This window comes from Plodia interpunctella, chromosome 12, assembly GCF_027563975.2.
Source record: "Plodia interpunctella isolate USDA-ARS_2022_Savannah chromosome 12, ilPloInte3.2, whole genome shotgun sequence".
Classification (NCBI taxonomy): Eukaryota; Metazoa; Arthropoda; class Insecta; order Lepidoptera; family Pyralidae; genus Plodia; species Plodia interpunctella.
The window spans coordinates 9,094,637-10,107,500 of NC_071305.1; the positions used below are offsets into that span (position 1 = coordinate 9,094,637).

General features: G+C 35.3%; 27 protein-coding genes, 2 long non-coding RNA genes, 2 other non-coding genes and 1 pseudogene across 71 annotated transcripts in view; 17 read left to right on the plus strand and 15 right to left on the minus strand.

Moving 5' to 3' along the window:
- Positions 1–84,789: 84,789 nt before the first annotated feature.
- Positions 84,790–99,211, minus strand: LOC128674205 (uncharacterized protein). 4 transcript variants are annotated; one of them, XM_053752625.2, is made up of 18 exons: positions 99,023–99,211; positions 98,710–98,872; positions 98,216–98,364; positions 96,511–97,477; positions 96,008–96,217; positions 95,012–95,291; positions 94,719–94,820; positions 93,866–94,044; positions 93,292–93,446; positions 92,661–92,843; positions 91,107–91,357; positions 90,389–90,636; positions 90,088–90,162; positions 89,302–89,508; positions 88,128–88,202; positions 87,299–87,545; positions 86,909–86,997; positions 84,790–86,516 (listed from the first exon to the last, which is right to left on the minus strand). In XM_053752625.2, the coding sequence occupies exons 1-18, from the start codon at positions 99,088–99,090 to the stop codon at positions 86,373–86,375; spliced, it is 3,792 nt and encodes a 1,263-aa protein (XP_053608600.1). In that variant the 5' UTR covers positions 99,091–99,211; the 3' UTR covers positions 84,790–86,372. The 4 variants fall into 4 exon arrangements, with proteins under 4 accessions (XP_053608600.1, XP_053608601.1, XP_053608604.1 ...); XM_053752626.2 differs by having other exon boundaries at positions 86,897–86,997; XM_053752629.2 differs by lacking the exon at positions 87,299–87,545.
- A 9,514-nt stretch (positions 99,212–108,725) lies between these two features.
- On the plus strand, positions 108,726–133,408 carry Ork1 (Open rectifier K[+] channel 1). Its single transcript, XM_053752944.1, has 6 exons — positions 108,726–109,154; positions 128,258–128,437; positions 128,716–128,837; positions 129,767–130,007; positions 130,504–130,766; positions 131,071–133,408. Exons 1-6 carry the CDS (start codon positions 109,010–109,012, stop codon positions 133,324–133,326), a joined length of 3,207 nt encoding a protein of 1,068 aa, XP_053608919.1. The 5' UTR covers positions 108,726–109,009; the 3' UTR covers positions 133,327–133,408.
- A 276-nt stretch (positions 133,409–133,684) lies between these two features.
- IP3K2 (Inositol 1,4,5-triphosphate kinase 2) lies at positions 133,685–264,570 on the minus strand. Of its 5 annotated transcripts, none has more exons than XM_053752945.1 (8): positions 264,416–264,570; positions 242,108–242,167; positions 241,031–241,715; positions 141,864–142,043; positions 137,417–137,489; positions 136,554–136,681; positions 135,358–135,609; positions 133,685–134,697 (listed from the first exon to the last, which is right to left on the minus strand). In XM_053752945.1, the coding sequence occupies exons 3-8, from the start codon at positions 241,712–241,714 to the stop codon at positions 134,350–134,352; spliced, it is 1,665 nt and encodes a 554-aa protein (XP_053608920.1). In that variant the 5' UTR covers position 241,715; positions 242,108–242,167; positions 264,416–264,570; the 3' UTR covers positions 133,685–134,349. The 5 variants fall into 5 exon arrangements, with proteins under 5 accessions (XP_053608920.1, XP_053608921.1, XP_053608924.1 ...); XM_053752946.1 differs by lacking the exon at positions 264,416–264,570 and adding an exon at positions 248,157–248,310; XM_053752949.1 differs by lacking the exons at positions 241,031–241,715; positions 242,108–242,167; positions 264,416–264,570 and adding exons at positions 186,846–187,796; positions 220,782–220,931.
- Positions 264,571–268,398: 3,828 nt separating this feature from the next.
- Positions 268,399–279,652, minus strand: sbr (small bristles). The gene is made up of 12 exons (XM_053752570.1): positions 279,506–279,652; positions 279,298–279,384; positions 278,524–279,141; positions 278,166–278,356; positions 277,970–278,079; positions 275,286–275,322; positions 274,444–274,569; positions 273,290–273,411; positions 272,747–272,915; positions 272,143–272,307; positions 271,520–271,713; positions 268,399–271,033 (listed from the first exon to the last, which is right to left on the minus strand). The coding sequence occupies exons 2-12, from the start codon at positions 279,359–279,361 to the stop codon at positions 270,934–270,936; spliced, it is 1,896 nt and encodes a 631-aa protein (XP_053608545.1). The 5' UTR covers positions 279,362–279,384; positions 279,506–279,652; the 3' UTR covers positions 268,399–270,933.
- A 1,454-nt stretch (positions 279,653–281,106) lies between these two features.
- mnb (minibrain) lies at positions 281,107–433,944 on the plus strand. Of its 7 annotated transcripts, none has more exons than XM_053752896.1 (12): positions 281,107–282,122; positions 306,566–306,744; positions 308,735–308,836; positions 421,778–421,966; positions 422,375–422,522; positions 423,535–423,708; positions 424,832–424,944; positions 426,223–426,432; positions 427,250–427,338; positions 427,465–427,594; positions 428,378–428,504; positions 431,072–433,944. In XM_053752896.1, the coding sequence occupies exons 1-12, from the start codon at positions 282,059–282,061 to the stop codon at positions 431,203–431,205; spliced, it is 1,659 nt and encodes a 552-aa protein (XP_053608871.1). In that variant the 5' UTR covers positions 281,107–282,058; the 3' UTR covers positions 431,206–433,944. The 7 variants fall into 7 exon arrangements, with proteins under 7 accessions (XP_053608871.1, XP_053608875.1, XP_053608873.1 ...); XM_053752900.1 differs by lacking the exon at positions 431,072–433,944 and adding an exon at positions 429,650–430,107; XM_053752898.1 differs by lacking the exon at positions 431,072–433,944 and having other exon boundaries at positions 306,566–306,687; positions 428,378–430,107.
- LOC128674402 (uncharacterized) lies at positions 328,246–333,010 on the plus strand. Its single transcript, XM_064436284.1, has one exon. It carries the CDS (start codon positions 328,502–328,504, stop codon positions 329,477–329,479), a length of 978 nt encoding a protein of 325 aa, XP_064292354.1. The 5' UTR covers positions 328,246–328,501; the 3' UTR covers positions 329,480–333,010.
- On the minus strand, positions 432,215–435,731 carry LOC128674404 (uncharacterized). The gene is made up of 3 exons (XR_008405159.1): positions 435,630–435,731; positions 435,110–435,526; positions 432,215–434,974 (listed from the first exon to the last, which is right to left on the minus strand). It is a non-coding gene; the product is annotated as an uncharacterized LOC128674404 (long non-coding RNA).
- Positions 435,732–435,819: 88 nt separating this feature from the next.
- On the plus strand, positions 435,820–438,265 carry LOC128674403 (uncharacterized). Its single transcript, XM_053752904.1, has 4 exons — positions 435,820–436,287; positions 436,520–436,643; positions 436,790–436,957; positions 437,425–438,265. The coding sequence occupies exons 1-4, from the start codon at positions 436,241–436,243 to the stop codon at positions 437,872–437,874; spliced, it is 789 nt and encodes a 262-aa protein (XP_053608879.1). The 5' UTR covers positions 435,820–436,240; the 3' UTR covers positions 437,875–438,265.
- A 217-nt stretch (positions 438,266–438,482) lies between these two features.
- Positions 438,483–438,554, plus strand: TRNAH-GUG (transfer RNA histidin (anticodon GUG)). Its single transcript has one exon. It is a non-coding gene; the product is annotated as a tRNA-His (tRNA).
- Positions 438,555–438,836: 282 nt separating this feature from the next.
- LOC128674221 (uncharacterized protein) lies at positions 438,837–773,233 on the plus strand. 16 transcript variants are annotated; one of them, XM_053752663.2, is made up of 31 exons: positions 438,837–439,145; positions 486,443–486,464; positions 528,233–528,614; positions 530,100–530,256; positions 714,595–714,657; positions 741,402–741,497; positions 744,089–744,277; positions 744,713–744,832; positions 746,422–746,589; positions 747,415–747,514; positions 748,185–748,402; positions 749,135–749,260; positions 753,896–754,007; positions 755,287–755,445; positions 755,871–756,105; positions 756,641–756,848; positions 757,439–757,600; positions 758,019–758,165; positions 758,554–758,698; positions 758,844–758,956; positions 759,417–759,683; positions 763,658–763,777; positions 764,127–764,284; positions 764,709–764,886; positions 765,965–766,120; positions 766,488–766,662; positions 767,315–767,474; positions 768,687–768,816; positions 769,095–769,226; positions 769,345–769,425; positions 769,634–773,233. In XM_053752663.2, the coding sequence occupies exons 3-31, from the start codon at positions 528,463–528,465 to the stop codon at positions 770,048–770,050; spliced, it is 4,644 nt and encodes a 1,547-aa protein (XP_053608638.1). In that variant the 5' UTR covers positions 438,837–439,145; positions 486,443–486,464; positions 528,233–528,462; the 3' UTR covers positions 770,051–773,233. The 16 variants fall into 16 exon arrangements, with proteins under 16 accessions (XP_053608638.1, XP_053608641.1, XP_053608640.1 ...); XM_053752666.2 differs by having other exon boundaries at positions 759,417–759,587; XM_053752665.2 differs by having other exon boundaries at positions 744,092–744,277.
- Positions 442,971–444,009, minus strand: LOC128674224 (uncharacterized). Its single transcript, XM_053752681.2, has one exon. It carries the CDS (start codon positions 443,928–443,930, stop codon positions 443,232–443,234), a length of 699 nt encoding a protein of 232 aa, XP_053608656.1. The 5' UTR covers positions 443,931–444,009; the 3' UTR covers positions 442,971–443,231.
- On the plus strand, positions 461,923–468,064 carry LOC128674226 (uncharacterized). The gene is made up of 3 exons (XM_053752682.2): positions 461,923–462,162; positions 467,405–467,488; positions 467,718–468,064. The coding sequence occupies exons 1-3, from the start codon at positions 462,005–462,007 to the stop codon at positions 468,049–468,051; spliced, it is 576 nt and encodes a 191-aa protein (XP_053608657.1). The 5' UTR covers positions 461,923–462,004; the 3' UTR covers positions 468,052–468,064.
- TRNAM-CAU (transfer RNA methionine (anticodon CAU)) lies at positions 636,542–636,613 on the plus strand. The gene has a single exon. It is a non-coding gene; the product is annotated as a tRNA-Met (tRNA).
- Positions 773,055–797,246, minus strand: LOC128674223 (uncharacterized). 2 transcript variants are annotated; one of them, XM_053752680.1, is made up of 21 exons: positions 797,151–797,246; positions 795,774–795,943; positions 795,386–795,546; positions 794,675–795,057; positions 793,946–794,169; positions 793,189–793,291; positions 792,791–792,918; positions 792,257–792,429; positions 791,810–791,927; positions 790,450–790,618; positions 789,861–789,976; positions 788,971–789,075; positions 786,011–786,209; positions 785,309–785,495; positions 784,685–784,868; positions 783,825–784,020; positions 782,637–783,247; positions 782,074–782,250; positions 774,580–774,772; positions 773,742–773,855; positions 773,055–773,494 (listed from the first exon to the last, which is right to left on the minus strand). In XM_053752680.1, exons 1-21 carry the CDS (start codon positions 797,191–797,193, stop codon positions 773,412–773,414), a joined length of 3,837 nt encoding a protein of 1,278 aa, XP_053608655.1. In that variant the 5' UTR covers positions 797,194–797,246; the 3' UTR covers positions 773,055–773,411. The 2 variants fall into 2 exon arrangements, with proteins under 2 accessions (XP_053608655.1, XP_053608654.1); XM_053752679.1 differs by having other exon boundaries at positions 782,071–782,250.
- Positions 797,247–797,811: 565 nt separating this feature from the next.
- On the minus strand, positions 797,812–798,719 carry LOC128674235 (uncharacterized). Its single transcript, XR_008405152.1, has 2 exons — positions 798,580–798,719; positions 797,812–798,216 (listed from the first exon to the last, which is right to left on the minus strand). It is a non-coding gene; the product is annotated as an uncharacterized LOC128674235 (long non-coding RNA).
- An 898-nt stretch (positions 798,720–799,617) lies between these two features.
- LOC128674325 (uncharacterized protein) lies at positions 799,618–804,535 on the minus strand. Its single transcript, XM_053752819.1, has 3 exons — positions 804,389–804,535; positions 803,441–803,642; positions 799,618–802,044 (listed from the first exon to the last, which is right to left on the minus strand). The coding sequence occupies exons 2-3, from the start codon at positions 803,640–803,642 to the stop codon at positions 801,179–801,181; spliced, it is 1,068 nt and encodes a 355-aa protein (XP_053608794.1). The 5' UTR covers positions 804,389–804,535; the 3' UTR covers positions 799,618–801,178.
- A 656-nt stretch (positions 804,536–805,191) lies between these two features.
- On the plus strand, positions 805,192–815,573 carry LOC128674316 (uncharacterized protein). The gene is made up of 6 exons (XM_053752808.2): positions 805,192–805,770; positions 806,943–807,250; positions 807,409–807,491; positions 807,708–809,027; positions 809,824–809,913; positions 810,516–815,573. The coding sequence occupies exons 1-6, from the start codon at positions 805,659–805,661 to the stop codon at positions 810,679–810,681; spliced, it is 2,079 nt and encodes a 692-aa protein (XP_053608783.1). The 5' UTR covers positions 805,192–805,658; the 3' UTR covers positions 810,682–815,573.
- Positions 814,229–849,981, minus strand: PCB (Pyruvate carboxylase). 5 transcript variants are annotated; one of them, XM_053752804.1, is made up of 26 exons: positions 849,826–849,981; positions 839,757–840,013; positions 835,952–836,100; positions 835,405–835,545; positions 833,070–833,185; positions 832,520–832,614; positions 831,964–832,132; positions 830,757–830,863; positions 829,127–829,251; positions 828,151–828,360; positions 827,590–827,680; positions 827,242–827,377; positions 825,450–825,632; positions 824,941–824,955; positions 824,175–824,225; positions 823,285–823,534; positions 822,880–823,027; positions 821,970–822,229; positions 820,891–821,105; positions 819,771–819,981; positions 819,114–819,320; positions 818,802–818,910; positions 818,188–818,313; positions 817,422–817,583; positions 816,786–816,861; positions 814,229–816,209 (listed from the first exon to the last, which is right to left on the minus strand). In XM_053752804.1, exons 2-26 carry the CDS (start codon positions 839,844–839,846, stop codon positions 816,037–816,039), a joined length of 3,615 nt encoding a protein of 1,204 aa, XP_053608779.1. In that variant the 5' UTR covers positions 839,847–840,013; positions 849,826–849,981; the 3' UTR covers positions 814,229–816,036. The 5 variants fall into 5 exon arrangements, with proteins under 5 accessions (XP_053608779.1, XP_053608778.1, XP_053608780.1 ...); XM_053752803.1 differs by lacking the exon at positions 849,826–849,981 and adding an exon at positions 846,574–846,705; XM_053752805.1 differs by lacking the exons at positions 824,941–824,955; positions 849,826–849,981 and adding an exon at positions 846,574–846,705.
- A 1,458-nt stretch (positions 849,982–851,439) lies between these two features.
- Positions 851,440–855,590, plus strand: LOC128674318 (gastrula zinc finger protein XlCGF57.1-like). Of its 2 annotated transcripts, XM_053752809.1 has the most exons (6): positions 851,441–851,799; positions 851,941–852,979; positions 853,337–853,490; positions 853,867–854,013; positions 854,627–854,874; positions 854,925–855,590. In XM_053752809.1, the coding sequence occupies exons 1-5, from the start codon at positions 851,647–851,649 to the stop codon at positions 854,856–854,858; spliced, it is 1,725 nt and encodes a 574-aa protein (XP_053608784.1). In that variant the 5' UTR covers positions 851,441–851,646; the 3' UTR covers positions 854,859–854,874; positions 854,925–855,590. The 2 variants fall into 2 exon arrangements, with proteins under 2 accessions (XP_053608785.1, XP_053608784.1); XM_053752810.1 differs by having other exon boundaries at positions 851,440–851,799; positions 854,627–855,590.
- A 1,043-nt stretch (positions 855,591–856,633) lies between these two features.
- LOC128674319 (uncharacterized) lies at positions 856,634–858,304 on the plus strand. 3 transcript variants are annotated; one of them, XM_053752812.1, is made up of 2 exons: positions 856,634–856,748; positions 856,925–858,304. In XM_053752812.1, the coding sequence occupies exon 2, from the start codon at positions 856,971–856,973 to the stop codon at positions 858,261–858,263; it is 1,293 nt and encodes a 430-aa protein (XP_053608787.1). In that variant the 5' UTR covers positions 856,634–856,748; positions 856,925–856,970; the 3' UTR covers positions 858,264–858,304. The 3 variants fall into 3 exon arrangements, with proteins under 3 accessions (XP_053608787.1, XP_053608786.1, XP_053608788.1); XM_053752811.1 differs by lacking the exon at positions 856,634–856,748 and adding an exon at positions 856,759–856,824 and having other exon boundaries at positions 856,915–858,304; XM_053752813.1 differs by lacking the exon at positions 856,634–856,748 and adding an exon at positions 856,772–856,828.
- A 1,852-nt stretch (positions 858,305–860,156) lies between these two features.
- Positions 860,157–862,456, minus strand: LOC128674321 (trypsin-4-like). The gene is made up of 5 exons (XM_053752816.2): positions 862,299–862,456; positions 861,721–861,910; positions 861,269–861,515; positions 860,707–860,859; positions 860,157–860,355 (listed from the first exon to the last, which is right to left on the minus strand). Exons 1-5 carry the CDS (start codon positions 862,345–862,347, stop codon positions 860,200–860,202), a joined length of 795 nt encoding a protein of 264 aa, XP_053608791.1. The 5' UTR covers positions 862,348–862,456; the 3' UTR covers positions 860,157–860,199.
- A 1,004-nt stretch (positions 862,457–863,460) lies between these two features.
- LOC128674320 (trypsin-7-like) lies at positions 863,461–866,039 on the plus strand. Of its 2 annotated transcripts, none has more exons than XM_053752814.1 (5): positions 863,461–863,615; positions 864,179–864,380; positions 864,811–865,057; positions 865,316–865,468; positions 865,802–866,039. In XM_053752814.1, exons 1-5 carry the CDS (start codon positions 863,567–863,569, stop codon positions 865,952–865,954), a joined length of 804 nt encoding a protein of 267 aa, XP_053608789.1. In that variant the 5' UTR covers positions 863,461–863,566; the 3' UTR covers positions 865,955–866,039. The 2 variants fall into 2 exon arrangements, with proteins under 2 accessions (XP_053608789.1, XP_053608790.1); XM_053752815.1 differs by having other exon boundaries at positions 863,465–863,615; positions 864,182–864,380.
- Positions 866,040–869,122: 3,083 nt separating this feature from the next.
- On the plus strand, positions 869,123–871,902 carry LOC128674439 (vitellin-degrading protease-like). Its single transcript, XM_053752953.1, has 5 exons — positions 869,123–869,278; positions 869,808–870,024; positions 870,129–870,375; positions 870,901–871,035; positions 871,604–871,902. Exons 1-5 carry the CDS (start codon positions 869,179–869,181, stop codon positions 871,769–871,771), a joined length of 867 nt encoding a protein of 288 aa, XP_053608928.1. The 5' UTR covers positions 869,123–869,178; the 3' UTR covers positions 871,772–871,902.
- A 144-nt stretch (positions 871,903–872,046) lies between these two features.
- On the plus strand, positions 872,047–915,192 carry Ugt50B3 (UDP-glycosyltransferase family 50 member B3). The gene is made up of 8 exons (XM_053752951.2): positions 872,047–872,560; positions 878,979–879,074; positions 907,689–907,828; positions 909,840–910,023; positions 910,460–910,694; positions 910,922–911,184; positions 912,752–912,980; positions 913,574–915,192. The coding sequence occupies exons 2-8, from the start codon at positions 879,072–879,074 to the stop codon at positions 914,152–914,154; spliced, it is 1,635 nt and encodes a 544-aa protein (XP_053608926.1). The 5' UTR covers positions 872,047–872,560; positions 878,979–879,071; the 3' UTR covers positions 914,155–915,192.
- On the minus strand, positions 888,090–890,001 carry LOC128674437 (uncharacterized). The gene is made up of 2 exons (XM_053752952.1): positions 889,005–890,001; positions 888,090–888,868 (listed from the first exon to the last, which is right to left on the minus strand). The coding sequence occupies exons 1-2, from the start codon at positions 889,717–889,719 to the stop codon at positions 888,177–888,179; spliced, it is 1,407 nt and encodes a 468-aa protein (XP_053608927.1). The 5' UTR covers positions 889,720–890,001; the 3' UTR covers positions 888,090–888,176.
- On the minus strand, positions 897,696–901,554 carry LOC128674438 (uncharacterized; annotated as a pseudogene).
- Positions 915,193–915,967: 775 nt separating the features above from the next.
- LOC128674487 (uncharacterized) lies at positions 915,968–945,605 on the minus strand. Its single transcript, XM_064436298.1, has 29 exons — positions 945,223–945,605; positions 944,611–944,774; positions 943,664–943,833; positions 940,846–941,006; positions 939,855–940,270; positions 939,033–939,256; positions 938,356–938,458; positions 937,950–938,077; positions 937,432–937,722; positions 937,271–937,363; positions 936,725–936,919; positions 936,029–936,528; positions 935,479–935,662; positions 935,096–935,291; positions 934,233–934,999; positions 933,824–934,016; positions 933,376–933,486; positions 931,970–932,030; positions 931,151–931,202; positions 927,846–927,971; positions 924,646–924,768; positions 922,653–922,810; positions 921,627–921,777; positions 921,256–921,513; positions 920,443–920,654; positions 918,912–919,197; positions 918,205–918,330; positions 917,081–917,222; positions 915,968–916,475 (listed from the first exon to the last, which is right to left on the minus strand). Exons 2-29 carry the CDS (start codon positions 944,651–944,653, stop codon positions 916,354–916,356), a joined length of 5,592 nt encoding a protein of 1,863 aa, XP_064292368.1. The 5' UTR covers positions 944,654–944,774; positions 945,223–945,605; the 3' UTR covers positions 915,968–916,353.
- A 4,858-nt stretch (positions 945,606–950,463) lies between these two features.
- On the plus strand, positions 950,464–959,184 carry LOC128674381 (phospholipase A1-like). Of its 3 annotated transcripts, none has more exons than XM_053752880.2 (8): positions 950,555–950,757; positions 950,876–951,116; positions 951,309–951,776; positions 952,587–952,841; positions 953,233–953,352; positions 954,084–954,322; positions 955,590–955,712; positions 958,668–959,184. In XM_053752880.2, exons 2-8 carry the CDS (start codon positions 951,068–951,070, stop codon positions 958,776–958,778), a joined length of 1,365 nt encoding a protein of 454 aa, XP_053608855.1. In that variant the 5' UTR covers positions 950,555–950,757; positions 950,876–951,067; the 3' UTR covers positions 958,779–959,184. The 3 variants fall into 3 exon arrangements, with proteins under 3 accessions (XP_053608854.1, XP_053608855.1, XP_053608853.1); XM_053752878.2 differs by having other exon boundaries at positions 950,558–950,757; positions 954,084–954,326; positions 958,668–959,175; XM_053752879.2 differs by lacking the exons at positions 950,555–950,757; positions 950,876–951,116 and adding an exon at positions 950,464–950,522 and having other exon boundaries at positions 954,084–954,326; positions 958,668–959,172.
- Positions 959,185–959,228: 44 nt separating this feature from the next.
- LOC128674383 (uncharacterized) lies at positions 959,229–963,371 on the minus strand. The gene is made up of 7 exons (XM_053752881.2): positions 962,729–963,371; positions 962,398–962,553; positions 961,783–962,003; positions 961,155–961,360; positions 960,336–960,474; positions 959,872–959,983; positions 959,229–959,448 (listed from the first exon to the last, which is right to left on the minus strand). Exons 1-7 carry the CDS (start codon positions 962,929–962,931, stop codon positions 959,229–959,231), a joined length of 1,257 nt encoding a protein of 418 aa, XP_053608856.1. The 5' UTR covers positions 962,932–963,371.
- A 774-nt stretch (positions 963,372–964,145) lies between these two features.
- LOC128674190 (uncharacterized) lies at positions 964,146–967,295 on the plus strand. Its single transcript, XM_053752594.1, has 4 exons — positions 964,146–964,724; positions 965,199–965,372; positions 965,939–966,092; positions 967,196–967,295. Exons 1-4 carry the CDS (start codon positions 964,623–964,625, stop codon positions 967,270–967,272), a joined length of 507 nt encoding a protein of 168 aa, XP_053608569.1. The 5' UTR covers positions 964,146–964,622; the 3' UTR covers positions 967,273–967,295.
- Positions 967,296–968,134: 839 nt separating this feature from the next.
- On the minus strand, positions 968,135–971,893 carry LOC128674405 (uncharacterized). Its single transcript, XM_053752905.1, has 5 exons — positions 971,701–971,893; positions 971,022–971,144; positions 970,440–970,593; positions 969,726–969,830; positions 968,135–969,589 (listed from the first exon to the last, which is right to left on the minus strand). The coding sequence occupies exons 1-5, from the start codon at positions 971,788–971,790 to the stop codon at positions 969,543–969,545; spliced, it is 519 nt and encodes a 172-aa protein (XP_053608880.1). The 5' UTR covers positions 971,791–971,893; the 3' UTR covers positions 968,135–969,542.
- Positions 971,894–982,857: 10,964 nt separating this feature from the next.
- Positions 982,858–1,012,864, plus strand: part of LOC128674362 (parapinopsin-like) — a 36,677-nt gene continuing 6,670 nt past the window's right edge. Inside the window, exons 1-6 of one of the 2 annotated variants that reach the window (XM_053752857.2) lie at positions 982,859–982,949; positions 996,239–996,365; positions 998,013–998,261; positions 1,001,418–1,001,577; positions 1,011,872–1,012,067; positions 1,012,364–1,012,496. In XM_053752857.2, coding sequence (XP_053608832.1) covers positions 998,088–998,261; positions 1,001,418–1,001,577; positions 1,011,872–1,012,067; positions 1,012,364–1,012,496 — 663 coding nt within the window. In that variant the 5' untranslated portion in view covers positions 982,859–982,949; positions 996,239–996,365; positions 998,013–998,087. Of the gene's footprint in view, positions 982,950–996,238; positions 996,366–998,012; positions 998,262–1,001,417; positions 1,001,578–1,011,871; positions 1,012,068–1,012,363; positions 1,012,497–1,012,864 lie in introns of both variants that reach the window. The other variant, XM_053752858.2, reaches the window with a different exon arrangement.

Below are 1,012,864 nucleotides of genomic sequence, written 5' to 3' on the forward strand. Positions count from 1 at the left end.
GTGTCCTCTGATTGCAATTAATTCAGGGGGGCGGACTAGGGTCCGCCAATACAGGGTCGAACTTGGGACCGGAGTTTGGTAGTTTTTGAAGTCCAATGAGTTCGGAACGAATTTGTTCTTAGGTACACATTTACTCTGTGATATATTATTTGTTTCGATTTTACAACTCGGATTCTGGAATTGTGTTCCATTTTTGAAAACTAATTCATTTAGTCATAATTATATCCTGGCTGGGAACGCCAGTACATGGACCAGACGAGTGATTGGTCCTACCGACCATCTCACCCAATTTTCATGGTAAGTATTTGTCTTTTAGAAGTTTATTAAAAATAGTTACTAAACTCATTGTGCCCTAAATAAATAGGATGAACAAATATTATTAATATCTCGCATAGCACCTATATATTATTGATCGATAGATTTCGTATGGGACATACGAATACTTTATGTGCCATTTGCATTGGTGCCAAATGAATTGAAGCACAGAACGGTATATTCAATACAATTTTCCGGCATCACCTCTTGATTTGTCTGTTAGATAAAGGTGTTATTTTTTTTTTTTACAATATCAACCCCACCACTGGGTAAAGGTCTGGTATTTTCCGCACCAATATAATGGCAATCTCATTTACTATTTTTCATTTACAAAAACTATAATTACTTTCCTATTTAACTTCCTTCTGACTTCTTTTGTTTTTCTAAAACATTTTTAAGTACACACATTCCACAGGATTCTGCTCGTTACATATTTAATACTCATGTCATTACATAGTCACACTTATTTCTTCACCTGTTCAATCAATAGACTATATTATTTCAATAGTGAGAGAAACCTTTTATTGGCCTTATTATTGAATAAGAATTTGTATTGAATCCTTTTGTAAACGCTGCTGGTTTCTTTAATAAATAAAAATAAAAACAATGTCACCCGACTAGCGGGCTAGTGGTTTAACAATCAGTCTCCATCCCATGTACAAAAGAAGCTCATTTCCTCCCTCTCTCTCATATCAGCATGTTCCCAGTTATTGGGGCTGTGACGCCGAGTAGCCCGGTGTTTTGATAAAAAGTAACCAAAACATTTTGAAGATTCGCAATGTATTCATTGTATGATTTCATTGACGACATTTTTCCTTGTTGCCTACTTTATAGGCTAATGTGTCCCTTGTTCGCCGCGTACGACATCCGCGGGCTATTATAGAGTGGAACACGACAAGACCTGTTACAAAAAAAAGCAGAGAAAATGTTTAGAATTACTGATGCGTATTGTATGAATTATGCATATTGCCTAATTAATTTACGTGCACAAGTTTATCAGTCCTCAAAAGACAAAAAATAACCGGCATATGCGGCACACACACATACAGAAACTTGGACATGTCTCATGACTCACTAATTGCATGTGGGCTCATTGCGACGGCGTGTTGGTAACACTGACTGCCGTGAAATAGATCGTGTGTTCTGTTTATATCTATACTATTATTACAAAGAGGTAAGCATTTGTGAGTTTGTGACTTTGTGAGTTTGTATGTTTGAGGAGGGTAATCTCCGAAACTACTAAAAATATTTCAAAAAATATTTTACCATTAAAAAGGTACATTAACCAGGATTGCAATAGGCTATAATTCAACTCAAAATTCCCACGGGAGCGAAGCCCCGGGCAACATCTACACATAACATAAAATAATAATTTACTACGATCTTTTCATTTATTACCAATTTACGCCATAATCTGTACATGCACTTTTATAATCACTTGAAAACTATATACAAATTAGCCTATACAGACATAGTAATATTCATTTATTCATATCGTGGTAGGTATTTAGCTCTATACATACATTTAAGCTTAAGTTTATATTATATTCATCGATATTTGACAACAACAGACAAGTTAACATCGTTTATCCATTCTGGAAAATTACAATCAAATACCTATATCGTTAACAGCAAAAGTAAGCTTGTTTGATACCTTTCATCCAGGAAAATTAACGCGGACGAAGCCGCAGGCAAAAGCTAGTAATATATAAAACAAAAATATATATATATAAAAAATTGAGTAGTCGTCGCGTTGTATTGTGTAATGTAAGTAGCTGTTATGTGGCTCTGAAAAATCCGATACTTACAAGATAGTGTTAGTACTTAAATCTCTGTGTACCTATGAATAAATAAAATTATATTTACTTTTGGAAATGTTACACATAAAACATATCCAGCCACCACACTAAGTAAGTATATTATTTTTTTTTTGTATGAAGGTATATTTTATGTACGGAATTTTGGTATCTAACGTGATGTGTATCTATGTCTTTACTAAACTTTATCAGCTTGATACTCACATCTACAGTTAGTCGTATTGGATTCATACTGACTTAATTTACAGTAAGTAACAACTAAATATATGATTTTGCAAAGGATATGTTAAATTATTTACAAAAAAAAAAAAAAACATTGAAAAACTTATTTTCGAATTGTTAACAAAATGTAATACAACCATTAAGGCTGTATATAAACTTTTTTTAAAATAAAAAAAAAATAAAAATCGAATTATGAATGAAATAATTCATTTTATCAGTTCAATTCAATTCAAAATTCTTTTATTCAATTTAGGATGATATATATATCACTTATTGACGTCAAAAAATTACTTAAACTAAGTCTACTGCCGGCTTCCAAAGCGCAGTACTTTATGCAACGAAATAATTATTATTTTATGCAACAAAATAATTAATGCAAGGAAATTTCATTGCAATGCAATTATGGTTTTGATAAAAGAACATTTCGGAGGGACAAATAAAAAAAAAAACAAACAAAAAACATTCCAAAGAATAAAAAAAAACTATATTACTTATGCTTATATAACACTAGACACATGACCTGAACTGCAATTAAAGATTCACTATCGAATCTTTTCCCAGTGAAACGCACCAATCATGTTGCGGCACTGTGACGCGACGACAAGCATACCAAAATATGATTGGTTGGTTCACTAGTTGCTACAAAAAGATTCGATAGTGAACCGTGGATTGCACAGTCGCACTACGACCTCAGTTTATGTGACAATAACAAGGACTGTAAACTTAACGAGAACAAAGGAAACAGAGAAACAAACAGTCACGTCCACGGAATGTGTCCAAGTTTTGTTGCGCCACGCTCGAGGCGAGTTGAAAACAAATCTACGTATATATGTTTACATATTATAAAAAGAAGTGTTGCGTCTTCCTATCTGTCTGTATGAACGCGTTAAACTCAAAAACTACCGGACGGATTTTTAATGTAGGTTTTGGTGTATAACTTATTATGGTTCTATACGAGCGAAGCCGGGATGTGCCTTTTAAAAAATATATATTTTCAACACCATTATACATATAAATGGCTCTATACATACATTTAAGCTTAAGTTTATATTATATTCATCGATATTTGACAACAACAGACAAGTTAACATCGTTTATCCATTCTGGAAAATTACAATCAAATACCTATATCGTTAACAGCAAAAGTAAGCTTGTAAGGTATCAACCTTTCATCCAGGAAAATTAACGCGGACGAAGCCGCAGGCAAAAGCTAGTAATATATAAAACAAAAATATATATATAAAAAATTGAGTAGTCGTCGCGTTGTGTTGTGTAATATAAGTAGCTGTTATGTGGCTCTGAAAAATCCGAAAAACTCTTTTTTATCGCATTAAATGTTTTTGACACAAAACCGGTCCATACTCAGATCAGTTTAGTGGTCCACCTGACCTGGCCGACAGGTTATGGCCGACGGGATCAAAGGGCTAGGGGTCAGGGATGCTGCGAGATCACGTTAGGGATGAGATGTCACGTGGGGTCAAAAATATAAATAAGATAAATAAGTTCAAAGTTGAAACTTTTGTTAGGTGATAAACGGATGAGTGATAAAAAAACAAATTAACGTGCAACAGAGAACGAGATACTGTAACGAAATAAAGTTTTTTGTTTATTTATTTTATTTAAAGCACTCCCTCCATTTTTTTTATATAGTTCGGTCTTGTATTGTAGTTAAATAAATGTTTTAATAGCCGAAATGAAATTATTAAAATATTTTTTTCTATTGCAACTCAATTTAACTTGTATTAATATTTAATAGTGATTTCAAGATTAAACAAACAATCTTACATATATCATAGGTACTACAAAAATTTGTATATAAAAGTACTTTTACAAATATCATAAAGACGGACAGACAGATTGACAAAAGTCCTCTATCATTTCTATCTTTTAATATAAAATGAGACAATACTTATGTTTCAAAATAGATATATATCTATGTGCTGAATTCTAAATCACCACAAGCATCACATACCTACGACAGTAATCGAACCCAGACCCCCTCTTTGTCCAGCCTAGCCCACCCTAGACACAAACCACAACGTATGAATATACGCTCACCCTTCACGTCCATGCGGCAATTATTCAAACAGAATAGTTTAACAGAAAGGATTGTAAGGCCTGGGATGTACAACCCTATTATATATAAAGTCCTCCGAACGATCACTGAAATTTGAACTTTATTATCAACGGTACAAGGTAGGTTTTTGTTTGTAGTTAAAAGACGAGTTGTGATAGTAAGTCCAGGGTTGTGAAATTTCCGTTTATTTAGAATATTTATACATTTGTCTGGAGTGCTTTGCTGGGACCGATGCGGATGAGGCCCCGTAAGTACATAATAGGTACAATGATTTAGTGGGGTAGCGTAGATTTCGCGAAATTAGTCTGGTCCAATTCGACCGCCATCCTCCATATTACGGTCGTTTATCAAAAATATGGAAGGTATGTTTTGTCTGGCGTTGTCTTTAGTTTCAACAAACATTCATTCATTTCGTAGGTCGTATTTAATTTAAGTTCATATTAAGAGAAAACATAAGAATATGTCAGGAATTTCCAAAACAGACGACTACAGTGGGTACTATTGAGCTTGTACCATAGAATCATTTGAGATGACACACATCGCGGTCATTTTGATGCTATTTCTACATATTTGGATTGGTTAGTTACAGTTTTATAGACCACAAATGTCTTCTAGAAATAAGTTAAAGATTGACATTAACAAAAGTTATTATTACCGTCAAAGAGATCTTGCTCCATTCAATATTTTTGTTGTAAGCGACTGTGTGTTCGTGGACGGCACATGAATATTCATCGGGAAATATCATCATCATCAGGACATAGGCCTTTCTCAAAGTGCGAGGTCAAGGTCAAGGTGCTACGCATCACTTTTCGCGGGAATTTTAATCAGAACATATATTCATACATATTAGAGGCGTATATATTAAGAATATATATATTTTTGCATCTTACTATACATAACATGAAAATGTTCTTACTACGCTGAAGTCCAAATATTTGCAATAATTAAAATGCAGACATAACATTGTGTTCAGACTAGTCGTACCAACTTACATAATTACTGAGCATAATAATTCGTTTAATGTGTTACGACTCTAAGAACGAGTCGCGTAAAGTATCAAGTGTAGACCCGCATTCTGCGAATATCTTTTGATAATAATGTGGAGGCGGATTTTTTAAAATCTATATTAACTTCGTATTTTTTGCGAGTAGACTTGACCAATCAGATTAGTGAAGCAAAAAAGAAGCCACAGCACCAAAGCGAGGTAGGTACCAACCTCGTTTTTATTACAATATTGTATTGGTGACTTGCAGTGCCTTTCACTGATTCCCACTTTAATATTTTTCATTGATTGCAATCCTTCATGCGTAATTTCGTGATTCTAAGTCAACTGGAAGTACCCTACAGGTTTTGAGTTTCGTTTGAAATTGCAAAATCTTCAAGGGACCAATGTTGGCATTATTCAAGGGACCGTGAGGCCATGGTAGCTGCAGCGGAGACACGAATCTGCAAGTAATAAAATATTATTTATAATTTCGTACCTGCAGGTAATTTGTGATGAAAAGCCCGCCCTACCCATTGACCAATCGCGTTGACCACCATTTTCAGTTTTATTGTTTAAGAGGTCGGTTGGTACCCGTCAACTTTGACTTGGTCTTCGGGCGTCACAGCCATGAATGTGTCCAGAAACACACCCAGATTTTTTGTTAGATGTTTTCAAAAGGCATTTACTTACGATTGACAGTAGCTTTACCATTAGCCTTTATATAAGTAATATCTCCGAGGATATAATAAATATTGCAATGAAGCGTTCTCCACGCTAACCAGCGCTGGGTAATGCTGAAAATGTGAAAATGGCAATGACCATGCGGAATAGTAACCATCAAAATTCCGTGAGCGCCGTACTATCAGTAATAGGAAGATGGTACAGTCAACAGCACATCAAGTTACCCTGTATGAACCTCTATGGTGCGGAAATAGCGACGAGTTTGCATGCAATGAATTTGGCTATAGGTTGATGTGCTGTTGACTGTACTGTGCGGAGTTTTTATGTATGTTTTTATTTATGTTTTAATCCGCTTTCGGAATCGACAAAAGTAATCAGAAATTTTGAAATTAGTAATTAGATTTTTTTTACTATACGTAAAAAAACTGGTGTTTAGTGCAGTCTTATAAGAGCTCTAGTAATTTTCACATAATTTAATTCTTAGCAGATTATATGGAGAAAATTCTCCATTCGTATAGGATAATTTACTGATGCGTTATGACTAAATTTTCATCAAAATGGGGCCACTGGCAATTGCTCGAAGAACAGTTGTAAAAACTGGATATATTGTACTAATATTATAAATGCGAAAGTTTTTATGGATGTATGTGTATATGTTTGTTTCTCTTTCACGCAAATATATATATATATATATATATAAAGTATCGTTGAGTTAGTATCATATAACATAAGTCTCGAACTTACTTTGGGGCTAGCTCAATCTGTGTGATTTGTCCAATTAATTATTAAATATTATTTTTCAACTTAATGTCAAATACATGGTCCTCTATATATATAGTTATAGCGGCGAATTTATATTGAATTTGAATTGTTGACTGCAACGTAATCACCTCCACAATATTAGCCATAACATAACACTCGTTCACCACTACCCAAAGCTCCCCAGTTTTTCCCCCACACGCCTCATAGTATTAATCACTGGAAGCTCGTTAATCATTGAGAATCAGAGCTTTTTGTTAATTACTCCGCACGTATGTGCCGGGTTATGTGTTAATCTTGTACTTTGGTATATGGAAAATTGTACTTTTTCAATTTATTTAAAGTATATTTTATTTTAGGAAGACTTTCAGTCAGAAGTGTGTTGATGACTAGAGAAATAATATAATTAATTTTTTTAAATAATGAGGAAATGGAAAAGTATACGCAACCTTTTAATATTACGATAATTGTATGCTTTTTTAATTATCAAATTTTTCACTTCATACCGTGATGAATTAAAAAGACCTAAAATTATGAATCGGGAAACATTATAATAAATATGTTTGTACTTAATTGTACATAAATTAAAATCTTTTATTTAGTAAATATTTCAATGAAATCAGACAATAAATGAATGGGGACAACACACAACGGCCCATGCATCGTAGGTCAGATAGACTGGGAATAGAACCCGTGATCATGAGATATTGATACGTTTTTAGTTCCCAAATCAATTTAACTGATAATTAATTAGAATCCCTACATTAACTTACGACAATACCATATCATTTATCCATCATCCATCATTTTTTTTTTAAGTTAAAATGAATCCAAAATATTTTTTCTTAAACCCAAAAATTCAAAGAAATCTCACCCCTTACACCTTATTTTCTCATAGGGAATGTGACGCCATTCTAATGGCCGTTAATTATCATCTTGCATCCCTCTCCCACCCACGCGGGTGTGTCCCACTCTCACACGTCCCTCCCACAGCCCCTGCATTGTGATTTGGACATTGCGTTCCATATTTTGTTTGGGAGGATTTACACTCTTCTAATATACATATTGGAAGCGGTGGTGGTGTAATGGTTAAGACGCCCGCCTGTAGATCGAAAGGTCCCAGGTTCTAATCCTACTCGTGCTACATGAGTTTGTATACCAATCTGACTCATGTATAGTAGTTTTCATCGACCACCACTTGCTTCCGGTGAAGGAAAACATCGTGAGGAAATCTGTACACTGGTTGATTATATTAAATTGTGTGTGAAATGGAGAAGGCAATGGCAACCCACTCCGTTACTAATGCCAAGAAAGTTGTTATGTGTGTTTAATTCCACGTAACGACCACGACCCTCAGCCATGAGGAATACGACTATAAAGAAGGAATATACATATTAGTAAATACGTTCTTGTTCATTTATTTCACTAGCCTTTGCCCGCGTCTTCGCCCGCGAGATTTTCTCACGGGTAGGTACATTTTTTTTTTTATTAACAGTAACCTATGTCCTTCTCCGTACTTCATGCATGCAACAATTTCAAATTCAAATCATTTATTCAGAAATTAGACCTTTTTCACGTCAATTTTTATATTAAATAGTAATTTCTCACAAGAGTATTGGTTGAGTGCATAAAGCTTGAAAAGGTAACAAACAAAGAAGCAATAATTTGCATTTAATTTCGACTTAAAAGTTGGAGAAATAATCTCCTTATTTAATCCAAACGACAGGTATATCACTGTTGATGATAAAATTGAATAAAAATTCCAATTAATTAATTAATAGAAATACAATTTTGAAAATATTTTTGCAAAATTTCAAAAAGATTATTTGAATGGATAAAGCTTGAAGATGTAACAAACTTACTTTCGCAGTTGTAATTTCCGAGTTCCGATAGTGTGATTTCCGAGTGTGCATAATTTATTATGTTTTAACCCGAGCGAAGCCGGGACGGGCCACTAGTTAGAGAGAAGTGAAACAGCTATAAATAGTACAGTTGAGTAAGAAATGCAATCATCGACCGGTAACCGCCGGTTCGCAGGTAGCTGTTGATGAACCCCTCAATGATCAATTGGTCGGATATGGCCGCAGCGCGCACCCATCTTAACTGGTGGTAAACGGATTTCAAACGGATATTAACCGATGTCTACCGCAGACGGGGCTAAATTGGGATTTTTTTTGAAATGAATCAATATGAATTTGAACGAATCACAATTACAAACTGGAATAAATAGGAGACATAAAATATAACTAAGTATTTTGTTAGATATTGTTTGATCTTCTTTCCTTTTCTTTTTTTGTGGAAAAAGTACGAAGTTTTCGAGATGCGGTGTGGTAGAGATAGAAATGATTAGCTGGTCGGAAAGAATAGGGTAGATGACAATGTCAGAAAAATGTAATATATATATATATATATATATATATATATATATATATATATATATATATATATATATATATATATATATATATATATATATATATATATATATATATATATATATATATGTATATATATAATATTATTAGTGTATACTAATGCTTTTAAATAAATTAATTACCACTTATTTTATAAAAAACTTGTTATCCGTCCCGGATTGACCTGGGTAAAACCGTAATAAAAATATGTTACTCCTGAAGGTTTCGTCTATCTCTGTGCCATAATTTCATCGAATATGGCCCAGTAGTCTTTTAGTTCATTACAAACAAAAATACAAATCTTTTCCCTTTATAATATTAGTGTGGATGTGGAATCAATCAGAATACAAAGTCCTTTTTAAGTCAATACTTTCATAGGGAAAAGAAAATAAACTTGAAAAAAAAAAAATCATTTCTAAAATGTATATACAATTCTAAAATCTAATTTTATTTTCTAATATTCTGAACCTTAAATCATGTTGGAATATATATATATATATACATATATATATTCGTAAAATATAAATAGTAAAATAACACTAAAATCAAAAAATTTTGCGCCCGGCCATAGTTTCCGACGACGCATAACGGCTCAGGAAGAAACAAAAAATCGCTCAGGTGAGAGAGAGAGAGACAACACAAACAAATGAAAATTAAATCAACATGAAATCTAATAGGCTATCAACATTTCTATACGCAATATCCGATGTGGAAATAAGAACAGAATGGCACAACGCCTCTTTTAATCAGATTCTTACAAGCCGTTTATTTGGGGTTGTCCTATAAATAAAATTGTATTAGGATTGTTACAAGACTATGAAGTATGAAAGTAGCACCAGTGAATGAGAAATTACATAGTTATAGGTTAGGTTGGTACGGGCATATTTTAAGAAGAGATGAAAATCACGTCACTCAAAGGGTATTAAAGATGGAAGTAAAGGGTTCCAGGAATAGAGGAAGACCTGAGAAGAAATGGATGGAGTGCGTCAAGGATAGTGTGAACAGGAAAGGAGTATCAATGGATATGGCAAATGACAGAACGAAATGGAAGGAACTTACATACTGTGCCGACCCCACATGAGTGGGATAAGGTCAATAAGAAGAAGAAGGATTGTTACAAGTCTAAATACTATTTCTGAGGGTAGTGGTCATTACATGGAATGAAACATACGTAACGACTTACTTGGCATTATTAATGGAGTGGTTTGCCATTGCCTTCTCCATTTCACACACAAGTTAATAATCAACAAGTGTGCAGATTTCCTCACGATGTTTTTCCTTCACCGGAAGCAAGTGGTAATCTATGAAAACTACTATACATGAGTCAGATTGGTATACAAACTCATGTGGCACGAGTAGGATTCGAACCTGGGACCTTTCGATCCTCAGGCCGGGTCTTAACCATTACACCATCACCGCTTCGATATTACTAAATACTATTGAATACTATTTACATTTTCCAATGTCATTATAATTATATTCTTCATTGTTATATTCCTCATGGCTGAGGGTCGAGGTAATTACGTGGCATGAAACACACTTTCTTGGCACTATTGCTTTCTACATTTCACACACATGTTAATATCAACCAGTATGCAGGTTTCCTCACGAAGTTTTCCTTCACTGGAAGCAAGTGATGAAAACTGTTGTACATGAGTCAAATTGGTGTACAAACTCCTATGAATGAAGAGAGAAGTCGTGGTTCAGTTAATTTTGGGAATACATCTATCTATCTATCTATCTATCAAATACATCTACACACTTGATAAAATATGAAAAGATTTTTGAACAGTGACTAAGTATAGATTAAGTCAACAAACATTTATTCCCAATTAGGTATGTCACTGCGGATGTCGGCGAACAATCTTGGCTCGCTGTAAAATTGAAAATCTTTAAAAGTCGGTTAAAAGTTCCTGCTAAGTTTAAAACACTTACAAGGAGTGAAGTCTTGAAGTCCAACTTTCACTTTCACAAAAGTTCACTGCATTTTTCACTTAGCCGCCGCGTAAACTTTCACCCGACTAACTTTGGATGAGGCTTTCAAAAGCTCTATAATCATTTTTACGACTTCCCGCGATTAAGGATGTGATTTGTTATCTTCTCTCTCTCTTTCTCTTTTTCATGCAGGCGAACATGTTGCCGTGTTTCATTCGCGGCTGTGTTGCCTTGAAGCCATCATTAGGAATACAGTTGTTGCTTATCAGTTGTCAAGGCTGTTCCTTATCCCCTAGTCACCTAGTACGGATATAGAGTTGTCCTACACTAGGGCGGAAGCCACATGCCAACACTTGTTATTTATTAATTAAATTCTTTCTTCATTTTGCAGTTGTCTAAAAATATTCAAAAATACCTTCGGTTCACCGCTACGAATACTTATTTAATAAATTTAAACAATTTGTTTACTAATGTTATATAAGTAAAGGTACGTTATATAAAAGAAAAAAATATTATTTAAACACTTCATCTGGTTATACACAATGCCACAGACATACAATTATAGTTAACGTTCACGACAAAATTATAACACGCCTCTGTTTTCATCGGGGGTTTAAAAATAAATTGCTTTTCACATGCGTTGAAACCAACGATTTATTATAATATTCATAATACTTATTTTAAAAAATTGTATAAGTTTAATATTAAAATTTTATAAATGCATAAAATATAGCAATTAATTTCAATTTAAAAATTAATAGAAGTACAAAATCGCTAACTTTAACTTACCACTAGCGTCCTCTGTGGCAAATAATAACAACACGCATCAAGCTAATAGCGAGCTATCCGATAATAGATGGCGCTAATAAAATGTTGTAGACGCGCTACGAACCTCTACGAGCGTGTCGCGTCGTAACACACAGGGGTTTCTAATAGGAATGGAATGAAATTTTCCAACTGGATTCTGATACCACAGTTGGAATATAAAAATTGTGTGTCACTTTTTGAGAATGGAAAATGGGATTATTCAACATGGTGCTATGAAAGTGTCCTAATGGTTAAAATGCTCGTTCACTATTTGACCACACCATTGTTTATAAGTTCTTTAGTAACCGAACGAATAGAATATTAAGTATTATAAAAAAATAATTTCCTGAATTTTTATTGTAATCATAAAACGTGACAGTGGTGGAGCAAAAAATAATTTTCATGTTTACATGTTTCCATTTATATGTAGACCAAATCTATATAGTGAATGATAATCTAATATATATAGTGAACCGAAGCTAATTCTTAGACTGTAATTATTTAACATCTTTTCATCAAAAAAGTGTTTATTACTTTATGTAAAAAATTATGTAAAAATTTATGTACAAACTAGTTCCCAGATAAATCTAATTTCGCTTTCCTAATATCTATAAGCTATTTATAACAAAAAAGATATAAGGGGCTACCGATGTAACAAAAAATCGTTTTCGAAAAACATGGACCCACGTCACGCAGCCTAACGGTGTTTTGTGTAACTCGTTGGGATACGCCACAAATAACGTGACATGCGGCGAAAATATCTATTTCGGACCGCTGGACCCGTGTCACGCTCTGTCACGGCGCGGACGCAGCGCAAGACACGAGAGGTAGCGATTTTAAAATGCAAACTGTCATTTTTGTACACTCTAAATCCTTGCTGTAAAAATATTACAGCATGGATTTAGAGTATTTCGTTGTACGGAGTTCTGTATTTGAGAGTTTGTCATGTTGGTGACGTTGAATGAAAGGTTGCGATAATATAGTCAAACAGACATGAAACTGCAGAGTGAGCAAGAAGAACAAAATATAATCGATGCGACCGTTAATATAATATTAATGAGTAGGTACTACATCATTAAAAAATTATATATTTTTTGTATAAAATTTATAATCATTAATAATAAAGAGATTCCAGCTCGTCGCCGCTTGGAGGGGTTCCAAGAAGACTGGCTCTGAACCGCTATGGCAATACTCTGTGCAAAGTAACTAACTGCCTGCCCTTGGATCGCCCGTTACATCACGGAGACGCGCTGAAATCTCAATTGGTAATTAGTAATTGGTTTTTATCTTTAAAAAGTTATTTTTTTCTCTTAGGGACCAGTTTCTAATAAGAATTTGTTTTAATTTGAAGCTAAGGATGAGTTGCATCAGTCAATTTTCAAGTTGACTTAAACCACTGACGCAACCCACTCTATTTCGGCAAACATTAGTGCTAATGTTTATTATCTGATAAATGTTTATTTATAAATAACGACATGATTTCCTCTGGAACAATAAAGTAAAAAAATACATAAATGCTAATCTCCCATATCAAAATTTATTTACAAGACAATTTTTTTCGAGGTGAGAATTTCTTTTACACATAAGTCTGTGGAATTTCTTCTGTTCTTTCATCTTATGACATGCAACAGAGACCAAATGTAGAAAAGTTAACATGTAACGCGCGGACATTTCAACTTCTGTACACAACAGCTCACGCTTGACTTGGAAAAAATGGCGGCAAATTCCGAGACTCATGTTTGTGTAATTTGGATAAGTGTCAACTGTAATGGCCTTTTTGAATTCGAAAAAATTCTGGCTGGTAAGAGAAACTGACAATAAATTACAGTTACTCAGCTATTAGCTCAGGGGCTTAGATTCGCTTCCTTATTTTTTTTATATTGACACACGTCTTTCTGGGTGACATTAATTATCTAAATATGTATCTATATATGAGGGCTAATACCACAAGCCCTCAGTACCAGATTCATACAATAACTGAGTTAAATACAATTACACAACACATATAATTATAGTTGTATTTAAGTTATATATTTAATCACTTTAATAATTTCAAGTATGTACTTGAAATTGTAATTATTTTTTGTTAAAATTACAGTTACATAAAATTACAGCAATAGCATTTTTCACCAATTTCAAGCATTACAATTATATATTTTGATTGAAACGAAGTAATAAATTACTTGAAGTAACTTAATGCATGTTTTAAATTAAATAAGTAGGTATATCGATTTTTTAGAATAATAAAAACAATCTAGATTCAATTTAAATACATTTTAAATTGTTCTAAAAGCCATTATTCCAAACCTATGGATTTGATTTTCAAACATCTCCAATATAATATGCGAAAAACATCGCAACAAAAATCAAAACTAAAGCTATCCATGGGCTGACCTCGGCCGTCCCCCTAATACTCAGTGCACACTGTCCAAGCCCACCATATTTTGCGAATTTCATCCCTCCTACGTCGAGATAAGGTGTGATTTACAGTGTAATGGGGAATAGCGATGGTTTTGGTGGGGGGACTGCCCACGGGGGGACACTGCCCGCAAAGGGTCGGCCGGACGGTGCCTCGTTTGAACGAGCGAGTTGCTAAACCGATTTAATTATAGCACGAACTTTAGTGTTATTTCCGAGTGCTTGTAAGTATAGTAAATTACATGCAATACCTAGTTTTTGTTGCTAAATTATTTTAAATATAAAATCACAATGAAGCGTTGTTTTACGTATGTAAATAATTTATATGTCTAAATAATTTTCAACATTTTTTTACTAATGCAATTAATGTACATAATAATGTACATATTTTCTCAAAAAGTTTATCAATCAAGGAAGTAAAGTTTTCTGTCTGTTTTGTAACTACTGGGAATTTCACGTCTGTATCGTCACTGGCTCGGCAATGTCCTAGTGATAACTGTCTCCCACATCCACACTCGCCTACGGCTCTCGTGACACTGATGTAGTGACATCATCTACTAGACACACGAGACAGTGTATGTAGGTTCACATACACTACATGTTTGAAGATAAATTTTAGTACACTTGAAAAAATATATATTGGGTACGTATAAAATCACTAGAGTGCGCTACCAACACAGTAAAATTCTGACGTTGTTAAAAAAAAGATGCCGTAATTAACACGTGTAATAAAGATTCAGTCAGTTTAGTGACGTTATAAGTTAGAATTAGTATAGGTTGAAAATAGTTGTAGGTTATCAATCTGCCATTAGAACTAGCACAAAATTTTATAATAAAATAGTATGTTCAAACAAGGCTTCAAAGGAGTATCCGCTGTGAATACATTAAGCACAGATATCACAAAGCTTTTTGGGATTAAATTAGTTAACTCGTTTGCTTAGTTTGCTGCCTATTTGGGAGCTTGGAACTTTGTGACGTCACTGAATAAATAAGTTTAACGTCACTGAATAATTAGTGTTGCATTTTTATTTTATAATTCTTCTTTTAATGTGTCCTCGTCTAAATTTATTTAGACCAATAACAAGCCATCCAAACAGCATTTTTGTTTATAAATTAATTTGTTCACAGTTGGCTGTATTTTTTTTAATGATAATGATAATTTAGCTTTTCTCAATTAATGCATATTTTTACAACTACTGTCTCCCATATTGCTGAAAAGCAGCTGATAATCTCCTTAGTTTTTTAATCATTTGTTTTATTAAGTTTTTCAAGCTTTTATATAAGAGGGTAGCCTCCCTGATGCGCAGGATGAACTGCACCGTCATCCGCCTTCTCAATATCATTGCTGGCAGGGTGGATGGGCCCTTTTTAATTCACTGGACACAGCTCCATCCTAGTTTTAATAATGTGTCCAATTATTACTAACATTACTATAAGACTTTACTAACAACTTTGAAATATGTAATTTTAATGTGTCTGAAATAAAAATATATTATTATTATTATTAATGAAGGAAAAACAGACGAATAAAATATTATAACAAACTTTCTTATATATAAATAAATAAATATAAATAAATAAATATAAATAAATAAATAATAAATAAATATATTAGGACAAATCACACAGAGCTAGCCCCAAAGTAAGTTCGAGACTTGTGTTATGGGATACTAACTCAACGATACTATATTTTATAACAAATACATATATAGATAAACATCCAAGACCCGGGTCAATCAGACAAAGATCATTTTCCATCATGACCCGACCGGGGATCGAACCCGGGACCTCTCGGTTCAGAGGCAAGTACTTTACCACTGCGCCACCAAGGTCGTCAAAATAAATAGGAAGATACAATTCTTGTAAGTGTTCCCGATTGCGTACGGGGCCGTGAAGCCGCGAAGCCCGGAATCAGCGCAAAAATCTCTCCTTCGGAATGCTATTGTTGCCTATCAGCTGTCCTATTCTAGGGCGGAACCACAAGTAACAATAAGTTCAAGTTTGTAAACACAGTAACTGTTTTATCAAATTCATGAAGAATATGCAAATAATTGTGATGTAAATTAATTCCCAGTCAAGAACAATTTTGACAATGTTTTGCTTAATTTAAAATAAACGTTTAGACAAACTTGGGAACAGTTCAACTCGTAGTTTTAGGTAATGTAGAATACATTATAACAATTTCATTGTTATAATGTAGAATACATTATAACAATTTCATTGTTCAAATTCCATTTGTATCTCAAACTAGCTGCGGCCCGGGGGTTGGCTCGCACGGGAATCGGAACAATCTTTTATAAAAATTAAAAGCATAGATAGCATAGAAAGTTTTTGAAACATCAATTTTTGAAAATTGTAATTTCGGTAAAATTATTTTTCGAAATGCCGAGTTGGTTGGCCACAATGGTTATTTATCTTTTAATCAATTTGAATAAATGCTATAATTAATATCTACTGGTACGAGTAGTGACAATTATAGTGTAAACGCATTTTTTCAGTTTCATTACCGTTTAAATGAACATTGAAGGTTTGAAGATGCAGCTATGATTTTTCGACCAGCCAGACCTCAATCCCCTTTAGAAATAAAATATTAAATACATTCCGATACGAATTTCGAAACAATGTTCTCGAACCAAGTTTCCCGTATTGACCAAACATAAAACAAAGAAAGGTTGTCATATAAAACGAGCCCTTTGCTTAAGAAAAACAAGGGACTTCTGATGTTTTAATAAAAACAACACGTTTTGTACGGAAATGAAAAAGTCCCTTACATGAACCGGTGCGCACCGGTTTGAACCGCATTTGTGTGACATGGCGTGGAGAAAGAAGAAGTTTAAAAATATAATTTAACATCAAACCTTTTTTATTTGGACTTCCTGATAAATATCTAGAATGAAATAATTTTAAATATTTTGTATGACTTACCAATAATCAGCAACTAATTTTGAATTAGTGACAAATTAGTATCTTACTTTCACTGTGTTATATTTGTTCAAAGATATTTTAAAATAACAAAGAATGTTATCTACATCAAGTAAGTTTTACCTAAATCAAAATCTTAAAATTGTTTATCTAAGAATTTTAATCGTCAATAATTAAAACTTAAAATATATTATGTTCTTAGTTAACTTTTATATAAACAAATGCCTGATGCTGGTAATAGAGTTTAAGGTTTTCAATATGTATGTTGTGTCTGTTATTCCGGTCTGATCTACAAGGGATCAGATATATATTTTTAATCTATATATATACATATAAAACTCTTGCGTTACTGAGTGACTGACTGACTAACATCGCACAGCCGGAACTACTGGGCGTATAAAGCTGAAATTTTGTGTGTAGGTTCCTAGGACAGTGTAAGCAAGCACTAAGAAGGGATTTCCTGAAATTCCCGCGGGAAACGGTTTTTTTTTTTGAGCAAAAGCTAGTTATTTTACCGATATATATATATATATAATCATCACTATTAAAATCAAATCATTTATTCAGAAATTAGGCCTTCACAGACACTTTTTCACGTCATAGAGTTTTTCACCCATTGACTGTATTTGTTCATATATTAAATGGACCGGATCAGAATGGAATTAAATAATAATAATAATAGGCAGTGGATCGGTTTTGTGGATCAGAATGGAATGAAATGGAAAATCTATGAGAAATGCAGTTATATCTAGTTTCAACCGGCTTCTTAGTATAACAATACTAAAGGAATAATTTCCTGACTTTTTATTACAGTTGCACAATATTTGTTTTTTGGACGGACTTGAGTGCTCTCCGAGGTAATGTTATGAAAGGGACACAATAAATATTATACTATGAACGGAAAATAACCTATCTCAAGGGAATCATCGTGATATGTCCTGATATATTTATTTATTTATTTTATGTTTAAAAAAAAAGCCGCTAATAAACGTTGCGCTCGCTGTGTTGTCTATTGTTGTAATATCGTATCCCACCACTATTATAAATGTGAATGATTGTGAAGATGTATGTTTGTTATTCATTTACGCGAAATCTACTGAACGGATTATTATGAAATTCGATACACGCGTAGAATATAACCTGGAATAACACGATCTGTACTTTTTGTCCCGAAATTTCCACGGGAGCGTAGCCCCGAGGCGCAGCTATAAAATATAACAGAACGATATTTTTTTTTATAAAATTAAATTAAATTAATGATATTTTACATTATGTACAAAATGATAAATATGATTCTTTAAATTAATTTTCTTTTGATCATATTAATAGGAAATGTGAGTCTTTTAAAAGATAGATCCTAATATAATTATTCAACTGAATTAACTACCTGAATTTACTCACTGTACGTGGGGTCGGTATAAGTACTAATCATACCTATTAGTTTTTTCGATTTGCCATAATTTTCACTTACCTTATGAAGCGGTGGTGGTGTAATGGTTAAGACCCCCGCCTGTGGATCGAAAGGTCGCAGGTTCGAATCCTACTCGTGCGAAGAGTTTGTATACCAATCTGACTCATGTATAGAGTAGTTTTCATCGACCACCACTTGCTTTCGGTGAAGGAAAACATCGTGAGGAAACCTGCATACTGGTTGAATTATTAACTTGTGTGTGAAATGGAGAAGGCAATGGAAAACCACTCCACTAACAATGCCAAGAAAGTTGTTACGTGTGTTTCATTACATGTAATGACTACGACCCTCAGTCGTGAGGAATACGACTATGAAGAAGATTTACATTTGTTTCTTCTGGATATCTTAGTCGTCAAGATAAATATGGTATGGCAAATTCACTTTCAACATAAAGACGTTATAAAAACGTGCTAAATTATCTGTGGCAAACTGAAATAAGTAAACATGTTTTTTGTCTCAGTAAAAAAAAAATATTTTCGAAAACACGACTGAATTATTTACTATTAAAAGAAAACTATGTCCTATATGTTTCACCTGGGCACACAAATTAATGGAGAGCATGCTATCAACGCACAAAACAAAACACATACACATTCAAACCGGCTTCGCTCGGGTGGACCACCCTTATAACTTGAACGACACTATGACGACTGGGGGCCTTTCACAATTGTTTCACAATTCTTTTGGAATGTTCACTAAATACTTTTATAGAATTTCAAGAAGTGGGCCCTTAGACCACACGCACATATTCTTAGCCTCTTAACCTATTCTCTCTCTATATTACACATAAAATTTCGTCAATAAAATAAAATTTAATGTAATAAAATAATATGTGTGTATTCTGTATCGAAGGAGGTAACTAAAACTGTTTTAAATTGGTACACAAAATAGTTTTACCTTTGCCATTTCTATTGACAACTGTCAATTTGTAGCATAAATAAACAGACTTTATCAAGCGACATTGCCAACATTTAAGATAAGAATATTCCAAACAATATCTGCAATATTAACCGGGCCGAGCCGGGCCGGGCCCAATGGACACCGCAATTTATGCCCGGGCCGGGCGGGAGGAAGGGTTGGGATACTGCTGTTATTGTATCGGAAGGTGGCCTTAACGGGCTTACACTTTGTAGAGTTAATAACTGTTAGACACGGCCAAAAGAAAATTCGAAAATTCTATTTTTCTTTTTAAATGGATTTGTTATACATGTCACAAATGCTTTTTTAAACTTATTTTTGAAAATAATAATGAGATGAAAAAATTCTGGAATCGAGCGGGAATTGAACCCGCGCCCCTGTCCATCCAGGACTATATCCAAGATTCTATTTTCCTTTTTAGCAGTCTCTGGGTTAAGAAACTTAACTTATCTGTGTCTTTATTATTTGTCTGGTAGCTTTGAGAAATTACTATATATCATAAATTTTGTCCGTATTAAGTGCTTGTAAAGGTCTAATTTCTGAATAAATGCTTTAACTTTGACGATATTATGATTGATGAGCCAAAAGCCACAGAAGAAATGAAGCCTGAAATTTTAATAAAATAACTGTCGTGTCGTTTAGTCTAGTTTAGTCTTCTTGACAGTATAATTGTAATCTTGTCGATGTTTTCAGTATTGATAAAAATATAATGTCCTATCTAGCCGTTCCTAGCTCTACGGGTCACATTTGCAAATATAAACGGCCCGAAAGTGTTAGTGCGTAGTTACGGCTGTCCCTTACGCACACAGACGAAAAAGGGACAAAGGTCACCGGCCACAGCCTTCTTATATTTGTTTAAGACGTGTATTGTAACCCTAAACCCTATTTCCCTTTGTGTACATACCTGTTTTGTATAGTTAGATGATACTTTGTTTTTATATTAGGGTCGAGTGAAAAAACACATTTTCGATATAAGTTTTTCAATTAGCGCGTCAATTTAAAATTGTTAGTGGAAAATTTCGGCTCTCTGAAAATATAATTAAATCATTTATTGAGAATTTAGAACTTCGCGGGCAATTTTTCACGTCTAATTCTAATTTAATGGTATATAATGCTAACTTCATATATAGACGCGCATTGACGGCGACTTAAAATTTTAAAATATTGCCAATTTTATGAAATTAGAGTATCAAGTAATCAGCGGAAAACGATACAACTACTTCAAATGAAAATTAATATTTTATACACAAGACTAGATATTTTACTAAATTACATGTAAAAGTGGAGCTTATTTCAAGCAAAAGCCTACGCCAGAACTTTCCAATTCGTTGTTTTACAACTTATAACGAAAACATTTTGAATGATTACGGTTACTGCCTACATTTATGCAAAATAAATTACGTACATTTATACGTAAAATTGTTGGAGTGTAACCACTTCAAGATATATGACTAACTGAATATTATTATGTGTGTAACATATTAATTATACATTTATAATTAAAGGATACATCTTGTTTACTTTATCAGTGCTTATTAGTTAGAAGCTTGCATCAAAGCTGTCTAAAAGTCTGTCTAAGCTCGGTAAATAGAGGTTCGCTCTAATAGGTCCCCCAGAGGCCTTCAAACGCTCAATCAAAATGATAGGTAATTCAGTTACTGAACCACTGGACGCATACCTTACTAGAGAGTACAAGCGATTGCAGAAGTGTTTATAATTATATTACTTGATTATTTTATTAACTAGCGGCCCGTCCCGGCCTCGCTCGGATAAAACCATAATAAATTACGAGTATATACATAAATCTTCCTCTTGACACACAGTATCTATTAAAAACGCATCTAAATACATTGCATAGTTTTAAAGGGTTTTAACAGTTTTAATCTAAATCATAGGAACAGACAGGCAGCGGAAAGCGCACGTTGTCGTTGTCTTAATATGAATTAATGTTTATAGTGTCTTTTGTATTATTATTTTGTGTTCTTAATAAATAAAGATAAAAAGGGTTTTCCAAAGTATTGATGACGGATTATCAGTATTGTATTCTGCCATAAACACATAGTAACTCTCTACACCCTCCCGTAGATGTCGACTAAGGAATATAAACCGTTGGGCCGATTTTGTTGACATTTGCAATAAGCAAATATAGTTAATGACTCTAAGTCTAACGTAGACTGACGCTGAGCGACGCTGCTGGCAACAGAGTTAACAATCTTAAAAAAAAATGTATTATGCGTTTAAGCATAATACATATTTCTCCACAATTAAGACTGGAATCAAGAATGCGTGTGTATGAGATGTTCTGGTAGAAACTATATGAAAAATAAAAGTTTTACAAAATTAACTTTTCTCCCCGCCTGTACCCAGCCGACCAGCTATACCCAATTTCTCTAATTAATCCAGTATCGCTCACGAGTTGCAAGGATGACCCACGTACCAAGCTTAGCTTGGTTTACTTTAGATTAGACTAAAGTGTAATCTAAAGTAAACATCGTGATAAACACACTAGGAAGGATAAGACGACTGATTACCCGCCTCAAACATATAAACTCACAAACGCGTACCTCTTTATAATAATAGTATAGATATACTATTGTGAGTTTGTATATTTGAGGCGGGTAATCAGTCATCAGTCATCATTCCTTCCTAGTGTGTTTATCACGATGTTTACTTTAGATTACACTTTAATCTAAAGTAAACTAAGCTAAGCTAGTTATAACTCATAATCTATACTATTATTATAAAAAGGTAAGCGTTTGTGAGTTTGTATGTTTGGGGCGGGTAATCAACGAAACTACCGAACCGATTTCAAAAATTCTTTCACCATTAGTAAGGCACATTAACCAAGATTGCTATAAGCTATATTTTGTCTCAAAATTCCCGCGGGAGCGAAGCCCCGGGTAACATCTAGTTCGTAATAATTGGATATGTTTTGTAATAATTACTTGATATTACGTACATGTAACTAAGCTTCCAACTAAACCTCAATCAAAGAAGTATCAAATAATATTATAGGTGAACCGAAACCTTCGGAAGGTAAGCAATTATGTACGCGGTGGGTAATCCATATGACCCGCGTGGCCCCAGGGATGACCCCGCTTAACGAAGTACGTTAATACTCCAGCAAAAGGTTTAGTTTTAGTGTAACTAAATATTAATAAATTGATCTTACAGGTAAGTTATCACGTTTATACCTCACGAGATAAACATAACTTTTTTTTAAGAAAGATATTTTTCTTACAAAGCATCGATGATCGAATAGAAATTTCGTCGCCATTAAGTATATACCTACGATAACCATGTTTTTTTATCGCGTATGTTATTGCTAACAAGGTGTCTAAAGGTATCTGATATGACTTTAATTTTGAAATTAACAAATAAATACAGTCCAGAGACTCACTAAGAGTGGGTTGTACCAGTCAACTTTGACGTTAACTTTAACCTGCGCCGTAATTTAGATAAAATGTTGTACTTTTCGTTTCTCAGCGCAGTTTAAATTAATGTAAAAAAAGTAGACTTGTGCAACTCACCCCAACACGAAAATCGTTACATTATATATCAAATTTCACCGCTCGGTGTCATCGAGAAATTCCCACCCAAATTCAATTCACATTCGCACACGACAGTTAACCCCTTGAGAGGCGATCGAAATTTTGCAAAAAGCGCGCTCCGGCCAAAGTTACCGGTAATCGATACGGCCTCAGGGCTTTGGCGCAAATTAGAAGTTCCATCGATCACTGGTGCCCTTTGCCCACCCGATCGTACTTTATCCACAGACAGTTCACTGGGTTTACGCTAAACGGGACACAATTAGGACAAGAATGGAGTAGAGTATTTTCACTAATTTTGTTCGATTTTAGAGATATTCGCTTTTGCAATTAGAATCTTATTTATTTATTTATCAATTTATGTACACAAAAAACTTGAAATATAAATTACATTATAAAAATGAGTACAAGGGAGCTACTTATTTCAAATGAAATCGCTTCCAGTAGACCCGTGAGAATCTTCATCAACTCCCTCGTACAATTTTTTTATGGAATATCTCATATTTGCGTGTTCTCAGTGTCATTCATGACGCCTCGAAGTTCGAGGTCCGCGTGAAATTGATGGCGAATTAACAGTCATGGTAAATCGAGAGTGATTTTTGTGTTTCTTGTGATATTTTTGAACAATGTTAAAAAAGGTGTATTCTGCATTACATTTGTTACTTAATTACGCCTAAATCAATCTCTTGTAATTTAAGTCAAAATAATTTAAAAATTTTCTCTCAAAAAGTTTCTCTTTTGAATTTTACACTTTTTACATTCGTTACGATAACAAAAATTCAACCGTGACTTTCCCAACTATAAGAACGTATTTTTACAAGTAGGCACTCGGTACAGCACTTAACGTTTCCTAAAGCATACATTATTGAGCAGAACCCTAAAAACAACATTTTACAGCAGTCCGCGCGCATATTTTATTGCGGGTTCCGTAGATGACCCTTGCCTTGGACTTGTAGACTTGGAATATTTAGACAGGGCAAAGTATTAAAATAATTTTAATATATTTCATCTCTCATACTATCAATCATACTAGGCTGGCGCCAAGGACCCAGGGTCCTCGTGAAAAATACATAATCATTAAATTTTATGTTTGAATTTATTTAATAAGTGAACATGAATGGATTGATTGGGGCATGACTGGATTGATTAACTTTAATTATCACCTTAGACATCTGCCTGTATTTATCAATTGATAAACCAATTAATACATTTCACAGCATACAGATAATTTAAATCATTTTATTTTCAATAAAAGATTACTTTGATTACATTGATTTTAGTTTTCATAAAAATAATCATTACAGAAATTACTAGCTGTGCCTCGGGGCTTCGACCCCGTGGGAATTTCGGGACAAAAATTACCTTAAGTGTTATTCCAGGTTATATTCTATCCATGTACCAAATATTAGTAGACTTGTGAGATTTTGAATGAAAGAGTAACAAACATAAACACACACATACATCCTCACAAACCAACACAAACATTCGCATTGACAATATTAGTAGGATTATAGAAACGACATATCAAGTTTACTTAACCGTGACTGAATAATCATATATTATTATGGTTTCATTGCGGAATAAACCCGGATAAAAACCCAATGCACCAAAATTAGTTGTAATTACCATTCCTTCTGCCATTCTTCGATGTCCACTTTCTGTATCGTGTTTAAAAGTTGATATTTTCACATTGATTGATTTCGCCCCCTATTATAGTTCATATACAAATGTCTATACAAAGACAATTGTACCCCTGTTTCTTCTTCGCAGCATATTTCCGAATCTTCTCTAATCGAAGTGATAATTTTTCCGCCATTTTTCTGTAACAAAACACAAATATTATTAGATAAATGACAAATTTTTCGCTTGTATACTTACATAATTTGAAAATACCTTTACGAATTTTGCCATTGTTCCAATGAGTCAAGCATATTCATTTGATAATCATTCAAGAAACTGTCACATAAAATAACACTTAAGGTACTTTAATTTATATTTTGCCGACCTTAGTGACGGATAAGCATATTTTTACAATGGTCAGTCATGGAATGGGTGGCCAAAAATGTAATGTCTTGAAATGTATGTTCTTCCGTACTTCAGAAGACACATTGAGTTATTAGTTTTATATGCAGCTCTCCTCTCGGCCATTCTCCTTATCCATCTATCAGAGGCCTTATGAACTAATCATTGTCGCATCTCAAATTTCTACCATCAAGTAAATTTTTAGTATGAATGCGATACAATTTTAGTACCTAAATTGAACTGCGCTGTATTCGTTCCCTATATGATATATATATATATATATATATATATATATATATATATATATATAGAGAGAGAGAGAGAGAGAGAGAGAGCCAATAAAATAGTTATGAAGATGCACTATTGAAGCACGTCCGGGCAGAAGAGCCAAACACAAAACAACGGCTTGATATAAGTCTGACATCGAAGAATACCGAAAATCTTGCGAAATTATTGAGAAATAGAAATATAAATAGAATGGGAAAGCGAACCTAGGCTCCAACAGCGGCTAAGGATACATCAGGTAAACACTCAGATTAGAGAGATAAATGTACTTTTCGAATTTCCAATTTGAGTCCAAAGCCACGCTAGTAACAGATATATTTTCCCGAGCTGATAATTTCCCCACGTTTCTATCCCATTTGTCTCTCTACGTCCATAGGTACCTGGCGGTCCCGACGGGCCTGCAGACCAGCGAAGGGTTAACCTGAGTCAACATAAATATTTGAGGAACACTGTTCGTATGTCAGTACCCTTTGCTTAGGCTCAAGGCATCCAGTTTTAAATTCTTACGTTTAGGTAACGACGTTGAAACTACTGGTGTAAATAAATAAATCCTATAATACGAATATGATAAATGCGAAAGTTTGTGAGGATGTGTATGTTTGTTACCCTTGCACGCAAAATCTACTAGACGGATTGTTATAAAAAATTCCAGGTTATATTTTACCCGTGTACTAAATACGGGTAGAATCTAACCTGGAATAACACATCACTACTTTTTATCCCGAAATTTCCACAAAAGCAAAGCCCCGAGGCGCAGCAAGTAAAAATATATTTTACACGTGTAATATTAGTGTTTGTCTATAAATAACTATAAATAAATATATTAGGACAAATCACACAGATTGATCTAGCCCAAAAGTAAGTTCGAGACTTGTGTTATGGGATACTAACTCAACGATACTATATTTTATAACAAATACATATAGATGTATAGATCCAAGATCCGGGTCAATCAAAAAAAGATCGTTTTCCATCATGACCCGACCGGGGATCGAACCCGGCACCTCTCAGTTCAGAGGCAAGCACTTTACCACTACGCCACCGAGGTCGCCACTATTTCCCAAATAAATTATATATAACAAGAAGATCTCTGGAAGGACCCAAAACTACTATAATAATAGTATTTCCATACAAATAAAAAACATTCAAATATATTACATAACATTATGTAAGTTAAGTAAATGACGTGTCCTATTGCTAGGCGAAGATCTAGGCGAAGAGATTTTTATTAGCCTCTTTTTAAGCTCCTACGTAAAAAGAGGGGTGTTATAAGTTTGACTACTAAATGTGTCTGTCTGTGTACATGGCACCGTAGCTCATCAACGGGTGAACTGATTTGGATGGGGCATTTCTTATTTGGTAGCTAATGTTTATGCGGTGGTTCTTAGATATGTTTGATCAAAATAGGTTCATCCGTTGAAAAGTTGTAATGAAATTAATATTGAAAGTCGGGGGTTTTTTAATTTGTCTAACAAATAAAACTTGTTTTTCGCAGCCAGCAGGGACATAATCTGTGGCTACCTATTCCAACCAGATAATTATTCATTTAAAATAATTATATAGTAAACATTCGCACACATAGTGCAGTGACAAATATAGGGTAGTACGTGAGAATTACCACGAGTTTTATCTGGCGTTCCCTGGCGACCGGCCGAAAACTTCGCCTTTGACCCTCGCCATCTCACAGTGATCTATATAGAGCTGGGTATTTTCAACAGATCTATCCATATACATAGTATCCAAATATACTAATTATAAAAATAAAAGATTTGTATTTTTGTTTTTTTGTTTGTATTAAATAAACTCAAAAACTATTAGACTTAATTTGATGAAATTTGACAGAGATAGACGAACCGCTTAAAAGTATCGTAGTTGAAGCTGCTAGCATTCTATAAAATTATATCATTTCTAAAATTCGTACGTAAATAAAGTGTTTCTTAAACAACTTCTAACGGTAGGTTTGATTGGGTTAAGGCGATTTCGATTATGAAATATAACGTTTGAGGTGAGGACAGTGAACTTTTGTGAATAACCAAAATTAAATACTTACATTTGCTTTTTTACATCTTTCTTTAAGCCAATTCGCGCACCATGTTTAACCCCCGACGCAAATAGAGGGGTGTTCTAAGTTGAATACAAAAAGTCTGGGATTTTTTAATTTGTCTAACAAATAAACTTCCACTTATTTTGAACCGCACGCAAACAAAATTGGGGGCACCGCTAATAATATACATAAAGGAAAGAAAGAAAAAAATATTTATTTGGCAACATTAATGTCATAATTAAAATTACATGAAATTTACACTGTTATGCACCAAAATGGCCTTCGCTCAGCATATGTCGCGGACCATGGTTTGGGCTACGAAGCTGGTCTTCCGCGAATACCGCAATAAAATACAGTACAAAAATTAAGAAAATAGTTTATTTTTTAAACTAATCTACATTATGTGATCATTTCATATCATATCCCAGAAACAGGGGAAAATTATGTCTAAGGTTTCGGAAGGAAGCTAATACAGATCACCACGGTAATTACCACTGGTTCTATTGGTGCGAAACAAATTGGTGTGATTTAAATTATGTGCTGAGTCGCATACCATTTCCTTTGCTCGTCAAAGTAAATTTTCTCAGCTCTATATAAATCTTAAAGGCCAGACCACACAGCGGGCCAGTATCTCCGGTTTTCTTATCTAACTACAGCATCCATACCCAAACGACCCTCAGGAGATGCCCTCACTTTACTGCCTGTCAATGACTCCCAAATTTAGAACCTACCCGCCATTGATATAAATGTTTTTTGTTTTCCCAAAACGACCCTTCAAATTGTAATTTAGCGTCTTTTTTTATATGTTAGGTCCGTGGATGTGTTGTAATGGAGTGGGGTGGAAGAGGAGTAATGTCGATTGGGCAATGTATTTACTGTGGCGATTTTAGGTAAGGAAATTAAGAGTTTAGGCTCTTTATCAACAAGCAATGAAACAGGTTCTTAATTAAATGTTTTTTTATCTTTCTTAAATCGATGATGATAATCACATTGTTATAATCAAATTAGTTATTAAGTAAGTGTAGCTAATTCGTCGCTATTACGGCGTCATAGAAGTTCATGAAGATTAATTGATGTGCTGTTAATTGTACATGGGCGACCGAGCTCCGTTCGAATGTTGAAAATATGAAAAAAAAAATATTTCCCAGATATAGGACCTAGCTTGATCGATTCGAAATTGCATATTCACAGAATTTAATCTCTAGAATCGATTTTCGAATTCGTTTACGTATTTCAACACTCGACACGATGTTACTCGTAAAACGAGGGCAAGGTAGCTGTTCGTCTGTGAGCTGATCGATCAGTATCTTCACTTGTTACTCCCTACATAGCACAGACTTCGAGCTATCCTGGACAAGTTAAAATACAACCTTCAGTAAGTCTGTCTCTTTCTCAACTCCGCATGTTCCCAGTTGTGTTCGGAGCTCTGACACCACAAGCCCGGGGTCAGCGTGAAAATAACATATTATAATCACGAAAATTTGCCTGTGATTTCACAACCGCCACATGCCTGACGTCAACTTTCCTAGGGAATGTTATTGTTGTTTATTAGCTTCCTAGGCTATGTGTCCAGACGCTTCATATGATATCCACGGGAAGATATGGAGTGATCCTATTCTAGGACGGAAGCACACCCCAAAATAACCTTAGTGTCGACGAGTCACAACAATTTACGTGTCGCATACCATTTGCTAAACAAATCAACCAGCTAGAATTAAAAGTAACTGGCAACTAAATAATATCATCTTAAAATGTTAGAATAATGTGTTTATGTATAGGCATGTGGTAAGGTTTTATAAAAAAAAAATGAATTTAAAGTTCCCTGTCTAGACATACATTGAAGTCAATGAATGACACAGAAGGTGCATGCGTTCATTCGTGCATAACTGAGAGTCTTGGACATATTAAATTTAAAATGGATTATTGACACGCCGATGTGAATTTCACCCTATTTTCATATATACATATATTTTTGTTGAGTTAAAGGAAAATGTGCCATTTTTGCTTGCATTATTTTAGTATCCAAAATTTTGCCAACATTTCTTCTCGTGGAGGCATAGTCAAACATTTTTATTAATGTCAAAAATAAAAGTATACAGGACAGCTGCAATCCTCATGCAAATTAAATTTACTTCATCAGTTTTCTTAATTTTTTTTCTGAATTCCCACTGTTCTGTTTATTTGTATGTTGGTATTACTATTTCATTCTACACAACGACAAGCTTTCAGAATAATGGAATAGGAATTAATAAATACATATCTGCACACACCAACGAAAAATTAACAAGAATTAGCACCTGGCGAATTGCAACCAATCGCCGACCGGTCGAACTAGCCCCTGCCTCCCCACCTACCAATCACACAAAACCAGTTTGACCGGCGCGTGCTGACCGGTCCAAAACACCACATACTACCCAAATTTATCCACGCGTTAACCCGTTTCAACCGAATAAATACATTTAGAATGGACCTCGGATGTTGCCCAAATCAGGTAAATGTCCTTTGTGTTGACCATTGGCTATTTATCCGACCATTGAGTGGCCAAAAGTTGACAAGATGAATTGATGTTTCGAGATTTGTCTCCCTAAACCGTTTATTTCTGGTCGCGTGTAAATATAGGTACCTGTTTTCGGTGGTTAGTATTACAATGGGATGAATGGGAGTTTTTATGAGATATTTATCACGTTGGTAACCAGAATGAATCTGCTTTTGACTTTTGTCAACAGAATGAATCTATTGTGCGTAGTTTTTGTACTATTGGAGTATTTTATTCACTCGGTATAATGCGTTGGAACTTATTTAAAAATTTAACTTCTTGTATTGATATCTGAGATTTTAGTATAATTAAACGGCTATGGTGGATACTAGAATTCGTATTAATTAGAAAATTGGGGCGTCAAATGCTTAGAAAATGTAATTTGAAAAAATCCGTTTTTGTATTTAAAATGAACCCATTAACATCAAATGAACTACAATTCAATTTAAACAATGGCGTCCAATCTGTCCATCGGCGTTGGGCCGAGCCGGCCCTCTGCTACTCATAATCCCGCCTAATGCGCTGTCCTCTGCAAGGGACATTTCCATTTATTATTGAGCACTTAATTTATGTGTTTTGTTATGGACCAACAACTGGTTCACTTACCCTGTACAAAGCACCACTTACCAACAAAGAATTGTCAACTCTATTTCTAACCGATAAAGTTTAAAATGTGTTGAAACTTTTATGTTCTTTAAAACGTTCGTATTTCAAATTCGGAAAATGCGTCTTCGGACTGTTTAAAATAAAATAATGTCAGGATTTAGTGCTTTTTGTAATAGTACACAATGCACATTTTGCTTTGGACAGTTCTGTTCTTTTATTTTTAGGTTCAATATTCGAAAATATTAAATTTTAAAATCGAACACTTGCAAATGTTTAGCAAGTTTAGACCATAAATGATTGTTTTAAAGTACATAATCGTTTGAAATGAGTTATTTGTTACGATGTTTTTGCACAGTTATTGATCACTTAAGGATTGTTTAGACAATGCGCATAGCAATCCGTACGCTTCAGAACCAGGTTTTGTAAGGGGTGAAATGACATTTGGGATAACGGTAAATCCCTGGAGTTTGAAGGTCATTTTTCAATACGGAACGATCGGACAGATTAAAATAGACCATTTGGCGTGAAATTATATTCTTTGTTTTGATGGTTTTGGAAACACATTAAAAAATCTAACTATGTACCAAATTTATAAAAATAAAACAGAATAAAATTTATAAAAAATAAAAACATAAAAAGTTGTATATAAACAGTATAAATGCATGATTATTTTTAAGGTGAAATTTGTTCAAAAATAAATGTAGAAAATATAAACACGCAAATATAATAAAAATATAAAATAAATATGTTTCAGAAATATATGTACCCGATAAGCGGCACATATATTACATAAAAGTCTCAGAAGGGCAAGGGCTTGAAATGGATCAGTGAGCAATACTTAAATAAATAGCACAAAGAATATGTATTTTAGGTTTAAAAGTAATAAAATACTGAGTCAGTTGAGTGCCTTAATATGATATTCCATATGTTATGCTCTTCAAACGGCGCTTTCGTACAAAGCTTATGAAAGCATAAAAAATCAAGAAAATTCTCATGTGAACCGAAACACATGTAGAATAAACAGGCGTAGTAGATACTTGCAAAAATATGAAATTCACCACAACATTTTACTGGGGACGGGCGCGCGTACCGACAGCAAATTAACAAATGTTTAATTTAAAAAATATTGAAAGGACAATCTGAAAAATATCATTTCTCATCTTGATATGACCGCGAGTCGAACCAGTGACTTACATAAAAAATAGAATGTATGATGACTTTTTTTATTTGTATTTATTATACGTGGGTTAAATTTAACAGAGGGCTTAAAAAATTACCCTCTGATAATGTCTCCCAAAGAGTTCAGTGTATTAAAATTCAGTATACTGTAAGTCCAGTCAAAAATCCATTCTGTGATTCAAAACGACTGGAACCGTTAGTGCACTGAGCGATTTTATAATATATAAAATAATGCCGTACAAGGCGAATAGGGATCCCTAAAATCATAAATAAACTCTTTTAAGGCATGCATTTGTTGCTTATATAAGCAACAAATGCATACCTTAGAAAAGTTGACGATAAGGCCGGTCATGAAATCTGAGGCAACGGTTTCGCGCGCCACAACCGTGAACCAACCGCCAACTCGCAAAAATGAGAAAGATTATATTATTACACAATAATATTGAGGATTTTTATGTTGTCCGTACACATTCACTCGTCTATAACGCGAGTTGATAGGTGGATGTATTAAAAAATAGTATACATTAGACACGTATACGACATAGACATGACGCAAACTAAATTATAGGATTACGCGCCATTTTCGCCCGTGTGATGTAAACCACTCCAATCCTTCAGTTCACGAATTGTTACGCGAATGGGAAGCAATATTTTAGAAATTTTCAGTGACGTTGATTTTGTTGGCATTCAAAACTGAACGATAATTTTGGTACCTAGCTATTTTTCATTTGGCCGGAAAGGGAATAAAACTTAATTAAATTTATTGTACAGATATTATGGTGAAAGAAAAATACCTAGAAGCAAATAAATAATCATCAGAATATTTACACGCAAAATATTTACCTACACGGCACGCAATCTTAGCCATATTTTCATTGATCTGGACCGCCGCGGTGGCGCAGTGGTGAAGTTCTTGCCACTGAACCGAGAGGTCCCTGGTTCGATCCCAGTTCGGGTCATGATGGAAAATGATCTTTTTCTGATTGGCCCGGGTCTTGAATGTTATCTATATATGTATTTGTTATAAAATATAGTATCGTTGAGCTAGTATTAAATAACACGAGTCTCGAACTTACTTTGGGGCTAGCTCAATCTGTGTGATTTGTCCTAATATATTATCTTTTTTAAATTAAATAACAAGTCGAATTTGGTAGAACCTCTCGCTTAAATCTATAACTACAAATTATCTTCTATCTTAAAGCTATATTACAACAAAATACGATAAAGGTATATAGATACGTAGATTTGCGAATTAAATGGTTAAATACTTAACGTGAATTTTAACGACATTTATAGCCATTTTCAGCTTTTTTTTTAGTAGTTATGTAATTTATTTAGAAATATCTATCGAAAGATTAACTCTCGTAGAATTATCAATAATATTTAATAATAAAGATAAATTATTTTATGTAAAGATACAGTAAGAATGTACATTCTTGCTACGTACGTCTTAAAACGAGATCAAACCTATATATACTGACTAATCGAAAAACGTTGACGTTGCACATTCCACCAACCGATCACTCAGCAACAACATTAGTTATCATGGACACACCGACAGACAGACAGGACGGTGCGTGCTTGGCCAAATACCACTACTATTTATATTTTTTTACTATTGCTTATTTTTATTTTTATAAAATGGACAATGTACCGTAACACAAAGTCAGTAACGAGCATGACACAACCAGAAGCGCAGACAAATATCTGTGAAGTACACAATATATTTGTTCGCATTGAGAATCGAACCCAGAACCACAAGATGGCGGACGGGCGTGATGACCACTACGCAATAGACGTGGTCAAACAAAACTATCACTGACCCAACAGTGATCTTCTGCTAACTTTAACAATTTTATATGCAACAAATTTAGCGTAAGAGATAAAACACAGACACATATAGGCTTTATTTTTTCACGTCAAATATTAAATTATACAGTCACACTCAAAAAGCTACTGAATACTGGCATTTTGTAACGACCACTGTTGAATAGAAAATCCAAAAGAAACTTATTTAGAGAGTGTTCAGTTCCTATCATTAATATTAGGAAAAAGTAAAGTTTATCTGAATCTTATCGTATAAAAAAATATGTAAAAAGCAATAGTAATCTAATGCTTTTAATATATTTGTTTATTCTCGTAGTCAACCAAAGTACATGAGGTGTCAATTGAAAATTATCAAATAAAAACCAATATACAGGTAATGTATAAAACTTTCTAAAATAAATATTTCTTCTTCATAGTCGTATTCCTCAAGGCTGAGGGTCGTGGTCATTACGTGGAATGAAACACACACAATAACTTTCTTGGTATTATTAATGGAATAGTTTGCCATTGCCTTCTCCGTTTCACACACAAGTTAATAATCAACCAGTGTGCAGGTTTCCTCACGATGTTTTCCTTCACCGGAAGCAAGTGATGGTCGATGAAAACTACTACACATGAGTCAGATTGGTATACAAACTCGAGTAGGATTCGAACCTGGGACCTTTCGATCCACAGGTGGGCGTCTTAACCATTACACCACCACCGCTTCCGCAAATAACCATTAAGTATTATATATTTCATTCACTGTCCACAAAGTTCAGTTCAACTGGAACATTGGTACGTCTCTGACACTCGCAAGATTAATGTCATCCAATACTCAGAACTCTTATAGTACTCCTGCTTAAAGGGTTCAATAGTTTCTAGATGATTTTTAAAAATAACTGCAATTTAAAAATAATAATTGCTTTGCGCAGAGAAATTAACTAAAATGAAAAATTGTTGATATTCAAATTCAAAATTTAATTCAAATTCAAAATTCTTTATTCAATTTAGGATGATATACATCACTTCTTGACGTCAAAAAAATTACTTAAACTAAGTCTACTGCCGGCTTCCAAAGCGCAGGTGAAGAAGAAGCGGCGCAACAAACTTCACCGCAGCCTTTTCTCTCGCCATATAAAGGGGAAACAAGTAGTTTTGTTTGAGACATACAGTTTTATATAAATTTCTTTTATCTATGCTTACAGTCTTAGAACGTGGAATCGAACTGATTATTCAATGACTTGGTGATCTTTTCTTTAATTACGACTGAATAAGAAACACCGATAATGTGTAATTATGTGTATGTGTTTCTGTGTGTTGTTGATGGGAAACTTGGCATAGTTTTGGTTGCAACTTACAGTTTCATATCGACAGGATATATAGAAAACAGTTTTTGTATGTGGATATTTTAAATACTATTTTTAGTTATTTTGCTCTTCTACAAAGTTGTGTACGTACAGTCAACAGAATATTTATAGAAAATAATTGTATAAGCTGCGCAGGTCTGCTTGTGTTGCGGTCGACTGTACCACGAACCACTTTAACAGTGATAAACAGTATTAATTATTTCCCATTCATATTTGTACTAGCTTTTGCCCGTGGCTTCGCCCGTGTAAATTTCCCACGCTAACAATTATTTTTCCGATACGAAGGTATACCTACTCCTTCTCCATTCTTCAAACTACATTGTATGCAAAATTTCAAGAAGATTGGTTGAGTAGATAGAGCAACACACAGTAACAAACTAAGTTACTTTCGCATTTATAATATTAGTTACAATTAGGATAATCAAATGGAGCTATCAGAAACCGAATAAACTATTGACCAATCCAGATCCAATTTCCATCTATACTATTATTATAAAGAGGTAAGCGTTTGTGAGTTTGTATCTATGAGGCGGGTAATCTGCGAAACTAGAGAACCGATTTAAAAAATTCTTTCACCATTAGAAAGGTACATTATCCATGATTGCTATAGGCTATTTTCTACCTCAAAATTCCCACGGGAGCGTAGCCCCGTGCAACATCTAGTAATATATATATATATAAAGTACCATTTCTGTTTAGAAGAACAAAACACACCCACTATTCCACGACATTCACCCACGTGACATCCAAGACAGAGCATGCAAATCCAACCACACACAGCAGCTACGAGTATTTATCAACAAACCACCCACGCAAACACGATAAATGACGTCATAAGCCAAAACTCTAAAAACTGGACCCCCATAACTGTCTAACATTTATCTCGGAACGCGAAAACGTCTTTAACTTAACCCAATACAGTCCTAAGTAAACTTTAGGTAAACTTAAACGGCGAGTCCCTTTCTCGGCCATAGCCACAGTCTAAATAAATAACATCTAATAGGGAACATTCATCAGTGTTTCACGTTTTTAGGTAGACCTCACTCCCCCTACTGTCTGCTGTTTTGAAAAACTTATTTGCAAACACATCCAATTTTCGACACGCGTCGATTGTTTACTCTAAAATTTTAGGGAATAGAGTTGATTTTCGATTGAGGGTGTTGGGGAGAAAATGCGTTTATAAAATTAGGAGATTAACATCGGCGAGTTGAGATACGAGGGGGTAGAATGGGGCGGTTTGGGTAGGTCCACCCTACTTGTTATTTTTTGTTGCATTTTTTTGGAGTGAACACGCGCAAGATTTGTGACTGCAAACTGGTAATTTTTAGTAACTTAAAGCAATTACTTAATTGGTGTAAGAAGATTAGTAGATACAAATTTTTAACTATTCTGAGAAATGTTACCCTCATCACGCGTTATCGGCGACGTCGTCCGCGGGTATAGTCAGGGAGATTTCAGGTTCATATCACATTTTACTTGACACACTAAAATATATGTAAATGTATTATATTCTTGTCTGTTTATTTTTCAACTTATCTGTATGGGAATTCATGTTTTAATGAAAACTATAATTGTAATTTTTTAAACGTACTGGCAACAGCATATTTCCTAATAAATTTATTGCAAATTCGCCACTATTACAATCGCGTAAAGGTTCATAAGATAATATGAGATTTACAGCTCGAGATAAATTATGTACTTTTAATTAGAGGTTTCAAATTTTAGTCCTAATTTACACAGGCATAAGTGTAACAAATTCTTCAGTTTTCCCGGTATCCTCCAGTCAATGAGCGTTGGAGCCCAGAGGCCGCTTTCGGACTTCTTCGTCTCTACTTAGTACAAAGTTTTAAAGTGTATATAATAATACAGTTACTATTTATTAACTTTAACAGTTTTAATTACAGATTTAATTATAATGTTTTAATTATGAATATTGTGTTCTCTATAAGACTACTCCATACGACCCTGTGGATATCGTACGAGGCGACCAAGGGATAAAAAAATATTGACTACTGAAAATCGACAGTAGCCGTCCGCCGTACGTCAGGCATCGGTTGAATCTTCAAACGTTTAAAGTTTATTTTTTCAAGAGGACTTGAAGCGTGAAAGCAACAGAAGATAAACATTTTCAAATTATAGAAAGTGTGAGAGAGAAAACAATATTAATGCTATATTAAACAAATGTAATGTAGAACAGGACGGATGGCTAGTAAAACACATTTCTAAGTACGCACTGCTGTAACCGTAGCAACAGAAATGCATCGAATTTGCACCGAAACCGACCGGAGACGGTAACAACTTGTACCGTATTTCAGCAAGTTCCGATAGCCGGTGGCACCACGCTGTCTTGGAAAATTGGGACAGGTATGCACTTTTGTGAAAAAAATCCTTTGGAACGTCTTCATCTTCGCATATCGATGGCATTTTTTTATTTGGCAATGAGAACAGAGGGTGAAGTGCTGGTTTGCATTATCACTTCTCACCATCGAATCGATTCGAAGTGAGACGCAGCGAACCAATGACATTGCAGTGCGGTTGTCGTTGCGACACAATGGCGCAATGTGATTGGTTCGCTGTGTCTCGTTTCTCAGTAACATGGCTCACTAACCCGCACTTCTCCCACTGATCAAAAATGATCTACCACAATGGCTTCGTTTGTGGCTGTCATCGTGTGGATTCTCTGTTATAATATTCAATTGGACTTATTTATTTTGCTATGGTAATAACTTTTTGGATTTCAGAAAGTTCCGTTAAGCGGTGGCGGCTTGACACAAATATTATTATACTCGTATACTTTTGTAAATTTTGATTTAGCTTATTATTTCAGTTTCAGCGCCAAATCATCTTAAAAATTAGGAAAAGGGATATAATTTTGTATAATTATTTATTGAAGATAGAATAAACTGGCACAGTAATTGCTACTGAAAGGAGACAGATCACAAAACTTATTTGATATGAACTGTGATGGAAGCCTGATTGAATGGGTTAAATATAATCCGTTTACAGAGATTAACGGATCTAGACATAATTTGTAAGTTATAACATTTTACAGTAATATAATATTTTTGCAATAAAGGTTTATTTCTTTTTAATCAGTATTGACGTTCTCTTTGTGTTAGCAGCCGTGAAGATTTGAAATTAAATTATATAATATTGGTTAAATTTATTAAACTTAATTCCCTCTAATGGTCAGCAACGTTGTCACCCTACACAAACAGCTGCCAAAGGCCAGGGAGGCAACAGTAACTGAATGGAACTAAATTCCAGCGATTCCAATAGATGTACTGGACGGACTGTGGAATGTCTCCACGCCTCCCCCCTCCACTCCCCCCTTCCCACAGTCTGCCATGTTCGGCCGTTTTCAAAAATGATGATTCCAAGATTTCATTTTTTTTTTCATTACCTATGAAATTTCATAAAGAGCTTTCTTTTAGTTTTATATGTTTATCGTAACCAAACAACATATTATATATTTTTTATTATATTTTTTACTGGATAAAAACCATATTTAAAACTAAAAAATATATAAGTCCTTTTAGATATATTCAATTTTAATATATCAGGACAAATCACACAGATTGAGCTAGCCCCAAAGTAAGTTCGAGACTTGTGTTATGGGATACTAACTCAACGATACTATATTTTATAACATATACATATATAGATAAACATCCAAGACCCGGGCCAATCAGAAAAATATCATTTTCCATCATGACCCGACCAGGGATCGAACCCGGGACCTCTCGGTTCAGAGGCAAGCACTTTAACACTGCGCCACGGATGTCGTCAAAGTATACAATGGAATTGAGTCGTATAACTACATATATATGGAATTGAGTGGGTCATATTTACTATACGTATTCCTAAAGACTTATCAACATGTCTTCATACGTAATACTTGAATACCAGGTAAGGATACGGAAAATGAGACAAACCTAGGGATGGATGGATAAAAATACCAAGGATTAAAAATATGTTGTAGCTACCAAAAATATATATCCGATACATTTTATTCTATTTATTCACACTATCCTATAATCATAAAATGCCATAGCACATAAAAAGCAGTAAGTCCTCGCTTTCATTGCCTCAGCGCGTACGTAACAAAAACAAAAGAAAATGGCTCTATTATGTGAAAACAACACCGACTACCACGGTTATTCGCCCGTGGGCAGAATTTATACGATATATTCCTTATTCCCACGACCATTTCTATATGACCCCTAAACTGTATCTTATTTCCCCCTTTCTCGCTTATTTCCCCCTTATGCTTTAGGGGAAGGAGGGGTCCGCGTGCGATGGTTGTCGGCGCATATTTTGGATATCAAAAGTATAAATTTCTAAGGTAAGCTATTGACTTACTTTTTATATTCGAGGTATCGAAATGGCACTGTTTGCAAGACAAACATGCTTAAGGTGATCCCAAATGATGTTATTTTAGAATCTCTGTATCCTTTTTCAGTAGAAACTAGAATATGTAAGGGTCTTTTGTATGAAAAATGTGGAATATTTTGAATGTTTTTTTCTAGGAGATAGGTATAAGCCTTATTTTATTAAATTATTATTTATTTTCTTTTTATTAAAAAAATACACATTAATTTGTATTCTAATACTTTTTTAATTAATTTTTCTTTCGTTTCATCAATAATAAATAAATGGAATAAAATGCTATTAATTTTCTTTTTTTTTTTATAATCCCTAAGCATAAAGTTTTCAAATTGCACAGCTGAAATTTTGATTAGTAATTTACAAACGAAAATCCGTTTTCTGTGATTTACAAGCATATCTAATAATTTTTGATACGGACAAATTTAAATAGGTACCAAGGTAGCTAAATCACACAAATATAAAATAAAATTCTTACTCACTAAAAAAAAATTACATATTATTCACTTCTCAATATTCCGTGCATGTTGGCACAAAAGGATAAAACGTCCATATATAAATATAAGTAAACCAGACGGCACAGGTAAAGTATGTTTATGAAAACTACGTGTGTACAAAAGAAAGCCTTTGCGATCGTCGACTGAAAAAAATATATAACATTTCTTGCGTTATTATTATGTCCTCTGTTCGGAAAAATGTGTCGTTATTTTCACATTGAAGTAAATCCTATTAATAATACACTGAGTACATAAAGGAGACTTGTTAAAGGATATAATTAAAATATATTGTATTCTTAAACAATGAAACCATTAATAGGTTACAAATATCATTACTAAAATTGCTCCATAACGATTTACTCGAATCTGAAACTAACATGTAATGTTTTATTACGCTAATCTGAAGCCCAATTATCACTCAATTTCAGTTCACACCACATGTTTTCTCCAATTTTTTTCGATGGTTTTAACCTTATTTACATACGAAAAAGATCGATCGATCGATGCGATCGCTCGAATTTTTTGACGTAAATTTTTTGGACATTCTAAAACAGTGCTTTTAGTTTCCTACTGATGAGAGTGAACTATGATTGAGATCGGTTGTGCAATAATTTGCACAACCGATCTCTACCAAACCCTCCGTTCACCTTAATTTTTCTCCTACACATCGCAAAACCGTGCGATACCGTTAGTTGTCACACCATTGGCAAACACTGTTGGAAATAGTAACATTTTAGTTTTGTCTATAACGTTTGTCTTTGGTTTTTGTTTCGCGTCTCACTCTCTCTCTCTCTCTACCATCATCTTCCTGGATGAAAACACGTATTTCAACACCTCCGAACTTTTTCTTCATTAGCCTTATATATTAAATACAGTCCCACTAATATTTTCATTTACCAGTTATTCGCCGCGAACTTGGACCTCGCGAACACAATACATTTTTACAAAATTGTGAAACGATTTTGATGCCCCACTAACTTAAATATTCAATTGGCATATCCTAAATACCTTTTAAATTTCATCAAAATCGGACCAACGATTCAAAAGTTATCGCGTTACAAACATACATACATACATACATACATACATACATACATACATACATACATACATACATACATACATACATACATACATACATACATACTTACATACATACATACATACATACATACATAAATACATGCATACATACATACATACATACATACATACATACATACATACTTACATACTTACATACATACATACATACATACATACATGCATACATACATACATACATACATACATACATACATACAAAAAATGTATTTTTGCCTCAAGTAGAATGTTAGACCTCGCTCGCTTCGATCGCTCGGTCAATTAACAAGCACTTCCAGTAAATAATCTCTTCTAAAACACATTCTTCTAAATCTAAGACTAACCCCCATTCGACACATAAACAACAAACATGAACATATATTTACGTCTTAAAGTAACCCAACAGAAGCATTTTCCTAATGCTCGAGCCCTTAATCTTTTTGTGCTCTAATTAAATTAACAAAACCCAGAAGCTCGGAAACTGGACACACACAAATAAGAGTCTGTACACAAACGCACACAGATGGGGTGTGCGTGTGAAAGGAGTTGTGGATGTTTGCGTCACCGTGCGTGTGGATGTGTGTGTTTTAGTTAAGGGTCGTCATTTCTCTTGGACCCTCCCCCGTAGTGTCCGCGAAAGGTGAGTTAAGACGGATTTGTATAGAGATGATGATACCATTTTAAAAACGATTTTATTTAAATCACCTGAACAGTAATTGAATTACTACACCTACTATTGAGAGGAAATAGATATTTGGCGATTACTGAACCAATAGGACATAGCATAAATTTTATCGAGAAGAAAATGTGTTCAATTTTCTTAATCTTTGACGTATATGTACTGTATCATGGCAAATATAGTGCTGTGTCTTCACAAATACATGCTAAATACTAAGTGGTATACAGTAACTTGGGTTCAACCCACATGCGAAGTTTCAAGTTAATAAACGCTTCTAAAAATTAGTCGACAGTAGCGTCCACTGTAACGATTACGAGAGAACTCCTCACGAGTGCCTTTTTTAGAATTTCTGACATTAATTTGATGCTTTTCATTAAATCTACCCAAGGTACCGTATCGTACCACTTCGTATGTATTATATATGGGTATTTTGTTACAGTCCATGGAGCATCATCATCTCTATATAGATGTGACAGACAAACAGTCCCCCGCATCTCCCTCGGACGTTAATATTGATCAGTGTCCGGTCGCGGTCAGGTAGTCTCCGCTAGCGGCGCATGCGTGCTGGACATTGTTGCAATTTGTACCTGATTGCGGGGAAAACGAGAGTTCATTTTTTTTTTTTGTAACATAGTTGCGCTCACAAAGACTGATGTTAAATTATTGGTAATGTCTCTGTGTCAAGTTTATAATGTGGTTATCTATATATATGTTTTATTCTCATAAAGCTATCATACTATATCTTACATAGAGCTTTCTAGAACACTTAATAATTGACAAGTTTTGTATACAAATATATGCAGATATAAAGTACCATATGTGTTATTCCAAATAAAATTCGACACTTGTAGGATAGTACTAACCGCCCAGTAGATTTTGCGTGAAATAGTAACAAACATAGACACATACATCTTCACAAACTTTCGCATTTATAATATTTGTAGGATAACTCGCGGTGTTACACTCGAGTTATCATTCGTTGTAATTATTTTTATTTTTGACGTCCTCGGTGGCGCAGTGGTAAGGTTCTTGCCACTGAACCGAGAGGTTCCGGGTTCGATCCCCGGTCGGGTCATGATGGAAAATGATCTTTTTCTGATTGGCCCGGGTCTTGGATGTTTATCTATATATATATTTGTTATAAAATATAGTATCGTTTAATTAGTATCCCATAACACAAGACTCGAACTTACTTTGGGGCTAGCTCAATCTGTGTGATTTGTCCTAATATATTTATTTATTTATTTATTTTTTGAAATACTTACTATTTTAATTTTATGCACAGTAGCGCCATTTACTTCACTGGGTAGCTCTGTAAGCTACAGCTTACAGAGCCACTTCGCGAGCTTAAAGTGTTTGCACATAGAAAGAACACCATATTATGTTTATGATGAAATATTAGAAATATGATAATGTTCAAAATTAAACGTATTGTTTTTTTTTTGATAAAAAAGTTATACATTTTTCGTTATTAAGACTGTTTTGATCCTACGGGAATCGCGTACTTTCAGGATATCATCCTAAATATCAAATTTCATATAATTGGGGCCAGCCGTTTGAGCATAAGATACTTGTTATGCTCAAACGAAATACAAAAATACTATAACGAAATATAAACATACAAACAATTTTTCGCTATTATAATATTAGTGGGATGGGATGGTAGATAGATAAAAACTTTATTTGTAGCCACAGTACACACGCATACATCAATGTTAATACAAAAAAATAACTGACACAATAAACGGGTAAACAACAATCACACATAAGAAATGTGTATGTGTGCTGCGGCAATACAAAAAGGTCATGGCTCAACGATGATGTTGCTCCTCGGGGAGCAACGCGTTGATTTTCAGCCATAGCCACAGTAAGTGGAGAGCAAACAAGAAGTGTAATCAATCAGTAATTGTATTTTATTAATAAGTACTATTTGATTAATAATATCTTATCCCACTAATATTATAATAGCGAAAGATTGTGACTAATATTATATTTAACCTTCATAAACCCAAGTGGTAGGACATAGTGGAATGACCCTATACCCTATGAATACCCTAGTGGTAGGACTTTATACATATTAGGACAAATCACACAGATTGTGCTAGCCAATCAAAGTACGGTGTGAGACTTGTTGTATGGGATACGAACTCAACGATACTATATTATATAACAAATACATATATAGATAAACATCCCAAGATTGGCCCGGTGTCAATTAGAAAACTATCATTTTCCATCATGACCCGACCGGGGATCGAACCCGGGACCTCTCGGTTCAGAGGCAAGCACTTTACCACTGCGCCACCGAGGTCGTCAGTACAGTACTGTCGATAATGTACTTTTACCATCTTTTCAAACATTTCGCCGCAGACGGAGGCCGCAGGCAACAGCTAGTATCATATTTCAAAACTGAAACACTAAAAAAAAAACTAGTATAAAAATTGAAAATAGAAAAACCACAATCTGATCTGATACTAAACAGAAACATGATTTCCACAGATTTAATATTATACCGAAGCCCCTAAATTCCGTATCATGTAAAAGAACACTTTCAATATTGGGACTGGTATCCCTCTGCTGTAACAAGGTTTTATTAGATCCCACTAAAGGGCAAGCCCGCACAAAGGTACAAGAAACCCTTTTTCTACTTCAAATATATTAACTGTCCCGCTACCTCTGAGACGTAGATACAAAGCTATTGAAGTGGCCATTTTAATCCGTAATACATCAATAAATTTGACATGCGTGCTTTTGTCTAATAATATACCTAACTATAATTTGATTAAATGTATTTATTAATAATTCTCTTAAGGGATGTTTAAAATATTATGTACACATTTCGAATACAATGTATATTGTTAATAAAAAATTTTAAAAATAATATTATCTCCCATTCGTTTTCATGTGCCACAAAGCTCGCTGTCTGAACATAATCATTTTGAAGATTCGACTGTAATTTTATTACCGGCCGCCTGCCCGATGTCGTCTTGAGAATACTATTGATGCCTGACATCCAAAAAAAGATGTGGATTATTGTTCTACTCTAGACAGGACCACACATCTGGTATTCCTTTGTTAGAAGCCAACTCTTACCCAGGACTACTTATTCATGGAAAGAGAGTCCTTAAGACTTGCCCCATCAGTAAGACATGCTATGCTAACTATAACAATCAAAATCAAAAATGTGTTTGTTTATTTTTACCTCTTCATGCTCTATCTACTCAACCAGCCTTCTTGAAATTTTGCATACATACATGTTTGAAGTTTGAACCTTTCATCCCGGAAAAATTACTGTTCCTGTGGGAATTTCACGCGGCCGAAGCCGCGGGCAAAAGCTAGTTATAAATAAAAAACAAAAAAAAAAATACTGTCACATCTAGCTCTTCTACATCTACGACCGGCCAGCTATTTGTATCTCAGTTCTTTTGTCAGGGGAAATCAAGCCTTATACAGATGACAATACAGGCTAATACGGCGTTGCCATGACGTTGCGATGGTGACCGTCGCGATTCACGCATAGATCAGCTCTTGTGTGCTCAACCGACTCTCAGTAATATTATTGGATATTTTTATATTCCATTTTATTTATAAATCTACCTACACCTTTTATACAATTTGCCGTGTTTGATTATTGTGGACTTCATAATAGATAGACGATATGAAACCTTAGAGCAAACTGTAGTGACTACATACATTAGATATAATATCTCATGTACGAGAATATCTAGCGGGAATTCAAGGAAACCCAGATGACCTGTTAATCCGTACTAATATTTATAAATGTGAAAATTCGTTTGATTGTTTGTTTATCTGTCCATCTTTCACGTCAAAACAGAGCATTGGATATAGGTGATTTTGTTGTGGATGTTTGACAAGCTGGAGGGCGACATAGGCATTATCGCACTGGGCAATAGCTAGTACAGGTACATCGTAAAATCTGAGAATCAATATTTATTATGACATCAATATGTTTCCAAATTATTATTTTTTTAACATGAAAGACGAATAATGTTCTGTACAAAGACTAAATAAATATAGATAGTTGAATTTGCAGAGAGAAATGTCCGACGAGAATTGTGTGACGACAAAAATGTTCAGTTAATTGGCTCAATATAACTTTTTTTTTTAATTTTTGTTTTAGGACAAATCACACAGATTGAGTTAACCCCAAAGTAAGTTCGAGACTTGTGTTATGGGATACTAACTCAACGATACTATATTTTATATCAAATACATATATAGATAAACATCCAACACCCGGTCCAATCAGAAAAAGATAATTTTCCATCATGACCCGACCGGGTATATAATTCCCGACTGGGGATTGAACCCGGGACCTCTCGGTTCAGTGGAAAGAACCTTAACACTGCGCCACCGAGGTCGTCAAAATAAAAGTAAATAAAATACTATCGACATAAAGTAAATATTGGTAAATATTGCATGTCAGTAAATATACAAACGCAGCCAGCCGCGCTGCACCATTTGACTCGCAACTTTGTTACTATTTCCATGCAATGCTACGGTTATTTGTTGCACTATTTCGTGTCTTTGGCATGCTCTGTATTGTCTTTGGTCATAAAGAATCTGTACTAATGTTATTAATGTAAGTATGTATTGCTTTTCTTTAATGTAAAAACAAAGGAATTCATTGATGTGATTTTTAGAAATAGTTGGATTTTTGGAAAGTGTTTTAGGTAAATTTTTGTCGATGCTGGAGCCGCCAGTGTTGGCTAGTATTTCTATAAACTGTTAGTGACCACAAAAATAATTGAAGTTTATGTTTATGAAGTACATAGTACCTACTATATCAAATATTAAACCAAGTGATGGAGAAATCACAAAAAAACTCAAAGTAACAAAAAATACACGGAATTGTATGCTTAATACTTTAGTTTTATATTTTGGCAAAGCGTAACCATGTTATTGCTTAACGCTATCAGAAAAATCTATAACGTTGCTAAGATAAAGCTGAACATTACATAACAACATACAAGTCAATAAGAAAGCCGGCCAAAGTGGTGTTAGTAAAAATGCCAAGCAACAAACATGCTAATGGCATCATAAACTTAGGTACACACAACCAACGTATTATGGACTCTTCTATACTTACAACTCTATGACATCATATATCAATTTAAACTAGTTATTACTGGCCAGAGGTCGGCAACCGTTGGATGCGTATTCGAAATTCGAATGTAGAGAGATGCGCCATTTGCGTTTATTGGCTATTTGGCCAGTTCGAAATTCGAAATCCGAACTCGCTCTAATTGATTCCCCTTCCATATTCAAATAAATTGCGTTCGCAGATTTATCGGATTTAAGGGTGAGTTGTATCGAGAAGTTTCTATTGGGCACTTTATTATGATCTTGATTTATTTGTTGTCTCAATTTAGTTACAGTTTGATTAATGTTTTACCGTTTTTTGGTCTATTTATATACTTGTACAATTTGATAAACATATTAAAAACCTAGTTTAGACACAGAAAATGTTTGGACACATGATGCACCATGTTCCTGCAGGAAATTAACTCTACGAAAATATGTAGCGGATGTCACCTCGTAGAAGTCGTAGGCGGCTCGTAGCACGTAGAACACGCCTTGCTACGAACTTGTAACTTAATAATTTGGATGTGGTATTAAAATATTTGAATTTAAATTTTGTTAATAAATTTATGTATCAAGGTCATTGGCCTCCTATACGTAATGGTCATATGTATTAATTGATGTAGTGTAAGTATGAGGTATATTAATTAAAACCGTGATTATGTAATAATTAAGTTTTAGTAATCAAAAGTATTAGACATTTGAAGTTTTATAAAGCACTTACAACTGCGATAATAGAAGTGAAATTGCTATTAATATATGTTATTAAAGTTAATGTGTAACTGTACTTATATCACAATTAAGGTCAAAATCTAATAATCGCCATATTTGTGCGGCCATATTTTATTGACGTTCTTAACTAACTTTTGTCGTGGACTGTACTAAGGATACAGGGGTGCAGACACAGGGTGGGGGTGATACTGACCGCGACATTTGTTGTAACTCCCCTCCCCCCCCCCCCTATACCTCAGCAATTTTATATACTGTTGCGGCAGGAATGAAATAAATTCGTTTCATAAAATTTTATTAAATGAGGTTTTTTTGTGTAGTTAATGTAGTAGTTTCGTAAAGGTGATACAAACGAGTTTAGAAAACCGTATTGATCCAATGGTCTGTGTGTGCTCAATACTATAATAAATAAATAAATTGATAACATTCAACGGTCCACACTGTGAACTACACTTGTATCATGATTCCAATGGACACAAATACAGAAACGGTCACGACGCACCCAGAACCGCAGACAAACATCTGCGATCGCACGTACAAATATTTAACCGCGCTGGAAATCTGAACCGAGGACTTCCAGATAGCGGAAAAAATATTTACATCTTTTAGTATAATTTTAAAATTTCAACAGCTCAGTCTCTCTGTCTGTATGAACGCGATAAACACAAAAACTACTAAATAGTCTTATTTAGGTGTATTATAATTTATTGGTGTGGTGGTTTATAATTTATTATGATTTTACCCGAGCGAAGCCGGGACGGGTCGCTACTAAATATATGTTAAAAATATTTCAAGCCGAGGTAAACTATTTTATTCGCACAATTTAATTAAAAAGTGTCATTTTTATTTAGAAGTATGTAATAATATGTGAAAATCGAATGTAAAATGTAACACTTTTGTCGATCACTGTACTCGCTGATACAAGGCTGGGCTCAGGGGTACTGACCGCGACATTTGTTGCCGTCCGCCCCATCTCGGATCCTAATGCGAATCCCTGTATTAACTCAACTTCTCTATGTAGAATACGTAGATATGTTTTGTAATTGGGATTGTGTATTTTTTTTTCTTTTGCTTTTAGTTGTTACTGGCCGAAAGAAATTGTGCTTTGCCCTGGCACGGTAATTATTTCTTTATTTAAATTATTTCTTTATGATAAATAAAATTGGTTCAATTGTATTCAAATGTATGTGAAATATAGTTATTCTATTTTTAAATGCTTCATACAAATGTGATATGAGTCATCGGTTTTAAATCATGTCAAAAAGTTTGATTGAGATATACGGTTACTTTTTCGAGTAGAGGCTAAGCATAGCTATAATAATAGGCAATGCTGCTAGCCTTTTGGACACGATACCATGAGACAACGCTCTTGATGATTCAACTCAAATATTGTTTCATTCACCTTTAGGTTAGTATAACTTAAATTTGTAATACACCTTACTTTTTATACAATATTGGTTGATGATTTTTCGAAATTGTAATTTAGAAAAAATCAAGTGTCATATTATTTTTTGTGATTAAAATCATAGTCAAATCCCCACAAAATAATAGGCTTATAAAACTCACAAATATGAACTCCTTTTTTGGGCAGTCATATAATAAAAAGATAAAATTTTAATAAAATACCAGTGTATAAATTGTAATAGAATATGAACTACTCGTCAATACTTTATAACCTGCAATAATCGTAACATAAACAATATTATTAATGTTGTAATATAATTAATTATTGCGATTATTCAACATGTACAAAATAATTTACAGGCCAAAACAACTTCAATGCTCTCAAAGACAATATTACCCTAATTTCAACTCCCCATCAAATCGAACTATTGATCAATCGCTAACTACACCCCCTGTGTCCCCCGGCTGACCCCCTAGGGGGCGGGTCCGGCACTGACCGCCCCCACCCTAGCGGCTATTTACGCGATTATATTTGCACATGACATGGCCGCTCGGAGGACATTTTGTTTTTCGATATTTTCCATTGATACTGGCAGTCGATAATTTATTTTTAATTTTCAGAATGTATAATTTGGACTTGGAATGGACAACACCATTTCAATTTCAGTTTGGCGGTTATAGTCAAAACTTGTTTTAAACCACCAGAGTGGTACAACTAGACCAAGGACGACTTCAACAAATTTTCATAAGTATGACCAGACTTTGTCGTGGACTGAGATTGAAGGTCTTTTCCGATTAGAAGGACTCGTCACCAACAGGTTATAAAAAAAAAAAAAATTAAAGATGCTAGAAATTGGCTATTGTATCTACGATAGATTGATAGGTTTATATTTGATAGTAGATCTCTATTAAATAAAATAAAAAAAATCTATCGTCACTTCACAACACTACAATATGTTAATAAATACCTTCTAATGACCAGTCATTACAATGTATATAGGTATTTATTATTTAACAAAATTAATCTTTTTGTGAGTATCCATACTAAGGAGATCCTCAGTTTTGTGTGCTTGTTATTTATATATAAATGTGTATAATATATAAAAAACAAATGTTTTTAGCAATGATAATCCACCTTATTATAAAAAAAGCTCATACCGAATTCATAGTAAGCCCATAAATAAACATAACAAGACCACTAAAAGAGAAACACCAAAATTAGGTAAACATCGAAGAGCCGTAACCAACTATATTGCCAACATAACATTCCGAACGAGAATTACTTCAAATAACATCACTAACAAACCTTATTGCCGACATATCCACATGTCACATATAATTGGGAACACCCGAGCATATCGGGGAAAATATCCCACTATTCTAAAAAATATGTCACCGGCATTGTCCTGTGAAGAAACGAATATGGAATAACGAAGTTGAGTTGCTACTTTATATCAAATATCACGCATGACGCGTCACCATCAGCCCCCCCCCCCCCCCCCCCTACCCTTTGAGGGGGAGGCAATAAAAAATAATATATTGGAATATGTTGGAAATAACAGCGTATCATACATACATAGTGATAGGTCCAGCCTTTTTATTGTCTCGGCGAAGTGCCGACGCAAGTATGTCTGTTTGTTATGTATGAATAAAATTATGGATCATTTTATTACGAGTTGGATACGTGTACGGTTATATCGTATGTTTTTATTGGGATGATTAAGAACACCGCCGCGAGCGTGAATTATATTTCTTGAGATAGCTTATATTTTCCAAGTTATGGACCGGCGGCTATTACGCCTGTGTTTTTAGGCCTCAGGTTGGAATTCTATAAGTGCCACACGAGTTTATCTAATCTGTATTGTGTATCTGACCCCTATTTAATAGTTTTTATAAAATCATTTGCTTTAAAAAGTCGTAAAGAAATCTCGATATTAGATACATAAATTATCATTATTCCAAATAATAAGTGCCTTTTATTATGACTGCTGAATATTATCAATCATAATAGATGAATATAACATTCTTAATTCCACTTTCAATCACCTCTAATTAATAGCGAGACGAAAATCCATTAAAATCATTAATATAACAAGAACAAATTTGTAACGGTCATGGTAATTATAACCTAGGGTAATGAAACAGTCAATTTAATAAAATAAAATAAATTAATTATATATTTTTTGATTGAAACCTTACTAATTATTATAAAACGTGATCACAGTGGTTCTCAGAGCGTTCCGACCGCTGCTGCCGCGCTGTCATTACGATCCGTCAATTTTCTTGAGGAAGGCATCATTTACAAAATCAATCATCCATAAAATTAATATTACTTTAAAGTCAGATTAATTATTTTAAGGTTAGATAGTGAAACTAATTCTTGTCTTTGTTAAAATTTGAAATTATAATGGCAGCGCGGCCGCAGATCGATACGCTCTGAAAACCACGTCGCAAAAAAAATGGACATACATAAAGAAAATTATGTTTTTTTTTAAATAAATTCAAAACACAAAGACTTGAATTCTAAATTACAATAAATAATGAATGAATACATATTAAATAACTTACCTACATTTATATATAACAAAAAATTAAGTAACACCACTAGAACAGATTAACTTGCACATCACTTTCATAATTTCAAATTCCGCGTTCCAAAATCAATTTCAAAATCGAACATCGATCGATGCGCACACGCACTACGGAGACGGTTCAAATAAAGAATGGATTAGGAAGTAAGGTAAGGGGTCAGGTAGCGGGGTATAAGAATATTGAAGTTGAAAGGGTTAGCTTACAAAGGTGTGATTATATTATTATTATAAGGGTTACGGGTTAAGACCGCGGTCTTTAAGACCAGTTTTCTGTTGCGCGTGTTTCATACGCGTGCTTATCTGGTGGTTATGTGAATAAATTCATTTGCATTGATTTTTGTTTAAAAATATCTTTGCTTTGAAATAACAAATAGTACTTCAAGCAGTGAAAAGTTGAAAATGATAAATTAAAGGTACAGTTGCATAATTCGCGAATTTCTATGATAGATGGAAATTTTATTAATTTCTTTTCCTACATAAAGGATTTTTTTAATTTCTTTTCCTACATAAATAACAGATTTCAATGATAATTATTTGCCATAAATGCTATAGCATTTATTAAATAAACATTTAAGTGTATAATATTTACAAGTATTCACTTTTAAATATTTAAGTTTTTATTCTAAATTTAAGCCCGTCTACCTGACAACCTCTTTCGCGTGTGAAAGTTTCAAACTGTCATTTTGCACAATATAGCAAACCCTTCAACTGCTACCTAATGTACCTGAAGCGTCCCGACCCAATAATTCATTATTGAACAATGACAACACCATTTTCTAGTAATAAGAATAACCCTTTAGCGCCACACCGTTGTCTGAACCCTTGCGAATTTTTGACACAAATAAAAAATAAAACACCCGTTCTGAACACAAATATTTAAAAATGGATCGTTCGTTTTTGAACTTTGTCAATGGCCATAAATCAGTTTGGAAATAACAAGCAATTGCACTAAATGTTCGTCGTTTGAATTGAAGCGTAATCGATTGACGTTCCGAGTTCAAACAGTGAAAAATGTGCAGTTCGTGACTACAACAAAGATTTCGTTTGACATTAAATTTCTCAAAAGATCACAAAAAAAAAATAAGTTAATGTTTATACTTTTCCTGATAAAAACAATGGGAAATTATTAATATTTTTTACGTATCAGAAATTTTATTCACATCATCATATATGTTGAAACATATATTATAAACTAATAAAAATATGTAGTAAGTAAGATTCTCTTTGCCTAAATCTACATATAATACACTAATAAGACAATAATACCCTACAAAGCAATACTCAAGAGCCCTCACACTTGTTGGCAGATGTAAGATAAGATTCAGTCGTAATGATTTCCACTGACGCACGCTTGCACTTGAATTTGTTCGGCTAATTTCATAGCATTGTGTTTTTGTTGATGATTAGCTGATATGAGGAGAGGTGCTTGAACTATTTTGAGTATGTTTTATCTCTGATCTGAGGCAGGTATTGCATATTCGGACTCAGTTTTGTTTGAATTTGAAATACAATGATTATCTATTAATCAACTCCTTTAAACAACATTACAAAAAAAAAAATTTCGCCCAATTTTAAAAATAAAAATGAACGAAATACTATATGTGAGAATTTAAGAAAATGGATTTGGTGTTGAAAAGCTTTGCTCATTTAGATATTTAATATTATAAATCTATCCTACAAATAATTTCGCTAACCCAAGTGTTAACCTAACTAAACTAGTTAATTCCACACATTCATATGTCGAAACATCTGCCATAGATGGCTCTTTGAATATTCCATTTTTAAACGACCCTATGCAAAATTTCAATGGCGGATTTCGCGGGCTTTGTCATAGATCAGGTATAGAAAAAAATGGCAACATTCAAATTAATAAAATAATAAAACCCGTGATCTATGCAAGGGTTAAACTATTGTTTGGGAAAGGGGAGATGTGTATAGGTATTCTTTTGCTAACGGTCTATGGTACAGTACGGTGCTAATATTTGCTTACACACAAGCTGTGCCGTGGGACTTCGATTCCCAAGTTTCCCATAATTCTCACTAAGCTTTAGTCTGGAAAGTTAGTGTCTAATGGTAATCTTGTTTGGTGTATTTTAGCCAAAAAATGGATGTATTTTAAAGTTTTATTTTTGCAATCATTATTTGTTTTGTAAACAGTTTCCTCGATTTTAAAGTGACATTTTAATCAAATACCAATATAAATTTTTAATTGAGATCAAAAAGTGAAATAATAATTATACCTAATTGAATTAACATAAATACACAACATTACACTAGTACCAAAACAAATAAAAAAGGTCATGGGAATTCAAAAATTTCACAGAAACTCATCTTTACACCAAAAGCGTTTAGTCAATTGGCGCAAAAAATCAGTTAAGTGTAAAAAAAATGTAGCATTGGGGGAAACGGGGTTAAAACGTTGTGTTTTGGGGTAAAAAGTTTATGTGGTATTGTGCGACACAACACTAATTATATTTGTATAGTATTTGTCGGGTCATTTGTTGCACTTTTTATGGCCATTTTGCAAACTGATAGGGTTTTCGTATTTTGTCATTTTGAAGCGTTTGTTCCGTAATGACGTTATATTTATTGCCGTGTCATTTTTGGTGAGAAAATTGTGAAATACGTAATAAATTTTTACTTAATTTATTATGTAAGATATTTTTGTTTTTTTTTTTGTACTAAGTAAACAAAGGTAGACTACTACAATCCATTTGAATATTATATTTTATTATGTGAACGTACGTAAGTATGTCGCAATTTAAAAACTATTTCACTATTTCTGAATTGTAACATTTATACAGGTGGGAAAAAAATGTGCGTGTAAATACTTATTTTTTTGTCGATAATAACAATATAGGTATAGAAAATCCAACTTGTAACTCTTAACCCTTTTAAAAAATTGACAAAAAAAAATAAAATTACAATCGTATTGACATTTTGGTAGCTTACAACATTGAATCTTTTTTTTTTCACACCCAAACTATTGTGCCAGCCAGTTCGCAAGAGTCAACGAGCGATTTTTTCTTTTTTTTGTGACAGAATCCTATTTCTCGGATTTAAGGGGATTTAGACTTTGTTGTGGCAACAATGACGTTTGTGGAGATCGATATTTATTTTGATTTAGTGATCGAGTTTTTTTTTTTAATTCTCACGGCATCTATTTTTTTTATTCAAATGCTTATAATTATTACGATTAGATTTAAAATATCATCAGAGTAGATGATTTTTTAAAATGATTTGAATTAGATTTTTTTACATAGTGTCGTATCGCCTATACAGGTTTAGTCGCATCACAATTTCAAATAAAAAAAAAATCGTTAAATCTCACCCTTCAAACATCCACAGATCAGTATGCAGCGCGACATCAACACATATTTCAAATATCGAACGAACGTCATCAAAAATTCCGTTCGGGCAATAAAAAACAGGCGAAACGTCACGGGACAAATCCTAATCTGGCCCCTCCACCCTAATACCCAATCTTACGGCCCCAATTCTTGGCTTATCAACATTCGGACACCATAACAGGCCTTTTCCTAGCCTCATACATATTTTAGGGGACTTTCGTCCCCTTTTGGTCAGCTGTCAGTAATGATTTGCTACCGTTTCTCCCTGCACGCCCCCACATATAAAACACCAATTTAATCAGGCCTCTATGCTGGAACGTTTTTAGAAGAGGCTCGTTGAAGTTGTGAGTTCAAGTATCACTGGTTTATATGGGAGGGCAAAGGGCGTTAGAAAAAGTTAGATTATCTACTGTTTTTCGGACAGATACCGGGGTGGATCGGTGGAAAATATGGCTTCCTGTTTTACTATTTATAGTTTTGTATTATTATTATGTATGAGCGTCATTGTCGACATTCAATGTTACACGTAGGTTTGACCCGAATTTCCGAATTATATCGTAGCCAGATTTGACAGTAAAAATAAAAGTACCTAAGACAACAGCCCACAGACAGTTTTTTCTTACCAAGTTATTTTTAAATACCAAATTATTTTGTACATGCGTATTTTTAAATCAAATTATTGTATAATCATAAAAATATATTAATCGTATTTTCTAAAATAATTTGTAATTTATGTTGATTGTTGATAGTTAAGTACGTATTTTTTTTGTATTCACGCCATTTTGCCCCCCGTAACCATCATTACCAGCGACTGCAACCCTGCCGAAAGAAACGTCGCCGCCAGATATAGATTTTCTTTGCACAAACAAGCATTTAGGTTTATTTGGTTAATGTCACGTGACACCGCCACTGGCCGCCGACTCGGTAAATAGCATTTGTGGAGCAAACAACTTGCAACGGTATCGGGTTACTACCGGTGGAATTTGGCGTTTTCGAAGTGATGAAGAATGAAGAATTTAATAGAAAATAAGTAAAGATTGCCAATTGAATAATGTAATTGTCTGTGTGCCGTGAGCCAATCGCTTTGTCATCAAATTACATGCAATTTAAGTTAAAATTATTATTATTGATATTGAGAATTATTGCTATTGATATTGAGAAGTGCTAAGTGACATTTGAGCGTGCAATAGATATAAGAAAATCAGTAAAAGACAGCTAAAATTAATTAATGTAGTGATGGTTCTAGATTCAAAACGGCTTCAAAATATGACACGACACTCAACGGTGATTTGTATCAGTCAAATTCGAGTTTGACTTTAACCAGCGCACCGCTGACGTTTAAACAAAATGGCGTACTTTAATTTTTATTTGATGGCGAGTTTTATACTGATAGCACTGCCTTCAGCCACATTCAAATTCGTTCGAAAACAGCTTCAAATTGAGAATATTTTTTCTTTTTTCAAAACCAATTTTAAAATAAGAATAACCTAGTCCCTGACCTGGCCAGATACACATAGCTTTTCAATAACAGTAAACAGAAGTCAATAAACCTCCAGTCTCAAAGATCTAGAGGCATCCATAAAATGTCCCGTGTTCAGGTCACGGCTCTTCAGACGGAGTGCGAAATGTGATTGGTTGTCTGTACCAGGCAAAGATTGTGCTATTTTCATACCTAAGAACATATGTCTCGGTGAGGAATATCTACATAAATATATAAACATCCAAGACCCGGGCCAATCAGATAATTTTCCCGGGACAAATATCGGGGAAATAATCGAACCCGGGACCTCTCGGTTCAGAGACAAGCACTTTTCAACTTCGCCACCAAGGAGACTTATGTTATGGAGTTACTAATTCAAAGATATTATATTTTATAACATATACATATATAGATAAACATAAAACTTCTTTGTTTTTGAATACGAACTAGGCTCAATCCGTGGCTTTGACAAGAATGCCTCCTCTGTACCCCGCTTAATCATCTCGACTATAGATCGGGGGCGAACAAATATGGACATATTTTTCCTAACGTTATAACAAGTTATGATAACTTATTTGTGAAGGTTCAGTTACTGTATGGCAAACAAAATTGATACGCCAATTTATTGGACATGTTGAAAAGTATTTTTAATATTACATAACTTGGTTTTAGGATTATTCTTCGAAAATAGAATACCTACTGCCTATTATTATAAAGAGGTAAGCATTTGTGAGTTTGTTAGTTTGTATGTTTGAGGCGGGTAATCCCGGAAATCACCGGACCGATTTCAAAAATTATTTCTCCATTAGAAAGGTACATTAGCCAAGATTGCTATATTTCATCTCAAAATTCCCACGAGAACGAAGCCCCGGGCAACATGTAGTACTATAATATAGAGTAGAAAAAAAAACAATAATTTGTTTGAAAATCAGACTTTCACGGGCATTTATTCACATCATATTCTAAATTCAATAATGTTTATTACAGTTACAAACTACTAGCATTTCGGAACGACCAATACCTAGAGGAAATGCCTAAAGAAACTCATTTAAACATTACATAACATAGTAAAATAAACAAACAACGTACAACTACCATTCATTGCAAATGCGCCTTTATTGTATTTATAGAGATTCATACAACATAACTCGACATGTGTTTGATTGAAGTTTTACATAGTAACAATTTTTTTCTGATTTCGTAATTACTTTTTAGGAATATTTATATAAATAGATAAATAAATATATTAGGACAAATCACACAGATTGAGCTAGCCCCAAAGTAAGTTCGAAACTTGTGTTACGGGATACTAACTCAACGATACTATATTTTATAACATATACATATATAGATAAACATCCAACACCCGGGCCAATCAGAAAAAGATCATTTTCCATTATGTCCCGACCAGGGATCGAACCCGGGACCTCTCGGTTCAGTGGCAAGAACTTTACCACTGCGCCACCGAGGTCGTCAAATATTGTTATATGATAATTTTAATTAGTAATATTCCGCATTACCGAAAAAAGAAATTAGAATATTTCATACTGCGAGATTTAACCACAGATCCCCCAGTTACCTGTGCGTCTATTTCCTTAATTTCTAACCCTTCAACTAACAACAGTTGCATCTTAACCCTTCCCGAAAAAAATTGCAAAATCCGCTATCATCTCGTGAGAACAGCCGAGCCACAGCTGGCAACCTAACTGTTCACAAAAGACACACAAAACCCTTTCGATGCCGCTACGGTCTTTTCGACCCCGTAGAATTAAACAGTTGAAAGGTGATAGGGTTGCCGTCAGGTGGCGGCAGATGCTTCCTTATTCGCGTGAAATTATTTTTTTTTTAATCCAATCCCACGACGACTGATGAACTGTGAAAATTAATAGTCTTTTCAATTTGGAAATGGATGCGCCATAAATTATCACATCAACTAAGGCGCTTATAACCGTGATATTAATATCGGACATCATGTTATTATTTTTTTAATTATAAAGGAAAAATCATTAAAAAAAAAATAATAACAATCCTTTAATCATAACAAATATGCGCGACAATAACAATGCGAAAGATTATTTAACGACCTCGGTGGCGCAGTGGTAAAGTGCTTGCCTCAGAACCGAGAGGTCCCGGGTTCGATCCCCGGTCGGGTCATGATGGAAAATGATCTTTTTCTGATTGACCCGGGTCTTGGATGTTTATCTATATATGTATTTGTTATAAAATATAGTATCGTTGAGTTAGTATCCCATAACACAAGTCTCGAACTTACTTTGGGGCTAGCTCAATCTGTGTGATTTGTCCTAATATATTTATTTATTTATTTATTTATTATTTTCGACTTTGCATTTTTATTCGCTTTAACAACTATTATTTTTATAAAGCGACATTGCCGCAAGGTAAAAATGACCTTGACATAACGTATTTCTACGTACCTATTTGTTGAAATCTCACACTGTATTTTGTTCAGGTATTTAGTTCACTGTATTCTCAATAGTAGTTCAACAGTTCTTATTTTAAACTCCAAATAGATGCACTTCATTAATCAATTAACCAACAAAAAATACTTAATCCATTCTCAACCAAGATTTAACCTCAATTCATAGAATCACATAATAAATTCCTACAATACACGTCAATCCACTCACAACCAGAATACACTTCAAATAATTAATACCACTCCACGAACCCGTCAAAAGAGACCGGATATAAACTAACCGCCTTTTCTTTGCGCGTAAAAAACTACAAAGGCAGCGAAAGGGTTAAAAAAAAAGTATAAAAAACACACCTTGGCAATGTTACGCCAATTTTGCTTTCAAGGAAATTAGATATCCTCTTACAATGGAGACGGGCCTTTTAACCCTTTGTGAGCGTGTGGGAAAAATTGGCAGATCGCATTAGGTTTAGGTAACGGGACTGCGTCGTCGACTTCAGTGATAATGCTTTTTTGAAATACAGTTTTGAATCCAAAACTATATCTTCGAAACACCAGACTAAATACTTTTATTATTTTTAGCTCAGACTGAAATCTGAAAGATTTATTTTGAAATTCTATTTTGCTTTGTCTTTCAATGATTCTGTAATTTACGGTATAAATATTAAATAATATTAATATTAAATTACCAGAGGGAACCTATAATGGGCTTCTTGTAACCCATTGACATATATCTAATTTTAAGAATGCAAGCTGTTCTCCTTGAATATGTTAAAATAAAATAAATAAATAATAAGTTTTATATGTTAATTCGATCCTTTTAACTCCGTTATTTACACTCCCGATCAGAAAGTCTACGTAGCAAAACGTCCAACAACCAAACGTCTAATGAGCAAACTGCCTAGCTAGCTAATCGCCCATGAAGCAAAACGTCTAACTATGAAAAGGTCTATATAACAAAACGTCTATTTAGGAAATCGACAGTTTTTCAATACGTACACTTATGGACATAAATGATAGTAAAATTCTAATAAAAACAAAAATTCTTATATGAAATAAAATAAGCTTCTTCGACACAACAATCATATGATAGTCTTTCTAAACATATTCAGTAATTCATACTTCATTTAACGCAATATATCCACCTCTTCTTTGGCTTCCAGCTATTCCTGTTACCTTTCCGTCCATCGTCCATTTTAGCGTCATTTTACAGGAGGCTACCTACACTACATAATAGTGTAAAACAATAAAAAGGTGAAAATTTCACAAGCTTTTTGAACGCCGCCGTGGGCTGTCATTAGTGTTTATTAAATTGTACCATACACAGTGTAAATTTTATAAATGTCAAATTAAAAAAAAAGTTCAAACAGTCGTGAAATTCACCCAAAAAAGTATCCATGCCAAATAAAACACGTTTAACCCTCCACCGCGGCCGACACATTAGTTATCGGTGAAAGGTGTCCGGAGGGAAATTATGTGCGGACATCGGCGTCCGCTGTTTGATATGTGAAAAAATATAATGGAATTACTGTATACAGTTGGATATACAGGATTATTGTATACAGTTGATAAACAGTTATGTTTTTCAAAATATGTTAATATATTTCAAAAAAATCGAGTGTAAAAGTTGACCACACATATTATTAACATGAATTGAAAATTCATTAAAGATATAATTTTGTTGCTCTCACACGCAAAATCTACTGGACGGGACTAATCTAAAATAACACATAGGGTATTATTTACCCCCAAATTCCCACGGGAGCGAAGCCTCGGGCCGCAACTAATAAATAATAATAAAAATGATAGCGATAGGTTGCTAGCTTATCGCATGAGAATAATCCTTAAGCTTCTTAATTATAATTCACTTACAACCTATATAAATAATATTTTATACCTGTGTATGTTCCTTCACTGATATCATGAACAAAATTATGAAATTTAATATTTTATGTATGAGCTTACAATGCTTAACGCAGCGGATCGTAACTGATACGGTTTAAATCTACACACAGGATATTGGAAGGCTTGTACGCGAATATTAAATGCAAAATCTGTTTACATGGCTTAGAAGTGGTTAAAACGCAAACCTTTCCTCTGAAATTCCTGAATTATATAATTCTAGCCTTTGCCGCGGCTTCGCCAGCGTGGATTTCCCCCATACATCCTCACAAACTTTCGCGTTTATAACATTAGTAGGACAGTAGGGTTATCCTAGGTTTTATTTAGAATCTATATCAGCTAATAAAGATCGTCGTTAACATAGTGACACTACCATTTTTCATCGAATGATAGACTGCCTCCGCACAATGCGTGTTGGCGTAATCGAATTACCGATACATAATCGATACATCGAATATTCGATTCGAATACTTGGACGTATCCTCTATAATGCTATATTGATGATTCTGGAGCAGACTGATTAATGGTGCCGCTATGTTCGATACAATGAGGACTCGATATCTCGAGCACGCTATGCATTTTTCCAATGCCTTTGTTAAATTTTCGCAGTTCATTGCTGGATTACTTCCTGTCCTATACCACACTGTCTATAGATGAACGGCAATATATATCATACAAGTTCGATTGTCAAATATTTTGGTGGTGTTATAGTAGAGAGGAGGAATATAGGGTTGTCGCCAATACAGTGACTTGTAATTTTGCTTTATGTGTGAGGAGAAAAAATGTACTGGTAATGTGAAGATGGACCTAATGTGGGTTGTTTATGGGGTAGGGAGGTTCACCCCCTCACTGAGTTATTATTCAGTTTGTTTGGACGTGAGGCAGATTACTTTTAGTCTTGTGAAGATGATATGGTGAGAATTATGATTTGGATTACGTAGATTTAAAATGTTTTCTTATTTATGTACTAATCACTGGCCTCTGGCTATCAATATTTTATTTTATCCTTTGCGAGACTCCAAAAATAAACTTATTTTGTGTCTGCAAAACAGTTCATTAGTTTGTAGCTTGTGAGTAATTACTGTTTAATATAAAAAATTTCATGAAAAAGTACCTATGAAGGTGTAATTGCTGAATGAATGTTTTGAATTTGAATTTTAATAAATTAATACATGACGTTTTGAATTCGTGTTTAAAAATGAGTATGGTTTTGTATTTTTTAAATTATTCAATTGTGATTTAATTATTTTCTTACCATTGTAGGAGAACTCAAAAAGCCACAACGCTTCCCCCACCACCACACATTGCACTGAGCAATGTGTAGTGAAGCGCTAGTCAAGTTTGTAAAATAAATATATATAATAATATGAAGTCATTCGAAGCTGAGTAACCACATTTTGCATAGGAGCGGGCCAAATGAGTATAAATCCATAAATAAATATATTAGGACAAATACATACATAGATAAACATCCAAGACCCGGGCCAATCAGAAAATGATCATTTTCCATCATGACCCGACCGGGGATCGAACCCGGGACCTCTCAGTTCAGAGGCAAGCACTTTAACACTGCGCCACCGAGGTCGTCATAATCACGGGAAAAAAATTAAATGAATCAAAGAATCTCTAAGTGCTCTAGTATCATTCTCGGCTGTGACGCAGGAAAGCCAAGGTTTCCACGTAAAAAATAAATCTTTATCTATATTTTGAATTAGCTTTGATTTCACGTCCGACCGTCAACCATTTTTGGGAATTCTCTTGTCATTGCTCTCAACTGTCAATTCTTATTTCTTAGTTCCTTCATACGACTTTTACGGGAGGATGAGGAATGATCACTTCTGGCATGATAGGGACCAACATTGTTCAAATGAGTTTCTTTCGGCATTTCTTCTCAGCAGTGGTCGTTCCGAAACGCCAGTAGTTTGTAGCTTGTGAGTAATAACTGTTTAATGTAAAAATTGACGTGAAAAAGTGCCTGTGAAAGTCTAATTTCTGAATAAATGATTTGATCCCATTCTGAATCAGAAAGCACACGAAAAATAAATAAATAGCCCAACAGTTTTCATTCAGAAGGTGTACTACTTAAAAAGACTTTAAAAAGACCATTGTTTACAGAAGCTCATGCCCAGTGGGACTCCATCACCGACCCGCTGCGCCCAATTACCGCACAGTGGGGCGCGCCGCGGACGTACCCGCAAATTGTGCATCTGCTAAAATGCAATTCTGAAATTTTCTTGCATTGTAAATACCTATTTCCCACCTAGAGCATAATAATGCCCCCATTACATGTTTATCTATTTCTTTCATTTATTTCAAAATAATCTTTACAAATTGATAAATAACTTTAGTTTCCCATTTTGCAATTGTCATAGTTTACTCAATCAAAAGCGGTGGCCAACAAAAACCGTGTAATGGACTCTGTGTGACTACATTGTGTGCTAAAAAACTTATTTTTTACGTCAAATGTTAATTTATAATACGAATTAAAATTTGATATAAAAATGCCTGTGATGGTCTAATTTCTAAATAAATACTTTAAGTATCAACCCAAGTAAAATACTTACCATAAATTATAATTTGACTGTACCAATCAAACATACATACCATTTGCTCCAAAACATCGAGGATAGCAAGCTGTCGCACTAAAATCAATGGATTTTTATTAATAATGGCTAACCCTTTGTCGATGGCACCAATCGATTTCCAATCCCCACAGCTCAATACAATGCACATTTTAAAATTTAAAATCCGATATCTGTACGGTGTTTTTTTATGCAACTACGATGCGTTTTTAACCCTTCACCGTATGTCTTTACGGCAGTGGCGCCCAAAGTTTAGACGGGATTAACTTAACTGTAACTTTTTAAAATATCTTGACGTACTTGATTTGAATCAAGGGAAATACTATAAAATTTCACTTTGTTATAATTTTTTAAATATTATTATTATTATGATAGTTCACAACAGTATTCCCTAGCACTTACTTATACCGTACATTAAAGGAATTAATAATTACAATAATACAATAATATAAAGGAATTACAATATTACAAACATATATATCCCTTACGATTTAGACAGACCTAGAGTAACAAAACTCGAAGGCCATGTTTAGCTAAGACTAACGTTTTTATAAAATCTCATACAAAATGTGGGAGACTTATGAGTCTCCCACTCTTATGGGTAGATTTTGATTGAGTGATTAGAGTGAGAGGTAGATTTAGTATGAGATTTTGTGAAAACGTAGTCTTAGCTAAACATGGCTTTCGAGTTTTGTAAGTCTAGGTCTGTGTAAAACTTTGAGAGCCACTGGCTCGGATTGTGCAACCGCGGTGTCTGTACGTGACAATTTAAACAAATTCTGGGCCATTTGGCTTCTAGGGTGGCTCAGTTTTTTTTTTTTAACTGTTTTGAATAAAAAAAACTCCATTGAACTCTCACCAGGCAATGCGGGATGAGTGTGTGGTCCAGAATGAGTGGTTTTCTAGTTTTTTTTTAGTCAATTTGGGAAAATACTGTGGAGACATTTTGCTCATAGCGCAGATTAACAGCTAAAATATATTTTTTTGCTTCTTGTCCGGCATTGTGAGTAGTTTGAAAAATAACATACAGACACACAGTACCACGCAGGGACACGTTTTTCTTATATACACATGTATTCGTATATAATATTGCTTTAGTGTGAACACTGTAATAAATCAAATAAAAATATATCTCAATTCTATATATACTATATATATACTATTGCATTTTCATATGAAAACATATAATGTATTATTATAAACAAATTTTATTTTAACTATATTTAAAAAAAAATACTACCATTATCGCATTGCCTTCTTTAGATAGTTTTTAATTTAAATTACTTAATATAATTTTGTGTTTTTATTGTTAATTCTGTTTTTAATTAAAATAAGATTTATCTGTGTGATTTATTTAACTTATATTTTGTACAATAACATTATCACAGATGTTATATATTACTTCGAAATCTGTGATAGTTATTGCACTAGCAAGCAACATCACCTCTAACTGTGCCCCGAAAAAACTAGATCTATTTCAAAGGCACATTACAAGATCACATTAGTTTATAACATTGGCGAGTGGATTTTTTCCCGTCTGCCTCTATCCCTTTGACACTGAATATTTAATATCACTAGGTGATCTACTAACAATAGCTAGCCGATGCGTCCCGGCTTTCCCCGTAATCCGAGCTCGGTGAAGCTCGGAAATTTCATGTCTAGGCTTATAGCATCGTTAGAGTAGCTTATACGTAGAAAAGAATTATAAATAATTACTATTTCTAAAGTTCGCTATGGAAATAGGGTAGTTGCTGTCTAGTAAAATGTGATACTTTTGTCCATGTGTCACAAAAATATATGGGGCTTGTATGACAGTGGGCACAAGTGACGTCACAAGGGTCAAAAAGTGTTTTAATTATAATTTAGAACAAAAAAATATTAAATTACAATAACAATAAAATATAATATTAATAACAACTTCATTACAATAAAATTAAATCATAAAATTTACGGCCTCTCGGTGGCGCAGTGGTAAAATGTTTGCCCCTGAATCGAGAGGTCATGATGGAAAATGATCTTTTTCTAATTGGCCCAGGTCTTGGATATTTATCTATATATGTATTTGTTATAAAATATAGCATCGTTGAGTTAGTATCCCATAACACAAGTCTCGAACTTACTTTGGGGCTAGCTCAATCTGTGTGATTTGTCCTGATATATTTATTTAAAACTATTTTTACATGAAATAATTATACTTCGGTTTTTTTAAACAAAAGTTTCATCAACTGTCAATTAAATTGTTAAATAACTAATTTCACATTAATTCGATACACAGTTGGATTAGATATCAATTTATCCAACATGGAACTTTATACGCGGTGATACGGGCGATTTCGCAATGATTTTGGACAGCTTGACGTGCAATTGACTGTACTGACAATAGCACCTGAATCGCACAGATTCTGAATTGAACTGAGCATATACGGGATTTAATAAATTCCTTTCTCGATAACGTGGTGCTCTATAGAAGAACCCCCTAATACCAACGGTCACGAAACCACACTTTGAGACTCACCTACGCTATTGATATTGGGATTTGTTTAAAACCTTTTAATATCAATACAATTTTCTTTTAATACAAATATTTTTTTAATGTAAATAATAACTAACTGATAGAAGCTTTATGTTCAGTGTGGGCTGTTGGGTGTTATCCATTTATTTCTTTTAAAAAAATATCAGGTAGGTACTGATTGAGTATCTATATAAGAAAGGTAAATTTTCTCAAGCATCCTATCGTACTAATATCATAAATGCGAAAGATGGTAATAATATTATGTGTGTACTGTTTCACGCAAAATGTACTGGACCGATTGTTATGAAATTTGGAACACGTGTAGAATATTTTTCATCCCGAAATTCCCACGGGAGCGAAGTCCCGGGACGCAGCTAGTAAGTTCGTGTTTGAGAACATTATTTCCAATTTTGCAACGTGTCCCGAATGACATTGCAAACCGAAGCACACTCTAACAGACCATAAACAAAAAATAACACAAAAATTGCTCAAGTGGTAAAATCAAAATGTCGAAAAGGTATTCGGTAGACAAATGTAAACATTTCCGATCATAGACAATTTGGTATCAGGTCACGTATGCGGTATACAGCTAAATGGTATATTCTCTATGGTTTATACTTTATAGGGAGCTCGGATATCGTTTGTGCGACTTTGTTTGGTACTTCGAATGATACGTGACCACTGGAGTATGGTTACAGAAGGGTTATACTCGATTTGTAATAACGATAAAATGGGAGAAGTATCCACAACTCGTGATTTTATATAAAAATTATATTCGCTCAAAAATCATAATTATTGTACTTAAACTACGAAGTAGTGGTGGTGTAATGGTTAAGACGCCAACCTGTGGACCGAAACGTCCCAGGTTCGAATCCTATTCATGCCACATGATTTTATATAACAATTTGACTTATGTATATTAATTTTCATTGACTACCATTTGATTCACATGAAGGAAAACATCGTGAGTTGTCTGCACTTTGGTTTATTATCAACTTGTGTGTGAAATGGAGAAGACAACACTCCATTAATCAACAATCCAAAAAAGTTGTTGTGGGTGTTTTATTCCAAATAACTAACTATATATTACATAGTATATATGCATGAATCACGTAAAATCGACCAGAAATTTGATTACAATGATTAAGTAATATTTTCCCAATGTTTTGGTAAAAAAAATAATTTTAGACTTAAAATTACCCCATCCTAAACTGGGATACAGCTAGTATACCCACATAACCTACAATATATCAGTAGACTATTAGTCACATAAGTACACTTATCACCAAGGTTCAGGTCAGCTCGTAACCTTAGTAACCTTTCACATGACCATATTTAATCACGAAACAACACGGCAAAGCATACCATTACTTCGAAACGAATATATCTATATAACACAAGCCAATATACATAAAAGCAAAAAACTTTATCACCTGGAAAACTACATTAGTTGTTTATTATCTCCACGGGGTCAAAGAAACAAAAGGCGAAGCAGTATATTATTTTATTATCTGCTTCCTGCATCCAACGGGACGCAATATTCGCGTATATAGATTCGATTTTCTACGTGAATTCGTTTGACGGCCTTCATAATGCCACATATAAAACTGGGGACTTACGGACCCCAAAACCAATTTCGGGTTATGACCCGACGACTCTCTGATAATATTCTCGGGTTATTAGGTAAGGATAGGAGTTTTTACTATGGCTATTTTTTCTGCTGACGTTATGTTATTGGCACCAGCTTTACGAGGTTCGGTTGCGTCAGATGCCTTTTGTTTTATGACGTCATCGCGTCTAGAAGTTTCCCTAGTTCCAGGAAAGTTTTATTTGGACGAACGAACTGGTGATCATTTTTATTTTATTATATTTTTCACATAAGACATCGTAGCTGGATGCCATCTTCCACGTAACATATATATATTTTAATGAAATTACTCTGTCACATTGGTGAGTCAAGATCATAATGTGGGTGGAATGAAATATACGATTATCCTAACGATTAGAGTTAATTACAATCACCGCTTCAAATTATATGTTATCTTATTCAGATTGATCCATAAACTAAAATCCAAGTAGTGTTCAACACTCGAACTTTTGATCAAAGATCGCGTATACCATTCAGTATTTACAAAAAATATACCAACAGTAAAACAAAGTCTAAAATAATTTTCTAAGTACGGAAAATATCGACACACGCATACATTACATTAGCAGAACAATATGCTCCACATTTTAATATTACTCCCCTATCTCCAAGCGCCAAATGGCCGATTTTTTTCATTCAATTACTACTGTCCCTCTCTATATATAAATTGGTCTGCCTGTCTGTTATAAATGACGCGGGAACGAGACATGGTGTGGGTGGGATTGGGAGTTTTTGATATATGACGCTAGTTTTACCTGATTGGGTGAAGATGTATGGTTCAGATAGTTCTGTTATAAATGGTTTGGGAATAACTTTTTTGGTTTGTCCATATATAAACTTAATTAAATCCCAGTCGTTCATGTGGCATACTCTAGAATAGGCATAGTTTTTTGGTGGATGTCGTAAGAGGCGGCTAAGGGACACATGGCATTAACAGTCGATAGGAAATAATAACATTCCCAATTATTGTTGTCGTTAGGAGTCTTATCGGCTGTAAAATCTCGACTGAATCTTCAATCTAAATCACTATTATTAAATTCTACTATACTTACTTATTTGTCAATATTCATAGACCAATATCAGATGTAGACACATCAGAAGGCTTCTTTATTAAAGCACACTCTATATTCATAACGCCTCAGTGACACTATCATACAAATAATATCTCCCCTGAAGATGCATTGGTAAAGAAATGTATCAGAAAATGTATAAAAAAGCAGTATTGTGGATACGCTTCACTGTAGGTTGGATCTACTGGAAGTGACAATTTTTATTTTGATAACAACAAATTCAGAATGCCAACTCGATTAGTCAACCAGGACCTTAACTAATAACACAATACGGGTAGGTAATTACTCATGTAACTCTGTATTTTTTTCTTTTTATTAGGGTGAGTTGCACCGTTGATTTAAACCGGGGCGCGCTGACGTTTCGACAAAATGTCGTACTTTGCGTTTTTCTACCCACTTTAAATTTACGTTACTTTACGTCAACAAAGATGTGGTTGGGTAAGGTTAGGTTAGGTTAGGTTAGGTTCTCAGAGCGTTTATGTCGGAGGGTCCCTGAGAGTGGAGAGTCCGGTCTCTGGTGAAAGAGACCGGCCAGTCGCTGAGGCGCCTTGTGATAGTTAGATCCGAGGCGCCTCTTTGTGAAGCGGCCGATGGCATCCGCAGGGGTTTAGTGGGTAGTGCGTAAATGCATTCCCCTGCGAAAACAAAAAAAAAAAAAAAGGTTCTCAGAGCGTTTCCAACGCTGCGGCCACGTGTCACTTTTCTTGAGTTGTAATATTTAAAAAATTTGGAGTGTTAGCGCGGCCGCCGCTTTCGAAACGCACAGATCCACCCGTCAGCATATCTACTGCCCGAATCCGTATAGGGTGTGCAATTGAAATGACTCATGAGTGTGAGTCATCATCATATAGAGTGTGATGTTGCTAACACTGTTGTCAGATTTTATTCCAGTCGCCTTAAGGAATCTGACATGACTTTTACGACTACTTACCTCCATCTAGTGGCAGGTAGTCGCATACACACTAGGGAACTAAACTGTCCACCAGTGTGCAAGTTTCCTCACGATGTTTTCCTTCACCTGAAGCAAGTGGTAGTCTATGAAAACCATATATGAATCAGATTGGTATACAAACTTATGAGTTTGTATACCAATCTGATTAGGATACGAAATATTGCACGAGTAGGATACGAACCTGAAACCTTTCGATTTATATAGGCGCCAGTCTCTTAACCACGTGACTCACAGTACAATATTAATATGTTAGGAGCTGCAGCGTGATCTATGCGTGACCTTACCTGTATGTGTATCAGTTGCCACATCTAGTATAATTATAGCTATATCCTTTTGGCTAGGCGTGTGCGGGCGGCCGTGTGATTCTGTAGGGAGATATGGGATTTTAGAAGACACACACCGCCCCGGCTCCGCTTGTCCGAGGGAGGGCGACTTCAACGGGAATATTGTCATTTGTCTGATATTCTCCGCATATTTCTTATATTACAGTTTTGTTTGCGACGTTGTTACAGCAGGAATTTTTTCAGATATAGGCAGACATTTTAAAAGCTGAACCCACTTTATGATTCATCGTGTTTGTTTGTTACGATATCTTACGTTAATTGTTAGACTACAGTTAGTGTTAGTCTCGCGTGTTTCAGGTTGCATTCACGGTTGCGATGCTCGCAGCCCGCGATTAAAAATTAAACATTAAAGTTTTGAAGATTCGGAGGTGATTTTGAGTCCGCGCCTACCTGACGTCAAGCCTCATTGGGTATGCTGTTGCTGCCATCAGTGACTCAGTTCTAATTACCGAGACGTGAGGATGATGCTTACCGGCAAACAAATAAATAAACTTTTATTCATTGTAGGATAAATTGTTTGATTGTTAAGATTATGAGTCTAACTCAGCCATCGATATCTAATGGTTGTTACACAAATCACGTCACAGGCTATCAGACTGTTTAAAAAATAAAAAAACGAACGAACTCAACCGGATTATTATATTGGAAATATTCACGCCAGATAAGCCACAAGAAGCTAGTATAAAGTAAATGTCCTCATCACATATTCCCAAGAATCGATATGAAATATGGCGCCGTCTACTTACAGATCAACGCGGGCAGAAGATAAAATTCTTAGAACAAAAACATATAAAAGTCATAAAGGAGCTTTAGTTGCTACCACAAAAATCTCAGGGCTGGTAGTAATCGGCCATTTTACATAAGAAAATAATATATTATTCAAAACTCCACAGGAGCTCACAGCCCCATATATACTTATCGGTAATAATGCTCTCCATTCGGTAATGTGCAAATCGTAGAAACTCGGAAATTTTACTATTTCATTATATGTTTGTTTGCCTTTGAAAATTTTCTCCATTCGTCTGGCTGACTTTAGAGTTATGTCGCTGAACTAATTCATTACATATAAAGTGATACCTAATTTGGTTTTAATATAACTAAGGACTTCAAGAACTAATAATGTTCTCCCTTTACTTCATTTACATTCGTACAATTTATATAAAACTTTTCATACAGATTTTAGTATGATTGTAAGCACAGTCCGTTAATATTTTATACATTCCAAATTTAGGAAATTGTTATTATATTTGTTTGTAATTCAAACCTTATTGAAAGAAACTAAGTTTGATTAACACAATTATCTTATTGCGATTTTTTATCTTATCTACATTCACTTATATATGTAATATCAGTGACAGTTACCACAACTACACACCATTCTATGACAAGGAATGTTGATTCTGAGCGTAAAACTATTTCATTCTATTAAATTTTTATTGCAAAAAATATATAACTTAAAAAAAAAGTGTGTAAAATTTGCGAAAACCGTTTTTATTTAACTTACACGCCTTCGGCAATAGTACAACTCACGTTTCAAATAAAAATACAAGATAGCGAGCGGCAAATCCTGCGTCTCGTCGTCAGCGCCTGTTATTATGTTTCTAGATTCCGTTTAGAAAGGAACATGTAATATCTTCTATGATCTATAGTACAAGATTTGAAAATGTATCATATTTTCTAAATCTATAATAATACACTATAATAATGTGAAAATGTGTCTTAGTTACGTTTGGGGATAGTTGGAGAGGTGACGAGTGACCGAGGCTACCGCGCGAGCGGAACCATATCAGCAGAGTAACATAAATTCGTAATCCTTACATATTATAAAACAAAGTCCTCTGCCGCGGCTGTCTGTCTGTCTGTTCGCGATAAACTCAAAAACTACTACGTACACGGATTTTCATGCGGTTTTCACGAATATATAGAGTGGTTCCTGGGGAAGGTGTAGGTGTAGGTATACTTTATTATGTTTTTGCCCGAGCGAAGCCGGGACGGGCCGCTAGTATATAATACATATTACATTGGTTTATGAAACAGAAATGTTTCTTCAACATAAAATTTTCAATCAGACAAAATTAATAGAAAATTGTATTATTTTGTGCGTAATAAAAAGCAAACTGAATAAAAAACCATCCAAAATTAATTATTTCTTCACTTAATTAGCAAGATAGTGTAATGTATTAATACCATACATAGCTACTTATTTTTGTATGGATTCATTACACTTTACTCACGAATTCAAAATCTCATATTGCTTATGAAAACTTGGCTAGTATGAAATGTATAATGTGTATGTGTCCAAGGAATATAAATTTTTATTTGGGGTGGGATGGTTTATCGGGGCTAGTGGTTGTTTAGAGGCGGCAGTCAATTATTATTTTTATGTAGGTACCTAAAACATGGTTGGATTACTGAAAAAAATTTAGGATATGAATTTATTGAGTTGTTTCATCTCATGAATAATTTTGCAAGTAAACTTTTTCTGTCTGTCACTTACTTTATCTTCGGATATACTTATTTATCTTCGGATCTGAAAAAAACATCTATGAAAAAATTGAAAAAATTCTAGCTAAGCGTAATTACTGCTCATTAAAAGCATTAAATTAATTAGATTATTTCAGATTAAAGGGTTAATATTAGTGCAATCTTAGCAGTGAGTCTAAGTAATTATTATCTATTTATCAACCATTTTTTAAGTATTTTATTTTCTTTGTTTGTTATCAAACTAGCTTTTACCGGGGACTTCACCCATGTAATTTTTTCACGGGAAATATATTAGAACAAATCACACAGATTGAGCTAGCCCCAAAGTAAGTTCTAGACTTGTGTTATGGGATACTAACTCAACGATACTATATTTTACTTTAAAATATACATATATATAGATAAACAAACCCAAGACCCGGGCCAATCAGAAAAAGATCATTTTGCATCATAACCCGACCGGGGATCGAACCCGGGACCTCTCGGTTCAGTGGCAAGAACTTTACTACTGCGCCACCGAGGACGTCAAAATGTTTGTATTTAACTGTTATTACCTGTTATAAAAAATCAATTCACCTCTACGCGTCCCTAGCTCTACCCCAATAGCTCATGAGATCATGAATCTTAAACTACACTCCAAATAAAAAGTGTAGCGTGCCCCTCTGAATTATGGAGAGTCCGATAAATATTGATCAGGCCTCACTGGCGATGTATGGCTTCCAATTTCATATTATATCCTGGATTTGATTATATTCCGCTGGTTTGAATAAGGGCCTCTTGTTTTTATTTTGATTCTTGACATTGCACGATTTTCCACCGAAATTTAGATCTTGCGAATAAAAATGAAGGTTTTTTTTTAATATATAATCAATTAGACTGATTTTGATGATTCGATTAATATTATTTTGGACCGATAGAAATCTTTTCCACATGACGTGGAATTATAAACCAACACTTATAAAAAACACACACGCGACAAATTTCTTAGCACTATTGATAGTGGTTTGCCATTGCCTTCTCCATTTCACACGCAAGTTAATAATCAGCCAGTGTGCGGGTTCCCTCACGATATTTGTCTTCATCGGAAGCAGGTTGTGGTCTATCAAAACTACTATACATGAGATTGGTATACAAACTCATGTGCCACGAGTAGGATTCGAACCTGAGATCTTTCGAACATAGGCGGGCGTACCAAACGTTTATTAATCAATATATAAATCAACACTTCCACTACTACGGACATTAGAAATTCAGGATGTTGATATGTTTTAAATTATTGTTATTCACGTAGCGTACAAACTACTAGTCACGAAAATTGGATATAATCTACACTAAAATGTGCTATTTGTTTAAGGGTTGCAATATCCGAAGACGGACGATATAGACCAAGGGCTAGTGTATTTATCATAACTTAAATAATATCACTTATAATATTACTAAAACTAAATCTTCCTTGAAACCCTCCTAATATGATCTATGAAGAAACAAATAATATATATTTGGACAAATCACGCAGATTGAGCTAGCCCCAAAGTAAGTTCGAGACTTGTGTTATGGGATACTAACTCAACGATACTATATTTTATAACAAATACATATATAGAAAAACATCCAAGACCCGGGTCAATCAGAAAAAGGTCATTTTCCATCATGACCCGACCGGGGATCGACCTCTCGGTTCAGTGGCAAGAACTTTACCACTGCGCCATCGAGGTCGTTAAACAGAAGAATTACTTACAGTTTTAAAATAATTTTACTTGTTTCTTTTGTAATATATCTTATTATTATTATTATTATTTATATATATGATTAGTTTTGTACAAGTAAGTATAATTTTGATAAATTGTTTATAATAATTTTGATCCTTTTTATGCCTGAAACACAGAATGATTTTTCTTCCTAGCTCATGCACCCTTTGTTTTATTTTATTTTAAATATTAATTCAGATCTATCGTATAATTTGTATTTAGTTGGTAACATGAATAAAGACATATATTTTATGCACATTGCTTCGTTAATAGTGAACATGTTAATAATGTAATGTTGGTGTATACCAACTCGATGATTAACATGTTCACTATTAACTGTTAGGAAGACTTATTTATACAAATAAGTCTTCCTAGCGTCTCGTCTGGCCGAATTAAATTAATAAAGACCAATTAGACATCAAACACAAGTGATGGTCTAATAGACTACCGCTTTCTTCCAGTACACTACTAAACATTAGTCAGTTTAGTATTCGAACTTGTGTAGCGCGAGTAGGATTCGAACCTGGGACCTTTCGATCATAGGCGGATGGTGACCTGACATAATGAAGTCTTTATCATGTTTAGTAATAAATTTAGTTCAGAACAAAACCCCGTGAAGCCTACAAAATCTTATAATATGGAGGAAACGGACGACGATCGCAGTATCTGTTTACATCAGTGTAACAAATGTTACATCAGACCGGTAGGTGTATTATCTACTACGGACGGGTTTAGGGTTGTCTGTCTGCTTGTAACGATATAACTACAAAATAATAATAGAGTTTCACTTTAGAAAATATACGAAATTAATATAATTATTACAAAAATTAGTGATGCCGACGACCGTGTGACACGGCGGTGAAAATGTAAAAAAAGGGACTCTGGGCTCCAACGCTCAACAGTTGAGAGAAATTAAAAAAAAAAGTTAATCGAATTATTTGTTATTTATTACAAAAATATTTTCACAATCATAAAAAAATGTCTTATCAAACCATATCTCATTAGTTACTAACCAGAGATCGGATATTCTATGATTTGAAGAATATTATTTCAAATTTTAATCTGACTAAATTTTAGTGCGAAACTTTAAAAATGGAATAATATCCTTCAATAATTTGCACCTAATTATATATCATTTCAACAAAAACCAATAATAATTAATGATTTATAAATCATGGTATAAAAATATATATTTTTTAGAGGCCGTATACCACTGTATGTTACTAATATGTCGAAGTTTAGGTAACTATGCACAACTATATCCAATCTCTGGTTATAAGACTAAAAGGCACGAATTCCATATTGTCCCTATAGCTATATATATTTCAATTGCGTGTCAATACAAATTTTAAGTACTCGTATGTATACATTCAAAGCTTCTGGCCCCTAGATACAAATATTTACCTATTTTTATTCAAATTCCCAACCTGCCTTAAACACCTGATACAAATGCCCCATATTTATGCAAATAAGTCTATTGACCTATTGACCCAGCATCCGTGTTACAGTTTTGATCTCATCTATTCAGATTATTCGGGAGCACGCGCGAGCATCAAAGGAACCGGTTTCATCCGGTCGCGTCCAGTTCAGAGTGGACATAACAGGTTAAGGATCAGCATCTATTGATACACTTTTCGTCTTGTGTATAGGACACTTGTCTGGGATCAATTTTATAATAGGATTTTAGCATTTGAAATTGAGATGAATATATACCTATTATGAGCATAGATTATAATTTGTATTTATAAGAATACATTATTTTTCCAATAGAAGCCTTATTTCAGTAAAAAGATTTTAAATATATTTGGCCGCTAATTAAAAAAATTACCATTATGTAATGTAACAAATTTATTTGTTATACACATTTAAAAAAAAAACCCCGACTTTCAATATTCATTTCGCTACAACTTTTGAACGGCTGAACAGATTTTCATGAAACATGGCTAAGAACTATCGGGATAAAATTATCCGACACAAAAAATACTAAATTTAAATCATCCGTTTGGGAGCTACAACAATGCCACAGACAGATTCATAGAGGCACGTTAAACTTATAACATCCCTCTTTTTGCGTCGGGGTTTATTTTTAAACCCCGACGAAAAAAGAGATGTATGATGATGTCAGAGATGTAAAATCTTATCTTAGCGCTTGGAAATAGATTTCAGACCTTTTGTTTTGGGTAATATTTTTTCTGTGTGTAATGTCTTTTTCGGTCCAAGATAAATAGCATATTCTCTATGAGTATAGAAACTTTTATTTTTACATTATTCCTTTATGTAAAAATAATGTCTTTTATAGACTATGGTATAAAGTCAAAAACCATACTTACAATTTTTTACAATAAAGTAAGTTACGTTAAAAAACATGTGTGGCATCTATGTAACAAACCCATTATATATCATGTATATAACATATGAGTAAATTGGTATTTAAATTAGACATCGCAACAATTACTGCAATTACAAAACTAGAATGTTCTTAATCATTTTCTAGCCGAATGTAACCGTATTTGCAACAATTCTTCATTAACAACTAAGTATTAGTTTTAAACTGATAATAATTATTTAAACAGAAAAGTAATTCGTTCAACAACAAACATTATTAGTTTGATAGCTTTCATATAAAAATTAACTCCAAATTCAGCAAAAAGTCTACTCCATGCACGTCTGTGTTCCAAATAGACAGTGTTGTCCGCACATTTAGCAAGCTGATCTGAGCGCGTCCTCGCAAATAAATGCGACTGGGAGTATAACATTCGTTTATCTAAATAGGCTAATTTACAGACATCCGTATATCCGTAACTAGGTGTAAACATGGGCATTATTATTATTTATCAGTCCTCTTGTACTAAGACCATGTCACCAAGATATATCCATGGTTTTAAATCGAATACTATATGGCTATTAGGCGTGGGGCTTCCACCCTGGATTAGAACCACTCCCATAGAAATCGAAGTTCACTTCATCACTTTTCTCCAATGTTTTCTGAAGGTCTTCGTCAAAAATGTCAATGTAGTAACCTTAGTAATGTAAAAATAAATGTCAAAGGTATAGCCAAATCTGTGCGTATTTCTTGTTGCTTTTTCTCTGCTTTCTTACTGTTTCTACTCAATTACGCACAGTCTACAGCGACCTTAATTGTCAGACAATTGAAACGTATATATAATAATTATACCTGACAGTTTATCTCATGAGTATACGGATTATAATGTTGGATCTGTATTACAATTATTTTATCATCCACCAATCGAACGTTGTCGTTTAAAAATTTGCAAAAAAATTGAGCGGAAACATTTTTTGCGGATGAAAGAATGCATGAGATTCGGTTCCCAGTAAAAATACGTCAATTCTCTAATGTCCTATCTATTCAATTAAAACTATACCTTTATAGTTACATATAGTTACATTTGAAGGTCTTTCGGGTCGCTCCTAAAACTTTAAGGCAAGAGGGATGGGTCTTTAAAGTGATATAACAGATTTTGAGCCCGAACTATCTATAAGTACGACGATTTATACTATAGTAATTAATTGTGAGGGTAAGTTTACTTTTGTTCTAATTTTGAGTTGTTTTTCTCAATTAGTGTTTTTTTCAATTTCCATTTGATTTTATTCGAAACTAAATTACAATTCATTAAACTGCCCGACCATGGCAGAAGGGGCAAACCCAAGAAATGCTGGCTTGATATCGTCAAGGATATAATATGCGTGTCAATGGTCTGACAACTTGAGATGCCGACGACCGTGCGAAGTGGAGACGGAAAAGTATGAAAACGTATCCTAGGCTCGACGGTCAAAAACTGAGGAAGTAACCGGGAATACATACAGTTACAAACTGTAATAAAATAATAATTTGCTTTAATGTAAATTTGAAATATATGATAGTGCTTACCGTATAACATTTAGGTATTGGTCCTCACAAATTTAACCGAGGCGACGGAGTCGACACGCTAAGAAGAAGATTAAAATAAATATATATAATAAATGAGGAATTAGTGCAACAATATAATTAGTATAGACTTCCAGAACAATATAATACTTTCAAAAGTGTTTTTACCAAATTCACATTAACCAATAAGTATTAGTATGAATATTTATCCTAGTTCTTTTTTCTGGAATATCTACGTTATCAAAATTATTTATTTCACAATCCGTAAGATACTAACCAAAGAGTGAAGCTGTTATTTTAACATAAAATAAATAAACTAAAAACTGAATTCACACCAAAAAAACAATTCTGCAAACCTGTCTCCATCTCCGCCCATAGATTAAATAAACGCAAAAAAAAAATACATCAACTGGTCCCATATACGAATATCCCTGTCTGTTCCACCAATGGTCAAGCGGTCAGCTTAGAAAGAGATGGCTGTAGGAAAAAATATGAAGTTGGAGAGAGAAAGGGATAATCTATTTTAGGGGTGCCACCCCTTACTTTGGACTGGACTAGTTTATTGGCAATTGGTATTGATCAATATTCGTACCTACTTAGTAACTTCGAGCGCTGTTAAATTTCGATCAATTTCTTATTATACTAGCAGCCCGTCCAGGCTTCGCTCGGGTAAAACATTGATCCTTTCTCTGGAATCTGACTATCTATCGGTGGAAACCGTATGAAAATCCGTGCAGTAGTGAGTTTATCGCGAACAGGCAGGACTTTGTTTTATAGGTATGTAAATGATAAGGATTTTGTAAGTTAATGAGGCCTGCGATGATTACTGTCATTTTAGGACCTAAATTACAACGAACTCTGAAGCCGAAGCGAATGCAAGAAGATTGCGTAATTTGTAATGTGTGCTTTTATTTACCGCAAATGAAAAACCAGCAATGTATACCGAATCCGCCATAGTTTGGCGTACTGTTCGACGACAGAAACCTCGATAGTTATTCAAATTCAAATTCAAAATTGTTTATTCAATTTAGGATGATATACATCACTTATTGACGTCAAAAAAATTACTTAAAGTCTACTGCCGGCTTCCAAAGCGCAGGTGAAGAAGAAGCGGCGCAACAAACTTCACCGCAGCCTTTTCTCCAACTTCTTTTATATAATTTATAAATTTTTTGTTCATTAGTAGTAATGTTAGTTATTAATTGTCCACTTATTTAAAACCTTATGCCACAACTATTTATATTGTATCTTTATTATATTATGTAAGAACATTGTTTAAAAGCACTACTAACAAAATTTGTCATAGTTACTTAAAAATAAATAAATCATTAATTCATTCATTCACTTTCCGAAAAATATTGTGACTCAGAACTGTGTGTTTCAGTGCTCAACTCTAGATATTTCCGTTTCAATTTCCGATAAATATTGTGACTCAGAACTGTGTATCTCAGTGCTCAACTCTAGATATTTCCGTTTCAATTTCCGATAAATATTGTGACTCAGAACTCTGTGTTTCAGTGCTCAACTCTAAATATTTCCGTTTCTATTTGTGACGACCTTGGCTACTGGCTGTTTGTCTTCCTGTTTAAAAATAAAATAAATATACTGCTTCTAGTTACAATATTTTTATGATAAATTCAACAAAATTGGTTCAGTCGGTAACCAAATTAAGCCTATATAGCAGTATAGACGGGTTAGTTATATATTTTTCAGGGCCGGCGGATTACCCACAGAATTACTATTGATTTGGGACCGCTCGGCCGGCTTTCAAATGAACAGACCTTTGTGAAATGTGTAGAGTTGTTATACCACTTCAGTTTCATAAAGTAACTTCTTTATTTATTGCAATTTTCGATAATATTGGTTTTCATGTAAATATGTTTTAAATACACAACTTATAATTAATACTAAATGATGAACCGACATAAAATTATTAAATATATATAGATATAAAAAAGCTTTTATTCAGTTTCACCCATCCCGTCTGTCTGTAATCAAATCTTGCATTGTTAAATTCCTTTGCCTACGGACGTTATTCAGTTCCTATATTTCTGATGAGCATGATGGTGGGATGCAACTATACAAAAGAAAGAGAAGTACTATGACGTTACGCTATATTACATTATGGCTTAATTATTTATTCTACTTATAAGCATAAATATTGTACCCCTTATTTGCATGAAAACATAAAATGAAGAGCATGATATCAACCCACAAAAATAAAATAAATAAACTTGATCTAAATAGCTTTAATTAGTTATATACACAGTGCATACTTATAAGTATTATATAATATTAAATGTGTGATTGTGGTGATCTGTATTTCGGGATTGTTATGAAACCTACCACAGGCACCATTCTTAATTTCCAAATTGTCATTTGTAAGAAGTTTAGTTTTAAAAATAAGCTCTAAAATTGTGCTGAGAAGAATAAAGATTTTTATTATTATCAATATAATAAAGACTTCAGCTCTATACAATTCCCTCGCAAAACTTGGGCAGACCCAACGTGAATTTATTAAGCTGGACCCTAGAAAGGTTTGCCGTATGCAGATAAGGGATTTATTCAGCGGAAAGGTCCGTTGGGTTAGCTGGCGCCTTGGGCCGACCATTGGCCAGGATTGGGACTTCGGGCCAAGAAAGGGACCAAATTTATCGTCGGATTTGTCCTTGATTTATTCGAAGCTATGAATGGAATCAGAGGCCGATAATTTTGGGTTTTTGCACAGATAGTGTTTACGTTACATTAGTTTTGGGATAATGGACAAAGTATGATGATTTATTGTTTTTTTTTTACTTTTGTCCTGAATGTATAATATGTTAGTTTTCCAATATCGTTCGGGTTATTTGACGGATAGATTATTTTACTGATGTAAGTAGATGTTATATGTCTTATATTCTCTGTTGTTTAATGCAAAATTTTGTAATGATCGTTTCAAAAATTATGCGCATTTTCCGATATAATTAATATTTTAATAGATACAAGAACGGTCCTTAAATCCTATTAGGGGAATTACCTTTTTATGACAATTATCTGAGTTGTCACTATATCACTCTAGTCGACATATCATACCACATAAGGGAACTATCGATAATATTGAAAAAAAAAATAACACACCGCGCTGTCATTACAAATTTTTCCAATTTTAACAAAGACAAGAATTAGTTTTACTATGTTAGTGTAAAATACCTAGTTAATCTGTAGGTACTGTGGTAATGTAAATTTTAAGAATAATTGATTTTGGAAATGATTCCTTCCTCAAGAAAATTGACGGATCGTAATGACAGCGCGGCAGCAGCGGTCGGAACGCTCTGCTAACGAAACAATTGCAAACAAACACACGTAATATACTATAATCACGCCTGTTTTGTTTTGGTTTCCCAAACTATGGGAGCTGGTGGGTCCTAGCTAGGCCGTGTGTCCCTTAGTCGCCTCGTACGTCATCCACTGAGGATATAGAATGGTCCTATTCTAGAGCAGAACCACACACCACTCTTATTAACTATAGATCTTATTAAAGACTGTTTAGATATTATTTATTTATTAATTACGATACTCACTCAGCCTTACTTTAATTTACATATTCAAGTCTTACCCATATGTTGCCAGTTTTTATCACTATTACATCCATCAACACGTGCGCCGAAAGTTGCGCTCGATATTGTCTCTGTCCAGTTCTACTGCAACATGGACCTTACAGCATTGGTAATAAGGATGGTAGTAAATAAATAGGTATGAACCAAAAACGTGTAACGAGTATGCGACGGCCAGGGACGTAAATGGCGCCAATTACGTCGCCGGCCCGTACGTGATGCGATTCAAAATGGCGGAGGGTGATACGTTGGGAAAGTGTGGACGCTAAATTTTGGTGCAACAAAGTAAAGCAAGTCAATACAATAAAATGTCGCTTGACTAGCGACGTGAAATCTCATTCATTTTCGAGATTGCAGGGTTATTGAAATTATTTTGAGAAATCTCTTCAGTAAACATCAGAGTTTCCGTTGGGAATTTCAAGAGAATTTTCTGAGAACATAATTCCTTGGTACACCTATAAGCTACACTCAAGGGACTTCTCATCAAAATATGATTAATTGATTTCCATGTTTAAGGGTATTAGATAAACTATCATTATTTCAAAAAAATATAATTTACTCTCGTACATAATAACCTCTTATTTGGAAGTCTGTTAAAAATATATAGTTATATTTTTTACTATATATATACAATACACATACACAACACAGCACACAGAAGTAGGTATGAATGGGAGTTTAAATAGATGTATAAGAATGAAGCAAGAACAGAACTTCCAATAAGACTCGTCACTCCTGCCATCTGTGTTAGGGTTGTGGAAAATTAAAGGATAAAATTTCTTAATTGTCACTACTCGCCGCTAGATGGAGCTCTCTAGACTCAGTGTTTCCATCCTTCTGCTATTTTACCCCTATGCATCAGGCTGCCAATAAATAGGGAAAATTACATTTAGTTGCTAATTAATTATATTATTTCATACAATTATCTAATATGATAATCTTTTACAATATTTGTAAACACGACTGTTATTATAGTGTCGTTATAGTAATTTAAATATAACTTTAATATAATAAATCTGTGACTATTTTACCATCGATAAATAAAGTTGACATGTATGTTAGTTAACGTCTGTAGCTAACTTCCAATCGAAGCCTTTTATTCAAAAGACTAGCTGATGCCCGCGACTTCGTTCGCGTGGCTGAAGATATGTACGCCGAAAAAACACAAGTACCACCGTAAAATTTTGAGTAACCGTTTAGAAAAATAAATAAACATATCCACAAGCCCCTTACACCCAGCTCGGACGGTGGTAATCCAAAAGTTCGCCCTTTAAAGTACACATGTAGCGGGCAAAACACGTGCGTTTTACGACCGCTATATTGCGATCGCCAGCCGGAAGGCTCGCAGTTACATTTTGCAGTTTGAGGGACCATTCGTCTTTTTATATTGGGATAGAGGACTTTGTATAATCGAATCCATATTACCATATAAATGTTGTAAAGTGTTTTTGATGGTGTGCGCATAATAAGAAGGTTAAAATTAGGGTAGGTCACGCTAGTCAACTCTAACCTGCGCAGAATACTTACATTTTGTCCAAACGCCGGCGGCGCGCAGTTTAAAGTTAAAAGTTGGCTGGTGCAACTCACCCTAATTTTATTATTAACTTGAAATGCATTTTACTAACCTTTTTAAAATTTAATAATTTATCAAGTAGTTACCTACCTCTCCCTTCGTTTCCCCGGTTTCTTTCCCAGTCGGCGTAGAAGTCCAGGATCCGCTTTCCTAAACTATTTCTTCTCTTCGCACGGTCGTCGGCATCCCTAGTTGTCAGACCATTAGCACAAATATCATCCTAGGCGACATCAAGGCAGTATTTCTTGGGTCTCCCTTCTACCAGGGCCAGGCGGGAACAACGTGGCCAGACATTTTTCCTCCATGTAATTTGCCGGTCTTCGGAAGACGTGGCCGACATTTATCTAGTACCTAGGTACCTTTAAAAATTATTCGATAGGTGTCTATAGAGCCGCTCTGATTTTAACAGTAGGTACGTATATAACATGCTATAAAAATAAAAATCGGATAATGAAAATAACATGCTTATATTTTCAAATATAATTTAAAAACTGCTGTATGTATAACTCAATATTCACAAATCAAACCAGTGGTCCAACAAATCCACCTGTGAATAGCAAACATGAAATATCACCCGTTCACTCGTGTGTGACCGGCGGTCTTTAGTTCGGTCCGCTCGCGTCGGTGTGATTGATGACGCGATATGTTCGCCGATCGCCAATCTGTTCGCGTCTTAGAGTGAATGTGGTATAGAGCGCGCGCAGGGCATGTGGGAGAGTCCAACGTACCTATACACCAGTATGCCACAGGGTCGACTGAAAAAGCCATTCCAATGCTTTCGATTTGTATATAAATGAAAATACCATTCTATACGACTGCCCGAAAAAATGTATGTAGAATGAAATCAGGGTGCATATACTGTGTACGAAATTTATACATTACATTTGTATTACATACAAAGACGAAAATGCAAAATATAAAACTAATTAGCTACCTACTGTTTCTGTAATTCTTGTAAAATATTTAACTAACATTTATGCAACATAACTCTGAAAATTACAAATTCATATTTTGGACGAATATATTATTATCTGCCAATCCAAGTTTTTTAGGTTGAAATTGTTCCAGTCTCGCGCTTGACTGCGCGCGCTTTACTATCACAGTTTTCTTAGGGTAACCTTTTATATTGTTTGTATAGGACAGTGAGGTATGAGAGATTTATATTGGGGATTGGCTACGATACGTCATTGTTGCCTTGTGTATATTTTAGTGGAAAACATTTTTTCCTAGCCTTTCGATGTATAATTCTAACAAAAATTTTGATAAGACAAGTGTAATTAAGAAATGGATAAATAATTAATTAATAACATAAGATTATCGGCCTTTTTAAAGGCAAAATTTGAGCTTGCGTGTAGAACCCTAGACCTCATAATTGCTTCCCTAGATAAATTGAGGTCACACAAAGACTATTAATAAAATTAATAAAAATATAATTTAGGCTAATGCGTAATGCGTTGCGTATTAAATTGTGGCTAGCTGCATTGTATACGCGTGCACGTGTGCGTTACATTCGCTACGCATTACGCATTGCGTCTGCACAGTCTTTACCAACTAGTTTATACTGATACTGCGCGCTCTATGAATTTTTGAAGCCAACACACTGAGCTGGAGAAAAAATGACATTAAAATTAATAAAATACTTTATTTATGTATGCAAAATACATAATATGGTGGTGCAAAAGCTTTTGTACATTTAAATTAAATAAAATCACTTTTTTTGTCACAAATTGTAAAGACAGATGCAGTAATAAACAGAAATAATGTCATTTACTAACATTTCTTTGAAATTAAATAAATTCATTTAGTTTCACCCAAAAAAAAAAAATTAAAACACTGCTTTTTTCTATTAAATCTTTTTAAAATTGAGATCTTTGTAAATTGTTATTAAGTTTTAAACGTATCACATTTCGCGGTAATACATTCTATATTATACAAAATTAAATAAATTTGAGATTTACACCTTGTATAGCCCATTATTATCTATATATATATATGTAAAACTAGCGTTACTGAGAGTGACTGACTGACAGACAACGCACAACCGAAACTACTGGGCGTAGAAAGCTGAAATTGGGTGTGTAGGTTCCACGGTCAATGTAGGGGAGCACTAAGAAGAGATTTCCTGAAATTCCCACGGGAAACGGATTTTTACTCACATACTCGTACTAAGTTGTGGGCAAAAGCTAGTCGTTTATACATTGGTAATGAGATCCCATTATTAAATTACCCACAATAGGCTCGGTGACAAATTTATGTTTTAGTGACTATTCGACGGCTCCTATATTAATAGAAACACCAGTGAAAAAAATACAATGATAATGCGTTCAAAGATATGGCAAAAATAAAATCACACATTTTCGGACTCGTCCAAATGCTCCGTACTAAAAGTGACGTCACAACTTGCCAAAATGTTCGCAAAGTAAGCTGTGTTCGACAGCTACATTAAGCGTTCGACTTTCCATAAATAAAACAAGAATTGCGAAAATTGGTTCGTATGTAAAATTCCACCCTATAATTTACGCGATGAGTCATGTCACACAAAATATTTTTTTTAATCTCGTGTTTTAATCACAATAATTAATGATTCTCATGCTGCACAATTTGTAAAACAAATCGTCTAATTAAAGAAAAATTCCTTTAAAAATCCCTAAATATTTATAACAACATAATAATATAAAAAAATAGCGTGCAGTTTCAAAGTCATAAGTTAAAACGCATTTGAGTATCTGTTTATAACTGGAGTGTTAAACCAACCGTAGAGGCCACATAAGTACAATACAATCACTCATAGCATTACCGAGTAGTTTCTGAGCTAGCGATCGGCGTTACTTTTGCGTGCATGTGTAAAAATACTCGTACAGTTTGCTAAATACAATGTAATGCATTAGTTTTGTTAACAGTGTCCACCTACTTAATGTCAACAAACCCCGACTGAATTATTAACTACTATTAATAATTCAGTCATAATTCAGTTAATAATTACTTAATTATTAAATGTATTTAACAGTAATTAATAATTCAGTCGAGAAATGTATAGTTTCAATCCATTTAATAAACAATACGCATGCACGATTACCAAATGCACTATTTATCACACAACAAAACATTATTCCTCTCCTTGATACTCACGCTCGCGGCCACTCCGGTTGGTTTAATACTTAAAAATATAAAACGACGAACACATCGCTTTATTGCCTATAAAAATTCAATCTCTACTTATAATTTGCACAATCGTTTTTATAATTTTATTTCCTTTCTCGTAATGTAACAAGTTTAATGACGGATCCTTGATTTTCTCTTCCAATAGGTTTACAAGCTCGACTCGTATCGCTTTTAGCATTTCAGCTACCTGTTGAAATAATATCAAATATTTAGTTGAACGGCAATTTTGAGGAATATAATCTATAATATTATTATAAAGAGGTAAGCGTTTGTGAGTTTGTGAATTTGTATGTTTGAGGCGGGTAATCTCCGAAACTACTCTTTCTCCATTAGAAAGGTACATTATCCAAGATCATGTCATCCATTATCAAAAATCCCACGGGAGCGAAGCCCCGGGCAACATCTAGTAAGTCATATTCTAGTTTTATTCCGCCTTCGTTGTCGTGTGCGTTGTCCTGTTTGAGATACACTCAAACAGGACTGGCTAATTCACGTAAAATAGTTTTGAAAATATTACATGTTTACCTATTTACAAAGCTTACTCAGAAAATACTAAAATTTGCATACTTATACAAGTACCTCGTGTCTTTCAACTTGGAACATGATCCACCCATCCTCCAGGGATACGATGAAAGTCCCATTATGCAGTTCCACAGACAAATTGCAACCTGTAACAAAAATGCATTAAAATAAATAGCTCTTTATGTACAGTGAATATAATGACATTTGCGAGATAAAAATACCATAATATATCAGTAACTAACTCAATCCAAATCACCTGTAACAAAAATAGCCATGGAGTTAAGACACGATTCAAAATAAAAATCAACAATACCAGGGTTTTTACATTAGTTTGTATTCGATTTTACAGATTATATAAATAATAAAGAACAACATGGAACCGCTTCGTGGTTGACATAACTTGTAACTTACAAAAGGTTCTGAAATAATAAAGACAAATTTTCTTACCTGAAAACAGTACCAACGGCAACTGCGGCACCATCGAACATTCCCTGATGAACACTCTGGTTGTTTTAACCTTCTCCTGGTACACCAAATAAGGGCTGCCGAAGTATCCGACAGTGGAATTGATAGAAGAGGGATGCAGGGCAACGTATCCGTCGGATTTGGTCTTGAATTTCAGTTCGTCGGGGGCGGGCTGGCGGGGGATGGCGCCCCCCGCTTGCATGTGAAACGATTTCTCGGGGGTTAGCACCTGTTTTAATAAAATTAAAGAAGGATGATCTTCATTAAAATTAAGTAAAGACCCAGGTCAATCAGATTGAGTTAACCCTAAAGTAAGTCAGAGACTAATTGTATTTGACGACCTCGGTGGCGCAGTGGTAAAGTGCTTGACTCTGAACAGAGAGGTCCCGGGTTCGATGGCCGTTCGGTTCATCTTTGGCCAATAGAAAATTGTAAATAAATACTATTATTATAAAGAGGTAAGCGTTTCTGAGTTTGTATGTTTAAGGCGGGTAATCTCAGAAACTATCGAATCGATTTCAAAAATTCTTTCACCATTATAAAGGTGCATTATCCAAGATTGCTATAGGCTATATTTTATCTCAAAATTCCCACGGGAGCGAAGCCCCGGGCAACATCTAGTTTCTAAAAACATCTAACTGGGTGCTAACCCCCGGGAAATCGTTTTGTATCGGAAAAATCTTAATAAATTCTTACAGGTATTCCTTATAATATGACGGCGCGAGTGTCCGGTTTTGCGGAACCTTAAGTTTAACTTTTGAAAGTGTGTATCTAGGACGTTTCATAATACCATAGACAATTTGACACTAACCTTAACAACGTTGGGATACAACGCAGCACACAATATGGCCGCCAGCAATCTGTCGTTATTGCCATTAGCATTGAGCTGAAATAAAATATATAAAATTAATAACTAGAATCTCTCACACAGAAAACGACATTTAATTTGTGATATCACTCCTTGATTTTCAAGGTCATATGTGTATAAAAATTATTTATTTCAGGCACATGATGACCCATTAAAAAAAATTACGACTTATTTTATTATTGAACTCGTGTAGCTAATATTTACGCAATAAGTTTGTTTGCAATGAATTGTTTAATTGAATAATCTCTCTACAACCTTTTTCGCTTTTCAACTATTAATGACAATTCGATAGAACATCAATAGTTGAAACCAAAGCCGTCAATTGTCGAGAGCACTATCGACATTGTAGATTATTTTCAAGGTCAACTATTCATCTGAACTAAAAATTTTACCTTTAAATAAATCCTTCCTGGTCCTCATCTGAAGCTATGAATTATATCGATATTTAAGAAGATATTGACGGTCAACTATCAATTGCCACAGTATCGATTTCTCCACAACACAAAGCCACATTCCTGGCCATTTATTTATTTATTTACCATTTAAGAAGACTTACAGCTAAGTAACAAAAACATAGAAATAAGAGTTGGAAACAGAGAGTTAAGAGAGTCTCCACAGGTAACAATCCACACAATCCACAGGTTATATGGACGTTATTTCCACTTGACTTCGGCTTTTCGTCCTTATTTTATACTAGCGACCCGCCCGGCTTCGCTCGGGAGAAAACCATTTTAAAAAGTAGCCTATATTACTCCTGATGGTTTCGCCTATCTCCATGCCAAATTCAATCAAAATCGGCCCAGTGGCTTTCGAGTTTATTCATCGCAAACAAAGAAACGAAAACACAAGTATTTTCTCTTTATAATATTCCAACAAAAATATTTTCATGTAAAAATGTTGCCAAGACGAGACTAGTTTGCTTCACAAACTACACTTTTGTCAAAATGTATGAAAAAATGATCAGATCTCGATATATGCTTCTATGATATATACGATTCTTGACATATGCGTCCTAAATTTACCGGACCTACCTTCACATACTACTCTACATCCTAGTTAAAACGTGGCGGGGGCACTACCACGCCCCCAGATTTAGTATGGTATTTATTGCACCAACCTGTTCTCCAGTGAAGGCGGCCACAGAATCCTTCCTCATCCGTCTCCTGAGCTCGGGCATGTCCGGCACGAACCCGATGTCGGCCAGCAAGCCCAGCAACTGGTGTTTGATGTCGGACAACATCAACAGAGTCTTGTGCGACAGGAAGTTCTCGTTTGCGAACACTAAGCCCGCGTGGGTGCTGCTTCTCATCGCTTGTTGCCATTTCTGGAAGACAAAGTTTAACAAAATTATTTGTCAGACAAATTTAAAAGCCCCCGATTTTCAATATTCATTTCGCTATAGGCTTTTGAACGGTTAAACAGATTTTTATGATCAAACATATCGAAGAACCACCGCATAAAATTTTGCTATGAAATAAAAAAAAACCGCGTCCAAATCGCTTCACTCGTTGATGAGCTACGGTGCCACGTACGCAGACAAGACAATTACCGGTCAAACTTATCACACCCCTCTTTTTTTGTTTTCAATATTAAATTGTTTTAAATGTAATTAATAAATATCTGTAATTCCATTATAATGAAGGCGCACCGAGGTCTTTATTTTCATTTTCCGTTCGGAAAGGGGAGTTTGAAAACCCATGACGCCGCTTCCCCACTCGTCTGCCAAAGCCACGCGTATCGTCGCACAACTTTTGTTAAAGAAATGGCAATAAGAGCCTCCTATTTGTTTTTGCTTCGTGTTCTCAGCTCTTTTAATTGTTATCAAATTGGTCTGAAGAAAGCAAGCTCAATTAAGCTCATTAAAGGAAAACACAGAGATAAATTTAAATAAGTACTTGCTCACCCTGTAAGCTTTCAAAGTGGTCAGCTGATCACTATTAGCACACGCAAACTCCCTTCTTTTTGCATCTGCTTCAGACTGTAACGAAGAAGAATGTGAAATGTAAAAGAGTGAATGAAATTAACAAAGGAATTGGTAAAAAAAAAATTTGCTTTATCTTTTCCACTTTGGTGTATTATGAATTAGTGAGTGAATGAATGAACGCAAAAATGAAGTAACCTTCTTGTCCGCATTTCTTTTTATTTATTTAAATACTTAGTACTTTGAATGAATAAGTAAATGAATGAACGACAAAATAACTGACCTTTTTGTCTCTAGGTGAGACCACAGGACTTTTATAGCTGAGAAAGGCAGCCATGCTAAGCGCAGAGTCGACGCAACAGAATATAGCGCCCATCAGCATCAGTTTCCCGATTCTCACGTCTACCGGCAATGCGGCGAGGTGAGCGCCTAGGGGCGTCAAGGAATAAGACTTGTCTAATGCGCCGATGTCTTGGAGACGCGACAATGCCCCGTCGATGTTGGGTTTTGATGGCGGTTCTATCGTTTTGCCTGAAGAACAAAATAGATATACCATCACCTTTATTCATGTTAAAGGATTAATTCAGAAATTAAATTTTAACAGCCAAGGTATAAAGACGAAAACACACTCCAGAAATGACTATCTTTACGAAGACTGAGAAACCACGAGAAACTTAATATGTTTCTCATGATTTGTAACCTACATATGCAATCATTGATCATGATTAGGCTAAGAAACCTTGAGAAAATAACAGATCTCACAGTATTAGTAAATGAAAATTCACGTAAAACTTCATGGATGCTCATGTTTTGTAACAGTGGCAATTTAGCGACGTTCAAAATCAACTTCTGCACTACTTAGTATCCTATTAATGGTACTGGCATATGAGATATGTACAGATGAACACATAGATATTCCTATCTAATACAGATTTAACTAAATACACTGAGAAACCATGAGAAACTTATAGATTCCATAATACTAGCGACTTAAAACTTACCTAAAACTTCATGAACGCTCATATCTTGAAACAGCGGCAGAATTTTGATCTTCAAAAGCAACTGCTCCAATGGTATCCTATGAATCTCCGGCACTGGTTGCTCCAGTATATGATAGTTGTAACGGTGTGAAGTGTACAGATGAACACATACTCCAGGCATCACACGTCCGGCGCGGCCGCGTCGTTGCTTCGCGTTTGCGCGGGAAACCCACACTAGGTCGAGAGATTCCATGTTGCGGTTTGAGTCGAATCTGAAATAGATTTTTTTACAGATCCGTTTGGCTAGAGGATTATTAATATGGTAAACCAACATCAATAACATGGCCGACTCAATGGGCTTCTTACTTTCTGTTTAGCCAACTATCAAGATGAGGTTATTTCTCTAAAATAAAGCGCACAGCTTCCGATGAACAGGCAATAGAATTCTTATCTCAAGTTACATCTCAAAATACCATGGGATTACTGAGATGACCTCTGATTATTGTCATCCATCACTAACTCTCAAATACTACAAAAAGTCCTTAAGACCATAAAATCCAGGGCCGTTACCCGCACATCACTGCAAAACCCTACTTACCACGGCAAGGATCCGTGCCCCGGCCCACACGGGTCTGTTCGTGACAGCCAATTACGTCTACTGATTCACGGCCCACCGTGCTAACTAACCAATCACAATTATCCACCATAATTTCTGATAGACAACAAAGAACTCTTATCACACATCTAACTACTAACTATAATCACAATAGAATACCAACGAACACCAAACGCGTGTTCTCTCACTGACCTTAAAGCCACCTCGCGTATAATCACAGAATCCACGACAAAGTAACACCACTGTATTCTCTTACTGGCCTCACAGCCACTTCACTATAATCTCAGAGCAATATGAGCAAAGCAATAACTAATTCTGGGCACACACCAACTACACAGTTGACTTCCCTAATAAATAATCTCAAAGACACACAACACAACCTCTCTGCGCGACAGTGCCAGAGCAAAGTGAAGTCAAAAAGACAACGCTGAACAAGATTTGAATCCGACTCTTGTTCAATGAATGAAATGGTTCAATCGTTCATTTCATTCGTTCGTGAACTGACAACTTAATATTATCATTCTACCAAAGACAAACTGTCACATGACGTGTTAGCATATCGTGTTTTGAATTAAATCAGTTAACAAACTAGATGGCGCTAGTAGAGTTCATTTAACACTCCGGCAAATATTTTATTAGTTTTAAGCGAAATTATTATGTCTTTCATACATATTTGGCTCAGACTCGTCAGAGCCCATGGTCAGAGTAAAAATACAACCTCTAAGTTTTGAAGATTCGGCTCTGATTTAATAGCCGGCCCATTTGTGGAATCCCGTTGCTAAGGCTTTTCATATATAGTGGTCGAAACCACGCACCAAAATAAAGCGTTATATCCCTCTACCACACACTTTTCAGATTTTTGGGAACTAAATATCACACAGTCCAATATTATTTTTTTAAGCCTGCCAATATCTTCTGAAATCTGTCAGAAGATTTTAATTTCAAATAGAAACACTTACCTTTTCTCCTTCATCCTGCCACAGTCGATCACAAACACGCAATCGTCAATAGTGACAGAAGTTTCAGCTATATTGGTAGATATCACAATCTTCCTAACACCAGGTTTGGGTTTTCTGAACACGAGGGCCTGTTCCTCACTTGTGAGGGTCGAGTGCAGTGGCAAAAGTAGATATTTGCCGGTTCTGTAAAAAAATATAACAAAAAATTTATGATTGCTTTGGAAAATTTAGGTTAGCCCAATAGTCTAGATTCCTCGTGGTCTTTGGTTAAAACATGTTTGTTATCTCACTTAAACTTGTTGTCAACTTATTCTTGGTTTAACAACTTATACTACATGTAACCTGAAACATGTATAATTAATTACATGTAACCTGAAACTGAAAATGAGACAAACTCATTTAGACTTTCCTGGAACTAAACCTGGACGTATTGGAACTAAAGGTATGAATCTCAGTCAGTCGCGTAGTGACATGATATCAGCAATGCGGGAATATCAATATGGCACCCTTTCGCGATTATTTAAGATACATTAATATTAAATTAATCTTTAACCAAATTTTACTTACTTAGCAACAAAAAGTGAACTCATTTGGCACTAAGCAACTGTCTTGGGACTAAACTTAAACTTACTTGGGACTAAAGGTATGACTTTCGGCTAACTGGTCGTGTAGTTGCATGATTTCAGCAATTCCGGGCAGGAATATCAATATGGCGCCCTCTCGCGGCCATTTGTGGTCACCATTCACTATGTATTGTAAAACGTGCTCCACTAAGTCTAGATTTATCTGTTGATAACATAATAACATTAATAAAATTATGTACTTTAAATTTCAATTTAAAAGGCCATTGTTATATCAAATACAATTTACAGTTACGTTAATCATTCAAGTGATTTTTGGCCTGAAGTTGACGAGCTGCAATTACTTGGGCTATATTTTGCCGCGGGCAACATCTAGTTAATTCATATTTCCATACTAATATTATTAATTTATCACTATCTACAACTACTACAACTTCCATCACAGTTAGATAATGTGGCTATAGTGCAGCTTTGTTATGTCTGTCAGTCTGTCACTACACTTTCACGACTAAAATTTAAGGTCGATTTGAATGAAATTTGAAGTAGATATAGTTTATTATCTGGCGTCAAATATAGGCTACCGCGGGCGAAGCTACGTGCAACAGCTAGTAAAAATAATCTAACCTTCTCAGTGTCCATCATATACATATTCTTACACGTGGTCTTACTGCTCTTAGAGTAGCGAGCTATCATCTGAGCAATGGAGAGGTTTTCGTCTCGTATCGATAGTTTTGGAGGCTCGATGCCTTCCGAACGGACATCACTAGTTTCCAGTTCCGTTTCTAGGTCTTGCTTCTTTTCTCCTAGGATTATAAATTTTGTGATACTTTTAAATTCAATCATGACTAAGAACAATAAATTCAATCATTTTTCAAGCCAAGAGAAGTTTACCGCGTTTCTTTAAGTATTAAAAAAAATCTTAGATAGTAATCTAAACGTTTTCGTCGTGCGTGTTGATGGCTAAATCTATACTATTATTATAAAGAGTTAAGCGTTTGTGAGTTTGTATGTTTGAGGCGGGTAATCTCCGAAACTACCGAACCGATTTCAAAAATTCTATCACCATTAGAAAGGTAGGTACATTATCCAAGATTGCTATTAGGCTATATTTTATCTCAAAATTCCCACGGGAGCGAAGCCCCGGGCAACATCTAGTCTACTGTAAAATGCTCGATTGGATACTAAATATTTTCTTGTCAGAACTGTGCCACTTCGATGGCTTCATCAGAAGCTGCCATCAGGTCAGCGAAACGTACACATAGAAAACAAAATATATTTATATTTGAACATTGAAAATTATTTAAAAACATATATTGTAAATTACAAATTATGTAATTACACTTAAAGTGTGTATTTCAATGAAAATACTTATACAAGATTACCTTTTTAAGTACCTATAAATATAATATAATGTGTGGTATCGTATCAACGACAAAGACACAAAATAGGCTTTAAAAAAATAAAAAATAAATATTACCCTTCTTTAGTTTTCTTGAATATGGGCCGTTTTCCTCCATAACATAATCTGTTGTTTCCATGATGTTTTCTAAAAACAACTGCTCCACTGGGAATGTTCTACCTAAAACATAATGTTATCTTCAACAGCGTGAAAGAGACAGCATTATTATTGCTTTATTCAATTGAAGAGGTTGTTTAGCGAGTTCATTTAAGTAAAATAAAGATTGATTTTATTTATTTCGAATCGAGGTTACAAATATGGATCAAGAAAAATACAAACATTTTTCTTAATAAAGAAAAAAAAAAGTGTACCTGGTATTTCCAAAATTGGAACCTTATCGAAGTACTCCGCGAACAGTTCCGAGTTCAAAGTGGCGCTCATTAATACGACACGTAAATCCTTCCTCACTTTGACGAGGTCCCTCAATATCAATAACAAGAAATCGCTCTCTTCCGACCTTTCGTGTACTTCGTCGACCATTACGTGGGTAACTGATTTCAGTTGCGGATCGTACTCTAATCTTCTCAATAATATGCCAGTTGTGCAGAATGTTAGGCGGGTTTTTGATGATACTTTGCTTTCTAATCTTATCTGTAAATAATAAAGTAGTTTGTAGCTTTGGTAAATATCATTTAATTTAGAATATGACGTGAAAAAGTACCAGTGAAGGCCTAATTTCTGAATAAATTATTTGATTTCGATTTTAAAAGAAAATTACACAATTATCAACTGTAACAGCAGTAAAGCGGTGGTGGTGCAGCGGTTAATACCGTCTGCCTGTGATTGAAAGGTCCCAGGTTCGAATCCTACTTGTGTCACATGAGTTTGTATACCAATCTGACTGATAGTGGTTTTCATACCCCACTTGTTTCCGTTGAAGGGAAACATCGTGAGGAAACCTGCATGGTTTGGTTGACAGTTCAAGTTTACTAGTGTTTATGCGACCATTGGTCACGTGCACGTCGGTAGGTAAAAGTCAGATGCCTTTAGGTCACTTGAATGACACCAGTATTAGCAATAACCACTAGAAAATATGAAGCTTTGAGTTTGTAGGTTTAACCTTGAGTCAATAATTGGAAACCAAGTCTACGTGTTTCCCTTTGTCACCTCGTATGACGTCCACGAAAGGATAGGGAACGCACGGAAATCTAGCGGAACCACACACCGAATCAATACGTCATAATGGAAATCGCCTTGAGACAAATGGATCATCAGATTTTTTTTCGTGATTTCTACGTTACTCCCATAGGAGAAATAGTTCAGTATCATGAACAGATCAAAAAGTCATGCTGTATGAAAATTCCTACCTGATACCCGACGACCTGTCCGATCTTCTCCACCCTCTCCTCGGCCACCCTCTCAGCGACCCCGATAGCGGATATCCTCCTCGGCTGCGTGCACACGATCTCAGCGTGCTGTACGCCATCTTTGTTGAAGTTGGCCAACCATTGGTCCAGGATGTATTGTGGGACCTGTGTGCTTTTCCCACAGCCTGTCTCACCGCTTATCACTACCACCTGCGATGGAAAAAGGACGTTATTTCTTCGATCAGTTTAGAGTCATGCCCAGTTGTGATCCGTTGTGAAGTCGCAGTACTTCGTGACTCTATTTGTTGTCCATAGATTTTGAGACTGACATGCGTTGACGTACGTCGAATGTCCGTACAATTTCCGCGTTGACTGTCGACGGACGTGAAAACGAAGGAGAGTGACTGAACGCGTGGCTATTATTTAACTAAACTTTTCCAAGTAAAAACCAAAATGAACAATTTATTTAAAAAATTTACTAGATTTCTAACCCAAGCACTAACCTGCGATTTTTTTATAGCATTTAAAATATCTTCCTTCTTTTTCCACGCTGGAAGTTTTCTCCTACCAGCCATCATTTTGTTATACCTATTATTCTCCCTCTTCTCCAACCATCTCTTAGCTATCTCTTTATTATCTTTCAAAACCTCTTCAAAGTTTATACTGGATCTATTATTTCTGTTTTCACCTTTCTTATAATGTGACGGTAATTTTTCTTTACTTAAATCATTCGAATTCACTATTAATTGAGGAAATAACGCATCTGTTGTATCCGGGAAAGTTCTTGTATCAAACTGTATAAAATTTAATATTTCCTCTTCATTGTTTAAAGCTTCCACTAATGAGTATATACTAGGTATGCCGTCTTGAGCTAATATTTTAGCTTCGTCCAGTAATTTGCCTGTTATCCGTAAACATGTCAACTCTGGTATGGTTTTTGTTGGGGTTTCAGTTTTAAAGAACAATAAAGGTGGCTCATACGGATATACAGTATCTTCTGTAAACCTTATTTCTAATTCATACATAATCTTTTCGCATTCTTTCATCTCACTTTCCTTTGGAGTATCTTCAACATTGTTTTCATGTAGAAATTTACATTTAGCACCAAATCTACACGGTCCTCTGAGATACAATTTACACAACTCCTTTTCTTTGCTTTTCGGTTTGTAATTATAACTTTTTTTAACTTCAACCTTTTTGTTTTCATATGTTTTCGTTAAATAATCTAAATTAATCTTGACACTCCATACATTATGTTCTTTGATTCTGAAATTCGATTCGTAAATAGATTCAAGTACTGCTTTCTCATCAGTTCTCATTTCGATCAATTCCGCTGGACTAGGTACATCTTGTGGCTTCTCCTGTGAATTGACTTTGAAATATTTGTAAAATAATAACTCCAAAGCCTTGTCAACATTTTCCGCAGCCATTTCTAATGCTTCTGCACAATGTGGTTTATGAAAATTATATCTGAAATTATAAGAATTTTTTTTATCCCAATCATTACATTAACTTCATAACTTATTTAATTAAAATTATGTGGATATGACTACCACTCTGGATGGTACCTGGTTCAAAGGCTATCACTTGCTATCCAACGAGGAAACACAGATAGTGTTATGGGTACTTTTGGGGTGGCATTTTTGATTGACATTGCAATTATTTATGTTTTTATTTTATTAGTACAATAATGTTGATTTTTAATTATAAATACTACACTTTATCACAACAACAACATCAATTTATAACAACTACTTGACATAATAATAATAATTTAACTATAAACCATTGTCTAAATAAAAGTGAAAACTACATCATCATTATATAAATATAAATATATAAGGACAAATAACACATATTGAGCTAGCCCCAAAGTAAATTCGAGACTTGTGTTATGGGATACTAACTCAACAATACTATATTTTATAACAAAAACATATATAGATAAACATCCAAGACCCGGGCCAATCAGAAAAAGATCATTTTCCATCATGACACGACCAGGGATTGAACCAAGGACCTCTCGGTTCAGAGGCAAGCACTTTACCACTGCGCTACCGAGGTCATCATCATTAGTAATGATATTCTCTACTGTGGTCAGGTTAGGGATAATACCCCTCATCTTCATATCTGATTTCACTGTAATTGCCTCTCCTTCTTATTTATATGTTTGTACCACATATTGATGTTCAGATAGGTCTCACTCACTTTTCAAGTTTGGCCAATGCAAACGCCCTGAGTCTAGCTTCAGATGATTCGATGTCTGGTTTCTGAATCACGGAGTAGTCTGTCCCGCCCTGGACCACCAAGTTGCCTCGTTCCATCCAGTATTTGTTGCCAAAGTTAGATCCTTTATCCTGGAATAATTGACCAAAACCAATAAATTGATGTTAAATTGTGACTTTATAATGACTAAAATATTTAGCAGAATAACAACTTGTAAGGAAATTATCTTGATCACAAATTCTTCGCTACCATGGGAATATCGGGATTTAAAATACCCTATTATCCAGGTTATATTCTACCCATGTACCAAATTTCATTACAGTAAATTTGGATGAAAGAGTAACAAACATACACACACACAAACTTTCTTTTAATATATATACTTTATAATATTAGTAGGTAGTAAGATGACTTATAAGAATGTAGTTCTTAATATAGAATGAAAATTAATCGTGAACCTCTGAAATCCTACTTACTTTGTAACGGCTAGCACTACCCAGTTTGAAGTCTGGACCATGGATGAACCTTAAAGTGTCCAAAACTAGTTTCTGCGAGTCAGAATTCAACCGGATAGTCTGCATTTCCACTTTAAGATGTGGGTGAGGATCTTCCTCCTCTCTGTGGTCATCTTTAGGCTTCCTGAAACCAATTTCTTCTTGCAGGTTTATTGCACAACAAATTATAGAAAATTATGTCCTATTAGATGTATGATTCCTTTCAAAATAGACTGGCTACAGAAAATATCAATGGTGTGGTGGGCGATTGGCAACATTTGTTTATAATTTGTACCTTATACGGGCATCCACGGGCTCGCGTAAGAAGAAATCTTCTGCTAATTGACGGCTATTGTAGTCCATGGTACTATTAGAATGGGTTTAAGTTAATAAATTAGAGAAATAAAATTATTCTAAAGTAATAGGACGTGGGCATTTGCACTCGTCGAAATTAGAGGTTATGTATGTCAGCTGTCAAACTGTCATTTTAACAATCAACGTCAAAGTTTTTTTTATAAATATATAAGTCAAGAAAAATTTAAAAAAACATTTTATGTTTTGTTTTTTGTGCATTTTCAATAATCTTAATGAATAGAAATCTGGTAATCAAGATGCAGTACTTACGTTATTTTCTTCGTAGGTAACATCAAAATAATAAATACTTACGGATTAAGATAGTACGAACTAGGTCAGTAATTCCGCGAACTGTACTGTAGTGTTTACATTGTACTACCACTATTTAATATACTATATTATTTTTAATTCAACATTTTAATGTCGAAAAAGAACCTGTTTATTCAATAATATCTATTAAAATATAAGATACCACAGCCAAGGAAACTTCAATTTATTTATTTAACAGATATTTAACAAAAATTTTGGGGAGGTTCCATACATTACGTCCTCAAATTTGTGAGTTATATGAAAAGTGTTAATTAATAGTTTTACATTCACAATGTCCATTGCTCGAGAAATCGTGACTGCTATTTAGGTTGTACAGGGACTGAGTGAGTGACATAGCCTAAGAGCTAGCTAACGGAAAACCACTTGCCTATTTTTTCGCTAATGGACAAACAAATATTGGTAAATTAACAGTGAATCAGACTGTGACTCCGAATCGAGTGCGTGAAATCTAGTACGAACTTTTTTTATAGATCATAAGCTACTAAATAGCTATATCATATAGCCATATACACCTATTTGGAAAATCAAATAATTTACTCAGAAATTAGGCCTTCACAGGCACTTTTTACGTTAGTTTCTAAATTTTTTTTTATATATATTAGTTTTTAATATTTCAAAATTAATATGAGTGAGTGCGTGAGTGAGTGAGTGTTTTTCGTTTAATATTTAGGAATAATTTTTTTTCATCATGAGACCTAAATGCTGCAGGCTCTCTGTCTAACAGAAGATGTCACAGCATGCTAACCAGTCATCCTTGTTTGGTGCTAACTACTAATGCACCAGCGGCATTCGTTTGAAGTCAACGTGTGCGAATCTGGTTCTAACCGGTTTGTTAATAACATAACAGCTAATTTTACCAACCTTATACGTGGTTAGGGTGACGTGTTTAGTGCATGGAAACGATCAATTTTATATATTTCGTCACAGCAACCTAATTACAATTTCATGCTCTTATGACGTAATGTGTTATGTGACGATGGATAATAGGGCCTAGGGTAGAATTATCGAAATATTTAGAAAAATCTTACGACCAGCAGCTTACCATCAACTTTTACAGAACGATTCCAAAGCAACTCAGTTCAATTTAGGCATCTGAAATTAATCGCATTTATACTAAAAATTATGTCGATGGTACGAATTTGCGATGCAGTTCAGTTTAGGTCGTAAAGTGGATCGCGTTAAGAGATGATGGTAAGCCCCCTGTTCTCTCTATCTCTATGTCTGCATGATCCCGGTTTCCTTCGGGGTTGTGAGGCCGCGAAGCCCGGGGTCAGCGTAAAAAAATACTTTTTTTTTATTTCATCACCCTTTTTCCCATCATTAGATGTCGACGCAATTTGTCTACGCTTATAATTATCTATATTTCCTACCATACTCGTCCACTCCTATCATATCCTCTCTCACACAGTCCATCCATCTCTTTTTGATATCTCTCTTCTTCAATAATTTTACAATAATTTTCTTTTTCTTTATTCAAAAAGTAACTGGCCAATGGAAAAAAATAAACTTATGCCAGGACACGTCATTATCGTGATACATTTCGTCAAACTTTGGCGGCCTCGACATACATTGCTTGATTTTTCGTTGCGGTAATTAAAATCTCTCATACAAACTACGCAATGTTCATACACATCATTGAGGTCGGCGATAATGTGTAGCCGGCATTAGGTATTTTTGTGCTTTTATTAAACAATGCACTTACAATAAATCGTAAAATAAGTATGTTTTCCATTGTTACCCCCACGAACCTTGTTTGCAAATTGTTTGTTTGTTTGGCCCCGCTATCTCATCAACATTCTGCGGTACATTCGCTAAATAAACACTTGCATTCACTAAGCCATTAGTGATGCGACAAGAATATTAAGTGTTTGGACCGGAAACATGGATTATTCTAGCCTGTTCGCTGCAGATTATCATATTGATTCGTTACAATCTAAACAAATCATAGATGAGGAGAAAAAGTAGAAAGGTGTTCCTTGGGCTCTGACGTTTTATAGCTGAAGAAGAAACCGAAAAAACGCTTTAAAGACGAGAGTGAATCAAGAGTTTTAGTTCAGATAGCAGAGGGGTTAGTGCGGGTTAGCATTTTACTTCTCACCATCGAATCGATTCGAAGTGAGACGCAGCGAACCAATGACATTGCCGTGTGGTTGTCGTTGCGTCACAATGGCGTAATGTGATTGGTTCGCTGTGTCTCGTTTCGAATCAATTCCATGGTGAGAAGAGAAATGCTAACCCACACTTCGCCCACTTCTTCTTCTTCATAGTCGTATTCCTCATGACTGAGGGTCGTGGTCATTACATGGAATGAAACACACGTAACAACTTTCATGGCATTATTAATGGAGTGGTTTGCCATTGCCTTCTCCATTTCACACACAAGTTAATAATCAACAAGTGTACAGGTTACCTCACGATGTTTTTCCTTCACCGGAAGCAAGTGGTGGTCGATGAAAAGTACTATACATGAGTCAGATTTGTTTACAAACTCATGTGGCACGAGTAGGATTCGAACCTGGGACCTTTCGATCCACAGACGGGCATCTTAACCATTACACCACCACCGCTTCGCCCACTGCTCCGACGTTTAACGGTTGAGGATGCGACAGGGAAACGCTTATAAGAGACGTTACTTAATTTTGTTGTTCAGCATTGGGCTAAAGATGACATACAAAGTTACAAGGACATTCACCAGTATGGTTCCTAGTTATTATACGTACAGGGTGATTTCTTATACACTGACATTAGTTTACGCGGCGTTTGCTCAGCCGATTTGTGCGGAACAATTTATCGCGTGGCTGCTGTGTTGCAAAAAAAATCAGCTGATCCATACATTTTCCACAACTTAATTTAAACTATATATAACCGCTGATTCTTTTCAAATTCAAATTCAAATCATTTATTCAGAAATTAGACCTTCACAGGCACTTTTTCTCGTCAATATTTATAGTTATTTCTCACAAGCTACAAACTATTGGCATTTCGGAACGACCACTGCTGAGAAGAAATGCCGAAAGAAACTCATTTGAACAGTGTTGGTCCCTATCATGCCAGATCGGCTTACCATTATTGTTTCTTACAATGTTTTTTTTCTTATAATCAATATATATATATATATATATATATATATAACTGAACATATATTAGGAAATTGTCATACGAGTTTACCCACCGAATGATAGGCAATATGATTAAATACAAGTTTATTTGTTAGACAAATTAATTTTGGTGCAATAATGTGTTTTTTACTTACTTACTTACTAACCACAAAAGAATACTGGTATGTTATATACAGTCAAACGGTATTTTACAGGTAATTAACTGAATGCGATTGAAAAGACCGGAAATTTTGTATAATGCCACTCTGTATTCAAAGGAATCCAATATACTTATTGATTCGATGCCGATCGATATATTTACTTCCTCTAATAAGAATACAAAGGATATTATTTCAGCAGGTAACGTGTACGTTGATTCCATTGGAATTGTCTATAATTTTTGGTACGTTTCCAACTTGAGTTCCTTTTGACAACTCTTAATCGTATCACTTTTAAAATTTATTTTAGCGCAAGCATTTCGACACGTCGTCTTCAGAGAGAAATATGTGTCAGTGTAGACGATACCAGGGTAAACGAAACGGAGAAAAAAAAAGTAAAATTTGGTTAGATTTTTCTGTCCTCCTACAATAGTTATATAGGGGGTATATTACTAGAAGATCTTACACCTAATATTTCATACAAATGTTTTGACGACCTAAAGATAGCCGGAATAATGGTCATTTTAGCTGATAAAGCGGTTTTATTGCAGAATTAGTGTAATTAGTGGACAAAAGAAAAAAAACCGAATCTTTATTGCGATAGGTAGTAATATAATGGAGTTAGTTTTGTTGATTAAAGCTAGGTTTAGGCGAGATGTATAGTAATGTAATTAGTTGTTTCTCTGAGAGTTTCGACCGCTGCGGCCGGGCTGTCATTACAATTTTTCAAATTCAAACAAGAATAAGTATTACTTTGACTATCTAACTTTAACTGTGGTAATATAAATATTATGAATGATTGATTTTGGGAACGATTCACGGAAATCGTCGGATCGTAATAAGAGCGCGGCCGCAGCAGTCCAAACGATCTGCGTTCCACTCAATGGACAGGTATAGACAGAAATAGTAAAATATTTTTAATTTTAGTACCAGTTGTGTACTAAAAATACTTTTACTGTGTCATAAATACATATTCATTCACATCAATTCATGAGAAATGTATAATAGGCTGTTTAAAATACCAAAAACTAAAACGAAGTCTCATTATATAAGTACGTATTACCGATTTAAAACATTTCGGTATTTTCATAGCTCACAAATATTGTCAAACCCATTGTATTCAAAAATCCCAAATAATAATACACAAATAAAAAAATACGCACTTTACTACCGACGAGCTTCGAAAAAGGCAAGTACGGGATAAACTCAAAAGGATCCACCGTCTCAGGAGACAGTCTGATGGCGGTACAACGTGGGTATGCAACGAAAAAGGCGTAACAATAAATTTAGTTCGACATCAAAGAGAAAAAATATATAACTTTACAAAAAAGGACAATCCAAATATATGTATAAACTGTTGTAAAATGTGCCGTTTTATTTGTAAAATATTCTTAATTTACATTCAATTGGTAATCTGTGTACGTAAATACCATATTAGGGCCACAAGTTTAATAATTTAATGAAAATCATTGTCATTGTATAATTTTCTTGTTCCATTAATTTCACCAATGTTCGTAGTTAGTTACAACTATTACATAAAACCAAACAAACAAACTTACTTTCGCATTTATAATATTAGTCAGGAGAGAGTCAACTTTATCAGACATCAAAAGTTCGATGAAACCCCAGATTGCGGCGTCTTGGACACTTAGATCAATTACTAAAACCCATGGGCACGCACTCATAGTCCAGCCTACTCTTGCAGATACCGAATTGAATGAGCGAGATCGCATTAAAACATGAAAAAAACACTATTTATCATTCTAACTAAAGCGACCTAGTAATATAAGGCTACTACTACTATTTTGTTTGTAATTTTGAAGATGCGGCAGCAGAATGGGAATGCTGTTGTTGCCTGTGTCCCTTATTCGCCTAGCACGACATTCACGGGACAATATGGAGTAGTCCTATCGTAGGGCGCAATCACACGCCTAAGAAAAGATACTTTTCATTGTCGCTGATTAAAGCATTTCATCTAAAAAAAATATTAAAAAAAACCAACCATAGTAGGTAGTTTTATGTCTTGTGTATGTATGTTGTTTATGTATGTGTGGCTTTATGTGTTGTTTAGTACTTTTATATCTTGTAATCCGTCCGTCTCTCTACGTCTACTCTAGGAAGTAAAATCACTACCTCTATGACAATTTTAATGCGGTCTTGTCCATTAAAACCTTCAAATCGCCTCGAGATGACGTAGGGTACTGGCGGCTTTCTCGCTAAGTCTTTAATACCTGGTTGTGGATAAGCCAGCGATTACTGTGATGGGCAAATATTTGTTACTTGGGAATGATCGTTGAATGCTGAAGGTCACTGACACTCACCTATATATTTGGTTGGAATGATTGGACTATAAACTAAGAGGAAAAGCGAGAGCAATTTATTTTATTTAACACAAGAATATTCCTATAACTATTATTGCAAGATAGTTATGTAGTCCTAATCCTAATTAATATCATAAATGCGAAAGTAAGTTTGTTTGTTACCTCTTCACGCTCTATCTACTCAACCAATCTTCTTGAAATTTTGCATAATTACATGTACTTAGTTTCAAGTATGGAGAAGGACGTAGGGTACCTTTCATTCCGGAAAAATAACTGCTCCCGTGGGAAACTAACGCGGGCGAAGCTGCGAGCATAAGCTAGTAAAATAATAAAAATCAAATCACATACCTAGTGGATTTTAGTCACAAGAAAATTGTAATACTACTAATATGCACTACAATAGAAATACAGTTGAAACACAATTATGCCACAATGGTAACAAAGCCTAAATTCCCTAGACTACTTTGTTGAGTTAACAAACATGTGATGTGTATATAAAAGATATAGAATTAATTATAATTAATGGAATTAAGAACTAATCTAATTTTTAATATTTTTAACCCATTCGTACGAGGCGACAAAGGACATAAAGCCTTAACACATAGATAGACAACAAAAGTTGGCGTCATCCGGACGATCGGTAGTAAAAACATAACCTAAATCTTCTAAATATAATGGCTTTTTTTTTGTAATCGTTCTCGCTAACATTCGGAGCTGGGACGCCCCAAAGCCCAGGGCTCATGTAAACATTAAATTTAGGAACTGCCTGCGAATTTTTTTCTATGAGGGTTAGATACATGATTACGTTTAAATTATATCTGCAACGTAATCAAATATTTACGTTTAGATAAAATATAATAAATTAAGCACAAAAATGCAGTTATCTCCAAAACTAAAACATCATTTAGACAACAGTACTTAATACTTATTTGCACAGTCGTTACCACGGACGTCAATTACTCATTTTCATTTTATATACGTATTTTTTTCTAATTATGATTGTTTTAGGAATTTCCTCTGATCAAAAGGTGATACTAGGTGTTTGTCTAATCCTAGATAATGAAAGCCGACGGATTACCTAATAATTGTAATCTCAGTATTTGTGTATAATAACTAGCTTTTGTCCGCGGCTTCGTCCGCGTGTATTTCCCACGGCAACTGTAAATTTTCCGGGGTGAAAGTTATGGATGTCTTAATTAACCGTAGACCCATTTATTTATGTGATCACGGAAAATAGTTCAACCTGCAGTGTCATTTTTCTATGATACCATTAATAGAGACATCTCTTATCTAAGGATATACAGATATACATCTCTAATCTAATAAAAGGATAATTGATAATGCGAGGTGACTTTTTGTCGGGTTTAATGAACATTTACAGCTATTAATGGTGATAATGGCCGGTTTACTCCCAGATTTTGTTTCCAAGTCGGGCGCAAACTCAACGATGGTTGAAATGCTGGACTGTTTGGGCAGAAACTGGAAAGAGACTGGGCGTAAACTAATCTTTGCACGTGGAGCGTTGCAATACAGGCCAGACCAAATCAAACTAGAATGTGTAACATTGTACGGAACCGAACAAAGGTATGAATCCTATGTCAAGGTCTTACAGAATGCCCGTATCAGTTCGCTGGCGTTCGGACAGCCGCTTCCGAAGCAAATAAATGCTTTTAAAGTACTTTTACTCGTCTGCTACTGAAGGTTAGTTTTATAGTACCTACAGTTGTCAACAATAACCTATCTGAATTTATTAAAAATTCGCCACTATTACCGCGACGTAATGTCTGTTAGTTCCACAGATATCCTGTCATAAATCCGGCTATGGATTATTGTTAAACAGTTCACCAAAATTCGTCGGTTTCGACGAACAATGCTGGTTATGTCTTGCGGTACATAACAGCTGTTATAAAAACTACGCAATTTTTATTAATTTACGTCGATGTCTATTCGATATCGCCAGCATTGCTTTTACTCCATTATTGCTGAACGGTATTGTAATTGGGGTTCCGTACCCTAAAGTTAATACGGCCTATTAATAAGACTCCTCTGCCTATCTGATCGGCTATCAACAGGCATCTCATGAAATATACTGATAGACAGCTGATAGATATAAACAGCATTCTCATTGAGGGTTTCATCAAGCAGAAAACCTGGTCAGCCCGCTCGTTAATTCTGCATGAAATTCGTGCACCTAGGTGCAAAAAGAATTAGGTTTCCACCGTTAAACTACATCAATCTTATTGTTTACGCTGACCCCGGATTTAGTTATTTCACAGCCCCAAATGCAACCGAAAACATGCTTAGACGAGTGCTTCTCAGTTAACATGCATACCAAAATTCAATGGTAAATCACAAGTGAATTAATTTATCCTATACCCATTGTAAATGTAGTCATCATACGAACTTTTAAGTCAGAGTTTTCCCATTGACTAATTTAAATTGACCAATAGAGTCCGCTGTAGAAGTCCCGCGGCAATAAGGGGAATAGATTGTACTCGTACGTACCTACTTGTCAGCGACTGTAAATTCAAATTCAAATTCAAATTCAAATTCAAATTCAAATTCAAATTCAAATTCAAATCATTTATTCAGAAATTAGACCTTCACAGGCACTTTTTCTCGTCAATCTTTAAATTTATAGTTATTTCTCACAAGCTAGAAACTACTGGCATTTCGGAACGACCACTGCTGAGAAGAAATGCCGAAAGAAACTCATTTGAACAGTGTTGGTCCCTATCATGCCAGATCGGCTTACCATTATTGTTTCTTACAATGTTTTTTTTTCTGTAGCGCTTCTATGTGCGGGACTTCTTTTATAGTTTTCTTTTTGTGAAACATTTTTTTTTATTGTAAAAAATCGTTGATATGAACTTGAATTGCGTGAGAATCGAGCCCTAAAATCCACCGCTTCAATATCAGCATAGCGCGTCGAAAAAGGCTTAGTAATTATTTGTAAATGTATCAATGCAGGGCGTCTATTCTGCTTTACTTTAAGCCAAAACTTATTTTAAAAATAGCTCTTATTAATACGCAATAAGAACTACAATTGAAGTTAGTAGAATCGGCTTCCGACCAGGACTTCACGACAACATTCTTGGCTTATCATTGCTTCAGTGAACCGAATTAGATTTTCTCAATTAATTGATTATTTTTTTGTAATCCAATTTAGGTTTAGCTTCCAAATCTGCTCATAAAATTCGTGTAATGTTAAAAATTAACAAGCACATATTATTTAATTAGTTCTGGGTCCGAATCCATTGGGAGTTATAGGGAGTCGTCTCACATTGTTACGTCAAGGTTAACCTTAACTTTAATTCGAATATTGCAGGTGAATCTTGTGAAGGGTTGCATCGGAAGTCACGTTCAAATCGTAAGCCTTTTATCACCATCGATCGATTTATGTCAGTCAGTGACCGGCTAGCGGTTTAAAATCTCTTACACGTAAAGACTACCTACTGCCCTTTTAGACACTACGCTGGATATGGCAATCTAAAAACTTAATAGTACGTCGGAATGTGTGAAACTCACTTGCTACAATACAATGATGTAACTCTCTACACATACGATTATTATCAATAACGAAATCTCTTTAATCCCGGTCGTAAAAGCCAATCTTCCCAGGCATTATCGCTAGTTCACGTCAGACACACGTACACAAGATGTCGGCAATAACCTTACAAATTATCCTTTACGATGAGTTAATACTGGTTGTTGTCACTCCAATATTTAGTGCTCACCGTATAAAAAAAGGAGGCAGCTTAGTTAGAAGACTCACGCGCAGGAAACATCATTCGATCGCACGAACCGCGCACGTCGAACGGCCAATCGGGACGCGCTTCTTTTTTTAAATTTCCACGATGCATTCAAAGTGAAAAAAGAAAATGTGTTTGCAAATTTATAACAAAAATGTTGCAAGTGAGGATTTGACTGTGATCTGTGGTTTTTATTTATGACGAACGCAATTAAATATTGTGATAATATAATTTTAATTAAAATAAGGTAACTTGAGAAACTAGTCAAGATGATGTCCAAAAAGCAATTCGCCTGTATGCTGGCGTTACATATAGTATATTTGCTGGTTGGGGCAAGCATTTTCTATCATATTGAGAGTCCTTTGGAGTTGGAGCAAAGGGCCGAGGAAAAACTGGAAAGACTTGAAATTCAAAGTAAGTACTATGACCATATTAGATCGACCTCGTGGTTACATCAACCAGTTACGTATTATATTTTAACATATTATCAATTTATCGTACAATTAGTTAAATTATATGTAAATTCGTATTAGTTAATTAGATTTTAGAACACATTATTTGAATATTCGCGGGATTAAAATTGTTCGAATTTAATACGAATGCATTTGATTAAAGACATACGTTTGGCTTTTCCCGCGTAAACTATACATACTTACATCTTCCATACTTCCGCCAACCGTTTAAAAACTAATAACTTATAATAAGTTTGGATATTATAGAATTCAAAATCACTTCAGCAATGTATTTCTTTATCTCTGACAATTTTAAAGCTATAAAACCTTCTTCAGATTCAATAACTTGGTATCAACTGAAGCTTCTTACTATTTTCCTTATCAACAATAAAAATACTCTATTTATGAAAACATCTACTATTAGGTATTTTGTTAACGTAAAAACGTCTAGAAACTATACAAAAAATAATTATAGACAGTTAGGTACTCTCTCGTTGTCGCCTAGCTAAACATCCTGAGGGGCTACCACGAAATATAAAACACGTAACACGCCACAAGTTCTCTCGTTTTTAAATGATCCGTACTCAATATATACAGAAAAAGAACATAATGACACGAGAGGAAGCCCAATTCGGTTCTCAATATACCCGAAAGACCCACCTTCCATCTGGTGGGCCAGTATACAAGAAGAGATTCAGACGCTAAATAAAAACCCCACGACAAGCCAGAGAAGCGTTGGCAGATTTTTTAGGCAAAGCGGGAATTTGAAACCTAATTATTAAAAAAATCAGGATTATTTCGTGAGAATAAACTTTGTTAGAAAGTAAGATTTGATTTACTTTGTGTAAAATTAAATCAAGTTTTTTCGGGAGAGAGCCGTCCCGCGCGCGACATTAAATTCTGGAGTAAGTAAAAATCTGGACGTGCTGGCAACCCTGAGCCGGACCACAGTTCTCTGGCGCTGGTACTTACGAGGTGAACCGACTTCAAGTGAAATAGGATAAGGGATGAAGAAGAAGAGTTGTACTCACACTCTCTTTATAATCTTTGTTTTCCATGTTGTTTCCATCTGAATTACTAACCTATTTTCTTTTTGTTGGCATAAAAATGTCATTGGAAATTTATGTGACTGAAAAAGATAATCTATTTCTATATTATGGCAAATCAAGTCCAAATTTCATAAAGTTAACATTCAGTGTTATATCAAGAACTAATCTCCATTTAAATGTTAATTTGTCTAAACACCAAATGTTAACTAAATTTTAGGACTTATATTATAACTATAACTAACTTTTGTAAATAGAAAAATAAACGTATGTACAGTCTGTCAAGGAAGTGAAGAAAATGAATGGGAGCGTTGTCTTCTGTTCGCTGGCAACACTGGGTTTTTATCAACCAATCTTGACCATTCCATTTGGTATTGCAATGGCAAAAAAAGTAAGCAATTAAAAATCCGTTTTTTTACTTCCTTGACAGGCTGTATTACTATTATCCAAAAACAGATCGTTGCAAATTCGGCATCTATTCCTATTCGTGTAACGGAAACGGAAATTTATCTATAAAGGGAAAAATTTCCCGGTAGTCTAGTATCTCCATTACAGACCCTTTAAGTATAATAAAGTATTACAAGTGGTATACAGTCCACTATATATAATGTAGTCCAATATTGACACTTAAGCCTTGTTAATAAAGGCTGAAATCGTGTAATCCAGGTGTAGGTAAACAGTTGATCATCGTGTCGGTACACCACTCGATAATCAGATATGAGCACAAATGCAGTGGCATCCAATGCACTCCAATGCACACACTTCATCGATCTACTAAACCCATTTCATCATACCTCTCATTTATAGTTATAGTTAAGATTATACTTTTGACTATGTACATTATGTACTTTGATATATTATTAGAAAAAAAATATATATAAGAAACAATAATGGTAAGCCGATCTGGCATGATAGGGACCAACACTGTTCAAATGAGTTTCTTTCGGCATTTCTTCTCAGCAGTGGTCGTTCTGAAATGTATGTATATATAATGTAGTTTGTAGCTTGTGGGAAATTACTATTTAATATGAAAATAGACGTGAAAAAGTGCCTGTGATGGTCTAATTTCTGAATAAATGATTTGGATTTGAATTTGAATATACAAAGAAGTTTTGTAAGCCCTAATGTTTACAAACGCCAAAAATAAAGTCACTATAATTAATAACAATACTTCTGAACGCGAGCGAAGTCGCGGACAAAAGCTAGTATAGTATAAAAAATATTCCAAAGGCTTTGGGGCGCCACAGCTCCAGAAACCAGGAACGCGCGAAGACGAGAGAAATCATACCTCTTAATCTGGCGCGTTGTGTCCACGGCTGTAATATCCTGAATTCCGTTTATTCAGAGTAAAAAGTAAATTTGAAATTTTGACGATTTTGCTGTGACTTTACGACTGCCTTCTGACGGCAACCCTCTTTGGAACCCCGTATGACAATCATAAATATAGAACGAAACAAGCTAATCGCTGTTTATTGAATTGTAAAATATGTCCACGGCAAGACAATATGTCTATAGACAAGACGGCAAACCATCGGACCGACCGAAGTTAAAAAAAACACTTTACACAACAGTTCCTTGGCTCTACACTATGTACTTAATATTCTCTATAAAAGGACCGGCTCTTGAACGAAAGTTATTATCTAATTAGTTAATTTCCTTATCAAAAGTAAGAAAAATCTTTAAAAAATTTTTTTTCTAAAATGTTACTTTTGAGGTTTTTGAGATAAGTTTTTATCTTTGTGAGAGAGATTTTGTTGCACTCAACGCGTGACAAAATCGTGTCCGTGTAGTAAATCATTTAGGAGTTCCCTCGTCGGCAACCGATTCTGGTCATGCACCATGAGGTCATGCATATTATAATGATGCATATTCACACAAACTAAATAATATTACAACATATCAGCTAAGTTAAAGACATCTTCAAAATTCAGATGCAAGATTCCATCCGAACAAACATTTTCTTTCAGATACTTATCATTGCAAGTTAGGGAAAAACATGAAAATAATCAAAAAAAAAGATAGTTTTTGATTATCATGATTCACGATGTTTATTGCGTGAAAAGTAAAATAAAATTGATTTGCATTAGTGCCGACAGAAGTTGAATATTAACTTTGTGCATTTTCGCCCTGACGCGAGTTTAACATTTTTTACCCATCACAAAAAGTGCACAACGCCTAACTAAAGAAGTATCCACATCAGAAACTTCTGGAAAATCATAGTATTAGTACTCCGAGTACCTACTAATTCCTTGCATCTAATATCAGATATGTAATCTTTCTGGGCCATTTTGAAGAGTCTGTGAACAACAACAAATTATCGATACGAAGATACAAAAAAAAGTAATTGTTTTCACTCGACGAGTAGTGCCATGATATTATGTTCAATAATGTTTATCCTTGTTTTTTTTTCTAATTTTCACGTGATTTCAATGAAACATAAACTAACATATGCAGCTATTAACACTCCGCATCATGAACACCCGTATAATAAACAATAAAGTAGTAATTATTTATTGTTTCCTATTTCTATGTGTTTTTCCGTTTTGCAATATTTATTTTATTGATTTCATGTATATTATTACCTGCACCAATGGATAAGTGAATCGTCATTGGAACGATTTAACTATACATCCATAACTAGTAGCACCCATCCCAATCACAACTTAGGTATATTAAAAATAAAGTAACTTTATCGATATATATATATAAAACTCTTCCGTTACTGAGTGAATGACTGAGTGACAGACAATATAGAGCCAAAACTACTAGGTGCTGAAGGATGCTGAAATTTGGCATGTTATGATTCCCTGGGGAGGATTTTTGGAAATTCTACTTCCAAGGAGGTGAAAGGGGTGAAAAACTTTTATATGAAATTTCTACACCGTTGAAGTTAGTGAGTTGAAAATTTGGATTTTGGTTGTTTACAATAAATTAATGAATACGTCCCGGTGTAGCGTGAATACGGGGGGTGACAGATTGTAAGGAACTTAATAAAAATTTCAAAATAAAAAGCTGAAAATTGGTAAACATACTCTTCATCATTTTTCTTAAAGTATATCCGAGATTTTACTATAAAATTCACGCGGGCGAAGCCGCGGACAATAGCTAGTATAGTACTAAAATGCAAAAGTAAATTTGTCTGTTAACTCACCACGCTTTATCTACTAAACCGTTTTCTTTGAAATTTCTCGTATTTATTTAGTAAAGAATGCGTCGAAAGTCATGTTAAGCCGTTGGTCCCGGTTATGTTAGCAGTCGTTAAAACCCGCCAATCCACAATGTGCCCTTATCCATCCTTAAGGAAGGCCAGTGACCCAGCAGTGGGGACGTATAAATGGCTGATGATGGCTATCAATATTCGATAAGAGTATTTAAATGGACATCGGCAACTTTTCATTCCGCGAAAAATAACATTTCCCGCAATAAATTTTGTTATAAACTAAAACACATATCTAAACAAAAAAAAACATAGTTACAGTCAACCACACCATACGGGCCTCAATGCGATTGCAATAAAGGCGAATTCGCAATGGTTTTGATAGTTCGATTTTCAATCGACTGTACAACTTAAGTCATCGATCCATTTCCACAATTTCTTCGTATCAATCTCTCTCCCTCGTTCACTTGAGTCTAAGGACGTTCCATTGTATGTTTATTACCACGATACTCGATAAAAAATATTGAAACAATCGATCCACTAGATCTAGTGCAGCGGTTCTAAAACTTTTAAAAGTTAGAACCCATTGGGACACCTAATGAATTTAAAACCAAATGTAAAATGAAATATTTTCTGTTGCAAGTCCTAGTATTATAAATGCGAAAGTTTGTGAAGTTGTATGTGTGTAAGTATGCTTGTTACTCTTTCACGCTAAATCTACTACACTATTTCTTATGAAATTTGGTATATGGGTAGAATATTAACCTGTAGTAATATATAGGATACCTTTTATCCCGAAATTCCTAAGGGCGCGACGGCACGTGTAGTATTTCAATAAAGTAAATTTTTTTAAATACATTTTAACAATGACTGCAAAATGAATTGCACCACGTGAAAATCTTTTCTCCAACGGTTTTTTTTATATTGTGTGGCTACTTGTAGGTACTTTTTCTATATGATATTTTCTTGGGACCCCAATAGATTATGAGATGACTACACTTTGAGAGCCGCTGATTCTAGTGAGTCGATCTATGTGACTGCAACGTGCTATTTAAGTGTTTGCGAGAATAGGTGTAGGTTTTGTAAACAATCGTAATGTCATAACCGATCGAACCTCTCCCTCGCTCTCAATAAAACGTATTCCCGGTTGCATCCGCGCCACTATACATCGGAGCGGAGCCCAAGATTCACTTCCGTAATTTTTCTTCTTCACTACGTACGATCTTCGGCATGACATTGGTATATCTTCCGCGACAACATACATTAATAGAGATATAGATTAAAGATTAAAAATTATAGATTAAAAACCCCGACATGTCATAACCAAGGCGTATAACACTCACATAATAAAATCAAAACAAGAAACACTAAGGCCTGGTCTGGCTCCGCACGGTGTAATACCTTCGCTATTTTGTATGTACAGTCAACAGCACATAAAGTTAAGGGTAACTTTATGTGTATCTTGTTTTGATTTTATTATGTGAGTGTACTACGCCTTATCATGTCTATTACCGCGCCATAGAGTTTCATGCAGGGGCACGAAACTCGACGTGTTTGTTTGCAATGCAATTTTGGTAGGTAGATGTGCTGGTGACTGTACGAGTACAAACCTTCGTTAATAAATTGTCTAAACAACAGTGAAAACGTAGAGGACGATTTTGTTTTAAGTATACCTACACTATGAAGTGACAAAAATCAGTTCATTTATTTGGGAGCCATTCCAAACCTCTTCATAAGATCGCAACGATGACACATAGACAGACAAACAGTTACAGAGACACGTATTTACAACACCATTCTCTTAGTCGTGGTAAATCTTTACTTTAATATTTTAGAGCATATGCCCAGAAGAACCCAATTTTGGAAGGTGTATCATCCCATAAAATTAAATCAAAACAATCCGTCAATTTAGTGAGGAACGTCCAAATTACAAACAGACATACAGAAACGTCGTAACACAGTTATAAAGATCACGCTCAGTTTTATGTTCCGAAAGTATGATTGTAAACATTTTTTTATATAAATAAAATTCCTGGAAGAAATTATCATCATTGGGCGTTGGCCTTATTTATATTTATAATGCACTAATGTACATACAGTTTAGGACAGATATACCTACCTGATCCACATATGGTATTACCTAAGTTAGGTGAAGGATAGATTTATCTGCCCTCGACTGTACAATGAATGCTATTAACTATATGTGGCCGTCTAAATCAAAAGGGACCTTATGGCGGCTGGCATTTAGGTCTATATTGCCGTTGTTCGAATACAAAACAACGGCAATAATGGCGTAAGTGCCGGGCGCCACGAGGTCCCTTTTGATTTGGACGGCCACACATTTTTTTAAATGGACATATTAAACGACACTAAGGTAGCTTTCTCTGTCAGTTGGCTTTCATAAAGAGCTAGAGAACTCTTCCTCTCTTCCTCTCTCTCTGAACTCCTTTTTCTTTTCACATTCTTGAGAATAGTTTTATTTTTTATTTTACCAAAAATATATGACTAAGAATATAAGACATCTATCGTATCAAGTGGCCGATCATGTTTCGCCTCGTATTTTACAACTTATACTAGCGTCCCGTCCCGGCTTCCTTCGGGTAAAACCACAATGAATTATACACCTAAAACTTTCTCAGGAATAACACTATCTATTGGTGAAAACCGAACAAAAATTTAACATAATCTGACCCGTAGTTTTTGTGTTTATCACGTCCATAAATACAGACGGGCGCAACTAGGGAACTTCTTTTTATAATACTAGATGTTGGTCGGGGCTTCGCTCCCGTGGGAATTTTGAGATAAAATATAGTCTATAGCAATCTTGGATAATGTACCTTTCTAATGGTGAAATAATTTTTGAAATCGATTCGGTAGTTTCGGAGATTACCCGCCTCAAACATATAAACTCACAAACCCGCAAACTCACAACACAAACGCTTACCTCTTTATAATAATAGTATAGATATGAGATTCTGAATATGTAAGATCTAAATGAGAACAAAACATAACATAGAAAAACCGATATCAATTACAAGAATAACAATGAGCTCGATAATTGCGAAAGTAAGGTAGCAACATACCATTTTAATTAGTCTATTGTGAATAGGTATATCTGGTCTAAACCTAGTTTTCCTAAGTCGTGATACAGAAATACTTCCGTAGTGAAGGAAAACCATGAGGATATTTCTAGATTAGTGGAGATTTTCTAACTAATATAGATATTATAGGTAGGCCTGACCGAATATATATACTTAATGCGATTATAAACTATCGCATTAGGTATATATTTATGGATTAATTAATATGAATGAATTTAAAAAAAAAACAAAATTCAAAATTCTTTATTCAACTCAGCATGAACATCACTTATTGACGTCAAAAATTTACTTAAAACTAACTAAAATTCATAAAAAATGTTAAAACAAAATTTAAGCTAGAATATGTTTTGTCACTATCGCACTTTATAAATTCGAATTTAACAGAAGAGACAAAACATAATATAGCTTAAAGTATGTTTTAAGTTTTTTTTATGAATTACAGATTAAGTCTACTGCCGACTTCCAAAGCGCGGATGAAGAAGAAGCGGCAGGCGCAGGTGAAAATATGAACCACGCTTCATTCAATTCTTGTTGGGCAGATTGTTATGTATTGTCTATGATACAATACAGATTTAGATGAAATCTAGCATATTTCTGGACAACTTAAAGTAGCATAGAGATAAAATAACTTACTTAATTATTTTTTATTCTAATTGTGGAGCCCGGGACACAGAAAGTGCAAAATTGGTTCTCTTTTTTATATGGGATCCGAATTTTCTTTCTATCTATTATCAGAAGTTATTTAAAAAATCAAAATTAAATACTCTGAAGAAAGTATTATCACAAATCGAATAAAAAATAAGTCAAGTTGCTTTTCTTGAGTGTACCAAACACTTCATTGTAAATTATCTTGTTACGTACATATTGGACAGTATCTATCATATGTAACTCAGATATTACGCTAACATAAAATCTAGTTTAATCGAAGAAATCGGATTTTCTTGTTACATAGAAGTAGCATTGTCACCGAATCATGAAATCTATTGAACAGAAGTTACAAAGAGACGTTTCGAAATAATACTTAATTCAAATATAATTTGCATTAAAAGCCATTTAACTTTTATTAGCTGTTGCTTGCGACTCCGCCCGCTACACTAAGTCCACACAAAAATCACCTCGATCCAATCCTCCATTTTGACGTAAAAGAAGGAAGAACAAAAACGCTTTCTCATTAATAATATCGCTCTGCCCACGTTGTTTGATTTGGTATCTTTGTTCGATCGAAATTAACTTTTTTTAATTCATTTATGTGCAAACTTTAAACTGGCGAAGTGTGCCTTTATAAAGCCCCTATTTTTCTAGTTAAATCTAATTTTCAGAAGCGCCTAGTGAACAAAGAACTAACATCAATGCCCTGTCACGAGTCTGATGCGTTCACTGCATTCATCTTGTCTCTTTGTCTGCAATGGGAGACTGTTCAAGACTTCATTACACAAATATTGAGTCTAACGATCAGCTGTAAGGACATAGAAATTGTATGCTGTAAAGCTGCCTATTCATTGATTATGACGGAAGATAAAATAACAACAGTGTTTATTTGTTAGAGAATAGTAAGTTTACTGAAAAAATACATAAGACAACAAAGTACCTACACCTACGTGAAAATATTCTCATGAAAGTATATTTTGTGTTCTAAGTTTTTTATGTACTATGCACATGCAAACTGGACAACATTATGAATAGTTAATTAGCACTAATTTCGTAGTGATTAAAATTTACATTTACTTAATAAACCGCCATCTTCATTGAGCGACAGCACCTACGTAAACTCAGAGAATGAAGTTAAATGGACACTTTTGTATATGAAAACAAATATTTTGTATATATATAGTAGTGTTAGCGATCTTTAAGTTACTGACATTAACTGATCTTTAAAAACGTCACACTAGTCGTGTCGTGCATGTCTGTCTATCCCTGAATCATAATATCCATACTTTCACACTAGTATACATACTGACATAATATTATAAATGCGAAAAACTGTCTGTCTTTGTATTTGGTATTTTTATTTTATTATTATCTGTTTGAGTCCCACTGCTGGGCAAAAGCCTCCCATAACTTCTTCCACGCATTCCTATCTTTTGTGTTCTCTTGTCGTTCTTTATCGAACTTTTTGATGTCATCCGAACATCTCGTCCTAGCCCTTCCTCTTTTTCTGTATCCGTCAGTTGGAATCCATGAGGTCAATATGTGAATGTTCATCTCTCCGGATGCATGCATGTATGTAATTGGTTTATGATATTATTACGTACGTGTTGTACATCTAGCTTTTTATTTTATAAATATATGTATATTTTGTGTGACAATTTTCAATAATTTTATTGGAAATTCAACTTTTATTTTGTTTATTCATTCAAATTTTGACATTTTTAATAATGATGTAAATTCGTCCTCCTAATTTTTAATATATGTAGGTATAAGACCTATATTTGTTAATTGACATCCTTGGAGAAAAGGCTGCGGTGAAGTTTGTTGCGCCGCTTCTTCTTCACCTGCGCTTTGGAAGCCGGCAGTTTAAGTAATTTATTTGACGTCAATAAGTGATGTATATCATCCTAAATTGAATAAAGAACTTTGAATTTTGAATTTTGAATGCGGCAGACGTGACCCGCCCAGTTCTGCTTCAGTCTAGCTGCCTTATTTGCCTCTTCAATCAAAATCAAAATCAAATCATTTATTCAGAAATTATGCCTTCACGGGCACTTTTTCACGTCATATTCTAAATTAAATGATGTTTACCAAAGCTACAAACTACTAGCATTTCGGAACGACCACTGCTGAGAAGAAATGCCGAAAGAAACTCATTCAAACAGTGTTGGTCCCTATTATGCCAGAAGTGCTTACCATTTTTTAAATTTATTTATTTTTTCAACAATGTTTGTTCGCGAGCGTAGCACAGTGTTTCTCACTCGGTTGAGTGTGAGACCCAACTTCAATTTGAACCATTGCTCTTCGGTTAGAGTCCATGTTTGGGCACCGTAGGTTAGGATGGATAAGATGCATACGTCATCGAGTTTTTTCTTCAGGCATATTGGCAGGTTGCTTTTGAGTAATTCCTTCATCGACCAGAAGCTTTTCCAAGCACTTTCGATCCATTGCCGGTCGATGAAAAATACTACTTGGCCGAGATATACGTACTCATCGACATATTGCATTGCTTCCCCATCTACCACGACCCTAAGTTTCATAACTTTGGTAATAATAATTTGGTAATACAAACAATCATTTATTCAACCATTAGAATGGTATGCCCCGAGTCAAAAATCCCGAGATATTACGCAAAAAGGCAATAAACACATAACTATTCATTGTTTCGTGTAATAAAGTTACGTCTTATTTTAATTGTTCACATGACAAATCAATACGACAATAGCATTCGTCACTCGAATAATGTTATATTTTCCTTAGAATATGGGATTTTAACTTCTTACGGTGCATGGGTTACGTTATAATTATTCAATGTAATATATAAGTAAATTGCTGACTGAATGGTGACTCGCCTGGGGCCGGCGAAAGTGGTGTCGAACGACCTCCAATGAGATGGGTGGACGATATAATGAAAGCCGCAGGTTGTACTGTACATGGATGAGAGAGTCACAGAACAGAGGAGGTTGGCGTACGCGAAGAGAGGCCTGTGACCAGCAGTGGGCACAAAGAGGCTGAAATGACGATGATATATAAGTAGTTCAATGTAATATACAAGGTGGTCTCAAACATTCCTAACAAAGGAAATCTGCGTATCAGTTTTGGATGACGATAAATAATAGGAAAATATTTTTGGTTTCCTATACAAATTGACAGATTAGCTAATATGAAAAGTCGATTGTATTTAATAGAATAAGCATCACCCAGGGGCTGCGCTCCCTTAGAAATTTCGATATAAAACCTTATGTGTTACTCCAGGTTATATTCTACCCGTGTACCAAAATGAGGCGCGTAATCTCCGAAACTACCGAACCGATTTAAAAAATTATTTTACCATTAGAAAGGTACGTTATCCAAGATTGCTATAGGCTATATTTTATCTCAAAATTTCCACGGAAGCGAAGCCCCGGGCAACATCTAGTATCATATACATATGACTCTGCATACGCAGATTTCTGCATTTATAGACTTATACTGTTGTAAGACAAAATTTGAAACAAGCATCTGAAGACCTGAATACTTCGTAATATGAAGATATAGAATTCATATGTGACAACATAATTTGCATATTAGTTTGTCATGTGTAATTACATTGCAATTAACCAAACTATACGCGATAGCAGCGATGTGTATGTTGTGTTTGTTTGATGTAACTTTATTGTGTAAGAAAACACAGAATAAAACAGACATTATGATAGCAACGGCGGACTTATGCAGTGGACAAATCTCTTCCATTCAACCGGTAACAACTAATACAGAAGCAAAATAAGAAGCTATAATACCTACAACAAAAAGAAAGAAAGTTAAAATCATTATCTAAAATCATGTATACAAACTTTTAGTTTTAATTAGCTTCTTAGATGTTATAATAAACGTCGCAAGCTATAAAGACCATCTGAATTACAGTTTATAAACGCTCTTCTAAGGCGGGGCAGATGCCCCTCCCATCACGTACCTAGCTACGCCCATGATTTATTTCAGTGGAGATCGTTCCTTATAATAGAATCGATAATCATACGTAGCTCGATTGCCTTACCAAGTGGGTCATGAGGGGCTTGTGGCAAGAGAAGTAGTAAATTAGATCTCTAATATCTTATTTGCATGCAAAAATGCTGAGAGACTCTGCTGACCATAACATGATAATCAAATTTGCTGACCGAATAATAATAATAGGCGGGAGACCTATATAACATCATAAATTTCCAAAAGGCCTCTACGTGTTGAATCCATATAACCACGCAAGCCTCTCAAAGGACCGGACTTAATGTCGTGAATTCCAAAGGAGGAATAACATAAAACTACCCTTTGTATTAGCCCGTTTTTAGTCCATCCAAATTTCATTCCATAGACCAATACTTCTCTATCCATAATTCTGCAATAGTTCACACTCCCGCCGAGACCTGCTCATGGGCATATCATATCGTCGGTATATCCGGGAGCGGTTGGCGGGAGACCTACGCAACATCAAAACTCTCCAAAGGGTCTGTATGTGTTAGAATTATGTCCCCACGCAAGCCTTTCAAAGGACTGGCCTAGGCGCCGTGTATTGTTAAGGAGAAACATAATATTATAATAATAATAAACTTTATTGTTGTATTTTCGCTTACCTGATTATAATTGTCTGCAAAGTAATAATTGTCACCTAAATTATTTTATTGTCAACCAAATGTTTGTTAACTGGCCAACTGTTTGAGTGAATTTTGAGCTAGAAGAGGTAACACAACAATTTATAATATTAGTTGGTATGGCATTCAGATGGGATGATAATAGGAAATAGAAGAGAACATAATTATTTATTCCTTCCTCAGCCGTTGAGCGTTGGAGTCCAGGGTGCAAACATTGAGGAGCTCGGCCTAGGCACTGTCAATAAATTAAGATTTTAGTTTTTCTACATAATATGTTGTAGACGTAACAGAAGACTAAATTTTAGATGTCTAGTCTAAATTTAATATATACTTAAAATATGCCCCTAATTATGTGTTACATTAAAATATAAATGAACAAAAACAAGTGATTACTCTTATAGAAAAAAGGAAAATAATAGACAAAAAAACAACCTCGCGTTTTCTTATCTGGTAAAGATATAAAACCATTTTTGGTAGAAACGTGATACAAATACATGAGAGGCTGTGAAAAAATTAACATAATAATGTAATGGACATCTTCCATTATTTTTTATTACACACTATATGTGGAACGAGTTAAAATTATACATAGAGCAACGTATACGTACATATGGTGCGAGATCATTAGGAAAATGTTTCAACAAAGCGGTACTGAAATTTTTATGTTATATTTAATTTATACTACCAGAAGCAAACCTTGGTACCAAGGTCGTCTGCATGGGTACCTCACTCTCATCTATATCAGCCGTCAAACAGGAGTGCTTGCTTTGTTGTGTTCCGGTTTGAAGGGCGAGAGAAACTGTGGCAAAAGATCCTAGGACACAAAGTATTGCAGATGTTGATACGCTATGGCTACTTAATACTTACTTACCTATCAGGTGGGCCTGTTTGTCTGTTTGTCGTTGCTTATAAATCTTTTTATTTATCTCTTGCACTTGCACGGACTTCTGATTTCATTCTCGGCTAATAGTGCCTGTAAAAAAATAAAATAAATTTCAGCTATAATTATACGAAGGTTCGCCTGACTGTCAACCCTCCTTAGGAATCCTATTGTTACCTGGCTGTCATTGCTGATAGGCAACATAGAAAATATATTATGCGTAGAGAAGAGACAAGACAAACTCATAGCTGGTCGCTTCGTATGAGATCCACGGTAGTAAATCGAATGGTCCTACTCTAGGGCGGGATCTCATGCCATTGCGAGGCCAAATGCATATTCTACCTACATTACAAAGATAATAATATCAAGCAGACATAAAGAAATAGCAGAGGAAAATTTTCCAAATGGCCTATCAAATATTTATTCCAGTCGTGGGCAGTTGGTCTTCCTACCAAAGTTTTCCTGTGCCGCCACATGCGTTATATGAATGCTAAAGGTGTTTACGGAAATTCTGATTGTCGACGACGGCTGACCACGATTTGATGCAAAATCAAAATAACTAAATAATGCAATGTCACATCCCTGACTTTGAATAATGTCAAACACACGAAATGGTAACTATGACTGAAACTACATTTTAAGACCAAAACCAAAACGGATTCTGCTAATAATAGGTAAGAAACTGCAATAAAAATTAAAACCTTTTTATTAATCACCCATTTCTATGCCTACAGGCAATTAGGGCCCTACAGACAAAATTTTTCTGAAGTCTCGCTTCAAAACCATTTTAAATTCAAAGTTGCACGCATGACGAATCAATATGTGGTTAATAATGACATTTTCTTATAGAAAAACATCTTGGACAAATATACGTCGGCCTCCGCAGCGTCGTGATACCTGAATTAGGGTAATTAGACATGTCACCACGAATATTTTACTTCAATGATGCAGGACAGCCCCTCTCAAACTGGACTTTGGAGTTCGCAGTGGAAAATTATATTTATCACCCAGAAAATAGAGTAGAATATTGTCTGTACTTACCATGAGCATAAGTTTCAAGAGTGAATTCAAAACATTTTTTAAAGCAAATATAGCCTTTTGCTAATAAAACAATATTTTACAAAATCTAGCGTGTTCTATAGATTAAGAATTAATGTATTGTAACTATATAACATAATTATAAACTATTTAAGTCACCCATTTACTCGAATTTGAATGTAAGTAAGGCCAGTTTCCAGAGACGTGGTTTCAACCATTAATAAAATTTTAAAATCAAGATGGTTGATAATGACAAAATGCTGTGTTTAAAAAACACATTTCTCGTATAAGCTCCGGTCAAATTCAGACCATATAAAGGATCTAAACTAAAAATATCCTAATAGTTTCCAAACCACTGACGTACTTAAGTATATTTCCGCAAAATTTAACAAACACAAATTGCGCTAATTAAGAATATGAAAGAAACATGAAGTACCTATTAGTTTTGTATCAAATAAATGGCAAATGCACTGAGACTCATATGATTTGATGTCTCTCACATCTTCGGTTGCATTCAGAGCATTTCTAATTAGATATACCCGAGAAGAAACGGGACATAGATATCTTTTATCTCTCGTCGTGTGCTCGATTTTACAAGATTATCTTCCCGCTTGGGCCGGGAAGTTGTCGAGGGAATGTTGCTGTCTCATTTGGCTACGCGCGTCCGCCATTTGATACTTTTCTTTGTGTTGCTCCTTGACGACACGATTCTATGACACTATGCCACGTCCCCGCGAATGTCGTCAGCTGCTTTTATATTTGGCAAGCAATTAAATCTTACGGCGTGCTATATATCAGATTAACAGAAATACATAATCGTAACGTTGATACAACATTATAGAAATTTCATGTGACCATCTCGAATTCATCCTTTTAAATTATGCAAGTACTTACCTAAGTATTTAATTTAATATTACTTAAATGATAAAATTTAGTATTCCTTTATTCGTTCCTAAATTTTGCCTGGGGCTTCTTTCCCATGGGAATTTTGAGATAAAATAAAGCCATCTTGGATACTGTACCTTTCTAAGGGTGAAAGAATTTTTGAAATCGGTTCGTTGGTGTCTAGAATTACCCGCCTCAAACATACAAACTCACAAACGCTTACCTCTTTATAATAACTAATAGCATAAATAGTATAGATTATCATTTGACATGGATAGAAACCTTCGTGAAATAATTATTTATTTTAAAATACCATGTACTTATGACGACCTCGGTGGCGCAGTGGTAAGATTCTTGCCACTGAACCGAGAGGTCCCGGGTTCGATCCCCGGTCGGGTCATGATGGAAAATGATCTTTTTCTGATTGGCCCGGGTCTTGGATGTTTATCTATATATGTATTTGTTATAAAATATAGTATCGTTGAGTTAGTATCCCATAACACAAGTCTCGAACTTACTTTGGGGCTAGCTCAATCTGTGTGATTTGTCCTAATATATTTATTTATTTATTTATTTACTTATTAAAGTTACTTAGCAGGAGTGTGGCGTGTATTCTGCTCTAGAGTTCTTACTCTAGAGCAGAATACATCCTAAGACATCCTAAGACATCGTATAAGACAACTAAGGGACACTTAGCCGAGGCAGCTGAAGGCACATATGGCATACCTAAGAATGGTTGAAGACAAGCAGTCATTTTTTTCATTATGTTATTTCATTTGTTTTTCAAAGACAGACTGTACAAAGCTATGTATGCTTCATCCATTAAACAACATTCCGTCCAATTATTACTTTTCTTTAAAAATATTACTCACAAGGCGCAGGGAAAACTGTAATTAAGGAAAACCAAACATATGATTAATTTGCCGTAACGCTTTTCCGCAATAACTAGATAATTACTAATCATACTATTACTTTTAATACGAATATCGTAAAAGAAAGACCCGTTTAAAATATATTTAATTTTTTTTTAACTTACAATATTTTTTTCATATATGCATTACTAGCTGTTGCCCGCGGCTCGTCCCGGGGCAAAAAGTAACCTGTGACACTCTCCAATTATCCAAATATATTCACACCAAAAATCACCTCGATTAGTTACTCTGTTTTGATGTGAAAGACGCAGAAACTAACACACTTTCACATAACTATGCTTATAATAAAACTGTAACTGGACTAGTCTGTACATAGGAGATATTTACGAAAAATAAATAGGAGAGGACTATTTAGAAGCCAAAACATTTTTTTTAGAATTTTTGTCTGTCTGTCTGTCTGTCTGTCTGTCTATAGACAAAACTCAACGACCCACATTAAGAATTAAACTTGAATCACGAGTCCGGTGGATATAAATACAGAACTGGACACACCACATTCAGAACTGAGGGCAATGGGAATCGTACCCTGATAGGGGACGGGCGTGGTGACCACTACACCACGGAGGTCGTCGAAGGAAGAACTTCGATAATGGTCAACAACAGGCAAAAAGAGGTTGTAATAATCGAATTACAAATCAAAATCTATAAGACATAATCCTAGGCACAAATATTACATATAAAAGCACAAAATAATTGAATTCTAATCACATATATTTTTATGACACAATCAAATCTTCCCACATTCTCGTCGGACGTCAACAGATAACAATAAAACTTGTCACATTAATGACATCAGGTATCACATTTATAGGACATCATTAACTACAGCTACGTAGATAGAGACAGACATACGTTTACTTTCAAAATCAATGGGAAATTCTTTGTATTATTCCTACATAAGATATGTTTTGTCTTTATTTCTCTTTCTATCACATCAGAGCCCAAGACCCGCAAATTCAAACAATTTATTCAGAAATTAGATCTTTAGTAGGTACAGACACTTTTTCACGTAATATTTTACATCATAGTAATTCCTCAAAAAGCTGCAAACTACTAACATTCCGCTTTATTAATGTATCCTCTCGACTTCGCGAGGTCTTCAGCAGCCTTAGTTGTCAGGTCATTGGCACGAATCTCCACTAGTGCTACTCCTTCTTAGCTGATAATAGAAAACAGTTACACAATAACATATGTTCGTTAAAATATATTCACTTTTCCCTAGTAATTCAACTTTACGGACAAAGAAAACGGTTCCAGATTACACTCAATCTGTGCACGATATGTCATCAAAACCCGTTAAGATTTGCTAGCATTATTCTCTGTTTCACCTTGGGGAAAGTTATAGATAATAAAACACCTGGGGCACAGTTAGTAGGTAATTACTATTGTCGAGGTAATGAAAACAATTACGACTAATAAAAGAAAGAGGAGGAAGCTCTGATAGCATTATCAATAGAAGTGACTCATTCACGTTTAGCATCAAACCCTGATCTTGACTATGACCCATTCTATGACCACATAACCTTCGATCACAATGCCTGGCTCGATTGGTACGTACAACGATTTTATGTTCGATTAATGGTAATCGAATGACAATGCAACCACTCCTTCTATTGACAGATGAAAATTGAATGTTTTGATGTTATAAAGGACTCGGGACTTCCGTGATTATCATCTTGTAATTTAAATACAATTAAGTTTACAATGATGATAAGATAGTTGCAAATGTGTAACTTCTTTGCAGAAGTGTCTGAAACCACAGTTTTTTTTTAATTTGCAATATGCAAAATAAATTGTTTGATTTAAACTAATTACGTAGGTACATAGCAAAAGCAAGTTTTAAATTAGAAATTCCCAGATCATAAGGACTTTGTATTTTAATATTTTCAATTTGCATTTAAATGGCCGAAAACCGAAAACTATATACCTCAATGAAGTCCATTCAACTTACTGTTACCAACCGCATTTCGTAATTTGTAAAAACAACAATCAACACTTTTTGTCTGTTTGTAAACAAAAATCGATCTCTTTAAACCAGCCACCACCGTATAATTGAGAAAAACCGTCTAAATTGTGTTGAATCGCGCGTTAAATTGTCCAAAGTAAAAAATCTACTATCACATAATTAATTGATGATCTACATTACCGTCGTGACTCAGAAACTATTAAATCTTTGTAACAACTTGTTATGGTTATTTTATTTGAAAAATATGCATAAAATTAAACCAACAATCACGATTTCTAGACATAGAATCAATTTTCTTATATATTTATAAGAAAATAGCATCTTATTTTTTAAATTCTAAATCTATATGTACATATTCCTACTTATAATAGATCTCTCGGAGATATGAACCAGCCTTTCAACGCCCTGCTAAGAATAAATATATTGTTTTTATAATAGACTCCGGGAAAGATTCACAGGAAACGAACGTTTCTATAAAAATTGAATCAGTAGGTAATAAATAAAAACATCGAGTGTAAAAAGTCCTTCTTCTCTTCATAGTCTTATTTCCTCATAGCTGAGGAACGTGGTCATTACTTGGAATGACACATATAAGAACTTTCTTGGCACTATTAATGGAGTGGTTTCACTTGCCTTGCCAATTTAAAAGTCCTATTAAGATTGAAATTAAATGAAGTTTTAAAGATATTTTCATATACAACACAAGCAAATAAATAAATTGTATTTAATTTTATTACTCATTTTTACTAAGCTTGCAGAATCATTAATTTCAATGTATTCCCGATTTCAGATCTCTTGTACGAGAACTACATTCCCAATGACCCGGAGAAGCAGGACAGCATCCTGCGCAAGCTTTCGGACTACTGCGGCAAATCCATGTTCAACTACACCACGGAAGATGCCGAGCCGCCTTACAAGTGGGACTTCTACCACTCTTTCTTCTTCTCTTACACCGTAGTCAGTACTATTGGTTAGTAATTTGATTATGCCAATTTTCTCTCTTTCGATGTATAGATGTAACAGGGTTATAGTTGAATGAAGAAAAAGTTTGTAAGGATGTGTGTATGTTTGTTACTCTTTTAAACTTACCATGTGATTTGCTATTTTGTAAAGACATTTTCACTTCAAACCTTGAGCGTGCGCAGATGACTAAAACACTGAAGAGAAAGAAACACAGAAATTAACTCCAGTAACATTAAACATTTTAAATTATTTACCGATACCACTTTGATTATATATCAATTCCAGGCTACGGCAATCTGGCGCCTACGACACATCTCTCCAGAATCCTGATGATATTCTACGGACTGTTCGGTATTCCTATCAACGGTATTCTCCTCGCCAACCTCGGAGAGTACTTCGGTCTGCAGGTGAATAGAATGGAATATAATCACATTTATTTAAAAAGCCACAAACACGTTACATAAAAAAGTGGGTACATCTTAAAGGAGCTAAACAGAATTGTGGGTGTGTGTGTGTGCTGCGGCAATTTAAACAGGCCACAACTCAGTGAAGTTATTACTCCAATGCTCTTCTTTTTTACTATTTAATTTTTGCCCAGCAAACATTTTCACTCATCTTCTGTTCCCTGACCATTATTTTTTTTCTGTGTTAGTTCTATTGAGCCGGCATCTTCTCACTAAGCTGTATAGCTTTCCCTAGATATCTCCACAATATCTGTCTGTCAAGGTCTTCAAATGACAATAAAACATGCCATTACAACTGTTCTCGCTACCACATTAATTATTTTGAAATATGGGGCACTTGTTGTGATGGCTTTTCGCTACAATCTGACTCATCGCTAGGTTGTTTACTTATATTACGACTGTTGAGAATGATAAATATAACTGCATTCCTACATTTCGAAATTTTTTCTTAAATATTTTTTGTTTTTCCTACGGTTGTCCCCCTTTTAGGGTTCTAAAATAAATAAGGAAACCTCGAGGAAGTAACGTTCTATTTCTGTCATGCTGACCTATTTCATTCCATTTAATTTTTTAAGTGTTTCATACCCAAAGTGTAAAACGAGACTTTGTCACTAAGGTACCGCTGTACATCTTTCTGTCTGCCCGTCTGTACATACATGTCACGAACCGTGATAGACTAGACAGTTGAAGCGATCCCAGATGATGTATTTCAGTTGCTATAACAACAAATACAAAAAATAAAACAGATCAAAACAAATATTTCTTTACAGACGGTACAGTTCGTGCGTGAGTCCAATTCTAACTTGCGTTTAGCCGGTTTCATTGTTATATTTCCCATGAAAAATATAATAGTTAATAAAACTTTTTTACAGCTCATCTCCGTCTATCGTAAGTACAAGAAGCGCAACATGCGCAGAGCTGACAACATGAGCTACTGCTTCACCAACCTGGGCATGCTGGGGCAGATCTTCCTCTACCTCGTCCCCGGGTTCTTGTTCTTCATCTTCTTACCCGCCTGCTTCTTCGTCGTGTTTGAAGAGTGGGACTACGTCGCTTCTATTTACTACGCTTTTGTCACACTGACGACAATTGGTTTTGGAGATTTGGTTGCAGGTATGTGTGTATTTTTCTTTTGTCACAAAAGTTTTAGAGCATTCATATCTTCCCATAATATATCGAAAAGGTTTTACGTATAAACTATATTTTTAAAAATCAAAGTTAAATCTAACTTTTGAGTTGAAGAATACGTGAAAATTTTGTTTGTAAAAAAATCTTGTCAAATATTACGAGAAATATATAGATTACGATTGCTTTTAATATTTACACAGGACAGTCATACATTTTTTGACATGAATATTTAGGACATTTTCTTAATTCAACAGCAACGATATAGACAACAAAATATGGGTTATAGATTAAACTAGATGAATTATACTAAGGGAGATAACCCGATTTTGTTGTCTATATGGCTGCTGTTGAATTAAGAATCCTCGAGGAAGTAACGTTCTATTTCTGGCTGTGAACACAAAAGTGGCTTTCGAGTTTCATAATCTTAGCATATCTAAAAATATTATAAGAAAATAATAAAATATTTTTTCCAATGTTCCAGGAACCGTAAATAATGGTTTCAAATACGGCTACTTCTTCGCATACCAAATCTTCCTCATCGTCTGGATCACCTTCGGTCTTGGCTACATCGTCATGTTGTTAGGCTTCATCACCAGCGGCATGAGATCAGAAAGCGTCCACAGGATTGAACAGAAGTTTGCTACTCAATTCAAATCCACGCAAAATAAGATCCTTCAAGGATTTACCAGAGATATTGCTGTGATCAGAAAGATTATAAATGAAGCTAATCTTATTAAGTTGAAGGTATGTTTAATTTACATACGATATTTATTATAATTTTGATCATAATTAATATGAAATTATCACAGTAGTAAAGTTCAAAAATATTATTTAATGTCTATGATCTCACTAACACTAAATAATATTTTTTATAATGTATAATCAAATTGATTATGGTCAAATTATAATAAATCAAATAATTTGAATCTGAATTATGACTTTTTGACTCAAATAAAATTGGCGATGACTTAAAATACATTGCAGTTGTTTTAGATAACTGCTTATTAAAATTGAAATTATATTAAAGAACGTTTTATTATTATTTCAGCCAATCTACGTGGAAACAGCGCCATATATGTATAGAAGTGCAAGTTGTCCGAACTTTACATTTGATGTAGAACCAAGGGGGCCAGCCTTCAAACGAAAACGAGCTAACTCAGAAAATATCCAACTATCTGCAAGAGATATGTTACGAATACAATCCGATACCGATCTACTAGGAATAGATAAAGAAAAGACTTTTACAGCTTCTGCTATTGTCAAACCAGCGGAGTTGCTAGCTAGAGTAGTAAATGTTTTAGGTGGTTTCGAAGCACAACCTCAACAGAATAACGGTGTACATATGTTTGACGATGAACAAATTTTAGCAAGTGAAAAGCCTCCTCTATTTACTATAGGCCAAGACATAATTACTAACTCACCCAAGAGAATAAGAGCGCTTAGCGTAGCAGTTCCAAACTATAGAAAAGAATCAGTAACTAAATTCGATCATGATTACACATGGACCAATGGTGATTCAGCTGAAAAATTCAGACAAGAAGCAAACAGAAGGAGTGGTAAAATGTCACTACCTACAAGTGCTACCCCAACAGTTGCTCCTATTGCAATAGAAGAACCCCAGCCCAAGAATTTACTGTCAAGACTTTTTAGAAGAAAGAGTTCCACAGAAAGTCCCGCTGAATATTTAAAGAATACGATGCGAGGACGAGGTACTATAGCACAAGCAACGAATGAACATGTTAAAGAACCATCTAGGCCACGACGTGGGAGTATTTTTCCGAGCTTTAATCTCGGAGGTCATGAGAATAATGAAGCGGAGGCTTATAAGGAAAAGACAAAACGAGGAAGACATAGCATATTTCCAACCTTCGATTTCAATTTTGATGAAGAGGAAGATGATAATATGGCTAAAGCTTACCAAGAGAAGACAAAGAAAGGCCGTCGCAGTATTTTCCCGACGTTTGATTTCTCTGAAGATGAAGATGCTGCAGCGGTCAAAGCATATCAACAGAAAACTAAGCGTCACAGTATATTTCCTACGTTTGATTTTAGTGAGGATGATAATGAAAAGGCTGCAAAAGCATACAGAGAAAAAACCAGGTCCGGAAGACATAGTATCTTTCCCACATTTGACTTCAGTGAACCCGAAGAAGACACAGCTCGCCGATATAAAGAAAAAACTAAAAGAGGTAGACATAGCATCTTCCCAACGTTTGATTTTAGCGACCATACAGATGACGATGATGATGATAAAATAGACGAAGAAGAATTGCAAAGATATCAAAATCGAACCAAAAAAGGTCGATTAAGTCTATTTCCAACATTTGGAAAATCTAAGAAACACGATGAAGAACCGATGCCTGAAAGTTCTGATGAACTAGTTGACTATAAAAATAAAACTCGCCATGGTCGTGGCAGTCTTTTCCCTTCATTTGGAAAAGATCGTAAGATTAGTTCACCAGATGAAGGTGCGGGAACAAGTGATTTAGAGGCTAGTATTAGAGAATATCAGAAACGGACTAAAAAGGGTCGCAATAGTTTATTTGCAGGAGATCTAGACAGATATAAAGACTCCACTCAAGGAGGAAGAGGAAGTGGATTTGACAAAGATCTTGAGAATTACAAAAACAGGACAAAACGAGGAAGAGGTAGTTTGTTTGATCCTGATGTTAATATATCAAAAATGTCAGAGTCAGAACAAGTTGAAGCTTTAGAACACACTAGTGTAGCAGATTTGCTTAGAGCACTTGCTGTTTTGGAAACCGCACAGGGTCCAAGTTCAGCGACTCCTGCGAGTTTATTGAATTTAATTTCTGAACAATCTATTCCTCAAACAAAAAGAAGAGGTTCTATCCGACCCGATTTTACTATTCCATCTTTACCTACACGGCTAGCTCAAGAAGCTAATCCTGGTACTGTGGTTCAGGAGACTGAAGACACAGCTGGTCCAAGACGCAGAAGAATATCAGCAAGAGCTACTGCGCCCCATTTCACTCCAACATTAGCAACAGTTGTTGCCGGAGCAGAGCTCCAACTAACAGCCGCAGCAGCTAGAGAAAATAGAATGTCGATGTTGGCACATCCGCCGCCTCCTTATGCTGAAACAGTTAATGTTAACGAAGAAGGACTACAGAAACCAAGAGTTAGAAGATATTCTCCTGCACCACAGGACCCTGGGAAATCCAGTGGTCCAGTCCCAAGGCTATTTTCACGTAGAAAAGAAAGTGGAAGTACAGAAGATGACAGTGGTCGAAGAGGTAGCCTAACAGACGTAGTTATTGACAATAATAAAGACAACACGTAACCCAGTGCCTTATAGTACAATTTAGTCAATAAGTATTTAATTCCTAGTTTATAATGCGATCGATTACAAGCCGTCCAAATGATCTGAATTTTTATTGCTTATCTTATTTCATGGGTTCTTCCGTGAAATATGATACTTTTTATTTTATGATAATCCTAGATAATTTAAAGACATGAAAATAAAATGTGCCTTTAAATTGTAATAAATATAATACTTCTAGTCAATTTGTGTTTATTCTTTTAGTTTAGTCAAACGAAGTAACAACAAATAATCATCATTTCTCGATTTCATAATCATAACACATTTTTGCGACACCTACTTCGAAAAAAATATTGCGAAATTAATTAAAAGCCAAAACTATGTGTGATAATTTTAATTAGTACCACCGTATACGTAACCTTTATTGGCAATAACAAATTGACAACTATTTATGTAGGTGTTACACTAATATAGTGTAAATTACAAACAGAATAAATTACGTATATGTTTGCTAACACATCAATATTATCCGAACATCCTGATATAGATCTTACTAATCTAGTAAAACAGTCAAAACTGCACAAACCAATTCTCAATTAATGAAAGTAATGCAAAATAAATGTACTGAATCAAAATACATAAATTGTTAATCGCATATTATTAATAAATTAACCTATTGGTGGTGCAAAGCTTAAAAGTTAACATGAGTATTTTAAACAACTTAATAATTTAAATACTAAAACTTATTTACAAAATAACAATATACAAAATGATTTACACTTTTTGCATTCTGCAAGGCAATAACAATAGTTTAAATTCAATATAAAGTAAATTAATTGAAAGAGTTTTAATACCATTTGCGAAAATTTTGATCATATCTGTTCAATCGAAAACACTCAATTCCTGCTATATAGTTCTTTAATCAACTTCTTAGTTTAGAATAATCTAACTCGCGTCATGTACAAAGCAGATTGGCACTGCCGGGGAACACAAAACTGCGTTCTGATATACAGTCAGATCTCTAATGAGATGTAGTATTACCGATCAAGTGGCTAAATTGTCCTGTCTAACATCTTTGTCTAAACTAAGATTAGCGTAACACTGGTCTATATTTCCATTGCCGTCTTTGATTAGAGATTCGAAGATAGATATTAAATTATCTAAGCCGATGAGGTAACCATCTTCATGGTTGCCGACTTTCCAGGTGGTGCTATGGTCAATATTGACGTTGTCTGGAACGGACACTGTCTTGGCGAAGTCGATCATCCAGATGGACGCTCGTCTCTTGTCGTGGACAAAGAGGAGCGAGCTGCCGATTAGCTCGTGCGACTTGAAGAAGTGGGACTCTTGCAACGTGGCTCGAATACTCTTCAACCTCTCTAGGTAACGCGGCTGTAACACAGAAAATTCAAAGTTAATTACAGAGTTTATAACAACAGATACGTTTGCGTTGGAGGAAAAATACAATATCGATGAAAGGATAAAAATACTCATGATTCTCACTAATGTTTTTTTAAATAGAATTACTCTCAGATTAAGAGTGTGAATATCTCTCTACCATCTTAACATGTTCCCGGTTTCGTTCGGGGCTGTGACGCCAGAAAGCCCAGGTTCAGCGTAATAAATAACCTTAAAATTTTGAATATTTGCTTATATTTGGAAATACTATCATCTACCTAGGTTGTGTGTTACCTCGTACGATAATTGTTTTATCACAGCGAACTGTTCAGTAATTTGTAATGAACTCGGGTTTTTATGTCATCACAGTTTTATTTCTCGCAAATTATAGAAATTAGATATCATTAACAGACGATTAAACATCGTCCGCTATCGATGAGAATTTGTTTTTCACTTAGAACAATAGTAGTTTGCCATGAAAACATGAAATCATAGATTGTTTACAGATCCACTCTGTTAATCAGATGAAATCGTTTAAGAGTGTCATCTTAAATTCTTATACGTTTATTTTCTTCTAAACATCTTCGTATTTTGAGATCTTCTTTTACTCAACTCTTTTATATCATCATTACGTTTAGTTCAATTGATTCTTACCACTGCATTAGGAAATCCACTGGTGAATTCTTTAAATGCTTCAACTATCTGGTCTCTTGTTTTGGTAGTCTTAAAATCCTTGGAGCTGGTTCCATCAGCTTTCTTAACTCCGTCTATTCTAAAGCCAAGCGTTGCCGTTGAACTGATGGTTTCTCTCCAAATCATGTACCGTGGTTTTGTTACTCCTTTACTTCTATGTTCTTCTTCTGACGGCGCCTTGGGGTCTATTTGTATCATCTTCTCGTACATGTCCTGGAAAAAATATTATACATTATTAGAATTGGAAGTATTATAATATTTAAAGGTTAAAATTAATACTGATTCAATATTTTTTACAGAACAACCGACTAAAAATGACTGCTGATAAATTATCATAAAATTGTTAACAATGCCTCAAACCATGATCATGTCGTGATTTTTAATGTCTTGCTTCAATATACTTGACATGAGCTATACTTAGTATCTCTTTCTCTGATTATTTTTGTTTGCATTTATATACTTTTATTCCAGATTATAAATAAGTTATCAACGTTTGCGTTGTTTGTAATTTTATCATTTTCTTATTTACTTTCGATTAGACTGCTCCAACCTTGACTTAAAATATCTTTTGCTACTACTGTTATACCTATATTCTGTTATTTTTATATTAAAGTCAACTTGCTGAGATAAAATGAGGTCGAATAATGCATCATACAGTATTGTAAGATTAGTAATGTATTTTTCATTGTGAAGAATGAAGTCCTATAAGAAAAATTTAATTTCTGAAACATTACGGTTAAGTGGTGTTAAAAAAGTGGGGCTGTAGCCCCTCTTATGAATTGATTTCTGGGGAGAGAGAGTACATGTCTTCTTCAATTCGATCACCAGTTTAAGGTTTTTGAATAACCTACACTAAACTACTACCTTCCTCGCAAAAGTGGATCCTCGATCGAATGACCGTAGGCGACAAAGTCGGCAACTAGTGTTTCAGGTAGTGCATAAGCTGCAGTGATTGCTAAATTCATAAATTCCGATGATTATTAAAAATATATACAAGCTAGGTAATGTGGCAAAATATCCTAGGCCAAAGTAAGCAACGCGCCTGCGAAACCCCTGGTATTGCAACCGTTGATAGGCTGTGATGAATTATCATCTGGTGGACGGGATGCCTGTTGCATGGTAGTATAAAAAAAGAAAAAAAAAACAGTATTATTTACCTTTCTTAACTTAGTCTTCTCCTTAGCCTTAGCCAACTCCTCCTCCAAATAGGTCCTGACTCCAATTTTGCAGTCCATGACACAGGGGCAGTCGAAGTCACTCAGTAGATCTTGGAGTTGTAGATACACTGTTATGGAATTGTTAAGGAAATTCTTTTGGTAATATGCATACAACTGGTGATGGGATTCTATCGACATTTTAGATTCCTTTTCAATTATGTTATAGATAACGGTATGAGATATCAAGTCTGTGTGTCATTATTATCATTATAAAAAGTCATTAAACGTCCCGACTGGACAGATGGATGGATCCGGAGTGACACACCACGCGTGCCCATTGCGCATGTGGCTTATCAGCGAGCACAGCAACGAGTTCAAAATCGTTGAAGTTGTCGCCATGACCGAAATTAACCTAAATGATTATAATGGGGGCGAAAGTTTGTATGAAAATTATGTCAGGTCCACTTTCAAAAGCTAGTTATTATTTTTAACCGACCTAATAATAAAAAAGGAAGAAGTTCTTGATTCATCGCGATATGTTTGGTATAGTTATAGGTAGTCTTTTGACTACCTATTCAATAACTATACCAAACATATGTCTGGACCGATTTGAAAAGTAACTTATTGACGTGACAACGTCTTAAATTAGGTTGCGGCTGGGAGTCACTTATGAAAAAGTGTAACGCCCGGTAACGTTACGATGAGTCACCGAACGAGAGAGAGGCCCGCCGAATGCCTTGCGTCTCTCTCCCACTCAACTATGATCGGTCTGCCGCGCGCGTAAAAAGACGTTGTCACGTAAAATCTTCGCCCGTAAAACCGACTTTACAGGCAACCATTTTTTTTTAATTGTCAAAGGATACTTTCTCCATCTTCGCATGTGACCTGGCCCTTGTACTCTGGAACAAATGGCCGGAGGATGTCTTTCGTCAGCAACTGAAAAAAATTATAAACTTAATTAAACATAGTGTATCTCTATCGGGGGTTATGAAGCCGCGAATCCCGCGCTCTATGTAAAAAATAAACGATAAAATTTTGATGATTCAGCAATGGTTTTACAACCGACTGCTTGCTTGATATTAACTCTCCTTGGGAATGCTATTATTACCCATATAAACCTATGTGTATCATTTTCCATCATGACCCGACCGGGGATCGAACCTGGGACCTCTCGGTCCAGTGGCAAGAACTTTACCACTGCGCCACCGAGGTCGTCGTCAATATATAATCATACACGACGATTAAATGTAACTTTAATTGATCAGTTGTATTAATTATATGATGCTCCTCAATAGACTTAGTTGTAGGCACATGAGCCTATTTAGAACGATTGCCAATGAATATAAGCCTCTCTTATTGTATACTCAGTCATGTGCTTCTTTCATAGGCGTAATCTCCCATCACTGCAGTTATGTCATCCGATTCTCCTCGCTCCTGTTCTGGTGTACAACATAATTACTCCACCTGTCACTACTCTCGCCTCGTATGACACGAGTGATCCTATTGGTGGACTGAACTACATGCTACCAATTAAATATAAGCTATGACGTCAGAAGCGGTGATGGTGTAATGGTTAAGACACTTGCCGGAGAATCGAAAGGTGCCAGATTCGAATCCCAATTGTTTTGTATACCTATCTGACTTTTATAGTAGTTTTCTGCTTCCGGTGAAGTGTTTCACCATTCCACGTAATGACCACGACCCTCAGCCATGAGGAATACGACTATGAAGAAGAAGATGACGTCAGAAAATGATACGTCATAATAATTATTGCACATCGGACTTGTTGACAATGATCAACAACAGACGAGATATGGTGAAGCCAAAGTCTAAAGTACAAAATTATCTGTTGAATCAGAAAGTAAGATTTTAGAAAAATTAATGCCATTTGTATTTTCAGCCCCCGACGCCAAAAGGAGGGAGTTATACGTTTATCGGGTCTATGTACGTCTTTCGATGGCACCGCAGCAGCCAAACGACCGAACCGATTTTAATCTAATAAGTTTTATTTTTACATACATAAATTTATATTTAAAAAATGGTAAGCCCTTCTGGCATAATAGGGACCAACACTGTTTAAATGAGTTTCTTTCGGCATTTCTTCTCAGCAGTGGTCGTTCCGAAATGCTAGTAGTTTGTAGCTTTGGTATATATCATTTAATTCAGAATATGACGTGAAAAAGTGCCTGTGAAGGCCTAATTTCTGAATAAATGATTTGATTATGATTTTGATTTTGATTTTGAAACAGAATTTAATCGGGAGTGTTCTTGGCTATTATTGTAAAATATGCGTCAAGTTAACTTCTTTGTGTGGTTTCTTAATTTTATATATTTATTTTTTCTAAGACTTGTTCCAGAAAGATACTTTATATCAAACAATATCCGCAATGTATGAAGAACCTAACAAGTCTACATGTGTATATAATACAATTAAATGAGTTTCACCACTGCAATCAATATTCTTGTGCTAAATTTTCATACAAAAGACGATGTGAGCGTTTTCTCTCAAATAAGAGTATTTGAGCAATTTCCCTTTTCTTTCTCCCTGCGTAGCCCAGGGAATGATTTCCCAATTTTTCTTAATAAAAAAGGTAATTTCTCCAGCTACATATTGGTCACAAAATAGAATATTAACTCGCGTAATTTTGTATGGAAGCTGAGAAATAGCTGAAAATCTAAATACGTCTTGAGTTCACACGCGAGATTACACAGTAAGTAAAATGTAAATAACACAATATTTACCATAGTTACTGGAAGTATTATCCAATCTGTGTGGTAACGATTGAAGTTTAAGTTGTATGTGCTTATAGTTTACCGTAAGACAATAAAGTGAACCTTTCTGTTAACTTATTTTGCGACCAGTATTTCAGACGTGTGACGTCAACCATTGTTTCTCTGCTTGACGTCAGGCTATTAACATTAAGTACTTAATTTAAATCATAATGCGTTGTACGCAAAACGTTAATAGTAAAAGTTAAATTGTTTCGTATTTGTTTTTAAATAGCCTCTGGTCTATTTCCAGATAGACAAAAATTAAAAATAAAAAAATTATGGCAAAAGTAAGACGATTTCAGTAACAAATTTTCGTTTTTTTTTATCAAATTTTGTTGAAACAGAAGTTTCGACGTACATCGACGCACGTAATTGCCAAAACATATAAAAAACAACGCAGTTACGCAACGTGCTGCGTCGTTGCAACGGAACACGACTGAACAATGAGGCACGTCTTTAAGTTATACCGCCATCTGTTCATAGTATATCTCTAAATCCACGCCATCCATTAACCTATAAAGTATGTGATACATTTCACGCGTTCATAGACAACATAGGAGCCATTATCGATTTCAAAGATTTATTTAATCAGTAGTCTAAATAATTTTCATTGTAACACATTTGAAACGCAAGTTACTTCATAACGACACGTTTCGGCCGTCATTCGTTTACATAATGTGATAACGTTAATTAATAATACGTTGACCGTTCGGTGACGAAACAACTATTGATCAGAGTATTACAATGACTAATGTTACTATAACTAGAAGCATCACTCGGAATTTTAGGCACGATAACCGCAGTACCGCATGAGGGGTTATTCTTTTACATAATTAAACTCTAGTGTCACGTGATTACGTTCCAAACACCGTGTTTCGATAGCGTACCAAATTATAACATAATTACTCCACCTGTCACAGAGTAGTGACAGGTGGAGTAATTATGTTGTACACCAGAACAGGAGCGAGGAGAATCGGATGACATAACTGCAGTGATGGGAGATTACGTCTATGAAAGAAGCACATGACTGAGTATACAATAAGAGAGGCTTATATTCATTGGCAATCGTTCTAAATAGGCTCATGTGCCTACAACTAAGTCTATTGAGGAGCATCATATAATTAATACAACTGATCAATTAAAGTTACATTAAATCGTCGTGTATGATTATATATTGACGACGACCTCGGTGGCGCAGTGGTAAAGTTCTTGCCACTTGACCGAGAGGTCCCGGGTTCGATCCCCGGTCGGGTCATGATGGAAAATGATCTTTTTCTGATTGGCCCGGGTCTTATATATATATAAGACCCGGCCCGGGTCTTATATATAAATATAGAATCGTTGAGTTAGTATCCCATAATACAAGTCTCGAACTTACTTTGGGGCTGGCTCAATCTGTGTGATTTGTCCTAATATATTTATTTTATTTTTTTATATTTTTTATTTTAAGCTACAGTGAACGCGTCTTCGAATAATATGCCTGACTACGACTGAAGAAGAATGTGTTTGAAAGTAAACCTTCTGTACAGTAGTTCTATTACTCATTCTATGCAACAAGTACAAGTAAACTTACCTTCGATAATGAGGAAAGTCACCAGTAGTGCATAGTGTACTTTTTTATAGAATGCATGTTTTTTATAGTTCTTTGTGATAATATTATGTGCTAAATGCTATTTTTATATGTCATGACTCGATTGTTGTTGGTTTCCTGTCGGTTGTTAGTGTAATGTGTAGATTTTGCGTGGAAGAGTAACAAACACACACACACACACACCCACATACATCGTACCCATGTAGGATTATAATTTTATAGAACCCGTAGCACGTTCGCTTGAAATCTACTGGCCGGATTGTTATGAAATTTGGTACGAGAGTAGAAAATAACATGGAATTACATATAGGGTACGTTTTATCCAGAAATTCCCACAATAGGGGAGCAGCTAGTTCCTTTATAAATACTTGAAGACCTATCAAAGTGAATAAGAAACGAAAGAGCCGCAGCTTCGAAACGCAATAGCAAAGAATATACCCGGACACACACTATGACGAGAGAAAGAGACGAGAGATCCCGTTTGCAGCAAAATCTAAGGTTGACTCATAGCTAACTCCAAAAGAATTACGAGAATTGATCTTGTATTTCCGGAGATTACCAAAAGCAAATTCTCAGATATTTCCTAACTGTACGCTGATGAATTTGGTAATTTTTTTGACCGCTGGATCTGACCATTATAGGGGTCATACGAGTTCGTGGTTTTACCGATTGCAATGACCAGTGGTTTTGGATTTCCTCGAATTATATTGTGATTGAATTTCGTAACTTCTACGGGCGAATGCTACCTACGTTTTTGTGGTTTTTCGAAGCAAAAATATTATTTCATAGAAAGCCATTTAATGTACTTAATACATACATTTAATGTACCTAATATTTTTATTTATAGCATACTCCAAGCGAGGCTAGCGTACTGAGATACAGGGTTCATGCAGCAGTTTCTAGCAAACTTGAAACAAAAACCAAGAAATAATAAATTATAATAATACCTTAAAACACTTTTCCTCTTGTTGGCAGAGTTTCTTCAGGATCGTCCCCTGATCAGGGCCAGCCTTGAAGTTGCCCTGGTGGCCGGCGAGCTGGATCCACGGGTACCTCTGCTTCTTGTAGGTCTGGAAGAATGGCGTCCACTGGACTATGTTGCGGAGTTTGCGCCATCTTTCCGATTGCTGGGGACAAAACACAACATCATTAGATTATTTCTGCTGGTAGCCCCCGCCGCTAGGACTGAACGAATGATTCGCGACAATGGTGCATGAGCGAGTGGATCCGTATATGTCTGTCTGTGCTCATTGAGTGAATTAACAAGGGTTATTTTATGTGTAAATAGTTTTAGTTAGGTACTAGACGCTGCCCGGGGCTTCGCTCCCGTGGGAATTTTGAGATAAAATATAGCCTATGTATGCACATTATCCAAGATTACTATCTTGGATAATGTGCCTTTCTAATGGTGAAATAATTTTTTAAATCGGTTCGGTAGTTTTGGATATTACCCGCCTCAAACATACAAACTCACAAACCCACAAACGCTTACCTCTTTATATTATAGATTATAGATAAATCTGCACTACCGCTTTAGCCGTAAACCAGTGACGATAGCTATTAAGAGAAGAGTTACCAATGGACACGCATTCGCATATATCGCATATATAAAATATTAATAATAATTACATTCAATAAAACACGAGGAAAATGTAAATAATATATTCAGTTAGTACATTCTGGATTATAATTTATTGTGGTTTCGTTTTTTTTTTCCTGTTAGTCTGCGTGAATTGTGAACATACATGTTCACAATTCAAAATACGTGATTACATATAATTTAATACATTTGTGTGTTCACCTATATTTCTCTTCTCTTCATAGTCGTGGTCATTTCGAAATGAAACACACACAACAACTTTCTTGGCTCTATTAATGGAGTCAAGATAGAGACCTTTAGAAAACAAAAGGGGAGGCGTTTGCCCATCAGTGGGACACATAACACAGGGTATAAAAAAATGAAATAATTTGCCATTTCACACACAAGCTAATAATCAATCAGTGTGCAGATTTCCTCACGTTGTTTTTCTTCACCACAAGCAAGTGATGGTCGATGAAAACTACTACGAATATAGTGTGTTTACCAATATGACACATTAGTCATATTGGTAAACAAACTCATGCGACACGAGTAGTATTCGAACCTGGGACCTTTCGATCCACAAGCAAGGCAAGGCAAGTATTTTAATCATTACATCGAACGAAGTTTTACAATATTCGACTGGGCCATTAAAATTTAATAATTTTATTGATCGTTCGAAACTTAGTAACGGTTAGCATATCATAGCGCAGCATTGATGGAGTTACAACCTATGTTCATTTTTCAAGGTTACGTTGCTATCGATATAGTACCTTCTATCACACTAGGGACTTCGCACTGTTGGATGTGACACCTGGGTGGCACTAATTGGCGGTGCAGTTAGTGTCAGGTGTCTAATTGATGTCACTTTGCTCATATATGTTTATTAAATGCTTTTGATACAGCTACGAACATTTATAGCTCATATCTAAATCCCATTTAAGATTTTAAATTACCGAAATAAAATCATTTATTCAGAAAATACTCACTAATATTACAAATGCGAATGTAAGTTTGTTACCTCTATTCATGCTCTATTTACTCAACCAATCTTCTTGAAAATTATTGCATATAGCTAGTTTGAAATGTGAAGAACATATCCTATGTTCTTCTGTTAATATGAAACAGAAAATCAAATAAAAAAAATTCAAAATTGAGTCCACATGTAAATTCCTATTTTTATTTTTAATTGGATGTCTATTTACTAAGCTCATTGACCTTACCTGTTTCTAACAAAAATGACTATCCTATTCTGTTCAGTATAGATACCTAAAGTACATATTGTCTAGTGAGGTAGGTACCGTGTTAACACATACACGGCACAAGTTATAGTAGAATATGTTGAAAATATTAATGTTGATATTGCCCGAGTCACGTAGACTGTTAAATTTTACTGATTTTTATTTATTAACCAATATCATTTGATTACTAGTTACAGTTACTGTTCAATCAACAAAAAGCACCTCAAGTCTTTATTAACTGATAAATGTTATTATACTTTAAATGATTTCTTTAATGATAGACTCGGATAGAATTTAGGGCTAGTATACATTATAATTCTTTTTTTGTTTTGGATTTGTAGTGGATAGCATGTTCCTCTTTATTTATTTATATTTGCATACCTATATTCGGTAAAACGTGTAGGTCTAATTCATTTTGACATCAATTTGTCTATTTGTACTCATGTTATTTGAAAATAAATGTTTTCTTTCTTTCTTGATTACTAGTTACAGTAACTGTTCAATCAACGGTGTGTTATGTTTTCAAAACTCAATATGTGATACATACTTTGAGTAAAATAGCCAATTTGTGAGCTCGGTGAACTTAAACTTTTTGTTTTTTACACATTAATTAGTCACAATTATTAGGACGTCTTAAACTAATTAGTTGTCCGCAAAAATGAGTACAGTCATCAACAGAACAACAAATCGATTTATCCGAAATCACCGCTATTAGCGTCACGTAGAGCGTAAGTTCACATACTTCCTACTAATATTATAAATGCGAAAGTTTATGAGGGTGTATGTGTGTATGTTAATTACTCTTTTACGCAAAATCTAGGGGACCGATTGTTATGAAATTTGGTACACGGGTAGAATATAATAACCTGGAATAACCCATAGGGTACTTTTTATCTCGAAATTTCCACGACAGCAAAGCCCCGGGCCGCTGCTAGTATTCCAAAAATCAGATTATTTCTATTTCGACCTTCCAGAAAGGCAGACGTCAAGCAAGCAGTCATCAAATCTTCAAAATAAGTTATTTTTTTTAAAAGAAATTTTTTAGATATTTCCAGACGAGAGAAAAATTAAGTTTCTGTCTCGACCTGACATATCAGGTTGTACGTCAAAAGACTGCAGTGAAGATGTTACGCCGCTTCTTCTTCATCTGCGCTTTGAAAGTAGGTAGACTTAATGCTAAAACTTCAGCTTTAGCACTTAGTTTCGTTTTAGTTTACTTACAACTAATTAAAACATTATTACCTATATACACTAAGCCATGTATATCATCTAAATAACTTTGTAAACATCACATTTCATAATATTTTAATTTTATTAATTACCTTCTTATTATTGCAGACATAGGCCCAAAAAACGACATCAATAAATTCGTCAATGTTGAAACACAAGTTCTTTGACTGCATCTTTACGAAAACACTGGCAACACACACCGCAAAAGAAAAAAAAAACAAAATTCAAATTCCGAAGGGCTTGACGGTTGGAAGCGCACTGGCTGGTTTAAGACAATGTTGCAAATATAAACCTATTTGTGTGAGTCAGTGAGGAGCACAACCACGAAACTATGACGTCAAATGTGTACGTTATGTCGTGTGGTGAAAAACTCTGCCATTGGTGGAAATCCGGTTTTATTGAAGGCGTATACATGTGGAGCGTGTCGTTTTCGAAAGGGAATCGAGATAATGACTTATGGTAATCTTAGCCTCTTTGACAATTGTCTAGTTCTGATAAGTAATGTTTCTTGAAATGATGACTCATCTTACGATGTAGGTGATTAGCTAAAATTTTGTTAAGTAGTTGTTTTTGTTTGTGGATGACTTTAAATCTATCAGGAGTAATGACATAATATTTAAATCGCGATAAGTAAGGGAGTCTCTTTAGTGAAGAACAAGCAATGACAGACAGCACCCTTTCTATGTGATGCGTTCAAAAACATTAGTCGTTGCGCCTTTCTTTTTTTTCTTTTTAAAAAGTTCTTCTCTCCGGCCTGACTTATTGAGATAGTGAATTTAAATACCTATATAAAAAATATTGGCGTTTTTAAAAGTCTTTCTGTATTAAGCTCTAGTATGTTTCGTGTTCGTTTCTTGATTGGCATTTAAAAAATTCTAACGTCAATGTCAAGGGCGAAATGTCAAAGTATAGTGTAGTTATTTGCCACAGTTATTTGCATATTTCCCGCCAAATTTTTAACATGTTATATTAAGTAGGTGTCAATTAATTTGTTATTTCGTTACATACTACGTAATATATACAGAACTTCATACGATTTTAGATACGGTCGTTAAATCCAAAATCGTGTGTTATTTTTTGTTACAAATCTTGTTAGATCGTATTAGTATTTATGGGTCAATATTTACTAGATAAATTAAACGCTTTTGCTTGTCTCACTGAATCGAAACTGAATTTTAAAAGTTCTTGGTTAGTTTCATTGAATCCTGCGACGTATCAATGACATTTTTGGATTATTGGTGTCCATGGACTGTAGTGTTTGCTATCGGTCGACCACTGTAGCCTAATATGGTCACCGTGCCGGAGTGCTTTTGCATTTACAAAAGTCCCGGGTCTGATCTTGTCAAGATGGATCTTGTATATCTATACTATTATTATAAAGAGGTAAGCGTTTGTGAGTTTGTATGTTTGAGGCGAATAATCTCCGAAACTGTCGAACCGATTCCAAAAATTCTTTCACCATTAGAAAGGTACATTATACAAGATTACTATAGGCTATATTTTATCTCAAAATTTCCACGGGAGCGAAGCCCCGGGCAATATCTAGTACCTAACTAAAACTATTTACACATAAAATAACCCTTGTTTTAATTTTAATTCAAAATTCCCAAGGGAGCGAAACCCTGGGCAACATCTACTTAATTTATATATTTTCATGTTTTAAAATATAGTATCGTCGAATTAGTATCCTATAATGGTGTGATTTATCCCTAATTATTTATCTGGCAATACCATCATACTCGTTTGTATACTATGTAAAAAATATGATTAATGTTTATGGCGAACCTGACACTGAAACCCAGGATCAGATTTCAACACTTGACAAAAACAAATCGAAATCACAGAATATAAAAAAGTATTTACTTGACAATGCTAAAATTAACAGAAGGCACGGCCAGGTATTCATTCATACAGATGCGACAAAGTTACATCATATGAAGAAATTTTTTTTTAGATGGGCCAATGACATAAAAGTTACTAATAATAAAATAATCAAAGATACAGACGATATTTCGATGTCAAATTCACGTCTTGTAGTCCATTATTTTGTTACATAAGTGTAACACTATTACGTATAACCTTACGACTAACGTCAAAGTTTTTTTTTTTTCACAATCATCAATTTCATGTTTCGGCTTTTACGTCAACAGCCGTTTCCAATAGTCACCCGAATCACGATATACCTATAAATGTTCGTAGTCATCGAAAAGTGGGTTTTTGTAGAAAACCACGCACAAAAATTTCTTCATAAATTGACTGTCGTTGCTTCATAATTTCGGATTGTATTACATAAAAATTACAGTCAATAATGGTCATATCTAAAACTCATAAAAAGCGAGGAAGATTATTTAGAACTAGCTGCGCCCCGGGGCTTCGCTCTCGTGGGTATTTCGGGACAGAAAATACGCTAAGTGTTAATTCGGGTTATATTCTACCCGTGTACCAAATTTCATAAAATTAATCCAGTAAATTTTGCGTGAAAGTGTATAATACACACATACATCCACACAAACTTTCGCATTTATAATATTAGTCGGATGCTCCATGGCCATACGAACACATTTACAAAATTATTAGCCAACCATTGCAATACAGATGACGTGCAATTACACACTGCGTGTTCTATATCTATAAAAGGTCGGAATGTCGATCAGTTGTAAATTTCGACACGCAATTCGTGCATGTATTCCAATAATGTCTATAAATACGTTAATAAAGCACTTTATATGGTATTATGATGTAGTATTTGTAGCTAAAACTAATTTGGATGCTCAGAGAAGGTAAGCGCCTTAACAGTTAACACTTATTTAGTTTAGGAACGCGCAGTATGAGAGTTCTTTTTTCTGTGTGTCTGTTTTCCTTTTCTGAGCCTAAAATTTTGTAAAAATATATTTCATTACTTGAATATTATAGAAAAAACTATGATAATTTTATAAATTGTACGGAATCACACTTAACCGATTTTATTTTATTTGATATCTGAATTTTATAGTCGGTTAAAGGCATCTGACATGGCATGACAGCCTGTTATCGCCTTCCAAATATTATATTCAACAAAGACGACTGAACTGCATTCGGATAACAAATCTCCCCGTTTATTGTAATGAATTGTAAGTATTTTTGGTAACTGTTCTTTTATGTAATAAAAAATGACTGTAACATACTGAAACTATAGGGTAGGTTGTAGGTTGTGTCAGTTTTTCTGTCGCCGTCGTCGTGTGTTACTATACTATAAATATTGTTAATATTAGGTAAGTACTATTTGTATACTGCTTAAGTACTACTTGTATAGTACTTAATATAATAATATCAATATCCAAGAAATACTCAGGGTGAAGTAATACTTTTATACTCTTCAGGAAAGCTATATATAGGATATCGAGAACGAAGCCGCGGAGCATAGTTTGTCCAAATTCATATAGTGACACGTGGATGAAATTCACACTATACTATAAGATAGCGCCTGCGCCTTTGTTTTTTTTTGGTCGTTAGCGATGTCACGATAAATAAATAAAAACTGAATTATGATTTTTCTATTTGCATTTGATAAAGCATCTTACACCATCGTATCATATAAATTAACGCGGAATAATAATTAAGCACATTTTAAATTAATTTATATAAAACGAAAAATTATACTAAATTGATCATACTAATATACAAGTGTTCCGCTTTTGCCATTCTCTAAAGAGAGATTTGGACAAAAAAAAACAAAACAAATCTTTCAAAATCGGTATTAGAATAAAATTAGATACCAATACAACCAAACTTTTATTTGCTCAAATATTATCAATTAATTATGCAATATAATACCTACTGTACGTAAAATGGTCTCCGCTCAGTATAATGTGATTACGTGATCCACGCTGGTCTTCTGCAACTTCAGCTTAGTAAATTTAGTAGGTTAACTCATCATCATGTAATTTAAAAGCGAGACTCTCGTCGGTGGAGTTCCTTCCATTGTTCTCTCTCCAAAGCCAACTCCTTCACTTCTTGATACGACACGACACCCAACTTTTCTTAAATTTGTTTGGTGTAACTATATCTTGGCCTTCCTGGGCCCCTTCTTCCTTCCACCTTTCCATCTATAATACTTCTGAAGAAGGCATCGTGGCAAGGCAAATTATTTCCCTCTTCTATTTTCAATATGTTTCAAGATATTTCTTTTTTTTCTCCAATTCGGTTAAGAGCCTCTCTTCGTTGCTGATTCTATCCTTCCAGATTCTCGCCAATCTCCGCCAACACCACATCTCGAATGCTTCCAGTCTTTAGTAGGTTAACTACTGAAGTTAATTTTGTTGTGGTAGGATATAATGAGCCGCGCCTGGGCTGTGTATCGAGAGTAGTAGTATCTACTACTGGGCTGTGTATCGAGAGTAGTAGTATCTACTACTCTCGATACACAGCCCAGGCGCGGCTGCGGCCGATACCACGACGGCCTTTGGCGGATGAGACTAGGGTCTATCCACACATTATTACATGAAAAACCAAATATTTTTCGTTTCAAAAATATTTCAATATATTTTAAACATTTCTTTCCGGTCAAAATGAGGCACAAGCCTGGAAACTGTCTATAATTAGCGCTCATTTGTTAACAGTGAAACTAAACGTATACAAAAGAAAAATTTTAAAATAACACATTACAAGTTACAACTTGTTAACAGTAAACTTTGAACCGGATCTTAAAATCGAAAACTTTCAATGCAGCGGTTAAGAAACTTATGTGGTTAACCATAATGTTTAATCATTATATAATTTCTAGCCTGCGCTAGCAACATTATCATCACAGGTCGTCATCCATCTTCGGACATTGGCCTCTTCCCTTCTTCTCCATCACTACCTGTCTTTAGCCTTCCTCATCTAGTTACTTAAAGCACCCAGCTAAATCACCCTAGTGCTTTAAATCTACTTAGAGTTCTGATGCTCTAGCTGGGTAGGTGGCTTAAGGCGACTTGCAAATTTTATTAATATTTTTCCACTCACAGACATTGCTGTGGTTTCACTTAAAGCACCCGTATCGTAACGTAGGAGCTTTAAGTAATACACTCATTTTCCTTTAAAATAGGGGTGTACATCGTGCCTCGTGAGGCCAGAAGTTTTGATAACTTCCGATCCACCTGACGAACTCACTAAAATAACTCACCTAGGTGCTTTGACTCCAGCTATCATTTTATACCTTCGGATATCATACACTCCCACACACACCCTCTGGTGGTGTTTCCTGGTCTCCAGTCTAGCACTCGTCTAGTCCAACGCTCGATATCATACTTCCGACCATCTCGTTCTTTCTTGTTTTCATTAGTTTCATATGCATGTGAAAATCTCGTATGTCTGTTTGTTTATCTATGCGTTTGTCCCGTTCTTATATAAGGACTATTTCTAGTCAACAACAAGTTTTTAAGAGTAATAAATGAAGCGAGAGAAAAGTCGTTTGAAAATGTTAGTGTTTTTATGGTAACTCTAAATTTACTAATTTTAAAATACATATCTTTTTGCAATATATAGTATGTAATATATATAATATACATGATTTTTTACCATATTAGCATGGATGTATATATGATTATTCTTTGCTCGAACAGCTAATGACAAAAAAAAAAGTCGGCAATTTAAGAGGAAACAATACTAAACTATTTCTATTATTCATTTATCATTTCGCACAATTCTCATTATTCAAACGCCAGCTAGTCCCAGTTTAATAGACTCTAAATTTGTGTTTATTATCGTTGCCTCTCTGTCTTACATTCCTTACAACATACACGTGTGAAAGAGATGCCGCATGGCTAGTTACAAGCAGTTTCATGTCAAGAACACGTGTGACGCACGTAAAGTTTGTTTGAATATTTAGCCCAACATTTGTCGAAATTTGGCATTGAAATTATTTTAATGATCAAAAATGTACATTTTCGGTGAAACTGCTGCTTATGATATGTATTTCAGTCATTTTATTCTAATTAGCTGTACTTAATACAGATGTGAGTTAATGAGAAAATTATATATTGACTGTTACATACGCATATAATTAGTGATAACATTTAGTTCAACTTTTACGATCGACCAACTTTATTGAAGACTATAATAGATGTTTTGTGATATAAACTGGATCTTAATTGATATCATTTGAATTAATTGTTCTAAATTCTATGGAATTAACTACAATACTGTAGCCAAAAAAGAATAAATTACAGCGTAAAATAATTTATACTAGGTAATTAAAAAAAACTATTATAGAGATTTATTCGGCGTATACACATAAATTTTAGACTAATTCTTCATCACCTGTATCAAATATACGTGCGCGTTTAATACCTACATTAAGCTATTAATATTTTACGTCTATACGTGATGTATCCTATATTGAATCATTTTTTGAAATATAGGATCTGTACCTCATAAAGTAAAAATCTATAAGAGTTCCTTGTCCTTCACGCCTGCCTGTCTATCAAGAATTTTTCTCAAAAACTCATAAGTCATAAAAACTTTAAAGGGAAATTTATTCAAAATTGTCCCCAAAAATGTATAAAAAATCTGTTCTCTATATGAAAATAAATATTAACTAGGAGTATAGCTTAATGTTGTCATAGTAAAGAATGACTTAAGACAAACATTATATTAATTTTAATGGTCGTTAAGATTTGACAGATTAACTTTTTAAAGTTATTTTAAACCAGGAATGCAAGATAAATGGCCAGTGATAGTTGTAATTTTGTTTTGTTTTTTATTCGTTTTGACGTCAATTGAGTTGATAACAATAAACTCTAAGATTAAAGGAGTAAAAATAAATCACATTGAGGTAAGGACAAATTGATATCGTGGCGTGTGGTACCGATATAGAATAGAGAACTCAATTATCCTCCCGTGGTTGTCGTACGAGATGACTAAGGGAGACATGGCCATGTCTACTGAAGGTTGACATTAGATAGGCGGCTTGTTGTAAAATCTCCGACGAATCTTGGAAATTTTAACGTTGCCGAGTCACTACTCACGAATGCAACCTGCCGACTTTTGGCACGACTTTTACAAACACTTGTGTAGATTCCGACTGTAATGATTTCACATCTTACTTTAGTGAAAAAATAGCCTTTATCACTTCACTACATAGTATAAAACAAAATCGCTTCCTGCTGTCTGTCCCTATGTATGCTTAGATCTTTAAAACTACACAACGGATTTTGATGCGATTTTTTTTTTTATAGGCAATGTAATTCCTGAGGTGTATAATTCATTATGGTTTCTGACAAAGTCAACTAAAGAGCTAGTGTACAGTCAACAGCACATCAACCTACACAAATTCATTGTAAATTCGCCATAGAGGTTCATGCAGGGTAAGTTGATGTCCCCACCGAAGGGTTCCCATCTTGTCGCGATGGTGGGGCTTAGTAACCGGGGGGGCTGGTCTGACACAACCAGCCACCCCGGTAAACCAAGAGGAACTCAAGGCCAGAAACTTTGGTGGGTGCTTTGGGCCTGGTGGACGGTCCCCTCGGTAGTACTGCCATTGGCTGGCGACTCGCCACCAGCCTTTGGATGTGGAAACTAGAGGGACCAGAGGTGGGGTCGCGGGGTTTTGTCCTCCGCGACCACAGCGCGGCCGTAGCGCTGAACACGGTGCGGTGGGGCCGCAGGGGAAGAGGAGAGTCGGTATGTCTCTCGACGATCCCCCTGTCCTCTGCGGCCGAAGGGTGGCTGCCTCTGTATCGGGCGCAATGTGTGGGTGTCACCTGCCTATCACCTCTTGCGCCCGTACAGAGGCAGACTTGGGTGCCCTGTGGCACCCAGGATATTGTTGTGTGTGTCCTATGTGTGTTGTGACCGCTGGTCCCTTCAGGACCAGTGGTCGGTGATGCCCGCTCCCCCCGTCAGCTTTCTGACTGGTGTGCGGAGTGGGTGGTTAGCACTTGTGCTTGCTGCCCGCCCAGGTCGGGGCTGAAAGGCCGACTGGGGGGGCGTCGCGGTGAAATGCCTAGCGACCCCGTGACGTCCCCCATAACGTCAGCGTGAAAACGCCCCAGGGGTTTAGTGGGTAGGCTGGGCCGACTAGCGGCCCAGGAGTCCCACACTCAGTGCGTAACAAGCATTCCCCTGGGTAAACAAAAAAAAAGGGTAAGTTGATGTGCTGTTGACTGCACTATAAGATAGAAGATTTCTATACAACCTCCCAGCCCATCTCATGCAAACCGGGAGATTGGGCGTTGTAGAACTGAACACACGGTGAGGGACAAAAAGCGCTGTCCCGTTTCTTCTCGTGTATTTTTAATACGCATTTCTCTTTCTTGTATGAGCGAAAAGGAATATATGACGAAGTTTATAAGTGTCACTGTCTACTCGTATCCCTGTATATTCTCTATGCAGCGGTAATAAAGGCGTGTTCGTAATGAATATAGGTATAGTGATGTGAAGTTGAATGTACAGTGGGTGGAACTGTCAATAAAGTATCCGATGAGACAAATGATTGCAATTATAGAAACTGTCCTATTTATAACTATGAAACCACGATTCCGATATTAAAGTATAAATAAAATAAATAAATAAATAAATAAATATTACCAAACCGATTTCAAAAAATCTTTCACCATTAGAAATGTACATTATACATAATTGCTATAGGCTATATTTTATCTCAATATTCCCACGGGAGCGAAGCCCCGGGTGACATCTAGTACTTTAATAATCCTATCTTCGAGATCTTAATAGTAGAAAATTAATTGCCTTTCCAGAATGGGATGGGTAATAATTACTTCTCGTCGTGAATTCAAGAATCGATATTCATAATCGATATTACACTTTCACGAATACATACGAAAAATTATGTGCATTAAATCGAATCGTTAGATAAATATTATAGTCCTTACATATGAAATTGGCGTTTGGTATAGGAGGAACAAAAAGTTGAATATTTTTTAATATAATATATTTTTTAATCTTTAATCTTAATCAAAGTAAGAACCATTATTATCTATGCACTTTTGCCAACTCACATTGATCCCTTTACTAAAAAAACCATTCGGACGGGAATCAATAAAATCTTTGAAGGCGGTTTGGACTGCCCTATCGGAGTTGAATTTTTTCCCTTGGAAGAAGATATCCAAATTTTGAAAAAAATGGTAATCTGTTGGAGCAAGGTCCGGGGAGTACGGTGGATGTCTTAAACATTCCAATTGAAACCCTCTAATTTGGTAGCGGTCTGTTGTACAGTGTGTGGTCTAGCGTTGTCGTGAAGCAGCAGTGGCGTGGAACGATTGATCAGCCTCGGTTGTTTAGCAGCTAGCTTTTCCATCATAGTTTGCAATTGCTGATAATAGACGTCTGCCATAATCGTCTGGCCAGATTTGAGAAAACTGTAATGAACGACACCGGTACTAGTCCACCAAACGTTTCCATGTAATGTTTTTTGGGTCAATTTTCGCTTAGGGCAGGATTTGACTGGCTGGCCAGGGTCCAGCCATTGCGATGAGCGTTTCCGATTATCGTAGAGAATCCACTTTTCATCACAGGTAATGGTTTGATTTAAAAACCCTTCATTATTGTGCCGGTTAAGTAATGTAACGCAGCAGTCGACACGCGTTTGCCGGTTTGCTTCACTCAATTCGTGAGGTACCCACCTTTCAAGTTTCTTAATCTTCCCAATTTGCTCCAAGTGCATTAAAATAGTTTTATCACTATCACCGAAGCCTGAAGCTAACTCGGACGTGGTTTGCGATGGATCCGCTTCCACAATAGCCTTCAATTCTTCATTGTCAACTAGGGTCTCCGGCCGTCCACGGGGCTTGTTCTGCAGGTCGAAATTTCCAGAACAAACACGTTGGAACCAAAAACGCACTGTGTTTTCTTTTGCGAAACGACCGCCATACACGTCATTAACCCTTCGAGCTGTTTCCGCAGCACTGGTGCCACGGTGGAACTCGTACTCGTAAATAACGCGATATTTCAAGATTTCCATTTTGTAAACTGAGTGACGCAAAAAGAAAAATCAGAAGAAAAATAACAAATGAATGACGGTTAACGAAACACAAATACATGTGTAAATAGCTGTATAAATTTGAATTTGGAATTCCTAACCAAAGAGGAGAAATTTGTGATTAAAGTGGCCAGTACAATAAAACGCCAATTTCATATGTAAGGACCAATATTATATTATATATATACTAAAACTAGCTTTTGCCCACAACTTCGTATGTGAGTAAAAATCCGTTTCCCGTGGGAATTGCAAGAAATCTCTACTTAGTGCTCCCCTACGCTGTTCTAGGAACCTAGGAACACAACAAATTTCAGCTTTCTACGCCCAGTAGTTTCGGCTTCGCGTTGTCTGTCACTCAGTAACGGAAGAGTTTTATATATATTGATATATGACTGCCCAAAAAAGAGTTTTTTTTTTAATATAGACTCTCCACGGTAAATAAACGCCTATCGCACTAAAATAAACTTATGGATTTGCTGTAATTTACTACGAGGTTTTTCACAATAATCATGAATATTCTAAAGTTTCCAATACTATATTGTTATATGTTCAGTGAATCCATTTTCCTCGTTAACATAAAATGACGAACCGTTTGGTTCACTGCAAATATATAAATTATGTTTCAAGGCTGCATTTTGAAATTCAAAATATTTTCAAGCGGAAAAAATATGACGGATATTTCTAGAAATAATTCTAACTTTCCCTGACCTTTAAAAATTTGTATTCAAATAAATATTATACAATAACACGTCTATTCCTGGGATAGGGTTCCTTATGCAATGAATTTTGACGAAATCCTAGTAGTGATTATCCTAGTACAAAATATCAAATCCCTAATGCGTTTTCAATAGGATAATTATATTATCATTATAGTATTTGGATAAGATCTATAATGCGACCAATAAGATTATTGTCATGATCACATACAGCACCGAACTTTGGAAAGTTGCAAGGTTTTTATAGAGAGCTATACAGGGTTACTGTTATCTAACGCATAACCTTCCAAAGGTGCATAAGGTATATAGAGACTAACTGTCTAAACGTAATAAATGCAAAAAAAATCATTTTTTTTAGTTTTAGTGTCCTTTCTATAATATGTTAACTCTATGTTCGATTTCGTTACATAACGCTACTGTACGGTCTCGAGTTGGGGTTTTCACGAGCGTTTTGAACGTCCACGTGGGCTATCATTAGTGTTTATTAAATTGTACCATACACAGTAATCAATTTAATTATATTTATAAGTAAAGTACTGGTACAATGTTAATATTATAAATGTTTAATTAAAAAAATATATTCTTTGTTAAAAACAAATATGCGACACTAATGAAACGCTACACGCCGCTTTCAAACAGTCGTGAAATTCACCCATTCCTTGGCTATTAAATAGAGTTAAGATGTGTAGAATCGCAAATTAGATTGTATTTTTTTATATGAAAAAAAAAATATCGAATCACGAAAAGTCGTAGAATAAAAGTTGCTTGTTTTGATGTACCCGAGTGGTCTTTAGTAGTAGCCCTGTATTGAAATAACTATAATTAATGCGGAGATGTGGCCGTAGCATAGTGTCATTTTAAAGTTAATATACAAGACTATTTTAAATTCTTAACAGGTTCACGCTTGACCGATTTTTTCGCTAACCTCCATCTCTACATAGCTCAGTGTTTTTAGCTTTTATATTGTTATCAAATAAACATATTCAGATGTAACAGTATTCAGCATACCTTGTAATAAATTAACATGTACCTACTTTCTAAAATAACAGCTTTTGTATAGTCATCACCACATGGAGTAACTTGCTTTTTTATTTCTTAAGAATCCGTGGCCAAATGTTTCATTTCATCTCATAGGTACAGCTATAGCTTTTATCTCATTACTCCGCAATCTATGGTAGTAATATCCAATTAAAAATCATTTAACTCAGGTTGATATACATCACTTATTGGCGTCAAAAATTTACTTCAATAATACTGTTGATTTCCAAAGCGCAGGCGGCGCAACAAACTTCACAGCAGCCTTTTCTCCAAAAATGTCAATTGACAAATGTAGGTCTTATATTATTAGCGGCCCATCCCGGCTTGGCTCGGGTGAAAACATTATAAATTTTACACCTAAACCTTCCTCAGGAGTCTATTAAATACTCTATTATAGTAATTGTGACAAGTATAAAACGTCGTGAAAAGGTACGGAAGTGAATAACATTATGTATCGTAAATAAATAAAAGTACGTATGAAAACGAAAATGAATAAAATGCTTACCAAATAATATATATATATATTGACCCGGTTTTACTATCAACGGCGAATTACCTGGAAATAACAACAAGATATAAATTTATGATACTTGAACGACATTCATTAAGTATAAAGGTTAAACAAAATGGCGGCAAACGAATGTTGTAAAAAAGTTTACTAAAATAAATTCACCGAGACTGACGACCAATAAATTTTCAATGCAACTTATACACTTGAATGGCCGAAAAAGGAAATGTTTTCAGGCATTAAGACTCTTTTTTTACACATAAAGAAGATATAATCGAAATAAATCAGATTTTGTAAAACATAGGTAATATATGCAACATTGTATATTACAAACTACTTTTAAACTTTCGCGTTGCATAATTATGTACTGAACAACCGGTAGAAAAAGATTCTAACGGGTCGTGGTCGCCGTAGCTTGCTGAGTCAGTCGCCCGGTGACCACAGACCTTTGTAACAAGGTCTGAAACGTCTGGGAAATTGAAAAGGTATGTGCGCGTTTAATACCTGTTTTTACCTATATTACAGTTTGGCAATCTATATCCTTCCTTACTTCTATCTATACTATTCATCCATTCCATAGCAATGTTTACATATCCTTTACTTCCTTAAATAATATAAAACAAAGTACTCTGTCGTGTCGGTCTGTCTTCGCGATAATTTACTAGATTTCACCAAGGAATGTTAGGTATATAATTTGATGTTTTTATCCAAGCGACGCCGGGACAACTATGTTAGTGTTATAAAGTTTTTTAATTATTTATTAACTGCTCTCAATATCAGTTTTGCTGCATACACAACACGAAACAAATATAACAACCAAACACTCACTAGGGTTGCCAGTACTATTTTATAAAAGTGTTAAATGTATTTGTTAATTGAACGGAATTTAAATAATTGAATAAAGAACTATTTAATAATACTTTACTTGGTAATTAGGGTATACACTTTTCATATACAGGGAACTAATTTGTATTACGTTTTAATACGTTTTAATTTGTAATGTACTTTTATTTTGAACTTGCAATTATGACCTGAGAACTATATTATGTCATAGTATCTCTGTTTGATTTCTTTCAAAAATTGGCGCTAAAACTTGTGCTTGACATATGTCTGTTTTAGCGATTTATTGGGCATATTAACAGGTTTGCCTACAATATTCCATTTGGTAATCCAAATATTTATACATTATTTTAAAATTAGGTATATTATAGTAGTTAAAACTCCTATATTTCATAAGCAAATAAAGAGCTTCTTAAAATTGAATTCCGATTAATATCAAAGAAGCAGAAACTAGTTTGCAGCCCTGGTGGCTACTGACGTCAATACTTAGGAATCCACATTAAATAAGTTTAATTCTCATTCCGCGCACTATGACTCAGGATGGATTGACAACCATACATGGATTTTCGTGTACATTGTCAATCATTGCGTAACATGGAACTTGCCCCATGGTAATTATATTGAACAAAGTATCTCAAGTAATACAATAAATGCTGTACATCTGCATAGCCAATCTTCGTGAAATTTTGCATAAATGAAGTTTTAACTACGGCGAAGGACATAGGGTGCCTATTATCGCGAAAAATTAAATTTTCTCGTGGGAAAAACACGGGGCGGTGTCGCGGGCAAAAGCCAGTACCTTTAGGTATATTTGTATGTTTTTGAACCTTTGCATTAGTCAGCAAACCATAAAATATAGGAAGAAAAAAATTATGTTAATTATTCAATACAATGTAGGTATTTTTGAGTTACAACAAATCGTATTTTTTCTTAAATTTCGCATGTCATTCTGACAATTTCTCTCGCATGACAGTGTGACGTCATCAACGACGCGGAAATAAAGTGAGTTTAAGTGACGCGCGCGCATTGAAGCGTTGACAAACCAAGAAAAAAGGTCCTTCATTTTAAATAAATTTTATTAAAGACAAATCGCATTGTTTATTGGACAGATTTTTATGAAATGACGATCTTTCGAGGACTAACCGAGAATACCGTGAGGTATTTCTATTCAGAAATTACCGCTTAGACAAAACTGCGAGACATGCACAGAGCTATAGTAAGTATATTAGTTGCACAGCCAGTTCACAGTACTACAAGTAATGTAGTGACGTCAATCGACCGACCTACATCACTATTATAGTGCTAACATCGTTTACCACGATATCGGCGTTCCGCACCACGGAACCAGCTCTAATGGAATCTAGATCATGACAGACAAATCTATTTTTCCGTTTGGAAATATTTATATTTTGTTCTTTAGTAGGTACATAAATTCGGAATCTGTCCCGGTAAATTAATTTTATGTCGGGTCTGAAACGGTTCTTCGACAATTGCTTCGTCTACGAACGTTTCGTCAGGTATAGTAGGTAGAAAAGTAGGTGTAATATATATTGAAATTGCTTAGATAATGTGTAGCATTGAATAAATAAATAAATAAATATATTAGGACAAATCACACAGATTGAGCTAGCCCCAAAGTAAGTTCGAGACTTGTGTTATGGGATACTAACTCAACGATACTATATTTTATAACAAATACATAAATAGATAAACATCCAAACCCGGGTCAATCAGAAAAAGATCATTTTCCATCATGACCCGACCGGGGATCGAACCCGGGACCTCTCGGTTCAGTGGCAAGAACTTTACCACTGCGCCACCGAGGTCGTCATATGACATTTGATATTCTAATAATCGGTTAATTACGAGTCGAATTCGCGTGAAGTATATCTGAGGGGTTAGTGCGGGTTAGCATTTCACTTCTCACCATGGAATCGATTCCACGTGAGACTCAGCGAACCAATCACATTGCGCCATTGTGACGCAACGACAACCACACTGCAATGTGATTGGTTCGCTGCGTCTCACTGCAAACTCGCACTAATCCCTTTGTTCATATACCATTAAATTCAAACCACTATAACTAATGCTTTAAAACCTAATGAAACTCACACAGACCTCACACATGTGTCTCACATAAATAAGACATTTAGTAATCTATTTAAAACACGTCCCTATTTATCCTTAACTGACCTACATTACTGACTACCTAAACCAATTAGCCGTTATCGTCTAACCACGTTTCTATTTGAGATAACGAAATAATTAGTATCATTAGTAATTACTGCCAGTTAAACATCCGGTAACGATTAACCTGTAGGGTATGTTTGCTTATATTCAGATGTACTTTTGATTTGTTTTAACTCGCTTATATACGCGGCTTCGCGGATAAAAAGTAACCTATATTCTTCTCCGTACACTAACAGGGTAGAGATCATCATACTATTAATATTATAAATGCGAAAGTTTTGTGAGAATTTGTGAGGTATGTGTGCATGTTTGTTAGTCTTTCACGCGAAATCTAATGGACGGATTGTTATGAAATTTGGTACATAGGTCGAATATAACCTGTAATAACACATAGGGCACTTTTTATCACGGAATTCTCGTGGGAGCGAAGTCCCGGGATGCAGCTAGGAGCCTATAAACGCCAACAACAAAAGGGTCGTCAATTAGTGGTCACACTCTGGATAAGTTTTCTTGCGCCCTTTTCTAAGAACTTTGTAGTAAATAATAAAATACAGTCCAACGTCAGCCGGTGACATGGCAATTACTTGCAAACTGATGATTAAACATACTAGTTGTATGTTTAATCATCAGTTTGCAAGTCTTTCAAACATTGACGTCAATTCGGACCCAGGTTCTAGACAGGTATATGCATTAATATTAATTTGATTCCATCCGCTTATATACTCCTTGTGTACTGGTTGTATTGTCCCAAGTATAGATATTTAGGTACATGTTTCTCTTTCATAGTTTTCGTGTATGTTAGTTAACCATGACACAAAGCTAATGTAGGTGATCACAATAAGACATACAAGTTTATAACTTGTATGTTTTTTTTTGTAAGAAAATTTTATTAAATGACACCAAACTGAACTGAAAAAACAGTCATGTCTTTTCTTCATCTTCTGATGGAATGAAACACACAAGTGTTTCTTGGCACTATTAACGGAGTGGTTTGCCATTGCCTTCTCCATTTCTTACAATGTTTCACCTTCACCGGAAGCAAGTGATGAAAACTCACGAAAACTACTATACATGAGTCAGATTGGTATACCAATTCATGAGGCACGAATAGGATTCGAACCTGGGACCTTTCGGTTCACAGGCCAGACGTAAAGTCACAACATCCAGGGCGGAACCACACACCACTAAAATCTTTTTATGAACTATTTACATAAACATATTATATACCTACCACTAGTTACATAATATTTATATACAGAAGACCCCCGCGACGTTATCCTGTAGTTAAGGACATGAAACGTGACAAACTAACTAATTACAGATAAACCATTCGTATTTAGATGATATGGTGAACGTGAACGAAGACATTAATTAATTAATTAATTACAACAACATGATTCGTTTATGTTCAACATATTATTTAATTTAATCAAATCACAATATAAACTGTAATGAACTAAGTGATATTTCTTCAAGAATTTCGCCAATGTTATACGGAACCCTCGAAGCGCGATTTCTTTTTGCACTTGACTGGTTTACAACATGCATCCTAAGGGTATGTTAAAATCTATTTGAATTTTAAATTAATTATATAACAAGTATGTATGTTACGGATACTACTATGTTCTTAAAAATGACATTTTAAAATTTTTTTGACGAAATTTACACGTAACTTTCCGTATTTACATATCTTACACAAACTTGTGTATATTTACAAGCTTTTTCGAATTTTCTTGTCACATTGTCTATGTTTGGATACTGCCCACCATTTTATATAGAATGACGGTACAAAAGCACGTGTACACAGAATATGGAGCATGTATGCAGAATGATCATATGGAATTTTAACGCACGTATGTAAGTACGTATTAAACGCGTGCATTACAATCCCATACAATCGTGCAGCGCACGCATTCGGTATACGATTAATGGATTCTTCACAATTACAACTCAGTTCATACAGATATTATAAATATATACATTAATTTTGTCAGTTTATTATAAACCAGACCACGTAACCAAGCCAGACAACGTACAGCCGAAACTATTGAAATTTAGCATGTAGGTTCCCTAGGGAGTGAGCACTAAGAGAGGATTTTTGGAAATTCTACCCCGAAGGGGGTGAAAGGAGTGAAAAACTTTTATATGAAAGTTCTACACCGTTGAAGTTAGTGAGTTGAAAATTTGGATTTTGGTTGTTTACAATAAATTAATGAATACGTGTTTCAGATATTTCAGAAAATTTACCCTCAACCCCTTTAATAGGGGGGTGAAAGATTGTATGGAATTTGATACAAATTTCAAAATAAAAAGCTGAAAATTGGTAAACATACTCTTCATAATTTTTGTAAAAGAATAACCGAGATTTCACTATGAAATTAACGCGGGCGTAGCCGCGGGCAAAAGCTAGTAATAAAAATGAGAATGTTAAACATGCAATATCAAAAAATAATTAATAATTTTTACAAATGGTAATGTCGATAACAATTTCATATGACGCAAATTAAGTTCTCATCGACATCATCAAAAGAACGTGAAAACAATTATGGTAAATATGTATGACATTAAATTGAAAAACCGTTCGCAAAAACCACAATGTCAAGTCATGTCGTGACATGTCACATGTCAATCACTGTTCTGTATCCACATTGGGTTGAGAATTTATTATATCTTCTGATACCTGTCCATCCAAGAATAAATTGAATGATTTTATGACTACTCACAAACGCGATATTTTACTTTATATTTACATAAACTTTAAATGTCAAAGTAAAAAAATAATAAATCATGTACGTCCCTACGTTCATTTTGGACAGTCCAAAATGCCTTTTGGGAAAGAAAATAAAACTTTAGGGAGTTTAAACTGACAATTATACTTATATCATGATAATATATCACGGTCGGTTATCATTTGATTGATCGGTTTTTGGGAACTATATTCTGTGCCTGTACTTTACCTCGTCGTGTACAACATTACTTCAAATTGGATTGGTTACTAAATATTGCACACGTAAACACATTTGGACACGTAACGAGTCTAGTAGCCACAGGTCGTCGTATTTATTTAAATAATTACGTTTTTACAACGTTGGTATAATTTTACATGACTATGAAACATATTGTAATAACGTTACGTTGTTTTGTAAAAAAAGAGTATTTTGTCTAGAGAGTAGTGAAGTTAATATGTGTGAATATATACGTTTTTTTTTTTTACTTTTTATTGTAATTACATTTACGTCATTTTTAAAAAAAAAGAAAAACATAGAAATAACAACGTTTTTTATCCTCATATAAAAAGTTGTTGTTTTCTAAGCTTTTTTTTTTAATTGACGTAAATAACTATTTATTTACCTTAATAAAAAAAAAACAAAATAAAAATTTCAAAAATTGACGCGACCGGAAAAGAAAAGCGTCGTAAGAATTTTGGAGCATTGTAAAATTATTAGTTTTTCGTAAATATATTAATATATGGGAGCCATTTTAATAAATATAAACCATAAAATACGTCATTATAATCTTAACTCACTGTTATAGCAGCCTCCATTAACAGTAACGGAGATAAGGCCAACCAAGCAGCCATACTAAGCGTGCTAATTCTATCCCAGGTATTGTATTCATTATTATGTCTAGTTATACTATCATTAGCAACAACATCAACAATTTATACTAGATTTCAGTCGTGATTGTGACCAAAGTAGATGCGAGTGATTGCGGGGATACTAAGACGAAGATGAATTTACGTAAGGAACAATGGAACAAAGGCCCTAGCAGAAGGGGCAAAATCAATGAAAATCCAATAATTTATTCAAAAATTAGGCCATCCAAGGCACTTTTTTACGTCATATTCTAAATTGGATGATATTTACCAAAGCTACAAACTACTGGCATTTCGGAACGGCCACTGCTGAGAGGAACTGCCGAAAGAAACACATTTAAACAGTGTTGGTCCCTATTCTTTAATTAAGGGTCAAAATGTTCACGAGTTGACGCGTGGGTCATCGAGAATGAAACCTGAAATAGCATATGGGTTACCTCACATAGGTTTTATCCGAAAATTCCCACGCGATTGAAGCCCCGGGGCGGAGCTAGTATTGTTATGAAAATCTATTAGAAATTCCTATAAGCTGTAGACTTGTTATGACTAAAATAATGACTACGAAACGTAAATATTTACAAAAAACGTGTGACGCCCTCGCCTATTTAATAACGTGGTTGTATAGAATGACTGGTTTATTAGCGGTGTTCATTCAACTGCCACATGGAACTTAAATCGACTATTGTTCAAACCTTAGCATAAAAAAATATGACTCAATAGTCATTTTTTGCAGTAAACAGACAAGTTTGAAAGGTCACTGAACATAGAGGACACAAGAAAATCAACAACATAACACTACTATTTTTTGGCAGTCGCGTAATGACAGGGAGACCGCGGAACCTGGAAGTTCATGATATGAACACTTGTTGCTAGGTGATTGGCGGAGTGGTCGTGATTACAACGACAATTTAAAATTTGGTCACAAAAAGTCCGTGCTAAATTACTCTAATAATTAACGTATTAACGTATGGTCGTCGATGTCTCATCATAAATATCAGCGGTGGACTTATGCAACGTAGGAAACTCTTACAGTCAACCGGCGATTAAATTACTATAAATAATACGTTTTAACTTGAGTATTCTATACGTATTCATACAAAAATATTTGTATTTTTTATTTGTAATGAATAAACTCAAAAACTACTGGACCCATTCAAAGTAATTAACAAGTAGCTTACTCTTTTTTCATTACGGTTCAGCTTTTTTATCACCCAAGTGAAGCCGGGATTGACCGCTAGTATCTAATATATTTAAGACATTTTGTCAGTGTACACAATTTTATTAAATCTATGTTTTTTATTCACCCTAGTTCTTTTTGTCTTATAATGTAAACATACCTCATCAATAACAATAACTCATTCAATGGTTTGCTAAACATTCCATTGCAACTGAATTACGTCAGTTAAACTGTTTGTCTGTCTGTTTTTCTATTATTTATGCTTGTCTTTTGTTTTTGCTCAATGGTATAATGGAACCATTTGAGTATGTAAGTTTTGGATAACCAAGTTGTGGTTTGTTAATTTTTTATTGAAAACAACATCATATACAGATACGATATCACGTCCTCATACCTGACGGAGAGGACAGAGCCAAGAGCGGTGAAACTCTAAGATCATATTTTGCTGTATGACAAATATTTTTTGGTGGAATTGAGAGGTTCTTAGCCAATTATAAGAATATCTAAGTAAATTAATCTACAAGGGTTCCGTTTTACCCCCTTTAGGTACCTACGGAACCTTAAAAATCAAGTCCCTGATCTATGGACCCTAAAAACTAAATTATGCAACGGCGTCTACAGCCAATCAACCACAGATAACCTATCGTGCCCTGTCCGTCTGTCTGTATTCATGTCACAAACAGACGTACAGCAAACTGCACAACTGGCTACAAACAATCATTGCAAATTCGCCTCTATTACTACAACTTAAGGTCCGACTGTGAGCTTAAGCAACATTGCCAATAAATCGGGTAACTATGCCATTAAAGGAATATTCCTATCATCAATGTAAACAATTTGTATTATCTGAACCAAAGTGGAACGTATGTCATGTTTGGAGATTACTCCGCGCACACTAGCGCCATTGTTTTTCAAATTTCTTTTATTTCTTCACGAAACAGCTTATTAAATTACTATCAATCTGTCGATAATCTGTTTCGCGTTTGCTGTTTGTCTGAAAGAGTAGTTTCAGCAACTGAGCCTAAATTTAATGAATTCAATGATAAGGTTGTTGGTTGGTTGGTAGGATAATCTCAGATAAGGTTGGAGTAGAAATAGGCACAGACAGACAGTTGTATAATAGTATAATTAATAAGTAAAATACAGACCTGTGAACGATGACACTATATTCTATAACATATACATATGTAGACAAATATCCAAGATCCAGGTCAAACTGAAAAAGATCATTTTCCATGTTGAGCTGACCGGAGATCGAACCTGGGACCTCCGGCGTGATGACCATTAGGCCACGGACGTGAAAACAGTTTGAATGTAATGTACACCATTATACTTTGTTTAGTTTAGATATTGTTTGACAAATATAATGTGCAATAGAATAGGATGATAAAGTGCTCCATAACTACACATGCGGACGGGAAGCGGTGGTGGTGTAATGGTTAAGACCCCCGTCTGTGGATCGAAAGGTCCCAGGTTCGAATCCTACTCGTGCCACACGAGTTTGAATACCAATCTGACTCATGTATTTATGTATTGTGTATGTCTTTTCATCGACTACCACATGCTTCCGATGAAGAAAAACATCGTGGGGAAACCTGCACACTGGTTGATTATAGTAACTTGTGTGTGAAATGGAGAAGGCAATGGCAAACCACTCCATTACTAATACCAAGAAAGTAGTTGTATGTTTAATTCCACGTAATGACCACGACCCTCAGCCATGAGGAATACGACTATGAAGAAGAACTACACATGACATAACCTCCTTCATTGATTGGATAAGTAGCCGTGAGAAAAAAGCAGTCAATTGACCGAAATAGATCCATAGTATAAGTAGTTTGTACGTTTATCAGTGTGTCATCCAATGTAGGGTGGTGATACTCTCCTGAACACAAAATCAATAAAAATAACGCCCCTGCACTATTTTGTATTTTGTGACATACTTACCGAATATAACTAATGAAATACTATTGCGCATTCGTCGTTATTATGTCACATAAAACCTCTTAAAAATATTCATGGATTTATTAAGTTTCGTACAAAATACCTACTAATTTCATGGTCCATATTAAACGCTTTTGACATGAGACCTAATGATAGCCAATCAAATCATCCGACATAAAACGATTAAACAAATTTCTTTTTTTTTTTTTGATCTTATATGAGTTTTTTGTAAATGCGTGCAATAAAAATTTTAAATAAATAAATGTCGAAGGAAAACCTAACGCGTTTTAGGCGAGACAAAATTTAAAAAAAAATTCCGATTAGGAAAAGTCCCCAGCCAAAACTGAAATTTTCGAAAACCATGATGGACGATGTAGAAATTCAATTTTTTATTCAGATATTCTTAAAATCTAGAAATATAAACATTAGATCATGGATGAATAAATGTTAGGGGAGAAAGTATTAAAAAATAAAATAGATAATATAAAAGCGTTTTATTTTTAAAACTCAGTGGATTAGGTCCAATCTTGTAAGTCCAGTGGGTACAGAACCAAATTTTTATACCTGGATTTTTTGTTAATATTTTATTGTTATGAAGGTCATTGCGCCTAGCATTGTTGTCTAAATGCCGCATTGACGTCATAGGCCTATGACAATGTTATATTTTGACAGCACGATATAATGATATTATATTACTACATAAGTTTAAATATGTTTCTTACAATATCTATATTCATATGTCTCATTTTAATGAGCTCGTTCCGTATATTTATTGGTCGTTGAATAAGTACAAATATATATAAGTTTTTTTTTGTATTTAAATAGCCATACAAGGAATGTCTATGACATAATCACATCACGTAACTAAAAAATGTCTTCAAAAATTATCTCTAAAACCATTAGGATTCGGGACAAATTTTGAAGCAGGTATAACTGGTTTCCTAAATTCATTCTAATAAACATTATAACTGGACGCAATAATATAGAAGAACGAGGGTATACAGTTTGTTACTACATGCAAAATCTCATATTACTACGACAAAACTCTTACCCAAAAACAAATACTAACTGAAATGTGCTGTTGATTATAATTGAGACAAATCGGTTAAACCGTTCTGCGTGAATTGATCAGAATGTCCAATTGATCGCGGCTAGCAAGATATAACCATGACCTGCCCGATTGATTTGCTAATCAGTACATTAATTAGTCAATGAGGATTTGTACCGTACCACCTCTCGCTTGTACTGTACAGCTTTAATTGAGCCATACAAATCAAGATCGTGTCATTAATAGTCATAATGACTAATAGTTTGATGCAGTTTTGATCGTCATGATATCGGTATAAAAAGCGAATGGAAAGCCTAGAAGAGCAGACGAACAGTTAAAATAACACGCAAGGAGTATATCTCATAAGAAGATAAAATTGAATTTTATCTTCTTATGAGAAATACATGGAAATAAAGTTGCTCCACCGACAAGAATGACATAGTTGATTGATTTTTATTTTTTTGTAATATCTTTTTATTGTAGAAAGAAGTTATCAGTAAAATTATGACACTGACCGTCCAAGTCTTCCTAATATTATTTTAAACAAGCATATCACGCCCGTTTCACATGGTATAGAAGCATATTCTATGTATTTATTCAAATTACATCTCTCTATCTCATTTGAGCGATTTCCCACTTAATTCCCCGTCATAGAACGTCGGAGAACAGGGTCCAAAATGGTTTTGACCCTTCTTTTCTGCCAGATCTATGAGAAGTGTATAAATTTCCCTCGATTCGTCCTAACGGCCTGTTAGATTAATAACATGATGAAATACTCACTTTTTGACAATATCAAAACTAAGTTCCGATAGTAAACGATAACAATTTATTACGTTATCGATTAAAGACTATCTAGAGCACCACCTGCCTAATTTCCCACGATATCAGGGAACCCCTGTGGCGCAGTTCAGCCAGTGAATATAATGAGTTCCAACGCCACTAGTTGGTTAGTTTCTAATAAAGGCAGGAGGTTTTTAACAAAGCTGGGCATAATCAAAAGTTCTAAACAAACACATCATCAGACTTCTAAATCTATGAAAGCATTTAGTATCGTGGTAAGAAAAATTCACGCAAACACATGAACAGCTAACATAACTTTATTTAGTAATAGTGTAAATAATAAATACAGCGATTATTGCCATATACATGTTACGTTTAATGCAGATGATGCATTAATGATATGGTTATTAGTTTGGTTACGTCATGTGGCCTCATCTTATATGCATTAACAAAATTGTCATCTATTGACTTGTAACAAGTTACTCTATTATAAATTATGAGCCCAATATAAGATTCTCTGCGTCATCAAAAACAGTTATAGCTATAATATAATAACCTCGAAATAAGTCGGAATAATGTTCTTAGTTAATAATATTTAGATAAATAATGTTGGCTCATTGTCGTTCCATTCTTAGACCTGTTTGATGCAAGACCAGTAACTATCCAAGAAGAGGGTTCTTATTAATTGATATCATTTTACACAATATTATTTTTGACATTATGACTAAATTAACAAACTAGCTTTTGCCCGCGGCTTCGCCCCCGTGATTTTCCACGGGAACATTTAATTTTTCAAGGACAAATGTAATGGTACCCTTCTCCGTACTTTAAACTATATATGCAAAATTTTTGAGTAGATAGAGCGTGAAGAGGTAACAAACAAATAAGATCTAAAATTAGATGATTTTCTAAAAATCAGTTATCAGTTTAAAAACAGATTTTAAACAAACGTAAACAATAAAGTTTTAAAACATTGCGATTTCTTCAAAATTTACTGTACTACTGATCCTCTAATAGAGTATCTAGTTAATGCTATGAAAATGCCACATCAAAACTTCCCTCAATCCCCTAAGATCCAACTTTGATTTTTGTCCTTATTTTTTATTTCATATACACTTCTTTATAGCGAGTCGACTCTGGCGTTCAAAGTAAGGACGATATCTCGCCATTTACCAAAGCATTGTTCGTGGCATTGCGCAGATCTGTACTTGATAGTCACTTTTTAATAACTTGTCAGTTAACAACTTCTGAGCAAGAGTCCTTCTTACTTTTCCACCCGTATTGATCCTTAGCAAAATCTGGCCACTCTTTTTATAGTAGTCGCTTTATATGGGACGTAAATAATTTAATCAAAAATTAGGTCACTTTTCGGACACTACAGAAATGGAATCAAGTTTATCCACTTGTATTGTTACTAAACCATCATTTGCTGAACTGGTTACTGTCGACGCCTGTCTTTCATTACAGTCAACACAAACTTATTCAAATACATTTCCTTCACCTCTGTTATTGAGGTATAGATGACGTATGATGTATGTATAGATATGCAGTAGACTGTACAATTGGAACATGACTATATTAGAACGTTGGAAAACATAGACTCACGTGCAGCCCAGTTTTGAACAACTACCTGTTACTTGCGTCATAACACGCTGTTAGAATAACTTGTTTCTTTTTATAATGATATATCTTGTAAATCGATACATTTTTTAGGATTTGGTTAAATTCAAAACACATTTTTATTTGTCTCTTTCTATAACTTAAAAAAGGTCAAACAATTCGTATATTAAATTCAACTTCATTTCGACTGTATTTTTTTATTGAACAACTAATATTAATACGAGTACATGTAGTATCACGTCTATATCCCCTACGGGTTGGATATAGTTAAGAGTTACGTAAACCCGAAGGCCGAATGCTGTACGCCGAACATATTGGTTGAAATTAAAATTTTTCGATTCACTGAAATAAATTAAAAATAATTCTTAGTTACCTATTTCAAAATTACACATAGGATAAGTCCACCTATTATTAACTTAAGGTTAAATTATTTTTTTATTAATTTATGATTATATAAATTATAATTATTTAAATTATATAAATAACAAATTTGATCAAATTAATAAGAAAACAAATGTGAATAGACAATGAATCAATCGAATACCAAACAAACATAAGAAATCAGCCTACCTAACAAATCTGCACAACAATTAGATTAATAAAACACACAACAATACTTAGTTTGCAAATATTTTACCGCCTTGGCGTAAACCCTATACAACTACAGCGCTATGACGTTATATTGTAATAACACAATGCCTGCTGCGGTGACGAAAGCAAACACCTTGGCCGAAATCTATGGTTGCTCAAAAAATCAAATAACAACAAAAACGTCGATGAATTTAATACAATTAATTTATAAATTTTTTTGGAAAAAAATATTGTAAAAGAATTACTGATTGATTAAGTACCATATCATACCTGATTATCATTAATCATCACAATCATGATCGGTATGCGCGTGAAATTGTATCTTCGGATGATGAGTCAGGTCGTGAACTGAAGGGACGTATAAAAAGATTTGGTGATTATACTGATTCAGCTTTTAATTCCACATCAAATATGTTAGCAAAATTAATATTGGTTTTATTTTATGAACCATTAAATGAATAAATACAATAAGCAAATCAAACACAAGATTTATTTTTGCATGGCCGTGGTCTGTAAACATTTTTTTTACACTAATTTGTATGTAGTCACTTTTTTTGCAAATAAACTATTTCTTTCAAATGAATTCAACAATCGATAAAATAAACATTTTTAGGGAAATAAATCAGTGTACATAGATAAACGAGCAATCACAAACATATTCTTAAACCAGCCTGAACCAGTAAATCCGATTATAAACATTTCTATCAAAAAACCAGTTGTTACAAAAAAGGAAACAAAAAACGCCCGTGTTGAGACAAGAATAGCAGATTATTATGTAGACGGACCGGTCGAAGAAATCGTGACGGTGACGTGAATGAGCTACCTAATGCTATTGAAACTGATGAAAAATTAACAACAATAGTAAGTGAATTTGAAAGGAGGTTAATGGAACAGTTTAACCGGGTAACGGAATCAATTGCAAGTCGATATCAAACTTGATAGTCTCTATACGGCTGTAATAGGGGCGAAATTACAACGGATTTGGGTTAAGTCTGTGCAGTGAAAGTAGCGGTTATCGATATAATTGCGATGATCGATAACGTCGCAAGCGTGGACGTATTTGTCAGCCGTGTTATGATATATAGAGGAACAAACTTATATGACTTGGTGAGGGCGTTGCTGTTGAGTATGTATATGTAAAAAGAAAATTACTTTTCAAAAAGATTCCAATTTCGGCCGTCGTCGAGTCAAGCGTCCTTGGCAAATTTTATAAATATGAACGATATATTTCATGGAATCCCTATGATATTTTGTGTATGGGCATATTTTTTTATGACTTTCCGATGTCAAAATTCAATAAAAGTAACATTATGATTAGGTTTATGTTAACGATAAAACAGAATATAAAATAGGGTTTGTGATTGCAATTTTATTACTGTCCGCTCTACATCTTCAAGGATTACAGCATTATCTGTGTAATATAATAAATAAATAATATCAACACAACTTAATATACCACACAGTAGACCATCAGCCTTCATATTGACGAGATAGCAGTACCTAAGCCTAGAATGACACAGCCCCATCCATTCGCTCATTTAACTCCCGACATTCCATTTTATTTTGAAATTAATTAAGTAGCATTATATTGGGGAGCAAGCTCTCTGGCACACGATTAGGTGTTCGATAAACGGCTGTATAAAATTCAAGTATCGGTCGGATATGATACAATTTCTTAATTAATGAAGAGTGTTTATATAATTAGTTAGACACGAACGAATCAAACGTGCCCAAACTAGTCGAGATTTCTAATTGTTTGTGCCCAGCAGTCGGCTTTGCGTGAGGATGATGTATATTTTTACAGGTTATGTCCGCGGCTCCGCACGCGTTTGTTTCGTTCGTCCGCTCATAACTTATTATCAGTATCTCGAGTTCTATGACACGTATCGCAATAAAACTTATACCAGATTTTAAGTTAGATAATCCGCTATACAAATGTTAAAACAGCAACATATTACATTTTTCTTAATATCTCCTATGTACAGACATAGCTCACTTACAGTTTTATTATATGTATAGATTATTTGTTTGCTAAATATCTAAATAAAGAGAACAAATATATATTAATATACGTTAGTGTAAACTGAATTGAAATAAGTAAAAGCAAAAAATGAATATTACATAAAATATAAACATAAGACTTAAGGATACATTAAATTTGATTGCGATTACGTTCAATTATAATTTGCATTCACTAGCGTTAAAATTAAACGGAGAACTCGGTCGACTTTGACCCAGTTGAAATGGATATCATAATATTTCTAATACGATGAGTAAAAATAAAACGCATATAACACACGTGCTTCCACAACGTGCAAAATAAAAGTTTGAAATATAACATTTACAATTAATTTGGATATATAGCTTTATTTTTTTTTTATATTTAATAGAAAAATAAAGTATTGTCTACTGCACTACAGTTGCAAGGTTGTCTATGCTAAGATTTAACACTTAATTTACAACGAAATTTAGTTAGGTCGATAGCCGTTTGACAGTACCTACTATGTAATAAAAAAAATATCACAGAACACCGTCGGATTCATATCAGTAGAATCACTTAACATGACCCTATTCTCTTGAAATCGCTTTTTCAATATTTTCTTTCTGATTTTTGTATGTATTTTGTATGTATATGTATGAATGGTTATACCTGTGAATACATTTTATGTAGGATTATTAAAATTGATTCAACTTTTCCTTTTTCAGATATCAACAACTTCTATCTAATTCTTCGTATTGGTTAAAGCACCAATACGAATATAGATGTTAGATATATACCTACATGTCTAATTTACACCTTTTTAAAGACTTCATCAAGTATCATTAACAGACAAAAGTCGAGTTGAAACAGCAATAAACAACTTCAAATAGCGTTGATTAGACCGACATTCTCTAAACATTTTATCTGATGAAGACATTTGGTCAGAAATGAGATTAGATCTCTCTTGCTCAAGAGTTAGTCGTTGAAATTGCTTCGAGTAAAAATATACCTAAATAATTAGTTGTTGATGTGATATAAATCTTGAATGTTCTCAAGCAGTGCTACGCTTATCATTAGTAGAGATTAAATGAAAAAAAAAAACAGTCTTAAGTCACGTAGAAGCTCATGAACCGAATGAACTCCTGAGTGTAAATAAATACAGACATATTAAGAGTAAATGATAACAAAAAAGATACGTCTAATAAACACGGGAGTTCATTTAAAACTGAGGATGCATTGTTTCAATGTATGCAACCAAAATCCATAACTTAGTGAAATCAAAAGTAGTTATGTCTCACTTCAACCTGGCAGTCTTATGACTTATTATTTTGCAATAAGTAAAAATAATTACACGACTAAATACATAAGTACTCTTGATGGCTTTGACACTTCTAATCGAGAAATGGATAAATTACGTACTTCTTTTCATTTAGACTTAACGTCATCAGATACAGTTTAGTAGTCGTAGGCACAATGTATTTGTGCATTTTCAATCAATATATAAAGGGCATCACCAATTTAGTTGCCAAACATTTAGCCTTGACGAATGCAAGCCACGTTAGTCTTTTGTGATGTAATTCGCATTTTAATACTATACAAATGCCCATTCTTATTCTAGCCATTATTGTATCGAAATATTCCACTGTCCTAGTTAATGTGTTTAATGTAAATGTTTTGTGTACTCAGACCAAACCAATAGACACGGCTAGTAAATATGCATTAGCTTGAGATTAGAAAAACGCGTGTTCTCAAGATAGAAACAGGATTAACTTAAGATTAAAAGATATAGTTCTTTTGTTTTTATGCCATATTTAGCATATGTTTGACAACAAGGCATAAAATTATCTTGCAAATCGTCGGTAATATATCCAAAACGAAAATACATTGAGCCGTTTTTGGCGACTATTGTTTCAAATGATAAAAATAAAGATGATATCCATATAACTTATTTGCATGATATTTTATTGTTTTTATTTTTAAAAAGCATTTAAAAATTTTCTGACGACCTCCGTGGCCTAGTCGTCATCACGCCGTACTGGGGGTCCTTGTTCAATCCCGGTCAGATCAAGATGGAAAATGATCTTTTTCAGATCATCTAAGACCCTGGATCTTGATAGTCTATCTATATATGTATATGTTATAAAATATAGTTTCGTTGTGTTAATAGCACATAAGTCTCGGACGTACTTTGGGGCCAACACAATCTGTGGGATTTGTCTATACATATTTATTTATTTTGATTTTATTAAAGCATGAATGTAACATTTATTCACAGAGCAGAAGGTGTAAAATAAGGAACTTTCTGTAACATCTTTCAATTATCAACGAGACCAAGATGGTATAAAAGTATGCAGTTTTATTCCAAAGAATATAACCGGTAATGTGAGAGTTGTTGCAATTTGTCTTTATATCCATTTGCAGATTTAAATAAATTGCGGTGGCCTAATAAAGAACCGCTCAGGGTGATTAGACGCATTCATTAGTAATTATTGGAAACCAGACTAAAATGTTATTTTCACTCACACTCACAAGCTATTTATGATTTTTGTGACGTAAATAACGTCGCTTTATGACCTTAATGTACATTTAAAAGCAATTAACATCTACAGAGATAACGAAGATGGCTATGAAATTAGTTATTCTCATCTCTACGTACTATGAAATACAACTTAGTAATTACTTATCACAGTAATAATAGCTTTGTTGTTATCTAAAACACTGTTCACAGGGTCATCTAAACCTTTAGCAGTAATTACCTTTTGAGTTGGCGGAGGCGGTTCGGGCACGTCGGAGTCCCATTCAGAACTTAAATCATCACTCGAAGCCTCAGTATAGTCCTCAGTCCACGGCACTTCGAGTAACGAACTTTTCATTTGATCATAACCAGGGGATAAAGTCTGTGGTCCGTAACCGGGAGGCAATGGACTTGATGCACGGCAATCTTCACAATTGCACGGCTTTGGTCCAAACTCTTTAGGTGGAGATTCATCTTTCAAATCTGTCTTGGAATTTCTGCGGGAGTCTTTTTTCCGTGCGCTTCTAGGAGATAGTCTATTGCTGCATTGAGGGGGAATGTAATATTTGGTTGGTTCAGACATGCGTCTTCCATTATCAGGGGTTTCGATTTTAACTGGTGTGAGCAAAGACATTTTTTTCGATATCGGCTGCTGTCGCTCCTCCGATCTATCTTCATTATCCATTGTGTATCTTATGATAGGTATAGTGAAGGTGAATTGATTGGTACACTCAGGCATTGTCACACTGTAGCACTGGCCCTATGGCAGGACATGGTTCACAAGACGTCACAACGCGACGCACGGGCGGCCGTGCCGAAGACTCTACGAGCACTGGCGGCGGCACAGCGTGCGCGTGCGGCTCTATGCCTGTAATACGCAACAGATAAGCGTGATAGTACCGTCAGCAGATGTCTAATTAGTGCAGCAGATAATTATAGATGTTATCATTCTAAATTGTTGTAGAATTCAGTTAGACATGTTTATATTTTGACGGGCAAAGGTTCGAATGTTTTTAATTATGTGTTTGACTTTGTGTGTCAAACTTTTAGCTCTGAAAAAGTGGTTTGCGTGCAAAATAACAACTTACTGAAAAGCCGACAACGCTCCTGTGATATCCCTGTCTGCTTTGCTGTCACATGCCATAAAAAATATAAATTTGATTCATCAGCAATTTATTTTTTTCCATAAGCTTTGCACTCATTAGAAGGAGTCATATTTATCTCACCATGAAACCTCTAATGCCTATGCCGCGTCTGCACGAAGTTTCAGATATATCTAATTTTCTAATACAAAATTTGATAAATTTGAAACTTTAATCAAACACAGCATTTTAAAGACTTTTTTTCATATGCAACCCAACTCGAACCTCCATTAGTTCATAATGTCTAGGTACCTCTTGTCGTCATCTTCGTGCATTCTTGTATGTTGGTTTTGTTGACTTTCGCGTCAGAACTTATGCAATTTTGCACACTCCTGAGGTCAAATACGTTGTTGTGTCGAAGATAACGATGACTTTGAGCTCCATGTGTCTGCTACTTGAATTGATACTAAAATAGATTGCTAGGCACATTAAAAAACATTTTTTATGAAAGTTAAAACTTTTTATGTCATATTAGAATTTTGAAAATATGTAAATGTACTTACTACACAGTACAAATAAATATACAAATATTATTTTTTAGTATTAAGGAATTTTGAAAATAGCTCCGTTGCTATTTCGAATGAAGCGGTGGTGGTGTAATGGTTAAGACGCCCGCCTGTAGATCGAAAGGTCCCAGGTTCGAATCCTACTCGTGCCACATGAGTTTGTATACCAATCTGACTCATGTATAGTAGTTTTCATCGACCAATATTCTCCAACTAGTCAAATAAAATACTATTTTCTATGTTAAAAATAAAATTTCACGGATTTTTTAGTCAAAAAGTATATCTATAATACTTTAATGTGACCGAAAAATCTTAATCATGTAATAAACAAAACTGTTCAAAAGTAAACTTCTGTGTAAAAGTAAACTTTTAAATTTTAGAGATTGGACGTTGGGAATGCATTCCTTTGGAATATTGACTATCAGCTCTCAAAGCTTCTCACCGCTTTACCTCGTACAGTATCGACGGAAGGTTCTAATGGTTCTATTCTAGGGCGGAACCACACGCCCAAACAAAGTATCACATCTACCAATATGATTTATTCCGATTTCTAAGCTGTTAGCAATTGCGGAGTTGTGTTTTGAAATATGTTTAACGTTATAATGAGAAATAACAATGTCATTTGAACGACTGAGATGAAATGTTATGGAAAATAGCAATCATAAGGTTCATTGACCTTCACAGGTGACCGTTAAGTCATTAGTATAGAGAATATCAAAAGTGCCATGTTTCAATATGCTATGTACCTAACAGTTGAAATTTTTATTTTTATATGTGTATTTTAACTACTTAGGAGACTGAGAGGACATGACCAGAATAGATTGTTATTATGCAATTTTATGCTATCGGTATAGAATAAAAAAATATGCACTTACTAATTCTTACACGTAAGTCAAGTTTGACGCGTCTTTCAAAATCAATCTTTCAAATTGGTTTTCCCCAATATTTTTGGATATCATATACCGATCAATATTGATAAATATTTAAATTTATGTCTGAACCTCATGGTTACGTACCAATATATGTATAAATATTATTATTTTCTAGTTTAAAATCAGTGATTTAAAAATATTAAGTATAGTATATAGTAAAGTATGTAACTTATAGAATACCCGTGCCGAAAAGAGCTTGCGAAGTGTAGACAAAACATTTTTTTTTTACAATAATGTCACAAGCTTTTATTGTCGTCAGAGAGATCTTATGGTATTTAACGCCTGACAAAAACCCATGACCGTGGTGTAAACGGTTGAGGAGTTCCTACGTTTGGAGCCGATCCGAGCTGCACCATCAGGTCATGCTTATGATAATAATACATTGTCATGGAAACTGAAGCGGCGTGGGTAATTTCAACTCTGTAGGACAACTGGAAGTAGGAGAAATCTAACTTGCAAGATTGATTACAGACAGACAAGAATACATCGCGACAGGTGAAACTAAATTAAAGCTTGTAAAAAGGATCTTAACACTTCTTACGTATATAATGTTTTTTGTAACACCCAGTTTAAACATGATATTTGTGTGTTATTTATAAACAATATTAGGGAAATTTATATATTAATTTCCCGTTCCAAACCACGCTATATATACGGAAGACGAAATAATATTCGAACTATGATCAAAAAATTAAGTTAATTGCTAAATTATTCTATTTGGTCACAATGTCTTTAATGGCGTTTATTTTTGATAAATTTGTATTTTATACCTAATTTAGAAATATATTTCCCGCTTGCGTGTGTAGATCATTTTCGTAGTATACAATTTAGATTAAATATAAATATCTCGGCATGATAATGTTTTGTATCCTTACAGGATGCAATCAGTATTAATTATCACTATTGACGTCAAACAACTAACGTCATAAAATAAAACTATATCCTCAAATAATATTCTGTCTAAAATCGGAATGAATAATAAAATTACAAACCCAACGCATTTCCCTTCTTCTTTTCTCTTCATAGTCGTATTCCTCATGGCTGAGGGTCGTGGTCATTACGTGGAATGAAACACACGCAACAATTTTCTTGGCATTAGTAATGGAGTGGTTTGCCATTGCCTTCTCCATTTCACACTTAAGTTAATAATCAACCAGTGTGCAGGTTTCCTCACGATGTTTTCCTTCATCGGAAGCAAGTGGTGGTCGATGAAAACTACTATACAGATTGGTATACAAACTCATGTGACGCGAGTAGGATTCGAACCTGGGACCTTTCGATTTCAGGCTTCGACCAGCACCGCTTCTGTATAAACAAATTATTTATGCCAAAGGTGCAATTTTACAGAATATCATAAAGTGGTAATTTGTCATTTGTGTTTTTGAATAAACTCAAAAACTACTGGGACGATTTTGATAATATTTGGCACAGAGATAGACGAAACCTTTTGGTGTGATATAGGCTACTTTTTTATTATAGTTTAATCTGACTCATTATAATAATTTTCATACACCACCACTTTCCGGTGAAAGAAAACATGATAAGACCTGGGCACACTGGTTGACAGTTTAAGTTCACTAATGTGTATTTATTACTTGCCACCAGACGGGGTAGGTGGTTGTAAATGTCATAGTGAAATGCCTTTAGGCGACTTGAATAACAATCTGATACAAGTGTTAACAATTAACACACTCGAAAAAAAAAAGACAAATGAAAAACTAGTAAATATTTACTTATGCACCCACAAGTATCTATATAGTTATTAATGTAGCTTACACGAGCCCTCATGCAAAATAGACCGAATTAACAATTAGCGTAAACTCGCTAAACTCTGTATGACGCAGGTTGTGTGTTGTGTGGTCGTGATTCCACAGCGAAACAACTATAGGAGATGGTTTTCTCAACTGCACAAAATTGAAGGTTATGTCTTTCGTACATACATAGTTTATACTGACCCTACTTAGTCTGGGAATAAGTAACAAACATTATATCCCTGGTTAAAATAGCCTTAAATAAACCCTGGCTATAGAGACAAGAAATCATTGTAACTTTATAGAAAAACGAAAAACATCACAAATTAAATATGTGTACATTCGTTGTTTCGTAAACCGGATTCAATGGTCCGTTTTGACGTGAACGAAGGACAAACAAACAAAACTCACTCATAATACCTATATAGATATATAGATAGCTTTCGCCCGCGGCTTCAGCCGCGTGAATTAGCGATAGCGATAAGCTAAAAGCGGAACAGACACGAGTTTCATACAAATTTTCACCCCCCCCCCCATTATAGTCATTCGTCATTCGGGGATTGATTTTTGAAGAAAAAAATAGCTTATTTTTGAACGTAAGTCTGTAACTACATACGTACCAAATTTAATCAAAATATGTCCGCGGATTATAAAAGCGGGACAGACATATACATTTTCGCAATTTTAATATTAATATTGATTTAAGCCGGACTTTTTTGAAAATAAATTAGAAATGTACATACTAATCGATAATGGCGACCAAATTCTAATTCAAAATTCTTTATTCAATTTAGGATGATATACATCACTTATTGACGTCAAAAAAATTACTTAAACTAAGTCTACTGCCGGCTTCCAAAGCGCAGGTGAAGAAGAAGCGGCGCAACAAACCTCACCGCAGTCTTTTCTCCAAGGACGTCAATTAACAAATATAGGTCTTATACATATATTAAAAATTAGGAGGACGAATTTACATCATTATTAAAAATATAAAAATTTGAATGAATAAATAAAATAAAAGTTGTATCTCCAATTCCAAAGACCGCAGGGCAAACAGTCAAATATAAAATAAAAACACAGCCATAGCAAGCATACCAAGTTAATGTGTAAAACACTATAGTTACCGTGACATTTCACACAGTAACTTAAGTTATTACGGAATGTACCTTTAATGGTGCGTCTTCGATATAATTTCACACCAAAACACGCACCATGTTAAATTCTGAGGGTATCACAAACTTCGGGTCTTTTCATATATGACTGTTAGTTCGATACTCCTAGCGGGGAGAGGCTGGTGTACTGAGATACAAGCTCTGCTCAGTTCAGACACCAGTTTCTCACAATCTTGATTATTAAAATCTACCATGTACGTACAATATGTACAAATATCTGTCTATCGTACAACTAGGATTGTAGAGAAAAATAAAGAATATTTTGAGTTTTAAGTTTGAGTTTGATGCTCATACATATGTTAAATAACAGTTTTTTTTTTCATTTCATGTTGTTCAGAATACTGGTCTACTACTACTAATATCTGACTACTAGAACAATATTAGTTGGTACAAAAGTCACTGGCCAAAAAGACACAAAATACAGCTATTTGCAAAAAAAAATGCGAATAAAAAATTTTGACATTTCAGTCCGATCAGCTGTACAGCTAACTTACAAAAGTCGGAAGTAGTGAAAAAATATATTTTTGTTATTAAGTTTTTTTTTATATATGCTCTATTCGTCATCCAAAACTGCTGTGAAAAAGTGTCTGATGTTTAAAAACCACGGTATTGAACTTGAAATACGAGATAAAAGAAACAATAAAAAATAAAAACTATTTTTTTCAAAATATTATTCCCTTACTTTTTGGAAAATTTATTGTGCCAGTATCTAATAAAATGTTTCTACTGGGAGTATACTCCCGAAAACTGGCACTTAACTGTGATTAAATATAATTCGAGGCATTGAGCCGTTTCGGATGCAATTTCATCGACATTTCATCACGTCTTTTAAACAGGCGCCAATTTGAGTTACTACAGCCTTTACAATTATCATATTTTCCGCATAACATGAGTGGAATCTTTAAATATTTACACACCAGCTGCCCGCGGCATCGCTCGGTACGTGCTAAATAAATAAATACAAAAAAACGTGGCGTGTGGTTCCGCCCTAGAATAGGACTACCACTCCCGTGGATGTCGTATGAGGCGACTAAGAGACACACAGCTAAAGCATCTAATAGGCAACAGTAGCATTGTCAAGGAGGGATCACGTCGGGCAGGTGGTTGTAAAGCCGAATCTTCAACTTGTTTGGCTTTTTTTTATTTCCACATTTCACAAGGTTCAGGCGGATAAGAACACAACACTTCTTATTTGCTTGCACAGGTGGTATTATAGTACACTGAAAGACCTGTACCTATAACGCTACAGACAATGCAGTATCAGTGGCCTCGTGTCGTTCCTCACAAATTTAGCCGAGTTCGCAGGTCACGACCGCAACTAAGCAATAGTTTGGTGTAAGTGTGCACAAAAAACTATATTTATAAATTGACCCAACTGACCAACTCCCTGTGTAATTTTAAAACTGGTTAAAAATATAGACTGATCAATGAATCAAAAGTCAACTGGCTGACATTAATTAAACATCTACTTAATTATCCTTTACATAAACCTCCAATCAATATGGTCCACTTAATCACTTGATTAAATAACGGGTCGATGTGAAATGCTACTCAGTTCACATTTCATGTCCATATTTGTCAAAAATTGTCAAGTTAAGTAATAACAAATAAATCGATCAGTACCAATATGGTATTGTCATATGAAATGACAGCTACAAGATCTCATGCCGAGCCAATAAGAATCCCGAAAATGGTCGTAGAAAGCCTAAAGAGAAAGGAATGACGTATGAATGACGCGCGCGCGCATGGCACATCCGATGACGTCATAGGACGTGATTCCCGCGTTTACTGGAATTAATCCCTTTTCACGATTGTATTACAGTTGCTTTTTCTAAAGGTACTTTATACCTGGCGTTATAACTGTTTTGTTTGAATATGGTATTTGTTCAGTTGAGTTAAGGTTTAATTTTAAATGTTGTCAAATTTGTTAACGTCAGTCCATCAGAGCATGTAGAGTTCCGTGCGTAAATCACTTTTAATTAATGTCTATTCCCATTGTGTCCTACCGTTTGTCCACCATAGGAGGGAAAAGTCTTGCAGAATAATCAGATGTAGACTTTGGTATAAAGGTCGTCTGCATGGGTACCTCACTCTCATCTATATCAGCCGTCAAACAGCAGTGCTTGCATTGTTGTGTTCCGGTTTGAAGGGCGAGAGAGGCGGTGTGATCACAGGGCACTGTGGCAAAATATCCTAGGACACAAATTAGGCAACGCGCCTGTGACACCTCTGGTGTTGCAGGCGTTGATAGGCTGTGGTGACCACTCGCCATCAGTTAAGCCACACGCCTGTTTGCCTGCTTGGTAGAGTCATTAGTGCTTATAAAACTTCTTTTTCACATAAAATTCAGACAGAACAAACATGAAATTGTAAAAACTAATTAACAGTCATTAAGACATAGGGTCAATGAATATAGGACAATGGATAATGGCAACGTCTGTCTTGATTTGTGACATGTGGTTTATTTGAAATTTTGATGAATTACGTTATTGCCTTATTAATATTCTGTTGGTGGTGTGATCGGTAATGACGAACATGTAAATTTGTCAAAACAAATTATATATATATATATTAAATGAAAAAAATGTGTACAGTAATCGCACACCAAGTTACCCTACCTATATAGACCTTCATGTGAAGCGAATTTATTTTATTTTTTATAAAACTCTTGTGTTACTGACTGACTGACAACGCACAGCCGAAACTTCTGGGCGTAGAAAGCTGCAATTTGGTGTGTAGGTTCCTAGGACAGTCTAGATGAGCACTAAGAAGGGATTTCCTGAAATTCCCATGGGAAACACGGATATTTACTCACATACGAAGTTGTGAGCAAAAGCTAGTCATTTATAAATCTGGCGTTCACCGTATGTCATCGGTAATCCATGGCAAATTAGAAATTGTCTATGGCAAGGAAATCTTAGGATTAATTTGCAACGTCTGGATTACATGAAATGATGTACTTTGTTGTTGTAAATTCAAAACTAATAGGTATTGGTAGAAGCATAATTGTTTTATGACAAATTCGCAAAATTTCCACGTTGTAGAATATCAAATATTTTGTCCTTATTTTACGTCAAAATGACGAATTAATTAATGAGATTTTTTTGTGACGATATAATATAGGATGAAGAGTTATATAAGCCACTTGTAACCCCGGGCGGAGCCGCGGTCCACAAGTAATAAGTTCTTAAACGTTATGTTTATGTATATATTTGTACTCGAATTTTCAAAAACGACTCGCAAACTAGGGAAAAATACCCATAGATCTAAGACCTATGTCTGGTCCTAAATCGTCATTTCCATATGTAATTATTTATTTAACTAAACGTACGGAATTAATGGTACCTACTAAATGCAGACACCGCCCGCACGGCATCCTGATGTGACGGATGACGTCAAACAATTTCAGCTTAATTTCGTCTTGAATTGTAATTAGTTACAGTTTATTGTACTGCCCCACTAGCACAGCGGATATTATTCAATAAATAAATGAGGACAAACCACACATATTGAGTTAGCCCCAAAGTACTTTTACTAGTTAGTAAACTCAACGATACTATATTTTATAACAAATATATATATAGATAAACATCCAAGACCCGGGCCAATCAGAAAAAGATCGTTTTCCATCATGACCCGACCGGGGATCGAACCCGGAACCTCTCGGTTCAGTGCCAAGAACTTTACCACTGCGCCACCGAGGTCGTCAAAAATTAAATGCTTTGAATCATTCGTTTAATTAAAAATTGATCAAAACGGCTTCAACCACCTTGCATAGATTTTGAAAGGCTATATATACCCAGAACCGCGCGGCTACTCATGACAACACTCAACGGTCTATACTAAGCACTAAGTTTGTATCGCGGAAAAGGGTAACAAACGCAGAGTTACAATCGCATGTACAAATATTTGCCCGCGCTGGTATACGAACCTAGGACCTCCATGTTGTATTGAAAAATCTAACCATCGTCGCCGTCGCTACAATGTTACAATCTTCCTGTACCTATCCACAGGTAATTGATTGATTATCACAAGTTTGCAGGAGAATTTACTGATTGTACACTTTGCTGAGAGATTTTGGAATTTATAAAACGTGACCGATGGTGGTACGACTGGTGAATTTATTGTCTTTCTATAAAACGATGGTTCGCGTTGCATTCTAATACATTACATTGACGTCATAACCTTATGATCAAAGAAAATAACTTCGAATCTGTTACTAAAATGTAAACAATATTATTAAATATTTTTATATCGAATTTAGATAACTTGATAGTATTGAAGTATATTCAAAACAACTAACTCAACACAGAGCTAAATTGATTTCATTTTGTTTATTTTTAACCCCCGACGCAAAAAGAGAGCTCTAAGTTTGACCACTAAGTTTGTCTGTCTGTCTGTGTATGTAGCACCGTAGCTCATCAACGGGAACCGATTTGGATGCGGTTTTTTTCTATTGAATAGCTAATTTATATGCGGTGGTTCTTAGATATGTTTGATCAAAATCAGTTTAGCCGTTCAAAAGTTGTAACGAAACGAATTTAATGTAGGGGGCTTTTTAATTTGTCTAACACATAAACTTGTATTAAAACGAGAGCGATCGTTCCGGAGAGAATATACTTCGTACGATTAAACTATAGATACATAAAAACGTTAGTTTCCTGAAAAATAAAATCACTTTTCTTCGGACAATTAATATGAAAGTAGGCTAAAAATAAATGTTATTCTTACCAAATAATGTTACGGCTCGGTTTTATATCAACATTGAATTACCTGAAAATAACAATATATAATTAAACCAGCGGCTCGTCCCGCCTTCAATCGGATAAAAACACAATAAACTATTAAACTAAACCTTTCTCAGGAATCACACTATCACTATTAGTGAAAATCCGTGCAGTAGTTTTTGTGTTTATCGTGAACAGCGACAGGCAGACGCGGTAGAGGATTTTGTTTTATAATTAGTAAGGATTTTTAAGAATCAGCTGAGCAACCTACCTTTAGTAATATTTCTTTGGAAATGAGGACTATGGAGTGGTAAACATTCTAGAGATAAAACTCCCATTTTGAAAGCTTTCTTTACTGAAAGAGGTTCATTTTTAAATGTTTAAATGGTATACCTATACATTATCGGAATAATTCGCCGAACTGGCGGATTCGGCATACATAGCTGGTATCTTCCTGAATTCGGATATAGTATGTACCCGGCATAAGGTAAATTAAGTAATGGCAACATTTTATCTCGGCTAAAACTATGAAATACGCGATGTTCGTGACATTACGTAGGCAATGAAAAACCAGCAATGTGTGCGGAATCCGCCAAAGTTTGGCGAACTGTTTGCCGATAGTGCATATAAAACATTGTAGACATCTACCGACCGCATAATGAACTATACAGCTGAGCATGCGCAAGCGTCGATCTTTAGATCGAGTGGTGATGCGGTTTTACAACATGGTGGCTTCTTAGTATAGATGGCGCCAGCGACGTAATTTATAAGCGCGCGAAAGTTATCAGTGTGTATCACAGATTAAATAATACCCCAGTAGTGTGTATGTTTGTTGCTTCTTCGGTGTAAATTACTTAATTATAGTGCGATTTAATATGACAGGATCATAAAAGGATTAAATACAATTATATCCCACAGAAATTCAGTAATAAAGACATAAGTTAAATAAATAAATAAATATTCAAAAGAAAAAGACTTTCAAAGGCATCAGAGGACTAGACTATAAAAACTAATAATTAAAACTAAATAATTTGCAATTAATTAATGTTTAACAACAAATACTAACAATAATTGGACCTCCTGTGGTCTTTAATTGCAATATAATAATGTGTTGTTAACTTACAATTCAAAATTAAACAAAAGCATACCTTTTTCAACGTCCGCATCGATTCCACCGGACTCGGCATGTAAAAGTCCGCAATCCCGAGCAGACAGTCGTCACACCTACACACGTCACTGGGCAACGACGACATCGAGCCAAAACTGCTGCAACTATCCATGGAATCCGTCCTAATCAGCTTCCCTGTACTTAACGCCTCCATTTTTGCCACCAGCAAAGATTCCATTAACGACCTCTGTCTTCCTGGAGAGCGTGATCGTCTAGACAGGTCAGGTGATAAAGGTCTGTAGCGTTCTAACAAATCAGGGCTTAAAGGTCTTCGTAAACTCAGGGATAAGTCAGGTGATATTCCCCGATGTCTCGATAAGTCAGGAGACGGCGGACACGTCAGCTCAGTGGAAGATGCCCGCGACATTGGCGGCGTGACGCTGCGGCAATGAGGCGACGTCATTTTAGTAGCCCGCATTTTTTTTTATGGCCGCATCACAAAGTCGTATAGAGCCAAAGCTTTGTGTTTTTCGCTTGAGATTCGCTGTAGATGTCAGCACTGTACCATTTTAATTACCATTAAAATTTAATGCGCTGAGTAATAATACAAAATCATTGTTTAGTTTGTGAATTTTAAAAAGACAGCTTTTAGTTTCTGTTTAAATTGCAAACATTTTCTACACACAATCATTTATTGCAAAAACTGTTTTAGTTTTCTTTTACATATGTACCATTAGCATTCAACGCTACACATCCATGGTACTTAAAGTACCTAATTAATACAACTTATTAGCGCAGAACACGTGTACATAGTAACTTCACTTCTTATCCTACGATGTTTTATGTCCACATAATTTTCTCTATCTATGATTCACAATAGGCGATGACGTCTTCACTCAATTACTATGTTTAATTTAAATGACAATAGTTCGTAAATATAACCGCTTCTTTCATTTAACAGCTACGTGTGACATTTTCAAGGTACATTGGGCTATAAAGATTTGATTTGTAAGTTTATTCAACGTTGAAGTTTTTCCACAATGTATTGCTTCACGCTTTTTGATTTCTGCTACAAGAATAAAACCATAGCTTCATAAATTGTGATTTATATGTGATTTTTCTTTGTTGTACAAAAGTAAATAAATAAAAAATATGTTTTTCTTCAAAATGAGAATTAGTTAAGCCCCGGGGATTTGCCGGGGATGTAAGAGTTCTGAGATAAAAAGTAGAAGTCAAATAAGCAAGAAAATTCCTAGGAAACTCATACATTACATTCATGATTTCCATGTGAAGTGTTACTTCATTGGTAGAAATATCGAGCTTTTCATATTTATATGGCGACTGTGTCCAATGTCTCCAATGCATCAATGCATGCAAAGCCCCAAAAAGGTAAGTTTGTTTTTCATCCCACATATTGAGATATTACATATGCTGTGCACATACGAAATTGCAACCTTCACACGCCTTGCACTGCACCCGTCCAATAACGTTTAAAAACTGGAAGGAATTCTCTTTTTTATAATTTTAAAACCCTTAATCTGTTTTATTATGCCTAAAATGACATGATTTAATTAATTTTATTAAACTAATGTCTTTAAACAACTAAAGTCTTTTTACGAGACAATCCACTATCAGCATAATTAATAAAAACAAGATATAACATTTCATAATAAGCAATGGTCGCAGATATTTTATCAAATCATTTCTCTCTCGATGGATATCACGTAATTTAATAACAATCGTCGCGTCTTTTTATAGTCAAAAAGTCTTAGACTCTAACGAGATTTCTACTGTGTGTACAATAAATCTTTGTTTCAAGGAAATGTTTGAAATTGTGCCAACTGCCGCCGCTTTCTACCATTCCGCCGACTGCAGTCAATTCATCCTCACACCAGGGTACAAAAATGATACAATAAAAAAGGTAGGCATAAACTTACAGCACATTTTAATCAAGAAAAACAAATGTAGTTATCAATATTCGTAGTCACATGCAACTATGTAATTAGTCGACCCACAGCTCAGTACGTTGTCTGAATGTTGCGCCGCATGTGGCCATTGCTAGCGTTCCTCTCTCTCTCGTTCTTGAGAGTTTAGCAATTAATCGGTCTATATATAAATGGAAGTTGATTGAAATTCAATATTTCCCAAAAATGTGTTTATCCCTTTGATCCTGGAGATAATAAAAACAATTGAACAACAATAGGACCGCAATCTGATCGCGTGGTAACGAAAATATTTAAATTACTTAATCAAAAATTAACAAAAGTTAGGAAGAAGCGGCGACGGCGCTACAAACTACTCGTATTCTTTAATGATATAAATATAACAATAGTGTGTTCAGGAAAAATATATACGCTTTTAATTGAATTTTTTTGTATCCCATGTTTTTATAGTTCTGGAATAATATAACCGCCAGACGTTAGACGCGATAAGCGCGCATCCATGTAGATCATCACAAATCATACAATCGCATACAATATACCCCTCATCGATATTCCACTGCGCACACGCACGATGGGTGGTCGAGTGACATGTCACCACTCATTTATGGCGCAGTATAATCTTATGGCGAGGCGCATACACAGAAAACGAAAAGCATAACGCGATAAAGAACAATAAGATTTTTTCTCAAATTATCACTTTTTGTCTTTACGATAGATATTGCAATCTACTACGAGTATTTTTACCCCAAAAGGTGAAAATGGAACCTTATGGAATAATTAGTCTGTCAGTCTATTATTTATTGTACCGTGAGACATCGTTTTGTCACACAAATTTGTTTAATTCATCTGTAGTCACATCAGTTTGACTACGGATAACTTCACCTGATCCGTAGTCACCACCAATTTGGTACGCGCGATGGAAAATTGATATCGAATTTTATCAACTTAAATTCTTTTTACTTTCACGATTCTAGGTGAACGAAAAGGGCTCCGTTAAATATTCAGGGTTACTGATATCAAACGCATAACCTCCTAAAGACTACTCTGGTACATCTAAACAAGCAACTTTTATTCTACGAGTTTTCGTGATTCGTAGTTTTTTTTTTCCATAGAAAAAAAATCAATCTAATTTGCGATTCTATACATCTTAACTCAATGTAATAGCCAAACAACACGAGATAGTACAGTAGCGTTATGTAGCGTTAACGTTTTATAGAAACGACATTAAAACTAAAAAAAGGAAAGCTTTTGTATTTACGAGTATTATGTTTAGACAAAAGTCGTAGAACAAAAGATGTTAGTCTCTATGTACCTTATGCGCCTTTGGAAGGTAATGCGTTAAATACCAGTAACCCTGTATAAGGTTGCCGTTTATGATTTCGTTCGTCATTTTTGTTTATATAACGTAATTTTTCGAAAGATTTTTGCAAAACAATGAAATCATACATAAGAATGCATAGTGTTACAATTATAAAAGTGCTGGAATGTTTAACCAATGTAGATATGATCTGTAAACGTGTGCTTAGTGCTAAGATAACTGATGTGTAATATGAATGGAAATAAATGTTTTGAATTTGAATCTAGACAAGTAATCAAGCATATAGTAACTAATTGATTTCATGCAATAATGCAATGCAAAAGTTCAAAATTATTTAGTTAACTAATTAACAAATATTTAGTCAAATTTATTAACGGCTGCCGCATTATTAGAAGGGACATTGGGAGAAAAAACAAATATTTAGTCAAATTTATTAACGGCTGCCGCATTATTAGAAGGGACTTGTGAGAAAAGGACATTTTGCTCCAAGACGCCTGAAACGCAGTTTAAGAAGATAATCACACGGAGTACATAAACAGATCAGACCACTCAATAATCCCCCCTAATTAGGCAACATAATCGTATTTACAAATAATGCAGGTGGTGGCAAGGCAACATGTCATACAATATCACAACTAATTGAAGCCCCGCCGATGCATCATGGGAACCTATCAACTTGATAAATTACTTACGTACCTATATATAATTTTCATATCGATTACGACAAGTTTTAATGGATATGGAAAAGGTAATGGCAAAAATTATTTACGTATATTTTAAAGGAGAATCAAGAAAGATGTTTTTTAACTAAATGTTAAATATTTATCAATTTATGTTTATATTATTATAATTCATTATTACTACTTACTTAATAGTTATCCTCTCTCTCTGATCTAAGCTTAATCGATATCTCGGGGTTTTAAGCAACGTATCGCGATGAAGCCTACCTATATCAAATTTTAAGTTAGACCTTCCGCTATACAACTGTAAAAAATTCCATCCATTCCATTATGTGATGCGTGAACAAACATACAGACTGACTGACAGACAAAAATTAAAAAAAATACATATATTAGCTTCTATTATAAAGACCTCTCATATTTATTTTGCTTCAATATCTCCTATGTACAATCACAGCACACTTACAGTTATATTATATGTATAGATTCTTTGTCCTTCACGGAAATAAATATTCAGTGTTCTACGAATAGACAAACTAGTCACAGATATAAGAATTTTAATGACACCTTCCGAACATTTATGCCATGAACAGAATGCCCTTGAATGAAGCAAAATGCTCTCCAGCCTAGTTCATTGAATTTTAATAATTTCCAGAAATTACTGCCGCGTTTGAGATTGATTGATAAAGGCAATTTTAGACTATTGGGTGCTCCAGTTTTTGCTGATGCCATTCCTACTGCCATCAAAGACAAACATGAAGTTATTTTAAAGTCAGAAGCTACTCTGAAGGCTCTTTCCGCACACGTAGCGTTAACTTTATTCTTGAGCTACCTTTCTATGCCTAAGTAGACCTACACTTTGAAAACAGCTCCAGTATAGCTATTTCCTTCCGAAGCCAATAATTTGGACTCCACCATTAAACACATTCTGGAATCAATTTTAAACGTAAGCCTGAATGGTAGTCAGTGGCAACAACCTGCTTTACCAGTTAGACATGGTGGTCTCGGGGTATTTGGGGTGCAAGAGACGGGGCTACCAGCTTTTTTGGCTTCTTCACATGGGGTAAAGAGTCTAGTCACTCGATTGTTGTCTCAAAATGGTGGCGAGATATCTTTGCCATATGTGGAGGAGGCACTGGCAGAGTGGCGGGATTCCTTGAGCAGAGTATTCCAGATCTACCACATGTGCAGAGGAAATGGGATGATATGCTGGCCAAATTTAAAATTAATGATATAATGAGTAGAAGTTCCAACGTTGATTTGGCCAGACCAATGGCAGCTTTATCTCCCGAATCAGGTGCATGGCTTCATGCACCGTACCGTCTCCCCAAATTGGCACGTTAATGGACGACAATTCGTTACGTATAGCTGCTGCTCTTAGAATAGGATGTGACATATGTGAACCACATCGATGTGTCTGTGGAGCGTCTATAGATTCTGTGGGACGTCATGGGCTTAGCTGCTTGAAGAGTGCTGGTAGATTTTCCAGACATCATGCGCTTAATGATATAATTCGCAGGGCTAAGGTAAGTGCAAATGTTCCTTGCCAGAACGCAAGGACCACCTGGACTAAGTCGCACGAATGGCAAGCGTCCCGATGGCTTGACTTTGGTTCCCTGGCATAAGGGACGATGTTTGCTTTGGGACGGAACGTGTGTAAGTACGTTTGCCGCTTCTCATATCAGAGATTCTGTTCGAGGCGGGGTCAGCAGCGGACAATGCGGCTAAACAGAAACATGCTAAATACCAAATACTAAAACCATCATATATTTTTGTTCCGGTAGCATTTGAGACCACGGGTGTTTGGGGGGCTGAGGCGAAAAAATTTATTGGAGAATTAGGTCGCAGGGTATCAGAAAGGCTAAATGATAGGCGTTAGGCGTTCTGTATCGTATCTGTCTCAAAAAATCTGCATCGCGATACAGCGGGGCAATGCAGCCAGTATAATGGGAACTTTTGAGCCAGGTATGATGCGCTGGGGGCTGTTAGATTAACAAAATATTTGACGAAGCATGTGGCGGATATTTCAAAATATCATTTTTGTTATCATAAAGGAAAAATACTTGTATTTTTGTCTGAACAGAATTATTTTAAAAATACTGTATTCTACTGTAGTCACGAACAGCATATTCATTTAGCAATCTTCGTAACAAATATTGCACCGCAGTGAGCTTATCTCTCTTGATAGCTGTTATTACACTTATTGAAAGCAATATTTTTCCAATAATACGACTTAAGATAATATTTTAGTAATTTTTGCATTGAACTTTTGTTGAATGAATGGAAATTGCTATTTTTTACATTAAAATATTCTTTTATCTAGAATTTCTATGATTCTTTTATCTAGAATTTCTATGATTTTTTTTTTCATAACTTCAACGTGGCGAAGTCGCTAAAGTGATAAATATTGATAGGTCTAATAGCGTCTCAACACGATATCAATCGCGCAGTTTATTGAGCCGTCACAAAACACATATACTGACCTCAAATCTTTAAAAGGTTTGCTTGTGAACACTTCTAAGACAACCAACGACAAGTGTAGTATATTTATTGCAAAATATTGTACCAATTCTCAGTTTTTTTTTTCCAAAAAATCCCACCACCACCATTTTTTCCAGATACATAATAACATATTTCGCATTGATTCCTGCAAGTTGTGTGAACGTTTTTGTGAAATGGAACGGTGTATGTAACAGAGAGTAATGCATTCATATGACAAAGGCATTATTTTTTTTTCTACAGTAAAGATAAATCCAAAAGACATAAATATTTTAAAAACGAAATTAATGTTTCCAATAGATGAATATAAGCTATTTTTGAAAACAAGTAAGCACCGAATACTTATAATAGAACTTCCACTCAAAGCTATTAAAAACTGTTGTTTATATCTATTGTCTGTTAAAGCTCTAATGGATAGTTAACGCGTAAATCAGTGACAAACTGACAGATAAGAATTTAACCATGGTTTTACTGACTTTAATTGCGGTTAATGTTGCAAATGTACCGCGTGTCTGGAAATTACACGGTCACCTAATTGCTGGCTAATTGTTTGGTCGTTGCTGACTTAATTGACAAGCGAGAATTGACTTCGCTAGTAAAAAAAATTAAAATACGATATTTAAGTAAATATTTTAGTTCCTATTGTACTTCTACTAGTACAGGAAGCCGCCCAAGGCGTCTACCTGTTTCTAAGCTTACTTCTTATGAACCACGCAACGGATTTTGATGCAGTTTTCACTGTTATGTAGACAATTTAATCCCAAAGTTTTGTAGTCTTCGTGCGAATACGGGTCGTAATTTTATAATGTTCCCGCAGTTTAAAATATCCCAGGCAGTCTGTCTTATGTTTCAACATTAGAACGTTTTTTAGCATTAAAATATAATAGAGATTTCGCATCAACCTACATAAATCATTTACTTTTTATAAGTTAAACCTATAATTATTCGACAACTATTTGAATTGAACAGTTAAATAGAACTTCTTTTTAATTTAATTACGTGCCGAGTTATAGTTTATTCGCCGATACTTATAATTATAGTCTACACAGTATGTATAAACAGCTACCGTTTTTTATATTAATTAAAATATTCATAATGAGTACTTGTGAATGACACGAGTAGTTTTAATGAGTATATTTAAATGTGATTAAATATATAAATGGCTTGATTTTAAGACTTGTGATTTTTTTATTTTATTATTAGGGAAGACTCACTCGAAAACAAACAAAATCCTGCTAATTTTATAAATGCGAAAGTTTGTGAGGATGTATGTGTGTAAGTGTTGATATTCTTTCCCGCAAAATCTACTGGACGGATTATTGTGAAATTTGGTACACGGGTCGAATATAACCTGGAAGAACACATAGGCTACTTTTTATTTCCGAAATTCCCGCGGGAGCACTGTTTCCGTGACGCAGCGGCGCAAAAATACGTTTATTTAATATGACTTATTATAGAAACAGTTTTATTATTTAAAAAAAAAAGAAAAAATCTTTCACTTCATTTATTACTTTCAGTTCAGTTCTTAGTCCTTTACTGCAAAATTCGGATTATAAACATAAAATTAGAATTGTACATAATATATTGTTTTAACTAATTAAAACTAAAATTATTTAAATTAATTAACCTATAAATAGGTTAATTAATTCCCGCGGTTTTACGCTCTTATTTCATCGAGTAATGCACAATTAAAATTCTCACCTTTTTCAAAAGGGAACAAGCGTTTAAAGGCATAGTCGCATAGCAAGCGAAGCTAAACCAAACTGTATTTTATAGCACAAAAAACCAGCCCGAAGGAAAGCGGTACTATGACCGCTTAATTTTGGTTTGGTGGTACAGTTAACCTACGTTAACTGTACAATTTTGGTTTGGTGGTACAGTTAACCTACGTTAACTGTACCACCAAACCAAAATTGTGACTGACAAAATCGTACCCTGAAATCTTTTCACGCCCTTTTTGAAAGACTCCTTGTTGTTGTATATAGGGTAAACTACAGCTAAGTTCATTGTATTACTGGCAACACAAGTAATTTTTTTTTTTTTATAAGGTTGTTTTTCTAAAAAAGAAAATTTTCGGCTACGAACTCTGTCATATGTGTGTCCCAATTAATATAAAAATAAAAAAACATAAACAGCAGTCTTTGGAATTGGACAAGATCCCAACACATTATATATTGTTTAAGTAGGTAAGTACTCAACGTACACTGTTCTTCGGACACCCAAGATAAATGAAATTTTGATTTTAAAATAATATACTTACTAATCCGGTTAATTTTGACTTACGCATTTATAATATTTGTAGGATGGAAGTAAAATTTATGTTACTAAATTTAGTTTATGTTACTTTTCTGTCAGTTTATAAAATAAATCAAGTTCTCCTTTGCTTTAGCAATTTATTAAAGAGAAAAAAAAAAATAACAGTATTTTATTTAACTAATATTTCAAGATCCAGTCTCTTTGAAGACTTTATACCAACAAATATTGGTATTATGTGAATACTAGAACCATTCATATTAATATTTCTCTCAAATGACAACATCAATCTCAAATTTCAAATAATAAAATGAAAATAAATATATCAGGACAAATCACACAGATTGAGCTAGCCCCTAGCTAGACTTGTGTTATGGGATACTAACTCAACGATGCTTTTTTTTTTATAACAAATACATATACGAGTACATATAGATAAACATCCAAGACCTGGGCCAATCAGAAAAAGATCATTTTCCATCATGATCCGACCAGGGATCGAACCCGGGACCTCCCGGTTGACAGGTTGGCAGTGGCAAGAACTTTACTTTAGCTGCGTCTGTCCAAGATATGAAAGCTAAGCTAACTTCCAGGTATAAACAGGCTTTAAATTCGGTAATCAATCAATTATTTTCGACTGTGTGTCCTCGAGGTTATTTAGCCTTTCGATTTCAAAACTGTCTCGCATAATGTGTTCGTTATTTTTGTAATGTTTTCCCTTTTCATTTGCGAATATAACGTGTGATTTATAGTACATGATTGTAAAATTGCGTGGGTTGAGAGCCAGTCAGAAAAAAAATCTGTTAATCTGTAAATTTAACAAGTTGACATTTTTTGTTATATGTCACTGACTTTTAAATAATCAGACTTAATGTTGATTTGCTATAGTAAATTTTACATTGACATTAACCTGCGCGCCGCTGACGTTTAGACAAAATACCGTACTTTGCGTTCTTCTGCGCAGGTTAAAGTTAACGTAAAAGTTAACTGGTGCAACCCACTCTTATCTATAAGCCATTATCGTTAACTTGGTATCCTTTAACACCAATAATACATTAAAGAACTCTTGAGCTAGTCCCAAAGGTTATATTTTTGGTCAATCAACTATTTCTCATTTTGGATTAAAGCTGTATGAATGAATGATCTTTATTGTTTATAACATTATATTTAAACCTTTATTAGAAATCACACAATCTAATAGTGAAAACCGTAAAACATTCCGTGCAATTCCGTTTCTATGTTTATTGCGAACAGAAAGACAGACGCGGCAGCTTTAAAGTAGTATGGTAGCACAGTCCTGCAATTTTATCGTCTGCCTATAAATTGGCATATACAAGTAGTTGCACAATTTTTGCATAAGGCCGACTCTCAAGGAATGCTCGAGTGCCTCGAGCCTTGTTAATCTTCGTTAAATAAGTACTAACCTGTTTGTTTAAGGTTTACAAAGTGTTATTTTAGTCGTAAACACCGTAAGGCAAAGGGCTCATGCATAGATAAAATATATATGTACAGCTCATGCGATGAGATCGCTCGAAGTGATGTTTAAGCTAAAATTGCGCTTCTAGATTTTCCTAAACTAGCTACCCGTCCCGGCTTTGCTCGTGTAAAAACAACAAATTATACACCTAAACCGTACTCAGGAATCACACTATCTATTAGTAAAAACCGCATGAATATCCATGCTGTAGTTTTTGAGTTTGAGAACAGACGGACAGATGCGGCAGAAGACTTTATCTTATAATATGTACCTAAGGATATATATGTATTGTAGGCATTACCTAAAACCCTTACATGTCATGTGAACAGTTATGATGATAATATCTGCAACATGGTTCGTAATTTTTTAATCTAAGAGCAAATAAGGAAGTTAATATAATAAAATACCCGAAATGTTTCTTTTTTTTTAATAAACAAATAAATGAAAGAAACAAATGAAAGAAACAAATGAATGAAACAAATGAATGAAACAAATGAATGAAACAAATGAATGAAACAAATGAATGAAACAAATGAATGAAACAAATGAATGAAACAAATGAAAGAAACAAATGAATGAAACAAATAAAAACAAATTCACAATATACCTGTGTGAGCAACAGACAATCCAAATTTCTTTTCTCATAGGTAAAATTATTTAGCGATGAATGCATTTAGTTAATATTAAAATTACTATGTTATGTCGAAGCTAAAGATGAAACACAAATTGTGTTGTCGAATTCATCGCACACGTACCCTCATTGCAATAAGATGAATGGCGACGTTTCTCGAAGCGATAAATTTTTGCGATTGCTCGGTCTGTTGTTGAGAAAAACGCTAAAGTTCAGCGCAATCGTAAAATTATATGACTTTACACGATGACATTTGGAAAAAAAAGGTCGCAGAAACACGAATAGATAGAAGCGCCAAGGAAGCGCCGTAGTGCGGCGTGCGATTACCGCCCTATAATAGGAATATTGTCATCCCGTGAATATCGTACGGAGACAGTCAATAGACACAAACAGCATTTCCAAAAATTGTTCCCAGCCTGCCTTCCATCACCAGTCGAAACAAAAAGTTACAAAAATAGAAAAAATATCTTCTTTCATAGCTAGTTACCAAACAGTGAAAGAAAACTTCACTTGTTACGTAAGTTTAGTTACCAAAGTGGACAGAAGCGAAAAATCACAACCAAATCATACAAAATTGAAGGTTCAAATTTTTATTTGAGGTTTCGTTTTTGAAGATAAGCCTGCGGTGAAGTTTGTTGCGCCAGTTCTTAGCCTACGATTTGGAAGTCAGCGTAGACAACATTTTAAGGTTTTTTTTAACGTAAATAAATTATGTATATCATCATTAGTTGAATAAAGAATTTTAAAATCCCTGGGACTCCGGGGCGTCACATCCGACAATCAAATTACGCACAGATAAAAGAGAGAAGTTGACGTATCTTATTCCGATATCTGTGGAACAAACGAACGGATTAAACGAGTGTTTTAAAAACGACAATTTTGTTTTATAGCGCATTCAGTCCTTGTTTGTAGCCAAAGAGACAAGATTTTTGCGATTCTTAATAAATAAGGGGTAATGAAATTGATAGTGATTTATTTGTACAGAAACATTGGTTTTCACTTTTATCTTTATGCGATTAATTTATAAAATACTAGCTGCGCCCCGGGGCTTCGCTCGGGAATCTCAGGACAACAAGTGTTTATTTCTTCTCGTGTACCAAATTTCATAACAATTGGTTCTGTAGATTTTGCGTAACGGCATAATTCTCTGTTTCCATGTCGTTTAAAATAAAAGAACCTCTATGTTATATTCTACGTGTTTTATGTTTCATTCTAGCCCATGATAGGCAACGACAGCATTACCAAATGGTTTGGTATCAGGCCGGCGACTGCCGTTCATAAAACTACGGCCGAATCAAAGGCTTATTTTCAACCCTGTGTTTGAAGTATTACATCAGGGAATGTTAAATAAATAAATAAATAAATGAGGACAAACCACACAGATTGAGCCAGCCCCAAAGTAAGTTCGAGACTTGTGTTATGGGATATTAACTCAACGATACTATATTTTTATAACAAATACATATATAGATAAACATCCAAGACCCGGGCCAATCAGAAAAATATCATTTGCAATCATGACCCGACCGGGGATCGAACCCGGGACCTCCGGTTCAGTGGCAAGAACTTTGCCACTGCGCCACCGAGGTCGTCGCCTCGCGTATATGTTAACGGATATACGCGAGGATAAGAGAGAGAGTTTCTTTTAGCAATAAATCAAGGTGTCTTTAAGCAGGCTTCGAAAAAGTGGAGCACAATCCACAATTAGGTAATAAGTACCTTTTACAAGGCTCGTTGATGGATGATGGCGGGCGAAAGAAAAGCTGTTTTATCAAAACAAGAAAGCCGGGTTGAGTGTTAAGAGCTCATGTGCACGTCTGAGTGATCAATTAAAATGGTAGCTCGAATTTGAGAAAGTACATTATATATTTATATAAAAAAGAAACAAAAATATTGACTTTTAAAAGTCTCTCTCTCTCTCTCATATGAGCCTATCCAGCCCAGCAGCCATGCGAGCTCAGGATTCATTTTTCTACTTTGACTTTTAAACGTGTAAATTACATTTTATTTGTATTTTCATGAGTAATTATAGTTATATTCGAGGCTCCTTTTCGAAAAATAAGTAAACTCTTTTATTTCTTGTTTATCTCATATGTATAGTCACGACAAACTAAAATCTTTCAAGTTTTGTGAAAAAATTGTTACTCAACTTTAATTTTTTCTTGATACAAAATTTATTATTTTCAATTTAATTAAACTGTATAATGCAATGAAAGTTAAGGAATAACTTTACAATTAATACAACTTAATTAAACATTTCATTGAAATCGAAAATAAAAATATATTAACTGAGCGTGTCCCCTTAAAAGAACTGGCGCTCAAAACTTTGTTACAGTTTCTTTTTGACGATCGATCGTGATTAATTTTTTGTTTATTAGACCAATTAGCGGACACCTAATAGAATTATTTTCTGGGTGGGCTGAGCTGCAATGTGGCTAAAAATTTTGTTTATTTGTAAGAACTTTATGGTACGAAAATAATCCTACCCTAACTAATCCTATAATAACTAATATGATAAATGCGAAAATAAGTTTGTTTGTTAAATCTTCACGCTCTATTTACTCAAGCTTAATCATCTTAAAATTTTGCATACGTGTGGAAAGAAAGAAGAAAGAAAAATTGTTTATTTGATATCACAAACTGAAATCTAAATTAATGAATGAATTATACATGAATTAACAACCTGGGCGTATTTGTGTATACCAAAAAGGCCTCTCAGCATAATGTTGCGGTGATAACCGCAACGCTGGTCTTCCGAGGACACCAATACACAATTAAGATACATGTACAACGGCGGACTTATCCTATGTGGGCAAAATGTTTTTTTTTTAAGTTTTAAAAATTAAACGAGCACAATTTTTTTGTATATTTGTAGTCGCGTTATCGAAAACGACTGTCAGGACATGTCGTTGAAATCCTTCCTACTAATACGAGTATAATAAATGCGAAAGTTTGTGAGGTATGTGTGTGTTTGTTACTCTTTCACGCAAAATGTATTGGACACATTATTAGGTACACGGGTAGAATTTAACCTGGAATAACACATAGGGTACTTTTTATCCAGAAGTCCCGGGGCGAAGCTAGCTTATAATATAGTTGCTTACTGGGGTACAAAATCGATCTAGCTAAGTCAGTACTGACTGACTGCAGTCAGTGTAGGTGCATATATAACTTTGTACTGTACTCTGAGTGGATTCACAAGGGTGGCAATATTTATCATTTGTTATAATAATAATTTATTTATATTTTTATGAATAAATTAGATTTAAGTCTTCGCCATCGCATAAGGTTTAACGGTAATGATAGTTGTTAGTGAATTGAAATAAATAATTTTGTCGGAAGCGCATTTATGTACAATCAAATAAATAAAATTATAATTATACAGTTATTATTATTAAAAATTCAAATTTATTTCAAATTTTAATTTTAATTCAAATTCAAAATTCTTTATTCGATTTAGGACGATATATATCACTTATTGACGTCATAAAAATTACTTAAACAAAGTAATTTTTTTTCGCCGACTTCCAAAGCGCAGGTGAAGAAGAAACGGCGCAACAAACTTCACCGCAGCCTTTTCTCCAAGGACGTCAATTAACAAATATAGGTCTTATACATATATTAAAAATTAGGAGGACGAATTTACATCATTATTTAAAATGTTAAAATTTGTATTTCCTATATATATATGAGGATACTGCACCATGCTTGGTATGCCTTTTTACAAAGTACTTCTTTTATATAATTTCTAAATTTTTTGTCCGGCAAATCAAGAATCCATTTAGGCAATTTGTTATAAAAACGGATACAGTTCCCAACAAAAGATGTTCTAACTTTGACCAACCGATGCCCGGGGACAGACAATTTATCTTTATTACGTAAGGCTCTATCAGTGTAATCACCAACTTTTTAAAATAAGTTTTCATAATAAACACTATAAAAAAATCCACAACACGTTTCGTCAATAAAAATACATACATAAGTCAGAAATGGATTTAAAAGGTTTTATCAATTTAAAGTATCCTCCATTTTAATTCCACTGTATAAAATAGAATACATAAATTTCCATAGTTAGCTGTCACGTTTGACAGTTCCACTGTTTCGAACATGCGCAGTCACCTTTTCTCAAATACCAATCGATTAATTTCAGAGATCTTTAGATAAATCTTTTAAATACCCCCAGACAGGCGTACACAAATTGACATTAGAACGTATAGACCTACTTTGAACACAGAGTAGGTTAGTGGCGGAGATAAAATCTGTTTACGTAAATTTGATCACGTGTCACCTTTTCGATCTCAGCTTAAATGGTTTCCATTTTGCCAACGTCGGCAACTGAGGTTGCTTGAGAGCAACCCTTTTTTCTGTGTTAAAGAACCCTTCTTATTCTGTTTATCTCAAGAGAAAATTTAAGTATCTCCATGAGTCCCATGAACGCGTACTACGCTCCAATCAGTCACTAGCTCTTTTTATTTCCCTATTCCGCTCCGAATTTATGTCCAGATCGTTCACTCTTCAAGCTAGTCGACTCTGGAACGCCTTGCCTGATGACATTAGACATCTCTCTAACAGATTCTCCTTCAAGAGAAACGTTCACAATCACATCTCTGATTCTATATTAAAGCAGAATTAGACGTCTTTCTCTTACTTATTTATAATATTTGTATGTATATATTTATGTTTGTATTAAATTTTATGTAGGTATACTTTGTATTTTATTTATGTATCTATTATATGTATTCTATGTATTGACTTTTATTCAATCAAGCACCTATTGCTTTAGTCTTTCCGTTTTTCCCGAGGGTTGACTGGTGGAGAATGCTTTCAGCGTTAAGTCCACTCTATTATACCAATTTTGGTAAATAAAGTTTGAATAAATAAATAAATAAAATAAAACTTCACGCAATAAAAAAATACAACTTGTATAAATAAAAAATCTTTAAAACGCACTGTATAACCTTTTAACATATTATTTGCCATAACCATACAATGACTTTCAATAAAGCCACTTTATAAGAAATCAAATATTTTCTGACAATGAAACGTCGTCATTCTTTATTCAATAAAATAAATAGATAGCAAAAAACATTATTTAATAACCACAATAACTATAAAAGAAAGGAAATGCAAAAACGCAATTACTTAAAAACTGAACTGAAACTGAATTAAAACGGCGGCCTTTGCAACGCAGTAGCACTAATAGTGAGCTAATAAAAAATACATGTACTAATTAAAACTTCCCCAATGATAGCGCTTAGCCTCTGCAATACTTCTCCTCTATAATTTAAGCAAATAATTCATTAATTTTATTGCTTCTGTGGTCTGTCTCCGATCGAAGATAAACAGAGAATGAAGCCTATTATAACTCATTATGTTCTTTTTACGAATGCCTTCGTGTGTGTGGTTCCGCCCTAGAATACGACCAATCCATATCCTCCCGCGGATGTCGTATGAGGCTACTAAGGGACAGATAGTCTAGGCCATTCTAGGCAGCTGATGGTAATAACATTCCCAAGGAGGATTGACGTCAAGTATTTTTTATTTTAAGGTTCGCTTTTCGCCGAATTTTAAGGGTCGCTCCGCGGCGTCACAGCCCCGTCACAGCACACAATCCAATTAGAACTCGAACACAAATTAAATTTAATAACAAAACAGATAATAACATGTATATTCTTGACCTACATCACGTTCCACTGCTGGGCAAAAGTCTCCCCTTTATTTTTCCATCGATCCTTGTCTCTGGTCTTATCCATCCATGTTTTGTCGAAATTCGTAAATTTTAAATATCAGTTAAATAATCCAAATATATTTTAAGTGTCACTTAAGAATAAGAATTATTTATTTCTAGAAAATAATTACAAGCATATAAAATAACAAATGATCCCACAGTAGGCCTGTGTCATGTGCACCGAGTACAAATCGTTACAATTTAACAAACAAAAACATTGCGCGACAAAATGGAAAAAAATATATATATCTAAATTAATTTGAATCAATAAATAAATGGATAAAATAAGATAAATGCAATTCAGACTCTCATTATACTATAATAGTTGATTTTATCCTTTTAATATTTATATGACTTTTGCGCTATTTATTCTAACAATTTCCACGGGAAGTTCTAGAATTATCTAAAACATATATAAATTGCAACTATTATACAGATGATAAATGCTTCAAAAATAAAGTTAATTACGTACATAGTTCGATATTAATAATACACCCGTCTAGACTGGCGTGTACAGTCAACAGCACCTCAAGCTACCCTGCTAGAACCACTATGGTGCGGTAATAGCGGCGACTTTGCAATGAATTTGTGTAGGTTGAAGTGCTGTTGACTGTCTATCCATCAGTATTTATTATATTATTATAATAAGCATTTGTTATCATTAGATTGAAAGAGCTTCCGTCTTAATAAATTGAGCTTACATCTTATACGTGTTATGACTAAACGATCAATGCGGTCAAACCTAGTTGCAGCCGGTCTCAGCTTACATATAGGTCTAGCCGGAATGATAACGGCTAAACCTAGTTTTAACCCAATATAAGCTGGCTAAACCTCGGTGTAACCATCTGCGACCAGCTTTAGCCGTTAGACACAAATATATGACGTAAATATCAACATAGTATAGTTATTATTTATCTGTCCTATTGAGCTATATCTTTAAAGGTTGTTCAAATATGTCTCGATATGGCAAATCATATTAACGTTTGTTTTTATTAAGGTGCTTAAGGCTGTATAATTCGGCAATAAATAATCGCTTTTATTACCGACTGTTAATCTTAAATCTATAAAAGTTATTTTGTTTACTTAACCCGATTATAAACATAATGCTAATTCGTTGATTTATAATTTGTAATCAAATCAGACTGGCGTGTGGGACCACACGAATAGGACCACGTCATATTCTCCCGTGGATTACGTACGAGACAACAAATGGACTACGTTAACAGCTAATAGGCAACAATAACATTACCAAAGAGAGTTCCCATCAGGCTGGCAGCATAGTAACAGCATAACGAACACTGGGCTTGGCTGAGGCGTCACAGCGCCGTATGTAACGATGGATGGTCTACGATAGATTCCGGGGATGGCAGCGTACGTTTTTGGAAGAAGGAAGGGAAGATTTTTCCCTAAAAGTGGGACACAATTACAGGCTAGATGAAAATATAACAATGTAATCAACATTTTCACAGACAGACAATTAGTATCGCATGTCTTAAAGAAAAGCATTTTATTTATTTATTTATTTTGTTGCCTTTCAGTTCGCGGCCCGATCGAATTGCAATCCTATTATTGTTTAATTGTCTTTTTATTTCTCTAGGGTCGACGTAATAAAATATTTTTGATTACCTATCCAATGGTCGACAATTGTTAAAATTACTTAACAGCCACTATGCCAGCCGAGCGTGCCGAATCTATACTATTATTATAAATAGGTAAGCGTTTGTGAATTTGTCCGTAACTACCGAAGCGATTTCATAAAATCTTTCACCATTAGAAAGTTACATTATCCAAGATTGTTAATAAGTAGTAAGCTATATTTAAAATCTCAAAATTCCCACGGGAACGAAGCCCCGGGCAATATCTAGTACTTGATTTATAGCACGCTCGACCTTTTTTCGGTTTGATACTCTCTTCTTTGACGCAAGGACTCTTCTTCGTGGGCCGGGTCGTGAGGTTCCCTCTATTATGGTTGAGCTACGCGATGGCTGTCCCATGCGTCAACTCGTGAACGGGTGCTGCCAGAGGGAACTGGTCATCTCGTTTCTCATATATTTTCATGTAAGTTAATTGTGTTTCACATCGATATATATATATTATAATCAGCACTCGGATCACAATCATAACCTGTTTTGATATACCTTTTGACTATGTACATTATGTACTTTTATATATTATTAGAAAGAAAAAAAAACATTGTAAGAAACAATAATGGTAAGCCGATCTGGCATGATAGGGACCAACACTGTTCAAATGAGTTTCTTTCGGCATTTCTTCTCAGCAGTGGTCGTTCCGAAATGCCAGTAGTTTGTAGCTTGTGAGAAATAACTATAAATATAAACATTGACGAGAAAAAGTGCCTGTGAAGGTCTAATTTCTGAATAAATGATTTGAATTTGAATTTGAATTTGCAATAAAGAGTTTGTAATAAAGTTGAGTCTCGATATTGCCTGTACGCCTGTACATGCGACAATATGATTAGAACCACGCTCCGTCTACCCGGAACCTTTTCAATACCGGATACACAGGGGTGTGGGTTCAATTCCCGCTCGATTCCAGACCTTTTTCATTACATAATTATTTTTATAAACTATGTGTTATATGTATAAAGCAAACCCATTAAGATATTTTACTTAGATCGAACAAAATATCTCGCTAAAGCTAATAGCCGGCGGAATGTCTCGTTAACCGGCAGTGCCGGCACGCAGTTTGTTCAAATTCAATTGATAAAGCCATTTAGAGCTTATTCGACCTAAACTGATTAATGTTCATATTTTTGTACAGTTTTTTTTATATGGATAAATCACACAGAGTGTGTTAGCCCCAGAGTAAGTTCGAGACTTGTGTTATGGGATACCAACTCAACGACACTCAATGGCACTGCTTGATTGTATCATTTAATTGAGTATTATAATATTGTAAATATTAGTTATGGCTCATTATAAGTAAATGTAAATTCTTTTATGAGTAAAATTCTTTAGACCTAATGACATTATATTTTATAACATATACAAATATACATCCAAGACCCAGGTCAATCTGAAAAAGTTAATTTTCCATTTTGTTCAGTATAAAAAACTAGATTTTGTCCGCGGCTTCGTCCACGTGATTTCCCACGGGAACAGTTAGGTACCCTATGCCCTTCTCCATACTTCAAACTACATGTATGCAAAATTTCAAGAAGATTGGTTGAGTAGATAGAGCGTGAAGAGGTAACAAAACTTACTTTTGAATTTATAAAATTATGTTATGACATATATATATATATATATATATATATATATATATATATATATCGACGTGAAACACAATTAACACACAAAAATATATGAGAAACGAGATGACCAGTTCCCTCTGGCAGCACCCGTTCACGAGTTGGGTCAGCCATCGCGTAGCTCAACCATAATAGAGGGAATCTCACGACCCAGCCCACGAAATGTTTATATAATCTGTGCTTCCAAGTAAATTTTATGAACGTGAAATCTGTTATGTAGATATTTTTAAGTTTTATATTTGCTTGTTATATAGGTACATAAATTAATAAATACTGTGCCTTTTATCCCAAAACCCATATAAGGGTGAAGCTCCGAGCACCAGTTTTTGTTCCCTCTCTCCTCTCTCCAATCTTCTTGAAACGTTTCATACGTACTCGTATATAATTAAAGTACGCAGAAGGACATACGCTTCTTTTCATTCCGGAAAAAAGTACATTTCCCATAGGAAAATCACGCGGACGAAGACGCGGGTAAAAGCTAGTTAGATAATAAAATAATACAGACAATAAAAGACGCTAGGGCCAGACTCCCATGACGACATTTGCATAAAAATAAAAATGCAAAACCGTAAAGAGCGACATGAAAAGGCGGCGTCATGAATAACCAAACCTCTCGCAATTAAGACCTTAATTCGAATTCAGAGAACTCATGAATAGTGCAAAAGATGTCCCCTTAATTACATTTAATTCAACATTTAACTGTTAAATTATAAAATCCCTCGCCATCCAAAAATACGGTCTGGCATAAATTATTTCGGCTTTTTTTTTTACTCCTTATTACAATAAATACTTATTACTGCTAAACTTCATCACACCAAATCTATTAGATATACATCTTTAAGATGGATTTTAGTGGTCTAGAGGATGTATTTAGACGAATTTACGAAAATTTAGAAAAGACAAAGTATCTTTGTCTCAATTTTAAAATCCAAAATTGACTATATTATTATGACCTTTATCACTTAAACATGATATGCGTGGGCGCATCATAACATCGGCTAAAAACAGAGCGTTCAAGATCATTTGATATGTCACATAAGACGATATATATTTACAACTTCCTATTTTCCTGCTGTTCAGATGTTGAAAGCATTTTTAGTGGTGTTTGGTTCCCGCCCTCTGGGGCGGAAACCAAATAACGGAGTGGTCTTATTCTGATAAGACCACTCCGTTATTTTTAAAATCCTTGAAATCTCTAAATCACAACCAAACCTTTGAATATTATAGGTTATCTATTATTTCATGTAGACCTCTGGCTTTATGACATCATAGTAAATCCCAAATCTCACGAGGAAGGAAGAAATTACTTTAAAAAAATATCTTAAAATCAAAAGCATTTAGTAATACACACAAATATTATCATTAATTAAATTTTCTTTATCATTCAATTCACGAGTAACTTGGCCCAAGATCGCGCGCGGAATGTCATACAAACCCAGTCACACACAAAATACCAACAAATACTGAATAGCAATACATAAAGTCCAATTAATATCTGACCATTTACGTCCACATTCCTTACTTCATTCGCAATGAAAAATAAAGCTATCATACATTTTCTCATATGGCAACAATCGGCTATTGATGTGTAGCACACCTATTACGGTGTTGCCATAAATTTAACTGAAAAGGTACACGACAAATTGTGAGAATAACTCCAATTTGATGAATATTGATGGTTTGGGCTACCGAAAATGATTGGCGCTTATTACGTGTGACTTAAAGTTCATATTTGTACAGAAAATTGGATAATTTGAGCGCGCTTTACATTTAAGGCGAAGTCTAATCGTATACGCACGCAATTTAACAGAGTCGATAAAATGATTTGCATTTTGCCACTTTCGGGAAAAATCTAGTGATTTATATCACAACCATATGGTGGACTGGATATTGTCTGTGGCTTTTCCCGCGAAAAATTAATTCTTTAATACCAACTCAACTCAGACACATGCCGACGCGAATGCGTAGTTTGTATGAGTGCGTATATTTACCGCAATGAAAGATAAATAAATAAATAAATATATTAGGACAAATCACACAGAATGAGCTAGCTCCAAAGTAAGTTCTAGACCTGTGGGAAGGGGTCAAATACGACAATGTAGATCAGCAATGTTTACCGAATCCGATAAAGTGCTGCAAACTGTTTGGCGGCCGCGTGGTGCATAAAAATATGTCTATGCATTTCCACAGAGCAATCGATGCTACGTAAGGATATCCTTTATATTTGACGACCTCGGTGGCGCAGTGGTAAAGTGCTTGCCTCTGAACCAAAAGGTCCCGGGTTCGATCCCCGGTCGGGTCATGATGGAAAATGATATTTTCTGATTGGCCCTGGTCTTGGATGTTTATCTATATATGTATATATTATAAAATACAGTATCGTTGAGTTAGTATCCCATAACACAAGTCTAGAACTTACTTTGGGGCTAGCTCAACCTGTGTGATTTGTCATAATATATTTATTTATTATTTATTTATTTATTGCTGCTGAAAATCTTATCTTTGGTTAAAATGTTTTAACAATATCATAAATTATTCTATTTCTGGTAAAAGATTAACAAAATAATACAAATTTATCGCAGGACACATGGGACCATAAAGACATGCATCAGTTTTTATCGCGTTCACATGACATAAACACGAAAAAATATGTTCCGCGAAATATATTGCTGTTCTTTATATCTTGCAATCATCCAAAAACATGATTTTCTCTCGACTTGTATAATTATGTGAGCTACACACAGTCATAGAACATTGGAACCATAGACAGAGCAAACTGTAGACATTGTCAACTGTAGATATTTTTCATTTCGTTCATACAAGAAATGATTCGACACGATACCTTCTTTAGATGTACGACAGAACCCTTCATCTACGAACGATTCGCCGACAGAATGTCTCCTTCAAACGCCCGATGTCGAAACATTCTGTCGACGAAACGTTCGTAGACGAAGCAATTGTCGGAGATCCGTTTCAGACTCCAGGCAAATATTAGAAAAAGTGGGTGTTCTGTCGTATCAAGAAGTAAAACAATTAGCTGTAGAGAGAGAGCAATGGAATAAACTCCACCGACAACAGCCTCGCTCTTAATTTAATGTTATGAGAAAAACGTATTAGAAACACGAGAAGAAACGGTATAGAGTGATGGTATATTTTAACCCTAACCGTCTGCCCGATTTTACAACGCCTAGCCGTTTATTTTTCAGAATTCTTTATTACAAGTCACATGTTATAAAGATGTCACTAGCTGACTGTGAGTGCAAAACATCAACATATCTTATGAGATAAGGCGGGAAGATGTATAGACATTATCTAGGCTATAGTTCGTTGTCTGTAGACACTAGAGTATCGGCCATGATCGTTGTGAATCAAAGTACATTGCAGGGTTTTCATTGCACACGAAGCTCACATTGAAAACAAGCAATAATTCGATTCCGTCCAAAATCGCCGAATAATCAGACAATATGCGATCAATAACATACTCGTAAATTGCCGTAATTAAAGAGGTTTAAGGAAAACCTTTTTTTTAACAACTTTATGCATTTAAAAAATGAAAGTTAACCTTAAATATGCATCGTACAAAGAAATTAATTATTATTTTCCTGATGGTAAACACGACAATTTGTAGTTCTCATTCGGGGAATCCATCTGCACCTTATAAAGCAGTATCGACTTAACATTGGTCGGATGGTTAGCATAAACGATTAATTAATTGATTTCATTAACCGAGACCGCTGCGGTAGATCTTAAGATTTTTTACGAAAATCTAAAATCTCCTTCGACTTATTTAGTCAAAACTGCGCTTTTGTCGGTGTCCGTACGAGGAATATCTAAACCATAAAATAAATTTGCGGTAATGTAGATTATATTCACTACTACATTTAGCTACACTAATTATACACTGTGTTTAGCCGACACTGGCGTGAGAATGAGGCATGAATAAAGCGATTAAATGAATGAACGACCATTAATTCAGTCATTCATTCATTTAATCGATAGAACGAACGAACGGACGAGCCATCGGACGAACGAACGAATGAATGAACGATTTTTATTGCATAAAATGTGGTACATACAATGGAATTGATAGCCTCCTTTCATTTTTGTTGCATACAAAACCTGCATAGCAAATAAATAAAGAAATATCAAGTAGATGGTATGTATGGATGGATATTACACACCAGTAGGAAGCTATATTATTCCTTGGTTACTTCTCATACCAATATTTCCGCGGGAACGAAGCCCCGGTACGCAGATAGTAAAGGATCATTGTTATTATCTTATCTATTCCAAACACAATGCTTCTTAATGCTATTTAATGCATGATGATGATAAATGAATGACCAACCGATTTAAATCATGGATCATCTGACTTTCGTACTGTTTAGTCACAGGTTAAGAAATCGTAAAACACAAATTCAAATTCGAAATTCAAATCATTTATTCAGAAATTAGACCTTCACAGGCATATTTATAGTTATTTCTCACAAGCTACAAACTAACGACATTTCGGAACGACCACTGCCTGAGAAGAAATGCCGAAAGAAACTCATTTGAACAGTGTTGGTCCCTATCATCGCCATATTCGAATAAAAAAACCATACTTCACTTTTAAAACACCTTTAATAACAGTTACAAATATCATTTCTTGTGTCCAATTTGGCACCCAGTTTCACAAAACACTATCACAATAAGACAGTATGAGATCGCCGAGATAACATCGGACAGACAGACAGACCGCCCGTTTGGTTTAACACCTGACGGTTTGGGCTTTCAAATCGTGAGTCGTGATGAAACGAGTCGGCTTTGTTTCGTTTGTCAGTTTAAGTGTGGGTTGCACCAATCAACTATGACGGTTAACATTGTACGCCATTTTGTCTCAACGTCAAAGGTGCGCAGGTTAAAGTCAACGTCAAAGTTGGAACAAAAAATCGGAACGAATTTTTGTTATTATTTCAAGTATATACACTCTGAAAAGAATTAATAAACTAAAGTATATGATAATAATAAACTATGTGAAATGCCAGTAACTTTAATAATAACAATTCGTGCAACTTTGGTTAAGTTTGAGGAGCCAACTGAAATAGTTTTTTTTTTAATTTTGTAACAACACACAAAAGAACTTTACTTAAATGACGTAGTGGATGTTGAGTGTCCCGCAAAGTGTGATATATTTTTGGCCGAAGTGATTATTGTCTAATACAAAAAAAACACAAAGCAATGGACACCAAAAAAATACTCTATAAAATTCTTTGAAATATTCAAACTCAAAAATAAATCTGTATTTAATGACCGAACGAGCAAAGCGAGCGAGGTCTACAAATCAACTTGGGGCAAAAATACATTGTTTGTATGTATTTGTTTGTAACGCGTTAACTTTCGAACCGTGGGTCTGATTTTGATGAAATTTATAAGTTATGTACGATCTGTCAATAGAATTTTTAAGTTTATGGGGCATCAAAATCGGTTAAGTCGTATTTTGAAATATTAACAATTTTGTAAAAATTCATTAAAATTTATTGGATTCGCGAGGTCCGTGGCGAATAACTAGTCATAATATCGTTGAAACTAAACCTAATTGCAATACACAAGCCCATCAGAAATATGAATCTATCCTATACCCTACGCTTTTCTGAATCAATGATACAGACAAAAGCTCAAAAAGCTGGAAGTTATACCATAATGCGTTGGGACATTAAAAAAATATTTGCTACGTGCTTCTTACACATACCGTCACCCGGATTCACTCGATTTTTCAAGTGATTTCACTTTAATGATCCACATAATGATTTTAATTCGACTCATTACACGTGGACCACATTTTGGAGATTTTTTATGCTAAATTATTTTGAAAAGTTGTCGGATTTTTTCAAGTAATCATACTTATACACGAACCAGGCGCAGTGCAGTTAACTTAAGTCCTGCCTATCAAGATTAAATATTGTAAAAGTAATTTAGTTGCCGATTTAAATCTATATATTTCGTAAAACGTAAGATACAGTTATCTGGCTTTTAACTTTTTTTTAATCAACAGTTATTCTACAAGGAATAAGCAAGAAAGAACAAGAAAATTTAATATAACGAGAATTTACTATTTCGATGGGAATTACATAATTTAGACTTGTATTGTAATGGCTTACGCGTCGAGAACTAAAGTTTATTGAATTTGCAAACCCACTGGGAAAATTTGGCCGGTGTTTACAGCCGCCCAGAATTATGTGTTTTATTTAAATTTTCGTAAGTGTGTATGTTTGAAACGCTTTCACGCAAAATCTACTTGACGTATTGACATTAAATTTAATATATGGATAGAATATAATCTGGAATAAACTGAAATTACTACGCAGCTAGTACTTGATAAATGTGAATGTTTATACGAGAAGTGTTTGTTTATACGTAACTGTTTGCTTCGCAAAAACAGCCACCATATTAGATGAAATCAAACCACAATTCTATTGTCTTTGAATATAACAACAATAAGGCGGGACGAAAAGCGAACGAATGTATAAAAAATATTTGATAACTGCTTATGATGAGGCAATATAGCCAGAGAGAGAATTTTGAAGACAATATATACTGTTCGTTTTAATCGTGTATCAATCTGCAAATATTTTGCAATTCCAAAGAATTACTTAAAAGTAAAAATAATGATGTGGTGAGTTATGTTCCTATGCTCCAAGAAGATTTCTACTTATTTTATTTATTTATTTAAAAGACTTTATTGTTCCAAGTAAAAACATACTTATAAACAAATGGCGAACTTAATGCTATAAGCATTCTCTCCCGGCTCACCATTAGGAGATACAGAGAAAAGTTGTGCGGCGCAAAAATATCTTAAACACAAATAAGTACTACCACATACTAAAATACATTAATAACTACATATATAAACTTATATACATATAATAAAATGCATTAGAGGATTATAAAATGAATGAAAAGATAACACTCAACGGTCTAGTTTAAGGCACGTGGATCCGACGGACACAAACACAAAAACTAACGCAACACACCAAGAACCACACATTTGAGATTATAAATGAATAATTGCAAATATTTACAAGCGCTGGGAAATAAACCCAAAACCTCCAGATGTTGCGTGTTGATGGCCGCGTGTTGACCACTCCGCCATACATATTGAAAAACTGAACAACAAGATTGCTTAAGTAGAAATATCTTTATTAATAAAGATTCATAAAAAAACTAATTTGCGTCGCAAATGCCATATAATCGAATGATTGTAAAATAAGTACTGGTTATTAATACAGGAAAAAAGAGAGCAAAAAAATATTATGTGTAAATATCATACATAGTTAATATGTAAATATGGTTTACTGATCTGTTGACGCGCCATGGTTGCTTGACATTATTTGTAGATTAGATTAAAACACTTTTTTAATTGAGGAGGTCGTCCCTGTTATACAAAATATGACGGAATATTACTCTTAAAACTTTTATTAAAGTATTTATTGGAGAATTAGGTCGCAGGGTATCAGAAAGGCTAAATGATAGGCGTTCTGTATCGTATCTGTCTCAAAAAATCTCCATCGCGATACAGCGGGGCAATGCAGCCAGTATAATGGGAACTTTTGAGCCAGGTATGATGCGCTGGGGGCTGTTAGATTAACAAAATATTTGACGAAGCATGTGGCGGATATTTCAAATTGTATGTTATTCAAATATATTTAGTGTTAAAGAATTTTGAAGACACGTATGCCGAAATAACTTTAAAAATCCTTACTAATATTATAAATGCGAAAGTAAGTTTGTTTGTTTTATTGTTACTTCTTCACGCTCTATATACTCAATCTTCTAATTGTTTTTTAATTAATCTAATTTGCATACATGTAGTTTTGAAATATGGAGAAGGACATAGGGTACCTTCAATCGCGAAAAAATAACTGTTCCCGTGGGTAATTTACGCGGACGAAGCCGTGGGCATAAGCTAGTAAGTACATAAATTAATACAAAAAAGATTCATGTAAACAACGGCGTACGTGTCCCACGTAGGGATCATTCATCATTGTCATGTATTATTTATGTATTTATTTATTCTAACTTTATTTACCACATTGGTATAATAGGCGGTCATGCTAATAATATTACCTACCAGTCAATAAGTATTTGAATTTTGCTATGACGGGGCTTTACTTGTCATATTTTTAGTTTAGTTTAGTTAATTTCCAAACAATATATATACATTGTGTCCATAGCAGTGGTGGTGTAATGGTTAAGACGCCCGCCTGTGGATCGAAAGGTCCCAGGTTCGAATCCTATTCGTGTCACATGAGTTTGTATACCAATCTGACTCATGTATAGTAGTTTTCATCGACCACCGCTTGCTTCCGGTGAAGGTAAACATCGTGAGGAAATCTGCACACTGGTTGATTCTTATTAACTTGTGCGTGAAATGGAGAAGGCAATGACAAACCACTCCATTAATAATGCCAAGAAAGTTGTTGTGTGTGTTTAATTCCAAGTAATAACCACGTCCCTCAGCCATGAGGAATACGACTAAGAAGACATTGTATCGTTAGAATTGTTAATAAATACATTTAAATTAAGCTATAGTAAAGTATATTACTAGACAAAGGCACGCATGTCAAATTTAAGGATGTCAAATTATAATTATCACACAAATAAATAAAATTGAAATGCAATAAATAATTGAATAAGCAATTACATTATATGAAATGTCTGTTATTAACACTTTGGTTGATTAGCGATCGCTAATGATAAACGTGCCTTGTGATCTATTTTCTGTTTTACTTAAAGTCTGTTTTGATTAAAAGAAACACAACCAATTTGTCCAGAAGTTTACCCGTGTATCTTCACAAATGATTCAATTACTAAATACCTGCAGGCCTACCATCAACTTTCACAGAACGATGATTCCAATGCAACTCAGTTCAATTTAGGAACCTAAAATGAATCGCATTCATACAAAAAATTAAGTCGATGGTACGAATTTGCGATGCAGTTCAGTTTAGGTCGTAAAGTGGATCGCGTTAAGAGATGATGGTAAGCCCCCTGACGTTAAAAGTATATCATAGGTATCATGTTTCGATGTCAAAGTTTCAAACGTCGTCGTTAACTTATAAGTTACTATAAAAAGCTCATGATCGAAGCTCTATATGGTAATCACACCTGTTTAGTATAACTGAAGGCAGACGATGAAATCTGAGGGTCCATTCAAACTATGTATGTATGTATGTACCCACAGAGATTTTGCTACAAATGCTTCTTATTTTCATAAACATATATTTTTTTTATCTGTTTCAGAAAAAAAAGTTTAGAAAATTTTATATAGTATAGAATATATATTATTTAAATCTTCTCTTAATTATATCAGAGTGTAGTTTAATTGCCGGCGTGCATGCGACATTACGGACTGCGTGTAAGCTGCAGTTGCATATAAATCATATGCACAATTAATGGGTTCGCATTGACCTGAGAGAACACGCCAACTTGGGTAGCGGATCTCAGGAGGTCCATACAGTTTGATTTGTATCTTTCATATGGACTTAGATAAAAATAATTACGAATATTAAAATATGCGTAGGAGTTGAAGACCCTAGGAGCGCACTGCGCTTAATGTTAAATTGTTTACTGTCCTGATTTACTGACACGGAAAAATCAGACATTATACATACATATACATTATACATATATTAGGACAAATCACACAGATCGAGCTAGCCCCAAAGTAAGTTCGAGACTTGTGTTATGGGATACTAACTCAACGATACTATATTTTTATAACAAATACATATATAGATAAACATCCAAGACCCGGGCCAATCAGAAGAAGATCATTTTCCATCATGACCCCACTGGGGATCGAGCCCGGGACCTCTCGGATCAGAGGCAAGCAATTTACCACTAAGCCACCGAGCCGTCGAATTATATTAAGAATCATATATAACACATGCGACATTGGAAACTTAGACGAGTCTATAACTTCTAAAAAGACTTCTAAACTCGACAACGATGTACACGCTGGTTTGCAGTCCCTTTCCATAAAAAAATATAACCAAAAATGCATAGATTTCTAAGATTATTTCTTTACCGGCAAAAAATGTCCTATATCACTCGCCACCCTTCTAAAAATCCTCTTAATTAAACACTCAAATTCCACGTGAAAGAAGGACATATAAACAAAAGCGCTTTCACAATATTTAATGATAATAATGCTGACCATCACAGGTGCCATGCGAAGCCACGAGACTCAGCTTGTATTGTATTGAGAAATAAAGAATCGTATACGGTACGATATTCATATAAATACATGTTTGGTAGTTAAGTGTTCAAAGTCTCATGTGATTCGTAATTCACAGCAACGAAATATAAAATTGTCAACGATTCCCTATTAAGAACATGAGATCTCTTTCGATACTGCGTCATAAAAATTTAAAATACAAGCGGTAATGTTCAGTAATAAATAATGTTATGTATGGATTTATTCCAAGGACCACAGCTCGGTTACATCAGGCTGATGTTGAAGGTTTTGTCATGGAAATTGAAGACGGCGGTACTATACAATATAGGAATAGCACTGCTTACGTGGTAGGTGATTATTAATAGACAATCGTTCTTTCTTATCGAGTATAATATTACTAACACTTGTATCAGATTTAATTCAAGTCACCTAAAGGTATCTTGCATAAATATTAACTATATGGTTTAAAGTAAGAAAAAGTTTTGATAGTTAATTTTATTCACTAAGCTTGATGTGAACATTTGCGGATTGCGAATATTATGAAGCGTATTGCGGATTTTCTTATAAAGAAAACTAGCTTTTTCCCGCGGCTTCGTCCGCATGATTTTCAGTGAAATATTTTGATTCTTTAACTAATCTGGTTTCCCCCATACAAACATTGAAACCCCTTTTTACCCCCATAGTGGATGAATTTTGAAAAATCCCTTCTTAGTGCACCCCTAGACCACAAAAGGTTAACACAGGTTCTAGACACAGCGGTTTGGGCTGTGCGTTGATATGTCGGTCTTCTTTTATATATATATATTATTACTTCTTTTATATATATATATATATATATATATATATATATATATATATATATATATATATATATATATATATATATATATATATATATATATATATATATATATATATATATATATAATAAAATATTTTTTCGCTTCCTTAGTAAAATGATCTAAATGAAACTGAACTTCTGATAAATATGATCAAATTCTTGAAGTAAACTGTCTGTAAATGTATCTTGTTTGTTTCGAAGTGACGTCTGAGGAAACAGGAATTAAAATATTTATATATTATGAAGCTACTACAAAACGTTCGACACTATAAAATTTTAATGGCCACTTATTTTAATTAAACCATAGATTATATTAATGATAAACTTAATAAAATTATAGTTAGACTTGACATGTAAGATGTCACCACAAGTCGCCTTCAAAATTTTATCTTTAACCTTTTATCACCAAGATTATGATTACGCGATGTCGTTAAACAGGTTGTTGTAATGTGTAATGTATATACTTATTCCTTTGGGCCTAAGCCTGGTCTACACTCAACAAGCGCAAATTTACAATATATAGACAACAATACAATATTATTATTTATCAATATTCCCATCAATATATTTAATTATTATTTTCAAAAATAAGTTAAAAAGCATATGTGACATGTATATATATTGTTTTATATACAAATATGTATTGTTTTGATATACAAATGCATTTAAACAATATAATATTTAATAATCAGACTCAATAAATCAAAAGTAAAAATTCTGTAGCACTAAATAGATCAAACATTTTTTTCATTGTTAATTATACAAAATGTTTTATATTCCTTGGCTACCTTATTCTTTAGAAGTTAGTTCACTAAGCTATAACATAATCTATATTCGTTTAATCGATAATATTTGTTTATAACAAAATCAACAATAGATACTCCAAACTTCAAGACACGCACGCATCAGCTTAATGAGCTGCTGAAATTCTGACCACGATAGTGTAACTAAAATCGATTAAAAATAAAATAGTTATATTGAAAATCAATTTTGTTTTAGTAATCAATGTAACTCGGAGGTACATATATATAGTACTCAGGACAAGCCACATGTGTGCAACATAACGTATGTGTATATTTGAGTAGGACATATTTATTGGTTATATGTTGCTGTATGACGTAAATGATTGCTGATGTGGATGGAAATTTATGGAACTTTTTGGGGGACACGGCTTTTGCGTCATTATATCTTACATTTTAATTTAATGTATGTCTATAATGCAGTGTAAAACGTATAGTGTTTTATGACAGATGTCGAAAAATGGCGGACTAATAGAATTGCCACTAATTGATATCGAAACATATATACAAAGGATTGATCCTTTGTATATATGTTTCGATATCCTATCCTAATTTATAATTATATTTAATTGTTTTGTCATTGAAATGGCAACTTCATGAAATTACATGATTTTTGTGTTGCCTTCATATAATAAAGTTTAATATACTACGTTTTTATATACTTATGTATGTTAGTTTAATATACTCACGATTTAGTTTAGGTTATACAAGGATTTTTATAAATACGAGCTAAGATAGGCTCAATCTTGTATTGCACAAGTTATGTGGTGAAACCTAAAGATTTAAGTATTTATTTATTATTTCTGTATAACAAAAAAGAAATTAGGCCAACTTTGCCGCCCCCTAAAATCTGCCGCCCTCGGCTCCAGCCTTCGCAGCCAACTACTGGGTGTATCATGAGGCAGTAGTCAAATTACTTTATTAGATCGCATTAGCTTATAAATAATTAAAAATGTTTCTTTGTATACCGGCAGGTATCCTATAATGAAAAATCTAGTTTTTCAAAATAGATTTTCGTTTAAATTCCATTAGGTATTACTTTTTCTTGTTAGGCTTGCAAAATTTGAAAAACAAAAAAATAAATTTCTATTGAATGCAATACAATACAATATATTATTTGAAAAAAAAATGAAAAATTTTTCATTGTGCAATCTCAATCAATATCACAAATAAACAATATTGATTTAAATATGATTTCTATTAAAGCCTTATTATTTTTAGACAGATATAACTCAAACTGAAAGAATCGATTAACATCTCGATATTTAATCGATAAGCCGCAGTAATTAGAGCCGCCAGCGTGAAGTAGATCATAGATTACTTCAATCAAATCGAATAAAATTAAACACACCATAATTTTTGATACATTAATATAGATTTTAGCGTCTGTATTTAGTCGTGCCAATTTTTTAGGTCCGTACCGTTTTTGGATTGTGACTCCCATGAGTCATATTTATAAAAAATATTATATTATTTTTAGTAAGGTATCAATATGAGTTGTATTAGATAAAATCCTGTTTGATTGCATTAAGACTTTTATTATTAGTATAGCTTTAAGTTGAAAGAAATATAAATTTTTAATTTTACTTTTAGAATGTTTATAATTTACAATTTCTGTCAGTCTGTTTGCGATGAACTCAAAAACTATTGTAAGGATTTTCACGCGGTATTCACCAATAGATTCCTGAGAAAGGTTTAGGTGTAAATTTATTATATTTTTACCCGAGCGAAGCCGGGACATGCCGTAGTGGCAAATATATCAGTAGGGAGACGAGAATAGAATAGCAACAGTTGAAAATCAAAGAAAGGTTCAAATTGGAAAATGTCTCTCACTGAAGTAACATTTTAAAATTGAAATATCATTTTTGTTTATATAAACTATTTTCAATTTATATTTTCTTACGGACAGGTATCAGTTCTATGACCCTAAGTAAGTAGGTATTATTTAAAGCTGTTAATATAACACGTAGAATATTACGTGTACGTATTGAATACAGTCATTGCAATTGAGCGTGAAAATTTTGGGACAAGCAAAATTGATTGCGCTAAAAACATTCTGGGTACATGGAGATCAGTCCCAATTTAATTGTGTCGAAAAACAGAATATAAAAGACAATTATATTTTAGGGATAAAAATCCTTTTAGGGTAGTTGAACGAATATGTTAGGCAATAGCGACCATAATTATTTTTGATCGACTCTAAATAATGGATGAAATATAAAAAAACGGAACATTACTCAACATTTATCCTCTCATACATCAACATTTCCTACGGAAAGGTTTCAACACGATATGTCACAATGTACCTTAAAATACCTTAAAAATATCACACGCACATATCCTTCGAACGGCACTATAAAACACTGACAACATTCACATCACTAAATTCAATAACCGATTATTCGATTGTTTTAATCGAGTCACCATCGATCACAGTGACGTGCACGCGAGTGAGTTGTCGTGTCTCTACTGAATCGAATCGAGTCTTGGAAACTGCGGTCGTAATATAGAATGATTAATGTACAGAAATTGAGTTTTCAAATTATCAGCAAGTTATGTGTATATTTCTGTTTTTTTTTTTTCGTGTAATTTTTTAATGTCAAATGAAGCAACAGTAAAATGTTTCTGCCGTTTATACAACATAGTAGTGTTGTAACCATATCGTTGATTAATGTAGCACTCGGAATAAAATTAAAATACTTTTTTAATTGAACTTTTTTACTCGTGTAACATCAGATAATATCAGGAAACCAAATTACGAAACTCGTGGCAAACTATAGCATTTTGGTTTTTAGTTTCGGTAACTTGATTAGGAAAAATATGCATATACATAAAATATATGTTTGCTCACGTCTAAGAATAATTGAATTTTATTTATTTTTATTTATTTATTTCATACATTATATCTTACACCATCATTACAGGAGCTCCCAATGCAATAGTTAAGATCTAAAATTACACATGGTTTCTACCATAGCACAATATATACAATGTAGCTCTTGTGAACTCTGTCGAAAAGACAACCAAATAAATCTATTTGAATTGCAACTTCGTTTAGGACTCTCTCAGCGCTCTAGTCACGAGGAATTGAAAAGAATATTACAACATTTAGCCAAAATGTGCAAAAACTCCACGAGTTTAATACTAAGTATAATCTGGCTATAAACACATGACATAAAAGGGGATAAGAAAAATTAGGATAGCGTATCATGGGCCTCAGGAGAGAGAGTTTAAAGACAAATCTCCTGGATCAATTTTTTTCCAAACTGATATATTCAATGCTTGATTTCTGCACTATCAATGTTTTGCTCTTGGTGCTGCGACCGATGTATCAATTCACGATTTTAGATAACTCTCTACAGTCCTTTTTTAAGCGCACGTGTGCCGGATTACGGAACTAAATCATATCTAATCTGTGGTTGTGTGCACTAGTTCATGAATTAAAAAGTTATGCAAAGCATAGACCGCGGCAGGGCTTATATATGCGCAAGCGCATAATTTTGTTTAAATATTTCCTGACGGTGTTATTGTTTATTGTTACATTTGTACTCCATTTCCGTCGTTCCAATTTAAATAAAAGTTTCAAATTATTGCTAAACGACGAAGGACAAGGTTACATTCGTAATCCATAAGCAACAACAGCATTCCAAAAGAGTTAAATTACAGCAGCATCTTCAAAATTTAAAGGTGTATACACGGACCCTGGGCTTTGGAGCGTCACAGCCAATAATCAAACCGGATGCACGTGAAGAGAGGGATATAGCTCAAATACATTGTTGAAATATAACATAGCTTTTGCTATTAGTCCCATAAAGATAATATCTCCTATGTACAGACGTAACCCGCTTATAATTGTATTATACTAGTGGCCCGTCCCGGCTTCGCTCGGGACTATATGTTTTTAACATAATAAATCATACACCTAAACCTTCCTCAGGGACCACACTATCTATTGGCGAAAACCGCATGAAAATAAATAAATATATAAATAAATAAATATAGGTCACAGATTGAGCTAGCCCCAAAGTAAGTTCGAAACTTGTGTTATGGGATACTAACTCAACGATACTAACTATGACATATACATATATAGATGAACATCCAAGACCCAGATCAATCTGAAATATATCGTTTTCCATATTGACCTGACCGGGGATCGAACCCGGGACCTCCAGTGTAGCAGTCCGGAATGGTGACCATTAGGCCACGGGGGTCGTCAAATCCGTAGTTTTCGAGTTTATCGTGAACAGACAGACGCGGCAGAGGATATTGTTTTATAATATGTAAGGATCTATAGATCAGATCTGGTCCATGGTATTATTTGCACACCGCAGTGTTGGATCTCACGCACAATGGGAACCAGTCCTCGATCCGTCGCTGATTAAGGCGCTATTCATGCAAAAACGAATATAATGAATTAAACAAGCATTGTAATGGAGACGACAAATGTGTAAGAGTGTTTACAATTTCAACGAAGTTGTCATTATCGTGATCCAGAATTCCAAGAGACGAAATTAGTAAGTAAATTGTAATTAATAAATGAATAATTAGAATAATAAAAAATTATAACAATTTCCTGAAACAGTGCTACATATAGATTTTTTCAAATTCAAATTCAAATCATTCATTTGTCAGAATACAGAATTACAATCAGGTGATCATGATATAAATAGAACATGCATTCTGCCTTATAGGCGTACAAATATTGAGGTGTCAATTAACAAAATTGTCAATAATACCATTTCATTCTTGAAATGACTTAATGACCAATTTCATTCGTAAAAGTCTTGAAAAGATTCATTCAAGGAATTAATTCAATTCTGGATTTGCAAGCGTCTATAAGATGTGGTGACCACCCACCTTCAGGTGGGCTGCAGGCCTGTGCAGTACCATAATCTTTCTTCTTTCGAATAAGAGTATGCTGAATGTAAGCCTTAATTAATGCATGCTTTTCTACTGGATATGCGGTAGTCAGACCCAAATGTACTTCTTTTCGGAAAATTTCACCATTTCTGTCATCTGGTTTACTTAAATACCAATAAAAAAGCGAAAATGCTTGCAAACTTACCTTGTTAAACAAACATCAACATTTCTACCGTACATTCACACACAAATCTGCAATTTGTCAACTCCATCTATTTACATCTATGCACGAAAAAAAATATTCAACAACAAGTCGGCAAAAACGTCCAATAAAAAGATAAAACTCTTTATAGACTGTCCATGTCGTTGTAAAATATTTTATTAAGTTTACATTACGCACTCCAATGTACGTATAATTAATTTTCTTTTAATTGGGAGCTCGATAAAATTAACACATGGCGTCCTGTGCTGATACATATTCACGTATCAAGTTTAATAATTCAATAAATTTAATCATATTGGTCGTCACAAATATGATTCGCCGAGTGAACAAGCTAAGAAGATAAATTATAATTTAGTCGACACAAAATACTTCTTCAAAAATCTTCAGAAATCCTCATAAGCCATTTGTCTCTTTAGTTATTGAAAACTTTACCAAACACAATGATATAGGAGAACTGCCACATATCTAACTTTGGGATATGAGATACTTCCACACTATGAATATTTCCTCTGGAGCCAATTTTGATGAACTAGTAAATAATAAAATAAATATTAACTGATGTACTAGTATTATCCATTATATCATCAACCATAGGCAACGCGAGCGAAGCTTCGGGAAATAACTAGTATTTACGTATATGCATTCCTCTTTATCCAATATTGGAGGCGCAATTTTCATTTTCTGTTTATGGAAACTGCAAATACATTATATGATATTCCACTCACATTTCCAATTGATGTCCATTCGTATTTATACAATTTACTGCACGTAGCCTCCTGAGACTTACGATATAAATAATTTATTAAACCATAACCTCAAATATGTTGTTTTATATGTTATTAATATCTAGAATATGTATATAATGTTGTGTTTAGATAGATAGACAGATAAACTGTTTATTCAACTGTTACACACAGAATAAAAAAAACAGTAAATCCTTAAAAGCACAATACGAACATTCGTGTGCTGCAGCAGTCAAAATGGTAAAAGTACTTACGATACTTTTTGCATTAGCGAGAGTACAAAAACGCTGATTTTCAGTTATCCTTATATACGTTGTAAATCGTTCTATAAATAAGTAATAATAAATAAATATTAGGACAAATCCACAGATTGAGCTAGCCACAAAGTAAGTTCGAGACTTGTGTTATGGGATACTAACTCAACGATACCATATTTTATAACAAATACATAAATCAATAAACATCCAAGACCCGGGCCAATCAGAAAAAGATCGTTTTCCATCATGACCCGACCGGGGATCGAACCCGGGACCTCTCGGTTCAGGGCCAAGCACTACCACTACGCCACCGAGGTCGTCAATGTTTATATCTATCTATCTAAATCCTCAAAATGTTAATTTAGTAAATGTGATTTGTCCTAATAAAACCCAGAAATGTACTTATATACACCTACGTACCACAAGGTGTGAACGTATCGACTACAATGGAACGATAATGAAGGGACAAATTCCGATCAGAGATAATGTTAACCGAGCATTACATACTCTGTCAAATAAGGCCTACCATCAACATTTACAGAACGATTCCAATGCAACTCAGTTCAATTTAGGCACCTGAAATGAATAGCATTCATAGAAAAAATTAAGTCGATGTTACGAATTTGCGATGCAGTTAAGTTCAGGTCATTAACTGGATCGCATTAAAAGATGATGGTAAGCCCCCTGCTCTGAAGCGAGCACTCGTTTAGTACCAGATAGTGGTCATAGGAATCATGAAGGGAATGAAGAGAGAAACAGACCTTACCATTTGACAAACAAAAGAGAGATACGCAAAGATGATACGCAGGACGGAAAGCAGATACCTACGGTGGAAACAGATTCTCGGCTATACACTATTGCCGAACTAAGATATATTTTATACCGCGAATGAATGAACATGGCGTGGTTTTTTTGAGAGCTTTTATTTATTACAATAGAAAACTAGCAATGTATGCCGAAGTTTGGCGAATTGTTTGCCTATGATGGTGATGTATAGCCGGCATAAGAGAGACGGAATCTAGTAGTGATATTAGTGTGAAAAAAAACGAATTAGTATGCTACACCAGGGAAATCAAACTTCTATTTAGGTGATACTTCTTCTTCTTCTAAGGGTGCCTCTCCAACTAGTGAAGGTCAGCGATTAGCATGGTTAAGTCCTTCTTGTCCTTAGCTCGGCGGAATAGCTGTTAGGTGATACGAAATTGTAAATAGGTATTTAAAATAACTATATCCGTATACGATAGTTGTCTCTTGCGCATTAATTCGTATACACAAATAAATCAAACCACGACACGTCGTATAATATCTTCCCAAGCAATATTGTTTTAACCGATACCTCGTCGATACTAAACTCGATACCATCCATATCGATAGCATCCTAATACGACTGAATTTGTAAAAGGTTAAATCTCGCACCAAAGCGATAAGGTTCTATCTGGTTGCACGTACGGTACATATGGAACCATGTCGCATTATTTGAAGTATGATGATAAACTTTAACAGGTATCAGTTTTATGTCGGACATTTTCTAGATAGAAATGCCAAGCTGAAGAGGAGCTGATGTCGCAAAATTATAAGTTTATACTGAAGTTATATCTATAATAGGGATCTTAATATTGATGTTTATCTATATATGTATTTGTTATAAAATATAGTATCGTTGAGTTAGTATCCCATAAGTCTCGAACTTACTTTGGGGCTAGCTCAATCTGTGTGATTTGTCTTAATTAATTTATTTATTTATAATACATACTTCTTAGATTTCAAGATTACATTCATCTCATCCAAGTTTATACAAGGGACCACAAGGGGCTGACAAAATATCTGAGCTTAACTAACGTTAGTTTGACTGCAAACTCGAATATGCGAATATTTATAGTAGGTACAGTAGTATCATAACTGTACTATACTACTGTACTATAAATATTCGTTGCTTTAATGAGCCCCATAATCAATGATTTTTTTGTTTTTGTAAATTAAATGTAAACTTCTTCCTTTGAAATCGATTCAATATCACTACACCTACTTTTAACAAGAAGACAAGCAGTCGCAGAGTTTCTTTGCTATTTCAAATCATCAGGGGTCTCATTGATTATATTTTTAATGTAAACCATCTCAATCCGTAAATCTTGTTTTATAAATCATAAGTAGTTATATGATATTAATATTTTTACTTATTCCTATATTTGTAGGCAAAAGAAAATAAGAATGAAATGAAAATGAAACCGAATTAAAGATTATTCTCAAAATAAAACCTGTTAAATGGTAAAATCGAGGTAGGCAATGTGAACAATTTTAATACTAACTTTATCCCACACATGGAATATAAATGCTAAGAAGAAAATCATATATGTATGTTAAAAGGGTCGACGTAATTAATGATATTTACAAGATCGTTCCCATTGGTCTTAACAGAAAATCTATACAGAAGAAAATTCCCGGAAGTTCAGTTCAATCAATCTGTAAGACTACCGGAGAATCGAACACAAAGTGAAATGATATTTACAAATTTGATTATATTGACTGCAATATATATACTGATATATTGCCGTTATTTCCTTAAACAGTAAAATTGATACAGATATCTACTAACGTAATTGATTGTAATTACATCTGTATGTTGTATTGTGGCTAGTGGTTGGAACCACTGGAATAGGATCACTACATATTGGTGTTTGTATAGGACCACTCCGTACGCTCTCGTGGATGTCGTATGACGCGACTAAGGGAGAAAATGGAAAAATTATAGAATAGAATCATGTTTATTTCAAAAGCCACAAACACACACTTAACTTAAAAAAGTATACCTACACGCTAAAGGATTATAGATAGAATTGTAGATATGTGTGCAGCAATTTAAACAGGCGACAACTGCGTGAAGTTATTACTTCAAGAGCATTACCCTGATTTTCAATTGTGGACTTTATCAATAAGTAGGTTCTGTTTCGAAACATGAGTGAAGTGAAATAGTGTGGAAGAAAATAATAAAATATATTTGGGATACATACATCTGTTAATATCTCGCCTACCCTACATGTTTACGGTCTGCTCGCGAGTATGCTTTTAATTGTGCCCCATCCCATTTTAGAGCAAACGTCTCACAAGGCATTTAGGTAAGTGCATGTTTTACCTGTTCCCATGCAAGCCTCAACGGCTACGAGACGTGAAGAAATTCCTAGAGACTTCATAATAATTACTAAGCAAATGGGTAATCAATACATATAATAAAATTGAAGAAAGGCCAAATTTGTACATTGGATATATTTTTTTAATTCTTCATGGAATATACTTAGTTACTGATATAGATGACGAAAATATAGTTTTGGAAATTTTTGTCTATCTGTATGTCTGTCTGTCTGAACGCGCATCACTAGAAATCTACTGGACCGATTTGCTTGAAATTTGGTATTTAGGTACCATATATAACGGGGTTAACATCTTAGATACATCTCATCCCGGTAAATGGTCAGGTTCCCGTAGGATAATTGAAAAACTAATTATGAATCAAAATTTCCTCGGAATCCCGGGTTAACATCTTATAGACATTTCATTCCAGAAAATAAGGAGGGTCCTGTAGGAAAATTAAAATAACAATCCACGGAGACGATTTAGTGTAAGTAGTAATGTTTAGTGGGAAACGGAACGGGATATCTACTTTACATAACAGGAAGCAGGATTGGACAAGTTTGCGGCACGAGACACGCAGCGGGAAACAGTAAATTGAACTTAAGATTGTGTGTGAATTCGAATCATATTATTATATGTTTACCAATCTTACAGAGTAGGCGATAAAAAAATTACTGAGATTTTGTTATGAACTTCACGCGGGCGAAGCCGCGGGCAAAAGCTAGTACATATATAATTCAATAAATGGCCAAAAATGATAGTTCCAAATGAAATGAAAAACAATCAATAAACTTTATTCATCACACTAATGGTATGTAAATTAATACAAACATAAATTTGATGTTGCATTTAAATTTCTTTGACGTCATTCGTTTATATATTCGTGTTAAAAATATGTATATAATGTAAATACGTGGAATGTTTGCACTCAGACGGACAAACAAGCAATCAATATTATATGCAAATATAATATTATACTATATAAACAAGTCTAAGTTAAGCCAAGAATTTGATTTGGTATAAGATTATAAATAAATAATTCAAATTATTTTATTTTAAATAAGTTTGTATATATTTAGTAATTTATGAAAATATATACATTATATTTTCAGTTACTTATTTTAGTAACACCATAATATCAAGAATTAAATATCTCTAAGTAATTAAAAAATATCAAATTTGAAAATATAAATAATTTTCTAAAAAAGTGAACTTCTTTTCACTAAATAAATTGATATGTTTATTCATAATGTATTCTTGGTTAGAACACAAGATAATTAATGCTAAATAGTATTTAAACATAATTCTACTCTAATCAATAATACTTCTTTTGGTAAATTATGAGTAAATTGAGTAAAACCACAGAATAATAATTTTAACATAACACAACGAATATTTCTCTTATATTACTGTAAGAAATCCTTGTAAATAGATCAAACATTTTTTAAATTGAATCAAATGACATCCAATGTACCGTTATGTGATTTAAAAAATGGCAGTAACATTTCAAATAAACAGAAAGATAGTAAAATTAATCATTCATATTTGAAAATTTCAATTTCATTATAGGTTTGAAAAAATATAAAAACAATTACTTTAGTATTTAAACTCATTCAACTTAATTATTCTTATTTTTCTAGTCTGTGGTCTTCTTGTAATGTTTTACTTAAATTGATATATTTTTACTAATTTTAATTATCAATTTTATTAGGATGTAAAAATAACAAAACGAAATTTATAAATTATACTAAAAAAAAAACATTTTGACAGGAGGCCAGTACCCCAGTGTTGGGCTCAAAAACTGACTGATTATAATAATAATTAAATTAAAAATATTTGAAGGCATTGTATAAAAGAAAAACATTTTTTTCTCTTAAAATATATATAAAAATATATAATTTGTTAACAGATAGGTAATTAAATTTGTCAATATATTTGAGTTTTCAAACCAAATATTAAATGAATATCTATTCATTTAATATTTGGAAAAATAATAATGTCTTCCTAGAGTGTGGCCCAGTCATTGTTTACATTAATTACAAGCTATAATTAAGTTGGGTCTATATTGACTCAGAGTTATAAGATATTAGCCATCATACAACTAACATATCGACAGACAAACACAACCAAATTCCCAATAACTATATAGGTTAGTATAGTACGCATCTACAAATTGTAAAATTCAATTAAATTGTTGTTTCTATTACATTTCTTTATATTAAATATAACTTCAGAAACAGCTGTTACATAATATACCTACTAAGGTAAATAAAACATGGGCGGTCATGGAATTTAGTGATCATTTATACAAATAATAATAATAATTTTGATTGAAATTTCAGAATTCATTCTCACAAAATATGTGATTTTTATTTTTATCTAATTCAGTTAGGTACTGCAGAACATAAGAATATTAAGGCTATCCGTTTATTTTTCAATAATAAGTTACGCAATAATACGTAAAATTAATAAAAATAAAATTAGTGATGCCGCACATTTTCCAAATCAAATCAAGTCTGTATTTTTTAACAATTTTTTTTTCTTAGGTCACTCGGAGAAAATTTTTATTATTAAACATAACAAAGCTGAAAAATGACGTTAAAATTACGTCATCTGAACGGTCGAAGATTGATTCCAAAGATCTCCCAATCCAGGTTCCCCATAAGACGCGTACTACCATAACCTCCTGAGTCCAGGTTTCCAGCACACAGTTTGCAGGTTGCCCTCAGATGCCCGGAACCCCAGCCGAAGGTCGCTCAGGAGCCCAGCCTTCAATCAGCGTTAATCATCTGGAACAAGCAATGTCACTTTAGTCTGGTGATGAAAGGCAGCGACGACCCTGAGCGACCTTCAGAACCGAAGACAAAGATAATTTTATCAATTTGAAATATCACGTGTTAATTTATATCCCCGTAAATTTTTTTCATTTCACGGTCACATGTTGCCATGCCACCGCTATTCAGAAACGTGGAATACTCGTGTTAAATTGAAGGAGAAGTGGAGCGTTAAATTATATACAATTGTCTGAAAAAATATTTTATTCATCTTTCTCTTCAGCTCAGTCGTAGATCCAATATTTTGAAGGTAATACCCAAATATTACTATATAAATATTAATATTTGAGTACGCGCGGGAGCGGGAGTAATGCATGATCTTTCCGTCGATAAAGTTTCAAAGCTAGCCGATAAAAATACAACCTGAATTCTGGTACGGGATTTTTATTTGCTACAATTCAAAAAAATACAGTCTTGTCGCTACTTTTTATTAAAACTTTATAATTAAAAAAAATATTGTGCTAAACCAGGCATGTCCTTGCCTAGCAGGACAAATGGTTTTACACAATGCAATTTGTGATTATAGTGAATTAGTAAATGTTTGCTTACACTGTCGTATTAGCGAATGCTATAATGCAATTGAAAAAATGGATTTAAATACATAAAATACGATACATAAAGTATTCCTTTTCAGTCTATGATATCATAAAATACCTAAAATAATTACTAAAGTAGCTAACAGTATACGATAATAACTTAATCTTAATTAATATAAGCGTTTTTATTAAAGTCGCGAGTAGTTAGAGCATGCGCAGGATTGCAAGCATACACACACATACATTAAATGTCACAGCGAATGTTCATGAGTGTGTTTGCGATTTGACACTTGTATTCAATTCTGGACAGGGCTGTCACCTGCCACTATATAACTACACGTTGTTGCAGCCATATTGAATAATCTGACGTTCAACAAAATAAGACCCCACCTAGCCGAGATCAGACAAGAGATAAATTTAAAACATAATAAAAATCATCTACATTTAGAATAAAAACCAACATAGAAAATCGGCGGTAACATTTTATTTTTATATTTTAACCTATAAACCATGACCTTGGCCAACTTGAAAAAACATAAAAAAGAATTTTTTGTTGTGATGCTATTGTGGAAACTTAGCACGATAAACGTCAATAAAAAAGCGATAAATTACATCGGGCTAAGTATATACGTTCACAAAAAAAAATCAAAACATAATATCTCAAAATCAAGGCTTTCAAAAGCTAGTGGGTATAGTTAACTGAATAAATTAATAGAACAAATAACAGAACAATTATTTTTTTCCTATATACATTTCAATTGATTAGATTTGGACGTAGTAGGCATAGCCCTTAATGACGAATCCTTACATATAATAAAAAGAAGTCCCACTGCCGCATCTCACTGTCTGTATGAACGCGATAAACTCGAAAACTGTTGGACGGATTTTTGTATGGTTATTCTAAAAATAATATGATTGCTGATGAAGGTGCATATTTCAATTATGATTTTACCCGAACAAAACCGGGTCAGGCCGCTAGTTTGAAATGTATTTGAATTGGTGGTCTGTCTGTTCATCTTATCCTACTAATATCATAAATGCGAAAGTTTGTGAGGATGTGTGTAGTTATAGCGCAACTAGTTTAAGTACTATAATTTTAAATGTTAGTTAACCCTCCTTAGGAATGCAATTGTTGCCGATCCTAACAATAAGCAATATGTAATTAGCGTATTTCGCTGGCAGGCAGCTAAATTAACTGCCTAGACTGTCTTTGAGTGGCCTTATAAGATTTCCACGGGTAGATTGGTCGTATTCTAGGGCGGAACCACACATATTCAACGACACATATCCACTGGAGTTAATCAAAACACACATAATAAATAAATAAATAAATATATTAGGACAAATCACACAGATTGATCTAGCCCCAAAGTAAGTTCGAGACTTGTGTTATGGGATACTAACTCAACGATACTATATTTTATAACAAATACATATATAGATAAACATCCAAGACCCGGGCCAATCACAAAAAGATGATTTTCCATCATGACCCGACCGGGGATCGAACCCGGGACCTCTCGGTTAAGAGGCAAGCACTTTACCACTCGCCACCGACGTCGTTAGTTAGTAATTTATTCATTCAAACACATATACGGGTAGTATCAAATTACTTATTAAAACATACATCCATTTTGTACCAATTTAAACTTCCCGTGCACGACTCGAATTAAAAAAAAAAAACATTTATCTTATCGTGCAGTTCATTATTTAAATTAAGTCTAAAACGCTCTCGTCCTGTTTTATCAATGTGTGTGGCGGCCCTGCAATCATACACTCATGCACACATGCGCACGCGCAAGGCAACCGGTCGATTGACGTCAATGGGTGGGGTGGGGAGTGTATAAAAAAATTAAAACTATCAGTTTACTACTGAGGAATCGAGGCGTGACCACAGAGTAGGTACATGTATTAATACAGAGTACATGTTACATGCGATCGGTTTAATTACATGATAGTAACAACAATTCATTCTAATTGAAAGGGAAGGTATGTTTTTAAATATGACGACCTCGGTGGCGCAGTGGTAAAGTGCTTGCCTCTGAACCGAGAGGTCTGGGGTTTGATTCCCGGTCGGGTCATGATGGAAAATGATCTTTTCCTGATTGGCCCGGGTCTTGGATGTTTATCCATATATGTATTTGTTATAAAATATAGTATCGTTGAGTTAGTATCCCATAATACAAGTCTAGAACTTACTTTGGGGCTAGCTCAATCTATGTGATATTTGTCCTAATTTATACGTATATGTATATTTATTATTTATTTAAAAAAAATGATATAATGACAGTGTCACATATTAATGTGCTTAGGACTGGGTTATCGGGTTACACAAGGGGCACCAACATATTTTTTTTTAATACCACAATAGATTATACTACGCTATATAATTGATTTTATTAGTAAGTATTGTAGTTTTTTATCGGATACTGTTGCCACAATTTACCAAAAAGATACTGGCGGTTGCCAGTAAATTGTGACAACATTTTGTAATATAGTTAGTACTAACTATAATTTGGTGGTGTTAATTTTTAGTTCTCACTATTGCGGCCCGTTTACAACGCCCGATCTGACGCGATCCTATTATTATTCAATTGTTTTTAGTATCTCAAGGATCGAAGGTTTTATTAAAAGAAATTGATAAAAATGTGTTCGTGGCACTAGTAATCAAAGAGGGCCCCCTTAACATACTAGATTCTATACAAAATAATACTACACTACAACAAATAGTTAAACTAAAATACTAGGTTCTTCCTTTTCTTCTTAAAATAGGAATTTTTGTGATGTTTGGTGGTGTACGACCACGACCCTATGAGGAGCACGAGGAATAAAGTCCAAGGTTTTATGAAGCTTGGACTCTGTACAGTAGCTCCTGTGTAAGCAGCCATAACAATCCATTGTTCCAGTAACAATTAACAACTTAGGTTACTTTTTGCAATAGTCTAGATTCCTGATTGTGTGAACCCGATCACGTACGTTAGCACATTGGGTCTCATTGTTTCTGACTGGATATTCAAGTTTCAAGTTCATTCACGTTTCACGTTCACGTTCACGTTTTCACGTACAGTCAGCAGCATATCAATCTAACCAAATTCATTGCAAATTCATCCTTAACACTGTTGCGTAAATGTGGGTAATTTGAGAGGTGCGGTCAACAGCACAATCCTCAAAAAGAAGAAACCGTCAAGACCCTCATTAAACACATCAATAAAATTATACAGAATCTTGAAACAATAAACAGAACTTAAATTAACTCTTTTCCTTTTCACTGTTACCTCAAACATCTCTCATCGCACATACATTAAAACTGCAAATTCAAATTCAAATAATTTATTTAGAAATTAAGTCCTTCACAGGTACTTTTACATTGGACTTACTGCAAAATATTGGCATATTGGCCACAGAATATGTGGCTCTGTGGTGGGCCTCCCTGCAAACTTTGTATCAATTAGCAAAAAATTGCAGGGTTTCCAAACTGAGTCCCAAATATTAAATACTGCCCAAAATATTAAATACTAACTAAAAAATAACCTAATGTGTTGCGTATTCGCCGTTATTACAAGTAACTTGACATGTGGTTGACTGTATATTTATTTATCCCACTAATATCATAAAGGCGAAAATTTGTGAGCAGTGAGTTTGTTATTCACGCTCAAACGGCTGGGCCAATTTTTACGACATATACTGACTGATACCTTGGATTAACAGGGAACTTTTCGCGATTCGCGTATAATTTGGTCGAAACAATCATAAAAACGTAAGCTTTTTCATAATTACGCGGGTAACCCCGCGGGTTCCGTACAGTATTTAGTGTATTTTTTTTTGTAACTCCTTGATTGTATTCTTTCCAGACTTGAGCGAGCTCACAGGACTCAGGTCCTACGAGACTGCTCTAGTGTCTGCCCTGTGTAACCGTCTGCGGCCGGTTGCACCTGGAAAATTAGCCGGAATGATAACAGCTAAACCTGTCTAGCCTAATAAAAGTAGGTATAACCAACTTAGACCGGCTGCAACTAAGTCTAGATGGTTAAACGTAGAAGTGGTCGGGTTTAGCCGTAATATATTATATACTTGACATGAGGTCTATTAGTCAGTTGAAAAGGCAAGCAAAGGAAAAGTCGTTACATTCCACATAACGGGACAAACCTCAGCCATGAGAAATACTCATACCACTTATAAGATAAGATCAAATATTAGACTAAACACAATTTGCAGTACCAAAGGAATTGAACCCACAATCTCCAGGTTAATAAACCGATCACTGGAGCACAGAATGCTCGCTTCCTCATACGTTGACCCAGAGGATAGTGACGTCAATAGCGTCCGTGAGCATTGCGAGTGTGACACAATATGTGTGGATGTACCTAGCACTCGTTTCAAATTGTTTGCCTCGTGTTACATTACCGTGTTTTTATTTCACTACCATATATGTACGAGATTGTCGAAAAAATTATACAGAGTTTAAGCAAATATGGACTTGAATCATCTAAGAAAAATCTAAAGGTGCATTGCACCGGTTAACTTTAATCTGTTTGATGTTAACTTTAACCTAGATAAACACGAAGCACATAATGTTATCTAAACAACTGCGGCGCGCAGGTTATATTCAACGTCAAAGTTGACTGTTGCAACCCAACCTAAGTTGTCGAACGCGGCGTGAAGCCTTCATTAGTGTAACACTTTTTTTTTTTTAATAAAGAATCTTTTTTTTTTAAATCAATCATTTATAAAATTAACATTGTACCAGTAAGTACTTTACTTATTTATAAAATATGATAATTAAATTGATTACTGCATATGGTACAATTTAATAAACACTAATGACAGCACACGACAGAGTTTAAAACGTTCGTGAAATTCACCCAGAGGCGTTAATTTAAAGTAGCGTTTAATAGCGAATTTCTCAGCTTTTTACACAAACAAATACAGCATAAAATCGTTGAGAGAATGAAAGCGATAAAAATTCAACCACAAAAATTTCTTTCGCCATTATCAGTTTCATTTTATTAGCGTTCGTGTTAACACAGATAAAAAGAAGCCAAAGGAAGATTAATGACTCATGCACTGTTGATGCACAATGGATTGCACCAACGGTACTTTGTAATGGAATACAGTAGAATGAGTCCTCATCAGTTCCACTACAAATTTTAATACCAAAAGGAATCTCCTTCCAATAATAAGACGTGGATTCAACCACACTGGGGTCGCCACTTTAATATTCAATAGAGTATCCAAAGACAAAATATCACAACTTTACGCCATTAGTATTCATAGAGATCTCACAACAGAAAATTAATCACGCTATAATCATCAATCCATCGAGTAAAAAAAATATTTAAAACGATCAACCCTTTAAGGAAAGATTGTATTAGTTTTGATGGATATCAAAAAAATCTTGCAAAAACAGACCCTCACGAACACAAAATGCTTTACTCGGAAATGGCAGATTCATTAGTCAGTGCTATGGAATCTGGCCATATTTATTTTTTGCTACATTGTAGATGCTCTTATTCATTCGGTTTTGGATTCGCGAAAACCATAACAAAATAGTCCAAGTGTTGTGAAAGCAAGAAATATTTTATTTTAAAAACATCTGTGCTTGCATGACGACATATTACGCTTGGACACCACCACAAAGATTTATAAGAATTAGGATATATATAATTAATTACAAAAGTGTAGACTGGACTCTTATCATTAAGTCCGCCTCTTCTACTTTCACCATATTAAAATTGAAATCCTGAAATCTGAAAAGGGGAGAAGCTAGTCGAGGACACGGAAAACCTAAACGAAGCTACGAAGAGGAGAAATAAAACACGACCTTGTCCAAAATCAGGCAGTTAATGGATAAAGAACATGTTCCTTTATTGTATGAATTTATGTAATATTCTGTAAATGCTATTTTCAGTCACAAATGATCGAACACGACACCAGTGACTCATCTGCTTTTAAAATAAACTCGCTCTCATAAGGACATTCCTATAAAGATCTACCATTAATTATTTTAACCGTCAAATCAAGAGGTCTCTTTGTACGTATTTCTGGCGCATGCGTCATCCGTTCATCAGTTATATGGTCCAGAACCTGTGGTATCTTTTTGTCTGCGGCACATGGAGCGAGGCGGTTAAAGTGACCTACTTTGGTATTGTTAGTTTGAGAGTTTACAGTAGTGGTTAGTGGTAATTCATTATTTTGATTTCTATTGTGTTCACATCAACGTATTGAGATTCACCTAATGCTGATAGAATATCAGTAAGATAGCTTACTGATGTTCTATCAACATTAGTATAGACTAATGCTGATAGAATATCAGTAAGCTATACTAATGCTGATAGAATATCAGTAAGCTATACTAATGCTGATAGAACATCAGTAAGCTATACTAATGCTGATAGAATATCAGTAAGCTATACTAATGCTGATAGAACATCAGTAAGCTATACTAATGCTGATAGAATATCAGTAAGCTATACTAATGCTGATAGAACATCAGTAAGCTATACTAATGCTGATAGAATATCAGTAAGCTATACTAATGCTGATAGAACATCAGTAAGCTATACTAATGCTGATAGAACATCAGTAAGCTATACTAATGCTGATAGAACATCAGTAAGCTATACTAATGCTGATAGAATATCAGTAAGCTATACTAATGCTGATAGAACATCAGTAAGCTATACTAATGCTGATAGAATATCAGTAAGCTATACTAATGCTGATAGAACATCAGTAAGCTATACTCATGCTGATAGAACATCAGTAAGCTATACTAATGCTGATAGAATATCAGTAAGCTATACTAATGCTGATAGAACATCAGTAAGCTATACTAATGCTGATAGAACATCAGTAAGCTATACTAATGCTGATAGAACATCAGTAAGCTATACTAATGCTGATAGAATATCAGTAAGCTATACTAATGCTGATAGAACATCAGTAAGCTATACTAATGCTGATAGAACATCAGTAAGCTATACTTTTATTGCTGTTGAACATCAGATATGTTAGGTTAGGTGTGATTAAAATTGCTTGATTAAATTACACAATCAAACAGTGAAATTGACATATTATATTATATTACCACGACGACATAGACGTGCTAAAATTTTTGAGTTTATCTAAGACATTGCTTTCATGATCCTAAAACTTGTTTAAATTGTCGTTCCATTTAGTCATCACCACCTCAACAACGAATTCTTCTTCTTATTCACGATCAATAATCCCCTTATCGATAGATTATTAGGTATTATCATATTTTCTCACCATTTTTTTTAAATACATATAATAAAAATGGTATAATTGTTTCATAACAAGAAATGAATCTTGGACTAACAACTGCAATGAAGAAAAGTCACCAGTAACTGAGGCATCAACCGCTGCTGAAAATGTAAGCAAAACCAAACACTGTAAAGTTCCATATGATATTCATTATCATTCGTGTTGGCCTGACCTTCACATAATCCACTGAGTTTCGATAACTCTGTTATTATGTAGATATTTTTGCTAAGCTAACAAGGATATTTTTAGAATTGAAGCTGTACAAATTGTTCCCTTTAACTCGTATTCAAGATATGGAATAGTGAAAAGCCTATACGTAAAAAAGTGTGTTATTTAACCTCATTGCATTGAACATTTACATATTGAGTGGACAAAGCCGGCAGGTTGACGGGAAAATTATGAGTGAAACTGAGTACCGCAGAAAATGAAACAAAAAAGGGGAAACAACCACGTCTTACAGTGTCGTCTTGTAGATAACTCAGTGCACTGATCAAATAACATTACAGTTGGTTATGTTGTGATGGACCGATTATCGCAAAAATGGAAGAAAGAGCTATGCTCAAATTCAAAATTCTTTATTCAATTTAGGATGATATAATACATCACTTATTGACGTCAAAAAAATTACTTAAACTAAGTCTACTGCCGGCTTCCAAAGCGCAGGTGAAGAAGAAGCGGCGCAACAAACCTCACCGCAGCCTTTTCTCCAAGGGCGTCAATTAACAAATATAGGTATTTTTAACAAATTAGGAGGACGAATTTACATCATTATTAAAAATGTCAAAATTTGAATGTACAAATAAAATAAAAGTTGTATTTCCAATAAAATTATTGAAAATTGTCACACAATATATATATACCTATATATATATAAAGCTAAATGTACAAAATATACGTAATAATGTCATAAATCAATTACATATGTTATGAGGATACTGCACCATGCTTGGGCCAAACATTATTGTCATCCACATAATCATCAGACTTGTAATATGCCTTTTTACAAAGTACCTACTTCTTTTATATAATTTCTAAATTTTTTGTCATTGCTCTAAAGTACTCTTATGTTGCCCTTAAATAGAGATCGCACACGATCTACAAATCCAGATTATACATAATCTTTCCATTGTCCCGAAGCATCACTAACTAACTAAATAGCACAGTTGTAAATGACGGATGTTAACATCCGCCCGTTTATTATACTCTGTGGCGACAAACAATAATAGCCGCTGTTGGTTTTTGAGGACTGTTGAAATGACAGACAGACGAATCGAATAGGTATATACTTACTGAAAGTTTTCAAAAAATTACAGACTTGATTAAAATATGGCCATTCAACTATAACAAATCTAAAGTGCAAATTTAATTTATGATATAACTAACCTGCTAGTAAGAAAAGTCTAGAAAAACGCAAACATAATAAATTTCCGGGAAAAGGATTTTATTATATAACTATAGCAATTTCATAAAATTGAACACACTAGTATGAGACTGATATAATAAAGTGTTTAATCAAAAACTTAAACCACGCAAGACTCCCAGCACGCCTAAATCATAGTTTGGGGCCCGACACATAGACAAAATTACAATTGCTCGCAGTGCGATGACAATAAATAACCATAACCTATCATAACACCGATCACCGACCCTTACATACGTGATTTATAACAAAACATCATCATCCAGAAGCGGTGGTGGTGTAATGGTTAAGAGGCCCGCCTGTGGATCGAAAGGTCCCAGGTTCGAATCGTACTCGTGCCACATGAGTTTGTATACCAATCAGTTGTATACCAAATGATGAAAACGACTATACATGATGACTCATGTATAGTAGTTTTCATCGTCCACCGCTTGCTTCCGATGAAGGAAAACATCGTGAGGAAACCTGCACACTGGTTGATTCTTATTAACTTGTGTGTGAAATGGAGAAGGCAATGGCAAACCACTCCATTAATAATGCCAAGAAAGTTGTTGTAAACACACACAACAACTTTCTTGGCCAACATTTCACGTAATGACCACGACCCTCAGCCATGAGGAATACTATGACTATGAAGAGATCATCATCCAATCATTAGGTAAAAACGAATGAAAATTCATTTACTCATTTTCAAGTTTACCATTTAGGAAAAGATTCCCATAAAAACAGTAGCAAGCGAAAAGCATTCATCAGGCGAACCGGTAGACTGTTAAAATAATTAGGATGTAATTAGTTAACTCATATTTTAATAATAATGATTGTTCAGTACAATTTTGGCATTGAAAAAGATGACATTAGCTATAGTTTTCGGCTATTCTGTTCGTGAGTTATTTTCCACTGAAACTAAAGTGTGAAGGTATATTGTTACATAGATCTGAAGCCTGAACCCTATAAAAATAATAGGATTTAAATTTCCATGCAATTTTGTGCTATGTTAAGGTCAGAAAGGATAGAAGTGGTATGAACTAAGTTGAAAAACACATTACTTTTGCAAAACGTCGAATGCCATTAATTTAATCGCAATTTTCTAGTTTCATTCGTATTCATAATAAACCAAGAAGTATTCGTACCGTACCTGTAAATTTTATTACACTATACCTATGGTATCTACGTTACTTAGTGTAAAATTAAATTCTATAGGTTATTAAAATATCATAAAAACAAACGACGCGACAATCACAATCAAAACATATACGACATCAAAACGATTGCCACTTACCTTTTTCGGCAAAGTCGGAGATTCGAATTCCTCGTCATCTCTGCTGGACAGCGTGGAGCACGACGAGCAGGCTGAGTCGGCTGACAGCGACCTGGCCCGCAGCCAGTTCACCTCCTCCTCGCTCGCACCCACGGCAATCCCATCGGAATAGTCGCTGACCACCACACTAGGCGTCCTGACACAACGCCCTCTTATCTCGCACCCCTCGCTGCTCCTCCTGCCCAATTCTACTATTTGAGCTTCAACTAATGTTCTTTCTTTTCTAGGAGTCGTAATATCTGGTGGTGGAGTGACTTCTCTAGGGTGCGAATGTCTGCGGTGTCGCGTTTCTAATTCCACAGCGGAATCATCGCTCAGATCGCGGCTCCTTCGTCTAACAGCTGCTCGGTCATCATCGTCAGATGAAGATATGTCCTCACAGGGGGATTGGGGACGGGGGAGGCGTAGATACTGCATGGGGCCCGGTTCGAACCGCCGGAGCAGTTCGGAGACGCGAGGCTGCGCGTGCCTGGAGACGCGTGCGGTCGGGGCCGCCAGCGCGCCCACACTGGGCTTGCGCGGCGCGCGCGCGTGCTCGGGCAGCACGCCCGCGCCCAGCTTCAAGTAGAACAGGCTGTGGTTGAGCGCCTTCTCGCGAAGGACGCGACGGAAGTCTTCGGGTGGGGACTGTTCTAGGCGCGGCATCCTGGAAATTAGGGAAAGTGACATTTATTTATGTGTGTTTGTCCACTAAATTTAGTTTCAAAATCTGCATTTCATATAGATCATAACAAGAACGAATTCCTCATTTCAATCCAGTACTGTACAGTATTAATTCCCCAAATATCAAGATTATAATCATAAAGTTGTTACCTTAAATATATAACTTATGTTACTAATATTATAAAGTAACTATATTCCTTTCTTAACTGATGAATCACATTATCTAATTAACTAAATAATGAAGCAATTTCATTATTTGGCATTCTTGTTTCTTAATTTATCCCCGATTGAAGTAATTATTAAGTAAATACATGGTCCGTGGTTCTGTGGAAAAAACAATACAAGGACATAGGCACATTCTAGGATATTACTAACCTGTTAATATTACTCAAATATCTGGCCAACCCAATCCTCGATCAGAAGCGCATCTCCAGCCTGCAACAAACAGAGGTTCCCATCAGATCAATGTGACAGCAATCACAATGGATGCTCGGAAATGTTAGTAGTTTACGGTGCAACATCCGTGAGACCACACCGTGAGAGTTTACACTGTTGACAGATAGTTCATTCGCTATTTTTGACAAGTATGACTATATTAAACGTACTAATATTATACGTAGAACGAGATTCTTATAAAAATGACATTTTTGACACAAGCATTCGTTAGAGATAAAAAAAAACGTTATGTCTGTGCAGCATAAGGAATCCCCTAGTTTGGAACCGATCCTAGTCATTATAATAATGAATGAATCCAGATCATTACAATAGTGATAGGTCGCCAGCCCATCATCTATGAGAATAATCTCTGGTTTAGAGCAGCTTTCAAACCATCATGGTAGTGGTTTAAATATCCGTCATGAAATTAGTTTTTCGACTAACAATCATTACTTTCATTGGGAATAATTCACTGCGACTCCGCAGTGAATTTTACTATACTATCCAACGCACTCGCGTTGGATAGTAAAAACCCATCGTAAAAGGATTAGTGTAGAAAGTCAACGAGGAAAAGCTGAGATTAGTCTTTATTAGACTTGGTCTGGTTTTACCAGATGAGCCATAATGACTGCCTTTGCGTTAAACTACGATTCTGGACAAAATGAAAATGATAAAATAAAAATATGCCCCTATGTTTTTTCACTTATTTGGATGAATTATTTAGAATAGCGGAACACCTAGGTGAACCAGTGGTACAAAAAGTTAACCAAGGTGTTTCACGGGTGAGAAAAGAAAATATGCAATGAAAAATAACATCTAAATGAAACAAATCAAGACTCAAGGGAGAGTTGTCACCTGTCAACTTTGACGTTAACTTTAACCTGCGCGCCGCTGACGTTTGAGACAAAATGGCGTAATTTGTTAATTTGTTAAGGTAAACGTCAAAGTTGACGAAGAAACCCACTCGAAGAAATTCTGTCAAAATGAAATTAAAGCAAATAAGAATTAAACTTTTTGGAATCTGCCAAATAAAGGAACTAGCTAAAATGATGACTAATTGAAACTTTCCACTGATATAGAGGAAGGAAAATGTGTTGCACTTCAAATTAACACTAAATTATGCGAAAATTCATTTAAAACTGGACATATCTGGTGGGCCACACGCTCACTGCACTTGGATATGTTCTATTGTTGATATTATGTCTAAAAATGTTGATAAAGTTTTTGAAAGTTCTCTAGGGCGTAAGTAAAAAATAACCAAGAATATTCGGAAAATCGACTCCTTATAAGATTTGACAAAAGGTCCTACACCGATTTTACCAACTCCAGAGATCATTCTGACTCATGTATAGGAGTTTTCATAGACCACCACTTGCTTCCGGTGATGGAAAACATCGTGAGGAAACCTGCACACTGGTTGACAGTTTCAGTTCACTAAAAAGTTGTGTATGTGATTATTTGCCACTATATAGCCGCGGTAGGTATAGTCGGCAAATGCCTTTAGGCGACTTGAATAAAATCTAACATCAGAGTTAGCAATTAACACACTTGAAAAGAAAGAAAAGAGACCTTTGGATCTGTAAAAGATTCAATTTTGAGCTGGTACAATAAAAATTTGGTACCTAAACTCGCGTAATTTTGATCTGAATTCAGTACTTCGTGTTTTCGAACTCGGTTGAGAATATTAACATAATTTGCAAAATGTTATCTACGTGAGTAGTATTCTATTACATGCATTAACATTATTATGATAAGATGTACTTATTATCATATTATTGTACGTTGTTTAAAGTACTTGCGTCAGAGCTCAGAAACCTCTTAAGTGCTGATGAAAACCAATCAATCGACCATTCTCCAACTAGTTAAATCAGAGACATTTTATAATGTCAAAAATGAGGTTTTATACGGAGCTTGTGACGTCGCGGATTTTGGAGTCAAAATGCATTTCTAATATACTTTAATGAGATCGATGTGGTCGTCGATGAAAACCGCCATGTACTCGTATGAGTCAGATTAATATACAAATTCATGTGGCACGAGCAGGTTTCGAATCTGGGACCTTTCGATTCACAGGCGGGCGTCGTTAACCATTACACCACCACCGCTTCTTCTTATAGGTTTATATACACATAAAAATTGTAGAAAAAGTATACATATATTCTACCCGTACACCAAATTTCATTACAATCCATCCAGTACATTCTGCGTGAAAGAGTTCTTACAAACTTTCGCGTTTATAATATTAGTAGAATTTGCCTAAATTGTAAATGGTAATTTGCCTAAATTGTAACTGATCACTCATTGCAATCACGTTAATAAATTTGGAGAAGGCACTTTTTACATATTTTCCACATTTGGTTTAACCCTTTGTCTTAAATCTTAATATTTTCCTATCACTTTGATAATAAGGTTGTAAATATTATTACTTTCCACGAAAACAACTGAACATCATAGAATAATATATATATATATATATATATATATATATATATATATATATATATATATATATATATATATATATATATATATATATATATATATATATATATATATATATATATATATATATATATATATATATATATATATATATATATATATATATATATATATATATTGTTATTAAATATAGTACTATTGAGTTAGTATCGCATAACACAAGTATCGAACTTACTTTGGGTCAACAGAAACTATATGACTTGTCGATATATAATAATACTAGCAGCCCCTACTGGCTTCGCTCGAGTAAAACCTTAATGAATTATACATCTAAACCTTCCTCACATATCACACTATTTATTTAAAAAACCCGCATCAAAATTCGTTCTGTAGTATTAAAGATCTAAGCATACATAGGGACAGACAGCGAAAAGCGACTTTGTTTCACATTATGTTAGTGATAGGTATTTATTTATAGATCATTTTATTCTGAATGTCGGTTCCGTATCCATCTAAAAGCATCCTATTATTCAATTCCATTAATATTCCAAACTTAAAAATAGACACTAATAAATAGTCTGTCTGTCTGACATAACAATCAATCCACTTAGTATGGTAAGCACGCGGCTACCCATTACATACGAATTACCTGGGATTCGTACGTGATATGAAAGTTTATTTTTTTTCACATTGCTGCGGGATTCAGCGATCCATGTTTTTAAAAGATTATGTTTATATTGGAATGTTTGTTTTTTACAAGTTATTTTATTCTGATGTATAATGCACAACAGACACAAAAAACTTAATACTATATTTTTTACTGTCTTTATAGCGATAGGAAATGAATATAATAATAATTACCTTAACTAGGTAAATTATTGGATTTTCAATATCGATATCGTGTTTAAAAAAAAGTACTTATATTATTGTATACCGAACAGCTTATTGTGAACTGCCGCATCTAATGATTGTCCATCATTGTTGCACACGTCAAACGCAGCCTTGTCAAGATTTTACCATCGGCACTTCATTGGGCTGTCGGTCATTCTTCCCATTGAGAATGGTAAACATTATTAGTCACGTGTTCATTATAAATATTACTTCTCTTCTACGCTGAGGGTCGTGGTCATTACGTGGAATGAAACACACATAACAACTTTCTTGGCATTAGTAATTTGGCATTAGTAATGGAGTGGTTTGCCATTGCCTTCTCCATTTCACACACAAGTTAATAATCAACCAGTGTGCAGGTTTCCTTCACCGGAAGCATGTGGTGGTCGATTAAAAATACCATACATGGTATACAAACTCATGTAGCACGAGTAGGATTCGAACCTGGGACCTTTCGATCCACAGGCGAGCGTCATAACCATTACACCACCACCGCTTCGAATATTAATTAATGACGAATTTTTTGGCCATCGTGCATTTTGACGATTGAGCGTGTGGAGTGGACCCAAGTACAAGTAGACTTCTACTCATTGAAGTTCCGGCGCGAGACGGAAGATTACATTACGTCACTGTTCCGGTAGCAACAATCATCTTCATCATCATCTGCAGCCCTCCGTGACCCACTGTAGCAACAATACTTACATATTATAAAAAGAAGTACAAAATCAAAATCAAAATCATTTATTCAGAAATTAGGCCTTCACAGGCACTTTTTCACGTCATATTCTAAATTAAATGATGTTTACCAAAGCTACAAACTACTAGCATTTCGGAACGACCACTGCTGAGAAGAAATGCCGAAAGAAACTCATTCAAACAGTGTTGGTCCCTATTATGCCAGAAGGGCTTACCATTTTTTAAATATAAATTTATGTATAATTTTTATCAGTAATATAACAATGTAAGTACACAACGTAAGTACCACCTGTCCTATTCAAAAACTACCGGACGGATTTTTGTACGATTTTCACCAATCGACAGAGTTATTCCTGAGGAAGGGCTAGGTATATATTTTATTATGGTTTTACCCGAGCGAAGCCGTGAGAGCGCTAGCAAATATATATATAAGAAGAAAAAGCATATAAAATGCTTGCTAATGATGCAAATTAATAATTGCATAAAAATAATGAAACCGGCCTAGTGCGAGGCAGACTCGCGCACCAAGGGTTGCGTATCATCATCTCTAAAAACAGCAAAAACACCCATATAAAAAAATCGTGTTTTTGCCGTTTTGAATATTTCTTTTAGTACTTGGTGTTATGGCGGCAACAGAAATATCTAAATCACCGGTGAAAATTTTCAACTGTTTATCACGGTTCATGAGATACAACTCGGCGTAAGGATAGACAGAGACAGACGGACAGAGTTGGCTTAGTAAGGTCCCGTTTTACATTTCAGGTATAGACCAAATTCGGGTTTCTATGGTGAATCGGCGCTTACGCATACGCGCGTGCGAATCTCAAGACAGGATATTATTCCGTATTTTTTTAAATCATGATTCTTGACTAGTAAACTCGTTTATCAAATTCAACTTGCTTTACAATAAGACGACCTCGTGGTCTCTATAATGTTTCAGATTCCCGAATTTCCCAGAGCAGCTGTAACAGGTTAAATAACTAACACCACCGCACTAACCGTTATTTATCATCTGAGTGACACGTGGTGACGTCAAACACAGCCTTCGAGGGAAGGGCACCGTGGAATGAGAGGCAAATTGCATGCTATACTAGCTCTAATTTAGGTTTCATTGAAGTTTTGGAGGTTATCTACTTAATTTATTTTATTTTATAAAAAAAAATATTCTTTGCGTATTGCCCTAAATTCCTCGCTTTCCCCTAAAAACATTTTTTTTAAATAATTTAATTAATTTCTTTAATTTAAATCGTATACTTCAAAAATCTTTCCAGAAATGTATCTAATGTAAGTAAACTAATTTAATTAATGTAAGGTAACGATCATCCAAGCATTACTGTTTCAAGGAGTGAGTCCTGTGGTAGTAAAAATCTATGTGTGTGTAGACACACCCCCTTTCATACTAGTGTGCCCGGCTATGGCGTGGTATAGCCCGTTAGTGTTAGAATAAGTTTAAAATTTTTGAGACTCGGCTATGATTTTACAACTTGCCGCCTGTCTGATTTGCTGAATATTGATTTTCAAAAAATCATATTCAGCACTTAAATCTTCAGCACTTAAATTGAAGTAAATTTCTCGTCTATACTTTTTAATATTTGATGTTTTTTTTTTTAATTTGTTCCTTGCGTATCGATTTAAATGTGGTTTCCAGGCAAGTAGGAGGAGCTGTAACATTACTATTATTTCTAAGTAGATATGTAATAAAAAAAAGTGATAGTAGGACCATGGAATTAGTGGATACTCCGTACAACGCAGTACTTATTAAATTAGACAAACTTGCGGGGGTAGACGTGTGTCAATGAACAATTTTGAATCCTTTATGGCCCATTCCAAATGGTTCGTGTAATACACACGGTTTAGCTCGCCAGTTCTTTTCTTAAACTCTGCCATCTTCTTAATCTAGCCGAGTTTAGCGTACCAACGCTACCGCGTGTCTAGATCAAGACAAATTAATAGAACATACCTTAAATTTGACGAAAACTTCGAAAAATCAAAAAAACCGAAACTAAATCCAAAAGGCACTTCTATCACATTCAAACACTTAACTCCAAAAAATATAACCAAAAATAACGAAATTATATCCACACCGCAGCTTCACACTGCCGATGGACCAGTCTATTAATTACTGGCTTAAAAAACCAGCAGTTTCCTCATTATCTCCGTGTTTTAGATGGCACTGATAACACTATCATTTCCTAGAGCGAGCCGCTACACGACAAACATGATTCATCCAAGCTTATTTAGATTACTATAATCGATACGGTAAAAAATAAGCTTAGAATTCAGGATTCATAACCAACAAAGTAATATTTCAATAAAATAATAATAACATTTTAACCAGCAAATTAACAAGCAAGGATGGCTGGCTTTCATGCTAATAGCTAGGGGATCTATAAAATATATATTATACAGTTTTCCCTCAATGACAGGTATATATATAATTTGTGAATCGTCATGATCATAATTTGTGTCAATTTGGTAAAAGCTTGAATAAATAAATAATATAAACCCGCGTATGAAGACATCAGGAGTTATAAAATCTTGAAGCTCATCTATAATGTTAATATTTTTCATACTATTACGAAATAAATAAATATATTAGGACAAATTACACAGATTGAGCTAGCCGCAAAGTAAGTGCGAGACTTGTGTTATGGGATACTAACTCAACGATACTATATTTTATAACAAATACATATATAGATAAAATCCAAGAATAATATTGTTCAAGATTAAATTATTTATTGTAAAAATAAATCGATTTTTAATGATAATAGTATAAGAGAATAGGTAAGGTTTCTCAAACAGTAAAAGTTAAACATAATGGTTAATTTCCAATCTGTTTATCTATAACTTATTTGTATACCTACAAATCAATCACTACACATTTCAATGGTATACATACATGTATCTAATTTATAAAAATTAAGTAGAACATTTGGCATATGAAACCTTCCTGCACAAACTCACCTAGATGTTTTGAGAACAGAAACAAAATGTGCATATATACTTATTCTAAGTGTTTTTATGACTATAAACTCAATTTGACGCGTTTTACAACCAATTTTTCCGCTGGTTCAACGGAACGTTTATCAGTAAGTATCAGAGCTACGTACGTTCATCTAATTGCTACGCATTAATCTCTACGAAACGGTAATAGAGGTGAATTTGCAATGAGCAAGACTAAGTTGATGTGTTGACGGTACGCTTACTCAACTTCCCCAATTTTCTGATGAATCTGGGTCCGATCCGTCTTGTTATCTGCTTTAATTTGTCTTATCTTTAACAAATTCCTTATCGTTCGCATCTAGGTCATTGTCTGTCTGTCTGTCGGTTATATTCGAGCAATTTTTCACCTGAATTAATATGCATAGGAGATGAGTAATTTAAAGTTCGAAACAAGTTCTATGCCATGTTGTATGATTCTCACTAGCATATCAAATCATTTTACTGGACATATCTGATCTTGCATGATCATAATATCTACAAATCGACTTGGAGCAAAAATAATTATTAATATAAGTATATGTATATTTGTAACGCGATAACTTTCGAACTGTTGTTGGTCTGATTTTGATTAAATTTAATAGGTATGTATGATCTGTCAATAGAATTTTAAGATCGTGAGGCAACAAAATCGGTTAAGTCTTTATTGAAATAATCACAATTTTGTCAAAATTTCGAGTGAAAAAATAAAAAAGTACTCAATAAAATACGCGTAAATAGATGTTAATCAACACAAAGCTAGTGATTGTTCTAATTACAACACTCGAGTAATTCTGAGTAATATACTCTGAAGGCTGCATCACTAGGATGACGTCAATAAACACTAAGTACATTAATTTTGTAGTGGAAAATCTAAATCTTTAAATTTGTGTAAAATGATTTTAATAATATATTATGCCAATATCGAATATAAAATTAACTACACATACACACTTAAGCTATTTATTAAAATTAAAAATTAAAACTAAAATAATAAATGTTAAATTAATTTAAATAAAAAACTGACCTAAATCGCCGTCGCTGTGCGGTAAAGTTCCCAGAAGGCTGGCGACATTCCCTCTTTGTATGGCCAAACTCAAACGTTGGCCAAAATAGTCACCAGCCCTTGGGTCCCCGGAGACATCGACCAGGCGTGCGGAAAATTCTTTGTAAAGGGTATTAGCATCCGCACCCCAAGGTCCCAGGGTCTCTACAGCAAAAGGCATAAATATATAAGTCTCACCTTTTGCCGGACTCTGCCGCCAATCTTTAATGAATATATGAGCGCAGTATAAAGTCAGATCTTCCATTTTATTCCATCGCTTTTTCATTGTTCACTTTTCTTACCATGTTTGACGCAATGTCCCCAATCGCCATAACTTTTTTGGTCATCCTATATTTCTGAATTCACAAATATGTACTAGCCTCTTAAATAAAAATCTACCATTTATATCTATACACTTGAAATGTATCATGGAATACTTTAACCTTTTAAAAAAAAGGTTTCACAATATACTTAGCTAAGAATAGGAATTTGAAGTGTAGTGATTTGAAGCTCGGGTAAAATCATAATAAATTATACACCTGAAACTTCCTCAGGAATCACCCTTTTCTATGGTGAAAACCGCATGAAAATCTGTGCAGTATTTTTTTAGTTAGACGCGGCAGAGGATTTTGTTATATAACATGTTAAGAAGAAGATGCTGACGCAAAATTCATTCAGTAGTTTTTTTCTGAAGAGTTTACCGTATCAATATGAGTTTACAGGTGGCTTTAAGAGTGGAATGGGAAAGGATAGGGTCCGCATTGAACATTACAAGAGGTACAACAAGAAAAAGGTCAAGAACACCTCCATCAATATATCGATATAGAACGACCGGTCCGTCCTGTCATACATTCTTTGTCATTAATAAAATATAAATTGTCAGGACGATCATAAAATAACTTGGGAGAAATGCGAAGGACGAGATGTCACGAACAGGAAAAACACGAGTTTGCAGCTGCATATATAATATAGCAGCTATGCAGTTTTATTTCAAACTTACGCAGACAGATAAGTACCTATATTGCAGTACCTATTTGAAAAATACACTTACTGGATTTGGTAACTACGATTGAAATACAGATACAGGTATCACGTCTTTATCCTTAGGGGGTAGACTGAAACAAGAGTTCTGAATCTCGTAGGTTACGTTTAGCTGTAAGGCGGTCTTTTTGGAGGAATTGATTAAATATTGATCGGTTGCTAGCCTTTCGCTTATAGGTATAAGAAGTATCTTCAGTTTAAAGCTCTTTACCTTAATCGACTTTTACAATTTGCATGGGAAAAGAAGCAGTTGGCATGATTTATGTTTTTCTTCCGCTCACAGACCAGTATGGAGTAATAAAAATAATTAAGATGTTATTTCAATTGTGTGCGACACTGCACGTATTAAAATTATAATAAAACAATTTATTTTGTTCGGAAAAGTAAAGTAATAGGAACGAAAACAATCCGCGGTCTAGAAAAATTTAAGTGAAACCAAATTATGACAGTAATATGAAACGACAGGCTAATTATAGCGTACGGAACTATGTAAATGGAAATTATATATTTCGCATAAATAATAAAGATATTATCGAATGAATTGTACCATTTCTCTTATAAATAACCCACTAACAGTGAGTTACCGATAGAAAGTCTGCAACACGCAATATTTCAGGAGATATGATCAGGAAATCGTTGGATAAATCTAAAATAGTGGAAAGTCTACACGGAACGATCTCAAAAGAGATGGTTGGCATGCAAATCGATTTTAATTGTAATGTTCCGTGAGTTGTTTCGATTGTAGTAATATTTTTAACTTCCGACAGCAGAAGGAGTTAAGTTTAACCTGACCTGTGTGCCTGTATGTCTGTCTCGTCACAGCCAAATGTCTGATCTGTTTTGATCTAGTTTTATTTATTTCAAAGAGAATTTAGTCGAGAGTATTTATTGTTTATGTTTGGGAAATGTGCGTTCAGCCGTTTGAAAACTGTCAGTTCTTTCCTGCCAATAACAAAGTCTAGGTTTTTAATATCCTAATATAGTTTATAGCATTATATATCTCGAGACAATTAATATATAAAAATTTCTCAATGTACGTGTGTCTCAACGTACGTACAATAAGTATATGCGAATAATATGTATGACAATTATTAAAAATTCTAATGGCGGTTGTACAATTTCATTTTCGTTTTTAGCGAAGCTATTGTTAAAATTTTTGAGTTGTGCAATAAAGTTTAAATAAATAAAATATTATTTACAGCTGCTATTTACTCACAATTACTTATAATGTTATGATGTCCTTCACAACATATTCCACTGTTGTCACAGTTCATTTGGTTTAGATAAAGAATTCAACTGCAAGTGATAATTACATCTGAATCTGAATAATATATATCATATCATATCCATGAACACAAAATGATCCTAGCTATGATATTGTTCATGGCTACACTCACAGTAAAAAAAAAAGCTAACAATTTGCATGCTAGTGAGTTGATATATTTATGTATCACTCAGTTTCCTTAAAAACAGATGGCATTTAAGTTTTTTTATATGTTTATATTTAATATTTTTTTAAGCAAGTTTATTTTGTTCTTTGAATTTTTTTTATTTGACTGCTAATAAATACCAAAAAATTATGTTATTAATATAATATTTATTTAATTATAAATGACGACCTCGATGGCGCAGTGGTAAAGTGCTTGCCTCTGAAGCGAGAGGTCCTGGGTTCGATCCCCGGTCGGGTCATGATGGAAAATGATCTTTTTCTGATTGGCCCGGGTCTTGGATGTTTATCTATATATGTATTTGTTATAAAATATAGTTTCGTTGAGTTAGTATCCCATAACACAAGTCTCGATCTTACTTTGGGGCCAGCTCAATCTGTGTGATTTGTCCTGATATATTTATTTATTTATTTAATGAATTACATATCGATAGATAAGTCCATTTTTTCGAGCTCGGTGGCGCAGTGGTAAACTGCTTGCCTCTGAACCGAGGGGTCCCGAGGTTCGATCCCCGGTCGGATCATAATGGGAAATGATATTTTTCTGATTGACTTGGGTCTTGGATGTTTATCTATATATGTATTTGTTGTAAAACATATTATCGTGTGATTTGTTCCTATACATAAATATTTATTAATTTATTTTTTTTAAAAATTAAAAAATATATTACTTTTAGAATCCACAAAAATAACCTCAAAATTAAATTCAATTATGAAACATAATTACTCATTTTGTGAAACCCTTTTCGACAATTTCCTTCAACCTTCGCCACGCTTTATCATTTGCTGTTAAAACAGATTTTATCTAAACATGCTCCAATTACTGTATTCATTTCGTGTTAATTAGTACTGAGTGGCTTTTAATGTTTTTATAAATTTGTTATGACGTAAAATTTAAGCCATCATCTTTGCAATTATTAAACACGAAAGTTTGTTTATTTGTACCTCCTTACTTTTGAACTACTCAAGAAATCTTTTTGAAATTTTGCATACCTACATATGTAGTTGACCTGCTAACAGTGCTCCCGAGGGGATTTCACGTGAGCGCAGCCGCAGGCAAATGCTAATTATACAAAACATAACACGATTACCTATATCGTCAAGATATTTGAAACTAGTTGATTGACGACCACCGCAGCGGGTGGGACGTCACGCCCATTCGCTTTCTGGTGATCATGGGTTCGCTCGTGCGGGCATATAATTTTACTCGTAATCACAGATATTTGTCTGCGGTTCTGGTTCAATTGTGTCCATTTATTTGTTTGTGCCCATCGTCGTACAAACGATAAAAGCTTTGTAGAGTCTGAAACGGTTCTCCGACAGAATACAGAAGACATTCTGTCGACGAATCATTCGTAGATGAAGGGTTCTGTCGTTCAAACGCCCGATGTCGAAACATTCTATCGACGAAACGTTCGTAGACGAAGCAATTGTCGGAGAACGGTTTCAGACTCGCTTTGTCTGCTGCTGTTGAGTCCATCCATTTATTTATTTAATCTATCTGACCATAGACCACATATTTACCTGTAATCTGTTACGATCAGTAATTTCTCCCACATTCCTATTCAGTAAAAACAAGATTATTCTGAATTAACTGATCAAGTCACGGTTTCTAATTCCGATGTTTTCGCGAAATAAACTGTTTTAGCCTTTATCCCACTGTAATAAGACCCAGGATGAATGGCCGTGCTGATTCTGATTGCAGAGTAAAAAATGGCCAAGCGCGAACCGGTTTCGTGCAGATTAGGTTCAAGGGACGGTTCTTAAATTGGTTATCGTATCGATGTCTTGACTGTAGCCCTATGAATAAATCCTTACATATTATAAATTGAAGTCCACGTGGCGTCTATCTGTATGTACGCGATAAACTCAAAAACTACCGGACGGATTTTTGTACGATTTTTAACAGATAGTTTGGTGAAAGGGCGCTGTAAAAAATGTACACTCATGTTTTTGCAAATAAATAATATTTGTCAACGAGAGCTAATGGCTGCTGTGACAGCGGTGCTGTGCAGCCAGGGTCACCTGCTTTCCTGTTCCACATCCTGCACTATGCAGGACTTAAACGACAGAGCGATTAGTGGCCATATACTGGTCGAACACCGACTGAATAGCTATTCCGACTTGACACGAAGATCGGAATCAAATGGTGGTATATTAAAACTACAATATATGAGTCAGATTGATATACAAACTCGTGTAGTATTCATATAGTTTCACAGGTATAAATACGGACAAGTAGAGCAGCTAATTGACTGCTGATATTGGCATCTTTTGTGTACGGAACCCTAATAACGGACAGATAATGCAGTGTTGTGATTGACCTACAGTATGCTAAACGGACATACGTATAATTTCCACAATCTAAGTGCTAAAACTAACTGTAAAAGTAATTTAACTGTTTATTACTGTTGTTTATTTATCGTGGGATGGTTTAATTTGATTAATTTTTCTACTTGGAACGTGGGAAATTTGTTATCTCCATATAACGTGCGGCAGAATGATGAATTATGGCCAATGAGGAAATAGGTATATTATATATAGTTAATTGCCCGTCACATGTGTTATGTGTACAATTAATACAAATACATGTATTAAAATTACAACCACATAGTTACATTTGACATAATATCAAAATAAAATAAATAATAAAATTTAAATATATATTGATTTAGTGACCCAATAATTTCCAAAAGAATTACAGAGCTTGAAACAAAACTGCATCGAATACAGAATAGTTAGTAATATAGTTCTATATATAAATGTTATGTCGGTAACACGAGCTTGCTCATTCATCACAAATCATAATATATAAGAATCTGATACTGATACATTAACCCATTTTAACATACCTACACAAACTCATTCATTCACAAAAAGATTTTAATAAGTTTTGTACAAAAATGTCATTTTTGACACAAATTCAAATTGAAATTCAAAATTCTTTATTCAGTTTAAGATGATATACATCACTTATTGACGTCAAAAAAATTAAACTAAGTCTACTGCCGGCTTCCAAAGCGCAGGTGAAGAAGAAGCGGCGCAACAAACTTCACCGCAGCCTTTTCTCCAAGGACGTCAATTAACAAATATAGGTCTTATATATATATATATATATTAAAAATTAGGAGGACGAACTTACATCATTATTAAAAATGTCAAAATTTGAATAAATAAATATGTATTTCCAATAAAATTATTGAAAATTGTCACACAAAATATATATATAAATAAAAAGTTAAATCTTAAATGTTTTTACACAAGCTTTTATTGTTGTCAAAGAGATCTTATTGCATTAAATGTGTGACAAAAAAATAATGTCCGTGCCGTAAACCGTTCCCATGTCTGGAGCCGTTCCTGAGTGCACCATCCAGTCATGCTTACCACAATAATGCATTGTCATCCAAACTAAACGTGTATACAACTTCTGGAAACCCCTCATACTGTTTTCCCTAAGCCCAATTATTTTTTCAGTACCTATCATTGATAACAATGATAGCCGTTGACGTTAGTACAACAAATGGTTTACATTTAATTAAGAGCCTTATCAGGAGTGGCTTGGTATCGCTTATCAGGTCCATGAAGCTATGTAAATATTACATAGCTTTCCGATGATATATAGTCATGTTTGGATTGAAGCGGGCTGTACTAATAAAAAATAAAAGACAACTTATAACTCCCCTCTTTCTGTCGTCGGGGTTTAAAAACTATAGGCTAATTAAATTTCGCCACTTCTGTCCATAGCATAATGGCAGTATAGTGCCATTGCCCCATTGAATTGTCTATCGCATGAGAATAGACCGTGACGACCCATTCACCTGATATCGACCCACTTTTGGTCTATTAGTCTATGGCCGTTGCAACTTCGTGATGGATACGCACGCGGTTATGTAATTAGTTTATGGTTTCGGCTAGGCTTTATTAAACAATGTCTGTGTGCCACTGAGTTTGAAAGTGTACACCAATCTGACTCGTGTATTTGTTTTTAAAGATCCACTTGCATCCAGTGAAGGAAAACATAGTGGACGACCCTCACACTGGAAGACAGAAGTCATGTCAGGATGCCTCTGGTGACTTGAATAAATCTGACACCAGTGTCTGCATAAAGTATCAAGAAAGAGGTATTTACATAAAATATCATAAATAAGACCAAAGATGGATTAACGCCAAGTATTTATTCAGTTTGTTCCAAAACAGTGAAATCAAAGCATTTATTCAGAAACTAGACCTACACATTTTCACCTCAAACGTTTTTTTTTTTTCAGTCGGACGTAAACCCATCGCTTGGTTGGGTTTGCGTTTGACTTTATGGGATGAAACACTGGATGTGAACCCATCTGAGAATAGCACCATTCCATATCCTCCCATTGATGATACGGTGCGAGTAAGGGGCAGCCTTGACAGCTGATTGACAGCATTAGCATTCGCTAAGAGGCAGGTGGTCATTCGTAAAATCGCCGCCGAACCTGAAATTTTTTCGCTTACTCCGGACTCTGCGGCATCTATTATACGATACCTCGAATGCAAACGGGAAGACACAAACATGAAAGAGAGAGACAGAGAGAGAGGATATACTAGTGCGTATATAATACCTGTACAACTAATTTAACATCCGTGAATAGTGATAGCGTTGTTTGATCTCGCCTGATTGCAGAAGATTCCTCTCGTAAAACATTGTTATCAGATTGACGTCAACGACAACGTTGAAGTAATTACAAGATGTCTATTCTCAAAACCGAGTGCCGAAAGAGGAGTGTTATGTTTTCAAGGTAGATAGATAGATAAAACATTTATTTGTAAAACAACAGCACAATACACAACCAGACTAAAAACACAAAATAAAACACAATATTCACATAGCACATGGGTACATGAGTAAACCATGTAGCCGAGAGGTAGCTTGTTGTGTTTCGGTTTGTAAGAGTGAGTGAGGTAATTACAGGGTGCGATGGCAAAGACACTAAGGCTACAAAGTCTGCAAAAGTGGACTTCTAGTGGGTGACGAACTTCTAGTGCACTTCTAGTGGGTGACGAATTCCCATCAGGCGTTTGTGTCACTTAGCGTACGAGATCCAGAAGCTAGACGAGACGGATATATGAAGAATCTCTTTTTCATACTGAATTAGGATGGCTCAGAACAGAAAAGGTTGGGGTAGACCGAAGACGACCCAAAGCAGAAATGTATCACAGAGTTATAAACATTTTAATTTCTCAGTTAATGTTCTGGGGCAATTAATGTTCTTTGTGAATGGATAAGGAAGATGGGCCATGACAGTACTCATACATTAGCCTAGTCTGTATGAAAGGTTTTATTTACAGCAATTTATGCCAAATCTGCCAAGACTTGAAGAACTGTTTGTTTGCCGATAGCCTTTGAAGACTCATTGAAGCGGTGCTGGTGTAAAGGTTAAGACGCCCGCCTGTGGATCGAAAGGTCCCAGGTTCGAATCCCACTCATGCCAAACGAGTTTGTATACCAATCTGACTCATGTATAGTAGTTTTCATCGACCACCACTTGCTTCCGATGAAAGAAAACATCGTGAGGAAACCTGCACACTGGTTGATCCTTATTAACTTGTGTGTGAAATGGAGAAGGCAATGGCAAACCACTCCATTAATAATGCCAAGAAAGTTATTGTGTATGTTTCATTCCACGTAATAACCACGTCCCTCAGCCATGAGGAATACGACTATGAACCAAGACTCAGCGGCGCGTTTAGCACTAAAAGCTATTTCATTATTTTATTTAAGTTAAGCTATATTTAATTAAAAGATAATACTTAATTACATATTGACATAAGTTTAAATATAAAAAAATCTTGTTGATCTTGTCACGATACATGTCTCGATAATATAAAGGATATTATCGCAAACACGGTTCTTCATTTTAATATAGTTACCAGCATTTAGGAAGTTGTTCATGCGTTTACTCGGCTTTTAAATAGTTTTCACATTACTAACCCAACCTAACCGAAAAGTTACATTTACCCGTGTGCAAAAAATCAATTATCTAGACTTATTATGGCAAAATATTTTATGGCAAGAACAATAAGGACCAAAATGCGAAAAAAAGGAACCCCTCGGTAAACACAACAATCATGACTTGCGCGACCTCGGTGGCACTGTAGTGAAGTGCTTGCCTCTAAACCGAGAGGTCCCGGGTTCGATCCCCGTTAGGGTCATAATGGAATTTTTTTTTTTTTTCTGATTTCAGATGATTTTGGATGCCCGGGGATTTTGGATGTTTATCTATACATATATGTATTTCTTATAAAATATAGTATCGTTGAGTTAGTATCCCATAACACAAGTCTCGAACTTACTTTGGGGCTAGCTCAATCTGTGTGATTTGTCCTAATATATTTATTAATATATTATATGATAATGATATTTGTGTAACAGAAGTGGGATTGGGCGGGCCATGTAAGCCGCATGGCCCCCGCATGATGGGCCAGAAGAGTGACTTCTTAAGTCCCAACTGATGGGAAAAGATCGCAAGGCAAGGCGAAGATGCGATGGTTTGAGGTACTATCAGTCTTCAGGGCTGACAACAACTGACGCGGGATAGAAGTTGTTCGAAACAAAAAGGGGAGGCTTTTGCCCGGCATTGGGACTTCATAAAAAAATATAACAAATTGAGCCTGTCTGTGCCAACATTCCCACAAAATCGAACGCTATTTAATAGCTGAGAATGTGCAAATGAAAGTCACGAGTTTTGATACCGAAGATAAAAGTTTCTTTATTGTTTTATGATATTGATTGCAGAAATGTTATCATACAATACAGAAATAGGTTGAGATAAGGTCAGGCAGGCAACCTAACCCTTTATATTCGGAATCGAATGACTTTTGCTCGAATATGGTTGGTCAAAATCGAAATAGACATGATTTTAATGCAAACTATCACCCTCCATTATGGTCATTTAGGGGTTGGGTTATGAAAAAGCCTATCTTTGAACGGAGGTCTTTAACTACGTGTGTATAAAATTTAATCAAAATCTATCCAGCGGTTTAGCCATAAAAGCAGAATAGACGAACAGATAGACAGACTGACAGACTTTTGATTTTATAACAATATTATATAATAGTTTGGATTGCATACATCCATAAAAAAAGTGAAACCATACTTTAAACTAAAGTATATGCTCTCTCGCTATGTCAATGTCAAATATTGTAAAGTGCGACAACGACAAAACATACTTTAGCTTAAAGTATGCTGAATAACAGAGCAACTCTTTAGCGGAAACGGCACAGTTTCCCATAGAAAAACATATAAACAATTTACAATGTCGATGGTATCATGGCGGGAAAGCGACGCGCCTGTCAAGAGGCATTAGTGTCATCAATCATTTCTACTGTTCCGTTGTACCGTATTTAAGTAGCGTTTAAATCCGGAGCTAGGAGGTCGCGAAGCCCGGGCTCAGCGTAAAAAATTAAGCTTGCAATATTGTAGATTCGACTGTATCATACAAACTTCACAAAACATGGCATGATCAGACCGATACAGCTTTCTTTCAGCATCTTACCCCGGCCGTGTTCGTTCAAAAATTCAAGTAGATAATCTATCTCTGTCTAGTCCGTTAAGGTTCAAAACGTGATTTATATATGTCTGTATAAGATCGTTTTGAAGGTTCTCTTTTCCGCAAAAACTACAGGATTCCTTTTGATAAATTGTGGTAAATAGGTAAAGCACCTACAAACTGAGATTAGGTAATTTTTCTCCCAAAATTACCAAATCACTCGAGTCAACATCTGTTTCGTAAAATGTTAGTTTCACTTTCCAGGGAAGTCCCCTTTTTAATATCTTATAGATAACGGGGTCAAAATGATTCATTCTCTTCATAGTCGTATTCGTCACGGGTCACGGCTTGTGTGGAATGAAACACACACAACGACTTTCTTGACACAATTAATGGAGTGGTTTGCCTCCCACATTTCACACACTAGTTGATAATCAACCAGGTTGCCTGCAACCTGTATGGATCAGATTGGTATAAAAACTAAACAATTATCACGAGTAGGATTCGAGCTTGCGAACTTTCTGTTGACAAACTAATAGGTATGCAAATTGATTCATAGGGATAGATAAAACGGTAACAGGAAAACATGACTTAAATGTAAGTACTTACCTACTTACCGGAATACTTAAACCATTTTACGCTAAGTTATTTGTTATCCATAATGCCAAGTGCGAATTTTGACGATCATTGGTAACAAACACGAGGACGATGTGCTAAAATCGTCGATCTATCAAGACATAACATCGTACAATTTGACAATAAATTTTAAACCGCAAAAGAAACCGCTACTTTTTACTACCTACTTCTTTGATCAAATATTTAAGAAAACAGAATGAAACGTTAAACAATTTAATGACTTTTCCTTATCTAAGTACAATGGATTTAGATTGAACAATACAAAGTAATAAAGACCTAACCATCGCGCAAAAACAATAAATAAGTATTGTTTCTTGACATAATAAATCCAAGATGCTTTATTGACAAGAGTTCATCGATGAATAAAATCGGAAGTTTGAATGTATATTTGTAATTTTTTAAATTACTTTTTTAATCAATCTCGCCAAATCTAATGGGCGAATTTTAACATTATTACTGAACATAACCTGGTAGAGGCTTAAAATAAGATACTGAACAAAATAATTGACGGATTTGCAACGCTTTTCTGTCACCAATTCAGAGATATCTAAAAAAAGAGGAAACCGTCTATCACGAGTTTAGGAGAAATGTTGCCATAGCCACAATAAAGGTTACCAACAAATAATTGTTACGAGTATAGCCACAGATAAAGAAAGTTGACCGGAGGAAAGGTCGAAAGTTAGCGAACTTAAATTGTTGTTTTGTTGATTATTTTCTAGTTTCTGCCCGAGGCGCTGTCATTCCGTTAAGACGCGAGAACATTTATCTATACTATCTATACTATTATTATAAAGAGGTAAGCGTTTATGAGTTTGTATGTTTGAGGCGGGTAATCTCCGAAACTACTGAACCGATTTATAAAATTCTTTCACCATTTGAAAGGTGCATTATCCAAGATTGCTATAAGCTATATTTTATCAAGGTTTACTAACACCCAATAGAAAAAGAGGTACCTTTATATAATAGGTGTCAAATCATAAGTTAGTATAACTCGATTAAAATATCGCAGTTGTGTCACAAAATGCTTCTCATATTCACTAGTAGTATTGAACCTGGGCAACTAATAGCTAAGTTATATTTCATATTTACAGATCATATTTTACAAACAGATTGTTGTAATGTGGCGGTAAATGTAACAATGGAGAATATATATACATGAATTTTCCGTAATCATCAGTCTCAAGAATAATAGAATAAATGAATAGTTATTTACTTTTGATCGTATAGACAAATCAATTCCCTCCATATGGTTAAACCACATTTATATGATACTTCCAGTCCTTCCCCAGATATTTATAGGTCGTATTTCGTTGATAGATTAACTGCTCTAACTGGTCGTGATGACTCAATTAAGGTAGACCAACGGAAGAGAGTCAGACTATCAAATCATGCGGCGATCAAGTGCAGATCACCTTTATGTTCGAGAAGAATATCGAATCGTAGTGTGTAGTGTCCCATTATTTCGATGTGCATTTAATATCATTCCAAATGGAATTAGCAAGTAAGAAAACAAAAATTAGAAAAAATGTTAAATAGACCTAACAAAATTTAATTTCCGTGCACAGAGCGCGCAAAAAGCGATCCATTCGGAAGACAGCAAAAAGTCGGTCGTATACTTCCGTGCGTTTGTCACGCGATCATACCGCCATAACATACACTAGATTAGTCTATGATTTACATAGTAATCGGTCTAGTGATCGCTTCCGTACGAATTTATCTAGTACGCCAATTATTGGTCAATTAATTTTCGAAAGTCACCGTGAAAATTGTCGGGGTTTTTGTTGAGCAAGATTGTTTTGTGTCATGTCATGTATTGTTTCCTTATCCATGCCTACGAGTGCAACAATTTTACTTATTCCATAAATTTTCATAGTTTGATCCAGATTATATGAGATGAGGCAGGAAAAACACAGTCTTTATGCGCTCTCTGAGATCATAACATGAGAATTTTCGCGTATTCCTGTCCTGGTTAATATCCGTTGCTGTGACCCCGCGAAGCGAGAAAATCCACACTAATATTATTATTATAAATGCGAAAATCTGTCTGTTCTGCTTTCACGGCTAAACATCTTGATCGATTTTGATGAAATTTGGTAAATGAAGTTAAAGGCGGATGTAGGGTAGATAGGAAAGTAGGAGGCAGTTTAACTGGTGTTCAAATATAGGCTACTCTTTTCAAAAAACATCCCCAAGTGGTTACAATGTGGGAGTGAAAGTTTGTATAAAAATGTTGTTTATTTCAAATTCACGCGGGCAAACTCAATAATAAACTATATATTGGTATATACTTCTCAGGATTTTCGGGCTATAGCTCCCCTTAAGAATTCCATTGTTGCCTGTTAGCTATCAAAGCATGTGTCTCTTACTATAAATAAATGAGGACAAACCACACATATTGAGCTAGCCCCAAAGTAAGTTCGAGACTTGTGTTATGGGATACTAACTCAACGATACTATATTTTATAACATATACATATATAGATAAACATCCAAGACCCGGGCCAATCAGAAAAAGATCGTTTTCCATCATGACCCGACCGGGGATCGAACCCAGGACCTCTCGGTTCAGTGGCAAGAACTTTACCACTGCGCCACCGAGGTCGTCTTACTCACCCCGTATGGCATCCAGGTGAATATGAAATAGTCTAACTCCAAACCGGAGCTACACGACAGCTATTGTTACGCAACTGTCATTTTAAAAATGTGTATTGTTTTTAGGATTCATGATATTCGGTATGTAAGATATAAACTATTAAAAATGAACTATTCTTGTGTGTCTCACCAGTTTCAACATTTTTTAATCATCATCAATGGTCTCTGCATCCAAACAATGTAGAAATTTGTAACTAAATCTCAGTGGAACTTTATTTTTTATTATTATTAATATTTTTTCAGTATTCGCGGACATACAGACAAACGCGGCTGATAACTTTGATTTATTAATATGTAAGGATATACCTATTATTCGACACAATTACAATTCGAAATCTAATCTCACTTTTATTTAAATTCTAATGATTGCCATACATTAATTTTTTATACGGTATCAATGGCGACTACATCTTTATTGTCTACCCTCATTCCAACATACTTTTTGTCACATGCTATACTCGATTGTGCATGGATCCAATATGTTCATTAATACGATCTACTTTTAAACTAACAAATATAGAATCAAAGATACACACATCTTACTTGACAAATCTAACACAAGAGATAGATGTAATAATTTTTTACATCGTTGCGGAACTTTATTTCAAAATTAATACGATCCTGTGGTACCAGGAACTGAACCTTCATTCTTGGGGATGCGTGCTCTTCACTTTGCTACAGTCTTTATTCCGTTTTGTCAGAAATAAGAGTAGAATATCGCCATTTAACATTTATTCTAAGAAAACAAATCAAATTCAAAAGCGAAACCTCGAAAAATATGATAAAAACTGTATTACCAACACATGTTGGTAATACGAAACGCGCCGGCGCTGTCGCGGTTTCCAAAACGAGTCGTGATTCAGACATAACCTAAAAACAAAGGGCAAGTAACTCACCTAGATTACTTGACCGGATAGTACAGTTAACACGAGGCTCACCTCACTAACACAATCGCAGCCAACCGACATCGGCCGGCAACGCGGGAAGACTGAAAATGCATGAGCCAAGTGCCACTTCACCTGCACTATCTGATTGCTTGTCGACATTCTCTTCGTGGTACACTGGTCATAACATTTTCGATTTGAGGAACATTTTTCTTTCGTGAATAACACATTATCTAAATTAAAATTATCTGATTGCATAAAAAAGACGACAAAGCTTTGTCGTATATAGTTCTATAGTACCTAACTGCATACAAGAGGTGGTGGTGTAATGGTTAAATTGTGATGAAACCTGCACACTGGTCGATTTATTAACTTGTATGTGAAACGGAGAAGGCAATGGCAAACCACTCCATTAATAATGCCAAAAAAGTTATTGTGTGTCTTTAATTCCACGTAACGACCCTCAGTCATAAGGAATACGACTATGAAGAAGAATTTAGTAAAATAGAATAACGCAATTACAATTTTTACAAATTAAGCATACTTTACTTACCTACCTAAGTTAAGTAGGTACTGTTTGTCTTTTTAACTTTGAAGAGTATTTAATAAAAAGGTATTTTATTTATGGAAAAATAAAGTCAGGAGTGAAAACATAAAAAAACACGTAACAGTCTACTTGCGTAATAGTTCAGTTAACAGCAAAATATGCAATAAAACTCCGTAACTTACTTATTTCTGTGTATTGTATAATATGTTTAAATGTGCACGCTATTTAGACCAATTTTCATTTCATGTGTAACCTTAACGCGGATTTTGGCGATAAAGTTTCGCAAAAATTAATTATTGAATTATTTTATCATGAATGTCATTACTTTTAATGCATTTAAGCAGTTACAGATGGGGCGGGGCGCAAATGCAACAACATATTGTAGTTCATGTGCATTTACCATTATTTCATTGAATCTAAAATGACAAACTCCAAACTGATATTTTCGAGAGAGCGCGGAATCGAATTCGTAATTTTCTCTAAAATTCCCGAGTATTTTCTTCAGTTCGTTCCCGAGAAATTTCCTACGAGAGTTTCTCATGGAAATCAACAAGAATTCTCAAGGGAGATTTCCGAGAACAGAGTATTTCTCGACGGCACACAGTATAGGTACATGCGAAACTGAGCAAAAGACCTGTAAAATTAAATTTTACCTTATATAAATATACATAATTTTACACCATATTTAAAAATGTAATTAAGAACATACGTGTAACATTGGTATTGTTATACCAAAATGCGTCTGCGTCTGTTCTCTTTGGAGTCAATGTCCGCGCGTCGACCGGAGAAAATTTGCCCAGTCCATAATGCGTTTCGAGGAAACTTCGCCCGGCTGGGTGCACACGGCGACGCACTGGCATAAGTCACCTCTAGTGATTTAATTCTGGTACAGTCAACAAAACAATAAGGTGCTCACGCAAATATACCATTTGATTTTCGCCTTAGGTACATTTTTGAAATAGGAAGAATAATCTTTATCTTATAATTTCCTGCCAATGCCGTGTGCCAATGATCGGGATGGACTTCTAAGGATGGCAACGACAGTGCGAAGTGTAGAAGAAAAAGTAAGAAAGCGGACTCTGACAATTTATTACTTTTTATAGTACTAACTACATTAGTAGGGAAAGCCCATGAGAAGTCAGATTTCATTCAGGCAATGCTGGGGACAAAATCTAGGCATATTTTGTAACCAATAATAAACCCACGAGCCCGTCGCGTTGCGTCGGCTGCAGAGGTTGCACTCTGACGCAAATGCAGAATTGCAGATGATCTTGTCTCGCCTTATACGGAATAACTTGACTAAAGTTTAAGGATTGCTGGAATATTTAAGGTCAAGCGTGAATTTGCTTAATTTTGTCACATAAGTTTCATCACATAGTATTTTTATATTGGTAATTTAAACACTACTAAACTGTATTTAATTGAAGTTATATTTATTATTATTTATATATTTGTAATTTTGTAATGGATGGGATAATAAGAAGCAAAGCGCAAAGTTTAAAAAACACTACGATTTTATAATGCAAAAAGTAATTATCAGATTTCATTTAAATTTGGCTTGCAAGATAACAAGATATAGGTTAAATTCCTTTTATCCCGTAAATCGTTTTAGTTTCCACGATGTATAGATTTCACAGTGAAAAAGAAGTGTCGAATATTTTTTTATAGTTCTTCCTCAACATCTACTCCATCGCAATATGGAGATAGGTAGTTTAGTTACCCTTATATATTCCCAGTTATAAATAACATGGAATTTCCAGACTTGTTGTTTCAGGGGAATTCTTACAATGACGTACGCAAGTACCTACATACAACGAGACGAGACGAAATTTGCAAAGCAATGTTTGTATCTCATCGGCACCAAGTTTGATGAATACCAAGCGTTCTATATAACTGCTATATATCATTTGTTATCTTATTTATTCGAAAAATTAATCTCAAACAAAACTTATTTCTCACTTTACAGTTAGAATACAATACATATAATACAAAGACCTCTGCCGCCTCTGTCTGTTGGCGTTAGATTTTCGTACGGTTTTCAAATATAGTGTGATTTTAAGGAAGGTTTAATATATAATACACCTACGGAAGCATGGACACAACACATAACATTTTCATGCAATTGCCAACCGTTGTATGTCGGGTTAGCACGAGTTTTTGCGCCAGTGTTTACTAGCCCACAAAATAAATAACTATGCTATCTGACTTGTACTTACACTAGCCGTGGTGTAAGGAAGGCCAGACCGAGTGGTCTATGAACCAGTCATCTGTAAAGAAAGCATAATGTTCCCAATCTAGATGATGTATGAGAATCAGAAACGCAGACGGTAAACATTACTATTGTTCGTGTAAACAATAATGCACGTGTTATATGTGTCGCAGACATATAGTTAAATTAGCCATTTAATTGAAAGGCTAGCCCGTTCTAACTAGAATTACTAAGCCAGTCATTAAACTTCATAAACAAGGTTATTTTTACATAGTTGGCTTATTGTAAGCTAGCCCTTTGAAGACGGCTATCCCTTTGTGATGTAAATTTAAGACAGGTGATTGAATGATTGAAATATAGTTCAGATTTTTTTCCACTGCGGCTCTAGTAGTCGCCAAAACATATATGACGTCATACAACGCGCACAGCAAGCAATGTTTTTGTTATATATAAACGTGATCAGGCTATCACTTGAGAAACTCATGGTTACCCAAAACAAACAATACGAAGTCGTCGGTCCCATTCAACAAAACGGCTAAATGACGTTCAGCCAAATCGTTGATTCATTAAACAACTTTAGTAGTCCTTTAGTCATTCAATTGAATGTCGGCGTTTAATGAAGGGGCTAGCTTTCCAATTAAAACTGCGACATAAGCACTAACCTCGTGGAGAACGTGGAGAGAGTACTGTATGTGTATAGTATACAAAGCTCAAAAGATTTCAAAGTGACAATTTACTAACAGAAAAGTAGAGATTTTTCGCGTGAATACTCACTAAACCACTGCTTTATATCATCGGAGACAAAATATCAAAGCAAAATTGCAATTGACGACCTCGGTGGCGCAGTGGTAAGGTTCTTGCCACTGAATCGAGAGGTCCCGGGTTCGATCCCCGGTCGGGTCATGATGGAAAATTATCTTTTCCTGATTGGCCCGGGTCTTGGATGTTTGTCATATATGTATATGTTATAAAATATAGTATCGTTGAGTTAGTATCCCATAACACAAGTCTCGAACTTACTTTGGGGCTAGCTCAATCTGTGTGATTTGTCCTAATATATTTATTTATTTATTTAAAATAAAATCATAAATAGGCCCATTTATTTGGTAGCGAGACAGTGCACTGACCCACACGAACCATTTTCAAATGTGTTCAAAGCGCGAAACTTTAAAAAATGCTAAAATAAAATAACTTGTACATTCAAAGATGTAGATTAAGATTAAAATAAAACTAAAAACATCAATATAAACAGAAACTTGTATTCATCATTCATTTTAATTATAAGTCTTAACTAATTGGGGCCCTACGCACCTCCCCGACCGCTTCGGCTTTACATGTTGGTTCAGTTCAGAAAATGGCAGTTCTCATTGGCTTCAGATTTGGTGAGCCCTGGTACCCGACGACTAGCCCACAAGGGCTCCACCGCTAGGGTGCCTCCAAGGGGTTCCGCCGTCATGTTCAGGCTACAACCAACGGCCGAATTTCTCAACATGGCCGTGTTATAATGCGACACCAGCGCCACTGCCGAAATATGAACACACCGATTGTTTGGCCGAGCGTGTCGAAAACCCATAATGAAAAAATATTTAAATTTTTTTTTGTCATAGATAATTTACTCATATTTTTTTAAAGGAACCGAGACTTTGTTATTTTACAATCTTCAAATTACGTAAGCGCTTGACTTTAGCGCGAAAAGTAATAAAGCTAAACTATACAATGTTATTCCCTAAACACACAAAATATTAGTTTTTTCCAACCAAATCTATATAAAAGCCAAAATATAGTCTAAAGATACGGTAATTATCATTTAAACCTTAATATAATTTAAACTAAATTAACAAAACTAGTAAATACAAGAATTTGCATTTGAAAAATTATTTTACATAATATTATGTAAATAAAGTTATTTTATTAGAAACAGCCAAATCGTAAAAACTAATAAGTAATAACGATCCAAGATACATACATCAAACAACAGCGAAAATATTAACAAAACTCTTTATCTAACATACAAAGAGACTTCGTTATATGTGATCAATATTAGTTGTTGTTTTTTCTTATTTTTATTTTTATAAATTCATATTAAAAGGATCGAGGCGACAATCGTGTTTTTTTTTTCGATAATTTGGAAATATAAATAGGTTTTTAAAAACAAAACATCTATCTTTTTGAACGACAGCATGGCAAAATTCCAATTGATCAAATATTAACACTTCTCTTCTTGCTCCAATGTCAAATGTCATTAACAGTAAAGCAACGTATAAAAACTACTGTCAAACCGCCACTTAATCGGTCTGCGATGGTAATTGGTCGGATTAATAAAGATGGCGGATTGACAAGTACTGTCAATGAGGGTTATCGTTCTTCGCTTGCTAATTGACGCCACAGGCGAGTGATGTCTCGTTCATTATGCAAAACAAGTGTGTTTAAATTTATTTCTTTTGCCTTTTACACGGACCTTGCTCTACACCACACGTTAGCCCTCATCAGGTCAGTTTAGCTTCGCGTAGAAAATATCTGTTCAGAGATCATAAATATACTTGTACACTATCGAGATAAGATATAATAGGATACACATTTTTGAGCGATTGAAATAGGTCACATGTTTAAATGCAATTAAAAAATCGTTATTATGCTCTCCTCGATAGCTGAAAACATGCATTTGATATTTCTTTTTAGAATTATAATGTAAATATAATTCATAAAGGCTTTGTGAATACCGTAAATATCCTATATAATAATTGTTATTAAATAATTTCGAAAAAGAAATGTCAAACGCGTCTTTTTAACTATCTAGCTTCTGTTTGCGGTAATTTTTACACGGATTAGAGCAAATTTTGAATGGCAATAGATACAATTTGCCTCTGAATATTGAAACTTATGCCCAAACGTTACGGTACATTTTTTTTATTATCTACTGATAAATACACCAATCAAAAGTAAGAAAATGTAGGTTTAAATTGTTTTCATGGTGCGAATATAGCGTTGGAATGACGCGCCCTACTCTCGCACTTTATGTACAAAAGTATACTATACGAATACGCGTACTGTAGAGAGGGGGCGTCAACTCAACTTAGAACAAGTCTACAACTTTAAATGGAGTTTTTATCTAATTTTCTAATTCCACACATATGGGGGATATGGAGTATATAGTATATATACTATACAAGTTGTAATTAGAATAATATCACACAGTTTAAACTTTATACAATTGTTAGTTGTTTTTTCTTATAAACAAAGATTAGTTTAATATTCAACTGTATAAATTTGTTGCTTATTTTTGAAGGAAAACTTTAGAAAATTAGTATACTTAAGAAATTATATAAATCAGTATAATATATAGGTTATAAGTTTTCTTCTTTCATCTTCCGGTCATCACGTCTTCTATAGATAAACATTATAATTTTATTAATGTTTTCTTTATATGTTATTCATTCAGCCATAAGTTTATTCACGTACAAATAATCAATATTTTCTTCAATTTTACCATTTTATATTTCAGTATTATCGAAGATTCATGACTTTGTCAACATTCCTTGTTTTTATGACGATCTCTACTATCTTCCATAACTTTCTACTAGACATTTCACTTTCAATCCAGAAATCATTCTCAGACTTAGAATTATTTTATTTCTTCTTCAACATCGAAGATCTTCAATCATTGATCACTCAATAACAATTTTACGAAAAATCTTCAAATCTTCTTCTGTACAACGAAACTTTTTTAAAAATAATCTTACACAATATTTACACAGCTTACGGTGCATTGTGGGATCATTTGACGAACGCCTCCGGCGGTATTTTCCCTTCTGTCTGCAGTTGGTTGAAGATAAACAACGCTCGCTGGAAATCCCATCCCGTTTCTTGTAAGCAGCTGCAAATAAATAGATTACGGTTATATCTTTATGAATCAACTACCCAATGTTTACAACAATCATTGAGATTTTACAAGTGTTATTTTCCATAACATATTTATTCAAAAAGTCTGATAGCCAAAGTAGATGGCGCCACCGTGCATCCATACATATTATAAAACAAAGTCTGTCTATTCGCGTTAAACTAAAAAAATACTGCACGGATTTTCATGCGGTTTTCGCCAATAGATAGTGTGATTACTGAGGAAGTTTTAAGTGTATAATTTATTGTATCCGAGCGAAGTCGGAACGGGCCACACAGTAAATTAAAAACGTAAGGATTTAAAAAATAATAATTACAATAAAATGTTAAACCGCCGAGTGCAGATATATAGATGAACTCTTCAGTGCACCATTTATAAAGAGACGTAAATTATAACAAAGTATTCAAACATAAATGGCGCACGTTGCACGTTCACTATCACACGAAGAAGCAGAATACTAACTTGATGCTCCAATGGTGGTTCATGCCAGTCTGCTGGCTCAGCATGTTGAGCATCACGTTCTGTGCGTCGCCGGCGGGCGCTGCGCCGGCGACGGCGGAGGGGCAGGGGGAGGGGGAGGCGGAGGAGGGGGAGGGGGCCGCGGCGGCCGGCGGCGGCTGGGCCGCGGGGGCGCCCGATGAAAACGCTTTCTCTTCCTGAAAGACAAGTACGATTATTTTTTAAATATTAATGACAAAAAAAAAAACAGGGACTCATCGGGAATCGAACCTACGCCCTCAGGACAGTGAGAGACAGTGAGAACCGATATTCGAATAAAAACATTGGCTCTGTGTTTGCCATTTCACTATATGTCAGAAACAATAATTTATGTAGAACTAGATATATTTTGTTTTCATAGGACATAATTTTTACAAAAATTAATATATAAATTAAAAATTATAATCATAAATAAGAGATTCCAGGACGTCGCCGCTTGGAAGGGTTCCAAGAAGACGATAATGGCAATCCTTTATACCAAGTAACTGCCCGCTCTCGGATCGCCCGTTACCTCACCGAGACGCGCTATCTCAAGTCAAGAAAGATTTTGCCTCAGGATCTTTGAATCAGAATAAGATCTGTCGGACCTGTTCATCGGCGGTGTTGGTGATGTACAGCATGTCGTTGATGACGCAGAACCCGCCGCCGGAGTTGGGCACGATCACGAATGTTCTGTGGAACGAACGCATCGGGCTGCCGGCGGTCGTCGTCTCTTTGAACACGCCGTTCATTGATAGCACTATCATTGTTGGCTGTCGATGAAAAGTTTATATATCATTACGAGTACAGTCAACAGCACATCAAGTTACCCTGAATGATATATGACGCGGTAATAGCGGCGAGGTTTAAGTCAGTAAGTTGATGTGATGTTGACTATACAAAGCTAAATTTTACTTATTAATTTTCAAAGGTGAAGTCTGAGGCTTTTTCTACAAAATAACCAATAGGTGATGCAGAGAGAAATGAACATTTTTAGTGTGAGTGCAAGTGAAGGAAACAAAACATTTCAAGTAAAAATTAATACTATAGTCGTTGAATTCAGGCAGGACGTTTGTAAAATAACAGCTGAATCTTCAAAACATATCTTTTACGCTGACAAGCTTCGCGGAATCACAGCAACGAAAGTAATCGGGAACGTCCGGACGTGAGAGAGAGAGAATTGTAAGTGTACATCTTATGGTAAGTACTTGCCGTAAAAACCAGTAAATCAACAGCGAATCCCATTAGATCGTGCGTGGTCTTGGGTAGGTCTGAGAGGAACGAGACGACTTGCAGTCTGCCGTTCTTCAAGTATCGTCTTCTTGATTCTCTCTCCGATACTCTTATTATGTTACGACTGCTCGATAAGTATGCGTTCAGTCTGGAAGAGAAAACACCTTTTAGTTTACACCATTACGGGCTCCAGCAGAAGAATGCAGGTGACAAATCAAACCAAATCAGTGTTGATATCGATATTGTTCAGAACAAAAAAAATATTATTGTCAAACCCTCGTCAAGATATAGTAGAAACTATATCCATATTTACCAACTAGCAGCCCGTCCCGGCTTCGCTCGAGTAAAACCATAATAAATTACACAAATAAACCTTCCTGAGAAATCACAATATCTGTTAAGAAAACCCGCATCAAAATCCATTGCGTTGTTTCAAAGATTTAAGAATACATAGGCGACTTTGTTTTATAGATACTATGTAGTGAAGTGATTGTTCATTTTTATTTATAATTAAGCACATACCTAGTGTTTGGAGAGTTTCTATTATCATTAGACAGGTAGTTGGCTGCCATAGACATAGTCGCGTGTTCATGGTAGGCTTCCAACAATGGCTGTCGGGACTCTGAGTCGTATATCGCGTAGTACTGCAAACGAAACGTTTTTTTTAGTTTATTAGTTACAAACAAAAGCACGTGTGGCGTGAGATTCCGCCCTAGAATAGGACCACTCCATATCCTACCGTTGATGTCATGAGACTCAGGACGGATAACCTTAGCAGCTGTAAGCAACTATAGCATTCCCAAGGAGGGTTAAAGTGGTTGTAAAATCACAGTAAGCTTCGAATAGTTTTTGACTATAATTCACTTCATCAAAATACTAAGCGATTTTTGGAAGGTGAAGTGTCGGAAGTTATACGACGTTGTGAAAATCCTTACTTTCTGGAATCTTGAAAGACTGAAAATGATTTTTCTCACATATCTAACTAAATAGTTACGTATCTTCAAATGTTATTTTTTTACGATGACCTCAGGCTCCGCGGCGTCATAATCCCGAATGACACCGGGAACTCGTGCCATGAGTTACAAAAGCACAATAATACAAATATTTCGTCTTTATAACGTTGGTATAAAAGAAATTGTTAGCGATAAGGCCGCCTTTTACACAATTTATCGTATTTGTGTTTATTTTGTACTTATGTAAATATGTATAAACTTCTTTTTGAGTGTGTTATTGCTAACACTGGTGTCAGATTAAAAAGTAACTAATTAACAATTAATTCTAAATTCTATGTAATTATTATGAACGTTTACCAATACAAGTTTGTTAGACAAATTAAAAAAAACCCCCCGAATTTAATGAAATATTAATTTCGCTACAACTTTTGAACGGCTGAACCAATTTTTATTAAAAAAAACCCGGCTAAGAACACTCGGGATAAAATTATCTATGACACAAAAAACTAAAGGAAAACCGATTCATCCGTTTGGGAGCTACGATGCCACAGACAGACATATTAAACTTATAACACCCCTTTTTTTGCGTCGGATGTTAAAAATAAGCTACACAACACACTAGCGAGTACAAAATTGTTAAAGTTGTCGCCATAACCGAAATCGGTCGGACAACATCCGCCATTTTGATGTAATTTATTTATAAAGTATTGTTGTATAATTTACCTGAGTAAGGAACTGGCGGACCAACTCCTGTCCGGAAGGATCAGAGAGGAACGACTGTTGTCGCGGAGGGAGAGTGACATTTTCTGTGACGTCGAAGCCGATCGCGGGAGGCAAGTCCACGCCGTCCTGTTACCATGGAAATTTGGATTAAGTTTGGAGTAAATTGCGAAAGGAGCGCACATTTCAAAGGCTATATATTTAAAAGACTTAAGCCGCAGACAAAATGCGGTGCGCGATAAGGCGCCTTGCGCCCGCACACTAACACCACATCACATATAATAATATAACAACAAAAATATTTTAACAGATTATGCCACACTAAATAAATTGATTGGAAAGTATTATAGTTTTCTATAATACAATGTGGTCACAGTTGACTAAACGGATTTTAGCGGCCACCGTTTTCGATTTACATTGTGTAATGGAAAAACATGATGGTGGCGCTAGTGTGCGGGGGACCGCCTTAATAAAGCGCCTTAACAGCGACCTGAAATCTGCCAATTACTTAACATTACGCAATATTAATGAACACGGATATTTGACCAATTTGTAAAGTTTAATTTACTTGACAAACTTATACAGCGATTTCTTCACCGGGCCAGATATTGCCTTTGTTCATTATTTGCACAATGTAATAATTGTCCAGGGGCCGGCTAATGCTAAAGCCCGGTTCGCATTTTAATTAGTGTCAGTGCAGGTGATAAGTACACAATCTAGACAAGCTGATTAATGCGAGACAATATTATTTCTATTTAACACTCGCACATACACTAATAAAAATGCGAACAGGCCCTTAAAAAATGAATGAATGAAATAATTGAGCAGCCTGTAAAAAAACTCACTAGTCTCAGCAGCTTCGAGAACCTCTTCCGAACGTCGCTGTCGGGAAAAAGTAATACAACTGTCAACAGCTCTGTAACTCATAAACTTGTTAAGCCGATAAAACATTCAACATACACGAAACTTTGTTTCTGTACACATGCTGAGAAAACTTAAGGCCATAGTCAATGTAAAGTATGTCTAGAACAGACGCTTTAAAGATGACACCCAATGAAGTAGTGCAAATGTACTATGTACCTTTAGTTTCTCTAGAAAACAAAATGTCGGTTGATATGACATTACCCTGCCCCCCTCAACGCGCTCGGGGCCATTTTGTACACCGGGAAAGGAAAACAAAAACATTGTCGATGCAAGTGAACATGTGTAATGAAACAATATTTTGTGTAGACGATTTTGTTGAATATTAACATGATTTTGTTGATTGTGTAAACCCAGATTTATTTACATGAACATAATATGCTCTTTGCACAGTCAACTATAGCAAAGGACTATTACATTGGAACTCAAATCAGTTAAGTTTATCTAAATGTAAAAAAAAAGAATTTACTTGAAACTTGTACAAAAGTGATATTGGAGCGACGTCACTATTTCTAATGCACTAAATAGGAACTAAAAAAAATAGTGAACCACGTAATTAATAATGTAATGAATCAAAATGACATTAAGTATCATATTAATTATGCATATAAGTTAAAGCATACTTTAAGCTGAAGTATATTTTGTCACTGTCCCACTTTACAATATTTGATATTGACAGTATGAGACAAAACATAACTTAGTATGCTTTATCTTTTTTATGAATAAAAGGGTAAATGTATAATGTGTAATACTCATTCACTTATACATTTAATTATATACATATAGTGTGTGAAATATTTAAATTATTTCTTTTTGTAAAAACACTGTAATTGAATATTCATTTTCCTAACAACATTCACTTTCAATTTTTTCACAACCTAAAAATGTAAGAATCTGTAGACTGAATGCCTTACGGGATGATGCCATAAGACTGAACAGAAAATGGCAAAAAGCTTCTTGCCATTTTGATGGTTAATTATTAGTAAACCATTCAGCACACAGTTTTACATAAGTTTTGTAAATCGAGACCTGGATACCTGATTGCTATAGTCAACTGTACAAAAGGCACTACGAAAAAGAAATCATTCATGGTTGTCAAATCATAAGTGTTTTATAGATATTAATTATCATGATGGATCAACTTTTTTATAAAATGATCAACTCTTAACAAGTAACGAGTATTCTATGCAAATGCTAAGTATTAAAATCGTTCAATGTCTAACAAAATAAATGGAAGAATTTAATGGACAATTCGGGCACAAAAAAAAATTGTAACAAGTAATTTTGTTTTACCGCTTTTTCCATTGATTTTGTCAAACCCTAGTATTTCAATATAGTTATTTAAACTCAAGTAATATGCCTGAAATTGAAAAGCTTAAAAACTTATAAAAGAGCTTACTTATGTCATTTTCAAAATATATCAGCACTTTTCTAAATTTGAAACGAAAATTACTTGAACTCAGGTTATAAATACAGTAATTTATATTTGAAATTCGTACTTTCTTAAATTTTAAGTAAACCAAGATTAGGTGTTGTAATATTGTTTGAGATACTATCTTCCATGCACTTCGCTAAAAATCTTGAAGTAAAATAACTAGCATGTGAAGTAAATAACACATAGGTACATATTTATTGACTTATCTTACAAACCCTGTGAATTTGTGTTATCCTAATGACAAAGTTTCTTAAATTCACAGTAATTTAATAAAAACAATATAATACATAAATAACATGATTCTGATATCTTATTTAACCATCAGGGAATAAGAGTATGGAATAACTAATTTATTAATAAACATTTCATTCTCTTATTATGCTTGGAGTAGTTTTTCTTTGTTTTGTCCCTCTCTCTCTTTCCAGTATATGACATTGAAAGACCGAGACAATATAAAGAATAACTGTTCCGAGGCTAATCAGAGAACAACGTTTTTATTAATAAGGGGCTAAGTGTATAAGAATGAACAATGATGTCTGTAATTTGAATTGAAAGAATTGAACCAACATCCACCACATGGCCTAGTGGTTAAACCGCTAGGTCGTAGCAGGTGCGGTTTCTGAAAACAGTACACACGATCAAAAAGTTACGCGAATAGGTTAATAAACAGAGTTATAGTTATGACATTATTAAGTAAAATATAACAATATTGTGTGTAAAAACTTTACTGCACTTTTGAAAGTAATTAAAGAAAGAAGTGCTTCAAAATAGTGTGAAGAAGAATCAACAATATTTGGCATTTCAAAACATTTTGATTTACAATTTGATTACAAATATAAAACATGATATATCATCACATTGTTCAATAAATTTGAACTTAGATTTTTATATAACCCTTTCTATTAATAGGGTATGCTAGAATTTTATTGGGATGTGAACAACGATACTGAGAGTAGATGGTTTGTATATCTTTTCAATCACAACCTCTTGCTCTACATATTTGCTACACCATAAATCTACTGCATCAGGATAATATTTGCATAAAGATGAACTGCCACAGAAATTGCTTCATACAATTAAGTCACAATTCTTTCTGGGCTAATCATACAGCCAAAATAATTTTTACCAAGATCAAGATTGGGTCCAACCAATCCTTGTACCAATAAAGATTACCTGATGTAGACTTCATGGTCGTTAAACCTGTTCACAAGGGGATTCCCCTTAAGGTACAGCTCCACTAAGGGCAGGGCTTTCAGTGGGTCTAGCGATCCAACTGATGGTATCTGAAATAAAAAAGATGATTAAAAATCTCTTCAAAATGCATAAGCCATAAGACAGAAATCTAAAAATTATGGTAATTCGTACACACCCTATTGTCTCCCATATACAAAATTTTGAGGTGCTTGAACTTTGTAGCTAGAACCTTCAAATGTTCTGTGCCATGAAGCTTGTTATCGTTCAGGTTTAGGGCCTCGAGGTCTGGAATGTGCTCAGCAATAATATCCACCACTGCCAACATAATCATTGGCCGGAAAAGTGCACAGAATACATCTTGTAGTTCTGGAAATTAACATATAAAATTTTATACATTCTTGAGATGGGTGATAGGGCAAAGGCAGATTTAATACCGAATAAAATGTATTTTCTAATGAGGCTAGCATAGTCACATACAACTGAAGCACCGACAAAGAATAGACTAAAAAAAGATAACTAAAATCAGTATTTACCTGGGTCTGCATGGAATTTTGTTAAATCTAGAGCTTTAGTTGCAGCATTGTATCTCTTCACCATAGCGGTCTTCATTTTCTCCTTCATTTCAGCATCAATCGTCACAGTTGGTGCAACATTACGAACAATCACCACCAATTTGAAGCCATCATTCATAATGATCTTTCTGTCTGCATAATACAGCTTCTCAGCAATTTTTACATCATCCACATAAAATACTGCAGAGTTCCCATTCACTTTATAATAGTGTGGGATGAAGATCTCCGGTGAAATGTAGCTTAGTAACGCTTTCAAAACAACATCTTTTTCGTGCTTCGCTCCATATGGTATAATAATTTGGTACCATGGCAATAGACCTGCTATGAATTTTTTCTTAGGCATACCATGTCCTCTCGGAGGACCAGATCCAGGTGTCGTCATCCGTTTACCTCCTCGACCTCTGAACACTCCTTTTCGGCCTTGACCTTGACCATGGACAGGTCCTCCAGACATATCAATGTCATCATCAAGCAATAATTTTGCATCATTCCAAATACGGGACTTATTCTTTCCTTTGAAATAGCCGGGTTTAAAACTAACACGCCTTGTGTTGTTGGAATGACCTCTATCATCATGTTCTGAAATAAATAACCATGGTCTGGTCATGTATAATAAAACTCAAATGTCAAAAAAAATATTTCACTCTTTGTACACGTACAAGACGCCATATTCTATCTGTACAAAAACAAAAAAATACCACGCCAATGTGTTTGTTGTACTACTTCGCAACTTACCAAAATGGTCATAAGACGGCTTTAAATTTCTGGAATTACCACGTCCACCTCCGCGTTTTGGCATATTGGACAATATAGCACAGAGTCCTAGAAGAATTATTGTATAATTTACATTCACGATAAGGTTAATTATTACACAAGGCGAAATATCAAAGCAATGCTGTAAGGTAGCAGACAAGCTAAAACGCCTAATAATATAAACACTAACTTTGAGTTACTCCGTTATTAGTAATCAATTAATAATGAACGTTCTAGTTTATATTTAATGCCTTGAAATAACACTTTTTTAAGAAATCTAAGAAAATCTTAAAGTAATGACGTTCTTTCACTAAAATGAATGACGTCACGCACGTTTATGTCAACTGCAAACTACTACCAAATTGATCTGAATTTCTACCAATGCAAATGTTTTAGAAAGATGTTTTTGAAATATCAGTTTCAATATTTTAAAAAAATAACTGCTAGGTCTTTGTCTTAAGACGTAGTATACTTAAATTTCTTTTAGGTAAATAATGAAGTAAAGTCTAAAATCACATATTTGGTTAATAATGTCAGGCAGGTCAAAGAAACAGATGTATGTACACGAAATAAACTATTCATAAATCAATATTTTTACTTTCTGAGATGGACTGCACCTAGATCTAGCCAATCTTAAGCAGGCTACATCTAATTCTAACCATCGAAGACCTAGGTTAGACATAGGTCTAATCGGCTAAACTTAGGTGTAGCCGGACTTCGGGGTACCTTTTCAAACGCGACCTACCACTTATGTAATAACAACATTTTATTCTCTATTTACATAGTTACCTAAATAAAGGTAACAAAACATTCACTTTAATTTTGTTAAAAAAATAATAAGTACTTTATGATAATACTAGCTTCGCCCCGGGACTTAGCTCCCTTGGACATTTCGGGATAAAAGGTACCTTATGTGGTATTCCAGGTTATATTCTATAAAAAACTTTATTCGGCTAAATAAAACACATTTACATATTATGTTTACTATGCTAATAATGTACTAAATTTGATGACAATCGGTCCAGTAGATTTTGCGTGAAAGAGTAACAAACATACATATATACACACATCCTCACAACTTTCGCATTTATAATACTAGCTGTGAGCCGGGGCTTCGATCCCGTGGGAATTTCAACCTATTCTACCCGAGTACCAAATTTCATAACAATCGGTCCAGTAGATTTTGCGTGAATGAGTAACAAACATACATTCATACATCCACACAAACTTTCGCATTTTTTATATTAGTATAATATGAATAGTAGGACAAGCGGGTGGGAAAATGTAAATATCACTGCTGTATTTAATTAAAATGTTTTTGTAAATTATTTAACTTTTAGCTTTAAGGTATATAACAGTTTTTTTTACTATAATATTCTTTCAGTGTGGTGGTTTGCTCCGCCCTTCTCCTAAGTAACGCTGCCACAACGAGAAGAATTTTGTAAATTAGATATATTACTTTTCTACCAATTCGTATAATATTTCTTCTTACTAGCAATATTAAAGAAGCCATCTTTCATTTTGAATTTTTTTCCCTTGTCTATGATATGCGTCATATGTTTCGTTTTACATAACTCATGGTTCAATCATTCTGAAGTTATTTAAGAAATACTTCCAATTAAAATAATATCCTAACTAATAAATATGTCTTTACAACATTTAGCTCCTTTTTATATTTTATAATATTTATGTCAATTAACTTAAACTAAGAAGTTTTTTAGATTTTGGACTTTGGTAACGGAACGTTGAGGAAACCACAGCATTTAAAAATAAAAAGATCATAGACAAAGTTCGTGTGCTTTTCGAGTCTGCCATGTTTTGTCCTATTTGTCGCGCTTGATCAACGCATTCGCGTTTTAGTGTTTCAAGCTGTTATTTTCTGTATGTTACGAGCGGTGTTTTGTTTACAAATAGTGTAATTCGTGGTGTCGTAATTATACTCGAAAACTTTCGATCAATCGATCATTTTGCTACCTCTGTGTGCGACAGTGTAATTCGTATTTCAACAATTTTTAGATTCATCAGCTAGCTTGCCTACTGCTTGCAGTCTAATAAATTCCGTCGTGGTTTTTTAACGTTTGTATTTGCCTCAGTGTTTTTACTGTTAGTAGATTCTATCTGTGACGCAACCCACGTGCACTTAATACAGCGAGCATCTCATGCACATTTGTTATTATTTTGTTCGTGAGTTCGATTTGTCGAGTAGTTAGGTACTTAGTCGGCATCGGTTCGTCGGAGTGAAATCGCGCGGCGCGCTTGTCTCGCATTGTCGCATCGGACAGTCGGATTACGTATTGAAATATTAGACGGTGATATCTGAGTGAATTATTTTGTGCGATGTTGGTGTGGTAGTCAGTTTGTGCATAGTGCACACGTGACAGAAGCACGGGACGTCGGTTTGGGTGTCAGTCGGTTGCGGTCCGCGAGCGCACGCTACAGTCCGCTGCAGTGCGGAGCGCGCGACTTTCGAGGTGAATCACCGCCGCCGTGTGATCGTGCTTGTTTACCCGCGAGTGCATAAGTGCGTGTATACATAGCGGAAGTGTAAGGCATGTGCTTTGTTTGCCTCTGATGACATCGCCGTCGGCTACGGCGGCGTTTCCTATCGCGAGTGTGTGCTAGATATGCTCATTGGGTTATGAGTGTGTGACAAAGTTATAGTGTAAGGAACCTGGAGCCCCTAGACGGAGTTGGGCCCGCCGGGGCGGCCCTGGTGCTTCTTGGGGCTCCGCACGAAGGCAAAATGGCTGCGTGGAACCGCCACCACCACTTCAACATGCTAATGGATGAGAATGCCAAAAACAAACGTAAGTATTTAACATGGTTATTTAAAAAAAAATTAAAGTTTGATGATTAGATGGAATGACAGCCATTACCCAAATATGAAAAAAAAAACAACAGGGAAAGTTGATGTTCATGATAAATAACATGAACATTTTATTTACAATGTAACATAATTTCTTCACTGAAGTGATAACATCTGTCATATGTCTAGCATTTATTTTAGTATTCTTCAATTTCTGTTAATAACTATATTAAGATTTTTTATCTTTCTGGGATTCAGAATATATAAGCTGAATCAGGAAGAGAGGCCTTTGCCCAGTACTTGATACTATTAAGCTATTAAAAAAAAAACATATATTGAAGATAAATAATGTTTTATTTGTGAAGACTACGGGAATAATACATAAAAATGCATAGTTAAAAAAAAATTAAGTGCAACAATGACTTCCTTTAAGCTACCATGCAAAAATTAAGATTACAAAAATGTCATTCCATTCAGTCAAAAAGGGGAAAAAAATATCTAAATAGTGTCAAATTTAGTATTTAAGAGTTCCCATATTTTGGAATTATATGAAGTGATAAACTTTATAAAGTGACACTATACAAAGAAATTTAACTGTATGTATAACATGGCTATAAACTATGTGCAGAGAGTATGTCTGGAGGATACTTTTGAAATCAAATCTTGAACCTTGGGTCCAGTACCAGTAGGAATCCCGGTACTAGTTAGTGATAGTAGAACCATGATGAAATAAACCAAGTATATGTTAGTAGCTATGTTGTTTTTTAAGGTCACTGACTTAAAGCTAGCGACTAATAGGACATTATTAAGTGTAGTAAGTAAGTAAGTTAAAAATAGATGGTGGGATGAAAAGTTAAAAATAGATTTAACATAAGTACCTATAACTACTCAAACCAAAACTCACCCGAGATTTGTTTGTATGATACTCCGGGACACTCAATGGCTCTCATTTTAATAATAATGTCAGATTACATATGGGGCCCTTACAGGCCAGTATACATTATACTAATTGTAAGAAGAATGTAAACATATTAAATGTCATTTAGTAAACTTACTGGGGTCTTACAAATTCTATTGGAACTTCTACAGGTGGCTGTACAATAATTTGCAACACAATTTGTAATGATAATTATGGCAACTTATCATTGTTTACATATTAATGAAAAACTAAACTCATGCTGATGAAGCCATCGCAAAATAAGTTAAATTCATTAAATTAAATACATCCAAAACTTAATATTACTTAAGTAATAAGGTCAATACATGATCAATATAAAGGAAAAAAATATTATGTATTTTGCCTAGTACAAATTTCACAATTTACAAAATATCATATTTTGTTACACTTATTAGTTTGAATTGAAATGTGATGAATTTTCAATTCTAAATATTGTATCTTAGAAATAAGTATACATATACCTACATATAGCATCCTTTTGAAGTGACAATCTACTATAATATACAAGTACCCATGTTCACATCACACTTTACAAAGCCCTTCCTTAGTCACAACACGATTTTCCGCCGGTAACCATCCATTGCAGGTAGCCGACCCATGTAGCATCATTGAATGCACAGGACCCCCTGTGACCTGTATATGTGCCCTACATCCCTTTGCCCTTATTTCCCTGTGCACCATTGGCTGTCACGGTTACATAGATCGGCCCTTCGTTTACATTGTACCACGTCTATAATTCTACATAATCATATCAATTGATTAATTTGCAAGGAAGGTATTTTTATACTTTTAGCATGCGAGAATTTCTAACGCAAGTAAATCCTTTTGCTTAAAAGAAATCCACTAAATAGTGTTGAAAATGACGCAATTAGTGAATAACAGACATGCGGCCCACTATTTTTTTTACTTCCTTAGTATGTTTTCAGGATTCCATAATTCATAATTCTCGATTTGTTACGGTTTATTGACATATCACGATTAGTATCACGGTAGATCTAGTTGTTTATTTCTTAATTAGCCTTTATATTTACAGTATACCAAATTGGTTAGTGGGACATACATACTTAGGAAGGTACGGCAAATGTATCTTGTTTTTCGTTTTATGTGCACTTCAAGTGTACTTTTGAGTTAGGTACGTTTTTCGGCGGTGTTTGTCAAAGTATTTTTCTTTTTCTGAGTCATAAATAAAAATAATCTATTTAATAAATTGTCATAATACAGTGTAAAAGTCCGGATATGGTGTAGACTGTATTATAAATTTTCTAGTTCATTTTGAAAGGAATTACGACCGGTCACTATACAGAAACTCGACCCTAAAATTAAGTCTTGCCCTAACTTTAACCCAATTTACTTCAACCCTCGCGTTGGTCGCATTGGCACTTTATAAGATAACACGCCTTTTATACTCATCTCCCATCAATTGGGGGCATTAGGTTGGGGTACAAGCAAAGCTTCTGATAGAATTAATCTATTCATTGAAGTTGTTTACATATGGGTCGATAGCGAGTGCCACCGGCCACCTCGTGGTCGAATTTCAGCGGTAAATGGAAATAATAATCTCTGGCGGCAAAAATATTGCGTAGTAGATTTACTGTTTACAAACACAGGATTACTTTTCCTTGAAATACGTACCTAGCGACACATAGTAGCTGGGTGGCAAGGTAATAGGTGTGACGTTCCACGGGTAAGTGACCTTATAGACGGTTTCTATTTTTGATCTGAATCGTTTTTGAGTACCACAATACAGAAATATGTGTAAATAACAAAATCCATACATAATTTACCTTTATCCGTACAACATTTTAGTTAGATATTTACAAACATTGACAGAATGGACGAAATTGACGAAATGCCTTTTCTTCTAACACTAACGCCTTGTAACATAGAAACAAATATTAAAAAAAACTCGTTGTTATTGTTCAAAATATGTCCTATTTATCACCTCAAAAATATCCGTGTCATTCGCCTAGTGACGTGTAATAAAGTCGGGCGAGTCAGTTCAGTCCGCACACCACCCACGCTCTTGGCACAAAATCGGGGTACGTTGCATTCTCCCGTTCTAAATAACACAAAGATACTGCTCCTAATACCCAGTTTCTGGGAAATCCGGGCCACTCTTTATTTACACACGTGACTAATTAATTGGAGATGAGTGTCTGGACTTATCGTGGGATTTGGTGTGTGTGTTGGCTGAGACCATAAATTTGACACTAGAATTTGTTGAACTGATGTCTCGTCGCACTATGTTTTATTTTTCAAATTCTTGATACTGGAATTGTTATCAAAGAATGTTCAACGATTTTCTTCATAAGTTGTTCAATATTTATCTAAATAATCCCATACATGTAACATATATGTGTCTAATATAAATTTTATGTCATAAGCCTGCATGTTTATTTACTCATAAATAAACTCATTTGGCAGTAACAATTTCCCTATTTGTACATTATAATTTGTTTACTCGCCATATAACAAATCGTCTACTTGTCTACAAGAAAGTTTCATCATTGAGCCTCGAATAGAATTATTGTTAGCGCTCGAAAGTTACTAATTGCCTACTGGTTTACAGTTTAGTTTCAAATATTATTTGTTTGCCAACAGTCGTCTTCCTGTTCGTCTGTCTCGCTCTTAGATAGCGTTAATTGTAATCAGATTTAATCGAGAAGCTCTCCCCTTCTCATTATTTCGTAAACAGCGGTTTATTATTTACCTATTTGAATTCTGATCCATAATCTACAACGCTGTTAAAGGAATTATCTCTACGCAATTACAGTGATCGTAATCAATAATAAGATCGTAAATCTTTCATGAGTCTAACTCCAAATACTTTTATTAACCTTTATAAGACATATATAAGACCGCTGCTGGAGTTCGAGTTCGAGTACGTTATCTGGGACCCTTACTTCAAAAAAGATATTACACTGATTGAAAATGTTCAACGAAGGGCAACTAAATTAGTCAAGTCACTAAGGAATAAAACATATGAACAGAGACTAAAGGGACTAAATCTCTTAACTTTGGAACGCCGCAGACAGAGATGGTGTCTCATCGAGAACTACAAAATATTACGATGTACCTAGTCTGCATCATCTGTTTAAACTCTCGGAAAATAATAAATTAAGAGGTCATTCCTTGAAACTGTGTCGCACATCGGCAAAAAGAAAACCGAAGAGAATTCTATCCAATCGTGTGGTTCGAGACTGGAACAAACTCAATGAGAATGTTGTCGCTGCACCTTCAGTCAACAGTTTTAACAACCAGTTGGATAACATCTCCAAACTTCAAGACACGCATGCATCAGCTTAATGAGCTGCTAGATATAAAATAAAATAAATTAGCTGGCTATAAATAAAATAAAATAAATAAATAAGCAATTTATCAAAAATATTGTGTGTTCCTTTCTTTATTTAAATTCTTATCAGGTTTCAAGATACTTCCGCCAACCACGGTACCATAATCTCCCTTCATTATAGGGATAAAGATCTTTGACAAATTCGCTAACAATCTCTTTGTAATCCATGAATGCTTTCTAAAACATGCTAATTTGGTTGGAGGAGCGGAATTTAACTTGGATGAAAATTAACGCGAGGGCCCCGTGTGGAAGCCGTAGCGGGATCTTCTCACAATTTGCTGCAGTCGGCAAATTGTATATTTACCTACTATAATAAAAACAATATTACACTTAGTTACATACACATAATTCTCAATCAAGCGTCTTATTTAATTTTAAAATCACAATATTTTTTTGGGAATTTATTCCGCGGTCATATAAAACTCACACCGTTTTAATGTTTGTCGTGGCCCGTCAAAATCCGAAGTGCCAAATATTTGAAACTCCACTCGTGCCGGAGCGGTACACTCGCGTTTTTTCGTTTGTGATCAACTTTCATTCACCGTCTGAAAGCGTTGCTATGCGGATGCTGCTTCGTCATAAACCCGTCCCGGCGTGTCGATCATATCGACTGTGGATTTCACTGTCATACATCTCATTCATTTCGTAATCTTAAAATAGATTATCGTAATAGCTTTCATCCGACGACATACCTTATTTAATTAAAACTATCTTTGAATTACACAGGCATCCAGAATTCCAAAAGTTTTAGACTCCTTGTTTTCGTTGATTAATAGCTCGAACACGTTCAATAAATATCTTATATTTGGCGAAGTTCTCAGAATACCACCGATGTCTTAATCATCTAAACAGCGGAATGAAGAAAAAAGGAATGAATGCTTTCATCAAGGTTCATAGTCCAGACTTTGTGTAAATTATTTTCTGTGGATTTTTTAATACTTTGACGATCCGTCGTCTGAAATTCCGTACAAATAATTTACATCGAATAACCTGTATCGATTACTATAGTTACATACCTAGTCCTAACCAGTTATCCCATGTCTGGCATAGTCTGCCGGTGAATGGTCACCTTTCACCGACGCACGGTCTAGACGAGTTGGCTTCGCGACCCGTGAATGAATTCCACATCGGTTCGGAATGCGGAACAATTCATTGTGCCCAAAATTTAACGCGCAATGGGCAAGTGAAATCTCGAATTAGCGCGTTGCCAATGCACGCATATTCAAGTTCTTTAAAGAATAAATTGGAAACTATCGTCACCATCGTGCTGCCTGTCACCAGCTGTCTAAGCTATAGGATAAGAAAGACAGGAAAGACTTGTTAAAACTTTTTACATAACTAAGACAAAAATGCGTCCTTAGATAAAAAAAAAGTATATATAACAACACACAATAAGCAGATAAATATCTTAAATTATCTTGCCTATTATCAAGGTGAATTTATGAAACTTTATGATAAAATAAATATGTCGCTATGCATTGAGTTAGTAATTGATAGAGTTAAATAAAACCTCAGCTCGATGGGACAAACAAAGACGGCAAGAAGTAGCCTTTCTATGTGTTCTCTAGCTAACTTCAACAACAAAAAATCACCTCAACCCAATGATCTATTTTGACAATACAGAAGGACAAACAAACACATTTTCACATATGTGGTATGGATTACTGACCTGCCAACAGACAGTTAAACTATACTAAAATAAAATAAACGTAACATATTCGGGTGTTACAGTTGCAGAATCAAAGTTTGAATGTGGGGTAGTTATAAAAACTATGTCTGGATGCGTGGGTGAAATTGTGTGGGCATTCAGGTACCCTATGCAAACGCTAAGATTTCTCCGGTGAACGCCAAGGCCATATCTGCGGTTTCATTCCGCTGCGCGATTATTTGAATTTTAGTAAGAAAAAATGACTAACTAATACCATCTGTATCTAGTATTTTGTCCTTTTTGTAATCGATATACAAATGTGTAGGTATCTATTGAGAATAAATCTAATTTTTGGGCAATTTTGCTCAATGTACTTACAAGAAGGTGTAAGCTCGTTGACGAAGAGTCGTGCAAACTATTTTCTAATTGGATAAAAGTATATTATGTGTGCAACAGCAAGACTCCTGGAATATTAATCCAATCTTAAGGTCGCACCGACACCTTTGATGTCTAAACTACACCGACGCGCCTGTTAAAATCAACGTCAAAGTTGATGGTGCAACTCAACCTTAATGTAACGCTTTAATTGGGTAGTATTTACTCTATGAAAAATAAGTTACATGCTATTCTATGTATACATATAAAACTTGATCATCAAGATCTCTTTACGTTTGAAAGCCGCAGCGGTCGATCACTTACAAACAAAAGGAGTTCAATCACAAATATTGTGAATAACAATTTGCCTTGAATTTACGCTAATCATAGAGATTTATACGATACATTGAGTAAATATATTATAGAGTACAGACGTACTTGGCACTAAATACTCCCCCCATTCAGAGAGTTTGTTTCTTGAAACGTAACACGAATTAAATATTAGATATTTTCTAAAAAATTAATAAGTAAATAAAATTCTTCATTATTTCCAATTTTCTATACAAAATAAATTGAGTCTAAAATTAACATCGTTGATCTACTAGATAAAAGAGGGAAATGATATCAAGTACATCGACACTCCTTCTATTACATATATTACAAAATAAGTCAACGGTAGGTAATATAAAAACTTATTTTCCAACTTCGTTGACGTGGTGTGACGGAGTGTGCCCTAAAGTGCCCCTTGGTGTCGTTGACCGCCGAAGGTTTTTGCACGACCAGCAAGACTGTTATTTATAATAATTGAATGGGTATGGAAAGTCGCGCCTAATATAGCACATTCATACAGTTAACGGTGCCGTGATACCTACCTTCTTTAATGATGTACTTTTGTACGGTATTTCATACATTGAGCAGTGGGCACGCGTATCATATAATTAAGCTTTACCTTGACACTTTGTTAGAATATTGAAGAATCCCTTTTTAATAGTCAGTGGCTGGCTTGGTAAAAATATAGTTTATATGGATCTTTACGTTATTATCAACAACTCTTATCACGTCCATAGACTGCGGTGCTTACTTACCATCTGGAAATCCGCATTTTCGTATGCTGGTGTTATTTTTATACTATTATACGAAAAAACTAGACTTTTAACACTGCGTCATAAATAGGTAATAATTTTAGTCGGAAGTTGCTATGGGCCATTGTCGTTAACCGCTAATTAATTAAATACGTCAAATTAAATGTAACTATTTGCTCGCAATTACAGTTACAATTTGGTAGCTCCATTGTACAGGGTATTTATGCGACGAATTACACAATTAAATATACAATACCTATTCCAGTGATCTATACTATTATTATAAAGAGGTAAGCATTTGTGAGTTTGTATGTTTGAGGCGGGTAATCATCGAAACTACCGAACCGATTTCAAAAATTCTTTCACCATTAGAATGGTACATTATCCAAGTTTGCTATAGGCTATATTTTATGTCAAAATTCCCACGGGAGCCAAGCCCCGGGCAACATCTAGTACAGTATAAGTTTAAAATAAGGAAATGTTACATTTATTTCGGTAGTTACCTAAAGTAGAATAAAATGAAAATACTAGCTTACTAAAAAAATGTCTCAAGCGGGGCACACTGGTCGTTGTAAATAACACTTGCCAAAATAAAATAAAATAACTATCTGGTTGCCTGTGAACATAAAAAATATAATAAGTATAAATGTAGCATTATATGCGATATACCTACCCCACTTTTTAGTCAACATACGCCGATGAACAGTTCACAAAATCCAATCGTTGTAAAATATGACACGTGATGTAAAATATAACATGTAGATGCACAAGTAGAGATGCATTTGACGATCTCGGTGGCGCAGTGGTAAAGTTCTTGCCACTGGATCGAGAGCTCCCGGGTTCGATCCCTGGTCGGGTCATAATGGAAAATGATCTTTTTCTGATTGGCCCGGGTCTTGGATTTTTATCTACATATATGTTACTATCGTTGAGCTAGTATCCCATAACACAAGTCTCGAACTTACTTTGGGGCTAGCTCAATCTGTGTGATTTGTCCTGATATATTTATTTATTTATTTACACAATGTCCATACTAATATTATAAACGTTCAAAATTTGTCTTGTCTGTCAGGTCCTGGTTTAGCCGTGATAGCTCACGTCTGAACCGCTGGGTCCATTTTTTTAAATTCAGAATAGATATGTGCTTAATGACAAGGTCGAGCAATAGGGCCATGCTGCAGAGAGCAGATAGTTCTACTTCTGTAATCTTCAATCTATACTTGCAGATTTAATATAATCTGGTAATGGTTTCGTCCATTAACAATATGAAATATGTGTTATATTTGTTCACTTGATATTTTGTAAATGTCTCTAGGTGGGTCGACCTTCACATTCAAATGTTCAATGCCCTTAAATTCCTGTTTCTGAATCGGCATGAATTAATAGTTGTTGCGAGCAATTACACAAATTTTGTTATTGGAAAATTTAACTTTGCTTGCTATTTATTATTCTGCATTTTAAAATCTTTAAAGCATTAATATGTTCAATACACTACATAAAATTGGTGATAAGACTTTGTATAGGAATAACTTTTTTGTACATCAAAGTTTTAGTCCATAATTGATGTTAAGTGGTGACCGCAGCGATAGAAGTTCCATCTCTCGCAAGTCTCCACACTCAACGCGGAAGTGTAAACGCGCGCACTACCTTCCCAAAATGGTTTCGAATAATATAAATGCTAATTCTACGCCGAATAATATGTTAATCAGGAATCGTTTTCGTGATGATTATTGCATTATCATGATGAGTAATCAATGCCAAATATAACCATTTTCCACTAAAATGTAGTTCTGGAAGCTTATTATTGTTTTTGAAATACTGCAAGATGTATTCAGTATCATCACTCGCTGTCTTTTTATATTAGGCACAGGTATATTTAGTCACAGTCAAAAATACATTGCAGTGTGCTGCGTCATTTAAATTTATTACGTGCAATATCGGTCGGCACAGTACTTTGATATGAAATCTTTGAATGAAGCCGCCAAAAATGGTCTAGACATAATTTTCCTTGTTCATCTCAGCACTGGGCTTTCTAAAGTACCGTACAATTGAAAAATCTGGTTGCAAGCTGCACCCCACTTGGGCCCCGAGCCGACGACCGCAAACTTTTTGCATATGCCGTTGAACTAGAGCAGTACTTGGGGCTGGACGGTGACTTGTGTAACCCTGTGTACCCTTTCTGGAGTGGAATCTGCTGTACATTCCAATGAGCAAAGTCACCTTTGAACACATGATGTCAATTGGGGTTTTTCGTCAACATTAGCAGAATCGAATCCTAGATTATTCACTAACATTGTTGATTGCATTCATGGCTATGACGCCTGAAAGCCCGGTGTCAGCCTAAAAAGTAATCCTATTTTAGGATAATCTTGTTTTGATACCTACCTGTTCTTTTTTTGTTGTGCATGTGTGAGATTGTGGCAAAAATAAATGCAGTGCCTATCTGCCATCCCTCTTTGATAACGCTTTTGTTGCCTCCCAACTGTCGAGGCTTTTCATCCCGTAGTTGTGTCGCACGCCATCCATCTGAGGATATGCCACACGCAACAATCCATGTACGAACTACATATATGTGTGAAAGTACTTAGCCTTCTTGTATACAATTATACTTGATCAATGAATATGCTAAGAATAACGTGCCTTTAACCAGCCACCGGTTCTGTTCATTATCGGTGAGAGAATATCCTGATGGGATTCTTCTCAACATGGAGCTCTTGCTACCTATGTTGTAATCCTTTTTCACATGATAGTCCTAGGAAAGATTTTGAAAGAAAAACTGACCAGTGCACCTCAGTGGGCCCCGCGCTTTGACCGCCAAGTTTTTGCCCAAGTCTACACGCTCGCTTAACTAGCACAACATCTTGAAAGATATGTTGTTAAACTTGGCAAGTCAGCTGGGTTGAGACCCAGTGTACATGCAACAATAGCGATATGACTAAATAGGTATATGGAAATGTTTACAGATATAATCAACAATTTTGTGTTGTCTGCAACACGCGCGTGACACCACAGATATTGCAGAGGTGTCCTGCCCACAGACGCGATGACCATTTTCTATCAATTGGGCCTCATGCATATTTGCACCCTTCGTCATCATAAGATCTACCCTTTTCCACCCCCTGCTGAGCATAGGCCTCGCTTCGTTCTGTTTATTTAATACCTAATAAAGTCTAACTAAATAAAATACTTTTTTATTTATTTAAAGTTTGTTGCACAAAATACAATTTGTAAAAGTACAATATTATTTAGCATATAATAGAATATAAATAGAATAGAATATAAATCCATATGACCTATAATACAGAATGTGGATCCAAAAATTGTATTTATTTTAACTTAATACATAAGTAATTTGCAGAGCTACTGAGGTCAACAGTTGGAACGCTTCGAAACCCAAGTTTTTATATAAATATTTACATATATTTATAGTACAGACCATCAACAAGACAGCCATCATTACACCGTTCGGACTCTTCGAATTCAACTGCATGACGTTTGGCCTACGAAACTCTAGCCAAACATTCCAAAGATTTATGCACGAGGTACTACGAGGCTTGGATGACATCGTCTACTCATTCATCGACGATTTATTAGTATTTTCAAATAATCCGGATGACCACAGAAGGCACGTAGAACTTGTCCTGGAACGCCTAAGTAAATATGGAGTATCGTTAAACATCGAGAAATGTGAATTCGGAAGAAACAAGATTGAATTCCTCGGTTATCAAGTCTCAGTGGAGGGGATAACACCGACCGAAGAGCGCACTCACGCCATCTCTAACTATCCGAAACCAAACACGGTGCAAGATCTTAGAAGATTTCTTGGCATGGTCAACTTCTATCGTGACTGCCTACCTCATCAAGCCGAACATCAACACGAATTAAACAAATACTTACATAACGCCAAGAAGAACGACAAGACACCGATAGTATGGACAACTGAAGCCGAAACAGCTTTCGATATATGCCGACAAAGCGTTCTCGAAGCTACTACGTTATCACATCCAGTACCCGGTGCACCGTTATCTTTGTTGACCGACGCGTCTGACTGCAGTTTGGGCGCAGTGCTACAGCAAAAAGAAAATGAAGTATGGAAACCACTCGCATTTTTCTCGAAGTCAATGAGCGAGACGCAACGGCGATACAGCGTGTACGATCGCGAATTACTAGCTATGTACACCGCTGTCAAACACCTACGACGTCTTATAGAGGGGAGCGAAGTGACCATTTACACCGATCACAAACCTCTAGTAAACGCCTTAACAAGACCGCCGAGCAACAGTGACACACCGAGAAGAGAGAGACAACTACATTATATCAGCCAGTTTTGTTCAAGAATCAAGTTCATACAAGGAGAAAAAAATCTAGCAGCCGATGCCATGTCACGCATAGAAGAAATAGATCTACTCACATGCATAGATTACGAAAAATTATCACAAGAACAGAAAAGAGATATCACCCTACAAGATTTGAAAAATCATCCGAAATTAACTTTTGCCGACACAATTCTGACAGGCGTCACTCAACCTATCACGTACGAGACATCGACAGGGAAAAATCGACTGTATCTACCACAAGCTTTTCGTTATGCCGCTTTCAAAGCGCAACACGAATTAAGCCATCCAGGAATACGCACGACGAGAAGAATAATGACTTCAAAATATTTTTGGCCGTCTATAAACAAGGACGTCGGAACATGGGCCAAATCCTGCATTGGTTGTCAGCGTGCGAAGATTCATAGACATGTCGTCAGTCCCTTAGGCGAGTTTTCACCGGCAAGAAGATTTGAACATATACATACAGACATCGTTGGACCTCTACCGATCTCGCAGGGATACCGCTACCTCGTCACAATCATCGATCGCAACACGAACTGGATGGAAGCGATACCGGTCAAAGAAATCACCGCCGAGATTGTTGCTCAAGCAGTCTATGAAGGATGGATATCGAGATTTGGATGTCCTTTACGAATCACCACGGACCAAGGACGGCAATTCGAGTCATCATTGTTCAATGCACTAATGAAGAAATGTGGCATAAGGCGCATAAGAACTACAGCCTATCATCCTCAAGCCAACGGAAAAGTGGAAAGATTCCATCGCACATTGAAGGCGGCATTGATGGCAAGAGAGGCCAGTACAAGGTGGATAGAAGATTTACCTACAGTTTTGCTTGGCATACGCACTGCACTACGTGACGACAACACTAGTCCTGCACTGATGACGTATGGTTCGACGCTACGAGTCCCGTTCGATTTCTTTGTACCTACAAAGTCAAAGAATGAAGACGCCCAATTCATCCGCCAGTTCACAGAAACAATGTCAACTCTATCACCTGTACAGAGAATAATCGCATCGAGTAAGAACCTCTTCGTATATAAGGAATTATCAACATGCAGTCATGTATTCGTCCGCAATGACACTGTGAGAAGCCCCTTGATAGCGCCATATGACGGTCCATACAGAGTGATAGAGCGAAACAACAAATATTTCAAGATTGAATTGCCACTTCGAGCATCCAATATATCCATAGATCGACTCAAACCGGCACACATAATCAAGCAAGATGACGACGTAGCGGCAAACGCGCAACCGAGCCATCCCCACTCCTCGAAACCCGCACCAGCAACGAGTACATCTCAGCGCTCACTATCTGCTCACACGCCGAGTGCGCCGCAACCACGTATTGTCAAGCCGGGAAAACAGGAAACAACAACTATGCCGAAGATATCAAGACATGGAAGAGTAATCAAACCTTGTGTACGCTTCGCTTGAAGGGGGATAATGTGGAGCCCACAAACAGTTTGAATAGAAACAACGCGACGCGACGCGCGCTCCGTTCAGCGCGCTCCCCACCACCGCGCGAGTTGTGCCGTGATGCGAATTACGTGTGCAGTATCAATGTTGTACTATAAATATATGTAAATATTGTAAAATAAATCATTCTACTTCCATTCTTCTCATTGGCATTTTATTTCGAGTAGTCTAAGCACACTACATATATATTATTATACTTTTAATGAATTTTGTTACCGGAGCAATCGCTTTTAATTATTTAAATTACAAAATGGACTAATAAGAAAGATCGAAGTCAGATGAGAAATTCAGCTCGGTACATCCGAATCTCTCTTCGGAAATCATTCCGAAATAAGTTTGCTTTTACAGTATCTTAAAAATTATTAACAGTAAAATAAGATTACAAAAATTTATCAGTTCAAAAAATGATCGAACGTTCTCAGGCGCCAGATCTCATCGATTCCGCGAAGGTAGTTCAAAAGATAGACGCCGCACGTATTTGTTTGTACAAAAACAAAAGCAATCTGCGCAGACGCATATTATCAGCTATCATGGACTGGTGACGTAACAAGTATGCATTTGCTGAAAAACGATAGTCCGACATCTGTACATATCGAGATAAAAATGCCCACCAATTCGGCTGATAAATAGATAACTGATAAATAGACAAGTGTTCCAAAATATTTGCAACTAAATGTACACGTTTGACCTAGGTATATCAAGCCGACATCCTGTAAGCACAATTATATCAGTCACCATGGTGACTTTTTACATCGAATACAAATTCAAAAAATCGTTATTACCAGGGTCCCAAAAGAGTTAATAGGTTGCATCTTGCATCACATAATAATTTTGGTGAACTGTCGATCCCAAATCTCTTCCGTCACTGAGCATAGATTTTCAAATAAACTACTTCACCAGCCAACCACCTGCACATTAATATACTTGGGACTCGATTCTCAATTTCATAACATTTTGAAGGTTTGACGGTTTAACTCAGTTTCTTCGTTCATAAATAATCACGATCGATAACGTTCAATCAAACGCATCGACCGATCGAATGTTTTCGATTGTTAATTTGTTTAACACATTCGAAAACAATTGGAGAAGATTGATGAAATGAACTTCGATTACGTGAGAATCGGGCGCCTCTATATTAAATACGACACACTAAAACCACAATGGAGTTAATCGGTTGCATCACAAAAGGTTGGGGTATCGATAACGGCGCGCGCGATGTTTTCGCGCACGTTTCGGCGCCCCCGCGCGGGCCCCGGGTGAACGGCCAGACAGACGGGCGGCCGGCCGTTAAACCTGCCGGTGCGGCCTCGCGGGCCTCCGCCATCTGCACCGTGGTGCCGCACGACCATACGATTGTTTTCAAACTTTTTATATTCAGTAATTCATGGGTATCAAGAGAATCGCGACCAAATCTATCACACTAGTGTGAGCTTGAATATTTTATACCTGTGTGACCACATTTTGAGGGCTAAGTATTTGTTATATTCAATTATTAGACGTTATTTTCACTGGTTACTAACAAATAGATTTGTTAATTGTATCATCGAGACTAGAATTTGTCGAAGTAGAAGTTTGCGGTGAAGTTCTTGCGCCGCTTCTTCACCAGCGCTAAGAAATGATCACTTATTGACATACAAATTTAGTCCGAGTAAAATCTTATCGTCTCAATCGATATTCTGTTTTCATATTTATTTCTATCACGACATCCTTGGGTAGGATTTAATTTAACGGCCACTTAAAGTACGATCGCGTCCTACAATCAAACCCGCCCGCTTGTCCTTAGATGTCGTCAACTAATAAAGACAGCAAGCAGATCTCAGCAACTAATGAATGTATGCGACTAGAAAATAACGACAAAAATAATTCGGCATTCCATCCAATCTATGTATAACTATATCGTTATCTGGACCCATTATCAGATAGATATCTTTACAGAAGAGAGATCTTTATCATCTTCGTATTCTGTTTTCTGCGCAAACCCATATAATACAAGAATTACTCAGTAAACCCTTCGCTGATTACAACCAGATATTAATTAATGATTGAACTGGTGCACATGAATTCAGCTCGAAACACTATGGTAGTATTAGCTTATGTATTGTTATATATAAATGTTATATTAAAATTATTTAACGTCTGTGGTAAAAGAGGATATGAGTGTTTCTGTTCTAGAGCCATCATATTCTTGACGATCTAGAATATTCACTATGCAAATAGGACCCAGTAGCCTCTGATGACCGACATGAAGTCTGCTAAAACCTCATAAATGTGGGCACGTGCTGAAGTGGATTATTCTTAAGACTGAATAGGCAACTGCTGGGGTGTTATCCTCCTGAGCGTTTCGAAAAAATAAACCGTTTCAAAACTTATTAAATTAATAAGTTTTGAAAAACAATTTATTATTTCTTTCACTTACTTTTACAGGACTTATTCGTAAAATAATTATACCGTTCTGTGGTACCGTTTCTAATCTTCAACAGGTTAATTGTTTCGTAGGTACTTAATTGATACTGTATGATTATTTGGGCATTGAATACTTAATTTATATTCGATTAAATATGCAAACAGTATTTTACATCGCCGGCAATTTTTAATCAACAATAAGAAATTTGCATATGATGTTTTAATTTACATGTCATTGTGCACTTATCAACTGCATTAACGTCTTGTTCTAGAATAAACGTGGCGCCAACTGTGGCGCCGTTGTTATAAAGAATATACATTTTTTTCTTTATTATTTTATGTTTTGTATCACAAATACAATTGAAGAAAATATGTGTCCTATTTCAATCTAAGATTTTATGTTGCTACCTTTGTATGTCTTTAAGAAGCTTTAGAAAGTTCAAAATCTGTAAAAGATTATGTCTTCTTTCGACACTTTGATTGGTGTTACCAAAGTACGGGACGTTGAGACATGGTCATGAAAGTAGAACTGGACAGACCACCTGGTACGTCAAAATGATGGCAGGTGGAGTAAAGTATTGACTGAATGGTACCCCCGTGCATGAGACAAGCACAGGACAGGCAAAGATAGTGTACAAAAATAGAGGCTTATTTATGATCAGAAGCAGGCTGAAATGATGAATACAGATAGATTATTTTAATATAAAACAGTTACATGTTACTTCTTTAATAAACTAAAAACGAAAACAACTCCTTAAATATCAACCGCAAATTCCGCCTAATCCACCGCTCCGCTATGCAAACTGATTTAATAGGTCACATTGATATGCATTCGGCTATATTTTCCGAAGGGGCCGACCGGCCCACTCCCGGCCAAGGTGATGCTAATGGGCCTCCTCGACTTCCTCGTGTATGCGACGCATTCCATTGAAAGCACCTATTTTATTAACACTAGTTACATCGCAACTATTCATCCTCAGATTAAGATCCTCCTTTTAAGGTTGGTTGATCAAAGTGTACTAAGAAGGGCAAAGCATTACGTATTTTTAAAGATATTATTTTTTAAATAGAAATATCCCCACTAGGCTATTGCAAAAGAGCAGCTTTTTTCAAATAGATTTGTATTCTCCAGACGGTTCTTGATGGAATAACTATGTCTATTAAGCGACCGCCCTTTCCCAAGCTTTGAAATCTACTATTTCTTCTAAGTGCTTAATATAAAAACAATTGAATGAATGAAAATGAATAATTCACCAGCCGCAGACTGTTAAATCTGCTAATAAAAGCGTGCTCGACAAGACGCCGGTCGATATGTAAAGAGATGAGATCTAGGAATAATATCCTGGTGAGATTGTTTACGGTGCGGCTCTCGGTCGGATTGCGTCGCATTGCAAACGGAAAATAGTAATGGCGCAGAGGAGTATACGACTCAACTCGAGAAGAATCAAGTTGATTTGGTGTATAAAATGAGAAGTAAAATCCCCATCACATTTTTTGTTTTTCATTTCTCTCTCGAATTTAAAATTTGGAATTTATAAACTGAGCACTGATACGGACTTATAAGTTTGATAAAACACAAAGCACCTGTCCTGTTACCGCCCTGGATGAATTATTTCTACACTGTGGTTATTTTGAAGGGCGGTAGTTTGTCCGGAGCTCAGACGGGCAGCACACAGGTGGTGCGGAGCGAACGTCTGCATCGGTGCTTTTTCATTCTTTGTTTGCCTCGAGGATTTGCATACAATCGGAGAAATTGCGTGGCTGCCAGCCGGGAAAAAAGGAATTCGTGTACTAATATGCATACACGCTTCTGTTCTGTTCCTATATCTCATACTTGTAACTTACATACCTCATGCTTGTTCGAGTTTCTAAAATGAGCACAACTAACGGCTCTTTCAAATTGATAGTAAAAACTAATCACGCTTGGACTCGAAAGATTTCATAGGATGAATACGCCGGGTCATTTCTCGCGAATCATCGATAATCGCCGGTACAGAGTTCGACGTGTTTGTCATCTGAGTCACGTGGCCTTCCGCTTGGTTATTACTAGCCTAACGCTGTTTCGCGCGTTAGTTGTGGCGGGCATTCCGCGCCACACCGCCGTCCTTATCGTCTACGCGGCACGCATCAACAAACGCCACGTGTTGAAACATTGTTTCACAACAACACGCGCCGCGCAAGGACACTGCAACGCGTTTATCTCAACATGAACATGTTGAAAATCCTCCGCGATTTACACCGGCCGAGACGCCAAGTCAAACGATGACTTCCACCGATCGAATGGTTCAAGTGCTTCTTTGTGTTAATAAACCATTCTACCTGGGTGGTCTTTATTGCTCTTTTGTTTTGAAACAAAGCGATTGTGTTTAGTGATAGTGTTTTAGTTATAATTTTGTGATATGTCCGATCAGGAGGGAGAATCTCTCGATTGTAAGTTATTCTATTTATTTCTTGTTATATTCCCAAAATCCGTTTGATCCTGTAACGGATAATAAGATCATGTATCATTTTTCTCTTTAGCCGTTCGGACGCGTCAAGGAGATCGTCTTAATGGGTTCTTGGTAGTGGCGGGGAATTGCGCAGTTAGATCCAACGGCCATATTTTAGTTAAACTTGATGTCACGGTGCCGGAGTAACCTTGTGCTTGATACTCGTGGACCAGAGTACTACATTACTGATTGATTAAAGACAAATAAACATGTGGAATTGTGGATACAATATACTTATCATAAACAACCAACATATTCAACCCATTCTGATCGTGTAAGAAATATTGTTTACAATTCGACTGTCATGTTAAATTACAAGTAATAATGATTTTCATAAGATATACATAAATATAAAATAATTATGCAATAGCTTTTATTGAAAAAAAAAAAAATAGGTATAGAAGAGGTACATAGCAACTTTGCTAGACGTCAATGTTTGATAGTAAACACTAGGTCACGATTCGCGGTTTGCTTAATCATGTAAGCATTGCAAGAATTCACTTAGCAACAGTGAACAGACAATAACAAGTTTTTTTACAGTTTCTGTTGAGAAATCACCTGCAAATTTAAATTTTCTTGTATAGTTTCGCTATTGGCCCGGCCATTTAAATGTTTTCTTTTTTATTTAGAATCATGTCCTAATTCACACCGATCAAAGGGTTGAAATCCATAGAATGTTTGTGGTTTCTGGTTCGCTGGAGTCGTTAACACCAAACTGCAGCGTTCGCGTATTTTGCACCTCCCACGCCATCCACAGGCGGCTAATCGCATTCCTCGCATAGCTAACACAGGTTGTCGGCCGGAGTCCGGACCGCTTGCATCGGTGACGTAGCCGGTAGGGTTACCATCGTGGAATGTCGCTAAAAATAACTTTAAATTTAAAAATAAAATTGTTAACGGCCAGTGCGCGCGGGAAATTTGGCTGTTTTAGATATAGTCTGAATATTCTTTACTCTATTTTTTTTGTTATCGGTTGATGGCGGGTGAAATTTAATAATGGCCAGTATTTATTTTTATGTACGTAGAAAAGAAAATTCGCGTAACAATGTTTTAGTTTCTAAATAAAACTTTAATATAAATGAATATATAAATGAATCAATTTTGCTGGCTAAAAAGGTTATTCATTATCAACTGTACACTCACTTTCATTCACTAATTTCAACTTTATAACTTTTATAAACGGCTACCACAAAAAGTTTATGTTTTGAATTCTTGGCATTAAATTTTAGGTCAGAAGCCAGCGTGGCGCCTATTTTCTGTTTCAGTCTACCTCATTGACGAAAGTTGGCAAAATATCCGCGCTGTAGACAATAACATGGTTCTCCTAGCCGACATTCTTGTGTCCATGAGCTTCTTAGTATGTAGGTAATGCGTTAGTAGCTTCTTCCTTTAGTCGGTGAAGTATAGATGTTAGTCTAGCCAGCTATATTATCAGCGTATTGACCTTCAAGACGTAATCGTCTGGGCAGTTAAATAATTCTGAAAAGATTGCGCGTTAAAATTCTCATATGTTTCAGATCGTACGATGTTATTGCGTAACTTCTATAGAACAATTGATATAATCCATGACGTTTATGATAACAGTTCCCACGTCATTTTTTATATTTTAAACATCACGTGTTAACCGTAATAACCGTAATACTATAAAGTAAGATACTATATTCTTCTAACTACCATACAGATATCTTGGTTTCTCCAAAGTTTTTTTTCACTTATCACGGTCTTTGCATCCTTTTCTGACTAATGAGGATGACGAAGACCATGCAGTGTAGGAGAAAAAGTAGAAAAGTTGATCCTGGGCTCCGACGCTCTATAGAGAGAATTATTCCCGCCTAATTCACGAGAATTGATCCATAAGGGACCAGATATATTTTTCAAAATTAGTTTATTATATTCTGTTCGGATTCCTTAACTTTTTAAACACATTTTTAGGACAGTCGACAATAAAATTGTTTGCAGCTGTTCTTTTCTTGTTAGTATTGAAGAAAGATTTAGTTTTGAGATTTAATAGTGACTCCATTTTTTTCTGGAAAAAAATGGGTGCTGGAACGTATTTTCCGTGCTTTTTCTTGTTTTCCATTTTATAAAACTCTTGTCAAGTAATGTTTCAGTACTTTGTTATAAATTACTAAAATAAAACTCCTGTCAAGTTACATTTCCCTACTCTAGCTTTACAAATTGAAATAATCCGCTGAACAAAACTCTTGTAGATTATTTGTTTCTTGGCTTTACTTTTTCTTGTTTTGGTATTAGTTAAGATGGTTTTCGCACTGCTAGTGATAATTGAATATTTTAATTTAAAAAATAATTATTTTTACATGGCAACTGTTTTTCAATTGACTGTACTTATTTATAATAAAAGGACCGGATCAGACCGGAATTAAAAATAATAATAATTGGCAGTAGATCGGTTTTGCGGATCAGACTGGAACTCTGACGGAAGTAACTGGGTACTTACATGATCAAATGCAAGAAAGGTCTTTGCTTCCAGTTTGGTCCCTACTTAATACTATAATACATTTTCCAAAAATATCAACACACAATCCGTGGTTGACCAGTATCCGTTGTAACATTTATCTAGACGGAACACTTAAGACGTCTTTAATGCTAATAGGCGGATGCGGCCTGGTTTTAAATCGGCGGTCTACGCGTTGTGACCCGTCTCCATTGTCATTTCAACCGTATTTTAACTATATATAAGGTTCGAAATCAAACGCCTCCAAAATCACTGTCCGTCCATTGATGTCTTCGCGGTGTTATCGAGTTCATAATTTTTATGTTTATATCCGTCTTATTTTCATATGTACTATATTTACGACGTCACTTTTAGTACGAGGTGTAATAAACAAGGGCTTAGTGTAACGAAAACTTGTTTTGCGTTTTATCAAAAGAGCATCGAGATGATTTTCCCCTTTTCCGTATTGCGCTTCAGTTTCACGATGAACTACGCAGTTGCATGTTCCTTGTGACGATATCTGAATGCGCATGGACTGCGCATGTGCATTTGATAGTAAAGGCCTTCGACACTCGTGATAATAGATTTACTGCATTTTTCACAAGCTGTCGGCATGGAGCTTCCAATCTTACTTATTTTCGTATGTAAACTATTAAAGAAGATATGGTGTTTTGAAAATTTAATCAATTGTAATATTTATCTATAAATTATTTTCTTGACATCTTTAACCGAATAAAATTTAAATATTTCATAAAAATAAAAAAAATAAAAACATTAAAACTGAGCATTTTGACCGATGTTGTTTTAACATATCAAAGTCTAAACTAAACCAAAACGTGTGCCAGCCCCAAAGTATCTGTGTTTTACTATGAAATGTCACTTCAGGGCAGACGGTACACAAATAAGACAGAATTAACTTGTCTGCGACCTTTGCATTGGGCGGCAAAGTTCACATTTGCACCTCTTATTGCGAAACAGCACTAAAAACTGCTCAAAACATTATACCTGACTAGACAGACTAAATGTATCTAGATTTTATATATTCACTGTAACTGGATACTGTATACTGTATATTTAATTTTGTATTTTATCTTTCGGCATTTTAGGAAAGTCGTTTGTCAACAAAAAAGTTAAACAATACATTCATCATAGCGTCACACCTGTTTCTGTACTGTAGAGGTAGGTCGAGACTAGGGATTTCCACCTGACATCTCACTTGCTTTCTCTATACTAATTACTCTTTTCTCATACATGCTCGCCGGTTACCTGTGCTCCTAATGTCGCATTCTGGTCGCGATACGTTCATCGAGCAACTTAAAAATTTCCATATAAATAGATTATATATATAATATATTAGGACAAATCACACAGATTGAGCTAGCCCCAAAGTAAGTTCGAGACTTGTGTTATGGGATACTAACTCAACGATACTATATTTTATAACAAATACATATATAGATAAACATCCAAGACCCGGGCCAATCAGGAAAAGATCATTTTCCATCATGACCCGACCGGGGATCGAACCCGGGACCTCTCGGTTCAGTGGCTAGAACCTTACCACTGCGCCACCGAGGTCGTCAAAACTATTGAATTTTGTGATGAAAAATAACTTACTTCGAATCTCATTTATTGTATATTTTCATCGTTTTATAAACAACCGTCTACTTGGTTTAATAACACGGCATTAGCCCGCCTGTGAAAGTATTACACCGTTGTTGATGCAGCGAGCTGTACCTATGTTTACACAACGAAAGAGGACCTGAGTGCTGAGTCTCGATCGCTATTGCCATAAGAAATTGGCAGTTTAGCTAGACAGTTGGTCAGCTGATGACTTGTCTTGACTGTCAGCTGATTCGTTCTCACTTTAGACAGGTTGTTAGTATTGACTGTACAAAACCCGGGCTTGATTCTCACGCAATCGAAGTTCATTGCTTAAATTTTCTCAATTTTTTTGACGTTTAACACAGTTACTGCTATCACAAGCGACTGCCGACATGTTGATAGCCCCCAGAGAACGTTATAAGGAAACTGTAGCCCTGCAAATGTTTAGAGACTTCTTACCAACAAACTTGAATCTCTACAAGCTATACGGGGGAACTTTAATGTTATTACTATCTTCAAGTTCACGCTGTTTCGTGAGGTTTCAGCCTGTACAATAAAACTGGCTCGTGAGAATTGTTGGACGAAATGGTACAAATCGAGGTTCTAGATTACCTGTGTACAAGCGCTGAAGCTATCCTTTAGCAGCTTTTTAGTCTTTGAAGTATAAACATGACGAGTGAACCGTATATGTATTAATTAGTTATAGAAAGTACTGAAAAATCAATGTCAATCATTAATCTTTACCTATGAGATATTGTTGTTTAACCTGATAGTAAAAAATATTGAATCCATATATGATATACTGAATCTTATACCGCTAAATTGAAGTCGTTGGCTTACATTTTGAAAAACGAACTGGTGTATACCAGTTCGTTACCGATAATACTAATCAAGTCAACAGTCAATTACGCTATGTCTACCAATAAAAATAATAAGTTTACATTGATTCAATATGTTTGGATACTTAGTGACGTGGTGGCGCTTATGTAATTTGCTTTGAGTCATTCATACCAACACACAAAGGCGCGTGGGCGGTACAGGTGAAAAAGGACCGTTCGCATGGCAATTTGGTCTATTATGACATCAGCGTGATTGATACGGACCGCCCCTTGACGACCGATCCATTCCTCAACTATTAGCCGTAAGTAGATCTGTTTGTATTGTTAATCGTCTCAGGAAATACTATGAAAACTAATGTTTTTGATTCAAAATACAGGATTAAAAATACATATAGATCATCAACAAATAGTAAAATTAGTTTGCTACCCGGAACCGTGATAAACAAATGTGTTTCGCATTTATAATTTTACTTCGCTTTTAAAAAGTTTTTATCTGAGAACATAGGTTCTTCTCAGATTTTATTCTCATCGAAATCCGCCTGTTTTGCATGAAAGCGCGAACTTCTATCTATTATTATATTAGTAGGATAGCATGTTGGATAAAAGTTGCTTGTATTTTTTGTTTCATGAATTATTTTCTGTATCCAAACAAAAACTTTCAATTTTGAATTTTGATCGTATCGTGGATTGTTTCATGTTGTTGATAATAGCCCGATAGCGCGTCGCTTCGATGACTCCTTATCCAACAATATCACGGTGACGTACATGTATGACGATTCTCAGAATATTATGCGCTTAATCATTATTGGTTTAGTAACCACTTCGCGTTACAATAGTGTTGGTCAGCTTATGACTACGCTTACCTCACGATTTGATCGTTACAATATGTTCTATGTTACAATGATATGAAGCATTTGAGCATGAAAATAATTAATTAAATTACATGCCTTGTTGTCGGTAAAAAAATTCTGCAACCGCTTCAAGATTTATAAATAATGTCGAACTGAAGTCAAGACAGTTGTCCAATCAAGTCAAAGTGTCAACGGCAAATGAAAATTTAATGGTGCTCAGTAAAGTTGCGTGAAAGTGAAACTAATTCACTTTCCTGCACTAAATCAAAGTTTAATGGCGGTGGTTGTCAGCAGCTGTGAGTTTTCTCGACTATTACTGGTACGTCAACTCGGGAACAGTGCCCAGGGCGACTAAGTGTTAGCTTTGTTTTCTTTATCAGCTTTCACACAATCATTTGTGAATAGGGAACTGCGATTTATCTTGATATTGAAGATTTCAATTATAAACATGGGTAACAAAACGAATAGTAATATTTCTCAAAGAAATACACAAACAATAGTCACGTAGGTACGTAATTAACAAATACAGATATGAATGGCATTTGTTGTATACATGTTATGTTTGTTCCAGTGGGCGTTGTCGGCGGCGGTATGTCCGAGTCCGCCAGCGCCGAGAGGCGGCACGGTCCGCTCTACGGGCGGTTAGTGGCTGAAGACCAGCTCGCCTCCATGAGTGCACCTTCAGACATTCAGGTGAGCGCGACGCCGCGCAACCCCCGAGCTTTCTGCCGCTACCGTACCTCCGCACAGGTAAATGATGCACGAAGCAGTTTGACGTGATGCCGGCTGTTGTCTGTACTCTACGGGTGGTTAGTGGCAGAAGATCAGCTCGCCCCCATGAGCCCACAGCACTGTACCTCCGCACAGGTAAATGATGGACGAGGCAGTTTGAATTGACGACTACCTGTGCAATTGTATTAGCAGATCCACAGATCGGTGGGTATCGGACACTTCTATATATCTGATATTATTGCATTAGACTGATGCTAAATTGGTGCAACAGAGTTGATGTGATGGTCTGTTATACTATAAGCATTTATTATTTTATGTAGTAGATATTTAAATCTTGCGCAGAAAAAACATACATAAATGAAAGCTCGAGACAGAAAAAAGTACGTATTATAACTTATTTTCTTTTTTAATGCCTGCTTTGATTATCACTAGTGTTCGGCCAACGGACGTAGTTTTACACTCATAAAAAAGAAAACATTAAAGGCAAAAGAAATCTATCACAAAAACATGTGTCTAAAGATAAAATTCCGCGCCAAACCAAAAACTGTAGACAAATGCGCGAAACATTCGCGTGAACTGCGTAGGCACACCTATTGTTTTATTAAAACGCCATTACCAGCGCGTCTAGACATTACTCACAAGTAAATAAATTAGACAGTAAAGTGCCATGATTAAGTGCTCGCCGGCTCCTCTTTCGACGTACTAAATGTAACTAATGAGGTGGATATAGAAATAAAAAGGTGTGATAGGACATGTCGAATATGTTTTAGTTTCTTTTCTGTTGGAGTTTAGTCGTTTTTTGAGTCCTTTTTTATTATTTATGTAATTAACCAATCAAATCTAGTTCTTTTATTAATGTTTCGTCTGATCCTGTTTACGTAAACTGAAGTATTTTTTGGTATTAGTACGTTTTTAATCGGAATAGCGTTAAAAGACATTCTAGGTCAGGATAAATTGTCCACTATTCGAATGTAGTAGTGTTAAAAAAGTGTTAAAGTATATTGCTTGCAATATCTATGGAACATTTCGTGCCGAAACGTACTGCCGATAGTTCAGCTGACTTACTGTTATTACCGATGTTTTCATCGGCGCGCAAATTGCGATCGTTTTGTGCCGTGTTAACGACCGCCATATGATAATACAAACTGGCTCGTGTCTTATTTCGTCCCGTACATCGCTTTTTATCACCGTTCTAGCTTGCCCGCGGCTCCGACCGCGTGAAATTCCATGGAAATTGTATGCAAAAATATTTTCCTAATAACGTTTTTCTAATAACATTTTTTGTTTCAAATTCTGTTTTCTTGTAGACATGTTGACAGGCCACTGGTAGAGGTAGAACAGTGGTTCTCATTTGAGTACACCGCGGCTTTAATGCACACATTCGTTAAGAGAGCATAAAATGTTTTAAAGAGCATGTCACTTTCGCAACGTTCTTTTAGTACCTGGAAGTTTTCATTAGTTAAGTGGTCTGGGGAGCTAGTTTTGTAATGTATGAGTGTGCCTCACCTGAAACCCCAATATTACCGGTACTGGTGAATGAAAATCTCATGCCTCAACGATGGCCAGCGACTTCCTATATTTCAAAATAGCACGCTTGTTGTTGTTGGCAAAAATTAAAAGTATATCATCAATTCATTGATTGTCTCATTTATCACTATACAAGGGTGTTGTTTTAACTTATTACCGCTGTTCTGTTTTGCGCAATGTTTAATAGTATATTCACATGGCACTATTTTGACTAGTAGTTTAAAGTAAATAATTTTGCCAAATTCGGTGTCGATTGAACCTCTTATATAATTTTTTTTTTAATTCAACTTATTATGATTTAATTCAACAAATATTAGTAGCAGAAACATCGTGAACGACTATTACCGGTTTACAAATGGAGACCTTATTTGGCAAATACTATATTTTTTTATCCCCCCACGGCTTAAAATGCTTGCATGACTGCTTGTCTCCCGTATTATCGCAATAAATCTATTATACTAACCAATCTCTTTTTGTCTAGGCTATGCAAGCCCGAATACCTCACCACTTTCGGGACCCCTCGACGGCGCCCCTTAGGAAACTCAGCGTAGACCTCATCAAAACATACAAACACATAAACGAGGTAAGTCTTTTGTTTTCATAATTATCTAGCTGTTAGTTCGCGGCATAAAATATACTATGTCACTTTCCAGCTCTTTACCTATAACATCAATAATCCAATGCTCCGGTTTGACATGAAAGAAAGACAGACAAACTCTTTAACATAGTGTGGAAGAAACGCGAAAGAGTCCTATGCTCAGCAGTAGATGGAAATGGGCTGAAATAATTATGATGAAAATGAGAAAAAGCTGTCCAAGCTAGCAATCTCTCTATCAATCTATCTATCTAGCAATCTCTCACTCTAACGTCTACGACGTTAGAGTGAGAGAGAGTATATGTAAAGTGAGATAAAGACAAACTATATTTATTACGAGACTGCCTTTATTATAGTCGTCTATAGTTCGACGGAAGTCATCCTCAAAGCAAGTAAAAGCGTTATGTGGTTGCCTTTTTACCATTTACTTTTACTTCTTAGCGAAAACTAAAAATATATTTTGACGAATTATGCCACACTAGATTAATAAATTCAATTTCGTTTCACTGTCGAAATAGTTGTGATGCAAATATATCGAGGGCGTTAGTTTCAATACTTGTAGCCGCCTTTTTCGATAATTCTGTGGGCGAGTTAAGCGTGGGAGCTGATATATATTGCATCGTAAATTAAAAAACCTACTCAATGAATGAACTACCAAGCGTAAATGTAATACAAACTGAAAGCTAAGTCAATGCTCTCGACAGTTTTCGTTTCGTCTTCTTCATTACCCTTATACAATCTTAAAGCCGTTTATGATGTGGAACACTAGACAGTATAGTTGACAAAGCATTCTAGCCCAAATCTGCGCAACAGCACTTGACAAGTTAATGCCCAAAATCCCAAAATCTTCTACTTCCAAGACTCTGGTAATGAACGGTCATGAAAGTCTGGCTGTTAATTGAAAGGACCCTGATTCGAATCGTACTCGTGTCATATGAGTTTGTTATATCAATCTGACTAGATCTGGTAGATTTCGTCGACTAGTACTGGCTTCCGGCGAAAAAATTAACGTTTCTGTGGTTTTCCGCGGATTTATTTAGACGGAGAAACTGACAAATCAGGTTTAAATAAATAAGGAAAAAAAATAAAATTAAATTGGAAGGTCATGAACAAGAAAATCAGCTACCGATAATGGTATTTTTAGATTTATTCACACCCAAACAAATGAACTTTTTGCCAACCGAGTAGACAGGACAAGGTTACAAATTATTGTATGTATTACGATTTGTTTATCTTTTACTAGATAAGGGATACTTTACTATATTTACAATGTCTTTGAACATTTCCTGGTATTATATAATTGACAGTCGGAATAATTTGTTTTATAAATAGCTAGCCACAAGCAACAACACAAATTAACCACACGCACAATATAAAATTATCTCTTCGCGATAACCATTTCATATTGAAAGATAATCCCCGACCAAAAATAGATACGCGTAAGTACATCGTTCTTTATCGATAATTGAGATGTTGGCATTGTGTATATTTATTCAGTACATACGGTACACACACATATACAAGTACATTTTTTTTAATTTTGTGATTTTTGGCGCCAATCTATGTTCTTTCATTCATTCCATCCCTATTATATACCATCGCTATTTCCGTTTCCTAAATATTTAAAAGAAAAGTATGCATCTGTTTTCTTATCGATACGGCTGTTTTATGAATGAATGAATTTCTTTATTGCATGAAACTTGAAAATATATATTTTGTTATGTCCTATCAATTTCATTTTCCTACAAATAATACTTTGATCACAATTGAAAATACATCCTCCTAGAGCGATCTGTCATCGCACGGGCCACACGTGTACACACGCCAATACAGTCACGGCGCCATCAATATGTTTACTACCCCATGACCTTTAAGCTCACGTGCGAGTTTTCACTTGTGCGTGGGTGTTCATGACGCAGTATCACTTTCCTTGCACGCGCTGACGGAAAATGCAATTGATGTTTATACTCTTATACTTACACGTTCTGAATCTAAATTCAGAACGTGTGAATTGGAACAACCGATTGATCTATTTGAAAAGAGATTCTCTCGATTTTTAACGCTATAAATAATAAACTCTTTGGTAGTAGGTAATAAACCCTAAAACCACATTTTAGATGACTAATTTTGCTACTGATCTGAGCGCTTTTTCGGTTTCATCTTCTGTCGAAAAGCGTACGAGACCAGAATCAGCATTAGTATTTTTTTAATTTTAGGTAACTTGCAACAAAAACCACGTTGAGGATTTAACGCAACTGTTCCTTACTTAACACTTTAGTTTGTGTGTAAACTGTTTACCATCCTGTCCTGTTATTAATAAAATCTACAATAGTATGGGGATTCAATATATGATCACATTGGTTCTTTGCAGCTTCATGCTCACCTTATACTGCCAAAAAAAGATCAGTTTTTCCGATCAATCGCGATAAAAAAAAATCGGCATTGATTTGTATTTCCGCTCATACTTCCATCGGTTGCGTTGAGTTGCGTAACCGTACTGAAATATTTTGTACTACATTGCCTTTATGGCCGGTTATCATAATGGCTGTAAAAAAAACCGTTTCCCATGCTATTAAGCTGATGCAATGCCACAGTATCCCCATTACGTTGGTCACAAATCGTCCATATTATCAGCCATTGTAAACGCGACCGTGACGACTGTCATTTTCTGTTTGAGTACTTGTTTGTTTACCAACCTTATACATTTACACAATCACGTTTTTGTCTCTTACTGTACCGCGAACAGCACATCAATATCATAATTAACCGCACATTCGTTGCTTTTATCTTATCTTGCATATAAATTGACTTGCATTCGCCTGTACTTAAAAAAACAGACTAATTAACAAAAACGATACTTGACACTTGTATTTTATACTTAACACTCGCCGTCACGGAATCTGCTGGCCTCAATAAAGGTTCTTTTTTTATTTCTTTGCTCTATCTCTGTCTGAAATTGCGGCAGTAAGTTGCGAAATTTTATTCAAAAAACGTTAACTTTGGAATTTTGAGCGAAATTATGGTATTAAGAATAAAATATTATTACAATTCAAACGGAGATAAATACGTAATTAATAAGCACTATTACATTTTGGTTGGAAATTTCCCGGACGATATTATATTACACTGGAGATGGCACGATATAATGTCATCCGGGGCTTAAATTATTAAAACGAGTATTACCATGATTTCGAAAGCTAATACTATATTTTAAAATCCCACCAAATGTTCCCTAAAAATATTTTTATACGTATCACTTGAAAACGCGCCGTCTCCCAGACTCTAGGCAATTAATCTTAGCCACGTGGGCTCCCCTCTCCCGATCTATTTTTAATGTAGATATTAATAGAATATTGTCTAATGTTCTATTTGAGTGTGGTACGTGGTCGTTGCCCTATATGGTGGTCTGTTTACGTGGCATTCTGCCAGCCGTGTCAATAAACACGAAAACCTAATGACGACGAAGTACATACGGGGCTAATTTATGGACGAAAGCTTTTTACATAATTCGTTTTAATTTTTTTAAGCTCATGTTATTGTTTCAAAAATATATGCCGGTATTGTTAGGCTGGAGCTTAAATTATAGGGATTCATAGCTCAAAAGGTTTTAACGTATTTTTAAAACAGAAGACTACGTTATTGTTATTAAGAATTTTAGTAGAAGTTTATTAAAGGTGCAAGACAGTAAATACGTTATAATTTTACTATTTTATTGAATGCATATCTAAATAGACTCAAAACGAAAGTAAATATCGTGATTTATTAGTAATTTATTATAATAATAAATCATTTATCATCACGAGATCACGACATCAATGAATTGATATTTAAGATAATTTACGTCAATTTTACAAACTCGAACATTACATCTAAAATAACAGTAACGCAGTCGTTTTTCATCAGATGGCTTTATAAATCCCACTTGTTTCATGTTTACGGGATAGTGGGTTAGTGATAGAAAAGCAAAATAAACTGACAGATGTTTGATGTAAATTACATGGTAATAAACAAGAGATTAACTCCAGCTTTTTTTTTTTGCGAACATGTGGTGACTAAGCTTCTAATCAATTGCAATCTTGGAAGAAACAAAAATAGTTATATATAAATATAATTCATTAAATGTACGTATGTACATATATGGTGTCGTCTAATACCGCTAAGGAGGAGGCGTGCCAGCCCCACGTGAAATGGTTTTAAGGGATGAAGAAAAAAATAAGTACGAAAGTAATTTCGATATGTCAATATCTACCAAACAAATATTTTAAAGTACTTTTTTTGCTTTATATCGATATATCTTATACGTTTTGACCTAATTTTTGTGTACAATAAATATTGGTAGGTGTTCATTAATAATTTAACTATTAATGACTATGTCAAAGTTACTGGCGCCGTTTCACTCTTAATTATTAATTAGAGTTTTTCTTCTATTGTAAAACAAAATAAGAAATCAACAGAACATAAAATTACCCGAAATGCACCTGCACTTAATGCATCTCCTTGCTATCTCTGTTTGGTCTAATGGTTGACTGGTAGGGATTGCAGTATTACGATGGCTTAAGTCTACCATTCGTACTTTTTTTTGTAAGTTTAATAAAACTTTTAAATATATTTATTTACCTATTGGTAAATCATATATGTATATAGATAAATCATAAAGTGTGAGCTATTTACCGCTGCGTAGAGATCATGTCTTTGTGTCATTTCCGCATATTCCTTTCTCATTTTAAAAATCTATGTTTTTTGTTTTTAAAGATCTTTAAACTCGCTAAAATCTTTCTTAACTCTTCACTATTATATCCTTTGATCCTAACATCGATTTTCACACTGACGTAACGAATTATTATTATCAATATGTCAACAAGGTTTCCATGAAGATCGCAATACTTGCGTTATGTTTGCGGTTTCGAGTGACCTGTTTTGTTTGCGACACGTTAGTGTTTGATATTCCGCTGACTGATAGATTTGCAATAACAGAACTAGAAGGTTGTCTTGAAATTGCAGCAGCACTACGTAAATGAGTATTGGAATTTTCTGCAGTCCATTTGGTTAATCGAATCTCTGTTTACACGTAATATGTAATATGTAGTACATATTATCTCCGTGTAGACCGTCAGATGGAAGTACATATTATGTACTTCCATCTACATGGAGCTTGGAATTGACCAAAGAAGGACAGATGGACTGACAATTACTATTCTCAGAAAAATTATCATTATGGTGTCGCATAATAATTTTCTGCTGCTCGTAAGGAAATGTGCTTCTTTCGTATATGAGAAATAGATAAAAATGGACTGCATTGACAATGAAACACGAAAACTCGAAACCAACTGTAAACAAAACATAATGATACGGGGGAAACTATCGATCCATCAGGCGGCTGTGCAAAGTAACGAGAGTGCAGAAGCAAAGCTTGTAACTCAGTTTTACAGCACGCAAATTAACAGTCAATTATTTAAAAATCGATTCAGTTAACTCATACCGACATGCAGCGGCTAAAAGATAACTGTGCATTTTAATGCGAATGATGTGTAATTTCTGTTCGTTCGATACTCTGCAGTGTTATGTGCAAAAAGAACGAATGTTTTCTTGTGAAACTGGCTATGAATGGAGCGATATAGCAATTAATTGCACAGATAACTCGGAACAGCTGATGCCAGCTGCGCCGCCATTCGTGTCGTACCAACACGACAAACGTGAAAGCGCGATGCGAGATAACATGACGCTGAGTAACTGTTTTCCAGCGTCTTCTTTTATGTTGGTGTCTTCATCATATCAGCTAGGCACATAAAGCCCACTATTCGACATGGACTGGACACAGGTGACTTGACAATGTACCTTTATGCTCTCTGACGCTCTAAAAACAGTGAAAAATGTCCCAAATACAATGGTAAAGTTAAGACTATCAAGTGCATATACAGACTTATTTGTATGGCTAAATCAATATGTGTTTGTGTGTACAATATTTGATTATCCAGAATAGTAAAAATGTCTAAAATATATAGCCTCCTTTAGTACAATTAAAATCCTTTAATAGAGCTGAACAATACATGTGTCTCCTTGACTCGATTCGAACTGGCAACCGGGCCGATTGCAAAAAGGTTAGCTGGTTAGTCATTGTCGCCTGTCTATCTAGCACGGTTACTTCACACCCATCCTCGGCGCCAGCTGTTTCTATGTATTGAAGCGTTGAGTTTGAGTATAGTCTCAAGCTTTAACCCTTCAATGAAATGGAAACAGCCTTACTTGAGTGTCCATCTTGCCCAGAATCGAGCACTTTGTGAGACCTTATGAAGAAAAACAATAAATTATTTGGCCGTGGCGAACTTTTGTTCTAAAATATAACTTTTATGTTTGCTATCGGATGGTCGATTCGAGAAAGGAGATCTATTTTGGAAATGTAATTTTTCGAGTGTAATTCCATTGTCCATTAGAAAAATAAAACATTTGAATGGATAGGAAATCAGTGGGTAACTAATGAGTTGCATGCGGGGAAGTACCATGGCCTTAGAGTTAAATGCTTGCGAAGTGTATGTACCTAATTTATTTTACTTGCAATTGTTGCCTCTAATGTGCATTTTTATAATAAATCACGTTTTAGCATTATACTAACATTTATACGTAATATACGACAAACACATTTTGGTTAATCCATTTTAACCTATTTTGGCTCAATGTGATAATATTAAGTTTGAATGTTATGTTGACTGCCATCTTTTTATTTATCTTATGTATTTATGCTTTATTTGACAAAAATGCAATTTGTAAACAATAGCACAATAAGTGGTCTTAACGCTAAAAGCGTTATCTAACTTATAACAAAATGTAATATTTTAATAAAATTACTACAAAACAATACTTTTATTAACCACACACCCAACCGACACTTAATTAACTTAACTGTTAGTAGACTATCGTTAGTATACAATAATGGTCTAGACTGAGCGCCGGGGTGCGCTCGGCGGCTGTTAGGCGCCGTCGATCCGGGTAGCAACAACGGTGACGCGGGCGCCTCACCTTGACTCACTTCTGCTCGCCCGCTAGTACCGTGTGCCAGCCGTGTACTCGTGATTAGAGAAAGACAAGAAGCGTCACATGACGACGAAAGATGGACGTGCGTGGTAGCTTTCTCCGTTTCTCGGAAATCGTTACGAAACATTAAACATCCACACTGATTCTGACTTTTTCCTCTTAAGCCCTATCGGCTTCTAGGGAGTTTGAGACTTTTCGTCTCTACCTAGGTCATTCTGGAACATTATTGTTAGCTTGGATAAGCCAGATTTGCCAGGCCTATCTACTACAACACATAATACGTTGGGAATATTTCAAAATGCCCTGAAAGAACAAAAGACACAGCGTTCACTTTCTATGTCTAGCCTCCTTTAAAATTCTGCACGAAGTGATTGTGATAGACAACCTGTATGGCTTCATGTCGCGACGGGTCAGCGGCGGAGCAAAGTCCAACTAGCATTATGTAGTTCAGGTATACTTCGTGTTATCGTCCTTAGCGACCTACTTGCTAAATTAGTATTTAGTTTCACCCATACACAACAAAAACTGTGATAACCGTTTATTTTTGTGTATCTTGTGCAAGTTTCGGTTACGACTATAAAAATCTGATTGACACGCAACCCGTTGTATTGAACAAACTATATATAAATGGTTGCGCCAGTTAAACAATTTTCTGATTGAAAAGAATTAGAGCAACAACGAAAAAGTTTCGTTGTATTGTTGTTATGTCACGGAATAGAGTATATTGCAGAGCTCAAGCTTCACAAATTGTATGAGACCTCTTCCTGTTCTCTCGTATGATGCATCTATTCGAGATCATTCTCTAGATAAACCTATCTCTGCGCAGATCAATATAAAAACGAATTATCCTTATGTATTGTGTCTAATAACTTTTCTTAATTACAGATTTCAACAAATATTTTCAGTTTAAATCTCTGGAAGCTCTAAAAAAGTTCTTCGTCGTAACTTGGACTTTATAAAGCTTTTACTCTCTGCTATATCGCACACGGTATCCGGCGGATTGCGTGCGTAAAAACAATGATCGACGTTTGTTACCAAAAGGTCTATTACCGAAAAATGAGCGTTAAGCACCCAACAATAAAACTATTCGCGGCCTCCCCTGTTATGCCGTGTCCAAGCTATGAATTTGTACTGTTGCTATGCGGTTTGGAGAATAAAAATGTCGATATTTCTGTCTGGCTGAATGTTGAATTTTTCAAACTCTTGAAATTGTGTTTTTTGAAAGGATAAAGTCCAAATGAAGGTTTGAATGGATGAGTGTTTATGAAACTATCACGCCGCCGTAATCATCGGATTCAAATAAAATTTAGTACTTACATGATTAGACAGTGGAATTAAAGTAATTTCTATGCAAAAAGTGAAACTTGTAAAATATTTTAAGTATTTATCTCCGAAACAATATTTTTGTAAATAAACGCGTGTAAAATATCTAAAAGGCATGAGGGCACGCGTCCCTGAACAGCCCAAGCGATCGGTGCCAAGGTGTCCATCGGGTTACTAATTGCGTGTTAAAATTTACTTGACATCGCTCAACCTTCGTCAGTGACCGACTTACACAGAGCCGCAACAGTTTTAGCCGGTAAATATAAACAATAAGCCTCCACAGCTCTCACTCTCTGGTCACCCGACATGATTTACTCGGAAAAGGCTATTACGTCGACGTTTCTCAGGTGGTCCTCAGAACCTTGTCACAGTTAACCCCAATAGTATTGAAAATTTCGCGGGAATCGGATCGCGGCCCGTTGACGCCATTCTTTATGCTAGCTAATTGATTGTCTTTAATCTACGGCAAATTAATTTGTTCCATTTATTCTTTGACATCTGTATGTTTCAATTCAACTTTTTCTGTAGCCGTTGAATATTTAATGGTTGAAACATCAGTCGACCCAGTTCACCGTTAAGTTGAACTAAAAATATATAGTTTCCTATGTCACACGAGAAATTTGTGTCACGCCCATAACCATATGATAATAATGTGTTTCAAGGAGACGATTAAGTAATTTTATGACATAGTGCACTTGTGACCAACGTATCGCTTCGTTAGACTGTTGTTTATTGTCATATTGTTAAGGTTCATTTTGGACAAATGACACTGTTTTTGTGTATTGAGAAAACACTCAGTTGTTCATGTCCTCGTTACTGCCAGGTACTTAACACTGATAAAATTGGTTCAGACAATCATTTTTATCGTTATTTTAATTACAGAAAATACAACATATCAGCCTAATTCATTTTCCATAATTTCAACGTGACTTTCTAATTTAGTCGAAATTTAACCCTTCATTTAACTTGATCAAATTTTCGTGCTTTCTTCCATATTAGCTACTAACTTTAAAAAACGTAGAACATTCATCGCATTAAAATAAATGTCATTTTCTTTCATGAAGGTACAAATTAGCGTTCCATCCCCAGGAATTAACATTTCAAAACATCCCTGTAGCTTTTATTTCGTCCCTCCCCGAAATAATGTGTTCATTCAATTTCGATGGAATATAATTTATCTTGCTCTAATTAATTTCTAAGTTGGTGGGTGTTATTGTGCCGAGTACAGGATCGTGTTTGAAATTTTTTTTCATCGGAAAATCTGTGATTTGCTTCTCGGCTTTCTTCGTAAAACAGTCATAGTTCTATTGTGTCGATCCGTAAATAAATTGTTGCTTTTTTTTTTACTTAACAAATAACATAATTTTATAATCAACGAAAGTCCAATGAGTTCTGACCTTACTAAAAATTAATTGTGACGCTTTTCAACAAATTCCTCATTTAATGCTTATTTACTAACCTTGCTGGTTTATTTAAAACACAATGAGAAAATAGCTGTAAAGGGTTAACCGAGTTGACTCACCGGATCCACATCAAATAGTGTAATAGCGCCTTAAATTGCAGTACACTATGGATTAGTGCCGCAGCGTGGTTGGATTCCCTTTTAAACTCAGTTACATGAAGTAATTGGATTGTGTTGGGCGTTATTGGTCGTAGGTATGGGCTGTATATCGTCTGACCTAAAGACCTTTTGTATATATTGAAAAGCACAAAATGCTGTTTGCATTTACTACACGTGTTTTTGTATCTATATAGTTCTTTAAATAAAATACGCTATTATATAATCTATATATCTATAGCAAAAAAAGCGAATATCTATAGCAAAAAAAGGTAACTTTTTTTGCTATAGATATTCTTTTGTGTCTTTTTGCAATGCGTAGTTTCAGCGTAATATTTTATCATGCCTTTCGCGACCATTTTGTCTTGCTATCTTTCTAATATATTAAGTACTAATTAATGATGTAGTATGGCCGAAAAATTGTGTTTTATCGGAAATAATCCGTTAATAAGTCCCGGAGATTGCCTGAACAAATTTTTATTGGAACCTTATCAAGAGATATTCAAGGAATTTTCGAGAATTTTTCCTTTCCGTTTCGAAAATTTAATGATCGGCACATTGCAAAAACCAATCACTTAAATCATATCCACATTCAATGTTGAAAACCTTGTAAAACTATTCATTTAATTGTGTTTTTTCCAATGCCTGAATGACAGGAAAACCTTGCCCTTTTCTCGAGAAGTAATTGATGGACACAGACCTTTAACTTTTTGCGGAAAAGTGTAATTAACAAATTAAGATTCGAATTTGCAGCAGTTTGTTTATCAAGCTTGAATTAGACATCTAAACATAAAGATGTTGATGATACGAATCTTTTTTATCATCTTCGATTAATTTTTTCATGGGAAAATCGGTAAGTTGTAACAAAATATCTCGCCTTAGTGTAAAAGCCAATTTAAAAAATCGTTTTAATTTTGAAGCTTCGCCAGTTATTCTGCTACCGACCGTTTGCCTGACATCAACCCTCTTTGGGAATGATATTATTTCTTAACAGCTGTGAAGGTTTTATATCTTAGTCGTCTTGTACGACATATGAGCGGAAGAATATAGAATGGTCCCATTTCCTTTCCAGATTCGGAGTACGCGCTGAAAATCGAATTCTGTGCTACTATTAGCGGGATTGATAAATCAAACAAATGTCCATACATTCGAATTCGTAATTGTTATATAGCAATCAAGGCGCCACTCGGCTCAATTCTTAAGCGTTCGTCTTATACTATTATGGCGGGCACTTAAGGGAAATCCCTCAAGTACCTAGCTACCGCCCGACAAATCGGGCAGTGTGTTACGATTTGCGTGGGCGCGTCGCGGTAATCTTGTTAAACTGGCAGTAGCAGCAAACAGGCAAGCGGCCCACTTGATGAGAAGTGGTCACCGCCACCGCATCCTATGTATTTGCTACACCAGATAATTAACACCACTCATTGTGTGATTAGTCCACTATTACGTGGCTGCTGTATATTCAATACAGAAAGACGATTCCTATGTGGTAATTTTCTAGAAGCGTTTAACATAAACACAGACTAAGTAATAGTACACACAATGACTTAACTAAATTTATTTAATGTAGAAGTGCAATAATATTTCCACTGTCTGTGATCCGTTACGTGCACTCTGCGGTTGGTAACACGATATTCTGATCTGTAAGGATGACAGCGCCGGCCGTTCTATATATACTAGTCTTTTATTGAAGCAGTGGCTAAGGTTAGGTGATAAAGTCTGCATGTGATTGAAAGTTTCAGCGTTCGAATCCTACTCGTGGAACATGAGTTTGTATACCATCTGATCCATGTACATTAGTTTTCATAAAATTGTCTTATAGGTAAGTGCTTGTACGCTTGGTGACTTAACTATAACTATTGACTATTAGTTCTCTAGTGTGTATGCGACAAGATGGTATTAGGTATTCGTGGTAATGTCAGACTTTAGGCAACTTGAATAAGATTAATGTTAGCATCAACACACTCGATAAGAAAGAAAAATCGTGGAGTGGTTAACACGATAGAAAAGAATCGAATGTTTAATCCAAATACGTTCTAAAAATTACCTAAAATTGTGATTCATGTCAATTACCCTTATTATTAATTACCCTTATTATTAATAACGTATTAAAATAATTTGAAAATACTCCTCGCTTTTCTACGTTGTAATCAAGTTAAGGTAACACAAATTAGAATGCGATTTTGAATGCAATAGAAAACCTGTTATGTTAATAAAATTCTTATTGATCATTGTCCTCTACAATGAATACGAAGAAGATTACGTCGCATTAGAATGTTTACTAATCTAGATTAGTCTCATCTGCATCAATCGGGTGTCTTTGTATGTATTGTTGTTTGTGTGTATTGTATGTTATTACTTAAATATTCATACACAACAATCTTATCCACATAATCTACACATAATAACGTTTCTAATGTACAATTAATGTAATAATATGTTTTACAACGTTAATTGAAATCGGAGAGATTGTGCGGAGTGGCTCCGGCTATTCATTTTTACGATGATTATAATTGCTCTCTCGGGTTCTCGCTCAGATTACAACACGATATAGTCTACTGTGTTGTTATATTTTTTTGTATTGCAATATTTTGTTCGAAAAAATATCCTTCCGAACGACAGCCAAATGTCGAACTCGGTAAAATGAATTCCCAACATTTCAAATCCTGAAATATAAAGCCAAGAATAGTATTGTTATTAGGCTAGATTTCAAGAAAGGTTTGAAACATAAATATCATTAATTAATATAGAAATCCACAATGTTATTTTAACAAAACTGAGAGTAATAGATAAAGATAGATCTAGAAAATTTCTAGTCCAGGTTGTCAAAATGAAAGTGTAATTTTCATTTTTACGATGATTAGCATAGTCGAGAATACAGTGCCGCATCTCGCTAATAAAATAAGTCTATTAGTGGTGTTGTAAAAGCAATGGAGTCGGGTGGTAAACAGTGGCGTCTATTCCCGTTGCAACCCAGGCTTTCCCGCACTAGCGAAAAAGTTGTGATAGTCTAGTGTATGAAAATTCTAGTAACGTTGTCTTATACACCAGTACTACAATGTTAGTAGAATTTTTCTACACTAGACTATCACAACTTTTTGATGTTATGTTATGGTTGTCTGTAAAATGAATAATATATAAATGTTAAATTTCCCTAATTAATAAATTAAATGTTTTTTTTTCATTTATTTTGGCACATAACAGTCATTATACAGGATATTTACACTCAACAAAAACAAATTTTAAATACTAGACAAAAACAGTGACGAATCTTACCTAAGTTATACATAGTATAATTACGTTAACACAGTGTTGACAAACATTACCAAATTTATATAAACTAAGAATAAAAGGCGAGAGATACGGACAATCAAAGAGTATAACTATGTTATTATTTCCGACAAAGTTTATTTCCAAAACATTAAAAACTATCTCATATATGGATTATGTTACGTCACAGAAAAAATCAATGGAAGGACTAACGAAATGGAATATATTGATATACTGCCGTGAACTATGACTTAGCAGGTTGGTAGGTAGGTAGGTTATAGGAACTAAAGATTAATATATATGTATGTTGATGAAACATCTTTATTATTATTCATGGCTCAAAACATGATATCAATATCACGATATCAAAATTCACGTCGCATCTGCCATTGTTCCACATATTGGGGACGGAGCTTAGGGCACAACGGGAACAGCCTGCCAGTGACCATCCTCGTTTACTATCTCCACAGAGTGAGCGTTAATCTAGTTTTTCGCAATTAGTTGCCCTCTGTATTGCCCACCCTCGCCGGGGTAAATTCATCTTTTTAGTTGCATTTCTATATTATTTTCTCCTTTTAAACCAAGTGTTTTTCATGGCCGTCTCGGGTTTCGTGCCTTTGTTTTCTTTGCACTGTCTGTCATAGTGTTAAGTTTAATTTGTGTCTGCCGTTGGTTTACGAGTTTCAGCTAATGTTTTTAGCTTTCAATGAGTGCAGTGATATATGGTTGTGAATGTTATCTCGACTTTAATTTGTTAATTAAAACTGCAATTAGTGTAATGCTATGTATTAAATGCGACATATTATAATGTTTAAATATGTGATGTCTTTTTTATTGTTATCATTGAATTTAACAGCAACAATGTAAATAAGTATAGATATCGTGAGAAACGCACAATTTTCTCGTTGTAAAAATAATGTACAAAGTTCGATGAACTTTTGAATATTCAAGTGCGGGTCACCTTGGGGTCGCCGATGTCACCTTACGGAAACTTAATCGGATAGCGTTATCGCATGTACCAACTCTGCTGACTTTCATTCATCATTCATTATTATTATTCTTGCTCATGATATTACGCAATATGTACAGGGTGTTAGAATGGATATATTTATCTGTTTTGACATGATATGTACAGTTAGTCTTCTAAAATAATAGTTCCATATGATGGACATAAATATGCAAATCAATTTTGATACAACAAGGATGATTATCACTGGTATTTAATAACCCTGTTTTGTTTTGGAGACAAAACACTATACTAACGTTTTAAAAAATTGGAGAACCGGTTCAAGATACCACAATGGTCTAATCAGACCGTGTGATATCAAATGATTATCGATCCGAGTGATATCAAAATGAGTAAACTCGAAAACATATTTTGCTAGTAAATTTAAAACTTATGAAAAGCTGTTGAGACGCCATTTTCGTCTGGAAGCTAGCAGATCCCACCCAAAAAATGGCGAAATTAAAATAATAGTTGACAGCATTCTATAAACAAAGAACAGAACTGTTAAAGATAGGATTAATTGAAAACCGAAAGGATTTCAAGGATTTCACAAGGATTTGTAAAAATAAATATTCCGATTTCCAAATAATAAATTTTCTCATTGATTATTCTATTCTTATACCAAAACTTAAGATAAATAACGTTATCGGAGACGTGGACGTGGCAACTCTACAGATTTCATTCATCAATTGTTATTATCGCGAACAGCCGTATTACGCAATATTAATTCATCTTTAATTTTGTATTGCGAGATTTTTCTAACGGTTAAATACAGTATAACTTCTTTATCCCTTGCGGACTTGTCAGGGTCATGAGTTGCTAAACTCAAAGGCCATAGGTTCATAACGGATTAACATAAAATAATTTGTATATTGATTTGTACATTCTTATCAACTTTAATAATTTAAATGTTTTTGTTACAGGTATGTTCAGTAAAATAATCTATTTTTATCGGTAAGTCAAGTAACTCCCGACTATTTCCAATGGTCGACATTATGCTAAGAGTAATGACAACCTTCGGCCGAAGCTATAGGCATAACCGTCCTATAATTTTGTTTGATTTGGTTGGTTCTAATTTTTCATACTATATATACTATATTAAAATAGCTTTCCATCTCTGTCATTTCCCACACTATAAGAATTTAATATTTTGCAAAATAGAAAAAAGTTGGTGATTCTATATTTTGAGATAAAAATTTTAAGTGTCTTTAACAACCCAGGGCGTTTAGTGACCGTTTTCTCTGTTCGATAGGGAATTTCTCGAGGGACTTGACATTGCGAAGCGTCGCTATCATTAAATCAAATAACGTATTGCCATCTATGAATGGAGGATTGTTGTGAGAATATTCGTCATTAAGAATGTAATTAGCTGTTGCATACTATATTAGAGGGTGCATGCGAGGTCGTGCACCAGCTGGAGAGTGAATCAGCTGACTGTGCAAAATATCAGAGTACAGATGTATCCGAGGATTCCGTCAACTGAAACCGCTACAAACTGGGACTGTGATCCCAGTTGCCAAATCCATTCATTAAAATATTTTATTAATAATATTTAAATAGCGGTCCCAGTCGACGAAATCTTCGAAGTTTTTCTCATGTACGGTTGTGACATGTCAAAGATTAGGTTAGGAAGATTCGACTTTATTTATGAACTGTCAAAATTCAAATTCAAATCATTTATTCAGAAATTAGACCTTCACAGGCACTTTTTCTCGTCAATCTTTATATTTATACTCGTAGTTATTTCTCACAAGCTACAAACTACTGGCATTTCGGAACGACCACTGCTGAGAAGAAATGCCGAAAGAAACTCATTTTAACAGTGTTGGTCCCTATCATGCCAGATCGGCTTACCATTATTATTTCTTACAATGTTTTTTTTTCTTTCTAATAATATATAAAAGTACATAATGTACATAGTCAAAAGGTATATCAAAACAGGTTATGATTGTGATCCGAGTGCTGATTATAACATATATATATATATATATCGATGTGAAACACAATTAACTTACATGAAAAAAAAATATAGAGAGGTCTTATTTTAGGGAGGAAGCCTTGACACCTCAGTTATTTTACAGACTCGGTAGTTGAAAGTAACCTGTCAAAAAATATGTTGGTGAACTTGGCATACCAAGTTATAGAATATCAAAGTTTCATTGGAGTTCTATATGCATCCACATGAGTTCTATAGTTCCTGACACATTTCAAGAATAGTTCTGGCGTTTATCAATAAAAAAAAATTTTTGAAAAAATGATATGCTAAGTTCCGGTAGCATATCATTTTCTAAAAAACTAATATTAAATAATCAAAATCGATAAACACGGGATATATAAATAGTTCCTCATACATATTATAAATAGTTCTGCATTATTAAAGTAAAAAAAAAAATATCAAAGTTTATATATATATCGACGACATGCTACTATAAAAAAAAATAATATTTTGCTCAATGCTTACTATATTGATAGTAATCATATAAAAAATAGTTTCAAAAATGAAATTAAATGAATAAATAAATATATCACCAAAAAAGAAAAACGCCATGTAACAAAATAGCAGCATAGTAAATAAGAAGGTTATTTGGAGAAATGCCGAAATAACACAAATATATCAAAATGTTTTGGATCGACGATAAACGTCATTTCAAGAGTAGTAAAATATTGAAAAACACAATCAGCATTTTTCTCCGAGCTCTATTCCCAGAAAAAATAGTAGTTAGTATATCACACTTGAATATTAGAAAATTAGAAATTTTACTAGATGATATTCGAAAAATCTTAAAAAAATGTTCTGGTTACCCAAGAACCTAGAACTCCGCGGATTATAAAACAACACTAATATATCAATAAATAAGAATAAGAATTTCAACCAGAACTCTTTAAAAAATATCAGCATATCACACTTGAATATTGGAAAGTTAGAAATTAAACTAGATGATATTCGAAAATTCTTAAAAATATGTTCTGGTTACCCAGGAACCTAGAACTCCGCGGATTATAAAACAACACTAGTATATCAACAAACAACAACAAGTATTTCAACCAGAACTCTAAAAAAAACATCAGCATATCACACTTGAATATTGGAATGTTAGAAATTTTACTACTATTTTTTTAGATGATATTCAAAAATTCTTAAAAATATGTTCTGGTTACCCAGGAACCTAGAACTCCGCGGATTATAAAACAACACTAGTATATCAATAAATAACAACAAGTATTTCAATCAGAACTCTTAAAAAATATCAGCATATCACACTTGAATATTGGAAAGTTAGAAATTTTACTAGATGATATTCGAAAATTATTAAAAATATGTTCTGGTTACCCAGGAACCTAGAACTCCGCGGATTATAAAACAACACTAGTATATCATTAATTATCAATAAGAATTTCAACCAGAATTCTTTAAAAAATATCGGCATATCACACTTGAATATTGGAAAGTTAGAAATTTTACTAGATGATATTCGAAAAATCTTAAAAAAATGTTCTGCTTACCCAGGAACCTAGAACTCCGCGGATTATAAAACAACACTAGTATATCAATAATTATCAATAAGAATTTCAACCAGAACTCTTTAAAAAATATCAGCATATCACACTTGAATATTGGAAAGTTAGAAATTTTACTAGATGATATTCGAAAAATCTTAAAAAAATGTTGTGGTTATCCAGGAACCTAGAACTCCGCGGATTATAAAACAACACTAGTATATCAACAAATAACAACAAGTATTTCAACCAGAACTCTAAAAAAAACATCAGCATATCACACTTGAATATTGGAAAGTTAGAAATTTTACTACTATTTTTTTAGATGATATTCAAAAATTCTTAAAAATATGTTCTGGTTACCCAGGAACCTCGAACTCCGCGGATTATAAAACAACACTAGTATATCAACAAAGAACAACAAGTATTTCAACCAGAACTCTAAAAAAAACATCAGCATATCACACTTGAATATTGGAAAGTTAGAAATTTAACTAGATGATATTCGAAAATTCTTAAAAATATGTTCTGGTTACCCAGGAACCTAGAACTCCGCGGATTATAAAACAACACTAGTATATCAACAAATAACAACAAGTATTTCAACCAGAACTCTAAAAAAAACATCAGCATATCACACTTGAATATTGGAAAGTTAGAAATTTTACTAGATGATATTCGAAAAATCTTAAAAAAATGTTGTGGTTACCCAGGAACCTAGAACTCCCCGGATTATAAAACAACACTAGTATATCAACAAAGAACAACAAGTATTTCAACCAGAACTCTAAAAAAAACATCAGCATATCACACTTGAATATTGGAAAGTTAGAAATTTAACTAGATGATATTCGAAAATTCTTAAAAATATGTTCTGGTTACCCAGGAACCTAGAACTCCGCGGATTATAAAACAACACTAGTATATCAACAAAGAACAACAAGTATTTCAACCAGAACTCTAAAAAAAACATCAGCATATCACACTTGAATATTGGAAAGTTAGAAATTTAACTAGATGATATTCGAAAATTCTTAAAAATATGTTCTGGTTACCCAGGAACCTAGAACTCCGCGGATTATAAAACAACACTAGTATATCAACAAACAACAATAAGTATTTCAACCAGAACTCTAAAAAAAACATCAGCATATCACACTTGAATATTGGAAAGTTAGAAATTTTACTAGATGATATTCGAAAAATCTTAAAAAAATGTTGTGGTTACCCAGGAACCTAGAACTCCCCGGATTATAAAACAACACTAGTATATCAACAAACAACAATAAGTATTTCAACCAGAACTCTAAAAAAAACATCAGCATATCACACTTGAATATTGGAAAGTTAGAAATTTTACTAGATGATATTCGAAAAATCTTAAAAAAATGTTCTGGTTACCCAGGAACCTAGAACTCCGCGGATTATAAAACAACACTAGTATATCAATAATTATCAACAAGAATTTCAACCAGAACTCTTTAAAAAATATCTGCATATCACACTTCAATATTGGAAAGTTAGAAATTTTACTAGATGATATTCGAAAATTCTTAAAAATATGTTCTGGTTACCCAGGAACCTAGAACTCCGCGGATTATAAAACAACACTAGTATATTAACAAAGAACAATAAGTATTTCAACCAGAACTCTTTAAAAAATATCAGCATATCACACCTGAATTTCTTCCCCACTTCTTCTTCACCCATTCCTTCGTCTGTTCCGACCGGAGACATACGTGTGTTGCTAAATCTAAATATCCTTTATTCATACTCATTGTATTTTGAACCTTGTTTCGTGTGCGACAGAGTAAATAACTGTGTTGTGTAAAGAGAATAATTTACGGCTAACTTGTTTACCCCAACTCAGTGTAATAACTAGTGCAATTATCGGTTGCGCTTTGACTGTGGCATCGCATTAGGCCGTCCCGTTTCCACTTGAGCAGTTGCGCCGGCGGATAAGGACAAAATGCAGCGGTCGCCTACGAAGACTTATTCAAATCCCGACCTAACGAGCTCAGATATGGTCACGATGAGGAAGCGTAAACAACCTGATTGTGCGTGTGATATTACTTCATTTTCGATGGAATTTAAAAAAGCTATGTCGGATCTCCGTGCGGATTTCGTAAATTCACTAACGCAAATTAATGAGAACATCAATAATGTTATAAAAAAGGACTTGGAAAATTTGTCGCTAGTCACATCTGAAATTAAAACGGAAATAGATACTTTGCGTGTTGAAAATAGCACCTTAAAACAACACGTAGCAAACTTGGACACTAAATGTAATAGAATGACACAGGACTTAACCAATTTACGGGAGAGTGTTCAATTCCAAGCTCAGCAGAGTGAATCTATTGAGAGTAAGGTCCACAATATGGAGGCTACCTTGAAGAAATCACCGGTTGACACGGACTACTATCGGTCATTAGAAAATAAAATAGATTCCCTCGAACAGCAAGCAAGAAATAACAATATTGAGATCTCAAATCTCCCAGAAAGGCGTAACGAAAATCTGCTTACCTTGATAGAATCTATAGGATCCCACATTAAGCACCCTATTTCTAAGATTGATATACTATCTATACATCGTGTGCCTCACGCACAAGTAAGTAGCCGCCCAAAAAACATAATTGTTAAGTTTTCCTCTCGCATGCTTCGTGACAATGTGCTAAGTGCGTACCGCTTGTCAAAAGGTCTCAAATCTGAACAGCTTGGACTGTCTGGCACATGTCTCAATATTTACATGAATGAACATCTAACGCTAAATAACAAAATATTATTTCGCCAATGTCGCGAGGCAGCAAAGAAACATAATTTTAAGTTTGTATGGATTAGGCATGCTACTGTGCTTGCGCGCAAGTCTGAGTCATCACATGTCGTTGCCATTCGCTCAGCGAATGATATTATCAAAATTACTTCTAACCAGAAATCTAACGAACAATGAAAGAAATATTTTTTTTATTATTTTTCGTCAATCCATTTTACGTAGGTACTGCAAATATGATAACACGTTCCTGGCTAAAAATGTAACCTATTTTCTTATATTTACAAGTGGCTCATATGTACTTATTTTTGTAAAAACTAAATTGTGTTACAGAAAAGTAACTTTATATCACCATCTGATTAGAAACATGAATATCTATCTCCAAATTGTGACAAGAACTGCATATTGCTCATCAACGAACCATGTACTATTAACATTGCTAATTATTTGCATAATAAATATTTATAAGTGGCATAGTAATAAAATAAATAACTACTCTGTACTCGGGAACGCCTATAGTGTGAGAACAATAATATTATTTTTGCCAATACCTATTTATTATTTTCCATTTGATAATGTATAGCAAACTATCTATATATTATCAAAACTGTGGTGGATTTAAGACAAAATTACACACATTGCACATGAGTATTTTGGCATACTCCTATGACGTGATCATCTTAGTTGAAACCTGGCTGCAGTCTGGTGTAACGGACGACGAGTTTATCGATGATAGGTACTTAGTGTTTCGATGCGACCGCGACTTAGTGGCCGCGGGCAAGCGGGACGGCGGTGGGGTGCTGATCGCCGTACGCCGCGAACTGCGGCCGACACTCGTTACACTCACATCGCCTCCCCGCGCCACCGCGGTCCTTGAGCACCTTGTGGTCGCTCTGCCGTCTGCCACACAACCTAATCGACATTTATTTAGTGCAACGTACATACCTCCTAACTCGTGCTACAACTTGTACTGCGATCATTTCGAGACTCTGCAAACTTTATGTAATGATTCTCTTACCGACAAAGTATATTTATTTGGTGACTACAACTTACCGAAGTTATATTGGTTGTCAGATAACTCTAATAAAATTATACCAAAGCTAGATAGCTCATGTGTAAACAGCGTTGAACTTTTAAATTTTATGTCACTTACGAATACGCAACAATACAACTCATTAAAAAATGAAATAGGTCGTACGCTTGATTTAATGATATCCAATGATGATTGTTTATTAGCACAGTGCGATGCTTTGCTGAGCCCTGTGCCTCACCACCCGGTATTTTGTGTATCTATAACACTGGAACAAAATATTTCCTACATGTCACGGAAAACACTTTCCAAATACTGTTTTAAAAAAGCTGACTATGACTGTATTAATAGTGATTTGAATCAAATTGATTGGTATAATCTTTTAGGTGACTTAAAACCGGACCAAGCTGTAAATGCTTTTTACGAGACATTATACAAAATTATTAGAAAATATACGCCGAAGATCAGAGATAAATCCGTACGACATCCACCTTGGTTCACACCTTCACTTATAAAATTATTTAAAAATAAAGAAAAGGCTTGGTTTAAGTGGAAGTCGTACGGAAATACTAGTGATTATGAATTATTCTCCCTATACCGTAATAGATTTAAATCGGAGAGCAAAAAATGTTTCGCTCAATACATTTCCTATGTAGAAAATAATATAAAAGATAACCCGAACTACTTCTGGAGATATATAAAAAATCGTAATAAAAAAACATCATCTATTCCATCTACTATGTCTTACAAAACCACTTGCTCTGATGATCCCGCTCAAATTTGTGATATATTTGCCGATTTTTTCCATTCAGTTTACGAACCTTCATCGTTTAATGACAGTGAATGGCAGCCTCCTAAAGAATATAATGTTAACTGCAACTGTATATCTGATATAGAAATATCAATTGAGAAAATACGTGAAACCTTATTAGCTCTCGACATTTCGAAGGGTGCTGGTCCTGATAGTCTACCGCCTATATTTTTTAAGTCTACAGCACGTAGTCTTTGTTTACCTCTCCATATAATTTATAACAAATGTCTGAAATCTGGAGTATTTCCCGATGTTTGGAAGAGGGCTTTCATCGTACCTATTTACAAGAGCGGTGATAAACGTAACGTTGAGAATTACCGTCCAATTTCAATACTCTCCACTTTGGCGAAGGTCTTTGAAAGTCTTGTACATGAAGTAATATACCCATTGATACATAACGTCATCATACCAGAACAGCACGGTTTTGTGAAACGGCGGTCTACTACTATTAACTTGTTGATTCTAACCGATTTCTTATTTAAAAATATGGATCGTCGTACACAAGTTGATGGAGTCTACACAGACTTTCAGAAGGCCTTCGACAAAGTGGATCATAAATTGTTGATGTCTAAAATAGCATACAACGGGATTCGCGGTAACTTACTGCGCTGGTTCTCTTCTTATATCTCGAACAGATTGCAGACAGTCGTGATAAACGGCTATGAGTCTAAGCCTATTGTGGCAACCTCAGGAGTCCCACAAGGCTCCATATTAGGACCACTGCTTTTTATTATTTTTATCAACGACATTAACAGCTGCTTTAAATATTCAGAAATATTGCTATATGCCGATGATCTTAAGGTATTCCGAGCATGTTCAAGCACAAAAGACTGTGAGCTATTACAGGAAGATCTACATAGGTTATCTTTTTACTGTACACAGAACAAATTACATCTAAGTCTTCCTAAATGTCACGCTATTACTTTTACCAAAAATAGAAATGTCTTTAATTTTAAATATGTCTTAAATAATACAACTTTGAAAAAAGTAAGTTCAGTTAAAGACCTAGGTGTATTTCTTGATTCAAAATTGCATTTCGACGTCCATGTCACTACTGTAGCTAACAAAGCTTATAAAATGTATGGTTTCGTCATGAGAGCGGCTCGTAATTTTAAACGAATGTCTACTTATTTGACTTTGTATAGATCACTAGTTCGATCACAGCTTGAATATGCAACGCCTATATGGAATCCTTTTTATGATAAATATATAGAAAGTTTAGAAAAGATTCAGTGTAAATTTCTTCGTTCTGCGCACTATAGATGTACCCGTTCTCACTTATCTTATGATGCACTGTTGCAACATTACAATTTACTGAGCCTAGACTCCAGGCGATTATATCTCAGTTCGATGATCTTGTACAGAATATGTAACAATAAATTTGACTCTTCAAGTCTTTGTAACCAAATTAGATATACGGTGCCACGATCCGCCAATGTGAGAGCCGCGCGTGCGCCTCGCTTGTTCCACTTAGATCCTTGTAGAACAAAAGCAGGGGTACGTGCGCCTCTAAGACGGCTTGTTTATATATATAATAATCATTGCAGCAATTTAGACATATTTTTCCTTTCACAGTACAGATTCAAAAAAGGATTAATGGAATCATTAACTTAATTTTTTTTTCTCAATACGTTATTTTGTAAGTACTTGCTTGTATATGTTACGCAACACAAACACTTCTGCATTTTTTTAAAATTTTTAGTTACAGTTCTTTAATATTGACTGTTCAACAACACACGTAGGTAATTCTATTTAGTAATCTGTGGATAGCGTTGTTGGTTGCACTTTTAGAAATAACATTATGTTGTCAACCTAGATTAAGTTTTATGAGTGTAATCGTTTGCTAACCCAAATAAATAAAATAAAATAAAATAAATAAAAAATAGAATATTGGAAAGTTAGAAATTTTACTAGATGATATTCGAAAATTCTTAAAAATATGTTCTGGTTACCTAGGAACCTAGAACTCCGCGGATTATAAAACAACACTAGTATATCAACAAACAACAACAAGTATTTCAACCAGAACTCTAAAAAAAACATCAGCATATCACACTTGAATATTGGAATGTTAGAAATTTTACTAGATGATATTCGAAAATTCTTAAAAATATGTTCTGGTTACCTAGGAACCTAGAACTCCGCGGATTATAAAACAACACTAGTATATTAACAAAGAACAATAAGTATTTCAACCAGAACTCTTTAAAAAATATCAGCATATCACACTTGAATATTGGAAAGTTAGAAATTTTACTAGATGATATTCGAAAAATCTTAAAAAAATGTTCTGCTTACCCAGGAACCTAGAACTCCGCGGATTATAAAACAACACTAGTATATTAACAAAGAACAATAAGTATTTCAACCAGAACTCTTTAAAAAATATCAGCATATCACACCTGAATATTGGAAAGTTAGAAATTTTACTAGATGATATTCGAAAATTCTTAAAAATATGTTCTGGTTACCCAGGAACCTAGAACTCCGCGGATTATAAAACAACACTAGTATATCAACAAACAACAACAAGTATTTCAACCAGAACTCTAAAAAAAACATCAGCATATCACACTTGAATATTGGAATGTTAGAAATTTTACTACTATTTTTTTAGATGATATTCAAAAATTCTTAAAAATATGTTCTGGTTACCCAGGAACCTAGAACTCCGCGGATTATAAAACAACACTAGTATATCAATAAATAACAACAAGTATTTCAATCAGAACTCTTAAAAAATATCAGCATATCACACTTGAATATTGGAAAGTTAGAAATTTTACTAGATGATATTCGAAAATTATTAAAAATATGTTCTGGTTACCCAGGAACCTAGAACTCCGCGGATTATAAAACAACACTAGTATATCAACAAACAACAACAAGTATTTCAACCAGAACTCTAAAAAAAACATCAGCATATCACACTTGAATATTGGAATGTTAGAAATTTTACTAGATGATATTCGAAAATTCTTAAAAATATGTTCTGCTTACCCAGGAACCTAGAACTCCGCGGATTATAAAACAACACTAGTATATCAATAATTATCAATAAGAATTTCAACCAGAACTCTTTAAAAAATATCAGCATATCACACTTGAATATTGGAAAGTTAGAAATTTTACTAGATGATATTCGAAAAATCTTAAAAATATGTTCTGGTTACCCAGGAACCTAGAACTCCGCGGATTATAAAACAACACTAGTATATCAACAAAGAACAACAAGTATTTCAACCAGAACTCTAAAAAAAACATCAGCATATCACACTTGAATATTGGAAAGTTAGAAATTTAACTAGATGATATTCGAAAATTCTTAAAAATATGTTCTGGTTACCCAGGAACCTAGAACTCCGCGGATTATAAAACAACACTAGTATATCAACAAATAACAACAAGTATTTCAACCAGAACTCTAAAAAAAACATCAGCATATCACACTTGAATATTGGAAAGTTAGAAATTTTACTAGATGATATTCGAAAAATCTTAAAAAAATGTTCTGGTTACCCAAGAACCTAGAACTCCGCGGATTATAAAACAACACTAATATATCAATAAATAAGAATAAGAATTTCAATCAGAACTCTTTAAAAAAATCAGCATATCACACTTGAATATTGGAAAGTTAGAAATTAAACTAGATGATATTCGAAAATTCTTAAAAATATGTTCTGGTTACCCAGGAACCTAGAACTCCGCGGATTATAAAACAACACTAGTATATCAACAAACAACAACAAGTATTTCAACCAGAACTCTAAAAAAAACATCAGCATATCACACTTGAATATTGGAATGTTAGAAATTTTACTACTATTTTTTTAGATGATATTCAAAAATTCTTAAAAATATGTTCTGGTTACCCAGGAACCTAGAACTCCGCGGATTATAAAACAACACTAGTATATCAATAAATAACAACAAGTATTTCAATCAGAACTCTTAAAAAAATATCAGCATATCACACTTGAATATTGGAAAGTTAGAAATTTTACTAGAAGATATTCGAAAATTCTTAAAAATATGTTCTGGTTACCCAGGAACCTAGAACTCCGCGGATTATAAAACAACACTAGTATATCAACAAACAACAACAAGTATTTCAACCAGAACTCTAAAAAAAACATCAGCATATCACACTTGAATATTGGAAAGTTAGAAATTTTACTAGATGATATTCGAAAAATCTTAAAAAAATGTTCTGGTTACCCAAGAACCTAGAACTCCGCGGATTATAAAACAACACTAATATATCAATAAATAAGAATAAGAATTTCAATCAGAACTCTTTAAAAAAATCAGCATATCACACTTGAATATTGGAAAGTTAGAAATTAAACTAGATGATATTCGAAAATTCTTAAAAATATGTTCTGGTTACCCAGGAACCTAGAACTCCGCGGATTATAAAACAACACTAGTATATCAATAAACAACAACAAGTATTTCAACCAGAACTCTAAAAAAAACATCAGCATATCACACTTGAATATTGGAATGTTAGAAATTTTACTACTATTTTTTTAGATGATATTCAAAAATTCTTAAAAATATGTTCTGGTTACCCAGGAACCTAGAACTCCGCGGATTATAAAACAACACTAGTATATCAATAAATAACAACAAGTATTTCAATCAGAACTCTTAAAAAATATCAGCATATCACACTTGAATATTGGAAAGTTAGAAATTTTACTAGATGATATTCGAAAATTATTAAAAATATGTTCTGGTTACCCAGGAACCTAGAACTCCGCGGATTATAAAACAACACTAGTATATCAACAAACAACAACAAGTATTTCAACCAGAACTCTTTAAAAAATATCAGCATATCACACCTGAATATTGGAAAGTTAGAAATTTTACTAGATGATATTCGAAAATTCTTAAAAATATGTTCTGGTTACCCAGGAACCTAGAACTCCGCGGATTATAAAACAACACTAGTATATCAACAAACAACAACAAGTATTTCAACCAGAACTCTTTAAAAAATATCAGCATATCACACCTGAATATTGGAAAGTTAGAAATTTTACTAGATGATATTCGAAAATTCTTAAAAATATGTTCTGGTTACCTAGGAACCTAGAACTCCGCGGATTATAAAACAACACTAGTATATCAACAAACAACAACAAGTATTTCAACCAGAACTCTAAAAAAAACATCAGCATATCACACTTGAATAATTGGAATGTTAGAAATTTTACTAGATGATATTCGAAAATTCTTAAAAATATGTTCTGGTTACCTAGGAACCTAGAACTCCGCGGATTATAAAACAACACTAGTATATTAACAAAGAACAATAAGTATTTCAACCAGAACTCTTTAAAAAATATCAGCATATCACACTTGAATATTGGAAAGTTAGAAATTTTACTAGATGATATTCGAAAAATCTTAAAAAAATGTTCTGCTTACCCAGGAACCTAGAACTCCGCGGATTATAAAACAACACTAGTATATTAACAAAGAACAATAAGTATTTCAACCAGAACTCTTTAAAAAATATCAGCATATCACACCTGAATATTGGAAAGTTAGAAATTTTACTAGATGATATTCGAAAATTCTTAAAAATATGTTCTGGTTACCCAGGAACCTAGAACTCCGCGGATTATAAAACAACACTAGTATATCAACAAACAACAACAAGTATTTCAACCAGAACTCTAAAAAAAACATCAGCATATCACACTTGAATATTGGAATGTTAGAAATTTTACTACTATTTTTTTAGATGATATTCAAAAATTCTTAAAAATATGTTCTGGTTACCCAGGAACCTAGAACTCCGCGGATTATAAAACAACACTAGTATATCAATAAATAACAACAAGTATTTCAATCAGAACTCTTAAAAAATATCAGCATATCACACTTGAATATTGGAAAGTTAGAAATTTTACTAGATGATATTCGAAAATTATTAAAAATATGTTCTGGTTACCCAGGAACCTAGAACTCCGCGGATTATAAAACAACACTAGTATATCATTAATTATCAATAAGAATTTCAACCAGAATTCTTTAAAAAATATCGGCATATCACACTTGAATATTGGAAAGTTAGAAATTTTACTAGATGATATTCGAAAAATCTTAAAAAAATGTTCTGCTTACCCAGGAACCTAGAACTCCGCGGATTATAAAACAACACTAGTATATCAACAAAGAACAACAAGTATTTCAACCAGAACTCTAAAAAAAATATCAGCATATCACACTTGAATATTGGAAAGTTAGAAATTTTACTAGATGATATTCGAAAAATCTTAAAAAAATGTTGTGGTTATCCAGGAACCTAGAACTCCGCGGATTATAAAACAACACTAGTATATCAATAAATAACAACAAGTATTTCAACCAGAACTCTAAAAAAAACATCAGCATATCACACTTGAATATTGGAAAGTTAGAAATTTTACTACTATTTTTTTAGATGATATTCAAAAATTCTTAAAAATATGTTCTGGTTACCCAGGAACCTAGAACTCCGCGGATTATAAAACAACACTAGTATATCAACAAAGAACAACAAGTATTTCAACCAGAACTCTAAAAAAAACATCAGCATATCACACTTGAATATTGGAAAGTTAGAAATTTAACTAGATGATATTCGAAAATTCTTAAAAATATGTTCTGGTTACCCAGGAACCTAGAACTCCGCGGATTATAAAACAACACTAGTATATCAACAAACAACAACAAGTATTTCAACCAGAACTCTAAAAAAAACATCAGCATATCACACTTGAATATTGGAAAGTTAGAAATTTTACTAGATGATATTCGAAAAATCTTAAAAAAATGTTCTGGTTACCCAAGAACCTAGAACTCCGCGGATTATAAAACAACACTAATATATCAATAAATAAGAATAAGAATTTCAATCAGAACTCTTTAAAAAAATCAGCATATCACACTTGAATATTGGAAAGTTAGAAATTAAACTAGATGATATTCGAAAATTCTTAAAAATATGTTCTGGTTACCCAGGAACCTAGAACTCCGCGGATTATAAAACAACACTAGTATATCAACAAACAACAACAAGTATTTCAACCAGAACTCTAAAAAAAACATCAGCATATCACACTTGAATATTGGAATGTTAGAAATTTTACTACTATTTTTTTAGATGATATTCAAAAATTCTTAAAAATATGATCTGGTTACCCAGGAACCTAGAACTCCGCGGATTATAAAACAACACTAGTATATCAATAAATAACAACAAGTATTTCAATCAGAACTCTTAAAAAATATCAGCATATCACACTTGAATATTGGAAAGTTAGAAATTTTACTAGATGATATTCGAAAATTATTAAAAATATGTTCTGGTTACCCAGGAACCTAGAACTCCGCGGATTATAAAACAACACTAGTATATCAACAAATAACAATAAGTATTTCAACCAAAACTCTAAAAAAAACATCAGCATATCACACTTGAATATTGGAAAGTTAGAAATTTTACTAGATGATATTCGAAAAATCTTAAAAAAATGTTGTGGTTACCCAGGAACCTAGAACTCCCCGGATTATAAAACAACACTAGTATATCAACAAACAACAATAAGTATTTCAACCAGAACTCTAAAAAAAACATCAGCATATCACACTTGAATATTGGAAAGTTAGAAATTTTACTAGATGATATTCGAAAAATCTTAAAAAAATGTTCTGGTTACCCAGGAACCTAGAACTCCGCGGATTATAAAACAACACTAGTATATCAATAATTATCAACAAGAATTTCAACCAGAACTCTTTAAAAAATATCTGCATATCACACTTCAATATTGGAAAGTTAGAAATTTTACTAGATGATATTCGAAAATTCTTAAAAATATGTTCTGGTTACCCAGGAACCTAGAACTCCGCGGATTATAAAACAACACTAGTATATTAACAAAGAACAATAAGTATTTCAACCAGAACTCTTTAAAAACTATCAGCATATCACACTTGAATATTGGAAAGTTAGAAATTTTACTAGATGATATTCGAAAATACCTGGAAAATTCGGAAGTACCTGGGTAACCACAACATTTTTTTAAGATTTTTCGAATATCATCTAGTAAAATTTCTAACTTTCCAATATTCAAGTGTGATATGCTGATATTTTTTAAAGAGTTCTGGTTGAAATTCTTGTTGATAGTTATTGATATACTAGTGTTGTTTTATAATCCGCGGAGTTCTAGGTTCCTGGGTAACCAGAACATTTTTTTAAGATTTTTCGAATATCATCTAGTAAAATTTCTAACTTCCAATATTCAAGTGTGATATGCTGATATTTTTTAAAGAGTTCTGGTTGAAATACTTGTTGTTATTTATTGATATACTAGTTTTGTTTTATAATCCGCGGAGTTCTAGGTTCCTGGGTAACCAGAACATATTTTTAAGAATTTTCGAATATCATCTAGTAAAATTTCTAACTTTCCAATATTCAAGTGTGATATGCTGATATTTTTTTAAGAGTTCTGATTGAAATACTTATTGTTCTTTGTTGATATACTAGTGTTGTTTTATAATCCGCGGAGTTCTAGGTTCCTGGGTAACCAGAACATATTTTTAAGAATTTTCGAATATCATCTAGTAAAATTTCTAACTTTCCAATATTCAAGTGTGATATGCTGATATTTTTTAAAGAGTTCTGGTTGAAATTCTTGTTGATAATTATTGATATACTAGTGTTGTTTTATAATCCGCGGAGTTCTAGGTTCCTGGGTAACCACAACATTTTTTTAAGATTTTTCGAATATCATCTAGTAAAATTTCTAACTTTCCAATATTCAAGTGTGATATGCAGATATTTTTTTAAGAGTTCTGATTGAAATACTTGTTGTTATTTATTGATATACTAGTGTTGTTTTATAATCCGCGGAGTTCTAGGTTCCTGGGTAACCAGAACATATTTTTAAGAATTTTTGAATATCATCTAAAAAAATAGTAGTAAAATTTCTAACATTCCAATATTCAAGTGTGATATGCTGATGTTTTTTTTAGAGTTCTGGTTGAAATACTTGTTGTTATTTGTTGATATACTAGTGTTGTTTTATAATCCGCGGAGTTCTAGGTTCCTGAGTAACCAGAACATATTTTGATGAATTTTTGAATATCATCTAAAAAAATAGTAGTAAAATTTCTAACTTTCCAATATTCAAGTGTGATATGCTGATATTTTTTTAAGAGTTCTGATTGAAATACTTATTGTTCTTTGTTGATATACTAGTGTTGTTTTATAATCCGCGGAGTTCTAGGTTCCTGGGTAACCAGAACATATTTTTAAGAATTTTCGAATATCATCTAGTAATATTTCTAACTTTCCAATATTCAAGTGTGATATGCTGATATTTTTTAAAGAGTTCTGGTTGAAATTCTTGTTGATAATTATTGATATACTAGTGTTGTTTTATAATCCGCGGAGTTCTAGGTTCCTGGGTAACCAGAACATATTTTTAAGAATTTTCGAATATCATCTAGTAAAATTTCTAACTTTCCAATATTCAAGTGTGATATGCTGATATTTTTTAAAGAGTTCTGGTTGAAATACTTGTTGTTGTTTGTTGATATACTAGTGTTGTTTTATAATCCGCGGAGTTCTAGGTTCTTGGGTAACCAGAACATTTTTTTAAGATTTTTCGAATATCATCTAGTAAAATTTCTAATTTTCTAATATTCAAGTGTGATATACTAACTACTATTTTTTCTGGGAATAGAGCTCGGAGAAAAATGCTGATTGTGTTTTTCAATATTTTACTACTCTTGAAATTACGTTTATCGTCGATCCAAAACATTTTGATATATTTGTGTTATTTCGGCATTTCTCCAAATAACCTTCTAATTTACTATGCTGCTATTTTGTTACATGGCGTTTTTCTTTTTTGGTGATATATTTATTTATTCATTTAATTTCATTTTTGAAACTATTTTTTATATGATTACTATCAATATAGTAAGCATTGAGCAAAATATTATTCTTTTTTATAGTAGCATGTCGTCGATATATATATAAACTTTGATATTTTTTTTTTTACTTTAATAATGCAGAACTATTTATAATATATATGAGGAACTATTTATATATCCCGTGTTTATCGATTTTGATTATTTAATATTAGTTTTTTAGAAAATGATATGCTACCGGAACTTAGCATATCATTTTTTCAAAAATTTTTTTTTATTGATAAACGCCAGAACTATTCTTGAAATGTGTCAGGAACTATAGAACTCATGTGGATGCAATTAGAACTCCAATTAAACTTTGATATTCTATAACTTGGTATGCCAAGTTCACAGACACTCAAAAAATGGGATCTTTCTAATAAAATAGATACTCCACTCTTTTTCGTTTTTCTGCTATTGCTTTTGGGTACCTTTCGTATTCTTTTATTTCTTCTTCCTCTTGGTTTGATGCCAACCCAAATATTTTCGATGAAATTCAAATCATTTATTCAGAAATTAGACCTTCACAGGCACTTCTTCTCGTCAATTTTTATATTAAATAGTTATTTCTCACAAGCGCATGGGTCAGCCATCGCGTAGCTCAAACATAATAGAGGGATGACATCGCAAGCCTAAGGAATTTTAGCTCTAGACTATACAAAGTCTAAAGCAGTACGGATGTAGATAAATAAATGCTATGACAATATTTACTCGTGATATTATAAAAGATGTCACTTCTATGTATAAATATATTGACTTTTGTTTGAAAACAGTACTGAATCATCACAATGTACAATGCTGGGTCGTGCATGGCGCGATCAGCTGACTGGTCTTACGAAATATTCTGGAATTTTCCGTGATACCGTCGATTTAATGAACGCTTCATTATGCCTCAATTGCCTACTTGTTGCCTGTTGCTTTTGGGGAATTTACGAAAAAATACGCTTTACCTTGCATTTTGAAGTATTTAATTTATATCCGAGCGATATTCCCGGAAAATGAGCCTGGTGTGAAATTTTATCGCTTTTGTGGGCTATATCAGTGTAAAAACCTTTTGAATTTTACGTGATAACTTGCCCGATTCGTCGTAATCAATTCTTTCATTTACAGTTTGCTGCCATGTATATTGAGAGGAATTTCTTTACTTAATCACCCATTCACCAACAGAGTACCACGCTGTAAAAAAAACATTCCCATCCCAAGTGTTTACAATAGATACCGTACAATCTACAGCAAATAGACCCAATTTATAACGAACTCGCTTCTATTAACGCGGCATAAAAGGCTGTACAGGGTAACTTGACATGCAGTTTATTATACAAGATTCACGTAGTGTGGAATACGAAAATAGGTTTGACCTAGCAGCAGTGTAATCGCGTGGGATTGCGGATGTGTCACACGGGCCCAGCCAGCCGGAAAAAAATGTTACACGTCCGTAGAATACTGGACAAGTTTTTTGTTAGACAAATTAAAAATCCCCCGACTTTCAATATTCATTTCGCTACAACTTTTGAATGGCTAAACCGATTTTGATCAAACATATCTAAGACCACCGCATAAAAATTAGCTATCAAATAAAAAAAACCGCATCCAAATCGGTTCACCCGTTGATGAGCTACGGTGCCACGTACACAAACAGACAGACAGACACACTTAACCGGTCAAACTTATAACACCCCTCTTTTTGCGTCGGGGGATAAAAAATGAACCAAAATGGTGATAAACAGTTTATGATCATTGAAGGATTAATAAGATTGTGAGCGTCAGATAATGTGTGAAATGTTTATCTGTGCGATTAATTGCAAAGGGATCTCAATGTGCGCAAAGATTGGTAATTTCAATGCTTAAACTTGTAATAGACGATCCGACTTGGTTGGACAGAAAGGGATGCAGTGACATACAAGAATGAAAAGCAAAATAAAGCATTACGGCTTTCCTATTCTTTTACATGCATCCCGTTCTGTTGGTCGGTTAGAACCAATTAAGTCGGAGCGTGAACAAAACAAAAACCAGAAGAAAATGTTTCAACAATGAGATAGACCATATGTGTACCTAGTAGTTTGTATATTTGAGCGATACGAAATATTTCTTATTTTTATATTTGCTGGACAAAGAAGCAAATAATGTTTCCCTTATCCATCACAATCAATGATAAATGGAAACTTCTTATAAAACAAGATATATTCGTCGCCGCGTGTTTAATTTTGTGGACGCGGAGTGGGAAACAATGGTTTTCCCACTCCCAATGCCGGCAGTCAATGAGTCAGCTGATGTGGCAACGGCCTACGGTGACTCACTGATCTCACGCGGCTCCGGACTGCGATGGATGCGGCATTTGGCATTGGGAAGTACTTTTACTTTATGCACCATATGGATGCTGGTCTGGCAGCGAAAGAAAAACGCAGAATGTGCCAGTTGCTTCTTCTCATATTGTAAAAGTATTCTTTTCCATCACATCTTGTATCATATAATTGATTAAATGTTCATAAAATTTACAGTTACATTGCAAGTTGAATAAAAGCTTTTAACATACTCGTATATCAATGCCGCGTCTGTTTCTATTCGCAACTCAATAGTTACATCCTAAATCGAGTTAGTAACAACTGCGTCCGCAGATTTCGCCGTGTCCTTGTCATTTACTAATACAGTCAACCGTGAATAAGCCAGCAAATATGCAACGTGACATATCTATGTAGCGAATTTAAAAAGAATTGAGTTGCTTGTTTTGCTTTCCACCGTACAGATACTGTTCGAACTTTGCACTCGTCTTGTTTATTAAATTTATGTTGTATTCTTTAGATATTTATTCAGATTAATGACAAATCATTCGGAGTTAACACAGTTTTATCAAGCTAGTATAAAAAGTCAACATGCATTTCAATGCATCAACACTTCAGTATTCAAAGTTTTACATTTATTATTGTCTATAAAATTGATAATAAATTTATGGTAGTTTAGAATACTTGTTGCTAGTTGACAAATAAACTAAAATTAATATGAATTACGACATAATTGCAGACTGTTCGATGACAAAATCTCTAGTTGGAATTAGAACACCATCGATTGATATCATCTTCATAAGTTCTATTATTTACGAAGGCAAAGGCGTGATGTCATAAAACCCAAATTGGCCCACGTCATGTCTAACCATTGTTGTTTTTAGAGGAGTTTGCGCAACGTTGACGTGGGACTAAGCCTAATGGTGTGACGCGACGTTGCGCCGATAACACCCACTCTCGTTTTCTGTGTGACGTCCTGATAAAGCCATGGCAACAACATTAGAATGATCTTGAATAACTTTGACTGTGGAAAGGAAATGAAAGGTGCGTTGGGCAATAAATGGTTGATAATGATGATGTGACAGATTGTGAGCGGTCGCGGTGTGGGTCGTTTTCAACGGGGGACACAGAGTCCCGTTACTATGTATGCGCGTGTATTTTTTATTACGTTTAATATTACTATAACGCTATACCGATTTGGCTGTAGTTAGGTACTTGTTCATTTATAGAATTTTATTTTCATCAATACATATAATAAAACAGTAAAAAAAGTGTTTGTGTACATTGAAGATATTTAAATAAAAAAAAAAATTGAGATCGATAGAGAATCAGTAATAGAATAAAAATTAAAAAAAAAATTCTGTTTGCACACGATAATCTCTGGATCTACTGGACGAATTTGAATGAAACTTTTTTGTTGTATAGCTATAAAGCCTGGTCAACATATAGGGCATAATTTATTTTGGAAACTGGAACAGCTCTAGTAGAACCTACAAAGACCAGCTAAACTGTAGGAAATATAGAAAAGTCACCTTAACACAAATTGTTCGCCCTGATGAGCTTTTTCTGATGACGTATAAAAATCGAAGATATGGAACACCTGATGATGAACTCCAACAGACCCGCTTCACTATATATATATAATACTTATAACAGATTGACAAAAGCGCCTTAACAAAAGTTGGTCAGCCTGATGAGCATTATGGTTTTTTTCAACGGTAAAGAATGCAATGCATCAATTGTTTTTAAAGGAAATTTTAAATTTAAAGGACCATATACACGTTCTGGTTTAAATTAAACAACAAAAAAAAACAATTTATATGCTGATTAGACCCATCCGACGTTCACATGCAATTGAATGTGTTCGATTAGAATCCTATGCAAATTAAAGAAACGGTTTTTTTTTTCTTTTGGCGACACGAAATTTTAATCCTCATGTTACAACAGTTCAGTCACGTAAACCTAACTAATATCATCAAAAGTAAATGATAAATAGGAAATTCCGACAAGGAAAAAATGGAAAACATCGCAACCAACTCAGCATATTGAAACGAATGCTAATTAATAAACATCGTTCCTGGGAATTCCAACCACAATCGACCAGACTATGACTGATGTTTAACATAGTAAAATCCGGCACCCCAATGGGTATCTTTCAGGGGAGCCTTGGGTTCGGAATGAAAAAACGGAAGTTTCATTCAGAGGTCAGATCGCACTCATCAAACCCTCTTATTAATACTTAAATATTCAAAACCAGTATATGTACTTTTTTTTTTAATAAGAAACATTTTTACCATGCGTTTATTTGATTTTGTTACGATGTCTTTGGGATTTTTTACGCCTTGTTTGTGACCCACTGCTGCAAACGTTTCCCCTTATTGCCTCCACAAGTCTCGATCCAATGCGGTTTCCCACCAAGAAGTGGTGAATGTCGTCGCGCCACCTGGTTTTCTGACTCTCCGCCGACTACACAACGTGGAGGCCTTTGCCAATTCTGAATTAAACTAATCCAATAAAAATGCTCGATTTCTCTGGCCATATGCCGTTACATCTTACCTAAGTTTTCAAAACAATGTATGGTGGTAGGTGGTGCACATCCGGTCTGCCGCTAGTTTAAAAAAAGTAGATTTGTGCGTGTCATGTGAATATCGGCGTTGTACCGATAAGGGGCCGGATGTTTGGTCGCGGTGCTATTGTTCCACCAGTGGATAAGATTAAAAGAGAATGACGTACGGTCAACTGCATGTTAATGTACCCAAATTCAGTGAAAATTGGCCGTTATTTCCGCAGCTTGCATGTAATTCGATGAAACGACTGCATGTTAACTGCGGATACGAACAAATATGTGAATGGACACTGCCGCTGATAAGATCCCATCCAACTCTTATTTTGTTAATTTTTTATGTGTATGTAAATGGCAATACTGTTGAAAATACTGTTAAATACAAATTATTCTTTGAATAAAACTGAAGAATATTACTTACCGACCACATCATTACAATAACTAGTACCAGGGGGCTTACCATCATCTCTTAACGCAATCCACTTTACGATCTAAACTGAACTGCATTGCAAATTCGTAACATCGACTTATTTTTTGGTATTTTTTTCATTTTAGGTTCCTAAATTGAACTGGGTTGCATTGGAATCGTTCTATAAAAGTTGATAATAGGCCTGCTGTTATTGGCATTCGTCTGAGTCGCAGAATTTCAAATTGACAAAAGTCCTCGGCGCCGCAGACTGGGGTCGGCTCCAGTCGCGATGATTTAAAAAAAGTCAAAAATTCGGCACTTGCGACCTTGCCTAGACAATTTATGTGAACAACCTTCTTCCAATATCGAGTTGTACGGAAGTTGTTTATCATGCCAAATTAGACGTCGCGTTGTTACCATGCGTCGCACGGGCCACAGATTGGTATAATGCTAGACGTCGCATGTCGTGAGATTGTACAATCTCACGATATGTTAACGCGAGACTCTGATTTTTAATCAGTCTCCTTTTAGATAAAAAGTACATAATGATTAAAAAAGTGAAAATGTCTCGCAGTATTGTATCTGATCAAAGTAAATTAAACCCAAGTTAAAATATATAGTTTGGTTCAATATCTGATGTCAGTAACTAATAACTAACCTTCCTTTTCATAAACAAAATTAAAGCATACTTTAAACTAAAATATGTTTTGTCTCGTTCTATCTATCAATGACAAATATTGTAAAGTGCGATATTGACAAAACATATTTTATCTTAAAGTAGGCTTTAACTTTTTTATGAATGAGGTAATTATCTGAACTACACTACGTCACTCCAAAGTAAAAATGGAGAATATACTCCTATGGGACATTTTCTCCAGTATGATTACAGATGTGATGTCTAGCAAACATAAATCTACGTAACGCCCGGATGAATGGCAGTCGAGGTGCGCGTGAGTGGTCGCGCACCGAAGACCATTGGTTTATATGCAAAATAAGTGAAATACACATTCTCATTAGTTTGTCAGTCGGAAACGGGATTTTTTAGGAGCCCGCTGTATTGTTTATTTAATGTTTAGGGTTCCGTGCCTCAAATGGAAAAAGGTCACTTTGTCGTACGCAGGAACGCGTATACGTATCAAGTTGAAATTTATGTGAAATATCCGGGTAGACGGTAGCTGTGATAAAATCAAACTATGAGTATTAAGTCAACGCGGTCAGAATATATGACCGTATTTATGTTGAAATGTTTGCAATTTCACAGGAAATTCAAAACCTTCCCGTTGACCTAGAATCATAAAATTTGGAAATAAGTTAGAATTTACAACGCAGATAAAGGGAAAAATGGTATGTAAATGTCCTTTAATCGTTATCATCATAAGATGCTTTTATGATGCTAACAACGTCTTTTTTAAGGGCAACTAACACGGTTCGTGCCTTCACGTACAATTACAGCGAAATCGCTTCAAACAGGTGTACAATCAACTGCAAATAAATCTACATACATTCATTGCAAATTAGCTTCTATTACTGCCGATTAAAGGTTGTGTGGACCTGAAATGTAGTAGCACTCTCTCTTAAAACTAACGGAATAATCACATTGCTTCACGTAGAAACTGTTTGGGTTTGTTAGGTTACTTGAATAAATTACCTTAATTGTCTCTGCATGTTTTTGTTTTCTTTTTAACGATAATTAACAACATTCTTCCTCGTCGAAATAAAGTACTACACGCATGACGCAGCCACTTCTTTTTCCTTCTAGACCTTTCTAATGAATATTGGACACACCACACAAAAAAACACTCATTGGTGAAATCAAAAATTCGTCTCTCTCTCCCCCCCCCCCCTCTCGCTCTCTCTCTCTCTCTCCTCTAAACCACTGCTACAGATTTCATAAAATGCCAGAAGAAAGATGTGACGCTTTAACATTTTACAATTTTTAAAGAATTTCTCTCTCGCGGTGCGAATGGAAAAGTTCAGCCGTCACGAAGTTTAGACCTGTTAATATTATCACGCCACGTCACACATTATACGTGGATCCTTCATGTGATATTTTAAAAGCCCTCTCAGACACCACTCTCAACTTCTATTTACTAAATGTCACACAACCTTACGCACCTTAAAACATTGTAAGTGGGAATCATAAATTTCAGTTTGTTTTTTTTAGAAGAGTCACAAAAATATCCACTTTATGCTGCACCGACATTTTTAAGTTTACTTTCACTTTTACTGTACTATTTAATTGCTGTATTTTTGGGTATAATCCAAATTATTTGTTGACTATACACAGAAACAATACCCACCCACATGTTGTAATTCTCGACTCCACTAAAGATCAAACATTAAATTGTGTTGTTAAATATTTAAACTAATTACTTAAAAGATGATTTACTAGTGGTTCGGAGGAACGCGGAAATTACACACAAAGGATATCTTGTTGCCAGGCAAAACGTAAGAAAGCCCTTCAGCCCTGTGGTAATGCCGAAATTATTCCCAACATGATAAAGATATTCGTAATTATTATTGTTATTACTACGTTGAGTAATCGCAGATAATCGCTCAAGCCTTTTCTACAATAAATAAATGCATGTTTGTATCAGACCGTAATATTATTATCAACAGCTTTTACCCCCGGCGTCGCCCACTTGAATTTTACAAGAACAGTACTTATTCCACTATTCTATGGCCTTCCGCATGCCATGCTTTTAACAATTTTGTTAAATTCAAAAATACCAATCTTGTTTAAATGTCATTCTCATACATTTGTATGAGATTGAAATTTCAACAAGATTGGTTCAGCAGATAACGCGTGCATAGGTAACATACAAACTTACTTTCGCTTTTATAATATTAGTTGGGATTAGCTTTATTTTAACAACAACAAATTTAAGTGGTGGTGTTAATAACAAAAATTGTGTCGTCCAGCAATAATTCCTTTGAGATAATATTGTTGTCGTCTCATCTTTCAATCTTGTGTTGGGTTTTTCCCATATTTAATTTATATCGCCAAGCTTATTCAACGCCGATGCACCTATAAAGAATACGAGGAAAAACGCGCCAACTCGGTAGGTAGACGATAACAAAAATATTGCAAAAGGGGACCGATGCATTCCGCGAACTGCATTGACGTCGAGGGCGACTATCTTGCACACCACCGCGCGATTTCCAACCTTTCGTCAGCAACTATTCAGATGAAATTGCTTTGTGTTAGTCCTTCCCACAACGGGGCGTTGGCCTGTTGAGAATGTTTGTCGCTGACCTAAGTGGTCAATAATGATCTGGTTATACACACTACGTATATTCTTCACGGTTTGTGGTCACGAGAAAAGTTAGATCTAGCTTTTGTTACGGGTGATGTTCTATATGTAGACGATTTGACAGCCTATTCAATTAAATTAAATACTATCTGTATTTATTAATTAGTAGCTAAAATTACTATCTGGACGTTCTACGTGTTATGACCAATATATAAGTACAACGTTTCAACCCAAAGCTAAAGTTTGAACTAACATAATTCGATTGCGTGCAACGTTGTGCCTTGACTTTATTAAACACCATTTAAATAGCCTACAGGTTTCCTAGCTACATTTCCCTTCGTCAGAATCCTTAGCAGGATGTTGAGTTCCTAAAATGTTGTATTTGCAACAGTAGTCACAATAAGGGCGAGCAATATTCTGCTCGGTCTTTTGCTGATTTCAGAAAAGTACCTAATTGTTTTGTAAAATACCTACCTCTTCTCTTTTATTAACCATTGGCCACCAGCATTTCATTATAAGTAGTTATTTATCCGTTAGATTTTTATAACACGTGGCTTTTTTACCATACCGTCATAAAAATATTGTTGCAATGATCTACGCTCAAAAAGGGTGTCTATAACAAGTCAAACAAAACGACTGCTCCGAAAATGTCTATAAGCTTTAAAAACAGTGAAATATCACAAATGGTGATTGTGTACTGTTTTATACCTTCTTGATACTAAACGGACGGCAGCTTTTCTTGCCGTAGGTTAATTAACGGCATCGCAAACGAACTTCATTAGGGAGCTTAATCAGTTGCACAGAGAATATGCATTTCGATAATAAATGCTAGTATCTCCCATTATAAGTTTTATATTTATAGCTTTGTAGTAGTCAAAAAATAATTTATTTTTAGTATTATCTTAATTTATTTCAAAATCAGGCAATAAAATTCATAATAAAAAATAACCAGTTCTATATTACAAACATCTTATGTCGAGTTAACTGCAGACATTTTTGTTCTCTTTATTTCGCAAAATGAAAAAGTGTAACCGCAAATGCTTACCGATGAAAACCTCAATCCAACCTGGATGATTTCAACTTGGAATATTTTCGCCCTTCCCCGGCACCGATTAACTCCCGGCCGTATCGCAATTTGAAATAGAGCAATGAATCTTTAAATTTAATTCCTTGGCTCGTGCCATTTGCCTCAATCTTTGCTTCTCTTTTACTTTTTATACCTCTTTATTGTTCAAGTGCAGCATTTAAATGAGAACTGTTCTCGATTCGCGGCGATTGAGGGTACGATGGTCAAATGGATTCAGTAATTGGTCTGTCTTCTTTATTTGTGCCATAACACGGTTCACAAGGAAGTGTACTTCGTATTGGTAAAACGAATTACAATATTTTGTCAAATAAGCGTAGATTTTGATTATCTCTAGAATTAAAGAAAATATTGACGACCTCTTTGCTCTAGAACTTTTCAACTGACATGGCTTTGATCACATGCATAAAAAAAAAGCCTGACAAATTGTATGTTCTTGGTAAGCACACGATCGTGGTCATTACGTGGAATGAAACACACACAACAACTTTCTTGGCATTATTAATGGAGTGGTTTGCCATTGCCTTGTCAATTTCACACACAAGTTAATAATAATCAATCAGTGTGCAGTTTTCCTTCACCGGAAGCAAGTGGTGGTCGATGAAAACTACTATACATGAGTCAGATTGGTATACAAATGGATTTTGAAGTTTGAGGTATGCCATTGCGACGACCTTAACTCGAAATGTTTAATGTTTTAAGAAAATAGCGTTCCGCAGTAAAACCTTTTATTGAAATGATATTACTCCAGGCAATGTTTTACGGGGAACATGTCAACATTTACCTTGCTTTTGTTTTATATGTATACTTGTTGAATTTTAAATGGTTATCTATCAATAATTCCACCACCCACGTCACATAACATGGGTTTTGATTTGATAATGAATTTTGATGCACACTCTTAGTCTAAATTGATTTCTTAGGTTATGATAACATTTAGTACCTATCTAAGTTTGAAATCTATTTACATGATAAATTTATGATAAGTTGCAAGCACATTGGTAAGGTTTTGACCTGTCAAGTAAATAAATAAATATATTGGGACAAATCACACAGATCGAGCTAGCCCCAAAGTAAGTTCGAGACTTGTATTATGGGATACTAACTCAACGATACTATATTTTATAATAAATACATATATAGATAAACATCCAAGACCCGGGCCAATCAGAAAAAGATCGTTTTCCATCATGACCCGACCGGGGATCGAATCCGGGACCTCTCGGTTCAGTGGCAAGAACCTTACCACTGCGCCACCGAGGTTGTCAAATAAAAGTGCTTTGTAATTGTTATCCTTTTGTTGATTTTGTCTATTCGTTTCTTTATTTTTATTGGACTTGCATATGGCATATGAAATAAAAAGTCTTAACATTATATTTTTCTCCGGCACTCGACACAAGGTAACACAATCCTTGAAGCCCTATTTACTCCGTGTATTAACTGCAGAATACCTGGAACTTTCCTACTATAAATATCCCCGCCCACTTGTTTTCAAGGGCGGCTCTCTCATTGAGACGCTTCTGTATCGGACAGGAAGTACGTTGAGATGCGTGGGCGGTCGCCATTGGTTACCTTTGTAGAAACTGTTGTACTCCTGATAAGAAAATAAAACAACGCAAGTAGGGGTCACGGTTGACGGACTTTATTTTTTTAATGTTTTCTCCGATTGAGCTGAAACTTTTCGATTTGTTTATTTCGCGGGTACCTATGTAAATTTTATGCTACGATTGTCTTTGAAATCTTAAGGACACAACTATGATCAGAAATGCCTTTTAAAAGTTCGTATTATTTTAGAAAGTATTTTTTTTTTATCGTTTATCAGGAAAGGTATCATCGTTTTTTTTTATAGAAATTAAAGATATATTCTCTTTAATTTCTATAAAAAAAAATAATATGAAATAGGAACGAAAGTAAATATTATATTCAATGGACATAGCATGTCTGAAATTGATAAAGTTAAGTAATGACGACCTTCAGAGTCCCCAAACCAAATCTAAATGAAAGGTCCAATGAGAACTAAAGGGCGACGGTCTTTCAGTGGTGAAACCTTTCCTTGCTATTGACAGACCAGACATCCGTCCCAAAACTAAAGTCTAGCGTTTGATTTACCCTCTGAGATAACAATTAAGTAAGACGTACTTAATACGATTACATTGCCAAATTAATGAAAAGCCATATTTCGCATCGTATCTTACTTTTTTATCGAAGTTTATTAAATTATTCGTCATGTTACTGATCGATTTATAGCTAAATGGTCAGTTGGTCACAAGAAACGATGTGGTTTATTTCCCAACGTCCGCCGATGTTTGGAGTGTGAGCAGTAAGTAAACCATTATAGATAGGTGCTATATAAATGTAAAAATACGATAAAACAATCGCACATGCCTAATAAAATTAGAGAATGATTCACGTGTCGTCTGGTTGTCGGCGTAGGCGGTGTGGGCTTAGCAACATGCATAGCTTAGCTTCCTATTCGGCGGTACACGCGTCACATCCCGCCTGTGACGTCGAGCTTATTGTGTCTGCTATTACACTAATCCAGCCGAATGACGACCCTTAGATAATTGCCCTATGTGGGGAAATCGACGTGTATGTATTGTGGAAAGTTACGACGCTAACAAAAGAGTTCCATTTTATGATCGTTTCCAATTTTGTGGGACGTCACAGGACTCCAGCGAAACGATGGCAACGAATGAAACTGACGAATAATAATCATCATCTTTCCATAACCGGTTTCAAAGAATACCACATTGCAATTCTTTCGGCAGATTATGCTTGAATCATATTAATTTAAATACAAAATATCATTATACATACCAAATTTCCCCAAAGTTGTTTACTCCTATAGAGACAGAAACTTCATAAAAATATATCCCCTTTGTAGACAACGTTTTCCTCCCGCTATCATAATGGAATTCCCAAACATATTATTACAAATAAATTGACCACATTTCCTGTGGAACTCGATAATTAAGCGTATGAAACTGTTAACGCAAACAAAACCGTTGGACAATATTGATTGATTCGCGGAATACAAAAAGTCGCACGTGCTGCACACACAATATTACGGTGTTGCGGCTCCGTTCCTAGAATCGCCTGTTTATTTATCACGTGTTCCATTACTGGGGTTGATTAAAATCTCGACATTTCTAATATGTTTTGTTAGTCACTAGTTCAATTGCTTTTGCCAGAATTTTTTGTTAGTCATTTATTTTGCCCAGAATTCAGTGAAAGTCTCCAGTGTGAAATGAAGTAAGTCTTGTTGAAGATTTCTGTCTAGACACGGTAAAGGGTGACTTGTAGCAGATTATTAAGCCTCGACAATAGGTTATTTGTGTAAGCTGTTATTGTACAATGAATTAAAATAATTGGGATTTATTTGTCTGATGTTTCCCGTGTGGTCCGTTTAAAAACAGAACAGAAAAAACAGTCGATTGACGAAAACACATGCGTAAACTGTAATTTTTGAATATGATAGTAGAAATTATAAGGATTTTCCACCTTTTTCTAGTACAGATAGATCCACAGACAGGCATGAAAACGGCCGGCAGCGGGATCAAGTCTTTATTTACGGCTGATGAGACCAAAGTATGACCTTTTCGGGTCGCTCTAATGGAGTCCGTCTGCCCTTCGTGACCTTTGCCAAAACGATGCATTATTAATACCTTTTTATAATACGCAACTCTCTTGAACCGCAGTACGTTTTACATACGGGCAGTTACATTTTAACCTGAGCTTGTACACGGGTGTTATTAATTTGAATTTTGTATTCGGATTATCTGCCTGATTATACGTGATAGTATATTTACGTATATTTTGCCTTCAGCTTTGACCTAGTGAATTCGTTTTTCACCTACTTAGGGATTATCCAAACTCCATCCACCATCTCTAAATGTGAGGTTTTTGGTTACAAAGAATCTTTCTCCGAAATGTCAAGAATTTTGTTCAGCGGATTCGCGTCTGCGTTACGTGTTCCAATTGTATGTATTAGTTATTAGATGTACAGTTAAATTGTATGTCAAATGACCTCTTGACGACCTCCGGAGCCTAACCGTCGTCATGCCGGTCGGCTATACTGGAGGTCCTGGGTTCGAACCCCGGTCAGGTCAAGATGGAAAATCTTTTTCAGATTGACCTAGGACTTGGGTGCCCATCTGTCATTTTAGGACAAACCAAATAAAAATATCTTAACCTTATGATTGAATTTCTTAAATTTCATACTGAATCAGATGCTCATCTAGTTTGTTAGTTTTAACTTAAAGGTCTTTGTAGGTATATTTTGTTTTTATTTTTTGTTCATAATAAAACACAAGAAACAGAAAAAAAAGTAACGGCGGACTTATCCCATAGATCTCTAGCTTCCAGTCAACCGACAAAATGTTATATGGTATTATAACCAAATCATTATAATTTTATTAATATATTTAACATATGTAATCCAACTTGACGTCAAGCGACACGAATTTAAAACGTGAACACATTGCGTACACTAAATAATATATTCTAATTAATTATAAATACGATAATTGTACGTGTTAATTATTAACTTTTTAAAACATTTTTTCTGACTGTAACTTTCATTTCGTTCGATAAAAGCGTTTCGTATTGAATACCTTTTTTTTTGCATAATTAGAGGAATTATGCAAATAAGATTATTATATATGATGAAATTGATTTAGTTCAGTAGCCATATAACTACTACAATATTTTGCCGGAATTCTATTCACGGTAAATAACTTTCGCCACGTTGCAAAATAAACGTAATCCAAACCCAATGGTGAAAGGATTTTATTCATGTGTAAAACATGAAATCCTTTAATTGTAATCGTATTGTAATTGACTAATATTTTCTTTTCTTCTGTTTCAGGTATGAGTGCGTCTTTACCTTTCATTAATAGAACGGTGAGACACTTAATTTTAAAAAAAATCATTATTGTAAGAAAGGTACAGTTACTTACATATAAGTTATGCGCATAGAGAGAGCAGTGCCTGATAGTGACGATTCGTAGCGAGTTCTTTCTTTTAGAGTGTGTTAATTGCTAACACTAGTATCAGATTTTATTCAAGCCGGTGTAAAAAAAAAAACAAAGAAAAAGAAAGGAGTAGGTTGTTTTGATGCGCTGTTGATCAACCTGTAAAAAACAGAGTTGTTGACAGTACATCACCTCGATAACAACATCGATATCGACATTCCTACAGGGATGTGATGTAAACCTGTCTTATCAAAGTTCGCCGACGCCTCTACTCCATTGAGAGGTGACTCATATACAGTTATATTTTATCGAGCCACAACCACTCCCTGTCTGCGCTTTAAAAGTGCATTAATTCGATTCAGCGAACGATACAAACATGATAACGAATAATCGATTTCCATTTTTCATTTCTTTGGTTTGATGAAAATGTAGGGGGAATAACCTATATATATGATTTTTGTATTAGTTCACCTATTCATTGAAAAATGGCTTTGATTGTATATTTGAAGTAAATAATAATAAAGTAATTTTTATCATCAGAGTTTATACGTAGCGCTAACGCATATCGTACCAACGTTTTTTTTTAAATTCAAACCATAATTTATTTTTTACTTTGACAATAAAGTTTTATAATAAAGTTTATTAAACAATTCGACCGATTTAGAAATTGATCATTTTCTCACATAAAATATTGCACAAAAACAAGCACAGATATCATTCCGATTTTTCGCATAATTTTTTCAGACGTATAGCATTGTAATTTAGTTTATTCTTAAAAATCCAACGACATCTTCAATGGACAACATTCTCTGTATAAGCCCAGCCCCGGGGAAATCACTGGCGGGCGATTCTTGCACGCGCGACTCTATTACAAAACGTAATTAATTTCGCACACTAAACAATAGCTTTTCATGCCAACCATGAAATAACATCTTGTTTCCCTCCTCATTATTTATTTAGTGCTCCTGGCGGCTGAGTCCCCGCGGCTGAGTCCCCGCGGCTGATTCGCGTTTAAAAATATCCTATATTTTTTATTGATTTATTAATCTCTTGCCATCAAAAAGTACACCATGTCTCTTTCCAGCTTTCTAGCTATCTCCACATCAAAAATCACCTCAATTCAATGCACGGAGCGTTTAACGTGTAAGAAGGACTACCAAATACACTTTCACATTTGTAATATTAAGCATGTATATATAACATCTATCTGTATTCAATAATAACATATGCATTACTATTTATTATGAAGATTACGAAAAATGTCTCTCGCAGAAAAGATATTAAAAAATGTAGCGTTTCGTTCTTGTTTAAAAGCTACGCCAGCCACTTTAATGCCACCACAATTAACGCATACAAATAAAGAAAAGATCTCTGACTAAACCACAAAACAACTCAAGCACAGAAAGACAACTTCTTGAATGTGCACATTTAAATTTTTTTTTTATCTAGTACGTATAATCAAGCCTACACGATGCATGCAATATGTAATGGCTAGCTGGGAATTTGCAATGAATATTGGTAGCGTCACCGGTTAGCGAAGTTAGGCGACAGTTGCTATGTTCTGCTAGCCACCGCTCCTATACTTGTACAAATTAAGTAATTTTACAGAGACTAAGCTCTCTAATGACGTGCAAAACAAAATTACTTTCACATATTGACACCAGTTGCAGGTCAAAAATATTCTAACCGTATACACAGTAATAGAATTAGGGCATTTCGATATAATTAACACGTACTTGTCACCATGTAGTCTCAAATGACACGCAATGTGTATGCGACTATAGTTTCTGTGTGGCGGCTTTGCAGTTCCGATATTTTGTGGCATGCCCCAGCATTGGAACACCTGTCTTGCGGAACAGGGTTTGTAACGTCGACACCGTGTGAATAGTCGTGCGTGATGGATCTTCATCTGCATATGCGCCAGGACTGGTTTGGTCACAAGTTGAACATTGTAAATATAAGTCAATTAAAACTTACGGTCATGTACATGTTCATGTGATACAATTGAATGAAAACGTGGCGAAAATGTTCTTAACTTGTTCTTTATATCTGACAAGTAGGTGCCAAATATAATAAGTAATCGTTTGTCGCGCAGCTACGCCCGCGGTAGCCTATATTTGAACTCCAGTCATTAACTTAGATACAGTTCTCTGAAATTCATCAAAATCGGCCCAAGGTTTATCCGAGCAAGCAGGCAAATAGATGTTCGCATTTATAGTATTTACTAGCTGCGCCTAAGGGCTTCGCTCCCTTGGGAGTTTTGTGATAAAAATTACCCTATGTGTTATTCCATAATACGAGGGCTGCTATTTATGTATCCGGAACTGGCCAATAATTCTAGAATATTTAAAAAGTAATTACAACATTTGAAAATAGAACTCTTCGGCTAGAGAAAAAATATTTTTCATGTCCCTGTCATTTGTTTTTTTCAATTGGCGCCAATTTTGAAAATAGCTTGTCTTCATTGCCATGGATTTAACTCGTGAACATTTTCGCGCGATGATTTATTATGATTTTCGGCGTGGATTAACTCAAAAACAGTGCATCGAACAACTGATTTTAACTTTTGGAGATGAAGCACCATCGAAAACCACTGTGTATTATTGGTTTAAGGAATTTCAACGTGGACGGTCTATGCTCACGGATGAAATTAAGGAGGGTCGTCCTAAATCGGTAGTGGTACAACAAAATATTGATGCTGTGCGACAATTAGTAATGCAAGATCGTCATGTTACATACCGCGAGATAGAGGCGTCTCTGGGCATTAGTATGACGAGTATACACGCGATATTACACGAACATTAAATTGTTAAAAAAATTTGTTCGCGTTGGATTCCGCACAACTTGAGCGTAGATCAAAAACAGGCTCGTGTCGACTGGTGTAAGAAAATGATAAAAAAATACAACCGTGGCACGTCAAAAGCTGTTTATAATATCTACACAGGTGACGAAACCTGGATCTATGCTTATGACCCTGAAACTAAACAGCAGTCAACGGTGTGGGTCTTTCAAGATGAACCGAATCCAACAAAAGTTGTTCGTGCGAGAAGCACTTTAAAGCAAATGGTCGCTTGTTTCTTGGTATCAACGGACATGTAGCTACAGTGCCACTAGAGAATAGTAGGACGGTTAATTCTGAATGGTACACCACCATTTGTTTGCCAGAAGTCTTTGAAAAAATACGAAAGAACAACCCACAACGCAGAATCATACTTCATCACGACAATGCTAGCTGCCACAAGTCGGCTGAAACAAATAATTTTTTGGAGGGTCAAAAGATTGAATTGACGGGTCATCCGCCGTACAGCCCCGACCTGGCACCCAATGATTTTTATTTATTTCCAAACATTAAAAATAAATTACGTGGTCAACGTTTTTCGAGCCGCGAAGAGGCCGTTGATGCGTTCAAAACACACGTTTTGGACATACCTCAATCAGAATGGAAAAAGTGCTTTGAAAATTGGTTTCATCGTATGCAGAAGTGCATAGATCATCGCGGAGAATACTTCGAGAAACAATAAAACCATATGTAATAATATATGTTTGTTTAATTTTGTTATTCCGGATACATAAATAGCAGCCCTCGTACGTCCAGCAGATTTTGCGTGACAGACTAACAAATATACATACATACATCCTCGCAAACTTTCGCAATTATAATATTAGGAGGATAGACATTATGGGTAGTTAGTAGTTGGTTATTCTATCATTGTTTTATGTATACTTGAAGTTGTAATATTTAATTATTTTTATATTAAAACAAGTTGAAGTTTGAGACACAGCAATTTTTGGGAACTTTTAACGTAATAAAATGACACGTAAATGAGTTTTATACGCGATAAAAGAGCAAAAGTTATTTGTAAATACTAATATCAGCTAGACGTCAAACGATAACGAAACAGCTATCAGTCGCCAACCAGATACAATATCAACCGTGACGTTAGCGGTTACGATGAACCAGTTTCAAATTCCACAGATAAGATAAAGTTGGCGCCAAAAATATTGGTTTATCTAGATGCTATGCTTTCAAATTATTGTTATTTTTTTTTTGTCATATAAATAATTTGACCTAGATTTAGATATAAACCATTTTTTTTATTATTATACTTTATATTTTACTAATTAGTTACGTAGGTTTCGTCAAAACCCTACTGGTCTAGACTGCGGTCAATGGTAACATTATTATCAAGAACCGTAACACAATAAACATATACATTTCCCAAGAGATAGTGCTCTTGTCGTAGAGGCCCTTCAAACACGCATGTTTCTCGTGATAAAATTATGTACTGATTAATCTTCTCGAACCATTACTTATTTAAAACATACATAATTTTTCTACTGTAAACAATAAATATATATATATTTACAAAGAAAACGATGAAAAGTTAGAATCATTAACAAGATTTTATTTATATATTTCACATTATCTTTTCGTTGTCTGTATGTACTTAATTAAGTTTATCGGGCGGCCCGTCAAACGTCCTTTGCTCGTTTTGTCCCAAAATTAAAAAAAAAGGGAAAGAAATCTATATAGGTATACCCCAGTTTTCCTAATAATAAATCGGTCGGTGAGATCTGATGAAAAAAATCATCTGAATACCCATAATTTAAACACAAATAACGACTTGACTGGATAAAAAATAAAATACATCCTGATATGCATCATGATGACTGGGTAAACCGATACCTATATATAATATTATATTACCAAAGAAACAATAATTAAATGTTACTTTAATTAAACGCTTTTATTAATTACCTATTTTTGGTATATTAGACATAGATATTTTGACTCCCAAAATCTTGACTGCCATATATATTAGTTAGCCAGTTATCTCTAGACCAAATGAAGATAACTTAATATAAATAATCCCCACACAAGCGGTCATTAATCTTACCCGTGGCGCTTACTCTTACCCTGACTTTATTACACGATTTACGGATTTTTTGTCCTCGCGTCAGTCATTATCAATCATCAACGATGTGCACGCGTGCTTGACGAATAATAGCCCAGGAACTAAAGTCAACACTTCAAGCTGGCCTAAATTTATCGCAATTTCGTCACTATTACCGCTGCATAGAGATTCTTGCGATAATTTGACATGCTGTTGAATAGGAGTGCAAAGTACGCAGTAGCTGCTTAACTTTCAAATTGGCTTACAATTTTTTGTTATGCCAATTTGCCACATATTATATCCGGTCTTAATGAGGCTTGTGAACTTAGCCCTAGAATACCGTTCTATACCACCCGTCCCGCAGAGAGGCACAACATAATTCCTAATAAGGCGGGGTAGCTGGTTTCAAAATTTTAAGGTTTATTCTTTAAGCCTTTAAAATTTGTGTGACGTAGTTTATGGAAAGCCTTTAGCAACAAACATCGATGATCCAGTAAATGATGTAGTGTAATAGGAAATCCCACATCCACTAAATCAACATAAACAGTTGGTTTATGACAACGTATGCTAAATAGCTTGTTATCATTCCCAGAGCAAACGGTGCGATAATAAATTGCGGTTTAGCACGTGTTAGGGTCGTTGTACATCGACCAATGCATTGAATTCGCCGCTAGGGGTACACAAAGGTTCATTTCAAAAAATAATAATTGACGTTTGCCTTTTCCAATGTTAACATTTTAAGCCCACGTGCTTTTTAATGTAAGCCATAGAAAGTTACAGGACTACACTATACGCGAATAATAATATATATATAATATTATGATCTGAAATCTGAATGAAGATTATAATCTGAAATTAGCTTCAGCTTTTATGGGTACTCATTGTATTATTTGGATTAAGATACATCCTAATTGTATCTTATACACACACGATTATAATATCTACAAAGTAGAGATAGCAATATCGCGACAGAAGTACATACTCGTGACGTAAGAAAGTTATTATATTTATTATCGTAATCTGTTCAGCATACATTTAATTTAATAAGTAGACAGATATAATAAGTAATCGTTTACTGTTGTGCCTTGTATAAAACAACCCTTAAACTGAGGGGATTCCCAAAAGGGCCAGTAGCGTGACGCGACGCCCTTCCGCCCGCACGAAAGTTATGATTTGTTTGGCATATAAAAAATATCGCCGCGTTATCGCTATTTAATTGCCGCTTTTAATTGATTATAACGGGATAGCTTCTGCTAATTGGCGTTTTAAGTGTTGCCAGCTAAAATAATCGTGTTTTACTTGACCGGTTGCCTCCTCCCTCAGCCAAAAAGCGTTTTCCATTTCACACGGTCCTCCCTTAACTAGTTAAGGGCGTCGGTTTTCTAGCTTTTTTATGGTCTTCGGCAATTTCGGCATCCTTAGTTATTAAAGCATTGCCGTTGGGTTCATGATGATTTATAAAAATGGTATGAAATAAAAATATTAAATGTTTTCAAATGACACTAAAGTCAGTGATCGTGAGATTATTTCACAACGAGCAATCGTTAAAGCCACATGTAAAGTGTTAGACCTCCGGGACATAAACGTAGGAATAACATACGAATGCCCAGGATTAGTTGCCATCATTCCGTAGTAGCAATGAAATGAGTTCATAATTACTCGAGATTCTAGCCGGATGTTTGCGATTCGCATGCGACCACCCAAGAGTTGTGCAAATGTGTACCGATTGTTTATTTGTCATCAAATAAAACTGTCCGTGCCGTATACGTACCACGTCTTTGTAATTTACAGTTTACGGAATAGACAATACTAAATTTTCATATCAATACATATATAATACAGTAATATAAATATATAATATAAATATATAATAAATAATACAGTAATTTTCAATAAAATAATCATTTTCATCGGACGTTTCTTTGATTTGTGGTGATTACAATGTCTCTGGTTTATTCTGAAACCCTACTTAGACACAATTTCCAAATTGATATAGCTTAGTAAAATGGCGGTGAGTAAAATAAAGATTTTCATTTAGATATCATTATGGCAACCCTTTTCTGCTTCCGCTCATTGATTATTTATTTCTATTGCTCGCTATGCAAGTAAGGATTTCTCTGTCGTCCCACCATTTTTATTATTATTATTTGTAGTCTTGTAGTCCCATTCAGATATTCCCTTAAACAAAGACTAAAATATTATTGGATTGATATCAAAACTATTGTTTTATGTATTGCACTCAACCGACCGGTGAATGGTATGAAGATTACTGTTCGTAGTTGCATATCTAAGGATGCAAACTACGTAAGGTATAGATAAAGTTCCTTTAAGCGGGACACGTGTCATTTCACAATATACGATTTTACACAAACCTACTTCATATTTTTATCATTCAGGCAACACAATTTTGCCAAATCAAATGTTTTACAAATTAAATGCTACCTAAATAAACTAATTTTAATTAACGCTATCTGTTCGATACGTTACAATGTGCTATCAGACACTTTATCAACAAGTGCTGAAACAAGCCTTTTAATTATCTGATGATAACACTAATTCTTCTCACCAGTATTTAGTCAATTGTTAACATAAACGAATGTTATTGTTACTGTCAACGTTTTCATCTAATATTTACGGAAGTAAAGTGGCAATGAATGCGTTTGATGTGTGAGTTCATTATTTGTCTTCTCTTTAATTTTCACTCTGAAGCCGAACGTTTCGTATATTCGTATCTTTACTGTTGTAGTTATCATAGTTTTATACAATTTACGACCCGATTTTCTAACTGTATGTTTTCGATTATTTGAACGTTTGAATCGTTTGTTTGTTTATATCAGTGTAGTGCGGTAATGTAACATTATATACGGGCACTAAAATGTTCTTACTTATTGGAACAAATATTGTAGCTTTGTTTTTGTTATTTTTGTAGTTACTTTTGTCGAAATCTGAACAACTATAATTTGTGTGCTCCTTTATCACAATCGAATACTCTAATAGAATTGTTGTTAGTAAGTTTGTACATAGTGGTATTACTTTCTTTTATCTTTTTAATCATCTGAGTGTATTGCTGGTTTCTTCCTCATCGGTTAAACGTCGGAGCCCAGTATTCCTGAACTGAACTCAACTAATACAAGACTGGTACAATGCTTTATGGGAGATACTAAAGCATCGTATTCAGCCATTTTCTGTCCATTCTGATCATAAACATCTTTTCTGGTACGCCATTATATGTCCTATACTTTACTCATATTATGTACAACACGACCTGCCTGTCACTTTCACCGACTCACTGAAAAAATGAATGAATCTTAGTCGATGGATGAAAGTGGATTGAGGAAATATTAGCTAAAAGCTATCGATACTGTTCAAATGGTATCATTAGCCACGGTTGAAATAATGGAAACGTCACATGTCGCCGTAACTCGATTACCGCCATTGGTATCTTGTTACGGTAAAGTAAGGAGGCTTCATCGCTTAAACTTTGGTGTCGATAAGTAGCTAAAACCGTATTATTGGAGGATATATCAAATGCTAATTTATGTGGGGGCTTTGTAAAAGGGAATATGTAATTGATTTATGTCAATTTACTTATATCCCTTACAATTTTTTGGCGAAACGTAGGCGCAATCGGCGTTTTCACACACAATTTTAACTCCAATTCACACACAAGTTGATAATCAACCAGAGTGCAGGTTTCCTCACTATGTTTTCAAGCAAGTAGTGGTAGATAAAAACTATTATACATGAGTCAGATTGATATACAAATTCATGTGGTATGAGTAGGATTCGAACTTGGGACCTTTCTGTTCACATACGGGCGACTTAACCATTACACCACCATCGCTTCCAATACCAAAAATACCATATCTATAAAAAGATAAGAATCGTAGGATTCGCTCATCTGTCTATATATAAATATGCCAACCGGATATATTAATCGTACGATGACACGCGGCACAGGTGCGAAATTTCGGATCGTACAGTCGCGTTTCAAGTTATCCAACACTGACCTCTATACAGTAGTAATAGCAGCGAATTCGCAACGAATTTTCGCGGTTTGACCTGCTGTAGGCTGTGCATAGTAATCATATTCGGCATTGACAGACGTTTGTCGTTATACAAGGATGTTGTCGCATCGCCAGCCGGATCCGCTTCGTAGTGTTTGTTTTTATAGTTCCGTCGTGCTTTAACCGATTGCTGATATATATAATTATGCTCTTATGTTAGACAAATGAAGATATTGACATCCAATCCTAAAAAATAAGAGATAATAGATAAAGTAATGCACAAAGGGTAATTAAAGATGGCATGGAAAAGTAATGTATTATATTTGTTTTCAATTATACAAAAACATTGTGTGATTTTTATATAAAATATTCCTTTTAAATGCGGAAAATGTTTTTGAAATGATTTCCATATTTTCCAATCGAATTACCTACTTCAACATTAATCTAAAATCGTAATGTTGAAAATCAATAATATATTTCAATTCATAACAAAAAAAAATATTTCTTCAAACATCATGCAGATACTTATTTTAATACCAGCCGTTGCCCGCGGCTGCGCAAAAAGTATCCACATTAAATATCACCTGAATCTAAATCGTTTTGACCTGAAAGAAGGACAAACAAACACCCACATTTATAATATTAGTATGGATTTTCTTCGCGTCACGTAGATCAAGTAGGTACATGAGAGTGGATAACGGCGGACCGCGGCTGTCGCTAGGCGGGCGCGGCGTCCTTGACTGGGCGAGGTCGATGACCCCGCGGGGAGGACGCTCGGCTCGGCCCTCCGCTAGGGTTGCCAACCTTAATATATCACTAGTGACGTTATTGCACCAGCCCGCGACGGAATCTACCGATTAACACCAAGATGTACTAGCACTGTAATAGCACTGTAGCTTTGTAAATGTCACAATTTTTAATTATTTAGTTCTTGGATTAATTAATCCATAGTGAATAGGCATTATTTGAGCTTGCGCGTAACACTTGGACCTCCTTTCTGTTTCCCTTCAGGCTAGATTGAAGTCAAACGTACTCAAATTTCTAATAAAAATTACATCAAATAATCCGCAATGGGACGGTATAAATATTGAAATTGTTGTTATTATATATATTTTATGTTTTATTAGATTATTTATTTATTTTATGTTTTCTCTTACATTTTTGTTTTCGAAAAGGAAGAAGTCACATAATGCATAATCTTACTTCAAATTATATAAATGTTTATTTATGTACGAGCATTTATAAATGCAGAGTTGGTAATAAAAACATCAACAACTAATGAGTATAGTTTGTGCAGTTTTATCAAGCTAAATAGGTATTTAGAAAATCTTCATCCCAGTTTTGGAGTCACTCGTTTTAAAATCGTAGAACGCGAAATAGTGGATTATCTAGCTAGTATAATTTTATATCTTCGTCCATAACATCACGTGCGATATAAATTTTACGATTCTAACTAGATAAGTACGTTTTTCGTTTATCCCGGTAACTTGAAGAGTATCTCTTTTATTTATTATTTTCTCACATTGGTGTATCTTCATTTTTCGCCGGGAAATCTCGAAATCCATGTCGTAAATTTCTTTCGACGTTTCTTTTCGGCTGCGTGTTGTAACAAAATAATGTATTTAGTACTTTACTATGGATCTGTAGCGCTAACTCCGATGTCAGATTTTATACATTATAGGTTCTAGTGTAATAATAATATCGTCATGAAGAATACATTTCAAAGCTTATTTTCAAAAGAATCGCCTTAATCACTGTAAATTTTATATTACTTGAGCCAAAGATACCTAAAAATTACTATAGACAGCATAATTAAATCCAAGAACTTGTCTTAAGAAACGTAAGATATAGACAAATTCTGACGCACGGAGATTGCATCTAGCAAATCGGCTTGTCGCAAAAAATGCCAATTTACCTCGAGAAGATTCGATTGTCTGCGGGTTGCGAGTAACATAAGAAGCTAATTTCCTCCGGGATGGCGCCCGAGGGGAAATACTCGTCTATCCGATGTCAATGGACACCTTAGGCTGTAGCTATTACATAACAAGTGAAAAAACTGTTTTTATTAAAGCTGTTGTCTTCCCAATGTACACCAAAATTAGGAAAATGAAGGAAGAATTCCTGTTCAGTTTCAGAATCGGGATTAATTTATGCGTTAGAAAACTTTTTAAACTTCCCCAAAATCACATTATTTTGGGGTGAAGGAAGCATATTATTTGGACTATCAGATGTTTTTATACATAATACGAAAATTAGTTGTCCGAATGATGATTAAAATCATCAGAAGTTTTGGTATTACATTTTTTCTAAAGTTTTTAACGTTTTTTTTTTATTTATGGCAATGAAGCCACCTTAAGTATCCTCAAACAGATAATACATAGTGTTCTAATTGCCGTAGTATTTTCGCAAATAGTTTTGCTACTTGCACTTACAGTTGAAGGCCTGCTCCGAAAGCGCCGTGTCATTCTTTCGCACTAACCCACATCTGCGGCTAACGGTGCGGGTTCACTGCTCTGTACGAATCAAATCTCCGAATCTCACTATCGCAGATGGTATCTGTCTGTCTGTGCAATTGCGAGAATCGTTCGCGGAATTGATATCGAGATTTTAGACTGCTCTGCGCAAAATTTTTTTGTGTTCGGCGGCCATCCAAAATCCATTCTGGCACAATTTGTCATCACAATAGATTAAAGTTCAAGTGGAATAGATGTAATTTCAGATTCCTCTTCGATTCACCTATGAGCCGATGTAGATAGCAAATGAATAAAAAAAATATCCCTGTACCAATATTGAATCCACACGTTGGACGTTGGTGGATTTCAGTGAGATAATATATTTAAATATTTCAACACTGTGCAGTATATAATATATTTAAATACTAGCTTTTGAACAGATTTTTCACGAGGAAAGATATACGTCGATCTCCGCACTTTAAACTATACATGTGTGCAAAACTTCAAGAAGATTAGTTAAGCAGATAAAGCCTGAAGAGGCAACAAGTTACTTTTATTACATTTTACAACTTTGTCAAACAAAAAAAATATTTCTATCAGCGATACTGCACTAACCGCAGGTCTTTTTAGGTCCCACAAATCTTTGATAGTTACATCCAGCAGCTATATAGCCCGTACTATGACAGTTATCTCCACTGTAAGTCACCACGGCATAGCAACACAATGTATAATAGAATTCTGTCGGTTGTGTACTTTACTGTATCAGTTAACAGAACCTTAAACTTTCCATGCGGTATTTGCCTTACATCTTATCTCGATTGTGATTGCAAAATGTGCTTGTTTGTCTGTCTGGTTGCGCAATTGCGTTACGAATGCGTTTTAGACAGCCCATTGCGATCCGTTCTCGGACACAGTAACAGGACTAATTGTTGTATTTTCATTCAATTTATAATTGTTTTATTTTGTTTCAGGTAAGTTTGGCATTTTATACTTTCCAGTCACTCTAAAACAAAATTAAATAGTAAGTTAACGACTGCATACTTAACAATTATTACCCCTATTTTTGTGATTGGGTGGTAAATCGATCACCCGTGCCTTGCTGTCAGTTACGCTAAATTTATTTGTAAATAATTTTAGTCACGGATGATTCAATCGTCATGGGTATAAATTATGCCCATCTATGGTTTACATATGCGCTAAAAATCCATACAAGAAATGCGTATCGCATTACGCATTAGGTACGCACAGGCGTTAAAAGTAGGTCGAGTGGCAATAGTCGTGAAGCATCATACGGAACCAGAACGTTTGATCAATGCTTCTAACATTCCTTGTTTTATGGATAATAAATTATTTTTGTACTGCGGCTATGCCACAAATAGCAGTATAACAAAGGATCTACGACTTTGTTGAACCAGGGCATTACGTTATAGAGACGCCCTCTGTAGCGTTTTGTGAATTAAAATATTACAAATACATATGACATTTTTCTAGTTCGTCTTACCATTATTTAAGCCATTTTCGACCAGCTTGGTGTAGACCTTTACTTATTACATAGTATAAACCAAAATCTCTTCCCGCTGTCTGTCCCTATGTATGCTTAGATCTTTAAAAATGAGCGACGGATGATAGAGTGATTTAATAGGAAGGTATTCAAGAATAATAGCAATATTATGCCCGCACGGGTGTAAACTCCTGTGGGTCAGTAATAACAATATTCTCAATATTCAATATTCTCCAATCAGCTCTGTTTTCAACTGTTAATTGTTTAGTTCAGTTTTATTCAGTTATGCCACCAAACCCTCACTATGTGGTCCCTTCTACATTTATAGTTGATTATCAGCATAAAAGTCACCCTGATATAGATAGTAACAGCGAATTCTAAGTGGAGTGTAGTTTATATGTCCCGCCCCTGAATCTACCACCCGGGGCGAGTTCCTCGTTTCATACTAGTAATCCAGGAATAAGTAACCGTAATCGATTCAGTGGGCACGTTACTTGTTTCGGGGACCCCTCATAAAGGTCAATTTCCGCAGTGCTATTATATAAACTTTATGCCGTATCCCACATGTCACGTGATTGTGTAGACCGGTTACGGTTAATTGTGAAGCCAAAAATTGCACTTTTATTGCGAGTTGAACCACAGAATAATAAAGAGACAATACAAGCTATTCCATTTAGTGTTTAACTACGTTAGCAGTAGCTAAACACTAAATGGAATAGCTTGTAATTATCGCGTATTTAAATGTTTATAAAAGATATGTATATTAATTACGTGACAATACAAAACATCACACAATGTAAGCACCACTTTTGAGCTGCATCTTTCATCTGAACGTTGGGCGTCAGGTAATGGACGTGAAGAGCTGTTTAATACTTTTTACATTATAACACTTCCATGGTTGACAACAGACGGCCCAAGACAGAAATCTGTGGAAGACAGAAGAGGGACAGAAGGCCTTTCCCCAGCAGTGTGACTGTTGGGGAAAGGCCTAGCTCTTCTGTCATTTAAACCGGCTATGATAAATTACTTTCTTCAGAATCGTGTTAGGGAGAACTAATGACATTGCACAATAATTTGTGTGCGGACCGAGCCGTGCTCATCTTGAGACTATAAGACTCGAGAATAGTCTTCTAAAAGATCGAAATTATAGTCGACATCTGCATCAATAACCACACTTGAGTGTTCCTATATTTTAATTTATTTACACAGCTTACCCAAATGAATTCGAAAATTCCGTTGCTATTACCTCCGAATAAAGATGCAGACATGCATCTTGTACGTGACTGTACTTATTATGTCAAATTAGAAATCAATATATGACGCATTATTATCCATTCGAGTACGGCCATTGTAAATGTCTCGATGCTAAATGTGTACGACGGTATACGGTATAATCACTCTTGTTTTATAGGGGTTGTATTCTGGGTAATTTCGACTCGTCGCGTCCCAACCCCTTCCCCCAGAAATGTAAAGAGTGCAAAGGTGAAGTCAAAAGCTTTTGTAGTTTTCTCCATGAAAGATGTCCCGTGGTAATAAGTAGAACTATCAATAATAGATCGGCAGCAGCTGTTCATGAAATCTTGGATAATGAAATACAGCTGTCTATAATGCCGATACCTACATTATCGCTATTAAATTCGCCGAACTATTTCGGATTCGGTATACATTGCTGGTTTTTCATTGCGGTAAATAAAAACACTCATACAAACTACAATGTTCATGCTTTCGCGACGGCATTTGTCGAATGGGGCTATAAAGTGTAAAAATTCACCGCGACTAAACGATAATTATTAGTATCCTGTTTAATTTCATTTGTTTTGTGTAAAACACAATTTTAATAAGTTCTTTTTATGTTGGCAACTACGAACTTATGTCATCATTCGTTGCTCTGCAATATTCATTCTGTATTATTTATATTTTGTACACCTTGTGTGTATTCCGCCTAATGCCCCGTTTGCAACATTCTTTCCAACCGAATACACTTAAATAATATTTGCGGCCGTAAAATGGATTACGAAGCTCAACTATTAAGGCTCGATATTTTATCGGGATTAACTCCAACGTTGACATGGAATTGAACAATTTTATTATAATAATCTCGGAAAGATCAACCTACAAGGGGTGGGTGGACCTGTGGTCAAGTTCCAATTCCCATCGTCTGCAGTCTAGACGCTATTAACTCGAAGATAATTTTAGCTGATAAGGATTGCGCGAACACAAATGTTGACAATATCGCTCTAAATTATGAAATCGGTCCGTAGTCTCACCAAACTGTTACACCTCTTGAAGTAATAAAGTACTGAGCTTTCGGATTATCAGGCTAGATTGTTTGTTGGAGACTTTTTTTAAAGAGTTAACATCAGGCAGGCTGCTTGTAAAATCACAGCCGAATCTTCAAAATTTAAATTTATATTTTACACAGTACGTGGTCAACATCCAGGACATCAATGTCAATTTTTATTTGTGGACAATGATTACCATATAATGACTCATGTATAGTAATTTTCATAGATCCAGTAGATAGTACCATCACTTCCGGTGAAGGAAAACATCTGAGGATTTTCATAGTTATTTACTCACTGGTTGAGAATTGAGAAAAGTGTGTATGCAACTATTTGTCACTAGATGTCGGTAGGTAGTCGTAAAAGTCATTTCGGATGATTTTAGGCGATTTGGATAAAATTTAACACCGGAAAAAGAATTCAAATTCAAATCATTTATTCAGAAATTAGACCTTCACAGGCACTTTTTCTCGTCAATCTTTATATTTATAGTTATTTCTCACAAGCTACAAACTACTGGAATTTCGGAACGACCACTGCTGAGAAGAAATGCCGAAAGAAACTCATTTGAACAGTGTTGGTCCCTATCATGCCAAATCGGCTTACCCTTATTGTTTCTTACAATGTTTTTTTCTTTCTAATAATATATAAAAGTACATAATGTACATAGTCAAAAGGTATATCAAAACAGGTTATGAAGATACGTGGAAGACATCCACAAAGTCTAGCATATCCGCAAGTGTATCTATACCTTTATGGTCAGTTTTCGGCGCCTTCCGCGTTGCACAAATTGGAATCCAGTGGGGTTTACGCACGTACCATTAGCATATAATGGTGTTTATTTGCATTCGGCCGTTTCGCCTCATTTATACCACCGTTTATTTTTCACAAATCCGACCTGTACACTGCGCCACTGTAATTTATGCAAAATACCGCACATGATTGGACGGCGGCCGCTTTTTTAACATTTTCCCTCCTTGTTTATGGTACCGGTCATAATTTTTGAGAACATTGTGTACCATAGTTTATGACGTTTTGGACGGTACCGCTGGGTTTACTTCCGTAGAGCAATTTTTAAAATGATGATTTTTAAAGCTTTTGGCCTTAGCGTCTGCCGTCAAATATTTTACTCATTTTTAAAGTAAATGGCAATCCTTTATACAATGCAATTTCGTTCAACCCTGAAACTGATCCATAAAGTTATAGATAGATAGACTAAACTTGGCTTTCCAATAAGCAAGGATTATTACTTATTACATGATCTACAAAAATCCAGGGAAAAAACATTTCTTGGATGCTTGTAGTAAGTGTGAAGTTCAAATAAGTATGAAGGTTTTCATTAGGAAATTTTGTACTGAGGTACAACTATCTATAATTTAGAAATTCCATTGTCAGACCAATACGATCTCGAATAACGTGGCAGCTACGTAGACGTCGCGCGGTCCGACTAAAGAATTTCAATAAGTTGTTTTCATTTGCAAATTGCGCGCCGCGGCGACACCTAATGGAATAGGAATCTGGGGGATCCGCGTGCCGTTCCGAGGCGGAACACCCCTTGGCCTGGCCTTCCTTGCCGTTCTGATCAACATCACTATATAAAACATAGTTCCCCAGCCACGATTGTCCGTACGTCTTGTCGCGAAAAACTCTACTACGGATTTTAATATGACATCATTAGTTCTAGCTAAATCCCATTTTATTCGGAGTCGTCTCTGCCTAATTCTTCTGCGTCATTCTTTTCTGTTGTGCTGCACGGACTTTCATACAGCCTTATCCGATTTTCATACAGTTTTTGGTAAGAGATAGGAGTGATTCCTGAAGAAGGTTTGGATTCATAATTTATAAAGGTGTTATGTATTAGTTGAAATATGACGTTATTTGTTCAAGGAAACGTTTAAAGCACGCGTTTCCCTGGCTTCCTGTTACAATATTCCTTCCCCTTTTCCACAGTGTAGGAGGAGCAATAACTAACAATATCCTCGTAATATAATCTATGTTTTATCGTATCGGCCAGTTGGTTCCTTACAAGGAATAATTTTACAAACGGGACACGGCCCGGGCTAGGTCATCCCTGGTCCACCCTTTTTATTGGAGACATGTTTACACTCGCCCGATCGCCTCGTTTGTGTTATACAGAATGTAATAAACTGTGCCCGTCTTTTGACTTGTTCAAGTTTGCATATTTAAAATAATCCAAACTGCGAGGAATTTTCACGGGTCATCTTTGTAGGATTTATTTATCCTATTTTGATAAGAGACCTAGAAGTTTTTCAAAGAGCCGACTGGTAAAATGAGGCGCTGAACATATAATTAAGTGGAAGTTTCTTGTATATGGCAGTATAGTAAGATTCTCTTGGGTCACTAAGCCATTTAAGTGAGTGATTATTATAACAAATTTGAAACATATGTAGATATAATTAATGACCACAAGTCAAACATAGGCTATCGCGAGCTGAGGTGTGGGCAACAGCTATTTGCCCTAGAGTACTTTCATTCTTTAAATAAATATTACAATCATTTGCTTCGCCAATATACGTTATAGTGTCACAGAGTACAGTCAACTCTCTACACTCTAATTTCATTACAAACACACCCCTAATACCTAAAACCATGCAGGGTAACATGTAGTCCACTATATCCAGTTATATATTATATTCAAATACGGCATAATTACCCATAATATAGAAAAATATATAATTAAGTCTACCTCTACACAATTTGCGGTGGCCGTATTATCATCTCGTATGAATCCCAAATGAGATCTTACTGTACTTGATTTACGGCTTATGAATTTTGTAGCTTTACGCTGTACTGTACGCGGTGATAGCATAATACCACTATCGCATAATGACAAACGCTCGCATATTGACAACATCACGAAATATCAAAAATGGTTAGATTTGTCACATGTCAATGGGTCAGTGAAGCCTTTAATCAAATCCTTAATTATCTTTTAGCAGTTTTCAGCCTATTTTTATCAGTTTAACATTAGGTTAAAAAAATACGTTATGGGAAGTCGGCATATTACAGAATTGATAGTTTAAGAAGTGGCGTTTTGCGAACTGCTGTCGTTACGCGGGGTTGGCATTATGAGATGGTATACCATCGCGTAAGCTATAGCTTACGCGCTAATATTCATTCATTGAATTTGTACTGTTACCCGGCTCAGCCCACCGTGAAATTCAACGAAGAAAGTTTCGTATCATCTCGTACAGTGTTTAAGTCAAGTTACCCACACAAAGACCTCTATGCCGCGGTAATAGCACCGAATTTGCAATGAGTTTGTATATGTTGACGTGCCGTTGGATGTACTCAACATTACAATAAATAAACAGTTCAATTTGACTTGATAAATGACCTGATTATTTTACCGTATGCAGAGCTAACAGAGTTTCCTTTGCTTTTGGAATAAAATACTATTTTTTCAAATTATTACTTTTTTATTTTTTTTATTTTTTAATTTATAAGTACATAGATAGCTCGTGTCTCAGTATACCAGCTGATAATAAGAAATATAATATTATAATCCAATCAAAACTATTTATATAAGTATTCCAATTTCTTTTTCTGTAAAAATGATAATGAATATACATAATACAATCACTATAATTTTGAGTGGCGCCGGATATTTACAATCATTCACATAACTCAAAAGTTATGTCAAGAATGTTTCGCGGATCTGTATTGTTAATTAGTGACCGCACGACTCCGGAATTTGGGTTATTAACGTCACGTCAATTACAGCCGCTTAGTAACAACAGTCTTGTCATGAATAAAATCTCATATCAGTGTTAGCAATACCACACTCGAAAAGAAGAAAAAGTAACAATACAGCTAGTCTGCAATATCTCATCAACAGTTATAAAAATAATGAATGTGTTTGTAACTATGTCTTCTCCTGCCGGAGATCCTCCATGGGATATGTCCGCCATTTCTACTCGTGACGACCTCGGTGGCGCAGTGGTAAAGTGCTTGCCTCCGAACCGAGAGGTCCCGGGTTCGATCCCCGGTCGGGTCATGATGGACAATGATCTTTTTCTGATTGGCCTGGGTCTTGGATGTTTATCTATATATGTATTTGTTATAAAATATAGTATCGTTGAGTTAGTATCCCATAACACAAGTCTCGAACTTACTTTGGGGCTAGCTCAATCTGTGTGATTTGTTCTAATATTATTTATTTATTTACTGCTCTTTCTGTTTGCGACTAACTTCTTTCCTCCCAATGACCACCAAAATTAGGTGTGTACACGCGGATATGAAATTTACACGTATACCTTGTGTTGATAAGTATAAGCACGTCAAGTTGACATTATGAGACCACATTAATAATTTGCTTGCATATAGTCAAGTCAATCCCATGTAAAGTTACTCTGCATGAAACGCTATGTGGTGCTATGATAATAGTGACGAAAATGCAATGAATTTGAGTAAGTTGCCGTAGCGTTGCATTTTTAGATATAGGCGAGCTATACAAAGTCTAAATCTAACACTAATTACATTTAAAACGCTTAAGGAGACCTCTCTTTGAGCGCCTTAGATTTTAATATGACGTTCAATCAAAACTAAAACCTATTGCTCGAATTATCTGTATCGTGAGGTCATTGAGCTCCTGTTATTGTTACATCCCACAATTCATCAGCAATATGTATCGTAAACTAATTTCTCTGGCAAATTCGCGACCTTCCTCGTGCGCAGGCTCCATGAATAAATGAATAATGGCGGGTGTTGGACGACACCAGCGGAATACCAATCTGGTACAGTCGACTGCACTAACCTATCCGATTTCATTGCTAGCTCATCGATATTACGGCGTAGTGGTCCGTGCAAAGTAATCTGATATATACTTGACTGTCCAGGGTACAGCGACCAAGTAATAATGCCTAGGACCGCATTTTTCACCAATAGAGTTATATCCTTCTTCATCGAATGGGTGACACTAACGCGCAAATCACGTTTTCAAGACAAATGCTGGGAGTAACTGTAAACTGTGCATGAAGCTTGAATAACAGTTTAAAAAAATTGCAGTCCTTTAGGACATTAGCTACTACATTTTAATATGGATGTATATTTATTTTTAGAGGAAAAATTATACTAAAAGAATTATCTTTTAAGGTATTATGTAATCTTTGATTTTTCTTCCTTATCGAGTGTATTATTACTAAAAATGATGTCAGAATTTGTTCTAGTCGCCTAAAGTAGTCTGACAGTCCTGGTTAGCTCAATTGAGCTTGCTTTGTTAAGTAGCTACACCTATGTGTGATGAACTAACCTTTGCCTTCGGAAGCATCATTATGTTATTTGATTATTATGTTAGGAAATGTAACACATTTATGACTTGTCTTATATTCATATAGTTAATCCATTAACCCGCAATCAAACAGACAATTACAAGCATATTTCCCCTTTAACAGAAAGTATTTACCTTACCTTCCACGACGCAATTTAATTAGAACTTCAAAGGGGGGTTGAATTAATTATTCATAGCCTCCATTGCAAATACCAATCTGTAATGTTCTAATTTTAGCCACAACAAAATAAATTTAAAAACAACGTACTTATAATATACAGTTAGACATAAATGCTAATTTGGCGTGGGTGGAAATCTTGAGTTATTTTTGTCGAAGTTTCTTGACCTATCATAAGACTATCAATGTCTAATTTATCATCCACCTTATACCGTCGCTTTGTCTATTTGTCATATCATGATCATGAAGACCCTCAGCCATGAAGAATAATACTACTGTGATGATTATTTGTCATATAAATAACTAACGTGAAACATATAACAAACTGACTGTAATAATAAGTATTTATAGGCTTGTGCGAGATGCGAATGCTGAATAGCTAGGAGTTTTTAAGAAAACTCCAAAAATCCCGATTAAATACAGTGTTATATTTGGACTTTATTGATAACACATTCATCATTAACTATGTTAAAGAAAGAAAAGCTTATAATTAGGTAAGTAGGTAATTTATAAAAATAGCGTACATTACAAATTACAGTTTATTAGAAACAACTTGGTTTACGCTCAGCATATTGTCACGGCTTTAGGCGCGTAACCATGTTGCTGGTCTTCCGCGGGTACCATAGTAGAATTAATCGTTTCAATCTTAGAGTCGACCATATCCTACCAACTAAACAAATTATCCTTGACAAAGGAATTTGTGAATGAAATTCTACAAGATCCATAAATGAATCCTACTCTCTATTATACGTAACTAAATTCAATAGAATAATTTAAGATTTCCTTTTTACTGATGTATTGTCACAATAGATCACGTGATGCTGTCCATTCCGTCTTATATGACAATATAATAATTACCCTTGTATATATGGGGCCAGATTCGTAGTAACTATCATCCGGTCTGTTTTGAGTCTCTTGCAGCAGTCTCAAGACAAAACATAATGACATCACATTGTATAAACATCAGGCCTTTGGAAAAATATTCTCACACCATTATACATATATTCGGTAGGTACCAATAGGAACGAGAGAACTGGCAAGGGAAAATAACAAGAATAGCCAGGTGATAACTTGCGGAACTACGTCTTCTAATAAGAAGGCGTATTTCCGCAAGTAATAATATACTACACATATAAATACGAAAAGCAGTAACTCAATAGATGAAATTTGGTAATTGCGTAGAAGGGATTTTTAGAAATTCCATCCCTAAAGGGGTAAAACAGAGGTTGAAAGTTCTATTCTATGAAACTATGTTCTTTTTTAAGAAGATAAAACATTCGCGCGAGAACAGTCGCAGGTAAAAGTTAGTTATATATAATAATGTTACAATCATATACTCAAGTGAGGTCCTCATTTCGCCCTGACAATATAATTACCCATATGCGCAGTTAACGAACACAATATAATGCTCGCGCGCTTTTCCGTATTTAATATGCAACGAATACTACGTACACAGGTATTCTTGATCATCGTAAATAAAATTCTGGTAAGGACCCGATTTCGAGAATCAATTTTTGACGAAAAAGATTACAACCCAAAACAGGGCAACCCCATTGTGAAGGAATCGTATAAGGGGAGTAAGTTAACATGGAAATGTGAATGTAGAATTTTGCAACCAGAAACTCACAATTGTATTGGTGAAGAATTTCAAAAAAATAAACACGATACAATAAATAGTGCTAGGGAGTATTTTAAATGTCTCCTCTATGCGGAAGATCACACGATGCCAATCATAGGCGCCCTGGTTAAAGTAATCGACGGCAATTTGTCGATAGTAATTAAAACAGACGAAGCAAAAAGGAACAACAATTACTGGCCACAGAGCGAGACAAATAACTCAGTTTTTCTACGTCAATATCGGTAAAAATGGTGAGAATTGATACTATCTCGAAATCTAATTTACAAACAGCAAATCAAGTTATTCCCTCGTCGTAAGCTATGTTTTTTTCTTTTCTTTCTTCCCAATCATTGTTTAACAGACACATGAAAATGCTGCTATTCAAAAAGTTCATAGTGACTTCTGGGAGTTACACTTCTCAGAATGTCTACCTCAGAGAACGTGGTGTGGCGGACATGTTGAGGTGACAATTCCAATCAAACTTTTCTACATATTAATTTCTACGTACATACAATATATGTTCGTAATTGTCTTTTATGACTTCTAGCGGCCCGTCCCGACTTCGCTCGGGTAAAAACATAATAAATTATACCTGTAAACCTTCCTCAGGAAAATCACACTCACAAACACATCTATTGGTTGGTGAAACGCCGATGAAAATCCGTGCTGCAGTCTTTGAGTTTATCGCGAACAGATAGATGCGGTAGAGGACTTTTTTGATAATAAGGATATAACAATACGATATAATACATCATATGTCAACTTACTTACACTTTGCCTGAACATATCGGTAATAATGATGAATTCTCAATTAATTTCACATTACGGATGAGGCTTGGGAATTTACTTTTCTTCCAGTTCGTTTCGGGGGTATTGTGGTTCGCAAGTTGTCGTTAGTGGCTCTCCCTGCATTCCTTTCTTCTGCGCTTGCTGCATCCTCTTTATGCGATAATATTCTTGGCCCAGTTCCGCTGAGGTATCTCGTTTGGGCGAGGCTAGGGATGCATGGAGGTCCAATGGATTGGATGACTTACCTTTAAACTGTGATTCACAGAGACTGTGGGATGACCCTCTGTGTAAATTGGTCCAGCAAAGTTGGATTGCCCAGTGTGATAATGAAGCATCCCGTTCCCGTTCGCTGGCTTTGTCAGAAAGAGAATCGGGCTACTGGTTGCAGGCGTTACCTTCTACTCATATTTCTACATTTCTAGATTGCACAGTTACTTTATTTTCGGGTTGAGGCTTGGGTGTGGTATTAATCAGCCTCATTAGTACTATGGTTGATAGCCTGAGTCATCATGGTCTCTCTTGTGTGAGAAGTGCAGGTAGAATTCCACGTCATGCGTCTTTAAATGACATTGTCCGCAGGAACTTTGGCCAAGTTCCTGTCCATTAATGTTCCGTCAGTTTTAGAACCTAACTGAATTATTCGTTCCAATGGTAAACGCACAGATGGTTTCACGTTAGTTCCGTGGAAGTTAGGCAAGAGTCTTGTTTGGGATGCTACATGCGTGGATACTTTGGCACCCTCGCACTTACCCTCTACCTCCAAACATGGCGGAGCGGCTGCTTGTGCTGCCGAAGTGCGTAAAATGAGGAAATACGCGGGTCTGGGGGATACGTACATGTTTTTGCCTTTCGCAGTGGAGACAATGGGTCCTTGGGGCCCTGAAGCTAAAAAATTTTTGAAAGAGATTTCAACGCCTCTTATCGATACGACTGGTGATCCGAGATCAGGTATTTTCTTTGCTCAGCGTATAAGTCTGGCAGTACAGCGAGGAAATGCTGGCAGCATTCTGGGCACGTTGCCTCGGTGCGGCGCGTTTGAGGAGGTTTTTTTATTTGTAATTTTTGTCTTATTTTAATTTTAATTTAATGTAAATTATTTAAAAAATAAATCAATACAAGATTTCATAGGTTGATTTGCTGCTAATAAAAGAAAAGGTTAGTAATATCAAAACCTTTACAGAATCCTTTATCGAAGTTCCCAATCTGTTGTATAAAATGCAACATAAATATTTTAACACAAAGAACTTAGTATCTTGTTACACTCGTTTTGTAGCCGCAAGCGTATTTTATATTCATTTTCATGGCCTGTTTTAGATAGCATATAAAACTGCAGTATACCACGTCTTTAAAATGGCGTTAGAATCTCCGGCTAAAGGTTTCTATTCACCCTTTTTATTGAAAGATTTGATTGTATTTATCATATTATCAGACACATATCAAAATATAGTCTAAACGGCGATTAAGCATGTCATGGTTGGATTAGATGTTAGCTTATGACCGGTGGTTTGCCTCTGTTGCACTCAATGCCTTTGCAGACTGGGCTTGTATTAGGAGCTGCTGCGCATAAACACAGCATAGTGGGATGATGTCTTGACACCGTGTAGTCCGTGTGGACCAAGCCCCATATCTTCCGGTAGCTAGCTGCATGGACGAAACGAAGGTCTTATCCATACGAATAAAAGGAGCTTCTGGAAATGTAGAGATTACCGATAAATCAGCGTCGCAAATTTTGCTTTTGAATGTTCATGCTGTTCCTTTTGAATAAAATAAAAAATAGAAGGACGAAATCTCGTGGAAATGCAGCCTTACCAAGTCTAGGAAGAGGTCCCAGCTGCTGCGTGATTTTCCGAACTGATGCTAATTTATCTTAATGCGGTTGTTACAGTTGCATCTATTGGTGCGGGATTTCTCTTGTCTACGAATACCGCTGCATCTGATTCGAGATTGCAGATGTATATTATGCTAGATACCAAGACCACGTCTCAATTAAATACTTGAGAACAGAAGGTGTAAATTTTTCATTAATTAATGAAATATTTCCATCCATGCGGTTAGCAACTTATTTAATTATAAGTCAACTTGTTGAATTTTTGATTTTGTTAATGTCATTTAGTACATTATAATTACTTTCGATTCGATTTGTTGTTGATTTCAGTATAGCATTAGAATAAAGGACGAAAGGTGAGGAAATACAAGCACCAGCACATACAGAGCAAGCTCGGTCGCACTCGCATAACATACGGTATCCAGCATTAATATAAGTCAGTTTTCGCGACTTTCCCTGAGCACGATCCCGTTTGGCGGCGTTTTAGTGCTCATTTCGTTTTAGAATAATGGCTCTTGTTAATAGTCGCTGTCGGCATTATCTCTATTGTTTTACTTAAATAGAGAGCCGTTTAAGAAAGCGAAAATTCGAAAGTTAATGGAGAAATAATTTTCTTAATTATAATTGCAACTTGTTTAGTTATTGCATGGTTATTGCAATCATTTGTCTTCTCTCTCTCTCTCTCTCGTCTGATCATGTTCCTGGTTTCATTCTCAAGTGACGCCTCGAAGCCAATATTCCACTAAAAATAAATCTTTAAAATGTAGATTCATTGGTGGTTTTGCGACCTGTCTAAGTTCAGCCCTCCTTAGGAGTACTGTTGCCTTTCAGCTGTCAAGGCTTTTTATTTCTTAGTATTTTAGCGGAAACGTTGTGCTGGTAATTAGAAGAACTATCTGTTGTATTACATCACCCATTATATCATTCATTATGAAACTTGATCAGATAATGTTATTGTTCTGAACATAAACTGGCTTGACCATTGATCTGTTGCACAGTATATCCCAACCGTTGCCCAACCGGTCTAGATCAACTGTGGGCAAATCAGGACGATATTAATACTTGCCAGTGGCATTGTCTAGACGTCTACTATATGCGTGATCGGTTTCGCAATCACTAGGGATTAGTCTGCCCAAGTCTTTTTCAATTTATTACGCAAACATCAGAATACTGGTATTGTGACTATGGTGAGTTATGATGAATCTTCTAACAAACTTTTCCTTTGATTCCTTTGATGACCTTTGATTCCACGAAATTTATACTATTAGTTACCGCTTTCGTCATTGGTTAATGTCGACTTCGAAAAATAATTGTTATGTCTAAACGGAACAAGGTGTTTATCGCAAACAATTTAAATTGAGATGAAATACATCACTTAATCATTAATTTGCTGCAATAAAAAATGTCTAGAAACCTATTCACGGTTGACTGAATAATTATAATTTTTACCGTTGAAACTGCAGACTCTAAATTAACATGTTACATAGCTATTCTAGGGTGGGCAACCGACAAAAACTAAAAATAGTTTCCTTAACGAGCAACGATCAATTCAACCTTCGAAGATTAACGCCATAATCCTATCGGCAGCGCTTTTTCCGCTCATAATTAGTTCCTGTATGCTAATACCGATGTAAATACAGTATTGTCTTTAAATGCCAACGTCATGGCTCATGTAACCCACGCCAAGCAATATGTAATATGCAGTCTGCAAACTGTCTATATAATACGATGCAAAATTTACAAAGATACGTTAACACCGAATGAGAACAGTGCAGCGATGATACAGAGATAAGTCTTCGTGTGAAAGAGATGATAACTTTTCGGACTCAGACACGACAAAACCTTTATAAAATAAACAGAATACGCCATTTTATTCTTGATTTGGCTTGATTTCTTAAAAGTGTATAATAAGGTAAACGGCTTGTTTAAGTACTTAAAAAAATAACAAACCTACAATCCGCTTTCACTTAGAAGAGTGAGGTAGCGAAATAAAAAGTTTGCAATAGTAGCGTTTAAGTTGGTTGGATTTTCTTTGCAAGTAGAACATTTATTAAATTTCTTTTTCGCTTAAACAAGTTACCATATTTGGAAGTACCATGAATTTTCAAATTTTCTTCAAGTTTGATTAATATACATAGTAAGCTTATCATTAAATGTTGTGCATATCTGTTGTAGTTGACGTAAACATTAGAATTAAGCTTTACCTAGATGTCTGCGAATAAATAAAATACACCTACGTATATTGTATTTGCTACTTGAAAAAATCGGTACGTAGATAGTCAGATTTTACAACTATTGACCACCTTGTATGCCAGGATATACAAGTGTGCATTTCTGTACAATCAGCGTTTTGTGCTACAAGAAACCCGACTGGCGGATTATCGACTGTTCTCAGGCGAGGTCTCGAAATAACACTCGTGTCGAGACTTACAAGAGACTAGCGCTCCGTCCAGACATGTCACGGGTGTGAACGACGAGGAAATATATTTGCATCAAGACTATACATCAATTATTTATCTGAGTGCACAAAATAACAAGATATTCTTAAAACCGACCAACCGACCATCTCTGTGGGTTTCTGAGTTTGTGACTTTATGAATTTGTATGTTTGAAGCGGTAATTTCCGAAACTACCGAACTAATTTCAAGAATTCTTTCACCATTAGAAAGGTATATTATCCAAGATTTCTATAGGCTATATTTTATCTCAAAATTTCCCACGGGAGCGAAGCCCCGGGCAACATCTAGTCTTTTGTATATAGACTAGACAGTAAATTATTTCAGAAGTTCCGCTTATTTTATTGTTTATCCATCTAAACGACGTCGTGCGTCATTATTAAATGAACCAGGATTTCCGTTTTAAAACCCTCGAGAATTAGAAGAATTATTTCTACTCCCAAAGTGATAGGAAGAGAGTTGGCAAGTTTGTAAAATCGGAATAGTCACAAATTCGCGGCGGTGAGGCCGCGGGCGACCGAATAAAATGCGGATATTTAGTAGTTGAGTTGGGCCCAACTTTCCTTACTTAGCGATCATATTGTATCCGAGAGGAGCGAAGCGCCCACGGCATATCTCCGGCAATAATGTTTTTCTTTCCCACAATATTTTGCTCTGGACGATAATTTAAAACGTGTTTGCGTACAAATCGTGGTTTGGTCCGGAAGAGAAAAAGGGGGACGTGCCCGTAACGGACTCTTTAATGTCTGAAAATAAATTTTAATGTTATCGATTCCCAAACTGAACCCCATCAGAACCCGTCTTTTATCAGCGGAATGTTTCACGACTTCCCTGAATCGTTCTATAAATAAACATAATTTGGTTTTGTATTGGTTGGAATGAAATTGAAAAAAAAATGTCTATTTGAGAATATTAAATTGATCCTAATATTTGCATATTTTACTGTTGCACAATTTTTTAATTTTTTAAAGTTTATTTTTAAGCTTATACTGGGCTCTTCATAATCATGATTGTAGCCGAGAACATGTTCAGATGAAAGAGAGCGAGAGATAGAAATAGATAATATAGACACCGACATCCTTAGTATCAGTTAGTAACAGATTTTAATCTATAACTCTGATTTATAATTCCACCCAAGCCTTTAACCAATAATCATATTAACATCCTGTAATTGACCACTCAGTACTGTTGCCAATAGGGACTCTTGTCAGATGCCAGTTACCCTGTTCAGAGCCACTCGTCCCTTAGCCCTTGATCAATAGAAAATTGGCCGAATGAACGTCTCCCGTAGGTCAAGGGTATCTAATTGACATTCCCGCCGGTACTGATCTGACGAATCCTGTGGCATTTTTGGGAAATTGTGTTAGTTCGTCTAGTACCTAACTTTAAAAATAGCGTTTTTTTATTTCGCTTTGGAACTTATGGTCAGATTTTATTAACCTATCAATTCCTATTGTTGTTCTTTTATTTTTATTACCTCAAGGATCAAAGGGTTAAAAAGTTTTTGAATAGGTTTCTATAAGAATTCATGTATCTGTCCACAAGCGCATTTTTATCGCAACGATTTTTTTCTCAAATTTTGATTGTTGAATGTCACTTGTTTTTAAAGCGATCAAAAAGCGCCAAGCAACATCGCGGTGTTGTTTACGCGCCCGTGCGAACAAGTGGTAACTTAACACAACTTGGGCTTCTTAGAAGTGTTTAATACGAGATTTTCGCACAATTCCGCGAATTTGTTTCCAATGTTCGTAACAATTTATATTTATCTACCCAATTCGTGAGAATTTAACTACGAAGTTATCTTAAATTGAAATAAGTTTGGAATTAATCTGCTGTAAATGAAACCACTAGAAGTTATCTTCGTTTTCTTCTTTTCAGTTGACAGCTTCCAGTTAATGCATCTATTAGTAGGTATAATAGAATGTATAAAACTATGTGTTTCATAATTGTAATAGAAATAGACACATCGGCAGTGCGAGCTGCACGTTATAATACAATGAGAAAGTTATTACTAGAATTGTCATGTGGACACGCTCTGTGCCAGACGATATTAATGCTAATGCCCATCGTAATGAGATTAAAGCACTCGATATTGTTTATCATTTCAATAATGTACACGTAGACTCTGCGAGCGGCGAGATAGTTGCTTTTGACACAACTGTTGCACTTCAAATGTTATTACGCTCAGTAATGGCAAAAACTGTTGATACAATAGATATAAATGTAGCTTTTTCGTTAACAACTAATGTTTGTCAAGTGTTTTTATAAATTATTTTAGGCCTACAAAATTGTGGTTCGTTTTCAAGAAATTCAGATAATGTTTTATCGGTGGCATTTTGTTGGTCTTCAACTAATGATTCGCCGAATCGACACTCAAAAAGATTTTCAACAATATATTTAGTGGTGTATCGACCTTCAATTCGTTTTGCTTATGATTTGTGTCATTCAGGTATTCTTTGTCAGTTGCCAGCCAACGATTTATGTGTAGATGTTAAAAATCCCAATGGCTTTTCAGCTGTCTGGACAACCTTACACGGGCGTGTCTCATACATAAATCTCTAGTGATAAATTAGGCAATTCATAAGATAGGCCACACGCACACCCCGACCATATGCAAGGGCTTATAATCGACGGTGCTCATGCAATTCGACATACATTACCGCCATACAAATTCAAACCCACAAAGTGAGGGACCGCCGCCGTCAGCGATGTGCATCTCGAAGGTAGCAATTTGATGTCCTTAACTTTTCTTCCGTCAAATATGCCAGAAACCGTTAGTTCTAAACGATACGCTATTACACGTATAGCGCACGGCCTCGGGAAGACTTTTAAACTCGAATTATACGTCGTAAAATATAATTCATTGCCATTTCTGGGTTTCGAGTATTGGATAATTGATTGATGATTGCTGAAGAAAGCTCTGTGAGTGACATCGACAATAGTACGTTTTGCATTTAAAATGTTTCCACAAAATGTAAATATTTAATCATTTCCTACTGTTTTACTTGGCACTGATGTAGTCAGACAATAAGAAAAGTGGACATGTTACTTACATGTCCACTTTTCTTGTTGTCTGCCTGTTTGATTACGTTAACCGACCTGACTTTAGTCTAGGAAGACTTATGCCCAACAGTGGACACAGCTGATTCTCAAGTATTTTAAGTGGTTTTGTTATAATGTCACACATGCTCTTGTAAAGAGATTGATTAATTCGGCCGAACTGGCATGGTCTGGGATTAAAAGTACTCCTGCTAAAGTAGGGGCGTGTGTTTGATACTCAAGTAGTCTAACTTTTTAAATTCAGAAACTAATCGGTACGTAATCGTTTTCAGACAATCCAACTACTATAGTTTCTAATAACGTTGCGTATTGCGTCACGAACAGTTGTGTCTGACGCGATTTATCGTAATCCGAACACATTCACACTACGCTTATGTAATGCGAATGTATTATTAGAACAGTATTGACTTGTTCCGTTCATTTATCGTCATCGTCGTGATGTTTTTTAGATCAGTTGACAGAATTTGTTGCTGGATTCCAGATATATTTTTAGATTTGAATATGACATCAATTTTAAAAGCCTTGGATAAGTCTAGGGCTTTTTAAAATTGATGCTGGATGATAGTCTACTACTACTTCATTTGTAAAATATCGTAACATAACGAAATATAAATAGCAGATAAATATTAACACAAGATCCATTCTCAGAGGCTGGTAAATAAAGAGCTAACCTTAAATATGCCGATGATCTTGCCACAAAACAACGCTCTGCGTAAATTTCGACCAAAACATCGACCGCCAATATTTTTTTTCGTTCCGGAAAACAGATCCCACGTAAAAGCTATTAATTCTCGAGACGTCATTACGTGTGCGTCAAATGCGTCGATCCGATGTTGATGACCCCAGTGACTTGCATCTTCCACCCTTCTATTGATTAGGCCCTGAACGTAACCCGTCCTTTTATGAGGCCGCCCGCACTTTGAGAGCGATCACTGAGTTATGTTTGGCTAGATACCGTAAGAAGCGGTGGCGGTGTAATGGTTAAAACGCCCGCCTGTAGATAGAAAGGTGCCAGGTTCGAATCCTACTCGTGCCACATGAGTTTGTATACCAATCTGACTAATGTATTAGTTTTCATCGACCACCACATGCTTCCGGTGAAGGGAAACATCGTGAGGAAACCTGCACACTGGTTGAATATTAACTTATGTGTGGCACTCCATTACTAATGCCAAGAAAGTTGTTGTATATGTTTAATTCCACGTAATGACCACGACCCTCAGCCATGAGGAATACTACTATGAAGAAGATACCGCATGCCATGCGATTCTGTTATGAATCATGCGTGAATGTAGTGTCAATCGCTCACCTTTCAATTTATTTCAGCTTTATTGCACAAAAATACAATTTAAATATAATCATTCAGTGCGTTTTCCTTTTAGATTCCAATTCCAAATTGTTCGTAATCAATTGTTGAAAATGTTTAACTAATTTGTAGGCCGCAATGGTCATTACACTTCATCATAGCTGGAAAGTAAAATAAAAAGTTTACATTCTATAATATTTTGTGAAGATGCGACATCTAAATGTTTTTATAATTCTATGGGAACGAATTTACACCAAATCAAAACAAACGGCCTTGGGCTTATCTTCTAAATGGGATATAGTATAGATTGGTAGCTTTGTTTTCGTTAAGGAAAGATTTGAGTAATAAAACCATATTTTTATACTAAAAATGCACGAAAATATCTGTTCTGCACTAAATAACTCACGATAAAAACAATGCACTCAAATAAATGCTGCAAAAGTTCGAATGCGCTGTGCGTACGCGAATGTGTCATTTGAAGAAGTGCAATTTGCGATTTTATTTCCTGATGCATTTTTGCGAATGTGCTGTGCTTGTTGAAGGACGTTAAAGTTTTTGCACGGCGACGTTCTGCTATTTCTCATCTAAGTTTCATTACGATCGTAATTGTTGTCCTACGTATGATATTGCATGGTACAATTCGTTATCATTAATTAGTATTAATATCTTATGCTATCTATCCAACATCTTTTTCAACAACTCATTTAGCTCCTCAGTTTTACTTGCAAATAACTTATTTTTCATAAAAAAGATATCTAGAATTTACTAACAAAAATACCTTGTTTTGTTTCAGGTAAGTTCGCGTGAAAACAACTTTTGTGGGTTTAATTACCCAGAAAGGCGTTCTTTGCGAACTCGAGTACGTATCGCTTTACGCTTCGTAAGTATAACTTGTTTAACAGAAAGTAGCCATTAAGGTAAGACTTCCTTTTGTGCCCGTTCGAATTTATAATAGCTAGAAGCTAACTTATTATCGATTTGTGACGAGCGTCATAGATCACGTTTAAATATTCTACGATGTGGTAGGTCATATCTGGCTATTTATATGACAAGGTTATTAAAACTATTTTCAAATATTCAAGACGCAGAAATCAAACTAGCTTTAGATGGATGTAAAAGTGACGGAGGATAGTTAGATTATTTATTTTTAGCATGTAATAATTAATTTATGAACATGATGTTGGGTCAAAGTTGAGGACGATTGTCGTAAATTGCTTAATTTTAAATTAAGCTTTATTTATTAATTATTTAAATTAATTTTAAATTTCATAAGATTGGCCACACCATGCCAAGCTGTACAGGTTCAGCATAGCGCATCCATATTTCCGCGGCGTAAAGATCCATACAGAGTAACTTGACATGCGGTCGACTGTACACGCGGCATCACGTTGACAACAACGCGTTGCAAGTCTATTTCTGACGTTTGCTGTCACGCATCCAACGCTGTTCCAATCGGTCAAGGAACCAATGTCGGCAGATTGCCACAACATTATCTTTCTATGGAGATTGATGAGCCAATATTGCGATGGACTCCGACACATATACGGATGGCCACCAATGAATGGCTTGTCATGTCAATAAGTGAAAGTGTACTTTCAATGAATTTATTTTGTCAGCCTTTAGGTGGATGCCGTTGCTCATTGCTGGGTAAATTATTTTCTTTTATTTTTCAACCACTGTGCTCTGTTCAGGCTAATGTCTAGTCAATTATTTTGTAATATTGTTAAGGTTTATCCCGCCATCTCTCCTTGGATTACTCCACCTGTACTAAATACTGTTGATGTCAGTGGTCTATAAACGCGTGTTAATTAATTGTAGATGACATACTTCAGCAAGAACACATCGAAACGTCAGCTAAACGTAATAAACAATATTACGTTTGGCTGACGTTTCGATGTAGTTACATTTATCGTCGTCAGAACCGGGTCAAAATATCTAATGTGTATGTATTTTCAAATTTGTCTATAGGTCTGTAGACATGCAGTTACGTTGTCTTCGTTAAAAACAAACTTCAGCAGGATGACGTTATCAATCAGAGAAATGCATTCCTTTTTCTGTTCGAATAAAATTGATGGCGAGGCCAATACTATGAAAGTATGGAGAGTTCAGAAGTAAACCTAAATCTTTTAATGGATTTGCTCCTCCTTTAATAGATTTAGTAGATACTTAAATAAATGAATTAACGTGAAACAAAGTGGGCATTTTGTTGGATAACTTTGGGGATCAAGATTTCTGAAATGAAATTTAATTTAACTTTCAGAATAGTTTAAATTAACTTTTTGCTGTAGCTTTGGAACTTTTTAACGTGCAGGTTATGGCAACATTCACAATTGAACTACATCTCTGTAGTTAATAGGTTAGCTTAATAGTGGGTAATGTATATTATAAAATCTAGTAACGTTGAGTCAGTATCCCATAACATTGGTCTGAAATTTACTTTAGGGTTAACACAATCTGTGTGATTAATTCCTTAATATTTATTTATTTATTTAAACTAAAATCAAATCTGTGTTCTCCATAATTTGATTCCAATACAGTAATGCGAACCACGAGCGCACACCCGTTGGTCTTCTATTTTGAGACCGTATCACCACCCCGATCTATTTGACCTACAGTCAGCACGTCAAGTTACCATACACGGACCTCTATGCGAAGGTAATAGCGGCGGATTTCCTATGAATCTGCTGTTGACTGTACGCACCAAATAACCCCCCAATGCATCGGCTAATCATGTAATGTGATCTACCTTTTTTCAGTGCTACTGAAAATTTTATGCCGCATTGTCGTGCGCGTTTGTTATTTTATTTTCAATTTCCTCGGTAACTGGCGAGTGGGATTGTTAGAGAGGTTCATGTTTCTTGTTAACTGCCTTTAGAATCGATTGTTTTTTCGCCTAGATTACGATTGATATCTTTACGTTATTACATTTGGCATTAATAGAGAGTCAGAATCAACGGAGTCATGGTGGTCTATGGTTAGGTAGACTCATAGATATTTTAATATAATACTCCCTTTTTTCTAATTATTCTCCCGTCTCTTTTTAACTGTTAGATTAGTAATCCATTGTTATAGGTAGTTACTTTGTAATTTCCCTTCATTATTACCATATTGAAACCATTATTTTCATGCATAATAATGATTCGCGTGCTCAAATCAGACCTTGCGATCCATGACCGCACCAACCAGACATCTATACTTAATGAAATATGTACAGTTGGTCGATTTGTAAGTCAAAACAGGCGTTGTAATGTTAGCGGTGCGAAGCGGTAAATACAGTCGTCGGAACCACGGCAATATCAAATATATATACAACTATAGAGGGCATAAGAGCGTTTATTTTACTAATTTGACATGACTAAAATTTCTTCTCTTGCCGAAAGACTCGACCAGAAGACAATAAATTTCTTATCTCACTAAATTCTATCGAATTTTAATTAAGTACTGCCGTTTTCTAATAGTGTCCATTATTTTAAGAAGACACAAAACATGCTAAATTCTATCGAATTTTAATAAAGTACTGCCGTTTTCTAATAGTGTCCATTATTTTAAGAAGACACAAAACAATGCTTCATGGCTTCTTCCCTCTTGGGAGAGTTTCGTGTTGTTGAGTCTTATCTGTAACGCTTTCACGGCAGAACCGTTGGGACGATTTTGGTCAAATTTGGAATAGGCATTCTTAATTATCCGAGGTTAAACGTACGCTGCCGCGGGCGGTGCTGCAGGCGACAGCTAGTTGTCATATCTAGTTGCCATTTCTAGTTGTATTATGTTCAGAGTTCTGCGGTCGGAAAGAGCTGCGCGCGCGCAGACGTTGGCGCCTCAACGCTCCAATTGACATCGCCAAGCCGTCGGGTGCTATGCGCTTCCTATTCTTATGCGGTAGCTTTCGTGTTACTGTATCTTGAATCAACACTATCATTGCAGATTCTCCAGGTTTCTTTGACTACGTTTTTCGATACATTTTGATACTACATTAATGAGCAATGGTTAAAATTAATAAGTCGTCTACACGTAGCAAATTTCATCAGCTTCTCACCTTCCTCAGGAACCACACTATCTATTGGTAAGAACCGCATGAAAATCCGTGCAGTAGCTTTTAAGATTATCGCGAACAGACGTACAGATGCGGTAGATTTTTTTAGTAAAGTTCTTGCCACTGGACCGAGAGGTCACGGGTTTTAATCCCCGGTCGGATCATGATGGAAAATGATCTTTTTCTGATTGGCCCGGGTCTTGGATGTTTATCTATATTTGTTATGTTATAAAATATAGTATCGTTGAGTTAGTGTCCCATAACACAAGTCTCGAACTTACTTTGGAGCTAGCTCATTCTGTGTGATTTGTCCTAGTATATTGTTTTTTATTTTTTTTTATATATGTAAGGATGTACTAAAATTATTGACTATGATAATAAAAAAGCCAGACATCTGCAATTTTAATATTGAGCAGACATCCAATCAATATGAGCTTCAATAAAAAACTGACAACTGTAAACAGTTTACTTCAAACAGTCATCGTTTTCATATATCCGAACGCTGATCATGGTCCGTGGTGGCGCCTTAACGCTTCAGTTGATGGAATATCGTCCCGTTACGTACACATATCAATTTAATTTACCATACCCGTACCGTGAAATAGGAGATTGTCCATATTTACATTAAAATAATATTAGTTATTGATGAATTATTAAAATCGCTGATCATGCGGCAACATTTTAAATATTCCGTTAATTATTCTAATATTGATATTGCTTCTACGCGCCATTTTTCCTAGCTTGTTTTTAGACGGGCGAAAAAAGTACCATACTAAAAAAAAGTCTAAATCCGTGCTCCCCACTCTATCCATAACAAAACAATATCTAAATTAAGAAAATATCAGCATAGTGTCCGTTCACACACGTGGATAACATTGTTCCCGCCAAAATCGCTGCCAAGCCATGCTGACCCATCTGAAAAATGTAAGAATGTTTATCATTTGTATGTAGTATGCCAGCGCGCCCACGAGTTTTGTATAAAATTAGTTCTTTGTGTCTCGGAGAAGGATCGTTTGCAGATTTTTTCCCATGGTCTCATTTATAATTGGTTGATGCATTGCATTTTCTGATGCAACTGAATTTAGCCATAGTTTTTCAATTTACTGTTTTACAACCGTGTATTCACTATTCACCTACCATTTTCCATCCACTGCTGAACATACTATCCTTGTACGCCATTTTGAAAGCTAATTGCTGTAATTGTCTCACAACTTCCGTTATACATATTACGTCACCAATATAAACTTTCGCACGCGTTTCACTGTCGAAATTCACCTTTGTTACACAGAGTGCATTTTAATTTAAAACGATAACGGTTTCGCCAAATTGAAATTTTAGTTAAAGAGAATCGCTGAATCGAACTTCGGGAAGGAAACTCATTATCACGAGATAATTAGGCACACCGTTTCGGGAGCCATTGAGAGCTGACAGACTGAAAAGTTTCCACGTCCATTTTCAGCCCATTTCGATTTAAATTGGGCTGAAATCGAATTTTATGGGCTGTGACGAGAATTTTCAGAGTGATGTATGAGGAATCATGTGAGTGGCTGGTAGATTAGTTGAAACGTTAGATGCTGTCATGTCTTGGATATGAAAATATGTAAAAAGACGCGTGTATTGGTCATATATATGAATGTGTGATGTGACATGAAGAGGATAGCAAAAAGTAATGGAGGAGACTAATAGGAGAAACCTATTTGTCAATGAACTTTATGGCTAAAATAAAGGCCGAAAAATGTAAAAGTCCAATTTTTGATTTTATATAATAATATCTTAAAAAGACATGTAAAAAACAGTTTGGGCCGAGTGGATGATAGATCATAAAGGGGGGATAGATGCTAGCTCGGCTGTCGACCTTGCGGGTGGATTCTGAGCGGCCGCGAGCGCTATTTCGGCGGGCGGCATGGCTGCGACATCGATCCGATCACGAAACTGGTGCGGCCTCATTGGCACTAGCGGTGCAACCAGCGCCAGTGATTGCGAGATCGATGGACGATTTGCGTTTGATTTGACCACAGGTGCTATTTTTGTTGAGGGATGACGGCTCGATAGTCTTCTGTTGAGATCAGTTGTTGTTATCACTTTGCGTGTTGTCTATAAGAATATTCGTCCAGGCTGTTGAGGACTAGATCCGTCTTGTCAAATATCTTGTCAAAAAAACTGCGCATACTAATAATTGTATGTATCACGAACTTTCAGATGTCAGTTACTTTTAAAGGGTGGATAAAGAAGTGTAACTGAAATAGAATAAAGATATTGTATAAAATTCGTTGTTTTCACTGTTGTTTGGATAATTATGTAAACATAGTCCTATCGCTGTTTTCGCATTTGTAATTATCACGTGAACAATATCAGACAATTAATATAGAGCAGGAAATGCGAATCCCTGGAAGAAATAGACCTTCCGCCTGTATATCCGAGCAAAGGTTAAAGTGAGTAAGCTCTCACTGACCCTCGATAACTTTCTAATATGACAGGGTGTTTTCCCAAGTTATAAAGTCAATTTATCCGGCTACGACCACTCGATTTTCTTTTGAACATTCCTAAACCCATATACAACGTTTTATTCGATTCGGGTCTCTTACACGATTTTCTGTTTCAATCATAACTTATACTGAAAAATGATTCAGTTATTTCACCGTACTTAATTTTAAAGGATGAGCATTTTTTTTTGCAAATATAAAAATAATAATATTTCAAAAAATGGGTTGGATATAGTATCGATATTCGGATAGCTAGGGTTGCTATGTCCCGTATTTCAACCATATAGTATGGCCTAAAAATAGTTCACGAAAATGCTTTTTACAAACTTTTTTATTATTTAATCCTTATTGGTGTTAAAGTTGGTGGAGACCCTACGGACAGCACGCTTATAGTCACACAATTTTATTCGCATAGCGACAATAACGTAACAAATATGTTGCGCCGCGTTTATTTTTGCACATATACAAACAGACATACACATATTGTGTACCGTCGCCACTCGACAACAGCTATGACAATAATTATTCAAGTTTCAGTCTGGCGCCGACCACGTAACTGTGACGTTTCTTGCCACTAGGGTCAGTTCACATTAACATATAATTTAGCAAATAAATCAACCATTGTAAAAATCAGTATGAATAGTTTGGAGACTTCTGTAATTCAGATGCTATAATAAGTACCTAATGTCCATGTATACCAAACAAATACACTTGGTATTTAACATAACATGTTACATTTTAATTTTAATTGTCGTCAATCTACTGCCGAATTTCAAAGTGTGCTTTGGAAGTCGGATGAAAAAGTCATCGTAACATTTTCTTCAAAGGCGTTTGTTCTGTTCGGCTGAGAATTGTGCCCCAAATATACAAGTGAAATATTTAAAGCAATAGGATTTTTAAAAACAAATTATTTGATCTATTTAGAATATCTGACTGAAGGTCTAAAAGGTATTTGAACTTTGTTCCCTTAGATATATGTAAACGACGACAAGCGACGAATCGCAACGTCTCCTGCGAATAATTTCATCATAAAAACATCTTTTTTGTTTGTATTTATTTATAGATTCGCTCGTGCGTAAATTGTTTTATAAGGAATTCGATTTTATCTGCTTTCTTATTTTAGAAATCGAATTAGTAATAAGTATATATATACGGTTAATGGTAAATATATGGTTTTTCTTTGTTTATATTTGGAATCACACGCGTTATTAGCTCATTGCCACGTTGTAAGAAATAAAACAGCGTTGCAGAAAATGTCAATATACGAATCGTGTGAAATCAGGATTTAGCTAGATGATCAATGATCAGGTCGAAATTGTAATAAACGACAGGACAGACTACCTGTGTAGTACATTACCTTCAAATATTACATTTATATTTTTAACTATGGCACAGCGACTCAAAATTTATTTATTTCACACATTTTTACATCTATCATTACATAATAGACAATGTAGAGGCATAAAATAGATTTTGTGCCCTCTAAATTGTCTATTATTAGCAAAAATAAAAGAAAATGTACTTATAAAACTATATTACTTAATTATTTTTCTTAATTATTAATACGTAACGGAAATACACCAAGAGGCGTTACTCGCGACGGTGCGGTCGGATGACGACTGAGGTCCATTTGTCCATGGGATACACCCGCAAGCAACGCGTACACACAAGCTAACACTACAAAATAATTGTCTCACAATTTTACAATAAAAAGTATATTTTTGTGTCGGTGGTTAAAACAAAACAATATTATGTGTATGTAGTACAGAGTTACTCTCGGTAGCAACCACCTCGTAGAGGTACAGAGATGAGACAGTCTAGTTGTCAGTACGAGTAAAGGCGTCTGAATGTCAGCGAGTAAAACGGTCACCTTGTACGGAGCGAATCTGCGAATGTCGTGTACCAATCTTATCGCGCTTGCTGTGCTTAATTTCGTATCTGTTAATTCAGGCTTTGACTACGATGCTCCGTGGTGGTGCCAGATGAAGAGAGAATGAAAAAGAGGGAAGGAAATCGGTAGGCTTTGATTGCAAATGTGTTGGAAGAAGGTTGGAAGATATTTTGAATGGACTAAATCGCCAATGGTTGTGATCCAAATGTGTAGTATGTAGTCTTAGAATAGGGAGCCAAATTTGGAAGTTTTGTGTTTATTTAAGTCTCAATTCTAATATAGAAAATCTTTCTTAGTTTTGAAATAGTTGCAAAAGCTAATCGAAACCACATTAACTGCATCTAGGCCATTTAAAAAATATAAACAGTAAGCATGCTATGGAGACGAGTAGAAAAATAAGGGGGTGGTCTTTGCCCAGCAGTGGGACACACCTACAGGCTAGATAAAAATAAAGCAAATCAGTGGGAAAGTAATTCATATTTTACTTAAACTGATATTAATAGTATTCAGAAAATTACGTAACACAAAATCGATTAGAAATCTGTAATATTTGGTAACCCCAGTCGATTCCAATATCTATAAACACCGGACAATTCGAGTTATTACGACGAATTGCGTCCAAGCGAGACGATTATGAATTCCTGGAGCCGAATGCCATCGACGCTGGCTCGCCGATGCCAGATTGATTGATATTCAGGGGAATATTCTCATTACTGTAGGTGCTTTAGTTCATAGTGATATCTATACCTACTAGTAATTAATATCCATGATGAATAATATAAAACTGTTTTTAAAATCCCACGTTGTTTACCTACTCTAAGGTTTCTGTGTTTTGTTAAGTAAATGATATTGATTTCAAGAATATCGATAACGTTACAGTCGCCATATTTCTCAGAGCCTTTTGGCTAACTCTACTCTCACTTTGACTGGTGAAGAGAAATTACGAACAGACTGCAGTTTGGCTGTGAAAAGAAAAACAGGTTACGATCAAAACTTCACCCCAACCGCACATAAACCCCCTGAAGGCCTGCCTTCAACAAATACTACTGGGTTCCGTGTCTACAGCCGATTACCGTCTGCTCGATCCGAAGCCGAACAGCGCCAGCGATTGGACGCAGAAGAACTCTATTAAACCGAGATGGTATCTCAATGTCGGATGTCACGTGACACGCTCGCCCGCCGGCGATCACTGCCTTGCTAATGTCAAATATCGAGGACTCCGATATTGCCTCCTGAAACACGGGTCATTGAGATCCTTTGGCCAACGGCTTTATAAATCCTTTTCATATTCAAGTCTGTATAAGTTGATCATCTGGACGGATATGATAAGCTCAATCAAACTTAAAAAGACGCTAGACGGCATACTTTACTGTGTTTTTATTGTTATAGATAGATTCTATGTTTAAAGATATACGTATACATGTCCAAACTGTTAACATTACATTAGTACACATTTTTAGATTTCATTACTTCCTCTCAACCAGAAGTTTTTTTTCTATTCTGTAATGTATTTTTTTCAACATATACAAAAAAACAGAGATACAAAAAAGTGATCTCAGCGAACTTTGTCAATCTAAAATCTATCTTTGACGTTAAAACATCAAGCATCAAAACAAAAAACAACTTGCGTCTACCAGTGTCACATAACCCGAATCTCGATTAGCCGTTGAACCGATATCTCATGTCAACAGCCAGTGGAGCAATCTCAGCCTGTTTACTTATTGTCGACGACAGGCGGCGCTGCTGCCTCGGTCGCCGGGGGCGCCCGGCGGTGCGGCCGCCAAGTAAAGAGAATAGTGGAAATTATACGGCGCGACGCGAACCCGCGACCCGGCAACGGTTTATCGATGGAGGCAATTTGCCGAATAAATGGCCCGGTAACGATTGGCTCGCTTTCCTCCTCGTGACGTTTTGTTTGCATACAAACCAAAGAGTAGATGAGAGTGGAGAGACTAGGCAAGTAAACGCCGGTATTGAGACGACATTGTCCACTTTCTTTCTTCTTGGGTTAAGTATATTTTCTGTCTTCAACATTTCAGGTGTAGTTAAAGTAAAACACATGTCTTATATTCTTCCTTGGAGAATTTTCACTGATAAGAAAGAACGTTCCGTCACTTAATCTTCATCTGTAATGATTAAAGAAATCTAGGACTTACAATATGTATATGCGCAAAATCGGTTAACTTAGTCTAAAGCAAAAACAATTTGTGTACTTTCACTAGCCGAGCTGTCAACACTGATCTGACTTTCCAGTCACTTGTGCACACATGCTCTATTTTAATTCTCCTCTGTGATATCACTCACCGTGACGTTTCGTATATAAACCGAGTCGCCTGCGATGACTAACAGCACGGTTCGCGTTGTCGTAGACACCGATCAAGAGTCATATTTTTTGCGTGTTCCGATGTTTGCTCTGGCCGCTTCTTGTTTTCGATCTGTGTGCTTTTTCTATTCGAACTTTATTGTTCATTTTTACTTGCCTATTAATTTACTTGTCGTAGTATCAGCGGATGTTGTGTGTGCGACTAATGTAAATTTATTTGATTTTTTCATGAAAGCTATAAATTTGTATAGGGAAAGTCGAAGTAATAGAATCAATAGTAATATATATTTATTGCACCATAAACATACACAGGAGTATATAAACGATTAAATTGATTTATACATAATTTCTATATACATATAGCCTATTTGTGTCGTACTGTAAAATCATTTATAATCTCAGCAACAATACTAATGAAGACGCCAGCCTCCAGCATTTCTGCTACTTTGAGAAAATTTTCAGATTTGTTGATTGTCCATCATCATCGAAGCAACAAATTCTTCTAATATACTTGGTAGTAAAACCACATATTTAAACAAATATAAGCAAAGTATATCTCAACAACAAGACGACATGTATATTATTATAAAGAGAGTAACGTCTATTTTATTTTTCTTATTGACAATAGTCGTGCAGGATTACAGACAAGGTTTATATAGTAGAGTACAAAATAAAACCTACAACACCTTAACTTCGAGACACAGACCATGGATTTATTAACAGCATCATGCTAGGTCTGTCTTCTTCAGTAAACAATAACAAAAACAACAATGCAAGATGTACATATTAATAGAAATGATTAATGCGCATACTGTTGTGTGTAGGCAATGTGGCACAAGGTTTATCCACAATGTACGGAACATGGAAGTGGGTTAGGTGAAGTCAAGAACGTGCCTAATGTTTACCAACATTATGTGTCCAGTATCCATGCATCATTAACTAAATGACCGGTTCTGTCTCGTGTATATAAGACTACGCACAACAATAAAAAAAATATAATTTGTGTCACACTAAATGTCTGTCCCGACTTCGACCGCGTAAAACCATAATAAAAAGTAGTCCTATGTTACTCCTTAAGGTTTCGTCTGTCTCCGTGTTAAATTCCATAAACATCGGCCCAGTCGTTTTTTAGTTTATTTATTAAAAAACAAAAAATATATATATTTATAAGAACAAAAATACCAACATTATGTTTCTCTTTATAATATTAGTATGGATATTGAGAGCTGTATAACCAGCAAAGTCCTTTTTTTGCTTTTTTTTAGTCTAGACGCTCATTGCAATGCAGTTTCATAGCGAAACAAATAACAAATATTCTGGAATAATTGGTTATTAATATGAATATGATATCACAAAATAAATGTTTCAAATCGTTCTACAGATACTTCAAATGAACGTTGCGCTCTAGCTTTATTATGTTAGTATCGACTACGATTTTATGAATATTTACCACGTTGTGTAGTTTCATATTCAAAATAATGTAATGTTATTGATTGCTATAAGCCGATTAGTTTTCGTCGCGTGAACAATTGTCGTGTGCACACACGGAAATACGTTAACGATGTCCGTTTCGTGGCTCAACTATAGAATATGGAGAGTGTAGATGAGATGCTTATAATACCTTGAATGACAGTGAAATATATTTGCCGTGTGAATGTCTAATTTGTATGGTCCGACGCGCATGGCAGTCTTTTTCTTAGCTTGTCGAGTCGACTCGACTTTGTGATTACCAATATCACATTAGGCAAAGCTTAATTTTTTTTTGTGAATAACTTTGCAATGTATTAATAAATAATAAATAAATATGTCAGGACAAATCCACACAGATTGAGCTAGCCCCAAAGTAAGTTCGAGACTTGTGTTATGGGATACTAACTCAACGATACTATATTTTATGACAAATACATATATAGATAAACATCCAATACTCGGGCCAATCAGAAAAAAATCATTTTCCATCATGACCCGACCGGGGATCGAACCCGGGACCTCTCGGTTCAGTGGCACGAACCTTACCACTGCGCCACCGAGGTCGTCGGTATTAATTACCAAAACCTCCTCTAATCTATATTTGTTGTGATCAAATCTTTTTACCATTCCTGAACTTCAATTACCTTTTTTCCCATTTTAATTTTGATGGGTACAGGTTCAAATTGTAATAAAAATTCATGTGTTAGTATCTGTGTTCTGATTATTTTGTGATATGAGCACGTTCGAGCAAGCCCGGGGCGCGTTAATTAGTGTCAAAACATTTCGTGTGTGCGGCCCGGGACATTTCACCACGTAACCAGTTGACGCGTTTGACGTTTATAGTGTAGCTGTAACAATGCGTATTTTTAGAATCATTATTATAATAACGTAAACAAAATAATTTTTCGTTTATCGTTAATAGATTGAAGATCAAATTGAAACGCCAGCCGCGATAAATATGCCTATTATTAATTGGGCACGTGTATTTCTCGTTGCTATACAAAGAATCTTTGCTTTGCCTGTTGAAATCCAGAATCCACTTAATCTAAAACGGATGAAATTAAATTCTCTAAACTGCGTGCTTTATCTAGGAATGGTTGAGATGCTCAACGCCGTCCCCTATATGCGCTTCCTGCGTTATGCGTGTGTGCGTGCCGTGCATACATATCGCTTTGTTTATTTGTGCATGTATCGCACAGTGCATTGCGAATAATTATTATCTTGCATGAAGATGTAGACTTTCGTACATTTTCGGATGATAGGTACACTGATACCTGATTCTACTGATTCACTGCCTTTAAACTCTGTTTACACATGTGGACTGTGACTGCTAGTGGTAGAGTATTTCAACTGATAACCATACCCCACTCAAAGAGATGTCGATAAATTCGTCGAGGAATTTATTTAATTAGCGAATTTATTAAATAATGAGATCGAAAGATATTTCCCCTTTCAGCATAATCGAATATTCTGAATTCTTGACGCCGTATCAAGTTAAGCGTCTCACGTGCTGCGTTATTTTCACTGGCTTCAAAGCGCTTTTAGGAGTTGAGTGCAGATACCAGTCATCAACGAAAATTTGGCATAAGGTTATTTATATATTTCACGAGAATTGCTTTAGCTATTCTTGTCTATTCGTTTATGTTAATCTTTTCTGTTTTTATGTTATTTATGTTTCCAAATTCCTGTCTATTTTGCAACGATGCATTTGAAAATTGATCTAGATTTGATTCATATTAGAAATGTTTACATTTAATTACTAACAGATAATATCAAAGTGGTCACCGCCAATGAAATCACGCAAGTTATTGAAAACACAAGAGATAATTGTATTGTCAAACAATATTATTGCAGTTGTAAAGGTGGACATAAATTAATTATTGTGAACACGACACGTCCGTATCGGTCTTGACAAGTTAATGCGAATGCTAGCTTCCAATAGCCATGCAACGATTATATTGATATAGAATAATTACGATGCAATAAGTCTAACATTGTTAATAGAGTAATTATGACACATTTTAGTTGCATTTGTTTACATTGACTACCAGTTTTTCATTCATTGTTTAATTAATTACAATTGGTTTGCTGACAAAAACTTTCCACTATGTTCATCTATTTATTTGTACAAATATTTATGTTTTGTAAATAAAACGTATCAAAATAAACGAACTGTATATAAAAAATACCGAAATGAAAAAAATATTTGAGTAACCGAATTTGTTACTAAGTAACTATTTTTGGAAAATTAAAATTTTCTGATGGTTATTTAGACGAAATGTTGTTCTTAAAAATTAAAATTAACTATACCTATCACAACTTTCAAACTACCAACACCAAAGAAAATATCGATACTCGATAACATCATCGTCTGTGTATGATGATAATGTTATCGAGTATCGATATTTTCGTTCACTTGCAAACCTAAGTTCAAATGCAAACTTAGATAACCGGCAATTTGTCGGTAAATACATCGTAAAAAGTTAACTGCCTGTTGATTGATGACCAGTCAGCCAGCCATGGTTAGTCCGTTTCACTTTGTGCATGACATGACACTGTGTTTATCATTGTTATTTTTTTATCATCAGCCCTTCTGAATGTTATGATACGTTTTTTTTATGTTGTTTGTTGTGGATAGTATTTGCGGTATTATCTATTCTTAGACTTAACATCAATAAATTTGAATGTATGATCTCGGAAACTCATGTGATGAAATGTGTCTTGTAGGTCTTAAACATGAATCTTTTAGAATAATAGGATTTTGTAAAATCTGTATGCGTTTGCGACGTAAATATTAATGCAGATCGCGTATGCTTCCGAAAAAAAACAAACCCTGTCAACGACCTAACACCACATATAGTGCGTGCGTGCCCGTTACCCGACTGATCCGCCTGGACTCCTGCCACGATCCCCGGCGCCTTAGCTAATTATAACAACTCACGCACAATGAATAATCAATCCCATGCTAATAACAACAAGGAAGGAAATCCCGTGCAGAACCGTGAAGAGACCGATAAATTAGACGTTAAGCAGCATTTTATATCCGCCACCGACGCGATAATTGTTAAGTAGCAACTCGATGGCTATTAGCTATGGTTCAGACAGACAGGTGCGATTTCCAAGTGATTATGTATATAGTATGTTCCGCTCGCTGGAGTTAAAGTTATGTATTTGATTTGGTCATATTTGGACATTTTTTTCTTCTGGTTGGTCTGGATCTTGTTATTCCAACTAAACGTAAGTTTTTGATGATCCTCGCTCTTCGTGAATTTTATTTCTTCTGCTCTGATCTGGGATTTGTTTATTTTGTCCTTGATAAATACAATCGAGATCAGTTATTATTCTGGAATTACATGGATTGACTGTTATGATTATTTAAGACTGATGAAATATATTCCATGTTAACGAAATATATTACTTTTTACTGTGAAGAATGCAATAACAAAAGCTATTATAAAAGAATATACATTAAACGTACAATACACTCACCACACTATTGAGATATGTTTACGAGACATGTTTTTCATCGTTATTCTGACGTGCTTTGCGAATTAGTGTTGATTTATTTTTAACACAAATATTTTCCACCACTCCAGCTATTTCTGAATCCACTTGGAGTAGAAAAATGTGACCGAATTCTGTATGGGGGGCGCACGTCAACCAACGAATCGAGGTCACTACGAATTCGCAAGTCTGAATCTTGGAGTAGAGCTGAAGAATTATCGCTACGATAACACAGTCGTTTCCACGCAGTCGATTATTGCGGTCCTATATTCAATCTCACGTATTTACCGGTGAGAAACTAATTTGTTTGTGAGTATTTATCCAGCTGTGGTTACAATGAACGTGTGCCGTATGTCCGTGTGTTAAAAACCTTGCGTTTAAAACTGTCAAGGCAACGTCTCGTTTCTTGCTGCTCAGTTGTAGTTCTACCGTGAAATCTGACGTGTTTCGCGCGCATAGAATCCCAGTGTGCACGCGTTTAAGGGTACTGACCCACCAGCAGTGCGTGAACTGAAGGCGGAATGGTGCGAAAAGGGGATAGGTCCAGTGGCGCCCTCTTCAGAACTCTGGCTGACACGCTCTGGTGGCGCTCCGTTCGAGTCGTCACTATGGTATGTTTACAGCCATCAAAGTTAGCTTCAAAAGGTTAGGTTAAAGTAGTCTTTACCTGGACAAGTGTCGTGACATGGGTTTAAATGTTACCGGAACATTTATTCACTCTCTAGACTGCAATGTTTCCAGAATCATTAATGAATCACTTGTTAGAATAATTTATTTTTTTTGACAAGCATCTAGTGTTGGTGCATCTTCCACAAACGTCATCTATGAAATTGTTCTTATCTTAGTGTACTTATCTCAGTTTCTTGTCTTAGTGTCATTAAATTTAAATAAAAAACAATACCGGTAAAATTTATAATAAAAAGTCCTCTTTGTTTGGTAGTTGGCGTCACTTCGTTTACGTCGGCAAACGACCCAGATGGTAGAGATACACAATCGAGTAGAATATCAGCCTTATCTATGCAATCGATACTCGAAAGCATTCTTATCTCCGCTTTAGCGTTATGAATGACACGGCCGTGATCCTCGATGTTTATAGATGAGCTCATTGTAAAAAAGAAATGACTTTCTAACAATGTCTTATTCGTCTATTGATATCATGTGAAATGGTCAAGTGATCCTTTACAGATTCATTTTATGAGACACTTCTCCCAATTTTTGCTAACAAATTTTGGCAATATGTTTGAATTATTCATTTTCATTTTCTTTCAAAGTTGCATTCCCGCTTACAGTTAGTTTAGAAGACATGTAGACTAAATGATGTCTCAATTTGTACACGAAGATATATAGACAGGATAATTGTACGAACTTGTTATGGATAAATTAGTATAACTATTGTGATTTTTAATGATTGTGAAATTATTATGCAAGGCTGTCAGTGAGTTTTCGATAGCTTATCTGTAAACATCTTGGGGCACATACGACACGACTCGTCCGTGTGATGGCCGGGGTGCGGTCACGTGTCTCTATCGGCACTGACCTCAAGGCCGGAGATCACGTTGACAGTCGATAGATAAAGCATATAGTGACAAAGTCCGGCCCAAGCTATCGCCACGCGTCCGTGTTTGTAAACAATGACTCTGTCTATTGTTGGGGAAAATTTGGAGACTTTGGGTCAGGCTACTGATGCAACGTATATGTTGCCATAGCTACCGATCGGCTTTGTGTTAAGATGCGATGGTTTGACTTGTCTGATTGTATCTGTTGAGACTCCTATTTTCAAACCAATGCGAATACTTAGAGTAGTTGATAATAACAAATTTAAGCGTATGTAAACATTCCTTCCCTGACAACGTCTAAGCAGAATTTGCATACAATTTGTCAAAGATTAGTAACGTATTCAAAGCTTAATCGAAATTCAGATTTACTTATTTGGCAGAAACTGTAAATTTGCATTATCCTCAGTGTCATTGCATTTTAAGTATTTTGTATATATGTTGCTCGTCTGTATTTCCAAAATGGAGGAAGTCGCACGCCAACAACTTCAATACACATCAATCATTCATTTCGCATTTTGTCCTCGAAAAATTGTGGAAATGTTTTCCTTTTCACGACCCGCGCCGAGGTCCGCTTTGTTTGCGTTCGCATAAATTGGGACTTCCGCGAATTGTCCATTAACAATTTACTTGTTTGAATACAGAGACATGTCGAACGGATGCAATAATTTCACCATAGATGTCTTATTGGTGTCTAAATAATGGGTGAATTAAGGTTCATGCGCTACTTATCTTCATTGAGGAAGAGAAGATACTGAATTGGTCTCGAAAGGGTCCCAAGTCCGAAGAAGCTAAAATAATATCCACTAGCAGATTAGTATCGTAAATTAAATCCGCCAGAAGAATAACCACGATATAATCTGTATCTGCCCTTTCTCCCTATTATGCAACACCATAATTAACCTCAAAAGTAAAGGGATATAATATACTAATATAGTTTAGTAATTTTATTACATCTTATTAGTTAATGCACAGAGTTCATAAACCGTGAGACCGTAAACTAATCATCGACTAATGCGTTTCTCCGATGGGCGTCGATAACATCGTACAATCCTCGTGTGTTTGTTTATGTTGCCCGTTGACGCATGCCTCTCGACTCGATAGCTGCGTTGGGCCCTCGTTGAATAATTGATTTCGCATGTAACGCTTTGAAAATCATTACGTTTGTAACAATGTCCCCCGTCGCGGCTGTCTGTCTTGTTTCATTCGGTAATATTTTTCTTGGAAATTGTTTTTCAGGATTAGTTTTCCATCATATTACGCTTGTCTATTGTGTGCTAATTATTAATCGCAACTAAATTTTTAATCCGTTCAATAATCGTTAGCTAACTCTTTCTGCGTTTATTTATAGGTGTATCATGATTGAAGTAGCACGTTGCTACGTTGCTCCTATTCTTGATAGCAACAGACGCTGTATAAAAATATTCGTGGTAAAGATAGTCTTCACTTCTGACAAATGGAAACTAAAATAAGATTGTGAAGAAGCTAATTCACACGGGTGTCCAACTGGCAAAATTAACATTTTTCCCGAGACCAGCATGGAAGGACATCTTGTTAACTTTGTGATGTAATATAATGACAGTAGTATCTTCAAACTTGGAAACTGTCTTGTGAAACTCCGACATGGGTACATAATCCAATTATATAGCTCATGAAATACCCGGTATTCGCGGTTTTGTGACGCCATCTTATGTGTTCCTTGGAATAGTTTCAAATAATTCAAACGTTTAGGTGCCCCTTCAACGATACCGATTTAACTTTTTAACTATGTGGATATTATATTTGACGACCTCGGTGGCGCAGTGGTAAAGTTCTAGCCACTGAACCGAGAGGTCCTGGGTTCGATCCCCGGTCGGGTCATGATGGAAAATGATCTTTTTCTGATTGATCCGGGTCTTGGATGTTTATCTATATATGTATTTGTTATGAAATATAGTATCGTTGAGTTTTGGTATCCCATAACACAAGTCTCGAACTTACTTTGGGGCTAGCTCAATCTGTGTGATTTGTCCTAATATATATATATATTTAAAAAAAAAAAAAAATATTGTTGTTTATGTGTAATTTTATCTATCTCGTTTCTATTGTTATTCATGGTTGGTTTCTTTGTTTGTGTTTTTATTATTTCGACTTTTCTCAAGTTGTCTAACATAACACATCTCTAACGTGCCAGTATTTGTAGTAGTATTTATACTGTCTACTAATCTTCAACCCCTATTTATAAATCATCACATTCAATATCCCCAGAAGAGTACCAGTGTTCAACTTCAGCTGTAGTAGCGGCTTCGTCTCTGCTATTTATAAAATCGTACTTCTTATTTCTTCCAAGTTATTCTCCGATCGTGAATTTTGTATTGTCTTCCTATTTTTTTAAGTTTGATTTATTTTAAGAAATAAAACCTTTGTTATATTCAAATCAAGACTTATTAGTATTTAGCCGTTATTTTGCTTCGATTTTGTTTCTATATTGTTATACAACTTAGTATATTTTATGAATGTTCTTAGAAATTTTTGTTGTGCAACAATATTCTATATATTTTTGTTGTAAATGTAAAGTACGGTTCTAACCTCTCTTGACTATTATTGTCGCGTTATACTCATTCTTACTTGTCCAATTTTTTGAGATATTCAGGTGTCGTAACCTGTGGACCTCTTCTCCTCCTTTATGACTATAATCAGAACCTTAGACATTTTCCTCGTTAAAAATGTATTATAATAGAAGAAAAATCGGTTAGTTTTCTCAATATTTTGTTTCCTAATCGTCATAAAAAAAAATTAGGAAAAAGAAAAAATAGGAAATTAGGAAAATACATTGTGTATTACTTTATAAATCTGTAATATTTGATATCTGTCTATCTCAGTGCAGTTCGTCGTTAACGGGTCGCAAAATGTTGCAAATAGACCGCTCGTCGTCAACATTTACGATTACACAATTCGTGATATTAGCATAGCTCTACCCGGAACCCAAATTAGTTTGGGATTAGACAGCCGCCCTGAAATAATAATATTCCATATCTCTTTTACTTGAGGACCATATTATTGTTAATGGCGTTATATTATTAGAATTCGTACTAGTAAACTATTATTCGGATACTCAATTATTTGCCTGGACAGGAATGTCAATTATTTTCCTGGACATTCTTGTCCAGGAAAATAATTGAGTATCCGTAACGTAAGGTAACTCCATAAGGTTCTTTTCAGTTGTGTTCATTTCAGCTAGTAGAAGTTTCAAAAATACTCCTCTCAACAGTATTCCTATTCCATGAAAATATATTCTGTAACCTCATTTACAACTTTTACAATCACCCCTTTCATAGAACTTTATTTTTATGTGGAAACACTTGCTTTTCCGCAGTGTTTCCATCACAAATAAAACTGTTCACTTGACAGTTAATCAAAAGTTACATTCCCCGCGAACAAGTCTTTGGAATGTTTGTTGTTTTATTTCTGTCAATAAAACGAGTTAGTGTATGCAGCTCCAGAATAGGAATCCAGTGAGGGATGATCAGACTTCGGTTCGTATCGCATCGGATCGGGTCCGAGCGCGACTAGTCGAGGCCGAGACGTCGGCGGCGCAGCGGCGAGTTGTATCGCTGGAGCCACCATCCGCAGAGATGACTATGACTATGCTCGGTCTCATTCATTAGAGGGGGACGAGGTTCGGGACGCAAGACGTCGCGCGCCGCCCGACTATATCGATTTTGTACCACCGGCCTCCCGCGCCCACACCACACACCCCCTGCTCTCAGCATCCGACCTCGAGTGCTCTCCTCTCGCGCCTACTGGACACCTCCAACAGAAACTACGCCTTAAGGACATGACTCCACAGCTCAAAATTCCTATCCCCTATCTACGACTCGCGACGTCCCCGCGAACCCTAATGGACCTTCCGAGCGAAAGTCACTCGGTCCAGATTGCAACGGTGCCGGCGGCGTCCACGTCGATGGAAAAAATAAGCTTTTTGTTACAATTAAAATGGTAAATCAAACCAATTTTAGTAATTGCGAGGTCAAACTTTGAAGTGAGAGAGCGGGCTGACGGGGATTTTCGAACGTACGATTTATAATAGGTCGTTCAGAGATTCCTTCAAATGAACAGATAGGTAGACGATGTACCCTTATTGTTCTCTTGTGGAAACTGTACGTTGTGTGTTGCGAAAGCTATTTCGTGTCCGATTCGCATCGTCGCCGTTTCTTTCTTGCTCACGTTTACGACTTGGCGATTTCATAATTAAACCTCCTGTTCCATTTTGAGTTAGCGGTCCGCCGAGGATTTATGTGACACTGTTGATACCCAGTCGACTGTTAGTTGTTTCAGTTGCGTAAATTGTCTCTTGTATATTGTTGGTCTCGTAACAATAGCAATCTTACTGTCATCTTTTGTTTCATCATCTTAGACATATAATACACTAAACATTTATTTGTCTGAATTAGATCATGATTGGCTTCTAAATTAAATATTCTAATTTAATCTTTTTTTTTCTGTGTTACTTAATTCTTAATATTTTTTTCTGATATTTTAATTTACCTTAATGTGACCTATATGGAATCCTTGAAAGATAAGGGATTATAAGACAATTACTGCTCTTATAATAATAATAATTTGTTCAACATATTTTTTTTCGGTCGGATAATCCGTTTAGCCCGACCGCGTCGTCTTATTATAGCCAAAAATAGAATAGTCTCTGTTTACACATACGGCTTCTATAATAATACCTTTTAGTTTATCTTATTTACTTCCAAAATATCATATATCAATAAGTTATTAGTTTGTATTTAGTTTTAGTGTACCAATATCTGTTTTTCGAATATTGTCTTTCATGTAACTTAAAAAAGGTGTAAATTGATGAAATGAACTTCGATTGCATGAGAATCAGGACCCTGATCCATTATCAGATTGCAGGCATAGGGACTCTGTGCCTTTCTAAAATTACACTTTTATAGTTTTTACTGTTCGCATTTCTATGCCACTACGAACTCCACTCCGACAGAAGCGCTTACCGCTCCAAAAAGACTGACATGAAAAACTTTTCACACATCAGCCACATTAAAGGCGAAACAATATGAGCAAACAAAAAGTTTAACTTCTGCGATTGCCTTCACGCCGGACCACCCACCGACTCGTTGAAAGCCTGCGTTATAAAACCGAGATAAAAAATTACAATAACAGTGCTGTGTACATAGAGCTTATACTGCTCATAACGAACCCTGACCTAGCTGATAACGTGTTTGTGTTGCGGTAGGTCCCCTGCATCGAGTTAATCGGACTCTGCGATTGCACTATCAGCTGTTGTAAATAATCCTTCGCTGAATTTGTTTTGATTTCGAACTTCCTGTTCTTGTTTTCTTTTGAAACATTTTGTAGCTCTTTCATTTTAATCTTCAGTTAGAAGATTACTGTAAAGGGCTGCTTTCGATGGCATATCTCGGACGGAACAGAAGAGTCAATAACAAAACTTTTCTAAGTTTTAGACCTGAAACTTCGTGTATTTTCACGTTATCTTATTTCTTTTAAACAAAATTTGTTTCACAAACTTAAACCTATATGTTATACTTACGACGATATTTAAAATTTATATATTATAAAACCCGTATCAGTATATAAATAAAACAATATGTTTAGTCCAACTTCAGTATCATCGTAAATAGAGATACAATATTCGCGCTCTATTCATCAAAGTGTCCGTCTGCTGATCGGCGTGTTCGCTTATTCAATACAAACTGTGAAAGTATGAGTAACATTAAGCTCTCTGTATGATTTATGATCTGGGTAACCGATCTTTAATATTGTAGACGAAAGAGCTTTTAAAGTAGCTCTTGAGAATGCTTATTTTATGCAGTCCGAAACAAGAACTTTCTGAGTATATTGGCTCTATAGAGTACGATAGAATTCAATTTTATTATCGCACTTTCACTATTCAAAATCTCGTTTACTAGTGTCCTTTTTTATATTAAAGCGGTGACTGTAACAATTGACATTTAGATTTCTTTTTTTCTGAATGGACATGATGGCACGATCTTAGTGAGACTGGGCAAAAGTATAAGTTCAGTTAGCTTTTGTTAGTTCAGTTCGACGTGCGATGTCTGTGAGACTAGCAGTGAAATCAAAACTTACACCGTGGACTACATTGTAAACCACAAAGTAACGGAATAAAAGCAAAATTTTACTATGTAACACTAGGTCGAATTAAATATGATGAAAAGGAGATGTATTCAAGGTTATGCCAGTGACATGCTGAAGTATGTAATTTTATCCCTGAACGTAAGGCCAATGTGTGGGATGACAAACAGTCACGGAAGACACATAGCATGATCTAGAAGATGAGTGACAATAGTTGTTAATGTTCAATAATGATGTGGTCTTAAATTGCTGCAAATATAAGGCGTGATCACACGACTACGATGAATGAGTGCTTGTGTAATATTTTGTTATCTACTGCAGCGTTGCGTGTCTTGTTATTGTTATTATAAAATTTACTTTCAATACATTAGCAATGTAACGTAAACATCTGTATCTTGGTGCATTCCATTTATTAAAGAATAACAGCACGGATATTATGGAAATGTCCGATCAAAACCCCGACCCGCCTCAACTAGGGGAACGCTTGGGGTAGGTTATGGCATTGCATCCGACGATTTGCAGACTGCAAGTGCGGTTAGCATAAGTATACCTTGCTCGGTGCACCCCCATGTGTCTGTCTAGCCGCTGGATTTATGAAAGCAGCGCTTTAATTATGACGTTGTGCGTTTTATATGTCTAAATACTCTGCCATCTAGGGTTGCTGCTTTGCCATAATCTAACTCTATATTATTATTTTATTTAAATTACTTATTTTCATCGCTAAGATTTGATTTGAATTAACAACATATTTGATGTAGTCAATCAAACGTCGTGAAGTATTGATCACGGCAGTTTTAGTTGTTATAAATATTAAATCGTTTATCTAGACTGGCGAATTAAAAATAGACGCGAGATCGATATGGCTCCGTTCGGCCCAAACTCCAATGTATATTTTGGATCACTGCATAGACTTCTCTTACGTTGGACTAAATTCAATTGAAAATCTTTTAAAGTGGACACAAGCGCGGAGACAAGTTCGAGAAGACTACTTTTATGAATAACCAAAACCGCAGGCAGATCAGGATAGGACTAGATACGTTGAATATAAAATATTCTATGGATAATGAAAATGTCAAAGTTCCTAATAGTGATAGAATAGAATATAGATAGATTAACCCTTTTGACCAAAACAATTTCATGATTATTATTGTTATCCAAGTATCAGTAGACGTGATTGATCTATTTATTTTTACAGGTCTACTACTTTGGGCCTGTATTATTCTGAAGCGCATCTGGTACTTTGCTTGCATCAAATTGTAACAGATGGATTGTGATTTAAGAGCTAGCAACGTTCTGTTCGCTGTTAAGGAAAATATATTGTAGAAAACCTTGGGGGTTTCTTCTAAGTATATGATTTACTGGCAATCTGTTGTTATTTACATTGAGCTTAGCTTTAAGTTTGAGACCTTATTCTTCTTTCCTATTTTCTCTTTTTTGGGGTTACAAAATTTATGGAAGTTGTTCTCTAAAAGAATCCTCAATCTGCTGCATACTTCTATCTATTAGTACACGTATCTTAAATTGTTAAACTTATGTTTTATACATTTCATAGTCTACATTGAGCGCAGATGGATCAAGTAAAACCACGTGTAATATGTCAGAGAGTTCTTCAATCATATACCGGCAGGAAATTCACTGATTGATGCTCAGGGCCTGTATAAGAGAAAACAATACAAATGAACGTTACCGCGTGTCGTAATAGTAGTAATGCATCCTGCAGTTTCCTGGCTGATGAAAAAAGCGTGCGTGGCCACTTGACGCACAGTGTTAGTTTCTGCGTTGGTGTGGGTTGCGGTGGCTCTCTAATGAAACGCGCCCCGCGTGTGAGCGCATCGGGCCTACGTACGAGGCTTGCATTGGGTCGGGTCAGTGAACCCGCCCGCCTACTATCCCACTATCGGGGTAAATATGCCGATTCCGAATGCACACAGATGCGCGCGCCGCCGGGGGGCGCCTCTGCTGCTGCACTCCGCACGCATCCGACCACCCCCAACCCCCCCAACGACCCCTCTTAAAACTCCTAATTGATTGCACAAATTTTCTCGCAATAACTGTCTTTTTATAGTGTTAATGATGTAAACTTGCTGTGCAGACTTCGCTAATTGATACTGCATCGTGAACGCTGTCGCAACTTGCACTAATGTTCGCCAATTTGACGACCCATGTTTGTTTGCATCGTCTTGACGGCTTGCCTCCCCCTTTTCTCGCGTGGAGATTTCTTTCGTGAAACGTTAGATTTAGAAACATCGTTTTCAATCGTGGCGAAGAAAGATTTAACTGATGTGGACCTGATGTGGCTTCCAAGATATTTTTATTACTTGTTCTTAAATCATTCACGTTTCAAAAGAATAATCGGAAATAATTGTTCCAACACTTATTTCCGAATATTGATCATTAATGAGATTAGCAAAAGACATCATCGAAGTCGCTAGTTGTATGCGGATTAGATTAGCACAATATAGAGAAGGTTTGCGTAAAAGAAGCGGAGAGGTTACGCTTTATATTGTAAATATCCAAGTTCCGGGATATCCAAAATGTGCAGCAGGTTAAATACGAGGTAGGTATCAAAGCGGTACACAAAACAAAAACGGCGCGAACGCCTGTGCCGGTGTGTTTACATTTACATCGTGACGTCACGGTGACGTCATCAGACGCGGCACACGCCTGCAACTTGCATCATCTGCGCTGCGATTGCAACGTGTATTCTCCATCAATTCAACATTATCGATTTTTTGGAAGAACTTCGTGGTTTCAAATTTCGTTTATGTATTTTAATTTATTTGGAAGATTGGAGAAAATAGCAACCTAAAGAGATTTAGAAACCTACACTTGTAGAAATTATTCGAACAAGAATAGAACCGATGTTACGGTAAATATTCATCGTCATCATAATCATCAACTCATTTAAGAACTTTGTTTTTATCTGTGGAGCATTTTCCATCTAATTGTGTCCTCAGCCATGGATATATTAATGTTATTCATACACTATATTAATTATTTTAAGTTTTTTCCTAAAGATTGACTTGTAGACAATGCTTTTAGCATTAAGTCCGTCCTTTGTGTGTTGAAAAATGAAAGTTGGAATAAATAAATGGTGAATAGTGTTTACATTTGATAAAGTTGCTCACGGAAGTAAAACTTGTGTAATAACTTACTGGTCTATGGCAGCCTAAACATAATCCCTATGGATTTTTATTCGATATAACATTCTTTACTTACTACTTCTTTATTTATTTATCTAACGTAACTATTGCCTAGATTTTATACACTTAATTTAACTTCTGAATTATAATCTAGTAGACTCCAACAAAAAGTGACAACACTAGAGATATGTTACTCAAAGTTAAACGACAATAAGTGGGTACCGCCAAGTAGTTGACAACGTCGAACTACAGTTTCTCTAACCCTTGCCGAAGTTCCTCCTTCAGTGTTACTCGTGTGTTTGGCGGGATCAAGTGTACAGTTAACAGCACATGAGCTACTTAAATTCTTTGCAAATTGATATTGTATATTGTTGCGAGGTCCAAGTGTATCGTAACTTCAGATAAGATTACTTTGTACTACTTTGACTGTAAATTTGATGCCGTCAACTGCTTGGTCATGGTCTTTGCCGTCTAAACAATTGCCACACTTTTCTTCAATTTACTCCTTTGAAGTTGTGTTTATTCTTCTTCTTCAATCAAGTCTTCTTCAATAAGATGATTGGTATATCTACAATTTTTTTGTTGTGTAGCCAACCATGTAGATATACCAATCACCTTATCATTAACTTCACTAAGGTATTTTACCCAATGAGTATCTAAAACGCGGTTAAAAAGAAATGTTTTTTTTTCTTAATTAGTTCAATTTGTAACATTAGTCACAAAACGTACACTGTCGAGAGCCAAATTAATGTTATATTGGAAGTGTAGAAAGTTGTAGTTTTCAACACACTCGTACATCAGACATGTAAATTTTACGACACATTGTGTAGCAGTGATGACAAAAGCACGCGTAGTTACGACGCTGTATAAATGCCTCGCTATTTTTACGGCCTGACTGTTTTCAGTGTTTGGCCAGTTGTTGAATTGGAAATCGTAGATCACGCTCGTGTCGTCACTTCAAATTGACTGAGACATCTGTATGACAATTTTGAGGTGATTATAATGACATCAAAGTAGGAAAAATCGAGGGAGTACACAACCACATGTCTTGGTCAGTGCGAGGAGTGCACTTTTGCAGTTTAAATCACTGGCTGGGACTGAATTAAACTGTGTTGACTTAATGTCATGTGCGGAATGATAAAAAGTATACTTCTGTTTTGAAATCAACATATGTAGATTGTTCTAGTGACTATCCTACGCATATTCTCTCTTTATTATATTCTAATAATAAAGCAAAGACTAAAGAAACTTAATAAATTATAAACTTATTGAGAAACTTCTGAAGAAGTCGTGGGCCATGATTACGCCAAAGTATCTACTAATTCCTTGACTCGCCTGCGTGTCAAAGGTGAATAAAATGATAAAGTCGTACTAGAAATGGCCAGATTGAGACCAACAAATTTGTGTTTTAACACTGATTTTGTTAAAATGAGGGTGACAAACCAATAGATAAATTATGGTGATGTTCTGTGATATGTCAAAGTCAAAGTTTAAATAGTTCATTCAAATTGTTTTTATTTATTCAAACTCTGTATTACATCGTTATCCCTTACGTGGTAGACAGAGCCACGAGTGACGAAACTCAAAAGGCTCGTTTAGCTCGTTTAGCTGTAAGGGTTCGTCAGTGTCGAAACGTCGGAGAAATAACAAAATGATATGTCGTAGGACTGACTTTTTGCAAAACTTGTATCTCTAAATAGATGACCTGAGAGAACTTGCGATAAGATGTAGTAAGTGAAGAATTTAACAAACGACCAAGTTTTGGTTTCAACTTAAGAGAGTTCCTAACTTGGAGGCAACTTTGAAATTATTCGCGTTAAATTTTGCCATAAGTTTTCGTTTGCTGAGTTATTGTATTCCTATTAGCGTATATTTTGATTTTCCCGTGTATCTACGTATTCTGATAACTATAAAAATACTCTGATAAACGAGAATTTACAAGTTACAGCAACAGTTCGACAGGAATAGGATTTAATTATATTTTTCGTCAATTGTTTTGAGGTCAATTGGAAGCTTAGTACACGGGTATCCATGAAAGAGTAAACAAATTAAAAAAAATGCTACCACAAACAACCGACAGTAAAATTTTACAAGTAGTAAAGCATTTATTTCTTAATAAATTCATTAAACAGAAACTTTAACTTGGTTTACTGCACGAACATTAGTGGTGCTGCAAACGGCAAGATCTGCCCTCCCGACAAAATAGCTTTGCCCACACTTGCTACTAAATTCGATGAACCAACATTCTTGTTGTTGGACAATCACAGTGACACGTCGGCTATATTTTATTTATAGATTTAATATTTCATTTATTTATAAAATTTTCCCTAATTAAAAGAAAAGTATTCATTGAAGACCTCCTGTGTCGTAGTGGTCACCACGCACGTCATTTGGGTCCTCGGTGTTTTGTGTTCGTTCCCGTGTTTGTGTCCATTGGCCCCGCGATCTTGCTTAGTGATTAGTGTGAGCCGTTGATTGTTGTCAATTTGATTATTAAAAAATTTTTTTTTGTCAAAATCAGATTCTGGTCATGATTGGTTCTTTAAAAGTTTAGAACCTGTTTTAACCTTTAACACTTATTTTATTCCACTAGCACGATAATGAACAAAACATCCATATTCATGCGAAGGATAGCTAATGAAATAGAGGTATTTACTCGACTTATGTGTAGTACAATACATATATCTGTTTTTTGTGAATATCAGCTAGCAAAACACACGCTAATAACAACATTAATCTACAGACCTCATTATCCGCTGGGAACCCTTACTCCAAAAGGTCGACCGTAGCATCTGGGCAAGCAGCGTCCATTTATATCCGCACAGCATCAGGTGGCCCATATTGCCGACTGTCCGTCCCATGGCAATAAAAAATATTGCAAGATCGACAAAGCCAACAGTATCGTTCATACCTACTGAGGACAGGGAAAATATTGTGTACAGTCTGCCACAGAGAAATCTGACCCCCCCCGCGATTTAAACACCATCTCTTAGGGGGTCAGATTGGTCTGTGCCAGACTGTACGTCTGAAAACACTGTAGATGTCATCTTTATCCAGGAACAAATTCTACTCAAAACAAATTTATATTTTCGGGCACCAATCTGGCTTATGAAGACCTGTACACTGGGGACTATGCTCACTGGTATGACTCCTTGCTACTAATTAGAGATAGGTAGTGGTAAGTCATATCAGATGCCTTTAGCTGATTTGAATAAAATCTGACACCAGTGTTAGCAATAACATACTCGATAAATATATTTCACTAGTTTTTTTGCGATATTATTTTCATTTGAGAGATTTTATGTAAATGACTGAGCTTTTCACTATACTAATTTGGGTGTAATAAATGACAGGAATCATTTGTATGATAAGGTAGGGAACCTCGGGGAAAGTGATCAAATAATATTAAAGTGTTGGTGCAAAAGTTAAGTTGCAGCAAAACATTTATCTGTCTCATAGCAACTTGCTCACAAAGTTGAGTTAGTTGTTCATGTTGTTATTAAAGGTGCGACAAGATTGAATAACTCGTCGGGGGAACATGACTCCGGCCGCTGCGGCTCAAACTGCATACAGTCTCGTTAAATCTTGTTTCCATCTCCGACTTCGTTCATTAGACAGTTAACCGAACAGCGAACAGTGGATCACGTCCCGCTATCAGGTGCGCTGCAAACAAAACGCTGAATAGAGGCCGGGTTAAACATGCACGACGGGTGTACCAGTATAATTAAAGTTTAGGAGACGCTCACGTCGCCCGTTAACCTCGTTATCGGGCGCTGGAAGTGGGTGAGACGGCAGGCGGGAGCTGGCGTGGGGCCCGGGGGGTACGGGGAAAATCAATGACAGCCGCCGCGCGCCGCGCCGGGCGGGGAGACGCGCTCATCTCGCGGCCACGTGGGCCGGTCACTGGCCTACCAACCACCAAGACTATGGGAAATCTATAAGAGGGGACGTCTGACCTTTTCATGTGACTGATGTGTGTGATATCAGCGTTGATCGGGATTGGATTGACGGATAATTTGATTTTTATCTGTACTTTTTCTATTGTCGCTGTAAGATATGACAACAAACTTTTTAGCTTTGAACACCAGGGATATACAAACTTTTTACCCTTTAATAATAGGTTCAAGGGTGATTTTCAATTTTTTATTGTTATTTATCAGGAGTTGTCCACATGTTTCCAAAATCAAGCGCTGGTATCTATCAATATTGATGAGCTTCAACCCTTCGGCATATAAATCAACACCCCATACGCTATAACAGAACTCCTCGACTTCGCAAGTCAAATCTAACCCCATTACTCATGTCTCTCATATTGATACCCTCCGTTATTCCGTATAAAGTTTCCCGTGACGCGTACACACTTGTTTCGTTCAATATCGTCCAATAACCGTTGCCATGCGGACTGTACTTTGCGTACATAGGTTTATAGCTTTCCGAAGGCTCACAGTTGTCGGGGCGCGCTCGGTCGCCTGTAAAATACACTCTCTAATATGTAGGTCGTTGTCAGAAATTTGGGTTATCGTTCGGCCGCGTCGATATGCGACATTTCCGCACCGACACGCGGCCAATTCTATGCACTGGCCAATATTATCTGTGTTGCTATGTTGTCACGCGGCGCGCCGTCGGCAGTTATGTAATAGTACTCCGGAATGCCAGATATTCTCGTGACGTACTCGCACTTGGATACAGCTGTCAAATCAATAATTAATTGTTCTTTTATTTATTCTCTCTAGCGGTTACATCATTTTATTAGCAATATTAATAACATTGTCAGCAACATTGACATTACCGATCAACAACCTAATAACCTCATTAAATCTGTCTTTTGTTACATGCGACGCGTACATTTGTTATTTTAATTATTCAGTAAATCTACATCAGCGTATTATGCCCCTTATGGCATTTTGGGAAAGGGGACCGCCACTCCATGTTTGTCATTTTGATATATCTTCTGTCATCTCGTCATTCATTGTTATTTCCTACATTATATCATCTACATCAAATATGTTGCTTTAAGAAACCATATTATTTACAGAACCTAACGAAATATCAAGCGCCATCAAATTTTAATAAGACAAGAATTTCCGGATACTACGTCAATTGGAATTGATCGCTAGATCGATACGCATTATACAGGACATTCACACGCCATACCTACCGGTGGTGAGTCATAGTCATATTAGGCGAGTCGCGACATAAAAAACCCGTAGCAATGAACTTCCTAGCCAATCCACGTGTTCGAATGTTTTATTATAATCATATACCAATGGAATAAAACAATGAGTGAGCGGAAATTTAACAATTTTATACGCGTAATTCGCATATGATTAGGGGTAGTGCACAGGTGAGGCTCCTCATAGATTTGCGTTATTAATCTTAGTTTTAACAGTAGTTTCCAGGATCTGCTTTACTAAGCGTATAGCATTCGTCTGATTTACTCTTCAATTTGGATCGAAATTACCAATCATCTCACATAAGGCATCAAAATTGCCAAATCGATACAAATTCTTCAATATCTTTGGTATTATCAATCACTATACCGGGGAAGCCCCTATTATCACATCCTTACCCATATAAACGCTTATAATAACCTTGACACAATTATTATCAATTCTGTCAGTCCATAACACTCTTGTCAATAGACGTCAAATTTAATGCTCTTGTCGGTTTACCTTCCATTGCTCGCTCTTCATAGTCAATTGCTTTTATCCTATAGTCAATATTAGCAGCCATGAAAAGTGAAATCACAACATGCGTTATCCATCTGCAGTTTCGTTAACGCACGGTGACGCCGACCCATCGTCGATCAATGTCAACCACATATTTGGGTCAACGTCCGTCATCCGAATTCCCGCGTTCGTCTACTCGTGTCCTGCGGTGTTACGAACGCTCCCGATTCTGATTGTTACACGATGTAATGACATATTGCTAACTATATTATAACTACCTGGGAACATGGAGTAAGGCTCTGACTACAGTGAAGGGAAAATGGAGTGTGTAGAGATAGATGTTTCTCTGCTAGGGTAACAGAAAACCAAGCGGAAAGTTGATTCAATGTATTGCAGTTCTACTGCAGCATCTATTAAAGTAGAAAGAAAGATATGTGAAGCATATATGTCTGTTATGAAGATCTTTTTAAAAAGTAGCGGAGATAATTGTGCTGGTTGCTGGTTGGTCCAAAGGTAAGCAAGGTTAGCGGGTCTTATGTCGTGTCGGCCATGTCTCTTCTTGTCCTTGTCCTTCTTGTTCTTGTCCTGCCACTCAATCAACAAGACATCACTCTGCTTAACATTTTCCAATGAAGCTACTGGGAGTATTGTGTTCTTCTTATTCTTCTTTGCTTGTCGACGTTCTCCAACTATTTTTAATTCTGAAGACGTTGGAAAGTGTCGACAAGCAAAAGAAAGTGTTGACACAGCCACAGCTTAGTCTGTGTCTATCATTAATTCTCCCCTAATACAGTAATTAGTACTGTGTTAACAATTTTGTTGTTTAAACCCACGTCTCCACCCTGATGTAGTCCAGCCCTAACGAAGACATGCCGTTGATCAATGTCAGCGGCACACGCACGTCGAACTCTGTCAGTTCTTGAATCCCGTCGGGCGTTGCGATCACTTTATTATTAATTACGACCAGGAACCGTGTATATTTCGGGATAAATCGTATAGATGTGTTGTTCCAAAAATCATGTACAAAACTGTCCAGTCATTATTGAATGACTGTAAAAAAGATCATGATCATCACAAACATCAGTCATAAAATCAGTAACTTGTGTGATTACACTCTCCAAAACATGATACCATACTAATTAGTAATTTGTATGCTATCATGTTTTATATGCCCAATTTAAAGACACTATGGTGAAATTATAATTATGTGGCCAGGTCACATAGTTATGAGAAGCCATCGTCGATCAATGTCAACATATCTGGGTCAACGCAGTCTACCGAATTCACACGTTTTTGATAGGAGATATGGAAACTTATTCTTGCTTTCTTCAACTCTCATCAAGATTCATGTAACATTGATTCCACGTAGATTTATGAACCAAATATTAAAATAATTTGAGATTCTACATATAGTTGCTGCTTCTACACTTAGCTGCACTTTTGTAAAGGATATGGTTGAGGCAGATATTCAAATTCAGAATAAAAACTATTTCGTTGCAAAGAAATATCATGATAGTTCAATGACATCATGTCAGAATATTTACATTTGTCAAACACAATAATCAGCATTCACAAATCGCGATAATAACGTGTTACAACAACATTCCGAACTATTTAGCTCTTTGAAGTTCCCAGCTTCAATATCATAAAGCAGGCAACAACTCTGGGAAACAATAAATCAATCTGTGTTAAAAATGTGGTGTTCTTTTATATAGCCGTCCAACAAATTTCATAATGTTCTAGTTTGTAACGTGCAACGAATAAAATTGAAAACTAATGGCTAATTTCAGAACTGATTTGTTGAACTGACTTTGCAAACGGATTGAAATATAGTGCTTTTATGTAGTCCTATCGATGTATCATACAAACGTAATACAGTTCTTGGGTACGCTGCCTCAACTCAGAAGGGATTATTTGAAAAATGTGTGTATCTCATCCACAGCTTACGTATAAAACTCTAAATGCTATTGTGGATCATGTTCTATTGACTCTGACATTTCATGTTATTCAGGTGAACATTTATCCGAAAATTGATCATTATTATTTCCTTTTTATTTATTTGTCATTTTATTTGTCAATTGAGCCAATCAATTGTGAGAAATCTGTTTCTCTTAAAGGAATTCTTATCCAATGTCATATTTCTCTTGTCAGTTATCAATTCGCCTAAAGGCGTTTAATGGCAGTTGATTTGACAGTCTACCATTGCAGGTTTCGATTAAATTAATGGCGAAATCCTTTTTGTCTTCAGGTATATTATGCAAAGAAGAAGCGGAGAGCGCAACAGTACCTGGGCGAGGATGGGTCGCACAAAAAGGAGAGGAAGTTGTACAACGACGGGTACGACGATGACAACCACGACTACATCATCAAACAGGGGGAGAAGTTTCTCGACCGGTACGAGATCTCGTCGCCGATCGGGAAAGGGTCCTTTGGCCAGGTCAGTTCGTAACCATCATCATCGTTATATTATGGAACCGAAGCTCTAAAAGTAGGAGATTGCTGGGCTGCGAGACGTATGGCAGCGGGAGTAGCCGGGACGCGATGAGAGATATTACTGTTATTGTTTTTATGAGCAATGAAGACTTTTTTTTGTGTTATCCTAGAGGAATTCCACTGCCAGAAAGAGTTAAAGACGTTCTTATCTATTATTTTTATTAATTACTACTAAATAATGTTACTAGCACGGGTTACCAGCCATATTATTTGACGTATATGTTATATAGATTTTTCTCATGTTTTCACATGTAAAATAAAGGGGCTATTCTTTCACTAAAGAGTGTGAGAAATCGACATCGTTCCGTTTTATTAAGTCCACAGCTTAAACGTGTAATTTTCTCGTTTCCAGGTTGTGAAGGCATACGACCACGAGGAGCAGTGTCAAGTAGCGATTAAAATAATTAAGAATAAGAAACCCTTCCTAAATCAGGCACAAATAGAAGTCAAGTTACTAGAAATGATGAACAGAGCGGATGCTGAAAATAAGTATTATATAGGTAAGTTTACAAGTTTACAGCTATGTACATATTCTTAGGCTAGTACATAACTATAGGGGCAAATAATATAATTTGAGTTTGTCCCAAAGTAAGTCAAGACTTTATATTGTCTAACAAGTAATACGTACTTACGTACATTATAGAGACATTCCATTTCATCTATTACCGAATGTTCGTTTGCTGGTCAAATCAAAGCACTTTTACTTACTATGAGTTAAACGAGATATGAATTTTTAATTCTTATAAATTTTAGAAAACCCCCAATCAATTTTGATACTTCTAATATAATATCAATAGCGTCGTAGTGACCTCACAATTTTAGTCGAGTCGACATGCTGAGACGAAGGAGTGTGTACTCCTGCGTCTGAAATATTATCAGAATTTTTGGACCTTTATTGATTTTACTTCAAATATGTTATATCATTTCTTTGAAATCGTTATGTAAATGTGAACGTATATGACTATAAATACCGACAGAAAAGCAATATTTAAGCAAACCTATTTTCAATAATTCTAAAAATACCATCTGACGTATTCGATATTTGTGTAATAGGTTTATTTTAAGTTAAGGACCTCTTATATAAACTCGTTGTTGTAATAACTCCCAATTGAACAAATCTGCAGATTGCTAAAGGTAATATTCGTAAGTTAGAATCATATTTACTCATTTCGAAGTTACCGGCTCAATTATAATTATAAAATGGAGTATTTTAGTAAACTGACATGTGTCGTATAAGTGGAAGATATGTGGTAGTAGAACCAATGGACCAATCAAAATAATATTTCAACTCGATAAGAAAAAATAATTGTCCATTCATTTAATATAGTTTGATGATGTTAACACTGCGCTTATCGCCGCATACGCAATGTTTTCCAGTCTATGTATGAAAGGTGAAAGAAGTGAACCGAGAGGGTGCAGTAAACTGGAGTATTCATGTGTTATTAGTATATAAATATGTAGGTCAGATCAGGTATCTGTTGATGTTTTTATAACAGCATTTTTTTTTTACAGTGAAACTGAAACGCCACTTTATGTGGCGGAACCACCTGTGCCTAGTGTTCGAACTGCTGTCGTACAACCTGTACGACTTGCTGCGCAACACGAACTTCCGCGGCGTGTCGCTCAACCTCACGAGGAAGTTCGCTCAGCAGCTCTGCACCGCGTTACTGTTCCTTAGTCAGCCTGGTGAGTCCGCATCGGCCTGTTGGTGTGTGTTGGGCTCACGGATGACTTAACGAATATCATTTAGCGAAATCTGTAGCTGGGTGAATTTCACGAGCGTTTTGAACGCCGTCGTGGGCTGTCATTATTGTTTATTAAATTGTACAATAATTTAATTGTCCTATTTTATAAATAAGTAAAGTACTGGTATAATGTTAATTTTATAAATGTTTAATAAAAAAAAAGAAAGAATTAGAAAAATGTACGACATTATGAAACGCTACACGTCGCGTTCGAACAGACGTGAAATTCACCCAGCTGTTCTTTAGTGGCCTAAGTAAGTCGTCTTTTTCTTCACGAGCGTGTGATGGGTAATAGTAGTCGCAAATTGTATTGTCTTGGTTGATTTTGTATTGTTTGATATGAATTGTATTGTTTGGTTAATTATACATATATATATATATATATATATATATAAGTATATATATTTTCCTTTCATCAGCACTTGATCACAATCATAATATGTTTCAGTATACCTTTTGACCATGTACTTTATTGTGTACTTACATGTTATATTATTGATAAAAAATTATACATAAATTTATATTTAAAAAATGGTAAGCCCTTCTGGCATGATAGGGACCAACACTGTTTGAATGAGTTTCTTTCGGCATTTCTTCTCAGCAGTGGTCGTTCCGAAATGCTAGTAGTTTGTAGCTTTGGTAAACATCATTTTATTTAGAATATGACGTGAAAAAGTGCCTGTGAAGGCCTAATTTCTGAATAAATGATTTGATTTTGATTTTGATATTCAAGTTCAGTGGACATGTGGATAAGAATTGACGAACAGTAGAAATTAAATAAGAAAAATACAAGTGATGTAATGCTCGAGTTTGGCCAAGATGTATCTAATTTTTTTTTTCACTCAAACGCTAAGCAGGCAGGTTTGCATGCACGTAAGAAACTAATGTGTAGGCTTCTTCACGAGTTTTTCCTTCATCACAAGCTGGTAGTGGTCAATGAAAGTACTTAAGTTTATTACTAAGATTGATCTATAGATATATTATTCACTCGTTCATCAGTACAATAGTCATTTCATCTGTCAGAAAACTGATAATAATGATGATCTGTTTCTCTTCTTTTTCAGAACTAAATATAATTCACTGTGATCTTAAGCCTGAGAATATTTTACTATGCAACCCGAAGAGGTCGGCCATCAAAATTGTCGACTTCGGCAGTTCGTGTCAGCTAGGTCAAAGGGTGAGTACAAATTTGTCAATGTAATTATCTAACCGTGAAATATGTGGCCATAATTTGGGAATTTTTGAACCTACGTTTCTTATCTTTTGCACGATTAGCGTGCAAACGTTCAAGACTCATCAAATAATTTTCCAATCGCATGTTACTACGCATTGATAACAAAAAAAAAAAATGTTGTGAACTTGTATTGGTTTATCAAGTTTTTAGTCAAATCAAATTCATAGGTTTTAAAGTATTTGGAGATGAAAAATTTGATTTATGACCTGCAATAAAACTAATATACGTACCTCCAATCTTTAATATCAACTCAAAGATTTGTGTTTTAGTGCAGTTTGCTTGTCGATAAACGCGATTCCCAGAACGCGCTAATTGCGCAGATAAAAACAAATCATTCAGGGTGCGTGTGATTCAGTACAACGGGCGAAAGGTTATCGCCAACTGCGTCTTAACATTATAATATAGCTATTATAATTATATTAAATGTATAGATAGTATTCATTGATCCGGCTGTGTGGGCGCCATTGTCCAAGACATATGAAGTAATTAGTGGCGGGTTATCGTTGATGTGTGTTGAATGGTTCTATTTTAATTGCTTTTGTTTTTGCCATTAAATCGTTCAATCGTATTGACATCTAAACTATTTATTGTGTGACATGTGCTGGATAACTATAAATTAAATAAAACTATCAGTTTAGCGAATCGTTTTGTAACAAATATTACAAGATGAGTTCATTTATATGGAAGCATTAGCTGCGCCCCGGGGCTTTGCTCCCGTGGGAATTTTGGGATAAAAGTACCCTATGTGTTATTCCAGGTTATTTTCTACCCGTACACCAAATTTCATAACAATTGGTACAGTAGATTTTGCGTGAAAGGGTAACAAACATACATAGAGAAACATACATCTCTTTTTTTATATTATTTATCCAGAAAAACAGTTACAAGTTATCATCACTGAACAAAAAATCCAACCAAACTGTAAACCAGTTTGTCGGCGAAAAACAAATCCACTCACTTTTGACGTAACCTAATATTATATTAAACTAAGATTTTTCTATTATTAAGAGTATATACTTATTACTATATCTATCTATTCAGTCACGGTTCCAAGCAAAACTTTCTTTAACTTTCTTTTAAAACTTGCACCTCCCTAATAAATATCTTTGCCATGAACCGAACAGCTCGCCGACAATTCACACGCGATTGCACTAACAACCGAAAGTTATTGCTTTAGGTATCTGACTAGTCGGGTTGATTCTTATTCATTTCCCATTCTAGATATACCAATACATCCAGTCGCGGTTTTACCGCTCACCGGAAGTGTTGCTGGGGATCCCGTACGACCTGGCCATAGACATGTGGTCGCTCGGCTGCATCCTGGTGGAGATGCACACGGGGGAGCCGCTGTTCTCGGGCGCCAACGAGCTGGATCAGATGAACAAAATCGTGGAGGTGCTCGGCATGCCGCCTGATCATTTATTAGACCAGGTAGGCTTGGTCATTTGTTTCATACAAAATATAAAATTGAAAAAAAAATCTTTGATTAATTCATGGGGGTAGTGTAATGGTTAAGACGCCCGCCTGTAGATTCGAAAGTCTCGCAGGTTCGAGTCCTACTCGTGCCACATGAGTTTGTATACTCATGAAAGTAGTTTTCATCGACCACCAATTCCTTCCGTTGAAGGAGAACATCGTGAGGAAACCTGCATGCTGGTTGATTATTAACTTGTGTGTGAAATGGAGAAGGCAATGGCAAACCAATCCATTATTAATGCCAAGAAAGTTGTTATGTATGTTTCATTCCACGTAATGACCACGACCCTCAGTCATGAGGAATACGACTATGAAGAAGTGTACTTTTATTGTTTTTTCCATTATGATGATTAGTGTATGCGGTGGAACAACATGATTTGGTTGTGACGTAAAGTTATATGCGTATGAGCAATTGTACACTGAGATAATTTGAGTTTGTTATCTCAAGTCTCTTAGAATAAGTGGTAGATTTGGCATGTGGTTCCGCCCGAGAATGAGACTATTCCGTATGTATATTGTATGAGGTGATTAAGGGGAACATAGCCGTGATAGTAGGTTAAGGGACCAGAAACCGCGGGAATATGTGAAGATGAGAAAATGAATAAGTGATAGATTTTGCATTTTTTAGTTTTGTTTTATTTATTTATTTTTAAGGAAAAAACGTAGTTTCTGCTATCTCAACTGACTGCACTAGTTGATATAAATTTTCCGTTGAAATAAGCATTACGAAATAATGAAAAAAAAATCAATAAAAATGTTGTATTTTTTCCAGGCTCATAAAACCAGAAAGTTCTTTGACAAACTACCAGCGTCGGAGGGCGGAGGTTATGTCCTTAAAAAAGTAAATGGAAAGGACGGCAGGTGAGTTTGACTCAGTATAAATAAGGAAGATTTAAAAAGTTTAAAATTTTCGTTTAGTTTCATCATCTGTTATGAGTATAGTAGTTCGCATTCGCATAGTACAATAAGATGTAACGTTGGCCGCAGCGGAGTGCGCAAGTACCGCGCGGCGGGCACGCGGCGGCTGCACGACGTGCTGGGCGTGGAGGGCGGCGGGCCCGCGGCGCGCCGGCGCGGGGAGCCCGGACACGGCGTCTCCGACTACCTCAAGTTCAAGGTATGTCCTCTAGTGCAGACGAAGGCTCTGGTTTGGATTTAAGGGTTGACGCAAGAGCGGGAAATTAAAGCTCAGGTGAAATCATATCTGAAAGAAAAACTGGTCCCAGTCTATAAATGTCCTATGGTTTGATGGAAAAGTAAATTAAATTATGACAAATTGACAGTTCTTGCTCGTAAATATTTGATCGCTCCGTCAGCCAGCGTTCCGAGTGAGCGATTACTTAGTGCTGCCGGGCTCATCTATGAGCCACTCAGAAATCGCCTTATAGGAAAAAAGGCTGCCTTGACTATTACAATTTGAATAATAATACGTACCTACTTTATTACAATTAGGTAATATAATTATTAATAAATATTCAAATTCAAATCATTTATTCCGAAATTAGACCTTCACAGGCACATCATTATCATTAGTTTTATTTGTTATTTAAATGAATTACCTGAACATTAACATTCGCGAATGAAAATATGACATTTGTAACATCCCTGCTATATACGAGTCGCATCACTGGATCGAAACTCATTTAGATTCATCGCCGTCTACAGACCGGTACTTAAGCGTTCGGGCTGTTATTATTATATCCATTATGATACTGAATGAATACTAGATAACAAAATACGGTAGAACGTCAGTGATCCAGTTGTGATGTACAGTTATTTACTGAGGGAGCCATTAACCCTTGCCGTACACTTCCCTAATAAAGCGACGAATATATTACACTTCAGTTTTCTATCAGTTATCCCCACAATAAAGTTAACATTAAACTCTCAATTTTTCCAGGACCTGATCCTGCGCATGCTAGAGTACGACCCGAAGCAGCGAGTGACGCCGTACTACGCGCTACAACACAACTTCTTCAAGAGGACCGCCGACGAGAGCACCAACACGCAGCAACACCATCCACACGGTCAGTACATTCGCTCGGCTGTGACACCCCACACCCTCTGCCTCGGGAGAACTGCCGACGACAGCAGCGGCACCATCGCGGTCACTGCAGTCTGCTCAGCGGCTGTGATGCCCCGAAACCCAGGATCCGCTTAAAAATTAAGACTGACGATCGACGCGAAGTCAAACCTCTGGATAATGCAGTTGTTACATGTCGGCTGACGAAGCGTTTTATCCCTTAGTCGCCTCTTCCTACGTTCATGGAGAGGAGTTATCCTATTTTAGGACGGGACGCCACGCATTTTGAGGCAATTGAGGTATCAAAAGGTAATCACAATATATTAGTATACTGGTTGACGGTCTTATATACATGTTACGACAGTAAAAACTCAAATATGCTGATAGTATTTTTTTGGTATTAGCTAACTTGAGTTACGAAAATGATGTTAATTTCTTGATAACAGAAAATCTAAAATTCTCAACATCGCCAAAGTGATAAAATGTTAGTTATATTTTCTATCTAAAAAAACCTGTGTTTCATTCTAAAATTTTCTCACTTTTGCGATGTTCTTTTTTGTCATAATCTGATCATTTAGTGTAACTACAATCATGTCAGCTTGTGTCATGTTCTCCGCTAACGCTTGTCATCAACTACTGACTAATTAACTCGTGTGTGCGAAACGAAATCTTCATTTTGTTATGTGGAAGTTATCTGTGTTTTATAAAACACAGACATCAGGATCTGGATCAGATTTTCAATGCAAGAATGCAATTAGTCGGCTAATATTTTTGCGTGGTTTTAAAGATCTAAGCATACATAAGGACAGACAGACAGCGAGAAGCGACTTTGTTTTGTATCCTGTAGAGAAACCACTCTCGTACTGATATTAGGTGAATCAGTCTGGACTCAAACAGATGGCTTCCACACAACAGTCGTTCCATATTCTAACATGTCTGTGTTCCTGTAATCCAATCGCAGGAGCTCACATTGTCACCATTTCACGTGTACGGAGGTGTCGATATCAAATAATTTACTCGGAAATTGGGCCTTCACAGGCACTTTTTTACGGTAATAAATGAAATAATATTTACCGAAGCCACAAACTACTAGTTCCACCACGTATAAAGCAAGTATATGTGTACATAATGTGGTGTGTTTCGCGGCAGATGGTCCGTCCGACCCGCGATGACTAGAGCGGGCCGGCGGCGCGCCCCAGCGACACTAGCGCCGCCCGTCTCTAGCAGGTCTGACTCTCTCTCTCACTCTCACTCTCTCTCTCACCGCGGGTTGCCACTCATACAGACGATTATTTTTTCTTGTCAGATAATGCCTAATGTATTTCTGACGTTTTATACCATTTAAAACAATGTTGTTTTTATTTACGGGTACAAAAATAATAGGTTTGAAGAACGTCTTTTGTTTAATGAGTAAAATGAGAAAACGATTGTTTAATAGTCAGGCAAATTAGGGCTATGAAAATATAATTTCGTTATTAGCAACAACGATCGAAACTTATAATTGTTGCGAATATTGTAGAAACACTGATGTGTTCATTGTGTCGGTCACTATGATGACTATCCTCAGTTCTACTCTTAATCGAAAATACATGTAATTACATTTATTATGGACTGTAATAAAATATAAAATACTGAATCAAGAAAACCTAAATTAAAATGCTGATTTTCTAGTAATTATTTTTATATTATTTGTTTTTGAGTTGGTTCATTACAAACAAAAATACAAGTCTTTATTTCTTTATAATATTAGTATGGAGGTATGGATAAAAAAAATATTAAACTGGATGTGGCAACCCTTCCCACAACCCTTCTCCCGTGTTGACGATTGCCAAGTCTGCCGCATGTCTCGTTGTTGCATGCTTACCCTTATGTCAAAACATTTTATGTTTAAAAATCTGCAATTTAAAATTTAGTATTTCTTAAAGGTGAATTTTAATATTTTTGATTCAAGAAGACCACCACATTCAGTATAAAGGTGTAAGTTGCAGATTTTGTGATTTTGTCTGTGTTAGTTTTTTGTTTATGGTTTTTATAATGAAGCTGCTGTGTGTTTTTAAGTTAAAATATATAATTTTTGTAATTTATTTTAAGATTAATTTAATATCATTTTCATCCTCCGTATAAAACACTTAAATATAAACGATTTATCACATGTTGCTTAAAATCCATTTTATAAATTAGGTTTATTTTAATTAGTTCACTAATATCCCCAAGTAGGTAGTAGTGATTAAGATTTAACTATTTGGTTTACAAAAATAACTATGCATTTTTTTGTTGCTCACGCAATTTATGTTTCCATATAGTATAAATGGAAACATAATTTGTTAAGACAAAACACTTCTCAATTTAAATAAAAAATCATTACGCAAAATTTATACGACATCGTGTTCCTTGTTTAAGCAATAAAAAAAATAGCATATTGGTAAACCGAGTTCGAAATGAATCTTTAAGCCGTCGTACTCATATCGATAGTTTGATTATCGATTGCAACTATCGATAGGTGTTTCGGAGGTTCGAGGTATAGAGTATAGAAATAGTAATAGAGTGTCGTGTTCTGTCTGTCCGGTGCAGTGGGCGGCGGCGGACGGCTGTGGGGCGGGGGCGGGGGCGGGGGCGGGGGCGGGGGCGGCGAGCGCATGGAAGTGGAGGCCGCGCGGCGCTCCGCTGAGCTGCGCGCTGTCGTCAGCCCCGTCGCCATACACTAGTGACAGTGCGACAGTGCGACAGTGACAGTGACCGTCTAGTGTAAGCGAAACCGTAGTGACAGGACTGCGACCGAGAGACCGAGTATTTATAATTCTATTTTTATTTAACGCTATAAGTCTGATTGTAAAAAATATTATCGAGAATTTGTTACGGAACGTGTATTATTTGAACTTGTGCTTCGATCGGTACTTAGAGAAATAAAAAGACTACATATTAGTCAGATTCGCGAATCCGGATGCGCATAAATGGCATGAAAGCTAGGTTTTTTTATTGTTACGCGGATGCATATCGAGAACGCAATATGGTAGAAAATAAATATTGTATATAAATTAGTGGAACCGAACATTAAATATCGACTGGGAAATGAAAACTGAAATGATCTAGTGTTTAGTTCGATCTGTGCTAGTTAGGCTTTCGTTCGGTTTTATTATCGCAAGCTTTACATTTAAAGTGTCGGCAACTGACTGAAATTCAAAGGGCCAATGAGAATTTGTTTTTACACAAACAAAGAAATAGATTTAAGTATGTTTTAAATGCACAAAGAGTTTATATAACACAAATGTGGTTTAATGATCCTTTCAATTTGACTGTCCTAAATTATTTGAAACCCTCGCATTTTAGACTTGTAATATATATATATATTTGTAATGTTTGGTTATAACCCCACGCTTGTGATTTGTATCTCAAGTTTAAAATTAATGTACAGATTTATTTTTGACCCGTTGGAATATTCAAACGTGTAAAACATAATAGTGTATAGGTAATTCTATTTAAAAAAAAAACACAAAATGTATTTGTAGGTTACGAGAATGTTGAATCATATATAAAACTTTTGGGTATTTCAGATAGAAGTTAATAAATTAAATGACTTGTTCAACCTTTTTGGATTTGAATCTACAATAGACAAACCTCATTGCAACAGACTGGCCGAAACTTTGTATCGGAGATATTTTGTATAGCATTAACTGAACACTGCCTTATTGTGCCGGAAATTTTTATGATTACAGCTCGACACTCACGGGGGACTTTTGAAGATTGTTTTTTTTTTTTATTTGAGCGCTTCAGTGCCGCTAAACGATGGCTTTTGCAGCCTAAATATGCAAGCAGTGCATATGATAAGTGTCCATGTCTACGTCGAGAAAAATCAAAATTATTCCTAAATAAATGTTATGTTTTTCTTGACAATTGACAATGGCAATGCGGATATTAAAGTATATCAAATACTTTAATTAGCATACTTGCTCGAGTTATTTTGTTTGGTCGTGGAAGTGTCGTGAGTGCCGAGCACGGGAAGCGTCCGCGCCGGTTCGAGAGAGGAATTAGCAAAATATAATAATTTAGAATTGTTTTTAGTTAATTATCGACTGAAGCTCACTGGAACCGGCGCGGGCGCCGACGACGCAACAGCAAGCAGCAAGCTACAGCGCTGACTGACTGCATGACGTTGCCGATTTTATAATGTAAAAAAAAACACTATTAATTTAATTATCCTAAAATGTTTGTAAGGTACTGGCGATTTGTTTTTACATGAAGCATTAAAGTATTTCACAAACTTTATTTCTTATAGCACTGTACTAGTTTAACCCGTTTGATTGTAGATTTGAATCTATTTCTAATCTTGCTGTTATGTACTATTTCAAATATCTGTATAATATTTACAATAATACTTTTCTGCTTCATGAGATTATAGGATTGTTAGAAAGAGTATAAGAAATACATAGGTATGGATATACGTGTTTAATTTGACTATAGAGCAATAACGAAATTGTATCAAAAAATGCAGATTTCCACATAACAATGTCAATAAGCTCTTGTATTTTAAAGAAGACATTTCAGATTTTTTTTTTAATTTTGTAAGAGATTGCTAAAATTTTTATTTTTGTTCGCATTTAGAGCATACTAGAGACGAGGGAATCTGCAGCACAATACAGTTTTAACAACTAGTCTCGGTGATAAGTGATAATGAACACATCAATTTATTTTAATAGTTCTAACTAAATCCATTACTCGAGATGGCCCTAGATGTTTGCGCTTGAGTATGTAATATATGTGGACGTTAGATGTTTCTTTGTCAGTTGTTAACTTTTGCGAACTTTACCGGCGGGGGACAAACTTTAGATTTCCAGCAGTTAACATTCGCCGATGTATCTTTTTTTGCATTCTGTTCTTACAATTTGTGGCCAAGCCAAGCATTTGTGATATAAATAAGCTTGTCCTATTTCTTATGAACTATTTCTTACTACTTCCATTATATTCTTGTTTCAAGTCAACTGTGAATATTGTAAATTTGTACAGGTAGTAATGTATATCATAAGAGTTGAGCTCTTTACAGCCAATGCCGTACTACGAAATATGGCGTAGTAAATATGTATTATAATATAAAATGTTTGGCACTGAATGTAAGAAAGAATGAATGTGTTGAAGTGCAAATTTGTGCTTGTGTTTTTATATTCTGTCTGCTGTAAATAATTATAACAATAATAATGTCTGAATCGTGGTTGGCAGAGAAAGAAACAGCTCTAAAGACAATCAGCGAATCTGACGTCCACCAATATAGTATACCTATTTATTTGTACTGTGACAGCATGGAGTGTAAATGTTTGGTGCAGTTAAGTGATATGAGCTATGTTTATCTCCTATCGGATTGTCAGTTCGCAGGCACTGTAACAATAAAAGGATATAAGCTTATTGGTCAACTTTTGTATTTTAAATCAATAAACTATAGCAATGACACGTAATTTTTATTTCTTTTATTTTTATCCTCGCACAAATGCAAACGCTCAGATGAGAGAGAGAGAGAGACCATTATAAATGGCGTTACACCACAAAAACCTGAACAAATATGTATGTAAATAACCTGCATAATGTAAAATAATCAATGCATGTCTAGCAGGGCGCATATAGTACATATTTGATTGATTGAACATCACGATGGAATAATTTTTTAAACTTAAACTTGATAACTGTCCTTAGTACTTGTCTATCACAGGCCAACTGAGACGACGATTTTGTCCACTACGGCATGGCAGAGGGACAACCATATTTATTTTTATCTAGACATAGCTCAAGTAACAACGTAATAAATTATACACCTAAACTTTTCTCAGGAATCTTATTATCTATTGGTGAAAACCGTACAAAAATCTGTCCGATAGATTTTGAGTTTATCGCGTTCATAGAGACAGACAAGGGGACATTATTCTTTATTATATTATATTATTGCATTGTATGTGTTTGAGTTTAAATAAACTCAAAAACATCTGTTTGTTCGCAATATTGCGAACAGAAAGACGCGATAGAGGACTTTGTTTTTTTTATATATGTAAAGATAAGGAATTTTCAAAATAAATCAATTCAAATGTGTTGGCCGGTTGGCCCCACTTTCGCGGTGTCGTGTCAGCCAGGGGCATAGCCTTGTTGACGCTCTCCTATTATCAAGTACTTATATGTTTAAAAATAATTTTGTTTCTAGCTCGGAACACTTCACACATGAAGACTTATAAAATATGGACTTCATGCAGGTAAGATCTTCAGTGAAAATCAAGTTTATATCAGTTTATGACGATAGGGATGGCCCAGGACAGAAATGGTTGGCGGAGAATGAAGGAGGCCTATGCCCAGCAGTGGGTCACGGAGGGCTGCAGATGATGATGATGACCACAGTTTACCAAATTATTTTCAGGATAATCCACTAAATCCTTCCTTTTTCCTTTAACCTTTTCAGCGCCAAAGACCACGATTGCCTAGAAGGTATTTTTGGTCGTAAATCTGCAACAATATTGAAAATTGGCGCCTTTTGCCTCCAATGGCAATGTTTGTGTACCTTAGTTGTACCAGTAGCGCCATCTGCGCTGAGCTTTGCGTAATATGCCCTATTCGTAATAATAAATATAAACGGCTTACTGTAGGCTTGCTCATATAGATAATCCCCGGGAATTATTAATAAAGTTTCAATTCATCATAGGATAATTATACAATACTAGCGACCCCGCCCAACCTCGCAAGAGGTATATAAACCTTCGGGAATAAATTGTTTATATAAGAGTGCACTAAAACCCGTTGCGTGGTTTAAAAGAAAAAACTTAGACGCAGACAGACGCGTAGGGCAACAGGGTACAAAACAAAACAATAAAATATTGGTACTATAAAAAAAGTCTTGTGTCCACCAACGCCAAATTTAAAAATGTGTCGTCTCATGTCAAATGGACGTCAGTCAACTTTTTTTTAGTCAAGATCAAGTCACACCTGATCACATATTTTTTTAATGCTCAAAATTTTCTCCATCTCTATACGACTTGCATCCCCCTTATGTCCCAAGACCTGTTAATATGCAATTTCTATTAACATTAGTTTTCTCTCCATTTATAATTATATTGGCAAAATTTATACAAAATAATAATATCTACTTATAATTTTTATTTACATTATCCGTATGTATGTATGTATAATATATTTATATACTTTTATATTTTAGGTTACATACTGATCCGTGTTTATAATATCATTATAATATATTCTGTGTCAATTTCAACCTTGACGTTAGCAAAATCATCGATTTGGCGAACGATGGAGCCACGAAATTAAAAAAAAAAAAGATCAAGACCTAGGGATGGACGATCTAAAGATTGTAAACTCGAGTCACACCACTCAAGTATTTTTTTAAGACATTCGTAATAGACATGCGATCGAATGAGTAACATACAATCCGAATCACAATCTTGGTATGGTAATATCTATGTACGTAGTATGTTTAGCAGCGATAAACCTAAATACTCTTTGACAATTTTAGTCTAAGTGAACTTTATTTTTCTTTATCGAAAGTTGAAAAGTGTATTTCTATAACTCGAGTACAAACAAGTTGAATGACATCATCACAATACTATAGAGCCAACACTACTATAAAAACAACTAAAAGCAAGGGAGGTATTACGGGGGGATTAAAATTGAAATTAAAATAAAATTTGTTCCTTTTCTTTTTACTACTACTATATAAGTAATAACTACCCTACAGATGGTTTGATAATCAAACTAAAAATGTTAAACGAAGACCAGATTCGTGTTATGATACAATTTATGGAACGGTAAGTTGGAGGCTAAAGGACGCACAGGTTCAGTCAGATGTTTTTTTATTTTGTAATAAAGTAGTACCTAACTCACTTGTATTTTTCAAACATGGATATGTTCTATCAAAAAAATATGTCGTATCAAAAAACAAACTTACTCATAATGAAAAGTACCAGCATTTCTATAAAGCAAACGAATTATCATCACATCAGTAAAGTTGTTATCTAAAAGTTTTTCAACATTTTACAGTCATGGTGACTTACGACGTTCTGGCGATATCAATAATCGTCTGCGGATAAAGAAAAAGTGGCTGGAACTGGTCACGATTCTCAATAAAATAGGAGAAGCTAAGACTTTACGGCAGTGGAGCAAAGTAATAATATTTTTTTTTTAAGTTTTCAAGTTTAAGTACACAATATTAATATGATTTTTTCTCAATGAACCATTCTTTATAAATTTTTATATGAGATAAAAAATTACAAGAAGAATGTGAATGACACTAATTTTTTTACATTTCAGGTTTGGAGTGACACAAAATATAACACTATAAAGAAATACAAAAATAGCTTGAGGGGCGGACCAGAGTTGACTGAAAATGATAAGGTTATTATGGAAATCCTCAAAAGTTCACAGGGACAGTATGGAAATCCAATAACAAGTTATGACGATCAAAATGCATCACTAGAGGTACATTACATACATATCTAATCAATCTAATAACTTTAATTTTGATTAAAGTCCCTAATATACCTAAGAGACATTAATGGAACACTATTAGCATTGTACTCCGTTGGTTTACCAATGATTAAAAAATATGCCATTTTTTGTTCAATTGCCCACATGTCAATATAAGTTAAAACAAGATATAATTTTCAACAAGCCAACTAGAAATATATAATAGGCCTCATCCTTTTTGCTAGTGCACATTCTTCCAGGCACCCTGACGAACGGAGATATGAGTATAAATGTTTTATGTACAGTAAATTAATAAGTACTGAAATACAATAGGTACACATATTAATTGTAAAATTACCAGTATTACCACTGCATAAAAGTTTATGTACAGTAACTTATACCTGGTTTACTGATATTTAATCGAAATCAATTGGCATTAGATTAGATAGTGTTGCAATTAATATTATTTTCTATTTCAGATAACAATCCCAAATATTAACATTTCTTGTGACAAACCTATAAAAGAAGAAGTGAGAGAAAGAGAAGAGAAGAGAGATCTTGAAACTTCCAACCAAGAAGAGCCTAGAACAGAACAGATGTTCTATATTGTACATAAAGATGAAAAAAGAAGACACTCGGTGTCCTCATCTGCTAGCTCCTCAAAATCTTTCACAGATGATAAAACAAGAGAAAGAACAGAGAAATCAAGAAGAAGTAGCATGGATAGTGTTGATAAATTAAGTGAACTGGCAGATAAGTTTTATGAATTGGAGAGAGAGAGGGAGAGGTTAGCTCATGAGAGGGAAATGGCTAGAATACAGCAGCACAGAGAGTTTCTCACTGTCATGTCCAGATTGGTAACTGTAGTGGAGTCCTTGGCGCCAAGCATAAAGATGTATATGGACAGAAATTTAAATGGAGGCGGATGATTACTTACTGCTGTAAATATTTTGTATTGATTGGTACAAAACTAGATTTTTGTCAAAAATAAATGTTTTTTGGTATTCAACATTGGTTCTTAGAATCGGGAACTATTTATTAGTTGTCATATATTTAATCAACTTTAGAATCTTTTCACTAATGAAAGAGACAAAATAAAAATGAAGCTCAGTGGACTGTCCCGGATAGACAGGACCAAGGGTTCATTCGCGTTCCTTTTCAAAAAACATTCATCTCAATATTGTTTTCAAAATTAGTACAAGCAAGCGACGAAAATTATGAAATAGATAAATATTAACATTTGTTATGTATTTTTAAATAAACAAATATGTACATTTAAATGAATTGATTATTAATAATAAAACGTAACTTTAAGTATGACCATTTTTTTTTGTTTTACAAAGAATATAATTCTTTTTAGAGAAAAGTGGTAAAAACTATTTATAAAATAATATTGTGTTTTTGTGAAAACAACACAAACAAATTGAAGGAATTAAAATCATCGTGCATTATGCATAAATTTGCATTTCTGTAGTAATATGATACTGCAGTGACTAAAGCCGTGCATATTTTCGACAAGTCAACTAATGCTCCGATAGCCGTGATCGTCTAGTGGTTAGGACCCTACGTTGTGGCCGTAGTAACCCAGGTTCGAATCCTGGTCACGGCAGTGTTATCACTGTTACGGCGGAGCTTTTTTTTTAGTTTGTTTTTATTTTTCTTATTTATTTTTTAAAATTAATTATATGATAATAAAAACAATTCTTATCGCTTGAATTAGGAGTCTGCCATCTTTTGAATTAATTGAAAAACACTTACTATAGAACAGCATAACATTGTAACACACTATTTCTACAGGTTATGCTTTTGAAAGTTAATTTCCAAATCACACCAATAGATGGCGGCACTAGTATTTGTTTTGGTTCACATCACGCACCGCAGCTGTTCGCTATCATAGAAATACATGAGAGAAAAGGAGTGGTGATTAGGCCTGTCTTTGCCTAAAATTGTGTTTTTTATATGGTTGCAAGGCCTTTTGCGATCTGTGCTCGATATATGTGAGAGGTGTAGTGGTCCCACGTGTGTTGTATCGTTAGTGGTGCTGAAAAACCTTGTTAAGTGACGAAATTAACGCTGTAAACGTTGGCTATGACGTTTACTACGGTGTTTTGTGTCTGTGTGAGTGAATAAGCCAACAACGGCAATGCCTGGCCGTTGGAGCGAATCTCTATAACGGAATTGTATGTGAATGCTGCTTTCGGTAAGTGAATTGTATTGTTTTGATTCAAGGCATAACCTAACCTATATAGGTCACTCCTGTGAATTTCGTACGTGGATAGTTTGACCTCGATACACATTGGTGCCATGCCTTTCGATTGCGAATTTCTCTGCAATTTCTACCCACCTAGAGTTCTGTATCGATGTACAATTTTTTTTTGTTGATTACTCACTTCCTAACTAATCAAATGTTAATTGATGGTGATTATAAAGAGTTAAGCGATTTCGTGATTCAATGTCTTTATCACCCCTATGATTTTCTGCATAAGGTTGATATCAAACACGTATTCTGACAGTTTTTTTAACACAAGTACAATCGGCTACGCGGAAATGTATTCGAATTTCGAATTTTTTGTATCGTTATACACTCACTGCGGTAGAAAAATATTTGGTTGTTATACGAGTAGGTAGAATGAAGATTGATTTTCTCATGTTCGATCCTGCATTTGTCTCCCTATTTTCTGCATACATTTTAGGTACACTCTGCTATAGTACCTAGTATACCTACTAATCTACTTACTACCTACCTACCTAGATCCTACGCAAATCGAAATAGGTTTACTTACTCTAACCGGATATGGTCAACATAAAAATTAAGAACGATTTTTACTGAAGCCGGGACGGGCGGCTACTGTAAATTAATTGAGTTGAAAGTTAAATTTGACTGAATTCAATGTTTTTATAAGTGACGATTTTAATTGCGAGGTTGTTCCTTATCGATCCGATGTCTTTCCGATTCAAATATGGATTCATTATATTTTTCTTACTCATCAGAGTTATGTTGCATCCTCATCTGAATATAATAATTTAATTTTAAAAATGGCCTTTGCCTGGGCAAATTTTGAAATTAACAATTTTAGACAAAAAAAAAAATCACATCTAATAACCTAGCAAGTAGCTCGTTTAACAACATTTCTAATATTATATTTTTTGTGATAGGTACATACGGAACATCTCACTGCGGTGTAGTGACCTTGTTCAACTAAAATAGTAGATATAGTAATACGTACATTACACCTACTTATTCTAATAAGGCTTACTTAATGGCCACTCACCTACCTTAGAAGTCGCACAAGACATAAATGAGATTATAAATCGCCAAACTAGTTTTTTTACTAATGGAATGTAACTCGAGCTATATGGATTTTGTCTTTATTCAATTCAGTTGATTGAAAAGATACAACGTAAAGTATTTTTGTCTCGTTCTGTCAATGTCAAATACAGTAAGTGGGATAGAGACAAAAGATATTCTAGTTTAAAATACGGTAACTTGTTTAAGATTCTAAAGGCATGTTTCACCATTTCCTGATTAAAAAAAGTCTAACAGATAAATTAACTGCTAGATATTTCTGCCTGAAGTGTTTGGCTAGTAGTGAAACACAATTTTTAACGCTGTCTGTTCGATATTTTACCTAAATAAAGACTATCAGATACTATATCAGTAAGCGGTAAAATATCCTATGTTCTCGGTCTACAAATACCTATTCAGTTTATTTGTTTGTTTGTCGGTCACTAAGTCTGTTGGAAACAATTGCTTCTGATGTGGATTAGTTCACTAAACCGTTACTACGCGTGTTAACTGCCGGGCAGCCGACTACATCTGCAGCAATCAAACGCCTAGAAACTCTTGTAAATATCCACTAAAATTGTTTCCAATTTAACATTAAAAATATATAGCTACATATATCCTACAAGACTTTCACCAAATAAATGTAATTGTAGATTAATTTTAACAGTTACACTGATGCTTTGATAAGTTACTTGCTCTCCAATCTTTGACCACTTTTGATTAGCTGTCATTAAAAATCATGACATATAAAAATGCCTTTTATAAAATTGGCGCCGGTCGATCTTATAAACTCGGTCAAAAATCTGTCGAAATATGGTTTGAAATATTAACGACCATAACCTTTCGAACCATATTTCTTTCGTATGCAGAACGGAATTCGTAAAGGCCAATAAATCACAGAACTATTACGCCAATTACGCAACGGTCAGCGAGCCCTTAATCCTATGCGTCCCTTAGAAAAAGGGCCAAGAGTAGAATTCATCGAGTTCTCTTCGTTTGTAGTAGAGCGCGCGCAAGTGTCATGTTAAAGTAATACTCCTAATGTTATATCCTCCTAGATCCTCCTATTCCTCATATTATAAAGGTGAAAAAAATGTTTGTTTGTTACCTCTTCACGCTCTATCGACTCGACCAATCTTCTTGAAATTTTAAAAGCTAGTTTCATTTAAATCTGCTAAATTCTTAGATATTTTAAGTATACTTTTATATAACATCAATAATTTACTCAGTTTATCACCTTGGCGGCTTATCAATATTAATTGGCGGCGCAACAAACTTCACTACAGCATTTTGTCCAAAGACGATATTTAAGGAAGTGTTGGCTTGATGTCGTCAAGCATGCAGTCTGTGCGAACCTGGAAGGTGTGCGAAGTAAAGGAGAAAAAGGGCGAAAGCGGACCTGGGCTCCGACGCTTAATAGCGCTAGAAGCAACCAGAAAAACGCTCAGATGAGAGATAGATACCGGTCCCGCTTGCTTTATATAAGATACTCACTCTGAGGCCTGGCCGGACCCAACTTACTCAACCATGATTCAAATTGATTTATGTCTACCGATAAGCAGATCGAAACTTTTCACAAGCCTACACTAGAGTAGGAAACTCCTGTTTTGCAGTTCGCAGTTATACTATAATATGTTATTGTACCCAATTTTAATCCACAAACAGAAACTTTAACAAGCCAACATCGAGCTAGCTAGTACTTATTTGCTGCTTGCTGTACATGAGAGAATAGAACTACTGGCATACGGCGCGCTGTTCCTGGTTATATTCTGTTCGTGAAGATATTTTGTCCGGTAGATTTTATGACTGAATTACAAATGTTACACGCAACACGCACACATTCGAACTTTCAGGACAAGACGCCCGATTTTTTAGGAAATTTATTGTTATTTTTTACTTTTGTAAAAAAAAAAGATTTCCTATAAAAGACTGGAATCTAAATATGGCATCCTAAATTGAAAAGTGAATAGATTTTTTCAAGTCACATTACGACGTGACCAGTGTTTATTTATGAATTTAATCAATAGTGATATTACGCATACGAGATTGGAGCATCACAATGCGTGTTACGCCATAATGAGCATTGTATACTGAACGGGTTGTAAACAGTCTGTATTGTAAAATATACTTCTTATTCATAAAAATCCGGTTCTAAATTTAATCATGAGCATTTAGAACCCCAATTCGAAATGATTCGGATAGTATGTAGTAAGTACAGCCGGCGCAGCTTCTCCGATATTGATCTGCGGATGAGGGACGGCCAGCGACGAACGCCCACCTTCGTTACTGCTATACTGTTGTATTGTAACTTACCCTGTGAATACGAAACAAGCCTTGTTACTAGTAAGTCGAACTATTTAGGAACATTCACGGTGGTGGTTGTCTATGCTGCGTAGGAATCCTTTACGGCATAGATATATTATAGATAAGAATATTAGCGAAAACGTCCTAAATGTGCAGAGTATTATTTACACTCTATTACTTCGTGTACAGTCCGCTTCTTGAGTTTAATATGTCTCTGGTCCTATTCTCCTTTACAATTTGTAAATTATAATTTCAATTTGCAAATTGTATGGTGAAATAGGCGGACTTATTAATAAAAGTGTTATCAGTAAACTGATAAAGCTTTAGGAGCAAAAAAAAAAATCAAAAACTCCGGGTAGAATTTCTACAAAATCTTCCGGACCATTTCTAAAACTGATTAATTAGAATTGCCAATTTCCCAAATAAACGCAGCACTGATGACAAGGTATTTATTAATTCAGTACAAGTGCAATATTGAAGTGAAAGCAATAATAACATTGGTGGAAATGTACTAGTTCTCCGCAAATGGATGCCCCATCCATCACGTGTAATCGGAAACGATCACTGCAAAAATGAGTGTAATTTACTGTGAGTTGCGAATTTTATAGCCGGTTCGAATTGTTGCCATTACATGCGCCATGACACCGCGGTGTGCCGCAACTACTTCCATAATTTTCCCTTCAATCACTCTCAAAACTATGCAACCTTTTTAGTCTTCATTGGAGGGCCTATGAAGAGTTTCTCCTCTCTCCGCCTCTTCTTAAATGGCGCAGGGCATTTCAAAGAGTTCTCAATCACTATCCTTTCGGCTACTCTAAATTGCTTCTCAGAAAATGGCCTTAGAACAGCAAAGCTGATACCCATAGACTTACCCTTCAACAAATCATCTTTCAATAATATATTATCATTCAATTTCGTCTTTATGAACTTTATCATGTAATCAATCTCTGCGCTGGGCATCTTCAACAGAGCTGCCACGGCAATCTTGTCATGATCTTCGGAGTCTTTAGGCTCTACTTCCAATTTTAGGTTTTCATCCTGCGCTGGATAGATCACTTCTTGGAGGTGAAAACGATTCGGGCCAGCGCCAGTCATGAAGACACATTTAAAGTTATTCTGTTTGTCTATGATGCTGTTTAGCCATCCAGCATTGCGCTCGAGAGCCGCCAGAAGAAAACTCATGAATTCGCCGACTTCTTTCTGTTTTTTGTAAGAAGCTATGGCGGCCAAAGCTATGTCGGGTAAGCCATCATGATTTTTGTCATTACTCTCTTTGCTACCTTTGATAACAGTCTTTTTAGTCGTCATTGTAGCTATACGATCGATGACACTGAACACATTATTCAAAATGCCCGAACGTTTGTTCTTGTGACTGAAAATTTTGACTATTTCCATAAAATTATTGTAAAATTAATAGGTGACGCCCGCCGTCACGCTGCCTTGTCATCAATGTTTTGTTTCATCGAGAGCTATATTGTTTATGACCTAAATTACTGACTGATTAAAATATTGAAGTAAATACTTTCTCTATTGACCATTTCATTTTAATCATATACTTTATATATAAACCTATATATATACATAATAAATTGAAGTGTATATATCTGTGATTTTATGAATATTGCAGACTAATGTCAGTACACGTACGCACTGCTATGTTTGCTATAATAAATAGTGTTTTATACTGTGGCTATGTATAATGGACAAAAATATGAAATGTTTATTTCGTAAAGATTTCGCTTGTAGAAGCATGTAGAGTAGAGACACAGTTAACTGTATAGCAATAAAAATAACAAGTGATAAACGATTCCTCTTGCGATTTGTGGGTCTAAAACAATGGAAGGCACATATCCCTATAAGCTCCTAGTGCCACTACATCTCCATTACACTCATCACGTATGCACCAGGCTGCAATCCGTCAAAGGACCTGAACCTGCGCTCACTCGGCTTTGTCTGACCAACGGTAATCTAATTGTAGGGAGTTATCTGTATTGTAGTGTGTGTATTTTCTCTAATAGTCTGCATGTTTGTTTAACTAAAACCATGCATGTCAATTTTGGTGCAACACGCCTGTTGAAGGTAAATCATAATTTTGCCCTATCTCATTTATCTACCGTGTTTGCCAGCAGATAAATTTATTCATCCATTCAAAAGTTTTCTTTTGTAAAGTGGGTTGTCAGCACAGATGGTGGATCTCCGAGCATTACGACCGCTGCGGCCAAGCCGTCATTATTATCCGTTAATTTTCTTGAGGAAGCAATCATTTCCAAAATCAATCATTCATAGAATTGACATTGATCACCATACAGATTAATGATTTTAAAGTAAGATAGTAAAACTGATTCTTGTCTTTGTTAAAATTTGAAAAGTAACAATGACAATTTTATACATTTAGAATAACTTTAGATGAGATCGTAAAAAAAGCGCTAAACCCCAGATCACTGGACCTTTGAAACTGTTTATTAAAATATCTCTCAGGTGATGTAACAACTTCACGCTTTGAGCTAAAAGCGGCATAATGTCTTATACCAGCTCATAAATAATCTTTAGTGTTCGTTCTACATGCGCTAGGACAGGTTGATATATCAGCGCCACATCAATTCGTATGAAGACAGAATTGTCACCGGTAAATCAGAGATGATGCACGACTCCGCGCGCAGCTGAATGGCTTATTGAATCACCATTCCCTTTGCTTTAAGGTGCGATACCGCAGATACGTCTTTTTTTTTCTAATAAACTTGATATTTGTATAGTGTAAAGCACGTCATTTATTCAGAAATTCAGTCGCAGGCTTTCTTTAAATTATAGTATTTCTCAAAATGCTGCAAACAACGGTATTACTGTTAAGATTACAATTACATCCAGTTTTACTGTATGCACAACAGAAATGTATTTCATAATTTTATTTAAAAATATATATAATGTAATAAATCATAAAGTTAAAACATTAAATTTCATTTGTGATTTTTTTTTCACCTGCGCTGACGGTTAGCTAAATGAATGCAGTTATAGCACTGGACTCATTTCGAAGAAGTTTTTTTGAATATGCAGCATCAAAGGACTTATAGGATTCTCAATTTTTTTTCACTATACCCGCATAATTTACGCTGCAAAGCTAAGCTTACTTTAGCAAATTCCATGTCAATTCAGCTTGTCGCAGCAACGGAGCTGCGTCTTCCCTTTATTATAGCCAGCTCTAAATCTAAGCTAACGCGCTCCACGACGTGGGAGGGCCATCAAAATCCCTTCCTATGTTTAAAATAAAAATTTAACCCTAAAAGCAGTTTCATTTTATGATGGTTCTTTATGTGCCGCAACATCGCGGTTGCATTTATTTGTTCTTATAAAATTGTTATTACCTCGTCCACATTCCTCGAGCACTTTCTTTTCAACGCTTTATATTGAGTTATGATGTTCGCCATTAAACTTTACGGGGACCCGCAAAGTTAATATTGAATTAGCTTTTTCAGAAAATGCTTCAGTTCGTTAGCATTCTTTGTTCCGAAATATGTTTCCAATTGGAGGGCCTGTTTCTGATATGGAAAATTGCTGGAGCGATATTTCAAAGACCCAACGAGGGACATTGCAAGCCTCCGAGCAATTTTGCGAAGAAAAATGGCGGAAATTTCGCGGGACAGGAATGTCGGAGCCGAATCTGATGTAAATTAAATCTGGCCGTGGTCAGAATCCCGCAGCCTGGGAATGCAAGTTACGACTACTTTTTATTCCGCTGAAGTTTGCGCCAACGTAGTTTTAGGTGCCAATGGAATCTGTGGGAGTGAAGTAACGCGATTTTCTAAAATTATGGGTACCTACATCGTCGAAGTTTTCAATTTAGGTTTTTCATTCTTTCTGCTTTAGTAATGATTTTTACATTAAATTGTGGTTCGTCTTAATCCCTCTTATAGTGTATATGTACATATGTGTCACTAGATTGCGTCATTGGTAGAATATGCTGCATATTTGTGTGTTTGAAATAACTTTATTGCTTAAGAAAAAGCATATACTATATAGAAATAATACTAGCAACAGCGGACTTATCCCATGGAGAATATCTTCCAGTCATAATTTTCTATGTACACAATTAAAATTCCATATTAACGAATACTACATATAATAATAATACTAATCAGATATAGTGGGTGTTATACCACGCCATCGTCACATTTGTATAAATTTCTTTTAATTTATAGCGAAAATTGAAAAATACTACAGTGTACATTATATCTAACAAAATCAATTTCGAGAGTTAAGAATACTAATTCTTAACCATGATAATCGAGAATGTTCTTATCATGGAATTAGTAGGTACTCGTACTAAGTACTTACTATACCATGGTTCTTATCCATGATTCCATGTCGGTATGTCTACACATAAGGTTTTTTTTTCATAGTCTATTTATGCATACCTAAAAAAAACCTACCTTTTGCTAGGCAAACGCCTCATAAGTATAGATAAAAAATAATGATCTTGTCATGTAATGTCGCTTATATATTCCCCAAACTGTCGTCACCCCGACAGGTGGTATGGTCCAGTACGATACATATTAATTGTTACATTAGTGCGCTTTAGTCCGGGGACATCCCCGGCTATGTTTTTAAAATGCCTTGTTTATGGACGGTTTGAAGTGGATAATAAAACCTACCTGGAGCTTATGGCACCCGTGGCATGCATTAAATAAATAGTTAAAACAAGATAAAAAGAGATTAAAATAGAAGATTATTATGCTGTTAATTATAAAAATAGCTGGTTTTTGAAATTTATGTAGATGAATTTTGACAATGGAAATCTCAATTTTTCTGTTGTTTTATATAATGTATCTTGTCCTGTCTGTTATCGAAAGGAAATGCTGAATTAGAATATACATTGATTACGCAAATTAATATAGGCGAAAATAATAAAAGCGAATCAATGAAATCAAAAGAAAATCATATGATAAATAATTACAAACTTCTTCATATTAAGTATCTTTTTACATTGATCATTTAATCTCTATTTATTAATATATATAAATATTTGTGTCGTACACAAAGAAATTATAAAATAAATCGGGCGATTTCATGTAAGAAATTTATGGGGGGGCAGATAAATCTGGATGCGGATACAAGTTTATCCTTCCTCTCAAAATAGGCTTGGTCCCTGGGCGGAGCTGGATGAGTGATGTCCACCTTTGGGCCCCGGGACAGAACACATAACGCGGAAAATTACTGGATTCTAGTACACCCATATTTTTCATGCGCGATTCAGAATTTGTTCAAACGCATGGTTGAAAGTTGAATGAAAATCAGCCAAAAAATCTAGTTGGAATAATTTATGGTTTAAAAGTAATTTATTGATACTAATAGTCTGCCTTTTGACGAGGTTTGAAGGGAGAAGCCTAGGTGTCTATTCTGCTAACGTTTAGTTATCCTGGACAAATATAGCGACCATAAGAGTAGAACTTGCTCTACCCAGATTCAATGTAGAATTCATCAACAGATGGATACTGCAGCCGCGCTCCGTAGGTGTGACGAATTTTCGAGTTTATTATCAAGATGGATGTTTACTATGCCGTAGTTTAGAAGTCTAGTGAAAATATATACTGTTTTATATTCAGTTACCAACCCTGCGTTCCGTTACTTCCGAACGACCGCTCATATTACCTTGTCGTGAGAACGTACGTGTTATTAAATTCTCGAATAAGACTATTTGTTTTCGAGATCGTATGTATGTTTGCGTTCGCAATTTATCCCCTGGCTCCGAGGCAAGTGTTGATATTAGTCTTTAAGTTTTTCATTATTCGTGTAAATCAATGACTGGCATCAACTATTCGAACTACTTTGAGTGTTCTCTTACTCTCTCTCTCTTATCTGAGCGTTTCCTCCGTTACTGAGCAAGTAATCAGGCCCGCCTGATGGGAAGTGGTCACCGCAGTCTATGGAAGCCCTTTTTAAATAACCCCATGTTATATTCCCTTTTTTCTCCACTTTGTACTGTCTTTTATCCATCTTATCATTGACGACATCAAGCCAGCATATTTTTGGGTTTGTCAGTCGCCTCTTCTGTCAAGACCAGATGAAAATACGCCGATAGATATGTTTGCATTTGAATAAAATTCGATATCTCTGAAAGTATAACGCATTTAGACAGCAAACAAAAGACAAAAGAAGTTTAATTGTTATTACGAGTATGTAGGTTTACTAACCGATATAGTTATAAGAAAATATGATAATTACAAACAGGAATGCGAAAAGTGCACTGAATTATTTCAGTTAGCACAAAGTACATCCTTTTTATGTATGTTTTGAAATTTGTAACTAACTACTGTGTGCAATAAAGTTTTCTGAACAACAACAACAAAATTTCAAACCATTTGTCGCAGCATAAAAAGCAACACATTGCTTTAAGCTGTGACGTCACGGGAACGTGTGACTTGCATAATCGTCCGTTAGCTCCAACTTAAATAATTCCAAATTAAAAACGTGACTGCACACAAAATTTTAGGTTAACTATTTTAACAATGTATGTGTGTGTAACTTTAAAAAATGGTTGTTAACTTGATCCTATTTAAGAGGCAATAAAAATACAGGTTGTGTGTTTAGATCGTCCGTAATCTTTTTCTGCCCTATATCACTAAATAGTATATACAAAGTTGGTTTCCGCTGTTCCGTATCGACTTTGTAAAGATCTAAATCTTGAAAAATTACGCAACGAATTTGATGCGACTTTTTTATAGATAGAGTGATTCAATAGGGAGGCCATGTTGTGTATACAACATACATAACATTGCACCCGTGCGAAGCCTGTCGGATTTTGCCCTCATACCATCATTATCATTCTTCATTAAAGTCTTTTTATTCTTTACCTCAAGCAATGTCAGCAATTTTAATATTACTTGATGCATTAATTTTATAGATTACAACTTTGTGATCTTAGATTTGCGTGCGACGGAATGAGTTGAATTGCTTTTGAGTATGTTTTGATAACTTCTCAAAACTACGCTGACGTCGAAAAGAAAAAAATTAAAGTATCGATAACAAAACAATCCCATCAGAAACGGTCACAATGTAACAAAGTATAAATGGCTGCAATATTTTTTGTAAAATCACGAGTTATGACTACGTCAATTCGACACGTAAAAATACAAAGGCGTATTTCTTTGAAGCCCGAGTGCCTCGCCTTTTGCCCGACTTGGAAACTATTTGAATTTTCACTCTCCCTCCACACGACGTCTTTATATCGAGCCCACAGAATTCGGGATAACAAGACAATAGAAGTGTCAAAAAAGCGTAATCTGTACGTACAGAACGTAATTACGTGAAAACAATTAAGGCTAACTTTTTAAGCTCTTACGCTGTCGTCAAGCCATTATTATCTTAGCTCTGAGCACATAGTTATATCTAAACTAATTCTCGGTTGTTTCCTTACCCATAAAGCTCAGGCCAGTCTGAGCCCACTTGCCAGTCTCATGGAAAAATGGGTAAAGTTACGTTATCGTGGTACAACGGGATATATCACTTAAATTATATATCGCGAAGGGTTAATTTCCAGGGTTCACGTATATTTATTCCAAGGGGTTAGTGCGGGTTTGCATTGCAGTTCTCACCATCGAATCGATTCGAAGTGAGGCGCAGTGAACCAATCACATTGCAGTGTGGTTGTCGTTGCGTCACAATGGCGCAATGTGATTGATTCGCTGCGTCTCACTTCGAATCGATTCGATGGTGAGAAGTAAAATGCAAACCCGCACTTCGCCCACAAATCTCATTTCGAATTTAAATGTTCGAATACGTTCATTTTTAGCTATGCGTGAGAGTATTCTAAAAGAATAGTAAAAGACAGTGTAGGGCTTTTTAGTTGTCTTATGATTTCGATTTCTGTGATCGGGCCGTGCACGCGTGACAGCGGACAATGATACATATTTATCTAACAATATTTATGGCTGTTCAGAAAAAGCGACGTGATTTTCTTGTCTCTTTTCATATTTAAAGTTTGGATGTTTTATGGCGGGGAAGGATTGTTAGGATCGATAATGAGCCATGGATTATGTAAAAATGTTGTATTTTGAATCTGTCGAGCCATTCAGTTGCCTCCTATATAAAACTCAAATTTTAAAATCGCTTAGTGTATTTTTTTAGAATTTAGAATGAACAATGAGCCTAAATAATAATGATATGTTATATTTAAACCCAGAATTACCATTCTTAAAGTTGTGTCATTAATATTTCTAAAAAAAATAAACATTTTTTTTTCCCTTTTTTACCAAGACAGCATGCGACACGTTTTTATCCTACGTAAAGTCCACAGATAACACACAAATTTGTCCTGTGACAAGATGTTATCAAAAAAGTGGGTCCTCTCCGGACAGCGGTTCGATCAAACGTCTCGTTTATCAAAAATGGGAAAGGGTTAGCCCTGCCGAATTGGCCGACATTTTAAAGGCGAGTGCTTCATTGCAAAATACATTTTTTAAAAGTAAATAGTTTTTTATTATTATTAGAGACTAGAATAAATAAAACTCTTCTGCTGAATCGCATGTTCATATACACAATTTGTCATACAATAGAAAGCCTCAGGCTACAAGCTGAGCTTTACACAGCTATTGCAAATACAAAGCAGAAAACGAAAGAATTTAGCCTGAGGATATGTGCGCATGGAAATATAGCTCGAAACGCAAACACAAAAATATGTGAAATGAGAAGTTATCTTTCGAAATGTGCCATGAATTAGCGGAAATACAGGAATTTTTCATTCGCATTCAACGGTAAACGGGAGTTTTAGAACTCCACATGGCAAGAGAGCTTGCCTGGTTGCTTTGCTTTTTAGTAAATACTACCAAAAACTATTTTTCGAGATCTGATCATGTCAAGACAAGACGAAGGAAACTAAGCCTATCAGGACTAATTTGCATTGATTTTGCAAGACAGTTGGTCCAAGGACCCGGTTCCCAGGTTCATAATCAATTCAATTCAATGAATAATACAGCCCTATCATTGGATATTAAATTGAAAGTGCGTAAACTTGCAAAATTTGATAACAGACAACACCATAGTAAATGAATAAAAGTTAAGGAAAAAAAGTTAAAGAAAATTGAAACTTACTGTGAATTAGGGATGGACTTCTATCAAGTATCGACTCAAAAGTCGAGCCAATAAATTGTAAACTCCGAAGCGTTTCACCTTAAACCCAGTTTGTAACGGGGAGCAGGTGGGTCGCTAAGAGGGTGAATGAATCACCCCTGGACAGATGTGAGGACTCTTTTAATGGAACACCCGTTTTTATAGCGTCCGCGTATGTAGATGATTTATTTATTACGTCACAGATGCTGATGTTGTTGTTGATAGTGGATTTGACATGAATTTTGCATTATTATAAAACCAGTAAGTGTGCATCTTCGTGTCACTTTTATATATCACGTTTGTAAGACCGTTTGGCGGGATCCCGTTCTTACATGATATTAAAATGAAGGATTTTAAAAATCACTTGTCGATTTTAAATATTAGTAATAGTATCAAACCTACCCACATAGTTCATAGTTCACAACACACGTATCTGAGAGGGGAGAGAGTTGGAGTGGGGATGGAGGGGGCACACGTGCTCCTCGAGTTTAATTAAGCGGTGATTAAAGTTATCGGACACAGTACACAGTCCCGGGTGTGGTATAATCTATTTTTATTTGCTTTTTTTCAGTTATTGAATTGACCATTATCTAAGGTTCATTTCAGTTTGACACCAGTCGATTGTCACGTAGTCCACACATTCACAGCTGTGCCAACACTTTTTTTATGTTGTATTTACTGTCATAATTTGTTTTTTGGATACCCTGTAGACTAGACTTCATTCAAGCATTCGCTTCGTTGTTGTCAACTTTCACAGTTTTTCACTGCTTTGCCTGTAGAGGCATTTATAAGATCTCAAGCGTTAGTCATGCGATGGTTTTAGTCTATATGATTTTCTTCCTGTGCTATTACTCTAGTCGATGATATTATGTGAAACATCGTAACGACTTCGTTGGTGGTTTGTACTATAATTATTTGATAATAATTCTGAGTCTAAAAATATACTGACTTCATGTTTTTATCAAACAATCTTAAGATTTTGTAGGCCAGTGGAACAGTTTGTGCAGCCTTCGAGCGTAATTGTAAATTAATTACGATCTCACAAAAAGGGGCCTTCTAATAGCTAATTAGACTGACGATAAATTGCATTATGACTTTGTGGAAGCGTGAAATTTTGTGATTTTATGGCTTGCCACTATTCAGCTGAAATAATTATTTAATTTTATTGAAAATTTAATACCTTTATGTCAATTTTCAGACCATAAATCGCCTAATATAGTTTGTAAGAATCCTGGTTCGGACGTACCCTGTCAGGAATGAAATAAAGAAATAATAATATACAAAATCTGCTTTAGTTTATTCGCATCCCTTGTATGAGCATTAATAAAAGTATTAAAAGGTATTCCTTCGCGCAAATAAAGTTGCTATTAAAAGTTGGAAAAATTTACAAGATTAAAGACACTCGGATTAGACAACACACAACACAACCTTTTAGTGTTGTCGGAGAGGTCAGATTGTGTTGCATTCAATGGGTGATAAAAAAAAACATGTCCGTGATTTTTGCCGTTGAGTAGTTCCCACGTCTGGAGCCGGTCCTGGGTGCATCATCAGTTCATGCTCAACATAATATTTACCTACTAACCCTAGATTTTTAATTTTCTTTATATGTTTATATGTAACAAAAATTTTGCATGAGTCTTGATGCTCGAATAAAGAATATTATTATTATACTTTTATAAATGTTTTCTCCTTTTTTTTTTAAAATAAAAAAAAGGGTATACGCCTCATACGCGGGCCGAAGCCAAGCGTAAGAGGGAAAAGTTTTATATGCTGAAGGTAGACGTGAGGGTAGACGAAGTTAGGAATTTACGTGTGATTCGGCATGTATTTAGTATTTATTATAATTATAATAATGCAGTGTCATCCAAACTTAACGTATGCACAAAATTCCAGCTCAATCGGTTGAAAATATCGATATTGTTATTCCACTCGAGATATAGCAATGTACATAGGCACATAGTTACATTGCAAGTTAAATAAAAACTTGTAATAATTGAGTAACAAGTAAAATTCTAATATCGGCAGGTTTCAATTGCTGGTTTATTTAATTCAATATAGTCTCCTGGAGTTCTTTCGTCCTGGGTTATTACTTGAAGTTGACGCGTGACCAGAACCGACTTTTTTTTGACTAATGTCCCATCATGATCAAAATACATAAAATAGAATAAATGATGAATGAATGTTATATATTTTAATCAGTTTTATTCAATCAATTTTATTATCAATTTAAACCTTAATTGGCAATAAATACGTGTATTCTAAAATGCATATGTCTTGTATAGTCAATAATTAATTACTGCGTTCTATGTATACATTTTATATTTTATTTCATGCTGCATGTGCGTCCGTTTCACGATAAACCCAAAACTTTCATTACTAGATGAAGAATGTTGGTATTTCCATCACTGTTGTGTTGAAACCCAAACTACGTTTTTATTTCTTTGCTCGTAAAAGCGCTTCTACTTGAGAATATTGAAATATTTAGCATGTGTCTATATTTTATATTTTATTTCATGCTGCATGTGCGTCCGTTTCACGATAAACCCAAAACTTACATTACTAGACGAAGAATGTTGGTATTTCCATCACTGTTGTGTTGAAACCCAAACTACGGTTTACTTGAGAATATTAAAATATTTTATGTTTTCTAAGCACTTAAATAAATACCACCTGTCGATTGATTTTTCTTTATATTGTTTTGCATTAATAATATTAGTAAGATAAGGATTATTTATATAAAAATTGCTGCGCCCCGGGACTTCGCTTCCGTAGGAATTTCAATATAAAAAGTAGTCTATGTGTTATTCCAGGTTATATTCCACCCGTGTATCAAATTTCATAACAATCGGTCCAGTACATTTTGCGTGAAAGAGCAACAAAAATATATGCATACACACACGCTCGTACACACATCCGCACAAACTTTCGCATTTATAATATGTACACTCGGATATACTCTGTATTTTTAATTTAAAAAATATATATTTTTATTTTTTTATTCATATACAATCATCAGAATGTCATTTAAGGATTAAGTAGATGACTGTACCAATTTAAAAAGTCAGGAAAATGTATAATTTCGAAATATAATACAATAAATTAAGCCACAAGACACTATTTCTAACTTTCGAATTACATATATAATATAATATTTTTAATTAAGTAATGTACGTACATACAATGTAAGTACAATTTAACACAATACCTGATTTTCACATTGAACGTTTTAATTAACGTAAGTATATTTAATTATTATCTCTATTAAGAGCCAGCAATAACAATATATAAAAGAGAAATATAGTTGCGCATAACAATTTAATAAGGTAATTACGGCAATATATTCGGTGCAGTAAAATGCATTTAAGGCTTGCATAATATTCCCAGCGGACTGCAGAACGCGAGAGCGCACCAATTCTATGGCCGTTTATTGCAATATCCATCATACTAGACCTAGTCCCGGATCTTACTACGTAAACATATCGTATAATTCAAATTCAAAATTCAAATCATTTATTCAGAAATTAGACCTTCACGGGCAGTTTTTCACGTCAATTTTTATATTAAATAGTAATTTCTTACAAGCTACAAACTACTGGCATTTCAGAACGACCACTGCTGAGAAGAAATGTCGAAAGAAACACATTTGAACAGTGTCGGTCCCTATCATGCCAGAAGGGCTTACCATTATTGTTTCTTACAATGTTTTTTTTCTAATAATATATAAAAGTACATAAAGTACATAGTCAAAAAGTATATCAAAACAGGTTATGATTGTGATCCGAGTGCTGATAAACTGTAAACATACGTATACGTAAATGTTAAAATGAATAAACACAATAGAAATATCAATGTAGTGTGAGAGAGAAGATAATAAAAAAAAGGATTTAAACACAGATTACTCAGCTGTGTCTCGGGTTGTAGATATTGTAGATATTCTCTAAGTTATACATTAGATCATTTAATATTCTATCATAAGACACAGCCCGTGTAAACTAAGCAACGCAAGTTGATTCGCGCCCCCCTACCGTCTGAGTTCACCGATCGATAGTCTATCTGGCATTATATAATAAATCCTTAAGTCTGAATTTCTTTTTAAATCGAAAAAATAGTCACTTTCAATTTATTTGGACACAGGTGTGCGTCCGAACGTTTAGTTCGGCCTCATAGACGACGCTCCCATGAGGACACATTAGTTTCTTATTCATTCGCCCCTATTAGACTTAAGGGCTTTTGCTGTCTCCGTTGGACATTTAAAATAAGCAAAATAATCGTGAAGGTAAATGCTGGAAATTTGACGTTGCATTTGGACGTGGCCGACATTTGCTGTGCTTGATTATGCCAGCAGTTTGTAGTTTTTTTTTGCGAAATTACAATATAAAATTTAACGTGAAGTGCCTGTGAAGGTCAGTTTCTGAAACGATTTGATTTAATGACGAAAAGAAACGAATCTTTGTTTTTATATGTAAATCTTGTACACTGGACAACTAACCATCTTAACAGTACGGGTTGAAAACTGTGGCTTGTTTATGACTAAACAAAATGTGGTAAAAGGAGACCAGGAGACTTACCATTATCTCTTAAAGCGATTCACTTTGTGACCTAAACTGATCTGCATCGCAAATTCGTACCATCAACTTAATTATTAGTATGAATGCGATTCATTTTAGGTTCCTAGTTTGAATTCATAATGATCGAAGAGGGTTTAAAGTAGGGAAAGGGAAAGTATTTTCTTAAGTGTAAAAAAAATAAATAAGCTATTCAGATTTACTACAATCTACTCGATGTCCGATGCTTATGGATAAAATCTAAATATATATTTTAGCCCTCGTAATGATCGTCTCTAAACTGTATTTTGCCATATATTCTGTAACACTGAACTATCAATACAATGCTGGTAAATATTGGTTCACTGGTGTTTGGTTTCATTTGTTAACAGTGGCATTGTTTGCTAGTTCAAATTGACTGTTTGGATTCAATAGCCCATAATTTATTGGCACAAACTCTTGACAATTTATTTTATTTTGTATTTTTATGGCTTAGCGCATCCTTTATTGAAGCGGTGGTGGTGTAATGGTTAAGACGCCCGCCTGTGGATCGAAAGGTTACAGGTTCGAATCCTACTCGTGCCACATGACTTTGTATACCAATCTGACTCATGTATAGTAGTATTTTTCATCGACCACCACTTGCTTTCGGTGAAGGAAAACATCGTGAGGAAACCTGCACACTGGTTCATCTGCATTATCAACTTGTGTGTGAAATGGTGAAGTGTGTGCAATGGCAAACCACTCCATTACTAATGCCAAGAAAGTTGTTGTGTGTGTTTCATTCCACGTAATAACCACGACCCTCAGCCATGAGGAAAACGACTATGAAGAAGAAGAGCATGCTTTATTATTCGATATGATTTCGGAATAAAATTTACCGTAACTACCGTACCATTCCAGATTCAGTGGAATAAGCTTGAGTGACTAACAAACATACGTCCACACTTTACATTTAGTAACATTATCTTTTTATTTGATTTCCCGTTCGCTTTTCTCGAAACAACTTATTAATACAATGCCTTTTGAGTCACGTACTTATCGACTTCCAAATAAGCTTTTTAAGAACATGCATTGTTCCCTTCAAACATGAATCGATCATAATCTAATATGGAATTTGAATGATCCTCAATATCTGACGTATTATTGCCTCTCAATTTTGCAGGAGCATCCGTGCAATGTGTCCCACAATAAGCCCCTTGAAACCTAAATCATATTACGGTAAATCTATTAATCGTATTTATGTAGAAGTTTTGACATATTTGTGTGTGATTTTGATTTATGAATGTAGAACTAAGACGTGGGGGACATGAAGAATAACCTGAATTTTTGTCAGTAACCATTAGCTATTCATGTCGGTACAGTATGTTAGTTAGCCTCCTGAAATTCTCCCTGTCCCTGTGTCCCTGTTAAAAAGGGTACATTTTTACAACGTTCCGTCCTCTCGCTTCGTAACGTTGTTATATTTATTTACAAGGATAAAGATAAAAAATATAAAAGATATTTTATTTGCAAAAACATTTGTAAATTGATACATAAATTCTTAAAATACTACTCAACATGCCTTGGCATACAATGGTGTGCAAATGTTGGTACAGTCGCTGCAAGACATACTTAAGTAAAGAAAAAGAAAATAAAAACAATTTGTATAAGATAAACATGAATGCTTCTGAATTGTAATGTCCATAAGATTAATCGTGCACTAACAATACATATAACATGTATTGTCAATGCTGTATATTTTCTAAACTTATTGAAATATGTATCTAACATCAAGATGGTTCAATATTTTTAATATTCCAACTCCAGCGGTTTCCAAAACACTGTATAAATTCCAACATTGGATGCTTTTATCTTTGTCTAAAAGTAAATATTGGAGGCTGTCGAATCTCGAAGACTTTTGTCTGAGATCACCGACATCGTTTGAATTTTCAAAAGCTTTTGTAACTATTTTGAAGTAGAGGATTGCTGATCCGTACAAGAGTTCTTTTAGTTGAGGATTTAGATGAATTATTTAAAATGAAAACTTTTTATTTTTAGTTTTTGGGTATTACATTGTGGTGAGATGCTTGGGTGTGGAACTGTCACGCAAATAAACTTACACGAGGAGGAGCCCGCGACATATTTTTTTCATAATGTAATTTTCTTTAGGTTGTAATAATACATAGCGGCCCGTGCCGGCTTCGCTTGGAAAAACACGTCTAATAAATTATACTCCTAAGCCTTCCTTAGGAACCACACTATCTATTGGTGAAAACCGCATGAAAATCCGTGCAGTTGTTTTTGAGGTTATCGCGAACAGACAGACGCGACAGAGGACTTTGTTATATAATATGGATAAGAATAAGGATAATATTTATTGAGTTAAAAGGTGACAAATTTTAACTATGGACTGATATGGTGGTGTAACAGCTTATAAGTAAAAAAAGTAAGTAATATTCCTCAGCAGAGGAATTAAAAACTTTAATTTCCAATAATAAAGTAACTTTATGCATATTTTATTCCATCCAATTACCGCAAATACATTATATTTCGTCACCAGACCTGGCACGCATTTTTTGCTTTTTCAGGTACCAGTTACTGGTAATATCGCCCCCTTAGATAATTGAATCATTAGGAACCTCCCAAGATTCGTAATCACAAATGAAATATAATCATGAAAAGACTGCTGTCATGCTCGGAGGCTGAGAGAAAATATAACAGCCCTTTAGAGGCCTAATGATTAGGGGGAGACAGAAAGAATGAATATTATAGGACCTTGTATCTAGGAAGGTCGGCAAAGCGGAATACGTGTGAGACGCTGTCGATAATCGCTTTGTAAATGTAGCGAGTCGCCACTGCTTCGCACAACTTAAATTTGCTTTTATCTTCTACTAGCAAGCTTCTACCAACAAATTATACCCCTTAAACTTCCTATTGAATTACTCTATCTTAAAATCCCCTGCGTAGTTTCAAAGATCTAAGCATACACAAGAACAGACAGACAGCGGGAAGTGACTTTGTTTTAAACTATGATAGTGATAGGAAGTTCCTATCCAACAGTGAAACTAAACAGTTAAAAAAAAACAGGCCTGAGGCAAATGTCGCACAGGGACTATTGATTGATTCTGAATTATAAATATTTTTTGTGTTTCTAAGTCTTACATAATATTTACATAATATTTCATTATCTGTAATAGGTGGTTCGCAGAGCGTTACATCGCTGCGGCTGCGCGGTCATTACAATCCGTCAATTTTCTTGAGAAAGAAATCATTTCCAAAATCAATCATTAATAAAATTGACATTACTACAGTACAGAGTAATTAATGTAAAGTAATAAAATAAAACTCATTCTTGTCTTTGTGAAAAATTGTAATGACAGCCCGGCCGCAGCGGTACGAAACGCTCTGAGAACCACCCATAGTGGACTTCGCTTGTCGCAAAAATTTAACACTGACGCAACGTCACTACACTTTGTCAAAGGGGCGGGCGAGGATATCTTGCCAAAGATTGCTGGAATAATTCAAAGACCTCTTCAAAGAAGCATTTCAGCGGAAATGGCGTTTTTGTAATTAAATTGGACATGTTTTAAGCATTTTTCCTTGTTGATACGCTTATTTTTGTTTGGTTTAATCTTTGTTTAGGCATCATTACCTTGGAGCTCTAAATGACTTTCCGCTTGATAACAATATTATGAATTTATTTTTTAAATATATAAAAAACGCCTTCATTGAATTTGCTTCCTTATTAAACAAAACTTACTAGAGAACAAGTTTTTAACGAAAACGTAAATTTTTCCACAAGCTCGTTAGAGAGATTGCTGTATTTAACGCGCGACAAAAAAAAAAACACATCCGCACTGTAAACCGTTGAGGTGTTCCCGTGTCTAGAGCCGATCCTGGGATCCATTATGCATTGCCATGAAAACTGAAGCGACGTGGAAAATCACAACCCTTCTCTTGTGAATATGACTAACAAAACAATTTCTTGAAACTCACTATAAGCTTAAATTACATTGCCCAGCTGCCGTGTAAGACTTACTCAAACAACAACAAGCAAGATGCAGCTTAATAAGTCCTACAAATGGTACAATTCAGACTTTACCTTAAGCAACGTTGGGTAATTCTACAACGGGACTGAACAACTGACGTCGAACACGGCGCACCTTAAGCTAATTTTGCTTTAGAATACTTTAGAAATGTCTATTTCTCTTTGTACCTGAGATTCGCCCCTGTCGGTCTGTATTCCCATTCTTGTTAACACATCCATGATGAAATAACAGACATTTGTGCCTCACCGAGCGTTTTTCTTGTTATTTTCCCAGCCATTAAGTGTTAGTGCCTACGCTCCGCTTTTCAACTTTGACTTCACCACGTGGCACCGTCTTTGGTCTTAGTAGTTAGACCATTGGTTTGCAATGTTCTTGACGACTTGATATTAGTAAACATGGGGTGTGCTTGTTACAAGACGAGCCCACTGTCTCCCTCTAATAAGTCTTGGAGGCAAGCTGAAATTTCCTTTGAATTATAAAGCTTATTAAACATTGTTCCCTTGCGTACATTAACCTGCAATGAAAAGCGTTGCCGAGTGAACGAATACACGGACACTCATTGTTCTATTCCACCGCTTAATAAGCGCCCGTGCGAACGACTCTTTATGGAGACCAATCTTCTATATGTATAAAACTTGCGTTACTGAGTGACTGACTGATTGACTGACTGACAGACAACACACAGCCGAAACTACTGGGTGTAGAACGCTGAAATTTGGTGTGTAGGTTCCTAGGACCACTGTATGTGAGTCACACATGTGTAGAGCACTAATAAGGGATTTCCTGAAATTCTCACGGGAAACTGATTTTTACTCTCATACGAAGTTGTGGACAAAAGCTAGTGTAAAACTAATTATTGTCTTTGTTAAAATTTTAAAAATTGTAATGACAGGCTGCAGCGATCGAAACGCTCTGAGAACCACCCCTACCTACACTACATACAGCTTTATTTGTGAAGCTTTTGATTAATTAAACTTGCTTCGCCCCTGGCTCTGAACCAGCTTGACGTAAAGTTTGCATGTGAAATATTTTGAGTTGAAAATAGGTAGGGTGTGTAATGGTCGTAAGGGTGCATTAATGTGTAATTTGACGAACTCGGTGGTGCAGTGGTAAAGTGCTTGCCACTGAACCGAGTGGTCCCGGGTTCGATCTCCGATCGGGTTAGGATGGAAAATGATCTTTTTCTGATTGGCCCGGGTCTTGGATGTTTATCTATATATGTATTTGTTATACAAATATAGTACCGTTGAGTTAGTATCCTATAACACAAATCTCGAACTTACTTTGGGGCTAGCTCAATCTGTGTGTTTTGTCCTAATATATTTATTTATATTTTAATTTTTCTATAGGAAAAAACACAATTTATGAATGTTATATTAAATGGGCAGCAACGTGTACACCAGTGCTATACCATTGGAACAAAGTTGGTCTTTGGGTACTTCACTCTTATTTAGTCCAGCCGCAAAACAGCAGTATTTGCATTGTTGTATTGCAGTTTGAAGGGAGAGAATTAAAAAAAAAATGAAAACGCTGCACTAAAAAGAACATGATCTATCAAAATAGGTATGATTGAATAATTTCTATCACGTTGTGGGACAAAGCCAATGGACACAATGGGAAGTGTACTTTGTGAACATACTTTTTCTATTTTGTTAATCTATGGAAGTGTTTTGAGAGATGAATAAACTCAGTAGTTTGAGTCATATTATATTTTTTTAAAAATTATAAGTTGACATCGATATCATTTTGAAATGTCATTTTTGGAAACCTGAATTTTTTATATATATAATTTGAGATGGATCGTCCGAAAAGCCAAAATTCTGCTGGAACAGACAACAAAGAGGAAGCCCATGGAGCAACCACTTCAAAATTGCCTTCGTCCAAGCCAGTGTCTTCGTCTCATAATATGAACGATTTGAAGATGTTCGACTTTAATTCTGCTGACGAGATCAGGTAATATCTTCTACATGTTCTAGGAGTAGGCAAACAGAATCAATATACCTAATTAAGAAGACAGTAATACTAATTTCATCGCAGTTCTTCTTCAATTTGTTGAAACTAGCAGAGCCTTGGTCATTAATAATAATAATAATATAGACTTTATTTCCACTTCACAAAATAAAAAGGAACAGGTACAGTTACAGTTTTACACAAATATAGAAGATTACAGCAATTTTGGCTTACAGATGATTAGGTACATAAAAGTTATATTTGTGAAGCGGCTAGTCCCTGAAATAGGTTCCTGTTGGATCCTGTACTACAGGTAACTAGGCCTTATCCCTCCTATAACAATTTTGTTTAGGGCCATAAGATAACATTATTCGTGAAATGTGCTGATTCTGTTTTATAAGCTCAAGGAGCCAAACTAGCAAAAGTTAGGTAAAGATAAAAAAAAAGAAAAAAAAAAAAATAAAAGATAAAAAAAAATAAAAGGAAAAAAAAAAAAAAATAAAAGATAAAAAAAAATAAAAGGAAAAAAAAAAAAAAATATAAGACAATTATTGACTAAGAACTAGAAACTAATAATCATAAATTAGAGGTTGTGAGAAGGATGACGAGGATTCGTATTTTGGTGAGTGTTGATGTAGAGTGTGTGGAGTGTGTATGTGTAGTGTGTGTGAGCAAGTGAGTGGCGATGATGAATGAGTGCGGGTGAAGGTGTGGTAGGTAGCGGTACTATAATTATACGATGGGTGTGAGTAGGTTTTCAGTGGACGCGTAGTCTAGTGTTTTTAAATACTGTGTCAGTAAGAGTTTGCATTTAAATTTATGGAGGGGATATATGGAGTGGGATTTATTAATTTTGTTATACAGATATGGTCCTAGAAAGCAAAAGAAGTTTTTAGAGGTTTTGGTGTTTAGTTGGGTAGTGGGACAGGCCATTCCTCTACGGCGTGTTACTTTAGTAACGTTGGGATTATAAGGAAGGAGAGAGTGTTGTTTCAAGATGGTATACAGTACAAAAAGCTGCCGAACGGTGAGTACATCCCAGTATTTGTAGAGCTCTGTTGTCGGATGGCGGAAGTTAAAGCCTGCTGCAACCTTGAGAATAGCTCTTTGGGCTCTCTCCACTACTAAAACTTTGTTTTTGTGAGTTCCACCCCAAGTGGTGATGCAGTAAATTATGAGCGATTTGGCTAGGGCACTGTATACCATTTTGATGACATGACGATTTGCTATATGCCTAAGGTTTTTAAAAATATACATAAGTTTACGTAGTCGAGAAGACAAAGCTTCAACGTGTTCAGAGAAAGATAGGGTCTGGTCAATTATGACGCCTAGATAATTTAAGCTTTCTGTTCTGGTTAGAGAGGGGCATGAGCAAGATTGCATGTTGATGCATTCGTGTGCAGTAATGTGCAAGGTGTCTGGAGGTTGATGGTTTGCTTTAAGCGAAAAGGCTATATATTTGGTTTTGCTTATATTTAGGGTTAATAGGTTGGACGATAACCAGTTGCTGACGATATTGAATCCATTTTGAGCGTTTTGGAAGGTCTCTTCCCATGTGTCTCCGCAGAAAAATAAAGCCGTGTCGTCGGCGAATGCTTGGACTTTTCCACCCGGGAGTCTGAGTCGACATAGGCTGTCTATGTAAACGAGAAATAGGGTGGGTGAGGCTATGCTACCCTGAGGCACCCCAAACGAAATGTAACTTTCGTCACTGGTCCAATCTCCTATTTTAGTTAGTTGGGTCCTTTCGCTAAGGAAATCTTTAAAAAGTTTAAGGGGTAACCCTCTCACTCCTATTTTTTCTAGTTTGTCTAAAAGGTGTGGAATGGAGACAGTATCAAAAGCTTTGGAATTATCGAGAAAAATGGTCAAGCATTTCTGTTTACCATCTAGTGATGTGATGATAGAGTTTACCAAATCGAGGACCGCATCGCTAGTTGACTTACCTGCACGGAAGCCGTATTGCGATGGTGATAAGAGATTATTTGTTTCAAGAAATTTGATCAGCCTGATATTCATAATGCGCTCTAATATTTTAGATAGGACCGGCAGGATAGAAATTGGTCTATAATTATCGACTTTGTCTTTATCACCTTTTTTGTGAATCGGCTTAATTAAGGCTTTTTTGAAGGCGGAGGGAAAAATACCCTGTGAAATAGAGAGGTTGCAAACGTGAGTGATTGGCTTAACAAGTAATGTTGCGTATCTTTTTACAACTATGGTAGATATATTATCTAAGCCAGCCGCACACCTATCTTTTAGACCCATAATTATCTGAAAGACATCTTGTTCTAGGACTTCAGCCATGAGCAAGCTTTGACTTGGGGAGGACGTACTGAAGTTTTGGATGGTATTAGTAGTAGAGGTGTTTTGGGGTGGTATTTTGCTAGCAAGGTTCTTTCCCACATTTGCAAAGTAATCATTTACTTTGTTGATACTGTCTTTTGGGTCCGTATCGAGGAGGGATAGGGAATGGTCGTGTGAGCGATTTGTGCCACTTATGTTTTTTATAACTTCCCAAAGGTGTTTATGGCTGCCGCGTGCATTTTCTATTTGTTGCCTGTCGTGGGACTTTTTGGCCTTTTTGAGGATTTGAGCACAAAAATTCCGGTAGCGTTTGTAAGTGGTACAAACAACTTCGTTTTCAGGATCTTTCTTCCATTTTTTGTGGAGGTTATCTCTATTTTTAATACAGCGCAGTAGACCCTTCGTAATCCAGGGTTTATATATAATTTTCCGTTTCGGGGTTTTGGATGGTTTGGAGGATTTACTTATAGAGGAAGAAAGAGATTCGGTTAAAAGGTTAGCAGCCTTATTAGCATCGGCACAGTTTAGGATGGGGCTAATATCTAAATCTTGAATAACTTGATCCAGCTGATTAAGATCAATTTGGTTTCCTCTTTTTTCCCTAAATTTAATCTTGTGCTTGAGGTCTAAAGATAGGGCCACCGTAAAGTGGTCTGTCAGAGTCGACTCCACTACAAGACATGTGGCCTCAAGTTTGGATTTAATAATCATGTGGTCATAGCATGTACGAACATGGGTTGGGATGGCGTGTCCAGGAAGCATACCATGGCCAGCTAGCATGTTAAGATATTCATGGTGGATTCTGCTCGTGTTTGTTGGGGTAATATCAATGTTAATATCGCCGCATATTATAATATTTTTAAAGCTTTTTAATTTAGAAAGAGTTCGATCGAGGGAGTTTATGAAGTTTGTGGCGTTTTTGTGTGCAGGGGGCCGATAAATACCAATTATACAGGTAGACTGGTCTAGTTTTAGGATAAGACAGTTAGCGTCTTCAACTTTGGGCTCTTCGAAAGTGGCATGAAGATGTTTGTTACAATAAATAGCGACTCCTTCGTTTTGTGTGTAATTTCGGGAGGTTGTAGCCTGTGTATAGTTGTCTAGTTCTGGAATGTGTTGAGCGGAAGGTAGCCAACATTCGGACAGAACAATGACATCCCAGTAGACCTGCGAGGATTGGACAAGTGCAGTGAAACCAGGCATATTGTGGTTAATGCTGCGTATGTTTTGAGAAATTATGTTTAATTGGTGGTTGTTATGTAATATGTGGTCTTTCATTTCATCAGTATCGCACTTAATCGCTCGTGCAATAGACATGGTATCGAGATTTGAGGCCAAGGATTCAATATTTTCCATTTAGCTATATGTAATAATTATAATAGAGTATTTAATTGTCACGGGATACGCGTGACAATGATATAAAAGGTTTATTAAGGGTGAGCTGGCCTGGAATCGCGATACCTGTCTCGTTTGTATATGTGTAGTTTGCGTGGAGTGTAGGAAGTAGTGTGGAATAGAGAAAAAAAGTGTGTAGTGCGTGAAAATGGACCGAAAGTTGCATACCTTCTCAAATAATAATAGTTTATAATGGTAAAGATACGGAATAATATAATTAACACGCGGTAGAGTTATGCATGAATTGATAACTAAAAAATATACAAAACAAAATAAGGAATAAAAATAAAAAAGGAATATGGATCTATCTTGCTGTACAAAGCAACGCCGCCAGAAGGGGGCACATGGGGCTAGTCACATGTTGGGGGTAGTAGAAGGGAGATCGCCTACTTCTTTGATGAGAATGGGCCTTCCTGTATCTTCTTTTTTAATGTACAGCTTTCCGAAGGAAGTCCATGCCGCTGTTATTTTCTTGTTCTTGACACATTCGCGCGCCATGTAGAATAGATGTTTGGTATGACTAGTCAACGACTCTGATATATAGACAGGGTTTATAGGTCCGGCGGGTTGCAGATGGCCCGAGTTCAGGGTGGGCTCGGATTGTTGCCTTTTTGTCTTGTTAAAGGATTTGTAGCAAGAGATGAGTGCTTCTTTACGAAGGGTGGTAGTCAAATCGACTACGATCGTTTCTGATTTCACTCGGTATATGTTATTTATCTCAGCCTCAGAAATTGGTTTCTCCATCTCCAAGGTAACCGAGATGTCCTTGACGAGTTTTATGAGAGACTCCTTTTTTTCATCCTGATGTTTTGGAAGATTACGAATTTCAAGGGAGCTACTCAAGCGGGCGCTTTCCAATGATTCAATCTTTTTCTCTAGATATGTAATTCGGTTTTTATATGTACTATTTACTTGCTCCAATTGAGAAACTTTTGAGAGTAGTTCTTCCTGCTTGTTTGACATAATTGTGATGATATTTTGGTTGTGTTGATTTTGTTGAATGATCGTCATTAAGGTATTGTTGATTAATTCAAATTTGTTTTCAACTAAAGCTATTATTTCAGAGTTGTTGTTGGTAGAAATGTTGTGGGTAATGTCCTCAAACGAGCGCTTATGACGCTTTGTAATGTTGTAGTAGATATCCTGGGTGCTGCTATTACTTATGGAGTTGAGTGCGGAATCCGAACTGGAGTGTTCCATGTTAGTTTTACTCATCGCAGATGGTATAAGCAGTGTGCGAGTAGGGGAGAGCGGAGGCGAGCGCCGTACCGACATTTTATATTTATGAGTAAACTTGCGTATACGCCGAAGCCTCGATATAGATGCGCTTGCGATGTGCCTGCGGCAGTACTAGGAGATCATAAGCTATACAATAATCACACGTCCGGAGTAGCTGTGTTAACGGGCAGGGGTCTTCATTAAGTGGTGGCTATCGAGGAATTCGTACAAAATGTCTTTCCGTCCAGTTCACATCAATATCTTTGTATAGTTATGATTTTGGATGCTCCAGTGTGTTCTTATAAGCGGTTTGTGACTTCTCCAGATCTTCACGGAACCACACGACGGGGCTAACAAAAAATACCGCCCCTAAATATGCGCCGACGGTTCGTGAAGCCTTCTCCTTAAGGTATGACTGTTTGCCTGCTTCCTGCACGAAAATGTTGAAGTCGTTAGTTAGTATTGCGTAATAGTATAGTATAATAGATACAAGAGATCGACGTTCTCATTCAATTCACTTCTTTATTCTTTGAATTCTCATGAATACCCACCACGAATAGCCGACATATGGAAGATGTATTATCGATGTATTGCAATGTAACGTTTCGCGCTAAATCCATATTTTCCTTTTATTCAAGGCAAGCCATGAAAGCTATGCTGTCAGGCAACAAACTGCAAAACTCTGGCGACGAAATGAAAACTCAGTCAACAAAAGCTGATGGACAGAATTCTATATGTAATGCCAATAAAGAAGCCGCAGGACATGTATTCAAAATAGTGAAAAGCAAGGAAGATTTTCGCTCGTTCTCGAACAATGTCAGGAAGAAGAGGCCCGGCCGGCCCCCCAATGCCGGTCCTTCGAAGAAGACCAAAAGGAACAGCGTGACCAACTTGTTTGTTGGCAAATTGAAAAATGTCGTTAAATTCAAACACTGCGCATCTGAAAGCGAATCTGACGAATACATATACTAATCGGATTTTTTAATCTGTAGTATTTTTTATTTTAATTTTGTATTTGTTTTTGTCATATGATATGAAATGACGAACATAAAAAATAGTTTTACGATCTTTTATCTACCTAGTTTGATGTATGGAGTAGATTTTTTTACAAAAGTTACTTATATGAATGTATTTTAACCATTTTTTTTTGCTTTTTGTTGATCTGTCAGATTAACAATATAATAACACTTTCCGGTTGCATTCACGGCTGCAACATCCGAACTCGAAGTGCGCGTAAAAAAAACTTTGACGATTCAGCTCTGATTGTATGGTTTGCCGTCTGCCTGTGATCAACCCTCTTGGGATTGCTGTCATCTGTCAGTCAATGCTTTATGCCTATTGGCGTGCCTAAAGAAATTTTCTTACCAACAATCTTAAAAGTACTTTTATTCTACATTTTCAACAACATTAACTTCGATTCCTAAATATTGTTTGGCTGTTAGCGATCGTTATCAAAGCCCAGACTTCCAATGGAGCAGAAGATTGATAATTTATATCTCATTGTACGCTTTGTTAATAAATCCTTTCTGGAGCGATCCGTTTTCAACTCCACTGGCCATCGTTTATGTTCCGAACACCGAGGGATGCTGTAGACCTGTTACACGAAATAGATAACTCATCTTACAGACGACAATTTCTGAAATTCTAATTTGTATCGACTTTATTATTAGGAGTTATAACTATTTTGACCAGTAGTTAGCCACGGCCAACGCATTATGTGTAACGAGCTATTTGCCCGTGGCTTCGCCTGCGTAAATTTCCCATGGGACAGTTATTTTTCCGATATGAAAGGTACCCTATGTCCTTCTCCACACTTTAAACTACATGTATGCGAAATTTCAAGAAGTATGGTTGAGTAGATAGATCCTTGAGAATTTGTTGACTCACTCATACACATACTCACTTGTTCAGTATAGGTTTGCTATCGGAATGACGTCACCTCGAACCCAATATGGCGAAGGGCGTTTTTGGCGTTTGACCAACACATTAAAAAAGAACTTATAAAATCAACACTTATATTTATGAATAGATACTATAAATCTATCATAGACAGAAGTTTTCTTACATGGTGGAAAGTAGCCTATGCAATTGCATATATATGCATAACCAACTAACCTTAATCTATTTCTGTAGACGTCTACGAATAGTATCGCATTTCAGCGATCTCTTAGCGGATCGTATCATATCGGAAATTGAATTTCCGATTGGCCCGAGCAGCCTGCATGTAATGGTTCCCAATATTTGGAGTTCATAAGCATGATCGATAGAAATACCGAGCTCCAGAGTTGAGATACGAGTATTATGGATTATCCAGTGCCTCTCAAATTGTTGTGAGCGGATTAATGTGCGCCAGAAATGTTTGGGAATCGGATACATTTATTTTTCTTTTCTTTGTCTTGATATTTTGTGCCGCATGTTGTTCCCGCCTTAAAATAGGACCTTTCCTCCAGTTGACGTCGTACGAAGCGGCTAAGGGATAAAGTGAGCTGATAGACAACAACAGCCCAAAGAGAGTAGACTCCAGACAGCCGGTCGTAAACCTGAGTCTGAGTCTTCAAAATTTTAAAGAGTAGTTTTGGAATAGGGCTTCCAAGCATCATAGCTGAGAATGGAACACGCCTAGATGAGATAAGAGAGAGTTCTTCAGCAAGTTCTGTGCATAGAAATTTAATACCCTAATTTTTCTATAAAATTCCGAATGAATTTGATTTATTTAAAAAGATTGCTCTTTACATAAAACTATTGAATTTCAATAAGCAAAATAAATTATTCAACGTACATCTTACTATCCAAGTTTTAAACTCGAAGATATTCTCGATGGAAATACATATTTCAAACACAAATCAAAAATGTCTATTGATATTGAAAACTAAAAGGAACCTTTTATAAAGTGTAGGAATATTTGAATTTTCATTGTTGAAATCGCGTGGAGTTCTTTAAAGAAAGCAGTTTTCTGATAAAAATTGAATATATGATATGTATTCTATTAAACCCTGAAAGTGTCACACAAAAAACATTTTATGTTTTTCCTAGAAGATATGTGGTGCAAACCATGTGCAAAAGCAACTTGGTCATGGTGTGATATCTTATCTATATATCCCACATCGAATAAACCAATTACTCAAGAATCAAATAATATTGATAATGATTTGTATACACAGTTAAAATTTTTCTTAAATGTAATGTTATTTCTCGGAAAATCGCTATTGTAACACACGCTATCGGATTTGACGTGTTTGGTTGGATGTCTGCAGCTCAATAATATTACGTCCATCAGGCTTAGGTTTTGATGTGATTAGGCTCGATCTACGAAACGAAATTCGCTTGATAAAGGCGTATTTTTACGAAAATATAAAAAGTTTTCTTTGCTTCCTGTATTGTTAGAAGGCATGCAATAGCTTCTGTATTGATTCTATTATGCTTCTTAGAGCTTCTATTGTTTTAATTATATTATTGATATCCAGCCATTTAGTGTTTGTTTCAAGTTTTATATTATTTTTTATATATTTTATTCTCACATTTCCTTGTTATGATAGTAATTTCGCAATAGCAGATTCTATTAATAGTAATAGCAGACCTGGAACAATTATATGATACCTTGTAGTATTTTTTTGATTCTATAACCATCTAGGTCGTTATCATCATTCTATCTGAACTAGAAACTCGACTTGGTCTTAGACTGGGCCAAGAGTTTGTCTATGGCGAACTTATTAGCAGAAATGGGATTGAGGCTGCTAGAATTCTGTGAGAATAAGATTCTTCTGATTTACTAAGAAGCTGTATGACTATTACAGTCTGCGTGGAAAGAGATGCAGCTGTTGAATTATATATTTTTGTCTCGTTCCCAGACCAGAATGGAAGGATTAATGTCTTGGGAATACGAATATTGCTTATCTTCGAGGTCAACAGGTTGGATATCAAGTGAACGTTGCAACTCAACACCCACTGACACCCAGCCACCTGACTTAGTTCAATATCAGGAGTGTATCGAACGAGCTAGTTTTTGTGGGAATTAGAAATTTGTGCTATCATTATGTAAAACGACAATTAGTACTTTTTAGTCACAGAGTTTTCAGTAAAGACAAAATGGTTATAGATAGTGTTCAAGGTGAGTTTCTTCTCTTAATACTCCCCGTTTAGTAGCTGGTTAGCGATTAGAGTGTTCAAGATCGACAGCGTCCCAGGTTCGAATCCTATTTGTGCCCCTTGAGTTCGTAGGTATACCTATCTGATTTATTTATTTATAGCTCAACATGAGCTATAAATAAATGAATCATATTGGTTGCTTCCGGTGAAGGAAAAATATGAGGAAATCTGCACACTGGTAGACAATTCAGTTCATTAGTGTGTATGTTTATTGTCATATTCAGTATATTTTCCCTTTCTATCCGAAATGTTAGAACTTTTTGACATAATACTGAACGTAATATCTGCAAATCAGTTTCCTCATTATTTATTTTATATTGCTTAAATGGTAATCGACGGTTGTTTGTCTTGAAATTTTGAAATATTTATGCATCCATATAAAATTAACTTGATTACATGATGTACTTACTATGTTATCATGTAAATTTTTTTGTTTTTTTTCGAATTGAAGGACGGAACGGAACCCTAGAAATGACAAATCCCTTGTCACGGGATCCTAACGAGCCTCGAAGTTATCTAATCAGAACACGTGATTAACTGTCCGTGCGCTTGTGGACGGAGACCAAACGACGTAATTTAACTTCCAAGTTGTGGGTCAATGAGACCCATTGATCATTATTACGGTGTATTAAAGAGTTGCGAGGTGTAATGTTGATTACAAACATACAAATAAACAGCAGAGTTTTGGCACAACAAATAATATCTCCTAATACGTGAAATCACAGTGGAATAGTCAAAAATTTTGTTTTTTCTGCTCATAAAATTCGCGGTCCAAATTCAAATTCAAATCATTTATTCAGAAATTAGACCTTCACAGGCACTTTTTCTCGTCAATTTTTATATTTATAGTTATTTCTCACAAGCTACAAACTACTGGCATTTCGAACGACCACTGCTGAGAAGATATGCTGAAAGAAACTCATTTGAACAGTGTTGGGACTATCATGCCAGATCGGCTTACCATTATTGTTTCTTACAATGTTTTTTTTTTCTAATAATATATAAAAGTACATAATGTACATAACCAAAAGGTATATCAAAACACAATTAAAATATATGAGAAATAATTAAAATATAAGAGAAATAATTAAAATATATGAGAAACGAGATGAACAGTTCCCTCTGGCAGCACCCGTTCACGAGTTGACGCATGGGATAGCCATCGCGTAGCTCAACCATTATAGAGGAAACCTCACGACCCGGCCCACGAAAACGATCCAGCGGGGAATTACTAAGACTCCGTTGAATGGACAGCGGAGTCTTAGTAAAAACGTCCCGTCTGCTCCAGGCACTCTTAAACCGTGATAGTTAGACAGTTGATATTATCACAAATGATGTATAACAATACATATATGTGGCCGTCCAAATCAAAAGGGACCTTATGGCGGCTGGCACTTAGGTCTTTATTGCCGTTGTTCGAATACAAAACAACTGCAATAATAGTGTAAGTGCCGGGCGCCATGAGGTCCCTTTTGATTTGGACTAACACATATACTTATTTAAAGCTCATACGCAACAAACGGTATTTTTTCGTCATTTTTATAAAAAATGGTACGGAATCCTTAGAGCAGCAGTCCGACTCGCTTATTTATAACAACTATCAATGTAATGATTTGAAAATTCACTTTTGTAACTTTGAAAATGTCTAGCTTTCAGTGCTGCAAGACTTATTTTCCATTCCAGCCCATTACAAAGTCGTAAACATAGACGTATGAATTCGTAGACGCGGTGAAGTTTCTCCTCAGAGACTAGAAGTTGAGCGATGCATTAATTAATTAATTATTAATAGTGCAGTTTCGTAAATACTGCATGCAAGTTGCTAGAGATTCAACATTTTACATCAAGGATTTAATTATAACTTTAACTAATCCAATCAATGTAAATAAACACTTTCTCCTGTATCTTGACGTCGCTCAGTTCGGGGTTGTGACGCCCTGAAGCCTAATCAAATATAACACCCTAAAAGTTTAAAGATTCGGCTTTGATATTACCAGAGCTTGATTGCTCTTTGGGAATGGGTGTTATTGCTAAGTATTAGTTATTACTTTTATCCTGTAGTCGCTTCGTACGACATCCATGAGAAGATATATAGTGGTCCTATATATATATTACTAGATGTTGCCCGGGGCTTTGCTCCCGTGGGAATTTTGAGATGAAATATAGTAGTCTTGGATAATGTACCTAATGGTGAAAGAATTTTTGAAATCGGTTTTGAAATTTTTGATTTGAAATTTTTGAAAAAATTTTTGAGTTCGGTAGTTTCGGAGATTCTACAACCTCAAACATACAAACTCACAAACGCTTACCTCTTTATAATTATAGTATAGATGAATCATCTGCAAACATCAGCTTTATAGAGTTTCCTCTGCGAAATCTTGTACAAATCTGAAATAAAATATGTCACGTTTCTGGATTATTTTCTTCACTCGTGCTAAAAGAGCGTCCATAATACAAATATCATGATCCGTCGTCGAAGGGCCCTGTTTATGATCCTGACAATCTGATCATACAATAGTTCCGATTTCCCTCTGATCCCTAAGACGTGTAACAAACAAAACATGAGGCAGCCCGTAAAATATTTAAAATACGACTGACCCAAACGGATGTGTTATACGGGGATGCGAAGGGATCATCGAGGTAGACGCACAAAAATACGTAGATATGATAAGGCGTCATCGAGAGGGCTAACAACGAACTAACTCGTAAACTTGCGCTACATGGCTTTATATCGACAGGCCGCAGACGTGCGACTTTTGTTATGATTTTGCTTGATTTTTAGACGATTTTTTTTAGGTATTTCTTCAAGCGCACCATTTGGAATCGCAACGATTTGAATCATATCTTGATAGGTGGGTTTAGTCCACCAGACGAAATAGTCGAGCCGTCAAGAGTGAATCGATCGTCGATTTGATCGATTGATTAACAATCGCCGAGTATGAAAGAAATAGTATGTTCAAAATTTGCCATAAAGTATTCATTAATTTATTGCATTTGATCTTGTGTTTTAAAAACGTCCTTAGACTCTTGACATCTTTCATTACCTACTTTTTAAAGGTATCTTCCCATTCTTCATGGACTGTACAGTACCTACAGTGTGTACTGTAAGACCACTGTGTACTGTAAGACCAAGATGTAGATTTACTCAACAGGTTCTGTCACCAGAAGTAGTTTGTGGTAGATGAAAATGAAAACACTAAACGGGCATAATTTAACAAACGTTAATTACATGAATTTTACATAAAAAAGACTATAATACTACTTACAAAATTATACACCGTACACCTGCGATTTTTCCTTCTTAAAAGAACAGAAAAATCGCAAATCAGCGATCGCTCGTCTTCCAATTTTTTTACATCCTTTATCATTACGCATTCTGACTGGCAGCCATCAAGGACCGGACCTCCATAAATAAGTTGAACCTCCAGATTGCCGGGGCATAAATGAAAGGGTTCAGGAAATTAGGGATTTTTACAGCGAACCTTCGTTGTCCCCGTAAACAATTTTTCATGCGCGGTGTTGTATCGACACAGAGGAGAAGGTGAAGTCAAAGCTTTTTTATTTATATTTCTTGATGTTAAAAATCTATATATACATTATACATACATCCATACTAATATTTTATGTGTGTTTGTCTGTTTGTCCTTTCATGTCGAGTTGAAGTCATTTTTGGTGTGGAGATAGTTGGAAAGAACTAGAAATTATCAAAACTTCGTCTAAGTTATTTTTGTCACCCATTGTTAAATGATTAAAATAAATAATAAATAAATATTTTATGACAAATCACACAGATTGAGCTAGCCCCAAAGTAAGTTCGAGACTTGTGTTATGGGATACTAACTCAACGATACTATATTTTATAACAAATTTTCCATCATGACCCGACCGGGGATCGAACCCAGGACCTCTCGGTTCAACGGCAAGAACCACTGCGCCACCGATGTCGTCAATTGAGAGAGGTGACTGAAAAAATAGTGAACTTCTTTGTCGATTATTTTTACCGTGAAAGGTATACTGTCAAGGGATGTTTTTTGTTGACTATTAACCACTCTAATCATTTCCAAATCTAAAATTCCTTGGCTCTGTATATGTGGCTACTCCGAGCTATCGACGAGGTGTTATTCAGCTTGATGGAATGGTTTACGGATGACCGTAAGCGATTACCAGTTTACGGGGGTGGGGCGTGATGAGATTTTCTTTACATTTCCAAGCTTTAAGCTTCCATAAATAAAGCTCGTATGTACTACGTGAGCTTTTGTGTATATTTCGAATATTCGAAAGGTATATATATATATATATATATATATATATATATGTTTAAAAATCAACCTCTATTTCCCCACGCTATCTCATTTATTTATAAACTAGCTCCAGCCCGCGACTTCGCCCAAGTTTGTTTCGTGCGTCCGCTCATAACTTATTATGGTCAATATCTCGGGTTCTAAGCAACGTATCGCGATTAAACCTGTACCGGATTTAAGTTAGACCAAACGTTATACAACAGTGAAAACGACATCAAATTCCAACCAGTGGTTTTTGCGTTTCGCGCGAACGAACATAGCCAACTCACAGTTTTATTATAATGTACTTATAAATACAATTTAATCAAACCATATGGCACCTAAAGCCATTGGAACATTTTCCCGTCTTCCAGAAACTGTAAAAGCAAGCTTTTATAGTTATCAGTTAATATATATATTTATTGGAACTTTTGTGCTATCGTACTTAACAAATGAATACATTTATTCAGAAATTAGACCTTCGCGAGCACTTTTCACGTCAAACTTTATATTATGTAGTTATTACTCACAAGCTACAAACTGCTGGCATTTCGGAACGACCACTACTGAGAAGAAATGCCGAAGAAACTAATTTGAACAATGTCGGTCCCTATTTATTAATGTATTTTTATTTATATAGTAATAACTATACAAAACAGAGAGCCAATCAAAAGTCTTCACAGGTAAAATTACAGTTAATTATATTAATTACAGTTTTATAACAAAAAACTACGATTACCTTACAATATTGTTATAATTGTAATTTTGATCACTTAAATGTATTTAAATAATATTTCACCGCCTTGCCCTATAGCTCTTGAAACAATTAAAATTAATGGAAACAACGTTTCCTTACGCCAACTCGCCACGTATTTACAAAGGCTAAATTAAATAGCCTATATCCCGGGGCTATAAATTTTTAAAGCCATTTTTCTCAAACCCTAAGCCCTGTATATTTACTTACCTTTTTTTCCTCGTTCGCGATATAATATATTAAGTAAGACCTTTTGCAAAATCCGACTAAATTACTTGCGGACTAAATTTGAGGGCTGTGGATTTCAAAGGGCGTATTTAATTATTTTAACGGAGTTTGAAAGAAAGGGTTTTTGGGTAATTAGCGAGGAGCGTTTACGCTTGCGCTTTTTGTGTTATTTTAACCCTAATATGTACCAATATTGTCTATTTCTCGAAGCGCGCCTAATGAAGCGCATATTAATTCCTCGAAGGTGCGCTCATTTTATAAATGCAAAAGTCTGTCTATGACGCTTTCACGGCTAAACTGTTGGGCCGATATTTGTATAGATGACCCCAGATCAAAAGAGGTTACTACGGACGAACCTGCGGACAATAGCTTTCTTGTATATACAATTAAAAACTAATTATATTTATTTTTAAAGAAAAATGTATTTTATCTTATGGAGTGTGTTATTGCTAACACTAGTATTGAATAGCATAATTCTAGTTTTGTCGGTATTCAAGCAAATCAACAGTTATATTTCATTATCTAGTTTATTTTAAATAACGATTCATTATCTAATTTAATAAATAATGATTCAGCAATTTAAGCAAATCGGAGTATTAGCAAACAATAGTAAATGCGGCAATAGCAAGTGAATGTACAATGATCAATAAGTAATAAATATAAATAAATAAAGGTATTTTTATAATAATGACTCACCAAGTAGTATATTCGATGTGCACAGGCCGACAACGAAGGAACGAATGACGACAACAAGATGGCGCCCGACCGAGTGTCATCGTTTTAAAACTTTATTTTAAACACATATATTATTTGTAAGTAAATTAGAATTAGATTATGGTACATTACATATACATTAAGTTACAGTAGATTATGATATTTATACAAAAATATATAATGTATACATATATATGCTAACATATGCTGTCATATTTTATTGAAGTCTCGTGAATTTTGAAAGGTAACACGATTAACGATCTTATTTTTTGTATCGGAATGATAATTTTATTACAAAATCTTAGCGTACTTGCTAAAATTATAAGTTTAATTATAAATAATAAAGAGATTCCAGTACGTCGCCGCTTGGAAGGGTTCCAAGAAGGCTGGCAGTATTACCCCTTTGAACCGTTATTAAAATTCGCATATCTATAGCTGGTGAAAGATGTAAGGATAAGTTTTCTTTTTAACACCACATTGTGCATTTTGTTGAAACATATTATAAATACTGCATACATACATATGATTATTCAAATAAATTATGTTTGTTTTATGCGATATATCTATTTCTGTGTAGATGGGTTCGCGGTTACGTCTTGTGGGTTGTGGCCGTTCAGGATCTATCCCTTACGCGTCCCTTACGACCCGTGATGCGTCTGTTGTCGTCACGTTAGATAACGTCAGACGATGGTAACACACGACATAAAAATTCCGAAAAATTTGTTTACAAAAACTGATCGAAATTGGCAAAAAAAAATCTATATCTCAAATATTGCGAAATTTCAGAATTGTTATTTTATTTTTAGTTACTAGCTGCGCTGCGGGTTATATTTTACACGTGTACCAAATTTCATAACAATCGGCTCAGTAGATTTTGCGTGAAAGAAAAACAAACACGACATCCCCACCAACTTTCGCATTTATAATATTAATAGGAATTATTAGAGAACAGAAAAATTACTTTCGATATATCTATCCAAATCCATAATTTATCATCGATTTCTTCAGATACGTCTTTATCGCTCACAGCGTAAATAAAGTCTAAGAATTTTTTTTCAAACTCAAAGGCCACGTGATGCCTAAAACTATTTCTAAATTTCTATTAACTAGTATCTTTACGTGATGCTTCCTACACTTATATACGTCAAAGTCAGCGAGGACGTACCAATTTCCGAGCCGTATGTATGTAACCACGGTAAAGGCCCGTACACACATGACAGGCGGAAGATAAGGCCCCAACAGACAGGCGATTGAAGATAGCGTTTCAGATTTCAAGCCCCTTTTGTTTTGGCTCATTTCCGAGTGATGTGTGTACACGACTTTGCTTATGTCATTTGATTTATGTGCTGAATATAGTATTAAAGTGCCGGTAGATAAATACCAAATCCCCCTTACAACAATGTTGTTTTTTGATTAGACTCGGAACAAGTTATTCTTCATTTGTCTCGTTCTTTCAATGTCAAATTAGAACAAAAGAGAGAGGGACACAACGAAGATTAATGCAATGCCTAATAAGATAATACCATTCTTATTAAGCTGTTTATAAGAATTAAGTTAAAATTTTAAGGAAACAACACGACAACACTAAGTAGTGGAGAAACTAAAATTTGTTATTTTCGTATGAATTTGTTGTGAACTGTAATTAAAATCTACTAAAGAGAATATCTCACTTGCAGTCTGAACGAACAATTATCTCCCCGCTCAACTACAATCGTTACTACTGCACTGCATCTCACTGGGTTTTCATCCCATCTTCTATGAAGTACCAATTTTGTTTCCTTTATCAGGTTTTATTATCGTGGGTTATATTAAATAAGCACTAGGCAGTAGGTAGCAAAGTAAGTTTATTATAAAACTTATTATTTTATTTAATGTTTATAAATTTATCACGGCCACCCCCATGCACCAGCTTGATCGTAAGGTTTACGCCTCAAAGAGTTCGAGCGGATTTGGAATTTTAAAATTTATGACAGTAGATCCAAATGTGCCAGCGCAGTTGAAATACATCGAAAGAGATTCCAAAGAAAGCGTAGCTGCGTTACAACTTTATTGTTCATTTTCAGGATGTTCTATTGAGTCATGGTCAAATCTGTGCTTTTTTTTGTAAATCATTTATTCAGAAATTAGACCTTTTTCTCGTCAATATTTATAGTTATTTCTCACAAGCTACAAACTACTGGCATTTCGGAACGACCACTGCTGAGAAGAAATGCCGAAAGAAACTCATTTGAACAGTGTTGGTCCCTATCATGCCAGATCGGCTTACCATTATTGTTTCTTACAATGTTTTTTTTTCTTTCTAATAATATATAAAAGTACATAATTTACATAGTCAAAAGGTATATCAAAACAGGTTATGATTGTGATCCGAGTGCTGATTATAATATATATATATATATATCGATGTGAAACACAATTAACTTACATGAAAATATATGAGAAACGAGATGACCAGTTCCCTCTGGCAGCACCCGTTCACGAGTTGACGCATGGGACAGCCATCGCGTAGCTCAACCATAATAGAGGGAACCTGACGACCCGGCCCACACATTTGTGTATGAATAGAACAGCTATTTTAGCAGATCAGTGTGTTTAGGTATCCACTTTTATTTGAAAAATTTTCAACCACTTTCTCTGATCGAAATATGTAGCTATATCGAATAATATGTACTATTGCTTCGAGATGTAGCTAGACTAATCACTCACCATCTCAACCCATTTTCTGCTCATTGTTGAAGCCTAGCTTTTCTTTTGCCTGTGCTAATCTGACCCACGTACAACCTGCGACTTTAGTAATGTCATTTACCCGTCTTGCAGCTAGAAATCCTAACCAATATTCGAAAGAATGTTTGTTACCTCTTCACGCTCTATCTACTCGAGCAATCTTCATGAAATTTAGCATACATATAGTTTGAAGTATGGAGAAGGACATAGGGTACCTTTCATCCCGAAAAAATAACTGTTCCCTTGGGAAATACACGCGGGCGAAGCCTCGAGCTGAAGCTAGTCCATATTAATATTATAAAGAGGTAAGCGTTTGTGAATGCTTGATACTTCATAAAGTCGTCGTGTCGCGTAAGGTGGCCAAACATCTCATCTCTTCTTAAATAAACAAATATTATGATAATTATAACTCATACATCGAGCAGAGTTGTTGGTTTCTCCAGTGGTAGGAACCTTCGCTTCAAGAGATAAGGCGCAACACAAACTATTCTGTTCGTAAGTGAACTCACTTATTAACTATCGTGTCGCTTGGGGGTTGTGTCTGATTATCTTATTGTACCAAAATAGACTTTAATATATGAGCTTGTGGAAAATTAGAGATGGTTTTGATTTTTGAAGTGAAAACTTCTTTAGCGGCGTTGTGCACTTTTTGCGATGGGTATAAAATGTTAAACTCGCGTCAGGACACGTGACCTGTCTGATCGATAATTCGTAAGACATCATATATTTATTTATTTTTCCGAGATTTGGACACACACATGTGCGGTTTCTGTGGGCTATGTCTAGCACAAATAACTGTCGTCTTACAAGTTAACACGTGCTCTTCAGCTGTAATTAGGATTATATTAAAATGTCCTTCTGAAGCAATTTCGAGGGTATTGTAAACATTAATGCTGGTAATAAAACGGTATTGTGTCTTATACTAAAAAATGTTCGGTATTGAGGTAGCTGATACCATGGATTAACATATAGGGTACTTTCTGCCTCGAAAGTATACAATTTCCGTAGGATTTGGTCAAAAAGTCTCATAGTCAAAACGCCGTTGCGTTTTGTAAAGCAGATGGCGCTACTGTGTGTGTATTTTTTTAATAATCACGCAGATGATACCGCATGGCGAAGCTAGTATTTTTATAAATGTGACATGAAAGAGGGAAACATACATTCAGAGCAATAAAAAGCTTCAAAGCTCCGATCACTCATCAAAGATATTCGAAGTCAATTTGGACCGGAAGCGCCCGGAGGCCTGAAAGCTGGAGGTCCTAAAAAGCGCTCGGGGACCTCTAATGCCTCCCAAGTACATTATAGAAAGCTTTCGCCGAGCTTAATGGTCGTAACCGAAGGACAAATGCACAGGATAAAAAACTTTTCTTATAAGAAATTGCTCGATATTTGCTGTATAGTCTTTGAGGTCAAGTTAATGTTTGTTCTTTTTGACTTCGATTGAGAAAATAAACTTAGGTCAAGTAAATTTTATCATACACTAGCGATCTGCCCCGACTTCGCACGGGATCATTTATGGATGTATATTCTTTGTATTCGACGTACTCCAGATTCGTCGTAATCCAGATTATCAACAAAAGCCAAAATGTAAATTCAATTTATAGTTTGTCAATTTGTAATCAGAATTCTAATCCCCTTAGCTTAGGGGCCCCGGAGCACCGGCTTGTCTAGCCCTCCGATAGCTACGCCACTGCGCCTTCCTGAAAGACAGAAGCGTAAAATTTATCGGCATATATGTCTATAGACAATTAATCACCGTCTGTTTTGTTCGGTCAAAAATAGACCTTCGGTTAAACACTGATAGTCACATTGAGGTCCTTATTACGAGCATTCATAAGAAAATGAGTTCCCGAGATGAGCTCTCACAGACAGACAAAGAATGTCCGCAAATGACCGCCGTTATCAAGTCTCTATTGTGTCGGACAGGATATTATGCTTTCTTCAGAGATGATTAGGCGATGTTTTGTTCCTTGTAATGAGCGATTAGAATTACTGTTTTTTGGGTTCAATAATTTCCAAGTTACGTCTATTTGAGTACAAAATTAATTACAGTACGATTCCATTTATCCTAACATCCTCTGCCGAGTATGCCTGTCTATTCGCGATAAATTACTAAATACTGCACGGATTTTCATGCGGTTTTCACTAATAGATGGCGTGATTCCTGAGGAAGATTTAGGTGTATGATTCATTATGTTTTTACCCGAGCGAAGCCGGCATGGGGCGCTAGTAATAACTGTTTTGTAGAAAGTGCTGCAGTTGTGTTTGTAGAATTCAATTCTTATAATTTCTTTTTAGAAATATTTTTTTTAATTAGGTTTTTTTTTTCAAAGATGACTTTCTGTATTTTCATCAGGATGTCTTGTTGCATTCAAAAACTTGTACTCGTACAGAGGAGCCTATCCTGGAAGCCCCACCATCATCGAACTTATTGCATAATACGTGTCATGGGAATGGAAGCGACTTCAAAAAATCTAAACTCTGTAAACAAGCGAAAGTAAGTGATCTTGCAAGTTTTAATTACAGACGTGACAGGTGAAACTGCATAAAATACAATTTTAAATACAAGTGTCAATGTGCACAAAAGATTTTTCGATACGCAAAAAAAAAATCTCCAAAATATAAGACATCTATCTCAGCGTAAAGTATCTCTACAGGAAAATATTCCATATTTATGGAACACGACATACTCTGATTTTCACGCAATTCCAACGGAATGCAATTTGATCCGTGTATAAAGTTTTTATTCCTTATATCCCTTGCCCTTATTGCGGAGAAGGTAAAACATAAGAGTCCAAGCTGTTAAGGCTATGGAGGCTGAGCAGTCTACCCCAGCGCATTCATACCAGTAACGGTTTGTTCAGTAACAATGGTACTACTGATATTACGGGACAATAACCCGCTTGTGCAACGCAAGAATATGCAACGAAATTATCTTTCATAAGCTATAGATATATAAGCGTATTTGTGTATCAAAAATGTATCATGTCTCTTGAGCAAGAAAAACTGACAAGCAAGCGGCAAGATTTCTATATGTAGAAAAACAACGATTTTATTATTATTTTTTGTAAATTTACCATCGACACGAAAGAAGAAGAGATTTTATTCAGAAAATCTCTGTGGTCTATAGATTTCATAAATTGTTAACTACGAATGAAAAATTCGTTGTCTGTTAGTGTCTGTGTTCTCTGATGTTTTGAAGGAAAATCTGTATTATCGATTCTGAAAAAGTACTGTTCAAATGGAACATTAATTTTAAAAGCTCCATTCGTAACTTGGGCTCTGTATGTATAAGTTTTCCCCCTTCTCGTCCAACTTTCCGCTATGATACACTGATATACAATTTAAATTGTGTCCCTGTCGTAAAGTTCCGGACTTATAGCCCTTTTAGTTTTTACAACCCTATGTGTGGTCTAAATAACTTTGGCGATTCTAGTTTCGATGAACTATTTGCATTATTTTATCGTCACCGTTTTCAGTACAGTTAGTTCCATTGCCTTTGTTTTGAATAATAATTATCAATTTGCCAGACCATAATTTAAAAAGTTTTTAAGAGAAAATTTGCGAGACACATGACTTTTGACCTGGTGTCTCATTCTCTCTCTCATGTGATCGTTTTGTTGGTCTTCCTCAGTCATTCAGCGTAAATTCTATCAAATTTTTACAATTGAAATTAAAGAAATACTTTTTAGATACAATTCACAGGTAAGAACTGCAGGCCTACCATCAACTTTTTGGGAACGATTCAAATGAAGCGCATTTCTATTTGGGAATTTGAAATGAATTGTATTAGAAATTCGGATTTGCGATGCATAACAGTTTAGTAAGTAACTGAATCGCATTAAGAGACGATGATAAACCTCCTGAACTCCATATCGAGACGAATCACACGCGTTTACATTCAAGTCAAAAGGCTTGAATGTAAACGCAATGTTCATTCATTCGCGTCCGGAGTTTGGCGATAGTGTGTATTTCATTCAACATTCAAAATTCTTTATTCAATAATTTAGGATATATATATTACTTATCGACGTCAAAAAATTACTTAAACTAAGTCTACTGCCGGCTTCCAAAGCGCAGGTGAAGAAGAAGCGGCGCAACAAACTTCACCGCAGCCTTTTCTCCAAGGACGTCAATTAACAAATGTACGCCTTATACATATATTAAAAATTAAGAGGACGAATTTACGTCATTATTAAAAATATATAAATTTTTAAATAAAAAAAAAAATCCCAAAATGGAAATCCAGTATCTGGCCTCAAACCGAGCCTGTTTTTGATGAGGATGAAGTCACGGTCCTAATTAGGGTATAATAAACGATGCACAAGAGATTAAAATTAGATAATGCAGCCGCAATGCATGTCCGCTGTAATTACCGCCGAAACTTCGGCCATGACACTCGCGAATAATTAAAATATTGTCGCGCCCGATGTGGGTCGCAGGAGTCGTGTTTAGAAATTACGCTTGTAGAAGTCTATTCAAGTCATAAGACCAAGCGTTAAACAAAAATTAGCTGTTTGAATTATTTTTTGAAATGATTCAATGATAAAAAAATACCTCAATAAAACATTTGAATGGTTTAATAGCAATATTCAGTGTTTTATCGTCGATTTTTGTTTACAAGTTAATCATTACCGGCACATGTATGTGTTAATTGATAAAACTCGATAAAAAAAACTTGAATCGTTTAATGACAAAATTTGATGGTTTATAATGGAGTTGTCAACCAAACTAAACGTATGCACAAGATTTCAGCTAACGGTTGAAAATCTGCTTTAAAAGTTGAATTGCAAGATCCCATCCGAACAGACATAGGGACATACATAAAATATCGTTATTCGCTTATAAATTACGGCGTACTATAAACAGTAATACCGTGAAGTTTGTCAACTACGACCCAGGGAGCGATATCTGGAGTTGAAGTAATTTTAACTAATGACACTTCAGACCAGGTCTAGGGAACTTCGAGTTTTGAAGGATCGCAGTTAAAGTATTGCGTACATTAGTTTGAGGAACGCGAGTTCTCGAGATAAGATTGTTTGGTCTTCTATTGTGTTTATGACTTGTTGGAACTTGAATCACGACTATTTATTGATAGGTGACATTTTACTACTCTCCCTCTCTCTCTTCCTCGCGTGTTGCGACTTGTCAGCATTTTCATTATAGGCCATGAAGACACGAAGCCCGCGGTCCGAGTAAAAACCTTTAAATTTCTTTAATTCGTTTGTAATTTTGCGACCGTAGTTAAACTTTAAAATTTTTAAGATTCTATTTTGACTTAACCCTCTATTGGAATACTATTTTTGTTCAGCAGCTCAGTATGACATACACTAAAGAATGTTGAGTGAAATTATTTCGCTACACGAATTTACATAAATTTTAGACAAAATGTGTATATGAGATGAATGGGCTATAAATATAGGCTATGCTTTTTGTTTTTCTGTGTGATTACACCAGAATGGAAGAAAGATGAACCAGAGATGGGGTTTCCACCAATATTTTTCCAATTTCTTCCCCAAAAATTGGTCGCAATCTTGATATTAGATGGGTTTATTAATTTTTACTACTTTTTGGGAAGAAACAAGAAAGATGCTAGACCCATTTATGAGCCAATAATTGTATAATAGTTATTCATTTTCTACCAGATTGTTGGTTTCATGTGGGACCTATTTACATGATAAAACTGTACCGATACAATAAAAGCAACCTCTTCTTCATCTGATTTAGAACTAGTATTGGTTTATGAGTTTGCTATAATTTTTAATATTCATAATTAACCTTCGAAATATGTACTAGTATTACTAAACATAGACGTTGTAAAAACAATACGCTCCGATTAACGAATCTTCAAGGGGTCCCGGCGTTTACAATATAATAGACTTGTCCAATTTACATGCAAATAAATCGCAACAGATTGAAAGCTTGGCGCCACAAATTGTATTCCATTTGTATAATTCTCCGACGTTCCCGTAGATTAGGTTATTCAACTTGTTATGGAAAATATCTTGGCCTTCTCCAAGGATTTTGCTACAATTTTATATCTGAGACATTTTGTTTGAAAGACTTGACGAATGATTAAAAATGTTGTATAGACATGATTTTATGAACATTTCTGATTAGCATAAATTTAGGGTTTATCTGTAATATTCGTTATCATTTAGTCAATAGTTGAAGTCAAAATATTTATTCAGAAGTTAGACCTTAGCATACTTTTAATGATATAGTAACTTCTCAAAAGTTACAAAAGTTTTGGAACGACCACTGTTGAGAAGAAATGCCGAAATTAACAAAGCTAGCTAGCCTATCATTCCTGAAGGGCTTATCTAATATTGTTCATTTCCAATGGTATAACAAAAAACATGTTATGAGTGTGATAAAGTGCTGATAAAAAAATATAAATATAAAACACGATTAACAAAATAAAACATATCAGAACGGGGCGGATTAGTTCCCTCTGGCAGCACCCGTTCACGAGTTGACGCGTGGTTCATTTATTAATGTTATCATTTTTTGGTTTCAGATTAGTCAGCAGCAATGGAAATGTAAGTGCTAGTATAATATATATATATATATATATATATATATATATATATATATATAATTTGCCCGTACTGTATATGAATAGAGTAAAAACTATCGTCCATGTTGCTTAATAACATATTTTATAATTCCATTTCGTTGGATTATAAGTCGTTGAAAGTCGCAATACAATATTTTGTGATGCTACTAGTACTCATCGAATGCGTTTCTGACAATAAGGGTAGTAGGGCTAAAATACGACTTGCTCAAATCTTTCGAAACCACAACACTATTTCAATGGAAGAAGTGTAATATTTGCCTCTCGCTATTACAAACACACTGCATAAACCCACAACTATTATAGATCACCTATTATAATAATTTTGGGTATACGGGGTTGACAAAACCAAGCCTGGCCTTCGTGTTGTGAAACTCGAAGGCCACGATTGGTTGCCTGATTCCACCAATATGGTGGAATTGAGATTAAATCGTGGCAGATTGATAGCCCATCGCCTATGAGAATAATCTTCAGCCTATAGCCATTTCCCTTGATTGACTTTTACAATCTGCCCGGGTGGAGTAGCACCTGGCTGGCACTTGGTTTTTATTTCGCTCCCTGACCTTCGATATTTTGTATCAAAAATCAATTGCTTTTTAAATGTTAAAGCAGCTAAGTCGAGACAATAAGACTGCAAGTAACAAGATTAATACTAACAAAACAATTTACAATTATCCCAGTGGCTCACGTATGTCCGAAGTTCCGCCGTCCGTCTTTCCATCACGTCAACACTGTAGTTTTAATGTACCATTAAAATTGTTGCAATGGGAACCTTGTTTATGTTTGTGTATGAAGACACATAAATTCCTCTTCAGTGTCTGTAACTACTGTTTTATAGTTAGTAAGAGGCTTTCTTGCTTTGGATTGTGTAGATTTATTTGTTATTTAAAGAACCCTGGTGACCTAATGAGGGTCACTAATTTTTGACATAAATCGTTGATCTAAATTTCAAAGTGTTATAAAGTGTTGAAAATAATTTTTTAGACCTGTGAATTTCGAAGTGATTATTCTGTTCAAATTCACCAATAGTTGAACAGTTAATTACTGTTATATTGTTATAACTACGATCAATAGGCTGTCTCATTAATGCTATGTTTATATTCTGATATCCTTATCCCTGTCCTTGAAAATATATTAAAATAATGTTCTTAATTACTATTTTCTGTACTCGTCAAGACCTATGATAGAAATTATTCTACAGCGCATTTACCAGAATATAGACAAAAATAATTAACGCGTTATCTAGATAAATATCTGAGCCGACTTTAAACTCCCAAATTACAGTAATATTGCACAACTTAAAGAATATTTTACGAAATTACCACAAGTTTAAAGTAATCTTCGGGCAATGCAACGCGGATCCTGACATTAATCTCATTGACGATAACCGCAAGCCGGCGCGGAAGGCGTAACTTACAATAATAAGTGGACCGCAGGACTACGACGCCCAATAGAAGGGACAGATAGATGAGATGTATGCTGTATACAATTTAGAATACCACAATACAATAAATACAGTTTAAATTATAATGATGAGAAAGCCGGAAAGCGAAGAGTGGGAGGACACAAGATGTCTTGGCTCAGAAACATCAGACCTGAGGACGGGAGTCAAAACAGTCGAACAATTATTGAGACCGGCGTTGGATACGCCGGTCGTGGTCGTATACTCGCCAACATTTAGTTGTTAATAGGCACACAAAAAAGAAAATATAAAGAAAATAAAAAACCTTGCTATAACTAATAAAAGAGATCTATGTATGAATTCTTAAAGGGGGAAGTTTTTTATGAAGAAGATGTAGGAAGGGAACGCTTTATAAAGATGCCTTTGTATTTTCGTTTCGCTCAGAATATGTTTACTAAAAATAAGTACAATAGTACATAAATTAGAAGTAATACTAAAAAGACACATGTATGTACGTACAACGGAAAACTCATCCCATATAGGGATCTATTAAAGCAAAAGATTGTACAATTGGACAATTACGATTGTTTTCTTTAGATAGTGTGTTCTGTTTCATGATGATTAGGCGAAGCTTAAAAAATCAATTATACATAATCTTTTTGTCAATAAATTTAATTGAAATCTCACTCCGGTTTCGAATCTATAAACAAAGACAACATTTTCTGTATTTTATTTATTTTACTACGGTGCTATAAAGAACTGAGGCGGCTCGGAGACATTTTTCATCAGAGTAGTACCCATGGAGCAAACAATTGTGGCTAATTGCTTAAGTGGTTTGTTCTCTAATGTTTTCATAATTTGTTATTTATTATTATGACGAAAAAAGTATAATTGGTGTATGATTTTCATACGTTTATCTATAGGAGCCTAACCTCTAACTTGATAGGAATGATTTAAATTTTATTTAGTCTAAGAGTTGGGGAATTGGTTCTGAATAAACGTTTGAATTCAAATTCAAATCATGTATTCAGAAATTAGACCTTCACAGGCACTTTTTCTCGTCAATTTTTATATTTATAGTTATTTCTCACAAGCTACAAACTACTGGCATTTCGGAACGACCACTGCTGAGAAAAAATGCCGAAAGAAATTCATTCAACACTCACTCAGTGTTGGTCCCTATCATGCCAGATCGGCTTACCATTATTGTTTCTTACAATGTTTTTTTTTCTAATAATATATAAAAGTACATAATGTACATAGTTAAAAGGTATATCAAAACAGGTTATGATTGTGATCCGAGTGCTGATTATAATATATAGATAGATGTGAAATACAATTAACTCACATGAAAATATATGAGAAACGAGATGACCAGTTCCCTCTGGCAGCACCCGTTCACGAGTTGACGCATGGGACAGCCATCGCGTAGCTCAACCATAATAGAGGGAACCTCACGACCCGGCCCACGACGCCACCATCAGATTGACCATTTGAGTGAGCATGACACACTCGATTCCCATGGCCTCACAATTACAAATCTTATTCGTCGAAACAGAAGTACAATTCATTTGATTTTGATAGAAGTCCTACGGAACGCTTTTTTCTATTTTTCATCATCGTCAAATAACAGCATCATATTAAAAGTACCATTCAGTATTTAGATGACAATAAATAAATAAATCATCTTTCATGACGAAATGGATGTACCACTTCAGTTTAATAAAAATATTTTTGATATTTTTTTCTATAGTTGCCGCTTACAGTTTTCTCGTTGCTAATAATATCTGAACTAGAAATCGGAATAGAAAAAATATTAAATTACAGAGTGATATATACATTTTTAAGTAGGAGTGTTAGATTTAACAAGAAAAGAATAATAACATTGTTGGCGAAATTGTCGTAAAAGCAGATAAGGAAATCTTTCCAATTACTCCGGCCCCTGTAAATGTAATCTTTAGATTTAAATTCAACTATCAGGCGTTTAAAGATACGACGACAATAAAACGTAAAGGTCCATTTAAATTATGTAAATACTAGAATTTTACGCGGAATCGTAAAAAAAAATCTCGGCAAATTAAATTTTTACTCCGGACAATTCGCTGGCGCATATATAAAGCTACGTATTTTAATAAAACCGAATTGCTAAGGACGGTTGTAAATTTTGAAGAGCTGAATTAATGTTTGGGAAGTTATTTTGTCCGTCGGATTGTTTACGGTTTTTGGACGGAAGTTGTTTTTGACTGTCGGGTTTGATTTGGATTTTTTCCGGTTATATTTTTTAACGAGGAGAAGAGGAGACCTTTTCAAACTTAGAAATTTGATCAATATAAGACGAGTGCAGCGAGTGATCAATTTCCGGCACTTTATATCCTAGAATTGAAACAGATCCACTAGTTATATTAATATTGCAACATAGAAATTCAACAATTTGTCTATTTCTTAATGGATCGTAATGAAGGTATCATATTTTTCTTTAAATATGTAAAGAAACTAGAGTCTTGGGACGCTGTTGGTTTCTCCAATATCATTCAAACTCGGGAAAATTACCTCCTATTTTATTGTCTGTTCGTAAAAGAGAGTTTCAACAATAATCTTGTAAATGTTATAATATTTTTATTATCACAACTACACCGTAATTTACGAAGTGCAGACAATTATTGCTTTAAGATCGAAACTTTTCCGAATTACCGGTGTTTTTCGTATTTATGGCCAACATTTTATGAGTTTCGGCAAGTTCCTGTTGTTAGCAATGAGTGATGACTGTGGGGTTATGCCTAGCACTATTCGAAATATATATAGACTAATTGGGGGCCACGTGTACCGCATGCATCCAAAGCGATGGAACCAAAAATTTACCAATTGGATTCCATCAGTAGCTCTCAGAATACAAGCATAATCTGCTGTTAATTCCACATCAAATACAAATAACAATTTGACATGCCCCTGTAAACACAAAGATTAAGTTCCTAAAAGTAATGTTAGCATGGATTCTTTAGATTTCTCTTTCCTTTGAAGAAGTATCACGCTATGCAATGCGAGCTGATATTGGCCGCTGCATTTCATTTAGGATGCAGCGCCCCAAGTGTTTATCATGCGCGTCTCTCCGAAACTTTGCCCATACGAGCTGCCAACTTCCGTTTTTTTCCGGTTCAAACTTTGCCCGCAACTCCAGATTGAAAAATACATTTTTTATTTTTGTTTGTTTATTTTTAAGGGCGGGAATACACTTGCCAGTAGCTAGCGGCTTGTTCTACATACACAATGAATCGTGTTCGCATACACGCACACATGCAAAGATCCATCTAGTGCAGTATCGTCCCCCACCAGACTTCACTTGTCTCGAATCACCCACTGAGTGTCTATAATCAAATATTGTACCATTTACCGCAAGAAATTAAGTGTTTTCGACCAGGTCACTTTCATTCTCAACATTGGACCACAAATAACATCTTCCGCCGCTCCAATATGCATACAAGTAACTGGCACGCGAAGTCATAGCGCTCTGCACTTGCCAGCTCCCGGTATTCCAGCCTGCCAGCTACACCTTACTCGTGTGTGAGCTAATGTACTCTGGCGTTATCGGCATTAGAAGTATATTATCCGGTGTCGTCGTTTAATGTTAAATTTCTGGAAATGTCAATGATCTCTACATTATCCATGATGTCTGTAATGATACTTTTAAGCTTTTAGATTGGGCCCGGGTAACCAATAAGGAAACGTTGTAATAGTACAAGACATTACTTACTTTAAATTTTGTTTTCGTTAAAAGAAAACTCATGAAAACCGAGAGTTTAGAAGATTAATACGAGAAATGAGAAAATATTAGAATTGCTTCATTTTACGCGTGTTTTTATTGCAGAAACACCTGAGTTGTCTCGGCAGGTTACGAGCAAACTTGTGTATTTAAACTCTCGTATACTTAAACTGTACACTTGGCCTCGAACGGGATACTGTCTATGATTTTACTGCTTAATATATTAGCGGGATGGAAGGCGTCTCAATGTTTGTTTTCAAGAATTCTTTCCCTGAGTTCAAAGCCCAGAATAATACAGTACAATAAAGACCTGTTGTGTTAGATTTTACAAAATTTTATCAATTATTTGAGGTCTAAAACTAATCAATTAATTAATATAATTAAGAAGAAATCGTCCGGGAAGATATTATAAGATTTCAAATCTTACGAATTAATTGATATCAATAACAAGTTCTTAAAATTAGAATAGGGGTGGAATTTGGTATCCTATCGCCCCGGAAATTGCGAACAAAATCAGCTATGGATCAACTCATTCGGGGTTACTTCCATACGAAAAATTAATTAGGGCATGAGCACGTACATGGGACTCCAATGTATACAATGTATAAAAATTCAACCCGTAATACCTCAGAAAATTGCTATTAACTAATTTATTCAGTAAGATCCTTAGTCCTTGTAAAACTAGATGTCTCCTAAATCAAGTTTCGCAGAGAAACACTTAGTTTTGCTGATGCAAAGCACCGGATCAGAACTAGTCTGGATTTGTCGCCGGAGATTTGTACAACCCGTGTAATTCCTGGATTCTGACGGCGAATTTGTCATGCAAAATAATTTGGTTCCCTTGGACTGTACTGGAATATGCTGTACTACTATTTTGTATAAAATCAATTTTACTAATTTTATTTAACTCGCAATATTTTATGAATTATAATATTTCATTTGAATGAAATGACTATAATTGGGGGTAAAATTTAGTATGAAAATCTTGTCTGTTCCGCTTTCGAAGATAAATTCACGCGGGCGAAGCCGCTTGTAAATTTATAACTGATAAATATATACAGAAAACAATTTCCAATGACGTTTTACGAGTTATGTGCCTCCTATATCTACAAATGTTGATGTATTATATATTATACGCTGTTATTATGCAAATAACAAAGCATGTCGGTTCATTACGTATGCGGCCCAGTCTCGCCTTACTGCTCATTAGTTTTAACAAATAGTCTTGTTTTACATCATTATAATTTTATAGAAATCGACTAAAGTTAACACAGTATTTAATTTCTTTCAAAATTTAAGAACAAGGTTTATGACGGTGGAGTTATTAACATTTCTATTTTCATATACCATACATACCTTTTCAATTTCCCAGACGTTTCGGAGCTTGTTACAAAGGTCCGTGGTCACTGGGCGACTGATTCAGCAAGCTACGGCAAGTAGAATCTTCTTCTACCGCCATATTGATTCTCCGCCAAGTACCGTCACAATACACGCGTTTAATACCTATTAGTTAGTATATAATTGTGCAACGCAAAACTTTAAAATCTTCATTTCATTTTGCTTTACTTTTAATTAACAAAATTTATTTATTCAAAGTAAATTTTCTAGGTATTTTCAGTTTTTGTTCCTTGATTAACTTAAAAGTTTTTCTCATTTCTTACACTCGTAAAACGTTCGTCACTTTAAGACGCTTTAGATCTAAATTGTTTTAATTTGTTTTCCTCAGCAAGCTGCCGAGAAGCAGAAGCTAACACTAGTACAATTAAACTTGCTTTGTTCTTACATTGTACTGTAACCCTCTCCCGTAATCCCTTAAGATCAGACACAAAGAGATTTTTATACTTGAAGTGAGTAAAAAGAAAATAGAAAAATAAGACGCCGTCAAAGGTTACCTTAAATTTTGAACGTGAAAGTGAATTTGTTATAATTTTTTTGTGATCTTTTCCCCATTCATCAAGTTTATATGTAAAAAGTATAGTGAAACTGGTTCAGGTAGATACATGGTTGCCGAAAAATAACTACTCTATGTGGGATTGTTTGGCAAAATAAACAATGATATCTTTCTAAAGCTTTATTTTCAGACCACATAACGTTCGCCGTAAAAAACAAAATCGTCATTACTCTTCTTTCTCGCTCGCTCTCATGCCTCCCTTTCTTACATCCGCTGCGTTCCATTTTATACTAATCTCTATCCCATATATATATATATATATATATATATATATATATATATATATATATATATATAATATCTCGCGCGCCGTCTCAAGTTTTTGCCTTATTTTTAGTCCCAAGAGTTTGCAAAGTCATCTGCGTTTCAATTTGAAGCGACTCGGTTTTAATTGAATATTTTTGCAAAATTAAATGGAGTCTTGCTTAGCTTTGTAGTGCTTTAACTCGACTGTCGATGAAAAGGCTTGATAGCGTAGGCTTCCTTGAATGATAAAGGAAATTCTAATTCGCTCTGTGATTTTATCGTTCGTTCGTATCGCTTTTTGGGTTCAGATTATTGTCTTGACGAAGTAAAATGTGTTTTTGAAATGTAGGTTTGAAGTAAAAGTTTTTTTTCCTAATTTCCTTCCTCCTATTACTGTTAATTAGTTAATATTATAAATGCGAATGTTTGTGAGTGTGTATGTATTTTTTTGTCACTTTTTCACGCAAAATCTACTAGACCGATTGTTACGAAATTTGGTACACGGGTAGAATATATTCCTGGAAATTCTCAAGGGAGCGACGCTCCGGGGGTCTTTTATATTATTCTTGTTACAGCACAATCATTTAAATATATTGATATCTCGTTTCCTCAATGTAGTCTGGAAGAAATTACACTAGCAATATTTCAGTTTTCTAATTTTTCTAATCTTTCTAGTTGTCTATTTTATTTCAATTGTGTCCTGTTTTTGATGCAATAAAGTATTGTTACTTACTCTCTCGTCCCACTGTGAGGTACAGATCCTCCACATCATCCAAATTTTCCTATCCACCGCGCGCTGGACCAACGCGGCAACAAATCTCTTATGGTTCGTATGAAATTCGAAGAATTTCCTCGCTCCGTCAATAAATTCACGAAACGTCAAAAGGGAAAAACATTTACAAATTTGTTTAGTTTGCTAACTTGAAATCTCGACACATTCGCACCTCTATCCCGCTCCTTCGGGAACCATCGGAACTCTTCGTTGGAGTTGCCGACGCTTGCATAAATCAGGAAGTACTGAGACGCGTGTCGGCTTGGTCTGGGATTCGAGGATATCTGAATCATTTCAAGTCCTGTTATAGTGTGGTCAAGTGAGCTTTGTTTTATGTCTTTGTTATCACGTGTATTATTGCTAACATTGGTGTTACATATCATTGAAGTCTAAAGGCATCTGATGTGACTTTTATGACTGTATTAAGTAGTTGTAAAAATCACTTAGATGCCTATTTATTGATTGCAATCGGCAATTGTCGGTAGGTAGGTGAAAGTTACGCAAGGTAGTTTTCAAAGTTTAATGTTTTGTCTAATTATAAATTAAGTTTGCCAAGTTTTATAAAATTAATTTTTATTGCACACTTTTGGCCATGTCTCGTCCCATTACAACATAACATTTATTAACTTTTATTTACTCAAGCCAGGACCTGGGAAGGAATTGGCTGAGGGTCGTGGTTATTACGTGGAATGAAATACACACAATAACATTATTTAAAAGCCAGCAGCCTGTTGTAAAATTATAGCCGAATCCTAAAAAATTTTAATTTTACGCTAACCCCGGGCTTCACGGCGTCACAGCCCCGAACGCAACCGGAAACATGCGGAGATGGGATAGAGAGATTCTGTAGCCTACAATATATCAAAAATTGCGTGACTATAAAAAATATAGTCGTAAAAATACTTTTCATATCTTCTTCATAGTCGTTTTCCTCATGGCTGAGGGTCGTGGTTATTACGTGGAATGAAACACACACAACAACTTTCTTGGCATTATTAATGGAGTGGTTTGCCATTGCCTTCTCCATTTCACACACAAGTTCATAAGAATCAACCAGTGTGCAAGTTTCCTCAGGATGTTTTTCTTCACCGGAAGCAAGTGGTAGTAAGAGTAAGATTGGTATACAAACTCATGTGGTACGAGTAGGATTCGAATCTGGGACCTTTCGATCCATAGGCGGGCGTCGTAATCATTACACTACCACCGCTTCGATACGAAAACATAATTAATCTTGACAAGTAATTAGAATAAATCGACACGTGTAATATTAATTATGGAAGCCATGTACTCAAACGTGCTTACTACGTGCCACCGCGCAGCCCTTGTTCTCATGTTGTTCTAGAAGTTTCTGTAATGGCGTTTCTACTAGTTGAATGAGAAATCTACAAAACTTAAATGTGCCATTATTTATCAATAAATGAAATAGAATTATGTGATCAATGCCTGAATCCTAGAAAAAAATGTCACCGGTATCGATAATGACAATTCCAAAACGCTCAACAAGCTGCTGCAGTGTAGCAATATTTATGTGTTTGTACATTGGATTTAATTTTTTTATGTAAACTTTATTTATTAAGTAATTAAACAACTAATGAAACCCATCCTTTGTACCATACAAAGGATGGGTTTAATGCTTAAGTTGAAATCTAGGCGCTAAAGAAAGAACACGGTAAGTAACATGGATAACAAGATGGAAGCCAAAATCAACGCCCAGGCAACCCGAGTAATCGATCGGGAGATGTCTTTGCTCCGTAATAGCCTGTCATCTGATTCATAAATTGTCCATAAACCAAAGGTGAAAACGACAAAACTGACATCCAAACATTATTGCAAAGTATGAATTATTTATTTCCCCTTTATTATTCATCCCGAGATTCGTACAGGTCGGACAGCCGTGAGGATTCGCGATAACGTCGAGATTCCGTGGTAGTCCCCCGCGGCTTGCGTGACTGCTTCGCCTGAGCTTGTCTTGAATTAAATTAATTGTTGTCTATATTTTACTTCTTAACGTCGCAAATTAAGGAATTAGTAGAATATAATCTTTAATTGACGTTATGTATGAAAAAGCTGCGATGAAGTTTTATTACGCTGCTTTTTCTTCACCTACGCTTTGGAAGTTGGCTCTAAACCTTAAAAAGTTAAAGTATATTTTAATTAAGCTAAAGTATGTTTTGTTAATATCGCAAAATACAATGTTGAAACTGACAGAGAGAGATCAAACATTTTTATGAATAACGGGGTTAGTTTTAAGTACATTTTTGTTTTCGATAATCGATGAAAGATCAGTTTAAAGTACTCAAGTAGTAAATTAAGTACTCAAAAAGTTTTATTGTGTCATCATTTCTGATCTAAACAATCCATATTTTGTGGTAAGACGTTACGAAATATTTATTATGGCGCATGAACGGTAAGTTTTGGAAAATGTTCCAGTTTTGTTCTTACTTTGTGGTTTAGGTTGGTGCCAATTTTGAATTTAAATTACGTCATAAATAAAGGGCGTACTCGAAAACTGTGTCTGTGACTGAAAAGTTTTGATACTGCATGCAGATTGGACCCATTGATTGAAATTAAAAAATCGGCATTGAAAATTTTCCGGCTTTTCTTAATAAAGTAATTATTTTACGAAGCAACAAAGAGATACATAGCTTTGGCAGTAACAATATTCCCAAAGAGGGATGAAGTCAGACAAGTAAAATCACATTCGTATTTTTAGGATATCTTTTTACGCTGACCCGGAGCTTCGTAGCGTCACAGCCCCGAATACAAACGGGAACTCGCGGGGATTAGAGAGAGAGGGGAGCAATATTGTTTGACTTGAAGTTTAAAAATTCTAAAAATAAAAAACGCAGTGTCTGAAGGTTAGCCGAGCCTGGGGAAATCTTTTTTTAATCCATCACCGTGTTTCCGCCATTGTACGAGACTTCCGTTTCCGGTGTTTATCATGTCTTTATGTTCGTATGTTTTTTTTATTGTTTACTAGCGGCTTCCCGGCTTCGCTCGGGTAAAACCATATAAATTACACACCTAAACCTTCCTCTTGAATCAATCGTATCTATTAAAAATCCCGCATCAAAATTAGTTTCGTAGTTTTAAAGATTTATTGTATAGGGGCATTAGGGACAGTGACTTTGTTTTATACTATGTAGTAATTATCTCTTTAGCGGCTTCCTTGTCTTTTCTTACGGCTTAGACACAATCCAGTCCTGGAGAGATTAAGCTAAAATATTTTCGTTAAAGGTAAAATACAATTGAATTATCAACCGCTTGTCAATAAGTTATAGGCTTGTTCATCGCACCGTAATTTTGCCTGATCTTGTGTAAGTACCACGTAATTTCCAATAAAACACTTTCTTTTTAATGCAAATGATAATCAACAAACTTTTAACTTTTACTATAGCATGACTTGTTTAGATTGTTTTTTAGTTTTTATTAATAAATAGAAAAATAATATAGATATGTTGTGGTGTCGCTAGTGTGCCATACGACACGACAAAAAACTTTTTAAGTTCCCTCTATTAAATCCAAACCATTTATTCACAAATTAAGAATTTCATAGGCACTTTTTCACGACAAATTTTATATTATATATAGTAATTTATCAAAAAGCTACAAACTACTGACTGGACTATTTTATACGTAGTCGTGCTACGCACTTATCAGTTTATTTAAAGGCTATCCATCCATAGATTAGGCCGACGTGAATGCAACCGCGCCTACGTTCCGTGACACGCTACCGTTAACACTAAAACAATTATAATAATTTGTGTTTTATCCAACGGTCATCGGTTATTAGTAGCCGCGTACGAACTCACGGGAAAAATTGAATAATTTTTATATACAACTGGGGTTTAATAGCATATTGTGAACACTTTTCCAAATACAATGATGAGTTTTTGAAAATAATATCGAGATGAAAAACGTTCTGGAATCGAGCGGGAATTGAGAATGCCAGATTTTGTTCATTTAATTATTCTTTTTATAAATTACTTAAAAAGCATGTGTTACATACATAGGTAACAAATCAATTTAAATACGATGATGAATTTTACGTTGTATTAACAAATTTTGTCGTAAATATATTTTTTTACGGTTTATATGAAGCGGTGGTGGTGTAATGGTTAAGACGCCCGCCTGTAGGTCGAGAGGTGCGAATCCTACTCGTGCCACATGAGTTTGTATACCAATCTGACTCATGTATAGTAGTTTTCATCGGCCACCACTTGCTTCTGGTGAAGAAAAACACATGAGGAACCGCACACTGCACTGGTTGATTCTTATTGTCTGTGAAATGGAGTAGGCAATGGCAAACCACTCCATTAATAATGCCAAGAATGTGTTGTGTGTGTTTCATTCCACGTAATAACCACGACCCTCAGCCATGAGGAAAACGACTATGAAGAAGATATGAAAAGTATTTTTACGACTATATTTTTTATAGTCACGCATTTTGCTATGGTCAATTTTTGATATATGTACGCTACAGAATCTCAGAATCTCTCTATCCCATCTCCGCATGTTTCCGGTTGCGTTCGGGGCTGTGACGCCGTTAAGCCCGGGGTTAGCGTAAAATTAAAATTTTTAGGAATAGGCTATAATTTTACAACAGGCTGCTGGCCTAACATTAACCCTCCTTGGGAATTCTATTGTGGCCAATCAGCTGTCTAGGCTATGCGTCCTTTAGTCACCTCGTACGACATCCACGAGAAGATTTGGAGTGGTCCCATCTACTTTTCCTTATTTATTGCAAATTCACCGTTATTTATTGGTTCTTGGGAAAATATAATTAAGTTAAACTACTTATGCACGTAAAAAAACTAAAATGTGTATGATATTCGTATTTATAATTTCATTAAATTAATTTTAAAACTACTTTCGTATCCATTATCCCTATTCTATTATCGTGAAAGTGTGTTTGTTTGTTTGTTTGTTTGTCGTCACATCAGAACATGATATGGTGATAGTTGGAGAACTGGAGAGAGACACGCTATTTTTTACCGCGGGCGGAACCGCGGATACAACAACTACCATTCTTATGTGCTGATTAATGTTTTTTTTTTAACAATTAATCATTCGAGAAACACTCCTTCATCTTACAAAGGAAGTCGCCAACACAAATACATTTTCTACTTGGCGTATTTGCCTGACCGAAACTCGAGGGTATTATGTCCGAGTTAATTTGATAAAAACACATCGCGCTATGCTTGTTGAACTGATAATACAATTAGAGCTATTTTTTCATAGTTTATTTGTTCAGCCGCTCACTGATTACAAATCATAAAATGTGACAGGCTCTGCAGAATTTATGTTATTTTTCTAAACTAACTTAAAAATTATAACATACTTATTTTTAGGTTATTATTTGTATATGAGAACTAATCAAAATTACTAGATTTTTATATTACTATATTTAATTTCATCTATATTCCAACAACGTGATATTCGAGCTTCGCAACTCATGACTCTGTCGTGCCCGTAAGAGAAAAAGACGTGATATTGTATCTGTATTTGATAGATTTTCATACAGACACATTTCTTCTAATATTTTTACTGGAAACAATTGTAACAAGTTCTTTTAATTCTTATTTTGAATTTTTAAAATTAAATGCCAGTAATAGCCCAATAATAAAACAAAAATAAATTTATATTTTTTTTATTTCACACCAGCCTTGTTACTCGTGCAATATTAAAATTCTTCATTTAATAGGTCCTCATCTTTTACAAGGACAACCGAAAAGTGCCAACCGCTCAACGAGTTCTATATTCAAATTCATTAACCCTTTCACCGCGCAATCTCAAATTCGCGGATTGTATTGTACTCAGTAAACTCTGATATTTCAATCCGCAAACGGAAGTCTCTAGAGGGCGCTTGATGCGCCCTTTGTACTGTCTTTAGGGTATCTTCCTATAGAGCACGATCATTCTGCATGTCAAGTACTCTAGTAGCTCTCTATACTAGCGACCCGTCCTAGCTTCGCTCAGGTAAAACAGTAAAAGGTAGTATATTTTACTCCTGAACGTTTCGTTTATCTTTGTGCCAAATTTCAGCAAGGTCCAGCAGTTTGTATGTTACAAACAAAAAACAGAAACATAAATATATAATTTCTCTTCATATATGGATTGATGGTAATAAATAATAGTGAATTTTCAGTAGTTAGGACTACTTATACTTAATAATAAAAAATTGAAAGTGTTTTTGTTTGTTTGCCCATAGACGTCTTCTTATGCGTTGGGTGATGTCTTTTTGGTGTGATTTTAAACGTATAGTTTTTGTAAATAAAACAACATTTTTTCACAAATTAGTTGAAAATTTTTTGTTAATGTCGAATCCACAAAAAATAAGCCCGTTACTTCGTCTTCAAACAGGGTACGTCTAATAATGTTTTAAAATTCGTTCGTTACTTTTATCATTATTGTTTTAATGCTCATGTTCTATAACAGTCAAAAAGCTCTTCAAACTCTAAGCCTCCAACACTGCAACAATAAAACTGGATGCGGTGAATAATATTTTATTGGTAATTCCCTTGGTCTTTTTATGGCAGATTGGTTTGTCGATGCCACTTCTATGTCATAAAATTGGACGGAAACTGTAGAAATACTATCAAAACAATGGCAAAGTGGTTCCCGTTTGGTTATTTCAAATGTGGACGTCATTTCTTTACTTTGTAACTTTTACTGTACGAAGTAATGCAGACTTTAAATTTAACGTTTATTTTATCTGATTCATTACTTGGAACGACATTTGAAATAAACTTTTCTATTTTAACCATAAAACGATGAATCTTACTGTTCATTCGTAACTTTGTAGATAATATATCTGTAGATAATACCTTATCTATAATATATCTGGCTATATCTCTATTGATTGATTGATGACTTAATGAGACAGTGCGACAAAATAGTTTTACGAGTACAACAATGTAGTGGTGATACATTGGTTAAGACTCGAAAGGTCCCAGGTTCGATCCCACTCGTGCCATATGAGTTTGTATACCATTTTGACTCATGTATAGTAAGTTCTCTTGGAACACCACTTGCTTCCGGTGATGGAAAATATCGTGAGGAAACCTGCACACCGGTTGACAGTTTGAATTCACTATCGTGTATGCTCGCACACACTCGAACAGATAAACACGAATACGTTTTTAACTTAACCTTATCGTCTTTAGCTATCATGAATGTATCTTCTGATGATAGCGTCCTAATGAATCAGTGATGTTTTGTTACGATGCCCATTCAAGAACCCAAATTTAATCTAAGGCTGGAATGCCGTATTTGTTCAGCTTAGGGTAGATATTGTCAAAACCACTAATGGAAATCTTTGTTAGCTTTAAATCAAAGAGGTATATTGATTATAATCTATCGCCTGACTATATATTTATTTAAACTGTACTGCACAAAATACAATTTGCATAAGTGCAAATTGTAAATAAGTGTATCTTAATGATAATAATTACCTTATTGTGAATGCTATGTGCATGGTGCAAGGAACTACATACCTAAACAAATAATTTTAAAACGAACAAAAAAATTTGTTCTATCATATTTCAACGTAACTTCTTAGTATACTATAAATCTAGTGCGTCTAGGCCATAATTCGTGTCGTCGCCATATCCGGACTGCCTTGAAATTACCAGGATTACCCGGCTGGCCCGGCTGGCAATTGCCTGCAACCAGCTGCGCTCGCATCGCTCTCAGCTAATGTTGCACATGCACCTACCCTTGTAAGACTTTGTTGTACAATTTTAAGAATTAGATTTTAAATTGCAATAAAATATTGCATGTTGGACGTTACTTTTGATGATTAACCGAACTTATCTGTACGTGAAGTTCAATCATAATTATACGAAGGCTTCGTGCGAAGAGATTAGCATTGAATAGTAACAAGTTTGTCGTGTGCTACATGTTACAAGATGTCTTTAGCTATCGTTGTTAGTATGTAAATCTTGTTAGCTGAATTTGGACCGCTTCCTCATAACCCTGCATTCTTTATTTACATGGTGCATCTAGCATAAACACTGGCGTGTTGGCTCTGGACAAGGGGGCCTTAACTTTTTATATTTAATTCTATGACGTATACTGAACAACGAATATAATTATAATATATTTTTACGAAATGTGTTCGACTTTATCAACTGGTTAAATATTCTGTTGAAAACAAAAGACAAAAATGTAAATATCATTTTATAACGAGGGCTCTTTGTATTCAGTCAATTTTCCGTTTAATTACTTCGGGCAATATTCACATTTCATGAGTCGACGCTCGATACAGCGTTATTGAAAGCGGTTGAATGAAAAATTTCCATGCACTTACTACTATCGACAGGACCAATGACGAAGTCGACCGCGCGTAGGGGAAATAATGAGGTTTTGTTTCGAAATATTAGTGTTTAATTTATTATTGTATTAATGAAAAAATCGTTTTAATTTTTGTGTCGAAACTTCGTGGCATCATTTATTTTTGAAAGAGTATTCCGCAAGTTTTAAAAAAATATATTTGAGTTCATTTCCCCGCACAAATTGCATTAATTGGACTGTAAACTGTCATATAATGCAAACCTCACTCAGATTCGTGAAAAATCCACAAATCCAATCCTCAATTGCCGGTCTATTTCACCATTTTATAGCCCACATTGGCGCGGTTAACATACGAACCCCAAAGTACCGAATGGTCGTCGAATTTTTCGCGCATTTGAGGGTTAACAAATGTCGTGCATTCGTCTCAGCGCAGCTCATTTGCATGGGTCAGATCGACCGCGTACATCATAGTGTTAGACCACAGTGTATGCGCGAGTTGTAGATTCGACTAAATAAAAAAAATAAATATCTGGTTTTTATTCAAAGATTTAATAGGTGTCCCACTGCTGGGCAAAAGCCTGTTGTTACTTTTCCCACAAATCGACCCAATCATTCTGTCGCGCCGCGGTAAACCATCAGATCGTCCCGCCATTTCTTCCAAAGTCTGCTTCTAAACCTAAGCCCTTCTGGCTACCATGGGGCAACTTTTCGAGTCTCATCAGTTAAATCAAACCGAATCACATCATTATCAGATTATACATTTGCTAAGGCGGAAAAGAGAGACAGAAAAGGAGGTGGCGGAATATTTAGAAGTATTGTGAGATCACTGAAACGTTTTTTTTTTTAAATCACACCAAAAAAACTGTATTTTGTCCTAGCAGGTATTAAAAACAGCATCTCAAATCTTCAAAATATATCCTCTAATAAACACCACTTGATTGATATTCTACCATAAACAGTGATACAGTATTAAAAATTTGCTGAGAGTACGTGCAAACTCTGCGTTGTGTCTACTCTGTACAAAATCATAATAGGGAGAGCACAAAATGTGACCGTTAACAGCATTGTTATATTTTTTATATTATCGTGTTTTCTTCATAACAATATTTTTTTTTCTTAACTACGTTTGTATCAATGGAAGGGCATCTATATTTACTTGTTTCCAAAATTGGACATAAGTATAATATTAGGACATGCGATTCTGTCTCTCTAAATGGAAATAAATAAGTAAAAGTACTCAAGAGTAATCGAAACTCCTGAGTTGTCTTTTAAAATAAATAAATAAATAAATATATTAGGACAAATCACATAGATTGAACTAGCCCCAAAGTAAGTTCGAGACTTGTGTTATGGGATACTAACTCAACGATACTATATTTTATATAACAAATAACATATGTAGATAAACATCCAAGACCCGGGTCAATCAGAAAAAGATCATTTTCCATCATGACCCGACCGGGGATCGAACCCGGGACCTCTCGGTTCAGTGGCAAGAACCTTACCACTACGCCACCGAGGTCGTCAAATGCTAATCCAAATCTAGTATATCTAATCTAGTATATATGTTTTCATGCCAAAGAATATTAAATGAAACCACATATATATATATATATATATTATAATCAGCACTCGGATCACAATCATAACCTGTTTTGATATACCTTTTGACTATGTACATTATGTACTTTTATATATTATTAGAAAAAAAAAACATTGTAAGAAACAATAACGGTAAGCCAATCTGGCATGATAGGGACCAACACTGTTCAAATGAGTTTCTTTCGGCATTTCTTCTCAGCAGTGGTCGTTCCGAAATGCCAGTAGTTTGTAGCTTGTGAGAAATAACTATAAATATAAAAATTGACGAGAAAAAGTGCCTGTGAAGGTCTAATTTCTGAATAAATGATTTGAATTTTGAATTTGAATTTGAATTCAAAAAGATCTACAATCTACGCTACTATTGGGATTTTGAATCAATATCCTATTTTAATGCCATTTGATTGGTCATTTTTCTGGTTTCTTTTTTCAGTATGAAAGGGAACCTTCCTAATTAAAATTCTCGTTTTACCCCCTTTGGGGTGGAAGGGAACTATTCTGAAGCGGCCGTATTTCCACTGATAGTATCTGGACATGATTATTTATGCCAACATTAGGGGAAGTACCCCATCGATATGGCTCTTTATATGCGGTTCCAGTACTGTCGAGTGGAAAATAAAATAAAAAAAAGAGTTTATTTCAAGCATAAATATTATTTAGGGTTTTACGGTGCTTCTACAGAGCTGTTGCGTTGTTAGATATGTAAATGTTAGATGTATTTTTTCTTTAACAAATGGTTACGTAAAACTGTGACAATGCCAACCAGAGTTATTTATATATTTTGCTTCGACTTAATATAAAATTTAGAGCTAGACTTAACATATAATTTAAGATTAGAAATATATATTTTTTTTTCAAAAAAAAAAACATTTTTAGAAGAACGAAGAGAAACATTTTTTTTTCAATTACCCTATAAGGTGTGTTTCACTTGCGTTCACACCTGTACCTAACCCTAAGAGTCAGATAAGTTTTTCAGTTCATTCGTTAAGTGGGCCGTGAAACAGCGATTTATGGTGTCTTAACCGCCTGGCTGATAGTTGCACGCTTTCCGAAGAGAACTTAATGTTTATCAAGTAGGCGTAGAAAGGGAAAAAGCTGTTAAAAATTCCTAAACAAACAAAAAATGTTGGTATTTCTGAACAATTAGTTTAGGAAATATTAAAAAAAAATATATTGTGAAATTTGAAACAAATTGCCAAAATGTAACATATTACACACATTGAGGTATTTACCCGAAAGTAATTTCGAGACACGTGTTATCCCCACATATTATAAAACAAAGTCCTCTGATAGCGATAAACTCTAAAACTATTGCACGGATTTTCATGCGGTTTTCACCAATAGATAGTGTGGTTCCTGAGGAAGGTTCAGGTGTATAATTTGTTATGTTTTTACCCGAGCGAAGCCGGGACACGCGAGTGTTATTTATAATGTAGTATGACTGAATAAGTCTGACTGATCTTTGGTCAAGGTTACAGATGTATATTTAACAACCCTCGAATGCTTCAAAGGAATAAATTAATTTCGATTCAATCTCTCCGACTTACGATATATTCATAAATTCCCTTTTAATAATCTTGCTTTTACTCCACCCGTCGTCGTCCCAGCTGCGCTGCGGAACACAACACTACGCGACGCGACGCGGCGTATGCGTGTACGATATATATATAATATATAACAATATAGGCGAACAGTTAGGTAACTTCGGCGGTTTTGACGTTCATTACTGATTTTTTTTCTTGCTCTAAACTGATGGCTTCCATACAACCAATTCCGTCATTCCCTTTCTTACCCCAGGCACAACTGTGTGTCATTACTAGTAGTGTCTTGAGGAATTACTATTACCCTTAGGCACAAGTTTACATCGGCATTTGTTCTAGTTTGCTGATAGTGTGGAGAAGCCACGAAAGAATACGGCGACATCCAACAACACATATGCTACACGTAGTCGTATAGAGCCGCGTAGCGCTGCCTTGTCGCATTTGTAGATCAACTAGGACGCTTCGTCAGATGTTAATTACGTTGGATTTTAATTGATCTGAATATTTTATAAAGCAAGTTTCCGAATCTCATTTCTGAAATATGTAATATGTAATCAGTTAATTAAAGCTTCAAGTGAAGCTAATAGGAATAAATAAATAAATAATAGGGACAAATCACACACATTGAGCTAGCCCCAAAGTAAGTTCGAGACTTGTGTTATGGTTTACTAACTCAACGATACTATATTCTATAACATGTACATATATAGATAAACATCCAAGACCCAGGTCAAACCGAAAAATATCATTTCCCATGTTGAGCTGACCGGGGCTCGAACCCGGGACCTCCAGTGTAGCAGTCCGGCGTGATGACCATTAGGCCACGGAGGTCGTCGTCAAGAATTGAAATATCTTAGTATATAGCATGTATTTGCTAATGTTTCACTCGTTCGTATAAATTTAGGCAGTCATTTTGTGTAATTCAAGCGCATTAAGGCATATTTTCGTTTGAAGCACGTTCTTTTTTTTTCAGTTTATCTACAAATTGTATTAAATTTTCAATTGTAAAAGGAATCCTTACTAAAATCAGTTAAATAACGTTGTTACTTTTTTTTGCAATCGCCTTCATAATAAATATTGAAATTATCATTTTATAGTTTAATTTTTTATAGCAGAAACACAATTAAAATTATATCAATAATATAAAATTATCATTTCGAATTAATCTCTGCATTCAAACAAATTTGAAATGACAATGTCTTTTACAAAAAACAATTCGAAAAACAAACTTAATGAATATTCGTCTCATTCAAGAAAACTGGGGTGAGATGCGATTGTTTTCTAAACGAAACAATCGGAACTGAAATGTTTAACGAAATAGTTTCAAGGAATGCGGGGCGCATCGGGACCCGTAGGTCGAAAACACAGATATCAGATTATGTAAAAGTCGAATAGAAAAGACATTTTACTACAACAAGCTTCGTAATTTTATAACAATTAATGATCCGTTTTCTTCGCCGAAACGTATACTAATCTAAAACGCCAGATGAAAAAAAATTAGTTTCCCATGTCATTATTTAAATAGTTTTTAAAAAGCATGTGTGATATGCATTACATAGTATAAAATAAAGTCGCTTCCCGCTGTCTGTCCCTATGTATGCTTAGATCTTTAGAACTACGTAACAAATTTTGTTGCGGGTTTTTTAGATAGGTTTTTAAATAGATAGATAGATTCCTGTGGAAGGTTAGGTGTATAATTTATTATGTTTTTATACGAACGAGCGGGCTGGGTCATAATGAATTAAATTATTGCAGTTGCCACTTCTATAATTATTTATGTTAGATTTCTATGGTAAATGAACTCGGCGCGGGGCCGAATAGAGAACGTGCACTTTTGACGTGACAATTTAATTTGGGTCCAAACGGGAAAACAGAATAGAATTCTTTTATCTTTGTTTCGGACTGTTTTAAATGATTTTATTCAACTTCTATTTTATCGAGATGTACTTATACAGTTTTTATTTGTAAAATATTATTTATAGGTAATGTAGAGTTATAAAAATTAAATCAGAAGTTTTGTGGCCCTATTATAATTACGTTTCGATTTCCTTTCTCTATCGTCATAACAATTTTGTAAAAATAAAAAAATCAATAAATTTTCTTCACTTTTTCAATGAGATTTACGAGTACTTGAATATAAGACTTTTACCTTATAATCATTATAATAATTTGGATGAGGCTATGCACACCTTCGCCAATTTTCTATCGATAAACATCAACAACCAAATGCAAACATGTTACATAATTGTTTCTTATGTATATCAGATTTGTCTCCCTTCTTCGTTCGATTTGAAGTTATAAAAAGAGAGAAATAGCGTGGTGTTGTCTTTCATCCTCGCCCGTTCCTGGTTAGATTCTCAGACATGACGTCCGGAATCGGAAGTTCGGAGTTCGTGTAAAAAATTAACTTTTAAAGATTCGGCTGTGATTTTCCAACAGCCCGCCTTACGACAATCATGTTTGGGAATGCTGTTGTTGCTTATCAACTGTCAAGGCTCCCTTGTCCCTTAGTTGGCTCATAGGGCTTCCACGAGAAGATATATAGCCATATTCTACGTGAAGCATCTATGAAAAATCAATATACAATTTTGAAGCTTCGTAAACAAAAGATCGAATGTCGGATACAGCTCGAGTACGACCCAGTTTAAACCGGTTCCTGTCGAATTTTGACAATTGACGAACCTCGAAAAATGGGCGCTCCAGAATTAATGAACGTGTCATCCAGCGTCCGACGTCAATACGTGATACCAACATACATAAAGGGTTACACCAAATTATGTTATTCGTATGTGCGATTATTATTTAATTGATTTGTTTTATAACTTTTTAATAGTATGTTGTGGTTATATCAGGAGGGTTTACGAATGTAACAAAAACTAAAACAAAGCGAATGCTTTGTTTTAGTTTTTGTCTTGCGTAGGATTTGCAAGTTGAATTACTAATCAGATATTTCAATAGCACCACCATTTTCTATTTGGTTCTAAGTTCTTATTGGCAGAGACTGCCTCATTGCATCTGTTGTTAACTTTTTAAATTGTGCAATAAAGTGTAAATAAGAATATTATAGATTCTCCTAGCATTCTAAAATAAGCTATTAATAATTTTTTAAACTACACTTTTGATGCATCACTTTTACATACCGCCATCAAGCTTCGTTCGTAGTTCTATGCGAGGTATCTACCTCTGATAAATTAAATGGTTCAGCCTCAAAGATGTAAATTTTCGTGCTTCATTATAACCTTGGTCTTTGTTGGCCCCAGCCATGATTTGTGGGGTCAATGGGGTCTGATGTCCTTTTTTTATGGAGTTTTCATAACATTAATTGTAACAGGCATTATTATCTTAGGTTCATGCGGTGGTGGTATAATGGTTTAGACACTGCCTGTGGACCGAGCGGTCTTAGGTTCGAACTCTACTCGTGCCACATGAGTTTGCTTACCAATCTGACTCATGTATAACTAGTAGTGTTCATCGACCACCACTTGCTTCCGGTGAAGGGAAACATCTTGAGGAAACCTGCACTCCTGCTGATTATCCACTTGTGTATGAAATGGAGAAGACAATGGCAAACCACTGCATTAATAAATCCAAGAAAGTCGTTGGGTATGTTTCATTTCACGTAATGACCACAACCCTCAGCCATGAGGAATACAACTATGAAGAAGAAGGGTGTCAATTCGCACATTTTAGAATGTATTTCGTGCAGTGCGCGTGGTAACACATAAAACTCTGTGTAATAGTAAACTTGACATGTGATTTTATTCTGTAATTTGTAATGATTTAAATGTCCGACGATATTGATATTCCACCAGATATATAATTAAAAGGTTTGCTGCATCAATTTATGGGTGAACTTCACGACTGTTGGAACGCGGCGTTTAGAGTTTAATTATTGTCGCACATTTAAAAAAAAAAGAAAGAATCATTTTTTTTAAACATTTATAAAATTAACATTGTACCACCAGTACTTTACTTATTTATAAAATAGGATAATTTAATTAATTGGCGTTGAAAACGATCGTGAAATTCACACTTCTTCGATTAACATGAGCATAAGCCACGGGCAGATACGTTCAACTTTTAACTTCCTCCTGTTGTCGGGGATTAAAAATACCTAAACAACAGCAAAATCGTAGTAACGACTTGAAATTCAGTTCGTATCTCGCATGGGCAGTAATTACACTCGTCCTAGATACAGACAGCACTCAGACTGGATTAGCGAGCGATATTGTTTGCTTCGAGAATATAAACGCCATTTTCTTTATCGACACAGTATCGTAAAAAGACTGGACGCTTATTGTATGCGGAATACTATTATAAAACGGGGAACCGTTTAAACCGTGTAAAAATGTAAAAAAACGAAACGGTGTGGTCTAGGTTAGGTTCTACTCATACCACATGAGTTTGTACACCAATCTGTCTCATGTATAGTAGTTTTTATAGGACACACTTGCTTGTTCTCTTTTTGGCAAAAAAAAAACACAAGCATCGTTTGGAAACATGTACATTACTTGTCACTAGATGGCGATAGGCAGTCGTAAAAGTCATGTCAGATGCCTTTAGGCGACGTGAATAAAATCCGACACCGGTGTTACTAACACACGCGATAAGAAGAATAAATTGTTTAAAACATAAATACAACATCATTGACATAAGTATTATATTAACGGGAATAAAAAAGGCTAGTCCTTTTTTATTTGTTTATAAAAACTAGTGCGGGTAGCAACCCGCACTATTGCTATCCCGTTCTAAACGCGGTCACAAACTCTTTACTCGTCAGTGACTAGTCTCTAACAATAATACTTTATTGTTGAGAAACTACATCCACCATCATCTGGCTGCGACCACGGCGACTGCAAGGTCTTTGAAGCGTCAAAATGGTCCGCTCTAAGTCCCATAAAATAATATTTATAGTTATGTATTCAAAGCACGAAAGTTTAAAAAACTCTTCTGCTATTTTGAATGTAAATGCCAACAGCTATTTAGCAGAGTAAATACATCTTAAAATGTTGATGCAGCACATTTGAAATTGCAAGTGCAGTGTTTACTTAACACGGAGCGACGCGGCTATGAGCGAAAAATCGCTTCGAATCCGCCAGTCTGTGATGTGATGTAACTTTTTTATTTACAGATTTCGAGATTTAATAGTGAAACTAGCTACCCGCCCCGGCTTCGCACGGGTGTATTATTATGCACATATAAAGCTTTCTCTTCACTCTATAGGAAAAACCCGCATCAAAATCCGTTGCGTAGTTTTAAAGATCTGCGCATACATAGGGACAGATATCGGGAAGCTATTTGGTTTTATACTATGTAACTTTAACTATGCAATGATAATGAAGAGTTAACGTCAATGTTGACTGGTTGCAACATTGACGTTAACTTTAACCTGCGCGCCGCTGACGTTTAGATAAAATAGCGTACAATGTTTTTTACGCAGGTTAAAGTTAACGACAAAATTGACTGTTGCAACCCTAAGTATGGGTTAGTTAAGATCAAATTAGTTTCAGTTTTTATCTCATAAAATAAGGTATCTACGCGATGGTGTAATAACCGTAAACTCTTTAAAACTGCCCATAAATAATAGACTTTTATATCTTAACTGAAAGTGCATCTCTAGGGTGCAATAAAATATAGAACAACGCCATCTAACGGAACGTCTGAGCTGTTATGAATCGACAAATATGCGCAAGGGAATCATTATCTTGTATTGTAGAGGTAGCTTTGGGTTAATTTTAATCTTGTGCACCTTTTATGATAATTTAAAGTAATGTCACTGAATATATCTAGAACGAGAAGCCTGGGTAAACTTTTAGGAAATTTATTAGGTTTTTGGCAATTTTTGTGAGGGCGCCAAGTTATTGATTGCACACGGATGCTGCATGGGCTAGAGCCGGCCCATTAGCTTGAATACCACTAATTCGGCTGTGAATACTGACAGTAAATATCATTAGGATAGGATAACCAGATGTAAGTGACTGTAACTTCTCAACTGTACCTTTTTATCCTGTTTTGGCGAAATAAACTTTATATATTGTCTTATCGTGCTTCAATAGCCTGCATAATCTGAACAAGATTCCCAGAATCCCTGGAATCTGACCGAGTCGATATAAACATTACCAGTTAACCCAAATCGTTTCCGTTGATATTGCTATCCCGTTTTAAACGCGGTCACAAACTCTTAACTGGTTAGTGACTAGTCTCTAACTAAAAGTTTGTGACTGCGTATGACATTGCATATGACTCGACTATTATTAAATAGTCGAGTTGCTTATTACAGTTTTACAGAAACTAAGACCTTCTAGGACAAAACATGTTTGTACTCACGTCGCCTGCATACTTAGACCAAACTGCAGTAATAACTTTCACCCCCCATTAAAGTCATTTGTGGGTTGATTTTTGGGGGAAAAAGTAGCCTATGTTTGAACGGGGGTCTTTAACTAATCAAAATTAGTCCATTGGTTTAGCGAAACAGACAGACAGACTTTCGCAATTATAATATTAGTATGGATAGTCTCACTCTACATAACATTATTTTTATCAAATTCCCACACATTTCCAAAATAAATCAGGTTTATTATGAAACGAATACAAATGGAAAATAGACTCAGGCCCCGTCTCCATTGTCTAGCCTAGCGTTATTTTAGCCGAGCTAAATAAAGGCTGATTCAATTAAAGTGAATTTCGTCGGTTCGTCTGCCAGCCGTCAAATGCTTACATCATAAACTTTTACGCGGGCGTTTTATCGTCGCTTTCGTGGGGCCACTCAGACAGAGGCATAGACTAGACAGAAGAAAATATGTAGTTTTTTTTTTTACTTTATTTTGTGTCTTTTAAACTTTCGTTCTTGTTTTTTGAACATTTCAAATATATTTATTTCACACAGACGTCTGGCTGCGACTGAAAGTCGTTGAAACGTTAGCAATCTATGCTTTTATTATAAAGAGGTATGCGTTTGTGACTTTGTATATTTGAGGCGGGTAATCTCCGAAACCACCGAACCGATTTCAAAAATTCTTTCACCATTATAAAGGTACATTATGCAAGATTGCTATAGGCTATATTTTATCTCAAAATTCAGAGTATTTTTGTAACATTGGATCTTGGAATATTCTGTGTAAAAATATCTAAAATCGATGTGTCTATTTCTAATAAGGCATTCTAATACATACATAGGTACTGCTAGCTTAGACCTTGGAAAGTGCAGGAAAGCGAACCATGGGATCTATAGCTTAAAAGGCGGAGAAAATGCTCAGATGAGAAAAAGATGTTGGGCTAATGTCAGGGATTTTTTAAATCTGCCAATCAAAAGGCAAATTTAAAAAAAATGTGTTTGGAATGTTACCATAACAAATTCAGTCACTGGTTTCGTGGCCCACCATGCGTACGCACCTTCATCAATCATTGGCGTCGGGCGGGCAGTGTAAACGCCGCTTAATTTCAGCGTCTGCCAAATTAACTTTTACTCCGACGACGATATTGACGAAAGACGCCTTAATTTATCGATGTATTTTTGGAGATGACAGCTGACTTCTCTCGAAGAACGAGTAATTTTGTCTTTGTTCGAATGATATAATACAGAAATCCGTTTTTTAAGAGTACGAAATAATTAGCTAAGAATTGTATTTGTATTTGTAGTAATAAACTCAGGAACAGTTAGACTTAATTTTGTTTCGAACATTCAAGATACCTAAACTTTATTTATCGCGGACGAAATGGCAAGCGGTCGATACTATCCACTCTTATATTATAAATATGAGAGGAAGTATATTAATTTGTTTTGTGTTGTGACACAGACTATTTCCAGCCGCGTACGAAGCCGCGCGCAACAGCTAGTAAATAAAGAGGCTGTTGAAAATAACACTCATTAAAAGTTGCCGTAACAATACTCAACTTCAACAAATAAATTGGTATTTCAAGTGTTTCTCGTTCCTGAGACCCGTCTCGCATGACAAACAGGCCGGTTTCGAAAGGTTACCTGATATTTTGTGTTGTTTAGAATAATACCCGACTAGCGAAAACCGGGAAAACATTCGGATGACAGAGATAGAGTGTTGCATTCCATCCCTTTCCTCATTCTCGTTTTGCAACCAATTTTCGGATGTTTGATCTGAAAATAAATGATAATTATTATTATAACATATTGCCGTGTCTTCGACTTCTCAGCTATGTTTGGCGGATTCGACACACATTGTTGGATATTCACTGCGGCACTCACTAACAACGCAATGTTCATGCATTCGTGTCGACATCTGTCCGAGTTCGGCGATAGTGTAGCCAGTATAATATAGGCTATTGTTCATTTAAACAATAGACTTAGTACTTTTAGCGTTGACGACCTCGGTGGCGCGGTGGTAAAGTGTTTGCCTCTGAACCGAGAGGTTCCTGGTTCGATCCACGGTCGGGTCATGATGGAAAATGATTTTCTGATTGGCCCGGGTCTTGGATGTTTATCTATATATGTATATGTTATAAAATATAGTATCGTTGAGTTAAAATCCAATAAAACAAGTCTCGAACTTACTTTGCTAGCTCAATCTGTGTGATTTGTCCTAATATATATATGGCTATATACATATAACACGATATTTTTCAGCAGCGGCCAAATATAAACACGTTTCGACCTGACACGACGTTTCCACCTGGACAATACGTCAGCCATTTTGGCACAAAAACCTCCTCCATTACGGACATAAAGACGGCACGGCGTAACAGACAGACTTACACTAACGAGCGTTGTTACGGGACAAAAACCTGAAGCTGAACAATGCCAAATGACAGGCGTTTAGCTGGGATTCGTCACTCCACGGTTTTTTGTTCTATGTCGAAAATGCTCAATACGATTTTTGCAAGTAATTTATTTTGTCTTCTGGAGATATTTAGAGATTTAATTAATAGAAACAGTATGCTTCTTGTATAAGCGTTTTGTTTAAAATCTTTGGAATAACTAGTATACGGGAAACCTCACCATCAGTCAACGTCATGATACGTTATGGAATGATATCTTCCTAGATTCCAGTATAATATGTAGTTGACATCTCTATTTGTCTTAATTATAATTAAATATGTAATTGCTAATATGATTCGAAGATTAAGTAAGTTCTTTCTTTCATTTTCTCAATATCTAGCCAGTTAAAATACTATATCTGTGATGGGAGGAGTGCGTATTGTAACATATACAGAAACACACAAAACCAACCACCAACTGAATACACAAAAAAACGTTTCGCCAACTCCCAAAACTAATCACCCTTCGGGCATACAATCTGTTCTGTACAGTGGCCGTGTATCAACCAATGCAAATTCATTGCACACTATAGCCACTATTACCACAGCATAGATATCCATGCAGGCTGAACTGATATACAGTAGATGGTACAACAGTACCATTGGGTGACAACTGGGATGTCGCCGATGAGAAATAATTAAAACCGCTTCACTAAAATTGAAACAGTTTTGTCGGAATTTTTTTGGACATTTTTAATGCATTAGGCTGTCAGATTTAGTTGTGAATATTCATCGGAAATGGTTAATTTTGGAAATGGTCCAATCGAGGCAATTTCTTGAAGAATGGGTGGATAGTGATGTGAAAATATTAAAAATTCTTACACCAGTAATGAGTTAAATTATTCTTGATTGATCATAGATTTTTTTTAAAACGATGTACCCACGGGAGCGAAGCCCGGAGCGCTACTATTGTTTAAAAAAAAAGGGGAAGATATGAAAATAACTTAAGACGTGTTCTTCATTTCTTTCTTCTCTAGATAATAGGTAAATATTACTTTAGAATATGGGTGGCTAGTTTTCTTCTTCATAGTCGTATTCCTCATGGCTGAGGGTCGTGGTCATTACGTGGAATGAAACACACACAACAACTTTCTTGGCATTAGTAATGGAGTGGTTTGCCTTTGCCTTCTCCATTTCACACACAATTTAATAATAATCAACCAGTGTGCAGGTTTCCTCACGATGTTTTCCTTCACCGGAAGCAAGTGGTGGTCGATGAAAACTACTATATATTAGTCAGATTTGTATACAAACTCATGTGGCCCGAGTAGGATTCGAACCTGGGACCGTTCAATCCGCAGGCGGGTGTCTTAACCATTACACCACCACCGCTTGTAGGCTAGTAGCTCTTTATTATAATTTAGGGAAGGTCTAATTTCTGAATAAATGATTTGATTATCTTAACACTGGTCGATTAACTATTATAAGCATTGCATACAAGTAAACTTTTATTTTTCTTAAATAAGCCAGCGCATGTTTTAATTATTCCTACATGTTATACTAACAGAGTAGCACTGTGCACAATGGTCACAAAATTGCGTTAAAATTGCAGGAAATGATTTCCGAATCAAAGCGTTTTGTCGGACAATGCCACTGGTGTGATTTTGGGAGGCTGTTAGTGCAGATGACATTGTTGTACATAGCCACATCTCGATGCTGAAATCAAGATGATTAAATTTTACCCTAATATCTTCTTTTTCGATGGGCAGACACACTCTCTAGAAGAATTACTCTGAGACTCGCGCTCCTAGAATTCCGTGAAATTCGCTTTTTTTAACTTACATAGTTTCCATTTAGGTTTTTTGTTGTTGTTCTATATCTGTATTATATCATTTATCGCTAAATTTCATGATTCTAAGTCAAGGCAAAGCTTGATTTCCATATGAAATGCAAAATATTCTTCATCACGGTCCTATCTCTTCGGTCGTTCGGGTTGACTGACGTGTTTTTTCTTCACACCTGAAAGAGATGTAAACACGAGTATTTCATCTCAGTTTCATCGTGAGTAAAAGATGGCAAGCGGACAGGCGGACAACGAAAGGACCCGTCTTTAACTTTTGAGGTACGAACCCTAATAAAACAAAAATATTACAAAGCTTGGTCTCTGTAATACTCTGCGTGGTTAGTTCATTTGTGCCGAGCTGTCAGCGGCCGCTGACCACAAAGAGAAATTCAATTCAGTGACGGACGCCAGTGATTTCATCAGTATTTCAAAAATTGCTCTTGTTAGCTTTCTGCTGGACAAACGAACACAATATGTTTCCTCCTTTGCACTGCATTCGTGACACGATTCTTGAATTCATATCTGATTTACATACGGAGTTTCTTTATGGTCCTTGGCAAAAGGCTTATATTCATTTTTATTTAATTATATATTAAACTTTTGTTTAATAACAATAAGAACATATAACATTTATAGAAACATGATAAGAGCTTAGCTTTTTTGAAAGTTAAAAAGACATCAAACGATTTCCTACACTACCCGGGCCTACGTCAGAACTGTTGCTTTTTCATTGTAATATTTTTTACCTTCTGATAGTTTTTATAAAAAAAAAACTGTTTAATTATCGAGAAATTAGACTTCCAAAGCACAGGATGAAGAGACTCAACAAACTTAACCGCTTTTCTTCAACGTCAGTTTAATAAACAAGAATTATTTTAAGACTTATTTTAAGTTCTAAATGAAACATTAGCTATAAAACAGATTGGTCCTTTTCCAAAGCAGTAACTAACACAAATATAACACACTAGCTTTTACGCACAACTTTGTATGTGAGTAAACATCCGTTTTCCGTGGGAATTTCAGGAAATCCCCTCTTAGTGTTCCCGTACACTGTCCTAGGAACCTCCACGCCAAATTTCAGCTTTCTACGCCGAGTAGTTTCGGCTGTACGTTGTCTGTCAGTCAGTCACTCAGTAACGGAAGAGTTTTGTATGTATAGATTAACTAATCGACCTTAATTTAGCACTACAAAGAGACACTGAAATCAGATTACGGCATGTTAGAGCGTTAACGATGATTCTGGCATTTGCAGCTTCACCTATGAACAGAACAAAGCCTCCATTACGCTACAAACAATAATTATGTTGTTTGCCCGACATCCTCAAACGGCCCGAGGACTTGGACTCGCTTTGGCTCTGTTTACAAGCTCCTGTATCTGATTTTTCTGTTTATTTATTTATTTATTCTATTATTCATTTATTCATTATTCAGTATTAGCTTTTGCACGCGGATTCGCCCGCGTGTTTTCCCATGGGTGTAGTTATTTTTCTGAGATGAAAGGTGTAAAATCCTTCACCGTACTTCAAACTATATATAGGTATGCAAAATTTCAAGAAGATTGGTTGAGTAGATAGAGAGTGAAGAGGTAACAAACCAACTTACTTTTGCATTTATATTACATTTTATATGGATACATTAATATGTAAACAAGTACATTTATGTTTACGATATTAAATAAGTCAAGTACATGGAACCTTGTCGGTTTTATATAGCTACGCCACTTTAGGTCTTCCCAAATTTTGTGGTAAAAAGTATTTTTATGCTTACGTTACATGTGTATATTACGTTTTTCTGCGCAGGTTAAAGTTAACTGGTGCAACCCACTCTTATGGTATTGTATTATAGCTTTAAGTTATCAATAAGTGAAACGTAATCTCTTCGGGAAAATTAATAGATTATTTCATAAATATTATATTTGACTTTTACCCTCTGGCACCAACGGGAACCATCTCGGAGCCGAATGCTTACAATACCGACGCACAAACCCGACACACAAGAGACAGTCGTGTAATTCCCCCGGCAGTTTTCGTAATTAAAATCCTCTTTTTAGAATGTGTGTCTGCGACTTAATCATGTTTCGGTGACGTAGGGTAAAGTAGGGGAAAAGCTTGCTCTATTTTCGACGTAAATCGTAGGTGTGAAAGAGATTTTGATGAAATTCTTCTTCGCGAAAGTTGTAAATTTATTCCCGATTCGTCTTTTATAAATAATATATTTTATTCTTATCTTATATAGGGCAGAGGGGAAAGTCAAACGATCGATACGCCCTGACACTAGATACATATTAGTACTTAAAAATGGCTGACTGGGCAGCCAGCCTATTTAAGACATTTTTAAGTAATTGATTTTCGATAAATTTTGTTGAAGTTTCTGGACGACTTTTGATATTATCGATTCAATATGTCCAGTTTCATTTGGACCGTGTCAGAGGTCACATCGGGTCAGATTGGGCTGGATCTAGGTCGTAAGCTGTAAGCTTTAGACTCTTGGCTAAGCGCCAAATCGATAGCACATGCTATAGGTTCCGTACATACCTACGTCCGACTACATTTTGTAAATTACTTATGATATAACTGACCTGGTGGCGGAAGGGAATCAGTTGAAATATATAAATTTATGTATTGATATTAAAACCGCTGATCAAAAAGTTAAAAGTTTGGGTTTAACCTTACAAAAAAGAAGCCTGTCGCGTCTGTCTGTATGGTCGCGATAAATTCCAAAACTGCCGGACCTATTTTTGTAATCCTTTCACCAATAGATAGTGTGATTCGTAAGGATGTTTACGGTGGATAATTTATTATGGTTTTTACCCGAGCAAAGTCAGAACGAGCTGCTAGTACGTCCTTTACGATTTGTATCGTATATTTGTGTTTGTTGCTTTATTAAGTTAAATGTTATCAATGAAATGCAAAACCGATTTATTCCTAAAAACACTTGCTGCGCCCCGGGGCTTCGCTCCCGTGGGAATTTCGGCGAGAAAGTACCCTATGTCTTATTCCAGAATATATTCTATCCGGGTACCAAATTTCATAACAATCGGTCCAGTAGATTTTGCGTGAAAGAGTAACAAACATACACACATACATCCTCACACAACTTTCGCATTTAACTTTTATAATATTAGTAGGATAATAGTTTTTTACTTCTAATTTATCTCATTAAATTATATCTCATTAAATTGTTTTACCTTGATGTTAACGAAGATATTATAATCCATAATTATAAGATTCCTCATTAGTTTTTCACGAAGTGAATAAGATTTTTTATTAAATTAGTAATAATAATTAACTAAAACTTACGTAACAAAACAATTATAATAATGAGTTAAGTACAACGATAAACACGAGGAAATGATTCAACCGTGTGCTGAAATGCGGTGTACCGTACGTAACCACGTAACCCAACGTAACCCACCGTAACCGGTGTCTATGTTTAATTCATCCGACGTCCTGACCCTTCCAAATATTTAATGAAGGCCAGAAAGATTCCTCAACCTTTGACCACTTGAACTCTGCACAGGATTCGTTAAATTTTTGGTTTAAATACGAATTTAATTTATACTGTGTGTTGGATGTAACCGTGTAGCTATATATTGCAATATTTTGAAGAATGCATGGAAACTGTCCCACAATTTTCCATTGAGAATTGTTAATAATAGTCTAGCAGCTGCGGGGGACTGTCCGCTGGTGTTCCCCGATGGTACACCAAGGGATAGATCTCTACAGATGCAGCCATCTCATTTTAGAATAAAAAGGTACAAAAAGGCCTCTTCAATGTTGGCTTCGGCCCCATGAATGCCTCAAAGGACCGGGTCCCAATGGGCCCGTGGCTGAAAATGTGTACCAACATAATAATAATATACAAAAGAGCAATTAATTATTACATTTGTCATTTAGTTCTAAAACCATGCGTCGTCCCGTCACTAAACACATAAAATCTGTATCTCAGATGATGGACGGAATTCCTTTTGCCTATTCTTAAGATTACTAGAAATTTTTCATGATGAAATAAATTTCCGACATCTTGTTTTATCGGTTATTTAGCGCAGTAATATGTCCCTGTTACTCTCACATATCGTAGAAGACTTAGCAGATTCCAATTTTAACGTAAAAGTTGTCTTCCATGCTGGTCTGGGAGCAAAATAAAAACAACGAAAGTCAATTAAGGGAAAGGTTAAAAAATAAGATTCTTCCCATCTAAATGAATTGATAATTAATAATAAATGATGAATTAATTCGACCGAACTGGCATGGTCTCGATAGCTCAGTGGTTAAGAGTACTGTCCCGGATAGACAGGGGCGCGGGTTCAATTCCCGCTCAATTCCAGATTTTTTCCATTTCATTATTATTTTTAAAGATTTTTCCCATCGTTGGCCATGGGCTAACAACCTATTACTAATCTACATCATCATCTAAACCATCAATAAACACACCCTACAGCTTCATGTGGCATTCGAGTTTAACTCTCGACTCTGTCTACCCCGCAAGGGATAAAAATGTGATACCGAATCTGAGTTTCCGATAAACTTTTCTGTCTGCACGAGCGCTAATCGCAATCTGGTGGAATTGCGGCGTCGGTACCTAGCGGTCGTCAATCTTGATCATTCTTCCACCCTGATTGGCGGGTCATGGTGTCGCACCATTTTTTTTTTAAAGATCAAATAAGCCATTAGTTTAACCTTAACAAACCTCTTCTTTTCGAATCGAAATAGCTGATTTGTTTGCTTGAAAATTTCCACAATAGTTTGTACTTACTGGTCTAAAATAAATTTTAAAAAAGTCGGACGTCAACCCTTTTTGGAAATGCTGTTTTTGCCTATCAACTATTAAGACTATGCCTTGGTCGCTTCGTACGACATCCACGGAAGGACATATCCGAGTGGTCCATTGTACTTGTAGGGCGGGACCACAAGAAAGAAGAAAATTCTTGTTTGTCAACATAGAGGGCGAAAATCCAAATCAAGCTTTATTTACAAGATCAATCAGGTTATCGCCCGAATGCAGGAAGTCGAATCCGCTTTTACACAGCACAGGACGAAAACATTACAGCTGAACATTTTTGCATTATATCCTTGGGATGAAACACAAAATAGTGAAAAGGGATAGAGTAAAATAGGTGGCAGGTAGGTAGTAAGATAAAGCGCGATATAAACTACGCCAATCAGAAAAAAAAGCCTAATTATGCCTTGTAGGGTAAAAAGTTGTTTATACAAATAGTCAAGTGCATTAAAAGATGAATTTATAATCTTTAAATTCTCATAACGAAAATTCATATTTCGAAAAACATTTGCACGAAATATTTTTCAAATACATGTTGTGTGACCGCCAAGGTCCACGTAAAACACTCAAGAGTCCGTGATAAGCATTTATAATTTTTACATAGAATTTTATTTTCGTCACATTTATAGATACCGTTTTTTATTTAAACATATACGGTATCGCCGTATACGGCACCCCAAAATTAGGGCAATCGATCCTGGAGCAGGTAAGTAAATGAGTGGCAATTCAGAGGGACCTGATAGCTTTATCGGGCTTTTTTAAGCTCCGCGAAATGATATCTTGGTTGTGAGCTTTTTAATAATGGAGTGTTTACTGAGCCGGGTTTTTCCGTGGAGCTTTGGGTTTTACACCTGATTAAATGAGGAGTTTAGGGGTGTTGCAAATTTGATTTGTTGGGTTAGTGGTTAGTGCTTATTCGTCGAAAATGCCTTATATTGAAGGGCCCGTAAACTGATTTGTTTAAGTAGGAATTTTTGTTTAACTAGCAATAAAATAACTATATAAATAAAACTTTAATGCAAAGTTATTAAATGTGTAAATAAATACAAATTAAATGAATTAATTGTCGATTATTTGATTCACTACTAGGCCAATTTCGTTGAGCATATAATTTCATCCACGCATTCCAATAAGGCAAAAATATCAGCTCCTAAATATTTGTGTACCTATTCGTTATTTTTAATGAAAAAAGTTTAAAACGGTGTAATTAAAGTAATAATTTTTTTATCTCTTCCCAAAATCAAGGGATGTTTTGTGAAAACATTTTGAAAAGCGTAAACACAGATAAATGTAATAACTTTAGAGATAAAAATATCCGTGTAGAAAAAGGGTTGACCCCAATTTTAAGGGCCTTGTAAAGTCACAAAATGTTGATGGTAGAGAAAAAGAGCGATTTACGAATATCACAAGTGTTACTAAGGGCCTGATTCACCGCAAAAAGTATCTGATAATCTATTTGTGTGTGTAAAATATGGTTAACTGGGAATAAGTTCTAGATTGGTTACAAAAACATGTTCCCGTATTTCTGAAGGTACTGTTTGGTTGTGGTGATGATCAAAACGGTATCAAAATAGATACACAAGCTGACTCGGTACTTCACCTTTGTGGTATAAAAAGATCGATATTGTTAACCAATTTCATTAAAATTTTTGCGTGAAGGAGTATTAATACATTTACGTAAACCAGGACCTGCTTAAATACTGTCACTGTTTTGATACACTTTGTATGTCCTCTGTACTGACATTATTCTTTGGGTAGGGGTCCAGATAACGTGGCTGATAACATTAATCGGGCATATAACTCGGAGATGGGGTCACTCGCCAATTTTCTGAAGCACGCTCTTTTAATTTCGCGGCCTTGGTAATTTTTCACTTCGATTGTTATAAAACACGGATATATTCGGGAATCAATTTTGGTGAAAATTATTCTGATAATATATATATTTTTAACCTGTCTTCTGGTGTCAGTTCGTGTCTGTGTCTGTGTCTTATCAAAACTTTATGTCAAACCATATTAAAATTAGACAGACTTGCACTTTTTTAAAATTCGACATAAAAGCTAATGTGTCGATTTATCCAGATGGTATGTACATAACCAAGCAAGTGATAGCATTTACTATAAAGTAACTTATTATTTAGTTATCCATATTTCCATACTAATATTAGAAAGAGAAAAGATTAGTATACCTATTTGTTTCTTTGTTTTTTTCGTTGATCGATTTTGAGATAAATGATACGTTCAGGGTTTAGGACTAACAGGCTGCTTTTTTATTAAGGTTTTACCCAAGCGAAGCTGGGGCGGCCCGCTAGTATAATATGTGAGTTCGCTCGAAATTTTATTCAAGTCATTATATACTAAACAACAGGTATTAAACGCGCACATACATACATATTATATTTGTAACAAGGTCCGAAATGTCTGGGAAATAAAAAAGGTATTTACGTTTAATATATAAGAGTTGAATAAAATATCGAATGATGCAACGCGAAAATTTAACAGTAGTTATTGAAGCCATGACCCTAAAAATGAATTTTTACTTATTTATAGTCTAGAATTATGACCTAAACACTGAATTGAATATCCATTAAGGCGTCCGTAAATAACCGGCAGTTATTGCAAGTACAACGTCAATTGGCTATAAAGTCTAAAGTCTTGTCTTGGCAGGCTCACAATCAGCAGGAGACGCTGCGGCGGCTGCAGCCAGATTATACTGGATTCAGCCATCACGTGCTACATATTGTGGTAAATGCTGGCAACTGTTGTATTCATTCCTACATATTATTATCACCAGTCATCATCATGTATTTAAAAGCGAAACTCTCCTCGGTGGAGTTCCTTCCATTGTTCTCTCTCCAAAGCGAACTCCTTCACTTCTTGATACGCCACGACACCCACTTTTTCTTTAATTTGTTTGGTGTAACTGTCTCTCGGCCTCCAGTATCGCCAGTACCTGAATTTATTTATGTATACATAAAACGAATTTACGTATATTTATTGACGACCTCGGTGGCGCAGTGGTAAACTGCTTGCCTCTGAACCGAGAGGTCCCAGGTTCGATCCCCGGTCGGCTCATGATAGAAAATGTTTTTTTTCTAATTAGCCTTGGATGTTTATTTATATATGTATTTGTTATAAAATATTTATTGATATATAGAGAAAATAAAAATAAAGTGTTCTCCAAAGAAATCCCATAAGTGACGGAGATGAAGACTAGATCTGATATACATACGAGTTATTTGGGACTTTTTATCACCTATTCTTTCCAGCGATCAGTTAATCAGGTGTTAAACTCTCTCCACGCGAGCTCGACTCACACTTGAACGATTATATTCATCAAATTTTGTTTGTGTTTTCTGAATATGTAAAAAGGGTGGTTCGAAGAGCGTTTTGACCACTGCGCGGTCATTACAATCCGTCAATTTTCTTGAGAAAGGAATCTTTTCCAAAATCAATCATTCATAAAATTGACATTACTACAGTACAGAGTAATTAATTTACAGTTAGTAAAACTCATTCTTGTCTTTGTTAAAATTCAAAAAACTGTAATGACATCGCGGCCGCAGCGCTCGAAATGCTCTGCGGACCACCCAAATCTGATGATGTTGTTTCTTACTGATTATTACCTAAGCCACATTTAATAAAAACTATTTTCCGAAGAGATAAAAAACGCTATCAAGTAAGCTGTTTAAGTTAGATTTCTCCCGGGAATAGGAAGGAAATATGATCTCCATCAAACGACAGGATCTTTGTTTAATAATGCATTTAGCCGCCGTAATGTTTTCCTTGACGTAACACAGGCCAGCCCATAAATCAGATATGCGAGGAACTACACAGAAACGGGGATCTTTTAATAACATTTTGGGACAAGTTTGAAAATAAATATTTATATTTATATAAATGTATCCTAATTATCAAATTCAAATCATTTATTTAGAAATTAGACCTTCACAGGCACTTTTTCTCGTCAATTTTTATATATATAGTTATTTCTCACAAGCTACAAACTACAAGCTATTGACGCTTATTGCTGAGAAGAAATGCCGAAAGAAACTCAAAACTTGAACAGTGTTGGTCCCTATCATACCAAAAAGGAGCTTTAGGTATATAATTTATTATGTTTTTATCCGAGCGAAGACGGGACGAGCCGCTAGTTAAGTATAAGCAATTCCTGAATGCATGTCACTTTTCGGACTGACGTTTTGATATCTCCCACACTGCATCCAGTTAGGGGAGTCGTGGTTCCGATAAGTCACCTAAAGATCGATGAACCTGTATACAGAAGCCGTTAAAATGTCATCTATATAAATAGTCCTGTACATTCACACGACACAGCACGTAACACCGGTTCTCTATATTGACTATTCATTCGTTCAGGCCATTCTGTCTGTGTGTCTGTCATGCCATTGAGTTGAGCTGCTAAATGTACCGGTAATCTGCTTTGTCAAGACTGTGGCTTCAAAACCTTAAGTTATTTTTTTCTTATCTACATAAATACATACATTTTCAACAAAAATTACGTCTTTATTTCTTACGGTGTAGACAGAGGTAAGAGTTGCGAAACTTAAAAGACCATATTTCGGGCTTATTAGTGGAATTGAGATCCAGTGGTGCTAGGTGTTAAGTTAACCTATTGCTAAAAAGTATCTCCAGTTTGTTGTCTTTTCCCTTAATTGTCTTTACAGTTTGGCCAAAAGAAAAGCAACAGGCACATTCTATTTTTTTCCTTCGCTCCTAGACCAACATGCTTAACCATAAACAAACCTAAATGTTTGTATACTCTCTTGAACTGCCTTAGAAAATAAAACATTAATTCACACACGCGGGCAAACTTTGAGGCAAAATTTCTAATAATGTTTGAAAATTATTACTAAATTGCAGTCATTATTACTAATTCCCCCAAAATTATGGGACAATGACATGATTTATGTTGCGTTGTATATATACATATAGTAGGTGATTATATTGATTGCTAACCTAAATATAAACTGAACTTGGTTACACAACATTTTGAGAAACACACGCTAGGAAGGTGAGACGAACAAATTTTTAAATAGGTATCAAAAAGTCTGTCTGGTGTTTTGTTAGTTGTCTCTAGTGTGCATTAGATGTACGTGAATTTCTTAGTTTGTGCATTAAAAAATCCCAACAAATTGAGAACCTGCTCCTTTTTAAATTGGTTAATAGCTCGATAAAATTTATGACATAAGATACCAAACATATATTTTTTTAATAATGTCGAATGTCAACCTACGCATTTTGAAATTAATTTTGATGTTCGGAATTCAAATTTTATAAATATATGTTCCAAAACCAAACCATCGAAGTAGTATTTCGTAGTGTGCGCATATTCTATTTTTGTAATTGGAACGATAATTACCTTAATGTTTGAAATCAGATTTTGAACGCTCGTGATTATATGTAAATATGTGATTTTAGTGTTTCAAACCTTGATCACAACGTGATATATTCTCTTATGAATTGTGGCTGATGTTTTTCTTTCATGTTGGCAAGTAATTTGTTTTTCCTTTGAAGATATGAGTGTTGAGGTTAATTGAAATCCTAAATCATTATATGCTCAATATACATAGGTATAACGTTAATTTTATGTGTTTTTTTTATATCTCATTCTCATTCGAGCGTTCTGGGTTTCTTCTGAAGCCACACAACGTAGGAGTCCAGGATCAGCTGTCCTAATTGTGTTGTGTCCTTTAAAAACAATAAGGCCATCACGTAGACCACGCACACAGTCGCCAAATCAAATTTTATATCTCGAAATTCACGCCACACATGTTCTTGAAGTTATTGCGACCACAACTAAGATTAAGAGAAGAAAAATAAAGAGAATACAAACAAAACGGCGTCAGCGACAATAAAATACAAATCCACACTTTTAATATCGTCTTACCGGGCGATAAAACTATTTTAGTTGATTACTCTGTGGTGATATATTGAGATTTGTCGTCTCGTCTCTCGCCGGATGCTGCGTACGTTTGTGAAATCTGTTTTATTAGTCGGGGTAATTATCGTGAACAAGAAAACCAAGTCGTTCGGTTGACAAGTAAATAAGTTGAGAAATACTGAATTGTTTCGTTATTTTTTTTTTAATCTTGTTCTATGTTCTAATTCAGGCATAAAAAAAAAAGCTTCTTTTAACAATAATATATTTCACATTTCATTTATTTAAATGTATTCCTTATTTTATTTTATTGTAAACTAGCGGCCTGTGCCGGCTTCGCTCGGGTAAAAATAATAAATTACACACCTAAACCCTCCTCAGGAATCACACCATCTATTGTGAAAGTCCGTGCAGTAGTTTTTAAGTTTGTCGCGAACAGACAGACAGACGCGGCAGACGACTTTGTTTTATAATATGTTCTTACATATTATAAAACAGAGTCCTCCTGTTTTATAATATGTAACAATAATAATATTTGCTTTGTTGTAAGGTGACAAGCCGGTGCAAATGCGCCGGTTAGACATTATAGTGCGCGATCGACGGGTTAAATCTGATCACTTTTCACCAGGTTTGAGATAAATATGACTTTGAATATAGATTTATAAACATTTCTCCCAAAAGTTCTTTAAATGAATCAAAAATATATGTTTTATACCAGACAGTAGATCTCGTTGAAAATATATTATCATTATCATCACACTTCAACAAGGATTCCTAGACGTTTCGTATTTGTACACCGGTGCAGACATTATATTTTGACACCAGTCCAGAACGTCTCAGAGTGGCCTAATTGCCTCACCTTGCCTAATCCCTCACTTGCCATGGTCTCGACGTGTCAACTAATCATTCTTTATTTCTTTTTCAGTTCTAAATACGGAGCGAAGGCGTGTTAAACTGAAACAACAAGATGGCGTCGTTTTCGCGCCAATTCACGCGCGGCGGGCGCCATCTACCGTCGCCGGAAAACATGAATCATTCAAATTCGGAACGTTCGAAATAGTCATTTGTGATTGGACAGTGACGGGGAAGTGTCGTGATGTGATATATATTTTTTTATCGTTTTTGTGTTGTGTTAAGTGTTTAGTGTAAGTGACAATGTCAGAGGAGAGGTCGCGACGTTTGTCGCAGATCTTTGACCCTCTCTCGCGGTTTACGGACCACAGTGGTGCGGGGCATTCGGCTAGTACCCCGAACAGTCCTCGGTTATTGCCGAGGAGGTCAAGGGACCCGCCGCCACCTCCGCCTAGGTAAGTCTGTATCCATCCATATACTAATATTATAAATGCGAAAGTTTGTCTTTCTGTCTGCCACGCTACCATGGGTAAAACGCTGGGCTGATTTTGGTGAAATTTGAAATAGATATAGTTAACTTGGTGTCCAACAGGCTACCGCAGATGGAGCTGAGGACAATTGCTAGTAATTAGTATATCGCGTTTGTTATTTTTGAGTAGGAAAGTTATACTCATCGCTTTATAGACTCCTGTAAAAAGCATTTTCATTCATGAGGTGGCGCTAGTGTCGAGTAATTTAATTTTTAACGGAATTTCATTCTGTTTAACATAAATTTGGATAGTATCCCTGACCCTGACTATGTAAATTATTAGATTTTTTTCTATTTCTACAGTTCCTATGACGATGGTCCATTGGAACATGTTTTGTTGATAATTCTAAGATATATTTCTTATTCAAGACGTCTTAAAATTGGAATAAAATGAGCAAACGTACGCAACAATGCGTCACTTTTGCGAATGACTAATAGGAAGTGTATTAATAGCATTGTTTTGCCTCTTATCTATACGCCAATAGTAACACACAAAGAATCCCATGATACGTGCGTAGAAAGGAACATAATCTTGAGGTTTTCAAAATGAAAAGAAATTGTTTAGTGAATGGTGCACGTCTAAAATCAAATATTATAATATTCTAACGCCATCACCACAGCATAATGCATCTATACATTGCGATTACGCGTGTGGTTCCGCCCTAGAATAGCACAACTACACGCCATATCGACCACGTCGATTGTATTGGCAGCAGATCGGCAACAATATCATTCCTTAAGTGGTGAGGTCGTTTGTAATATCACAGCCGAATCTTCCATATTTTAGGTGAATTTTTTAAGCCCCGGGCTTCGTGGCGTCACAGCCGGAACACACATTAACGAGAAAGCCAGAAAACATGTAAACTGTAAATGTTTGATCTTTCATTAATATAAACGCGCAATATTTTGTGGAAATCCAGGATTTTCGTGTCCAGCGGCGAACCAATACGGATTACAGTGCAAATGAGCCGTATTATCAATTCAATTTCATTATCATAGGTACTATTTGATGCTATCGCATTTGTATGGGATTTTGATTGTTAGATTTCCATGGTCATTTCCCACATTCAGTAAAACCTGGAAAGTGATAAGTCACTTTTAATCGCTAATAATAATCAACAATATCATTCCCTAACAATGGAATATGGGAACACGCTCAAATAAGAAAGAGTAGGTAATAAAATTAAAAAGTTGTTATTGAAAATACAAATGTCAATCATAAGATGTCAAACATGTGATTGACGGAAAATTCGACTATAGTTTCTGCCTTACAGAAGACCTTTTTCAAGACGAGTGCGACCATAGATAAAAGAAATAAAGTGCAGGCGCACTTTAGTAGTTTTTTTACCCTGTATATTCCACACGTAAGCTTCAATCAAATTAAAATTAAACTAATTCATCTATTCCCCAGGCCAATCGCCCCCTCGTCCAGACTGGACCCACTGGAGTACGAGCTGGCTCCGGAGGTACCGTCCGTGAACTGGCAGGAGAGGTGCTTGGAGCTTCAGCTGGAACTGCACCGCAGCAGGCACCAGGCCACCAGGGTGCGCGACACGCTGCGAGATAAGGTAAGGGACATTCTGTCTCAATATGTGGCGTGTGGTCACGCCTTAGAATAGGACCACTGAAAATCCTATCGTGATTTCGTGCGAGGCGATTAAGGGGCCTTAACTGCATATGCCTTAACTGCTGATAGGCAGCAATAGCATCCCCGAAGAGGGTTGACATAAACGTAGACAACGTTTTAAAAGCATAGCCAAATCTTCTGATCCATATGCAGCCCGATTTGATTTGCAGAGTGATTTTCTACGCGAACCCTGAGCTTCGGGGCATCACATCTCGGAATGTAACCTGGGAACATACGAAGATAAGATAGAGAGATTTTGCCTCAGTTTTTTTTCCATATACGTATGTCCCCCGGTTGCATTCGGGGTCAGCGTAAAAAAAAAAAACATAAAAATTTCGCGAAAAGACGAAAACTTAGAGCTAAGAGCCAAAACTGATTTTTTTACGCAAACATTTTATTATGGCGCTGTTTATTTTTAGTATAACGCTGTTTGAACACAAAGATCTTTATAGTAAGACGAGAAACGGCAACTGGAGACGATTAAAGTACAGTTGTAACAAGAGACGAGACAAAAGAAATAATAACTTCCTTCACTTTGTCAGTCCCCTACTGTAGCCTTGTGAGGTCACGGGACGGCCCTAGTTTCATAAAGGGAATTGTGTCACTATTATGTCTTTTAAAGACCTCGACCGATTCTTCAGAACTACATAGTTATTCTCGCTCACGCAGCAGTATTTGTGTGTAATAATCTGTTTTTATTAATGCTGCAGCCCGCATTCTGCGCAAAAAGTAACCTATGACACTGACCGGCTCTCCAACTATCTCCACAGCAAAAATCACCTCAATTTGCTGTTCCGTTTTGACTTGAAACACGGACAAACAAGCACATATTAATGATATTAGTATGGATTATTTAGTATTATTTCCTTTGAGAGGTTTGCGTGGGTATATAGATCAACACAAAGAAGCGTTTATGAGATTGGATTTTGAAATCTCCACCGGAATCAAATCAAAAGTTTATAAAAGCCTATTAATATTATAAATGCGAAAGTTTGTGTGGATGTATGTGTGTACGCAAAATCTAAAGGACGTATTGTTATGAAATTTGGTACATGAGTAGAATATAATCTGGAATAACACAATTTAATTAAGTGGGAATTTCGGGATAAGAATTACCTATAATTCTTATCCCGAAATTCCCACAGGAGCAAAGCTAGTTTTGTGTATATACCTCGGACATTATACAACTGACATCCGGTTCGATTGAAGGCTTACTACAACATCACATCTGCAAACGCGGAGTTATCGCCGCAGCATCGCCGACCGATGTATCGATACATCACGATTAATTACCTCCGGTAATCGTGATTTGTCATGTCTCCTTTACTGCATTATTGATTTGATCTCGTAGACATGACGTCACGTTCTTCCTTATCGAGTGTGTTGTGGAGCCCACAAGCGGTTTGAGTGGAGGCGACGCGACGCGACGCGCGCTCCGTTCAGCGCGCTCCCCACCACCGCGCGAGTTGTGCCGTGATGCGAATTACGTGTGCAGTATCAACGTGTACTATAAATATATGTAAATATTGTAAAATAAATTATTCTACTTCCATTCTTCTCATTGGCATTTTATTTCGAGTAGTCTAAGCACACTACAATTGGTGACCCCGACGTGATAGGTTGAGTGACGCCTGTCAGAATTGTGTCGGCAAAAGTTAATTTCGGATGATTTTTCAAATCTTGTAGGGTGATATCTCTTTTCTGTTCTTGTGATAATTTTTCGTAATCTATGCATGTGAGTAGATCTATTTCTTCTATGCGTGACATGGCATCGGCTGCTAGATTTTTTTCTCCTTGTATGAACTTGATTCTTGAACAAAACTGGCTGATATAATGTAGTTGTCTCTCTCTTCTCGGTGTGTCACTGTTGCTCGGCGGTCTTGTTAAGGCGTTTACTAGAGGTTTGTGATCGGTGTAAATGGTCACTTTGCTCCCCTCTATAAGACGTCGTAGGTGTTTGACAGCGGTGTACATAGCTAGTAATTCGCGATCGTACACGCTGTATCGCCGTTGCGTCTCGCTCATTGACTTCGAGAAAAATGCGAGTGGTTTCCATACTTCATTTTCTTTTTGCTGTAGCACTGCGCCCAAACTGCAGTCAGACGCGTCGGTCAACAAAGATAACGGTGCACCGGGTACTGGATGTGATAACGTAGTAGCTTCGAGAACGCTTTGTCGGCATATATCGAAAGCTGTTTCGGCTTCAGTTGTCCATACTATCGGTGTCTTGTCGTTCTTCTTGGCGTTATGTAAGTATTTGTTTAATTCGTGTTGATGTTCGGCTTGATGAGGTAGGCAGTCACGATAGAAGTTGACCATGCCAAGAAATCTTCTAAGATCTTGCACCGTGTTTGGTTTCGGATAGTTAGAGATGGCGTGAGTGCGCTCTTCGGTCGGTGTTATCCCCTCCACTGAGACTTGATAACCGAGGAATTCAATCTTGTTTCTTCCGAATTCACATTTCTCGATGTTTAACGATACTCCATATTTACTTAGGCGTTCCAGGACAAGTTCTACGTGCCTTCTGTGGTCATCCGGATTATTTGAAAATACTAATAAATCGTCGATGAATGAGTAGACGATGTCATCCAAGCCTCGTAGTACCTCGTGCATAAATCTTTGGAATGTTTGGCTAGAGTTTCGTAGGCCAAACGTCATGCAGTTGAATTCGAAGAGTCCGAACGGTGTAATGATGGCTGTCTTTGCTTTATCTTCGTCTCGAATTGGGATCCAATAATATGCCATTTTTAAATCTAATTTCGTAAATATTTTCTTATTGTGCAATCTGTATGTGAAGTCTTGAATTCTCGGTATGGGGTAGCGATCGGGTACAGTCACGGCGTTAAGTCTTCTGTAGTCTCCACACACACGAAGTGAGCCATTTTTCTTTGTGACGACGTGTAATGGACTCGCCCATGGACTTTTGGATGGTTGGCAAATACCCATCTCCATCATTTTCTCAAATTCAATCTTGGCCGCTTTGTACTTGTCGGGTGGGAGGGGTCGAGGCCGGGCGAAGAGTGGGGGGCCGGCGGTTTCGATGTGATGTGTGACGCTGTGTTTTGCTGGTTCCTTCACTGACATCGGGCGTAGTACTTCGGGATATTTTTTTAAGATATCTTGATATATGTGATTTTGGTCTATGATGTATACTGTGGGCTGATTGCTTGTTGTTTCTATGACTTCTATCTTCAAATCAGTGACGCTGTCTATGAGCTTCTTTTGATGTAGATCGACGAGTAACTTGTGACTTCGTAAGAAATCTGCGCCCAGTATGGATGTCTGTACGTCTGCAACGATGAATGTCCATTTGTATGTGCGACGAAGGCCTATGTTGAGATTTATAGTTTTCTCTCCGTAGGTTCGTATCGGCGTATTGTTCGCTGCGTACAACTTGTAGGTGTTGCTCGGAGTTTGGTTTCTGTTTTTCGCTGCTAATACAGATATGTCTGCGCCGGTGTCTACGAGAAAACGCTCTTTCGTGTTCAGCTCCCTGATGCAGAGGCGGTTACTCCCTTTAGTAACACCAACGCCCGCCACCGTCGATGTTGCTTCTAGTTTTCCGACCGTCGCCTAGCGCAGGGTGACTGGCATTTTCTGGCCTTATCACCGAAGCGATAGTGATACGAGCATTCCCATTCTGGGTCACCTGGTTTTCTTCCGTTTCTCGACTTCGATCTGGTTGATGATCTGTTCTGGCGTGGGTTTCTAAAGGGTTGACGACCACGAAATCTGGACCGACCTTCTTTGAGAGCGGCAATCTCAAGTGTAAGCTTTTCTATTTGTTTGCTTAAGACTTGAAATTGCAAGTTGTTTTGCGTTTCGCTGCTGCTTCTAGGGGTTGAATCTTCACGGACTTCTGCTACCGCTTGTTCTGTGTGCTCCATCATCTTGTCTGCCATCGTTTTTTCGGGGTCACCAATTGTAGTGTGCTTAGACTACTCGAAATAAAATGCCAATGAGAAGAATGGAAGTAGAATAATTTATTTTACAATATTTACATATATTTATAGTACACGTTGATACTGCACACGTAATTCGCATCACGGCACAACTCGCGCGGTGGTGGGGAGCGCGCTGAACGGAGCGCGCGTCGCGTCGCGTCGCCTCCACTCAAACCGCTTGTGGGCTCCACAACACACTCGATAAGGAAGAACGTGACGTCATGTCTACGAGATCAAATCGACGCGCGCTCCGTTCAGCGCGCTCCCCACCACCGCGCGAGTTGTGCCGTGATGCGAATTACGTGTGCAGTATCAACGTGTACTATAAATATATGTAAATATTGTAAAATAAATTATTCTACTTCCATTCTTCTCATTGGCATTTTATTTCGAGTAGTCTAAGCACACTACAGTGTTATTGCAGATTTTATTTAAGTCGCTTAAAGGCATCTGTCATAACTTTTACGAGTAATTACCGCCAACTAGTTACGAGTAAATGTAAACACACTCGACGTCGACCAGAGTGCAGGTTTATAAATAAATAAATATATTAGGACAAATCACCCACTTTGAGCTAGCCCCAAAGTAAGTTCGAGACTTTTGTCATGGGAGACTAACTCAACGATACTATATTTTATAACAAAAACATATATAGATAAACATCCAAGACCCGGGCCAATAAGAAAAAGATCATTTTCCATCATGACCCGAACTGGGATCGGACCCGGGACCTCTCGGTTCAGAGGCATGCACTTTACCACTGCGCCACCGAGGTCGTCACGATGTTTTCCTTTAACGGAAGCAAGTGGTGGCGTATGAAAACTAATATACATGAGTCAGATTGGTATACAAACTCATGCGATAGATATAACTATCATCAAAGATAGGGATCCGATTTTGGGATGATGCAAGCAAAAACAAAGTAGAATATATATTATCATCATTTCAGCCTCTTTGTGCCCACTGCTGGTCACAGGCCTCTCTTCGCGTACGCCAACCTCCTCTGTTCTGTGACTCTCTCATCCATGTACAGTACAACCTGCGGCTTTCATTATATCGTCCGCCCATCTCATCGCGGGTCGTCGAACATATATATATATAGAATATATATAGTTTTATCAATTGTGTGTTATATATAACTAGCGATTGGCTCCCAACGAGTCACCCGTGAGCCTACCTCGTCAGCTGTTCTTTATCGCTTGTTAGTCTTAGAGCTAGTGATCTTTTTATCCAGCGAATTTTTTAAAAATCTGAAAAGTTCTTCTCGGTGATAAATCTTAGTTCTGTACAACATTAAAATAAATCTCCTTTTACTTTTAAGTACTGACTTCTTCCTCGATGTAAAAAATTTGTTTATGTCGGGATATAGCGATGATAACCTTTTTTTTAACCTGTTCCGTCCCACTGCTGGGTAAAGGTCTCCTGTTATGTTCGAAATAACAATTAATTGTGTATAAATAAAACACGCTAAGTAGCTGTTGTCAGTGTTGTGTATTGGCGGCAAAAAACAAAGTGAAGTAATGTCACATGTCACATTGCCACAGACTATACACATTTTATCTATTAATAAAGTGAGCAAGTACTAGGCCAATATATAACATATCTCCTCCCCAAGTATAAGACGTGACAAAACAGTACCCATTTTTGATATATGTTAAATATTTAACAATCTAACTAAATACTCACTACACAACAAGAAATGAATAATTAACTTCCATATAATCATTAACATCTCTATTGACTATTTACTAGTTATAATATATAATCAACACTTGAAGAGGTACTAGGTCTCTGATAGGGAATCTTGGGCTGTGTGGATAATTTATTTCGAATTTTTCCTGCATTGGATGAAGGTTCTGCAGCGAAAGGCTGTGCAGTAAAAGGGATGCCTAGCATCTCAGCCCACTGGTCTGCATCAGGGATCTCAATAATGCTTTCACTTTCAACATCCATTGCCTCTGTCTCTCCGTATGTCGTCTCTGTACTTTCCATATTACTTTCATTATTATCTTCAGGCTTTCTCAAAGATATAACTTGATCCATATGCCGATCAATCACTCCTCCATCACTATCTCTCCTAATTTGATAACTTGAAGGTCCACTTTTACCAATAACAACTCCTGGTGACCATCTTGGGCCTTCATTTCTAAAATTCCTGTACATAATCTTCCGTCCCACATTAGTTTCTCTATGTTTCTGTTTGCTATTATTCTCTATTTGGTAATCCCTTTTCTTAGCTATTATATTTTCAGGATGTATGGTATCAAGAATAGTACGCAAACGTCTCCTCATCAAAAGCTCTGCCGGAGTTCTATTTGTCGAAGTGCAAGGTGTCACTCGTAATCCCAATAATAAATTCGGTATTTTAATATCCCATGTAGTAGGCTCTAATTTTTTTAACTTGTCTTTGACGGTCTGTACCATTCTTTCCGCCAGTCCATTAGTTGCTGGATGGTATGGAGCAGTTGTAATATGACGAATATTGTTAGCTCTTAGAAAATCTTCCATCTCTGCAGATACAAAAGATGTGCCATTGTCAGAAACTAATACTTCACATAGTCCATGGGTGGCAAATGTTAATCTTAAATGTCGAATTACTGTAGCAGAAGTTGTATTATTTACCATAAATATTTCTGGCCATCGAGAATATGCATCTACGAGAATCAAAAAATATTTATTTTGGAAGGGTCCAGCAAAGTCAATATGCACTCTTGACCATGGCCGCACTGGTGTTATCCATTCATGTGTAGATTTAGGGGGCATATGACGATGTTCTAGACAGGTCTTACAACCACTCACTAATGATTCAATGTCATCATTGAGACGTGGCCACCACACATAACTTCTGGCCAAAGATTTGGTTTGGACGATTCCACTGTGTGTCTTATGTAAAATTTGCAATGTTGTTTGACGTAGAGATTCAGGAATCACTACACGACAGCCCAAAAGTATACAGTCTTCTTGTACTGACAATTCTGCACGTTTCAGCCAATAAGGATGTAGGTCCGATCTACCTTCTTTGGCTGGCCAGCCCCTCTGTATATAATAAATCACCTGGAGCAATGTTGCATCCAACTTAGTTGCCTTGGCAATGTCTTCAGGTTGGAATGGAAAATCCTTGGGTGTTTCTGCCATCAGCAAAACGTCACACAACTGGGTTTCTGGCTCTTCTGGAACGGGTCTGGGCCAACGACTCAAACTATCCGCATTACCAATCTGTGGGCCTGGTTTATAAGTTATATCATAGTCATGCATAGACAAAGCAATGGCAATCCTTGTTAATCTTGGTGATATCATATTAGACATTGGTTTTTTTGGGTCAAATATGCCCAACAAAGGTTTATGATCAGTAATTATACAAAAATTCCTGCCCACAAGGTAGTTATGGAATTTAGTTATGCCGAACATGATAGAGGTGGCTTCCTTATCAAGTTGTGAGTACCGCCGTTCATGCACATGTAATGTTCTCGACGCCATGGCTATAGGTCGCTCCTGATCATCTTCAAATTTGTGTGACAAAACTGCTCCAACTCCATACTCAGAACTGTCACATGTGAGAATCAAAGGTTTGTTTAAATCATAATGTACTAGTGTCAAATCGAAAGTAATTTGATTTTTTGCAGTATCAAATGCAGATTGTTGCTCTGTTGTCCATTTCCATGGGTTATTAGAGTCTAAAAGCCGGTGTAGTGGCTCCAGTAATGTGGCCTTGTTTCGGATGAATCTTTCATAAAAATTGTACAGCCCTAAGAATGCTTGCAATTCTTGTTTATTTTTAGGCGCTGGTGTATTTACAATAGATTCAACTTTACTTTTTGCTGGGTGTATGCCTTCAGCATCTATAACAAAACCTAAGAATTCTACTTTCTCTTTTGCAAACTTGCATTTATTTTTATTAAGACGCAGGCCAGCCTTTTCTATTCGATCTAACACAATGTCTAATCTATTTAACATTTCTAGCACAGTACGCCCACATATAATTATGTCATCGATCAGTATTGCTACTCCGGGTATCCCTGCCAATAGAGAAGTCATCAAACGTTGAAATATGCCTGGACAAGCCTTAACTCCAAATGCCAATCGATGTACAGTATATAAACCTTTGCATGTATTCAGTGTTAACAACTTTGCAGTGCTCTCATCTACCGTCACTTGTGTGTACGCCCTGTCTAAGTCTAATGTTGTAAAAATTTTACCTCCTGCTATTGTGGCAAATACTTCATTGGCTGTAGGCATGGGATAGGTATCAGACTCCGTTGCCTCATTGACAGTACTACGATAGTCTCCACATAATCTGATTTCACCAGACTTTTTTATGATAGGTACAACAGGTGTTGCCCAGTTAGCAAATGATGTTGGTCTCAATACTCCTTCATTTTCTAATCTATCTATTTCTTTTTCTACTCTTTCTTTAATAGCAAATGGCACTGGACGCGCTTTGAGAAACTTTGGAGTTGCTCCTGGCTTCAGATGTATAGTCACTGGATGTCCACGATAAGTACCAAGACCCTCTTTGAAAACTGCTTTATACTTGTCAAATAAATTTTCTATTGTATCATCCTCGTGCGATACAAAATTAACATTCATAGTAATGTTCAATGGTTCGAACCAATTACGCCCCAGTAAATTGGGTCCACAACCCTTGGCAATGACAACTGAGAGATCTTGTTTATGTTCTTTGTATGTTACAGGTAATGTTGCCTGTCCAACAATTTTGACTGGTGTCTCTGTCCAAGTATGTAGTGACAGCGAAACAGGTCTGAGGATGGTGTGTGGCAAAGACTTACAAATTGTGGACCAAGACTTTTCATTTAATATGGAGAAACTAGCCCCTGTGTCCACTTGCATACGGACAGATGTATTGCCAATTAACACTGTTATTTCATAGGGTGGCACTCGCTTTAAACCTTGTATGCAATAAATTCCATTTAAATTATCTGCAAATCCTTCTGAAGTGAAGTTAACTTGTTTTGGTGCATTCTTCTTTTTGCTGATACAAATCTTTTCAATGTGTCCCTTTTTCTTGCAAAAATGACAGACAGCATTTAAGAATCGGCATTCTCCTGGATGTTTATCACCACAGCGATAACAAAAACGAGTGTTCAGTTTAGAGTTGACCACATTAATGTCCATTGGCTCAACAACGGACGAAGTCGCCGACGAAGACGACGCTCCAAGCTCAGTCATTGAAGCAGTCTGGATCATGCGTACATCTCGTCCCGCACTTTCAGCCGCAAACATAGCATCCACTACGTCGTGATAGCGTAAATTGTCCCATTTTAATAGATCATATTGAAGCTTTTGGTCACACATTCCACACACAAGTCTATCTCGTAACGTACGCTCTAAGTCCGAAAAGTTACAATATGCACTAAGCTTTCTTAGCTCAGCGACATAATCGGCAACTTTCTCGCCACGTTTTTGGTCACGTTTGTAAAACTGAAATGACATGGATATTTCATTTGGTTTAGGGCTATAGTGTCTAGTAAGAATTGTTTCCACTTCATTAAAAGTTACATTATTCGCCGTCCGCGGGGTGATAAGCGCCAGCAAAGTCTCAAACACACGAGCACCACACACCGTAAAGAAATTAGCACGCTTAACACTATCCAGAATGACGCCATTAGCCTCAAAACAAAACTTTAGTCTATTTATGTAAACGTCCCAATTGTCCACTTGAGGGTTGAATTCCTCGAATTTTATTGCCTTTGTATTCTCCATTACTAATTTTTAGACTCGTCGCCACTGTTATGTTCGAAATAACAATTAATTGTGTATAAATAAAACACGCTAAGTAGCTGTTGTCAGTGTTGTGTATTGGCGGCAAAAAACAAAGTGAAGTAATGTCACATGTCACATTGCCACAGACTATACACATTTTATCTATTAATAAAGTGAGCAAGTACTAGGCCAATATATAACATCTCCCTAAAGTCTTCCAATCCGCTTTATTTGATGCCAAATCCAACCAATCCTTCTGAAATTATTTTTATTGATATACTCAGACAAACATTTGGCAAATTTAGTTACTTTTATTTATTCCATTTTGTTTTGTGGGATGATAATTTGCATACCCGTGGACGGTGAAACATGTAGGATTAAGCTTTTCTTTTAACACCACATTGTAAAAAAAATGTAAACTCGTGTTTTTGCAAATAAATAATCTTTGTATTTTGTCTTTAAAGCTATGATAAACTAAAACAAAATATTTTATTTAGACGATGTAATAGGCAACATTATTTGTAATGTGAATTACTAACATTAGATGATCATTTATGTGTAATGTTGAAATTGCAAATTTTAAACATTGGTGATGGTTCAATTTAATCTTACCCAGCTCATGATCAAGCTCCCGGACTACGGGATTTAATTTTGCGCGACATTATTCACTGTTCTCGCGAGTTTTTGTGCCGAAGGCAGGGTTCGCAAAGAGTTTGTGATAGATGTCTGATCCATTTTTCATCAGTTCCCGAAATTCTTACAAATAGGTCTTTGAATAGCCGCGTCATGTGTTTGTAGACGTTTAGTTAGACAAAGTAGACGTTTTGGTTTGCATATTAAATATGTGTGACTTTGATTTCTCTTTGCATGTATTCAGACCTTCTCATACACTTTTTCATGGAAATTTTTAAATTATTTAATGTTGCTAATAATTACAAACTACCGGCATTTCGGAACGATCTCTGCTGAGAAGAAATGCTGAAAGAAACTCCTTGAAACAATGTTGCTTCCTATCACTTCTTCTTCTACAGCCCATTGTCATCCAATGCTGAATTTAGGCCTGTAGCAATTGACGTCAATTGTCTTCGATAAATGGTCACTTAACTTATACAGTCTGTCAACGAAAATGTCGAGAATGTCGTCGATAAATCTACGGTCAAACAAAAAAGGAGATCGATCAAGAATCGAATGCAAATCGGCTCGACCGATGTTGACAATCGTTAAAACTTTGTTAATTGCCCTCGAAGACCTTAAGATCCCTCTAGTTGATTAAGTTTAGACAAAAGGCGGCAATCTATTTTCATCAATTTCAAGTACGTTGCTAGAAGAATTAATTCGGTATGCGCTTTCCTTAATAAGCTAAAACGTGAAATTTGTTACAGACATAAGGATTATTCTATCCTATCAGATCCTGTAATGGTAGATGTAAAAATGTGTGAAATAAATAAATAATACTTTATCGCGGTAAAAGTAGCATAAGTTTTAAATAACATAACGATAACAATTCTTTTTGCGCTATGAAACATATTTTATGTCCTTCTCCATACTCCTAATTGTGCAGAATTAAGAAGATGCTTTGAGTCAATCTCATGCTCCGCTTTGACATGAAAGTAAGACAAACGAACGAGCACATTAGCATTTATATTATTATGTCTGATTGATGTTAGTGTGAGAGGTAACCCTAAGTTTTGCTCGAGCGCCAGATTTCATAAATTAATCAACCGCAAAGCTGCTCTAAGAAATAGTACTTCATTCTTGCGCCTTATCACTTCACTTTCTGTCTGACTGATTCCTTTCCGTAACTTTATAGACGTATGATTAGATACGTCCCGCTGAGTCAGCTCCGACGGAGGGGGAGAACGGAGGGTATTGCTGGCTGTCACAAACAGTGCTTTTTCGTTTGGGCATTCTTTTGTTTTTGGTAAATGTTTTGGTTTGATAGTCGCGATATAACGTACATTCTCTGAGGGATTCCAAGTCTGGTTGTTGGTAGAAAATAATAGCATTTCATGTAAAATCTCAGACGAATCTATTAAAATGTTAAAGTTTATTTTTTACTCTGATCGTGGACCAGCATTTACTGGTTCACCGTCAAGAAGCATAAAAATTTTAAGCATAAAACAAGTTAGCATATTGTAATTACTACTAATTATAATTTCGCATAATACTAATAAGCACAAAAGTTTTTAGCATACAATTTTTAGCATAAATGCAATAAGCATATTCATGTAAGGTCATTATAAAGCGGCTTACGGGTGGCCCAAGGGCCACCCCCGCCGCACCTAAACCTACACATATTATGCTAAAACCAAATTCGGTCTAATTAATATTATGCTAAATAAATTATGCCAATTTCATTATGCCAATCCATTTTAGGACAAAACACATTATGCCAATGAAAGGGATCCCGCATTCACTATGTCTGCCTAGTCTAGTTCAAAAGTGGATTTTAATAAGTCTTTCTTATTTAAAATCCACTTTTGAAGTAGTCGTAGTTTTTATTTTGTGAAAAATTTTCGAAAAATCGTGCATGCGTAGGTGAATGTATTTGAGGATACACGGGTAGAATATAACATGGAATAACACATAGTGTACTTTTATCCCGAAATTCCCACGGGAGCGAAGCCCCGGGGCGCAGCTAGTCCAAAATAGAAAAGCTCTTACGGTTCTTATGGACACAAACTGTCTGTATTTGAATTATAGTCTAGCGAAATATATTTACATGCAATCCCAAGAAAATCCCCCAACTTTCCGATAAACATCCCAATTTATTCCTTTCGAACAGGCCATAAGTCAAACGCATGACACGGACGGACACACAGACACATTAGATGTGTATAGGGAGCGGTCATCTTAGGAATATGTTGCAAGTATTTCGGTTAGACTGATTTACGTGAAACCGTGTAGCTGTGATGTATGGTCCGCAGAGATTAGCACAGAGCAGCTAAAGACAGAGCCTTCGAAAAATTAGAATAACTTATGTTGTATGGAGAAGGCGATGGCAAACCACTCCATTTATAGTGCCAAGAAAGTTGTTATGTGTGTTTCATTCCACGTAATGACCCAACGTAATTCCCTCAGCCATGAGGAAATACGACTATGAAAATGTTGTAAAACCAAATTCAAATTATTTTGAAAATTAGATTATGTGTAGCCAGTTGCACCTGTTAACTTTTACGTTAATTTTAACCTGCGCACAACAAAGAAAAGTCCGCCATTTTATCTAATCGGCGTCGCCATCGCACGTTAAAGTTAACCTCTTATAATATATGTGAGAAGTGAAAGTTGCGTCATTATTTCAAAATAACTTATTAATAAAGTTTTCTAGGCTTTATGCATGTATTCTAGGCTTTATGCATGTATCACCTGTATATTGCGTACAAAACAAGTATTATAGACAAACACATATTAAATGAATTGCATTATTATCTGCGTTAACGTAATTCTTCAAATCAATAAATGGTTGGGTATTATCCTATTTATTTTCTTCACAATGAAGCCGTTGTCTTATCGTAAATATTTTTATTGACACGTCACGAATTTGACTTTTTAAAATACTCTGCTGTCTGCCTATCATCAAGCAACCCGCTCACCTAATATGTTATAAAAATAATTTTTAATAGCCGATAACTCTGCGTATACTTACTCTGTGGCCCGTGCATCAGCAGGTGGGGTGCGATTTGTAAAAGCAACAGCGTTGAGCCATATAAAGAACTGCATTGGGAATACGTAATTCGTGTATTTATTTTGCAGATTGAATCGCTTGTGGCGCCGCCAATTGAAACAAATGTAAACGGTGTTTTGCTTATTTGTGGTTCTGCTCTACTATCTTTGGTTGTACAGTTTTGTTAGTTAGAAAAGTGTTTAGTTACAGAGACATCCAGAGGAAGAGTCTATGGGAAATCGGAAATGTGTGACCACACATCGGCTGTACAAATTCAAAACCTAGTAAGTGTCATGAGATAAAATTTACAGGAGAGACAAAAAACGAGTTGGTTACTTTGAAGTCTTGCCACTCCGAAACTATAAAGGGTATAAAGACGAGAGTCAGATCAAAAAATGCGTTATATCCTCGGCTAGATACCGTGTATGTTAAATAAAGCGTAAATGTTATGGAACAAATTTTATGGCACTTACTAATAAATAAATTGTATCTTCATTTTGAAATAACAGGCTTCACAATTTCTAGACCTAGCAAGTGCACTTACTATATTAATAAATTTGTTGAATAAATTTATCTCAGGGACAAATGTCCTTAATAAATGTTATAAGTACGTGATTATATTAACCATTGTATTTAGAACAATATGTATATAAATTGTCATACATTTATTGAGGTCACGTGTCGTTACACAACACAAGACTTTGTAAAATATCTGAGAATTGTTGAGAAATCGTGAAAATTGTTGAGTAGGCATTTGATCGAAAAAAATATGCAGACCATTATCATTAACTTTTACGGAACGATTCAAATGTAGCGCATTTCAATTTAGGAACCAAAAATGAATGGCATTCATACTAAATGTTAAGTCGATGGTACGAATTTGCGATGCAGTTCAGTTTAGGTCATTAACTGGATCGCATTAAGAGATGATGGTAAGCTTGAAGAGGGAAAGGGAAGCCAAGAAGGGCATTCATAGATGAAAGAGAAAACAAGACAAAAGTCGTCTCGTATAGGTAACAGAGGAGAATGGAAAATGCTCCATCGACAAGAGCCTCGTTCGTAAGTTTATTGAAGAAAATAAACAAATTGAAATGACAATGTCCGAAACATAGATAAAGATATATTTAAGAAACTGTTGTTGATATCTAAGTCGGAATATTTACACGTGAGTGACCAGTTTCAATTATAATAAGCTACACTATTGTTTTTTCATTCGGTTTCTTGTATAATATGATGCTAGTGATTTTTTGCGTGAAATAAAAATGAATGAAAAGATTGATTTAATATTGATATGATAATAACTTGCGTAATAACTTAGGACAGAAGGTCCCTTAAGTAGGGACTAAATAAATTAATCGACTTGGTAACATGGATATCACATTTTTTTACGGTAGTAACACTGAGCTGCGAGACTCGGGTTTTTACAGCGTGTTTTTGATGGCATCTCAATTCTTTTTGTAGTTATAAGTCGAATTTGTATGGAAAATAGTGTTTTCATATTTCAACATATTTTCCTATGGGAATGTTGTTCAATTTCATGGGCTGAACACACCCTTTCCATTATATACAGGTACAATGATTCATTAACTGCAAATGTAAACCTTTGTAATTTCCTATATTTATATGGGATTACAAAGTTATTAATGTAGTTGATGTATCTAGAAAACTGGACAAAATTTTTAGGTTTTCCCTTGATTTAGACACTAAACACTAATTGTATTCTAAATTTGAAGCTCCTATGTCCGCTAGAAGTGCCTTAGACTTTTGACGAAGTCAGTGAGTAAGTGAGTGAGTGACAAAACCAAGAAACTTTAACAAGTTAACATTCTTTTACCACTGGTTCAAATTGAATGAAATTCGAAATTTATAGTAATAAATAAATAAATAAATAATAAATAGGGACAAATCACACAGATTGAGCTAGCCCCAAAGTAAGTTCGAAACTTGTGTTATGGGATACTAACTCAACGATACTATATTCTATAACATATACATATATAGATAAACATCCAAGACCCAGGTCAATCTGAAAAAGATCATTTTTCATGTTGACCTGACCGGGATTTGAACCCGGGACCTCCACTGTAGCAGTCCGGCATGATGACCATTAAGCCACGGAGGTCGTCAAATATAGTGTTTATACAATACCCGATTAATTACTGAAAATGCAGGCTTCCTGTTTTATCCAAACCGAAGTTTTTGGGGTACGAAATTGGCGTGAATTACTTTGAGAAAAGGATGCCGTGATGAGGATGAGGTCGGGCCTATTTTTTGCTCGATTAGCACTGCACTGCCGTGCCACCAGAAAAAAATTACCAAATCAAGATTCCGCTTTAATTTGCATTTACATCTTGATTTCAAAAAATAAGAGTTTGAATTAAAATACTGCCTCAGGCATTGTTTTGAACTTACAAGATTAGTGACAGACAGACAAAAGTGGGTGAAATTAAAGAGTATTTAAAAAAAATATGTATTTGTAAAAATCTAAATTAAAAAAAAAATGAGAGCTTACAAGATTTGTTCACGGACAGACAAATGCAGGTGAAACTAAGTAAAAGTAGGTGAAACTAAAGAGTATTTTAAAAAAATATGTATTTGTAAAAATCTAAATTAAAAAAAAATTAGAGCTTACAAGATTTGTTCACGGACAGACAAATGCAGGTGAAACTAAATAAAAGCTAGTGATTCACGGTATTTTAAAACCGCTATCCTTCCTGTAGTGTACTTACATTCAGCTTTAAAGTATGCAGCTGCAAGACACATGGCCTGTTCTCGCTACAGCGCGGATTTCTGAACTATGTGCTAAATCAGTGGTTCCCAAACTCTCATCCTTGTGTGTTCTCTAAGCCCGCGCGAGGTCTCCATAGAAAACTTTTAAATCCATATTATAAATGCGAAAGTCTGCTTGTTTCGCTTTCACAGTTAAGCTGCTGGACCGATTTTAAAGAAATTTGGTATGCATGTAGTTAAAGACACCTGTTCGAACATAGGCCATTTTTTTTTTCAACAAATCAACCCCTAAAGTCATTTAGGGGTATTTATTCTAGTCATATAATGGGGGGTGAAAGTTTGTATGAAAAACATGTCTGTTTTGATGTAAAGTTTGGGAAGCACTGTCCTGAGTTATTTCACAAGAACAATGTTTTAAGTTATTACTTAGACTTGCAGTGCGGTGACTAAGTGCAGTCCACGGTTTTATGCAATTTTCCACAGTTTTTACAGTGTAAGGCGATAATTTTCTCTGCCTGGATATAATAATAGTTGCCGCCTCAGCTTTTAGTTGCTGAAATAACTGATTTGATACTTTGTCTCTAGTCTTATCTATCTCTATCATCTTTTCGGAACTGAGACGCTGCAAAAGTAGGGGTCGGTGTAAAAAATCTTTACAATTTACAACTTTTTTTTTTTAAAATAACTTATTCAGTAAATTTCCATAAATACACACATTAACATTATCGAACCGCGAAAACCTGTCAGGGTTTATCTGTGTTTGGTGAGTCGCTATTATAATAATAACTTTAATAACTTTATTCACCAAAAAAGTACAATACCTTACAGAATCATTTTAGGATGTAGATTTACAATTTATAAGTTAGTTGGACTGTGGTCTCTGCACTAAGCGATACTTGTATCGCAGCGTCCAGAAAATATCTCGTCTATTACATTTAGAAATAAAATATGTTTTCAAATTTAATTTAAACTTTTTGAAATTGTTGTTGTATAACTCCTGTAGTTCTAAAGGAAGTTTATTGAGATAATTGGGTATCATATAGTTAGGTATTCTTGTCTCATACAAATTATTAAATTTAGGAAGATTATATTTATTTAAATAACAAAGTGTTCTTATGTAGGTAGGTCTTTTTTTCTCTACTAAACAATATTTTTTGACATGATTCAGTTAGAATTGAACACGAATATGGTATTTAATTTTATTCTAAACACTCATAATTTTACAATACTTAATTCTCATCCTTATCTAGCTTTTTAAAATATTATTTGGAATAATTACTGACCGCCTAACCTGTCGCTGTCAACCCTCCTTGGCAATGATATTGTAGCGTATCAGCTGCCAAAGCTGTGTCCCTTAGTCGCCTCATACGACATGCACGGGAGGATATGTACTGGTAAGTGAGTAAGTAAAAGACAATTAAAATAAAATGTACTTGTCGGCCATATTGTTAGTACAACCTCGTCCAGGGACGGAACTCACACGCGATTACTTTAAAATAAATATTAACATTGCAGTTTTGACGTTAACTTTAACGTTATTATTCCTGCAACTTTGACGTTAACTTTAATCTGTAATATCTTAAAAATGGCGTACTTTACGATTTCCTGTCCAGGTTAAAGTTAACGTCAATGAACGAAATTAAAATGAACATTTCTTTAACATTGTACAATCCTATGATTTTATGTAGTTGAAACTAAGGGTTGGTTGCAACAGTCAACTTTGACGTTAATTTTAATCTGCGCCGCGTCGTATAGAAAAATGGCGTACTTTACGATTTCCTGCCCAGGTTAAAGATAACGTCACAGTTGAATGCTGCAACCCATCCTAAAATGAACATTTCCGTGCAATATTATAAGTCGGTGCAGCAATTCCATTCACAATATCTTCATATTGCCGATATGACTGGGCGGTTGGAACGACTGCCGTAAAAGCTGATAGTGGGACTGCTGTTCCATTATATCTGTATTTCTGTTTAGTTGTATGTATTTGCGGAATGATATGGTGAAATACAGCTATTGATTTGTTATTGAGGAATATAAAGAAACTGATGCTATTATATTGTTATTCAAAATGGCCGAGTGGTGTTCTCAGGCATCATAATTACGTTTTAGGGTTCCAAATGACACATAAAGTATTAAGTCTTTAATATTTCCGCAGTTGAGACAAGAACAAAAACGTCCCCCCCCCCGCTTTACATATTTTTACAACACACTGTTTCTATTCAGTTATGATAAATTTTTGCCCTCCTATTGAAAATATAGCCTTCAAAAGTACGCAAGAACTTGAGTTAAATCAGTTATGGTCATCCATCTCGTGACCGACATTTGTTAAACTTGTTTAACCACAAACAGAGCCCCTCTATCACTAAATTATAGATATTTATACCTTATTCTATTATATATTCCAATGGTCGAAACGAGCAATGTCGTGTGTTTACGATAAGGCTAATTCGTGCCTAAGTGGCATTTCTGTAATTAATACAGCCGGACAAACCAACCGTTACTTTTTACGAGTGCCGATAAGATTCTCATGACTTTTTAATTTATTATAACCACAGCCAAAATTTAGAAGGGTGGCTTCAAACTGACAAGTATATATTTATATTTCACATGGAATTCTACTCTACTCCGACGGAGTTTTCATTCATGGAATTCTATTCTACTCTACTCCGACGGAGTACCTATTAAATCCATGATATTTGAATGAATGAATGAATGAATGAATGAATGTATAAATGAATGAATGAATGATTAAATGAATGAATGATTTATAAACTTGCACGTATACAAATAAATAATTTACCAGTTGGCTCCACACTATTTCACCTGACAAACGAAATTTTGAAACTTGTTACTTTTGGATATTTGATAAGTGCGAATTCCTAACTGGGTCAGATATCCTTGTCTATCAATTTTTATTAATTTTCAGGGTTCTGTACGTTAAAATAAAGAAAAAATCGGTAATGTTTCGCTGTCCCTCTATCCATTTGTTAATCTGAACCCTCGCACGTGTGACTGACTCACACTTGACCGTTTTTTCCCTTTATTCCACTGATAATATTTAGCTTCGTGACCTCATAATAGGGCACATTAATAACTTCTATGACCCATTCCTATTTAGGGCCAGTTTGGGCAGTTAAGTCCATATTAACCTTGACACAGGGTGGTTAGAGCCAATTTAGATTCTGATCTTGACCGTACAACTTCATTTGGTTAAATATAATGGGGCGCTATCTCATTAGTTTTAAACTTTGGTATTTTTGAAGAATTTAACTTTAAATGCCTTTATGGTGTAGATTTTTTATTTTTTATTTATTTATTTATTTTTGACAAATGACACAGATTGAGCTAGCCCCCAAAGTAAGTTCGAGACTTGTGTTATGGGATACTAACTCAACGATACTATATTTTATAACTAATACATATATAGATAAACATCCAAGACCCGGGCTAATCAGAAAAAGATCATTTTCCATCATGACCCGACTGGAGATCGAACCCGGGACCTCTCGGTTCAGAGGCAAGCACTTTACGTGCACTTTACGAGGTCGTCGAGTTGGGTTTAAAGATTCTCATAAAGAATTACATAATTCACTTGGTATGAGAATTACAACTAAGTGTCCTAATGCACAATTTTATACAACATGCGCATACGCAACATCCTTTATTCATAATTACATGCGAGAAAAAATATAACAAAGAAATCATAACACACAAATCACAATCACACATCGCACCAACAAGTTATATTATTAAAGTATAAGTCCAAAATTCATTGAGAAAATTTTGTTTCTAGTTTTGTTAGGATCAAGTTAGGGCAGAGTTTGCTTCAGACCTGCACGATTTAGGGTAAGTTGCACCGACAAATTTGACGTTGACTTTGATGTTTAGACAAAAGTACATTTTTAGGTACGTTTTTCTGCGCACGTTAAAGTTAACGTCAAAGTTGACTGTCATACACACCCTGAAGCGGTTTCCCGGTTTCTTCCACCGCCATTCAGCATCGGAGCCCAGGGTTAAGCAACCTTAATCAATGAACTATCAGGTACAAATGAGGCTCGAAGCTATCGGAAAAGCATTAGCCAGCGGTAATTAAGAGAGCGCGTACGCCACAACGTATAAATTTGCATGCCCGCGCGGTCAGAACACTCGGCACCTAAATGTGGCGTAAGGGATAAGCGTAAGCGGTTATCAGAAAATATGGTATCATATATTCGCTTCATTTATCTAACGTCGTCTCTGTGACTTGTTTTTTGACTATGTATTTTTGACAGCAGTATTAGTTTAAGTGTACCAATTTAAAAAAAAATAGTTAAAAACTATGACATTTTAAGTTATTGGTAGAACGAATTTAATTGTACGCTAGTGTACTTTTAATTAATACTTCTCCGTAAATTTTATTCTGTACCTTTGTTTTACTTTGTCAGATATACCTAATATATAATTATTATAGTTGGGTTTTTCTTCTTGGGATCATGTAGTTTTCATAGGTACGTTAAACGTGTCGTTGTCCCATGAAAATGTCTTAAAAAACAAGCGTGTGTATGCTACCGCACAACGTATAAATTTGCATGCCTTGTGGTCAAAACACTCGGCGCAAATGTGCCTCAATTCAAAAGCTGTGGCGATTATTCTGTGCAGATTATTTCCCAAAGTATTTCTTAAATAAAAGAGATCATAAATTCTCACCTTTAGATATCAAAAAACCCTTTGCTGTTTTAGATTTTTGGAATAGTTATTATAGGTTAATGTATCTCAGTTCTCATGAATTACAAAATATTATAAATTACAAAATATTTCCAATCCAACGAGTTAAATATTATTATAGCCTAAAAATTATGTGAGGGTATTGTATGGTTAGGGATATGAACAATATTCTCTAAAGCACATCGCCATATAAATTTGCATCCACCGAGATTACAGTACGTTTGAATTTGGAACAAGATACAAACTAAAGACGATTATTATTAAGCAATGTGGCGATAAATGCGTACGCAGCTAATTATTTGTTTCTTACTGCTTTGAAAATGAAAAGCTCTAATTGTTTAATTTTATTCGGATTAAGTTTTTACACAAATAATATCTTTAATAAAAATTTATAGTAGAAGTAGCTTGTCGTTACTAAGTTCCACATGAATCTATATTTTTTTTGCATGTATCTTGTATTTATCTTTTCACTATCTTTTCAGTCAGTGGTATGTACATTTAAAAAGAAGAATTTTAAACAAAATCTTATTTTCGGTAATAGCATACGAATTAACGTACACGATATACATATTGTATATGTTGATATATAGGGCAAAAAAACTGTATGAACTTAAAACCGCTGTCGTCTGTGTCACAAACCAGTGGTAAACAATTTGTACCCAGCACCGCACCGAGATATTTTATACTAATCGCACCGAAGGTGCTGCCTGATAGTAATAGTAGCAGAACAGTGGATAGTTGGTGGTTGATGAGGCGTGTGGTCCCGCCCTAGAATAGAGCCACTCCGTATTCTCTCGTCGATGTCATACGAAGTGACTAAGGGACATATAGAGTCTATACGCAATAATATTTGAATATTTTATTTATTTCCGAAATTAATTGACAGATAAGCTAGACGACTGTTTATCTACGATGGATATTATTACATTGCCAACTTCTGAACTAATAATATAAATGCGAAAGTGAGTTTGTTTGTTACCTTATTTCACGCTTTTCAATCTTTATGTACTTTTGCATACTTTACATATTAGTTCAAAGTACGGAGAGGGTCATAGGGCACAAGTCATTCCGAAAAAAAGAACTGGTTCCACGGGAAAACCACGCGGGCGAAGCCGCGAATATGAACTAGACAAATATGTAAACTACCGCGAAAACTAAACGGAATGAGACTCACCTCGCGAATGTCATAAAAGGCGATACGTTTCGTATGTAATATCCGGAATATTCCAGTACACGCCAGTATATTCCGGAACATTCTGGAATCGAAGCCATATCGCTGTTATATCTTCGGAGATACTCCTGTCTGGGCGAGAGACTCTAATTTATATCTGTCACTTTGTATGCGCTCTTTATATTGTCTGTTAAGTTTTGTGTTTGTGCAAAACTGTTCGAATGGAATACAAAGTTTACAATGAAATGGAACAATACCTTTACTTATCATTTTAGTCAAGTCTTTCCTCCCGTCAAAACAGGATGAGTTTCGGAATTGGAAAAATGGAGAGATAAAGTTAAAAAAATCTATTATAAAAGATGTTTCAATATAGTTTTGGTTCTAAGGGTGCGTTGCACCAGTTGACTTTGACATTAAAACTTTAATTTTCGCAGAAAAACGAAAAAAAATCAATTTTATCTAAACGACGGCGCGCATGTTAAGGTCAACGTCAAAGTTGATTGTTCAACCCACTCTAAGTAACAAATTGTTCTTTTTCAAAGTAGTACCTTTGAGCTTAAAAGAGGGTACAATTTTTGTAGTTTATAACATAAATGTACGTGTATTGCTAGAAGTATAATTATTATACAACACCCAACCCTGGCCTAAACCTATAGTGTAGGCTCTGTCGCCCCGTACTGTAAACAAACGTGTTTGCGTAAGCAAAAGATATGAAGTTTAACATCAATTAGTATTCAAGATACGTAGACTCATGGGAATAGAGGCATGTCATGATCTGACACACGGCTCGTAAGGTTGGCAAACAAATATTTAATCTTTGCGTGTTTGTCACTAAGGTGGTTTTTGTGATGATCAGTTTTCACTGCCACATCTTTGGCGTTTGGCGCAGGCCAACATATTACATTAATTTTTATTATAGTGTGTAATGTAGATAGATTAGTATGAGGGGGTTCCTTCCTTCCCTCGAGGACTGTTTTCCGCAGTTAGGCCTCTTGTCTAGGACCTTTCTGCGTGCGGAGTCTGAGCCGCTGATTCGTATGATATTAACAATAAAACGACTGTTGGTTGTAGGTTCTGAGACCAACTAAAGTACTTAATACTTTATTATATGTATATTTACCAGGTTTATATATGTGAAAGTAGTACATAAATCGTCATACATTTATCTAAAGTCAGTGAACTAGATTATTGTTCTAAACACAATGTTTACTACGATGTCATCACGTAGGACATATGTTGAGGGCATGATTCGTCACATACTACAAGTTGTATGTTCTGCTGAAATAACCAGAATCCCTAATTTCTACAATGACATTGCTCACACTCGAAAAGAGGCCAGTTGAAAGTAGGGGGTGATGAAGGGGAAAATAATGATTTTGATACGGTTATATGATTCCAAGGTAAAAAGTTAATTAAGAAATTATAACAACCGAAATTATAAGTGGCGAAAGATCTAAGCAACCTATAATGTCAGTTTTGGAATTGTTGATGTTGGAATGTCTTCAGATCCGTGTGTCGCCCACGTCACACCCACCATACACCATGATCATCACATGATAACACAACATGACAGCTACAAGACTACACGACAGCGCCCTTGTCGTGGTACAGTCAACAGCACATCAACCTGCCTGAGTTCATTACAAATTCGCCCCTATAACCGTGACATAAAAATCCATGTAGAGTGACTTGACATCGATTGTAACAGGGATGGTTTATGGTCAGGGAAATAACGTTTTCGCCCCGCCAAAAATATTTTTCGAATTTAAACCGTTTATAAAAACATTATTTATGCAATGAACAGTTAATCTATTTATCTATTTCCGTCTATGGCCGCTATATTCTCTTGATACATTGTGACGCAAATAAACACAAGTGCCAACACGTACCTTTTGTTTAGTATCCATCTAAAAATCGTTCGCTCCTGTTGACCTAGAATCATGAAATATTTATAGCAACAAGCAATGTCTGACAGAGGAATGAATCTGAAAACCGTAAATGAGATTTTTACGGAACCTTCGGCGCACTTACTTCCTTCTTACTTCCCTCGAGGACTGTTTTCCGCAGTTCGGCCTCTTGTCTGGGCCCTTTCTGCGAGCGGAGTCTGACCCGCTGATCGCTCCAGCTAACCCAGCTCCTTCAGGAAGCGGAGCACCGCCGATGGTGAACGACAGGCTTCGCTCATGGTCCCTGGATTTCCCAGGAACTCTTGTCTTGTTGATGCAACGCCACGACATTCCAGGAGGAGGTGGCTTGCAGTTTCCTCAGCCTCCGTGCATGCTCTGCACAGTGGGCTGTCTGTAAGACCTAGGGTGAAAAGGTGTTTGTTTAGTGCACAATGACCAGTAATGATGCCAATCATGATGCGTAGATGGAACTTCTTGGTAGTGAGATAATTTTTCTTTAACACAGCAATTATCGCTAATCTCATCCAAGTCCAAAATAGCAGGTATCGCACGACACGTACGTAATATGTTAACCCATATTGTCCTATTAGTAGGCTATATTCTTTCATATGTCTGTAATCAAATCTGTTCACGAGAAACGGCCATATTATACTATTCTAAATTAATGGAAATTTGAATATTATGTCTGTAGACGATGTTCTCATAAATTGTAAAACAGAACAAAACAAACGGGAAATCAAATCAGAACTTTTCACAAAAAGAATATAGGTATTTATATATCGAGCTATAAAAAGGGATTGTTTGTCTGGTCCTCCGGTCTCCTAACGACTTTTAATGACAATACCTTCTTTGTTATGTCGTCGTGGATAATATTAGGTTGTATTTGGCCATTCTCTGTTGTCCGGAGTCCTTTGTGGAAGTCTTTATTTAAAGTTGAAAACTTCATAGGAACGGTTCCGCTTTTAGTTAAAGAGTAATGGTTCTTATTGAAAATATTTTTCTAAAATATAATATAAAATCTAATCTAATCTAATCTAAGGACGCAATAATTTTCAAATCAGATCTAACTAGATAAACCTCTAAAATGAAAAAGTCAGAATAAATTTGCGCAACAGAAGCACCAAAACACAATCGAAATTGGTCGCTTTTCAACTTTTCCCCCAAACTTGGAGAATAATATAACAAAGTTTTGGAAGCCAGTTATTTGCTTCATTGGCACCTTGGTGGTGAAATTAAAAAAAAATGCATAAAATGAGGTCTCCCTTCATCAAACATTAGCCAGAAGGCGTTTCATTGAATTAGCATTAAATTTTCCCCGACATTTATCGTCGGATTTCATCAACGTACAAAAGTTAAGGGTATTTTTCACTTGCGTTGACTTGGATACGCATTCCTGGGCCACTTTCAAGTTTTTTTTTCTCATTGGACGTAAATCAAGTCAGAGCTGATGAATAACCGAAATAAATAATAATTTTAAAATAACAAAACAATAGAGAAAGAGCGCTGAACAGCATTTTCGTTAGAATCAAAATATGACCTTTACGTACAGATTGCTTGTTCTACTACGCAAAAAAAATAAAATTGTGTCGTTAGTTATTTAGCTTGTTTATTTATTAGTGGTTTCTCTGTTCGTCTTCCATGAGAATTAGGTATTATACGAGTACCTTCGTCCATTTTGGTAATTAAAACTACCAATCCGGTTATATAACACGAAGAACTAATATATGTTACTGTGATGAACGAAACATTAAAATACGGGTACATTGTAAAATGATCTTAACATTTTTATTTTATTCACTATTTCCAGTTTCTATCAGAGCTTTTTTGGTCAATGGATTGTTGCGATTGCATCGTCCAATTTTATACTTTATTACCGCATCTGCAGTTTCCTTGCTACAGTTAAATTTATAGTTGTTGGTTGAGTTAACGTCTCAGTTTTACTGGCGGAGATTGCACAATTGATTTCTTTGGAGAAACGCTGCAGGGTGTGAATTTCACGAGCGTTTTGAACGCCGCCGCGGGCTCTCATTAGTGTTTATTAAACTGTACCATACACAGTAATCAATGTAATTATCATATTTTATAAATAAGTATTGGTACAATGTTAATTTTATAAATGTTTCATTTAAAAAATATATATTCTTTATTAAAATAAAATGTCGGCACTAATGAAACGCTACACGCCGCTTTCAAACGCTTGTGAAATTCACCCTGCAGTGGATTCAGTGGTGAAAATTAAGTTTTGCTTAAGTATTTCTTTAACAATTTTTATATGCACTAAATATACTTACTCCGAGAAGTATATAGATACGTTCTTTTCATTAGATTTTGAAACCCCGACGCAAAAAGAGGTGTGTTATAAGTTTGACTGATAAGTATAGCTGTCTGTTTGTGTACGTGGCACCGTAGCTCATCAAAGGGTGAACCAATTTGGATGGTGTTTTTTTATTTAATAGCTATTTTTTATGCGGTGGTGCTTAGATATGTTTGATCAAAATCGTTTTAGCCGTTCGAAAGTTGTAGCGAAATGAATATTGAAAGTCGGGGGTTTTTTAATTTGTCTGACAAGATGGAGTCACGATGTTTTCCTTCACCGGAAGCAAGTGCTGGTCGATGAAAATTACTATATATGAGTCAGATTGGTATACAAACTCATATGGCACGAGTAGGATACGAACATGAGACCTTTCGATCCACATGCGGGCGTCTCAACCACATTACACCATCACAATTTTAATAATACAAACCAAAACAAAGAATGTTTACAGTTTTCACCCAAAAAAATAATTGTAGCAACAACTTAAGCAGCCTTTTCTAATTAGTCACTTGGAAATAATTAGAAGCTCTGAACACCATAAAATATGTGAATGGCCAATTACAGAAATTTATCAATCTCCGCGACATTCGGAGCTGGGAGGTCGCAGTCACTTCGAGAATAAAAGAAATCCCTGAAGTGGGTGTACTCCTTTTGTGTCCGTCGAGAATGTTACCTCTCATGTGCTTCCTACTCACTTATTATTGCGACGATGTTAATGTTTGATGACACACGCGCGTCGACTTACCTTTGTATAAATTGAAATACGTTACAGTTCCATACAAAAATGTTATATAAGTCAGCAATTACACAAAATGTGCGTATGAAAATGTGGCGGTAATATGTTAAAATTGATATTTATTCTCTCCGCTTTAGATAGGTGCTAGTTTGACAGTTCGCATACATGCATGTAACTATTATAACAGCTCACACGATGAAGCCATCGAATTGGCTCGGTTCTGGCGAGAATATGTTTAAATAAATAAATATAAATATATATTAGGACAAATCACATAGATTGAGCTAGCCGTAAAGTAAGTTCGAGACTGGTGTTGTGGGATACAAACTCAACGATACTATATTTTATAACAAATACATATATAGATAAACATCCAAGACCAGAGTCAATCAGAAAAAGATCATTTTCCATCATAACCCGACCGGGACCCGGGACCTTCGGTTCAGTGGCAAGAACTTTAACCACTGCGCCACCGAGGTCGTCGTTTAGTACCCAACAGAGCGTTGTAGATTTGCCATCGACACGCAAAGAAGTGTGCTCACATGCTCGCAATGCACGAGCATGTTCGCCAATAAGATAATGTCATAACCCAGCGAGTTCAAAATCGTTGAAAGCATCAGACTTCAAGATAGAAATAACATATTGTCGATTTCTTGGCCCAAATGGAGTCCACTCCATTGGGGAGGTTAAAAAAAAACATCCCCGACTGTGAGAGGAGGGTCATTAAACAAGATCGCTATCATAATTGAATTAAAAATTCCGACACGAGCACCGTAACTGCAGTTTTCAGTTTAGGGGACGAAATTCTTTACGTCAGAACGTGATATTATTTTCATATTAGGCCCGGAATGGGAACGCGGACAGCCGATTTAGAAATGGTACAGTTATAGCCACAAAAAAACTTTTAGGGTTCCATACTTACATAAGAAAAAACCTTAAGAAAGGTATCAGTAAGAAATATCGTGTGGAAGAAAATGGGAATGTAGGCTGATCTAACGAAACCCACCAAAAACGGATCTCTTGTAAATCACTCGTGCGTCTTTCTGTCTGTCCGTCCTTCGCAGCATATAAAAATTATATCATTCGTTAAAATAATAAATTCCACGAATAGTATTTGGGCGGACGAAATCTAGTTCCAAATTCAATACATGATCACTTCTTACATCTGTAGTCTTTAAATGTAAAGTTTTCAAAATTCCTTTCTATTTTTATATACATTACAGAGGTTAACGACAAAATTTCATAATGCACAAAGAGTATGCTTTTACGCATCGAAAAGCACGCTCTAAATTGTAAAACACAAAGTAACAGAGTTTAACGTGAGCGTTATTAAATTCCTCGTGTCCTCTAAAATTGAATGCAGCGTTAAACAAAGGATATATCGAGCGTCATCTTGGCGTAGCTGACGTAGCCGCCGGCGTAGCGATAGCAGAAGTTCGCGTAGCCACGCTTGTAAATGGAAGTTGATCCGTGAGACTGTATTATGTCCGTCAACACAGAAGTCACAGTGAAGTTTTTGATCCTGAAATAACTTAATTGCTCAAAAAATTATGTTTAGAGTTCAAATGGTGTTTTTTAGGATAAATTTTTTATTAATATTAATTTGATAATTTATTGTAATTTTGTTTTAATTTTTAACATGATTGAGCTGTTACATAATTGTATAATTTTTCAAATAAATTAGACATTTTAATAGTGTTTAAATTACAGTATTAATTGAAATCAATTGAGCTAGTCAATATATTATTTTAAGATGGAGTTTTGAAAAGTTTATGATAATAGAAATGACGTCATACTTTTATGTCGCCATTTTAGTCTTGTTTGGAATTTTGAACGTTTATATCAGTAGCAATCGTAGCCAAGCAAGATGGCGTCGCCGCGGAGATATAGTGAATTGTTATTCGTATAACGTAAAATTCTTCTGTAGCTGTGGCGTATAATTTTCGGAAACCCTTTATAAACGCTAAATCAACAAAAATTTTGTCCAGAAATTTATTTCCGTAAATCTTCATCTAGATTGTGAAGTACATCAATTATTTACAAGTAAGTTCGACATTTGTTTACTTTGTTTACAAGTTAGTAAATGTACTTGGAGCAATGAATGAACGGTGTATACATATTCTTGTCTCTTTATTTATTCCTTTCGACGAAATGTTTTTAATCGCCCTAAAACTATTTACACATAACCAAGGGTGACGATACAGCGAGCGTCGGCCATCAAACAGATATTACGCGAGCAATAGTGAGCATTCCCCAACGTTTGTTCGTAATGAAACTGAGAATTTCAACTTAAGAATAAAGTTCAAAATGAACCGCGCTGGTATTTTAACACATACTGTCTCTCAGTTTACTTATAATAAAGTGTATTCAATAATGACCCCAAGAAATATACAGTTTATAGGTGTGTGGAACCTCAGATAGAAACACTGTACACCGAAAGCACGTTTCGGCGAAAAACATTTTTTCATATCTCAAAGGTTAAAAACATGTTCTTACCTAGCCTAATTATATCGAGCAAAATCAGTTCTGCTTGAGATAATTAGGCTATGCTATCGATATATATATTTGTTTGGTCTTATATATATATATATATATATATATCTTATGATATGATATATGATAGTAAGGATGTGCGATAGATAGGGATGGATTTCGTTTTTGCTACTAAACACTAAACAGATTATTGAATCGTAGATTTGTTGAAAAATGTTTTTCTGAAATCTATGAGAACCACGAGTATCTTTCCGGGTTCTTAGCCAACCTTATTTACTGTAGGTATACATAAAAATGTATACTAAAGGTACATACATAAACTATTTATCCTTCCATAACAACTACATAATTCACATATAAAGAAAATACAAAGATAAAAACAAATTAATCTATTGTATATACGTCGAAAAGACGTATGTTTTCAGAATATAATTTATTCAAGTTGGATTTCGCAACCTGAACGCTTCAGGCTAAACGTAGCTGCACTATCAAACTTCACCCGACTTCGCCCGCCCATTAATACCAGAATATGTATAAAGCGCTGTCTACACCGGAGATGCACGGGATTTGCCTGAGGCTAATTCTAAATTCCAAAATTGAATTTCAAACGTGCGTCTTGCAGTTTAGTAGCGTAAGGTCGAAAGCGCAAAATGGCATCTAAAGTTGTCTTTCTTTTTAATTTTCATTATTATTATCAGAACATTTTTATGATATACTAACTGTTGCTCACGGCCCGGGACAAAGTAGCCTATGAAACTATCCAGCTCCAAAAATCGCCTAACTCCGTTGCACCGTTTTGACGTGAAAGACGGACAAACAAACACACTTTCGCATTTATTATATTAATGTGGATAATACATATGTAACTATATATAATACATACATTTAAGGTTGAACGTCTACTGTCGCGTGGCAAAATTTTACATAATATTTTGCAGAAATGTACTCAAACAGGTCATCGAACCGAATTATCCTTCGACTCACCACATAAAGGCGCACACACGTGCTCATTATGCACAGTCACACACGGACGATTAAACTTATCGCGGTGCGTGACGGCACCCGAATTGTTTATTACTAATGACATTTAAATACGAAACGACTGCGTTTCTGAATTGGGGGCTTAGTTTAGCATATGTATTTGAGAAGTGATGGCATTTAGGGGATGAAATTCAGAAGGGTGTGAAAGTATTTCTAAAATGACTTTTGATAGATGTTAATTTACTAGATGGAATTTGGCTTGGATATTGCTTCATATAAACAAAATAATGAAATCTTGATATATTTGCCCACGCTCAGTTTTCAATTTATGACTAACTATTTAATACAAGCTATAGAACATAAACTTTCGATTAATTTTTTTTACAAAATTACGATAAGATTTCATTAAAGTCCCAACTGTTTTAAAATACAATAAACACTTTTATAAAATCGAAGTGCCAAATCACCGAATGTAAAAATAGTTTCGTATCGTTCAACATTGCATACAAGACACCGATTACCATCTTTCCGTTTCCGCCGCAATTTTCACGTACCTTTTACAATTTACGCGTTGTACGTTTCTTGGAAAATCCGAATTTTTGCCATTTTTATTTTGAAACCACTAGACCTTTCGTGGAAATCTGAGGTTTTCCGAATGTTTATACACAGGTGGTGCTCAATGATTCAACAGACCTCACGTCTCATTACTGTGCTATAGAAATCGCGACCTTATTAACATAAGGTGCTATTTTGTGAATAATTTAGTGCATCGTGATTATTGAGTTTTTTTCACAATGCATGTTTTTGTCATTTTGCGCGTTTGTCATTTTGCTTTCTGGTACTTAATGTATTGTATGATTTTATCATTTCCGATCAATTTCGGTCACAGCGGCGGCGACTCCTATCAATAATTTTTAACACAATAGACCAATACTAACTGACTATGTTTAATATCAGGACATTTATATTCAAAATCCCTTCAAAGTTGGCTTAGCGGTTTAGTCGTGAAAGAGAGACAGACCGACTTTTGCATATCTAAAATACTTAGTACTTTAATTTAGAAATATAATCGGTGTACAGTCAACAGCACATCATGTTACCCTGCATGAACCTCTATGGGATGGTAATAGCGGCGAGTTTGCAATGAATTTGGGTAGGCTGATGTGCTGTTTACTGTACACGGGTCTGCAATCTGAAATCTGAAGTCGTGGGCAGACAATTCCAAAAGGTCGAAGAAGACGCTTAGAATTAATTCCGCTTAACATTTGAATGGATGCCCCAATTACCAACCTCTTTGAGAATCGATCAAGATCTGCCTGCTTTTGTCATGTCAATTAGAGACTGGTGGCTCGGGTAAAAAGGCGTTTTTTTTAATTATAAAATGGAAAAGCGGTACTGCGGAAGTTGCGTCTATGTATTCAAAATTACATAGTTAATAAACGTTATTTTTTTTTAATATTTAGGACTGTAAAAACTAGTGGTATTTGATTTGAAATAATAAAAAAAAACCCCTCTGACATGATAGGAGCCAATACTGTTGTACGACTAATACTATAGTGTGAGAATATTTGTTTCTCTATCACGAAAAATCTATTGCACGTATTGTAATGAAATTGTGCACGGATGGAATTTGAACAGGATAGAATTTAGGTTACTTTATATCACGAATTCCCACGAGCAATTTATATTTAAAAAATGGTAAGCCCTTCTGGCATAATAGGGACCAACACTGTTTGAATTTCTTCTCAGCAGTGGTCGTTCCGAAGTGCTAGTAGTTTGTAGCTTTGGTAAACATCATTTAATTTAGAATATGACGTGAAAAAGTGCCAGTGAAGGCCTAATTTCTGAATAAATGATTTGATTTTGATTTTTTGATTTCGAGCAAAAGCCTTGTAATAGTATTCGGGGCATGTGCTATGGCTAAAGCACAAATATTCTTGTATTTAGGTATATAGCTTTAAATATTATGATAAACCTATTAATTAAATGTTATGTCGCCTCGTACAATATCCAAGTCTAATCGGGAACCTATAGCCGACAAGACCACAACTCATAAACGGAAGGTTTTAACGATACTTATATTAATACCTACATAATCACGGGGATATTTATTCCGGAAAGCAGGACTATAACATCGCATGGCATCCTCAGGAGCGAATGCAGTATGGAGCAAAAATGCACGGGTGCCATACCCCCCGGAATTCAATAAAGAAAGGATTATCCCGACCACTACTACATGCTACGGTTACGGAGCCTCGCTATTATTGCTTTTAAGTTATATGCGTTTTGCGCTTTGTGCATTCTGCTCTTTTGTTAGTGATACCGTGTTTTTATTGGGAGAATTATGAGTGCGGTAAAATGTTAGGATTTTTTTTTTTACCTGATTATAGATCATTTTGTTAGGTAACACGTTTCATTGCTAATTCAATAAATGTTAAAACATTTATTTAATGGGACAACGTGGGAACGTTGGGAGCCGTTCCTGGTTGCACCATCAGGTTATGATTATCACAATATTGCATTGTCATTCAAAATTAACGCGTGTACAGAATTTCAGCTCAATCGGTTGAAGTTATCTGCTTTGAAATTGAGTTACAAGATTCCACCCGAACATACTTGTATAGTTTGTTGTACTAAATAGTTAAATAAATGTTAAAAGCAAGGAAAAGTGTTACCTAAACTTCAACTTTTACTGCACGGACATGTTTTATTTGTCACGTATTGAAAAAAATATTTAAAATGTAATTTATGTAATAAAATTAACATAATAAAATATATATGATAAACAAACATTGAACAGGCAGATTCAAACACAGCAAATTTCGAGCCGCTAGCCACATTTAACCGCTTTTGTTCAAAATTCCGATTCATTGCAAATCATTAATTGAATACACGAGAATCATTAATATCGCATTACGAGGGGTGCAACCGCAGTGCACTCAATATAAAAACAATGTAGAGTATTCACGACAAATCGACGTCTAACGAAGAGAAATAAACTGTACTGCCAGTTTCTTGAAAGGGCGAACAGGGTTTGGCCCGAAAATACGCGATTTAATAAAGCCAGATTAAAAAATATATATATTTTCAAAAAATACTTCAAGTAAAGTAAAAAAGTTGTTTTTTTTTTCAAACCAAGAGCCTGTTCTTTCGGCTCGTCTCATCGCTTGGATAAAAAATACACGTAAACCTTCCTAAAGAATCACACTATCTATTGGTGAAAAGCGCATGAATATCCGTACAGTAGTTTTTGAGTTTATCGCGAACAGACTGACAGACGCGGTAGAGGACTTTGTGTTATATATACAGAAAGGCCTAACTTTCTGCCTAAGTTTGGCTTTGGTTGATATTCTAACTAGCTGTTGCATCCAACTCCGCCCGTTTGAGTTTGGGTAATTTTCTATCGACCCTGACCGAAAATTCGTAAGACGTCAAAAGTGCACAACGTTAATATTCAAGTTTTCACTTCTGCCGGCACTCCCGGAGTGCAACACATTTTTTTATTAACACAGTATCATATTAATACATCAATCCATTGTCTTACGAACTCATCCGCTGTAAATGGGGCCACGCCCCACTCAAAGGGCCTAAACTGGGGTGCGTAACTACATAACACCGTTTAGATTGATGGTTGATGCAATTTGGGCCCGACTCGGATTTATGGGCGCTATTATAGAAGTGCGTTTTTGTAATACGACGCGGAACATAATTGTGGATGCTCAGGTGCGTTGTGTGCGTGGTTTATTGGGGATATTATTAGTCTCGGAGTGATGAAAGGCGAAAGCGTAAAAAGGGTTTGGTGAACATGACATTTGTATAAAGAAATTAGTAATCCTACCAATATCACAGATGCGAAAGTTTGTGAGGATGTATGTGTGTATGTTTGTTATTCTTTCTCGCAAAATCTACTAGACGGATTGTTATGATATTTGGTACACGGGTAGAATATAACCTGGATAAACACATAGGTTACTTTTTCAGATGAATGATACTGGCCAACGTGGTTCACGTGCAATTCGAAACTCCATGTCATAAAACAATTGAAGATCACTAAACTGGATACGGTTTTGGTTCCGTATGTCCGATGCCGTGGACCGATAAATTACATAAGACAAACTTTAATGTCTGCACGCGATGCTGGCAGAAGGGGCAACGCCGACAACTTCGTTAAGCCAGTAACTGTATGATGCCGAAGACTATGCGAAGCCTCGTGTAAAGTGCTCAGAGAAGTGCTTGCTTAGATTTGGTTAGAAAGTCTCTGAATCAAATCTAATCATTTATTCAGAAATTAGACCTTCACAGGCACTATTTCGCGTCATTTTTTATATTAAATAGCAATTCTCATAAGCTACAAACTACTGGCATTTTGGAACGATCACTGAGAGTTAGTTGCACCAGTCAACTTTAACGTTAACTTCAACCTGTGCAGCTAAGTCGCTTAGATAATATGCCGTACTTACTTAACTGCGCAGGTTAAAGTTGACTGGCGCAAGCCACTTTTAAAAATCAATGCGTTCTTACTAAAACAGGTATGAAATAAACACATTAGAGTGGAGTAGACACGTGCGGAGCCCCGACTCTCCCAATGCACTCAGTTTTATTGCAAATGATGTGCAGTAACAGCTCTTATATCGTGACTAGTATTAACACGTCGTTTTCATGAAGCACCTGCCTTTTTATTGGTTCTTGAAAACAACTTATGAAGAAAAACTTTCTGATCCTGGGGATAATAAATAAATATATTAGGACAAATCACACAGATTGAGCTAGCCCCAAAGTAAGTTCGAGACTTGTGTTATGGGATAGTAACTCAACGACACTATATTTTATAACAAATACATATATAGATAAACATCCAAGACCCGAGTCAATCAGAAAAAGATCATTTTCCATCATGACCCGACCGGGGATCGAACCCGGGACCTCTCGGTTCAGAGGCAAGCACTTTACCACTGCGCCACCGAGGTCGTCAAACAAAATAATAAAAACATTTGAACAATAATAGGTTTGTGTTCTGACGGGTGGGATTGATCGGTTAAAAGTATTATTTTCTTTATAAGGAAGATGGTTCGTAACAAACTCTAGAAGTTGAACGGGTGCTGCCAGAGGGAACTGGTCATCTCGTTTCTCATATATTTTTGTGCAATTAATTGTGTTTCACACACAGTTCCTTTCGGCATTTCTTCTCAGCAGTGGTTGTTCTGAAATGCCAGTAGTTTGTAGCTTGTGAGTAATAACTATTTAATATAAAAATTGACGTGAAAAAGCGCCCGTGAAGGTCTAATTTATGAATAAATGATTTTAATTTTTTGAACTTGAGTTGAAGGTTAAAACACAATAACAAAAAAATATCTAAAACGAACAATAAATCTGCAGACCATAAAACAAAAACTCCACCCATGCATCAAAGCAAAGGATTCATAGACTCAACTTTAAATATTCATACTTGAAAAATAGCTCTATTCTTACCGCACCCTAAACGGCTGCACTTAGATGCATATATGCAATAAATATTGCAATACAGAGATAGATCGCGTTAATAGGGTGCATCAGTCACTTGGAGATCGGTAAATCGTCTGCCCATCGTACGCATTCGTAGAACAGTTTTATTTTGATGTGGAATAGTTATAAGCACCAGATTTTTTGCTATTACTTTTAGGTAAACGGATATGGTTCTTGGATCAATGGTAGTTTAGGAAACGCTTTCGATTTATTTATTATGGTTTCGTTCGAACTGTAAGTTATAAGAAACTTTTTTCTGTATTTTTTAAACGTTTTTCCCGACATCAGTCACATATCATAAAAATTTTGCGTCATATAATTTTATGAAAAAGATGTTCCAAAACAAATAAGAATATTATTAACACTTCAACTAGAACTAAAGTTATGAGCTAATGATGAATACATTTTTGTTTCAGGTAAAACTTTTAGTTTAGTTACTTTGAGTACATCACAACTCTCTCCAGATCGTAACCACTAATAAAGGTAATGTAAATGTCTTGACAAATAACGCAATGATTCAATCTCGCGCACGTGGCCCCCGATGTCTGAGATGCATTAGTTTATTGGGTGCAACCTTCGATACATCTGTCAAAGTCTACAGCGTCGCAGCCCGTTTTGCCACAATTTGCTGAGGTCTCTAGAGGTTCTGGGGCAAGGTGGGGGCGCAAGCGGTTTAGGGAGATACATCGTAGAGTGCTAATAAAACGTGATGACAGCCCAGCCTATTGTCAAACTTACAAAGCCAGAGTGGAAAGTAGGTTTCCTTCATAATTAACTGAACTCCCGCCAGCCGAGAATCTCCCACTGGGTAGTAACCTCCCCTGGCCAGTTTGGAGAGCTGGAGGAGTCTGATAAAATCTGGGCTGGTGTTTGGAGATGCCGGGATACAGAGTGAGGTGGAGTATCTCAACTAATGATTTGTATGACTGTTGAGCGATTCAATCCATAGCTCACTATGCTAATATGCTCACATCGGGAGGAACAGTTTGGGCAAGACGGCAGTTTCTTGCCCACACTGTTCCTCCTATAACTTAATGAGGTCAATAATAAGGCAATTAATGTGAGTACTTTCTGGTCAAAATTTATATAATTTATCTGTTGTTTTGACTGAGAACTTCATAAAAACACAGGAAAGTGTAGCTCAGATATGGAATCCCGATTACGACGCAAGAAAAGTTTGTTGCATACGTAAATTTGAATAGAATGTCGTACATGCCTTGCACCACACAAACTGTAGGACACTCGTCCCCTGGGATCCGAACCGCAACTCAGTGCAGGTGATTTGTCTGCGAATCCGCCGACGATTAAGACATACCCCCGGAGGTGCAGCCCGGGCGTTAGCTAGTATTAGTTGTTGCACTTTGTACCGGGGCTATTGATCGATGGATGCTTTATTTATACGACTACCCAAAGGAGTGTTATTTTTTATCTTTTTGTATGTACGGTCGGCTGCTAAAGTCCATCTTCTTCTTCGTGTCGACTGTACTAAGAGGATTATAATAGTTTTTTTTATTACCAGTATCGAGGCAGGAGAAAACCCGTCATAGGCGACTGAGAAAGGAGGTCTCTGACAGTGCTGGACTCCTACCGGCTATAAACCCCTTCCTCGCACTGGTCTTCCGTCACCTCTAACATAAGGCCTATTATTGCTATACAATCTTCCATGTTATCTATGAATAATCCCAATTTGAAAATTGCCAAGTTGTCTAACAATCCCGATTATAATAGTTTGGATCAGGAGTTGCCCACGATCAATGCATTCCGTGTGCACTGCATGAGGTCTTCTGGCGCACACGACTATGCGCAAGGCTAGAAGGTGAAACATTGTCTGCTCCGTGTCCGGAAACACACGAGCACTGAGATCTGTTTGCAATGACCATCGTGTTTCTTTAGCCTATTGATGGGTCAAGAATTTATGGCCAGCAATGCAAAACTGCATAAAGTACGACTGGAGTTTTGCAGTCGACCCGACTGTATGGTATGTGGGTTTTTATCCATACTAATGTTATAAATGCGAAATACTGTTTGTCATTCTTTTAAACCCTTGAAGAGATTGTGATGGTATTTGGTGTGTGTAAAGTTACGAGTTCAAACCCGTCATAGACTATATGATGTCATTATAAAATCCCCTCTGCAACGATTGGTCCATTTTCCCCATCAGTCAACTTGTCCAAATGGTCTCAATATGACAGATTAAATACTTCATAAATTACAAGTTTTAAAATAGAATGTTGACCAATATATAATACTCAATATGTTTTTTCACAATAATAAAAATCACACTGGCCACCGATTCGCCAATGGGACGGGTTCACGAATCCCCAGAGTGCACTTAACACTAAACATTCTATTTCGATTCTGGTTCCATTCGTACAAATATTTAGCTTATTTCTTACCGTAATTAATTTTGGAAACAATTAATATTTTATTGCCGGCTTTACACTATCGGGTTGCTGTGTTTGCTTACCATCAGTCAACCGGCACGTTTGTTTGCCCAAAAAAAACAACGAACGAACTTTTTTACTGCAAGCAAAAATTTGCCATGATCGTCGATACCGCCAAAGTTCGCCAAATTGTTTGCCGTTGATGTGTAACATAATATGTAAACATTCTTTATTATTGTCTACGCGCATGCGCTGTGACGACGAGCTCGCGCCTGCGCTATGTTTCTTTTCTTTAAAAAAAAACAAATGCTGTCATGGAGGATTCTTGGCTGTTGGTATTTTAAATGTATTGCTCGTGATTTACCAGCCCTTAAATAAATAATCTTTGTCAAATACCGAATATAATTATTTATAAATATATACTCAGACAAGATCCTACAATTATAGTTTTGTCTATAGCCGACCCTTTCAGCTGTGTTTCAGCTGTGATGTCGCAAAGCTGTGTGTTATTGTAGATTGTACTGAATAAAGAATTTAAATAAAAATAAAATAATGTTTTTTACTTTCGATAATTATTTTCCCTTAGTCGCCTTTTGCAGAATCTACAAGTTAAGCCTTAACAAATTTTTGTTAAGTTTCCGCAGTGATTTTGCAACCGCTTGCCTGAAGTCAACGCTATGTTTGCCTATCAGTTGCGATTCAGTAAATGACCAACTGTAATTCCATTATTTGGCAATTTGTTTTGAAACTGTACGCAGTTTGAGTAAACAAATCACGTTCCTCACCAATTTAACACAGACAATCCAAAATGGCGTAATCTCGCATGTGAATCACGCTGGTGTCGCCATAAAACAGGCGAAGCCGCCGGACGCAGCGTGTTGCCTGTGTGTATATCTCGCACTAATGGGCGATAAAACAAATTACATTTCATAGGATTCTAGATATGCTAGTCCCTCTCTTATTTGAGCGAATTAGCTTTCATTCACGGCTGTGAATATTCGGTGTCCGCTAAAAAACCTTTAAAATTTTGTTTTTATTTTACTACTTGGCTTTGGCTGTTTAGGAATGATGTTGTCTATCGACCTATTATCAAAAATTTTCGCCTTTTGTAACATCTAACTAGTGGTTGTAGAATTGTCCTATTCTAAGGCGGAAACACTTCGCCGCAGTATGCTAGAATTAAGAAAAATTGCTTTAAAGTGATCAGATTAGGTTCTTTACTCATACATATATATAAGCATATATAAGCACTCTGTATAATTCGAAATATGGTACGATTCATAACTCTTGTGTTCGCGGCACTCGACTGACGTCTCAGGCCTCATCATAGACCCTCGCGGGAATCTGTGACTTTCTTGTCTAGGTGTACAATGTATCATTGTAATTGACATTAGAAAGCGCCTAATCTGATTAGTTGCAAAGTAACCAGTTTCACCTCATACAGGTTATTGCAGACATTAAGAACCAAGGCCCTTTGAAAGGCACTCGTATCGACACACGCTTGTTCCCCTCTCACAAACAAATTTCAAAGGAAACCGCCATGGGCGCCATTTTAATGGTGTTTGCTTTCAATAAGGCTGCATTTACGGAACAGCGAGGGAACAGAAGTTTTCTTTTAGATTTTTTTTTTCATTAATTACAGCTGGAGTGGGGAAGCCATAGCTAGGCTTCTGCTAAAACAGGAGCGCAATTCAGATCGCTTACTGCCTGCACGAGTATAAAACTAGGTGGACTCGGATTCTTACCTAGATCAAGTCGAATGTGAATATGTATCAGCTGTCGTGCCGCGTTCTTCTGTTTTCTACCATAAGAAGGAAGCCCGGACATCAAATTTCTAAAAAGACGGTGTTACATTTCACACATGAGTGAATTCTTATCATATTATTTCTATTTTACAACATACAAACACACATTTCACATATTAAAAAAAAATGGGTTGGGTTTTTAAATATGTGCATACCAACCAAATTTTAATAAAAATCGGCTCATTGGTTTAACTGTGAAAGTGTGATGAACAGTTATACTTGAATTTTATTGACCTAATTTATTTATTACTATAAAAAAAGAAACTTATTTCTGTCCGTTTGTTATTCCGTACAGATCCGTGGGAAACCACCGTTGTCTCGGGTTGCCTTGTTTCGTAGGAATCTCGGCAAATTATTATCAATATTTGTTTAGGCACTGGAAATCGATTTTGTTGTCGGCGACGAAGGCTACATGTGGATTGTGGAAGGAACTTTCATCGAGGGCTGTTCCTGAATTATACTTTGTTTATCGTCTTTGTTCAACGCGTGACAAAATTCATTAAATGCATTTTCATGGAAACAGAACCGAATCGTGGAAAATTTCTACTCTACAGGGCAACTGAAAATAGGTGAAGACTTGCAAGTCTTGATTATATATAGGGAAACTGACAGACAGATGGGACTGGATGAAACTAAGTAAAAGCTTGAAAATACTTGTACAATAATGAAACGTGAGAAGAAATAAAAAAAATCTTTATTATCCATTCATTCAAAGTAGATTATATAATATATAATATTTTCTTATACAATAATGCTACTCTTAATTTTTAGTTTTGACTTAATTACACTTCAACCAAATTAATTTCGACCCCTATGCTCGTCAGTGGCAGCGTGTTGCAAACTTCTCAAATCATTGGATTGCCAAGTTTAATTCCGATTGCCGAAGGGCGTATTATGGGCCCCGGGGGACTTCCGAATTTGTAGCCCTTTCTTCCAATTATTTATTAGCCCTACCTATTTAAATGTAATTGTACAAGTTTCTTAACTGATTGAGTGTTTAAGAGGGCTTTAAAAGTTTACTAATGGGGTATTTTTCTTGATAAATCCAATACTATAATAATTTATTTAGTGACGACGTGCATTATGTCATAGAGGCCACGAGATGTGTAGTTTCTCCATATCCCGTGGATGCTAAATAAATCGTGGATAATAGTATTTTCGAGGCAAATTGAATACCACTTTCGAAGTCCCAAACAACAAAAAGTAAGGAACTGCTAAAATAAAGATTACCATCACATAGAAGATTAAGAAGTAAGAATATTTGCAACTGAAATTTAACATCTATAAATGAACTGAAGATGTTAAAATTCAATTACCCTCTTCTCATTTGTATATAGATATTATTATATTCATGGCACGGGTGATTGAAAAAGAGCGATTGTTCCATTTGATACGAGAAATGTCAGCCAGAATGAAAGACAAACTTTCCGTTCCGTTTCACAAGTTCCACATACAAACGTCTCTGAACCGGGGACATTTTAATTAAAACTGCGCGGAATGAGTCGTTTGACGAACTTCTGTTGGAGTTGAGAATCAAAATGTTACATCCTATATAAAATAAAAAAATATATTATCTATGGTTACATCCAATCTAGTATGGAATTGTTGTGCGTGCATATTTATATAATTAATAAAATTTTATCTTATTATTAACTAGCTGCGCTGCGGGGCTTCGCTCCCTTGAGAATTTTCATGTTATATAAAATTTCATAATAATCCGTTCAGCAGAATTTGCATACACATACATCCTTACAAACTTTCGTATTTAAGAAAAGCGAGCGTTCTATCATTATATTTAAATTAAAAATATATATTTTATGCGTGGATTAATTAGGATAAACAAATGTATGATTACGTAAAATTTTACGAACGGGTAGCGAAACTTTATCAATATGTGGAACGTACAACGAGGAATATGCAAACCCAACACACCTTCGTTCATAATTGAACACCTGGGCTTCACGTGGGCTCTATGAAAGAGCCCTTTGAAGTGCATGTGATTGCATCCGCTGCGCCTGAAGGCGGGAGATGCATATTGGCATTAGGTGACGAGCTTCTAGGAATCGAGTTTATTTGCAAACTTATTCAGACGTGGATAACAATGTTCTGTCGAACTGAAAGATTGAAGTATGGATTTTGAAAAAGGAATTACTATTTTGTTTTTATTTTTTAAAAAATAAATGTTGCTAGTATTTTTATTATTCATATGTTTCATTGTTGAATTCAGGTTACATTATAAAAGATTAGCTATTGCCTGCGGATTCGCCAGCGCGAATTTCTCTACGAAAGCGGAACAGACACGATTTTCATACACACTTTCGACCCCCGTTATAGTCATTTGTGGGTTGATTTTTGAGTCTATGTATGAACGGGACTCTTTAACTACATGCGTACCAAATTTCATCAAAATCGGTCCAGCGATTTAGCCGTGAAATCGGACAGACTTTCGCATTTATAATATTGGTATGGATTAGTATGAATGATATCAGTACAATATAAAATTCTTCATGTTCTAACTACGAATTTACATTTCGTTAGGTTGAATCAATTTGCGAGTGTTGACTTTATTTACTTGTGTTATTTTTCTTTAATTTATTTAAAGCTAGCAAATTTACTGCACATTTGTGTTTGAATACTTCTTATGACTTATGATTCATCTGTAAATGGAGAAAGAGTTTATATTATTATATCTTAGCGAATTTTAAACACCAATACTATCTCTTTCTCTCACTTGAGCGATTTCCCGCTGTCTTCCTCATCAGATATGCGTCGGAGTCCGGAAAATTTTAAATACGAACACTAAATATAATTCAAAAAATAGCTATTAATATTTTTGCTTGTATTCACGTCGCTGTTATTTTTATAGAAAGAATTGTGGAATTAACGATCACAAGTGTGATATGAATGACCCAATCTAACCGATTACGTCTCAACACAACGAGGGTAATGTTCCGCGTGCATGCAGCTGTAGTGTTTCCAAATTAAATCCTGAAAAGTCCCCATTTCTCTTCACCCGTGACGTTTTTGTCACCCTCATAATTAAAGATATTTTTATTTATAAATATCATGCAATGCAATATTTTCTACATGTTTATTATGCTATACCATTGAAATATATTTACATAGTTTTTTTTTCCGTTGCAGCTACAATATATTAGAAATTTATAATATGAAACGAAACTGCAAGAAAAATTCTCGAATTGAAAACTGCTATAGATCGCGTTAATAAGATTACTGGCTTGCTACATTTATTATACCGTTTCTGATACAATTTTAAACTTATTTTAACAACGGCAACGTTGGTTTATGGATAAGTTTTAATTCAAGTGTCTCCAACTATTTTCGAAACGGTAACAAAAATGCGGAACGATCGACTGTGATTCAGCTGAAGTTCTAGCGCGAATAGCGAGGGAAAATATATTATAAAGAAATAATCAGAATTCCAAACTCAATCAATTTAATTTTAACATTTCATAGACTAATAGAATTGTAGGGCAATTCATGGTAATTTATATCATCGCTAGCGTGAGCCCGCCATATTGGCCTCCCCGACCGGTCGTTCCAAAAACGCAAACATCACTAAATTTAGTACACTCGGCCACTTACAAATTACCGCCGTGGGCGACATTAATTAAGACTTTATTTCCATAATGGCGACGTCATAGGCGGAACGCACGGAATGCCGAGTCTGATTGTATCTATTGTCTGTGAAATATTTAAAAAAATTTGATTAGCTTAACTAAACCTGGTGTTGCGCACTATATTTCAATACAGATAGAACATTCTAGTTAGTTAGTAATTCCTAATTCCATGCATTCTAGTGACAAACCATTGCATACATTCGCGTTATATTTTAAATGATGTCCTTGTCAATTCCAATATACAAATTTTATTTAATAACTAAAACTTTAAATTTTTGAATTAAAAGTACCATTATGTGTTATTCCAGGTTGTATTCTACCCGTGTACCAAATTTCATAACAATCCATCCAGTATGTTTACGTGAAAGATACAAACAAACATAAATACATCCACACAAACTTTCGTGTTTACAATATTAGTAGGATAATTATTGTTTTTATAATAAGTTACAGGTATCAAACGCAAAACCTCCTAAAGACTGCTTGGGTACATCGAAACAAGCGACTTTTATTCTACGACTTTTCGTGATTCGTAGTTTTTTTTTTCATATAAAAAAAACAATCTAATTTGCGACTCTACACATGTTAACTCTTATGTAATAGCCAAGCAACACGAGACAGTACTGTAGCGTTATGTAGCGGAATCAAACATAGAGGTAAAGTTTAATAGAAACGACATGAAAACGAAAAAAGGCAAATTGTTGTATTTATTACGTTTAGACAAAAGTAGTAGAAAAAAAAAATGTTAGTCTCTATGTACCTTATGCGCATAATATTGGAAGGTTATGCGTTTGATATCAGTAACCCCTGTATAAGTAGTATTGTTATTTTTTACGCAGAATACAGCCCGCAAGTGAGTGAAAAGTGATATACACACACACTTGCACTACTCATAGGTATTAGTTACATGCTTTTATTTCGAAATATGATACAAGAGAAGAGAATATTTCGCCAAGTGCGATGCTAACATTGTGCATATGACATAAAACAAAGATGGCGGACACGGCCCGCGAGGCGCATATTTCACGAGTGTCCTTAGCAAGCATGTTGACATTCTGTGGGATGTTTACTGAACCATTGTTACTTACCGTACGATTTTCGTGAAAAGAGCCGTTTTGGGTAATAAATAAAAGGAAAATTTGTGTGTTGTTCTTAGGGTTTCTAACTTTAAAAACAAATTACACAGTCGTATTAAGTATAAGTAATACATGCATCATTAAGAGTCGTGGTCTAATGGAATGAATACAAATTTCTTTATCAAAATTCTTTATTCAACATATGACACAATATTACTCATTTCTAAAATTTATCTAAAGTAAAACTTCCAAAGCGAAGAAGAAGCGGCAGTGGTAACAAACTTTAGCGCACCGCAGCCTTTTCTCCAAAGGTTGCGGTGTAATTAATTGAAGGTTAAATTAACAAATGTGGCTATTTATATTAATTAAGAATTTACCGACATACGGCTTTATTGGCAAAATTAATGGAGTGATATGTCACTGTATTTGTCCTCACACACTAAGCTCATAAATCATCAACTAGATAGGTACCTTTAATGTAGACGCAGAGCCATTAATTTAGACCATAACTCCAAATATTTTTCTCTTATTGATGTAATTTTGATGGTATGGTGACTAAATGAAGGTAGACCACAAAATTGGTGTTGTGATTTAAAAAAAAGCCATTGGCAAAAGCCACGGCCACAATTTGACAGACGGAGAACGCTTTATGGCATTAACTCGAGCGATTGCTAAATTATAAGTTGTGCTATAAAATATAAATAAATGTTATTATTAATGCAATTATAGTATACGCTCAAATATTATCGACGGGAAAGTAGACTAAGCTTAGTAAACCTTTTCCAAAACGAATGTGACTCGATCAAATACTAACAAATTGGACTAAGTCTGATTAAAAAAAAAAAAAAATAAAACTCTAAAATCATGACTTTAGTAATAATAACGATTCCCCAAAACACTTTCTAAACAAGAGTCGCAAAGTATCATAAAATTCAGGGGGAAAAATAGAAGAGAAACGAAACCACTTTAAAGGGAACTTGTTCCGCGGAATGAGATGATTTAAGACGAAAGTTCTACGAATGGTGTGTATCTTTTATTTTTATGAAGACGTGTGAATGATGGCCGCCTGTTTTCACAATCGCCCGTTTTATTTCACTTCAACTGTGCAGGTAATCTTTTTATTTAAGTTCATTCTTTCTTTGAATGCTTTCATTCCATTTAACACTTTAAACTAATCATTTGATCCGCGTTCTATTTTCAAATTGAGATGAAGTTTAGTCCTGTGATTATTGTAAAATTAGTGTGTAAACAATACACATACATAGACCATTGAATTGTTGGCCAACGGAATTTTTAAACAATTAACTTTTCATTAAAATAATTTTAGTCAAATAACAAATATTATAACCAAAATCTTGGAAGCTTGTACGGTTGACAGCACATCAATCTGTCCAAATTATTTGCAAACTCGCCCTTATTACCATGGCATAAAGATCCATGCAGTCAATTATACGTGAACTTTTTACCAATGATTTTGTTGACTACATCTTTTTAAACTAAATTGACAATTTCAAAGACTTTCTGTATGATCAGTCTCATGTCATAGCTCAAGTTAAGCTTATTCAAGGCTGCATTCACGAATTTCCAGCAACAAAATGTATATAATTAACCTGCATAATGTCCTAATTCTCATCAACGACTGCAATGACGTTAAATTTGGGTGAAACTTCCATGATGGACTCGGGCTGAGTGAGTTATGTCGAGTATAACCGGGACAATTTGGGACGTTCTCTCTCGCGCGAGGTTAATGCTGATATTTTCCCGTTATTCCATTTGGCCGGGTAGGCGTAGGGTCTGCACACAATTGTGAATAATGAATGCTGTGCAAATGTACATAATTCACGGCGGGTCGCTATTCTGTCGCGTTCGATAATTTTACAGTTGTTTTATGTGAACTGCAATAAAATTGAAATAAACCACTGCTAGAAGATTGAAAAATATTGCCGATAATAAATTATTAAATAGATTTTTTTAGATAAGCAACAATAAACCGGAATTACAACTAGGTGTGAGTGCCGACGATCGTGGAGACGCAAAAGTAACAAAGCGGAGCGGCTCCGACGCTTAACGGCTGAGGAAGAGAAATGAGAGAGAATAAAGCGTAATGAAAGAATTTCATGTATTAAAGAGAACCAACCACGATTATCCAGAGGCCTATCAGTTGTACCTCTAAAGGAACTATAATACTTACTAATTGAAATGAAATAATGAGAACAGAGAGTCACAGTGTGAAAGAACTAATACTTACCGTGACAAAAAAGTGTCAGACTGAGAACAAAGCGAAATAATTTTCTAATGAACTAAAGATATGAACGTAGAACAAAGAAACTACAGACTGTTCATACGATGAACAACAAAAAAGTGTCTTGTTTGTTAAAAAATAATTACACACCTTTTTTTGGCCAGTGGTATATATAATTCACAGATTTTCCCGCGCTTTCCGGAATAGGCCCCTCAGCGTTTCCTCGTAAAACCGAATTGACAATTTAAATTTAATCCACTTTATTGCGAGGAGTGAGTTCACATGCACTATTACACAGTTATTCCATTTCATTATATAATACTTTTATTTTGTACTTAACGCAACATTGTGTGTAATTCATCACGGGTTACAGTGTTTCGCGTACTTTGTATGCGTAATATGGAACGCAATTTATCTCCAGAGCTCCTAGTTAGGAGTTATTTGTATTATCTAAGTACACTCAGTGTTATTATGTATGTGAAACGTGCATCTTGTTAAATAAGGAAATTAGTTTTTCTTTTCTTAAATAAAATGTTTGTCTTATTTTTGAGATTCACGGATAAGTAAAATGAGAATAAAATTTACATATTGAGAGTCCTTTAAAACAAATACTTTAAAAAAAAATACGTTTTACAACTTCGACCTCGGTTGTGCAGTGCTAAAGTGCTTGCCTCTGAAGGAGGTCCCGGCTTCGATCCCCGGTCGGGTCATGATGGAAAATGATCTTTTTCTGATTGGCCCGGATCTTGGATATTTTTCTATATATGTATTTGTGATAAAATATAGTATCGTTGAGTTAGTATCCAATAACACAAATCTCGAACTTACTTTGGGGCTAGCTCAATTTATTGTTTTGTCCTAATATACATATAGGGCTGGATCTCTCTTCATAGTAGTATTTCCTCATGGCTGAGGTCATTCCGTGGAATTAAACACACACAACTTTCTTGGCACTATTAATGGAGAGGTTTGCCATTGCCTTCTCCATTTCTCACACAAGTTAATAATCAACCAGCGTGCAGGTTTCCTCACGATGTATTCCTTCACCGGAAGCAGGTGGTGCTCCATGAAAACTATTATGCATAAGTGAAATTGGTATACAACTCTTGTGGCACGAGGAGGATTGGAACCTGGGATCTATCGATCCACAGGCGGGCGTCTTAACCATTACACCACCCCCGCTGTTTCTTTCTTTGTAAAATCTGCGCAAAGAACATATTACACTGAAAATACATACACAATTAGAAGGAAATAGGGGCGAAGTTAGAAGTTTACTCAGAAAAATAGACCCGCAGACATACTTTTTAAAGGACTTTAAAAAAAAAAATATATATATATATATATGATTGACTTATTAAACAAATCAGTTGTACATACAAACTACGTTTTGTTTTGAGTTGTAAAATTAGCTGAGCCGAGCAACATGCCGCGTGTCACTCCAAACGTGTGATTTTTTGGCATAATAAAGTTAAGGGGAGTAATGAGCACGAAACGCGTTGTTTACGTGTTTTTTTTTTGTACAGATAAGCTTGGTTTGAGAATAGCTTTGAAAGCTATGTGGATCGTAAGTCAATAAGATTCAATAAGATAGTTCTTTCTCGCGTTAGTTGTATCGTTGTCATAGAGATCTTAGTCCTCTAAATGCGTGACAAAAATTCCAAATACGTGCAATTAATCGTTGAAGAGTTCTCAGTGCACTCTGGCTGACTGTTAAATCACTATCAGTAAAGTAAAAGTGCGAAAACTATTAACAGTTTTCAGTAATTAATAATAAAAACGCGAAAGTTCAAAATTCGTTACATACCTAAATGTATGTAAAACAGGTATTAAACGTCCACGTCATCGTCGGCCATGTTGCAACGACCCACCGATCGACTGACTCACCAATCTGTATTACGTACTTCAGCCTTTGTCAATTCACTCTCCATCTATCTCCAGATCAGAAATCACATCAATTTTATATGCCCGTTTTGACGTGAAAGTAGGACATACAAATATACTTCTACGTTTGTATGTTATTAAGCATGGAAGTATGGATTTAGCCATTTAAGCCGGCAGTTCCATAAGCATTTCTCACAGGTTGCCGCTACAACAAATATTTTTTGACGTAAACTATTTTCGCCCTGAGTCAGGACATCAAATATCTAAGCTAGACTCGGTCACAGTTGATGGATGTGCCGCCATATTTCTTTTGAAGTTGTCTATTTTCTTCTAAATGTATTAACTAGAGAGAGCTGGCAAAATATAAATGATTTATGAAGCAGCTACGAATTGTAACTAGTTTTGAGCCAAATATATTGGGAGTGAATTACGGTATATGTGGAGATCGTGAATGCGGTAAACATTAATAGACAGATGAACATATAAGTTCTGTAAATTATTGTGTCATGATTATAGACTGTAATTCACAGCCAACACGTATACGACGTCCCACCAATAAAATTAATATTTTAAGTTAAATAATTCAGTTATTTTCAAGAAAGTAAAGAAACGATAAAATCCCGTATCATGAGCATGAGATGAACAATGTTACTAGTTATTTTCACGGATGCAGATAAAAGTATCTAAAACTTAAGAGACTCTGCTAAATATGGCCAGTCGTAAAATCCAACGCGCAGTTTTCTGCAGATACTCTGTTCTGCGCCGCGTCAGTGGGAATGAGGCGGCATTCGCACTTAGGGTAATGTGCGCTGAAAATGAAAGAATGCAAAGAGAATTATGCAGAATATGTAATATTTGTATAAATTCTCATTTCGTCAAGGTAGTAGTGTAAGTCGGTGCCTATCCTGTATAGGAATTTATTGGTATTTTTCTTGGTTTCAGTGTATAGGCACAACCAACGGTATAGCAAATGTAATTCAGTATGATTAATGAACAATTACCATATATTTAGATACTAAATACTACGAAACGAATATACTTATTACTTACTACGAATGACAAATGTTAGCATTAATCTAATTAAAACGTTAAATTAATGTTTTCGTTTGATATTTTGTAAGGATTTACTGTTAAAATATGAAAATTTCATGATGAAAAAAATATTTAAATCTTTCATTTGCGATTGTGTGAACAGACCCTAATTCGAGATATTTTGTAGACGGTATAACTTTTATGAAAGGAATTCTCTGTTTCCATACCACTAGCGATTAATTTAATCGAGATTAGAGATATGGCTATTTTAGTAAAAATCGAGCAACTGCACTTCAGTTTTCTGAAAATTTCTGATTCAACTTCAAAAAATGTTGTCTCATGGTGTTTATTTAATTTATTTCTTTCACACAATTTCGGGATTCCTTCACATTTCCGATTCACTCCGGACTTTTTTGTATACACTTAGAAAAAACAAACAAAAAAACCTAACTTGAGTCTAGTATTAGATTGCCTAATCACCGAGTTCGTCATAAATATTGTTAGATTTCGTTTAGTCTTCAATAAAATAATAGTGATTTGTAATAATTTTAAAATGTTGTAATAGATTGCTCTGTGCGAGTGCTCGATTTCTGAATCGATAAAACGTGTCCCCCTCCCCCCCTCCAATAAACGTAACCAAACAAGAACCCTGGCAACAACTGGGGCCTATTAAAAACCTCATTCCCGCCCGTCAAAGTTGTCGAGACATCATCTACCAATCAAACTTGTACAAGATACACGGATTTGATGAAAACTGGAAGTGTCACTATTATTTTGCCTTTATCATAATTTTCAACCGAGAGAACACATTTTTATCATACCTCTCTAATCAGCCATCATGAAGTTTGTTGAAAAGTTAGTTTTAATGCAAATTAGAGAACAGCTCGATGTCAGCTCTCGTCTTGTCAATGTAATATGTTTACGTCTACAGAGAATATTATTAATTAATTATTTAAATAAATAAATATATTAGGACAAATCACACAGATTGAGCTAGCCCCAAAGTAAGTTCGAGACTTGTGTTATGGGATACTAACTCAACGATACTATATTTTATAACAAATACATATATAGATAAACATCCCAGACCCGGGCCAATCAGAAAAAGATCATTTTCCATCATGACACGACCGGGGATCGAACCCGGGACCTCTCGGTTCAGAGGCAAGCACTTTACCACTTCGCCACCGAGGTCGTCGAGGATTTCCTACTACTTTATGCCCGCGGCTGCGCCCGCCTTTTTCAATTTTCCGAGATGAAATGTACCCTATGTCCTTCTCCATACTTCAAACTATACATGTGCAAAATTTCAAAAAGAGGTTGAGTAGATAATGCTTAAAGAGGTAACAAACAAACGAACAAACAAACTTTCCTATTAGTATTAAGATAGCCGTCATTTTAAACACGTCATGTATGGAAACGGCACATCACTAGTTCATTTTTATCCAATGGAGAATCCGGCGTGACGTGTTCTTCTTGTTTCTTTAGATCGGTGTAACCAAACGAGCTACTTTTTATAGCGTCCGACTTCATTATGCTAATAGGGGTTCGATTTCGCCCCCAACCGCTGATTCTTGAGACGATGTGCTAACTGAAAAAAAGTCGAATCATTTAATGCAAACTGAAGTAAATTAAACTTGTAGAGTAAAATATTTATCTCGACACAACTGGGAAATATTCAAATTTTTTACAAGCTTTTTTTTTTCTTATTTACTTTTGCCCGTGGCTTCGCTCGCTCCAATTTCCCACGGGAGCATTTTCCGGAACACTTCAATTTATAATTAATTTGGGGTTTACATTGAACTACATGTATGTAAAATTTCTAGATGATTTGCAGATAAAATTTGAAGTGGTAACAAACAATCTTTAGTTTCGCATAATATTAGTTAAGATTCGGATAGGCTTATTTCCTTCCATGTTGGTCTGCGCGAAAGAAAAACTTCAGCGGCTTCTCCTCTCGTAAAAGTCAATCATGGGTATGGGAATGCTGGAGAGTAAGGGAATCTAATAGGCGATTAGCTAGCAACCTATCACTGTTCAATTTTAAATCCACCAACTCGACGTCTAACCATGTTAACTTGGCTCTGTATACCCCGTAAGGGATAAAGTCGTGATACTGTATTTTATTAAAGTTTCATACATAAATATACTTTTCAATTTTACGACACAAAAGGGTTTTATTTAAGGCTTATAGTTTATTATGTGTGCACTAGAGTTTATGCGGGAAATTCCTCAAAGAGTTTGTTCTTCGCCAATTTATTACCGGATTGCGTCTAGACGAACTGAATGATATAGCCGTCTCTATCTTGTGTTGATATTGAAAATTCCTGTCACCATTGCAATACGCTATACATAGCTGTCTGTACATATGTGATTTTAAAGAGAAATAATTATGGGGGTATTTTTATAGCACTATACTAACTATATACAAAACAATGTTTTTTAGGATTTATGTTTGTCTGTTTATTCACGCATCACGCAAAAACTTCTGGATGGGATTTGATGCGCTTGCGGTAGATTAACAGTTGCATAGTGGATGGTTTAACTTAAAATCTGGTATGATTTTCATCGCGACACGTAGCTTAGAACCTGAGATATTGACAATATTAAATAACAATATAATCGCTGGCAAAGCCACGGGCAAAAGGTAATCCTTTTTTTATCAAACCTACATTTTAATCGGGTGTATGTTAGACACATAGCATAAATCTAAACTACGTGGAGAGAACTGTGGCCTGAGATAGGGAAGATTCTCTTGTATAACACTGGTCACCAGGCACTGCAATATTTCACAAAACCAAAAACTTAAATTATGTAATGATTTTGTTCTTTAACAACAAAACTAAAGTTGACCATGCCACTGTTTGATTTGATAAAACCCGGATTTCATATCGTAAACAAATTACACGGTATAACCGAATTGAGTTCGTTAAATTCACAAAATTACTGGAATTATTTACAAAAATATACGCCGTTTTCAATGCGACTCATTTAATTTAGCAGTAATGAGAAAAAGTTGGGTATATAAGGGAGTTTTCACATTGGACGGCTGAGGCCAACATCAACACTATTTTTAAAAGTAATAATAAGACTATAATATAATAATAATAATAATATATAAATGTATAATGAAAAAAATATTGAAAAAATATGATACATATGCATCCAGTTGCAATATTGGTTTATTGGAATTCCAGAATATAAGTGACGCAAATTAGGAAATAGTGGAAAATTCTAATATTGGGGATCAAGATCGTCATTGGGTCGCTGAAACGACAATATATTTACAAGATTGTATAGGGTTAGTACAGGGTTAGATATATACAAGATCCGGTTAGTACGAGCACTGATTTTCCCCATATTTCTATATGCGGCAGAAACTTGTACATTGCGAGATATCGAAAAGAAAAAGATAGACGCGCTGGAAATGTGGTGTTGGCGAAGGATGCTTCGAGTGTCATGGATGGAATTTCGCACAAATGCTTCCATATTAGATGAGCTTAACAATAGGCAGCGGTTATCAAGTATAGTACACACTCGCATACTTAAGCTAAACAGCTTAAGTATGCGGTCACATCTCGAGACGAAACCATGACTCGATCGAGCGTCTCGTTGTCCAAGGCAAGGTTGAAGGCACTAGGCCGCGCGGAAGGTCGCCAATGAGATGGACTGACCAGGTGAAGTCGCTGGCGGGGGAGCCTATACACAAGTGCACCAGGATGACCACAAGCAGGGAGAAATAGCGGGACATCGTACGGCGAGCTGCACCTGCCTACCAGAAATAAAAACCATGTTGACCGCGACCACTCTGTCAATTGTGATACGAATAAGATGATGACAGGGTTCAGTATCATGAACCTATCTAAAGTATAAGGCTATTTTTCTTTTCGTATGTGTTAATTGCTAACTCTGGTGTCAGATTTTATTCAAGACGTCTAAAGAATCTGACATAATTTTTACGACTACCTATTCCAAGTCGTCTAGTGGCAAGTAATCGCAGACACACCAGTGAACTTAAACTGTCAACCAGTGTGCAGATTTCCTCACGACGATTTCCTTCACCAGAAGCGAGTGGTGATCTACATGAGTCAGATTAGTATGTAAACTCACAAGTAAGATTCCAACCTGAAACATTTCACAGGCGATCGATCTTTGTAACATAACGTAACATCTTGGTACTGGTGCAGTGTGTAAACGCCTTTAGCCTGGGGTATGGTTAGTTACGACGGGAGGGTAGCAAACAATTTTTCTACTAAATTTATAGAGAAATCTCACGCACAAGTGTGATTGTAGACTGTTTGTCATTTAGCAACGCCGATAACCGACAACTTGTACAGTTAGGATGGAATTTCGCCGATTTGTATAACTTTTTGTCTGAGATAACATGTCGTTTGAATTATCTCACGTATATGTTAGTTCTAGATGAATTTACTTTAGCAATAAACATTATTTCTAAAGAAATATATCACAGGTTTTTATGTTATCGGTCTCAATGGACATCCCAAAATCAAACCAGGTAAATGTCAAAAAATTACAAGAAGAGCCTACACAAAATAATATGTCACAAAGCTAGACAAAGAGAGGTCTCAATGAGAACCTATGCCTCTCTCCACATGTGTCATTCTGGGTTGTGACGCCTCGAATGCCAGTAAAAAAGTCTCAGTGAGAACCTATAAGTAATATTTTTGAAGTGAAAACTTCTTTAGCGGCGTTGTGCACTTTTTGTGATGGTTGAAAAACGTTTAACTCGCGTCAGTACACGTGACGCTGATCGAAAATTCGTAAGACGTCAAAAATACACGATGTTAATATTCAAGTTTTTACTTGCTAACAACACGTTTTTTTTTTCGTATTTATACTTAGATATATATAGTCCACTCCTCACCCGTCGGACTATAAAAAATGTATTCCCTGAAAAATAATTTCACATTTTGTTTTTCCATAAAGTTTACAATTTATAGGGTCTGTGTTAAATGATAGCCGCCCGTAATTTTTAATCTGTACCGCACAGACTCGTAATTTTCGGATCCCGTGATATATATCCCATGTTTAATGTTTCCTGCAGATGTACAAATATGCAAAATTAATGCATATGCATGCAGGGCGCATAATCGTGCGCGTGTGTTTGCACCGATGAAAATTAGCGTCTGCAGTTTCTGAGGTAATTTTGTTTGGTATAAACAGGTTATATTCATTGAAAGCTTTGATACAAGTTGAATTTCATTTAAATTTGCTGTGCAATGTAAATAGGATTCGAACCTGGTTACATACGAGTACATAATTTTGGCAGGTCTAGTGTTTTTTTTTCTTAAATTACTTCATGCTAAGGCGCCGCCCACTCTTAACGGATTTTTGGTAGGTACCAAGAACCCACTAAAGTGGTGGGTTAAAGTTAAGATTGGGTTGCACCAGTCAATTTTGACGTTGATTTCAACCTGTGCAGAAAAACGTGTCATTATGTCTTTAGACGGCGGCGCGCAGGTTAAAGTTAACTTCAAAGTTGACTGGTGTAACTCACCTTTGGACTAATATTTGTTTAGTCAGAAGCCCTAGAAATAATAATCGATCGAATCGATGATTAAGACTTACCTTGCAAGCTACTAAAGACAACATGCTAAATAGAAAATAAATATTTATTTATATCAGGACAAATCACACAGATTGAGCTAGCCCCGAAGTAAGTTCGAGACATGTGTTATGGGATACTAACTCAACGATACCATATTTTATAACAAATACACATATAGATAAACATCCAAGAATCGGGCCAATCAGAAAAAGATCATTTTCCATCATGACCCGACCGGGGATCGAACCCAGGACCTCTCGGTTCAGTGGCAAGAACCTTACCACTGCGCCACCGAGGTCGTCAGAAAAGGATCAAGTAATCTATAAAAACGTATAGTTTATCCTTCTTAGTTTCTAATTATTCCCAATAAGAATTGTTTATAGTAGCAAAAGTGAAAACAGTAAAAGTCCAAAACATTTTATCTTCCGAGCTTTCCAAAACACCGGAAAAAATGAGTAAACACCACTCTTTACTGGCAGTTCGTGCAATGTGCCAGCAGCAAAAGCTATTCGGATAAATAAAATTCATTGTATACCCGAAGCTCGCATTGTGCAAAAAGCTTATTGTAGTAAAGCACTATTGCGGAGGCAGACGGAATGACAAATAAGAATAGTTTTGGCGGATTAGCGTAGAAAAATACATACAGCTCATGATTTCTCTGGGATTCGCTGACCTGACGAGAGTCTTAGGATGGGTTGCACCACTTGCACCAGTATGAAAAGTACACAATTTTGGCTAAACGTCGTGTCGGCGGCGCGCAGGTTAAAGTCAACGTCAAAGTTGACCGGTGCATTTCACTTTTAGATTTTACTGAGAGTGGGTTGCACCAGTCAAATTTAACTTTAACCTAACCTGCGTGCCCCCATTGTTTAGACAAAATGGCGTACTTTGCGTTTTTATATGTTTACACCGAGTTAGTTATAAGTTAGGAAATTAATAGTGACATAATACCCAGACTATATTGGACAATTTGGGAGCGACTTCTTTGTGGTTACCATGTGGATTCTTCAATAAAACTTGAATATGATATTTTAAACTTATAATGTATAATTTAGAAAATAAATGTGTACACGTTATGTATCGTTATGAGGCCGTTAAGAGAGTGGGGAGCGCGGCGACGCGATATCCGCAGCATTCTGCACGTGCATGTGTGTGTGTGTATGGCAATACATATGTGTGTATTGCCAAGGCGTTAACAATGTAATCTGACATCGACATCATTCTCCTGATTACAGAATAATTTCTGAATAAATGATTTAAATTTGAATTTAGTAAACAAAAAAATCTACAGCTGAGCTAGTGTTACCAAACAAAGCAAGTAACAACTGATTTTCAGTTGACACCCTTGAGGAACCCCGCCTGTTTTTGTCACAGTGTTTAAAGGAAAATCCAGATGTATGTACTAGGAGTGCACAAATGACGTCTGTCTGTAATAAATCGGAGCTGCTAAAGTGTCCAAACGAAAATCCCCCACCCAAATCCTGCACTAGCTACCTCTATTAATAAGGATTTCTTAGCGCCACGCCGCTTTTATCAGATTGTTACTTTACTCTTCCGCAGTTAAAAATATAGATAGATATATAATATAAGAAAATCTATAATGATATTTAAAGTCACGAGGTTTAGTTTCGTATTCGTGGAAAATTTCAGTTAAAATGATCTCTATTAGATACAATATATTAATCCGTTAAACCAGATTTTAGCAACATTAATTTATTCCATTGCAATTATTGCAAATGAATGATTAGTTTTTGCAACGTAAACATATATATTTTTTCTATGCTTCTTATCTAACATCATATTACAACAGGAGTCCCATATTTTCCCGTTATTTAAACCGTAACGTACCTATTCAAGTGGAAAATCAAAACCAAACCTCGCAACGTATCAATATTTCAGAAGACAAAGGCATCCAAAATACGCCGTTGCCGCTCAATGTCGCGTAAAAGAGCGACATAAAGAACATAATATATGGATTTGGGATATTATACAGCAAAATTACCGGAAAGAAGGGCACTTAGACATGGAGATCGTCTCAAAGAGGTCATTTTGGCGTCAGAAATTTGTCGGAGCGCACTGGATTATGGGACAAGTGGAAAGGTCATAATGTAATATTCATAAACTGAAAACTCGACCACCAAAGGACGAATCAACATACCAAAAGACGTTGGTTGTAAAGAAAAATATGTTTTTAAATGCTGTCGAGATGGCCACTTTTAAAAGAAAACAAGAGTCCACTTTTTCTGCATTTAACGATGGTAAAAAAAAAAGTTATATTAGCGGCCAGTTATATCCAATTTATAGAAGGAGAAGAAAAACACCACAGACAATTTAGCCTCGCTATTATATCCGATGTTATATTTGCATTTTTCTTTGAAAAGTGCACTTTAGTTGTTAGAACATTTTTTACGTCACTGTGTTTTGTGTAATTATACAATAGTTTAATTCTATTCGTGTTTATCTTTTTTTTTTATTTGTTAAACACAATATTGCATTAAAATATTAAGTAGATAATTCGTTACAATACAATTTTAGTTTAGCGTGAAGGATAATTATTATAGGTACTCCTAATTAGGTAGTAAATATTTAGTAATGAAGTGAAACATCGTGAAGAAAGCTGCAGTTAATGATTTATCTGAAATGGAGAATGCAATGGCAAACCTCTCAATAATTATTGCCCAGAAAGTAGTTTTGGTCTCGACCCTTAGCCATGTGGAATTATTGCAATAACATAAAAATTACTAAAAATCAATGTTTAATACAACTTTATTGCGCGACGAAACAAAAAAAAAAAGGTCGTAGCAACAACGGACTTATCCCATGGAGGGATCGCTTCCATGCAACCAGCAGGAACACGAGACGGCGAAGAATCCTTATTATTTTGAAAAACTGCATTCATGCACTCGAGAAGCCTGAACAATTTAATTTCCAGGACCACGTGAGTCTCCCTTCAAACGTAGACGTAAGCCTGGCTATAACAATAAAGTGTCCTAGGGGAACACGTAAGTTGAGATTTAAGAAGATAGGTATTACAACTCAAGTGCCTCTTATGGACGCTTACGGGCGAGAGGTAGGGTGAGCTCACACACCCTGTGAGAGACACAAGATCGCAGGACAGAGTTTAAATAAAAATATTTATATATATTTCTACCGACGCACAGACTGATTTGTCAAAACTATAAGGGATTATTTAGAAACCCATTGTGAAAATCATTATGTTAAATTTAAGATGTTTTTTTTTGAGACGCCAAATCGATTTTTTTTCTTTTCTTTTGTCAAAGTCAAATGAACTTACTAATGTCAACATTTAAATTAACATTGATGATGACGATGACGTGATGATAAATCATTGTCAAAATCTACTCTATCCGTCATCTAAACGGAATTAAAACCGATCTTCATTGCATGACTAAACATTTACTACTACCAATTTATGCAATAAATAAGACTATTTTAGAAATCGCTTTTAAATAGAAACGTGTACACAAATCGCATATTTTCCCAGCGTGACCACGTCCTAAGCTGTTCTTAATGAAAACTTTTATTGGGGCATAAGATTAGAATTGGCTGTATACTACAGAGTTTACGAGAACACGCGAACTGAACATTGGCACAAGATAGGTAGACACATACAAGGGTGTAGGAAACGTGCCATAGTTCTACCGAATTGTTGTCTTGTTATCTTCTACTTGAGGATTGGGATTCTGGTCAAGGTATTTTAATATTTGCTTTTTACAAGCAAAATTAAATAAACAATTTTACCTATCTACCGGTAACGTACCGGTACGTAAGGTTTACCGTTTACCGTCTGTACGAGTATGTAAGGTAATATAATCTTGCAGTTTAAATGTCACTCACTCCGCTTTTCCTGCAGAGTGGACATTTTCCATGTCGCGCCAGTTTCTACCACTTCTTTAAATATACTGTGATTTGTGTTTCATTGCATATCCTCCCGTGGATGTCGTACGAGGCAGTTAAGGGACACGTAGTCGGAGCAGCCGATAGACAATAATTGCTAAGGAGGGATTACGTCAGGCAAGCGGCCAGTAGTAAAATCACGGCCGAATCGTCAAAATTTAAGGTTAATTTTTGCCCCGGGCTTCAGGGCGTCACAGTGCCGAACGCAACTGGAAACATGCGGAAATGAGAGAGAATAGAACCTCTAATAAAATTTCTTTTGTTTCCTTTCATAATCTATTCAAGATAAGTAAAAACTTAATAAGGCCCAGAAAGCTGACGAAGTTTCATTAGCGATTCATGATAATATGAGATTAAATAGGTTAAATAAAACACAATATCAATTAATCTAAAAATATAAAAAAGATGAAAAATGCAGTCTAATGTCAAACCATACCATAATGGAAGATTTAAGGAATAATGCCTTAAATCTTCCATTCTATCGGACCCAATTACGCGACTATAACCATACCCCGTCCTAATGCCAAACCATTCTTAAATTATCTTCCTTAACTGTCCAGATTTGGCGGGAGAGGCCGCACAATAATCTACCTACTGCAACGTCAGCGAAGACCAGAATAACCAAACCCCCTTTGCAGACACAATACCCTACTGTTTTATAACTGTTTAGGGGTCTGTGTAGAGTGGTCGATGGAGTATTGGATTACGTTTTCACTATTACTGTGACAGTACAGCTATAGACGGTGAATTACTGACCCACTGTGGATTTTCGTCGGGAATTGATATTATTTCGAGTTCATCGAAATAATATCAGTTCCCGACCAAAATTACTCTGTTTCGATCCCGTGTACCGAATAGTTCTTCTTCTTCCGTGTCTAATCCTTTTATTTGGTTAGTCCCGAAAGTATTAGTTATCATTTATTATTGTCTATTTATTTATGTACACAACATAAAAGTGTAAATATTAAAACTTACAAATAAGAAACTGCAAAGGCACTATTTATTTCTATAGTAATTTCTTCCAGTAGACCCGCGAAATTATTCTTTGAATGTACAATTATCGCATTTAGACTTGTATGTCCACCGTCGACCATACAACATATAACGGAGATACGTAATTTTGTGCAAAAAAAATCGTTTGGCAATCGATTTCTATCTTGGTTTCTTTCTGTTATAAATGTTAAACGTCATTCGATTTTTATAAATAATATGTGGGTACCTAGTGTAAGACTTGAGTCAGCGGCTGGCTGCGCCCAGTCGAATATACACAGTCAAATACACCGGTTGTTTTACCCAATTTCTCCCTCAACATATAGAATACTTTCAAATTGTACATTTTGTTCATCTTCTAAAGTTTATTTTCATATTCTATTAAAATATAACATTTTAATTTGATAAATAGGAGAACAACTGAATCAGAACTAAATGACTGTTTCCGCAGAAAAAGAGAAAAAGTATTTGGCCACCTTTTACGAAACGACGAACTTTCTCCATTGAATTCTCCATTCTCCATTGAAGGATAAGTCGAAGCTCGGAGAGGGAAAGACAAGCCACGATCAGCTGAGGGAGAAGGCAGGAGTCGTGTCGTATTGTGAGGTAAAATCGATGACAGAAATAGGTGTAATTAGAGGCTGCTCCACCGACAAGAACGACGTAAATTAAATCTTAAATGCTTGATCTTAGCACACTTTTACTTATCGAACTGAGGTAACCTCGCAGGATTGATCTGTGTTCGGTGAGTCGCTAATACATATCAGAATGAGATATGATATATGTTTAAAAAAATTATAATCACTACTATACAACAGGAGTAGTTCTGTAGGAAGTTTATTGAGATGATTTGGTATCATGTATAAATAAATACAATAAATATACACAAGTAAATAAGTTACTTCAATGAGGATTTTTCCGTAGAAAATTTTCAACAGCCACATTTCCCAGTGTAAAATGAGGCGATTCCGTTGTAAAACTAGTTTTGTCGAACTTTTCCCGAAGTTGGCTCCAAGTTTGTGGTCAAACCTTTCTAAGCACTCAATGTCCGAACTTTCCCGGAGCTTTTTGATTATTTCCCTCTCCGTCTTAGTTGAAAACTTCTTGGACGTCTTCTTAAGAAATTATAAAATTGTTTGATTGTTTTATCACTGGATATTGAAAAAAAAAAACGAACAAATTATAATAATGGTATTTTGTGTGTCTTCTTTTCTTTTACTTATTTAGTCCCAGTTCTGGGCATGTGTGGTTCCGCCATTCCATTTTCTCCCGTGGATAATGTGGTACATACTGGTACAATCGGCTGCATATTAAGTTATCCAGCATAGATCTATCTTGGGGCGAATTTGCAATTTTGGTAAGTAGATGTGCTGTTGACTCTTTATTATCGATTTATTTCTGTATATTCTTGTCTAATTTATATAGTTTGAAGTGCTGCAGCACATAAATGTTTTATATTGTTTAGCGTGTAGTGTAACCCCCTTATGTTTTTATTACAAGTGTGTTTATAATATTTTAAATTAACGTATTTCTATTATATGCCTTGTAGTACTAAAAAACACAGAGTTCGTTCATTCAATCATTCATACTATTTACTAGGTTGTACTCCGCGAGTGCCGACAGAAGTGAAAACTTGAATATTAACGTTGTGCATTTTTGACGTATTACAAATTTTCGATCAGGGTCACGCATCCTGACGCGAGTTTTACCATTACCCATCACAAAAAGTACTTCAAAAATCATCGTTATTACATTAGTATAAGATACCTGCTGATGGAAGAATACCGTTAATAGACAAAGTATTTAAGTAAGAGGATTTACTATTAAGCTTGTCTTCGAGAGATTACCGCAATCCTATTTAGTATTGATTGTGGGGGTGTATGTACTGTACAGTCTACATATCAAGATGTGTGGTAAATCCTGTATGATAAAGGATTTCATAAACGGGGCATAGAGGTATTTGGTTACGTTGATATCCTATATACTGTATTATATGATACCCTTTGTTGTCTGTGACGTTATTACACTAATTGGCTGATTAAGGATTGCGTGGAATTTTAATCTACCTATACTATTATTACAAAGAGGTAAGCGTTTGTGAGTTTATTATATGTTTGAGGCGGATAATCTCCGTAACTACCGAACCGATTTCAAAAATTCTTTCACCATTATTTATAGGCTATATTTTATCTCAAAATTCTGGAATTTTGAATATTTCCCCGAAGGAAAATAATCGTAAAAAAAGTTTCACTTTAGTTGATGATTTATTAGCTAGTGTATAACAAAACAATGGCTATAATGGATAAGACAACGTCAAACCAAGTATCGCTGATAAAGTAGCTGTGTGTTTCACATTAAGGCCACGACTGTCAGCCAAGAGGAACACGATTATTAGAAGTCGGGCGGCTGTATATTGTGCAATCTAAAAAAAAATCATTTGCGAACCTCCCACACCCCTTTGTATATTCAACGCCCTGGGTGGTTGCCCAACCACACTATCCTAATACCGCCACTGAACTAACTGATTTCTCTAAGACAAGTCCAAATATAATTCACTCTTCTTAACCAAGTACTTATCAGCCCCAGTAATTACTGGGGGCTAAACCTTAAGACCATAAGACCCTGTTAAAGGCCCCACTGGGATACAACTAACATGTTATCGCCCAGCTTTGACCCTTAAAACCTTTATTATACACACCCTGTTAGGTCCTAAATTCTATGGCATTGTAAGGCTGAGGTAGGTCTAATTCTATTGGTTAGTGTAGGTCCTTAGAAAATCTTGGGACAAGACTAAGGTCTTGTACAAATAACGTTACAGGACGTAAGGATGAAGTGAGACTAAGATCTTATTGAAGGAAAGTGAATCTTATTATGTACGGATGAAAGTTGGGTTTCTGTTAGGGATTAGGGAGGTGGGTAAATCAAATTGAGTGTTGTAGAACGTTACTGCATTGTTTGTTTGTTTGGGTATTATTGCATGAACTGTGTAAGTAAATTTACTTGGGTGTTGAATGGATTATTCTCGCTCATGAGAGCGTTTTGCCGGGTTCTTCCTGGCGTTATCGATACTTAATTTTATAAATGTGAAAGCGTGTTTGTTTGTTTTTCTGTTTCTAAATGGAGCATTGGATTGAGGTGATATTTGGTTTGGATATAGTTGAAGAGCTGGCAAGTGACACGGGGTACTTTGTAACGCGGACGAAGCCGCAGGTAACAGCTACTAAGACATTAAATGTGTTTTATTTATTTTCACTAATTTCCCGATTAATATATTTGTTCCTGAGTTCGAATAAGTTTTCAGATAACGGAATGTATGTGTTTTGTTTTTCCTATGTGTTTTTCCGTGTGCCCATTGAATTGATCGTCATTATGATCTGTAATAAGCAATTTATCTTTTTAAGGGCATCTTACCTCAAAAGGTAAACATGGCAATTTTAGAATCGTGTTCGTCTCTCCGTCTGTCATTAATGTCAAGCTATACTTTATTCCTGTGCACACTATAATATGATAAGAGTAGGACAGTAGGATTAATCTGATCATACACTAGAATATTATAAGAACACCGGTCAACTTTGATGTTAACATCAAAATCAGTTGCTAACTGCGCAGGTTAACATTTTGATGTTAACCTGCGCAGAACCTGAAAGTATTTGTTTGTTTGTAAACTCTTTATTGCACGAAGAAAACACATACAAAGAAAGCAGTGAAATAAAGAAAGAACGCGTACAAAGGCGGACTTATCCCAGAAAGGGATTTCTTCCAGTCAACCAAGTATTTGAAAGGAAAAAAATCCAACGCACAAAGTGAGGTAGCGTAAGATAAACGTGCAAAGTGAAGAAAAAAGAAGTACACGAAACATCAAGTATCAACAAACAATGAAAACTTAAATAGTATTTTTGTCATAAGCCATAAAAAGCAGACTAAATTTTTTACATACAAAATAAAAAGCGACAGAATTAATGAAACCATCATAAATAAAATGTAATAGGGCTTTGCTTTTAGCGATTGTTATTGCGTCCATATTTCAATGCATCCCCCTTTTTAACCCCCTCAATAAACAAGGGATAATGGTGGACGACGATTGTGCTTAGTAATGAAAATGGTAAACGTAGCATGAGCCATTTCCGAATGTACTAGGAACTCATATCATACAAGTATAATAGTATAAATTCGCTACAGTCTCAAATCGTCATGTTTTTAACTTCCTACTGGAAATATATTATTAATGTAATTCATATTTCAGGCAGAATGGGAATAAGATTATAATTTATTAAAACCAAATGTAACACGATCAAGTTTTCTCTACTATTTTTGTATTTATTAAATTAAATCCTACTATTATTATAAACGCGAGAGTTTTTAAGGGCGTATGTTTGTTACACTCGTGAAATTTGTTGAAAATTTGATTACATAAATTTGTTACACGGATAGAATATAACTTGGAATAATACATAGGCTTTATATCCCCAAATTTCCAGAGGAGCGAAGCCCCGGGGCGCAGCTAGTTGAATATAAAACCAAAATCAAATTATGAAATTTGTTAAAATGGCAAAAGGAGATTCTCCTTTTTCATATAGAATGTGTTATTGCTAACACTGATGACAGATCTTATTCAAGTCGCCTTATAGACATTACTTTTACAACTACTAAATCATTACCAGCGTCGAAATAGTAAATCTCCTACTTAACGTTCTTGAGATAAATAATTTAAATGCATTTTTTTTATAAATAAATAAATATAAGGACATATATAATACAATATAATATATAATACATATATAATATAAGGACAAATCACAAACATTGAACTAGCCCCAAAGTAAGTTCGAAACTTGTGTTATGGGATACTAACTCAACGATAATATATTTTATAACAAATACATATATAGATAAACATTCAAGACTCAGGCCAATCAGAAAAAGATCATTTTCCATCATGACCCGACCGGGGATCAAACCCGGGACCTCTCGGTTCAGAGGCAAGCATTTTACCACTGCGCCACCGAGGTCGTTGAATTGAATATAATATAAACTTTTTCAGTGAGTATTCACTACTGTGTTACAGTGTTAGTTTTTATCATGGTCAATCAAGACTGTAGTCAGATGGAGATTCTGACACGGATCTTGCCAACATTTCTGAATATGTTCATTAATCTAGAGTTACCGATGTGTACAGACTGCAAATGAGGCTTGACGTGCGTTATTTACTAGATGTTGCCTGGGGCTTTGCTCCCGTGGGAATGTGGAGAAAAATATAGCCTATAACAATTTTGGATATAGTACCTTTCTAATGGTGAAAGAATTTTTGAAATCGGTTCAGTAGTTTCGGAAATTACCCGCCCAAACATACAAACTCTGAAATGTTTACCTCTTTATAATAATAGTATAGATTTATTTATAAATTATGTTATGTATGTCATATTCCATCATCCCGCCGTCGACAATTTGAATCGATATTGAATATCAAATATTTCTACTGTCACTAAAACTTAAGTTCTACAAAAACTATAAATAAATATATTAGGACAAATCACACAGATTGAGCTAGTCCCAAAGTAAGTTCGAGACTTGTGTTATGGAATACTAACTCAACGATACTATATTTTATAACAAAATGGAACGGAACTAATGTTAATAAAATATAACGGTGTCCAACAGCTAAAAACCTTTAAAATTTTAAGGTTAATTTTTACGCCGACCCTGTGCAGGCGTTCACGTCGTTCCAGTCCCGAATGTAACCGGAAACAAGTGGAGATGAGAAAGAAAAAGCGTAATCAATCTAATCAATGGAACGACGTTAAAATAAATTATTCATCGTAAAACTTAGATGAGATGATCTTCTCAAAGAATTCTAATTTTATAAAACTAAATATAGAATTATAAAGTACATTATTCCACAGGCACTAGTTTTATACTGAAGCCCTCGCTTCAGGTGAGGAAGTAACTTACTTCGTCACCTGGAGCGAGTTACTTACACCTGTTGAGCATCTGAGACCAGGGTCTGCTTTCCTAATTTTTTATACAATCACAACACCAATCGAGTCGCCAGATGCAAGCAAAATGAAGTACTTTGCGAGCAAGGTTTAAAATATTTCTTCACGTCTGTGAAGAAATATTTCAAATCATGTTGGAGTTATAGAAATATACATGGTGTAGTAGTGTGAATGTAAAAAATATGTTTTCCTAGTTTAACCAATTGCCCATACACGTGGCCAGCCCGTGTGGTGGTCGGATAGGGAATAACCCGAAGCGAGCATTTCTCTGAAATCCTTAACACGTAGTTGAATTAAAATACCTCGTCACCCTTTTTCATTAATAAGAGATCTTCGCCCCACACTGAATATTTATGCCGACATCCTACAGAGCAGTTTATAAGCGACAGCGTTAGCTGAGCAAAGAATAAAAGATTAGCTTTATTTGAGTCTTTGTAGACTCCTTATTGCATAAAAAAATACATATGGAAAGAATAATAAAAAAAATATGTATTATTTCCTACGTTTATGTATGTACATTTAAATTAGCAAGAGTAAAAAAAAGTAGCTTACGTCACTTCCCCGTTCATCAACTATTTTCACACCAAAATCAATTCAAACAAATGCTTGCTTGTTGGCATGAGATAAAGACAAGCAAACTGTCATATTTTTAATATTGTAAGGAGGGAAATATGTACATAGAAATTAAAAGCTGAATATACCCAACTTAACAGTGACAGTTCTTAATATCGTCATAAAAACCTAATACAGATCAGATTAATCATTAGATCAGATTAGATTAATCCATGACACAGTATGTATAAAACACGAGTAAAGTAGGATCAATTTAACAGGTCACATTTGACACTTCGTCCAAATTCATAAATGTAACCTTGTAACGGAGGGCATACAATATTTATTGTTACAAAATCAGAACTATAAAAAAAAAAAACAAAAATAAGGGGTTTATCCAAAATCTTTGAAATTAATAATACTAACAAAAGAAGACATTTTTTGACATTTCTAGCTATAGGCTGACAGATGTCAAATGTGATTTATTTAATTGGTCCTACTTTAGGTAATATATAAATATACTTCTCTGTAAAACGTCATCTGCTCATCTCTTCTGCTAGCACCACGCACCAAACCGGTCGTCTTGGAAGTCGGTTACTTGATTTTTCTGATACATTTTCATGAGGCAAGCCCATATTGGGCTACATTGGCCCTTCTGCCAAGGATTGGCTCTAAACGGATTACGTATCCTGCAACTAGTGGTTTATCTTTGCGAATGTTAGACGCTCGTTCATTTGGCTAATAATAAAAGCCTGTGATTTCTGAATGGCGGCCGAAGAGATTATTTCTTTAATAAATTAGATTTCTCGCAGTTTCTTTAATAAAAATTCTATGCTACAAGCTATCGGATAGATAGATAAGAAAAAAATATATAAACCGAACAAGAAACAAGCATTACACACGTACACGTTATTAAATACACAGACGAGCAGGTAACTTGGTACATAACACGAAACTTACGTAATTCCAACTTGCAAACAAAATCTATTCGAATCGTTCGAAGTGGGGTTGCCCGTTGGGTATTATGGGCCCTTTAGATTTTCGTTTTTTAAACATACGTTTTATTAGCTATTGCCTACAGCTTGCCTTTGTTCTAAGTAGCCTATGTTTCATTTCGGGTCATTAAACAGATGAAATTTGTAACAGATATAGTTAAAAATTTTATCAAAATCATAGAGTTTGCCTACGACTATATTATTTTATAAGGAATGGAAAATCACATTTTTTTTTTATCTTATCAACTCTTCGTTTGAAAAGTTTATAAACCACCTCTAATTATACTTTGATAAATTTGAAAAAACTCGTGACATGATACATGCTTTTCGTGTTATGGAGAAATTACTTGTAGCAGACAATTCAGCTTATGAGCTAATCTTAATCTAATTTAACATTCATTGCATAAGGTCTTGTATTTTTCTTTTAATATGTCATGTTGGTAAAAAATAGGCATATAATTTTGTGTTTTTGTTTGTCAAAATCAGTTGGTACATTTATGGAAGTTAGGCTGTATGTAGTAAACGGGTTAACACCGTCAATCCAGTTGGAGAGTTTAAACAGTTTTGCAACTGCTAACTCACAGGAGAGGAAACGCGATTAACTGTGACTAAAGTGTACTGAACTCGTGGCGAAACTGGAAAAATGGCTAAATTGGAAAATGCGAACGAGTTTACCGTGTTATTTCTCTACTTTGATGAATATAATTTTTTTTAAACTCGAATGAATAGACATTGCGTATCATTATCATATCAAAAAAAAAATATTTTTCACATAATTATCACTACTTACAAATTCAGATAGCCTCTATCAACTCTTCAAGCCTACCTTTTTAATTAAACCAAATTAAAGGGTTCAATTTCGAATGAAAGCAAAAACAAACTTTGTCCTATTCACCCAATCGGAAAATTCCGCGTTTAAATTTAGAATTGCGGGTTAAATTCGTTTGAAGTCTGCGGGTGGGAGGAGTTTACACCTGGGTGGATGCTATCACCTGTAATTTGACAAGATTTTGCTTAACTTAATGCTTAATGTTTGACGCATAAACGGAGCGGATATAGGAATTCTACTTGTTTGAACAGATCACGTCATATTGATTGATTTGATGTGATCTGTTCAAACAAGTAGAATAAAAGAAAGTGATTTGGCTTTTTACTGGTGAGAATTAATATAATTTGTACACTTTTCGACTCAAAGAGAAAACTATATGAAATGTTCCGAATTGTTAATGTCAATAAAAAATCATACTAAAAGACATTGATTGATGTAACTTGTAAGTAAATAAGATTTATATACTTAATATGCAGAAAGAACTGAATCTTCTTGCATACTAATTAAGGATTTCAATGAAATTTTATTGACACTTTTTAGCAAAATAATTACAGTTACTAGTTAGGATCTCGGCGACCATTTTATTTATGAAATAAAATGTTTTCTTATGCATTTTGTAAACAATTTCAACTTCGCCACAATTAAAACGTAGCGAGCGACGCGACGGAAGCGAAGTCGCGGTAGCGGCAAGCGATACCGTGTTTGTCTGTAGGGTTGACACACCTCAGAAATTTAACACTAAACTAGAAACTAACAAAATAAACAATTTTATTCCATTTATTAAATTGTGAATTTGTGGTTGAATTCCAATATTGTGTATAAAATGTTCGTTTTAATTTTACGACTGTGATTTTCTTTTATCACTATGTATATAAAAGTTCACATTTTAAATGGAGCAACCAACACATTTTACGCTTTGTTTTATATAAACTAGATCTGTGACTACATTCGCACATTTCTTAATTTGTCCTGTATCAAATTAGCTCAAAGTTACAAGTATATAATTATGTATGTAATGTATGAACAGGGTAGAATGGAATTTTCCGATTGGGTGATTAGGACAAAGTTTGTTTTTGCTTTCATTCGAAATTGAACCCTTTAATTTGGTTTAATTAAAAAGGTAGGCTTGAAGAGATGATAGAGCCGATCTGCGAATGTCCCGTTTGCAAGAATCTCGTTCTTAAATTTATGGACTTAAATTTATTAATGATGAAATTATACACCTTACCATTTTTATCTAGTACCTCCCTTTACCTTTCATCTTTCCTAAGGCATAAAATTGGCCACTGTCAAAGATTATCAAATATATATAAATAGGACATATTTCAATAAGTGACATACGAGTATAAAATATAAATTAATTAATTCTTTGTTTTATTACAGGTACTGTGTCAACCCTATCACCATTGGCTATTCGCGTCGCCCAGTGAGTGGTGAGTTATATTTAACACATCATTTGCATTATATCAGCTCTCAGTGATGCTGTTTACAGCTAATGTACCATTAAAGATGCTCCACCGTGTACAAATGGGGGACATCACCGGAATGGGACGCTGTTATGCAGCTCTCAGTTCTTTTAGACCCTTTTTTTATTGTTTATAAAGAAGATTGATTCGTTCGTTGGTTTTGTTTTGGCCAGATGTTTTCCGCTTTGTTATTATTTGTCACATTCTTCACATTCAGTCCGGTTCTTTGAGAGGCTTGCGTGGGGATATGGATCCAACACGTAGAGGCCCTTTGGAGAGTTTTGATGTTGCGTAGGTCTCCCGCCAACCGCTCCCGGATATACCGACGATATGATATGCCCATGAGCAGGTCTCGGCGGGAGTGTGAACTATTGCAGAATTATCGATAGATATATTCTATTTTTTTTAAATATATATTCCATTTTTTTTCTCGGTAATTTTAATGGTGTTTACAGGCCGAAGTCAAGTAAATATAATTATTGTTTTTAATTTCTAGCACCATCAATGTTGTTGATTCCTATGCAGACATTTCAGTTCTGTTTTCAATCTAAGGATATAGCATCCTTATCCATTATCATCATTATAGCCTTTCATACTTCTTTATTCATCTTCTTTCATCTATACTATTATTACAAAGAGCATTTGTGAGCTTGTGAGTTTGTATATTTGAGGCGGATAATCTCCGATACTATCGAACCGAGTTCAAAAATTCTTTCACCATTAGAAAGGTACATTATCCAAGCTTGTTATAGGCTATATTTTATCCCAAAATTCCGAAGGGAGCGAAGCCCCGGGCGACATATAGTCTTTTACACTTTAACAGGTTGGATGCCTGTCTAATTTACTAAGCAAGTGCGAGTATGGTGAAAGAATATGTGACCAATTAACAAAGCTCGTTGCTTTCATTCGTCACAACAAAAACTTGAAATGTAAGTCAAAGTGAAGTTCCAGAAATGAGAAATTTCGGAGAACCGAGAGCAGGTTTATGACCGTCGTGGTTCATTAGTCAGCACCTTTTGCCATGTCAACAGGCGTCACGTGGCTTCCTGGCGTATATTTGAAATGTTATATATTCAAAGAAACGAGGAGCTCGAATTTTAAATTTGAATTGAATTTTTCTGATATTTTTTATTACCACTTAAAAAAAATCTTGTAAACTAAACAAAATTTAATCGGATATAGTATGCACGCCTCTTTTTCATTTATGTAAATTTTACATAGAAATTCATTCTTATTATTATAAATGTGAATATATATCACGCTCTCACAGCTAAAGGCCGATTTTGATAAAATTCAAAATAGATATAGTTTATAACCCGGGGTCAAACATAAACTACTGCGGGCAAAAGGTGGGCTACAAAATTTTTAAACCATTTTATTGTCCTTCATTTTTTTTACTGTAGCTGATATAAGAGTAATGTATCCTTTATTTTACACAAATGTATATATTGACCTTTATCGTAAAAAAGTATTTCATCGACATCCTACCAACATTCACTTGTTGCATCTCCGATTCTACTGATCTGTGTTGTGAATTAAACACGCCAGGTATATCATTACCAAGTAAATGTTCCGCTGAATATTTATGTTGCTCCTCATCTCCCTTTGCTCCGTCTCATTGGAGTTGCCATTGCTGAGGGTTGGTTCCCTTTGAGCTAGGATGTCAAGCACTAATAGTGTTGCCATGTCTTGATACTTGTAAGATGTTTGCTTTAGTTGTTGGTTCTATTTATTATTATATAAGTTCTATATATTTATTATATTCTAGTTTTTTTAGTTTGTTATTTAGTGACAATTGAAATAATGTGCAAAGAAACTTTCACCCCCCATTAGAGTAATATGGGGGTTGAGTTTTGAAACTAAAGTAGCCTATGTTTGAACAGGGGTCTTCAACTACATGCCTACCAGATTTCATCAAAATCGGTCCAGCGGTTTAGCCGTTAAAGCGGAACAGACAGACAGAGAGACATTCGCATTTATATACAATATTTTTTTTACCCAGAAACTCTACAGAAACTAACTACCTTAGTGTTCTTCTTATCGAATGTGTATCAGATGTTTGCTAGTGATAGAGATTTTAAAACATTCAAATATAAAACGCTACATTTTCATATTAAAAGAATAATATAGTTTCACAGACATTAATCATTACACTAATTTGCTTCGAAAGAAATTAATGACGGTAACCTCAAACTCAAATGCTGAACACGCGAAACTTAGGACACACAAAGCGAGTTAATTTGTCCTTTGTCGTGAACCTCGATGCCTCAAACCATAGCCTGTCTCAGCCCTAATTTCAAGCGGAGGTAATCCAGACTGACAACGTCAGCGCCACAGTCTTATTTAATCTGTGCGACGCGTGACGCCGACATGCGTTTGAAATGTAAATGTTGCCAGTACTGGGATGATTATTGCATTTCTACTGGTAAGTTGGTAGTCTGTTTAACCCCCGACGCAAAAAGAGGAGTGTTATAAGTTTAACGTGTCTGTCTGTGTATCTGTCTGTGGCACCGTAGCTCCCAAACGGATGAACCGATTTTCGTTTAGTATTTTTTTGTTTCATAGATATTTTATCCTGAGTTTTCTTAGCCATGTTTGAATAGAATTAATATTGAAAGTCGGGGGTTTTTTAATTTGTATGACAAAAAAACTTGTTGTTGATTGTTTTCTAGCTGATCCTGTGTTGTGTGTGTGTTTGTATGTTTCAGTTTGTAAGTATCTACCTACTTGAAAGGGCAGGAATAGGTTGTGAAGTGATTTGCTAACGTTCTATATAATAGAAATCGCGAATTTCATTTTATATGATTTATATTATTAACATCTTCGACGACACGGTGGCGCAGTGGTAAGGTTCTTGCCACTGAACCGAGAGGGGTTCCCGGGTTCCCGGGTTCGATCACCGGTCGGGTAATGATGGAAAATGATCAATTTCTGATTGGCCCGGGTCTTGGATATTTATCTATATATGTATTTGTTATAAAATATAGTATCATTGAGTTAGTATCCCATAACACAAGTCTCGAACTTACTTTGGGGCTGGCTCAATCTGTGTGATTTGTCCTTTTTATTTATTTATTTATTCGCCCTACTAACAACTTCGCCGAGAGTGGAAGAGGAGGGAAGAGGAGGGAAGAGGAGGGAAGAGGCCTATATCCAGGATCTCTGATACCATGATGATGATGATATTATTAACAAGTTCATCACAGTAGATTTAATAATAGATTTTTGTTTTCACAACTAAATAATACCCCCAACCTTCGTGGATTTATTGTAATGCATTGTATGTCTTACTAATGATAATATATAATAATAAAAATATCTGATTTAGGATTATAAGCTATCCACATCTTTGTACTCTTCTTGCTGTTGTTTGTGAAAGAAATATCTTTATACGAAACAAAACATGTCATTCTAACCAGTCAGTAACATAATCGATTTAACCTAAGTCGAAAAGTAAACAAGTATAAAAGAAAAATACTTCTACCAAAACCACCAAGTTAGACAACGTAAGCACAGTTTCCGCTGCATTTTTCTAAAACAAACGCCACTAAGAGAAAATAATGTGAACTAGAAAATGGAATACCGCAGCTCACTTCTAGAGCATCAGAATCGACACAATTCGTAGCACATTCACCGTTATTGCCGGCGCATAAAGGTCCATGTATAACTTTACATGCAGCCGAGTGTACCTATCCCACTTCTGAACACACTAAAACATCGTCCACGAATATAAAAGATCCTAGTGGCTGTTTGACCGAAATGGCTGTTGAAATACTACTATTTGAATTGAAAACTGGGTTTCGCTTTCGAAAAAGCGAAGTTTTTTTTTATAGATTTGGTTTGATAGTTATAACGCGTGAGTGGAGCCGCGTGATCACAGTTACGAAGGCAACAAAATTAGTAGGTAAATTGTTTTGATTACGATTTAAAATTAGAAATTTGTGTGAACGGATTTATCCTTACGGTATTTAAAGTTCATGGCAACCGTAATTCTCGTCTTGTATTTTTCTGTGCAATTAAAAAAGTACATTAAAAATTTGTGAATAAAAAAATTATGAAATTAACACTCCAACATTTCACATTTCTTAAATAGATCCGAGAAAATCTAACTATCCTCAATCAATTTTCACGTTGGAAAATATTATGTAAATTGCGTTATTAGTACTAAAGAAAACTTTTGACACAGAACATTCGAGAACCGATAGTTTTTCCGAATATACGTGCAGCTCTCGCATCTAGGTTACGTTGGAAGTAATATGAAAAGTTGGGAAGAGATTGCTTTCTATGAGATATTGCCTATTTTACTTGCAATGAGCTGACTTTTCTTTGTTTGTTCGACTTTCTGGTTTTGTATATGCAGAATTTCCAGTATTTCTCCCTTGTTCAAATATGTTTTCATTCATTAATTTGTCCTGGCTTCAGAACCTCTGTGAATACTTCTACATTCTTGTTTCTTATCTTTCTGTGTAATTCTATTGTTTTGAATTCCTTGGAAAACCTCATTTTTAATGTTTCTCGTTCCTATGCCTCAAAGTTCCTTTTACTATTGTTTCGATTATTATATTATTAATTAAATTCTGTCAAATACAGCCTTCTTTTTTTATTATATCATATTTCAAAACTGTATTCGCTTGTGCACATTGTCCACGATTCATACTGCCGTCATATGCAATCTATACATATAATAAAAGTATAAGTGAGCTATGTCTGTACATAAGAGATATTAAAAATATATATATTATAGGGTGTATTTATGGCACTAAATAGAAGCCAAAATATTTTTTACAATATTTGTCTATCTATCTGTATGTTTGTTCGCGCATCACGCTTAAACTACCGTATGGAATTTGATGCGATTTCACAGTTGTATAGCGGATAGACGTAACTTAAAATCTAGTATTGGTTTCATCGTGACACGTTGCTTAGAACCCGAGATATTATTAATAATAAAGTATACGCACGAAACGAACGCGGGCGAAGACGCGGGCAATAGCTAGTACGTCGTAAGTCTTGTTACCATGAGTTTCAATCATGTTGCCGTAGCAGAACACGATGGATCGTTACAGGCAGACGTGTTTGAGGCAATTCAATTAGGACTCGAGAACACGACAGAAGAACCAAGGTAACCAATTACTAACTGCGGTGCCGGTAACGCATGAGTGAATACATTTCAACTGTATTCGAAATCAAAGTTTTTTCTCTTGTATTGAATACATTACGCCATTGCACGGCACAATTTAGCAGTACTGTATTTGAAACATTGATTTAGTTACACATATCTCTAGTTTCGTATGTATAATAGCTTTGTTGCGACTCACGGTTCACGCACATGTAATGACTGTACGAACCATGTAGAAAAAAAGTAAAGCTTTTTCCTAGGATGATATATAATATGCTTTATGTATGTATCGCTTTCTTGAAATAAATAAAGCGCTACTCATTCCTTTATCTACATGGTAGGTAAGTCCCATAACGACTCCTATGCACAGACATTAAAGTACTTACATTGAAGTACTTACATTGTTATATTACTGACAAAAATTATATATAAATTTACATTTAAAAAATGGTAAGCCCTTCTGGTATGATAGGGATCAACACTGTTTGAATGAGTTTCTTTCGGCATTTCTTCTCAGCAGTGGTCGTTCCGAAATGCTAGTAGTTTGTAGCTTTGGTAAATATCATTTAATTTAGAATATGAAATGAAAAAGTGCCTGTGAAGGCCTAATTTCTGAATAAATGATTTGATTTTGATTTGATGTTTGTGTTTGTATAAGAACCAATCAGTTCTTATGCGGTTGAATGGTTTAGTATTTATTTTAATTATATGAATATAACTAGCGGCCCGTCCCGGCTTCGCTCGGACCAAACCAATTAAATTATACACCCAAACCTTCCTCAGCAATCACACGAAAAATTTAAAAATGCGCATCAAAATCCGTTGCGTAGTTTTAAAGATCTAAGCGTATATAGATACCGACAGCGGGAAACGATTTTATACTATATAGTGATGAGTACACGCTTCATGATATATTTACTCCTGACTCACACTGTCTGTACTCATAGCATCACAGTTAATTAGTTGTTATGAACCGATGTGCAACATTCGAGAACCGTCCTCTTCTAGTGGTTTAGAAAATTGATTTATTTCAGCACATCTTTTAATTAAAGTGACAGTTGCATGGATCACGCGCGTAATTTTAGTCGATAGGTACTAGATTTGAATCCGACTTTTAACTTGAGTTAAGAGCCACGAGTTTGTTGAAGAAGAAACCGGCACTATAATCGATGATTTTTATCAGCTGTGTCTTCTATCCGATATATATATATATATATATATATATATGTATAATATTTGTATGTACGTGTATTTTATTTTCTTCTTTTATCGCACTACAATATTTAGCATTGACGGAGTACGGAGAACAAGTAATCAACGAACAATATAGTAAGTAAAAACACACACAAAATAAATATAATAGACGGCCTTATCGCTGGTATCCTCTCACTAAGGTAGCCTGGCTCTTCCAGGCTCTATAGTAGTGTTGCATTCATGATGCAAATGCTGGTGCATTCATACACATACATGCATCGTCGGTCACTACGATGGAGAGAGAAAGGGGAGGAAAAACACTTAATATAGTTTAGCTTAGGTATATTATTATTTTTTTATAAATAAGAAGTATTTTGCTCAGGTTAATTTTAATCAAATAGGAATACGTCTATCAGGAACCAGTATTTGTCTTACCCAAGTATTTAACCGCCCGGTCAATTCCCCACACGCTTTGCAACGGTTAAACTTAACTTCGATTTTCTTTGTTCCAATTCGGAACTCGAACTGTCCGTTAGCTTTCCGAATTAAATTTTAAAGTGTGGATAAAGTGGCGATTCGAGTTGATAGAGATTCTCTAGTTTCATTCTTAGTTGTACCTGTTAGTGGGGGATTTAGGTAAGAAAATACAAAACCAAATCAAAAGATTGTCTTCAAACTGTATGTTATTTGTAATCTAGTGATTGATAACATTATATATAGACACATATACAATAGATACATAGCCTTAACAGCTGATAGGTATTAGCAGCATTCCCAAAAAGGGATGACCTCAGACAGGCGGCCGGTTGTAAAATCACAGCCAAATGGATTTGAAGCGTCACAGCCAGACATAACCGGGACCACGTGAAGATGAGAGAGAGGATATATAACATTATATCGATGAAAAAAAGCCATGGAAAGAAGGTATTTTGATATTGAAATTACACTACATTTTTCTATGAAGAACATTATATTATATTCATAGAAATTTGTGTGACATAGGCTATCTATCATCACATATTTTTAAGTAAGAATTTACGTTTTTATTACCGGACAATATTCTAAGTTCCATTTTTAAATTAAAATGAACGAAGATGAATGAATTTTTGAATGAACGGAAACACTAATGGTCTGGAAAGATTAACGGCAGAAGGAACAAATAAAAATCTGTGACATATTTATCAGACTGAAAAATCTTTCCATCATTCGTTCTTTGTCTAGATTTTAGCTGAGAGCTTTACTTAAAATATAGAATTATAATGAAAATACATTAAATTGGAATTGTCTCGTCATTTATCCAAGGAACAAAAATACTTATCAAGTTTTTTATCTTTATTTTAAACAATAACAAAGTGGAAGGGCGGAATGCGTAGACTTCTTCCACGCATTCCTGTCCATTTCTTGTCGAAGTTTGGGGAGGATTTTGCCCAGCAGTGGGACTTAAATAGCTAGAAAAAAACCTTTAACAAAACAATATTTTACATAGGTGTTATATAAGAATTAGGTACAGTGTGTATGTATGTATGTACATACATCATCAGTCATACATCGTAATATTTTCACAGTAGCCAAACTTTAACTTTTAAGAAGAGATGAAAATCACGTCACTCAAAAAGGCATTAAAAATGGAAGTAAAGGGTTCCAGGAATAGAGGAAGACCTGAGAAGCAATGGATGGAGTGTGTCAAGGATAGTATGAACAGGAAAGGAGTATCAATGGATATGGCAAATGACAGAACGAAATGGAAGGAACTTACATACTGTGCCGACCCCACATGAGTGGGATAAGGTCAAGAAGAAGAAGAAGCCGAACCTAGCAGTTACGTACTTATAACATCCCTTTTTATGTAGCATTCGTCAAAAGTATTGCTCAGAAAAAATATTATTCACGTCTTTCTGAACACGTCTATTTCTCAGATATATTTCTGGGAAGAAAAAAAACAGAACAAAGACAAATGAAATTGTTTTATGAAATGAAGAAATCATAAAAAAAAACATTCAGTCAGCGGTATCCTTAAAATAGCGTGCGGCATGCAACGCCTGGTTGCCGAAGAAATATGGGCTCGCTGCAAAAACTGAAAATTGCACTTGATTTATAGAAATTGGGACTTTAAATTTTCGTTTTTGACATGTTTTCTTTGCAAGTAACCATTTAGTGACATGTATGCAAAGTTTGGGTTTAAAATGGTAAATAGGTAACATCAAAATTGCCAGTTTCTCCATGAACTTACATATAGGTAATTAATTTTTATTTATCTTTTTCAGTTGCAATAGAAGTTATATTTTCACCAAGTACTTGTTCATAGTTGAAATTGCAGAGAATAAAGTATTTAATCCTAACTCTCATATTATAAATGCGAAATTAAGTTTGTTTGCTGGTTATCGTCTTCGCGCTTTATCTGGGTAACCTATCTTTATATACCTATCTTTATATATATATATAAAACCCGGGTCAATCATTTTCCATCATGACCCGACTGGGGATCGAACCCGGGACCTGTCGGTTCAGTGGCAATATATATATATATATATATGTTATACATATATAGTGTCGTTGACTTAGTATCCCATAATAGTCTCGAACTTACTTTGGGGCTAGCTCAATCTGTGTGATTTGTCCCAATATATTTATTTTATTTATTTATTTACATGTAGTATGTTATGTACATGGGTCTGTGGAAGAGATTTCTTTAGAAATAAGCAGTACCTATGTACTATTATTCCACTTTTTATTTTTCTTATACAATCTGTTCGTGTACATAAATTGGTAAATAAATAAATAAATATGTTACGGGAAATTCACCCGGGTAAAATGGTAGGCAAAAGTTAGTGTTCTAAATCAGATTTTAGATAATCTTTCAATTACCTTTCATGCATTAAATTTGCAAAATAAATACATCCTCTCCTACTAATATTATTAATGCGAAAGTTTGTGAAAAATCTACTGGACCGATTGTTATGAAATTTGGTATACGGGTAGAATATAACCTGGAATAAAACATAGGTTACTTTTTATACTGGGAGCGAAGGCCCGGGGCGCAGCTATTATATCAAATATTTACTTTTGTCATTTGACCCTGTCGCGACAACTTTAATATAACTTGTATCACAAAGCAAACCGTAAAAGCAAGTAAAGGAAACTCACAGCAAACATACAAGAAGAATATTACAGTGGGTACTATGAACAGGAATCTTCAAATAACATAGCTTAGCTCGGAAATGGAGCGGGAGAAAGGACGGCGCTTACCTACTTATATTTCCGAGCTTTTGTAATTTTCTTCTATTTTTGCAAACCGACGGAGCCTGTACTCGGTGTTTACGTTTCTACAGTAATGAGTATTGGTAAGAAAGGCACAATAAAAATAATATTAATTATAATTTTAAAAATGATATGTTTATTTCATTCTGTCCGTATAGTTCTATCGTTCAGTTCTATTTTAACACTTATGGGTGTACTGAAAGAAATTTCATTTCAAATAAGCAGCACCTTTATACATTTTCATATTTACTGTCTCTTTTCTTTATTTTCTATTCATTCATGTGCACAGAAATATATAGAAAATAAATATGTAAAACTGTTGCAATTAGAAGGGTCAATACAGAGAAGTAGTGCTGAGTAAGCAAATCCATTCTTCGTTCCAAAAAACTCTTTCATGTACATTTTTTGTAGTGATATGTGTATATGACGCGATAGTAGACTCTGGACGCCGACGCTTTGTGGCTGAGAAGCTATCTGAATAGCGCTCAAATGAAAGAGAGAGAGCGAGGTATCTAGATATCCCGAAATTCTGTCAGGAACTGAAGCCAGAAAAATGTGAGCGTCGAAAATTTTACCAAGGGAATTAAAACCTTCACGTTGACCTAGAACCATGAAATTTGGATAGAAATAAAGACTTTCCATGGAAATAATTAAAACCGTTAACACACAAAAAAATATATAACAACAAAGATGACACGCGATGTACTTAACCTATGTTTTGAAAATAATATTAAAACATTAATGTATAACTGGTGGACAACAATTATCGGAATACATGAGATTTTATTTATTAATTCAGCGTAAAACAAAGTTTAAGCAACGCCATATTCCACGACCACACTCCGCCTGTTTATTGCGCATGTTATCAAGAACTTTTGATAGTGTTTTGGAAACTGGGATTTTGCGCAATAACTTCTGTGCATTTTTATTAGTAGATATTTCCATGGTATATATTAGGCATTTATTTTTAATGACGTGTAATTTTACTGTAACATACTGTTATTTCGTCAGCCATTTTAATATCATAAATCACGTATTAAAATTTTACGGAATCATCATCAATTAATTTAAGAACTTTGTTTTTGTCGGTGGAGCATTTTACATCTTATTCTGTCCTCGGCCATTGATTTCACCTCCCTATACGACACGAGCTCTGCCTTCTCTTTTATTTCATCTAGGAATAACCCTAGGCCCTTCTTGGCTTTCCTTTTCCTCTTCTTGCTTCGATTTTTCCATCAATAAAAACGGAATAGATCATATAGACCATCGTAATATAGAATATATATATCTCTCTCATCTGAACGTTTTCCCGGTTTCTTCCTCAGTTGTTGAGCGTCGAAGCCCAGGGACCGCTTTCCTACTTTTTCTGTCTCCACTCGTCGTCGGCATTCCTTGTTGTCAGACCACGAATACCATCTTGATGATAACATCAAGCCAAGCCAATTTATTACAATTCCATGCGTTTATATTTGATATAATAAAACAAAACAGAATTTCTAATCCTCGTTTCTCTTCCTTTTTGATCTCAAAAACACTTATATAATCCTTTTAATGCCGAATCATGTCTTTAAACGTCACTTAAGAAGCGCGAAGTGCCCTTCGGCACTTCCCGGCTCGAAATAGGATAGTCGTTCACCCTTTGACAATTTACGATGGTCGAAATTATGAAGTGTTTAGCCGTAAAGATTACTAATAAAAACTGCGCTTTCGGGACTTCGCTGTATGTGCTATTATTCTAGGTTATTTTATACCTGTCCTGTGCACGAAATTTCATGAAAATCAGTCTATTATTAGCGTGAAATAATAACAAACATACACGCGTACTGTACACCCATAAATTGCATTGAATTTTTGAAAATTATGTTTGCTTGCGTTATTTTTGAAGGCTCGAATGGCGTTTTAATGAGTTGTATAGTTTAATTGTATTAGATTTATTGTTTTACCTAACACTAAATAATCTCTACGTTGTTGTTGATATTTTCATCTATTTTGCTATACCGAACAAGCAAGGCATTTGAACGTAAATCCACAATTTCTCATTACACAAAAACATTTCGGAGAATTCACCTAAAAATCGGCGTTGCTAGTCGCCATTTATAACGCCATTTTTATTTATACCCCCGTATTCCCAAAAAGATTTTTAAACCGTCACATAAATACACACAGGGGTAAATCGCCGACCCAACTTGCCGAAACGAAAGTAGGCCGCGCCGCGCGACAAATGAATATCGAGAATTATACCGGTTTTTCACAAGACTTCGGCGTTGAGATTTATTTATTTTTCGCCTTTTCAATAATTAAATCGTGCTTGGTTATTAAAATGCCTTTGTATTTTTTATATATGTGGTGTATAGAAAGTATTCTTTACAAGAGTTGAACGTAAACAGCGATAAACCTATATTATATTGGCAATATTTACGCGTGCGCACAAACTTGCTACCATTTGTCATCGCGAAAGTATCAATATCGTTGGTCGCGCTCGACAGTAACTAATGGCGTGCCTGATGTAGTGTGGACGTAGCATCGGTGGCATTAGCTAAATTATTATGAGATCGATGGGATTTTGTACATTTTTTTACGACAATTGAGTTATATATAGACCCAGACGTTGCAATAGACTTCATATAATATCTAAGGATATAAGAACTAGTACCGTAAACTTTCGGGCAAGTGTATTCAAAAATAAGTTCTCAATTGAATTCGAACCTTCTAATACTAACACGGTGTCGATAAAGGCGACAGCCTCGAGCAGGTACAGGACAGGAGCTGAGAGAACAATAAAATCAGACAAACTTTAATAGCACAAATTGAGGGTAGCAGCTAACAGCCGTATTGTATTTAAACTTTCTGATAGAATTATCAGAAGTTGCCTTGGAGTCCCGACTACGGAGATACAATTCGCATAATGTGTTTATATGTATTTGAAATGAAAGGTCCTAGGTTTGAGTTTGTTAACCAGTCTGACTCATGTATAGTTGTTTTAATATGCCATGATTTGGTTTCGGTGAAGGAAAACATCGTGAGCTGAATATTTTGTTCACTAGTGTGTGTACTACTTGTCACTAGTTGATGGTAGGTAGTCGCAAATGTCATGTCAGATGACTTTGGAAGATTTGAACTCGTAAATCTTGTCATTCGTTTTTTTTAAACGTCTCTGTCTATTGCGAACTGGCCATTTTGGTAGGAATTTTTCGATATCGATAGCATACAAATAATTAAGAAAAAAACAAACAATGTTCACATTAATAAATTTCGACTATCAACAAGAATTCCGACGAGATTATCCTTGCGTCGATAAATCAATGAGTTTCATCCGCAAGTGTCAAAACTTGCCGCGCCTCGTATCTGCCGATGCGGATGGTACTCGAAACTCCAACTATTTCATACGTTAACTGACGAGATTTTAATCAATATTCAAGTTTTCAACTTTCAGCCATATGGTATATAGGAGGTACACATCATAGATCCCTACACATTTGATCGTAATGTGAGACTTCCATACAAACCGAAGGAAATTGTAGATTTTCCTTCTGAAGAGATTGTGAAGCCGTGGGGGAAACTCTTGTTATCTATAAATACCGCATTTTTCAGCTAAGACGTTTCAAATTGGGGAAAATACGTTATTTTGAGCTCGTCATCCCGTACTACGGATCGTAGTAAAGCCACTATGACTACCCTCAACTACCCTAAAGCATAGTTCTAGAACGACGATATAAGTCGGCAGCCTACCCGTGGGCGTGCTTCACAGTGGTCGAGCAGAGACGAGACAAATGGCGAAAAACACTAGATTGCTTTGAGATCAAGAAGAACACTTAGCATTGGGCTACTGAAAGAGATTTCTTATGAAATAAGTTTCTACTTATTCCAGAACTCATTTTTATAATGTAATCTATGTATACATAAATTATGTATACATAAATACTTGTTCGCCGCCAACTTAGAACACAATATTTTTTTACAATTTTGTGAATATTTCAAAAACGACTGTACCGATTTTGATGCTCCACGAACTTCAAAATTCTGTTGGCATATGCTACATACTTTTGACGCTGTTAAAGTTATCGCGTTACAAACAAACATACATGAATATATTTTTGCCCTCGCTCGCTTTGTTTGCTCGGTCAATAAATATATAAGAAGGTGAGCTACGGATTATACGCTTAACAGTATTTAGGGAGACTTGATACTGCCATATTTAGAGATATAGATAGACTAGATTAGAACCGGTAAGACGCATACGAAATACTCACAGATTTCATGGGTTTTTGTGTTTATACTAGGGATATTAATTTTTCAATTATCAGGTACTTCAACAAGTTGTATGAGGTTGGTGGGTCTTTGTACCGACACCCAAAAAGTTTTCAGGAGAAAAAGGAGATACCTTAGGTTGTTGATAATTAAAGTAAATTATTTATGTCAAATTTTGTGCGAGTGAGCTCGCCTATTGTGAACAAAAGCTCACTAATGCATCTCCAGGAATACCTACTTAATCAGAGTCGAGATTTACTGAAGGGGTCGCACACAATAGGTACAGGGGGCTGCACAATAGTGAATTGCAGTTTTTGTGGCAGAATCGGGATTGCAATGAATAAATGATTAGTGCGTTTAATACTATTGTTATGAATGAATAGTTGTTATCTTTTATGTTACGATAAACGTTAATATCGTCGTAAATAACATTTGTTTAATAATTGTTGCAAAATAAAATTCGGATTCGTGAAGAAAATGTCTGCTTACAGACATCCAAACTTGATTCAATTTTATAGAGTCTGAAACGGTTCTCCGACAATTGTTTCGTCTACGAACGTTTCGTCGACTCGTGGAGATTGACATATACAAATTTTTGCCGCTGTTGTCGCGCGGATAAAGCTAGCCTATAGCTATACATATGTATAATGAAACTTTAAGGGAGCTACATCTGTACATAGGAGATATTAAATAAAAATATTTATGGGGGATTTTATGGGACTTATGGTACTTGATAAACTAGCAAACGTTACTTACAAAGTCAACACCCTGTAGGAAAGTATACCAGAGTTTATTTACAAACAGTAAATCCGAGCCGTAGGGGATAACTCATTACTAACTTTTGGCAAAGTCGGTTACCCGCTTGTTATAACTTGGTATTTCTTTTGTGGGTTCAACAGGAGTTACTTATGTTAGTTGTTCAAGTAGGGCTGTAAAATGTTCGTGTGTTTGTCCATTATTTTGTTTACTATTCGCATTTTGTGTATCACTATCGACTATTGTAAATTATAACAAATTGTAACATGTGACAACATAGCATTTAGGCTTTTGGAGATTTATGCCAGTACGCGCGTCGAAAAAATTAAATAAATAAATATATTGGGACAAATCACACAGATTGAGCTAGCCTCAAAGTAAGTTCGAGACGTGTGGTATGGGATACTAACTCAACGATACTACATTTTATAATACATATATAGACAAACGTCCAAGACCCGGGCCAATCAGAAAAAATGAACTGAAAATAAGCTAAGAGAATAGCGAATTAACACAAACAGCATATCTGTCAATTTGTTTTCATAGTAAAATTATTAAATATTCTATAATTTCAAATTCATCGCTTTACTGGTTGACAGTTTTAGTTCACTTCACACAAGCTACTAGTTGTCACTAGTTGTTGGTAGGCATATGTAAAAGTCATATCAGATGCCTTGAGGTACTTACTTAAAATTCGACACCAGTTAGAGGGTTAACCAGAGGGTTAGTACTAACACACTCGATAAGAAAGATCGCTTAAAATGTTGCCAACACCACTGTGTACCCTATTGAGTATAAGTTTGCTTACCATCTGTCTGCAAATTCAAATTCAAATAATTTATTCAGAAATTAGATCTTCACAGGCACTTTTTCCCATCAGTTTTTATATGAAATAGTAATTTCTCACAATCTACAAACTACTGGCATTTCGGAACGACCATTGTTTTAGGGTTTAATACTTACTATTATTGTTTCATTTTTTTTCTAATTATATATCAAATTACATAATGTATATAGTCAAAAGCTATATCAAAACAGGTTATGATTGTGATCCGAGTGATCTATACACACACACATATATATATATATATATATATATATATATATATATATATATATATATGTGTGTGTGTATAGATGAGAAACAAATAATTACACAAAAATATATGAGAAACGAGCTGACCAGTTCCCTTTGGCAGCACCCGTTCACGAGTTTACGCACGCTTGCTAAATAGACCAGAAAAAATCATGGCTCTTTGTTAACAAGAGATTGAAACAACGAACACGACGAAACCGTTGCAATACCTCAAACATCAGAACAACATGCAAAATGTAAACAATAGGGAACGTTAAAAGGAAAAGTTCGTACAGTCGACGGTAAACCAAGCTTCGCAATACGTGGCATATTCGATACTATTACTGTCGCGTAAGGGGTAACTTGGTGTGCAGTTGTCTTTACACACCGATACAAAACATACGCGCGGTACAATGAAAGCCATTTTTTTGTGGAACGAGAAAATAAATATTACTTACACGAATGAATATAGAAATATAGAATGGTATAAAGGTCGTCTGCATGGGTACCTCACCCTCATCTATATCAGCCGCCAAACAGTAGTGCTTGCTTTGTTGTGTTCAGGTTTGAAGGGCGAGAGAGACAGTGTGATCACAGGGCCCTGTGCCTATAGACCTTAGGCCAGAAAATCGGCAACGCGCTTGTGACATCCAAGGGTTGCAGTGACGATTTTCCATCATGTGGGTCGTATGCCTGTTTGCTACTTGGTAGTATAAAAAAAACAAGCGATTTTGTATTAAATTATATTTTCATCTTGTAATAACTATGACTGGCTTTAGTCAAAACATTAATTCAGAAATCGGGTCTTTACACTTTTTCATATCTACAGAATAATTACCAGGGTTTTCACGATCATTTCGTAAAAAAGACACATATTTTGACCGCGAACACGCGGACCCCATTGATTCACGTTCACGTCACGGTCCCTCACTCATGGCATTCGACATATATTTCCCATTAGTTGCCAAAGCTGAAGAAATTATGTGTGCGTGTGCTGCAATGACGCGTTATATTTTTTGGTGACGTGTTTTAACCTAAATTTCCTAACTCCAATTAATTCCAAATGTACAGAATATCCATGCAATATTCATGCTAATAATATAAACGTGAAAGTGTGTTTGTTTATTGATTTGTCCTTTTCACGTAAAAACTAAACTTTCGATCGAAGCGTGGAGATAATTGGTGAGAAAATAGGCAGTTTATAACAGTTAAAAGCTAGTTTCATCTCACGTCCCGTTTGATAATAATAAAAAATAAGTTAGGTGTAATGCCGGCTAACTTTGAGGCATTCGGTATACATTGCTGGTTTTTCATTGGAGTGAATAAAAGCACTCATACAAACTATGTACGCAATGTTCATGCATTCGCGTCAGCATATATCCGAGTTAGGTGATACTGTGGAGTATTAACCACTAAACTAACTGTGTAGTAGAAACCAATTGTTGAATGGAACTAGTGAGAAAGATTTGTAAAAGAAGTACGTAGTACTACCATATATTGCAGTGGGTAGGAGCAGTGAAACCCACCTGATCAAAGTAAAAGTGCTCTTGATTAGACAGCGCCACTTTTAATTGGCAATTAACCTAAATATCAACTTTTACAAGATGAACTTGAAGAATTTAATATTGAATTTCCCTAATTCGTATCATTCAAACGGAAAAGCCCAATTTGCGAAGTGAATAGAAATTGCTTTGATAATTAAATCTTTGACATTTGGATGTCGTGCGACCAAATTAGAAAAGTTGACTTATTGCAAATTCTTTATGGACGCGATCCGACGTATTTGATAATAACTTTTGTAATTTTGAAAATTGAAAGACATTATATTTTTAATTGGGAATATTATGGCGTTGCTATGACGATATGGTTGACTCTCTTTGGAAATTAAAGATTTTGGACTATTGATCTCACGGTGAGAAGAAAAAAAAAGGGTCGAGGTGAATGCCGAAAGCGAACCTGCCTGACGACACATTTTTTACGAATGTTCGCATCATCCAATTCTTCCTAAAGTGTCGAATATTACGCGAGACACATTTATGGCAATCGCGACTGTCCCGGAAAAACCGGGATTAGTGGCAAGATTTTTGACATTGACAGTCTTTCAAAGAATGACATATGCTATTAACTTGTGCGCCATGGCAACGGGTGGTTTGTATTGGTTCCGCTATCTGCGTCGAGCTATGCTTAATATTTACTATTTAATGAAATGTTATATAATTGACAGTAGTCAATACCTATTGGAATAAAAAATATATTTCATGATTGTTTTTCTTCGAATAATACAATAAATGACGATTAGGAAAGTAATAAACTTTTATAGAAAAACTACCCAATGTATGTTTTCCATGTAAGTTTCATGCATGCATGTGTATGTATGTTTGTGTGTATGTGTGATCATAGTAAAGTCTTTCTTTCTTGCAATGATTAATACCATTTTTGATTGACTCATTATGACCATAACGGAAACCTATCCAAAGTCGATTCTAATCAACCAAAGAAAGTCTGTTCCTGTTCAGTAAAGAAGCTGAACGGAACCAGGACCGGACCGACAGGAATACAAAATAAGGAAAAATCCTTGCCATAACATTTTAATAATTTCCCAACGTGAATACAATAAGTATTCACACCATTTTCTAAACATTTTATAAACATCTCAGTCTCCTTTGTATTTTCACCGACAACTGAATTTACATTCATTCCGTACAACTGTCATGAATAAAGAAAACTCCCGTTTCGTATTTCAAACCAACACCACATTATAAACACTTGTTTACTAACCTTAAAATATAGCTAAAACGTTTATACACACCTCTCTACCAATGTAGAAAGACCTCCCATCCTCTGCTTATCTTAAAGAGAAGTGCAAAAAATGCTGGTAGTTGTAGAATACGCGAAGGGCCAACGTAGATTAGGCGCGCGCAGAGCCGGCGATGTTATAAGTAACCGTGATGCGCCCCAACGTACTTAGAATAAATTTTCAATACCTACTCTTGCACATTGTGTGCACGTAGACTGAATAAAATGTTAGACTTGTCATAAAAAAAATATAGGTATTATTTGCCAGACAAAATAATAAAATGGTAAATTTAGGCCTACCGGAAAAAAAATTACAATTATGATTCTGAAGCATCTCACATTCCAGAATCATCAGTGAATGAATTATAATCGAAGCAAAAAATCTACAATTTTTCAATTTATTTTATGGCACTTACTAATCGTACATAACTTCATTTACAATCGTCAAGATTACCTGTGTTTTGTTATTAAGTGGTATATTGAAAGGAAGTGGTTCATAAACTAGATAAGTTACGGAGTGTTATTAATATCGTAAACAATTTTATTTTATTACACTTTTAATAAAGTTTTAAAATATTACTAAAGGCTCCAAAAAATATTCTATCCAACCCAAGCCCGCCATATAAATATTCTATGTTTATTCTATATTTTCAAAGTCTATGTAATATTCACATGGATCGTTAGTTCTGTTCAGAGGTTCCGTATATTTACGCACTAGGCTTATCTCTGATGCCGCGGGGGAGAGACAGAGCTTCAAAAAAGTTTCGGTCGTAATGTGTTTCTAATACTTCTGAAGTTTGAAATGATTGATTTTATCAGGGGTGTATTGGTTATGGGGATATAGTTAGTATTTTATGTTAAACAGTAGGGTAATAAAGTTATTTATTGGTTTGAAAAGCTTCAAATAAATGACATTGAGGAACGAATATTGTTTTATTGGCTGTGATAAATACATTCTTACTTGTACTTCATTTAAACTATTTTTTAATTATTTTAGCTTATAATAACGTAAGCTTTTATTTCTTCATCATCCTACTTATATAATCCTATTATCTGGGCGCCGACACCTGGTGATGGGTTAAGGTATAACTAGTTGTGCCCCGGGGCTTCGCTCCAGTAGGAATTTCGGGAAAAAAGTACCCCATGCGTGATTCCATGTTATATTCTACGCGTGCACCAAATTTCATAACAATCCATCCAGTACATTTTACGCGAAAGAATAACAAACATATGTACATCCTAACAAACTTTCCATTTCCCTATTTCTAGTTTTATTTTTGTATTTATGACGACCTCGGTGGCGCAGTGGTAAAGTTCTTGCCACTGGACCGAGAGGTCCCGGGTTCGATCCCCGGTCGGGTCATAATGGAAAATGATCTTTTTCTGATTGGCCCGGGTCTTGGATGTTTATCTATATATATATTTGTTATAAAATATAGTATCGTTGAGTTAGTATCCCATAACACAAGTCTCGAACTTACTTTGGGGCTGGCTCAATCTGTGTGATTTGTCCTAATATATTTATTTATTTATTATTTATTTATTTATTTATTTACGTATCTTTATAAAAGAACTTTTAAAAGAACTTCTATAAAACTTGTATACTGACATGTGTTTTTGATTGAGAGAGCTAAATTGAAAATATCCATTACTTTTAGCTCTTTAACATGAACTGAGAACGTTAATAATTAAATAAAAGCCACAAGTCAGATAGAAAGAGTACACACATTACAAGTAAATCCCGAAATGAAACGTTAATCCTTTTAATGTTTAAATAAGAAACGTTACTGGATTAGACTTTACACGCTCGCTGGTAATTAAATATCTTTGTAATCCTTGCTGAGACTGGCTCAGGCGTATGTGAAATCCAATCCAAATTTAGAAAAGTACCGTGTAAATTTAGTTAATGCATATGAATTCAATTTGAATTATCTGCTTTTTATCAACTTTCGTATATATCATCATGTTCAATATCAACTTTCTTCATTTGGATAAATGTATTCATATGTCTTCTTTCATAGTAAGGTGTTGGTAATTATATTGTGCTAATTAGTATTTTTAAAATGGTATTGTGTCAAATATTAACACTATGTCGTTTGAAAAATAATTTTAAATTATATTGCCCGCGGGAGCAGTTATTTATCCGGGATGAAAGGTACCTATGTCCTTCTTCGTACTTCAAACTTTGTTTGCAAAATTTCAAGAAGATTGGTTGAGTAGATAGAGCGTGAAGAGGTAACAAACGAACTTACTTTCGCATTTATAATATTAGTTAGGATCATTGATGTATGTGACTGTTATCTTCTAAGATTGAGGGTCAAAAATATAAATATAGATCACAATTTAAAAACAAAACACTACTCTAGCCTAGCCACTAAACTCGAGCGCTCTAGAGTTGGCAGCACTCGACTCGATGACTGTAATATTTTGAGCGGGTTCCGTGTAACGGAACGTGACTACAGAGTAATGAGCAGGCAGATCTCGCATTAGTACGGCTTGGGCATAGTGACGTCATTCATTCTTTCTTTGAAATCCATTCAATATACTGATGTGAATTACCATTAAAACTTTAAAGTTAAATTCAAGGAATACATTTTAAATGCTCAAAAGTCTTAACGTGCAGCGTTTATCTAAAATGCTTATATGTTTATTTCTCATAATATTAATATTATTATAATAATTATCACACACACCCATATATGCTAGTATATATATATATATATATATATATATATATATATATATGTAATACATGCTACAAATACAAATACATACTATATATAACTATTTATATATATTGTTTAATTATTTATACCTTGTAAATTTTATTGCATTAAGTACTTAGACACAGTGTAGCGCCTCCCTAGTGTGCTTGTTGTATATTTTTGTTTTAAACTTTTAAGTAGTTATATAATTTTAATTTTGTAAAGGTGTCCTCGGAAGAGCAGCGTTGTGGTTATCACCGCAACATTATGCTGAGAGGAAGCCTTTTTGGTGTACACAAATACGCCCAAATTGTGAAATCCTGTATTTATAAATACTTAAGTTTGTGATATCATCAAATAAAATATTTTTCTTCTTCTTCTTCTTTCTTCTATATCCTTCTTGCATTTGTCCTTCTTGGACGTTTTTTATGGACTTAGTATAAAGTTAGATGGAAACAAATATCTTTAATTTATGTCTATGGAAGACAGTTGGCTCACAGAAGTAACACTGGCTATTTTTGCTGCGGGTGCATCCTCGGAAAAGAGTCAGTTGTTTAATAAACATATGCCAAAACCACCCTCCGTTTGCTTCGTCGCATATAAAAATAACGTCGTTACGTGGAATGAAACACACGATTTTCTTGGCACTATTAAAGGAGTGGTTTGCCGTTGTCTTCTCCGTTTCACACACAAGTGTCATAATCAACCAGACTGCTGGTTTCCTCACAATGTTTCCCTTCACCGGAAGCAAGTGGTGGTCGATGAAAAGTACCATACATGAGTCAGATTGGTATACAAACTCATGTGGCAAAAGTAGGATTCGAACCTGGGACTTCGATTCATAGGCGTCTAAACCATTACACCAGCACCTCTCCAACCTTACATATTAATTACACCATATCAACTTACACGCAAGTGCATCGAACTTTCTCCAAACCACAAACTATCGTATCAATTGAGAGGCATCAAGCCGTGATTCCTTCTACACCCTCTTGTGTACACGCCCTTAATTGAACGTCTTTACAATCGCCTTAAGCCGTGGCAAAATCAACTTTATTACTACACGTTAAAATACGTTTTTATATAGAATAAGGAGGTTGTTGTGATGTTTGTCGACGTGATGAGATAGAGTCTTCAGCTACAATATTGTCCGGTTCGTTAGTGCTTTGTTTCGCAATTAATTTCGTATATAATGTGGCGCCATCGAGCTGAACGGTATTTTTATGAGCTAGTGCTTGTGTTTATTTCCGTTTTGGGTGAAAAGTGAGATTGTATTGTTCAACCTAACGCAAAAATCACTACCGCACCAATCGATTCAGTTTCCATTACATTACAGTGCATTATTATAATAACCTGATGGTGCATCCAGGATCGGCTCCCACCAAGAGAACTCCTCAATGTGATTTTCATGTCACGCATTGAATGCAACAATATCTCAGACGATAACAAAGCTTGGGTCAAAAATTAAATTTTTATTTAAAAAAAACTCGAAACAGTTTTATGAAATGTTCAAGTCAAGTCTTGGAAGCCATGAAATATCCTAACAATTGAGTTGAAATACTTAGCGAAGCAGTGCAACATTCAAAGTATGCAGTGCGTGCGAGTGTTAAATGAATTAAGTTGCATGCAAATTCCTCGTTGGAACACTTGATTATTCCTTTCATTGAAATTCATCGAATTCTGTCCGTTCTGTTTCAGGTAATGCTGGAACTTTGGAATAAAGTTGTGTTCTGTATGTATTCACTCATGATAATATCTTAATAAATTTAAATATATTACGACAAATGACACAGATTGTACCAACCCCAAAGTGGATTCGAGACTTGTGTTATGGGATACTAACTCAACGATACTATATTTTATAACAAAAACATATATAGATAAACATCCAAGACCCGGGCCAATCAGAAAAATATCATTTTTCATCATGGCCCGACCGGGGATCCAACCCGGGACCTCTCGGTTCAGTGGCAAGAACTTTAACCACTGCGCCACCGATGTCGTCAAATTTTATCTTGCTATTTACTTGGTACTTATATTTTTGTAATGTGTTATGTGTCACTATTTAAAGAACAAAATAATATTCTGAGAAAAGATGTTTGTATGAATGTCTCTGTTCCCGAACGTGTTCCTGGCTTCATTCACGAATAACATGTGGAAGCCATAAATAAAACGTCATGTCAAATAAATAAATGAATGAAAGAATGAATGAATGAATGTATGAATGAATAATAAATATATTAGGACAAATCACACAGATTGAGCTAGCCCCAAAGTAAATTCGAGACTTGTGTTATGGTATACTAACTCAACGATACTATATTTTATAACAAATACATATATAGATAAACATCCAAGACCCGGGTCAATCAGATAAAGATCATTTTTCATCATGACCCGACCGGGGATCGAATCCGGGACCTCTCGGTTCAGTGGCAAGAACTTTACCACTGCGCCACCGAGGTCGTCGTCGTGCTACAACTAAGAAGGGCTAGACACTAAGAACAATGTTTAACAGTCAACCTTAAGATCAATGACAGAAGACAGAGAGTAAAGTAACAAGTAAAAATGCATTTATTTTCACCAACAATTCAAGATACAAAATATGCCCTATAATATATATTACATATTACATGTTGTATGTGTGTGCAACTAAAGATATGATTTATCGATACATTTTCTTTATTCATAGTCGTATTCCTCATTGCTGATGGTTGTGGTCATTACGTGGAATGAAACACACATAACGATTTTCATTGCACCATTAATGGAGTGGTTTGCCGTTGCCTTCTCCATTTTACACACAAGTTGATATCAACCAGTGTGCAGCGATGTTCACTTCCTTCACCGGAAGCAGGTTATGTTTGATGAAATTTACTATACATGAGTCAGCTTGGTATACAAACACATGTGGCACGAGTAGGATTCGAACCTGGGCCATGTCGGTTCACAGGCGAGCTTCTTAACCATTACACCACGCCGCTTCATACATATTATTAATACATAATAAACCAAAATATGTACGTTATGTATCAATAGCAGAATTATGATGAGTTGCACCAGTCAACTTTCACTCACGTGAACATAAGTTTAACCTTTTCAATAAATATATATATATATATATATATATATATATATATATATATATATATATATATATATATATATATATATATATATATATACAATCATCTTTTGAAATAGACTCTTACAATTGACCTTTCTCGTATGAATAAGATACAGTAAAGAAGATTACAATATATTTTGCCAAAAGCGTAAATAAAAATAGAATTTCCTGGAACGATGTCACTATTGTACACACGGGTGTGCATGTACGATGACAGAACCTTTTGCTCTGGAACAAAGAGAAATTCCCTGCTCAATTGTTTTAAAAGAAAGTTTTAAAATACCAAAGGCAATAAATCAATTAACAAGAAAAAGTTATTTGGCTCTCGTCAGGAAGAAGAGGAATAAATCACAGAATGCAGTTAGATTGTGGAACAGATAAAAGTGCAATCCTGTGCAATGAAATGCAGTATCGTTAGAGTATGCTTCTAACCGTAGATAAATGTATTGCTGCATTTGTTCATTTTCTAGGGTTCCGTGTGCGAATTTAAGAGTAATTTATTTATTGGAACACACTATTACTTGATTCCATACAGAGAAATGCCATATAATTGTCGACGACATGATAGTGACGACACGATGTGATAGTAGGGAGGACACACTGGCTGAAGAGGCGGGTTTTTAAGCTTTGTGGTACTTTTTTATTTTTTAAAACGTCTGCCAATTTACTGAATGATATGAATGTGAACCGGAGGTGATGAAATACGTGTATTCGTCCAGCCAGACGAGGCGAAGAGAGAGCGAGAGAGCACGCGGGAAACGTAACAAAAGACAAACGACATAGACAATACTAAAATGTTGCCAAAAACCACCTTCCAATCTTTGTCGACTAGTAGAGAATTACATGTGGCGTTAAGGTCACTATTTGTATTTTTTTATTTAGTAAAATAAAGTTTAAAAAAAAATGAATATCAAAAATCATTTATTCAGAAGTTAGGCCTTCACTGGAACTTTTTCACGTCATATTCTAAATTAAATGATATTTACCAAAGCTACAAACTACTAGCATTTCGGAACGACCACTGATGAGAAGAAATGCCGAAAGAAACTCATTCAAACAGTGTTGGTCCCTATTATGCCAGAAGGGCTTACCATTTTTTAAATATAAATTTATGTATATTTTTTTATCAGTAATATAACAATGTAGTAGTATAGTAGTGTAGTACACAATAAAGTACATGGTCAAAAGGAATCAAATCAACAACACAATTTAAATTCGTTAGATATAGCAAAATTAACACTCGGGCATTGAATTTAAAGATAATTTTCTTTCAGCAGACGAATGGTACCTGCAGTTTTAACAACAGAATTTGTCTTATAAATCAAAACCTAGCATCTATTTATATACGAATACACAAAATCCAGACAATATTTGTCTGAACCACCCCTTGCATGGTCATAATTCACCCCCAGAAATGCAATTAGAGTTAGGTGATAACACCCGGGTCATATATCGGGCCTGAATAAAACCTGGACATAGTCTAAATTACCCCGGTTTAAATAGGGTTTCATTGGCCGGGTAATGAGTCGATGGAAATGGCAATCAATTGATTACGATTTGGGTAGGTAGGTACTATTAAACTCTTTTATCGTCATGGTTTGTTGCAATTGCAACTGTGTAGCCCACGATCCACATAAAAACGTTTAAACTTTGAAGATTCAGGTCTAATTTTATTTTACAAATGCAGATTCCTTTGATAGTTTTCTATTTCAAACACCATACGTGCTATGTAAGTACCTTTTCAGAGACCTAATTCATGTTAATATCTAGCACTTGCAAAAGCGTCGTCACTCAAAAGCTCTATTAGCGCCATCTATTACCATCTAATGGAGGTGTCATGTTGCTCCCTTTATCGTGTCATCTTCGAAGTTAGAATGGACTTTTTAAACAGCCCATCAATTTTTGCACGGTTGGTCGAGTACAGTAAAATTAATGACGTGTGGTTCTGCGCAAGAGGAAGAACCACTCTGTATACCCTCGTAGGAGGCGAATAAAGGACACATGCTTTGGTATAGACAACAATAGCATTCGGAAATAGTGTTGACGTCAAGCAGTTTATTTTATACTGCGGCGCATGCACTGTCTTCGCGGCGGCGTAATACCCTAATACCGTTGGAAACACGCGAACATGAGAGAGGTCTTGTACAGTAAAATTTGTCATAAAGGAGACAGAAAATATCTATATATGATGCACTCACTCTCTCTCTCTTAATGAAATAAGTTTTTTACTTCATTATATTAAACTTTTATTGTCGAGAGATCTTGTCGCAGTCAAAGCGTAATGAAATAATCATTGCCGTGCAATAAACTGAAGCGTCGTGGAAAATTTTGACTTTTTAATACAAGCGGAAATACCTGAACTTAGCTTGCAGGATTTGATCACGGATTTATTAAGTAATCGAAAATGATGATAAGGAAAACGGGACATATAGGAAAACTAAATAAAAGCCTGTTCACAAACTGATCGATTTGAAAATGTCCAGACCTCAGCCTATGGCTGTTACCACGTCATCTTCAAGCCGATGTGAAGGCTCACCTTGTACTAAGGACACTCAAAACTCCATATGGTGAGAAAGTATTTATGTGTGAGCGTGGCGTTTAGCGCCCTTAATAATGGAGGTCTTGTGCTTCATAGCGCATAATGTAGGACATAATTTCTTAATTATATTCTTTAGTTTATATTCTCATTATATGAGCTGGCTTTTTCCCGAAATTAGAGTGTTTTCCTTATTGTTCATATCACAGATATAATCTGTTTAACTTTGTGGCGTATTAGTCTTTAAGCCGTAGCCTTAAGTCTAATAATACTAGCCGTTTTCAGTGGCGTCGTTCGCAGCAAAAAGTTGTCAGTGTTACCCTGCACTCTTCCAATTATATCCACAACAAATCACATTAATTCATTGCCGCCTTTTGACCTGAAAGAAAGACAAGTTAACAAACACTTTATCGACCTCGGTGGCGCAGTGGTAAGGTTCTTGCCACTAAACCGAGAGGACCCGGGTTCGATCTCCGGTCGGGTAATGATGGAAAATGATTTTTTTCTGATTGGCACGGGTCTTTGATGTTTATCTATATATGTATTTGTTATAAAATATAGTATCGTTGAGTTAGTATCCCATAACACAAGTCACGAACTTACTTTGGGGCTAGCTCAATCTGTGTGATTTGTCCTAATATATTTATTTATTTATTTATTATTATCATATAAATTAAACTGGATTTACGACAGTAGCTTCGAGCCTTCAAAACTATAATCTTCTTAGGTGTTGGACAATAAATACGTGGGTTCTCGTTAAACCCAAAATTTCTTTCATCGTTGATCAAAACTCTGGTCATACATATAATATGTACCAATGTAATCTATTCACGAATTAGTTTGTCCTGCACGTCGCATTGTGTCCCAGTGTCCGACACGTCTGTAAACAATCAATATGCTAATATGATTAGCTGCCTCAGGTGGGCTGCGGACATGTTTGGTACTGATTGTGCAATAGGCACCACATAATACCACTCAAATTCCTCGCAAACTCGCCCTTATTAACGCGACTTGAAAGATCTCTGCAAGGTTACTTGACATGCAATAGATAGCTTGGGCATATGAACTATCAATTTATAATTTTTACGAACTTTTGCCTGTTCACCAGTTCTCTCTGTTTGGTCTGTCTTTAATCAAATTTTTTGGGTCCGTTTCACCATTATCTGATAAAATATCATATTGTAATATGACAGATAAACTGTTATTAACACTATCTAACACTTGTGAAATACAACCTTGGCAATGCTATTGTTATCTATCAACTGCAAAGGCTATATGTGCCTTCAAATTCAAATAATTTATTCAGAAATTAGACCTTCACAGGCACGTTTTCACGTCAATTTTTATATTAAATAGTTATTTCTCACAAGCTACAAACTACTGGCATTTCGGAACGATCACTGCTGAGAAGAAATGCCGAAAGAAACAAATTTGAACAGTTTTGGTCCCCATCGTGCCAGAAGGGCTTACCATTATTGTTTTTAACAATGTTTTTTTTTCTAATAATATATAAAAGTACATAATGTATATAGTCAAAAGTACATAGTCCTTAGTCGCCTCATACGATATCCAAAGCAGGATATGGAGTGGTTCTCTTCTAAGAAGAATCCACACGATATTTTAGTTAATTGCAATATTGAAAGCAATTTTATAGTTCCCAGTCTATGAGTACATTCCTGAAAAAAAGTTTCGAACAAAACCTATTCCATTGCGCGGAACAGTTAACGCAGTTAAAATGTTTGAAAAATCATAAAACTTTATTTCGCAGGCGTTTTGTGCATATTGCCTGGCCGTGTACGAGCGTGTAAATTTTTTACATTTTTTAGGGATCTTCTGAAAAATTATTAAAGGAAAAGGTGTTTACAAAATAAAAATAGTAGCCAGTAATAAAAAAAAACCATTGCCATGCTTATTCAAACTATTTTTTATTAATTTACGGTTGCAACAAAAGCTGCAAAGAAATGCATCAGCTCGTGTTGTTTTATTTTTAACTGAGTTAGGGATAATGCCGATTTTGAGGAATATTTAAACATTTTCCCCAGAGATCTATCTGGTAAGTACGGTGTTGACAAGTGACAGACTGGACCTCCCCGTAACTTTTCCACCGCTAGTCTAAAATCTGTTACGTTATTTGTAAAGCTTGGCTGACCTAGGTTTATAAGACTTACAGTTATAGTCACAATTCCTGACACTTCCCTACGGAACCCAAGTATTTAATTTCTCTCACATTTGCTGTCTCCCTCGCACACACGTGCTTCCGTTTAAATCCAGCGGTAATTGAGAGTTATGTAAATTCGGGCCACGCCACTGGCAACACTTGTAATGGTATGATTCGGTTACCATTTGTTCATATATAGCTTCAATTGGTCTCGTAGTGGTGGCTTTAATAGAACCAACAGGAAAATAAAGTTCTTATGTGTTATGCGACTTATACAGCGCTTCCTAGCACATGTCTGCCGGAAAAGTCGCGCAGGCTACGTGGTCCGACTGTCTGTCTTGGACAGACAGACAGTCGGACCACGTGGCCTGCGCGTCTTTACAAATAACGTAACAGATCTGTGATTGGTCATTCTTTTTATATAATAAGGACATATTAGTAAGAACCAAATATAGCGCTGGACAATTCATGAATAAATAAAATAAAAAATTATACTTAGTTACCTTTTCTCTTCTATTCTATTTTTAAACCCCGATGCAAAAAGAGGGGTGTTAGTTTGACCGGTGAGTGTGCCTGTCTATATATCATACCAGAGCATAAATTATAAAATATAAGTAATATTTTTACGCGAAACGGCTGTCGGACAATGTGGTTTTTGACCAGAGGATTGGTATGTAAATATACACAACATAGTTCTCAAATTCAAATTCAAATCATTTATTCAGAAATTAGACCTTCACAGGCACTTTTTCTCGTCAATATTTATAGTTATTTCTCACAAGCTACAAACTACTGGCATATGGACAGCCGCTTTAGACAATAGCTCATTTCGAGTGCCAATCATGCTGAGATTCGTGCGTACACAAATGGTTCGCTGGCAGTGACAAATATTATTCAGAAGTAATTTTGTTACACAAATGTTGCAATGAAAAGGGACACGACAAATAAGACCAAAGAATATTTACAGTCTACAGCAACCGCTTTGTATTTGGGTCCATTGGGATCCGTAATTATTACGATTCATACAGATAGATAATTTACATAGTGTCGTCGACAGATCCCGCTACAGTGCTGGATTTTTTTGCCATCCATTTTTTTTATTGGCTCCATCAATGCAGTCCACCTATTTCTGAATATTCCCAATCACACTGACTGCGTAACGCGTTTTTTGTATGGTACTGGCTGCGTAGACGTCCCGTTTATCATAAACTATAGAGGCCGTCACGGCTTCGCTCGGATAAAACTATAATTAAAAATGCATGTTATTTCAACAAAGTTTATTCGTAAATGAAATACAAATCTTTTCTATCTATACTATTATATTATTATAACGCGTGTGTGAGTTTGTATGTTTGAGGTGGATAATCTCCGAAACTTCCGAACCGATTTAAAAGAAAATTATATAACAGAAAGGTACATTATTTAAGATTGCTATAGGCTATATTTTATCTCAAAATTCTCACGGGAGCGAAGCCGCGGGCAACATCTAGTTTGTAATATTCTTCTCTTCATAGTCGTATTCCTCATGGCTGAGGGTCGTGGTCATTACGTAGAATGAAACACACATAACGACTTTTTTGGCACTATTAATGGAGTGGTCTATCGTTGCCTTCTCCATTTCTCACACAAGTTGATAATGAACCAGGGTGCAGGTTTCCTCACGATGTTTTCCTTCACCGGAAGCAAGTGATGGTCGACGAAAACTACTACACATGAGTCAGATTGGTATACAAACTCATGTGGCACGAGTAGGATTCGAACCTGGAACCCTTCGGTTCACAGGCGGGCGTCTTAACCATTACACCACAACCGTTTCACACAATTAAATGGGTGATATTTGTACTGAGATGGGCCTTTTTGTATTGCTGCAACACAGAACACTTGCTCTTCAATTGTGCTTTGTGAATACTGTGTTTTATTTTGTGTTTTTAGTCTGGTTGTGTATTGTGATGTTGTTTTACAATTAAATGTTTTATCTATCTATCTTAAATTTACAATTTGTAATATGGAAAGTACAAAAGTATGAATACGTATTACCATCGAATAAAATATGGTTTAAGTCCGGGCAAAAGCGTACAAGAAGATTTAAACTGAAATACGAGTATTTAATTGAAATTTATTCGGCCAAAAGCAACTCTTGACTCATGTCCAACATATTTCTGCCTCAAACAGCTCAAAGCTTCATATTAGTTCACGTCACAAAGCCTAAATACCTAGTAATTTACAAAGCCCTTACACAATTTACTACATCACTTGATAAACCAACTATAACCACTTTACTAAGACCTGTATTTGTACCACGAATTGTATTAGAATGAATGCGTGGGGGGGTCCAAGATTCGTTGGTTCTTGACATTCAGTGGTTCGGAAATGTAGATAATATAGAATTAGGGTTCCCTTTGAGATGATTCCTTGAAATTTACGTGTTTGCTTAGTTGTGAATGGAAACAATGTCGAATGTTTTGCGTGTAACATATTGTTGTAGATTTGGTATTGTAGTTTACATATGTTTACTCCAGAATAAACTTTATTCGTCAGTACAGTTCGAATAACAATTGCATCAAAATTTTCAGGTAAAGCAACTCAAAAAGACTTAAGTTTCTATTGTTTTGTTAACTGTTTATTGTACGAACAAAACACAGAGAAAGCAATAAAATATAGAAAAGATAGAAAAATTATTTTTTATTGCATCATTCACAAAAGAATTATAAGATACAACAAGATACAAAGATAGAACACGTGCAAAGGCGGACTTATCGCTAATGCAATTTCTTCCAGCCAACCTTTGGATGGAAAGAGACACAAGTAAACTAAGAGGGTGTGCAGTCAACTTAACAGTATTAAATAAATTAAATAGACAAAAAATATAATCTATACTATTATTATAAAGAGGTAAGCGTTTGTGAGTTTGTGTTTGAGACGGGTAATCTCCGAAACTACCGAACCGATTTCAAAAATTCTTTCACCATTAGAAAGGTACATTATCCCAGATTGCTTTAGGCTATATTTTATCTCAAAATTCCCACGGGAGCGAAGTTCCGGGCAACAATTAGTAACAAAATAGAAATATATAGGAGAAATAGATAAACATTCAGACAAGAGTAAATGTTGTCTGAATGTTTATCTGTAAATGTTTGTCTGAATGTTAATCTGTGTGAGTAAATGTTGGTCTTAACCCAGTAATGGATTTCTTCCAGTCAACCAAGTATTTGAAAGGAAACAATTTAACGCACAAAGTACCTAAGGTGGCGTAAAGTAAACGTGCAATGTGAAGAAAGCTGAAGTAAACGAAATATCAATGAATTACTAAATAAGCATACTGTATATAATTACATACATGTAGTACCTACAGTTATTTATAAAAATAAGAATAAAGTGCTCGCTAACTTAGATTTCTCCCAATGATAATCCGAAAAACACCTTTATAACTAGTATCGTTCATCAATAAACTACAAACAATAGCAGGCCATCATGAACTAGTCAGTTTTGACGTTAACTTTAACCTGAGCAAAGTACGCCATTTTGTATTAAAGTTAACGTCGAAGTTGACTGGTGCAACGTACCCTAAACATTCATATTCAAAATTCTTTATTCAATTTAGGATGATATACATCACTTATTGACGTCAAAAATTACTTAAACTAAGTCTACTGCCGGCTTCCAAAGCGCAGGTGAAGAAGAAGCGGCGCAACAAACTTCACCGCAGCCTTTTCTCCAAGGACGTCAATTAACAAATATAGCTCTTATCTACATATATTAAAAATTAGGAGGACGAATTTACATAATTATTAAAAATGACAAAATTTGAATGAATAAATAAAATAAAAGTTGAATTTCCAATAAAATTATTGAAAATTGTCACACAAAATATAGATATATTTATAAATAAAAAGCTAAATGTACAACACGTACGTAATAATATCATAAACCAATTATATATGTTATGAGGATACTGCACCATGCTTGGGCCAAACATTATTGTCGTACATAGAACAGACATTCAATATTCAACGTAAACAATGCTCGTTCAGTGACGTTATTTCGCTGGTCAGTCGGCTGCGGATGACGTCACAATGACATGTCACTTCCGTTACATTTCCCATGTCACCGTCAGACGACGCGTTTCTATACAAACTGTTTGTATGGACTTATGGAAATAATGCTCAGTCTGTCTGTATACTCTTGGCATAAACTGGACTACTTATTGCGTAAGATACTTGTCGTAGGATCACGAAACTTCTTTGAAATAACTATATATTTTCCTTTCATCAGCACTTGATCACAATCATAATATGTTTCAGTATACCTTTTGACCATGTACTTTATTGTGTACTTACATGTTATATTACTGATAAAAAATTATACATAAATTTATATTTAAAAAATGGTAAGCCCTTCTGGCATAATAGGGACCAACACTGTTTGAATGAGTTTCTTTCGGCATTTCTTCTCAGCAGTGGTCGTTCCGAAATGCTAGTAGTTTGTAGCTTTGGTAAACATCATTTAATTTAGAATATGACGTGAAAAAGTGCCTGTGAAGGCCTAATTTCTGAATAAATGATTTGATTTTGATTTTTGATTTTGATTTTGATTTTGAAATTTTAAATAAATAAATAAATAAAATAAAAATAATATATTTTCAGTCGTTTGTCCATAGATAGATTGATTGGTTACAAATTACAAATTGAATTAAAATTAAATCAAATTAAATTTGATAAAATCACATTATAATAATAATGAAAATTCAATATATTCAACCGGAAATCCACTCCCAGGCTCAATACATGAAGCTCGTTGAACCTGCTGAGCAGATTCGAGTCCACCCGATCTCCCACCATCGTCACAACCAAAAAATTTTGTTTTTCCTCAAATGCTAATTGCGTTTTAGCGTGACATGTTGTTAACAAATATAAACATGTTCGCAATTGAAGTTAAGTGGAATGTAAAGCTATTCTTTACCTGCATTTATGAAGTCTGTAGCAGTTAAAGTCAAGTTAAGGCTTTAAGTAAAACGTCGTTAACGTCAAGAAGTGTTAAGAAGTCTAAGTTCATATAAAGATCTTTATTCCCCTCTCGAATTCAGAAATTTTTCACATCATTATTATTTTCAAGATGTCTATTTTTAATTTTGTTAATTAACTGAATGTTTTTCTGCAAACTTGCCACCGTTTAAGAATTTCAGACAGTTACGTCAACGTCATCAAACAAGGTTATATTTTGAATTGTTAATTCATTTTATCAATATTGATAAATCACACCTGCAAATAAAACTACCTCGAAATACAAAAATCGTATAAAACATTAACCTCAATTCAATTCATTTATTCCTTGGCTTTCATGTACAGTACCTTATTTTTGTATGTGGGTTAAAATAAAAAAAAAATTAGCGCAGGCTCACCACAAAAAGAGTATCAAGTGACATCAAAATTCCATACGAGCATAAAAGGGTTATATAATATAGTCCAACCTAAAAAAGACTCATTCAGATTCTGCCTAAAGAACTTTCTGGACATTGACATGGGACATGTAGAAGGTCAGAATAGGCATAGCAGATGCCTTTAGGTGACTTGAAATAAATCTGACAGCAGTGTTATCAATAACACACGTGATAAGAAAGAAATAAGCAAGTGGTATCATTTTTTATCAGCACTCGATCGCAACGATTACCTTTGATTAACTGTATGATAACGTATACATCTTATCGATATATGACAATTATGGCAAGCCCTTCGGGTGTAATAGGGACCTGTTTAAAATTAGTTTAGTTCATTTCTTCTCAACGATGTTCGTTACGAAATGCCAGCACCTTAGCGTTGAGACTATAGACACCACAGAATTTCATCTTCATTAACTTCCGTGATAGAATCTAAAATTGGACGTAAAGAACTATCTGCGATCTAATTTTTGAACAAACGCTTTCAGTTTGGTTTTGAATTTTTTTTGGCGAGCAAAAATGACGTTTCGTGCTCTGTGGACTTTGACTGTCTGTCTCGCGTCCGGTAGCTAAAACGTCAGTGTTTCAATATATTTAATATGGACGCTGAAAAGTTCCATTTTTAGTTTTTACCGTATCGTTTCGCTCATCACTCGCATACGAGTGTGATAAATATTCGCGCCATTACACACGCGGGGAGGGGCGGGGTGACCAGTGGGGGGGGGGGGGGGGGGCAGGTGTTGTTATTTTTCGCGGGAAATTGGGAGACCACTTTAATTTTGGATTCATTACTTTGATACATATGCATCCTGCGACCCGGATGATGTTATACTGTACGTAACCAGGTTATACTAAATGACAAATTACCAATTTTTTTAAGTTTATTTAACCTGTCTCAATGCCTACTGACAGGTAGCCGGCCACTGGACAACTTCCAGTTGGTCAGATCAGTTCTAATGTCAAAAATAGATTTTTGGTATCGTGCTCAAAAGACAGTAATGTAAATATTATGATGTCACAAAGCATAATAATGTACTGAAATGAGAATTTAAAAAAAAGTAAATTACGTAATTAATAAATACATATATACTACATATATAACACCATAATATTGAACCTAAAAACTTATTTTTAGTCATAAACATAAAATCAAAACGTTGTATAAAAGCGTTCCATATAAAAAGTGGCGTATGCAAAGTCCGGTCAGCCACATTGTGTGACCCTCCTTATTAACCTTTATTTCCTTTGTTTTACACAGTTTAACACTCAAATTGCACCCTAAAATGAAAGTGGTTCCGTACATTTTTTATTTATTTAGGGGTACGTGAAATTTTCTTTCTATTAAGTAGCCAATAATTATACATTTTTTTTATAATTAGCATATTTATGCTCATACTTATTTACTACGTATTAAATAGAATATTATAATAGATAAGATAAAATTACATGTACTTTACTCGCGGTCATTACCACTAGAAGCCACTAGAATGACGCAATGTAAAGTGACGTCAGCGCATGCGTATTAGAAGTGTAGCACTTGGCAACTGAACGCTAATTTCGTCATCCTCGCTAAGAGCAGAGTGGCGCAGTGGAAGCGTGCTGGGCCCATAACCCAGAGGTCCGTAGATCGAAACTACGCTCTGCTAAGTACATTTTTTTAAATGTTAATTTTATTTTTAATAGAAAATTGTTTTTTTAATTGAAATGGATAATTTATGACACTGTAAAAATGTTTTTCTCGCTAGTACTTATTTTTTTAAATAGTTTTTATTGTTATAATACTTTATGTATTTTGATTATATGCTTTATGGTTTTTAAATAAATGATATTATAATCAAATCATATTTAAAAATTTTAGGTAGTTTAAGGTTAATTAATTATTTTACTACGAATAAAATATGAATCTCCACAATTTCAGTACGATAAAAGTTAAAACATAAATCAAAGACTAACAAATCAAAGATTAGTAGTGAATTTATAAAACTCACAGAGACTTCGTTTTTTAAAGAAAAGTTCTCAGTTCTTAGAAAGTAAGTGAGAAATCTCTGGGGCCAATTAAAAAGCCATCACTATATTTCGAGCTGTCCGCGCTAAATGAAGTTAACATCTAACCGCGTCCTCGGGCTGATTGGAGCCTTATACAAACCGTTAGTGTTCACTACTTTAAAATATTGCACGTAGAAGAGAATAGGCGTTTAGTGCAAGTGACAAGAGACAAGTATATTTCTGTTTTCTATTTTTGGTATCTTTTAGTATTTTGTCTTTGGTAGTTTCTTTCGGCATTTCTTCTCAGCAGTGGTCGTAGTTTGTAGCTTTGGTAAATATCATTTAATTTAGATTATGGCGTGAAAAAGTGCCTGTGAAGGCCTAATTTCTGAATAAATTTATTTGATTATACTCTATTGCAATACTCCTCAATTGTTAATCTCTAATACTCTGTTGCACGCAAATTAATATATAAATTAAATTCAATACAATAAAAATATTGAAGTCTTTGTGTTGAATCAATCAAGTTCAGATTTGGGACTGGAAATGTTGTAGGAAAATGAATGCAGAATTATAGTAAATCTACCAGTTCTTCAACAAATTAGGAATAGTCGACTTTGTTTTCATACATTATCTCATAAGTATACTAAACGTAAATTAATATACATTTTATTCAACTATTTATTAACAAGCTATTTATGATTTTATTAGCATGGCCGTTCCCTTGAGCTAATTTTCATATAATAGTGAAATACCCGTGTCTGTTTGTGTTCATCAGACCCGCGATGCAAGCTGTTGCCCGCAGCTCTGTCCGCTGTAGCCCTGATTAAATAACGATATCTTTTCAAAATGTCTTCGATTGGCCAGCGGGTTAGCCGTGAAAACTTTAGACAGACAAACAGAAAGTCTTTCGTGTGAATAATATAAGAATGGAAGTAAGTATGATTTTTTGTGACAACTCGCCGTCCTCTCTTCTCTTCTTCCACAAGCAAAACATACCGTTTTTGAGCTAGGCACTGATTGTATTATACGTCGTTAAGGTTTTCAGGTTACAGATTTGCATCCCTAATCCGGAAACTTGCGCCAAACTGAATTTCCGATGAAACTTTGTCTATTACTGGAAATGTGGGGGAATGTTAAGAGTTTGTTGGTACTAGTTCAGGATGTCTGGGTTAATATTAATATTGGTAACTAGATGTTGCCCGGGACTTCGATCCCGTGGGAATATTAAGATAAAATGGGCTTTATTTTATCTTAAAATTCCCACGGGATCGATACAATCTTGTGTAATGTAGGTACCTTTATAATGATGAAAGAATTTTTGAAATCGGTTCGGTAGTTTTGGAGATTACCCGCCTCAAACATACAAACTCACAAACGCTTACCTCTTTGTAATAATAGTATAGATTGTAGTTTGAAGTCTCGAAGTGTTTTCGCGAGTTTTTCCACCGCCATAGAGAACAAAGGGACATATAGGCTAGGCAGCTGATAGGCAATAATAGCATTCCCAAGGAGGGTCGACGTCAGACGGGCGGCAGGTTGTAAAATCACAGCCGTGTTATTTTTTACGCTGACCCCGGGCGTCAAACCCTAAAGGCAACCGGAGACATTTTTCAAATTTGTGTTTGTGGTTTCTTGCGCCCTATAATCAACCAGGTGAAGGAGCAATTGGGGTTAGAACAAGGGGCCCGAAGATTTTTGTTTCATTCTAAACCAATATATGAATTTGTCACACACAAGAACACCACACAACCAAATCAGTGTGATCTTACACCTTCACTTCACCGTGTTAAAGTACTATAAAACGTCATATAAAGTCTCGGATAGGAGATTATAGAGAGGTCTTTATAGACTGGTTTTTATAATCCCTTCCAAAGGGTAAAATTAGAAAATTCTCGAAGCGTGCCGTTGCCAAGCAACCATTTGTTAAAGGGGACTTAAATATTATTTGATGAGCTGTCATTTACTTGTAAAGTAATTCAGAAATCGATTTTGTTCATTTGTAACTAGGTTTTACCCGTGGCTTCTGCCGCGTAAATTTCCCATGGGAACAGTTAGGTACTCAATGATCTTCTCGAATGCAAAGTTTCAAGAAGATTTTGGATTAGGTATCTCATCGCATGGCCTAATTTGTTAATATTTTATTTATTTAGTAAAATATGTCTCTCTTGCTCTCATCTTTACGTATTTGCAGTGTCCGTCCCGGCGTTGACGTCGCGAACTGCCAAAGCAAAGTTTAAATAATGAAGTTAATTTACGATCGGCCGTCTGACTGACGTCAACCTGTGTGACAAAACATTGTATTGTTATTTACACATTCTATAGAAAATATGATACTATTATGAGAGATTTTTTTTTTTTCAATTTTTGTCATTGGCTTGGTCTGCAAAATTTCTCTACGAAAGCGGAACAGACACGTTTTTCATACAAACTTTCACCCCCATTATAGTCATTTGGGAGTTGATGAAATTGTAGACTATGTTTGAACGGGGTTCTTTAACTACATGCATACTAAATTTTATCAAAATCGGTCCAGCGGTTTAGCCGTGAAAGTAGAACAGACAGACTTCCGCATTTATAATAATAGTATGGATATACAACATGGAAGCAGCAACCCTACCATATTCCCATTTTTTCATACTAATTCTAACATTCCCGAAAACATCGCAACTGTTTGGGATTTTGCCAAATACGGTATTCCTACAAAAACCACATTTTGAAAAGCTGTTCAGACAACCCTTATTGTGTTACGTTTAAATCGGTTTTTGGAAAATTCAAACTGCTGACTATAACTTGGGTGTTTTCAGTGAAACAGCTTTTCTAGTATTATAGGAGATTATCATGTTAATTAAATTGATATACGAAGAGATACGTAGATGTTGGAATCAACAATATTAAATTATTTCAATAGGATCGTTGCTGATACAGTTGTCTTAACATTATATTTAAAACGGCTGAGACACGGCTCTTAGTCACAGTTATCTTCAAGAATTTTTATGCCTTTATGCTTATGTAGGTAGGTAAGTACTTAGGTACTATGTCTAAATTTACTAAATAGTTATCGTTAGATTAAAACATTTGTTTTTTTTTGACCAATTCGCTTTGTTTGCTTTAAAACTTCCCACTCAAAATAAGTAATTTAATTTTAATTTCTAACAAAGTGATTTACCCAAGGCCTTTGTTTGGCATGCGTAGGCGCATTGAGAGAGTTCATTCACAAGTCAGTCCCTTTTAAATTCAACGTAATTACGACTTTATTCTAATTTGATCAAATCGCATATTCCATTGAACGATTTTACTCTCTGCAATTTTCTTTGATAACCGAATTGATACTGTACGGTTTAGGCATTAAAGTTTAAAGTCAAATAATATATGGTACAATGTCGGTTGCCTACTTTATTGGATAATAGAGTAGTGGGCGCTAGACGGATAGTGCGTGATTCAATTCATTCTACATAGTTTGTTGTCTATGACCTAGACACACTAATTTCATGAAAAGTACTTATATTTGTGACGTGTGTTCCCGTCCTAGAATAGGACCACGCTAAATGCTGCCGTGGGTGTCGTACGAGGCGACTACGGGTCACATGCCTTAACAGCCAATAGGTAACAATAACATCTCCAAAGATTGTTCACGTCAGACAGACGGTTGTTAAAGCCAAATCTGGTTGAGTTTTACGCGCACCCTGGGCTCCGGGGCGTCACAGCTCCGAATGTAACCGGGAACACGCGAGGATGAGAGAAAGAATAAAGAGTAATTAACTTATAAGGGCCTCAAAGTGACGTCTTGGAAATTTAAATACCCGACACGAGCGACGACGCGACGCGACGTCTTGTATCCAAAGAAAGCAAATAAACCCAAATACTCTGCAGCTCTACTCTCATGCCCGCGTCTCCGAGACATGTGCCAATATCGTGTCACTCTACTGACAAGGTCGAGTGTTGCAGAGTAGATCGTCTACAGAGACTAAGTTAATCAACTTCAAACTTTATTAACAGATTATATATAATAATACAATTTGAAATATCCGCAACATGCTTCGTCAGAAAGTGTACAGAAATGTATCCGCCACACGCTTCGTCAAATATTTTGTTAATCTAACAGCCCCCCCCCCCCCCCCCCCCGCATCGTACCTGGCTCAAAAATTCTCATTAGTTAATTATATATCATTTTTACTCGTTCCGGTTTTATTGCGTCTCCGTACGTAGATATTATTATACGGTTTTTCAATCTAGTAGTTTTTACCATTTTGTAACATATGGTAGTTGAGATACCTTGGTGTAGATTAAAGTTAGGCGTGCATGTTATGAAAGTTAACCTAACCTTATTAACATTCTTTGTTTTCAATAATACAGCGTGACACACAACATTTCTGCCGGACCTAAAGAAGTTGTTGTAAAGTTAAAATAACTAGTTATTCGTCACGAAGTTAGACCTCGCGAACACAATACATTTTGATGAGTTTTTTTACAAAATTGTGAATATTTCAAAAACGGCTTGACTGAATTTGTTTCCCCACAAACTTAAAAATTGTATTGGCAGATCCTACATACCTTTTAAGTTTCGAAAGAGTTATCGCGTTACAAACAAACATACATACATACAAAAAATGTATTTTTGCCCCAAGTAGAATTGTAGACCTCAATGAATCAATAATTTCCTCCTCTTGTCGGAACCTCCACGATTATTCTACTCTGTGGTGTCGGTGTCGCTTTGCTTTGACAAATATTTGATGTAACGCTTTATTGAACATTCAACTATCAAAAGTGCCACTAAATATATTCAAGTGATCAACTGACTTATAATATAGGAACTTAAAAATTCCGATCGATACTAATTATCTTGTAGCTATCTGTTTTATTATCTCGCTCTCTCTCTCTCTATCTTTATATGTACTTATGTTTCAGTAATTTTGTACGCAGGTAGAATATAACCCCGGTATTTTTTACCCCTAAGTTCCTAGAGGAGCTCCAGGGGGTGCACCAGGGCGCAGTGATTATCCTAAGTAATATTATATATATTTTTGTTATCTCTTCACGCTCTATCTACTCAACCAATCTTCTTAAAATTTTGCATACATGTAGTTTGAAGTATGGAGAAGGACATAGGGTACGTTTCATCGCGGAAAAAACTTTACGCGGGCAAAGCCGCGGCCAAAAGCTAGTTACACTCTAAATACAAGATCACTAAACCTTGCCCCATCTGTCAAGCAATAGATTCGGCTCAGATGTAGTGACAAATTGGGCCTGAATTAATCATGAACCGGTAATAAGCCCCAACATGATTCCTACCGGTTAACTATGCGAGTCGACTCCTGTTGTAGCTTTTTTTATACTGCTAACCAGGCATGCATGTGGCTATCAATAAATCAACGTTTATTATCATATAGGAATGTAGTTCTGATGAGAAGGGGAGCCGCTTGCTGTTGACGTCTAGAACACACGGGCGTTATTGTATGAATTTTTTCGCGCGTTTTTCGACGAACACCAATTTGTAGTCTTTAGGCTCTAGAGAGAAATAGCATCAGAGCTCATTACAAAATCTCAGAGCTGTTGTTGTGTAAGTTCCTTTTGAAGTGTATGCGGTACTTTAGGCTCCAAGGTGTGGACAACACACAACGGTCCACTCTAACCACTAAGCTTGTATCGATGTGTGTATAGCTTCCAATAGACATAAACAGAAATGGGCACAACACACCCAAAACCGCATTCAAATATTTGTGATCATAGATACAAATATTTACCCGCGCTGGGAATCGACCAAGGACCTCCAGGTAGCGTAGTGGTTTCGTTCTGAATAAATAAATAATAAATAAATAAATATATTAGGACGAATCACACAGATTGAGCTAGTCCCAAAGTAAGTTCGAGACTTGTGTTGTGGGATACTAACTCAACGATACTACATTTTATAACAAATACATATATAGATAAACATCCAAGACTCGGGCCAATCAGGAAAAGATCATTTTCCATCATGACCCGACCGGGGATCGAACCCGGGACCTCTCGGTTCAGTGGCAAGAACTTTACCACTGCGCCACCGAGGTCGTCAAAAACTCGATCAAAAAATAATTGATTGATAGATATAATTGTAGTTTACTGTGTACTGGCAATGATTGCAATAATCCTCCAACGCGAGACAAGTGCGGTGGGACAAAGGGAAAAACCGATTCGGACTGCCGGCGACCAGTTAACTATGCATTAACCGGCTGGGAACTAATGGAAGCAGATTTCAAGTTCCAAATTCATTAAGCGAAGGGTGAATATCGGCTGTGATTGGTCATTCGGCGTTAATGTGATATTCTTCTTCATTGTCGTGTTCCTCATGACTGAGGGTCGTGGCCATTACGTGGAATGAAACACACACAACAACTTTCTTAACATTATTAATGGAGTGGTTTGGCATTGCCTTCTCCATTTCACACACAAGTTAATAATCAACCAGTGTGCAGGTTTCCTCACGATGTTTTTCCTTCATCGGAAGCAAGTGGTGGTCGATGAAAACTACTATACACGAGTAGGATTCGAACCTGGGACCTTTCGATCCACAGGCAAGGGTCTTAACCATTACACCACCACTGCTTCCACCGCTTCAATGTGATATTAAAGGCCCTCTAATTGGCTAGTTAACAAGAAAACGTGTGCCTTTAATTTGATGTAGCATTGTATCTGCGCCGCATGCCTTAAGGAATTCCCAGATAAAAACTTTTATTATTTCAACTTTATTAATTACCTTCGCTCCCATGAGAATTTCTGGATAAAAAGAGAACCCTATGTGTTATTCCAGGTAATATTATACCCGTGTACCAAATTTCATAATAATCCGTCCAGTAGATTTTGCGTGAAAGAGTAACAGACATACACACATACATCCACAAAACTTTCGAATTTACGTGTATAATATTAGTAGGATTTATTTACCCACAAAACTGGCCACTTTCGTCTACATTTTAAAAATAAAGCAATTAAATATTTTTTGTATTATTATTATTATTTTTAATTTCACGTTTGCTTTCCTATATTTATATATTTATATTTCCTATATTTATATTTGACGACCTCGGTGGCGAAGTGGTAAAGTGCTTGCCTCTGAACCGAGAGGTCCCGGGTTCGATCCCCGGTCGGGTCATGATGGAAAATGATCTTTTTCTGATTGGCCCGGGTCTTGGATGTTTATCTATATATGTATTTGTTATAAAATATAGTATCGTTGAGTTAGTATCCCATAACACAAGTCTCGAACTTACTTTGGGACTAGCTCAATCTGTGTGATTTGTCCTAATATATTTATTTATTCTATACCTATATATTGTATATAAGTAGGAGTAGGAAATATACCAGCGTTTTAAATTGAACCGTATATTCAGTAAAAACTATCGCCTCTGTGTCTGTTTGTAAATCCCATCAAAAAGCAAAGCAATGCACGGCAAAACTGTGATTAGTTTCGTTCGTTCACAGCGTTGTTCAGTTTAGAAGCATATGAATAATGTATAACAAGTCAAATTTCGTCATGAAACCTCGTCAATTTTAAATGAAACATGACTTCACACGTCCACGAGAGACCTAGCGCACAATAAAAATTCTACAGAAGTGGAACTTCGTTTCACACTACAATACAAACTGTACATATTAATTCATGAAAACCGGAGCTTCAAATATGTTGTTATGGTTGCCGATTTAGCTTGAAATATATCCTGTCAAATATACTGGATTATATTTTCAATACTAGCTGATGCCCGCGACTTGGTTCGCGTGGGCGAACAATTTTCGGTAAGAAGTCAAAATTATTAGAGAAGTGTGATTGTACAGACAAATGTAACAATACCTATACATACAGAAGATGCTAATCAGAATGAAAAAGCATATTTTCTATAGTTTAGCTGAACTATTATGAGTCTTCTTCAGGTGTTCCACATCTTCGATTTTTATATATTTTCAGTACTAGTAATTTTGTATTTTATGAAACTAATCTCAGCAAAAATCGTCCTCAGCGAAAAACTATCGCGGAAAAGTTCGCCGAACTGTAACGGATTCGACCGACATACATTATTTTGGTTTTTAATTGGGTTATTAAAAGCACTGATACAAATTACGCAACGATGCATTCGCGTCGGCGTTCGACGACAGTGTGGTACCAGCATTAAACGAATCACATCTAACGTTCTATATTGTATGCGTCTGGTAGCTACCTCGTAGCGCATGGCTACGCCGTAGCCGCTGCTATAGTAACGTCTCGGGCAGTCCGCGCCGCATCCGCGACCCGCGTCGACGCGCGCTACGACCGGGTCGACGACCTTTATACCGTCTGCATCGTAATATCCACTCGAGAAAAATCCCACTTTTTAATTACAGTGTGGTGTTTTTAACGCGCTGTGAATAAATCCGCTTTTCTTGTGCAATTTTAATTATTTTTTTAAGAAAATCTCTGTTTAGTGTTTTGTTGGTTCGTGTTGGTGATGCGTATGTATTTTGATTTAGATTGTAATAAAATTTTAAACTGTCGTTAGGATTTCGCCAATTGGTTGTTAAGTTTAATATGGCACTGTGTAAGGTCGTGGAGGCGTTGGCAAACTATTGTTAGGAACAAATGTGTGTCAATGGAATCGAGTATGGCAGGAATTGGGTTATTAAATTTAATAACTGAGCTGTGCTTGCCTTTGGGTTGCATTTAAAACAATGGGCTAGAAGCGTTTGTTTCAATTTGATTTGTTATATTAATTTTATTCCAAATTAACAAAAAAATATTTTATTTTTTTTTGAGATTATTTGATAAAACTAACTATTTAAGTATTGTGAAAAACGGTTCTTTTCATTGTGGATGTGTTCTCCAATAAAGATTTTCGAGTTCTCAATTTTATATTACAAAACTGAAGAAATACATTGAAATAAATTTAAAATTTTAAAAATTAATACAGATACAAATTGCAATAAAAACTTATTACGATGTCCAATAATAAAATTATACACTCGTATTACTAAAATATTTTATAAATAATATAATGAAAAATAACAATAATTCTACAAATAATTTAAAACGACTTTATTTAGAAAATACTGAATTTCTGTGCAGTAGACAGAGCCTTTACCAACTAGGACCGTATAGGTACTTCTAAATAAATGAATAATGCCTTAATATATAATCTATTATCATCACATTTCAGTGTTCCTTACATAGACTTGTGATCTATATTCTATCTATAGAGATAAACACGAGATAAAGTGGCGAGTCTCAGCTGTTTCCTTCGGGAAATCAATCATCGTAAAAGTCCTACGGAGCGAACATTTTATGTGTTGTGAATACCATGTATATTTTAAAGCACTCGAATTTTATATTTTTAATGCCGATTCGCGATAAATATAAAATGTATATAGGTGAATTCTTCGGTGTTTCATTTTATTAGAGTGTTTAGATAAATTTAGATAAATATTTTACCCTAACAATTTCAGAAGCATTTTAGAATCATTTTCGTGATCTAAATATTTTGTTTAGTCTAATATTATTATTTTATTTAGTCACTGATATTTATCATAACCTTGTGGCGTGTGGTTTAGAATGAAAACACTCCATATCCTCCCGTGGATGTCGTACGAGGCGACTAAGGGACACGCAGACTAGGCAGCTGATAGGCAACTATAGCATTCCCAGGGGGGGTCAGGTAACGTCAGGCAGGCGGCTAGTTGAAAAAGGCTGCGGTGAAGTTTGTTGCGCCGCTTCTTCTTCACCTGCGCTTTGGAAGCCGGCAGTAGACTTAGTTTAAGTAATTTTTTGACGTCAATAAGTGATGTATATCATCATAAATTGGATAAAGAATTTTTAATTTGAATTTGTTAAATGTTTTCTTGTCAGAGCTGTGCTACTGCAGTGGCTTTATAAGCAACGAGTTCCCATAAAACTCCAGATGAAAATAGTTTTCATATTGTGGTCAAAACCACAGTTTAGTATATGTAGATATATATATATGTATATATACATTAAGTTGGCAGTATAACTCCAATTGTGGCAAATATTGGCAACGAACACATACTATAAAATTTAATGCTTTGACCAAACAGTTTTACGAATTTGATACGTAAATTTGAACAATAAAATGGAGTGTGTATTTGTCTATTCGGTGGTGTGTTGCAACCCGAAATCAGTAAAAAATATCATTATTTTCTCGTTAATTATTATTTTTTAATGTAATAGATTCGTGTGAAGTTTATGAATTTACAAATTACGGTGTGAACACTTTCGCTTTTTTTTAGAAAAAAATATAATAAACTAGCGACTCGTCCCGGCTTCGCTCAGGTAAAACCTTAATAAATTATACACCTAAACCTTCCTCAGGAATCAAACTATATATAAATAAAACCCGCACCAAAATCCGTTGCGTAGTTTTAAAGATTTAATCATACATATGGATACAGGGACAGAGAAAACTACTTTGTTTTATACTATGTAGTGTTAGTGATTATTTAAATCCATAATTTTCCGTGTATCGTTGAATAAATTAATGATAACAATATATTTAATTCAAATTATTACAATATTTTCAGTGTAAACTCGTAATATTGTTAATAACATAATCTATTTGTTTGTAATTATTTTTATTTCCACGATTACCTTATAATTTTTTGTAATTTATTTTCATGAATTATTATGTACAAAATTAAAATATATATTGAATAAACTACCTCTAGTATCAAATTGTCATTTCTAGAATCCACTCCATTTCGCCCGGGATAAAATTTGATGGTACGATCATTGGAAACAGATTTCGCTCGTCTATTTGACTTCAGGTTAACAATCTAACTCTAAATTGGGACTTAGTTTAACTTTAAACTGTTATTGAGTCAGTTGATGGTCTGTTAGATTAGGTTACTTAAGCATATTTAAAATATTTAAGTAAGTTCTTTTAAATATATTATTAACATAACCGAATTCATAAGCTTTATCTATTATGTTGTGATAATTAAAAATTATTAAAATATTGAATTTTAATTGTACTGCTTATCTGTTGGTTTATCGCATAAATCGTTGAATTAGTATCCCATAACACAAGTCTCGAACTTACTTCGGGGCTAGCTCAATCTGTGTGATTTGTCCTAATATATTTATTTATTTATCAAATCATTCGTTCGTTCATTCAATGTAAACTATTTTTTATTTCATGTTGAAGGCATGATAAACCGTAATTTTTGATCACTGTGGTAGAATGGTTTCTTTGAGCAATCGTAATCAGTATTGAAACGTGAAACGTGTAATTTGGAAAATTGTGTCCTTTCTTTTTATCTTTAATGTCAATATTAGTTAGTTTCCTTCATCCAGTTTTACATTCTACGTGTCTGAAAGCAATATTTATTATTTTTATACTTTAATAATGTTCGTTGAATTTGATTCGTTTTTGGTCAAAAATCACATTTATGACGTAACAATAAAAAAAAAACAATAAATTGACATCCTCTACTACATGCTACGCAGCACAGACGGTTGTCACAATGTAATATTGTTTTAGAAATATTGTGGAAAACTAGCGGACAGTGTGGACACTCCTTGTATCCCAGATAAAGCTGTGCTCTCATTTTGACATCCTACAGTTGCCTGGTGACTTAGGTCGAGAGCAATCTGCGCAAGCCGCTTCATACCTATTCGAATGCACTGCGATTATGGCGCCAAACTTGGTGTCTACATGCTTCGTCCGCGTTCAGCTGCGCGAATTATGCCAGTGTGCGCAAAAACCGGTTTGTTTCGTATATTTTTGACCTCCAACGTGATTGAAGCCTGGGTTTGCACTTTATTCTAGTTCTCCTACTTATTACATACATTTCTTTGTTTTTGTCAAATTAACGACACTCCTCATTTCGTTATGGAGGTTAAAAAGTCCTCATTCAGCTAAAGCACATCCCTTTAGGTTCAACTCAATTTAGCGTCGTTCCCATTTACCCGACTAAGCAAGAGTGTGTATTGTTCATTTAATTCACTAAAAGCATCCCCTTTGTCATCGCTGTTAGTTGATACGTAATGTATTACGTCGGAATGAGGAATTTCTTGGAAATATATTGGAGTGAGATAGACGTAGTATGAGATATATACTGCGTTACATCTGCCTGCTTTCCTATAATTTCTGGGCTCCGACGCTTAATGGCCGCGAAAGGAACAAGGAAACCGCTCAGATGTGAGAAAGCTTTCTTATAATCTCTAGTTCCTGTCGAGTTATTAGATGAAAAGACGATATTTTTCTACCTCTTCAACAACCATTTCCTGGGTGTCCACATGCTAAGAAAGAGACGAATAGACATAGATCCCTTTTCCTCATTGACGTTTGAAACCCTAAAATGAATGTATTCCAAAGTATACGTAGTACCAGTCTCTAGCCCATTCGACCAATACCTTACACACGAATGAACGGGTCTTGTTTTGTTCTGCAATTCTTTGTAGTTATTTCGTTTGGCGAAAACACGGCTCTTTGAGAGGAAAATCTGTAGATTTATAATAGGCTAGACACCGCATGCGGAGCGCCTGAGCACACGCACACATAGGGATACTCACATATCACGAAAATAGGAAATATTTGTGTGGAGTGAGACTTTTGGCTCATTTTGAGAAGAGCAAATTTGCCAACTAAAGCAACGCTTTATATTCTACTTGTTCTGTTATCTGGCTTTGGCGCTCAGTGTTCGGAGACGTACCGTTGAATATGGAGTGAATAGAAAAATGTATCTTTCATCTCCCTTCACTGTTCTTCTCTGTCATTCGTAACTCTTCTTTATCTGCTGTCAGTTAATTCCATTTTTCTACTTGTGCTTTTTTCTTCTTGTATCAAGACAAGATCATTTATCGTACATAATTTTGTCCAATCTATAGAATTTTGTGGATATGCGTTGTCTATACTATTAAAAATCTATGGAAAAACCCTTACCATTGTTCCACTGGTCCTTTGTTTAATCTGTGGCATTTTGTAAGAGGCTTGCGACGCGATCGAAAACTCAATTTGGAATTATGTGAAATTTCTACATCGGTGAATTGAGAATTGTAATCGTATTAGCTTGTTGTGACCACGTCTTCGCCCACGTAACAATTGCTTTCTAGTTAGAACCATTAGTAGGTTTTAAAAAATGCGTCCTTAGGGCCTAGTGCGGGTTTGCATTTCACTTCTCACCATCGAATCGATTCGAAGTGAGACGCAGCGAACCAATCACATCGCAGTGTAGTTGTTGTTGCGTCACAATGGCGCGCTGTGGTTGGTTAGATGAGATGTAAATAAATAGTAAAGTCACACTTGTCAAAATTCTCGCATATTCATTTTAATATTACACGTATTCGTTTCTTCTTTTCCATTTTGTTATTGTGTTTAGTTTATTAAATATTCATTCATTAAATAATTTTGTGTACGCCTATACACAAAATTATTACTACACACATAAATATACAAGGCTAGCTGAAGCAAAGCAACTATGCGCGACTTTTGATTTTTGTATCACTACATTTATATTGGGTTGCACCACTCAACTATGTCGTTAACATTAACCTGTGCGTGCACCGTCGTTGTTTAGAAAAAACAGCGTAGATTGAACTTTTCTGCGCAGTTCGAAATTGACCGGTGTAAACCAGCCTTAACGTCACTAGTCTATATTTAAACAAACATACTTTAGCGCTCAGCTCCAACACAACTTAGTTCCAATATTTCAACAAACTTCCACAAGTATAATACTACTTAATATTTAAAACTTGTCAACAGTTTAAGAGAAATTAAATACCAAACTTACGAACTGTGAACCGACCACAATGCAAAGAATAAACGCGCATACAATAAGTACGGACGAACTTCAGCCAATTAAATGTCGGCAACTTCAGCGCAGTTCGATGCAAATAACTATACATACATAGATTGATATACAAATTGCAGAGTTTCTTTGACTAGAGCTCATAAAACAAATAAACTTTGCAACGGTGCAAATATTGCTCAATGAAATGTATCATTTTTTTTGTCTTGTTACGCTAAAACTACACGAGTATGTAAACTAATTCTTCTTCTCATCAATGGTTTTTGTGCGGGTTTGGATTACAGTGTGTCGGTCGTTGCGTCACAATGGCGCAATGTGATTGTTTAGCTGCGTCTCACTTCGAATCGATTCGATGGTGAGAAGTGAAATGCAAACCCACACTAACCCCTCTGAGCGTTTCGTCGGGTTTTTCTTTTTTCCTTAGCTATAGATCGTTGGAACCCAGGGGCCACATTCCTACTTTTCCTCCTCTATTTTGTATACTACGTTGATTGTGAAAACTAACTTTAAAAGTAGATTTATATTTTTATACACAAATCTTCTATTCTTTCATCAGTACTATATTACATAATAAAGTCGTTTCCCGATATCTGTCTGTCTCTATGTATGCTTGGATCTTAAAACTACACAACTGATTTTGATGCGGTCTATAATTCTACTTGGGGCAAAAATACATTTTTATGTATGTATGTTTGTAATATACGATAACTTTCGAACCGTTGGTGGTAATAGTTTCTGTTTCTTGAATTGTTGTCTGATCCTTATTTTTTATTTTAGTCTGCAGTTGTATCCCACTGCTGGGCACTACCTCCCCTTCTATCTAAAATTGTTCAGATTGATTGCAGTATGCTGCGCCATCCCCTTGTCAGCTTCCATCCCTTCGCGGTCTTCCCTACCCCTATGCCCTTCTAGCACCTGATATTCTAACTAATATTATAAATGCGAAAGTAAGTTTGTTACCTCTTCACGCTCTATCTACTCAACCAATCTTCTTGAAATTTTACATACATGTAGTTTGAAGTATGGAGAAGGACATAAAGGTGCCTTTCATCCCGGAAAATTAACGCGGGCGAAGCCGCGGGCAAAAGCTAGTCAAAATAAATGCAATATCTACTTAGCATTTTCAGAGATTTGTACATAAGTAGATATTAAGTAATAATGAGCTCATCTAATTTTATATCTCCCATTTTTAGGATGAAGGTTTTTGTGGATGAAAATAAATTTAAGTTTATTATTAACTAGATATTGTCTGGGGCATCGCTTCCGTGGGAATTTTGTGATAAAATATGGCCTATAACAATCTTGGATAATGTAACTTTATAATGCTGAAAGAATTTTTGAAATCGGTTCGGTAGTTTCGGAGATTACCCGCCTCAAACACACAAACTCACAAACTCTATTAATATAATATGAGTATAGATATATGTAAACATTTTTCATATTTTTTTTTCTGTCAGCTTTAGATGTGTCACATCTGATGTGATCTGCGATACTGTCTGACCTACTGTACTATACTGTGGTTTTAGTGGTATACAGTAGTACAGTCAAAAATTGTATCTTAAACGTCTTAAGAACGAGTTGTCGGATCGTGAAAAAGCTGGCGAGTCAAATTTGACTATTAAATATATTAAAGGGATTCCGAAGATCATCAAGTCTCAGTCAAAAAACTAAGTAAACAAAACATCGTCTTACCTGATAAAAATCACAACATTACATATAATTATGATAACGTATTTTTGAATGACAAATCTCTCAAATTTTTCTATGCAAATCTTAAAAGTATTCGAAAGGCTGGCAGGTTTGAAGAACTACAAACAATACTTAAACTATTGAATGAAACAGTACATATAATAGTTTTAACAGAAACTTGGATCCAAAATGAAATTGAGGCAAATTCATTCTGTCTAGATAATTATACCCATAACTTTAATATAAGAATGGGAAAAGAGGGAGGTGGTGTATCGATATATGTACATAACAGCTTAAAACACGAAGTAACAACTGATTTATATGAGCACGGAATTAATTATCTATGGATATATATCAATAAGTTTGCCCTTAATATTGGTGCAATCTATAAACCAAACAAAAAATATATAAATCAGTTTTTGGATACTTTTGCACTACATTTGGAAAGCAGAAAAAGAGGAATAGTAATAGGCGACTTTAACATAGACTTGCTAGCCAATAAAAAAGATGCAATAGATTATAAGAGAGTACTAAAGGAAGCAGGCTACAAAATTCTCAATTGCATCGATATTAACTACTCTACTCGTGAAGTAAACACTGATAGTATAAAAACGACATCTATAATTGATCATGTTTCCTCTAGTTTAACTGAAAATCCATACAGGTTAACAATTATTGATACACCTTTGTCTGATCATAAGCAGATAGTAATAGAAATATTTAAAAAACAACACAACATCAAAGAAAAAGTGAATTATCATGGAATCGACTATAAAGGACTCCAGGATTCAATTAAAGATGCAGACTATTGTAACAAAGAGCATTCGTATGATCATTTAGAAAACCATATTAAACAAAGTATCAACAAGAATAAGATAGATAAAATTAAAATATTAAACTTGCCCAGAGAAGATTGGATCACAAAAGAAGTTATTAAAGAAACAAAGAGAAGGAATTTACTATGGGAGCAACTAAAATCTGACGTAAAGAAGAAGGAAGAGTTTGTAAGGCTGAGGAATGAAGTAACAAAATTAATACAAATAACGAAAAATGAATACTACTATAATAAGTTTAAAATGTGTATAACTGATTCAAAAAAGACTTGGAATTTGTTAAATATGCTTGCCTTAAACAAAGTCAAAGATGCTCCTATTCCGCCTACTCTTACATTAAATTCTATCAGCGTAAAGGATGGCACTGAAATCTGCGAATTATTCAATGAATTTTTCTCTTCTGTGGGTACTCAACTTGCAAATAAAATTCCTTCTAGGTTTCATAACAATAATATCAATATTTTGACATATATAAACACAAAACCTAAATTTGAACTGTTTGAATTTGAACCATGCACCGTGAACGAAGTATGTGATATTATGAAAAACTTAAAAAATGACGCTAGTGCTGGTATTGACGGGATTAGCCTGAAGTCTATAAAATCAATCATTAACTTTATCGCACAAGATCTAACAGACTGTATAAATAAATGTCTAGCAACTGGCACATTTCCTGACTCCCTCAAAATAGCGCGTGTTACTCCAGTCTACAAATCGGGTAAAAGAACCGACCCCAGCAATTATAGGCCGATTTCAGTGTTACCTATTCTATCAAAAATATTTGAAACGGTACTATACCGTAGACTTAACAATCATCTATTAAAATTAAATTTTATAACTTTGAAGCAGTATGGTTTCCGAAGTAAATCCTCAACACTATCTGCGGCAATTGACCTGGTATCTCAAATAAAAACAAACATTGACCATAAAAAGTTTGGATTGGGTATTTTTATAGATTTTAAAAAAGCCTTCGATACCATAAGCCACTCATTACTCTTAGACAAATTAGAAAACCTTGGTATTAAAGGAATGACTTATGAAATCTTTCGATCATATCTAACAGACAGATATCAAATTGTTAAAATAGGAGACTACCAGAGTAAACCACAAAGTATTACTTATGGAATCCCACAAGGATCTATTTTGGGACCCCTTTTGTTCTTAATATATATTAATAATATCACTACAATCGGACTTACAGGCGATATAACTTTATATGCAGACGATACATGTCTATTTTATTTCGGACTTGATTTTTTGGAGCTAATTCATACAGCACAAACAGACCTCGACAAATTTCACGATTGGTGCCAGTGTAATTTATTAACAATAAATACAAAAAAGACTAGCTACATGATATTTGCTGCAAAAAATAAAAAAATACCGCACTACCCGTGTCTTACTATTAATAGTGAAGAATTACATCGCTCTAACGAAGAAAAGTATCTAGGACTACATCTTGATGATAAACTCACCTGGAAACCTCATATCGAACACCTTAGAGGCAAGCTAGTTTCTTTGCGTGGCGTTTTGCGAAGAGTTGGTTCTTGTATCCCATTTGAGATTAAGTACACGTTATATAATTCTTTAGTAAGGTCCCACCTCGAATATCTGATTGAAATTTGGGGTAGTGCAAATAAAACAAATATGAACTTGATCCAGAGGTCCCAAAGTAAGGTAATAAAAACACTATTTAATTTTGACTATTTAATGAATACTGTAACTCTTTATAAAAAAACAAAAATTTTCAATTTAAAACAACTATATAAATATAAAATGTGCATTCTTGTAAAAAAAATTCTTGAAAAGAAAATTCAAACACAAATCACTTTTACGATAAATAAATATAAACACCATTTAAGAAACACAGATAAAATAAAATTACCCACACCTAGAACTAAATATGGAAAGAGTGATATATTATACGAAGGAGCTAAAATGTTTAATGACTTACCTAAAGACTTAAAAAACATAAAATCTTTGACTTTGTTTAAAGGAAGACTGAAAAATCATATCTACACCAAAGTTTTGTAAATAGCATAACTCTTCGAAAACTACACTGTTTATTTGCGTCATATATTTTTTACAAATTATTTATAAATTAGATTTAGACTCATTATAAGTGAATTATTGTATTCTTTATGAGTCAATAAATATCTATAAACCGATATTACCACGAAGGTATGATGAAACATCGATTAAATATAGGTAATATGATTTACTGATTAGACATTCCAAGAAAATACGTTCCAGGCAATAAAATTATTGGAATTAAATGAAATGAAATTTAAAATAATTAATATAATAATACAATATATTGATGCACTTGTCTTGTTAGAGAATATATTGAAAGAGAATCAGAGAAAAACATAGAATTACCTACCAGAGACAAATTATAGATAAAGGTATAAATTACTTTACAACAAAAAAAAAACTTCAGGGCTTGCTGATAAAGTATCTTATAGCCATATATAACTAATAATTTTAAAAAATATGCTTTAAAAATGTTGATAGATCAAACTGGCAAATAACTTCAGGTCGAATTATCTAGCAGTTCGTCTATTTGCCAGATTAAAATATGATATTGTATCAGGAAATGTTGAAGCGGGCCGTTAATCTACTTTTTTATAATTTGGAAAAGTTGACTTTCTACATTCAATACTTATTTCATGAAAAAATAGCATATTCATGTTAGTTTTTAAATTCTTCATACACACAAAATCGATCAGTCACGTAACACCGTAAAATGGCAAGCTGGCCCTGTGCTTAATCCTAAAGTAATTATGGCAACGTGGAAAGTAATTAATTATTATGTTTAGAGGTTAAACGGCTTACATTTTTCTATTTTTATTTTCTCTTTGGCGTGACGTTAATTATGTTTTACATCATTTTTCATATAAAACAAGTTACTTTTATTTTTTCGAATTGGATACAAACTTTAACGTCAAAATTAGGTTTAATCTGATCACAAAGGTTATATCAATGTTAGCGAATCTCGCAGGTCAAATCATTCAGGTAATATGGTAATGTGGACTATAAAAATGTTGGCTTTGATAACATCATTAATAAATAAATCGTAATCAATATATCAGTTTTGATTGATTTACTTCACAAATTTTAATGATATTGTTACTTGTAGTAAGGTCGTCTCAGTGAGTTAGTATCAAAATGTGGCAATGAGAACGGCCTGCAGCCTGCGCATTGCACAATGCAAATCTCCCATTCATAAGCGGATTCATTAACTATCGCCCACCTCACAATACTTGCTCAACACTGACAGGCCTTTTTGCTCCCAGTCCGGTTTTATACAGTAGTTTTATAAGTGTGAGACGTAAAGATAGTATATGGATATGTCTTGCATGTGGTTCTTTGATGGTGCGTGTTTCCGCTCTTGAATAGGACCATTTGATATCTTCCCTTGGATGTCGTACGAGGCGAATAAGGGACACATGGCCTTTGCAACTGTAGTAGGGTTGGTGTCAGGCAAGCGGCGGCCGGGGGAGAAAACCACAGCCGAATTTTTAGAATTTTAAGGTTCATTTTTTACTTGTGCCAACACAGATATGTAAGAGGGATGTAAATTTATGTAGGTATATAATACATATTTCATGGTTTTATATCTTTTCCTCGTGTTATATTCTCCGTTTCGTTTGTCTTAATAATACTGCGCGAAAATTTGACATGGATTTAATATTTGTTAATAAAAACTTAAACTTTAATAGAACTTTAAATAAAACTTTAACATAATTGGGCATCATTACCTCTACAATTTGGCATTAATAGAATGTACATAATTTAGAATCTGGTGTTTTAAACCCGTTTGATATTTCCAGAATCTGAAATTTATCGATAACACAAAACATACCTACCGATATTAATATGTAAAACACTGATTGGAAATCATAATGTATGCTTGTCAGCTCACCGGACACGCGTAATACGCGAATGGCATTGGTTGGTAAACAGGTGCACTGCACTAGTGTACGTCTGTCGTAATCGTAATCGATCCGCCAATCGCGGCCGTGTTAGGCCATTAGGGTTACCACTCGCCAGATTTATTGGTTTGATTGTGTAAAAATGCCTGTTTTTCGAACACACTGAAAACATTTACTAATATTACAAGTGCGAAAGTAAGTTTATTTATTTGTTACCTCTTCACGCTATATCTACTTGCCAATAAAGAACTGTTTCCGTAGGAAATTCACACGGACGGAGCATGAAATAAATCAAATAATCAAATGATATATCAAACTTTCAGTTCAGTAAATAATTTTCCGCACATTTGTCATTTACACTTAAAATTTTGGCAACCCTAGCTTTGATATGACGGACGCGCGGTCTGATTTGAGTTATATTGATACATCTAAACTTGTGTTAATCTAAATTACAGATGTGATGTAAATTAAATTACTTATGTAGTATATTATGTGTTGCGTGTCCGGTATAGGATGATTCATTATGTAAGTAAGACTGAATCATAATTATCATCATAATCGTCATATTAATGCTAGTAGTTTGTAACTTTGAGAACTTTTATATTATTATTTGAAATTTCGCGTGAAAAAAATGGACGAACACGTTTTATTTATTTACAGCGTATTTCATCTGATATTCCTTTGTATAAAAGCAAAATTATGATGACATTTCCATACTAAATATGAATAATCACAGAATGTTTTAACGTTGTCGAAAAGCCATTTAATATTTTTTCATTCTGAAATAACTTTAACTTAACTTTTGTAAATTTCGCTTTTGCAATAAAGCGGTGCGTCGCGCTGTGGTCGCGGTGCAATAAAGAGTGTTGTATTGTATTGTAACTTTGCAATTATTCATTTGTAAAATAAAAAATGGCTATCATTAACGTATAATAAACTAATACGAATAAATTTCGCATCTATAATATTAGTGTGGAATTGTACAATATTATATTGAAAGTACTAAACACAATCGAACTAATTGCAGTTCTAAATTGCCAGTAACAGCGGAATCACAGCTATCAACTAGATGTTGCCAACACACAATCACAGCTAATTTAGTTCACAATAGTTTATGTTGCGACTGCAATAGATATTCCGTGATCAAAACGTATGGTTTATTAATTATTACGCTATAATAATTAATAAACCAGGCTCCGATTCAAAGGAATTTTGGCACAAAAATTACCTTATGTGCTATTCCAAGCTATATTATCCAATAATTATCCAAAAAGTATTCTTTATTGCCAAAAGAAACAAAAAAATAAATAAAAACATTAAAATCATCTAATTTTCTACAATTTTTAAACATGTCTACCAAATTTTGTCAACGTCTGTACGGTATTTTTTTTTTTATTTAAAAGGCTAATTAGGACAATTCAACTTCACAGAATTTATACAACATAACTCTCTTTTTCTCTTCGCCGTTGTCGTGTAAAAATAGTACATTTCGTTCACGCCACGTAAAATTACTTTTGTTTATAGATACGAATATAACCAACTTGGAAAGAGCAATTTATATCAATTACATAAATTGTGTCAATAACAGATACTATCGGCCAGTGCCGTGTTTCGTATGATACGTTCGTATGATATGTAATCTATTGCGGTGACGGGACAAATTGATATATGAAATTTATTTCATAGCCGGATAATCAATATAGTATTCTGGTGCTCTTCAAATATACATACATACATATATATATATATATATATATATATATATATATATATATATATATATATATATATATATATATATATATATATATATATATATATATATATATATATATATATATATATATATATATACATAATCCTTACTTATTATAAAACAAAGTCCTCTAGTAGCGTTTGCCTGTCTGTTTGTTCGCGATAAACTCAAAAACGAGTTACATACATACATACATCCTCACAAACTTTCGCATTTCTTCATGTTAGTAGGGTTTTCTTAATTTATTCATCCAAATTAGTCACTATAAGTAGTTGAAAAATACTTTATCAAAAATACTACGTATGGTTATTCAAAAACAATTAAAATTCATCAAATCCGATATAGTCATGATATGTTTCTCGGTCAAATAGTCGTATAGATTTTCATGCGGTTTTCACCAATCGATACAGTGATTTCTGAGGAAGGTTTATGGGTATAATTTGCCCGAGCGAAGCCGGGTCGGGCCGTTAGTAATATATATATATTTTATATTTTTGGAATTAAAAAAAAAATAGATGAAAAAAAAAATAAAAAAACTTGTGACATGTATAATTTTTACAAATATATTTGCAAAAAAATGATTCTCCGAAACAGTGGCTGCTTTAAAGATCCCATAATGCAATTATTTGCATCTAGATGAAAATGAGTTGTATATAGCTGTGAACGTTCTATTATAGCTTTTATCCATATTACGTATTTTTTCCTAAAATATTATTTTGTACAGCAAATTTTTAAATTTTTAATCTGTCAAAGTTGTATCCAATCGATCTCGACCATTCTATAAGCGTCTCATAGAGCGCGCTCTGTATATGTCATAGCTATTCGAATGCTTCATAGGTATTCAAGGGAGAGGTACGGGTTGTAGAGAAAACGCAATTTGAAATCTAGCTCTCAACTCTGAGGATATACAATGTTGCTTGCTTTTAAAATTCCCCGGAGAATTTATTGTAAAAGTTTGAAAACAATTTTTGGAGTATAATAATTTGCACTACTACTATTGAAGACGACTGGCCCATGAAAATGTACAGAGTTTTGTGGAACGCAGGAGAGATGAGAGAATATTGATGCCATCAAAAACATGCTGTAAAAAACCCAAGTCTCGAGTGTTTCTCTCAGTGTTTCTGCCGTAAAAAGTTGCGAGATCCATGTTACCAAGTCGATTAATTTATTTAGTCCCTACTTATGGGACCTTCTGTCTTAAGTTATTACGCAAGTTATTATCATATCAATATTAAAAATCTTTTAGGTTTTAAATAAATAGATCGACTTGCACTAGAACAATTCAAGCAACAAGTTTATTCATCAGACAAATAAAAAAAAACCCCGTCTTTCAATATTCACTTCGCTACAACTTTTGATTTTCACGCTAAGAACACTCGGGATAAAGTTATCTATGACACAAAAAAAAACTAAACGAAAATCTGTTTATCCGTTTGAGAGCTACAATGCCACAGACAGACACACAAATAGATTTAAACTTATAACACCCCTCTTTTTGCGTCGGGGGTTAAAATAGAATACGTCTGCCATTTGTGGACATTTCAACGAAGCCTAATACTAAGTCTAGATTAATTCACCAGTCACCGTAACTGGAAACAGGCGGGAAATTTACCATTAATTATTTCTACGGCAGTATTCCCAATCCGATACGATATATGGAACCATCAAAAAACTACTATACAAATTCTTGAAAGGTCGGCAGCGCTCCTGTGATGCCCTTGATAATGAGGTTGTTTCTGGGCAACGGTGATCACTTACCATCAGATGACTGCTTATTCGTTTGCAGTCCATAAAAAAAAATTTGGACTCATAGTTACTAATAATATAAATAAATAAATTACTAATAATATAAATAAATAAATATATTAGGACAAATCACACAGATTGAGCTAGCCCCAAAGTAAGTTCGAGACTTGTGTTACGGGATACTAACTCAACGATACTATATTTTATAACAAATACATATATAGATAAACATCCAAGACCCGGGCCAATCAGAAAAAGATCATTTTCCATCATGACCCGACCGGGGATCGAACCCGGGACCTCTCGGTTCAGAGGCAAGCACTTTACCACTTCGCCACCGAGGTCGTCAATTTTAAATATCTAAATATTTATTTTAAATACACTCAATGTTTAAATAGGAAAAATAATAAACTAATTATGTAAATCATAGGCAAAAGTGAACAGGAGACCTGCGACGAAACATACAAGCTCGTAGCACGTAACCAATGAGTATATCGAGTACGCATCGTGTAAAAAAAGAGGGTACGTGTGTACTCAATGACGTGTTACGTGTTTTATGTTTCATTGTAGGCCCCCCAGGATCTAGAATAGCAATGATTTCACAAATGGAAATATTATTTTTGCTGCAAAATATCAAAATTCTATCGATAGACTAGACCTTTGTATTATTAAAAATGTAACCATTTAATAAAGTACGAAATATTCATGTAAATTTAAAAACAACTCACAGATAAACAAGTGAGCTCGATGCTGGGGAGAATGCAGGGTGGAATGGAATAAACATAATTATCTTATGTACACACAACTGATTTCTTGAGATAGTGGGAAGTATCCTATAATAGTAAATAGATCGTTTTAGCTGTAATAGATAATATTGAAATTGTAGAACCGTTTAATATACTTACTTAGCTTAAAAAACGGTGCTAATTTCAAAAACAAATTTTGTTTCTTTCGTAATGAAAGGTTTCATTTTAGACTTAGTTCATATTATCAGGTTGGTAAGCCGTGCTTAAAAACAATGTTTGTCTACGTCACTTCACTTATGAAAGTAAAATCTTTACCTTCTGCTTATTTTTGTAGCAAACCATTAATGTGGTTACGCAATATTGAAATGTATTCCAACTGCAGCAACCAGCTCATTTACAGCTAATCCGCAAGCAAAAACTGCTATAAACAAGCTATATAAGCGAGCTAAGCTGGAGGCTTATTTGCGCTCGCGTGCTGAGCTTAGCTCAGTTCAGCTCACCTGAGTTATATTGTTGCATTCTTGCTATCTTCGTGTTTATTAAAATAATATTACATAACAGGATGATTGTTATAGCCGAACATTTACAATTTACTTAGTAAATGAAATACAACTCTTCCTAATTCCAATTCAACTTCTTAATAAAAAATATTGTGAAAAAGGAACATTAATTTTCCGCAGTCGTCCAAAAAGTGCTATGTAAATTTTTTCCTGTAGATTTCTATTACGTTACATTGCTCCAACTTAATTTATCCTACCGGTTAATCTAAGTAGTAAAGGTTCAATGTACTTATTTTATATTGTAATAAAAATTGTAAACACAATATTATCCCTTTCTTATCCTGCTAAAGTAAACTAACTTTACTGTGTTTCTAACTGTACCCTTAATATAAACCAAGTTTTAATAGAAGAACCATTTTAATCTAAAAGTACAATTAACGTGTATTTGTTTAGGATAAATGGGAGTTTCGGAGATGCCTTAGAGGGAGTATAGTGTACAATGTTGGAGCATGCTCCTTATTCATCAGTTATTGTTTCTTCAGAATTAAGTATGGCAAGAACTGGAGACTGGTAGGTTTACTTTTTAAAAATTGTATTGCACAATCTTACAAAAAATTTGTGCAAATGTTTGACTTAACACCTTATAGCATTCTCTGCCAGTGAACGATGAGACCAAAGAGAGACAGAAACAGCATTGTGGTGCGATAAAGTGCATCTAATTAATAGAATATACACTCACCTAATATAAATTAATAATAGAAATTAATTTTATACATTCATTGATTTATTGTTTCCCTATCAAGTGCTTGATTTTGGCCAAGATTAACATGCGTTTTTATTGTTTCGATAATTTCTATAAGGAATACACCTTAAAAATGTTAAGATATTGCTATTATAACAATTATAGCCAAATCTATTGCTGCTTGTCAGTTGCCAAGGCTGTGTAACCCTTAGTCGTCTCGTAGGAGACATGTAATTGTCATATTTTAGCGTGGAACCACACGCAATTATAATTCATTATTCATAATATTTATTTTTGTCAGACATGGGTCATACATACAATATTATGTGCGCTATAAGTATTACTTATCTATAAATAACAAGTCCCACGAAATTTCCTGCTAGAATTCACAGTTCCATATATTTCGCGCGCTCTACGCAATCACTCCATATGAGATAGCGTGCAAGCTAGACATATGAGTGTATTTGTTATACAAACTCATCCATCAATCTGCGCCTTAACGGATAATTGCTTGTGTTTATCTCCGTTTGGATGGATACCACACGCGAAATTTAATTAAAATTTGTTTTGTACTTCACCTAAAACTGGTTCAGAAATATGGAGTATAAATCATTTCGTATAATGAGATTCGAATTATAAAAATGTTGACACATTTTCATCTTCTGATAAAAGCTTACTGCTTACGTTATTCGTATAAAAAAATAGACGACCTCGGTGGCGCAGTGGTAAAGTTCTTGCCACTGAACCGAGAGGTCCCAGGTTCGATCCCCGGTCGGGTCATGATGGAAAATTATCTTTTTCTGATTGGCCCGGGTCTTGGATGTTTATCTATATATGTATTTGTTATAAAATATAGTATCGTTGAGTTAGTATCCCATAACACAAGTCTCGAACTTACTTTGGGGCTAGCTCAATCTGTGTGATTTGTCCTAATATATATATTTTTTTACGTAAAGGTAACTGAAGATTTTTTCTGCTCTCGCTAGCTACTTTATTTTTCTAGATAATTTTAATATTACGTGTTAGTTCTTGGTAGGTATCCTATGAAGCAGAATATCGTTGAGTTAGTATAAAAATAACACGTCACGAACGTAGTTTGAGGCTAACTAAATCTGTGTAATTTGTTCTTCTTTATTTATTTAGTTCTGTATCAGGCCAGTGCCTTCAAAGTGGAGACGTTTAATGGCTGTTGATGATTGTGATTGTGAGTTCTGTATGGCTTTTGATGACTTGTATTTTAGGACTACACACAGAATGTAAACTTGATTTCATTCCTTTTATAATTCATTGAAACGTATTCGAAAATAATAAGAAAGGGAGTCCCCCTTTTGCAAAAAAATATCGACCTAAATTTGCTGTTGACTGTTCTGGAAATCGGTGTATTGAAGCAGGAGCGGCAATATATGCAAAGTCACGCGCTGGCCCTTCTGTGTGGCCACCCTATCTCTGTTTGTGCAGACCGAGCTGTCTGTGTGGTCACACTAACTCGAAAAATGCTATGAAATCTGTTCTATGGACAATACCTTCATAGGTTGCTTCGCTTGTCATTGTTAATGTATGTTTCGATAACATTGCAGTTGTATCATAGTGATATAAGATAACTATTAAGTATTTTATTACTCATCATCATCATATCGAGTGTGTTTTTGCTAACACTGGTGTCAGATTTTAGTCAAGTCGCCTAAAGGCATCTGACATGACTTTTACGACTACTTATACCGCCATCATGTCTATTTTTATTAAGCGTATCGTATTTAAAATTTGTTCGATTGAGTTCGATTAAAAAGACAAATTAGCATTGTTTTACTTAAAAAAATCAGAAGTGAGGGAACACTTCCTGTTTTTTTTAAGGATTTCTCATTTCTTGCTATACGTTTTCATTTTTCGTCAAGAGCCAGTTTCGGCTCCCGAATGGAATCGTCCCTATTCCCAAAAGTTCTTTCGTAATAGTAAATATTGTGACATTTCTTTTTCATCAGAGCACCGAAATCTGTTGACTTGGCGTTAGCCTTTCCAGTCTCGGCACTGAGTCCCATTCAATTACATCACGAAATTCCCTTATTCGGGAAGATTTTATCCTTTGTTGTTCATAAAGATTTATCTCCTCAAATTTCAGGTTACCAAAATTCGTCTTCCGAATATCTAGTCCAATCTAAGTATTAATCTAGTCTAAGTACTATATACCAAAAAGTGCGCGATTTGTGAAACGATTCGTTATTTAAATTAAAATTCGAACGAGCGACATCTATCAAATTTCAAGTGAATTCAAACGAGATACTTCAGACAATTTTATAAATTAAAATTCGAACACGTTTGATGTGGAACGGGATATGTGAGACATTTTAAAATTAAAATTCGAACACTCAATTCGGAGTGGCTTCAAACGCAAATCACGTGATTTTCCAATCAATGGTGTCGTGTTGTTTGGTGAAGTGGTCACATGTGGTGTGATTGTGTTCGAATGCGGCTCACCTATGACGAATAACAATAACGGTGTGAGCGGCAGCGCGGGGGGCGAGCCCGCTTCGGCCGACATGGACTCGCTGGAGGAGATGCTTCGTAAGGTAAGTTTCTTTTTAAAGTCTTTATATATTCTTTTCAGTTGAAGAAGAAAAGTCATTTGTTTTTTATCTCGCGGATTTTTTTTTTAATTTATTTGTTTTTGGGCGAACATCGTTTGGCTATAAAATTTATTCAGTTCAATTCAAATGTATTTATTGCCTTTTACAATGTACAGTAAGGTAATTCACCTCGGTCATTATGATCCAGGTAATATGTAAACCCTGTTATAAGTCAATGATTTACAAAATTAAAAATATCAAATTAAAATATCAGGAAAGGAAAACTTATCAAGCAAGCCCTAGCTCTTATAGGACACCCCAACTAGTTAGATAAGTTATTTATTAGACGTGTTATTCGACTGTTACAAAAAAAAAATGCGAATTGAACACCTGCAACCGTTCCGTAAAATTCACTTCTTTTGTTACATACGTACGTACATATTTACAGTTTTCAGAATTATTTTTCACATGTGCTGTAAGACATAATACAATACTTATCAATTAATATTATGTAATTACTCCTTGTAACAATATATTTACTCAAACACAATAGAAATACCCCCCAAAATCCATTTTTGTATCTCGTATTAATAGGTTAACTCTCGTTTAAAAATCCATGCTTGATGGTTTTAAAATGCAAATACGAACTAATATAATACGATTATTCGTAGTAGTAAAAGTACTATGCAAATATATGTAAAGCAGGGATTTCCTTCATAAAAGCCGTATAATAAGGGGCATAAACTCGGTTCATGGTAAAATAATGCATGTTCACCCCGGTAAATATCCTGAGAAAAAAAATAACTCTTTTCTTTGTCTTCACTAAATGTTAACGGTTATATGAATGCCATCAAAAACACGCTGTAAAAACCCGAGTCTCGCAGCTCAGTGTTGCCACCGTAAAAAAATTTGAGATTCATGTTACCAAGTAGATTAATTTATTTAGTCCCTACTTAAGGGACCTTCTGTCTTAAGTTATTACGCAAGTTATCTATTAAAAATCTTTTAGGTTTTATAAAAATCTTTTGTTTTCTAGATACACCTACTGCATTATTAACGCAGTTAGTGTATCTAGAAAACTGGACCGGAATTCCAAAATTTTTAGGTTTTCCCTTGAATTAGTTACTAAATACTAATTGTATTTTAAAATTGGACTTTTTATTGTCTTGACTAAATGTTAACGGTTATATGAATTAACTGTTTTATTAAATTTAATATTATTTTTTTCTGACACACACGATTGTAATTCTTCGTTAAAACTGTACATTTATAGCGGCCATTTTATTGCAAATATATAAATACGAATAGTAGTGGCGCGAAAATAATTTTGTGACGTTAATTTCATCAAAAAGTTTATGTGTAAATGTTAAATTTTCTCGTGACGTCAATGCATGCTTTATTTAAATTTATATTTGTTTATTTTAGTATGGCGTTTTTATTTTGATCTATATTATGCAATCAAAATCAAAATCAAAATCAAAATCAAATCATTTATTCAGAAATTAGGCCTTCACAGGCACTTTTTCACGTCATAATCTAAATTAAATGATGTTTACCAAAGCTACAAACTACTAACATTTCGGAACGACCACTGCTGAGAAGAAATGCCGAAAGAAACTCATTCAAACAGAGTTGGTCCCTATATGCTAGTATCGGAATAAAAATTATGCTATATTAATTCATGACTTAGGTTGTTATAATAACCTGACTTTTCCACCAGTAGGAAGCAACGTCATTCCTGAGTGACACAGGGTTGTATGTTTGTTCATAACGCTCAAACGACTAGGTAATTTTTTATGAAATTTGGTATTGAGGTAGCTGATACTTAGGATTAACACTTTTGTCCCGAAAGTATAAGTATTATAATAGAAAGTATTCCCCTATTATTCGGTCAAAAACTCTGATAGTCAATAGCGCTTTATAAACTAGCGCTGTATACAAACCTAAGTATTTAAAAAAAAATAGTTTAGCGGGTAACACCTCAGTGTGCAGCTAGTACCTGTATTAACAAAGGTTAATATATCTGTTTTCAGGTATGGTGTAAATAAATAAAACCCTGACGCAAACATGACTAATGATGGATCGTGGTCGGATTTCATTTATCATTACAGTTTCTGTGCGACGCTATGGAATAGTTCGCACAGAATAACCAGTGATAGAATATAAGGAAATTATGTTTTTTAAACTTTCGCGTTTTGAACACACACTACTTATATTAATCATAAAAATGTTGGTCCCGCATTTTTATTACCTGTGACCACGGCGACTGCAAGCGCGTCGAAACGTCAACAACATTAAACAAAAGAGGTCCGTGCTAAGTCCCGTTATTATAATATTATGTACACAAGTTATATTTCAAAAAAATCTTTTGGAAAATTCAAACGGAGAATAAGTGATAATATGTTCAACATTTTACTCGCAAATTCCTAGGGTGAGTTGCACCTCGTCAGCTTTGACGTTAACTTTAACGTGCATAGGAAAACGCAACGCATGCACCCTTAAACTGAATACCTACACAAATTGATCATTTACTTTTAAATAATCCTTAATTTTTTATACTTTGTCATATTTCTCGTGTGTGTGTTCGGTGTTGTGATCGCGATGTAATTATCCCGCGGCTTCTGTCGTATTTGCATGCACATAGATAACGGCTAATTATCATAGCGTGCAATCAGCTGTTGGTATGTTGAGGATAGTTATTGGTATACACATATATATTTTGCTCTAAATTACTAGAAAGAAAAAAATACATATTCTATTCAATTTGAATAGAATATACTTCAATTTGAAGTTCAAAATTCTTTATTGAATATAGGATGATATACATCACTTATTGACGTCATAAATTATTTAAACTAAGTCTAAGGTGAAGAAGAAGCGGCGCAACAAACTTCACCGCAGCCTTTTCTCCAAGGACGTCAATTAAAAAATATAGGTCTTATATTATATTAAAAATTAAGAGGACGAATTCACATCATTTTTAAAAAATGTCAAAATTTAAAGTAATAAAAAATCGATAATAATTTCAATAAAATTACTGAAAATTGTCAAAAAATATGTTATATATATAAAAGTAAATGTACAAAACGTAAATTATATTACTGTCACGTCTATTTTAGCAGAGACTAGTGATTTCAACTCACCACGATCCTGACAAATCTCATTCGCTACTACTACACTCACCACGCTCTTCATGCACGCTCTCCGGTTATGAATGCTCCATCCAAAAATTTATTTGTAAAAAACGTGAGCCATATTTGGAAAAACAGGTACCTAACCTGTTTTTCCAAATATGGGTAGGCAAAAATCAATAAATGAGGAGCATGCTGCATCTACAAAATAGTATTTTAATTTTCACATTGATTAAAAAAAATTGGAAATTCTGGCTCCTACTCCATCTTTTTCACACCACAATTTCGACGTAAATTAATGTAATAAAACCAATAGTAAACACACTCGCCGAGGCTTACATATTTGCTGTAGCTAACAAGGTTGAACAGGGCAAATACTCCATGATACATAGCGACGTCTGAGCCAAGACAAACTGGATTTAACCGGTAACCACGACGTTCGGTGGTTAACGATGTCTGCCTAGCTATTTAAACCTAGGTCTGATTTGTAAATAACTCAACATGCCAGAGACTGCAACATGGAGTTCTTCAAAAAGGTTTATTCAGGGCTGGCAGCGCGCGTGTAGGCTACGGTGACCACTTACCATCAGGAGGGCCGCTTATCTCTTTGATTGCTCGATAGTATAAAACATATATAAGGTTTCGGCCCGATTGGTCCGTTGTTTTCACGTTCGTCGATGGAATTGAATGGAGTTTTGACATACGTCGACGCATGTTAATGTCAAATAATTTATGACATTGACGTGAAAAAAAAATTAACGGAACGCGTTGCCACTACTCCATTGTAGTGGTGCAACGTAGTCGCAACGGAGCAATGAAGCCGAGCCCCATAAGTAAATTCAAAATCGAAACTTGTTAAATTCATTTTTGAAAATGGTTTTCATCATATTAATTTTAAAAATACACTTTCCTGTTGAAAATATTTTCTCAAATTATTGAAAATATAAACACGAAAAACTGAAACACCCCCAAAAGACCTATATTAGAAATATCTTCATCAGGTCCTGTCATTCCTATTACATTCGAAGCCCTAACATATGAGATATTGCAATATCCTAGAACATCCCTCTTCATCGCAGCATTTAGTATCGATTCGCAGACGGCCCTCAATTTCCGAACTCGTTAAAAAAAGAAAAAAACTTGTCGTCGCCTGATTAAAAAAAACACAGTGGTGAAAAACGCTCGAAGCTGTTCGCGGCATGTTGTGTCTAGCGCACCTGCAATCGGCATGTGTTTTTTTTACGGCTTATAGATAAAACTTTCTCCTATACTCGCGTGTTACTGCGATATTCGGGGCTGTGATGTCGCGTAGCCCGTTTGAGCCCGTATGAGTATAAAAAGTAACATTTCGACATCAAAAAATAAATCTTACAATTTCGAATGTGATTTTACGACTGGCCGCCTGCTTGACGACGATACTCATTAGCAATGTTATTCATCCCTCGAACAACATCGACGGGAATGGTCCTATTTTAGGGCGGGATCACATGAAGATAAATTCTATTAGTTGTAAAGTTAGCGTTAGATTCCTTCGTGGATTTTGTTTTACAATTCCGAAAGTATAAATATTGTTTGCTTTTTACAAGTTTTATAAAATGCTGATATTTGTGATTGATTTTCTTGTTCAGAGTAATGGTTTCTCTTTAGTCATATCATTTGCTACTTCCCATAGAAAAGCGATAAAATATCAAAAAAGTATAGAAAGTATGTACATTCAAAAATTCACCTGCTAATGATATGACAATATTTTCTTTAAATGCGAAAATTGGACCTGTCAAAATGTATTTATTTACAAATGAGAGCGGTGTGCAAATCGTCGGATCGTCAGGCTTTCAAACAAACATTTTGCTCCCTTTTGCGCTCGTAATGCCGATCACAGGAATCGTGGACCGTCCGTTTTCAATTTTAATTTTGCCCGACATTTTAATGGACGAGTGTCTTTTTATTTATTTATTTATTTCATCTGCGTAATGTTACATTCAGAAACAATGCTACTATATATAGGATACTTTTTACATTCTACTGGATTTACTGTCGAGTAAAAGTGTTCAATTAAAAGTAATGATGAATGCCGATAAAATTACAAAGCAAGTTGCTAATAAGTATTAACACTGTTGAAATGAGTTTCTTCATTTCTTCTCAGCTGCAATCGTTCGGAAATGCCAATAGTTTGTAGCTTTTCGAGAAATTACTATGTAACATAAAATTTGACGTGCAAAAGTGCCTGGGAAGGTCTAATTTCTGAATAACTGGTTCGACTTTGATGTTTTTTGTCAAAGTATAGCCAAAGTATAAAGAAGTATGTTGCTGGTAATCGTATGTAAAACTAGCTTATGCCCGCGGCTTCGCCCGCGTGAATTTATCCGCGAAGGCGGAACAGATATGATTTTCATACAAACTATCACCCCCATTATAGTCATTTGTGGGATGATTTTTGAAAAATGCTTTTAATTACGTGCATACCAAATTTCATCAAAATCGTTGTCGTGAAATCGAACAGAGAGACAGACATTTATAATATTAGTATGGATTTACATTGTCATTTTAGTAAATAAATATTTACACGTGTCAACAAAAATTTACTCATTTAAAAATTAAGAAGTCTAAAGCGACGAATAATAAATGTATTATTATGGATATAAACCCGCGTAGACTTGATCGGCTCACTTTTAAAGTGGGACACATTTTAAAAAGTGCATTTTTAAGAAGTTTGTGCTTCCAAGGTGGTAATGCATGTGTCATCACCACAGTTTATGGATACTGCAACACACTGGGCGTCACAGCCGCGTTGCATACTCTGTGTCCTAGGTTTTTTTGCCACGGTACCCTGTAATCACATCAATCTCACCTTTTTGCGTCAGACTGGACATTTGAAGTACTTGAATACAACTTTTTTTTTGTTGGTAAACTTTATCAACATAAAACACTTGTTTTAAATTGTTATATTCATATTTTAATTCCCTAATTGTTGTTTCGCTGGAAAGAGCTTTTAGTGCTTTTAGCTGATGAGAGCTTTTTGTTTTTATTTTTGCCAAGACAGTGAAGTAGTTTGCTTAATAAACTTAGTGTGCTGGAGAGCTTATTGAACTTTATGTTGTTGAGAGAGCTTTCAATAGCGCTCAGGTCCGGTTTTACTTGAGTATATTTGCATGTTACTAGCCCTTGCACATCGACCCATCTTTTTGTATGGAACGCATGATTTTTTTGTATGTGCAACGCACTCTAGGTGATGAGAAAATACTATAATCAAGGCTATGTGTAGTGCCTGTATAGAGTTTTGTTAATTAATATTTTAGTTAATAAGTATGCAACAATATGGTAAATTGACCATGTAACTGAATCATTAAGCGCAAAACAAAAAGTAAACTTAAAAAAAGACATTGATATAATTATTAAACAATGCCGCAAGCGTTATGGGCACATTTGCGTCTACGGTATTTGGTATTGATTTCCAATAAATATTATAATAATATATTTTATTAATTTTATTAATATTGCCAATTGTATAAATTAAACAAGAACACTTCGTAAATATTTTCGACAATGAAAAATATGTTATTCACCTCCCAAATTATTTAATTTGCACAAACCTGATTAAATTTTGTCCAGTGAGTCGGAAGTTTTAATTACTTTTCAATAAACTTATTAACTGCGTTAATTTTAATTGGCTTTTAGTGACAAAATTGCAAATCTGTTGTCGGAACAAAGATAAAAATTGTGTTATAACTTGTTGCGCTCCGGGGCTTCACTCTCATGGGAATTTTGGGATAAAAAGTACGCTATATATTCTACATTTGTACCAAATTTTATAATAATCTTTCCAGTAGAATTTGCGTGAAAAAGTAAGAAACATACATCTTTTCTTTCGTATTTATATGATGATTTTGTTGTGTTGTACGTCTAATATTAATGACTTTTTATTTTAAATGAATTACACAATTAAAAACATAAAGTTTACTTTTAAAAAATACCATGGGCATAAAACCTACTTTAAATATTATTTATACATATCATTACATACTTCTATACATTTTCATTTCTATTTTTTATAATTGGTTACAATAAAGGACAATTTTATCATTATTTACAACACTATGTACACGGTAAAAAAGCGAACACCGAAATCGGATGATTAAAAAATTCAATTACGCGTGAACAGGCGACAAATCTAAAATGAATAAATAATGGACTTTCCGAAACTGTTTGAGATCTTGTAACGAGTTGGCACAAACAAAACCCGGGCAAAAGTTATTACGCCCGCAATAAATAATAACGCGGGAAAGTAAATTTCCAATGTTATGAAATAAGGTCAGGAAAGCGTTTTGTTTAGGGTGCAAATGAACAAATGGGCGTAAAAACAAAACGTGTCGTAGTAAAGTTCACTCGACTGCAGTTGCGATGCGATCATAATTTAGTAATGACTAGCGATGTACCGCTGAGAAATTATCTGTTGTTTTCTTGGTGATATCCTTCTTTGAAAATTTTTGCATATTCCCAAAATAATTCACCGTAAGATTTTATAACTTCATCCCGAAATTTCCACGGGAACGAAGTTCGAGGGCGCAGCTAGTAAGTAATATATTATAAAATATCCAAAAATATATTAAATCAACAGACTACTTTCGTCAGTATCTATACTAATAAGTCTTATTAGTTTTACGACAAAGACACGAAGCACGAAACTTCTAGAACACAGAGAACCAAACAAGAAAAATCTAATTAAAATTAATTATTTAATTTAAAACGGCGCACTTAGCTCGGCTAGGTTGACGCTAATTGAATTTTTAAACGTCTATTTGTTTTTTAATAAGTTCAAGTGACTGGCTTCGTGTCTCTGATATGGCAGACAAACTGCTGGAGCTCTTTGTCTTTGCCAGTACAGCTACATGTTGCGTGAACCTGCAAATTAATGAGACAAATGTCTGGCTATACCGCTTCCATCTGGTCCTGGCTGTCTGATCTGACAGCTAAGAATACCGTAGAAAGTGCGAGAGATGGAAGAAGTAGGGTGGCGGGCCCAGGGCTCCGATGGATGTGGAATAGGTATACCTTGAAACGCACCAATATTTAAGCTCACCTTGTCCTCGCAGCGTACCCTTCAGTTGTTCGAAACAGGTGCGCTCCGAGGAATACCTCCTGAGTAAGAAACGGAGAAAACGCTCAGGTGAGAGAGAGAGGGTCAAACATTAGATTTCGTAAAATATCAAACACTAGATTTCGTAAAATATTCATGTCTGCTCTACAAACCGGCCATGAAAAATTTACTTAAAACAGGATTTAGTATGCTGATTTCTAAAGCGGAGGTGAAGAAGAAGCGACGGAACAAACTTTGCCGCAGCCTTTTCTTCAAAGTCCATTGACAGATGTAGGTCTTACATATTTATCAATTTCAACTCGCATATAGTCGCTCCACAGATACGGCAATTAAATAGACTCTTTGTCTAACAATCTACTATAATCAAACTGTCTAAGGCGAAATGTCCCTAAGATTTTAAGCTGAGCGCCGTAAAAACTTAAGCTCCTGTCTTCGACGGCACTTGTCGGCTTAAGTTAAAGGCTGCTGTCGTAAGTTCGAATAAAGTCTTGTGACTTAGCGTGTACTATTCAGATTCTTCAAATATTACGTTTGATGAAATATTATGTATGATATATGATGGTATTGTATATATTGTAAATATTATTGAAGCGGCGGTAGTCAAGTGGTTGAGACGGTTCGCCTCGCTCGATCGAAAAGTCCCAGGTTCGTATCCTACTCGTACCACATGAATTTGTATAGGTACCGATCTCACTCATATTACTTTTGTGTGGTGTGTGGTACATTGACCACCACTTGCTGACGGTGAACAGTTAAGTTCACTTACACACATCACTTGCCACTAGACGCGGTAGGTAGTCGTAAAAGTAATGTCAGATGCCTTTAGGCGATTTAAATAAAATCTGACACCAGTGTTAGCAATTAACACACTCGAAATATCGTTTAAGTATTAAAACGTTCGTTAAAATTCTTGTGAAATACTTAACAAGTGAAAAATTCCATTTTCTTTTCTGTTATGTATGTAAATGCCCATTAGATATTTACACACATAACCGATATTTACCCCCTTAATTAAAGGGTATATTTAAACGTAATGACGACTCCTGCAATGCAGTTTGAAGGGGGAGGGGGATAGGGGAGGTAGGTAAGGGGCAATTGGCATAAAATGCGCAGTTGGCGTTAAACCGATTAATGTGTATACCACACGCAAGAATGCAGTTAAAGTAATCGAGGTTCGGACCGTTTCGTACAGGGATATAGGAATAGTGTGGCGTCTGAAGATGAAAGTTTATGACACCGAATAAAATAATCATATATATATTATCTTCTATTTACGTATGTTCTCAACGAATTAAAATTTTCCCTTTAAAGTTTTGGGTTGCGCTATGGCCACAGCTTCGTTGGTGACTAATATTAGTGGAACAGTACTTCTTTTACTAATCGAACATTATCACACAAGACCGCCAACTTGTCTGTCATGCAAGTGAAGTAAAAGATTAACCGGGCTCATTTACTACACTATGTCATAAAATAATCATGTTTGTATTATTCAAAGGCTATATAAACGTTATGTGAAAAAAAATTCTCCGAAAGCGACATCTGTCGACGACTCCTTGAAACATACAGTTTTATTTAACGAACTAGTAAATGCCCCAATCGGTTCGAGCCCTATCGCTATCCGCCCAAGTTTACAGTCAAGTCAACTTTAACAGCGTACAAATGTTTCATCATACCTTGACGACCTCGGTGGCGCAGTGGTAAAGTACTTGCCTTTGAACCGAGAGGTCCCGGGTTCGATCCCAGGTCGGATCATGATGGAAATGATCTTTTTCTGATTGGCCCGGGTCTTGGATGTTTATCTATATATGTATTTGTTATAAAATATAGTATCGTTGAGTTAGTATCCCATAACACAAGTCTCGAACTTACTTTGGGGCTAGCTCAATCTGTGTGATTTGTCCTAGTATATTATTATTATTATTTTAAATACTGACACCTCCAATCTAATCGGAGTCTGTTTTTACTATTCTCATTCATTCCAGTTCTCGCATTTATGCGTTTCCATTCATACTTCTCCTTTTACTCCGGACAGGTGGGATGCCTGTATGATACTTAATTTTTAATGTTTTATTAATTGGCTTCATATTTCAGGGATTATTTTCAGGGTAATATATATATATATATAATATATATGAAAAGACAACGAGACAACTAGAACTAATATATAATAGTTCTCTTATCTTACGCTCTTACATGATTGCTATTTAAGTTTTAATTATACATCATTTCTTTTGTATGTTTACTCCTATATATTAACTTATATAAGATCATACATCTAAGCCTTATTTCTATTATTTACTATTTTTACAATTTTCTGGCGGTAGTCGATAAAAGTCTGTCTTATTGTGTTGTTAGTCAATATGGTCGGCTGGTCGACTTTGTTAAGGGTCAGTCCAATTTTTTGTTCCAGGTCATGTCTCTCACGTCCAAAGACTGGGCACTCCAGCACTATATGGAGGATATCTTCACTATTTACCTGCCAATACATCTTATAAAAACAGTTTTATTCCAAAATGCTTCCTCCGTAAATTGGAAATATTCTTTTCAAAATATTTCATCTGAATTTTTTCCTGCTTTCTTCATAAGCCACTAAACGTCGGCCCTGGGTCCGCTAATAATTACTTCTGCGTTGTAGCGACTCAAAGTGGATCTTTACATTTGACGCTAGATGATGCCATTTGCAATTTCTGCCGGTCTTGTGCCAGATCACCAGCTCTTGCCGTCGTCAAGACATGCTCCGTAGATCTTTGACCAAATTTGAAGTTTATTTTAACCGGTGCGCCGCGCCTGTGACGTTCTGCACGCATTAAAGTTAACGTCAAACTTGACGGTGCCACCCACATTATACATATGTACCCCTATCATAAATACTTGTTATTTTCCAACAGTTGATGGCCGATTAAATATTAAACAATTATTTTTAACACTAGAATCGATGTGAATCACGCGAATGACTAATATAAAAGCCATTATAAGGTAGTTTAATTCAAACACCAAACGTCCACTAAAACACGAAAAACACAATCCCAATCTAACTGTTCAGCAAAAAGTTGTATCAGTAAAATTTTAATAGGCGGCCATATTTACGCGACTTCTACGTATCGCTCCACGGAAACAAAATACAGTTTGTAATTTCGCCGCTGGGGGCGTCAACAATGGAACTTTACGTTCCTTTTTTAGAAATTTTATTACTCCGGCCGTAGTGGCGATCAAAGGAATGGCTCAATAAAGCATGTGCCGCGGGCTAGGATTACAGATTTCAGCTGAGAACGCAGCGTCGAACTGTTCGAAAAATAATTATGTTGTCAATGATGTGTCTGTCAGTGAATTTGTGTAGATTTCGATTATGCTTGTTACGCTTGTGATTCTAGATTCTCTGAGTTCCCGGCGCTTCATGTTCGCTTTTTCAGATATTTCAGTATGCGGTTTTGCTATGGTTTGTAATGTTATCCTCGCATGAACCATTTTGTCTTCGTCGTTAAGTTTTTCAAACTTCTACACTGATTTTCTTTTACACAATCCGACACTAGTGTGCTAAGTAGTGTTGGATGAATAAATTGTTATTCGAACGTCGAAACCTCATCTAAAATCCTTCGACTCTCCTTTCTTTTGACTTTTCTATAATTGTATATTCCAAGACATTATAATATGCTAGTTTATATAAACAAAATATATTATCTATTATTTCTATCTCCTAAAACAAAGTCAAGGTCTCATAGCAAGAGATGGGACAATTTCGCTCAACTCCCGGGTGTTAAAAGTTCCACCTGGAATTTTACACTCGCAAGTGAAGTGGGGATAAATCAGGCGATTTAGAGCACTGCACGGTCAGCGACGGAGCGGCGCGAGCCATAGGCGCAGGCGGCACCTCTATGCCTGAATATGTAAATATCGATATTCAGGCATCGATGTCCTCTGAAACTACTTAGAAAAATGGATATATTCCTTCGAAATCAGGCGAGATGCTTCCACCAGATCGAACCCTGTGCAGTGTCGAGAGAGCTCAATGGACATTGTTAGTGTAATTTTCTCCCTTTCATCTGATACAGTAGATTATATCATAGCTTTCAGAAAACAATAGTATTTATTTTTAATATCAAAATGTTATAATATCGCCAATGTTGTTACTTTCAAGTTAAACCAAAGTCGTTTTTGTTGCCGCCGTGGCCGTTGTGGTCGCTCGTCGATCTTTTGACTTATTACTCACCCGCAACGGGGTTTCCGAAGAAGGCCACAGATTAACTGAAGCCTCAGTCGCTTGACACTTAGCCCACACAATCTGCCGTCCCAACGTTCCGTATATTTTACGAGTGTCCACGGGCGTCGGTAAACGGCGCCTGTGCACCTGATTGTTGGCGCTAAACTCTATAATTTAGATAAAACGGGACGCCGATTGCCGAGAGCTCCTTAGCTGTTGAAGGCAATCTTTTATGGCTAAGACTGTACCTGGAAATGCTCTGATTTTGCGGTCTTTTTCTTTGTTTCTATGATTCTTCCTCGGTTAATTCAGTTGCGATTGAAGGTGTATGCAATCTTTTCTGTCTTGGTAACTTGGAATAGTACACAGATTGTAACGAAACTATATGTTGCGGCCCGAGACGTTTAGTCTTGTGTCGCATACACACGAGTTGTGAATCGTACTTTTCTACGAGTGCTTTATACGACACCTGCCTACGACGATAATAAAAATAATAGAATTAAATACAATAATTTCTAAGACATAAATAATTACAACAACATCCATCAAATATTCACATTCGTTCGTATTTTTTTTAATAGAATAATATTTGTACCAGTCTGCACTTATCAATATTTAAAAAAAAAAGAATACTCATTGCTGTCAATAATATTTATGTAACACGACGGAATGTAGTCTTTGCTCCATTGATTGTGTGGTTTGAAATTAGAAAGATTCGATTCTGATAGTTGGAAAAATATGTGATTTGCCATGTTTCATTTGCCATGTTTTCCGCCATTTATACCAGAAGTTGGTTATATTTCAAAATTTCTATTATTTTCTATTTATATCTCAAAATGACATTTTGCGAGATTATTTCTCATGAGCTCCATTTTAATCATTCTACTCGTATATTTAACAAATCTATTGTAACTGTTTTGACTAGCGAGTTTTCAGTTACGACAATATCACATCACTTTTCCATTCATAGCAAATTCGCCTATATTTCCATCGGATAGAGGTCTATGTAGCGTGATGTGATATGCAGTTGATTGTACAATGGCGACCACATCAATAGAGACAAAAGCATTGTGTATTGATGTTGATTGTTATCAGAATTGTGAAGCTGTCGACGTATAGCTTGTGTTGCGAGTCGGGCTTTGTTCAATCTGCCTTCGTGGTTTAGTGGCCAGCTTTATCACCAGAGGTAGTGGGTTTTAATCCCTCGGGAAGGTGCTTGCTAGCTTGGGTTATTGCTAGCTGAATTAATTTTTACGTAAGAAATATTCGATGCTTTCAAAGGAGACATTTTTATTGGCAAAATAAACCTTGGCATTTAACGATTTTCACAAAACATAAATTTGTGATCTGGTTTCCAAGATAAAGAATTTCCTCAGTATGGAAGCAGATGTTAAAACTACCTATGTAACGTGTATTTTTGTTTAATAAACGGAAATCTGGTACCATTTCTTATAACAACGAACAATGAACTTTCAATACTTTGATATACCTATTCAAGTTTCTATGAACGCCCATATGAGCGTCCACCATTTTGCATCAAAGTTTGAAAATAGAATGCCATCCCGTTCCATTTCTGAATATGCAAGTCTTTAAAAATCACCTATTCGTTCCATTTTCGCGTTCGAACTTTTAAAAATTCAACTGCAAACAGCTCGTCACGAAATGACAGGCGCGGTCCAAATGCAAATCAAACGCACATTGCTCGGCTCCCACTGAATTGTTGATTTAAACTCTAACGATCTGCGAAATGTACAATTAACTTTTGGACAGCTACGAAGGTGAGTCGTTTTTGTTACGCGAAACTTTTGTACGAAGGACGCCTGTGGTTTTCATTCTAGTTCGTGGATTCATTTTAATTAATTTGTACAGAAATTTTCTTGTATTGTGAAATTCTAGTAGTTTAAAAATAGAACAGGTGCAACTGAGTATTTCTTATGCGGCCATAACAGCCAGTATGTCTTTCTTTCTTTTTTTGTAATAATTTTCATTATTAGTCTTACGTAGTAATTATGGGAATGGAATTTAGACACGGGTGAGTTGCACCAGTCAACGTTAACGTTGACTTTAACCTGCGCGCCATTATACAAAAGGCATTTTGTACGGCAGACACAAAGTACGGCAGTACTTTGTGTGATTCTGCTGCGCAAGTTAAAGTTAACGTCAAAGTTAATTGGAGCAACCCTCTCTAACTCTTCACTATGTTAATTGTGGGCATAAATTACGATGTTTTCCGGCACCGAAAGTTTATTCAAAATAAAGAAGAAAACACAGGACTAAAAACCTCATAAACCCTGTAAAACGTAAGAAAAATTCCCGTCTCATCAATTAGGCGGGAAAAATTAGCAGTTAACAAAGAGCCCCGGTTATAAATCAAAGGCGGCAAGATTAACCGGGTGGTATCACCTCGTCCGGATATCTGCTCCGGGTTCAGCGGTTATTCGACGTGGCGCGAATACATTAGCAGAAAACACATTAACGGCTGAAGCGACGGTGGTCTAGAGACCGTCCGCCTGAGATCCAAAGGCCCCAGGTTCGAATCCCAGTCGTGCCACATGAGATTATGTATATCAATCTGACTCACGTATAGTAGTTTTCATTGACCACTACTGTGGCTGCACTATGCACTATGCTGTATGTAATGTCGACGCGAATCGATGTACATTTCTGTTCGGTGAACTGTTTGTCGATAGTGTACAGCTGATATGTGTTTGTGGATGGATGATGGTGCTCAAGAACTGTTAGCGCGATAACAATATTATGTTATTAGTCATCTAAGAATGCTTATAAGTGTACTGTATTACACTACTTAACGTAACTTCAGATTGTTTTGAATACATTTGACGTTGAATTATCACAATTATAATCAAATCATAATTTAACAAAAAACAGTTAAAAGTCGCTCAACTCGACCTAACAAATGACCTCCCCCAAAATGACGTTTTGAGAAGTTCCGCAAAAACCTTTGTCGGTCATCGGGTCGAAGTAACTCTGCTATTACGGCCGGCATTAGGGGAAACAAAAAAGTTTGTGAATTTAACCGGGAAAACATCCGGATTTCGTGCGGTTAAGATCGGATTTTTTCCAACTTTTTTGTTTGGTCTATTCCTGCGTTCTGTTCTCAACATTTTGTACTGTAAATGTGTAAATGAATGTATGCCTTCACAATTCAAGTAATCGTCGGGAAATTAGTACTCGTCAAGTGCAGTATTATCTGTCAAATTTGTACACATGTTCAGTAATATACTGGGTGTGGTAGACTTTTTTGAGTTGCCCACTGGTTACCAAGAACAAAGACAAAGCGAAAAAATCGCACCATTCTGTTGTATCAATAGGCATGGAAGGCACAAAAAGGTGAAATTTTTAAATACATAATTAGTCGTATCGTAAATTTTGTAATCCTAAGTTAAAGTATCTTTATTTCATTTACAATTATGAAAAATGTTTTTCCGTCCCAGGAATTTTGTCGCTAATTCGACCCGGGTAACTTTTCACCCGGGCGTGTCGCCGTTCGCCCCACTTTCCAGCTGACATTCAGTAGACACGTCTACCATTGTCCCAGTTCTACTTGGAATCCCTTCGAGTCGGATTATCGATTCACCTTGCATACCATACTGTTGTTTGGTATAATTCTGTTTGCCAGGTGTTGGCCGTTGAGGGAATACTGCGGGAATAGGCTACACGGTGAATAATTATGCGGTGGACAGTTCACATTTTTCTGTTTGCTTGCTACAAGTAAAAGGCATTTATACAGGCGTGAGATAACAAATAAACAAAAATACTATGAGTGTAGTTTCAAATTAAATCAATTATTCAGAAATTAGACCTTCACAGGCACTTTTTCTCGTCAAATGTTATATTTATAGTTATTTCTCACATGCTACAAACTACTGGCATTTTGGAACGACCATTCCTGAGAAGAAATGCCGAAAGAAACACATTTGAACAGTGTCGGTCCCTATCATGCCAGAAGTGCTTACCATTATTGTTTCTTACAATTTTTCTAATAATGTATACAAGTTTCATAGCAAGATACGAAAGCTTGAATATAAAAAAGTGAAATTAATGGGACACCACCTACAAGAGATCCGTGAATATTATGAAGTATTATCGTTCACTTTTATCGCGCAAATGGCTGTCGAGTACACGTAAGAACAACCTGTGTAAGTTGTTGTGTTCTACATCTTCGTGTCTAACAACATAAATATATAACAATTGTTTGTAACATAGTTTCCGGAACACTCAGTATGTCCCGATGTCCCGAAATCAAGGTCGTCCGACCTTGATTTTGCATGAATTTAGCGCAAAATGCATGAGTCCTTTACCTATTTCTGCTGACCAGCGAAAATTTTCAGATAACCATAAATCAAAAGCACAATGAAGCGGAAACCATTACTGTACTAACACAAGTACACACACACACAAATAGATAACTCGACCCGGGTCGACCGGCAACTAAGATAAATGCTCTCAGGAGCTAATAGGAGCTAAACGCTAATAAATCAATACTGGTGGCGAAGTGTGCGACTTACCAGGCGTCCTAGGTGAGTAGCAGAGCCCTGCACGAAGCCATGCGACGCTTTTCGGTCATAAGTGATTCTTTGCGCACCGTGGAATTTCGGAACTAAAAATAAAAATATATATACTATTGGTAGGTTAATAGGAGATTGTGATGACGGTAAAGACAAGTGACATTCTGCGATGCCCTTTTTGTCGCGTTTTCGCTCAAATAGGACGACGATTACCCGGTTTCGACTGTGACCTGGGTAAGATCCGTGGCATTTACTTGCCTGTTGAGTTTAAATAGGTGGGATTTGTGGGATGATTGATAATGATTCGATTAGTGCACTATATCTATTTCATGGTTTCAAGGTAATCTCGGATCGAAATAATAACAGAACTTATTCTACCAAGAAGCTCACAATACAACTGAATGTGGCTTTCGAGTTTTGCAACTCTCGGCTCTGTCTACCCCGTCAAGGATAAAGATGTGAAAGTATTTTTATTACCCCTAATCCTAATTGTTTGTATTATTATGTTTTTTATTGTAGTCAACAATTAAAAGTTTGGAAGAGATTCCATTCAACGATAAAAATACTGACGTAATGTAGCTTCCTATTGTTTGATTGTGATCCTTGATTTGATTTGAACGATATGAAACTTCATTTAAAAGGAATAGAGTGGGTGGTGCTTGGCGAATACATCGTGATCGTTAGGCTCTGGTAACCACCAAGTCGCAGCCTCAAAGATGCTACTGCTAGAGATGAAGACCGCATGCGATAGAGTGATGACTCGAGGGAAATTTATAAATATCTTCATGTTTCGGGACGTGGAAGTCAAAGAGGAACACCAACTATGCAGTATGATGAATGTTATAAACAGGTAAAAAGATTGCTTTGCCTGGATGGCCTGGTCATGACAGCTATTGGTGGTCACAACCCTCAGCCATGAGAACTTGACAATGAAACGAGTGGCTTTAGATTGGAAAGTAATAGGGAAGACCTTTCCCTGAGATCAAAACCTTTATTGCTTATTTGAGAATCAAAAAGGATGAAAAATCTATTCAGTTAAAAGATTAAAATACCATTTGACAAATGGCAGCGGATTATAGTGACGTTCCGTTTTGCACAAACCTTTTTTATCGGACTTTCAGGCAGTTGGTTCAGAATGTCATATTCTGAACACGAGATGGATATGCCGATATTGATCACGGATAACGCCAGAATTGAATTCTGATCTCTAAAGATTAAGAGGATATCAGTTCGTTGTATTTTCAATGACATGCGTACGATTCGTTTTACATTTGTACAATTAACTTTGAAAGATGAATTTTCATCGTTTCTTTTATTGTTAGTTTTTTATTTTTCTTTTATTTTTTGTCAAAGTATTTGGAGGTTAGACATTTTAATACTCATTGTTTATATGTCGGGTTTAAAAAAAAATAAAAATTGGTTACTAGATAATTTATATGTTAATAATATGTGCTGGCATTTCCGTTTAAGTGAAAATATGCCTATGCCAGACATAATTTGTTTTTACAAATTGCAAGATCGAGTTGAGTGTGTTCGATGTGATTTGGTTCTATGCAAGAGTTGTTACAATACTTAGAATAGCTTGGATGTTTAGTGAAACTACCATCCACGTTTACCCCACGCTGCAAACAACGTTTATTCTATGTTATTCTTTGGCTTTTGACGGGAGATACAATATTTGCAATTAAATTAATGTTGAAATATCAAAGTCGACACCCAATATCACAGACAAAGGCCGCGTCAGACGAGTGCTAGCAATCAAATAATGTTTTCCAATTCGGTAAAAGCTGCCTGATCAATACTGCAAAGAATTCCAAGTTGACTGGCATCTAGGGTTGGTATTGTTTTTCATCAAATTTCATTATGATTACCAAGAAATACTTATTATTTATTTATCAGCATTTTGTTAAAAATAGTATAAAGTGAATAGTTTTACTTAGGATTTTTTCCTCTAATTTAGTTTTCCTTTCCATCATCAGTGTATATCCTGGTTGGTTCGTCTGATATATATTTTTTTTATGTTTAGGACAGTACTAGGAAAGTATGTAAATAAATCTATGACTTTTACAAAGTGATTTCTTTATTTATTATTTTAATATGATTTAATATAAAATTTTCACAACCCTATTTCCAACAGACTGTAATACGAAACATCATACTTATTTTGTTTTGCGAGTGAATGTAGAAGAAGCTCTTTCTACAAATATCGAAAACAGTTTTATCTGCGAATAAAATATTTTGAAAGTATTGAGATAATAAAGACAATTGAACATCAGTCAGAACTACATTATTATAGAACAATCAAGTAACAGGCAATTAGTGGCCATAAAAGACTCAAAATTAACCAAGCGGCGGATAATTCATGAAAGCAATAACCGGTTATAACCGGTTATAAGCAGAACGTACAAAATATCCGCGGGGCACGTTTAATCCGGCCGGGTAATATATGCACGGCACGGCACGCCCCGGTTAAGGCTAGGTATGGAGCGGCCCTATATCCGGGTTATCCGGGTTATAATGCCTTGATTGATCGCGCGCGGGTTAATTTCGTGTTAAAGGAATCCAGTGACGTGACGTGACGAAGAATGAAGATAATGAACGAACTAAAAAGTGACTCATTGTCAGTCGATTCCCCTTCGATTTTCGCTTTTTGAATATATTTGTGGGATAGCACCGGATTTTAGAAGACTTTAGTTTCTCTCTAGTCTGTTAGTAATATTATCCGTTCCTTAAGTAGGTTTGCATAAGTCTTGCTTACACTTTACAGTAAATTAAAATATATTTTTTTATATTTTCTTCTAGGATACTATGCCGCTTACATGGGTTTATAATATTCGGTCACTTGCCTTTTCACCCAACATATCCTTCCTTTTCACATTATCATACCGTATTTGACGCAAGACACCCATATTTGGTCTTCCTCTATTTCTGAGAATCTTTATTTTCATTTCCACAAAAGAAGACATGATAGCTAATTTTTGGGAAGACATGATTTGACCTCTCGTTGTCAAATATCGTCGACACGCAATGAAGAATAATTCCTCTAGATATATAAAAGTAAATTAAAAGTTCTGAGTCCGAAGTTACTTGAATCCTCTCATCCGCTAGAAAAGAGTTAATGTTTTCAAAATGGCTGAACACACATTTTCCAAACATAGTTAAAAAAACTCTCGATTAAATTCTCTTTCAATTAAAAAAAAAACTAAATCAAAACAGCTCCAACCGTTTGGCTGTTACGATGACACGGACAGACATACAAATACAGACATACACGTTAAACTTGTTATAACTCCCCTCCAGCTGTAGTAGGGGGTTAAAATGTATATAAAATATAAACAAAAATGAAGCGACTGAGTTCTGAAATCGAGTCACTTCCTGGAAGATGTTTCATCTCCACTTCGTTACACTTTATTGCATTTGCATTATTTTCTAAGGCGCCGTTAACCCGTCTCGGGAGGATAACGTTTCACAGTTAAGTCATAAATATTCAAAACTGAGCGAATTACATCGGAAATATTATTTTCAACTTTCAACGCTCAATATTTCACAGCGTTAGTGTTTTATTGGACATTATTCTTGGACTTGAAATTTGTTGAATAATGTCGTGTTACATTACATAGTATGTAATATAATATTACATACTATATAATGTATATGTATATAAATCAAAGCACGTATTACGTGCATTGATTTATATTAATGCCGGCTACATACTATCGACAGATGTCGACGCGAACACATGAACATCGCATAGTTTCTATGAGAGCTTTTGTTTGTCCGAATCTGCCAAATTTTGGCGAACTGTTTAGCGATAGTATATAATAATATAATTAAATAATTATAATATAATTAAATATATTAGAACAAATCACACAGATTGAGCTAGCCCCAAAGTAAGTTCTAGACTTGTGCCGGTTTATAATGATTTATATTATATTTATATATTTATCACTTTATAGTGATAGTATTTATTTATTTTTTACCAAGCAATACCTCTCTGCGTTCCCTCGTGTTATACTCGCGTGTTCCGGGTTTCATTCGGAGCTGTAACGCTGCGATGCCCGGGATCAGCGTGAAGAAAAAACACAGAAATTTTGAAGATTCAGCTGTGATTTTACAACTGGCCGCCTACCTGGCGACAACTCTTATTGAGAATTCTTTTCTTAACAGGTAAACAAACCATTCTTATCATGTCAAACTTCCACCCGCCACCCGATAATTTAGTTAACCTTTTTGCCTAATTGTTTATCCTGGTTTTCCTCGTTACTCGGCATAAACAATCATATTACCCTGATGGATGGCATCTGCTGTCAGGGCCCAGATGCTTTCACGGTATTGTCTTGACGAAAGACAGTTTTACGAAATTAACCGTAATTGGATGTGAAAATTTAATTTTTGGTGTCGTCGTAGGAAATGCTAAGGAGAATATTGTGACCAATTAGATTGTACAGAATTGGTTAATATGGCCAGTACAGTACAAAAACCTGCCGAACACAGTACAAAATTCGCCCCTATTCCTGCGGGTTAAAATCCACGCAGACTGTATAAAAAACGTAGGCCATTTACACTTAAACAAAATAGTCCGGATGTTTTTTTAACCTCCGACGACAGATGGAGGGGCGTTATATGTACGTGTCTGTATGTCTGTCCGTGGCATCGTAGCAGCCAAACGGCTGAACCGATTTTGATCTAGATTTATTTATTTGAAAGATAATTAAATCGAGAGTGTCTTACATATGTTTGGAAAATGTGTGTTCACCCGTTTGGAAACCGTCAGCAAATTCGGAGTAGGTTTCATAAATTTTCAATTTAGTATTTTCTTATTTGGAGAATGGTACCATCTTTCAGGGAAGCGAAGCCTGGAGGTACAGCTAATCAATTAAATAAATCTTACTGAAGTAGTGTAACAGTACGCTATATATAACTGCGAACAAAAAGCTTCGAAGCGCGGATAAAATATGCAAAACAATAAATCCAATACAAATGTACAAGCTTTCGTAACTCGAAAGTTATGAAATTTCAGCTAAATAATGAAGTTTCCAATGAAATTCAATTAATTTATCGACGTTGAAGGAATAATGGGGCTTAAACAAAGAAGTTTTTAATGGCCCTTGGAAGGGGCTCGAGTGATTTGAGCTGAGAACAACTCCGCGTGTTTTGCGGTCGGATTCATTACGCACGATCTAATTTTAAGATTCTCAGCTATAAAGTAGTAAATAATTACTTTTATTTATTTACATATTACGTATTTATTATTTACGTAACTAATGACAGACTAACCAAATAAATCACACGATTAATTTACCCTCAAAGGGTAGTTTCATTGAGCGTTTCCACCGCTGCGGCCGCGCTGTCATAACAATTTCAACGACAAACGACAAAGACAAGAATTAGTTTACTTTTTGATTTTATCTAATAATGTGATAATGTTAATTATTGATTTTGGAAATGGTTCCTTCCTAAAGAAAATTGACGGATTATATAGTGGACAATGCAGTATTACTAAACTAATTTAGAATAATATACATACAAACATGAAATTCTAAATACATTAAACATATGTAATATCTGGCGTCCACTGCAACCCAGAAGCATAGGAAATTGCAACGGAAATTGGCAACGTGACGCGCCAGGAAGTGACGTCACCGTCACCCGAACTGGCCAATCAGAGCATTCAATTACACTCCGGTTTAATCCGGTTTAAAGATTCGTTGACAACGTATTGGGATGACATCATGATAGCTTTCTGTGCGTATTTTGTTTTTCAACTCAACTATCTTATGCCGCAGCTTTGCCTGCATTAAATTTTTAATTTTAATCGTAGAAATCCCATATTTTATTAAAGCTTTTATTTAATTTTACCTGCCTGACCTGCAGTCAAATCTTGAATGCCTTTCACTGACTCCCGCCTTGCCATATATGAGTTGTATATATTGAAGTTGTCGTCGCTTCAGTTTTCATGACAATGCATTATGCTAAACTTATACCCTGCGAGAATGACCTGATCTTGCATCCAGGTTCGGCTCCCAACAAAGTAATTCGGTTCAATACAACAAGTTCTTCCCGAAAACAATAAATAGCTTGCATCAAAATGTAATTTTTGTACAAATAATATTTAACAAATTTCTCATATCGATTACGGTTGGGTTGGACCGTCAACTCTACGTTACGTTTAACATGCACAGATAAAAGCCAAGTACAGTCTTTTTGTCTAAACGTCAGTGGCGCGTCGGTTAAAATCAACGTCAATATTGACGGTGCAACTCACCTTAAGTGATTCGTTTTAATGTTTGTATATATATTAACATGTTATATGACCATATTCTAATTTAATTTTTGTTTTTGGTTTCAGGTATGATCACTATGGAATTACGGACTAATGCGACCTTGGTGAGACTTGAATCTGTATAGCTGTGAAATGTTTACACGTCAACAATATAAAAAAGAAAGGGAAAGGTAGATATTATTATTTGCAAATGGTTTCACATGCAGCAAAAAAAACTAAAAATTTAAAGGTCAGGAAATACTACTATCACCTGTCCCGATGTTTGTTTGTCTATCTGTAATCAAATTATACGAACTCCTGCTCCTTTACTTTCAGTTGAAATTTCCATGACAATGCATTATTATGATAAGCATTAACTAATCGTGCACCCAGAATCGGCTCCCAACGAGGGAACTCCTCAACTTTTTACGTGCTTTATGTCGATATTGGCTTAACTTTAAAAGAAAATTAAATATAGAATCCATTAGCACGCATCCCAGCTTCTCTAATACTGCAATTAGTGTTAGAGGGTGTCTGTGCATTTATTGCATTACTGCGAGTATCGACGGCTTGGATTTATTCTATCAATTAGTCTTAAGAGATAAAAGTCTAGTAGTCTACGCGTCTAGAGTTTAGGGTGAGTTGCACAGTCAAATTTGACATTGAATTTAACCGGCGCGCCGCTGACGTTTAGAAAAAATAACGTACTTTGCGTTTTTCTGCTCACGTTAAAGTTAACGTCGACCCACCCTTAATGTTCTACTTAATTCATGGCGTTTAACGAATTATAGTTAATAATCTCTGCGGTCGATATGTTCTATTTATATGCTAGTAGTTTGTAGCTTTGGTAAATATTATTTAATTTAGAATGTGACATGAGAAAGTGCCTGTGAAGGTCAAATTTTTGAATAAATTATTTTGATTTTATTTATTTATTCAAACTTTATTTACCAATGTGGACTGTGGTAGAAAAGGCAAACTTAATACTAGCATTCTCTAAAAATTAACTATTTATTGGTGAAAATCCATCGGATACTTTTTGAGTTTATCGCGTCCATACAGACAGACGCGACAGACTTTTTATTATAATATGTAAGGATTAAACAATTAATGTAAAAAGTGTAGATAACCAAGTTACGATTTCGTTGATTTGCTGTAGTCTGTACAAAATCTTAAACAACAGAAATTCTGCGGTTGACAGGAGTCAGTGTCCATCCTCCAAAATTCCTCCTCCAGTTTTAGATCAGTTAACATGGCTAAGCCCGACAAGAATGAGCACAACTTGCTCCATTGACTAAATTGGTCAAAGTGCTCAAATTCCTGGGAGTGGACACGCCGAGTTATTTCGTTAAAGCAGATCAGACAAAGAGTTATGAAACCTTTTGACATCAACAAAAGGATTTATTTATTTATTTTTATTACAAAAAAATTGTAAACGGGTACTTAAAGCCTAGCTTTTTCAACCAGATTATCCCGAAATTAGAACTTTATATGAACTCTTCTTCATGACAAATTATAAGATGTTACTATTTCCCAAAAGTTGCATACTACTGGCATTTTGGCACGTTCACTGCTGAGAAGAAATGGCGAAACAAACTCATTTAAAATTGTTGGTCCCTATCTTGAGAAGGGCTTACAATTATTGTTATTATCATGTTTTATTTCCAGTAGCATAACAAAGTGCATAAGGTACCATAGGGACCATTGCGTATTTTGCGCAAGTATCCAGATACGTTCCAGGCCTAATCAGAGAATAACCCCTTCGGCCGCGTAGATAACTGACAGTTGATAACCAGTTACGAACAGAACATAAATTATCTTTGTACGATACCAGTTACGTAGGAATAGGTTTATTTCCCAATTCGATACTTGGTTACGTAGTTACGAATAAAACATAATTTATCTTTGTACGATACCAGTTACGTAGTAATAGGCTTTTCCGAAAACATTTGCAGGGTTTAGTGTCGGTTACACTTGTTAACTCGAAAAAACATCGTGTAATTAACAATAAAGATACCTGACGCCACATCACAACCAACAATTAAAAACAAAAATTCTACAAATTGTACTCGTAACATGTAAGATTCCATAGCGATTTGGGTTTTCCTCAAATCACCCCAAAAATAGCTCCAGAGTTGCACCAAAATAATCCAATTTCCCCAAAAAAACACGCCACATAACAGAGCGCCAATAAAAGCACTCAATGAGAACATGTGCTGCCAAATTTGATAACGTCCTCGCGAGGTGTGAAAGTGCCTTAAGTGCGGGTTTAATGGAACGGCGCCTTAAGTACACCCTGGGTTCAATTCAGGCAATGTATATAGTTTGTAGATACGTAGGTACCATTCGGTGCCAGGTAGGTAGAAAGCGGTGGTGGTGTAATGGTTAAGACGCCCGCCTGTGGATGGAAAAGTCCCAGGTTCGAATCCTACTCGTGCCACATAAGTTTGTATACCAATCTGACTCATGTATAGTTAGTTTTCATCGTCCACCACATACTTCCGGTGAAGGAAAACATCGTGAGGAAACCTGCACACTGGTTGATTCTTATTAACTTGTGTGTGAAATGGAGAAGGCAATGGCAAACCACTCCATTAATAATGTCAAGAATGTTGTTGTGTGTGTGTTTCATTCCACGTAATGGCCACGACCCTCAGCCATGAGGAATACAAATATGAGGAAGAAGGTACCATTCGGTTTGTTAAAGAATCATTTTATTTATGAAGTTCGTGCAAAATTTCATCTGAATACAGATTTATCAAGCAATAATTTGTGTTAGAGGTTTCGTCTGAATATATGTATGTCCACTGGTAGTATATTAATATATACTAAGATAGTCCCAATTTATAGGGAAGGATCGAAATGAAAATATATATTTTTTGCAAAACTGTAAACTGTTTTGACACAAGCTTTGTTTGCATTGTTGTCAGAGAAAACTTATTGCATTCAACGTGTGACAAAAATCATGTTTGTGCAGGAAACAGTTAAGGAGTTCTCACGTCTGGAGCTGTTTCTAGCTACACCATCTGGTCATTCTTATCATAATAATGCATTGTCATCGAAACTAAACGTGTGTGCACAATAAGATATCAGCTTCAAACTTAAATTTCAAGACGGACATATATTGTTTAGTGCTCATTATAGTTAAATAAAAGCTTGTAGTATACTTAGCTTTCTTTTTATGATATTCTTTTTCAAGATATGTCCATAACAAATATGTACATACGTAGTTTACAGTACGTACCTGATTTAAGTGAATGTCAGTCTTTCATTACGATGTAGGTCGCATGGCACCGGTTCAATAACAACGTTATCACAACCTAAAAGGTGTTCCGTATCGGCGTTATAAAAATACGTCATTATTTCATGCTTTATGACGTCATAAAGTTTATATATAACAAACGACCGCCATTACAGAAGTTGTAAACCTCTTCATATCGCGTGCTGGACAGGTAATTCCACTCTAGATTTCTCGATCAATATGACTTTAAAAATACGGTTAACCTAAAAATTAATCCACCGCTGAAAAGAATTCAACCATATCTCGCATATTAATAATAAAAATGCACAAGAAGAAACGGCACATGGCGATAATATATTTTGTCTCTTATCGTGCCCGGTTTTACAACGTCTATCTTTGTATGAGATAGGTCGGGAGATGTATGGTACTATTGTTATTAATTTGGCTACGCTGCTACCTCATGTGTTTAGTATAATTTTTATCAGACCATGTTCTGTTGGGCACACACATATTCTTATCTTGCTTTTCCTGTTTTATTGGGCGGAACTAGTTATATCACAAACCAGGATTGTTAATCTGATAATTAGAGGATGGCTATTTGCAAGAGTGTGCCCTAAAAACACATCTGTGTTTCGATGCCTATTTCTTTTTGATTATTCACTATAGTGTTAAAACAACGAAATCTTCAAGGACATATTTTTGTTCCAACTGTAGACGGCACAGGATACGTGACACGTGACGTGCAGTAACAATGCAAGTTGCATTTTAATGGCGTCGGTTGTTATCTGTTGCCGACTGCAGGATTTGTCTTATTTGCAGTTGTGAGGAAATCTTTTAGTTTCAAATTCGCTTGATGTTTTTTTCGTTGAAAAGAATGAAAGAAAGAAAAATTGTTTAAAATTTAAACGTAAAATTATGAAATTACCAAACACAATAATATTCAGTTTGGTGTATATTGTGACAATATACACCAAACTGACTCAGCATCTGTCGTTGTTGCGCTATGACAATGGTTATCAGCGAGTACCATTTTATCAAGAAGATATTCGCTGATATATTAAATCTGTCCTAAAATTCTTCAACTTTGCGATTAAAATGCATTGTTTGCTTTTATTTTACATTTATGATTTATTTTGCATTATGATCTCTATATTTCTTAAGGGTTAGACAAAAGAAAAGGTCGTGAAACTCGAATATTGGAGATTACAGTGTACTGATGCGTGGCCTAGCTAATGAGAAGAATCTCTTAACATTTTTACATTCTGGCCAGACCAACCAGTCCTTTACCAACATGTCGAATATTCAAAAGCTTCTATCACAGTCCGCATTCTGAAGTGTTTTTTGGTATCAAAACAAACAAACAAAACATGGAAGCATTAATTTTACTTGCGTCCAACTGGGCGTGTATTAATGTTACCCAGGGAGGGCGACACAGACCGACGGACGGACAGACCTAATGATTTATTAACTAGTACCCCGCCCTTTATATGTGTATAATTACAGATTTCATATACGATCAAGTTTCGACTAACAAGTAATTATAGACTGAAGGGTGTATTGTCTAGAGAATTGCGGGAGTGAACGCATATTTTGCAAATGGAATCTAAATATTATTACATTTGTCATCAACATGTGAAATAATTTTAAATCTGGACCCAAATCAGATCCTTGAGCAACTCCAAAATTTGCATGCACCTATTTAGAAAAAAAAATATTTTATCACAACAATAGCATCTTTGTAAACAAAAACATACGACAATGCAGCAACCTGTTGCATAAAACACTCTTATAGAACATAATAATGACCGGACATTTTCTCAATTCGCGTCGTTTGTCAAAAACATCTTCCATGGGGAATAAATTTTTAATAAACCTTATTTCTCGGGGTGGGTTCGCTTTGATCTTATGATTGGGTTTATTTTGTATGATCGCAGCAAAAATATGTTTTCGTGAGCGATGGGGGTTGACGGGACTTTGAAAGGTTTTGACGGTGTATTAGTCGCAGGCTGGAAGGTAGAAATATGATGCTTTATCTTGTATTTTAGTTGCGTACTAGGTTCGTTGTCTCCCTCGGGAATGTCGGGATAGTTCGGTAGTTTTACTTTGATGAATATCATGACTGGCATTAGATTTATAGCATTTGATTTCAATTATTTATCATGTGTTTCATTTAATTCTTTTTATAACAGCCTCGTCATATGCACATGTCAGGTATCGCAATGGTCGATAGGGATAAACAAACGGAGTAGTGCAAATGATTAAAATTTACTAAATGGTATTGTAAAAACTCATGGAAAGTTTTGTTATTCAGTCAGATTTTATATTATTAGACATTTTTTTATAACTTATTATACATATACACACTCTCACAAACATTAATGGTTGGCACAGTTACATTAGAGCTATTGTAATTAGCATCATTTGTTGTTAATAATTTGGGGTAGTCGTTGTCATATGCTGATGCTACGCTTTTAAGTATTTCATACCAGTGTTTTCTGATATTATAATATCAGTATATTATGATAACTCTGATGTGATTCCAATGAATCTTGTATTTGCAGTCGTTTAAACTCGCCAATCAACATTGAGCCCGCGTGGTGTGTCATTACCACTTTTTTAGAAATGAAATTAAATTAAATTTTCCCGATAAGTATATATTAGCAAGTGCATTTGTAAGACAAAATGCCGAACACGGAGGATCATTAATACTATTAAATAAGAGTTATAAGTATAAAGAAAGGAAAGACATAGTAAGTCTATCAGTTGAATGTACTATAGAACTTTCTTGTGTGGAGTTGGATAAATATATTATTATTTCTGCTTATAGACCTCCATCAGCTTGTTGCGAAACTCTTTTAGACGTTTTGGAGGAAGCACTCAGGCGAGTTACATCTAACAATAAGCATATAATTTTATGCGGTGATTTTAATATAGACATTTTAGTTTCATGTTCGGAAACCAATGGATTTAAAAATCTACTAGACTCATTTAACTTAAAGCACACATTCTTTGAACCCACTAGAATAACCTCGACCTCAGCCAGATGTATAGATAACGTTTTCTGCGATTGCGCTGTTTATAATCAAAAACTGTTCGCCTGTCTGGGGTCTGACCACCTGGGTCAACAGGTATCACTTATACGTGACGGAGAGTCTGACCTAAGCACCGCTCCTGTAACTTGTAGGCCTCTAACTAAGCAACGTAAAATGCGTTTTCGCGAATCCGTTTATAACAAATTGCCAGATGTAGACCTCACAAAAAACCCGAATGACCAATACACCAATACAATACCCGAATGACCTACTCTACATAAATGATCTACCCAAATGCCTAAATCATGACTCTGTACTTTACGCAGACGACACCACATTAATAATAAAATGTAAAAAGGTAGAAAACTTGGACATGGTTATAAACCTAGAACTAAAAAATATTGACAATTGGCTAAAGCAAAATAAATTAAACATTAACGTAGGAAAAACAAAATTAATGAATTTTCACCCTTATAATAATACTACAATACAAATTAATACGACGTACAACAACGACATGATACAGCAAGTAGACCACAACTTATTTTTAGGTGTAACTATAGACAAAAATCTTAATTGGAAAAAACATATCGATAATATTTGTGGGAAACTGGAAAGTTTTATCTATGTTCTTCGCAGATTAAAAACAACTTCCTCAGAAGAAACTGCCCTTCTGGCTTACCACGGATATGTAGCATCAATACTACGATACGGTTTAATTATTTGGGGTAACTCAGTTGAAGTAAATAAAGTATTTATTCTTCAGAAAAAGTGCATGAGAATTATACACGGAGTGGACTACCTAGAACATTGCAAACCTCTATTTCAAAAGGCAAAAATTTTACCCCTGCCTTGTCTTTATATATTTGAAATGTGCCTATTTGTAAGACAACATTCACATTTCTTCCCTTTACATGACAAGGTATGTAATAAAGATCATAGCAGAAACCCAACTAAACTGTATACCCCAACCCATAGACTAAAAATCTATAGTGACAATGTTTATTGTATGGCAATTAAAATGTATAATACCCTACCAAAAGAAATTAGAGAAATCACTAGTTTCCAAAATTTTAAATTTAGATTATTTGGCTGGCTTTTAGATAAATGCTACTATGATTCGAAGGAAATGTTTAAATAGAAATTGTTGGTAATAAATGTTATGATGTTACTAATCTTGACCAAATGCATGACAATAAAAAATGTAACAAATTATTGTGTAACAGATGACGCATTGTAATGTAATTCCTATTTGATTTATTTAATGTTTTTTTTTTTTTTTATGTTTAACTTTAAAATGTACTGTAAAATGTAATGTGTCCTATTTCATGTTAATTTAATATTTCTACGCCAAATAGGCAGAATATGCTGTACCTTATGCCTTTAACATCTTTGTATCACCATGTTCTAAGGAATAAATGATCTATCTATCTATCTATCTATCTAATACAATGAGGTGTTCAATATAGTAGAAAAAGAATTCAAAAAATCTTTTCCTATCAAAACTTTCATCAAGAAAGATAAACTTAACTTTTGTGATTGGGCCTCAAACGGTATCTATATTAGTAGAAACAGACTTTATGAACTTTATGGCCAAAAACAGTACAATCTTAATGCGGAATTCATAACATATGTTAAACGCTATTCTAAAACTTTTAAAAAAGTATGTTCTGTCGCGAAATCTTTGTATTTAACTAATAAAATAAAAAATTCGAGTGATAAGATAAAGACCGCCTGGTCCATCATAAATAAAGAGACTGGTAAAATTAACACGCGCGACGTAAATTTTGTATTAAAACTTGACGGTAAAACCATAAGTGCAGATGACGAAGTTTCCAACGAATTTAATAATTTCTTTTCCAACATTTCTAAGAATATCACAGGATCCCTTTTCTCTTGCTCCTATGCGGCAGATGATCTATTAAAAAGAAATGCTCCGGACCCTAAGTCCACTTTTACATTCAGACATATTACACCAGATGAAATTATATCTGCTTTTAAAGCCCTAAATGTTAAAAACACTGAGGACCTGTGGGGGTTTTCCGTCTCAGTATTGAGCAGCATTATTGACCTGATTGCTCCTCACCTAACCATAATATTCAATAAATGTATATCTGAAGGCGTGTTCCCAGACTTAATGAAAATAAGTAAAGTAATTCCTCTATTTAAACAAGGCGTTAAACATGATCCCACAAACTATAGACCTATTTCTATATTACCCACTCTAAGTAAAATATTTGAAAAAATTATTTTCAGTCAACTTGTGTCGTATTTTAATATAAATAAAATTTTACATAATCGTCAATACGGTTTCACCAAAGGTCGTTCAACTACTGATGCAGCAGCCACTTTAGTCGAAATAATTAATGAAGCTTGGGAATCCAAGCAAGATGTCGTAGGTATTTTCTGTGACTTATCGAAAGCTTTTGACTGTGTAGATCATAATATACTCAAAAATAAACTTCAACATTATGGTGTCACTGGCGCGGCTCTTAGTGTTCTTTCGTCTTACCTAGATAATAGAACACAGAGAGTAGAAATTAACAAAACAATTTCCGATAGTGCACCTGTTCACATAGGCGTACCTCAAGGCTCCATTATCGGTCCCTTTTTATTTTTGATTTATATTAACGACCTCCCATGCCTTGCCCAACATTTATGCGAAGTAGTTCTATTTGCAGACGATACATCCTTATGAAAACTATAACTTTATAAGTAATAGCATGTCGGTAGTGCTTAACTGGTTTACAACCAACAACTTAGCTCTAAATACAGAGAAGACAAAATGTATTAAATTTTCTCTCTTAAATAACTCGCACAATGTTATACCTTTAACAGTAAATGGTAAAGCTCTGGAATGGGTACATAGTACTAAATTCCTGGGCATTACTGTGGACGACAAATTAAAGTGGGATAAACATATTGAAATCACGGCCAAAAAACTTAGTACGGCAGCTTTTGCAGTGAGAAGGATCAGACAGTGTACGAACATAGATACAGCTAGACTTGTGTATTTCAGCTACTTTCATAGCATTATGTCCTACGGACTATTAGTTTGGGGTAATGCAGCTGACATAGGAAAAATTTTTGTATTACAGAAAAGAGCTATCCGTTTTATTTATGGGTTAAAACCTCGAGATTCTCTTCAAGAACTCTTCAAATCAATTAACATCCTCACTGTGGTATGTCAGTATATCTTTGATGTGCTTATTTTTGTCAAATCAAATTTACATTTATATAAAAAATTAAACGAAGTAAATAGTGTAAACACTAGAAATAAGCACAAACTTTGTATGAATAGATTCAGGCTTAAAAAGGTTCGGCGGTCTTTCGTGGGTCAAAGTGTAAAATTATTCAATAAACTCCCTGCAGAGGCTATTAATCTGCCAATGAAAAATTTTAAAATTTATGTTAAGAAAAATTTAATGGATAAAGCGTATTACACAATTAACGCCTATTTGACTGATAAAAACGCTTGGATCCTCCCGACAACTTTGCCACTCCACACATGATCTCCTAATTTTTATTTTACTGTTTTTTATTATTTTATTCACAATTTTGAATTTTGTTATAATAATTCGTATGGCATTTAAATTTTATTTGTAAAACATGTACGTGATTTGTGATCTTCAAGTGTCTGAATTATACTTCTATTTCGACGAATAAGAATTGTAATTATGAAGTCATGGGAATCGAGTGTGTCATGCTCACTCAAATGGTCAATCTGGTGGTGGCGTCGTGGGCCGGGTCGTGAGGTTCCCTCTATTATGGTTGAGCTACGCGATGGCTGTCCCATGCGTCAACTCGTGAACGGGTGCTGCCAGAGGGAACTGGTCATCTCGTTTCTCATATATTTTCATGTAAGTTAATTGTGTTTCACATCGATATATATATATATATATATATATATATATATATATATATATATATATATATATATATATATATATATATATATATATATATATATATATATATATATATATATATATATATTATAATCAGCACTCGGATCACAATCATAACCTGTTTTGATATACCTTTTGACTATGTACATTATGTACTTTTATATATTATTAGAAAGAAAAGAAAAAAAAATTTTTTTGTAAGAAACAATAATGGTAAGCCGATCTGGCATGATAGGGACCAACACTGTTCAAATGAGTTTCTTTCGGCATTTCTTCTCAGCAGTGGTAGTTCCGAAATGCCAGTAGTTTCTAGCTTGTGAGAAATAACTATAAATTTAAAGATTGACGAGAAAAAGTGCCTGTGAAGGTCTAATTTCTGAATAAATGATTTGAATTTGAATTTGAATTTACCCAAACTTAACCATCCGTAAGGAAGGCCAGTGCCCCAGCAGTAGGGACATTTGAATGACTGTTGATGATGATGATTAAACCACTAAATTCTGCGTTACAAAATTACAATAGATTGCAAATGAAAAACGTTTAATAAATATCAATTTAAATTCAAAGTAACAGTTTACGACAGTACGTACCCGCAGAAACGAACATATATCTCTTCCGCCTCACAGGTGTCGTTTTTCCCGCGCTTTTGCTGTATGTGTATTTCGAGTCCAATAAATTCTTACCGTCACATGCCCGTGTGTTGAAAGGAATTGTGAAACAAGAGGTTTTACAAATATTTTTTCTAGAGCACGATCTTTTCTTGAATTCTGTATCTTTCTCTCATTTGTGTTGCAATACAAGTACCTAAGTGTGTATTCTAATTAATACAGTATCGTAAAGTCACCACCATTAGAGCCTATTATATATTTTTTATTAGCCTATGGTGTCCTACTGCTGGGCAAAGGCCTCCCCTCAACTTCGCCATCCATCCCTCTCAGTTGCGCAACTCCAATTCATATCCGTCGCGTCCAGATTTTCCGACTATCTATTATGTTGGTGATAGTGTGTAGACTGTAAACTATCGCCGAACTCACACAGATGCCTACGCGAATTAATTAACATTACGTAGTTTGTTTGAGAGCTTTTTATTTATAATGAAAAACCAGCGATCTTTGCCGAACCTGCCAAATTTCGCCGAGTTGTGCTGAATTCGCGAAATTTCTCGGAGTTGTTTCGCGACAATGTATAGCCGGCATTATACATACGAATTTAATTATTATGAGTAATAGCTAAGACATTAAAAAGATATAAAGTAAAAATTAAGGTCAGGATTATGTGTCATTGTCTTCCAAGACACAAAACCCTGGAAAGTGGAAGATCACCTTGCCGCCATCACTGTCAATCAAGCCATCCGTTCATTTATCACACGGTCACGCCTCTGCCGTGTTCGCTGTTTCTGGATCGAACGGCTCTTAGCTGGATCTCGCCGGTTTAATCTGGATACGGCGAGATTCTCAATAGTCTTTATATTAAAAAGTGTTTTTTTTTCATTTAAACTAGTTTGCTCCCTATGATCTTGTAGATCAAAGAGAAATTAGTATACAAAATGGTAACGACTTTTTACTCAAGTATTCCAGCCAGTGGAACACAGTCAACAATATTTTTTTTTTGGTATTGCCATATGTTATCTTTAGAAAAATAACAAAAAAATATTTTTTACAAAAAAGAACAATAATAATTCTAAATTTTTGAGGTACACTCTAAACACCAGCTAAGAAGCCCTTAAATACAAATTTCAGCCACTTGAGTTCACCCACCTTATCTCGCATAAACCGCTTAATGACAACAAGCCGAGATAAATAAAGATGGATGTATTATGCAAGAGCTTGCCAACGCCTAAAAGCAAGTGTGACGCTCTGACCTACTTTTTAACTAATTCATTCACCGGAGGGTAACTTGAAAAATGGATAGGAGATGTAGGGTTGGACGGGACCGGGCGTCCGCCCTGGGCGTTGATTATAAAAGGGCGCCTCAGGTTGCAAAATAGACGAGCATGGGTGATCTGATCAGTGGCACCAAAAAATCTTAATTTCTTTCCACAAATGTGGCTCAATCCGTACTTATTTGGGTTTGCAAAAAGAACAAGCAATAAGAAATTTTGTTGTTCGTCAAGAACAGTATACCTGCCAATGCCAACTAAGAAAGCCGAAGACTGGAGATGAAAAATAGGATAGCAGACCCTTTTCGAGACTCCGAAGCTCTATGGCGGCTGAAAACGCAAAACGGACATCGCTCAGATATAAGATAAAAGATTTTTCGTAAGTCGCACAACACACATACGCTATAATTATGTATAGGGGGCGCACCGTAGAACTTTTGCCCAGGGCGCTCACAGTACTAAGCTGGTACTGGATAGGAGGTTCCTAAGCTGTTATATGCCATTATACTGTGGTGAGGTGTCGCGTTTCAGTGTTTTGACTTGAGACCGTTGCCAAGAAAATTTAGGTTAGGAATGTGCGTTGGGTGAACGAATTTTTTTCACTAACACACTATTTATTGTACAAAAATAACAGTTCAATAAAAGTTATATTTTATTAGGGATACTGAAAGATAAGAACACACTAGGATAGTTACTGAGTTATGACAAATCTTAGCTTATAGTGTCGGGATCATTAAAGTAATTTAATAACTCTTTAAGGAGAATTAAACTTGCATACTCAATCATTATTCGTGATAGTATTATTAATGTAACAATAAAAAGATTTGTTTACCTAAAAGGTAAGATTTACTTCCATAAGTAATTTTGTATACAAAACAAAAGGTATAAACTCTCTGACAGCCGGTATATTCTTGCATAAAACTTATATAATAACTTACTAGTGTACAGGCGGCCTTACACACAGTAAGCAATGTAGAAAAACAGCCAAGTTATCGTCCATTTTAACTCAAAGGGAAGTTCAAACACGGGAAAAACAACTGGCAATTATTTAGGCTGCGTTTTAGGGGGGATGTCGCTGGAATAAATTGTCTCTGAGCAGAGCCGATAAAAAACTCGCCATATGGGCCCTTTGCTCCCGACGTTTGTCTAAGGTTGTAAACTGATATTTATAAATACTTTGTTTGCATTCACGATGTGTTAAGGTTTTGGTTAACTGTACTACAGATTTTACCTATACCAATGAGCCACGGAGGGCTTCAGGTGACGATGATTATGACCACAGATTTTGTTAACACTTAAGTTTTACTTTTAGCAATTAAATGCCGGATTACTTGAAAATCACGTCGCAAGTTTAGAACCTTTCTTATTGCCCTGTCTTGATAAAATTAACAAAATAGCTTAATTAATATAAAATCGCTGTATGTACGCTGGCTTTTTACAAAATAATAAAAAGACAATTACTTTAATCTGTACTATTATTATAAAGAGGTAAGCGTTTGTAAGTTTGTATGTTTGAGGCGGGTAATCTCCGAAACTATCGAATGGATTTCAAAAATTCTTTCACCATTAAAAAGGTACATTATCCAAGATTGCTATAGGCTATATTTTATCTCAAAATTCCCACGTAAGCGAAGCCCCGGGCACCATCTAGTACAACATAATTCATTAGTTAATTTTTTTTGGAATTATTATATCGTCCATTCTCTATCAAAGAGAGTGTAATTGTCCGTTTAACATAAATGCAGTTAACACTAGGGTGACAATAGATTATAGGTATTTTTCCCCTCCGGAACGATCGGTCTACTATCCTGGTCGGTGTACATTTTTGTTACTACCTGGACGTATTGTATAATCTGTGATAATAACTAATTTAAATTAAAGATGTTCTGTCCATGTTTAATATTAACAGAACAGACAGACTTACCTGAATTACTATCCCAAGTCAGCCTTCATCACAGCACTAAACACACACGAAAATAGTATGCATAGACAAATTGGTTCCTACTTAACCCCTACCAACACTTCTTGTGTATAGAAATGATAACAATTTAATTTTTAGTTTCCGGAAAAATGTTAACACGAAATTAGACGTTGTTATCGCGAATTCTCTATCATCTTGGTTATATTGGTCACCCTAGCAGGTATGGTACCGTAATCTGCATATGCATTTCATATGCATATGAGAAAGTAGGCTCTTTGAATTGCATTCGCCATCCTAATGTGGATTTAGAATTTGCATATATATATATATATATATATATATATATATATATATATATATATATATATATATATATATATATATACATTATATTGCATCTATATAGATTTTGACGCTGGACACAAATTGGATTCAGTCGATCGTTGTGGAGGTCTTTGGGAGAGACCTATGTCCAGCAGTGGACTTCTTGTGGCCGAGATGATGATAATCCATATTTAATACTGGCGGTCCGTCCCGGCTTTGCTCGAGTGAAACCATAATTTTAAAAGTAGCTTATGTAGCCTCCAGAAGCTTTCTTCGGCACAAACAAGAAATCTAAAATACAAATATGTATAGTAGTAATGTTCAATTCGTTACACAGGTTACATAATAGGTATATAAGGCATACGAAATTTTTGTCATAGGTTTTACAAAATGAAGTTACATAATATTTATACAATAATTTATACTATAACGTACAATAATATAGTAGGTATGGAAGTATGGATTTGTAATAGTGTATAGTATGGACTGTTAGAAAAGTAATTGGTGAAATAAAACATCGGCCGAGATTGCACAAGATTATCATATTTTCATTGAGAGCGAAAACGTATTAGGAATCCCGCCTAGACAAAAGAGACAAAAGTCAAGTTGACATTTTTATTTTTTATTTAGATTGCGACCATATAGTCCAACACTGGCCCTTGAGCGAAACCCAAAATAACTACATTAAGTTACAAATTACTTTTCTAACATTAACTATCAAAAGTTTCTCCGTCTTCGTACGAATTTTGTAATTGGGAACCTGGAATGGGAATATGGAATTATAGAGATTAACGTCATCTACGTTTTATTTTGGTTTCTTCATAGTTTTGTTGAAACGTGTGTCTATATAGACGAACGAGCGCATGCCACTCAAATATTTCAAAATTGACGGACGTCAAAGCTAATTGGCAAAAAAACTCCATTCCATCCACGGAAATACATGTACTTCGTTTGCACGTGAATTCTATTGCCTATTAAAAAAAAACAACAGACCGCCAATCAACAGAATGGGCGCAATCCATCACAGCGTCATAGCGAATATCAGTTTCCGTGAAAAGTCGATGAAAATTTCATGAAAAGTTTCATGAAACCTCCCCAACTGTTTAAGGCAATTAAAATAACTTAGTCGCTCGTTTATCATCGGCGACTGTGACTTGTCGCAAGTGATCGATAGCCCTAATTGAGATTTTGAATTTCCAGTTATAAATTTCTATTATAACGGGTTATTTATGTTTTACAAATCACTTTTAGTAGTAACTTGTTAATGGAAAGTTAATTTAATTAGTGCACCCAGCAATAGCAAATTAATTTAAACAATATAATAAAGAAGTATAAAGAAGTAAACGAAACGTATTCTTTTTTTATCGAGTGTGTTATTGCTAATACTGGTGTCAGAATTAAGATTTAATTTATATAAAAGTCGCCTAAAAGCATCTAATCTGACTTTACGACTAGCCATCGAGTGGCAGGCAGTCGTGTACCACTAATATACTAACAGTTAACCAGTGTGCAGTCGATGTGTTTTCCTCCACCAAAACCAAAAGCAATGAAACTTATGTATAGATATAAGCCATATATGTAGTGAAAAGTTATATAAGTCTTTGAATTTCTTCTAACTCATTCATCTCAAACCAACCTCAAATAACGACTTTGACGAGTCACAAATCACGGCACAAAAATTAATCTTAACCTTATTGATGGAAATCTACTTAACCTCTGCCAGGCCCGAGTCCCATCTAATTTATCTTCTGAAAATAGAAATGGCCGCCACGCAGAGCCATCAGGCTTTCGTCAAAAATCAGTTGTGTCGAATCTTAAAAGGCTACATAATAAATGGATGTGAACCCACACTGAAAGCAGCGAGCTGTAGAATAATTTATTAAATGCGCCCGTAACACAAAGTAAATAAAGCTACAGATGTGAAATGCTATAACGTGATTCCTTAATTCTAAGTAGTAATTTTGTAATATTTTCTGCAGTTAGGCCTGTTGTCTGGACCCTTTCTGCGCGCGGAGTCTGATCCGCTCATCATTCCAGCCAGCCCAGCTCCTTCAGGAAGCGGAGCACCGCCGATGGTATACGGCAGGCTTCGCTCATGGTCCCTGGATTTCCCAGGAACTCTTCTCTTGTTGATGCGACGCCATGACACTCCAATAACAGGTGGCTTGCTCTGCACAGGGCTGTCTGTAAGACATAGGGTGAAAAGGTGCTTAGTTCACAATGATCAGTAATGATTCCAACCATGATACGTAGATACCTTGATACCTTGTTCCTTATAGCTTAGAGCATTATCGAAACTACTACATTAAACATTATTTTTGTGTTAGGAAAAGGACTGAAGAAAGGAATAGGGTAAGGAACAGAGGAAAGTCAAAGGGTCGCGTCAGAGAAAGTATAGGAACGGAGTGCTAAGTGAAATGGCATGTGGCAGAGGTACATGAAAATAATTCAATCTGTATCAATTTTGTGAGGAGTGTGTAGAATATAACTTGGAGTAACACGTGAGGTCAATTAATGCGACGCAACTTGTAATTTTGATCACCAATTTGGCATGACTTTGGCAAAGTGTGTTAATAATATAAAGCATTATTAATAAATAATCGTGTTATGTGACGAATTATATACAAGAATATTATGATTTTTGCGAGATCACTTCCTGTACTCGAATTATTTTATGTTGCTTTGTTGAAAGCAGGGTTGCCACAAATGAATAAAATATCAGTTTTATTCATCAATTCTGTTGCTTTTCATTATGTGTTCGGATATAACTCATTATGATTTCAAATTAATTTATAATTGCATGAAAATTCTCGTGCCGTGTTTATTGTACCGGAATGCGTTGACATAATGTTGCCAGTGTGGTTTAAAATTATAGATTTCCACTTATTTTGGAGCACACATTTTGGTGTAATTAATGTTGTCGTCATTGTGCCATCTAGGCACAATCATTGTGCACAAATATGTGAAACTATACTAACATTGAACAATGAATTATTTTTGTTATAATCAAAGACTCGCAAAGAATTGATAATCCGTTCTTTTTTTTAAGTCGGTAAAAAATCCTATTCGGAAATTAACGTTCTGTGACATTTATTTAATGCTAACAATTTATTTGTTGTAACTTTATGGCATAAGAAAACCTATGATGAGAACCGCAGACTTATTATACCATGGAGGGATCTCTTCCAGTCAATGGACAGGAAAATAAATAGTTACGAACGCAATATTTTTTTTGTGGTCTCATATTTAGAAATTTTGGAACAAAATGGGTTACAAATACATATTATAATACTGTATTCATCTAAAGTATTAAATGTTAAGAGGAACCAAAAGTTGAGCGCCATTTGCAATGTGGCGGCGAAACAACAAAACTGAGAAGCCTTCAAACTGTCATTAGCGTCGTCGCAGGTGTAGTGCGAACTAAAGTGATTTTATAAAGTTCCTAATGTGCTATTATGATGACGTGAATAATGTGCTGTTATAGCTGCCTTGTTTATGAATATTATTACAATATTACTCGGTTTTATCTCGACACTAAAACTACATTGTTTAAGTTTGTTGATGTGAAGTTTTCTTTATTAAAATTTCAAATTTCCTTTTACATTTATTTCAGTACGTAATGTGCAATTGAAGTAGAACTTAATAAATGCAGAATAATTTTTCAAATTAATTTGCGTCTAGTAGGTTTTGTTTGAAATGACCGAACTTTCGCATTTATGATATTAGCGGGATAAATAGAAACGCCTTTCAAAGATATTCAGTTGTAGCTATAGCTATCATAACACATAGGTATTATCACATCTGTTCCCCCATGGGGGACAGAGACTAGAGATTTCCGCTTCCCACGATATATCCTGAATAACTTCTCTTGCGCTTCCCACTCACTCCCAACTTCCAATAACTCTCCACTTTGAAGAAGATCGACAATCTGGTCCCGATATTTTTTTGACATTACATAAAAATATAACATAGCAGTAGGCCGGAATAGGTTAAAAACAATTAAATCTTCAAATAAACCTGTTACAAGAATACCGCAACCTGTTACAAGAACACACTGGCTTCAAACCGAATAGCGAAACGTAAGAACATAGACATAAACTGGACATTTAAATCGTATAAACGGAGGTAGTTTGTTAATATTTGAGCGCGATCGTCGTCTTGAGTCTCAAGTGCCATTTATAGCGCGACCGCCGAGCGGAGCGGACGAATTATTATTGTAAGCGTTTATTGCTCCAAAACATCGTTGCGGAGTTGCCAATTGAATTTTGTATTTTGATAGAGTTCATTTCATATGTTTCTTTATAAAAAATAAATTTAATAATTGTATGCAGTAAAATCTCCATGTTTTTCAATGTGTTGCTCTGTGTCCTTTTTGCCAATAGTTATGTACCTGTAAATAAACGAGATCTTAATTTACGAATACATTAATAAAATAACTTAATTACCCGAAAAATGTCAAAGTTCTTAATCGACATTTTTTTACCATACCTATTACGGAGTATGATATACTGCCTCTATAATTACAACATTTAAGCCTTATTGCACTACAGATATTACCGTCCTTATAATAAAAACAAATATTGCCCGTAATAATTCTTTATCAACCGTACCGTAATAAATAAACGAATTAAACCTCACTATTATGATTGAGGGCTCGATGGCGGATGAAGACTGGTCAAATATGGTTAGACTTAAATGGACTATTTAGACCAGGGTGTTGTAGGTATTAAGATGTCTCATCTTAAGTACGACGCTACGGAGTGGTCGAAAGAATCCTGATCCACTCGTGTCTAAACCAACCTGGCATTCCTTTGAGAATCTACCACCTGCTTCTAATAACAGAACGTTATGAAAACCTGACTCAAGTTAATTTATCATTTAATATGAAATTGAGAATATAAATCGCAAAATCAGAACCGATTATCGAGAAATCGTTGCGGGTGTTTCGTTTCATGTAATATCGGTAATTCCACCCGTCTGTATCAGTTTGCCACATTTTATAAGTTAGACCATATTTGTTCATGACGTTACGACCGAGACGACGGTAATGACATGACATCGAAAATACAGGCAAAATTAAATGAGAATATCTATTTGAAACAGTCCAATAATGGCCAAACCGTTTTAATTTTGCCTGTGGCCAGTGATAATTGCTTTATCACTCACCCAGGCCCTAGGGGCCGAATTGTGTGAATATTATGGAGTAATGGCGATGTGATAGTAACATCAGTGATAGTACTGAGTTGTTTGTTCCCATACACGGTTTATTTATTAACTTAGATAGATCTTTAGAGCACCATTTACAGAATAATCATAAGTCATAACTAGGTATTAAAAAATAAGAATCAGTTTTCAAAAATAACTACAAAAGTTTACAGTGTCCACGTTTCCTAATTCCACTATTTGTAAACGTCATTTATTCATCTAGAATTTGAACTGGTTGCCTATCAGGTGCTAAGTCTGTTCGTCTGTCAGTCGTCTTGGACGACATCCACGAGATTATGGAAAGGGGACATTCTAGAATAGTTCTGTTTTATTTTTCCTTCCCAGTTCTTAATTTGAATGTTTTGCTTTTTTGTTTAATGTAATGACTGTAATCTGTTTTGCATACCTTATAGGAATTCTAAGGTCTAAACGCCTCCATTTCTATGAAGTATTGGGGTTATAGTCCATAAAAATAAAGTCGTGTAAATGCTGACCACCAAGTTAACAGTTTGGTAAACATTTTTTAACACCCCACGTTTATTATAACGATAGATAAATATTAAATTGATAAACAATACACTCCAGCCATTATATCATGTGGAGATCAACCCTATCATCAAAACAGCGTTATAATGGCCCCCTCGCTGTGCTGCCTCATATTACGCACTCCGGGGGTGTGTTCTAATCTTAAGATTTTTTCAAACACCAACTTATTTTCTTTTTTTTACGTAAGGTAAGAGTAAATTAGAGGACCCTGGGCTACGACGCCTTGACAGCTGACAGATGATGACAACATTCCCAAAGGGTCTGTTTAGCAGGCAAAAATTTCAAGGTTGATTATTCAAGATGACCCTGTCTATCTAGAGGCATCGCAGACACACACTCAGATTAGAAATTCGGAGAGAGAGAGAAAGAGAGAGAGAGAGCGGTGAGAGCGTTAAAAGAAACGGGTAGCAGTCCGGGACTGCCGGCAGAAGTGAAAACTTGAATAATATTAACGTTGTGCAGTTTTAAATTTTAATTTTCGATCAGTCACATGTCCTGACGCGAGTTTAACACTTTCTACCCATCACAAGAAGTGCACAACGCCGCTAAAGGAGTTTTCATTCTTCTAAAATAATCGGAATGTCCGTTATTTCTCACATCCGATGTAACTTCAATTTTACCGATTTGGAATCCTGTCATTTCTTTCATCCCTTTGAACAAAAGACGTCATGTGGAAGTAATTGTCTAACTGGGGCAGAAAGCTTTGTAAATATTCAGTTAACTCGGTAACCAATGAATTTTAAGTGATCGGGACTGATGTGAAACGTTTACAAAAAAACTGTCTTTGGAGCCATTGAGTTTTATAAAATAATAGCTATAGTGTGTAAATAATTTACACGAGCAATATCTGAACATGAATAGAAATATAAAAATAATTTGTCCATACGATAAAAAATATCGTTAGAAAAGATGTACCTATTTGTATGTAGCACATTACGAGGCACCACAATTATAACTATAGCACAATACGAGGTACCATTTCCAAACTTTATTATGATTATGTAAAACTACACCCCAAAAACTACATAAACATATAGTTGTTACATAAACATATATAGTTCCACACATTAGTATCTATAAAGTACGACGAATACTGTATATATAAACTTGGAATGAGTAAAAATAAATCTAAATAGATCAAATATCTGTGATTTCATAGTTAGACAAATTTGAAATAGATTTCAACGCTTATTTGAAAGAATCTAATAGCAACAGCGTGAATTTCCTAAAAGCCTTCCTAGAACTAGGGTTCACAGCGTGAATTTCCTAAAAGCCTTCCTAGAACTAGGGTTCTAGGAAGGCTTTTAGAACTAGGGTTCTTAGGGTTCCTAGAACCCTAGTTCTAGGAAGGCTTTTAGGAAATTCACGCTGTGAACCCTAGTTCTAGGAAGGCTTTTAGAACTAGGGTTCTTAGGGTTCCTAGAACCCTAGTTCTAGGAAGGCTTTTAGGAAATTCACGCTGTTGCTATTAGATTCTTTCAAATAAGCGTTGAAATCTATTTCAAATTTGTCTAACTATGAAATCACAGATATTTGATCTATTTAGATTTATTTTTTAAATCTTCAAAAAAAAATGTATCGAAATGGATTTCGATTGCATGAGAATAGGTTCTCATGCAATCGAAATCCATTTCGATACATTTTTTTTTGAAGATTTAACACAGAAAATCTTAATAAAATATGTCCATCGTGCCGAGATTCGTGCACCTTGGATCCTTAATGAAAGGGATAACGCGATAAATTAATTTTTATTTTTTCATTCATGGAGTAGACCATTCTAATTGCAACATAACATTAGTGAAATTATTATAATAATAATATTTAAAATTAAACTACGATTTGAATTACACTACGATTGCGTGAGAATAGAGCTCCTAGCCGTTGCGAAGCTTGGAAGACGGTCTGATTTGATGCATGGCTGGCCAGGGCATCCAATCCGAGAGGCTTGAATCAAAGAAGTCTGTGTGCTGCCAACCAAGAAATTTGTGGTTTTCGTCAATTCTCTACTTCAGCGGATATTTATCTACGTTTGATATGGTGATATAAAACCTTGTTTATCAATATAAAAATACCTATCACAAAGGGAATGTTATTGAGTTTTGAAGCGGTGGTTGTGTAATGGTTAAAACGGCCTGTGAATTGAAAGATTCAATTTCTACTCATGCCACATGAGTTGTATTGTATATCAATCTGACTCATGTATTGGTGTATAGTAGAATTCATCGTGCCATGAAGTCATCGTATTTGTTTCATTCCACGTATCAACCACGACCCTCAGGCATGAGGATTTAGACTATGTTCAACAGTATATTCGTCCTTTCAAATAATATTAAAATATTGTTTTAGTCGTAGTAATTACGTAGCATTCACAAATTTAACCAATATAAACATAATTTTAAAAGACATAATTTTCACGTATTTGAATATTTACAAGTTGAGAAACGAACTGTGACTGAATGGGAATCATTGGCTAAATAAAAACAGTTTTTAATTGTTAGGCATGAATGCTGGAATACAGTTCACCCTTTCGCAGCCGATCAAAATCATAGCTCATTTATCGGCAATAAAGTATAACGCAGTCTTCCTATGAACGAATGTCACTTTTATTGCCATTTCTCCAAGAGCCGCGTGACCCAAATGTGTCATATTATTGCGCTATAAATATACTCCGGCCATTATCAGTAGACCCTCTAAGTTCGCCCTTCGGAGAGGTTCGCACGATTCCAGTTGTAAACTCGGCACAGTGTTCCTTGATTGACCTATTTCGTCACACTTCTAAGCCAAGGACCACGACCAATCGCCGAAAAAGAGTTTAATATCTGTAAATAATTTATTTAAATAACCATATTTGATACACGATGACATGAAATTATTTATGTCATTATCACAGAGACATTCAGACAGACAATAAAATGTCGACTTCGATCTTTTTAATGATCACACGTAATATTTTTATTATTAATTGTGAAAAATATTTTATATTTCCTTCGTAAAATCATTATGAATTCAAATTGCTACAATAAATTAGTCGAGCTTGCCCTGTTGACATGATTTTCAGCACTTTGCTTAATTTTTTTAAGTGGCTTGATTACGATACCATGGCTAGATAGATAAATCAATGTAACATCCGAACTGAATGCAAAAAGAACAAAATTTCATACCGTATCCCTTCTCATTTTTATAGGCGTGTCGAAGTAACACTGTGACGAGTCTACAAAATACTCTGCCAATGACAGGTCTTGTTCAGTGGTTATTTGTAAGAGTGCTATTACTGGATTTAGGGGTGATATGTGACTGCGGGCAATGTCACGTGTAGGCGCTAGTCTTGTAATCATAAACACTCAATATTTATGGCAGAAAGCAAGTTGGGCGTTTTTGGTAGTTTCATCTTTAGATAGATAGATAAAACGTTTATTTACTAGTACTGCATACATACAGGCGACAAATTTGACAAATGTTTACACAAAGTTAAAACAAACATAACAGAAATAAATACATACATATTACATTATCATACACATTTATCTTTTACAAATTTATCTTTATGTTGGTAAAAGGGTATTGGCCATGACATTTTTTGGAAATCACGTGGGTAGGTGGTTCCCGCCTTAAAATAGAACCATATCCTCCCGTTATTGTCGTAGGAAACAACTGAATTATTCGTTATTATTCATTATTCGTATGTCATTTTTTACAGTAATTCAACAAATGTGCAGTACACTGTTCATTACTAAAAGATAAAAAGCCTTGACAGATGAAAGGAAACAACTTCATATCCGAAAAGGATTAACGTCAAACAAGCGGCTGGTGGTGATCTTCAACATTGTAACAAACTTTAGGCTTTGCAACCCGCAAAACGCAAACATGAGGGAGAGAGATATATACGCTACATGTAATTATTATTTTTTGTTTGTACTGTAATACCGAAAAACCGAAATACGAGTACACAAATACCGAACCAATATAAATAAGGATTCAATCTTGCATTAGTCGCTTATCAGATTTTCATGAAATTTGCGACAGAGATAAAATATACTTTTAAATTAGGAGCCATGCCCTATTACTCCATTGCGCGCTGTCACGTTCACTTCCGTCTACGGATCAACGTGAAACAACGTAGGAATTGTATGAAGATTCGACGTAAGTCAATAAAAAGCTGACCGTACGAAATGTACGTAATTATGACGTAAATTGGATTTGTTTTAAGAGTCGATTATTCTTATATCTATGTTGATAAGTGTAAAGGCATGAACTCCAAATAACACAATCACTGTTTAAAAAAAAAACATTCGAAGAAAAGATTTTCGGGCATATTTTTCCAGGAAAACGTCATAACCCCATACAAATCCTCTTGTTATGTATAGTGTCGAAGTGTCCAATTTCTCCCTAACCTCAATTGTATATCTCAATGTTTCAAGGATTTGCACTAATAATATGAGCCGGGTATTTGCATTTTTCCCCGGGCGGGACCGGCAACCTCTAGTTGTGGGATAAGGTTGTTGATTCCCTGAATTCAGTCCGGGTGACGCATGATGAGAATTTTGACAAATCCCTACACAAGATAGGTGTAAGCTATCGGATATCTACTTTTTGGATTTTGAAACTATATCCAAACAATAAGGGTGGGTTTGTTTAAAAATGAAGATGCAAAATAAGAGGAACAAGATATACGAATTACATAATTTTACACTATAAAATAACATAATTTTGCTTTGGAAAACAATTTTCGGCGACCTAATATATATAATAATATTAGGACAAATCACACAGATTGAGCTAGCCCCTAAGTAAGTTCGAGACTTGTGTTATGGGTATGGGTATGCTTGTGGTATGGTATACTAACTCAACGATACGTGCCTTTGAACCGAGAGGTCCCGGGTTCGATTCCCAGTCGGGTCATGATGGAAAATGATCTTTTTCTGATTGGCCCGGGTCTTGGATGTTTATCTATATATGTATTTATAAAATATAGTATCGTTTAGTTAGTATCCCATAACACAAGTCTCGAACTTATTTTGGGACTAGCTCAATCTGTGTGATTTGTCCTAATATATTTATTATTCATTCATAAATTCATTCATTAATTCTTTCATTCATTTATTTATTTATTTGACATGACGTTTTATTTATTTAATTTAATTAAAACTATTACACTGCACTATATATTAAAATATTAAATAATAGTAGCTAATCCTAGAGATAACTTCAAGCGGTCATAACCTCAAAAAGGTCCCGACATAACCAAAATTTCGCGATGAAAAATTCTCATGTATCAAAGACAATCTGTTCAAATAAAGAAATGCCGCCGTTCCCCGACAAAATACGGTCTCAATACAATCTAAGTCCTGTTTTCGCGGGCATATCACTGCCATAACATTTGCAAGTAGCGTACACCCTTTCACGAACCGATTCATCCCCCCCCCTTCCCCCCACTCGCCTCTGAAACCGCACGAATACGCTCTCTTACATAACAATAATACCTTTTATACAGCCTCCCTGATAAATAGCCGAATATACATAATACCTATATTTCGCTACCCCTGCAGCCACGTGGTTCGATAAAGTATGCGCGCGCAGATGCAGCCATCTAGCGGGTGGTTGGGGAACTTTTTTGTTCGATGAAAGTGCGGGTGTAGGGTTCGTGAGGAATTTTTTGACTGCTATGGAATGTTGTATTTTGTTGAGACTCGATGGCAGATGGCGTTACAAGTCATTTGTAGAAAGTCAAATCAGATAATTTTTTCATGCGTTTATAAATATGTAGGTAGGTATGTAATATGTTTGTTCGGGTGAAATCTTGCAACTCAATTTTGAAGCAGATATCATCAACCTATTGACCTGAAACTTTGTACTCATTAATTTGTTAAATATAACATTTTGGTAAAAAAAAACTCATTGTACGTAAATTTTAATCTATAAAGTACTTCTATTTGCAAAAATCACGTAATTAATAAAACAGAAAATTTTAATCTGCATTAAGTTATCGTCATTTTTTATCGTGTTTCATACCCTATTTATAAGACAAAGTATATTTTGTTATATCACTTTGATTGATTTCGATTTGATTGACCACGTGTAATTTTTTTCCACAGCTCTCGGAGCTGGAGCAACGGGTCCTGGAGGCCGAGGGGCGCGCTGAGGAAGCCGAGGACAAGGTAAATAAAATACATATTTATTTGTCTATCGCATTATGTTTGAATTCTGTATACCAAACTCATGTATTGTAGTTTCCATACAATAGCTTTCGAACGCGGCTTCATCCGCGTAATATTCTCACGGAAACGGTTATTTTTCCAGAATGAAAAGTACTCTATGTCCTTCCCCGTATTTGTAACTACATGTATGCAAAATTTCAAGAAGATATTTAGAGTAGACGAAGCGTGAAGAGGTAACAAACAATCTTAATTTCGCATTTGTAATATTAGTTACGATACTGTCCAATAAAACGAACATGAAAATATCTTGGATACCATCACAACAGCGTGTGAAAAAAGTTATACTAAAATCACAGTAATGGGTGTACCAAAGTTGTTATTAGTTGTCTGTTTTTAATTGTCTTTAAATTAAAGTGTATTGGTGTCAATCACACCAAAAAGTGCCATTCACAGCCTGGAGCCATTGACAAAGCGGAATTATAAATACGACTATCCCGATTGTCATTTACGAGAGAAAAAAAAACAGAAAAGTTTTTATCGTTGCATAATATGTATTAAATTATGGGTGGCAATTTAACAATCAAGAAATCAAAACCATACCATTTTTTTCCCTCATAAGTATAACGTAATAATTATAAAATATAGCTACTTTAATACCTCAAAACGTATGACATATTTGTATAGAAAATGTAAAAGTTTAACAGGTTTACTTATGATAGAAAATTCATTAACCCTATTGTAGTGACTTCGAGTCTTCATACTACGAGTATCGTAGTACTTCGTAGCGATTGTAGACGTCTCTACGAGAACAAATAAAAGTTTTGTAGGAAACGTTTCACATACACGTTTCTTGTTATAAAATTATATTTGCAACCCATTATTGTGAAAATATTATTACATTATTATAAAATATTATTTTTTATAGACATGTGTTATTGTGTATAAGAAAATAATATTTAAATTGTGTTATTTTGTTATTGAACGAAACGGAGAGATCATCAACGTAACATCACGTAATGCACCACATATTTCCAATCGCCCTAAAGCAGCAAATTTACCGCTACGTGACATTCGCAATAATCATAGGACATTTTTTTATGATTCTCTGTTATTTTTGGTTGATTTAAGCACAATACGCGAGCCATTTGTTTCCTGAACTTTGTTTCAATTAAATCATATTTCTTCTCACAGAGTTAACAAAAAAGAATGAAACTACGACACTGTGCTTTGATTTTCTATGTTTTTGTTTAGATTTATACATAAATATCCACTTTGCAAAAGGGGCTGAAGGGTCAGCAAAAACACGCTATTTGCCCAGCACTCTGGGGCTTTGTTTGACGGGTCCGTCGTCACTCAAGGCATATATACATTAATACTCAACTTTATTATGCGATTTCATATCTAAAATTATGACTTTGCTAGTCAAGCACAGCTAGTTATATAAAAAAGAATAAATAAAAAAACACTAATTTCATAACACATACATACATATATATAAAAAAACTCGAGGCGCATCAAAAATTACCTTAAATGTACCAAAATATAACAATCTATATGGCAAACAACTATTACAATAGCAAATTAATAAACAGTTTCCGTGTGGTACCGAACGATTGTAACGTGCTTTTATAAATGAGCTGCGTGCGCGCAGCACTCGGCATTACAATGTATATGTGCTCGATGTTGAATGTTATGCCAGTGTACGCTCAAATCTAATTGGTGTTTGTACACTGCTCGCAGTTAAGTTTATAATAATGTGTGTTGATATATAAATATAAATAAAATAAATATATAGATTGTCGACCTCGGTGGCGCAGTGGTGAAGTGCTTGCCTCTGAACCGAGGGGTCCCGGGTTCGATCCCCGGTCGGGTCATGATGGAGAATTATCTTTTTCTGATTGGCTCGGGTCTTGGATGTTTATCCATATATGTATATGTTATAAAATATAGTATCGTTGAGTTAGTAAACCATAACACAAGTCTAGAACAGACTTTGGGGCTAGCTCAATCTGTGTGATTTGTCCATATATATTTATTTATTTATAGATAAACATTCATATTATTTTAAATGTGAAACAAACTGTGCAAAATAACAATATCTTAGTAATATAGAAACATAAACGATTTCGACCACGACATTTGCCGTCAAGCTGTATTGATATCTCATAAACTGTGACGCGACGAGATATCTGCTCGTGCCGCCGACACCTGTGAAATGTTCAGTGCGATTATGTGAGGGGCGACAGGTAGCGACAGCAACACAAGAAATAAGCTTATGTACTTTATTTTTATGTTATCCTACCTAAATATACGTAATATTTCACTTTTTGCGGTGCAATAAATAGTGATATTATTATTTATTCTTATTTATTATGTATTAATTTTTTTATACACTTTTCGGAGGATTTTGAATAAGTATTATTATTTATGTTGACCAATAAAAATATTTGTTTCAAATATGTTACAGTTTTCCGAAAGAATTCAAAATTATTACACAATATATTTTAACTTAATTGAGGCATTATTAAGTTAGGCATTTAATAAAAAAAATATTTATACTTGTTTCATTCGTGGTATATTAAGATATAACAATCACAAAATCGTCTTTACTTCTTTCTAGGTGTATAAAGATTTACAATTGCGTTTTTTTTTGTGTTAAAATAATTAAATCACTTTAAAAAAACGCCATAAAACTATTTGGTTCTATGCTATTAGTTTGAGAGTTGTTTTTGTTAGGAATTGAATTATTGAAGTTTATGCTGACGGTCCACAGTTTATAAGAGCAATGTGCACACAATGCGCCCATGGATGGCTTTTATTGATTTTCTGAATCGTGGAATATGACCCTCTTTGCATTTTTTGTTGGTTCAGCTTTATGAGTTCTGAAACAACAATCCATACTAATATTATAAATGCGCAAGTCTGTCTGTATGTCTGTCTGTCTGTTCCGCTTTCACGGCTGAAACCGCTGAACCAATTTTGATGAAATTTGGCATGGAACGGGGGTCTTTAACTACATGTTAAAGACCCTTTTATATATATATAGGCAACTTTTTTTATCAACCCCCAAATGACTTCAATAGAGGCTAACGAAAGTTTATGTGAAAATCGTCCGTTCCGCTTTCGCAGATAAATTGATAAATTCACGCGGGCGAAGACGCGGGCAAGAGATAGTACTGTATAAACGTGTTTCTTTCGGCATTTCTTCTCTGCACTTCAGCAGTGGTCGTTCCCAATATTGCTTTGTATCTTATTAGAAATACCATTTAATTAAAAATATGACTATTTTCTGGATAAATATTTTGACTTTGAGTAGATTTAACATTTTAAATTAAAAAAAAAAAACAAAATTATTTTTTATTCAAATGACACTGATCCAAATCCTAATATGATAAATGCGAATTGTTTATTAACTTTTCACGCTTTATGTATGCTTCACAATTTTTGCATATGTGCTTGAAGTATGGAGAAGGACATAGGCTAAATTTCATCCCGGAAAAATATTTGTTTCCATGGAAAATGTACGCGGGAAAAGCCGTGGGCAACAGCTAGTAAATTATAAATTATATTTTTGAATTCGTCAAACTTTAGACTTCAAAGTTAACTCGTGTAATTGATAGGTACGTGAAAATTCCCAAAACCGAGCCACCTCCACAGTCACACGCCAGTTTAAGCTTGATAAATAAATTTTCTGGCTTTTCACATCCACTCTATGCCCATACATTTTCAATTTCGTTAAAAACCATGAAGTTAAAGCTTGGTAACCCTTTTAAAATCTATATAAATAAGTAGGTATAAGAATTTTAAATTGCAAAACACTTTTGTGGTTCCCCAAGCAGATAGTGGATCTTTTCTCTTATACAAAAATGTGGCGATATTCAAATCTGTTACTTATATCAAGAACACAATAACCCCTTTAGAAGAACCCCAACGCACCCCAATAAAAAACATGCCATTTTGATTCTCATTTCACTGGACCCACGACCTTAATTCAATGCAATAAAAACTATTAATATATTTTTTATAACGTATCTGGCAACAATAGGTATTTAGCCCTCGTATTCTACCCTTCACGCATGCGCACCACCCATACGAACTTCACGCCGGTAACCCCAAGCCACCAAGTTACGCGACAACTTCGCGACACATGTATATAACATAACATTTCCCTTTTATTTTACCTGTAAAATATTATACGAACAAGTCTAATCCGTCTAATAAAGATACTATTTAATCTGTGAAACAGTATTAGTAAATAAATTTATTCAGAATCGCGTTTTTCTGCAGCGTACATCTCTTTGATCGATAGCACCTATTTATTAATTTGTGTTCTAGATAAGAAAGCTTTATTGTGATATAAAGGTGTAAGTTGACAACGAATTAAGATTGTAAGTGTTTTAGAGTTATTAAAAAATTCTATATACCTTTGGTCAATTCGTGTCGGAAGTGTGTAACATGTCGAAGCCTAATACGTTGAAGGCGCACAGACTGAGCGCAGAATTTGCTGAGAAACGACAGGCTATGAAGAAAACTGATCCTACCGCCTCATAGCAACCACCCGTAAGTGATAGCTTTAATAAAATAGCATTTATAGGATGTTATTAGAATCGTGGTGACATCGTGGTAGTCACAATACAAACATGGTAACCTGTACATAAGGTCGTAAATGTTTGTCAGACATAATCACGAGCTAGATAGATTTTTTTTTTCAAGGGTTTGTTTTTTGACGCGAAAATTACACAAAATAACAAGAATTGTTAAATCTATTAGAATTCATACGAGTATAAAAACATTTCACTGCGTAAGGATACGTTAAAACGTTTTTAAAATTCATCAAACACTCATCAAGAGAGTTTTAGAAAACAAAAATGTTTTCTATTCGTTTACTCGATATCCTACCTAATATTATAAATGCGAAAGTAAGATTGTTTGTTTGTTACCTCTTCAAGCCCTATCTCTCGACCAATCTACTTGAAATTTTGCTTACCTACCATATTTACCTTTCATCTCGGAAAAAATGATTGTTCCCATAGAAAATATTACGCGAGCGAAGCAAAAGCTAGTACTTACCTAATTATATGTATTATTGTCATATGTTGATGAAAAGCTGTAAATTTCTCGTGTTCACAGTTTTGAAGAAATGTAGGGAAATAGGTACCTACACAAGGACAACATTATTCATTAACATTTTCATTCCATGTCGTGCTGTGTTGCGATGTTTAATAAATGCAGATATTTTAAAATAGATTCATTCATTCAACTTCGTAATCCACATATTAGATTGTTTTGGTGTATATTTTCTGCTTGTCTGTTTTGTTTAATTAAAGGGTTTTTAAGCAATATTCAATATTTAACATAAATCCTCATAGAGCGATTACCCAGCACGCCACGGGTCTTTTTTGTTCGTACGCCATAATGAAATAAATCTGATTTAAAACATAACGCCGCATAAATAATGACCACGATAATACTACAATGGAGCCAAACTCGGAATACAATTTGTTTAATTTTATATTTTCACACGCATTTCCAGTTTGCGCCTTATCAGTGTTCTGACTACGATAAGCGCGTATTTGGACTGCTTATTTCTTTATTCGGGTGTTAATTTATTCCTTACTTTATATAGTAATAACCAGCAACAGTTCACCAAGAAAATCAGAAGTACTCGTACGTAATCGGTGGTCTTTATTCTAATCTGTGTTAGATAGATCCTTTGAAAGAAAGAGAAATGTTTATTAAAATAATATACTCGTCGTTAACTGGACTAAAATATACGTGACTTCGTTTCTTTAGGAATTTAGAATACATGATACAAGTTACACTCACCCTAGATTTGTACGAAAATCAATTTTTATACATTCCCGCATTTAATATTCTCACATTTTTTTAAATTCATTAATCAGCTTCCATTTTTTCGTGCCATAATCTAATTTTGAAATATAATATAACCATATTAACCATTACGTTTTACTTTTTTTTTTAATACAACTATATATATACCTGATAGAAAGCGGTCACCGCAGCCTATGGACACCTGCAATATCAAGGGCATCACTTATCGGATAGGAAAAAAACTAGTACAATACAATTGTAACAAATTATGAATGCAACCTTTTACAACTGGCAACATGGCGGCGCCAGCTGTTCGTAGTACGCCTGCGCGCTGGATTCCCGCCATCTTTGAACTTGTCATGACATGACCCTACAATCTCCAATGCAAACAAGTAACGTAGAATAGAGGTAGGTTTTTTTACTAGACATTATCCTCTGCGTAGACCTACAGTGCAATGACACTTCTTTATCTCTGATGAGTAGGCAGTGCTAAGAGCCGGGGGCCTTGAAGTTAGGAGGTTTTATGGATTTAGTAGAATTCTATACATAATTCAAGGTCAAAGAACTTCACAGACACTTTTCAAATCAGATTCTAAATTAAATTATATTTCTCAACACTACGATGAAAAAGTAAATGCCGAAAAACTTTAAAGTATTGGTATACATTAGAAATATTAAATAAATTATGTCGTCGATAAATTCTAATTTGAAACTAGTTCATTATTCATTAATATACGATCGCGGAGTAAATCAGGTCGGTTGACCTAATAACCTATTTACTTTTGGATAGTTCAAAGAATTTTAAATGAAACAAATGCTTGTTTAGATTTAAACACAGGATTTAAATTAGATCGCTATGCCTCCTAGCCTTTTTCATACAACAAAACAATTTAATTCAAAAAGTGCAACACTAGTACAAAATATATTGATTGTACATAAAAGATAATGAAATTACAAAAAAAGAATTCTTTTGTCAGTTAAACAATCGCTTCCAACATCTTTTTTTATATAAGAAAAACTAGGTGTCCACTACTATTTTTTGAAAAATACGTATCACTCACTAATAAACATTCGGATTATCCACCGACCTAACTAGAATGATATAAATCCTCATCTAGGTCAGTAGATTATCCGGTGCGAAGGACCATACACATTATGGCTCTAAGCAGTAGCAGCGATAGAGTTATCACGATATTGATATACATTTGTACGTACACATAGTTTGTTTAGAATCAAAAATCGTAATAATTATCAGTTTATACATCATCTCATTCACACTACTAAAATAGATTTACTTCAATGAGTCATGGGCAAGGCAGAGATCAACAACCGGCGCCAGACGGACCGTCCGCTCGACCGGTCGCCGGACCAGTTGGACGATCAATTTCAGTTCTTTCAGCGTGATGATAGTGCCAGTGTGTGGGAACGGCAACGAGACTAAATTTTATGATCAAGTGTTCTAGATCAATTTGTTGTTTATCTTGAGGTCATGGGGTGAAAGTCCAGGTATTTTAATGTCTACTTTGACTAGGAAATTTTAGCTATAATCTAATGCTCCAAATAATACACAAGCAATATTAAATTTAATAAACGAGGTGGAAAAGAAAATTTTGAAAAATAGGAAAGCGGAACCTGATCTCCGGCGTTTTATGGCTGAACAGAAAAGAACCGGGAAACACTGACATGAGAGAGAGGGAGACATTAAAAAGTATATTGTAACATTACTTCACCTATATAAGTAGAGCTTCAGAATTTAAGTATTTTTACTAGAAACTACTAGGAAACCTATGAACAGCTCCCATTCTGGATGACTTTTGTCCACTAAGTATTTTCTTACATTCTTCTTATATTTAGCTATCGACTTTTTACATCACTAGATATTGCAATTTTATTGTACTCTGGCTGAAGGTATTAAAAGTTGGAAAGTTTAGAATGGGACTATCTGTATTGTTTGAAATACCAATTGAACTTTGAACGGAGACTGTACAGTCAAGCTTTGATTTAGCCGGTTTATATCCTATGAGATGGAAAAAATGTATCTACAAGGTAATATCATCACATGAATTTGACCATACTATTAATACATATAATACAATACTTCATTATTCATTATAAGACTATTAAATGTGTATATATACATTTATATATATATATATATATATATATATATATTAATAGGATATATTCCAATCAGCACGAAGTTTAAAGAATGGCTGATTAATCCCTGAACAAATACTGTGTCAAATCTTAGTCAGCACGGCGTACTCTGATCCGTCATACAAGAAAATGTCGTAGCTATATATTTACTAGGAAAAAACAGTCGTAAGAAATACTTCTTCCGTCCGCCACCGTGGATAAACGGAATAGGGTTGCCTATGATACATAGAATGACTTTCAGTCGAAATAATAGGTGATAATTTGTGTCATTTTATTTTTAAGGAGATGACGGTATGTGCCAAGAAAAGAACTCTGTTATAAGTTAGATACGTAATATACAAGTTCAAAGTACACTCTTTTTTGGCTTAGAGAGTAAAATATACATCGAATGTGCCCAAAGGCTTCGACCCCATGTAATAACATGTCCATATGTAAGCACTTCACGTCTGAAGTATGCAGAAACTGCTAGTTTATTTACCATAAACCTATCAGGCGGCCACAAAGCCGTTTGCAATGATCGTCTGCTTCGCTAGGGTTGGCACTTTTAAGTTATGCACCGAACTATAAGTTATAAAGTATAAATATTTTATAAAAATATATTTTTTGCCGGCAATTTTTAAATATTTTTTTGTAAACACTTGTTTGGTAAACAAGCTGTCAATTTTACAATTTATACAGACTAAAAAATAATTAGAGATAATTTTAAAAGGTCAACCCACCTATAGAGCCTTAGATAGTAATAAATTACCATTTCATAATAGCTTCTGCCAAAAGTTTTGAATTACGTATAAAATCCAGTACATGCTAATATATACATAATATTATGCAAATATCTACAAATGCGCACATTACACGTTTACAATTGCTTACAGCGTATCACACATAAATCTAATAAAAAATATCGTAATTCCATCCACATACACAGATCATCAAAAATGTAAGTGTCAGAAACAAAAGAACAACTCGCGTCGCCAACCCTATATATTCTCCATAATTCATGAGCGGGCATAGTATGACGCACTGCGCATTTACATAGATTCCCGAGTAGAACCATCGGACGCAGCTGGCTTTTATACATTTTTCATCGCTTCCTCGTAGACTGAAAATTGATTTTTTTACCGTAACTTTTAATGAAAATCCTTTACAAGCATCTTATTTGCTTGTAAGCCTTTAAGCGCGCCTTTAAGGGTCATAGCCGCAGGTGCAGGCCCGTGCGGGACCAGCGCGACCAGGCAGGCATTCGTTTTCTACGTAATTTGTTGGTTTACCCAAGACATTGTAGAATGTTAGTAACTATAAGAATTCAGTTAAGCACGCATGTTCACGTGCACGAGTAGGATTCGAACCTGGGACATTTCAATCACCAGAGGCTCCTCCCCGCTTCACTTTTCTGATTCAGATTTGTGTGATTTATCCTAATATTATTATATATTATATAGATTGTCTACAGAAATTTACGATGCACCATTTCTGTGACCGTTATATCACGTTTAAATTGTGGCAGGAAGTGGATCTCCTTTATATTGTCAACACGTTTATATCTGTCCTGTCCGTCTGTCTGTCACGCAGTAATGAGTGTTGATGTATGTACAGCATTTGTAGTCAACCAGTGTTTGGAGTCTAATTAGATAGACTGGACGTTTTGTTACATGTATTTAAAATGTATCACACGATACGATGTTGACGTCTCTTCCCTTCTTTTTATATGTTATGTGTTAATTATGTTTTTCCTAATACACTTTCGCGATACTTTATGTTGATATTATAGCATATTTTTTTTTGTTTCGCACAACTCAGTTTTGGGCAATTTTTTTTTCGCGTATTATTCTTTTAATCTGTATTAATCTTATATAACTTTTTTTTTACAGAATCGGTAGGTTAGGTTTGTCAGTTGCTTTTTGCAGTGAAATAAAATGTTCCGAATTTTATGCTTAAACACTATGCTGAAAAGTTTTTTTTTTTGTTGCAAAAGCTGTTATGCGAAAATATGGTTATGCGTAAATTTTGGACCCGATATATATTATTGTCCTAAAATTGAGGAAAATGTGGATGTTATAGGAACACACGCAACTATACACGAACTTAGACTGGTGCCGACGCGTATCAACAATCATCGCGTCTTTTGTTTAAGAGCTTTATAAACTTCAATAAAAATGTGATATACATAGGTATTCGTCTTTATGCCAAATGACTCCAAAATATATAGATATTTAGCGTTAGGGGAGGATGTGCATTCTGGGAATGACTCACGTCGGTATTCAGGTTAATGTGGAATTGTGGAGAGCTGCACGCCGAAGGGGAACTTGATCAAATGTCTGTGGCTTAGAAGAGGACACGATTGTTTGGCTCCTTGTTTTTGCTTTAAACATTAGAATTCATTATATTCTCTCTAATATGCGTGCCGCAGCCCTGAGTCCACTTTCCTACTTTTTCTTCTGCACCTCACGCGGTCTTCGAATTACCGGCACCGGTGGTGGAAAGGATATAGAGTAATCGTGTGATATTCCAGGTTTCATTTGACCGGTATACTAAATTCAATAGAAATCTGAACAGCACATTTTGCGTGAAAGAGAAACAACCATGCAAATAACTCCTTTTTATAGCCACTAATTTTGACATCTGTACTTTCAGGCTAGCTAAAGTTAGTCTGTCTGTCCGTCACGCGTTCACGGCTACACCGCTGGGCCGGTTTTGATGAAATTTGTAATAGATAATATTTAATGACCCAAGATCAAACATAGACTACCGCGGGCGGAGCTGTAGCTAGTAAATAATAAGTATTATCAGGATAGGACTAGTGAACATTGTAGTCAATCGATATGCAGATTTCCTCGCGATGTTTTCTTTCATCGGAAGCAAGTAATGGCCGATGAAAGTGACCGTACTTATGTCAGACTGATCTACAGCCTCATTAAACAGTAATGTCTATCATTTATCATTTATATTATCATTTATATAGTGATTATGACATTTATGATTCATCAAAATTATATCCATATCTCTCTCTTTCATATTCTCTGGCTATTCTCCGGGATCATTCGGGGCTGTAACGTCCCGAAGCCCGAGTATTATCTACATCAACAGACGCAGAAACAAACGAAGCCAATTATGCACCGGGGCTTATACTTATTGTACAAAAAAGACTAGTTGCTAGCACCGACTGCGCCTGGCTGACGGCCAACGATTTTACGAATACATTCGAGTTCACAGCACCCTTTCAAAATTCATTCCATATTCGCCTCTATTACCTCCGCATACGGGTCAGCGGTTTACATAGTGTCGACTGTACACATATACATATTGCAATGGCTCTTTTATGAGTAAACGGGGAGATATGGCCGAGTTATTAGATTTGCATCCTTTTGTACAATATTTTATATTGCTAGATGGGCATTTCGAGATTAAAAGGAACGTGTTGAAACTTATAATTTTGAAAATGAAAGAAATCCACGAATATTTATTACGTGATAGCTATTATTTATTTCGTTTTCTTTTCCCACGTCGTCACTTCAGTTTCTTTGAGAATGCATTGTTATGATACGCATGATCAGATGGTGCACCAAGGATCGGCTCCCAACGGGTTTTTTGTCAGGCGTTAAATGGTAGAAGATCTCTCTGACGACGATAAAAGCTTATGGCAAAAATGGCATTTTTGTAAAAAACTGGTTTTGTTTCATAATAACAGTGGTTTAGCGCCAAATTTCAATTCGACGGACCGTCTGATGACCAGTTTCGAGTGCTTTCGCCGCCTTTTTCAAACGCGTACAAACTGGCAATGTTCCACGTTTCGTTTTTTAAACGTTTAGTCGCCAGTATAACTTTTTAATTTTTAACGTACTAGGGCAAAGTCTACTACCTCATTGGTACCAGAACACAGGCTGAGATCGGGCAAGGGTGAGATGACTTGGGCAGGTTCCGCAAAGACTGGAAAAATTTAACTCAAAACCGAATGGAATGTTTTGCCCATTAATGAGATACCTAATTAGGTGTCACAATGCTGGATAAAATCCTAAATAAATAATAATTTATTAGACCTACTATGGTTGTAAAAAAATTGGGGCGGGTCATTGCGTTTACATGCAAAATAAGGTTATATTTTCAAGGTCTATCATTGTCATTGCATGGTAAATTTTGTATGCGATTAATTACGTTGCCCGTCCGCAAAATTTAAATCAGTACCTACCAAAAGACAAACAAGATTTTATATTCCCTATAATATTTACTGAAGATGCAACGGCCAATCATGTATCAGTTTTAGTAATGAGTTCCGGAATTCAAACAGATATAATATTAGTTTTAACTATGAGCATAAACTGATTTAAAGGCAAACTTAGCCACAGTGATTCTGTCACTTTATAAAGCGCGCTTATGGCAATTATAGTTATATAGTGTACTGCGCATGCCTTGTTGAATATTTGGGCGACTACACACTATCGACTACAGCCAAATGTCGACGCTAATTAATATATGGCGATTCACTTTGTACGTGAGATTTTTAACCGCAAGAAAAAAAACAAGCAATATATGTCGTAACCACGGAATTGTAACTCAGGCGTTTACAGCCACACGTTATGTAATCTTCACCAGCCTTTTGTAATATTGGTGTAATTATCTAGATGTTACATGAGGAAAACGTGTTACGGAAGATCATACTGATGAAGTTTTGGGGGGAATTGATTTGAAATCTAAAAAATATACTTAAATTAGTCTTTTTCTTTTTTTTCTAGCTAAATATGCTATAATAACTACGTATACTTACTGGAAAAATCTAAAATCTAGCAATAGAGAATGTTATGAGCGATGATTTTCTCTAGAACTCTCTCTATATTTGAACTTTTCGTAGCCAAAACACACACATCCCTAACAAACACATGAAAGTTTTATGTGCTGGTGTTATTCAAATGTGTCAGTCAGAAGCTCAGCTTCCGCCGAGGTTTGGATTATAAAGTTTCGCGAAAGTTCTCTTCATTGCATATTCAGTTGATATTTCTTTTAATTTCTTCCGTTACTTTGCATTGTGTTTTTAACTTTCCTAATTACTTATAATATTTTAAATATATACTTATAATTTTATAAATGCGAAAATCTGTCCTAGTCTGTATGGCTTTGATTTTAAGGAATTTTATAACAACATTTGACATCGGGTTCAGACATGGGGACTGCTTGTGTCATAATATAGTTAGCTTATTATAATAACTTATCAAAAAAACTTAAAAAAAAAACAATTTCAGTTGAATTTATATATTGCCAGAGTGTGTATTACAAGCATGTATGTTCACAAAAAGAATCGCGTTATTATATCTGTAGAATCACTTCGAGCAAGTCAATCTTTGCTAGTTCCGTATCGTGCATGTAAAACTTGCACTGCAGACGCTCCCTCGTATGTTACCTGTCTATTTTAATGAACCTATCCATCGCATGAGCACTAGCATTAGTCATCAGTTTTCCCCTTTTAATGTTCTCGTTAAATTATAAATTCTTATAAAAATACTTCGTGAGTCAAGTTATCTAGGAATATGCTCTGTTTATCACTTCATTTTCTGATTTAGTAAACCTTAGCAGCCTTAATAATTTTCCGTAATATTTAATAATTTTTGAAACTCCCAGATAAGCTGAAGAATGAAGGCCGAGAAATTATAATTTCCCTAACTAAACCCTGGGCGGTAAGAAAGAAAAAAATCTTTATCAATACAAATAACGAAGTTAACATGCAAAACTCGCCTAGTGAAAAGAACTAAATCTATAGAACTGTTACTACGGCTGCAAAATCTAAAATACACAACAAAACTTCGTACAAATGCTAGTATTAACTTATTATTCGTAATCAAACGACAACACATTTCTTAAAGAGCGTGAAAAAACTTCAATTGTCAATCGTTCACTTCAATCGATTTAATACGATGCGATATTCGATGGGTGCATCGATAAAACAGCTGTAAAATGCAATTGCTCAATAGCACTTGGATATGCGATGATTTGAAATTCGGTTTGTTAAAAATATGAGAGTACTTCGCTTCTTCAAGAGGCGCAATAAAGATGGCGGCGCTCTGCGTCTCGTACCGGAGATACTCGGAGTATATACTATTTGTTTCCTTTTAAAAGCTCGAATATATATTTGATAATAAATAGTTATAACATTTTATAATTATATTATTGACTATTAATATAATTATAACATTACATATGGAAACTATTTATTCTTGAATATATATTCGAGCTTTTAAAGAAAGTAAATTAGATCATAAACTCCGATATTAATATTTTCATGATTTCATTTATAATATCTTTCAATTATTTAATAAAATATTTAAAAGTATAGTTTGAAGATTTGTCTGCCGTCGTATTTTTTTATTGAAAAAAAAAATATACGTGTTGTCACGTCTTTTTCTTGCACAGGGTCTGGTCCCATCCTTCTTAATTTCATCCCGCTATTATCATCGTCGCTTTATATTTTTTGCCAAAGCTCTCTCAAGTTACAACACATTGCGAAAAAATATCAATATCAGTTGATTCCTTGAAAAGTTTTGCATTAGATCTTAAATGTTATCACTAAATGTTTCAAAACACCTATATATCTTGCCTGTTCTAAGTGAGTCTCGTTCAATAGCCCTCGGGAACATAAACCGTTCCTTCACGTTATAAGATGGCGCCGGCTCGACGAGTGCACCCAATATCATATCACTCGCTCCAATAAATTGAAACAATGGCAGAATGCAATGTTCAATTTAAAATTATTTTATTTATTAAAAACAAAATAACAATATGGTAAAAAAGGTTGACAAAAAAAAACATACTAACTGGACCCCGGTGCTTCTTTCAGAGCATTTTTTTTATTTGTTTTTTTTTTTAATATTATTATTAGCATGCTCGGAAAAATACGAAACTTCGGATGTGTGTGAGGAAGGATGTTTGTTACCTACTCAATCACGGAATTTCTACCGGACGTAGTTCGATGAAATTTGGTGCACAGGTAGAATATAACCCAGATTAGCACATAGGGCACTTTTTATCCCGAAATTCCCTCAGAAGCGAACCGCCAGAGCGCTGCTAGTAAATATATAATATAAAATATATATAGGGACAAATCACACAGATTCCAGTTAGCCCCAAAGTTCTATATATGGAAAGAATATTTGAAATTGAATGCAGAGTTTCGCATTAGTTACAAACTGTACTCTCAGTTCATAAGTGTAGACCGTACGATACGAACGTAGACGAGCAACTAACTTCAAATCCCAGTGTAACTTCGACATGTCTGCAAATTAAATCTTCAACTTGTATCATGGTCTCGAAGGACGTGTCGCGTGTAGCAAGATTATGGAATGCAGGTAATTAAATTTGCTAGTTTAATGCTTGCCATGTCGACGCTAAATTGTAAGCTTCTCTGGAGCCATCTGATACTAGCCATGTTGCATGTCGTGCCGATGGACTAAGTTTGTTTTTAGAGCAATCGTTATAGACAATTGTAACGATTTCTCTAAAAGTTACGACTTATAAATATAAAACTATAAATCAAGTGAGGAGTAGCCTCAACAGCCTTCTGGAGTTCTGGTGGCGTATGGTTATGGGCAGTGTTGTGTTGCACTGGACCCAGTTTACCAAAGAGACAAAACATTCTAATCGTGTCTGTTTGTTACTAACATATTAAGTAGGTATTTTTAATGGCACTACATAATTTTGCAATATTTAATACTAATATCAATTTATTAACTTCATTAATTATGAACACGGCGATGTTTAACTGCCATAGTTAAAAAAAAATTGTTAAAATGTTGAAAATATTTATTGGCCGCAATCACGCTAGTCACTAAAAGTCACTGTTAGAAATACTAGTTCCTTCGACAACGCTTCGGTGCAAAGTTAACAAACTGTCATTAGACTGTTGTGCAACTTTTCAATTTTAAAAAGTTAAGGTTAAGGTACAGCACTAAAACTTTTCCCATTTTGTCAACTTCTTCATTTCTACAAAACAATCTATAGCAGTTTCCTCTTATATATCTTATAATTCAACTAGATTTGCCCTGTGGGAATTTCGGGATAAAAAGTACTATGTGCTATTCCAGGATATACATATTCTACCGGTATAGCAAATTTCAACAAATTCCGTCCAATAGATTTAGCGTGACTGAGTGACAAACATCCTCACTCACATACAAACTTTCAGATTTAAAATATTAGTGAGATAGGTATGATAGATACTAACGGTTTTTGCTGTTTTTAAAAATTGTTTTCCCAACAAAGTTATGATGATTTTCGGAATAAAATGTGTTCTTATTACCTGGATTATTTCCAAAAAACAATTTCCTTGGCACATAACTCTTTGCAGTACTTTTGACCACGACTCACACCATGCATCTTACTTATTATAATATAATATTTGGGATATATAATATTATATATATAATATTTGGGACAAAATATCGATTAATGAGTCAAAGTCAACCCTAAATTGGGGTGGTCGTTCCCCAATACCCCATATTGCAACACTGACTCATAAAGGGGCATGTAACAGCAGGGATTTTACTAAAACTTTATGTGCACAGGTTTGTAAGTAGTACTTTTTAACCCTCCAATCTAGTAACTTGATAATTAAAATTTCATACAAAGAAAAAAGGCAAATTACCAAAGTGTCTTCAGTTATGCATTAGCAAGGGTAGTTGTTTAATAAAAAGTCCATCTCATTTCTTATTCAAAAGTTTGCCAATGATATAATAACTACCAAATGTTCAAAATAGACCAAACGCGAAAGTAGACCGATCGTTCTTAAGGGATATTATTTACTTTAATCTTATAGTACTTTGAAGCAAACATTCTGTCTCTATGCGGTTCTACACTAATTGTTACATGAATGAGTGACCCACGAATGACTTCATTTGTTATAGGAATGCTCCATAGAAAACTCCATAGGATTCAACACTCCCTGTAGTATAACGGATAGGGTGGATTGGCAAATGCACTTGCGCGTGATGTGGACACAGTCGATCAAATATTGGACCATTAGCTTGATGAAATGCCGACATTTTTATTAAATCTAGTTGATATATTGACCTTTTAACCTAATATATTTTGATGTATAGAAAGCTAAGCTTTGAAACTTGAGGATTGGGAACTTTACTATAGAGTAAAGTCCAAGTTTCAAAGCTGTATTTCAATATAATATTTATGACCATCGCATATGATAGTACTAATTTACGTATAGTTTGCACCATGAAAGCTTGCATACTTTATGTTCTTACATATGATCATATTATTAACGCTTCCGTGAGTTCTTTAACATCAGTAAGTGTTAAATATTCAGACGATCCATTCAAATTTCTTAATTATTCGTTTTCAGCATAAAGCCATTTAGTTTCTTTAGCTTTGGAAACTCAAAGCACATTAATGTTTATAGGTTCACTCCCTCCATATTCTCACAGCAAACACAGTTCTGCAGCTTCATCCCTTTATTCCCGTTATCTCTCCCACTGGCCACGCTCACTCGCCTGGTTTTAATCCAATTGCTTCCGCTAGTATTGCTTTTGTTTCCTTTGTAGTTGTATAATCCTTTTTCATTACCGCCGTCGCTTTAAGATTTTCTGCAAACATTCCGCTGGAACAGAAAGCAATGATTATAAAATCCAGTCCTAATTCGATCGCTACACAGACAAATATCACTGGACAATCTAAAAAATCCAATCATATGGAATTGAAAGACGAGAGGTCGTTTTTCAGATCTCCAAGATAATCGGGAGAGCGAACAATTTGTGTCTACATGCATTTGAACGTCGAAAAACGGTACCATATAAATTCCATTATTTAGAGCAACACACCCAAAATTATTTCATCTAAAACAAAATATCTCGATATATCATCATTGGATTTGAAAATACTGTAACAAACAAAATATCATTCCTTATCTGGCACGGGATATCCATCGGAAATGTTTTCAAGGCGAGTCTAGCCTTGGCAGAGTCCTACGAAGCTGGACCATTTCCAAGATGCGTCACGCTTTTGGAACATATCTATTACGACTAGGTATACGTTTGTATTGTCATAGATCTTTTAAGAGAGATTTAAGTGTGTTTGTCTATATAGCTGTTATTAAACGGTTTAATGTATCTAATTCATAGGTTTTTTTTTGTTGGATTCTTACTCAGTTATAAAAGTTGTTTATTTTCTTTTGGGCATTAGATAAAATTTAATCTCCAACACATGAATGAATTAATAGTAATTTTCAAGGCTAAAACATGTATCTTGATTTTTTTTAACTTGTTTCTGTAAGTCTTTCCAAGCCGCTCTATTCGATGCCAAATCCGATCATTCCTTCTTAAAGCTTCGCATATCATCACTCCAACGCATCCTTGGTCTTTAATACACTTAATTGATACATCGTGATTATTAAAAAAAAATTATACAAACATATATGTTATTTTGATAATGTATGGCCGGGACCACAATAAAACTACAGCGGACGCCAGAAAACTTTTAGAGCGTAAATCTTATAAATTGCAAGTCGTCTCCTTTAGTTATGTCCTCCAACTTTGAACTGAAAGTCGTTATGATTTATTTTTCCCATTTTACACGAGCGGTTTGAGCTCAGATTTAGTTACCCTGTGGAATAACAGATGTTATCTTCTACATGCATTTTATTTTACATCAGTTTCTCTGATGGCCAAAGCACCATTGAATATATTTTTATCTATATATCTGTATTATTGTATACTTTTTTATTTTCTTTACTTTTATAATTTGAAACACGTCATTAAAATTAATATAAAAACTACTACATAACATTAATTTGTAAATACTGTTGTTAAAATAAGCACATTAATAATTCTGACATGGTATTTACATACGTTATGAGGTATTTACATAAATGGCGAAGGGAATTCAGTGCAAAACAGGTTTCGCTTGTAATTTATGATATAGTTGTTATTATGAGAATGTGATTGTCGACGTTCATTTAATATTTGTGATATTGATATTTTGATACTGTCGTTGCTGCTTATCCAAACCCTGTACCTACTCGTGTAATTGTTTGACAATAATAATTATTTTTACCCACATCTTCTTCTTAAAATATTAACTTAATTTGTGAAGACCACCAACGCCACCGAAAAAATCACAATAACAAAATGGTATGAGTCAGTAAATTTACTTTTTATCTATTTTTTTTTCCTTTTTCAAAGTTCTTATTCCACCTTTGTTTCTATTCAAACTATCTCCATTCTTTATGACGTCAGAAAGTTTAACTCTCTTTCATTATTTAACCTGGTAATAATACTAATGCGGTATTACTTTATATTGAAGCAATTTCTATAACGGTCACGTTTTCAATAAACGCATGAGTACGAACTATGTCTAAGATATGCAAAAGTGATTTCAGTGGAAGGAAATCTATTTCTAAGAACAAATGGATTTCTTTCACTTTGAAGACGTGGGTTTAACTGCGAATGTAAATTGTGAATTGGATGGAAATCATTGAGTGCCTTATCTGTATTCATTGCCTTTGTAATTTACATCGTAGCTTTTCTTTAATTTTGTCCTGTAATGTCTTGAAAAATATTTATAGTGTTCCTATTCAATTCTTTATACATCACTTATTGACGTTAAAAATTATTTAAAATAAATCTACTGCCGACTCTCAAAGCGCAGGTGAAGAAGCGGCGTAACAAACTTTACCGCAGCCTTTTCTCCAAAGACGTCAATTAACAATTATATAGATCTGGTTCGATCTATAAAGGATCATTAATCTGGTAAATACCACAATATTAGACGTTTATCTTTTATTCCGCTATATTACAGTCATTATATATTCAAAGCAGCATTCCATCGCAAATTGCTAGTTTTAAAATAAAGCTACTTAATACCATCCTATCGTCTTTCTATCTCATCAGGATTATTTTCTGCAAAATAAATATCTGTGAAAAATAACGAATCTATCGTAAACAAACCAATTCACGAACTGTGACTTCCATCTAAATAAAATGAATTGCTTATTCATAGTGGTCTCAGATTATAGTTTTCACAGTCAAATCATTGGTATGCACAGCGCTACGCCCTACCTTCTCGAGCTCCTTTGAGAGTTGGACTTTTAGTTGTCCAACTGTCTGGCCTTTTTCTAAAGCCATTTTAGCTGCTTTTAAAACCCATTGGGCTGGAACTGGGAAATTTGAAAGAGGCCAGCCCGTCTTTGGTTGGACTTAATTCAGCCGGTATTTATAACCGTTAAAAATAGGCGAAGGACAAATATCCCAAAGATCAAAATGGCGCTCCTTGTAAGACGAATTTTGTCAAGCTTTACGTCCAGTATTCACACGACCATTCAAATAAAGTTGGAATGGGTTTTATAAGGTAAAAGGTTTTATTTTACAAGACCACAATAAAGTACCCTGAATGTTACATACTATCTTGGATTAGTTTACACTAGCTATTTAATTTTTTTAAACTTAACATATTTCACATCATTATAACTACGGAAATGACTTTAAAAATCCATCAATTAACCAAATTAATATTAGTGTAGTTGCATTTTAGCACCATTAATGCACTAATGTAAATATCGATTGCCATAATAAGCCACGTATCCTACGTCCTACAGGATCGTCAGTTCAATTCCGCGCCGCGAGCAGCGCGCACGTCGCGTACTTCCCTGTTCCGTTCCAGAGCGTACCGGTCACTGTGATCCGTATCACTGTTATTTCCGTGTGTGTGAACAAAGCTTTTGTTTTTGTGGTGTTGTGAACTTGTGGGGTGGTTTGGTAAATTATAGTATGATCTGGGAATTAGCTATTGAGTTTTTAAGTTTCACTACATAGGCATTTCCTTTAAATTTTGGTCTATTGTGAACATTATTTGTTTTTGTACAGAATAAAATATTTTAAAATTACAAGAGGCGGATTAAATACTGAAAGCGTTGTCTAAAAATCAATCTTTGGGTCAAACTATTGGATATTATAACAAAGTAAATTTAGGTTGTTTTATCAACATTTTATAACAATATAATTGTTTCAATAAAATACAAAATTAACTCAAGTAATTGCAGGTTACTTACCGATAAATAACATTACAAACTCAACCCAATACATTTATCCTTTTTTTTTACTCTTTTTATTCAACGGACTTCTATCCGTGTTCCATCATGATTCCATTTTTATCCGCAGTTTACTTCTGAATAAGTAAATTGTATTGAATATTGATAATAATATTGTATTCATTATTGTATTATCAGTACCTATAATATCGTATTGAAAAAGTAATATCTAAATCTTTGAAAAGAAATCACTATATTTTCCTAGTATTTTCTGTTCTACAACACTATAATAAATAATAATAAGTGCTAATAAAATCATTTTTTTATGTATGGACATTATTGACTACATTTATAGTTCATCTAATATCGCATATGAAGAAAATATCGTGGCATCTTATTTTGGTTTATGCAATTTAGAAGATCGTTCCCGCCATTTTGCGACCCTTACGGCGCCCCACTTCGCTAATGAAAATAAAAAATCCTTAGAGTACAATACATCGTTAGATTGGCGAAGCGCGAAACGGTCTTTCTAGTTAGGTTCCGTAGTCATTATTCTCGTTTCGCTCAAGCTTTCGATATATAAAGTCCTGTTGACATTTGCATTCTTTATGATGAAGCGATTTTAGAGAGATAAACTGTTTATTTATATAGAAGACACACAATATACATTTATGATACAGTAAACCATTACAATACAGGACAAATACACTAAAAACATTCTACAAATATACAATCAATTTACAATTTTATGGTTGAAAAATAGAAATCCAACTTCCAAATAAGTATATTTTTTCAATTAGTATAGACGAGGTATCCCACTGCTGGGCAAAGTAAATAACTAGGTTTAGCTCGCGACTATGCCCGTGTTATTTATAAACGAAATAATCTTCATCTCTTCACCTCTTTGTCTAGTGAAAATTGAATGTCCTTATGTGGATTTTTAGTTTATATGTTTGGACTTTCGTATCAACAATGATTCGGTTCCTAAGAGAATACTTCTTTAAATTAACTATACGACTTCGAGTTAGCAGATAACTCAGCAAGAAAATCTTTAGGGAATACCATGTCATGTTTTTCTTAGAATTTAATACAACTTCGGGAAATTGAAACAATACAATGTTTTCAACGTAGAATTCGAACCCGCACTGTGAAATTACAATCCCTAGGGCCCGAGCTGCCAGGTCTTACTCCTTATTTACGGAGTTAATTAGAACTGAAGTTTCCTTTGTTAGGATGCTGGTGTAACCCGTAACAAGTCAAGTTAGTGTTTTGAACAAAACTCTGAAACGGGCATATGTTACAATGTTCCATATGAAGGTTTTTGCAATGCAGCTGTGTTTACCAGCGTGGAAGCACTTCCACACTGGTCTGGGAGCGAAAGAAAAGCCTAGAATGTGTCCGCTGCTTCTCCTCCCGCGCAGATTATGAAAGTCAATCAAGGGAAAGAGCTAAAAACTGGAGATTCTTCTCATAAAGTAAAGGATAGCAACCTATCACTATTAAATCTCATTTTGGCGCGTTATTTTAATTATTTAAAAAGTTCAGCAGCACAACTCGAGAACAAAATTACTATATATGTATTCTGTAGTTACTTCAATTAGATTAAATTCCTTTAAATGTGTTTTGACTTCAACTGTTTCAAGAATCGGGTAATGAAAGAGGTCGCATACCTTCCTGTCTGTCGAAGGCGAGGCTTCCTGTCATTATCTGACGTTCGTGTACCTACAGGAAAACTACCGCATCGAGTGGTTTGATCCCGGCTACACACACTATCGCCTAACTCAGACAGATGCCGACGCGGATGAATGAACATTGTTTGAGAGTTCTTATTTATTTATATGTAATGAAAATCCAGCAAAATCCGCCAAAATTTAGCGAACTGTACATCGATAAAAGTTAATGTAAAGCCGGCATGAAATGTAGGAATGTGTAGGTAGAATTGTAATTACACAAAGGAGAATAACTTCGCTTCAGAATTTGAAATGAGCCACCAGTTCCTTCATCTTTGGAGACTGAATTCTGAGTCTGTTTTGTAGTTCTTATTATTTACAATAATTTATTTATTTATCATTATTTTCCACATGTCATTACAGGCTTAACCTTAATGCGACTACGTAAAGTATTATATTAAAATGTAAACGTATGTAAACCATGTATTCTGATAAAGTTTACATAGGTATTCCCATTGTTAACATAAGCATGTTACAGCTTCTATAAAATCTCAAATCTTCCCAAAATCAGGCCACACAAAATTTCCCTAAACTCTGACGGACGGATGTCTCGCGTCCAAACTGAGACAATCGCGATTCGAGACCAAACCCTTTGATGTTTATTTTTGACGCCAAATGTGTAGATGTAAACACTTGATCGAACTGACGCAAGAGTCGAGTGGGAAATAGTGACGAAGAGTGTCCAACATTCTAATAGTTATTGTTCTGAGTTCTAATCTAATTCGTTCTAACATTATAAAGTTGCAATTTGCCAACACAACAGTAGTAAGAGTAACGCACGGTAACATGAGAAAACAAATAACGGTTTCCGAGAAGCTGAGAACAGGGTAGAAATATTTTCCCAGCTGGCGTGAAATTGCTAATCTAGGAAGACATTACCAATCTCGTACACGAATAGGAAATTGTTGAAAGAAAAAAATGTTAGGTAATGTCTCTTCTCTATTCTAAGTATGTATATATATATTGACGTTTTGATGGTTAAAAGTAAAATTCTAAACGTAAAAATATTTATCTTCTCTAGCTTGCAAAATCATCCTCTAAATAATTTAGCCAATATTTATAACATAGGTATACCTAGGTTTAATTTTTTTTTATGTGACGTTTTTTAACTTACGAATAAACCAATGGCCAAAAAAGATTCGAAAAGAAAAAAAGAAAAGTATACATGTCATCCGGTGGCGCTTTACCGATGCGTTCACTTGCGAGTTATTTTGAAATCGTAAATCAGACAGCGGCGAGTGAGGTCGGTGACTAATTTTACACCACCGTGAAATTTTCTGATCAAAGATTAATGTATCCTGTATTGAATAGAGAAATTACAGTTTTGAAGTATTATGTTTCGTGGTTTCATCATTTGCAGACTTAATATATTACTAGGATTTATCATAAATCTTCAATGGTTTTGTAAAACTAGTAGACTGTATTTTAATCGATTATTTTTATGAAGACGCCGAGTTACTTAGATTGTAAGGAATTAATATACTACGCGCACATTTTTTACAAAACATAAAAGAGAGCATTAAACTTTACTCGTATTATGAAACCGGAACAAAATACGGTCATAAAAACGCTCTCCTGCATGAGTTTTCGTTATTAAAATTCTCTTTTTAGTGCGGAAGTTATAAACAAGTAGTGTGTTGACTAAACGAGGAAGTTAGTTAGCGGACAATTCGAAGCCGCCAACAGTTTAATTAGACTGCGCATAGTAATGAATGAAGACTGTGTTTACTAGTACGTCCTATTTGCACATGAACGTAAATTAGAATCATGATTATGTTTGATCTTGGCGCACTGGTAATAAGCGGGTTTACGAACATGGCTAACAACTTACTTATTTGGATGATATTTCTGTGTTAACTTTGGCTTTATTTGTTTATTTATTTAATTTTATGGATCTTCTATTATACATGCTATGAAGGAAAATTTTAAATTTGTTATATTAAAGAAAAATCCACTTAGCATACATAAGTTTAAGAAACCACGTAAAAGCACACTATTAGCATGTCGACATGTTTCATTGTAAGGAATGAATGAAAACTTTATTATTACAATTACAATTTGAAATGGCAAGCTTGAAAAGATGACGCATTTGATGTGTTTGTCTAGCAAGTGTTGCTTATTTTTCTTCGCCACGGATGTGTGGCCAGATTTAGAAAGTGCCCGATACGTCCCCTCCTGTCGTGAGTCAGGCATATTACTCCGTTAGTGATTAATGCCAGCTATTTCTATCGTGTTCCCGGCTCCTTTTGTTAAAGATTCACTATTGTTCCGGTCAAAAAGGTTTTGCTTAAACTTTGACACGTACGCGTTGAGAATGAAAAATTGATTAACCCTTGGACCTATTTTTATTTTGCGAAATTTCTTTGAAGAAGAAGGGAAGCTCTTCTAAAAATGATTGTTATGTTTTCAGGGTTTTATGTTGTGTATGAAATTTTTACAATGTTCTGTCTGTCTACGTCCTAAATGCCTACTTCTACATAATAAGCTGGCTTGGAAATTTTAATTAATTTAAAATGTCCACTGTTTTTTAAAATCTTTTATAACTTTCAACGAAACCAACCCACAACAATGACTAAGAAGTTTTAATTCAGGTGGTAAAAGTTAAAAAAACAAAGGAAAATGGCTCTGTGCTTAGTATAACTAAATAGTTGGTGAATCATCGTCAAAATGCTCAGACTTGAAGCCTTCGCAATGCAGTTCAATATATTACAGGTGGACCAATGTGAGTATAATTACACATTTTCCGACTTTAGCCCTTTCGGGGGATAAGGTGGTCAGTCAACTTTACAAAATAGACACCAAAGTTTATGTTCCTACCTATTCAACAATCGTGCCTTGGATTAGGTTCTGTTTATTATACCTACTGGCTTTATATATTTGCATAACATGAAGTAAAGTTGCACAAAAAACTTAGATTTAGATTGGTCGCTGTGGTGGTCCGATATATCAGTTGACTTTATACGCGTTAAAATCCATGGGGGTACACTAGTTTGGAATATAATGTAGCCCCTAGGGATCAGAATGAGGTGTCAATAATCCTACCCGGATCAGATGACCGTTGTTTCTGCCCGGGTATAATGTTTAATCCCGCTCGGCTTGATTATTTAATCCAAACGAATTCGAAACGTGCGTGTTTCATAATTGTACGCTTTGTAAAAGGGTTTTATTTTTAATTAAACGAAAAGCTTGTTATTGACACTTTTCTAAAACGTTACGTAATCCTTTAGATTTAAATATTATTTGTTTCTAATTATATTTCAAGTATTTTTTATTTATTACCTATTTCTTGAATTTGATGCGTGTATATCTCTGCACGCAGACAAAAACTATTATTTTATACCCTATACCTAAAAGCTACTTGAAAGAAGCGAGACAGTCAGCTCATTGTCTTGGCGGGTAATGTAGGTACCTAAATAAAGCTACGACAGCAAGAAACATTTTCAATGGTCCAGCCAGGCTAGTGTGCGTTCGTATGAACTGAAAATATTGTATGTAAATTAAGTATAAAATAAATGGGTCAGATAAATGTTGTGGTTTTGTGTCGCTGTTGGTAATTCAATAATATTTCATAAGCTATTGGATATTGCGGGCTTGCGGTCAATTGCTCGAATGCATATTAGGTACGTGTGTTTGTATAAATAAGTATACAATTTATTTCTAAATAAAAGTTTTCAAATCTCTGCTTAGCAATAAATAAATATTTAGGTACGGATAATTAATTCAATGTGAAAATTTTTAATTACGACTAAAGAAAACGCTTTCTGTGTCAAAAAAAAATTTTTGTATCAATGACAGTAAATTGTGTTCGTGCAGGTGTTTCCTTGTCCCACATAGATATAACTATATATATATATATATATAATATAAACTTCATAGTACTGTGGTTTGTCTGATAGGAGTCTGGCACAACAAACTGATATGACTCTACTATGATATCTCATGAATTCCGCAAATTCATCATAAAAGTAAGAATAGTTTAACCACTAACTAAATGTATTTTTGTTTGGTTACAGGTCCGCGCCATGGAGCAGAGGCTGTGCGATTGGCCAACGGGCGCTGACGGGGCACCAAGAGCCATATCACGATTAGAGGGGCAAATAGAAGAACAGGTAAAGTACTGCATTATATTTAAAAACAACAGAAACAAAATATTAATAATTTTTATCGTCACTGTTTGTATTATTTCATTTGAGAATTCAGTTCGATTCATCTATTCGGATGACCAAGGACTTTTTTTCAGGTTTTGCAATTTAGAAAGTGGGAACGCATCGGAACGGGATAGATTAGAAAGTTGTTCTGTGTGTGACGTGTGACGTGTGACGTGCGTGACGTCAAACTGTCAAAGTCAAATTTGTATTTTTGTAAATGGAATAGAACAAAATAAACAAAGCATTTTTGTTTTGTTTATCTATATTATTTTGTGTTTTCTGTATTAAACAATTTACTAAAATGATTATTTAACATAGAGTAATGTTTATAATATGCAATCAAATCATTTTCCAATAAAAATGTTGAGATACTATTGTGTGAAACATAATCATGAATGTGCTACTTAGCCTACCAAAATGCAGGTACTTACCTACTTTTATAAGTTTCTGCTTTCACCCTCAATTTCTTTTTTCATTATTATTATGTAATAAGGTCAATGGTATATTGTATGTGATTGTAAAATATTTCTTTTAAGTTTCAATTAAGTACATAAAGGTACTTACTTATTATGTATGTCAAACATTTGTAACTTACTTTACCATTCGATTTATACCAAAACAGAAGTTTAATTAAGTTCCTGATTTTATTTCTAAGTGAGTATTTTTTCTCTACCTTATACTAAATTTCTTTTTAAATTTACTAAACATGTTGAAAAATCTTTTCTTGTTTAGGTCTGTATTATTTTATTAGAATTGAATGTCTTGGACATTCACTTTAAAAGGGTAGAAATATTATAATTTTGTAATAAAAGAAATCCATTCCCTATAGGAACATCACTTGTTGAAACATTATTGATCTCATGAGACAGGGAACCAAGCAACTCCTAAGTTCTCATCTCATTCTTCTATTGTTGACCACATGAATGAATATATGACACAATTTGTAGTTAAAAATAACAAAACAATTTAACCTAAACACTCTTGGTCATCTAAGTTTTTAGTAGCCTAAATATTTGCATTACATTTTTATCATTACGAGGGCTGCTATTTATGTATCCGGAACTGGCCAATAATTCTAGAATATTTAAAAAGTAATTACAACATTTGAAAATAGAACTCTTCGGCTAGAGAATAAATATTTTTCATGTCCCTGTCATTTGTTTTTTTCAATTGGCGCCAATTTTGAAAATAGCTTGTCTTCATTGCCATGGATTTAACTCGTGAACATTTTCGCGCGATGATTTATTATGATTTTCGGCGTGGATTAACTCAAAAACAGTGCATCGAACAACTGATTTTAACTTTTGGAGATGAAGCACCATCGAAAACCACTGTGTATTATTGGTTTAAGGAATTTCAACGTGGACGGTCTATGCTCACGGATGAAATTAAGGAGGGTCGTCCTAAATCGGTAGTGGTACAACAAAATATTGATGCTGTGCGACAATTAGTAATGCAAGATCGTCATGTTACATACCGCGAGATAGAGGCGTCTCTGGGCATTAGTATGACGAGTATACACGCGATATTACACGAACATTTAATTGTTAAAAAAATTTGTTCGCGTTGGATTCCGCACAACTTGAGCGTAGATCAAAAACAGGCTCGTGTCGACTGGTGTAAGAAAATGATTATAAAATACAACCGTGACACGTCAAAAGCTGTTTATAATATCTACACAGGTGACGAAACCTGGATCTATGCTTATGACCCTGAAACTAAACAGCAGTCAACGGTGTGGGTCTTTCAAGATGAACCGAATCCAACAAAAGTTGTTCGTGCGAGAAGCACTTTAAAGCAAATGGTGGCTTGTTTTTTTGGTATCAACGGACATGTAGCTACAGTGCCACTAGAGAATAGTAGGATGGTTAATTCTGAATGGTACACCACCATTTGTTAGCCAGAAGTCTTTGAAAAAATACGAAAGAACAACCCACAACGCAGAATCATACTTCATCACGACAATGCTAGCTGCCACAAGTCGGCTGAAACAAATAATTTTTTGGAGGGTCAAAAGATTGAATTGACGGGTCATCCGCCGTACAGCCCCGACCTGGCACCCAATGATTTTTATTTATTTCCAAACATTAAAAATAAATTACGTGGTCAACGTTTTTCGAGCCGCGAAGAGGCCGTTGATGCGTTCAAAACACACGTTTTGGACATACCTCAATCAGAATGGAAAAAGTGCTTTGAAAATTGGTTTCATCGTATGCAGAAGTGCATAGATCATCGCGGAGAATACTTCGAGAAACAATAAAACCATATGTAATAATATATGTTTGTTTAATTTTGTTATTCCGGATACATAAATAGCAGCCCTCGTACTACATACATTTTTCAAGACTTAATTTAGGATGTGGGTACCAAAATAGTGAATAAACATTTGATATTAGGACTAAAAATCCTATTAGTTGAAATGTAGTTTTACAGAGTCCGATAAAACCTGGGAGTGTTTTAAAATGGCACATATCCTTTAACTGTATGGATTTTTTTTGTATGTGAATAAATGATTGAAAAAAACATGCTACAACAAAGGACAATGTTTCCAGAAGCAGCTCAGACTCCAAGACGCGAAGCAGGTGGAAGCAAAGGCAGCCCGGATCAAGGAGTGGGTGACCAACAAGCTCCGGGAACTGGAGCAGCAGAATCAGCTGTTACGGGAACAAAACGACCGGTGTAACCAACAGTTGGAGTTGCTGAGGAACCATATAGCTTCTCAGGGTAGCAGGAATTGTGCCGTGAGTATATTTTGATCTATTTGGCATTAGTCTAGACCTCTGTGAAATTTGTAAAAAACAAAAAGAACATTAATAAACCTGGCGGATAATGTTGTATAGTGATGGCTATTGTATCATCGTAATAATATGTATTTTTGAAAAATTAAATAAACAAATTCATAAAAAATGATATCTAGCAAATTGTGGTAATGAATCTCAAGGATGGATTGGGACCTACCACAATTTGAAATATAATTATTAAATTAAAAATTTAATTCAACTCAACAGAGATTTATGGAAATGGAAGGCAGGCCTTTGCCAAGCAGTGAGACACGTCAACAAGCTAATTGAAACAAGGAGACATGTGCCATGAGCTTTACATCTCCATATAATTTGTTGATTTGAAAAATAACATGTCTTAAAACTTACAATCTACATGTCACCTTAACCCATCAGTTTCTGCCCACTCGGGCAAGCCTCTCGCTGGAGGTGAGGAGCGAGGACGGGCCCTCGCGAGCCCCCTCCGGCCTCGCGGCCTCCAGCCGCCGGCGGTCCGAGAGCCTCGAAGGGCCCCAGGTAGAGGCAGAACCTGGATGCTGGACTCTTATGTTGCTTATCTTTTCACATTTGTGCACCTTTCTTATTCTTGAAATTTTTATTTTGTGTATATTTCCCTCATTCAATTTTAGTACCTATAGGGTAATTCTTTAGCTGTTCTGTTGCCCTTTTTGTGAACTTTTATTATCCTAAAACTCAATCCCTTTTATACATCCCCCATTTAATTATTGGCCTATATTGATGCCGTGCTTATAGGGTGCTGGACTTTTTAAGTTGTTCTTCGGTCACCCTTTTTGTGCATATTTCTTATTCCTAAAAATCAGTTCTCATTATGTTTCCCCTTAGGCTTGCTGGACTCTAATTCTGTTTTGTCACCCCTGTTATGCACATATGCTATTCCTGAAAATTAATTCTTATTATTTTCCCCATTTAATTTTGGTCCAATGTACAGGCAGCACCAATAGGGTGGCTGGATTCTTTTGCTATTATGTTACTGTTGTTTGTGCACATCTTTTATAGCATATTCAATTCCTTTTGTGTTCCATATGGTTTTCTGTCATGTTAATGACCGCCTCACCTATATTTGCTCATCTTTATTGTAAGGCTCGCACATTTCTTCTATTCTCTAGGATTCGTTCATTGCTTCTACATCAGACTTGATCTTGAATTACTTTGACGATTTTCAAGATTATTTTGCAAATTAAGCTATAAGTGTATTGTGTTCTAGATATTTCATTTATCATGTCAATAAGTTTTTAGTTTTAAGTATTAAGTTTTCCACTGTCAATGTTATGTTGTGGTCACATGTTTATACTAATGGTAAATCGCAATGGTAAGTTTTTTTTTTTCTCTAAAATACTGATTAACTTTACCTTGATAAATACATTTTGTGTCTGTGGAGAAAGTCGTTATGTGTGTTTCGTATTTAACTTATTGAGAAATAATTACAATTTAGTCAAAAATCACCCTGGGCTGCTACACTGGAGGTTCGATCCTCGCTCAGGTCAAGAAGGAAAATGATCGATTTTCTGGTTGACCTGGGTTCAAATTCAAATTCGAATTCAAAATTATTTATTCAATTTAGGATGATATACATCACTTATTGACGTCAAAAATTACTTAAACTAAGTCTACTGCCGGCTTCCAAAGTGCAGGTGAAGAAGAAGCGGCGCAACAAACTTCACCGCAGCCTTTTCTCCAAGGACGTCAATTAACAAATATAGGTCTTATACATATATTAAAAATTAGGAGGACGAATTTACATCATTATTAAAAATGTCAAAATTTGAATGAATAAATAAAATAAAAGTTGAATTTCCAATAAAATTATTGAAAATTGTCACACAAAATATATATAAATATATAAATAAAAAGCTAAATGTACAACACGTACGTAATAATATCATAAACCAATTACATATGTTGTGAGGATACTGCACCATGCTTGGGCCAAACAAACTGGGACTTGGATGTTTATCTATATCAATATAGTATCGTAGAGTTAGTGTCCCTCAACGAACACAAGTCTCGGATTTACTTTGGGGCTGACTTCATCTGAGCGACATGTCCTATATAATGATTTATTGATATCAAGCTATCTCTTCCAGCTCCCCATCACAAACTCCGAGCCCCACTACAGCACGCCGGCGCGGCACCGACGGAACCTGTCCATCGGCACCGCGACCCTCGCCGGCGCCGCCAGCCCGCCGGTCCACACCATGAACAGAACCATGGACGAACGCACCACGGCCAGTCTGTTAGCTGACGATTTAGCGGTAAGCATCTTTTTATAAGCTTTTATTTACTTCCACCTGTCACGATGTTTGTCTGTCTGCAATCATATCTTGCTAGTTAAATTTCAACTACTTCTACTCATCCTATAAAGTTTATATATCACATGTGACTTTAGTTTCCACGACATTGCATTAAGCGTGACCGAAATGTTCACGCTTATACATCAATAAAAACTTGTGGAAAATTTTCATTTTTGACTGTGCAGATAGATAGATAGATAGATAAACTCTTTATTGCACCATTCACAAAAGAGTACAGTTACAACAAGATATTCAAACATAATGAGTGCAAAGGCGGACTTATCGCTAATGCAATTTCTTCCAGCCAACCTTTGGATGGAAAGAGACACAAGTAAACTAAGAGGTGCAGTAAACTTAACAGTATTAAATAAATAGACAAAAAAAAATTAAAATAAAAAGATATAGAAGAACAGTTCGATGGATGATCTCAAGAAGGAAAGCAAAGCAAAGTGTAGGGTAGGGTAGAACACTTAAACTCAAAATATGCGTAATCACTGTTGCTTCGAAGATTTCTCGTGAGTTTCAGGAAACGAGCCACTACATAGTAACTTCTTACTAAAATGATTTCAATTCTTCTTGCCGTATGTTTTAAATTTTATTTCTTGATTGTCCAAATATATCTGGTGGCATTCTGATTTGATACTAGAACCTTTTGGTGGTACACTAAGTACCATCAAAAGGTTCTAGTATCAAATCAATAACAAACTCTGTCTTGTCAATAAATATAAATGTATAGTAAGTATAAATATATAATAATGTAGGTATAAATGTTTTCTTTCTTTTCAGACGGCTGTAGAAAAATTAGTGGTGCTGCCGACAACGCCAAACACATCAACAGATGGCGACACCACGCACGACTACGCTGAAATATACACGCCCAGTAGAGGTAACATTTAATTCCGGCTTTACATCGTCGCCATACCTAATAATATTTGCCGAATTGCGGCGGATTCGGTACATTCTTGGTTTTTCATTGCTGTAAATGAAAGCTCTTATACAAACTACGCGATGTTCATTCATTTGTATGGGGCCGGCATGATATTTTAAAACTAGTCACAAGGTTAAATTCAATATCAATTATTACATAATTATAATAAAAACTAAAAACAAATTTACTATTTTTGTACAAGTAAAAATGTATTTATATAGAAATAAAAAGTATTAATTATAAAGTTCGTCATAGTAGATAGATTTTGATGAAATTTGGTATGCATATAGAGGAGACCCCGTTCAAATACAGGGGTTTTTTTTTTGTGAAAAATCAAACAAACAGCTATAATGTGATGTGAACGTTTGTATGAAAATCATCTCTGTTTCCGCTTTCACAAAGAAATACAACAGCTAGTAGTGGCATAATGCAGGAATTAGGTATTATAATTGCTAAAGTAAGTTTGTTTGTTACCTCTTCACGTTCTATCTATCAACCAATCTTCTTGAAATTTCGCATACATGTAGTTTGAAGTGTGGAGAAGGACATAGGGTATATTATATCCCGGAAAATGAACGTGGGCGAAGCCGCGGGGACAGCTAGTGATATATAATGCTTTGTGCCCCAGAGCGCACGCCAGCGTGGGCGACGGGCGCGGTGAGCGTGGTGGTGCAGGGGCAGGGGCAGGGGCAGGGACAGGGGCCGGGGCAGGGGCAGGGGCAGGGGCAGGGGCAGGGGCGCAGCCGCGGGGGCTCCTCCACCGGGGACTCCTGCGCGGACGACGCGCCGCGCCCGCCCACGCCGCCGCTGCACAGGTTCCCCAGCTGGGAGGCCAAGATATACCAGGTCGGTGTCTACTTCTATTGGTTTCCACGACATTTTTTGTTTATTTACGGGTGAAACTGTATTAAACACCTGAATTTTTCAGTTTATCGCGTTCACACAAACAGACAGACGCAACATGGGACTTTTTATTTTATATTAGGTTTGTAAGAATTGTTATATTACAGACACACTCATACCTATATGGTTGAAAATCTGTTAATTGCCCTAAAGGTAATAATGAGTACAACACACACCATACGTATTACAAAAAGGAAGTCGGGCTGTCGCAGTATGTTTGTCTGTCTGTATGAACGCTATAATTTCAACTACCTATAATACTACGATTTTCATCAATAAACAGTACAATTTTCTTAGGAAAGTTAAAGTGTATAATTAGGCCGCTGTTCACGTTTCACGTTTATCTTATTTATCTATTTAATTTCTTTGTATGTATTTGTAGCATCAAATAGGTACACGCTTTCATGTTGTAGGGGTTGATCACCACGTCTGCGCTTGATGATAATGATGAGAGGTGTTTTGTGAAATAATACCAACGTAGCTGAATACCAAAATGTACAATTTTAGTATTCAGCTACGTTGGTATTATTTCACATTATATAAAGTTTATTGAATATGATTTGATTGACTAAAATTAGCTATGATGATATATTGAATTGACACTTTTTACCTACTTTAGTGTAGATACATTGTTCAGTAGATTGAACACATCTATCTATCTGTTCCTGCCTCCAGGTGGCGGACGACGGCCTCCAACAATCAGTGGAGGAAGAACTGAGCCCCCCCCCGTGCCCCCGCCCGCTGCCCGACTCCACCAGCTACCAGGACATATCCGTACCAGTCTACGCTACTGTCAAAGGGGTCAGTTTGTTGTATTCATTCTTCTATAATCACTACATACACTAATATAGAACAAAGTTGATTTAGATGCAGTTTTCACTGGTATTTAGAGAATTTGTTCCCGATCGTTTATACATACATAGATGAATGAATAAAGAACAAAAATCTGTTCGGTAGTTTTATTACTTTATCGCTTCATCTAGTTCATATAGATAGACCTGGCTTATTTTTATATGTTAGGAAGTTTTTACAATATAGTGATGGATGAATAATAGAATAGATATAATTAGATGACAAGTTTGGTAAAATTTAGTAAATATGTATATTCTAAATAAAATCATTGTGTTAATTCATAGACTGTAGCAATGTAGCTGGATCATTATATTACAGATTTAAAGTTAGTTGGAAAGTCAATATTAAAAAATAATAGATTAAATTATGAATTTAAACTCAACTATCGTAAAAAAACTAAAATTTTTACGATATGATATCTTACGATGAATTCTCACTTTTGTTATGAAATCATCGTCATAAACGCAATATCGAACATAGAAACAGCTTTTTCCCCAAAGAAATTCTCTATAGTGAGGTTAAGTGTCATTTTGGACGAGTGCGAAAATGTGTGATATCGTTTTTGTCATATCTTTGTAAGCACTCAAATTTTCACATTAATTTACACGTATTATTTTCACTGATTATTCTAATAATATAAGTCCTTCATGAATAGGGCCCTTCGAATAGTCACAAAAAAAATGACATCTAGAAAGAAGAAGAAAGAAAAAATCGTTTATTTAGCACAAAAAAAAACATGTCAGATAACACTGGACATGTAATAGTAGATATAAAAATATTGTACTAAAATGGTCTTCGCTCAGCACGGTGTCGTGGCGTGAGCCGCGACGCTGCTCTTCCGCGAATGCCATAAAAGGAGACACAAAATAAAATAATAAAACATTAGAAGCACAAGAGCAAACACGACGGCTGTAATTATAACAATAAATGGGTCGAGATGAATAGTAAATGCGTGTAATTTTTTCATAATGCTACAACTTTTGGTTGTTTAAAATATAATCATGAAGATGGTGAGAAAGATCTGATAATAAAATATGTAAAAGGAATTCCTCAAATAACTAAACCCGAGTAAAAAAACTAAAATCATCTCAATCAAAATCAACAATCACTACGAACACACCTAGTAACAACTTTTCCATTGTTAACAAGTACACTGATATCCTTACCTCTAAGTCTGGTATAAATTTCTTCTACATGAATGCCCGGAGTATAAGTGCTAAAGGAAGATTCGATGAATTACAATGCATACTACGGATAATGACTCATACAGTACATGTAGTCTTGCTCACTGAAACATGGTTTAAAAATGAAGAGCATGCCCTTAAATACCAAATTCCTAGTTATACTCATCATTACAATATTAGAACAGACAAAACTGGAGGTGGAGTTTCTGCTTTTATTCACAATGATTTGAAGCATTGCGTAATTGAATCGCTGTACTCTGGCGGTAATAACTATTTATGGATTAAGTTAGAGAAACTGGCGCTGGAGATTGGTTTGGTGTATTATCCTGGTGATACTAATATAAACGATTTTCTGGATGCACTCGATATACAGATACAATCACGAAAAAGAGGTCTACTCTTTGGAGACTTTAACATCAACTTATTGAAAGAGAAGACAGTTGAAAAAGAAAATAGGACAAAAAAGAAACGAAAGCCATATCTAGATACACTAAAAGAATCAGGCTACAAAATTCTAAATAAAATAAAAACTCAGTACTGTACAAGAGAAACAACAACAAAACAATCTATCATTGATCATATCAGTTCTAATCTTAAAAATAATACTTACAATTTTACTATCATAGAATCACCACTGACCGACCATAAACAGATACATTTTGAACTCAAAAGGTATAAACCTCTTCCAAAGCAACGTGTTGTTTATAAAGGGCTAAACTATGATAAACTATACAAATTTATGGAAAATACTATTATTGATAGAGATAAGATAAGTTTTGCTCAACTTGAAACAAAGATTAAAGAAAGCATCAACCAAAGCAAAGATACAAAACACTAAACCTACCCCAAGATGACTGGATACAAAGTAGTATTTTACAAGAAATTAACGCGAGAAATGTGCTTTGGGCGAACTTAAAAAAAGATCCAAAGAACAAAATTCTGCAAGAAGCTTATAATACAAAAAACGACTCTGTGGCTGCTGAGATTAAAAACAAAAAGGCAGAATATTACTACAACGAATTTAGAAAATGTGATGGAAAGCCGAAGAAGACGTGGAAACTTATAAATAATCTTGCTAAAAATGAAATTAAACAGAACTGTGCTCCCCCAAAACTTTCAATCAAAAATAAAACTATTGTCGAGCCATTAGAAATTTGTAATACATTTAATGAATACTTCTCCACAATTGGTTCACTACTGGCAAATGAAATTATCTCAAAAAACTTACACCAAAATCAAACAAATATACACACACAATCAACAACAAACATCAATGGGCTCACAACTTTAACACCTTGTACTGTTGAAGAAATATCTGAAATCATCGACAGTTTGGATTCTAACACTAGCACTGGTATCGATGGAATTAGTACCAAAGCACTAAAATGCCTAAAACCTCTAATAGTCGATAAACTGACCGCCTTAACGATCTGCTAATCATAGGATACTTTCCCGAATCAATGAAAACAGCCAAAGTTACTCCAATACACAAATCAGGCTCCAAAGCCGATCCCGGAAACTATAGACCGATCTCTGTCCTGCCAGTATTGTCAAAAATATTAGAAAAGGTTCTTTACAAACGCCTAATAGAACATTTAGATTCACATGAAATAATTTCGGACCGTCAATTTGGCTTTAGACCCAAAAGTAATACATTAGCAGCTACAGTAGACTTAGTCACAAAAATCAAAAGCAATATAGATGGAAAAAATATAGTACTTGGTGTTTTCATTGATTTTAAGAAGGCTTTTGACACAGTTAGTCATGAAATTTTACTGAAAAAACTTCAACGAATCGGTATAACAGGCATTGCCCTCAAAATGTTCGAGTCTTACCTTAGGGATCGCAGTCAAATCGTCAAAATTAATGAATACGAAAGTACACCACTTCCGGTTACATACGGAATCCCTCAGGGATCGATCTTGGGTCCATTACTCTTTCTCGTTTATATCAATGATGTACAAGATTTAGGGCTACAAGGTCATCTTACTCTATACGCAGATGATACATGCTTATTTTACTTCGGCCCTAAGATAACTGAAATAATTCCACGTGTTCAACAAGATCTTGACGTTCTTTTTAGCTGGCTTCAGACAAATCTTCTCACGATAAATATATCCAAAACCTCATATATTATTTTCAAAGCTAAAAATAAACAAATCCCACTATACAATAAATTAACTATTAATAATATCCCCTTAAATGAAAAATCTAATGAAAAATACCTGGGATTGAGGATAGATAACCAACTGACATGGCAATTTCAAATAGATTATTTAAAAAAAAAGCTATTAGCATTAATGGCTTCATTACGCGGAGTTGTTCGTTGTTTCCCTCGAAAATTACGATTATCTATCTATAATGCTATGGTAAAATCACATCTTATTTATCAGATTGAGATATGGGGTTCCGCTTCAAAGACTAGACTTGCTAAATTACAAATTGCACAAAATAAAATTATAAAATTGCTATTTCATTATCCATACCTTAGCTCTTGTACTAAAGTCTATAAAGAAACCAAACTTATGACTCTCCAACAATTGTATAAATACCACACATGCATACTCGTACGTAAAGTATTAAACAAGACCATCCACACCTCGATCACACTCACACAAACAAAACACGTGACTAAGCGACTCACACGACGGGCTAGTTACCTTGTTCTACCCAAAGTTCGCACAAAGTACGGCAAGCGAATGTTTACGTTTGAGGGAGCACAGATTTTTAACAAACTACCATCGGATATAAAAAGTGTCAAATCTCTTGGTGCTTTTAAAAGTAAATTAGCCCAGCATATTTTAAATCTATAATTGTAACAAAATAATTGTTTTAAATTTATAAGTAGTTACTTAAATTTAAAGTTACAAAATATTCATTTATTTTTTGTTTTTATTAATTGTTTAGTGATCTGTTCTTTATTAAGTGTTTCGAACATTATTGTTACCCTAAAATTAATTCTCATGTAAGTGGCTTTGTGTCTTAATGAGAATAAAGTTCTTTAACCCGATAATCTTTTAGTTAAATTTTGAAGGATCTATATAAGTTTCTTATGGGGGGTGGGATGTTGTTGCAACATGTTGTTGCAGTGTGTCTGAAACTACCGCGGAATGCAGCAGCTTGATGCGTGGGACAAGTCATGAGATCAGGTACTCGGGCTCTTTGGGTGAATTTTAATTTGTCTGATAGACTTTTGCTTTTAACAATACGAAACAACATAACCGCAAAATGAAGTGCACGACGGGATTCCATTTTCAGTAAATTAAATCTATTTAGGTAAGGAGTTACATGAGATCTACGGGGAATCGGGAAACAATATCTAGCACATGAGGTTTGGATGCGTTGAATAAGTATTTTAGTGCGAGTATATACCCTGTTGTAAAGTGATTTCCCTCCCCAGCGCGCCAGTCAAATCAGATCGATGCCGTTCACGGGCGACTCCTCGGACGACTCCTCGGACGGCGAGGAGACCATGGGCGTCACGGTACACAACACGCCACATCACATACTTGGTGAGTGCTACTAAACCTTTTATTTTGTTACTTACAAGTTCTAAATTTAAAATAATTGATCTGTATTCTGTGGTGATGTCAATTTTGCGAATGATTGGTTTGAATTGGGAATGAATCCTTTCTCAAGAAAATTGACAGCGCGGTCGCAGCGGTCGAAACGCTCTGAGAACTACCGTATACGATTTGAAAATGATATATACATATAATAAAACACTAGAAAATAAATTTTCTGTACATTAAATACAGGTAATAAGGTATAAAAATCGCAAATCTGGGACACCTGATGTAGCCATAATGGTACAGCTAAACTATAGGAAATATAAAAATGACCACTTAACAAAAAATGTTCAGTCTGATGAGCATTTTCTGTTGAGGTATAAAGATCGAAGATCTGGAACACCTGATGCAGTCCCATGATGGTCCAGGGTGACCTTCAAGTCTTTTTATATTGGCGACCGAAGGAATAAAGATGCGGGAGTGGGACATGTAACGGGAAATGGGTTGGGGCACGTTGCGGGAAAATACATGGGACAATTTGTAGGAAACGGGACAGGACACATTTCGGAACGAGACACGTAGCGGATATCGTAGCAGGAAACGGGGATTTGAACTTGAATTGAACAAAATGACAAAAATACGAATTTGAATCATAGTAATAAATAAATTTTACCAGTCTTAGAATACGCGATAAAAGAATAACTGGAATTTTACTTCGATTCCTTTTAAGAACTGAAATACATGCGTGCGAAGCCGCGGGCAAAAGCTAGTATTTAATATGACAACAATTAATTCGATCCCCGGTCGGGTCATGATGGAAAATGATCTTCTTCTCAGTTAGTATCCCATAACACAAGTCCTCGAACTTTGGGGCTAGCTCAATTTGTGTGATATGTCCTCTCTTCATAGTCGTATTCTTCATGGCTGAGGGTCGTGGTCATTACGTGGAATGAAACACACGTAACAACTTTCTTGGCATTATTAATAGAGTGGTTTGCCATTGCCTTCTCCATTTCACACACAAGTTAATAATCAACCAGTGCACACAGGTTTTCTCACGATGTTTTCCTTCACCGGAAGCAAGTGGTCGATGAAAACGACTATACATGAGTCAGATTGGTATACAAACTCATGTGGCACGAGTAGGATTCCAACCTGGGACCTTTCGATCTACAGGCGGGCGTCTTAACCATTACACTACCACCGCTTCTTCCGATTTGCCCTAATATATTCATTTATTTATGAATACGTGTGGCCCAAAGTAAGCATAGTAATGTATCAGCGCCGGCCATCAACAACGTGAACCTGCCGGCCGCGCCCAGCTCCTCCGACACCAGCCTCAGCGCCAGCTCCCCCTCCAAGAGCGTCAAGACCAGCTCCAGCCTCAGCCCCGCCAAGCGCTGCAGCAGCGGCGACCCCGGCCGGCAGCCTCGCACCAGGGGTGAGACTCCGACCACACACTTCTATTCATAAGGAAGAAAGAAACAAAGAGGAGCATGCTATCCGCTACAAGATTGGGTTTTATATTTATAAGTGGGCATGCGATGAGGGACAAAACATGTCAGCATTCTGTCTCGTTTCATGTAGCCAATAAAGCTTATTCTATTCTGTTTTTCTCATGTATCTTACTAATATTATAAATGCGAGTTTGTAAGGATGTATGTGTGTGTGCATGTTTGTTACTCTCACGCAAAATTTACTGGACGAATTGTTATGAAATTGGCTTTTAGGGTACTTTTTATCTTGAAATTCTCACGGGCGCAGCTAGTTTCTAATTCGCACGTCTTATCTTTCGTATGGAAGATATGACGTGGTGTATTGCTTACTCTGCGTACGATATATAAATGTACGTCCGTGTCCACACAGACACGTCGTTCGAGTCGGGCATGTCGGACGACTACGCCATCCCACCGGACGCGCGCTCGAGCGTCACCTCCCCCTCCCCCTCCCCCTCCCCGTCCGCCTCTGCCTCGCTCCCCGCGCCCGCGCCCGCGCCCGCGCGCGCGCCCCCCTCTGACTCACCGCGCAAGCTGGACGCGCTCGAGAAGAGCGGACATCTGGCCAAGCTGGGCGGCAAGCTGAAGACCTGGAGGAAGAGATGGTGAGTTAACAGCTTCATGATGAATGAAAGTTTTTACGTCGACTCTTCAGGATGGGCGTTTCATGGAAACCTGACCATCTTTGGAAAGGAGTGGGTATCGAACAAAACTGGGACGGGAGTTGACGCTGATTCTCCAAGAAATCATGACGCTTTGGAAAAACATCTGCCAAATTGAAAGGAAAGAAATAGTGGAATATATTGAAAGCCAAGTCTAAGATTGATTTGACAGAGTAGTACATTATGTTTAATTAATTATGTAAAAGGAGTAATCTGCTCTATAATAAAACCACTCCATATGCACCAAGCTAGGAGACACAATGTTGGCAAATAAGCAACAATAGCATTCCCATAAAGAATAAACATCAGGCCACCGGATGTAAAATCACAGCTGAGTCTTCAAAATTTCAAAGATAATTTTTTACGACGATACGATCCCAGACCCGAATGAAACCCGGAATCACACAAAAATAAGTACCTGCGTAGTGAATTATTTTAATGATTAGATTTTAAAGGTTTTGTCACTTTTCCCTGACAGGTTCGTCCTAAAGAACGGCACCCTATCGTACTGGAAGTCCCAGTCGGACGTGAGCCGCAAGCCCGCGGGTCAGCTGGCGCTGGGCGAGGCCTGCAAGATCTCGCGGAACGAGGGCGCCGCCACCTTCGAGATCTACACCGGCACCAGGACCTACTACCTCACCGCCGACAGCCAGGCCACCATGGAGGACTGGATCAGGGTTCTGCAGGTGACCAATGGAGACTTCGTTTTTGTATTTTTTGTTATTGGTATTTTTGTTGAGCAAAAATTTTTTTTTTTAATAATAACTATTTTCTAAAGATAAAAGATAGTAAGTTACAGATTGAATTGTACTTTAAGTAGCGGGTGTTCCATTTATTTACGAAAATGTTTAATCTCATCAGATAATTTGACTGTTTTGTCTCATTATTACGTTAAATTGTAAATGGTTTTCTCGACAATGCAATTTTTGCTAAATAGGTACGCGATGATGAAACAAGTAAAGGAAGCAACTATTTTTATTCTTTAATTCTACTTGGGACAAAAGAACATTTTTTGAATTTTCAAGTTCGTTGGGCATCAAAATCGTTTAATCCGTTTCTGAAATATTCACAATTTTCTAAAATGTATTGTGTTCGCCAGATCTTAGTTCGCGACGAACAACTAGTTAGCTAATAATGCTAAAGCCACCAACATTTTAACGTTTGTGTTGTCGAACTAACGACAACGTTTTCTTTGAACACCAACCTTTCGCAACACCAGCGCCCCTAGCGGCGAATTTGTTCAAGTCGATATGAATAGCAATATTGACGTAACCAGAACGTCCAACGACGCAACGCCACCAAGCTGCTGCTGAGCAAGGAACACAGCAAGCCCACGCTGCAGGGCTGGCTCACCAAGGTGAAGCACGGGCACGCGCGGCGCAGCTGGTGCGTGCTCATCGGGAAGATGTTCCTGTACTTCAGGGCGCCGGGAGACCAGGTCTCTTTCTTGCCGTGTTCATCGCATTGCTGGCGGATTCTATTCAAGTCGTCTAAAGGCATCTGACATTGTGCGATCAACTAACGCGTCTGCTGAAAATAATCGCATACGTATTAGTAAACTTAAATTGTCAACCGATGTGCAGGTTTCCTCACGATATTCCCCTTCACCGGATGCAAATGGGTTTATGAAAACTACTATACACGAGTCAAATTGATATACATAACCGTGTGGCACGTGTTGGATTCGAACATGGGGCTTTTCGATCACGGGCTTACGATCGTAACCACTACCGCTTCAGACTAGATATTAACCCAGTTACATTGATTTGAATAGCAATCTCTGTCGAAGGCAAACTATGGTCATTCTTTCAAAATTCTTTTTTAAATTCGTATAAATATTGTTTGGTTGCGGTCAGAACCCCGTGGGACAGATCAACATGCGCGACGCGCGCGTGGAGGACGTGGAGCACGCGTCAGACTCAGACTCCGAGGACAAGGCTGACGACGTCGCCGCGCACCTCACCGTCGCCATCTACCCCCAGCCGCAGCACCAGGGAACCGGGGTCAGTTGTCATTACCTGTCAAATGTTTCAATACATTGAACACCGACAATCAAGTGTCATTTTGATTGATTGATTGATTTTATTTAAAGTAATATAGTATTTTTTGTTCTCTTTAAAGTATAATTAAAACGCTTTTTGGTCGACACTGAATTTGTCGTGATTGGTTTCGCCTACGTTTCTCGCTCGTTTCATGGATTTCTTACGTTCCTTTTTTATACGATTTGTGTACTAAGTAATAATTTATCGCGTAATTCTCGAAGCATCGGGGCGCAGTTAGTATTATATAATTTCAAATATGACGTATGACATGACATCATCGGGTTCTAGATATTTTTTTTATAACACTAAACAGACAAACAGGCTTTATAGATCCTCTGTTCGTGCGCAGGGTCCGACGTACCTGCTGTTCGGCAACAAGGCGGACAAGGACTCGTGGCTGTACCACCTGACGGTGGTGAGCGGCGGCGGCCGCGGCTGCGGCACACACTTCGAGCAGCTCGTGCAGAAGCTCATGGAGACCGACGGGGACCCCAGTCAGTTGACTCTCTACACTAGTAAAACATTTCTATAAAACGTGGACGAAGCACGTCCGAAATTGAGACTTTGTTAATTACATATGACCTAACCATTAGTAGAATCAACTTCTGATATTCTCATATTAAACTTGTATGTTTCCAGATTGCGTGCTGTGGCGGCACCCGACGTTGTTGTACTCCAAAGAGAACATCACTTCGCCACTCACTTCGCTCAATTCAGAGGCGCTGCAGGCTGAAGCTTTAAAGTTGTTTAAGGTTTGAATTTGTGCTCTTGGAATTTATTTCTGTGGTAATATCACCATAATATTTTGCCGTTTTAGGTTATATTTTATATATATCCCATTAATATTTACGCGTACTCGAATTTGTAGTCATAAATTTTCGCCTGTATTATATTATTTGACGACCTCGGTGGCGCAGTCGTAAAGTGCTTGCCTCTGAACCGAGGGGTCCCGGGTTCGATCCCCGGTCGGGTCATGATGGAAAATGATTTTTTTCTGATTGCCCCGGGTCTTGGATGTTTACCTATATATGTATTTGTTATAAAATATAGTATAGTTGAGTTAGTATCCCATAACACAAGTCTCGAACTTACTTTGAGGCTAGCTCAATCTGTGTGATTTGTTCTATTAATTTAAGTAAGTACATAAAGAAAAATTGACGCGTGTTCCACGAAGTGAGATAGCGATGTGATATGTATCGTGTGACCGTGCAGTGCGTGCAGCTGTTCATGTCCGTGGCGGTGGAGCAGGCGGGCATCGACTACCACGTGGTGCTGGCGCAGAACGCGCTGCAGCAATGTCTGGACGTGGCCGAGCTGCAGGCGGAGCTCAGCGCGGCGCTGTGTCGCCAGACGGCGCCGCATGCGCCGCGCGCGGGCGTGCAGGTAACGCAGCATCCGCACCATCCTCATCATCCGCAGCACTCGCAGCACGCCCACGGAACCGCTAGGCTTAACGTTAAGGCCGCCAAGCTTAAGAATGTAAGTCACTTTTGTTTTTCATGTTTTTTTTCTTTTATTTTTATTTTTGCCTGAAGTATTTGATGGTGTCGTGTTTTTGTATTAGTTTCTTTGTGTTTTAAATCGCGATTTTTTATTTGATTTGTTAGGATTTAAAAGTTTTTTTATTATAATACATTCTTAGATGTCAGTGAACAGCAAAACGCAAGTCGCGACTGACTAAATAATATTTTGAGTTTAATAACAATAAAATAAAATATTAAACATAAACTTAGAATTTATCATGAATTTGTGTATCAACCAATTGTCCTAAAATATTAAATACACCATCAGCCACTTCTACAAAGAGTGTTTCTGTAATATTGACTTTAATTATAAAAGCAAATACTAAAAAATTTTATAATTCCAGAATCACTCTTAAGGCGGGTCCGCTGCGCCATGTTTTGAACAGAACATTGTTCAAAAACATAATTTTATCGTTGTAACTTATGTTCTGTTCAAAACATGGCGCAGCGGACCCGGCTTTAAGTTAACTTTTTTGTTCACCAAATCGAACAATTTTAATGAATCGCAAATTCATAAAAGCTGTTCTAAGGCCGCCATTACGCTAGTTATATGTTATGAATGATTCTTAGATAAAACTACACACTCACTAGTGTGAAGGCGACCACGCGTGACAAACTAAATAAAAGCATGGCTTTTAGTATTACCATAAGTAACAATTACGACAAATACTGAAAAAAAAAACAACAAAATCCATGTTTAAATATTTTTATGTTGACGAAAAAACATACATTATACACAAAATTTTAACTTAATATTCGCAAAGCTTCAGCTAAGCGATGCTTTCAAGCTTTTCTCATGTGTCATCATATATAACCACATCATCTCCACTTCACGCTCACGTAGTAATATATCATGGATACAATATACTTTATTCGAATCTTGGTATTTTTAGAATCATCTCTCATGTAAATAATGTTTAGAGATTTTTTTGCTCACATATCAAAGTTGGACTTTAAAAAAACCTTGATCAAGCTTTTGGACATTTTGACTTGACTGTTTATTGAATATTATATTGACGTTTGAGGGCGCTCCTTGCTCACTGGCGTCATCATCAACAGCATAATCTGTGGTATTCTGATTTTCTTAATATTGGCGCGAGTGTGCGCCTTGGCAGTCTTAATCTGTGAGCGATAAAATTCCTAAATCATCATTCATCTATCATCAGCATCACATTAATGACTAAATTTAATTTTCATTATATTGATGACTGTTTATTTTGAGAATATGTAGATTTTCCTGTATAAACATTTAACTCAGAGTGAACGTTCACGATCGCGTTTAGTTTTCGTATCCGAACGCAGTCGATCAATCACATTGCGACGTTGTTGTCACAGCGCCCCACTGTGTGTGGTTGCCTGCCTCCGCATGCCAAAAATAAACGCGATCGAATTTGAAATTAGTACTCGCACTAAGCACTCTGATAAAACGACCAAAACTCAAAGGCATTTTGCGGAATAAATATCATTAACTGTCTCTAACAGTATACGTGTCAGTAACAAGAAGGTTCATAAGAAATTCTCATGTTTTCTATAATTATCTCTTAACAATGCCTTTTGAGTATTTAGTCGTGTGTAAGCTTCGATATAGATTTGCGTAAACATTATGATTTGAATATACACTAACAAACCATAGTTTAGTAGCTTTGAGTGTTGCTATTATCCTAAACGCTACGTGTGGTGATCAATTTGGAATTTGTGGATGTGAACATTGGCTTCAATGAAATGCAAAATTGTACTTTATCTACAAGGGTATAGTGTACAAATTGGTTTGTAATATATGGTAAGAGGTTGTATTCCAACTTGATCTATATATGTTATGGCAACGTCGAAATATTGTAAAGCTTGGATTTCTGTAAAAAGTGGTCTCGTATTAGTTACAGACAATTATAATTTAGATATTATTGCTAAGAATTTAATGTAATTTAATGAATGATTGGCGTTATTTGTTTATCAATAAAATTATTAATTGATTCAATAAATTATATATTTTGAGACCGCTTTTATGACAATCTTAGACCAATATTTCGAAATTTTGACATCATTTTTGTCACTAAAGTTACTTGTATTTAGTAAATTCTATACAAAAAGTAACCATTTTAAAGTGCGAAAATTACAAACTAAAAATATTATTTTACTAATAGAAAGTTAAAGAGGGTCCTTAAAGTAATCATTACTAATGTATTCGTATTATAGTAAATAATATTCTGCTTTAGTCATGAGAGTAAGTACCTTTCGCTTTTATGGTTACTAAAAACGTACACAGTTACTAAATCCATGCAAACTTTTCATATTAGCAATGTTGCCATAACAAAAATAAAACGGTTTTCGTTGCGAACTTCAAATGGAATGTTGGTGTACATTTTCCCCCATTTTTTTATCGAAGTTATCCAAGAATGTTTACCCTCATCCTCTAGACTTAGGGAATGTTGCCATCTCTTTCATTCATACTCTATCATAGCTAGTTCCTCGCACTCTTCCATCTCCTTTGTTATGAAAGGTTGATGTTGCATTCTAGACTGTTTATTTTTAAATTATTCTACGTGTATATTAATATAAAACTCCTAGTATAGCGAGAGGTAAGTGTGTGAGAATAAGATTAAGTCACTCAAGAATAACTGCATACTAAATTATATATCAAATGATAATTACATCTGAAATGTGCCCGACCGAGGCATTGACACGAATAATATTAAATAAATAAATCAGTGGAATTGTACGACAAAGACGGTGATAGAGGCGTATAGCGAATCATTGTCCATACTTTTAATGAGAGACTGTTGTTTCAAATAGGTGGATCGAGTTAGATTTAATAGATTTACACTTATAATTAAACATTCAATTATATTTTGTTGATTGCTTCGAAAGTTGCTGTAGTTTTATTTTGATGTCAATATTATACTTAAGTTGAAAAAACATTATATTTTAAATATGATTTAGCATTTATGATCCAAAACACGCTAGCAAGTAAAAGTTAAATAAATGTACAATGTACTTGAGACTTTATGCAGTTATACTTAATGTCATTTCACACTACCTTTGTAAAAACTGTAAATATTACTGGTTGGGATCTCCGTGGTAAAACTGGCCTAATTGATAACTAAACACAGCCATAGACAAAACTATCGCACACGCCCTAATACTGCGGTTTCTTTCCTATGTATATACTTGTGCAAATGGGTAACTACTTCTCGAGTCGGCTGCAAGCTAGGTCTACGACTAGCACAGCCTGGGGTCGGTGTTTGTCAACCACAATGGACGTGGTGGATGTATAACGACCGCCAGATGGCAGCCGGGACATACCTAATGAGCTTGCTTTCTGATCTCCCGGGGATCAACTTAACGTGTACGTATAAAGAGCTATCACGTGTTAAACACCTAAATATGGGTGACTTTAATTACTCGCCACTAGTTTGTGTCTTTATTGATTTCTTTGATAGTGATGGGAATCAATAATATACGTGAGGCAAGTAAAGCCCTTGGTCCCGACTGCCATCAAGCCAGGCTAGGATCCATTCAGATATTGCAAAAATAAAAATGTAAATAGAACTTTCTTCCCCACTTCATGATTCGTCACAGATCGCTAAAATGCCGATCGATATAATGACTTTTTGATCAAATATAAATACATCAATTAAACATACACAATTCATTACATATATCAATAAAATTAAATGATACTAAACACAATCTCAATCTCATATAAACATCAAACGTTTTATACTATTCAATATTTAACATCGATTAATAAAATTAACACTATAATGCTACCAAACTCAACATCTCAGCCCCATAATTACTACATGATACACATTTAATAAACATTTTTTAAAATATACCTGAAAAGTAAATCCCAGCCCAGTAAAAGCACTCCCCAGCAATGCGCAGTAGTCACCCGCGGACCCTCGACCGACGCCAACATTTCATTTGTAGCAACTGCTGCTGTGCGCGACGCAGTCGTTGTTCACTTGCGACTCGGGCGCCGCCTCCGTCGCCGGCGACCACAAGGCCGACGCCCAGCTCACCGCCGCGGGCTCGCCCAGCTCCGTACAGGTAATGGGGACAGGAGGTTAAGGTACTGACCACAGTACATACTTGAACCCTTGTCATGTCAAATATACGAAGCATTTCATGAAGCCAATAGGTCGTCCATAAATATGTTAAGTCATATGAGAAAGGCAGTTTTATACCATTTACCTACATAAAGGGGTCACGGTTATCAAGATATGGTAAAAGAGAGCATTTGTTTTTACAACATCAAGTTATATTTTAGCTAATTAAAGCTATTGATGCTTTGGAAGCTGAATCTGTAAGAGACAGATCTGTCATGTCCAATTCGTAATATACCCTCCGAAATACATGTTAACTGGAAAGTAAGACAATGGTGGAACATTGATTGCAGACGCCGCTGCTGTCAGTGGACTGCAAGAGCAACCCCCCGAGCTACAGCTTCGTGCAGGGCTGGCAGCTGCTGGCCCTGGCCGTCAGTCTGTTCGTGCCGCGCAACAACCGTCTGCTGTGGTACCTCAAGCTGCATCTCACCAGGCACGCCGACTCCAAGTATGTACTCATTGTGTGCACTGGACCAATACAGATATACAGACAGATTTGTTCAGAGCTCGCATCGCTTCAACTATAAAAAGCTTAATTCCGCTTAATAAATTTAGATAAAATAAAAAGTGATTAGTTTAGATTATATTTTTGTTTTATTACCATTTTTCATCATACTGACTTTTGATGATCTTCTTGCTTTAGAATTCAGCACGCGGCTTATTTTCTCGAAAATAATGCAGTACTCATGAGTAACAAAAATCAAGAATATTCACCACGGTCTTGCATTTGATAGCTCCGATTTATTTAAAAATGTATACTCGCCCTATAACAAAACAGATGTATAATATGTATAGTTAACATAGATTCTTGATTATATTATTGTGTAGTGTATGTGTGAATATAGTAATGTTCTCATATCTCCCACCCCCAGGACGGAGTGCGGCAAGTACGCGGCGTACTGCGCACGCGCGCTGGAGCGCACGATCCGCAACGGCGCCCGTGAGGCCAAGCCCTCGCGCATGGAGGTGCTCTCCATCCTGCTTAAGAACCCCTACCACCACTGTCTGCCGCACGCCATCCCCGTGCACATGCTCAACAACACTTATCAGGTGAGCTCTCTTTCTACCTCCAGTTTCGAATGTGCATTGTCTGTTAGTAATTACCTGATTAAATCTTTAAGAGTAAAGGCGAAATTCAGCAAGAACATTTTTCAGCAGGACTTTATTGTACGTTGTTTGATCGAGTTACAGGAACAATCTTATTTAAAAAATATTATCGTTGTCGATAAAGCGTTAGCGTAGCGTAAATTTGAATAGTTTCTGAGCGTTCGACACTTGGCTAAGCCTGCTGGTCGGGTGTGGCCGTCGCGACTGTTGAATCGATCACTTGACTCGATCTGCTAACTCATCCAATCGCGCGTACAAAATCTATGCTGACATTGACCCACCTACCATGTACCTGTAATATCGGGTATTAGGTGAATGATTGAACTAAAAGTTGAGATGATACCATGTTTATTCATGACTAATGCTTTTATGACATGTAGATTAACCTACATGTAAATGTGATCATCAAATTTCACAACTTTTGACTCAGTCTGCTGCGTGAGAGATAAACACGTAAGATTAAATATGACTATATCTGTCTTAAGCTGTTTTAGCTTGCGTGTTAAGTATTGTAGTGTTACAATAAATAAATTGACAACACTTAACGGCCCACACTAAGCATGTATCGCGGGTGCGATGAACATGTTGGAGAGTATACTGCAGAAATGAAACTCGAACTGTAGTAGAAATCAGACTATATTTTGACAGATTTACACGGCTTTTTATTACCAAAGTTAACATTTGAATCGTATAAGAAATGATGATAACCAATCACAAATTGCGATTATTTTACGCCGATTGCCGCCAGGGGTCCACTGCATAAATATGTTCGATCTGTCTCAACGCTCGCAGAAATGCAGTGACGGCCGTGTGGCGCAGGCGTGAAAATCTTGTTCATAGCGCCGTGCAGTCGTCATCTCATGCTTGTAGAAGTCGCTACAAACACAAACACAGAAACGCGCACAACTCACCCAGAGCCATAGACAAATATTTGTAAACAATTCTGTAAACAAGCCAGCAGGCCTCTTAAATTATCAGATTGTTCTCGATTTTTGTAATGACATGTAATGTTTGGTGACAGGTGATAAGCTTCGACGGGTCGACGACAGTGGAGGAGTTCCTGTCGACGCTGAGCGCGGAGCTGGGTTGCCGCGAGGCCGCCGCGTCCGGGTTCGCCTTGTTCAGCGACGACCCCATCGAGAAGGACCTCGAACACTACATCAAGCCGGACAAGAAGGTACCAGCTTAAACCTTCATTTTAATTAAAAACTCTTTAGTCAACTTAGGATGATATGCATCAACCAATCATTTATTTATTTCGTCAAGCAAGTAGTAGAATAGTGCGGTAAACACTGTGACTATGCTGCGCCAAGACTACTGCCGACTTCTGTGAAGAAAAAGCGACGCAACGAACTTCAGCAGTCTTGTCTTCAAAGTGGCGTAAAACTGTTTCGTGACCTTAATTTAGTCAAGAATTTTAAGTGCAGCAAATTTCGTCTTCAGCGCGTGACATTTTTGATTGTTGTTGTCACTATCCAACATTAGTGAAACACAATTTGAAGGCTATCTGTTCTGTTAGTTAGTAACAATCGTATATTTCCCAGTTATGCGACGTGATATCGAAGTGGGAGACGGCACTGCGCGAGAAGGGCTCGGGCAAGTTCGAGAACTCGCGCGTGATCCGACTCACGTTCCGCAGCCGCTTGCACTTCCGCAGCTGCGTGCGCGCGGAGACCGACAGGGAGCGGCTGCTGCTCTGCTACCAGGTCAACCACCAAGGTAGATATGTTTCGTCGAAGGTCCTTCAACTGATTGATACAAATATCGTCGACAGACTTGTGAATAAAGGGGAGCAGCAGTGGGATACTTCAACATCTTACCGTAGGAGACCTGCCAACTTAGCCTCAAATACGCGAGATCTGTGGGCTTCTCCCACTTTATTTTAGTTTTTATAACTCATATACCTAAAACCTACTTTTGATTACCTATTTTATATACATACTAGCTTTTGCTTTAGTTAGTATTAGATAAAACTAAAATAATACTAATATTTAGTGGTACACAATACGATTATCAACTCTCGACTACGACTCGGACTCTAACATACATCTTTGAAACCTGTTTACTATGCTATTTTTTATGTACAGTTTGGGGAAAATAAATCTGAATATCCTGTGATATCCAGGTAAGGTCAGATTTATTTGCCGCCCACTGTACAATGCTGTTTGACTGTTTGATGACCTCGGTGACGCAGTGGTAAAGTGCTTGCCTCTGAACCGAGATGGAAAATGATATTTTTCTGATTGGCCCGAGTCTTGGATGTTTATCTCCATATGTATTTGTTACAAAATATAGTATCGTTGAGTCAGTGTCCCATAACACAAATTGATTGGGGCTGGCTCAGTGTGTGTGATATATTGATTGGTCGCAGTGGTGGCCGGCCGCTTCCCCGTGTCGCGACAGCTGGCGCTGGAGCTGGGCGCGCTGATGGCGCAGCTGGAGCTGGGCGACCGCGCTGCGGCCGCTCAGCCGCTGGCGCACAGGTTCTACCCCTACAGATACAGGGCTGGGCTGTCCAACGACGAGCTTAGGTAACTTTTCAGATCAGTATTTTTGACATCGAATTTTATATACCTAATTAAAATTATGCTAATGCTACAAAACAAATGTTTCCTTCCTCTTCTCTTCCACCGGCATCATTCAGTTGTCTAGGTTACTTGGCTTGTGCATTTATGCTTATGCTACTTATTCAGGTGTAAAAAATTGTATACAGATCGATGTCGATCACCAACCCCGCATACTCGTGCCGCCTTCACATTTTATCAGTTTTTTTATCAATATCTAAACTAAAAATATACCACAGGAGATTACTTTATTAGTTATTTATATACTACATTAGTTGATTTTATGTAAAAGTATTATAATTTTCCATTATACAAGACGTAGTCATAATTTAAGACAAGGATTTTCGTGGCCACCGTTTTATTTTTAAATTGTGGCAATATACAGTTAGTATTGAAAATAACATAAAGCCTTCTTCTAGTAGTTTACAAAGTATGACACCTTTAGTGTAGAGATCGCTGAACCCTTCAAACTCAATATTCAACTAGAAACGTGAACTAGAAATGTTTCCCGATTCCCTGTAGATCTCATGTAACTACTTACCTAAATAGATATAATTTACTGAAAATGGAATCCCGTCGTGCACTTCATTTTGCGGTTATGTTGTTTGGTATTGTTAAAAGCAAAAGTCTATCATATTTATTTGACAAATTAAAATTCACCCAAAGAGCCCGAGTACCTGATCTCATGACTTGTCCCACGCATCAAGCTGCTGCATTCCGCGGTAGTTTCAGACACACTGCAACAACATGTTGCAACAACATCCCACCCTCCATAAGAAACTTATATAGATCCTTCAAAATTAATCTAAAAGATTATATTTTAAACAACCAAAAGTTGTAGCATTATGAAAAAATTACACGCATTTACTATTCATCTCGACCCATTTATTGTTATAATTACAGCCGTCGTGTTTGCTCTTGTGCTTCTAATGTTTTATTATTTTATTTTGTGTCCCCTTTTATGGCATTCGCGGAAGAGCAGCGTCGCGGCTCACGCCACGACACCGTGCTGAGCGAAGACCATTTTAGTACAATATTTTTATATCTACTATTACATGTCCAGTGTTATCTGTCATGTTTTTTTTTTGTGCTAAATAAAGGATTTTTCTTTCTTTCAAACGTCGTGAATGTACCCGGGAACAAGTATGAGAGAGATATTATTAATATTTTGTTTGACAGGGATGTGGAAGAGAAGCTCCGATCGAAATGGTCGGCGCTAAAAGGGCGGAGCACAGCGGACTGCGTGAGGATATACCTCAACTGCACGAGGAAGTGGCCCTTCTTCGGGGCCACGCTGTTCCAGGCGCGGGTGAGTGGGGAACCGTGCGGTTGAGTTATTATTACACTGACATTATTTTTCCTAGAGCTGAAACTTGGTGAATTAATGTGATTAGCCCACAACTTGTATGTGAGTAAAAATCCGTTTCCCGTGGGAATTTCAGGAAATCCCTTCTTAGTGCTCCACTACACTGTCCTAGGAACCTACACACCAAATTTCAGCTTTCTACGCCCAGTAGTTTCGGCTGTGCGTTGTCTGTCAGTCAGTCAGTAACGCAACAGTTTAATATAATGTGATTTGTTTGTCAGATAAAGCAGCCGGACCTGTCGCTGGCGTGGCTGGCGGTGTCGGAGGACGGCGTCACGGTGCTGGAGCTGGCGTCCATGGCTGTGGTGCGCCGCTACCCGCTCTCCTCCATCGGCCTCTTCGGGGGGCTCCAGGTACGTGCTATTCATTATTAACTATTTTCATTCAATATATTTCCAATAAATATTAGGCTTTGACGTAAATACCGTTTGGATATTGTATTTATTGTATAAACAAGTTATTTATTTCCAGGATGATCTAATGATGTTGATCGATGGCGACGATGCAGCGAGTCCCGTCCACAAGATGCTGATTAGTCTCAATAAGCCAAAAGTAAGTTTAGTTAACTATATGTTATGATACTTCTGACCCAACATAATTGGATTCGCCGCTAGGGGCGCTCGTGTAGAAAAAGGTTCATGTCGAAGGTTTTGGACGTATTGTGAACAGGATTTTTCATCATCAGTCGTAGTGACTTAACTGTTAGGAATGCTCATTACGTGTAAGGAGACAGAGCTTACAGTTAGTATTCGTTCCGCAGATGGCGGAGCTCACGCACCTGATAGCAGACTACAAGAACGCGCTGCTGCGTCCGGCGCTGTCGCGTCGCGCCTCGCAGCGCTCGCAGCACAAACACACGCACTCCCACCCCTCCCCCTCGCCCTCCCCCACCACCTACCCCTCCACTCTGCCGCACGCGCACCTCGCCCACTCGCACCACTCGCACCACACGCACCACACCACCGGACATAACACCTTGAACTCTCACGCGACCACTATGACGTTAGGCTCCGACCGAAACGCGACGCTGACACTGAGCTCCCACACCTCGACCTTCAACCCGCACGTAGAAGCGAGAGTGTTGTCTCACGGACAACCCGATATTTTGAAATCGACCCCGGATCATCATAGGAGTGATAAGAAAAGAAGCCACGCGCAAGACAGTGGTGTAGCGTGATCGTAATTGTGATTTTATCGATAGTGCGATTGCGGACTCGATACCATTCCACCAAAAACACGACTCGATTAAATATTATACCTCATATTTTGTAGCGTCGGTGAAGCCTTGTCGGCTTGTAATGTTAGGTTCGTTTAATTTATTTTCTACAGTGTGCTTAGTTTACATGGGCTTATTACTGTTCAACATAAAAATTGACATCACCAACAAACTAAATATATAAAGTATGTATAAAGTACATACTTCATACATTCTACATACAGAAATAGTATTCTCTTAATTAGAATTTAATTTTTTTTTATTTCCTATCATTTATTTATTAACTAAAGGTTTTATATTTCATATATTCACTAAAGGTTTACTGAATTAATTAAATGTAATGCAGCGCCTGTTGAGACCAAGTCCATGTCAACTGGACATAGTTACGGTTGCTAAATTAGATTTTTCCATGCGGCTTGTTATACTGATAGCGTGTGAATGTATGAATGTGTTAATGTTTCTATACAGTCTAGACGCCAATTTTTATATGTAGCTATGTATATGTGCAGGGTATAACAAATGTTATGTAGGAAGCAAATGTAGATATAGTTCCAAGCAAAACATTTTCCGAAAAAATATCCATAGATATTTAATAGAATTTACATATTATGTATATAGTGCGTCGAAAAATCAATTATTATTACTATGTAATGTTTAATAATAATTTTTCCATTTTATCGATGACGCCTATAGTACTTTAAATAAATTAAAACTAACAATTTTTCACATTCAATACAGATAATAATCGCGAATCCTACGTATGTTTCTTAAACCCTGTTATTCGGATAGTTAAATTCTGAGATAATATTCTAAATGGTTATAAAAACCATACAGTGACGTCGATATTTTGTAATTTTTTTCTCGAAAACTATAAAATCGTCCAATCAGGAACTAGGTCCGAATATTTATTATTGTGATTCGCTAATGTGACAGATAGTCAGATTTCAGATATCAATCAAATGACCAATGACATTAATGTCCTAATTCTTTTGCAGTATTTTATTATCTCGAGATTATTGTAAAATACCGGCGTCTTGTATGCTTTTGAATAAATGCTTAAATCAAAATCGAGAAAGAACGGAGGTTTTTTTACTATCGCATTACACACGTGGGCATTTTGAGCGAGTTTTATAAAACCCATCCCAAGCAACAAGTTTTTATACTCGTGTAGACTAGGATAGGACATTAGCCTCGCTTGTAAGTGTACATTCACTTGATCTGATACGAATCTCATTTTTAATTAAACTTGCAGCTTTATTTATTATCTATTTCAATTATTTAATGCCAAAAGCAATCAAAGACATAAAATCATCACAGTTTAATTTTATGACACAATATTGTATAGTTTACGAGCAGTATATCAAGTATATCATGATCATTGACTGATTAATGTTAAAATCATCAACGAAACTTAGGTAAAATTTATATGATTTTTTCGTACTTGTCATAATAAGGTTTTATATATAATATAAGTGAATTTTACCTAATTTAAAATGAACTTTCTGAATTGCTAACTTTTTGTAAGTTGAGTGATTAATTGAGATTAATTTATTGTTACTTAAATATAATTTAAATGTCGTATTTATAATACTTTACCTGTAAAAGTTTATGACTTTTATAAAAATCTACTATCTATACTATATGTGTTAGTCCAAATCAAAAGGGACCTCATGGCGCCCGGCACTTACGCCATTATTGCCGTTGTGTTGTATTCGAACAACGGCAATATAGACCTAAGTGCCAGCCGCCATAAGGTCCCTTTTGATTTGGACGGCCACATATAAAACACATACAAATATACACATCGTTACCAAGCTTACCATGTGATGTAAACGATTTCCTATAACATAGATTCTTTAAAGTACTTACTAAATAACCTGTTGACATAATCTACTTAATATTTGTAAATTATTTATAAATTCTCCCTTATTTTACACTTTATCGGAATAGGTAAATTTAAAGAATAAATGTGTTAAATATACACCTAAAAATCTTAAATGTAAAATTAAACTACGGTTTCTATTTTACAAATGAAACCAGGTTTTAATACCGGCAAGCTCGTTTCAGTATTATCTACTTATTCCGAACACTCTGTCATAATCTTTATATTCCTCTCAATCTTTGTTATATGGCAATCGTCATAGTCGACAGGCTATGTAACGAGCTACGAATCATCGGAATAGAGGTAGCATAGATGGTACAACTCCGGTGAACAACTGACCAACCGCTTCCGTCGCCAAGCCGTGTCTATGGTATATACATTTTTTACAAAAAAAAACAATTATATTTTTCTAATCTGTGTAAATCATGAAATATGATGCAATATATAAACAATAGGATGTTGCCATTATACCACTGCAATATATGTATACTTCAGCAAGAAATGAACGGAACACTCACGTTTATAAAAATGTGTGTACCATAGTCACCGCTCTTAGAATAGAGGTCCTTATTTACTAATCGAAATAATGAATAGAGGGAGGTTTTGTGGGATCAGGGTATGAAGTAATAAACTTGTCATGGTTGTCCGATTATTTTTGAGGATTTCATTATAAAAATTGTATTTAGCCGATAATTAATTTAATGATAACATTATGATACAATTTCTTGATTTGGAAATACAATTCATTGAATTTTTGGAAGTAATCGATCGCAAAGAAAGAAAAGTTAGATAATTTTATGCAATTAAATTAGATAGTTTTATGAAAAAAGAACAACGACCCTGTCTCTTACTCGGATGTTGTCTGTATAAAGGTGCGTTGTATAGTATAGTAGAATAGATGCATTTTCGGTTAATAAATTTGGACCAAATAAATTATGTAATAAGAACGACTTTGGATTGCACTTTTTGGCATAACACATAACTGTTGATATAAATGTGTATAGAATATTTGCAATGTATATTTTACATTAGAATTTTTATTTTTGAATTTATAATAAGCGATTTCACGTTGTAAATCAATCGGTAATTTATTTTGTATTTATTGTTTTTTTATTCTTTATTTGTATGATTCGATTTTTTTTTGTTGTGAAAGGCCTAACTCAAAGAATAATTCTCGTCGAGGCCTAATTTTTTAACGTCTTCTATTTTGATGGTGGTATTTTTTGGTTTGACGATGCGAGAATAAACGTGTATTACCGAAATATTTTGTTTTATTTATAATCAAGTGTATATGAATTTGGAACATAGTCGTGTTCATAACAGCCTTATTCGTGAACATTTTATGCATATATATGTTCCATTTATGTCAAGCTAATGTAAATAAATCAAATTTACCTTTAACATTTATCCAGGGTATTTTCACAAGTATATATGCTCAATTTAGGTGTGAGTTGGCGAAAAGACGAATTCTTCATATTTCACATTCAGCGCTTCCAATATAGAGTCAGTTGTGTATGGCGTTTCTGAAAATGTCCGGAAATTAATATTACAACGAGTGGAAGATAATAGTAAAACCTAGTAATACAGGTACTACTTAATTTATACTTTATTTAGATACCATAATCCAGATACATATCCAGTTACACAATTGGACCAAACAATTAGATACAACATTACCCACAACTCCGCAGAGTAGCCTCGGGTCATCAACTGCAAAATTTGACCGACTGTCTCATTTAAAATTATAATATCCATAATATTAGCACGTACCTATATCAATCCACAGATCAGGGTCGTATCCCGACTCCGCCCTGGACTTCTGTATGCTTTGCCTCAGCACGTGGGTGATGCCGTGCGCAATGCCAATACCCATCTCCCCCACCGCTGGGTAAAACATGGTCATCACTACATAGTGTAAAACTTCTTTTAAACGCAACGGATTTCGATGCACTCGTGAAGAGTGCATCGAAATCCGCTCTGTTATATGGACGATTTATTCCCGATGGTTTATACATATATAAACGACTAATATATAAAGTAGCTTGGAAATATTTGAATAAGTTACTGTCTATTATAAAGAGTCGAAAATAAATGGGGACGCTGTCTTCTTGGCTGACTGGGTGTTTATTAACCAATCTTGATTATTCTATTTGGAATTGTCTTCTTCATAGTTGTATTCCTCATGACTGAGGGTCGTTGAGGGTCGTGTTCATTACGTGGTATTATAAAAACACACAACAACTTTCTTGGCATTAGTAATGGAGTGGTTTGCCATTGCCTTCTCCATTTTACACACGAGTCAATAATCAACCAGTGTACAGGTTTCCTCACGATGTTTTCCTTCACCGGAAGCAAGTGGTGCTCGATGGAAACTACTATACATGAGTCAGATTTGTATATAAACTCATGTGGCATGAGTAGGATTCGAACCACAGGCTTAGGTCTTAACCATTACACCACCGCATTGATATTGTAATGGCATAAAAATGTAGTTACTCAAAAGTTGTTGTCTACTCTTTATAGCGTATTAAGCGAATTCTCTCCATAAAGCACCTTTTCTCGTGGAACCTCACTGCAATGTCGAAAATAAAAATTTGAAATGACTTACTCTTCGAGCCCAAAACCCCTCGAGGGTTCTTGGAGTTGTATCGGAAGTTGATGCTGAAGTCCACGGGGATATCCATGGCCAGCGGCACGTGGTAGGTGAGCGCGCGGTTGGTGAGGAGTTGGCCCGAGCGAGGGGAGAAAATGAACTTCTCCGAGGTGTAGTAGCCCAGGCCTTGGACGTAGCCGCCTTCGACCTGGATATTGTTGTTTATGTTTGAAGAATAGCAAATAGAAAACAGCTTATTCGTCGCTAATTATAAAGCAAAAGCGATGAGAAAATATGTTTGATCTACCTCAAACTTCGAAGTTCGAGGGAAAGGAATCCAAGAATTATAGATGAAACAAAAAATGGGGCTTGAGTCATGTCGTCTAGAGGTAAAATCGATCGAAGGAAACAAATCATAAACAAAACTCCACCGACAAGTTCGTATAAATAATTGATTCTGTGTGGTTGTTAAAATGTGATTGTGTTTCTTTAGACTACATGCGGTTCAGCCACACATACTGAGACTTCCGAAGAGTTTCTTACTTTCTTTCGGAATATCTACTCTGTATATATTTATTTATTCATACATCTATATCCATACTATGAAGTATGGATATTATAAAGAGAAAAGATTTGCACGCACTACGTTACGTTTAGCGCCGATGTAAAATATTTGTATTTTTGTTTTAAAAAATAAATTCAAAAATTACTAGGCCGATTTCGGTGAAATTTAACATAGAGATATTATATTGAAATTTAACATAAGTCAAATTCAAATTCAAAATTCTTTATTCAATTTAGGATGATATACATCACTTATTGACGTCAAAATTACTTAAACTATGTCTATTGCCGGCTTCCAAAGCGCAGGTGAAGAAGAAGCGGCGCAACAAACTTCACCGCAGCCTTTTCTCCAAGGACGTCAATTAACAAATATAGGTCTTATACATATATTAAAAATTAGGAGGACGAAATAACATCATTATTAAAAATGTCAAAATTTGAATGAATAAATAAAATAAAAGTTGAATTTCCAATAAAAATATTGAAAATTGTCACACAAAATATATTTATAAATAAAAAGCTAAATATACAACACGTACGTAATATCATAAACCAACTACATATGTTATGAGGATACTGCACCATGCTTGGGCCAAACATTATTGTCATCCACATAATCGTCAGACTTGTAATATGCCTTTTTACAAAGTACTTCTTTTATATAATTTCTAAATTTTTTGTCCGGCAAATCAAGAATCCATTTAGGCAATTTGTTATAAAAACGGATACAGTTCCCAACAAAAGACGTTCTAACTTTGGCCAACCGATGCCCGGGGACAGACAATTTATCTTTATTACGTAAGGCTCTATCAGTGTAATCACCAACTTTTTTAAATAAGTTTAAATTTTTCCGGACATGCATAATGTTGTCAAATATGTATTGAGAGGGTAAAGTTAAAATATTAATATCTTTAAAAAAATCTCTAAGGGAATCCCTTCTCCTCAAACCATATATAGCACGGATTGCTCTTTTTTGTAAAATGAAAATAGTGTTAATGGTGAGCACTCCCCCAAAGTAGTATCCCATAGGACATTAAGTTATGAAAATAACTAAAGTAAACTAATCTAGCAGTTGCCACGTCGTCAGTTATCTGATTCTCCAAACTGCGAATGCCGCGGAACTAAGCTTTTTAGATAGGCCATTAATATGAGCGTCCCACTGCAATTTGGAATCAAGGGTAATTCCTAAGAATTTGGTGTTTAGTACAAAATCTAAGCTTTCTCCATTCAGAGTAACGTCGACGTGAGCCTGCCTAACATTGGGAAGTGTAAATTTAATGCATTGGGTTTTATTTGCATTCAGCAATAAGTTATTAGCAGAAAACCAATTCGAAATGGTAGACAAAATACGATTTACATCATCAACGTCTTCGCTATGGCGGTCTACTTTAAATATTAATGACATATCATCAGCAAACAGTACGATGTCAGCCCGCTTTTCTAGCATGTATGGCAGATCATTGACGTAAACTAAGAAGAGAAATGGTCCTAGAATTGAGCCTTGTGGTACGCCAATTTTTACATTACAACCATTTGATTTAACGTTATTAATATCAACAGTTTGTAACCTATCTTTTAAGTAAGAAGCTATTAGCTCAATTGATTTAGAATCAAAACCGTACTGACTAAGCTTTCGCAAAAGTGTTTCATGATCTACACAATCAAATGCTTTAGAAAGATCACAAAATACTCCGATGGCATCCTGTGAACTGATGTTCTCCCACGCGTTGTAAACATGACTGACAAGAGCCACTCCCGCGTCAGTTGTACTTTTTCCGGCAGTGAAGCCATATTGATGGCCGTGGAAAAGATTATGAGTCTTAAAATGATGTAGCATTTGATTGAGCATTATCTTTTCAAATACCTTGCTTAATGCGGGTAATATGGAAATTGGTCTGTAATTGTCAGGCTCAGATTTTTCTCTTTAAGTATAAACGAAACCTACAGACTTAATGGCAGCTTCCGTTAGTTCCGTAAGTCATCGAAGTGGCTCGAGTCTGGAAAGAATATATTTAGGTAGCACCCAATAGAGCGTTGATTTGCCTTCGACACGCAAAGAATAAGAAGACAGAAGTAAGTAAGAAGTAAGAAGGCTACGTTTTAACTTTGTAGTGTGCTTAGACTACTCGAAATAAAATGCCAATGAGAAGAATAAATATAAAATAAAATAAAATAAATATATTAGGACAAATCACACAGATTGAGCTAGCCCCAAAGTAAGTTCGAGACTTGTGTTATGGGATACTAACTCAACGATACTATATTTTATAAATAGATACATATATAAATAAACATCCAAGACCCGGGCCAATCAGAAAAAGATCATTTTCCATCATGACCCGACCGGGGATCGAACCCGGGACCTCTCGGTTCAGTGGCAAGAACTTTACCACTGCGCCACCGAGGTCGTCAAAGAATGGAAGTAGAATAATTTATTTTACAATATTTACATATATTTATAGTACAACATTGATACTGCACACGTAATTCGCATCACGGCACAACTCGCGCGGTGGTGGGGAGCGCGCTGAACGGAGCGCGCGTCGCGTCGCGTTGTTTCTATTCAAACTGTTTGTGGGCTCCACATTATCCCCCTTCAAGCGAAGCGTACACAAGGTTTGATTACTCTTCCATGTCTTGATATCTTCGGCATAGTTGTTGTTTCCTGTTTTCCCGGCTTGACAATACGTGGTTGCGGCGCACTCGGCGTGTGAGCAGATAGTGAGCGCTGAGATGTACTCGTTGCTGGTGCGGGTTTCGAGGAGTGGGGATGGCTCGGTTGCGCGTTTGCCGCTACGTCGTCATCTTGCTTGATTATGTGTGCCGGTTTGAGTCGATCTATGGATATATTGGATGCTCGAAGTGGCAATTCAATCTTGAAATATTTGTTGTTTCGCTCTATCACTCTGTATGGACCGTCATATGGCGCTATCAAGGGGCTTCTCACAGTGTCATTGCGGACGAATACATGACTGCATGTTGATAATTCCTTATATACGAAGAGGTTCTTACTCGATGCGATTATTCTCTGTACAGGTGATAGAGTTGACATTGTTTCTGTGAACTGGCGGATGAATTCGGCGTCTTCATTCTTTGACTTTGTAGGTACAAAGAAATCGAACGGGACTCGTAGCGTAGAACCATACGTCATCAGTGCAGGACTAGTGTTGTCGTCACGTAGTGCAGTGCGTATGCCAAGCAAAACTGTAGGTAAATCTTCTATCCACCTTGTACTGGCCTCTCTTGCCATCAATGCCGCCTTCAATGTGCGATGGAATCTTTCCACTTTTCCGTTGGCTTGAGGATGATAGGCTGTAGTTCTTATGCGCCTTATGCCACATTTCTTCATTAGTGCATTGAACAATGATGACTCGAATTGCCGTCCTTGGTCCGTGGTGATTCGTAAAGGACATCCAAATCTCGATATCCATCCTTCATAGACTGCTTGAGCAACAATCTCGGCGGTGATTTCTTTGACCGGTACCGCTTCCATCCAGTTCGTGTTGCGATCGATGATTGTGACGAGGTAGCGGTATCCCTGCGAGATCGGTAGAGGTCCAACGATGTCTGTATGTACATGTTCAAATCTTCTTGCCGGTGAAAACTCGCCTAAGGGACTGACGACATGTCTATGAATCTTCGCACGCTGACAACCAATGCAGGATTTGGCCCATGTTCCGACGTCCTTGTTTATAGACGGCCAAAAATATTTTGAAGTCATTATTCTTCTCGTCGTGCGTATTCCTGGATGGCTTAATTCGTGTTGCGCTTTGAAAGCGGCATAACGAAAAGCTTGTGGTAGATACAGTCGATTTTTCCCTGTCGATGTCTCGTACGTGATAGGTTGAGTGACGCCTGTCAGAATTGTGTCGGCAAAAGTTAATTTCGGATGATTTTTCAAATCTTGTAGGGTGATATCTCTTTTCTGTTCTTGTGATAATTTTTCGTAATCTATGCATGTGAGTAGATCTATTTCTTCTATGCGTGACATGGCATCGGCTGCTAGATTTTTTTCTCCTTGTATGAACTTGATTCTTGAACAAAACTGGCTGATATAATGTAGTTGTCTCTCTCTTCTCGGTGTGTCACTGTTGCTCGGCGGTCTTGTTAAGGCGTTTACTAGAGGTTTGTGATCGGTGTAAATGGTCACTTCGCTCCCCTCTATAAGACGTCGTAGGTGTTTGACAGCGGTGTACATAGCTAGTAATTCGCGATCGTACACGCTGTATCGCCGTTGCGTCTCGCTCATTGACTTCGAGAAAAATGCGAGTGGTTTCCATACTTCATTTTCTTTTTGCTGTAGCACTGCGCCCAAACTGCAGTCAGACGCGTCGGTCAACAAAGATAACGGTGCACCGGGTACTGGATGTGATAACGTAGTAGCTTCGAGAACGCTTTGTCGGCATATATCGAAAGCTGTTTCGGCTTCAGTTGTCCATACTATCGGTGTCTTGTCGTTCTTCTTGGCGTTATGTAAGTATTTGTTTAATTCGTGTTGATGTTCGGCTTGATGAGGTAGGCAGTCACGATAGAAGTTGACCATGCCAAGAAATCTTCTAAGATCTTGCACCGTGTTTGGTTTCGGATAGTTAGAGATGGCGTGAGTGCGCTCTTCGGTCGGTGTTATCCCCTCCACTGAGACTTGATAACCGAGGAATTCAATCTTGTTTCTTCCGAATTCACATTTCTCGATGTTTAACGATACTCCATATTTACTTAGGCGTTCCAGGACAAGTTCTACGTGCCTTCTGTGGTCATCCGGATTATTTGAAAATACTAATAAATCGTCGATGAATGAGTAGACGATGTCATCCAAGCCTCGTAGTACCTCGTGCATAAATCTTTGGAATGTTTGGCTAGAGTTTCGTAGGCCAAACGTCATGCAGTTGAATTCGAAGAGTCCGAACGGTGTAATGATGGCTGTCTTTGCTTTATCTTCGTCTCGAATTGGGATCCAATAATATGCCATTTTTAAATCTAATTTCGTAAATATTTTCTTATTGTGCAATCTGTATGTGAAGTCTTGAATTCTCGGTATGGGGTAGCGATCGGGTACAGTCACGGCGTTAAGTCTTCTGTAGTCTCCACACACACGAAGTGAGCCATTTTTCTTTGTGACGACGTGTAATGGACTCGCCCATGGACTTTTGGATGGTTGGCAAATACCCATCTCCATCATTTTCTCAAATTCAATCTTGGCCACTTTGTACTTGTCGGGTGGGAGGGGTCGAGGCCGGGCGAAGAGTGGGGGGCCGGCGGTTTCGATGTGATGTGTGACGCTGTGTTTTGCTGGTTCCTTCACTGACATCGGGCGTAGTACTTCGGGATATTTTTTTAAGATATCTTGATATATGTGATTTTGGTCTATGATGTATACTGTGGGCTGATTGCTTGTTGTTTCTATGACTTCTATCTTCAAATCAGTGACGCTGTCTATGAGCTTCTTTTGATGTAGATCGACGAGTAACTTGTGACTTCGTAAGAAATCTGCGCCCAGTATGGATGTCTGTACGTCTGCAACGATGAATGTCCATTTGTATGTGCGACGAAGGCCTATGTTGAGATTTATAGTTTTCTCTCCGTAGGTTCGTATCGGCGTATTGTTCGCTGCGTACAACTTGTAGGTGTTGCTCGGAGTTTGGTTTCTGTTTTTCGCTGCTAATACAGATATGTCTGCGCCGGTGTCTACGAGAAAACGCTCTTTCGTGTTCAGCTCCCTGATGCAGAGGCGGTTACTCCCTTTAGTAACACCAACGCCCGCCACCGTCGATGTTGCTTCTAGTTTTCCGACCGTCGCCTAGCGCAGGGTGACTGGCATTTTCTGGCCTTATCACCGAAGCGATAGTGATACGAGCATTCCCATTCTGGGTCACCTGGTTTTCTTCCGTTTCTCGACTTCGATCTGGTTGATGATCTGTTCTGGCGTGGGTTTCTAAAGGGTTGACGACCACGAAATCTGGACCGACCTTCTTTGAGAGCGGCAATCTCAAGTGTAAGCTTTTCTATTTGTTTGCTTAAGACTTGAAATTGCAAGTTGTTTTGCGTTTCGCTGCTGCTTCTAGGGGTTGAATCTTCACGGACTTCTGCTACCGCTTGTTCTGTGTGCTCCATCATCTTGTCTGCCATCGTAGCCATGGTGTCGAGCGAGGATTCTGTGCTGACAGATAGCACGGCTCGTACTTGCGACGGCAAATGTCCCATCCACAGAACTTTCAGGGCGTCATCGGCGACTTTTGTTCCGGATAAATCTCGCATTACACGAAGAAGTTGAGAAGGTTTCTGTTCTCCCAGCTCTAATCCTCCTAGCAGCTTTTGGAATTGCTTGGATTCGGATTCTTCGTACACCGACAATAGTCTCTTCTTCAGCGCTAGATATTTTCCAGTGGATGGTGGATTGCAGATGATATCGCTCACTTGTTCGATGTCTGTTCTCTCTAACACGGCGACAGCGAGATTATATTTTTGATCTTCACTGGTCTTGTATGAAGATACCACGGCTTCAAATTGTGCGAACCACAGCTTAGGTTGGGCTCGCCAAAACGGCGGTATTCTTGACTGTAGAGAAATAGTTGACACTTCCTTTGCAACCGCTTCCGGAGAGGAGGACGCGTCAGAAAATTCTTCTTTCTTTTCCATTTTTATGAGATTTCTTCTTTTTTCGGGGTCACCAATTGTAGTGTGCTTAGACTACTCGAAATAAAATGCCAATGAGAAGAATGGAAGTAGAATAATTTATTTTACAATATTTACATATATTTATAGTACAACATTGATACTGCACACGTAATTCGCATCACGGCACAACTCGCGCGGTGGTGGGGAGCGCGCTGAACGGAGCGCGCGTCGCGTCGCGTTGTTTCTATTCAAACTGTTTGTGGGCTCCACAACTTTTGAACTTAAAAAGGTAAAAACTGTCTTAAATCAATCTAGAATAAATAAAACGACCTGTCCGACGTCGAGCGCGGGGTTGGCGCTGAGCCCGACGTCGTGCAGCAGCCGCGCGCGGCGCCGCAGGCCGGCGCCCGCCAGCACGTCCAGCTGCGTCTCCAGCACAGCCGCCGCGAACGCACTGTAGCCTTTTAATTCTCTGTCCGTCATCATGTACTTCGCTGTCAAGTCTATCTGCAGTTTATTCATTTGTTGGATCATTGTTAAAAGTTTAATTTCACTTACAAATCAATGGTGAACTCGAAGCAAAAAGCATTTTGTGAAGGAGCGTCTATCATTCTGACAACTATAAGAATGATAAAAATAGGAGATGAGCTGGGTTCGCGTAAAAACTTTGCCCGCGGCTTCGCCCGCATAAGTTATTCTGCGAAAGCGGAATACAAACTTTAACCCCCATTAAAAACAATTGAAAAAAAAATGTTATGTGCTATGTTTTAACGAGCCTTTAAATGTATACGAAATTTGATCAAAATCGGTCCAGCGGTTTAGCCGTGAAAGCGAACAGACAAACAGATAGACACTTTCGCATTTACAATATTAGTATGGATAATCATATATACCAGCAGTTCCGGAGACCCGGCGCGCCAAATCAACTCTTTCCACGTATAAGGCTTCGTCATTTCCTGTCTAACTGGCTCCAACCTCTTCTTCAATATATCACAGGCCTTAATAATAGAATAGCACACACTCTCGCTGGTAACACTCGACCCGGAGAACACATTATTGGCGGCCACATAACTGAAATTTGGCAACACTGAAATGTAATCCACCGGTATTCCCAACTCGTACGCACACACTTGAGCAGCTTTGGTATTCAAACCTTGACCCATCTCTATCCCGCCCCCGGTTATAGTCACTGTACCGTCGCCCCTATATATAGAGACCATTGCGGTGTAATTCCCATAATATGTTATAGGGAATAACATAACGCTGATCTGTATGTCTCTTTTCATCCAACGGTTATCGCGGTTGAATTGTTCTATCTCTTTCACTCTCTGGTCGTAATCTGCGGTTTTTTTCAAGGTCTCAATCATCTCTGGGAGGGCGTTGACCTCTCCAGGTGTCGCTTCGGGCCTCATGTTGATTTTGCGAACTTCAGTGGGATCTCTCTTCAGCTCGAAGGCAATGTGCTCCATTATATGCTCGATGTGGGTTATCCCTTCACAGGTCCCTGGGAAAAATACATTTTGCTCAAGAAAATAGTTTTATATGTTTTAACAGTTAATAAATATGTGAAATATTATATTTTTTAAGTGTCAGCCCAAACGAAAAGTGCCGCGTTCAAATGATTTTGAGATTCCTAATCTTCCATAGCTTTCGAATGATAAAACAAATTTAGATAAAAAATACCTACTTTAAATTCTTCATAACGGAGAATTATACTTTAGACTGGTGTATATAAAGTAGTATACTATTTTTTATAGCTTTCTATAAAGAATATTAGGCCATAGTGGCCGTGACTAGCGATGTGTCGCTGAGAAATTCTCCGTTCTGGGATATTTCCTCCCTTGAGACTTCCCGGAGATTTCTAGAAAAAAATCTCATCGGAAGTTTCAAAAGGTACTGTAGTAAATTCTCGAGAATTTCTGAGAATCCCTTCGGAGTATTTTCAGTGCATTTTTTTCTTTTTTGTTGATCTATGATCGCTAGACGAAAAGTTGTACTGCCACATGCCACACAGCGAATATTTCACAGAACGCCATTTTTTTCAATTAATAAGTTATTAATAATATATAATAATCACCCACCTGGTGCTCTAGCGAAGGTGTTAGAAGCGGTGTCAGTCAAAACATACGCAGTCTTCAAATGCCAGTATGAGCTGTCATAGCAATGCCTGAACCCGTCCACTACATACGAGAGAACACTGTCGTTGTGCGAACAGCCCTCGTCTTCAGTTATTTGAGCTTCGAGATATTGGATTTTGCCGTTGTTGTCTACGCCCACCTACGATTTAAAGATTTTTTTGTTTCGCCGCTTGCTGATAAAGTGTATGATAGTTTATCTTTCTTATGTGATCGTTTCTCTAGTTCCTTCCTTTTTACAGCTGGTAAAGCGCCCAGGGTTCGTTTTTCTACTTTTCATGGTTGTCGCCATTTCTAGTTGTCAGACCATTGGCGCGTGTATCATTCTTGACGACATATATTCGTATAGCACAAGTAGGTTTATTATAGTTTATGTATGCAACATGCACGAACAGGCAACGTTAAAGATTGTGTCAGAAGTGTTGGGCTAACGGGTTAATCACTGTTAATCTGACGACCTCGGTGGCGCAATGGTAAAGTAAGAATTTTACCACACCAAGAGCCACTGAACCGAGAGGTCCCGGGTTCGATCCCCGGTCGGGTCATGATGGAAAATGATCTTTTTCTGATTGGCCCGGGTCTTGGATATTTGTTATAAAATATAGTATCGTTGAGTTAGTATCCCATAACACAAGTCTCGAACTTACTTTGGGGCTAGCTCAATCTGTGTGATTTGCCCTGATATATTTATATTTTATATATTCAAGGCAGTTTTAATAGCAGTTAGTTTATCAACAACGTGACATGATATGAAAGGGATGAAACAGTCTTGAGTCAGTATTTAATTGTATAAAACGTTAGTTTACCTCATAATCACATTTATTAGGTATTCTAGCCCCGGCTATAGTGATGTTGGTCTGCATGGGGTATATCATCCTGCAGGTGGTGTTCAAGCTGTGCGCCACGAGTGCGCACGCGCACGCGGCCTGCGCCTGGCGCGACACCTTCCCGCCGAATGCGCCGCCGCAGCGCCGCGACTCAACTATTATACTGGCAAATTGTTTGATTTTCTGTTTTATTTCACTTTTTACACACATGCAAAAATAAGAAAAAAGATATTTTAAATTTTTCACATTTTGCATGTTCACGCGAAATCCAAGGTCAACGTAAAAATAAAGTTTTGTAGCGGGGCGAAGTGTGCAATTAAAGTAAACGCCGAATACGGGAACACAAACTTTAATCCATAATAATAAATAAACATACAACAGTTTCAGGCAAGACACCTCGCTCGTTAACAGAGCGTGCGTCGGCGATGCAGCGGGAACACGCTCGCGCCGATTCGCGTTCGTTAACGATGAATTTGCAGACCAGTTTGCAGACTAGTTTACAGAATATTTTCAATATTTTGAGCCGAACGTGTTCCGCCGCGTAAACGCAGTGAGTGTCGAGGTGAGGAAAATAGGTTGTCATTTAGGACGGGCCAAACTCACTCGCTCTCCCGGAGCCCCAGACACCGCGCCACGGCGAGCTGCGAGGCGAGCAGCCACTGCGAGGACTCGCGCAGCTCCACGCGCTCGCCCGCGCGCGCCGCGCACGTCACGGGCTCCAGGTAGTAGTGGCTCTGGTGTCCGAGCGAGGACGAGCCTTGTATCACTCTCTGCGTGTCCGAGCCGCGCCCTGACACGCAATACGGAGAATCGAGACAATTGTTTTACCGGCGCATTTGCACCGGTTCGTAATGCCACATATACACTCAGCCATATCTGGCAGGGCAGTGAGCACCCCAGTGAACAGCACGAGTATGTAAATAGGTCACTCGCGCTGTCGCTGCTCACGTCACAGCCGCTGCCGGCGCCGCCTCGGCTGCCGGTTGTCCGCGCGGAAGTCAAAGCACGGACAGCGCGAGCATGAGCAAGTGTTTACATTCTCGCTCGTTGCCGCCGCAATTCGATCGAAATAGAACGTGTCACGCTACGTTTTGTTACCTGACTAAACTATTACCCTACGTAAATTTGCGAGTTGATAAATAAAGAAGAGAGAGAGAGAATAAGAATTTGAAGGCTGAGTGTAAACGCTCACTCGCGTCGTTACTGCCGCGGAAGTATTTAGGGAAATATTTCCGGCAGCGGCAGGCGAAGTGGCAGCGACTGAGTGTAAACGTGGGGTAACAAATAAAATGTTAGATAACTTACCAGCAGGTTCAATAGAATCACTCCCGATAAAATACCTCTTCTCATCCTTCATAGCTTCGTCTATGGTGAGCACGGGCATCGAATCCGGGACGTTGATGTACGAGACCTTGACCCGCTTCGCCGCGTCCGCCGCCAGCTCCTCGGACTCGGCAGCCACTATCGCGACCGGCTGCCCGTAGTATAGCACGTTTACACTCACCTGTACAAGTAATATTAGTAATCCGGATCTTATTAACGAACATTTTCTTAATATGCCGGGTCAATCGACAGTAGATATTGAACAGCTATCATTCTTCTGGTTCAATAGATTTGGTGATTCTGTATTCGGTTTGAATTTAGTGGATGAGGCAAGTCTACTGCAAGTTATTAAACAAATCAAGTCTAATGCCCAAGGTGTGGACAGTATATCGCTGGACATGATCATGCTAACCCTGCCGCGGACATTGTCTGTTATTACGAACTTGATAAACATGTCCATTGAGAGTGGAGTATTTCCAGATACCTATGGAAGAACACAATAGTTCGGCCGCTCCCAAAAGTTAATAACCCAAAAGAATATAACGACCTGCCAGCGGTTAGCATTTTGCGATTCATGTCCAAGATACTGGAAAAAATCATCTGGTGGAATACTTAACAATTAATAATATTCTTCCTGATAAGCAGTCAGGTTTCCGTGCTGGGAGAAGCACAGCTATTGCTCTTCTGGATGTAGTCGATGATGTTTTGACTGGTAGAGACGTGGGAGAGGGAGCGATTCTGGTGTTGTTGGACTATTCGCGCGCCTTCGATACAATTAATACAACTATACTTATGGCGAAGCTTGCTTATTATAGATTTAATGGGCCTACTATTAAATGGTTCTCCAGTCACCAGTCTGACTGATCGGCATCAGATAGTGGAAGTATGTGACAATAATAGTACCAAAGTAGTTTCTAAAAAAAATCTTGTAGTTAAAGGTGTACCACAAGGGTCTATTTAGGGGCCAATTTTATTTATATTGTATACTGCAGATTTGCCTAAGAATAATAGCGAATACTAATATAATACGATGTTTAAGCCTGGTGACACTGCTAAGGCTGTTGATGATCTGAATAGGGATCTGGCACGAGTTGCAGAATGATCGGATGCTAATGGATTAGTTTTGAATAAAAAAAACTAAATACCTTATACTGGGCACTAAATCTCAAACAACTAACAAAAAATAATTGCAGACCGGAAATTAAGCTGAAAGAAATTAAAATCCAAGAAGTTACAGAAGCTAGAAATCTTGGGGTCATGTTGGACAGTAATCTGCAATTCCAAAGACACGTACTTGAAACTGTTAGAAACTGTTATTACCGCTTGAAGGTGTTGTACCGGATTATTACGATATACGGGATTATTTAAATGTAAAAACGCGCGTTTACCTTTGTGAGGCTCTAATTTTGACTAAGCTGAACTATGCAGATGTTGTCACGGGAAACTGCTTATTAGCTCGCACGAAGAAGATTATACAAAGAATGCAAAACTCGTGTGCAAGATATTGCTTTCACATTCCTCGCAGATCACACATAACATCATACTTAAATAATAATAACCTACTCAATATGCATTCTCAGCGTAGATTACATTTTGCAACCGTACTTTTCGGAATTATAAAAAATAAAGGGCCATCGTATTTATATGATAAATTAGTTTTTGCCCGTCGAACCAGATATAGAGAACATTGAGTGGTCATGCACGCTTAACAAACTGCTGCATTTAGAGGAAGTTTTAGATACGCTGCAATCGAGTTGTTGGAATAATATTCCGCCGCCATTTAAAAATTATATTTCTGTTAAAACGTTTAGGGTAAATTTAAAATAATATATTTTAAGTGCTCAAAAGGTGTAAAATTGCAGACGTTCGTGTAATAAATAAGTAAATAAAAAATACTATAAACTGTATTGTGAATGTTTTGTGTATTTTTTGTGCTTATTATAAGTAGTTAGGTTTAAACTCTTATTATGGTACCCGCGGAAGATCAGCGTCATGGCTATGCCACGACATATGCTGAACGGGAGCCAATTTGGTAGATTAAAATTGTGATTTAGTTTTTAGTTATAATCTTTTTTAGTTTAGTGCCATATCTTATGTACCAAATAAATTGATTTTCTTTCTTTCTTTCACCTGATTACGATAAAATTTATTATGCAAGTACACAATAATAAAATAAAGTTTAGATCGTTACAAAAAATTTAAATCATAGTCATTTTTTTTTTTATTGTCTAATTTAAATTAAATCGATCTATGCAACTAATTTTACAATATAGTTATTGTGATATAGCATAACAGAAAGGATAGTATAAACTATCGGCGAACTTGTAACAGATGTCGCGAATGATGTCCTACTATATACTATACTGTCCTGATAGCTTGTATGTGATCTTTTATTGTAAGTAAATACCATCAGTGTACGTCAAAACCGCCAAAGTTGGTTAACTGTTTGCTGGTAGTGTGTAGCCGCCATTAAGTCAAAGTAATTATTCAGAAATTACATTGCCACATGCACTTTTTCTCGCCACCTTCTAAATTTTAATAATTTCTCAATAACACAAACTATTAGCGTTTTGGAACGACCGCTATTGAGGAAATATTTAACACCAGTCAAAAAACAATAAAAAGCATTGGGAACATACATCCGGTGCGTCTCAGGAAATCACACAGATTGCAGAAAAACATAAATGGTTAAACACATATTTTTTACACACAAAATCTAATTTATATATATAAAACTCTTCCGTTACTGAGTGACTGACTGACAAACAACGCACATCCGAAACTATTGGACGTAGAAAGCTGAAATTTAGTGTGTAGGTCCCTAGGACAGTGTAGAGGAGCTATAAGAAGGGATTTCCTGAAATTCCGACGAGAAACAGATTTTTACTCACATAGGAAGTTGAGGGCAAAAGCTAGGAAGATATATAAATTGACATATTTACCAATATTTCTTCATCTTCAGTCACCAGCTGCAAGCCGGGGCGGGTGAAGGAGTTCTTGCCCGGGATGTCCTTAGCCGTATACACCGCCAACACGCCCGGGACTTTCTGAAGTGGGCGTGTGCTTTGTTTAATTGTCATAATGAACGAAGTATCGGGGAACGGTTGTAACCATAATAAGTTAGTTACCTAATTAAAAACAACCCACTAAGTCAGAGTCTGACTCGCACAGTGACGGTTGAACAATCGGCTGATTGTCAAAAATACACGTGAGGTCCAACAGAAATATAAACTTCAGAATTGTGACAACCGTGTAATGATCAAAAAGTTAAGCCGATTGTTCATGGTCCTTCGAGCCGGATATGAACCAGCGACCTATGGATGTGTCACTAGATGGCGATATCCAGTTTTAGAACGCGCTATCGTGTGACACACATATTCAGCTTAAATATTGGCGTTTAAACAACGGTACCATAATATTTTTTGTTATATGTTAAATAAAGGAAAATAAAATAAATATTTACGGTTTTCGGATTTTATTTTATTTATTTATTTCAAAATTTATTGCAGAAAATCACAAAAGGTGGACTTAACACCGTGGCATTCTCTATGTGATTTTATCCATAATCTGTATTGTAAACCATTACTTCCATGTCAACGTGATATTCACTCACTAAAAATTTTGAATTTAATACACTTTATAATCGCTTTTATCATTCTTTAGATCGCGTCGATTGCAACTTTAAATTATTCACAGCTACAGACACGGGCATAACACTATTATTTACACATTTTTAGTACATGGTCAAAAGTATTAAAAATTATTGTGAAAAAATAATAATATCGATATATAAAACACGATGAATGAAATAAACTGTATGAGAAATGCTCACCAGGACGTCAGTACCGTCGACCTCCTGCAGCTGCCCCCGGTGTACAGTGGACAGCACGAACGCGGCGAACACTTGCCCCGGGATCGGCGGCATGTCGTTTGTGTACTCTGCTTCTCCTAAAGTTCAAATCTACTATTTTCCTTCTGTTATAGTTACATTATATATAGATACCTACATTGATGTAACTTGGTTTTATTCCAAAGAGTATTTCAAAATTATCATTTCCTAGCGGCCCAGGTTCTCGCGGTCTTCGCTCAGGTAAAACGATACTAAATTAGACACATAAACCTTCTTGAATCACTCTATTTATCAAAAAAAAACCGTAAATAATGTAGTTTTCAAGATCTAAGCATACATAGGGACAGACAGCGGTAAACGACTTTGTTTTTAGTAGTGAAGTTAACTAATGAGACTATTTTCTTCTATGTTCCATCTTGTAGATACAACGATGTAAATAGTTGGGCATTATTTTCCAATAAGTTACAGTATTCAGAAGTTCGCTTTAGTCGCCTCGTACGACATCCACGAAAGCATATGGAGTGGGCGGAACCACATAATAAATAAAGTCAAACATAACTGATTTACAAACCTGCGCTTTGTATCATAGCCTCCAGCTTCGGCATGGGTTGGTTCAAAGGATATAACTCCTTGTAGGTCTGGAAGTCTTGTTTCCCGCGGGACACAGGGCGCACGAGCTCCGTGCCGCCAGAAAGGTAGCGAGGGTCGACTACTTCTGGTGGAGCTATGCAGAGCATGAACTAAAATGATGGGAATACATTCCAATTTTTTTATTCAAGTTAGGAAGATATACTTACATTACTTATTGAAGTCAAAATTTTACTTAAAACTACCGCCGAAGAAGCGGCGCAACAAACTTCACCTCAGCCTTTTCTCCTAGAACGCAAATGTGGATCATATATTTATAATTACAACAAATTTAGGTACATTATTTAGTCACAGTGAATTGTAAAAAAATCTTGCTTTCAATAGATTATTGAAAATTGACAAAAAAAGAAAGAAATGAGATCAAAACTACTAACTTACTGACTAAAAAAATCAGAAGTAATAGTTTCCCGCCGCCGCCAATACCACCATCAAAGAGGTAATCGTTCCTTTCTTTTAATCGTTCGTAGCGTAAAATCAAATTGAGTTTTAATAATCGTTCGTTTACCGCCGCGGGGCCCATCTAAGTCTATGGTTTACCGCCATATTCGATTTTTTTTATTGAATGTAAGAGATTTTTTTTATATTGATCATAAGAATCACCATGCAAATTGCTTTTTTTCCGGGTTTTTTAAATATTAAAATTATTTTCGAATTATATAATTACCAATTAGCCTAAATATGGCCTAATCATGTGATTATAGGTTACAGAATAATTAAAAATAAATATACAAACATAACAAAATAAAACATTTCGTGGCTGTACACTTATTTGTCTTGGCCGACGCCAGAATTTTCTAGACAAAGTTTTAACTTTAACTTTTTTTTAAATATAGATTCACCATAGATCACAGATATAAAATCCATGAGTATTACATTCCATAGATTTAGAAAGGACATGTTTTTATATCTGTGGGCCCCGCGCGCGGGCAGTATACTACAAGACCGCTGATATTGACTGATAAACCGTAACACATTAGTGCACGAATTTTGGCAGTTGGTGGTGAAGGTATTGCCAGGTGTCTTATCTGGTGATGTTAGTATTTTAAACTCAAATCAACCCTACTCTGAATTTTGTATATAATAAGGTAGAAAATGAATATTTTAAATTACATATATTAAATTATATAAAAAATACCTGTATTGGCGCCATCAAATCATTATAGTTGAGAGAAGAGCTTGAGAGACAGCGTAAAAATAATATTAACATTTTGAAGATTCGACTGTGATTTTGCGACATGCCGACGTCTACCCTCTTCGGGAATACTGTCAAGATAAGGACTAACCTTGTAAAAGAGTCCAATGGCTAGTTTTTTCCTACTTTCAGGCGAGGGTTCGGGAGGAAAGTCCACCGGGTGGATCTCATCGCACAGCTCCCTGACGGCTCCTTGCAAAGTCTCGTTGCTAAAACACAGAATTATCATTACTTATTATATTCTTTACAATTTACAAAATTTCATCATCCCCTAAAAGGATCTACCTATCCTATCTTGAACTTGTCAATCATAGAACTAGATGTTGCAATTTTGAGATAAAATATCAATATGGTGAAAGAATTTTTGAAATCTGTTCGGTAGTTTCGGAGATTACCCGCCTCAAACATACAAACTCACAAACGCACAATTATAAAGAGGTTATAATAATATTATATGTGATTTTTTTTTATTAGATGACGTAATAACTTCAAGAATGATGTTCTTAAATGTCGAATGAATGAATGGATGACGTAATACCTGAAAGCGAACTTCCCCATCAGGTAAGCCTCAGTGTGGGCAGCATACACAAACTCCTCGGATATGTTCCCGAAGGCCAGTCTCGCGTGCTCGATCACCTTGCTGTGTTCATTCACTTTTAGCAGGAACGCTGCGTTCACTATGGCCAGGGCGTTCTGGTTCCTTGCCATTATCTGAGAAAAAGAAGAAATGCCTAAAGAGACTCATATAAACCGTGGAACATACATTAACAAGTGAAGAAGTTTTTTACAAAAATTGTATTTTTGCCACGAGCTATTTATTATTGTCGTCAGAGAAATGTCAGAAAAATGTGAGAATATCATGACCGTGCTGTAGAACGTTGAGGAGTTCCCTTATCGGGAGCCGATCCTGTGTGCACCTGTGTGGAGCTTATCATCAGCTCTGTAGAACAAGCGGACATAAGTGAACAATTGCAAGATTTTGATCACATACATTTGTGAGTATATTCTTATATATTTTTTATTATTGGAACAGGTGAAACTTGAATAAAAGCTTGTAAAATAGAAAGTTTACCTTGTAACTCTTGAAGATGGCGGAGTGGGCCATGGGGGGCAGCACCACCGACACCATCAGCGTGCTGCCCATGTCGAACTTGAGGAACTCTGTCATCGACAGGCTGTGCGTTGTGCCTGACGCGTTTCCTAAAAACGACTACATTTGTACTCATGGGCGTAGCGAGATACGGGCAGGGAGGGGCAGCTTCTCCCCCTTTCTGACGAGTTTCATAGCTTGCGACGCTTCTTATACGAGAAACTATAGGCTAGAAGGCTGGCTTATGAAATCCAACAATATACATAGATGTGCCCAAAATTGGGACCGCTACATAAAAAGCTACGCTAGAGCTATATAAAAATATGCATAAATGTAAGTATTGCAATTGTAATTTGTGTTCAATAAATATTTTTACTTACGGACGTTGACGACGGCGCCGACACACGACAGCAGCAGGAAGACGTCTGACTGATAGAACGGCATCTCGTGCTTCAGCATCAGGTTGCCGGCCAGGGAACCAATCTAAGCAAGACGGAGATAGTTATTGCTACATCTAATTGTTATTTTTCATCTTATTGTTATTATTGCTACATTTAAGTTATTGGCACGGCGCACCGACCTATTTGTTGGGTTTGTACAGTCGAATTTCCAACGCAGGGACATCGTGAAAAGCTAAATCAAATGTTTTAAACTTGTAGAAAATATAATGCATTAATAAAGATAGGTGCAGAACATATTTTTGTAATATTTTGTTGTCTGTCATATTTTGTGACAGCCCTGGCTCCATAGTCGCCGCTGGCGGCTGTTTCACCTTTAGCTGTCGAAAAACTTATGAATCTCATTAAACCGTTTTAATGGTATGGTAGTACATGCAGTTGAAAGTGGCGCATTAAATAGGATAGAACAACTCCATATCTTCCCAAGAATGTCGTATGGGGGCACATAACCTTGCCAGCTGATGGGCAACAATAACGTTCCCAAAGAGGATTCAAGTCAAGCAGGCGGCCGGTTACAAATTCACAACCGGATTTTTAAATGTTTTTCATTCCTCTCTCTTCACTGTCTTTGGAAATGCCGTGGTTACTTAGCGGCTATGAAGGGTTTTTATTATTTAGTCGTATCAATTGACATCCATGGGCCCAATGACGGAAACCACAAATGTGGAAAAACCCTTACCTTTCTTACAGGAATATGAGCCACTAGTTGGAAATGTTTGCTGAACTGCTTCAAGTACGTGAACTCTTCCATCTGGCTGGAAATGTCGTCGAATATATTAATGCAGTCCTCCAAAGAGATGTTGGCTCCCAGGATCAAGTTCTGGTCGAGTTGATGCTCCTTGAGGGACTTCACTTCGCTGATGTCGATTATTATGCGCGGGTAGTTGAATGTTTCGTATATGCCTGATGACAAATGAACGAAACTACTAATACCTACTTAGTTCTTTTCATGTGTTGGTTTGGACGACCTCGATTACCTCGTCGGCAGGCTTATTATCACAGTATAGCTAATAATAATAAACCTAGGTGGGCGATAACAAGAGAAAAGTTTAAAATTTTGAAGGAAGAAAAAAAAATAAAAAAAAATACTTTTCTAGTTATTGCGGTTTTTTTTCCTGTTTTTTTATTAAAGAGAAATTTCAAGAGATTTTTCGAGACGGGAGTATGGTTTTTTACATACCCTATAGTAATAGATAGTGGAAAGCTGAAAATATTGACGAGTGATCTGTGTGGAGATATCATCATCATCTGCAGCCCTCCATGACCCACTGCTGGGCATAGGTCTCCTTCCGTATCCGCCAACCATCTCTGTTCTGGGCCATCGATCCCCATCCAGTTGTTGCCAGCAATTTCCTTTACATCATCGACCCATCTAGCTGCCGGATAGGAGTTATAATACTGGCCTTACCTTTCCCAGTGTTACCATCAGCAAACATATATGAATCGGCGCCATGCTTCTCTAAAACCTCAAAAATCTCACTCTCGCCGAACACTTTAAAGAATTTGCAGTCTCCGAAATCCAATTCAATTGTCGCATTATCCCCTGGAGAACCGACAACCTGCCAACCTTCTACACAACTCTGTGAAGAGCATTTTCTTCGGCAAATTTCCTTTTTGCCGCAAGCTCCGTCGATGTCCTCAATGTCTTTGACTTTTTGTCGTAATTCTGGGTTTGCGTCGACGGCGAATGATTTAATTGCGTCCAAAATTGGCCGGTAGCCGGTGCAGCGACATGTATTACTGCCGAAGGACCTCTCCAACTCTGCTTCAGTCAGATGTTTGTCCTGCAAACTGGAACACGGCAAAAATAAGGGAAAACGCAAGTATCTCCCAAGGGAACTAGGTGAAATGGTCCCAGAGTGGGAGGATCTACAAAGTTTAATAGTATGCCGTTCGCAATATGGAATAGAATGGAATCACGTCTTAAGTTTGAGAGACAACAATAATGTATAGGCAGCTAGATAGCAAAATGCGTCAAAATTTCGAGATTATTTTTACGCCGCGCACTTAGAATGATTGTCGTTAGTTTACGACAATTTTTTTACTCGACACACTATAATATTTAAAGTAATAAGTAGGATTAGTAAGATTACAATATCAAATTATGCATAGTACCTACCTGTTCATCTGCATGACCCATCCAGGAGTGCAGTACCCGCATTGTGTAGCGTTAAAGTGCTTGAACCGCTTCTGGATGTCGTCATACCCTCGACGGCGGTCGCCCAGACCCTCCACTGTCGTGATGTCCCACCCGCGGCAGGAGAACACGAGCACCAGGCACTGTAGTATGGTTAAATCCCACTAATATTATAAAATCGAATTGTGAGTGATGTTTGTTACTTTTTCTCACTCAAAGGGCTGGGCCAATTTTTATGAAAGTGGAAACAAACTTCCTCTTCACGCTCTATCTATCGACCAATCTTCTTGAAATTTTGCATACATGTAGTTTGAAGTACGGAGAAGCTAAGTAGTAACAAAGCTAGTTAATAATAAATAAATGTACTCACAGAGTTGACAGAGAAAGTCTCGACCAATCCAGACGTAAGCCGTCGTGCGCGCACGGTGACGATGCACGCCCCGCACCCCCCCTCGCGGCACATGGCCTTGGTCCCCGGCAAGCAGAGCACGTTGCGGATATACAGGTTGAGGGACATCGTCCGCGGTGTCCTCTCGTCCACTATAGACACATGATCACTGTAGAGTTCGCACTGATTTGTCGTTGCAACATATAGGTAGGTCAATGTCTCATGACAGGACGATTCCCGCCACTTTGGCTGACAGGCGAACGGGACCGTAGCCGGAGGGCTAACCAAGAGTTATGATTAAATTCGTGTGTAATACCTAGTTTATTGAATAAAGGTTTTGCAGTAATAATATGTGAAGTATTTATTGATAGTCCCACAATCATCATCATCATACTTACCCTTATCCCACTTATCCATTATACTATTTGTAGCCTATGTTTGAACTATTTTTTAAATTACAGCAAAATCGGTCCAGTGATTTAGTCGTAAAAGGAGTAGTATATACATATATAAAGTATCTTATAGTATAATTATGGATTTTGTCCAACTTGGATCGTTTAGATGAGTTAGGTGGTAGGTACAAATTGCAGCAATCATTTTGCCATAAACTCTAGGTACCGCTACTTAGGGCCCAATTAGGGGACCATCACAATACAATAATCATACGTTACTGACCTTCAAGAACATATTTTCCGACTCGCAGACAATAAGTTAGCTAATCTAGACTCTTGCTTATCATACTTATATCATGGTATAGTAATTATGTAGACACTAATGTCAATTAAGCCTATTTATCTATGCATAATACTGTAAAATAAAACTGTAAGCTATCTATACATATGAGATATTAAAAAAAAAATTGTGGGGTAAAAATATTACAATACATAACATACACATATATCACCGTATCCTAATACAAATATATAAATGCGAAAGTAAGTTATACCTCTTCAGGGTTTATTTACCTGATAAACCAATCTTGAAATTTTGCATACACGTTGTTTGAAGTTCGGGGAAGGACTTACCGACTTAGGGTACTTTTTGTCCCGAAAATTCCCGTGAAGCCCCGGGGCGCAGCTAATATTTTCATATATTTTTTGTACCAAAACCAAATTCGTTGCACGATCGCTCATATAATTGTGGTTATGTATGTTATGTTATACTTATTATTTTATTTATAACATTCCTTTTATAAATCCGCACTCTGTACATTTTGGCTCAAGTTATTGGAGAATTAGATTCAAGTTCCTTATGTAATAACAAAAATTTATTAATAAAAAAATGATTGATTCTGAAATCTGTATGCGCTGAGGATTTTGTGTGCGAGATGACAAAAGAAATTACGATCATAAAATATACCTGAGCATGTCTTCCCGTTGACAGTAAACGTTATGCGCTCCATGGCACTCGTCGGTTCTCAACGAGCGTTGAAACTGAAGTACTATGCGCGGCTCTTCAACGATTTAAAACACACACAAACAAATAAATCGTTATTATTCGTCGATTAGCATGCTGCTCACGAAACTACAAAAACTATTTACTTATTTAGGTATTTATTTAGTTTTTCTTTCTTTACTAGAATGCATAATCATCGCATCTTTTCGGAATAAAAAATGAATACCTATACATAAAATTCTTCAGTTATTGTGTGACTGACTGACAGCAACGTACAGCCGAAACCATTGGGCGTAGAAAGCTGAAATTTGCCATATGGGTTCGCTGGGGAGTGTAGGTGAGCACTAATAGAGGATTTCTGGAAATTCAACCCCGAAGGGGGTGAAAGCAGTGAAAAACTTTTAGGTATGAAAGTTCTACACCGTTGAAGTTAGTGACTTGAAATGATTTACGATGTGCTTTGAAATTCACGCGGGCGAAGCCGCTGGCAATAGCTAGTATATACATATATGTATAGAAAGATTTATTTGCTTACGCTGAACATGGGGTACCGGGGTAACCGCAAATGAAACCGTGAACACGCGAACATAAAAGAGAGAGAGACAGGTATAATTCAAAACAAATGAAAACTTAAAAATAAATTTATTTCATAAATATAATAAATTATTTATTAAGAAAGTATTGGTAAAAACAATAAAACAATTTTATTTAAGCTCTTGTTTTGTTTTTGTCTTTGCTTTCAAGGGGTGCAAGTTGATAAATGTGGACTGCCTAGAAGGACCTAGACTGATACACGATATTGGACAAATTATCAGATATTAATCTTTGATTGGTTCTAGCTTCCAATTTCAATCAAAATGTTCGCTCTGGTCAAAGTCTATCCGTTTTGCGTTCATATAAATAATTCTTTGTTTCCTATTCTTGTTTCTTCTCGGTGTCGACCCCAGGAAGGGGGCTTCAGGTTCTGGAGATCGGATTTCTATTGGCGTAGATGTGATTATCCTCTTCATAGTCATTTCTGATTGGTTCACTGAAATAAAAAAAAAAAAAACAATCAATATCTGAAAACCAGGTTAGGTTAAATTAGGCTTATAAAATTACTGCCTGATGACATTTTGTAAACTACATACGCTAATCGAAAACGTTTTTAAACGTACTATCCGTATACTGGAATCAGCTTAACATATAAATACGGCTATGATTTTACAACCGGCCGCGTGTCGGACATCCACCCTCTTCGAGGATGCTATTGTAGCATATCAACTGCCAAGGCTATATATCCCTTAGACATCCACGGGAGGATATGTTCGGGTCCTATTCTAGGGCGAAACCAAATGCGAGTATTTGTAGTTACACATGAAAATAGGTAGAAATATTTAAAAAAAAAACTTACCCTTACAAATCACATTAAACCCACACATTTCTGAATCTTGTACAAATTGTTGGTTCATATTTATTTTATTAAATTTGAATATCTTATAACACCGTCTAGATATTAAACTATTGTTTACTGATGTTATCGCAGCAAAACAAATGGCTGGAATGATATTTTTCGCAGACGAAGAGGTTTTTATACTGATTTCATTTGAAAAATATTTTTTCGGTTATTAGTAAATGATTCATTAACTAAAGGGTTGTAAATTGATAACGTATCGTTACAATGAGAACAATTATCACATTAATTAATTACTGCGTCATAAAAAAATTATGATTTTAACTAATTTATACTAATTGATAGTACATGGATAATATTTTTGATAATGAACGTATGTTAAGATTTAGTAATCTTATTATCCATGTACCTATCAATTAGTATAAATTAGTTAATTTCCACCTAAAATGTATATACATTTTTTTTCATATTTCATTTTGGAAATATTATAATAAAAGATTTAATTTTGTCAAAAACAATAATATTTACCAATATATTGGTAAATATTATTGTTTTTGACAAACTTTATCATATCAAGAAACAGACTGAACCTAGGCCAATTTCACATCTTGCTGATAATAAAGCATCTGATAGTATATGGAATATATTCAACAGATAGCGTTAAAAAATGTGTTTCACAGATGTTGGATACGGCTAACTGGCAATCATAATGACGACCTCGGTGGCGCAGTGGTAAAGTGCTTGCCTCTGAACCGAGAGGTCCCGGGTTCGATGCCCGGTCGGGTCATGATGGAAAATGATCTTTTTCTGATTGGCCCGGGTCTTGGATGTTTATCTTTATATGTATTTGTTATAAAATATAGTATCGTTGAGTTAGTATCCCATAACACAAGTATAGAACTTACTTTGGGGCTAGCTCAATCTGTGTGATTTGTCCTAATATATTTATTTATTTATAATCAGATTTATGTAGTAGGTTAAAGACTAAGGAGTATTTTAAACATTTGTTTAAAATCTTAGCCTAATAAAAAAACAATATTATTTTAAAATACAATTTATTAAGCCAAAAAACGCTTAAATCCTAAATTAACTAACTGTAAAGTGGATTGAACAATATCAATGATATTTCGTCATATAACAACGGACTTTATTCACTATCACATAAGGCACAAATTTCACTGCTTTCTATTAATTTCTTATGATCAAATTATTTACGAAGTCTTTTTTTATTATTTGGTATTTCATCAATTTAAACTTTAGAATCTTCACCTTCTGTATTCAATAAAAACAAAAAATTATATTTCATAATGTAAATAATTACTTCAAGTAGCTTGACTTCTTACAAATAACAGCTACACAAACTTTTATCCTCATTAAATGCTAAAAAAAACGTAAAAATTACGCCTAAACAGAACTCCTGTTATTGCAGAAGACGTCATAAAAAACGCAACAATTAGTTTTCCACGAACATTAGTGAATGGTGACATCATCCAGCCTCTTATCTCCAATTAAACAAGTTCACTTAACAATAAAACGTGTTATATTAAACAGTGCATATAAATTCACTTTAAGGCGCTTTGCCGCACACTACCTCCACTATCACATTTTTATCAACTTAGCGAAAAGCAAAAAATATTTTAATTAAAGAATTTTATTACAAAGCGAAATCCTACTAATTCTATACATGTGAAAGTTTGTGAGAATGTATGTTTATGTTTGTTACTCTTTCACGCAAAATCTACTGGACCGATTGTTATGAAACTTTGTACACGGTTAGAATATAACGTGGAATAACACATAGGGTAGGGTTTTACCCCGAAATTCCCACGGGAGCGAAACTCCGGGGCGCAGCTAGTATTATAAATGCAAGATTGTGAGGATGTATGTGTGTATGTTCGTTACTCTTTCACGCTTTTCGTTTTCTAACGCAATGTGGTCACAGTTGACCAAATGGATTTTGGTGGCCACCGTTTTGGATTTAGTAACTGTAGTCATTATGCAATGGAAAACTATAATACTTTTAATAAAATTCTTCATCTAGTGTGGCATAATAATAAAAAAATCAGTAAGAAAAAGAAATTGATAAAAATGTGAAGGTGGCGCTGGAGTGCAAAGCGCCTTAAGGAAATGCGCAATCTTCTTCACTACCTCTAAATAAAATAGTTTGGTATGGTCACAGCTACGAAAGGAATCAAACTTACAAATATAAAAATTAAAATGCATTAAAACAGAAATATTATAAATAATTCTAAAAACACACAATTATTTGTTTGATTCGTTTCAATATGTATTATTATTTCAATTCAAAATTATTGACAAAATTACATGTACTGGATATTTAGCCAAGATTAAAAATACCGAAAATAGTTGAGAAATATTGATATTTGATATTGAATTTGTAAGACAAACTTATTTTTACTTAGAAACGGTGTACAGTTTCAAAGTAAAATTTTAAAAATTCAGTCTATTTGGCCTTTGCATATTAAAGTACATACATATAAAATGAATTAATAAGAAAAAAAAAAATAACTAAAAATCCGATAAGAATAAAGCTAGAAAAAATAACATAAGACACACATTTTCTAAAAAAAAAAAAGAACTAATATTCTTGAAGCATTCCTTGGACATGCTTCAGACAGGTATGGACTTCCTCAGAATCAGACACAAATCCATGGAGCTTATCCTGGACATCGACCAGCAAATCTTTATCAAAACACCCCTTTTTCAGCGCAGTCAGACAAAAGTTGAGCAAGGATCGGAAACACTGTTTCCTATGTGCATTGTGCGCCTGGTGGTCCCACACTGGGGTGGCCCTCACGTAGCTCCAGGCGAGGAACACATACTGGACGACCGACTCCCAGTGTTGGGACTCCACTAGCACCTTCCCCTGCTCGACTAAGCACTTCTTAAACGCCGCCAAATGTGTCGACACGCGCGAATACGCCGGTGAATCCGTCTTAGAAGTCAACCTTGAAGTCGGCAGACCTTTAAAAATGTTAGACTTCAAGTAATTTAGCCGTTCCTCTAGAGGGCTCAGATCTGGCAGAGGCATTTCTTTGCGGATCTCATCCTCGATGCCGGGATGTTTGTAGGTTATTGTTTTAATCATGTTGATCAATTGTGTCGGGCTTAAGCCTTTGAGAGCGACATCTATCGGTCCTTTGTAATCTAACGTTTTTTCGGTCCTCGATCGTTTCACCGGTGGTGTGCTTTTGATGGGGCTCGTGATTTTGAATTTTTTCGGGGTGCTTATGTCGCTGAAGTCTATCTTTTCAGGGGTGAGGGGCACCCGTTCGACGTCGCCTAGCAGCAGGCGTTTGCGTGGCGTCGAGCGGAGCGTGACGCCGAGCTTGGGCGGCGAGAGTCGGCCGGGGTTTTTGGGCGGTGTTCGGACGGTGGAGTGGAATGAGGAATTCCGTTTCATTTCGATGTCTGGAGACCATGTTACCGGAAGACGTTTGCGACCTGAAAGGAAAATACCTATATAAAGATTTGTGAGGTCATTTATTAATTAAATTAATTTGTAAAAAACATCTGTGTGTTTCATATTCAAAAGACGTGGGTCTTTTCACGTCATAAATTATACATTTATCATCACCAATACATATAATAAAATTGAAGAAAGGCCAAATTTGTACAATGGATTATTTTTTTTAATTCTTCATATATACTTAGTTACTGATATAGATGACGAAAATATAGTTTTGGAAATTTTTGTCTGTCTGTCTGTCTGAACGCGCATCACTCGAAATTCTACTCAACTGGTGGGCGGGAAGCTGAAATTTGGCATGTAGGTGAGCTATAAGAGAGGATTTTTGGAAATTCTACTCCGAAGGAGGTGAAAGGGGTGAAAAACTGTAAATATGAAAGTTCTACACCGTTGAACATTTGGATTTTGGTTATTTACAACATACGTGTTTCTGATTTTTCTGAAAATTAACCCTCAACAAGTTTTATTTAAAAATAAGGCGGGTGAAAGATTGTATGGGACTCAATACAAATTTCAAGATAAAAAGCTGAAAACTGGCACACTATTATTATTGTTTTCTACTACTATTACTAAACAAATAACAGTAATAGTAAATACCAAAAATGTTTAATTTACGTTTATGGTTAATAAAAAACCGGGACGTAAAACATCATGGAAAATCGGACGGAACGCGTTGCAGAAAGCGAGAGTGTGAGTAGGAGCGGGAAATGGGAAGGAGACACGTAGTGGGAAGCAGGACGGGACATAATGCACAATATGTAGGAAATGGTACGGGATATCTATCCCATACCATATCTTACATATTGTGCCATCATGTTTTTTGCAAAACTTACATTACATAGCAGGAAGCGGGATTGGACAAGTTTGCGAGACGAGACACGCAGCGGGAAACAGAAAATTGAACTAAAGATTAGAAAAAATGTGAATTTGAATCATATATGTTTACCAGTCTTACAGAGTACGCGATAAAAATTACTGTCATTTTTCTATAAAATTCACGCGGGCGAAGCCGCGGGCAAAAGCTGGTATTAAATATTTTAAATTTGATTTAATTCCCTAAAAATATGACGTTCGATTTCATCCTAAGGCACTACAATTAATATGATAATAATGACTACTAGTGAATCAGATTAGTATTTATTTCCTTTAAAGATATGAACTTTTCAATCAATTGTTAGGGAAAGAGATTTATCTACACTACGTTAGATTTCCGCTGGCAAAAGCAGCATCTTGATGAAAGTTGTTTCCTGTCATATTTAGATCTGATAAATCATTAAAACGTTAAGGTTATTTTTTATGCTGACCCCGTAAGCCGTGCGGACAAGAGTGAGAAAGAGTTTTGTCAGCGTCTCACCTGGTGAAGAGCATTACCTCTCTGTTGTATGAGCATCTCGTCCGGCGAGGGCGCGGGGCTGAGGTAGCCGGCGGGCAGCGGCGGCGAGTGGTCGCGGGCGTTGGTGAGCGCCTGCAGCGGCTGCAGCGGAGTCACGCGCAGGCGGCCCAGCCGCGCCGGGATCTCCGCCAGCGCCGCGCGCGTGCGCCGCCCGCCCTCCGGGGTCACCATGCCTTCCATCTTAACATATATGTATACTAGTTGTTTACCCGCGACTTTGTCAGTGTATAACAATTACTTTTTAATTTTTTTGAAAATGTGTTTGCCAGATTACTAATTGTTAGTACCAATATTTTTATATGATAGCAAATTAAGTCTTCTTTGGTAGTCTTTTTTGTGGTTTAGTCATGAAAGTGGAACAGATAAAACAGACTTTCACATTTATAATATTAATATGGATGATCATCAGTGTGGCTTGATTGTACATCAGAGGACCTCTGATGTACAATCAATGTTAGGCCAAGAAAAATGATCTTTAATAATATTTTATTTAACTTGCAATGTAATATATATTTTATATACTAGCTTTTGTGGCGTTGCCAGCGCTGAATTAATGCATCCAGCATTAATATCGTCCCCCATAACTTATTATCGTCAATATCGCAGGTTCTAAGTAATGTAAACCAGATTTTAAGTTTATACAACCGTGAAAACCGTATCCATTTCCATCCCGTAGATTTTGTGTGATGTGTGAACAAACAAACAGACGACAGGCAGAAAGGCAGATAAAAATTTTAAAAACTTGTTTTGGCTTCTATTATTCCCATAAAGATCCCGATAATTATTTATCAATAATAACTCCTATGTACAGACATTGTACAGAAATTGTTCCTCATTCTAAACAATAGTCAGCAGATGTTTCAATAGCTGTTTTAACTGCTTATACAATTTCATGGATTATTAAAAAACATAAGAAATGATGTTACCTGAGTTTCTGAGTAAAATACCTGGCCAAATGTATAAAAAGCACACGTAATAGAAGAATAACAAAACTAAATTGGCGCAAAAATTGACAGATGCAAACTTAAGAACTGAAGTTGAAGTCAACTGCCACTAAGATGTTGCCAGTTTTTCACAAACTATCTTTTCTACCAAAGCTAACTATAAAATTACATACGAACCTAACACCGGAAATTTTACGACAAAACTAATTAATTTTCCGATGCACACTACGAACTGTTACGCCCTTTCGTTTTCATAGAAAAAGAGATACAATACTTTAGTTCTAACACGAAATGCTTCGCATATTCGCCAATACGATATACGTACGTGTGGGCTCACTCATCGTAAGAATTTTCTACAAACATTTAATCATTAATTAAAAATTAATCAGATAATACATCTGATTTTTATGTGTACGTCATCAGACAGACCTCTGTTCATCCACGGCTGTTTTATTGTAAGATGATATTTAATGAGTCAATCATGAAATGTCAAATCAAGTAGTCAATCGATGACTGGGTTAGATCTGTATTAAATTTAAACTTGGATCATGACCTGAACCTGTATCTGATTCTGAACCTGGACTTGGATTCAGACCTATTTATTATGTATTTAAATTTAACTTTAGCATGAAAGAACGTTTCCGAGAATTCTCTGTAACTTTCGGAAAGTTTCCAAGGAAGTGTCCGAGAAAATAGAATTTATTATAAAACATAGACATATATTACATATGTGTTTCTGTGTGTGTAGGTACGATTTCATTCAATAAGATTGGATTGAATGACGTTCCCCTTTCTCTTTCTGTGCTGTCAAATTATCAATGAAAATGTACTAGTCAAAAATTTTGTCAATGTTTTTGGGAGTATTCTATGTGTAAAGTAATGATTTTTGGATGGTTTTGAAGTAATTAAGGTGTAATAATATATTATTTCGTATATCGGATTAGTTCAAAAGTTAAACAGATCAATTTCGGATATAAGACTCTACGCAGGCGTCATTAGACCTTGTGAAAAAGTGGTCTTTTGTTAACGTTTCTAAACATTTAATTTTGGTGAAAACAGATGTTTGTAGTAACGTGTGAGTTTTTCCGGTGATAAAAGAACTTGATACGTACTTCCTTCGTTTACATTATAATAAGTAGGTCACGTTTAGTCGAGTGGAAATAGCTTAGCCGGCTTGAATGGTCGTACGTCGTATGTTCTAGATTGTTATAATGGCCCATTCAGATCGCGCTTTGAGTGCCTCGTAGGGACGATGGAAAGGCTGTATCATGACTTAAATCTGGCGTTAGAAGAGAGTAACTGCGGCCGGCAGGAGAGGCGGCGGCTGGGGCTCCGAAGGCGCACCAGGTCCGCTGGAAACTTGCGTAAGTACTTTATTCTAATAACCTTGAATTTAAAATGTCATAGTCATCTGTTTATTTGAATGTTTTATTAGCCACTGCTAATGGGGGAGATATGGTTAGATAGCCAGGGATTTGAATATGATAATTACCTATCTTCATTACCAATTTGTATCGGTTATGAGTTCTAGTTGGCTTGTATAAAATGAGGTTTACAGCTATAAATATCATTGGATGCAAATGTTAAAAAACTTCACACATATATGTACATAATGTGCTTACATATATATTTAAATTATATGATTTCACTTCCATGAAATAGTGTTCAGCATGTTTGTCTGCAAACTCAGTCTGGAAATCTTAGGCGTCATTCTCAGTACAAGCTAATATTTGTAATTTGTATTCGCAAAAACAATAACATCTGCAGTTGTAGGCATGTTGTGTGTTGTTTTCATTTTTATTACATTTTATGATAAAGTAGTGGCCTTGGCTCAGGTAAATACAAAATAAATAAAAACCTTCCTCCGGAATAACACACCTATTTGTGAAATCTCTACAAACATCCATCCAGTAGTTTATCTCATTCATACAGACAGAGTGGACTTCTTTTCTATAATATGTCCCTTACATATGTTTTATAATACATTATGTAAGATATGAGAATTGTTTGTATAAACAGAAGTATCTTTGTATTATTATCAATGTTGTATGGTAGAGGGTGGCCATTGTTTGACTTTAGTCTTTTATTTGATTGCTCATTTTTTATCCATTTATGGTTGGTTAGGTATTGTTGTTTCCAGTTTGTAAATAATTGATACCACTACTTCAAGAAGTTAATATTATTTTTTATATAAGTAGCACATCACATCTATCTATCAAAAATATAATTCTTTCAAGTGTAGAATATTAGTAAATATATATATATTTACTAATATTCTACACTTTGAAGAATTATATTTTTGTTTATTACAAATGAACTTAAAAACATCAAGGCTGATATTGATGAAATTTGGCACTGAGATAGACTAGACCTTATGGGTAACTGAAGCTACCCTATATCTTGTAAAATAAATTTATAGTATTGTATGAAGAGTCATAAAGAAGTAGGAATTAGTTATAGTAATATGTACTTGAATGATTGAGTTAATATGGCGTCAAAAGATTTTCACGTCATAGCTACTGTTGATCATCCACAGCGGCCGCCGTCGCAGTGAGCCTGGTAGAAGATGGCAGCTCGAGCAGCCCCCCGCAAGCACCCCTCATCACCCAACCCCTCTCGGACTCTGATGACCCCCAGCTCAATATCCACAAGTCCTCCGGCCTGAAGACTCGCCACTACTGCCAGATCGGGAACTTTGAATCAGATTCTTTCAACGAAAACTTCTCACCAACAAGACCGGCGAACGCTAGGAGGAAACGGAAGTATAAGAAGATGCAGATTCCAGTGGAGTATACGGATGAGAAGACTTCACCTCCAATAGAGATTTTGAGTATTACTGCAGAGGTAATTTATTTCTCTCTATACACAGCGGAACTGCGAATGTAGGGATAGGACCATAATAAATATTTTAATCCCATGTATGGAGTTATATGAAAACGCCCTTGTTGTTCATGATTTTAAGTAAAATTTTTGGTCTAAATTGTAAATTGTTTTTTTCTCAGGGCACTGCATTGCCAGGGGCGATCGTGCTGCAACCCCAGGCTGTGTCTGCACCGACGCATCTCACCAAACATAAACCTGAAAGGTAAGGAATTTTATGCATTCAACACTTTTATATAAAAAAATATTTAAATTATTACTGAATTAATGCATTGGTATGTCACGGTGACGTTAGTGAGCCGGGAGCGCCCACTGAAACCTATTGATAATAGAGTATTATGTAACTACTCATGTTTACGCATTTTTTAACCACAGCTTCAGCATACATGTTGTTAAAAATAATTTCAGCATAATTTTGCAGGAACGTTTTCTGCGGGAAGAGAAAATGGTCCCACCGGGACAAGGGTGACGGTTGTGAGATGAGGGAAAGATCATTTAGTGGGGGGTGTTCTTCAAAATCTGCCTTCTTCAAAAACGACTTCAAATGCAAGAAGTACGACACGGAGAAGAAGAGGAAAGAGTCAGTGCTACAGCCCGGGAAAATCGTGCTAAAGTCCCAAAACAACGAAGGCACTCCGTCGACTTTCACCAACACCCCGTCTTTGCCAGGCAGTTCCAGCTTCAATTTCGTGTACAAAAGTTCCAAGAACGGCACACCTACTTTGTCGAAATTAACAGGATATAAGATCACAACGGATCTACCGCCATTTTTTAGTCCAACGACTAGCACAGGGAAATATCATCGGAAATTCAAAATGTTCAATAAGTCACACCCACCGAATAGTTTGAGAAACCCATTGCAGTTTGATGATTCGAACAGTGGAATGGATTGCGCTGGGAACGAGTCCAGCTCACTGAGCAGCAGCGACTCTGACGGAGTGGTCACCAATGATAGTGACAGAGAAGGGGACGACGAACTAACAGACTGGCCCGGTATCGAGGAGCTGAAGGTTTTTAATAAAAGTTTAACATTCAAATCATCTAAATCTGTGAACAATAACACTGTCAGCACCATGCCGCCGCCGAAACGGTTGAAAAAGGAGAAGTTGCTCATCAAAAGCGGGTGGGCGAGTTGTAAAAACAAATTCAAGAAGAAGCGAGCGAAAGTGGATTCCGGGAATGAAGACGACGCCATGATGTCGGATTCCAAAACCGTCGTGGATTTAGAAGACGAAGTGCTGTCGAAAGAGAATATTCTTCAGCCGCATTCCTCGTTCTCCAGCTTTAGTGATATAAAAAACGCTGGAGTTTTAGGTCAAAACGCGAATGAGACGTTTTTTCATTCGTTTCAGGCGTTTCAGAAAGAGCAGGGCAGTGAGATCTTCAGTCAGACGCCGCGGAGTAACTTTTCGTTGCAGAAAACGTCGTCAAGTGATTTGAATGTGAGTGAGAAGTCGCCTCAAAGTGATCATTATTATAGTGAGCATTCAATGAATGCTGTGACCGAAGTGAGGGAGATCAGGGCGGGGTGTAGGAGGGTGCGGGAGGAACGCCCAGGGTTTCTGATCCTGAGCGCAGCGAATGAGCAGTTATCCAAGTTCCTGCAGGACTCTTGCCAGACCGAGCTGAAGTTGCCGAGCTTCCACGACCCGGAAGAGAGAGAAAAGCTGGAGTCGCTGGCGAAGCTCTATTCCTTGGAGTTGCAAGTCGAGATGGGGAGGCCCATTTTAAGAAAAACTAGGTAATAAATAAATAAATAATAATAAATATATTAGGACAAATCACACAGATTGAGCTAGCCCCAAAGTAAGTTCGAGACTTGTGTTATGGGATACTAACTCAACGATACTATATTTTATAACAAATACATGTATAGATAAACATCCAAGACCCGGGCCAATCAGAAAAAGATCACTTTCCATCATGACCCGACCGGGGATCGAACCCGGGACCTCTCGGTTCAGTGGCAAGAACTTTACCGCTGCGCCACCGAGGTCGTAATGTATTTTAACATACTGGTGTCAGATTTTAATTCAAGTCACAACCTGATTCAAACATGACATGTTAGAGAAACTTTGATATTTCTTTATTTAGATACACAATTCGTTTTGTTCGTGAACCATTTAAGTACGGACTCGAAGAGCGAGAGAACGGAGAGGCCATAGCTAGGCTTACCCCTCCGCTAAAACTGTATGGACTCACATTCCTAGCTAGATCAAGTCGACCACGACAATGAATGAGATGTCATGCCGCGTTTTTCAGCTTTCTGCCGTAAAAAGGAATTAGTCCATCAAACTTCCAATAATATGGTCAGCCTTCTTAGAACGAACACAGCATGCACATCTGATCTACTCACAGTATAATGATATTAACAAATCTGGAATCGAACGGGAATTGGAACCACGCCCCTGTCTATCCGGAACAGTGCTCTTGCTCTTAGTTTTTTCAAATCAATCACTATATTATGTTCCCTATATTCTAGCGCAAAGGAATACGGCATTATTAACGAGATAAATTTCAGTATTTGTGTATTGCAGCAACACAATGCAGGCCATCAGAGTGGAGCACTGCCATAGCCAGCTGCCCTCCGATCACAAGCGGAGGTGCTACGACCAGGACAGCCTCAGGTGATTATCAATTGCTTTTCTCATGGGTTATCCCATTGATATCCACTACTAGATGTGGTCGACAACATTTTAATACATACGAAAGATATGTTATATTTTGCTAGAACTATTGTTCTAGCAAAATATAACTTATCTTTTGTATGTATTAAAATATGTATTAATAAGCACCATGTTAGTAAATATACTAAGATGGTGCTTAACAGAATTGCCGATTCAATGAAATTTAAATAAAATTTAATTCAAAGAATTGAAATTCTATTAATAAAATTATCAATCAAGTTAAAATAAATGAAATTCTAAGTATATACAGTATATACACATTTGAAAACCTCGATGGCGCAGTGGTAAAGTGCTTGCCTCTGAACCGAGAGATCCTATATATATATCCCGGTCATCAATCTGTGTGATTTGTCCTAATATATTTATTATATTTATTTATTATAGTATATAGTATAAAAATGATTATCAGGTAATTATTACATGTTGACAATTCAGGTGTCGGAACCTTTATTTAAAAGCAAAAAAATATGCAAACCTAATTTTATTACTTTCATTCACTATGGATTATGTTCGAAATAAAGAAATTATAATTATTACTCCAGTGTGAGCGACCAGAACTCGACGTCGTCCAGCAACGAGTTAGACGACGCTCCCGACCTCATCTGCGACCTCAAGCCCGGCGCCACAGACTTGACCAGCGATTTGGTGGAGACCTTCTCCCACACCCTCGTCGACAAGTCCTTGCTTAACCCGGGCGATTTGGATTGAAGAGCATCATCATTTTCAGTCTTATTGAACCCAACTTGGGTACAGGTGACTTTTTTTGTAAATTAATATATTTTTTGTCTACATGCCCAGTCTAAGTCACAAATTTTCGAAAAAAATCAGCTTATCCATTTTCCTCAAGTACGGATTGTATTGATCATGGACTGCGGGTGTAGACAAGATAACTTATGTATAAAAAACACCACAGTTTATATGGATTGAATTATTGAAGAGTAAGAAGAGTAACAAAATAATCTCAGTTGCCAGTACAACTGCCATTGGGACACAAATTCAGGGGCCCCAATTGTGTTATAATTTATCGTGCTACCGTTCCGGTATCACGAATTTTAACAAAATCGTGAACCGACGTTGTCGTTGTTGTTGCAACTGGAAATATTGGAAGTTATTAACACGATGAAGAACGTCAAGATGAAGGCAACAAAAAAAAATGAAAATCGGCTCATCTGTTTGTTTGTCTGTTTCTGCTACATAGCTAAGCAGACATACATATATACACAGACACGTTAAAATCAACTCTCAGTCGTGGAGGGTAAAATAATAGGGATGCATTATAAAAGTTTCTAAAGACTTATCGATTACAAATAATCAGTATTTTATAAAAATATTGTGGTACTCGATCCATTGTATATTAGAAATAGTCGATGTTCCATATTTCTTAAGGGTGTGAACCCAATTTGGAAGTCAATTTATAATTATATTAAGATTTTATTCCGCAAATATGTTTTATTGATTACTTTTAATCATATACTAGATATTCATGACATTATTATAGGTTGATCTCATTTGGAATTTGTATATACAGACTAAAATGTAAAATGCATTGAAAGTGGCCTAAGGCTGGGTGTAATTGAGTACTTAAATCTTCGCCATATTGTTGAAGTCGACAGTGGTGTTGCAGACTATCGAAAGTTTTAATCAAAAAAGGCCATAGTATCTATATATTTCATTTGCAATACACATGTAATATTGTAGAGCAATACTATCCATAGTGTCGATGGTTTGAGTTTATCGTCATCATGGCCCGATACTATCGATACTTTTACTTAAACTATCGATCGGCAACACTATCAGTTACGTGCGGCGGAAAAGAAAAAAGGCCTGTAGTTGTTAAAACAATGTCATTGTTGTAATGTTTAATGTAGACTGATGTTTTGTTTACATATCACTAATCACTTCATTCCTTCAATAATTAACTTTTGTGTTTGGGATATTTATGTGAAAGCATGTCTGTTAGTTGCGATGATTTTTATGATCTGAATTCGAAGCGAATCCACCGAAATTTGAAGCAAATTCTATAAAAACTTAACTCTTATAATTGAAAAAATATTAAATAAAATTTATATTCGAGAAATTACCGGATTTTTGTAAGTTAGAAGCTAAGGTGATATTTATATTCGTTATAATATTGTCCAAAAATGCCATGTACACAAAATTATTTCTATTTTGGAGTTTTTTGATTACAGTTTTCAATCAGAATTATATTACAATAGGGACACCTTTTAACCTTTGTGGCATACTTACCTCCTTCCTCGCCTGAAAATAAGTGCGTATATATATATATATATATATATATATATATATATATATATATATATATATATATATATATATATATATATATATATATATATATCACAACCATATTGGTGACCCCTGGAAGTACCCCCATTACAGAAGAAAGGTACCACTTCGCAATTATATAGAAAAGAATGTCGGTATCGGGTCAGAATTCACTTCGAAACAGAACGTCGAAGATAGCAGAAAGGCGTTTACACCTCACGACCTTTATCGTGTTGGAGTCAGACTTCCACCTTTTTGGCCGTTCGTATATACGCACCTATTTTCAGGCGAGGAAGGAGGTAAGTATACCTTTAAATATGAATAAATAAAAACATATTACTTATTTACATTGTTTAGAATACGAATGTGCCATTGTTTTCGAAATAAACAACAGTCACACGTTTCACGTATTTTAATCAGGAATATTGTCGCTTTTTTATGTATGAATTTGTATCTCAATGTCTAATTTAATTAGGTTTATTGATTCACACACACTATATGTAATCACTAGATTTCACCTTATGGGATATTTTTCGCCGCCGAGCGTGTCACTCAGTGTGCGTAGTGCGACTTTGCAATTTGCATCTCACCATCGAGCCGCCTCGCAGTAAGACGCAGCTAACCAGTATGCCATTGTACGCAACGACAACCACACTGCAATGTGATTGGTTCTGTCTTACTTCGAATCAATTCGATAGTGAGAGGTGAAATGCAAACCCGCACTTGCCCTCTGATTTTGAAAATGCACTGACCGTTTTTAAAACTGTCCTAGCGTGTAAACCATTCGACTTGTTGCCCAGATATACACATTTATAGCAATACAGGGGACTCAAATTTATCCTGTTGTCACTTTCAGCACTACATGTTTAGAAAGAGACGGCATTACTTCTAATTGCGTTCATAGTGGTCTTCTCATTTAACCTCTTATTCATAAAAAAATGAACCGCTTGTTAAAATGTATTTAGTTTTAATATGTTTTGTTTATGTCACTTCAGTACCCATACATATTTATTTAAAAACTTTATTCCACACAATTAAAAAAAATATTTACAAATGATGGATTTATATATTGAAATTGTTTTTGTTTGTTCCTCACAAAAGGAGCATTGGATGCGAGACAATTTTTTGTATGGAGATAGCCGAAGAGTGACATAAGCTAGTTTATGCCGCGAGCGAAGCCACGGACGGCAGCTTGATATGATTGAACATGATTAAATTGACAAATGGTCGAGTTTTTTTTATAAAAAAGAGATAGTAATCACAAAATGATCACTATAGGGTTTCAATTGACATATATGGCTGTTGTTATAGATATATCGAAATGTCAAGACTACGTAGTTGTATATTTGTTTTAGCGTTTCAGATGTCGTATACCTTTAGACTAACATATACGTGGATAATTATAGATATATGAATCAATGTTACGATTGGGATGGATATTGTATTAACAGATGCAAAATATACTTTGAAATACAAATATTGTATTTTATTTCAAGTCTCGTTAATGTCCAAATAACATTAAAATAGGATATAATAATCTTTATTGTGAAACACACACGAACATACATATAAAGCAAAACTTATGTACTAGATGTGCGCGCGCATCACAATAGGCAACGGCTCAGTGTTACACTAAGCAAAAATGCCCAGCACTGATTTTCAGCCGTTACCTAGTGTGTATAAATTGTTATTAAAAAAGTTCTAATATATTTTATTTCATTTTGCAGAATTTTGTTTGTGGGGAGACTTACTAAGTAAATGGACAGTAGATAGTGCTTATCCTAAGCTTCTATTGTGAGTACGATGAACACACATGAAAATCAGCACTACACATCCGTAACCGCAGACAAATATCAGTGATAACAAGTGCAAATATTTGCACGTACCAGGAATCACGGAAAAATATACTGTAAAAATAAAATAAATTTGGATGGACGAGACTATATATGTACAGAATACAAAACATACATACAAACATATAAATAACTTTTATTAAATAAAAAATATAAACGTGTTGAAAATAAAAACAACGATTATTCGATAACAAATAAGCACCATACACTTTCAGGAGCGACTCGAGCCGCCAACATAACAAGTTGTCTTTTGTGATGTCACAACTTAATTCCAAACAACGGAACTACTAAAACTAAGGTTACATCTAATAAATAATTAAACCTTTACATTTTATGTTTCACAATTTGTACTGTGATGGAGGAATTAAGTCACTTTTGTACACTATTGCATAGTGAAGTATCACAGGATATAAATTCATTGATTATATTAAAAAGTTTTTTATATAAATACAGCTCATATAAAAAAAATGTACACAAGTCAGATAAAATAGAAGTGTTTTAATCTCGATTTCGATAAAGGCAATGAAAATTCAGTCATAGGTTGTTTAGGGCGATAACACACGAGCGGTCGACGCGCACGCTACGTTTACATTCATGTTCCAGAAGCTAAAGGAAGCTGTTGGGTTTACGTTATGTCTAATATTATCCCAACTTAGCTAAGTCCAAACCCAATATATGATTAAATGTTGTCTTTTATTTATATTCTTATTTTATGTTTGATCGTAAAGTTCGTGGCAGAGTGAAGAATCAAGATATACGGGGTAGATTTAATGCCGTAAGGCGTATAACACTAACAATAACTATTGCTAACTTCTAAAGTTGTTCAAAAAAGTTTAAATAAACAAATAACAAATTATGTGTTTACGGACGTTTTGCGAATAAACTGGGAAAATATTGGACGTAAATTAATAAACACAGATCTTTTCTCTTTGTCGTTAATAAGCGACCATATTGATATTTTCTATTTTCCTCACTCAAGGTGTTGTTTATGAAACAGACAATGTTTTTTGGTCGAATTTGTCCGTTTATACGGCTGTTTTAGATTCCGAATTAAGCCAAACATTAGTAATAATAGTTGACAGAAAACGATTTATAATAATATTCCTTCTTATCGTTAATATTTTCAAACATCTTTCTTTTTCTCCCGGGTTTAACACTGCACATTACATGTCAGCCCATAAAATGTGTTCGTTATCGCCCTAAAACGTAAAACGCGCTCGAATCAACCTACATTCATTCATCAGGATCATAATATCACATTATTTACTCCTACGCTAAGACTAGATCGAGCGACGTTCACCTGAGCGGAGATTGAAATGATACGTGTTCAAAAAGTGTCCAGTTTTTTCACATGGCGCAATTACAAAACATTTTTTTTTTACTTTATGATGTGTTAATTTCATATGCGAATATATTATTAAATTAATAACTCAATCAAGATCTAAATAAGTATCACATCATCATATTTCAGAAATGTAATTTTTTAATTATTCTTTTAAATACATTATGATTTGATTAAAGACGTTTTTATATTTTAAGTGTTAATATTTCATAAACACAATTTTCTTTTTACAATAATAAAATTCACCTACTACATATAATCTTATTTACATCTAAGTATATTTATAAAAATATAATTAATTTTCTTTATAACAAGATTGAGAATATTACAATAATTAAAAAAAAAAAAATATTTTGTAATTACGCTCTCAACAAAGCAAAGACAAAGAAAATTATAAACAATGAGCTAGACTAGCCGAGTGAGATATAACCTCTGCAAGATGGCATTGTAAAAGCGGACATACGATGAAGGACAAAAGTCGTCCCATTTATGTCTAACACACGTTTCTCTTGACCAAGCGATACAAGAACACAAGTTCTATAATTTTCTCTGTCTACACAAAGTCGTAAAGTATAGTCTGTCTCACTCGATGGTGCAGATGAGGTCATCGCCCTCCAGCTTCTGTCCATTGGTGATGGCCACCGCGCTGACGACGCCGGCGCGCGGCGCCTGCACTATCATCTCCATCTTCATGGCCGACAGCACCGCGATGGGCTGGCCCTTCTCCACGTTGTCACCCTCCTTTACCTTTATCGCTGGAAGGGGTTTCATTGTACAGTCAAAGTAATTGCAAACTCGCGTCTATTCCTAATGTAATAAATATGTTTTTACTAGCTGAACCCCGCGGTTTCGCGCTTGGAATTTCGGCATAGAAAGTACCCTGTATGTTATTCCAGGTTATATTCTATCCGTGTACCAAATTTCATAACAATCCGTCGAGTAGATTTTGCGTGAAAGAGTAACAAACATCGATCCACACAAACTTTCGCAAAGTGGAATTTTCTTAATACAGTTTCTATGGTGCAAAACTATTTTTGCTTATTTTTAATCCGTCGCCTACTAACCAGCAGCTAGCGTCCGGGTAACAACTGTTTATGCATTGTGAGATCAAGAGATACTAATATAAAAATGCATAAGAAAAAATATAGGTCTTTATTGACGTATTTGAACTTAAACGGTACAGACTCATCCTTCTTTTCCCCTATTCTCTTAATAATGACTTGTAAATATTTTTTACAAGTAATTATTAAATCATTATTATAAAATCTTGTGTGTACTGACACATTTTCGATATAAAAATTATCTATTTATAAAATGTATAGCAAACTTACTGAGTACAGTTCCGGGCATGGGAGCTCCGACTTGGTTTTTGTCTCCTTTCACTGCTTTCGGGTGAATCTTCATTTCCTATTGAACAATCATAAAATTGACTGTCTATCCTGTTTTATTATATTAAGATAATAGATCTATAATTTTTTTTTTCTTTGAAATCCTAATTAGTGTTGTGAAAGGTTCGTTTTCAAACAAATTTCAATCCTTTATGTTTCATATATCGCGCACATGCTTATAATAAAAATAAAATTCTAATGAAACTTTGGACTGAAAATTAATTAATTGGATTTTTTTTCCAATTAGTCAAATCAGATACTGAATAAAAATTGATTAGTATTTTAGTTGTTCTTGATGACATCTTGTTGTATTGTCACAATGTTGCAATTAAAAGCAATCCTAATATAATTTAATCAGAACAAAAAATTGTAAGTCGAATTATGATTTAAACTGACATTTAATTATCGTATTCGATTCATGTTTTTTTTTTCTTTTTTGTTGATATTTTATCCCATTCCTTCATTTTTAACCCATTCAGACAGCGGATTTTTTAAAATTAGAAATTAAGAGTGCTTTTGACCTAAATCTATATATACTAAAGAGAACATTTATCCATGTGAAGTGCAGAATATAAATACCTTGCTGGCGTTCTCGTCCCGGATGAAGACGGAGCGCAGCTGCCCGTTGAGCTCGAAGAAGACCTCGCGCTCTCCGGCGGCCGTCATCTCCTCGGACACCGCCAGCGTCTTGATGTCCAGCGTCTTGCCGCGCTGGATCTTCACTTCTATCCGTTCGCCCACCTTTCAATACAACGCTTACTTTTTTACACTATACACATTTTATAACCAGACACATTAAAAATTATTTGTTATATTTGGTTGTTTTTGCAGTTGTTAAAACCCGTCAATCCGCAAACGTGCAGCGCCGCGGAACCGCACGCGACAAACGGTGCCTCATTAGAGGTTGTATGAAATAATAATAAATATATTAGGACAAATCAAACAGATTGAGCTAGCACGCTAAACATCCAAGACCCGGGCCAATCAGAAAAAAATCATTTTCCATCGTGACTCGACCGGGGATCGAACCCGGGACTTCTCGGTTCAGTGGCAAGCACTTTACTACTGCACCACCGAGGTCTTATATATGCTTCCAATCGTAAACGCACTGTTTGCGCGGTCTAGGCTTGTTAGCTTCTGTAGTGAGTCGACTGTAGCGCCATCTGTCCGTACAGTCGTAAATCATCTATGTGGCTTGTATAGTCTGCTTTTTGCATCGGCAGCGTTGTGTATGCGGCTCGGTAGATGTCGCCACATCCTTATCCATGCATAAGGAAGGCCTGTGTGGGCGATGGAGTCCTGCTTTGAGATATTATAAGATATAAGGTAATTATGTATTCCTGACCGTGGGTCCCGTGAGGAAGGTCTTGGTGTCGAGCAGCGACACGGGCCCGTACTTGTCGCGGATGCGGAAGTAGTCGCTGGCCACTTGCGGGTACATCGCCGCCGACATCACGTCGTTGTCCGACACCTGGGGACCAACACGATGGCTAACAATCGTCATACATGAAACTAGCTATAGTCCGCTGTTCCGCCGTAGATATAATTAATATTATATCGATTAGGAATTTCAAAATCGGCCCAGATGGCCGTGAAAGCGATATATCGGCAGCGAGATATCGGCATTTCTTAGTATATGTCGTTCCGAAATGCCAGTAGTTTGTAGCATTTTGAGATCTATTACTATATAGTATGAAATTTGACGCACGTGCCTGGGAAGGTCCAATTCCTGAATAAATGATTTGAAGATACTTCTCATTTATAATATGGAAATATGGATTCATCCATAACTGATTGACAGAAAACAGATAATAACTATAAAGACAAATTTGGTACAACAGACGAGTTCAAGTTGGAGCAGGTAAAGTAGGAAAGTGGACCCTGGGCTCCCGACGCTTTACAGCTGCGGAAGAAACCGGGATAATGCTCAAACGGGAGAAGAAAGACAACTTTACTCACATGCGGGTACGTCTCTTGTATTTCCTTCTTCAACTTGTCGAAGTCCAAAGGCGGCAGTTCTTGTCCAGGGCGGCCTTCGATGCGGGGCATGTCCTTCAGGACCTTAGATCTAGAAAGTAGACAGATATTTATTAAACAAAGTTAAGCTTCAACTCAGGCTTAGGCTGTAGCAATATATATATATATATATACTGTAGTGGGGATATACTGCACTACGGTGACATATATTCGTAGCGTCGTGAGGTGGGGCTGAGGTGTACAGTTAGATGCGAGGATTGGGCACGCAACCTAGCCGCACGCTACAATGTATACCTGAGTGGTTCCGGGAACCCCCCGGGCGGTATCCCGATGGCGCCCTGCAGGAACTCCACCACGGACTTGGGGAAGGACAGCTCCTCCGCCCGCGCCTCGATGTCCGCCGCAGACAGCTTGTTCTGCACCATGAACTGGGCCAGGTCGCCCACCACCTTGGACGAGGGGGTCACCTTGATGATGTCGCCCAGGAGCAGGTTCGCTTCCCTGTACGAAGAAACAATTTAGATTTGGACGATCTGCGCTTCGTGCGACGCCATTTATGTTAGCATAGTGGGCAAACTATGCTAAATGACGGTTGCCTGGTGGTAAGCAAACACTGCAGCCGATTGACACCAGCAACCCGATACGGCTCACCAATCCGATCGACACTAAATCCGATATGAGGATTTAGTGTATTTGTCAAAACGTGTAAACCATTTATTTAAATATTTTATTGTTAATCCAAGTAGTGGGCAGTATAACAGATTAGATTGAATTCGGAGACGGTCTCTTCTCTTAAAAAATGACCTTGTGCAAAGCCAGGCCATGTCGCTAGTGTAATATAAAACGAACTACGATGTCACATGAAAGTGTTTTGTTAACAAAACTGTTTGTTTTGACTGTTGAGTTTATGACAAAATATATAGAGGTCGAGTCGAGAAATTAGTTGCTTACCTATAAGCCTTCTTGACTTGTTCAAACTGGTTGCCCAGCCCCAGGGAGAAGGCCTGGAACTGCAGGTTAGTGTACTGTCCGCCGGGGATCTCGTTGAGGTAGACGTCAGCGTTGCCCGACTTCATGGTGGCTGTACACTCGAACGGGCCGTACAGAGTCCTGGCCTGCTCCCAGTACGCGGAGTACTCTGATACCGTTTGTAGGGGGATGTCTGCAGGAGAGGGGGGTATTTTTTACATGAGTAAATATGTTTATGTCTTAATATTGTCATAATTATTTAATTATGTAATAACATGTAATTATATGAATTGTGGCGTGTGGTTTCGCCTAGAATAAATCCTCCCGTGGATGTCGTACGAGGCGACTAAGGGACACATATCTTAAGATAGTCAACGATAGCCTCTTTAATGGGGGTTGACGTTAGGCCGGTAGCAGTTTGTAAAAGCATAGTCGAAACTTCAAAATTTTATGGTTGAGACACGAACCCTGGACTTCGGGGCGTCACAGCTTTGATAGTAACCAGGAATACGCGACATTGAGAAAGAGACATAATTATATATCTCTCTATTCTGAGAATATTTTCTGGCCGTTTCCAATCATCTAGGAAAACTACGGAACGGTAAAACTACGGAAATAATATCAGAAAAGACCTAAAAACGAGATTGACAACAAATTTTAGAGTTTTTTAAACTTTCGGGCTTTGAACCATAAGTACTTACTTCGTTGTACGGAGTACCCACTAATTCCATGCTTTGAACACACAACTACTTAAAATTAACGGGACTTAGCATGAACCTTTTTTATTTTTGTGTTGCTGACATATCAACAACCTTGTAGTCGCCGTGGTTGCTACGTGCCATTTATCCTTATTATAAAACAAAGTCTGTTCGCGATAAACTCTAAAACTACTGCACGGATTTTCATGCGGTTTTCACCAATAGATAGTGTGATTCCTGAGGAAGGTTTAGGTGTATACATTATTATGTTAATCCGAGCGAAGCCGGGACGGGCCGCTAGTATAATATATGTATTAAATCGTGTACTCGATGGCCACGATACCGGCCTAGTGTGGGATCATTTGTTATTTCGAGAAATAAATAATTGTTATAGACAAACTTACTGGTGTGCAGGTCGGTGCCCTGCAGCGAAGCGACGACGGCGCCCATGCTGGGCTGGCTGGTCAGGCCGGACACGGCGTCCACAGCCACGTCCACCACATCCGCGCCTGCGCGTGCGCACGCTAGCAGCGCCGCCACGCCCGCGCCGCTGGTGTCGTGCGTGTGCACGTGCAGCGGCAGCGACGGGTGCTTGTCGCGGATCGCGGTTATCAGCAGTCTAGCGGGACCGGAGGAATCTATCTTATATTTCACGAGCGTTTTCAACGCCGCCGTGGGCTGTCATTAGTGTTTATTAAATTGTACCATACACAATAATCAATTTAATTATCCTATTTTATAACTTAGTAAAGTACTGGTACAATGTTAATTTTATAAATGATTAGTTTAAAAAAAAAGATTCTTTAAAAAAAATGTGCGACACTAATGAACGCTACACGCCGCGTTCAAACAGTCGTGAAATTCAACCATATGGTATAGGTATGGAGAAGACAACGGCAAACCACTCCATTACTAATGCCAATAAAGTTGTTATGTGTGTTTAATTCCACGTAATGACCACGACCCTCAGCCATGAAGAATACGACTGTGATGAATAGGTATAGGTACATTCAACAGCACATCAAGTTTGCAATAAATTTGGGTAGGTTAATGTGCTGTTGACTGTGTACCTAAAAATAAATGCAAAAATGATAAATTAACGAGCATTTTGTCCGCCGTCAAAAATTCACCCAAAAACTAATGACCTTTGCTAAGAATTTTTGGGAACTCCATTCTTAGCGGGGCGGGGGGAGGGGGGGGGACTAACCAGTAGTAGATATATAAATTGCCTACCTAGTCCTGCGAGAGAGTAAAAATAAAAATGTTAGCTTTGCTCACACAAAACAAATTATCCCTTTTTACTGCAACCACGGTATAATATAAAAAGATGACAATGGCGCGTACGTCTACTGTTTATCTCCCATCTGAATATTCTGTTAGTTTACGTAAGGCACTCATCTCTACATATACGATAAATAATTATACAAAACGGTAATTGGGAACGAAAAACATTTGATCCGTTTAACAAAATATAAAAACTTACTCAGCAGCTTGCGGCTTCAGCAACCCGGCCATGTCCTTGATACACAGCACATGAGTCCCGGCCTTCACCAGCTCATCAACCAAGCCCAGATAATACTTAAGGTCGTATTTCTTCTTGCTAGGGTCGGACACGTCCCCGGTGTAAGATATGGCGGCCTCGACCACGCCCCCGGCTTTGCCCGCCGCGTCCATGCCGAGGATCAGATTCGGGAGGTAGTTCAGAGAGTCGAACACGCGGAAGATGTCCATGCCTTCTTTTACCTGGGGAAAGGAAAATGTTTTATGCCGGCTCCACACTAACGGTGAAATTACGGATGCCGACGTGAATTAGTGAAGTGTGAAGCCGGCATTAAACTATAGGTATAGATATAATTGAGAAGCGGTGGTGGTGTAATAGTTAAGACGCCCGTCTGTGGATCGAAAGGTATCAGGTTCGAATACTACTCGTGCCACATGAGTTTGTATACCAATTTGACTCATGTATAGTAGTTTCCATCGAGCGTCACTTGCTTCCGGTGAAGGAAAACATCGTGAGGAAACCTGTACACTGGTTGATTCTTATTAACTTGTGTGTGAAATGGAGAAGGCAATGGCAAACCACTCCATTACTAATGCCAAGAAAGTTGTTGTGTGTAATCCATTCCGCGTAATGACCACGACCCTCAGCCATGAGGAATACGACTATGAAGAAGGATTTGAAGAGTTTGAGTAGTAGTTTTGTGGAAAGCAAATCAAATCAAAAATATTTATTTGTAAATACAGGTATACAGAAGAACTCTTATTCAGATTAATTGGGAAATCTGCAAGGTTGACAGCTGAGAAACTTGTGGGCTTGAGAAATTTATAGAATTTAGCTGAGTAACCTACAGTGCTCTTTTGAATTGATATTGGACTATGAAAATATAACTCACAGCCATCTCGCAGAACTTGTACACGACATTGTCAGGGTAGTTGGTGTAGCCGACCGCGTTGGCTCCCCTCAACAACATCTGGAAGGGGATGTTGGGGATCAAGCGACGCATTTCGCGGAGCCGCTCCCACGGACACTCGTGGAGGAACCTGGGGAATTAAGATTATGAATAAGGTGATAAAATGATCAAATATCAGTGCGATACGGGATGAGTGTATGTTAGTTATATTAAATGAGGATTTCTAAATACTGTAATTAATGGAACTAGATGGAACTCAAGATTTTCTAATATATCAAATCCTGGAATCGATTTTTTTTTTAAATTACGACTTCGTTTTCGATTAGAACGTTGTATCAGTTTCTCATGTTACCTCTCAAAATACACTGTAAACAAAGGTTGACTCACCTAAGAGCAACGTCGAAAGTGGCGCCACCCCAGTTTTCAAGCGAATAAAGATTGCTGAAATTGTGCGCCACGTAGGGCGCCACGGCCAACAGGTCGTGGGTGCGCACCCTGGTGGCCAGCAGCGACTGGTGCGCGTCCCGGAACGTGGTGTCCATCAGCTGCAGGCCGCGGCGCTCGCGCACCGCCTTGGCGAAGGCTTCGGGCCCGTCTTCTTGCAGGATCTGTTTGTAGCCGCGGGGGGGCGCGATCACTGCAATTTATTGTCGTATTTATTTTTTCACGAATTCTATAGCGTTACTTGGTATTTACCAATAAGAGCTTACGAAGAAAAGTGAAAAACACACAATGATAAGTTATTAACAACTAGGAAACTTCATTTAAACATGTGACATCTTAAAATAAAAGGATATATAGCAGCAAGTGTTTAACTTTATTAGACACTAACATAGCTTTTAAGTTATTGATTATTATTATATTAAATATAGTTTAAAATCTTTTGGTGGTAAAACGGTAAGATTTATTTCTGTCTTTCATTTCTATTATAATTATAATATATAATTTTATTGATAATTATATAACTAGTTATTCGTATAGAGATATGAACAGGTGACATTACGTAAGACTCATTAAAGTGGAGGTCTATTTAAGGAATGACAATTTATAAGATAAAATAGAAAACACAAATCAACAATATTTTTTGCATGTGAAAAATGCGCACTGGCCACGTGATGTCGCCTAATTATTTTCAGAAAGACAAATTTGAAACACAAATGTCGCCTTTGCTAGAAAAAAGAAACTATTTCTTTCTATATGTACAATATTTTCACAATTAGTAGTTAACAGTAAAAAACGTAGCAATGACCGTTAAATGTGAAACGTGAACTGTATACCTGTGTTTTCGCCAGTCAACTCCTGCTTTTTTATGGCTTCACGGGAAAGGTCTGAAAAACAGGTTTAGTAAAAAAATGGCATAGTGCAACACTGTCGGCGTGCATAGATTAAAAACAAAACGTACCCAAAAACAGAAACCAAATATTAAATGTATACATCCGATTAGTGCAGGGACAATTATGATCAAATTAGTGTGACAGTTACCGATTTAAAATGTGCGAATGGTAGAAAAAAAAACATATGTAATTTTACACCAATAACGATGGATGAAATTTTAATTAAGAATGGCAAAAAAATAATGATTACACCCCAAATTATTAAATAAAATAATAAAAGGAATATCAGTTAATTTATATTGAGCACTTATTTAATTTCCTTTACAATTTATATTGAGAAAACTAAAGACTATTGTATATATAATATTTAACTTTTGATTAAAGTTTTATATGTGGCCAGAGTTATTTGTAAAAAATAATATTTTAATTTAGTCAAAGATAGATAAATTGTATTTATTTTCAATTTTTTATTTGTATAATGATGTATGTATAATAATGTATTTTATTTAGTTTATTGGTACCACTGAACTGGAGATGGCCCTTACCGAGAAAACATGAACACTTTTAATGAAATAAAAAAATAATTATTTAAATAAGCGCTCGTTAATCAAATAAAATAATTTAAATACAAATTTTATATAAGCATCGAAATATATATATACCGGGTAAAATGCAAACATACAACATCCAATAAATGTTTTGCACATACCATTCCCAGAGGGGTCTGTAAAAGACAAGTAAGTTACATGTGGGAAATTTCATCCTCCATTTATCATAAATAAATAATTTGGAAAAATATTAAGGTAACCATAATGCACTATTTTACATATGAAGGATCGGGATGGGGTCATCAATTATAAAATTTTACAATTCAACAATTCAGAATCAGTAAACGATAAAAATATTCTTCTTGAATATATATATACATATGCATCTAGTGTCGCCTACTATATATATATATATATCTATATATATATCGGTCTCAGTTGCCTACACTAGGTGTAGCCTGCTCATAGTCAGTTGAACGTAGGTTTAGCCTTTATAATTTCGGCTAGACCTTATCTTTGCAGCCGCTTATCTTTGACTAGACTTAGGTTTAGCCTTTATCATAACGGCAATATATTATGAGAGCGCTTTTCCGGTTTCTACCTCGGACGTTGAGTGTCGAGTCTAGAGTTTCCTACATTTTCGCTGTACATGTTATATAGTAAACCTCACCCAAAGGCACAGGGGGTATGTAGGGGGTGACGTCGCTGGGGGGGATGGAGGTGGCGAGGGGGGTGGCGGGCCCGTTGACCAGCACCTGCCCCAGGTAGTTGAGGATCCGCTGCGCGCGGTTCTGCGACTGCTTGAACATGAACAGCTGCGGGTGCTCGTCGATGAAGTACGTGTCTACCGCGCCTGGAGTAACAAATATTTTGTCGTTGAAATTAAAAAAAAAAAACAAAAGACGAATATCTGCTGGCTAAATTAAAAAAAATTGTTTATCTGAATCTGGGAGGTAGGTTTCTCGATGTTTCTCATCTTATCTAATGGGATGTTTTTTTGTACGATTTAATTTTTGGAATAAATCGTTGTAAAAAATTGTGTAAAATGATACATTGTATTATGTGAATAAAACACTCACAAATAGTGAGTGTTGTGAGTGTTTTATTCACAAATAGTGAGTGTTTTATTCACATCATCAGGGTTCTGGGCACTAGAGGCCAAATTGCTAAAATTTTGGACTGCAATCCCTCGTGTCCATATTAGGAGATGCCATTAAGAGAGTTGATAAGGCTAAAAATTTAGGTATTACACTTGATAGTGAACTCCGGTTTGAGGAACATGTACTTGGCATAGTTCGTAACTGCTTCTTTAGGCTGAAATTGTTATATAAAATCCGGAATCTGCTGTCCGAAACGGTACGTGTTAGGTTATGCGAGGCCTTTATACTGTCGCGGCTTAATTACGGTGACCTGGTTTACGGGCCCCGTCTCTTGGAAACGAGTACAGAACGCCTGTTGTAGGTTTTGTTTTAATGTGCCTCCCAGAAGTCATATCACTCCTTTTCTAAATAGTGCATCCGTGCTTAACATGGAATCGCGTAGACAGCTGCATCTGGCCACCCTAATGTTCGGCGTTGTCAAACTCCTGATTATTTATATAAAAAACTGCAATTCAACCGTATTCCCAATGCCAGATCTTGTCGTCCTCCTTTGCTGGTATATCGACCCAGAACGGTTGCGTTTAGGGGCAGCTACCGATACCAGGCGACGAAGTGTTGGAACAATATACCACCTCCAATTAGACTTCTTCTATTTGTAACTTTAAAAATAAATTTCGAGCCCACCTTCTAAATTCACATAAAAGTAACTGTACACTTCGCCGCCGGTAGCGGGTGTTGCCACTAGAGTAAACTTTATTTTTTAATTGTTTATTTTATTTTTAGTAAAGTGTATGTATTTGTAATGTATTATTTATGTGCTTCAGCATCCTTTACTAATTTACCATGTTGTATTTTATTTTTCTTTATTTATTATGTTGGGTACGTGTATGTAGCTACAGTCAATGTTTATTGTATAAATAATATATCAATCGTAGTTATATATCTCCTTCCTCACTGTTAATATATACACACTAGTACAGTTATATATTATACACACACTAATACAGTACACTTGCTTTTCAATTGTGCTTTGTGAATACTGTGTTTTATTTTGTGTTTTTAGTCTGGTTGTGTATTGTGATGTTGTTTTACAATTAAATGTTTTATCTATCTATCTAGTATAAAACAAAATCGCTCGCCGCATGTGTCTGTTTCTAAGATTGCTTCTTTTAAGTCACGCTACGAAATTTGATGCAATTTTTTCTATTATACAGTATTTTGATACATACGTACAAGTGACGTATTAGACCGTGCGAAGACAGGCCGGCCCCCTATTAATTTATAAATAAACAAAATGCGATTTAAGTGCCTGTGTACTTTGAATTTACCCAGCACTGAGATTGGTGAAAATGAGAAACTTACCATTGAGAAACTTTTGGTTTTCAAGCACGTTCAACAAGAATGGAATATTGGTCTTGACGCCTCTAATTCTGAACTCTCTCAGAGCTCTGTTCATCTTGGCTGCGGAGGCTGGGAGATCTTGAGCGTGGGAGATTACCTTGATAAAGAATTTTCATCAAAATGATTTCTAACAAAAATTTCAGAGCTGAATATGAAAAAAGCTTTATGAATTTAATGTCACACTATATAGAAAGTGTGTGATTCTCATGGTAAATTAATTTTTAGATGACATGAAACAACAAAATCGTCTAAGTACTTATAATATTAAATTTTAATTGATTTTTTTCTGTATAGTTTATTCGTTCCCACCTTGACAAGTAACGAGTCGTAATATGGAGAGATGACAGCACCCGCATATGTAGAGGCCGAGTCCAAACGGATACCCATACCCTCGCCAGACCTGACGGAACAAAACACTAATTATTAAATGTTTGTATAGACTTTTCTTTTTTAATGTAGCTACGTTTCTCACCAATATTTATTATTTAAATGAACTTGACATTCTGCAAATTAAATACAATATAATCTGTTAGAAACGAAGTTTTATGATTGTTTGGGTGCCGGACATTAAAAGGCAAACGTTTATCCATTATGCGATGTTATTTTTACTCAGAAACAAAAAGAGTTGACATTTATATCAAATACTCGGGTTCATGGTCTTTTTAAGCTGTGAAATAATGAAATTTGTAAGTTCACACGATCAAAAATTACAATACGTACTCGTATAATTTTGAGATTCCACAGGGGAATCGAAATTTATAGAGTACTTCTAGTTGATCTAGAATCATGAAATTACAGCACATATTAGGGCATAAATATTCAAATCACAATTACACATATAACGAAGCGCATTTTACAGAAGCAACTGACCTGAAGACTTCGATCCTGCCCGTGCTCGGCTGGAAGTTGTTGGCCGGGTCCTCGGTGGTGACGCGGCACTGGATGGCGTAGCCCTGCGCCTGGATCTTGTCCTGCGTCAGCCCCAGCTCCGGCAGCGTCATGCCTTCAGCCACACGGATTTGAGACTGGACGAGGTCTATGCCCGTCACTTCTTCTGTTATCGTGTGTTCTACTTGTAGTCTGAAATAAATCATATTTACATAATATAAATCATATTTACTGGCGGGGCACGTGATCGGAGTGCCTCCAGAGCTGTGGGCCAAGCAAGTGATAGAATTGATTCCTTCGAATGACAAATTTTTTCTTTGTCATTCGAAGGAATCAATTTCAAAAAATTTTTTCTACTTAACTCACGTTAAGTAGAAAAAAACGTAATTATAAAAAAATCCCAAGAACAAACAATATTTAAAGTAAAAGTTTTCTATTCTCGCCTTTTTTCATTAAAAAGAACCAAGTAAAGATTTTTTTTTTCACGTACGAAATTGAGCTTTGCCGTTTGATAGATACTATATTCATACGAAGAAGACAAGGCTGAATAGCGACCTCTTTGGTCATTGGGCTGAATGCATGATGTCCACTGCCAGTATGATGGTTATGGGAACTTTGTGAAAGAGTGAAGTGTTTTTTTTTAAATTACGTACTACCCTAGGGCTTTTCTAGCGACATTATTACCCTAGAGCGCTAATTGGTCACTTACAAGCCCCATTTGGGGGTAATAAGAACCTACTTAACGAACATGAGACATGTAAAGTGTATCTAAATGGATTTGTTATATTATTGTATGCCACACATGCTTTTTTAAGTTATTTTTGAAAATGGTCAAGTGCACTCAGTGGTCAAGAGCGCTGTCCGCGCCGGACAGACACGGGCGCGGGTTCAGTGCCCGCTCGAGTCCAGAATTTTTTCATCTCATTATTATTAAAAAAAAAGTGTGTCAAGTACGAACCTAGCGTTGACCTCAATGAAGTAGAAGTTGTTTTTGTCATCCAGCAGGAACTCCACGGTGCCAGCGTTCTCGTAGCCCACGTATCTGGCGAGGTGCACCGCGCAATCTACCATTTTTTGTCGTGTCTGCGAATTATAATAAGATCATTTATATATATATATATATATGTATTGTATGTGTATTTATGCATGTATGTGCAATGGAAAGAAGCATCTTAAAATTACGTAAAATCCAATTAGTAAGAAGTCAAGAAATTAGGGAAAAAACGAAAATTAAAGACGCGCATCACCAAGCCTTAAAATTGAAGTGGAACTGGGCCGGACACGTGGCCAGACACCCTAAACGCTGGACTCTTGCGACATCAATCGAAGGGCCCACTCGGAAAAAGAAAAGTCGGTAAACCAAATTCAAATTCAAATCATTTATTCAGAAATTAGACCTTCACAGACACTTTTTCTCGTCAATTTTTATATTTATAGTTATTTCTCACAAGCTACAAACTACTGGCATTTCGGAACGACCACTGCTGAGAAGAAATGCCGAAAGAAACTCATTTGAACAGTGTTGGTCCCTATCATGCCAGATTGGCTTACCGTTATTGTTTCTTACAATGTTTTTTTTTTCTAATAATATATAAAAGTACATAATGTACATAGTCAAAAGGTATATCAAAACAGGTTATGATTGTGATCCGAGTGCTTTCCATATATATATATATATATATATATATATATATATATATATATATATATATAAAGGAAAGATGGGTAGATGATATAACAAAGTTAGCAGGAAATAACTGGATAAGAGGGGTTTCTATAAATCTTGGTTTACGAATAAAAATAAAGTACAGTGAACAAAAATGTAAATGTTTATGGAAAATAAAGAGGCTTTTATTTATTATGTGTATTTATAGGTACATACTAGTTGTCCAGGATTTAAATAATAATAAAATAACTGCACTGGCCACCAAAATTGTATTAGAGAAATAAGTTGACAACGTTATTCTAATTTCAAATATTTTTCGCTGTCAAGAAAATTGCCGCCGATAGTTGAGTTGTACTTTTGGTTTCCAATATATTTTTACATTTTAATTGCCACTACACAAGAGTTTAATTTATTACGACCATAGATAACACTAGTACTAATATTATACTGAGATTTTGTTTCTAACGAATAAACGCACTAACTACTCGGTCGATTTTGATGATTTTAATTTAAATGGCACAGAGATAGACGAAACCTTCAGAAGTAATCTATTATATTTGAGTATAACTTTATGTCAATATTCAATTAGTATTAAATATATAGAATCGATGATATCCTTACATAAAAGAAGTCCCCCTATCGAAAGGTCTCAGGTTCGTATCCTACTCCTGTCATGAGTTTGTATACCAAACTGACTCATATACAGTACTTTTCATAGTTCACCACTTGCTTCCGGTGAAGGAAAACATCGTGGGGAAACCTGCACAGTATAATAGTTCACTACTATCTACCTGCCACTAGATGGCGGTAAGTAGTCGTAAAGTCGATGTCAGATGCCTTTACGCGACTTGAATAAAATCTGTCGATGACGATCGAAACAGTCTAAGCACAGTATAGTAGTATGTATTGATTATCAACTCGCCTCGGGGTCGAGGCGCGGCGCAGGCGCAATCTCCACGACCTTCTGATGTCTGCGCTGCACGGAGCAGTCCCTCTCGTATAAATGCACCACATTACCAGCCTTGTCTCCTGCGTTACAATAAATTGATCTTCATGTCGTTTTGTTATTTTTATGCCGGTTCTGAGTTTTCGCCGTACAGTCAACACCACATCAACCTACCCAAATTCATTGCAAAATCGGCTCTATTACCGCGCCATAGAGGTTCATGCAGGGTAACTTGAGGTGCTGTTGACTGTACATTAAAAAAAATTGCTCATTTCAGACAAACATTCCATAATATCATTCAATTAAAATAAAACTTATTTTAAATTGACAATTTTGTTTACGTGGAGTACAGAATGCCTCTAATATACTTCTGCATTCATCATCTCAATGAGCTTCAGAACTACATTGCTGTTGTGGCGACCCTTAACTTTGACGTCCACGGTGGCGCAGGGTAAAGTGCATGCCTCTGAACCGAGAGGTCCCGAGTTCGATCCCCGGTCGGATCATGATGGAAAATGATCTTTTTCTTATTGGCCCGGATCTTGGATGTTTATCTATATATGCATTTGTTATAAAATATAGTATCGTTGAGTTATTATCCCATAACACAAGTCTCGAACTTACTTCGGGGCTAGCTCAATCTGTGTGATTTGCCGCTAATATATTTATTTATCTCCAGTTCCACACTGTCGTCGAACAGTTTACCAAACTTTGGCGGATACGGTTTACATTGTTGGTTTTTCATTGCGGTCAATTAAATCACTCATACTAACTACTGCAATGTTCACGCATTCGCGTCGGCATGTGTCTGAGTACGGCGATAGTGTGGAACTGGCGTTATGGGACAACCTTATTAACCAAACACAATTGCTGTAATAAAATATAAATTATAATTATCATTAATATTGTGTCTACTCAGCGCAATAACTTTTGTGTTCCAACATAACGTCACAGATTATCTACTTTACAATACAAGATATCACTTCACATAATAATGATACAATATTCTATACTTTAGATAGATTCATCTATAATTAATAAATATACTATTCTCTCTGGTATCATTTACCAATATCAACCAAGTGTTTGCCTCACATACGTACACCCACATTGGGGCAAACACTGGTTTTCAGACGCGATTCATCAATCATCGATCTCCCTCACACTCTTAACGCTAACTTACCTAAAAGCTGGACTTCAATATGCCTAGGTCTTTCGATGAACCTCTCAATGAACATGGAGCCGTTACCGAAGGCGCCTAGGGCTTCGGACGAGGCGCGCTCGAATGAGGAAGCAACATCGTCCATCTCTTTCACGACCCGCATGCCTCGACCGCCACCGCCGTAGGCTGCCTGTTAATACAAAACAAACATGTTAACTTTACGGCTAACGCGAGTGAAGCTGCGGGTAACGGCTAGTCCTGACTAATATTATTATAAATGCGAAAGTAAGTTTGTTTGTTTGTTACCTCTTCATGCTCTATCTACTTAATCAATCTTCTTGAAATTTTGCATACATGTAGTTTGAAGTATGATGAAATACATAGGGAAAAATAATTGGTCCCGTGGAAAATTTACGCGGGCGAAGCCGCAGGCAACAGATAGTTTGGTAAACATTTTGAATTTGATACATCTGAGCGTTCCTGAGCATAAGAGCCACCTTGTATAACACACAACAAAGTATATATAGATTCCGTATTTACCTTTGAAGTACCGCACCAAGTAATTTTACATAAGTACCTTAAAAATGACGGGTAGGCCATGTTGCTTGCAGAATTCCAAGGCCTCCTCTTTCGTGTTCACCGGACCGTCCGTGCCGGGCACGATAGGTACCTCTGTGAATAAAAAAAGTATTGTACAATCTAAAAAAAACCATACAAAAAGTTCTTGTAGATTTCTAATAGAATAAGTTATCACCATTGTTTTTATTTCAGTTCAACTCCTGGGGACAATCTGAGTGAGAACTAATATTATAAATGCGAAAGTTTGTGAGGATGTGTGTATGTTTGTTACGCTTTCACGCAAAATCTACTGGACTGATTGTTATCAAATATGATACACGGTTAGAATATAAACTGGAATAATACATAGGGTACCTTTTATCCCGAAATTCTCAAGGGAGCGAAGCTCCGGAACGGAGCTAGTGTAATATATTTAAAATTTTAACGCGGCTGTAAAAGTCTAATTTCTGTATAAAAGCTTTGATTTTGAATGCTTCAGCAAATTCTTCAAGACGCTTGTGAACAAAAAGGTCCCAGGTTCAAATCCTACCAAAATATATTATACTTACTTGCGTCAATAGCCGCTTTCCTGGCAGCCACTTTGTCTCCCATCTGCTGAACGACCTTCGGGGATGGCCCGATGAAGCGGAGACCTGAGTCGATGATGGCTTGCGCGAAGTCAGACCTGGGAACAAATAAAAAGTAACATAACTACACATATATAAAGATGGCAAAGTTAGTTAAACCTCAGCTACATTTAATCATAAAAATGTAAATAAATATCCCCGACACCCAATAAGGATGCACGTTAAATGATAATTAACAATATTTGTAAGTGTTTAAAGACAGAGCATAGTGATACTACCTACTAATTTATTTCAACTGTATTTTTAATGTACCTACCTATGTCTCACAAATAAATATTCTTATTCTTCAAGGAGATAATAATATTTATTTGTCCTTTAACTTAAAAGAATTCCAAAGTAAGTTGTTCTTTCAAAACAAATATTTTTAAATATAAGCAGATTTAATTTAATTCGTCCGAGTCAACACGCTAAGAAGAAGAAGCAGACGAATTGGATTTCAAGTATTTTCAACTGCAGAGCGATCCCCTGATTCGACTATTTTAAGGAGTTTTTTGAATTTCTATTTTTATTTTAGGCAGTCGTATAAGAAATTACAATAATACATATAAAGCAGATCTTTCCTCCCCTATATAATTTGGAAAACGGTCCCCGTGTCACAATCATGCGTGGAGCACGAGGTCGCCATGTCGCCATGATAACGGTCACCTTGCCTGACCGCGGCGGTGGTAGAAGCATAGATAATATCTAGATCTGTTGCTATGATGTATGCTACTGACTGCACGCATAGACACGCATTCCTAGCACATCTGATTATTGCGTAGGCGTGCTGAAATAAGTTTCGCAATTACTTTTAAGCAGTGGCAGTGACGAAATACCAGTTCTCAGTAGCTTTTTGATAAATAGGTACCTGTATGTCAAAAAAATTGACCAGAAAAATTGCCTGATGGTCTTAATTCTGTAATGCTTCGATATATGTTGGCCAGAATGTTCCCTTTGTTCACAGTAGTTCCTCTACTAGTTCCTAGTGCAACGGTCACGGCACTTTATACTACCCAAAAAGTAGGGATACCATAATCATTCGTGTAACATTGGAATTTAATAAATATCTTGAATACTATTGTAGTATTAAACAATATTGATTTAAATTTAATTTTACAATTATATAAAATTAATAAAATAAACATTATATTTTTTCAGTTTTGTATTAACCATAACACAAGGTCGTCGTGATAAGTATCTGGTCAAGGTCAAGGGTTGTCATAATCTTATGGAAAATATACCATATTTATCTTTAGCTTAAAAATATTTAACCTAAACAATAAATTTATGTGTGTTTTATTAACATTTTATCTGGAGTTATGTAAGTATTTTATTACTCAAATCAGAGAACTGAATTATTACACAATTTTAAAGATTCGACAAACAAGACTTTGGATCAAGTAACAAATACATTCTTAATCATCCATATACAAGTACATAATTACTCGAAGCCCCACACGAAGTGGCAGACTTGGCGTTCAATACTTGATAAGGAAAATGTTTGTAGACCAATATTTTACTAGGCCAATACGTAGGTGTGCCAAAAGGGGGCTATATCCGCGACCTTCATTTGAGGATTTACGATTTCCTACTTATTGTGTTAGGTAAACTGGAATTTCCCCAATTTAATCATAATAAATTATTCTATATTTATTTGCAAACGGCTTGGGAAATAATATTTTATGAAATGTAAAAGGGGAGAATTTAAGTTGCTATAAACATAGCTTATACAAAAATCGCCACAGGAGTAAAAGGAGCGCTTGTCCTCAATGAAAATATTCAGAAAAAATATGTAGGATTGTTTAAATTTGATACTGTTTAAACATAGGATACTGTTTAAACATAGGATACGAGAAATGCCTACAAGTTATAGGCTGTATATAGTTTAATATGTGCATAAGAAAACTCAAATAAACTACGTCAAACGACTTTCATAATAGCCGTGATTTATCAAAGGCTTCTGACGTATTCTCACATAATGTAGCCTGATTACTTACATCATAGTTAATGTACATAATGCGAGTATACGTTTGTGAACAGTTTAAATGTGTAAAAAATCAAGGCAAGAGGTAATGTTATACGTTGACAAAATAAAATTCAATATCTAAATTAGGGTGTTGCACAGGGATCGACACTGAGTCCTACACACTTCATTTTACATATATTTTCAGATATCTAAGGTCTAAAATTATCACTAGTTAATCCATAGAGCTAGGAAACTTCATTTAATTATATAGGTAGATTTTATGGCTGTAAAAAATAAGATGATGACACTTACCTCTCAGACAATAATCCATAGCCAGGATGCACAGCGTCCACATCATTTTCCTTTGCTACTCTGATAATTTCTGGAATACTGAGGTAGGCTTCCACTGGCGGGAGGCCTCTGCCGACCAAGTACGACTCGTCGGCTTTTTGTCTGTTGGAAGAAATATGAAGTTCTTAAAGACACGGTTCCAAGTAGTGGCTAATAGAAATATATGAGTTTCAAAGTACTCGTTTTACTAGTACATATGCCTGTTCTCAGATTGGTTGGTAATGAGATTCAAATGTGTACCAAAAAATTATATCTAACATGTTATCTGTTTTCCTGTTAATGTCCTTTTATAGAATAAATAGATCAATGTCGTACATCTTAGGAACATCCATTAATTACATGAGGAGCTGCTTTTTTGTCATTTTCTGATAACCCTGACCTCCTCACCATCCGCCTGATGACATTAGGTGAGAATCGACTCAACCCCCTCCACTGTTTCAACACCTCATGTAATTTATGGACGCACTCTTATGCTTGTCTAAGCTAACTTATAAGGTAGTTGTAAAACCTGTGCATCTGCAAGCGATCCTGCTCGCTGTAAATGGCCACGGATCTGATGCCCAGCTCTGCGCATGCTCGGAACACTCTGATAGCGATCTCTCCTCTGTTGGCGACGAGCACGCTCCGTATCGGCTTGTATTCTACTACTTTTGAGTCCTGGAAATTAGAGCAGTATGTAATTTTTTTTGTTGTAACCCAACGCCTGGTTAAGATAGATATTTTTAGTAATAAATAACGGCCCGCCCCGGTTTCGCACGGGTGAAACATTACATACATGTTATATATATATAAACCTTCCTCTTAAATCACTGTACCTATATTTAAAAAGCCGCATCAAAATCCGTGGCATAGTTTTAAAGATCTAAGCATATATAGGGACAGACAGAGGGAAGCAACTTTGTTTTATACCATGAAGTGATTTAAAATGATTTCCAACTGCATGCATAAATTATTTGTCGTATAGCTCTCACTGGCTCACTGCAAGCCTTGCGCATCTGTTACTGCAATAAATGACTTGATATGAAATAAAAATTATAGAAGTGATTTATAAAGGCCGTAAAAAGAGTTGCTAAACTTATAAAATGGAAAAGTGGGCCGATTGTTTATAGATAGAAGGGATACCAAACAAAGGGAAAGCAGTAAGTTCTTCGTCCAATCTTGAGCTGTTATTGGTCTTGTAATGATGATAATGATTTCAGATATCATAAAAAATATAATTTGTCGATGATAAATTTTGCTCTGTGCGTGAAGATAATTGATGAGACTGGATGAATCGGTTTGTTGTTAGCATATCTCCTGCGTAACAAATTGCCTTGCAGCTCAAAACGATACGGTCTACAGTTACTATGTATCTATATATATCGCACGTTTTTATTAGAAGGTTAATAAGGCCAGTTAACAAAGAGCATTCTTGGGTGACAAGGACTTCCATATGTTTATATTCTACTAAGACATGCCTAGATAGATTAGGTACGAATATGTATCGTAAGTGACGTTAGTTAACATAGTTTTAATTTTATATATATTCAAAATCACTGCACTGGATACAAGTTCCGTGGTATCCTTAGATGCCTAGATGGGTGGAGAAAGTGTATATTTATTTATTTATTTTACAGACAATCACAACATCCTTACAGTCACATTACATGCAATTGACTAATCGACTGGGTGAATAACAAAATGTATGAAGGTACTTCAATAATAAAACATGTTAACTAAATGTCGCTTCAATTAATCAGTTTTATTAATTACGAGATTTACTTATTTCTTCGGTCCCATTAAAGTATATTATAAATGCTTTTTGACTCCGAAATCGGAGGTTTGTATAGAGTTATGAATTTTTTTCCAAAACGTATACCAAAACCAGGAAAATTTATAAAAAAAAATACAATTATTTTCAATGTTTTGACGATTTATGTCCAATTATCCTCATACACGAACGGACAACAAATACTGCTATCAGCCCATCTTCGGACATTGGACACGATAATGATTACGCCCACACACCTCTACATTTATCGAATCGAAAGCCAATATTGTGGATTTGTGATAAGGTTGGATTTAAAAAAATATTCGCAAAACAAACAAAACGTCGTCAAATTACACGAGATAAATCTTTAACGTCGGTAGCTAAAATGCCAAGTGCATTTTAGCTCTACGTGCGTTTTTATTCCTTCATTAGTAAAATTTTATCATGTCGAAATTGATCCTCGTTTCAAATTCAAAATTCTTTATTCAATTTAGGATGATAGATATAACTTATTGACGTAAAAAAATACTTAAACTAAGTCTACTGCCGGCTTCCAAAGCGCAGGTGCAGAAGAAGCGGCGCAACAAACTTCACCGCAGCCTTTTCTCCAAGGACGTCAATTATCAAATATAGGTCTTATACATATATTAAAAAATTTAATCTCGTATAAATAGTACATAATATTCTTGTTCTTTGGCAAGTCGTACTTCAACAATAATCTAAACAAATAACATTTAAATTTTTTGTATGCATAAATAAAAATTAAATTTATCTTTCACTAGCGGCCCGTCCCGGCTTCGCTCGGGTATGCACTATGTATTGGCGTACAAAAACTGTCCCGTAGTTTTTGAGTTTATCGCGTTCATACAGACATGTATATGACAGGGGGACTTATTTTTATAATTTGTAAGAAATTATCTATAGTCTTAATTATCATTTACTCTTACATAATTAACTATTATATGGTAAGGAACCACCTTGCTATACCTCTACTGTTATAGTAAACTAGTATTATAAACGAGCTTTATTTATTTTACGAATTCAATAACGTCACAATGGGTAATTAGAAAATTAATAAGAAACTTATTAAGAACTTACAAGAAAGGTCAATTACAGAATTCGTTAGAAATGCTTGGTATATGTACTATTATTATAATTACAGTATTAAAGTGAAATTATACCAGACAGAAAAAAAATATACCAAAATTATACAGAGCAAAGCAAACGGAGATTTTGAAATTATGTACTTAAATATTTACAGAGCTACAGACAATACGACACTATTTGCTATCAGACGAACACTATCCAATGAACAGTCAACTCTTATCAAAACATTAAATACACCTTTGTTATAGACTAACGTGATAATTAGAACTGTTAGAAAGAGACAGACTATTGTAAATAGAATAATGAAAGAGATAGAACAAGTTTTAGTGCTTTGTGTAAGTTCAACGACCAGATTATGCTAACTGTGAGGTCAGCAACTGGTGATGGCATACATGAATTCTAATGGATATTATGCAACAGGTCAATAAGTGGACAAAGTTTTGTTGACATTACAAAATTCAGAAGATCATCAAGATACACATGATGGCGCGGTCAAGGAACATTTATTCATATGAATACTCTTATTAAATATACTCTAATGAAAAATTATCTTCACTTCGCTTTTAAATTTTATTGTTCCATCGTTTAGCCAATGTCAAGATTTAGAAAGTTGATAGCGCAAACATTTTATTTCAAATGTCAGCCATAATGATAGGACCTCGCACGTCAACAGCGCCAACTAGTAAGTAAAGCAAAACAGTAGATTTCCTGCCAAAGATTCAAACAAATTAATTAATTAACTCGTTAATACTCAATATTAACGAGTTGTAATCCTCGATTAAATTCTGATGGGTTTTATCTGGTAGATAGCATTAATCGATGGTAATGTAACAATGCGGCACGTGGACAAAGTACTCGCCGATGCACTTACTGATATGATGCCCTATTACTTTATTTCCATCATCGTAGAAGACGATAAAACATAAATAGAGGAAAAATAAATCAATTTTAATGGAAAATTGGTGAAAAGCAAGCTGTGATTTTTAATTTGCAATGGCTAAGTGAGCATAAGTTTTGTCCAGACATTGACAAGCTTGAGAATAGACGGGCGGACATAAGTCGCGCGTCTTCATTGAAACAAAGTGGCGACGACAAAATATCAAATGTAATGTTTATTACAGTGTCCTTTATATTCTAGCTGTTACCCGCAGTTTGACCCCGGGTCCTTATCTACATATATCTATTCCAAATTTCATCAAAATCGGCCACATGATAAATATGGACATGTAGTATGAATATTTATATATTTGTTATTTTCGTATTTCCGCGTCGCGCCGCGTCGCATCGCGTATTGTCTCAACAACAATATAGTTATAGGGTATTGTGTAACCTTAATTAAGTACGCTATTGCATTGGAGTATATCTGTAATGTAAATATTATGTATTGAATAAAAATAAATAAACATCCGGTAGGCCTAGTAAAGATGAAACAACTTGTTGGAAAATAATCACTCACTGTGGCGGCGGTGCGACTTTTCGCGCAACACCATGCTTGGATCTGGGAGGCGGATGTGCGCAGCGCGAACCTCGCTTTAAGGATCTGCATTTTGTACACCTTACTGACGAACTTGAGTAAAAGTAATAAGTACGGAATTAAATATTATATACTCTTAATTCTATTTCACTTATTTCATTTCGAAATATTTAAATGAATTGACTAGAATATCGATATTTTTGTATAGTTTCGTGTCTGGTCCCGGCGCGTCACCTTATCTGGAAAGAAGAAATAGAAGAATTAAAAATAAATTTTAGAAAACATTATTTTTATATTTTATCTATAATATCTATGTATTTTTCTCTGTCATCTTAGCGTTCTCCTAGTTCCTTCCGTCGCCATTGAGCATCGGACTGCTTTCCTTCTCTTCCTCCTCGACTTCGCACGGTCCTCGGCATGTACTTAGGTGTCATGCCAACTCATATTGCCCTTTCTGCCATGACCATGAGGAAGCGGTATAGCCAAACGTTTACTCCCTACGATTTTATTAATTTAATGGTTTACGATTTTACAATGTCCAGATTATTTAAGTAAACAAATCTGGACATAATAATAATACATATAGAATAAGTAATTCAGGAGATTTACTTTGAAACATTTAAAACAAACAAACAATACAATATGTATGTAGTGTGTAGGTATATTATGTTCATTCAGCATTGTTTTTACGTGAAGCAAATTCAAATTCAGATCAAATTCAAATCATTTATTCAGAAATTAGACCTTCACAGGCACTTTTTCTCGTCAATATTTATAGTTATTTCTCACAAGCTACAAACTACTGGCATTTCGGAACGACCACTGCTGAGAAGAAATGCCGAAAGAAACTCATTTGAACAGTGTTGGTCCCTATCATGCCAGATCGGCTTACCATTATTGTTTCTTACAATGTTTTTTTTTTCTTTCTAATAATATATAAAAGTACATAATGTACATAGTCAAAAGGTATATCAACCAGTAAACAGGTTATGATTGTGATCCGAGTGTTGATTATATATTAATTAAAAAATATATTTAACTGAGCGTTAGTCACGTTCATTTCACTGACAAATTGGCGAGACGACCGAAATCACATTGTTTACACATTAAACCATTTGTAGTTAATGTGTACATAATACTTGTTTTATTAGATCTTATAATACTTAACGGTAAAGACAATCGTATTTACGTTATTAACATACGTTTTTATAATTAACTTGAGCCAGTACCCTAAAATACATTTAAAATGACAGTAGTTTTTTTTTTCATAAATTTATGAAATATGCAAACAATTAAGTATTTGATAATATTTAGGATCTTAACTTTAAAGATTTACATATGCATAATTCTCAAAATTCAGTTGTTCTATTACCTATTTGATCTCTCAATAAAAATACTTTCCAAAATTATATAATCCGATAAGGAAATAATAAAACTTTATTGAATAAGTGGCGTTAACTATATAAAGTAGCACGCTCGTGAGTCGTGATAATTGTATGTATTGCACGAAATATATTGTGATAATTGTATGTATTGTATGTATAAGGCATGTTGATAAAGCCATTTGTCAAAACTGTAAAAAGATTTGATACAAAAAACTGAAACAGTTCTTTTACCAAATATTGTTATGCATTAAACATCTCAAACGACGACAGATCAATGCTTGACCTTCATTGACACATACGAGATTTATTAGATAGAGACATGATTTGAAACGAAACAAAAAATATGGTCAATATGAAAATAAAAATTAATACAAAAAATATCATTGCAATTTAAAAATAATAGACATTATAATAAATTATTCACAACTGTCACCTATCAAGAATAAAATACACGACAAATAAAAAAAACAGCTACTTTAAGAATAGATTCAGTCAATAATAGTAGATTCGCACCATTAATTTTCTCAACGCCAATATGTCCGTTCAACAACAAATTGAACTTTGGACCGTACAATCTTGATCGTAAAATACCACTTATTTACCTTTAGCATTTAACGATATTCTTATAGGAATCTATATCTGTTTCAATCTTAGTTTTTTGGCAAATTAATCTTCGCGACTTTGTAAGTATGGCTTCGTTGGTTCTATATGAAGTCCCGTCCTTCAATTGCTGTATTTTTGCTCTAAATATTCTAATACATGATTTTTCCTTTTAAGAAAACGAAATAATACCAGCTAACAAATCTAAATTGGAAATAACAGACGCTAAAGAGTTATGTGTATGTAGGTACTGGTTGGTACTCATTTGCATCTATCGATACACAACAATGCTATGCTCATTATACCGATGTATACAACAAGTTTTCATTGGCCTATTATGGTCGCATATGTATTTGCAAATTTCAGAGTATTTGTCGATATTGATTTGCTAATTCTGCATAAATTGTCTTTCTACCTTTATCATTCAAAAAAACTATTCAATACTTTGAAAATAATGTCAATTTAATAGGAAGTCAAAGACCTTTATTTATTTTAAAATAAATTTATATAAAAATGATTTGTATCTTCCCATTGTAAATAATGAAGTGTATAAAAAAAGTGCCTATATTTCTGGAATAAATATACTTAACCATTTACCTGAAAATATCAAATGTATCCAAAATAATCACTTATTCAAACTGAAGCTTAAGGCTTGGTTATTAGACCATGTGTTTTATAATTTGGATGAATACTATGAATATAATACTCGTACCTTACGAGAATAAATTGGTATGTATTCCATAAATAATTATATCGTGTGCAAAGACAAATTACTTATAAGTTGTTCAAACAGTTTAATTTGTAAGTACTGCACGTACCCATATATAGAAATATAGTATGTGTTATAAGTGTAACATAACGCTAATATTGCATGCCTGAAAGGGTAAACTGTTGAAACTATTGTATTGTATGTGCCACACCTTGTACTACACAGTTACTGCAATAAAGATATTTGAGTTTGAGTTTGAGTTATCTTTAGACTTGTAACATTTTAACTTGAGTCTTCACCCAAAACCAGACACTCTTAATTATATATCATATTATAATTATAGCTTAAATGAACAGACCACAGTTATCTCCATCGACGCAATCTTCACACATGTGATTATTGTTATTATAATTGTATTTACATTCATCATATATTTTATGTTTTGCTAAATTTATAAACGACTATAGTAAGCCATTTAGAGCAAGCCTGTGTCTCGTCTTCACTCCAGTTTCCTAAACCTTCCACAGAAATCACACTATCTAATGGCGGAAATGATAACTAACAGTACAACAATCCGCCCGGTAGTTTTTGAGTTTATCGCGTTTATATAAACAGACAGTCAAGGGGACTTTTATAATGTGTAAAGATTAAAAATTGGATAAACTTTTCAATGAATGAACACGTAGAGACGATTAAGTCAAATTAATACAGAGAATAATGAAAGTCCAACAAATATTCATAGTTATTCATCAAGATGACGTTAATGCACGTCATATTATTTCTTTTCTATCGTCGATTGTCATCATTCTATTAATTTTATGGTTATTAACAATAATAACTACATTCACAGAATATAAGCACAACACGAAACCACAGGCTTGAATGATAGTCATGTGACTGCGGTCATTACAAGTATTAGTAATGATATAAAGGAAGGAGAAATATCGAGTTCTATTATGGTATAAAAAATACTGTATTCAATTTTATACTAACTACTGTTATAAAACGTTTATAATTAAATAATAAACTGGACCCTAATCTTGGGTCACAGAAATGAAAGCAAATTACCGTTGATGAAACCGATGAAATTCCTCTACGCTATTTCGAATTTTGGTCGGAATGCGAAGCAGTACAAATTTTATTTGCAATATTTTATCTTTGTGATTTCTCATATTTTATATTTTTATACTTTTGATACATCTGGTAAAATCTTTTTACTTGTGATGTTATCTCAACACAACCATATACGTAAAGAGTATATAGAATTTTACATAATGGTCGTATATAATCACTACGTACAGTTGCAATTGTACACAATGTCTTTGAGAACAAAACAATGCTACGTGATTGCAGCTGGTCAGATATTTCAGGCTTCCTTTGATTGTTTCAGATCAAATCATGCCAATCGGATGTGGGTTTCACTCACTAATTGTACTGTATTAGAAATAAAAACAAATTTTTAATGCTTGGATTACTAATCACAAGTCCTCTTCGATAATGCATTGTTCAAATAGTTTACACTAGCTTTTGCCCGCGTGAATTTCCCACGGCAACAGTTAACCCTGTTCTATGTCGGAGAAGGACATAGGGTCTTAGTTACCCTATGTCCTTCTCCGACTCCAAACTATGTAGTTTGGAGTCGGAGAAGGACTAGAGAATCTTCTTGAAATTTTGCATACCTATACATATAGGTATGCAATATTCGTTGAGTAGAGAAAGCGTGAAGAGGTAACAAACATAGTTTCGCATTTATAATATTAGTTAGCATAGGTATCTTTTTTGCATCAAAACTTAAGGACTAAGGTTAAGCAAAAGATTTTAACTTAAATGACCAAGTAGTCGCACAACCGAACCATTTGAATCAAAAACTCAGTGCCTTCTAGTCAACAAATGAACAAATTGAAAAATTATACTGGCCCTCGTTTTTTGAACATTGCTCAACCTTAGATGTTTTGATGCGAGAAAGATAATTGTAATCTAAAGGTCAAGCTAATTGCGATGAGATGTCCTAATATTGCTCCACTCTCCGGAAGGCATTGCAGTAGTCAAAACCGAACAATTCGCAATGAGCTCGTAACTACGTTCCATCCTGTACAATCCACAAGGAAAAGCTAGCGACCATTGATACAATTTATGTCTCACTCGCACTTAATTCATTCATTTAAATTAAATATTATTTACCAACCACTTTTATCTTGCCACGCAGAATATTTTAATAAGCATTACGTGTATCTAAACGACGGCGATAAGTCATTATTTATCTCTGTCAAGAGTTACTATTTTGCAAGGTCGAAATAAGGGCAAAGCTAGTTGACGATTATAGTTATGGATCACAGCAGCGGTCTTATTTAAATCATCAGGACTCGATGACCACGATTTAAGAAGTGAAAATCGCGAATTACAAAAACTATACTTGCACTTGTATAATATAAGCTTAGCAATATCTGTTTTTTAATCATCCAGGAGAATTATATCCTAAAATACAGTTTATAATTGAATTAAATGTAGACAATACAAAATCAATGGGCCAAAACAGTGACGTAAATAGTGAGACAGACAGACCATTTGGTAAACCACCAGCGCTGCTCAAATGACATTTATTGTAGAATGTAAACGCGCGAAAAAAGGATTGAGCCAGCAGTGCGTTCATGTGGATTGAAAATTTTTTATTTATTTTTTTATTTTATGAACTTCTTTTATTTCATGGATTTAGTAAGTACATCCTACAACACTTCTCATTTTATTTATTTGTATTATTAGTATGTATTAGGTGAGTAAGTTTTCTATTTTTAGATGCACTTCATTTTTACCACAATGCTGTCTCTGTTTGATCATAAGGTTGACTGGTAGAAAATGTCATATGGCGTCAAGTCTACCATTCGTTATTTTTTTTTTGTAATTGTGTGAAATAGAGTCAAATAAATACATTTATGAATTTAGATTTGACACAAAATTTAAAATGTGCAAATGGATAACAGTCAAATGGACTTCCTCGGATATTGTTTAGTAAAGCAAGTCACGTGCGTTATTTAGCAACACCGAATCAGTGCCAATGCCGGTCAACGACCCTGTTACCTGTTTGTTGACTTTGCCAGATTATCAAACTGGATTGGATCCGGATGCAGGTAAATGAAAAATTTTGGTTTATGGGGATAATCAACACATCTAGGTACATACCAAGTCGCTTGCACGCTATAAACGTTCAAAGATCATTTTTCTACAAGTGAATGATGTGAAGTAAAATATATATTTTTTATATGACTTGTATTTGGTCTTCATAAGAAATTTCACGACGAAGCGAACTACAAGCTACAACTAGGTTATCCATTATTGAACATCATCAGATTCAAAAGTAAGATGAACTAAGTTAGCAATAGGTAGGTACATAATGCAAAGCCGAAGGATATCATTAGTTCATAATAAAATCAAGAAATTAGGAAAGTTTAATATTATTTGTTTCATAGTTTATTATTTAGACCCTATGGTGACCAAATAAACGTTGTTCTGGATACCAAGATACATGCAACCCTTCACGTCGCAAAGGACCGGAACATGTGGAGAGAGTTTTATCCCGAAATTCCCACGGGAGAGAAGCCCCGAAGTAGTTAAAAATAAATAGAGGTTCTTATTTTTATTAATAAGAAAAAGTAAAATGAATGTGAAAATTATTATCACCGCTACCAGATAATACAAAGAAGGTACCTATCAAAATACAATCCGATGTCCAAAAGTCAATCCCGGGGATCACGTCACAAGACATCATTTTTTATCATCGCACTTTGGTCACAAATTACTGACTATATACTTGTTTGGTAATCGTCAGTGGCGCTTTGTATGACACGAACTAAGTAGTAGATTTGGTACGACGCAAAAGTTTGCGCAAAAATCTAAACTTTACGTATTGTTTAAGAGTCACAAATTAAAAATCGAATGAAATGAACAACATTGTTGATAATATTTTTGCCCATACTTTGGTAATATCTTAAAATGATTATGGCCAATACTCATGAAATTCAATTTCTATTATACTGTCATGCCTAAAATAAAATTTTACTTGGTAAACAAACTCAATATAAAAATCTTTAAGTTAATTTAAGAAACATACCTGAAGTTAAACGTAAACAAACGATAGCAACGAGAACACGCGTCCTACCTCGACGGCCACCGGCACGAGACTGAGCTAATGTACATAGTTCGGAACGAAACAGGTCATCCAGCCATGCTCAGCGTTATCAGAAGGTTCAATGGCAAATGGTTATATCTGTTGCGTAATTAGGACAGAACTAAGCCCTGGATAAGTAATGGATAAATAAATCACAAATATATTTTTTATATGTTTCTCCATTATTTACCTTCATCGACTAGTTATATGAATGTCTTGTCTGTGAGTCTTTTTTTTTTAATAATTTTGACTCTTTTTCGATATTAGAACTAGATATCTTAAGCGTCAGATGTAAAATTATGGCTGATTAAAAATCCACGACGCTAACACATTTGTTGTAATATCGACCGTTACAAATTCATATAATAACTTATCCTACAGGTACCTATTGACTATCCAGATTATAATAAATCAGTTGATTAATTGATTACAAAGTTCACAGTCTTAAGATTACAAAGTCTTCTTATTCTTTTTTTGATGATTAAGTTGATAATTAATAAAACCAATAACAAATAAAATAACTTTTTATCGTGAGATTTAAAATTTTCACAAAAAAATTGCATTATCACTTACCATGCCCAATTTTATTTTTGTGAAGGTACTTAAATATCTATCTCCCTATGACTTTAATTTTAGCCCTTGTATAAGTGTCCATTATGATGTCATATATGTTGAGTTAACTTATCTATAGCCTCTGATCCCTACTTTTCGTCTGCTTAATGTCAATTTTATTATGAAAAGTATGTGTACACATCAGATAATTCAAACATGTTTTTGAATTGATCCGTGAAATTTGTTTTAAAAGTAAAATTATTCAAATGTATTTAAACTTTAAAAGTGTTATCTTATATGTGAGTACCTTTTTTTACAATTAATCGGAGACAATTGATTTAAAATTAATGTATGTCTCCTCACCGAACTGCAACAAAAGTCGAACCATTTTAACATCGTGACGCAGGATATAAATTCCAGCTTCGTGAATATATGATAAAAAAAAGATTAACCATTTTACGGGCTTCTCGTGCCAAGGAGCCGGAACTAAAATAGACTACAGACATGAATAAAATTATTTATAATACATGTGTGTGTAGGCATTGACTTTTTGGCAAAGGAATCGTGCCCGTGCAGCGTAACAATTAGCGTATGTTATAGCAGTTATCGCAAATGGAAAAATATCGCGAATAACAATGTTTACCTGTTTGATTGAGTCAAAGGTTAAAGATCCAATGAATAGAGTTGTGTAATGACAATTGTTTCTCTTTGGCCATGCTAATGCATGGCCTCCCCTGGACGGACGGACCTGGCCTGGAATTGTGCCGGCGTCCCCGTTACAAATAAATTTATTGAAAAGTTTTATTTCGTACATAAACAACAAAAAAAAAATGTTTTGACACCTTTATACATGCAATCTTTACGTGTTGAAGTTGTTATCGAAATAAACTTTTTAATGTTGTCATAATTTTGTAAAATAATTTACTTAGATTCAATATAAGCCCACAATAATGTAAATGATTAGGGTAAACCGGTATTATGCAGATACTTCCAACACAACAAATCATATTTTCCCCATTACATAACCTCAGTATGTTGTAACAATTCAGCAATAAGTATATAATTTCATTATGTGAATTGAATTTATGTCAGTGTAGGTACTAATTAGTAAGTCAAATGACATTTTGATAACATTTTTTTTTCCTAATGTTGGGGATTTTCTTATTGCTTTAAATTGTTTATATTTACAAAGGTAGCTTGTTACTGGTTGTATGTGATAATAATCATAATATAATATTTTTTTAATCTGACAAGAATATGATATGATGTTATTCGTTTTGAGAATACATTAGAATGTATATCTTGATCTTGACGATTAATGTATTGTATGTATATATACTATGTTTGCAAATAAATAATTTTTCAAATAACATTTTATTCGCAGCAAAGTATTAATTGTTTTTTATTATTTTCTAAATACAAAAATGAAGATGTTTGTTTCTTTTTTTCTTTGTACAGCACCTATAGAAAAAGTTAATGTCATATTTCAAATTTTTTCACTTTAAATTTTATATTATATAGTAAGTACCTAACTTTTCTAAAATGTCTTCTTCCCAATTTAATTGGCACCAGTTGTCCTAATCATAAAATGGTATTTTATTTTCCAAAAGTAGTTTTTTTTTTAAATAAATGTTTCAAAAGAACACAATTGCTAATGAAATTGATATATAAACATTACAAGCCCTTTAAGACATAAGTAATGGGCAAACAGATTGAAAAAGAGACTTGCCAACCTTGAACCAGATTGCAAGTAAAATGTGATGTAATGATACACTCACATGGTAACAAATAACAGCATGACATGACGTTAATGTGGTTTTATATTTGACATAAAATTTTGTTTACAATTTGAAAGATTTCAAATTTTTTATTTTCTTAAAACTACTTTTACATTTTCTGTATTTTTTTCAGAAAACCTTTGTCTTATATTTCAAATTATTATATTATTATTATACCTACATTAAACTAAAAAATTGGACTTAGCACCATAAAATAATTGAACTGATGAACTCGGTTTTCACATAGGTACTTACTTACTTTTTTATATGTTTTTATTATTTAGTCGCTTCACCAACAGCCCAAGGTGCCCAGCCTAATGGTTTAAATTAAGTTTGGATGGATCACATAAGAAATCAATCTTCTTACTTTACTTAACTTAGCTAGTATGTCAGGGACAGATTGCTAATAAAAAAAATAAATTATACTTACATATCCTTAAACATTGCCTTAAGTTATTAAAAAAAATCTATACACATATACTTGTCATGGCTTTTAGTACATGTATAATAACCATTAATAAACTGTATAAAATTATTCATCTACCTACATTGTTTCTATAGAAAATACCTATTTAACTATACCATCATGCGTAAGGAACTATACTAGGTCGTACTCTTTACATGTCTAAGTACCTAATATGTAATTTTCCTATATCTCCTATATATATAAATAATAAATTTTAAACTTCAAATAAGTATGGTAATTGGGTAATACAATAGATATGTAAGTAGAAAGATAAATGTCCATGGTAATAATTAGATAGAAAATAAATGTCCAAACAAACAATTTTTTATAATAAAATTTATAAATCTTCAACTTTAAAAATAGATTTTTATCTTTAATAAAATAAGACTAGCTACACACCTGCTGCTGATGATAGTAGACAAAAGATGGAAAAAATGAAGAGTTTAATTTGCAATGAAAACTATTTGTTTTTATTAACTTTTTGTTAACACTTTTTAATCATGTAGATAGGTAACGACGATTGATTACACAAGGTGACTGATGACAAGTGGAGTGAATGGATCGTGACGAGTGAAGGGTGAAGGTGGAGGGCGGGGGTGGATAGAACAAGTAGAATGAATGGAACAGAAACTTTTTTGACAATGACATTGACAGCATTAGTCACACGAGATACTGCCTGAATGCTGCCCGCTGACCAACATAGATTTAGAAAGGCCCCTCCTGCTCAAGATGCACAAGAAACAACTGGCGCGGGGCAGCCCGTATCTACGTAATTTAGGTATTAATTTAACATTTCAGTTATAAAACCACTTGCACACGATGAGAGATAGATCATAATGTGTCAGTGCTTTGTTTTATTTCTCTTATCTCATTTTTGTATGAGCGAAATGAGAAATGAAAGATACGACAATATTGTTTTATCTATCGTCGGTTGATATAATATGAATACCAGAATAGAAAAATTGCAATATTTCCTGGAAATTACTTTATTTTCTTGGAAATTTTGAAAATAATTGTTTCTCATCGTAAAATTTTGAATATTTGTTTCATACAAATAATTATAATTTTCATATATATGAAAATGAGTGTAAAATATAAAATTTTGAAATCTTTTCTCTCGAGCACGGTATTGTCAGTTAAAATGTTTGTTGGGCAACGGCTGAGCCCTACGATATGCCACTGTCAAAATACTGTCACATTACAGCTAGTGATGTATACATAAGTATCGATAGTAGATCTATCGATAGTTGAAATTGATTCGAAAATTCGATTTAATCACCACGAAGCTATAAAAAGATAAAACTGGAGATCGCACTTCCAAGAACCGTAAGTGCATTACAAGATATAGTGGTACATTCCTATGTTCTGCTTAGAAATTATCTGTTCTGTTAACCTCCTTTGAGAAATCCTACAGATTTTCAAGAAAAAGAAGAAACACGTCACACACAGATTCATGGACTAAAGTGATACTATTACTCGTCACTAATGAAAATAGTACAAATAGTGTAGAAGTATTGTAGCAAGGCACAATATTATGATAGCATAGTGTGAAACCTTACATACTCTGTAGGCCTGTATTAATTTTGATTAGTGATTAGTGCAGGTAATTAGTGATTAGGAGAAAATATGTGTGGACAGCAATTGATTAGTGCAAGTTGGCTGCGCAGTAACGTGACAGGTACATTGTTAAGTTTTTAGCATCTGGCGCTCGTATTGTTGTACAAAAAATTGCAAACTGGACCGAAGACAACAGTTGGTAGCTTGCGCCATGAATGGGTCTTCTGTTAATCTAGCTCCGAGCAAAACTTCTTCGGTTTCAGACACAACAACGTTTAATACTTCTTTCAGTGCACTTCTCGTTGTGCGTCCATACCTACTTGCCACAAAACAAGAATTTGGACACTACTCACCCTCAATTGCTAAACATCTGCACTCACACTGATCAAAGTGAATACAACAGCCATTTTAGCATAGTGAAATGATTTACAACACCGATAATCTATCGATAAGCGATCGACCTGTCTATCGGCATCACTATTCAATTCAACCAACAGCCAACAGGTTGATTGTTGTTTGTTTTATGTTTTTGTTCTAGGAGTTTTGTTCGTTATTTGTTCAATTGGTTGATCAAAATCAAAAAGAAGATTCAATCAAACGATTGTCCGTGTTTGCTTCATAATAATAACGTCGTGGTGTTATCTGCTCAGTACTTACATTAAAATGGCCACGATAGACCTTTTAGGCCGAAATAAACTATTTGGAAGATGCCGCACTTGTCTCAATGAGTTCACTGACAAAATGTTTGATATTTTTACGGATAAAACAAATGTCGAGAGTTTGTTTACCATGTTGACATCATCTACATCAATAATGGTACGTAAAATAGTTTCGTTTTCATCAAATATAGTAAAAAAATAATAACCCTTCGAGTTTTGTGAGTCTTGAGTTTAGTTCTTCACTTCGTTCAGTATTTTAATTAGTTATTATACTAGTTTATCAAACCTATTTTTACAGATTGATCAGGAAGACAATTTACCTAAAGAAATGTGCAGAAATTGTTATGAATGTCTCATAAATTTTTGGGAATTCAAAAAATTGGCGGAGAGAATAGATTATCAGTTACACTTTCAATTTGGACATGATTCTGGTTTAGCAGTAAAATTAGAAAGTGAGAATGACATGAACAGTGATACGTTGGAAGTAGATTTTGTGGATACAGAAGCAAAAATTCAATCTGAATATCATCAATGCTCATCAAATGAAGAATTGAAATCAGAAATTCCTGCTAAAAAATTTGAATGCAAAATTTGTTCAAACTTATTTGATAGTTCATACAAATTGGATGAACATTTTAGTTTACTCTGCAAACCGATATCATACCAATGTAAAATATGCAACAAAGAATACAAAACAGAGAACAAGTTAGCCAGACATAATAAATTACGGCACGACAAAAACTTGTACACATGTATACTGTGTTCGGAGACTTTTAGACATCATTTTAAATATGTCAAGCATCTAGTCTCACACAACAAAAAAGTCAATAGACAATGCATGGTGGAAATAAACCAAAATGACACAAACCAAAGTTTCAAATGCAATAGTTGCACTGCTGATTTTAAATCTATGAATGCCCTCGCAGCTCACATGCGGATACACACAAAAAAAGGCAGAGTATTGTCATGTTCTATATGTAATAAGATTTTCAAAAAAACAAGCCATTTGAAACGGCATGAACTGAGTCATGAAGATAATAAACCTTTTAAATGTACATTGTGTGGTAAAGCATTCATCACGGAGGCCATTCTTGGCGAACACATGAACAAACATAACAAAATTAAGCCACATGTGTGTCCTATTTGTTCGAAGGCATTCACTCACATGTCAACATTGACTACACATGTAAAAATACATACGAGAGAGAGGTCATATTTGTGTCCAACTTGCGGGAAGAGATTTGATTCGAGCACAAATTTGAATCAACACATTAGAAGGCATCTTGGGCTTAAATGCTTTGCTTGCACCTCATGTCCTAAAACATTTGTTAGTAAAGGTATACAAGTTATATGACTCACCAGACTATTTTGTAATTAAATTTTTCAAGTTCCTTTCAACCCATTTATTGGTTGATTATATTGAATGATTAAAGAGCTCAAAATATTGTTAAATAATTAAACTCTGTCAAGGCCTCTACTGTGCGGTATAAGAAGGACTCTGGCCCTATTAAAATTAAGTACTTATATAGAATTGAAATTTTTATACAATGTTTCTAAGATATTTTTTGTTTCCACTGTCACATTTCTTAGCTAATTTATGTCCAAAATGTGGAACTGTTTATTTTATAAGACGAACTGTAAATACCATGTTAAATTAAATGTAACAAATATTCTATTTTACTAATTCCTTTCAGGAGAGCTGAAATCCCACAGCTTAACCCACACAGGCGTGCGGTCGTTCGCGTGTGAGATCTGCGGCACCAAGTTCACAAAGAAGAGCTCTCTGAGGAAACACTCGTTGGCGCACCTGGGCGTCAAGCCGTACCAGTGCGAGAACTGCCCCATGAAGTAAGTAGACAAAAAAATTAAAAGAGAATACACACTAAACATTCTACAAAATAAAAATAAAACTGTGGTTGCTGCAGCAATTCAAACAGGCCATAATTTGGTGATGTTATTACTCAAGAAATAGTTTCCTTTGGAGCTTTCACCTGTACAGATGAATAAAATAAACTTTAACTATTCTTAGTTAATTTTATTAAAATTATTCCCATAAATTTATACAAAAAAAATAATTCATCTCCGGCCGATTAATTCATCTCTTTTACGTCTAATGCCGTACTGTCTCTGACAGACAGTTGGGTGAGTTCAATTCCCGCTCGATTTCAGAATTTTTTAACTCATTATTATTATAAAAATTAGTTAAAAAGTTGCAATCGTCCAGGTTCTCGAGCCGCTACCACCTGCAGCGCCACCGCCGCTCGCACTCGGGCGAGAAGCCCTACGCGTGCGAGACGTGCGCGCGCGCGTTCTCGCAGACCAACGATCTGCTCAAGCATCGCCGCGCCCATCTCGGGGACAAACTTTATAGGTTACACATCTTTCACACTTTGTGGTCTCTCTTTTGAGAATTGTCAATAATTTCTTGGAAAAGCAAATATTTTGACATCAACAAATATTTTGACTTAACATCGCTTTGTCCCGTTTACATTCGGAACTGTGAAGCCCAGAGTACGCGTGAACCATTGAAAGAAGATTTGGCTACGCTTTTACAACTTTTACCTGACATCAACCATCTTTGGGAATGCTATTGTTCCCTTAGTCGATTCGTACGACATCCATGGGGGGATTTGAAATTGTCCTTTTCTAGGACGGGACCACAAGTCATCTTTTTTGACAGTTAAATTATGACAAATAATATACATTTGTCCACTTAGTTTTAATATATTTATAAGACCCACCTACACACAGGTCTTTGAAGAAAAGGCTGCGGTGAAGTTTGTTGAGCCGTTTCTTGACTTGCCTCTAATGATTTTCTAAATATATTTATAGTTGCTTAACTACCATTATTTCAAGCCCAGTGCACGAACCCTAACACTGCCGAGCTCCTATGTCGTTAATTGTCCTCTAACACTGTGAATTTTTATAAATAAATTATACATTCTTGTATCTCAGGATACTGACAAACACTTTCCTCATTTCAGATGTACTCAATGTACGGAAGGTTTCCGCCTTAAATCCGAGCTTCGCCAACACATCTCTGAACATTTTATATCGGATCGCTTCGAAGAATTGACCGTTGACAAACCAGATGACATGACTCACACCATCAAAGCTTTGGTCGAGTCGTTCACAGACAAAAATGTTGCCAGTGACAATAATAATGATGTTACAGTAACAAATGTACAGAAAACAGATATTGATGTAAATAATTAATTATAATAAAGTTAATGCGGATGCATTTCCGCTAGAGGCACTGGTGCAGAGTAAGGTCAAAAAGTAAAAAAAAGTAAGTCTACGAAGAAAAAACAATGATATGCCTTATTGCCATTTCTATAACAAAAGTTGTGACAATACATGGGGCTGAAGCAGATGAGTGGGGTAAGTACCGCCACGGTACACGTCCCTCAACTAGTGGGCGAAGAAACTGCGTCGAGTGTGTGAATGTAAAAATGTGGATGTTACAAATGTACATGAAAATGGTGCTATTTAAGTAGCTAACAGAATTAAACAAATGTTAGCAATATCAATGAAAATAAAATTATTGTTGATATAAAACAAATTACTAATTTCATTGTGAATAATCTCAGTAATTTCTTAGGATGTTTGTCTAGCCTATAAGATGATGGTTTATGGAAAATAATTTTATTTATTAATTGTAATCAAAGTAAAGCAAATATAATAAAACGATCGAGGGCCAAATATTAATAATACTTTGTTAATTTTTTTATGTAATTCTAAAAGTATTAAATCTTTTTGGAATTTTAAAAATATTCTCTTTTATTAAAAATGTAGTAACACATGTTATGAAAATATTTTAAAACTGTTTTTCTATTTTAGTTTTAAGTTAAATTTAATGTAATGCACCTGCATATAATAAGAGCGTTCAAAAGTTATGTAGCTAAATACTTCAAAAGTTGTGCTGTATTAAAAGTATGTTTAAAATTAGCAACCGTTATTTTATTATTATATGGCGAATATCTGCGAATTATTTTCACAGTCCGACATTTTGCAATTTATAACTACATATCTAATATTGCTAATTATAATACATATTGCTAAGACCGGTCCCGTTGGTATATGTAGTATGTGGATGTACGAAAAGCGAAAGTTTAAAAAGCACTATTTTCTAACATTTGTGAGTACATGGGAGAACATTTTGGAATTAAAAAAGTATGGATATATATTTTACAGATAATATAAATGTAATGTTTTTATGTCGTGTTATATTTTAATGCATATACAGGTACCTAAATCCCGGTCACTTCTTGTATCCAGCCCCGTACGGCCGGGATATAGGTGTAAACATTAGGTAACTTGGGTGTGTCGCATTGAGGGCTTCCAAACGACACGATTCCATATTGCACTGATCTTGATTCCGCCTCCAGAGTCTCCCTGAAAATGAAATAAATTAATAAAAATGCGTTTTATAAAGACTTGGAGTAGACCTTTGTTCAGCTGTGGGACGGAACAGGACGTTTTATAAACTACTGAGCAAACAAACAGGCATACGGTCCATCAGAACACCAAGGAGCATACGCACTTTGTCGGCCCTAAATAAATAAAATATTTATTAACTCGATTTTGTAATCCATGTCTCTAAGAAAAAGCTCATTTGCTCAGCTCCGAGTAAGCGGGAGGAAATTAAACTAAACTAACTACCAGCTATGGGTTACTTTATCGAGATTTCCCGGTAAAGTTCTGTGTTTGGGAAAGTAGATCAAACATTATAAACCAAACGGGAAAGTAGATTAAACATTCCGGGGTTAATTCTAAAAACAGAAAGGACTTCCGGCAAGGGTTTTATAAAGATCTATCCAGGGAATCTATCCTTATGAACATAAGTTTTCTTAGCTTCTGGATATTTTTTTATCGTTCTTTACTATTGTTTCTGAACATCACATCAAATCAATGTAATGTTCTACATTATCTGTGTCCCAAATGTACCCTTTTATTCTATATATTTTTTTTATTTCATGGCTCCATCGTTCGGTAAAACGATGATTATGCCAACGTCAAGGTTGAGATTATTTTTATTATCTATGTTCCCATAAATTTTGATATTGACGTAATGCTTTGACATTGACATGTATTAAAGTATGTTCGGTAAGTAAAATAAATATACGCAAAGCAAAATTTTTTGATTTTATTTCAAGCTTGTTTTCTTAAAGTTATTGCCTAGATAAGTGCTATTATTTCTTTTCACATTTTAATTTTAATATTATAAATATAATTTTATTACGTTTGAGTTAGTTAAAAACTTTACCTTTACTTTTTCGCAGGTGAGGTAACTGATTTATCAAGGGCGTAACATCAAAAGTAAAAATTATGCCAAACTGTAAAGATACTTTCAATAGCAAATTCCGTCTTTTGTGTTCTCAAGAAAGTCACGATGAAATTAATTGGTCTTCCACTGATTCGAGCGACTATGAAAATGTATCTAATATTGATAACCACATAACCTTCCATTACAAAAACAGGAAAAGAAAACGAAAACAAAAGGCGCCGAAGAATATTTCTAATTTAGATATTACAGTAGTGGATATAACAAATGACAAAGATTTATCTCGTACTAAGAAACAAGATAAATCTTCAGTTTTATTATCTCAATATCATCCGCCTTACACTTCTGTCCATATGTCACCTATCATATGTCCGAGAACCATTAAATCAGAAGGAAGATGTAAAAGTCCTATATTGGTACTAAAAACTGCCTCGCTTTTTTCGCCGAAAGTAAAAAAGAAGCTCTTTGGTAATAATGAAAATGTTAACAAAATCAATGTGAAAAGTCCCTGTCCTGTCCCTCCTGCACCTTTACATTGTGACGGAGAATTAACAAATGACATTATTTTAAGCAAACATTTTGTTAATGTTGCTAGCGAAGAGGAATATTCAAAAGTGAATAATGAAGACAATCTAAACAAAAGTGACTGTGTCGGTGAATCTTCAATGTTAAGAGAAAACAAGAATGCTACAAAATTAGATGACAGTTTAGATTCACTGAAATCTACAAAAGATTGGAAATTAGCAAACAGAGTGAAGTCATATTTTGACAATATCTTCAGCTCTGAAAGTGCATCTCAAGTGTCCATACAAGACAGTTTGACACCGAAGGACAGCTCTAAGGGTAGTTACAAATCAAGTGATGACCTTGATATTGTCAGTTGTTTAACTCAAATAAATTCAAACAAATCTAGCACAGAGTCATTTAAAGACGAGTCAGATGTGATGATCCAATCAAAGAAGATTCGCTACAATAAAAATGGTCTAGCCTTCAGATTGAACACAATGATAAAAAAACACAATGCCAGCGTTTCCCTGTGGCAACACGAACAATTTTTAGCAGCAAATTCAAATTTTGTTATCCCAAAAGGAAAGCATTTGGTTTTCATAGTACGGAATGTTGAAATCAAATATGGCTGTTTTTTATTACACGCTAGGAATATAGAAAGTGAAAGATTTTTAATATTGATTAATAATGAATATGTAAATAATTGTATATTTTGTAAAGATATGGTATTAAAAGTTTATGAGCCATTTAAGATTTTAGAGTTAAATACAGATTTGAAATTGGTAATCAATGTTTGTAAGTTCCAAGGAGAAAAATTAAATAATCTATAGCATTTTGATAGGATTTGTCAAATATATATATATATTTTATATCTGTACTTTTTTAACTGTACACCTAACACCAAAAATGTCTTGTAGTATAAGCTGAAAATGAAGAAAAAATTATGTGTGTGTTGTAATAAAAATTCAACAAACTGCACGTCATTCTGGCGAGGAGTAGGTTCCAATACTTATTGGAACCTCATTCATTAGGTACCTATGTGTGTTTTTAGAAAGAAAAAATATACTACTCAGTATATTACTGCTTCTAGCCCTGTCATTTATAAAGGTCTAATAAAAGACAGCTCAATTAAAACTTGAATAAAATTTGACATCAGTGTTAGCCGATAACCGATTAGCCGATAATAGAAAGAAAGATTAATATGATTTAAACCTAGCTTAATTTCTTCGACAACTACTCTCGTCCGGAATGTCGTATCCCGCGCATAGCATTCTATCAGTAATTGCCGCTCTATATTTATCTGTTTTTTTTTCTGTCTTCAATACTGCTATGTCATAGTCAGAAGTGAACTTTACGCGTTCTGGATGAAAAATCACTAACAAAACATAGTAAATTTTGCCGCCATCGGCATGAAAACTACTGCCTGCTCGGATTTTAATTTTTCCTAGGCTGTAAACAAACCAACGTCAGAATTTAATATAAGAGGCCTAAAATAATAAAAATTTCGGAGAACAAATGAGTTAGCTCACTTTTATACGCCCTCGATACAGTGAGCTGCAGTCAGGACGAAGTCTACGCTGAGGATCGACCCCCCACAAGCAACGGTTTTTCATTCATCATTTGGACGGCCGCTTGGTGTAGATACTGCTTTATGTCCACGTCTTTACCTCCAATTATTTCGCTGCTTGAGGATGCATCCCTGTCGACGCTCTTTCCAATGGCACCTATCATCATAAATTAAAGCTTGTAAAATGAGTTGCGTAATTGAGTGCTCTAAGCAGTAGCGTTATGTACGAATCACTCCCTTATCTGAGCGTTTTCCCGATTGCTTTGTTGTTGAGTTGGAGTCCAGACCATTATAAAAAACACCCTACCCGAGTATCAAATTTCATTTGTACAGTAGGTACATTTTTCCAGATTCAAAATTTCGAATTTATTCTAGTAGGAATAATTCATACGTCCATATTGTGTTAATATAAGTGCGAAAGTTTGACTGACACGCTTTTACGGCTAAACCGCTGAACCGATTTCGATGATTTGGAAAACACATAGTGCATATGTTTACTTTGTAAAAAAAAACTTTGGTGAACGTTTCTATGAACAACATATGATTCAATAAATCGTACATATAACAGCTAAGTCAAACAAGAACACGAAATATAGTTTTCTCAACATAGTTGTTGAGTTCTAAGTTCTACTTTAACACCAAAACTGCATAAATGAAGCAAGTACTTTCCCAACACATTATTTAAATATTCATGAATAGATTTTATAACAGGAAATAATAAAAACTTATCAAATGGTTTTTTCAATAGTATTTTTAATTCAAAGGAATGTTTTAATGATTGTAGTAAGTAGTAAACAATTTAAAGCGTAAATTCCAAAATGTATAGGAAATATGTAAAATTTGTGTTAATTTATTATTTACTTATCATATAGACATAAAATCGCTCTATAAGTACCTAAGTTTTTGCTATATTGTAACTACAAAGCATTAATGTATTTATTTATTAGATAAACTATAAATATACCTTATTTTAAGTTAAAGTTTAGTTGTAAAATAATGTAATTTTTAGGGTTCCGTACCTCTACCTCGAAGGTAAAAACGGAACTGGTATAGAATCATTTCGTCATCCGTCGGTGTCTGTCGAGACCCTATTTCTCAACGTGTGAAGGTATCAAATGGAAATTGTGTTAAATTTTAATAAAAGAGGTTTAGTGGATATTATATATATATGTATATTGTAGACTTAAATCCCTCTAGATTTAAATCCCGGTCACTTCTTGTATCCAGCCACGTACGGCCGGGATATAGGTGTAAACATTAGGTATCTTGGGTGTGTCGCATTGAGGGCTTCCAAACGACACGATTCCATATTGCACTGAACTTGATTCCGCGTGCAGTGGGCCTCCAGAGTCTCCCTGAAAAAGTTTTTTTATTTTGAAAATAATAGTGAAAAAAATTATAGAAAAATTCAGCAAACGCCGTAGGCATACGAGATGGGTCAGGAGTTCCCTCGTCGGGAGCCGTTCCTGGGTGCACCATCAGGTCGTCCTTATCATAATAATGCATATCCATACTAAACGTGTGTACAAAATTTCAGCTCAATCGGTTGAAGTATTTGCCTCAATATTGAGTAGGTTCCACCCGTAAACCTGCGCCATGTCGAGCAACAGAGCGGCACGGCCGCCGGCCGTAGGTACCATCCTTTTCTCGAAGCAATTAATTACAATTTCGAACCCTAATAGCATTAGTTTATCCAGCATACTTACGTGACAAGCGCTCTTGACCGGAATGTCGTATCCCGCGCAAAGCATTCTTGCAGTAATCGTCACTGGAAAATTATTCCAATATTGTTGGCATTGCTGGAAGTCGATGACTGGTAATGATACAAGTTGCAAAACATTAGATGACGTCTCGTTTGCCTGAAACGTAATTAAATAAACATATTCATGAATGCAAGTGTACTGATTTAACACGAAGGCGCTATGTACCCGCACACTCGCGCCAACATCACATTTTTATCAATGTCTTACTAATACTAGGTAAAATTCGTTATCTAATGTAGCATATTTTGTTATTTTTTTCATTTTTCGCTAAGAATTAAAAGAAATTGATAAACATGTTGATGAATTATAAGTAAAACAACAAGGTTTTCATAATTGAAATAGAGTTTTACTTCTCTCAAACAACCTATACACACAACACAAAGACAGCAATGCGAGAGTTAACAGGAAAAAAACATGGCCGCCACCCAATATAAATACATCTGTGATGGTGGTTAGTGTGCGGGTTACATATGTACCCGTCTTAAGAACAATAGGAAAAACTTACAGTTGCTCCCCAGCCGGTGACGTCAACAAGCTCTCCAGGTTCCAAGGAGCTGCCTGCGTCAGCTAGCTTCACGGGTTTAGTAGTAACCCCGTCTATAGCGATTTTTTCTGTCTTCAATACCGCTACGTCATAGTCATAAGTGAGCTTTACGCGTTTTGGATGAAAAATCACTGACAAAACATTATAAATTTTGCCACCCTCGGCATGAAAACTACTGCCTGCTCGGATTTTGGTGTGTATTATGCCGCTGAAAACCAATCAAAATTAACATTTAGTTAGGTACAATTCAGATTGTAGCCACAATTCGTATACGAATGCGCGACAAAAAGTGAGATCGGTTTTTTAACGGACCTCTTGGTCTGTCCATCTATCTGTCTGTACATCAACGGAAAAGCATATTGTTAGCAAGTATGTAGGTACACATTATTTTGTTGAATATTGAGTTCACTCACTTTGAAGTTTCAGGACAGTGGGCCGCGGTCAACACGTAGTTTTCGCTGAGGATGGACCCAGAGCAGAAGAATCGTAGGTCATCGTCTAGTATGGCTATTTGGTGTGGATACTGCTTTATGTCCACGTCTTTACCTCCGATTATTTCGCTGCTCGAGGACGTATCCTCATTGAGGCTTTTACCAACAGCACCTATTAATCAATAGTACTTAATCATAATCAGTGAAAAATATTGTAGTATGGTACCTTTATGTGAAGTTTCAAATTAATATCGACATTTTTATAATGGGTTTTAGAAGTGGGAAAGAAGGAAGGAAAGAGAAAAAAGAAAAGGAAGAACTAGAAAGTGGAAAAAGTGGAGTTCAAGTCACTAAGTTGGAGACAATGACGAACCTTAGGTTAGCTCAGTAGTAGGTAGGTAACCTAGTAATGAGCTGACGTGTGGTGAAAATTATTATGTAGGTATAAGGGGCTGCGGTGACCACTTTTCATGGTGGATGCCTGCTGTTTGTTGCGTGCTGCTGACCTTTATTTGCTGCTTGGTAAGTAAGTAAGTATTAAAAAATGTTACGTAACGTACCTTTAACAGCCATGTTAAGCAAGAAGACGAAGTATAGTTTTCTCAACATTGTAGTTGAATCTAAGTTTTATCAAACTAGAACTACTCTACAAATGAACTGAAAACTTATTTAAATACTCTTGGCGGCAGAAATAGGTACCTATTTATAACAGGAAGTCATAAAAACTTACCACCGTTTTGAGTAATTTACTATAGATAATTAATAATAAAAATTCCAATATTTTATCAGGATACAGAATTTGTTATCAATTTATTACATAACAAAACAAAATAGACAAAATGTCCTGATATTCTTGACATTTTCCAAAGATAATCACTATAACATTTTGTTACATCATAGGTATCATTCTTGTTTTTCTACGATCGGTATTTCCAATTTAATAGAGGTCGGCCCTCTTCTCCACGGCGTCATGACTGTCTCTCACATCATATCATTAAATAATGATGTCATATAATTATTTACAAACACGCATTTCAATATTTTCACAAAATACATAACAAAAATATACCTAGTATCATGTCTGTCATCATTTACGGGGTAGAGTCCAGAGAAAATCAAGGTCAAATTTTCACGGCAGCACATCGCCTATGAAAATAATTCCTAGTTGGTACCTTCTCAGCTGGAGTATTCGTGATTCAATCACGTGCGTTTAACTCTCAGACTAGCTAAAATCCTAACGTTATCCTAACGTTCTATCACGACGACCTCGGTGGCGCAGTGGTAAAGTTCATGCCACTGAACCGAGAAGTCCCGGGTTCGATCCCCGGTCGGGTCATGATGGAAAATGATCTTTTCTGATTGACCCGGGTCTTGGATGTTTATCTATATATGTATTTGTTATAAAATATAGTATCGTTGAGTTAGTATCCCATAACACAAGTCTCGTACTTACTTTGTCGCTAGCTCAATCTGTGTGATTTGTTCTAATATATTATTTATTTATTTATCTATTGAACCTTCTTGAAATGTTGTATAGTATACATGTAGTTTGAAGTATGGAGAAAGATATAGGGTACCTTTCATCCTGGAAAAATAATTGTTCCGTGGGAAATTAACGAGGGTGAAGCCGCGGGTAAAAACTAGTACCTAATACACTCGCATACCAAAATGTCGCTATCAAAAATATCAGCGGCCACCAATTTCCTCATTCCTAGCAAATATTTGCTATGACATTATAATAGTAATTTGCTTCAAGTGTCCTGTGGAGCCACACAGACAGACAGATTTGCAAGTTAACTCGCAAAAGCTATTCACCTAGCCAACCACCATGTTGAGATCACTATTTTTCACATTTCTATTTGGTTCAGCAGTTAAAGGTTAGATATCTAAGTACATTATATTTTCTTTCTTTTCGAGTGTGCTAATTGCTAACACTGGTGTCAGATTTTATTTATTTAAATAAAGTTATTATAATAGTATTGGCTACCATGCCATATCATATTACATTGCTTGTTTCATTATGATCTTTGTACCAACGCAAGGAGAATGAACTCGATCACGAACATCGCAATCAGAATTATGTGCTAGATTTGATGAGATTGCCTTCTCCATTGCACACACTAGGTGATAAATCATCAACTAGAGTGCAGGCTTCCCTATGATATTTTTAGGCCATTTAAAAATAAGGTTGTCAAAGACCATGCGAAGTGAAGAAGAAAGAGCAGGAAACGAACCACATGGAATTAGATTTTCTATCGCTGTGGAAGAAACCGGAAAATCGATCTGATCTTCTTTCTTGTGAGTGATGCTAACACTGCTGTCCGATTTTATTAAATACTAGCTATTCATTCTTTACTGAAAGCGATTTGTGGCCTATTCACTCGACAACCACAGTTTCTGTTAGGACTTTGCTTATTAAAATAACTATATTTTTATTTAGAAGGTTATGGAAAAAATCTGGTGTGGGATGTGACCCCTGGAGGTGTTGGGATAGTGGGAGGTCACGACGTGGACATCAAGCAGTACCCTCATCAGGTCAGCGTGTTGGTATACATCAATGGAGAAAATCACCTTCGCTGTGGAGGATCCATCATTGGTGAAGAATACGTGTTGACTTCGTTTGCTTGTGTTTCGGGAATTGAGTGAGTTTCAAGACGTGAATCTTACTAATGTTATGAATGTGAAAGTTTGTGAGGATTATGTGTTTTCTCTTTGACGCAAAATCTACTGGGCTGATTGTTAAGAAATTTGGTATACGGGTAGAATATAACCTGGAGCGAAGCCCAGGGCGCACCTAGTCTATCATAAATACGAAAATTTGCATAGTTCATAACTCAATCATGCAATATCTGCTGGAAGGATTTTAATATAATTTGATACACGAATAAAACGGTTTTGATCACCTTTGTCCAGTCTAGCATTTTTTTTTATCTGAAACTCCAAATAGAACGCAATATCAGGCGCTGATATAGATGAATGCGAAAGCGAAGAATGTGCATGTTTGTTTGTTACTTAATGACGCAATAGAAAACTTAGGTACTACTTAGTAAAACTGCTTATATCTTATTACAGATCAGAAAAGTTAAAAATTCGAGCCGGCAGTAATTTCGCTATGAAAGATGGTGACGTTTATGACGTGTTATCTGTTGTTTATCATCCAAAGCTAGATGTAAACACCATGGATTATGCTGTCGCTGTGATCAAAACTAAAAAGATGTCTCTTAATGGAGATACAGCTAAAGCTGCGCAGTTACCTGAGAGTGGCAGTAAACTAAAACCAGGAGATAATGTGGTATCCACTGGATTTGGATTGGTTGCTGTAAGTTATATGTTCAGTTTTATAGTTAGTTAATTTTACAATGATAATGAGTTATTTTTAAAAGCCCGTCGTATTTTCAATGGGGTCTAATAAAATATAGTTCTTTTTCAGAAGATTAATATAATAAAACTCTCAAATTCTCGTTTATCGATGATTGCCTTATTTATTGGAATCCTGTCAGTTCTTCTTGGTATTTCAAATATCTTCATTTAACTATTCCAATTTTGATTTGAAATCTCATATCAATTTTGTTTTCAGGTGAATGGTGAGGTGTCAAAGAATCTACAGGCTGTGTCAATACCAGTAGTGGACCTGGAGAAATGTATAAATTTTATGAAACAATTCGATCTATTAGTAACTGAACGAATGTTTTGTGTCGGCTTCGGGAAGTCTGGGGGGAGCCCGTGTGATGTGAGTATAGACATGCACCAATTCACCAGAGCATAATATCCCCATTTGAGAAAGAGTTCAATGAAGTGGCTTAGGTCACGAAGGAGAACACAGTAAGAATATACCAAACAAAATATTTTTTTAATCACAGTGGGTAAATGGCCTTGCAGACCTGTAAATAGACACCACAGCCCTTGATATTAATCCATACCAGCAACTTGATATTAATGTTCAAATATCTTGAGTTAATAAATAAATTTGACAGATTTTTTAAATAATATATCAATATATTATAAAAAAATTCTGTCAAATTTATTCAACAGCAGCGACCATTCCGTAATACTTCTCTTCTAGGGAGACGTGGGAGGCCCAGCAGTCAGTGAATCAGACTCTAAGCTGTATGGTGTACATCTGTTCGGTGGTTGGTGTAACACCACTGAGATACCAGCAGTGCACGCCGACATCACGGTCCTTCGGGATTGGATCAAAGAAACCACTGGGATATAAAGTTTAAGAACCATAGAATAGGCTGTACAAATCATTTTAAAAAGCACTTTCTTTATAACTAATGATTAAATTATCATAATACAAATTTTCTTTCGTTTGTCCTTTTAACTACGTTTCTTTTAATTTTATTTATTGACTGGAAGATTCATGCGATTATTACTAATAGATATTGTGATTCCTGAGGAAGGTTTAGATGTATAAACATTATCATTACATAGTATAAAACAAAATCGCTTCTCACTGTCCGTCTGTCTCTATGTATGCTTACATCTTTAAAACTACGCAACGGATTTTGATGCGGGCTTTTTAAATAAATGGAGTAATTTAAGAGGAAGGTTATATATGTATATAACATGCATAATATTGTACCCGTGTGAAGCCGGGGCGTGCCCTGTATTACACACAATAAAATACTAGCTATTTTTAATGAGTTGTAATGTCAAATTTGACGGTACAACTAACCTTAAGTATGTTACGATATGTATAATGTTCAACACAGCACAAATATGCCTGGACTATATTGGTTTCAAGAGTATCTAGTTAAGTCAGTTTATTTTACCTTTTGCATTCATATTGAACAGAAATATTCAGGAAAATATCATTAACTACATGTATACACACCGCGGTTACCCGCGGTGTTACCCGCGTGTATATTTAATAAAATACTTAACGTTTTTGTGCACAGCTGCGCCATTTACTTTATAGAGCGCCATTGATTATCAGACTTTTAAACCAAATCTACGGGAATCACGTAATTTCAGGATAAAAAGTATCATATATGTTAATCCAAAGTATCAGCTACCCCAATACCAAATTTTAGATAATAAATGGCCCAGAGCAACAAGCATATTCACAAACTTTCGCCTTTGTAATATTAGTGGGATTACAAGAACGCATAGATATATAGGAATGTCTCTATCACTAGTTATTTTGATGACACTTTCAATGTTAAACATCGATAACTATATAATACGATAATGCACACGTTAAACATATATAAATATCATCAGCCTACTATGGTACTACTACACTGGAGTTTTTTAATTGATGTAATGTTTCTGGTAAATGTAATATTATGTAGTTAAAAATCTATTAAAATGTTTAATTTATCCTCAACTTGTTTATTCATTTACTTCTAGCGCATTAAACTAAAAAGAGCATAATTGAGTGTTTACGACGTTCTACTTTGTTGCTTCCACGGATATTGCATAGTTTCAAAATGTTGAATGACTTAAAAAGGAGTACGTAACAATGTTCGAGTGTACCTATATATTTTTTATGTATATTCAAAGATTTCTCCGTCAATTATGGTCCTTTTCAACACAATTCCTGTTTTGTTTGATTACATTTATGAATTTAAATATTATACCGAAAAAAATTTTAAGTAGTTTATTATATTATTTAATCACGATTGATGGATTTGAATGAACAATGGGCCGAGATGTGAACCCTGAGGTACACCATTACTGTAGAGAGATGAATTGAGATCATTGGCCAGATTTTATGAAGTAGTATTATACTTTTCCAAGTAGTTAGTAAGAGTTATTCCATTTTATCATGTTCAACACAATCCTCAACGGCCCACACTAAGCACTAAGCTTGTATCGCTTAGTGCTTAGTGTGGTGTGTGTGCACAAATCCAGAAACTGGCAAACACACACAAAACCGCTTTCAAATATTTGTGATCACAGATACAATATGTGCCCGTGCTGGAAATTGAACCTAGGACCTTCAAGTAGCAGACCGGCGTGACCACTACGCCACGGAAATCGACAAATAATAGTAGTAATATTACATAGAAAAGGCGAACTTATTTAAATGGCTGGCAGAGAAGCGCGTGCGCGCGCGATTTCGTTTCCATTCAAAAAAGCGTAGGCACATGAGACATTGAATATTAGAATTGAATAAGTATCCTTACATAATATAAAACAAAGTCCCCTGCCGCGACTATCAGTCTCATCAAACTCAAAAACTACTGCACGGATTTTCTTACGGTTTCCACCAATAGATAGTGTGATTCTCGTGTATAATTTATTATGTTTTTTTCCTTTCTGCATTTCATCGCAATCATAATATCGACATTTCTTCTCAGCAGTGGTCGTTCCGAAATGTTAGTAGTTTGTAGCTTTGGTAAACATCATTTAATTTAGAATATGACGTGAAAATGTGCCCGTGAAGGCCTAATTTCTGAATAAATGATTTGATTTTGAAGAATGAAAGCTGGAATGAAACCAAGTGCGTGAGGGACCATGTGCAATATTCCGAAGGTAAGGCCAATTTTTATGAAATTTGGTATTGAGGTAGCCGATACCTTAGGTTAACACATAGAGTTTTTCATCTTTATCCCGAAAGTATGCGATTCCCGCAGGGGTCGCTCAAAAAGTCTGATAGTCAATGACGCTTTATAAAGTATAAGTGGCGCTAGCCACTTTATAAATTGTACAACACATGATAAACTGCGGATTACATCGCAGGGTGTAGCTGGTGTACCACTAAAGCAGATATACTTGCATCAGTGCACAATTGACCGAGAAATCGTTGAGAGTAGATAAAAATATACACACATTCGAACATAATCTCCTTTTTTTGGAAGTCTTAATAAAAAAGTTAAATAAATAAAATTAATAAATATATATATATAGGGAGAAATGACACAGATTGAGTTAGCCCCAAAATAAGTTCGAAACTTGTGTTATGGGATACTAACTCAACAATACTATATTCTATAACATATAGATAAACATCCAAGACCCAGGTCAATCTGAAAAAGATCATTTTTCATGTTGACCTGACCGGGATTCGAACCCGGGACCTCCAGTGTAGCAAAACCTACTTCAAGTTCAATTTCACATTTACTGAACAAAACAAAATATATTTTAGGTCTAAAAACTATAGATAGGTAATTTTATTTTAATAATTACATTACTTTGTACAAAATAAGGAGCACAAAAAAGGGGCTCGGAGAACTGGGTGAAATGGTCCCCAGAATGAGATCACCCGCCCGGTGCTTACGCTGGCGCATGGCCAACCAGGAAATAAAAATAATAATGAAATGTAAATACAAATATTTAAAATTTCCAACAAAAAATTCTTTTATTAATGGTTTTTAGATAATAAATTAATATTTCCACGTGGGAATTTACATTCTTAGATTATCACTTTTATTACTTTGCGAATACTTGCCGTGCTAAAGGTGTATAAGGTGGTTGTTATAAAACAATTTCATGGATTGGATCAGACAGTGCTTAGTGAATAATCGAATACAGTCCACAGCCATGTTGAGCATGTTGCTTTTCATTTTATTCTTTGACTCTGCCGTCAAAGGTCCAGTATTTTATGACCAATCACAACCGATAACCAATACCGTTTATGTTGTCTTTTCGTAGTAATTTATGGGCCCTTGAGCATGATCCAACATGTAGAGGCCTTGTCAGACGTTTATCAATTTTCTTTAATAGTCATTTGTGTCCCAGGGCAAAGGCCACGCTCATTTCTTCCACCACGGTCTCGGTCCAGTGCTATATCGCGCCATTCTTTTTGTCGTCCAGCGCAACCGTGGTCGGCCCGGCCATCTTTTGCCAAGGAATCAAGTCTGTCACTTGCCACACTTGCTCTAGAGATATTCTGATGACGGGCCCCACCCTATCTGATTTCAAATTTGATTTTTCAGCTATGTCCATTATTTTTACGCATACATGAAATGAATTATATTTCTTTTATCTATGGTGTTTCGTATACGATCTGAAAGTGTTAAACTCCAAGAATGCTGCGTTCTGCGTTCCATGTTTCCCTGGAAAATCTTCATTAATTACTAATTAGGTAAATAAATCAAATCTTTTTGTAATATTTTCAGTGGTCATTGGCAAAAATGTTGATTTCGGAGGTGTTTCACCAGACGGTGTTGGGTTAGAAGGGAATCATAACGTGGACATTAAACAGTACCCGTACCACGTTAGCATGGTGGATGTGCGCAATGATTTCATTCTTCACTTTTGTGGGGGATCCATACTCAGTCCAGATTATGTTTTGACTGCGGCACTTTGCTTGACGTATATGAAGGAAATTGATGAGTGAGTTTCAGATTTCAATTCATTACTTTAAACCAACAATGTTTTACACAATGTTGATATATAAATTTTCGTCTGCACTAAAAAATGTTCCTCTATAATTTCAGCCCAAAATTTTTCAAAATCCGGGCGGGTAGCTCTTTCTACAATAAAAGTGGTACTGTTTATGATATCTTGTCATATGTTTGGCATCCACAATTCAATATGGAAACGATTCTCGAAAATAATGTGGGGATAATAAAAACTGAAAAAATGGCCATAAATGGAGTGACTACAAAAGCTGTGCAGTTACCTTCAGGTGGAAGTGCAATGAAACCAGGATCTACTGTAATCATTACTGGTTTTGGAGTTACCGTGAGTTATATTCAATGACTTAATAAAGTTCGAATCATCCTCTCAACGATAGGAAGTTTTGGCAGAGAATGGCTTATGGCATAAAGTCCGCCTATTGCTAACTTTTTATGTTGTGCAATAAATTTTAGGGCCAAAAACCAATTAAAAAAATTGTTTTTCAATAAAATGTCCTCATAAAAAAATCTCAAAACACGTTACGCGGGTTGGTACGGCGCGGGGCGGCGCGATCGGGCGAGTACGAAAGAACGCACGTGCGCGAATATACAAATGACAAATATTTTTTTTATTTTTCGTTGATAAATTATGGTAAAATATCACGAAACTAACTAAATTTTATATAATCCTTTCGTATTATAAAAAGAAATCCCGCTGTCACGTCTGTATGAATGCGATTAACACTGACGGATGTTTTCACCAATAGATAGTGTGGATTCCTAGGGAATAATGATGATAGTACCCTAGGGAAGCCGGGGCGGGCCGCCGCAGAATTCATAATAAAAGCATGATGTATTTTTTACATTTCAGAACAGTGAAGATTTTTATACAAAATTTAACGTTTTGCAAGCTGTGTCCGCGACTACGATTAGCTCACAGGAATGTAAGGAGCTGACCAATGTCACTGTTACCGATAAATCCTTCTGCGCGGATAGTCTTGGGGTTGTGAGTATTTCATTTTATTTGTTTTACCTGCCAGTTGTAATATTTAAATTTGAAATTGAAAGTTGAAATATCCAGGGTGATTATCTTACACAAATTTTGATAATGAAACTTGAGCCAATATCGAAAGAAATCGATGTCGAATTATATAAATATTAAGTGATCGGTCGGACCTAGTATGGAAAGTCACATTTTAAGTTCTTCATTCATATGTACCGAGAAATAAAATTTGTAAAAATCAACCTGTCTATTTCACGTTACGTTACGCACCGTTTCAATTCCTGAGACAATTATGATAAGGCATTTAAATACCTATTATAGGGACAAATCACACGATCGAAATCACAGATTGCCCCAAGGCAAATTCGAGACTTGTGTTATGGGATACTAACTCAACGATACTATATTATTTTTAAAACACATATACATAAATATCAAAGAGAAGATGGGAATTGATCTTTTTCAGATTGAAAAAGATAATTTTCGACCTTGACCTGTCTAGGAATTGAACGTGAGACTTCCAGTGTAGCAGTCGGTCATGGTGATCATTCATTGCATGACTTCATTGCAGGGAGAGCTTGGAGGTCCAGTGGTTGAGAAATCAAGTTTAGTACAATATGGGATACGGTTGGTGAGCCAATATTACATAAACATACACGGTACTAAAATTGCTGGATCAGAAATACACTTGTTTGTTCCTAAACTTCTGGACTGGATCAAACAACAGGCTGGGCTCTAAAGTAACAGACAAATTCCAATATCAGACTGGAAAGAAATAGTCACCGATTTATAAAATTGTTATCCTTGTAAGAATAAGAATTTCTATTTAAGAAATTTTTTTTTGGCAAAAATTATATTTCAGTAAATAACTTTTTGTTTTTTTATTATTATTTGAAATTATCCTGTATTAAAACCATTAGGATTTTATTATAACTACATTGCTAGATATTTTGACCTATCAGACCTATCCACGGAGTTTAATTTATTAATTAATAATACTTCGTAAGCATTGAGTTTTAATATATCCGTTTCGTTATGTCAAAAAATTTTCGATAGTAGAATTTTTTAAATATTTTATTATTATTTACATGCTTATATTTCCTTAAAGTTAATGATGAAAACCGATGGTCCATAAATTTTTTTAGTTTTTTTTTTGTGGTAGATAGCATGCTCCTCATATATTTATATATTTGTATAATCATTGTCGGTAAAACATGTTTATTTTCTTTCTTTCTTCAACTCGAATGAAAATCGCGGTCAAAATCTAGTTACAAAATCCAAATTTAGGACAGCACTATCATACAATTCACTTCCAATAATCTGCAAAGATACCGCAGAATCGGGTTGTGGCAAGAATTGCCGCATGTCGTTACCTCATGCTTCAAGACGCAAGAGTGGGAAGCGGCGACCGCGTCAGTTGCGTGCAAGCGCGTCGACGCACGCGCAGATATACGACCGCGTTCCTATTTCAAAACTTCGAATTTCGGTTGGAATAGTGTTGGGATTTTTGTGTGTGGAATAAATTCCAGTGAGTATTGTGAATAAACATTTTAATGGCACAATTTTGGTCTTTTTCGTGAAAGAGATATTTTATTTTCAATTAAAAAATAATAATAGTGAGTAGTTATGAGATAATAAATACGAAATTAATTCGGAAATTATGTGGTGAATAAACTATGAATTTTTTGGAAGCCATGATAGAAATAAGTATTATATAATAATTATGATTATCGATAAAATAAATCAACAGTAACAATAAAACTTGGTAAGAATAAGTAGAAGAGCTCACTTCACCATTTTAAAGATTTCTCATAAAAGCTCGGTATACTTATGTAATTATTACTCAAATAAAAACAAATACTTTGCATTCCACAGAACATTACATTACGAGAGAACATACAGACAGATTGTTTGCCTACATATGATGCGGCTATTCCTGGAACTCTTACCGACTAGGTAGTCTTACTAGTTGAACTAATTATCTTCACAAGATACTTACTGTTAAGTAAGATTTCGTTAAATCTGAAAAAAATATGTTCATTTAACCAAAAGTTGGCTACTAGATGCCTCTACCGGTCAACTATTGGGAAAAACTAGGACAATAATTATAAATAATGACAGGTCTGTGAAGAAAACGAACGGTCATAAAACTTATTAAAATAAATATCTGTGTAATGTTATACTACAATTGAAAATTGAATTATATTGAATCGGAATTTTTTAATTAGCTAAATTACTTATTCGAAACATAAAATTAACTTATTTATATTAATTTTATATCTTAAAACGTAATAATGTAAGAAATAGGTACGTACAAATAAACGTAGGTAAATGTTGTCATTCTTTCCGTTCTAGGAAACCCACCTTGTCAATTTCGTGAATGGTCCATTTTTTCCAGTCTGTTGCTCAAATCATTAGGAAAACTAATTTCGTTATTTACCGATTTAGTAAGCTAGCAACTTGGAAATCTCTAGAACCTAGATCAGACTGCTTTACCTGGTGTTAGGAAATCTTGCGCAAGTTAAAGGTAGGGCAAAGCTTTTTTCAAATACTTAGGTATGTCCTAGGAATGTGTAGACTGACATTAACTTTGATGCAGCCGGTTAAAGTTTATGAATATTTATAGACATGAACATTAGCTAGTGCCAGCTCTCCTCCTACTTAAAATGTTTAAATTAGTAAGTAATTAGTTTTAATAATTCTATCTTTAGGTTCTATAAAATTAGGCATTGGCTGACTGATTGAGATATCAATACAATCAATCTTTATGTAAAAAGAAAAATGTGAAGGTAAGATACAAGAAAATCATAATAAATATTCTAAAATAAAAACACAAAATATACCTCTTTTTCAAATTCTATTATCTATTAGATTTGTCTTAGTGATCTGTTTATTGTTTGGCAGTAATGGCACCATTTGTCAAAGCGTAAATCCAATTTGGTTTTACCGTTTTTTTTATTTTCATGGAACAGTATAATATTATCTAGATCTATCGAACTAATATCCAGGTTATATATATATATGCAAATTTCTAACCCGTATAAAAAGCCCGCCAAAACTTTCTACCACACTTTCTTTTTAAATTTAGAAATTCTAATTTGTCAACTAAATACCTGAGACATCCTCTTGCTCCTTTTGTTGACGGTATAGTATGAAAATTTATTTAGTGGTTTTCAAGCAAGTGATCGTTCCGAAATGCTTGTAGTTTGTAGCTTTGGTAAATATTATTTAATTTGGAATATGACGTGAAAAAGTGCCTGTGAGGACCTAGCTCCTGAATAAATGTTTTGATTTCGAAAAAAAAGCTGAATAAATTCGAATAGGTACCTATGTGTTTTCATCGAAGCAAACCGATCACTGCCCCGCGTGACATTGCTATTCAAAGGCTGTAGAGAACATTGAATTTAGTCGGAACATCGACAAAGCGTCACCAAATTAGGATTAACACGGAGAAAGCGATAAGGATCATTTGCAATGAAAGTAACTGACTACATTAACCGTACTTATGCTGAGATAAGGTTACACGCGTAAAAATCAAGTTTTTTCCCGTTCTCCCGGGAAACGTGGAACCCACTGGTCTGTGGTGGAACCCGAACTCCTCAACATTTACAAAGAAATCTTTCAGTTTTCTATTTAGACGTTCATGGTCAACTGGCCCAAGCATGGTGCAGTATCCTCATAACATATGTAATTGATTTATGACATTATTACGTACGTTTTGTACATTTCGCTTTTTATTTATATATATATTTTGTGTGACAATTTTCAATAATTTTATTTTATTTATTTATTCAAATTTTGACATTTTTAATAATGATGTAAATTCGTCCTCCTAATTTTTAATATATGTATAAGACCTATATTTGTTAATTGACGTCCTTGGCGAAAAGGCTGCGGTGAAGTTTGTTGCGCCGCTTCTTCTTCACCTGCTCTTTGGAACGTGTGTTACTGCCGGCAGTTTAAGCAGTTTTTTTGACGTCAATAAGTGATGTATATCATCCTGAATTGAATAAAGAATTTTGAATTTGAATTTGAATTCTCAACATGTAAAATATTTTTTTTATTTGTCATCATCTTGTTATCACTGCATCACTACATACTATAAAACAAAGTCGCTTCCTGCTGTATATTTTCCCTGTTACATACATGCTTAGATATTAAAACTACGCAACGGATTTTGACGCTGTTTTTTTACTAGATAGAGTGTCAAGAGGTCTAGGTGTACAATTTATTATTTTAACCATTTGGTTTTAACCAAGCGAAGCCGGTACGGACCGCTAGTTAAGTATATATTGAACGTACTTATTTATCATCAGTTTGGACGAGATTAATATAAAAGTTTGTGGTTGGACGTAAGTATTTTTTTTTAACATTTTTGTTAGTTTAATATATTCATCAATACATAACTGTTCAATCTATAAGACACATGTATAGAAACCTTAGCCTTAATATTAGTATCAACGAGGAAACGCAACGGCCGGCAATCCTACTCTCAAACATACTTATGTAACAAATTGCATAACTTTCGTGATATAATCAATGTTATTTTACTCACTCTACGTTATTTAGTGCAAATAAATTAAGTATATATTGAAAATTCCGGAGGCAAAATTCAATCAGGTTTTTAAATTTTAGTATTTATTTTAGAACCTAAAGAAATTTTATTGATTAAGTTTGTAGACAGAGAATAGTATGGACACCGTCACAACTTCTATTTCGCTCACACAATGAATCAAACTCATACAAGGAAAAATGGGATAGACCCTGACATATTTCATCCTACGTCTTCCTACGTTAACTCTTTTGTTTAGAGTTTGAGACCCGGAGGTCTAACAATGACTTGGTTTTTTTAAGGGCCGCTGTCGGGTGTAAGTTTGTATGGACATCACACAGTCCAGGAATTTATTAAGAAATTAGACCTTCACACGTCATATTCTAAGTTAAATAATATTTTGTAAAACTACAACTTCAAACAACGAGCGAAACCGCGACGAATGCTTCTGATAGATCTTGAATAGGCATTTAAATGAATATTTAAATAGTTTTATAATTAGGTAAAAAGCATTTTAGAGTTTGGTTTCGGCGGTGGAAAATTCTATAATATTTAATGCTTTTCTTGGCATTGCGTGGTTATGTGACAAATAAACTAAAGTTATATACCACCACATCACGCTTTATATTAGTTACATATTAGCATTACAGTTCATTGGCCTTAGTAAAACGTGATAACAGACAAATAGACATGAATATATCACACATTGGTTCAATTTTTCGGCTACTTAGTCAAAATACTTACATACCAAGCTTGAGTTTAAATCGCTGTGCGTCGGGATAAGACGATAGTACCTAATCAATGTACAGAAAGGTTAAAATGGGACCGTATTATTAAGACTCGGCTATCCATTCGTCTGTCTGTCCGTCCGTCTGTCATCAGGGTGTCTTTCATGAACCATGATAGACAGTTGAAATTTTCACGATGACGTATTTTCGTTGCCGCTTTAACAACAAATTTTGTATTTATAATAGTTGTTGATATTTACAAGATTCTATAATTTTTCAAGTGTTTTTGATTAATTGATAAATAAACACAATAAACAATAAACAATAAAAAAGAAATATTTGAGACTCCCTTACAACAAATGTGATTTTTGTCCTACTTGCACTTTTTAAGAAGTTAGTTTATTGGTCTGCTGCAAGAATCTGTCTACCTCGTACGGGACAAAGCTGTGTGATTTTGCAATCTTATTAACTTACCATGCATCAAGTGTTACATCAAGGTTTATAATCTCAGTAATCTATCTTCACTCTTCAGCTCACAAATCGCCATAAAGACGTCGAAAATGTTATAAAATGACATTAACTTTAAGTATCTTGTATCAGTTTATGTAATGGTTAATCCTTAAACTTGATAAATGAGGCTTTCGCTTTAAATATTATATACTACAATAAATATTGAATGTAGTTCTGCTCGCGACAAAAAGTAGCCTCACTTTATAGTTCTCCAACTGTATTACATCAAAAATCACCTCAATCGAATACACAGTTTTGACGTGAAAGAACAAAAATATATAATTTTACGGTTATAACATTATTATGGATGTATGCAAGTAAGTATGAAGTATGTTTTTGCATTTGGCCAAAAAACCCCGTTCTCGTGGGAATTTCGGGAAATTCTTACCTAGTGCACCCTTGACACCACGGGTCCTACACATTAAATTTGAGTATTCGACACCCAATAGTTTCGGCTATGAGCTGTCTGTCAGTCAGCTATGGAAAAAAAAGTATACTTATTTTTTCCATAGCTGACTGACATACTAACTGACTATTTAAATATCGATGGAACAGTTATTGATTTTATCACAAGTTCGGATATTCATAAAGTTATCTCGAATAGAGCAAATGATGCATTGGAAAGCCAAAATTTGTAAAATCTATCTTTATGCTAATGTTGAAAATAAAAATGCATTATACATTACGTCGCTTTTCATTTGGAAGTTGATCGGAAAGTTATTTCTGAAATGAGACACTCAAGTTTACGTTCAAATTTGCAAAGTGAGGTATCTAATGGATTCGAATCATAAAAGATAATCTAATAGAGACAGCTTACATTTATAAAGCAACTAGCTTTTGCCGCGGCTTCACCTGCGTTATTATTCCACGGGAACAGTTTTTCCAGGATAAATGAATACCCGATGTCCTTCTCCATACTTTACACTACATTGTATGCAAAATTCCAAGAATTAGGTTTAATAATATTATTTTGTTAGGTATGCAACACACACGACTGCATAATAATAGGCAGTTAAAAGTAAGTATACTGATGCTGTGTACTCGTTAATTAGCTTCCAAACTGTTAGTCAGATGACAATAATGGGAAACATTGCGTCGGCCGAAGGTTGGCTACTTTTGACGGCCTTCGGTTGCTGGCTTTCGGCTGATTAATTATTTTTTCTGTGTATGTAGTGACTGTTGAATATACAGTACTGTATATAACAAATCTATTTTTATTCAACAGTTTATATTAGAGTTTCAATTTATAGATTATAGGTATTTACAGTTGTTTACAGTTTATAGATAAACAGTTTAAGTACATGTAGACATAGGTATATCTATATTTAAAAGTATGCTTAAAAATTGTTTTGGCTTCTATTATGTAGTGACACTACATAACCACATAACAGAAGCCAAAACAGTTTTTTTTACATGTTTCTCATCTGTCTGTATGTATTGTTTGTTCGCGCATCACGTAAAAACTACAGGATGGAATTTGATGCGGTTTGCTCTAGCTCTATAGCGGATGGTCGAACTTGAAATTTGGTACAGGTTTTATCACGATGTGTTGCTTAGAACCCGAGACATTGACAATTAAATATATGAGCAGTCGCACGAAATAAACGAAAGGCGAAGCCGCTGGCAAGAGTTGGTGTAAATTGAAAATGACATTTCTTGAAAGATTGCGATCCGATTAATTAATTATACTAAAGTGAAGGCTCTGTGTAAAGGTGGGTAAGGAAGACGTACAAGACAAGTTATTCTTTAGCTTGTTGCCAAATATATACATAGGTGAATTTAGCTACGGGCTATATTATCAAGAACCTTGATAGTAGTTACTGATTCATCATCTTAATTTTTAATATATGTATAAGACCTACATTTGTTAATTGACGTCCTTGGAGAAAAGGTTGTGGTGAAGTTTGTTGCGCCGCTTCTTCACCTGCGCTTCGGAAGCCGGCAGTAGACTTAGTATAAATAAGTTTTTGACTTCAATAAGTGATGTATATCATCCGAAATTGACTTTCAACTTCATTGCAAGTATTTGCAAGCTGCAATCGAACCGAGCTGTGACATTGGCAGTAAAAAATCGGAACTATCGCATAACGTTGCCGAAATCATCTCGCCTCGATCTCGCGTTCACTTTCACTAACTCTTGTTTTTTTTTTTTGCAGTGTCGTCGGGACGCGCGGCCAGTGAAGTGAGAAGTGCTTGGTGATTGTGACGTGACCGTTTATTTTTGGAACATTTTTGAATTTGGAAACGAAATGGTGAGATCCACTATATTTTTCATTACATTAAATTAAAAATAAATTAAGTGCTATGTATGTAATTACGACAATTGAAAAACAGAACTGAAATTATAGATAAAGAATATTTATTTACTTTATTTAAAAACCTTATACAATTAGAATATAATAAGGTTTTATAAATTATATAAAAACAATAATAGTAAGCCATTTCGGCATGATACCAACATTTTTTCTTTCGGCATTTCTTCTCAGCATTGGTCGTTCCGAAATGCTATGTTTGTAGCTTTTGGACAAATACAATATAAAATTTGGTACGAAGGTCTAATGTCTGAAAAAAAAATGTCTTTACTGTATATTATTGTACTGTAATATTTAAGTAAGTACTTTAACTATTTATATAACTTTATGATACTTAAGTACGTACGATTTTAACACTTCAGTAATTTACACTGACAGTTTCGGCGAGACAGTGGAGGAAGAGAGTTCATTACATTTAAAAATTCCTAATAATTCGGTAGTTACGCCGAAGGGAAACGCGTGATTCTACTATTGATGTTCATTGATCAATTATTCCGTTCAGTTTCTTATGAGTAAATTTGTATTCTCCACTAAAACCATCTGATTAACATTTAGGGCAGTTTAGTAGTATGGAATCATTTAATTAAATACCCTTCGTCCATTTAGGAGCCTTCGTCCGTTAGGCTCTAAGTAGATTTGGAAACGACCTGCATCCATCGTTTTCAGCTTGGAAGTCTTTGGGGGAGGTTGATTGTGAAGCTAATAGATAGAATTTTAAACTATTTCAGTACTAATGTTTGTATCAAATCTGCTTCTTCAGTCACAGAGAGTATTACAAAAAAAATGCTCGCTGAAAAATATAATTCCCACCAACTTAATCGATAAGTAAGTAGCAAAAGATGACCGTACAAATATATATAACTTGCATGTTTAACTGTTAAATTTGAATGAAAATTGTGCGATATTTATTGTTTAAAAAAAGTGAAAAATTGTTAAATGAAACTAAAGAGAATAGAAGATGTTAGTCGAGTTTGTTTTCCTTCATATCGCACGGTGTTCGACATCCTTAGTTGTAAAACCATTGGAATGCATATTATCATTCACCATCAAGCACTTCTTGGATTTACAATCAATGTCTTTGCTACCCTAAGGCCACGCAGTATTGGCAGTACATAATCGCACTTCCTAATAAACACTAACTACGCTATAACAACTACAATGGGTACTTACTATCTCCATCTAAGGAATGGCACTTTGGTGACGTGAAATTGGTTTGTTTACTTACTAATTTCATTAAGGATGTTGTAGTATAGTTTGTATGTCATTACGAGGACAACTATTTCTAGCACAATTCTTATTGTGTCGTGCTTAGAATCTATTATAGATATAATAGATAAATTTGAAATTAAATAAATTTTTGATGTTAATAAAACATCAAAAATTTATATTACTACTGCCGATTTTCAAAATGCAGGTGAAGGTGGGGCGTAACACATTACACCGCAGCCTTTTTTTTAAAGATTTCAACGGAATATTGCCCTATTTATGTGAAATTAACCGGTCTCTCTCTCATTCTATTATTTGACTCGAAATCTTTTATTAACTTTTATCTTTTTAAGAAGTGGAAATTTAGCTTTCGGAAAGTCTAACTATTAAGGGTTTCTTAGGTTTAAGGGTCTTTCTTTTATTCAAGTCGAAAGACACGACACGTTTAAATATCGAATTTCATCACCTTTTTATTGTGAAAAAAAAAAACTTAAACCATCATGTAACAAAATATTCGTGCTAAGGTCAAACATACGTGTATTTTTCGCAAGATTTGTCGCTGATCACCACGAGAGATTACGAGAATATCTACGTACAGTCAACAGGAAATAAACTTCCAAAAATTCATTGCTAATTCGTATCTATTACCAATGCGTATAGGTCAGGATAACTTGCGCGTGACAGTACTATCTAAGTACATATTTTATTAGCAAACTTTTTTGGCGAATACGTGTGAAGTTAAAGTAAATAATACTTATTATTTGACGTGGTCGGTTAGTAGGAAAAAATTCCAATGATATCATTATACATTTATCAACTGATTAAAGACCTATTTTGGTTTTAACAGCAGAATATTCTAATTGTTAGCTTGGAGACAATGTATTTAACAGGTAATTTAGTAAAGAACATGCATGAAGAGAGTCATGAGATCATTTGACGACCTCTCTGTCCTCTGAACCAAGAGGTCTCAGGTTCGATCCCCGGTCAGGTCATGATGGAAAATGATCTTTTTCTGATTGGCCCGGGTCTTGGATGTTTATCTATATATGTATTTGTTATAAAACATAGTATTGTTGAGTTAGTATCCCATAACACAAGTCTAGAACTTTGGGGCTAGCTCAATCTGTGTGATTTGTCCCGGCGGATGCATCGCGTGGGAAGCCTTTGCCCAACAGTGGGATACGAAATAACGATAGGAAATATAATCCACTCCTACAAGCAAGTAGAGTAATTCCAACTGTGCTATTACAACTATATCATATTTACGATTGTCACAGTGACTCGCCAACATATAACGACCGTCGTTATTATTATTACTGTAATAAATCATAATACTAGATGCTTGGGTGCCACATTAACACAACATTATTATAACATAAACAACCGGAAAATATTGAGCTGCAAACTGTTACTTTTTGTTTACAAATTTGAAGATTCGTCTCGTTAATTTTATTTGTCTAACATACTGTCTTGCGCGTAGAGTGTATTTATTACCTAGGGTTTTCCCTTACAAGTTTCATCAAAAGCAACCACAGACCTGAAAAAAGGGGTAATTGCTTGGAAAATCCTATTCTAGGACACCAATAGTAGCGCATTTTATTTAATTTTTTCTATCGTTTTGGAAACAACAAAAAGTATCTATTGTTTAATGATAACAAGTCGTAACACATCAGATGGTTTTCCAAGAGGCTGTAACGTTTGTTTTGCATCGGTTTTGGCAATTTCCTCTAACAAGTCTTTGTCAAACAACTTGACCTACTCAATCACCTCAAACAGTATTTATTTTAACATCTCCATAATAAGACTTACGAAATATAAATGTAACGTTTTATTATGATACAAAGCCTTATCTTTTATTAATCGTGACGTAACGACAGAAAGTAATTTAAATATCTCAACAACTGTATCGGTTACACAATACATTTTATAAAAAAAAAATATATATATTTAATTCTTAATAACATAGCATAGAGTTGTATTTCCGATGTACAAAATTACATGTCCGGATTTAAAAGACAATAGAATTTGGTCTTTAATTTGTTGTGTATAAAGTGGGGATTAGATTGTGTTGTGTTTGGGAAGTGAAACAAGAAGCGAAAGTGTTTCGCAGCCCACATTTTTTACTATCACTGGCGGTCACGGCCGGCACCACAGTGGCGCAGTAGGCGAGGCAGAAGGCAAACTTCCATGTTTGGTTATGTAATTCATTTGTGTTGTTTGCGCTGTCATAATCGCAATGCTTGCTAGGTAAAATTGAGAATGATTGTGTGTAAATAGTGCTCGTTTATTTATGTACGTATGATTGTATGATACCTTTCCCTACATCGACTTATGGTAAAAAATCGTCAAACCAAAATTATTTTTACCAGTAATCTAACTAAGTAATCGTACTGTCGCATTTTTCGTTGTCAATTTTGCAGTTCTCGCAAATATTCGTGCTAGCACCAATATAGTTCGAATAAAATTCACTAATGTTAGCCTAGTATCCTTTGCTGCTGCCCTTCTTGCGAACCTCCGGTTACAGAACAATTCTGTGTCGCAACACAGAATTGTTATTGCACTTATCACTGCTAATAGAGCTTTTAGATATTAACAGCCAAATATAAATACGAATCATACTAAATTCCCATAATCTTTGTTAATTATCAATGATCTATAGTGCCAGCGTAACAATATTTATTACCTACAGAGGTAAATTACCTCAAATACGTGAATTTTATGTTATCCAAGTGATTCTTAATGCCATCAAATAAAAGCCATATAGTTGAAATGTTTTCAATTTGGTTACTATTCAGATAGCCTTCTGTTATTAATTTATAGTTACCGAAACCAATGCAAATGTTCACACATTCCAGTAACGCGTGCAGACACCCTAATGGTATTCCCACGCTGTCTTACTTTTGATGTGCAACTGTGTCTTGTTTTCATCGTTTAGCGGAAACTGAGGAAAATTTTGTGGTAGATTTTTTATGGAACAGTAAACGAGCAAGCGAATCAGCTGATGGCAAGTGATGACCGCTGTCCAGAAACAACTGCAATACAAGGGTCATAACAGGAGCGTTGCAAAAAAAAAAATACAAATGGATTTCGGAATTTCAAGAAAAACTGCAAAACTTTATGACGTCGTGCACCAGTCAACTTTGACGATAACTTTAACCTGAGCAGAACGTCGCAAAGTAGGTACGCCATCTTATCTAAACGACGACGCGACAGCGGCGCGCAGTTCAATGTTAACGTCAAAGTTGAATGGTACGACGTACGACCCATTCTTAGTAAGTTATACATATCTCGTATATATCTCTGACTAAAACAAGAAGAAATTTTAATCTCAACAGTGAGAAAAAGAAAGGATGCATCCAACACACACGGAAGCTGTAATTAAAAGAATTAACAGAGCGAAAAATTAAACCTAAACTACGAATGTGTATTAATGTCGGTAGAAAAGGAAGTATCTTTGAATGTTCAACTAAAATTTCCTAATTTTGTTACGTTAATTAATAGTATATAGTCATTATTCTTAATTAAAAAACATCGCAAATGCGGACATAACATAGCGCAACCAGATTGCGGATCAGCTTTGTAAAGTAGATATTATTACACACTTAATCATTGCAAATAAATAATCTTGTCTTTGTTGTAAGTCTTTGTCTTTTAACAACATGAAAATAACATACCCGCCATTAACCGGAGAACGTGCATGAAGAGCGTGGTGAGTGTAGTAGTAGCGAGTGAGATTTGTCAGGATCGTGGCGAGTGGAGAGCCACAGTCTCATCCTACAACCACGAGAATCAAGCGTGATAATATGTGTGTATAAACGCGGGAGATTTTTATGACGTTTGGATTTGCTTATACGCGCGAACACGATTCGACTGATGGTTAGACTATTTTACCTGTAATTTTGTATTCCCTAAACAATATAAGTGTTTTTAAAAACACCAGGCTAATCGTAACATACTCGGTTACTATAGAAAATAAATATGGAAATATTTATTGCGATCAGCTTATCGGGTTATTCTTACATTTTACGTGGTTTTCCACTAACAAATACATTAATATCCTGCAACATACTATCATGTTTTCCTCAATATAAATGATCACACTTTGTATAGCCTACAGGAGTATAAAAGTTTTAATAGCATCATTATACGTGGTAAGAAGCTAAAAGTCGTAATATCCTGCTCGAACGTTGCAGCAAATACGATGGTCTTAGCTTACTAATTACTGTAACTATTTTGCTGGGTACGGGCATGTCTTTCCATCTGGGATAACAAAATAATACTCTTGAATTATTTGATTTTATCTGATAAAACAAATAAATAGGCTTGTATTTAAACTCTGTTTCTGATCTTCGCGTGCTCTCAGTGGTTCATTCGGGGCTTAGACGACGTGAAGCCTTTGACTTTGATTTTACTAACTGGAAAAATTGATTTGATTTGAAAGATCGCCGCATCACATTCCAACTATGATTATTAGGGTTGAACATTGATTTTCAAATGATACTATTTAGCGTGAAAACATTGAAATGCGGATGAAAAATATTTCTTGGCTGGTTGATGTCTCTGGGGATAATTCAAAGGTTTGTTGTCAATTGAAAGACTCATAGGTACACAATCAGTTATCGATAGCAATCTTTCACAAAGTGATTCAGATTCTGAAAATATGGTTTGACAGCGACGAAATGTGGACCGACTGTACTACTTACGCGAATTTTGTTTTGCTTTATTACTTATTTACCGCCACAATCCCAGCAACGATTACCGACGATGATGGGCGAGTTACGTAGTCACTGTGACGCAACAACTTTCTTGTCTTCTAATGATCTATTGCTCATTTGTTGCGCTCGGGTGGCCGTGCTTCCTTTTATCTACATTAGCGTTTGGCTCGTAAAGTTTTGGAGTTCCTTTGAAGGTAAAATCATTATAGGTTCAGTTTGATGACAGTTTGTCAAATAGCTTTTACACCAGAACGCTAAAAGTTGTTGCGACTCTTATAGAATAGCCATATAAATCATCATTGATGTAATCAACACTATTGATGTAAGAACATTTAAATTAAAACATTATTTTGTCTACTTAGCGCAATCACGTTCGTGATATTCCAAGGTAATGCCACAGATTTATTTTACTATTTAAGATGTCATTTCACAAAATAAACAATCTTCAGTGTTCATTGATTACTCTGATATCATTTATCAAGATACAACCAAGATACGCACCGCACAGTGGTCATACCATATTGGTGGCTCCCACATAGCTATCGGGAATTAATGGGCACTTTCAGCTGTGAAGGATCTAACTAGTAACAGAGTAACAGTAACACTGAGCATGTTCAATCAAAAGATATGTCATTTTTTGCGATTTCACCAGTAATCAAAACGTACAAAGCATAAACAACAGCATAAAGGAAAAATCTGAAAACCGAAAATATACCATAATAAAAAAATAATTGTACGAAAACATCTTTGTGCGAGTCCAATCAGTAAGCACTTGACCGGATATTTATAATAGAAAAAAATCGAAACAATTATGACAAGCCAAACTTAATTCACGGTCTAGTCAAGCTCAGTCATCTCATCATGTAGTCTATGGACTGATTGAGAATTGTGACTCAAGGCTTTGTCTTACCCGTAAGTGTAAGGCTAGATTTGGTAGTGTCATCGTGTGGTTCCGTTCTAGATCAGGACCACTCCATCTTCCTGTGGATGTCGTACGAGGCGACCAAGGTACACACAGCCTAGGCAGCCGATAGACAACAATAGCATTTCCAATTAGAGGGTTGACATTAGACATGCGACCAGTTGTAAAATCAACTCGGCTGAATCACGCTTTAGAGTGTTACGTCACTCTCCAAATGCCCTGAAAATACGCGAAAATGAGTTCTATCCGTAGTTAGGTTATAGTTATATAGTTACAGTTTCAAATTTAGTATAGTCTTGGCAGGGAATAGCTATTTTCGTCAGTCATTCAGTCATAGAATATCTGATATTTTTAGTTCGTATCATATTACCAATAAGTTATGACACAGATATTAAATATTTCAGATTCACGAAATATGAAACATTCTGACTATCAACGAGACGTACACACATATTTTTATGAATATATACTCATCTGAAAATTTATATTAATATAAAAATCTTAGTTACTAAGTAAACAACTAAGATAGTACTTACAACGACAATTGAACATGTTTGTAGTTGCTTTGTGTCTTATTTTGGTAAAATTGTGTTACTTCCTTACTTATTTCTTCTTTCTGAGAGTGCTTGTAAACTCTTTGTAGCAAAAAAAGTACATGAACGAAAGGCAGTAAAAAGACCGTAAAAGAGACCGTACAAAAACAAACCAAGTGTGTTATTTGCTAACACCATAGTCAGGTCCCTTAGAGGCATCTGACATGAGTTTTACGACTACCTACCAACATTTAGCGGCAAGCAGCCACACGCTAGTGTAGTGAACGTTTAAATTGTCACCCAATGATGCATGTAGTCGGATACTTAGCAGAGAACTGTTCACCAATGTGCAGGTTTTCTCACGATGTTTTCCTTCTCCGGAAGCAAGTGGTCTATGAAAGCTACTATATACATGAGTCAGATTGGTACACAAACTCATGTGGCGCGAGTAGGATTCGAACCTGGGACCTTTCGATCATAGGCGGAAGGTCTTAACCGCTTCGAATTTACTCATACTAACTGTTTACTATAGACCTAATATGTTTATCAGTTTGTTTATGAACATACAAACCCTTACACAAGCAATCTAAGTGACGTAATGAGTGCAGTAATGAACTACGAAACTTGAACGAGTAACGCTCTGATTGCTAAGAATCCAAATCACCAATCACGGTGGAAGACTTCCCAACAATATGTAGATATATTGCATGGAAACTTCTTCCTTACTACTTCGGAAATAAAGGAGTAGAAATTATCATTTTCTTTATTTGCATTATGATGCAACGGAAAAACTGAAACGTTGAAATTAGTTAGTAATAGAAATTCTTAATAGCATTTGCCAGCGACTTCGCTACCGTGAATTTCCCACGTACCTTATGCCGTATTCCGAATGCAGATAGATATATTTCTAATTTAGGATTACGTGTCAAGTGTGTATCTATATCGCCTGTCTGTTAAAACTAAATTTAACTAGTTTGGTGTAATTATTTTTATTGCATAATGATTTTTAATGTGCTCGACAGATATAATAATACTTACTTGAAAATTGAAGAAAAGAAAATATTTATTTATTATACATAAAGGTTGACATAATTGATTGACACAGTGATACCGGTGAATTCACAATGTATTTAGATACATAAAAAGAAATAAAATATAATCAGACATTCCTTAAAAATGTTTGTTTATCAAATTTTGCTTTTTCTATCTTTGTCTGCCATATGTGTAAGAAGACTAGTTATTCTAAACTGCAGCAGACAGACGGACAAACAATTCACGACAAACAGTTTCTACATAAATGAGTATATGTTAAATGCAAGCTTTAAATGCTTACACCTATGTCTTTTATATTTAATTTCTAGTTGGCCTTTTATTCAGACTTTTGCATAGTAATAACAGGTTACATAATTAAATATGTACTACTCCACCAAAACAATTAGGCACATGGCAAACATGGCGTCACTGTAGCTAGGGAGGGGAATATTCGAGACTCGCTGATACCTAGTATGAAACTGGTAAGTAACTATTGTGAATACAACTTAGTATGTGTATATTATAACTATACTTTATTTATTTTGGGAACAGAGAACTGTGTGTGCAAAGGAAATAATAAAACTCCTAATTGATTAAATGTACTTTATTTATTGGAATAATTTGAAAAATTGTTCTAATCAGAATCTAATTCTTCAATCCCTGACATTCTTTCAAAATCTGAATGTGATTCCAAATCACTGTCATCGCTGTCGTCATTTACATTTATGACTAACTCTCTTGCGTCTTCTAAACCTTGCTTTTCCCAGTACGCCTTCCGTAACCGGTCCACGTGATTAATTTCTTTTTTCCAATCGTCTTGCGTTATTGATTGTATGGCTTCCCTGGCTAGTTTTTCGATTTGTCTCTCTGACTGATCGACATTCTTGTCGGCGACTCTTTGTTTGACCAGGTTCCAAATGTACTCAATAGGATTGAGGTCACATTGATATGGTGGAAGTCTGAGGACTTCGTGACCGCTCTCCTCTAAAAGTTTGTCCACTAAATATTCTTTTTCCGGTCGGTTGCGAATTATAATATAATTCAACTCAGCCTTTGTCATTCGCGGGTCAAACGTAATGTTTCTCTCGCTCAGCCAATTCTGCATGTCTTGTTTACGAGCGGCCATAGTAGGAGGCTTATTTAATTGCTTGCTGTGGTAGGGCGCGTTGTCTATGACAACAATACTGTTAGGTGGCAAATTTGGAATTAGTTTTTCGGTTAACCATTTCGTGTAGTTTTCTGTGTCCATTTCGTCGTGGTAATCCCCTTTACTACTTTTACATTTGTATAATAAGTCTGCACCTTCGACGAACCCAGTCTCTCCTCCTGAAATACAAAGATATAAACATTAATAAACAGTGTAGTGACATGAACAATAGTTAAATTATTAAAGTAGAATATCACGTACGTGCAGAAATATTAATTATATGGAACCCTAATAAGACAGCTCATTGGGTATTACCTGCGTGAACGATTATCCAGCGTTGGCCAGCACTATCGTTTTTTCTTATGCCTGGGACCGTTTGACTTTGCCAACACTTGTTGACAGTGTAATGCGAGTGGACCCATGTTTCATCGGTAAAAATAACAGGTTTTTTTTCCGGGCCCAAGTCGTCGTTTTCTTTTAATCTTCTTAAGTAACGTGCACGCCACGCTGCTATTTCAGGTCTTTCTATGAGCACGTCTCGTTTTTTGGAGCACTTTTTGAATTTAAATCCCAAACTTTCTGTTATAATTTTTCGCAGGGTCTCTCTTTGACCAGGAAAGTTAAGATCTCTCTTAACAACGTTTAAAATTTTTTTCAATGTAGGCACTTCTTTGTACACGTCATAAAAGCTTTCAATTTTTGTTTTAATTGCACAAATCATGAAGTCATCAATTTCCAGCTTTTTCTTTTGTTTTCGCTTTTTCCCTGGAGTGGGTAATTTGACTGTCTCTGTTGGGGCTTCGCTTGACGTACCCGGCTGTGGTGAAAGCCTTAGTTTCTCCAAAACTTCTTTTTCCTCGTTTTTTATTCTGGCCAATGTGCGTCGACTAATGCCAGTAGCCGTACACACTCGCTTTTCCACTTGAGATATTGGAATAGCTATTCCATGCAACTTTTCTTCCTCAAAAAAATGTAATACTTTTAATATCATTGTCCTTTCGGACCCACGGATAGTTTTTTTCCTACCCATTATGAGGTTAACAAAAAATATCAACAACAAAAACAACACGGGACTTTTAAACAACACAGAATGAATTAATAACAATTATTTAACAAAAATTAACAACACAAACTCAACAAAAACCCAACTGACAACGAAAATTTTAGGAGGCGCGAAAGCACGTGGTGTAACTGCAGAGCGCGAGTACACGACTGCGCGTCACTAGGGAGAGCGCGGGGAGGTGAGACGAGGTACGGGCGCCGAAACCGCATTCCTGTCATGCGCCTAATTGTTTTGGTGGAGTAGTATGTCAAACATCTCCAGTCTGTCCTACACTGCTCGTGCACGTATTGTTTACAACCAAGTTATCCAATAGAGGCGGGGCTCGACGCGACAGAAGTCTTGGACCCGGCCAGCTCTTACGATAAACTATCATGATATACGAGTTCTATTTTATATTATTTGTCTAGTTTGAAACTTCTCTAGTAGTTCTTGCTTGGACTCTGGGCTCCAACGGCCTGTGGTTGAGTTCAACAACCGGGAAAACGTTCAATTGAGAGAGGCTTCTGTTGTCTGTTGTTTGTCCGGCTTTTAAAAATCTCCTTTATGATATTTCGCCAAAATTTCAAGTTATCCACGTTGATATTGTCATCAGTCAGCGTTCAATTTCAGTTCAGCTATTATTTCTCCCTTTGTTTATTTTCCATTCCCGTTTCTAAAGAATCTAAAGAAAACTGCAGCTGTCGAGCGCTTGAATCGGTTCGTAACCTTGTCATTACGAGGCCCATGACGCAGATACAAGTAAACAAAAACTTTTAAACACCTTCGTTTTTAAACTCCAACATAGTTGCAGACAAAACTTGATCTGTCTGTTAAATTGGCTGTGACACTCGGCCTTTACCACTGACTTAAATATTCTCAAGACCTTTATAGAGAAAAAACAATGTGATAAACCTGCACTCGAACCTCCCACCTTATTCGGTGCATCAGGATTCTTTGACATTCACCTGCATTTATCACCCTCACACTGACAGACTAATTTTACCGCATATTGGGTATTCAACAAAGAATTTTATGTTATTTTAATATTCGCATAGCTTGCAATGTTATGTTCCGATTTGTAGTTTGAGATGGTATGTGGTGATATGTTTTAGTATGGGCCACAGGTCTGCGAGCTTGCTAGTATATGTCAAAGTGAAATCATTTATTCAGATATCAGACCTTCAGTCATTTATTCAGATATCAAACCCATTTCAATCAATCATATAATCGACATTATAACTAAAGCTAAAAGCTAAAATGAAAATTATGTAAACTTAAAACTAAATCTTGAAAAGGAAATGCTTTAATACGTGTATTAGCTGTAAGGCAATTACTTGTTGGAGACTTATAAGAATTCGTAAAAGCAAATATCACACAAACTGTGCACAAAGAACCAGTCGTTAATTATGGTTGTTTGCTCAAAACGTGTTTAGTTATCTTGAAAGACAATCAAACCAACTTGTGATGTAAAAAGTCGCCTGATTTGAGGTTATACATGATTTATTAACTTCGAAAGCCGCTGACACGGTTGATAACTGCGACAGCTTGAAAAATAAACGGAAACTGGAAGATATACGAAAATTATTTACTTCAATTCAATTCATTTATTCCTTGCTTTCATGTACAGATTCAGATTGGTTGTCACAATAATTCTGGACCTGGATTGGCTGTTGCTATATTCTGATACATATGGATGTTGCAAATTTATCAATACAGCGGATTATGTGACGTTAGTCAAGTCAATCAAACGTCAGGATGTAAATACTTAAGAGTGGATTGCCCCGATAAATTTTGATTTTAACTTTAACATGCGTTAGAAAAAATGGCGTACCTACTTAGTTACAGTTAACGTCAAAGTTGAATGTTGCAACGCACCCATAACTATACTTGTAAGTTATTGCTCGGCTCCGCCCATGATAAAACATTTGGTACAAAAATAAAACCTCTATTTTCCCCCTAGTATAGGTTAAAATGAGAATTGCAATGCAAACCTTTCATTGGCCTTATTCAAATTTATAAGGCCAGCTATTTTCGTGATCGGCACTTAGTTATTATTCATTAAAAAAAACTCTTTTTGCAACATAGAAGGTTGTTTACTTTTAAAACGGGTATTAACTTATACAGTTCCTGCTGACAGCCAATTTTAATTCATTATAGCGTAATTTGAGCATACAGGCTTTAGTTATACATGCATCTACAAAACACGCGTAGGTGTGATGTCACCAGCAGCATTCATAATGCTTTAAAGTTTACGGTTTATAAAATACTAGCTGGGCCCCGGGGAGTCGCTCCCGTGGGAATTTCGGGATAAAAAGTACCGTGTTATTTCAGGTTACATTCTACCCGTGTATCAAATTTCGTAACAATCCGTCCTGTAGATTTTGCGTGAAAGAGTAACAAACATACATCCTCAAAAATTTTCGCATTTACTTATATAATACAAGCTGCGTCCCGGGGCTTCTCTCTCGTGAGAACTTCGGGATGATAAGTACTTTATGTATTATTTTACGCGTATACTAGTGGTCCTATTCTAAATCGGGAATCACACGCTACGAGTGTTTTACAAATGCTAATCACTATAAGAAGCCATTACAAAGCCATTATAAGTATTCAAGAGCACAATGCTTGTGTGAGTACAGCGGCTGTGTGTTTACACATATTGTACTCGTAATAAGTAAAAGTTTGACCCTGTTTATGGTATAAATAATTCTTTAAACGCTGGCTCGAATTTTGAGATTTTTTTTAACCTGCGAATGTTTGTTATTATTGTTATTTAAGTTTATTTATTATTTGTTATGATTTTACGACGAAGATTCTTCGAAAATTCGAAAATTGCAGTTCGATATTAAATCGAGCTGCAATTTTCGCATTTTAACATTAGGCGATCGTGTTAGCACGATCGCCTAATGTTAATGATGTCCAAAAAAAAAAGATTTTAGGAGAATTAGGAATTAGATCTGACCTGTGCGTCATGGCACGCTTGCTATGCTAATATACTCAAAAATATATATTTCCTTATATACCATTAAATCAGGAACTTACATTTAAAGTTCACAGTTCATTTATTAGTTGCATGTGGTTAGTGTTTTGTTTCAGTCTAGTTGAAATATGTTCGCCCCAGACCCTCGCGTATTGCAGCCTCAGGCTAAATCCTGACCAATGTTGAAAACTTCCGCATTACACGAGCATAACCTATCATATCAAATGACTGAATATGAATTCATGTCGTAGGTACTTCCCTATTTCTTACTTGTCTGTCAAATAAGGCAGGGTGTAATGGGATCTATTGTGTTGGTCACATGTCTGTTTGTTTACAAACACAGGCTACGTCTTTAGTCCACCAGTGGCCATTTGTATGGTAATTATGCTCGTTAAGAATTGCTTGGAAATGGTTCATTATAATAGTTAGTAGTGTTCAGTTAGTGTTATTTATCCATGGTTAAATCATGCTGGTTTATTATGCCTTAAGAAATCACAGGTTTAATAACAAACTAATAAATATATTAGGACAAATCACACAGATTGAGCTAGCCCCAAAGTAAGTTCGAGACTTGTGTTATGGGTTACTAACTCAACGATACTATATTTTATAACAAATACATATATAGATAAAAATCCAAGACCCGGATCAATCAGAAAAAGATCATTTTCCACCATGACCCGATCGGGGATCGAACCCAGGACCTCTCGGTTCAGTGGCAAGAACTTTACCACTGCGCCACCGAGGTCGTCAAACTAATCACTTTGTACTTTTTATTCAGTCACACTTTGTGGGCTGGACTATAGGTTCTTAGTGAAAATATTAACACTACTATAGTAACACTCACTGTAGATTAAGTTAGTTAGTAGAAAAATAGCTGCTATTTTTTCATTAACACTGAACTCACTCTTGGAGTTAGTCTAGTAGCTAATGCATGACATCTGACACACCATTGAGTGTCCAGATATCATTCAATTGAATGATACACCTCAATAATTTTCTGAGTAATATTAATGGACTGATTTTTTCTTCATATCACACAAATAGTTGATATATTAAATCATTGACAAACTGGTTTTCTTTCACTATGAGTAAATGTTGGCCTAATGAAACTGAATACACGAGTCAGAGTGGTACACAATTTCATGTACCTAGCAAAAGTAAGATTCGAAACTGAGACCGATCCATCACAGGCGGATTAAACCACCGAACCAATGATACATATATTCAGTATTCTACAAGTGGATTTCTTCGCGTTAGCGCCCAAGGAAAGTGGCGGGCAAAAGCCGGTGTTACCAGTAATGACAATAATTTGAACCCTGTTGCATGACTTAACCCCGGGGCGATGGCCGGTGAGCCAACACTCAACTATTTCAATACTAAACCAACTCCGTAACGTATTCACGTAACATTCATCATTCATGAGCTATACAGCTAATGTTTCGTTAACTTTGCTTGATTTAATGAGTGGAGAAATTTGATGAAATAATATATTTACAGAAATAAAATAATTTTAATTCAGGAAACTAAGACCCACAAATTGTCATAAGTCGCTCTTATAAATAACATTAAATAATTATACATAATAAAGATATTTTCCTTTAAGTTTCAAGAATAAATAAATTTATCATAATCACTATGTTAAATGGTCGATTTTTCTTTTATCTATGGTCGAAGCCGTTGTGTCAGTTTTCAATAAACTTGTTAATTTAATTATTTAAAAAAAACTGGTTAATACGCAGCCTCGGGGTGACCCTGTATTGACATTTAGCAATGCAATCGATAACCTTGTATCGAATTGACATTTGTATCGATACTTTCTTACAAGCTTTTATTATATTTTTCAGTATTAAATAAATATCTATTACTTTAGTTCTTAGTTCCTTCTCTGTGCCTGTCTCATTCTGTAATTTTTTTTAAAATATATACTAACAGCTCGTTAATGCTTCGCTCGGGTAAAACTATAATAAATTATAGACCTCACGAATTACGCTATCTATTAAAAAGACCAGCATCAAATTTCATTGCAGTTTCATAGACAACGTAACCTAGTAGTTTTAAAGATCTAAGCATACATAGGGATATATTTGTTTAATAATGAGTAGTGATATGGGTGTAGCTGACTATATTTATGGAAAACTTTTTGGCGAAAGATTTTTTAGGCTGTGTTATGAAATAAATATTTTTCGCCATAGTTAACTATTGTAAATTAATATAACACTGTTCCGGCGAATCTTCTTTATTTTCAATGAGAGACATATTGAAAATGGGACATTTTTGCTTTTGTTGGGGACAACGTGAAAGTTAACCTGAAAGCGATACAATCCCGCTGAAATCGTGACTAAATGTGATGACTATTTTCTGGTTTGAGTACAGTTAAAATTATACAAGTTACATAGATTATTCATCAATTATTGCCGATACTGACACAGTAGCTATTATATTTTCCGGCGGCATCCTAATCGCGTGTGTATTAATTGTAGTGAAATCTTCTGTGGGACTATACTCAATATAATTTAAATGATGCATTCATCAAAATATATCCGGCTGTGCAAATTAACACTACATACCAAGTTGCTAATTACAATACTGATATACGACGACTTCCAAGAGGGTGGTGGTGTGGTGCTGGACATTAAATCGTCTGACATCTCGGGTCGTGGGTTCGATTCCCAGCGTAGGTATTTACTGCAAATATATGTAAGTACTTGTTTTCACAGATATTTTGCCTGAGGTTCGTTACTATGTTAATGACCGTCAGATCTCTGAGCTATAAATGTTACCTATAAATTTAATTTTTATTAGTGACCCTTATAAGGGTGTGACGTAGTCAGGTAAATGAAACGAGTGAATGCTCGAATAATACTACTATATTTGAAGGAATAACACAATTATATAGGTGGTACAAAGATTAACATAATAGAAGATTAAATAGGTACTTAGTCTAACCTCACATCACCGCACTTATTGAAAAAAAAAATGAATTTATATAATATATTTTTTTTTACAGTCAAATTGATAAAATATAATCTATTTTTTACGTTTTATAATAAGGTTTTGTACGGTTTTTATGTACAATGTCTATTTTACCATACTTATTTATTATCTCTACGTTTGGTGGTATGTCCTTAATAACTTTATAAGGGCCTAAATATATATTATCTAATTTATTACTAGGTGTATTATTTTTTACTAAAATTAAATCATTTTCCTTATAGCTTACAGGATTAATATTTTGTCATACACATACTTTCTATTTATCTTACTTCTTAACAAATTATTTCTAGCCTCTTTTTGAGAAAGTTGCAAACGGTATTTCAATTCATGTGGATAGCTCTCATAATTATAAAGAGGTTCTACATCATTTGTCAGATTACTAGGGAGAGAACATTTCTTACCAAACACCAACTCGTACGGGGTGAAATCTGTTTCAGTATGAACTCCTGTATTGTAAGAGAAACACCAAAAAGGAATCCACTTACTCCACATCTCCGGGTGATTCTCTGTTTGAATACGTAGAAACGCATTCAAATGTTTGTGAGTGACTTCCAGAGCTCCTATGGACTCGTGATGGTGGGCTGTTGAGTTGAGTTGTTTAATATTTAATAATTTACATACCTCTTGAAAAATTTCTGATAAAAACTCCTTCCCTCTATCTGTAGCTATACATTTTGGCACACCATACCTGAGAATAAAATTATTAACAAACGATCTTGCTACTTCATCAGCTTTTTTGGAAATTAAGGGATAACCTTCTACATATTTTGTCAGTTCGCATTGACACGTTAGTATATAAGAATAATTATCATTATCTCTTTCCAAAGGACCAACAAGATCTAAGAATACTTTTTCAAATGCAGTATGCGCTGTACTAGTAATTTCCATTGGTTCTTTCTTTGGTATTGAATGTTTTTGACGTTGACAACTGTCGCAACGTTTTACAAATTCTCTAACATCTTTATCAATACCAGGCCAGAAATAATATTTCTTTATGTTGTTTGACATTCTTCTCATACCAGCATGGCCACTGCTAGGCAAGAGATGAAAATCATTTAAAATTATTTTTCTATCATGTTTATTCTCAATTCTTTTTACATTACTTAAAATACATATACGCGGTCCGGACCTATTCTTATCGTTTTTTATTTTATCTAATAATTTTTCTATAAAAATTTCATTATCTTTACTCTTTAATATGTATATTTCTTCTAACTTTAATAAATTACAAAAATTATCTAAATCTCTCACAAATTCGCCTCGCGTCATTTGTGATTGAGAATCTAGAAATTTCACATAAATTGTTCTTTTACTTTCAATATAGCATAATATTTTATTTTCTTTTGTGATAATTCCCTCTTTTTTAAATTGTTTTAGTCCCTTAATATCAATAAGTTTTAATTCTACTGATTCTTTCGGTCTTATATGGGTACTTACGACCTTTGGTTGATCAGGCCTCAAGTCTAAAGCATCCATATCTACCGATGAATCTAGTTTATTTAATTTTCTTGCGCCCGCTCTTGTCATAACATTAATAACACTTTCGTGCATTTCTTTTAAATCATTTAATGTGATTCTAGACAATGCATCTGCAGCTGCATTTTCAGAACCTTTAACATATTCTACTTCAAAATTATATTCCTCTAATATGATTCTAAACTTCATGAGCCTACTCGAAGGATCTCTCATATTGAACAAGTATACTAGTGGTTTATGGTCTGTCAGTATTTTAAATGGGCGTCCATATAAATATGGACGAAAATACTTCACAGCCCATACTATTGCTAGCAATTCTTTTTCTATCACTGGATAATTCTTTTCACCTTTATTTAAGCTCCTACTAGCATAAGCTATTGGTCGTCCATTTTTGTTTGATAAAATTGCTCCTATAGCATTATTTGAAGCATCAGTTTGTACTATAAATTTATTTTGTTCCGAAAAATCGGGATACTGTAACACAGGTGGGCTTATTAGTAGTTCATTTTAGTTTTTCAAAAGAGTTTTGACTTTCGGTATTCCATTCAAATGGTACGCCTTTTCTAGTTAATTTATTTAAAGGATATGCGATTTCTGCAAATTTTGGTATGAATTTTCTATAGTAATTCGTGAAAGCTACAAATCTTTTTACTTCGTCTGAATTTGTAGGAACTGGATAATTTTGTACTGCAGATATTTTTGCAGGATCCGGCATTATACCTTCATTAGAAATCACATGACCTAAATACAAAATTTCTTTTTTAAGAAAATCGCATTTTACTGGGTTCAATTTTAAATTGACCTGACGTAATCTTTCAAAAACATCTTGTAAATTTTTATTATGAATTGTTAAATTACGGCCAAAAACAATTAAGTCATCTAAATAAATTAGACATTTTTCATAATTTAGACCAGCCATTGCCAATGTAATCATTCTGGAAAATGAACTTGGGCTAGTTTTAAGTCCCATTGGCATACGTGTCATCTGATACTGTCCTGAATGGAAAGCTGTAAATTTTCTACTGTTTTCATCTAAATTAACATTATAGTATCCTTGATGCAAGTCTAAATGTGTGAAATAAATGCTACCTGACAACGAGTCCAGAATTTCAGTAATATCTGGTAGTGGGAATTTATCGTCTTCAATCTGATTATTCAATTTCCTATAATCTACGACAAGCCTCCATTTTTTGTCTCCTGTTGAATCTGATTTTTTAGGTACTAACAGTATTGGACTAGACCAATCGCTCTTGCTAGGTTCAATTATCCCTTCCTCTAACATTTTATCAATTTGGCGTTTAATTTCGTCCTTTTGAGAGTATGGCAAACGATATTGTTTTGAAAAGATTGGATTTGTATTAGGTTTGACAGAAATAGTATGTGTGTATACATCAGTAGTACTTAATTTATCACCAGGGAGGTAAAATATATCTGAATATTTAGCGCAAATGTTCTCAATAGTTTTTTGTTCCTCAATATTTAAATGTTGCAATTTCATTAATGAGAAAAGTTTTTTCACTCTATTTGAATCGGTCGTTGACTTTTCAAATTCACAAATATTATAGTTACTAACTTTATCAATTTTTGGATTTATTTCTGTGAGTTGAACATCATTTTCAGTAACATTAAGTATTCTAACAGGAATCAATCCATCTTTTGGTGAACATATGGAACTTGCTAAAAATATACCATGTTTTATTTCTTGAGATAATATGACACAATCTTCATTAATGTCCGTATGTATAAAATGTATTGACTCGCTTCTAGTTGGGATCTCAAAAATAACATTACATGTATTTATTAAAGGTAAAGTAATTTTCGAATTAATAAATAATGTCAAAGTATTTTTACTGAAGTCTAATTGAGCTTTGCATCTATTTAAAAAATCACGGCCTAAAATTCCACTTCCTTTAATTGGTAAATTTTGAAAAACAAAAAACTTATGATTGAATGTTTCATTATTAAAAGTTAATGGTAAAAATAAGTATCCTATTGCTTGTACACTTCCACCTAAACCGTTGACTGTTACATTCTCCTTATGGATTGGAATGTTACATTCTATAGCATGTTTATACGTACATGCCGATATTGATGCTCCAGAATCTACTAAAAAATATTTTTTGTTATAATTATTACATGATGATGAAAGTAAAGAAATATAACAATTACTATCACTGGCTAAAATAAATTTTTCACTATTCCTCACGAAAAAACTGATTCAAAGAAAGTTCTGACTCTTCAAATTTTTCGAAATTATTATTATCATTATCATGCATTAAATGAATATTACGATTATTACGCATCCCTTGATTTCCTCTAGTTGAATTAAAAAATTTACCTCTCTGCTGTGGACCTCCGCTACTTCCTCGCGTGTACTGACCTCGTGACCCTTGTCCTCGAGAAGCTAGATGAGCTGCTTGCTGTCCTCGAGCTCTTCCTCTATGTACAGGATAGCGGCAACGTCCTCCACGCCAGCTTCTATAATAATTTGAACCATTGTTGAAATATTTATTATGGTATGGTTTCTTGTACATACCCATGATTTCTCCAGATGTTGAAGGAATTGATACTTCTTCATCTTGGGCTGCCTGTACAGCATCTTTAAGTGAACTATAATTCCTGGCAGAAATAATCGTACTAAGTCGACGATTACGCAAGCCGTCAGCAAATTGCTTAACAGCCATTTTTTCATTAATAGGTTTTAATATTTTATAGCATTGATCATTCCCGTCAGCTTGCGTTATCGTTAAATCAACAAATAGTTCCGTTATTTCTTTACCATAGTCAGCAATTGACAAGTCATTTTGTCTAATTTTTTGTAATTTATTTTGTATTGCCGTTGCAGCTTTCTTACACAATAATACATTTCTCATATCAATAATTAACTCATTAACTGATTCATATTTTGATTTTAATTTTAACTTAGCTTCAGGAGAAAGCCTACTTTTTAATACGAAATTAATTTAATTTTGTTTACATGTATCTTCTTTCAATAAAGTATTATAATATTCAATGTTATCAATCAACTGTTTTGTATTCGACTCCTCATTTGTCATAATAGGTAAAAGATTTAACGCCGTTTTTAAATCAAAAGAATTCATGTTGAACGATGACTTCGGCTTATCACTATTACACAACACTAAAATATTTTCATGTAACTCTAAAAATCGACTACAATAATTTTTGATTAATATAATATCATCCGAACTATAATATTTTCTCTTAAGTTTTTCTTCAAAACCTATCAGCCACGTCTCATATTTCTCATAGATTGCATTAATCTCATTTAATTTGTTTACTAACACTTTTTCCGTTCTTCGACTGGCTCCTAATTTAATTAAATATACTCTAATTTTCTTTAATTCCTCATACAATGATATAATAGTTTCCATTAGTCACTTACCACCATAACGTAGAGTAAAATATTCTTGTACCTGTGCACATAAAGAACATAACACATTAAAAAATAAATAAAAATAGACTTTAAAATATAATCGCGATTACAATTAACACTATCAAGTCCAAAGTTCAGTCACAGTGCATCATCCGTCCGTCCGTATATGGAAAGTCGCTGCATTCCTTACCGGTGACCTATATCTCGTACATAAAATTATTATTAGGATATTTGATTATATATTTAAGATACTTTTTTTTTTTTTTTTTAAGTAGATTATTGTATTTTATTATTTTCACTTTTTTTTTTTTTTTTTTAATATTTATTTTTATATAATAAATTTTCACTTTTGAAATATATTTATGCACTTTTATTTTTATTTATTTTTTACACCATTTCTTTTGAATAGATTTTTTGGGGTGGGTTAAGGTCTTCCAACTGTCGCCGGAAAAGTGATCTTCTTATAGTCGCCCGATTTATCTCCTTAACAATCCATTTTCTATGGCATTTTCTATATAGTCGATATATGAAGAACAGCACGCCACACAGTATAATTAACAGGATAACACACAGGATAATATTTGTGGTGCTCATATGAAAGCGAATTTGTTCTGTAGTTGCTTTATTATCGCCAGCCGCAGCATTCTGGATGACCAGGGTTTCTTCTTTAGACTGTGGGGAGCCCATTATTTTTGTGAAATTTTTTATTCACGTGTACACTAGCGTTTAGTCCGAAACAAAGATAGAACTGGTACTTTTCCATTGTCCTTATTAACGATTACACGAGTAACGTCTCAAATTCGCGGCGCGGTGGAAGATTCCATAGGCAGGGTCGCCATATAAGGGTGTGACGTAGTCAGGTAAATGAAACGAGTGAATGCTCGAATAATACTACTATATTTGAAGGAATAACACAATTATATAGGTGGTACAAAGATTAACATAATAGAAGATTAAATAGGTACTTAGTCTAACCTCACACCCTGCTTATGAGCTTTCGTTGATAAATCATCTAAATTACAGTGAAATCCGCATCAAAATCCGTTGCGTGGTTTAAAAGAAGAAAGCTTAGAAGCAGACGCGACGGGTGACTTTGTCTTATACAATACAAAATTACATATAAAATTTGTTGACTGATATTAAAATCAATTTTATTTCATCAATCAAGCAGAATCAATATATATATATATATATATATATATATATATATATATATATATATATATATATATATATATATATATATATATATATATATATATATATATATATATATATATATCTATATATATATATATATATATATATATATCCTTCCCCTCCTGACCTTTACCGCGAAAAGATTACATCAAAGACACAAGCATTGCGTTCGAATATAGATCAGTCTTACTCAAGGATCTTACTATTACGAAAATGTTTTTAATATCGAAATCGGTCATTTATGTGGCTTTATTATAGTTTGCTTGTCCATGGTTATGATATACATATTAATATGTTGCACAAATACCACAAATACGACAGTATATCGAAATTTAACTGAAACTAAAATGGATCGAGCCTTTCTTTGAAGCTATAGGTCCAAAATGTATTTTTTTTCCGGTAAATGTTATTGATTATATACCTTGCGCACTTTCGTTAATCCACAGTGGCATAAAAATATCTTCAATACTGTCACTACGCGTAAAATTGCTACGTGTAAAATTGCTTTCCAATTGACCCGCATGTGAAAAAAAAATGGTTAAAAAACTTTGAAAGTTGCAGGCATTTTTAAGAAATTGTTTCAATCAACCAACGATTTATTTGTCACACAAAAGTACAGTGACCAAGAAGTTTATAATATAGAAGTACCTATATTCATATTTCAAACACAATATAGGATTCTTGTTTTGTGAGTTTTTGAAGACTTATTTGTGCCCACATTCTAAAAAGATGGACATAACGTTCTGGAGTTTCTTATCCATGTATCAAATTTTGTCGAAATCCATTAAGCGAACCATTATTTGTTCGGTCAAATATAAATAAGGATAAGTAGATATTCTACGTTTCGTAACCTCATTCCTTCAAATAACCTTCTTTGTGGGGCGTCACCGCAGTCGTATCAAAAGGTATATATTGCAAAATAATTGCAACTTGAACTGCAACACGAGATATGCTTACGAAACTATCCTAATAATTCTCTTTCCTCCACATTCCTCTATGATTGCCGCGCAGAGTTCATTTAATTGAAACTTAACAAGTGTTTGCATAATCTTCAATCGTAGGTGTACAAATTGTACAGTGAGCAGCATTTGAACCAGCCCAAATTCATTGAAAATCAAACATTATTACTGTAGTATAAGCATCAAACAAAACAACTGGAAAAGCAGTGGACGGTACCAAGAGAAAACTTGTAACATGCGTATAAAATCTTTAATTTGTAATAAACTTTTCCTGTTGATTGGTTTAACACATTCTTCTTCTGGCTTCTTACCAAATACCAATTAAATGGGGTCGGCGCATGATGCCTTTTCCTTCCATTGGTTTAACATAATGAAGAACAGAAAATTTACGAAGATTGAAATGAAATTTCTGTTGTGTCTTATTCATATTGATAGATATCCTTTTTGTTTATAATTTTGGAAATAAAGTTTAAACACGAGCTTGTTGGAAAATGTACCAGATAGATTTTCATTAAATTTGGTATCCTTGTTGAATAAAACAAACTGTCTCTCTCTCTATTTCTCATTTAAATGTTTTCCCGGTTCCTTCCTCAGCCGTTAACCGTTGAAGTCCAGGGTGAGCATTTCTACCTTTCCTCCTTTTGGTGTTGTGTTGTCTCAGTGGTCCACCAGACCACTGGCATAGATATATTCCTTGACGACATCAAGCAAGCACTCTTTGGTTTTCCCTTCAGACAAACAGCATATGCCAGACATTTTTTGACTGAGTATAGTTTCATGGCTAGACGTCAGAAAAGCGGCATTGTATAATCACGGCCGAATCTTTAAAATTTTAAGGTTATTTTTACGCTGACGCCGCGCTTTGCGACGTCATAGCCCCCAACGCAAGCACGAACATGCGGAGATGAGAGAGACCTCAACCTTAGGGTACTTGGGGATAACCTTTCTGAGTTGAGGGATAACATCCCGATGTTAAGCCGATGTTTTAATAAGGATAGTAAAATTAATTAAATATATAAGCACGTTCTTAGTAATAATCCGCTCGAAAGCTCAAGCGAAAAACTTTAAATGAATACAACTTTGAAACATCTGGAAAATGCTGTTGGAGCTATAAGTTTCGTAATACTGGTCACCAGGTGTTGACACACCTTATACATATTATTCTTTTTATTTTTCGTTACTACAGGGTCATCGTACCTCAGTGCTGATACTAATATAGACAATGACTTCAGGATGAGCAGGAAATTCCAAAATAAAATCCAGTGGTTATAATTATAACACATATATTCTTCACAACTTTAGTGTACTTCACAATATTTCAAAATTTAACAATTTAACAAAACGTTCTCAGGAGAACGTCTGCACTGTACTACCGCCAAACAACGACTACTTCGAATATAATGCTATCCGTCCACGAAGACAGACAAAGTCAACTGACTATCTGAATAATTATTCACATCCATTTAATTAATTCATTTTATTACATAAGTTATATTAAATTTAATATTAGGCATTATTATAATATAATACGAATTTTAATAATGCAATATATGTATACTCCAATTTAAAGTGTTTAATTACATTTGTGATGTTTTAGTACTATCAAATCAAACACTTAAATATGTAACATTCGTGAATCATTTTCAATAAGGTGTCTAATATTAATTATAATTCATATTAATCATAATAAAATAGGCTTACACTAAAAACATTGATATGATAAAAATGCGAATCTGACTAACCCATGAATGTTTCCGTAGTGGCAAGCATAGATTAGGGATATACTCGTATCAGTAAAATATTTCGTTTTCCATAGCCTTTATGTAAAAGAAACGATATATATTTTGTGGTTGTTATAAACTACTAATACAACAACTTGCTTTGCCTTACGTTCAAATAAATCTTTGATATTTATTTATTTAGATGCAGTGCATTTTCATTCGATTTTTCAATCATCAAACTGCATTCACTTTGAGTTATTCTTCAAAAAATTTTTCTCAAAGTCGAGATAGGGAGCCGAATTGAATTATGTTTGTCCTAATGCTAATCAGCATTAGGACAAATATAATTAGTATTTTTTTTGAAATGCTAATTAGCATTCGACATATCTCGACTTACAAAAAATGTTTGAAGAATAACTCATGGTGAATGCCATTTTTCGATTTCAGCTTTGTGTGGTCACACAGGGAACACCTGTATCTATTGACTACCCCTTTGAGAGATACAATTTAGAAACACGAAGTCTACAGACGATAGTAATAATACATTTCTCTAAGCCAGAGAGTTGTGTGCGAAACACCGACACAATATAATACTGTGGAATGATTTTCTGGATTGGGCGCCAGCGCTAACATTTTCACGTATATTTCAAAACATAGGAAGATAAAATAAATTGCAAAATATGTTTTTCGATATAAGTTATATAAATATTCATTCTAATCCCCGGCTCAGTAGGTCTACGTAGTTTATTATAATATGTAGGGCTATGTAGAATAGGGAAAATTAGGTACGTTTAAAAAAAAACTATTTATCTTGGGCTTGTTATACAGTGTGATTTTCAAGTTCATATAAAAACCATATAAAAACATTTAACAATAAGAAATTATAAATACAAAATTTCTTTGGTCATTTTTTGTGACTGTTTTCCATATTAATAGCTACGAAAAAGAAATCCTTTATAGATTCTAAATAAAGTGAATGCATTTACAATTTTTTTTTCTGCCCAGCCATATAGCATAATCAAAATAAATATATATTTACAAAATTACGAAGAACGTAAAAAAATAAACGTATTTATTTAGGCAGTCAAAAGAGTCAGTCAGATAGTCAGGTGTATCGTAATATCATTATTAATACTAGTAGGTTATAATGAAACTGTCCTTCATACACAGTTTATATTCAAAGTCTAAGGAAGCTTTGACTAGACTTGCGGAAAAATGGAAAATTGGATGTGAGCTCCGGAAATAATTCAAATTCAAAAAATATATTTCTTTCACTCATTTAGTGTATTTTACAACTTAATATTATTTAATTAGTTCCTATTTGTAAAAAAACTTATGTGCGGCTTCATGTTTCCATTAGGTAGGTATATTGTTTTAGTTTTCAAAGTCTCAACTAAATAAAAGAAAATAAATATATGGATTTCGATGATACTTATCGAATATAATACTGTAATTGCTGCAGGCTAGAGCTGCGGTAGGGTTGTTATAACTCAACAAGCTCTTTTCAAATATTTATTTTCATGCTATATGAACCAGTTGACGTAAATAGTTTACTTAAAATTAACGTTACCACCAGCGCTAGTGGAGAAGAAGCGGCGCAACAAATTCCACTACATTTTTTCCAAATTAAATGGCAATTATTGTATCTTGTCTTATATACATTTATGCCAATAAGCAATTTGAGCTTGAGTTTAAAATTAGATGTCAAGTACGTCAATCGCTGCAATGTTCAGAGCCGTGAGAATGCATTGTCTTGCACTGCGAGTGCACACGGCCTCGACCGCGCAGATTATTGTAAATCTGTGTAGTTGCGCTAAAATATTGTCCACTTAAATTATTAAATAGTAAAAGTAGTAGTAGTATAAGTACCTAAATTCTTTATTATGAAAGGACTGCATACATTCATAGAGGTCGCCTTTTGATTTTAAACGACGAAAACATATGAGATGATAATAATTTGAAACGAGTTATATCGTCGATGTAGGTTTGATCTGTGATGTTGTATTTGTAAAAGATGGTTCGTTTAAATTGACCATATCTCTCAGTGTTGATTTCAGTCTGTAAGTTCTTGACTTGATTGAATTCTTTCCATAGGCGATAGGCTTAGCAAGCTAAGTATCACATTTTAATCACAATTTTACCAATAAGTCTCTTTAGAAACTTTTGGCCCTGTCTACCCCGTAAGGAATTAATACGTGATACAGTATCTATGTGTACATACTTACTCTTAATCATTTGATAGATACTGTACTGTTCTGTGACTGCTCTCCAATTATCTCCACACCAAACATCATCTCAATCCATCCTCTTCTAACACGTGAAAGAAGGACAAACACAATTTCACGTTTATAATATTACTTGTCTTGTATAAATTCTATATTTCAGCATAAATATAATAATTCTCTTTTACCGACATTGCCAACAATGGATTCACGAAATTCATCTTGGAATTCGATATCGTTCCCTATTGCGTGCAACAACTTACAACACCGCAATTTTTCTTCCTGTAATGCAATACTTTTGGAGGATATATAACATTATTATTTTTACCGGACCTTACCGATCCACGTTCAGATGTTCAGAAATTAACTTAAGACAAGATTAAATCATGATAAACGACTTATCAGTTACGTTTGTTATAAGTAGATTGATTTGTAATATGATCCGCTTAGAGTGGATTGCACCAGTCAACTTTGACGTTTTACCTGAGAACTGTAACCTGAGCAGAAATATGCGGAGTACGCCATTATCGTCAAAATTTACGCAACTCGAGGTGTTGTAGTTGGACCAGCCCACATCATTCAACTTAAGTTTACCGTCGTGATGTTTTATCTGGTTCCGTCAAATATTGTAGAAGAAATGCCGGAAGAAAATCGATTCCAGATTTTTCCATCTCGTTATTATTTCCAATAGGTATTTTATAAAAATTGCACTTTTGTTATAAGCTTTAATTGTTGTTAGAAAGATATTACTTCATTAAATATGTGTTGCGTAAGTATCAGTAAACACACCGTTGAGGAATTCCCTCGTCGGGAGGAACGTGTGTACAATATATCAAATATCAATCGGTTGGAAATATCTATTTTAAAACATGTAACACATATAAGACCACCATTCAAAATGAAACCCATTGTTTAAACCTTGTCTGGTTTGGTCATATCATATACACAGTACAGTCATATTCACCACAGCTTCAAAGAGTAGGTAATAAAAGTAGTCTTTAATCCCAGGTGGGGTCGCGGTGGCCCATACTGTGTCTGCCCGTGCTGCTGGCGGCGGCCTGCGGCAGCGACATCCTCATGGTCACCATGGGTGGCACCAAGTCCCACAAAATGCCTTTCTGGGAGCTCTCCAGGGGACTCATCAGGAGGTAAAGTCTATATAGTATTTTTTGTTGACAGTGTGACAAAATGGGACAGAATTTGCATACATGACCTGCATGCGACAGATAAGATTAAAATATGATGTCAAAAATCTTTCTAATCATTCTATCTCAGAAAATTTTCCGAGATGGTGCGAAAGATTTACTAGTGCTAATTTATTAAAAAAGGTATTTTATAAAAACAAGATGACCCTAAGTATACCTAATAAAACTAGATCTAGGATGTGAAGTTCTAAATTCAGTCGAAGAATTTGAGATTAATGAGAGTGACGTGTTCACTTCCTGTGGGCAGTTTGAGAACAGAATTTTGTTATGTGTTAATCTAAATCATTTTCGAAGTTAAGAATTGAATCATAAACAGAAAGTTTAGATGTGTAATGTCAATCACAGACGCTGAGCGAATTTTGCTAAAAGGTTATTATAGATGGAATTCGGTGGCAGATTGCTTCAACGATCGTCGTTATCCTTAATAATTTTATTATGTATAAGACCTATATTTGTTAATTGACGTCCTTGGAGAAAAGGCTGCGGTGAAGTTTGTTGCGCCGCTTCTTCTTCACCTGCGCTTTGGAAGCCAGCTGTAGACTTAGTTTAAGTAATTTTTGACGTCAATAAGTGATGTATATCATCCTAAATTGAATAAAGAATTTTGAATTTGAATTTGAATTTGAGCGATAATTACGTTCACAGAAACGTATGGATCTGCGTAACTTTTCCCGGAATATTATTGAAACTTGTCCTTATGATTCTAATTCGGAGAAATTCTATAAAAGTATATCTATAACGTTTACTAGTTACGAGTAAGATCGTTAATTTATCATATTGAAATATTGTAAACGTTGATACATACAGATTAAAGTACGAAGACAGGTACCATTCATTCTGGAATAAACAACTTCCCGAGGCAAATTCACGCCGGCGAGGCTTCGTACTCGTATAAAAGCTATACATTTGTAGCAGTCCACTTTTTAACGAATTATAAAAAAAAAACAACCTGAATTTTGCTAACAATTTTGATAGCAATCTCATTATTAGCAGAAATGAAAATGAACTTTAGATATAAGGTTAAAGTGAAAACTCAAAAAGTTCTAGATAAGATCGTTTTTTCATTAAAAATTTTATATTTTATTGGATCACTATCTCGTTGAAATTTTCGTTCAGTCTTGAAATTGTGCCAAGAAAATTTCAAAAAGATTTTTACGCTACTGCAGCCGAATAGTAACAAGTGTGATAATGACCATCATAACTATAACCATGGGGTTATTATATGCATGGGCATATAATAGTATTTCTTTTTTCATAAACCAAACCGTATAAACTAAAAGGATGTACCTAGTTTTACTTCAAACATGAAATTCAACTGGTATTTTGATACAATATCATAAACTCACTACGTTATGCCGGCTACACACTGTAACCGAATTCCCGAACATTGATGGAGACCTAATAGCAATATATGCCGAATCCGCCAAACTTTGGCAAACTGTACCGCGATAATGTCTACAGAAAATATCATAAAAGATCCTAGGACTATTTATAAATATATTTTCAATATTCTAAGGTTCGCCTCGCCACCCTCTCTCAAAGGTTGTTTCGTAGCCAGAAAATACTAAAATAGAGCAACAAGCATCCATCCATTTTCGAACAGTTATTTACCTGAAAAGGGCAGACTAATGTCTCCTGAAATATTTATTTGTAATATTAGAAACTTGCTAAAAATAAAGTATTATCATAAATCCGTAGCTGTTTAGTTTAGGTATTGATTTGAATTGTTGATGCATAATTATATTCCAATGGCCATATTTCGCTTTCATAATTGGATGCGCCAATTCAAGAAATTTGGTCCACAATGTCACTTTTATATAGGTGGGCTGGTGTTTTTGGTCTTTTGTTTAATACTATTGTTAAATTATCACAAAGTCTTCTAGTTTTTGGAAAAATTTTGACGCAGACTTCTATGGCGCAGGTGAAAAATGTATTTTTCTCTTATAATTTCCAGGGGTCACAACATCACATTAATCAGCGCGTTTCCTCCCGACTTCCACATTCAAGGCCTGGAGGAGATAGCGCCTGAAGGGCTGGTGTCCTACGTGAGGGGTTACATGACCTTCGACCTCGTCGGTGCGAGGATGAGGGGAGAAGAACCGCTGCCGGTCATGGATATCCTCAGATATGGATATGAGGTATCCCTAATTTAAACTTAATTTATGTATTTATACAAAAAAAGATGAAGATAGAAAGAATTTTCATGTAGTTTGATGGTATACTAAATGTGGGCTGCGTGGGACCTTCGCATGTTTTAAAGATTATAGTTTGCTTGAATATAATAAGTTTTTTAAGTGATACCTATTATTGCCAAAGTAGACTACTCGAAAAATTATAAGAGTTTATCTGTAGCGGACAATGCGAAATTGCTGGACGTGGAAAGCTCCCATAGCTTCCACGTCCAGCCACGGTATGAGAGATTTCTTGAAATTTCATACTAATATAAAAATATCCCTCACATTATCTTTTGCAAAAATTATAAAAATGACATATAAAAATTTTAATTCCCATGACAATAAAATTGCTAGGTATTTAAAGCAAGTGAAATCATACTTAAATACTTGTTTCTTACAGGCATGCGACGCTTTCCTCGGCGACTACGAGATGCGGTCCTTCCTCAGCTCCGGCAGGACGTTCGATCTGATGATCCTGGACGGCAGCTACCCGGAGTGCGCGCTGGGGCTGGTGCACCGGCTCAAGCTGCCCTTCATGTACATCAATACTGTCGGCTTCTACGCCATGCCCTTCAGCGGCTCCGGCAGCCCCGCCCCGTATTCCGTCACGCCCTTCTTCGGGAAAGCCTACACAGGTACTAGATCCCTTAAGGCATCAGCTGTAATAGGTCTACATAGATTTTCCAAGAATTCTTAGTTGTGCAATCAGCTAAAGTGAATTTTGTCTCCATTTTACATTTATCACACCATTCTTTGGCAAAATCATCATTATAATAGCAACATGAGGTCTCAAGGTAATAAATATGATTTTGTTAACAGAATTTTAGAGTCCAGTTCAATTTAATTACCTATCTTTTCACAGATAACATGGGCATCATAGACCGCGCTCTCAACGCGGGCTGGCACATCGGGACGAAGCTCCTGCACAGCGTCAGCATCGGCATCCTCCACAGCGTCCTGAAGAGACACCTGGGGCCCCAGACCCCCCACTCCTACGATATGGCAAAGAACGTCAGCTTCATCCTGCAGAATGGACACTTCTCGGTGTCGTATCCGAGGCCGTATCTACCTAATGTGGCTGAGGTGGCGTGCATCCATTGCAAGGAGGCGAAAAGACTGGATCCTGTGAGTTTTTATTTATACGTCGTACATTAAAGTTAATGTCAAAGTTGTCGGTGCAACCCAATCTTACGGTCGTGCCTGCTGAATTAGTCCTGTCCAAAGAACAGAAATACACAATCTTTAGAAGTGGTGATAATTTTTGAACTTTGCATTTACATACATTATTTTGATGTATGAAGTGATATACATACATGTGGTGAGTAGAATTTATAGTATTTGTGTTCAGATTCGTTACAAGATTAAATATCTTTTTTTTTACTTTCGACATGACATAAGCACATATACTAAGAAACATAAAACTATTATAATAATATCAATATTTTAGCCAGGAAATAATAATTTGCAAGGTTATTATTTTTAGTTAAGTCTACGTTAAGTTACTTAGGCCAGCATCTTAAGCATCTCATTACTATAATGAGCATACGTTCGTTTGGTATAAACGCAGCGTAAAACAGATAAAGAAATATTTGTGATGTTGTTTTCACATACTGTGATAATTTCTTGTGAATAGTTAACATTTAATAAACACCTGTGCAAATAAGTTTGTTATTCTACTAATAAGTAACTTTACCGTCTTTTCCTGGATCACGAATAACAACTTTTTAGATGACATCTGACGTTATCAGATGTTATCGACATTATAGGAGAGGGAACTTTCGCCATTGGTCTGTCGACATCGCTATAACGTGTACTAATGAGCGTATGAACGCGCTGTATTATTTGCTAATGACTGCAATCTAACTGAAAAATTGCAGTGCTGACAGCTTACATACTTTGTCTAGAGGAAACTAGATTTAGCTCACGGCTTTATCCGCTTAAATTCACTACTTAAGTACCGTATTTCCTGGGTAAAAAGTACAAAAATGTCTGTTTTCGTACTCCCACTTAGTGTTTCTGTAGTGTTTGTTTTTGTTGTCACGTAGATACCCCGTGATAAAAACTTTATCTTAATAAAGTTTTTTACAGCTTTAACTGTAAAAGAAATAAAAACGCTTACTTTGCTCGTAGTATAAGCTTAATGAATGTAAAGTTAGTAACAATGTCAATCTATAGCTTCTGCTCTATTCATAGACCTGGTTTTATAGCCTTTAAAGCTTTATAAATTTGTTAGTAGACAGCGAACATGGAATAAGTAGGTACTTCGACGAAGTACTTACTAAATCCATGTGTACACCTCAGACCCCAATTTTGCTTCCCGTCTGGCTAGATTGACGTTAAACGCACTCAAATTTATTAAGTTATTGTCAACCAAATAAAGTTTCTGTTAGTAATTTTAAGGCAGATGTCCACACTCACTTCATAAACTTGAAATCCACAAGCCACGTAGATTCCTCCTGGCAATAGTTTGGCAGCTGAGGCGGCCTGTCAGTGTGTGTTAGTGTTTCCCAATGGATAAAACCGATAGGGATAGATCTCTGCAGATACAGTCATCTTACTTATTAGAATAAAAAGGTACAAAAAGGCCACTTCAATGTTGGCTTCGGCCCCATGAATGCCAGAAAGAACCAGATCCAAATAGACGTGGCTGAAAATGCGTATCAACATAATATTAAAAAATATATGCTTGCAGGAAATAGAAGAATGGATCTCCGGTGCGGGCGACGCTGGCTTCGTGTACGTGTCCATGGGTTCCTCCGTGAAGACCACCAAGATGCCGCTCTCTGCCCACCGCATGATCGTCAGCGCCCTGGGCCGGCTGCCGCATAGGGTGCTGTGGAAACAGGACGCGGAGCAGAACATGACCGACATACCTTCCAATGTCAGGCTTTATAAGTGGCTGCCTCAGCAGGATCTGCTTGGTTAGTTGTTTAATAGTTAAGGCCTTTGTATGCATCATGTAAAATTAATATTACACTTATACTTTCTTATACCTGAATCAGCAATAACACACTCAAAAAGAAAAAGAGAAATTATACTTATAATATTTTTGTGATAGTAGACAATTCTGAGAATTGCATGATTTGATTATCCTTCTATAAAAAAGGCTACACAGACCAAACATCTTACCACTATCAGTTATATTAGTACCGCGTTAGAAGCATAGGGATCGTTAAAACAATTTGTAGAAGTTTGTAGAAGATTATGTTTTTACGTTGATAATTTCAAACACTGGTGTGCGCTCTTTTGTTAAATTCATTGGTATACTTAATCTCCAATCAAAAGGTTGCAGTAATAGCAATCTAACTCTGGGTTAATACACTGAAACCCAAGGCCACATTTAGCTATATAGCGAGCTTGTTGGTGGAATTGAGATTCAAAAGTAAAAAGTTATCCCCGACAAGAAGAAAGTTCATTGGGTTTTACAATCTAAGGAACGAGAAGCATCTGGCACATTCTATGCTTTACCTTCGATTCCAGAGCAACATGGATTAATATTGTTTTCTTATTCCAGGCCACCCAAAGATCAAAGCCTTCGTTACTCACGGCGGACTGCTCAGCATGTACGAGACGGTCTACCACGGGGTGCCTATCGTCACCATCCCGGTCTTTTGCGACCACGACTCCAACGCTGCCAAGGCTGAACTAGATGGATATGCTAAAAAACTTGACTTGCAACACCTAACCTCCGATAAACTGTACCGAGCTATCAAAGAAGTTATCAATGAACCCAAATATAGAAAAGAAGTGAAGTATAGACAGATTTTGTTAAGAGACCAGAAGGAAACTCCTCTAGAACGCGCTGTGTATTGGACAGAATACGTGATACGACACAAAGGGGCATATCATTTGCAGAGTCCCGCGAAAGATTTAAACTTTTTCCAATACTACATGTTAGATGTTGCGCTATTAGTCACACTCACAGTTATTACAATATTGTGTCTTATTTCCTACACGATAAGATACGGATTTAAGAAACTAGTAACGTACGTGCAGAACAGACAAGTGAACAAGTTGCTGGATAAATCGAATCGATTGTTGAAGCAATCGAATTTGCTAATAAATCAAGCGACAATCGCGAAGAAGAAGCTGTAGATTATAAGCATAGCCTGTAAGGCATTCCGTGGTTACCAGCAACGTTACCAGTAAGAGATTAATGTAAAGGTGCGCGACCACTTGGAGATAATTGATGCGAACTATTATACAAGCTTTTTTATACGCGAGTTGATCATCAATTGTTGCCAAGATACGCACGTTAATAATAACGATGGTTTTGTAAATAATTAGACTAAGTTATGTTTCGTCTTATAATTTTACAGATAAACTACCTACACACTCGCATAAATGTTCCCTTCTTTAGAAATGAAAAGATGAGTGACAATGCGATTGTTTTGATATGTTATGTGAGTTGAAGTTTTCTCATACATTAGACTGCCTTTTGATACTATAAAATTTTACATATTCAACACTAAGCGAAGAAAAATACTTTAAACTACTTATATAACAAGATTCACTAGATAACAAGTTTTAATCTCCCTTTTTAAGATACTGGCGATGATGATTATGTACTACTTAGAAGATAATAATGATATAAATAACATTGTGATGTAAATAAACACAAAATTGCTCAAAGATCCCTATATTTAAGACTGAACAAATGTTTTCTCAATACCAATGTTTATTGAAATGGCTACCTATATTATGTATGTTTCCAGAGGAACTCTTTGGGTACGGAACTGGTAGGTACTTAACACTTTGGGTACGGAACCCTTAAATTAATAAAAAGTTAATTTTGATTTCGAATGTAAAGTATTTTCTTGTTTACACCACAGAATTAAGAATAACATACAAGTGTCAAAGACAAAACTAATTAACCCAGTGCAGCGCAGTTGCAGTGGCGTTTCATGTATGTCTTGTAGTGTTATAGGTCTTATTATTTCAATTTCTGTGATTTCACTAACGACAGACATACATATCAATTAAATTGTATTATACATTTTATTACTGAGTTGTTTATATAATTATATTAATGAAGTGCATACAATAAGTTTTTTTTATAAATCTGTGATTTCACAATGTTCGTTAATTTTAAATTATCAAAAGTAAAATAAAACGAGAATTGAAGTAACTACACAATTTTTTTTATTTATTTAAAATAAAGCCTTTTTATAATTTAGAATATGGCATTATCCATATAATAAAGACTTCTAAATACTTAAAATTACATTATCTATGAAAAGATTAATATATTATTAGTAAATAAAATACAATACCATGTTAATATTTTTAAAACAAAACGACAACAACAAAACTGACGAAATTTAATACCAAATTTATACAAAAATACAATAAAAACGGAACGATAAAACAATATTTATTTGCATAAAATCAGCATGCTTTACTCATATTTATAATATTACTATTCTGAAGACGAATTCTAGTCTAAATATAAAGTTTGATTAAAGTGTAGTCTAAATTATATTACTCCACGAGTTTTAGTGAAAATTAATTAATATTAGTTAATAGTTAAGTAATTTGCTAATTGAGAAATCAAGTATCGTACCCTATACGTAATCCAGCTCCGCCTCAAATATATTTAGCATAGTCGCGATCTGACAAAAAGATTTGCAAGCAGTAACATATTTTTTTTACAATTTGAAACTAATATTGTAATATTCTACCTAAAATAATATAAAACATAATTTTATTTGGTAATTTATGATGAATAGGTACCTAAGTACCTAGTAATGTATTAGTTCATGGCTCTTGATTATTTTATTTGTAAACGTAGTACGCTCCGAAGAACGAAATTTCAATATTTTTTGTATTCCTCGAAGCGCACTTTATTGGTGCGGTTCGAAGAAGAATTTTGGTGCGCTCAAAACAAGTGCGCTTCGAGGAATACCTCGTATTCACAAGCATTATTAAAATTTCCATTATTTCCATTTCGATTATTTTATAACATTACATTTGCCAGTACTCATAGATCTAATATCGAATTTTATTAGACACTAGAAAAAGCAAATACTTCGTTATCTTAAAGGAATAAACACCGCATTGCTCCAGGCATATATTTCGATAGCTATGTGAAAAATGACAAAAAGGTACCGATTTCCTTACTTAAAAATTAAATTAACCAAAAAATACACACTAGTAAAGGGACACGTTTTATTTCCTAACACGTCGCACGAGAAACCTGAACATAGCTGTTGAAATTTTTGTCAAAGCATGATAAGAAACTCCATACGGGCGGCTCCAAATAATGTAAAGATACAGAAGCCGCCGTGTCGTTGATTACATGTCGATTTTAGGGGGGTCCTGAGGCTCGCCGATGACGCTGATCTCCTTCCCATCTTCAGGGTTCACCTTCGTGACCTTGGCTGATCCCGACGACACTGCGAACTGCATTATCGGCTCTGCAAAGTATCCAGATTAAATAGTAGACATACGACATTTTATAAGGTACCTACTTTGTGATCTATATTAGATTGATCACTATATTTCTAGTATAAAATAAAGTCGCCCTTTATATCTGTATGTTTCTAAGCTTTCATCTTTTAAATCACGCAACGGATTTTGATGAAGTTTTCACTGTTGTTTAGACAATTTATTATTTATATAAATTCAGGAGAACTTTCGCCATGTGATTCTGCGTCCCATAAATATTATAGCTTTTTGCCAGTATCGGTGAAATGGTTATTACTTTGCCCGTGGTTATATTGCTCCGGAAAACGGTCGGAAAAATAGTCTTTGCTCAGTAATGGAACTGTACACTAGACAAAAAGTACACTAGGAACGGTCCAATAATCACTTGATGTATTTTTAGCATTTTAACCCCTCATTCCGTGACACGTGGTGACGTTTATGACTAAACACAATCAAAGAGACAAATTATTTAATGAATGTTAAAAAATCGCAATGGAAAGAGACCAATGGTCAAAAAAGGCAATGAAAAGACACTACATCTACTGTCTATATAAGGAAGTAAGTAACAACGGACGCACCGCCTTGACACCTCTACCTTTGAAGTGGAAGATGAGGCTGCCCAGCGCGCCCAGGCTGCCGAACGCCAGCAGCAGCCAACGCAGCACCCCCACTGCTCGCTTCGGCAGGAACAGCTGGTGTTTCAACATTTTCACGAAGGTCTTGTTGAGGGCTAGACCCTACGGACAAATATTTAAATTAATCAAAATCTGCTTCTATTGATTGTTAGTGAACCTTTTTTATACCGTCTGATGGTGAGCACACACCGCAGGCCATGAACACCAGCAACCCGACACGGGTCACTGTTACGTTCCCGAATTGTTGAGTAAGCGAATTCTTGAAGGCCTCAATGACAAACCGAATGACCTCAGAGGGAAATTTATTCCAAAGTTGAGTACAGAGCCAATTAGATTTGTAATGTACCTGTTAATACAGCTATTTCTAGTAAGTAAAGAAAATATCTTTATGCCGTAGTGAATTTCAATCAGTGTTTTCGTCATGATGTCTTTCATTATCAAAAACTGATCGAAAATTTACACGAGTCAGATTGTTTTATATCAAAATAACGTTGATGTTTGCGAGATTGTGCAGAAAGGTCAGTTAAAACAATCTATCAAGAAAGTTATTAATTCGACATCAATCAAAATAATATGAAACGCCAGACTGATATTTAAATTAAGCAGAAACTTGGCAAGTTTGTTCAAATTCAATTTAGAATTAACAGCAGAAATTTATGATTATAATACTTGGCACTTGTAATATGATTATTCAATTAATGTTTTAAGTTACCATATAATATATTGATTGGATAAAGTTTCGATAATAAAATAAACATTAAGTTGCAATATCAGAAAGTACAATAAATGTCATTATTATAAAACTGCTTTTACGAACATTCATTTATCGATCATCTATATGTATAATAAAACCGTAAGTAACTATGTCAGTACATAGAAGATATTAAAGTAAATAATTATGGGAGGTCTTTATAGGACCAACAAAAGGAAATGCCAGGATGAGAGAGAGAGAGAGAGAGATATAATCCATTCAGCGACGACCTTTAGACCCACACATTTATTTATATATTGATTAAACATTTTCACGCTTTTTGATTTCTTTGTCTGAATTTGTAGCGCTTTTATCTGTATAAATAAGTCAAACCTCGTCAACCCAGAACAGCGGTGCGATAGTCCCCGGCAGAGTCTTGCACAGTTCCAACTTGTCGTTCTGCAGCAGCTGCATGTTGAACTGCACTCGCTGCTTCGCCACCATCGGGGTGCCCGAGATCTGAACATGTTTACAATAAAAGTACTTTAAAAAAGTTATATTTTTTGTGTAGAGTTATATTGTTTTAACTTAACTGTTCCTTTCGTAACCTGTGACACAAGACCTAAAATGGGATCTTTTTCAAGAATGATACTCATAGTATGTACAAAACTTGAAGAAATTCTTGTGTAGAGAAAATAAACGTTTTAATAATTATTATTATTTATATTGAAGAAAAACATCGTGAGGACTATTCTTATAAGTATGATTGTGATTGTGAAACTATAGTTTTGAAAATCGAACATTTGGGAAAACATGGGAGAACGCCATTGTAAAAGTAAAATAATACCAAAATCTAATAATTTTGTTGAGACTAAGATAAGAAAGAAAGTAAGAAAGACTAGACTAGGGTAGGGTTTTGTAGAAATGCAAAACCACAACCGTTTTTTTGAGCCAAATGACAAATCTGAACAACTTCTATTTAATATTGGTTCTATTAAATATGGGGTTAAATATATTTATTTTATCTATGGGTTAAATGTCACGGTGAACTAACTGCTTTCTGTCAAGTGATAATATAACGTTTAAAACCACAAACACACCGGTTCGAAATCAATCTCAATAGAATGTTCATTGGGGTCAGGATTCAATCCTTTTACATTCTTCAGCAGCTCGGGATCACTGTCCAAGTAGTGCGGCATGGAAGCGTACATCGGGGCCCCCATGCACTTCATCAGATCCATGAGACCTTTTGCAGGGCAAGTGTCAGGGGTGTCGCAGAAACATTGGAGCTCTGGATCGTGAGCGAAGTCGCCTATGTTGGCGACGTAGTGGTTCGTCTTGATTCCTTGGTAGGAGGTCTTCTTTTGGTACCAGGGCTTGAACGATCTGGTGAGGAAGAATGGAAGTTTGGTTTAGATTTAAATAAAACAGAATTATATTAATAACATATGGTCGGATCTTTCATTGTTAACTAAAACAGGGTATCATAAAATTATTTTTGTTCGGGGTTAACTATCATGAGCTTAAAATCAAAATACAGCTTTGGTATAATAGGAAAGTAGATTGATCATTCCGGAGCGTTTGTATTTATGTAATAAAATATAATATAGCCAAATACTTTCTTGTGACATTCAGTTCACTAGAGCTTTATTGATCTCGGTACAAAACGAAAACATAAATTCATGTTGTAGTTGCAGCCAAATTTTGTTCGGCAAAACGGAAAATATGAGAAACTAATATTTCACGAACATTCTTGCAAACTGTTTCTTAATAATATAATACACTTTTATCATAATATATTGTTTTAAAATAATTAAACAGGCGTAGACCTTTCGTCCTCATGGAAATAAGGCTACATTTTTTTTTAAATAAACCTATTTAATTTTTTTAAATATTTGTTAAACAAAATTCAAAATTATAACTAAAATACTAGTGAGTCATCAGGCCAAAGTGCCTATGCCGCTAGCTGTATTCCCGCGTTGGATAAAAAGGCTACTTTTAGAACGAAAAAGCTGGCAGCCCTCTTGTAACCAGTGATGGAGATCAGTCAAATTTATCATTTTAAATTATATATAGTTATAAATATACGCCAATTAACAAATACGGCTTAAAACGAGATCTACCCAGCTAATATAATTAATATATATATATTATATATAATAAATCTGGACGACTTTAGATAGAACCAAAATGAATATTTTCTGAATGAGCGAATTCGTGGAAATATATTTATCTTTTGAATTACCGCTTACGAAATGTTTAAATAGCTATTTGGTTTTAATTGAATACAGAGACATTCCCACGAAACAGTGGCAATATATAAAACCTTTGAAAATTTGAAATGATTTACTGGAATCTCAAATAGATAATTTATTAATACCTACTTCATTGCATGGAGATACAAGGTTATATTTTATTGAATCCTTAACAAATTTATATCAGGCGATTAACTTGAAACCTACTAAGTAGAGTTACGTTACATACGTTAGTTAGTTAAGAGGTTAGTTACTGACCGGCATCGTCCTATAAGTAATTCATTGCAGGAGTTTTCCAGATATCCAGTTGATGCTTGCCATCTACTACCATTTGACCCACCTGCATTAAGTTAGCAGTGGTAGGAAGGTTTCTTACCTGCACAAGTCTCTAGAATACGACTGCAATCTATCATTCTCTGTCAGGAAGGGCGGGAACACCGTTCCGTCTGTGCCCTGGTATTCGTTGCAGGTGTCTTTCCAGATGTCTAGCTGGGGCTTGCCGTCAATCGCCACAACCTGGCCAACGTCCATCACGTTCTTGATGCCGCGCTTCACTGTCACCACGTGCGGGTCTACTGTTGCGTTCCGCTGGAAAAACATATATGGTCTTTTTGAAATTGTCTTTTTGCAATATTACAAGAAGTCTACCGCTGGATTTAGATGGGGAGTTTCGCTTTGTAAGGTTGGCAAAAGGCACGTCGGCCAGACGATCTATTGGTGGATGGAAAATAAAAACTATATGATTTTGTATACGCTTTATTTGTAAAACGTATTAAAAATCTTAAAATTTCCATTAAAGTTAAGGTTCCTCTTTTGGTTAAGTTGCATTTTTCAGGATTGTGGCCAAATGGCAAAAACGGAACCCTTATACATTCATCAGGTCTGTCTGTTCGTTCGTCCGTATTTCACAGTCACTTTTTTCCGAAACTATAAGAACTACACAGTTGACACTTGGTAAGTAGATGTATTCTGTGAACCGTATTAAGATTTTACACACAAATAGAAAAAAAAAACAATAAATTTTGGGGGTCCACATACTTAGAACTGAAACTCAAAAATTTTTTTTTTACTAACCCATACGTGGGTATCTATGGATAGGTCTTCAAAAACGATATTGAGGTTTCTGTGGCTGAGGCTTTTTTAAATTAACCTTGCAAGTAACCGAACAGGGGAAAAGTAGGATACACACCGCAGCAAACAATGAGAAACGATACTGATTATTCGGCTCGAACGTGAGCCCGTTGACCTGTTCCTTCTTCAGAGCGGTACAGAAAGCCTTTGGAGCAAACTCAGTCCTGGCGCAGTTGATGATGATCCCTCTGAACATGATGTCCAGGGCTTTGACCCGGAGGAACATATCCTTGGGCTCGTCGAAGACGCCGTTGAAGGCCTTCCCGATCATGTTCAACATGGCTGGTTTGTCGCGGGTCACTATTGTTGCTACGGCCTGTAAGTTAGTAACATTATTAGGGAGTTATTAAGAAATCCTTCATCTGCACAAGCATAGACCTTTACAACTCTGGGAAGAATATCTTTAACAATATTTTGACACAAACTTACGAGCATGAAGATGTGCGGCATGACAATGATCTCCTCCCCCGTAAGGCCTGGTCCAGACAGGTCCGGTCTGAAGTAGAATACGTCCAGCTTTTTATACGTGATCGTGTCGTCCTCCTCGTGGTCTTCAATCTCCACTTTCTCTTTCCATTCTCTGGAATTTGTGTAAGTCATTATATTATCCCAATCCCAACTAATATTATAAATGCGAAAGTAAGTTTGTTTGTTACCCCTTCACGCATTATCTACTGGACCGATTATTATGAAATTTGGTACACGTGTAGAAAATAACCTGGAATAACACATAGGGTACTTTTTATCCCGAAATTCCCACGGGAGCGAAGCCCCGGAGCGCAACTAGTTGTGTACTTAAATTGAAAGATTCGCAACACCAGAAGTCGTTGGCGTAGATGGAACGAGGCCAGCAGTGGGTCACGATAGTGTGGCGGATGATGATGAATTTGTATTGATAAAGAGATAGTAGCTATATTTGTTTTATTCGGTTCGGCTCTGAATATTTCCGCGCTGAGTACGTGCACTTCCAAAAGTGTAAAATATTATTTACTCTTAGTAAAAGTGTTAAAATTATACTATCTGAATAATTAGCATTCAGATGAAGTAGCTAAATATAATGTCTACTAAATATACAACATTTTCAAGGAATTAATATAAATTAATTTAATAAGTATTTATAATTTACTTTTGATTAATTTTATTTTATTTTTAATTTTATTTAATTGTTACATAAATGTATATTTTTTCAAATAAAGGTTTATTGTTCTTGTGTATTCACCTGTATTCATTGGATGATTTTGTATAATACGTGCATTTTTATTGCAATAAATGGATTTTTAATAATTAATTAACCCGGTAAAGGTGGAAAATAAACTATTGAAAAATAAATAATAATAAAAAGTTTTCCTTAAAGATTAATTTCACAAGAAGCTCTACAAATTTATGTATTGAAAACCTTAAGATCTGTCTATTTTCTCATCAGATGAAGTTGTTGTAACTATACTGTTGACATACTCGAAGTAATAGGGCCCGACTTCCTTGACGATGGGCACGGCGCCATTGTGGACCTCCTCAGCGTTGGTATAATTGAACAGGTACACCTTGAAGTGCAGGGCAAACGGGATCTTCTCCCACATCTGACGAACATCAGTCTTCTTCGACAGGGCCATCTCCTAAAATTATACGTTTGTAAGAGTGTGCCATTTTATCTAAGTCGCAGCGCGTAGTTAAGGTCAAACTTATTAAATAAATAAATAAATATATTAGGACAAATCACACAGATTGAGCTAGCACCAAAGTAAGTTCGAGACTTGTGTTATGGGATACTAACTCAACGATACTATATTTTATAACATATACATATATAGATAAACATCCAAGACCCGGGCCAATCAGAAAAAGATCATTTTCCATCATGACCCGACCGGGGATCGAACCCGGGACCTCTCGGTTCAGTGGCAAGAACTTTACCACTGCGCCACCGAGGTCGTCAAATATTTATTCGTTAAATATTTATTTGTATTATATCATCAAGCATTAAAGAAAGTTGTTCTTGTAGGTGGAGCAGCCTTAGCATATTCAGCATTTTTTTTAAAGTAACATTTAAATAATTATTTAATTGCTAGTAGTGTACAAGTCAGCATCGACATGATAATGAGGTCTCCGTCATCCACTGTCAACCTCTGTTCTGAGCCATCATTATCGAGTTTTGCCAGCAATATCCAACTGCCAGATGTCCTAGGTTCAAGCAACGCTGTGATAGCATGGACACCTGATAAAATTTAAGCTAATTTGGTTAAGAGATATACATACATGAGCCAGTTTATTTGTATCGAAACGGCTTTATTTCCAGGCGTATTAGTCATTGACGTTATTAACTTTTCAGAGAAAACACCTAAAGTAGGTGTTCGCTTAGTAATTCAATCCTTTTTATACCCGTCAGAAACACTTGAAATTTCTCACAGAGAACTGTATTCAACGATAATGATACATTACATTTAATACACACTTAGTTTGACGTGATTGCTTACTTAGCGACGGCTAAGTTGGACTATCGGAAAAGGTTTACATTAAAACTTTCAATGTCATATTCATTACTAAGGAAAGGAACACCCCTAAGTAATTACACCGATTGATTCTAATATTCCAAACGTACTGTAATTCGATGATACAAAATTTGCTAGTTTTTGGCCGCAGTCCACTTTCGAATCTTGTTGCCAATGTAATTTTTTTTTTCACTTATTTGCAGTATTAAACGTATACATACATATACAAACTAAAATAAAAACAAACTATAAAAAAATAAATTTCTAATTGCAACAAATAAAACTTAGAAAACAAAAGAGTTTCCCGCTGCCATTTTGTGTATTTTCTAAAATGTTCAAATTGTTCACGCATTAAAAAAGTTAAAGAATGTATAAATATAATGCCAAAAACCGATTTATACAAGCTTTTATTTTAAAATTCAAACTCATGTTGATTAGTAAGTAGGATTCGAACCTGGGACCTTTCGGATCACAGATGGGCGTAAACCATTACACTAATTAAAATGAAGTAGGTACTTTTCGAGCAAGAGACGTGAACCCGTTATACATGTATAATATAACAAATCCATTTAAAGAGACGTGAAAATGTAATTTTTGCCCCTGTAAAATGTTACTTTTATTGTTGTCAGAAATATCTAGTTGCATTCAACGCGTGACAAAAATCATGTACGTGTTGTAAACCGTTGAGCTTATCCTAATAGTGTATTTTCATAGAACTGACGTGAAAATTTTCAACTCTGCAGAACAAGCGGAAGTAGGTGAAATTTAACTTGCAAGACATGATTTGCGGGTCAGGTGAAACTAAATAGAAGCGTGTTATATAAAATTTGAAAGTAACTCATATTTTCGATAGTTCAACATTTCTTAGATCTCGTTCGAAACTCACGTTCAACTTCACATGTTCCTGTTTGAAATATCTGCTCTGATTTTTTGACGGGCCGTTTAAGGGGTTAAGCGCTTACCTTTTTTAGTTGACTCTTCAGCACAACCGGGAATATAACCCATCCAAACAGGATGCCGAATATGGCCGCGCCGCCCGACCCCGCCGCTACCTTCAGATGTTTCGGCAGTTGCATTTTGGTGTTCTGTCGACAAATATTTATTTTGGGGTGGAAACACACATGCAGTAGCTTGCACACTTGCATACAAACTACTGAGTACTACTAATACTAGTGATCTGATCACCTATAACTGTAAGTTGTGACATTGCAAAATGCGATCGATACGCTACGATTTTAATTCGATTAAATTACTCTAATTTTAGACCTCGTATTCGTAATTTCTTTCTTAGACCATGCACTAGTCCCTGGGCAGGCATTAATTAATGCTAGTTTTCTAATCGATATAAATCGCAATCGATGGTCACAGTCAACCAGTGGCGATTCTCACGGCTAATGGGCAAGTGATAAGGTCAAGATTTCTGATTGGTTTGATTATGGATAAGTTATACCTTAGGTATTTACGTCTTCGGACAAAAGTATCGAATGTGCACTGTATTTTTACGTATATGAAAAATACTTTCACTGTTTTTTATGCAAAATAACATAGGACTTTAATTTGATAAATTGTCACGATAGATATGACCCTAGACTGTCTGACCTTTATCTTGTAAAACTATGAAGGATCTAAAATTAAGTCGGAAAAGTTTCTCTGACCAGAGAGCACTCCTCTGAAAAAGTATGTTTTTGAATCTTTTGCCCGTGGTACAATTCAGATATCCTGCTAACCTATCTCCGAAAAAATATTTTTTTTTTTAAATATGATTATAGGTCCTTTATTTTGTATAGGGTCTTGGTACCAAGATTATGCTATTGGATATAGTGTAATCTTGATACAAACTATCTTTAAACTGATATAACTGTCAAAATATCTGTATGTATCAAAAGCGTTGAAAACTTACAATAAGTATATATTTTTATTAGTAAAGAATAAATAGTCGATACCATAAAATAATAAAAAACTTCGTTCACAATAGTTTCAGACTTGCGTTTAAGTGAAAACAATTGTCACAACAAGTCCGCGTCCTTCCTGTAAGGGTTTCGCAGGAAAATTGTTTAGTTTCATAAAAAAATTCCGGAACATTTTTCATTCCAAGCAGGACAATGTCAAAGAGCGGCAAAGGAGCCGCTTGTCAAACGCCATTTAATTTCCCCTTTTTGCTGAATTCAGACCGGCGGCCTTCGTCCGTCGCGAAGAATTTTCATAAATTCTATGTTTTTTTTTTCCGCTTCCATACTCGTGTTCTCAGACAAATAAGAAAAACAAAAGGCATTGCATCTCTCCATAAATTATCCATAAAGTGGAATTCTTCTCTATATTACTTGCTAGCTTGCTAGTTATATAGCTACTTATATAGCTGCCCAGCACATATTTATTTTATTTAATCTAAGTTCCATTACGAAGCAGCTCCCTGCCAACTGATACCCTTCCCAGTTTCTTCCTTAGCACAGCTATACAGTTGAATGTGCCGTTTAGGTTTTGTTCTTGGGCCAGAGTTTGGGAAATTCCTGTATGTATTTCCATATTTTCATGTTCCATTTCCTGGAATTTCCATATTAATTTTTTTATAGCCTTGTTGTTAGTTATTTTTCGTGAATCTAGCCTTCATAATATGTATTTTCGCACTGGTAGTTTCGAAGATAAGCGTGGCGTAAAAGTGGAAAATTTATTTTTCAGAATTTATGTGCAGAATGTCACTTATGTGATACATTGTCTTTCATGAATAACTAATTCAGTTTCCTTTAACGGTCATGACATGACCTTTCTGTTTGATGGGTTAATTAAAAGGTGTCATAGAGGATGATTTGTCATTGCTATTGTAGAACAAGTTGAAACCGAAAACTTCAAAGGTGGAGGCAATATGTAAATTTATTGTGTTGGCATTTGAGTTCTATGTTTGTTTTATCATTTTGTTTATATGTATATCAATATTATTTTTTGGGTATTGTTTTTTTGTCTGCGTTTTATTGTTTAACTGTCTAACTCACAATACCTACTTGTGAACAAACCTCATTTACGCCACGTAGATTTCCTTTCTTTCATGTTCAAGCAGTACCGGGTTTCAAGGCGTCACAGCCTCGCAGAAAATATTAATGGCAAGTGAAAGTTTCTTTTGTGTAGCAGACGAGGGATAACGGATATACTAAAAGTTAGTAAAACCGGCTGAAGGCTTAGACCTAAGTCATGGGCGTGTGTTCTGAATTGTTCTTGAAATTTTAAGAAAATATGTTTGGGATAAAATAAATTATCTAAAGCAATTGTAAAAGTTGGTATTTTCACTTCAAATTAGTAATATCGAAAGATGTTGGTCATTATGCATTAGAGTATTATTGTTAATACTACGTATAAATTTATTTATTACAATAGGATACTTTTGAACTGTTATTACAGCAAGATTCCTATGTTTGTTTCTTGGGAAAGTATTAATTAAACGTAGCGCGTCCAAAACTGACACAAATAATAGAAAAAGTGCATTATTAGTATAATCATAAATTAATAGTAATATTAAGTTTGGTTATTCTTTCGGGTCCCATACTTTGAAACATTTTAGCCTGGTACACTGGGACGAAAACTTATTGAAGCGTCACCCACCATGTCGAAAGATAGAGCAGCGACGCACGTTGTAGCGTGAAAATAATTGTAATTTAATTGTATCATATTATTATAGTTAGATATTAATAGTTTAATACTCGAAAAGCGAAATGAAACACATAAAGTTTCACTTTCAGGTTGTCGTGTGAGGTGCGTCGCTTCGGCTTCATTCGACACTAAGTATGGGACCCATTCTTTCACAATGAAATTGGCTACTCTCCAACTAGTGAAATCAGATACTTTTTTCTAATGTAAAAAACAAATTTTTCTATGCAGCTTTTATGACTGTAATGTATTGTGACGTCACTGGTTTTGGAGTCAAAAAGCATTCATCAATATACTTTAATGATATCGAAAAAATAATAAATCTCGTAATTAATAAAATTTATCAATTAAAGTGACTTTTAAGTATTTTGTTATTTAAATACCTAAATGCATTTTATTTTATACCCAGTCAATTAGCCAATTTGTAAAACGGACGGTCCGACAGACAGACAAATCTTTTTTATCGTTATTTTTAGTTATATACCTGCTTATCCTTACCGTGTGTAACATCAACAAAAATACTTACGTAAAGACGACTAGACTTGCAGTGACCGCTCCCGTGGGCGGCCAGCGGTGGACTTGGGCGGGGAGTTGCATCGCTTGAAGCCGAGGGCGGGCGGCACACACGCAGGCTAAAATTGTCAAGCCATTTCTAATTTTCTTACGAATCTGATTTTATTTTTTTACCCGACTACTGCGAAAATTAGTATAATGATTTTGACCGGTATGTATGCTCATTTGTTTCCTCATAACTGCAAAGTACCTATCATAATTAAAGGTATGGTTAGAATCGTCCTAATCTTGCTTAATCAGCACATTTCCAAAATATATATATTGTTAGCTGTTGTTCTCGGTTTTGGTAACATTTTTAAGTAATGTCAAACCCCAAGTATAACGCCAAAATAATTTAAATAAAGATAAGGTTAAACTAAAACCCGACTACTGCATAATACACTAAAAAGTAAAGTGAAAGTGAAACAAGGAACGCCGTGGTCGTGCCTCTTATGAAACCAAAATATACGCCTGTGAACTCGAGTACATTTAATGCTGTTACGACAAAAATATTAAAAAATAAAGATCGATTCCCACTTTCCCTAGCGTCTGTGCAGCACCGCCTACTAATGAGTGAGGGTTGTCATATTAAAGAATATGTAATGAAGTTATTGTGGCATTCGCTTCAGGGAACAAACAGCTGATAGTTGACTTTGATTTTAAAAACCAATAATCAGTTTTTTTCCACAAAAGTAATGAGATATGCATGCATTCTGAATATATTTTCACAAGCGTTTATTTAACTTGCCATGTACTCGTATGTTTCTCGCTATGTCCTTCACGAATCTTGCAACTCAAGTTTGCAGCAGATATTCAAATTCAAAATTCTTTATTCAAAATTCTTTATTTAAAATTCTTTATTCAAAATTCTTTATTCAAAATTCTGTATTCAAAATTCTTTATTCAAAATTATTTATTCAAAATTCTTTATTCAAAATTCTTTATTCAAAATGTTTTATTCAAAATTCTTTATTCAATATAGGATGATATACATCACTTATTAACGTCAAAAAATTACTTAAACTAAGACAACCTCTAGGTTATAAACGTTTCAATCAAAAATTCAGTTGAAGGATGAGTCTGAGAAGCTGTCAAATGTTGGAACATTTGACAGCTTCACAGACATTCTGACAACATAATATGCGCGATGTCAGGAGGTGGTGGTGACACGCTGGTGCATAAATGATGTCATTACGAGTACGTGGCCCCGCTTACATAATACAAGCTGGAATACCCTTAATTAACTTTTAAATTGTTGCTGCTAAATATATTAGTAGTTTGTAGCTTCTTATTGTTTAATTTGGAATATGACGTGAAAACGTGCCTGAAGGTCTAATTTCTGCATGAACAATTTGATTTTGATTTATCAGGAACTTTAATTATATATTACTCATGGAATTAATATGTATTAAATCCATGATATTAGCGACACCGCACGGCTTCGCAGAAGGTTTTTAATCCTTTGGGAATAAATTCTCTTAAGAACTGCAGAAGAATCCGTTGCGTGTTTTAAAAGAAAACAAAAAAGCTTATAAACAGACAGACAGAGGCGGAGACTTTGATATTTCGTATTGGTTGTTACAGCGGCAACAGAAATGCGCATCATCAGTGAAAATTTCAATTCATGTTTCATCATTCATTCATTCAGTTCATGAGACTGGGATTATATTCTTTTCAGTTTTAATATGCTTGTCTCATATTTAAAAATAAATTTGATTAAAAAATTAATTTGTTGTATTTTTTTCTTGATTGTACTTTAACTATATTGAGAATCTACTATATTTATAAGTTGATATTTTAAGAATCTGATATTATTCGAATAAAGGTTTGGCAATGGAACTATAGATACAAAACAATATACGGGTATTTTTTAGGGTTTCGTTACCAAAGACCATAATGACCCAAGATTTTGTAAAACCATTTTTACAAAACCTTGGGCCATTATGGTCTGGTCCCATAACCACTCGCCCATATCAATTCCATAAAAACGATTCAAATTACAACCCATTACACAACAAACAAAGTACAGCGTAGTTATGATTGACGCCCAACATTTGATGCCACTTCATTATGGAAAATTAAAGGGTGCTCTGTTTTGAATAAGCTATGAAGGTTTTTGTGTTTAAAAAGGAGGAACTAGGAATATAGAAGGCGTACGTAACACACCGTCCCATGTGAGCGACAAACACTGTAAGTTAGCGCGATGCGGCGCGATAGGTCGGCTTCAAAATGTCAAATGCAATCTTGCGTAAGATACTGAGGAAAATATTACTATTAGCTTCGAGAAAATATTACTCCCAGCTACAGTATTCATTAATCGATTTCGGTTTTGACGTATTTTGCTCGGATATATAAACATCTTTTAAAACACTGGTACAATTGTTTATTATTTTTATTTGTTTACTATTAAGTAAACAATACTTGTGATTAAATTAGGGTTAGTACATAATATTACAAACATCAAATAAATAAATATATGGACAATCTTGTATAATAAATAACCTATAACACTTTATGGAGCGTCATACTTAGTTTGTAAATTTGACAATTTTGTTATAATTTAGTTTATTTTCTAAGGTAATATAAATTGGATTACTATACGAGTACATATATCTGACTGAACATATAGTTAGCCGAATTGTAAAGCAACACAGTTTCGTAAAAAGGTGGATTCTATTGCAGCTGCAATATAATATGAATGGCCTCTGTAATAAAATCAAGGGTAATATAATAATAATAATACATTGTTCTCTCTTCTGTAAAAACCTGTTTTGTAAAATATGTATATATATATATATACATTCAACAAATACCTACTAATACATACCCTCGTAAACATTAAATACTTGTTGAAAATGTAATAAATGCGTAGGTATTAAATTAACAATCCCCACCACTGTCTCGTAGTATCCAGAAAATTGTTTACAGTCATACTGTTTTATATATTTATATTGGTGGCGGTGTAATGGTTAGGTAGCCCGCGTGTGGATAAAAGGGTCCCAGGTTCGAATCCTACTCGTGTCACATGAGTTTGTATACCAGTCTGACTCATGTTTTCATCGACCACCACTTGCTTCCACCACTTGGTGAAGGAAAACATCGTGAGGAAACCTGCACACTGGTTCATTATCAACTTGTGTGAGAAATGGAGAAGGCAATGGCAAACCACTCGCATTAACACTGTCAAGAAAGTTGTTGTGTGTGTGTGTTTTTTTTTAACGGAATGACCACGACCCTCAGCCATGAGGAATACGACTATGAAGAAGATAATATACTGACGTGACTACTGATACTAACTACTTTCTGGAAAATATCTGAATTAACACGAAGGCTGTAAAAGAAAACATTACAAGGATATTGTGAAAAGATAAGATTGTTGTCATAGGCTCTGAATATAAACAATGTATCAGGATATCTGCACGACCAGCGTTTATTTAGGATCATGTCTTTCATATGAACATACCATTCAGAATTATTAACATTCAGTTGTCACATTATACTTAAATACATAACGCATTCACATATGTATATTAAGAGTTACTCAAAATGTTAACATAATAAACGTATAACTAATTATATAGTTAATATGAATAAACAATTTTTCTAACTGCGTATATCAAATCGATTTAATGATTTCCAGATAATACAAACTACTCTAAATGTTGACAAAGTACTTGAAATTTCGTTTTGTTTTTGACACTTACCGCTCATTAGATTATACCTATTGTAATGCCTTCACGTGAATTTTAGTTTTTATAGACCACCACTTGTAAATTTGCACACTTAGAATTCTTAATAAAGCTTAAATAATAGTAAACTTAATACATGTATGCTCCCACTGCAGATGGTGTTGTTCGTTAAAGTCATCTCAGATGCGTTCAGACGACTGAGTTAAATCTGATGCCAGTGTTAGCAATAGCACACTGAATAAGAAATAAGGGCAAGTATCTCGATATACTTAAGTTGAAGTTTAATCAAGCCATATTGAGTCCACAATTTGTTCATAATAATTGTAATTTTGTGCAATTCTCAAATAAATCTAGTAGTAATTGTTACAAACATGCAAGTCTATTCTTTTTATTTTAAAACTATTTTAACGTAAAATGTTCTATTTTATGTCCAATAGCCATGAAGATGTTTTCCACCGTGCACGGATTGTCTGAAAAATAAATGAGTTGTTAGCTTGTGATTAAGAGAAAAATAAGACACGAAACGTGGTGTAGTGGTTACCACGCGCGTCCGCTCTCTGGATGCCCTGAGTTCGACCCGTGATCACTAATAATTGCCTGCGGTTCTGGATATGTTGTGTTCGTATCTGTGTTTGTCTATCGGATGGCGATACAAGCTTAGAGCATAACGTGGGCCGTTGAGTGTTTGTCATTTAAAAATTTCGGAAAGAAGGTTTGGTATATAAAAATCAATAAGGTTCTAATGAAGCTTAATACACAATTAAATCTTAAATGTCAGAAATCTCCAAAAACTCTTGGGCGGCAAGTATTACAATGACAACGTTTATTCTACAATAGAAGTCCGAAGCAAACGATTATTATCCAGCAAATCTAACTTAATTGATACTTGAATTGAAACTTAGATAATTATTTCGTAGAAAATCAAGATTTCTGAATTTTGACAGCGCCTGTCAATAAATAAATTAGGTACGTTCAAAAGCACCACAAGCTGAATTGAGTCAGCTTTTCATTTAATACAAAGAGACAATTTGAACGTATTTGTTGAAATAATGTATTTTATTGACTGTTGAGATCAAAGCTTTGGTATAAACATTATAAAGGTATTATTTACCACAAAACTAATTCAATCAGTTCACATGACATCCTAAGAAGTATATACTTATAGCCATGGACAAAAAATAGCCCAACATTCTCTTTTAGAAATAGGTCAAGAAACGTACGGTACGAGCCCATTTGTAGTTACATGCGACAATACATTGACAGTTTCTACTTGTTAGCGAGGCTTAAAATTCTTTGGACACATTTTCTTGAGTTCATAAAATAAGTATATAGTTAAGGTCAGCGAAATTTCCAGGACGTTGCAGACAGGATATCTTTTTGATTTTTTTATCAAAAATATATTTACTTACTTAAATGCATACTTAAAATATTACTGTAAGCAATCTTATTTCACTCATAACTTGAGCATCTTGGGCATGACGAATATTCGCAAGCGCGAATATCGCAAGAGTCCTATCGCCATCGATAAAATTTATCAATAGTATTGAAAAGAACATTTTATCATAGGTATGTTGTGGTGGTAAATTGTGTTCACAAATGTCTGAGCTGACGTTAATGAAACTCATTGAAGCAAATAAGTTACTGCTGTACTTTCTATATATATATATATATATATATATATATATATATATATATATATTACCACTGATATTATAAAAATATCCTGCCACTCGCAGAAATGTAGCTAGAGAAGTCCCACTTCTGCTTTTGTTGTCATCTCCGAACAAATGCTATGGATTATGATATAACACTTACGGATCTCAACCCATTGGTCTTGGTAACCCGCGTCCAGACGAGCCAGCCGGACCGCCTCTCTCAACGCGTGGGTTATCACCACCGCCAAGCAAAACGAAGGCTCTCCTGTGGCTGAAAATGGAAAATGTATTTTTGCTGTTTAGCCTGATAATGCTGTAGTCGCAGATGCCTTTATGTGACTTGAACAAATTCAACAGATGGGACTTTACGGCTACCTCTTTCTCTCATTGCATGTGGTTGCGCAAAGAAATAACCTATATTTTTTTTAAATTCCATTGTAAATTCAAAATCCCCCGTATGCCTGACGACAATTCTCTTTGGAAATGCTGTCATTGCCGATCAACTGACAAAGCGTTTTATGACTTATTCTCCTTGTAAGACATTGAGTGGTCCTAATCTAGGTCATACTTTTCGTTAATGAAAATGATACATCATGAAATTTTAATACCTTTCGACTGCAATACACCATATGGGTTCCCGTAGTTCCTTCTGAAGTAGACCCTGAAGTCAGCAGGGATGTCCTTAATGCCAGGAGGCTTGTATGTCCAAGTGCGATCCGTCAAAATCCTGCCCGTGTTCAGATCTGTTGTAAGGTTCTCCGATGTCCAATAACCTAGCCCCATGATGAATGCACCTTCTATCTGAAAAAATAAAACCAACAGTCTTTTACAATTAACAGATTTTACTACAAAAATATGGTCTGTTATAGGCACACATTACCCGCCTAAAATGAAAATATACTATGATTTACCAAAATAATATACCTATAACTTTCGAATTTATGTCCACAAACGTACCAGTAACTTATGATACATGAATCTGCATAAAGTTAACGAAACGCAAGTACCTAGACTTACCTGTGCAACGTCTATTTGTGGACTTAGACTTCGCCCAGTATCTTCTAGCAGATCAACTCTCCTAACATCATGGTTGCCAGTCAAAATGTCAAGCTCGACTTCCATTATGATTACTCCATAAATATCATAGGGTTTTACATCATCATGCGTAGAATAAATATGAGATGTTTGTAGATTCACTCCAGAATTGTATGCCTCAGTTATTAGTTGTTCCCACGAAGGATTTTTCAATTTAGATCTGATTGGCTCCAACCTCTGTAATATTTCCTCACAGGCTTTCATAGTAGCATAACAAATACATTCGCTTCCAACGCTAGCTCCTGTTGCCATGGAGTTTGGACACGTAAAACTAGAACTTGGCTTCACACTCACTTTCTCTAAAGGAATTCCCAGTTTATACGCTGTAACTTGAGCTACTTTTGTATTAATCCCTTGACCCATTTCTATACCACCGTGAGTAACAATAACCGATCCATCTGCGTGAAATATCGATACTAAAGTGGTATAAGGACCAATATAAAATAGCTCATAAGTCATGGGTACTAATTTTATAGATCTTTTTCTCCATCTATTGTCAATATTAAAAGCGTTAACTTCTTTCAGTCTTTGGTCATAATTTGCATCTTTCTTTAATTGATCAATTAAATCTGGTATTGGATTATCTTTCTTAGACATATTCAATAGTCTTACTTCCAGAGGATCTTTTCTCAAGTTGTAAGCAATTCTATCCATTATATATTCGATCATTGCTATACCTTCTGTTGAAGCTGTGCAAAAAATTATAAAAAATATTTTTTTTTCTAAGATTTATAAGCAATAATAGGATTTACTATAGAAGGATAATATTAAGGGTGACATCTTACCGGGAGCTCTGCACCAAGTGTTAGATGGCGTGTCTGTGGCTACACTGTTAGCTTCAATGTACCATCGACTGGAGTCGTAACAGTTATAAAAATGATGGACCGTGATCCTAGTGATAGTTTCATTCTTGGAGCAGCCGTTGTCTTGGTAGAATGAGTTCTTTAGGTATTGAATTTCCCCTTCTTTGTTAACTCCAACCTAATCAAGATATTCTTTTTATATTTCCAAATAAAAATAAGTAAGTATTCTTATTTGGAAATATAACTAACTTTGTTTGCACTCAACACCATTACTTCTGTGTTTATCAATGTAATGTTAATAATAAATACATAAATAACAATTCGGTACAATCAAAAGATAGAATCATACGACTTGTTTAACTTACTTCAAACTGACAGTTAGTTGGTATTCTCTTGCCTATTACTTTAACATTGGACTCCAGAGGTAGCACGAACCTACAGGTCTTCCCCAAAAGATGGGTCACCAAAGCTGCTGCGCATGCTACTTGATTACCTCTTGATATTTTACCGCCATAACCTCCACCGACTCTTCGTACGACTACATTGACGCTGCAAACAGTTACATCAACAGTAATTGACCAAACTATGATATGGAATCAACGATTACAGAAATAAGTATGTTATACTATTATTAAAGTTGTAAGAAGACGTAGCACGTATAGATCAAATCAATTCCTTTAATTTCAACTTCGAAGAATATTATTTCTTTGGAATTTACTTCTTTTTAATAATCAATTTCATTTAGTGCACACAATAAACAGCAATTGAGATCATTTACAAGAAATATACAATACTCTTTATGGCATCAAAGAAAAATACAAAAACAATAAAAATAATAGGCACAAAGGCGGACTAATTAGTAAAGCAATCCCTTCCATTTTAGGTCTGGGTCAAATTTATTTCAAACATATGTACCTGTTAACACCAACATTCAAACACTGAGCGACCGCCACATTCGTTAAGTCCAACCATTGAGTAGAAGCGAATACTTCCAACCCATCCTCAGTCTGCTGCACTACACATGTTTGAGTTTCCATTGTGTAGTGATATTGAGATCCTACTTTATATTCTCCATACAAAATGCAATTCACATCATTGCCTTTATCACTGGGTTCTACTTTTTGATCAATCTGAACTCTTTTGTTTCTTTCAGGTGATTTTAGAACATCTTTAATACGAACTAAAGGTTTCTTTTTGTTTATAGAAGAATATTCTATCTTAACAAGTAATGCAGCTTTGTTGGCAGTTTTATCTCTATCAGCAACTACAACACCAACTGGTTGACCGTAATATTTTACTTCTCCTGAACAAAAAATCTCTTCATGCTCAACTACTATCGGAGGACTTAGCATCACAAATGAATTAATGCCAGGTATATCTTTTGCTGTAAAAAAGGCCAATACACCAGGCATTTTCTAAAAATTAAAAATAAACAATGTTAGTATCATCTGACAATCATAACGTACAAACTGTATTTCTAGAATTTAAATCATCAAAACATTTCACATTATTATGACAATCTATATACATTTTGACCTAGCTCTTAAGCCATGCTCAATTTGAAAACTTTGTAACCTCAACAAGATACTTTTAATCTTTATTTAAACTTACTAAAGCTTCCCCTGGGTCAAACCCACTGATCTTACTTCCAGCATTAACATCAGCAGTGACAAAAGCAGCGAACACTTCATCAGTCTGCGTCGGCAAGTCATTGGCGAACACTGCTTCTCCGCTGCACTGGGCCAAGGCCTCTAGTTTGGGCACTGGTTGGTTCAATGGCCATATTGATTTATCAGTATCGTAAACCTGCAATTCGATTATTTTTGTAAAAAAACGCCATATCCCAATTTTTCATATTCGTAAAGCAATTTTACACAAAAAAAAATATACAATTATATTTTATAATTAAGTAAACAAATGTAAGTAAATTATCGGTAGTATATAAATGAAAGTGTTTTCAGCCGTGACAAAATATTTAAATATGTAGTAAGCCTTTCGATGGCATGAGAGGGAACAAATTTTACTAGTCTATTTAAATAAGTTTCTTTTGGCATATCTTCCAAGATATTCTTCTTAATAAATATTATTCAATTTAGAATATATACGAGAAAATGTGCCTGTGAACTTACAATAAAAGGTTTGACTTGTTTTATTTACCTGAGTTCCACTAGACGTCATTCGTTTGATAACATCCCCTCCCGACCGAAATTTAGAATTCAACCTATCATCCGGACAGAAACTTAGAATTGCCTGAAAAATAATTATTGGTCAATTGCGCATCGGACATGAATTCTTAACTTTTCTAAAATGATAGCTACCTTGTAATAAAGAGCCAAAGCCAATTTCTTTCTAAAGCTGACTGATGGTTCAGGCGGAGCATCTTCAGGATTAATTTCTTTTTTTAATGTTTTCAAGGCTAATTGTAAATTTTCTTCAGTGTATGGGTCTTTACTAACTAAAGCAGCTTCAGTTTTGACTGCGTGGACGAATTTCGGAGAGATACTACCGTACACTATTGACACTTTTTCTAACAAGTTCGAATTGTGTCGGAATCTAAACATGAAACCTGCGTTGACCACCGCGTGAGCGTTTTGTGATCGAGGCATTATCTGAAAGAAAAATTACATTACATTGGTGTGAGTTTGCATAATCATAAAAATTAAATTTAAATTTAAAGACCCCCGCCTCCTGACCAGCTCACAAAATGGCCTGTGGAAGTCGTTTACATACTCTTATCTGTTAGAAGAGTTGACGGTTTCAATGAATACATTATAGTCGTTATTTACCTTCTATTGAGAAAATTAACATTGCATTTTCGGAAATGTTTAATGCTTACCTTATATGTTTTAACTGAACAGCAGTGCGATAGCGGCGGCAATAATATATGAGTTATGAGTTTCCTTGTCATATTGAAACGAAGAAACTCCAGCAAAGACATTGTTCGCGACTGCTCGGCGCTTTCAGCTGTAATGAAATATTACCTAAATAAATTTCCTTTGATATAACATCTTGCAAGCAGTAAGTGTAGATTTCAAGTTTTTATCGTTTTACTGCTAAATTATGTCTATCTCTACGTATGCTTAGATCTTTAAAACTACGAAGCGGATTTTCATGAGGTTTTTTAAATAGACAATAGTAATTTAAGTGGAAGGTTTTATATGCATTTAATATGCACAAAATTGCACCCGTCTGAAGTTCTTCAAGAGAGAAAAAAATAAATTCAATGAACAATGAAAAATTACCGATTCTGATAGCAGCTCCAACAGTTTCAAACAGCAGAAATACATCAGATTGAAAATCATTGTTGGTGTATTTCATGAACAGGTTCCCTCCAATGGTGCCTATCTGAAAGTAGGATTCCATCACTAGAACATGAAATTGATATAATAAATATGGATTGCGCAAGGATCATAGAGAGAGAAAGAGATAGTTGATGGAAGAATTGCTTCATAGAATAACACAATAATGATAAAGTTATTATAATTAATTTTTTTGGCTAGTTCTAGTTCTAGCTTGATAACATAATAATACACAACTGTTAGTGTTTAAACTAAACTAGATATATACAATGATATAGATACAATGAGTATGAAGGTATTATACCTTCATACTCATTGTATGTTACTGACATTGTCAGTTGTAAAGAAGAAAGAAATAGTTTTTCTCTCTCTCTCAGAAATGGTCGCCAACAATGTATGTAGCTTTGATCTGTGAAAATAAAATAATTTACTGCATTGTTCTAAATCTCTATTTTATTCCTATTTTGCTCATAACCCATCAAAAACAAATCCTATCTATGTCTCTATTTTGGTTTATAGGTCTAAACAGACATAGCTTTAGTTTCTAGTTTCAAATTGGTCACTATCACATCAGATTTATATATATTTATATATTTACCAGATTGAGTCATAATACCTACATTCCTCACTGGTATATGTGCTACCAGATCCATGTGGTCGTAAAACTGTTTCAAATACGTGAAGTCTTCATTTTCTGCTGACAACTTGAGGAACACCTCCATCATCTCGTTCAGCGCCATTCCGGCGCCGAGGACGAGGTTCTCGTCCAGGATGTAGCCTTTGATCTCTGCTACATTGAATATATCTATCACGTTGTGTGGGTACTCTGTTACGTGGTATACTCCTGAAAGCATTATGAGGTTGTGAATGTTGGAAAGTTATTTATTAGTTGTCGAAAGAGAACGATTTTTTAGGTACCTACATCTAGCTGTTGTCGATCATATGTTGTGTCAGACGCGTGAAATTGTTAAGAAGATTGCCTGTGAACCGAGAGGTCTCAGCTTCGAATCTTACTGGTGTCGTGTCACATGAGTTTGTATATCAATCTGTCATGTATAGTAGTTTTCATCGCGCAGAGGAAACCTGCATTCTGACTGATTATCAATCTGTGTGTGAAATGGAGAAGACAATGGAAAACTACTCCAAAGAAAGTCGTTCTGTGTGTTTCATTCTACGTAATGGCCACGACCCTCAGCGAAGAGGAAAACGACTATGAAGTTTAAACGGGAAAGCGTGACAGACAATATAATTCAAGTATGGATTTCCCTTAATTTATTTTCATATGCGTATGTTGGTAAAGGGTTTTTGATTTATGAAGATCGAATTCGATCTGGCATACTATAAAATTATAAATATACTTAATGACTAATTTTATTTACTGCTTAAAATCTCAAAATATAATTGCGTGCAATGTGTGCAGCCCATTTGATTCGGACACTTACCTTGTCCAGTGTTTCCTGCAATTAATTTGTAATCATTATTATCACTAATTGCTTGAAATACGTGCTCTAAACTGTAAGCCTTCGTCCATTTATGGGATCCGCAATCTATTACGATCATTTTGTTATTTCCTTTTTCTAAAACACACCATTCTTCTTCAGCAGTTTCAGTGAGACTCATATTATCAGTTTTATCTTTTTTATGAGCGCATTTATCTTTGCATTTAACTCCACACGGTTTAAGTATAGATAGGTCCTCTAGGTCAAGCATTTTGCATCGCAGACGTTCATCTAAATCTGTAGCAAAAGTTTTGAAGGCATCGGCAATAGGTCTGTATCCAGTGCATCGACAAATGTTGCTGGCAAAGGAATTTTCTATTTCTTCCATCGTTAGTTTTTTGTTTTTTGATTCGTAAACACTGCAAGATCAATTAAGACAAGATTTAACATTTTCACAAAATAATCTCTAAGCTTGTTTGTTAGAATTTGTTAGATACAACCTCCAGTTGGGCTTGTTGAGTTGCTGTGTATTAGTTGTGATTGATGTCAGGCAAATTGTAAAATGACAGCTGGATATTCGAATAATGTTATTCCCTCTGGTATTTTTTCCAGTGAACTGAACTTTAAATTATTAATAAAACTCCAAAAGTGCGAAGGTTAACAGAACTACGATATATTTCCAAACATCAGAGAGAAATTGTAACAAAACAATTTATCACAAAAACAAAAATTAGCGGGAGATTATACTTTTTTATTTTACTTGACATTTATATTTTTTAGACTATATTTTTATTTTTACTTTTGAATTTCAATTTCAAATTCAAATTCAATACATTTGAATAACTAAGTAGCCTTAGTATTAGTATTTTTATTACTATTTTAACAAAAACCTTATCTTTAAAATTTTAAGATTTATTTTTACGCTAAATCTGGGCTTCGTGGCGTCGCAGCCCTGAGTGATAATTTAAAAGAGATTTTCAAAGATTCAACCGACCTGTACATATTCATTATCCACCCTGGGGTGCAGTAGCCGCATTGTGTGCCGTTGAAATTGGCGAGCCTGGTCTGTATCTCGTGGTAGCCAATGGTGCGGTTACCGATGCCTTCGGCTGTGATGATCTCCCAGCCGTGGCACGACAGCACTGATACTAGACACTGAAAGTTAACAATGCATAAGTGTTAAGTTGTTTAGTGCATATTTATATATTTATTGTGTAATAATATTATGTATTCAAATTTTAACCATTAAATAATTATTTTCAATGTAATTTAAAAATTAAAAATGTATTTTTTTTAAGGATAAATAAAGGCTTTTTTTATTTTTTATTTTTATTTTATTTTATTTATATATTTATTATTATGTTTCTCCTTTTATAAATTCACGGCACTAAGTCCGGTCCTTTGAGAGGCTTGCGTGGGGATATGGATCCAACACGTAGAGGCCCTTTGGAGAATTTTGATGTTGTGTAGGTCTCCCGCCAAGACCCGCTCCCGGATATACCAATGAAATGATATGCCCATGAGCAGGTCTCGGCGGGAGTGTGAACTATTGCAGAATAATGGATAGAAATACTGGTCTATAGAATGAAATTTGGATGGACTGAGAATGGGCTATTGCAAAGAGTTCGGTCACCTGCCATAATCATGATAACTGACTATTCAGTGGCAGGTGGTGACTCGCCGCTCACTAGATGGGCCCCTCAAATCAGTCGCCGTGATTGGCGACAAAGGGGCAACATTGACGTGGGCGGCTAAGGGTGTAGAGAGGTGAGTCTGCGGGGCGCGAAATCGTGGTGATCCAGTCAGACGCCCCCGGCGTTATGACATTTTACACTTCCACCCTTCGAGCATATAGCTCTCGCGACTCCACTCTGGCCGGCCGATGAAGGCAAGCCAGAGGTAGGGGTCCTGTTACCTCTCGGTTTCCACTCCGACCTTGGGGAAGGAAGATCGGAGGTGAGGAACAGGGGCCTCCCCTGGGAGCACTCAGGTCCGTGGGGTCGCTACTCCCCAACAGCTCGCCACAAGCTGCCCTGCGGGCTTATTATTATTATTATTTTCAGCCACGGACCCATTGGGACCCGCCCTTAAAGGCATTCATGGGGCCGAAGCCAACATTGAAGAGGCCTTTTTGTACCTTTTTATTCTAAAATGAGATGGCTGCATCTGTAGAGATCTATCCCTTGGTGTACCACCGGGGAACACCAGCGGACAGTTCCCCGCAGCTGCTAGACTATTGCCGAGAAGGGATCTACGTGATTTGGGATATGTGTATGTGATGTTAGTGGGCTAGATTTTTGGTTTATGGAGTGAGTGCGGACATCTACCTTAAAATTACTCACTAAAACTTTACGTGGTAGATTTATTATTATTATTGTTATCATGTAGCTATTACTGTCGGAAATCGTTTACACTAGTGACATTCTTGAATGTGAAATCACATATTAAATTACCGAAACAAATTGTATGGTACCATAAAGTAGAAATCAATGTTTCAATTCTCAACCAGTTCAGTTCTGTGACTCTGTCTGCCAGTTTGACCTTAAGATTATAATGATTGACATCAAAATACAACTTATCAGTCAGATTTGTAAATACTTGTTTTTAATCAACCAATTTTCTTAAAACAAAACTCGTGTTAAATATGTACATTCGTGCAAAAAATACCTTCTATTCACGCGATCGAAGCCGCGGGCATAAGCAATGTACCCAGATGTTAAATGATAGACTGGACATATACATATACACATGCTAAATTAAGATTCAAATGAAAATTGTACCCTGTCAGAGGCGGTATTCAACCGTCATTGCCCTTCAATCTTTAAGCCTGTACTTATGCTGGAGATTGTTTAATTAATACCACACGTAGATTATAGAGTAAAACAGAAAAATCTATAATAGGCGTATTATCTATAGCCAGTATTTACGGTTACATCATAATATTTTATACTCCGTTATCCACGTTTGATCCAGGCTTAGGTATTCAGAATATGATACCAGTCACTTATTGTCCTGAACATAATTTCATCATCATTTGGCTTACCTTGTCCCATCATCTGGGGTCAGCGCAAAATGTCTGTTCCCTCCACAATTCTCTATCTTTTCCACCGCCAGCACCCTCACATCCTCCCTGACACAATCCATCCATCTCTTCCTAGGCCTTCCTCGTCCTCTATATCCGTGTACCTTCCTACTTAAAGCTTTCCTCAGTAAATGATTCTCTTCTCTCCTCATCACGTGTCCAAACCAACCGAGTCTATTACCTCTAATTTTATCATTTATAGGCGCAACATCCTATCCTGTCTATCCTGAACATATCTAATGTCGTTAAATAAAATATTGATGAAAGTAACATAACAAAATATGAAAGGCTTTTGATTTGAAAAGAAATCGCAATACCTAAAGGTTAATTCTACTTTAGGATAAAAGTTTTCCATTCTATGTACTTTATGTCGTTATATATGTCGCTGCAATTTACGTGTAAATTATAAACATAGTCAGGCAAATTGCAGTGACTTTTTTCTGTTTGAAATAAATTGTGATAATGTTAAGCAATCTTCTTTCTAGAACAGCCCAAGTTATACTTAAATACATTATCCGGCTAGTTATAAAATATGGCAAGTTAGCAACTGGTAACTAAATTCTTAAAACCTCAAACATTAGTAATATCCTGACTAAATTTATAGAATCCTGAGTTACTTAAACACGGTGTAAAATATAAGTAGAAGTGGAGGCAAAAACAACAATAACCATAAAGCGCCATACGCCCGCACCATCCATCCCGACACTCTTACCGAAAACCGAGCTCTTACCGAATTGACAGAGAAGATCTTCATTTCATTGCTAGGTGGCAGTGAGGCCCTGACAGCCACCACACACGCCCCGCACCCCCCTTCCTGACACATCACCTTCGTGCCGCGCAGGTCTGCCACGCTCCTTATGTACTCATTTAGAGAGACGTCGGGACCGTATTTACCGCCCACTAAAAAATAATGTAAAATTTATTTTACATACCCGCTAAATATTATTTAACATATATATTTTGCTGATGACACTTAATGTTTTTTTAATTATTTAAGTGATAAGAATTTTAGCACTAGGTAATTTAATTTGGCACTAGGCATAAATATAAAATAGTCTTTTTTTTTTACTTTTTTTTGTGGTATATAACTTGGACAATTTTGGATATTTTATTTCAGGATTAGATATCACCTTCCCAGTTTGTTCAGGTGTAGTGCCAACTGTTCTAATCTTGTAAAGAATAAAGATAGATTTGTATTTTCATGTTTTTACCGTATAAACTTGAGACAGTATAGACTTTCAAGGAGTGATAGACAATCTTCCTGCAGCGGATATAACTTCGCAGGCGCCATATTTTTAATGTTCTAATAGTAATTATATTTCTTATATATAAAATAATATATTTTTTTATCGAATTAACTAAATATAGCATTTTAGAATCAATACAAATAAACTTATAGTCAAATAAAAAATATATTTTCTAAATGTAAACATATACTAATTTACTTGAGAGGTCCCGAGTTCGATCCCCGGCTGGGTCATGATGGAAAATGATCTTTTTCTAATTGGCCCGGGTCTTGGATGTTTATCTATATATGTATTTGTTATAAAATATAGTGCTTGAGTTAGTATCTCATAACACAAGTCTGAACTTATTTTGGGGCTAGCTCAATCTGTGTGATTGGTCATAATATATTTATTTATTTAATTATTTATTTATTTTCATTAATTATTTTACCTGCATACGGCTTCCCGTTGATTTTGAAGATAATTTCCGACATCTCGTCTCCTTAAAGACCAGACTGGACAATTATAATTTTTTATCACACTTTATAACATTTCAAGTTTTTATAAAGGACAATTCGAGGGTATTCAGATTTTTATGAAACTGGCCAAAAACAACTGTAAAAAAGACAATTAAAATAATGGCATAATCTTTTTTCCCACCAAAAGTGTTGGCGTTAGCACAGAACCTTTACTAAATTGGAATTGATCGTCTGTTAGTGGTATAATGTTGCCAAAATCAAAAAGTATATAATCATCTCATTAGGTGACACCGTTATGGTGGTGATTTCAAATTTGACAGGTTATTAAATTGATGGCATAGAGCCAACCAGTGGCACTAATAGTATAGCTTCTGCGATTCCTAAATAGGGATCCGTGGAGAGATTTTGAAAAATGATCTATGAAAATTGTAGTTAATAATTCACATTCAATATAAGTATTATGAATAAATAATTCATAAAGCGAAGCAAAAATTCAGTAAATTGATTTTCATCAACTGTTTAATTTTGTCACGCCTTTAAAAAGCTGTTAGGTTATACAAAATATTATAATAAAGGTAAACTACCAAATCATTTGGGCGACCACAAAATAATTTAAATGAAGACTCGATGTTATTGGATCAAATCGTCGATAAATAATCGTCGTATGTCATATTTCGATGGATCAAATAAGAATCAATAAAAATAAAACGGAAAAGTACTACTTGGATTGAAGAAAACAATATCTAGTTATAATAATGCGTAAATTTGGTTAAATTACACACATAACAAGTAAAGGAAAAAGCTAATATCACTGAAAATGTGAAATGAATCCCAAGAGACGAACAGATGAATCCCAAATACTAACAAAAAAAACCTAGTTTAAAGAAATTCACACGAGTCTATCTAGCACACACTCGGTCACAAGTTGAATGATACTCGTACATACAAACGAACAAATAGGTTTTATACAGACTCGAGAATTGAGAATACTATGTTCAAAGCCCACTATATTTATACTGCCTTATTACACGCGCTCGAGTAATAATATATCATAACGCCGCGGTATATCTAATATGTATGTTCGTATTTTGTATTATATATTATATAAAGTAGTGTATATTTATCTATATAAGTACATATATGTTATAGAATACACTTATTTAGTCAAGAAGGATTTTTTAAGTTTTTTTTCTTTACTGTTTATAACAGATTGAGTTAGAAATATAATTAATTTATGCGCTATGTACGGTTGCATTGTTTCAATATAATTTTATACTATGTATGATGTTGGTAATGTACATAGTACAAAAGCCCATCATTAATGTTTGAAAAAATTCAGTATTCACAAGTTTTACATGAAAATTATTTATCATGAAAATTACAATTCCCAGATTAATAATAACACCCAGTAAAAAAACTTGTAAGAGATTATTTAGAACAAAAATTCATTAAAATTACTACCATTTCGGAAAACCGTAAAAAAAAGAAAGTACAACTACAAATAATAGAAGAATGCCTTACTTTGAATTATAGGATCGTTAAAATTTATTGAAACTAACAATTTAGGAAGTAAATACTTTGGGATTAGGTAAAACCATAATAAATTATACAAGCGAACCTTACTCAGCTACCACACTATCTATTGAAAATCCGTTTAGTAGTCTTGAGTTTCCTGCGTCCATACAGACAGACGCGATAGGAGAACTTCTTTATATAGCATGTAAGGATTTCATAATGTATTTTTCGAAAAACCAATCTCATTGCCAAAAGTTAGCAGTCATGCTTACCAGCGAGTTGAACTAACACAAAAAGATGAAAAAAAAACCAACTTTAACATAACAACATGATGTCATAATTAGTAACAACCGCTTGGAGATATCCTCAAACTTCTTTAGTTTTGCCGCGTCTTTTAAAAGTTATTACATTATATATATATATATATATATATATATATATATATATATATATATATATATATATATATATATATATATATATATATATATTTATTTATAAGTAAATTAAGTTTGCATGGGTTGTTTTTGCAGTGCTCAGAAATTGTAATACACATTTAATTTTGTACCTAATCTATTGATTTTGTTAAGCTGTTGGTTCTCTTTGAAAATATATATTTTAATAAATAAAAAAGTCTTATGACAGAAAAAAATATTTTTACTGAAGTAGATACGCAGTGTGATGTTGATCCCACGAAGTGATTTGGCCCATATTCAAGTAAATGTTTGACGTATATTAATTATGTATATCTCCTGTCTACTTGGAATTCATTATTCAAAATTAAAATTGTTACATATTTGCGTCGAAGACGACATAATAAACATGTAACCTAGAGCTTTTATTTTTTTATTGAATAAAATACAGACAGAACATGGCATTTACATACGAAACATAACATTTTGAATACCCTACCCTATGTACGCGTAAACTTTTTTCGTAGATTGATTTTTTATTAATTCCATGTGTCTGTTTCGAAATTGGACTAGAAGTGGTTGGAAACAAAGAGGCTTTTGCCCAGCAGTGGGATCTGAGAGCTACATAAAAAAAGTGTCTGTATGTATTTTCTATATGCACCGAAGAACACGAAGGGCGTCACCATTGTTTCACGGTTGACATGTCGCAGCAAAAACAGATGTTTGTGTTTTGATTACCCACCGCGTTAAATGTAGTGGTTATGGTAATGATGTAAAACTAATAGCTATCAGAACAGACCTTGCGTTTGTCAAGTAGGTACTGACTGTTATCAACTATTGATGATGCAGAACTTCTACCAACTAAACTATACGAACACGAAAACTAAACGAACAACAAATTTAATACAATCTGTAAAATTCATAAAATTTCTGTTGCAAAAGCTAAACTTAAAATTAAAACCGAGTTGTTAAATTGGTCCTACATCACCACTGCATCTTCCATAAAAAGCATCTTGTAAATATTATTTTTCTCATAAATTTGTATTGCATGCTATTTTAAATATGCCAAATTTGTCATCATGTTCGTTTTAACTCTTGTTGTGAATTCTAATTATAAGGTTATCCACGAGACAGGCTAAGCCTAGTGTGGGAACCTTTGTTAATAACAATCGGATTTGCATGTTCTCTTTCTTGTTTAGATTCTTACGTGTTTCGATACAAATAATGTGTATTATGTAATATTTTATGGCAATAAACATTTTATTATTATTATTTATTATTACGAAAATTATGGCTTGTTGATTTCAGACTTATATAACTGTTTCTAATATTATTTAAATTAAATTATAAACTACCTACAGGTAATTAAACTAAATGAACTGACGCCTGAAGACGACTGAATGAAGTGGCTGAAGATAACATATAAGAATAATGCTTCTGTAGCGTTTAAATCATCTTTTGTAAAATGTATAATTGCTATATTTTTTTTTCTCTTCGGCTGTTTTCTCAGCTCTTTCCAGCGTTGAGCGATGGAGCCTACTTTTCGTCTCCACTTCGCATGGTCATAGGCTTCCCGAGTTGTCAGACCATTTTGGTTTGTTTTGAACTAATTTCGAAATCACAACAACATACCACGAACGAAAACTACATTGAAAATTAAATTTTGTTTCTAAAATTCGACGCTAAAACTAAAAGTTAAAAATTCAACAAATTCCAATGCTATTTTTGCTTTCTTTTCCCTGGGAGGAAACTTGTAGAAATTGTTATTGACTCCAACTGAATATTGAATGCTACACAATACTGTTGTACCGGTGGCGTCTCTTATTTGTCTTTTAATATAATTTGACGAGTCGATACGCTATTAAGACATTTTATCTTTTTATAATATGAATGCATCACTTTTTCTAGATAAAAACGTAGCCCTGTCTAGGCCGATTTACTTCAAATTACGTGATTATAGTCCCGTGCACGGTTTCCTAACCTTGCCTGTGTGACGTCAGAGTGACGTCACCTATTACCGTAAAGGTACTTCCACATGAATCTGCTGTCTGTGTGTACGTACATCCCACGTCCTATAGATTTTTTTTTAAATGAATCGGCTTTTATGGAAGTAGAACATACGAAGAGACCATACTGATCATTTGTGATTAAGAATTTGTATTCTAGTCGTTGATGAGTTTTAGCTAACACTGGTGTTTAACAAGATTTTATTTAATTACAAAGGTTGCATGTGCGTGCACTTACAGTACGGATCGAGTTGCATCTATATAAAATTTATTGCTCTGGATTTTCTATTTTTTAGGACGAACAGGTGTGAAACCAACCTTAGTGACGAATAAAAGCCATCTTGGTTAGCCTTCACGTATAAATAATTGGCAATAATACTTGAAACGACCTTTCTTACCCAGTGGCCGTGCTTGTGACGTCATATACACATTCATTTTGTTGATCTTCTTTATTAATATATTAAAAATATATTGCCTAAAAGTTGTACTGATAGGCTGAGATGTAGGGTAGTACGATTATTAGCAGGCGTATTTCAAAAATTGTCCTTCTTTAATTTTCCAGAGATTCAAACAGAGATGTGACATAATTTAGTATTTAGTATTCGGTAATTCAAGATAATTAGGAAAAATGAGTCTTAAAGTGCACTTTTATTGACAACATATCCTCGTATATCCATCATTGAGTAACTGTAGAGGTCGGGCTGAACTTTTTAAAAATGGCTCCAAAGTTAACAAATCTTTGAGGGAACAGAATAAATAGAAATTAAATTTGGAAAATTTAATATATTAAATTAAATATAATTTTTCACTTTTATCTTTCTAAATTAATTTTTACATGCAATATATGAACTCTTTTAAGTATTTGAGTTTTGCTATCGTCACGTAGATTTCATAGGCATTCGTTATCCTATTTCTAGAGTAACGAAACGACCAAGCGACACGTTTTAACTAGAATGTAGAGTAGGCATGTGAAGTTAGGTCTGGTAAAGTTAGGGCGCATATATCAAGAATCTCGGCTCTACACGAGATCTGACCACTTTTTCATACATTTTGACTAAAGTGTGAAGCAAACTAGACTCGTCTCGGCAACATTTTTACATGAAAATGTTTTTGGTGGGATTAAATATTCCGTGTATTCTTCATACTGCAGTATGCCTTATGCTATTGTTATTATGCTTTTAATACGTTTCCACTTACTGTTTCTGGAATAGTCCGTCTTTGTACGCGTCTAATTTTTTTGTAAATTGCCCTTAAACATGGTTGACGCGCATCATAAGCTATGGTTCACAAAAAGTGATAGTTCTTTTATACCTACTGTTGTAAATATTCACAACGTTACTCGGATGATTTACTGACATATTTCCACATGGATTTTCTGGACTTATATAACCTTTACAATAAAATGAATTAGATATAATTAGTGTGTTACAATTGCGATCAATTCTGTTGGTGGAAAAAACCGGCGACCCATTTCAAACTGATACAGATCTTACGCTAGACCATGTACATATAGTATGAACTTCACAATCACAACTGCCTGAGAAGGTTTAATTTCTGAATAAACGATTTGATTTGATACGTGAACTCGGACCGATTTTGACGCGAATGAATGTACCTTGTATAATTTGTATAAGTATGAGCTTTTTTACTGTTAACAAAAAACAGCAATGTTCGTCAAAACCGCAAAATTTGGCTAACTAATAGCCGGTATAACAATGGTCCTCGCGTCATGATTGCCCGCACTGGGAATCGACGCGAACGCGCGTGATGACGACTACACCACGCTGATTTTAAATTAGCATTTATCCAACATTTAACTTTAGCCGCATCCAATTACAAATAAATCCCAAGTCCACAATATATGCGGCGCTCGTCGTAATGAGATGAAACACAATAGTTATCATTTATTCAGTTCACAGCAGTGTTTCACCCACGGCAAAATGACTCTTTGTAAGTGCATACGTAGTATACAGGGCTACTGGTATCAAACGCTAAACCTCCTAAAGACTACTTGGGTTCATCAAAACAAGCAACTTTTATATTACGACTTTTTGTGATTCGGTAGTTTTATTTTCATATAAAAAAATTACAATCTAACTTGCGATTCACCACATCTTAACTCTATGTAACAGCCAAGCAACACGAGACAGTACCGTAGCGTTATGTAGCGGAATCGAACATAGAGGTAACGTTTTATAGACACGACATTAAAACTAAAAAAAGGAAAATTGTTGTGTTTATTACGTTTAGACAAAAGTCGTAGAACAAAAGATGTTAGTCTCTATGTAGCTAATGCACCTTAGGAAGGTTATGCGTTAGATACCAGTAACCCTGTATAGTATATGGACCGAAGCTTTGATCTTTGATCGTAGAAATGAACCCCCAACCTAATTCCATGGAGTATATGTGCCTCTGTACTGTACCATAATGTGGGCTAAGAGCACATTATACTTCCACCCAATATTAAGTTTGTGAGTGAGGATGTTTGTTACACAATGAAGATAAATCTACGACAGATTTTGATCAAATTTGATACCCACACAGGTAGTATATATTCGGGAACAGCACACAAGGTACTTTATTGTCACGAGAAATTAATGTTCTATAAAATCTATCGTCATAGTATTTTTTTTTCTTTATTTTCATTTAACCTTTAACAAAATATCGAGAAAAGCCCCAGTCGCCCAGGTATGTGTTTTGAAATTACATAAAATTGAGTACTTATTATATTTTCAGTCCAACATCTAAGTTACATCTGCATCTACGAGCTATCAGTGTTAGTTGCACTGCAAGCAACCAGCTTGACACACAAAGATTCTGGACTTATCTACCAGTTGTACCAAGCATCGCAGAATGCAAATTACATCCATAAACCACAACAAACAAGATTGACACAGCAGCCATCAAGTTTGATAAGACAGGACGCGAAATTCTTACATCATGAAACTAAAAGTTTTCTACGCCAAGATTCAAGTTTAACTTACCAGGACGTCAGTTTGACACACCAAGATGGCCGCCAGTCGACAAGATTGATACACCAGTTAAACCAAAAAGCAGGTGTTGTGCATCAGTCAGACATGGTGTCAAGTTTGACTCATCAGACTTACCAGGACGCGAGGTTCAGCTTCACGTCAATAATGGACTCGATTACATTACCTTCTCTCCCAAGTCTACCAGCTGTGTTCACAGGTGGCGCTACTAAATGTGAGTTCAAAATTATTTTTTATCAATAGCTAATTATTAGGTAATACCTGGTGTCATATTTTACGCAATCACGACCTTTCCATATACCTTACCATCTAACGGCAGTAGGTAGTCGTATACTAACTAGTAGATGAATAGGGAGCGTGTAAGGTGTCTCTCGATATTTTCATTCTCCAGAAGCAAGTTCTAAAAAACTATATTACATTTTAAATACATGTAGACATTGATAGTTGATAAAGTATATGCGTGGATGTCAGTTTGATATATCAACGTATGTGGCACGAGTGTGATTGGATTGGAGCCTGGGACTTTTCGATCACACGCGGGCGATTAGAGCAAAGGCATTAAGTCATATATCATCAATAAAAACATTGAAAAACGAGTATGCCAGAAAGTATTTCAAATCATTGCATTATTAGGTCGTTGGTTACAGCTGCCATCATTAACCGGAAGTGTTATTATGGTTATTATACTTTATGCCTATGATGTTGCGGTCATATCAAGTTAACTATATAGTTTTCCATACCATATTTCATGAATTACTTTTCATTCGTTACGCTTATTAATTCTAATTCATCTGTAGGTATTGGAATATTATTTTGAACATTTAAACTGCGTTTTAGCTACATTCGTTTGCTTAAACACTAAAAGTTAAATTGATAAAGTTGTTTTGCTTTCATTTCTCAATAAAATATTTATAAAAAATGTATTATATTTAAAAGCAGTTTGGTTATAAATAGTATTTACTTATATTTAATGAGACGAAAGAAGTGCCTGACGATGCCTGACGAAGTGATGCTCAAATTACAGGCCAGGCGCTCAAAAGTTTATTCGGCTTAACTTACGAACAGATGCTTGAGAAGAACTCGACAAAAATTAATGAAATTCTCACAATAGATTTGATTACGAAAGATGGTAATGAAAAGTACAATTTTACGTCGACGAAGCGATTGGCGCAGGTTTTGAAAGAGGCGAGGGAGATTGTAGTATTGGTACATGGATTTTTGGAGAGTTCTGACGGCGTGATGGTCCAGGCGCTGGCCACGGAGTTTTTGAAGAAATCTGGTAACGAACTAAAACATGTGATTTTCACCCTGCTTATTCCTATATACGCCCTTTGTTGCCAACAATTTGCAATAAAATTGGGTGACGTAGACTGGTCCTAACTATTATTACCACTGTTAAAATAAAGTAGAATGCTACAATATTAAAGTTCAGGGAAAGCTTATTGAGATTCCAAATTTCGAGTAATCATTTGTTATACTTGTCACTATCATTTTCTAACTACTTATTTGAACGAAGTGCAGGATTTCGCTTACTTTTCTTCACTGTGAATTCAATTTAGTTCAATGGCATGTCAAAATTGGATTCGGAATTTCATTTTATGACCTTTTGACCGTAGTCTATTTAACCAAATACCTACTCTTCTTGTGTACTAATTTGTTTTTTTTTTTAGGTTTGGAGATCCTAGCCTTGGACGGGAGGAAAATCATCAATCTCGAGTATTTCCGATCGACCACGTATGCTCGCTTCATGGGAGAGAAACTGGGCCATGTGCTCAGCGATCTTGTAAAAGGTAGTTTAGATACATAGTACGTATATAATAAATACACTTAAAAAGTGGTGAGATACGGTACTTGGCTAGATCCTATGGTATAGTTAACACTATACTATAGGTATAATTCCAAAAACTAGGCGTCGCCTGTGCCGAACACAAAAATCTACTTACGAACACACTTTTAGAACTTGAAACATCCAATAAAAGATCTACCCAATATGATGATGTTATTCTTTAATATATTAATGTGTATCAAAAGGCTAAAACAGGTATTCTGTAACAACCTGTATAACTTTGCTGGAAACTGTTGCATTTACCTTTATTGAAGGTGGTCACCTATACAATTGCTACTGAATATTGAAGACTATTTCAATTCTGAGAGCTGTAGAGGTTTTATAATAGTATATTTAATGTAATGTCCAGTATCGCGATCATCGGAATCGATAAAGAGCACCTACTACGTACTCATAACTAGCTTATTTTTTGTACAATAATAATAATAACAAATTTTTTATCAAACATGAGCTATATTATCGTTCTTAAAAATATGATACAGTACTGCGTGCTGCGTCATTAAAAAGTCAAAATAGGTAATTTAATATAATAATCAAAACTAAATTGTACCTAATGGAAATCAAAATTGGTTTCAAATATAGTTATTTGAAAAATGATATATTTAGGTTAGAAACAGATTCCACATTACAAAACAAAAACTGTATTTTGTAACTATTGTGAAATTATGTTTTCAGAAGACATAGATCCATCAAAGTTCACCTTAATCGGCCACAGTCTTGGCGCGCACATCGCAGGAATAGCTGGTTCGCAAGTCTACCAACTGGTCGACAAACAAGTCGGCCGTGTGATCGGGCTGGATCCCGCTGGCCCCTGCTTCGCTAACGTCAGTGCTGGCAATAGATTAGACAAGACTGATGCAGAATATGTTGATGTTATACACAGCAACGCTGGCATACTGGGCATCAATGAAGCCGTAGGTAAAGAAATATGTATTATATATACGTATTACACAATTAACGCCTATTTGACTGATAAAAACGCTTGGATCCTCCCGACAACTTTGCCACTCCACACATGATCTCCTAATTTTTATTTTACTGTTTTTTATTATTTTATACATAATTTTTATTTTTGTTATAATAATTCGTATGGCATTTAAATTTTATTTGTAAAACATGTACGTGATTTGTGATCTTCAAGTGTCTGAATTATACTTCTATTTCGACGAATAAGAATTGTAATTATGAAGTCATGGGAATCGAGTGTGTCATGCTCACTCAAATGGTCAATCTGGTGGTGGCGTCGTGGGCCGGGTCGTGAGGTTCCCTCTATTATGGTTGAGCTACGCGATGGCTGTCCCTTGCGTCAACTCGTGAACGGGTGCTGCCAGAGGGAACTGATCATCTCGTTTCTCATATATTTTCATGTAAGTTAATTGTGCTTCACATCGATATATATTATAATCAGCACTCGGATCACAATCATAACCTGTTTTGATATACCTTTTGACTATGTACATTATGTACTTTTATATATTATTAGAAAGAAAAAAAAAACATTGTAAGAAACAATAATGGTAAGCCGATCTGGCATGATAGGGACCAACACTGTTCAAATGAGTTTCTTTCGGCTTTTCTTCTCAGCAGTGGTCGTTCCGAAATGCCAGTAGTTTGTAGCTTGTGAGAAATAACTTGAGAATTGACGAGAAAAAGTGCCTGTGAAGGTCTAATTTCTGAATAAATGATTTGAATTTGAATTTGAATTTTTGAATTTGAATTTGAAATTCTTTCACAACTCAGATATTAAAGTGCTCTTGACATAGAGATAGCGAACAGCTGAAAAGAGACAACCATAATCTGGTTAGATATGAATAAATTAAATAGTCACAATTGTCATAGATAAAAGGAAGAAAACTTATACCCAGCTGTGGTTCATGGATAATGATGAGGTATACTTAAAACTCTGGTACTATGCTATTTATATTCTGGTTGAGACGCCAGTGCGAGGCAACAGAGAGGTGATCAGTCATCACATACTGGATTATTTCACCAACACTGCGTCAACTCGACTAGTGAGTTTACAAACTAAGTAATATACGAGTATTTATATTAAATGTGAACACGAGAAGGAAGCTATCAGGTTATAAAAAAACTTTGTTGTAAAAGTCGATTAGCTGTACAAACTATTTTTTTAAGAAAAACATTATAGATGAAATGACTTAAAAAAGCCATCACTTTTAGGTCACAAGGACTTCTACCCCAGCGGCGGGAAGTCGCAGCCCGGCTGCCTGCTGTCCACCTGCGATCATAGCAGGGCTTGGCAGATCTTCGCTGAGTCCATCAACGCACCTGATCATTTCCCTGGTAAACTTTGTGTTTATTTACCAGTCAACATTCAGCTTATGAACAAAAAACTCTAGCTATATATCTAGGTACTCTATTTATATTATTTTGTAATTAAACCTCTCCTTTCTCCAAAGACGTCAATTAACAAAATGTAGGACTTATAAATATATTAAAACTTGCATATCGTCCAGGTATGGTATAGAACGGATGATATTTGATATTATTGCATTTTTGAAATACAATTTGATTTATATTTCAAAAAAAGAAATTTATTGTTGAGTAGGTTTTTCTGTTAACACCAATACAATTTTATTTTTAAACCATATAATATACAGACATAAAATTGAAAAAAAATGTAGATGAAAATCATATAAATAGCTCCATTACCAAATATGTCTCAGTCATAGTTTTAAGCCAATAATGAACATAATTTTGCCACACCTTTTGAAAAAATATGGCCGTGTTTAAGAAATTGCAATAACAACAAGCAAAGACCGTCAAGAACAGAGTAGCATGTGTACGGTTGAATTAGACATTCTATTAAAACTTTGCTTAAACTTCTCCCAAGTTAGCTTGGAGACACACATAGCTACGGCTGAATTTCGTTGTTTTAGTAGAACGATAGCATGCTCTCCATTTGATTTGCATACCCGTCGCCAGTAGACAGGTCAGTCTTGCCGTCTTTGTAATATCGTCCTGCCATCTGGCAGCTGGATTACCAACGCTTTGTGGTTCGCCAAAAACAAAGTCCTCTGGCTCCATCGTACATCATCCCTATGGCAGATGTGGTTCATTATCATTTTTAGACGCGCAGCCTTCACATTTACGTCCATGACTTCGGTGCTTTGAATGGTCTCATTCTTAATCCTGTCCCGCAGAGTGAGAGCCTTGCGCGCTGCTTAGCCCGCTGAACAACTTTTAATATATAATGATAGTTACTAAGTTATTAGAATTTTCTTGGAAAATTTTCGCTGTGGCTCAAAATATATTTGGACCGTGTGTCACTCTGTTTATTTTGCAAGTAATTAAATTCTCCGCAGGCCCGTAATTTAAACTAAGCTCGAGGCAAGTTCAAACTGCCGTCATTTATTTTTCAAGACGTTAGTTTGAGAAGTTCACTTGTAAATCTGCTTTATGGGCTGGCTTGAAGTTTTATGTTTAAGTAAAATAGTTAACGTTTTGTCAGATTTCGTGATGCCTAAATAGCAGACATGTTTTGGTTTCAACATTTTGATCAATTTGTCAAGACGGAAGAAGGAAGACTACTTCGCTAGTTTGTTTTACAAATTTGATTTTAATATAATAACAAAAACAAAAATCTAATGATTTAATTTGTTGGCATTCCATTGAGAGAACATTTTTAGCAAGCATTTATTTCTTGCTCGGTATGTGCAACAAACAAACAAGTTTACGTTGTAGCTTCTGAATTTGTCTTTTATCAAACCCTAGTCTTTCGACAAAAATCTGTGGCGATTCCAATATTCTTATTATTCTAAAAAGTTTATAACATTGAGCAAAACAGAACGTAAGTAACCAGTACAACACAATAAAGAAACGTGATCCCATTTCTCCTGAAACAATGTGTCAATTTCCTTCGTGTCAGTCAGGCATAGTTCCGGAGGTTGCTGGATCGCGGCCCTTTGTAGTTATTAGTTACGTGGATGACAATGTCATCTGAACGCTTTACTTGATCCTCCCCTAGGAAATTTCCATTTGATTAAATTGTAATAATATATATTACTTTTACTTTCCGATTCGTTATTTAAATATTTGACAGATATATAATTAAATTATTGCATTACTCGCGACTGGTTTGCTTTCCAAAATATTTTTAATTCTTCTGAAGATTTTCTATGTATGTAACGATGCTTGTCTCTCAACCACATCTCAAGCCCTTAGAGGATTTTGATAAAATTTGACATACGATTGGCAAAGCTCTTTCTCTCTCTCTCTCTGTTATTATTATCTTCAACGACCCTCTTTTCAGCCTTCTCTATCCTGAACCATTCTCATCTAGTTGTTGCAATTCAAAATTACATCGTCGATCCATCTACGAGCAGCTGTCCTACGCAGCGTTTTCTATTTCTCTCTATCATTCTGAGTACGTTTGTGATTACTTCCTCAAACTTAAGGTGTTGACGCCTAGGGTCTATTTTCCTACTTTTTCATCTATATCTCGCACGGCCCAGGAAGAAGAAGAAGAGATAGTTACACCAAACAATTTAAAGAAAAAGTGTGTGTCGTGTCGTATCAAGAAGTGAAGGAGTTCGCTTTGGAGAGAGAACAATGGAAGGAACTCTGATAAAGGACCGATAGTATTATTTATTCCCCATCCATCAACGATAAATTTTCAACTTTATACACCAAATTATTTTCGTTGTCATTTTCAGCTTTAGAAGCCAAATTATTTATTTATCATATTTCATGTACAGTTTTAGTTAACTAGAGATTCCATTTAGGATTGACTTGCTTACACGATGCAATCAACTAGCAAAACTTGTAACTGCTAAACCCCTAAAGGCCGGCCGAAAGTCATTCCACCAAATTGAACCGTCCGAGTATCCTCAGCTTCTATAGATATCCTTATTTTCTTGTTTACTAATTTCAAGAAATTCGATTTAATAAGTATGCTTAGTTACAATGTTGTACGCCTTGTACGTGCATTCCTTTTTGGAAAGCATAAGATCTTTTATTTTAACGTGTGAAATAACGTGTAGAAGTATCATCTCTACCATCCACAGGAAGCCGGTCAGGAACATGGGACTCGAACCCACAAAGTTCACAAGGTATTAAATCAATAGCTTTGTCGGTCATCGTGAGACTACTATGTATTCTTAGTAGTATATCTTTAATTGGGAGAGGAGAGCTGTATTTCACGCATGGCTAAGAAAGAACTCTTAGCAATAAATAGTTTAAGACTTTAAATTAAAAATGTTTTCATAAGCTTCACTAATTTGTAAAATTTGTTTCCAGCTCGCAAATGCGCCAACTGGACCGCCTTTAAAGGCGGTCTCTGCGAGAAGAATGAAGTATCCTTCATGGGTATATCCTCGGAGAAAGGCGGCCCAGGCCAGTACTACCTGAATGTAGCCTCGACGTCTCCTTATGGGCAGGGGCCCACCGGGAGCGGGTAAAATATAGTGTTATATTCATTTGTTTATTTGGTTTCTATCAATAGTTCGGGTATAGGTACAGAGAGACAATTATTATAAATTAGTGTAAACCAAAGCACAGTAAAATACATTATTACAAACATGAGCGCTGAAAACACAACAATCGATTTTTGTGCACTTGTGAAAGAATACAACGAAAACGCCGTCCCAGTCTAGCGCTAATCACATAAATCCTTGTCTGCCTGTGAGCAGCGGGTTACTATATTATTTTTATTTACCTAGCTTTATTATTGTAACACCATAATCACATCGTCAAGATAAATAATCTTACAAGTTAAACTAATAAAATATTTATATTATTCGTCATTATCAATCGGACTTGGTAACCACGCGTTCCCAGCATATTTTTTTTTGGTAGACTTCACTCGACATACGGCCACACCCTATTCCTGCAGTAATGAATCTTCTCGAACACAAGCATGACTCCAGTGAGGATGTAACAGCCGAATAGGACCGCCAGCAAACCTGAAATCTGTTGTATGCTGGTGGTGACCTCGGCTGCTAACGAGCAGTCCACGGGAGAGGCGATGGTGACAGAGACCAGGCGTTGGATGAGACCTGCTTCCTGCATTCGGAGAGCGCTGTGAAGACCGTTTTGGATATCAATTAAAAAAAAAAAAACTTAATATTGTCTTGCAACAGATTCTAGTACGACCAAATAGAGGTAAGTATTTGTTTTTCAAATTAGAATTGCTTTTTTGTAAGTAGAACAAAATATCTATTTGATCTTGATATACATAAATAAGTTGTTATATGTATATACTTTTGTAACTTTTACAATCAACAATGTTGTCTGTCTTGCTGCATACGATACTGAAAGTTTGAACATGACAGGGTTTGCCATAAAAAATGTCTTTACAACAACATCAATTAATAAACCTTTAACAAAACAGGCAGATATTATTTTTAAAAAATATTGGATTGTGCTACCTATTGTTTGGATAGATGTCGGCGCCACTTATCTATGTAGAAGTATGGTACAGTATTAGTATAAGTACTCTCACCTGATTTTAATTTCTTCTTTAAAGCGGAAATCCTTAGAAACGACCAAATATTTTGGAAGCTTCGAAAATAAGTCTATTTCAAATATATCGCAAATTTCTTTATAATTGAATCCTGAAATTTAATATTCGTGAGAAACCATATTTTCTTTTATTGAAATAAAGTATAAATAAAAGAGCCTTCTAGAATATTCTCGTCACATTTCGAGTTTTTTTTTCTTTGCCTCATATTTTTTGGCTTGTTTGAAAGTTTTATACTCTTTATGGTATAATTATGTATCTAGTTTTACCTGTACCGTGTGGCACTAGTCAACATTGACGTTAATTTTAACCTGCGCGCCGCCGTCGTTTATAGATAAAATGGCGTACTTTGCGTTTCTGCGCTGGTTAGTGGATTGCTCATAAATTTGTGTTGGATCAACACTTTTGGGCACGGTTAGTAAAATAAACTTAGATATTTGACTCACGTTTAGCTAAATCGCGATTCACCATAACGAAGTCTGACAGAAGGGCCGTTTTGTTCGACCTCACAGCTTCGAGTCCCGTGGATATGTTCACTACTTGGAAATCACGGATATGCTCGAATATACTGCTATTATTTGACAACTGAAATAAGTATATAATTAAGTACATAATTCTATAAATATGTATTATGTGACGTGTGGTCCCGCCTTAGAATGTGACCACTCCATATCTTCCAGTGGATGTCAAACGAGGCGACTAAGGGTGATATTGCCATAACAGCTGATAAGTAACAAGATCATTCCCAAAGAGGATTGACTTCAGGCAGGCGGCCGGTTGTAAAATCATAACCAAATCTCTAAAATTTGAATTATACGAACCATAGGCTTTAGAGCGTCACAGCTCCGAATGGGATCACGCAAAGATGAGAGAGAGAGAGAAAAATAATTCCATAAACATTATGGATTCGAAACAGATTGACAGACAATATAGAGATACACGAAAAGCAAAGTTGTCATGTCGATATGAAACCTAATATAAGACTGTTCTACACATGTTGATAAACAAATGAGTCTGAATGGCATAACATTTTAGTTTTATTGTCTTTAATATCCTTATTGATTAATCAAACATGTCAACAGATTGAAGAGTTAATTGTAGTTCCAGTTTCGTCTTCGTTATAGTCTCAATTTTATCATGTTTGATTTTAAAACTCTAGACTGATGAGTGTATCCCAATGACAGCAGTTCTATGTTTTATATACATATATTTCTATAGTATATTATTATTATACCTACGTACGATATAACTTAAACCACTTGTACCCGTTTCTGATAATCCTTTATGTCGTCCAAATACATGTAATTGTAGTCGCTCTGAGACAACTCCTCTAAATCAAAGTTGTCTTCCTTGTCGATCACCAAGTGGGAGAGGAGGTTTGAGGTGTAGAATGTGTATATGACGTAGGTGAATAAGAAAAACACGAAGTGTGCAGTGCGACGAGGTACGCTGGTTGTCTCTACTGGGAATACTGAAAAAGTATGACATTTAGCGTTGTTAAACTATCGTTGTTTAACGTTAGGCCTGATAGCTATTTTGCAGCAATACTAGTGACAAAGAACAGTATTATCGTTAGTATCGAACCGTGATGACGAATCGATACATTAGATAGTGTTCAAAACTATCGATAGCTATCGATACAACTATTGCTTTTTGCGATCGAATCGCGAATTTTATCTTATTTTAAATTTAATCTTGCATTGCATGATATAGGGTTGTAGGTCGGTCCGCTAATAATGACGTATTTACATTTCTATTTCATTTGGTGTCGGGTCTGCGCATACACCTGCACCAGAAAACTCTTCTCCGGGTATTTATAATTTGCTTCATGATCTCTTTTTTATATAGGCTTGGGTATGTTGAGAAACTGCCTGATTGGGTGGTCTCACTTACTATGCTGACAGAATCCTCCAATAGTCAGTAGCAGTTCGAACACAAAGCTGCATTCCCCCTCATTGCCCAGCCTCCTCTCCCAGCGACTGAGGATGAAGAAGATAGTGGCCGCGATGAAAGTCATGGCATACAGGCACGACCACACGGTGTTGTTGAAGGGTTTGCTGAAGAACATCCTCAGCATACGCTGCTTATGTTCCCGACGGAGAAGGAAGCCTACCCTGGAAGATTATTGTAAAAAAATTCAAATGGCTGAAAAGATTTTACAAAAATTTCATTTTTTAATGATATTTTTGTCATAGATAATCTGCACCCAAAGCGTGACAAAAGGTCATGTTCGTAGTTGAGTCCCTCCTGGGCGTATCATCACGTCATTCTTATCATAATAAAAACATTGTCATGAGAACTGAAGCAATATAGGAAACAACTCTGGTAATCTAGTGGAATCGGACAAAATTGCAAGGTTTGTTTACTGACAAACAAACAAATCAGGTAAAACTTTATAAGTATGGCATGTTACAAAATACAAACAAGAGATCTTAATCACTTCGTATGTATTGACATTTTGTGACACACTGTGTACATCATTTAAAGAAATCAGTCAGTAAACCCTACCTCCATACAAACAGAGCATGCACTGGGTACACCTGGCCCACAGTGTCCAACCGGAGGGCCACGGGCCGCGCGTAGATGTCAATGGTGCCGTTACCCAGTAGGGTCTGGGCGCCTATCTCATCTATCTCCTGTGGCTCCAGGAATACGTATGTTACGCTGTAAATTTAATGATAATAAATGGATCTGAAAAGCCATCATTGGGCTAATGACGCAGATTGATACTATCAAAGTACAAAAATAACATAATTTTAAAAAATCCAAAAATTTATGAATGACATGACACAACTAACATTGAAGTCCTTTTAACCAAAAAGTTAATAAAATTTCTTACTTAATCTTGTAGACGAAATTAAGAATCCTCAAGAAGAGACAGCCCAAGAGATTGTGTCTCAACATGGCCTTAGGGAAGACGGTGTTGTAGTCCACTGTGTCACAGTTTAATGAAGTACCTACTCTTAGTTGCTTATTCATTATGCCTAGAGTAGTATCAGGCATAAGGATGAGTGAAAATACTAGAAAAATCCACGACGTCATATTATTTGTGAGAAATGGTCTACCAACTAGCCGCCGACGACCGTGAAAAATGGAGGCGAAAAAGTAGGAAAGGAAACAGAGAAACTGCTCAGTTGAGAGAGAGAGAGAGATATATTTGAGAGAAGTGAGATATAATAGTGATCCTCCACTCTCGATTGGAACATAAATGTTGTATGAAATAAATCAGTGAAGACTACACTTCATAATGCACTGTACTTAATTTATAATTTAACGTATTTTCTTTTCATAATTGCCCTCTTATAAAAGTGGGTCTCAATTAAATCGCCTGTGAAAACGATGGCAATTTTATTAACCAAATAAAGAAATGAACTGAAAATAAAATCTCCTTCTTCATTGAAACTTCGGTCGTCGTCGCCACAGCCAAATTTTATTTTTATTTTTTTCGTCTCAAGACATCACCAAGAATGCAACCTGGAATACGCCAGATCTTTCTGGCTTTAGCCACAAAAGCTAGATAAGTATAAGATTAAATTAAACTATGTAAATATTAAAATATCTGAACTAAGTACATAAAGGACAGTCATATAAGTAGTTATTATTACAACACTATTACAAAAGCGGGGCAAAAATAATATTCTTGCGTTTTGTTTTTACTCCGCTTCGATGAAGGAGCTGTTTAGAATACTGGTATCTAATGGTGTTCAAATATTGACGTCATTACGTTTGATATAACACGGGTTTAAACTGACAAGGAGTCGTTAATATTTAAAAATATCATACAATTGTGTTACCTGGCTATATATGGTACATGTACCAATATACCAAAACTATAAAAACAGTTCTTTTTTTATCAAAAAATCTCGAAACTGGTTTATCAATTTACTATAAGAAGATAATTTCGAAAGTCCAATGAAAATAAAGAGTCAAGGCTAAATATTCTTTTTTATTTATTTAAACTTTATCACAACATGCAACTGTATTGTAAGTGCACAATAAGTGAATGCTGAAAGGTTGTGTGCAAACCCTATATCGTTCATATTCAGTTTCAGCTTTGAATTTTCAATTGATTTGGCTGGATTGACCATATATTTATTCATGTGAGAAAAATAACATACTATTCCATCTAGATTTGAGTATTGTCACACTGATTTCTCTCCACGGTCATTTCCCTCCTAAATAGTCCGAATCGCAGTATAACATTCAAAATACATAAATTAAATTTCCTTTTTGACCAATATTATTGGAAATGCAATACGAAATTGTTCTCTGACTGGCACACGCCTTCCTACGTCAGAATCGATATAATATCTTTGTTTCTGATATAAGGGTGTTAATACAACGCAAAGTTACATAAGTTCCTTTGAAAATAATATTTCAGTAAAGGTATGCGAAAGAAACTCGTACGATCAATAAAGACATATACATTCGAACAAGGAATATATTGTAACATGGGATTCTTAATAAATATAAGTGTAGATATTTGTGGATAATGGAATTATTTGTCAATGATACATATAGATTGTTAATGATAAAACGATCGCAAAATATCTTGTTATTTATCAACAATATACGATCCGCATCTACTATTATTACACGGGGATGTTGAATAGAAGAACCACGCAACTTATTTGAAGATTAATTAATTGGCAACACTGACATATTTAAATACGCATCAAATAAATCAAGAAGGCCGTGGTGTGTATTGAAATTATCTTTATCATCAACGCACGATGGAGAAGCAGAGAACTAAACTGAATAACATCGCTGCGAAGAAGTTTCTCTGCCGCTATGAGCTCAAACTCGGGGCTAAAGTCGTCGGGACACTTATGTGTGTGAGTAGATTCAACCAATTATTATCACAATAATCATTTGGTTATGCGAAAACGTGCATCTTCTAAAGACGTTACACAAGCTACACGTTTTAACTAGTATGTGAAGTTAGGTCTGGTAAAGTTAGGGCGCATATATCAAGAATTTGTCTCTACATGAGATCTGACCACTTTTTCATAACTTTTTCACGGGATAAGCAAAATAGACTCGTCTTGGCAACATTTTTACATGAAAATGTTTTTGGGGGGATTAGTTTTCTTGTTAACACATTCATTAAGTTTTAATCTCTTCACATTCTATATATCTTTTGGAGTAATTTGAGTTGAAATGCAACAATGAGGTATATCCTTTTCATTAATACTTTTAATCATCCTTGAATTTAATATTTTTACATTATTTTTGTCTGTCCTTACTTCAATGCAGTCATGGACAGAACAACCTAAATCAAATCTTGTAACAACACAACCTATTTCCAGCTGGTGATGTTGGCGTGCATCATAGCCTGTATTGTCCAAGCCCTGGGCCTGAACGACTGCAAGTCTTGTTCGTACAACTCCTGGAAGCATGCCTACAGCCTCAGTATCTCAGCTGCAGTCTACTGCTTCATCCTACTTTGTGTCAACCTCTGGTTCCTTTGGGGAGTCTATAAGGTGATAGAGAAGCTATAGACTTCGTCATAATTTTTGCTTCGCTCACACAAGAAAGAGACTTGCGCGTCATGGCAATACTCGAGAAGAAACGTGACAGAGCGCTAATTTAGTCCTTCATCGTGTACCCATCGGTTTTATAGCGTTAAATCTGCCGCTTCGTACGAGATGGACCGGGAAATTGTATAGAAATGTTATATATCTTCTATAAGATTCTATGGTACAACGAAGGCAGCTTACAGACAAACACGTGACGAACGATAGTTAACTGATTAGAAAATAGTGGGTACTTTATAGGTACGAATCGGACCGGTAAGTGACACAGTACTCGTGTAAACACTTCGTATAGTTGTAAATCTGAAAGGGTCATAACAACGATTGCGCACGTTAATGATGATGCAACTCACCCTATTTTTTTTAGTTTGAATTATTTCTTTCTCTGCCAGCTTGGAGCAGTGCACGATGTTTCAACACCTTCGAACCTTATAACTACTAGTTTATACATTTGTCCATTATTTATAAAACTTTGTACTGTAAGTCCATGAAGATGATATCGATCTATGTTCCAGGAGAAATCATCAGTGATACTTAGCTGGGTGGTGATCACAGCGGTGTGGCTGGCACAGACCATCTGTCTCCTGATCGTCCTCATCATCCAGTACTCCAGTGAGGCTGCTTTTGTGGCCTGGGTTATTTGTTTATGCCTTGCGATTTTGTGTATCGGTAAGTTCAGTTCTTCTGTCTCTCATCTTCGCGTGCTTCCGGTTAACGGAGTTGTGACGCCGCAATGATTCACGGTAAAAAATAAAACATTTTTTTTTAACATTTGGCTATGATTTTACAACGGGCCGCCTGTGTAACCTCAACCCTTCTTGGGAATGCTATTATTATCCAATCAGCTGCCGCAAAGCAGTGTGTGCCCTGAGTCACTATGTACGATATGTACGGGAAGATATACCTACCTAATACTATTTGCAAATACAAAAATTTCTATGTTTTATTTTAACGAATGAATTAAAAGACTACTAGACCAATTTGAGGTATACTAGAGAGGTGAGGTACTTTGAGAATATCATAAACATTGCGAACCGCGGGAGATGTCGCGGTCGGCCGCAGTGCCGAAATAAGTAAGAAACCGAAATTTAAATTGTCACAATGGCGCAGAGTTTTAGCAAGATATTAACTTTGCTAGGCTTCACGAAGTTCGTGTTTATTTCAGAATATTTGTTAGAAAGGCACAACTTCGCATGGCAACAATGTTTGGGTTCGGGCTGCTTTACTAAACTGTACTGTTTAGCTTGGTGTTTGGTTTGTACTTTATATCAAACACAATATGGAAACCTTGCTGCGTTCCGGGCATTACTCCTTTGGGAACCGAAAAAGTACTATGTCGTTTAAGAAACGACTTTATAATTTATTGACTGTTAAATGTTTCTACAGTGTTCAAGATTTTTTGAATACTAAATTGACATAAAGCTACCTGGATTTTGACATGAATTGAACAATACTAACTTATGACTAGAATATAAATGCTTTTTATGTTAATGTTTGATATGGAAATCATTTTTTTATATTAGTATGCCATCACAGGCTGAATGATTGGAACTAAATTCGTAAATTAACACTATTTGTACCCATTCAATGCAGATAAAGACATTCTTATTCTTATTCTGACATTGTATAAGAAGCTATATAGTTTTTGAGTTCCGTGAGTAAATTTTGAAAATCAGTTGAGTACTTCCAAAGATTAGGCTCTACAAACTTACAATGTGAATTAAGTGCGCTTGGTGGTCGTCACATTCTATTACGATTAACTGTTTTCGCAGGTATTCTTTTATATTGTCTGCTGGTGGGGTACGGCTACTGGCTGGAACTGAAGAACAAGGGGAATCAAGAACAATGAATATATTTATATCAACCAGTACACTTATCCGTTGTTTTATTCCTCTGAAACGAACCTGATTAAAAACCTTAAAAATCTCGTGTTGAAAATATTTATAAAAGAAAGACATATTAAGTCGATTTAATATCGATATAATATCGCTACGTCGATTGTGCAAAATATGTAACTCACTACTTCTTGATATCCTTACAAATTAGAAAACAAAGTCCTCTAACGCATCTGTCTGTCTGTTCGCAATAAACTCAAAAACCACTGTACAGATTTTCATGCGGTTTTCACCAATAGATAGTGTGGTTCCTGAGGAAGGCTTAGATGTATAATTTGTTATGTTGTACCCGAGCGAAGCCGGGACAGGCCGCTTGTCTATTATAAACGTGAATAAATTTTGATTTATATATGTTTGTTCTGAAAAAACGCACGCAAAAACTACTGACACGCATAGAATATAATTATGATGGCACATTAGGTACTTTTATCATGAAAATACCAGATCAGAGCCTCGGCACACAGGCAGTTGTTTATATAAACCCCGAATCGATCAGGAGCTAGTCGCCAAATTGCCACGCCAGTGTGACTGTCCAAACTAGTCGTTTCGTTTGGTTCAGTTGTTTCTAAAATTTTTCTATTTATTCGACAATTATATTTTAAATCATACTTTAGAATAATAAATATATATATATCTTTTAAAATCCATGTCCCAATTATTTGGACTGGAAATTTTTTTGGAAATGTCGCCAGGCTTCTGGGAACTTTACCGCACGACGACGGCGATTTAGTACCATTTTTTTATTTAAATTAATTTAGTATTTATTATTTTAGTTTTAATTTTTTAATTTTAACTTATAGTGCTTATGTTGTAAATACTTTTATTGTTTTAGTATATATATTTTTTGGTTACATAAGTCACTTGAAGAGGTCCTTAATATGGGATATATTTTTGGCAGAGAACAAAGAATTAAACCATCAGGTCTTCATAGGTACGTTGGCAGAAAATTCTAAATTAAATTCACTTGTACGAAAACCGCATCGAAAATTAGCTGAAACGAGCGCGTACTAAGTTTAGAGCAACCATCCGAGTAACACTTGTTACAAAAGCACATATTGTTACCACCATTATTATGGTTACCACGAAAAACAAAAATAAAAAAATGTCAATATAATAAAAAAATATCAAAATTTATAAATGCAGACAGTAATATCATTCTGAGTGATAGTGAATAAAATCCATTGTTAGGTCTAACTGGATAAATCCCTTAAAACCCTAATCTCGTGACCGACTGTCACGTACAATATCTTCAGTGAGACACAATATCTTCTGTTTTATTGTGCACCAACCCGAAAGTTGTATAAAGTTTAGTATCATTTTTTAAATAACCAAACTAGTGCTAGGAAGTCATCATCTGAACAGATTGATGCTTATAAAATCACTGCTGTATTATTTAAATTATCAAATTTTCAAATATTATTAAGTATAACTCGTTTAGATTTTCGGCTTAATTTTATTTAACGAAAATCAGCATCTATATACATAAGAAAGTAATGAGTATCATTCTATAACTATTGTTAATCATGGAGAATACATCAACTATTAAAACAAGTGTTACTAACATTATGTCTGTAGATAGGTGCTCTAAATACGTCGAATACTGTTGGTTCGAGAGGAAATTAAATGCATGTCTGTACGATAGCTTCTGATCCCAACCTACTCCCTGGAAAGTTACCAAACTGGTTGGATTAATTTCATCCGCTGATTCAAATTTATTGCACGCTTAAGACTTACTGTTTGAAAATACGAATTAATACCCAAAAGTTTAATTATTCATTTTCTTTACACATCTTTGTATATCAAAAATAATAGTTTATGATTCAAAATATTTTGTATTATGTTTATCATAGGTATTAACTATTTAAAAAATACAAATTTAAAGACATAAGATAAAAGCCTGACAGCGCCAGAAGGCAATGTCATTCTAGTCCTGTAAAAAAATCTATAAATACTACTAATAAAAAGACATACAAAATAATATGAAAATTTTTAAAGTTTGGGTAAAGGAGAACCTGTTAGAAGTGATTACACCAAATTCCAAGGTAAGACAAGGTGAAATATATATAGACGTATCCTGTATATCTGTCGTCCCATAGGTAAATGACGCATTTTCCTGTCATGCGCTCCGTTTTTGTAGCTGACCACAGTCAACTTGTAGAATAATATAGGGTAGTACAGCACCCGCACATTGTGTTAAATACAATTACATCAAACAAATTCGCCCCTATTTCCACTCCAAAGATACCCATTTACCACTTGTCGTACATTCGGCTGGAAAAAATGATAAAATTATTGAAAAAAAAAAAGCCATATGTTTAATATGAATTAGTTACACGATTAATAACAAAAATAGAATGTTGTTATGAAGGTCATTCAGTAACATTATTAAAAACTTCCGTTTGCGTACTTAAATACTCTTCTATTTCTACGTTCGGAATGACTGAGATTAGTGTCGTGTCGTTGTCCAATTGCTTACGATAACTATTCACCACCAGAATGAAGTAGATAGTCACTGAAAATACATAAAATTATATTGTTAAATATTAGGAGTCAAACTACCAAAATAAAAGTATATGATCTTCCTCCTCCCCCTTATGTAGAACCTCTGTGGATTGTTCACTATGCTTGACTGCTGTATCGGAGGTCCTGGGTTCGATCACCGGATAGGGAATCTTGACCCAATGATCGATTGTTTAATTTTAATTTTGGTGGACATTTTGACTTCGTCCATCTTTTAAATTTCTACATTCACAAAAAACCACAATTTAAAAAGTTGAACGTATCTATAGATCAAACATTTCAATTAATTTGTTTATTCGAATCAATGTAGAATTTGCTTAAAATCTAAGAAATAAATTGGGGAAAACTGATGAAAAGAAATTCGTGAGAGTCAGCCTCCTAAGCCTTGCCGTGGGACAAGCACTATAAATTTGGTCTTGAAAGCCGTGTTATATTTCTTTTCGAGAGGACCAATACTTCACCACTGACAACCACTGACAAAGTATTGTCTACAGATCTGTGCTTTTACAGATGTAAGCAGGGCAGCACATTAAGACAGACTCTGAGAAGAGGTCTCACATGAACAGGCAGCAAATTAGGTATATGTAAAGAAAATACTTACTTATGTACCAAAGCATGCCGAATATGGTAACGCAGACCCTGTTCCTCTGTCTGCGCGAGGTGAACACCAGCGCGAGCATCACCATCAACATTAACATCACTGCTACGAACATCAGCGCGTACCAGATCCAAATGTGGCAGAGGAGGGCGTCGTCCTGGATAAGGTTACAATGTCCTAAAATAAAGCTGATTACGATTAAGCGAATGGGCTGATTATCATTAAAAAAAAAACAAGCAAAACCTTTTCGTCTCTAAAGTATCCTCACATATAAAAAGTACATTAAATTATGTCTATTCATTTCTATTGGGACAACGCATGAAAATATTTCAAAAAATCTTTTAAAGCATAATAAATGGTAAACAAAAACTAGGATCACCAGAAAATATGAAAATAGATTGATGAAATTATTAACACAGCATGAATCGAGACTTAAAGTATATTAACAATTGTTTCTTTGACCAATACTATCACAAATATCGAAACTAAAGGTGATGGTTTAAAGAGACTAACCCTAGCTACTCCTTATTTGACCAATACTATGACAAATATCGAAACTAAAGGTGATGGTTTAAAGAGACTAACCCTAGCCACTCCGAAGAATAGCCCGATGCTGGCCGCGAAGAAGAGAGCCACGAGGATCCAGATGGTGACGATGAGGTAGCTCATCGACATGAAGAACGAGCAGCCGTAGGCCATCGGGTGAACCTACGAAAAGATATATAGACTCAAATCAATACTGTAGCCCGATTACCTGCAAATAATACGTCTGTCGACATAAATAAGACAGCCGCATCTAGCATTTTTATTTAAATCGTATTTATATATAATATAGGTTAGATTTGTTATTTACACATAGATTGTAAAAAGTAAAGTAACATTATATAAAACTTTATAAAATAAACGAAATTAAAATTCTAGTATATGATAATCTTTTAAATAAATAAATAAATAAATAAATATATTAGGACAAATCACACAGATTGAGCTAGCCCCAAAGTAAGTTCGAGACTTGTGTTATGGGATACTAACTCAACGATACTATATTTTATAAATAGATACATATATAAATAAACATCCAAGACCCGGGCCAATCAGAAAAAGATCATTTTCCATCATGACCCGACCGGGGATCGAACCCGGGACCTCTCGGTTCAGTGGCAAGAACTTTACCACTGCGCCACCGAGGTCGTCGTATTCTAAAGAAACCTCCAAAATTCCCACAGGAGCGAAGCCGCGAGGCACAGAAATGTATATTACTTACGATACATATTGCCGCTACAATCAAGGCGCCAGTCCGAAGGTCCAGCCCAAGGAAGGACTGCACCACAGGCAAATCGTCTAAAGCCGTCATCGCGGGAAGTCTCCCGAGTTTCAAACCATCTAAATTTTTACCTTTTTGTCTTTGTTTATTATACAGTACTGTTGAGACAATGACATTTGGTGATGCACCAAGTCTATATAGTCTTTGGATCAAGTCAAATCACGATGGCCAAGGAGTTATTGTCAAGTTATAAAAAGTAAGTGAAGTCTGTGGTTATTTTTCCAAAAGTTCTCAACCCAGTATTCCTCTAACCCTTACGAGGTAGACGTACAGAAGTTGTGGAACTTGAAGACCACCTTTAGCTGTATCTTTTTTCTTATCTGTATGTATGTTTATATGTCGTATGTTTCACCCAAGGACTCGTGGGAATGCTGTTGCTGGTTACCATTTAGCAAGACTATGTTTCCTTGAGTTACTTGATACGACATCTACGGGAAGTTATGATTTTATTCCAGGGTTTTTTGTATGTTTTACTATTACAATATAACAGGCTTATTTTTGGGTTCGAGATTAATAATCTTTAGATTTTCTTAAGCGTAAAAAATACAATATGTTTAAACATACATTTCCTTTATTATACTTAGAGCACCTGGTTTAATAGTACCTAGTCTGTACCACGATGGACGCCTGTCATTGATCCATCATTGACATGCCCCTTGGAATACAATCCGTTAGCAGAGTTCCACGTCTCTACTCTACAAGCATAAGAAGCTTAAATCTCATAAGTGTCGTTATTCCGAGCTCGTCACATGAATTGTGTAGAGCCGGTCTTTTAGTAAAGCTTGCTAAAAGCTCTATCGACACAGAAAGTCAATATTAAAAGCTTCTGAGACTCATTTGCAGGTTTCGATGACTATTTACTGATTGGATTCTCGCTGTGGGTTCGGAACATTTCTTTGCCGCGTTGCGTTGAAAATTGTCCACATACTTAAAATAGAATATGTAGCACTGAGTATATTAAAATACCCATTGACGTCAAAAATGTACTTAAACCTAATTAATTCTACTACCTACTTCAAAAGCGCAGGTGAAGAAAAGAAAAAAATAATTTAATATTGAATGAAAAGCGAATTGTAAGGTTCTATAAAATTCATATAAAGACGATTAACCTGATATACAGCATACTAGCGTTGAGCCTGTTTGTCTAATCGAAAATTTTATTCAAAAATTAATTTTGTCAAAGTATTTACAAAGATACATGAATGGAAGCAATAAATGAAATTATAAAATGCTCTATGAAAATAAACGCGATAACCTTATGTTGCCCTTAGCTTCGCTAGCCTATATTTAACCCCGGATCAATAACTATATTTATTCAAAATTTCATCAAAATCGACTCAGCTGTTTAGGCGTAAAAGCGTGACAAATAGACTTTCGCAAGTATACCTAATGTAGTATGGATTTAATTGACATCAACTTGTTAGACGACAAAAATAAGCTATTAATATTGCTCATTATTATTTATTTCATTACTGTCAATAAATATTTCTTAAATTCTTTATAAAAAAATCCGAATTTTACTGTGATTGGTGTTAATACATAATATGTATATTATTTTATTAATAGTCACAATTTTATGGAATGCTTATAACGCTATAGTAAACTGTGAAAAAAATCAGACCCCAAAATACTACAGGTTTTCTGCTCATTCGCAGTATTGATGTTGGGATCTTTTAGCATCCACACAAGCTTTAATGGAGCCTATCAAACATAAATAGGATCCTTAAATGGGTTCGAAAACAAAATAACAGAGCATTCAGCTTGCCCGCTGAAAGCAGTCTCATGCCGGCTCACACACAATCGCCGAACCCGAACAGATGTCGACCTGAACGGACGTATCGCGTAGTTTGTATGAGAGCTTTCATTTACTGTGATAGAAAACAAGCAATGTATGCCGAATCCGGCAAAATGTCGCCTACCCACGCAACTAGTCAATTAAGAAACAATTGCCCACACAGTTCAGTTACACGAACGTTTTACGTTGAATCCCACGTTATATTGGCCCTTCCGGGTTAAAGGTTGACACTTAGAAACATATGCAGAAAGTTTTTAGTATTTAAGAAGCATAAAACCAGTATTTTCTTTTGGTTTAAAAATATTTATTTCTCATAAAGAATTACATACTTAATTCACTTGGTGTGAGAACTATAACTAAGTGTCCTATATGTACAATTTTATACAACATGCGCATACGGCTAATACTTAACTCATAATTACGTGCGAGAAAAAAGAAATCGTGACACACAAATCACAGTCACCAGCATCGCACCACACTACCCTCTATTTATTATCGGAGCGACGAGCGTGGACGACAAGACAATGAAATGCGACAAATACGTTAATTCTAAGCAAGCTTCTAGAAGGTAAGTTTCGTAATTTTCTTGTTGTATTTATTGACGTGACAACGTCTTAAATTAGGTTGCGGCTGGGAGTCACTTATGAAAAAGTGTAACGCCCGGTAACGTTACTATGAGTCACCGAACGAGAGAGAGAGGCCCGCCGAATGCCTTGCGTCTCTCTCCCACTCAACTATGATCGGTCTGCCGCGCGCGTAAAAAGACGTTGTCACGTAAAATCTTCGCCCGTAAAACCGACTTTACAGGCAACCATTTTTTATTTGTTGCATTATTCTTCCAGAGATAAGTTCAAACAAACTAACTCTTCTGCCTTATCCAATTGAAGAGATTGATTAGAGATTTCATGTAAACTGAAAACGCATACGAAGTTACGGGCACAGCTATTATTGAAATTATTCTCCTTGATACTATTTCTACTGGTGCATTTAAATAATACAATATATCATCGTCATCCCCACTGCGTGAGGGTGCTCTGGTTTTGCACGCCATGCTTCCTTATCAAGTCTATTAAAATATATACAAAACTCGTGATACACTCTGTCCCTAAAATAATCATTTGAATGACTTTGTTATTCTGTTAGCCATCTGTTTGCATTTCAAAATTGCTTGTTAACATAAAACCAAAAATTATATTCCTGAGCAATGCAATCTTCCATTGTTTCTTAAGGAGGATTTCCATTTTTACTCCGAGAAAACAAAAAGCGGGTAACATCAAGAATGCAATATTTAATTTCAAATGTTTTTGTAATAAATTAAAATCTTTTTTAAAATATAGTTGGATGCTGTGCTTAGTAGATCTGTAGATCAATTTGAGGGGTTTTAGAGAGAGGCAGTGTAATTTTTACGAGTAGAACGTACGTACTGTGGCAAAAAACACTAGGCTATAAAGTCAGCAACGCGCGTGTGACATCTCTGGGTACTAGAGCTGCACTGACTAGATACTTCCCGTAAGGTGTGGTGTGTTTCATTCTTTCATTCTTTTTAAAACAAATTTATTCTCGTTTCTTTCAGGTCCAATATGAACATCTGACATACGATAGGACTTCGGTAACATAGCGGTGGCCGAATTATAATTACACCTTATATTCAGATTGCCTCGAGATGTTTTCCTCCGCTGTACGCAAATGGAGATGAAAATTATAGTACATCTGTCTTAGCTTGCAACATTGGGTGTTTATCAAAGACAGTTCTATTTGGTATTGCAAGGGCAAAAAATTAAATTCATTATAAATCCTTTACCTACTCTTCTAGAGGCTCAAAGGTACAAGTTGGATCTGCGATCCTTCAGTTAGCTATAACTCTACAGCAAGCGACATTAAATCTCTGAATAAAGAAAATTGAAATAAGGAAAGAAGCAGAAGTTTTTCCATTAAAACAAATTAATTCGTTAGTGGCTCCTCAGAGGAAACAGTAATACGACTTATTCGCGATGGAGCACTTAGCATGCTCTCTTAGTACTAATGTACATCAACATTTTGTGCTAAGTTAAATTGCTTCTCGAGAAACGATGCAACTACGAGTAACTTTTTTGTTTGTAGTTGAACAAAAAGACGAATCGTTGCGAATGCAGTTGCACCTGCACACGGCTCGCGCACGAGTAGACAGGGCCTTTTTAATTCAATTTGAAATGCCAGTCATATTGTATCGTTTAGTTAATTTACGTCTATTTCCATCCGTCCACTTAGTTGTAAATATAAAATTTAAGATCCACATATGTTAAACGTCCTTTGAGAAAACCTTTTTAATGCAATTTGAAATGCCAGTCATTTTGTATCGTTTAGTTAATTTACGTCTATTTCCGTCCGTCCATTTAGTTGTAAATATAACATTTATGTTGATCCACATATGTTAAACGTCCTTGGAGAAAAGGCTGCGGTGAAGTTTGTTGCGCCGCTCCTCCTGCGCTTTGGAAATCGGCAGGAGGGAGATTTAAGTTTTAAGTACCTACATTAAGTACGTCAATAAGTGATGTTATCTATCCTACGGCCGCCGCCGAAAATATTTCCTTAAAATCAAAATAATATATCACTATAAATGTTAAAATTCTTTTTCATTACAATGTAAATAAATTATGTATTCCATTCAGTGTATAATTTATAAAAGAAAATAATTTATCATAATTTTAAGTCGGTGTGTACACTTATAATAGTATTAGCGCTGAGAAAAACGTATCATTTTAAAGATTGGATCATTCGAATCTGTATCAGTGCAAAGATTCGAATCAATTAATGCATCATTTGGATCAACTGTTTATTTAACTGTTGTATTACTGTTTTGACGACCTCCGTGGCGCAGTGGTAAGGTTCTAGCCACTGAACCGAGAGGTCCCGGGTTCGATCCCCGGTCGGGTCATGATGGAAAATGATCTTTTTCTGATTGGCCCGGGTCTTGGATGTTTATCTATATATGTATTTGTTATAAAATATAGTATCGTTGAGTTAGTATCCCATAACACAAGTCTCGAACTTACTTTGGGCTAGCTCAATCTGTGTGATTTGTCCTAATATATTTATTTTATTTATATTTATTTGGATCATCGCATCTCAGACAGATTCAAAAGCAGAGATCAAGATTTAGTCGCGTTACGAATGAAACGAAAATTACTTAATGCTTTAATTGATATAGAATATTGTTTTAAAAAATCGAATAAATATATTTTTATATTTGCTAGAAGTTAGAAAAAAATCACCTAAAATCAATTCGATTCTCCTTCATACTTTGTTCAGGCTTAGGACTGACAGTTAGTTATACTAACTGGCGTATTTAAAATCGATTTTATTTACAGTGATTTTCGGATTATTTATGTACTATTGTTCATTTTTTTTTGTTTTTTTTTTCTATGTACCGCGACGCGACACGATGTTGCTCGAATCATTACGAACAGTCGCTAGTCGCTCGACTTAAGCTTAAGTTTCATTCATACAAATAACTAAAATTATACTTTTTAATCTCTTGTCAACCTTCATTAAAAAATATTTGACGGTCCAAGTTCTTCTTTTAAAAACATGTAGCCACAAATTTCCACTTAAGTTACATCTTAACGTCATTTCGGGTACAACTCAAATAGTGCGACGAAAACGGTGCTCGAATTACCAACACGAGACATTTTCGCAGGCTGTTCAGTCTAGTCGGAGTTTGAAAGTCGCACTTGAACAAGTCAAACATCAACGGAAACAGGTAGCTTTTTTAACAAAATTAACACATGCTTAGTGCTTGCAATACAACAATTTCTGAAAACAATATTGTGAAAAATGAATATACATATTTTACTTTCGATATGAATATTATTTACGCATACAATATTTATTATTCTTTCCACATGCCGTCACCTGAATTAAAATGATTTTATTTATTTAAGTCTGACGAGTTATAAAAAGAACATTCTTTATTCCGCTAACGAACACTCAAAACATAAAGAAGACTTCATTAATTGCTTGAGAAAAATAAAGAGCATATAAATTATCCCCGAATATAATTAAGGTTTGGATGGATGTTTATCTATATATGTATATGTTATAGAATATAGTATCGTTGAGTTAGTATCCCGTAACACAAGTTTTGAACTTACTTTGGGACTAAATCAATCTGTGTGATTTGTCCCTATATATTTATTATTGATTAAGATAGTTCCTAATTTAATCGAGATTAAAAATTTCTCTCTCGTTTAATAAATCTCTATTATAAATCTAGGGTAAGAAAGTATCATATTAAAACAATCTTCTGGAACGTGCAGGCGAGATGAAACCGTTTATACTCCAGTACAATAAGTTATTGTAGCCCACCTAGAGGATGTTAATATACAGAGCCCAAGGAAGTTACAACGCTACTACTAAAATATGATTACAAAATATATTGCCTCAGGCAGGTTATCGAATAATACGGTAAAGATGTCACGAATGTAATGACTGTAACGAATTTTATTTTTATATTTGTGTGTAAAGTTATTTTTACAATAGATTGTGTTAAAAGGGTGCGTAAATTTTTATTTAAAAAAAGCGAGCTTCTTAATAAAGCGATGTGACAACGTAGCATTTCACGTTGTCACATCGCTTTATTAAGAAGTCATTAAATACACCAATATACTATAAAAAAGCTTTTAAAACCGAAAATATTTATACTTCCTCAAATAATAGTAGGCTAAAATGACATGTAGTCTCTGTAGACACCTCCTCTGTGTCGAGGCTGTTGTGGTAAGCGCTGTAGAAGGCAGATCTGCTAATGAAAACTATTCTAAGAAACTGAAACGGTTACTCAATTTCCTATATATAAATATGGAACCTTTTAGAATACGTGTTGTAAGGTACAAATTATACAATACGAAATAAAATTATTTCATTGTAAAGTACTAGCTGCGCCCCGAGACGTCGCTCCCATCGGAATTTCGGGATATTCTACCCGTGTATAAAATTTCATAACAATCGGTCCAGTAAATTTTGCGTGAAAGAGAGATACGTACGTATACAACACATCCTCATAAACTTTGTAATATTAGCAAGACTAGTCTATTAGACGCAGTTGGCACAATTAACTAAATCGAAAAAGGTGTATAACAAAATTCATGTGTAATGGAAAACTTATTTTCCAATAAAACTCTTTACCTTTAACAATTTTTTTTATATCATGTTTTGATCACGAGTCATTAACTATATCTATTCCAGACATCCAAACACGTAATGTTCTTCTTATGTTATCTGTGCATCCAAATCGGTTCTGACGTGAAAGCGTGACAGGACAAGTTTTGGCATTTATAATTATTAAGTACCCTAGTATGAATTTACAAATAGGCGGAGCGATTACACGACAAAGAGTGCTTATCAAAGCTCAATTACTGAAGCACATATTTTGTGCTTAACCGTTTAAATAATTCCATTTGATATTTAGAATTTCTGTGGGCTACAGATACATTATGCATAAATATAGCTACCTATCCAGAAGAGTTCGTTATCGACATTCCGCATTCATAAATTCGTTCAGTTTGACAGCAGTATGGCTTTTGTTGACATACAATTAACATATATCAATCATTTTCATTTGGCATTGTGTGTTTTAATTTGAATTGCTCGCTGCTTTACGTCTCTCTCATCCGTGTGTGTTCCCGTTCACATTCGGAGCTGTAACGCCCCGATTCTACATAAAAATTACATTTCGAAGATTTGGCTATTTTAGAACCGGCTGTCTGCCTGGAGTTAACCCTTTTTTGGAGATGCCTACCAGCAAATACAGACATGACGTGGACGTGTGTCCCTTAAATCTTGACTTGACTTCACGGGATGAATTGAAGTAGTTTCTGCTTTACGTAACGTATGGCGATTAAATTGATTACGTAGCCCGGGCTTCTAGGACTCGTGATATAATCCCGCAAATTTGATACTGACGGACATTAAGTTACACTTTTAAAATCATTTTGATAATGAAAACAGCAGTGTTTTAGGTACTGCTTGTTATTAAGCAGAGATTAAAATGTATCTTTAAACTATCAATCGGTGATGTGAAGTAGTTTAACAATTTAAAGTGTTAACATAACAATGGTAAGAACTGATAAATTTCCATTATAAGCGATACCAGATATTTTAATTATCCAAAGTAAATGAAGCTAATTTTAAAAACAAAAACTTTCCCAAAGAAAACAAAAATAAAATCGTCGTCACGTTTTGACGACAATGGTAGAAAATAATTTATTTGGCAAGAGTTTAAAAGTAAATTTTATTGTATTGAGTTTTCATGCTTCGTGTGTTTACTGGGGTCTAAGTTGCGTGTGTGATCGCCGCGTGTTTCAAAAATTTCATCATATTTTTTTACGAATAAAATTTTAATACACCTGAAAACAATTTTCTCATCTTTTATCGCAAAAAAATTGTTTAAATAAAAGTTGTAAGCAAGTAAAATATATGGTTAAACATGTAGTATTAATTTCTTTTAGTTCTAATGTGATCGCTAACACTGGTGTCTGACTTATCTAAAGTTCCCTAAAGGCTTTCTATCGCCATATTTCTATGCAATGCGAGTAGCGTTAATGTTATAGGCGGCAATGATTTGCATGAGCAAGGCCCCTTGACATCGTTCCAAAGGGAGTCCGTGATTGCGACACAAGCTCCGGCGACCAACTTTGTGTTGAATTTTTAAGGTTTCCCGACATTTTGCAACGTGCTTCGGGAATTTGGAAAAATTTAGTTTTATGGCACAAGTTTGGGAAATTTACCGAACTGATATTTCACTGATCTTCGATTGTTTTTGTTATCTTAGAAAATAGGGGAACTGAGGAGTATTTTTGAGGAGAACTACAATGTTTTCAACAGCGTACAAAGTTAGAAATTACATAATATACATTACGAGCTGCGTCTGTCATAAATAAGAATTCTGTTTTTATTCCACTCAGAAAATATTTGTGGTAGATGAAAACGCAACAACAGTTCAAATGTAAAAAAAATGATTACATTATTTCCAAATAGTCAACATTATCACACGTGGGGTTTGAAGTACTGGACGTAGTTTATATTAAACCTCAAATTTTATGTAATGCCACACTCACCCGGAAAGGAATTGAAAAAGGACTGCAAGTCTCCAGGTACAGGCTCCCTCATCACTTGGTTGACTGGTAATGAAAGCCCCAGGGACCCGAATCTCGCACAATCGAAATTCACTTCATCAATTTTGTACGATTTTTTGCGATTGTTTTAAATTGAAAATGTTCGATCGATCGATGCGATCGCATGAACTTTTTTGACGGTGATTTTTGTAAATGAGAAGAAGAGAACAGTGCCAACCTTGAGAAAATATAGAGAAATCTGATGAAGTGAACTTCGATTGCGTGAGAATTGGGCCCCAGGTTTTATGTCTGTCTTTTACATGATAGTTAAGTTTTTGACGACCTCTGCGGCCTGGTATGGTTATCGACTGCTACCATACAGGTCCGGTCTGCTCGAGGTGGAAAATTACATTTTCCGATAGATTTGGGTCTTGGATGTTTATATACATATGTATATGTTATATAATATGGTATGGTTGAGTTAGTATTCCATAACACAAATCTTGAACTTACTCTCTCGAAGCCAAAATTCTGTTATTATTACTTAAGTTGTATGAACTAATTTTGTATGTATGTATAGATTAAAAATATCTTATGAGCATGTAATTAATTAAAGTTAGACAGAATTCCATCAAGAAGTTATTTATCCTAAAGTGCAAGTTAGTTAGTTCTTCACAAAGTAATTTTAGTTTGCGAACCCACACGATTTCAACTTTCCGATGCAGTTACAGTGAATTTAAAACAAGATGTCGAGACTGTATTACGTAACACTGTTAAAACTTCTGCTTGAATGTTTTAATATGATAAATTAAAAAAAGACATATATTTTCAAAAATGTTTGCTCTTTAGTGTATACATATGTAAGTAGACTAAAAAGGAAAAATATATATTTTCCTCACCAACTGCCATTATTCGTGCACCAACGTGTCATGCTTTTCCAGTTAATATCAGCAGTCTAGTAGTAGTAGTAGTGATTCTTTTGTCTAAGGTAAACATGAATTAAATTAGCAAAAACCATTTAATATGTAAGTGAGATTAAGATAGATAGAACATAAATACTTGTATGTTAAGTATGTATATCTATTCTTAAATCAGTATTTCTCACAAGTGTACCTATAAATGCTAACACCAACAATGTCATCAAATGTACGCGTTGGCAAAATCCATAGTAACCATTCTGTTTGCATGGTCCATGTTTGAATGAAAGGGGCAACATTTGTATGACTTGATTACTGGATCTTTTTATTTAGTTTTTATATTATCTGCATCTTTATTGAGTGAGTTATTGCTGACATTGATGTCAGATTTTATGCTCAAGTCGCCTAATGACATGACTTGTATTAGACTAGGCTACGTTATGGGGTCGCTAAAATTGGAGAAAACTGATGAAGTAAACTTCGATTGCATGAGAATCGTGCCCCTAGTGCAAAAAAGAAGTGGACACCCGGGTTACCATTCTTAACAAGCTGTTAGTTTTATTATTATATAAAATATAATGATGAGTGATTGCTTCCTGACCTTGCCGTGAGTTTAAGAGTTAGCTAACAGGACCTTTAAGGACCTTTTAGCGAACTGATGATCAAACATTTAAAAAAGGGCAAAAGATTAAAAATTGACGGTCACGATAACGAGGTCCGGAAATAAAAATCCATACGTTCAAAGGTAATTCCGCTAACGATTTCTGTTAACTGGATTATTCTGGAATATTCCCAATTAAATCGGTTATAACTAGTTGAAAATACCCATGTGATTCTGTTCAATGTGTTCAAGTTCAAAGGTTTTTCATGCTGACCGTGAATTACTATTGTACTAAGAATATATGTTCTCGCTAAATGTAAAAATTACATACAGACAGTATTCAGGATGGAATATATGTATGAAAAACCTTTTACCGAGCCACGAGCAATAGCTAATATAAAATATACAAATCAAATCGTTTTTAAAGTCATATCCATTTTTAAACCTGGTAAAGATAAATTTTTCCGATGACACACCAAAAATTGATAAATATAAAATTTTAATAAACTTTTAAAAATAAATAAACGTTCGTGTCACAAAATGGAGTTTTAGTACAAAAATACCATTTAAATGTAAATAAGTATTCATTTATAAGCAATGTCTTTTCGAATTCTGCATTACTGAAACAGGTGGTTGCAGCTCGGAAATCTCTCGTTATATATAAGGGTGAGTTCACCCCGACTCTCCTCAGTCTCGTCGCGAAGCGCGCAGGGGGCGCGTCGCGATCTGTGCATCTTGAACATTTACGCGAATACTGAAGTTTTGTGTTTGTGAGTTGTGATTTGGAGGTAAGTTGGAATTAGCGCTTGTTTTATATAAATAATTATACAACACTCAGGGGCATTGGGTTCGTAACGTGGGTCTGTAAATAAATATATTAAATATAAGACAAATCACACAGATTGAGCTAGCCCCAAAGTAAATTCGAGACTTGTGTTATGAGATACTAACTCAACGGTACTACTTATATTTTTATAACAAATACACGGGATTGGCCCGGATTCTGATTGGCCCGTCTGATTGGCCCGGGTCTTGGATGTTTACCTATATAAGGTAAACATCCAAGACCCGGGCCAATCAGAAAAAGATCATTTTCCATCATGACCCGATCGGGGATCGAACCCGGTTCTCTCTCGGTTTAGTGAAAAGAACTTTACCACTGCGCCACCGAGGTCATCAAATATATATAAATATTTGCCCAAGCTGGGAATCGAAACTGGGATTTATTTTGTGGAAAATGTTGGTAATTTTAGAAATAGAAACAATAGCTATTCTGATTTTTAACGAAAGTATTATTTTAAACTATTTAGTAAGTATTATTAATTTGTTACAAATCGTATTTTACATGTTTACACAAAATTAAAATTCAAAGTTTTTTATTCAAGCTAGAATGATTTAAGCCTACTGCCGACTTCCAAAGCGCAGATTAAGAAGAACCGGCGCAACAAACTTTCTTTCAGCCTTTTCTCCAAAGACGCCAATTAAAAAATGTAGATCTTAAAAATATATTAAAAACTTAGTGGTCGAACGCACATTGTTGTTTATAATGACATAATTTAAATGAAAAATAAAATGCATTTTCAGTAAATTATTAAAAATTGACAAAGGATAAATAAAAAGCTAAATACCCTAAGTACCTGCACAGCAAACAGTATTAAGTGGTATCCACATGTAACGGCATACACCGTCAAAGATTCAATTTCGTGGTTTCACGAGCCTGGCTCTATCTAACGTTATAATACATTAACCGCAGAAATCTGAATAATATACTAGAAAACGCATCCTCCATTCATTCTATCGATTCACACTAATATTTTAATCGTACAGTGTGTTTGTTTGTCCTTCTTTCACGTCAATATGGTGTTGGATTGAGGTCATTTTTGGTGTGGAGATAATTGGCGAGCTGGTGAGTGACAAACGCTACTTTTAGCCCCAAGTGGAGCCGCGGTCAAAAACTACTATTTAATGCGATAAGAAATGTCTTTCTGACGCTAACGCGTGCAGATTATGACGGTCAATCTAATGATAGAAAGTAAAATTTAGATTCTTTCATGGATTTAGTAAGTACTTCGTAGTACCTACTAATTCCATGGATTCTTTTCAATTGCAATTGGCAACCTGTGACATGCGTCCAGCCTTCGTGTAAGGCGTAAATTCATGATAATTTATTATGTTATATAACGTTTTTATTGCTTATGGTTCGGTCCTAGAATAGCACCAAATTCAAATGTATACATTTATTATGGTTGTAATCGAGCGAGCCGGCGAGGGCCGCCATAAAAAATTTTCTTTTTTAATTATCAGTAATAAATGATTGTGTAAAAAGCTAAATCAGTTGAATACAAAGTTGTGCAATAAGTCTTGTGTGTCGTGAACTTAAAGCGCTTATTTATTCTCGGGAACAAACAACCACGCACCAGCTGCGAGCTCAAAAGAATTTCTTCGAGCTTGCACATATGTTATTAATATTTTTTTGTGACTTCATTTTAATTTTTCTGTCAAAATTTTCATAAGTAGATTTTTTAAATTCTAATTAAAAATTCTGAAATTTAGTAACATACCCGAGAGATATAATAAATAAATTGTTTATTTCGGTTGTATACAAATGATATAATACACAATTAATATATTCTTCTTCTTCTTCTATTATATTTTTTTTAGACGACCAGCAGTGATAAAGTGCTTGCCTCTGAACCGAGAGGTTCCGAGTTCGAACCCCGGTCGGGTCATGATGGAAAATGATATTTTTCTGATTGGCCCGGGTCTTAGATGTTTATCTATATACGTATTTGTTATAAAATATAATATCGTTGAGTTAGTATCCCATAACACAAGTCTCGAACTTACTTTGAGGCTAGCTCAATCTGTGTGATTTTATCCTGATATATTTAATATAATTATTTATTATTCGTGTCGATGGCAAATCTACAAAAGCTCTATTGGATTGGATACAAAATATTCATGCCAGAAACGAGCCGCTTGGATTGCTTCATCGGTAGCTGATATCAAGTCAGCCCGATTATTATATTTAGAATCTAATATTTACAGTTTCTTTTCAATTTTTGTATTGAAAACCCTACAATTGTTTTAAATATATATATATATATATATATATATATATATATATATATATATATATATATATATATATATATATATATATATATTATAATCAGCACTCGGATCACAATCATAACCTGTTTTGATATACCTTTTGACTATGTACATTATGTACTTTTATATATTATTAGAAAGAAAAAAAAAACATTGTAAGAAACATTAATGGTAAGCCGATCTGGCATGATAGGGACCAACACTGTTCAAATGAGTTTCTTTCGGCATTTCTTCTCAGCAGTGGTCGTTCCGAAATGCCAGTAGTTTGTAGCTTGTGAGAAATAACTATAAATATAAAGATTGACGAGAAAAAATGCCTGTGAAGGTCTAATTTCTGAATAAATGATTTGAATTTGAATTTGAATTTAAAGATCTTAATTTTAACGTGGTACCATCTCGTAGCAGCGTTGTAGCGCTGTCGTAGCACCGTAGACCTCGCAAACTCTGGCTTCATTGAAAGGATAAATAAAAAAAGAAATGTTTCTTTAAACTCTCGCAAGTTGTTTTTTTAAATTACACGGTCGTTGTCAGCTACATGGAACAGCATCCTGAACATGATCGCTGGCAGACTGAGTTTATCAAACATTGTTGCGCCATTTCGGGGGAAGTGGTAAAAAAAGTGACCATTTATATAAGTAATCTCAATGCACGCAGTTTATAAGTATTACTAACCAAAGTTCTGAGTCCTTATTAACTTGTTGTTACTAACCAATGAACAACATTCATTAACACACTCATCCGAAACATAGTACAAACATACTATGATTCGAGCATCGGGACGTCACAGCTACACCAACGTGAGTGAATGTGATTAGAGAGACAGTGACTGGAAATCAATAAATTAAAAATAATAATAAGAATCTTGAAAGAGAAAACAGCCAATTAATTAAAAATACGTTGCAAAATACCCCGCACGATCGCCTCTTTATAAAATGGCCGATAAAAATACACATTTAAAATCAGATACTTTGCAATCAGTTTTATGATAACACCTGCTTTCATGAGATAACATAAATATTGTGGTTTCATAAAGGTTTCCCCTTATAATAGCACACTATGTAAAAATTTTATTTTACTTCATTTCCAATACTTACATAAGTACAGGAAAAATGATCTATATGGTACCTACATTAAAAGCATTTTGGCACTTAAATAAAAATACAACAGAGGTCATTCCTAGCTGTCATCATAAGACCATATAAATTTTCGCGTTTAAAATATAAGTTTAAACTATAATTCTGTGATAAGTATATCACTATATCGAATAGAAACACACAAATCCTCTCTCATTTGAACATGTCTCTAGTTTCATTCGTGGATGTGACGCCATAAAGCCTGGGATCCTAATTTAAAAAAACTTAAAATTTCGAAGACTCGGCGGTAGTTTACCAATAAAGCCACCTATCTGACGTCAACCTCTTTGAGAATGCTGTTAGGGGTGAAAGTCTTGACAAGTGAGGGGTCACCTGTCAAGGTTTTTATCTCTATAGTTGCTTTGTTTACAACTACGGGTGTTTATGAAGTGAAACGTAGACAAATCCATTCCAGATAATATTAGAGAAACAAAAAAAGTATCAGGGTTAATCCTATAATGAAGTGAATCAATATAGAATGAGAGCTAACCTCGCTCGATACAATTAGTCGACTATCGACTAACTACTAATTAACCCGTTGACACACTTTTTAGACTATTTCGGCGTGAGATCTCTCTCTGATATCTTTCTCTGTTTTTCCTTAGACATAGAAAGTTGAAGTTCAGAGTTCTCTTTCCTACATTGTCGTCTTCACATCGCGCAGTCCTCAGGTATCAACATGCATGTCTCCCTTGACTATATCAAGCCAACAGTTTATGCAGTATGTGATCTTATCACATGAACATCTATAAATGCCTAATTTACGTTCCGTAATTAATTTAATTGGGCTAAAATAATTATAACCTTTTTCGAAATCAACGACTACCGTACCAACCGGTGCAAATGCGCCGGCCAAACAATTGTTATATCTATTGTATCTCGATTCTGCGCGATTCGACGAGTATCAAAATTTTTGTTTATTTTTTGCACCCTTCGGCTGTAGCTTCTATCTAGCAATACAATTCAGTATTTTCATAAAAAGCAAAACAACATAAAAAACAAAATGCTGTCTTTTCATACACAGTAATACCATACACAGAACATTCAAATTCGTATGGAAATTTAAAAATTGAATGGTTTTCCATAAAGCTTACGGCTTACATTACTTACGTAACAATAAAATAACCTATATCATCAACAGCTCTTTGGAACCCACTGCTGGGTATAGGCCTACTTCCGTCTACGCCAACACGTCAATTTGTCTGCCCTGCGCTATCATTAACCACCGAAGTCAAATATCATTAACCAGTCAATCCAGCATCCGGCCGGCCGTTACGAGCCGAGTATACATACTGTCACTCAAAATTTTCCGGAATCTGTACATATAACCAAGTTATTTTGCAAAAAGCCTCTTCTTCCACACAAAATTCGTTCAAAGCTGCAATATCCCTTCAAGTTGGACCTCCACAGCCGCCTTCTGGCAGCCCAATGAATAATTCCAAACACATTGCTTAAGGCTCCGCTGCCTCGAAAACAATCAAAAATAACTTAAAAATTACGGATTTTTCATAACATAGTCATGTTGCACGAGTCCATGAATGAAAAAATTTATTAATTTTATAGAATAAAAATAAAATTATTTTAGTAACTTATTTAAAAACACTTGTGCTATTATTGTTTTTTATATTTATAGTTTTTAGGATGTTACGGAGATTGGTGTGTTCGATAAAAATGAAAAATCATTTTTATCGAACACACCAATCTCCGTAGATGCAAGACGTAGTTATTCAGAATATGTATAATAGAAATAAAAGGTATAATAGAAAGAATATAATAACCGAGTTAAAATACTAAAATACCTTACAAATATGTTTGTACAAAATTTTAAGCGAATTTTGTATAATTTTCAATTAAATATACCTATATATACATATATATATATACATGTTCATTGGTCTGCTCGAACAATTCAGATACTTAGTTGTAAAGAATGTGTTGTGTTAATGTCAAAAAATCGGAGAAGTACATGTTGGTTGATATGTTTTGTGAGGAATAGGAGAATTGGGTGAGCGTGACAATGGTCTGAGAATTATGAATTCTGAAAACCGTATTCCGTAACCGTATGAGAATTCGTATATATGGAAGAAAACAAAGTAAGTAACTGAGCGGGTCCCGAGCCCCGAGTCCCGATGGTGTATGGCCGAGGAAAACATAGAAGCGAAGCGAAGAAAGTGCTTAAAAGAGAAAGATAGAAAGAACTATTGGGAATTAGGAAAGACTTGGTATGACATTTGTTCACTAAATTAAATAAATAAATAATTATTGTATGAATTGATGAGTTTAATACAATCTCTATGGTGTAGTATCATGCTCGAGGCGCTTTTGTAAGTCCTAGGTTCGATTCCGCACTTGAGATTTTAAATTTTCTTTTTCTAGTTTAGCGTACTTGATATAACATCTCAAAAGGAATATCATTCTCAATCAAAAATCACATCTAAAAAGAATTAATATTTGATAAACCATAGATAAAAGAAATATATGATAAAGGAATTCGTGTAATAGAATGCAATTTCAATATCTTCATTCCAGTGAATGTTTGTACTGAAAGCGAATGGTTAAAGTTAGGTATATCATTTATCTCACGGTTCCGAATGAATGACTAATATCAAGCCAGATGTATTTTGTTGAATATTATTGACTATACTTCGATATTGTGAACATGCAATAAATTTATTATAAAACTTAAATTAAATTTAGTTTAGTGAAGAGCTTATAAAAATGCCATTATAAAGATCATTTCGTGTAACGAGCTGCGATCATTATATACTCATTTCATACGTTACGTGTCAAAGCTTGTAGTTATTTAAGTAGATATTGTAGCAAAACAAATGCGAAGCAATCAGAGGCGACTCCACACACATGGTCCAATGAGATGAATGAAAAGCGAATTTGAATTCGCTCTGTAATATTTTGAAATCCAAGAATCGGCGTGACCTTATAATTTTACCACGAAACGCTGATGTTTTCCTAATTTAGAGAAAACTTTATTATTAAGTTACTGTAAATCTGGAACTTTTAAAAACCTTATTTCCAAGGTCTTAATTTTAATCTATAACGAAAGTACCACGAGTAGAATTTGATACAAAGGTCGTCTGCTGCATGGGTGGCTCACTCTCATCTACGTCGGCCGCCAAACAGGAGTGCTTGCATTGTTGTCTTTCTGTTTGAAGGGAGAGGCAGTGTAATTACAAGGTACTGCGGCAAAATATTCTATGCCACAAAGTAGGCAACGCGCGCGTGACACCCCTTGTGTTGCAGGCGTTGATAGGCTGTAGTGACCACTGACCATCTGGTGGGCCGCGTGCCTGTTTGCCTGCTGGGTAGTATAAATAGAAGTTTAATAGTATTTAAGATAGTTATATTGTTTTAGAATACATAGATCGACCAATCAGCGCAAGATTGTAACGTTAAATTTCTATTATATAGTATATATTATATTGTCGAAATGATATTTGCTGATTCTTGATCCATTCCGCAACTCCCCTCGAAATCTCTAGGGTTTGCTTCACTTTATCACACACGCCAGTCTCACGTACCATGTTGAACGTATAACAATGCAAAGGAGATCTGAAAATAGTTTTATGTAAAGAATAAAACGTAATGGAAATATGATAAGGTTAAGAGTTTGAATGATTTATGAACGCGCTGTTGTCTAGAACCAAGCGCGAGGCAACCAAGGAACATATAGCCTGAGCAATTCATATGCAACAATAACGTTTCCAATGAGATTTGACGTCAGTCAGGCGTCAGTAAAATCACAACCACATCCTTAAAATTTGTAAGTTTTATTTTTTAATTCGGATATATGGGCGTCACTGCCGATAATGCATCTGAGAACACACGAGGATGAGAAATAGTCGTAAAATAACAGCGGACGTAAGTTAGTTCGGAATATTTGTTAAAACTTTATGTTTCTTCTTCTTTGTCCAACACTTCTCCCACTTTATTTGGGGTCGGCTCTCCTCGTACATGTGCGAGTTTGTTTCGCGCCAGAGGGGTCTACTCCGAGTTGCCCGGGGTTCGAGCCTGGCTTTATTGATCTCTTTTTCCATGTTGCTTAGCCACGTGGCTGGTAGTCTGCTAAACCTTTGGGTTTTTTAACAATAAAAGATTTATGTTAGTAAAAACAACAATTAGTAGCTGACTTTGAAATGATTATATCTGATCGGCTGAAACAGATCAAATACACATGCTACAAACAAACCCGCGGGAAAAACAATTTTGTCCCCATAAGTGTAATTATGAGATCTCTCTGACAACAACAAAAGCAAAAAATATCATTTTTGTTAAAAAAAAATATTATGCTTCGTGGTTGTGTCTCGTCCATATTTCGTCATAATTAATTCACCAACACCAAATTTCGGGATGTTGTCCCGTTTAATGAATTAACAGATTTATAATTCATGGTCACTTCAATAAAGTGTTTTAATTAATCCTGTCAATGCTACTCCAACTTTTGTGCCATAATCCATATTACATTAAATATAAATTATTTAAATGTGAACATTTACGTATGTTTGACCTTCGACCTTCTTTCACGCCAATATAACTCAGGATTCGCTTACAAAATTTTTTGTTTTATGTGTTTAGACATTGTTTAGTGGCAAAACTATAGTTTTTAAGTTTTGCAGATTCGGCTCTGATAGAATTAATTTCATTCGGCATTTCTTCTCATAGTGGTCGTTCCGAGTGCTAGTCGTTGTAGACAGAGAATGATATAACAATGTGTAGCGAAAAAGAGCTCATGAAGGTCTAATTTCTGAATAAATGTTTTCACTTTGATCTTAGTATTAATAAATAAATGAGGACAAACCACACATATTGAGCTAGCCCCAAAGTAAGTTCGAGACTTGTGTTACGGGATACTAACTCAACGATACTATATTCTATAACAAATACATATATAGATAAACATCCAAGACCCGGGCCAATCAGAAAAAGATCGTTTTCCATCATGACCCGACCGGGGATCGAACCCGGGACCTCTCGGTAGTGGCAAGAACTTTACCACTGCGCCACCGAGGTCGTCTTAAAATGATATAAAACAAAAATCGTGTTTATTTGTACGAACAATAATTGTATTATTTTTCTGAGCTCTGAAATCATTAAGCAAGAAAGACAAGGCACTAATTAAGATGAATTATATAACAAGTAGTTACGAAGAGTTCATTCTTTGTTGTATTCTAGTTTAGATTTAATAAAAAAGAAAAATACTGAGATTTTTATGATTATTATAAACTAGATTGGTTTTTAATATTTGAACAGTCGTAAAGTCACACCTGAATCTTCTAAATTAATTAATTCATAATCCAGGCTTCACATCTCACAATGAAAATGGAATGACTGTAAACCTTTCCTCAATCGAAAGAACGAACGAACGACGCTCATTCACCCTCTTAGGGTTAGAATTTCGAAACGTCTCCTAGTCACAATCTGGCAAATTTCATATTCGTGAATTCTGTACACACAAACACGCCTTGCATTCTATTTCAATACAAAATTAATCAAACCGCTCGCTCATTCGCTTATTATTGCATTGTTTGTGTAATTTATATCAGTTACAATGCTGCGGTCGTGGTCAGCGCTAAGTTCGACAGTGTACACTGCAATACAAACTCCACTGTTGCGTAATGGCTTATTTTCGACCGGATAACTTTGTAATGAATGACTAATAACTTCGTTGGAGAACCGAACTTTCATTACCAAGCAAGTTTCATCCATCATTCAAATTTTGCCGAGTATTTTGACACTTTCCAACATTTGCACTCGTTTCGAATTGTTTTCAAATTTTAATAATTTTATTTCTTCTGGGGTTCTTTTTAATATTGATGGTTACATAATATTAATAATTTCATTAAATATAATACGGAACTGTGTTTATTTTGAGGAAATAGACGAATAGAAAATTTTTAAAGCGTACTAGCTTTTGCACGCGGCTTCGCCCGCATGAATTTCATAGCAAAATCTCAGTACCGTACGTACGTAGATATCCCGTACCGTTTCCTACATATTGTGCCATCATGTTTTTTGCAATGTGTCCCGTCCTGTTTCCCACTACGTGTCTCCTTCCCATTTCCCGCTCCTACTCCCACTCCCGTTTTCTGCAACGCGTGCCGTCCGATTTTCCATGACGTTTTACGTCCCGGTTTATTATTAACCACAAACGTAAATTAAACATATTGTATGTATGTAAATACAAATATTTACTATTACTGTTATTTACTACAAAAAGTAAGTGTGCCACTTTTCAGGATTTTATCTTGAAAATTGTATTAAGTCCCATACAATCTTTCACCTCCCTTTTGAAGGGGTTGAGGGTTAATTTTCAGAAAAATCTGAAACACATATTCATAACTTTGTTGTAAACAACCAAAATCCATATTTTAAAGTCACTCAAGTCACTATTCAACGGTGTAGAACTTTCATATTTACAGCTTTTCACCCCTTTCACCCCCCTCGGAGTAGAATTTCCAAAAATCTTCTCTTAGTACTCGCCTACATGCCAAATTTCAGCTTCCCGCCCAGCAGTTTCGGGTGTATGTTGTCTGTCAGTCAGTCAGTCAGTCAGTCAGTCAGTCAGTCAGTCAGTCACTCAGTAACGGAAGAGTTTTATACTAATATATATATTGATACATACTGCGCCCATTATATCTACATCAGACTTTAATCGATATAAACAATTTGTTTATATTCTGTTTACACCTTTCTACAAAATTTTAAAGTAAATCGGCTCCGTGGATTGTTATTTTCCTACAGGACCCCCCTCATTTTCCGGGATGAAATGTCTATAAGATGTTAACCCGGTATTCTGAGGCATTTTTGATTCATAATTAGTTTTCAATTATCCTACGGGAACCTGACCATTTATCGGGATGAAATGTATCTAAGATGTTAACCCGGTACCTACATACCAAATTTCAAGCAAATCGATCCAGTACATTTCGAGTGATGCGCGTTCAAACAGGCAGACAGACAAAAAATTCCAAAACTATATTTTCGTCATCTATATCAGTAACTAAGTATATTCCATGAAGAATTTTAAAAAAATATACCTAGACCTTAGACCTTTCTTCAATTTTATTATATGTATTGATTTATTCATACTTACATACTAATATTATATATGCGAAAGTCGTATCTGCGGGTTTGTCAATCTCTTCACTTACATGGCTAAACTATTGGGCCCATGAATTTGAAATGAGTACAGTTAATGACCTGACGCCAGACTTAGACTACCGCGAGTGGAACTACAGACATCAGTTACGATTAATAATCTCATATCAGCTTCAAATCTTGGCTCTCGCGTCTCTGCCCGCCTAAACCAGTATTTGAGACCAACAAATATGGAAATACGATGTTTTCTTGACTGAAACAATCCATTGTCATTGTTCTAGACTCGACTATATTATGAAGTTTTCGTTTTGTATGGTCACTGTGCTGCGAAACAATACGATCCTAGTTTTATTGAATTTTATTTTTGAAACATTCTATTGAACAACATTTTCTATTCAACAAGAACAAGATTTGTTTGGCGATAATATAAGCTTGTGTCAGGAAAGATTTTTTTTTAAACACCACAAATAATATTAATAGGTGAGTTATCGGTGAGAAAAACTGATGATATTCATACTATCTGTTGGATGAAATGAAACGCAACCAACCAGTAGTAGTATCTATTTATCTATGACTGAATGTCTATTGCCATCTGTCACTTTATAGCGTTCGTTTTGCCGCCAATAAAATATCATGTTATCCGAAAATCACTAGTTTATTTTATCACAAAACTACAATATTCCTACACTATCCATCTCCATTGACGACCTCGGTGGCGCAGTGGTAAAGTTCTTGCCATTGAACCGAGAGGTCCCGGGTTCGATCCCCGGTCGGGTCATAATGGAAAACGATCTTTTTCTGATTGTCCCGGGTCTTGGATGTTTATCTATATATGTATTTGTTATAAAATATAGTATCGTTGAGTTAGTATCCCATAACACAAGTCTCGAACTTACCTTGGGGCTAGCTCAATCTGTGTGGTTTGTCCTAATATATTTATTTATTTATTTATTTATTTATTTATAATATAATGATAGAGAGAGAGAAAATGGTGCTTTTGTTTCGTTCTCTGTCTCAAAAACTACTGAACTAATTTTGATGAACTTTGGTATAGAGATAGACGAAACGTTTAAGAGTAACATAGGCTTTTTTTTTTAAATCCAGGCGTTGCCGAGGCGGGCCACTATTTGTTATAAATATAACTGCTAAATATAGAGCCTTCCTATTTTTTCTTCGTGAATTGAATTAATTTTGAACTCGTTTTTTAGAGGGAAAATAGTCTCAAATTGAAATTAAACGAAATTGTACATTTTGCAACAAGCTCTCTCAAGTTTTCGAGTAAATCCAAATCAATTTGCTCGCAGAATTTTTAACGATGTCCAGTCAGATATAGACGATAAACATCATCCGTCTGTCTGACTGGACTAATTGGATATCTTCTTATAACTTATTTTGAATTTCCGTATTATTTTCATTTAACTTCGTGCATACGTATTTATGCATTGATTAGCTTTTACGAGAAAATAAATTAAGTATAAATTAAGTATAGAAAGTAACTTATATGTTATATGCGAGCTAACTTAGCTAGACAAAGCGCTTCCTTTCCAATTTCAATAGCCAAAATGAGAAAAATTATCTTCGTTAATTTGTATAAGGAAGGAAAATATTGCGTTTATCCTGTAGCATTTGATCGGGTTATTTTTATATCCTTTATTTTATCTCTTTAGTGATATATCTTGAAGAATGTATAGTTTTCAAGCAATCCTAAAATAAGATTATAATTTTATAAGAATTATATCTGAATATAAAAATTTTTGTACTAACCAGGCTCTAAGTATTTGTTTATGCAAAAATATCTGACGCAATTATATAAATACAAGGAATGCAAACTTATAATTGCCGAACTACGAATACAGGTACACAAAGTGTGAATGACGGGCGATGGCACTACAGTTCAAATTCTTGTTATTGTTGTAAAACAAAAACTCCGCGCACGTAACTTTGTATAGTATGTACAACAATGGTACATCCAGAGATGGTAAATGGATTGATGATTTGGATGGGTGGTTTAGAACTAAGGTAATTCTAGTAGTCTTACTCCAAATAGTAATAGCCTATGCATGTACTTAATATCCTGTTCCATTGAGATAGCGAGACAGATATCGAGCAAATACCCGCACGCACATTTCTGAACAAATTAGCACTGACATACACATGTTTAGTTCAATTTACATGTCGCGGCTTGCATGTTAATAGTTTATACGCCTTTTACCATAATTATTAAATAATAATATATCATAATTCTGAAGTATATATACATTCTTTTATTAAAGATTGAAGATCACTTTTTAACCTTACGAAGTAACAGAGCCGTGAGTTGCATAGTCTTAAGCTTAACTGCTCAGCGTGCCCATTGGTGGAATTAAAAAAGATATGTTTAATTTTTTTTTCACAGCCTGTTTATATGCCCCACTGCTGGGCAAAAGCCTCCCCTTTTCTCCTATAGGATTCTGTCTTGTGCTGTTTGTTGCCAACAATTCTAAATAAAGTAAACTATGAGAACAATTTCGGTTTGTTATCCTATTCTAAATCATAGATGCAACCATAGATAAAAGAAATATACTATGGATGCAACAGTTTAATGAATAGATGGAACCACTGAGCCAATATTGGTATTGTAAAAAATTATACATACAAACAAAATTTTGCGAATCTCTCTCTCTATGCTTATGTTTTACCGAATGCTTGCAGCTGTCTTATATAGACTGAAATTGCAGGAACTACTCTCAAGTACTGCACTCATAGGAGAGGGGAGGATATTGGCACTTCCTGCGGCGTCAGCAAGTCGCGTCCATTCTTCGAGACTGTCGTTGTCATATACTATATTTCAAGTCAATAAAAAAGGTTATAGTTTTAATTTTAGATGCATTTGCAAATGTCTTGTCCTTTTAATATTCATTTCCTTCTGTTCCACTTTCTTTTTGGTGTGTGAAACACAACAATCAGACTTTGGTTGTGGAAATCTAACTATAAGTCCAAAGTAAATATTTTTTTTATTGCCGTTGATTTAGGCCAGACCTGTGACTGTGAAATCACGAACCTAATGAAATAAAATTGTAATAATTAAATAATATAATAATTAATTTAATTATTTTACTTAAATTGTAGGTCTTAACATTAATTATTCGCTACACGAATACTATATTTGTTTTATCTATTTTTAAAAAGGGAGCTAGTATCCCAAAACAGAAAAAAATTATTAAAATCTTTGTGATTTGACTGTACAGTAGACTTACCATCAACTTTCACGAAACGATTCAAATGCACATCGGTTTAGGAACCTGAATTGAATCACATTAGTATTACAATTTAACTCGGTGGTACGAATTTACATGCAGATCAGTGTTCAGATTATTAGGCTGGCATTCTTATTAAAATATAATAGTAAACCCTCAGTATTTATATACCCTTTAACTTTATTAAATTACTAAAATTTCGGGATAAAAAGTACTCTACATACACACATATATTCTGACAAACTTTCGCGTTTATAATATGAGTAGGACTTTCGCTCGGGTGCATCAATAAATTTTGATGTTAACTTTAACTTGCGCAGAAAGCCTCCAAACCTATGCCATTTTATCTAAACGAGGGCGGCGCGCAGGTTAAACCTAATGTCAAAGTTGACTGGTGCAACCTACTCTTAGTAGATTTCCTAGCGTCATTATTTCCTATCTCAATTACCCGAGCCATGCACAGTGAAATGTACCAAACATTTCCATACAAATTGCCGTATGTACGGCATAGTGGGTTAGCAGCGCCCGTGTCCCAGTTACTAGACAGTTATTGAGCACACGATGCAGTGGTAACACAATTCTAGTGTTGCATGTTCGATACATGCGTGGGAGAAATTTCATAAAGCCCTTTGATGTGATGTAGGTACAGTCGACAATACAAGACCTAATAAAAAACCTAAACCATCATATTACAAATTCGCTACTGTTTCCACGACGTAAAAGTCTATGTAGGGCAATTTGACACGCTGTTGACTGATCTATTGATTTTAATTTTTTAAATGTACAGTCAACAGCAGGCGAAGCTGTAAAATCACTGCAAAATTACCACTATCATAGACGCATATAGTTACAAGTATTGACGTGCGCTTGACTCTACGTTCAACAACTTGATTTGATATCGAAATCACAGAACAATATGTAGATCAGAATAATTATCAACTTTTTGAGACTATACTTACCTACTAATATCATAATACTTCATATTATAAATAAACAAATGATAAAAATAGCAAGCGACTAGGAGTGAATGCTCGATTAAGCAGAAAAAAAAGTTGTACAACAAAAACACAAAAAGCAATATTCTGAAAAATGTTAGAAAGAGACATTAAGATATTTTGAAGCCAATCAATATTTCGAAAAAATAAATAAGTAAGTACATCCCCAATACCTTGAAAAAAGGAAGCCTGCTATTGACAAATAGCATTTCTGCTCCTCCTATAAAGATCAAACGATAAACTTCGTCTTTCCTTTACAGATAACCATGCCACAACCCGACCAAACAGGAAAGGGAGTGTCAATGTAGTGAATAGTGCAGTGTAGTGTAGTGAAAATGACTACGTACAGTGAGCTGAACGACACAGTGATCCGGGCGTACGACGAGGGGTTCCCCCTCTTAATGCCCAAGTGGGGGTACGTGGTGTCCGCGTTTGTGTTGTTCCTCATCGGGTTCTTCGGGTTCTTCCTCAATCTGATGGTGATTCTTCTCATGTTCAAGGATCGACAGGTGAGTTACAATCTTAATATTTATTGTGTGATTAATTACTAACTTAATAGGAGCATCCAGAACTGAAGAGTATGCATGAAGAGAGTGATGACTATGTAAGTGTGTTTGTTTGTTCCTTTGGTTCATCTTCATAACTGTTTTCTTAACCAATAATTGAAGATGTATGGAGATAGTTGGAGAGCTAGTAAATATAGTAATTTTACCACTGATCACAGTAGTATTATATAATTTAATACTTAACGTCCAAAAGCATTTGAATGTAAATTTCCGAATAAATGCTTCGAGTTTGAATAGGATCATTATGATAAAATAAAACTTGTCTACTTACTTACTCAAGTCTGTACGCGCTGGGAGCCGTAACTCCATTCCGCAAACCATCAAAGCTAAACACTACACTGAGGGTAATTAATAATTCCCTCTAAACCTACTAATGAGACTAAAAGTGGTATTGCACGAATTTGTTTTAATGTCTTTTTATTCCAAAATATGTCTTGCTGGTCTGGGAGTGAAAGAAAAACATACAATGTGCCAGCTCCCCGTCTCAGCAGATTGTAGATGTCAATCAAGGGAAACGGCTCTTACTGGAGATTCTACTCATAGGCGATATGAATCTACTCGTGGAGCATGCAAATAATAATAATAAACAAGTTAATTATCTGAGATAAATTCATTATTTTTAATAACATTTATTTTTAACTAATAAATAATAAAATAAATAAGTATATTAGAACGAATCACACAGATTGAGCTAGCGCCAAAGTAAGTTTGAGATTTGTGTTATGGGATACTAACTCAACGATACTATATTTTATAATAAATACATATATAGATAAACATCCAAGACCTGGGCCAATCAGAAAAAGATCATTTTCCATCATGACCCGACCGGGGATCGAACCCGGGACCTCTCGGTTCAGTGGCAAGAACCTTACCACTGCGCCACCGAGGTCGTCATATAATGTTATACAAATAACCACACAACCTAACCTATACACACAGAGTATATACTTCTTCCAAAGACCATTCAATAATCTCGGATATCATCCTTAATGCTGCAGAAAACATTAGCCTTCTGCCAAAGTTTCTACACTAGTAGCCTATAGGAACGATACAAGCGCGTGATACCGTCGGGGATCTGCGCGTCCAGCATAATAACATCTTTAGGGTGATGTTAGGGCTGTCGTGCGGGTGCAGTGCGTCGGGTATGTTTGCGAAAGTCAGAGTTGATGGGTCTTGCCGTCATACGCAAAAAGGCCGCCTCCTTCTGCAGGATGCGCGAGGCAGCAATAGCACCATCCTAATGATGATAACTTTACGCCTTAAGGGTCAGAACTATGAACTATATTTTCCTTCACACGGAAGCCATTTGTGGTCTGTGGAAACAGCTATAGATACAGTTGTAGTCAGATAGGTATACTATACATGCAAACTAGGATTTGAACCTGGGACCACTACTGTTTCAATTACTTCAAAAGCTAACAACTGAGAAGAAAATAATTCAATTATCAGGTACGAGTAAAGTAGTTCAGCAAAGAGACGTGGCAATAACAGACGGAGTTACTTGATTAGATTGATTAAACACACGTCTGATTAATGTAAATAGTGTCGTAGCTTAGGCATTAAAAGATATTGTAATCAAATGACATTCTTTATTTGTAAAGCAACTACCGATCGATAAGAGTATTTAGTGATGTGCGGTTAAAAGAGTTTAAGTGCTAGTTAACAGCTAATTGCTAGTTTAGAAAAAAAGCCAAATATTTCAATATTTAAATAGTCACTTTATATTAATCTATATAAAACTCTGTCCGATAAAAACAATGTCAGATACCTTTAAATTCGTTTCGTCGAGCCCGAAATATGGCTGTAATCCCAATAACTGAGGATTAACATTTTGGCCGCGATTTAAAAATATGTAGTCTATTTTTGTCAGTTTTGTAAATACATTTGGCAGGACGGATATACAGATAGAGCGAAAGGGTAAAAACCGTTGTTAGGTTCTATTTAAAAAGAAATTTTATACGAGTCCTATATTTATGACCGAAGATTCATCTGTTCGATAACACTGTTCATCCATTTGCTTTTTGGTCTTTATGGCCCTTTAAGTTAGCAGATTTTTTCTATTTTAAACCCCGTATCTACCTATATTTTACTTACCTTACCTATAATTTATATTTAGCTGAAGTTATAGTATTACTACGTACTTCTTAATTGACTAATGAAAAAATAATTTACATCACAAATTTATTTTTGGAATTCAAAACAGATTTATTTTTAGCTCATTATATTCTGGTGCTCTGTGATATAGCCTTGTGTGACGACAAGCTCGGACGAAATGCCCCACAACTATAAACCTAAGTATATTTTGACTATTCGCATAAAGTCGTTAATTATTACCTATCTCACAGTATTCAGAACAATTATTATTGATTGTGCCGCCTTCTTAGTGTACAGTCTGCAACTGCGAGATTTATTTGACGGCCATTCTTTAGACACTGCGCCACAGAAACCTATTCCACTTTTGGGTTTGTTTAAACTCAACTTTTTACCAGCAGTTCGTGGCTACAGCTAACAAGATAAATTAAAGCATCTGCTTTGTATTAAAAATAATCTTGTTGTTATTTTCTTAGAAATTGTGTATTTTTTGTTTGCACTTTATTAACTTGGTAATTTCTAAAAATGAACATCATTTATCTGCTATGTTTATCATCCAGTTACCAGGCAAAACAAAAATAGTTTCAGAAATAAGTAACAAACTAGACACATTACCTATACGTATTATATATATAGTTTTACATATAGCCTAGTGTTTTTTTTCCTTCCTCTTCGCGTATAACCATCCACTTACATAATCAATGTCTGCTTCAGTAAATATTCATCTTGCCTCCTCATCACGTGTTGAGACCAACTCATTATGTAACTTCTAATATTATCAATAATAGGTGCAACCTTCCAACCGCCACTTGTATTTATATAATCTTTATATTTACATATTCCTTACCCTATCTATTCTTGTTCAACATCTAACCCATCCAACATAATATCCTCGTTTTGGTGTAGTCTCTTTTCGTCGTGTACTTTTGTAGCCCAACATTTTATAGCCCAATAAAAACTACTTGTCGTAGTTTTTTTTTATTAAATCTGTGTTATTGTCCCCAGCTGTGGACCCCACTCAACGTGATCCTGTTCAACCTGGTCTGCTCCGACTTCTCCGTGTCCGTCCTTGGTAACCCCTTCACTCTGGTCTCCGCGCTATTCCACCGGTGGGTCTTCGGTCACACCATGTGTGTGCTGTACGGCTTCTTCATGGCTTTACTGGGTGAGTTTATGGCTTATTTGTATATTATGTCCTATGTTATTTGTAGATCAAAACGACGACCTTTGTGGCGTAGTGGTCACCACTCCTGTCCGCTATCTGAAGGTCCTGGGTTGGATTCCCAGCGCGACAAAAGATTTGTACTTGTGATCATAAATTTTTGCCTGGTTTTGGGTGTGTTGTGTCCATTTCTGTGTTAAAAAAACCTATATTCTCATTTTTGTTAACACGTATCAATATAGTTTAAAATAGAAAACATGATTTTATTGCAAATTAACATCGTTTATTCAAGCCCGCTATAGAAACATAAGAACCACATCCACTTCCCACTCATACAAGGAAAATTTGAATGTGACGTTTTCAAAGACTTTCTTTTTATACTTTGACCTCCTTTTCGTTCTTGCAGTGAATGTGGGATGTTCTTCAATTATTCACTCATTACCTATATATTCCAAAAGACACCGAACAATCCGAACATTATATTTTTAGATCACACGAAACTTAAATTCATTTGATAGTTATCCAAATATATATTTAGCTAAAGATTCACAAATGAAGAGGAATATAAGAGTTTAATTTGTTTTTTGAAATGTAAATGTTTCTTGAATAATTTAGCTGAGAATTGAAACACGTTCCAACGCAAGATCTGCTTTCTTCGAGATTGCTTTTTTATGATTTCAACTTCCATTTAGGAAATCTACTGCAAAATATTATAAATAAAGAATGCTTATCTACAATTACGTAAACAGTCAACGGTAAACGCATTTTCGATTTAGTCAACTATGAATGTATGCTTAACCGAATATAATGAAAGGTACTTTATGGCTACACCTTGTCTTTTTCAGATTGATGTTTGCAACGAATGAAAGACGGAAGCTGGCTGTAGACTGATTTATTGAGTTTGACACTGACAGTTAATAACATCGTCATAAAAATACAGAAACAAGTGGCCAGTCCATGCCACATTTCCCCCCTTTAATCCTTATACACTATTTGTAACAATTTACCTAACTAAACCTTACATTTCAACATCTCTTTTTAAATTTCGGTTGTAAGCTCGTAAATCTCGGGCAGACATATCTGGTGGTGGCAGAGATTTCGGAGGTGCAATCGTCTCGACCTTAGCGGGTGCATTTTTGTCCGTTTCACTTGAAACTATTTCCTGATGAGGGCCATCGCATGCATCCTCAAAAACATCTCCAACGCCACCAGTTACACTAGTTGTCTTAGGTGTATCAACAGTTTCATTGCTATCGGGTACTATACTCGTACGAGAGAGTGAAAACCTATCACTTCTCTTAATCAACTGGTAGGCGTGTCTTCGCCAGCAGATCTCCTGTCCTAAATCAACCTTATAAGATAATGGCCCAGTTTGTTTAACTACAGTGCCCTCAGACCACTTTTCCCCCCGAGCGGTGTAATCGCGAGCTAAAACACGGTCACCGATAGCGAAGCCACGCGGCGTACCCCTAGCTGCGCGTTCTTGACGCTCCTGGTTGTTACGCACTATGTCCGCCACGCAGGGCCGTAGTGCGTCCAACCGACCACGCAAACGCCTTCCTATCAAAGCTACTGCGGGTGACACACCGGTTGTGCTATGTTCACAATTTCTATATTGAAACAAAAATCTGCTCAACGCAGTATATACGTCTTCGTTCTCATGCAAAGCCCGTGTGATAGCCTTTTTAATTGTCTTAACGGCATTTTCCGCAGCACCATTGCCCTGTGGTCTGTATGGTGCTGAAGTTACATGCTTAATACAATTACTTTGACAGTAGCTTTTAAAATCATATGAAAAGAACGGAGGGCCATTATCGTTTACGAGTTGGGACGGCAAACCGAATCGAGCAAAGATATTTCTAAAAACAGATATGGTACTCTTAGAGTCAGTATTTTGCATTGGTATTGCTTCAATCCATTTAGAGTAGGCATCCACTATGATCAAATAGCGTTTACCACCACAATCCGCGAAGTCTGCATGCAACCGATACCACGGATTTTGTGGAAACTCCCACGGATGTAGTGGAGAGTGCGGTCGTGCGTCACGTACCACCCTGCAAGCGTCACAAGTACGGCATAGTATTTAAGGATTAACACGAAAACAAATAATAAATCCTACCGACTGCGCCAATGCAACGAATGAAAGACGGAAGCTGGCTGTAGACTGATTTATTGAGCTTGACACTGACAGTTAATAACATCGTCATAAAAATACAGAAACAAGTGGCCAGTCCATGCCACAATGTTTATATGTTATAAAATATAGTTTCATAATGTTCCTCACAAGGCTAGAAATTTGTGGATAACTCAATCTGTGTGATATAATCGTAAATACTCTGTGTGATTTATATGTAACACGATAATATTAAGTACTAGCTTTTACCCACAACTTCGTATGTGAGTAAAAATCCGTTTCCCGTGGAAATTTCAGGAAATCCCTTCTTAGTGCTCCCCTACAGTGTCCCAGGAACCTACATATCAAATTTCAGCTTTCTACGCCCAGTAGTTTCGGCTGTGCGTTGTCTGTCAGTCAGTCACTCAGTAATGCAAGAGTTTTATTAGGTATCGTATGAAATCTATCCCGTAGATGTGGCGTGACGCAATACAATGGTTTGTTATAACTTTGCATAACATTTTCTTAATTTTCAACTCACATCTTCTCTCGTCGATCTGCTCCACTCGTCATCCATTATTCTGCATGTCAGGTCCCAAAGGCTTGCGCCGGTTATTTGTTGTTTCTAGGAATTTAATGTAACAATGTTAGTTTTATTGTTTGTATGTTTATTTTTAGATATACGTCAAAGAGAAAATAATTCTTCGGAAAGCTTTTTCTTGGGACGGCGCGTGGAAAGGGATCTTTTTATTTCTTTGGCAATTATTCAATCGATATATTATTTTATATGCCATATTATTATTTCGAGCGCATAACGAGTGACTAGATGTTTGTATAATATTATTGTTTTTGTTCAAAACACTGATATAAGAACATTACAATGAGTTCAAATCTAATATGTCACTCAAAACCTACTTTGCAATTATTTTATGGTTCGACCATCACCGACGGACTTGATCAATTTGTTACTTATAAAAATTAAAAACCTTCCCAATATTTGGTCGCAAGTTAATAAGCATTTCCCAAAGGCCCCATCCAAAGCTCATCTCCTAATGAAAAAGGAATATGTCCCGGGACTTCGAAATTTAATTAAGGAAAAAGGAGGGATTCATTTTATAACAAGTTTTTTTTACAAAAACGTCATTTTTTGCCGCCGTGATTGCGTTTGCGTTGCAAACGTGATTTTATTAACAAAAATTTTATTTAAAAAAAATCACGTCCGTGCAGTACGGTTGAGGAATTCCCTCGTTGGGAGCCAATGCTGGTCCACCAATAGATCTTGCTTATCATAGAATTTTACCATGTCATAGAATTTTACACTTGATACTTCACACTTCATGATTTTAATTGTTAGAGAGTTCCCTCGTCGGGAGCTTGCAATAAAAACATAATTCAAAAATTTAGAACACCCCGACTTCATAGTTGTCTTCATCATCTTATCTGCAAGAAAAGAGCTGACAGTTTCCAAACGGCTGAACGCACATTTTCCAAACATAGCTAAGATTACTCTCGATTAAATTCTCTCCCTAATAAAAAAAAAACTAGATCAAAATCGTTTAAGGCGTTAGCTATTACGATGCCATGAACACACACACAGTTAAGTTAAACCTATAACTCCTTCTGTAGTCCGGGGTTAAAAAGATTTCACAGTACCATAATAATGGTCAGTTTTGCTCGCACATGAATCTCACGAGTCTTGTGAGCTGGCTCTGCGGAAGCAATCCGATGTTCCATTCAATTTCTTACTATTCTATCCGAGTTAACTTCGTATCCATTTTTCCGCGTTCCGTAACGTGTCTATCCAGAATAAGGTCCATAATATTCTCATTTATCAAAACTTTAACAATTAAGTACAATAGCCTATTACCCGATGGGCTATTTTCGAACAAATAGTCATTCAGGCCCTTAGAAAAAGGTTTTCCAGATCTACTAAGCCTAGAGACGTTTTCTTCTTCTGAACGGTAAAGTTTTTCACTGAATTTCAGAGGTGCTTCTCTGAAGAGGCATGGATGAGACTTTAAATTAGGGTAAAGTCGTTTGCAATTACAGAAATAGTTGATGAACTATTTTTAGAAGGTTATATATATTTTATTTTTACAAGTCTTTTAAAACACAGAAGACAGAAAAACTTTCTATTTCAACAACCTTTGAAATTTGATCGATTTTATAAGTCACTGCCATAAATAAAATAATAAAAATTAAATAAATACTTCATTGTTTACGATGTGGGAGTAATTTGAGTTGTGAAGGACTCCGACGACCGTGGTGACTGAATTGGAGACGAAAATTTAGGAAAGTGGACTCTGGGCTCCGACACGCAACGGCTGAGGAAATAACAGAGAAATGAGAGAGAGAGAGAGGGAGAGAGAGAAAGATATGGGAATAATTTAATCAATAATTAACTTTTTATACAGAAACTCAGTAGCTATGATAAGTAGTTAAATATGATTTGATTAACTCTACCGCTATATCCGTGGTACTCAATACAATATCTGTCTCGCGTTACTGTTTACAATATTACCGTTTGGAATCGGATAACTGCGAGACATGTCAGGCTACAAATAGCGACATTGACAAAGAGATATAGCCTGTTGTGACCAGGCTTCTAAGACACGTGACTGGTCTTGTTTTTCTTGGAGATTCTATATAATTCATTGCTAGAGATTAAAGAAAATGTTTAAATTTGAAAACATAGAGACAACGAGATGTTCAGTCATCACACGAAGCTATTAAAATTCATTGGAAATTCGCCGCTATCGCCGTGGCTCGCGATTAGATAGATAATACGATTATTTCATTCGTCTTTCAAGTTCATTTTTAGCAGTTTAATGTTTTGTGGTATTTTTCTACAAAAGTCAACAAAAGTTTGGTGTAAAGTTTACGTGAGAATAATAATAAAAGTTGACAGATAAAAAATGTATCTCTCTCTGTCATCCGTGCGTATTCCCGGTTACATTCGGAGCTGCAACGCGGCGAAGCCCAAGGTGCGCTTTAAAAAATTACTTTTAAATTTTGAACATTTGGCTATGATCTTACAACCGGCCGCCTGAATAACGTCAACCCTCTATGGGAATGCTATTGTTACTTATTGACGGGAGGACATAGAGTAGTCCTATTTGAGGGCGGACCGCTACCAAGAATGATACGAGTACAACAATTATTTAAAATTGAAATTCGATTGACGTCAATCATTTAAATATGAATATGTTAGGTTATTTTCGTTAGTTTCAAAATCACTAAAAGTGTTTCAAATTATTTCAGAACTCAACAAATTTTCCCCAAAGCTGTGAAAATAAATGTTACGTAGGTATTTTATTTCTCTTTCCACTGTGTATTGAATTGGCGTTCCGTTTCGTTTGACATCTGAACTCGCTTATGATGCTTTATATCCACCTTACTGCCAATCTCCTTGAAATTTCGCACTGAGAATGACTTAGGTTGGGAAGGATAAAAACTATATTTTCATGTAACGGGACTTATATATGAAATCATATGCATCAAAGTTCAAAAGTTAGAAATATTAAACTTTTCATATGCAGTGACATTTTAACACATGTCATAGTTTTCAAGTCAATTCAAGAACATTTTCTTGTTGTTGATCCATGACGTTAGAAGCATTTAGAAGCTTTATGACTAGGTATATCTCATTGAATCAAGGTGCACAAATAGACTAGATCGCGGTTGTACTAGATCTCAGTTAAACTATAATCGCCAATTGACTAAATCGAAATTAGACGATTAAGCGTTAGTCTATCTAATCTTACAGAGATGTAGTCGTGAAGCTGCTAACCCGTTTATCATATGCATTTGTCTATATGAATAATTGTACAAATCTTTAAAATATATTTGAAAATGTTGGTAGACCTACGAAAAAACCAAAACTCATTTATCTTGCGAAAACCTTGGCAGAAAATACAACGAAAGTTACAAATGAAAATTCTTAGGGTGAGTTGCACCACTCTACTTTGACGATTCGCTATTGACGCTGTAACGTTTAGACAGCGTTTTTCCATTGGTGCCACCCACTCTTAGAAATCAAATTTTTTTTACAATTAGTATTAAAAATATTAGATATTATTTTTATCACAATACTTCAATATCAGTAACACGTGATACAGTGACATCACACACCACACAAGCATTACCTAGGTACTTCAAACACTAATGGCAGTCCCAGCAGACCGCCGCACCGCTACAGTCTCCGAGACGGTTATATTGGTTTTACATAATGTTCTACTTCAAATACATTTTCTAAGCCTTTTACTAAGAATGATGTGCTTCGAGTGAAATTATTGCCAAATTCTTCTTTATAAAAACCAATTTAAGTGGAGTTAACAATATCTAGCTATACATAGATACACGTGTAAAATCTTTTGTAAGATAAATCCGAGAAATGAGATAAGTTATATATATACTTATCCATTTTTGTGATATTTTAAGAATTATTTGTATCAAAAGCGCACCGGCTCCGCATTAAAGTGAATAATTATGTAAACAAAGCAATATTACAATAAGAGAAAATATCGTGTAAATGCGTTTAATGTTTTTACACGACTGCAAATTAAGGGTATTGTTTTTCGCGCGTATCTTGTATGTATTTCCATGTGATCCAAATGTAGTATATTATGAAAATAGTATTTACAACTGAACGGCTTCAAATGAGAGTTGGCTTCTAGTAATTGAATTACAAACCACAGCAATCAAACGCTACTGCTCTCGGATGGCGGCACAAATGACGAGGCAGCGAATTCCATAATCTGCTTGCTAAAACATAATCTCGAATATATTTGTATATTTGATGATAGCATATTTTCTGTTACACAATTACGTAATTTATCACCAATAATACCCAAATCTCATTGAATTTCGTAATGGCGCATGGCGCTATATTAATATTTATATTTTTATGAGCATTCGAAAGTTTTTGTACACTTTATGCCAATGTAACACATAAAAAATATGGTAAGCCAATATTTTACACTTATTCCAATGTATTATACCTATTATGTAACTTGTGTTCACGAAATAAACAAATTATATTGAATTGAATTGAATTGAATTGAAGCCCTTGTGATAGTGACCAACTGTTTCTTTCGGCGTTTCTTCTCAGCAGTGGTAGTTCCGAAATATCAGTAGCGTCTATAGCTTTTCCAATCGAAAAATTCTATATAGATACTCGTCAATTTGACGTGAAAAAGTGCCTGACTTCATGCTTTTACTTCGACATAACGATGAAAGAAATGGTTTTTTTGAAAGCGCTAATATCTGCTATCAGTCGGATTTTATAAATATTTTAGTATGTGATAGTCACTGTTTGTGTTTTCTATATCATCGTATATCAACATATTTTAGTTCCTGAATATAATATTCCTGAATCCCCACGTTTACTCAGTCGGTTATATTCCCGTATATAATATAATATCAATTACTCAAAGCCATTTACAACACTATCTTGATTATTCTAAAATTAGTTTGTTTCTGTGTACTTTTGTGGCAAGTAAATTATCAACCAGTAATAAGAACCATCACTGAACATCAAAAGGCGAACCAATTATTTTTGTTCATTTGCCTTTAGATAATGCGGTAATTTGTGTTGAATGCTCCACAAATATATTATGATGTTTTAGGGATAAATGTCTAATTAAATCTATGCAAAATTTGTTAGACAGATGATCATTTTCCCACGTATCTTTGGGAATCAATAGTTTCGGGAAACAGGCGTATAATATATTCGTCCAAGTACTTATATATTCGTCCATTGGTGTCTTTTACCTTTAAATGGTACCTATGTTTAGTTGTCCTAATTTTTACAGATAGAGTAGGCCGTCCCGGATTCGCTCGGGTGAAACCATAATAAACAAAAATTACTCCTGAAGGTTTCGTCTGTCTATGTGCCAAATTTCATCAAAGGTCCAGTAAGTTTTTTAGTTTATTCATTACAAACAAAAATATAAATCTTTTCTCTTTCTAATATTAGTATGGATTATGTATGGATTGGTGACAAACGCACTGGCTATGTGTCTCAAACGGCATCTTTGGGATATAGAGTGGTCCTATTCTAGGGCGGAGTCACTCCACGTGATAGGTATTTAATCAATTCAAATATTCATTATTCCAGAGCTTGTGGAATATTCCATTATACCCACTAAGATTCAACTTAATTCACTTCGACTGGTCTAAGATAATCAAAATACCGTATGTAAACAATTACGGTAAAGTGCTAAGTTAACAGACAAGTTATGAGCCGGCTAGTTCTAGCAAAGTGGATAGTGCTGGCGTAAAATTAGCTTTCTCTCTCTCACTCTTCTGACCGTTTCCCCTGTTACTTCCTGACCACAGAGCGTTAGAGCCTACAGTCCACTTTCCCACTTTTTTCGTCCAGTTCGCGCGGTCTTCGGCATTCTTAGTTGTCAGGTCATTGGCACGCATGTCATCTCTGACTACATTTATTTGTTTATCAAGCCATCTTGGTTTTGCCAGAGTTTTATTTTGTATGTAATTTGACGTTAAGACGTGCTCGTATCATCACAGTATCTACTTACTTATTGTAAAATATACATACAATCAAATATCATTCATTCATTCGTTCATTCGTTCGTTCGTTCGTTCGTTCATTCAGGCGGCACTCCATCTAAATTAAATATCTATTGGATCAAATACAAGCATCGAAAGTTAGCTCAATCAAATAGGTCACCACAGAAATGAGTGCCGCCAAACTTGGAACTGTTATGAATTGGAGTAGGTACCTATTCTCGGCTCATGTCCGGAGTGGTCTAAATTGGTAGATGTCGTTTCGCATATTAGAACAGTATTTTAGAATATATTAGATAGGATCGTAATTTCTAAACGACTGTCTGTCGAGATTATGACATCAATAACGGCTGCTCCAGATATTACATAATTTTTTGATAATCTTTAATAACAAGAAAAAGTAGAACTCGTTAAAAAGTTGAAAAGTATAAGTGATACATACCTATATATACCATACCATTGAACAAAACAGGAAGCCTTGCTTAGATCCGCGTATAAAATATCGTTTTAAATTTTAACAGCTGTAATATTTCGTGCCTGATGTGCCTGACGTCGACCCTCTTTGAGAATGTTCTTGTTGCCTCACTCTCATATCCCCATATTCCCATTGGAGGCTGTGACGCCTCGAAGTCCAGGATCAGCGTAAAAGAAGCCTTAAAATATTTTTGGCCTATCAGCTATGTCCTAGGACGAAAAATAGAATTGAATACACAAAAATAGTTATGCAAAACTAACATTCGGCCTGGAGAGTCCAAACCTCAAAGATATGATGCCAAGCTGTTTAACAAACAAACATTTACCCTCAAATCCCATTTCATGTTTGAGCAGCGAAGCTCGGTATTATTTCCATAAGCTGCTTACATTTTTAATAAATTTTAATCCACAAAGGAAGGAAATTCTGGTATATCGGGAGTTTTATGGTTGTGAAAATCTCGTAAATATTGTAATACATACTTAGATCAACAATAAAGATACAGCCAATAAAATCAGCCGCTTCATTTCCATTCCATTTAATTTGTCTGAGACCTGAACGAAACAGTCGAGTTTCTTTCATTATGTTCCTGGTTCTATGCTGGGTTTTGTATCTACAAAAGCCAGCGTCGTGTGACCGTCAATTCTCTTAGGAAATACTATTGTTGCTTATCAGCTATCAAGGCTATTCTTGTCCTAAAGTCCTCTTACCAACCATCTTATGATTCCAGGGCGGAACACGTTATATGAATGTAAAAGCAGATTTGTCAAAAGAGTAGCGGGGTCAACAGGCTATCGTGGATAGAATTGCTCTCTTGTTACTTTTTCTTTATGTTTTAGTATGTTATGTAAAAATTGCCAATACCTATGTATATTTCCAAGATTGATTTTTGCATTATTGACGAAAAATACTATACTTATAATAGAGGTCTAGTAGTGGACCTTTTTCAATACTAATACAACTCAGCTCCCGCCGCGGCCTGATCATCACTGACAGAGCGTTAGTTAATTAGGCGTCAGCATAAAATTCACTAAAAATCTGCGTCATGGCTCCGCGTTATGACACATTCTGAGATACCTTTTTGTAGCTTTTGGTAACATGTAAAGTGTACTTATAGTTTATTTTTTGCTGCAAATTAATATATTTCCATTTCTATATTTAAATTCGCATTTTGCCCCCAGGCATCACGTCGATCACCACCCTGACAGTAATATCGTTCGAGCGCTACATGCTGGTGACCAGGCCTCTGAGCTCGCGTCACCTCAGCTCCAAGGGCGCAGCGCTTTCCATCGGGTTCATCTGGACATACTCGCTGGCCCTGACCACCCCGCCCTTGATCGGCTGGGGGAACTACGACCAGGAGGCTGCTAATATCAGGTCTGCTTCCACTTTAATTAATCTTTACAGTCATATTCTTTTGACGAAGGCATTTCAAACAAAATATAATACAGCTTTCAATTACTTTAATGATCTTTCGTAAGTATCTCCTGATCACCTAGATACTACCAAATACCTTTTTTGTAATCAGAATAAGGTACTAATACGTTAGCAACTAGAAAATATCGTCTAATCAATGTTTACAGAATATACCTTTTAGTTAGAATACAACTTTTAAAAGACATATTTATTACTTACGAAAGTAAGTATAATAAATAAATTGTTCGTATAAACAGTTGTTCGGTGAACTGGCACGAGCAGTCGATGAACACGCTCACATACATCCTGTTCCTGTTCGCGATGGGGCTCATAGTCCCTCTGGCTGTCATCATCTACAGCTACGTCAACATCATCAGGACCCTCAAGAAGGTAGCTAATAATAACATGGCAAATCCCGCGGCCCAAAGCATGTGTTTTTTTTTTTTGCGGCAGTCAATGTTATAACCCGAAATATATAACAATGCAATCAAATAATAACATATGATTCAAACATTTGCAATTAGTTATACACTTAAGTATAGATTTCCAAAATTATTGCTTGTCACAAATTTACCACACCGATAAAACCGCCTCTAATTTTAGTTTTAACTATTACAGTTACGCTTAAAGTACCAAACGAGAGCCAGTAAACAATGCAAGCACTTTACATATACACATATTTGAGTCCATATTAAATAAAACCAAGAAACACTCGCAAAAGATAAATCCAAAGCCCTCGCGAATGGCCGCAATCAGCT

What these genes read in the sequence shown, in the direction of transcription:
- LOC128674224 (XM_053752681.2), bottom strand. Translation starts at nt 443,930, where the DNA reads ATGGAAATAGTCAAAATTTTCAGTCACAAGAACAAACGTTCGGGCATT.
- LOC128674405 (XM_053752905.1), bottom strand. Translation starts at nt 971,790, where the DNA reads ATGACGGCTTTAGACGATTTGCCTGTGGTGCAGTCCTTCCTTGGGCTG. An exon ending in TTGTAGCGGCAATATGTATC is followed by an intron (nt 971,145 to 971,700) that starts GTAAGTAATATA and finishes ATCTTTTCGTAG; the next exon opens with GTTCACCCGATGGCCTACGG. An exon ending in TATTCTTCGGAGTGGCTAGG is followed by an intron (nt 970,594 to 971,021) that starts GTTAGTCTCTTT and finishes AACCTTATCCAG; the next exon opens with GACGACGCCCTCCTCTGCCA.
- LOC128674487 (XM_064436298.1), bottom strand. Translation starts at nt 944,653, where the DNA reads ATGTCGGAAATTATCTTCAAAATCAACGGGAAGCCGTATGCAG. An exon ending in TGGAGCTGCTATCAGAATCG is followed by an intron (nt 938,078 to 938,355) that starts GTAATTTTTCAT and finishes ATTTCATTACAG; the next exon opens with CTGAAAGCGCCGAGCAGTCG. An exon ending in CATAAAATAGAACATTTTAC is followed by an intron (nt 931,203 to 931,969) that starts GTTAAAATAGTT and finishes TTTCTTTTACAG; the next exon opens with CCTTCGTGTTAATTCAGATA.
- LOC128674383 (XM_053752881.2), bottom strand. Translation starts at nt 962,931, where the DNA reads ATGACGTCGTGGATTTTTCTAGTATTTTCACTCATCCTTATGCCTGAT. An exon ending in AATTTCGTCTACAAGATTAA is followed by an intron (nt 962,554 to 962,728) that starts GTAAGAAATTTT and finishes TTAAATTTACAG; the next exon opens with CGTAACATACGTATTCCTGG. An exon ending in AAAGAAGAAATTAAAATCAG is followed by an intron (nt 959,449 to 959,871) that starts GTGAGAGTACTT and finishes CGGTCTTCACAG; the next exon opens with CGCTCTCCGAATGCAGGAAG.
- LOC128674318 (XM_053752810.1), top strand. Translation starts at nt 851,647, where the DNA reads ATGGCCACGATAGACCTTTTAGGCCGAAATAAACTATTTGGAAGATGC. An exon ending in TAAAACATTTGTTAGTAAAG is followed by an intron (nt 852,980 to 853,336) that starts GTATACAAGTTA and finishes AATTCCTTTCAG; the next exon opens with GAGAGCTGAAATCCCACAGC. An exon ending in CTCGGGGACAAACTTTATAG is followed by an intron (nt 854,014 to 854,626) that starts GTTACACATCTT and finishes TCCTCATTTCAG; the next exon opens with ATGTACTCAATGTACGGAAG.
- LOC128674325 (XM_053752819.1), bottom strand. Translation starts at nt 803,642, where the DNA reads ATGGAAGGCATGGTGACCCCGGAGGGCGGGCGGCGCACGCGCGCGGCG. An exon ending in GATGCTCATACAACAGAGAG is followed by an intron (nt 802,045 to 803,440) that starts GTAATGCTCTTC and finishes TTTTCCTTTCAG; the next exon opens with GTCGCAAACGTCTTCCGGTA.
- LOC128674226 (XM_053752682.2), top strand. Translation starts at nt 462,005, where the DNA reads ATGGATCGTCCGAAAAGCCAAAATTCTGCTGGAACAGACAACAAAGAG. An exon ending in AATTCTGCTGACGAGATCAG is followed by an intron (nt 462,163 to 467,404) that starts GTAATATCTTCT and finishes TGACTTCTCCAG; the next exon opens with ATCTTCACGGAACCACACGA. An exon ending in CGTGAAGCCTTCTCCTTAAG is followed by an intron (nt 467,489 to 467,717) that starts GTATGACTGTTT and finishes CTTTTATTCAAG; the next exon opens with GCAAGCCATGAAAGCTATGC.
- sbr (XM_053752570.1), bottom strand. Translation starts at nt 279,361, where the DNA reads ATGCCAAAACGCGGAGGTGGACGTGGTAATTCCAGAAATTTAAAGCCG. An exon ending in TCCGCCAGTTCCTTACTCAG is followed by an intron (nt 273,412 to 274,443) that starts GTAAATTATACA and finishes TTTCGTTTGCAG; the next exon opens with TACTACGCGATATACGACTC. An exon ending in TTGATTTACTGGTTTTTACG is followed by an intron (nt 272,308 to 272,746) that starts GCAAGTACTTAC and finishes TTTCATCGACAG; the next exon opens with CCAACAATGATAGTGCTATC.
- LOC128674320 (XM_053752814.1), top strand. Translation starts at nt 863,567, where the DNA reads ATGTTGAGATCACTATTTTTCACATTTCTATTTGGTTCAGCAGTTAAA. An exon ending in ATTTGGTTCAGCAGTTAAAG is followed by an intron (nt 863,616 to 864,178) that starts GTTAGATATCTA and finishes ATTTTTATTTAG; the next exon opens with AAGGTTATGGAAAAAATCTG. An exon ending in CTGGATTTGGATTGGTTGCT is followed by an intron (nt 865,058 to 865,315) that starts GTAAGTTATATG and finishes TTTTGTTTTCAG; the next exon opens with GTGAATGGTGAGGTGTCAAA.
- mnb (XM_053752896.1), top strand. Translation starts at nt 282,059, where the DNA reads ATGGCTGCGTGGAACCGCCACCACCACTTCAACATGCTAATGGATGAG. An exon ending in TGAGAATGCCAAAAACAAAC is followed by an intron (nt 282,123 to 306,565) that starts GTAAGTATTTAA and finishes TGTTTGTTCCAG; the next exon opens with TGGGCGTTGTCGGCGGCGGT. An exon ending in CGTGTCAGCTAGGTCAAAGG is followed by an intron (nt 424,945 to 426,222) that starts GTGAGTACAAAT and finishes TTCCCATTCTAG; the next exon opens with ATATACCAATACATCCAGTC.
- LOC128674223 (XM_053752679.1), bottom strand. Translation starts at nt 797,193, where the DNA reads ATGGAGCGCATAACGTTTACTGTCAACGGGAAGACATGCTCAG. An exon ending in TGGGTCATGCAGATGAACAG is followed by an intron (nt 795,058 to 795,385) that starts GTAGGTACTATG and finishes GCCGTGTTCCAG; the next exon opens with TTTGCAGGACAAACATCTGA. An exon ending in TGATGGTAACACTGGGAAAG is followed by an intron (nt 794,170 to 794,674) that starts GTAAGGCCAGTA and finishes ATTTGTCATCAG; the next exon opens with GCATATACGAAACATTCAAC.
- LOC128674381 (XM_053752878.2), top strand. Translation starts at nt 951,068, where the DNA reads ATGAAGATAAATCTACGACAGATTTTGATCAAATTTGATACCCACACA. An exon ending in CAAATTTGATACCCACACAG is followed by an intron (nt 951,117 to 951,308) that starts GTAGTATATATT and finishes TTATATTTTCAG; the next exon opens with TCCAACATCTAAGTTACATC. An exon ending in CACAGGTGGCGCTACTAAAT is followed by an intron (nt 951,777 to 952,586) that starts GTGAGTTCAAAA and finishes CTCAAATTACAG; the next exon opens with GCCAGGCGCTCAAAAGTTTA.
- LOC128674439 (XM_053752953.1), top strand. Translation starts at nt 869,179, where the DNA reads ATGGATTGGATCAGACAGTGCTTAGTGAATAATCGAATACAGTCCACA. An exon ending in TATATGAAGGAAATTGATGA is followed by an intron (nt 870,025 to 870,128) that starts GTGAGTTTCAGA and finishes CTATAATTTCAG; the next exon opens with CCCAAAATTTTTCAAAATCC. An exon ending in GCGCGGATAGTCTTGGGGTT is followed by an intron (nt 871,036 to 871,603) that starts GTGAGTATTTCA and finishes ACTTCATTGCAG; the next exon opens with GGAGAGCTTGGAGGTCCAGT.
- LOC128674403 (XM_053752904.1), top strand. Translation starts at nt 436,241, where the DNA reads ATGTTAAACGAAGACCAGATTCGTGTTATGATACAATTTATGGAACG. An exon ending in ATGATACAATTTATGGAACG is followed by an intron (nt 436,288 to 436,519) that starts GTAAGTTGGAGG and finishes AACATTTTACAG; the next exon opens with TCATGGTGACTTACGACGTT. An exon ending in CTTTACGGCAGTGGAGCAAA is followed by an intron (nt 436,644 to 436,789) that starts GTAATAATATTT and finishes TTTACATTTCAG; the next exon opens with GTTTGGAGTGACACAAAATA.
- Ork1 (XM_053752944.1), top strand. Translation starts at nt 109,010, where the DNA reads ATGATGTCCAAAAAGCAATTCGCCTGTATGCTGGCGTTACATATAGTA. An exon ending in CACCGTAGTCAGTACTATTG is followed by an intron (nt 128,438 to 128,715) that starts GTTAGTAATTTG and finishes TATCAATTCCAG; the next exon opens with GCTACGGCAATCTGGCGCCT. An exon ending in GAGAGTACTTCGGTCTGCAG is followed by an intron (nt 128,838 to 129,766) that starts GTGAATAGAATG and finishes ACTTTTTTACAG; the next exon opens with CTCATCTCCGTCTATCGTAA.
- LOC128674437 (XM_053752952.1), bottom strand. Translation starts at nt 889,719, where the DNA reads ATGGGTAGGAAAAAAACTATCCGTGGGTCCGAAAGGACAATGATATTA. An exon ending in CTGGATAATCGTTCACGCAG is followed by an intron (nt 888,869 to 889,004) that starts GTAATACCCAAT and finishes TTTGTATTTCAG; the next exon opens with GAGGAGAGACTGGGTTCGTC.
- PCB (XM_053752804.1), bottom strand. Translation starts at nt 839,846, where the DNA reads ATGCAGATCCTTAAAGCGAGGTTCGCGCTGCGCACATCCGCCTCCCAG. An exon ending in ACGACTCGTTACTTGTCAAG is followed by an intron (nt 827,378 to 827,589) that starts GTGGGAACGAAT and finishes TTCTTTATCAAG; the next exon opens with GTAATCTCCCACGCTCAAGA. An exon ending in GGGTTCCCGGAACCACTCAG is followed by an intron (nt 818,911 to 819,113) that starts GTATACATTGTA and finishes TCTACTTTCTAG; the next exon opens with ATCTAAGGTCCTGAAGGACA.
- LOC128674221 (XM_053752663.2), top strand. Translation starts at nt 528,463, where the DNA reads ATGTCAGAGGAGAGGTCGCGACGTTTGTCGCAGATCTTTGACCCTCTC. An exon ending in TCAGGGCGCCGGGAGACCAG is followed by an intron (nt 757,601 to 758,018) that starts GTCTCTTTCTTG and finishes GGTTGCGGTCAG; the next exon opens with AACCCCGTGGGACAGATCAA. An exon ending in GGAGACCGACGGGGACCCCA is followed by an intron (nt 758,699 to 758,843) that starts GTCAGTTGACTC and finishes GTATGTTTCCAG; the next exon opens with ATTGCGTGCTGTGGCGGCAC.
- LOC128674319 (XM_053752812.1), top strand. Translation starts at nt 856,971, where the DNA reads ATGCCAAACTGTAAAGATACTTTCAATAGCAAATTCCGTCTTTTGTGT.
- LOC128674190 (XM_053752594.1), top strand. Translation starts at nt 964,623, where the DNA reads ATGGAGAAGCAGAGAACTAAACTGAATAACATCGCTGCGAAGAAGTTT. An exon ending in TCGTCGGGACACTTATGTGT is followed by an intron (nt 964,725 to 965,198) that starts GTGAGTAGATTC and finishes ACCTATTTCCAG; the next exon opens with CTGGTGATGTTGGCGTGCAT. An exon ending in TCCTTTGGGGAGTCTATAAG is followed by an intron (nt 965,373 to 965,938) that starts GTGATAGAGAAG and finishes TCTATGTTCCAG; the next exon opens with GAGAAATCATCAGTGATACT.
- IP3K2 (XM_053752945.1), bottom strand. Translation starts at nt 241,714, where the DNA reads ATGCCGCGCCTAGAACAGTCCCCACCCGAAGACTTCCGTCGCGTCCTT. An exon ending in CACATGCGAAGATGGAGAAA is followed by an intron (nt 136,682 to 137,416) that starts GTATCCTTTGAC and finishes ATTCCATAACAG; the next exon opens with TGTATCTACAACTCCAAGAT. An exon ending in AGAAGACTAAGTTAAGAAAG is followed by an intron (nt 135,610 to 136,553) that starts GTAAATAATACT and finishes TATTTTTTCCAG; the next exon opens with GACATGTACGAGAAGATGAT.
- LOC128674316 (XM_053752808.2), top strand. Translation starts at nt 805,659, where the DNA reads ATGGAAAGGCTGTATCATGACTTAAATCTGGCGTTAGAAGAGAGTAAC. An exon ending in CAGGTCCGCTGGAAACTTGC is followed by an intron (nt 805,771 to 806,942) that starts GTAAGTACTTTA and finishes GATCATCCACAG; the next exon opens with CGGCCGCCGTCGCAGTGAGC. An exon ending in TTTTGAGTATTACTGCAGAG is followed by an intron (nt 807,251 to 807,408) that starts GTAATTTATTTC and finishes TTTTTTTCTCAG; the next exon opens with GGCACTGCATTGCCAGGGGC.
- Ugt50B3 (XM_053752951.2), top strand. An exon ending in CTTCGGGAAAGCCTACACAG is followed by an intron (nt 910,695 to 910,921) that starts GTACTAGATCCC and finishes ATCTTTTCACAG; the next exon opens with ATAACATGGGCATCATAGAC. An exon ending in GCCTCAGCAGGATCTGCTTG is followed by an intron (nt 912,981 to 913,573) that starts GTTAGTTGTTTA and finishes TTCTTATTCCAG; the next exon opens with GCCACCCAAAGATCAAAGCC.
- LOC128674321 (XM_053752816.2), bottom strand. Translation starts at nt 862,347, where the DNA reads ATGTTGAGAAAACTATACTTCGTCTTCTTGCTTAACATGGCTGTTAAA. An exon ending in GCTTAACATGGCTGTTAAAG is followed by an intron (nt 861,911 to 862,298) that starts GTACGTTACGTA and finishes ATTGATTAATAG; the next exon opens with GTGCTGTTGGTAAAAGCCTC. An exon ending in TCACCGGCTGGGGAGCAACT is followed by an intron (nt 860,860 to 861,268) that starts GTAAGTTTTTCC and finishes ATTACGTTTCAG; the next exon opens with GCAAACGAGACGTCATCTAA.
- LOC128674205 (XM_053752625.2), bottom strand. Translation starts at nt 99,090, where the DNA reads ATGGACTACAATAGCCGTCAATTAGCAGAAGATTTCTTCTTACGCGAG. An exon ending in GACAGGTCGTCGGGTATCAG is followed by an intron (nt 95,292 to 96,007) that starts GTAGGAATTTTC and finishes TATTATTTACAG; the next exon opens with ATAAGATTAGAAAGCAAAGT. An exon ending in TTCAAGAAAACTAAAGAAGG is followed by an intron (nt 94,045 to 94,718) that starts GTAATATTTATT and finishes TTATAATCCTAG; the next exon opens with GAGAAAAGAAGCAAGACCTA.
- LOC128674402 (XM_064436284.1), top strand. Translation starts at nt 328,502, where the DNA reads ATGCAGCGGTCGCCTACGAAGACTTATTCAAATCCCGACCTAACGAGC.